Here is a 1,153,433-nt window from a genome sequence, read left to right as displayed (position 1 = left end):
CATCTTGGGTGAGGAGCCAGTGGCTCGCCCTCACAGGACTCCCGCGATCCTCTGTATTTTAGATGGACACCTCCCAAGCGCGCAGCGTTGGCGCGCAGCGGGCGCGACGTAGGCGCGCCGGAGGTGCGCCAGAGGTAAGCCCGTTTGCGCCCGTTCGCGCAACGGGCGCACCTAGGGCCTGTCATACTGCCTCTTCGGTTCCCCCTCGCATAGTTTACTCTAGTTCAGAGCTCCTGCAGCTCAGGCCAGAACAATCACCCTGCACTCAGCAGAATGCTGGTACTGGTAAGCCGGAGCCGCTTTCCTGTGGCTTACTTAACGTTAGGTCCCTTTGTAAGCACTATACTGAGATTGTTTTTCTCATTGAATCTCTTGGGCTTGACGTGCTGTTCCTCACGGAAACTTGGACACGGGTGGACAGCGATGTAGAGCTGGGACTGGCCTGCCCTATCAGTTATAAAATTAGGCACACCCCCGCCTAAAAAATAGAGTTGGAGGAATAGGTTTTATTTTTAGAGAAACTATAGCCCTCTCACAGTTGGAGATTAAGGAAGTACCGGGCTTTGAGCTCATGGGATTCTCCTTTATAGGGCAGATAGGAACACTACATACCGGTGTCCTTTGTTATAGACCACCGGGTAATGTACCTTCGACTCTGCCTGAACTGGTTGATCTTCTCTATGACCTCTCCAACTCTCACAACAGACTGTTAGTGATAGGAGATTTTAATATGTGGCCGAATGGGCCTTTGGACAATGCCTATAGCGATCTATGCCAGGCCTGTAGTAATATCCAGCTGCAACAGCTGGTTCTCTCCCCGACCCATTCAAAGGGCCATATCTTGGACCTAGTTTTAGCAGACACCAAGCAGGTGGTGGTGAATGACATCATACCCCAATGCTGGATGGACCACGCACTTATCTCTTTTTCTCTCTACCTGCCGGCGAAACTCTCGAGCGACGCAGGGCGGAGACATATTAAAATGGGTAGATCTTGGTCCAGTCTGTTACAATTACCAGTTCTGCCTACCCTACTTCCGGGGGGCTATGTGCTGGGTGACAATGTTGATGCAAGCTATACTAGTTTGTGCCAGCAAATCTCGAGCTCCTTGGATACGGTTGCGCCGTTGCGCAGATCTAGGGATAGACAGAATCGAGCGATGCCGTGGTACTCCAAAGACCTTCTACTGCTGAAGCAGAAATGCAAGCGGGCAGAAAGGGCTTGGAGGAAGTATTACTCAGACACAGCGAAAGTTATTTTTAAACTAGTATTACAGGAATATAAAACACAGATCAAATGTGCTAAGGCTGCCTATTTGGAGGATACATTGAAACAGGCAACTAATAAGTCGCAGACACTTTTTAATATTGTCAATGACCTCTCTCATCTGATTGGCGCCACGAATAATATTCCTGCCTCCCAGGCCTTATGTGACTCACTGGCTGCTGCCTTCGAGGACAAGATCGTTACCATCCTGAAAGGACTGGCTAGGCCGGGCCCTCTTCCTCGGGCTCCCCCGGACACGTCATCTAGTCCGGGTATTCCGGAAGAACCATCTATTCGGCCTCTGCTGAGCTGTTTCTCCCTTCCTGACTTTGAGGGGTTCTGTAAATTGGCGCTGACTGTGTCATCGGGTTCTCCGATGGATCCGCTTCCGCATACATTTTGGAAACTGTTCCAGAAGGAACTCTTCCACCCTTTGTATTCCAGCTGTCTTCAGTCCTTTAACAACGCGACTGTCCCGGAGTGCTGGAAATTGGCGGTGGTTTCACCCCTCCTGAAGAAACCCACACTTGACCCCACCTGTTTATCAAATTACAGGCCCATCTCTCTGCTTCCTTTTCCGGTAAAGATCATGGAAAAGCTGGTTACCCGATCTCTATCTGGATTCCTGGAAGATAACATCGGGTTGGATGTGGCCCAGTTTGGATTCCGGCCAGCGCATGGGACGGAGTCCGCGTTGGTGGTCGCGTTGGACAATCTCCGTTCGCGGGTCGACATGGGTCGGGCAGCCTTTTTAGTGCTGCTCGACATGTCGGCCGCGTTCGACATGGTCAGCTACTCCACCCTAATCAGGAGACTAGAGGAGATCGGGGTGACAGGGCAGGCGAGGGACTGGTTAGTCTCGTATCTTAACAACAGACAGCAGATGGTGGCACTGCCGCCTTTTAGGTCGGGAGTGCGGAAAGTAGGGCAGGGTGTGCCTCGGGGCTCGGCCATCAGCCCAATATTATTCAATTTGTAGCTCTGCCCTCTGATCCAACTGATAAGGTCCTTTGGTGTCTCAGTGTTTAATTACGCTGACGATACCCAACTGATCTTTTCTTTGGAGGGTAAAGATGCAGTCTCTTTAGAGACATTCCATCGCTGCATGACTGCCACAGCGGACTGGTTGCGTTCCAATTCCCTCCAATTTAACGGTTCGAAAACGGAGGTGCTGTACTGTTCCAATGACCGCGTTCCTCGCCCTCTTCCAGATGATTTCTGGAAGTCCTCCTTCTTAGGGGCAGTGTCAGCAGCAGAGTCTGCTCGCAATTTGGGGGTTGTGTTTGGCCCCAACTTGCAATTGGATGCCTTTGCCAACAAAACCGTTGCTACGTGTATGATGCTGCTGCGGATGTTGCGGAAAGTCCTGCCGCTACTCCCAGCACAGGCCAGACCAGAAGTGGTGCGTGGGATCATTTTAAGCAGGCTAGACTACTGCAACGCTCTGCTTCTTGAAGCCTCTAAATTGCTGGTTGGTAAATTGCAGCGCGTTCAAAACATGGCAGCCAAACTGGCCCTCTCCCGGCCGCGCACGGCTTCTTCCACCTCTGCGCTGCGCGACTTGCATTGGCTGCCAGTGCATCAACGTATTCTTTTGAAATCCTCTTGCCTGGTTTTTAAAGCCTTGCATGGACGTGGTCCAGTTCTGTTGCAGAACTTGTTTTCCTGGTATTCCACCTCCCGGACCTTACGCTCTTCCTCTGCACGCTTGGTGACAGTTCCCAGGTTTCAGAGGGTAAGGATGGGTGGCCGCTCCTTTAGCTTTGCCGCTGCTAAGCTGTGGAATTCTCTCCCGTTTTTATTGAGGAGTCATGGTGAATTCCTAGCCTTTAAGAGAAGCCTGAAGACCTACTTGTTTCCTAGAGCAGCGTAATCTGTGTATGCATGTACTTAGCTATGTTCAGTCAGAGCGCCAGGATACCCTTTGGGTGACAGTCTGCGCTATATAAGTGCACAATACATACATACATACATACAGCAGTAATAGTTACCTGAGTTAACTATAACTTACACTCCACAGTGCACTGCTTATGACCTCACATATTACATTAGTCATGACATGGACAGGGGCACCAGTGATGACAACACTAACAACATCTCAAATGACATATTTGATTACATCACTGATTTCATCATCCACACCAAGACACTCACTCATTCAGCCAATCAAACACTCACTCACTCCCCATACAGCCAATACACACCTACTTACCCACCCATAGAGCTACTCATAAAACCAATCACTTACCCATACAGCCACCGACAAACCCAATCACTCACCAATAGCACCACTCACACACGACCTCAGTCACTCTAACAGCTACTCACAAACCCACTTATACACCCATACAGCCACTAACACATACATACACACAAAGATCCATACAGTCACACAGCCACGCACTTAATATATGTTAGCAGTAGTATCACTCGGTAGCAGTGCACCTAGCATACTACTTTAACTTTTGTAGAAGGTTAGTATATGTGTCATCAGTGATGTCATCAGTGATGTCCCTGACCGTGTCATGAGGGATGTAATATGTGAGGTCATAACAAGTGCATTTCGGGGCATAAGTTATAGTTAACTCAGGTAACTATAACTTCTGAATTTTACTGGTTTTGTACAAGTGAAATCCGAGCCTAACTATAACATTCCTGTTTCTCTTTGTTTTTTCAGTATATATATATGCATATACATACATATATATATATACCTTCCATTTTGATCCTTTGAGACGGTATGGCGCTTGACATTGCGTATCTCCCGGCAGGGTCACGCCGGGTACATTTTCACTCAAACTATTTACACACTGTGCAAAGAAGGGGAACGCACTCACAAGATTCTTGCTGCAAAATTATTTATTGTGCTCTGAATTGGTCACAGCTCCGTGGTGAGACCACGTGTGCCCTCTGGTGCGAATTCAAAAAGGACATTTTATTTATGTATGGTACCATGTACATGCAAGAGGTATTTAGACGTTACTGTGCGCCACTCACTTAAATAAATGCACTTTTAGAATCAAAGTGCTTGCAATTGCATCCACTGTCTTTGTTCTGAAAGGAGTGTGGGCACGATGTAATATTAACACACCAGGTTTTATTCAATACATTGTTGAGTGTGCCACTGGCCAGCGCCCGGAGTTATACATTTTTTGTGTAGGACAGCAAGTCATCCCGCTGCTCTGCCTCAAAGGGAGATGGCTGGAATGTGACAATTATTTATTAAGATGCCTTATTCCTGCTCTCTCTCTTCACTGCCTCATCGAGGGCTTCCTTGCGCCAGTGCAGGCACCCTTGCGCCATGAGGATGCAAGGTCCCACACTACATTGCACAGAACCCTGGTGCCCTCCTGCATAAAACACTCCTAAGAGGCTAGGGCAAGAATAAACCATCCTTATTAGAGTAAAGTAGTACTTTAGTCATCAAATGTTGGTGGTTTTCTTGATCAAACAGTGAAAAATTACAGGGGCAGAGACAGAGTGGTCATGGATCCCCAATGGTTTCTTTTACTAGCAAGTCCCATGACAGTGCAGCATGGTAGGAATGAGATACCACAACCAAAATCATATGTCTTTTGCATTCCCTTTAACCTCTTATCCATCCATTTTTAGCCTTAATGTACACCCTTGCCTTATTCATGAATCCTAATCCTAATTATTTCCTATCCCTGGTTTACTCATTGACTACCTGGTTTTTTAAAATACTGTCAAGCAATAACACAAACCTCCTAAAGTGATTAATTTTGATAGAAGAAGAAACCGGCTGAAAGATAGTTAACCTAACTGTAGTGAGATATTGCTGTTGTACATTGGACAAAATAAATTCTTAGGTGGCTAACTGGTATCAAAATTGGGTGCATTATGTTTTCACCAGGTGCACAGAGAAACAGTAGTGCAACAGCAGCAGAAATGTTGGTAAGGGTCAAGGCAGTCCAGGGAGAGGGAGAAGTCCCAGTGGATGCAGGGACAAGTGGTAAGTAACCTTGCTTTCTTTTTGACAATACTGTTTTGGTTCAACAAGGTTGACATCCCACCAATGACCTATAGTCCAGTCTTCAATGCGTTACAGCCCACAAACCAAAGACAAGGTGTGTTTCCAAGGGCATACTCCGTTGCCTAACATTGCTTCACTCCATTGTTCTGTCTTTCTGTTCCAAACTACCTAATTAAGTTCATTTAATCTCAACATGTGATGTCTTTACCACATTTATCTGCCTCAATGAAGTTATATTTAATACATTCCATTACGGATTATTGGTTCCAATATTCTTCCTCCGATCAATCAATGTGACTAAAAAGCAAAGACTTATTATATGATCAGTGACACCTAACCACTCCATAGCTAAACATCTACCTAACCCAGCCCCAAGAACTTACCTCCCTAGTAACTAATTTTCCTTCTTGAGAATATTCTCTGTAAGAGGCCTGGGTGTAATGTGGGACTGAGGGTCTTATTTACAGTTTGGAGGATGGGATACTCTGTAACAAATAGAATATCCCATTTGCTACACTAAAGTTAATCATATTCTTCTTTGCACTGTCAAATGTAATACAGCAATGAGATATCCATTTTCTGCCAATTATATCCCATCTGCCAGACTCTATCAGCCTACGACAATAAACTAAGTTTAGACTTAAATTAATTCGAATGGAGGAGGGAGTTGGAAGTTGGAGTTGGAAAAGATCAAGGCCAATAAAGTTATACGTTCATAATCATAACAAGCTACAGCTGGGCTGCCCTCAAAACATTCAGGAGAGTAAGCAGACTTGCCACCATGGCTCTGTAATGTTGCATGGTCAACTATTAATTATGCAGTATATGAGATATACACCTCTATATACGCCTTGCTCTCTAATGGTAGGTGTCTGTTCAGTTTCACTACGAAATACTTTAAACTAAAATTCCATTTAGAATGAATTATGTTGGTGTTCTGGCTTAATTATTTATTTCAGTCAGAGCTATGTTTAATTACCCAGCTATGATGTGATGCATGAGTGGGAAAAACGTGGCCCAGGATGTGTGACCACTATAGACAGTATAAACATGTATTTGAGCTGAGCGTAACAATTTGAGTTTTTCTACTTTTTCTTCTTACTTTCCTGATATAGCTACTCCTGATGCTGGAGCTGGTGACACCCCGCCCCCGTCCCAACACGGCAGGAGATAGCCAGCCACCCTGCTGCGGAAGCAGAAGTTAGAGGCAGTGGCTGCAGAATAATGCCGGCTGGTAGCCCTGGAGAAAGAAGAAGAGAAGAAACAAGCCTTAAGTTCTCTGGGCCGCCAGCCAGGTCTGTCTCCAATTCGGCCACTCCACAGCTGCCCGTACTACCACCAGCTTCCCCTCCTATTCCAACTCACCATCCCGCCTCCTCCATGAGTCCTACGAGAGCGGTCCCACCTCAGACATGAGAAGGGTCAGCTCAGGCATGAGGCAGCACTTTTCCAGGGTGCGCAGCCTAACTTGGCCCGGGAAATGGATGCCTTCAAGGCCCTTCCGCATTGGTTTTTTGTTTTGGTGGGAGATCATGCTATGGATGGAGAGGGTGGGTAGGAATAAAGATGGGTAACGTTTTTTGGACATTGGACTTTGAATCTTTTGGCATATTTGTTGGCTTGGGGAGGGGTGAGCCTGTAGTGGGTGGAGAGGATGGGTCTTTAACTAAATTAACGTAACTTTATTTTCAGTCTTTCTTTTGCTAGCTGGCGTAGTAGGGTATTGTTGAGTGTTACTGTTCACCATGAGTGCAACATGGAGCTACCCTTTGAAATTGTGTTTGTCACACATTATACATTGACTTTTCACCCTAGACTTTCCCTACCTGAAGTCCCTTGCCATGTATGTATTCTTCAAAAGGTTACTTACCACTTCCTGTTGTCCCGTATTTAATTATACCCCAGCACCAGAGTGGCACTGTCCAAGAACAGAATAGTGATTAATTTAATTTGGTTTCACATGATGAGGTTTTATAGCACCCCGCCCCCCATCAACTATACAGTAGTTAGTGTAGTAACTGCCCTTGTCCTAGAATCTGGAACTCTTTATTCAGTAATGGGTCTGCCAACATACATAAAACATTTATATTTATTACCTCTCCTTCCAAAGGGCAACTTCACTACTAAGTCATCAACTAGTTCTTCAAGATTACTTCTTAACTGAGTTGATAAATCAATTGTACCTCTCTCAATCTGGCCAAACAGGGTTTCCCAAAAGGGCCTTCTTTTTAATGGTGGTGGTCTTATTAGTATTCTTGTGCTAACAGGGAAGACATCACAAGGGACCTACACCCACCTATTCCAAATGAGGTGGACTCCAACTGTAAGATTATTCAGAAAGATTCATCACAGGCAACTAGACTGAAAGAACACACAGAGTTAGTGGTTTAGCAAAGACTGAGCCCCGACCACCATGAAAATAACAAAAACTAGCAGTAGTAACTCCTAAGCAACACAGGTATAATGCATAAAAAAGAATACAACTAATCTTACAAACTACTCATGTCAGGACTCATGAGGAGAATCAGTTGCTTAGATTTTATAACTAACACAAGGAGGGCCTGATTCACAAAGTTAAAGTTACACTTTTGATGTTACTTCATTGACTCTTGCAGTGTACATTTACGGCTAGTAACCTTTCCATCAGTAACTTTATGAGTAATGAACTTGCGAGTGCTGAGAAAATCCTGCAGTGAGCGGGTATTGCTTTCACTACATCCACGCCACCAAGTGTGCGACCCATTTATGGTGTACATTTGTAAGTCACACTTCAATATATCATACATCCTAAGGGAAGAGGGTTTGGTTTTCCTTTTAATGGATGTGAACAGGGCGTTGAGGAAAGTGTGATAAAGACAAACACTTCACAACAATATTAATCATCAGGTCGATCAACAGCACAGAATCATAAAACCTGTTGCAGAAGAAAATAAAGACAAAATAACACATTCCAGTTATTACATTGTAACTGCAAATAGTCCTTGAGCCCCAGAGACCCAAGTTATTATTTAATTGCTCTCTCTTCCAGGTTTGCAAAATACAAATTAGAAGGGAGTGTAGCCACTCTGCTCTAAATATTATGTTAAAATAAAATTGATACTGTAAATAAATTCCAAATTGAGGTGTCCATCTGCATTCTTCTTGGAATGTCCGTCTTGGGTGCATGGCTGAACCAGTCTGGTAAGATAAGCAGGAGTATTGGAGCTTTCGTGCAGAAGAAGAAAATTCTTGTGGATTGTAAAACAGTAAATATCGATATTGTAGAGTCAAGGAGAAGGAATGTCCGCTTCATGAGGGGTCGGACCTAGGGGCAGATTACAGGCTGCAGCAGTGCGATCGCATGATGACTCATGTGTAATTAACTGAGAATTGAGAACAATTTTCCAATCAATCCCAGACAAGTAGTTTTATGTACCTAGCTGATCAATTTAATAACTGTGATAATATTTAGCAGAGGGCATGTACCTGGCTGATCAATCGCACAACTGTGATAACATTTAGCAAAGTGTGTCCATTATGTAACTTGTCTGTCTCCATCTATAGCCCCACAACAACTTCATTATAGAAGTTTGATATTTGACCCAGCACCCTACTCAGCATCTCCCAAATCAATGCACCTCTCGCCAGTCCCAGTACACAGGAATGAGTCTTTGAGCCATGTTGGTTTCCCTTTGAACTTCCTTCTTCTGGCTATTGAGGTAGTCCCGCCCTGAGTTCTGAATCTGTCCAACTCCTAAGTCTTCCTGACACAAATGAGACTGAGAGAAATAGACTTGTAGTGCACTGCTGTAGATGAATAAAAAGAGCAAAAGAATTTGAGCGTTTTGTGTAGATTGTAATTGTTAGCTAAGCTGACTGGTCTCTGAAGAATCTGAAAAAAAGTACAGCAAGGAGGGAACCATGCAATTAAATATATCTAAGTCTGAAAGGGACAATCACCTTCAGACAGAATCAAATATCAGCCCTCAAACATTGCAAATCGCCAAAATCAAATTTAAAATTGTTAGTTAAACAACACCCTCACTGTCTGTCACCACATCAATCATCACCACTCACACCTCTCACTAATACAGCACTCATTGGTGGAAAAGTTATCTGTCCCAATTTAAGCATGCTGGTAAACATTTGTCTTTTATAGCACCTCTTTTCTCATAGAAACAACACAATGGCAGTCTTGTAAATCTTTACTGGGGCAAAAACGAAGTATAAGGATTGGGCAGAAGCAGACATAGGGCCTTATAATGACGCTGATGGTCTGGGAACAGATGCAAAACAACAAGTGATGGACAGAATGCAGAACAATGTCATACATTCACCCCAGTACAGAGATCTGGGCCTAAATCCATCGTTTCTTTGTTCACCATGCCATTCCAGTTTGAACCCAGCCATATGCAAATCAGTCTTGACCCTGTGCCCCATGGTAACAGTCCAGCCCGAACTGCCAAGCCAGGTCCTCACTGTACTGGAAACAAGCATCCAAGGACCGGTTTCGGGCTTTCAGCCCTCATCAGCCTGGATAGCTTGATTCCAGTGGCATGGAGAGCACGGGACTCACGTCTGAGCATACCCGTCCCACTCGGGGTGACAAATGCAAAACAACAAGTGATGGACAGAATGCAGAACAATGTCATACATTCACCCCAGTACAGAGATCTGGGCCTAAATCCATCGTTTTTTTGCTCACCATGCCATTCCAGTTTGAACCCAGCCATATAAAAATCAGTCTTGACCCTGTGCCCCATGGGAACAGACCAGCCCAAACTGCCAAGCCAGGTCCTCATTGGACTGGAAACAAGCATCCAAGGACCGGTTTCGGGCTTTCAGCCCTCATCAGCCTGGATAGCTTGATTCCAGTGGCATGGAGAGCACGGGACTCACGTCTGAGCATACCCGTCCCACTCGGGGTGACAAATGCAAAACAACAAGTGATGGACAGAATGCAGAACAATGTCATACATTTACCCCAGTACAGAGATCTGGGCCTGGGTGTGAGTGTTTGATTGGTTAAGATGCTCCGTCCATCACCACCCCCTTCTGTACCGCTTTTGGCCGCCATAAGTGTGGCAGGGTATGCTCAGACGTGAGTCCCTTGCTCACTTTGCCACTGGATTCAAGCAAGCCGGGCTGAAGACGGCTGTAATGCCAGAAACCGGTCCTCGGAAGCTTGTTTCCGGTTCAAGGAAGGCATGGCTTGGCAGTTCGGGCTGGACTGTTCCCATGAGGCACAGGGTCAGACTGATTTGCATATAGCCATGTCTGAACTGGGGTGGCAGAGTGGGCTAAAGAACGGTGATGGATTAAACCCAGATCTTTTGACTGGCTGTGAGTGTTTGATTGGTTCAGATGCTCCGTCCATCACCACCCCCTTTTGTACAGCTTTTGGCCGCCATAAGTGTGGCAGGGTATGCTCAGACGTGAGTCCCTTGCTCACTTTGCCACGGGATTCAAGCAAGCCGGGCTGAAGACGGCTGTAATGCCAGAAACCGGTCCTCGGAAGCTTGTTTCCGGTCCAGGGAAGGCATGACTTGGCAGTTCGGGCTGGACTGTTCCCATGAGGCACAGGGTCAGACTGATTTGCATATAGCCATGTCTGAACTGGGGTGGCAGAGTGGGCTAAAGAACGGTGATGGCTTAAACCCAGATCTTTTGACTGGGTGTGAGTGTTTGATTGGTTCAGATGCTCCATCCATCACCACCCCCTTTTGTACCGCTTTTGGCCGCCATAAGTGTGGCAGGGTATGCTCAGACGTGAGTCCCTTGCTCACTTTGCCACTGGATTCAAGCAAGCCGGGCTGAAGACGGCTGTAATGCCAGAAACCGGTCCTCGGAAGCTTGTTTCCGGTCCAGGGAAGGCATGGCTTGGCAGTTCGGGCTGGACTGTTTCCATGAGGCACATGGTCAGACTGATTTGCATATAGCCATGTCTGAACCGGTGTGGCAGAGAGGGCTAAAGAACGGTGATGGATTAAACCCAGATCTTTTGACTGTGTGTGAGTGTTTGATTGGTTCCGATGCTCCGTCCATCACCACCCCCTTTTGTACCGCTTTTGGCCGCCATAAGTGTGGCAGGGTATGCTCAGACGTGAGTCCCTTGCTCACTTTGCCACTGGATTCATGCAAGCCGGGCTGAAGACGGCTGTAATGCCAGAAACCGGTCCTCGGAAGCTTGTTTCCGGTCCAGGGAAGGCATGGCTTGGCAGTTCGGGCTGGACTGTTCCCATGAGGCACAGGGTCAGACTGATTTGCATATAGCCATGTCTGAACTGGGGTGGCAGAGTGGGCTAAAGAACGGTGATGGATTACACCCAGATCTTTTGACTGGGTGTGAGTGTTTGATAGGTTCAGATGCTCCGTCCATCACCACCCCCTTTTGTACCGCTTTTGGCCGCCATAAGTGTGGCAGGGTATGCTCAGACATGAGTCCCTTGCTCACTTTGCCACTGGATTCAAGCAAGCCGGGCTGAAGACGGCTGTAATGCCAGAACCGGTCCTCGGAAGCTTGTTTCCGGTCCAGGGAAGGCATGGCTTGGCAGTTCGGGCTGGACTGTTCCCATGAGGCACAGGGTCAGACTGATTTGCATATAGCCACGTCTGAACTGGGGTGGCAGAGTGGGCTAAAGAACGGTGATGGATTAAACCCAGATCTTTTGACTGGGTGTGAGTGTTTGATTGGTTCAGATGCTCCGTCCATCACCACCCCCTTTTGTACCGCTTTTGGCCGCCATAAGTGTGGCAGGGTATGCTCAGACGTGAGTCCCTTGCTCATTTTGCCACTGGATTCAAGCAAGCCGGGCTGAAGATGGCTGTAATGCCAGAAACCGGTCCTCGGAAGCTTATTTCCGGTCCAGGAAAGGCATGGCTTGGCAGTTCGGGCTGGACTGTTCCCATGAGGCACAGGGTCAGACTGATTTGCATATAGCCATGTCTGAACTGGGGTGGCAGAGTGGGCTAAAGAACGGTGATGGATTAAACCCAGATCTTTTGACTGGGTGTGAGTGTTTGATTGGTTCAGATGCTCCATCCATCACCACACCCTTTTGTACCGCTTTTGGCCGCCATAAATGTGGCAGGGTATGCTCAGACGTATGTCCCTTGCTCACTTTGCCACTGGATTCAAGCAAGCCGGGCTGAAGACGGCTGTAATGCCAGAAACCGGTCCTCGGAAGCTTGTTTCCGGTCCAGGGAAGGCATGGCTTGGCAGTTCGGGCTGGACTGTTCCCATGAGGCACAGGGTCAGACTGATTTGCATATAGCCATGTCTGAACTGGGGTGGCAGAGTGGGCTAAATAACGGTGATGGATTAAACCCAGATCTTTTGACTGGGTGTGAGTGTTTGATTGGTTCAGATGCTCCGTCCATCACCACCCCCTTTTGTACCGGTCTGGGAACAGGGCTGCCATGGGAACAGGGCTGGCATGCCGCTTCCCCACTCTGTGACTGACAAAGCCATAACCAAAACACCCACTGATGTGCGAATTTTAAAGACTCTGATGGCCAGTTCTTTCGCAGTCCCACGGCAGTGACTTTAAAAAAGGAACCACAATGCGAGCATCAAAGGCAGATCCTGCAGGGCATGGACTGACAAGTCCATGCCCCACAGGAACTGGGGGTGCCTGCAGACAGGGGGCACAACATGCTCCCCCATGCATGCACACCATGGTGCAGAGGCACAAGGGGGCCCTGAAGGGCCCTCTTTGTTTCCTTACCGCCACACTGGTCACACCGGAATGAAGAGTGTGGCAATGAGGAAACTTGTAATATACTTGGTGTGACTGCAGCGGCCCTGCCAAGCATATTGTGGCCTCAAGACCGCTGCAACACCGCCAAGTATCACTGATCCCTAGCAGTTGCAGCAGTGCCAATCTGGTCCGACCGTCCCAGTTGTAATTGGGCGGTCAGACTGCTGGTGCCCCCACAGCCACATTGGTGACGATGGTCTGATGGACCATCATTGTCATAATAAGGCCCATTGTTTTCCTGTCCTTTAAACGAATGTGGAGGCTTCTCCAGTGCACACTGGTCCAACTCAAATGTTTTGCTAAGAAGTCCGACAGTAAAAAGTTCTATCATGGCTACTCACTCAGGGAAGTAGAGTTTGTCATCAAAATCAGGGGGTTCACCCAGAAGTTGGCCAATTAACACACTTGAGTCTGACTAATCGCCCTCCTCCTCCTCCAGGTGCTGTTTCAGGAACAAGGTAATCTTGTGGTAGGAAGTGTTGGTACATTTTGATCATGGCCAACCTCTACACGTTTTGATCTAAGAGGCTAGTCCTTCTAACTGTGACAACAACACCAGCTGCACCAAATACACACTTAGGAGACACACTGGCTACCAGAACAGCCAGATGCTTTATTGTCGACCTGCTGAGCTCAGGCCATTGGTGCATCTACCCATATCAACAGACCAATCGGTTTTGATTCATGTAGTCCTCTTTTGGGTCATCCAGATAGCCTTGGACCATTCTCTGAATGGTCACTGGTGCTGCCAGTTGCTCGACCTCTGTTGCCTTTGCCTTTACAATGGACCTAAGCCCTGCCACTTGAAACCAAGCCTTTGAAAACGTGGGGCACGATTCTTCTGTTGCTGGTGTTGTTCCTTCCCGTGTTGTTGTTGCTTATGTTGCTGATGTTGCCTGCTGTGAGACAACAGCACTTTCCTCTCTGGAGGATGAAGGCTGCACGCCAGAACTCCAGCCCAGGTCTCCAACTTTTAGCCATTCTTCTTCCTGGCCTCACGCTAGCTCAACAATCTACGTCTTGCATAGTGACACATTCCCTTTTGAAAACTGAATGAAAGTGTCCAGTACTTTTTTCCATAGCTCAAGTATTGTGGCACAGATGTACTCTTTGGAGGACACAATCTTTCTTTGCAGCCTTGGATTAAAAGCCAAGCGAAGGCCTAAGCTCTCAACCAACTCATAAGTTTCTTCATTCACACTGGCGAACATTTGAAAAACCTTTTTTAACTGGTCCTACACAAGATGCAACAATGGGATTGTTTCACTCATCATGCTGTCCTCCTTGCTGACTTCCTGTGTGAAAACCTCAAAAGGAAGTAGCATTTGTTTCAGACATTTGACCCAGCCCAAATTGTCAATCTCCATGGTCATGCTTTTCCCAGTTGCATCACCTTGTGAAGGAGATAGTCAGTGATCAGTCTGTCTGCTCAAACAGACACTGCAACATGTAGTAGGACGTGTTCCAATGTGTTGGCACCTCCTGCATGAGGGCTTCAACTGGTGCTCTATTAGCACGCTGAATAATCTTCAACTGCTTCCGGGCTTTGGAAAATGACTGAAATTACTGCAGATTCTTCTGCAGATGACCAGTATGTTGTTAAGGCTTCTTTTTTGAAAAAAGTCCTGCATGATCAGTTTGATACAATGCACCAAACACAGGACCCTGAAATATCCACTATCTGCCGCAGTCTTGACTATATTACTCCCATTGTTCATGGCAACAAATCAAATTCTGAGAAATCTGGGTCTCACCCATTGAAACCCCTTGTTGCTAAAGTCTTCCAAGATATTTGTAGCTGTTTGGGATTTCTCCATGTCGAGCATCATTACTGTTGCATGCCACCGAATGCCCTTAAATGTTTCTTCAATGCTGAAACCTGCAGATAGTAGTGCCTAACCCCCAAAAAGACATCCAGTCTGAAGTAATATACATGCAATCAGTTGCTTGAACAACTGGTCCACATGTCTGGTATCAGGTGGATAGTGTGGACAGCACACAGCTACAAAGCGTGTCCAACCAATTGCAGCACATTGTGATGGAGTGCTGGTAGAGCAACTCTGGCAAAACAGGTCCAGCTGGGAACATTCCGTTTACGGCAGATGGCCACCACAAATTCTATAAATCCCACTCCTTGCATAAAAGAAAAAGAGAGGAGGTTCACGGCTAACATTTTGGTCACCTCCCCATTGTACAAACATGGCATTGGGCGGTTGCTTTCACAGGGTCCCGCCTGCCTACACATGCCTGTAATAGTAGCTCAGATTGTTTTCTTTTGTGGTGCCACTGACACAGGCGACTTTGGGTTGACTTAATGTGTGTCTTGGGGGAATCATCACTGCACGCAGTGGTGTCTGCATCAGAGTCTTGTGCCATTTGGAGGTTTCTCAAGCAGGTGATGCTGCTAGAGACAGGGCTGCTTTGTGTAAAGTTGCCATCCTCTTCTTCCTCATCACCTCCCGTCACTGTGATCAGAACTGATTCCCCTCTCTCATTACCAGACAGGTTTTTAAGGTGCTCCACCCACTGGATTGCGTGATGTTTTTCTGTATGGATTGTTTGCCTCCAGCACCATAGAATGAACAAGGATTACCTTAATGAACAGTAGTGTGGCAAATGGGGCGTATTGCAATGTTATCCTCCTGCCTGCTAATTGTAAAAAGTCCCAAACTGTGGAGTAGAACCTTTTTCACTGCCAATGCCTGAAGAAATGGAGGTAGGTGGGAGCGAAATTTGCAGATTTTCAGCAATTTCGCGATCCGCAAATCTTGCAAAATTGCCGAAAATTTGCAAATTCGATCACGGGTGGATTTTTAATTTTTTTTTATGGCCAGCTTACTCAAGGGACCTCTGCGCCCTTCGACGCGTTGGCAGTAACACACACATGGTCACTGGAGACAACTCTTCTAGCACTTTATCCAGCTGTAGTGTAGGAAAAGCACTATACATTTACCTAACGAGGAGGCACTTACTGATTAGCCAGTAGAAAGTACTTCAGTTGAGTTGGGGTATCGCACAAAACAATGGCGTCTTCTTGGATAAATATGAAGGGCAGGGTTAATTCTGGCACGATGCTCCTGTCACAAAAATTAAACCCCAACAGGAAGCACTTCCAGATATAAATAAAGCAGGTGCCCGAGTTGATGCTCAAATTCAGTAACGCATTCATCAGCCCAAAAACAATCGTAAGCTTTGTCGAGGCTAGGCACGTGTGTTTTCTCCCCATATCTAACGTTTCTGACTGTGCGGGGCCAAACGGTGGGCGGTGCTTCTATGCAAGTTCACATGCCTCTTGTGTGTATGAATGGTCAGAGACCGATCAGAGCAGCAGACGAGGAAAAAGAAGCTCCTGGTCACAGGAACTGCACAGGGATTGCGCTCGTCACTTTTCTGATAAAGTCTCCAAACTCTCAGCTCTCCCTCTTACAGTTCGTCTGCCATTCTGGGTGCTATTTGTGACCCTGCACCTTCCTGAGTTCCTCAGTGTCTCTGTAAATCAACACTGAGTACCTGTTTTGATGACTGGAGGATGATCACGCCAGTGTGGCAAATGCATTCACCGTTTCGAGTGCAGCTGCTTAGTTATGTTGTAACTAGACCCTGGAGGGCCTCCGGGGTCTCCTGCCATCTCTCCTTCTTCTACAGCACCATTTTGGGTGTGGTGGTTTGCTCCTACCCTCGCTACAGCCATGTACCTTTACATGCAGCTCCAAGTGTTTGCAGCATCGAATATTGTGGCTGTTATAGTCTTCTGCTTCTTCTGCCTTGCAGGATAGGACCCCTATGTCTCTGTGGCAACCTCAGACAGCTGAGCCTGCAACTTGGACACACTCGGACACATCTCCTTTAGGGACTTTTTTGCAAGTTTGCAGTGATCGTCTTGCAGGATAGAAAGGTGCAAGAGTCTTGGTCAATTTTCTGCTTCAATATCTTTAGGACGGAGTGTTACATCCTGCTTTTCCTCCCTCTCTGTCCTTCTTTAGTGTCTGTTCTAAGCTGCTCAGCCTGTATCTGTGATGTCATCTAGAGTTCCTTTCGTGTATGTTTGATTCTATTGTCAGTTCATCGCTGGTGGATGAGCAGCAAGGCTGCTGCTCCCGGTGGGGCTTTATACTTTGTACCTTGTAGCCTTTGGGTTATCTTACTACTTATCCTATGAAATTGGAATGGAAATAAAACTACAACTTGGATACGGCACCAACTGAGTTCCCTACTTTTATTAGATTCAACAAGGAGTTAACAGCAATAAAGATCGGGTCCACACAACTATGTCCTGCCTTCCTTTTGCTTGCCCACACTCCCAGCATCAACAGAAGCACGTGCAGTAGACGCTCCTTCTTTTACCTTGTAGCAAAGACATGGAATGGCCTTTCCATGCACCTCTGGACCTCCCCTTCTCTACCGGAATCTTGAAAAGTGCTCAAGACCAGGCTATTCCACTGATCCCCTCAGACCCTGTAAACACAGCGATACCCTATTGGGGGATTAGCTGTGCTATACAAATCGACTAATTAATTGATTGGTCCATTTGGATGGCATTCTGTGATTGTTTCGTGGGAGACAATGATCACTCCACTGGATCTACCTGTTGCGAGGGAGGCACCCTTGGTGGTGCTCATGTGATCTCGGATGGGTGTCTCTTGTGGATCCCTTGTGGCTTATACATACTTCCATATATTGTTTGGGTCTGCTGGGGGTCTCAATTCACATTCCCCCTTGTCAGCTGTCGCTGCGAGAGGTGGGTCTTCTGCTGTGGGAGAGGGTGTCCCGATATGCACTCAGCTCTCACTGTCATTCAGTTCTTAGCTGTGGTGATCTCAAGACAATGGTTTCCTTGGTTCCTGTCTCTGGGGGTGTCATCCCCCAAATTCTACAGTTTCAGCAAAGGTATCTCTAAGCAGTGGCCTCAGGCCTAGCACCCAGGTAACCCTTAGCTTTATATGTCACTTTATGTTCACATGGTAGTACATTCATTATATTTTTTTCAGAACAATGTCAGTTAGAGTAGTGTGCACCTTTAAATGGACACTGGTGCAATACAATCTACAGCGGAAGTTGTGAGGTAATCCAAGGAGATTATTCAACCTTCCCCCAAGCAACTATCTCAGTTCCCAACACTGCACAAGAGCAAGAGGAGGAGAAGCATGAATGGTTCAAAGAGAAGGAATAACTGGATGATGATAAGGGCATTGTTATCACCACTCATAACATCTCCAAGAAGATCACTTCACAACGGTGATGGATCAAACCCAGATCTTTTGACTGGGTGTGAGTGTTTGATTGGTTCAGATGCTCCGTCCATCACCACCCCCTTTTGTACCACTTCACAACTAGACACCAGAATTCCTCCACATTGAGTTCTGAGGATTGCCACTTCCCAGCCATTAGCTAAACAGCCATCTATATTTGTTCTGCCCAAGCAAAACTTACCTCCACAAAGCCGTCAACAAACTGATACCTCTGTAGGATCCAAAGACATAAAATCTCAACTTCTGGGATCAAGGGAAGTACAGGAATTATGGGCTTGTCTGCGTCATCCGAAAACACAATTCTGAAAAAACAGAAAAACACAGGCGACATGTTTTTCAAGACCACAGGGTGTATCCATCAAAGGACAGATGTGGGGGACATGGATGTCCTGTATGTCTCCCTGTATGTAAGGACCGAAGATTCATACAAAATTGTAAGGCAAGGCCTCACACACACCCTGGGTATCATATTTCATCTTCGTCTCGCTCACCTGAGAAAAATCTAGTAGCAAATGGGCCCAGTGACTTGGCAGTCAATATTTATTAAGAGTAGTGGAGTCTTGGATCCAATGTGAGGGTTAAAAATCTCAGATGTCTTTTAAAGGTATTCCCTTTATTTTTAGGCGAGCTCATGTGTGACTTTAGGTACCGCAGCAGGGTGAGAACCTATGTCGAAGGTGTGACAACAAGCTTCCCCACCATTAGTTCATCCAGGGGGCTCTAATAATTGTAGGTTAGGCACCATCAAGAACTTGCAAAGCAGGCAAACATTTCCCAGCTGATCTAAATAATTGGGCTATGTATACGTGCATGCTGGTTTAGAATGGATGTGATTAGTCAGGGATTTAGGACACTAGGCATATCAGTCCTGACGAAAGCCAGGGACCCTAATCAAGGTCCTACGCAAGGCTGAAACTTGTTGACCAAGCAGATGAAGAGGTAATTGAAACTCCTAGGCACCACAATTTATCTGTTTTTAACCATCTACTAGACTCTCCCGAAAATAAAGGGAATACCGTGCAAAGGTGGCTCAATAGGCTGAAACAGCTCTATTAGTAGTAATAGAGGAGACAAGGAGTCTGCTGGACCAGGAAGGAAAGGCGGCCATTATTTTATTAGATCTCAGTGCCGCGTTCGACACGGTTAACCATGCCACTTTATTACATCGTCTTAGTGGCATGGGGGTGTCGGGCGTGGCGCTAACATGGCTGACCTCCTTCCTGGAGGAGCGCTTCTTCCAGGTCTTCGAGGGAGACATTGTTTCCACTAAACAGCCACTCATGTGTGGGGTGCCTCAGGGCTCTGCCCTGAGTCCCACCCTCTTTAATATTTACATGAGGCCTCTGGCGGAGGTGGTCCATCCCTTTAGCGTCAAAATTGTCACCTATGCAGACGATACCCAGCTTGTGGTTTCATTAAACCAGGCTGGGGGGTCGTCTAGCACCTTGGGCCCCTGTCTGGAGGCTGTCGCCAAATGGATGGAGCTCTCATGTCTCAGATTCAATGGGGAAAAAACGGAAATGTTGTTATTAGGGAACCCCGCACCCAACATCCTGCTCCCTATGTGGCCGGAATGTATGGGACCCCTCCCCTCCCCTAAGACACAAATAAAAAGCCTGGGAGTCTGGTTAGACAGTTCCCTGGAGTTTATGGTCCAGGCCACTAAGACCTCATCCACCTGTTACGGTCTGATGAGGATGCTCCGTAAGATCCTCCCTCTTCTTCCGTTCCAGGCAAGGAGAGTCATGGTTCAGGCCTTAATACTCTCCCGCCTGGACTATGGCAATGCTCTCTATCTGGGAGCTCTAAAGGCCACAATCAATAAACTTCAGGTCACACAGAATTGTGCCGCCCGACTGCTCTATCAAATCCCACGGAGGCAATCTGTGAAGCCTGCCCTTAAGAAGTTACACTGGTTGCCCATAACAGCTAGGATTCAGTTCAAAGCTATGTGTATTACGCAGAAAGCAATCTGGAGGACCGGTCCAACCATAATGCATCCTTTGATCACCCCATACCTCCCCCACAGAGCCTTGCGCTCTAGCTTACTCCATCTGGCTACCTCAAACAAGATATACAAAGCTCGTTGGGGAGGCCGCTCATTTACATTCAATGCTGTAAAGCTGTGGAACTCCCTCCCCCTCTCGCTTAGAAGGACCAATAACTTGCTGGCATTCAGGAAACTTCTAAAAACCCACCTATTTGGTACATCCTGCTAGCATGAAATTCCTGTATCCTTCTGTTTCAGACAAAGCGCTGCGAGGCCTCAGGGTAGTTTATGCGCTATACAAATGCAATTTTCATTTAATTTCATTTCATTTCATATTTAACTCTCAAATTGGATCACATACTCCAATAGCCATAATATAATACAAATGCATCTCTAGTTTCTCTCAGTAATATGGGGTGAATAAAACTGATATCCTTACCACGGGTATGGAGATTCCCATATGGCAAAATATAGAAAAAAGAAAATAAAGCTTATTAAACTTTAAAATATTTTAATAAAAATGTTTTAATGTTAAATATCAATGTCAAATTATTTATTTAACTATGCATCAAAAAGTCCACGTACAGTAAAATGATTGTTTTTATTGATTCACTATTAAAATTAAGTACAGATAATTTTAATTAATTTAAATATGTTAAAGTTATGTTGATTTTTACATTTTAAAAAGTTTCTTAAACGTTATTGTTGAGAAAAGTCCCCTGCATGGTTATGGACTTGTACCCCTGCCGGGAGTGCTCAACTATATGTTGTCCAGATTGCTTCAGCTGACTTGTTGCCATAGGCAAATATGGATCATGCATGTGCACCATCACATAGGCCGTTCTTTCGGATTGCTGTCTAATTAAACTGGGAGGGGCTCCCAAAGCACTCACTTCATAATGGTGAAAGGCTACTGTCATCACCAAGAGTTAAGCAGCATGAGTTCAGTGGTGGCAGCATACAATGTATGCTGCCATCACTTTATAATGGTGAAAGGCTACTGTCTTCACCAAGAGTTAAGCAGCATGAGTTCAGTGGTGGCAGCATACCATGTAGTGATGAGTAGGAGTGAACAGGTCCTTTTTAATCTGTGTCACTTGAGTGAGGCCTACAGGCTCACATCTTTTTAAAGTCTCACTGCTGCATGCTTAACTCACCCTTTGCCTACATCAGTAAGATGTAAGGTGCTGTGCAAGTGTGGTGACTCTGGACTTGATGTATGTGCCTGGGAATTGTAGAGTACAGGGAGAGAGCAGTGCTGCCCAGTCCGTGCATGGAGATGTGTGTACTGGGTGTATGCACGAGGGATAAAAATTAGATTTTCCGTGCATAAGGGGTATACGACCTATGTTATGTTAGCATGATGTATCTATATGTATACTTTCTGGTTAATATATATGTATTTTTGCTAGGAACAAACCCTCTTTTCCTTCTCTGTAAATCTGCTGCTAGAAGAGAAGGCCAAGAACCATTCAGACGCCATTTTCACCACATGTGCTCGAGAACGGGATGCGATCACGTGTTGATCACGTGCTGTTTTCAAGCTCCCTGTTCGTTTGAGTTACTGATAGCAGCTGAAGGTAGCCTGTTTACTTTACTGTTTTAGACTCAAGGTCGCATCTGGCTTTGGGAGTGATTAGAGCATTCCTGACGGTGCCGCCTCTTCGTTCCCAAGCACCGAGATTAAAGGGAGTCACCCCTCCTGGCCTCCCCAGTAATAGATAGCTATGCCTTTGTTCCCATCCAAGCTGTGCCATATATGGTCCTTCCTTGGGGCCCAAGGGCGGAGTGGTGTTTTTCCTTTTACGGTGACTTCATGTGTTGAACTGAAAATATATATGTTTGTTTTTGACTGTAAGCCAGCAGCATTTTCTGCGCACCTGATGGGTGAGGGTCAGGGAGGCTCCTCTATAGAGTATTTTGCTTAATAAATGATTGAACCTTCTTAACTGCCAACTGACTGATTATTTGGTAAATGGGGTTGGGGCTATTGGTAGGTATAGCCCTTTAGGTTATTTTTTATGGTACTTAATGCATGCCAGAAAGGAATACTTTACATGAGAGATGCAGTGCTGTGCAGTGTGTGTGCAGTGAAAGCATGTGCTAGGTCCATATGGGCTTGCAAGAAGTGCAATACTTGCAGGGTGAAGTGTTGTGCTGTGTGCACATGGTGAACGAGTGTGCTGGTAGAGTGGGTGCACCCAGGTTGGCACAATACAGGGAGGTAACAGTCCTAGACAGTGTGTGTGTGTGCTGTCTATGTACACTGAATGCAAGTGTTCTGCAATGGTACATTATATGGAGGACACTAGGTTCCATTTTGGAAAACCCAGGCCTGCACGATAAAAATATGAGGTGTAGTGTAATCCCCCTTGGCAGATTTGTGTATTACTGAATTCATGTGACCTGGGTGGGACCCCACAACAGACTAGGGTGAGAGAAGTCTCCCCCTGTACACTTCAAAGGGTGATATTTTATTTAGTGAGCGGTCACTAGGAAGGGGCCTTGACAGGAAGGAGTTGGGGCTGATAAGGGAATCGTAAGGAAAGAAATGGGAAATCAGAATTTAACCTTTTGATGCACATATCACTGTGGCTGACATCCAGTTGTGAACTTTAGTCACTCCCATGGCCTATGCTGTGGGACTATGAGCTTTAGAGTCTCTCCCACTGTGAGAGACAGCCATTTAGGAGTAAGAGAGAGAGGAAAAGTGTATACCTCACAGAAACTCCACAAAAACAAAACACCAAAGACCCAGACTCTAAATCACATTTGTTGTCTGAAAATGAACTATAAGAAAGGTAGGTTGAGATCCCAATACTTTGTCATCTTCTAAGCAGCCAGATAGGAAGTGTGAGGAGGAGAAGCTCTGCAAGACTTCTGCCTGTACCTGGCCTGGGGGCCAAGGCCTGCTAGTATTCCTGATGGTGAAGGGACATCATCCAGGGAAACCAGGACCGCCTTCCCTGAATCCTCGAGCAGCGCCTGCCTCCTTGCAAAGACCAGCGCACCCTGTGAGGAAGAAGAGAACATTAGAAGAAGCGAGGTTGTGTGGGGAGCTCTGTCGGAAGAACTCCCAGTGCAAAGTGTGTGGCGATGGCTGCTGCGTGAATTAATTGCTGCCCATATACAGATTGAGTTTGGTGACCCCCATATACCAGGGAAGGGCTGCTGTGAAATTGCCATAAGTTAAGTGCAGTGCTGGGAGAGTGAAGCCTGTGCTGCATCGTTGCAGTGACCCCATATTCCAGGAGGGGCGGGCATAGAAGTTATTGTTGTCGACAAGCTCTAAGACCTGTGTGGGGCCTTAGCAGCAGCCTCATATGCCAGAAGGGTCTGCCGTGATATGGACTGCCATGCCATGAAGACTGACATCTTGTAAATTGTCTTCCAAGAGGGACAGCCGGTACCTAGTGAGCTGTGAAGTTCACCCACCATCAAAATAACTGAATACTGTCACACATGGGGCACACTAAGCAGCCAGGATTTCCCCCAACCTGCCCTGTGGACTGAGGGGACAGCATTAGTGCATCATCACATCACTGGGCTAGATCAGGAGTGCCAGGCTCAACTCCTCTCTCCCCTGTTGGGGAGCGCTGAACCTACCATGAAGGGGTAAGTACTGGAGACCCTCCAATCCCTGCTGGAGCTGACTATGATTGCTTACGTAGAGCCTGTGCCTGTTGGGTCGGGCTGCACCTTCCATGTGCACACCGACTCGTCCAAGCAGGGCTGGGCCATCATAAAGGTTCACAGTCGGGAAACCGAGTAAGACACTGGATGCTTCCTCCCTGATGGAGCAGGTAAGACTTGTTACAGGTCTACCGGGGCCTTGGGGGACTCATTGACTAGTTTCTAAGAGTGTAGGGGGCTCTTGACCAACCACAATATGAGGAGTGGGTAGGATAGAGATTTGACAGTGGAACGCTTGAACCTCAACCTCAAGGGGATTTTTTTTTAATATTGTAATACTTCTTTTAATGAGTAGAGTTAAAAATAAAATACTTATTTTAATACGAAGATAAGTATTTGACTGACATTGATTTATTGACATTTCTGCGCGCCCTTTGAGTTATGAGTCATGTTCACTAGCCTGTATCGACCCTTTACCCCTGAAGGAGTCTTTGACAGCTCTTCCACAGCTACCACTGAGAGTCAAGTGCAGAAGGGGTACTTGGCCCAGTTGCTCAGGATCCGTAGTATGTTGAGCCCCAGGACAATCAGGAGTACAATGCCTTAACCACCACGGTTGGGCCCAGTAACCCCTGCATGCCCGGTGGCCCTCTGAAATGGGTTTTGACAGTTATGATAAAATATGTTGTATTTTTAAATTCTATGGGGCATATTACCAACACCTAGCGATTATTATTGCTATGTTGGCTTAGCGGCAATATTTTTATCGCCGAGCTGCAGCGATTTTTATCGCTTAGGAACTTTGCTATTATCAAGGTTTATCTCCTAAGCGATAAAAATCATCCGAAATGCATGAATATCGCTGAAAAGTCAGCGATATTCATACATTACCGAGCTAATGCTCTTAGCCATGTTATCCACCTACCATTGGATAACATGGCTAAGAACTGCTCAGGGGCAGGTGTTAGCTTTTGGAGATATTCGCAGTTAGCGCGAGTATCCCCAAAAGTTGGTAATAGGAGATAGCGATGTTAGCGACTGTAACATCTTGGCACGCCCACTTTGCATGTCATTAGTGATAAATTTCCCTGACATGCAAAGCGGGGCCCATGATGTTTGCTTTCTCCTACGAACTGTCGCTAACTGGTGTTAGCGACAGCTAGGTAATAGGGAGATCATTTTATCTCCGCTTTCTTGGCTTTTAAAGCCAAAAAAGCGGAGATAAACCCCCTTGATAATATGCCCCTATATTTTTTTAAACTTTAAATATTTTTTCAACTTTTCAACATGCATATTAATTTCTTAAAAGATGAGATAAGTTAATTTAGTGTAACATGATTTCCTTAGGGCGATTTATTTTAAGTCCCTGACTACATTATTTTCTATGGAAGGGTGTTGCAATTCCATGACTGGCAGGTGTCGTGCTGGACGTACTCCAGCCGGAGTAAATTTAGTATAGTTTTGGGACTCTTCAAGCTGTAGTGGCTATAAAAGTGCAGTTTGTAAATTACAAAGGATTTAGGTGCACATGCATCATTGCTTTTGGCGGTTGCAAACCCCCGTTGCGACTGCAGTTTTAGCATTTGGGATGAATCATCCCAAATGCAAAAATCGCTAATTAAGTTATTGGAAAATTTGTGATTACTTTAATTGCAATTGCATTTAGAGAATCGCAAATTGTGATTTCCTAAATGCAATGCAACAAAAAAATTGCAATTTCTCTTTTAAGAAACGCAAATTACCATGAACATAAAGTTGATGGTAATTTGCGAAATATTTGAAAAATGCACAAAAGTTTATTTTTCAAAGCTCTATGTTGCACACAAACATGCCCTTGGAGCATGTGTGTGTGCAACATGTTTTTCAATTGCACATTCAGGGGTGTATCAGGGTTTCGTTTTGGCACCCTTACATCCCTCGAAATTGCATGCGCAATTTGCGAGTACCTATTGGGCATGCTATTCCCATTCATTCCATGGGAAGCCATTCATTAATTGCGACTCGCAATTAAGGAATATGTAGGAATTGTAATTTTTTTTGCGATTCCTACATGCATGGGCAATTGCGATTCCTCAATTGCGATTCCTTAATAATCACAATTAAGGAATTGCAATTGCCTATATTAATGCATGTGCACCTTACTTTCTGATAGGCAACTGTTTGTCCCTCTCGATTTTTCAGCCACTTCCCCTGTCCCTTCCACATTTACTACAAAAAAAATAGGCATCCATAGCGATATTCCACAGTGGGGTGGAGATATCTGCATGGTAAATTTTAGGGAAAGGCAAAAAAGTTTAGTTCATTAAAAAATAAATATTAAAAACAAGTTTAAATTACATATTAATGTAAATTCAGTTTATATATTAACTTTAAACGTAAAGCAAATATAAAAATGCTAGTGCATATTTAAATTAGTTTTGAATTAAAAAATGTATTACCTTTTAGGTTACAAGATCAAAAAACGGGAGAGGCAGAGGGATATGCTAGGTCCACCCTCCTGTTCTAATAGTAGACCTACAAAAGTCGAAATCTCGAATAAAGAACCTAGCAGGAAAAAATTGATTTTCGCTCATTTTGAGGCAGAAAATCTGGAAAAAAAAGGAAAAATTTCCTTTCTGGAGTCCCCTCACTCACCAGGGTTTCCCCACAGTGACATGCTTCATCATAGGGGACATCTCAACCCACTGCGGGTTGAGGCGTGTTACGACTTGCGGAATTACGTAAGAGCACGGTTTGCAAGGAGCTATGTGTGGTGCAGTGGTGTATATGGAGTGGAGTGAGTTAAAAATATCTAACTAGTGGGCGAAATAACTTTATTCTGGCTCCTAGTTGATATGTTAAAAATAGGGTGGGTCTCTAGGGTGCCTGGTTTTAAAGAGTCAGGGGTTTTGAGCTTCCCCAATGCTGTTCTTCAGGACGACACAGGGTCCAGCCCTGTGTGTACCACTCCAAGGTGACCTAAAGTGAGGTGAATTATAATACAAAAAACTCTACTAAATAAACAAGCGTTTAACAATACATATGACACATACTAGTCATGTTGTATCTGAAATAAGAAAAAAGGACATTTGTTAGAGATAACAGCCTCCCCAGAGTGGGTTGGTTCTAAAAATAATGCAATTCCATCATGTTCCTCATGGTGTGTGCCTAGTTGCTGTGATCTTGTCTTTCGCCATGCTGAACTGCGAAAGGGAAAACATCTATATACCGCTTGCCTAAATCCTAAATAGAACAAAGAGGACCTGTGATTCAGTACGCAGTAATTGTACCGAGTATAATAATGCTCCTCGTGACTACGCCGTGAAAAACATAACAAACAATACAGACAATACATGTAACAGAAATAAAATACTTATAAAGAAGCAAAACTTTACCTTATGGTCAAGGAGGCGTGAGAGGGTTCCAGCTGGAACTCTAAAAATGTAAGGAAAACATGGTTACATGTAAAGGAACTCCTCTCGGGTGAAACCGGGAAAAACTGAGGGAAAAACCTGCAGTCTGCCGGAATCTCGATGATGTCCTGCAAGGGAAACAACTTACTTTGTGATTACTCCTCTCCGTCAATGGACCTGAATGGCACCCTTGAGACCGCATATTAGCGTGTCTTTGACGGGAGCCAATATTTAAACCCCAGAGCTATTAAAATTTTCCATAATACCAACAAAAAAGAACATGAGGCCATACAACAATTGGCAATTGAGAAAAACATCACAATAAAACCAGTTGACAAAGGCGGTGCCATAGTACTACAGAACACAACTACATATCGAGAAGTGTGCCTACTACTTTTGGCGGATGAAAGAAACTACACAAAAATCAAGGAGGACCCGACTGAACGGCTACGCATAGAAATTGCTTACCTAGCAGAAGAATCCACAGCAAACAACTGGATAACCAAAACGGAAGCTGATTTCTTGGAGAACATCAACCCTACAATCTCATACTCTCTAAGTTTGCCGACGCTTTTTTACACCCCATCATTCAAAGGCCTCGATGTAGAAAGCCTCTACACTAGTCCACCGCACAAGGAAACCTTAAAAATTCTGGAAGAAGTACTCTTTGAAAACCCATGGGTTTACCATACACCAAGACATGTGGTCCTAGAATACTGCCGGCTAGCCCTAACTGAGAATTACTTTAAGTTTGAAGATACACTGTTCCGCCAAGTGCATGGTACCAGCATAGGAAGCACTTTCGTGCCGAGTGCTGTGGGACTTTGCATCCATCACCTTGAGAAACAGAAAATAATCAACAACTCCAACCCCCACATCGATCACCTTAAGCTCTGGAAATGGTACATCGATGATGTGTTGTTCTTCTGGGAAGGGAGCGAGTCAGAAGCCACGGACTTCGTCTATTGGCTGAACCCCCAGTACCCTTTTCTGAAGTTTACTCACACTATGAGTGGGTCTCAATTGGTCTTCCTGGACCTTAATACATGGCTTAATACATGGTGCTGCTGTTTTGGGGGAGACTGTGCTCGGCCGGGATTAGCTCCGCTGAGTACACGCCAGCATCCTTCCCTTAATCTCACCACCGGCCGGGCTTCGCTCCGCCGGCCCGGAACTACACTTCCCAGCAGCCCTGTAGTCCAGCTCCAGGCGACGCTGCCGCCACGCTAATCAAGCCGTGCCAGGAGGCGCATAAAGGTCTGTGTGCCCTGAGGACCCTGTGCTGCTGTTTTGGGGGAGACTGTGCTCGGCCGGGTTTTGCTCCGCTGAGTACACGCCAGCATCCTTCCCTTGATCTCACCACCGGCCGGGCTTTGCTCCGCCGGCCCGGAACTACACTTCCCAGCAGCCCTGTAGTCCAGCTCTAGGCGACGCTGCCGCCACGCTAATCAAGCCGCCCCATGAGGCGCATAAAGGTCTGTGTGCCCTGAGGACCCTGTGCTGCTGTTTTGGGGGAGACTGTGCTCGGCCGGGCTTTGCTCCGCTGAGTACACGCCAGCATCCTTCCCTTGATCTCACCACCGGCCGGGCTTCGCTCCGCCGGCCCGGAACTACACTTCCCAGCAGCCCTGTAGTCCAGCTCCAGGCGACACTGCCGCCACGCTAATCAAGCCGCCCCATGAGGCGCATAAAGGTCTGTGTGCCCTGAGGACCCTGTGCTGCTGTTTTGGGGGAGACTGTGCTCGGCCGGGCTTTGCTCCGCTGAGTACACGCCAGCATCCTTCCCTTGATCTCACCACCGGCCGGGCTTCGCTCCGCCGGCCCGGAACTACACTTCCCAGCAGCCCTGTAGTCCAGCTCCAGGTGACGCTGCCGCCACGCTAATCAAGCCACGCCAGGAGGCGCATAAAGGTCTGTGTGGCCCCTCGTCCCGCGAGGACGCGCGCGGGAGAAGCCCGGGACAAGGGCGGGGCCATCTGCGGCCATCAAAGGCCAGAGGAGGCCGGGACGGGGCCATTCCCTTTGGCTTCGATCTAAGAGAGGAAGTAGAAGTATTAAAGGTACTGATACCCTTTGCCTATCCCCGCTTCCTCATATGTCCTTCCCGTTGTCATCATAGTGGATCTGTTGAACTGTTTTCCTTGGGCAGTTGATGCTGATATGACCTGTAAGGGGGATACCAGAAATATCTCCCCCCAGAGTGACTTGTCTAGGGGAACGATGGATTATTATATAAAGAGGGTAACGCTCCCCATTGTCAGAGAACTTGAGAGAATAGAGCGATCCCCAGCCATGGATAGTCCTCCCACTATGTGCTCTCCCTTACAGACCGCCAATGTAGCCCCAAATATATCATTACTGGAGGAACTAAATATAATGTGCAAATCCACGTATGCTCCTGTGGACCCAGACAATGTACAAATTAGTCCCCCAATCTGCGTCACAGCAACGAGCAGTCCCCTGGCCAACAGTCAACTTCAACTAACCCATAGTACACAGGATACCTCATTTATACCACGACCGGAAGAAGAGTCGCTAGTTGCAGTTACCCCTCAGGTCACTATTGCTAAAAGGAAGAGAGATGGGGCCAAACAACTGGGGAGTCAGGCCAAACATCTAAAGCTAAACCCAAATCCCCCATCGTCCAACACGTCCAGCAATGCCATAACTATTGCCCCCACCCACGCTTCTTTAATGGCCTCGATTGAAAATATGATTAAATCTATAATATCCCCGTTGATCGATAAAATGGCTAGTTTAGGGGATAGACTCTTGGGTGTTGAAGAAGCAATCAAGGCCAATCCATTGCTTGTAAAAACTATGGCTGTTCATACTCAGCCACAGCGCCCAGCCTCCATAGAAATGTCTGAAACTTCTACACAAAGCAATACTACCTGCAACCAACGAGTAATACCACATGTGAAAACTTTTAATCCCCCTGCCACTTTTGTACGGAGGTCTCATCCTAGAGTAGGGCCAAACAATGAACTGACATTACGTAAAGGAACAGCGGTTAATCATGACAACATGCTATTTAAAACCGATCATCTACATCTGCCTCCAGAGGCAGCCCCTATTGTGTGCGTCCTTTCAGGAGTACCAGAACTTATAAAGGGGAAACATGAAAGCCATCTGGCCCTAAGAAACAAGGTTGTGTTTTGGCTAACCAAAAATAGACCTCTACCACCCAACATTGATGGCACCATACTAAATGTCAGAAGGGTGGGTTGGCTAGGACCTCTCCCTAAGGATATAGCGGGCGATTTGGTACTCGTCAAATTCAGGTCTAAACACGTCGTTCCATTTCTCCAATCCTGGCTGCCACAAATAGGAGATGGTCCTATATCTATTTGGAGCATAAGCGACTTTTACCCCAGATCATTATATACCCCGTGGAAATGTCAGAAAGCAGAGAGCAATCTCTTGACGGGCAGGAGTGGCCATGTATTGAGTGGCCGTATCATCTCCACACCTAACCAATTTGATTTATTATCTCGCTCTAAAATGATGAGCTGATTTATCTTTACATCTGAATAATGTTTGCTCCCTGGATGAATTGATCCTAGCACTTGCTATGTTTGAATTATGCGCTCCTATTGAAGGCCTATGGTTATTTTGTCTAAAATAGTGTGAATACGGACTTTAAATCTGGTTTTTAGTGTTTTAATTTATAAATGTGTTCATAATGAATTTTAATGATTGTGATTGAACTGTATGCTTTTATGAATTGTTTTTACATTTCGAATAAAGCTTTTGAACCACCATGGCTAAATAAGGAAAGTTGACCACAACTACGCATTTCAAACCGACAGCTAGGAACTGTCTTCTTATCTACAACAGTTTTCATCCAAGGCATCTGAAAGACAACCTACCTTTCGGACAATTCTTGAGACTCAGACTAAATTGCACTGAAAGAGAAGACTACAACATGCAAGTAAAAGACCTTTCAGAAAAATTAAAAGAAAGACACTATTCAAAACACCTAATCTCAACAGCTAAAAAAAAAAGCCGCAAACAACCACAGAGAAGCGCTCCTAGAACCCAGACAAAGGAAAGAACTGCACAGGACAAAAGACCAATTTGCAACCACCATAACATTGCATCAGACAAAGTGACAAAGATCATCAAAAAACACTGGCGGATACTGAACAGTGGCAATCTGGACATACCAAGGCTTATGTTCAGCCACAGAAAAGGGAAAAATCTAAGAAATGACTTTGTCCACACTCGCCCTAAGAACACAGCCAAAACAGATGGTCAGAAAACCTTACACACATTACCTAGTGGACACTATCCGTGCAGTAATTGCAGTGTATGCCACCTGACCTCAGCCACCAAAGAGGTAGAATTCACCAATAAAATGACCTGGGAAATACACAACTTCACGAATTGCACCACATCAGGTGTTGTATATCTGATCACCTGCACCTGAAACTGACATTACGTAGGGATGACTACCAAAAAAGTGACCACCAGGATTGTTGAACACGGCAGTAATATCAGGTGCAAGCGGGCAACAACAAACAAAACGTCACACTTTTTGGAAACACAACACACCCCCAACGATATGAAATGGGTGGTCCTGGAAAATATCAAAAGCAGTGACAATCTAGAACACAGACTCCTTGAGAAGGAACAACGTTGAGTGTTCAAATTAAGCACCGACAGCCAAGGTCTGAATGATAACATCCCATGGGGCCAGTTCTTAAGATAAGATCTAACATGAATCTAATTGTTAAAAAATGGGCAACCCACATTAACCTATGACACCGCAGGGAGGGTGCTCCAATCACTGGGACCCTTCTGTAGTGATTACATACTTTAACAACGTATCCATTACTTGCTAACTATGTATTTTTGAAAGAGGTAACATCAACCCTCTATTAACATGAATCAAAAACCCTTTGGATTTTTTAACAACACCGAGCAGACTAACTAAGACGGTTTAATCACCCATGGATTTCTTGCAACTGAATCAGCAGAAGTCACAGCTCCACTATGCGCTTCACGCAAAAAACATCGTTGTTGTATTGCATATACTGACAAACATGACTGGACTTCTGCCTAGAATGCCCTTTTAAACTACTTTGGCATAACTAATACATTTTCCAGTTCCAGAGTTCACACCTACAATTCTTCTTTGCAACATTTGGCAACACATGCATGAACTTAGTTCTTTGTCATATCACAAAAGAAACTCTTGATTTTTTTAAGGTCACTGTCAAAGATAAGACTCCTAGAGGGCATTCAGAGAGTTACGTCACACCCATAAAGTGAGACACCCCAACACTCCCTCTGCACCTGTCTCGCTTTAATAATGAGTTAATAAGTAAACAGCATCACCGTATCATAGCGGAAGCATCACTTCTGTCATTAGAATCCTTCACATTTTAGGTATGTCATTTTTTCACTTTTTATGTATATCATCATTGTATTTTTATGTTGTGTGTTTCATAAGTAAGCACTCAATCCCTTAACCGTTACTGTACCAACAGGGCCACTCCATTAGCACATAAAAGGGTGAAGGTTGCCGCTCCAGTCTTTCCAACATGACTGGACGGAAACACTTCTTTAAATACCGGCTCCCGTCAGAGACACGCTAATATGCGGTCTTGAGGGTGCAATTCAGGTCCATTGACGGAGAGGAGTAATCACTAAGTAATGAATTTCCCTTGCAGGACATCATCGAGATTCGGGCAGACTGCGGGTTTTTCCCTCAGTATTACCCGGTTTAACCCAAGAGGAGTTCCTTTACATAAACGGCATCGTAACCATGTTTTCCTTCAGTTTTTTTAATTCCAGCAGGAACCCTCTCACACCCCCTTGACCATGAGGCGAAGTTGTGCTTCTTTATAAGTATGGTATTCATGTTACATGTATTGTCTGTATTGTTTTTCACGGCATAGTCACGAGGAGCATTATTTTACTTGGTACAATTACCATGCACTGAACCTCAGCGCCTCTTTCTTCTATTTAGAATTTTAGGCAAGCACTATATAGTTGTTTTCCCTTTCGCAGTTCAGGATGGCAAAAGACACGATCACAGCAACTAGGCACACACCGTGAGGAGCATCATGGAATTGCGTTATTTTAGGAACTAGCCTACGCTGGGGAGGCTTTTATCCCTAACAAATGTTCTTTTTCTTTATTTCAGATACAACATGACTAGTATGTGTTGTATGTATTGTTAAACACTTGTTTATTTTGTAGCGTTTTTTGTATTATAATTCACCTCACTTTTGATCACCTTGGAGTGGTACACACAGGGATGGACCCTGTGTCGTCCTGAAGAAGAGCATTGGGGAAGCTGGAACCATGTTGACGTCTACGAGGGACCCCTGACTCATTAAAACCAGGCACCATAGAGACCCACCCCCTTTATAACATATCAACTAGGAGCCAGAATATAGTTATTTCGCCCACTAGTTAGATATTTTTAACTCACTCCACTCCATATACACCACTGCACCACACATAGTTCCTCACAAACAGTTCTCCCATGTAATTCCACAAGTCGTAGCATGCCTCAACCTGCAGAGGGTTGAGATGGCCCCTATGATGAAGCATGTCACCGTGGGGAAGCCCGAGTGAGTGAGGGACTCAAGAAAGGACATTTTTCCTTTTTTGCAAGATTTTCGAACTCAAACTGAGCGAAAATCAATTTTTCCTGCTGGGTTCTTTATCCGAGATTTCAGATTTTGTAGGTCTTACCTTTTAAGTTTCCATTATTTTTATGACATTTAAATTAAAAAAAGAATGTGCATTAATATATGTTAAAAATTATTTGTAGAACTAATTAAAAAAGTGCATCCCATTGCTAACAGAATTCTTTCCCCCACTGGGAGCGGACACTTGGTGCAAAGCAGTGCATGCCGATGTCCCTTCAAATTTTGGCCCAGCATGCCTGGTCATATTCTGGCTGGGTATCCGGACCCCCCCATAAAGCTGACGGTACCTTTGGAGGACCCCATTAAAGATGATCTAAAGTTCTTGATTATCAGTGAAGGAGGGGACCCTCGCATGTTGTAGACATTTTGGTGGTTTGGTTGCAGAAAGGAGCAGCAGTTTGGATGACCTCCACCTTGACTTTAGATCCTCCTTCAGCAGGAGCCTTCCACATGCAGAGGAGAGACCTTCACATGGTGTGAGAGACTCTTGCATGTATAGAATCCCTAAACATATTGGGCATCAAAAAGTATTAGAGAGTGATTATGTATGTCAGTTGTGTAACAAAATGCAGGTCCGAGCCATTTTTATTGAAACAAACATACTATGTGAGAGATTCTACTGTGAAAAGTATTTGAATGCTATTGAAAGAGTTATTTTATTATTAAAGTGAGCATTACATGTTTGTTAATGACAATATGTGAATTGACCACTGTTATCTCAAGATGGTATATATATATATATATATATATATATATATATTCACTGAAAAAACCATAGGTTTCACACACGTTATAGTTAGGAATTAGCATTTGAAAAACCTTAGAAATTCACTGAAAAAAACATAGATTTCACCTATGTTATAGTTAGCTGGACATTTCTCTCATACAAAACCATTGAAATTCCCCCGTTATAGTTAGTTCAGCTAACTATAACTCGCGCACCCGCAATGCACTGCTGATGACATCACATATTACATCACTCATGACATGGTCAGTGACATCACTCATGACGTCACTGATGACATCTCAAATGACATCACTGATGACATCACTGATGGCATGATCCTTGTGAAAGAGTGGCAGACCTCCTCTTACCCTACTATTGGTGAAACCTATGGTTTTTTCAGTGAATTTCTAAGGTTTTTTAAATGCTAATTCCTAACTATAACGTGTGTGAAACCTATGGTTTTTTCAGTGAATTTTTAAGGTGTTTTAAATGCTTATTCCTAACTATAACGTGGCTGAAACCTATGGTTTTTTCAGTGAATTTCTAAAGTTTTTTAAATGCTAATTCCTGACTATAATGTGCCTGAAACCTATGGTTTTTTCAGTGAATATATATATGCACTGGAAAACTAAACACCCACTTTGAATGGAAATGGAAAGTTTGCATCTCTACAACCTCTCTAATTTTTCAAGTGTTTCATCTTCCACTCAATCTACACATCATCCACACATACACACATCTAATTGCTGCATTCCTTAACTGTGATTATCAACTATTCTTCTATTTTATATTCATATTCAAAGTGCAAGCCCTTTATCGAGCCTCTTTTTTTGTTTATAACTACTGTTCCAGGAATTCTGCTCATACACAGAACTGTGCATAAAGACTTAGGACCTCAGTGAATTACGGTGTTCCAAAACCCACCTAACTACACAAACAACCTACCAGACTAGTAATCAGTGACTCATTGGTTCTTCTCCTTAGAGCAGTGTTTCCCAAACTGTGGTCCGCGGACCCCCATGAGTCCCTCACACATTCCCAGGGGGTCCGCAGGCAGCAATTTTAAAAGCACTGCAAAGTATCTTGTTTAATTAGCAGTTTTCAAAGAACAATAAAAATGTCAAGATAACAACAGTGATTGATTTCCCTGCTGGAGTGACATGAGAGTTTTGTCCAGTGACAGCTGTGACTGAACTAATGTAACACAGAGGGTTAATATGCCTACTGCAAAGAAGTGTACCATACATTTTAAAAAACAGTATTTGATATGCATCGGTCAGTGGGTTACTGCTTTTGTTACACTGCAGTTCATAAGTGACAATCGTAATCAAACAACTGCTTGCAAACTGCAAGGTACAAGTTAGTGACATGCTTTTTTCAGTCTTTCAGTATCCTGATGCTTCTAAAAAGGTTTCTTTGGATGGAAATAAATTGTTATTGTTAAAGTCAATGCTAACCACTGTGTTATGTTCTGAATCCTGAGTTTGTGCTTCTCCAGACCAGCACTCTTAAGTTTGTGCTTCTCCAGACCAGCCTCCTTGGCTTAACAACACACTCTACTACGTCAGAAACGCAAGGCTGCACCATATTTACAAGAATATGGCGCAGACCTGCGTTTCGCCTGCACTGGCGCTACATTTAATAGGGGAAGATTGTTTATGTGCAGGAAGGTCCCCCTTCCTGCACATAAACAATATTGAAATGTAATTTTGTCACTTCTATGTCTACTGCTTAATGCATCACACATGGAATTTACAAAATGTTTTTTTTTTAAAGATTGTTCATGTGCAGGAAGGGTCACCTTCCTGAAGATAAACAATCCAAGGCGTTTTACAAAAACGAGGAGAAATGAAGCATTTCTCATTGTTTCGCCAAGTTAAGACCAGGATTTCCCTGGCCTTAATTTTGGTGCTGCTTCCCATTTATGCTGCTCTTGTAAATAGGCTGCAGCATCAAAATCAATAGGTGTCGCAGAGGAAACGCCCACCACAACACGCACTGCCCATCGCTTTCACACTAAACATTGTGTCAAAGGGAGTCTTATTTACAAGGGACCGTTAGGCCACGTTAAGTGGCTTAACGTTGCTTTGTAAATAAGGCATAGCACCTATCGCCACAGAAAACTCTCAGAAAGTGATGTTGCCATGGTGATAGGGGCTTGTAAGCATGCCACTAAAATCATTAGTAATTTGAGTATTTGTTTTGGGTGCACATATGTGTTAATTTTTTCCGAATTACGGTTTTAATGTTTGAAATTTAAATCCTACAAATTGCTTGGGGGTCCCCAGCTTCCAGTGGTGACTCTATAGGGGGTCCTCAGGAGTCAAAAGTTTGGGAACCACTGCCCTACAACAAAAACACCAATGTCTACTCAACCCAGAACATACCACTTAGATTACATGAAGTAACGTGGATAACAATAGCACTCTTTCATTAATGTCTTACACCAGTCCAATACAAGATGTAAATAAAGAAACGTGCAACTTTGAAATGTTTATTTCTAAGGCCAAAAACTCATGCACAGTACCTTAGATAATACAACCGAACATATAATCACAAACAAGGTTGTCAGCATTGTTACTATTCTATAAGATACAAACGGAAAAAGCATCCTATAATACTAAAGATAAACAAATTTAAAATGTACCTACATTTCACCCTCCCTATCTAACAGATTAGTTTATAACTACAGAAAGTCTCATAGGATTACATGGTCCGACCCATACCTCTGGTACTCAGCATTAATAGATCACATTCAGTGCTCCACAAACTATCAAGTTATGAATGTTCTCCAGCTGTGTGTAACTTTGCCTCCACAATGCATTATGAAAAGCGCAAGTATCAAAGGTGGACACAACTGCATATGTATTTTGGCTCGAACTTCCGAGGATCATTCTGAACAGACACAGTATTCAAGATAACTTTGATGTTCCATGCTCTCACTATACACACAAAACTAGTGAGGCACTTTACAAATCTAGCATACCAAATTATTCTCATGTAAAACAAAATACTCAGCCTTCTCTAAACAACAGGAAGTCATTGTTCTCCTATGAAAACATTTCAACCATCCAATACAATAGTGAGAATGAACATACATGTTTCTTAATGACCGGAGCCTCTATCACCATCGGAGGAAAACTCGGGTCATCTTCAATGTAACTGCGTGCCAATAACTCATGCGCCGCTGCAAAAACATTCCAACGTCCCATTATTCCACGTGTCGCTGCTAAGGCCATATTCCCGCCGCCAGAACAGAGCACGTCATGAACCACTAAAGGACTCATCAACCAGTCGTAATCCGCGTGGGGAGACACCGTACTGCAGAGACACAAATACAGGGCCCAGTCGAAATCACAGCTCAGGCAAAGGAAGATAGGCTGAACGCATGTGAAAAAGGAGAATCAAAACGATAATCCATAAGCTGCACTCAACGTTGCAAGAGGCAGCGCGCCATAGTAGCTAAGCATTTGGTTGCGGACCAGCAACAACCGAGAAATATTGTTGTCTGCTGCAAGATGTCCATCCATTTTTAAGTAAACATATTAATACAAGCACACAGGCAACTAATGTGACCATTAAGCACAATTCAACAAAGATGCTGCAAAAAAAGCAATGAAAAAACACCGACAAGACACCAAATATACTTTTTACAGAAGTCACAAGACCAATTCTTATAACTTTAAAAAAGTAAGCTAACCCCCTACTCGAGGACGCATCAAAGACAGTCTAAATTAACTCCCTAAAATTCCACGGCACGTCTGTATTTAACAAAGCATACACTTCTGTGCGGGTGTTTGCTACGTGAAGGACAAATGTTTCTCTAGCAGATGTAAGAGCGACCTCTTTTTGAGACAATAGCGCTCTTATACGACTCATTTGGTTGACTCTGCTTTCAAGGTCGAAATCGACAGCCAGAAGGAAATATCCAGCTTCCCATGCAGAGGAGTTAACACAATTTTTTTTTAATCAAACCACACGCTCAGTTACCGTAATCATGTAAGCATTGCCTAACATCGCACAATAAAACACACAGCTGAATCGGATCTCCAGTAAGTGACCACTTCTAACTATTCTCATAGCTCGCCCTGTGCTCTCATTTAACAGTGAGAGATTGATCGCACCATAGTTTCTACTGCTAATCATTCTCAGCATACGCTACGAATACGATAAAACGGCGATAATTTTAACACAGGTCCTTGATAATATGCCCTGAATTTCGTAACGCGCCCTGCATCGCAAAATGCCATGCAGGGCACGGAACAAAGCGGCATATTATGAACAACAAAAGGCGATACATTATCGCCGCTTTTATCGAAAGAAAACTGCCGATAAAGCGGCAATAATGGGCTTGATCATAGGCCCTTGTTAATTCCCATAGCAGCCCAGGTTCTGGTGTTAACCTGGGCTGCTATGGAAATTCACAAGGGCATATTATCAAGACCATTATCGCCGCTTTATCGGCAGTTTCCTGCCAATAAAAGCGGCGATAATGTATCGCCTTATGTTGTTGATAATATGGCCCGAAATTTGTTTTATTAATTGAATTGTTTACTTACCTACAATCATCCAGATTCTGTTGTTTATCACCCCCCATCCTGCCCCTCCCCCGCTCCGCCTGTCTCACCGCAACTCCTTCCAGGGACCGCATCTGGGCTTGATAATACGCCCTTGGTAATTCCCATAGAAGCCCATGTTAACATCAGAACATGGGCTTCTATGGCAATTAACAAGGGTGTATTATCAAGACCATTTTCGCAGTTTTATCGTCAGTTTCCTGCTCATAAAACGTCGATAATTTTAACACCGGTCCTTGATAATATGCCCATCAGTGCCATATTATCAGAAAAGGGCGATACATTATTGCCGCTTTCGATAAAGCGGCGATAATGGGCTTGATAATAGGCCCCTGTAAATTCCCATAGCAGCCCACGTTCTAGTGTTAACCTGTGCTTCTATTGCAATTCACAAGGATATATTATCAAGCCCATTATCGCCGCTTTATCGGCCGTTTCCTGCCAATAAAAGCGACGATAATGTATCGCATTTTGTTGATAATATGGACCATTGCTCTTTTTTTTGACCAGTAAACTTAGGTGCATATTATCAAGGACTGGTGTTAAAATGATCGCCGTTTTATTGGCAGGAAACTGACGATAAAACGGCCATAATGAGCTTCATAATACGGCCTTGTTATTTCCCATAGAAGCCTATGTTAACACCAGAACATAGGCTTCTATGGGAATTAACAAGGACGTATTATCAAGCCCACCCTCCCAACATTAATAAAAAACTCCAGACAATGCAGGTACCCGGAGCTGGAAGGTCATTTTACATATTACTGCCCCAGAAAGGTGGCGTTCCCCGCGACGTGTACGGGGAGAGATGGAGGGAAAACTCAAAACATTTTTTTTTTTTTAAAAAGACCCGACGGGTGCCGCTCCCTGAGACTGCGGGGAGTAGTACCGTAATCCCCCCCGCATACTTCAAAATAAAACCAGAGGAATGCCGTTCCCCAGTGCTCTGGGCACCGTACAAGACCCCATTATGCAGAAAAATTGCCCCCTTAATTTGCCCCCCGGAACTTAAAGAATAAAACTGACTTCTACTTTTTTTTTCGCCTTTTCCACCATGTACAAGTACTGCACGAGTACCCCGCCATTTTTTATTGAAGAAAAAATAGAAATTGAGCCTAAAGATCCATGTACTACCCTGCCCCCTTTCCTTATTTCTCAACTTTGTTTTACTGTTTTCTTGCGACTCTGCTCTCTCGACAAACAACATGGCTGCCAACACTTCCTGGTTTGGAGTATTAACAGCCAATCAGCATGCAGCTCCTGCTCGTAATTGTAGGTATTTACATGCGCGTACACCGCGATTTTTCTTTAAATAAAATAAAATAAAAATTAGAGCCTAAACATCCATGTACGACCCCCTGAGCAAGCCTAGAGGGTCAGAATGTCTCTACCCTACCCCCTTCCCTTATTTCTCAACTTTGTTTTACTGTTTTCTTGTGACTCGGTTCTAGCGAGGCATAAGATGGCCGCCAACACTTCCTGGTTTCGAGCGTTGACAGACAGTTCACAGCCAATCAGCATGCAGCTCGCCCTCGTAATTGAACAGATTTCAGTACGCGTACTGAACTCCGACTCTAGATATCGCTATGATTTTACTTGCAATTTTCTCAGAAACTACTGAACGGATTTACACCATTTAACGAAAAGCACAATTTGTGAACTGAACTCTACGTATCTGCCAAATTTGGTGTAATTCCGTTCAGCCGTTCGGACTGTAGCCCTGGCTAAAGGTCCCCATGGAAAATTGCTTGGGGAAAACACATTGTGGGACCCCCCTTTTTTCTCAGCCCCCACTAGACGAATCACCCCCAAACTTTCAGGGAAGGAGCGGAACCAAGCAGGCAATTTTCTTGGAGAAATTCACGAAGATTCGTCCACTGGCGCCAAAGTTATTTCAAATAGAATGTTGTGGATTTCCTTCTGGAAACTAGGTCCTAACTATAACTACCTAATGGCGACCGCCAGTAGGTAATATATATATATATATATTCACTGAAAAAACCATAGGTTTCACACCAGTTATAGTTAGCTGGAAATTTTACTGGCATAAAACCAATGAAATTCCCACGTTATAGTTAGTTGGACTCACTATATCTTGCGCGTGCAATGCACTGCTGATGACGTCACATATTACATCACTTATGACATGGTCAGTGACATCACTCATGACATCACTGATGACACCATCCAGTGAATGTGTGTATTTTTAAAAAATAATTATGTATTATATTTGTATATGTAAAAGTTGATGGAAGAATAAATGTTTAAATAAGGGTTTACATGGATGTTTTTTTTTTATTGATTGGTTTACTGGCTTATTAAGTGTTTCTTAGTGTATACATATATTAGTGAGTAATGTTTAAATATTTAAATATAAGGATTAGTGTTTCACTTTGTGTATAAGTGGCTGCATGGTTTGGTGAGTAGCTACATGTGTATGTATATGGGTTATTAGATGTTTTTTTTTAATATCAATATGAGTGTCTATATGTTTGGTGGGGGTATTACTTAGAACATAGATGCATGAGTGACTGACTCTCTGTGTCTATGTATTTTAAAGACAGCATATGTGCAGGACTGTATGGGTGGATGACTGTGTATATGTGTGTGTTACTGACTGAATGACTGTCTCACTAGTGTCTTTATCAGTAACTACATATGTTTTAATCTAGTATATGTGAATATTGATGTATATAAGTGAGTATATGTGAGAGTAAGAGATTGTAAGAGTTCCTGTTTAAATAAGTATGTGTTTCTATAAGTGATTGTTTAAGAGAGTAAGTATGTGTAAGTTTCCTTAGAAGTAAGGTAGTAGTGTGTGTATAGCTGTATATGCAAATAAATGGATGTTCAATACTTAATTTTCATATGTGAGTATGTGTGTGAGTAACTTTTGGATGACTGTCGGTGTGTAACAGGATGTATAGGTGTATCACTACATATGATGAGTGAGTATATGTATGAGTGACTATATAGAACTGTTGGTGAATGAGTGGATGTGTATGTAGATGGTGTAATTATTGAATTGGTTGTTATAACTGGTATGGGTATCTCCATTTTTTTGAAAATGTTTCTATTTTTGAATATTTGTTTCAAGGATTACATTACAGTGAAAGGAGGTCAGTCACTCTGTCACAAGGATGGTGTCATCAGTGATGTCATGAGTGATGTCACTGACCATGTCATGAGTGATATAATATGTGACGTCATCAGCAGTGCATTGCACGCGCAAGTTATAGTGAGTCCAACTAACTATAACGTGGAAATTTCATTGGTTTTATGCCAGTAAAATTTCCAGCTAACTATACCTGGTGTGAAACCTATGGTTTTTTCAGTGAATTTAATAGGTTTTTTAAATGCTAATTCCTAACTATAACTGGTGTGAAACCTATGGCTTTTTCAGTGAATTTCAAAGGTTTTTTAATAGCAAATCTCTATAGGTATAAAAAGTAAAACATTTTATAACGAATTTTATATTGTATAATTATGTAATTTATTTATTTATTTATTTTTAACTTTTTTGCCCTGGAGCGCTCCCGGGGCGCGTACCGATGCGCTCACGGGTGAGCGCATTGTTACGGCGCGCCCCGGGGCGCGTACCGGTGAGCGTCCCGTTAGCGCTATTGCCGCGAACGAAAACAACATTGTGACGTATCGCGCAGCCGCGTGATGCGTCATATGACGCACTGCGTAAGCGCACCCGGAAGCACGTGAGCGCATACGATCGCGCAACGTCATGGTGCGCTTACGCTACGCGCCCCCATGGCGCGCCACGGGGCACGACGCGTAAGCGCATCGGGTCATGTGATCTGAAAATAACACTTTTCATTGGTGCAGATCAGTTTTGGTTTCCAAATGATGAAAGCCTGGATCATGTGACTTGAAAATAACACTTTTCATTGGTCCAGAACAGTTTTGTTTTCCAAATGATGAAAGCCCCCACCTTTTTTTCCTTATTCTGACGTTGTCCTTTGACTGAGGAAGACCTGTTTGGAGATCTGTCTCTAATCTTTTCTACTTTAAAATGGCTACAGTAGCAGCAGCAGCTGGAGCATCTGCACCACCACCACCACCACCAAGAGGACCACCACAACATCACATTGGTGGTCAAGAAGAAGAAGAGGAGGAGGAGGACGAGGAGGGGAGAAGGACATACCTCCCAGAAGACAATACCCCATATAGGCCAAAGGAGCACATTGTATGGGAGTTTTTTTCCATCCCAGAGGGCAAGAAAAAAGTGAATGCGCCAAAGGTGACTTGCCGAATCTGTGGCATGGAACTTTCAAGGGGGAACCCTAATAGGAAATATTCATTTGGTAATTACACCATGATTAGGCATATGCAGCGCAAGCATCCCAACAACTATGCTGCTGCAGAGGTGAGAGAACTGGCCAGTAACCTTCCCCAATCTTCACCCATCACCTCCAAAAGAAAGCAACCCACTCCATCGGGACCAGACACAAGGGAGACGATGCCAATCATACAACCACAGTTTGGTGAATTCAGGGTCACTTGTATTTTTTGTGGTAAGACCATCAGCTATGGTGAGCAGAGCGTAAAGCTCATCGTTCTTGCTGGTGAAAACCACAATTGCCCCAAAAAACCCAAATTTTTTCCTGTTTTTTGTTTCTCCCCATAAAAAAATACAAAAAAATATAAAACTGTTCAGAAAAGCCTAAAAAAGTAAAAATAATTAAAAAAAACAATAAAAAAAATATAAAACAACAAAAAGAATAAAAAAACAGTTCTTTTTAGAACTACCTTTAATTTATAAAAATAAACCTATATTTTTAAAGAATCTCTGTCATTCTTTTTTCCTTAGGGTACGCGTATCGGGGCGCGCACCCAAAAAAAAGGAAAAAAAATTAATGAAGGAGTTAGCATGAGAGAAGAACACAGAGAGAGTAATGTTAAGAGAAAGAGAGCTAGAGGGAGCAACACAGAGGGATTGTTTATTACATAGTAAAAAACAGAGAAGGTGTAATAGGGTGAAAGTGAGAAAAGTAAAATGAATATGGGAGCGAAAGAAGGGAAGAGAGAGGAAGAAGACTAAAGTAGAGATACTGGGAGAATGTGAGTGGGTGTTGAAAGAAAAAGGAAGGACAGTAAAGAATGGGAATGAAGGGTAGTGACGGAACCGAGATAAACGAACAACGGTGAGGGAGGGTGAGGAAAGAGCAGTGAGTGTAAGTAAAGAGGGGTGAAAAAATTGAATTAGGATAAGACATGGGGAGTGACAGAGAGAAAGGACAGAGAGAGTAAAGGAAACAGTGCCTGAAAGGGTCTGAGTGAAACAGCAAAGAAAGGTAAGTAAGGCAGTGTGGGTGACTTATAGGGAGTCAGTGGGTGTAGGTGGGGGTGTGGGTGTGTAAGGTGTGTGTGTGGTGTGGGTGTGTGGGGTGTTTCGGTGTGGGTGGAGGTGTCGGTGTGTGAGATATGTGTGAGGGGTGTGTGGGTGTGGGGGTATGTGTGTGGGATGTGTGTGTGTGTGTGTGGTATGTGTGTGTGTGTGTGTGTGTGAGGAGTGTGTGTGGGGGTGGGGGTGTGTGTGTGAGGTGTGTGTGTGGTGTGTGTGTGAGGTGTATGTCAGAGGTATGTGTATGTGTTGGGGGGGATGAGGTGTGTGTGTAGGAGTAAAGTAAATAATTAAGAAAAAGAGAATGAGTGAGGGAGCAAAGGAAGGGAACAGAGGGTAAGTGAACTAAAGAATGGGGACTGAAAGAAGTTGAATGTGAGAGGGGAAATAGGGAAAGGGGAGTAAACATGGAGAATAAGAATAAGTGACGGAAGCAGAGTAAAGAAACAGGAGTGAGGTTGGTTGATACCCTACACTGCCCAAAGATAACTTCACTGTTAAAAACTCAGAAGTACCTGTCTGAACTTAAACCTAACAGTGCCCTATCTCTACTGATATATTTATTTTTTATGCAATTTACAGCAAGAAAATGGAAGGAGAACAAAAGAGATTTAATATTTCATTCGAAATTGTTCTCCAGAACAACCCAGAGGAAGAGATTGATGATTTAGACTTTTTGGATCAGTCTCTTGATCAAGAGTTTCTTAAATGTGTGGAAGAAATTGAATCATGGAATCCAAATGAGGACATTCCTGATGATGTAATGTTGGAAGTGTTATTAAATTTTGAAAAATCAGACCAATACATTTTTATTTAATAATTAAAAATTGTTCCAGACATTATTTTTTTTTATATGTAATTCATTAAATAGTACCAAAATGAATATAATATAATGTGAGACTTATAGTATACTGTGCAACTTTTTTATGTTACATAGTAATTTTGCTCATAGTTACTTCCTTTCTCCCACTATATTATCTCCAATGTGTATTTGGCATCTCTTTTTCATCTCCTGCCTCCATGTTGTTTCTACTTTCCTGACAAACTATGGTATGGATTCCATATACCACAATAACTTCTGTAACAACATGCAAATTATCTACAGAGGAGACAATCTACATTGAATTTAAAACTCTGCATTGGTACCTACATGCTGGTACTTATATCACCCACACAACACAACAACTCTATGCAGAGCTACCCTACCTCTAAGCACTTTAAATTATTATTTTACTGTTTCACTGGGTTTGCCTCTTGGTACGCTCCCCGGTACGCTCCCCGGTGCGCGAACCGGACGCTCCCCCCGCGAAAATCGAAAAAAAATTTAAAAAAATGTTGTCCCGCGGAACACTTTTATGGCCCCCACATCAAACCTTGGGGGTCAGGGGGGTCTACCCTGCCCCCTTTTGGTCATTTCCCCCTTTGTTTTTGCCACCTCTTGTGTCTCGTTCAAGATGGCGGCCGCTCCGGACTGTTTGGAATGTTTACGGACACCCGAGAGCCAATCAGCTTTTCGCGCGCGAACTCGTATTACGCGCTGGTACGCGCCCCGGTGCGCGTAACGGGGCGCGCTTATAGATATATATATTTTTTTGAACCTAAATTACTAAAAATCCTCCGGAGCACATATCTTGAGACATAGCAAAGGCACATCGGGCTACCAGTCCCTACAATTTTGCCAAGTTCGGTGAAAATCCATTCAGCCGTTCGAGCTAAAAGTGAGTCCAACCGCCCTATGGAAATTAACATGGGGAAAACACGTTTTGGGACCCCCCTTTTATCTCGGCCCCCGATTGACTAATCCCCCCCAAACTTTAAGGGAAGGAGCGGAGAGCCGTGAGGCAAATTTGAGGAACATTTCAGGCAGATTGCTCAACCGGCCCCAAAGTTTATTCCCAATAGAATGTTGCGATTTCCCTATGGAAAACAATCCTAACTATAACTACCTACTGGCGACCGCCAGTAGGTAATATATATATATATATATGCATATATATATATATATACATATATATATATATGGATAGTTTAGTAGTCCACTACTCATTATTGGCAAAACCGGGTTTGAACATAAATGCAGCAACAAAACTAATAACTCAAGTGAAGAATTAGTTTACTAGTCGATCCTGCAAATATACATCCTGACCTCCCTTCTGCACCCCACCCTGGGTGCCCGGATGTAGTTTTAACACAGGTGTAAGGGCTATATGTAATCTGAATTCCATGACAACCTATTACAACATGCAGCAGGCTCCGACAATCTTGCACACCACTTCTGAGGAGTACATCAGCATTCCCCCTTTATGATAAAGACTTTGGAATCATGACTTAAGGATCCCAAAAGTGTGTTTGATGATGGTTGGTGTTGTAGATGGTGTGCTTGAATGTCAGTAGACAGTGAGGAGATATAAAGAGAGAGCATACCTGGCATGATCTACAACAAAGGCAAGTGTTATGTTTTTTTATTATTAACTTGAGCATTGAATGTTTGTACTTGATATTATGTGAATCAAACAGTGTTCTCACAATGGTATATATGGACAGTGTAATAGTTCTCCCAATCATTGTTGAGACGACAGGGTTCAATCACAAAAGTGCAGCAACAAAAAAAAAACAGCTTAAGAGATAAATGACTTTACTAGTTGATCCCAGACCTGTATAACTTGTTTCGGGGATTCTGCACATATACAGAACTATGCGTAGGAAACCGGGACCTCTGTGTATACAGGTGTACCAACCTACCACATGAGTACCCAAAATCCCAAAACCGACTAGCTATAGTGTCTCATTCGTTCTCCTCCAAATACCTCAAAGCCACAAATGATTAGACAACCCAGAACACAACACTGCAGACTCTCTCAGGAATCGCAGGAGCAAGACATACTCTTTCGCTCACTCACTCTTACTTGTCCACAAAAAGAATATGCAGTCACTGAAATAGTTCAAATAGTTCATTTTAACCATCGTGCTCTACAATACAGTATACGAGCCACTACCAGCAGCAAAATGTATAAACTTAGCACAGTTAGCATCATTACAATTTCATAGAATACAACATCAACAATGATGCTTATGTGAAAATGCTGAGGTATGCAAGGAAGGACCATAAGACGACAGAAACATTTATAACCAACCTTTGCAGTCTGAGGTTTAGAAGATCACTTGTCATCAAGATAGACACCAGGATTTCTGGTCCGCTGACCAGAGAGTTGGAGCCATCACTTCCAACTCATCTACATTTAACGTTGCACACTTATTGTTCATTCCATATGCCACTTCTGTGAAACATGTTGGAAAATGTTGACAGTCCATCTAAGTTAGACTAATTCAGAAATGTTATGTTATGTTATTTGGCATTTATAGACCGCGAACTGCCGCTCCGAAAGGAGCATCCTGGCGCTAAGGAAAGTAGGTTAAAGTCAGGGAGAAGATACGCTAAATGGCGGCCAATACAGACGTATCTGTCATATATATATACATATATATATATATATATATATATATTCACTGAAAAAACCATAGGTTATAGACCATATATAGTTAGGAATTAGCATTTACAAAACCTTGAAAATTCACTGAAAAAACCATAGGTTATACACCATATATAGTTAGGAATTAGCATTTAAAAAACCTTATTTTACTCACACAAAACCATTGAAATTCCATATATAGTTAGTTGCACTAACTATATATCGCGCACCCGCAATCCACTGCTGATCATGTCACATATTACATCATTCATGACATGGTCAGTGACATCACTGATGACATCACTGATGACATCTCAAATGACATCACTGATGAGATCACTGATGACATCATCCAGTGACTGTGTGTTTCTGTAAAGTTTAAATATGTTTTACATATTGAAGAATGAGTAGATGTATAAGTGTCTGGACGAAGGATTTAGTAGGTGCATGACTGAATGTATGAGTGAGTGATTAAATGTGTCTCACTGAGTGCATGGGTTAGTGACTAAACTGTCTTAATTTGTGCATCATTATGTCTGTTGTTCTGTAAACTGCTGCATGTGTTGATCAGTAGCTATATGATTAACTATATGGGTTATTGATTGATTGTCCAAGTATTTGTATAGGAGACTGAGTGTGTGTGTGGCTGGCTGGGAGGTGTGTGACTCTGTGCAGATCAATGTGTACTTGTATCAATGATTGTATAAGAAAGTAAGTATGTGTTAGTATATGTTTGAAAATGTAAGGTGCTCTATGTTTAACTGTATAGACAAGAAAATGGAAGTGTGATTGATTCTTTACAGGACTGACTAGGTGTGTGAGTAACTCCATGGATGAGTGACAGAGTGTAAGTGTCTGTATAGGTGTATGAGTGCATATGATAGTGCTGTAAAGATGAGTGATTGTATGTATGAATGATTGTATGGGTGAATGAGTGAATGTGTGTGTAGACGTAGGAATCAGTGAGTACGTATGTAGTAACTAGTATTGGTGTGTCAATGGTTTCAAAAATTATACTCTGTATTTAACACTGGGTGAAACAGAGGTTATATTAAAACGTGAGGAGATGCATTGTATTGTCACATGAATGATATCATCAGTGATGTGGTCATTGATGTCAAATGAGATGTCATCAGTGATCTCATCAGTGATGTCATTTGAGATGTCATCAGTGATGTCATCAGTGATGTCACTGACCATGTCATGAATGATGTAATATGTGACATGATCAGCAGTGGATTGCGGGTGCGCGATATATAGTTAGTGCAACTAACTATATATGGAATTTCAATGGTTTTGTGTGAGTAAAATAAGGTTTTTTAAATGCTAATTCCTAACTATATATGGTGTATAACCTATGGTTTTTTCAGTGAATTTTCAAGGTTTTGTAAATGCTAATTCCTAACTATATATGGTCTATAACCTATGGTTTTTTCAGTGAATTTCAATGGTTTTTTAATAGCAAATATCATAAGCTGTCGAATGTCAAGTACGTGGTAAGTAAAAACATTTTCGTGTTTATGCACACTGATCTGCTTTGAATGCTGCCCCCCACCCCTCATTTCTATTAGGAGTACTCTCTCTTTGCAGATAGTGAAGGGTAGTTAACGCAGCCCTTTGCCCCCTTTGTAATCCGTCGTGCCTGCTTCTCTCTCCATTTGATTGATTGTTCTCTTTGGTTCATTCTCTATTTACAAACAAGCACAGAGTCGCAATACTCTGTTTAGTCTTTGCAGATAGCGAAAAATCGTGTAAAAAAACAAAAGGAATCGAGCAAAATCAGTAGGCCACTAATGGGATCTCTTTTTGACCTCGCTAAAATAGAAACATTAGGAACAACCTGTTGAAAATAGCAATGCGTATGTACATAAGCGGCGTTCATTTGTGTTCGCAGTACCCCTTGTTGATTGTTTGAATCGAGCATTGAATTGTTCGAAGTTAATTCTCTTAAGGATCTTCTCTGCCTGCAAACGAGGAAGAATAGGAATATTCTCTCTCCCTTTGCAGATAGTGAAGGGTAGGTAACGCAAGCCTTTAACACGTCGTACCTATTTCATTCCTCATTGATTGATTGATTGTCCGAACATTGACTGTTTGGGAATTAGTTCTTTTTGGAGGTATTCCCTGTTTGCAAATAAACGTAGGAAAATCTTTGCAAGTAGTGAAAGGGTACGTAATGCGGACCTTTCTCCCCCGTTGTAATCTGTCATGCCTATCTACTCCCCACTGATTGATGCACCTGTTTCACCCGGACCATTTACTAGAGATACGTCATCTGGCCCGACCAGAGAGCACCCCTAGTGAAAAGGACATATGCAATAATAACGAAGTGATCACTGTATCCTGTTAACAGAAACTTTAGCATGAAACAACCTGGAAAGAAAAGAATAGGAAAATGAAAATCAGTAGGCCACTGATGAACATGAACTTTTATTAAACAACGAACAAAGAAACGATAACATAACGTAATGATAAAACCTATTAATGTCCTAGAAACAAGAAAACGTTAAAATATGCCAGTGGTGAGAGACCAGAAAAACAGTAAGAGAAACCAAATCACCCCTCGCTGTCCCACCGCCTGCCACGCCAAAAAAATCGATAGACTAGGGAAAATGCAAGTCAGTAGAACATCCGCCCCCACTCTGGAAACTTCCAAGGTGGGGCAGGGTTCCGGCTATGCCCAGCCGGGAGCAGCCCATATAAGGCAGGTCCTGCTGCCACGCCTCGGCCAGGAGATCCTAACGTAGGGTGTAGCCGGAGGAGAGGCCGAGGCCAGCGGGACCCGGCCAGGGGATTGCCTTTACAATGCTGAACAGTTGCAGGGGGGGGGAATGTCTCCTCGACCCTCCCCTCTCTCTCCCAGTCCGGCCGCGGTGGCCCTTGAGAGTTGCAGGTAGTCCCGCCACATGCTCTTCCGGTCCGGCCACCAACGGTCGGGGGGCCGAGGCCGACGGGATCCGGCTGCAGCCGATAAACCAAGAAACCCGTTCATGGGGCCAGAGCCAGGGGCGTCCGGCCGACATCTACCGGAAGCCCGGCCCGAAGACGGACGGGACACTTCTTCTTTCTTGAATAATGGCTGCGACAACACTGGGGGGGGATGTCTTGCACATGCCTCCGACCCCCCCCCCCCTCGTCCTCATCGCCTGGTCCGGCCATAACAAATCTCAAGCGAGACGCCGTGGGGTGCACTGGGAGGGAGAGACGGTGCGAACAGGCCTCTCCCGCCTCCCCAGGTGGAGGCTTCCCAGCTGCACCCTCAGCGCTCCAGGCGCCCGGAAAAGGGTTCTTCCACTGTGGCCATGCTGCAACGTCTCGCCCGGCAGGGTGGAGCCCGTCCGCTCATGTGACCCCGCGATCGCCGGTAGCTGCCGAACTCTCAAAATGGCGGTCGACCTGGCAAGAGCGGGCCCAGCATAAAGAAATGGCCCGGTCACTGGTTGACTCCACCACCGTAGTCCTCCACGACCTTGAATATTCTAGAGGAGCCGCGGGAGTCTCCGACCCCCGATGGGGAATGACTGCCATGATCGCCCGTGGAGTGACGAAACTGTGTCCGCGGGACGTCGGCGCTCCCATGCTGGCGCCAGCCTCACTTTGAATTACTAGAATCCTGCAGACCTCACTTCCGGTGAAAGCACAGTGTGACCCGGTAGGAAAAATTATTGCACCCCCTCCCCTTTTTGACTGATAGTTCAAACCACCGATCCTTTCCTTTGCCCTTTTAACTGAACTTTGGACTGCCTCCCCCTCTTTTACATTTTCTAGAGAAAACAAAACATTAACCACTACATTAGCATAGCAGTTGACACCAGAACTGTTTTCAAATTGAAAACCAACAACATCTTCAACAGAATCCTTTTTGTTTCTGCTGTGACCCTGCTACAGCACAGGCATTGTCCCCAGCAGTAATTCTGCAATGCCGGTCAGAATAGCTGTGGTGCCTACTGGACTCACTCACCCCGCAGCGCCCCACGCCGTTATTTGCTGGGCGGCAACTTACTAGACATCACCTTCGTGCCATCTAGATTTCAGCGCGTTCTGCTGCCTTGGAACTATTCGCACAACAGACCGCTACTGACAAGAATATTTCATTATTGGTGCTGTCAATTTCAATAAATCTATTGGATAATTCAAAAGAAATTGCCACGGTCTCTTCGTTGTTTAAATGTTTTTACTGTTTTTGTTTTGTTGTATATATTTATATGTTATTAAAGTTTTATATTCCTACTACTTTGTTGGAGTGCTATATATTTTTTATGTGACACATAATTGTAAAAACTTTGATGTACAAAGAGTCATTCCTAGAATCTTCCGCTTCAGGCTCGGTCCCCTCCCCAATCACAATACAGGATGGTTTTCAGATAGTAGGAACACGTGTGGTGTGATGGATCTCATCGGGTGTGGGCCTTGATCTACTATAACTCCTTTGAAGAGGGGTGATTCTTTACAGCTGGGGCCATAAACTACATCTGCAGGGCTAGCTGATAGCCTGGACAATCGGACACAGAGGAAGAGGAGTGTCAGAGGGTGCGGTAGTGAATAGGGCGAAAGGGAGGTGTCGGGCGAGCACAGAGTGTGATTCTCAGGGAAGAGCAGCGCAGATGGGGGGAGGTTTATTGCCCATGCATAAGACAGAGAGCGGTGGTGACCAGTGCCTGGGGAAGATGCTTGCGTGGGTGAGGAGCCATGCTACGAATCGACAGCGTGCAGAGAGTGGGTCTGGTCAAGACATCTAAAATGGCTGCCGTGCACGACAAAAGTGTGGCATTTCAAAAAAGGCAAGATGGCGCAGACAATGTTTTTCAACACTTCCTCATTTCCTTCGAATCGAACGTTAACAGACGTTGGGGCATATTACCAAAGTTAAGCGATATTTATCGCTAACGATGCTTACCAACGAATTTTTTACCACTAAGCATCGTCAGAAATTATCGAAGATAAACCTTGCTATTATCAAGGTTTATCGCAAATGCGATAATAAACGGCCGCAATGCATGAATATCGCTAAAAACTCAGCGATATTCATGCATTACCGAGCTAATGCTCTTAGCCATGTTATCCACCTCCCATTGGATAACATGGCTAAGAACTGCTCAGGGCAGGTGTTACTTTTTGAAGATATTCGCGCTTAGCGCGAATATCTCCAAAAGTTGGTAATAGGAGATAGATATCTTGCATGTTGTAATGCAAGTTATTGTGGTATATGGAACTCATACCATAATCTCTCAGGAAAGCAGAAACTGATCCTTTTGGGACCGCCTAAAAAGGCCTAGGGGGTGAGGAGTACTCTACTTTGCCCCCTTTTCACGTTCCGAACTATTTTATTGTACTCTCTTCTGTAATTACACAAAATAGCAGCGATAAGATGCATCGGAGACACACAGTGAGAGAAAGGAGGCCGGAGATGAAGAAGAGATGTCAAATACACATTGGAGATAATATAGTGGCAGAAGGGAAGTAAATATGAGTAAACTTACCATGTAACATAAAAATGTTGCACTCTATACTATAAGTCTCATTTTATACTACAATCACTTCGCTACAACCTCATAAATTAAAAATAAAAATGAATAATGTCTCAAACAATTTTTGATTTCTAAATATAAATTTATTCTTCAGAATTTTCTAAATTTGAAAGAACTAGTAACATGTCCTCATCAGCAATGTCCTCATGAAAAGTCTCCAATGATGATTCTTGTAACTCTATGGTCTCCAAACACTCGATAAATTTGCCATCAAGAGATTGATCAAAAAAATCATTCAAGTCATCTCCTCCTTGTGACAATATTTCATTATTGGTGCTGTCAATTTCAATCAATGTAGTGGAATCATTCAAGTCATCTCCTCGTGACAATATTTCATTATTGGTGCTCTCAATTTCAATCAATGTAGTGGAATCATTCAAGTCATCTCCTCCTTGTGACAATATTTCATTATTGGTGCTGTCCATTTCAATCAATCTAATGGAATCATACAAGTCATCTCCTCCTTGTGACAATATTTCATTATTGGTGCTCTCAATTTCAATCAATGTAGTGGAATCATTCAAGTCATCTCCTTGTGACAATATTTCATTCTTGGTGCTGTCCATTTCAATCAATCTAATGGAATCATACAAGTCATGTCCTCCTTGTGACAATATTTCATTATTGGTGCTCTCAATTTCAATCAATGTAGTGGACAATTCAAAAGAAATTGCCACGGTCTCTTCATTGTGAGCCATTTTATTTTGAAATTGCTTGCTGTAAATTGCAGAAAAAAATAATCACTTTAATTTATCGTTTTTAGTAATACATAATATAAAACTAACTTTATCAAGTATTTAGTATAACAGAAGGACTGCAAATAAATAACAGAAAACATTTTTCAAATTATCTTCAAGTGTACAACATAGTTCCCCTTACAAATTAACAACTCACCTTTTTAAAAGTAGGAGAAGTGTTAGTACTGTGTAAATCAAACACCAGAAATTCACCACCAAAAATTCCTCACAAATGTACCTCAGACAGTAGTATCACAAAATGGCTGTGGTTTCCTCTCATTTGAAATATATACATAACCAATTAACTTTCATCACACACAAATACAAAACCAAAGTAACATTTTAATTGGTTCTAAATTTCAACACTTTCAAATGTGTTTTCCCCATGCAATTTTCCATAGGACATTTACATACGTCTACAGCCTGAATGGCTGAACGGAATTACACCAAACTTGGCAAAATGGTACACCAAAATGGTACACCAAACCTAAGAGTTCAGGAAGGATCTACTATGCCCCCTTATGGTCATTTCCCCCTTCGCTTTGGCCTCCTCTTGTCTCTCAATCCTACCGAGAGACAAGATGGCGGCCGCTACGGACTGTTTGGAATGTTGACAGACGCCGGAGAACCAATCAGCTTCGCAAAGCTCCGTAACGCGAAAAGTACGCGAAGCGGAGCGCTGTTACAGATATATATCTTTTTTTGAACTTTAATTTCTCAAAATCCACTGGAGCACATATATTGAGACCTAGCAAAGGCACATCGGGCTACCAGTCCCTAATATTTTGCCAAGTTTCGTGCAAATCCATTCAGCCGTTCGATTATTATTATTTTTTTTTTTTTGCCCCGCGGGGCCCTTTTAAAACCTCCACATCAAACGTAGGGGGTCAGCGAGGATCTACTATTCCCCCTTATGGTCATTTGCCCCTTCGCTTTGGCCTCCTCTTGTCTCTCGATCCTACCGAGAGACAAGATGGCGGCCGCTACGGACTGTTTGGAATGTTGGCCTCACTTTTAGCCCGAACGGCTGAATGGATTTGCACGAAACTTGGCAAAATTGTAGGGACTGGTAGCCCGATGTGCCTTTTGTAGGTCTCAATATATGTGCTACAGTGGATTTTGAGAAATTAACGTTTAAAAAAAGATATATATCTGTAACAGCGGACCGGGCAGCGCTCCAGGATGCGTACTTTTCGCGCAACGGAGCTTTGTGAAGCGAAGCTGATTGGTTCTCCGGCGTCTGTCAACATTCCAAACAGTCCGTAGCGGCCGCCATCTTGTCTCTCGGTAGGATCGAGAGACAAGAGGAGGCCAAAGCGAAGGGGCAAATGACCATAAGGGGGCATAGTACATTGTCGCTGACCCCCTAGGTTTGATGTGGAGGTTTTAAAAGGGCCCCGCGGGGCAAAAAAAAATAAAATAATAATAATCGAACGGCTGAATGGATTTGCACGAAACTTGGCAAAATTGTAGGGACTGGTAGCCCGATGTGCCTTTGCTAGGTCTCAATATATGTGCTCCAGTGGATTTTGAGAAATTAACGTTCAAAAAAAGATATATATCTGTAACAGCGCTCCGCTTCGCGTACTTTTCGCGTTACGGAGGTTTGCGAAGCTGATTGGTTTTTCGGCGTCTGTAAACATTCCAAACAGTCCGTAGCGGCCGCCATCTTGTCTCTCGGTAGGATCGAGAGACAAGAGGAGGCCAAAGCGAAGGGGCAAATGACCATAAGGGGGCATAGTAGATCGTCCCTGACCCCCTAGGTTTGATGTGGAGGCTTTGAAAGGGTCTCGCAGGGCAAAAAAAATATATACCTTTTTTTAGTTTTTTTGCGTGGAGTGCGCCCGGTTCGCGAACCGGGAAGCGTTCTGGGGAGCGTACTTTCTTGAAAATTAGTGAAAAAAGTTAGAGTAAAATAATAATTGTGAGTGATCAGATGTAGGGTAGCTCTGAGAAGAGCTTTTGGGTTTATGGTACATTTAGGTACTTATAAGTAGGTACCAATGCACAGTCTTAAATTCAGAGTGAAAACTCTGTTGCCCTCATCTGAGAAGTGAACTCCATCTCCTCTGTAGATATCTTGCATGTAGTAACGCAAGTTATTGTTGTACAGGGAGCCCATTCCATGGTCTCTCATGTAAGCTGAAACAGATTTGTTTACATGCTTCCTCGATTTCTCAATTTGTGGACAAAATTGGTTCGACCACCTCCATTTCTGTCTTTGGCATATATTTGAATATACCAAGGCAGTCTGAGGAAAAAGTGCCATCAATTGCTCAAAGGTGTCCTTTAAAAGCATTTCCAGACCTACCCCAGTCAAAGTGCCCAAATCATTACCTCCACAGTGCACAATTAACAGGTCAGGTTTTGGCAAATGCATAAAGGTTTTCACCAATGGTATCAATTGGTGACATTTTAATCCTCTGTGGCCAAACCACTTAATTTCCACATCTTGTAAATTGAGGTTAGGTAAATTCCTGTTTTCAGCGTACCTTTGAGCCCAATAGATGTAACTATGTCCAACAATCCAGACAGAAAACATGGTGAGAGAAGGTTCTGCTGCAGTCAGATGAAGTGTGGCAATGAAATGGCAGTTGAAAAAATGAGAGTGTAAAATGAAAAAAACTGAGGAGTTTCTGTGTTAATGAAGCAGTAAGAGTGATTGGTGGATTTTGATTGCTGAAAACAGAAAGTTAGTGTGCATGGATGAGTTCGTTGAAAGATGTATTTTGAGTGGCGAAGAAAAAATCATTAAATGAAAGAATGCTCTGGATATGCAGGTGCACAGAGTTCAGAGTTCAATTGCAACATTGTTGTGTGAGAGGTCTTGCAAGAGGTGGTTGCTATGCAGAAAAAGCAGAGAGGGGGCAGAGGGGGGAAGGGTTTTGCTTTGAAAAAAAGTAAGGGAAGAGTTTTGATTGGGTGACATGAGAGATATGTGTGAGGAATTACAGCATTTCTGTGCTTTTGATAGCTGCAGACTCTGGAGTGCATACCTTTTGCTCTGCTGAAGACAAATTGGTGTGTTTCTGAGACTGTTTTGAAACTCAAAGTATTTGCTAAGGTGAGAAAAGATTTCTTTAATTTAGATAGAAAATAGTGTGCTTTAAGGAGAAAATTATGAAGAAAGTTGTGTTTTTCAAATGTTGCTTTGTCTCAAGTGTTTCACAAATAGATTTTGTTTCTTTGAGAAATTGTAATTGGAGAAAATGTGAAGTATTAGTACTGACAGGGCTTTTATGTGCATAGGAGCTGTGGAGTGTTTTCAAATTATGACTGGTAAATCGTTTTTGAGAAAAAGCAATGGTTTTAATATTGATGAGAAGGAAATAATGGTGTCTGCTTCTTTATAAGGTAATTGAGAGTCTCTGATGTTATTTTTCCCATTTCAATGTAAGAAGTTTGTCTGTGGAGCAAATTGCTTGTAAATATGCTCCCACCTGTGCATGGCAAATTTAGATTTTGAATGTTTCCGTTACATAGGCATGTTAAAGGTGACTGAAACATGCTGCAAAGGCAATCAAAAAATGCTTTTATGTGTCTTAAGGACATTTTAAGTCATTTCCCCATGTGCAGTGTTTTCAAATTATGAGTTGAAAATCGTTTTTGAGGTAAAGGAATGTTTTCAAAATTTATGTGCGCCATATGACCCCAAATTTCTTTTTCAGGGGTGCAGCAGGGTGTTCTTGAGACACCCCTGCACCGTCGGAAAAATTCGTAATTTGCGATGAGGTAATTGCTAATCGCAAATTGCACCTTCATTCCTATGGGCCTCCTGCTGCATGGAAATGAATCGGTAATTTGTAATTAGCAAATAGGTCATCGCAAACTAGGAATGGTAAAGAATCGCTATTTATTCCTTAAAGTTCGCTATTTAGGAAATGCAAAAAACTTTGATGATACATATGGCGGTTCATCTCTAACAAGATAAGAAGCATAGGGATAGATTTATGATGACTGGCACATCACCAGGGATGTGTTAGTCATTCTGTGCCGCTGTTCCGTCACCTATGGTGTGCTGCATTTACAATGCGGCGCATCATGGGGCAAAAACAGCACAGATGCGTGACGTATTTGTGCCGTAAAGTTGGCGCATTGCTGGAGTTGTATCGCAAGTGTGATGAAGCTCCAGTAAGGCTGAGGGGTGGCCCTGTCGCAGGGTTTCTGTTCTGACACAGAACTGTGGACAGAGGATTGGAACCTCGGCGAATTAGGGTGTCCCAAAACTCACCTTAGTAATCAAAACCCCTTAGCAAGCTAGGTACAGTGTCACATTGGATATAACAAACTCTCAATGTTTAGACAATCCAGAATATGAACTTATAGTACCTCAGGATACGTGGAACTCATGAACAGTCGGTCGTTATATATTTCTTAGAAACCAGAACATGGAGTTAAGAAGAACACATGTGTATTTGAAATGTTTATTTACTAATGCCGTCTTCTCAGGCGTAGTATCTTAGATTATACAAGTACACATATTATCAGTAGCAAAATTACCAGCATAGTCAATAGTACATAAAAAGCGAATGGTGACAGTATGTTAACATGCTGTAAATGAATAAGAGTTAGCAACACTTATAAGCAGCCGCGGGCCGTGGAGGGAGTTACGGTGGGGCAGGGAGGCGGGGAGGGGGAGGGGCAGGGTGGAGAGGGTCCACCCTGCCCCTCCCCCTCCCCGCCTCCCTGCCCCACCGTAACTCCCTCCACGGCCCGCGGCTGCTTATATCTCACCCTCCCTAATACACATAATATATTATTTGCTAAGAAGGTCTCTTTGTGTTGGTTTAGGGCGTGCCGATACTTTAGTGTCTTAGATTTGAAGGAATCACATCAGCATACACCAGCTCTCTCTTCATGTGAACCGCATCAAGTGTTGTGTATGTGTGTTCGGCAAAGCAATATAAAACCCGCCTCATGCTCAGAATTGGGAGAAGCTGCACTTATGTTATGAGTATGAAGTCGTGGAGATCAGACCTCATAACAATTCTGTATCGTGTTGTTCTTGAAACTTCAGCACTCGCTGTACAGATATAGTTTAAGAAGTAAAGCAGATAGTAGAGCAATAACATATTATTCTCATGTAAATCACGATGAACTATTAGGTTGAAAGCTAAAGCAAAAACTAAGTGTCGTGTGCAGAAGTTGCAAAAAAGGAAAAAATGGCGTTTAAACCGGTAATGAGTCCATGCTAACTTAACACGGTGTAAAGATATCCAGGACCTAGATGACACCTCCCCATGATCCGGAAACGAACTGAATAAAATAATAGAAGTGCCATCTCATGAGAGCAGATTGCAACTTTATATGTGGAGGGTCCGCAAGGTAAAACATTAAAAACTAGGAAAATTTAATGCTAAAGAAAAATAAAACAGCCAAGTACTTTATCGAGTCTTAAGCCAATAGGCAAGCTAAATAATAAAAACTTGACAAATAAGTTAATGAATTGTCAATGAAATGCTAGTACTCGGCATATCAAACATGAAAAAGGTCTATGACATAACTGTGTATGCAAAATAAGCTGCAACAGCCTCCAATAGGAAGTCACCGTCTTCATCCAAAAAGAGTTCAGCCATCCAATTTAAAAGCGGAAAAGAACATAAGTGCTCTCCCAGCACCGGATCCTCTATCAACATCAGAGGACAGCTCGGTGGGTTTTCAAGAAAGCTCTGTTCCAAGAAAGACTGTGTTGCCGCCAGTAAATTCCAGGGACCAATTAGTCCATGCATCAATGCCACAGCCATAATCCTTTCGCCAGGACAAACCAACTCGTGAGTAATGATAGGAGTCATCAGCTGATTAAAGTCGACGTCAGGAGAAACCGGTCCGCAGAGACACAAATCAATGGCCCAATCGAAATCACAGGTCAGGCAGTGAAATACAGGCTGGACACAGGTGAAGTAGGAGAATCGAAAAGATAATCCATATGCCGTGCTTAATATCGCCAACGGCATTGTGCCATAATATTCTAGCATGCGATTGCGGAACAGTGTCAGCAGCTGCAGGGCGGGAGCTTGCACAGGAGGGACATCCATATTTAAAAATTTAAAAAAGCACAAGAGCGTCCGCTGGTAATGCAAGTAAAAATGGGAATCCACGAAGCAGAGTGGAAAAAATAGAATGAAAGAAAGCAGGGATGACTCCAAAGATTTTCTCAAATGAAGTCACGAGACCACTGGTAACAACTTTAAAAAAGTGCGCCAGGCCCTTTGTGGAGGACGCGTTAGAGATAGTCCGAACCATCTTGCTGAAATGGAAAGGCGAATCTGTATTTAAAAGGGTCTGCACCTCTGTACGGGTGTTCGCTGTGTGAAGCACGAAAGTTTCACGGGCCGAACTCAAGGCCACCTCTCTCTGAGACAAAAGAGCTCTTATTCTTGCCATGCCGTTGAAATCTGTTCCCAAGGTTGGTATTTGTGGCCAGATTGAAAACTCCCTATGTTCATGTGTGGGAGGAAATAGAATATTTCTGCAGCAAATAACCCGTTCATTTACTGTTACGATAAAATGAATAATTTTAATTAACCCAGAACAATCTTCATTATTGAGCATCAAATAACTACCATTTTCCAAGAACTTGAACGTGGGGATGATAGCAGGAACTGGTGTGCCTTGCAACACGCAAGCCATATTTGGTCGGTGTTTGTTGCATGAACCGTGTAACTGTATGTGCCTACACATTAGTGAATGATCTGGCGTCTCAGTGCATTCCTCTCCATTCAGATAAAGTTCTTGATCATCTTTGAAAATCTGTATGTGTATGGAAGCGACCAGACCTCATGAAGAAAACCACTACCTAAAGGTTAATAACGACCTATTGGTATATATTTCATACAATTTGAAAACTTATATAAAGCAAAAGGCAGCGTTATTAAACCGTGGATAAGGCACGTTGCCAAAGCAGTCAACCTTTTGGATTTATACTGGAAATGTTAAAGGAAGAATTACGGAGTAGGGCCTGTAAATCTTTAATGGACAACGAGTAAAATTACTCCAACCATCATATTCCTCTAACTCCGGGATAGTAGGGGTGTTTAATTTTTTAGAAGTAGCCAATCCAAAGCATTTGGTCTGGGAAATTGTTTCATTCACAAACAACATATGATTTGGGATGAGACATGCACGGTGGAAAGCCTCAGTGCCTTGTACCTGCCAGGTTCGTGAACCCCAAACTGATGTAGATCCTGGATATTTTTACTCTGTGTTACGTTAGCATGGTCTCATTACTGGTTTAAACGCCATTTTTCCTTTTTTGTAACTTCTGCACACGACACTTAGTTGTTGCTTTAGCTTTCAGCCTACCTGCGTCAAGATCTATGCCTGCTTCAAGCAGGCGCAGGGTTTTGATGTAGCTTTGTCCTATCTGATTGTAAATGCGGCACACCGTGGGTGGCAGAGCAGCGGTGCACGTTAACTGGTGCATCCCTGGGGATGTGCTAGTTAATATAAATCTGCCCCTTTACATTTAATTATGTGCAGGGGACACAGAGTAGGTGAGGTTTATCCAAGGTTAAGAAGAGATGAGTCCTGTTCAGTGAAAAATTGGAGATAGGCTTCAGTATATTATATACTTAAGTAGTGTGTTAAGTTTTTGATGACTGTTATTAATTTACTGTTGGGTAATAGTGGTTAATAACATTTTTTATTATATTTTACCACAGATTGAACTGCAGATTATTTCAAGATTTTAGGATGCCTAGCAAAGAAAGAGTAAGAAAGGCTGCAAAACGTCAAAGACAGCAGGACCATGGAATAATGCAGCAGTCCTCTAACAAAAAGATTTGTCAAGTCACCAAGAAAGCACCGGGTAAGAGTCCAAAAACAGTCATAAGAAATATGTGTAGTAAAAAAAATATTACTACAGAAAATGTTTCAGTCCAGAAAAGGAGAAAGAATTCAAATGGTAAGGAAAGGCCAATGAGAAATGTTACTGCTAGAGTAAGAGATAACTCTATGCATGAAAGTAGAAGGAAACAACAGTTTAGGGATATTCGTAAACGAATGTTCCGCAACAGGATAATTGAGAATTTGTTAAAAAATATTAAGAAAGGTCAGCAGAAAGTGGTTTTTTATAAGAGAAAAAAAATAGTTGAGAAAGTTATTGATCAGGCATTTGAAATTAAACGTAAGTTATTTATTTTGACAATCAATAGAATTAGGAAGCTAAACAAGGTAATTTATGATTTCAAAAGAAATAGTAGATGGAAGAGAATAGTTAATCGTAGTAATTTTTGTGAAGTTTTTTCTGGAGAATGGATGCATAGTTCAAGCTCTGAGGCATTTTTTAATGAGGAGAGTTATTTCCAGGATAATGATTTGGTGCATGCAGTTGACACCAGTGGTCGAGCTTATGAAGTGAAAGATGGTTGTCCAGTTGAAAAAGAAAAAGTTGTGAGAACAGAGATAGAAGAGGTGTTAGGTAATGAGGTTTTAGGGAGACGTCCTAAGGGTCCTGTGTACACCTGGAAGTGTAGTAGTATTTGCAGTGTACGACAGGATTCCATCAATTTGCTTTGTGATTTTATACGGTCATTTAATAAGAAAAGTTTGAAGCAGAAAATGAAGTTGTTGCAAGAATTAGATCCTTGCAGAGTGAGAGAAGTGATAGGTTTGCATGGTCATTCACTGGCTTGTCTTTCCAGGAGAGTATGCCAGAGTGTTTTTCATCATTTCAGGATGCTAGCAGTGCATCATAATAAAGTGAGGAAATTAGTTAGAATGTTGTATTATGCTAAGAGTCCAGCAATTATGCTTAAACAATTATGTGCTGCTCTTTTGCATGGTTCTGAAATAGATGTGAAGAATATATGTGAAGAAATTGAGTTTTGTTACTTTGGAAGTAAAGAGGAGAATGTTGAAATTGACCAAGAAGAAGAGAGTAATGTGGAAGATAGTGTACAGGTTTCCAGTACAGATAATTTCCAGAGGGAAATTGCGACGTTTGAGGTGAAATCAAGTGAGAGGCCAAATTTCACTTGTGTGTGTTGTCGACGCACTTATTATAAGAATCAGACTAAGTTAGTGGATTTATATGGAAAAAGTGAAAGGGAAAATAATAGTGAATGGAAGGATTTTACAACATACTTGATGGTAGAAAATTGTTTTGATTTGGGATTGGATCAACGTGTGTGTACTTATTGTTGTAACAAATTAAATCAAAATCAGATGCCTGCTAGAGCAGTTCATAATAATCTGGAATTGGTTGAGATTCCTTCTGAATTGAAGGATTTAAATACTTATGAATCTATTTTGATTCAAAGTATCCATCCCTTTCAGGCTATTGTAAGAATGGAGCCAAAGACAGGGAAATTGCCTCCATCAGATTTACAGAGAGGATTAAAGGGAAGAGTTGTTTATTTGCCTCTAGATTTGAACAAAAACATTAACACAATTGGAGTAGAAAAAGTGGAAGAGGAACCTCTTGTTATCTTAGTTAATGGGGTTCCTACAAAGAATAAGAAAATATGGCAAGATTTAGTAGATGTTAGGAAAGTGAAAAGGGCAACATTGTATTTGAAAAAAAATAATAAATACTATAAAAATGTATATGTTGCAGAAGAGGAAGTAAGTGAGGAAGAGGATAGCGATTTGTGTGCTGGTCAAATTGAGAAAGTAGAACCCTGTACTAGTGAAGAAATATATGAACATTATAGTGTTCATCCTTTGCATTCCAAGGAAGTCATGGGGAATGCTATTGAGTTGTTTCAAATGAAACAAGCGAAAGGGAGTCCCATTAGTGTTTGGGAGGAAAGTTTGGAAGCTCGGTGTTTCCCACAGCTTTTTCCAACAGGTCAGGGAGGAAGATATGATGAGCGACCTCATCAAATTCCTGCTTCTGAATACCGGACTTTGCGATTGTATGCAGGAGATGCTAGGTTTCGACAATGCATTCCTTATTTGTTTCATCTCCTGTTTGAAAGCGATCTGTCTGGACTGTCATATGCAGTGAACCACATCTTGAAAAGTGGTATACACATGCAAAACATCTCGGCAAGTGACTTTATGGATAAAGTCAATGTCCAAGACAGTATTTTGGATTCTCACCTGATTAATCTCATGGCGTGTCAGCGTGGTACTAATGAGTACTGGTACCGTCGTCATGGTGATTTAAAATGTATGCTGAGGAACTTAGGAACTCCCACATGGTTCCTCACTTTGAGCTGTGCTGAGTATGGCTGGGAAGACTTACTTGAATTTCTACGAGAGGCAAATGCTAACGTAGAAAACATCGAATTCAAGACACCCGGAGAACTGTGCTCTTTGGATCCAGTCAATGTATGTAGGTACTTCAATCATAGATTTGAAGGTATGATGTCTTTCATCATGAATAAGAAGAATCCACCTCTTGGAGAGGTATTGGATTTCTTCTGGAGGAAGGAGTACCAAGCAAGAGGTGCTCCTCATATACATATGTTGCTGTGGATCAAGGATGCACCTAAATTTGGAACGGATGCAGAAGACTCAGTGATGAGTTTCATAGAACAGTATTCTACGTGTGCTGTTCCAAACGCAAAGGAGAAAAAAAGCCTAAGAGAAAAAGTTCTACGTTTCCAAAGCCATCGATGTGGAAAGTACTGTCGTCGTAAATTCCGGAACAAAGACAAGTTCTACACCAAATGTCGTTTCGGCTTTCCACGACCGGTGATTTCTAAAGGAAGAGTGAACAGTTTGATGTCTTCGCTGCGACATAATGTGATGAAGAAATCACCTAAAAACACATACTATTTGAAGAGGAACGAAGAGTCTAAGTACATCAACGACTACAACCCGGTGATTTTGTCCATGTGGAATGCTAACATGGATATACAGTTTGTGGCTGATAACTGTATGGCTGTGGCTCGGTATGTGACATCTTACATCACCAAAAAAGAGAAGACAGAATTGAAGGATATGTGGGAGGACATTTCCCATGAAAAGAGCCTCAGCAAGAAGTTGTACAGTTTCAGTCTGAAGATGTTGTCGCATCGAGAAATCGGAGCTTACGAATGTTCTGATCGGTTGTCTTCAGCAAGTCTCTATGCCAAGTCCAGGAGTATCGTTTGGGCGAGTATTGTGTCTTGCTGCAACGCGTAATCGAGTTCTGAAACCTGTGCGGGAAATTGAGTATTTGGCGGAAAAGGAGGCAAACAGTACCGACATTTTGAAGAGCAACATGTTGGATACATATTATCCAAATCGAAGCAGTCATCTCGAGAATGTTTGTCTGTATGAGGTTCTGCAAAATTACATATTCAAGAGGAACATCAAAGAAGATACTGAGAAAGGAGTGTATGCTGTAATAGGAAGTGAGGGATGTCTGGTCAAGCAAAGAAAATGCCACTTGATAAACCATCGAAAATTGAGTGGCGAATCTCCTGAAAAAAAGGAGTTTTTCTATTTAGCACTTTTGCAACTTTTTAAGCCTTGGCGTGCAGAAGTGGAACTGCTTGGAGATTTCCTTTGTTACGAAGACTCATTCAATGCTGCCAAGGAGACCATAGAATGTCCTGCTTTTCCTAAATATGTAGAAATGTTGAATGTGGAAATTGAGCAGGAAGCAACGATTGCAGCCGAGATTGCCAGAGACAGTTCTCAGGACAGTCAGAGTTCTGCTTCATTGAGTCAGGATCCACTAGGAGGACCTCTTATCGAAAATGAAGCTGCCACTGCTATGAATGAAGTGGAAAGAGCCATGGCACATGCTCAGGAGGATGCGGTTAACTTAGAAGAGTTGGAAAGACAACTCAACGTTGAGCAGAGGAAAATATATGACGAACTTACCATGCAAATTGATCATGGATTACGTCATGACAAGAAAGAGTGCTCATGTACGTCGTTGAAGCCTGTCCGACTGTATGTGAGTGGAGAAGCGGGAACTGGAAAAAGTTTCCTTATTAAAGCAATTTCGTGTTATTTGCAGGAAAGGACAGAGTCATCGCTGTCTTGTGTTGTCACCGCTCCAACTGGACTGGCAGCACATAACATTAAAGGGATTACTTTACATCGTTTACTGATGCTGCCAGTGGAGCATGACAACAAATTAGAATATCACAAGCTATCTGGAGATGCTTGTTTTGAAGTTTCAAGAGTCTTGAGGAAAATGAAACTTCTTATCATTGATGAAGTAAGCATGGTTTCCAATGTCATGCTTGCCTTTGTGCATTTGAGAATGCAAGAAGTTCTCAAAACAGAGTATGATGTGTTATTTGGTGGCAAACACATCATTGTTTTCGGAGATCTTCTGCAGCTGACACCAGTGAAAGGGCAACCTGTGTTCAAAATGCTCACGCATGAAGATACCAGGAAGTGCTTAGGGAGCATTGGCAACGTCAATATATGGTTAAACTTCAATTATGCTGAACTGCATGAAAATATGCGTCAGGCAAAGGATGAAGTTTACAAGACTATTCTACAAGATGTTAGAATTGGGAAAGTGACCGAGCATGGGAAAGAAGCTTTACATGCACGATTACTGACAAATTTATATCCAGACGAAGATGTTGTGCCTGAGAATATTTTTCAGAAAGTTACTGAGAAAAAATCTGGAATATGTTTGATGCCAACTCTTGCAGAATGTGCCAAATTCAACAACAAAATGTTGCATTTAGAAAAGCAAGAGATTGTGAAACTGGAAGCTATTGACAGAGTAGAGCATATGGGATCAACAATTATTTTGTCTGAGAATCTGAAAACAAAATTGGATTCATTAGAGAAGAGTATATCTAAAACTGCGGGTTTTGAAAAGACTCTGAATGTGTGCTTGAACTGCCGTATAATTTTAAGAAGGAATTTACATGTTGAAAGAGGTCTGGTAAATGGATCAATGGGTAATGTTGTTGATTTTGTGAAATACAGAAATAGAGATGGAATTGAATTTTTAAAAATTAAATTTGATGGCATTGAGGAAGTACAGCTAATTGCTCGTTGTTCTGCTAGATTTTTGCTTGTAAAAGACTTATATGTTCGTCGTAAGCAGTTTCCTGTTTGCTTGGCATATGCGGTGACAATCCATAAATCGCAAGGTTTAAGTGTAGACTGTGCATTGGTGAATATTGGCAGTTCTGTGTTCAAGGAGGGTATGGCATATGTGGCATTGTCACGAGTTAGGACTTTATCGGGATTGTACTTGATTGAGTGTGATGTCACAAACATTTGTGCGGATCTAGATTGTGTTAAGGAATACAATAGGTTGAGAAGAGAGTATGCGCCACATTTGCCTCAGTATCCTTTGTTTGAGAAACGTGTGGTAGGCCGGAAACGAAGAAATGTGACCAATACTGGGGAGGTTGTAGCAAAAAGACGAAAAGTCGATGAACCTGAAATTATAAGCAGAAACAAAAAGGATTCTGTTGAAGATGTTGTTGGTTTTCAATTTGAAAACAGTTCTGGTGTCAACTGCTATGCTAATGTAGTGGTTAATGTTTTGTTTTCTCTAGAAAATGTAAAAGAAGAGATTGTGGTCAATTCTGATCAAAGATTTTGCAGTTTGTTAAATTCTGTGTTAGAGAAATGTAGCACTGATAGAACAAACATAGAAAGTGTGTCTGAAATTCGAAATCTGTTAGACAGATGTTCAGGCCAAACACAATTCTCTCAAAATAGTCAGCAAGATTGTCAGGAGTTTTTAATGTATATGCTTGATGTATTGCATGATGAAGGTGTAGATGTAGATCACCTGTTTGGGCTTTCTTATCAATGGCAGCATGACTGCGAGAACTGTAGGGTATCAAGTACTACTAGTGTAGACTCAGAAAGATTTATATATTTAACTTTGCCAGACAGTAAATCAGTCTCTTTTAATAAGCTAGTAAAAGCAGCTGATCACAACATGGAGTGTAGCCAATGTAAATCTGAAATGATGTCCACATTATTTATACGAACATATGGCCAGTATGTCATTTTAATGTTCCAACGATGTAGGCCTGATGGAACAAAATTGACAACTTTAATTAAAAATTTTGTGGCTTCACAGTTGTCAATATCAGGAAGGACTTTTGTAACTGTAGCAATTATATATCATGATGGTCCTTCAATAACATCAGGACATTATACAGCTTATTTAAAGTGTAGAAATGGCTGGTCATTCTGCAATGATTCTGTTTTAATTTTCAAAAAAAAATTGCCATATGACCTTAAAAACTCTTACCTGGTGTTTTTAAAACCAAAATTTTAGGGAAAGAATCTCGGGATGTGCTCTGAGGAATTTCAAGAAGTTCTCATGGCTCCTACACTATTTGGCCTTGAGGATAAGTGTAGTACAGAGACATAACTTTTTACCATAACTCTGGACGTCATTGAGAAATACGTGCACTTTGAATGAGTTCAGAAAAACTATTTCTTTTTATAAGCTAATTGAAGCAGCCAATCAAAACATGGAGTAGAGGGAATGTAAGTCTGCAATGCTGTCTACTGTTTTACATTGCTTTGTGATTAAAAGTGATGTAGAGAATTAAATAATTGTACTAGTCATAAAGGTAGTGTAAGTCTGCTTCATAGTAAGCAGTATCAGTGTGATAGGAAATGTAGAACATGATTGAGCAAGAAGGGGAAGATATTACTAGTCCAGGATTGTGTAAATGATCTTCAACATTTTAATTCTGAAAGTTGCGGAACTGCGAAAAGACGGGATTGGCTTACAAGAAATCCAAGAGTTATAAATGGCTTTGACAAGATTTGGCCTTGTGGAAACTTGTGGTAGAGAGCAAGAAGTCATTTATTGTATGTAACATGTTTTTGAAAACGATGGAGGTTTTCTTTCAGAAAGTGGCGGGTTGAAAGTAATAACAGCACAACAGAGTGTAAGCTGTTCATAGGACATCCTTGGCCGTCATGGAAAGTAAGTTAACTTTAAGGAGTTCTGAATTCTGATTTGTTATGTTGTATGGGTTTTTTAAACACAATCATTTTGATTGTGTTTTTTTTTCCCCGCTGTTATATGATGAATACCTTCAAGTCACTGTTTTTAGTGAAATTTGATACATTCTGAGAACAGCAAAAATAAACCATTTAACATGTATAATTAATTCTGTTCTGTTTGCATTTATGATGTACATGTAGAACTGTGTAGGAGGCATGGAGAAGGTGAGGCTTCTGTAAGTGTCAAAGTTGTTGCATACAGTGAACACATTCACACATCGGTCCACTCTTCCTTGGATGTGGTGGAGGTGGTGGGGAAGCACCAGCTGAAGCTACTAAAGAAGCCATTGCTCACTGGTAACAAAGGGTCTTTCTCTCACAATGATGAAAGTCAGAGTGAGGAAAGAAAGAGGGATTTTCATCATTTGGGAAAAACAATAGTTCTCAACCAATGAAAAGTGTTCATTTTAGATTATATGACCTAGTCTTACATCATTAGGAAACCAAAAGTGAAATGAACCAATGAAAAGTGTTATTACCAAGTCACATGACCTGCTGTGTTTATGTTACACGCTTTGCAGGGCCTTCCGGTTTGCTTCCAGAAACCTGTGCTTTGCGACTCGGTAAGCGTACCAGTTCGCTAACGTAGTACGTCATATGACGTATCACGCGACAACGCAAAACGTCATGCGGACGGGAGGCGTCACGATGTTGTTTTCTAACGCGGCAGTTGCGGTAAAGAAACGTTTACTGGCTCGCGGTCTATTTCGCGGCATCAAGGTCAGCTAACGGGAAGCTTCCCGATTCGCGAAGTGGGAACGAAGAAAAAAAAATTAAAAAAAAAAAAGTTATTAATAAACATATAAAATATATTTTGGGATTTAAAGAAGAATACATTTTACAGCTACAGATATTTGCTATTAAAAAAACATTGAAATTCACTGAAAAAACCATAGGTTATAGATTATATATAGTTAGGAATTAGCATTTACAAAACCTTGAAAATTCACTGAAAAAACCATAGGTTATAGACCATATATAGTTAGGAATTAGCATTTAAAAAACCTTATTTTACTCACACAAAACCATTGAAATTCCATATATAGTTAGTTGCACTAACTATATATCGCGCACCCGCAATCCACTGCTGATGATGTCACATATTACATCATTCATGACATGGTCAGTGACATCACTGATGACATCACTGATGACATCTCAAATGACATCACTGATGACAACATCCAGTGATTATGTGTTTCTGTAAAGTTTAAATATGTTTTACATATTGAAGAATGAGTGGATGTATAAGTGTCTGAATGAAGGTTTTAGTAGGTGCGTGATTGACTGTATGAGTGAGTGATTAAATGCGTCTTACTAAATGCACGGGTTAGTGACTAAACTGTCTGAAAGTGTGCATCAGTATGTCTGTTGTTGTGCAAGCTGCTGCATGTGTTGATCAGTAGCTATATAAGTAGCTATATGGGTTATTGATTGGTTGCACAAGTATTTGTATGGGAGACTGAGTGTGTGTATGGCTGGCTGGGAGGTGTGTGACTCTGTGCAGATCAATGTGTACTTGTATCAGTGATTCTATAAGAGAGTAAGTATGTGTTAGTATATGTTTGAAAATGTAAGGTACTCTATGTTTAACTGTGTAGATTAGAAAATGGAAGTGTGATTGATTCTTTACAGGACTGACTAGGTGTGTGAGTAACTCCATGGATGAGTGGCAGAGTGTGAGTGTCTGTATAGGTGTATGAGTGCATATGATAGTGTTGTAAAGATGAGTGATTGTATGTATGAATGATTGTATGGGTGAATGAGTGAATGTGTGTGTAGACGTAGGAATCAGTGAGTGCGTATGTAGTAACTAGTATTGGTGTGTCAATGGTTTCAAAAATTATACTCTGTATTTAACACTGGGTGAAACAGAGGTTATAATAAAATGTGAGGAGATGCATTGTATTGTCACATGAATGATATCATCAGTGATGTGGTCATTGATGTCAAATGAGATGTCATCAGTGATGTCATCAGTGATGTCATTTGAGATGTCATCAGTGATGTCATCAGTGATGTCACTGACCATGTCATGAATGATGTAATATGTGACATCATCAGCAGTGGATTGCGGGTGCGCGATATATAGTTAGTGCAACTAACTATATATGGAATTTCAATGGTTTTGTGTGAGTAAAATAAGGTTTTTTAAATGCTAATTCCTAACTATATATGGTCTATAACCTATGGTTTTTTCAGTGAATATATATATATACATATATGTGCACTTACCTCCCAGCAAAATGTCATCCAACTTTTCTGAATATGTGAGGTTTATTGACATGATAGCCAATTAACCCAACGTGTTTCGCATACATATACACTGAATAAAACAAAGGCTAAATAAAGTTACAGTTTGGTGAATATGTCAATGACAGTATTAACGTTTTGAACTAAATAAAACACAGAAATCCACCTGTTTGACAGCCCATACCCAGAGGCAGTCAAGCCCACGCCACGCAAGGCCCATGGTCATGCGTGGCATAGGTTTAGTTCTTGTAGCCAGGCCCTGCTGCCAACTCCTGTAAGCAGCTGACCCCATACTGAGCACAGCCTTTGGCCATGTGCACATGTCACCAGCCCCTATGGCCAAACCCCTAGCAGGTAGCCAACCACATACCATGTACAGCCTTTGGCGTGAGCAGCTATGGTTTGCCTTCCGGCCCCAGGGACCTTAAAAGGTCCCATGGGCCCTATCCCCTGCAGTAAAATACAATTAAACAGGGAAGCATGGCATGCAGCCCCCCTCCACCGGGCCTTAATAGGCCCCTGGGACCCCATTCCCCATGGCCAAATACTGTAGTGTAGTTCCTATATTCCCAATAGGCTCTGCGCATTGGAATAATATATCCTATAGATTAGAAGTAGTACTGAGGTCGACCAGGTCTCTATCTAATATATTAAACTTAATAGTGAGTGCCAGCTAGCTCAGAGGTCACTAGAAACTTTCTCGAATTCACAAGAAGGGATTAGTTTCTGACAACCGCATAAACATGACAACTTTGTTTCCCAAGAATAAGAAATGTATCTCTCAGAGTCGCGGAAACAACAGATAAATATTTCACTGAGTCAATCGTGCATACTTCGTTTTAACATAGTTGTAGAGAAATAGAGAGACGGGCGTTTTCAATAAAAAGGTTTATTGAACAGTCTTCTTTCTCATACAAGAGAAGTGAACTGCTGCAATCGTTAAGCAGACTGCAAAGTATAATGCGTACAGCGAGAATAGTATTATAAAATAATACGGAAAAAGCATTGTATGGTTTCTAAGCCATATAAAATACATACATAAATAACACTGACTAAAAATACTCAACTGGTGCTTCTAAATACCCCTACCCCAATGTACCTAACCTAAGTCTAGTACGCAGGAAGAAGTAAGTATTGTGTAGCATAGGTGTAGTTGTTTTTTGCCAAGCATCTACCAAAGGTTTCCCTAGGTTCTAATCAGCTCCATACCTTAGTTAGAATGTAGGAGGTCTGGTATCTCAGTCTCGGGACTCGATTTCCCAACACCCCGCAAGGGGAGCTTGGAAACACTGGAGCTGGATTCTCGGTGAGAGAAGGGCAGCCTCTGGATCAGTGCGTCAGCTGGAGGGTCGGCTTCCTTCGGCACTTGCTGTAGCGAGCTGCCTAGATAGTCAAACTGCTCCGAACCACCGTAGTTTGCCATAGCAAGTGAAGGTATATTTAAACCTTGAAGGTGTTTAGGAATGCCATAGTTTGACGTAAAGTCGGGCATATGAACGTCAGGAAAGAACCCCTAGGGAATAGTTGTTCTTTGCAAAGTACGTGAGTTCTTGGACATATCAATATTAAAGCAAGGGGAAGTTCCCTAACTGCTTAAGCCGATTTTCCAAGAAATCGTTGTGACGTTTGGTACAGGTGGAAGTAGCCATGCCTGTATTTGGGTCACATGGGCTATGCCTAAATAAGGGATTGATTTCTATGCCTATATAAGAGCAGTGTGAATTGTACCTATATAAGGGCATGAAGCGGGAAAATTCATTTGGAGCTCTAAACGCCACACAACAATACAATAACAAGCATTTGCATTGCAATAGGTCTCACAAGTACGCAAGTTTGAGCTATTGGCATTGTAAATGACAATGCCTTTTATTTATGTTTTGGTTTTTAAAACATTTATAAAAGGCTTTGTCATTTACAAGGCCAATAGCTTAAACTCGTGAAAATGCGAGACCTATTGCATTGCAAACGCTTGTTAAGATAGTGACAATTATAGCACACCTTCAAGAGTATGGCAACTCAATTTTGCAGGCATAATTGATGGTATTGTGAGTAGAGGGGCCCTTAGCTGAACTGAGTTATTATAACGATCCATCTGCATCTCAACCGGGCTTGTGTTTTTTTTTGATTGTCTTCTCAAAATAACCAGTTCAGTTGAATGAACTATTCTCCTTATGGATATGATCGACCTAGAAGGCTATAGATTTTAGTAAAATGATTTACTCAACTCTCTGCTGGGATCGATACAGACTCACAGGATAGGTGATTTTTAACATATCCAAAAAGTACTGGAATCTTGTGCTTTACAGGAAACTAACAAGTCTTCTTAGGTCTCAGTCTGCAGCTCTTTTTACTTTTGAGAGACAGTTTATATAGCAACCAGCACTCAGTTATTAGTTCCCTGTTCCTAAGCATACCTTTTAGAGCCTGTTGTAATCTTTTGTTCGTGATTGAACGTGTGTTGTCGAACCAGTAATTGGGGTTACGCTGGGTGTTTCGAATGGGTTTTAACAACAAGTCCTTCATTTTACCCTCCAACAACACCTCACTCCTCTAATAGACACAGGTAAACAGTGAACAAAAAGATCCCGATTAAATCTGCCAGTTTTCAAACAAGATTTGTACTTTTTTCATTAGTTCTTAGTTGAAGATGTTCCATAGAATTTCCCATCTTAATCCCTTTTGGTGTATACAGAGTGATAACTGATGGATTGTAATCGCTGTAAATACCGGTAGTAATATCTGAAATTTGATAACACAAATTTCATGAAACAAGACTATAGTCAATGATGGAGTTTGGACATGGCCTACAGATGTTGGAACACCTGGAATATTGCGATGCGCAAATTTTAATGCATTACAAAGATCGTGCCCTCTTTCAAGTGGTAATGTAAAATACCGATTATAGCACCTTGGGTGCACATTGTCTCAAACTAATCAGCACTAATAAAAGGGCTTGCCTTTGGGGGAAAGGTTTTATCCCCCAGCTTTGCAATAAAATGGCCTCCCACTAGCAAAACATAATTTAGCAGTAACATTTGACAAATCAAACAATCCAAACAACACAGACAAATTACCTATATCTTTGTTCCTGAACACTTTACATTGAAGCCTGTATAAAAGGACACTCCACAGGTATCAAACTCACAAGTCAGGGTACATTGGTTCTAAACCAAGCAGAGAACCCACATTTTGCCCTACCAGAAGGGGAGGGGATCTTGGGTTTAGAATTACACATGTTCACATCACAATAGATGTTACTTGAAGCCCATATTTCCTGCAGCATCGAAATGTAAAAGTTAAGTACTAAGCCTTGCCCGGACTCATTACACAATTCAGAAGAAATGCCTGCAACCTTCCAACAATGGGCAGAGACCCTCAGCGTCGGATTGGTAATGCGGGCATTCGGGCAATGCCCGAGGGGCCGATGTCCAAGTTCCTGCTGTGGGCTGCTTTTTTGAGCAGTCTTTGGGCCGATTTGGACGCTGTCTTTATTGTTCGAACAGCCAGCAGCCCAGTGGGTACCTGGGTGGCCTTTCTATAGGCCTGTGGTTCCCAAACTGTGCGCCGCGGCGCCCTGGTGCGCCGTTATCAGGAGCCAGGGGCGCACGCGCACGATAGGAAAGGAAGTGTGAAAGTTGCACTAAGAATGTGTCACTTTCGCCCCCCCCCCCCGCCTCCGTGATGAATAGGTTGCTCTGACCCATGTCTCTGCCTTTCTGAAGCAGAGCATCACGGCGGCGGGGGGTGCACAAACAGTGCACACAGGACTCGGCTACAGACATAGCTGTGAGGAACGCCTGCCAATGAAGATCCAGGCACTTCTTCCTCAAAGGCAAAAGATGATGCCCATAATCCCGCATTTTGGCGCCTGGCAGTTCTAACCATTAAAAAGGCAATCAACTCTTCCAGCTGCTGATGAGCTGTGAAAGAGATGCTGGTCAGTGGCAGAAAGGAAGGTGTTGCAGCACAGGAGGGGGTTATGCTCCTTGTGGAGTCAGGAGCACCTTCTGTTATTTAGATGCAAATAGCATTGAAAGAGTAAATGAAACTAATGTTTTCATTTTTTTCCCCTCAATTTTTATATAGAGCAACCCCAACCCAAACATATTGGAGTGCTTTACATGAGCACCAATGACATTTCATAAGGACATGTTCCTTTTTTAATACGGAGAGATTAAGTGATTTGCTCAGGATCACAGGATGTTGAGCCAAAACCAGACTCAAACCTGATTCCTCAGTTCCAAAGTGGGTAGCTCTGACCTCAAGCTCCATCTTCTCCCCTCCTCTACCCATGCTCAGGACCTGTGTAGGGAGTACACTCTTAATATCTATGTCATACATCTGTGGTTCCCAAAGTGTGCGCCGCGGCACCCTGGTGCGCCGTGAAGGGAAGCCAGGGCCGCCGCCCGCTGTGCAGGATGTGGGTCTGAAAAAAATATATAATTATCCTCAAAATGTAGTGAAACTGCAAGCTGCCAATTTTGGAGCTGGGGAACCGGGTTCGACCCTTGACGTCAGCTCAGAATCCGGTGTCATTCTGGGCAAATCACTTAAACTCCCAGCGCCTACAAAAACAGAATACATGAATGTATCCTTGTGTAACGTTACTGGTGCTCTTCGGGTCAAGTTTGTGCTATATAAATCTGCAGAAAAAAAAAAATCCAGCCGACCAAAACACAGAAAAAGGGTACAACTTTTCAACTGTCAAATGACATTCACGAACGTTCCTATTATGACGGCTTTTTCAAATTCATGTGCAATGTTGTACCAAGTCCCTTATCAGGCAGAAAAATCACATTATTGATGACATATATTTTGGATTCTTTAAATGGTGGAATAATTTAATGATTGGGAGAGAGAGAGGGTGTTTGTGCGCTGCTTAATAAACCTATGACAGTATCCCAGTGTTCTCTCTGGGAGCACAGATACGCATAAAATGACTGTCTTTAACCTCCATTGGGTGGGTGGGTGCAGGGTCAGGGGTCTGGTGGAGAGCGTTGGGTGGGTGGGTGCAGGGTCAGGTCCTTGTGGAGAGCATTGGGTGGGTGGGTCAGGGGCCTGGTGGAGAGCGTTGGGTGTGTGGGTGCAGGGTGAGACGTCTGGTGGGGAGCGTTGGGTAGGTGGGTGCAGGGTCAGGGTCCTGGTGGAGAGCGTTGGGTGGGTGGGTGCAGGATTAGGGGCCTGGTGGAGAGCGTTGGGTGGGTGCAGGGTCAGGGGTCTGGTGGAGAGCGTTGGGTGGGTGGGTGCGGGGTCAGGGGCCTGGCGGAGAGCGTTGGGTGGGTGGGTGCAGGCTGGGGGGCCTGGTGGATAGCGTTGGGTGGGTGGGTACAGGGTGGGGGGCCTGGTGGAGAGCATTGGGTGGGTGCAGGCTCAGGGGCCTGGTGGAGAGCGTTGGGTGGGTGGGTGCAGGGTGGGGGGCCTGGTGGAGAGCGTAGGGTGGGTGCAGGGTCAGTGGCCTGGTGGAGAGCGTTGGGTGGGTGGGTGCGGGGTCATGGGCCTGGTGGAGAGCGTTGGGTGCATGCAAGGTGAGAGGCCTGGTGGAGAGCATTGGGTGGGTGGGTGCAGGGAGGGGGCCCTGGTGGAGAGTGTTGGGTGGGTGGGTGCGGGGTCAAGGGCCTGGTGGAGAGCGTTGGGTGGGTGGGTGAAGGGTGGGGGGCCTGGTGGAGAGCGTTGGGTGGGTGCAGGTTCAGGGGCCTGGTGGAGAGCGTTGGGTGGGCACCTTATGCCCGGATGCAGCCGCACTCTGCCAGCTTCTGTCTTTGCCTCACTCCTCGTTGAGGGGTCGTCACTCATAACTGCTGCATGTTGGAGAGTGTAAGGGGAGAAGGGTGCAAGGCAGAGGGGAGAAGGGTGCAAGGCAGAGGGGAAAAGGGTGCAAGGCAGAGGGGAGAAGGGTGCAATGTAGAAAAGGGTGCAAGGCTGAGGTGAAGTATGGTACAAGGGGAAGGGGGAGAAGGGTGCAAGGTGTAGCGGGAGAAGGGTGTAAGGCAGAGGGGGAAAGGGTGCAAGGGGATGGTGATGAAGTTAAAAATATGCCACCCCTTCCCCCCGAAAACATTTCTGCGGATACCGATGATCAGAGCCCACCTCACGTAAACTTCTTGTAACACCACAGAGCTCCTTGAGCCTTTCTCTAGCCTGGTTACTTTTAGTGGGAGTGCTTTATACTACTCTATGTTTGCATTGAGATTTACTTTATAAGATCTTTGTGATTGCAAATAAAGTTTTATGACAGTGATGGCTACTCTCTGAATCCTTCATCACGTCTAGGCTTGATTCTTCATGTAGACCAGTGGCTCCCAAAGGGTGCGCCGCGGCACCCCGGTGCGCGGGTAAAAAAATGGTGGGGAGCCACGGCCAACTGCCAATTAGGTCCAGGGAGCCACGGGTCAAAAAAGTTTGGGAACCACTGCTATAGGCAGATGGGCGCTCGTTACCTCCTGTTTAGCAACATGCAGAGGTATCACTCCCTTTGTCTCGCTGGCCAGCCCATTAACGTGTGCACATAATGAGCGGGGCCAGGGAGCCTGAGTAGAAGTGGCCTCACTTGTTTCCAGGTGTGTTTCAGCAGTGTAAACTAACGTGTGCATTTTTTTAACCCCAGCTTTTTTTTTATAAGATTACGCCGAAGCAGTCATTTGAGGAAAGGCATTATGCAAATGTGGGGCGATTTTTTTTTTTTGCGTGCCCGGGCCGATTTTCAATCCCAGTCCAACCCTCCGCTCTGCCCGCAAAGTGTGCAGAGTGTTCCCTACTCCGCGTTCCGCAGAGAACGTGGATTAGGCAAATCTCCGCACACTCCACATTGGGGCAGAGTTGGCCCGCCGCCCGCCTCCATCCCCCTATTTAGATACAGGTTAACAGTAATTTAAAGAAAGTAAAAGCAAAGTAAAAACCACTTACCTCTTTACTGTGGCGTCCCTGGGCTGCCCGCCTCCTCTTCCTCACCATAAGGGTACTGCTTCAGAAAACTGCGCATGCGCAAACGCCCCCACATGCGTATTTCTTGCAAGAAATGTGCACGCGCCGGCATGCGGGCATGCACAGTTTTCTGAAGCAGTACCCATATGGAGAGGAAGAGGTAAAGAGGTAAGTAGTTTTTACTTTCTTTAAATTACTGTTAAGGCATGTCTTAATGGAGGATGGCGGCGGGCGGCGTAGCGGAGTTACGCGGAGAGCCCCGGAGTTTGTTTCCAACTTCGTGGCACTCCGTGTAGCCCCGCTACGCACACTATGCCCAGGGTTACAACTTTCCAGCTAGCCACCTCAATGCTTGTGCTGCTAAACTCGGCAGACCCAGCTTTTTTCTGAATATAGAGTCGAATTAAAGATATGGATGGGGCAAGGATGTAATCATCCTGTCAGTCATTAGAACTTAAATCTGCGAGTGGAGCATATTGATTCCAGGTGCTGGGCTCTGCTTGATGATTATGCCTCAGAACCTTGTGGGCTTAGAAAACGCACTCGCAAGATGCACCGAGGGTGTTAAGTGCTTGTTGAAAAAGAAGTAAGGGCTTAATTTTTTAATGATGGCAGTTAGCCATCGGAAGATACATCTTTCGCCAAGTGAGAGTATCTAAAATGTACAATCACACAGTCACCCTCAAACAATTTAGGCAGGGGACAGCTACATGGAATCCTAGGCACCATTAAAATGTCCTTGGCATGTCTTAGGCTAAACTTTAGCAGGTGCGGCCCGTGCAGGTAAGAGCAGTGGCGGGGGAGGTGGGTTTGGATTAGACATACAACACCGAGGAAAACTTAATTTACCCTCTTCATCGTATGTCAACTTCAGTGGCTCTGGTTAGGGGTGACATATTCTCCAAGACAATTATATAGGGCAGGTAGCAGAGGCTGGGTCAGATTGGGACTGCAATTAGGACCGGGTAGTCCCAAAAAAGTGGCCCACATTCGCCGGTCGTGCCTTTTCAGGAAACATCAATTGATTAGTCTCATTGGACTCATTTTTAGAGAAACGTTTGCTAACCTCTGCTTTTTAAAGCCTATGTAACCAGTAGGATTGGTGAAAACTAGAAGCACTGCATTTTGGCCAGGGCGAGGTGAAATTAAATTGCCCATGGCCACAATTCCTGATCTGGCTAGGGTTGTCACCTGGCTGTTTTTCATCATGACCTGATTTTAATATCCTGGCCGGCGAAAGTCTCTATTTTTTCCCTTTGATCATTATGTACACAGTCAACGTAAGTTGGAAGCATTTTAAAATATGTTTTAAAGCTGCTTTACTCAACCATTATTATTAGTTAAACTTTAAAAAGACAGAAAAGCCATGTTCAATGTTAAATATGAATATGGATATTTTTTATATAGAGCGATCTCTTATTATCATGCTCTGGCCCTTGCAGAATCTTATAAATTGAATAAATTGCCATTTTATTTCCTAATTGTTTTTTGATAGTTGTACATAAGGTGAACTCCGAGGTAGGGCACTGGAGCGATTTACATGAGCAACAGTTACACTACACAAGATCAAATTTATTTTTACTTTAGGCGCTGGGAGATTAAGTGATTGGCCTAGAATCACAGGGTGTTGAGCTGACACTGGGACTGCAACCTGGTCCCAGAATGCCAAAGTAGGCAGCTTTGGCCACAGCGCCACATTCTCTCTTGTTTAATAAAACCCTAATAAAGGTTACCTCAAAGCGAGGCCTATCCAAATCACACACACCCTCCAGAAATGCTTCTCTTAGTTCACTCCCTCCCCAGCCCTCCATGGCCTCAGGGTGATGGACTTGCAGTTTAGGGGTCAAGAAAAAGGACACAGCAACTGCTGCTCCAGTGGGGCCTGAGGTGTAGATGGTACATCACCAAAACACCAAAAATTCTGCTCCACCAGTGCGGCGCCTGCATACTCCCACCCACCCCCACCCACCATTGACTGTAAGCGATGGCCTGGCAGGGGTGGGGTCAGGGGCAAGATACTGCTTTGTGGCCCCACTGGGAGCCTGAGGTAAGAATGACTCAATAAATAAAGGGGAGGATGTGGTCCGTTGGCTAAACTGCCAACTTTGGTGTAGAAAACCAGGGTTCGAGCCTCCATGTCTCGTCCACATTCTTTGATTCTGAGCAAATCACTTAGGGCCTGATGTATGAAGCCGTTTGCGATTCACAAACGTTCCGGCATTTGCGAATCGCAAACTGTGTTTTGGTATGTATGTGCAAAATCGCAAAATAAGGAATCGCAAAAATTGCGATTCCTTATTTTGCTCAAGCATTTAAGGAATCGCAATTTTGCGATTCCTTAAATGCTATGCATCAAGCATTTTTTTTTGCGAATCCACATTAAGAAATCGCAAATTACCCCCAACTTGTAGTTGGTGGTAATTTGCGATTTCTTTTACAAATGCACTTTTTGGCATTTGTTAAGGTGCCATGTGGCGCTCATACATGCCCTTAGGGGCACACATGTAAGCTTCAGGGGTGCAGCAGGGTGTCCTTTGGACACCCCTGCACCCTTGAAATTATTCTCAATTTGCAATTAGCAAATTGCGAATCGCAAATTGCGAATAACTTCACATTCCTTCCTATGGGCGTCCTGGCCCATAGAAATGAATGGGAAGTTATTCCTTAATTGCGATTAGCAATTTGCTAACAAGACTGCTGCTGTTGGGGTACATGAGACTGCTGTTGGGCCACATCATCGCCGCATCATCGCTGCTGCCGGGGACTACATCCCCCATCATCCTTTGCGGCGTGCACGCCTCACTCCGCGTTTAAAGGGCCAGGAGGCGTTCAAAAAGGGGTCAGGGCTCTCGCAGCGCGGGACGCGCCCGGGCACAGCCCAGGCCAAGGACGGGCCTGTCTGCACCTGTCAGAGGCCAAAGGAGGCTGGCAGGGCTACACCTTTGACCGGGTCAGCTGGAAAACCCAACGCTGGAACTATAATTGACAAGGTACTGTTGAAGAGCTGAGGTGTGGTACCGCCTCATTGCGGGGGGGGGGGGGGGGTCTGTATTGTACTGAACTACTAGACTCAACATGAGATCAAACTCACTAAACAAGACTCTCTTTGGATCCTCAGTGTCCATCTATGCGAAATCCCCTGCTCTGCATACCGCCACCTCCTAGTGGGTAGGAGAATGAGGAGATCGGGGAGATCTCTCTCCTCTCAAATGGTTTAGCTGATACGGGTTTGGGGGCAGCAACCGTGACAGTATCGGCAGTTAGCAAGACTATGCCAGGGCCTTCAGTTACAACTAGGGGTCAGAAGGCCAAGATTGCACAGGTTCATATCCTTGCGCCTCCTTCTAAGAAAAGGAAAGGGCAGGGTAGTCACAAACCAGCCCAGACTACACGGAAACACACAGGTCGGAAATCCTCCCGGTCCATCACTGAGCACACTCAAGGCAAAACCTCGACCCTGAATCTGGGGGCCACTGTGGAATCATCAAACAATCCAATAAATGAGGATTCACCCCATAAAATGGAACTAATGTTATCCCTTCTACTTGATCCCATAATCCAAAAACGTACCCACATTGCTAGTTAACCTGGAAACCATTTTATCAAGCCCCCTACAATTACCAGTAGCGAATCAGGGGATGAGGAGTGAGATCTTTTAACCAGCAATCAATTAGGGCGTGACAACCTTGTTCAGGGTCTAACGGGCAAGTGTCAATTAAACTCCAACCAAGGCCCCTCTGTTAGACTCAAGACAGGCCCCAGTAATAAGGAGAGTGAAAGTGTAGTGCTCTCTATTTTTACTGGTGGCACTTCACAAGGACATGTCCTACCCTTACAGGGACCACCTAGTAACAACATAAGTAGGGATAACGATACACAATGTGGGAGTGGCCACCCCCCAAATCCGACGGGGAGAAAGTCCCCTGCTCGCAAGGCTCCCCAGAGCCCAGTTACAAATTTACATCTAGGATGCTACTCAAAGGGGATTGCATTGTTACATCATTTAGGTCCCCGGACCTTGATCCTTGAATCTTGGAATGGGCCGGCAATGGGCCAGTTAGATCAGATGAGCCAGCCAGCCTACCCATGGAGCACTTCTACCCACCACCTTCTTATCTACTATCCACTGCTTCATGGCATATCCCTAGGGAGAAGGAACATCCAAGATTTACCATTCCAACTAGTAATCGCTTCGACATCTTTAACACCCTGGATGATAAGGTGACTCTTAGAGGACTAATCTTTCCTACTATGCATTCTTTAAGTGTGCATTCTATCAGGGATGAGGTCACACTTAATGGTCCCTGGCCCTGGGATCAAACGTCCTCACAACCCGTTCTTAACTTACGGCCCAAAGCGCGGCAGCAGAGAATTTATGAAGCCGGCTCCTCGCCTGACACGTGGGTAGCCAGTTCCTCCTCTGCTAATATGAATACTGGGTGTAGCCTTGTATCCTGGAACATAGCTGGTTTACGTGCCAAAATTAGTAATGCTTTATGGTATGAATCTATATTAAAATATGAAATTATCTGCCTACGGGAAACATGGCTGAAGGGTCCCATACATCTGAATGGCTATAGAACATTTTACACCCAAGCAATAGGGGGATCACATGGTGGAGCCAAAGGTGGGTTTTGTATTTATGTATCCAACAAGTTAAACTTTGTTAAAACCGAGTCTCACCCTATTATCAATTACTAACTTTGCATTCAACTGTCTCCTATTCAATGACATTGGTTAATTTATATGATAATATTCCACCTGACAGTGCTCCCACGGTGGTTAATACACTTTTTAAAGAGTTAAGAATTTTGTGTAATGTAAAGAGAGCTGAAAATATGCTTATTTTCAGTGGGGATTTTAAATGTGCCCAGTGCTAGTTTGAGGACTATAGGTTATGTGGCTTTATCGTGGAAGAAGGCTTACCTAACACTCATTTTTGTCCTGAAAGTATGGTGAAACTTTTTAATGAACTGGTGTTTAACCTAAATTTGGGTTTTGCCAATTATCTCTGTACTAGACCTGTCATGATGCCGCAGAATTTATATTTTGTTATCAAACATGTCTACCCCTAGACTACAGACTTTTTCAGTCGACACAAACTCAGTGAGCGATCAATTTCCTTTATACACCACAGTGACTACCTGAGAGTAGTCAGGGAAGAAATAAACAGGTGGCAGACGAAGCTCTGGCTAACTTAACACTTGCCAAAGCCAATGGATACATGCTTTGTTGGAACATGATGGATCCTGAAGGAGTAAACACATCACTTATTATAACAAGCCTCCCCCCAGCGGTGGTTTGATTTATTCTGCACCCATGCTCACTCACACCTGATACAGGAGCTGCACAGCATTCCAAGGAGCATTACCAAAATTAGACAGGATAGAAAGAATTATAGATCTGCTCTTCAGGAACGGAAGAATGCCCTTAGAAAAGAAGAATGGGAGATGCTTTCATAGGCTGCACATTTTAAAGATAGTGCCGCGTTTTGGAAAGCGGTTAAGACACCGTTCCTGACGTTGACTGGGGGTCCAACCATCGAAGTAACCATATCAGAGGGTCAATGGGTCGATCACTTTTCTAATATATACAAGCACCGGCAACGGTAAGGATAGTGAAATTACGGGAATTTGTAACCAGCAATTAGATCTACACTTTGATATTGATGAAGTCAGCAGGGCCCTCTCCTTAAGCGCTGGTGGGAAGGCCTCCGGCACTGATGGGATTCCTGTGGACCTGTATAAGTCCAACGTCACTCTGTGGGTACCAATAATCACACAAATAATAAATGCAAGTTGTGAGGTTGCCTTCCCACCAACCTGGGTGGAATCTACTATCGTCCCCATATTTAAAAAGAGGGACCGCCAGGACCCAACCTGTTAAAGGCCCATTTATTTATGAGATTCCATGGCCAAGTTGTGGGTCGTATCATACTGGAACGCCTCCAACTTTGAGCAGAGGAAAACCAAATCTTATCGGATATCCAATCTGGTTTCTGAGAAGGTTTAGGGACCGTGGAGCAAAGCCTAAACTTAGCAATCCTCTTGGAGAAGTACACAAGGGCCAAAAAGAAAAATCTGTATTTAGTTTTTGTCTACCTCTCAGCAGGGTTTGACTGCGTAAGTCACTCAAAGCTCTGGGAAATTTTAGCATCGATGAGGGTCGACAGAAATATCATTCACTTTATCTGCCTTCTTTACAATGTAGCAAAATCACGCGTGCAATTTGGTCTGGGAGGAGATCGTACTGCCTCTTTACCCATTTGAAGTTGGGGTTAGGCAAGGTTGTGTTCTTGTCCCCTTCCTTTTCAACCTTAATATTAATGGGCTAGGACAGGCACTCCTTAAAGATAAACCAAAGGTGATGATGGACGGAGCGTTGACAATACAAACACTCACCCCCAGTCAACTGATCTGGGTTTAATCCATCACCATTCTTTAGCCCACTCTGCCACCCCAGTTCAGACATGGCTATATGCAAATCAGTCTGACCCTGTGCCTTCTGGGAACAGTCTAGCCCGAACTGCCAAGCCATGTCTTCCCTGGACCGGAATCAAGCTTCCCAGGACCAGTTTCTGGCATTACAGCCGTCTTCAGCCGGGCTTGCTTGACTCCAGTGGCAAAGTGAGCAAGGGACTCACGTCTGAGCATACCCTGCCAACTTAGGGCGAACAAAGAAAAACCAAAGGTGATGATGGACGGAGCGTTGACAATACAAACACTCACCCCCAGTCAACTGATCTGGGTTTAATCCATCACCGTTCTTTAGCTCACTCCGCCACCCCAGTTCAGACATGGCTATATGCAAATCAGTCTGACCCTGTGCCTTCTGGAAACAGTCCAGCCCGAACTGCCAAGCCATGTCTTCCCTGGACCGGAATCAAGCTTCCCAGGACCGGTTTCTGGCATTACAGCCGTCTTCAGCCGGGCTTGCTTGACTCCAGTGGCAAAGTGAGCAAGGGACTCACGTCTGAGCATACCCTGCCAACTTAGGGCGAACAAAGAAAAACCAAAGGTGATGATGGACGGAGCGTTGACAATACAAACACTCACCCCCAGTCAACTGATCTGGGTTTAATCCATCACCGTTCTTTAGCTCACTCTGCCACCCCAGTTCAGACATGGCTATATGCAAATCAGTCTGACCCTGTGCCTTCTGGGAACAGTCCAGCCCGAACTGCCAAGCCATGTCTTCCCTGGACCGGAATCAAGCTTCCCAGGACCGGTTTCTGGCATTACAGCCGTCTTCAGCCGGGCTTGCTTGACTCCAGTGGCAAAGTGAGCAAGGGACTCACGTCTGAGCATACCCTGCCAACTTAGGGCGAACAAAGAAAAACCAAAGGTGATGATGGACGGAGCGTTGACATTACAAACACTCACCCCGAGTCAACTGATCTGGGTTTAATCCATCACCGTTCTTTAGCTCACTCCGCCACCCCAGTTCAGACATGGCTATATGCAAATCAGTCTGACCCTGTGCCTTCTGGGAACAGTCCAGTTGGCAGGGTATGCTCAGATGTGAGTCCCTTGCTCACTTTGCCAATGGAGTCAAGCAAGCCCGGCTGAAGACGGCTGTAATGCCAGAAACCGGTCCTGGGAAGCTTGATTCCGGTCCAGGGAAGACATGGCTTGGCAGTTCGGGCTGGACTGTTCCCATGAGGCACAGGGTCAGACTGATTTGCATATGGCCATGTCTGAACTGGGGTGGCTGAGTGAGCTAAAGAACGGTGATGGATTAAACCCAGATCAGTTTACTGGGGGTGAGTGTTTGTATTGTCAACGCTCCGTCCATCACCACCTTTGGTTTTTCTTTGTTCGCCCTAAGTTGGCAGGGTATGCTCAGACGTGAGTCCCTTGCTCACTTTGCCACTGGAGTCAAGCAAGCCCGGCTGAAGACGGCTGTAATGCCAGAAACCGGTCCTGGGAAGCTTGATTCCGGTCCAGGGAAGACATGGCTTGGCAGTTCGGGCTAGACTGTTCCCATGAGGCACAGGGTCAGACTGATTTGCATATGGCCATGTCTGAACTGGGGTGGCTGAGTGAGCTAAAGAACGGTGATGGATTAAACCCAGATCAGTTGACTGGGGGTGAGTGTTTGTATTGTCAACGCTCCGTCCATCACCACCTTTGCTTTTTACTCCTTAAAGATACCCATGACTTGCCACAAATTGGGAATCGCCCCATTCCAGCTCTGCTATATGTGGACGATGCCGTGATAATCTCTTGCACTCAGATCGGCCTACCAAAGTCCCTAAACAATTTTTTATAATTTTATGAAGGAGTTGGATCTTAGAATTAATATTTCAAAAACCTACAAAATGAGATCTGACCGTGAGATTCAGAAAAGCAGAAATATTTTTGTGGAGGGAAATCTGATTACCACGACTAACAGCTTCTCATATTTAGGCATTTTATTTAATCATAATGACACCTGGACCCAAGCAGTTGCGGCCAAAAAGCAAACTCTAATTAGAATGACGTCTGCTTTAGCCAGCTTTGCAAAAAAACTGCGATGCAAACCACATCTGGAACTTTTAAAAATGTATAAAGCAAAATGGGTTTCCACCGTTACCTATGGGGCTGGGATTTGGGGTTTTGCAAACACAAACCCAATTCAATTAGTCGAAAATTAATTCTTAAAATATGTTGTCAGTATCTTATAGTACCTCCACCTATGTCACTCATGCTGAATTGGGTCTTCCTTATATATCTGACCTCATAAAAGTAGAGCCAATCCTTCTCTGGCATAGGATCTTGTCATGTGACGCAACTACACTTAATAGGGACCTATTACAGGATAGTCTCAGGTTAGATGGAGTACTAAGGACACCCTGGGTTAAGTTTATCCAAGATTTCACAAAAGATATGGGCAACACGGAATATTTTACTAATCCTAACTCCATCACCAAGATCTCCAGGAAAAATCTCGGAAAAGAGGACCTCTCATTCCTGGAATGCCTAAGGCTATCGGGAGAAATCACTAAGCCTAGCGTTTTGCAGCACCAGATGGTTCTTAAAACTTTTAGTTTGCAGCCATACTTAGTTTTTGTACCGGGTGTCTATGACAGGTTTTTATTACTAAGAATCAGATTGGGGACGATACATAGACTTGTCTCTTTCCCCACTTTGAACGACTGGGAAAGCGAGTTACAACCATGTCCATGTAACAACTTGTCGCCTCAATAGTCTTTACACACTGTTCTATTTTGTAAATTATAGCTGGAGGTTAGAAAGATCAGGATTCTTCAGAACTGGGGACTGAGACAATGCCGTCCTGCTTTTATGAAGCTCCAGTTTTTAGAAAACGAACAAGGTGCCTGGAGGTTATCCATGTTTTTAAAAAGAATTCTCCATCAGAGAAAGAGTATTGCTTTTTAGGGTTAAATTAACGGCTCTCTTTATGTACACTCCTCATTAACTGCAATTAGTTTTTAAATATATGACATATTCGTTTTATGTAACATCTTTTATATGGATAATGTGTTTTTAATTTCCCAATGAAATTCTCCGGTATTATCTATGTATTTTATTTGTGCTTTTTATGATTGCTGTAATTCAATCCAAAAAAAGCTATGTTCTGATTCTGATTCTGACTACACCTGTTAGAAAGGGAGAAAAAGCACTCCCCGAAGGTACACAAGTTCAATATATGGCAATAAACGTGAGTCTTAACAAGTGTATTCGGCTTGAACATTGACATAAGATCATTGAGAAAGAAGATGCGCTGATGTTTCCTTGCTGTGGCACACATAATTGAGAATCATTAAACATTTAAGGAGGATGTTGTATGACATGAAACCTCCTCCCAGACCAGCACAATGTGAAGCACTTAATGTTTGGGAATAGATAGCTCACCTTAGACACAAGGAAAGATATGAAGGAAAGGTCAAGAAGGCAATGCAGAATTGTGCAGATGCAGGTGAAATGAGATGAGGAACAGAAAATATGGAGAACTGGCATGATCGATGCTAGACTGTAGCCTGCACTGATGCGTAAGGAAGATGGGTACTGTAAATGAAAAGAAAAGAAAAAGAAGAAAGACACAGATGACGCAGAGAATGTAGGTGAGGAGTCTAACCCTGGGCGGAGAACTACGCTCCGTTCGCGGAGTTTGCGAATTTTCGGCAACTTCGCACTTTGTGGCGAGCGCGAAGTTGTCGACTACTTCGCAATCAACAGCGGAGCGTAGTAGTTTTTCTTCCTCGCGCGCTCAATAGCATTCTCGCGTGCGCAGTAATGACTTACCGTGGTTCTGCGTTCGCTTTCTCGCTTTTCTCTCCCGGTCGCGTTCGCTACGATGTTTGGAACCCGGCCGCACAATCCCATGCGACTTGGAGAACGCGAATACGTCATTCGGACGCGCGAACATGTCATTGGGACGTGCGAGCCTCCTTGCAGCGCCATGTGGGTAAGATCGCGTTTACGAACACGCAGAAACTGCAATCTGGCACAGAATATCTCCCGAGCATGTTAAAATCTTCTCAAAAATGTTCATTTAACCCCTCAGATTGTGATTTGGCTGTATTTTTTTGGGCTAGGAGTCCTCTTTTTGTTTCTACTCTTTTTTTCTAGCGAAAGGAAGTGCCCCTGAGTCTCCAACTTCCTGTTCCTGTCCACCAGGCTCCTCACAGTGCTTTGTCCATGTGGTGTTGTTCACTTTCATTTGGATTTAGAGCTGGAAGGATCACTCTTTGTGTATCTCTGCTGCATCATAGCATTTAATTGGATTTTTTGAGGAATTTTGGATTTGAACTTTTCTTTTACAAGTAAGTTTGAGAATTGAGAATTGGTGTACTGTAAATGTTTGTTTGGTTTGGTTTTTTTTTTAACTACAGTTTTCTGTGCTTCTCAATCTTTCTTAAAAATTATTATTGAGGGAGGCCTGTACTTTCATGAGGGGCCAAGTTGTATGTGTTTGAAATTTCATCCAGTACGCCTAGAGGTACCCAAGGGTCCACCCATGTTTCTGTTGTGTCTGTGGCATTGGATTTAATTGCATACTCTGTGGTAGTGGAATTTAATTTTTTTCTAAAATTAGGTAACCCTAGTAGTTCATGTAGTTAGTGTAGGCCTGCTTGAGTTCATTTACTTTCTGTGGGTGGCTTGGCCAGGTGGTGGTGGCCATTTTGTGTTTGGAGCCACTGTGTTTTTTTTGCCATAGGCCTCCAAGCTTGTGGCCTACTCTGCCAGTAGGCCCAAGGGTACTACTAGAGTCCTCATCATGTGGGTGCATGAAAGTTGTTCAACTGATTTTGGGTGTTTAAGTTGTAAGTGTTACATCATAGGTCATGGATGGCTTTGGATTGATTAGCAAAATGTTTTTTTGGTGTTGAATTGCAGGTTTTGGGTGTGTGTTGGATAATATGTGCACTAGGTAACCCTAGAATTCAGCTCGCGTAGTTTTTGCACAGTGCTACAACGCGACCATACAGTTTTTGTCTTCTTCGCGCGCTCAATATGCGTGCTCGGGCACACGATAAAGACGTTTTGTACAGTTCGCGCTGCCGAACACGCCGAATTTGCATTCTCGCGAGCTATATCTCCCGAGTTGCCTAAAACGTTCCCGAAAATGTAGATGCTGTTCATTTTGCTAAAAGAAACTCCTCAGGTTGTCATTTGCTTGTAGTTTTTGGAGCATGGACCACTTACTGTTTCTGTCCTCTATGTACTTTGTTATTATTTGAGGGTGGCCTGACCATGTGGGTGGCTTGGCGGCCATTTTGTCAAGCAGCCAACCATTGTCCACTCCTTTTGCCATAGGAATGTATTGTCTGTCTTCTCTTTCTTTTCATGTTTTTGTGGGTGGCCAGGCCATGTGGGGGCGGCCATTTTGTGTTTGGAGCCACTGTGTTTTTTTTGCCATAGGCCTCCAAGCTTGTGGCCTACTCTGCCAGTAGGCCCAAGGGTACTACTAGAGTCCTCATCATGTGGGTGCATGAAAGTTGTTCAACTGATTTTGGGTGTTTAAGTTGTAAGTGTTACATCATAGGTCATGGATAGCTTTTGGATTGATTAGCAAAATGTTTTTTTGGTGTTGAATTGCAGGTTTTGGGTGTGTGTTGGATAATATGCGCACTAGGTAACCCTAGAATTCAGCTCGCGTAGTTTTGGTAACTTTGCACAGTGCTACAACGCGACCATACAGTTTTTGTCTTCTTCGCGCGCTCAATGTGCGTGCTCGGGCACGCGATAGAGACGTTTTGTACAGTTCGCGCTGCCGAACACGCCAAATTTGCATTCTCGCGAGCTATATCTCCCGAGTTGCCTAAAACGTTCCCGAAAATGTAGATGCTGTTCATTTTGCTAAAAGAAACTCCTCAGGTTGTCATTTGCTTGTAGTTTTTGGAGCATGGACCACTTACTGTTTCTGTCCTCTATGTACTTTGTTACTATTTGAGGGTGGCCTGACCATGTGGGCGGCTTGGCGGCCATTTTGTCAAGCAGCCAACCATTGTCCTTTTGCCATAGGAATGTATTGTCTGTCTTCTCTTTCTTTTCATGTTTTTGTGGGTGGCCAGGCCATGTGGCGGCGGCCATTTTGTGTGACCTTCCATCGTGGTTTAGTTTTTTTGCCGCAGGCCTACAAACTTGTGTGATTTTTTTCTGCCAGTAGGCCTAGAGTCCCAGAAATAGTCAGCAGGATGATTGATGTAGCGTTGTCCATTTTGTCTGTTGAATTTAACATCATTTAGGGCATGGGTGGCAATGCATTGAATTTTCAAATGTGGTGTTTGGGGTGTTATTTGTTTGGGTGAAAAAAACTCTAAATGCCTTTGTTGTTTGTGTTGTTGTGTAACTTTCAAACCTTGTAGCCATGGGGATTTTCTTTTTTGCATTAAGCTGTGATGCAGGCATCCTCCTTTTTCTGGCCATATATGGAGGGATATAGGCCTGCTTGACTTTATTGTTTTCTGGCCTTTGCCCTTTACCCATGTACCTGTGATGAGAGTGCCCATGTGGAGCTGGGGTGGTAGTAGTAGTGTGCTGTTTTGTTTTTGACAAATTGGCCTTTGTCTTGCCATTGTTTCTGTTGGCTTACTACTGTTCACATCCCCATTGCTATCTGCTGCAGGTCACTGATGCTGCATCCATCCGAAATGATGCACAAATTAAGGATAAACAAGTTCCACTTCCACTACATTAGCTTTTTAGTTCTTTGCTATTCTTACTCTTACTGGTTGTACTAATACTTCTAGTAGTAATTAAAATTAAAGCTAAAAAAAATCCACATTCGACTGATGTTGTTAACTAACTTCTGCCTTCTTTGCTTGTAGGTGCTGAAGAGGAGGTGTCATCATTCATCGCCTGTTCCACTGCCAGACGGACGTCCTTCTGTACTACGTCACGTGTGGTGTGACTAACCTGACCAGACATCATTCTCAGCAACTTGTGCAACTGAGTGCTGCTGCTGACATCTGAAGAAGATGGGCCCAAAGAAAGCAGGTACCAGGTCCTCCAAGACCAAGAAAGTAGCTGAGAAGAAGGAAGAACAGAAGAAGGAAGTGACACTTAAGTCTGGTGTTGACCCGAAAACCTTTTTTGGGCAAAAAAAAAGTACGCCTGCAGCAGTAGTGACCGGGGTCCAAGCTGGGGCCAGCACCTCCGCATCAGTGGGCCCAAGCCACCAACCCAGGCCCAAGCAGATGAGTGGGGAAGAGGTAGCCAGCCTAATGGTGGAAAGCAGTGATACTGAGCCTGAGCTGAACTTATCGCTATCTCAAAGTAGTACACATTCCACGCAAGAGGGAACACAGCAGAAAAGTGGTGAACAACAACCACCGCCCGCAATAGTACATGTTCAACCTGAGCCACCACCCGCAATAGTAGTTGTTCAACAACAACCACCTCCCGCAATAGTAGATGCTCAATGAAAAGAACACCCACAACCACCGCCTGCAATAGTAGGTGTTCCACAACCACCGCCCGCAATAGTAGATGTTCAACGAAAACAACAACCACAACCACCGCCTGCAATAGTTGTTGTTCAAGAACCACCACTGGCAATAGTAGTTGTTGTTCCTCCCGAAGTCGGGGCAGTTCAGGAAATTGAGCCTGATGCTGAGCAAGAAGACGAGGCAGCACCTCATGCAGGAGATCTATTGTTTTCCAAATCCCCACCAAGGAAAAGGAGGGTTAGTCCATTGAGTTCTTCGCCAAGCATCCCTTATGATGATCTTGATATCAATTGGGAGCCACAACAATCTCAGCATGAGAGGGAGAGACATCCCAAGAAGACCAGGCTAGGGAAAAGGAAGGTTCCAGGAAGCCTACCACTTATGGAGTGCGATGTTGAGCAGCCGGATAATGATGGTGATGATGAGTCAGACCCAGTCTTCACACGCATTACTCCTGGCCCTGAGGACATGGAGACCAACATTTTAACCCTATCAAGAATGGCTGCGACTAGGGATGTAGCACGCATACCACCAACACAGGCCACACCAAAACTACCTCCAGCTGCCATTTTTACATTTGCACGCAGCCGGCAGCGTCCTACATCCAGCACAAGTTCGACCTCAGCAGAAGTAGGTAGTGGTACTACTGCGCAGCCACATAGTGAAATTCTACCAGACAACAACCTCCAGTTCATCCGGCATTGGAAGTGGCACCTCTAGCAGGAGACAAAAGTTAACCTCCCCAGTGTGGGACTTCTTTACAGTTAGCGCAAATTAGGAGAACATTGCTATATGCTCCATTTGTCATTCCTCTGTTAGTCGTGGTAAGCTTGGTACAAACTATGGTACCGGAGGCCAAATGACCCATATGAAAAAACACCACGCAATCAAGTGGGAGGACCACCTACGTCTCATAAAAGCAGGAACCATTATTGTTGGTGGGGAAGCAGTAGAAGGTCCACAGGTAGAACCGGAAGAAGAGGGATACATTCTATCTGGTAGTCGTACACTAAGTACCCCTGTCCGACTCCCCAGCACTGCAGTGGTAGATCCCACATCCTCCGCATCAGCAACATCTCTGTGGCACCAGAGTAAGAGTAACCCGGAGACACCAAGGAGTACGGGTGCAAAGTCTGCGACGCGAATGACAGCATCGGGCACAACAGAAAGAAATACCAAGCAGCGTACCATTGTTAGCATGTTTAGGAAGGAGGGAAAGTATGAGCGCAACCACCCAATAGCACGTTTGTACAATGCTAAGCTTGCTAAAATGTTGGCTCTGGACCTTCTCCCTTTTTCTTTTGTTGAAGGGGTGGGTTTCCTGGAATTTGTGTCAACCCTCTGCCCAAAATGGAATGTTCCCAGCCGCTACTATTTTGCTAGAGTTGCTGTTCCAGCACTACACCACGACGTGCTGGAATTGCTTGGAAAAGCCTTGCAGGAGAGTGCTGTGCATAGTATCCACCTGACAACAGACATGTGGACCAGTAGCCAAGCCACTGATTACATGGTCATCACTGCACACTGGATCTCTTTTACAGGTGTTAGAGACAAGATATCTACAGGCATTGACACTACTGAGATTTTTAATGATACTCGCAAACATGCTACTGTAGCCATGTTTGCTATGGAGACATCGCATACTTCTGCAAACATTTTGGATGAATTCAACAGCAAGGTCTTTGAATGGCTGCGACCAAGAGGCCTCAATATTGGTTTTGTTGCCACCAACAATGGCAGTAATGTAGTTAAGGCCATGGAAGATGGTGGCTATTTTAGGGTCCCGTGTTTGGCACACTGCATTAACATTGTGGTTCAAGACTTTCTGAAAAGTGAAAGCAAAGTCAGCAGCTTACTGACCATTTGCAGAAGAATCTGCACGCATTTCAATCATTCTTTTAAAGCCCGTAAGCAGCTACGGGTCATTCAACATGAGCATAGAATGCCAGTGAAAGCACTCATCCAGGAGGTACCAACACGTTGGAACTCTACTTATTACATGCTTGATCGGCTGTTTGAGCAGTACATACCACTTAATGCTTATGTCATGACAAGAAGATCAGGGGATCCAACTGGTGTTATTAAAGCCATGACAGTTGAGATGTCGCAATGGGAACTCATTAAATGCCTGACAGAGATGCTACTTCCTTTTGAGGTATTCACACCTGCAGTCAGCAGGGAGGACTGTACTATGAGCCAAGCTATCCCATTGTTGTACATTCTGGAGCAAGAGCTGAAGGAGGTGTCTGAAACATACGAAGGTGTTGAAGGAAAACTTGAAGCATGTAATTTGGCGAAGTTCTTAGCCGGCCGCTTATCTCAGAATACAAGGATTCAAAATAAGATTGTGTCGCATCAACATTACATTACTGCCACAATTTTGGATCCACGGTACAAATTATGTGTGAACAGTAATGCAGTAATTCCTTTTTCAGAAGGGGATGTTGCCAAGTACAAAACTGTAATAGCCGAGGAAGCCACTGATTTAGAAAACGAACGGCTCTCAATTAGAGGCCTGCCAGTGCCAGCCCAGGACAGTGCAAGTACTACTGAGCATCCTACAGAGTCAAGTTCTTCTTCACAGCATGCGAGCAGTGTGTTTGCTTCCCAGCAGTCACCAACACAAACAATAACAACAACCGCACCAACAGGATCTGATTAATCAGACACAAGCAAAAGAATTGCTGCTTGGTTTCTACAGAAAGGGATGGGTAAGTCCGTTGCAAAGCAAAAAGAGGACGAGCAAACCCGAGCACCAATGAACATTGAGCGGTTGGTCCAGGCTTATCTGGATGACACAACAGAGCTGTTCATGGAGCAAAGCCCATTGGTGTATTGGTATAGGACAAGAAGCCAATGGCCACTGCTCAGCAGGCTGGCGATAAAGTATCTAGCTTGCCCTGTTGCAAGTGTCTCTTCTGAGCGTGTTTTCAGTGCTGCTGGTGCCATTGGGACTGTGAAAAGGACCAGTCTCTCGCCCAAAAGCGTGGAGAGGTTAACCATGATAAAAATGAATCAGCACTTGATACCACCAGACTACAAAGTACGTGAATCAGAGCTGGAAGAGGAGAACGAGTTGGAAGAAATAATTAGTGGGTTACAGGACCTACTTCTGTCGGAAGAACCACCAGGGTTTGAGGACGAGCTCCTCTTCCCAGACCACTAGGCTTTGCTTGTAGTGCCAAACTTAATCATCATCAATCACAGGTAAGAAGAGAAGTTTGCTAGGAGGTATAATGGAGGAGAGACTGGTAGTACAAATAGGACAAATATGACTCAGTGAGGTGTACCGCATCTATCTGTTGGCATGATGTTGTTACATGTGGTCAATTAATAATTATTTCAATCAAACACTGGCCGCTGCCCTGCATGTAGAGTAAACCTTGTGACGTACAACAGTAACCCCACCACAAAACAACATCATATGTGTACGTTGAAAATAAATAACATTTATTGATGTACATAAAAAAATATCCTCCTGGTCCTCTCCTATCCCACCTCTATCCCCACCCTAACCCCAACCAATGTCCAAGTCCAAAGAATGTCCCCCAAAAATAAGTTAACCCCAACACCCAATTCCCACCCACCAACAAAAGTATTAAAAAAGGGGCAAATTAACAGGGTCCATCACAATCGGCGGGCTTTAAGGTGTTTGTCCACCAATATCTTCACACGCTCCTCTAATTGATCCTCCAACTTTGACACCCGGAGGAGAATCTTTTGCCGAAATGCACGGCACCTACATTTGCATCCATGTGGGGGGGCGGCAGATGTTGTTACATGCCGGCGGTGAGCGGATGCCTGACCACGGCGCCGTACTCCTGCAGGTGGGGCCTGGCTGGGGACTGGGGCATTGGTAGAAGCAGCAGCTGCTGCCTCTTCCTCCTCCTCGGCCTCAGCCACCAGCTGGCGGTACTCCTCAACAATGGCCTGCAGTTTCCTTTGCCGGGCCCTGGCTGCCAACTCCTTCCTTGATGGTTTTTGGGAAGGAGTATGAGTATCTATAAAAAAAGGAACAGAATTGTAACTGAAACTCGTCCAAATTAATTCAACACATAGTGGCATAGTATTTTTATTTTTATTTATTTCTTTGTATCGGCAATTTGCCATAAAAGATTGCACAGTACATACATAAAAAATCATTAAAAAAAAGGAACATGCCAATTTAACTAATGTACAATCATTTAAAATTTAACACAAACACTAGGATTAATAACAACACATGCCTGCATGATTGAATATGCTACCGTTGGATCATGCAAGTAAATGGTAATACATTTTTAGTTACAGTTTTAGACCTATTTTGCTCCTTGCAATATAAACAGAATGAAGGAATCTGCTGACACTAAAAAGAATGATCTGAGAAGTATCGGACTTGATTATTCTGTATGCCAGATTACATGACCTAATTCCCAGAATGTTACACAAGGGTTTGATCCATTTTTTCCTGGCTTTGGAATATGCTTGGCAGAAAAACAATATATGAACCTCATCCTCCTTGTAATTTCCTTCACACATTAAGCAATTTCCACTTGCTACATGAGTTTCATCTTTGTTTTTCCTAGACCAGTGTCCCTTTATATAGTTGGTCATAAGGTTTCCATACCTAAACTTGATAAATAAGGTCTTTGCAAGGGGGGGCTCAACTTCATCAAGGAACACCTCAAAAAAGGGTTCGTCCTTAAAAGTTACAAAGTTATTCACAAGAGTCCCACATCTGTTCCCATTAAATATTTGGTAATTTATAAAGGACCCAAAAACATTTTTCACCATAATTTTTGTATTGTGTGGTAGCCTTTCCGGATGCTCCCATAGCTGTGGGAGGCCTAAGATATAAAACCATGTTTTAATATGTTTGAGCCAAGGAATAGAGTTCAGTGAGTCTAAGCCCATTATTTCTTGTAACCCATTCCTATAATCGTCCAATTCTGGTGTCAGCCACAATCTTACCCAAAACATTAGAGGCCTGAGAGTGGTGTAATGATCTGTCCTCTTAAAGTTTAGATCCAGTTGGAGAGGCACTAAAGGGGTACTTGTAGGAACCCTTACAATACTACGCATGAATTTATTATCCATGGTGCAAAAGATCTCCTTTGCCGATGGCCCCCAAATCTCAGCCCCGTAAAGAGCTGCAGGTTGGACTTTAAATTTAAAGAGTTCCATAACAGGTGTCACTGCCTTATTTGTACTTGCGTTGAGCTTACTAATAATTGGTGTAATGTTCTGTGCAAAAAGCACCTTACTTTTCTGAATTTGGGGTTTCCAAGTAAGTTTTGAGTCTATCTCAACCCCCAAATAAGAAAAGTGGTCAACTATTTCCAAAGTCTGACCATCTAATGTTAAGCACCCTTTACCCGGCCTACATGGATTTAGGGCCATGCACTTTGTTTTATTTACATTAATTTCCAAGCCTTTCTTGTCGCACTATTCACTAAAGGAGTTAAGTAGCGCCTGGAGACCTTTCTTAGTTTGCGAAATCAAGATGGTATCATCCGCGAAAAGTAACGCAGGCACCCTTTCTCCATTAAGTTGGGGCGAGTCATTCGTGCAGCCCTCCAGATGAGCAGGAATATCATTCACAAAAAGTGAAAATAAAGTTGGAGCCAGGACGCATCCTTGACAAACGCCACGCTCTATTGGTATATTTTGGGTCAGTTCACCCTTAGGACCCCATCTCACTTTAGCGAAATTCCTGGCGTGCAGCTCAAGTGGCATAGTAGCACTACCAAGCGCAGTACATACAAATGGTGGCAACTTTTAGTATCTATCTAATCTATCCTCCTACTTCCCCTGCCTGTAACTTTTGTTGAAGTTTTTTCTGGCATTATACTGGCCCTAGTACTATGGGTGGACTTGAGTACACAGAAGAACACCAGTCTTTTTTGTATCTCCTTTTATATTTTCAAAGTAAAACTCTGCTTCCAGTGACAGTCTCCACCTATGATGAATACAATACATTTAGGGGGAAAACAACCAATAAAAATAAATATCTATCATTCTTTATTATCGCCTCAGCTGGTTTCACTTTCACCAACAACCACCCATGCGTCCACTCCTTCCTTGCCTTGGGTTTCATTGTCACAAACTCCGCTCATGATTCTTGCTATCCACTATATCCATGCACCCATATTGTTTTGCCCAACCAGGCATGCATCTTCTCTTTCACTTTCCAGTTCTACCCATCCTTCAACAACCCATGCATCGGATTCATATCAGCCACCTGCATTAACCTTCCAAAGTATCCTTCTATGGTCTTTCGTCCTTCCTCCTTCCTCCCTAGTTCACTTCTTTCCCTTTTTGTTCAACACATCCCTCAAGGTCATCTGATCTGATTTTTAGTCTTCTCCATAACTTTCACAGCGGAGTTGGAGTCTGATAGAAGAGGCCTTGCTGGTAATGATGCAAAGGGTGTCTTCTTCAACCATTGTATATTGTCCAGTACAATTTCAAATTCATACTTTCTTAATAAGTCTCATAGCACAGTGAGGGAAATGTTCCCCTTCCACCTAGTAATGCAAATAAGTAATGAATATAACTTACCATCGCCCACCGCTGAAGTTTCCTCCCCCACTGTTGCTACTGCAGGTGCCACAGCCACTGTCCCCTCCTGGGTGGCATTAGTATCGCCGCTGGCCCCGTCGGCAGTGGCACTGGTCATTGATAGCGACTGTGCACCTATAAAAGCAAGTACACCTTTTGAGATGCCTGCACAACTTCCCCTATTTTACTAGTTGTACTTCACCAGGAAGGAAGATTGAAAATACAGTTACGTACAACATAAAGCATTGTAAGTGTGACTAGTCCAAATTGCGTACTACTGTACAGCAGTCATTAGACAGAGTTTAGTTTTACTTTATTAGATGGTCCCTAGGGTCATCTAATCTCTACTCCTACTCTAGTCTTTGGAACGTTAGCCTGAGCCATGTAACCATTTTAGAATGATCCGGGTCTACTGTTTTGCCCATGTTGTTACCTTGCAGCTTGTTGCAGTAAGAAAGACACCTTTGAGGCCACATGAGTGTTGCATACAAGTAAAGAGGTTGATTTACTTACTTACAGTATTGTTGATCCCTTTTGCTTATCCATAATGTTACACTTTTTTGGTATGACTGCTATAAACTGGCATAATTATTCACTGTCTAAGGTGCAACATTTTTCTCCTAGGCAGATGAGAAGATTCCCTTCTACGAACCAGAGATTAGCAGAGCTTTCGAAAGATGCATATGTAACCAGTATACGTTCAACGGTGAGGGGTCTCCCACAATTCCCACAGTTCTCTATCGTGCACTAGTTGTACAAAAATGTATAGTATTTAATCTTCTTTATTGTGCATGGTGGAGCTGGATGTTTTTCATGGAACAACTTACAAGTTACAACAATACAAAGCTTGTTGTTAAAAAAATTAAGTTTTTTAACTTGCACATGGACTCTGTGGTATCTTTTGAGTGTCTGGGGTGTTGTGGACTTAAACGAGTGAGTGAGCGAAAGGGTGTTATTCTGTTCTGGGTTGTGTAAGAAAATCATTGGGTATATCTAACTATCTTCTTGTGGGGGTCGGGACGGAGTGGGACAAATGACTATGACTGAGACACTTAGGTAGGTAGACTGTCGTTGAATTGTGGGTTCTTCTGACTGAGTTCTGTGACTAGGGTGTAAGTAAGGTCCAACCTCCCTATCACCAACATCCTATTTTCTTGTGCATAGTTCTGTATGTGCCTGTGCAGAGAATAACCGCAACAGTAGTAGTAGTATAATAACCTAACAAAAATTAGTAGGCAAACATCTGGTTGCGCATTTTTGGGGTGGGAATTGACAAAGACTAGAGATTACAGATGACAACGCAAAAGACAGGAGTGGACCCAGTGGCTACAGCTATTCTATCACAGCTTTATTCCAAAGAAAAGAATACCTTAACTAAAGAGTGGCCAACAGGGCAAGCTTAGCTAAAGACAGTCTAATAGTAGTAGCACAAAGAGTCATCGGGCAGAGGCAGTTTGAAGGAATTTAAACTAGTCAGGGATGGCATTAGATACCCAAAATTTGGAAAACAAATTGAAGACCAAAGAAGGTTTGCCTAACATTTAATTAGGAAGGAGACTTAATAGGTTTGAAACAATAAGGTGCGTTAAAAAGCTAGGGAAATATAATTCATAATAATATAAGCACTGGAGGACTTACTGGGGCCATCAGCAGGATCCTCGGTAGAGGAGCGCTCCTCTGGTGGTTGTCCCGCCGACTCGGACCCCGTCTTCGTGCCCCTGGGTGGTGCTGATCATGTAAGAAATATTAAAGAAAGAGAAACATTGAGTGATGTGAAACAAATACATCATTCAAAAATCCTCTCAAACATTTTAGGAAACAACAATTGCAATAAAATTTAATTCGAAGTCTAAATGACTACTGGCTTGCAGGATTCACAGACCGTCTACTTATAGAACACTAATCAAATGTTCCATAAACATTGTGATTGCAGAATATACTAACGAAGCCAGTACCTCCTGACCTACACCACCTATTCCAGAACCCAGCCGGGCCAATTGTTCAGTAAGTCGGCATTTCCATTTTATTTTTGCCCGCAAACATGCATAGATGAGATGGAGGAGTAGGACAAATGCATAAATTTGTGCATACACGAAATTGTTTGTTGCTTGCGTCATATGAAGTGCTACTGACTGACGTGACAATGCTATTTCTGCTAAGCCTACCACTCAGTAAACAAACTGAAAACCGGTTCTATGGAGGGGTGGGATAAATAAGAACTAACTAAGCATTCAGTGACAGAGGAGGCACCGCGTCATGCAGACCGTTAAGAAAATATGAACTAATACTATCCATCCACCACTATTTCACTAAAGGACAATGTAAGGACTAGACTCTAGCAATAGCATTAACTAACTTCAGTTCTCTAAAGTTAACTCTAACATCAATAATCACCAGCCCAAGCTAGCGCACAGTTACAAACCAGTAAGAGAAGTGGCGAGCGAGCAGCACCTGTGTCATACGGTAAGAGAAGATTTTGAGACGGAATTGATCTGCAATGTAACTAAGCGCACAAGTAATCGTGTTACTTATTCGTCCAAGAATTATACAAAATACTTATACTACTATATATACATATATTAATATTACCAGCTACTCAGCAAGCCCCACGACCTCGACACCTAGCAGGTCCAACAGGTCCTGCTCCCTGTCCAGAATGTCTGCCCACCGCTGGGCCAGCTGCTGGTGGGTGCGCCGGATATCCGTGCGGCGGAAGACTGCCCGGGGCACCTTCGCCCACCAGCGGTGACGCTCCTCTGGGAGGTAACCTGCCTGCCGCCTGCTGCCAAGGTCAAGGGGAGGTGGCGCTGGATAAAAAAAACAAGGGCGGCCACCTCCGCCTCCCCGAAAAGATTCCGGGCCTTCACCTCTGAAGGTCGCATTCTGCGGCAAGGCAGCCGGCTCTTGGGCGCAGGCGCCTTGCCCTTCGAGCCGGTTCTGCTGCTCCCCTTTGCCATGGTTCTGGGGTGGAGGTGGAAAAGAAAGAACAAAAGGAAAAAAAGTTAGGGGGAAGAAGTAGGAGTAAAATAAAAAAGTAGAAAAGTTTAAAAAAAGGTGAAAAAGTAGAAATAAAATGCAAAATATAAACTTAGGGACAGAGAGAGATAGATGATAAGTGAAAAAAAGTAAGAAAAACTGTGAAAATAGGTAAAGATTGCACAGATATAAGGTGGATAGAAAACTAGGCCCAGAACCATAGCATAGAGTGTGAAAAACAAGATGGCCGCGCCCATCGCGACCACGTGGGTAAGTTTGCGCGCAATTTCACACAAACACGCACTTTGTCAGCGTGAACAAGTAGTTGTGTTCCTGAACAAGACGTGCACCGCGCCAACACGTTATACGCGACCCGGAAGAGGAAATAGGGGACGCGGGCGGGACAATTGCAAAAACAAGATGGCCGCGCCCATAGCCCACCACATGGGTAAGGTCGCACGCTACAATATCCCGAACACGCAGACAGCGCCCCGAACACTCATAACGCGCTCCCGAGCAAGAAAAACGGCTCGCGAACGGGACCAGCAAGCTACTACGCATTTTCGCGAAGCTAGCGTAGTGCGAGAACGTCTTCGCGTAGCTTCGCGTAGCGCGACTACGCGTACTACGCCCATTGTTGTGCAAGATTTCTTGAAAAAAAGAAATCACAGTCAGCAAGTTACTGACCACCTGCCGAAGAATCTGCACACATTTCAGCCATTCTTTTAAGGCCCGGAAGAAGCTGAGGAGCATGCAACATGAACGTAGACTGCCAGTCAAAGGACTCATCCAGGAGGTAGCAACACGTTGGAACTCAACCTTCTAAATGCTTGAGCGTCTGTCTGAGCAGTGGGGGGTAATCAATGAGTATGTCTATAAACTGGGTTCTACTACGAAAGACATGAGGCTAGAGTTGGAGGAATGGAAGCTAGTTGCAAGCCTGACAGACATGCCTCGTTCTTTTGAGGTCTTCACGCGTGAACTCAGCAGGGAGGACTGTTCTTTAGGCAAAGCTATCCCATTGTTGCGCATGCTAGAGCACCAACTGAAGGCGGTGTCTTCAACGTTCTGAGATGATGCTGAAAAGCAAGACGCATATCAGTTGGCGGAGAGGTTACTAAGCCGCCTAGTTGCCTATGAAAGGCTTAAAAACATACATACAGAACAACATTACATTTGTGCCACTATTCTGGATCCACGGTACAAAACAGGCCGTGGCCAGCAAAGCATTCATGCCTTTCGATGAAGCAGATGTTTCAAAGTACAAACATTGGCTAGCTCTGACAGCCACTCGGTTCGAAAAAGAGCGGCAGAAAATTGAAGGAGCCGGCAGAAGTACTCCTGAATCAGCAGGCCATCTGGCGTCAAGTTCCACTTCTGAATCTGTGACCGAAGGGAGTCACTTTCCATCACAGCCGTTAACGACACCAGCAACCGTATCATCATCCTCACCTGCACCAAGCCCAGCCATAATATTGTCGGAAGCGGATTGGCTAACTCATCAAGGGTTTGCTCGTTCCAGTGATGCAAAGGCCACAGATGGTACGCAAAGTGGAGCAACCCTGGAGAACCTTGAGTCGATGGTGCAGGCCTATCTGGATGATCCAACAGAGGTCTTTGTTAATCAGTACCCATTGCTGTATTGATATGGGAAAAGGCCTCTATGGCGAGTGATCACCAACCTGGCTGTAAATTATTTGTCTTGCCCACTCGCAAGTGTGTCTTCTGAATGTGTTTTCAGTGCTGCTGGTGCCAATTTAACTTCAAAAAGGACCCGCCTCTCACCCAAAAATGTAGAGAGGTTAACACGGATCAAGATGAATCAGCACTTCATACCAGCAGATTACAAAATACGTGAATGCACGCAGGAAGAAGAGGACACCGACTTAGGTGACGGAAGTTCTTCTCTGTTAGCTGACCTACTCCCGTCTCAATTCATAGAGTTTGATGACGAGGTCTACTTCCCTGACACTGAGGCCTGAAAATGACTTACTTTTTTTTCGTCCTTATTCACTTTTATTCCTGTGTGTCTTTCTTTGTTTTGCAACTTTTACCACAACAAAACTCTAATCACCTAATCACAACAAGTCCATCAGCAGCACTGTCTTCATCTTAGTTCCTTATTGATTTGAAGGTGCCGCAGCCTGCATTCCTGTGGTTCACAAGTTTACAACTCAATCATGCTCCTCTATCCTCTTCCTCCAGACACCCCCTATCCATTTCCCTCAAGGCAGATTGCTGTATTACTCAGAATAAAGAAACTTTGTCTTCGTAGACGAGTCCCCTCAAGTGGGACTGGAATTACTGACTACATGCTTGCTGTTTGCTGACAGTTACTTCTGAAATTGACACAAGAGGCTGCCCTGTGGGCCCTCACTTTCAGAAGAAGATGCGGACAAAAAGTGGAACAGGTAATGAATAATGAGAAGAAGATGGATTGCAGTGGACAGCAAGGGCTGTCTGGCTCTGATGAGAGCAATTGCTGTTTGTTTGTTGTGCATGAAATGAATCATATGTCTTCTGTTAATATTTAATCTTTTACACACAAAATGTAACTCAAGTCTACTCTGCTGTTTTTTTACCTTGTTTAATTCAAATTGTACTTCTTCTGCAGGGGCCACTACGTTGCATTTTCCAATATGCAAAATGTCCTTGGACTTACTGTTTGTCAATATACTATGATGATTGTCTTGATTAAATAATATGTCTTTTTTTTTTACAGTCACTCACTGGGATGGATGGATCATCAGCGTCGGTTTACGGAAGAACTATGGCCAATTCGTGAGTGACAAACAGGTAATCCAGTCTACAACAACTACTACAGCAGAACTACATGTCTGTCTAGTCGTGGTATGGAGTGGTCGAGGCAGTGTAGTGTTGTTATGCCAGGCAGAGTCCAGACAGCAGTTCATGTAAAATTGGGGCTATGTGGCTTGCTGCATACAATTAGATATGCTTTGTCTGTCTGTGACAAAGAGCCTAGTTTTGCTACATCAGGTTGCTTCACTCAGAGGTGCCTGCCTTGACCGTCTGCATGGCCCTGACGCAAGCATGGGCCAAAAATCCGTTCCGCTCGTGAAATTTGCTGTTTTTCGGCGCGAAATTGCCGTAAATTTGCAAATTCGTGAGCGTAACGGATGTTTGGCCCATGCTTGCGGCAGGGGCATGCAGACGGTCAAGGCAGGCACCACTGAGTGAAGCAACCTGATGTGGCATACCTAGGCTCTTTGACACAGACAGACAAAGCATATCTAGGGTTTAGGGTTCAGTGCGGTTTACATGGGATTTTGGGTTTAACTCAGTAGGGTTTCCGCGGAGTCTAGGGCTCAGGGTCGTTCATAATGATGTTGGCAAGGTTTTAGGGGGGTTTGGCGTTTTTTGGTCCAGAATTGGCCGAATTTTGCCCTTTTTTGGTGTTTTGCGGGCGCGTGTGTTTGGGTGAAAAGTAGTCGTACACCTTCCAGTGGATCGGTTTTGTTCTGCCTTGCTGAGATTCTTGGGAATTGCTGGAACAAGTGTCCTGGTAAGTTTCAGGAGATCGAAGTAGTAGAAGTGCTGAAAACAGCAATTTTTGCCAAGGCGCGATTAGCCATGTTTTGGGGATAGCAGTATTGCATGTTTTTGGGGGGCTGCTTGGGGGTGTTCTACATTTTTGGGGGTGGGTTGAGGGGTCTGGGAGCACTGCTGGGAAGATCTTATTTTCATTGCAAGTGGTTTGAAGAAAATCCATGGTGGAAAAGGGGGGTTTGGGCCTAGTTGCAGACAGCGTTTTGGCATGATTTTAAGTTAGGCCTAGCAGGATTGCATGTTTTTGGGGGGCTGCTTGGGGGTTCTAGATTTTTGGGGTGGGTTGAGGAGTCTGGGAGCACTGCTGGGAAGGTCTAATTTTGATTGCAAGTGGTTTGAAGAAAATCCATGGTGGAAAAGTTCTTTTTTTTTAGCAGTACTGCATGTGTTTGGGGGGCTGCTTGGGGGTGTTCTAGATTTCTGGGGGTGAGTTGAGGGGTCTGGGAGCACTGCTGGGAAGGTCTAATTTTGTTCTAAAATAGCAGTTTGCACCTAGCTTGAGGGGAAAGATCCTCAAAATACGCCCATACTTACTAATTACTATCCTTGAAAAGTAGACTCAGAGTACGCACTTTCGAAATGATGCTTGTATGCAATACTGTTGACTCTGAAACTGAAAGTGTTATTTTTGCACTACACAGCGTACCTTATATTTGATCGCCGTGGTGTTAATATCACTTCCTGTTTTTCCATTAACAATTACAGGCCGGCTTTTACCCTGTGCGATTGAAAAAACGATTAACTCATGCTTACCATTAGCGATCCGCAATTCCGCATCCGCCAGGCAGGCAGTGGACAGTGTGTCTGGTCACCAAGATTGATCGACGGAGCATCAGATGGAGTGGCGGAGTACCGCGAATAAGAGGAATCGCTGGATGCATGCAGCTTCCCAAATTCAACAGGATAACTACAACATACAGTTACTGTATCCTCTACACTTCTCCTTATCTGTTAAATAATGTTATTGTTGTGAACTTCTATGAGTGTGAATTTGGGCATTTGTTTGCTCTCTGCTTTAAATTCATCCCTCCAGCCATTGTATACGTTTTTGTTTGCTATTTTTAAAACTAATTTCATGTAATAGGTTTTGTTTATTCTCTCTAAGGGCAGATAGGCAAGTGAAATTGCGTAATTACTGCAGCCCTGTACTGTCACATTGTTTCTTCATAGTTAGTAAGTTGTAGAAAGTACGACTTAGTTTAAGTAACCTAACCATCCATTTAGCAATCAACTTCATGCATGCAGTAGTGCATGCACTTCCTTTATGTCCCTTAAAAGATGTATGGATATCTTCATATCCAAAGATTTGTTTATCTTCACTTTCTTTTTCCTCTCTCCACAAAACTTTCCCCAAAAACACCATTCCCATCCAATTTTCAAACCCTAACCCTCTTCCCCCGGGCTGTGTGGTTTTCATTGAGGTGTGACCTGGGGCCCGATGTAGGTGGCAAATACCGGTGGGAAACTGCCGAATTCGGCTGTTTCCGACTGGTATTTGGCATCTTGAGATGTAGGGGGCCAGATTTGACAGATTCTGTAAATTTACCGAATCGGTAAATTTACAGAATCTGTAAAATACCGAATCGGTATTTTTACCGATTCGGTAATTCCCAGATGTAGGTGGGACTCTTCTGAGTCCCAAAGGCCCTACAAATTCGGTATTTTACCACCCAATCCAATTGGGTGTCAAAATACCGAATTCAGGTGTGCATGCACATGTGTGCATGCACACCTAGCCATGTGACAGACAGAGATGCCCTTAGGGCATGTCTGTGTGCCACATGGCGCACATGCCTATTTTTGGGGTGCCACAGGGTGTCAAAGTGACACCCCCTGCACCCTTGCAAAATTCGGTATTTACCGATTCTGTAATTACAGAATCGGTATTGCCCATTGATTCCTATGGGCTTTAAGGCCCATAGGAATCAATGGGCAATACAGATTCGGTATTTACAGATTCGGTAAATACCGAATCCTAACGATTCGGTATTTACAGATTCTGTAATACCTACATGTCCCCCCTTCATATTTACAGACTCTTAAATACCGAATCGGTAAAATTCGGTATTTAAGAGTCGGTAAATATGAATTACCTACATCTGGCCCCTGATGACAACAATAATTCCACACATTGCTGGGGAGGATAAGGTCAAAGCAACAGAAAATTAATTTCAAGGCTGGTGAAGGAATCCGGGGATATATTCTTACTCAGCTTGACACACACCCATGACTATTTGCAAATCAAATCTGATTTTCATGTGCGCCTTCAACTGGATTGATCATCAAGACCATCCTCCTATCACACGTGGCGAATGATTACGCTGCTGTGTCCTTCACCTTCAGTACTATTTCTTGTAGTAGGCAAAGCCAAACTCCACGCAACTAGTAGTTATACTTTGAATTAAATACTTTAGCATTTGTTAGGCTCAATTAAGACACTGTTCTTGTGTACTGTGCTATCTATCATACTGTTCTAATGCTCCACTCAGGCCACTCAAGGTTTCAATTTCTTTTTTTTCATATGCTGCTACTGCCACTGTGTACCAACACTACTACCACCACAACGATGCCATTTCATCCGCCCAGGATTGCCAACCTTACTCGCCATTTGCCATGCAGCCAGCCCTGTGCCTACCCCTATTCTCAAACACGAATCACAGGAAAGATAAGCGTTTGGGGGGAGGAAGAATAATGGAGTAGGAGGAGAGAGGAGAGACTGACAGTAGTACTAGTACACTAGTAGGACAATTGAATTCACTAACTCTGTGAGTGGCACCTACTTTTATAAACATGTTGGCGATTACTTAGACAATTTGAATCAAGCAGCCAGTTAAGTTTCAGGAAAACAAACGTACAGTTACCCCCCCCCGCCTCCCCTGCAAAACAGTAAAACATTTTTTTATCCCTAACAAAAATAAACTATCCCGCAAGACCCGACCCACCCCCACTCCCTAACGCCCCAAAAATGTCCGTGAAATAAAAAGTCCCCAAAGTTCAAAAAACCCAACTCCCAATTCCCACCCCCAAAAGTCTTTAAAAAAGGGGCAAGGGACAGTCTCTCCTCCTTTACTGCCGCCGGCGGTGTCCTTTGGCCAGGTGGTCCTGTTGCTCCCTGCCGAGGTTCTTCTTGAGCAGGGTTTTCACCCTCTCCATCTCCTGCTCAAGGTTGGACACCCTGAGGGTTAGGCTGTGGATGCGTGCCTTGCACCTGCTGTGGGGGGGCAGCTGATTTTTTGGCTGCTTGGTGGTGGCGGGTGGCTGAGGTACCACGGCTCCATACCACTGGAGGCTTGCGCTGACTGGCTGACCCAGGGTGCGCGGAGGAGGATGCAGCTTTCGTGGTGGATGTTGTGGACTGAGACTGCGTGTCCTCCTCCTCCTGGGCCACCAGCCGCCGATATTCGGCGACAATCGCCTCCAGCGTCCTTTGCCGGGCCCGTCTAGCCAGCTCCTTCCGTGTTGGTTTGGAAGGAGCATCTATATGAAGAAAGAAAAACATACTGTAAGCAATGCTCTTTAAGATTAACACAAAATAATTCAGCAGAAAGTTGTGTCTCAGTAGCACTAGCAACTTGCAAGCACAGTACATAACATTTGCGGCCTGTATCTGTCTAACCTCCCACTTCGTCGGCCTCTGCTCTAACAGTAGTGGGAGTTTCAGGAATCAATTCTACTAGCACTATATGGACTCACTACATTAGACTCAGACAGTACACCAGTCTTCTTCTTCTTCTTCTTCTTTCTTGTTTAGCGAAATTGGTACGTAAACTTCTGGAAGCCGGCATAATGCCAGCGCAGTCAACTTGCACCCGAGAAAAACAGACGCAAGCCATGATGACACATACTTGTGTTACTGTACCACTCTAGTACACGCAGGTGGTGAAGCTCTTACTTTTCTATTACGGGTGACACTGGTCATACTCTGTTACAAGGGCTACTGTGATTGTTATTGTGAGAAGCATTTATATAGCGCATGGCTACCCGAAGCCATCCCAGCGCTTGATTAATTTAAATTTTACCCTGCAGTGCCAATGACTACTAGAAAAGGAAAATGAGGAAGATAAATAATATGATTATCTATCCCTTCACAGGATATTTGCTTACATATGGGATGCTTTGTTTTTTATTGAGTGAACACTGATAGGCCACACATGAATGACAGAGGTAGTGAGTGGCCCCCGTAATGGCAGGATATATGCTGTGCTTACAAACTACTGTTACTAGCCATGGTAGTATTCTGATAAACTACATCTTCTTTTCCTCGCCTTTGCTAGACTGGGACGGACGTGCGGGTGCGGTTTTAAATGCTCTTCAAAGAAACACTTACTTCATCCAGTGACCATCTATTCTGTCTACATATACCTATGCTATCTATTAGTAAGATAGTACCATGATCCAGGCATCCATCCATTCAAAGTAAATGTCAATCATTCTTCTTAATGTCTCAACTGGACAAACCTTAGTTTTTCTCACGGAAAAAAAACCTTTTCATTTTATTTTGGAAACCGCCAGCCATGCATCCGTGCTTGACTTGCATTTGAATATGTACCAAAGGATATATTGTGCACACATACAGTTTCTGTTTCACCCACCCAGGCAGTCCTCTTCCCTTTCTCCTTCCACCCATCCTTGCTTCAGCCTTCAACCGGCCATGTATCATATTCCCAGCCACCTCGGGCAGCATTCAAAAAAACGTATCATTCTTTGCCAGTCATTACTTTTAACTCGCTCGTCCTTCCTTGCACCCTTCTTTCCCTTTTCGTTCATCCCATCCATCAACTTCATCTCTGATCTGACTTGGCTTCTTGATAAAACTTTCACAGCTGAGTTGAAGTCAAATTTAGAGGAGGCCATTGGTTACTCGTCAACTCCTGCCGCTAATACTATTGCTCATGCGAAGTCAAGGGTGAATGTCTTCTACCTGGTTGACAAAAACTTACTTCTAAATTTGTAAGTCTTCTTAACAGTAAAGTGTACTTGTACTGTACACCATATACACCCGTGCAGAGAGCATACTCTACAGTCTGCAATCTCAATAAGTAAGGAAAATAATAGCTTACCACTGCCCGCCACTACCGTGGCATCCCCCAAAGCAGTTCCCGATGGCTGTTCTACCGCCTCCGCCCCAGGAGTGCCCACCTCCGCGCTGGCCCGGCAATGGTGGATGGCTGTGCCGAAGTTCCGCCTAGAAAATACATTTCATATTCTTAGATGCCATATACACCACTCCCTATTTTTTCTAGGAATGACAAATTTTTACTAGTACTACATAAACAAATTTAATAATTTGTGACTCTCTAGTCTCGAAACTACAAATTTCCCTTTCTTCAGGGAAGGTTTAATTTTATTTATGCTTAGCCGTAACATGTCTTGCTACATTTTTTGGCACAACTGATGAATGCTTGCTTTTTAACACGTGCCATTTTTCTCATAACAGACAGAAGCTTCCCTTCTAAGAACAAGAGCAAGATCAGATCATCATCACTTGGAGTCAGCAACGATTCATCCCCACAAAGAAGACTTGAAGTTCCAACCAGGTGAGGGCTCTCCCACAATTAATGCGTGAAATCAGCAACTTTTCAGTTTTGAATCCTTCACCGTTCATCTTATATGATGAAATGGATTTTAATAAATGTTTTTACTTTTAATAACGCTTTAAAACTTACATAGACTCTGTGGTTTTTGGTCATGAGTGAGTGAGCGAAAGGGTTTGAAATTTGCAAGCATGAGTCCGTGGCTCAGAGAGGTCGGGACTCTGACTCCGTAGTCTTATGTCCTGGGTTGTATAATCATTGGGGATCAATCATCGCTGCATTCGCAAGCTAAAATAATGACTCCGACACACTAGCTAGTCAGTAAGGAGATTGGGGGTTCAATTTCTGTTATGACTGAGGTATGTGGAAAGTCTAACTGCGCCTATTATAATTTATAACCAATGCCCTATTTCTTGTCCATAGTTCTGTTTGTGCAGAATAGTCCCTGCATAAGTAGCAGTATGGATTGTCCTCCTATCCAATCAAAAAGTAAACTAGTATCTTATTCTTGGTGGCCATTGACATTTTATTGTTGGGAATTGTCAAAGCATAACATTTAGAAGACTTCAATAGACAGTAAGGACAACCCAGAAGACTGCACTCAGTGCATAGAGCTTTTGCTGAATAGAATAGGAGTTTTGTTTAACACCTTTAGCCAACTGTGCAAGCTTACTTAGCTACACAGACAGACTAATAATAATCTAGTAGTACCACAGGGAGTCATACTAGAGGCAGGGTAAGAATTTAGAAACAGTCTACAAAAAGATCAAAGACGATTTAGGAAAAAATAGAATGAGGAACGTTTGGAAAAAATACAGGTGCTGTAAAAGATAGAAAAGTACAATTATTAATATTAACAGAAAAACTTACTAGGGCCAGCTGAGGAGCCCTCGCCGGACCGATCCTGGCCTTCCTGCTGTTGTCCCTGCTCCGCCTGCGCCGCTACCTCCTCCTGTGTCCCCTTGCCCCTGGGGGAAGCTGATCTACAACATGAAAGAAAGACCCAAACATGGATGATTGTTGTCAACCACATCAAACATTTAAAAAAAACAATAAATTATTTCAGGAAAATAGACAACAATTGCACTAAATTTATTGACCTATTTGATGCGGTCTAATAGGATATTGCTGGATTCGCGGACCGTCTACTTGGAAAGTTATGTTACTCACTAAGCCAACTACAAAAAGGTTCTACTAGGACTGGCAGGCAGCACTCCGCAGCACGCGAAGTGACAGACACAGTCTGTCATGATCACCACCACTATCTCTTCTTAGTGGCAGGAGTACAAAGGAAGGAATGGACTTGAGTCTCTAATGTCTAGCATTACGCAGTTCTGTAAAGTACACTGATACATAATCATCACCCAGGCCAAATGAACCAAAATTGAAAACAAGTAAGCATAGTAGCACCGCCAGTGAGCAGGCCAGCACCTGCAATCACAGAAGCTTTTGAAACATAAATTACCTGCAATGTAATCGGCAGCATTCTTGCTCTTCGGAAAAAACAAACATTTGCAATATGATAACATAGAGCAGGAGAAAACAGAGTAGTGATTAAATAGCTACTACTACTCAGCAAGCCCAGGGATCTCGACGCCTAGCAGGTCGAGCAGGTCGTGTTCCCGGTCCAGGACGTCGGACCACCGGTGCGTCGCCTGGCTGTAGGTGCGCCGGACCCCAGACTCACGATACATGGCCCGGCACACCTTCCATAGCTGGCGACGCTCCTGGAGCCCGTACCCGGCACCGAGCCTGCCTTTGCCATGGTCCTGGATAGTTGCAAAAAAAAAATAGGAAAGAATAGGGAAAAAGTAAAGAAAAGAAAAGAGTTAAAAATAGTAGCTTTAAAAGTAACCAAAAGTAGAAAAAAACACAAAATATAGATGTAGAAAAAGAGAGGGATAGATAATGAGTAAAAAAGATTACAAAAAAGTTCAAAGAAACAAAGGATTGCAAAGATTAGGAGAGGATTGGAAAAGCATGCCTGGAACTATAGCAATGAATGAAAAACAAGATGGCTGCGCCCATTGAGGACCGCGTGGGTAAGTTTGCGCGATATTTCCCCCGCGAGCATGCAAAAACGCACGCGAACACGTAATCGCGCCCTGCGCACAACGCAAGCATGCAAATAGCAACCGGAAACGGAAATACGCAACGCGCACAAGATGGCCACGCCCATGTACGACTGCATGGGTAACTTTGCGGTCGATGCGCTGCAAGCGGCCCGCGAACACGCAAAAAGCCCCGCTAACAAGCAAAAACAATTCCTCAGATTTGCACAAATTTGCGGATTTTGCGGATCGCAAATTCGCTTTCACGTGAATTCGCTTACCGCAAATTTGCGCATTTCGCCCATACTTATTTTCCTTATTTCACCCTTTCCTGGAGTGCAATGTGGAATGTGGTGGGGACGGCTACCACACGTTACCGTATATTATGAAGTGGGTGTTCTGTACTACAGCTGGAATTGAGAAGCGGAGTGCTGTGGTGATTGCAAACCACTCGTTGCCGTATTCTCCTCCAATTACCATATATGCGAAGCGCGGTGGTGATTGCAAACCACGCGCCGCCATATAATCAAAGTCTGGTGCCTTTTGGGTTTATTAGAAAAGCGGAACGCGGTGGTGAGATTAAACCACGCGTTACCGTATTTTCAGCTGTTCTAGCGCTACTGGCTGGTTCTTTGGAAAATAACTATTACCTGACTTATTTTCTTTGCACAAGTTGTTATAGACTGTACAGCATAGTGGTGAGGAAAACCACAGGCTGTCGTGTTTTTCCTGAATACTTTGCTTTTTACATTTGTAAGTACTTTTGTTATGACAAGTGGAATAACCTTTGCTCGATAAGGATTCATACCAGATTATTCAGAGAGGTTCCCTTATTGTAGTATTAACATGGATGTCTTTTCATGATAAATGTACTATTACTATGGTATGTGAATATGTGGCAAACCCATTACATATGATATAATTCACGGAAAGATTGACCCTGAGATTACATGTGTTTTTCATATGATTGCAGTTTTGTCCAGGGAGAAGGAGGGTGTGGTGAATTCTAAATGCTTTACGAGGTTTGCATAAACACACAACAGGTATTACTGACTATAGTGAGATCACCTGAGTGTAGCCATTTGATTCCTGCTTGTTTTATAATCTTGTATTTGTGTTGTTTCAGGTCCTTTTTTCCCTGCTGTCCCCTTCCCTTTCCCTTCCCTCGCTTGATGATTCGAACACCCTGTATTTACATATCGGGGTGTTGGTGACATCAGGAGGTGGACCCTTATTTGCAACAACTGGATCCTGCGGAGCAAACCTGACAGAATTACGCGCCCAAGAATTCTGCTCCACCCGATTCAGTTTTGTGAGGGTCATGACTTCTATGGAGGATGTCCTCCAAGCTTTAGTACTAGTTCAATAGGAGTTGGCGTCTTCCAGAGCTGAAACTGCCGCTTTGAGAGACAAAGTAGAAAAGTTAGCTAGGAATCTGTTGGATGCTTCCTCCGCCACTCCACAGATACAGGTCACCGTACCTCCTGCCATACCATTGGCTAGTCCTGAAAGCTACTCAGGGGATCCTTCTAAAACACAAATATTTTTGACTCAAATTATGTTGCATTTTTCTTGCAAACCTGCTTCCTTTCCCACTAATCATTCCAGGGTAGCCTTTGCCATATCCTATTTGATAAGGGAAGCAGCTAATTGGGCAGTTCCTTTAGTGAGGGGTAACGACGCAATATTATCTGATTGGTCAGCTTTTAAGGCAGAGTTTGAAAGGGTTTTTGACCGAAGGGCCACCACGTTCAGTGCAGACAGGGAACTGCTTGAACTCAGACAGGGGAAAAGCGATTTGGTCACATATCTTACTACTTTGTTTCAACAGACTAGTGGCAGAAACTGCATGGCCTGAGGAGAAGCGGTTGTCTTTATATTACCAGGGTGTAAAATAGGGGTTGAAAAACATTATAGCCCAAATCGATCCGCAACCCACCACCTGTGCAGATATGATCAGTCTCGCCCTACGGTTAGATGGGAGGCTAGCTGAACGTGGAGGAGAAGGCGGAGGTGGGACAGAGGGTATTACAGGTCAGATACCCCGTCTCATCAGACAGGTTCACCCACAGAGACAGGGAGCAAGCCAATGGAAATAGGCGCAGTTAGAGCCATGTTATCTAGAGATTAAAGAGAAAGTCGGAGAGTGTTAGGGCTGTGTATGTACTGTGTCAAGAAGGGCCATTATGCACGAGATTGTCCTTCTAAGCCAAAGAATACTGGGGGTTGGTCTCGGAATAAAAAATTGGCAGTGTCATCCACTATACCAGCAGAAACTAATGAAGGCGTTGAGGAAGCTAAAACTTGGAAACTCCTTTCATTGTCTATTATGGTATTGCAGGACACCGAATCGCATATAGTGTTACCTATGACTCTTATTTATTTATTTATTTATTTATAAAGTCTTATATAGTGCGAACGTGACCCACAAGGGTATCAGAGCACTTTACAATAGAAGAATAACAGTGGAAGAGGTAGTCAACACACACAAAATGTCAGTATATACATAGAAAAGGTAAAGGACCAGCAATAGCATCTGCAGAACAACGTACATAACACATTATGATGTCAGCCAATCAAATTCCTAGATCGATTAAAGGTAGATATATAAAAATTAAAGAGCTAAAACAGATCTACATCCATAGAAAACATTAATCAGCAACAATTGTGGGGGATGTGATGAAAAGACATACAATCAAATACAACCCATACTTAAATTTAGGATATGAATTTGTTCATTAGTAGACTTTTTACTTCCTTTTTGAATACAGTAAGGGAGGTGATTCCACGCACTAGGGGTGGTAGAGAGTTCAAAATCTTTGGAGCAATCCCTGAGAAAGCTCTACAGCCTGTTCTCTTCTTCCGGAACGATTGGGGTTTCAGAAGTTGAGTGCTCGCACTTCGTAGTGCTTTCAAGGTTGGTGAGATGAGGCTGTTTCTTTTGGTACCTAATATCAGCCTGGCAGCAGCATTCAGAGCTGCTCTCAGCGGTGCAAGCCTGTATTTAGGGAGACCAGAGAGAGTGGTGCTTCCGTAATCTAATCTAGGTAGTACAAGAGCTAGTACAGCAACTTTTAAGTCAGTGGTTATGATAGACTCGGGGGCCACGGGAAGCTTTTGTGGATAGTGGTTTGGTAACGAGTCTTGCGTTGCATAGAGTTGTCACGGACACCCCTGAGGAGGTCTGGGCGGTAGATGGCAAACCTTTGAAATCAGGCCTTATCACTGAGCAGACTGATGTAGTGGTATTGTCTGCCCCTGTTGGTAACGGACCGCATAGGGAAGAAATATCTCTGAACATAATAGAGGCTCCGCAGTACAAAGTGATACTAGGAATGCCGTGGTTGTGTCGTCATAACCCCACTATACAGTGGAAATCCAAGAAGTTACAATTCTTAGTTGAAGTATGTCAGAATCACATAGTCCCAAACAGACATACTCAAGTGATTGATTCAGAGTAGCGATGACAGCCAAAAAGGAGTTGATTTTGCCCCTACAATATCAGGCATACAGTGATGTATTTAGTGAGATCATGGCAGAGCATTTACCCCCGCACAGAGAATACGACTGTCGCATAGATCTGGTAGATGGGGCTACAATACCAACTTGTCGAGTATATGCACTATCGGTGCCTGAAACTAAATACTTGAAAGAGTGCTTAGATCATTTCCTGGAGATTGGGTTTATAAGGTCTTCCCGTTCTCCTGCTGCCTCTCCTTTATTTTGTATCGCGAAAGCAAACGGAGATTTGAGGGCATGTGTGGATTACTGCACGCTAAATAAAAATACTCACTCCCTGCTGCCCTCCCACTTCACCCGGGCTCTCACTCCCTGCTGCCCTCCCACCTCACTGGGCTCTCACTCCCTGCTGCCCTTCGACCTCACCCAGGCTCTCACTCCCTGCTGCCCTCCGTCACCTCACTGGGCTCTCACTCCCTGCTGCCCTCTGTCACCTCACCGGGATCTCACTCCCTGCTGCCCTCCGTCACCTCACCAGGCTCTCACTCCGTGCTGCCCTCCTACCTCACATGGGCTCTCACTCCCTGCTGCCCTCCCACTTCACCGGGTTCTCACTCCCTGCTGCCCTCCTACCTCACCGGGCTCTCATTCCCTGCTGCCCTCCCACCTCTCCCAGGCTCTCACTACCTGCTGCTCTCCCACCTCACCTGGACTCTCACTCCCTGCTGTCCTCTGCTGGCACTACACCCGCTGTCCTCCCACCACCCCCCCTGCCCGCGCGTGTGTGTGTGTGTGTCAGCCCGACACAGCTTCTAGGGCACACACACAGCCGCACCCCAGTACTTCACAGGTCTTTAAAAGACCATGTACATGTTAATGAGGCTTTGTTCACCTCTTCTTAGCACCCCTGCAGCTCCACTCTGACTGTGGCTGGAATCGCCGGGATCCCACAGAGCAGTACCGGCGTTCTTTGCTGACACTTAAAAAAAAATAAAAAGAACTCACGTACGATGTCTGTAAGGTCCACGGGCTGCCAAGGAAGGCTTGCCTGGCCGCTGGCGGCCCGCGGACCGTACTTTGAGTACCTGTGCTCTAGATGGATGGCAATACTGATCAAAAAACAAGTCACATACGTCCCAACAGGATCCACACAAGATCAATTAGGCAGATATAGTATAATGTGGGGTAGACTAGGCCTCACATTGGTCACTTTGGTAAGCTGCGATGGACCCAACACGGATGGTTCTACTTTCTTCACCACATTATGGAGAAAGATACTGGAAGTAGGATACATGTATGTGATCTGGAGGGAGATTTTAATATGACATTAGAGCTAAGTATTGGCGAAATGCGTGAATTCGCGGTACGTGAATTTGTGCGGTACACGAATTCGCGTTCCGCATTGTCCGCAAATTTGTGGATTTTTTTTGGCGTGTTCGCGGGGCTTTTTGCGTATTTGCGGCCCGCTTCGCGTGTGTTTTTGCATGCTCGCGGGGGAAATATCGCGCAAACTTACCCACGCGGTCCTCAATGAGCGCGGCCATCTTGTTTTTCATTCATTGCTATGGTTCTGGGCATGCTTTTTCAATCCTCCCCTAATATTTGCAATCCTTTGTTTCTTTGAACTTTTTTGGATCTTTTTTACTCATTATCTATCCCTCTCTTTTTCTACATCTATATTTTGTGGTTTTTTTTCTACTTTTGGTTACTTTAAAGCTACTTTTTTAAACTCTTTTCTTTTCTTTAGTTTTTCCCTATTCTTTCCTATTTTTTTTTTCAGCTGTCCAGGACCATGGCAAAGGGAGCCGGGAAGAGCAAGGGGAAGGGTCCCACACCCCGTACCCGGCTCCCTTGCGGGCGATTGAGGGGGAGGATGTAGTGGCCAGGGAGGTTTTCAGCACGATGGAGGTGGCCACGCTTATATTTTATGTTCTGCGCCACCTCCCGAAGACCGTGGTTGCAGGGGGCTGGCCCGGTCAAGGGTATGGCCTCCGGGAGAGTCGCCAGCTGTGGGATAAGGTGTGCCGGGCCATGCGTATGGAGTGTGGGGTCCGGCGCACCTATCACTAAGCGACGCACCGGTGGGCTGACCTCCTCGACCGGGAGCTGGACCTGCTTGACCTGCTAGGTGTGGAGATCCCTGGCCTTGGTGAGTAGCTATTTAATAACTACTTTGTTTTCTTCAGCTCTGTGTTATATTGCTAATATAAGAGCAAGAATGCTGCTGATTCGATTACATTGCAGGTGAAATAATGTTTAAATAGCTTCTGCGATTGCAGGTGCTCGCCTCCTCAGTGGCGTTGCTACTATGCTTACTCGTTTGCAACTTTGTGCTCATTTGGCCTGAATATGTATGAATGTAGTACTTTACAGAACTGCGTAATGCTAGAGAGACTAGAGACTCAATTCTAGTCCTTCCTTTGTACTCCTGCTGCCACTAAGAAGAAAAGATAGTGGTGGATTGATAGGTTGAGTATATTATGACTTGTTATTAGTAGTAGGACATTGTTTAGTGGTCTGCAATCATGATGACGGACTGTGTCTGTCACGTCGCGTACTGCTGAGTGCTGGCAGTCGTAGTAGAACCTTTTTGTTGTTGGTTTAGTTAGTGATTTACATACCTTTCCAAGTAGACGGTCTGCGAATCCAGCAATACTATACTAGTATCCTCCTAGTTGACCAGATCAGATAGGTCAATACATGTAGTGTAATTGTTGGTAATGTGTTTCCCTCAGATAATTTTAGATTGTGGTCAAAGAAATCAAATATTTCAAAAAAACAATCATCCATGTTTGTGTTTATTTCATGTTCACATTCAGCACCTCCCAGGGGCAAGAAGAGTACACCCCAGACTCCGGCGGAAGAAAGGGGGCCTCTTCTGCTGGCCCCAGTAAGTTGGAATATTGACCAGAGCTCTTTTAGTTCCGGCATCCGGCCGGGAAAGGGGTTGCCGTATCTAGGCCTGGATATTGTAGGGGATATTGATCAGATCGCAACCAACAATTTATCGAAGGTGGCAAAAGAATGTCGTAAGCTGCTTCAAACTTGGGCTCATCTTCCGCTTTCCTTATTGGGAAGGGTCAACCTTGTCAAAATGTCCATCTTGCCTAAGATTTCTTTCCTGTTTAATACTATCCCTTTATTTTTTTATCCTTGTCCTACTAAAAAACTTCAGTCCGAAATTAATACCTTCATTTGGAACAAACACCTTCCAAGAATTTCCTGGAAAAAAATCAGGAGGCGCAGGGAGAAGGGGGGGCTCGCTGCCCCGGACCTTCAGACTTATGCCTGGGCTTTTCAGCTATCGCATGCTAGGATGTTATTAAAGAGCCCTGTTGACTATGGAGTGGGGTCTATTTACTCAATGTTGTTGAAGGCAGAAGGTGTGAGCCAGTCAGGTTTTCTCTTTAAATTTGGAGATCTCAAGTTTAAAAAAAAATTAAACTGAAAATCTTACGAGGTATGGCAAGAATTTGGGCCCAGATATCTAAGGCTATTAAAATAGGGTAGTATGGAAGTAGGACACCTCTGTGGGATCTTCCAGACAGCCCGGCCTGGTTGGGGGATGCACTTGCTGCACCAATAAGAGAAGCTGGGTTGAAGGAGTGGGGAGACCTATTCGTCGATGGGGACCTGCTTCCTTGGGAGTGCTTAAGTAATAAAATCGGCCCAAATTTTTCCAGGCTTAAATATTTGCACATTTCCAGCTGGTCTCGTGCATACTCTGTTCAACTTCCGCGAGGAGGCAAATTTCCCTTGGGTGCGTTTAGCTATCTTATAACCCTCTTAGCTGACAAACTTCCCGCAAAAAATGAGATTTCATCCTGGTATAATTTAATCTTGGAGGAAATGGATGGAGTATTCTTATTGCCAGATAAGCTTTGGTCTTCGCTTGTCGCCAACTCCAATTTGCAAGATCTTTGGAGTTCCTCATGTAGAATGATGTGCGACATTGCGAAACCTGCTTGGTTACGTAGGAACCATCTTTTTACCATTCACCGAGCTTATTACTCACCACTTCGGCTTTCTAAATTCACCCAGGGAAACACGGTGGCCTACGCGAGATGCGGGCTGGAGGCCGCTTCAGACACTAACATGTTTTTCGAGTGCCCTCACTTGTCCCGATTTTGGGATGCCATAAGTAAGACTCTTTCAGTATCAGTTGGCTCCAATATTGTCTTGAACCTCTCTTCAGTAATTTTTGGACTTTTGGAAGGGGTTCCCTCTTCGGCGAGGAAGTTAATCTTTTATTCTATTCTGCTCGCTAGGAGGGAGATATGCAGGAAATGGAAAGACTCTATACCTCCCTCTATTAATGACTGTGTAGTATCCTCATATTCTCAATGTAATGACTTTCCACCACCAATGGAATGTTCCTTGGAGCAGCTATCAGAATGTTGGTGTTCTGCATAGACAGTGACAGTTAGATGGGCTGAGCACCTAGATGGATGCTCCTGGTGGGGTCTCCTTATGATATCTAACTGGACTTATTATTGACTTAATTCAACTACTCAATAAATCCACTTGAGAACTACCTACTAGTGTGGACATCATTACTACAAAATACTTGGCGACGAGGATGGGAAAAAAAAAAAAAGAACCCCCTTCTTCTAGTAGATGACTAGAAGAATCTACGCGTAATTCAACATACAAGTGACTAAGGAAACTTCTACATTACTTCAAAAAGCAACTGGCGCAATTTTACAGCAAACAAAAAAAAAAAAGACGCGGGTAATTCAAGGTACAAGTAACTAAAGAAACCTCTACACAACGTCTAAAGAGCTGTTAGCGCAATTTAAGCTGAAGCAGATTTCAACAAGAAGCCACAACTAAGGAACCAAGAACCATGGAGCCACCAAGAGAAAATCAGCACGCTTTGAAGCCCCACCAGTGTCCACAGATCGGACAGCCCTGCCCAAGCGTGTTGTACTTGGCTCACATGGACACTCAACAAAAGTAAGCACAATTTTATTCCTTTCTTTTGGGTATCTGCTATAAATATAATGAAACCTGCACAGAGATATTTTGGGAAAGACATTCTGCTTCAGTTAAAACGTATTATTCAGTGATTAAATAATTTAATTCTTCATGAGCGTTAAAAATTACAAAGAGACACTATTCTTGTAAAAGAAATTAATCCCTGCAAAAAAACTTCTCATTTATCTCACAAAGTCACTTAAAAAGGAATTTTGTTAATTTTCTGAGGCTTTTATACTTCTGAGTAAATTTACAGACAGTTAAAACGTCGAGTAAAGAAAGTTACCTTCATATGCCATTGAGACCAACTGCTTCTGAGAGTCCGTTTTCAGTTGGTGAGGAGCTCTTTTCTCGTCAATTGCTTCTTTGTTGTGATGACGCATTCGAACCCTGCAGGAGGGTATGGTGGTCGGTGCGCATCACATGAAACCAGAAATTCTAGCAGATGACGTCTTCCACAGCTTGCAGGTTCTGACGCAGCTTACGCTGGCGAGCAGCAACGCTCCGTGAGCCACCCGGAGCTACGTAAGAAGCGAGTCACCATCCTTGTCATGTCAACGCTGACAGTCCTTCAGATACACGATGCAAGTTATTATCAGCCGTTTGTGTGACCCACCTCAGATTTGAATTTATTCGAGGTCAGTCAACAGGGAAGTACGGACAGACAGCTGTTTTCCTTGTTATTGTGGCAGCGTCTTTAAAAGAAAGAAATCCTTCGCAATGTCCGTCTGCAAGGTAAGGGTATACTGTCACAGTACCTGCAACTCCTGTTTCTCCACTTATATTGACCTCGGTTTTGTGGATCTATCTACACTACTGCGATCTTTATCAACATTCGAAGACTCGTTTTTCTTCAAGATGACAGACAATTCTTTTTGCGATCAAAAGAATACCATTTTATTTCAAAAAAAAAATTCCTGCCTTCATATTTTCGGTGACAGGCACACCCTTGACTTTAAGGAAGCCGTGTTATGATTTATTTGAACACCACTGTCACTTAATACCTTTGGTTTTACGTTTTGGGTTTACAGTGAAATAGGATAAATCTACAGTGCAATGTTTCATTTAACCTTCAAATCCATTTCGTATTCTGCTTTTGTTTTCTACTAGATATGTCAACTAAAAGTTGTAATTATGTTCTCTTGCGGAATTGTTTTCTTTAAAAGTGCATTTAAATAATTTTGAAGGGTAATGTTGTATTTATGTGGAGAGCTCTTCAGTTATAATTTTGATATTACACTGCCATCTAGTGACCATTATTAACAAAGTTGCTGAAGGTGTCTTAATGGCTAGTTTTGCCTCCATACACTGCACAATGTCTAAGTTTATTTTGACCTCTCCGTGAGGTGTGTTTTTCCTCTCCACGAGGTATGTTTGGATTATTCTTCCCTATTTTCATGTGCATTCCACAAGACCTCCATTTGAGGTGTGTGCGTGGACTTTGTCCCGTCTCTTCTAGTACACTTTCTTAATCTCTCAGTAGGGATAAATAAGTTTACAGGTACTACATAATTTTATTTTGTGCACAAATCTCTCATGTATTTAGGGAATGTTTGTTGGATGTCGACTCATTAGTTCAGTACACTTTAATTTTACTTGTTGTATAGTTAAGTTACTTTCACCACCGTCTTTGTTTTTTTCTCCTATTAGTATTAGGTGTGAGTTTGTGTTTTATCTAACTATGCACAAGTCAGTACCTCTCCGGAGGTTGCCCATGGTATTTGTTCTACCCTCTGCGGGTGCACAATTTCTCTTACCTTGATACTTGGGTCAGTTTACTATGGGCAATTTAGGTTTATTTCTACACTTTAGCCCAGTTGTTCTTCTATTTCTTCTTATATTGTTGAGGGAAATTCTGTTCTTTTCTTCTCCCTCGACTTGTTCTTCTCCTGAGGTGATATGGTTTTCTGCATCTTTCCTGGCCAGTAAGTGTAGAAAGAGCTGTCATGGATGGGTTTTTTTCTCTTTCTATCTCGTTATTTTTTCTGTGTTTTCCTCTGGAAGGAAGGATGAGTGTCATTCTCTCTTATGAGTATTGTTTGTACGTTCCTTATTATTCCTTAATTTTGAAGTATAGTTTTCTTTGTTTTTTCTTCACGCCCTACCTGCATTCTTCTATCTTCACTTATGCTTTTCTTTTCTTCATTCTCCCAGCTCTTCCTGTTAGATGGGTTATATTATCCTTCCTATTAATCAATTATGGACATTCCTTTTTATTCATTTTGTAACAAGGGAGGATATGTAATATCCTAACCTGACATGTGCTGTACTGTGTCAGTGGAACCCTGCATCAGTGATGCAATATGGAATGTTGGGAGTAGTGAATGTCAGTTAGATTGGGGCTGAGTGCCTGGTAAGGTACTCCTGGTGGGGCTCATTACTATTATATCTCTAACTTGTAACTAACTCTAATAAATAACTTGGAAACATCAAGATCATTTGTCTACCTCGTTATTACATAAATTTGGCGACGAGGATGGAATAAAGGTCCATGTCGAGTCGAAGAGGAACAGTATACATAGAATCTCGGGTGACCAAGGTCCATGTCGAGTCGAAGAGGAACAGTATACATAAAATCTCGGGTGAGATATCGCTCACCGGAGCCAAAGTTATTTATTTACATCGCTCACCGAAGCCAATGTTATTTATTTACATCTTTGTGTTACAGTTACATTACAGACATGTCTTAGTTTTCATATGCACAATTATAGCATCCTTTTAGCGTTGATTTATTACTTTCTAGTAGGTGATGTGTCTATTACAAAAAATTCACTACTATTTTATTTACCTCAGTATGTGGTAGTTAGGTGAAGTGTCATGTTTTAGTGTTATATGGGCACATTTATGATGTGGGTAGTTATGTATAGGAGCTGATCTCCTTTTCTTGGTCTATTATCAGTGTTGGGTGGTGCGCACCCTCCTTTACTGGTCCCTCCTTTATGTGCCTTGTTTTAGTTGCCTATACAATTTTGCCTAACTCACATGCTTGCCATACATAATTTACTCGCTCTCATGTACTTACAATTTATTTTATGTCATTTTGAAATAGCAAGTTATGTTTTATGCTAAAGGTCCCTGTTCGTCCCTTAAGGTTCCATTTATACTTACAGACCTTGCTAGTATTTGCATTTGTGCACGTCTGGTTTTCATAATAGTGCACACTCAGTGTCGATACACAGTTCTTATTAAATTTGTTTTTCTGTGTTTTGCTAAGGGTAAAAGTTTTTTTTGGTTTCTCACAGCACCACAATAGTTGTCCTCACAAGGACCCCATCAAATTTGTAGGTGCATTTAGTTATGATAGAAATACCGTCCCTTAACGTTATTGCATAGAGTTCCTACTCATACTTATTCTTGGATTTCTCTTCCTGTTTAGGAGTTGTTTAGGGTACAATTCCCTTTTTATGACATGGGTTCCCACCCATACTCTGTCTTTTCGATCCAATTTGAAGGATTTTTGAAAAGTTTAAAGTCTCATATCTCTTTTCGAGTGTTTACTCATTTTGCTAATTATTTAGTATTTTATTAAGTGCACAACGTGGTTTTCCCACACAGTTTTGTCTTTATTCGTACAACGCCAAAAAGTTCTGTTTCTAAAATGATGCACAAAATTTTCTTTAGAGATTAAGTCTTATTATCATATTTAGCTTTAGTTTTATATTTATTCAACTGTTTTCAAGCATATTTAGCTAAATATTTTCTGTTTTATTGTAAAATTATTAACTTTTCTTGCACTATTTCCATTGCATTACTAAATTGTACCTTGTTTATGGTTAATAGTGCTTTGATGAGGTTCTCCCAATTTGTTCCTCGTTTTCTTTTCTGTTTATTCCTTCTGTTTTTCTGTGCTTAACAATTTCTATTCTTTTTCATTCTCCATTCATTCCTGTCCTGGCCAGTAGGTGTGCGTTGGAGTTGTTTTTCTATTTTCTTCTTCTCTTTTCTTTTCCTTTCTGCCGTTGTGTGAGATGGGAGGATGATTTGTATATTTAATTCTATTCTTCCAATTCCTATTTCTGGATTTCCTTTTCTTTAATTTTCTTGTTACTTTACTTGTGACAAGTTATTTCCCTTTTGCTGTTTCTTTCTTTCTTTGCTTACTTTCCTTGTTTTATTTCTCTAACTCTTTTGTGGTTTCTTGCTTTTGTCTTTCTGTATAAGAAAGGGGGATATGTAGTATCCTCATATTCTCAATGTAATGACTTTCCACCACCAATGGAATGTTCCTTGGAGCAGCTATCAGAATGTTGGTGTTCTGCATAGACAGTGACAGTTAGATGGGCTGAGCACCTAGATGGATGCTCCTGGTGGGGTCTCCTTATGATATCTAACTGGACTTATTATTGACTTAATTCAACTACTCAATAAATCCACTTGAGAACTACCTACTAGTGTGGACATCATTACTACAGACTGGTATGCATCGGTCTTGCAGGTCTCTAAGTTGGACTTGGCTAGAGCTGGGAATCCAGACAAAACATCTTTCTGGCATCTGCTGAATTGGGACCTGTTTTTTTTTTTCCCCCAGGTCCAATGATTATGCCATTAATCCCACTGTTGGGCATAGCCTTGTCTATATGCTCTCATCAGTATCTTGGTTGTACTCCAGTGACCCCCTTATGGTTTTATTCCAGTGATCATTGTGGTTGAAGCTTTGTTGCTGAGGGATGAGGTCTACGTTCCATTACTGTCCCCACCAGTTGAAATAACTGAGGCAGCACAATGCTTGTAAACCTATGGATTGCTCATTTAGAACCTAGGTGGCAAATGAGGACAAAATACATAAATAATTAATATAACTTTTACAGCTCCTATTCATTCCAAACTGTTTCCTAATTCTATTTTTTACGAAATAGTCTTTGATCTTCTTGTAGACTGTTTCTACATTCTTATCCTGCCTCTCTACCATCACTCTCTGTGCTACTACTATTTACTATTATTATGAGCCGGTCTGTGTAGGTAGCTAAGCTTGCCCAGTCGGCAAGCGGTGTTAAACAAAACTCTGATCCAGCAATAGCTCTAGAGGCACTGAGTGCAGTCCTCTGGGTTGCCCTTGCTGTGTATTCCAGTCTTCTTACTGTTAGTGCATTGACAATTTCCAACAACAAAATGTCAATGTCCACCAAGAATAAGCTAGTAGTTGGATTTTTGATTTGATAGTAGCACATACCATACCGCTAGTGTTTCAGGGACTATTCTACACATACAGAAGTATGGACAAGAGAAAAAAGGACATTGTTGATGATAGGTGCAGTTCGACTTTCCACATACCTCAGTCAGAAGTAACTGTGCGGGACTCGGGAGCCCTCACCTTGTTTGAACTTCAAGTCCTCCTGGTGGTGATGAGGAGTAGTTGGTTCTGTCTGTAATTAGAAAAATGTTGCACGTTAAAAAGAAAGCATTCATCTGTTGTGCCAAAAAGTGTTGCATGTTATGGCTAAGCATATAAGTTATCACCCTCCCCAAAACCGTGACTTTTCTTCAGTCCCAATAATTAAAAATTGTATATGTATTAACATTTTCTCTTCCATTACGAGACGAAATAGGGGGTGGTGTATGGCATCTAAAAATATGACATGTTTTTTCTAGGCGTCACAACATCGGATGCGGCACTACCCACCACCAGTGCCGGGGCCAGCAGCGCGGAGGGGTCCACTCCAGGGGCGGATGCAGCGGCGCCACAAGTGCCACCAGGAGGAGCTGAGGAGGATGGCTCAGCAGCGGCGGACGGTGGTAAGTTATTATACTCCTTACTTATTGATATTTTAGAGTAGGCTCGCAACGGAGTGTATGATGTACAGTACACTAGTACAAGTACACTGTACTGTTAAGAACAGTTACTAATTTAGAACTACATTTTTGCCAATCACGGCGAAGACAGTCAACCTTGACTTAGTAATAGCATTAGCGGGGGTAGTTCTCGGGTAAGCAATGGCCCCCTCTATTTGACTTCAACTCAGCTGGGAACCTTTTTTCGTGAAGGCAAGTCATATCAGATGATCTTGAGGGATGTGAAGAACGAAAAGGAAAAGAAGGGTGAAAGGAAGGACGAGGGAGTCGTAACATTTATGACTGTAAAGAATGATACGTGTTTTTGAATGCAGGCAGAGGTGGCTGATAGGAAGGAATCCGATGCATGGCTGCTTGAAGCAAGGATGGTTGGAGGAGAAAGAAAAGATGACTGCCTGTGTGGGTGAATCAGAAAATGCATGTGTGGTGTGCATTGCAATATATCATTTTGGTCAAACTCAAATGCAAGTCAAGACGGTGGTTTACCAAATAAAATGAAAAGGGTGTTAGTTGGTTGTTGAGAAAAAGTAAACTTGGTACAAGTTGAGATATTAAGAAGAATGATAGACGTTTACTTTGGAAGCCTGGATGGTATCTTCTTCTTCCTCATAGATAGCAGAGGTGTATGTATTAAAGCAGACGCTCAGCGGATGAACAGTGTTACTTTGAACAGCATATCCGTGCCAGAGTAGCAAAGCTGAGGAAATCCAAATACTAGAAGTTGTGATTGTTCATAAAATTTAAATACTCCCTTGACTAACAGTACAATAGTTAACTTTGCAAGCACAGCATATATTGTGTATGTATTGTATAGTTGGCATTATATCAAGTCAAGTCCCTTCCTCTGGCAATTATGGGTACCATATCTGAACTGGGGTGGCAGAGTGGGCTAAAGAACGGTGATGGATTAAACCCAGATCTTTTGACTGGGTGTGAGTGTTTGATTGGTTCAGATGCTTCGTCCATCACCACCCCCTTTTGTACCGCTTTATTCACCATAAGTTGGCAGGGTATGCTCAGACGTGAGTCCCTTGCTCACTTTGCCACTGGATTCAAGCAAGCCTGGCTGCAGACGGCTGAAATGCCAGAAACCGGTCCTAGGAAGCTTGTTTCCGGTCCAGGGAAGGCATGGCTTGGCAGTTCGTGCTGGACTGTTCCCATGAGGCACAGGGTCAGACTGATTTGCATATGGCCATGTCTGAACTGGGATGGCAGAGTGGGCTAAAGAACAGTGATGGATTAAACCCAGATTTGTTGACTGGGTGTGAGTGTTTGATTGGTTCAGATGCTCCGTCCATCACCACCCCTTTTGTTCCACTGAGAATAGGGCTAGGCATAGGGCTGGCTGGATGGCAAATGGCGATTAAGGTTGGGTGTTGATTTGAATCCTGGATTGTTGAAATATCATCGTTGTGCTGGTAGTAGTAGTGGTACACACTGGCAGTAGCAGCATATGAAAAAAAAGGAAATTAAACATTGAGTGGCCTGAGCGTAGCATTAGAAACAGTATGATAGATAGTACGGTAGAGAACAGTACATAAATTGTAGCCTAAGCAGTGCTGAAGTATTCAAAAGATAGCTAAGTACTAGTTGCGTGGAGTATGGCTACTATAAGAAATAGTATTAAGGCAAAGGACAAAGCAACGTAAGCATTAAGCATCCGATTCGTCACGTGTAGGAGGAGGTTGTTGTTGATGATCAATCCACGTTGGCGCACATGAAATTCTGATTAGAATTATTTTTCTGTTGCTTTGACCTTATCCTCCCCAGCAAGTGTGTGGAATTTATTGTTGTCATTCAGTTACACCTCAATGAAAAACCACACAGCCCAAGGGAAGAGGGTTAGGGTTTGAAAATTGGATAGGAATGGGGTTTTTTGGGAAAGTTTTGTGGAGAGAGGAAAAAAAACACAGCATGCACAAACAACAAATGAAGAAAAACAAATCTTTGGATTCGAAGATATCCATAAATCTTTTAAGGGACATAAAGGAAGTGCACTATTGCATGCATGAAGTTTTTTGCTAAATGGATGGTTAGGTTACTGAAAAGTAGTACTTACTACAACTTACTAGTAACTATGAAGAAACAATTTGACAGTACAGGGTTGCAGTAATAATTATAATTACGCTATTTCACTTGCCTCTCTGCCCTCTGAGAGAATAAACACTTATAGTTATTAGTACATTAAATTAGTTTTAAAAATAGTAAAGAAACTTATCAAATAGCTAGAGGGATGAATTTGAAGCAGAGAGCAAACAAACGCACAGAGTCACACTCGTAGAAGTTCAAGTTCACAACAATAACATTTAAAAGATAAGGAGAAGTTAAGAGGATACTGTAATTGTATGTTGTAGTTGTCCTGTTGAATTTGTGAAGTTGCATGCAGCCAGCCATTCCTCTTATTCGCGGTACTCCTCCATTCCATCTGATGCTCCGTTGATCAATCTTGGTGACCAGACACACTGTCCACTGCCTGCCTGATGCGGAATTGAGGATCGCTAATGGTAAGCCTGAGTTAATCATTTGTTCCATGGCACAGGGTAAAAGCCGGCCTGTAATTGTTGATGGAAAAACAAGAAGTGATATTAAAACACCACGGTGAAAAAAATATAAGGTACGCTGTGTAGTGCAAAAAGAACACTTTCAGTTTCAGAGGTGACAGTAATACATATAATCATCATTTCGAGAGTGCGTACTCTGAGTCTCCTTTTCAAGGATAGTAATTAGTAAGTATGGGCGATTTTTGCAGATCGTGCCAAAATGCTCTCTGCAACTAGGCCCAAACCCCCCTTTTCGAACATGGATTTTCTTCAAACCACTTGCAATCAAAATTAGAACTTCCCAGCAGTGCTCCAAGACCCATAAACCCACCCCAAAAATCTAGAACACCCCCAAACAGCCCCCCAAAAACATTCAATACTGCTAAAAAAAAGACTTTTCCACCATGGATTTTCTTCAAACCACCTGCAATCAAAATTAGACTTGCCCAGCAGTGCTCCCAGACCCCTCAAGCCACCCCCAAAACTCTAGAACACCCCCAAGCAGCCCCCCAAAAACATGCAATACTGCTAGGCCTCAGTTTAAATCGTGCCAAAACGCTCTCTGCAACTAGGCCCAAACCCCCCTTTTCCAGCATGGATTTTCTTCAAACCACTTGCAATCAAAATTAGACCTTCCCAGCAGTGCTCCAAGACCCATAAACCCACTCCCAAACATCTAGAACCCCCCAAACAGCCCCCCAAAACATGCAATACTGTTAGGCCTAACTTAAAATCGTGCCAAAATGCTCTCCGCAACAAGGCCGAAACCCCCCTTTTCCACCATGGATTTTCTTCAAACCACTTGCAATCAAAATTATACCTTCCCAGCAGTGCTCCCAGACCCCTCAACCCACCCCCAAAAATCTAGAACACCCCCAAGTAGCCCCCCAAAAACATGCAATACTGCTAAAAAAAAAATGTCCACCATGGATTTTCTTCAAACCACTTGCAATCAAAATTAGACCTTCCCAGCAGTGCTTCCAGACCCCACAACCCACCCCCAAAAATGTAGAACATCCCCAAGCAGCCCCCCAAAAACATTCAATACTGCTAGGCCTAACTTAAAATTGTGCCAAAACGCTGTCTTCAACTAGGCCCAAACCCCCCTTTTCCACCATGGATTTTCTTCAATCCACTTGCATTCAAAATTAGACCTTCCCAGCAGTGCTCCCAGACCCCTCAACCCACCCCCAAAAATCTAGAACCCCCCCAAGCAGCCCCCCAAAAACATGCAATACTGCTATCCCCAAAACATGGCAAATCGCGCCTTGACAAGAAATTGCTGTTTTGAGCACTTCCACTACTTCGATCCTCTTGAAACTTACCAGGACACTTGTTCCAGCGATTTCCAAGATTCTCAGCAAGGCAGAACAAAATCGATGCACTGGAAGGTGTACGATTACTTTTCACGCAAAAAAACGTGCCCGCAAATCACCAAAAGAGGCCAAAATTCGGCCAATTCAGAACCAAAAAACGCCAAACCCCCGTAAAACCTTGCCAACATCATTATGAACAAGTCTGCATCTGCCCTGTGACCTAGACTCCGCAGAAACCCTACCGAATTAAACCCAAAAACCCATGTGAACCACACTGAACCCTAAACCCTAGATATGCTTTGTCTGTCTGTGTCAAAGAGCCTAGGTATGCTACATCAGGTTGCTTCACTCAGTGGTGCCTGCCTTAACCCTCTGCATGGCCCTGTCGCAAGCATGGGCCAAAAATCCGTCACGCTCAAGAATATGCTAATTTACGGCAATTTCGCACCGAAAAACAGCAAATTTCGCGAGCGGAACGGATTTTTGGCCCATGCTTGTGGCAGGGCCATGCAGACGGTCGAGGCTGGCACCTCTGAGTGAAGCAACCTGATGTAGCATACCTAGGATCTTTGTCACAGACAGACAAAGCATATCTAATTGTATGCAGCAAGCCACATAGCCCCAATTTTACATGAACTGCTGTCTGGAATCTGCCTGGCATAACAACACTACACTGCTTCGACCACTCCATACCACAACTAGACAGACATGTAGTTCTGCTGTAGTAGTTGTTGTAGACTGGTTTACCTGTTTGCCACTCACGAATTGGCTATAGTTCTTCCGTAAACCGATGCTAATGATCCATCCATCCCAGTGAGTGACTGTAAAGAAAAAAGATATATTATTTAATCAAGAGTAGACTTGAGTTACATTTTGTGTGTAAAATATTAAATAATAACAGAAGACATATGATTCATTTCATGCAAAACAAACAATCAGCAATTGCTTTCATCAGAGCCAGACAGCCATTGCTGTCCACTGCATGCCATCTTCTTCTCATTATTCATTACCTGTTCCACTTTTTGTCCGCATCTTCTTCTGAAAGTAAGGGCCCACAGGGCAGCCTCTCCTGTCAATTTCAGAAGTAACTGTCAGCAATCAGCAAGCATGTAGTCAGTAATTCCAGTCCCACTTGAGGGGACTCGTCTACGAAGACAAAGTTTCTTTATTCTGTGTAATACAGCCATCTGCCTTGAGGGAAATAGATAGGGGGAGTCTGGAGGAGGAGGATAGAGGAGCATGATTGAGTTGTGAACTTGTGAACCTCAGGAATGCAGACTGCGGCACCTTCAAATCAATAAGGAACTAAGATGAAGACAGTGCTGCTGATGGACTTGTTGTGATTAGGTGATTAGAGTTTTGTTGTGGTAAAAGTTGCAAAACAAAGAAAGACACACACAAATAAAAGTGAATAAGGACGAAAAAAAAAGGAAGTCATTTTCAGGCCTCAGTGTCAGGGAAGTAGAGCTCATCCTCAAACTCTATGAATTGAGACGGGAGTAGGTCAGCTAACAGAGAGGAACTTCCGTCACCTAAGTCGGTGTCCTCTTCTTCCTGCGTGCATTCACGTATTTTGAAATCTGCTGGTATGAAGTGCTGATTCATCTTGATCAGTGTTAACCTCTCTACATTTTTGGGTGAGAGGCGGGTCCTTTTTGAAGTTAAATTGGCACCAGCAGCACTGAAAACACGTTCAGAAGACACACTTGCGAGTGGGCAAGACAAATAATTTACAGCCAGGTTGGTGATCAGTCGCCATACAGGCCTTTTCCCATATCAATACAGCAATGGGTTCTGATTAACAAAGACCTCTGTTGGGTCATCCAGATAGGCCTGCACCATCGACTCAAGGTTCTCCAGGGTTGCTCCACTTTGCGTACCATCTGTGGCCTTTGCATCACTGGAACGAGCAAACCCTTGATGAGTTAGCCAATCCGCTTCCGACAATATTATGGCTGGGCTTGGTGCAGGTGAGGATGATGATACGGTTGCTGGTGTCATTAACGGCTGTGAGGGAAAGTGACTCCCTTCGGCCACAGATTCAGAAGTGGAACTTGACGCCGGATGGCCTGCTGATTCAGTAGTACTTCTGCCGACTCCTTCAATTTTCTGCCGCTCTTTTTGAACCAAGTGGCTGACAGAGCTTGCCAATGTTTGTACTTTGAGACATCTGCTTCATCAAAAGGAATGAATGCTTTGCTGGCCACGGCCTTTTTGCACCGTGGATCCAGAATAGTGGCACAAATGTAATGTTGTTCTGTATGTATGTTTTTAAGCCTTTCATTGGCAACTAGGCGGCTTAGTAACCTCTCCGCCAACTGATATGCGTCTTGCTTTTCAGCATCATCTCGGAACGTTGAAGATACCACCTTCAGTTTGTGCTCTAGCATGCGCAACAATGGGATAGCTTTGCCCAAAGAACAGTCCTCCCTGCTGACTTCGCGCGTGAAGACCTCAAAAGGACGAAGCATGTCTGTCAGGCTTGCAACTAGCTTCCATTCCTCCAACTTTAGCCTCATGTCTTTCATAGTAGAACCTAGTTCATAGACATACTCATTGATTACCCCCCACTGCTCAGACAGACGCTCAAGCATATAGAAGGTTGAGTTCCAACGTGTTGCCACCTCCTGGATGAGTACTTTGACTGGCAGTCTACGTTCATGTTGCATGCTCCTCAGCTTCTACCGGGCCTTAAAAGAATGGCTGAAACGTGTGCAGATTCTTCGGCAGGTGGTCAGTAACTTGCTGACTGTGATTTCTTTTTTCAAGAAATCTTGCACAACAATGTTAATACTGTGCGCCAAACACGGCACTCTGAAATAGCCACCTTGATGCATCGCCTTAACTATATTACCGCCATTATCCGTGGAAACATAACCAATGATGCGATTTCTTGGATGCAGCCATTCATAGACCTTCCTGTCAAACTCCTCCAAAAGGTTAGGTGCAATATGAGATTTCTCCATGGCAAACATGGCTACTGTTGCATGTTTCAGAGTAGCTTGAAAAACTGTGTCCGTGTCAACACCTGCTTTTAACTTGTCTTTAACCCCTGCAAAAGAGACCCAGTGTGGAGTGATGCACATGTAATCAAGGGCTTGGCAACTGGTCCACATGTCTGTTGTCAGGTGGATAGTGTGAACAGCACTCTTCTGCATAGCTGTGCCAATCACCTCCAGCACATCTTGATGTAGTGCTGGAACAGCAACTCTGGCAAAATAGGACCGGCTAGGAACTTTCCATTTAGGGCAGACTGTTGCCACAAATTCTAGAAAACCCACCTCTTCTATGAAAGAAAAAGGGAGAAGGTCCAGCGCTAGCATTTTAGCCAGCTTTGCGTTATTTAGACGTGCCATTGGGTGGTTGCGTTCAAATGGCGCATCCGACCTAAACAAGCTTCTAATGGTGGGCTGGACCATTTTACGTGATGATGATGATGCATACTTCTTCAAACCAGTGAGGCTCATTGATGTACTTTTTCGCATTGGTGTCTATCCCAGACTCTTAGTGTGCCTGATACATGCTGCAGGGGTAGAGGGTGTGGGCCCTACCACTGCAGTGCTGCTGCCAGGGCTACTGGGTGTACCAGAAAAAATGTCTGTCGCTTCTTCACTTCCCCCTGCATGATCAGCCCCTCGTCATCATCAGATGCAATATGAATGGATACATTTGGATTTGTTGTACTTTTGGCTCCCTGGATCTTCCCTAGGTGCGCCTCCCAAATGATAGTGTGTTTTCTTTTTAGATGACCTCTCTGGCCTCCGGTACCATAGTTGGTACCAAGCTTACCCCGACTAACAACTTGGTTACAAATTTAACAAACAACCATGTTTTCTACCTTTTGGCTAACACTAAAGAAGTCCCACACTGGGGACTGGAAATGTCTGCTGGTGGTGGAGGTGCTACTTTCAGTTTCCATGCCATATGAAGTGGAGGATGGGCGTGGCTGAATTCGACTCTGTTGGGCACTTACAGCACCACTACTTGAGGTTATGGAGGTCGAGCTGGATAGAGGTCCCTGCCGGCCCTTGTTCTGACGAGAAAATATGGAAGCTGTAGGTCGTGTTGGTGTAGTAGTTAACTGCGTTGGTGGTGGTACCAGTGCCACGCCGCCCACATCCCGCTCAGCAGCATTTCGGGATAGGGTCAAAATGTCTTGCTGCATGCCCGCTGGGGCTGGAGTGATGACTGTGATGACTGGGTCATCGTCAGACTGTTCATCAGCAGCATACACCACTTGAAAGCCTTGCAGGAACCTTCCTTTTAGGCTTAGCTACTTTTGTTGGCTCATGGCGTGCCTCCCTCTCAGACTCCATTGGTGGGTTCCAATCAACATCAAGATCATCAGAAGGAATTGGGCTTGAAGAAGAACTTGTAGTAGCCCTCCTTGACCTTTTTCTTGCTGGGGATCTGGAAGACAATGGATCATCTTCAGGAGGAGTGGCTTCCTCGAAAGATACCTCCGCTTGAATATCGATTTCCTGATGTGCCCCTACTTCTGGAGGAGCAAGCATTGTGGGCAGTTGTGCCGCTCCATGCGCCTATAGTTGCGCCTCTCCATGCGCCTCGCCATGCGTGTCTCCTTGCGCCTCTACTTGCGCCTCTACTTGCGCCTCCACTTACGCCTCTCTTTGCGCATGAACTTGCGCCTTTCCTTGCGCATGTACTTGCGCCTCTCCTTGTGCATGTACTTGCGCTTGTACTAGTTGCACCAGTGGTTGTCGTTGCGGCTGTGGTTGTTAAACACTCGTCAGCTGAGTTACACCCTTCGTTGATTGGGTGCTACTTTGTTGCGATGAGCCTACATCACTGGTTGATGGTGATTGAGCAATGACAGTGGCTGCCTCTGCAGCAGTCATGGGCTTGGACCTAACCTTGCGTGGTGGCACTGGGCCTAATGAAGCGGAGGTGCTGCTCCCAACTTGGTCCCCGGCGGACCCCGCTACTGCAGGCGTTGTTTTTTTTTCCTGAAAAAAGTATCTGTGGGCACACCAGTCTCCTTGGTAAGTGGTGCCACGTGCTTCTTCTGCTCCTTCTTACTGGCAGTGGCACTGGCAACTTTCTTTGTAGAGGAGCTACGGCCACCTTTCTTTGGGCCCATCTTCTTCAGATGTCAGAACAGCAGGCCGCAGTTGCATGAGTTGCAGAGTTGTCTATGGCCACATGTGACGGCACGTGACGTTGTGCTGCACACACCGCTGCAGGTGGTTCTCTTGTGCACCTTAAAGCAAAGGAAGCCAGAGGAACATCAGTTAACCACCCCAAAAAAGTTGAAAAACACACATAAAGCACCACAATCCAATGCCATCCATGCCCTCAATGATATTTAAATTCAAGACACCCCACAGAAAGACTAGGTCCATGGACCACTGAGTACCCCTGGGCATAATGGTTGAAAGCAAGGCAAACTGGGTACAGGCCTGAGCACACAACCTGGCTTCAAAATGGCCCCTTGACCCCCACCACATGGCCAGGCCCTGCCTGGACCAGGCCTCAAAATGGCCCCCACCCACATGGTCATGCCCCAACAGCACCCAAAAAGTCGAAAAACACACAAAAATCACCACAATCCAATGCCATCCATGCCCTCAATGATTTTTAAATTCAAGACACCCAACAGAAAGACTAGGTCCATGGACCACTGAGTACCCCTGGGCATAATGGTTGAAAGCAAGGCAAACTGGGTGCAGGCCTGAGCACACTGCCTGGCTTCAAAATGGCCCCTTGACCCCCACCACATGGCCAGGCACTGCCTGGACCAGGCCTTAAAATGGCCCCCACCCACATGGTCAGGCCCCAACAGCAACCGAAAAGTCGAAAAACACACAAAAATCACCACAATCCAATGCCATCCATGCCCTCAATGATGTTTAAATTCAAGACACCCAACAGAAAGACTAGGTTCATGGACCACTGAGTACCCCTGGGCATAATGGTTGAAAGCAAGGCAAACTGGGTGCAGGCCTGAGCACACTGCCTGGCCTCAAAATGGCCCCTTGACCCCCACCACATGGCCAGGCCCTGCCTGGACCAGGCCTCAAAATGGCCCCCACTCACATGGCCAAGCCCAAAAACACACCAAAAAGTCGAAAAACACACAAAAATCACCACAATCCAATGCCATCCATGCCCTCAATGATGTTTAATTCAAGACACCGCACAGAAAGACTTGGTCCATGGACCACTGAGTACCCCTGGGCATAATGGTTGAAAGCAAGGCAAACTGGATGCAGGCCTGAGCACACTGCCTGGCCTCAAAATGGCCCCTTGACCCCCACCACATGGCCAGGCCCTGCCTGGACCAGGCCTCAAAATGGCCCCCACCCACACGGCCAGGCCCCAACAACACCCCAAAAAGTCGAAAAACACACATAAATCACCACAATCCAATGCCATCCATGCCCTCAATGATGTTTAAATTCAAGACACCCCACAGAAAGACTTGGTCCATGCACCACTCACTACCCCTGGGCCTACTGGCTAGTGAAGCTTTACAGGCACCCCAGATCCAAATCAAAAGTGACCAGGACATGGACAAAGCACTGGGAGGAGCCTGCTGGACAGGAACAGGACGTTAGAGACTCTGGGGCACTTCCTTCCTCCCACCCACCCCAAAAATAGACTCCTTGCACCAAAAAGTGCAGCCAAATGTCAATCTGAGGAGTTATTCTGATCAAAATCATCATTTTCAGAAGGTTTATGCTGCCTGCGGTGGATTTCTTGTGCAGAATTGCAATTTTTGCAAGTTCGGGAAAGCGAGCTGTTCAAATCTCCCGCCGGAAGTCAGCTGAGTGCCGCATCTACGTGTTCGACATTGTTTACTCCCGCGATGCGTGATCGCGGGCCCTTATGACGTACTCGCGTTGTCAAACTCTCGCTGTGCAAGATGGTGAGCCGCGATGACGTAATCGCGGTCGAAAAACTCTTGCGCTATCACGCAGCAAGATCCAAAATGGCGCAACACACGCAAACCCGGAGAAAAAAACTCGCCGAACACAGAATCACGGTAAGTCAACGCCGCGCGCGATATTATATTTTTCAAGCGCGACCAAGCAAAAAAATCCGCCAGCTTGTGAATTTACGGATTTTTGGGCAAATTCGCAGGATTTGCGGACCGCGAAATTGCCAAAAATCCGCAAATTCCACGAACGGAACGGATTTTGCGCCCACACTTAATTAGAGCCACAGCTGGATAGGTCTAACCCTCTCCCACACCACTACACCAAAGTCCCAGGTCAAATGCAGGGCATCATTACGGAAAACGGCCTAGTAGTCCACTGAAGATACTTTCATCATAATATGAAGGAGGGTACACACTATTCAGTAGTACACTCAACATGGTCCCGATTGGACTATGTGCTGCTCTATAGGAGGATGGAACCGTGGATCACCAAAATTGAAAACTTGGCTAAAACATATTCTGATGTGACACTAATGCGCAAAATAGGAATTGGAGACTCACGCCACTGACTGATTATACACAGTGTTTAACGAGGAATTACGACAAGTGATAACTGGATTTTATTTCAGCGCAACATTGGCATGGTCACACAAGTAGCTACAGTATCGGAGGCCTTCAAGGTCACAAGCTGAGGATTCTGCATAGCTAAAAGAAGAGGCATACTTCGAGACATACAAAACATATTACACAGGCTAGAAATGGAATTGAAACAGCTAGAGCAAGAGATAGGAAATGCTCCAAGCGGGAACACGCAGGCAAGGCTATGGGATAAATTAACTGAATATAAAGAGACAGCGGATAGAGAGCGACTATTCCGAGGGAACTACTTTACAGCCCGTAAATACAGAGAAGGGGAAAGACCTGCAAAGGCATTAGCAGACGCAATTCGCAGACCCTGACTCTTCAACTATGTGCTGGAGATTTAGGCTCATACTGGAGACATCTACAGAGGCACAGATGAAATACTTCGAGCATTCACTAAACGCTACACTGCATTGTACACAGCACAGCAGCAATAGCTGATAAACCTGAACAACTATCTGGGGGATATAGCCTTGGCATGGTTGGGAGATACATATAGACCCTTAGTTGGTGGCAGTGGCTGTCTTTCTTGACGCCATAAAGGCTTTTGACTGTTGAGTGGGATTACCTCATAGGAATCTTGCAACGAATGGGAATGCCAATCGACTACCTTTCATGGATAAAGCTACTGTATAATTTGCACAAAGCAAGAGTACAAATTAATGGGGTAAGTTCACCGCCTATATCAATCACTAGAGTCACACTCCAAATCTGCCCATTACCCCCCCCTCCCCCCTCCTATTTGCATTGTCTATTGAACCCCTGGCAGCTAAATTACAGCAACACCATCAGGAGCCAGTCTTATTATCCCACACAACATATCCTAATTTCTCTATATGCAGATGACATCACGTTGTATGTCAGAAACCCGCACGTCAATTTAAATCCCCTGCTGAGGGAATTTATTATCTTTGGCGAAATTTCAGGGATACATATTAATTGTGAAAATCCAGAAATTCTCCCACTAAAAGACGCCACTAAGCCCATCTTATTTTCTATCCCATAGAGTTGTGCCTGTCAGAAGTAAAGTACCTGGGAATTAAAATTGCTAGGGATTGCGCTGATTTCAATTATGGCATGGCGCTAACATCAATAACTGAGTCCATTACACAATGGATATCTCTACCACTGTCAATGGTGGGAAGAATGTCTTTCATTAAGATGGTAATACTCCCCAAGTTGTTGTACTTATTCATAAATATACCACACAATCCTGGTATGCATTTTTTCGTGGCTCAAAAGACACAAATAATTTGCTTAGTATGGGGAGGTTAGAAACCACAGTTGAAATGGGATGAGCTCAACAGGCCTTTCTCGCAGGGAGGCTTCAAGGTTCGGAATCTAGAGCTATACTATATTTGTGCTCAAGCACATTATGCAACACACTGATTCCACCCACCCCCCTACATGCCGCATTTGGCGGTACAACAGGGATACATGGACCCAATCACACTAACAGGAGTTTTTACTGTTACTCCTAAACTGCGCGATGCAGACCCTACAACATCGGCGTGTAAGATAGCAGCTTGGCGATGCAAAGCAGAAATACTAAATGCTCCATTGATATACTCCCCGCTGATGCCTCTAACGTATCACCCATAGGTACTGGTACTTCGGGAATCAGCCTGTAGACAAATGCTTAACAAGATCAACATACAAACTTGAGGAGATTTACATACAGATGGAAAATTTCATACACTAGAGCAGTTTTATAGCAATATAGACCCCACACCTATGGATATCTTTCTTTACGTTAGGATAAGGCAAAGTGACTGGGCAGCCACACCCACTTTTCCACACAAAGCCCCTGCCTTGCCCCCACTGCATGCTCTATTACAATCCGAGAAACCTACACACGTTGTCTCACTACTATATCGCACCAGACAAGAATCTCATACATCTGGGCAAGTTGCAGCACACGTGCAGTGGGGAATAGGACTAGGGACTGACTTGACTGACAAGCAGTGGGAATACTGTGTATGCAAACAGGGCAGATAACTTCAAGCAGTCATCTGCATATGATTCATTTTGAATTCCTCAATCGCACTTATTGCACACCTGTCAAGATGCACACATTTGGGATAAGAGATAATGATAGATGTAAGAGATGTGGAAGGGAGAGTGTGGATTTCTTATATCTGACATGGAGCTGTAGCAGCATCAGTGAGGATTGGCAGAAGGTTCTTGATGCAATGGTGCAAATGATAATGATGCCAGTGCCAGCATCCCCATTGATAGGGTACACTCAACAGATAGATAAAACCCATAGGAGGTATGCTGCACTGGGATTTCTCCTAGCTAAGCGAAGAGTAGCCTGCAGATGGGGATGGGGCAGGGCCCCTAAGTTTAAGGACTGGCTCTGAGATATACTATTCTGGCAGGCACAAACATTAAAATATGCGGAACTGCTCACACCTACATCCATACCTAAAGACATATGGGACCCATTGAAAACATATCTGCTAACCAATCCCCTGGGTGGTTCTCAGTAACCCAAACTAGTATGGGTGGCAGGCCCCTCCCTCCTAGGACATGCACTTGGAACGATCGTGACCCTCATTTCTTATTTATCCAAATGGGCTCCTTTAGACGAAGTACCATAGATGTTCATTGAAGTTAGGGAGAGATGTGAACGGAACAGGAATGATATACTCATGGCAATAATGGCGTATATATGTTAGAGAAGGATCTGATTGCATTGAATGATTCTCTGTTCTTCAGGACGGAATGATGTATGTATGATATATAATTACTGTACTGTACATGTATTACTGTTTGGATGTTATGATTACATTCTAAATAATAAATACAGGGCTAGATGTAGGTAATTCCCATTTACAGACTCTTAAATACCGAATTTTACCGATTCGGTATTTAAGAGTCTGTAAATGGGAAAGGGGCAGATGTAGGTAATTTTAAAATCTGAATTACCGAATCTGTAAAATTCGGTATTTACCGAATCTGTAAATACAGAATCGGTATTTCCCATTGATTCCTATGGGCTTTGAAGGCCATAGGAATCAATGGGAAATACCGATTCTGTATTTACAGAATCGGTAAATACTTAATGTTGCAAGGGTGCAGGGGGTGTCACTTTGACACCCTCTAGCACCCGAAGTAAAGGCATGTGTGACATGTGGCACACATACATGCCCTTAGGGCATGTCTGTGTGTCACATTGCACAGTGTGCATGCACAGATGTGCATGCACACCTGGATTCGGTATTTTACCACACAATAGGATTGTGTGGTAAAATACCGACTCTTAAGGTCCTGTGACACTCTCAGGAGTGTCACCTACATTTGGATTTACCGAATCGGTAAAATTACCGATTCGGTATTTTACAGAATCGGTAAATTTACCGATTCGGTAAATTTACTGATTCTGTAAAATAATGGCCCCTACATGCCAATTCCTAAATACCGGTCGGTAACGGCCGAAATCAGCCGTTACCGACCGGTATTTGGGCTCCTACATCTGGCCACAGGTTTTTAAAAAAAGAGGCTTTAGGGGCCCGATGTAGGTAAAATAGATTTACCGATTTTTAATTACCGAATCATACCGATTCGGTAATTAAAAATCGGTAAATCTAAGGGGTTGAGATGTAGGAACATCCAGATGTTCCTGCTACCGAATCGGTAAAAATCTGTATTTACCGATTCGGTAAATACCGACCGGTAATGGCCCATTCATTCCTATGGGCTTTGAAGCCCATAGGAATGAATGGGGCATTACCGGTCGGTATTTACCGAATCGGTAAATACAGATTTTGACAAGGGTGCAGGGGGTGTCACTTTGACACCCTCTAGCACCCCCAAAAAAGATTCGGGGGCCATGTGGCAGGCATACCTGCCCTAAGGGCAGGTCTGCCTGTCATATGGCACAGGTGTGCATGCACACATGTGCATGCACACCTGAATCGGTATTTTACCATCAAATATATTTGATGGTAAAATACAGAATCGGTAAGGGTTGTGGGACTCAGAAGAGTCCCACCTACATATCAAAAATACCGAATAGGTATAAATACCGATTCGGTATTTTACAGATTCGGTAAATTTACCGATCGGTAAATTTACCGAATCTGTAAAATTCTGGGCCCTACATACCAAATCTGATTTTCTGGTCGGTAACGGCCGAAAATACCGATTTTCGGCCGTTACCGACCGACCTACATCTGGCCCTAGGTCCCTTTCTCAGTTTTGTATGGGCCAAACTCGGCCTGAAAGTATTGAAGGCTATAAATGAGCACCAGTGACAGCACACAAAGGCCCATTCATGTTCTGTTTAAGGCACAAGAAGATTACCCTGATGTGTCCAGAAGCACAGGATGTAAAGCCTACGCCGAGACTAACAGCACTAATAGCATTTTAAAGAGAGCAAGCATTGAAAAGCTGTTTGTTTACAAGCTAAGCTCTTATGTCTTGAAGGGTCTTATCAGTAGAAACCAAATGTGTAATGGTTGATCTGGCATTATTGGCTTGGGTTTCCCCTGTATTTTTGCCTTTACGGCCTTTTATTTTGCTGTGTGTAGAACTTCGGTTTTGCTGGTCTAGATTCTTTGGGCACTTTGCGTGCATGGTAGGTGGGTGTTCGGTGCAGTTCCCAGTGTGGCCGGCCACCAGGAATCATCCCAGGCGGAGGCGGTGGATCCGAGGATGAGGACCTTCGGCTTGTTCGAGTTCAGCTTCAGAAGGCAGATCTTCATTCATTCAGCAATGGCCTTCATTCCCTCATGCAGGTTGGTTTTGGTGGTGGTGGGGTCATTGGTGGAGGAGAGGATCAGATGAGTGTTTTCGGCGTATGAGATGATGTTGAGGTGGTGCGATCGGACGATGTTGGCAGCCGGTGCCATGTAGACGTTAAAGAGTATCGGGCTGAGTGAGGATCCTTGGGGTATGCCACAGATGAATTTGGCGGCTTCCGAGCTAAAGGGGGGAGGTGGACACTCTGTGTTCTGCCAGTGAGGAAGGAGGTGGTCCAGTCCAGGGCTTTGTCGCAGATCCCTGCGTTGTGGAAGTGTGTGAGTAAGGTGTGGTGGCAGACGGTATCGAAGGCAGCCAACAGGTCCAGGAGGAGGAGGGCCACGGTTTCGCCGTTGTCTAGTAGGGTTCTGATGCCGTTGGTGGCAGCGATGAAGGCGGTTTCGGTGATGTGGTTGCTGTGGAATCCTGATTGGGATGCGTCCTGAGTGGATGGTGCTCATGATTTTGATGGTGTCATCGTCGTTGACGTGGGTCCAGGAGAGCAGAATATCAGTGTGGCTGGGGGGCAGTGATTCTGAGGTGCCGGTGGATGTCGGGTGGGGTCTGGGTGTTGAAGCTGTTGTGGATGTCTGCCATGTTACAGTGGAAGAAGGTGGCTAGGGAGTTACAGAGGTCTTGCAATGGCGGGATGTCTTTGGAGTTGGAGAGTTTCTTCACGGTGTTGGAGAGCTCTTTTATGTTGTGTGCGTTGTTGTCGATGCGTTCCTTGAAGGAGGCCCTTTTGGCGATTCAGATGAGTTGGTTGTGCCTGCGGACTCCCACAATATATGTTGAGCCCTAGGGCGTACCAAACCATATATTAGGAAAGTAGTATAAGAACAACGACTGACATTGAGACAAGGCCTAGAGCCTGTAGAACCACTGGGGCCACCAGGAACCACCCAAGGTAGTATCACAGGGGACCCACGGGGGAGGCGTGCAGTGTCTAAACAGCCGTGAATCACCATTAACTTCAATGGGGAAAGTCGCAGTTGGAACTTTAAAAATGAAGGACACTTAGAAGAGGACTTTGAGCAAACCCCTTTAGAACTAGGAGGTTCTAGATTCAATACCCACGGGAGCATCAAAGTACTCGAGTTACCTCACCCAGGGAAGACGGGTGCATAGGTGTCTTTTGGTGTCGGGTTTTTTCATCGTTTTCAAAGGCAATCTCCTGCAAAGTGCTGCTGGCGTCCAAGTAGAAAGTGTCCGGGTGGATTCAAGCCTGTTTCAAGGATGAGAAGAACCTGAAAGCAGAGGTGACAGAGTCTGGGTCACTTGCCAGTGATCAGGAAGGCGATGAGCGGATGCCCAACCATGTCAGGTGCTTGCTGGTGAAGAAGGTGAAGCTTGACTCTTCAGCCACGAGGACCAGGAGGAGTCAACGACAACCAGGATCTGGATTCGAGCTGTCCCACAAAGGATGTCGAGTGCTGCGGTATAGGTTTCCGGATTGGACCCAACAAGCCTTGGCAACAGCAAGCCATGCAGAAAGTAGAGATTGGCTTTGGTGCAGACCAGCAGGGCTTGAGGGACTTGCCACACAGTGGGGAGTCAGGGAAAGTCTGGAGCAACGAGGGAAGCCAAAGGAAAATAAGAGATACCTTCGTGAGGACCCACCAGTCGACGGACCAGGGATCACGAAGTGGCCTTAAGCAGAAACCCTGGAAGCAGGCTCAAAGAACACTCGTGGAGTGTAGGCCCACAATCTTTGATGGTGCTCGGGGCTTGGACTACAGGTAGCCCAAATGCACAACTTCCGGAAAGCTCGGGAAGTTGATGCACTAGCAAATGTGCACAGTGTCCACGAGTTCCAGTCCCACGTCACTCGTGAGGGCTGCAGGTCTCAGCTTTGCTGGGATCTCGTGTTGGCCTCTGAGAAGTCTGGAAGTCCATGTCATGTGTCACAAATACTTTGAAGTCCAGCAGGAGCTTCCGAAATGCAAACCCGCAAGATGCTTCTTTGGTGCCTGTTTGAACAGGGGAGTCACTCCTTGACCCCAAGGGAGATTCTTTAGTCCTCTAGTCGTTAGTAGTGTGTCAAAGTTCCAGGATTCAGCTTCAGAGTTTCATCCAGGTATAATCTAAAGTCCTGTTGCCAGGGGTCCCTTACTTATACTCAAGAAAGGGGTTGGACATACTCTGGGGACCCACCTATGGGAGGGTCTGGGAATAGGGGTGGTTACATCCCTTTCCCTTTGTCCAGTTTTTGCACCAGAGCAGGGGCTGAGTGTCCCTGCAACCGGTTTGAACTGGGGCATGCACAGGGACACCAAGTGGGCCCCAAGCACTGTCTGAAAAGCACTTTCTGAGTACCCCCACCCAGCCTCAATACACTAAAGCCTGTCTGGGAGGTGGTTACACCTCCCTGTGACAGGAAACTATTGTCCAGGCCTCCCCTGCCAGGGTTTTGTCCAGCAGCAGGAGGTCAGACCCGTGTCTGTGGCTGCAGCATCCATTTTGTGATGCTAGGGTTCTTTAAACTATTAGCGGTCAGACCAGTGTGTACCAGGACTGGTGGGCGGTAGGATTCCAAAGTGTTTGACACCAGACACAACATGTTTCCATGCAGCCATTCCAAAGTTAGCATTTACCGTGAGGTTATAATGCACTTAAGAGTATATGGTCTGACTGCATCACAGAACAGCTTCAGAGAATAGATTCCGAAAGCTGCAGAGAGGTCCTGCTCATGCATGGGCACCCTCTCACACAAAACCAAGCACTCTGCCTTCAGGATTGATAAGGCTTGCCAGAGGAGTGACTGATAGGCTTTTATGTGTCAGTGATTAAATGTAGATATAGGTAACCTATATCTTAGTAATGGGTGCATCCACAACCTTATCCAGACCGCAGTAGCAGTCCTGTGGTGCCATTTGGGAGGCTTCCCAGAGGTGGCATAATACATGCTGCAGCCCCTGGTAGGCCTCTGGGGTACCTATGCCCTTAGTACCTAAGGTACCATACTAGGGACTCACAAGAGTGCCCCAGTAATCAATCTGGAGTGTATCTAAAGTACATGCAATAATTTGTAGAGAGGAATCAGCTAGGCTGGGGTCCTGGATAGCAGGGCCTCAGCCAGACTAAAGTCGAGAAACAATGAAACACCAGCAAAAAGTGGGGGTGGCCATAGTAAGCAGATCCTACTCTCCTACAATGGGGATTTCTCCTCCAACTCCATTGGTGTGGTCCCTGCGGGTGATTTTGTAGCCGTCTGGGATGGCAATGGTGATGTCGGGTGCAGAGGAAGGGTTCATCCAGGTCTCTGTCAGGAAGGCGACGTCCAGTGAGGAAGATTCGAGTAGGTCCCAGAGTTCGATGGGTGTGTCGGTGGCTTGGATGCCAATGAAGCTGCAGTTCCGGCAGGAGAAGGGTCCATGGGTACGCTTCGTGGTAGCCTGGAAGCAGGTGGATGAGCGGTCCATGTTGAGAGCGTGGAGGAAATGGGCATCGTAGCGGCATCGGGTGTTGTAAGGGCCAGGTGGTCTGGTGCAGTCCAGGCACGGAAAGGCGCAGACGTGCCTGCCTTTGGCACACCATTGGCGCACCAGCGGTGCAGACATGCATCAGCCACCATAATAAGGGGAGGTGGGAGGGAGGAGCAGCTGGGAGGTGGGGAGCGAAGACGAATGGGCGAGCGAGGGGGTCGGGCCGCAGAGGACAGAGCGGCAGGGAAGGTGGAAGATGGTCTGGACGGCGGGAAAAATGGGCGGAACGGAAACAAGTAGTACAATACAAATAGAGAATCTAAGACAGAGTGCAGAACAATAAAGCAGCAGTGGGACAGAGTCACAAAATATGATAACAAAACACAACAACAAAGAACAACAGTGGTGCAGCGGTAGAACGGATACCTACTGGGGGTCTTGAACTCGTGGCAACAGCGGCAGCAGCGGGATCAGAGACACAGGTACAGGCAAGTGGAGCTGTGCGTGGTGGGGAGCGACCTGCCTAGAACAGGGTCAAGGGTCGCTCTCTTCACCTCGGAGCGGCCGTCACAATAAGGGGAGATGGGAGGGAGGAGCAGCTGGGAGGTGGGGAGCAAAGACGAATGGGCGAGTGAGGGGGCAGGGCTGCAGGGGACGGAGCGGGTGGGGAAGGTGGAAGGAGGTCTGGACGGCGGGAAAAACGGGCGGAACGAAAACAAGTAGTACAATACAAATATAGAAACTAAGGCAGAGTGCAGAACAATAAAGCAGCAGTGGGGCAGAGTCACAAAAAATAATAACAAAACACAACAACAAAGTACAACAGTGGTGCAGCGGTAGAACGGATACCTACTGGGGGGTCAGGGACAAGGGCACAGGCAACTGGAGCTGTGCGGCATCGGGAGGGACCGACCTAGAACAGGGTCAAGGGTGGAAAAGCAACGCAACAATGAGAAGTACAATGCATCTGTACCTGTATCCGATGCATCAACAAAGAAACCAACACAGTGCCTGTCCACGGCTTGAGAAATTGCTGCACGCCGCATCGGGTGCACCGATCTCTGAAGTCCGAGATCACCGCACTTAATTCTGACACAAGCCCTGCTGTGCAGCTGCAGGAACCCACACATCATCCTAGATCATCACGCATTGCATCGAGGCACCAGGTATATCTCATCATTGGGGGATGCAGTAAAAAATCAATGCATCACCTCCACACACAGTAAGAAACCGACTCATCACCGCCCCTGCGCAGCAGTAAGGAACCGACGCATCACCCCCCCAAAGCAAGGAACCAACGCATCACCTTCCTTGCAAGTAAAGAACTGATGCATCACCTTTCCTGCAACCCTTTTTGTTTGTGTGCATGGCGCATCCAAGGTACTTTGTGTGAAACGTGTTGCATTTGCAATTTGCTTTGAACAGAACTATATCTACCATTTGAAAATCATATTTATATTACCGTATTGTGGGTTTCTGTCGTTTAGGTCTTGTTTGGTTTAGATAAAGATTACTTATTTTTCTAAACTGGTGTGGTGTCCATTTGTATTGTTTTCACTGTTTTACTGTACGTGTTCACAAATGCTTTACACACTGCCTCTGAGATATACCTGTTTGCTCATGCCAAGCTACCAAGGGGGTTAGCAAGGGTTATTTTAGAAGTATATCCCCCATACCCTGACTAGGAAGAAGGGTCCCTACTTGGACAATGTTGCAAACTACTGCCAACTAGAGACCCCCATTTCTAACATGTAACAACATAAAAGCACTTGATATAAGTGCAGTTTTGTGCAGCGTACTGTCTGTGGGTGAAAATTATGTAATCTGCTGACTGTCCCCCTTCTGCTTCTTTGTGTTGACGACCCTAACACATATTTCCAGAGCAGAGATAGCAGTGAGGAGAATAAGTCCCAGTGTGCAGATGCCACCATTAACAAGAACAAACAAAACCTTCTGTGGCTTTCTAAACACTGTGTTTTGACTGGTGTTGTATGAACACATTGCTATGAACAACCAAAAGGAACACTCAGGCCGCGATGCTCAGACAGGCAGTGACAGAAAGGGCCGTCAGATGCTTCTACAGGAGAAAGCATGAATGCAGTGCGATGGCGAGCAAAAAGGTCCACTTATAGAAATATCCTGGAGGGAACCAAGCACCGAAAGGAGGTTAAACGAGGGACATTTACATAAAAGGCACCAATAAAATGTAAGCATTTAAGACAAGCCCACCAAAGAATGAATGACGTAGATGGACATACTTAAAGCCCATATTGAGGATACATGCACTGCCTGGGCTTGACCCAAAAAGGCAATGTCCTGAGAGGCGACCATATTAAAATCAGGCTGTCAACACGACAAAGCTAATAATAAGAGAAGAAACTAATGAGGCACATGCAGTTCATATCAGACAGGGGCACATTGAGAGCTTGAAGTGCGTGCAGCCAGACGCTGTAAATGGATGCTCTAAATGCATGATTGGCAGGTAAAACCCATTAAAAAGTAGTTCCAGAAATGTGGATGGCAACAGTGCTACGGCCCCTGAAAAGAGAAGCGCACGAGAGGAACAACACAAGGACACAGGAAGCAGTGAGCTACAGCCAATAGAAACTGAGAAAAAGTAAGTGGCAGGGGGTGGGATGTAAGCCCCTTTTAAGATACATGTAATACATAAGATTTCACAAGCACAGCACAAGCGCTGTGCAGGTGAAACCTAAATTTGAATGAAGCCTCCAGTAGTGAATTAGAAAGCTAAACAAGCAAACTTGGCAGTTTTCAACATGAAGAGATGCTGTTAGTGTATTGTAATGTATGGAAGACTGCTTAGATTTGAGCTTTCTGCAGGAAATGTGTATTTTAATTTTAGGGAAATACCAGCAAAATCCTGTCTAGCAAACTATAAAACAGGCCGTAAATAACAAAATAACAGTCCACTTACTGACCTGAACTGCCTGATTGCCCTATTGGCCAGTCTGACCCTTGCCCTTCCTAAAGTGCTCCTTCAAATAATTACTTTATTTTATTTGAATCTCTCTGAAAGTACCTTCATGTACTTTTACTTTTACTGGCCGTCAAAGTCAGCCTCTCTGTCAATCAATTTAAGCTCAATGATGATTCCTCTCTTTTTTGCAGAAGCCACTAGGGTGACTACCTTCCATTGTCCTTAATTGTATCTTTTATGGAGGCCTTTCGTCCCTAACTGAAAAGAACCCAAGAGATCAACAGTGTTTCCAAATTAATCCCTACATTTGTAAATATACTTTGCTGCACTATGTGTGGGCTCATATGCCAACTAGAAATTAATTAGTATAGGGTGCAGGGCCTGAAACATGATTATTTATAAGGAATAAATGCCTTCTTTGGGCGTGCTTGTTAAATATTCACTGCTTAGAGGGTTACTGCTTTCTTTCAGTGTTTGCCTAAAGGCAGCCTGATATTCTTGCCAGAGCACGGGCACGCCAAAACCCACCAATGCACTCATATGTATTTAACAAATCAACAAATTAGTCATTGGAAAGGGTAGAATACATTCCTCCCTGGAGTAAATGTGTATAAATTTCACGATTTGTAATAGTCCTTTGACTCACCAACTGTAGCTGCCAGCAAAAAAATATGGGTCAGATTTATTAACATTGGCACTGGGTTTGCGTGCAAAACATTGTAAATTGTTTAGTTTGGGTTTACGGTCCAATACAAAACCGATTTTGCAATGAAAAGTGTCAAAGTAATGGGTCAAACAAAGCACCATATGGTGGTACATGTGTGTTCCCATGCAACCACCCATGGTTTTTACACAATTCCATTCTACTAACAATGGTAAACGCAGGGTTCTGCACTAAAAAATAAAGCCTCCTTGAGGCAGGTGTTAAAAGGGAGATTTGTTCCCCAATTGTGCATGTGTGCTGAACTGTACAGAACACATGCAAAGTAGGAAACGTTTTAAGGTTTGTCTTCACATAGTATATTGCACTGGAAAGGTACCCTTCCAGTAGAAACCTTTTTCTAGATTTGTTGCAAACACCTGTGTCCTTGCACGCCAGTGATACAGAAAAAGCAGGATAGCACCATCTTTTACCAAATAGTGTGCTGTTCTACTAGAAAGCAGGGCATCACCATATCTTAACAGAAATGGTGCTTTCCTGCGCTCTCAATCTCACACAACATGGTGTAACAACTTCAGTGCTTACTCTATGTTACGTGAGTTTCTAATAAATCTGTTTATAAGTTTTCCATAGAAATCTCACTGTTCACTGTAAATCTTTAACATGGAGAATGTTTCATAATTGGTGGCACTTTCAATGAGAGATTGTATTTTTAGTAGATGTTCATTAATGGTTTCTGTTTCACATGGGAGTCTCTAATTCACAGTGTCGGAGTTGTTTTTCTTGCTTTGCAGCACCAACCACACAATTTTCAGGGCCCAGGAACTAGAATGGGTGCCCTATAGAATACAAGAGTTCACAGAGGAGTTGAGGTGCTGGTCAGTGGGTTGCAGGTGAAGTCTTTGTGGCCCCTGAGACTTCATAACAGGAGGCCAGCACACGCAGGCCCTTGACGATTCTTCTTCAAGCAGCTTCACATTAAAGTTCCATTCTTTATCCTGTCGCTGGAAGAAACAGCAACTTCAGGCCAACCCAGCAAAGTACAGACAGCAAAGGGGCAGTCTTCCTCCTTACAGCTTTCCAGCTCTTCTCCTTGGCAGAGGTCCATCTTGAGTCCAGAAGTGATCCAATTCTCTGGGGTTTAAGGTCCAATACATATAGCCCATTTTCTCTTTGTTCTCTTTGTGGCAAGGGCCTCTGGGCCCAGTCTAAACCAGTTCTGTCTTCTTTGGTGCAGCATGACCACAGGAGGTGGAGACGGCATTGTGTAAAGGAGACACAGCCCATTCAGGTGCAAGTGAAACTCCACCCACCACTCTAAATGCAGTCCAGGTATATCCAGCCCAACTATGAGTCACCCAGGAAAAGCTGGACACACCTCAACCGCCCCCCCTTTAGGACTGTCTTCAGTGAATGCACATCTCCACACACCTGTCACTCCAAATCCAGACAAGGCAATACACAAACAGAAGAGGAACCCAGGCTTGTTAAACGAAAAAACGCCTACCTTTTAAAAGTGGCATTTTCAAACACACAGTTTAAAAAACATCTTCCTAAAAAGATGTGTAATTAAATTCTGTGTCCAGAGAACCTAAACTTTGTTTCTCCATCTTGTCCCAAAGGAAAGTTATACTTGTAAGATGTTAGAAAGCAACTCCCATGTTAGCCGATGGAACAGATAGCCTTTCAATAACAAAATACAAAATTGGCAGTATTTCACAATCAGGACATCTAAAATACACTAGCACATGTCCTACCTTTTACATACACTCTACCCTCCCCATGGGGGTACTTGGGCCTACCTGAGAGGTGTGTTACATATAAGAAAAGGGAAGGTGGGGACCTGGCAAGTGAGTGCACATGCCAGATCAATCAATCAATCAATCTATCATTATTAACTTTTTTTTGCATACAAAAATACATAAAAGTACTTAAAAAGTAATTACAAACTATTACTAAAAGCAGTATTGTACAGATGACCACATTACATCAAATAAGACATAATTTCAATACATTTTTTAAAGGTATTACATGACTGTTCAACAATATAAAATGTAATAAAATAATAAGAGATTGTTGTGATGGTGATTTACTCCAATAAGGACTACCAAACCTTACCAATAGGGCTAATTAGCGTGTATCCTATGACATGTAGTCAATTATATATTGTGTAGGAGCAGGGGGAAGATAATGCTATCTCCCCTTGTAAGACACACACAATTAGGACATCTTTATCTTCTGTCAATTAGACCACAGTAACTTTATATTAACAGTCTTCCTAGCTTTTAACCTCTTCCGTGCTCATGACGAGCTCAGTATAAAGAGTTACAGGCAAATAATAGATAATGGTAATGTGAAGAGAAATAAAGCATGTTTTGCTAAAGATAATAGTTTCGTCTTTAATGTGCCAATGAATTTAACAATAGCTTGTTCTATTGGCTTTGCCTAGGCATTGAATAAAAGGGGAATAGAAAGCATATTGGTGATAAAAACTTGGATGTGACAAACAAGTGACATATCCAATAATTTAGTGTACTGTTCAGATGTAAAATAGTCCCTTTTGGATTCAGTGAATGCACTTCCTTGATGATGGAGTAATCGGAAACAGCGTTTATAATGCTGTCATTACATCGCGTTACACTTACAACGTGGTCATTACGGCTACCTTGTTAGAACGCAATACCTTTACATCGCAAGTCATTAGATTGACTTGCTGTAGGGGGGTGCTGTAACCTAAGGAATAGTATAATTTACTATTCCAACACCTTCCCAACTGTTGCACACGCAGGAGTTGGAATAGTAAATTATACTATTCCTGAGTCCAGGGCACCCCTTACAGTAAGTCGATCTAATGACTTGCGATGTAAAGGTATCGCGTTCTAACAACACAGTCATTGCAACAACCGCGTTGTAATAGAACGCGAAGCAAAAGCATGCGTTGTAACATGCTATATTCAGTAATACATCAACGAGCCAATGCGGGATGATACACCAAATAGCCAGCAGCATGGGATAAGACAGAAATGTTTCTTTGTGTGGAGTCAAACTCCATTCTGTGTATGTTTTATAGAATATGTTGCAATATATTTTGCAGACAGCAGTGCTGTCAAGACAGACTTAAAAAAGGCAGGCTAGGAAGATGACAGGAAATCAAAAGGAATAAGCAAAAGTAGATGATGTAATTGGCCCTATTTGCAGGGTTATCCTCAAACCTTTTTGCCTGTGCCTCGTGCATTTTTGACTGTGTGATGGATTTCGTTTTTTGTTGGCTTAGATGCTTTGGACACTTTGTCACTGCTTATCAGTGTCAAAGTGCCAGTGGTCCCTGTGGATAATAAAATTATGATTGAGTGACCCTGATTGGCACAATTGATTTACTGGTAAGTCCCTATTACAGTGCACAGAATGTGCCAAGGCCTGTAAATCAAATGCTATGAGTGGGCCTGCAGCACTTGTTGTGCCACCCACATAAGTAGCCATGAAAATGTGTCTCAGACTTACCATAGTAGTGCCTGCACACCCAGTTTGTAACTGTCATGTTGACCTGGCAGGTACACCCGCTTACCAGGCCTAGCCTTTCCTTTTCTTACATGTAAGGCACCCCTCAGGTAGGCCCAAGGTACCCTGATGGGCAGAGTGCATATATGTGAAAGGAAGAACATGTGCTGGTGTGTATTACATGTTCTGATGGTGAAATACTTCGTATTTCATTTTTCATTGTTGAAAGGTTGTCTGTCCCAAAGGCTACCATTGGGGCTGCCCTGTAACATCTTACATGTATAACTTCCGATTGGGACAAGATAGAGAAATGGAGTTAAGGCTATCTGAACTCAGAATTTATTAAAATACCTTTTGGTGAGGTGGGTTTTAAATTGTGGGTTTTAGAAAGTAGGCATTTTTCTGCTTTACCATTCTGTGTGCCACTGGCTGTTTATGTTTTCACTATCTCGTACTGGAGTGACAGGAGCGGGGGATGTGCATTCACTCTACACATTCCCAAGGAGGGGTTGAGGTGTGCCCTGTCTTTCTTGGGTGACTCATAGCTGGGCTGAATAGACCTGGTCTGCATTCAGAGTACTGGGAGGGGTTTCACTGGCACCTGAATAGGCTGTGCCTCCTTTACGCAATGCTGTCTCCACCTACTGTAAGGAAGCTGGACTAGAGGGGATAGAACTGGTTTGGACGGGACACAGAGACCCTTGACACAAATAGAACAAAGAGAAAAAGGCGGTAGAAGTATTGGACCTTAAACCCTAGAGATTTAAATCACTTCTGGACTCAAGATGAACCTTTGCCAAGGAGAAGAGCTGGAGAGCTGTAAGGAGAAGTGCTGTCCCTTTGCTGTGTGTACCTTGCTGGGTTGGCCAGCCGTTGCTGCTTCTGCCAAGGAGAGGACAAAGACTTAAATTTTGCTGTGAACCTGCTTGGAGAAAAATCTCCAAAAGATTGTGTGTGTGTGCCTCCTGTTCTGAAGTCTCAGGGCCACAAAGACTTTACCTGCACCCACTGACCAGCACCCGGACTTCTCTGTGGACTCCTGTATATCAAATGGCACCAATTCCAGTTCCTGGGCCCTGAGATTTGTGTGGTTGGTGCTGCAAAGCAAGAAGAACAACTGCAACACCATCAGTGATGCCGCTAGTGATGCCTCTTCCTGCACCAAGGAACTTGTGAAGTGTACAACACACTATCCGCCTGAACCACAGCTATGACGCCCTTCCATGCTTACAGTTCTTGGCCTTCCCGACGCCAGAGCCTGAGCCGATGCTGTCACTGCCAGTGGTAGCATCACATAATTACAGAGCTGATAAACGGCAAGGGTGACTTCACAAACTCTTCGACGTCATATTGCCCCACCTGAACTGATGCCTCATTGTCGGCACCACCTAACTCCCCCTGTCCTGGATTCGATGCCTCGCCTCCTTACTGACTTGACACCTCGCCTCCCCCATGGCAGAAAGGGGCCAGCTTTGCCTCAATATCGATGCTTCACCTCCACAATGCCATGCATCGTCTTTTGACTTTGTTTCCAAGGTACTGTTGTTTGGGGGTCTGTGTGACTCCGTGTCCAACCTGCATACCTCACGGTCAGCGCCCCTTCTTTGGACGCTTTGGACAATGTTGTAATAACCCCAGGTGGAGCTATCTTGTTTCTGTACATTTTATTTGAAGTAACAAAACTAAAAGATATCTTGGTACATGTATGTTGGAGTTTTGTCATTTTGATCTTGTTTGGTTTGGAGAAGTATACTTTATTTTTCTTAACTGGCATGGTGCCCATTCGTGGTGTTTTCACTGTGTTGAGGCATGCTTGGGTACAAATACTTTACACATTACCTTTGGTGTAAGCCTGTATACTCTTGCCAAGCTACCAAGGGGGTGAGTAGGGGATTTCTGAAGTGTGTAACAACCTCACCCTGACTAAAAGCAAGGGTCCCTACTTGGACAAAGATGCAGAGAAACAAAGGTAAAGAGAGGAAATCCAATATACAAGGCAGTACAGAGAAATAAATCAATTGAGACAAAGTATATAAAAGAGTGTAGCCAAGGGGGAGAGTGAGAGAACAACAGGATCTCTATGTAAGAGTGCAAGAAATCCACAAGTGCTAAACATGTTTCACGCTAAAAGAGAGAATCGCCCAGCACACTTTAACACACAGTATACCAATTTGAATAATCATAAATGCAGAGTTATTTTAAAGACAAGTCGATGTTGTGTTCCTGTTCATTCTTTATTTTTCATCTTAAAAACACACGCTACCTGACCGTGACGAGGATTATCGATGCTGGATCTCGACTATTTGGGACACTATCCCATTTAAAAAGAAAGAGAGAAGATAAAACAGACATTTTCCCAAACTACTTGGAATATTAAATTATGGGGAAGCGTGCAAACTGACTTAAATGGAGTAAGTGACTAATAACTAGTTTGATATAATTTAAGATATGAAGTATTTCATCTTTTAAAAAAATGTATACTGATTAAAATGCTGACTATTCTATTACAGAACTACTCAATTCTAATACATGAGGACTTGTCATACCAGACTTCTGTCTATATTTATCCAAGGTATGCGTTTTTATAGTAAAATGCAGGGTCTATGTCAAGTTTCGATACATGGAGTTGTTCCTCCCTCCTCTAATGTATGTGTAAATCTCTTGATATGGTCGTGTTTTTTTCTGATGTAAATTTAACAAATAATGAATAAGTAAGCTTGAATTGAAAAGGACCTGATTTTTTTAAATTAATAGGTCAATTTTGCCAGGATAAATAAGTTTATAACTATGAAAGTCGATGTTTTGAACTCTGTTTTTAAATGTATATGTACAAATTGTAAAATAGTTTTTTATGTGCACTTTTGTAGCCCTGAAGAAGTCCCTGGATGGGACGAAACGCGTTGGCGGTTTCAAAAGTTTTTAAGATGAAAAATAAAGAATGAACTGGAACACACCTTCGACTTGTCTTTAAAATAACTCTGCATTTCTGATTATTCAAATTGTTATATTGTGTGTTAAAGTGTGCTGGGCTATTCTCTCTGTTTGCACTTGGGTAAGCTAATTGATTAGCTTCCTAAATCTTTGAGGGTATAGGGAATTGCACCTTTTTTGTTTCGTAGTTACTGAAAAGGGATTTTGGGACTTGTGCGGGCTCTAATGCTTTTGATTCCCATTCATGTGTTTTCCATGTTTCACGCTAACCATATGTGGTGAGGGCATTATTTACCAAATTATTTTTGACAGTACGTGATAGAATGTTGAAATGTAGATCCAGTATGTTGAACAGCATACTGTAAACAAGCATAGCCAGTGTACACAAATGTGGCAATTCTACTCCCTTATCAGTAGTGCCAGGCCAGAAATCAAAATCAGCCCTGGCATGTTCAACCCAGCCCCATTCTCTTGAAGGCTGAGCTTAGAATAGAATCACTGTGTCGAGGTTGGATTATGGCAGCCCAACCTACACTGAAAGCAGACCCTGGGAGGAATGATGGAGTTGCACAATGCTGCTTGTATATTACAAACCAAAGACTCTGAACCTATTTTGACTTGTTCTTGAGCCGGCTGTCGATTTACATAACGTTATGTTATTGCCTGACTTTCTCAGATGTTTCTGTAAAATTAACTTCTATTCCATCATTTATGTCCTGAATTTTCCCCTTTTGTTCTGAATTCTTACAGTCACAATCCAGAATTTATCAGTCCATGCCATTTATTGATTTCTACTGTTGGCAAGCATCCTAGGCACATTGGCGTGCTCTGCACTTACAAACATGAGTATGTCCATTGCTGCTGAATGGTTTTCCTTGGCCATTCAGCAGATGTGAGATTGTATACTTGTCAACCTCCTTCGTCCATGTCCCTGAGAGTGACTGATTGACTCCTATAGCCAGAGCCAACAACACACTTTAGTCCAGCAAAAATGCTCCTGTTGACCTAATAGCTGCACCTGGGAGCTCAAGTAGGTGTTTCAGTGAGCCCGCTTCCACCTCTTGGTCCTGGTGTAATACACTGACTGCACCAATGATAGCTGTGCCCCTGATATACATCAGTGACTCAGCTTCCCACCATTGAGTCAGATAACTATTGAACCTGTGAAGTCAGCCTGACTGAAAGCATCCTCTCCACATGTATAAACACACTTCTCATATCCTGAAAGCACCCCACACAAACCCTCCACATGCACACATACTTTTGGCATGTGACTAGTCAATTCACATGCTGGTGCCAGAGTCGCTGAGCAGAGATGAGGACTGTGAGATCCTCTATTATTATAAGAAGGGGGGACTTTACACCCTGTTCTCCCTTCCGATAATAATAGAGGATCTCACAATCCTCATATATAAAGTCCCCCGAATTAATACTTTAGTGCTTTTTAAGTAAAGCAAGTTCCAATGAGGAGTTTTTGAGTTTACTCCTGGTAGATTTGGCACAAAGTGACAAGATTTTCGTGGAGATAAAGATTGCATTACGTATTACAGCATCTGCAAACAACATTACATTTGAGATATAAAACATAAAAAATCCTAAACAGGTTAAGGGAGAAAAAATAATATATAAAACAACATTTAAATGTTAAAAATAGGATTGGGCAGAAGGAATTATGTGTTTGTGAAATTTAAAGTCAAAAAGAGTCAAGGAACACAAAAGCAGCAATATTAAACTTTGTACACAGGTGTCCCTAGACATATCTTTAGGGCAGCTGCAATGGAGTACAATCCAGGTAATCTTAACAGGTCCTCTACACGCCTAATCTCAAACTGGAAGTCAAGATTTGTTTTATTTTATTTATTTAATAAATTTTTAAATTGTGCCTTTCCTGCTGCACTGATCTAACCGTAGCTTGGGCGGTACATAGTATCAATCCATCAACCTCAGATTCAGATTGAAGTAGGTCTGTCTGGCACCATGACATTTGATTTGGCACCACAACATCTGATTTGTCTGAGTTGAGTTTAAGAACTGTCTACACCACAAATCTGCAGCAGCCCTTAGGGCCCTTTGGAAATTAATACAGGCCTCATTGGTAATACCATCACGTCTGAGTGATCCAGCGCTCTCACTAAAATTTTGCACAAATGACACTATCTACTACCACCAAACTTACATTACAACACTAGGCCCATATCAACAATAGAGCGACTGAATCATGAGGCGATAAGATCTAAATATGTTGTTCAAACTATCCACAATAATCAAGACCAGCTTGTCATTTTAGAAAGTTTATTTAAACACATCTAGAAAAACTTAGGTTTTGGTATTTTATTAAACAAGCATTAGAAAATGTCATAAAGAAAGATTTATTCAGTATTAATAAAAAGAGCATAAATCAAGAATTATTATTCATTAGCAGGAATAAGTAAAATTAAGCATTTCCAAAATCCTAACTATCTCTCTGTCTCTACCCTCATCACCTAGTAATAAAGTAATTAATAAAAAACTCCTTTCCTCACGTGTAAAGTCCATCAGCATAACACGTCCTCCAGAATTTCTCGAGCGTAAGCCAACTATATGTTCTCTGAACCCATTCTTATACCCTAAATTAAGCTGAGCTAACTATTTTTCACATTCCAGCAGACGAATTCTAGTTCTCCATTGGCTGAGCCACCTCGTACCACAGTAAACTGTGACACCTCCTTCTTACATGCCCGGGCAAATTCACTAGTTCATTGTTCATGTAGAAATCTTGGCAGCTCTTCCTTAGGCTGCTACATTTTGTAGCGAAAGCACGATTCTTCCTTTCAACCTTGAGCCTGTCCGCTCTGAACTCCCGTGGCACGTTAGCAAACGTTAGCAAATTTCTCCAAAGAGTCATCTTTTTAGCAGTTCTTTCCAAAACCTTTCAAAATAAAAGCTCAGAGTCTTTTTCCATCCTTTCAGAATTATTTTCACTTGAGCCATTTTCATCAATAGGCCTCTTTTCAAAGAGCGTCAATTTTCTGCGCCACTTCTCCTGCGCCACTTTTAAAAGTGTACTATTTTTCTGCAGCCATCTCTAAGCTTCATTTGTAAAACTATTATATAAACAAACACAAAGAATAATTAATGAAAGAAATACATTTTGTTCTGTTGCCTCCCATCATTGCTAATAATTAACCCGTTAGTCTAAATTACCTAGCTGTAAAGCACAAATAAAGCAGCATTTTATATCTACCATTCTTCATTGAATCCAGCAGGGTTCTTTATGCACCTATAGAGAATATAATGACACCACATAGACAAGGGAAGCAAAATAAGCACATGCCATTATATAAAAACAGCTGCTATTAGTTATGACATGACAATAGACAAATTAATTTATTATTTTCCACATACATGAAAATGCAACATAATGCACATTTATGAGCACACATGTTAGTTTCCCGCGTGTTCTGTGAAAATGCAACTTTAAACTAGATTGAATTAGCACACATACAGCACAAATTGTTAGCATTATTAATTTATTTATGGACGTGTGACTTCACGAGTTTAAACAGATTTCTGTTTTCTATCTCGCTCCATCAACTCCCTCATCTGGTGATTAACAAATCACCACACCACCACCCAAAATTTAGCAAAATTTTTTTCTAAGATGAACATGATTCAATTTCACCTGTGTTAGTATTTCTAAAGACTTATCTCATCAGTTTATCTACAATTCTCATACTGAGTTTTAAGAAACCCCTCTAGTTCTATTTCTTTCTCTTGTGTAACATACAACTAAACTTCAATAAAAGTGTTGCAAAAACTATAACTAATAAAATGTCAGTATTATACTATGTTTGTCTTGACTAGCTGAAACTTTGCTTGTCCTATTGACCTTAAACTTCTCTTTGTTAATTTCTAAAGGAAAAGTAACCACCTAAATCAACCAAAGCTGAATTATTAGGAGCATATATATCAGAGACATCTTACAACATTTATTTAAAATTAAGCATCTTGAGCTTGTTGAATGTATTTTCATTAAGCTTGCAAAGAAAAATAAAACAAAAATTTTTAAAATTTTACCTAAATTTTCAAAAAATTTCTAACACCCCCCTTTTTCAATTTCTTTTTTTTTTTTTATATATATACTCTTAAACCTTCTAACAGTTATTCTTCGACCTAATGTCACAAGTTAAATTTTTCAGCTAACAGAATTTCTTCGACCTTGTGTCACCTAACACATTTTCTTCAGCCTTATGCCAAAAACAGAAACCTAAAATGTTTAAAAGGTAAATACTTCAATCATTGTCACTTTTGTCTTCAATTTCTTCCTTACTGCAACTATTTACCTCCATTACAGGTATCACTTCCATTTTCTTTCCTGTCTCATTTTTCTTTTCAGAATCTTTTTGACTTGATATCTCATCAATCTGTTTCATTGACCTGTATCTCAATTTGAATTTTAGTCCTTCATTTTCTCCTGGCCAGTTATCACTTTTTCTTAGTAATTTCTTCTTCGACTTGATCACATTATTTTCTGTTCTCCAAGCTCTTTTTCTCAATTTTCTTACTTGAGAATCTTCATCAATTTCATCAGTTTCAGTGTCAGAAATTTCAACTTCAGACTCAGGTACTTCTTTACTCGGCAGCTTCACTCCGTTAGGAACGTCATCTTTGTAACTGGTACTTGGCAATTCAATTTCTTCTTTTTCTTCAATTACCTTCAACTTCCCAGTTTCAGAATTCTTGTTCCTGCTTTCAGAGCTACTTTCCTGCTTTTCAATACTCTCCTGGTCTTGAATCACAATCTGATCACATTCTTCTTCTGCTTCTTTTTCTGGCAGATTTCCATCATTTTCTGAGTCTTCAGTCACAACTTTCAAGTCTTCTTCAATCAAGGCTTGTTTTCTTTTCGTGTTCTCCAGATATCGACCAACTTGTCGATCTTCAAGATCTGGATTCTCTTCAGGCTCTTCTTCAGAATCTGAATCAGCAGTTGTGACACTATCCTCATCAGGATTTTCAGGTGTAGATACACGAAAAGTATGGCCAGTGTCAATCCACCTCTTCAGTCTTTTGCACTTCTCTGCATTTGTTGTGACAAGACTGACTGGCCTCCTTTTCTGCCACCTTGGCACTAGACAATTTCTTTTTAGACGAACCTTTTTCCTGATCCTTTTACCTGGTAACAGATCAAGTGCTTGCTCTTTTTCTCTTGTTTGCACTTCAGTTTCTTCTTCATCAAACACAGAGATCATTTCATCTGATAAATTCCTGCAGTTCTCCAAATTAATGCTATCATTGATAGTCATCATTCTTTTCTCTGGTATGAATGTCTGTCTCATGACCTTGTCCATCATAATCTCACGTGGACTTAAATCTGTCTTTTTATCAGTAGTGTTTCTCAGAAACATCAAAACAAGTAGAAGGACATCTGTCCACTTTGTACCTGCAGCTAGGTACATTTTTACATCTCTGACTTTTATAGTAACATTCTCATGCTCCTCAACACCTGAAATTTCTATTCTTTCTGTACAATGAAGCAGTCTGTTTTCAATATGTCTATTGCCATCTGATAACTTTTCAACAGTAATTTCATCATTATGTCGCATCTGAAATGTTTCAACCCATTTTGTAATTAAACAGAAAATCACAAAAATGTAGCACAATTTGTCATGCAGTGCCATCTCACAGAAATTCATTTGTAATCTGGTCAATGACCCACTCTCCTGTAATTCTGTTCCCAATCTCACAACTGTTCTCTTAATTGTGTTCACTTGCTGACAAGTCAAACACCTCTGGTAAAGAAATTCTACAAATCTATGGTACATCCTGTCCATATCAGTAATTATGCTATTTAGCAAAACTACTCTGTCATCTTTGTGTATCCAAATCTCATCCTCATCTCGCTGTCTAAAATCTGTTCTCAACCATGTGTTTCTCAACCATATGTTTTTCTCCTCATTAGTTGCATCATCTTGTAATCTTTGACTACCTGCCATGTTTCATCTACAGCTGTTAGTATTAGTGAACTCAAAGCATGTTCATCATTCTTTTTGTATGCTGCACATATCACGACAGCAAACCTTTCTGCCAATTGAATGTCATCAATCAACCTTTTAATTAAATTTGCATTTCTGATAAGTGAACCTGCAGAAGTCAATGTTTCAATCTGTTGATCAATTGTATCTGTTACTTGGATGTCTTCACTCAAAAGATCATCAATTTTATTCCAAGATTCTGGAAGTGCATCTATTCTTTTTGGACTGTTTTCTTTTTTTTAATTTAATCCTGTATCTGTATTGTCTATCTGTTCATTAACAAAATTTTGCAATGGCAGTGAAGCCATCTCAATCTGCTGAATCATTACCTGTCGCTGTATTTGTAGCTCTTTATTCAGCTCATTTATTTCAATCTCTTTTTCCTTTGACCATAATTTTGACTCATCAGGCTGTGTCAATTCAATCAGATCAGTATCAGACTTCTCACTTGCTAGAACTGAAGTCATTTCTGTTTCTCGCTGAGTTTTGATCCCTACTAATTCAATTTCAAGTATAATATAATAAACCTTTTCAGTTAATGGGACCTTTAAAACTGTGGAACTAATTTCATCCTTTCCAAGCACATGGACTGTCTCTGTTTCCATAATTTTCATGGACTCCTTTAAATCATTTGATGAATTTACATGATCAGGAATATTAATTCCAGATGTACCAAGCATCTCATCATGTTTTTCGGTTGCATCATTTTTAGAAGAAGTCTGAACTGGCACTCTATCCATCTGATCTGGGACTTTTGGCGTTACATTAATCTGTTCTGGGGGTCTTCTTGATTTTCTGTTCTGATCCATATTTACAACATTAATTTTGGACTGATTAATACTTTCTACTCTGACATTTTTAATATTTACATTTGCTAATTTGGGAATCTTTAATGTACTCTCACATTTGGCAACAACCTTTTTCATTTTCGTATACAAGGAAGACATTTTCTTTAATTAATTTGGTAAATGTACTCTTTAAATTTGCCTTGCAACGCTTGTTGATCAATTAATTAATTAATTTAACACTATCAGGTATAGAAAATCTTTATAACTCGGTCAATTTAATTTTTCTCCTAATTTACCTATCTTTTATTTTTAAAAAAACCTGGAAAAAATATGTATTTAAAAAAAACAGCAATATAAAACATTTATTCAACACTTAAATGTGACTGGGTATATTTTTAATACATTTATTTGCACTTACACACCTTTCTGCATCATCAGCTGTGGAAAAAGAAAACTTAATGTGTTTGCCTTTAATTTAAATATAATGTCTTGCTGCCACCTTGAACACAGCGCAACCTTCCTAATTACACCAGTAATTACAGTAACTAGCAAAATGCTTGGAAATATTTATTTATTTAATTATGTTGCACAATCTTTTTATTAATTATTTTGTCAATCAACTTTAAAATCAGTCTTCTCTGAACTTAATTTTGGCTTTCCTATTCTAGTAGAAGCTAATTCTGCTATGGCTCTATTTGCTATGCTCTGGTGACAGTTATTAATGTTGCACTACTACTTAATATTGTATTAATTAATAATTAATGTCCTTACTTTAATCACCTTTGATGCTATTATCCTAAAATATCTGCTATATTTATTCACTAATTAATAGAAAAATGTGTTGTTGTAAATATCAAAAACAATTAATAAAATGAAGCTTTGGGCATTAATAATGTGGAAAAACTAAATCTTCAGCAAAAAGTAAACAATGTGCATCAGCACAAGTGTATCAGCCAATCAGCGTGTGGCTACACAATGCTCAACCAATCAGAATGATAAGAATGCTCACCAAGTCTCGACCAATCCGGTCGCGGCCTCTCTATGACACTGCAGTGTCTCTAACCAATCAGGACACAGCAAGCCTCTTTTTGAGGAATAAACAAAATAAACCTAACCAAGCCAGTTCTCCCCTAAACGAAATTTTAACTCTTCTAGCGTGATTCCACTACGCTCACCAACACTCCCTTGCAAAGGAAAAAAAAAACCTATCTACACGAAGCTTTGACCAATCAGGTCGCGGCTCCTCTCATGTGACTGCACACGTCACACCCAGCTCCTCCGTGACACTCGGGACCTGCAACACAATGAGAAACCTCGCCTCGCCTCCTCAACCAATAAGGTCGCGGCCCCTGTATGACGCTGCGCGTCAACAGCCAATGGGTGCGCGACCTTTGTGTGACACGCCGGGACCGTAAACTCAGTCACAAAGTAATGATTACAATAAAAGGGGATACACACAGGAAACCAACTAAAGCGGAGGCTTAACTAATCGCCTCAGCAAATCAGGGCGCAGCTCTACTATGATGCGCCAGGAGCTTTACTATTACAAAGATCAGGGATATCCCTAATAAAACGCTCTAGACCTCGCCCAGCTCCTCGTAACTTGGGACACACACACGGAGCCACGGCGAATCAGTACACAGCTAAGAGAGCTTCGCCCAATGAGAGCGCGACTCTTCTCACTCACACACACACGGAGCCTCGCCCAATCAGAGCGCGGCTTCGTGTTATGACGCGTCGACCTTTGGACTAATGGGAGCGCGGCGGCCGACGTAGACAGCCGCTGCAGGCAGCTCTCCCACTCGCTCCAGCCCCCCTCCTTCACAAAATACACGGGACAGCGAGGAATGTTCTATTTAAACAACGAGCATTAAACAACGAGCAAAACATAAGGTAGGCTCAAGATGAGCAAGTGTAGTTAGGCGGTGTGTGAACTAAAGGAAAGTAAACTAAAAGAAAGCACATCGATCAACAGGAAATCTGGGAATGAGATCGAGTCCAGAAAACTACACTACTAATCAGATCACTATTTTCTAATATAGCGCAATTTAAGAGAAAAAGAATAAAATGAACATACTTATAACAGTATTTTAAATATAGATCGCACTTTATCCAATGGGAGCACTTGCTCTGACACTCCAGGGATATAAACCAATCAGAGCGCCGCAGGCTCTGACGTATGCAGCTGCTGCAGTTTCAGGCTCTCCCCACACGATCTCACTCGCAAAACCAGCCCCTCCCTTACAATTTTCGATCGGGGCACTTTTAAATGGATTTATATAGCGCGCAATGCCTTAAAATGGATTTAAATAGCGCAAAACACCCTTTAATGTTTTAAACAGCACAGACTTCACCCAAAGACTTCAGAGCGCTCTACAATATTTTAAAATAGCGCATTCTTTATCATGAAGGCTCAAAAAAACACTTTCCTATTACTTTTTTGAACGCAATTAATAACTACATAAAGGAAACCATTTGACTGCTTCACTATCAAAGAGATAGTTTTATGCATACATTCAAGTATTCTCAGCGTGGAATAGACAACGCTATTCTCACAGAATAATCTCATTCACTAGTAAGGCAATTCTTACCCTACCCTTCTAACAGGTAATAATCAAAAGAGCCTCATTTAAAAGTAGACACCTAGATCCAGCAAGTTCAAACTTAACCCAGTTGACATTACAGATCATTCACGCACTTTCACACAGAAAACCCTGATCATACACACATGAATTCTTGGCAGGACTTGAACCAACCACAGAAAAACGTCAGGCGTTGATAAGAATAGATGACGCTATCTCACCCTTCTCTCAAGCTTGAATAAATCCTACTACTCTCTTCACAGAAAGTTTTAAAACAGGCTCACCAGGTCCCTCTGCTTAATGCTACAATTTCATAGGCAATCCTCACTATACATTCAACCATGCAATCTAAGGTCCCTAAACTTGTGTTGTACGTCCACAACACGTGATATATTCTATACCACAATTTTGAAACAGACAAATGCACTGTGTAACTCTTCCAGTCACACTACCTTGCCGGCAATTAACCAGGAACTTTTCACACTACTGGAAAAATTCCTTAAGACTACATATAACAGTTTGACAAAATCAAAAAAAAAACTCAACATATGTTAAACATTGATCCTATGTCTATACCAACATGTATGTAACATGCATGTCAAAAACAACATATAACCGTACGAATGCTACCATAAATTGATCCAGCGCTCTCACTAAAATTTTGCACAAATGACACTATCTACTACCACCAAACTTACATTACAACACTAGGCCCATATCAACAATAGAGCGACTGAATCATGAGGCGATAAGATCTAAATATGTTGTTCAAACTATCCACAATAATCAAGACCAGCTTGTCATTTTAGAAAGTTTATTTAAACACATCTAGAAAAACTTAGGTTTTGGTATTTTATTAAACAAGCATTAGAAAATGTCATAAAGAAAGATTTATTCAGTATTAATAAAAAGAGCATAAATCAAGAATTATTATTCATTAGCAGGAATAAGTAAAATTAAGCATTTCCAAAATCCTAACTATCTCTCTGTCTCTACCCTCATCACCTAGTAATAAAGTAATTAATAAAAAACTCCTTTCCTCACGTGTAAAGTCCATCAGCATAACACGTCCTCCAGAATTTCTCGAGCGTAAGCCAACTATATGTTCTCTGAACCCATTCTTATACCCTAAATTAAGCTGAGCTAACTATTTTTCACATTCCAGCAGACGAATTCTAGTTCTCCATTGGCTGAGCCACCTCGTACCACAGTAAACTGTGACACCTCCTTCTTACATGCCCGGGCAAATTCACTAGTTCATTGTTCATGTAGAAATCTTGGCAGCTCTTCCTTAGGCTGCTACATTTTGTAGCGAAAGCACGATTCTTCCTTTCAACCTTGAGCCTGTCCGCTCTGAACTCCCGTGGCACGTTAGCAAACGTTAGCCAATTTCTCCAAAGAGTCATCTTTTTAGCAGTTCTTTCCAAAACCTTTCAAAATAAAAGCTCAGAGTCTTTTTCCATCCTTTCAGAATTATTTTCACTTGAGCCATTTTCATCAATAGGCCTCTTTTCAAAGAGCGTCAATTTTCTGCGCCACTTCTCCTGCGCCACTTTTAAAAGTGTACTATTTTTCTGCAGCCATGTCTAAGCTTCATTTGTAAAACTATTATATAAACAAACACAAAGAATAATTAATGAAAGAAATACAGTTTGTTCTGTTGCCTCCCATCATTGCTAATAATTAACCCGTTAGTCTAAATTACCTAGCTGTAAAGCACAAATAAAGCAGCCTTTTATATCTACCATTCTTCATTGAATCCAGCAGGGTTCTTTATGCACCTATAGAGAATATAATGACACCACATAGACAAGGGAAGCAAAATAAGCACATGCCATTATATAAAAACAGCTGCTATTACTTATGACATGACAATAGACAAATTAATTTATTATTTTCCACATACATGAAAATGCAACATAATGCACATTTATGAGCACACATGTTAGTTTCCCGCGTGTTCTGTGAAAATGCAACTTTAAACTAGATTGAATTAGCACACATACAGCACAAATTGTTAGCATTATTAATTTATTTATGGAAGTGTGACTTCACGAGTTTAAACAGATTTCTGTTTTCTATCTCGCTCCATCATGAGAATCAACTGAGGGTCATTGGCATCCCACATCCATAGCAGATGAATGACCTAAGGAGAAAAACAAAAGGAACAACATACATGTTAAATAGAGATGGAGCCCTTAGTAAGGAGCCTTGAGCAACTCAACAAAATACTTGGGTAGATAAAGAACAGAATGGTGGCATAAAGACGTCTTCGGCGCAGCTGGTTAAAAACAGAACAGATCCAACTCAGGATCTTCCCTTTCACTGCTAGTCCTTCACAAATCTCGATTAGAAACAAGCATTTGCAATGCAATAGGTCTCGCATTAGTGATAGTTTGAGCTATTGGTGTTGCAAATCAAAAACATTTTATAAGGGCTACAAAAAACTGGATACTTGTAGATTGTCCGCACCATCAAATACGATCTGCTGAGGTAAATGCACTGCCATCCTGATATTGTGGACCAGAACCTGCCCTTTGTTAAAAGAGATTACACTTTTTGTGCATCTAAAAGCAAAGTAAATGAGCAAGAAGTATAGTAAATACATATTTGAATGTGTGCTACGTTTGTTGCAAACATTATACATTTTATACACTAACTCAAATTGCTGTATGACAAAAAGGAATCATTTTAAAGTAAAGGACTGCAATTAAAGACAAATGTATAATGTGCTCATTCGCAATCTGCTCTGTCAAAGTTGTGAATGCTAATCCCCAAGTATGTGGTTTGAATGTAAAATTAAAGAGCTGCTGGAGGATTGTAATGAAACGAATAAACTACTGTAATAACTGCTCTTAGTATAACCAGTATGGCTACTGCAGATGTGCTTGACTGCTGAAAATTTAGTTCTCTTCAGCAGGACTTGTTAGTACATAACATCGTTTGAAATGTACTGTTGTGTGCAAAATAGTGTTTAAGAAACACTCCTTTGTGCATGTTGGACTGGGGGTTCCAGATCACCTAGGGTAGCCTGGCACAGAGTAGGAAGGTCTAATCCCAAAAGCATCAAGGTTAAGCTTGCGTTACGCCCTCACAGTAACTCAGCATCCATCCATTCAAAAATGACACTACACCAAGTTTTTAGGAAAATATGGGCTGGTTTATTGTAACCGGGAGGAGGGGCGCCCCCCCCCCCTGCGCCCCGGTCTGAGCCCATAACCTGTGACCCCCCCTCTTCTCTCAACAGGTGTCAGAGACCTCAGGATGGACCCCAGGAGCCGTCCAGTATAGCTGCGACGAGGAGGAATACGAGCACGGTCCCTTTAACTGGCCCAGCGCGGAGGAAGAGGAGGAGGGGCTGGTCTTCCCTACAAGAGACGCCCAAAACCCGGATCAGGTGTGTCTATTCACCGGAGGAGCGGTCAGAGAGGAAGAGAGTGGCGGAGTGGCGTGGAGCAGCGGAATCGAAGAGAAGATGAGAGCGGAGCAAGAGGGAATCGAGGAGTGGAGAGAAGGAGAAGACCGGAAGAGAGGACAGGCTTGGAGAGCGGGAGAGGAGCGGAGCGGCGGATCAGCTGGGACCTCGGACAGAGCTGGGATCGGGAACGGACCAGAGGAAGCGGTAAAGCACCAGGGCGGCGGCGCCTCAGGATGGAGAGTATCCGGAGGAAAGGAGGAGGAGACGGGAAGCAGACGGCGAGGAGCTGCTTGGAGACCTGCGGCAGCGACGGACCCAGGAGGGCAACGGACCCACGCTTCGCCCAGCCACTCCCCCGGAGGTGCGTGGCTAACAGAGGTACGGGGTCGGGTTACTGGGTGGTTGCGGTTTGGGAAGGGAGGACCCGCTGTCCCTTAGGGTAACGTAACCCCTGCACTCACCTCACGGAGTGAGACAGCCTGGTAGCACGGTGTATCCCTCACCCCCTTCCCTGTTACTGTCTGTAGGAATTGACGTGATACTAAGACCTCCTCTGTGTTTTTGTCACCCCCCTTCGGTGGAGTCTGGGCAAGACGGAGCCCGAAGAGCCTGGGAGAAGGAGTCCGATCCGGCGGCGAGAGCAGGACGGCATACGAAAGACAAGGAGGGAGAGAAGCCGGTCACCCCGTCCTGTACGCGTTCGTACTACTTGTACCGACAGACTGTTCCACTCAATAAAACCTTCTTTGAATCCCACCAAGACTCGTCTATTGCCTATTCCCACCGAACCGGCCACAGTGGTGGAGAACGCGGGCATTCAACCCATCAGTGTAACTACTATGGAAGCGATCCTTGAGAGACTGGCTAAAGGACAAGAACGGTTGGAATGGGTAGTAGAGAAGCAGATACAGTCGGCTGACGCCGATAGGGAAATAATGAAGGCTGCCGTGACAGCCCATGCACTGGACCCTGTTATCGCCTCAGTAGCCCCTTCGGCCGGCCCGACACCTCACAACCTAGGAGGAGTGTCCCTTCAGAAGTACATACCCGGTGAGGATCCCGATGCGTTTCTGTTGAATTTCGAACGTGCGGCACGCGCATGTGGATGGCCTGTCGCCAAATGGCCGTTTTTTTTGGCCCCCCTGTTGGTGGGAAAGGCCCAGGCCGCCTATCAGGTGGCCAACCCCACCGGAGACACCCCTTATGCAATCATTAAAAGAATAATCCTTGACCACTTGGGGTTGGACACTGAGGCCTATCGTATCAAATTCAGGAAGGAGAGGGGCGTCCCGGGAGAAACCCCCAAGACCTTGTTTGTGCGATTAAAGATGGCGGACGACAAATGGTTAACTCCCCAGCTATGTACCAAAGAACAGATAATGGACAGGGTGTATCTGGAACAATTCCTGGAGGCCCTACCCTATGCCACTCAAAGATGGTTACGACAACACCACGATCTGACTACAGCTCAGGCCGTCGAGATGGCTACCATGTTTACGAGAGCACAGCCACGTGGATCCGTGGCGTGGGAGCCGGAGAAATCAAGAACCCCCCTGAAAATAGAAAGGAAACCGCTACGGGTGACAGAGGCCGTGAAACCCAAACCCTGGAGGCCCGAACCTCAAGCACACAACGGCCCGCAGTGCTTTGACTGCGGCAACTGGGGACACATAGCGAGGATGTGCCCCAGGAGAAGGACCCCCGAAGGGCCTATGGAGGTCGGGTATCTCCCCAGAACCGTCCTTTACTCCGCCGAGATGGGCCCCGCATTCAGAGTAAGTGTGAGGGTGAACGGGTCGCTCATTCAAGCTTTACTAGACTCGGGGTGTCGTCAGTCCGTGGTACAGACCCAGCATGTACTAAAATCCAACCTTCTCCCTGATGACCGGGTATACATTCGGTGTGTTCATGGGGACGTCCGCCCCTATCCGGTAGCCAACCTCCCCATATATCCCAGGGGGGGTAGACCTCAAAACATCAAGGTGGGCGTGTTGGACTCCCTCCCAGAGGACCTCATTATAGGGACGGACAACCCTGCTTTTCTGGAGATGTTCAACCACAGCCTGGGACAAAACGAGGGAAGGAGTCCCAAGCCCGCTCTAGTGACCCAAGAACCGTGGATATTGGACCGTAGTTTCCGGTTCGCCCAAGCCAACAACAACACCCTCTTCAATGCTTGGGACCACGCACAAAGGACCCAAGGTCAGAACCCCGTGTCGTATCCCCGCTTCTTTAAAAAAAAGGACTTACTCTACCGTCAAGGAAAGAAAGACGATCCAGAGCAGCTGTTGGTCCCCCTGGTGTTCAGGGATCAGGTCTTGTACTATTCGCATGCCCACCTTGTCGCCGGCCACACTGGGGCCGAGAAAACGACCCAGACGCTGCTCCGCCATTTCTATTGGCCTGGCATTTACAGAGATGCCATGGAATACTGCCAGAGGTGTGAAACGTGTCAGAAAAAGAATATGACTAGACCTCCGGGGGTACCCCTACAGCCTCTCCCAATCATAGGAGTCCCTTTCGAACGAGTTGGTATGGACTTGATCAGACCCCTGCCCAAGACGAAAAAAGGGCACCAATACGTATTGGTCATGGTAGACTACGCCACCAGGTTTCCCAAGGCGTTTTCTCTCTCCTCCACCACCACTCGCCAGGTAGCAGATAAAATGCTTGAGCTGTTTTCCCGAGTGGGGTTTCCAAAAGAAATACTAACCGATCAAGGGACCCCATTCGTGTCCAAACTGATGGAGGAGGTATGCAGGATGCTTAACATGCAACAAATACGCACCGCAGTCTATCATCCCCAGACCGACGGCCTCGTGGAGAGGTACAACCGAACCTTGAAGACCACGCTAAGGAAGATGTTGGAAGTAAACGGGGCGGACTGGGATCAAGTGTTGCCCCTCGCTTTGTACGTGATTAGGGGACAAAAACAGAGCAGCTTGGGGTTCTCGTCGTTTGAACTGCTTTACGGGAGACAGCCCAGATCCCTCCTGGACATGACGAAAGAGGCGTGGGAGAACGAAATCCCAGAAGAGGCCATGCATACCTTGGAGTATGCCCGGAATCTACGATCAAAACTGGGCAAAATGAGGGATCTGGCCTATGCCCACCTAGGCAAAAGTCAGCAGAAGCAGAAATCGTACTACGACAAAGGAAAAAAATGGAGGAGACTGCAGAAAGGAGACTGGGCTTTGGTATTGTTGCCCTCCTCCCTACAGAAGTTTAAGGCGGAATGGAGTGGGCCGTACCAGGTTGTGTCCACCCTCGGAAAAACCAGCTACAAACTGCAGGTACACCCAAAGAAAACCCAGGTCTACCATATAAACTTGCTAAAAAAGTGGCTGGGCCCCCCTCCGTCTGTAATACACATGGTAGACAGTCCTCCCCCAACCGACGGGAGCACCCTAAACCATCTAGTGATCAACGAGGACTTGGTGACACAAGAGAGAAAAGACTTGACGACCACCCTAGAACGGCATTCCGCTGTCTTCTCAGATCAGCCAGGCAGGACATCTCTGGCAGAACATCAAATAAGAACACCACCAGGTCAAGTAGTGAAAATCCGACCCTATCGCGTCCCCGAAGCCAGAAGAAGAGGCATTCAACAGGAGATAGAGGACATGCTGAAGCTCGGTGTCATCCGTCCATCCAGCAGTCAATGGTCCAGTCCGATAGTCATGATACCCAAACCGGACGGGAGTCGCCGGTTTTGTATGGACTTCCGAGCACTCAACGAAATATCCTCCTTTGATGCCTATCCGATTCCCAGGATAGACGAACTGATTGAGAAACTTGGAGAGGCGAAGTACATCAGTACCATCGACTTAACCAAAGGTTATTGGCAGGTGCCCCTGCGGGAGGAAGACCGGCATAAAACCGCTTTCTCCACGGACTACGAGTTCAACGTCCTACCATTCGGGTTGCACGGAGCCCCTGCCACCTTCCAAAGATTGATGAACAATGTCCTAAAAGATCTCACACATTTCACCTCAGCCTATCTGGACGACATCGTCGTGTTCAGTCCCGACTGGCAAACCCACCTTGCCCATCTGGACAGGGTACTGGAAACCCTCGCCTAAGCGGGGCTAAAAATTAACGCTAAGAAAACCCGGATAGCCTTCCAGAAAGTGAAGTATCTTGGATACATGCTAGGACACGGCATGATAGAGCCGCAGATCGAGAAGGTCAGAGCCATCGTCGAAACCCCTTTTCCCGGAACCAAAAAGGAGATGCGTGCCTTCTTGGGCTTAATCGGTTATTACAGGCGGTTCATCCCCAGGTTTGCACAGCTCGCGGCCCCCCTAACGAACACCCTCCGGACAGACTATAAAGCATCAGGGCTGTTATCCCCCACGGTGGAGATGTTGGGTGCATTCACAGAGCTAAAAAGAACGATCACAACGACCCCTGTCCTAACATCCCCCGATTTCAGCAAGCCGTTTACCCTGCATACAGACGCCTCGGACTACGGCATAGGAGCGGTTTTATCGCAGACAGGTGACGACGGAGTCGATCATCCGATACTGTATGTGAGCCGGAAGCTGTTGCCCAGGGAGCTGAAATACCCGACAGTGGAGAAGGAGTGCTTGGCAATACGTTGGGCCGTGGACAAACTAGCCTACTACCTGGAGGGGCGGCCCTTCACTCTGTATACCGATCACGCCCCCCTCCTATGGATGGCCCGCAATCGTTCCAATAATCCGAGGGTATTGCGGTGGTTCTTGGCGTTGCAACCTTATTCCTTCACGGTGTGCCACAAGAACGGGGTGGACAACACGGGGGCTGACTATTTGTCCCGGAATCCCCTTCCCGAACGGAAGAGTCCTGGGGGGGAGGTGTGTAACCGGGAGGAGGGGCGCCCCCCCCCTGCGCCCTGGTCTGAGCCCATAACCTGTGACCCCCCCCTCTTCTCTCAACAGGTGTCAGAGACCTCAGGATGGACCCCAGGAGCCGTCCAGTATAGCTGCGATGAGGAGGAATACGAGCACGGTCCCTTTAACTGGCCCAGCGCGGAGGAAGAGGAGGAGGGGCTGGTCTTCCCTACAAGAGACGCCCAGAACCCGGATCAGGTGTGTCTATTCACCGGAGGAGCGGTCAGAGAGGAAGAGAGTGGCGGAGTGGCGTGGAGCAGCGGAATCGAAGAGAAGAGGAGAGCGGAGCAAGAGGGAATCGAGGAGTGGAGAGAAGGAGAAGACCGGAAGAGAGGACAGGCTTGGAGAGCGGGAGAGGAGCGGAGCGGCGGATCAGCTGGGACCTCGGACAGAGCTGGGATCGGGAACGGACCAGAGGAAGCGGTAAAGCACCAGGGCGGCGGCGCCTCAGGACGGAGAGTATCCGGAGGAAAGGAGGAGGAGACGGGAAGCAGACGGCGAGGAGCTGCTTGGAGACCTGCGGCAGCGACGGGCCCAGGAGGGCAACGGACCCACGCTTCGCCCAGCCACTCCCCCGGAGGGGCGTGGCTAACAGAGGTACGGGGTCGGGTTACTGGGTGGTTGCGGTTTGGGAAGGGAGGACCCGCTGTCCCTTAGGGTAACGTAACCCCTGCACTCACCTCACGGAGTGAAACAGCCTGGTAGCACGGTGTATCCCTCACCCCCCTTCCCTGTTACTGTCTGTAGGAATTGACGTGATACTAAGACCTCCTCTGTGTTTTTGTCACCCCCCCTTCGGTGGAGTCTGGGCAAGACGGAGCCCGAAGAGCCTGGGAGAAGGAGTCCGATCCGGCGGCGAGAGCAGGACTGCATATGAAAGACAAGGAGGGAGAGAAGCCGGTCACCCCGTCCTGTACGCGTTCGTACTACTTGTACCGACAGACTGTTCCACTCAATAAAACCTTCTTTGAATCCCACCAAGACTCGTCTATTGCCTATTCCCACCGAACCGGCCACATTTATAAAAATAATTCTGTTTTCTTTTACTTATCTCATCTGACAGTTTTGTTACTGTTTACATCAAGTATTTCTCTATCAACTCCTCTGTATCAATTAAACTCCACAATACCTTTTACTTGGTGATATACTTATTTTCCCAAATGATAAGAGCTGTTCAGTCACTTCACAGTTTATATTAAGCAGTGGCAAGAGTAAGGTCTCCCTATGGAGTAATCAGAATGCACGTTATACACAATAACTCTTGGTCTTTTCAGACAGAAAAATTTTCAGGTTCAGCACAGTTGACATCCTTGATAAAATGATCTTGGCACATCACAGAACAGAGTCTGTCAACTACAAAGGTACAAGAATTTTTCGGTAACATTCCAGAGGGAAGAAAAATAAGTTCTATAACCTGCTTCACTAAAGATCATCAGATATTTGCCAAAGTGAACTTGCAGAAAGCTTACTCCTCCACCCCTGTAATAGAAGGGTTAAGCATTAACACAGTCGATAACGGCCTTCACATAAGCTTAGAGGCCTTTCTCCCACTGGGTGATCCTTCTCCACCCTACTGGTTTCCCTCTTGTGAGAGACTCACTGGCTTCCTGGGCTTGCCACTCGATATTCTTAGTCAGGAAAGAGGGGAAGAATCTACCCTCTGGGACCTTCTGTTAGTGGGTCCCAGTTCCCTCGCTACCCCCAGCTCGCTCCTTACTTAAAGTGTTGGGCATCTGTTGCCAATGTCTCGGACAGCTGAGGGAGGCCAGAAGTATTTTCGGGCCTCGGTCCACTCCCAACCGTGCCTCCCCCACAGGTCAAGCCACTCGATCACAGAGCTGACACTGTGGGAAGGCTGCGCGGGATGAAGAGAAGCAGCGACCGTGCCTCTCTCGCTACCTCACAGTGCGCCGCCTCTGCCGTCTTATGGAAAAGCGGCACTACTGAGCAAGCGCTGGGGATCAGTGGCTCCTCCACTGAACCTGCTCAATCGCGGCAGGCCTCCTGTTGCCGCTCCGCCCCCACTCCGGGACTAGCGTTCGCTTCGCCGAGCCTGCGCAGTTCCGTGGTGGCACGATTCCTTCCAAGTGCTCCTTCTCCTCACAGTGTCTAACGCTCCCCTCACCAGGCCTGCGCAGTACCGCGGCGGCTCCTATCTCACGGCCACGCTACTTGTTGTCACTGCCCCAGACTCCTGGACTAGGCTCACCAACTCCCTCGTGAGCGAAGTTGTTCCCGACTTGGCAGTCTCTACCTCAGGTGAGAGGGGGTCAGAAGGGAAGCGCGTGAAGCAAGTAGGGCCATAAATCAAAGGAGGATAAAGGGGGGGGGAGGAGCTAAAATTCACAACTACGGTCCTCTCTCCTTTCGGGGAAATGCCCTCAGAGTTTCTAATAAAGCTCACCCACTGGACAACAGGGCAGAACTATCTCTCAGTTCAGTCTCCCAAGATCACTCCCATTCCCTTCCCCAGTCTAGGGGACGTTTTCCAGGCTTTGGGAGGGTCTTGTGTCCAGGGTCATCAGGAACACAATGTGGCAGGGTCAGGTCTGTAGCTAAAAGGGAGAAGGGTGGTAAAAGCAGTAAGGAGGCAACCCTTAAGTGGGAGGTCAACCCTCTGAATATCCTACCCCCACCTTATGCCACAGCCTGTACTCCAGCTAACTCTCTCTCTGTATGACAAAATGGCTGCCCCACAGTTGGTCTTTTATACCCCTAGCCTTAAGTGTCCAGAACAGGCCAGAAGGTTCTAGATTCCCTATGTTAACCTATGGGTCCCTTTCCTGAAGTAACCGGTATGGCAGTTACCGGCCACCATTTTGGGTAACTAAGCTTCCTCTCAGAAAAGGAGGGATTTCTAGGCCTATGAGGATTACCTAACCCCCCAGGTCAACACCTAAAATTCCCAGTGGACATAAAAATGAAAGGATTGAGGGGCAAAAAGGGGACAAAAAAATAAATAAATAAAAGGAGGGACCACTCAAAGTTCTAACAGTGCATAACAGGGTTGAGCAGACAACTTACATAAGTAAAATCTCCATCCCTTCCAGAAAGCACCATTAACACCATGAAATGTGTTTCTGCCAAAATTACTACACAAGACACAGGAAGGGAGTGGAAACGATTGGGAAATGTCTGTCAGGAGCTGGGCCACCTCACAGCCAACCTTCAATTGTTGCTCGTCAGAAACGTCGAAGAATGTAGGGAGGGCATCTGCAGCCAGGTGGGCAGGGAGAGAATTTGATTAACGAAGCTAGATTTTCATTCAATTCTGTCCTTAAGAAGTGACACCAACTGAACCTGTATGCATGGGAGAAGAGTCATGCGCCAAAAGTGCTAACTAAACACCGCAATGTTTTATTATTTGTCATGTCGCAGTATATTTTTCAATAAGTGGAATGTTCCATTTTCTTAAATAATTACTAATTTCCTAGGCGGAGGACGACGACGACGATGCCAAGCGCAGCCCTTCTGGAATTTCGAATGAAGGAGAGTTGTCAACACACCCCAAGGCTGGCATTATTAGAAAAGTAAACACAGACTTGGCCACTCACGTAGGAAACTAATATTACCTTTTATTGCTGAGGCAGGAGCCACACCAGTGTTGTGTAGTTCCTATATATCCTATACAGAATCTGTGTGTTCGGATAACATAAACTGTGGCTTTGGTGGTAGACTGGTTCCGAGCACCCCCACCGGGAAATGTTAGCCTGTTTGCATTACCTAGCTCACAGTGCCACTAGAATCTCCTCTTATCGGGGAGAGAATCATTTCTGGCAATCTCAGAACATGACAACCCAGATCCCTCAGAATCGTGGAAACGATATACTACTTTTCGCTCAGTCACTCGTGCTCACTTAGTCGGTCTCAGAAATACACAGAATAAACAGTCTGGGTGTTTCAATAAACATTTATTGAACAGTTGTTTTTCTAGTGCAGAATAGATTTGCTGTAACAACCATTAGACTGTAGTAGAGATATATGATTAGCAGTACTACGAAAGTAAAGGGATGGTAATGTGCTACATTTTGCAGTAATCATGAATATATACAAGTACATAGAACACATGATAAGAAAGTGCGTACTACTACAATGCCTCCCTAACTAAATGTACCTAAATGTAAGGCTGGGCGTAGTAGGGCTAAGAGGAGTGCCAAGGAGTTGAAAACAAAATCAGCACACTCCGCGTAGCTCAGCCACGCGCCACCTGCCTCCTACCCGCACTATTTACAATTATGTGTAAGTTTTAAAAAAACGATTTAAAGACAATGAAAACTCCTTACCTTATCTGCGGCTTCCCCGGGCTGCCCTCTTTCTCCATCGCGACTACTTCGTGAAAACTGTGCATGCGGCAGTCTTTAAATTTTTTTTTTTTTAAACGTACACATAATTGTTGATAGTGCGGGTGGGAGGCCAACTCCACTCTGCCGCGAGTGTGTGGAGGTTTGCCTAGACCGCCTACTTCGTGGAGCGTGGAGCAGGCAAAACTCTGCACACTGCGTGGGCGGAGCGGAGTTCTCTGCCGACGGTTACGTAAATGTACTTAGCATCGGTGTATGTTTTTATGCTTTATGCCAAGAATCCCTCTAAGGTCTAGTCAACCCCATTACCTGAGTAAGGAGACAATATGGGACCCCGAGAATATGGACACCACTCGAGGGATGTTAGACCACTGTGTGCTGGAGTGTCTGCATGCAGGAACTTCAGCGTCTCTGATCAATGTGTCAGCTGGGAAGTAACAGTCTCCTCTCCTGTCTAAGCAAGACATGATATATATATACTCACACGTCTCCTCAGGGGTCCTACCTTGCTGTGTTACTGTATCGGCCTAGAGGATGATGTCAGACTTGAACTTTAACATAGATATTATACAGGAGATGTTCATCCTGCTGTGCTTCCAAGAGGCCACATACAAACTGTATGAGTTTCGAACCAGGGAAAAACCTGCGTTCTGAATGCAGTGTCGTATCTATGTAAAAGGTCAGTCCCTATGTTCCATTATGTATGAAATGTAGGGAAGGATATAGGTGAAAGGTTGCAGTGTTACGTGCACCTATATAGGGTACCTATATGAAATATAACACCCACTCCTCTTCCGACTGGACGACATATGTAACCTATAAGTTTGCTACCATTCTAACTAGACACTGGTACGCACTCAGGTAAAAATATTTCTTTCGGTAAAATGTTTAAAAAACGTCTAACAATCTCTAAAAAGTTTTAAAAACGAAAAAAGAAAAAGGTTTTCTTGTTGGCCCTGGCTCTAAAAGTGTCCATTTGTTATAGTCCGAACCACTATAAGCATTAGAAAGCCATTTATGCCTAATAAATGAAAAGGAATGTCAATTTTGCATCTGAGTTCCAAATTGAGCTTGTTATTTAAAAAAGGGCAAATTTTATCCAGCACATGACGGGCCAAAATGAGTCAATTGTTTATGTGTCCTAGCAGGGAGACGCAACCTTTTCGTTGCTTGCTTCTGAAGTAGACGGCCCTTGTAGCACCTCGTAGACTACGTCAATTGAGCACAGATGATGTTCCACACTGTCCACAGCCGGTGCTGGGGCAGCCTGTGCACCGTCAAAAGCCTAGGTGTCAGTGGAGGAGCCAGTGTTCATACCAACAGGCACAGTTACAACCTGTGGTGGCTCAAGGAATGCCGCCAACAACATTGGAATGCGCTGAGGAGACTGCAGAACATGGGCCGTTATCGTGTCCAGTAGAGCATTCACGTCAAATTGCGCACATGATGGGAATGTAAAACAACGTCTAACATGCATTCTTCTCCGCAAAACAAGCACCGGAGGAAAGGTAAGATGCAGTCCATCCAGACTGGTTGAAATGACAGGAACCAAGATACACTTAGTTTTCTTAGGCGATACATGCCTAGATGTTGTACCATTGGGTCAAGGTATTTCTGCTCCATGAGCACTTTTTCTATCTCCTTAGTAACTGGGACGTCCATTGCGTAGCAGATAGAAGACAATCAGGATACCTGTTATTAGAAACAGGATCAGCGGAAATCCTCCAAAGATGCTTCCGAATACGGAGTGTATGAAATTTGGTATAACTCCAAGTACCGTCTGAAAGGTGTTTAGAAGTCCAGAACCTATGGTCTTAACCCTTTCGACGCGCGTGACAAGGTCAGCTCGTCATGGGCGTTACCTGCGCTGCGCGTGTGACGAGCTGACCTTGTCACGTAACGAGAGTTTTTGCGAATCGCAGCGCGCAGCGGGAAAACCGCTAGCACGCATGCGGTTAAATAGGTGGACAATGCCAGCCGTATCTGACATGTTAAAGATACAATTTACCATTTCTACGAAATGGAAAGGGCAGTTTGTATGGATAAGTGCCTGTATCTCAGCTGAGGACCTTGCGATCTCGAGTTCAAAAGTCTCTCGAGCGGAGGTTAAGGGTACAGACTTCTGTAAAAGCATGGCTTTCATCCTGCCTAGAGTATCAAACCGTATTAAAGAAACATTCAGTGAAAGCCATAAGGGTGCCTCCCTGACTGTATGTGTTGGGGGAAACATTTCTTGCGTGGCTTCCTGGGACCCAGTAAAAAATCCCTAAGATCATGTCTTGTGTGAGCACAGATAAATGTTGTTTCACCTCTGTGAGTGTTGAGGTTTCTAGCCAACTAAGGCACAACTTCCCAACAAAGTAAGATGTCACTACCCCTGGATGTTGTCTCTGTACATAGCGTGGATCTGGCCTATGGATACTGAGCCCATCGGTCCTACCCAAGAATCTAGATTGACAGCTATTGGTGTCTGTGGGCCAGATCAACCATTTCTTCCAATCAGGCGCTGTTCTATTGTATTGTAGGATGTCATCTAAAGTAAGACCCTTCTTGTGATGTTTCAGTATCCCCCGCTAGTAATGCTGTTGGTAGCCGAGCCGAGATTGTTCTTGGCTAGTTCAAGGCAAGACGTTTATTGGACTGTCTTGTTGAAAACATGGTTTGCTTAGGGATGACGCATGCTCTAAACAAAGCTTCTGTTCCCTGAACTTGCCATTCTCTAGTACCAGAGACAGATTTTAAGTCTATGGTGTTTTTCCATAAGTCGTAATCTTGTACAGGCAACCGGGCAATAAAGCATGCAAAGTAAATCTGTTTGTTATTTGTCAACATATTTTTCTGTGCTAATGTTGGTGCAACCTTATAATAATATGATGCTGGGTCAGAAATATTAACCCCTGAAAAATATGGAAACTTTTGTGCAAACGTTTTTGAACTGCCCTTTGGCAGTGTTGGACAGTGTTCCCACTGATTGTATGTAAACACATTTCTAGGATTTACAGATTTATGCAGAAAATGATGACCATAACGCTGATAACAATTAACTGTGGGCGTAGAACTCCGCTCTGCCCGCGCAGTGTGCAGAGTTTTGCCTAGTCCGCGTTCCGCGGAGAACGCGGAGTAGGCAAAACTCTGCATACTCCATGGCGGAGCAGAGTTGCCCCGCCGCCCGCTTCCACCCTCATATTAAAAATAATTTAAAACTACAATTAGAAGTAAAGAAAAAAGACTTACCTTCACTGCAGGCTGCCTTCCTCCTATTCCTTGCGTCTTGGTTGATCTGCACATGCCCGCGCACCAGTGCATGTGCAGATCACCCTGAGACGTGAGCAAGTGGACGCCGCAGTGAAGGTAATTATTTTTTCTTTACTTCTTATTGTAGTTTTAATTCATTTTTCATAAGGGAGGTGGAGGTGGGGAGCGGACTTTCACGGAGTTTGTCCCCAACTCCGTGGACCTCCGCGTAGTGCCGCTCCGCCAGCTCTGCCCAGGGTTAATAACAATACATTGATTCATAATCTGCTGAGCTCTCCAATCTTTCACGATTAGAAAATGCAGCAGATTTTTCTATATCAGTCAACATGTTAATAACAGTTTCAACATCCTAATCATCGGAAAATATACTTGAGGTATTGATATCACTTAATGATATTTTAAATAAATGTGGAATCTTTTTAATTTCTGTCGGTCCAAATATACTGAAATCAACCTTGTCCCAAACTATACTATCTGGTACAGGAACTGCTGTAATGTTCACTGATTACAACAAGTCTCTTTGTTCTCGATGAGATGATTGATGTGGTTTAAAAATTAATTTCACTTCCTGGGTAGCAGAACTTTGCCAAATATATTGTCCACTAATAAGCAAGTAAATAACTATCACTAAGCTTAACAAGAAGTGAAATTAATTTTAAAACCACATCAATCATCTCATCATTGAAAATGTACTTGAGGTAATGATATCACTTAATGATATTTTAAATAAATGTGAAATCTTTTTAATTTCTGTCGGGCCAAATACACTGAAATGGACTTTGTCCCAAACTATACCATCTGGTATAGGAACGGCTGTAATGTTCACTGATGACAAGTCTCTTTGTTCTCGATGAGATGATTGATGTGGTTTTAAAATTAATTTCACTTCTTGGGTAGCAGAGCTTGGCCGAATATATTGTCCACTAATAAGCACATTAAAAACTATCACTAAGCTTAACCAGCAGAGAAAGAAAAGAATCCTGGAAGTTACCCGTAGTTCTACCCTTGGTGATACCAGGTAAGTCTTCCTAAGAAAGTTCAGAAAGTCTTTAACTTGCTGCTTGCGTGATTTGTGTGCTGGCGCCATTTCCAGTACACTTGGATCCAAAGAAAACGTTTCAAAGTTTATGAAGTAGTCAGAAGCAGTTCGATCAATTGTTGGAATTGCATCAAGATTTGTTGAAATCGTACTTTGCTCTTGTCGAGGCATGTTGACGTAGACGTCTATACTTGGTTGATAGGGACTTGAGTATTATTTTGAGTTTCATTTTGAAGTTGAACGTTTGAAGTTCAAGGGGAACGAGTACTTCATTCTGTACAGGTGACTCTTAGAACATGATGAGTCTTTCAGTTTGAACTTCTTGAATAGTAGCAAGAGGAGGGTGTCTGCTACTTTGGAGTCCACGTGGCCTACTGCTTATTGTCGGCCACATAGTGTGGTTTGATTAGGTCAATTGAGACAAATCTTGTCTTCTTTTTTACGGCAAGAGGCGGTAGAATACAGTCCTTGTTCCTTCAATTACTAGGACCAATACAGGTTTTCTGTAGAATGGCCAAAATTCTTTATTGTCCGCTATTTTCTCTTTGACCAGATCCCAGACTTTTGGGATCCAGACAGTTCATGCCATGACTGATTTGAATTCCCCAGTGGCAGTATGCTTCAGGTGGACATTACTTAGTTGTGGCCTGGATTCTTTTAGATCCTGTAAAACAGCCAATCGATCATGGATGTCAAAAGGCTTGTCATCCGCCACTGTGCCTTCACAATCAAGATCAGGTACCCCCATTCTTGTCCCAAATAGGACCTCATATGGAGGGACCCCCGTAGAGAACTTCTTGGCATGTTATTGAGAGCCCACTGTACTCCATAAAGATGTTTTACTCAACTTTCGCCCGTGCCTAATACTCTAGTTGTTAACACCTTCAATTCTATGGAGATTTTTCTCCTGTGCTGAAGATTAATATTTCCCATTGTTCATGACAAGGTCAGCTCGTCATAAGCACACGTCCAGTGTACTGCATGACGAGCTGACCTTGTCATTAGCATAGAAGGGGTTAAAGATTGCTTTAAGTCTCGATTTTTTTCTCTCCACTACTGAATTTCCCTCGGGATGGTATGGAGATGAATACCACAATGCTACACCCAAACTTCCCATGGCCTCCTTGTAAGCCCTTGAGCTAAACGCAGGGCCCTGGTAAGAATGTAATTTGCCAATTGCGTATGTCCCTATGAAGACTCGCAAATCTTTTATAACAGTTTGAGCGTTAGTTGAGCGATAGGGCCACACCCAAAGGAATCTCGAGCAGAAATCCACTGCTACCATGATATACCTTTTAGCCCCATCTCTCTTTAAGTGGTCTAGGAAGACACACAATAGTGGTTTTGTCAGCTATTAACAATGGTGTCTGCACTGGACGTGTTACGGTGGAACCTTTCATCGCTGGTAGATTTCGCATTTCAAGACAAAGTCTTTAGTCTGCTTTGTTAAACCAGGCCACCAATAGCGTTGTTTCAATAAAGAAACTGTTGCCGGAACTCCTGCATGAGCAGAACCTATCTCTTTGTGTGCTGCTAGGATAAGGTTTAACCTACGATCCATGTTTGGAATTACTCTATCCCCCGCTCCAGGAATCTGAGCAAATGGAATGTTATTGGCATCTAAACTTTAAGGAGTACTTGAGTGGAAATCTTTTTGGTACTGCACCGCTGTTTTTGCATGAAGCAATAACAGCCACCATACCCTCACCGTCTATTTTCATTTTAGAATGAGTGATTGTAGCTACGGAAGCTGTAAGTACAGCCCCCTTCGTGGCTTCATCCGCCAATGAATTCCCTTCAACATGAACGCCATCACGCTGATGACTCAGTGTATGTACCTTGTGAGCCCTCAGTAGTTCAGATTTCAATTCCACTACCTGTTCCCATAGCATTTTATGCTTAATTGTGCCACCTTTTGCGTCTTTGAACCCGTTTTGAACCCAGTATTGCAAGTATTCATTATTAAACTGCACACAGTAAAAGAAATTACACACTTTTAGTGTGGGAATTCTCGATCCGGATTTACAAGTGACAGTATTAGAGCTTTTAATTCTGTCAACTGTGCAGTGCAGTCTCCTAGAGATTGTGTTTTAGTTCAACTAGGATGGAACTTTCCATTCTGCATGCGACCTTTGACGATTGCACATGCCGCGTGATATTGTTGCTTACTTGCTATGGCCGGTTGAGCAGATCCGTCAGTATAAATGATATACAGCCTGATTCATGAAGCTAAATTGCACTCGCAAAGGGCAAGATTCTCAGAATCTTGCCTTTTGCGAGTGCAATTTTGGCATTTGGGATTCACAATCCCAAATGCAAAAATCGCTAATGAAGAATTAGCTAATATGCGAGGATTAGCATTTAAGGAATCTCTATTAGAGATTCCTTAAATGCTATTCATGACACTTTCAAAAATTGCGATTTTGCTAATTTGGGCCGCTATTTACCGAGAGGTCAGACCTCTCGGTAAATAGCAAAAACTCAGAAAAATGCTTTTAAAAGCATTTTTCTAAGTTGCATGTTGCAATCACACATGTCCTTTGGACATGTGTGTGCGCAACACCTGTTCAAATGTGCATTTTAGGGGTGCTACAGGGTGTCCTTTGGACACCCCTGGCACCCTTAAAATCGCTATCTTATTTGCGAGTAGTAAATTGCTACTCGCAAATAAGGGATACTCCCCATTCATTCCTATGGGCCTTTTGGCCCATAGGAATGAATGGGGAGTTATTCCTTTTTTTGCGAGTAGGAAATTTCTACTCGCAAATATAGAACATGTAGGAATCGCTATTTATTTAGCAATTCCTACATGAATGCCGTTTTGCGTGTCCTCAATAGCGAGTCGCTATGATTCGCTATTAGGGCCACGCAAAACGGCCCGTACATGAATCAGGCTGTTTGTCATACTGATCCAGAGGCATTATTTCATTAGGTAGAGAATATTCTTGTTCGTATTACAGGAATGCTTGTGTCTGTAACTTTGGGTCGTATTTGTATTCTACTTCTGTTGCAGTGAGAGAATTAGCACATTGTATCCATCTTGGATGTAAAGCTATAGCGTTTGGGATTTTTGCCCTGGTCGCAGCCCCTGAGCCAGTGCTCTTTCTCTTACTACAGTAGTCAGTACCGCTGTCAGAATCTTTTCAGTAGATGCAAAGCCCATCTCAGCATTAGTGTATAAATGTGATTTGTATGCAATTAGTACTGTTTCACCTTCATTATATGTTAGATAGGTGTACCCAGATTGACCCACAACTATACGGATCACCAGGTTGCATACCTTTACGCATGTCTGTAAGTGTTTGGAGCTATCATGGCAGCTTGTAAGGAACATAGCGTATCTGTGTGTTCCTTTGTCCAATTTCTTGCAGAGAAATCAGGTTTAATTAATTCGTAGAAGGGTTTTACTCTTTCTGCGTAATCCAAAATGTATGTTCAACCAAAATTGAGGAATCCCAGTATTGATTGTAGATTTTTTAATGATTTTGGAGGATTGAGCAGGGGTACATTTTTCTAGAAAATTGGCTTGTTCCTTTACTTGAAAGCTCGTATCCTAAAAACAGGAGACTGAGATGGGCAATTTTTGATTTTTAAAGTCACATTTGTGGCCCTCAGATGCAAATCCCAAAATTATGGTATTCACCCTGTTCAAGTATTCATCTAGATCATCGTCATCATATAAATATCATCCACACAGGACAATGCCTCTTCATCCTTCTTTTGAACTAACATTGGGGCCGATTCACAGAACTAACTTACGAAAAAATCCTAAACGTACTATTTTTGGTATTCACAAAAGGCATTTAGCCTTTAAGTTGGGATTTTGTCCTAAGTTAGGATTTTGTCTTAAGTTAGGATTTTGTCCTTTGTCTTAAGTTAGGATTTTGTCCTAAGTTAGGATTTTGTCCTCAGTTAGGATTTTGTCTTTAGTTAGGATTTTTTCAGGAGCGTGGCCTGACAAAATGGCCTGCTAGACGCTAGACGCGTTTTCGCACTGCTCCTGCCTCAATGGTTTTAAAATCCTGTATAATCCTGGCGTAACTGTGTTTTGGTGACCCGATCCAGCAGAGGAAGTCCCCCCTGACTTCCACGGTGTTGGAGTTGGGACGGGAAAACAGCCTGCAACTGGAGGAAACTGTGCGGCCCACCGAGGACCCTCCGGAGCCCGGCCCTGATAATAGCGGCCTCCGCTCAGCAGTAATGGTGAGAAGAGGTAGCAGAATTGAGGAGCCCCGGAGCCTGGGTGTGCTCCTGTCACCGGAGTTAGAACATAGAGAGGCCCCGGTTGGAAGTGCGGGTGGCTGTTGATGGCGCTGCGCAGCCAGCCGGCTGATGAGACTCCCGGGGGCGGGACCCATGCAAGGCCGGTGTGCTGAGGCCTACATGCAACCCAACTACAACTGCCTGGAAGTGACGCGGGGCCCGCACAATGACTTGTGCCCAAAGCGGCCTGGATGGCTGGAGTGGGATGCCCCCCCTGAGAAATATTGTACACTATTGTGAAGCAATGGGTGCGGTTATGGCGGCCTCCGCACAGCAGAAACGGTGAGGAGTGGTAGCAGAATTGAGGAGCCCCGGTGCCTGGGTGTGCTCCCGTCACTGCAGATAGGACATGGAGAGGCCCCGGTTAGGAGTGCGGGCAACTGGTGGCGGCGGTGCTCAGCTGGCTGGCTGATGAGTCTCAGGTGCTGGGGGCGGGACCCACGCACGGCCGGTGCTGTGCGGCCTACATGCACCCCGGCTACAACTGCCTGGAAGCGACGCACGGCCCGCACAATGACTTGTGCCCATTGCGGCCTGGATGGCTGGAGTAGAGGCCCCTTCCTGAGAAATATTGACCCTGAAGCTACAAGTGGGGCCTACGTGAGGCCAGAGTGGAGCGGCTTTGACTGGAGGGGCCCAGAGGTGGCACGGGGGTCGCCCCCAAGCCAGCAGAGCGGATTGCACTACTTGGGGCCACAGACGGGAGCCCGTATGATTGTGTGACCAGCAGTGAGGCCTGAGCGAGACCAGTGGGGTGATCCCTGCCAGTATTGCAGCGGAAACGGCTGGACAGGATGGGGGGGCACCTGAGGACCCGAGGGGTGGACTGCACAGCCTGCAATGCCCAGTAGCGGGGGTGGGAGACCACCCCCATAATACAACGTATTGCCCCAGCGGCCCTGGGGTGTCCGCCTCGTGATTTGGTGAAGGAATAGCCGATCGTGAAAAAGGAGACAAGCTCACACGGTGAAGGTTGAGGGGAGGGCCGGTGGTGGCGATACTGACCCCAGTCGTCGGAAGGGATAGCCTGTGAGATATCAATGGTGCTGAGGCCCCCCGGGGTGAGACAGACAGCCTGAGAGATCCCCCCGTGCTGCCCTGCTTGTGTCATTACCATTTCCCTTTTGGAGAGGGCACCAGCAAGCACCCTAGGACAGCCGCGCTGGATATGGGAAGGACCGGCCTATCAGAGGAGCCCAAACAAATAAAATAATGCAATACACGGTCCCAGGACCGACTTCTGTGGATCGCCTCAGAGTGGACCTGGAGCAGGGGGGACCCACCAGGACACAGCTGCCCAGGACAAGGCCGATATTTTAGATGCGATCCGTGACTCCAGGGTGGCGTTAGAAACCAAAATGGACGGGATGGCCATGGACATCCACCATCTGCGCCTGGATCTCAGGAAGGTGGCAGAAGGGTTACCACCATGGAGGGGGACCTGAGCGCTCTGCAAACTGAAGTTCGTCAGCTGAGGGAGACGGTCACAGCTCTCCAGGATCACACAGCCTGGCTGGGGGACAGGATAGAAGATGCAGAAGGACGGTCAAGAAGGAATAATGTTTGCTTCCTGGGATTTCCAGAAAGGGCGGAAGGGCCGGCGGCGTACCTATTTCTCGAAGACTGGATTAGCATGGCATTCCCAAACCTACGACTCTACAAAATGTTTGCAGTGGAGAGGGCTCACAGATCTCTGGGGCCGCCACCGAAACCAGAATCCCCACCTAGATCCATGATAGCCCAACTGTTCAATTTTAGAGACCGGGACGCCATCCTACAACACATTCGCAATGCTGGCCCATTCCAGATTTGACAATGATGACATCCATATATACCCAGACTATACAAAAAAGATGCAAGATCTACGGAATGACTTCCTGGGGGTCAAACGCAGGATGCAAAGCCAGATTATTAAATACAGCTTGCTGTTCCCGGCTAGGCTTCGAATACAGTACGGCGACAAGATACAACTCTTTGATAACTAGTCGGAGGCAGCGGATTGGGTGGACTCGTTGGGCCTGGCCGGCCAAGACCAAAACCAGGGCTGGGATTAGCAGAGATGTCAGAGTCGGCGGCGGTGGAACCAGCAACATCAAGATGAGGAGCAGCACCCAAGAGTATGTGATCTAGCATATTGAGGACGTATCACGGTGGGACCGGATGGTACTCTCCTTGCGGAACTGGTGGCGATCCCAATACAGAACCAGTTCTCTCCAATATGTTTGGTGCAGGAAACACAGTCGGAGTTGGGAGGTGCCCCCAGCCCAGTTGTTGAGAGCTCTGAAGACAAGTGAGTGGTGGACTTGGTGCTGAGATCGTGGAATTTGGGGTCATGTACACTGTGAGTATTTGTTTTTGACCCAGGGGACACTGGCCAGTCCTGAGAGACTTGTATGGGAGGACATTGGCCCGGAGACTCTGGGAAAGGGGGGGCTGGAAACTTGTTTCTTAAGGAGGTTACACTATTACGCCATATATAGTTCCAACTTGCCGGCTGTAGAGTGCTGAGGTGGCCTGGCTAGACCACTGGTCGGGCGGGGCTTCGCTGTGCCAGTCAGTCGGCTGAACATCAGAGTTGGGGGAGAGGGGTTCTTTCTGACTTCAGAAAGTACGTTCTTTTTTATTCATTATTCCAAGTTGAGGGGGTGGTATAGAGGGTGGGTGGAGCTCTGGGACGGGGTTCTGAGTCCTCTGGCCAGGACCGGGTTATGAGAATGCAGTACTACCGCCTCTGGGTGGGGGGAGTTGGGGTTTCACAATATGGTTCTGTTGGCGTTGCTGCCAGGTCTAGTCTTAGCTGTCTCATGGGACGCAGGCAAAGTCCGCATCTTGGGGGTCACACTGCAATATTTCGAGGGGTCCCTCGTATGACAGTCTGGTGCTGCGACATCAACAACTGCTAACAAATGACGGGTGACACGTAAAAGTATAAACTGATAACTTGGAATGTTCGGGGGCTCAATATCATGGTCAAGCGAATCCAGGTGCCAACCTTTCTTAGGCGGTATGGGGTAAGCATAGCCCTGCTACAGGAGACGCACCTATGGGGAGACTGTCTCAAATATGTCCAACGTAGATGGCGGGCTCAGTGTTTTGCCACATCTTATTCAGGATTTGCCAGGGGATCGCTGATCTGGGTGGCGCCGGGAGTTCCCTTTAAGGTCACTAACACTAAACAGGATCCTGAGGGGAGGTTTGTGATGGTAGTGGGGACACTAGATGGGCGTAGTATATGCCTGATAAATATTTATGCTCCGAATGGTGATGATGGGGGGCTTCTAGGTCGGGTGTTAGGACAGCTGGACCTGGACCCCGCTACGGAATTGATTATTGCAGGAGAATTGAATTACGCCCTTGATGGGGAGTTAGACAGACACCCCCCAAAACTGGATGCAAAGCCTAGAACAAGAGAAGTGATGGCCAGATGCTTCAGAATTATGGCTTATTGGATGTATTGAGACACCACAACCCCGGTCGTCGGGTGTACTCGTGCCACACACCTGCTGCCAATACCCACAGTAGACTGGACTAATTTTTTATCCAAAGGATGGCGGTGCATCAGATTGCGGAGCCGCAATATCTGGCCCGTAATTTGTCCGATCACTCCCCGCTCTTACTCACATACTCGCTAGACAGACCGAGGCCTAAGATACCACTATAGAGGTTAAACACGGAGGCTTTTGGTGACCCGATCTATAAAGACGCAATCTCACGTGGACTCGAGGCTTATCTGGAGGTCAACTGGGGCTCAGCCAGCACCAGGGTGACTGAATGGGACGTGATGAAGTTGGTGATACGACGGATATGTTTGTCCACGGAGGTGGGGTTTAAAATAGTGTTAGAGCGCGATCTCCGGTGGTATGAGGAACGCTTGGCGGCATTGGAGACGGACCTTCCCACAAACAAGGAGAGGCTGCCAGGCTGACGTGTGCCTGAAGTTAGGGGACACATGGAACTCACTTGGCAAGTTTAATAGAAATGCCAGCAGGCGGCAATGGTATACAAAGGGAGACAAGGCAGGACGGTTATTAGTATATCTGATTCGGGCCTAAACTCAACCCCACCCGATTCTGGTACTTGAGAATGATCTGGGCCAGACGGTATATACCCAACATGAGATTAATAACGTATTTAGGACCCATTTATGTAAAATATCCGAGCCCCAGCCCCCCATGGACCCCGAGGTCATGGAGGCCTATCTTGATGAGATGCAACTGCCTTGCATATACATGGACAGTCAGGAGGCATTGGGAGGCCCCCTTAGAGGGGAGGAAATACGGGCAGCAATATCCCACCTGAAGACAGCGAAGTCCCTAGGGATAGACGGCATAGCCTCCGAACTTTATAATGAATATAGGGGTCCTAATCCTGAAACTCCTCTAAATTACAGCGGAGGCCCATGATCGAGGTCTGCTCCCAGAATCCATGCGGGAAGCATTAATAGTGATGATCCCCAAGCCAGGAAAAGATCCCCTCCTTCCCAGCTCTTATAGGCCCATTTCAATGCTGAATGTGGATCTTAAGATTATCAGCCAGGTGCTGGCATGTAGGTTCCTCCCTTATCTTCGGTGGCTGGTCCATGAGGACCAGTCCAGGTTTATAACGGGCAGGAATACGCTGCGGAATATTCGCCGCCTCGCCCATGTTATGCAATCACTGGAGGGACAGGCCCGGCAGAACACCTTAGTGTTCCTCGATATCGAACAAGCCTTCCACTCGATCGGATGGACCTATCTATGGCAGGTACTCCTAAAAATGGGATTGGGGGAAGGGTTTGTAAACTGGATAAAACTGCTCTATGCTCAACCAGTGGCCAGGGTTCGCACGGGACGTTACACATCGGACATAATAGCCATAACGAGGAGAACACGGCAAGGGTGCCCGCTCTCACCCTTGCTCTTTGCCCTGGCAATGGAGCCGTTGGCTTGTCTTCTTCGCAGGGTAATCGAGGGGTAGAACATACTGGTGGGGAATTTGGAGCATGTCGTATCGATGTACGCCGATGACGTGCTGATCTACTTGAATCGGCCGACACAGTCATTGCAGACGCTGATAGCTGCACTGGCACAGTTTACGGCCGCCTCTGGGCTTTCCATTAACAAAACAAAATCACAGCTTTACGCGGTTGGATCGGGGAATGACTGGGAGGGGGTCCAATGCCCGGAGATGGGGCTTCCATGGGTAGAAGAAACGCTTCGCTATCTGGTGATATGGATCGGAAGGAATGCAACTGTTTTTTACCAGCATAACATGGGGAGGATAATCCAGCGTCTGCAGGGTAGTATCGCCTTCTGGAACACACTTAAACTCTCCCTGATGGGGAAGATTGCCGTAATACAAATGGTGGTCCTGCCTTGATGTCTGTATACAATGCCAGGTTCCTTCTATGAACTTCCGCACCGGGTATTCAGGGAACTGGATGCACTGTTGGTCCTATTACTGTGGAATGGGAAGCAATGTAGGGTGAGTTTAGATGTCACGAAACCTAGATGGGGCAAAGGGGGTTTAGAGATCCCGGATTTAGAACTCTACTATTTCGCTTCACAATTGCAATATGCTATCGCCTGGTTAGACACGGACCCCTCTTGGGAGAAGTCCCTACTGGCAGGTACATATGGGGACTGACAGCTAGGAGCTCTCCTGTGGTGGGTAGGGGGGCAACTAGAACACAGTACTCCACTGGTGCGGCTGGTGGCTACGATATGGAACCGGGTGGTACGGCGACTAATCCGAGACAGGTCGTTTGCCCCAGAGATGGATTTTTGGCTGATGCCACCCTTTGCTTAAATAGACCAGGTCATGTCAACAGATAAATGGAAGGAGGGGGCTGCCTGATGCTGTCTGACCTCTATCCGGACGATAAATTCATCACTTATCAGCAGGCGGTGACCACCTTTGAGCTGGGACCGGGGCAATTTCTGCAATCCGCTAAAATAGCGGCAACGGTGCAGCAACTATGGCCCTCATTTCCAGAGGCTCCGGTGCACACCCGAACCTTGGTCACCATGATTGCGATGGCAGGGGGACGTAAGTTTGTGACTCACCTTAACAGGGTGCTGAGGGAAGATAAAAAGATAGGCCCCCTAAAGATAGAACATAAATGGCAACAGGTGTGTCCACAGGAGGTTACAACACGAGATTGGGAAAAAATATAAGAGGGTGTGCGGAAGGTGTCGCTAAGTAATCGCTTCAAGCAAATCCAGTATAATATCATACACATGACTTATCTCTCACCCAAGAGACTCCAGGCCACAGATGACACCAGGGATCCACATTGCCCTCGATGTCGTAGCGGTCAGGTGGATTTTCCACGTATAGTGTGGGCATGACCAGCGATCCAGATGTACTGGGTGGTGGTCTTCGAGGATCTGACCAGGGTAACAGGGTGGACGGTAGCCCTGGACCAGTGTGCCTGTGTCCTGGGCTTGATTCCTTGAGATCCTAAGCGAAAAGTAAGCAGGCGATTCCTGATGCTGGGCCTGGTTGTAGCCAAGCAGCGTATTGCGATCCATTGGTTATCCCAGCAAGGGCCCTTATTAGCAAAATGGAGGGCGGATCTACAGGAGTGAGCACTGGCAGAGGAGGGGCACATGCGGAACACCAGAAGGGATGAAAACTACTCGAGGTCCTACTAGCGTGGGGAGCAATGATTCAGGAGATGGCGGGACAGGCCTCCCAGTCTACACTGGACAGTTCAGGGTCGACGCCTTCTGGGAAGGGGAAGGCCCCAGGACAAGGGGGAGAGACGCACAGAGACCCAGCATAGGGATTATGTGGCTTAGACTTCAAGATATAGAGACCCAGCAGCAGGGGGGAGAGTATTGGGAGGGGTGGAAGGGGGGTTGAGGGGAGCTTATTACTGTTGAGTTCTGTTTAAACACAAAATGATGCTGAGAATATTGATGATAGAGGAAACTCCATAAATGTAACCATTGATCTAGACTTTGAGTTGTATTGTTGCTGTAACACTAACCACCTCGGCAGAGGCGGGCAAGCTTTATGATTGTATTTACGCTTGATCTACTGATTTGGTGGTATGAAACTAATAAAGACATTTTTTTAAAAATGTAAAGTTAGGATTTTGTCCTAAATTAGAATTTTGTTCTAAATTAGGATTTTGTCTTAAATTAGGATTTTGTCTAAAGTTAGGATTTTTTCCTAAGTTAGGATTTTGTCCTAAATTAGGATTTTGTCTTAAATTAGGATTTTGTCCTAAATCAGCATTTTGCTTTAAATTATGATTGTGTCTTAAATTAGGATTTTGTCTTAAGTAAAACTTAAGACAAACTTAAGTTAAACTTAAGTTTAACTTAAGACAAAATCCTAACTTTAGACAAAATCCTAATATAAGACAAAATCCTAATTTTGAACAAAATCCTAATTTAAGACAAAATCCTAACGTAGGACACAATCCTAACTTAAGACTACTAAATGCCTTCTGTGAATACCAAAAGTAGTAAGTTTAGGATTTTGTCATAAGTTGGTTCTGTGAATTGGGCCCTCTATTACTCTGGCCAAAAATATCCCTGGGCTGTTCTTAGACCATTGGGGAAGTCGATAAAATTGACCCTAGGACCCTAGCACTGAGAATGATGTTAAATACCTGCTTTTAGGTGCTATATTTTGGCAGAAAAATACATTTGAGATATCAAGTCTTGTTTTGTAATTTTTACGCACAATGTTATTCATTAATGCGGCACTGTGTGTATTTTTGACAGTGAATGAATTAGTGCAAGTGTTCAAATGTCTATAATCTAAAAATGGACTATATGTATTGTCGGGTTTCATGACTGGGAATAAAGGATTGTTCAATTGATAGGTGCATGTTTCAATCATCCCTTGGTATTCAAGTTGATCTAAGATCTGCCTGACCTCTTTTTTCGCTTTATTGGATACTGCCTCTGTGCAGTAGGAGTGTTTTTAAAGGAATTATGTGGTGGGTTGAATCTTCATCCTATCCAACATGATTTTTATGTAATGCTGGAGCTTGGGCTACCGCCCACTTCCACGCATATGTGTGTTGCAAATGCCTGGGAATATGGTCTGAGAATGCCAGTAGAATTACAGTTTCTCCTTTAAGGCAATCAACAAAGAATGAAGGTGGCCAATCTCGTTCATCTAACAAAATGTCATAGCCAAATGTAAGGTTCTCTCAAAAGAGACCTCTTACTTTCCTACACTTGTCCCCCTCCATCTGGAGCATTATTTTATAAACATTATGTGGGACACTCACTCTAGTATCAGGTATTTCCATCGTGATATAATCATTCAAGTCCGCTATCAACCGAAATTCCATCAGGTTCTGGTGAGCTATTGATACTTCTGCTGCACTGTCTAGCAACGTCTGACCCCATTCTCCATTCAGTAGTCGAGTCTGGGCATGTCTGATCTTTAGCCCTACAACCTTCTTCTTTTTGAACTGTGGCTTTTGCTTTGGTTTCTCTTCTTCTTTGGAAGTGTATTCTTGAGCGTGTTGCTTGGTTCTTCTTGTTTTTCTGACCGTCCTTCCCTCCCAGAGTTTTTCTATGAACACTGAAAGAAACAAGAGGAACATGTATCAGAATCCTGATACCTGTCAGGGTTTCTAATATTATTCCTATTCCTGAGATTATACCTCTATTCAGAGGGCTGCAGTGGAGGAGACCTACCTCGGGATTGAGATATATTTCCCTTAAATGTTTGTTGAATTGTATTGTCCTACTTCTTTTTAGAAGAAGCAGGTGTCTGCTTGGAAGTGTCCTCTTCAAAACTGTTAAGCAAAGAATTGTCCACAATAATTATAGTTATGTAAAACATTACTACCTTTTCAGCCAATCTAGCACAAAAAGGAAGCAAATACATTATAGGGAACTTACTTAATACAGAAGCAAGAAGAGAAGGTGTAATTTAGATGATAGAAAATACAGACATCTTCTAATTGGGAGCGATGGAGTTTGTGACAAATTACAAATTCACTAAATTATAAAGGACGAGAGCCACCAAAATTGCTACCATTTTTGCAAGGCATGGATTATCAGGAGTCCCAGACTTTTTTGATTTCTTGTTCCTCAAAGTGTGGACAGTAGTGAAGGAATAAAATGAAGATGAAGACTGACTATTATCAGGTGTTGATGCAGTGGGCAAGAAACCACTGCTGCCTCACAAATAACAGTCAATGGTAGAGAAATACTGGTAAACAGAACTTCTGACGAATACAGAACGAGACAGACAAAGCAAAGGAGTTGGAGTAGGTAATTGTTCAATGTAAGTGGGATTACAAAACTCCTTCACCAGTCTAAACATTTCCTGAGTGGTGTTATCACTTGTAACTATCAGGTTGGTACAGTAATGGGATCATGGCATTCTATTTTCCTTTTTGCAATCCTTTATCATATCCGCATATGTCTAGTCTTGGGAACGTAGCTCTTGAGCAAACATCTTCCAAAATGCTTACATACACACTACTAGCACTTGAGTGTACCAAGTACTGAAAAGAAATGTACAGAATGAGCTGACGTTCTTTAAAGAAGTAGTACAATCCAAGGCTCAGGACACCCAAGAATTGCAGTTCTCATTGTTGAAGGTCTGCATCCAGAAACTCAGAAACAAAAGCTTCAAGCAAACCATGCATATTGTTCATATCAATATATGCATATTGGTGTTCTAGGACAGAAGGAGATGCAGTAAAGGTAGAAATCCTGAAGCAGGGAAAGGCTGGGCACTGAGGCCGACAGGGCTCCACAAGACAGACACAAGTTGAGTTTAGTGTCAGACATTCAGTTTTGGCACCAAGGTAGGATGACCAACTGGCATGGGTTCGAATTCAGTACGGTAAGTGTAAATATTCACGACAGAGGGTCAAATTCAGGACAAAAATTCATGACAGAAGGTCAAAATTCAGGACTAAACTTCAGAGCAAAAGTTACATTTTACAGACACATTAGCGGATGTTGTGCTACAGTATAAAAATAAGTAAATAGACAACCACTTAAGTACAAGCCAAAATAAGTTTCATAATAGGTTTAGATAATCGTGCACTTCACGTTTTTTTGGTATGCGTGCATTTCTGTGCAACTGTGCAGGTCTTTTTGTAGTATTTCATATGATAATAATCTATTTATATGGTTACTGCACTGGGTTGTCCAGTCTGATATTTAGCTTACAAATCATGGTCCTGAGCAGGCATGTTTGCTGAGAGAAGTGGTTAGGAAGATCTGCTTGCATACACTTTGTTACTAGCATCTCATATCTAAATGTCATTGTGAGATGTAAAACCATAGGTGAACTAAAGGGAGGATTGCTTTGATGAACCCGCTACAGGGAACGCATTATGGGTGTTTCAGCAAGTGGAACTTAAAATATGGAATCTGATTTTGCGTATGAGGACTTCGCAGAGAGTTGTACTAGCTGAAGTAAGTCACGAAGATGCTTTTACCTGCAGCTTTCTTAAAGAAGGCACTGTCTATATTCTATTACATTTAATTTTGAAGCCTTGCCTATTGCTAAAAACACAATATTAATCTCAAGCACAGCTCATGGCACTAGGAGGCTCTCCCTGAAACCCTAAACCTAAAACAAAACATGCAAACATTTAAAATTACTAGTGTAACATTCAAGTAGCAGATGGGTGTAACTCAAAATGTCATCTACTAATGCTTCCATCCATCATTCATTCTTTCATCATTCATTCTGTCCTTACATATGTGTGCCCATCCACATCTAAACCTTTTCAACCATTTGCAAACCTGTCATCTATTCTTCCATCCATCACTTCACTCAGCCATCCCCTAATCCACCCTATCACTCATCCATCCATCATCCATCCATCCACCCTTTCACCCAATCCATCCTTCCACTCATCCATCCACTCTTACTCCCATTGATCCATCCATTCAGTCATCTATCAAACCATTTTCCCTTTCTTCCATGCCACCCTTTCACTCATGCATCCACTCTTCAACCCATCCATCAATTCACTCATCCATCCAACCATTTACCCTTACACCCATCCAGCCATCCTTTCACTTATTTATCCATACACCAGTCACTCATACTTCCAACCATTTACCCTTTCACTCATTGTTGGACCCGGCCTCATGGCGTGGTCCTACCCCTCCCGCATGGCGGGCCCAGACCGACATCGGCCCTCCACCGAGCCTCGGACAGCCCCGTCTGCCCGACCCTGCACGCCCCAACACTGCCGGTCCGGTTACCCTCCCGGACCACCACTACCGGCCTGGCTCCATCTTGGGCCCATCATGTCCTGAGCACGAGGCCGCGCCCGACTCCATCTTGGGCCCACCACGTCACAAACACGTGGCCTCGGCTCCAGCCCAGGCCCCAGCAAAGCCCGACATCGAGGCACCAAGATCCACCCAGGTGGTCGAGTGGCCACTCGACAGATCCCGGAGGAAGGGGAGTTTCGATGGCCCTCCAGCCGTCCCCGGACGCCTGGTATCGATCGCCCTCCGGCCTCCCTGGGCGCTGGCTCCACCCCCCTGCTGGGTGTCTGGACACCATCATCCCGGCCCCTCTGGCCCCCAGGCGCGAGGGTCCGGACATCAAAGGACCCCTGTCCTATATCTGGGCCAGCCCCGGAGTACGACACCAGTTGTATCCTGGACTCGAAAGCCCTGCTGACGCTGTCATGGCCGACACCAGAAGAACTCATTTCCCCTGCAACCTTAAGATACCCTGAGAGCCTGCTGGCGCTGCCGCGGCCCACCTTTGCTGAACCATCTTGGGAGCCTGTTGGCGCTGCCGCGGCCCACCTTTGCTGAACCATCTTGGGAGCCTGCTGGCGCTGCCGCGGGCCACCTTTGCTGAACCATCTTGAGAGCCTGCTGGCGCTGCCGCGGCCCACCTTTGCTGAACCATCTTGAGAGCCTGCTGGCGCTGCCGCGGCCCACCTTTGCTGAACCATCTTGAGAGCCTGCTGGCGCTGCCGCGGCCCATCCTCACCGAAACCACCTCCAGGCCTGCTGGCGCTGCCGCGGCCTCCTCTCCGTTACCGACCACCTGTCGAGTCCTGCTGGTGCTGCCGCGGCTCGGCCTCTCGGAACCCCCGGCTCGAGGATTGAGAGCTGTGCGCAGGGTATCCCTTCCTGCACCCATATTGAGTCTGTCCCGCTACCACGTCCCTTTTACGAGACTCTACAGATCCCTCGATCTGCCTGTACACCTTGCTGAGAACCAGCAACCTTTATTCCAGATAAAGCTTAAGAACTTGACCTCTTGTGTGGTGTCCGTTTGTAGTGTTGTGGTTATTCTGCTGTACGATCCTAGGAGAGGATCCTCACCCAGGAGGCCTCTCGATAACGCTCAGCTGCTTCTCGACGGAGAGGGGGACCTAGGGGTGGTCAGTCAGACATCTTCTGCCTCCCCCGGGATCGCCTTTCTAACAGTGGTGGCAAGCAACGGGATCCGAGCCGACGCAGATCGTACAGAGAGTGATTCACTCACTACCGAGAAAAACACACCGCGACCATGACTACGCAAGAAACGAGACCGACTACGGAATTCCAAAAAGAGAAAATGGAAGACTACAGTCACAAGGAATTAAAACAATTCTGCAAAGACCTGGGCATCGCTACCTTGGGCCTAAGCACCAAGGAAGACTTTAGATCGGCCCTACAGGCATGGGTGGACGCCGGTGACGCGCCACCCCAGAATGAGGACAACACGGGTCTGAACGGAAGCCCGGAGACCGACACGACCCCAGTGGGGGAGAGACCCGCTAATCCAGGCACGGGCCCCCACGAAGACGCCCGAGAACGAGAGAGGAACCGGCTCCACGAATTGGAACTCGCCCGACTCCAGCTGGATGGAGAACTGCAGCTGGCAGAAAGGAAAATAGCACTCGAGCAACTACGGCTAGAAGGAGACCTGGAGGAGAAACGAAGACAAAGAGACCTCGAGGAAAAGAGACTCATGCTCGAGCATGAGCGCGGCTTAAAGGAACTAGAAATCAAGGCCAAGACAAACAAGACCAGCACCTCCGGGGGCAAGACCTCGCCCCCGCCGGTGGACACGAAGGTGCACATACCCAAGGATGTCGTCAAAGAGTACTACAAGAACGACGACATCCAACAGTGGTTCAAAGCCTATGAAGTAGCCATGACCGCCCATCGAGTACCCCTCAAGGACTGGGGCGCCGGCCTGTGGGGGAAGTTTGTCAACGAAGGGAGGGACGCCCCGCTAGAGCTTCCCGATGCCGAGATGACCTCATATGAACACATGAAAACCGCTCTCCTCACTCGCTACGGACTCACCCCTGAAATGTACCAGCAGCGATTCCGAGAATGTAAAAAAATCCCCGGTACCACTTGGGTGGAGTACGTGAACTTTTTTAGCAGAGCCTTCGAGGGGTGGATCAAAGGCAGTCAGGTCACCACCTTCCAGCAGTTGGTCGACCTCATTATATGGGAACATCTTTCCAACAACTGCGTCATCCAACTCCGGCAGCACCTCCTCGACAGCAAACTGACTGAGCCAAAAAAACTCGCTGTCGAGGCGGATAGATGGGTGAGCACCCGAGTCCCACGGAGCCCGATGGGAGACTACAGCCCGGGATCCCCGGGGAACCACCGACCACGAGGCGGCGGAGCAGGCCAGAGCAGGGGCCGAGACGCCCCCACGGGGTCCTCCGCTACCTCCACTTCGCCATCCCTGGGCCGAAGGGGGGTTCCCCCAGCAAGACCGGGGCCCCGCCCAAATTTTACGTGCCACCGATGCCAGCGACAGGGTCATTATGCGAATGACCCCCTCTGCCCGATGATCCAGCGACCCGGCACCACAGGTCCCCCGAACTGCCAGATCGCGGCCGCCATCCTAGGTACAGAAGGAGGCGAGGAAGAAGACAACGACCCAGAACAGGCCGAGTGGGAGCCCGCCGCTATGATCTTGGCATGCCTGGGTGATCGAGACCTGATCCCCCGAGACCCGATCCCAGGCAACACACAGAAATACCGCCAATGGGTCACCATCAATGGACGCCGGGCCGAACCCTCGTGACACTGGAGCCAGCGTGACAGCGGTCCGCTGCCACTTGGTGACCCCAGAACAAATTCTCCCCAATGTCCTGTGCCCGGTGCGGACGCCGAGAGTTTATGCCAGATGGCCGTATCCCCTTCGAATGGGGAGGGGTGTCGGGTATGCTGAAGGTGACCGTCCGGGAAGATGCCCCCGTGGACTGCCTCCTCGGGAACGACCTGGAAAGTTCCCCCTGGGCCGGCGTCGAGCGGAGAGAGCATCTGGGGATGCTAGGCCTTCCAGAGTGGGTCTGTGCGACCACCCGCTCCATGTCCGCCCGAGCCTCCGCCCCAACGGAGGATGCCCCGACCGAGGAACCAGAGTGGCCCGCACCTCCTCTGCCCGCCGTCCCTGAGGACGCCGACCCTGAGCCCGGCCCCCAGGGGCCCAGCCATGAAGACCTCACCGAGCCCGGCCACCTTCCAGAACTAGCTCAATGGCGCCAAGTAGGTGGCCCCACCCGCGAACAATTCCGGCAGGAACAGAAAACCTGTCCCTCCCTCGAGGGACTCCGACAACAAGCCGCCACTCAAGCCGCTGGAGACTCCTCGGGGTCCCACTGGGTCTATTGGGACCACAATCTTCTCTACAGCGAGCAGAAGATTGCCGAACTAGGGGCCAGCCGGGTGCTGGTCATTCCCCTCCGATTCAGAGACTTCCTCTTGAACTTGGCACATGACGTGCCCCTCGCCGGGCACCTGGGGCAGGACAAAACTTACAGCCGCCTGGTGACCCATTTCTACTGGCCGAAAATGCGCAACGATGTGCATAATCACTGCCGATCCTGTCCGACTTGTCAAGCCAGCGGGAAGAGCGGGGAAAAGTCAAAGCTCCACTCCAGCCTTTTCCCGTGGTCACCACCCCCTTCGAGCGAGTAGGGATCGACATCGTGGGACCCTTGGACCCCCGCACCTCTCAGGGGCACCGCTTCATCCTCGTTCTAGTGGACCATGCCACCCGCAATCCTGAAGCTATCCCCCTCCGAACCATCACGGCCCCAGTAGTAGGCCGAGCCCTAATTGGGATCTTCTCCAGAGTCGGCTTCCCCCGAGAAGTCGTGAGTGATCGGGGCACCAACTTTATATCTAAATATATGCGGTCCCTGTGGCAACAGTGCGGGGTCACATATAAGTTCACCACCCCGTATCACCCCCAAGGAAATGGACTTGTGGAGCGGTTTAACCGAACACTGAAGGGAATGATCAAGGGCCTAGAGGAGCCGCTACGACGCAAATGGGATGTCATGCTGCCCTGCCTCCTGTTTGCATATCGCGAGGTACCCCAGAAGTCCCTTGGGTTCAGCCCCTTTGAACTATTTTATGGGCACCCGGTCCGAGGCCCCCTCAGCCTGGTAAAGGAGGGCTGGGAGACGGCTGTCCGAGGTGCTCCCCCCGATGTCTACCAGTACCTCCTGACACTCCGCAACCAGACTCGGAAGTTCCGGGAACTTGCCGAGGCCAACCTGGAGGCTAGTCAGGAGGAGATGAAACGCTGGTATGACCAAAACGCCTCGTCCATCGAATTCGAACCGGGCCAGCAAGTCTGGGTCATGTCCCCGGTTGAACGTTGTGCCCTCCAGGACAAATGGACGGGGCCCTTCAAAGTGGTGGAGCGCAAGAGCCCCGTCACCTACCTGGTGGACATGGAGTCCCCCAGAAACCCCCTCCGGGTTCTACACGCTAACCGGCTCAAACCACACTTTGCCCACACTGAACTAAGCCTGCTGCTAGCGACCGATGATGGAGCGGAGGACGACTACGAGCCTCTACCAGATCTCCTGAGCACCACCGAGAAGGACGGCTCCGTCGAAGGGGTCACGCTCTCCTCTACCCTAACCCCAGAACAGCACCAGGACTGCCGGAAGCTGCTGGGGCAATTTGCAGACCTCTTCTCCCTCACTCCGGGAGTCACCCGGTGGTGTGTACACGATGTGGACACCGGAGACAGCCCGCCTGTAAGACACCAAGCTTTCCGAGTGCCCGACCGAGTTCAGGCCTGCATTCAATCCGAAGTGGCCAAGATGCTAGCTCTGGGGGTAGTCGAACCCTCCGACAGTCCCTGGGCCAGTCCCGTCATCCTGGTCCCCAAAGCCGCCGCCCCCGTCACACCCCCGGAGCTCCGGTTCTGTGTTGACTACCGAGGGCTGAATGCAGTCACCAGGACCGACGCACATCCCATCCCCCGGGCGGATGAACTGATCGATCGCCTGGGGGCCGCAAAGTATCTCAGCACCTTCGACCTCACGGCCGGGTATTGGAAGATCGGCCTTACCCCTGGAGCACAAGAGCGATCGGCCTTCTCGACCCCTGATGGCCACTACCATTTCAAGGTGATGCCCTTCGGCATGAAAAACGCCCCGGCCACCTTCCAGAGACTCGTGAATCGGGTGGCCGGACTGGAGGAGTTCAGCGCCGCCTATCTAGACGACATTGCGGTGTACAGCCTCCACTGGGATGAGCACCTGACCCACCTCTGGGAGGCCCTCTCGGCCCTCCAACGGGCCGGACTAACAATAAAAGCCAGCAAGTGCCAGATAGGCCAAGGGTCCGTGACCTATCTGGGACACCAAGTGGGGAGCGGCCAGGTGGCTCCCCTCCAGCCAAAGATTGACGCCATCCGGGCCTGGGAGCCCCCGGTCACCCAAACAGCCGTACGAGCCTTCCTGGGGCTCACAGGATATTACCGGCGCTTCATAAAGAACTATGGAAGCATTGTGGGGCCCCTCACAGAACTAGCCTCCAGGAGACTACCCCAAAAGGTGCGCTGGACCCCCGAGTGCCAGGTCGCCTTTGACACACTAAAGACCGCTATGTGCACCGTCCCTGTGCTCCAAGCCCCCGACTACAGCCGTGAGTTTGTGGTCCAAACCGACGCCTCGGAGCACGGCATTGGGGCGGTCCTCTCCCTTAGCGCCGGGATACCCAAGGGTCGCTGTGCGCTTTATAAAACCCAAAATCAAATCAAATCAAATCAATCAAATCCCAAGTAAATCCGGAGGGAGCCGACCTTCCCGTCGCCTTTATCAGCCGGCGGCTGCTGGCCCGAGAACAACGGTGGAGCACCATCGAGACGGAAGCCTTCGCCGTCGTGTGGGCCCTAAAGAAGCTCCGGCCCTACCTCTTCGGCACCCACTTCCGGGTCCAGACCGGCCACCGGCCCCTGCAGTGGCTGATGCAGATGCGAGGAGAATCCCCAAGAAGATGGGTGACTCTCCCCTGCCTTCAGCTGGGGGGACGCGTGTTGGACCCGGCCTCATGGCGTGGTCCTACCCCTCCCGCATGGCGGGCCCAGACCGACATCGGCCCCCCACCGAGCCTCAGACAGCCCCGTCTGCCCGACCCTGCACGCCCCAACACTGCCGGTCCGGTTACCCTCCCGGACCACCACTACCGGCCCGAATCCATCTTGGGCCCACCACGTCACGAACACGTGGCCTCGGCCCCAGCCCAGGCCTCAGCGAAGCCCGTCATCGAGGCACCAAGATCCACCCAGGTGGTCGAGTGGCCACTCGACAGATCCCGGAGGAAGGGGAGTTTCGATGGCCCTCCAGCCGTCCCCGGACGCCTGGTATCGATCGCCCTCCGGCCTCCCTGGGCGCTGGCTCCACCCCCCTGCTGGGTGTCTGGACACCATCATCCCGGCCCCTCTGGCCCCCAGGCACGAGGGTCCGGACATCAAAGGACCCCAGTCCTATATCTGGGCCAGCCCCGGAGTAGGACGCCAGTTGTATCCTGGACTCGAAAGCCCTGCTGACGCTGTCACGGCCGACACCAGAAGAACTGCAACCTGAAGATACCCTGAGAGCCTGCTGGCGCTGCCGCGGCCCACCTTTGCTGAACCATCTTGGGAGCCTGCTGGCGCTGCCGCGGCCCACCTTTGCTGAACCATCTTGGGAGCCTGCTGGCGCTGCCGCGGCCCACCTTTGCTGAACCATCTTGGGAGCCTGCTGGCGCTGCCGCGGTCCACCTTTGCTGAACCATCTTGGGAGCCTGCTGGCGCTGCCGCAGCCCACCTTTGCTGAACCATCTTGAGAGCCTGCTGGCGCTGCCGCGGCCCACCTTTGCTGAACCATCTTGAGAGCCTGCTGGCGCTGCCGTGGCCCACCTTTGCTGAACCATCTTGAGAGCCTGCTGGCGCTGCCGCGGCCCATCCTCACCGAAACCACCTCCAGGCCTGCTGGCGCTGCCGCGGCCTCCTCTCCGTTACCGACCACCTGTCGAGTCCTGCTGGCACTGCCGCGGTTCGGCCTCTCTGAACCCCCGACTCGAGGATTGAGAGCTGTGCGCAGGGTATCCCTTCCTCCACCCATATTGAGACTGTCCCGCTACCACGTCCCTTTTACGAGACTCTACAGATCCCTCGATCTGCCTGTACACCTTGCTGAGAACCAGCAACCTTTATTCCAGATAAAGCTTAAGAACTTAACCTCTTGTGTGGTGTCCGTTTGTAGTGTTGTGGTTATTCTGCTGTACGATCCTAGGAGAGGACCCTCACCCAGGAGGCCTCTCGATAACGCTCGGCTGCTTCTCGACGGAGAGGGGGACCTAGCGGTGGTCAGTCAGACATCTTCAGCCTCCCCCGGGATCGCCTTTCTAACACTCATCCAGCCATCCTATCTTCCAGCTCTTCACCCTCCCATTCACTCATGTATGAATTCTTTCCCTCACCCATTTGCCCATCCATTCTGTCAATCATCCATTCATTTTTTCACTCATCCATCGTCCATTTCTCTCTCCATTCCACTTTCACTTAGCCACCCATCCTTCCCTTCACCACTCCACCCACCCATCCAGTTGCATACAGAAGAGGCCCATCAAGAATTTCACCCTCGCTGTAGTTCCTAAAGCAGGGCGTGGGGTGGGGTCGGGGGGAGGGGGGTGGGGGGTCAGGGGGGGAGGGTTCACTATTCCCCTGCACATAGGCAATCTGAAAACTTAGAAGTCATGCATGATGCACAGTGCCAGGACACAAGGTGACTGTAGCATGGTTTTATTTCCAGGGCTTTAAGTGGGATGAAAAAACTAGGGGTCTCTCCTAGGGGCATGTCTGATGTAATTAAGGGCGTGGCTTAAAACACTTCAGCAAAAAATATGAGCTAAGCATCATGTGCCCCGACTGGTATTTTATTTTGCTGTTTCTACATTGCATCCAGTAACATTAATCAATGGATGTTAGTTGCATAAAATAATTTAAAAAGCAGCAACTATGGCTTCATTGTATATAATAATAAAAATGCTTCAGCTCTGAAATGATGAGACTGTGTAAGTACTATACCCTCTTCTTTTTTGCAGTGTACATTTGTTTTGTACATATCTTCCATCTAACCCTAACAGTATGCCCTGTCCTAGACTGCTGCAGGCTGTTCCCTGCAAGACCCAAAATTATTGACAAAAGGCGTCCCTAAAAGGGATGCTCACTGACAATGAAACCTGAGGTCCAAATTACAGACGGTCTGTGAAATTTGAGGCGGTTGGTCACTCTTCACCAAAGACTGCTAGTGGGACCAGCTGAAGATCGTATTCATTAAAGTCACTTTACTACTGGGATCACCTTGTACTCTTTTCCCACTTGACTTCTTTCACATCAGGACTTTGTTTTATTTCTAGAGCTCAAACTCTCTGAGTGGGAGAAAGCAGAATGTGGTAGCTGGTGAGCACTGTTTTTTTCTGCTTCCCAATAAAGCCTTGGATTTTTGCGACTAAATCTCAGAGTGGAGTATTCTTGGAAATCTAGCTGCTGAAGTCCTGTTGGTGCCAGGTAACTTTGCTTTCATTGTCTGCTCTTTGTTTGTACTGTGTCATTTTTGTGGAGTTCAAAATCCTCCAGTGGAACAAAGGGGAAAGCCATAGCTGGACAGGCCCCTTAAGGTCGGATAACTGAATCCCATGGTCTGCTGAAGCATCCAACTTCACTGCAAAAGGTTCAAAGAAGGACAAACAAGGACATCTTGACCTCTGAGGTTGTGTCTTGGGATTGTGGACTCAGAACCTCATGCCTATCCTCCAAATATTGAAAATATTTCTTTCGTTTGAGGAGTTCTTTCTCCTGGTCACCTCAAAAGAGACCCACCATTTTTACTACAAAGATGGAGCAGTGGAAAGCAATCAAAAGCAACCTCACGCACTATATTCAGCCAAGTCCCAGCCAAACCCTGAGCATACTGGTATGCTTGTTCTTCTGAAAATATGCTCTTCTTGTCCTCTATATACCTGGGAGTAGTTGTTTTTAGTATTTGGATCTGCAGTGAGGTAAAACCTTAGGCAATTGTGTCCATTATTCATGTTTTTGCAACCATCTGCACCAGTTTAAAACAATCATTAACAATGCAATGGTTTCGCCTTTGGAAAAGTTAGAGCTATTGCCATTGCTCATGACATTTCATTTTTTTTTAACTTATAAATAAATGGCATTTCCATGTGTCACTCTTATTCTCTCCCAGGTATGTGCTGCCATCATTCTCACCTAAGATCCCATTACTTGTTAGACATGAGAGCTGATAATCGAAAAAACAGGTGTAAGAGCTCATATGTTGAGTAGTTCTTCTTTTTCAATATGCATTGCTGTGAGTGTATGCGTGTTTGTGCTCACATCAATAAAGAAGGGAGAATTTCGAATATATTTGTGAATTAATCCACCTGCCCTGGCCACTCCCCACTCCTCTCCCACCCTGCATTGTTATGGTGGGCGAGAGGGTTTAGTATTTAACTGACAGGGTAAAACTTGGTCAGCAGACGCTATGAGAGTCAAAGTAGATGCAATGCCCCCATGACTCTCCAGCCGCACTCTGGGACTGCATACCTTTGCTTTGCCCACTCGGGCGACCTCATAGACAGTGGTCATTAGTAACAACACAGTGAAACTGACTGAGGCAATACACCATTAACTACTAAACACCTTTCCCTAACACTGAGTCTCAGAGAACACACAAGGCCTATGAATGAATCTGCTACACATGATTAAACGAGCCAATTAGCGACTTTCAAAATTACCCGTTTTACATGCTCACTTCGGAGCTTACCTTATAACGGGGGGGGCGTAAATAGAAGTGGCGTAGTAGGTGGCAGAACTTGTTGGGGGGGGGGACTGGCAAGTATATGGCACCCCACCACCCCCCTCCCGATACGCCACTGGGCGCAGCGTGTACAGTGGCGCCAGAGAGACTCGCCAAGAGACATTGATGTATTTTATTACCTGAATATCGGTAAGGGGGGCATTTCTCATTCCACAATACAGCTTTGAACATACATTTATTAGACAATGGTCACAGCCTCCTTTAGCAACTGAGGGAGATTTCAACGTGGCAGCTTTGTGGTGGGCAGACCGACATCTATGAGGGCCAACACTAGTGGCGTGGCCCGATAAATTGACTTCTTTGTATACACATCGCCCCACCAGTGCACCCCCCTACGGAAAAGTCGGGCTAGAAACAGACACGGGCCCCTGGAAGCACCGCGGGAAAGCAGGATCCGGCGGTGGGACGGCGCCATGGTTACCCCCACCAGAGCGCCCCCTCATAGCTCCTGAAGCACTTCGGGGCTTTTCTGAGAGCAGCGGCCCGTCTCTTATCCGCCCGGGATAAAAAGAGTGATTAGGGCGTGAGACACACAGATGGGCTCGACAGCACAAAGCACCGGCACTTACTGTACCTCAACGGACTCCGAGCAAGAGACAAACATGGGGTGGGGCGAACACCCGTGACATTAGCAAACATTAAGGAGGAGAAAGAACGTGAAAGAGTGTGACGAAGGGACCGGGAGGAAGAACAAGCGGAATCCAGTGTTGTCAGGCACCGATCCAGCGTAGGGCTTCTGGTCCAGCACTTCATTCTTCTGCCAATTAGGCACTGGACACCGCACATTTGGGAATACTAGCGCCTAGAAGCAAAGCAAGGTCTTCGCGCTGAATTGGCGCCAGCTAGAGGTCCACGGAATCCCCAACTCACCTGCTACCTCCCCGCTCACTTGTCCTCTTGCCTCTAATAATTCACTTATTTCAACAATAAACACCGCCGACCGTTTCTCAGATGTGAACACACATTGCAACAGGTGCTTGCTTCCCTGTGTATTACCCGGCCACACCCAGTGCGTTACTTTACATCAGGCCTGGTTTGTCACAGAATATTCCTGCTTGGACAGTTTAGTCGATTCCATTACAAAAATAGGTTATTTTACAATCCAGGTCACCTGACACCGTAATGTTACCGAGGAGGCACAGTGACGTGCCTGGGTTTTTAACAAGCTTATGCATTCAGGGAGTTATAGTACAGATTCGTGCAAACACTTCTTTGCATAAGGACAAAGTCGAGGGTGTTGTAGTCAGCCCTCTGTGACATGGGGTCACATGATAACCGTAACAACAACCCCAGCATGTGAAGGCCTCCTGGGCAGAAGGCGGGATTGGTGCCCGATTTCGCAAGGCCCTGTGCTCGGGGGATATTGTTGCCATATATGGATGTGGTCTGTCGGCTAGACTGCTGACTGTTGGTGCTGGAAACCAGGGTTCGAGCCTTGCGGTTGCGTCCACATCCTGTTATTCTGGGCAAATCACTTAATCTTCCCGTGCCTGAATGTAGATACGGTAGTCATGTAAAGCGCTCCAATACCTTCGTGTCGAGTTCGCGCTATATAAATATGCACAAAAAAACCCACGGCCATTTATTGTTTTAAGATCCCAAAAAAGGTTAATAAACAAAATCGCATGCGTTCATTCTGCCTTTGTTTACTTTATTTATTCGTCAGAGATCGACGTGGCTCTAGAACATATTTAAACGTGTTTTCTATTTATTTTTGCTGTTTGAAATATGTATAGATAAGACCTAAATATATCGGCTTTGGGTGATTTTGCTTATTTGTGTACCGGCCGTGACATTAAAGTACCGGTGAAGTCGGTAGAAATCCGGTCAGGTCACCTGGGCTTCAGGTGGCAACCCTACGAGGGAGCTGGGAGGTACAATTGAGCGCCTGCCTAAGTTGACCAGAAATATGCTGAAACACGTGTCCCTCCATTGTACACACCCTCCTGTCCATGAAATGCAGGGTCGAGTCCGAGAATCTAGAGCTTTTATGACGTCGAATGGCCTAATTGAGTAGCTAACCGCTTATGTGCGTTTTTGTTGCATTGTGGGACTTGAGGTCTTTTCCACGGTACAAACGCAGTTCAACAAACCAGAGTATGTAAAATAAGACAGGATATAAGGTATTACCTGCGGCGGGGTTGTTTTTAAGAGCTCTGTATAGTTCCATGAGAGGGAGGTGGTCGTACCTCAGTGAGGTGTAGCACATATATTTTTGCGTGGGTTAGTTTGAGACACCCTGCCATACCTCAGATGCGCGCAATGGAGGGCTTACATACCTCAGTGAGGTACACTGTCATGTTTGTTTGTACTGAAGAGCTGCTCTGTGATGTTCCTTAAAGTGAGACACACACTTATGTTTTTTCGGTGTCTTATATCTCACTTTAAAGCCCGTGTGTTTTGGCCGGGGTTGCAGCACAGCGCCCATGGGTGAAGACAAAATAGTGCGTCCCTCACATAAGAACAGAGGGAGGGCACTCTAAATTCGACATGCCTTGAAGTCCATCCTCCATCCCACGGAGGCAAAGACGAAGACGGAAACGGAAAACAGACAGAAAACAAAGACGACAACCACAAGCCACGGACAACAATAAACGGAGACACCAGACATAGAAAAAACAAGCTCTGGCCCAGGACGCAGGGGTCAGCGGCACCGCTGGGCCCTCCGACGGCCACACTCTGTCCAGTCGTTTGTTTGCTTTCGAGACTGTTTGCTGTTCTTGCACCTAGGCCTGGCAACAGCCTGCTCGAGCTCCCAGCCCGTCTAATTGGCCTGCAGCAGCAGCGAGCACACGATTTAGCAATGTTTTCTTTAGAAACGTATGCTCCTACCGACACTTTGCGATCGGGTTTCCGGCAGCTTAAATCATACCGTCGGAAACATGTCTCCGTATTTCGCAGGGACGGTGGCCGGGGGGCAGTGGCGTGGGAGGTTGCAGCATAGCGCGGGCAGCACACGGACAGCGGGAGGGTGAGCCAGAACGGGCAAACGGACAGCGGGAGGGGGGGCGGGAACGGGCAAGTGGACAGCGGGGGGGCGGGAACGGGCAAACGGACAGCGGGAGGGGGGGCGGGAACGGGCAAATGGACAGCGGGAGGGGGGCGGGAATGGGCAAACGGACAGCGGGAGAGGGGCGGGAATGGGCAAATGGACAGCGGGAGGGGGGCAGGAATGGGCAAACGGACAGCGGGAGGGGGGGCGGCAACGGGCACAAGAAGGCAAGAAAAATAAAACAGCACTCACCTGGACATCTTCCGGCGGCAAATGATCAAAACATGGCGTCCAAAGAAAAAAAAAATAACATCTGCCCACCGCCGCAATGACGATCGCAAGGGGGCCGAGAGCGAAAAAATCGCCGGAACGCCCACGAATCTGTTCGGGGAATGAGTGACGCATCTCTGTTCCAGTGGCTAGCCTCCATTTATGGAGCTAGCCAATGGAACAGAGAGGCGGAACAAAGCCCCAGACTGTTCTCAAAAGATTTCGCCTGCGCGAACGCTGCTGCGCAGCAGATCGCCAGGCGAAACCTAAAAACAAATGACATAATGAAGGTTGAGTGCTCTGCAACACAAGCATTTCTCATTCTACAAAGTGAGGCATGAAAGAGTGAGAGCCTAGTAAACTCAGTTCGGAGCACACCAGGCTTCGGACAGAGATTATCAACTTTTATCAAAATTATTTTTGGGAAATATGTACCAAAATTCACCAACACATTATATTTTTCATAACTATGACAATACAGGAAAAAATGATTTCTCTGGCCTTTTCTGAATCCACTTAGGAACGTAATATTTTTGACTACACTGCAGGCCTTTACCACAGGGAAAGGCTGTTACTGCCAATACATAAAATAGTACTTTTAAACCTGCTGTAGCAGAGGCATGTTAACTCCTTTTTAGCATGCCTCACTTTTACACATTATGTACCGCTGCCTTGAGGGTTCAAAAACACTACTTAAAAAAGGCTAGGAGATTTTTTGTGCTACAACTCATGAGTGTTAGGTAAATAGCTGTGCGGACTGATGAGTCAAACACAATGGAAAATGTTTCCTAATGAAGTGCAAATATTTGTAGGTATGCAAATATTTAAGCTGTTCAATAATGCTAATGCTTTCAGCTGACTGTTGGAAATGGGGTTACTGGTCTTCTGGTGTGTGAGCCTTGGCCAGGCAGCTACCACAATCCTAGTCAGAGTAAAGGGCTGGTACACCCTGATATAACCTGTGCTCATCCTCTGATGCTCGTGGCACAGAACAGTAAGTGTTAATTTAGAGGCAATGTGTAAAGTATTTGTACAATACTTCAAACAGTAAAATATTGAAAACATCACACAAAAGGGATCCCATTCCAGGTCAGAAAAATCGAACTTAGTATAATAAATAAAACAAGACCAAAACAACAAAAATCCAGTGAGTAGAAATGAAGTAATTGAATTTTAAACTTATAGTGAGAAATATTACCAAATAGCACAAAGTGTTAATCGGGGATATCTGTTTGTGCTGGACTTAGACAAAATCACTAGTTCAGGCCGACCACAATGGTGTGCACACCGGCTACAGGAATCCATTTAGGCCTGCTGAACAGAGTACCTTAAATGCTGGTTGTGGAGCATTGCGTGCATCAGCGTTGAAGATGCGTTATGCAGCTGAGGTGATGTATTTGTTCAGAGGTGCAGTCAGGCTGGGGTGCGAGGTGCTGTTGCATCAGCGTAGAGGTATCCCATCGACGGGTCTTGAGATAAGAAGTCTGGGGTTGAGGATGGGATGCACAGCTGAGGTGATGCGTCGATTCAGATGAGCCGCAAAGCTGTGATGAAGTCTTGGAGTTGTTGTCGAGGCTGCTGTCGATGAGAGATGCAAGGAGCTGTGCCAGGAAAAGTGTTATGTACTGGCAGTTCAGAAGGCGATGGGTCTAATCCACATAGCAACGCTGATGCATTGGTTCTGCTCAGGGATGTGCCACTCAGTCTAGAAGATGAATTGGTTCTGCTCGGGGATGCATCGCTCAGCAGAGAAGTTGCATTGGTTCCTCCTGCAAGAACATTAGGCCCACTTCCAAGGGTCAGGGACAGGAGTTGGAATCTATGTTCCTGAGGCTTCAGATCAGGCGGCCAGCCAACTAGACTTTGGAGTCACTCTGAGGTCTGGGCTCAAGAGCTGCATGTCCAGTCCTCTTCACCCAGGCAAGAGGGCAGCAGGTAGCCAATAAGCAAAGCGGAAGTCCAGCAGAGTGCAGTCCAGCAGAGTAGCAGTCCTTCAGCATCCCAACAGTCCGTCTTCCTGGCAGAGTATCCACAGGTCGAAAACGGTACATAAGAGGTGGTGTCTGGTGCCAAGTACTTATACCCAGTTTTGCCTTTGAAGTGGCGGAGACTTCAAAGCCATGCCTTTGAAGTTTACAGAGGTACTTCCTTCCTGCCCTGTCTCCAGACTAACTACAGGGATATATATAGCCCTTTGTGTGCTGACAGGACACACGTTTTTCAGGTAAAAATTGGGCTGTGCCCTGCTCCCCCCCTCCTATCCTACCAGAGATGGCCCATTGAGACACTCCTACGCTCCAATTGTGTGTGGCTGTCTAGAAGGAATTACACGAAGCCCAACTGTCAACTACACCAAATCATGTGATCAGAGCCAGACTACAGGAACCAAATGGCTAAAGCAAGAAAAGGCAAACTTTCTATCAGTGGCCTTCTCAGAATTGCAATTTAAAATCCAACTTCACCTTAAGTTTTGATTTCAAAATCTGAATCCAGAGACCCCAGACCTGAAGGGGTTATTTCTTTCCAATTGGAAATTTCACTTATGAAATATAATGAGGTAATCCCAAAGTTATCCTATGGGAAAGATAGGCCTTGCAGTAGTGAAAAAGAAATATAAAAGCTTTTAACTACCAAGACATATCAAAAGTAAAAATACATTGCCTGCCTTTTAAATAAATGTTACGCTTTTCTCTGGTCTGTCCAGAACCTACCATAAGAGCGACTTATATGTATAAAACAGGAAGGATTCGGATTGACATGGCAGTTTAAACTGCACTCATACAAGCTCCAGAATGGTAGGCCTGAGATTTGGTTAAAGAGCTACATAAGTGGGTGGCACAATCAGTGCTGCAGGCCCATAGTGGTATTACATTTACAGGCCCTGAGTACATGTATTGCCACTTTACTGGGAACGTATGAGCAAATTAAATACGGCAGTTAGATATGAACCAATATAACCATGTTATGGAGAGAGAGCACACACATTTTAGGACTGGGTAACAGTGGCAAAGTGTGCAGAGTCCTAATACCAGCAAAAACGAGGTCAGAAAAATGGAGGAGGAAGACAAAATGTTGGGGAGGAGATCATCTTAAGGCTGTCAGGTCTAACAGAAGTGTATTGTAAAGGCAACTTGTAGGGTTAAAAGCTTTTAAGCATTCAAGTGTGAAATACTTTAATCAGTTACATATATGTCAAAATATGCTTGATACAACTTAATTATTACACTATAGACAAACCAAATAAAAAGCTATACAACCAGGAGCCATACATATATGAGCCTTAGCTAATCCCAACATTAGCCTTCTCACCATGTCAAAAGGATTTTACGTGTGCTCGCTGAAGCTTTTGGTTACAATAGTTTAGGGCTGCATGCTTTAAAAGTCACTCATGGGTAGAGCAAAAGCACTCAAGTCAAGTCAAGAGTTCTTTATTCGATGATTAAAAATCACCATAAAAGCACATATACATACAACTAGTTAAAATCCAATTAAATCATTATCAGAACCCTGCTTTGAAATACAATCTATTTTCTATTTTTTAAAGGAAACTTAACAATGTAAATGCATTGGGGGTCTTATCGCTCAATCAATCCCCCCCTCTAGTTACCCTCAGTCGGACCGCCACTTTAATAAAATTCATGATACAGCATAATGTCAATGGATCAGTCGCTTGTTGCAGATAGAGTAGAGCAGCTTTAGCATGTTTCAATTTAACTTGTTTTAAAATTCCTACCAAGAATCTTCGCCTAGGCATTGAATAAAAGGGACACAGTAATACAAAATGAAGGGAGTCCTGCCGAGCCTATTGTCGCAGCCGCAGGCACCCTTCTGCTCAATTGAGGTTAAAAATCCTAACGGAGACGCTAATAAATATGGTAATAAATTGAGCCTAAAACGACACATTAAAAACCTATCCTGGGCATTATACATAAGACATAGGTATGGCACCATTCCCTCGGTACTTTTAACAAGACTATGTGCACTCACAGTTTGTTTGGACCCTTCCGCCTCAGCTCTATATTTAATTTTCTGAGCTAGAAAGGCTCGCTTTATGATCACTGTGTCTTGAGGTACGATTGCTACCGGATCAGCAAAGAGATTCTTATAGCCAAGGATTTCTAAGCTTGCCTTTACATAATTGAGCCATGGGATGCTCATACTTTTGTCCCTTCCTAGGCAATCACTTAGAATTTCCCTGCTTAACCCCTTCGGGGCTAATGACGAGCTGGGCTCGTCATCGCGCTTACCTGTCCTGCGCGGATGACAAGGCCAGCTCGTCATCAGCCCCACCCTCGGGGGAAGCGCTGGCGCTCCCTCCGAGGCTCTCTGATCTTCGTTTTTGCAATGGGGGCGGCAGCGGAAGAGCTTCCGCTGCCGCCCCCGCCCCCCCCCATGGTAATCCCTGATGACGTCAGCGCGCACAGCGCGCGCTGACATCATCAGGGATTCCCAGCGCTCGGGAAGCCATTTGCTTCCTGAGCGCCGGAGAAGAAGGTAGGTGTTCTGGACTTCGGCGGGGGTTTGGGGCAGCGAAGAGGCATCAGGGGAGAGGAAAGAGATTTTCCTTTCCCCTGATGTCTCTTTGCAGGGCATTTCTGCCTCACGATCGCGCACAGCGTCGCGATTGTGCGGCGGAAATGCCCCCACTAGACACCAGGGATATCATTTTAGTTTTTAGGAAGTGACCCCTTGGGCAAGGGTCGCTTCCAGGCTGGCTGGCAATATGTTTTCGTTTTTCTGCCCCCCCTGGGGGGAAATCGGCCCGTTTTTTCGGCCGTTTTGCCCCCAGGGGGGGCAGAAATTCCCCACTAGCACCAGGGATATTGATTATAGCCAAGATGGCGGCCATTGATTTTGTTTACGTTTTTCTGTCCCCCCTGGGGGCAAATCGGCCCGTTTTTTTTTGCCGTTTTGCCCCCAGGGGGGACAGAAAATGCCCACTAGACACCAGGGATGTAATTTTAGTTTTTAGGAAGCGACCCCTTGGGCAAGGGTCGCTTCCAGGCGGGGTCTGAGTATGTTTTCGTTTTTCTGCCCCTCCTGGGGGGAAATCGGCCCGTTTTTCGGCCGTTTTGCCCCCAGGGGGGGCAGAAATTACCCACTAGAACCAGGGATTTTTGTTGGGGCAATGTGTTTGTTTTGGGAAGCGACCCCTTGGGTAAGGGTCGCTTCCAGGTGGACATGATTGTGTTTTTGTTTTTCTGTCCACCCTGGGGGCAAATTGGCCTTTTTTTTGCCGTTTTGCCCCCAGGGGGGGCGGAAAATGGCCACTAACACAAAGTTTTTAGGAAGCGACCCCTTGGGCATGTTTGCTGGTGGTGTGTGTGGGGAGTGGTACTTGGCTGGATGGTGTGCGTGGAGCGGTGCTTGGCTGGCGGTGTGTGTGGAGTGGTACTTGGCTGTCGGTGTGCGCTGAGTGGTGTTTGGCTGGCGGTGTGCGTGGAGGGGTACTTGGCTATCTATGCACGGAGTGGTGCTTGGCTGGCGGTGTGTGTGGAGTGGCGCTTGGCTGGTGGTGTGTGTAGAGTGGTACTTGGCTGTCTGTGCACGGAGTGGTGCTTGGCTGGCGGTGTGTGTGGAGTGGCGCTTGGCTGGTGGTGTGCGTGGAGTGCTACTTTGCTGTCTGTGCACAGAGTGCTGCTTGGCTGGCGGTGTGTGTGGAGTGGCGCTTGGCTGGCGGTGTGTGTGGAGTGGCGCTTGGCTGGATGGTGCTTGGCTGGCGGTGAGTGGTGCTTGGCTGGTGGTGCTTGTGGAGTGGCGCTTGGCAGGTGGTGTGCGTGGAGTGCTACTTTGCTGTCTGTGCACGGAGTGGTGCTTGGCTGGCGGTGTGTGTGGAGTGGCGCTTGGCTGGATGGTGCTTGGCTGGCGGTGAGTGGTGCTTGGCTGGTGGTGCTTGTGGAGTGGCGCTTGGCAGGTGGTGTGCGTGGAGTGCTACTTTGCTGTCTGTGCACGGAGTGGTGCTTGGCTGGCGGTGTGTGTGGAGTGGCGCTTGGCTGTTAGTGTGCGTGGAGTGCTACTTTGCTGTCTGTGCACGGAGTGCTGCTTGGCTGGCGGTGTGTGTGGAGTGGCGCTTGGCTGGTGGTGTGCGTGGAGTGCTACTTTGCTGTCTGTGCACGGAGTGCTGCTTGGCTGGCGGTGTGTGTGGAGTGGCGCTTGGCTGGTGGTGTGCGTGGAGTGCTACTTTGCTGTCTGTGCACGGAGTGCTGCTTGGCTGGCGGTGTGTGTGGAGTGGCGCTTGGCTGGTGGTGTGCGTGGAGTGCTACTTTGCTGTCTGTGCACGGAGTGCTGCTTGGCTGGCGGTGTGTGTGGAGTGGCGCTTGGCTGGTGGTGTGCGTGGAGTGCTACTTTGCTGTCTGTGCACGGAGTGCTGCTTGGCTGGAGGTGTGTGTTGAGTGGCGCTTGGCTGGTGGTGTGCGTGGAGTGCTACTTTGCTGTCTGTGCACGGAGTGCTGCTTGGCTGGCGGTGTGTGTGGAGTGGCGCTTGGCTGGTGGTGTGCGTGGAGTGCTACTTTGCTGTCTGTGCACGGAGTGCTGCTTGGCTGGCGGTGTGTGTGGAGTGGCGCTTGGCTGGTGGTGTGCGTGGAGTGCTACTTTGCTGTCTGTGCACGGAGTGCTGCTTGGCTGGAGGTGTGTGTTGAGTGGCGCTTGGCTGGTGGTGTGCGTGGAGTGCTACTTTGCTGTCTGTGCACGGAGTGCTGCTTGGCTGGCGGTGTGTGTGGAGTGGCGCTTGGCTGGTGGTGTGCGTGGAGTGCTACTTTGCTGTCTGTGCACGGAGTGCTGCTTGGCTGGAGGTGTGTGTTGAGTGGCGCTTGGCTGGTGGTGTGCGTGGAGTGCTACTTTGCTGTCTGTGCACGGAGTGCTGCTTGGCTGGCGGTGTGTGTGGAGTGGTGTTTGGCTGGCGGTGTGTGGGGAGTGGTGTTTGGCTGGCGGTGTGTGGGGAGTGGTACTTGGCTGGATGGGGTGCGTGGAGTGGTACTTGGCTGTCGGTGTGCGCTGAGTGGGGTTTGGCTGGCGGTGTGCATGGTCTGGTGCTTGGATGGTGGTGTGGGTGGACTGGAACTCTGCTGGCGGTGTGTGAGTAGTTACTTTCTGTTGGTCACTACACACACTGCTAGTTGAGTGACACTCTACGCAGTCCATCATTTTCTGTAGTTGCTATGTCAGATATGTGGGCGTGTGAAAGTGATGGGCGGCTGGCGGTGTGAATGTTTTGTATGTGTCACACGTACAAAAGGTGTATGAATGTCCTTACTGCCCCTGTGTGATATGGGTACTGGTAGTAGCAAAAGACTGACTGGCACCAAAGTGGTCAGGCACTTTAAAAAAATTAAAAAAATTATCCAGTGTCTTGATGTTAAACCTCATCTAATCTCATTTGGTCTAAGCCCTAATTGATGGCCCATCTGGCCGAATTTTAATTTGGGGGGCAAATTTGTGTGTTGTTTTTTTAATTGTTATATTGTTTGTGAAATGTGGTAGTAATTTTTTTTTCTTCTCTATTTTTGTCTTGTTCCAGGCTTTTGCTGTTTGGATTGTTGTAGGTTGCGTGTCTGTTTGCAGCTTGTGTAGTTGCTTGTGCTTGGTAAGTGAATGTATTTTGTACTACTTCCCCTTGATGTTTGTCTTTTTGAAAAAGGTTGTACTTCTAGCAGTTTGTGTGGCTCTGTGTTTTTTTTTTAGCATTAGTGTTTGATGTGCACTTTGTTTTCTAATGTCATTTCTTTTTTTCTTTCTAGTGGGATTTCATTTCTTTTCGCTGTGTCTCAACAGAGTAGGTGCTGGTGAGTGTAGCTATATTTTGTAAGAGTGAAATTGTTTTGGATTGTATTTATCTTTTAGTGAAAGCCTTACCTTGTTTACTTCTTACTTTGCACAGTGTAGGTTGTTGTTCACTTGTGTGTGCAGTCTTCTTGCTTTGTAAGGATAATGGCTAGTCGCAGGATTACTGCTCAGCAGGTTCTTGGTTTGCTTTTTGAGTCTTCCTCGGACCATGGTTCAGAGTCTGAGTCCGATTCGGACTCCCAGGAAGCGGCAGAAGATTCAGGCAGTGAGTTTTCTCTTCGCATGGAATCATCATCATCGGATGATGACTCTTCTTCTAGTGCTGATGAAGGGCCTATGGTACAGGAGGACATTGTGTTGCCGGTAGTGGGCCAAGAGGCACCTGTGTTGCTGCCTAGGGCTGCAAGGTTTCCTTTCTTTTTACGTCGGCAAGAGGAAAGTGGGCTGGAGCCTGCACCCAAAAGGCTTCACATTGCTGTGGTGCGCAAAGGGGCATCTGGTGCTTTTCGTCTTCCTGCTGGTGTAGTGCAGCAAGAGGCATCTGGGGCTGTTAGGCTTCCCATTGGTGTAGAGCGGCAAGAGGCATCTGGGCCTGCTGGGTTTCCCGGTGGTGTAGTGCAGCAAGAAGCATCTCAGGCTGCTGGGCTTCCCGTTGGTGTAGTGCAGGAAGAGCCCTCTGGGGATGCTACGTCTTCTGTTGGTGTTGTGCAGCCAGAAGTATCTGTGGCTGTTAGGCTTCCCGTTGGAGAACAGCAGCAAGATGTTTCGGTGCTGCAGGCTGGGGTGGCTGCTCCCCCCGTTGATAGGGATGGCCTCTGGGTTCCCCCTGGCTTGGTGCAGCCGGCATTGCCAGAGTTCACTGGTGTTCCTGGGTGTAGAGTGAATACTGAGAATTTTCTGCCAATTAATTTTTTTCAGTTGTTTTTTGACGATGTGTTTTTGCAAGAGATTGTTGAGCAAACCAATTTGTATGCAGAACAATTTTTGAGGGCCAACAGTGCCAGACTTAAGCCCTATTCTAGAGCAATCCGGTGGACTCCCACCAATGTTGAAGAGATGAAGAAGTTTCTGGGATTAACTTTTTTGATGGGCTTGATAAGGAAGTCATCAATTACTTCATATTGGTCCACTAGTCCCTTGATGGTAACAGCTATATTTCCAGCAGTCATAAGTCGTGATCGGTATACGCTTCTTCTTCGGATGATGCATTTTGCTGATAATAGTTTAGCGTTGTCACGCGATCACCCTGATTGTGACCGTTTGTTTAAAATTCGGCCTGTCCTTGATCACTTTGTTGATCGTTTTTCTGAGATTTTTGTCCCTGGTAAAGAAATTGCAGTGGATGAGTCTTTGGTGTTGTTCAAGGGCCGCTTGGTTTTTAGGCAATACATTCCTAGTAAGAGGTCACGCTATGGAATCAAACTGTATATGCTGTGTGACAGTGAGACTGGATATGTCTACAATTTCAGGGTGTACACTGGTAAGGAGTCCCGCATTAACCCTCCTGGTTGTCCTTCTACTTTTGGAGTAACTGAGAAAATTGTGTGGGAACTAGGTAGAGGATTATTTAACAAAGGCCATCATTTATATGTAGATAACTTCTACACTGGTGTGCAGTTGTTCAAGGAGTTGGCCAAAGTGGGCACTGTTGCTTGTGGCACAATGCGCAGTAACCGTAAAGGTTTCCCAAAGGAACTTGTTTGCAAAAGGCTTGTGCGGGGACAGTCTACGGCATTGCGATGTGGGGAGCTTTTAGCTGTGAAGTATTCAGACAAGAGAGATGTGTACATGCTGACCACTATCCACGATGAAAGTACTGTACCTGTGCCTGTTTGGGGTCAGGGTGCTGAAGTGCGCAAACCTGTGTGCATTCTAGCTTACAATAAGTTCATGGGTGGTGTTGACAGAGTAGATCAGAGGTTGGAACCTTATGCTGCTCTTCGAAAGGCTTACGTTTGGTACAAGAAGTTGGCTATCCATCTGTTCCACTTGGCATCATTTAATGCTTTCGTTGTGTACCAGAAGTCTTGTCCTGAGACGAAGATGACTTTTCTTAAGTTTCAGGAGTCTATAATAGGCAGCCTTGTACTTGTGCAGCAGGCAAGTGTTCCTAGATTTGGAGTGGTGGAGGAAGTGGCTAGATTGCAAGATCGCCACTTTCCTGAATCTATTCCTCCCACTATTGCTAGAGACTTTCCGACTAGAAGATGCAGAGTCTGTTGGCGAAGAGGCGTGCGGAAGGAGTCTCGTATATACTGTCCTGACTGTCCTTCTAAGCCTGCATTGTGTATGTCAGCTTGTTTTAAATCGTACCACACGCAAAAGAACTATTGGGAGTTTGAATGAGCTGTAAAGTGAATTGCCTGGTCTGCATTCTGTAAAACATTTTTAGTTTGTTTCAAGGATTGGCATTAGTGCAAAGTTTTTATTTTAAGAATTTGTGTTACCTGATTTGTAGGTATTTCCATTTGTTTAGTGTTATTTTCAAAAAAAGAATTCTAAATGTGTTTGTGGTGTGTGCCGCCTGGTGCTTGGCTGGCGGTGTGTGTGGAGTTGCGCTTGGCTGGCGGTGTGTGTGGAGTGGTGCTTGGCTGGCGGTGTGTGTGGAGTGGTGCTTGGCTGGCGGTGTGTGTGGAGTGGTGCTTGGCTGTCTGTGCACGGAGTGGTGCTTTGCTGGCGGTGTGTGTGGAGTGGCGCTTGGCTGGTGGTGTTCGTGGAGTGGTACTTGGCTGTCTGTGCATGGAGTGGTGTTTGGCTGATGGTGTGCGTGGAGTGCTACTTTGCTGTCTGTGCACGGAGTGCTGCTTGGCTGGCGGTGTGTGTGGAGTGGTGCTTGGCTGGCGGTGTGTGTGGAGTGGTGCTTGGCTGGCGGTGTGTGTGGAGTGGTGCTTGGCTGGCGGTGTGTGTGGAGTGCTGCTTGGCTGGCGGTGTGTGTGGAGTGGTGCTTGGCTGGCAGTGTGTGTGGAATGGTGCTTGGCTGGCAGTGTGTGTGGAGTGGCGCTTGGCTGGTGGTGTTTGTGGAGTGGTACTTGGCTGGAGGGTGTGCGTGGAGCGGTGTTTAGCTGTCTGTGCACGGAGTGGTGCTTGGCTGGCGGTGTGCGTGGAGAGGCGCTTGGCTGGTGGTGTGCGCTGAGTGTTTGGCTGGCGGTGTGCATGGTCTGGTGCTTGGCTGGTGGTGTGGGTGGACTGGCGCTCGGCTGGCGGTGTGTGAGTAGTTACTTTCTGTTGGTCACTGCACACACTGCTTGTTGAGTGACACTCCACGCAGTCCATCAATTTGTGTAGTTCCAGTGTCAGAAATGTGGGCGTGTGAAAGTGATGGGCCCTTGAATGGCGCTGTTTGCTGGTGTGAGTGTTGAAATGTGATGGGTCCGCGGCTGGCGGTGTGAATGTTTTGAATGTGTCACACGTACGAAAGGTGTATGAATGGCCTGTAAAGAGGTTGGTGCCTTGACGTGGCTTTACAGCTCACGAGCTGTGAGTCAGTGGTTCAGTTTATCATACTTGCAATTATACACAGTGTATTTCATTTTTGTGAAATTACTTGCGTATACAATTGTATGTACTGAATCATCACTCACCCTCGTGCCAAATCCAACCAGTATGTGTGTGTGCTTGCGGATTAGATGGGTGTGCAGTAATAATTGTTTTTTTTCTCTTTCTGCATTAGGGTGTACCTTGTCCCTTATTGTGATTGTTGTAATGTGTTGCTTTTATTCCAGATGGTGTCAGTGGTCTTGTTTGTATCAGGTATGAAAGGTGCGTGAATGGCCTGTAAAACGGTTGGTGCCTTGTCGTGGCTTTACAGCTCACGAGTTGCGAGTCACTGGTTCGGTTTTTATGCATTTATTTATTGACAGAGCATTTCATTTTTTTGAAATATCTTGTTAATAAAATTTTATATACTGAACCATCACTCGCCCTCGTGCCAAATCCAACCTGTATGTGTGTGTCTTTGAGGAATAGATAGCCGTGCTTGAATGTTTGACTTTTGAGTAACTCTGTTAAGGTGAGGTACCCTTTTACTCGGGAGAACAAGGGGAACGCTGGGTGGTAGGACATTTTTGCCGGCACGGCGATCCCACGGCAAAATTTTTGGAAAAGTGCTATTTTTACCTAATTAAGGTTTGCAAGGAGTTCTGGGTAGGAAAACATTGGGGGACCCACGCATGCCATACCTCCCTGGACTCCCCCGGGTGTCTACTTTTCAGAAATGTGTGGGTTTGGTAGGTTTCCCTAGATGGCTGTCTCGCACGGGCCAGAAACCCAGGTAACCCCTCTTGCAAAAGCTGGAGAATTCATGTCCACCAGCTTTTGCAAGAGGGGTTACCCGGGTTTTTGGCCCCGTGCGAGACAGCCATCTAGGGAAACCTACCAAACCCACACATTTCTGAAAAGTAGACACCCGGGGGCTTCCAAGGAGGTATGGCTTGCGTGGATCCTCCAACGTTCCTTTACCCAGAATCCCTTGCAAACCTCATTTTTTGCTTGGAAAAAATCATTTTTTTTCACACGTTTTAGTGTGGGAAAGCGTGGCATCACTGGGCTCACACAAATTACCTCCCACCCAGCGTTCCCCAAGGTCTCCCGATAAAAATGGTACCTCACTTGCGTGGGTAGGCATAGCGGCTGCTTTAGGAAAAGGCCCAATTCATACTGTGGAGACGAAAACATTACCTTTTGCCAAATAATCTTATTTTTTGAGGGGGTCACCTGAGCTTTTGGCCCGGGGCTTGGCAGGCATCTTTGGAAACTACCAAACCCAAACAGTTCTGAGAACTAGACACCCGGGGGAGTCCAGGGTGGTATGGCATGCGTGGGTCCCCCAATGTTTTCCTACCCAGAAACCCCTGCAAACCTGAAATTTTGGTCCAAAAACCAACTTTTCCATACTTTTTTGGGTGGAATCTCGCTGCCGGAACAAATGTCCTACCACCCAGCGTTTCCCTTGTTCTCCCGAGTAAAATGATACCTCACTTGTGTGGGTGGGCCAAAGGCAAGTGACTTAGGCTGGGGTGCTTAATTTGTAAAACGTAAATATGAGTAAAAACTACCTTTTTCAAAATTCATTTTTGGGGTGTTCTGCTTTGGGGCACCCACACAAGTGAGGTATCCTTTTACTCGGGAGAACAAGGGGAACGCAGGGTGGTACGACTTTTTTGCCGGCACGGCGATCCCACGCCAAAAAGTTTGGAAAAGTTCAATCTTTACCTAATTTTAAGGTTTGCAGAGAGTTCTGGGTAGGAAAACATTGGGGGACCCATGCATGCCATACCTCCCTGGACTCCCCCGGGTGTCTAGTTTTCAGAACTGTTTGGGTTTGCTACTTTGCAAAGAATACCACCGAGCCCCGGGCCACAAATTCAGATCCCCCCCCCCAAAATCAAGGTAGTTTTGCAATAAGGTAATGTAAATTCACCACCGTACGATTTGAACCGTTTCCTGTTGCAGCCACTATGTCTACCCACGCAAGTGAGGTACCGTTTTTTTCGGGAGACCTGGGGGCACGCTGGGTGGGTGAAAATTTGTTGATCCACGCAGATTCCAGAACTTTCCACCACAGAAATGTGAGGAAAATGTGTTTTTTTGGTCACATTTTTATGTTTTCAAGGAGTTCTGGGTAGGAAAACATTGGGGGACCCACGCATGCCATACCTCCCTGGACTCCCCCGGGTGTCTACTTTTCAGAAATGTGTGGGTTTGGTAGGTTTCCCCAGATGGCTGTCTCGCACTTGGCCAGAAACCCAGGTAGCCCCTCTTGCAAAAGCTGGAGAATTCATGTCCACCAGCTTTTGCAAGAGGGGTTACCCGGGTTTTTGGCCCCGTGCGAGACAGCCATCTAGGGAAACCTACCAAACCCACACATTTCTGAAAAGTAGACACCCGGGGGCTTCCAAGGAGGTATGGCTTGCGTGGATCCTCCAACGTTCCTTTACCCAGAATCCCTTGCAAACCTCATTTTTTGCTTGGAAAAAATCATTTTTTTTCACACGTTTTAGTGTGGGAAAGCGTGGCATCACTGGGCTCACACAAATTACCTCCCACCCAGCGTTCCCCAAGGTCTCCCGATAAAAATGGTACCTCACTTGCGTGGGTAGGCATAGCGGCTGCTTTAGGAAAAGGCCCAATTCATACTGTGGAGACGAAAACATTACCTTTAGCCAAATAATCTTATTTTTTGAGGGGGTCACCTGAGCTTTTGGCCCGGGGCTTGGCAGGCATCTTTGGAAACTACCAAACCCAAACAGTTCTGAGAACTAGACACCCGGGGGAGTCCAGGGTGGTATGGCATGCGTGGGTCCCCCAATATTTTCCTACCCAGAAACCCCTGCAAACCTGAAATTTTGGTCCAAAAACCAACTTTTCCATACTTTTTTGGGTGGGATCTCGCTGCCGGAACAAATGTCCTACCACCCAGCGTTTCCCTTGTTCTCCCGAGTAAAATGATACCTCACTTGTGTGGGTGGGCCAAAGGCAAGTGACTTAGGCTGGGGTGCTTAATTTGTAAAACGTAAATATGAGTAAAAACTACCTTTTTCAAAATTAATTTTTGGGGTGTTCTGCTTTGGGGCACCCACACAAGTGAGGTATCCTTTTACTCGGGAGAACAAGGGGAACGCAGGGTGGTATGACTTTTTTGCCGGCACGGCGATCCCACGCCAAAACGTTTGGAAAAGTGCAATATTTACCTAATTTTAAGGTTTGCAGAGAGTTCTGGGTAGGAAAACATTGGGGGACCCATGCATGCCATACCTCCCTGGACTCCCCCGGGTGTCTAGTTTTCAGAACTGTTTGGGTTTGCTACTTTGCAAAGAATACCACCGAGCCCCGGGCCACAAATTCAGACCCCCCACCCCAAAATCAAGGTAGTTTTGCAATAAGGTAATGTAAATTCACCACCGTACGATTTGAACCGTTTTCTGTTGCAGCCACTATGTCTACCCACGCAAGTGAGGTACCGTTTTTTTTGGGAGACCTGGGGGCACGCTGGGTGAGTGGAAATTTGTTGATCCACGCAGATTCCAGAACTTTCCACCACAGAAATGTGAGGAACATGTGTTTTTTTGGTCACATTTTTATGTTTTCAAGGGATTCTGGGTAACAAAACCTGGGGGTAGGCAGACGAGTCACCCCATCCTGAATTCCCCTGGGTGTCTAGTTTTCAAAAATGTATAGGTTTGCTAGGTTTCCCTAGGTGCTGGCAGAGCTACGGCGCAAAAACAAAAGGTAGTCTTTTTGTCCGAATCATGCTAAATTTCACTGGGAAATTGAGGTGCGACCATGCTGCGTTTTGCGCTGTTTTATGTCGCAGCCACTATGCCTACCCACGCAAGTGAGGTACCATTTTTTTCGGGAGACCTGGGGGCACGCTGGGTGAGTGGAAATTTGTTGATCCACGCAGATTCCAGAACTTTCCACCACAGAAATGTGAGGAAAATGTGTTTTTTTGGTCAAATATTTATGTTTTCAAGGGATTCTGGGTAACAAAACCTGGGGGTAGGCAGACGAGTCACCCCATCCTGAATTCCCCTGGGTGTATAGTTTTAAAAAATGTATAGGTTTGCTAGGTTTCCTTAGGTGCTGGCAGAGCTACGGCGCAAAAACAAAAGGTAGTCTTTTTGTCCGAATCGTGCAAAATTTCACTGGGAAATTGAGGTGCGACCATGCTGCGTTTTGCGCTGTTTCATGTCGCAGCCACTATGCCTACCCACTCAAGTGAGGTACAATTTTTTTCGGGAGACCTGGGGGCACGCTGGGTGGGTGGAAATTTGTTGATCCACGCAGATTCCAGAACTTTCCCCCACAGAAATGTGAGTAAAATGTGTTTTTTTGGTCAAATTTTTATGTTTGTAAGGGATTCTGGGTAACAAAACCTGGGGGTAGGCAGACGAGTCACCCCATCCTGAATTGCCCTGGGTGTCTAGTTTTCAGAAATGTATAGGTTTGCTAGTTTTCCCTAGGTGCTGGCAGAGCTACGGCGTAAAAACAAAAGGTAGTCTTTTTGTCCGAATCGTGCTAAATTTCACTGGGAAATTGAGGTGCAACCATGCTGCGTTTTGCGCGGTTTCATGTCGCAGCCACTATGCCTACCCACACAAGTGAGGTACCATTTTTTTGGGGAGACCTGGGGGCACGCTGGGTGGGTGGAAATTTGTTGATCCACGCAGATTCCAGAACTTTCCACCACAGAAATGTGAGGAAAATGTGTTTTTTTGGTCAAATTTTTATGTTTGTAAGGGATTCTGGGTAACAAAACCTGGGGGTAGGCAGACGGGTCACCCCATCCTGAATTGCCCTGGGTGTATAGTTTTCAGAAATGTATAGGTTTGCTAGGTTTCCCTAGGTGCTGGCAGAGCTATGGCGCAAAAACAAAAGGTAGTCTTTTTGTCCGAATCGTGCAAAATTTCACTGGGAAATTGAGGTGCGACCATGCTGCGTTTTGCGCTGTTTCATGTCGCAGCCACTATGCCTACCCACGCAAGTGAGGTACCATTTATTTCGGGAGACCTGGGGGCACGCTGGGTGGATAGAAATTTGTTGATCCACGCAGATTCCAGAACTTTCCACCACAGAAATGTGAGGAAAATGTGTTTTTTTGGTCAAATTATTTTCTTTGAAAGGGATTCTGGGTAACAAAACCTGGGGGTAGGCAGACGAGTCACCCCATCCTGAATTGCCCTGGGTGTCTAGTTTTCAGAAATGTATAGGTTTGCTAGGTTTCCCTAGGTGCTGGCAGAGCTACGGCGCAAAAACAAAAGGTAGTCTTTTTGTCTGAATCGTGCTAAATTTCACTGGGAAATTGAGGTGCGACCATGCTGCGTTTTGCGCTGTTTCATGTCGCAGCCACTATGCCTACCCATGCAAGTGAGGTACCATTTTTTTCGGGAGACCTGGGGGCACACTGGATGGATGGAAATTTGTTGATCCACGCAGATTCCAGAACTTTCCACCACAGAAATGTGAGGAAAATGTGTTTTATTGGTCAAATATTTATGTTTTCAAGGGATTCTGGGTAACAAAACCTGGGGGTAGGCAGACGAGTCACCCTATCCTGAATTCCCCTGGGTGTCTAGTTTTCAAAAATGTATAGGTTTGCTAGGTTTCCTTAGGTGCTGGCAGAGCTACGGCGCAAAAACAAAAGGTAGTCTTTTTGTCCGAATCGTGCAAAATTTCACTGGGAAATTGAGGTGCGACCATGCTGCGTTTTGCGCTGTTTCATGTCGCAGCCACTATGCCTACCCACGCAAGTGAGGTACAATTTTTTTCGGGAGACCTGGGGGCACGCTGGGTGGGTGGAAATTTGTTGATCCACGCAGATTCCAGAACTTTCCACCACAGAAATGTGAGGAAAATGTGTTTTTTTGGTCAAATTTTTATGTTTGTAAGGGATTCTGGGTAACAAAACCTGGGGGTAGGCAGACGAGTCACCCCATCCTGAATTGCCCTGGGTGTCTAGTTTTCAGAAATGTATAGGTTTGCTAGTTTTCCCTAGGTGCTGGCAGAGCTACGACGTAAAAACAAAAGGTAGTCTTTTTGTCCAAATCGTGCTAAATTTCACTGGGAAATTGAGGTGCGACCATGCTGCGTTTTGCGCGGTTTCATGTCGCAGCCACTATGCCTACCCACGCAAGTGAGGTACCATTTTTTTTGGGAGACCTGGGGGCACGCTGGGTGGGTGGAAATTTGTTGATCCACGCAGATTCCAGAACTTTCCACCACAGAAATGTGAGGAAAATGTGTTTTTTTGGTCAAATTTTTATGTTTGTAAGGGATTCTGGGTAACAAAACCTGGGGGTAGGCAGACGAGTCACCACATCCTGAATTGCCCTGGGTGTCTAGTTTCCAGAAATGTATAGGTTTGCTAGTTTTCCCTAGGTGCTGGCAGAGCTACGGCGTAAAAACAAAAGGTAGTCTTTTTGTCCGAATCGTGCTAAATTTCACTGGGAAATTGAGGTGCGACCATGCTGCGTTTTGCGCGGTTTCATGTCGCAGCCACTATGCCTACCCACGCAAGTGAGGTACCATTTTTTTCGGGAGACCTGGGGGCACGCTGGGTGGGTGGAAATTTGTTGATCCACGCAGATTCCAGAACTTTCCACCACAGAAATGTGAGGAAAATGTGTTTTTTTGGTCAAATTTTTATGTTTGTAAGGGATTCTGGGTAACAAAACCTGGGGGTAGGCAGACGGGTCACCCCATCCTGAATTGCCCTGGGTGTCTAGTTTTCAGAAATGTATAGGTTTGCTAGGTTTCCCTAGGTGCTGGCAGAGCTACGGCACAAAAACAAAAGGTAGTCTTTTTGTCCGAATCGTGCAAAATTTCACTGGGAAATTGAGGTGCGACCATGCTGCGTTTTGCGCTGTTTCATGTCGCAGCCACTATGCCTACCCACGCAAGTGAGGTACCATTTATTTCGGGAGACCTGGGGGCACGCTGGGTGGATGGAAATTTGTTGATCCACGCAGATTCCAGAACTTTCCACCACAGAAATGTGAGGAAAATGTGTTTTTTTGGTCAAATTGTTATGTTTGTAAGGGATTCTGGGTAACAAAACCTGGGGGTAGGCAGACGAGTCACCCCATCCTGAATTGCCCTGGGTGTCTAGTTTTCAGAAATGTATAGGTTTGCTAGGTTTCCCTAGGTGCTGGCAGAGCTACGGCACAAAAACAAAAGGTAGTCTTTTTGTCCGAATCGTGCAAAATTTCACTGGGAAATTGAGGTGCGACCATGCTGCGTTTTGCGCTGTTTCATGTCGCAGCCACTATGCCTACCCACGCAAGTGAGGTACAATTTTTTTCGGGAGACCTGGGGGCACGCTGGGTGGGTGGAAATTTGTTGATCCACGCAGATTCCAGAACTTTCCACCACAGAAATGTGAGGAAAATGTGTTTTTTTGGTCAAATTTTTTTGTTTGAAAGGGATTCTGGGTAACAAAACCTGGGGGTAGGCAGACGAGTCACCCCATCCTGAATTGCCCTGGTTGACTAGTTTTCAAAAATGTATAGGCTTGCTAGGTTTCCCTTGGTGCTGGCAGAGCTACGGCGCAAAAACAAAAGGTAGTCTTTTTGTCCGAATCGTGCTAAATTTCACTGGGAAATTGAGGTGCGACCATGCTGCGTTTTGCGCGGTTTCATGTCGCAGCCACTATGCCTACCCACGCAAGTGAGGTACCATTTTTTTCGGGAGACCTGGGGGCACGCTGGGTGGGTGGAAATTTGTTGATCCACGCAGATTCCAGAACTTTCCACCACAGAAATGTGAGGAAAATGTGTTTTTTTGGTCAAATTTTTATGTTTGAAAGGGATTCTGGGTAACAAAACCTGGGGGTAGGCAGACGAGTCACCCCATCCTGAATTTCCCTGGGTGTCTAGTTTTCTAAAATGTATACGGTTGCTAGGTTTCCCTAGGTGCTGGCAGAGCTACGGCGCAAAAAGAAAAGGTAGTCTTTTTGTCCGAATCGTGCTAAATTTCACTGGGAAATTGAGGTGCGACCATGCTGCGTTTTGCGCTGTTTCATGTCGCAGCCACTATGCCTACCCACGCAAGTGAGGTACCATTTTTTTCGGGAGACCTGGGGGCACGCTGGGTGGGTGGAAATTTGTTGATCCACGCAGATTCCAGAACTTTCCACCACAGAAATGTGAGGAAAATGTGTTTTTTTGGTCAAATTTTTATGTTTGAAAGGGATTCTGGGTAACAAAACCTGGGGGTAGGCAGACGAGTCACCCCATCCTGAATTGCCCTGGGTGTCTAGTTTTCTAAAATGTATAGGGTTGCTAGGTTTCCCTAGGTGCTGGCAGAGCTACGGCGCAAAAACAAAAGGTAGTCTTTTTGTCCGAATCGTGCTAAATTTCACTGGGAAATTGAGGTGCGACCATGCTGCGTTTTGCGCTGTTTCATGTCGCAGCCACTATGCCTACCCACGCAAGTGAGGTACCATTTTTTTCGGGAGACCTGGGGGCACGCTGGGTGGGTGGAAATTTGTTGATCCACGCAGATTCCAGAACTTTCCACCACAGAAATGTGAGGAAAATGTGTTTTTTTGGTCAAATATTTATGTTTGCAAGGGATTCTGGGTAACAAAACCTGGGGGTAGGCAGACGAGTCACCCCATCCTGAATTGCCCTGGGTGTCTAGTTTTCAAAAATGTATAGGTTTGCTAGGTTTTACTAGGTGCTGGTTGAGCTACGGCTCAAAAACAAAAGGTAGTCTCTTTGTCCAAAGAGCTTAAGATTTCACTGGGAAATTGAGGAGCGACCACGTTGCATTTTGTGCCGTTTCCCGTCGTAGGCACAAGGCCGACCCACACAAGTGAGGTACCATTTTTTTTGGGAGACCTGGGGGCACGCTGGGTGGGTAGAAATGTGTTGATCCACGCAGATTCCAGAACTTTCCACCACAGAAATGTGAGGAAAATGTGTTTTTTTTGTCAAAATCTGAGCTTTGCAAGGGATTCTGGGTAACAAAACCTGGTGGTAGACAGTCGAGTCATCCCATCCTGAATTCCCCTGGGTGTCTACTTTTCAAAAATGTATAGGTTTGCTAGGTTTCCCTAGGTGCCGGAAGAACTAGGGTGCAAAAACTACAGGTAGGCACTTTGCCAAAAAAGGGTCAATTTGTAACTGCAAAATTTAGGTGTGACCACGTTGCATTTTGCGCCGTTTCCTGTCGCAGGCACAAGGCCGACCCACACAAGTGAGGTACCGTTTTTATCGGGACACTTGGGGTAATTCAGATTTGTAAATCAACTGTTATTACCAATTGAGCTTTCTTGCATTTCTCCCTTTGAATGAAAGATATTGTGTAGAAAAAAAACTTTATGAAAAATGACCAATAATTCTCATGCTAGTATGAGTATTCCCAACTTTGAAAATGTGCAATTATATACTGTTTCTGAACTCTATAATTTGTAGCCAATTCATAGATACATAGGTGTCTTTCATACAGATTATTCCATGTGTACATTTTCCAAGACAAAGTGCACTATACCCAGTAAATGAAAAAATACCATTGCAAGTTGCTGCTCAGTTTTTGGATCTGGGTTCGTCGGGTTCTTGGTGAAACTACAAGTCCCATATATCCCCACAACCAGGAAGGTCTAACGGATGTAACGGTATATTGCTTTCCAAGAGCTGTCAAAATTAGAGAAAGTTATAGGTGAAAACGTTGAGACAAAAGGCTGTTGTTTTCAACAAATTTTCAAATATTCCAATATCTAACTGTTAGTTTCTATAACGAAACCTTCATGGATTTAGACAAATGACCCCTTTCTGAATTCAGAATTTGGTCTATGTTTCGAAAATGTAAAGCTTTCCAGGATCCATTATTGCTTTCAAACTCATTTCTACCATTAACTGGAAGGAGGTGGAAAGCTCTAAAAATAGCAAAAATAGGCTATGTCCCAGAAAAATGCCAAAACTGAGTGAAACATTTCGGTTCTCTGACAAAACACTGTCATTCCCTAAAAGCTGAGAAAATGGAGAATTCAGCCCCACAAACCCTTTTTTGATACCATTTTCAGGGAAAAAGCCAGAGGCTTTCATTTGCAGCCCGTTTTTCCCATTTTTCTGAAAAAAACAAAAAAAACACTATATTTTGGTTAATTTCTGGGACCCCTCCAAGGGAATCCACAAACCCTGGGCGCCTTTAGAATCCCCATGATGTTGGAAGAAAAGGAAGCAAATTTGGCGCGGATCCCTTATGTGGTCAAAAAGTTACAAGGGCCTAAGCGCGCACTACCCCAAAACACCAAAAAAAGCCTTAGCACAGGAGGTGGAAAAGGCCTAGCAGCGAAGGGGTTAAGGACGCCTCTGGTTTTTTCCAGATTTTCAACCAGGCCAGGATTGGTTTAAGCTTCACCAAATCTTCGAGGTATGGCCTCCCTAATTCTCTATGTGCTATAACAGCTGGGGTACTTTGTGGGATTTTCAAAATTGATCGCAGATATTTATTTTCTTCCCGCTGGAGTTGTGTACTGTTGACAAAGCCCCATACCTCTGCCCCGTACATAACTTTGGAACAACACATAGAGCCATAGAGGTTCAACACTTGTTCGGGGCACCATCTTCCAACCCTCCACCCATAACTTGCAATAGAACCATTAGTGGCAATCATTTTAGAGCAACATTCCTCCAACAGAGAATTACATTTTAAAGACCCATCAAATAGTAAGCCTAGGTAAGAGAATGATTTAACCCTTTCTATTTTGTGGATTCCTATCATATAAATGGGTTTGGTGCAAGGTTTGTTGCCTTCCAACAATACATATGACTTGCCCAGATTGACAGACAGTTCTAGTGATTCCATAAATTTAACAGATCCGTCTATTAAAATCTGTAGACTCTTTGGCGTGCGCGCGAGCAGGACCGCGTCATCCGCGTATAATAATACCGGGATGCAGCGTGACCCTACTCTTGGGCAATCCGTCTTTAATTTCAACAAAAACTGCTCTAAATTGTTAATATAAAGTGAAAATAAAAAAGGGGCGAGAATGCACCCTTGCCGTACCCCATTCCTACATGGGAATGATTCTGTCAGTCCCCCTCCATATTATACCGTACTTTGGCTGAAGTATCACTGTGGAGCTCCCTTAGAATATTGATTAGGCCAACATCAATCCCCAAGTGAGTCATCATAGCCCAGAGCTTATCCCTATTCACATGATCGAAAGCGGCTGCCAAATCCATGAATCCCAGATAGATAGCTTCATTGCTGGCTTTAGGGTATTTAGCAGTCAGCAAGTAGAGGTTCAGGCATTGATCGCTAGTAGACCTCCCTGTTCTAAAACCGTACTGAGTGTCCGAGATAATGTTGTTTTCCTCGGTCCACTCAGTCAGACGGTTAAGGATTCCCCGGCCCAATAGCTTGGCAGACACATCTATCAGTGAAATTGGTCGATAGCACTGGGGGTTGTCCCTGTTACCCTTTTTAAAAATAGGGACAATTATAGCCATTGACCACGATCGGGGCAAGCCACATCTAATAGCTGCGTTTATAATTCTTGTCATTATTGGGGCCCACAACTCCACACAGCTCAGAAACAGGTCAGGCGGAATCCCATCTGGGCCAAGGGCTTTATTTTTTGATAAACCCTCAATTCCCGTGGTGATTTCCTTGATGGTAAATACTACTGGCTGACCCTGTTACACCATCCCCACCTCCTCTATGATCGTTCCTGCTTCGTGGTTGTACAGCCCCTTAAAATGACTCATGGGTAGAGCAAAAGCAATCTATGTCCAGGATGTGACATTTGACTTTTTACCTCTAGTGCGATATCTGTTCCACTGTCCTTTGGCTTTTCCTACAGGCCAAATATGCTTATTGGGATTAGCCTATTGTTTACCATGTTTAGCAGTCAGAGCAGATGCAGTGGAGCGTATTTAGCAGTCTCCCAGTGCCATAGCACAAAAAGCCAGTAAATTTAGTCAAAAATGAGGGACCCCTGTAAGAAAATTTACTTTTTACAATGGCTTTGACAAATGAATGTACTGCTTGGGTAATAGTGCCCTGAAAATAGAGGGATTGTTCTGTTACAGATGTCTATGTGCCTCATGAATCCTTTATCTTGCACCGTGCAGGAGTAAATATGCCACTTGCGACCCTGTGAGAGATATCGTGGGGTAGTTCACACCACACGCGGTAGCATAAGACTACTAGACTAACTGTTGTAGTCCAAAAACTGGAAACTCAAGTTCCACCGGTCATGGCCAATATGACATTGAGGGCCAGCAGTAACAGTGGCAAGGGGGAGGGAGGAAAGGATAGAACAGAGGCATATGTCTAGATAGCTGTAAAAAGCACCTTTACCCTTCCATACCCCTGTGGTTCCCCGTATCCTCCTGCACACCAAGCGGTAAGAGTGTAAAAGCAGGAGCTGGTTGCAAACCTAAAGGATGTGTAGTGAATGCATGCTTGACCTCCGACCCTACTGCACTTACTGCTTTTACTACAGCTCCACATTGTGTCCTAGTCTTGTGATGCTGTTTTCTGAACCCTAAGAAACAACCTGCCAGAGTCCCTGATTCTCCTGGCCCACACTGCTACAGTGCCAGCACACTCTATGCGCTCAACCCAGACACTTCACCGCCTGCTGCCATCTTGCATCTCCCAAGGACACCCAAGGCCCATTCACCTGCTGCAACTGCGCATTTTCCTGTCTCCACACACCAGACCCACCCCAAATTAGAAGGAAAAGACACGCAACCTCTTAGATGCTCCTAAAGTAGATGACCTTAAAGCATTTGGAAAAAAGACACACAGCATTTTACATGGCACCAGTGCTCCCATAATTGAGTAAAACATAATAAATATACACATTCTTTCTAATAAACCATAAACACAATGTTGAATGGCAAAAATGTAGCAGCTTAGCAAACAATAGCAAGAGACGCTGCTTTTCTATATGCACACCCTTTATAGAAATTAAAAGGTAGCATATCTCTCGCATTTGCTAAATCGCTACAGTAGTTTATAATACGTTGTGCTAAAACCTGATTAAAGTTTAGAATTATTTTTTTATTTCATTTAGTGGTGCCTTTGTGCAAATTAAAAGGGGACAGCAGGCATATGCAATGCATGGATGTTTAACAATACGATTGAATGTGCAAAGAGAACACTTTTGCATAAATTGCACCACTGAAGAAATAAAACAAGCGCTAGGCACATAGGGGCAGATTTATGAAGACTTTGCGCCGCCGGTGCGTCATTTTTAACATGGGAAAAAGTGACGCACCGGCTGTCACCTCTTACCCCAAGAAATGACGCGAGCCAGAGGAGGTACGGTAGACACGTCTTTATTCTGCCGTGTACACCGCCTTACTGCCTTGTTGCCGCCCACTTCCTTTCCTCCCCACGCCCTTCCTGTGCTGCCTGTCCTGTCACACATACAGGGTCAGGCAGCCACATTACGACATCTCCCCCTTTTGTATAAAGTCTTACTGCATCCTTAGATTACTTCAATGAGGCGTTCCGGCCGTCGAACTTGTCGTCGGGGTCTCGCTGATCTGTCTGAGGTGTGTCGATGACGTACAGGGTGGTCCTGTCTGGCTGGGCTGGATGAGCCGCAGTCGCTGCTTCTACTCTTACTTTCAGATTCGGTAGATGATTCCCACTGGTGTTGGTCATTTGTCCCAGGCGGGTTGCATTTCTTGAAGTGTGATACATTACGTGTTATTTTCTTGTGATCTCCTTGGGCCGTAATCATTGTCCCTCTCCTACGGCTGACCTTTAGTGGGTGTGCCAGGTAGCGACTGTCTGCTTTGGTTCCTCGATCTCTCCGGACTGTCACCCAATCTCCTTCTCTGATGTCCGAGTGCTTTGCATGTCTTCTCTGATCAGCATACGTTTTCATTTTCAGTTTCTTGTCGTAATCAATATTGACTAGTGTCTCATGGTCAGTGTTTGTTGGTCTTGACTGACTCGCATTGACTATGGTTGGCAGCCGGGTGCGTGGAACTCTCCCTAACATGAGGGTGGCTGGACATTGATCTGTGGTGCTGTGAGGCGTGGTGCGATACGCTCTTAGCACTTCATTCAGTGCTTGTTGAATGTCTTTGTGGGCCAGCTCCGCTTGTTGCACAGCTTTCTTTAGTGTTCCCATAAATCTTTCCACCATGCCATTGGCTTGTGGCCACAGTGGTGTGATTCGCTGATGTTTGAAGTCCAGGTGTGTCGCGAAGTTGGCAAACTCGTGACTGTTGAATGGAGGCCCATTATCGGATTTGACACGTAGAGGAATGCCCCATGCTGCAAACGTTTCATCAAGCATTGGAATTACTGCAGCTGCTCTGGTGGATGGTATGAGTTGGGCGAACGGGAATCTGGAATACTCGTCCATAATGACGAGGATGTACTGTCCTGACTTTAGGGGTCCAAAGAAGTCTACTGCCACTTGCTGCCACACTCCTTCGGGCAATTCAGACATCTGTAGTGGAGCTGGCGGGTCGTCTCGACTTACTAGTTGACAAGATGTGCAGTCTTTGAGAGTGTCTTCCACCATTTGATCCAGTGTCGGGAACCAAACCCGTTCTCTTAGCGCTTTCTTGGTGGCACTTGTTCCACGATGACCTTCATGGGCAAGGTTGATGACTCCTTGTCTCAGTTTCTGAGGAATAACAATCCTCCCCCCTCTCAAGATGAGACCGTCACTGCTGATTGAGAGTTCATCTTGGACATGACGGAATGCAAGAAGCTCCTTAGCAAGGGGGCTGTGGTCATCCGGCACGTGACGCCATGAGCATTGACGGATACGATCCGAAACAGCCTGGACAACTGGGTCATGAGCCGATGCTTCCTGAATGGCGGACAGCGGGACTGTGGGAGGACACGCTGCATCAATGACAAAGTGTAAATATTCCTCGGCAATGGAAGGCGGAGGAGTGGCAGAGACTGTCGGGTGGCGTGACATATAGTCAGCAGGGTTGTCCGATTTCCCAGGCTTATGGACAATAGTATAGATGTAGTCTTGCAGACGGAGGCCCCAGCGCTCTATGCGTGGAGGCATCTTGGCCCTGGGATTGCCGAAGATGGTGATGAGGGCTTGATGGTCAGTGACAATGGTAAAATGCTTGCCGTAGACAAAGAGGTGGAAGTGTTCACACGCCCAGACCACCGCTAGGCTCTCTTTCTCCGGCTGGGAGTACCGAGTCTCGGTGTCAGTGAGACTACGGCTGGCGTAAGCAATGATGTGCCGTTGGTCAGAGTCCTCTGTGTATTGGGCAAGGATGGCACCGAGGCCAACCGGACTGGCATCCACCGTGAGTTCCGTCCGCTTCTTTGCGTCAAAGTAAGCCAGATTGATTGCCGAGCTGACAGCCTTCTTGATCTTCCTGAAGGAGTGATGGCAGGCGTCCGTCCACTCGAATGGCTGACCTTGACGGGTGAGTTCCCGCAGTGGATGACTAAGAGTCGCAAAGTCCTGTATGTATCGGGAGCAGTAGCTCGCCATACCGAGGAATGAGCGAAGGTCACTCACATCCTGAGGTGTTGGCGTGTCTGCTAAGGCGGACACCTTTTCGGGATCTGGTGTCATGCCATCTCTGGAAAAAATGTGTCCATAGAACTTCAGGTGTGATTTGTGAAACTCACATTTGGCCGAGTTCAGGGTGAGGTTTGCCTGGAGGAGCGCATGACACACTCGGTCAAGGGCCGTGTCATGTTCCGTCTGATCCTTGCCATACACTAGAAGATCATCGCTGTAGTTGAAGGAATTCGGTATGCCTTGTATTACCCGTCTGATGGTTTCTTGGAAAATTTCAGCGGCCGATGATATGCCAAAGTTCAGGCGTTTATAGCGGAAGAGGCCTTGGTGTGTTGTGAATGTGGTGATGTAGCGGGAGCGTTCATGGAGTTCAAGCTGGTGATAACCTTTGTTGAGGTCTAGCTTTGAGAAGACGGTGGCTCCATTGAGACGGGCGATCATGTCACTGATGTGTGGCCCAGGGTGGCGTTCACGTTCAATGGCCACGTTAGCTGCACGCATGTCTACACAGAGACGCACTTTGTTGTTTTGTCCCTTTTTGGGGACGACAACCACGGGTGATATCCATGGCGTGGGGCCGGAAGTACGTTCAATGATGTCAGCTTTGAGTAATTCCTGTAGTTCATCATCTACTGCCTGTTGCAGATGGAATGGCACTTTCCGATGGTGTTGTGCTACTGGTGTGACACGGTCGTCTATGTGTAGTTTGACCTTAAAGTGGTTCAGTTTTCCCAGTCCTTTAAATAAGTTGGGGAATTTTGCCACAATGTCTGGTGCATCTTCAGTCATGTAGAGAAGTTCTACCAATTTGAGTCGTTCCGCTGTTGGCAAGCTGAGTAGACAGTCAGCTATGTCTGGGCCTTCTACCACATGGATGAATGCTGGAATTGTCCGATCCCGAAAGGTTAGGGTAGTGTGGAACCGGCCTAGGCATGTTAGTGGCTTCCTGGACATCCATGTAAAGATCCGCACAGCTGCTGGTTCTAGCACCGGACGTGGTTTCATACTCTGGTGTTCTAGCGCGCAGATATAATTCAGGGAGGCTCCTGAGTCTAGGACAAATTTGGCTGGGTGACTTCCAATTCGAATATCTAGTTTCTTATATTTTCGCAGCCGATCCGGATCTGAGACCATGCATATATATTCGTCACTATCTTGAGACACAGGCGTGTGTGACGTGGAGTCACTGGATGTTGACCTCGACCGGCGAGACTGGCGTGATCCGAGGGAGTGATCACTGGACCGTGAAGAGCTGGTGGAGTGTCTTTCCTGTTCTTTGACAGCACGTGCATGATGGTGTTTTGAGGATTGGTTCCTGGAAGATCGCTGTCTTGAGCGTGATGATCTTTGCCTTGACGACTTAGCTTGGCATACACTTTCAAAGTGATTGTCTCTGCCACAGTGGTGACATCGTTGCCCCATGGCGGGGCATTGACCTGAATGTGGATAGTCCTGTCCACATCGATAACAGCTGGAGTGTGATTTGGTGGATTTAGTAGAGCGTGACTCTCTTGATCCGTGATTTGCTCTGGACCTGTGAGAAGAGTGATGATGCGTCGATTTTCTTGATTTCCCTCGATCAATCTGGTGTGGACGACTCTTGTGACTTCTTGCTTGAAGGCGAAATGCCTGTTCTTTTTTGTCTGATTTGTTCCCTTCCATTTTCTTGGCATGGTCTTCTGCCTGGTCGTTTATACGTGTCATTTCTTCGATTTCCTCTAGTGAGTAGTGTTTCTTTAACAGGCGTCGCCTTAGTGACTCGGATTGACATCCTTCAATAATGCGTAGTCGCAGTGCATCCTCAGTGTTGAAGTCATCAAAGTTGCAATGTCGTGCTAGTCGTCGAATGCGTAATATGAAGTCACCCATTCTTTCTTCTTTTTCCTGTGTAGCTAGGTTAAACGTGTATCGTTCGTAGTCAAGATTGTATTTGTGTAAGAATTGCCTGTCGAGAATTCCTTTGACGTCATCATATGAAGCAGTGGCTGCATTGGGCAATTCTTTGATGAGTTGAGCAATGTCTTTTCCTACTAGATTGCGTAGGGCAACTAGTTTCTGTTTGGGGTCCTGGACTTGTGCACCTGTCATATAGTCCTCAAAGTCTTCAGACCACGTCTTCCATTTGGGGCCCATACTGCTGCCCGAGGTGAGCTCCAATGGCTCTGGTGGCCGGAGGTATGATAGTCCCATGATGGGGTGGGGCCCTGTGTGGTTCATGATGGCGGCGTTGGTAGGTGGAGCTTGTGTTCCTGGTGTCGCAGGTGCAGCTGTTGCTGGCGTTCCTCCTGTATCACTGGAGGAGCTGGATACCAATGACATGCTCAGAAAAAGAGCTTAGCGCAATTTGGGGCCACTTTGTAGAAGTATTTTGAAATGCCTGACTCTAAAATGGCCGCTCCAGTAAATGTGTATGGAAGTCAATGGGTCACGCCTGACCTCAAAATGGCCGCCGTCGGTGACACGTGGTATGGCTTGGAATAGTTACAGTCTATGTGGAAATACGTTTTATTTAGGCAATTTAGGGCAGTCGCTTCGTTTTCTGGACTCACCCAGCTTGGCTGTGTGCCCCACGCGTCTCTCGCTCACTTCGGTGCGGCCGCAGCGTCTTGCAGCGCTTTTCGCGCTCTTTTCTCCAGCCAGGTGTCTGCAGCGTCTTGCACGCTTTCGTTTGATAGGTGGCTGCAGCGTGATGGGACACCGGCGTCTTCCTTCCCCCGCAGCGGTTCCTTTCTTACCGCGCTGTTGTGGGGACAGAGGGCAGGAGGCAGGGGGCGGCCCGTTGGCGCTTGAGCGCGGTGTGTTCTCCAGGCGCCCAGGCGCCACTCTGGCAGGGGCTGCAGGCTCGAGCGTTCGGCTGCGCACAAGCAGCGGGGTGTTGAGGCGACGTGGGATCTATTGCAGATATCCCACCCTCGTCGCCATTGTCACCTCTTACCCCAAGAAATGACGCGAGCCAGAGGAGGTACGGTAGACACGTCTTTATTCTGCCGTGTACACCGCCTTACTGCCTTGTTGCCGCCCACTTCCTTTCCTCCCCACGCCCTTCCTGTGCTGCCTGTCCTGTCACACATACAGGGTCAGGCAGCCACATTACGACACCGGCGGCACAAGGCCTTCATAAATCTGCCCCATAGAGTTAATGTCCATTAGAGACACGTGAAAGGCAGCGTGTCTTTTCGTTCTCATCCATATTTGCAATTTGCACGCACAGCGTGCGTAGGCAAGCACATTGTTTAAACAGTATGCTTTTATACGCATTGTTTTTAATTTCAAAGCATCAATTGAAATGAAAACACACGCTACTTTTGAGATGCCCCTAAACCATATTACCAACCGAAAAATAGAAGAGAAAAACCCCAGAAATTTTTGGAATTCAGAGCTGGTTCCCAATGTGATCCCATACAGTGCAAGAATGCTCCTGTTTGACTATATAAAAACAGAGACTTGTCTGCCCCAGGACTTCATCAACACCGGCAACACCATCACCCTCCTTGACAACCTCTCTAAGCTCAGACTGAAGCAGCTCATCAACACCCCCACCAACAGGGCAGGACACACACTCGACCCCCTCTTCACAGGAGGGACCAACATCCACGTCAGCCACACCTCGCAGCCGCTCTGGGCGGACCACCACTGCCTACACTTCACCTTCAATACCACTACCATACCCAATCCCGCCCCACGCCCGCCACGTAGGAACTGGAGCAAGATCACAGAGGAGCACTTTAACAGCACCCTCATCCTAGACCCCCCTGCGCCACGACCGACGCTAACTCCGCAGCCAAAGAATTTCACCGCTGGATCTCCAGCTGCGCCGACAAGCTCACATCCTTTGGCTATCTTGCCAAACAACGCCCCCTGAAGGTCACCTGGTTCACCGACCAACTCCAAGAAGCCAGGTGCACCTGCAGATGCCTCAAGGAACCCTGACGGAACAGGAAAACTGCCGATGACCAGAACAGCTACAGGAGCGCCCTGAAGGAATAACACCAGCACAAAAGAGACACAAAGTGGACCTTCAACAAGAACAAGTTTAACACAAATGCAACCAATGCTAAAGAGCTTATCAACGTCATACAGAAATTCACCAACCTCGAAGCGAAGCCACGGACATCACAACATCCCAGGAACTCTGCAACAAGCTCAGCTCCTACTTCAATCAGAAAATCAAGTCCCTCTATGACAATTTCAGCGACCAGATGCTAGACACCTCCCCCCCACCACCATCACAACCTGGAATCCTGCCACCATCAAACACACCACCACGACCATGAAGAACACCCACTCAGGAGCCCCCACAGACCCCTGCCTACCACACATCTATCACAGGGCCGCCATCGCACCCGAACTGGGATGGACCATCAATGCTTCCTTCGAATCCGGCATCTTCCCCCATGACTGGAAGCGTGCAGAGGTTAAACCCCTCCTCAAGAAGCCCAGTACCGACCCGACGGAACTGAAAAACTACCAGACCATCTCTATCCTCCCTTTCGCTGCCAAAGTCACTGAGAGACTTGTAAACGTTCAGCTGACCGCCTTCATCGAAGAGAACTCCATCCTAGACCCCTTGCAGTCCGGATTCTGCAGCAACCACAGCACCAAGACTGCCCTGCTAGCAGCCACCGATAGACAATATCCGCATGCTACTCAACCAGGGCCTCTCTGCGGCCCTCATCCTACTAGACCTCTACGCAGCCTGCAACACAGTTTCACATCGCACCCTCACAGCCAGACTCCATGACGCCAGGGTACGAGGAATCACCCTCAACTGGATCCAAGCCTTTCTCTCTGGCAGAGCCAAGAGGATCAGACTCCCCCCTTCCTCTCCGAACCACAGAGATCAACTGCGGAGTACCCCAAGGGTCATCGCTCAGCCCCACGATCTTCAACATGTACATGGCCCCCCTCGCTTTCATCGTCAGACAACATGGGCTCTGCATAGTGTCTTATGCTGACGACACCCAAATAATCCTCTCTCTCACTAAGAACGCCAAACCCACCAGACTCTGCTTCCAGGAAGGAATGAAGGATGTTGCTGCCTGGATGGAAAATAGCTGCCTTAAGCTCAATTCGGAGAAGGCTGAGGTCCTCATGCTCGGACCCTCCACCTCCGCCTGGGATAATACCTGGTGGCCTTCCGCCCTCGGAACTCCACCCACCCCTACAGACCACGCACAGTACCTCTGCATCATGCTCGATGCCTCCCTGACCATGACCCACCAGATCAACGCCATCGCCTCCACCAGTTTCAACTGCCTCCGCATTCTCCACAAAACCTTCAAATGGATACCCCCGAATGCAGGAAAACCGAAACCCATGCACTCATAACCAGCAGAGTGCACTACGGCAATGCCCTCCATGCCGGGATCAACATAACTCTCCTTCACAAGCTCCAAACCATCCAGCACTCTGAAGCAAAACTCTTCTTAGGGACCCCACGGCACGAACACATGACCCAACACCTGCGAGACCTACACTGGCTCCCCGTCGGGAGGAGGGTAACCTTCAAACTGCTCACCCACGCCTACAAATCTCTCCACAATATCGGACCCAAACACTTCAACGAGGGAGTCTCCTTCCACTTACCCAAAAGGAACCTCCGCTCCGCTGACCTCGCCCTGGCAGAGACCCCCCGCATCCGCAGAAGCAGAGCAGGTTGAAGAGCCTTCTCTTACACCTCAGCCAAGGCTTGGAGCGAGCTCCCAGTTAACATAAGACGGTCCCCCACCAGGCACACCTTCAGGAAGAACCTCAAGACCTGGCTCTTCAAATGACCGGAGCTGCACTCCCCCCTCCCCCTAGTGCCTCGAGACCCTCATGGGTGAGTAGCACGCTTTATAAAATCCTGATTGATTGATTGATTGATTGATTGAAAAAATACCAAAAAAGAACAAATGGACATTTTTGGAATTTGGAGCTGGTTCCCAATGCGATCCCGTGCAGTGCGAGAATGCTCTTGCTTGACTAAATAAGAAAAACAGAGGCTCGTCTGCCCCAGGACTTGGTCAACACCGGCACTCTGCCTCATTTCTTTGGACGCTTTTACAATGTGCTACTGTTTTTCCTTGCCCGCACTGTGACTACTTTATAATTTCTTTATAATTAGGGTTCCTGGTTTTATGGTATTTATTTTCTTGACATTTCCGTTTGTATTTATCCATATTTATTTTTTAATAATTTTGTCTGTATTTAACTATATTTATTCAGGGTTTTGTGAAAAAAGGACGCTGAAATGAGTACATTTCCACATTTATTTAACTGATACATATGCACTCATGCTTGAATGCCTGCTAGGTAGATGAATGCCGGTGGAGATAAATCATTGCACTTATGTGGAAATATGCTAATTCCAATATCAACCTTGTCTATATTTACTGCTGTTAAAGCTTCTTTACTAAAATCCCTTTCTTTTTTAATCCCCTCACCTATCAAACCACATAGCTTTTGGCTTGGCATTCAAGTCAGACAGTATTTCAAATTACTCAAAAAGCAACCCAATTTCCGTTTTTAGCCTAATTTAAAAATAAATACAGACACGAAAATGAATATTTTCTGTCTGTATTTATCTGTAAAAATCAGTAAAAACCGAAAAAAGGGAACCTTCTTTATAATGTAGTCACGGTGCAGTGTAGGTAAAAAGAGTAGTGTTTTATTCCAGGGGAAAACGAGCAAGAAATGTTTCCAGTAAACACATTAGCACTTGTGAAAAGTGCAAGTGCTTGTAAATAAATTAGAACGAAGTCACAGTGTAGTGCAAGTAAAAAGAAAAGGGCTTTACAGAAGTGATGAAAGAAACGAAGCAGCGTGCAGGGGCTGACAAAATCAGGGGGCAGATAAGCAGGAAACAGTGCGGTGCAAATCAACAACATTCGTTCTTGTGAAAAGCGCTTGTTAAGAAATTAAAAGTAGTCCTGCAACAATGCAATAAAATGACCACGGCATATGTTTACAGTGGTTTGGCAAATGCTCGGGGAAGGACTAAACAACGGGGGGGGGCATGACATTTAATGGGAGGTACAACGACGAAGACGGTGCCAGCCTATGGCAAGCCCATGGGCTGGCAGAAGCCCACGATGTAGATACAGCATATCTCTGTCTCAGACAGCGCATGCACGCCATCTAGAGCAGAGACCTAAAAATGACAAAACAATGAATACTCTAAAAAAGTGCCGCATAATTCCACATAATTTGCCTTTTCTTGCCACATAATTTACTAAACCCTGCCACATAATTTGGTCCTCCATGCTGCATAATTCCAGTGGCCCTCGGTATTAGAGATCTCTTTGCACGTGGGTGTAGTGAGTGGCTGCACCATCCTGCAAAGGGATGTCTGGGGATCCATAGGACCCCTTTTCCCCTTCAAAAAACTGTGTCTCCTGACAGCTTCTTTGCCTCAGCGGCCATGCCTATACTACAGCCCGAGTGTTGAGGCAAAGGGATTGCCTCATTTGCATGTAAGGAAACACCCTCTGGTGATAGTGCTGGTGCTATATGTGTGTCAGCGCTATCTGTATTACAGAAAGGAATGCACAAGCGTATGTGGCCCTTTCTGTAAGTCCAAAGTAGGCGCACATGCCCGCTGTACCCCCGGGTCACTTTGCAAAATATGGCCAGGGGGACAACGGGTATTTGCGCCTGCTTTGTGTGCCCCCCTGGGTTCTATGGTATTACAGCAGTGATTGCAGATGCTTGCAGGGCCCTTTCTCTTGTTGCCTCTGCACCCACGCCGTGTTATAGAGGTGAGCGCAGAGGCAAAGAAGCAGTCAGGAGGCACACTGATAGAGCCTCACCTAAAAGATAGCACACTGTCAGTGCACCCCCTGATGGCAGCCCTCTGGAGGGTGACAGGAGGGTCCTATGGACATCCCCCTGCAGGCGGGTACAGTCACTTACTGCACCCGATTGTAAGGGGATCTCTAACGCTCCTTAAAAGTGCAGGCGGGTAGCAGCCTGCATAATGAAACATGGAGTGGCTACTTCAAGGACACACTGTTTTTCACATGAATGTGCTGTCCCTAGGGCAGCGCAAGTTTGCAGCTACCCTGGGGGCAGTGCACTAAATCTAATACAGCTCATTTTCCTTGTTTGAGCAGGGCCCAACTTTTAAAAGGTGCTTCCAGCGCAAACAAGGAAAATGCCCTGTATCTGTAATACTGCCCCTGGGACAAAATGGCTGCAAAAGCGTCTGTTACCCCTTCTGTACTACCGAAGTGCCTGACAATATGCATTCTCAGGGCACTTTTGTATTACAGAAAGGGCTGCAGACTGTTGAACACTTGTATTGGCCATTTCTGTAATACAGATAGAGATAGCGATGACACTTATAGCGCCGCGGGAAAGCAGGATCCGGCGGTGGGACGGCGCCATGGTTACCCCCACCAGAGCGCCCCCTCATAGCTCCTGAAGCCCTTCGGGGCTTTTCTGAGAGCAGCGGCCCGTCTCTTATCCGCCCGGGATAAAAAGAGTGATTAGGGCGTGAGACACACAGATGGGCTCGACAGCACAAAGCACCGGCACTTACTGTACCTCAACGGACTCCGAGCAAGAGACAAACATGGGGTGGGACGAACACCCGTGACATTAGCAAACATTAAGGAGGAGAAAGAACGTGAAAGAGTGTGACGAAGGGACCGGGAGGAAGAACAAGCAGAATCCAATGTTGTCAGGCACCGATCCAGCGTAGGGCTTCTGGTCCAGCACTTCATTCTTCTGCCAATTAGGCACTGGACACCGCACTCTTGGGAATACTAGCGCCTAGAAGCAAAGCAAGGTCTTCGCGCTGAATTGGCGCCAGCTAGAGGTCCACGGAATCCCCAACTCACCTGCTACCTCCCCGCTCACTTGTCCTCTTGCCTCTAATAATTCACTTATTTCAACAATAAACACCGCCGACCTTTTCTCATATGTGAACACACATTGCAACAGGTGCTTGCTTCCCTGTGTATTACCCGGCCACACCCACTGCGTTACTTTACATCAGGCCTGGTTTGTCACAGAATATTCCTGCTTGGACAGTTTAGTCGATTCCATTACAAAAATAGGTTATTTTACAATTCAGGTCACCTGACACCATAATGTTACCGAGGAGGCACAGTGACGTGCCTGGGTTTTTAACAAGCTTATGCATTCAGGGAGTTATAGTACAGATTCGTGCAAGCACTTCTTTGCATAAGGACAAAGTCGAGGGTGTTGTAGTCAGCCCTCTGTGACATGGGGTCACATGATAAACGTAACAACAACCCCAGCATGTGAAGGCCTCCTGGGCGGAAGGTGGGATTGGTGCCCGATTTCGCAAGGCCCTGTGCTCGGGGGATATTGTTGCCATATATGGATGTGGTCTGTCGGCTAGACTGCTGACTGTTGGTGCTGGAAACCAGGGTTCGAGCCTTGCGGTTGCGTCCACATCCTGTTATTCTGGGCAAATCACTTAATCTTCCCGTGCCTGAATGTAGATACGGTAGTCATGTAAAGCGCTCCAATACCTTCGTGTCGAGTTCGCGCTATATAAATATGCACAAAAAAACCCACGGCCATTTATTGTTTTAAGATCCCAAAAAAGGTTAATAAACAAAATCGCATGCGTTCATTCTGCCTTTGTTTACTTTATTTATTCGTCAGAGATCGACGTGGCTCTAGAACATATTTAAACGTGTTTTCTATTTATTTTTGCTGTTTGAAATATGTATAGATAAGACCTAAATATATCGGCTTTGGGTGATTTTGCTTATTTTTGTACCGGCCGTGACATTAAAGTACCGGTGAAGTCGGTAGAAATCCGGTCAGGTCACCTGGGCCTCAGGTGGCAACCCTACGAGGGAGCTGGGAGGTACAATTGAGCGCCTGCCTAAGTTGACCAGAAATATGCTGAAACACGTGTCCCTCCATTGTACACACCCTCCTGTCCATGAAATGCAGGGTCGAGTCAGAGAATCTAGAGCTTTTATGACGTCGAATGGCCTAATTGAGTAGCTAACCGCTTATGTGCGTTTTTGTTGCATTGTGGGACTTGAGGTCTTTTCCACGGTACAAACGCAGTTCAACAAACCAGAGTATGTAAAATAAGACAGGATATAAGGTATTACCTGCGGCGGGGTTGTGTTTAAGAGCTCTGTATAGTTCCATGAGAGGGAGGTGGTCGTACCTCAGTGAGGTGTAGCACATATATTTTTGCGTGGGTTAGTTTGAGACACCCTGCCATACCTCAGATGCGCACAATGGAGGGCTTACATACCTCAGTGAGGTACACTGTCATGTTTGTTTGTACTGAAGAGCTGCTCTGTGATGTTCCTTAAAGTGAGACACACACTTATGTTTTTTCGGTGTCTTATATCTCACTTTAAAGCCCGTGTGTTTTGGCCGGGGTTGCAGCACAGCGCCCATGGGTGAAGACAAAATAGTGCGTCCCTCACATAAGAACAGAGGGAGGGCACTCTAAATTCGACATGCCTTGAAGTCCATCCTCCATCCCACGGAGGCAAAGACGAAGACGGAAACGGAAAACAGACAGAAAACAAAGACGACAACCACAAGCCACGGACAACAATAAACGGAGACACCAGACATAGAAAAAACAAGCTCTGGCCCAGGACGCAGGGGTCAGCGGCACCGCTGGGCCCTCCGACGGCCACACTCTGTCCAGTCGTTTGTTTGCTTTCGAGACTGTTTGCTGTTCTTGCACCTAGGCCTGGCGACAGCCTGCTCGAGCTCCCAGCCCGTCTAATTGGCCTGCAGCAGCAGCGAGCACACGATTTAGCAATGTTTTCTTTAGAAACTTATGCTCCTACCGACACTTTGCGATCGGGTTTCCGGCAGCTTAAATCATACCGTCGGAAACATGTCTCCGTATTTCGCAGGGACGGTGGCCGGGGGGCAGTGGCGTGGGAGGTTGCAGCATAGCGCGGGCAGCACGCGGACAGCGGGAGGGTGAGCCAGAACGGGCAAACGGACAGCGGGAGGGGGGCGGGAACGGGCAAGTGGACAGCGTGGGGGCGGGAACGGGCAAACGGACAGCGGGAGGGGGGACGGGAACGGGCAAATGGACAGCGGGAGGGGGGAGGGAATGGGCAAACGGACAGCGGGAGGTGGGCGGGAATGGGCAAATGGACAGCGGGAGGGGGGCGGGAATGGGCAAACGGACAGCGGGAGGGGGGGCGGCAACGGGCACAAGAAGGCAAGAAAAATAAAACAGCACTCACCTGGACATCTTCCGGCGGCAAATGATCAAAACATGGCGTCCAAAGAAAAAAAAAATAACATCTGCCCACCGCCGCAATGACGATCGCAAGGGGGCCGAGAGCGAAAAAATCGCCGGAACGCCCACGAATCTGTTCGGGGAATGAGTGACGCATCTCTGTTCCAATGGCTAGCCTCCATTTATGGAGCTAGCCAATGGAACAGAGAGGCGGAACAAAGCCCCAGACTGTTCTCAAAAGATTTTGCCTGCGCGAACGCTGCCGCGCAGCGGATCGCCAGGCGAAACCTAAAAACAAATGACATAATGAAGGTTGAGTGCTCTGCAACACAAGCATTTCTCATTCTACAAAGTGAGGCATGAAAGAGTGAGAGCCTAGTAGACTCAGTTCGGAGCACACCAGGCTTCGGACAGAGATTATCAACTTTTATCAAAATTATTTTTGGGAAATATGTACCAAAATTCACCAACACATTATATTTTTCATAACTATGACAATACAGGAAAAAATGATTTCTCTGGCCTTTTCTGAATCCACTTAGGAACGTAATATTTTTGACTAGACTGCAGGCCTTTACCACAGGGAAAGGCTGTTACTGCCAATACATAAAATAGTACTTTTAAACTTGCTGTAGCAGAGGCATGTTAACTCCTTTTTAGCATGCCTCACTTTTACACATTATGTACCGCTGCCTTGAGGGTTCAAAAACACTACTTAAAAAAGGCTAGGAGATTTTTTGTGCTACAACTCATGAGTGTTAGGTAAATAGCTGTGCGGACTGATGAGTCAAACACAATGGAAAATGTTTCCTAATGAAGTGCAAATATTTGTAGGTATGCAAATATTTAAGCTGTTCAATAATGCTAATGCTTTCAGCTGGCTGTTGGAAATGGGGTTACTGGTCTTCTGGTGTGTGAGCCTTGGCCAGGCAGCTACCACAATCCTAGTCAGAGTAAAGGGCTGGTACACCCTGATATAACCTGTGCTCACCCTCTGATGCTCGTGGCACAGAACAGTAAGTGTTAATTTAGAGGCAATGTGTAAAGTATTTGTACAATACTTCAAACAGTAAAATATTGAAAACATCACACAAAAGGGATCCCATTCCAGGTCAGAAAAATCGAACTTAGTATAATAAATAAAACAAGACCAAAACAACAAAAATCCAGTGAGTAGAAATGAAGTAATTGAATTTTAAACTTATAGTGAGAAATATTACCAAATAGCACAAAGTGTTAATGGGGGATATCTGTTTGTGCTGGACTTAGACAACATCACTAGTTCAGGCCGACCACAATGGTGTGCACACCGGCTACAGGAATCCATTTAGGCCTGCTGAACAGAGTACCTTAAATGCTGGTTGTGGAGCATTGCGTGCATCAGCGTTGAAGATGCGTTATGCAGCTGAGGTGATGTATTTGTTCAGAGGTGCAGTCAGGCTGGGGTGCGAGGTGCTGTTGCATCAGCGTAGAGGTATCCCATCGACGGGTCTTGAGATAAGAAGTCTGGGGTTGAGGATGGGATGCACAGCTGAGGTGATGCGTCGATTCAGATGAGCCGCAAAGCTGTGATGAAGTCTTGGAGTTGTTGTCGAGGCTGCTGTCCATGAGAGATGCAAGGAGCTGTGCCAGGAAAAGTGTTATGTACTGGCAGTTCAGAAGGCGATGGGTCTAATCCACATAGCAACGCTGATGCATTGGTTCTGCTCAGGGATGTGCCACTCAGTCTAGAAGATGAATTGGTTCTGCTCGGGGATGCATCGCTCAGCAGAGAAGTTGCATTGGTTCCTCCTGCAAGAACATTAGGCCCACTTCCAAGGGTCAGGGACAGGAGTTGGAATCTATGTTCCTGAGGCTTCAGATCAGGTGGCCAGCCAACTAGACTTTGGAGTCACTCTGAGGTCTGGGCTCAAGAGCTGCATGTCCAGTCCTCTTCACCCAGGCAAGAGGGCAGCAGGTAGCCAATAAGCAAAGCGGAAGTCCAGCAGAGTGCAGTCCAGCAGAGTAGCAGTCCTTCAGCATCCCAACAGTCCGTCTTCCTGGCAGAGTATCCACAGGTCGAAAACGGTACATAAGAGGTGGTGTCTGATGCCAAGTACTTATACCCAGTTTTGCCTTTGAAGTTTACAGAGGTACTTCCTTCCTGCCCTGTCTCCAGACTAACTACAGGGATATATATAGCCCTTTGTGTGCTGTGCCCTGCTCCCCCCCTCCTATCCTACCAGAGATGGCCCATTGAGACACTCCTACGCTCCAATTGTGTGTGGCTGTCTAGAAGGAATTACACGAAGCCCAACTGTCAACTACACCAAATCATGTGATCAGAGCCAGACTACAGGAACCAAATGGCTAAAGCAAGAAAAGGCAAACTTTCTATCAGTGGCCTTCTCAGAATTGCAATTTAAAATCCAACTTCACCTTAAGTTTTGATTTCAAAATCTGAATCCAGAGACCCCAGACCTGAAGGGGTTATTTCTTTCCAATTGGAAATTTCACTTATGAAATATAATGAGGTAATCCCAATGTTATCCTATGGGAAAGATAGGCCTTGCAGTAGTGAAAAAGAAATATAAAGGCTTTTAACTACCAAGACATATCAAAAGTAAAAATACATTGCCTGCCTTTTAAATAAATGTTACGCTTTTCTCTGGTCTGTCCAGAACCTACCATAAGAGCGACTTATATGTATAAAACAGGAAGGATTCGGATTGACATGGCAGTTTAAACTGCACTCATACAAGCTCCAGAATGGTAGGCCTGAGATTTGGTTAACCACTTGGCTGCTAAGGCACCTGATGAGCTTCCATTGACTTTCCATTGAAATCAATGGAAAGTCCATGACGAGTTACCCTTGTCATTAGCGCTGAAGTGGTTAAAGAGCTACATAAGTGGGTGGCACAATCAGTGCTGCAGGCCCATAGTGGTATTACATTTACAGGCCCTGAGTACATGTATTGCCACTTTACTGGGAACATATGAGCAAATTAAATATGGCAGTTAGATATGAACCAATATAACCATGTTATGGAGAGAAAGCACACACATTTTAGGACTGGGTAACAGTGGCAAAGTGTGCAGAGTCCTAATACCAGCAAAAACGACGTCAGAAAAATGGAGGAGGAAGACAAAATGTTGGGGAGGAGATCATCTTAAGGCTGTCAGGTCTAACAGAAGTGTATTGTAAAGGCAACTTGTAGGATTAAAAGCTTTTTAGCATTCAAGTGTGAAATACTTTAATCAGTTACATATATGTCAAAATATGCTTGATACAACTTAATTATTACACTATAGACAAACCAAATAAAAAGCTATACAACCAGGAGCCATACATATATGAGCCTTAGCTAATCCCAACATTAGGCTTCTCACCATGTCAAAAGGATTTTACGTGTGCTCGCTGAAGCTTTTGGTTACAATAGTTTAGGGCTGCATGCTTTAAAAGTCACTCATGGGTAGAGCAAAAGCACTCAAGTCAAGTCAAGAGTTCTTTATTCGATGATTAAAAATCACCATAAAAGCACATATACATACAACTAGTTAAAATCCAATGAAATCATTATCAGAACCCTGCTTTGAAATAAAATCTATTTTCTATTTTTTAAAGGAAACTTAACAATGTAAATGCATTGGGGGTCTTATCGCTCAATCAATCCCCCCCTCTAGTTACCCTCAGTCGGACCGCCACTTTAATAAAATTCATGATACAGCATAATGTCAATGGATCAGTCGCTTGTTGCAGATAAAGTAGAGCAGCTTTAGCATGTTTCAATTTAACTTGTTTTAAAATTCCTACCAAGAATCTTCGCCTAGGCATTGAATAAAAGGGACACAGTAATACAAAATGAAGGGAGTCCTGCCGAGCCTATTGTCGCAGCCGCAGGCACCCTTCTGCTCAATTGAGGTTAAAAATCCTAACGGAGACGCTAATAAATATGGTAATAAATTGAGCCTAAAACGACACATTAAAAACCTATCCTGGGCATTATACATAAGATATAGGTATGGCACCATTCCCTCGGTACTTTTAACAAGACTATGTGCACTCACAGTTTGTTTGGACCCTTCCGCCTCAGCTCTATATTTAATTTTCTGAGCTAGAAAGGCTCGCTTTATGATCACTGTGTCTTGAGGTACGATTGCTACCGGATCAGCAAAGAGATTCTTATAGCCAAGGTTTTCTAAGCTTGCCTTTACATAATTGAGCCATGGGATGCTCATACTTTTGTCCCTTCCTAGGCAATCACTTAGAATTTCCCTGCTTAAGGACGCCTCTGGTTTTTTCCAGATTTTCAACCAGGCCAGGATTGGTTTAAGCTTCACCAAATCTTCGAGGTATGGCCTCCCTAATTCTCTATGTGCTATAACAGCTGGGGTACTTTGTGGGATTTTCAAAATTGATCGCAGATATTTATTTTCTTCCCGCTGGAGTTGCGTAGTGTTGACAAAGCCCCATACCTCTGCCCCTTACATAACTTTGGAACAACACATAGAGCCATAGAGGTTCAACACTTGTTCGGGGCACCATCTTCCAACCCTCCACCCATAACTTGCAATAGAACCATTAGTGGCAATCATTTTAGAGCAACATACCTCCAACAGAGAATTACATTTTAAAGACCCATCAAATAGTAAGCCTAGGTAAGAGAATGATTTAACCCTTTCTATTTTGTGGATTCCTATCATATAAATGGGTTTGGTGCAAGGTTTGTTGCCTTCCAACAATACATATGACTTGCCCAGATTGACAGACAGTTCTAGTGATTCCATAAATTTAACAGATCCGTCTATTAAAATCTGTAGACTCTTTGGCGTGCGCGCGAGCAGGACCGCGTCATCCGCGTATAATAATACCGGGATGCAGCGTGACCCTACTCTTGGGCAATCCGTCTTTAATTTCAACAAAAACTGCTCTAAATTGTTAATATAAAGTGAAAATAAAAAAGGGGCGAGAATGCACCCTTGCCGTACCCCATTCCTACATGGGAATGATTCTGTCAGTCCCCCTCCATATTATACCGTACTTTGGCTGAAGTATCACTGTGGAGCTCCCTTAAAATATTGATTAGGCCAACATCAATCCCCAAGTGAGTCATCATAGCCCAGAGCTTATCCCTATTCACATGATCGAAAGCGGCTGCCAAATCCATGAATCCCAGATAGATAGCTTCATTGCTGGCTTTAGTGTATTTAGCAGTCAGCATGTAGAGGTTCAGGCATTGATCGCTAGTAGACCTCCCTGTTCTAAAACCGTACTGAGTGTCCGAGATAATGTTGTTTTCCTCGGTCCACTCAGTCAGACGGTTAAGGATTCCCCGGCCCAATAGCTTGGCAGACACATCTATCAGTGAAATTGGTCGATAGCACTGGGGGTTGTCCCTGTTACCCTTTTTAAAAATAGGGACAATTATAGCCATTGACCACGATCGGGGCAAGCCACATCTAATAGCTGCGTTTATAATTCTTGTCATTATTGGGGCCCACAACTCCACACAGCTCAGAAACAGGTCAGGCGGAATCCCATCTGGGCCAAGGGCTTTATTTTTTTATAAACCCTCAATTCCCGTGGTGATTTCCTTGATGGTAAATACTACTGGCTGACCCTGTTACACCATCCCCACCTCCTCTATGATCGTTCCTGCTTCGTGGTTGTACAGCCCCTTAAAATGACTCATGGGTAGAGCAAAAGCACTCTATGTCCAGGATGTGACATTTGACTTTTTACCTCTAGTGCGATATCTGTTCCACTGTCCTTTGGCTTTTCCTACAGGCCAAATATGCTTATTGGGATTAGCCTATTGTTTACCATGTTTAGCAGTCAGAGCAGATGCAGTGGAGCGTATTTAGCAGTCTCCCAGTGCCATAGCACAAAAAGCCAGTAAATTTAGTCAAAAATGAGGGACCCCTGTAAGAAAATTTACTTTTTACAATGGCTTTGACAAATGAATGTACTGCTTGGGTAATAGTGCCCTGAAAATAGAGGGATTGTTCTGTTACAGATGTCTATGTGCCTCATGAATCCTCTATCTTGCACCGTGCAGGAGTAAATATGCCACTTGCGACCCTGTGAGAGATATCGTGGGGTAGTTCACACCACACGCGGTAGCATAAGACTACTAGACTAACTGTTGTAGTCCAAAAACTGGAAACTCAAGTTCCACCGGTCATGGCCAATATGACATTGAGGGCCAGCAGTAAAAGTGGCAAGGGGGAGGGAGGAAAGGATAGAACAGAGGCATATGTCTAGATAGCTGTAAAAAGCACCTTTACCCTTCCATACCCCTGTGGTTCCCCGTATCCTCCTGCACACCAAGCGGTAAGAGTGTAAAAGCAGGAGCTGGTTGCAAACCTAAAGGATGTGTAGTGAATGCATGCTTGACCTCCGACCCTACTGCACTTACTGCTTTTACTACAGCTCCACATTGTGTCCTAGTCTTGTGATGCTGTTTTCTTTTTTTAAGTTCAAAATCAAGTTTATTAAAGAAGAGGATGGTAATAATACAAACTGAGAACAAATACTAATAGGGAAATGATAATGGAGAAATAAAAATAAAGAAGGGAGGGGGGAGTGAAACCGAAACTTACAATGATGGAGCAATAAAAAAAGAGCAATGCAATTCAAAATACGCAATACAAAATACAAAAGTGAATCATAAATGAGAGAGCATAAAAAATGAAGGGCATAATAAATAAGCAATGTAATAAAATGCAAATACGGCAATGCAGTAAATTAGAATGGTTGAACATAAAGAAACGTGAAGGGTATCAAGGAGGTTTAGGAACTTCCTGCTGAGCAGGACTAGGGCGAAAAGAACGGGTTGTACATTTATCTAAATACAATGTAATAGGAAGCCATAAGTCAGCGCGTTTAGTCACCATCTGTGGAGGGAAAACAAAAGCAGTATCGAGTCTATGGTTGTGACATACATTATACCACCAAGCTTTAAAAGTAATATTGGGCGTAGACTTCCAATTGATCGTGATCTGTTGGAAGGCAACCGCTAATAGTAGGTCGACAATCCGAACATTAAAGTCGGTACATTCCCAACAAGGAGAAAGACTACCCAGGAAAATATGAGCATTTGAAAACGGAATATTAGTGGAAAAAATGACATTGATTTGTGCCCAGACTTGTAGCCAGAAAGTATGAACATTCTTGCATAGGAACAACATGTGAAACAAGGTAGCATGTGGGGAAGTAATGTGATGCTGTTTTCTGAACCCTAAGAAACAACCTGCCAGAGTCCCTGATTCTCCTGGCCCACACTGCTACAGTGCCAGCACACTCTATGCGCTCAACCCAGACACTTCACCGCCTGCTGCCACCCTGCATCTCCCAAGGACACGCAAGGCCCATTCACCTGCTGCAACTGCGCATTTTCTTGTCTCCACACACCAGACCCACCCCAAATTAGAAGGAAAAGACACGCAACCTCTTAGATGCTCCTAAAGTAGATGACCTTAAAGCATTTGGAAAAAAGACACACAGCATTTTACATGGCACCAGTGCTCCCATAATTGAGTAAAACATAATAAATATACACATTCTTTCTAATAAACCATAAACACAATGTTGAATGGCAAAAATGTAGCAGCTTAGCAAACAATAGCAAGAGACGCTGCTTTTCTATATGCACACCCTTTATGGAAATTAAAAGGCAGCATATCTCTCGCATTTGCTAAATCGCTACAGTAGTTTATAATACGTTGTGCTAAACCTGATTAAAGTTTAGAATTATTTTTTTATTTCGTTTAGTGGTGCCTTTGTGCAAATTAAAAGGGGACAGCAGGCATATGCAATGCATGGATGTTTAACAATACGATTGAATGTGCAAAGAGAACACTTTTTCATAAATTGCACCACTGAAGAAATAAAACAAGCGCTAGGCACATAGGGGCAGATTTATGAAGGCCTTGCGCCGCCGGTGCGTAATTTTTAACATGGGAAAAAGTGATGCACCGGCGGCGCAAGGCCTTCATAAATCTGCCCCATAGAGTTAATGTCCATTAGAGACAAGTGAAAGGCAGCGTGTCTTTTCGTTCTCATCCATATTTGCAATTTGCACGCACAGCGTGCGTAGGCAAGCACATTGTTTAAACAGTATGCATTTATACGCATTGTTTTTAATTTCAAAGCATCAATTGAAATGAAAATACACGCTACTTTTGAGATGCCCATAAACCATATTACCAACCGAAAAATAGAAGAAAAAAAACACAGAAATTTTTGGAATTCAGAGCTGGTTCCCAATGTGATCCCGTACAGTGCAAGAATGCTCCTGTTTGACTAATTAAAACAGAGACTTGTCTGCCCCAGGACTTCATCAACACCAGCGACACCATCACCCTCCTTGACAACCTCTCTAAGCTCAGACTGAAGCAGCTCATCAACACCCCCACCCACAGGGCAGGACACACACTCGACCCCCTCTTCACAGGAGGGACCAACATCCACGTCAGCCACACCCCGCAGCCACTCTGGGCGGACCACCACTGCCTACACTTCACCTTCAATACCACTACCATACCCAATCCCGCCCCACGCCCGCCACGTAGGAACTGGAGCAAGATCACAGAGGAGCACTTTAACAGCACCCTCATCCTAGACCCCCCTGCGCCACGACCGACGCTAACTCCGCAGCCAAAGAATTTCCCCGCTGGATCTCCAGCTGCGCCGACAAGCTCACATCCTTTGGCTATCTTGCCAAACAACGCCCCCTGAAGGTCACCTGGTTCACCGACCAACTCCAAGAAGCCAGGTGCACCTGCAGACGCCTCAAGGAACCCTGACAGAACAGGAAAACTGCGGATGACCAGAACAGCTACAGGAGCGCCCTGAAGGAATAACACCAGCACAAAAGAGACACAAAGTGGACCTTCAACAAGAACAAGTTTAACACAAATGCAACCAATGCTAAAGAGCTTTTCAACGTCATACAGAAATTCACCAACCTCGAAGCGAAGCCACGGACATCACAACATCCCAGGAACTCTGCAACTAGCTCAGCTCCTACTTCAATCTGAAAATCAAGTCCCTCTATGACAATTTCAGCGACCAGATGCTAGACACCTCCCCCCCACCACCATCACAACCTGGAATCCTGCCACCATCAAACACACCACCACGACCATGAAGAACACCCACTCAGGAGCCCCCACAGACCCCTGCCTACCACACATCTATCACAGGGCCGCCATCGCACCCGAACTGGGACGGACCATCAATGCTTCCTTTGAATCCGGCATCTTCCCCCATGACTGGAAGCGTGCAGAGGTTAAACCCCTCCTCAAGAAGCCCAGTACCGACCCGACGGAACTGAAAAACTACCAGACCATCTCTATCCTCCCTTTCGCTGCCAAAGTCACTGAGAGACTTGTAAACGCTCAGAACTCCATCCTAGACCCCTTGCAGTCCGGATTTTGCAGCAACCACAGCACCAAGACCGCCCTGCTAGCAGCCACCAAAAGACAATATCCGCATGCTACTCGACCAGGGCCTCTCTGCGGCCCTCATCCTACTAGACTTCTAGCAGCCTGCAACACAGTTTCACATCGCACCCTCACAGCCAGACTCCATGACGCCAGGGTACGAGGAATCACCCTCAACTGGATCCAAGCCTTTCTCTCCGGCAGAGCCAAGAGGATCAGACTCCCCCCTTCCTCTCCGAACCACAGAGATCAACTGCGGAGTACCCCAAGGGTCATCGCTCAGCCCCACGATCTTCAACATGTACATGGCCCCCCTCGCTTTCATCGTCAGACAACATGGGCTCTGCATAGTGTCTTATGCTGACGACACCCAAATTATCCTCTCTCTCACTAAGAACGCCAAACCCACCAGACTCTGCTTCCAGGAAGGAATGAAGGATGTTGCTGCCTGGATGGAAAATAGCTGCCTTAAGCTCAATTCGGAGAAGGCTGAGGTCCTCATGCTCGGACCCTCCACCTCCGCCTGGGATAATACCTGGTGGCCTTCCGCCCTCGGGACTCCACCCACCCCTACAGACCACGCACAGTACCTCTGCATCATGCTCGATGCCTCCCTGACCATGACCCACCAGATCAACGCCATCGCCTCCACCAGTTTCAACTGCCTCTGCATTCTCCACAAAACCTTCAAATGGATACCCCCCGAATGCAGGAAAACCGAAACCCATGCACTCATAACCAGCAGAGTGCACTACGGCAATGCCCTCTATGCCGGGATCAATGTAACTCTCCTACACAAGCTCCAAACCATCCAGAACTCTGAAGCAAAACTCTTCTTAGGGACCCCACGGCACGAACACATGACCCAACACCTGCGAGACCTACACTGGCTCCCCGTCGGGAGGAGGGTAACCTTCAAACTGCTCACCCACGCCTACAAATCTCTCCACAATATCAGGATATCGGACCCAAACACTTCAACGAGGGAGTCTCCTTCCACTTACCCAAAAGGAACCTCCGCTCCGCTGACCTCGCCCTGGCAGAGACCCCCCGCATCCGCAGAAGCAGAGCAGGTTGAAGAGCCTTCTCTTACATCTCAGCCAAGGCTTGGAGCGAGCTCCCAGTTAACATAAGATGCTCCCCCACCAGGCACACCTTCAGGAAGAACCTCAAGACCTGGCTCTTCAAATGACCGGAGCTGCACTCCCGCCTCCCCCTAGTGCCTCGAGACCCTCACGGGTGAGTAGCACGCTTTATAAAATCCTGATTGATTGATTGATTGATTGATTGATTGATTGATTGAAAAAATACCAAAAAAGAACAAATGGACATTTTTGGAATTTGGAGCTGGTTTCCAATGCGATCCCGTGCAGTGCGAGAATGCTTGACTAAATAAAAACAGAGGCTCGTCTGCCCCAGGACTAGGTCAACACCTGCACTCTGCCTCATTTCTTTGGACGCTTTTCCAATGTGCTACTGTTTTTCCTTGCCCGCACTGTGACTACTTTATAATTTCTTTATAATTAGGGCATCGCTGGAGTCCCCTAGGTGTCTAGTTTCCAGAAATGTGTGGGTTAGGTAGGTGTCCCTAGATGGCCACTGAGTCCCGGGTCAAAAACTCATGGGAACCCCCTTGCAAAGCCAAATTGTTTTGACTGAATCAAGTTTTCAGTTCGACAACGTGAGATTCTTGGGACAATATTTCAAGGAAATTGTGACAGACATTTTCAAGTTTGCAGGACATTGTGGATAAAAAAATAACGTAGAATTCACAAGAAAGACATGACCAAATACTCCCATGGTTTAACAATAATATCTACATTTGGTAAGTTATTTATAGCTGTAATGTACACCTTAACAGAGTTACTCAAAAGTCAAACATTCCAGCACGGCTGTCTATTCCTCGAACACACACACATACAGGTTGGATTTGGCACGAGGGCGAGTGATGGTTCAGTACATAAAATTTTATTAACAAGATATTTCACAGAAATGAAATGCTCTGTCAATAAATAAATGCATAAAAACCGAACCAGTGACTCGCAACTCGTGAGCTGTAAAGTAACGACAAGGCACCAACCGTTTTACAGGCCATTCACGCACCTTTCATACCTGATACACACCAGACCATTGACACCATCCGAAAGGAAAAGCAACACATTACAACATTCACAAAAAGGGACAAGGTACACCATACTTCAGAAAGAGAAAAAAGACAAATATTACTGCACAGCCATCTAATCCGCAAGCACACACACATACTGGTTGGATTTGGCACGAGGGTGAGTGATGATTCAGTACATACAATTGTATTTGCAAGTTATTTCACAAAAATGAAATGCACTGCGAATAATTGAAAGTATGAGAAACTGAACCACTGACTCACAGCTCGTGAGCTGTAAAGCCACGTCAAGGCACCAACCTCTTTACAGGTTCATTCATACACCTTTCATACGTGTGACACATACAAAACATTCACACCGCCAGGCGCGGGCCCATCACATTACAACACTCACACCAGCAGACAGCACAATTCAAGGGCCCATCACTTTCACACACCCACATTCCTGACACAGCAACTACACAAAATGATGGACTGCGTGGAGTGTCACTCAACTAGCAGTGTGTGTAGTGACCAACAGAAAGTAACTACTCACACAACGCCAACCGAGCACCAGGCCACCCACACCACCATCCAAGCACCAGGCCATGCACGCCGCCAGCCAAGCACCACTCCATGCACACTGCCAGCCAAGCGTTACTCCACACACACCACCAGCCAAGCACCACTCCACGCACACTGCCAGCCAAGCGCCACTCCACACACACCGCCAGCCAAGCACCACTCCACGCACACCTCCAGCCAAGCGCCACTCCACGCATCCCGCAAGCCAAGTGCCACTCCACGCACACCGACAGCCAAGCGCCACTCCACGCACACCACCAGCCAAGCACCACTCCGGCACACCGCAAGCCAAGCGCCACTCAATGCACACCGCCAGCCAAGCACCACTCCACGCACTCCGACAGCCAAGCACCACTCCACGCACACCACCAGCCAAGCGCCACTCCACGCACACCGCAAGCCAAGCGCCACTCCACGCACACCGCCAGCCAAGCGCCACTCCACGCACACCGCAAGCCAAGCGCCACTCGACGCACACCGCCAGCCAAGCTCCACTCCACACACACCGGCAGCCAAGCACAACTCCACGCACACCTCCAGCCAAGTGCCACTCCATGCACACCGACAGCTAAGCACCACTCCACACACACCACCAGCCAAGTGCCACTCCACGCACACCGCAAGCCAAGCACCACTCCACGCACACCACAAGCCAAGCACCACTCCACGCACACCGACAGCCAAGCACCACTCCACACACACCACCAGCCAAGCGCCACTCCACGCACACCGCAAGCCAAGCGCCACTCCATGCACACTGCCAACCAAGCGCCACTCCATGCACACCGCAAGCCAAGTGCCACTCCACGCACACCGCCAGCCAAGCACCACTCCGCCCACACCGCCAGCCAATAGCCAGCCTACGCACACCGCCATCACATTTTGAATTTTTTTAAACAAAATAATTGCAAATAGATAAAAATCTAGTAACACAAAATCTGTAACTAAATACATTGCACAAATGCCAACCTTAAAAAAGAATACAAAATATTTAAAAAACACAGACCAGGCAGTACATTTTACCACTCATGGATACTCCCAACAGTTCTTTTGTGCGAGGTAAGCTCTATAACAAGCAGGCATACACCGCCCAGGGTTAGAAGGACACCCAGGGCAGTAAAGACGAGTCTCCTTCCGCAAACCTCTTCGCCAACAGACTCTACATCTCCTGGTGGGAAAGTCTTTTGCAGATGTGGGAGGAATGTAATCAGGAAAGTGGCGATCTTTCAATGCCGCCGCATCCTCCACCACTCCAAATCTAGGAACACTTACTTGCTCCACAACAACAAGGCTAGATATCACAGCGTGCTGAAACTGAAGAAATGTCAACTTTGACCCAGGAGAACACTCCTTGAACACAATAAAAGCATTGAAAGATGCTAAGTTGAAAAAATAGATGGCCAACTTCTTATACCAAACATAAGCCTTCCGAATAGCAGTGTAAGGTTCCAACCTCTGATCTACTCTGTCAACACCACCCATGTGCTTATTGTAGTCCAGAATGCACACAGGTTTGTGCACTTCAGCAACCTGACCCCAAACTGGCAGAGGTGAAGTACTCTCATCATGGATGGTAGTCAGCATGTACACATCCCTCCTGTCCACAAATGTCACAGCTAGTAGTTCGCCCCAACGTAAGGAACTGCACTGACCCCTCTGAAGTTTCTTGCAAACAAGCTCCTTTGGAAAACCTTTGCAGTTAGAGGGGGTTGTGCCACATGTAAAAGTGTCCACTTTAAACAATTCCTTAAACAATTGCACAGCAGTGTAGAAGTTATCAAGGTACAAATGGTGGCCTCTGTTGAACAGTTTTCTAGCAAGATCCCACACAATTTTCTCTGACACTCCAAAAGTGGATGGACAACCAGGGGGCTCAATAGTGGAATCTCTACCAGTGTACACACGAAAATTAAAAACATACCCTGTCTTACTCTCAGACAACATATACAGTTTAATTCCATAGCGTGCCCTCTTGCTAGGGATGTACTGCCTAAAAACCAAACGGCCCTTGAACCAAAGACTCATCAATAGATATTTCTTTCCCAGGAATGTAAATCTCTGAAAATCGATCAACAAAGTGATCAAGAACAGGCCGAATCTTAACCCCTTCCAGGCTGATGACGAGCTCAGCTCGTCATGAGCGTTACCTGCCGTGCGCTCATGACGAGCTGAGCTCGTCATGAACCGCGGGTTTTTTAAAACTGCCGCGCACAGCGGGAAAAGCCGCCGCAGCGATGCGGTTAAAAAGACGGTCACAGTCAGGGCGACTACGTGGCAACGCTAAAGAATTATCCACAAAATGCAACATGCGTTACAAAAGTAAATACTGATCACAAGTCATAACAGCTGGAAATATGGCTTTTGCCATCAAGGGACTGGTAGACCAATATGAAGCCAGGTTCGGCTTCTTTAACAAACCCATCAGTAAAGTCAATCCCAAAAACTTCTTCAGCTCTTCCAGCTTTGTGGGAGTCCACCGGATAGCTCTAGAGTGGGGCCTAAGTTTGTCACTGTTGAACCTCAAAAACTGTTCAGCATATAAATTAGTCTGCTCAACAATCTCACCCAAAAACACATCAACCGTAAATAACTGAAAATACTGTATAGGCAAAAAGTTTTCACAATCCACTCTACACCCTGCATCACCGCTAAAGGCAGGCAACACCGGCTGCACCATGATAGGATCAACCCAGAGTCCAAAGGAAGACTAGCAGCCTCAGGCTGCAATCCAGATGCCTCTTGCACCATCGGCACAGCAGTGTCCTCCTCTAAAACAGGCCCTTCATTTGCACTGAGAGTACCTTCATCATCCGATGATTCCATGTGGAGAGAAAACTCACTGCCAGATTCTTCCCCTCCCTCCTCTCCCTCAGACGCACTGTCAGTGTCATAATCCGGCTCAGAGGAAGACTCAAGAAGCATACCAACCACCTGCTGAGCAGTCATTCTACAGCTAGACGTAATGATTACTAATAAAAGTAACTTGTCACATAAGTCAACAACAACAATCACTATGTAAAATAAACAATGAACAAAATTCACCTTTATCAAAAATACGTATACACTGCAAAACAAAACCACTCACTTGCCTGAAACAGCTAAACTCACCACCACGTACTCTGCACAGACACAGTATGGATCAACAATATCCCACTAAAAAAGAAAGAGAAAACAAAAATACACATAAGACAATGCAAAACACATCACAAAGAATTTCATGCTCAAAACAGTAACTAAATGCCACTATGACACCGCTTACAAAAAAAAATTACATACATTGCAATATTACTCATTTGGAGTACATACAACAAAAACAATTTTTCTTACCTAAAAAATGCAACTACACAAAACTGCAGAACAACAACTGTCGAAACCGCAAACAGGAAGCAAAAGCTTTCCACTAGATTTAAAAAGAAGAAAGAAATTAGAATCACATATTCAAAAAATGCACCAGTCCACCTGCCAAGCTAAGGGGTAGGTGGGCCTAACAGTATAAAATCAAAAGGGGAGCAACCCTTGCCCATGAGGCCACCCCCACCAAAACAAAAATGTAAAAAACTCTGGTGTCTAGTGGCTTCTGCCCCCCTTGGGGACAGATGGGACTAAACACATTCTGCTACTCTACCACTCAAAGAGGCAATAGAGGCCACAATCATCCTCCCATAAAGGGGGAACGACCCATTTCCAAGGGGCGGATCCCCAACATAAAAATAAACCTTGGTGCCCTAGTGACCCATAAAAAACCCAGCAAAACTGCCCTTCAAGGCAACACCAAAAGGGGTATGATGGACGGAGCCCTTGAGCAAATCTAACACTCACCCCCAGTCAACTGATCTTGGTTTAATCCATCATCATTATTTAGCTCAATTCACCAACCCAGGTTAGACATGGCCAAATGCAAATCAGACTGACCCTTTGATTGCCCTAAGTTGGCAGACGTGGTCCCTTGCTCACTTTGCCATTGGAATTAAGCTAACCTGGCTGATAAAGGCTGATTAGCCAGTAACCAGTCCCATTATGGTTGTTTACGAGCCAGGTAAGATATGGCTTGGCAGTTCGGGCTGGACTGCTCCCATGAGGCATAGGGTCAGACTAATTTGCATATGGCCATGTCTGAACTGGGGTGCTGCAGTGAGCTACAACCTAACATCATGGGCATACCAAAATGGCAAGGCAAAATATTTGTGCCAAAAAAGGGTAGTGACCTTTGCCCAAGGGGACACTCCCCACTACATTTACACAATTGGCACAGTGTGTCAACCAAATGATTACAACCTTTATTTTGCCCCCAAAGGGGGGCAAACAAAGCTAAAAGGATGGCCCCCAAAACATAAACAAAAAAGTGGGCATCCAAAAAAGGCCCCCAAGGGTAGTGACCCTTGTCCAAGGGGCCACTCCCCAGCACATCCCTAAATTTAAAATAAATTTGCCCCCAAGAGGGGAGCGACCCTAGTCTTGGATGGTCGCTCCCCTACACAAAAAAAAAATGTGGGCTACCTAAAATGACCCCCAAGGGGAGTGACTCATGCCGAAGGGGCCACTCCCCAGCACATCCTTTATATTTTCGAAAAATTTGACCCCCCCGGGGGGTAGCCAAAGGCTTACGAAATGCCCCCTAAACGGGAGCGACCCTTGCCTAAGGGGTCGCTCCCCAAAACTAAATAAATAATTTTTCAGAAGACCCAAAATGGCCCCCGTGAGAGTGGCCCTTGCCCAAGGGGCCACTCTCCAAAACAATGCCCGATTTTATAAATTCAGTTCAATAAATAAATAAAGTTGTGCCCCCTCCCGGGTGGCCAACAACTTAAAAAATATGCCCCCTAAAGGGGAGCGACCCTTGCCCAAGGGGGCGGTCCCCAAACCAACAAACTTTGCCAATTTACATTTAAAAAAATCCCTGGTGTCTAGTGGGCATTCCTCCTGCACGATCGCACGATCGTGCAGTAGGAATGCTCTAAAGAGGCATCGAGGGAAAGGAAAACCCTTTCCTTTCACCCGATGCCTCTTTAGTTTAAATCCCCCCCGCCCCAGCCCCCAAACTTACCTGTTTCTCCTCTGACGCGCAGGAAGCAAATGGCTTCCCTGCGCGTCGGAGGAGAAAGGAACCTCTAATGACATCAGCGCGCCTCGCACGCTGACGTCATTGATGACACGGGCGGGGGAGTGCGGGGGGAGGCAGGGGGAGGTCTTCCCCTTCCTTCCCCACAGAAACGAAGGAGATCGGGCACCCGCGGGGGGAGCGTTGGCGCTCCCCCCGTGGGTGGGGCTCATGACGAGCTGAGCTCGTCATTAGCTTCCGAGCACTGTATGCCATGACGAGCTCAGCTCGTCATGAGCATACAAGGGGTTAATGTAGTTTGAGAGTGGGAATAGTAAATTATAGATGTTTATTGTCCAGCACCTTCCCTGGGTTAATGTAGTTTGGAATGGAAATAGTAATTTATATATGTTTAGTGTCCAGCACGCTCCCTCAGTTAATGAGGTTTGGATAGGAAATAGTAAATTGTATATGGTTAGTGTCCGGCACCTTCCCTGAGTTAATGTAGTTTGGAGTGGGAATAGTAAATTATAGATGTTTAGTGTCCAGCACCTTCCCTGAGTTAATGTGGTTTGAGAGTGGGAATAGTAAATTATATGTGTTCTGTGTCCAGCATTGTCCCTGAGTTAATGTAGTTTCAATTGGGAATAGTAAGTTATATATGTTTAGTGTCCAGCACCTTCCCTGACGTGGTCCAGGAATGCTTTCCAAACGACTCGAATCAGGGGAGTCCAACCGAGTGATTTGGATGCTTCCGGATACAGTTCGGTCAGCCTCCCAATGACTTCAATGAGAGCTGGTGTTTCAATTAAATACGCAGGCACCCATTGAAGAAAGGAACAGTTAGGGAAAATGGTACACCCTGTCGGGCACCCCTTGGTGCCTGCCACATTGTGCCTAGTTGGAAAGGGGTGTTACTTGGGTACCCCCACAGGACTGATTCGGAAGGCCCTGGGAGAAGGGGGGCCTGCTATGGTATACCAAATCTGAAAGGCTCTCTGAATCGGTCATCGAAATTGCTCGTCCATAATCTATGTCCATAGAGCTGTCCAAATCAGCTCTGAAAAACTGTCCGGATGCCTTTTGGAACCGATTCGGTCTGCTCGAATGGTTTCCAGGCATCGTAATCATTCATTGGGAAAACAGTACAATTTGGTAGGAAAAGAGGGTTCCAAATCAGATTCGATAATATCAAATCCCATCCGGAGCTCTTCCTGATGACATCATAATCAGCCCCTTAATGTAGTTTGGAGTGGGAATAGTAAATTATATATGTTTATTGTCCAGCTCCTTCCCAGACTTATGGGCTGATTATGATCTCATCCGGAAAGCATTGCTACCGAATCGGTCCAGAAATGCTTTCCAAATGACTCAAATTGAGGGAGTCCGATCGAGAGATTTGGATGCATCCAGATGTTTCCGGATACAATTGGTAGGACTCCCATTGACTTCAATGGGAGCCTGTATTATTTCCGAATAAATACACAGGTTCCCATTTAAGAAAAGAATGGTTGGGGAAAATCATACACCCTATGGTTGCCACCCTTTGCATGGTTGGAAAGGAGTGTCCCATGGGTACCCCCATGGGACAGATTCGGAAGGTCCAGAGTGAAGGGAGGCCTCTCCGGGTCCAAAGACAGAATCCGGCAGCCGTTTAGTCTCGGGCACACCAAATCGGAATGGCTGTGTGAATCGGTCATCGAATTCGCATGTCCATAGAGCTGTAGAACTCGGCTCTACAAGACTCGGGCTGTCCAGATGCCTTTCGGAACAGATTTGGTCTGCTCAAACGGTTTCCGGGCATCGCAATTGGTCATTGGGAAAACAGTACGATTCAGTAGGAAACAAGGGTTCCGAATTGGATTCGACAGTACCAAATCCCATCAGGAGCCCTTTCTTACGACATCATAATCAGCCCCTAAATGTAGGAGTTATTAGTAATAGAACATCATATATGTTTTTTAATATAATCATTGAAGTCAGGTTTTACATTTTAGCAAATTATTTTTATTGCAAGTATGATATATGTAAATTGGAATAGGTAGTAAATACAAATTTGGTATAACAAAAAATAAATAAATATGTTTTCATTTATTGTACAAGATATTGTGTATATTTTAATATTTATTACTATATATTGTACATTTTATAACATATCATAAACATATTTTCATACTGTGTTACATTGATATCTATTTTATATAACAAAAACATTAAGATTTTTATTTTACATTGAGTTTCATGGGGAACCATCTTTTTTTATTTCAATTAGGCTGGCATTTTTTTTTTTAGTAACTCATATTTTTTATTTGATTTTTGAAGGAAAAGCACGCAGTTGGAAGCTGTGTTGCATCGGTTAAGGTACGTTTATTTTAATTACTTTTTAAAGGTAATTTAGGAGTACGGTGAAGGTAATTAGGTACTGTTTAGGGTTTGTAAGTTGTCTTTTTGGTTGTTGTTGTGTTGTGAACTTGTTGTTTTATTTGAGGTCTGGTTAGTGTGTCATAAGTTTAGTGGTATGGTTTGTTTTAGAGTGTTACTTAAATGTAGAGTAGTATGTGCTAAATAATTGTTTGTATGTTTTTGTTTGTTTTATAGTATTTTCTATCTTTCTTTCTTTCTTTTTTCCTTTTCTTTTTTTCGCTGTTGTACACCATAAAAGAACAAGCACATGTAAATGCAAACAAGGCTAAAACAGTTAGGAAAAGCTAAATGACAGGGTAAAAACAATTTTGAATTAAAAATACATTTGGGATTTAAAACAGTAAGGGGCCGATTCCTATCCGGGTCAGAAGGGCACCGAAAGCGATCCAGCTGGAGCCGTACGCGTGTTTGCCGCCCGACTCGTACAGCTGTACGCGCGAGCAAGTACAATGCGAGCTACGTGAAATTCGCCGACCTAGTCGTTTCCGGGGCTGAACCGCTCCGTACGTCTCTGCCGTAAGCTAACCGTGGCATGCAATTTACGACCGATTTATGACCGAGCCAGTACGATGCACTCGTCGGACAGCCGGGAAGTTGCCTTTAGGGGTCCGCGTCAGACCCCCTGTCACTCGCAGCCCTACGACTTGGACACAGGGGGAGACCCAAGGGTCTCCCCAACACAGGCATGTCTGGTGCGAATGGCACCAATGCGTACCCACTGCAGGGGGGGAATTGTGCGAGATGTACCCATTCGGTCAATGGGAGCCCATGTACGTGTCGTCCGACAGGCTCCCATTGACTTCTATGGGAGTCCGCGCGAACCGAGTCCTGCAGCATACGGCCGCGTCGTACTCGCTTGGTCGTACTGCAGGTGTCCGGCTCGGTCGAAAAACACTCCGGAACCGGCTTTGTTGGAGAGCTTTCCGACCCGGATCGGAATCGGCCCCTAAGAGGGTTAATCTCATAGCTTGGTCCATAGTTAAAGTTTAAGAAAATTCATCCTAGCCCACCACTTGGAACTTAAAAAACTTGATACCAAATAGACAATAAAAAGTTCAGTATTTTATTTTAGGAGCCTGAATGCTTCTTTACAGCGTGTTCTGCCAAGGTTCCTACACAGCTGGATCATTCATCGGTGTCTACTTTTGTGGTAACCCTGGCAAAAGAAGAATACATGGAGTTCAGACTACTCTCCCATGGTGCACGCAGAACACCCCAATGTAATACCACTGGACCATTTGTTGGTGAAGGAACGCAGAGTAAGGCAGCCATGCCGAAACTGCACATACAGTATCCTGGCTAATGCCGGTTCAATTTCATCTAGGCATGGCTCAATGTTATACGCAACCTTCACGGCCAAAATATTTGATGTAAGAAATCCAGTGGTAGAGTCTTCATGGAGTTTATCAAGTTTGCGCGGCCAATAGCTGATAGCTAGTTGTTTACCCGGGGTTCTCAAACAGGCTGTGTCTCGATTTTCCCATAAATCATCCCTGGCAATAGAACGGAGGCTTTCCCTAATATAAGCGAACCATGACAGCTTACCTATGTCGGGGAGTCTCAAGATTTCTAAGACCTAAGATCTATATTCGGCCAGTTCGGGCATCACCCAGAGGCACCGCCAAAAAAAGTAAAGGTCGGCAGCCAATTTTATTTGTGATGGGTCTCACACCAAGATCCATACGCAGTGGAACTAAAGGGGAGCTCACCAGTAAACCTAATAGTTGCCTGAGAAAGTTGTTCACTGTGTTAACAATAGGGCTACGGTGAGAATGCCCTCAGAGTTCAGGCCCATATAAGGCAGCACTCCTAAGCTGAGTTTTATAAATCTCCATGACTGGGCCTACCGGCTAGTGAAACGACTTTCTATAAAACTTGGCCAGACCACCTCCAGACTGAATACATTTAAGATTAGACTTGGCTATTTGGGGCCCACAGGCCATATTTTCAGTAAGTGTAAGGCCCAGGTATTGAAATGTAGATACCCGCTTAAGAGGGGTGCCATTCATGCATGGGTTAGGGCGGGTTGATCTGTTGGGTTGAAGACCATACATTTAGTTCTTTAGATGTTGATCTCCATCCCCCTAAACCTGCAGAATTCACAAAACCCTTCTAAAATTCTCTGGATTCCTATGGGAGATTTGGAGAGGAGTAAAGTATCGTCAGCGAACATCATGGCCGGAATTCGCTTGTGCACTAGTTTGGGGGCGTCTATATCCTTGAGTTCTCTCAACACACTTACCAGTCCATTGATGTAAATGCAGAACAGGGTAGGGGCGAGCACACATCCCTGTCTTACCCCCCTGTTAATGGGGATCGGCAGCGTGAGTTCCCACTCTTTTCCCGTACCGGATTTGGGCATAATTGCCAGTATGCAACCTTTTCAGAATATCTAAAAGAGGGTAGGGTAGCCCAAGTTCACTCAAAAACCCCCGTAGGGCATCTCTGGGTACCAGATCAAATGCACTCTTCAGGTCCACAAAGACCAGATACAGGCCACCACCTTCAGAATGTACTGATTTTCAATAAAGAAGTTGGAGCCTGAAAATCTGATCTATTGTTGAAGTTTTTTCTCAAAACCCGGCCTGCACCGGGGTCATGATCTTATGTTCCTCCAGACAGGATTGCAAATGATCTAATATAATCCTGGCAAATACTTTTTGTGAAACATCGATCAAACTGATCGGTCTATAATTTGTTGGAAATAGAGGTGATACCCTTTTTTGTTAATCGGAAGAATCTTCGCAACAAGGGAGGTTACAGGAAGGGCCATTCTGTGTAGGATAGTTTTATAGACCACCCATATGTATGGACCCCAAATCTTGGGTTCTGCCCTAAAGAGATCCCCTGGTATCTAGTCCAGGCCTGCAGCTATCCCCGGAACAATTCCATTTAGGGCTTTTGTGGCTTCTATCTCGGGGATAGCTATTTAAGTGATCGAGGGAGTCAGATTAAGTGGGGACAGGCTGCTGGCCTCCACAGCATATGCGGCATAAAGAGCCAAAAAATGCTCTTTCCAACAAGCAGCAGCTATATTTGGCTCAATAGCCGCCTTTCCTTTGCTGCTGCCTGTGGAAATAATACTCCAAATTTTTTTTCATATCAGTAGTGGTATGTAATCAGTGCACATCGCGCGGCGCGCCGCACGATGCGCGCGCGATATTATTCTTTATTATTTTTTGTGTTATTGTTTAAATGTATGACTCGCGCGCGTTGTAGCTGTTCGATGGAAGTCTCTCTCGTTGTGAGCAGTCACCGTTGAGGTTTACTATTGAGCAGACGCATCGCGCCTTGGGTGGAGTTTTCTTCTGGAATAAACTACTTAAAGGATTCATTGGAGATTGTGGATTCATTCATTTCTACATTTGGCGACGATTGGGAACTGGCTCCACCCATACCCACGCAGGAGTTTATCATCAGATTACCTTCGTCCGTACTTCTTCATTTCATCTTAAAGAAGGACGTACATGCTACTTTTACTCCTGTTGATTCCAAATTGGAGAATATCCGGGTAGGATTTTCAGTATGTTTTTACTTTCTGAACGAGGTACGTCGAATAATTTTAATTTTGAAGCGCGATTTTTAACTTTCGTGATGATTGGCCATTGTAATCTCCATGTGACTGTTATTCTATCATGATTGGCCATTGAATCCTGCTGCATGTGACTCTGGTTTTGCCCGTGACCTCCCTGATTGGATCACTTATTCCGCTATTTTCATTGGCTGGAGAGCTTTTAACCTGCATATCACGGAGCACTTGTTTAAGTGATCATTCATATGTCGCATTGTTTTTGGCATCAGCGCGTTGTTACAGCGACGCGCACTCTTTTTGATACTACCAACTTGTTTATCGGCATCAGCGCGTTGCTACAGCGACGCGCACGCTTTCAGAAGCTTCGAAGTTGTTATTAGCATCAGCGCGTTACTACAGCGACGCGCACGCTTTTAGTGGCGGTATTTAAATCGCTTATCTATCAACTCACCATATTGTCCTCTGCGTGTCATTTCAGCGACATGCACGCTCAAATTTAATTAGTTAACCCGATCAAAGTCAGGGAACTACTTGTCTCGAGTATTGAGTGTGACTCGCCTGAAACACAAGTTTTCAACTCAAAACAGATTATGGAAGAGTTCAAGTCAGTGTTTAGTGACAAGGTGGGCAGTGTAGAAGGTTTTTAACATAGGATTAGATTAGTTCCAGGAGCCCAGCCTGTGGCCCATAAAGTTTGATCCATTCCCTTAAGTGTCCGAGCGGAATTGGAAAGTTCTTTAAAAGACTTATGTGGGCAAGGTATCATACAACCGGTAGATTCTTCCCAGTGGGTGGCTCCCATCATTGTCGCACGCAAGAAGAACAGCAAAATTAGGCTTTGCACGGATTTGCGCGCTCTAAACAAGAATATTATCATTGATTGTCACCCACTGCCTAAAATCCATGAACTCCTCGCTAATCTTGGTGGTGCTAAGTGGTTTTGACTGATCGATTTAAAATCAGCCTACCATCAGGTCGCGTTATCAAAAGAGTCACAGGAGTTAACTGCTTTTATCACACCGTTTGGGGCATATACATTTTTGCGCCTTCCCTTTGGCTTAGCTTCAGCTGGAAGTGTTTTCCAGAAACTCATGGATTCTCTTTTTCATGAGGTCGTGGGGGTTCAAGCATGTCTTGACGGTATTTTAATTTATGCAAAGTCTTTAGAGGAACATAACTCAATCTTGAGACTTGTTCTCACAATTTTGATGTCCAAAAGAATGACCGTCCGTGGTGACAAATGCAAGTTTGCTGTTAATGAACTGGATTATTTAGGAGACACCGTTTCTCACGAGGGGATTAAACCTAAATTCTCAGTCATTAGAGCCATTGAGGATGCAAAACCCCCGTCTGATAAAGATTCCCTTAAGTCATTTCTTGGGTTGGCGGAATATTACGCTAGGTTTGTGCCGTCTTATTCTCAATTAGTCGAACCTCTTCGTATGTTATTAAAAAAAAGTTGCAGCTTTGCTTGGTCCCCTGATTTGGATAAAGTTTTTGGTGAAGTTAAAAAGTTGATTGTGTCTGCCAAAGCTCTTCACGCTTTTAGAGACGATTGTCTTTCAGTCATAACAGTCGACGCTAGCATGTCAGGCCTGGGTGCAGTGTTGACTCAATGGATAAAGGGTCATGAGCAGACCGTTGCTTTTGCTTCTCGATCCCTTAAGACTTTTGAGACTAGGTACAGTACCATCGAGAGGTAGGCATTGGCCTGCATCTGGGCGGGTCAAAAGTTCAGGACGTATATTTGGGGTCGGAAATTTGAACTGGTTACCGACCATAAACCCCTTATTTATATTTTCAACAAAGTTAATTCGTCTTGCATGTCAGCAAGGTTAATGAGATTGGTTTCTAAGTTGCAGGAATTTCATTTTGAAGTTAAACATATTAGTGGTGGAAAACAATTCCGAGCTAACTGTCTTTCGAGAATTTCCATGGAAAAGGCTGATGATGAGGATATCTCTGCTGAAGATATTGAATGTGTTACTATGGTGGATGCAGTGTGTGAGTTAAGTCCAGTTATATCTGAAAGTGATTGGTAGTCCGCCAACGAGAGTGATTCGGTTCTTCAAAAAGTTATTCACTATTCAACACGTCAGTGGCCGGAACCTAGGTGTTTGGAGGGTGAATTACGTAGATTTGCTCAAATCTCTGAAGAACTCTCGGTTGAGAATAATATTGTTCGTAGAGGCGAAAAGTTTATCCCTCCGTTCAAGTTAAGTCATTTAATCATTAACGAGGCTCATAGAGGACATTTAGGTGTCACCAAGACCGTTATGAGAATCAAGGAACACTTCTGGTGGCCCTCTATGGATGAGCAAATTAGGAAATTGCTTGATTCTTGTCCTGAGTGTCTAGTCTCTGATAAACATTGGCATACTATGAAGGCTCCTGTATGTTCAACTGTGTTTCCACAATCTGCTTGGGAGAAAATTGGTATTGATTCTGGGCCGTATTCAGTTCTAGATCAAGAGTACAAGTATGTAATTTTATTGGTTGACTATTATACAAAAAAATTGAGTTTGTTAAAACACCTGATTCTGATTCTACGATCCCATTCTTGAAAAGAGTTTTTAATGTGGAAGGTACACCTAGGATAATAGTTACTGATAATGGCACACATTTTATTTCCGATAACATGAGGAAATTTCTTAGCAATTTGGACATTAAACAACTGGAAGTTGCTTTGTATTCTCCGCCGTCTAACGGGTTGGTAGAAAGGGGGAAGAAAGTCGTTAGCATGCAAACTTAATGTGAGCGATTTCATCAGAGACAAAGTGTGGCATTATAACACCTCCCCGCACTGTACAACAGGCGTCTCTCCTTTAACTTTGTTAAGAAACAGAGACACTCATTCAAATTTGTTTCCTTCTTGGCTTCAGGATTTATCTGGGGATAAGAAGATTGATCTGGGTGCTATTCGCAAGAAAGTAAATGACAAGCGCATGCAAATGAAAAACAATTTTGATATGAAAACTAATTCTGTACATGTAGATATTTTTGTGGGAGACTGGGTGTTTTAAGAAGCCCGATAGAGTTAAAAAAGGGGAGTCGAAGTTCTTTGAACCTTTACAGGTCCTTAAAGTTAGTAAAGGTGCTGCATTCGTTGATGGGAAGGGTTGGTGGAATAAACGCCATCTGGTAAAAGTCTCACATCATCAGGCAGATATCATTAAGAGTAGACAGTGCGAACCTGTAGAGGATCTTGATTGGAGTTATTGGTTGGATGTTCCTATTAATCGTGCTGATAAGAATCAAATTGTTAATGCTCATGTTCACCCTAATAGTTCCTCTAATTCACAGAATGTTTCAATGTCTTCTCGCGGCAGAACCATCAGAGTGCCTAGGAGGTTTGATAGTTTTGTCAGATTTTAGAAAATATGTACATTTTATTTTAATTTTCCTATTTGCTGTTGTAAGGGGGTATTTGGTGTAGTGGTATGTAATCAGTGCGCGGCGCGCCACACAATGCGCACGCGATATTATTCTTCATTATTTACTGTGTTATTGTTTAAATGTATGACTCGCGCGCATTGTAGCTGTTCGATGGAAGTCTCTGACGTTGTGAGCAGTCACCGTTGAGGTTTACTATTGAGCACTTTGGGTGGTGTCTTCTTCTGGAATAAACTACTTAAAGGATTCATTGGAGATTGTGGATTCATACATTTCTACAATATCTTTGGCCTCCAGGGCCAGTTTCAAACTCTCCCATTGTTTTGTTTCCCAATTTGTTTTTGCAGATGCAGTGGTGGTTTTATATAGGGACCTTGCTGATTTTACTGTAGTCTTACACTTGGATTTTTTAGCCTCCAGCAATGCCCTTTTTGTCGTCCGACAACTACATGGCTGTGTATACTTCGTCCCACGTCCCCTTCACATGCTGTCCAAAACACCTCCCCAAGCTTTATGGTGGTGGACTCATTGAACTTTGCGACTTCTGCAAGGGATGCAGCAATACCTCCTAACTTCACAAGCTCAGACATGGCCTTAAGGTTGGGTATAATGGCGTCAAATAAGAGACCCATTTTTTGGGGCATTTTTTCCAACCATGCCCACCTGACTTTTCACCTATATTAGTGAGTGTCGGTCTGTGATCAATAGCAGAAGCTTCTGCCAATTGGTCCCCTAGCGTTGGCATTGGGAATTCAAGTATTAAAGCATTGTGATCACTGTCATGGCGCGGCCTGACAGTGAAGTCCTTAACCTGGCCCTACAACCTGGTTTCTACTATGAAATAATCTAAGATAGAGGAGTGTCCAACTCTATTGTAAGTGAAAATCCCAGGAGAGTCCGAGCTGAAACGGCCTTTGCAGGCTCGCAGGGAATGCGTTAAGGTAAGTGCTTTTATTTGAAGAGTCAAAGATGTATAAGCCCTGATTGGAGATATATTGGTCTCAGGAATGGCCCACAGCTCATCCTCCTCTGTAGTAGGTGAACCTATTAGATCTTTCATAGGTTCAAATTGGCAGTTCGGATCACCTCCCAGAACTACTAAACCGTTACTCTAACAGCCAGATAACAGACCGTCAAGTTGGTCTATGGTTGGTGATTCTTGTCCGGTCCTCATCGGCCTCGAATATATGTTAATTAAGGCTATTTTAAACTCTGGGGTAAAGGTCAGTATAAGGTACAGAATATCTGGGGAGCAATGGGCCACTGGTGTGATTGTGCAACCTCATTGTATGTTTGTGTGGGAGGGATTTGTGGTATTTTTTTAAGCATGGGCGGATTTTGCGAATTGGCAATCCGCGAAATTGCGTATTTACGGATTCGCAATCCGCAAAATCCACGAACTCTCGCAAATTTTGCGGATTCCTTTTTTTTGTGTTCGCAAGTGTTTATGCCATTTCGCAAGGGTTTTTTACCAGTTCGCAAACGGAAACTTACTTGTCGGGTAGCAACGGTCGCGACCATGTTGTTTCTACGTCTGGTTCATCACAGCACCCTCTGTTTCACCACTGCCACCCTCTGTTTCACCACTGCCACCCTCTGGCTCACCCATGCCACCCTCTGGCTCACTCATGCCACCCTCTAGATCATCACTGTAGATTATGGGGGGAAAAGCACACCTGCCCTGCCTCAACTGACATGAATGAATTAGGGGCTGATTAATGTGTCACTGAATTTGAACTTCCAGGCTGGCACCTGCTTCCTTATCTGTAATTGCTTTCTGTTGCAGTGTAATTTTTTTAACAGGACCTTTGTTGTATACTTGTAGCTATTCTCTGAGCCTGCTGTGAGGGTCAGAGCAGGGTCATAGAATAGTTGCAAGTAGGCAACTGAACTCTGAAGGGGCCCCTCAGGAAGCACTACAGGGAATGGTTACTAATGATAAGATTGAACTTTTGCACCTGCTGAGTGCTTTCAGTTTTGCAAAAATCCAAATATCCAGCAGCATCCACAAAAAGTAATCCTTCCAGGTCAATATCCAAATCAAAGTGACCAGCACATGAAGAAAGCACTGGGAGGAGCCTGCTGGACAGGAACAGGAAGTTGGAGACTGTGGGGCACTTCCTTCCTCCTACCCCACCCCCCAAAATGGACTCCTTGCAAAGAAAAAGTGCAGGCAAATGTCAACCTGAGGAGTTATTTTGATAAAAATCATAATTTTTAAGGTTCATGCTGCCTGCTGGTGGATTTCTTGTGCGAAATTGCAAATTTTGCAATCTCGCAATTGCGAGATTGTCGCTGCCCGCCGCATCTACGTGTTCGCAAGTGTTTACTCCCGCGAAATTGTATAGTATTTGAGTTGGCAAGTGCGACCAAGCAAAAAATCCGCTTCGCACGGATTTTACGAATTTTCGGCAAGTTCGCGAGAGTTCGCGGATTGCAAATTTGCCGAAAATCCGCAAAATCCGCGAGCGCAACGGATTTTACGCCCATGCTTCATTTTTTTCAGGTACTGTTCATTCCAGACTTGGCGTTGGAAGAAGGTTTCATTTCTTTTTAAGGAAATGTGCATTAGTTTTGAGCAAACTAATAATTATTTTATTTTCCTTTTTATTTTTTAGCGGTTTTCATGGAGCGTTTCTTTTTTAAAATCTATTTTTCAGGTTTTTTATGGTTCTACCCTGCGGATTTATTTTTGGGCAGTTGTATTGATCAATTTTTGGGGGTTCTTTTTAATTAAGTAATGGATTTTTGACAACTTTGGATTTTTTCCTTGATTTGTAGGTACGAATTCGTAAGTATTATAAATTATTTATAGTGGGTGAGACATGTTAATTATACATGGGCTATTGTCAATTATTTTAATGATGAGATTATAATTGTTTTCTATATGGGTAGGATCGTTATATATTTTGTTGTGTGTTGCACTTTTAGATGATATCTATATTTTTAGATATTTCTAATATATAAAATGTCAAATATGTTTTATATGAATATATTATTTGACAATATATTTACATTTTCTATCTTGAAAGTAATTTTAAGATTTTGTTAGAAATTTAATTTAGAAATTGGTGCTTTTTATGTAGGTGTGGAAGGTTTTTAGTGGATGGATTTTGCAAGTATTCTAGTCCTTTTAGTTGGGACCACCCGTGCACCCAGAAGGAGATCAGGAAGAGGTGGAATTACCTCAAGACCAGCGTGAAAGAGCCTGCCAACAAGAAGCATGAGCTGGCTCAGAGGACTGGTTGTGGCCCTCCCATTCCACCATGAACATTCACTGAATGAGAGAAGAAGGAGCTTGCCATACTGCATCTAGACAGTCTCACAGTAATAGCTGGGGGAGTGGAGGCTAGTAAGTACCAACAAATGTCTCCCATTACACTGCTATGTACTGTCTTGCACAACTACAACGCTACACTTCGTAGGCCCAAATGCAAAACACCCTTCCCAACACATGTCTCACTCATCTAACATTTACTCCCTCTGAATCACCCCAAAGGTAGCTAGCAACATTCCCAGCGGGACATGTGTACAGGCAGCCAGCACTACAACTCCCACCAGGCTCCCTTGTCCCACAACTCAGCAGGAAGGAGCACTCCCCACACCCCCAACCATGTGGCAGCCATTGCATTGCTATCTTCAAACTTGGAAGGAGGTAGCCATCGAAACAGGGAGGGGTGTTTATGGTTGGAAAGGCAGCACTCCCACTCCCACCAGGCCCCCTTGTCTCACAGCTGAGCAGGATGGAGCACTCCCCCATCCACAACCATGTGGCAGACATTGCATTGCTCTCATCAAACTTACAGGTAGGTAGCCATCTTATGCTCTCCTGTTCCACCCCTGAGCAGGATGGAACACTCCCCCATCCACGAGCCATGTGTAACCTTTTCCCTTCCTCTGCTCTACTTCACAGGGAGGTAGCCATCATAACAGGGAGGGGGTTTGCAGTTCGGAAGCCAGCACTCCAACTCCCACCAGACCCCCTTGTCCCACACCTGATTAGGATGGAACACTCCACCCACCCCCAACCATGTGGCAGACATTGCATTGCTCTCTTCAAACATACAGATAGGTCGCCATCATAATAGGGAGGGGGGTTTGTGGTTGGGAAGCCAGCACTCCAACTCCCACCAGGCCCCCTTGTTCCACAGCTGAGCAGGATGGAGCACTCCCCCCACCCACAACCATGTGGCAGACATTGCATTGCTCTCTTCAAACTTACAGGTAGGTGACCATCATAATAGGGAGGGGGGTTTGTGGTTGGGAAGCCAGCACTCCAACTCCCACCAGGCCACCGTGTCCCACAGCCCAGCAGGATGGAGCACTCCACCCAACCTCAACCATGTGGCAGACATTGCATTGATCTCTTCAAACTTACACGTAAGTAGCCATCTCAACAGGGAGGGGCTTTGTGCTTGGGAAGCCTGTACTCCAACTCCCACGAGGCCCCCTTGTCCCACAACTCAACAGGATAGAGCACTCCCCCCACCCACAACCATGTGGCAGACATTGCATTGCTCTCATCAAACATACAGGCAGGTATCCATCCTATGCTCTCCTGTCCCACCCCTGAGCAGGATGGAACACTCCCATATCCAAGAACCATGTGTAACCTATTCCCTCCCTCTGCTCCACTTCTCAGGGAGGTAGCCATTTTAACAGGGGAGGGGGTTTGCCGCAGGGAAGGCAGCACTACAACTCCCACCAGGCCCCCTTGTCCCACAGCTGAGCAGGATGGAGCACTCCCCCTACCCACAACCATTGGGCAGACATTGCATTGCTCTCTTCAAACTTACAGGTAGGTAGGTAGGTAGCCATCCTAACATGGAGGGCGGCTTATGGGTGGGAAGCCTGCACTTCAACTCCCACCAGGCCCCATTGTCCCACAATTCAGAAGGATGGAGCACTCCTCACAACCACAACCATGTGGCAGACATTACATTGCTCTCATCAAACTTACAGGTAGGTAGCCATCTTATGCTCTCCTGTCCCACCCATGAGCAGGATGGAACACTCCCCCATCCAACAGCCATGTGTAACCTATTACCTTTCTCTGCTCCACTTCACAGGGAGGTAGCCATCTTAACAGGGAGGGGGGTTTGTGGTTTGGAAGGCAGCATCTACTACTCTCACCAGGCACCCTTGTCCCACAGTCCAGCAGGAAGGTACACCCCTCCCACTCATAACCATGTGGCAGCAATTTCCCTCCACTGTGTCAAAGGGCAGTTAGGTAGACAGTGTATGTGACGCAGCGCGGCTTTCAAACAACCCTCATAACCATCTCACTAACCCAGGAGCAACTTATTTTACTCGTCTGTGGGGCCCTTAACACCACGAGTCACACACTCACACACCAGACCACGCTGCCCCAGAATCAGTGACAAGTAGAAAGAACTGTCGGATAAACGGGGTACCTTATCAACCTATACACTAATTGTATACATTATATACACTAAAATGTCAAATACTCAACAGTTATAAGGAACAAACATCAAGGTACTCCGCTATTTGGTCAATGGACCAATTAGTATGAATAGGCGATTAAGTCCAGTTCAATCACAATGTTCCCCTAACTTTTAACATTTTCTTATCATTACTTTTTATTCTAATAAAAACAGACTCAGGTTTATATTTTACAGAATTTTATCTGGATTAATTAATAAAGAATTTTTTATATCGCAAAATCTTATTAGACAAGCACATTCTAAACATTATTAAATACATTTTAAGCAAAGAAAAAAAATACGTATTACCAATTTGTCATAGGTGATGACAAATCTGCATAGAACAGGTTCCCAAGCTGACTGTCTCTCTAACCTCCTCGATGTCTCCCTCCCGACATAGAATCTTCGCGACAGATCTCATTTCTTTTCCCCATCAAAGTTTAAGTCCACAATATTTCAAAGTCTCTGGCACCATAAAAATTGTTCAAACCGACAGCATGTCGTGAAGCGAAAATAAAAATCCACGGAACCAACATAACCCTCATTCGCACAAGCTCTTTTATACCCTTTTCACTAACTATCTAAACCCAAATTTAAACTTTTAGGGTCCACACTCATTTCTCGTTGGTCCATTAGAGCGGTGGTGATGATCACCTCATGACCTCCTTGCTTAAGCCAGTTAATGAATTTGCAGAATCATATTGACGTTTTCTCATGACTTAATGTTCACATTTGTATTTGTCTATCATTTCTTGTATCCATTCCAAACATTCACGTTTCAAAACTTCTTCCTTTCCCAGATTTTTAAATGCAGGCAACTTTGGCAAAACTCCTGTTCATAGGCCAGGCTGGCCCTGACATCTCTTGCTCCGGGCATAGGCCATACACTTGTGACTTGTCATTTCATTTGCGCATGTGTGGGGGCCATCTTTGGATTTCATTTCCACCATCGGGTTTAAACAGCCACTTTCAGACTAGGCCGCGCAGGCCACAATGGGAACTAATATGAAAACAAACACAACAAAAATTAGATATTGAAAGTAGGCCCTTCTGTTTACCTCCCACCATTCAAATTTTCCCATGGTAGGTGTTACCTAGCAAAGCAAACATATAGGTGATAGTTACTTACCATCTGCATTCTTTTGCCACAAAAACACTTCTAGCATAAGAACAAAACACATACGTTTATTCAGTTATATCTATGACATCACAGCTCTATATTAGTTCAACTCATTGTTTTTATTAGCATATTAGAGTTTTGCAATACAGCAGTTCGTTTTCCCACTGGTTGTGTCTAATTCAGTTGCAGTTTGTCGATTAGTTTACATGCTTCACACAATTATTATTATCATAGTTATGAGAGAATGACTTTACAAGGGGTACAAACATTTTTGTTTCTTCCCTGCTCCATCAACTCCCCCCTTTAGTGATATTATCACCGCAAAATTATCCCAACTAAATTTCTAAGAACATGTTTCAGGTTCTTTCACTTTTGTTATAGCTTAAACATTAGTATCTTTCATACTTTGTCTTTTTGAGTTGTTATACACTTTTTCTTTATAGTCTTCCAACTCAATTTCCCACATTTCAAGTTCTCTCTGCTTATTTTTCTAAATTTTTACTGTTTTTTAGCTTTTCTTTTCCTAATACATATGCACACCAATCTTAGGGGTCGATTAGGATCGCGGACGGACTTGAGTCCGTCCGCGACCCCTGAGGAGGAGGGAACGTCCGCATGGGCTGCGGCGTTCCCTCCGATCTGATTAGGATGTGACCGCCAGGGTGGCGGTCACATCCTCTATCTCTAACATTGCGGCGGGTGCAGCTTCAAGCTGCACCCGCCCCAATGTAAAAAATGCATGCACAGCATTTGCGTGCACAAAGCGGCAGGCACCGCGCGGTGCCTGCTGCATTGTGCATGCAAATGCAGGGGGGTACCATAGGTACCCCCCATGTGCACCCACCACCACCCCTTCACCCAGGGGGCCCGCAACGGGCCCCCGAAGTGAAGGTCCGTATGCTTTTCCATGGCGGCAATGCCGCCGTGGAAAAGCATATTTACACACACATCATAATATGGCGGACGGTGTCTCATAGACACCGCCTGCCATGTTATAGCTTTTCCGCCGCGGTCGGAAGCCGACCGCGGCGGAAAAGCGGCGGACGGAATTCCAGACCCACCAGCCATCCTAATTTGGCGGTGGGTCTTTGGAGTCTCCGCCGCGGTTTTTCCGCATCCTCCAGGCCGGCGGACACTTCCGCCGGCCCGGAGGATGCGGAAAAACCGCCATCCTAATCGGCCCCTTAGTATTAATGCTATTAATATTACTATTGTTACTGCTATTAGTATCTTCCCTACTAAAGAACTACCTATTTCTGCAAACCATTTTTTTACAGCAGAAAAACTCTTACCCAGTTTCGCCAGAACACCATCAACCTCCAGTGGAGTATTTTCATAATGTAATTCAGTAATATTCTTAATTTATCTTTGAATGTGCTGACTTTTATCAGGTTTGTAGGTACAACAGTGTTGCACTTTAAGTACTCCACAAAGTCCTCGTTCTTTGTCTAATAGAATATCAAGAGCAAGTTGATTTTGCATCACCATAGCTCTCCTGGCAATCATTTCAGTGTTTACCATTAAAAAATCCTCTGGCAATATTAGTTGATAAACGATCTACTATCGTTGATAGCTTACAAATCTCTATTGCATTAAATGATATACCCACTGCTGATATCAATGCTCCAAAAATGTCACCTATTATTTCTGGAAAACTTTCCCTTCTTCTACGTGTTAATGGTTTACCTATGAATTCCTTTAGTTCCCCTATATACATGAAATCTTTTTGGGAAGACCCGACCCAAAAAACAAGTCCCGTACCAGTGGTCAGGTAACCTATAATAAGCTTTGTTTTCACATATAAAATAAATCCCTGGGAATACAGGATCATTTCCACCTTTAAATCCCCATCCCCCCATAATTATGTATGTGTCTTTACATTCACTTGCACCCACAAAATAATTGTCATACATAGTGTTATCTCTACGAATACACAATTTCCCTTGTTGAGGCAAATCTTATCCTATTGCTACATTAGTATTACTCTTTCCATAATTTCCATCCTCGAAATTCCACAGTGGTGTTTTCAATTTACTTTCAGTTGTTTTTCTTTGATATTTAATTCTCCTGTCCTCAACCATGTCTAAAAATGCTTTCTCTTCCTTTCTCAATTTGCATGTTAAATTATATCTAAAAGCATATTCTAAATTCATTTATATTGTTTCAAGAAAGAAATTCACAAACAACTTTGCCACGTTTCACTTTTTTCAATTTATGTGTTATAGAAAGTTTAGCAAAAACATAATCTACATCTGAATAATAATATTCTAATTTGCCTGTTTTATAAAATAGGGGGTGGTGATGGACGGAGCATCTGAACCAATTAAACACTCACACCCAGTCAAAAGATCTGGGTTTAATCCATCACCGTTCTTTAGCCCACTCTGCCACCCTAGTTCAGACATGGCTATATGCAAATCAGTCTGACCCTGTGCCTCATGGGAACAGTCCAGCCCGAACTGCCAAGCCATGCCTTCCCTGGACCGGAAACAAGCTTCCGAGGACTGGTTTCTGGCATTCCAGCCGTCTTCAGCCCAGCTTGCTTGAATCCAGTGGCAAAGTGAGCAAGGGACTCATGTCTGAGCGTACCCTGCCACACGTATGGCGGCCAAAAGCGGGTTATTATAAAATAAGCTGGTTAAAACACTACAAGTTATTCCATAAGTCACAGGAAGGTGATGATATTTTACACCCTCTGATACAGATGCAGGCAATTATTTATTTATTTTATTTTGTGTTTTATAGAGCGTGAACTTGACCCGTTAGGGTATCAGAGTGCTTAAGAGAGTCACTGAGGTATGCAAAAGGCATGAAAAAATTAGTATACCATCAATAGTGAAGGGACGGGTCCCGGGTACATAAGGGATGGAGGGATAACATGGACAGTTTACATTGCATTTACTCAAGACAAGGTCCCAGGTTATATGGTGGGGTGAGTAGGTCATCAGGCGGACTGTGAGTTTCTGCTTCCTCCAGATAACACAAGTTTCTGTGTGAGATATGCAGGGGAGTTTAAGTGTAAAGCCTTAAGCTGTATTCTGGCCTCGAGAGGAAGCCCATTCCGCGCTTTCAGGTGTGGAGAAATGTGGTTGAATTTCCTTGTGCCAGTGAGTAGTCTAGCAGCCGTGTTGAGGCAGGTTTTTAAGGGTGCCAGGGAGATCTTGGTTAAACCTGAGAGGGTAGAACAGCCATATTCCAGCCTAGAGATGACTAGTGCTTGAACTGCCATTTTTAGGTCGGGAGCGTAAACAAAGGGTTTCCGTTTCCATAGGTAGCTCAGTTGGAATCTGGCTGATTTGGTCATTGAGTTGATGTGGTTCCGCATGTTCGAATTGCAGTCCAGGGTAATTCCCAGTGATTTGGCCGAGACCACGATGGTCGGTAGGCAATTTAAGGCTGGGATGGCCTTAATCCATTTCTGAATCTCAGGTCAGTTTTAGGAGGGGAAATTTGAAGAAATTCCGTTTTCTTTGTGTTGAGTTTGAGGTGATTGGAGGTGAGCCATTGGACGGTAAGCTTCAGGGTCTAATTCAGGGAGAGAATGGGATGAGATTTTGATATAGATCTGAGTGTCATCAGCGTACATATGGTAGGAGATATTTGCAGTGTGTAGGACTTTGGCAAGCGGTTCTGAGTAAAGGTTAAAGAGGGTGGGGTACCGTGTTGATCCTTGAGGGACTCCAACCGTGACCGGAGAGGGAGCAGATAGGTTGCCGTTAATTAGGAATCTCTGAGAACGGTTTTGGAGGAAGTATCTGAACCATTCTATGACAGAACCATCCAATTTCATCCTTATTTTGAGGCGCTTGAGTAACTTTCCATGGCTGACTATGTCGAAGGCCGAGGATAGATCTCGGAGGATTAGGAGACAAGTTTTGCCTTGGTCAAGGGCTTGGAGGGCATTATCAACAATGTGTAGCATGGTGGTTTCAGTGCTGTGTCCCGGTCTGAATCCAGATTGGAAGTCACCGAGAAGGTGGAAGTTGTTGATGTGTTGACTTAGCTGCAGTTGCACACACTTCTCCAACACTTTAGCTAAGAGAGGGATGTTGGAAATGGGTCTGAAGATGTCGGGGGAGGCTGGATCCAGCAACTTTTTTTTCAGTATGGGGAGGACTTGGCCGGCATTCAGAGAGTTCGGAATCGATCCCTGTCAGAGAGAGGTGTTGATTATTGTAGTCCAGCTAGGAAAAATTGATTGGGCAGCTAGGCAGTTGGAGTGAAGTGGTTGTTCGGGTTTAAGGTAGAGAGAATTTTGGAGACGGAGTTTTCATCATAGAGTGTAAAGTCACTCCAGCGTGCTTGATTCTTCGGTGAAGCCTGTTGGGGCACCGTGAAAGGAGGAGGTAGGTCAAGGGGTAGAGAGCATGAGGCGAAATGAGTTTGTTACCTAAGGCTTTGATTTTGTCCGCAAAAAACGAGGAGAATTCCTCAGATGATATTAGAGACTTGGGGTTTTATTTAGATGTTTGACCAGTTCAAAGAGTTTGTGGGGTCTGTTTTGGGTGTTCCCCAGTTCTGATCTGAAGAATTCTTTTTTTAAGTTGAGGATGTTCCTATTGTATGTATTTCTGGCCTGGCGGAGAAGTTTTAGGTGAGCGGCAGAGGGGTGCTGTCTCCAGATTCTTTCGGATTGCCGGATGGATCTCCGCTCGTTGTTGAGGGATCCAGTGAACCAGGGGTTTCTATCTTTGACTTGGGTTCTTTTTAGTTTTAGAGCGGTTAGGTCATCCAGAATGTTTGATATAGTTGCAGAGTAATGGTTGTTAAGGTCATTGACGGTTGTGAGATGCGAGGGGAGTGGGAGGTCAGATTTGCACCGAGCCTCCAGTTCTTTGTGGTCCATGTTCTTGGTGTCTCTGACCCAGCATTTAGGAATCACCAGCAGGGGTGCCCTTGTCTTGTGGGTGCAGGGTAGTAGGAAGGCAATGGAGTGGTGGTCAGACCAGTCACAGGGGTCTATGGAGATGAGCTTGACTGTCAATTTCTTGGAGATGATCCAGTCAAGGGTGGCCCCTTTCGAGTGAGGTGGGAGTGAGCAATATTGGGTCAGGGCTTGATTGGCCAGGAGGTCTTTAATGGCGTTGACATGAGGATCCTTAGGATTGTTCCAGTGCAGGTTGAAATCGCCAAGGAAAATGTCTTTTGCGTTGTGGGAACTATTTGCTGTGAGAATTTCCATGAGGTGGTCTGTGAAGGAGTCATTCATGTCTGGGGGTGGTAAAAGATGTGCAGGTTGCATAGTTGGGTGGAGTTACTGCAAATGGAGAAGGCATGGTATTCGGAGGAGTTGGTGGTATCCAACAGAAGTTCAGTGACAAGAAGGTTAGAGTGGTAGATGCAGGCGATGCCGCCTCCTTTCTTGCTATGTTGCCTGTCCAGCCTTGCAATGTTATAGTTGTGAGGGACTAAGAGGTCAAGGCATGGGGATGAGGAGTTGTTTAGCCATGATTCTGTTAGAATTGCTAAGTCGAGATTTTTGTTCAGGATAAGAGCAGCAATATCGGCTGCATGCTTTACTGCCGATTGGCAGTTAATTAAGGGACCAGTCAGAGGTGGGTCGGAGGGAGTGTTGGGAGTCGGGGCGGACAGGTGTAAAGGTGCAAGATTGCGTTTAATCACCCTTCAGTTATGGAGGGTAGATGATCTGCAGGGGTTTATGGCGACCGTGCAGATGAGATGTTTGGTACTCGCGTCTGATGGGTAGGGTGATACTGGGGATGCACTGTAGTCCTGTATGATGTCAAGGATTTCCTTTTTAGTGAGGTCTAGTGGATTTGGTGTGGCAAGAGTAGAGTTGTAGAAGAGGACGAGAGGTAGGGTTTCCTCCTCCGATAGGTGACAAGGATGCTTACGAGGGCGAAGGTGCCTCAAGGATAGAGGTAGTGGGTGTTTGGGGAGCTCTGTGATAAGAGGGGGATGGGGTTGAGCAGGGGCTTGAGGCTAGCGAGGGAGAGTTCAGCAAGGTGAAGAAGGTTATTTAGATCCAGAATGGAGAAATGGATACTCTGAATTATATTGGCAGCCCTGGAGCGCAGAGTATCGATATCCAAATAAGGGAAAGGTGCTAGTAAAGGACAGGGGGGCAGAGGTTTAGTGGCAGTTCTATCTTCATGCCTATAGGATAGGAATGAAGGGTTAGCTCGACCTGTGTCATAGGAATTTGTGGGCGTCTCAGTCTCAAGGTCGGAGTGGGGAGCTAGTGGGGAGGGGACCAGAGGTCTAAGGCCGGTTCTGTTGGCAAGGCCAGGAGACATGCTTGGAGGGTTAGGATGGACTGTGTTAGGAGCAATAGGAGGGGTGGTTTGTGGGCTAGCAAGGCTAGCTTGACCTGTATCATAGGTCATTGGAGGCATACCAGTGTCAGAGTCAGAGTGGTGATCTCGTGGGTGTAAGACCCAGGGTCTCGGGCCGATAGCGTTAGCCAGGCCGGGAGACGAGCTAGAGGGGTTAAGATGAACTGTGTTGGAGCCCTCGGGACAGCATGGTGGGTTAGATGGAGGAGACCAAAGGTCTTGGGGTGGTTGTGTTGGTAGGGCCAGGGGATGATCTGGAGGAGTTAGGAGGAGCTTTGGAAACACTTAGGGAGGTGATTTGTGGGAGGTTAGTCTCGCAGGGGAGGCTGGTCAGAGGATCGTTGTCGGGGCAGGTGTTGGTCACCCTGCTAGTGTTATGCACATGGTTCCATGCATGCAAAATTAACAATTGAGTATGTCCATAGTCTCGATGTACTCATAAAGCAATCTTGTAAAAACATTCTTTGAAAAATCATTAATTGATTTATCTCTATGAAGCTCAGTATTATCCACAATTTTTACCTCATTTTTAAATCATCTCCTTGTGTTATTATGTTCTTCAGAAAAATGTTCAGAATTCGGTCTAAATGGAATAATTATCGCTAAAATGAACCATATGAGCATTAATAAACCTGTACAATAAAACCACATCCTACACCATTTACGTAAAAAGCCACATTTAGATCTTCTATCACCAGTTTCAGACATTATGAACCTTTTTTTTTCACATAAAGTCTTTTTCACACTTAAGAAATATGGGTCATATGTATCAAGCAAATTCGCATTCGCAAAGGCCGAAATTCACAGAATTTCGGCCTTTGCGAATGCGAATTTTCTACATGGTATGTATTAAGCAAAATCCTGTGCAAAATAAGGAATCGCAAAATTTGCGATTCCTTATTTTGCAATTGCATTTAAGGAATTGAGGAAAATCTAGACGGGTTCATTAATTTGTGCCCGGTCCAGACGGGTTTGGGTACACAGATCCGGTCCGACGTGTTCACCTAGGTGGATACGGTATGACGTGTCTCTTTATGAGACCGGTATGTTCTGTACTGTTTTAGCAGTGCATCCAGAAATTCTGTTTTCTAGTATAGTCTCTCGAGATTTCCAGTATTATGTTTTCAATGTACTAAGTAGTATCTGTTCGAACTGTTTCTAATGTGTTTTTTGATGTCGTGGTATGAATGATTTGTTTTGCTATTCATTACTGTGTTCATTGTGTATTGTGTTTAAGTTCGAGTACGTTCAAATATGCCTCTGTTTTCAAAGTTACGTCAGATAGGAACCAGAAAAGGGATACTCGAAGAATCAGTTCCTGTCCCACCTAGGGACAGTCCCGGACATTTCATGTATCATAAACATGGCTTAGATGCCATATTGTACTTAGACTTATGGGTAGACTATACCAAAAATCTGGAAGAGAAATTTAGATGGCCTGTTTCAGGAACTTGGGACGCTGAGTGCATCATGAGAGTAGAGGAAGCATTATGGAAAAAGAAAGCCAGACAATCTCAGAAAGATGCCATAGAATTGTGGCGTAAAGAATCGCATAAAAGAACAGAAAAAGAAATCAGAAAAGCAGAACTAAGTAAGGAATCATCAGAAAAAGCCCAAGAGAGGGAACTACTAGAAGAAGGTGAACGAGTAAGAGCAGAACAGTTAGACAGACAAAGAAATGCCCTTATTAAAGGCATGTATCCCCTTCTCGCCGAGGGCCTGCCTGAGGCGACCCCGGAAGCACCCTGTAATTTACCGCCACCATTGGTCCCGACAAAGCTACGTCATAAACCGACCACAGCTGAAATTTTCCTTTCTTCCTATTTAGACGACACTGTCCCAGAATATACAAATCTGCTTCCTCCCCCGCCTGCTCAACCTCAAAACCCTGTTAATAACGCGATTTCTGTTCCTCCAGCCACTGGTCCCGGGAATCCTTTTAATCCACCAGTGACCCAGGACCAGCCCATATTACGTATGCCTACTTTACCAGTCACATTACCAGCGACCGCACATCCAGTATTAGTTGACAATTCTAGTTCAGGAGGAGCAGGGGGAGGTATCCCTATCACCCCGCCTCAAGCAAAACGAATGACGCTAAGAGACGTAGCATTACAACGTACGCCAAAAGTGGCTACATACGCAGCCCTCAAACAATACCTTACTGATTGTAGATATGATCCAGTGCCAGGCGAAGAACAGATGATATTATATTCCGTGCGTCTACGACAAGTTGCAAGCTATTTGACTATCATACCGGAAATGAGGGAACATTTAGACAGAATCTATCATTTCATCAGGACAGGGGAAAGACCAGAAAGTATTCACGAGGCTATGGCCCACAGGAAAGTCGAGACTCAAAATATGATCTTGCAGTTTCTGATAAATTGTTTAATAAGAGAACAAGATCAGCCTGGTAAAAACAAAGACGAGATGAAAGTCCTGACAAAATGGAGTGACAACATAGCAGACGGAAAACACAGTAAACAAGGTTGTATAGAATCCATGTATAGAAAGATTCGTAAAGAAATTCTAGGCATACACGAAAGGGAGAAAGCAACGAGAGAACCCGAGAAAGAGAATGACATTTCAGACGAAGATGCAGACACAGACAATCTAGATAGAATAGCGTATGTAGGTAGGGCGAGACCTTTTGACAGACCCACACGCCTAGAATATAAGAAAACTTTTCTTCCTCCCGTATCAGAACAGTGTTCTCTTTAGCACTTATTCCAAGCTACCGATAGAGTTCTGAAACAACGTATAGGTTACAGTGAGCTTAGTACCATGCATGAACAGGAACTAGCCCGATCAGCAGTTCAATGGACTAGTAATTCTAGCACATTTAAAGACGAAGTAGTGGCCAAAACGTTTCTGAATCTTTCTCCAGACGAACAGCGACTGGTGGGTATGTACATGATCCAGCACCTCATTACACTGTACGAAAGTCAGCATTCTGATCCAGGTCCCTTATATAATGTATTGGACGAGTTACTCCTAAACAGATGGAAAGGCCTAGGTACCGATCTGATTAATGTCATTCTAGAACAACGCCACAAATACAGAACGTTCCTGACTCCACATTTTGTTCATGTTCCACCCCCAGTAAGGAAGACATATTACATAGATAGACAGAATCCCTTGCGAGAAGTCCATCCTGTTCGGACAGGGGGAGGTGCGCTCGAACGAGTATTTGTTTACACCCCTTTAACGAAAATAGAACTACTAGAAATGAAAAAGTTAGTACCCTGTCACAATAAAGATCCAGCAGGGTTCCACCATGAATTAAAAGACATGCTCCGTATGGGAGAATACACGTATCCCGATATCATTAAAATGTTAAAGGTCCTGTTGCCTGCGGGCATATATGAAAAACTTAAAGAAAAAGAATGGGAGGTGGGAGAGAAAAAGATTGACTGGGCCGAATTAGAGAACGAAGATAAAACACGAGTTCCTGGTACCGGTCTCGGGGATAAAGCCAAAGCATTGCCCGAGTTGTTAATACAAGTCTTGCCAAGATTACTAACCACGAAAAAGGAAGACTGGGATGCCATCTCAGCCTGTAAACAGAAACAAGACGAAGACACTAGTGATTTTTATTCCAGATTTGAAAAATGTTTCATTATTAATAGCGGCTTGAAAACAAGTAGTGAGTCGTATCCACATCTTTTTGTTACCAAATTAGTAGAGAATTCTTCATCACAAGTTAAAAATCGAGTACTGAAAGTTGAGAGTACCTGGCAAGCTAATACCCCGTCCCAAATGTTACAAATGTTACAGTACCACCAGAACCGAATCAGAGAAGAGCAGGAACACGAAAAGAGACGTATGAAAGACACGAAAATGAAAGTACTAGTTGCACAGTCTGTTCCAGTGGACAGTCAGAAGAGGGGTACGACTCAGACCAGTCATTCTGCAGCTCCTGTTAAAGGAACATGCAATTACTGTAAACAGCCAGGTCACTATATAAACGAATGTGCCGCTCTGAAACATAACATAGCTACTGGTAAGACGAAAGAGAGACCGCGTCCTCCTAGACAGGAACATGTTCCACAAAACACGCAACCACCGCAGAACGCACATCAGACAGTTACAGTACCGCAGCCTATAGCTGCCACACAACACGTTACACAGCAGATGTACCAGTACGCACAGTCAGATTATCCGGAATATCAACAGTATTCATGAAACAGCCTAGAGAGGGAGGTTGGCTTGCCTCTCATCGAGGTTCCTGTAGATCAAGAGGGTCCCTATGTACACAGCCAGGTATTAGGGAAAGACAGAAAATTTCTGATTGATACAGGGGCAAGTAGGACTACCATCAGTCATGACGAGGTTCCAGGGGCTCCTCTCTCAGGCTCAAGAAATGTTTCCCTGGGATTTTCAGGAAAGCCTATTGTTAATGAAATATCGAAACCAGTTTCCCTAGAAGTTGGTCCATTGTCCCGAACTACACACCTGTTACTTACGAAATCATGTCCAGAAAACTTACTTGGTATTAAAACATTGAAAGAACTAGGAGCAGTGATTTGTTGTTCTCCGGAAGGAGTGAGATTGTTCTTACGTGATTTTAAAGGACATTTTGTGTTAAGAGATTTTGATCCAAGATTACTGAATGTACCACAGCATTTATGGGCACAAGGTCCAACGGATGTAGGTTATATGCACATTACACCATATCGTGTCACTCTGAAACCAGGAATTGTACTACCCCGAATCCGGCAATACAAGTTGCCACCTGAGGCTGTAGCAGCCTTATCGAAAATTATTGACGAGCTCATTGCTCAAGGAGTGGTTGTAGAAACTGACTCCAATGTATGTAATTCTCCGATCATTCCGATTCTTAAACGTACTGACCCAAATGCACCTCCAGTTTATCGACTAGTGATTGACCTTCGAGAACTTAATAAATGTATCATACCCCAGTACCCAGTGGTTCCAGATATCTCTTCCCTATTGACTGCCATTGATTCCGAAGCAGCGTTCTTTACTGTTATTGATCTCAAGAACGCCTTCTTTAGTGTCCCCATCCATCCAGACAGCCAGTTCCTTTTCGGATTCTGTTTAAATGGAAGAAGCTATAAATTCACACGTGCACCTCAAGGGTTCACAGAAAGTCCTAGTATTTACAGTCAAGCACTGAAACGACAACTAGATAGTATTCATATGCCAACTGACACTGCCCTGCTCCAGTACGTTGATGACCTATTGATCACTGCCCGTACAGAACGTGACTGCGAACGTGCGTCACTGACAGTCTTGTATTTTCTGGCAGAAATGGGGCACAAGGTGTCCCCTTCGAAACTGCAATTCTGTGTCCAGCAAGTGGTATACCTTGGACACTTGCTGTCCAAGAGGGGTAGACAGCTGACACCTGAACGTATCCAGTTAATAGCACATCTTCCACAGCCCAAGACACAGAAGGAGGTACGAGCTTTTATCGGCCTCACTTCTTACTGCAGACAATGGATCCCTCAGTACGCATATCTAGCCAAGCCACTGATACAGTTGACAACACAGGAGGCAGCGACATCGACTGTCCTCCCTTGGACCCAGGAACATACACTTGTTTTCAACGAATTAAAGAAAGCTTTATGTCAAGCACCTGTTTTAGCGACGCCTAACTACCGTAAACCTTTTACACTTTTTGTCACTGAACGCGATGGTACAGCATTATCAGTTCTCACACAAGATCAAGCAGGACAACACAAGCCTTGTGCTTCTTTTTCTAGCACATTAGATCCAGTAGCCCAGGCTTTGCCTGCGTGCCTCAAATCAGTTGCAGCCACAGCTTTAGCTATCAGACAAAGTGATTCCATAGTGTTAGGACACCCCCTGACAGTACAAGTTCCACATTCCGTGGAAGTTCTTTTAAATCGAACACAGACTCAGCACTTGACTATAGCTCGATTGACAGGATATGAACTGACACTGTTTCAGCCACACATAGAAATCAGACGATGCAACATATTAAATCCCGCTACACTGTTACCCTTGATTACCTCAAATCCTGCAACACATGACTGTGTGGAAGTTATTAACACCATGACGAAGCCAAGACAAGACTTGACGGATATTGCATTACCTGACCCAGACCTGACACTTTATGTGGATGGTTCATGTATGAGAACAAGTACAGGAGAGTTAGTAGCAGCATATGCAGTGACTACTGAAACTGAAGTTATAGAAACACATCGTATTGACACCCTGTCTGCTCAAGCAGCAGAGCTCATCGCTCTGACCCAAGCCTGCATACGAGCCAAGAACCTGAAAGTAAACATATATACAGACTCACGTTATGCATTCGGAGTCGTTCACGACTTTGGAGTCCTCTGGCAAGAAAGAGGTTTTATGACTTCTCATGGAGCCAAGATTCAGCATGGCCCCCTCATTCAAGCTCTGTTAGAGGCAATACATTTACCTACAGCTATAGCCATCATGAAGTGCAAAGCACATACGAGAATCACTGACACCATTTCCCAGGGTAACGACCTGGCAGATCGAACAGCCAAGCTTACAGCTCAGACTCCAGACATTCCAGCTGACACGACAAAGACAGACGTTCCAGTCCTGACGACTTGCATGACAGTCAAGGATCCTACACAAGACGTACTAGACATACAGACACATGCTACTTCGGACGAAATCAAGAAATGGTCTGAACAAGGAGGGGTCCAGACAGATCAGGGATGGTTGACGAAGGGAAAAGCCACATGGTTTCTCCCCGACTCTATGGTTCAAGTCATCATTAATACAGCACACAGTCCAGCACATTTAGGAGAAAAAGCCATGTTAGACAGTATCCAGAACCTTTGGTTTAACAAGCATTTACGAGCAGCAGCGAAGCAGAAAGTGCGTACCTGCATGATCTGTTGTCAGTTCAATCCAGGTAAAGGTGTTCCCGTGGAACAAGGTGGATTTCATCCTCCTGACCACCCTTTTGAAGTCCTCCAGATGGATTATATCCAGATGGATCGATGTCGAGGATTCAAGTATGTCCTCGTAGTTGTCTGCGCTTTGTCCAGATGGACAGTAGCATATCCAGTCCCGGATAAACTGCCGTGACCACTGCCAAACAATTGGTACGTGAGTTTTTCCCTCGATACGGCTTGCCCCGTGTCGTGTATTCAGATAACGGACAGCCCTTCTCGTCCGAACTCATGAAACAAGTATCTCTTCTGTTAGGGTACCAGTGGAAGTTCCACTGCGTACGACACCCCGAGGCAGCTGGCCTCGTCGAGCGACACAATCAAACTCTGAAAACACGACTAGCGAAGGTCTGTGCCGAAAAAGGTGTAGATTGGATGGTAGCCCTGCCGGTTGCCCTCTTCTATATGCGAATGGTCGCTCACTCTAGATCTGGTTTGTCACCCTACGAAGTCGTTTTCGGTCGTCCCCCAAACATGTGGGGTACACCTATGCCTCGTAAAATCACCGATGTTGACAGTAACATGCTGACAGATTACCTAGCTTCCTTGATGTCTGCACTACTCTCTTGTCGTTCACAGGTCGCGGCTGCCTTTCCGGACAACACCCAGGTGAAACCGCACGAGGTCGTTCCAGGAGATCTCGTTCTGGTTCAGAATTTTGATCGCTCAAGTCCTCTGGAGCCCGGCTGGAAGGAGCCAAAACTCGTTCTGATGACCACAAGGACCGCCGTAAAGCTAGAAGGAAGAAAAGGCTGGCTCCATTCCAGTCACATCAAGCGTTTCCATGGACTGCGTCCAAAGACTTTTTTCAAGGACTGCCCCGATACTGACTCTAAACTTCCCCTGTTAGAGAAAACTCCGCAGCAGGAGTATAAAGTCAAATTGAGGTCTAGTAAGTCAGACAGCGTTTAATTGTTTAAGTCCCCCTCGGGTGAAGCGGTTAGACAGGTTTCTGACATGTATGAGATAGACCCACATAGTGAGAGAGATAGACGACACTTCAAGAAAATGAAATATTGTAAAGGTCTCCGAAGTAGATGCATCGTTACATTATTGTTTATGTTTATTCTGAGTCTTACGATCACATGTATAAGTTGTATGTTACACGTGTTCTTTCCTCCTCTCGATTCGCATGTACACCTTTCCTCTAATGATACAGTAGAGCACACATTTAGTGAACTACCCCCTCACGAGTTATCCTATCGACTTGCAATGCGCAACAATACTTTTATTCGTATGTTACACTATTCGCACCAGACCAGCAATGCCACTAATTGCTGGGTATGTGGTCGACTCCCCCCTTTCCAGACAGTAAAGGGAGCTCTGCCACTCTTTCCCTATCCGTTTTCACACAATGGTTCGTGTGGAGCATGGTTCACATTAACGTCATCTTTAGACGATAAGTCCCTTCTGAATACAGTTATGAATGAAACCTGTTTCCCGGACAAGGACGGTCTTTCCCATAGGACAGGGTTAGATCTAGAAAATGAAGTATACGATCTAGGTAATTTTTCCTCTAACCTCATGGTTTTGAATGTTCAGTCCGAGACTAATTCAGACTTGCCTTCTATAACAGTTCTACCAGTGAAAGGCGAATTATGTGTTAGAAAGAATGGTTCAGTACATCTAGGACACAGTGATTGTACTACTGTGGTCGAGTACAGTGACAGTGGGAAGTCTATTTTCAAAGCTTCACGTCATTCCTATTTTATATGTGGTCAGACCGCTTATGTACGTTTGCCCCTAGATTGGGATGGAACATGTTACATTGCATTCCTACTGCCACCAGTTTTCCTAGCCCCATCCCATTATCACCGAAATACACATCTAGTACACGTCAGACATAGAAGGGAGATCGAGTCCCCAATTGTCGATCAGACTGAAACTGCATTGGAACAGTATACGGATTTCAATAAAGGTTTCTTTTTCTTCATAGGCCCCGTCCAGAATAGTAAATTAATACGCAGGTTAACCAGAACCCTTGAAGCAGTAGTGAATGAGACCACTTCCGCCCTAGGTAACTTAACAGAAGAGCAGTCTGCTATGAGATTTGTTGTTCTTCAGAACCGCCTGGTTCTTGACGTCATACTGGCCGATAGGGGGGGAGCTTGTAGAGTCATCGGATCTAGTTGTTGCGTTTTCATTCCTAATAACGCACCGTCTGTGTATTCAGCAATAACTAGACTTCATAAAATAGCTCATCAGCTACACCAGAATCCAGGCACCTGGACTTGGTCCGGCTGGCTCTGGAGTGTAATATCTGCCTGGGGATGGAGAGTGCTGTCATTCCTGGGAGTAGTAGTAATGATCACATTCAGTTGTTGTCTCTGTTTACAATGTGGTCCAGCGATTTGCGGCTTGTGCGCCACATCTTGTATTCCACGTCCTCAATCCCATACCCAAATGAGAAAAGACGAGCAAATGATGCTGTATGAACAGATAGATGGTCTCATGAATATTGATGTTTCCTGAAGGGAACGTAGGGAACAAGGAGGGAATGAGGAAAATTGAATTTTGCCCTGTTATGTGTCCCTACGTGTTCCCCAACATGTAATATATATGCATGATTTCTATGCATTTCCTCTCCATGGCCGATAATAAAGACGCATTTACAGTTGCGTCCAACGTTAGTATGTCAGTTATCCAGTCCTCCGTGAAAGCAACGTGGATTAGGCTTTCAGGCCTATGTTGCCAACGTCTTTACATGGTGCACGTTAAATCATCGAGATGCACCCGTTCTTAAGGCTCCACAGGGCCCGGACACGAGATCCAGGCCTCAAGCCTCCTGAACCACTCCGAGAGAAGCAGCCCCGCCCGCATCCCTGACCCTTCACTTACTTCCTGCCAAGCAACGCGGTGCCCGGCTCGGCCTGGCCTGCCTGCCAAGAATATGTTATGCCTACAGTTATCTGTTCAGCTCCCCGGCTTCACATTCCTAGCTAACGAACAGGATAAACATATTCGTCTACAGTCCAGTCTTTCTGTCTCTATGCAAGTGATTTCCTGAATTAGTATCCATAGAAGATTCATAGCTCACGCAATACATAAAGAAATATATGCTTACACTAGCTTTAGTGACAAGCAGCCTTTGCCCTGATGACTTTTAGAATCAAGCAACATGTACTCTAAACACAAGATATCAGATATGCTATAGGTACAGGTCGTTCTGACATCCCAGACTCCTCTACTAGTGCTAGAAGTCAGCGCCCCCCAGCTCTCCCCAGTTACACGTCATGACTCGTTTTGCGCGCACCAGTAGGTTAAAGGTTCCAGCTGCCCATGAAGCCCCCTCCATGTGTCCACCCATTTATGACATTTCTGTGACGTCTACATCACACACCTCCGTGCACGCCCTGTGCACGCCTTCTTTTCACGCCCATATGTTCTTATCTTTCCTTTTTCACTTGTTACGCCTACTGTATTCAATGCAACTGTACTGTTTTACTATATATACTGTATGATGTTAATGAAATGTTGAGATCGAGGTCGAGATAGTCCCTTCCTGAACCTTAGTAGGTGATGGAACCCGATGTCCATTGGCTCGAGCCACTTAATTAAAGCCCGTATGACTCAGATACCACGGACTCTGCCTCTCATTTATTGAGCTATCCTTTTTCCTTTAATGCATAGAAAAATAGTACCGGTAATTTATTTATTTACCACAGAATCGTAAATTTTGCGATTCCTTAAATGCAATGTATGAAGCAAAAATGTCCTTAAGGAATCGCAAATTACCACCAACTTCTAGTTGGTGGTAAGTTGCGAAATGCTTGAAAAATGCACATTTTTGCATTTTTCAAAGTGCCATGTGATGCACATACATGCCCTTGGGGCATGTATGTGCGTCACATGTGCAGCCATGCATATTTCAGGGGTGCAACAGGGTGTCCTTTGGACACCCCTGCACCCTTGAAATTATTCTCAATTTGCGATTAGCAAATTGTGAATCGCAAATTGAGAATTATTCCCCATTCATTCCTATGGGCCTCCTGGCCCATAGAAATGAATGGGAAAGTATTCCTTAATTGCGATTCGCAATTTGCTAATCGCAATTAAGGAATTTTAAGAAATCGCTAAAAAAATGCGATTTTGTACATACATACCCATTTGCGATTCTCAAATAGCGATTTCTTAAAAATCGCTATTTGAGAATCGCAAATGGGTATCTTGATACATATGGCCCTAAGTCCTTTGAGCTAAGCACTCTTTAAATCTTTTCTTATGAAATGTTTCTTTTCACATTTTGGAAGTATGTCCTTTGAGTCAACTGCTCTTTTAAATCTTTCTTTTCAGTTCTTCTTCTTTCTGTTTTCTCAACTTTCTTTAGTTTGACATCCTTTGGGTTTTCAGTACGATCATAGTTTATTTATAGTTACTTTTCACTCACAAGGTTCACCTTTGTTCTCTTGACTGCTCCCCACTTCCTCTATATCAGGCAGTGCAACATAAGTCCATTCAGGTGATTTATATTTAGGTTTGGTCTCCTCACACTTTTTGGTCTTTGCAAAAGTTCTTTATTCCTTTTTATTTGATCCTCTTGACTGGTTATTTCATTCACTTGTTCCTCTTGGTTTTTATTCACATTTATTATTTTGAACTTCAGTCCTTTAATTTCTTTAGGCCAATTATCTCCTTTTCTTGGCTTTTTATTTTCAGTCTTCATTGTCCCACGTTCAACTTTCTAAGCTCTTTTCTTGGACTTTTTCATTTATTTGTTTCTCCTTCACTTTCAGACACTGTTTCAGATCTTATTTCATTCCCTCTTATCTTGACCCTTATGATTTCAGGTTCTATAACTGAATCCTGATCTTCTTTTATTAATTCAGTTCTTTTAAAACTAAATTTTCCATAACTGGTGCTAGGAGTCTCATCCTCACCATGAGTTAGTTCTGTTTCACCAGTTTCAAGATCAGTATTTTGTCTCTCAGAACTTTCTGTTTGATTTGTAAAGTTCTTACTTTCACCAGTTTTACTTTGTTCTTTCCAAACTGGCAGTCAATACTTCCAGATGTCGACTTACAGGTCGATCTTCAAGATCTGGAATTTCAATTATTTCAGTCTCTGCTTCAGATGCTGAACTTGTGTCTTTATATCTCCAGATGTCACCTCACAGGTCGAGCTTCCAGATCTGGAGTTCTATCTGTTTCACTTTCTGTGTCAGAGTCCGAACTAGTATTTGCTTTTTCCAGATGTCGACTCACATGTCGATCTTCAGGTTCTGGCACTTTGATTGTATGGCTGGCATGAACCCACTGTTTCACCCCTGCGCACTTCTCTGCTGTGGTGCTAACCAGGATCACATGGCGTGGTTTGTCCCAACGAGGAACCAGGCAGTTTCTTCTTCTGTGCACTTTAATACGAACTTAGTCTCCAGAGCTCAGGTCATGAGCTAGATGTTTTTTCCTGCAGACTCGCATCCGTTCCAACCTGGTGAAACACAGAAGTTACCACATCAGCCAGTCCCTTACAATGATTCAGTATAAGATCATCATTTATAGTCAGCAGTTTGTTGACAGATAATAATGATTGTCTCATGACTCGTCCCATCAGTATTTCATGAGGACTCAAACCTGTTTTCCTGTCTGGTATGCTTCTTAAGGTCATTAGAACAAGTGGCAGAGCATCAGGCCATTTGAGTCCTGTCGCAAAACACATTTTTCCTAGTCTGTTTTTGATTGTTCCATTTACTTGTTCGACTACCCAAGAAGCCTCTGGTCTGTAGGCACAATGCAATTTCTGATGAATGTCCAATGCTTCAAATATCATTTTTATTATCTAATTTTGAAAGTGACTTCCTCTGTCTGTTTCAATTGTTACTGGAAATCCAAACCTTGGAATGATTTCTCTCAACAAGAATTTTCCTACAGTGACTCCATCTTTTCTCCTGGTTGGAAAGGCCTCCACCAAACGAGAAAATAAACAAACAACAACTAGAATATAACGTAATCTATTGCATGGTGGCATCTCAATGAAATCTAATTGCATTCTGGTAAAAGGTCCTCCCTCCCGTCCTCTGGTTCCCAGCATTACAACTGTTTTTATTCCTGGATTCAACTGTTGACATATTAGACATATTTGACACAAACTTTCAGCGAAGAAACTTGGGGTTATACCAAGTCTGTTTAAAAAGTCTAATCATTGCATCCCTGCTAATGTGTGCCTGTCCATGGTACATCCGGCCATGTTAGAGATCATGCTATCGGGCATAACTGGTCTTTCATCCCTGTAAACCCAAATTTCATCTTCCGCTCATTGTCTACGACCTGCTTTTATTCACTTATCTTTTTCCTCATCACTTGCTTCTTCCTGTAATTGTCTCACTTCCTGCCAAGTTTCAACTATGTTAGTAAGCATTAAAGGACAAGAAACATGTTCCTTTTCTCTCTCTCTATTCATAGATATCATGTGCCTAGCACAATATTGGGCTATGGCATCTGCGAACGTATTTCCTTCAGTGATGTAATCATCTCCATTTCTGTGAGCAGCACACTTTACAACCGCAATCATTTTAGGCAGCTGTATTGCTTCAAGCAACATTTTCACAAATTCACCATTTCTCATTGGAGGTCTCACAGAAGTCATATATCCTCCCTGGGTCCATATTTGTCCATAGTCCTGGACAACTCCGAATCCGTATTGACTATCAGTAACTATGGTAATTCGGACATCCTTTCTGAATTTACATGCCTGAATCAAAGCAATCAGCTCAATAACTTGAGCTTTCAAACAAGATGCTTCCATTATAGTTGCCACTGTGCATACAGCATATGCAGCACTCAAAACTCCCTAATCTATTCTCAAACATGAACCATCCACAAAAATCACATAATCTGATTCTTCTAAAGTTTCATCCTTAATTACAGGTCTTTGTTTTGTACAATACTCAAGCACATCCAAACATTTATGATCAATGTCATTTTTGACTTCAGCATCCAATGCATCAGGCAATAAAGTGGAAGGATTCACATTTACACATCTTGCAACCGTCACATTATCTGCACCCAGAATCAATTTCTCATATCTGGTCAAGCGACTATTTCTCATGAACTGTGTCTTCGTATGGGTCAGAAGTATTTCAACTGAATGTGGCACATACACCTTCACAGGATATCACATCACAATGCCTTCACTCTGCTCCAAACTCTCACTTGTAGAAGCTACAGTTTTCAAGCATCCAGGCAATGCTTTGGCTACTTGATCTAAAACAGCTGAAAAGTATGCTATTGGTCGTCTCATTCTTCCATGCCTTTGAATCAGAACTGATAATGCACACCCATCTCTTTCACTGCAATACAGTTCAAGTTCCTTCTCATAATCAGGCATTTCTAGCGCTGGCGTTTCGCATAAACTGTTTTTCATTTTCAATTGTTCAAAAGCCTCCATTTTTTCTCACTCAACAATATAGGGTATTTTACATCTCCTTTAGTTAATGGCTGTAGAGACTTTGTAATGAATGAAAATCCACTTATCCACTGTCGACAATAACCAACCATTCCAAAAAACATTCTCACCTGTTTCTGTGTCTTTGAGGGACTCATTCCTTTAAAAATCCTGATTATTTCAGTGGTCACTTTTCTCATCCCTTTTCCATTCCTATGACCTAGATACTGTACTTCTTGTTGACAGTAATTTTGATGGAGATGGCCTCCCTCTGCCAAGTGGTTCAGTAATGCAACGGTATCAGAAATGCAAGCTTCTTTGATCCTTGATGCCACTAATAGGTCATCAATATACTGAACTAAAACAGTTTTTTCGGGCATTTTCAAACTTTCTAATGATTTCTTCAGTATCTGATTAAAAATTGAAGGACTTTTAGGATACCCTTGAGGAATTCTGCACCATGCCAAAATGCGCTTGCCAAACCTAAATGCAAAAATTGGCTGACTGTCAGGGTGTAATGGAGCTGTAAAGAAAGCACTACACAAATCACTGACTGTGTACCATTCTGCATCAAGCGGACATTGGTATAATATCATAGCCGGATTTGGTACAATTGAACAACAGGGAACAACAATTGTATTTACTTTTCTCAAATCCTGCACTATTCTAAATTTTTCAGTCCCATTATAGATGAATTACATGGACTACTCATTACTTCTTTCAAGATCCCTTGCTCAATCATTTTTATTAATTACTCCTTCAATGATTTCTGGTGTCAGTTTATACTGTGGGGTATTTGGATAATTTGCTTATCCTTTTACAGTACTCTTTATAGGGCTAACTCCTTTTATTAGACCTATCCATTCTCCTGTAAAATCCCACACCTCGTGTTTTACTGTTCCTTTCAAATCAATAGGATTTTTCTCTTTGTCAAACACCGGAAACGTTTCAGTTTTCTCTGAATCAATTATTGACATGGTCATTTTATACAAAACATCGTTATCTGCCGTCTGGAAGGCAATGCCATCTGGGGTACAGTAAATGGCACAGTTCATTTTACATAGTATATCACATCCAAGTAAATTTACAGGACTACTATCGCACACTATGTGGTTCCGAAATTCTGGACCCTGCTGTTATCCCGGTATCGAGGTCCAATACCCGTGCCACAAAATATCAACGTACCATGACGAATTTGGTGTCGACAGACCGATAATGATTAGGACATCATCCCTATGCATTTGCGTCATGATTGGGGGATGCCAACACCCTTAAATCATAGTTTCCGTTCCGAACCCTTAGACTCCATTTTGTGAACAGCATCCATCTTGTGTCTTGCCCTCATATAAGTCAATTGAGTAAGGTCGAGCTTGATCCAAAAGGACACGTCCACCTTCCCCGACTTCCCCCTGACCTGTCCCAACTGACTCCATTGTCTCCAGCCGAACCTGTTTGGGCAGCTCCTCGCCCAGTGGCCGAATAAGATAGCATCAATGCATAACACGCCACAACCCATTCACTACGCACAGACCATGTTTTCTACACACACACACCTGTCTATGTTCCTTGTTTATGGCCAGTTTTATGACTAGGAGGTGCCCTGCTTTATTGGGGTTTCATCGATATCTGATGGGAGTTCCGGGCCTGGCCGGGTAATCTATCACGAACTGGACGTCTAAACTATGGGTTGGCCTACATGACTTCGCTCTTTGTATTATTGTAGAAATATGTGTATAGCCATATCATAAACTCAAGAATTCTTGCCTGCAGCTACTATTCCTGTATATAAGGAGAAGGCTGATTCTGTAAAAACGAACAGTCTCCTGAGGACACACGACCCGTGTTGTCGTACTCCTAGGACACATGTTACTTGGTTGCAGCCAATAAAACTCGATCTCTGACTTCAACTAGAAGACTCTGTGTTTCTGTGGTCCGGAACAGGGAGAACTCAGAGGTCTTCGGTGGTTATCCCCTGGCACCACCGGGTTCCTAAAATCCCGACACCTCAGTTGGCGCCCCACGTGGGGCGGTTTCAAGCGGCGACGGTCCAAGCCAGATGTTCGTGAGGAGCTTCGTGTGAAAATTCCAGAGGACGGCCAGCCACTCCAGCGACCCCTGTATGTCGACGTGGTTCCGAAGGTCTTTGCTGCGAGGTTCCCCGCGTCCCGACGGCTACGAAGGACTGCTGCCCTGACTATCGCCCTGTTTTGGACCCAGTGATTCTTGGTAGAGCGAAACGATAGACGAGTCTTCTAGTGATGTTATCGATCTTCAAATACTTCAGTTAAGTATAAGTGGAGCGTCTCCCAGTCCTTAGTTTGATCCTTAGTTTTTGGTATCCTTGAGATACGCTTTTGATTTGGTACTTGCAAGCCCCAAAGCCGAAGGACTCGTGTATTCACGAGAAATATCGTAATCGATAATCCTTTGAAGTTTGAAGCTAGACTAGTGAGCAAAGATGCCTGGTTTTAGCAGACTTGGAAACTTGTTTTGTCTTGGTTGTAGTAAGGACTCCCGATTAGAGGATTCTTGTCCGGTTCCTCCGATTGGAACTCCAACATATGAGTTATACGTAAAACATGGCGTAGGTCCTATCACATATAATGATGTGTGGATAAAATACACTCGCAAGGATGGTGTTTTAAAATGGCCCCAATATGGTAGTTTTGACTCAGAAATCTTAGATAACCTCGAGGTCAAATTGTTCAAGAAAAAAGCCCGGCCGGCGATGTTTGACTCTTTTCGTTTATGGCGCAAAGAAGCCAAACAGAAAGAAATAAAATTAGCAAAAAGGAATAAAAGAGGGATGTCGATGGTGCAAGCTGCCGTTGCATACAGGGATAACGAGGAAGAGCAAGAAAGCGAACAAGTGCTTAGGAGCAAGAAACTAGCAGTAGATAAATGCTACCCAATGTTACAACATAAGGGACAAAGTCAAGAGGGAACATCCGAGAAAGATCCATTAATGTCCCACTTATTAAGCTCACCACCACCGTATGCGTTAGACGCTACCGCACCCCCAAAGTGTTTTATTATACCGCGCCCCGGCGCACGAAACACAGCTCTTGCACAAGCGCCAGCTCCTCTTCAGCTGGTTTCTACTTCTCCGGCGCAGCCTTCTCAAGGGCCGCCGCCTTTGCTACATACTCCATCTACTTCTACCACTTTGCCTACAGCTCCAACTGTTCCCTATGATACTACGTCTGCCACTGCTTCAACTTCCTCTGCTATTGCCTCGACTTCTTCTTTGCATCAGCCTGTCTTTTCTGACGCATCTGCCCCTCCGCAAGCTTCTCCTTCTATTAGACAAAAAGTGGCAAGTACTGTCACTGGTCTGTTTTCACCTTTCTTTGGGTCGCCTAAAACGACCCCTAAAACAGAACGTAGACAGTTACGTAGTCAGCTGCCTGATTACGAGGAAAGAGAAGTACTGAATGAGCTAGCACGCAAATGGATTACGGACACTGCCAGATATGATGTTCAGTCTGTTATGGAAGTTTTTCGTCAATGGGATGCACCCACTCAGAGATACGTATTCGAAGAGATGTGTGTATATCTGTGTGAAGATTTGGAGACAAATGATCCCGAACACAAAATGAACGAATTATGGCGTATGCGTTTTAAGTTCCATGAAGGTATGATTATAGGTGCCGATGTTGACAAAGCGATAGATTTATTGTTATCTTATGGGAGTAAGGGAAACGTCTCTAGATCATTGTACGAAGACGACGTATCAGGTAGGAAAAAAACGAGACAGTACCCCATGAGAGAGGTTCCTCCAGTTTGGAGGGAAGGTGATGCGAACGTAAATCCACCAATTTTGCCACATTTTCAGCGTGTATGGGTACATGTCCCCTGGAAAAGATCCGAAGTTTTAGCACTCAAGCAGACACTACCTGACCCCCGTAAAAATCCGACTGGGTATTATAAGGAGTTATCGCAGACTGCCAGCTCATGTATAATGAATTTAGCGGATGTAGACATGTTGTTTGGGAATGTTGTTCCGCATCCTTTATGGAGTAAAATTCGTCATACAGATCATGATCAAGAACTAGGTGACTCATGGGCTAATATTACCGCTACAGATGCTAGACAAGTCGGTGGTTCTAAACCTGAGCCGTTAATAGCCGAACTTCCCGGTAGGATTATCGCGTACATGAAAACATTAATGCCTGAATTACGCGTAAATTGGGACAAGCTGTCTGCGTGCAAGCAGAAGAAAGATGAGAATGTGTCCGACTTTTTCACTAGATTTGAGGAGACTTTCACCGATCATAGTGGTCAGGATATGGCTACCGAGGGTGGTCAAAGATTGTTTGTAGACAAATTTGTACATATTCTGCTTCCTGAACTGAGTAATAAACTCAAAGATTCAGAGAGTGCTTGGGCTGTCTCTACGTCAGCACAAATTTTAGCTACAGCCCAGTACTATAAAAATAGGCGCAGAGATGAGCTAGATAAGGTAGACAAAAAGACGAAAGATTTAAAAACTAAAATTCTTCTCCAGCAGGCCTATCCGCCTCGTACGGCTAGTCAGCCCAATTATCAACAACCACAGCAGTATTCGAGAAACGCGCAAGGAAACGAGTTTTCCCATCAGCGTTTTCCGTATGGCCCGAATCAATGTGCATATTGCAAGGAAGAGGGTCACTTTAAAGGTAATTGTCCGGCTCTTGGGCGACGTTTAAACGGTGTTTCAGGTATAAGGGGTAGAGGTGTTCAACATGCTCCTAGGGGTAGGGGCCGTGGAAATTTCCCCCAGAATACCACTTCTTTTCCGCCTCAGAATTACATGAACAGCTTTGACCAACAGAATAATGCATCGTCTAGGTCAGCTCAGTACTATGCCGACGACTATTACACCGAAAACGAGAATGAGGGTAATAATTGCTAGGACAGCCATGGACAAAGAGAGGGAGTCGTTTCAGTTCCAGTAGATCAGAATGGACCTTATATCGAGGTGATTACCTCAGGAGTGTCAGAGCCATTTCTGCTGGATACTGGTGCTACAAAAAGTTCTATTATGCACTCGAAACTTCCTGGCGCACCTTTGTCCGGCGAAATGAATGTTTCAGTAGGTTTCTCTGGCGCCCCTGTTAGAAACCCGATCTCTAGTCCCATGTCCCTTTCTATTGGCCCATGCGAATTAGAAGCACCCCTCATTCTTACAACAGGTTGCGGTGAAAATTTGTTAGGTTTGGATTTACTAAAGAGGTTATATGCGACTTTGTACTGTTCTCCCTTGGGAGTACAACTTACCTTAGGTGAGAAAGTCACTTCCCCAATGTATCTGTCAAAGGAAAATGTTCCAACTGAATTGTCATCTCTTCCGGATATACTCTGGGCTAATGGTTCCAATGATGTAGGCCGTTTGGAGATAGCACCGTATGTCATAACATTGAAAGCCAACGTTAGGTTGCCACGTATTCCCCAATACAAAATATCTAGCGAATGCAGAAAGGCGTTGTTGACGATTATTTATGATCTAATCGAGAAAGATGTCATCGAAGAAACAACAGGCAACGTTTGTAACAGTCCTGTTTTGCCAGTCTTAAAGCGTACTGACCCTTCACAGCCCCCTGTGTACAGGTTTGTGATTGACCTCAGAGAAGTGAATAAGGTGGTTATCCCACAGTTTCCAGTTGTCCCCGACATTACTGCCTTATTGACAATGATTCCAGCTTCAGCCACTTGGTTTTCGGTGATTGACCTGAAGAACGCTTTCTTCAGCATCCCGATCGCTGAGGAGAGTAGAGATATTTTTGGCTTCAATTTAGGAGGACGAAGCTTCCGCTTCAAACGCGCTCCTCAAGGCTACTGCGAAAGCCCATCAATATTCAGTCAGGCCCTGAAAACACAACTAGACACAATTGTTCTACCTGATGGTTCAACTCTGATTCAGTATGTCGACGATCTGCTGATCGCTGCAGACACTGAAGAAATTTGCAAGCGAGCTACATTGTCGTTATTACGCCACTTATGTGACATGAAGCACAAAGTCTCTCTCTCAAAACTGCAATTTTGTCGACAAGAAGTGACCTACCTAGGTCACATCTTATCGAAGGAGGGAAGGAGACTGACACCAGAAAGAATACAGGCAATTGCAGAACTGAGTGCCCCGAGGACACAGAGAGAGGTTCGGGCCTTCTTGGGCATTACATCGTACTGTAGACAATGGATACCGAATTTCTCACTACTGGCTAAACCCTTGCTGGCACTACTCTGTAAAGACACGCCCAATCCTATGCCCTGCTCTGAAGATTGTCAAACAAGTTTCCACGAGTTGCGTGATGCATTGTGCTCGGCTCCTGTGTTGGGAAACCCCAACTACAGTAAGCCTTTTACATTATATGTCCATGAGAAGGAAGGTTGTGCATTATCAGTCCTAACACAATACTTTGGGGACAAACAGCGCCCATGCGCGTATTTTTCAGCGACTCTAGATCCTGTGGCTAAGGCACTACCAAGTTGTCTGAGGGCAACCGCCGCAGCGGCTGTCTGCATTCGACAGTCCGCTGGATTAGTCATGAATAATACTCTGATCGTTATGGTCCCGCATGCAGTAGACATTTTGCTAAACAGGACGAAGACACAACATCTTACTAGCGCTCGACTGTCCAGTTACGAACTAACACTGTTAGCGAGTCACATTCACATAAAGAGGTGTGATACACTCAACCCCGCTACGCTACTACCCATCCCGGCAGAGACAGATGATGTTGAAAGACATGACTGCTGCTTTAGGACAGAAGAAGAAACCAAAGGGAGAGTAGACTTACAGGACACTCCCCTTCCTGAATGCAATGATACTTTATGGGTTGATGGTTCATGTTTCAAGTTGCCGAATGGTGATACGACTGCAGCATATGCCGTAACGACATTACACACCATTATAAAGACCGCGCGCATTTCCCACAATTCCGCGCAAGCCGCAGAGCTAATCGCACTTACAAGAGCATGTGTGTTGGCGAAAGGAAAGCGAGTGAATGTGTACACTGACAGCCAATACGCCTTTGGCGTGGCTCACAGTTTTGGGAGATTGTGGCGTGAACGTGGGTTCCTGACGTCGCATGGTGCAAAGATACAACATGGTCAGCTAGTTAATGAGCTCCTCGAGTCACTGACCTTGCCGCTACAAGTTGCAATTGTGAAATGCAGTGCACACAGGAAGATTCAAGATGATGTTGGCCGTGGGAATGCATTTGCAGACGAGGTTGCGAAAGAGACTGCAAGGAACACAATGAGTCGGATGTATGTTGTAGGTCCCGCTAGATGGATTACTGATGTGGGTATGTGTGAGGACACTATCGAAAGCGTGAAAACTATGCAAGCTGAGGCCACTGAGAAAGAGGTGAATGAATGGAGAGAAAGCAAGGGTAGATTAGATGCGAATGGCTGTTGGGTCGAATTGTCAGAACACCAGCGATGGCTATTACCTAACGCATTTGTACTTGCAGTAGTAACAATGGCCCATGGAATAGCGCACATCAGTACGAAAGGAATTTGTAAACTATTGGCCCCAGTTTGGCAGAATAGTAATATCCCAAAATGTGCAGAGAATGTGGTCAGAAACTGTATGGTGTGTTTGAAGCACAATCCCGGTAGGGGAACCCCAACTCCAGCTGGTCATTTTGCGCCTCCAACGTATCCGTTCGAGGTTTTGCAGCTCGATTTCATCCACATGGAGAGGTGCAACAATCTGAAATATGTGCTCGTTGTTGTTTGCGCCTTCTCCAGGTGGGTGGAAGCGTATCCCCTTAAGGACAACACCGCCTTGTCAACTGCCAAAGCCCTTGTCAAGGAGTTCTTCCCTCGATTCGGTATGCCTAGAATCGTCTGGAGTGATAATGGAAGTGAATTCGTGGGACGAGTGATGAGGAGAGTGTGTGAGTGTCTAGGCATACACCAGAAATTCCACGCTGCAAATCACCCCCAATCAGCTGGATTAGTGGAGTGCTACAATGGCACGTTAAAACTCAAACTAGCCAAGATCCAAGCCAGTACAGGTCTTAAATGGCCTGACGCCTTGCCTCTAGCACTCCTGTCTACCAGAATGACTGTCCATTCCAGATTAGGACTTAGCCCCCATGAAATAGTGTTTGGCCGCCCAGCCAACGTCTGGGGCGTGCCAAGGCCGAAGAAACTCAGCGAAATAGAGCACCCTGTACTGCTTGACTATTTGTGCGAATTAACAACTAAATTGCGTGTTTTACACCAACAGGTTCACAGTTCCTCTCCACCAGCCTCTGATGATCCAGGTCACTCCATCGAACCCAGCACCTGGGTGCTGGTGCGGAATTTTCAGCGCACAAACAACGGACAGCCCAGGTGGACTGGACCATACCTTGTCCTTCTTTCCACAAGATCAGCCGTTCGGGTGGAAGGAAAGAAGAACTGGATCCACGGGACCCATTGTAAACGGGTCCCTCTGCCCCTTCCATACGACCGGTGGGTCAAGGAAGGAATTGCCGACTCCGAGAGAGAGTCCATACCTCGCTTCGTCCCTTTCAGCGATGCACGTTTGAAAGGAACTGGTACCGAAAAGGAGAGTGATCATATTTTACAAGGACTTGTGCCACCGTCAATGCAGTTGGACACTACAGAACCTAGGACATTGTTTGAAGATCACACCGTACCTGGGAAACAACGATATAATCTAAGGTCGAGACAAAGAGACTAATAAAAAAAAGCAAATTAATGCGATTTTCCTTTCCCCCAAGAACTATTTTTGATTTTTCAGCTCTCTCGCCCAGGGAACTTGCTCATTTTTGATTTTCGAACCGCCATCCGGTTCTGCTGCTAGGGTCGCGGTTGAAGTCTGGGGAGTGCAGCTGGGGACGTTTAGGTCAACGGTTCTGGTTGGTCCAAGGGAGTTACCCCGGACTGAACAGAGCGCACTCCCTGGCAGAACCAATCTCCCACCGCGGGCAGCAACTAGAGGATGGAGTTTCCGAGGGTAGAGAGACCTGCCAGATTCACGAACTTTAAAGGGCAATTATGCACAGTACTGGCCAGAAAAAGGTTCCTGATAATATGTATTTTAATGTTGTGTAGCATAACGCTGTTCTTGATTGGCTATACTCTATTCATATTTCAAGTTACCTTTGCAAATGACACTCGGCCCACACCTCCTCCTACTATCTCTCCACACTCCTTTCACCCTCTACCTGAACACGAGTCTGCCAGAAGACTCGAATTTATAAATAACTCATTCATCCAACTCCTACACCAACACCAGTCCATAATGAACACATCGAACTGTTGGATATGCGGACTCATGCCGCACACAACTGATAAGGGTATCCCATACTTCATCCTGCCATTCAGTTATTATGGTTCTCTGTGGGCTTTCCAGACCATGTTCCTGTTCGCCCTAGAACCATACCCGCCCCGTTCCACTGAGAGCGATTCCAGCAACAAGGCACTAGTGGCAGGGATAAGAAATATGAGTAGGGATATTGACACATATCAAGCGATTCCTAAAGATGAACTCACTCCATACAGTCGTTGGAACGTAACTAAATATGGGGTTTCCTTGAGTAAGGGCCAGACAGCAAAGAAATCCCGCCCAGTATGGATAGTGCCCCACCGAGGTCACTTATGTCTGCAAGGTATCGACAGGGATCCCAAAGCACAATTAGGAAAGAGCGCATGCACGGAAACGTATGTATTCGCTTCCCGAACTTCCCCTCTATTCTTGGCAGCTAAAGGCACCTATTTCGTCTGCCATGACAAAGCCTATACATAGTTGCCCCCTGACTTCTCGGGCACGTGTTTTATCTCATTTCTGCTGCCACCCACCTACACGGCCAGGGCAGATTACCATCGGACAAGAACAGCTAGTGTGTCGTGAGTCAAGACGACACTGCGGGTCAGGAATTTGCAGACTTCGCAAAAGGTTTTCTGCCATTTTGGGGGCCTATGGTAAACAGCAGGAACATTCGCCAGTTATCAAGGATAGTTGAATCCGCCGTGACCGAAACGGCCGGAGCCCTTGGCAACTTAACAGCTGAGCTTCAGTCGGATCGACTTATGACCCTTCAGAACCGGGTTGCCCTAGATATCATACTTGCAGACCGTGGTGGTGTATGTAGAGTGATCCAATCCAGTTGCTGCATTTTCATCCCTGATAATGCACCGACAGTGTACCAGGCCATCTCCAAACTACACGAAATATCTGGTTCCCTTCACGTGGAAAAAGGGGATTGGTCCCTGCTAGGGTGGTTCTGGGAACTGATCACTGCCTGGGGATGGAAAACACTGATCTTCATTGGGATGATCTTAGCGCTTCTGATAATGTTCTGCCTGTGTGTACAGTGCGCTCCTGCACTATGTGGCCTCTGTGCTACTCCATGTGTAAGGAAGCCTGTGTCAAGGGACGAACTGAGCAACAGAATGATGCTACAGCAGCATCTCCACGAATTCATTCATACAGATTTGGACTCAGATTAACATGAGTTATTGCCTAATATGAGGGCAAAAGGAGGGTCTGTGGTTCCGAAATTCTGGACCCTGCTGTTATCCCGGTATCGAGGTCCAATACCCGTGCCACAAAATATCAACGTACCATGACAAATTTGGTGTCGACAGACCGATAATGATTAGGACATCATCCCTATGCATTTGCGTCATGATTGGGGGATGCCAACACCCTTAAATCATAGTTTCCGTTCCGAACCCTTAGACTCCATTTTGTGAACAGCATACATCTTGTGTCTTGCCCTCATATAAGTCAATTGAGTAAGGTCGAGCTTGATCCAAAAGGACACGTCCACCTTCCCCGACTTCCCCCTGACCTGTCCCAACTGACTCCATTGCCTCCAGCCGAACCTGTTTGGGCAGCTCCTCGCCCAGTGGCCGAATAAGATAGCATCAATGCATAACACGCCACAAACCATTCACTACGCACAGACCATGTTTTCTACACACACACACCTGTCCATGTTCCTTGTTTATGGCCAGTTTTATGACTAGGAGGTGCCCTGCTTTATTGGGGTTTCATCGATATCTGATGGGAGTTCCGGGCCTGGCCGGGTAATCTATCACGAACTGGACGCCTAAACTATGGGTTGGCCTACATGACTTCGCTCTTTGTATTATTGTAGAAATATGTGTATAGCCATATCATAAACTCAAGAATTCTTGCCTGCAGCTACTATTTCTGTATATAAGGAGAAGGCTGGTTCTGTAAAAAGGAACAGTCTCCTGAGGACACACGACCCGTGTTGTCGTACTCCTAGGACACATGTTACTTGGTTGCAGCCAATAAAACTCGATCTCTGACTTCAACTAGAAGACTCTGTGTTTCTGTGGTCCGGAACAGGGAGAACTCAGAGGTCTTCGGGTATTATCCCCTGGCACCACCGGGTTCCTAAAAACCCGACACCTCAACTACAAAATGATGCATTTCTTTAAAAGAACCAATTTCCACCCCCACTTGTTATGTGAGAGGGGATTTAATCTGTCTGTTCGTTACACCTACAACTTGGATATATTCTCCCGAGAGAGGAAGGTTTAGAATTTCTACTGATCTAACTGTAGAACCGGTAGCACCAGTGTCTACTAGGAATGTAACATTTACACCATTCACCTTTGAAATGAATGAAATGATTTTGTACTTGTAAAGCGCACTTATACCCCAACCGGGGTTTCCTGGCGCTGTACGCATACCACTGCGGAACCCTTCCTGGCTTTTCCCTGTGAAATGTCCACTCCTGGGCACCCCCAAGGTGAAGCCAGGCATCCCAGCGCTGTTGGGGCCGTTGTGGAGATTAAGCAAGCTTTTTCCCAGAGTTGCAGAGTGGGACCCATGATTAGAATAGGCACCGAGGCGAGAATTACCAGGTCCGAGGAAAATGAGCCAAGACCCGCCGAGGCGGGAATTGAAACCTGGTCCCGGGCCAGACCTCTGCATCAGGGTCTGCTGCTCTAACCATTGAGCCTCACTTTTCCACCTTTCCATCCATTAAGGGACCAGACAGATCTACTGCTAGATTTTCGCCAAGCACCTACTCCACTTCCTCTCCTAGGCACCGTCAGAAGCTCTCATCGGATTCATTTCCATCTGGTCTCAACCCATACTTCGAAACAGCAGCTGCACGCGGCAATCTTTTTACCTGCTCTCCTCTGTAGAATCCTGTGTCTGCACTGTATCTCTGAGGATTAACACTGTGTGGGAGAGGTCGTAGTTGCACCTGACACTGCTGAGTAACTACCTGTTGTTGTGGTGGTGATTGTTGATTCACCTCATTCTGCACCTGTGGATTCAATGATTTATTTTCGGGATTACCTTTTGGAGGTAACTTACACTTGTTCTTCCAATGCCCTATCTTTCCGCAATTATGACATGGCCATTTCTTTTTAGTCTCATCTATGTTAATTTGCCCTTTTCCTTTACCCATATTAAATTTCATTTTTGTTTGTCACATTTCATTAGTCTGAATAATCAATTGTGCTTCTTCTGCAACTTTCACTTGTGCCCACATAGCTTTTTCTTTAAGCTACTGCCTAGCTTCTATGTCATCGCTACAATATTCTGCATACCTCAGTACCTCACCAACTGTACTAGATTGCCAACTTATCATGTTCTGTTTTAGCATGTCACTTATCGCAGGTCTCAAACCAAATACAAATCGATATACAAAATGACTTATATTCTTTTCAATCAAGGTCTTGTATCCACTTTATTGTTTAAAATCCAGAAGTAATCTTTCATAATAAGCATGTACACATTCTTTAGCCTTTTGAATAGTTCTATCAATCTTTATCTGTGTCAATTGTCCCGATGTATTCAAATTCTCTATATCCTTCTCAGTGAAATCTACTCTATAGGGTTTCTGTAATATTTTTATTTTGGCAAATTTTACCCCTAATTCATTAGCTGTTTCCACCAATTTATCATGCAGATGTTTAGCTCTCCAAGTTATACTTTTACACATAAGCATCAGCTCTTCATCCTGATATGTTTTTAGTCTATCTGTCCCAATAGTTCCGATAATCAGTTCTTCCATGTCGATTTTTAGTCTAACCACATCCAAAAGTTTATGTTCGGTATCTTTCTTTTGTAAGTTTTAGCCCAATCATTTAATTCTTCTGCTGTTGGCCCTACTGGAGTTTTGGACAAGTCTATTCTATCTACATTTCTTTCTAGAGTTTCAGTTGCTGATTCTGATCCCATAGGAATTCTATATATTGGGCTTTGATTAATAGTTAAATCAATCAGTGGTGTTGTTCTAATTGTACTCTTTGCTTCATTAAGGTCCATATAAATGTTTTCTTTTACTTTTTGCACACTGGAGTTCAAAGGAATTGTTAACGACTGCGCATCTATTTTCTGATTCTCAAATACCGGTATCACAGGACCTATAGTTACTGGCACAGTAACAGCTTCTCCATTTTTTGTTAATTCTTTTATTTTCTCAGATAATTATGTTGTTAATCTTTCTAATACTGAAGTACTAGGTTTTTCAATCTGTGTTATTTCCTGCTTTTCAGATGGACTTTTTATTTCATCCCAATCTCCAATGGCGGTGCAATTGGTGTCACCACCACAGAAGTTTGTTGATATGGAGGGGGTCCCCATATTTAGAATGTCCTCGAACACCTCGTCTTCTGTGTCACTAATTCCACAACCACCCTTTTCTGGTATTCTAGTTTTCTGTTCTCTGTACATTTTCTCCCTACTGTTTCATCTACCGTTCACATAGGGTACATGCCATCCCACATATCAGCACACCTCCATCTTTTCATCTTACTCTCGTGTGTAGTTCTCCATAATCCTCTTTGGCTATATCGGTTTTCTTTTGTATCTCAGAATCTCTCTCTTTCCTTTTCATACACCTCATCTTCCCATTCCATCAAAGCTTCAAATTGTGTTGGTCTAGGTCTCGGCTCAAGTTTCATCATTTTCTCTCTTAGATTTCATAACACTGCTGTGCTAATTGAACCCATTTCTGGAAATTGGGCCCTGGGTCATTCCCGATCCGATTTGGAAGGAGCAAATGCCATTAGGAGGGCTTCCTAATTGCATCAGAATCTGGCCCTAGGTGAGAATGTTTTCCTAACCGCATCAGAATCAGGCCCTAAGTATTAAACATAAAACATCGATAATCATTAATCTCCAAACTGACCTATAGTAACCAGACCTCTTCTACCAAGAAATCTGACGCAGCGCGGCTTTCAAATAACCCTCATAACCATCTCACTAACCCAGGAGCAACTTATTTTACTCAGCGGTGTGGCCCAAAAGCACCCGCGAGTCACACACTCACACACAAGACCACACTGCCCCTGAATCAGTGACAAGTAGATGAACTGCCGGATAAGCGGGGTACCTTATTAACATATACACTCATTTTATACATTATATACATTATAATTTCAAATACTCAACAGTCATAAGGAACAAACATCAAGGTACTCCACTATTTGGTCAATGGACCAACTAGTAGGAATCAGTTGATGGCGATTAAGTCCAGCTCAATCCCAATGTTCCCATAACGTTTAAACATTTTATTGTCATGATTCTTTTTTCTAATAAAAACAGACTTGAGTTTATATTTTACAGAATTTTATCTAGATTCATTATTCAAGAAATTTTAATATTGCAGAATCTTATTAGACAGGCACATTCTAAAACATTATTTAATGCATTTTAAGCAAAGAAAAAAAAAGAAAAAAAATGCACATTACCAATTTGTCATAGGTGATGACAAAACTGCATAGAACAGGTTCCCAAGCTGACTGTCTCGCTAACCTCCTCAATGTCTCTCTCCTGACATAGAATCTCCGCGACAGATCTCGTTTCTTTTCCCCATCAAAGTTTAAAGTCCAATATATTTCGAAGTCTCTTGCACCATAAAAATTGTTCAAACCGACAGCATGTCATAGTGCAAAAATAAAAATCCACGGAACCAACATAATCCTCATTCGCACAGGCTCTTTTATACCTTTTTCACTAACCATCTGAACCCAAATTGAAACTTTTAGGGTCCACACTCATTTATCATTGGTCCATTAGAGGGTTGGTGATGATCACCTCATGTCCTCCTTGCTTTAACCAGTTCATGAATTTGCAGAATCATATTGTCGTTTTCTCATGACTTAATGTTCACATTTGTACTTGTATATCATTTCTTGTATCCATTCCAAACATTCAAGTTTCAACACTTCTTCCTTTCCCAGACTTTTAAAGGCAGGCAACTTTGGCACAACTCCCGTTCATAGGTCAGGCTGGCCTTGACATCTCTTGCTCCGGGCACAGGCAATACACTTGTGACTTGTCATTTCATTCGCGCATGTGTGGGAGCCATCTTTGAATTTAATTTCCACCATCGCGTTTAAACAGCCACTTTTAGACTAGGCCGCGCAGGCCACAATGGGAACTAATATGAAAACAAACACAACAAAAATTAGATACAGAAATTTAGCCCTTCTCTTTACCTCCCACCATTCTAATTTTCCCATGTTAGGTGTTACCTAGCAAAGCAAACATATAGGCGATAGTTACTTACCATCTGCATTCTTTTGTCACAAAAACACTTCTAGCATAAGCACAAAACACATATGTTTATTCAGTTATATCTACGACATCACAGCTCTATATTAGTTTGACTCATTGTTTTTATTAGCAAATTAGAGTTTTGCAATACAGCAGTTAGTTTTCCACGTGTTGTGTCTAATTCAGTTGCATTTTGTTTATTAGTTTACATACTTCACACAATTATTATTAATATGGCTATGAAAGAATGACTTTACAAGGGGTACAACAATGTTTGTTTCTCCCCTGCTCCATCATATGCACCCTGCCAATCCTCACAAAAAGCATGGAGCCATATGTCCACACCAGACCTCACATATCTCCCAACTTAGCATAGATTCAAAAGCCACATCCAGTGTGCAGACAGCAAAGCGTATGTAACAGTCACTGAAATTAAACTTCGACTCACCACGCCACATGTTGAAGAAATTCAGGGCCCAATCATGCACAGCACTGAATGCTATGTGTAATTGCCATGGTGTCAGAGCATGAAGGCCCATATGAACACAAAGAATGCATGGTCAATCTGAAAAACAAAGTAAAGTACTTGATATGGAAAAGGTATGTATAACATTACAATGGCTAGTTCTTGCTCAGATGAAACGTCTTCCATGCAGAGCAAACCAGAAAGACGCATCACAAAGTTGATGTGCCGCAAGTTGTTAGATGACGACATGTCCTTGTAATCACAAAATCTGTATGTGGAACATGGTATCTATTTACATGTCACACCACGGACAAGTAATGCATGTACCTCCACATCATGTCATGATGCTCAGTACCTTGCAGCCAAACAAAGTGATTTCAATGTAAACTGTGTGGTGTATGACACGTAACATCCAAACGTCTAACACCAAGCTTGTGAAGTGCACTTCGATGACCATTTCACCTCTATTCAACAGGAGATCCACAAGCAACTGCTGCAGAACACAACACCGACCTGCTGAACTAGTCTTCCTCCATGAACATCAACTCTCACATGCAGACTCCCTACATTTCTAAGATGAGGAGCAATAACATGGCCCATCCGGACTGCCAGGGCGTACCATGTCCCAGGCCCCCATTGTCCCCACCACCACCACCTCAGCAACAACAACAGTGCTGACTCTTCTTGCAATGACCTGTGCGGCCTCAACCACCACCACTAGTGCTGCCTGCAACACTCTCCCGGCCCCAGTGGTTATCAACACCACCACACAATCAGAAGAGGGCAGGGAGAGTCTGCGGGTGCATCGAGTGGCAACTCCACAGGTTCGCGACAGCAGGGCAGGTAGGAGGGCAACTGGGAAACAAACTTGAGAGCTCACTGGGACCAAAGCCCCGGCCAACATCACCAGAGACCTTGAGGCATGTGAGCCGACCCAGGGACACATGGGCCAGGTTTTGGAAGAAGTGCGTGAGCTTCACCTGCTGCTGAGGTCCATGGACACGTGTATGGGTCAAATTGTGGACCTCATGGGCCAGCTCGTGGGTGTTCTGAGGGACAGTCATGCAGCCCAAAGGACAGCTCAACCCCGCTCCAGTGGCCAACAGGATGATACTCCCACCACCTCAGCTGTGGCCACAGAGAGGGGTGAGCTGCAACAAGATGACTCCTCACACACCGCTGAGCCCACAGCAGGCCACCCCTTGCAAAACGCAAAAGGGGCCATCAGAGAAACTTCCGGGGAGGATCACGTGGCAAAGCACTATCCAAACGCTAGTCATCGAGCCAACCATGATGGCACCTCTGTTCCCCTTGACACTGACTTTGTTGACTATCCTTATCCACTCTGCCATGTTGATGGTAGGTGTATACTGGACTGTGTGACTACATCAATGTGATGGCTACCCTATTGTCTCATTTACCATCACTGACAACTCATTAATTCACTTAGCACCATTTTGTAAATCATCACTTTTCTGTCACGGATACTCATTGTAAATAAACACTCCTTACACAGCTTTGTCTTTGTGTCAGCTCCATGTTTATCACAGTATGTACAATGTCTACTCAGATTCCAATGTACCACAAGCTCTGTTTGTGACGAGGCATTGAGAGGGTATAGGGACCTAGAAAGACACAAGAGAATGATATTTACTTGTTGGGTGATGGCATCAAAGCTTGTACACACCACTAGTTATCAAGTTACACAAACCAGCACACATTACCATGAGCAACAATATCAACATAGACATCATGTAGCTGGTCATAACTACCCTGTGACACAAACATCAGCCATTAGCACAGAGCCAACAACAGGCAGTAGTCAAAAAGCTCTTCTATCCCTTGTCAGCACCATCAAAGGGAGCAGACAATGTCACTGTTGTACAATGTCATTCACGCTCAAGGAAAGTACTTGTTGTTGAGCTGTTGACGCGTGTCGACACCTCCTCCTCTCCACTATCATCGTCACTGGACATGTGTGGGGTGGCAGGGGTGGCATCTGCTGCTCATCATCGTCCACGAGTAGGGGATCTCTTTGCGCAAGGCCAGTTTGTGGAGCATGCGGCATGTAACTATGATCTGACACACCTTTTGAGGACAGTAGAGTAGTGCATCTCCGCTCTTGTCTAGACAACCGGAATCTGGACTTCAGAAGGACAAAAGTACGCTCCACCACACAACATGTCCTCCCATGTGCATCATTGTAGAGGACTTCACCCGGGGTCGTGAGATTCTTCAGTGGGCTCAGCAACCAAGGCTGGTTGGGATACGCAGAGTCACTAAGGTGTGAGATACACAGACAATTTTGTAATATAAACAGTAGCTGAGGACAGCATGTCACACATACAGCACACTACCTGACTGCTTGCTCACCAACCATCCATGCACGCTCCGGGTACAGATTTGCTATCAGCTGTGGTATGATGCTGTTATGCAGTATGTAGGAGTCATGTGCTGATCCTGGAAATCTGGCACAGACATGGGAGATTATCATATCCACTTGGCATACCATTTGCACATTAATGGAATGGAAATTGTTTCTGTTCCTGTATATGTGCTCATGTGCCTGTAGTGGAACCAGGCCAACATGTGTGCAGTCAATGGCGCAAACAACATTAGGGATGTGGCCAAGGTCATAAAATCACCCTTCACAGCTGCCAATTCATGTCTCCTGGGAAAATGGATTTAGCGGTCCTTATATGTCATCATTGTGGGCAGGACATCATGTAGCACCATGCTGAACATTGGTTGAGAGATTCTACCTGCGCTGGCCAATGTGCACTGGAACAAACCAGTTGCAAAGAAATGCAGGGCCGCCATCACCTTAACTGTTGGTGTGAAAGCAGTCGGATAGGTTCTGCGAGGCCTCCGATGGGATTCCAACTGACCACATAGGTCTTGAAGGGTAGGTCAATCCAAACCGAATTTCCGTATGATGTCCTCATCCTCCATGTCCACCAGCAATGTGAACGGATGATGCACATTTAGTTGTCTCCTCATAAAATGAAAGTGGACACCTGTTAATTAAATTAGCCTATGAGATGTGTCCAACATTTTTCATCTTGACTGACACAGCGCCAACAATGACTGGACTGAAACAACAGCTTAAAGCACAAGTCACATGCAAAGACACCTTGATCTCAAGTAGGTGTACATGTATTCCCCTAAAACAGATTCTGACAATGTGAATGAAAAATGGTACATTCCGACATCTTGTGTCACCAGCCCTGAGAGTAGTTGACACAGCACATGTTTGAAACAACAACACTGCTGGCTTCTACATAGCTGCTGTACCTTACACACCGTTTTGCGTACGTCGGACAGAGCACACATTTTCAACACAATGAGCACAGTGTGCGTAAGCAGATCAACTATCAAAATGATTTCAGCAATCTACAAAGTTAAATAGGCACATTATGTAGTCAGTCCATCATTACTGTGGGTTGATTAGCCATCTCACACATTGACATGTTGATCTATTTCTATCAAAATTATTTCGGCAATCTACAAAGTTAAATAGGCACATTATGTAGTCAGTCCATCATTACTGTGGGTTGATTAGCCATCTCACACATTGAAATGTTGATCTATTTCTGGCCTGGTGGGCGGAGCGCTGAGACTCTCCAGCGTCAGCCCGCAAATTAAATCCATGCTGAGGCGGACACTCAGCGGACGCGCGCAGTGGGCACGCCGAAGGCAAGCCCGTCTGCACCCGTCCGCTCCAGGACGGGGCGTGGGGCATGTTACTCAGAAGTAAATCTACTTAGCAGCCAGCCTTATAGATATGGCACCAAAGAAGGTATGTCCCCTTGAAGGGCAATTAATAAAAAAACTTGCAATCCCTGGAGCTTTTAAATCCTACACCCCTTGCTTTCACAGATACCCTAAACACAGGTGAACGCCCTATAAGTTTGTTAGTGTCGCCTTCACTTGTCACGGACAGATGCCCGGTAACAGACCTCAATGTTATGTACCTAAACACACGTTAACCTGGTTAAACATCAATTTGAAATGTATAATATTTTAGATACTGAGGCACCTGATTTGTTACTATTGACTGAAAGTTGGCTCACAGAGGAATCCTCCCCTGACATCTTTGCAGCCCTTCCTGACAACTATTATCTCTTACGCGCTTATAGACAACAAGGTAAGAAAGGGGGAGGAGTGGCAGCGGTTATCAAAAAAGAACTATCCGCCTCAACTCTGCCCCACCTTGCATTTCCAACAGTTAATTCTCTTGTAGTCATTAAATCTGCACAAGAGCACTTTGATCTGTGTGGTACTATATAGACCTCCATTAACAATGCCTGACTTTTCCAAAGTCATTGCCAATTATATTGCATCCATAACAACTGATTATGACAAAGTAATGATTGCAGGAGACCTGAACTACTGGGCTAATGAGATTGATGGGGGAAAGTCTTCCAGGGAACTCACTGAGTCCCTTACCTGCCTTAATCTCACCCAACACATCAATACCTCTATGCATATTGAAGGCCACACTCTTGATCAAGTGCGGTCGATCAATATCAATCTGCTTAACCTGAAAGTCCAACCCTGTCCGTGGTCTGATCATTACATTATCAGCTTCAATCTGCATGCTCTTCCATTGATTTCAAATTCCTCTCACTCCAAAAGTTCCTACAGAAATTGGAACCGGGTTGATCTGGGAAAACTAGTAGACACGCTGTCCTGAGAGCAGCCGGCAGTTAAAAGCGACCCAGGCAACTGGGAAAGCGAGATCACTGACTGGCAAAGAAAAGCCTTTCGCCTCCATGCCCCTTTACAGACTAAAACCTACCACCCTAGGCAGCATGAAGCATCAAAATGGTTCAATAAGGACCTAAAAACGCTTAAACTCCAAGTACGCCAAGCTGAGCGAAGATGGCGAAAAACTTACAAAGTGGAAGTTAAACTACACTTTATCTCCAATTTGCACCTGTATAAAGCAGCAATTCTGAAGGCTAAGAGAACCTTTTTTACTAAAAGGGTACTCGACTCCGACAATGGCTCCAAAGACATTTTTAAGATAGTAAAAGAACTCTCCAACCCGAGCCGCATGACCGCACCCTTTGCATCCAGCCAGGAACTCTGTAATGACCTGAATTCTTTTTTTGTAGAATGTTTTAAAAAATAATTCCAACTTCATTGCCCCCAACAACTGTAGCACCATAGACAATAGGGATCTTTCCAATTCATGTTCTCTTAACACCTTCCCTATGCTGGATAAGAAACATTTCTTGGACCTCGTAGCTAAGATCAAATCAGGCTCCCCTAAGGAGGATTGCTCCATGAACGTTTCGAAAGCAATATATCGGTCCTTCCCAGACATCTTTCCTAAGTTTCTGAACCTCCTACTGTCCCTTGGTACTTTACCGACTGCCTTTAAAGAAGCAGTGGTTATCCCACTACAAAAAAACAAGGCATTGACCCCAACAAACTGGAGAATTACAGACCAATCTCTCTCCTCCTGTCACCGGCGTAGCTAGGGGGGGGCGAGGGGGGGCGGACCGCCCCAGGCGGCACTATTTCGGGGACGGTAGCACGACCCTAGTGGTTCTTTTCTATTTTATTATTTCGACTTAATCTTTAGAGTTTATTTTATTTGCTGTCCCCTGCTTCATTCAGCCGTCCCGGAATTACCATTATTTAGACAGACAGGTCCGAGTCTGTTCTCGCTGTGGAGCATTTTTTTGCTCTGATTGTGATCTGCCCATAGTCTGTTGTTTATGGCCAACACGTAGGTTACTCTTTTATGCTGCACGTTTATTTCCGCGTTACTGGCACCAGTATCCACGGATGTCGAGGTAATGCAGCCTTTGAATTAATCTCCCAGGCTGGTAGCCATTATTTTGTGTGTTTTCACAGATAGAAGTCGGGCCGTTTTAACTCTGACCTCCCCAGCTTATTCAGTTTCCCTTTTCAGATAACCCAGTTCGGAATAATTTAAATTAACACGGGGAGCAAGTACATTTTCCATGCTTGTGATTAGTGGAGCAATTAAATTTGGCCAGCCAGTGAATGTTTTCACTCGGGCCAAGTGAAGGAGTTTTTCCCTTGTTTTAAAATAAGTAGGAATATGCGGAGGTTATGAAAAAACCTTTTTGCTTTACATTTCTTTTGTTTTAAATTACTTTGCCCATGCCTTTATTGCTTTTCAGAAGAACACCTCTCTAGTTGTGTCGTGTCCTGGAACCTTCCTGTATTTGCATACTCTAACAGTGCCATCAGCGATTTTTAGAGGTAGCTACATACAGAAGTACTCTGTATTTCAACTTGCTCTTTTCTTTCACCCTAATGATTTTAGAACCACTTTATTTCGGCAAGAGTAGTAGTACTTACGAAATTCAAGGTCTTAATCTCACTCTTTCTTTGAATCTTTTTTATTCTTTGGGCCTTTCCAACTTGTTTAGTACGACAAGGCGAGATATGAGTTAATAGAATATCAGCCTGTCTTTATACACGCTCCGCACATTTTCATGCTCTGTGATGCCCACAGGAGTATTTTCAGTGGTATGAATTCTCTGCTGGTCAGTTTTTGTGATTAGCTATATCTCCTATGAGAATCAATTCGTATAGATTTGTATATAAGTGTATATATGTAAATATGAAGATCTGTAACTTATTGTGTTTTAGGTTTCCTTTCCGCCCCAAGTCCTGATGAGGCCCAGATGAAAAAGGCTGACTCACGTCGACATTATCATAAAAGAGAAGCCCACTGAGATTAAATTGTTCAGTAATTGAGAAATACAGTACCCTGCGATAGTGTATAGGGCGCCAGATTAATTATGCGCTCCATTGGTGCCTTACTAAGGGCTCTCTCTTTATAATGGGTTGCGAACCATAATTTATGAAAAGAAAGTGTTCCCTCGCAAACCCTTAAGAAGTTAGGGCTACAAGGATTCTTTCTTTATGTTCATGTGATCTTGTGTCTACGTATGTTAAATTTATCTATCGATGTATAACAAAAAACATTTGTTTGCGTTTTGTTGCGGTTTGTACATTCAGATAATTGGCTTTCTGTTGACAAATATACTGATTTATAACTAGTTCATTGACTGGTGTGTGTTCGTCCATACTAAGAATACATGTTCTTTTTGGGAGAAATTTTCTCTTTTGAGGGATTAATTAAGGTTTCCTTTATTGTTAAAACGATTGTCCCTGATCGATTTCGCAGTATCCAAATTGTTTCTTTGCCCTAGTGGCACGTGGCGGCAGCTTTTATTATTTGGGGACACTGACACACACATCAGAGACCCACCAAAGTCTGTCGCTGAGGAGCCCTGTCTGCACATGTGACGTGCAGTTATGTAACTGCAAGCGCACTGGTTGCAGGGTACCCATGCGCCATCATGCATAGTGGTGGTGGTGGTGTGGTGCGCGGCGTAACCTTGCATGTGGTTCCCAGGGCCGTCAATCATGTAGTACGCCAACGCTACCAAAGACGGCCCCGGACATAACTTTGGCCAGCCCTCGCGCAGACTAGAACGTAGCAGTGACGTGTCACATGCTCCACCACTATGCACTCTCATGAGGAGTCGAGTCTGTGGCAATGACAGTGCTAGGGGATTTGCTGCTGCAGCAGAAGAGAACCAACCCCTATATAGAGACTCTGGCTGCCACCACTGTGGAGTACTGGAGGCTGAGTGAGGTAAGAGGGAGCATAAATGGGTTTCGGAGGGGCGGAAAGGATCTTTGGTGAGTGACAGTTCACAAGTCCTATAAAAAGAAGTGGGGGGGGTCAGAAATTATTTTAAAGGGCAAGATTTAGGCAGTAATTTGAAAGATGTTCTTTCTTCCCTGTGCCGTGCAGAGGATCCCAGCATACCTGCTTCACTTGCATGAAAAGTATTACAAACCTTTCAACTCCAAAGTGTTCAGTGGCTAGAGCTAGAACAGTACTCTGCCTAGAATCAAAGTATTTGTTGGAAACTATTTACTAAATATCCTCTGTTTTATGCTTGAGAGTCACATTCAAGCCATTCTGTCTGTTTCAGAGGGGATGAACACACAGATGATGAAGAAAAGTATTGAGGTGCAGCGCTTATTTCAGTAGCCAACAGTGTCCCTCATTAGGTTATTTTGAACCCTGCATCCTTCTTTGTCCCATGCTATGTCCAATTTTGCTTCCACATCCCAAGTGTCCCTCGGGCACAGTTGGGGAACATCAGAGCTTGTTATACTCTCAAACTCTTTTTCAAATAATTATTATCTATTGCAGATGATGGTGTGTCGGCAAAACAGAACGGCCCCATGAGGAACTTGACACCCTCCCTGCTCCTCCTCTTACCTACTACCACAAGCCTCCTCACTGCCCCAGAACAGAAGCCTCCACTGTTCCTCTTTGGGGATGGCTGCCTATGGGGGTGGTGAGCAGAGACTTAACAGACAGAACCAACAGACAGGGACATAAACAGTGCCACAACAGGTCAGAATGCTTCCAAAGATCTCAGTGCTCTCTCGGTGGATTATACCTCTTTGGTAAAGCTTGCATAGAGAGTGAGGCAATAATATTATTTACTGGCACTGACTAAATGGTGCCAAAGGCAGGGCCATCCTTCGATAGAAACTCAAAGATTCTACAGATTACGTTTTTTTTGTAATAAAATGTTATTGGCATTTCGTTTGACAAGTCCATACAATAAAAAGGACAACATCTACTCCACAAACAGCAGAATAAAACCATGTCAGGCTTATAAGGCGTCTCCCACTCCTCCCCACTTATGACAGAATAACAAAGCAGCTAAGTTGCTATTCGATGGATAGTGAAGACTAAAGTATACCTTAGCTTAGTGTACCCACTTTGCTTAGCACTTGTGTTTTAGGAAGGCAACAGTGCTTTAAATGGGCAGGTAGTGAGTACCGGTACTTTTTTATTTTGGGACGGAGAGTACATGCACTACTCAAGAGTGACGTAATACGATTAATTGGAGAGTAGCAGCACTTCTCAAGAGTGACGTAATACGTTTAATTGGAGAGTACCGGCACTTCTCAAGAGTAACGTAGTACGTTTAATTACAGAGTACCAGCACTTTTCAGAAACAAGCAGGTACTCTGGTACAAGGTGCCTGCTCTTCAAGTTTCAATTTCTAGCTTTGGAAGGCATAGGTAGGTAACATGCCTCAAGCTACTGTACATTTTTCAAGGGCGAGCACAGGATGTGATTCGTTTTTGCTTGTTTCGTCCTAAGAAAGTTCTTTCACACCCAATTCTAGAGCTCAGCTTAGCAGTGGGCTGCCTGTGGAGGAGAAGTTGTGAGCTTCTCCTGACTATTAGTGGCGATACTACATGTCTCTCGGACCTCTTTCAGGTGCTCCCTGTCCTTTTTCCCCAGCACCCCGTCCAGGGGGCGGCACTCTGAAGGATAGCCCCGGACGCCACAAGCTCTAGCTACGCCTCTGCCTCCCGTTCCCAGCTAAATTGCTGGAGACCCATGTGGCTTCCTGTCTTAGCTCCTTCTTGGAAACTACTAAGTTCCTGGACACTCACCAGGCAGGCTTTTGCCCTGCGCACTCCACCGAAGCAGTAATTCTATCGGGTCTGGACGATCTCAAGGGACAGGCTGATATCGATCACACCCAGACCAAGATCCTCCTTGACCTGTCTGCAGCATTTGATACCATGAACCACAACATTTTGTTGGATGGCATTACTGCAGCAGGTGTCGGGGGCTCAGCACTTGACTGGTTCAGTTCCTTTTTGGAGGGCCGTAAACAGTCAGTGTGGTTATCCCTGCTTGAGTCCAAAATGGTAGCTCTGAGCTGTGGGGTTCCACAGGGCTCCTCTCTCTTGCCAATTCTGTTTAATATCTAAATACGTCTCCTGGTCTCTGGTCTGAGGCAGAAGGGAGTCAAGATTTTCAACTATGCTGATGACATGCAGCTCATTTTCACACTCAATAACTCCACGGAATCTAAAGACTTCGTTAGGAGGTCTTTGCTGCATGTCAAAACCTGGATGAATGACAACCATCTAAAGTTAAACTCTGAAAAGACCGAGATCATTGTCCCTTACACAAATTAGCTCACTGGACCCCTTCCTATTGGCCCCCGGAACTGGGTGTGACACCGACTCCGAAACCAGCGATAAAGAGCTATGGCATTCATATTGATGAGGATCTCTCTATGAACACCCAAATTGGCTTAGTGACATCGGCATGCTTTGTCCATTGCACAAACTGTGCAAGATCAGACCTTTTTTTAGCAAAGAGGCTATTACCCTAATTGCTTTAGCTCTTATTCTATCTAAAATTGACTATGGGAATGCCCTTTATGTTGGACTCCCATTATACCAGAGACATCGTCTTCAGATGATCCAAAATCAAGCAGCAAAAATCATCTACCTGAATGCCACATCACCCCTTTACTTAAAGATCTCTACTTGCTTCCAGTGTAGCAATGAGCTTTGTTTAAAACTGGCTGTATACTTTTCAAAGCTATACAAGACACAGGCCCTAGATTTATTGTTTCACTCATTAGTAAGCACCAACCAATGCGCACTCTGAGATCAATGCATCAGAATCTTCTGACTATGACCAGATTTCAACGTAAACAAATGGGCGGAACCCGGTTCTCATTTTTAGGTCCTAAGATCTGGAACGCATTTCCTGCCTTCCTCAGGTTTGAGAGTGACTATTTCCGGGTCAGGAAACAACTTAAGACCTGGCTATTCACCTTGGCCTACAAATAGCTGTCTACTTGCCTAATTATTCACAGCTGAGACTCCACAGCGCCAAGAAACCTGTTGGTGTATGTGCGCTATATAAATACCCATGTAACATAACATAACATTACATGTTCACAAATTTGAGAGTCCATTACACAACAGATGTGTGTACATGCACACAAATATCACATGTGACAGGTGAGGAAGTGCATGCCAATGCATGTTATCCTGTGCACTGACATGGCATGTGTGGTCATCAGTGATTTCAATGTCACACTAGCATTGAATTTACCAATAAGGTGGCATGATTCATTGGTAGTGTCTAGTGCTCAATGATGAGAAGTGGCCATTGCCATTGCTACAGCATGATGTGTCCATAGGAGCCGCATGCGTGCACCGCCACAGCAATCACTGTCATTGGCACCAATTGAAAAATGCCAAATCGCAGTAGCGACCGCCTCGGCCCCGCGGTGTGACACTGCAAATGCCCATGCCCTACCAGCCAATGGGAACCGCGATTGCGGTAGTGAATTACACATTTGAAACCAGCCGTAGGCGTGCTCCGCTACCGCTGGCCCAGTCATTGGGTACTATCAAAAGATGCACAATTGTGGTAGTGACCGCCTGAGCCCTGCAGTGTTACACCGCCAATGCCCATGCCCTACCAGCCAATGGGAACCGTGATCGCGTTAGTGAATTTCACATTTGAAAATCGCGGTAGGCATGCACCGCCACCACGGGCCCGGTCATTGGGTACTATCAAAAGATGCACGATTGCGGTAGCGACCACCTGGCCCCCGCCGTGTGACACGGCCAATGCCCATGCCCTACCAGCCAATGGGAACCGTGTTCACTGTAGTGAATTTCACATTTGAAAATCGCGGTAGGGGTGCACCATCACCGCGGGCTCGGTGATTGATTAAATTTGAAAAAAGCTGACCAGGAACACCAATTGCAGCAGCTGAGAGAGCCACACATTTCCACTGCATCCAGACACTGCTGCCTGTAATTCTTCATCCCCAGCTGCTGCTGTTCCTGTCTTCTGGACTCAGTGATGGCAAGAACTGAGAACATCAAGGTCCGTCCCTTCACCACAGAGGAGCTGAATGTCCTGGTGGACCAGGTGCTTTCACAGTATGGGAGGCTATATGGTGCTCCAGATATACTGGTAAGTGTTTAAGAGTGACAGTTTGAGAGTGCTCACAGTGCTCACGTGATATTGCTCTGCAGTAGTATGTGCCTGTGTGTGCAAGTTAATGTGCATGCATCCTAATTTTTTATGTACCATGCTCCATACATGGCCTAGTAAATATTGCACTTGACGATTTGTGGAGAATGGCAACATGACATTTCTACAGCCCTTCTCCAGCAAGTAAAATACAAATGTAGGTGTGAGACTGGGTGATGTAAATGAGCGATACACTGCCTGGCATACTGACTTCATGTTAATGGGGTGTGTAGCCTTATTTCCACAGAACCATGGCTGCATTGAAGGATACGAGGGACATGCAGTGTTTTACAGCCATACTGTCACATTGCTGGTTTGCACAGTCGAAGTCTGAAAAAACATTGCCTGGGCTATGTGATGACATAGTCCACAAGGTTTTCACATGCTCATTTGTGACATGGCAAAGTTATATCTTCCAGAAGGTAATGAAGAATGGATGTACAGGTTTCATATTGCCCATGGATATGTGTGCATTATGCACAAAAGTACACTGCCCGAGTGTATCACTTTTGGTGGTAATTCACCTTTGACGCATCAGATCATTGTAATTTAGAGATATCAGCCTTACATTGTTTTCATTCTGTGTACTGACTCGCATGTGTAGGCACTGTTTGCCCTCTCATATTGTACATGCATATGAATGTTCTGATGGCCCACGTTTAACCTCAGTGTGAGTCCCCCTGGCCTGCACAGAAATTACCCAATTTGACAAGGATCCATCAGTAAAGAGTGAAACATATGTGTTGTCTGCCACCATATTTCTCAATGAGCTATCTTAGGCCTGAGGATTGCACAAGACAGGACTACAACTTGTGAGAAGAGTGTGAGAATGTAAGATCATGGCCCTAAATGTGACCTCCATTACACAGGTAGCCATTCACTGGCCAAGGACATTGAGGGGTATGTAGTATTGGACACAGTGAGTCTGCCCAACACATCATTACAAATGTATTGTATGTCTTGCTCACTCACATACTGCATCACAGATGAGGCTCTTCTTCACATTGGTTTCTGGTACACTGCATTTGCATGAGATGGCCAAGTACTGTGTCCATCCTCATACATGTATACGTTTCCATGAAAGTATTTAATGCAAGTATACTACGTGTCATGCTGTATGGCCTCTGCTCAACATTTATATCTTGGTGTGCTCTGTTTTTTCATGCTCCTGTACTGACACACAGGGGTACATGAAACAGTATCACTGAAACTTCCTCTTCTTGTCTCCCATGCCTTCAGCTTAAGGACCACCAACCTAAGGCCGTATGGAGGGCCATTGCACGCAAGGTGCGGGCTCTGGGTGTCTCCAACTGACGGCACACACACTGCTACAAGAGGTGGGATGACATCTGCCGGCTGAGCAAAAACGTGGCAGAGATGACGCTGGGGGTGCTCCCTCGGACTGGCTGGTTGGTGTTCAGGAGCATGATACCACTAATGGCCCGCATCTTGGCAGTGACACAGCCAGTGCTGGATGGACGTTTGAGGGCCCATCAGCAGCAAGTTGGGGGTGAGTGTTCCTCGAAGGATGACTTTGGGTGTGAGTGACTGCATGAATCCCAACCCTGAGCCAGTGTGCAGCTCTATGATGTTTCTAATGTGATGCAATGGCTTGTAAGTGGCCTCTGTGTTGAGCGCTGCTGTCATGCATTTTCGCTCCGTGTAGTTTCTCATGTGTTTAATACAATGACCCTTCACATTGCAAGATGAGATGTAGCCTTCTGACATATGCTGCATTATGGGTATCATAGACATCACCTGGCTGTGAACAGCAGTGAGCATCATCTTAGTGTGCTTTTGTAAATATGTGCTGTGCACAACTTAAAATTTGTGAGAACTACACATCCGACATCAATGTGCAATTGTAGTTGTGCTTCAAAGCACAACATGGTAGATATCAGGAGCTTATGGCCATTGGAAAAGGACATTTGGGGGTCAGTATCTATGTTCCCTTAAAGTGAATCCATATGAGACAGAGACAAAATGTTGAGATGTATATCTATCTCACATATAGGCACATAGGTATGCTTGCAGAGATTAGATTGTTAGGTTTCAAGGAGGCACGGGTCAGCTATTTGGCTGTGTCAACGTCACATGGGTCATTCATGTAAACTATGCATGTTTCCATGCATCTTCTGAGGATTGCATAAAGGTTGCACATGCAGACTGCACATAGTGGTGGGTAACATGGGGGAATCATTTTCTAGTTTTGTGCTTTGCTTGCATATGATGTTTTTCAGTATAGCACTATACTGAACCTACATCTCCGTCTATTGCAGCATCTACCGAGGGCATGGAAGGACAGGGGACGGACACCAGTGGTAAACTTCTGGCACGACTGCTACACGTGAGCTTACTGACACTGATGTGACCAGCACCTCGGAGGGGGAAAAGAGTGCCCTGGATGAATCGCGCCCAGACACACCAACCTCAACATCATCTGACTCCAGTGGAGACTCCTCAATGTTGGCGGGCACAGCGAGTTCAAAATCTGCCTCATCTTCCACCACACACCGTGCAGTGCCCACCCTCCCAGCTACTACCACAAGTGCTGTCCGTGCCTGAAGCCCTAGGAAGGGTAGAGTGTCCTTCATCCCAGGCACCACTGCCCCTGCCCCTGTCTCCCCTGCTGCCCTCAGTGTGGATGCGGTGGACCTTTTGTGCCAACTGTGTCTGGGTCAGGCTGCTCTCCTGAATGCCATTCAGGATCATGACAAGAAGTTGGCACAGGTAGTTGCCTTCATGGAGGGCATTCATTTTGACGTGGGTGGGCTACACAGAACTGTCCAGTCTTTGTCCTCCACTGTGACAGCAGCTATTCAGCTTTCACATGTTCCCAGTCCAGCTCCAGTCCCTTCAGCAGTCACCCTGTTAGTAGGACCACCTGATGAGAGTGTCCACATGCCAAAGCCCTCAGGCGCCAAGTCCTCCACAGGCAGCACACGACAGCAGCACTCCAAGCGGCCCAGAGCACAGTCACCATCCCCCAACACAAAACAGGCACACAGGAGTGCAAAGGCAAAAGCCCATCACATGACACTCAGGAGTATCAGGCCAAGAAGCAGGCCTGAACCTCCCATTCATCCAAATCACCCCCATCCAAGGGCACTTCCATTCCCACACCTGCTCCCACAGACAAACATACAGTTGCCCTGTATGCTGTGAACCTGGTGACTGCAAATAATCAGCACAAATACTTTCCTAGGTACATTCACCCACAACCTCAACTCCCACCCACACCCCTGTGAAGCTGAGACAGGAGAGAAAAGTAGCTGGTTCACCTGGCCAACAGGGATTGGAGGGGAAAAGGCAAGGCCACCCCAAGCGTACCACCAGATCCAGCAAATCCCCACTGGTAGAGCCACCTGCACCAGATACACCTTTGGTGGAGAGTGAGGCTGTTGTGCCCACCTCACACCCCACTCCGGCCAAGACAATTGTGGGCTATCGAATCCCCAAGAAGTTGAGACCCAGCCCTCAACATTCACCCTCTCACACTGTGTCACACGGCTGCATCTCTCTGCCTCCCCGTACCACCACACCATCTGGTCCAAGCAGCCCTCAGGCTACCACAGCCACTGATGCCTCTACCTCAACTAGTCCTCTCTCTCCCAGGTCCAGTCCTCCAACTGGCCCAGACAATCAGCCACCTCCCAGTTCAACTGACAGCCAAATATGAGGCAAAGTCTCCCTTTCCAACACCATCTCTCCCACAGCGGTACCTAGACTGCCCATTTGTATCCCCGGAGCTGTGGTGATTCCCAAGGCAGTGGACGGTGTTACCCATTACCTGTGCAGTTTCTCATGCACACATGTGCACACCTGAACTGTTGACTGGCCAATGGCCTTGCTGTTTGTCACTTTGGATGCCCATTCCCTATGCAGTTTCTCATGCACACATGTGCACACCAGAACTATTGACTGGCCAATAGTCTTGCTGTTTGTCACTTTAGATGCCCATTCCCTGTAAAGTTTCTCATGCACACATGTGCACACCGCAACTATGGACTGGCCAATGGCCTTGTTGTTTGTCACTTTGGATGCCCATTCCCTGTGCAGTTTCTCATGCACACATGTACATACTTTGAATGTGTACTGGCCAATGTTCTTGCTGTTTGTCACTTTGGATGCCCATTTCCTATGCAGTTTCTAATGCACACATGTACATACTTTGAATTGGTACTGGCCAATGGCCTTGCTGTTCGTCACTGTGGATGCCCATTCCCTGTACAGTTTCTAATGCACACATCTACATACTTTGAATTTGAACTGTCCAATGGTTGTGCTGTTTGTCACTTTGGATGCCCATTCCCTGTGCAGTTTCTAATGCACACATGTACATACTTTGAATTGGTAATGGCCAATGGCCTTGCTGTTTTGCACTTTGGATGCCCATTCCCTGTGCAGTTTCTCATGCACACATGTACATACTTTGAATTTGTACTGGCCAATAGTCGTGCTGTTTGTCACTTTGGATGCCCATTCCCTGTGCAGTTTCTAATGCATACATGTACATACTTTGAATTGGTACTGGCCAATGGCCTTGCTGATTTGCACTTTGGATGCCCATTCCCTGTGCTTGTGGTACACTATGACACCATGTTCACTTGATGACTGGTGTGGTGTGTATGTGTGTGTTAGCTGATTTGTCCCCTTTATCCCACTTATTGTTTATGATTGTTTTTTGATGATAGAATTCTTGTTTGTGATGGGGTATGGTGTCTGTGCATTTGTCCAGGGTGACAATGATGTGTATTCCGTTCTGTCTAGGGTCACATTGCCTTTGCACAGTTTTCCTGCACATGTCTGGGCTTGTTGGACTTCTGTGAATGTTGTTTGTGAGATTTGTGGTTGGCTATTGGTTTTGTGACAGCATTGGTTCAGGCAGCCCTGAGTGTGAGTCTAATATTTGTGGATGCACCACAGGGTGTGTGATTGGTTGTCAGTGAACTCATAGGACATCATTTGCACCATTATGTGTGTTTCTCACAGGTGTTGAATGTTACAGGTGTGAGATGGGTAGAGGGGGTATATGTGAAGGTCCTACTTGTGTTTGACAGTCAGGGAGTGTGACAATGAGCCATGTGTGTTGTGCTGATGATATACGCATGTCAAGTAAGTTGACACAGATGTGTCCCTGGTCACTGTATGAATTCTGACACTTCCTATCATTCCCGTGCCTATGCATGGCTTGCATTGATGTATCCCTCAGTTGTTGCACAGAGGTCATTGTCGTTTAATTTCACTCACTGTGCCACCCATGTCTGATTTGAGGGCCTAAGGGTGGTCTGATATGTTGCTCTTCTTGCATGTGATGTCCACATGCTATGTGGCTTGCTCCATGGCTTTCCAGCACTGTCCACTTCTCTTTGGGCTAGCCACATTGCTGCTAACCTATGGTATGATATGTGCAGAGTGTCAGTGTTGGGTCTTTCTGAGGGATTTGACATGCAGTGAGAACAGTTCAGTGGATGTTCATATGCAATGTGAGTCTTAATTTTGTAATTATACTCAGTTTGATTCATATGAGTGGAAGGTAGGTGTGAAGAGGAGGTTTGTCCAGCCCCTGATCTTCTGTGCAGGGTATTCCTCTTCACCCCCACCTTTCCAGTCAATCTACCTTGTCCTTTGATGTGTGAGGTGTGAGGTCAGGCTACACCTGGCTGATAAATTGTGCAAGGGGGGCACAGGAGGGGCACACAGCATGTTCCCAAATGGGTGTGGGAAGCTTACTGTGGGAAGGGTGAGGGTGGAGCCCTGTGAATCTGGGCAGACTGCCCATGCCTGGCACCGGCCCTGTTACGAGGCACTCACCTTGATGACGATGTGAATGATGAGAGGACAGGTCCCCAATCCCTCTAGAAACTAGCAGATTGATAAAAAGATAGAACTTAGGATCAACCGGGTAGTCTCAGGGGGGAAAGGGGTTGGGATGACAAGAGAAGAGAAACAAGAAGATTCCAACAGTCTTCTTTAGGGGGACCAGGGCTTCTGTGGGCTTCAGTATTCACAGGAAACAATAAACAGGAATGTAACTGAATAGTGGCTTGAGTTTTCTACTAGACTTTCAAGTACAAAACACAGAAGATAAACAATGTGTATATCTGTGAGGCTGTACCTTCTTACAGTTATCATAAACTTGTAACCAAACGTTTCCAATAATTCTTACCTACAGACTACGTAGGTTTCAACAGAATTTTGGGTTGATCTAACAATCTACTTGTTGATTTTTTGCAATCTGTAGTAAACAATACAATCATTAACATACTTTCAAAGTTTAACAATCATGATAGCATTTAGTTATGTTCATCAGCATAGGTACCTGAATCCTTATATACCCAGCTTAGGATCAGATGCCGTGAGTCCACAGAGGTTCAAATGCTGCATAAACAACCTTCTGCCATAAAGGAACAAAATACTGCATGCAAAATAATAGTAGTCAAAACCACATCTGTGCTGTTGTGATTCTTAAGGCTAACTTTGCCTTGCGATAACTATTTTCACACTTTTAAAAAGGCACAATCTTCTATTTTAGTCTTTGTTTTATAAATGTCAATAGTTTCTGGGAACTACGAGAAAACTCGCCATAACACTCAAGATGAAGTGTATTCCTTCTGTCCAAGAAATATAGTTCTAATATTATGCGCAGTTCAAAGAGCAATGTTCCAAGTTCTAAAGCAAACGTTCCAAGTTCTAATGTAAACAGATTCACCGTGGGATAGTTGTCTTCCAAAAAATACCTCAAAACATGTTTTCTCTGTGAGCTTCTTTTTTAGGGAACACGACATGGAAGAAGAAGTCGGACCGGAGACTCAGCCCTGAACCAGGAAGCCAGGAAATTGCTGATACAAGGCTGTCAAGCAGGAGATGCTGATTGGAAAAGCTGGAGCCATGTAAGTGTGTTTAAGCAACAAGGCCACGCCCTGAATAGTGAAGGGGAGTGGTTTAAATAGGCTCCTAAGCAGGTGCTGAGTGTGGTTCTGGGTGTGGCCCAACTTTCATTCTGGCCCAGGATTTGTGGCAAACCGGGTGTGGCTTCCAACTGTCTTTCAGGCCCAGGGTGTGCACAGAATAACTACATATTATTCTAATACTTACGGCATGATGGAGCCAGTTTTAGAACATGACATAATACATGAACATTATTTACAGTAAACACATCTATGACCAGGATGGCATTCCATGAGTTGTAATGGAAGAAATCCATACATTGACAGGATACCTCATACAAGATGCCAGTGATATATTACCATTAGCTCTGTTTCTGCTGATTTGTGTTCAAATCAAGGCAGACAAGCAAGGAGACGTGCATGGGACAATGCACCTGTAACAGGCCCCGCCTACTACATTGTGTGCATGTTTTCCCGTGTCTTCACAGCTGCAGTGACTTTACCAGGACATTGCTGTGATTTTGCAGTTGATTGGTGACCCGGATGCGGAGGTGTGGATTTCTATCAGGTAGGACATGTATGAGTACACTGGGGAATATGTTCAGTTGGAGTTCTGATCCCCACATATCGCCCACCTCTCCAGGCAAAGCAGAATACAGAAGGAATTGCTCGATTCCAGCCCATATTCAGCCACAGGGTCTTCAAACGGGGACAGCCTCCCCTCCTTTGAACTCCTGCAACAGTCCAACATCCCATCTGGCAAGTCTCCACCAAGCGTCTACCTAAATGTGAGACCCACAGTGGAAGGACTGGGGCATAAGGTACCACCTTCCTGCCACATGAATAAACTTCTTCTAACACCAGACAGATATCCCGAGGAGCATATGAGAAAGGCCACGATAAAAGAAGGGGATCCCCAGGAGCCACTCCACTAATGACTTGCTGCCAAACTTCAGCTCCACTATCTATCGTTCTGAGCTCGGCGTATCCCTGAGCCAGCACATTGGCCACTGGAGCTGGGCAGCAGCATAGTAAAACTCATACTTATGAGCCCCTAAGCTCCCCTCCTCCATGATATAAAGATGCAATGGTCACCCTATGCCTCCCAGATCCCCATATTAGGGAGAAGAGCAGATGTCGCAACTCCATGAAAAAAGATTTCTTCAATAAGACTTGTAGAGCAGCAAAGAAGTATAGTACTTTGAATCGGACCAACATCTTTGCTAACTCCCTACCAATAGATGCTGCAACCAGAAGGGGAGGGACAGCCAAATGGATGTTAATACCTTCCCATGGTTGCCATCAACCAGGCCTTGTTCCGTGTGGTATATCTGTACCCCCCAGGTATCAATTAGAGTCATACTTCCTGCAATGGATCCTCCTCACCCTGGTGAGACTGGTGTTCCAGGGTCTGTATGAATGGGAACAAACACCACTTCCCTCAGTTAATGTGAAGACCAGATATACATCCAAATTCACTGAGTACGCCATAATAGCTTGTAACACATGCCTGCCAGCCTTCACATAGATCAAGGTGTTATTGGCAACCATTGATATGACCTGGTGGCATCCAGAAACACAGATTCCCTACTGACGTCCCTATGCATGCAGCCAACATGCTAAGGGCTCCATTGCAGAAGCAAACAGCAAGGGGGAGAGGGGACAGTCCTACCTAGTACCTCACTCTATGTCAAACCTACCCGAGATGACCTCAACATGCGGACCCTAGACAATAGACAACCATAGAGAACCCAAATCCACTTCTAGAACTCAGACCGTATCCCGAATGTGAATAAGACCATTTGCAGATCAGCCAAACCCAGCATCCCAAAAGACTTTTTTATGTCCAGTGATGCCACCCAGCAGTTAGTGTAAGTCGCATGGGCCCAGTCCATAGTACAGAATAAACGGCGGAGATTCAGGAATGTGTTCCTACCAGGGATGAAACATTTCTCCCCAGTTTCATGAGTACAGTTATCAGAGCTTCTCTCGTGGAGTCAGACAGTTTGGCCAGCTCCCTAGCTGCTCCATAGACTCGCAAGATTCGAGGCATCAGTTGGATATTATAAATGACATAAAACTTGATGGGGAGCCCATCTGTACCAAGAGTCTGACTCCTAGCGATCTGCTTAATAGCCAATTTGATCTCTTCAAGAGTCAGTAGGGCCTATAATTCCTATAGCTGTAGCGGGTTTAGAGCGGGGGTTCTAATATTATGCAGAAACGTTGCCACCGATTTTGGTCAGAATACCCAGGAACCCTGTAGAGCGTCCTATTATAACTCTCAAACTCCTCATTGAGACCCAACTGCAACTTGACTGTGTCTCACGAAAGTCTGGATGGCCCCTATGGGTACACGGGGCACCTTCAATCACAACTGCTTAGCTATCAGGCTACTGGCCTGCCAACCAGCTTTGCTGACATTTTACTTATTCCCTAAAATCTAAGGTGGACAAGTGCTGTAGCACCCTTTAAGTACAGCCCTCACTCCCTCAAAGGCCCCCACTGACTCCAGATTGGCTACCAATTCCCTCTCAGTACCCTTTAAGTGGTCCTCTATTCCCAGAACCGCATTCCTCAACTCACGCTTCATGCCAAACTATGTTGTCATGCTCCCCCTTACCACCACCTCGAACTCACCCCATTCCACCAAGCAGATCCAATGTTCTCAGTAAAATAATGGGTTATGTTCTCCCCTACATGGGATCTGAATGGCTCATCTGCCAATGTCAGAGGCTGCAAGCACCAAGCAAAAAATTCCGGGTGGGCACGCCCCCAAGAAAGTTCACCAACTGTGGGCAATGGTCTAAGAGAGTCTTCCCTATGTATTCCGCGTTAGTGAATTTTTTCACCTAGGCCCTGTTCTGCTTTATGATAATCAGAACCTGCATCTATGGTTGTAAATCAGATCAATCCGTGTGTGTAAAGTATGCACTGTCGACTAGTGTGAATATCCATCAAGCACAACTGTAGAGTGCACCAGGCATCTACAGTTTGCATGTTGAGTGCCCATTGTTGCAATCCCCTGGTGTTAGTGCGAGATTGGGTCCCTGCCAGAGGGAGAGTAGATCTATCCCTCACAAGACTCGGGACACAATAAAAGTCCCCGCGCCAGAAACCGGGGAAAGCGCAGAGTGCAGGTGTTAAAGAGGCAAGGAAAATAGGCTGTCCCACATTTGGGGCATATAATGCAGCCAGTGTAAGGGGTTCTTCATACAGGGCACCCTCCAGGATAACATAACTACCCTCAGATTTTATCATGGAATGCTCAACCACAAAGGGGACTTCCGGTGCCACCCATTTCATCACCCCCCGGTATAGGAGTAGTAGACTGGGCCATAAAACATGCCCCACCAGCTTCTGCGCAGCTGTGCCAGTTCCATGGCCATCAAGTGAGTTTCCTGGAGGCATGCAAACTGTATCCCACAATGTTTGAGGTATGAGTGAATCTTGTGGCGCTTATAGAAGCCCATCCCTTTCACATTCCAAGACACAATACGATATACCCAAACCAACAGGTTGACAAAGTGAGTGTGAATACAGTTATATAAAAGGTTACAATTTGACATTCACGGTGGTTGGGAAGTGCACAGCAGATAAAAATGAAATAACTTAACATGAAAAACGATGATTCAGCAAAAATTCGGATAGCATTCCACTACCTACAGTGGTCCAAACAAACCATGATTCAGAAACGGGGTCCAGTACCACTGCCCTCTGAAATGCACACCACTATACCTCCTCCGTCCCACCCCAGTTTCAGTGTGAGACCCCACAGTAGGCAAAGACAACAAGTAAAGGATATTCCCTCAATTAACCCCTTCTCTGATAAGCCTTTCCCCCCCTGTGCTTAGCCTTTTTTTGGCTATTTGGGGAAATGCACGCTTAGGCCCCTGTAACTTTCTGACCACATAAGGTATCCACGCCAATTTTGCATCCTTTTCTTCCAGCATCATGGGGATTCTAAAGGTACCCAAGGTTTTTAGATTCCCTTGGAGGGGTCCCAGAAATTAGCCAAACTACAGCAATATTTTATTTTTTTCGGAAAAATGGGAAAAACGGGCTACAAATGAAAGCGTCTGGGTTTTTCCCTGCAAACGTTACCAAAAAAGGGTTTGTGGGGCTGAAATCACCATTTTCCCACCTTTTAGGGAATGACAGACTTTTGTCAGAAAACCAACATTTTATACACAGTTTTGACAGTTTTCTGGGACACAGACTATTTTTGCTATCTTTTGTGCTTTCAACCTTCTTCCAGGTAATGGTAAAAATGAGTATGAAAGCAATAATGGATCTTACTATACATTTTAGAAAAGTAGACAACATTCTGAATTCAGAAAGGGGTCATTTGTGTAGATCCATCAAGGTTTCCTTATAGAAACTAACAGTTAAATATTGGAAACATTGAAAATTAGTTGAAAAAAACTGCCTTTGTGTCAACGTTTTTACCTGTAACTTCTTGTAATTATGACAGCTCTTTGAAAGCAATATACCTGCCTGGTTGTGGGGATATATAGGACATGTAGGTTCACCAAGAACCAGACGAACCCAGAGTCAAAAACTGAGTAGCAATTTGCAATGACTTTATTATGTACCGGGTACATAGCAATTATTGTGTGAACATGTATACATGGAAAGATCGGTATGAAAGACACTTATGTATTTCTGAAATGGGAACAAATTATAGAGTTTAGAAACAGTACATATTTGCACATTTTCAAAATTGGGAATACTCATACTAGCATGAGAATTATAGGTCATTTTTCAAAATGACTTCTTTTGTACACAATGTCTTTCATTTGGAAGACAGAAATGCATAAAAAATCAATAGATAATAACAGTTGCTTTACAAATCGGAATTACCCTAAGTCTCCCGATAAAAATGGTGCCTCACTTGTGTGGGTAGGCAGAGTGTCCACAACTGGAAAGGGCTCAACACCCAATTTGAAAACACCAAATTTTCACAATGAAAATGTACCCTTTTTTTGCGAAGTGAGTAGCTGTTGTTTTTTAACCATAGCTCTGCCGGCACCTAGGGAAACCTATACATTTTTAAAAACTAGACACCCAGGGAAATTTAGGATGGGGTGACTTGACTGCCTCCCACCAGGTTCTGTTACCTAGAATTCCTTGCAAACCTAAATTTTTTTTTTTAAAAACACATTTTCCCCATATTTCTGTGGTGGAAAGTTCTGGAATCTGTGTGAATCCACAATTTTCCACCAATCCCGAGTTCCCCAAAGTCTTATGAGAAAAATGGTACCTCATTTGTGTGGGTCGGCCTAGTGCCGCGACAGGAAAAGGTACAAAACGCAATGTGGTCACACCTCAATTTCGCAGTGAAAAATGGTCCTTTTTTTGCAAAGTGCCTAGCTGTAGTTTTTTAACCCTATCTTTGCCGGAACCCAGGGAAACCTAGCAAACCTATCCATTTTTGAAAACTAGACACACAGGGGAAATCCCGTATGGGGTGACTTGACTGGCTCCCACCAGGTTCTGTTACACAAAATCCCTTGCAAACCTAAAAAATTGTCCAAAAAAACAAATTTTCCCTACATTTCTGTAGTGGAAAGTTCTGAAATCTGCGTGGATCAACAAATTTCCACACACCCAGCGTTCCCCAAAGTCTTTCAAGAAAAATGGTACCTCACTTCTGTGGTTTGGCCTAGTGCCCGCGACAGGAAACGGCGCAAAACGCAACGTGGTCACACCTCAATTTCTCAGTGAAAAATGACCCTTTTTTGCAAAGTGCCTAGCTGTAGTTTTTAACCCTAGCTCTGCCAGCACGTAGGGAAACCTAGCAAACCTATACATTTTGTAAAACTAGACACCCAGGGGAATCCAGGATGGGGTGACTTGACTGCCTCCCATCAGGTTCTGTTATACAGAATCCCTTGCAAATCTAAAAAAATTGTCAAAAAAATACATTTTCCCTACATTTCTGTGGTGGAAAATACTGGAATCTGCGTGGAACCAAAAATTTCCACATACCCCGCATTCCGCAAAGTCTTCTGAGAAAAATGTTTCCTCACTTGTGTGGGTCAGCCTAGTGCCTGCGACAGGAAATGGCGCGACACACAACATGGTCACACCTCAATTTCGCAGTGAAAAATAACCCTTTTTTGGCAAAGTGCCTAGCTGTCGTTTGAGCCCTAGCTCTGCCAGGACCTAGAGAAACCTAGCAAACCTATACATTTTTGAAAAGTAGACTCCCAGAGTAATCCAGGATGGGGTGACTTGACTGCCTCCCACCAGGTTCTGTTACCCAGAATCCATTGCAAACCTTAAAAATTGTTGTTAAAAAAACACATTTTCCCCACATTTCTGTGGTGGAAAGTTCTTGAATCTGTGTGGAGCCACAATTTTCCACCCACCCCGCGTTCCCTAAAGTCTTACAAGAAAAATGGTACCTCACTTGTGTGGGTAGGCCTAGTGCCTGCGACAGGGAACTGCGCAAAACGCAACATGGTCACACCTCAATTTTGCAGTGAAAAATGACCCTTTTTTGGCAAAGTACCTAGCTGTCGTTTTTTAACCCTAGCTCTGCCGGCACTTAGGGAAACCTAGCAAACCTATACATTTTTGAAAACTAGAAAACCATGGGAATCCAGAATGGGGTGACTTGACGGCCTCCCACCAGGGTTTGTTACCCAGAATCCATTGCAAACCTTAAAAATTAGTTAAAAAAACACATTTTCCCAATATTTCTGTAATGGAAAGTTCTGGAATCTGCGTGGATCAACAAATTTCCAATGGCCCAGCGTTCCCCAAAGTCTTCCAAGAAAAATGGTACCTCACTTTTGCGGGTTAGCCTTGTGCCCGCGACAGGAAATGGCGCAAAACGCAACGTGGTCACACCTCAATTTCGAAGTGAAAAATGACTCTTTTTTTGGCAATGTGCCTAGCTGTAGTTATTGAAACCTAGCTCTGCCGGCACCTAGGGAAACCTAGCAAACCTATACATTCAAGAAAACTAGACACCCAGGAGAATCCAGGATGGGGTGACTTGACTGCCTCCCACCAGGTTCTGTTACACAGAATCCCATGCAAACCTAAAAGATTGTCAAAAAACACATTTTCGCTACATTTCTGTGGTGGAAAGTTCTGGAATCTGTGTGGAACCACAAATGTCTATCTACCTCACGTTCCCCAAAGTCTTCCAAGAAAAATGGTGCCTCACTTGTGTGGGTTGGCCTTGTGCCCGCGACAGTAAACGGCGCAAAGCACAACATGGTCACACCTCAATATCGCAGTGAAAAATAACCCTTTTTTGGCAAAGTGCCTAGCTGTCGTTTTCGAACCCTAGCTCTACCGGCACCTAGAGAAACCTAGCAAACCTATACATTTTTGAAAAGTAGAAACCCAGAGGAGTCGAGGCTCCCACCAGGTTCTGTTACCCGGAATCCATTGCAAACCTTAAAAATTGTTTTAAAAAAACACATTTTCCCCACATTTCTGTGGTGGAAAGTTCTTGAATCTGTGTGGAGCCACAATTTTCCACCCACCCCGCGTGTCCTTAAGTCTTACTAGAAAAATGGTACCTCACTTGTGTGGGTCGGCCTAGTGCCTGCGACAGGGAACTGCACAAAACGCAACATGGTCACACCTCAATTTTGCAGTGAAAAATGACCCTTTTTTGGCAAAGTGCCTAGCTGTCGTTTTTTTAACCCTAGCTCTGCCGGCACCTAGGGGAACCTAGCAAACTTATACATTTTTGAAAAGTAGAAAACCAGGGGAATCCAGGATGGGGTGACTTGATGGCCTCCCAGCAGGTTCTGTTACCCAGAATCCATTGCAAACCTTAAAAATTATTTTAAAAAACCCATTTTCCCAATATTTCTGTAATGGAAAGTTTTGGAATCTGCGTGGATCAACAAATTTCCACTGACCCAGTGTTCCCCAAAGTATTCAAAGAAAAATGGTACCTCACTTTTGTGAGTTGGCCTAGTGCCCGCGACAGGAAACGGCGCAAAACGCAACATGGTCACATCTCAATTTCGCAGTGAAAAATGACTCTTTTTTGGCAAAGTGCCTAGCTGTAGTTATTGAACCCTAGCTCTGCCGGCACGTAGGGAAACCTAGCAAACCTATAAAATTTTTAAAACTAGACACCGAGGAGAATCCAGGATGGGGTGACTTGACTGCCTCCCACCAGGTTCTGTTACACAGAATCCCTTGCAAACCTAAAAAATTGTCAAAAAACACATTTTCCCTACATTTCTGTCGTGTAAAGTGCTGGAATCAGTGCGGAACCACAAATTTCTACCTACCTCGCGTTTCCCATAGTATTCCGAGAAAAATGGTACCTCACTTGTTTGGTTCGGCCTAGTGCCCGCAACAGTAAACGGCGCAAAACACAACATGGTCACACCTCAATTTCGCAGTGAAAAGTAACCCTTTTTGGCAAAGTGCCTAGCTGTCATTTTTTAACCCTAGCTCTTCCGGCACCTAGGGAAACCTAGCAAAGCTATACATTTTTGAAAAGTAGACACCAAGGGAAATCCAGGATGGGTGACTTGACGGCCTCCCACCAGGTTCTGTTGCCTAGAATCCATTGCAATCCTTAAAAATTGTTTTAAAAAAACTGATTTTTCCCATATTTCTGTGGTGTAAAGTTCTTGAATCTGTGTGGATCCACAATTTTCCACCCACCCCGTGTTCCCTAAAGTCTTATAAGAAAAATGGTTCCTCACTTGTGTGGGTCGGCCTAGTGCCTGCGACAGGGAACTACGCAAAACACGACGTGATCACACCTCAATTTCGCAGTGTAAAATGACCCTTTTTTGGCCAAGTGGCCAGCCGTAGTTTTTGAACCCTAGCTCTGCCGGCACCTAAGAAAACCTAGTGTAGCAGGGATTCCGTTCTCCTACAGAACTGTGCATAGAGATGTGGAACCTCAGTGAATTAGGGTGTGCCAAAACTCACCTTAGTACCCAAAATCCCCTTACCGAGCTAGCTACAGAGTCTCATTGGTCATTACACACTCCCAATGTTTAGACAAACCAGAACATCAACTTAGAATACCTCAGGTCACATGGAATACATGAGCACTCTTTCATTATACAATCATTTCAAACCAGAACGTGGAGTAAATGAGGACGCGTGCATATTTGAAATATTTATTTACTAATGCAGTATCTTAGATAATACAAGCAAACATATTATAAGAAGCAAAGTTATCAGCATAGTTACTAGTCCATAGAATGCAAAAGGTGACAACATACTAAATATGCTGAAATGAATAGGGTTCAACAACACATAATTCTCACCCTCCCTATCTAGCATATTATATTATATCTACGAAGGTCTCAGTGGGTTTTAGCAGGGCGGCCCCATACCTCAAGATCCTAGTGTGAAGGGATCACATCATCTTCCACCAGCTCTCTGCATGCGAAACAGCCTCAAGTGTGTGTCGTGTGCTGTATGCAAAGCAATATAAAACGCGCCTGAAGCCAGATTTTGGCAGCAGCTGCATTTATGTTATGTCTAGGAAGGTGCGAAGATCAGACCTCACAACAACACTGTGTCGAGTTATCCTTGAAGGCTTCAGCACTCACTATACAGACACAGTTTACTAAGCAAAACTGATATCAGGGCAATAACATATTATTCTCGTGTAGATCACAACGCTCTTCTAGGCTGAAAGCTAAAACAACAATTATGTGTCATGTGCAGAAGCAGCCAAAGGTAAAATGGTGTTTAAACATTTAATAACCTCATGCTAACTTAACATGGTATATAGGCAAGCAGTTGCTATATGACATCCCCCCATGATCCGAGCACGGATAAGATAAGATAAGGCAAGGGGCACATCATGAAAGCAGAGTTCAAGAACGATGAGCCAGGTCAAATTTAAAAAATGATGAAAAAAAACATTTTCATAAGTCAATTAAAAAAATTCCAACTTGCCAATCCATTGTTCACTTTTACTCAAGTCAATAGGTCTGGGTGGTGAAAAATGTACGCATAATTTGCAAAACAATTGTGTAAGTAAGAACGGCTTGTCATCAGAAGCCTTGAAATCCTTTAGGACAGGACTGAATATGCAAAATATGCAGCAACAGCCTCCAATAGGAAGTCACTGTCATCATCCGAAAACAGTTCAGCCTTCCAATTTAATAGTGGGAAAAAACATACGTGCTCTTCCAGTACCGCAGCCTCTAGCATCATCAGAGGACAACTCGGTGGGTTCTCAATAAAACTCTGTGCCAAGAAATCTTGCGCTGCTGCGTGTATGTTCCAACAACCCATTAGTCCATGCATCGCTGCCAAGGCCATAATCCTTTCGTCCGAACAAAACAACTCATCAGATGATTAAAATTGACGTCAGGAGACACCGTCTTGCAGAGACACAAATCAAGGGCCTACTCGAAATCGCAGCTCAGGCAATGAAACACAGGCTGGACACATGTGAAAAAGGAAAATTGAAACGATAATCCATATGCCGCGCTTAAAGTCGCGAGCGGCAATGTGCCATAGTACTCAAGCATCCTGTTGCGAAACAGTGCCAGGTGGGGCTGAGCGGCGCGTAACAAAGGATGGGCATCCATTTCTAATAAAACAAAATACGACCAGGACGCCTGCAGCCAGCACCAGCAAAACAGGAAATCCACCAAATAGGCTTGAAAATATAGAATGAAAGAAAGCAGGAATGACTCCAAATATCATTTCAAATGAAGTCACGAGACCACTGCTAACTATCTTAAAAAAGTGCGCGAGGCCAGAAGTGGGGGACGCGTTAAAGATTGAATGAATCAGCTCGCTGAAATGCAATGGCAAGTCAGTATTTAAAAGAGCCTGCACCTCTGTGCGAGTGTTAGCTACGTAAAGGACAAATGTTTCACGAGCCGAACTCAGGGCCACTTCTTTTTGGGACAAAAGGGCTCTTATTCTATTCATTCCATTGAACTCTGCCGTCAAGGTTGGCATTCGCGGCCAGATGGAAACATCCGAGTTCCCATGCGGGGGTGGGTACAAAACATTTTCGCAGCAAACCACTCATTCAGATACTGTAACGACATAAGCAATACCTCTAATTAACCCACAACAATCTTCGTTATTTAAAAGTAAATAACTGCCATTTGCCAGTAATGTAAAAGTGGGGACGATTGCGGGAACCGGAGTACCTTTCAAAACACAGGCTAAATTTGGCCGGTCTTGGTTACAAGAACCGTGTAATTGAATGTGTCTACACATTAATGAGTGATCTGGTGTTTCTGTGCACTCCTCACCTTTAAGATACACTTCTTTCCCATCTTTCAGGCATCTGTAAGTAAAAGGAAGCGACCAGGCTTGATGGAGAAACGAACTACCCAGTGGTTCATATCGGCCTATCGCAATATATCGCATACAATTTGTAAATTTAAATAAGGCAAAAGATAACGTGATTAACCCGTGGATAAGCCACGTTGCAGCAGTGGCTTCTGCCACAGAAAACGGTAAAGACTCCAACCTTTCAATGTGTAACATAGAAAAAGAGGCATCTTTCATTGAAAGTAAGCGCTGCTTGTCAGTCATATTAAAAGGGGCAAAGAGAGGAGGTGACGTTCATGTATTTCCAAGGCACCTTCCCCGACTTAAGCGTCTGCAGGGTCCACGCAAATTGCATAATGGAACGCAATTGATTTTGACCATGATATAACACAGACACTTCATCTTACACAATATCAACAACAGAAGACACAATATTATCTAACGTGTAAATGCGGGAAGAAAGCATGTTAATGCTATTATCTACAACTGCAAGCACTTTTTCTAAATTAGCTTGATCAATAGCTCTAAGGCGTGTAGCCGCCTCAATTTGTGATGTTTTCCAGATTTCATTGTAAATCGCATATATCCATCTTTTAGATCTACCACTAGCCGGGCCTTTTATGAAATCATTTAAATCCACATCATCAGTCAGCTTGGATAGATGTAGTTTAACCGCAGCCAATGTAGAATGTTTCAGCCAATTCTGACATAATTTGCCTACTGAATAAGTGGTGACAGAATGGTCAGTATCAAAACGGGGATCAGGCCTGACTTGTGTAAATCCTTCAGCTAAGCCCAGAAAACGACGTTAGCATAAATCAGAACTTCTGTGCCACATCAGCCAACCATTTAGATCCAAACTGGATATGTTAAAGGACGAATTATGCAATAGAGTTTGCAATTCCCTAATGAAAAACTGTGTATTATTACTCCAACCAGAATATTCTTTTAAATCAGGGACGGTAGGTGTATTTAATTTTTTAGAAGTAGCCAATCCAAAGCATGTTGTTTGCGAAATGGTAGAATTCAAAAACAACATATGATTTGGGATGAGACATGCTCGGTGCAAAGCCTCAGTGCCTTGCACCTGCCAGCTTTTAGAACCCCAAACAGTTTCCTTCCATAACTCGTAGCCTTCAACAGCCAACCTGTCTAGAAAGGACTTCGAGTACAACAACTTAGTATCGGTAAGATTAACCTTGGACATGGACTTCTCTGTCAATTTAAAATAAAAAGAAGCGGGATTGGACTGATTAAAGTCAGTAAAATATGTGTACTTTTTCAAAAAAGTACTCAAACTGCCTTGTAAAGGAGCTGGGCAATGCTCCCACTGTGTATAATTTACAGTATTCCTTCTGGAATTAGTCTTATGCAGAAAATGGTTGCCAAAATGTTGGAAGCAAAATAAATCACCATAATTAGCAGATTCTAAGTACAAATCCTCAGCATCAAAGGCAGCATAATATTTCAAATCAGAAAACAAAGCCTCCACGGCCTGAACATCCCAATCATCAGAACGTATGTTTTGTTTTACTACATCCCCCATGTTTACCCTGAGCACATTAGGGACATTAACAACCTCAGTAGGGCCATGGATTTGAAATTTAACGGCATCCCACACAATCCCATCAAGGACAGGCCAAGCAGTGATGTTAACAAAAGTCAAGTCTCTTTTCAGTCTGTGTGCTGAATGCGATGAGGAAAGGGGGCCAAAGTTCCATTTAGATGTCGAATGCATGTTCTCTCCTCGACATAGTGTCCATTGACGATTCGAAAAAAATAGAACACAAAACCAATTGACATAAAAAGGTAAATTGTAAAAAGTACCAACCAAATATATGTCCAAGGGGGAATTAAAAAGTGTTTTTTAAATAAACTGCCATAAATTGCAAAACGTGAGGGCTTTTTTGAGTTATGAGAAACAGTGTCAAAAGAAAATCAGGATTCTGTGGCCAAACGTGTTTGCAAATCAGGCCTCGATAAGTCAGTCGGGTATGTGTAATCAATTTCATCAACGTTAGTACCTGGCAAAGTACTTAATAAATGACTGGAAATAGTAGGCATCTCGATGGCCACTTCTGGCTCAGGATTGGAAGCAGTGGCCAAAACAGAATTTCTCACAATCGAAGGACAGGAGACTGCCGAGGTCATACTAAGAAGAATCGGCCACTCTGTGTATTTTGAAATTGTCAATTGAGATAAACCTGTTTTCCTTACGACCTGGAAGCGGTGGGAAAATGACTGTTCTTGTGCCCTTCACTCCAAGCACAGGAACTGGAGCTCGATAGAAAGGACCAAATTCTTTCTTGTTATCGATCTTCTCTCGAACCAGTTCTCCAACTTGGGGTAGCCAGCCAACTACCGGGATCTGCAACGCATCATCCGATGTGGAGGGGAAATGTTCCTTTGCAAGACTGTCTCTGGTCTTTTGTAGATCCTGTAAAACATTGCAATGTTCATCTACGTCAAAGGCTGTGGCTTGGGCCACACAGTCTAGACCGTCAAGGTCCGGGACAAACATCTTGATACCAAAGAGCATTTCGTATGGGGTCCGCCCACCCAGAGACCTTCTAGGGAGATTATTAAGAGCACGCTGCACGCCATTGAGATGGGCCAGCCAGTTTCTGCCAGTGCCTATAACTCGAGCTGTCAATGATTGCTTTAAGTCATGGTTCATTCGTTCCACTACACTGTTACCCTCAGGCCTGTACGGAGACGAAAACTTGACTTGGACCCCCATCGAAATCATAGCATACTTATACGCCTTAGAGGCGAAAGCAGGACCCTGATCCGAATGGAAGGTACCACAGGCAAAAATCCCTACAAAGACACACAAATCTCTTATGACAGTCCGTGAATCAGCGCTGCGATAGGGCCAGACCCACACAAAGCGTGTGCATTAATCAACTGCTACTAAGATGTACTTATACGCAGTATCAGAAGAAAAAGGACCGCAGTGATCCAAATAAACACATCCTAGTGGTTTATTAGATATGTACAACTGTGTCTGTGGCGGACGTGCAGCAGTCGAAGGCTTAATCTGCTGGCAAATGTCACATTGAAGGACATAATCGCGCGTCTGTTTGTACAGTCCTCGCCACCAGAAACGCTGTTGTAATTGAGATACAGTGGCCGAGACGCCCGCATGCGCAGACGCTACACCTTCATGTGCCGCTGTAATCAATGTATTCCTGCGGTCCGAGTTGGGAATCAACCTCTCCCCAACTTTGGGTATTTTCCCATAAGGAACCTTATCGGGACTTAAGTGGTATGTGTACTTCGCAGGGAACCCCGCAGGATATTTACCTCCCTTCTTAGTGGCAGCAACAGCCGCCAAGATATCATCATCCATCTTACTTTTAGACCATGTAACTGCTGCAACTAAATATGTCGATACTGCAGATTTTGCCGCCTCATCAGCAAGCGAGTTACCAACAGCGTGAACTCCAACACGCTGATGGCCGAGAGTATGAATCACAAACACAAGTGGCAACTGCTCATTAAGCTCAGCCACTCGAACCCAGATCATTTTATGTTTTAGTGTGCTACCCTTGGAATCACGAAAGTCATTTTGAATCCAAAAGAACAAGCTTTCATTGTAAGACTGGACACAGCAGTAGGAATCACTCACAATAAGAGTTGTCACACTAGGATCCGCGTACTCCAATGCAAGCATCAGAGCCTGAAGCTCCGCCAATTGTGCGGTGCAGTCCCCTAGAGTCTGCGTGTGCACGACTCTGGACTTGAACTCATCATTCACCATGGCACCGACCAAAATGGCGCATGCGGAAACGTAGGCGTGTTTAGAGCCATGCGCAACCTGCGCCAAACCATCAGTGTAAATGATGCAATGGAAATCCTCCAAAGGTCGCATAGCTAAAGGAGCTGGATGAACGAATTCATACTGTAAATACTCCTGCGACCTTAATGAGGCGTCAAAAATAAACGTGACATCCGGGGACGTCAAGGAAGCAGCCCATTGTATCCACTGAGGGTGCAAAGCTTTTGAATTAGGTACACTGGCTTTCGTGACTGCCTCCAAGGCAGGACACGGGGTAACAACCAACATGCGTTTTCCCTGTGACAGAGCACGTTCTTTAAGAATCGCCATCTGTACAGCTGTTAAAACTTTCTCCACAGTGGAAAATCGCATTTCAGCCGAAGTGTACAAGTGTGACTTGTAAGCAATAGGTACTGTTATTGTTATTGTTAACTTAGTCTTTTATAGCGCCAACTCACCTACAGGTCTCTAGGCGCTCAAACCAGACAGCAAACAACCGTGCATGAAGACAGAAGAGAGACAGGAGCATATAAGATTTTTTTATCTGGATCAAGTACCTCCCTAAATAAAAAGGTTTTTAACAACTTCCTAAAACGCAAGAGATTCGCTTCTTTCCGAAGTGATTCTGGTAGGTTGTTCCAGATCTGCGGAACCAGAACCGAGAAAGACCTACCTCCTTTGGTTTTTAACTTATACCGCGGGCAGACCAAAAGCTGGGATTCGGCAGACCGCAGGACTCGCTTGGGGATGTACTACTCCAAGCGCTCTTTGATGTACGCAGGTGCTTGCCCATAGATGGCCTTGTGGGCTGTACAAAGGCTCTTGAACTCCACCCTCTGTTCAATGGGAAGCCAATGTAGCTTAAGTAGTAAAGGAGAGGCATGGGATCTTCTAGGTAACTTGAAGATCAGACGCGCGGCGTCATTCAGGACCACCTGCAATCTGTTAATCAAGATTTTAGGTAGGCCTAGATAAAGGGCGTTTCCATAATCTAGCCTCGAGACGATGGTGGCGGAGACTACCTTACGGAGTGCGGAAAAGGAAAGGAGGGGGGCCAACTTTCGTAACTGTCTGATCAAGCCAGTACACATCCCTACTACTGAGGAGATCTGACTGGCCAGTGACAGCTCATTGTCAATCTTGATTCCGAGACTTTTTACTTTGTCACTCGGTATCGGTGAGGGCCCTAGTACTGTGTACTGTGTACTGTGTACTGTGTCTCCTTCATTAAAAGTCAGGTATGTGAAACCCACCGACGCAGGGATGATTCTTATCACCAGGTTGGTGTGGTTGTCACGAGTCAGTAAGAATTTAGAAGCGAGCAGATCAGCCTGCAAGGATTGCAGAATAGCTGAGTGCTCAGGCAGCCAGCATGATTTGGAAAAAGTTGGTTGTATCAAAGCATACAAAGGCTTGATACGCTGGGCATATTCCGGAATGTATGTCTTCCCGAAATTAAAAAAAGCCAGTAAAGACTGCAATTTTTTCAGAGTTGTCGGTGCGCGCAATTGTGCGCATTTCTCCAGGAAGTGAGGAGCCAATCCTCTACCTTCATTGTTGAGCTCGTAGCCCAGGAACAACACTGTATATTCTGCAATGTGCGATTTTTTGAAAAATTGAATTTGTAACCCATGTCTGCAAAGCTACAAATTAAGCGATCAACGCAACACAGATGCTCCCAAAGTTCGTCGTCTGTGAGATAAATGTCATCCACATAAGAGCAAGCATCAGGGTCGACTCTCTCTAAAAGAGAGACTATGCGGGCAATAAAAATCCCAGGGCTATTCTTATAGCCCATAGGCAAACGCCGAAATTGTTTTTGGACACCGCCGCAAGTAAAGGAGGTCCATTGGGAACTTAGACCATCCAAGTGGTCGGCATAAAAACCGTTAGATATGTCAAGCGTGGTCTTAAAACGCTTACGCACTAGACTATCCACCAAGGCAGAGCCGTGAGTATTCTGTACTGCACAGGTACGGCAATGCGAGTTTAAATGTCGGTAATCCAACACCAAACGATAAGAACCTTCTGGCTTGGTCACAGTAAACAGAGGGTTATTCATTGGTGACACACATGTTTCAATCATCCCTGATATTCTTTGTTCAAGGATTTCCGCAACGGAAGCCTTAGCTTCACGTCGAATGGGATATTGAGGTTGAGGCTGTGGCTGAGACCGCAAAGGAATCTCGTGGTGTGGGCAAAATTACTCCCAACCACAGTGTGTATGGTACAGAGCTGGCGCTAGAGCCTTAGCACACTCTTCTGCAAAGTTCAGCGCATGCTCTTTCGAGACTGTGTGCGCAAAACTAGGGAGGATCACCTCCTCCCCTCGCGGAGCTGCGAGTACAAATTGTGAGGGCCAGTCAGCCTCCGATAACAAAATGTCGTACGTAGACGAAAGATTTTCCCAAAATATCCCTTTTATGGTAGGCTGTATGTCACCTTCGATTAACAGGACAATTTCATAAAGTCTGTCAGAGGGAGCAACTCTAGTGTCAGCTGTTTCAACTACAACATAATGGTCAGTCGCTGTTACCTTCAGTAGTGGACGCAGGGCCTCTTGCACTATGGTAATCTCTGCCGCGCTGTCCAGCAAGGTCAGAGCCCATGTCAGATTCCGAAGCCGCGTTCTCACTATCTGTGGCATATCTCGCTGTTAAAGCGGCAACCTTCTTCTTTTGAAACTGGGGTCATTTCGGCGTAGAGCCGTCCTGCTTTCCTGCACCGACTTTTGGGCGGGGCTGGTCACGTCCTTGCTGGCCACCCCGACCCCTTCTGCCTCCTCCACCACCGGTCCACGAGGCCGATGACTCCTGAAAAGAACGAGGAGAGCGTTGATCAGAAACCTGAAATCGATCGGGTGATTTAATCTTTGAGCGATCGCGCAAGTCATAAACACGTTATGTGGGGGAAGGCACGGGAGACGCAGGATGAGATTCCTGTTTCTGTTGCTTGCCCTGTTTTTGTTTTGTAGGCCAATTTTGTTTCTTGGACTTGGGCTGAACGTCCGTGTCAGACTTCTGCCCTTGGGGTTGCGTTTTCTCTTTAGTAGGAAAAAGCTTGAGACCCCTACTATTGCGACCCACGGTTTTATAAGCCGCCACAATAATCCACACAAACTGACGGGGTTTTTCGGCATCGGGGATCGCCTGCAAAGCATTGGCAACCTGAAAGTTCACTGCATCTTCCTTGACATTAGCAAGTATTAGATCGTAAACCACATCAAAGGTGCCACACAGGCGCATGCCCAATTCAACCGCAGCCTCAGGTCCGTGTTTTCGTCTTGAACACGCTTAAGGACCACAGGCAGGACAGTCATAGACGGAGTGCCGTAGCACCTCGCATAGACCACCGCAAAAGTTCTACCCCAGGTCTCACAGTCACCGATTTCAGGTGCAAAGTCTTTGGGTAAACTAATTGTTAGAATCCTGTGTTTTTCACCAGGGGTCGTGTTAGGAAATACTGCTTACAGCTGATCAAATTTCTCGGCAAGCCAGAAAGGAAATTCATCCTTATCCTGGGGACGCTTGCCCATTACAGCATTGACCATCACGGGACTGAGCTTCATACCACCCTGTCCCGCAGGAAGCGCCGCGCCTCCCGTGGCCCCACCCGGAAGATTACGGGTTATGTATTGTACCAACGCTTGAATAACGCTAATGGAGACTACATGTAGTCTACGAAGTTCAACAACGGTACAATTGCCGTGTTGAGGATGAGGAGTAAATCCAGCCAAAACAGGCAAATTTGCGCCTGGAATGGACAAAGAACATGGACATGGACATGTCAAAGAATGGGGGAGGGCGCCACCAAACCAAACGCGATGCTGCCAAGTATCAATAGGTACCTCCTGTGCCCGGTACGGTGTGTACTCATTCGGCACAGAGGTGGGAGTGTACCTGTGGAACAAACCTGAAGTGCGGTCCACTGCCGGGAACGTCACCCACGAATAAAAGATTTCGTAAGGGTAAGCTATCTCCGCACTCACCACCATTATCACGGCCATGCCATCCACAGGGACATTATAATTCTGCAAATGATTGCGCACCGCAATGCGACTATGTTGCCGAATGTCCACGGCATTAGCCATGAAGTCACAGAGAGGAAAACAGACAAAGTAAACTCTGTAGCACAACTGGGTAGTAATTCAAGGAAACCGTTTAGAAAGATTCAAGCTTGAAAGACCTATTACACAAATAGGTAGGTTTTTTCCGACACCACCGTTTTCCGGAAACGACAATGAAGGGGTTAAGGATTGAATGATGTACTACTCGAATGTCATGAAATAAGACCACCAATGTATGGGCACCATTTAGCAGGGATTCCGTTCTCCTACAAAACTGTGCATAGAAATGTGGAACCTCAGTGAATTAGGGTGTGCCAAAACTCACCTTAGTACCCAAAATCCCCTTACCGAGCTAGCTACAGTGTCTCATTGGTCATTACACACCACAAATATTCAGACAAACCAGAACATGTACTTAGAATACCTCAGGTCACTTGAAATACATGAGCACTCTTTCGCTATACAATCATTTCAAACCAGAACGTGGAGTAAATGAGGACGCGTGCATATTTAAAATATTTATTTACTAATGCAGTGTTCTCAAACGCCGTATCTTAGATAATACAAGCAAACATATTATAAGAAGCAAAGTTATCAGCATAGTTACTAGTCCATAGAATGCAGAAGGTGACAACATACAGGCATAATAGGCCTGTAGTGGTGTCTCTCGGAGGAGTGAAGCTAAGTTATTGTAACAACATCTATTTCCAATGCGCTTAGAGGCCTGTAGGTGATTGAGCGAGTTACAAATCTAAACTAACAATAACAATAACAATACTAAATATGCTGAAATGAATAGGGTTCAACAACACATAATTCTCACCCTCCCTATCTAGCATATTATATTATATCTACGAAGGTCTCAGTGGGTTTTAGCAGGGCGGCCCCATACCTCAAGATCCTAGTGTGAAGGGATCACATCATCTTCCACCAGCTCTCTGCATGCGAAACAGCCTCAAGTGTGTGTCGTGTGCTGTATGCAAAGCAATATAAAACGCGCCTAAAGCCAGATTTTGGCAGCAGCTGCATTTATGTTATGTCTAGGAAGGTGCGAAGATCAGACCTAACAACAACACTGTGTCGAGTTATCCTTGAAGGCTTCAGCACTCACTGTACAGACACAGTTTACTAAGCAAAGCTGATATCAGAGCAATAACATATTATTCTCGTGTAGATCACAACGCTCTTCTAGGCTGAAAGCTAAAACAACAATTATGTGTCGTGTGCAGAAGCAGCCAAAGGTAAAATGGCGTTGAAACATTTAATAAGCTCATGCTAACTTAACACGGTATATAGGCAAGCGGTAACTATATGACACTAGCAAACCTATACATTTTTGAAAAGTAGACTCCGAGGGGAATCCAGGATGGGGTGACTTCACTGCCTCCCACCAGGTTCTGTTACCCAGAATCCCCTGCAAACCTAAAAAGTTGACAAAAAAACAAATTTTCTCCATATTTCTGTGGTGGAAAGTTCTGGAATCTGCATGGATCTACAAATGTCCACCTACGCCACATTCCCCAAAGTCTTATGAGAAAAATGGTACCTCACTTGTGTGGGTCGGCCTAGTGCCTACAACAGGAAATAGCGCAAAACGCAACGTGGTCACACCTCAATTTCGCAGTGAAAAATTACCCTTTTTTGGCAAAGTGCCTAGCTTTCGTTTTGGAACCCTAGCTCTGCTGCCAACTAGGGAATCCTAGCAAACCTCTACATTTTTGAAAAGTAGACTCCCAGGGAAATCCAGGATGGGGTGACTTCACTGCCTCCCACCAGGTTCTGTTCCCCAGAATTCCTTGCAATCCTTAAAAATTGACAAAAAATACATTTTCTCCACATTTCTGTGCTGGAAAGTTCTGGAATCTGCGTCCATCTACAAATTTCCACCCTTCCCTCTTTTCCTAAAGTCTTTCGAGCAAAATGGTACCTCACTTGTGTGGATCGGCCTACTGCCTGCGACAGGAAATGGCACAAAACGCAACGTGGTCACACCTCAATTCCGTAGTGAAAAATGACCCTTTTTTGGCTAAGTGCCTAGCTGTCGTTTTTTAACCCTAGCTCTGCCGGCACCTATGGAAACCTAGCAAAACTGTACTTTTTTATATACTAGACACCCAGTGAAATCCAGGATGGGGTAACTTGACTGCCTCTCACCAGGTTCTGTTACCCAGAATCCCTTGCAAACCTAAAAAATTATCCAAAAAAACCCATTTACCCCACTTTTCTGTGTTGGATAGTTCTGGAATCTGCATGGATCCAGAAATTTCCATGCAGCCCGCGTTTCGCAAAGTCTTACGAGAAAAATGGTGCCTCATTTGAGTGGGTTAGCCTAGTGCCCGCGACAGGAAACGGTGCAAAACGCAATGTGGTCATATCTCAATTTCGCAGTGAAAAATGACCTTTTTTTGGCAAAGTGCCTAGCTGTAGTTTGTGAACCCTGACTCTACCAGCACCTAGGAAAACCTACCAAACACACACATTTTGGGAAATTTGACACCCGGGGGCTTCCAAGGAGGTATGGCTTGCGTGGATCCCCCAACGTTTCCTTACCCAGAATCCCTTGCAAACCTCAATTTTAGCTGAAAATAAATCATTTTTTTCCCCACATTTTTGTGTAGGTAAGTGTGTGGCATCACCGGGCTCACACAAATTTCCTACCACCCAGCGTTCCCTCAAGTCTCTCTATAAAAATGGTACCTTACTTGTGTGGGTTGCCCAAGTACCCGCGACAGACAAGGGCCCAATACTTAGTGAGGCGACATCAAAATTGCTCATTTTGAAACGACCTGCTTTTACAATGGGGGGTCACTGAGTTTTTGGCCCAGTGCTCGGCGGCCATCTAAGTAAACCTACCACACCCACACATTTCTGAAAACTAGACACCCGGAGGCTTCCAAGGAGGTATGGCTTGCATGGATCCCACAACGTTTCCTTACCCAGAATCCCTTGCAAACCTCAATTGTAGCTGAAATAAATCAGTTTTTATACACATTTTTGTTTGGGAAAGTGTGGCATCACCGGGCTCATACAAATTTCCTACCACCCAGTGTTTCCCCAGGTCTCCCGATAAAAATGGTGCCTCACTTGTGTGGGAGGCCCAAGTTCCCGCGACAGGCAAGGGCCCAAAACGTAGTGAGGCGACATCAAAATTGCCTCTGTCAAAACCACTTGCTTTTGCAAGGGGGGGTCACCTGGGTTTTTGGCCCCGTGCTCGGTGGTCATCTAGGGAAACCTACCAAAACCACACATTTCTAAAAACTAAACACTCGGGGGCTTCCAAGGAGGTATGGCTTGCATGGATCCCCCAACGTTTCCTTACCCAGAATCCCTTGCAAACCTCAATTTTAGCTGAAAAAATCTGTTTTTTCACACATTTTTGTGTGGGAAAGTGTGGCATCACCGGGCTCACACAAATTTCCTACCACCAAGCGTTCCCCCAGGTCTCCCGATAAAAATGGTGCCTCACTTGTGGGGCCTAACAGTATAAATTAAATATTCACCCCTGTAAAAGGGGAGCAACCCTTGCCCTTAAGGCCAACTCCCAAAAAAACAAAAAAAAACTCTGGTGTATAGTGGCTTCTGCCCCCCTTTCATTTTGGAGTGAAAGGGGTCTAAATGACCCACCCAAGTACGGATCTTTCCCCGTTTGGGTAGCAGTATTATTACCGCTTCACACAGTGTGAGGGGCAGCTCGCCATGTTCTAAAGCCTCGTTATAGACTTTAAGCAGGTGCGGGGCCAGCAGTTCTTTGTAGGCCTTGTGAAAATCCCCTGAAACGCCAGCCAGCCCAGGGGCAGTGGATCCATTGATGGCATCAATCGCACTCCAGATCTCTTCTGTAGAAAAAGGTTCTGCAAGGAACTCTTGCATGAAAACTTCCAGCCAGGCCATCGCAATCTCAGACAGATAGGTCTCCTGAGCCGAACCGTCATCGTCTCTACAGATTAACATAATTTGATGAGAAGTTGTCGCGAATGGCCAGTGTGCTTGTAAGAATCCGGTCATCAGGGGTCTGAATCTCGGTGAGGTAGGCTCGTCCTGTTTGCGCTTTTAAAAGTCTAGCTATGGTGTGCCCTGGTCTATCTCCCTCCCTATAGCAGCGGCCAGTGGTGTACTTACTCAAAAAGTGTGTCTCCCTTTCGGCTGCTTCCCCTCAATTCTGTCAAGAGGGTCAGTTGGGTGTTATACCCCACTGTATTTGGCTGTATGGCTGGGTCTCTATATAACGCCTCTAACTTCCGCTCAATGCTCGCTATCGTGGCCCTAAGGTCTTTTAACACCCCTGCATGTTTACAAATGCATACATCACAGATGTAGGCTTTGAAGGCCTCCGAAAGCGTCGCACAAGTAGAGACAGAGCCCATGTTGAGTTCAAAATAGTCTTCAATGACAACCTGAATCTCTGCCCGGAAGAGGTCGTCAAGTAATGTACGGCCAGGGAACTCCACTGCCTCTCCACGCCCTCATGCCTAGGAATTAAGAACTCCAAAACCACTGGTGCATGATCAGAGTACGTTCTAGGAAGCAGGTGGATCATTTTGTACCAGGTAAGCAGATTGAGGGTGAGTAACCAATAATCCACCCGGTGCCAGGTATCATACTGGGCAGCGCAGTCCGTATATGCGGGGGTGGTTGGATGTTGTTGTCACCATGCATCACACAGACCAAGGCATTCACAGAGAGATCAGCTAGGGCACGTCATGATCGTTATTTCGTATCCGAAGTCGCGGATGACCTGTCGAATTTTGGGTCTAGTAATAAATTGAAGTCGCTCCCCCATGCAGATAAATTCAGCCTCCATTTTCAGAATGTGGGAATGCACGTCATGGAAATATTCAGGGCAGTCTATTTTAGGAGCGTATATATTCACCAATGTTATACGAGCCATCCCGTACGCTAAGATCCTCTGGCTCAGGGCGCCTAACTATTCCAAAGGTGTCCAAAGCGAGGATGGGTGGCAGATCCTTTAGGTACCTTGCCGCATCCTGCTGGAATAAACTCCCGGTAGCGCTGCGCCTGGAACCATCAGAGTCTATCTTCAGGGCTGAGCTGAAAACATTTCTCTCTGCCAGATAGCGGGCCTCCCCTCTGATCTTCCTCTGAACACGCTCGCATCTTAGCGCGGGGACACGCCGTTGTGCGTCACCATTGCGCTCTACAAGAATGCCTATTATTATTATTATTATATGGTGGTCCATCAATTGCCCTGTTACCATGGTATATCTCCCGTCCATGTCATTATCTACTTTGTGTAGTTGGAATGGCAGGAGTTTGTGTATTAGAATTGCGTTACCTCATTCATAAGAGCTGTATCGCGCAAAATACCTATGTGGGCCCCAGGTTGCAGCAAATGAGGTGACATCAGTTCTAGGAAGGTGGGTCTCTTGCAAGATTGCAATATCAATCATATGTCATTGTAAATTGTGTAGTACGTTTCTCCCTTTCTTAGCATTGTTCAACCCCCTAACAATCCAAGTGATAAGTTTGAGGTTGGAGGAGGTGGATAAGTTATCTATGACTGACATGTTGGTTCAGTAGACAATGGTAAAAAAGTAAAAGCGGCATGACTGTGGCATAATATGCAACTAGGAAAATGGACCGGCAGTAAATGCAGCCATGAATAGAAAAACCCCCCTCCCACCCCCCACACCCATCCCTGCTTCTATAGTGCAGGGAACAACCCCATTAAGTAGACAGTTATCATCCCCAAACAAACAATACCATATTGCAATAAATGAATATGCAAACGAATTTATAAATTTCATGCAAACTTAATGTGCTAAACACTTAGGAGGTGGCAACGCCACTCCGAATACCTGTCTTCATACCTATCTGAATTCGCCGAATGACAGTCCAAAATCGGTAACAGAGCAGTGTAATTTGCAAGATATATCGAAGATCAGAACCCTGCTTCCACATCATTCAGAAGAGAAAAGCTCCACGCTGGCAACAGAGCCACTATGAGGGGGAGAGGATCTGGTTGCATCTTTGCTGCTCTTGTGGCCCCCTCCTTTATAGCCTCTACAGAATTCTTGCACAGCTGATGGCGACCATCAATGTCAAAACGAAGTCGTGCCTGGGACAATAGCCCATACCGGAGTCCCAGGTTCCGCAGCATGGCCTTGACACCATTGTATTCTAGCCTCTTGTACGATGATTATAATATCAGGGTACATGGATAATGTAGATACCTGTCAATTAAGTGCGCCTTTCTACCTAGCGTGGCACAAAGCTGTGTCTCTGTGCGGAAGTTTAAGAGACCTGCAATTATGGGTCTAGGGACAGCCAGGTTAGGCCTTTGGCCTAGCAAACTACAATGAAAGCTGAGGTAAAGGCTTCTCTGCCAAATAGATTAGTTAACATATTTTCTACAAATTGATATATGCGACCTGTGTTGGATGGCTCTGGCACACCTAGGATACGAAGGTTATTGCGTCTGCTGCTCGATTCTAAATTCTCATTTTTAATTGCCACATCTTTAAGAATCTTTTCAAAGCTTTCGAATCTGTGGACCGACTGAGCAGAGCCATCCTCCAATTCGGACACACTCCCCTCAACTGTGTCCAGTCGCTTGTCATGTACCTTGATTTTGACCCCGAGAGAGTCCAAGTGCTTGTCTAATGTATCAAAGCAAACACAAGGAGAATATGGATGGAGTGCTGAAACTTTTCAGACACTCACCCCCAGTCACAGATCTGAATTGAATCCATCATAATTGTTTAGCTCACTTCTCCACCTCAGATTAGACCCAGCTATATGCAAATCAGTCTTGACCCTGTGCCTCATGGGAACAGTCCAGCCCGAACTGCCAAGCTAGATCTTCCCTGACCCGGAAACAAACATCCTGGGACCGGTTTCTGGGTAGCACCCTTGATCAGTCGGGCTAGCTTGAATCCAGTGGCAAATGAGCAAGGGACCCACGTCTGAGCATACCCTGCCAACTTAGGGTAAACAAAGCAAACACAAGGAGATGGTAATACCCAGACACTGGTGCCAGGATGCTTGTTTCTGGTCCAGGGAGGACCTGGCTTGGCAGTTGGATCTGGACTGTTCCTATGAGGCACTGGGTCAAGGCTGATTTGCATATGGCGGGGTCTAAAATGGGGTGGCATGGTGAGCAAAAGAACAATGGATTTAACCCAGATCTTTTGACTGGGGGTGAATTTATCATTTATTCAGCATTCCGTCCATCATTTGTATGCGTAGCACTTTTCACCCTAAGTGGGATGGGTATGCCCAGACTTTGCCACTGGATTCAAGCTAGCATGGCTGATGAAGTGTAATACCCAGAAACCGGTCCCAGGATGCTTGTTTCCGGTCCAGTGAGGGCCTGGCTTGGCAGTTCAGTCTGGACTGTTCCTATGAGGCACAGGGTCAAGACTGATTTGCATATGACTGGGTTGGCATGGCAAGCAAAAGAACAATTAATTTAACCCAGATCTTTTGACTGGGGATGAATGTATGATTTATTCAGCATTCAGTCCATCATTTGGTTGTGTCTAACATATCAAAGCGGCTATCCAAAGTTTAAATCCAGCTCATAGCAGGAACGTTGGGCATGTTCTTTGATCTGCAAAGGGGCCAGCATCAGAGCTGGTCATGGCTGTATCCATATCAGGACACTTCTCTGTTGCCTCGGGAACCTGCAGGATACGCTGCGTCTGGTCTTTAGGGCCCAAGCCGCCATGCCCACATTACTGAAATGTTTCTACAATCTTACGTGCCTGATAGACTCCGGGTTCTTAAGAAACCATAAGGGCCTGCGTAAGGCCAAACACAAGGATCGTGGGTTTATCACAGCCATGGTAGCGAAGAGGCACAATCAATCCACCCCCTATTCTGTCATACCCAACCCATTCCACGACAGCTTTTGCTCACTAACAGTCACCTGGGAGTAGTGCTTAATGTGGTGGTATGGCGTGGGATTGGGTGGTGGGTGATGAAACATCTGTGTGTCTCATCCAGACGTCCCACGATAGGTCTAAACGGTATTGAGCCCCCTGGTATACAGTTGAATTTAGCTGTGGCTCAAGGCGCCTCAAAGGAAGTCACATTTGGAGCGTAGTCTCTGTTGGACCCCCTCTAGCAATCTCACCAGCTGGTCAGGTGAGAAGTTCCCAGGCAAACTCAAGGCCCCACAGTCAAAGGCCTCCAGGAACCTCTGTTGGACGGGTTACGTGGGGTCTACTTTTGTGTCCCGCTGCCGTGTGTGCTTAATTTGTGTTGGTGCTTTCCGGTGCTTAGCACCGGCACTTATTTCTCAGGGACGTGTCTAAGCTATAGTCTCTACTCTACACGCAATATGGGTAAAACTTACAGTTTGTGCGCTGCTCACTAAGCTCAGAGTAGGGTCTCAGCCTCCCTGGTGATGAACGCACGTAACTGCGTGCAGGTAAAATATATTTTAAAGGTCACCGTCACACCCCCTTTTACAATCGTTCATGAGCTACCAATGAATGATTGTAAAATATATTAATAGCCCGCCCGTCCCTCTGTGGCGAATCTTCAAGTGTGTGCCCACCAGATTCAGGCCAATAAGCATTGTTTTTGATTGTGGCCCGCCCAGCATACTGAGTTCGCGGGCTGCCAGAGACCTGTTGGTAATTGGTTTACCTGAATGGCGCCCATTCGTTATGGAATACGAGAAATAGTGGAACTACAGTAAGAGAAGGTGAGACAGCGTCACCATGATGCGTGTTTTCTTTGTTAGATATGTCCCATGCTGGGTCGGAATTGAGTCCCTTACGCGTTAGTCTGGTAATACATTTTTTGTTTGTTGTATTTAGGAAGTGTTTGTTGTTTTTTCTAGAGTTGAGCCGTGAGGGACATTACTAATTTGCGATTGTGGAGCAGGATCCCTGTAAGGATTCTCTAACGACCCTCCTGCGTCCATACTCCGCCTTTGGGCACTTGGAATAAAACGAAGCAAGTTGCTCATTAAGGTAGGAGATACGGGGATTTTGGTTTACAGTGAGATTCTCCTAAGTGCATTTGTGGGTTTGTTTTTATTAATATCCTGCCGACCTGCTTGTCTTGTTGTTCTTATTTATTATAGGTTTGCTCACGATTGTGAGGCTTTTCGTAGGGTGCAATTGGAGTGGCTATAGGAGTAAGTGTTGTCAATATGTAGTTTGTGTTGAGGTGATGGGACTGTGACATTCTGTTCCTCTCTCGCACGCACCCACCCTCCCCCTCTTCCTTAATCTTCGGTGCACATGTTTTTGGATATATTCTTTGGGTACTGTGGCCTTTTGAGATGCTGTACATTGGTTTTGCCACAATTTGTGGCATTTGGTATACGCACATTCAGTTTGTTTGGGTGACGGATTTGGTTTCAGGAGGTATGGGGTACAGAGAACTTGACAGTTTAGTTACTATATGTAGTGTATATATTGTTATATATTTTCCTAGGTTTCTTATCACCCTGTCCTGAGGAGGCCAGATTGGTTGGAAGGCCGAAACGCGACCGCGTCGACACTTTCATTACAGAGGAGTCTTTATGTTATAATGTCTTTGGAATTTGTAACCATTTGACACATTTTCATTTAGGTTCTGTATAACTTTTCCTAGAACCACTTGTGTCTGACTACCTCCAGGTGTATCTTCTAGACTGAATAGGAGGACACTATAATAGTATTTTTTGTTGGGTGAAAAAGACAATATTTGTGAATTGTTTTGTGTATAAATTGTGGTGTGGTTTTGTATCTATAGTGTTGTATATATTTGTGTATATAGGTATGTATAATGGTATATAGTGTATAAATTTGATAAAGAAAAACAAAGAATTTATGGAAAAATAACCGGTTGGTGATTACAGTAAATAAAATATGTAGTCACGTCCTCTGTGTATAGTGATGTTTTTTTTAAAGGAACAGTAGTAATAGTGAAATAAGGCCACTAAAATAGGAGAATCAACAGTCCCCTATTGGTTAAATATTTCATTATTTTTTCCTCCTTTTTCCAATTTCTTTTTCTTCGCATTCCGCCCAGCATGCTGTGCAGCTGCAGGGGGCTTATCATCAGCCGAAGACAGAAGCAGGCAGCGTGTTGCTCAGCAGGCCTCCCTCGCAGATTAATTAAGGCTGTCCAGGTCAGTAAATACATTCACTTTATAACAATATTCTAATAATCATGACAAGTGTACTTGTTTGTGCTCAGTATCATATTTCTAGAAAGCATTGACATTGCTCATTATGTCGAATAATATTTTATTGTGTGTGGGGCCCACAACTGCAGCTCTTCCTCCACTGCTGCTGGCTTTTCACTTTTTCAGCATGATAAATCTTTTTTAAAGTTAAAAGCCAGCAGCAGTGGAGGCAGAGCTCGAGCCATGGGCCCCACACAATAAAAAGATATTTAGCATAATGACCCATGTCAATGCTTTGTAGACTAATATAACTCTGAACACTGGTAGGTACACGGCTGATGGCAGAGAAACAAGAATACCTGAACATGCGACTCCAGGCAAAATTCTGTTTTTCTTTCATCAGCTGTGTACCAGTGTTCCGTGTTATATTTGTAAATTCACCCCAAGACTAATTATTTCCTACATAGCCAGGGGGAGTGGGACCTACTTTCTATGCTTGCAGTTGAAGTTTTCCATGTAGAAAAAAGTTTTGTGAGAGAATTTTCAAGTTAAAAGTGGGATTTGGTCAGTCAAATTTAGTGGACATTTTCCTCACTAGTTGCTTTGAAAAAAACTTTGTATACTTTGGGCCAGTATCTAAAATGCTCAAAGTTTTAAAAACAATGTAACATAGTTATGAAGGAAAAACCTTTTTGGCCTTGCACACAGGGAAGTACCTCGTCAGTAATGGGGTGCGGGGTGAGCTTGGAATTTTCACACAATCATGCTGGGATATCATGTTAATTATTATATGAGAAGCAGGCATGAGGAGGGCTTAAGAGCTGGTGTAAAGGTAGAGGCATGCGGATTGTGAGGGGCATCAATGCTCCACTCTGCATTTCCAGCAGAAACCCCATCAGCGAGATCCAGCTAGGACTGGAAATGTGTAGCCTGAAGTGTGGTGCTTTTGATATGGATGGTGGTACCCTGCTCCTAGTCTTCATGCCTCTCTTACTGAATGTGACTCCTCCGTCTCTAAGGTGCAGACTCCGACTTTGACTATGATACTCTCCTGTCTTTGTAATCTGATACTGACTGTGATACCCTCCTGGTCTGCAGGCATTTCATATAGACTGTGTGATGATACCTTCATACTCTGCAGGGACTCTGAAAGGGACTCAGATTGCATCCCAGTCTGCCGTGCTTCAGTTCCATGACCATCCTTATGTAACGGGCTCAGGAAAAGACTCCCAGACTCTTCTATTGCGAGGTACCCCCACCATAGCATGGAGGATGTCTGATAGTAGCAAAACACTGTACTTCACTTACTTCATAGCACAGCGACACCGCTAAACAGATGATCTCTAAATAGTGTGAAATTTCTTTTAGGATTGTTGAACATATTTAACAAAATAGTACATTTGGCTTGAAAGCACATGTTGGCTGCCTCCAGAATATTTCATTTTGTGCTTTTGTTAAAATTAATTACATTGAAGAGGTGTGCATTTTGTTGTGAACATGATGAATACATTTACACAATTTCCATTGTCCTTATCTTGGCTGTCTCATGTATACATTGAACTGACAAATGATCATTTTCTGCAGCATGTAAAATAAAACAGTAGACAGTAGAGGAGCTGGCTATAAACATATAAAACAACCCTTTAAAGTTTGCTCAAGGTTGCCTCTTTCCTTTACAAAGTGTGCATGTCACATTCACTTGAAACATATGGAATGTTACAATCCTTGCAACGAGCACCCATTTAAAAGATACACATCTATGGTGTATGTATTGAGTTCATGAATCGTATATAGTTTTGATATCCTTCTGCTCATTACTGACTCTGCGAGAGACCCAGTGACAGAAATACGCTCCAGGCTGCAGTGGCACTTGGACCCGGGGTGAAGAGGCAACTGACAGAGGCCCATTTGTCATACTTGCATTGGTGACCTTTGCACCAATGTAATGCAACTGATAGCTTCTCCACTCCAGGAATTTGTGTTTGATCTCGGTCATAACTTTAAATAATGGTGTGGCACTCGGTCTTTCATCTTTCTGAGGTCGATACAATTAGTGACATTGAGTTGGATGACAAAATCTTTAATTTGGTGTTAAGGCTCCCTCTGTTGAGTATGTGCTTTACAAACATACATGGTGCGATAAGGACACGTACATTAATTTTAATATTTTGTTTTTCAATTTCTTTTCATTATGAAATTGTCATTATTCCCTCTTTCCCACCTTGACCCAGTACTTTTCATTCTTGTATCCATTCCCATGACCTCCTTTCTTTCCTTTGTTCCATCTTTTTCCTTTTTCTCTTTCTCAACACCTCTAGCCATCCCTTCTTTCTTCTTTCTATTCTTGCTTCTTTACACCCTCATTCATTCCCCATCCTTCTTTCCTCACTTAGTGCATTTCCTCTGTCTTCCTTATGTTGTTCCTTACTTTCTTTTTTCCTACTTCTTCCTTCATCCCTTCTTTAATTTCTTCCTTTGTTATCATCAACCCTTTCTTCGGCTTTTCCTCCTCCTTTCCTGTCTTCTTTCGATTCATCCATCACACATCATTCACTTCCTTTCTCCCTCTATCCCTTCATTTCTTCCTTTCACATTCTTTTCTTATTTCCTTCTTTTTTCATCCATTACTTATCTATTTCCTCACTCCAGTACTCCCTTTCCTATCTGCATTTGTTGCTTTCTGTAATATATTCCTTCCTTCATCCCTTCCTATCTTGTAAACAGCACAGTACAAGCACATTGTCTTTAGTTTGTAAAGCTGCCTCAAGTCCTCAAATGACCTTTCCTAAAGCTGTATTTTGAGATTTACACACATTCCCTAATTTGAGTTCACTTTTAAGTTGTCATTGGTGTTCCATATTTTATATTAAGTTATGTTATATTAATTTGTATAGCGCACTAATGATCCGAGAGGGTATCCACGCACTTGGGCAGGTATGTAGATGTGAGGCGCCAAGGTGCTTATATGAAGAGCCAGGACTTAAGCTTCTTGTGAAACTCGAGGAGTGAGGAAGCCACTCTGACGTGTTAAGGCTTGTGGATGTGGGTTGACCCAAAAAAGGAAGTGGGTGAGGCCACAGGATGAAGTGGGCAGGCCAGGGAAGTGGGTGTGTTCTCCCAAAAATTAGAGCACCTCCACTTAATATTTGACAAATTAAGTACTGGTGATAGCAATTGAGGGGGGATAGGGGTAGCAGGGGGGAAACATCCTTTACAACGCAACTTTTTCAACGCACTACCTTTACAACGCAACTTTTATAACGCAAGTACTTTTACAACGCATGTTTTAACAATGCATGCATTTACAACGCAAATGCCTTTACAACGCAAGTGCCTTTCCAACGCAAATGCCTATAGAAAGTAAGTATTAAGTGATATTGTTTTTTTTTTGTTATTAGTAAAATAAATAGATTGATTTTGAAGTTAATTATTAATAAATTAAAATAGAATTATTACATTATTTTATAATAAAAGGATTAATATGAATGTAAATGGAGTATGTTTTTTTTAAATTAACACTCAGGTGTAAATAAAAATATTTAAATTTAGGGATTATATCCAAAAATAATACTCAGGTATTAATGTATATATTAATTGGGAATATATTGTAATTAAATTAATACTCAGGTATTTATTAATAAGTTATACATTTTAGGGATTATATTATAAAAAAATACTCATGTATTAATGTATAAATTAGTTAATAATGAAATCATTATTAATTAAATATTTAACGTATTTAAATACAATTAATAAATAAATGTAATAAAAAAAATAATCAGGGTACATAAACTATTGTTATTAAAAAATATTTTATTTGCAATAAAATATATATTTGGAATTAGTTAAAATGTTTAATTACAAGGAATTTTATTTATATTATTTTTATTTCATTGTATAAATTAATACATTTTTTTTTTAATTTGTATAAAATTACAATTTTGAAAAACTAAAAACATTTTTTGGAGCCATTAAGAATTTTTTACATAATTAAATATGTTGAAAATGTATGTACCTTTATATTACTAAAAAGATTTTCCCACGCTTTACCATTGAAAGTAATGGGAACATCTGTCCTTCTTTTATTTTTTGAATTGAAGCAATGGGTCCCGCGGAACGACTTTTGAAGTAAAGAAAAAGGATGAATTGAGAAGTTAAGAAAAGAAATGGAATAAGTATAGAGGTAAGAAGAATAAAACAGTATTTTACATGTTTAAATATTAATTTTTAAGATTGTGTTTAAATTAAAAGATTTGTAAAAAAAGATACAACATTTTTGTAATTTTTTGATTTTTATTACAAAAATATTTATAAGAAGTAAAAATAACAAGTAAATTTATACATATTTTTGCAAATTTAAATAAATTATATATATATCATTTAAAAAAAAAGGTTAATTAAAATATGATATTAAATAGTCCTTTTTCAATGTTTGCAGGCTCAGATGACGTCGACGCGTTCACGTTCACGTAAGCGGCCATTTTGAAGAGCATCGATGGAGGAAGCAGCAGGAAGCTGATCTGCGCTCAGGTAGGAAACCCTTTTTTACTTTATTTAAACATATTAGAACGAAAATAAGTACATATATATTGTAAAGAAAGGATAAGGAGAGGTTGCGGTTTATAAAAAGAATGTTATTTATGTGAAAACAGCATGTCGCCGATAATGTTAGTAGAATATGACTATGTTGGGTCGTTAGAAATAATAGGGAAATGTTATTTGTTGTATTTAATGTTAAATATAGATAATGATGAAATAAAAATGTTATGTGACTAATGTTTTTGAAACGCAACTGTATGTTTGAAAATGCATTGTTTAGAAATATCTTTTTGACTTTTAATAGCATAGAAAGGTAGAAATAGAATACAATGAGTTAGTAAAAAAGCTTCTTTGATTTACAATGTGATTTTGGTTGAGTTTTATTTAATTAAATATTGATTTTTATCGTTTTGGAACTTTTTGAATATAATAAAGGTGAAATAGTGAGAAAATTGTTCGGTAGGAGGCAGAAGTTTTGTATTATGCATAATTTTAAACGTGTTACAAACTAGCAAGGGACATATATTGAGAATATGTTTTGCTAGGAGGTAGAAATTGTACAATTATTTCTGTAATAGTATATAATTTGAATAAATGGTGTTAGGTATATAATAAAGGTGAAATAGTGAGAAAATTGTTCGGTAGGAGGTAGAAGTTTTGTATTAGGCATACTTTTAAACGTGTTACAAACTAGCAAGGGACATATAGTGAGAATATGTTTTGCTAGGAGGTAGAAATTGTACAATTATTTCTGAAATAGTATATAATTTGAATAAAAGGTGTAAGGTAAATACTAAAATATGTTCTTAGAGATTTATTATAAAAATAGATAGGGAGACATAGTGAGAAAATGATTGGATAGGAGTTATTTTAGGAAGCATTTATAGGTATTTGGCTATTTCTGTACCTTTTTTTCGAAAAATTAAAAAGATGGATTTTGTGGAAAAAATATAAAAACTAATTTACAGATTTTTAATTTTGTGTTTTTGGGTTTTCAAAAAACATGGATAAGGTGAAAGATTTTTTTAGCAAATAATATTGCTTTTGAGAAGTGCTTTTCCATGGATAATTTTCAATATCCAGAAGGAATTTTGATAATTTAGATTTAATGGACTGTTTGTTTCATAAGAAAATTAAAAGTTTGAAATTGGATTTCCAGAAATAATTATAAAAATTATGAAGGAATTAGACAAATTAAAAAAAAATAGAACATTCAAAAAATTTTGGAGGGCATTCAGTTTTGAAAACTTTGCATATTCCTGTACAACAAAATGCAAGATATTTTGACAAAGTGGAAAATGGATTTTTTGGTTCATCTAAGTTTTAAAACTTTAGAGTTTATTACACATGGTGTTTGTCAAAAATTTCTATTCCCACATTTTTACTTTCAAAAAAGTTCCAAATGTTATTTTATTTATTTTTTGTTTTTTAAACAAACAAAAATAATTGTTTCTGAATATGTGTTCCAAATGAATATTATAAAAAAATGGCTTATAAAGAAGCTTTTTCAAAAAGAAAATGTATTTTGAAAGAAAAAAAATATTCCATTTTATATTTATAAATGCATTTTAAAATATAAGTCATTAATTTGAATGGTTTGATTGATGAACAGGAGTAAATTTGGGGATTTTTGTGTTTATTAACACTGGATCAAATGGTTTTAATATGGGAGAAAATAGATGAAAAGATAAAAAAAAAAGGTAATTAGAAGTGGGGTGACCCAACGTAAAATTTGAAAAAAAGATTTAGAAAAATTAAAATGCCAATTGAATTTTGTATTAGGATAAATTTAGGTCAAAGCAGGAAAGTAAGTTATATTTTAGAAATGGAGAATGTTAGCAACATTTTCTAGGTAGTCTAGAGCCACACACAACGAAAACTGTTGTAGTACACCCAATAGTCTCTCAGACATTTCCCTTGATTTGGTAGAAATTCGTGGGTTTAGGCTACCAGTTAATGTTTGAGAAATTCTCAATTCTTGAAAACTTTGCTCCTTCTTCAAAGTTTCAAGAAATGAGTAGAAGTTAGGGTGTGGTTTGCCAATTGTATGGTTGAAGGAGTTATGCCATCCCTCTATGGCATTATTTGTTTTTGCTTCTCCCTCTAAACAGCTCGTGTAACAGTTCCACCACTCCACATGGTAACATGGCTTCCTCCTGCGACCTGATCTGCTTAGGTGTCCAATCCATGTGTCTTCAAAATAATTTAGAATGGGTGCCAATTTGTCTTCATTTTGATTAAAATAATCTGATTCAGTAATAGCAGTGTAGTACTCGTCTACACTTTCGGGAGGAACAAAACAAAGAGCAGTTAATTTTTGTAATTCAAACTGTAGTTTGCTATCAGATGAGTAATCGGTAACCAGGGATGTTTTTTGTAGTTTACGCCAAAATGCCTGGGAAAAATGGAAAAAACATCCCTGAATTTGGGTATCCGTGTACGTTTTAGTGATCACATTGATCATAGTCAATTCATAATCAACAATAATTTTCCTAGGACTTTTTTGGTAATGTTTTTAATAACTGATAATAATTCAGTATGGGTTGCAGATTGCTTATCTGGTAGCAAACTATATACTAAGGGAATCACATTATTGTTAATTTTTCCATGAATTGTATACATTTGGGTGAATGGATGGGGTGTACTTTTAAACGTCCCATCCATCATCCAAATTTCACAATTTTCTAACTTCACAAGGTTACGGGGATGTACTAAAAATAATAATACGTTTTTGAGGGTTTTTGTTATCATGCAAAAGGAATGGTTCATTAGCAAAAGAAATAGTCAGCTCCTCAGGAATTACAATATCAGAAAAGGTTTGAGGAGTTGTAGTATTTATATTACTTGCCTGCCTTTGTCTTTGTATAATTCTTCTCAAATTAGGAATAATAGGCATATTACTAGCAACCTGACTGGGAACATGCTGTGCAACCTCTCTTAAAATTGTTCCTGTAGAATCATTGGAGGTGGATGCAATTTCTTTCATTTCATTTAAGGTTTCCCTTACTTCAATCTCCATTGCAAAGGCAGAGTGGTTATGATCAGTTGTTTTTATTATGATATTATCAAGGGTAACCGCTCTGCCGCTGCAACGGGATGAATAGTATTGCACACACCTCCAATGATTCCGTGGAAAACGTATCCTTTCTTTACAATATATATATCCTGCATGTGTTAATAGACGGTTTCCTTTCCTAGATTTCATATATGATGCTGTTGCCTGAGTTGACATTTTCTGTGGGGGAAAAATAGATACATTTTAATATGTTATTTTCACTTAATAAATAAAAATCTACACTATCATTTTCCTTACCACAGCATCTTCCTGGAGTTACAGTAGTAAATCCTGCCCCTACACTATCCCACACTTTCTCTTCTGCAGTACCTTTCTGGAGTTAGAATAGTAAATCCTGCCCCTACACTATCTCTATTTTTCCTACTGCAGCACCTTCCTGGAGTTAGAGTAGTAAATCTTGCCCCTACACTATCCTACACTTTCCCTACTGCTGCACCTTCCTGGAGTTAGAATAGTAATTCTTACCCCTGCACTATCCTACACTTTCCCTACTGCAGCACCTTCTTGGAGTTAGAATAGTAAATCCTGCCATATCAGAATCCCACACTTTCCTTACTGCAGCACCTTCCTGGAGTTAGAATAGTAAATCCTGCCCCTCTACTATTTCTCATTTTCCTACTGCAGCACCTCCCTGGAGTTTGAATAGTAAATCCTGCACCAACACTATCCCACACTTTTCCTACTGCAGCACCTTTTTGGAGTTAGAACAGTAAATCCTGCTCTTTCACTATCCCACACTTTCCTTACTTTAGCACCTTCCTGGAGTTAGAATAGTAAATCTTGCCCTTACACTATCCCACAGTTTCTCTACAGCAGCATCTTTTTACAATAATAATAATAAAGTTCTGTCAATGTTTTACTATATATGCTTGTAATTTTTATTTGAATTACCTTCAGAGTCTGGTGTGTTTTCCTTGTTTTGTTCTGAGAATCACTTGGTTTTTAATTTCCTTTGGTCTTTAAAGAGTTTTTGTGTATGCTGCAATCAGAAAAAAATATGAGTATGTATTTATTTGTTTTAATTTTTGGTGACAAATTGAAAATGTTTATATTTCTCTTCAAAAGTTAAATTTTTCTAAAATCCTGCCCCTACACTTTACCACACTTTCTCTACTCCTGCACCTGCCCCTACACTATCCTACCCTTTCCCTACTGCTGCACCTTCCTGGAGTTAGATTAGAAAATCTTACCCCTATGCTATTTCACACTTTCCCTACTGTTGCACCTTCCTGGAGGTAGAATAGTAATCCTTACCCCTATGCTATCCCACACTTTCCCTCCTGCTGCACCTTCCTGGAGTTAGAATAGTAATTCTTTCCCCTATGCTATCCCACACTTTCCCTAGTGCTGCACCTCTACTCCTGGCAGCACCAGAAGCCACCATTAACACCTTACAACAGGTGCAGAATGCTGCTGCCAGGATGCTTATGGGCGCCCCAAGAAGAGCGTCTGCCAAACTGTTGTTGAGAGCTCTCCATTGGCTCCCAGTTCGTGAGCGAATCACCTTTAAATCATCTTGCATTGTCCATAAAACACTTCAAGGTAAAGGTCCTTCTGCCCTGAGGAGCCTGATTTATCCCTATAGACCCCCTCGGGCCCTTCGATTGGACCTTGACAATCTTGCCGTAGTCTCTAGAGTAAGGAAGGCCCGCACAGGAGGCCGCCGTTTTACTGTAAATGCGGCAAAAAACTGGAACGCTCTCCCCAGGCATATTCGAACTGAACCTTCCCTTCTTAAGTTCCGAAAGCTGCTTCAATCTATTCTTTTCCTAAAATTCCTTAAAATTCCGGTTCCTTCTGAGTTTTCTGTTATTTGTTAGGCAGCGCTGGGACGCTCTCGGGCAGCCATGCGCATTACAAATCAAATTTCATTTCATTTCATTCATTCATTTCATTTCACCTTCCTGGAGTTAGATTAGTAATTCTTACCCCTACTCTATCCCATACTTTCCCTACTGCTGCACCTTCCTGGAGTTAGAATAGTAAATCTTACCCCTATGCTTGTACTTTTTATTTGATTTACCTTCAGAGTCTGGTGTGTTTTCCTTGTTTGGTTCTCAGATTCCTTTGGATTTGATTTTCTGTTGGTCTTTGAAGAGTTGTTTGATAATATGCAAACAGAAAAAAATATGAATATGTATTTTTTTGTTTAAATGTTTGATGAAAAATGGAAAATGTCTACATTTCTGTTCAAAAGCTTAATGTTTCTAAAATCCTGCCTCTACACTATCCCACACTTTCCCTACTGCAGCAACTTTCTGGAGTTAGAATAGTAAATCCTGCCCCTACATTATCCTACACTTTCCCTACTGCTGCACCGTCCTGGAGTTAGATTAGTAATTCTTACCCCTACACTATCCCACACTTTCCCTATTGCTGCACCTTCCTGGAGTTAGAATAGTAATTCTTACCCCTACACTATCCTACACTTTCCCTACTGCTGCACCTTACTGGAGTGAGAATAGTAATTGTTACTCCTACACTATCCCACACTTTCCTTATTGCTGCACCTTCCTGGAGTGAGAATAGTAATTGATACTCCTACACTATCCCACACTTTCCCTATTGCTGCACCTTCCTGGAGTGAGAATATTAATTCTTACCCCTACTCTATCCCATACTTTCCCTACTGCTGCACCTTCCTGGAGTAAGAATAGTAAATCTTACCCCTATGCTTGTACTTTTTATTTGATTTACCTTCAGAGTCTGGTGTGTTTTCCTTGTTTGGTTCTCAGATTCCTTTGGATTTGATTTTCTGTTGGTCTTTGAAGTGTTGTTTGATAATCTGTAAACAGAAAAAAATATGAATATGTATTTTTTTGTTTAAATGTTTGATGAAAAATGGAAAATGTGTACATTTCTGTTCAAAAGCTTAATGTTTCTAAAATCCTGCCTCTACACTATCCCAAACTTGTCCTACTGCAGTAACTTTCTGGAGTTAGAATAGCAAATTCTGCCCCTACACTATCCTACACTTTCCCTACTGCTGCACCTTCCTGGAGTTAGAATAGTAATTATTACCCCTACACTATCCTACACTTTCCCTACTGCTGCACCTTACTGGAGTGAGAATAGTAATTTTTACCCTTACACTATCCCACACTTTCCCTATTGCTGCACCTTCCTGGAGTGAGAATAGTAATTGTTACCCCTACACTATCCCACACTTTCCCTACTGCTGCACCTTCCTGGAGTTAGAATAGTAATTCTTACCCCTACTCTATCCCATACTTTCCCTACTGCTGCACCTTCCTAAAGTTAGAATAGTAATTCTTACCCCTACTCTATCCCATACTTTCCCTACTGCTGCACCTTCCTGGAGTTAGATTAGTAAATCCTGCCCCTACGGTATCCCACATTTTCCCTAAAAAGTATCTTCTTAGAGTAATAATAATAATGAAGTTCCGTCATTTTTTAAGTCTATTTGCTTGTACTTTTTATTTGATTTACCTTCAGAGTCTGGTGTGTTTTCCTTGTTTGGTTCTCAGATTTCTTTGGATTTGATTTTATTTTGGTCTTTGAAGAGTTGTTTGATAATCTGCAAACAGAAAAAAACATGAATATGTATTTTTTTGCTTTAATGTTTGTTGAAAAATGGAAAATGTCTACATATCTGTTCAAAAGCTTAATGTTTCTAAAATCCAGCCTCTACACTATCCCACACTTTCCCTACTGCAGCAACTTTCTGGAATTAGAATAGCAAATTCTGCCCCTACACTATCCCACATTTTCCCTACTGCAGCACATTCCTGGAGTTAGATTAGTAAATCCGGCCCCTACACTATCCTACATTTTCCCTACTGCTGCACCTTCCTGGAGTTAGAATAGTAATTCTTACCCCTACACTATCCTACACTTTCCCTATTGCTGCACCTTCCTGGAGTGAGAATAGTAATTGTTACCCCTACACTATCCCACACTTTCCCTACTGCAGCACCTTCTTGGAGTTAGAATAGTAAATCCTGCCCCTACGCTATCCCACATTTTCCCTAAAAAGTATCTTCTTACAGTAATAATAATAATGAAGTTCTGTCATTTTTTTAGTCTATTTGCTTGTACTTTTTATTTGATTTACCTTCAAAGTCTGGTGTGTTTTCCTTGTTTGGTTCTCAGATTCCTTTGGATTTGATTTTCTTTTGGTCTTTGAAGAGTTGTTTCATAATCTGCAAACAGAAAAAAATATGAATATGTATTTTTTTGCTTTAATGTTTGTTGAAAAATGGAAAATGTCTACATATCTGTTCAAAAGCTTAATGTTTCTAAAAACCAGCCTCTACACTATCCCACACTTTCCCTACTGCAGCAACTTTCTGGAGTTAGAATAGCAAATTCTGCCCCTACACTATCCCACATTTTCCCTACTGCAGCACATTCCTGGAGTTAGATTAGTAAATCCGGCCCCTACACTATCCTACATTTTCCCTACTGCTGCACCTTCCTGGAGTTAGAATAGTAATTCTTACCCCTACACTATCCTACACTTTCCCTATTGCTGCACCTTCCTTGAGTGAGAATAGTAATTGTTACCCCTACAATATCCCACACTTTCCCTACTGCAGCACCTTCTTGGAGTTAGAATAGTAAATCCTGCCCCTACGCTATCCCACATTTTCCCTAAAAAGTATCTTCTTACAGTAATAATAATAATGAAGTTCTGTCATTTTTTTAGTCTATTTGCTTGTACTTTTTATTTGATTTACCTTCAGAGTCTGGTGTGTTTTCCTTGTTTGGTTCTCAGATTCCTTTGGATTTGATTTTCTTTTGGTCTTTGAAGAGTTGTTTCATAATCTGCAAACAGAAAAACATATGAATATGTATTTTTTTGCTTTAATGTTTGATGAAAAATGGAAAATGTCTACATTTCTGTTCAAAAGCTTAATGTTTCTAAAATCCTGCCTCTACACTATCCCACACTTTCCCTACTGCAGCAACTTTCTGGAGTTAGAATAGCAAATTCTGCCCCTATACTATCCCACATTTTCCCTACTGCAGCACCTTCCTGGAGTTAGATTAGTAAATCCGGCCCCTACACTATCCCACATTTTCCCTACTGCTGCACCTTCCTGTAGTTAGATTAGTAAATCCTGCCCCTACACTATCCTACACTTTCCCTACTGCTGCACCTTACTGGATTGAGAATAGTAATTTTTACTCTTACACTATCTCACACTTTCCCTATTGCTGCACCTTCCTGGAGTGAGAATAGTAATTGTTACCCCTACACTATCCCACACTTTCCCTACTGCTGCACCTTCCTGGAGTTAGAAAACGAATTCTTACCCCTATACAATCCCACACTTTTCATAGTGCTGCATCTTTTTGGAGTTAGAATAGTAATTGATATTTTTAAACCTTTTTACACTTTCCCTGCTGCTACTACTTTCTGGAGTTTGAATAGTAATTGATACCTCCACAGTTCCACACATTGTTCCTACTGCTGCAACTTCATGGAGTTCTCTAAATTATTTGTATCTCTACACTTTCTTATTCTTTTACAATCTTTTCTTTCTTAATGAATACAGTTTAAAAATGCAGTTTTGTTAATTATAATATATTTACCTTCTTTAAAATTCGACGTTTCAATTTTAAAGAAATATTTTTTTCTTTCGTTTTTGAATGTCTCTGTGAAAATCAGATTAAAAATATGTGGGCTGGCAAATGTTTTTACGTTTTATTAATTGAGATTTGAGATTTCTAAAATTTAGAAAAATACCTTTAAATTATTCTTGAAGAGGAGTGTGGATTCTGTAGCAAATTCAAATTTACTTTAACTTGGCTTTTCGTCACACTTTATAGTAGTTTGACTCTAGGAAAAAATATAACATTTGGTGATGTTTGTAAAATTATATATGTTTATTGCATTAAAAGTAATTTTAATGAATAAATATTTTTAGTTACATTTCATTCTGCTTTAAATATGTAGGGCTTTATATTTTTTGATATATGTCTCCATATTTCAAGTAAAACTTTGGTGATATATTATTTCCTTTAAATTGGAAAACCAAACTTGTTAGGGACAGCGTTTTAAATGATTCTAGAAAACATTTCTATCATTAGTTTTAGTAACTCACTTGTATTACGAAAAAAAATGCTCCTTAAATCGATTTCGGTATTATCTTGATGAAGAGGTCAGAGGGTCAGCTTTTCGCGTCTGGTCACTCTGGGAGTTGAGAATCATCTGATTTTAAAATGGTGTCTGACTCGTATTTATAAGTTTTAGTCAGTGTCATTGTTATTTTTAAGAAACACAGCGTTGGTATTATTTTAATGAATACGAATCATTAATGTGGAAAGTTATAATTTAAAACTTCATGTAAAGATGTGAAGTTTTCACTTTTTCATTCCGTTTTGGCATCCATTTTGAAAGTAGTATTTTGGTATTATTTTCATGGAAAGAGTTGTAGGACATATTTAGGAACTACACATTTTAAAATGGCGACTATGTGTATGTATAATGTTTATATTTACGAATAATTATTGTCTTTCATAATAATATATTGTAAATTAATTATATATCTAAATTCGTTGCTTGTGTTAAATTTATAAATAGTTACGAATACATGAGAAATTATTTTTAATACTCGGGTATTAATTTTAGTACTTGAGTATAAATTTTAATAAAACCGTTGCATTTCTTTAGATTAACGTTCAGTTTTTCTCTACATTTTAAGACACTTCCCCACCCAAAAACCCCTAATTTCCCTGCATCCCGTGCCAGGTTTTATTTTACAAAAAAATATATAATGTTTATATTTACGAATAATTATTTTATTTTATAGTCTTATATTATAAGTTTCTTATATATTTAAAATCGTTGCCTGTGTAAAAAATGTTAATAGTTACGAATACATGAGTAATAGTTTTTAATACTCAAGTATTAATTTTAATACTCAAGTATTAATTTTAATAAATGTGTTGCATTTCGTTATATTTGCGTTCAGTTTTTACCCACATTTTAATACACTTCCCCACCCCAAACCCCTAATTTTCCTGCATCCCGTGCCAGGTTTTATTTTACAAAAAAAAATTTACAATTTTGATATTTTCGCGTTGTAAAGGTATGCGTTGTAAATGATTTCGTTGTAATAGCACTTTACTATTAATAATAATATATCGCGTTGTAACAGTATTCGTTGTAAAAACATGCGTTGTAAAAGTATTTGCGTTGTAAAAAATGCGTTGTAAAGCCATGCGTTGTAATAGTATGCGTTGTAACGTCATACATCCCATTTACATGAGCCCTTCAGCTGAGGTAGTGAATCCATTTCATATCCAGATTGTCACCTATGCTGATAAAACTCAGATGATTGTCTCTTTACACCAGCTCAATAAAGTTGGGTCTGACTTAGCTGGCTGTCTCAAAAGGTTGTCAGTTTGGATGGAAGGCTCCTACCTGAAACTTAATGGGGCAAAAACAGAGCTGATGCTCCTAGGTACCCTCCCCCCTTAAATGTAAGCTCATTTGGGCCTGTTTGTTTCGGTCCAATGTCCCCCCCCCAAAGAACAGATCAAGAGCCTTGGTGTATGGCTTGGCCATAATCTAATACTTAAGGAGCAGGCGCGGAAGGTGCCAGGTAGTTGTTATGGTATTCGTAAGATGATATGGAAAATCCTCCCACTGCTGCCTTTTTATGCAAGGAGACTATTGGTCCAAGCATTGATTCTCTTCCGGCTTAACTATGCTAACGCCCTTTATTTGGGATCCCCTTGTTAGACTATTTAAAAATTGCAGACTGTACAAAACTGTGCAGCATGCCTGCTCATGAATGGCCATCGATTGCCACTCTTCACTGGCTCCCAATTGTGGAAAGAGTCCAGTTTAAAGCTTTGTGTATTGCACATAAGGCAATGTCAGCTAAGGGTCAGCCCATTTTTTGGTCTACTATCTCTCCCTATTGCCCCAACAGATCCCTGCGCTTAGGTAATAAGTACCTGGCATCAGTTCCCATGATACAAAAAGGTCTCGGAGTGGAGGCCGTCTGTTATATAATCTCACGAAGCTGTGGAACCAGCTTCCCACTCACATTTGTTTGGAAGCCAACTACCTGACCTTCCGAAAACTTATAAAAACATTCTTGTTTCCTTGAAACCGTCTCGAAGTTTTTATGAATAGACTGCCTCAAGCACTGGGATGCCCTCTGGTAGCCATGCGCTCTAGAAATGCATCTTCATTCATCCATTCAATTTCCACCTTTTCTTCAAACTATTCTTTCATCCATCCATCCCTTTACCCACCCTCACACCCTTTCACTCATATACCATTTCTTTAAACTTTCTGTTCTTTCTTCTTTCCCTAAAGTCATCAGCACACATTATGTGAGGCTTTGGTTTGTTGCTTATAGAAAAGTCCATAATAACTCAACCACTGCTGCAGCTGGTAAAGCTGGGTGGGGCGGGGGGGGGTTCATAGTCATGTCTTGACAGCACACTGGGACTACCTAGTGAGTATAGTAATGTTCACAAAATATATGACTTACCAGTGCCCGTCCCTGCTGCCGCTTTTCCCCCTCAAACTGACTCTCCTCCTACAGCAGTACTGGAGCCGGCATCACTATGGTCTGTGTGACTGGAAGAAAACATTATACAATCTTATACAAATTGCCCCAAATACACCAGCAATACATCACTACAGTTGCCTTAGCACTGCAGCACCTTCTAACAAAAATATCACTCTGGACATTTGATTGGTTCACAAGGCTCGACAGTTCAGGGGTTGAATAATGGTCAATGAAAGGCATAGGGTGTTAGTTCTTTCCCAGCCATGCTGAACTGTCATGGAAAACTACTGGTACTGGTATACTCTATAAATGAATGAGACAGCAGCACACTACATTGGGGGCACTGAGGCAGGTTGATGATGACCATGGCAACTCACTGGTGAACTCAACAGTTAAAGCAGGAGCATGAAAATTAAAGCCTTCTCAACAAGCATACATTGTGAATATTATTTATAATATATTAGCTTACTTGGGGCTGCAATATTCACGGTAGACAGTAGAGTATCAAAATGTGTTATTCTGAGTTTTACTTCTACAGTACCACAAGATATAGAGTAGAGAGGGAAAGACTATCAACAAAGCAGAAGAAAGTGAACTAGAGACTAGACTAGGGACCGGAAAAAGTCAGCAATCAAAAAAGAAAATCATGTAATATAAGGAAAAATGAGATAATGGAGGGATATAACAGGAATGAAACAAAAATGTGATCCATTGTGCTTTGCCTGAGTGGGTTCATTATACCATCCCCGTGTAAGGAAGACAGTAGGTAAGGGTGTCAGAGAAACTATATTTCTCAAACAAAAAAGGTTTCTGTTTCCAGATCCCTTAGAGCCTTGCTAGAAGAAAACACAGCCAGCACTCACTGGGGTTGACTGTAGGGATTGTGTATAATGTATATAAAAAAGGAAAAGTTGTTCCTTTTTTAGGTGTCCCCTCACTCACCGGGGTTGCCCCACAGTGACATGCTTCATCATTGGGGCCATCCCAGTCCTCTACGGGCTGGGGCGTGCTACGACTTGCGAAGTTACGTGGGAGCACTTTTAAGGACTATGTGTGGTGCATGTGTATTTGTGGGGAGTGGACTATGTGATGTGGGTTAAAAATACCTGTCCAGTAGGTTTTCAATAAACTTTATTCTGACCTCTAGGTGGTAATATTAAAAACGGGGTGGGGAGATAGGCTGCCCTAAACTTAATGTGTCCAGATGTGCCTATCAACTCCTAAGTCGACATGTTTCGTGCATACCCCAAGCACTTCTTCGGGACTACACAGGGACCAGCCCTGTGTTCGCCACTCCTTAGCTCTTTCACTGAGATATTTATAGAAAAAGACTTTCAACTGCAGCAAACTCTACTAAGTGCATGCATTAATACCTACGTATTTTGTTCCAAAAAACACGTGGTTCGTATTTTGTTCCAAAAAACACGTGGTTCTTTTCACGAGACCTAACTGGGCCCCATGGAGTCGGAGGGGTATCGGTATCCTAGCAACTTTGTGCTCTGGTTACCTCCTCCATTCAGGCACCTACTTGTCTCCCTCCGGTCCGGACCTGGAAACAGAAACCTTTTTTGTTTGACTTAAATTATTGGAGGGCGAGCCTAGCTAATTAACCCTCTAACTCCCTTCCCCATTTATTAAACTATATTTCTCACCAGAAACACCAGACTCCAGGCAGCAATTCCCACCCTGGAACCAAGCACTCACATTCCAATACCCCAAGATTCTACCCTAAGCCCACAACTATTATAAAACGCAATAATAAATATTAGGACTTACTCGGGTCATCAAAGCCCTCGGCAGCGGCACTGGTGGTCAGCGCCAGTTGACCAGATCTCCACAACACACACCTAAATTAAACTATAAATTAATAAAACACAATGAAAACTTATTTTTAAATTAAAAACTATTACTATTAACAATTAATAATAAAGTAGTTAAAATGTATTTAATACCCACCCTTTACCTCTTTAAAAGTAAAAACACCCAAAAAAATAAACAATTACCCAAAATGAATATCAAATATTTAACATTAATTAACAACTATATATTAATTAAGTAAATACAACCCTACCCTTTACTCCTATAAACACCACAACACACACCTATAATTAATTACACAATTACCATAATTAATTAACATCCAATTAATGATTTATCAATTAAAAAAAATTACTTCCCACCCTTTACACCTATAAACACTACAACACACAGCTACAATTAAATACACAATTACCATAATGAATTACCAATTAATTAATTAAAATTAATTAACAACCAATTATTAATTCATCAATTAAAAATACATTACTTCAAAACCTTTACACCTATAAACACCACAACACACACTTGAAATGAATTACATAATTAATTACCAAGTAATTAACAACCAATTATTTATTAATAAATAATACATTACTTTACACATTAAACACTATAACATCTCAATTAAACAAATATTACTCAAGAAAATATTATCAATACATTTTATATAATTGAATTACTCCCCACCCTATTCCCCTATAAACCCACAACCTGCTATGGAACTAAAAACGCAAACTTCAAATTAAAAAAATTAATAACTACTAAAAATGTAACACATATATTACAAATGCAAACGATTCTTATGCAACAAACATACAACACATACATATAAAATATATACTAAAATACATACATTAATAAAAAAGATATTTTTAGCAACTATGTTTTTTGCAAACGATATTAAACACTTCGGTATTTCGATATTACTTATCTTAAGTCAATATTCTTGACTGCAATATTCTTGCTGTCGATGTTTGTGGACAACGATATTATTGACTTTATATCTGTGCAACTCAATATTTTTTTTACCAGTATTCTGTTTCTGCACCGTGCCATACAGACAAGGTGTAACCACACCTTTCACGCTCACGTCTATCTCATATCCATTTTCTAGAGGGATATGAGATAGATAGGAGTAGGGTGTAGTCCTGATGAATGCACAGGCCACAGAAACATAGGGCAGAAGCATGATGAGATATCGTGAATGTTCTGCATTGTACAGAATCCAAAGAGGGTTGCATTTATGGATGCAATAGGGACGTATCAATAAACACTGTAAAGCCCAGCCATGCTGTATGCATGTATATGTCTACTTAGGGTCCCAATCACATTACCAATAGGGAAGTATATCCAGCAGCCCTCTTAAAGAACTCCAGGAGGAAAGCCGCTTTCTGACTTGAACAATGATGAAGCATGCCATCTCAATGGGCTAGGGCCATCATCCATTTTATGGAATCTATGAGGCAATTCACTACCTTCTAATCACCCTTAATTGTGTGCTTGGGTTTCCCAACTTCTTCGATCTCTCAGGATTGTACTCCTGTCATGATAAGAAGGAGATAACTGCACTTGCTCTATCTTGCATGTAACTAACAGGAGGCATGCCCAATAGGAACACAATTATATCGGGCACACCCCACCACCTCATGCCAACATGTTAAGCTATGTTGAAGGTGTCAGATGTATGTACATAATTACTATCTACAAAAAGAATGTTGAACTTACCAAATCCATACATCTAGTAGGAGGTGGTCCAGCTTCCTGACAACCATACTGTCCAAATATTATAGGAGATTCCGCAGTAAAGAACTTCATTCAAAACAAACCCATCACATAACATATTGTGATAACATCAATAAGGATACAGATTGCTTTTCTCTGCTGGAGTAACTACATAGATTTAATTGAATCAGTAGTTGTAATTCCCTAATGTAAACATGTCAGTTGCAAATAAAAACATCCACAAAACTCTCATAGTCTTTGAAGGTCCCAGTCCAATTGGCTGTAGTCTATCTTCATATTTCCACTGATGTCAAGTATGTGGGTACAAATGCACACAAAGAAGCAGTCCATCAGATCTTACTGAAAAGAAAATGCTTAATCTGCTCCTCAAATAATTTCCAATACTTTTGGATCAAGCCCAGCACAACGATGATGTTAGGGAGTGACAGTATTGCACTAGTAGTAAGAAAATTAACTGATGAAACAAGGTATAAAAACTGTCTATGTTTTACTATTCCCTAACAGTTTCATTCATGGTTTACTGTAGTTAGATGAACTCCCACTAAAGGTCGCTGTAATGGAGCTGAGAAGATATTTTGATCTGGCTTCTTCTGGGGCAGTTCCACATCTGGACTGGTGACCTGCTGCAACCTCTGCAAAGCAAAGAAACACCACTGAGGTTTATTTATTGAAACATTGTATCATATTATGAGCTGGCCTGTGAAGTGTGCTGGGTGGTGGTTGAAACATGACCCAATGGTCTCGCCAAACCATCTTAGAAATGGCATGTGGTTGTTTTCATAAAATAAAAATTGTAGCATGATTTCATACAAAAACAAAGGTGCTGTCTGGGACTGATTTAAAAAGAAATAGCTGAAATCTGACTACCATGTTTTATCGAAGTATCAAGCCCCACACTCAGTTGCTAGAAGAAAATCTGATTTTAATACTTTCCCGTTTGCCCAAGTGGATTTCTCCCCTAACCTCTCCACGAAGTCTCCTCCATTGTGTAAATTTGGTGCAGCTGACATTAAAGTAAATATTGAGAGAAACCTCCTTCCTTGTGTATAGGTTTAAAAAACCTACTGTGTGTTTCAAAAAGTGCCCAGACAGATCAGCAGCCCCCCCCCTTACATCCCTCACAGATGAGTAGCCGCGCTATACAACCCCATGATTGATTGATTGAGTGATTAGTGTGAAAAACCAAATTCATATTAGGTAATTAACTGCTATGATGCAACAGTGGGAAACAAAAGTATATTCCCACTATTGTGACATCACTAAGAGAAGCCATTTTATATATGGCCCTCTGTTTTCTCTGTATTACTCTGCTTCAATCAGATTTCAATAGCCCTGGGAGAAGCCAGAGGACGCAGACAATCCTATACCTGAGCCAGCTGTACACTCCTTCTTCAGCACAGGCCTTTTCAAACTCCTACTCACAGAGGAAAACAAGCCATACTGCCAGTGGCTACCAAACAGTTGCTGTAAGTGTGGCACCAGCTCTTCTTGCATTTGAGAGTGGAGTGCTTAGCTTTGGGCTGGGAGGGTGCAAAAAGGGAGGTGGTAGGGGTGGAGTCCAGGTATGATTTTCAATATGGATTTGTGTGGGAATTTTGAATACAGAAAGTGTTGAATGAGGGGGCGGGGCACTAGCTCATTTTTTATTCAATTGGTGCAGAAGTTAAATATAGATGTTGATGGAGGTGGTTATAACAAGGTGAGGAATGTTATCTTTTGGAGGAAAGGCCATGATAATAGTTTCCCACTTTTCTCCTCTGCCCTGGCACTAATGTCTAAAACAGGGACAGATGATTTAGGGAAACTATACATAAGCTAAAATCAAAGGTGGATACAAAGTGAATAAAAGGGATATTCTTCAAGCTTTACTCTCATTGTCTATTTGGTGTCACTCAGAACTCTTCAGTGCTAAACACCCCTGTTAATCACTGTTACACGGCTATAATTCTATGGGGCATATGTACAAGAAAATGTCGGAGCGCAGTGTTACTCCAAAATGAGTAAAGCCGCGCACTAACATTTTTAAAATGCAGGGATGGTCCAGATTTTCAAAAATACGGTGTACCCCTATGTTTTCCCTAGTGCTGGCGCTAAAAAGCTTTCTAGAGCCAGCACAGGTACACTTGCGCCCTGTTGCAAGCGTGCCTGAACTGCAGGGGTGATTGTTTATGTGCAGGACGGAACGCCTTCCTGCACATAAAATATCGTTAAAGGTGTATTGCTGTTTCTATGTGTGCTACAGATTGCAGCACAAATCCTTGTAAATATAGGACTGCATCAAAAAGCAATGGGTGTTGCAGTGGAACGCCCACTGCAACACTCATTGCCAGCCCCTATGCTGCAGCAGACTGATGCGGAGAGGGGCATATTTACAAGGTGGCGTTAAGCCATGTTAAGTTGATTAACACCACCTTGTAACTATGGTGTATAGAGCAAACCCTCCTTGAGCTTCAGAAAAAAGTGACTTTCTGCTGGCGTTAAGGGCTTGTAAATATGCCCCTGTATGTCTCCTTTTGGTGCTGCTAACACCTATGTTATCTCCCTCATTATTCTAGGGTCTAGCCTGTTCTGTTTAGGTAAACTGACTTTGATAAGCCTACCCATTTCTAGTCTGGATCTCTCATCTACACATCGACAGGCCTAAACTGTGCAAAAGATTGTTTGAGTTATACTCGTCCATTGTATTTGAGAGAGATAAAATTAAGGAATTAGTTTGAGTTATCTTTTTTGCAAACAACTTGATGTGTTTATTTTCAATAAAGCTTTGTATAAATGTATAAAACTTTTTTTCAATTGATTCAATAACTCGTTGAACAGAGGATGTCAGCCGACACGTGTTTCCCCCATTAGGTCTAGTTGATCAGGGCTATTTCAAGGCTGGAAAGCAAAGTAATGAGTCAAGGTTAAATATGATATTATATAAAAAGTGAATATGTCATTAAAAAATCCCAAGGAAAAGGTGCATAGAATAGTCCAAAAAAGACCCAGAGAGAGTTTTCATCTGTATTTTCACCAGTGCAGTGAGGGTGTTTGTGAAAGGTAAGGTAATTAATGAAGAATTAAAGCAAGAAACTGTAAGATAAACATCTGCACAAGAAATGTTGTAAGCTGATGTGATATGCTTCTTCAAGACCATATACCTTCCAATGTCACACAATTTCATGATACTAGAAGGTACTTATAACCCTACTAATGTATAAACAATAATGTTATGTCACCTGGAAAGACAAAAATGCCCACATCTTTGTAAAAAACATGATGAATGCTATACTAGACAAATGCTTTGAATAGTTAAGGATCAGCATGATAACATCTCACCATGCATGAAGCGGCGATACCTTGCTCTCTGCCTACCTGCTTTCAAACTTTTCCTCATAATCGCACTTAATTAAATACAAAAGTAGTAGCTTAAAATCACACTAACATCTATCTACTGCAAGACTCCTTCCCCCCCCCTCCCTAATTGAAACAGCTACACTCTGGAGTCGGGACGGGAGGAACATGGCGGCGGGCTGAGAGCCGGTCGCGGACGCACCCGGGGATCCCCTTAGACTGTATGGAGAGAGAACGAGTCTTGTGCGAGAGGAGATTCTGAAGCATCATGCCCCCTGCTTGGAGGTGAGATGTGAGCTCTGCAGCGCGAGAAGGTCCCGCACACGTCCTAAATCGATCTCGCATTGCTTTCCTCTTTGTTTGTTCCGAGGATATGGCTGGAAAAAGACGGCGCTAGGACCTGCACGGATCCGCGCCCGCCTGCATTTTCACTCACGCTGGAAGAACGCCGGCGGTGTTTGTGGAGCAGACTTCGCTCCGTCCTGCTTAACATCAAACTAAGAGGTCCAGCGTTTAATGTATATACACAGCAACCCTGCAAAACGGAGACTGGAAAGAAGCTCTATTTACTCGCGGTAAGGTGCGGTGAGAAAGGGGGTCAAGTGGCAAATCGCGTGTTTTCCTTTGGGAGGCAGGGGTGTATGGATCAATCGCAGACTGGGGCTCCAATTGTCAAAATCAATCCTGTACATTTGAATATAGGATTAGAGCAGGAGCCGGCTCTACTGAAACCTGCTGAGTCAACAGAAAAGCCAACAGAAACTGCTTTAATTTTTGCAGTCCAGCCTGCCACTGTAAACATAACTTCTAATATAGTAAGAAAAAGGAACACCCCTCCAATAAAACGGAATAGGTATCAGCTGATATCCAGGGTAGAGCTTAAAGAGAGAGGTGCCTTAGAATTTGAAGAGAGGGAAAGACCTATGCCCTTAACCCCTTGTAAAATAAAAAATAAAAAAACTATTTTTGTAAAACAATCTAAGGGAGCAACCCTTGAAAACCAGGTGGTGAAGAGTACCCCTTCTCTTAAATCCTACTTTAAAGTTCTAGATCAGGCTAGGAGTTCTATATCGCTAATGGAGGGTAGTACAAGCACTATATCCCTAAAAAATCGTTTTGGGTCCTTGGAGAACTCGGGTAACATGGAAAATGGCTCCTTGGTCTCCTTGAATGAAGGAGTGTCGGGTGAGGAAGAGGGGGGTGTTGAGACTTCGAAACTAGCTGGTGTAGAGCAGCAACAGGCTCAGTCGAATCCTCCTGAGTTTAAGAGTCCAGGTATACCCCCTGCACTATCTACTTCGGCTAATTTAAACAAAGCTCCCTCTGGTGACAAAGCGCAAGGAAAGCAGGACACTAGACCTAAGAATCAGCCGGTAACAGCCGTACCCGCACAAAGTAGCTCTAAATGGGCTGGTGAGGGAATCAGGAGTCAGGATCTTAATGAGGTCATTCATTCAGACCCGGCACCAGACCCGGCACCAGACCCGGCACCAGCTCCTATTGGAACGAGGAGAGGATCTGAAGACTCTGGTGAGCAAGTGAAGGATCGCCTGGGGGATCTTTTTCAATCATTGAGAAGTGATATGATGTCAAAATTCGAGATATCAGAGAATAATCAAAAAATAATATATGACAGATTTGATCTTTTGGAATCTAAGTTAGAGGAGGTTACTCTTCGAACAGGAAAGTTGGAAACAGAAGTAGCTGCATTGAATAAAACCGCTTATGGAAACTTAAAAGATATAGATACTTTGAAGGTCCAAAATAGAGCGTTGGCTATGGACATTGAGAGATTGGAGACCCAAGCACGAAGAAATAACCTGAGGATCCTGAAAATACCTGAGGGGGAAGAGCTGGAGGACATAAAGGGCTTTGTCTGCAAACTACTGAGAGAAGGCGTTTTAAAAGATCGCCCAGACATAGACCTGGAAGCTGAAATTCAAAGGGTGCATAGAGACCCTTATAAGAGACGCACAGAAAGGAAAGCACCTAGAAAAATATTAGTAAACTTTCTAACGTATAGCGTCAAGGAGCTCATTCTGGGGAGATGCCTGTCAAAAACTGATCTTCGTTATAGGTCCAGTCCCTATCTTATCAGGTCTGACATAGGTGCAAGAACTGCACAGAGACAATGGGAGCTGGGCACCAGAATGCCAGACTTGAGGTCATTGGGGGCGCACGTGCAGATGAGGTTTCCTGCCTTGCTCAGGATCATGTGGAAGAATAAGACCTATAGCTTTTCACAGCCAGAAGAGGTCGATAATCTTTTAGGCCGAATGAGAAATGATCAGGATGATTAATAATGGGCAAATCTGGTCACAACCTCAAAAAATAACTTTAAAAAAAAAAAAAAAAAACATATATATATATATATCAGGGATCAAAAAAAAAAAAAAAGAGTGTATATTGAAGCTCCAAAACATTAAAATTTGGTACAGGGGACATGATTTATTTAATGATTTACTTTTCACTCGCTATAACATATTTGATTTAGTCTGGGGATTCACCTGGGTGCTTCGAAAGGCGAAGCCATCGTCTGGTATGTTGGGGGGTTCCTCAGGGGGGAGGGTGTTCACTGGGTGGAGGGAGCAAAGGGGAAAAGATAAAAAATACAAAAACCTCATATATAGATGAATACATCTTGCACATAGCTATGGATGGGTACGAGAGGATAGTAGACTTATGAATAATTCATATAAGCTTAAAGTCCTGTCTTGGAATATTAACGGCCTGGGGGGAAAAACGAAACAGAATAGAATTTGTGACTTCTTAAAAAATTCAGAAGCGCATATTATAATGTTACAAGAAACCCATTTAGAGGTAGATATCTGTAGTTCTCTCTTTAAGAATTTAAGCTGGGTCCAGGAAATAATTTGTTCCAGGCAATCTGGTACCACAAGAGGAGTCTCCATCATGATTCGAGCGAATAGAGGGATAAGTCTAAAAAAATACGAGACAGATCAATCAGGAAGATGGTTGGTAGCAGTAATAAATATTCAAAATATCCCGTTTACACTGGCAGCGTACTATGGTCCGAATGATGATAACCCGGGCCCATTATCTAAGTTAGAGATAGCATTATTAGGGTCAACTGGCCCTGTAATCTTGGGAGGCGACTTTAATTTGGTCTTTGACCAAAAACTAGATAGAACTTCTAAAGCTAAATATCACGCCCCCTCGAAATCACTTGCTACCCTAGACGCAATAATGAAGAATTTTAGTCTCTTAGACGTATGGAGAAAAAAATACAGGACCACACTAGGGTTTACTCATTACAGTAAAAAATACAAGAATTATTCCAGAATTGACCACTTTTTAGTCGATCAGCACTTTCTCACAGACATCAATTACCTTTCCTTTACACCGACAGGGATGTCAGATCATGCAGTACTGGAAATGGAAATTACATTGAATTTAACTCCTTTAAAAAGCAGATGGACCCTAGAGAGATCACTCCTATTAGATAGTAAAAATAGAAGTTAAGGATAAAACAGTAGAATTTTTCATATTAAATGCAGGCACTTCTACTCCTCAGGTAGTATGGGAGACATATAAGGCCTTTTTGAGAGGAGTCTTAAGCTCTTTGATGACTTATAAGAGAAAGAGTATGAAAGCAAAAAGAAGGGAAGACCTGGCAGCAATAATAAGAAAGGATCTTGAGTTACAAAACGCAATCTTAATTAACTCCAGGAGAACTCATTCGATAGAGAAGGAACTTACTGAATTACAACTTCAGCTTAAAATCTCGGTGAGAAAATTCTTAAAGAAAAGTGGGAGACCAGTAGATTAAAAAATTTTGAATATGGAGAAAAATGTGGAGCCCTCTTAGCTTGGAAATCTAGAGAAGAGAGAACGAGGAATAATATTAAAACCCTATCACAAAGGCAGACAGGGGACTTGATAGAGACAGATGTAGAGATTAGAGAGGAAGCGCGGTCTTTTATGAGAAGCCTCTACACGGAAAATAAAGACCCCAAAGGGGATGACTTAGTAACTTGGTTGTTATCAAAAAATGTACCTAAAATTTCTGAACCGGACAAAATATATCTGGACAGTGAGATTACAGAAGGGGAAATATTAAACCAATTGAAGAGAATGAAACGGGGAAAAGCTGCAGGTTCAGATGGGCTGCCAGTTGAGATTTATATGGATAATAAAGATCAGTTATTACCTACACTCAGGGAACTTTTTAACCTCTTACTAACTCATAGTTATTCGGTTCCCCCCTCCTGGGCAGAAGCCATTATAACGCTCATAGTAAAACCTAATAAAGATCCAAAGAGAATAGAGTCGTATCGACCAATCTCACTCTTAAATTCGGATATGAAGATTTTCTCCGGAATTCTAGCCACCAGATTATCAAAGATCATAAAATCTATAATCCACCCTGATCAAAGAGGTTTTATTCCAGGGAGGCAGTTAAACGAATTAACATTTCAAGCGATAGGGGCCATTGATTATGCCATCGATAAAAACCTCCCGTTGGCCTTGGTTGCGATAGATGCTGCTAAGGCCTTCGATCAGGTCAACTGGAAGTATTTATGGGCGACAATGTCAGCATTTGGGTTTCCTCTAACCTTTATTAAGACGGTTAAATCTTTATATTATAACCCAAAGGCAAAAGTTTTAGTTAACGGAATACTATCTGACTGGTTTGATATATCCCGAGGTACTAGACAGGGTTGCCCTTTATCCCCTCTTCTGTTTGATGTTTATATGGAGCCTTTTGTTTGTGGAATCAGAGATGATAATATAATACAACCTTTTCAGCTTGGTAATATGTCATTAAAAACTGCTTTGTATGCAGATGACCTTCTCCTGTATACCTCTAATCACTCAGTGGCAATACCTAGGCTATTTTCTTTATCAGAAGAATTTGGAAAATTGTCAGGCTATCAGATTAATAAGGAGAAAACGGAGATAATGGGGTGGAATAATAACATACATATACAGGGCGTAAAACATAAAATGAGATACTTGGGAATTTATTTAACCCAAGCGTTAAAAAACATAACATCATTCAGTTGGCAGACTGTGGTTAAAGATATTAATAAAACTCTAACAAGATGGGGGAACCTGCCTCTAAATATATATGGCCGTGTTAACCTTATTAAAATGACAATTCTCCCGAAACTGACCTTTCTATATAATTGCATCCCTTTATCATTTTCTTCAAAAGATATCAATACTTTGCAGGGTAAGATCGGATCATTTATATGGGCCTGCAAGTCATCTAGAATAGCATGGAAAAAGTTGAGAAGGGGCTTAAAAATCGGTGGTTTAGCCCTTCCAGACTTACTATCATACTGTCATGCGTTTCACTTTAAAAATTTTAGGCTACTTGCGAACAAGTTAGATGCATCATCACAGGGCCGCTTGTTTCAAGCTTTATTAAATGATTTACCTTATGACCATGATTATTTCTTATTCAAGTTTGGAGACCAGAAATTAAAAAAAAAAATTCGTCTTAAGATACTGCAGACTGCACTAAAAAATTGGGGGTTCATCCGGAAGCTGTTCAATATTCCTTACTACCATACTCACACTCCAATCTGGGATTCCCCGGGTACGCCTTCATGTCTCCAAGATCAGCTTTCACAACCCTTGAAAACAGCTGGACTACGAAAATGGGGAGATTTATGGGTAGATTCAGGTCTCTTGGACTGGAATGCTTTAATACAACTTACAAATGGACACCTCACTAGGTTTAAATATTATCAATTATCAGCTTGGTGGTCAAGTCATAATCTGCAATGCGAAAAAAAAACAGCTATTCTTGATGCCGTTTGCAGAGGGGGGAAATGGATAAAAGAAGTTTCATTCTGGTATAAGTCGATAATCAAGGACGAGGAGAACAAACTACACTTGGAGGTGATAACATTTTGGGAAAATAACATAGCCGAACCTCCGGAAGAAGTTAGTAAAATATGGTCAGACTCCTTCCTTCTTTCCCAGAGGCTAATTAAACCAGCCAATTTAAGACGTAACCATCTTTTTACTGTCTATAGAGTATATTGGACCCCGGCCAAACTGCATAAGATAACACAGAATAACTATTACTGTCCCCGATGTAACCATAATGCAGCAGACGATATCCATATTTTTTTTGAATTGCCCTGCAATTCAGGACTACTGGAGAGCGATAATTGATTTTTTGGGCGTCGTATTGTCAATAACTATTACATGTTCACCCAGATTGGTTTTCTTTGGTTTATTGAAAGACTATAACTTAAATAGTTTTGATACTCAGTTTATTTTTTATGTAGTAGTCTTGGCTAGGAGACAAATATGTATGGAGTGGAAGTCAACAGTTCCCCCCAGATTTGCAGTATGTTTAAAACATATAATGGAAGTATGCAAGATGGACATGGTTGGACGTAATGAGAATATCGAGAATGTCTGGTCCAAACTGGTGGTCTGGTCAAACAAGTAAATGGTCCGATGATTATGCCAGAGGTTGTGTCGGTCCTGTCCTCCCCCTGGTTTAGGGCTTCCAACATGGGCCAGGGGGAGTGGGATAAGGAAAACAGCCTACCTCTGGGACATCCCTGTTTGCTATGATACTGTTACCAGGGCGGACTCGAAAACATCAGTATAAGAGGCAACAGCGAGACCCATCTAGAGCATACGAATTCTGGTGGCATATATGAGGACAAAAAAAAAAAAACCAAAAAAAAAAAGACTCCTTCCCCTTGTCTTCATCTTTTTTTCCTATTTTGCCTTTTTCTTTTTCCTTGCCTCTTCTTTTCCTTCTCTCTTCCTATTTACTTCTCTTCTTACAGTTTCTTGCTTTAAATCTTCATTATTCACCTTACCTTTCACAAACACCCTTACTGCACTGGTGAAGATACAGATGAAAACTATCTCTGGGTCTTTTTTGGACTATTTTTTACACCTTTTCCTTTTGATATAATATCATATTTAACCTTGACTCATTACTATCCTTTTCAGCCTTGAAAAAGCCCTGGTCGACTGGACCTAACGGGTGAAACACGTGTCAGCTGACATCCTCTGTTCAATGAGTTATTGAATCAATTGAAAAAAAATTGTTACAAAGCTTTATTGAAAATAAACACATCAAGTTGTTTGCAAAAAAGAGGACTCAAACTATTTCCTTTTGTTTATCTCTCTCAAATACAATGGAGGAGTACCAACTCAAAAAATCTTTTCCATGAATTCCTTTTGAGGCCTAAGAGGTCCTGGGCCTCGAGGAACCCTCCTCCAAAAATAATTTTTGTTCTAAATTGGCCAATGCTATCCAGTACTGGGATCCCAGGACTTCTCTAATCCAGCAACAGGCCTAAAGTGTGCAGTTATGTATTTGTGCTGCAGATATCTGTACATTTATTCTTTCCTTTTCTTTCACTGGACTTTATTTAGCATTTTGCTATATTGATTTCCTTCTCCATACATTGGTTCACCTCTCTCTCTGATGGACAATGTTACAAAACCTTCACTTTGCTTTTCCATAAACAAAATAAATCTTGTTCCTCTACAATGTGCTGCTTTTTTCCAACTACTGAGAAAGCAAGCATATTCAGCTACAACCTACCATACTGTCCTGGCCCTAAGCAACAAATGCACGATTTAGTTTACGAGCAGTTGCAAAGTTTGCAAGGGGAGAACACAAGCTTTGTATGCTTAGGATGACTACAATGCCTAAAATTGGCTGGTACACTGGAGTGTGTTTGGAAATCTACATGCCTATCACATATGGAGATTAAAAAATGCATTGAATATTAGAGAGGGGTATATAAGAACACACTTAACAGCAGCTCCTTTGAGGAAACTATCTAACTTCACTGAAATCAGATTCCTCAAAAACCAATAAGTGAGTGCAAAATGTTTGCCAGATGAAAATGATTAGGAGTTATCCTTATTTCTATTGTGTTGAACGCCTATACAATCGTTGGCCACTGTATATTCGACGGGAGGGGTTTGGTCTATTACTTCTGTTTTTTTGGTAAATGCTTTTCAATGTAGATGATATACCTTCAACAAAAATAAAAGTCCCACAAGTTGTCACAACTCACCTTGGTCAATGAGCCTTTGGTGGAGCAGAGTTTATAGATGATCCAGAGTGGAATCCAGATTATGGAGGATATTGCCAGCACCCAGCCTATAGCATCAGCCCACCATGGGTATACATACTTTTTGTTGTATGTCAGGGGTGTGTATTTTATTACAGAGAACAGGAAGGTTGCCTGAGGAGGAGAATAGAAAGATATGAAGAGCATGATTACAATTGAAGATGTGGACATGATTAGGACAATCTGCATCAATGAAAACCCCCCAAAAAATAGGATTGTGATGAATTGGATTAATCTTGCTGTCCCAGCAGGGAATGAAGCTCTCCTTCTACACGTCTTTACCCTATGTCTTTCAACTTCATTTTAAATAATCTCAATGGCTGTACTTACTTCTAGAATGCATGTTTTAGTGTAGAAGGTTTTTGTAAGGAAACAAAGGTATTTGAGGCTATTCCCCTCTCTGTTATGTCAATCACCATTATGATGTATACTATATTAGTTACCTAAATGAATAAAATAAATAAAATCTGATGAAAAATCATTTGGCATTTTAAAATAGAATCTCTCTTTTTCTCCTTATTGAATAGCTGGCTTTACCACTTGGTTAGGCACATCTTTGGGTGGATTAGCAGATGCAAGGCCTTGATTGTGATGAACCTCAATTCCTTAAAGTAAAGACCACTCTGATTGTGAGTACCTGGCTCTCCAGCAATTTGCTGGACAATGCATGAATTTCAGAAAAACAAAGGACAGTGCTGTTTGAATTTCCCATTGGTGCTCTGCAGATATATAGTTACTCCTCTTGGGTCATGAAAGATGCTGACTGAAAATATTCCCCATTCTTTTCTTGATCCATCTGGCTTAATCATGGAGTTCTTGCTAAATCAAACTTTTACTTTGTTTCTGGGAATGTGTACAGCATTGTATTTCCCATTGTTTCCCTCAAAGAATCTGTTCTACAGGGACGAGGTTTCAGTTTACCAATGACTTGTCAGCTTCCTTACAGTGGAATAATGACAAAACATATATATATTCCACCATTCCTAAACCAACACATTCAGTGGGAAATAGGGTTCAGTAACGTAAGATTTGCTTGGGCTGGACATTATAGTAAATTGACAGCCGTAGTTTTTCACATAAAATGTGTCTTAGCAGTAAAAGGTAGGCTAAAGTTCTGGGATGAAATATAATGTAACTGGAGTTTGGAGGATGCTATTCTTCTGGAAAGTATTTTTTGCTAGCACTTCCTATCAGCCTTTCCATTCCATGGAGATGTAATTTCAGCTCTATTCAGAGCCATGGTACTAAGGCCATGATTACAATTAACCCCTTAACTGCTGGGCCTCCACCCCCCGCTCCTGTGCTGAGCTATTTATTGACAAATTTTGGTCGTTTTTACTTAGGGCTCCAAATCTTTTTTCCACATAAGTTATCCACTGAACATTTGCGTACTTCTCTCCAACATCCTATGTATTCTAAAGGACCCCTGGGTTTGTGAATTCCCTTGGAAGGGACTGAGAAAATAGGCAAAATATAGCTACAGTTTTATTTTTGGGGATAAATAGGAAAGATGCGATCCAGATAAAAGTGTTTTTTCTAAGCATGGGCTGAAAATTCGTTCCGCTCGCGTAATTTTCGGATTTTCCGCGATTTCGCGAATCTCGCGAAATCACGGTAAATTCCGCGAATCACGGGGGACGAATTTTCAGCCAATCACTTACAGGGTAACAGCAGCAGGTGCAAAAGTTAAAGCTAAATTTTTGTAACCTTTTACAAAAGGGTTACAAAGAAATTAACTTCAACTTGGGCACCTGCTGCTGTAAGCCTGTAAGTGCTTCCTGGCGCCTCGTTGCCTACTTGCAATTATTCTCTGACCCTGCTCTGACCCTTGAAGCAGGGTCAGATAATAGTTACAAGTAGGCAATGAGGCGCCTGTCACAAAAATTAAACCTCAACAGGAAGCACTGACAGATATAAAAACAAGCATTTGCAATGCAATAGGTCTCGCATTAGGAAAGTTTAAGCTATTGGTCTTGTAAATGACAATTATTTTTATTTATGTGTTGGTTTTGAAATAGCTAAATTAATAGCTTTGTCATTTACAATGCCAATAGTTATAACTTTCGCAAATGTGACACCTTTAGCATTTGTAATGCAACATGTTTTGTATTTACGTGACTTAGCTGTATTGATATTACAAATTACAATGGCTTTTAATTTTTTAAATAATTAATACTTAAATAAAAGTGATTTTAATTTATAATGGCAATAGCTTAAACTTTTGTAAATAACTTTTGTGAAGATTATGTTCAGTGTATTTTATTGTGACGAAAATCCAAGAAAAGAAGTGAAATATTAACATCTTTTTGTGACATTTGTAATAAAGTTTGAAACATTGAGAGAACATATTTGAACCAGTTGTTGTTGAATGGTTGCGAAGATTGATGCTGAGGTGGCGCTGAGTGGTGCTGTGGTGGTGCTGAGTGGTGCTGTGGTGATGCTGAGTGGTGCTGTGGTGGTGCTGAGTGATACTGGGGTGGTGCTGAGTGGTGCTGTGGTGGTGCTGAGTGATGCTGTGGTGGTGCTGAGTGATGCTGTGGTGACGCTGAGTGATGCTGTGGTGGCACTGAGTGGTGCTGTGGTGGTGCTGAGTGGTGCTGTGGTTGTGCTGAGTGATGCTGTGGTGGTGCTGAGTGGTGCTGTTGGGGTGCTGAGTGATGCTGTGGGGGTGCTGAGTGATGCTGTGCTGGTGCTGAGTGGTGCTGTGGTGGTGCTGAGTGATAATGTGGTGGTGCTGAGTGATGCTGTGGTGGTGCTGAGTGGTGCTGTGGTGGTGCTGAGTGATAATGTGGTGGTGCTGAGTGATAATGTGGTGATGCTGAGTGATGCTGGGGTAGCGCTGAGTGATGATGTGGTGATGCTGTGGGCAGAAAGGCACAAAAAGCAGTCTAACAAAGGGCAGAAGGGCAGAAAAACAAGGGAAAAAACGAGTCTAACAGAGGGCAGAAGGGCACAAAAACCCAGTCTAACAGAGGACAGAAGGGCAGAAAAACAAGGGAAAAACGAGTCTAACAGAGGGCAGAAGGGCACAAAAAACGAGTCTAACGGGGCAGAAAGGCACAAAAACGAGTCTAACAGAGGGCAGAAGGGCACAAAAAACGAGTCTAACAGAGGGCAGAAGGGCACTAAAACAAGGGAATAACAGAGGGCAGAAGGGCACAAAAAACGAGTCTAACAGAGGGCAGAAGGGCAGAAAAACAAGGGAAAAATTAGTCTAACAGAGGGCACAAGGGCACAAAAAACGAGTCTAACAGGGGGCAGAAGGGCAGAAAAACAAGGGAAAAACGAGTCTAACAGAGGGCAGAAGGGCACAAAAAATGAGTCTAACAGGGGGCAGAATGAATCCCGCCCTGCGTGTTTGTCCACGAAGATTCCACCTTTTTGTGCAATACCTCTACTCAACTGGAGTACTTTCTACTGTCTGATCAGTAAGTGCTCCCTCGTTGGCTAAATTTATAGGGGCAGATTTACAATAACTGGCGCATCCCCAGCAATGCTCTGGGTGGCCCTATCTCCCCAATGCTGCATCAAGCCTTGCGCCTGCTTCAAACAGGCGCAGGGTTTTGACGCAGCATTGGCCTAAAAGTGACTGAGTAAAATCTTGTAGATTTCACTCAGCCACTTTTAGGAGGCGTTCCTGCGCAGGAACGCCCTCCCCTGCGCCGGAACGCCTCCTGATGGCGCAGGGCTTTACAACGTGACGCATCTCTCAGATGCGTCACGTTGTTAATACCCAGCACCATGGCGTATCTTTTGTGCTGCCGCTGCGTCACAAAAGGTCTCGGTAGAGGGTGGCAGTGGTGAACCAGAGGGTGGCAGTGATGAACCAGAGGGTGACAGTGATGAACCAGAGGGTGGCAGGGGTGAACCAGAGGGTGAAAGTGCTGTACCAGAGGGTGGCAGTGCTGAACCAGAGGGTGGCAGGGGTGAACCAAAGGGTGGCAGGGGTGAACCAAAGGGTGGCAGGGGTGAACCAGAGGGTGGCAGTGATGAACCAGATGGTGGCAGGGGTGAACCAGAGGGTGGCAGTGGTGAACCAGAGGGTGGCATGGGTGAACCAGAGGGTGGCAGTGGTGAACCAGAGAGTGGCAGTGGTGAACCAGTGTTGTGGCAGTGCTAAACCAGAGGGTGACAGTGGTTAACCAGAGGGTGGCAGTGGTGAACCAGAGGTGCTGTGATGAACCAGAGGGTGGCATCGTGAACCAGAGGGTGGCAGTGGTGAACCAGAGGGTGACAGTGCTGAACCAGAGGGTGGCACGGGTGAACAAGAGGGTGCTGTGATGAACCAGAGGGTGGCAGTGGTGAACCAGAGGGTGGCAGTGGTGAACCATAGGGTGGCAGGGGTGAACCAGAGGGTGGCAGTGGTGAACCAGAGGGTGGCAGTGCTGAACCAGAGGGTGACAGTGGTTAACCAGAGGGTGGCAGTGGTGAACCAGAGGTGCTGTGATGAACCAGAGGGTGGCAGTCGTGAACCAGAGGGTGGCAGTGGTGAACCAGAGGGTGACAGTGCTGAACCAGAGGGTGGCAGGGGTGAACCAGAGAGTGGCAGTGCTGAACCAGAGGGTGGCAGTGGTGAACCAGAGGGTGGCAGGGGTGAGCCAGAGGGTGGCAGGGGTGAACCAGAGGGTGGCAGTGATGAACCAGAGGGTGGCAGTGGTGAACCAGAGGGTGCTGTGCCCATACACGGCCGCATGGGCCTTCGCCATGCAAGCGGCCCGCGAACATGCAAAAAGCCCCGCGAACACGCAAAAAACCCCACGAACATGCAAAAAAACAAAAATCTGCAAATTCGCACGAATTCGCGGATTTTGCGGAACGCGAATTCGCAAATTTCGCCCATACGTAGTTTTTTCCCTACACATTGTTTTAAGTTTACAATTGGGGGTGGGGTCGCACACTACTCACACACCAGCGGGATCGCCCCTAAGGACTGTGGTAAGTGTAGTTTGTGTTCCGCGATGCATCTTCTTTCGATTCTCTGCTATCTTTGCTATCTTCGCCATCCCTGGACACGTGTTTCGGGGTATTTAGCCCTCATCAGCAGGGATTAGGCCGTGTTCTGGGGTTGCCGGTGGCTGCCAAATATTGCCAGGTTTAGTACTACTCAGGCGCGCAGGTGCGGGGTCCCAGGCTCGTCAGCCAACTGCTCGAGGGAGCTTCAACATTACAATTGGGGGTGGGGTCGCACACTACTCACACACCAGCGGGATCGCCCCTAAGAACTGTGGTAAGCGAACTTTGTGTTCCGCGATGCATCTTCTTTCGATTCTCTGCTATCTTCGCTATCTTCGCCATCCCTGGACACGTGTTTCGGGGTATTTACCCCTCATCAGCAGGGATTAGGCCGTGTTCTGGGGTTGCCGGTGGCTGCCAAATATTGCCAGGTTTAGTACCACTCAGGCGTGCAGGTGCGGGGTCCCAGGCTCGTCAGCCAACTGCTCGAGGGAGCTTCAACATTACAATTGGGGGTGGGGTCGCACACTACTCACACACCAGCGGGATCGCCCCTAAGGACTGTGGTAAGTGTAGTTTGTGTTTCGCGATGCATCTTCTTTCGATTCTCTGCTATCTTCGCTATCTTCGCCATCCCTGGACACGTGTTTCGGGGTATTTACCCCTCATCAGCAGGGATTAGGCCGTGTTCTGGGGTTGCCGGTGGCTGCCAAATATTGCCAGGTTTAGTACCACTCAGGCGCGCACTACCACTTACCGTTGAACTGTGTGCATAACTCCCATCTCCTTTTCACCCACATACAAAAAAAATTTAATGACTCAATCTACCACGTGTCCAACCCAGGAAACTTCATCAACATTCCACTCTACACATCATATAGCAAGTAATCTAAATGTAGACTTCACTTCATTCTAATCGATTCTTACGCCATAGTCTGCCTCACAGCAGACATGGAAGACTTCACCACTGCTCATAACGTTGATGCCATTTTTATCGTAGGGATCTTGCTCGTCCATAGAATGAACACCAACTTGTATTACCTTCAGCAAGACCACAGCACCCAGCTCAACAACAACACAAACAAAACACTGCGGTTGTCCACTAATTGATGCAACTCTTCTCGCTCCTGCAACACCAGATCTTTGAGGTCTGTTCCTGACAGTTATATCTGTAAAAACAATTACCATTCCCTTTTCACCTGATCGACAAACTACCAAAACCAACACAACCTGCAATTCTGTGATATTTGATGTAATCAGTGACTAGTCCAGTTCCCCTCTCTGAAACTAGCAAGATTCACTCTGTTTGCAAATCTGTCTTTGATCCTGTACTGTACTCCGCTGCCTTTCTGCAAGATTTGGTAAATATACGTACTACAGTACATTCAAATATATACACTATATCTTGGAAGAGCCTTACAAAACCACACACTGCTATCTTTGTCCAAGAAACAGCCAGATGTTGTTTTTTAGCCTGGTTTAAATTTCTCCCAGAGCTCAATCCACTTGTGCTTCACTGTTTCTCCTTTGAAACTGTATCAGTCTCCCCTCTTTTTATGCAGTCTCTCTGCCTCCGTAAGCACTTACCAAGCACAGAGCAGGAGTCACAAACCGCCAGCAGTACTTCATCACTGGCAATGGCCGGTAGCCAATCATATGTTCAATATTGTGATAGAATTTATCAGCCCCTGGAAGAACTATATTTATTCTATGAGAAAGAGAAAAAAAATTGCAAGCACAGGACTGGCTGCTAAGCGAATAGGGACCCTGAATCTCCCAAACACGGTCAAACAAATGAAAGAAGCAGTGGGTGCCAGGCATGTCAGAAGCTTGTGCAGGGCCTGCATAATCTTTTTTCTAGTATACAGTAGTATCCTTCAGGGATGCTCTAATATATACTGCCATCCCAGTGGTGTGGTCGCTCTTAACTTCTGCTTCACTAATAAAGTACGCTGTGCCTTTCCGTTGTGATGATCCTGATCAACAGATTATTGTCTTGTATATGTATTTATGGTACATGTGTATTGTGTTTCTCATCTGTGCAATTGGCATCTCCCACTCCATTATTTGGTTCTCTGAATTTAACATACCCTAGTTCTAAGCTAGCATAATTGTAAAAACATGTAAATGTAAAAAATGAATAAAGTAAAAAAAGATTAAATGCATAAAGTATACACATTTCATGGTGGAAAAGATGTCTTCCTTAGCAATACATCATTTGATTTGATGAGGTTATTTTTCTATCTGCTAAACTGCTGACCATAATGAAATATGACCCAAGCTTGTTTACCTCAGGCAATCACATTCTTGCCATAAACATGATGTGCATATAGGTCCAAGTTGGGTGAAACTAGGAAATTATGGATGAAAGTGCACCAGTCAATGATTTTGAACCAGAAGATAAACCTGTGCATATCATTCTATCCAGTTAATAATAAATTATTTATTGTGTAGTTAATAAAAACCATTACAATATAGTAATAAGTAAAAAAGATACTTTCATATGCGGACTGTGATGCAAAGGAGTATAAAATTTAAAAACAACCGTTAATAAAAATACTAAGAACAAAATTGTTCTTGAGAACCTAGTAGTTTCGAAAACTTATTCTAACCAGTGCAATTTGAAGTTCAAAAGTTCTACCTTGTATTGGCTTTTCAAGTTTTTTTTTTCCAAAATTAATTACGTATTCAATTATTTGACAAATTAATTGTGGATCCGCTGAATCCAATGCGTGAAGTATCGCTGAGCGACATGTGCGAACTCCTTTTTCGTTGAACTTTACCATAAGTAGACTCCGGCTTTCACATTACTGGACAAATACAAATCAAGTGGATGATGTCTTGTACTGGAGCACCACAAAGATTACAGTCCCTCGGGCCTGGTGGCTTCCAACCCGGTTGGTCTATCCAGTTGTTTTAGCGTGTCTCCTATTTTCATTGTTCTTGAAGGAAAGTTTTGATTAGGTGATTTTCAATAAATTAACGCATTAATGAAAATCTTTATCAGTACAAAACGCTTACAGGCATTTCAGTAGAACGGTCTAAGGAGGAGATAGCCATAATTTGGGTATTTTCTCTTGACCAGACTGATCACTGCCTTCTGTTAACCTGGTAATGGCATGCCCATAGCGGCTCATTACTTGGGAAAGTGCAATAGTCACATTGTGATATATGGGTTTCTTGAGTGGCTGTCCCAAAATAATCTGATAGAAGGTGAATGCGGCCGTCCTAATATGAACTGCTCCTACTTATAAGTTGTTGTGTCACTCACCATACACCCAGCCAATGCAGATGCTTTGAAAAATTGCAACACACAGGAGACACATTCCACTGGCGGCATAGTAATCAAAGAGCTGGAATACATATATCCCGCCCTAGAGGGAAAAAAATGGTGAGTGAGAGAACAGAAGAAACATCCTTATTAATATATAATAATGGCTATGTTTTCCAAAATATAAACTGAAACATTACAGTAGAGAATGCAAATAAAGTATACTGAGAGGTATAAAGCAGCTAAGGGACGGGAGATTGGGTGGTTCAGATAAATATAAAAAAAGAGAGAGGGGAAGAAGGAAAAAAGAGGAGACAAAAGAAAGAAAGGAAAAGGAGAAGCAGAAGCAGAGGAAAAAGAAAAGGAAGAAGATAAAGAGAGAAATGGGGTTAGGAGGTAAGAATCATAGGTCTGTGTGAAGATTTATGTGAAGATTCACATTTTTTGTTTTTACAACATTTGCAAAGATCTGTATACAATTTTGCTTTGCTACATCTACCTTGTAATGAATTATGTTCCATATGTTCTTATTTTAACTCTAAAAATATTGCTCTACTTAAACATACTTTGCAAAAAAACACTTGGTATTCGCCACAAAGCCATTGTGTACAGAGAAGCTCATAAACAGCAAGCAGATGTTTCTTTTCCTGGTTGACCACGTTTGAATGGAGTGAAAATATCTCACAACGTTTTGAAAAGTTTCTTGCAATTCAACTAACAACTTTAAACTGGCAAAACTAAATCAACAGTATTTAAAAAAAATCATAATGGGAGAAAACTTTGAACTATGCATACGTTGGAAGCAACAAAAAAAAGTACACAGCCTTCAGAGGTGGGTAAAAGAAACAAGCATTGGTAAATGCAAAATGTTTCACCTTTGTAATTAATATTAATCTGTTTTTTGTATTAAACTTTAGCTTGCTGACCGAGAAATAATAAAAGTTAATTGATGTAATAGCAATATTAGGTGTTTAGAGGAATTCTGACAACATTTGGGACCGGTTCCACTGAACCGGCTGCACCATTCAAATCATGACTCTGTTGTCTGCAAGGTAACTGCACTTGTGACTTCCTGTTTAGTAGTAAAATATAGCAATATTAGGTGTTTAGTGGGGTGCCTAGAGCGTTTGGTCCTTGTGCAACTGCACCTGCTGCACCATTCAAATCACGACCCTATTGCCTGTAAGATAAATGCACTTGTGACTGTCTTGTTTAGTAGTACAATTTAGCAATAATCTGAGTTTAGTGGGATCACTAGAGCTTTTGACTTCAGAGCCACTGCACCTGCTCTACTATTCAAATCAAGTCCAATTTAACTGCACGGTACCTGCAATGGTGACTGCCTGTTTAGTAGCCAAATGTAGCAAAATGTGTTTAGAAGATTTCTGACAACTTTTGGGCCTGGTGCTACTGCACCTGCTGCACCATTAAAGAATTGACCTGCAAAAAAACTGCACTCGTGACTGCCTGTTTAGTACTAAAATATAGCAATATTTGGTGTTTAGTGGGGGTATAACAACCTTTTGGCCCGGTGCCACTGTACGTGCTGCACAATTCAGATCATAACCATGTTGTCTGCAAGGTAACTGCACTGTTTAGAAGTAAAATATAGCATAGCTCCTGTATATTAACTTTATTTGTAATGCACATGTTTATTAGAACATTTCGAATTTGCTCATGATGGCCAAATAGATTAAGTTGAAAAAATTAATCTGATAATACCTACAAAGTGCAAAGAAATGTACTGATGCATGAATAGGATATGCCACAAACGTTCTAAGGCTAAAGCATCTGCTTTACATAACTAAGTAATGAAAAGCATGCATTCCAGCATACTGTTAGAAGCTGTCTGCCTTTTCCATGGAAAGAGATTTAGGGGCTCATTAGGATGGAGGATTTTCCGCATCCTCCGGGCCGGCGGTGGCCTGGCAAATGCGGAAAATCCTCTGCGGACCCACCAAAGACCCACCGCCAAATTAGGATGGCTGGTTGGTCCTGGTTTCAGTCCGCCGCTTTTCCGCCGCGGTTGGCTTACAACCGCGGCGGAAAAGCTCTAACATGGCTGGCGGTGTCTATCAGACAGGCGGTCACATCCTAATTGCACTGGAGGGACCGCCGCGGCCCCTGCGGACGGTCCCTCCTCCTCTAGGGTGGCGGACGGACGCAAGTCCGTCCACCCTCCTAATGAGCCCCATAATCTTGACAATGAATGAGGCTGAAACAGTGTGAACAGCTTTAGTAGAAGTATCATAAATGCGTGCAGCCAGGGGAAGTTAACAAAAAAGAAAGTTTCACACAAAAGCGAATGAACACAGTAATTCGATGATGGGAACTGATAAGAGCCAGATTTTGAGATATATTAAATACAATAGATTTCACAAGCACAGCGCAGGCGTAACCTAAAAAGGAAAAAAAAATAGGCAAGCACACGACCAAATAAACAATAATGGCATGCTAGAAGCTCCTTTTAGGATTTATATTTGATTTCAAGAGATTTCACTGTTCAGTGCTGGCAAAACCTAAACATTGAGTCCCTCGTGCAAAGTGCAAGTTTTGTGGGTATGGAGACCTCTTGTTTTAAAACCAAAGAGCAGGCTTGTGCCTATTAGCACAGAGAGACAATAGACAGTGGTTGATTATACAAAATGTTGTGAGTGAAGCTGGAGATTTGATGGTATCACTGTTTGCAAGACAGAATAGCTGCATAAACACATATGGATAAATGCACTTGCAAAATCCTATTATGCAGGATCTGGAACTCCATCCCTCGAGCCAGCAGAAAGACTCCATCTTATGATAACTTTAGAAAAGAAATGAAAGGCATGTTGGTCCGTCAACAGTTCACAATATAAAGAGATCAAGTCCGTGCAAAGTTATATCAATTATGAAAATACCTCTCTGAAAACTAGTTCAAACAATAATGGATGGGAGTCTGCCATCCTTGCAAAAAGGATTTAATTACAAGAATGGAGGTTACATTATGCATTATTCCTTTAATGCAGTCCAAGCAGCCGCTTACATCACAATATTAAAAGGTTCCAGAATAGGACAATAGCAAGACATGAAAGGCATGAGCCATCAACAATCTGCCTCTTTTAAATGCGGCTCCAAGCAGTTACGTTCATTTTCCTTCATTACAATTATTCATTTTTATCTCTATTTTGAAGTTCACTAGTGTGTGGCTTAACCCAACCCCCCCTTCCTACTGCCTCTATACAGATCTCCAATTTACGGAGATCTCCCTACATCCCCTTCCCTAGTCCCATCCTTGCGTGACTGACCAGATTAACCTGCCTTTTCTTTCAGTTTATGTACTATTTCTAATGTTTGAATATATTCAAATATTTTTAGATGTTTAATCGAACCATAATATTTTGTCTTTTGTGTGAACAATTATTCTTCAATTTCATCCTTGTTCTACTTCCTCATGCCATAATGAGTTTACCTAATGTCTTTGTATAACTCTTGTTTTTCACCTCTTTCCACCGATGCAGGCTGCGCACTCCAACGCAGCTCTGCAACGCTACCTGGTATTATTTTGGTTTCATCAGCAAGTTGTTATTGTTTTACAAACGTATTCATTAAAAAAGGGGTTTTAGCAGGAAATCCTTATTTAAATGGCCTTCTCAACATTCTATAACAAAATAATTATAATAAGAGAGGAATTATTCTCTTGACATTCCTTCTCCATAAACCTTGTCACTATTATTAAGGGAAATCCTCCCAAATAATCTTTCATTAAAGGGCTTTACAACTTTTTACAAGTTAACATTTCCTATATACCATGTCTGACTCTGACTCTGCCCCTACTCCTAACATAGACAACGAAGCCCTGCAAAAAATCCTTAATAGGAAATTGAGGTCCTGCATGTTTGAGACCTTAAGTCAGATCATGTCCTCTAAAAGGTCACTCCTTGATGAGGATAAAATCTCAGAAATTCAAAACCTCTACTCTGACAAGATCACTGAATTAAGGGGTAAAAGACAACTTAAGAAAAGTAAAAACATTGATAAGAGCAATATAGGAGATCAAAGCACCTCATCAATTCAGGGAGGTCTTAGCACCTCAACTTCTAATGGAGGTCCTCGCACCTCAAACTCCCAAGGTGTCCCTAGCGGCACAACTTATCTGGGTGTCCTTAGTGGCACAACTTATCTGGGTGTCCTTAGTGGCACAACTTATCTGGGTGTCCTTAGCAGCACAACTTATCTGGGTGTCCCTAGCTGCACAAAATGTCATAATGCTCTTTACATTATGGGAGATAACGAATCTAATGATATAGAATCCTCAGACACACCTGATGAGTAAGTCCTTGATCTCGATGAAGATTATCAAGAATTTTTCAATCCATAAGAGGAACTCCCATCATCCTCTAAGGACATTATCCTTGATCCCCTAGGGGAAGAAATGTTTTCCCCATTAAATTTAAAACACCCAAGAAGTTCTGAGTGGTTCCCTCAGGACCACGTCTCAAAATTCAAAGGCAATGAGATCTTGTATTTTAGATACATTTAAGGAGAGTATGTCCTCTGAAAGACCCCTCCCCTTTCAAGACGAGCTCCCTGAAGGACCAACTTGTCTCAACCCCCAGTTATTAACCAGGATACAAAAGCAAAGAAATGTAATTATTCCGAGCCTTATATTAATAGCACCATGGGAGGGCCTAGCACCTCAAATGAGTTGGGAGGTCGTAGCACCTCATTCATGAAGGGTGGTCCCCGCACCTCAAATTTGAAAGGTGTCCCTAGTGGCACAATTTACTCCGGTGTCCTAAGCGGCACAAATTACGATGGTGTCCCCCACGGCACGTCTTACATGGGTGTCCCTAGCGGCACAAAAGACCAGTGTGCTCATTATATTACAGACTCTGATTCAGAAAATGAGGATGTCTTCCCTGACCCTTCGGATGAATTTGTCCTTGATTTGGACAGTGATGAGGACCTTGATTTTAACATAGAGCTTAATGATGACTCGCCATCCTCATCTAAAGATGTCTTCTCAACATAGTGGATCATTAGCCAGAATCCTAGATTCTGCAGAAGACAGCCACATCAATGGCACCCCTCTCAACACAAATCTCATCAGGGGATGGAGCCACAGAGCATTAATTCTACTGGGTAATGCCAACGCTAGCATTAATGCAGAAAGACAAAGAGTTGTTTTGACTAAAATAAATCCAAAACTAACTGACATGGCGGATAAAGAACCCTCGCAAAACCCAAAAGGTTTACTCTTTAAATCATTTATGATAGATTGGACTCACATACCTTTACAAACTTCTTTACCAAGAGACATGCCTCTCTCTCCAGAGCAACAAAAAATAATAGAGAAGGAGATCTCCTCTATGCTTCAGATAGGAGACATAATAGAGGTCCCATTAGAAACTAAGATTTATAAGCACACTTTCTTGTAAAAAAGAAAGACAAAGGTTGGAGACCTTTCATAAACTTAAGAGACCTAAACAAATATTTGTTTCACAGACACTTCAAGATGGAGGGCATCCATCTCTTGAGGGATTTATCTCTAGAGGGAGACTGACTAGTCAAACTAGACCTAAATGATGCTTACTTCACCATTCCTATGGCCGAATCCCACCAACCCTTTCTTCAATTTGTCTAGGAAAAATCACCTTTACCAATTTCAGGCTCTCCCCTTCGGACTCTCCTGTACCCCTTGGTGCTTCACGAAGGTCATGAGAGCTGTAGCCTCATCTCTAAGAATAAGGGGCATTCGTTTAATCATTCACTTAGACGACATTCTAATAATGTCTCAAGAGCCTTCACAACTAGCCAAAGTCCTGAAGACTGTGATGGCTTCTAGAAAGTTTAGGATTCATCATAAATAAAGATAAATCAATTCTGTCCCCTTCCAGATCTCTGGAGTTCCTAGGTTTCACAGTAGACACATTGGAATGTCTCCTTTTACTACCTTCAAAAAAGATTACTAAAATCAGGAAGGAAATAAGACACGTCCTGAAACAGCAAGACTTATCTCTGAGACAGCTAGCCAGGAATCTGTGTTTCCCCTCCTCCTCCATCCAAGCCTTCTTTCCCGGTCCTCTCAACTATCGGGCACTCCAAAGGGTAAAGGCGAGAGCCCTAAGAACTGGCCTCTGGTACGGAGATCGGATCTATCTGGATCAAGAAGCCAAATCGGAACTAGCCTGGTGACTCGAGAACCTAGACGCTTAGAACGGAAAAGCAATCTTTGGTTCAAAACCAGAGTTTGTTTTACAATCAGATGTGAGCCTTCATGCTGGGGAGCTTGCAGTCTCAATCAGAACACTGGTGGTATCTGGTCACAAGAGGAATCATCTCACCACATAAATTATTTAGATCTAACAGCTGGGCTTTACGCCCTCATGAACACACTAAATCTGTGGACCTCTCGAATCTTTGGATGCTCTCTCTGGAACATAAGATCGCTCTCAAAGCGGAATACTCTGCAGACTGGAACTCAAGATTCCTGTTAGATCACAGCAATTGGAAACTGAATGTTTCGGTGTTCCGTACCCTAAATAAGATCTGGGGCCCTCTAGAGATAGACTTATTTGTGAGCAGACTAACCTTTTAACTAGAGAACAACTTCAGCTGGATGCCCAACCCGGGTGCTCTAGCAGGCAACGCCTTACTACAATCTTGGAAAGGAGCCAAGCTGTACACATTCCCTCCCTTTGCCATGATTCAGAGAGTTCTTCAGATAGTGAGACCGGATCTGTAGTGGGTCTGAATTGGATCGTTTGGGAATGTTTAGTATGTTACCACGTTAGGATTGCTAGAATGCTAAGTAAGTACCCACGTTAGGAATACTGGCTATGTATTGTGGTTGGAGTGTGCGTTGCCGAGGATTTGATCAGCTGTGCCAGTTGGTGATCGTGATCCAAGGGAACGTACTGCTCTGCGCTGTGGCTGAAGATCCTTGATTCTAATAAAGAAGAACTTGGTATCAAAACCAACCTGTGTTTCCTGGAAAATTCCTCCTATTACATTTGGCGACGCTGGGAGTGTCTTCAGCCACCTGCAAGATCTCTTGCTGGAACTCCGCTTGGAAGGCCACTCGTCATTTTAGTGCTTTCAATGCTGGAAGTATTTTGGACGCAGAGATAAAGATCCGGACTTTCAGATGTAAAGGAAAGCCTGGTATGATCCACCTTTGATTTGTCTTTGGTTTCTGGGATCCGGCATCCGTTGACGGCTCGAGCAGGAGGCTCACGCTGAGGTTGACGGTTGCGAGCAATGTGAGGCTTTGGCTGCGCTACTGTGTCGTCTCACCTAGCGCGTTCCCGCAAAGTACTCTGGGTACTGACGTTTTACATGTAACGGAGCGGCCATCTTGATTTCAGATGAAGCTTCGGTTGTCATAGCAACGGACTTCGTGACAGATTGTTTCTGTGTCACACTTGACTGGCAGTGTATCGCGGTGATACACACATCGGATTTGGGTCATTTTTTGGAGATTAGCGTGTCACGGTGATACGCACACCATTTACTTAACTTTGGTATTTTTTTTTTTGTTTGGCACGATCGGAGGGGTGCATACTTGTTTCCTGGTTCAAGTTGGCTCTAATTTTATTTATTTAGTTGGGTTTTTTTTCTGGTTCCGGTATTGACAGAGAATGTCCCTCAATCAACAAATTAACCAGCTCACTCAGCCTCCTCTGTTTTTAGCTAAACCCGGTAAGCCCAATCTTATTTGGACAGAATGGTTTGGTCTCTTTGAAAACCATATTGTTGCTATAGATGCAACTGAGTATTCTCCGGAAAGGAAATTTGCTCTTCTTTTTGGCAGTTTGGGTTTGGATGCACAGTGTATTTTTCAGAGTATTCCTCCCATTCCACCTCCTGCGATAGACGGTGGAATGTCTATTTGGAGGCCATTGAGAGACTTAAGAAACAATTTTCCGAATCTCCTAACATTATGTTGGAGCGTCATAAATTTTATAAATGGAAACAGGGTGAAGAAGAAAAAGTTGAGGAGTACATTTCAGCGCTGAGAGTTTTAGGTACAACTTGCAAATTTGGTCCTACTGTTGATGATATGATTAGAGACCAGTTTGTTTTTAATTGTGCATCACATAAAATTCAGGAAAGGATTCTGAGCTGTAAAAAACCTCCTCTTTCTGAAGTGATTGACTTGGCTCTCGGTATTGAAAGGTCTTCTATTTCTACTAAAGCTTTGCAAGCTAGTTCCTCTTCCAAAGTTAATATGGTCTATCATCAGGAGGATTCTTCTGATGAAGGGGTTTTGGCTATAGGAGGGAAGGTTGCTGTTAAAAAAACATTTTCAGTGCTGAAGGAGGCCCAAATTGTTTGCTATAGATGTGGCTCAAAGTTCCACATAGGTAAGTGTCCTAATTGTCCCGCTTTGAATAAGCGTTGTTCAAATTGCAAGAGGTTTGGACATTTTCATAAATTTTGTAAGGATCAAAAAAGAGCAGTTCAAGTCAACAACGTTAGCAGTGATTTTGAGTCATGTTCAGAGTCTTTTGACAATTTACTGCTGACCCTGGATTACAAAGACGATTTGTTGGAAATTAAAGGTCCTTTTTGTGAAGCCTTGATCGATGGAATTCATACTCCAGTAATGGCTGATTCCGGTTCGCCTGTAACCATCCTACGTGAATCTTATTTTTATGAAAATTGGAGTAAAGATGTTCCTTTAGCTTCTCCTGATATTAACTCAAAGGCTTTTGGGGAAAAGGACATTGACTTGTTGGGGTTCTTTATGTCTAATGTGGAAGTTCTTGGTCGCTGTATAAAGACGAAAGTTTATGTTGCTGTTAAAGGGAAAAACATTGTGGGGTGGAAGGATCTCGCTAAAATGGGATTGTATTTGGTACCAGGGGACGATAATCCCATTAAGGTGAGATGTATGGAAGTCTTGAGCGCGGCGAATTCTGAAATTGACTGCAAGCGCTTCCTTGAGGACTTTAAGGAAGTTTTTGAAGGTCGGGTGAGCTGTGTAAAAAATGTTGTACATAAAATCAGATTGGTTTCTAACGCTCAACCTGTCATGCATAAGGTTAGGCCTGTGCCGTTGAGTGCTAGGGAGGAGTTAAAAAAAATGTTGAAGGATCTGAATGATCAGAAAATTATACAGTCCACTGAATCCTTTCAATGGGTTGCCCCGATTGTGGTTGCAAGAAAAAAACAGGGGAGATTAGGCTCCGTGCGTATTTGAGGGGTTTAAACAGGAATATTGTGGTGGATTGCCATCCCCTCCTCAAAATTCACGAACTTCTGGCAAATTTGGGGGGGATCTAAGTGGTTTTCCCTTATTGACTTGAAGTCCGCATACCATCAGATTCCTCTGAGTGAGGAGTTTCAGGAACTTACTACGTTTGTCACACCTTTCGGTGCGTATAAGTTCCTGAGACTCCCTTTCGGGCTGGCCTCTGCAGCCAGTATTTTACAGAGAGTGATGGATTCTTTGTTCATGGGGTTGGTGGGAGTTCAAGCCTACCTGGACAATATCCTGTTTTTTTCGAAAAGTGCTGATGAACATTTGATTTTGTTAAAAAAGGTTTTGGGGACTTTGGAAAGTAGTGGTATGACTATAAGCGCAGACAAGTGTAAATTTTGTGTTAACGAGCTGGATTACCTAGGTCATACGATTTCGGATAAAGGTATTAAACCTAAATTTTCGGTCATCAGAGCTCTTAAAGAAGCTAAACCCCCCATGGATAAAGATGCTTTGCGTTCTTTTCTGGGTTTAGCAGAATACTAAGCAAGATTTGTATGTAATTATGCTCAGATGGTTGAACATCTTTGCTGTCTGCTTAAAAAAGGTCAAAAGTTCATCTGGACTGAAGAGTTGAATGGTGTGTTTGAAAAAGTGAAAGACTTGGTTATTTCCGCGAAAGCATTACATGCGTTTCGCGATGATTGTGTTTCAATGATCACTGTGGACGCTAGTATGAATGGACTGGGGGCAGTTCTTAGTCAACAAGTAAAGGGACAGGAACAAACGGTGGCTTTTGCTTCCAGGGCGCTCAAACCTTTTGAAAAAAATTATAGCACAATTGAGCGTGAGACGCTGGCCTGTGTTTGGGCGGTTCAAAAATTTAAAATGTATATTTGGGGACGGAAGTTCCAGATTTTGACGGATCATAAGCCTCTTGCTTTCATTTTTAACAAGGTTTCTAATAGTAATTCAATGTCTGCTAGGTTATCGAGGTTGGTTTCCAAATTACAGGAATTCAATTTTGACATAAAACACATTCAAGGAAGTAAGAATTTTCGTGCTGACTGTTTGTTGAGAATGTTAATGGAAAAGGATGACGAGGAAAATTTTTAGGAAGATGAGGTGGAATGTGTGGCAATTTTGGATGCTGTTGAGAATTGTTGTTCTTTTGTTTCAGAGGAAGGTAGGAAGAAAGCTTGTTTAGATGATTTGGTTCTGTCTAGAGTTTTATCCTTTTGCAAAAGTTGTTGGCCTGAGATTAGAAATCTTTCGGGTGATCTTAGGAATTTTGCATTGTTTGCAGATGAACTTTCTGTGAGGGATTGTATTATTCATAGAGGTGATAAGTTTGTCCCTCCATCCAGTTTGAGGAAGGTTATTATAAAAAGGGGACATGAGGGTCACTTAGGTGTAACTAAAACTTGCATGAAAATTAGGCAACACTATTGGTGGCCGGGGTTAGAAGTGCGGGTTAGAGGTCTGATTGATAGTTGTAAAGAGTGTTTGCTTTTGGATAAGCATTGGAAGATGCCTAAATTATTGTTACATCCCACTGAATTCCCTGAGGAAGCTTGGATCAAGGTGGGGCTCGATTTTTCAGGGCCCTATTTAGTCCTTTCTGAGGAGTACAGATATCTGATTCTTGCAGTAGATTATCATTCTAAGTGGATGTACTATAAGTTTGTTGATGCTCCTAATACTGAAAACACCGTTTTGTTTTTAAGTAAATTGTTTTTGGTGGAGGGGGCTCCTAGATGTTTAGTCACTGATAATGGAACGCATTTTGTGTCTGAGAGGATGTGTTCATTTTTAGGATCTCCGGATATTAAGCATCTGAAGGTTGCAAAGTATTCTCCCGCTTTCAACGGTTTGGTGGAGCGCGGCAATAAAATCCTTAAGGAAGGGATTCAGACGGATATTGCAGCTGGTTTAGATGTTAGGTCCTTTTAGAGCAGAAAGTATGGAATTATAATGTGTCTCCGCATTGCACTACTGGTGTTACTCCTTTTGAGTTACTTAGAGGTAGGAAAGTTAATTCTTTACTCCTGCATTCTTGGCTAGTTAATAAATTTGAAGGGAAGTTGAATTCTGTTCATTTACCAGAGACTGTGGAGCGTAGTCAATCTCGTATGAAGAAAATTTTTGACAAAAAGGGTTCTGTTGTTGATGTAGATATAACTGTGGGTGACTGGGTGTTATGTAAGAAACCTTTTGCAGTTAGGAAAGGTGAGTCACATTTTTATGATCCTGTTAAGGTTTATAAGGTTGCTAAAGGGGCTGTTTTTCTTAATGGTAGAGGTTGGTGGAATAAGAGACAGGTGGTTAAATTGAGAGAGGATCAAGCTGACTTAATTAGGAAAAAAAGGATGAGTTGTTGCCCTAGTAAATTGGAATGGACGTTCTGGTTACAAGACCAGGGTGGCAGAAGTGTAAATGGGGCTCCAGCTTCTAATGTGGTTCCAGCTTCTAATGTTGCTGTTTCATACGAAGGGGGTATTGGTGTGGGCAGTTCCGTTAGGAGTGGTCGCACTATTAAATTGCCTGCTAGGTTTGAGAATTTTTTTACTTACTGAAATTATTGTTTAGCTTTTGCTTATATTCCATGTATTATCATTTTATTTTTCATATTAAAGGGGGAGGTGTTGTAGTGGGTCTGAATTGGATTATGGGGGAATGTTTAGTATGTTACCACGTTAGGATTGTTAGAATGCTAAGTATGTAACCACGTTAGGAATGCTGGCTATTTATTGTGGTTGGAGTGTGCGTTGCCGAGGATTTGATCAGCTGTGCCAGTTGGTGATCGTGATCCAAGGGAACGTACTGCTCTGTGCTGTGGCTGAAGATCCTTGATTCTAATAAAGAAGAACTTAGTATCAAAACCAACCTGTGTTTCCTGGGAAATTCCTCCTATTACAGGATCAGTGCTTGCTTATCCTAATAACTCCATTTTGGCCATCCCAAGCATGGTTCCCCACCACTCTAGAACTAGCTTGCAACACCCCCTTCTTAATTCCTACCCTAGAGAATATTCTTGCAGACGTAGGCAGAGGAGTTCACCCCCTAATTCAGAACAGGAGTTTAACGCTTCTTGCCTGGAGAGTGTCAGGGGATCCAATGAAATCTCAGAATTTTCGGCGATGGCTGCAACTCAGCTATAACAACATATGGAGAATCTGGGGAAGTTGGTGCCTGGAAAGGAATCTGGATTCCTTGGAAGCACCTATTGTTGACATAGTTAACTTCCTTGTTAAACAATTTGATAAAGGCCTCAGCTATAGAACTATCAATTGCTATAGATAGGCTATTTCTGCTGGTCATGTCCTTGTCAATGGTAAAACGGTAGGTAAAAATGTCATTGTTTGTAGAGTGATGAAAAGCATTTGTTTAAGAAGACCTCCTAAACCTAAACATGAAAGTCTTTGTGATGTCAAACTAATCCTTGATCTTTTCAATAACTGGCCTGTTAATATTCTCCTCAATAAATAAAAAATAAATAACAATTTTCCATTAAGCTGGCTACTCTACTATGCCTAATCTCATGCAGAAGGGTCTCTGATGTCAAAGAACTGGAGATTACAAATAGATCTTTTAACATGTTCGGAGTCAAATTTGAGATTTATAGAAGAAAAAAGACTATGTCTGATTCAATCTTTTATCCACATTTTGATTTATGTCCAAAACTGCGTTGTGGACTGCATGAGAGAGTATGATCACAGAATGTTTGCTCTTCACCCTCAGGATGATTACCAATTACATATATCCTTTGTTAAACCCCACAAAGGCATAACCTCGACCTCTATTGCTAGATGGGTTAAGACTGTTATGAGTTTAGCAGGTATTGACTAAAGGAAATGTCAAGCTCACTCCCTTAGAGGGGTGCCAAGGCCAGAAAATCTCTCTGGTCTGGAGGTAAGTTGGACAACATTCTCAAAGCTGCTGACTGGTCAAATGCTAGCTCCTTTGCACTTCATTATTGCAAGCCTAGTGGAAATATGTCTGATGTTGTTTTACAAAGCTACCAACATGCATATTGTAGCCTCCATTCTTGTAATGAAATTGCGATTCCCATATTAACATGACTAGAGAATCTGGATTTAATCAAAGACATGGAGGCTGACATTATCCCTCCCATCCCACCCCTTGGTGGTCTTACAATGATTTTATGCTGTTTTTGTTAAAGTTTATTACTGTACTTTTTATTAACAGTACTTGTTTCATCTCTTGTTACTTTTTGCTTGATAAGCTTGACACTTTTCCTCCATATTTAAAAGAGGCAGATTGTTAATGGCTCATGCCTTTCATGTCTTGCTATTGTCCTATTCTGGAACCTTTTAATATTGTGATGTAAGCGGCTGCTTGGACTGCATTAAAGGAATAATGCATAATGTCAGCCTCCATGTCTTTAATGAAATCCAGATTCTCTAGTCATGTTAATATGAGAATCGCAATTGTCTCTAATTTCCTTATTACAGGTGGGTTATGACATCATTAATCACCTGTATTAAAGAAATGACATGTTGCTCATCTATATATATAAAAACGTATGTCTGTCTGTCTGTCTGTCTGTCTGTCTGTCTGTTTGTCCTTTATGCATTACTACACCATTCATCCGATCGCCATGAAAGTTTAGGAAGTTGTTGAGTACACTCCCGCAAAGGTTTCTGGTATAATTTTTTTAAAAATATCGGCCCCCCAGGGCCCTCATAATCTTTCGAAGACTGATGTGCGCAACAGACGGAAAAATAACAAATCGTGTATCCACAAGCACTCGAATAAATAAATAGAATTAAAACACCATTCATCTGATCGCCATGAAACTTTGGGAAGTTGTTGAGTACACTCCCGCAAAGGGTTCTGTCATAAAAAAAATTTAAATATCGGCCCCCCAGGGCCCTCATAATCTTTAGAATACAGATGTACGCACAAGACAGAAAAACAAAAAATCGTGTATCCACAAGCACTCGAATAAATAAATAGAATTAAAACACCATTATTCCGATCGCCAGGAAACTTTGGGAAGTTGTTGAGTACACTCCCGCAAAGGTTTCTGGCATACAGTTTTTTAAAATATCGGCCCCTCCAGGGTCCTCATAATCTTTCGAATACTGATGTACGCCCCAGACGGAAAAACAACAAATCGCGTATCCATAAGCGCTCAAATAAATAAATAGAATTAAAACACCATTCATCCGATTACCATGAAACTTTGGGAAGTTGATGATTACACTCCCGCGAAGGTTTCCGCCATAGAAATGTTTTACATATCGGCCCCCCAGGGCCCTCATAATCTTTCGAATACTGATGTACTCACAAGACGGAAAAACAAAAAATCGTGTATCCACATGCACTCGAATAAATAAATAGAATTAAAACACCATTCATCCGATAGCCAGGAAACTTTGGGAAATTGTGGAGTACACTCCAGCGAAGGTTTCTGGCATAAACATTTTTTAAATATCGGTCCCCCAGGGCCCTCATAATCTTTTGAATACTGATGTACGCACCAGACGGAAAAACAAAAAATCGAGTATCCACAAGCACTCGAATAAATAAATAGAATTAAAACGACACTTTGAAATGTTTTCCATATTAAAATGAATACGTTTCAATAAAAATGACACAATGTAAATTGAATGTCCCTCGTGCAAAGTGCAAGTTTTGTGGGCTATGTTATTGTGTTCTTGTATAGCCCATGACTCAGCGCTTTACCAAAGGAAATCCGTGGACAGAAACAGAACGTGTTATACCATGACCAAGTTAAAATAAGAATTTTTAGTTGTTTCCTGAAGCTCATATAAGTGCTAGATTGCCGCATAGCAATCGGTAAAGAGTACCAATATTTGAGGGCGATGTATGAAAAGGCTCTGCCGCCTATTCGGGTTAGCCTGATACGCGGAGTCTTCAGGAGGGCTAGGTCATTATATCTTAGGTTATGTTCATGTACCTGTTTAAAAAGTTTATTATAAAGATGGTGGAGAAGCGTGGCTCAGTGGTTAGAGGCGGCAGACCCGGAAGCTGAGATCGGCCGTGGACCAGGGTTCGATTCTCCGCCTCGGCGGGTCTCGGGCTCAAAAATTCCACGGACTCGACAATTCGCGCTCCGGTGCCTACTCGACTCACGGGGTCACACTCTGCGTCTCTGGGCAATAGCTTGCTTAATCTCCACTACGGCCCCTCGCGGCGGGATGCCTGGCTTTCACCTTGTGGATACCCTGCCGGGGTATCTCACAGGGGAATACCAGGACGGGTTCCCTAAGCAAGCGCCTTGATGCCTTCGGGTGATACGTGCGCTATATAAGTCGCAATACATTTACATTTACAAGATATGATGGCCCCTCGCCTCTAAGTGCTTTAAAGGAGAGGCAGCATACCTTAAAAACAGTTCTCTTTTGGACAGGGAGCCAGTGTAACTGCCTGAGCAGAGGAAGGGAGGAGGATCCAGACAGTGCATTCAAAACCATTCTGGCAGCGGTGTTCTGTATAACTTGCACTTTTGCCAGAGTGGTGGTGCCTATTTCCGCTAACAACGCATTGCCGTAGTCTAGCCTGCTCACTACCATGGCCTGTACCACAGTAAGGCGATGTTCTAAAGGAAGATAGGGAATGATCCTACATAAAAGGAGTAGGTTATGGTAGCATGTCCTTGCTATGTTATTAACATTATCTTTCATGTTTAGCACCAGCTGGATTCTCAGGCTTTTCACTGAGGGGGAGGGTGTAGGCGCTTCTCCCAACTGGGGGGGCCACCATTCTGACGTACAGATTCGACCATCCTACCCTAAGAGCATAAGCTCTGTCATCCCAGGATTCAGTTGTAGGCACTGTTCTTTCATCCAATTAGCAATCGCTAGCATACCACCCGAGAAACGAAGTTTCTCGTCCCTGATGTATTTTCCTATGGCAAATAGTAGCTGCGTGTCATCGGCATATGAGACTATCTCAAAGCCGAAAGTATTGAACAGTTTTTGCCAAGGGGGCTACGTACATGTTAAAAAGAGTGGGGCTCAAGCAGAAGCCCTGTGGTACCCCCTTGTCCAGCAGGAATTTGTTTTTTGAAACAAATGGTACAAGTTTGGTAGTCTGCCATCTGTCTTTTAGGAATTTAGTCAGCCACTGAAAAGCTTTTCCCCCGATGCCACACTCAGTCAGTCTCTCGCTAGCCGTTGATGAGATATCGTATCAAACGCAGCGGAGCGATCTAAAAGAATCAGGATCGCAGATCCCCCGGCATCGAAGGGTACACCTCAGAGAGTCAGTAACAGCCAGAATTGCTGTTTCTGTACTGAAACCAGTACAAAATCCCGATTGGGAGGGATCCAGTATGTTATTGGCCTCCAAATATTGACTAATCTGGGTGTTTATTAAGGATTCCAATAATTTCCCTAGTAGAGGTAACAGGGATATTGGTCTATAGTTATTCAGCTCATGAGGGTCTGCAGATGTTTTTTTCAGTATGGGGTGGACAGAGGCCTCTTTCCAGGCATTTGGAATAACGCCGGTGGAAATAGAAGAATTAAAAATATTTTGGATAATGGGGGCGCAGATTGGAGATAGAAGAGCCATTACGCTCGGTGGACAGATGTCCCTTGGTGAGCCAGATTTTGCTGTTAACAATAGATTGTCTACTTCTGCAAGTGAAATGGACTTGAACTGGTTGAGAGTACCCTTGGTAGAATGGGTATGGAGACCTCTTGTTTTAAAACCAAAGAGCAGGCTTGTGCCTATTAGCACAGAGAGACAATAGACAGTGGTTGATTATACAAAATGTTGTGGGTGAAGCTGGAGATTTAATGGTATCACTGTTTGCAAGACAGAATAGCTGCATAAACACATATGGATAAATGCACTTGCAAAATCCTATTATGCAGGATCTGGAACTCCATCCCTCAAACCAGCAGAAAGACTCCATCTTATTATAACTTTAGAAAAGAAATGAAAGGCATGTTGGTCCGTCAACAGTTCACAATATAAAGAGATCAAGTCTGTGCAAAGTTATATCAATTATGAAAATACGTCTCTGAAAACTAGTTCAAACAATAATAGATGCAAAAAGGATTGTCTCTAATTTCCATATTACAGGTGGGTTATGACATCATTAGTCACCTGTATTAAGGAAATTACATAGCTGCTCATCGATATATATAAAAACGAAAGTCTGTCTGTCTGTCTGTCTGTCTGTCTGTCTGTTTGTCCTTTATGCATTACTACACCATTCATCCGATCGCCATGAAACTTTGGGAAGTTGTTGAGTACACTCCCTCGAAGGTTTTTGGCATGAATTTTTTTTAAATATCAGCCCCCAGGGCCCTCATAATCTTTCGAATACTGATGTACGCACAAGACGGAAAAACAAAAAATCGTGTATCCACAAGCACTCGAATAAAAAATAGAATTAAAACACCATTCATCTGATCATCATGAAACTTTGGGAAGTTGTTAAGTACACTCCCACGAAGGTTTTTGCCATAACATTTTTTTAAATTTCGGCCCCCCAGGGCCCTCATAATCTTTCAAATACTGATGTACGCAGCAGACGGAAGAACAACAAACCGTGTATTCACAAGCACTCGAATAAATAAATAGAATTAAAACACCATTCATCCGATCGCCATGAAACTTTGGGAAGTTGTTGATTACACTCCCGCGAAGGTTTATGCCATAAAAATTTTGTACATATCGGCCCCGCAGGGCCCTCATATTCTTTTGAATACTGATGTACGCACTGGAGGGAAAAACAACAATTTGTGTATCCACAAGCACTCGAATAAATAAATAGAATTAAAACACCATTCATCTGATCGCCATGAAACTTTAGAAAGTTGTTGAGTACAATCCCTCGAAGGTTTCTGCCTAAAAAATGTTTTAAATATCGGCCCCCCAGGGCCCTCATAATCTTTCGAATACTGATGTACGCACAAGACGGAAAAACAAAAAAACGTGTATCTATAAGCACTTGAATAAATAAATAGAATTAAAACACCATTCCTACGATCGGCAGGAAACTTTGGGAAATTGTGGAGTACACTCCCGCGAAGGTTTCTGGCATACATTTTTTTCAAATATCAGCCCCCCAGGGCCCTCATAATCTTTCGAATACTGATGTACGCACCAGATGGAAAATCAAAAAATCGTGTATCCACAAGCACTCGAATAAATAAATAGAATTAAAACTACACTTTGAAATGATTTCCATATTAAAATGAAAAAGTTTCAATAAAAATGACACAATGTAAATTGAATGTTATCATGACGAGTTTCCTTGAATTTCCTTTCTTCTGAGATCGCAGCAATGCGCGACGGGTAAGCTAGACTGTTATAACGTATTGCAGTTGAGTTCTGAAGTCACAATGCCTGCTGCCAGGAGCTGAGGGGAAGGCACATGACAGAACAAAAAAACAGCAAGCATTTGCAATGCATTAGGTCTCACATTCATGCAAGTTTAAGCTATTGGCATTGTCAATGAAAATGCCTTATATTTATGTTTTAAAAACCAAAACATAAATAAAAGGCATTGTCATTTACAATGCCAATAGCTAAAAAACTCTCGTTCATGCGAGACCTATTGCATTTCAAAAGCTTGTGATATAGAGCGGACATTACCCATTTGCAATTAAAAAAAAAGCATTTGCAATGCAATAGGTTTTGCATTACTGAATGTCTAAGCTACTGGCGTTGCAAATAATACTGCTACACCAATAGCTCAAACTTTCAGTAATGGGAGACCTATTGCATTGCAGATGCTGATTTTAAAAGGTTACATGTCTTAGAGATTTCTGCTGTGACAAGCAAGCGGCGCTCAGGGCACAGCTGCAAGGGAAATGGTTAAGAGTGGAGGAGGGATGGGTAGATGAGGGTCGGACAGAACAGCGAGATCTCTCAACAGTAAACAGTTGGAGGGGGTGTGTGAGTGAAGGGTAAGAACAGGCTGCTGTGCAAGTTCAGAAAGGGAATAAATTGCTTTGCCAATGTGAAATTAAAATAATAGCAGCGCCATACATAAACAATTAAAAGGGGACTTAAAGTGAATGCTAGCTGTGCTTGGCTCATGCCCAGCTGCAGACGATACCACTTTATGGAAGTTAGCTGGATAGCTGTATCCAAGCACATCCATTTATGAGGGTAACCTCAAAGTTCAGTGCCAAGCAGAGAGCCTGGATTTAAATGGATCCGTGCTGTGGAATGCGATCCACTATTAGGCCAGCCACAAGAACATATGAGGAGGATTTGCAGAGGTTTAGCCTATCAACCCTCTTCTTAACAAGGTATATATTGCTTACCTTGTCCACCAATTCACCAAGAACTAAAACAAACATACGTTTAACTTGAGCATGGCTTAGGAGTTTGACCCAATAAAACAGTAAGAAAAGTATACAAAAATTAGTGCAGTTTATAAATCTTTGTAACATTTACTAACAAAACTAGAAACATAGAGAGCAGCTGTCCCAATTTAGGAGAAAAGCTCATTTGTCTATTTTACATGTTTGCTAAAACATCTCTCATCGGTTTTCATAAAGCTGGCACGACTGTAATGCTGCTAAAAGAACATATTTGGGCTCAATGACAAGCTACACGAACCCCAGGGCTTTAAGGGTTCTCCTCACCTTTTTTATTTTAATCATATCAATAACAAATATAAAAGTTCAATGCCCACCAGTGTCCCTGATGGAGAAGGGTTGGAGCTGCTTTCTAAGTGAAGCTGTTAATGTCTAGATGCGTATGCGGCCTAATGCTTGTAAATACCGAATTGTAGTGTAGTTCCTATATCCCTAATAGGTTCTGCGCATTGGAATAATATACACTATAGATTTGACAAAGGACTGAGGTCAGTATGTCTCTATCGAGTACATTAAACTTAATTGTGTGAACCAGCTAACTCAGAGGTCACTAGAAACTTTCTTGAATAAACAAGCAGGGATTAGTCTCTGAAAACCACATAAACATGACAACTTTGTTTCCCTTAGAGTCGGAATAATATCTTCAGAGTCGTGGAAACAATAGGTAATTATTTCACTCAGTCAATCGTGCATGCTTTGTTTCTACAGAGTTGCACAAAAATAGAGAGACGGGCGGTTCAATAAAAAGGGTTTATTGAACAGTCTTCTTTCTCTTGCAAGAGATATGAACTGCTGCAATTGTTAGACAGAATGTGAAGTATAATGCGTACAGCGCAAACAGTAATATAAAATAATACTGTAATAGCATTGTCTGTTGCTATGACATATATAAAAATGCATACATAAATAACACAGGCTAAAATACTCAACTGATGCTTTCAAATACGGTGACCCCCAGTGTACCTAACCTGGGTACAAGGGAAGAAGTAGGTGCTGGTTTATCATAGTTTTAGTTTTGCCAGGAATTGCCAAAGGTTTCTCTAGGTTCTAATTAGCTCCATTCCTTAGAATGACAGAGATTGGTATCTCTTTCCCGGGACTCGATTTCCCAATACCCTGTAAGGGGAGTCAGAAACACTGAAGCTGGATTCTCGGCAGGAGGAAGACAGCTTCTAGTCAGTGCATCAGCTGGGGAGTTGGCTTCCTTCGGCACTTGCTGTAGCGAGCTGCATCGTGCAAGTAGGTAGTCGAACTGCACCGAACCACACCGTGCTTTGCCATAGCAAGTGAAGGTATATTTATACCTTGAAGGTGTTTAGGAGTGCCAGTATTGACGTTAAAGTCGGGCATAAGCATGTCATGAATAAAAACCTACGGAATAGATGTTCATGCATAATAAATTAGTTCTTGGAGAAATCAATATCCAGTCCCTAACGCTTAAGAGTCTGGTTTTCCAAGAAGTCATTGTGTGTGACGTAGATGAACGGATGTAAGTAGCCATGCCTGTATTTGGGTAGCAAGGGCTATGCCTAAATAAGGACTGGATTTCTATGTCTATATAAGGGCAATGTGAATTATACCTCTATAAGGGCATGAATCGGTAAATGCATACGGAATCTAAAATCGAACACAATGGAATCTCTAGACTTATATTACAAACATATCATGAAGGTTTCCAGCAAACTAAGCATGTCAAAACATATGGAGCTTGTTAGGAGTTTCCAGATGTGGGCCGATTGCGCAGTCATGTGGGATCTCACAAGTATAGCAAGGTGATAACTGGGAGTTAATAACAGGTGAACACTTTAGGGAGGGAAAGGTAAAGAAGGAGCCCTTGCTTCCCACTCCACATTGAATCATAAGTATTTGCAATGCAATAGGGCTTGCATCATTGAAAGTTTGAGATACTGGCTTTGCAAATAATGCTGCAACACTAATTGCCCACTCAGTAAATGTCTCACCAGTGCACCGCATGTGCTGCCTCAGGCGAGACCTAAAAATGAATCATGGCTCTTCTGTTCTCTTTTTTCAATGAGGAGTGATATACAGAAAGGAGATATGTATAGCAACATGTTTACTATTTTCACTTCAGGTAATCTTCACAAATTTCTCTGCATGTTTTTACACATTCTGCATGTTTCTACCTATTCTGAGCAAGAGCTTATAAACTAACTTTTACTAGGCTGATTCTAATATCTTTTTGCACAAAAATCGAACTGGTTTTTGGCATGTTCAATTTTGCACTAAACATTTGCAATTTTATTCTTCATGTTTACAAATATCCTATCTCTTTCAAATAAAACAGCGCCAAGAGAGTTTTATTACATATTATCGCAGTTTTACATGCACTGTTCTCGTATTGCATACATTGAAAGAAAAGGACAGAATAACAGCTAACTTAGGACACTGACGTACATTACAACAAGCAGGGAGACCACCGAGTAACAGGGAGGTGCAGCCATACTGACACACAGTAGATTTCCCCCGTTGAAGAAGCTCCTATTAGAACACAACAGATGGTTGTTTCTGGCTACAGCCTAATGAAATGAAAGCAGTGTGCCTTAAAGGTATGAAGATTCTTAAAGGGGCGGTGTTAGATCTGGGGGTCTCTAGTTGGCAATGGTATTCCCCTTTGTCCAAATAAGGACCCTTACTTCTAAGTCAGGATAAGGGGTTACACTCCTAAATAACCGCTGCTCACCCCCTTGGTAGCTTGGCACAAGCAGACAGGCTTATCTCAGAGGCAGTGTGTTAAGCATTTGTGAATATACACAGTAATACAGTGAAAACACTACAGATGGACACAACACAGGTTTTTATAAAAATAAGTATTCTTTATATAGACTTAACACAAGACCACAAACAACAAAAATCCACGATACTGTACTTAAGATTGACATAAAGATGGTAAAAGTTACTTAGTTCAAGTTGATGATAAATGCGACACAGTTCTCAACAAAGTACCTGGATGCTTAACGCAAATGGACAAAAGGCTCGCAAAAGGGGAGATGCGTTGGTTCCGTTATCTGGGGTAGATGATGCGTCGCGCCTCAATGCTTGCTCAGATTAGGGAATGCATTGTGATCCTTACCGGTGCGGGGTTGATGCGTAGATTCCCAGCTTGCGGTCTGGTTTCGATGCGCAAGATGGAGCCTTGATGTGATGCGATGATCCCGGTGCGATGCGAGAAGATGGCGCCCTTGATGCGAAGATGCGTAGACGCCCTGGCAGCCTTGCGACGACTCTGTACTTGGAGCCGTGACAGGCTCTGCGACGCGCTTCTCCGGTGATGCGATAGCGACTCTTTTGGTGGCGTCACGCTTCTTCGGTGATGTGACAGCATGCAGCTTTCGACGAAGACACGCTTCCTGGGAGAGGCGGCAGTGGCACGCATTTTCGGCGATGTGATGATTTCAGCTACGGAGGTGTCACGCTTCTTCTCGATGCGTCGCAGTTCCAGCTCCCAGCGACACGCAGGCTTCTGCAGTTAGAATTCCCAGCAAGGAAATTCAGGGGGGGAGTTGGAGGTGAAGTCTATTGTCCCTGAGACTTCAGCAGGAGGCAAGCACAAATTCAAGCCCTTGGAGAATATTCTGTAGAAGATGAAAGTCCTTAAAAAGTTCCTTCTCCTTTCCCTTGGCAATAAAGAGACCACTGCAGGCCAACCCAGCAAACAGCGAATTGGCAGAGGGGCAGTCCAAACTCATTGGTTCTTCTCCTTGGCAAAAGGTTTCTTGTTCCCAGAAGTGTTCTAAAGTTCTTGGGTCTGAGTCCCAATATTTATAATGCTTTTCTCTTTGTTCTCTGAAGGCAGAGGGACCTTTGCCCAGTCCGAACTAGTTCCTGAGCACTCTGTTTACAGGACTCCTTCTTTCCATTCACAGTGCAGAGCAGAAACACCAGACGCCCCACAAGAGGTGGAGCCAGAATTGTGGAGGGAAAGCACAGCCCTGGAGCACTTTGTTGACATGATTCCTTCTCTTCTTTCACAGTGCAGGGCAGAGACATCAGCTGCACCCCTGGAGCTGGAGCCAGCGTTGTGGAGGGAAGTCCCAGCCCTATTCAGGTCCCATGTGCAACCCCTCCCTCCCATCTAGATGCAGATCCCCCTATTCACCACTGGGCTGACTCATTCTGTCTATTGGTATCCCCCAGCCCTGTCACTCAAAGTCCAGACAAGGAATACACAACCTAGCAGAGGCAGGCTTTGGATAGTTAGACTAGAAAATACCTACTTTCTAAAAGTGGTATTTTCAGACACAGAATGTTAAAACCAACTTTACTAAAAGATGTATTTTATCATTCTGAATTCAGGCATACTACATTCGAATGTCTACCATGTTCCCTCAGTCAGTTAGGATTATATGATGTAATAATCTAACTGCCCATTCTGGCTTATGGAGAACAGTTAGTCTTGCAATAGTGATGCCAAGTTGATATGGCAGCCATAGACTGCAGACAGGCCTTGCAATGGCAGGCCTGAGACACACTTTACAAGCTGCTTCTGTGGGTGGCACAACCAGTGCTGCAAGCCCACCAGCAGCATTTGATTTACGAGCCCTGGGCACACATAGTGTGCTGTACTAGGGTCTGACAAGTAAATCAAATAACCCAATCATGGAATCACTAATTAGTACATCAATTTAACATTGGGAGCACTTGCACTGTGGCAGTGAATAGCAGTAGAACAGTGGCCAAAGTATATAACCAGCAAAAACATATCAAAAACAGAGGGGGCAAAACGACAAAATGGAAGGGAGACTCACGCCAATGATACCAGGTCTAACAGGAAGTCTTTGCATGGGCCCATGAGCCCATGGAGAGCTGTCTTTTCGCACATGAGGAGTATAAGTGGGAAGCTATTTCCAAGCAGCTGAGAGTAAGGTGGTGGGAGGGACAAGGTCCTATGAAAGTGATACATTGGAAGGCTGCCAAAGATATTGGTGCACAGAAAAAGTGAGAGTCAAAAACAAAACGGGAAGCAGACAATGAGAATGAATGAAATAGAAGTGAGAGAAAGGAAGACCAGTGCAAGAGCGATAGAGGAAGGGAAATGATGGATTGATGGCAAAAAATGTGTTCCAGCAAGATGGATGGAAACAGTATTTCAGCATTGCAGGAAACAGTATGCTGCAGCCAATAGAAATGGAGGAAAACTAAGTGGCAAGCATAGGAACCAATGAAAAGCAAGGAAAGGAACAAGGCTGGATGGGAGTCCCATTTAAGATATATATTAAATACAATAGATTTCAAAAGCACAGCGCAATTGCTGGGTAGGCGAAACCTAAAAAGTATGTCACTTTCAAAAAACCACAAATATCTAAACTTTCTTTACTCCAGCGTCTACTCTTCTTAAACAAAGTCCCTAATAAATGAAGTGCATCTGCCATCACGCAGACAATTTTTAAATGTATAATTGTTTTTGTTAATATATGTACCCCTACAACAGGCTCTACTATAAGCACCACTTCCCAAAACACTGACCACATCTACTAGCCAAGCAGTACCCATGGGGTAGCTGGACAGGATACATCAGGGATGGGGCAGACCTACTGCAATGTGATCTCTGTACAGTAGAAGTCAAGGAAAGGGCATTAGTAGTGTGACATAGTGTTGATCATTGGGAGACCCCTGTCCATCTTATCCTCTTATCCTCATGATGGTGGCCACCAGAACGTGGATGTTCTCTCATTCCTAATCACTGCATCTGGGACCAAGGTTTTTTTTCTTTTTGATGATACTCCTTCCTTTTCACCACAAACCACTTGTATTTCTGCTCCCTGCTTCTGCTACATTTAAGTGCTCAGACACTTCATGCTGGAAAGCAGTAAAATCATTGTTCAGTTGGTCTTTAATTCATGTCTGGACTAGGGAAATTCACCTTATCTGTTCCTTCGCCATTATCATATGGTTAGCGTACAGGTTGTGTAAAATGCTGCGGCTGAGTGTGTCATGGGGAGTCCTTGGCAGGCAGGTTACACTGGTTTCCGACTAAGGCAGACCCAATGTTTAAACCACTCTGCATCTGCCATTGTGTTTTATCAGACAAACGTCTAGCTTTCTTTATGGTTGTTTTTTTCCTTTTAGGATCAATCAATTACAAACTAGAGATAACATCAAAGGATCATTCCCAAAATTTCTGTGCTGAAGTAGAGGATTGTAGCTTCAAGACTTCATTCATATAAGATCAGAAGGGGCCAAGCGTGGAACCTGTGGAATCCGGCCCTATTTAAATAGTATAGGAAACATACTGACTCCACTCAGGGTAAGCGGCGGAACTTTAGGGGCAACAGAAGTAGTAGTAGTACGTAATACTCTTACAGGCACCAACATTCCTCTTTATTTCAGCATTTCACTTGTGATTAGCTCGTTCACAGGGCTTTGCATCTACACACTTTGGGTACAATTACAATGCTGTCGGAAAAGGCTCCGACCGTCAGGCAGAGCCTTTCCTACAGAATCGTAATATGCAGGTCAGATTGCTATCTGCCCACTCATTATAATAGAGGCGGTCAGAAAGGAATCTAACCGAACATTCCGACTGGCTTCCGACAGGCTCAGAGAATCCATCTGCCAGTCGGAATACCATCAGTAATTCCAAGGGCGGCTCTGTCCACAGAGGGATTACGATATCGGATTTTGACAGCCTTTGTGTGTCAGCCTTTCTGACACTAAAAAGGTTGTCGGAACTCGACTTTCGGGGTCCACAGCCGGGACCTCATGGGTACGCGGCCTCCAGTTGGAACTCCCCTGTTGATTCCTACACCCTGTGGTGCCGCCCACGGGTTGAAGGGATGAACTGCACCTCCTATTTTAAAATGGGAGCATGTATTCTGACCAGAATACATGCTCCCTTTGTATAGGCATGTGACTGAACAGTGTTCGGTCGCATCCTAATTAGTCATTTGGGACCGCAGAACGAGTGTCGGACAGTCCCTTGACTGAGACGATGTCGAGCAGAGGAAACTCAGCCCAACATCGTAATGAGGCCCTTTATTGTTTGCTCCGTTGTTGGTTCCCACTTCCCTCACTACTTATTGCGCTCTACACAGCTTTGCTATTCCCAGTACTAGCACATTCTAACAGTCCCTTTCTTGCTACCTTTCTTTATCCCCTCCGATGCACCCGTCGGCTAACGGCCGTCACAAGCACTACCTCCGCCCACTCAATAAAACCACTGCGGCGGAATCGCCGCCGTGGTTAAGTGGGTATTTTTGCTTTGGATTTCTTTGTAAGACTGGAGGCTTCTGTTAGGCATACTCTTTTGTAGCCACCTCAGACAGTGGCACCTTTAAAGAACTATTCCAAACAAGGACAATCCAGCACTGGAACATAAACAATCCATAAATGTTACTGTAATAGAACACTCTTCCTCTTTTAAATGCTGCTTTTTGATCAGATAAGTACAATAACTATATATTACATAATCTATACGAGGGCTGTACTGTGGAGTGAGTGGGAGGTTTTGAGGAAAGAATGTGTGCAAGAAGAGCTTCTAATGTATAGGAGCTGGTGTTTGTTTAATGGCACGGGAACTGTACAGGTCATGAATATCAAATAGGGTCAGTCAGACACAGCAGCTACCAGTCCTGTCTTGAATTGTAGGATTCTTGACACTGACTTTGGTATTTTTGGTCTCAGGGATAATAAAGTCTGCTTCAAGAACAGAAAGTAAACAGTCTCTTTCTGTACTTTGCATTTCTTGCTCTTCCTCTAGCCCATGACACTTAGAAGGTTGTTGAGGGGATTAAACGGGACCACGGGCCACATTGTGATGTGATAAGTGTCATACAAAGAATGGTGTTACTTCTGCTCCCTTCACGTTTTGATGACTTGTTATTTTATGTTATGTTACGTTATGTAGATCTATACAGCACACTGTCATCTCTCATAGTATCCCGGTGCTGAGTAGGTATGAGGCTAGCCAAACTTAGGGCCTAGTGGGACTACTAGAAAAGCCAGGTCTTTAGCTTCTTGCTGAATTCAAAAAGCGGGGAGGGGGCTCTTAAGTGCAGGGACGGGTTGTTGCATTCTTTACGGGCGATGTAGGAGAAGATTTCACCGCTTGATCTGGTTTTATGTATGCATGGGGTGCGTGCGAGTAGGAGTCCGCTATTTCTAACTTGCTTAACTCAATTTAGATAACATGATTTATATAAATATGACTCCCTTGCTATTAGAAAGGTATTAGCCTGATAAGGTGGATAAAGTGCCTACAATATCATATAAATTACTCTGTCTCACACTCTCTCTTCCACTTTACTCTGAACAAAATTCCCACAGGCAGTTACATACTTTTTGAGACTACCTTTAATGCTGTTCTTCAATATTACTTGATTACCTTCAATCAATTATGTCTATAATACAGTTCAGGCACGAAGGCAATGTCTGCCTTAATTTGCATGAGGACGCACCCCCACTGCAGATAAGGGGACACCCTCTTAGGATTATGCTGGTGCTACATTCGCACCAGAGCAAGATATATTATACGGTGAAGCGTAAGCACCCACAGCTCCTTCTGTAATATTAAAGTGCCATGGAGCAAAGAAGGTGGGCACACATGCCCACTGCGCCCCTCCGGTACATTGTGTGATAGAATCTTAGATCATCCTTACACATCCCTCCACCATCTTACCTCAGTGAGCATGACAAGGCCAATTAGGTATGAGAAGATGGAGATAAACAGGATAAGTAGTTCCCTGCGATGCTTCTGTCGAAAGATGTTAGGATACATGTCGATCATGGCAGTAACCAGTCCCTCCACACCGGCAAACTGGGAAGAGAAGTTCAGTTCAGTTGTTAAAACATGCCTTCAATGTTTAGCAGTCATTGTGGTGTGCTTGAGGAGTGTTTAAGTAAGCTTGTAAATCCCCACTGAGACTTTACTGAGCCCAGTGCTTAATGTGTAGAAATATAAAATAAGAAAAAGGTGCAGTGTCTCAGTTTTTATGAGAAGCCCACTGCCAGAGCAGCAGAATACCAAGGCTGGCTACTCTTAATTCCACCTCACACCTCCTTCTTCCACCTCCTTACACATTCTGTTGCTTCATCTCACTCGCCAAGGTTCTTTTTCATCCATGCTTTCTCTATTTGGGTCTGTTTTCCTATCTTTCTCTTTCTTCTTTCTCCTTTTTCTGCCTTTCTATCAATTGCTCTGAGTCTAGTTCCAGTCTCCAGAAATGAGTGTGTGTGTTCATCAACAAAACTCAACAACATAAATTAAGCATTGCCAGTGCCTAATTTGTAAAATATGAAGTGCATGTGCTCACATTTTTTAGGAGGCCACACCCACTTTGCCGGCTCCACCCACTTATGCCAGAGGCTCCACCCACTGCCTTTATCGGTTCCACCCACTGCTTTTATCGGTTCCACCCACATTCACAAGCCTCAACACACCATAGCCACCTCCTCACATCTTGAGTTCCGCAAGAAGCTGAAGACCTGGCTCTTCAGATAAGCACCTCGGGGACCTCATACCTTCCCTAGTGCCTGGATACCCTCATGGTGATTCATTTTTCTACAACTCAATATTACTTAACATAATGTACCATATAGGAAGCCGATGACAACAACCTAAAAGTAAACTTAAATTGGAGAATGTTTGTAAATCTCAAAATGCAGCATAAGGAACGGTCATTTAAGGACTTTTAGGTAGCTTTGCAAATTAAAGATATCAAACAATCAATCAGGTGTTTGTTAAGCATGACTACTCACCTGTAAGGGTCTCAAGGTGCTAGGGGGGGTTAGCAGGCTCCAGTCCATCAAGGGGGGTCTGTCGAAGAGCCAGGTTTTGTGGTTTCTTGCGAAGATGGGGAGCGATGTTGTCTATCTGAGGTGTAGTGGCAGGGCATTCCAGGCTCGGGCCGCGAGGAAGGAGAAGGAGCTGCCTCCTGATCTGCTCTTTCTGGAGTGGGAGAGCACAGCGTAGGAGAGGTGGGCAGATTGTAGGGTCCTCTGGGGTCTGTGGAATTTGAGTCAGCTGTTCAGGTATGCTGGTCCGGTGCTGTGGAGGGCCTTGTGGGCGTGGGTGAGCATCTTGAGGGTGACTCTAGCTGCGATGGGGATCCAGTGGAGTGTGCGCAGATGCTGGGAGATGTGGCAGTGTCTTGTCAGGTCAAGGACTAGTCTTGGGGCAGCGTTCTGGATGTTCTGTAGCTTGCGGTGAGGTTTTTGTTTATTCCGGCGTAGAGTCTGTTGCCGTAGCTGAGTCTGCTGGTGATCAGGGCGTGAGTGACGGTCTTTCTGTGTTCGAGGGGTATCCATTTGAAGGTCTTACGTAGGAGGCAGATGGTATGGAAGCAGGAGGACAAGACGGAGTTGATATGGTGGTCCATTTTGAGCTCGGAGTCCAGGATGATTCCCAGGTTGCGTGCGTTGTCCGTGGGAGTGGGCGGGCTTCCGAGGACGGGGGGCCACCAGGTGTTGTTCCATGTATCGGGGTTTGGGCCCATGATGAGTACTTCTGTTTTGTTGGTGTTTAGTTGTAGGCAGCTGTTTTTCATCCATTTGGTGACGGCTTCCATGCCTTTGCGAAAATGTGTCTGGCAGTATTTGGTTCGTTGGATAGGGAGAGGGCGAGTTGGGTGTCGTGTGCGTATGACACAATGTTGAGTCTGTAGGTTCTGACGATGGGGGCGAGCGGAGCCATGTAGACATCGAAGAGTGTAGGGCTGGGGGAGGTTCCCTGGGGACTCCGCAGGTGGTAGGTGTAGGGTCGGAGAGGAAAGGGGGGAGTCTGACCCACTGCGTTCTGCCGGAGAGGAAGGAGCAGATCCAGTTGAGGGCCTTGTCTTGGGTCCGCTGAGAGGTCGAGGAGGATGATGTGCTTGTACTTTCCTGTTTAAAAGAAAGGAAGGAAGGGGTGGAGGAAGGAATACATTAAAGAAGGAAGCAACAAATGCAGGCAGGAAGGGGAGTACTGGAGTTATTATATATATTAGCAATGAATGAAGGAAGGAGGGAATAAGAACAAAATGTGAAAGGAGGAAAATAAGGAATAGAGGGAGAAAGTGAATGTGTGATGGATGAAAAGAAAGAAGAAAGGAAAGGAGCAAGATAAGCATAAGGAATGGTTGAAAAATGAAGAAATTAACGAAGAGGTGAAGGAAGGAGCAGGGAAAAAAAGTAAGGAAAGAATGGAGGAAGAAGGATTAAATGCACCCAGGGAGGAGGTATGGGGAATGAATGAGGGTGTAAGGAAACAAGAATGGAAGAGGGTGTAAGGAAGCAAGAATGGAATGAGGGTGTAAGGAAGCAAGAAGCAAGAGTGAAAGGGAGGCATGGTTGGAGGTGCTGAGGAAGAGGAAAAGGGAAAAGAAAAAGATGGGACAAAGGAAAGAAAGGAGGTCAGGGGGATGAATATGAGTATGAAAGGTACTGGGTCAAAGAGAGAGAGAGAGAATAACGACATTGTAATATTGCATAGAAATTGAAAAACAAAAGATGGAAATACATTTGTGTCCTTAACATACCATGTATGTTTGTAAAGCACATATTCAATACAGGGGGGCTTAGCACTGAATTTAAAATGTTGTTATCCAGCTCACTGGCACACATTTTATCAACCTCAGATATATGAAAGACTGAGTTGCCGCACCAAGATTTAAATTGATGACGCTGAGAACAAACACAGATTCCTGGAGTTGATATGAAGAAATGAGCAAGAAGGAAAAACATAAAAGGGAGAATGACGAAGGAGGAGAGGTCTGAAGGTAAAGATATCATAACAGATATAGCCACAACAAAAATGAACTGAGCTTTCTTGTGTCCTTGCATTCTCCATTTCACAGTGCATTAACTCCAGCCGCTTTCCACATCTTCAGCGTGAAAGTGCTCAATTTGCATCTATCATGTGATCCACCCCTTTGTAGCTCAATCAGCTTGACAGCACCCTACTGTTCCCCTGCTGATTACCCAAATACTTCTACCTGCCCATTCAGGTCCATCAAGGAAAATACAAGGCCCATAAATCACTACATCTACCCCTCTACGAACCTACCTACACCTACTAACTAACCCCTGGCTTCTAACTGCACATTCCAGAACTTTTGTATTAAAAAATACCATGCCCATCAAATCCTATGGCCCACCCTTCCAACACCTTGCTAATAGTTACGATGTCCACATTTTTTGTTATACAACATAACATGTTTTTCAATTTAGATGTTCTACATAGCACTGATCATTTGTTTTTTTTATACACGCAATGATTATCTGCAATGACAGTCTGTTAGTCCATAACTCTGAAACATGAATTACCACTTGTGGACGTGATGTTACCAAATCACCTTACATGTGACTTCATGTTGTTTATTCTGCTTAAACTTTCCTGGGTGCAAACGATCGACGAGGCAGCTATAATTACACTATACAAACATTCCAGTTTTGTTGATATCATACATGCGTGTTACAGGGGCAAAGCACACAAGCCGAAGCTCCACGCAAGAGTCAAATTAGTTGCAAGCAACGTAGATTAAAGGAGTTAGAATGGTGTGCATTCAATCATCTTTGTTTGGATAAACATAGACTAAAGGCATAGAAATAAGCTTTCAACATTTGTAAACCACGAAAAAAACATTTTAGGCAACGACCAAAAAAAACTGACTTGAACTAATGAGTGCAGAGCAGAAAGTGCACACCCTAGTTAGAGGTGAACCATGAGCACTTCAAATGCACCATTACGGACAGCTCCTGTTGGACTTTTTAATAATGTAAAACGTTTATTGGCAGTCCTGCACACTTCCAGCCTGCCATGCTGCCCCCAGCACAGCCGAAAGCCCACCCTCAGCCACTTTCCAATGGCTGAAAACAAACCAATGTTCTGTGAACATCAGGCGTGACGTGACATCACTAACGTGATGATGACGCCCCTTCAATATGCCTGGACCAGGGTGGGACTTCCGAGGACATACCAGGCAGCCACAAAAGGAGAGCAGGAATTCATTTTTAATAATTACCGGGCCAGGACTCAGAGAAAAATGGTATAGACCCGGCCTGTTAAAATAGGTGCCGGTGCTGAGCACCGTAAAGCACAGGCATGAATTTAGCACTGTGACTACTGTTTTTTGCCTACCACACCACCTCAAACAGAAACCAACCACATGCAGCTCACCATTGGTCCTGCTCCAATATGAAAAGCCTGGTCAAAACTGTCAGGCCAGATCCCCTCTAAGCCAGAAAAGAAACAATCCAGACTAATTTCAGCTTATTTGGGCCTCTTTAGGGGGAGTTGCACTTGGATCTGTTAACACTTTGTGCATGAAACCCACCCACTATACAGGCTCATCAGACAAGTCAAGTTTGATTCCAGTGGCACAGTGAGCACAGGACCCACGATGGGCATACTCATTGCATTTAGGGTGTCAACTGCAACAGTAACTAAGTGATGGATGCAACACTTGAATTAATCTCAGCCACTGGCAATCGCTCGGGCTGCATCCCAATCTATTGTTTTTCGCACACCATACCACCCCTGATTGGAACCCGCCATTTGCAATTTAGTCTTGACCGGCTCCAATGGGATCTGTTCCACCCAAACTGATAAGCCAGATCCTCTCTGAACTGGAATACAAGCAAACTAGGACCGGTTTCACCGTTATCATTGCTCCTCAGCCCGGTATAGCTTTATTCCAAAGGCACAGTAAGTACGAGACCCATGCCCGGGCATACCTGTCACTCTTAGGGCATCAACTGCAACAACAACAAGGTGATGGATGCAATGCTTGAATTGAATCTCAGCCTCTGGCAATTGCTCAAGCCGCATCCCAATCCATCATTTTTCACTGATCATGCCACCTCAGTTTGGATCCAGCTATATGCAAATCACTCTTGACTTGCTCCAATGGGACCAGTCCAACCTGAAGTGCTAAGCCGGGACCTCTCTGAACTGGAATACAAGGAACCTAGGACTGCTTTTGCCCTGATAAAGGCTCATCAGCCAGATGCAGTTTGATTCCAGTGGCACAGTGAGTACAGGACCTATGTCTTGGCAAACCCACTGCACTTGGAGTGTCAACTGCAACAAGGTGATGGATGAAATGCTTGAATTATTCTCATCCACTGGCAACCCGTCGGGTTGCATCCCATTCCATCATTTTTTGCTCACCTTGCCACATCAGTTTGGACCCAGCCATATCCATATGAGCCTTGACCCTGCCCCAATGCAATGCCCAAAACAATGCCTAGTAGCAATGAGAACAATTCATACTTTTCATTACGGCGAGGATCTTGCATTCATTGCTAAAGCATTTATGGAAGCTATATCTGCTCTTGGGGAACAACTGCAATATTCACACCCATTCCAGTTGTAATTGAATGACATAGTAGAACAAGCTAATAGCATGTTTAAAACAAGCCTTGACAGCTAAGGTATTGGATACGGGATTGATCAAGCTACTTAGCCTTTATGGAGATCAGAGTGTATTAAATAATTTTCCTAGAGGCTTATTAGGTGGTCACACCCCATACAAGTTACTCTTCTGTATACAAATACATGTGCCTGATATTGATCTCCCTGGAAAGGTGACTGTGTTGAAAACCACTCATGCTCTTTTCTACTTCAATCTGCTGAATACTGTTCAAGAAACTAGATCTAAATTATCTAATGTTTATAACTCTGGCTCTGCCACTAAAGAAAATAAAGTTGCTAATGCTGCTGATGGGTGGCTGGTTCAGGCAAGAATACCTGACAAGCAATTATTTGCACCATCTTAATGACCACGTTTTTAGTTCTTGGGGGAAAAGGCACTCGGATAGTAATCATGCTGCGGTTACTAGTGTGAAAAAGAATAAAAAGGTGTTGATCACTCAAATAAAAAATATTATCTAGCCGATTCCGTTCAGCAGACCTTCATTGACACTTAAGTGCCTCCAGAGTAGATTATCAAATCTTCTCCCTTCTCTGGAGGAACTAACCCAAGAGGAGAACAGACATGGTGATATCCTAGCCCCATTCCAGACAATGATAACCCTGCTGTATCTCCAGCCTGGCCTAGTAAAAAATTCAACAAGCTACTCTGATGCTGCAATATCAACAATTGCAACCTCTGCAAAGATGATTTATTATGAGCCACCAACAGAACTAACATCAACTGAGGGTGCCACTGCAAGAAACTGGGTGAAATGAAAATGACTCTGATACCAATTTTGAAATAAGTGAAATATCCATCCCTTCTTCAGTGAATCAATCTGTGACAGATCCCATTATTTTAACTTTGGTCTCGTATCTGGATTGCTACTGGAGATATATGCTTTGTAATGTGGATTGTAATGTTGATCATAAGTTTACTTTTAGTACATGGAAACTATGTTCCTGATAACACAGTGCCATTTCCTGTGGTTCGGGAATTGCACCCAAATCCTTCTTCTCACGGAGCACGGCCAGAATATACTGCTGTGAATATCACTGCATATCCTGTGCTGAATTGTGTTGTTTAGGAAAAGGTTCCTTATCAAAACAATGGGTCTGCACAAATTATTCAAAATCATTACGTCTTAAAAATATTCATTGATCACTTTATTACTCCGGGCACTTTTGTAAATAAATGCCGTCAAACATTTGATGATGGACTTAGGTTCCCATGCCTCCTTAGACAGTGATGGTCCTTCCCTGTCAAAAAATAGTCCTAGAAGGTTCCAGAAAAGATTTCCTTATTTTAATAGTAGGTACACATCTGACCTGTCAGCAATTTTTATTGACAAGAACACAAAATGTTTAGAACAACCATGATTACTGATCACAGATGTATTTATTATAACCAATTTTTTGATTAATGTGTAATCCAACCTTGCATCCTTAGCATGGTTGCCCCTTAATGTTTTGCCTCAACCTTCTGATTGCTGACTTTGTTTTGTCCGGTTTTAGGACTCTGCTCACTTTACAACTGCTAACCAGTGCTTAAGTGCTTGTGCTCTCTCCTTAAAACCTGGTCAGATTGTCTTATACACACTTGGCATAGCTACTTTATTTGTAAGTCCCTATTAAGGGCCTGTACATTAAATGCTACCAGTGGATCTGTAGTACTGACTGTGCCATCCACTTGAGTTCCTTCTTTAAACGTACCTCAGGCCTGTCATTGTGAAGTTTTAAACTGACATTTTGACCAGGAAATATAAACTTTTTGTCAGGCCCGAACCTTCTTTTTTCATATATAAAAGTCATAACTAGGTGGACCCTGGACAGCCCATGAAAAAGCAGGGCGCAATGTATTTCCAATGCAGGACATGCCATTTTAAGTTTGACATGGTCTAGTAGTGAAAAAACTTTTACATTTATTTTTTCGTACTGCAAGGCCTTCCTCTCTCATAGGATAACACTGGAGTTACCATATTACATTAAATAAGTGTTAATTTTCAAATGGGAGCAGAAAAACAGCTCATGTTTGGTGTCTTTGGAATTGTAATGAAAAATAACTCTCACAGAAAAGTTGGATTTGAAATTACAAAAAAATTCCACTTTTAGAAAGTTGGCATTTTCCTGACTTTGCCATTTGTTGCTGGCAGCCTGTCTCTGGGTCACAGGACTGGGTGTAATTGACAGATGGGCTTTGTGGATTCCTCCTAGACCGACACATGAAATCGAGAGCTTAGGTGTGCCTGAGATGACCAATCTCCGAAAGGATAGAAGGGGGTCTTCCATCCACACAAAGGACTGCATAGCCCATGTAGATAGTCTGGAGCCAGGGCCAGGAAGGCAGTTCACCTGCTCACTTCAAAGGCAAGTTTCTAGAAGTTTCACACACTACAACAGTAGAACTGGATATATATACTAGATCTCTGACACTATCACTTAAATACCTTTCTGGATCTGTAGACACTTATCCAGAAAGAAAGACTGCTCTGCTTCTGAATGGACTGCCACTCTGCTGAACTGCTGCTCTGAAGGAACTGCTGCCCTCCTGTGCTGACTTCCTGCTCTCTTGCCTGGATGAAGAGGAGGACTGGGTCTGCATCTCTTGAACCCAGGACTTCAGAGTGACTCTAAGGGCTAGTTAGCTGGCCTCTTGGTCGGAAGCTGCAGGGACACAGCAGGCTTCCAACCACCCTCGAAACTGCACCTGGACTCTACTATCTGTGAGTATACCCTGCCAAGTGGTGCCGCCCCAATCATGGGCCTCTGATAGTGGGCCTAAAGTGGACCCAGTGGTACAGACGCATCTTCTCTGCTGTGTGGCACAACCCCGAGCATTCCCAGTGCTGGGTGGATTGGACCTGCCACAAAGACACCTTCACACTCCTCATCATCTCCGTATCTGACGCTGGATGAAGCATCCTCAACACTGACCCTCACATCCCTCATCGACAGCAGCCTCGATTGATGATGCCAGACTATGCATGGCAGCCTCACAGTGCCTCAGAACTGACACATCACATCATCTACTTGATGCAACCTCGATGCCATACTTCACTTTGCAAGACCCTGTCGGCGTGATCCTCAATGACACAGTACCTCTCATTGCAGGTGTGCTGCATCATTACACAGAACCTTGCAATACTTCACAAACAATGATTTGGGGTACTCTGTTTATAAGGCCTAACCAAGTCTCTGCAGCTGGCCTGTGCTCCATTGTGATCAACCTAAACGTGTGACTTTTTCCCAGTCTGGCACAACCCGACATTCACAGTTGGCGCTTTGTGCTTTTTAGCACAATTTTTACTGGAATCTTTAAAACTGCATACCTCCGGTTATACTAATTGGATTTGTTTGTTTTGGCATACTTCACTTTGCAAGACCCTGTCGACGTGATCCTCAATGACACAGTACCTCTCATTGCAGGTGTGCTGCATCATTACACAGAACCTTGCAACACTTCACAAACCAGGATTTGGGGTACTCTGTTTATCAATCCTAACCAAGTCTCTGCAGCTGGCCTGTGCTCCATTGTGATCAGCCTAAACGTGTGACTTTGTCCCAGTCTGGCACAACCCGACATTCTCAGTTGGCGCTTTGTGCTTTTTAGCACAATTCTTACTGGAATCTTTCAAACTGCACACCTCCGGTTATACTAATTGGATTTGTTTGTTTTGGTCGTGTTTTATTTATTGAAAATGACTTTATTTGTCTAATGTGGTTTACGACCATCTTTGTATGGGGTTTTCACTTTATTACTGATTGAATTGTTGCACAAATACTTTAGACATTGCCTCTGAATAAAGCCTGACTGCTTAGTGCCAAGCTGCCAGGTGGTTGAGCACAGGTTCATTTAGGGTTGGCTTGTGCCCCACCCTGACAAGAATGGTGGTTGTTGCTTGACCAGGGCTCACAGCCTAGTCAACCAGTAACCAAAAGGGGCAGAAAAGTGGAGGAGGTTATTTCGAAGTAATCAAAGTGTGGAGCCTAAGGTGAAAATGGCATACCATCATCTGTATTTAAATCAGATAAAGAATGTTGGCAGTCATGGCTGACTCCCTTGTTCAGGGCCTAGTTGTCTGCACAGTCAGTCATGGAATCATGGCAGAGGCCAATTTTACACCCACTTTACAAGAGCAAGGGTAGCAGATCCGATCCAACTATTTATCGCAAACTTTCACTACTGGACTTTGAAGGTAAAGCCTATGCAAATATCTTATTACAAGAACTTGAGACTTAGAAAGTTAGCAAGAACATCATTAGACTACAGATAATATTTCATTAATTTCCTATTTAGTCCATCAATCCATTAGCCCCCAGCGACCTCCTTTATAGGGCTGTTTCATTGATTACACAGCTGCTTTCGACAAGATGATAGGTATATTTTGTAGAGAAAGATGGCAGCCAGGGGCATTTCATTGACCATGCTTCTGGCTATAGTCTTCTTATAGTCATATACCTAAGTCCAGGTCAAGGTTTGAAAAGGGCGCACTGTCTCAAAACAGATCTTTGCAAGGAGCAGGGCCCTCCTTGCTCCTTTAATATTTAGCCTTTGCACTGCAGACATCGAGCCAGCTCTAGAGAAGGCAAAATTGTTTTCTACAAAGGTCATGAACACCTATCTACAAATCTGACAGTATGCAGATGACATTGTCCTTCTTGATCAAATACGCATAGGGCTGCAAAGGGCACCTGAAAAAACTGTTTGACAATAACTGTGGTTAGAAGCTTGCATTAAATCCATCTGTTCTAGTATCATGTTTTTTGGAAAGGTCCAGCAGAAAGCAGAGAAAACATCTGACCCATTCCAATGAAAGTAGTCTGCATGCTAACTATCTTGGCATTTGGCTGCATAGAAAAGCTCACGACGATATCACCTGGTGAAGTTAAGGAACTGAGGTGGCATACACTCTTTTGAGGCTTAACGTCAAAGTCCTTCTGACACCTCAGTCCTACATGACGCTAAAGCTAAAAAGATTCCTTCTATGTTTTATAGCCACCCGGCCATTCCATGCCGTTTGTCTTCCTTGTCAGATTTGATACAGTGTAATACTTTTCAGAGGCTGTTTCACCTACCACGGTTTTATGCTTTTGCACAAATTCAACTAGGATTTGGCCAGGTACAAAAAGATCTTGTCTGTAAGGCACACCTTTAAGCATATATTTTCCTGGTGAAAAGGACAAAGCCAAGATCAGTGAAAGCAATACCCAGGTTATTTCTGATACAAGATATGCCCTCCTCAAACCCGTGGGCATCATACTTTCTATTCTCCATGAATGATCTGGAAGCATGGTCAAATTGGGAACAAGGTCTTCCTCACACTTCCTTCAAATCAGCCCTGAAAACACAAGTCCTATTGCTGAGTAGGATTGCCGATACATCTGCCCTAGCCACCTAAAAGTATTCAGGGTAAATTGTGGACTCATATAACACAATGGCACCTCAGCAATATTAATTGGAGTCCTTGCATAACTCATCTAGACTATATCTTATCCATATGCAATCCTTATTATTTCCCATTAAAGAACTGAGACGATAGTGGAAGTGCCAGCAGGCACACAATTATAGGTGCAGACTATGCAACTATCTGCCCGATTCACAAAGGTAAAGTTAGACGAAAAGTCTAACTTTAAACCTGAAGTTAAACTTTAAACCTGAAAGTTACAAGCAGGAAAGTTAATAGTAGTAACGTTACTACTAGTACAATTACTAGGAGTAAAGTTACTAGGTGTAAAGTTGCTACTAGTAAAATTACTAGTAGTGTAGTTACTAGTAATAACTTACCCTTGTGAATACCAAAAGTTTGACTTTTGGTCTAAGTTAGACTCTTGGACTACCATTACCTTTGTGAATCGGGTCGTATGTGCAAGAATCACTTATGCATATTACCTGCTGCTGTCCAGGAATGGACAGGGAAAGGAAAATACTACTGAAACAGATGTTTTAAAAAGACTGTAATGATTCTCTTTGGCACTACTTCAATAGTTTGCATATTCTTCATAGAATGCTTTAAAACTTGTTTATAGCCAATACCTCTGTCATTTTTGTATGTAATAAAGTACTTTTGTGGTTGTTCGGATTGCTAAGGTTAACTCAGGATTTGAAAGCAACTGGACTTCCATATTAAAATTCTAGAGATTTTAAAATGTGTGTTTCAATTTTGTTTTCAGCTTGCTCGTATTATTCAAACTAAATTGCGATTGTTTTAAAGTGCATTTATGTAAGAGTTTAATTAATCAAACTTATTAAATTACTTACTACAGAGCAGCCCTGCCTTCTGGCATGGGTGAGCTGGACCGAGGTCCGTGGCAATTTTAGTTGGAGGTGAGGGGGGGCCGAAGTAGCAAACCTACTGAGCTGTTTTGAAGATAGCCAGTTCAGTTCATTGCCTTCAAGCTGTTTGTAAATCATGTTTTCTTTAATTTTCTCCTCCTTAGATTAACTCTCTCCCACTTCCCCATACTTCTCCCACAGCCCCCCCCAGGGACTCTCACCTCCAGTTTAGCAACTGAATTGGTGATTGAGGTGAGGGGACAAGATGCAAATGTGTGATCACAGGCCACTCACTGTGTCATGTGCTTCATGCATGGCCCATTGTAGCGCTCCCTCTATTAGCATAATTGTGCACGTCATAGGCTGCATTTTTCTTTCCACACGATACTATGTAAATATGCTTGCTTTTGTACCAAATCGTATTTTCACACAGAACCTGCATATGTTTTCGTGTTCTGTTATTTTCCTGGGATTTAGTCTGCACATCACCTACATGGTCAAACAACAATGCCCCTTCCTATTTTCTCTGGCCAGGCACTAGCACCTAGACATAACACGAGAATGCAGCTGTTGTTTATGTGCACACATGCCTTGTCATATAGATGAGCACAGAGGTCCAAAAACACACATTGAGCAAGAGTACAGAGACAAGAGCACTATGTCAATTGAGATGTAGGTAGTTCATCTGTGTATGCTAAGGTACAGAGTCCATCATATCTTTGATATATAATCATTAATCTTCACTAGAAGTGGAGGGGGGTTAGACAATTCTGTCTTATAACATGACAGGGCTTTTCATGGTACATGGTTTATTACCCATGCTAGCAATATTTTTGGAATGCATTTGTTTTCTAATGGTGGCACAAATACTGCATTTTAGAACACAATATTCTATACGTCCTCTATGTCTCTTATTTATCTTATTGTGTACAAGTACGAGTGAGAGAGCAAAAGGATGTGTCATGTTACAGCGATTGCTGAGAGGGTTGAGGGGGTTTTGTTATGGGGTGCAAATTCACCTGTCCCTCTGGTAAGGTTAGGAGAGCAAGTGAGGCACTATAGCTAGTTGAACTCTGGCTCATAGAAACTGCTGTGGTAAGGTGACCTAGTCCCTACATGCCAAGGTTCCATGGTTCCAAGCATAGTTCTTTTCTTGAGCAAAATCCTTGCAACAACTGCTCTGAGGTATTCATCCAGGGCATAACCTGGGGCTGCATGAGGATGGAGTGGAGGAGGCACCAAATTTAGTTTCACCCAGGGAGCTGTCTGAGGAAAGGCTGGCTCTGATACAGATCGAACTGAGTGGGTGCTTGAACACAACCATGCCATAGGCCATTCTCTATCAAAATGTTATGAGAAAATGATTGTTATTATTTTTTTTAATTCTTTTTACTAAACAAATGCTCAGCTATACGTCATAGTTAAAACAGTCTTTTCAAGACAACAGAGATTAAGGATCCCAAGCACAATGACGTTATTTATTGCAGTTAAGAGATTACTTGTGCCCTCCCTTCCCACAACACCGCTCAGTATTGTGGTGCTTCGAACCCCTATTTATTCTGCCACCTACCCCACACCTTGCCCCACTTCCTCAGGCACCCACAGCTTTGGTATACCACTTTTTCAGCTGTGCAGCACCAGTCAAGACCCTCCCATTCTGTGACCTTTTGGGTTTGCGATGCCCCCACCCCCTTGCGATATTCCTTTTAGCTATGATATGGGCTAATATTAGTGTATTTTGGCCATGGGGTGTCCCCTGTCACGAATAATACATGTCATTGAGCATCTAGTGGGACCTCATGACCCATCACCATCACCTCAGACATCACCCAAGCTATCTCACACCAGTATTGGTGAAGCCGGGGGCAGTCCCAGAGTGTGTAAAAAACAGTACCTACCCCACCCCAGCAACTCATCCAACTATCAGTATCGCTCCGACCCATGAGCTGTATAATATTCGCAGTGGCATGAGGCAAAACCGTGCTTTTGTGTCCACCTCCTGGGGGCTCTGTATTGCCCCCACCCATTTGTCATTCTCCAGGACACTGATCTCTGTCTCCCAAGCCTCTAGGGCTGCCCCCTGGGGGTCAAGGGTGAAAGTCATTATCTTTTATATAAGGGAAGTGGCCTTTTCCAAGATCGGGTCTAACAGCACCCTGTCCTCCAGCGGTGCGTATTCAGGTAACTGATCGCCCATTGGGATGTGGTTCTTTAGTGCATGTTTTAGTTACAAATATTGGAACTATTACAAATCTGGCATTTGATATTCCGCCTGTAGGTTCACGAATTCCACCATCAATTGTCCTTTCCAGACATCTCCTAAATGGTCAATAACCAGTAGCTCCCACGGGAGGAAACCCTGCAGTCTGCCCACCTCTATTAGGAGGTTGCTATAGCACGGGGGAGTCCATTCAGTTAGTCTGCCTTCCCAACTGAAGAATTTAGTCACCTGCCTCCATATTCATACTGTCAATTATGTATTTATTGGTAGGCTGCTTTCGGTCTTTCTACAGTATAGTGCCCCAAGGTACCCCCTCCAGCCCAATGAATAGTGCTCAACCCTATAGGCAGGCTCCTCTCTCCATGCAAACACTCAGTCAAGTGTAACCAACTGAGCTGCCCAGTAGTATTTCTGGATATCGGGAATTGGCAGTACTCCCTTGACCACTCCACGCTGTAGCTTGTGGAGAGCTATCCTGGAGCTTCCCCCGTCCTCTAAGAGCTGTCTTATTTCAGTGTAAATCTTCCGGAAAAATTCCAACAATATCATACTTGGGGTGTTCTGGAGGACGTATGGGATGCGCAGGTGCGGCATCATTTTAAAGAGGGACGATCTTCCCATCAGTGAGAGTGGTAGCGTTCTTCCAATACCTAGCCTGAGTAGCTGGGGGAATAAATTGTCTTCCAAAAATTCAGGATCTGAACAAGAGACCATGATGCCCAGATATTTAAACTTATGCTTGACCAAGGTGGCTCTCCCACAGGACCGCAGGTTCGGAGTGGCCCGACCAACACAAACACAAGAGGCTTATCCCAATTTCTCCGATAGCCAGAGTAACTGCCGAACAATTGGAATATATGAAGCGTGCGATTAATTGAAGACCGGGGGTTCATGACATATAATTATATGTTATCATCATGCAGTGATATTTTTTCCTCCCACTCTTCCCCTCCCAGAAATTCCTCTGATCAGTGGGTCTCCCCTAACCCATACCACCACGGGCTCTAACGCGATAGCTCGGAGCATGGGGGGAGATGGGGCATCTTTGTCTTGTACCTGTGTACAGTGCCACTGGCTTGGACACCACTCGGTTCACTCATTCTCTGGACAGAGGGTTTGTGTAGAGGACCAAACCCAAGCACAAATCCTCGGATCAAAACAAAAAATGTTCCAGTATCGCAAACATGTATGGCCACTGGATGCTATTGAATGCCATATTGGTGTCTAACGACAGGACCACTGCATCTTAGTCCATCCTACCCTTGGTAATGTTCAATAGCCCAAACAGGCGTTGCAAATTAAGCCTGGTGCTTCTGTGGGGCATAAAGCCCGATTTATTGGGGTGAATTATAGATGTTATTACTCTGTTTAGTCAGGTCACTATTACCTTGGCCAGTACCTTTGCTTTCATATTCAATAGTGACATTGGCCTCTAAGAAGTACATTCTGCCGGGGTTAGACCTGCTTTGGAATGACAACTACCAAGGGGGAGGGGAAGTTTACACAGTCAAACACTTAGGGGCCGATTATGATGGCGGAAGTACCTGAGTCCGTCCACCACCATAGAGTAGGAGGGACCGTTCGCAGGGGCAGCAGCGGTCCCTCCATGCAGATTAGGATGTGACCGCCAGGGTGGCGGTCACATCCTCTATTCTTAACATTGCAGCGGGTGCATCTTCAAGCTGCACCCGCCGCAATGTGAAAAATGCATGCACGGCATTTGCGTGCACAAAGCGGCAGGCACCGCGCGGTGCCTGCCGCTTTGTTCACGCAAATGCAGGGGGGTACCATAGGTACCCCCCATGTGCACCCCCCACCCCACATTCACCCAGGGGGCCCGCAAGGGGCCCCCAAGTGAAGGTCTGTATGCTTTTCCACAGCGGAAAAGCCGCCTTGGAAAAGCATACTTTCTACTCCATCATAATATGGCTGCCGGTGTCTGATAGACACCACCAGCCATGTTTTTTTTCAACACTTTATTAGTGACTGCAAAACAGAGATGTATACATTGTCAATTCTGAACACATCGCAATCATTTTACCGTTTTGCGTGGACGGAACTATAGCTCCAGTCTGGTAGAGTCCACAAATAGTCTCTTAATAAAACATCCAAATATGGCATTAAAAAAAACCAAATAACAATATCCCAGATGAAAGCCGTCGTTACTCAATATCGCTAACTTGTCTCAATGCTAATTACCAAAATCAGTTCAGACTGGAGTAATATCAATCTTAAAGCAATAAACCCCTCACCCAACTTTCCCCCCTCCCGCAACCCACCCACCCCCTGGTCGTTATCTACTTGATTTGGGGGTATACTTAGGGTACTACCAGGCTATCGGCAGATCATATTTACAGGACACAATTTTATTGACACCTTCTTGTGGGGGGGGGGGCAAATTTTCAGTCAGTTTCTCATCTTCCGGACAGTTTATGGAGAACCGGCCATGGGGGTGATCATTGGATCTAGTCCTTCACCCTTCAGCACCAGCGCGTCCCACTCCATCGCTATAGGATGTTTCCTATGCCCTCTCTCTTCTTCCCTCCTTAATTCCGCCCCATCCGCCTGACCCCACTGTACTAGATCCGATTGCCACGTAGAGATCCTGGGGGGCCTGGGGGATTTCCATCTCATTGTGATGCATCTAATCGCCAGAATCAGGGCTAGGTCTATATATTTCAGCTCGACCTTCAGTACTTTAGATCTCCTACGTCGTCCCACTAAACAATATAAGGGTTCCCTCGGGACAGATACTTGTGTGACCACTTGAAGCGTCTGGCATACGTCAGCCCAATACTCCAACAATCGAGGACAGGACCATAATATGTGAATGAAGTCGGCTTCATCGCCTTGACACCGGGGACAGCAATGTGAGGAATCAGGGAACATACGATGTAGCTGTTTGGGCATTAAATATGCTCTATGGAGCACCATTGTCTGAATAAACCTGAATTTAGCGTTACGTGATACTCTCCTCGGGTGTTCTAGCAGCAGCTGCCATGTCTTATCAGGCAACTCTAATCCATAATCTTGTGTCCAGGTCGCCCTAAGGATCGTAAGCGAAATTGCTGCATGTTCTCTGATCCCGGTGTAAAGCCAGCGTATCAAGTGTCCCCGTTGCCCATATAATACAGTAAATAAACCAGCTCGTGTTGTGCGGGGGTTGCCCTCAGAGGTGCCCATGGTGTCCTAATATAATGTGTAACCGTGGCATGTAATAAGTATAGTCTTGGAGGGGCTCCCGTGATCTGCATGAAGGTGTCATGGTCTAATAGTGTGTCATCTCCAAAAAAGGCTCCCACATCTTCCACCCCAGCATCTGTCCAAGACTGCAATGCTTTACGCGTAAGTCTGCCTTGTGTTGTCGGAATACCTAACAATGGGATGTTCGTCGCCTAAGGGGGCACTGCAGACGTATAGGATAGTGCTTTCTTCCAGCATGTTAGTGCTGTGTGCAAAAGAGGAGAACAGCCCGGGGGGATCCGGGTTTTTGGTAACAATAGAGAGTGGAGTTCCCCACGGTCTAGGCGTTCTTTCGTAAAGGCGATTTCATGAAGGTTCCGGCCCGCCACCCAGTATGACAGCCATTGCAGTTGACTGGCATAATAATAGCCCCTAAAGTCCGGTACTCCAAGTCCACCCAGCCTGGTTCCCAGTTGAAGTTTACGCAGACTAATACGTCTCCGACCGGTGCCCCAGATTAGATTAATCAAGAGGGTGTTGATTGAATTAAATATGTGTTGGGGGAGAGTCACTGGTATGTTCACGAAATAATACAATAAGCGGGGAAGCATAACCATTTTAGAAAGAGTAATCCTACCCATTATAGACAGTGGCAGTGAAGTCCAGAATGCCACGCTACCACGGAGTCTCGTGATGGCTCGCCTAATGTTCCCATCTATTTGGTCTTCAGGTTTTCGGTATATTTGTATGCCCAAATATTTAAAGGATTTGGGGGCCACCGGAATCAAATATGTACCAAAAGGTATATGAAGGGGTCGTAGTCCCTCTTTAAAGAAGAACCCAACCGATTTTCCAGGATTAATCGCCAGACCCGACAATCTGAATTGCTGGAAGATATTACAAAACGCCGTGGGATTTGCCTCCATGTCACTGAAATATATCAGTATATCATCCGCATAGATGGATAGCAAATGGTATACCCCTTCCACCTGGATACCCATATCATCAAAGGCTCCTCTTAACGCCAGCGCAAGAGGCTCTAGTGCCAAAACAAATAAAATCGGGGATAAGGGACAGCCCTGTACCGCCAGCCATGTTAATGCTTTTCCGCCTGCGGAAAAGCGGTGGACAGATTCAAAGACCCACCAGCCATCCTAATTTGGCGGTGGGTCTTTCCAGCATCTGCGGCGGTTTTCCCGCATCCGAATGACCCCCTTAATGCAGAAATACTCGATTTAGAGGGTGAATTCAGGGGGGTGATTCAGAGATAAGCACACCATGAAGGAAGGAATAGATTTAAAAGCACGGCAAATGGAGGTCGACCGACAGACACCATCACAGAGGCCTTAAGTCTGCTTGCTTTTGTTTGTGGGGGGGAGGAGGGAGGGGAATAAGGGGGGAGGGGGTTCAGGAAGGGGGGGTCCAGGGTCGGGTCTGGGGGTAAAAAGAGAGATAAAATCATCATCATCAGTCAATAAAATAAATCGGAGTGTGTTATATTGGAAAAAAGAAGGTGGATTTAAACATACTTCATGCGGATGTTTACACTAAATATATGTGGCTTGAATGACGCAAGGAAACGTAGGGATATGAAAGAGTATTTAGGAACAGTACGTGCCGATATAATATGCCTGCAGGAAACGTAGAGGCCTCTCGTAAGTTTCTACTGGAACAGCTGGGTTATCAACTTTTAACATACACTACGCGAGGAACCAGGACACGGGGGTGGCGATACTAGCACAGGCCAAGGTGGTAACGGTAAAAATACAACTCGCAGATAAATATGGTTGTTGGGCTATGGTGGAATGTCAAATACAGGGATGGAATTTCACTTTATGCTCTATATACGCCCCCACAATCGATGATCCGGAAATATGAAACCAAGTTAATACCCAGATGGCGGCTTGGTCTCTCCCAATAATAATGTGTGGAGATCTAAATATTAATGGGCTTAATGGCCTATGGAAAGATGACCCGGAAAGATTTATAGGCCGAAAGAGAAAAAGCCACAGAGCCTTGATTCAAATAATGAAGGATAATGGTCTTATAGATATGTGGGAACAACAGAACCCAGCTGGAGGAGGCAGCACATATTATTCAGCACCACACAAGGCCATAGCACGCCTGGATTATTTTTTGGTCTCACCAGTATTGATATCACTCTCTAAAATAAATAGGCTGCCACGGGTAATGTCGGACCATAATCCCCTAATATTAATTATAGCAACTCCAAACAACCAGGTACAACTCCCCAGCTGGTCATTCGAGGGAGCCCTATTACAAGACAGGAATTATGTCACATATATGGAAAATTGGCTTAAGGATTTTCTCAAAATAAATAGAGGGTCCGTGCAACCTGGGATAGTGTGGGACGCACTGAAAGCAGGTTTCAGGGGGGAAACATTGAACTATTCCATCAGGCGCAATAAGTCAGAAAAGGTGGGGATGGAGGAGAAGATCAGATCGATCATCACACTGGAGGAAGAACTGGTTAAGGCTATTGGTCGCAAAGACGATATCAATGAGATAGTACAGAAATTAGCCCTAGCCAAGGCCGTGGTGGGGGAATCAATCGCCTCTAAAGCGGCTGGAAATCTTTTAGCCTGGAAACAGGAGCAATATGAGTACAGTGAGCAAGTAGGGCGACCACTAGCAATCAGAACCAGGCAAGCAGCTACTAGAGGGGATATCTCAGAGCTAATATCAAACACTGGGATCATAGCTACCACACCTAAGGAGATTTGCGTGGTTTTCCAAGAATTTTATCAAGAGCTATATAACGCAGATAGCGGGGTGGCCAGAGAGGAAATAGAGCATTAACTGGAGTCAGCATCTATTGAGAAATTTGCAATGGAGGATAAAGAGGCTATGGATACTTGTTTCTCTCTAGAGGAAATACAAGGCGCGGTCAATGACTTACCCGCCAGCAAGGCGGTAGGACCTGACCTTATCCCACTCGAGTTTTACAAAAAATCCCTTCCTGTATTACAAGGGGATTTATATAAACTTCTGGTTCAAATTCAAAAGGGTGAAGCAATGGTGGTATTACTGAAAAAAAAAACAGGCTCTTTTAGACCAATCAGTCTTATGAACAGCGACATAAAAATGTACTCAAAGATCTTAGCAAGTCGGCTGAGCGCAATGATCGGGAAGATAATCTCGCCCAGGCAGCATGGGTTTATCCCAGGGAGGGGCACCGCAGATCATATCAGGAGAGTCTGTACGTTATTTGATGGTGTGGCAGCCTCACAAGACCGTATGGCTCTTATCTTACTAGACACTGAAAAAGCTTTCGATAGGGTCTCGTGGGGAGTCCTATGGTCAGTATTTGAGAAGGCAAATGTTGGAAAAGGGTGTATAAGGGCTCTACAGGCAATATATATAAATCCCAAGATTTGACTTAGAGTAATGGGCGAGGTAAGCGGGGCAATAAACATCGGACGGGGGACTCGACAGGGCCCCCCCCCCCACTACCCGCTACTCTTTGCCTTCTACATCGATTCCTTGATAAGGAGAATAGATTGCAATAGAAACATCTTGCCTATAATATTAAATGGGCATGAGACAAAAATCTTGGGTTACGCTGATGACCTAGCGATTACATCACCCGAACCGGTGTCTGCGCTGATGGAAATAGAAAGAGAGGCGGATATTTTTGGGGCATTATCTGGGTATAAATTAAATCAAGGGAAGACACAAATTGTGGTTAACAAGAAAATTATATTGGCAGATCAAAGAGTGACTGATTTAGCGGTCTATTTGGGAATAACGATAACTTCAGACTTAACGAATATAGTAGAGAAGAATCTTGCCCCAGTGATTAAAAAAGCAGGGAAAGATTTAGACAAAATGAATAACTTGCATTTGCCAATAATAGGCCGCTGCAATATAATAAAAATGCTTTCCCTCCCTAAAATTTTATATCTTTTTAGGACGATCCCACTAAAATGTAATGGTAATTTAATGGAGATGGAGGGGGTTGCGAATCGCTTTATTCGGGCGAAAGGCAGAACACGAAGAGCCATAAAATGTATGTCTTTGCCAAAAAAGCGGGGAGGTCTGACGGTACCAGATTTCAGATTATATTATTGGGCAGCAGTAGTCCAATATGCAAGAGGGCTTATGGGGGGTACTACTCAAGACAAGTGGAGGGGCAGCAAGAGTATTCCAGATACACATGAGCTTATAACATCCGTGGCTAAAGGATGGCTTTTAAAATATAGTGAGGCAAATTACTACAAGAAAGTAAAGTTTAAGACACTGGGGGCCGTAATGTCAGTATGGACCTCGGTCCGGAAAAGGCTAGGTGTTGGCAGGATGAATTACTATACTCCCTTATTCAATAATCCCTCACTGCCGACGGTGTTTCATGATAACGTTATGAAACGGTGGGATGCGCTCGGTATTAAAACTATAGGGGATTTAACAGACGCCACCGGCATAATTACCTTCGATGAGGCACAACACCTATACCATCTAGAGCGCATCGAGATTTTTTAAAGTATTTGCAGATCAGATCTGCTCTAATAAAAAAACGAGAGGGTAATATGGTATTTAAAAGAGAAGAAGTCATGGAACAAATACGGAGAGAGGAGGGATGTACAATTTCATATGTATATGAAGAACTGAGCCAGTACTCTGAAGATGATCAGGGGAAAGTTTCAGAAAAATGGCGAAGGAAACTGAACTTAGAAGGGAACGAGTTTGAAACTTCGCTCAAGCTTGGAAATACAGTGCTAAAGGTAGCAAACCTCCAGGCACAACATTTTAAAACTATCTATGAGCTTTACTACACTCCACATAGAATAGCTCGTTAGGGGGGAACAAGTGGCATAACCTGCCCACGATGCCAAAGTACTGGAGCTGATACAACACATATGTTTGCCTCTTGCTCAAACTTAGATCCATTCAAAAACTCAGTAGAACAGTTTTTGAACAGAGCAATGGGGATATCTGTTAGGCTAACCAATGAAGTGATGGTACTGGGTGTAGTGAAGGAGGGGGTCCCAGTAGCTCATCAAGAAATAATATTTTTAGCAATGGCTATAAGCAGGATATGCATAGCATGTTTATGGAAAGATCCAATCATTCGAAAAATTTCAACAATGGATCTCTCGGCTATTAGTAACATATAATTTTGAGAAAGCGCTATATGAGAAAAAGGGTTGGAAGGCAAAACAACTGGGGAAACGTATCTGAACTCCAATTGTAGAGTGGAAAAAGGGGATGGAAGGAAGTCAAGGGTAGTACCTGCAGTATAGAATACATCAGATGGTCAAGAGGTTGCATTTTGTTTTGAAATGTTCACACAACTTTGTAAATATTGTTTCCTTGTCTCTTGCTCCTCGATTTTCTTTTCCTTTTGCTTATTTTCTTTCGACAAGAAGTTATGATTGATGGTACTCACTCTGTGTAATAATGAAATGATGACATATGGGTCACTGCCTGGCTTGCAGGAAACCACCTAGAAGACACAGCCACAACCTCGGATACGCTATCCATCACGCAAATACATACTCTATTCCACCCCCTGATGCACCCGAGGAAATCAGCTCAACTACATGTCCAGGTGGCGGTGCGCTGTTATGTCAGGAGCCTACGACTCACGAGACTGACTAAACCATATGCCCCGGCACTCCCACTCTTAGGCACCCCTAAGTCCGCCTCTATAGTCACGGAAACAGCACTAGAACACTGGACGCGCACTGGAGTAGACACTATGGCAGACCTGTACACCGATGGTGTCCTGATACCGTTTGTGACACTATCTGCTGACACAGGTCTCCCACCAGGACAGTTTTTGCAACACGCCTCCTTACTTTTGGCATACACACAGAGATGGGGTAGCATTACTGAGGAACCACCGACGCATCAATTGATACAAAGCCTGCACGTCATGGGAAACGGCACACACGCGGTGCACTGGCTACATCAGGCGCTACTGACACACACACAACACTCGATGCAACCATTACGAGACCGATGGGCAACTGACAGGGGGAGGCCATGGACAGATAAGGAGTGGACAATGATCCTACTAGGCCCCAGACACGTTCCCCGAAATACACGCTTCAAACTGATACAGTTCTACATACTACATAGAGCGTACCTCTCACCCAGTAAAATTAACCGATACTTCCCGGGTGCAGCAGCCAGCTGCTCGAGATGTGCAATGGAAGATGCGGACCTGCTACACATGATATGGCAATGCCCACAGATCCAGACATACTGGGGGGCGGTACTGATGATGCTTGACAAATGCACGGACATGGTGATACCTCACACATGGGAGGCATGCATATTAGGCCTGTACCACCGGACTGCACTGAATAAAGTCCCCTCTCGCTTCTGGGACCTCGGCCTCCTCACGGCAAAACGATTACTCACGAAACACTGGAAACGGACCACCCCACCATTACCGGGACACTGGCAAACATCCCTAAACACCTGGGCGAAGGCGGAAAGCACCACCCTCCATAACGAGGAAACAGCAGGTCTGCGACGGTTCCCGATTGCGGCATTATGGGACACTATGCTCCACTCCTTTCGCAAGAAATGCCATCTGACACGAGATCCAACTGATGTCACCCACCCAGACAATGCCAACAATACGCCCCCCCCTGATACTACAGGCGGGCAAACCTGATGACGCTTCCCCCGTCACTTCCCTCACGCCGAGTATTCACCACGACTAAGATACTGTCCCCCTCCAAGCCGTACCCACTCTGTTAGTCACTATTAATTGTCATCCACGCTCCCCCCACATCGATACACCCACAACTAGACGCACATGACTCACTCTTGCACCAGCTGGCCATAACCACCCCTTCCCGTTTTCCCCCTTATGTCCCCTGTTTTCTATCCTTCCCTGAATGTTTAACTGAGGAATTTATATCCTTTGTTGCGCTAAAATGGTTTGAAATATCTGTGATGAAAAATAGCCATGATGTATGAAGCGGAGAACTAATGCATTGGGTGCCTTGCCCCGTAAACATGACAGACATCTTTGAGATGTGAAGATATATGTATTGTAACATTCATGTTTCATTTCTCCTGAAGCTATAATAAAGGATATTTAAACAAAAAAAAAATAATGAAATGATGACATTTTGTACTGATGATGATTAAAAAAAAAAAAGCAATGACTACTACCATGGCTAGCCACTGGTCCTCTGATAGACCACCCCACTCCACTGCCTTCTGGAACATACTACGCATGTGTGGGGCCACCAACATTGCTACTACCTTATTTAATTCAGCCCCAGACCGTTAGGCCCAGCTGCCTTGCCTGACTGTGAAGCTCTAGTCCCACTGCTTATTTCCTCTACAGTGGCATCCTTGTCCATCTCCTCCTGCTTCTCCAATGAGGACTTCAGCACAATCTGTCCGACCTATTTGATGTGGACGTATATAGTTGTTCATAGTGGTTTGCAAAAGCTGCAGCTATCGCCTCACTGGTTCTACCAGTGAGGAGATAGCTGCAACCGCAGAGAGAGGGCAACAACACTCTCTGCAATCTGTTACGGACTGATGAGAATGCACCGTAAAATCATCCCCCTCCTTACCTTCCAGGCGAAAAGGATAATGGTTCAAGCACTCATACTATCTTGTCTGGATTACGGGAATGTTCTGTACCTTGGAGCTCCACAGGCTACAATAAATAAACTGCAGGTGACCCAGAACTGTGCGGCACAAATGCTTCTTCAGACCCCACGCTGGCAATTGGCAAGACCAGCACTGAAACAGCTACATTGGCTCCCAATCTCAGCCAGGGTACAGTTTAAAGCTATGTGTTTGGCACATATGGCCATATGGAAAACCGGTCCACCGATCATGCACCCACTGATAACTCCCTATCTCCCGCATAGAACTTTACGTTCTAGTTTTTCACACTCGGCAACCCTTAAAAAAATAAGGAAGGTGAGATGGGGCGGCCACTCTTTCTCGTTTTCCACTGCAAAGCTGTGGAATTCCCTCCCCCAGGCCTTGAGGGGAAACAACAATCATCTGGTCTTCCGTAAACATTTAAAAACACACTTGTTTGGAATGCCTGTCTAGCTCTGCGGTCTGGCTTCACTCTGTTCTTCTTTCCTCAAGCGCTACGAGGCCTCCGAGTAGTTAAGCGCTATACAAATATCCTTTCATTCATTCATTCATTCATTCATTCATCTCACTGTGTGGGGATCTGATCTCTACCACCCAGTTCCTCTCTCTATCTCTTTTTTCTAGCCATGCCGTTTGTTTAGTAGCCTTGTCATCCACTTCATAGACTCTTCTCTGAGTCACCCTAGTGTGTGCCCTGGCTTTCACTTCTGCAATATCATGCATCTCTTGTTGTATTAGGCAGATTTGATGATTGACGTGTGTGTCTGACACCCCTGATTGCCTGGCTGTAGTTTCTAAGAGGGTGAATTCCCTCTCTAGTGCTTCACATTGAAGCCTCTGCTCTCTCCTTTTCACTCCTGCCAGGGCCTGAGCATATCCTCTTATTCCCGTACTGTAGACCTCCCACAGAACACAAGCTGAGGACGCCATACCCACATTTTCTCAGATGTGTTGCTCAGTTTAGTCTCTTAATTTGTTCCTGAGCTATTTATCCTTGAAGAGCAACATGTCTATACGAGGATGCCGTGTATATGATATAGAGGGCCCCTTCAACCCTACCTCAACAGGGGAATTTTCAGATATACCTCAGGCTCTTTGAGTCGCCCCCCGAAACCAGCCAGCGACAGTAGAGTGTTGTCAAGTCGAGAGTACCCTCAGCAGCACCAGGACACCAAATGTGGCTCCAGGAGTAATGTACTAAGTGTAGGCAAGGTGTTGGCATACATCCTGGGTGGGGTACACCAAGCACAAATTGAGGACTAGGCCCTCCCACACATAAGTGTCACATATCTGCCTATTCTAATGTGCCACACGACTGGGCGGAAGGGAAAGGTCTGTACTTGCCGATATCTCTACTTCTCATGACCGCGTTGTGAACCCTGCATGTGCCAGTAGTTTGTACCCAAATCTGTCTAGAGCTTTGCAGGTGTTACCTTTCAAGTATGTCTACTGTAACAGGGCTATGTCTGGTGCAGAGATACTGTAACACCAAGGTATGTTTAATTTTATTGCCGAGTCCATTTATGTTCCAGGTCATGATTCTGAAAGTCGTGATCCTCAGGCGTGGGTGCGGGCGCAGAGCCAGAGGGGGCATGTCGCAGGTTGAGGAAGTCATGAGGATTGTCTATGTGAAAACGCACTCGGAGATCTGTTACCCAAGGGGCAGTGTACAGAGGTACTCCCCAGTCCCTCACTACCAAACCATCCTGTCCCCTAATGGTGCCAAGCAAAATCTCATACTGAACAATAAAACTACACCGCCTGAAGTGTGGCCATGTAACCTTCAAGCACATAACTACCCCCCTCCCTGCTACCCTGCACAGCGAGCACAAAACCTCCCAATCCCCCATTTTGCAGAGTGCCTGTCCCCCATAAAAGAACTACCAAAAATCGGGTGGGCTTTAGCCACATGGAAGCCCACCAGTCACCCCCATGCAGAGGATTGATGTGCTAACTAAGCCCAGGTAGTGTACTCTGCTCCACTAGAGGAGTTTGCGAAGTTTTGCCAACTCTGTGCTCCAGTGGGGATATCGAGTTCATGCAAAAACTCTGACTCTGCGGCGTAGTGGAGTTAGCCCCTGTGCCCACGCCCAAAAACAAGAAGAAATAATCCCTTGCCTGCTATGGCATCTATGGGATGACCTCCTCCTCACCTTGGTCTCTCCTCCTTGCTGTCCTCCCAAGACATACAAAGTAGGGTTTGGTAACGGCAAGGACGAGAGACCACAGTGAGGAGGCGGGTAGCCGGGAGATGACAGAGCAAGTAAATGATTATTTCCCTTTTTTTCTTCAGGGTGGAGCAGAGCAGAGTTCCACTGTTTTTTGTTTTTTTTGGAACTCCGCATAGTGGCACTCCGCCAACTCCGCCCAGGGTTAGTGCTAACAACAGTATCATAAAACAAAGCAATCTCGAATTCTGTGAGGAAGTTAAAAGTGTATAAAGGAAAACTGTAGTCTAAGCTGCATGCCCAGTCTCAATCTGTGGCTCTACCACATCAAGCAGTGCCCTTGCTCCAGGGTTACATCCTAATTTCGCTTGGCCTGCAGGAGTACCATTCGCACGAGCAGGCCTCTCACCGATGTCCATTGTCATGTCCGTCGCAGCCGCCCCCGCTGCATCGCTGCCCTTGTGTGTGTGTCTTAGCCGTCCCGCCATACTCCAATTGTCCAGCCAGTCCCACACCTCCTCCGGGGTAGAGAACCTCCCCACCTTGCGAGCTGCTGTTATCTTATCCTGAGAATTTAAAAAATGGTCAGTTCAGCACTATCCTGATAGCAATGGTAGAAATGACTTGTTGGTCACAAAGATTCCTTCAACAGTACAGTCAAAATATATGCGTAATACATCAAGAGTAGTCTTCTTGGGACAAGATGATCAAGCCGAAGTCTTTTTACATATGATTTTCTTTTTATTCACAAGCGTCAAAAAAACAACCAGCCAACACTTGTTTCGACAGTACAGAGACCGTACCAAGAATTCCTCAAGTCTCATAGATTGTATCAGTCACTGCGGGATATGGACATAGTAATATGAGAGATAATGTATATTTCGACCTAGAGAATCATATCTCAGTCGCATTAACTGAATATTTGGGCTATGATGGGGCGCACCAGGGTCCCTGGCCGCGGCTGAGTGCCTGGAACCGTGTGGGACTGCTCCACAGAGAAATATTTCAACAATCCCCAGGGCAGGAGTGATATTAGTATGAGATCTTCCACGAATAGATCAATGGTTGGCCCCTCCGCTCTCTCCTGGTACTCCGGTGATTCAAACATTACTGCATCGGGAGTGGCCCCCATGGTCCTCCAGCTTGGCCTCCAGCGCTTTGGTTGCAAGGAAGAGATCCTGAACTTGTTTCTAGAGAGCCTTCGTGTCCACTGCCAAGCCGATTTGACCCTTTCCACCTCTTTCACCCGGACTCTCATGTTACGCACGTCAGATCTTAGCAGAGAGAACTCCATTGTCACCAAATCAATCCTCCAAGCCAGGTCAGACCAAACTCCCGGAAGAGCTGCAATCACGTTCTGCAGCGTGGCCTCGGAGGCAATGGGTCCAGTCCAGCTTCCATCAAGACAGGTCTCGGGCTGACTCCTTAGGCAGAGCCTATTTATCTAGTTTTGTTTGCTGGATGCTACATGGCCCCCTTTTGCCTGTCATTATGGAGCCTAACAAATCCCCCGGGTCTAGCTCCACCGGTTCAAGTACATATCATGGGGGGAGGAACGGAGAGCTCTGAGAGCAGTACTCAGTACTGCCTGCCCAGGTAGGTATACTTCTCATTGAGGACTGTCGGGTTTCTCACCTCCAATACTCCCCACCCACCCAAACCCGGTCTCCTCAGCAACGATCAGTCCTGGAGGAACTGCAATCAAGCTCTGTGGCGGTTAAGTCAACCCAGACCTTTCCCACTGCTGGCTGCAGCATGGCACCCCACCCCTGTGGACTGCAGTCTGACACCACACCCAGAAGTTTCATCCAGTTAATCTTAAATCTCACAGGGACTGTTCTCACCACCAAAATGAAACCAAGGCACAAGGAGGCCCCACATGGGTCAGGAGAGAGTCAGGCTGGCTCCTCTGTTCACTAGAATACCCAGGGTCTTACTTACATCTGTCAGGGAAACTTCTCCTCACAGTCCGCCTTTGCAGTTAACTAGGCCGAAGGCAGAGTGTAAATCTATAAAACAGCAAAGAGGATTCCATGAGTTCTGATATACTTCTGGTCCATTGACCAAAGGCTAAAGCAATTGTCTCTTAAAGAATGCCGCTCTTTGAACCCTCCTTGCTCCACTGGTACAAGATCAATTTGATCTATCCAGTCTTTTATGTTTTGTAGTATTAGTTTTGTGTTGATATTTTATACTACATCAAGTAAACTAATTAGACCCGCATTTGTAGTGTCTGCGGATGATTTTTCTTCAGAATAGGTTTAATTACTGCCCCTTTCCACCTTGAGGGAAAACAAACAATGTTGGTGATTGCTTTGAATACTATGGAAAAAAATATATACCCCAAACTTTGTTTTTACAATACTTTCAGACACGTTGTCTAGCCTTGATAAATTGAAGGAGGAAGTTATCATTTATATACCATTTTCACACATGTTTGTTAAAAATTCCTCATCTAGTCTATACCATTCATTCTGTGGAAGCTCTTTCTTGTCTGCAAAAATCTCAGGTAGATATCTGACACAAACCTCTTGGGGACCATGCAGCTAAGTGTACTCCTCTTGTTGTTAGTTACTTTCTGGGCAAATTCCCAGATTTGTTTTTCATATCCTTAACACTAACACAAGTAACACTTCGTCCCAATTTCCCAGGGGAGGCAAGCACACTTACCCATAATAATTGACCGAGCAGCCGGCCAACCACACTACTACAGAATCTCTTTCGGATAATAATGCCACTTCCAGTGAATTACTGGAGCTGGAGCTACCTCACTTATGATTGTGAGAAAGAATACTTTTGCCTGCAGTTGTCTTAGCTTACTTGGCTTTCATTTTGTATGACCTTGCCATCCATTTTGTTTAAACACTTAAACATGCTTGAACGTATTGCGATACATCTGCTTAAGAAAGGTATGGAATTCTAAAGAATGTTTGTTTTCTCCTAACGTTTTTGAGAAATTACTTGTATGTCCCTGAGATGCAGGCATTCATTTCACACCCTCACACTTCTCTTAAAATGCTGTCAGGATGTTTAGCCTTTGCCCACAATGTCTAGTTTTGAAGTGAATAATTTTTTCCAATGTTAATTTATGTTGCCAAGAATGTATTAATGCTTTGTTGTTGTTCAACAAGAGTAGAGTATATTTGGGAAGTGGCTATTCTCTCAGCTTCAGCTGCAATAATTTCTCTCCATGACAGTACCATGATTATGTGTTTATTACAGTTACAGAAACAGAGACGTGCCAACTGGAGACACTTGGCTGAGAATCTGCATTGACACTCCAGATGGATCTCAGGAACCATGGTCAAGGGGCTGGAGGGGTCCCTGACTAGGCCCAAAGTGTACACCTTCAAAGGGGATTGTGTTTCTGGGAGTCAACACCATAACAAGACCCCACAGGATGACCCTGAGATGCAAGACTTATCAGGCTAAATTTATTTGAATGAAACACACGTGTCATCAGGGCCAGCCATCGAGAATTTGTAAGGAAATATTTGTATGAGGTAATGATTACATATTGATGTGATCATATGATGATGACGATGAAGGCCCAGTGATGATATGAATGATAATGTATTATGTAAAAGTGCCTCTTCTTATTCCACTTCTGGAAATGCTTTAGATTTAAGAAAAGATGGGTAACTTAATGTACTAAGGGCCCGATGTAGGTCGCCAATTACCGGTCGGTAACGGCCGATTTCGGCCGTTACCGACCGGTATTTGGGATTTGACATGTAGGTAGGCTTAATTTACAGAATCGGTATATTTACCAATTCAGTAAATTTACAGATTCTGTAAAATACCGAATCGGTAAATTTACCGAATCGGTAAATACAGATGTAGGTGGCACTGAAAACAGTGCCACAGACCATTACCGATTCGTTATTTACCGTGTAATACTATTACATGGTAAATAACGAATTCCAGTGTACATGCACATCTGTGCATGTACACCTGTGCCATGTGGCACACATACGTGCCCTAAGGGCATGTATGTGTGTCACATTGCACACAAGCCAGAAACAGGGGTGCAACAGGGTGTCAAAGTGACACCCTGTCCCCCTTGTAAATTCGGTCATTTTACCGATTCGGTAATTACCGAATCGGTATTTGCTATTGAATCCTACGGGCTTTAAGGCCCATAGGAATCAATGGCAAATACTGTTTTGGTAATTACCGAATCGGTAATTACCAAAACTTACCTATTCGGTATTTTTACCGATTCAGTATTTATACCGATTTTTTTTCCTACATAGCAATTACCGATTAGTAAATACCGAATCGGTAAAATTCGGTATTTACCATTCGGTAATTTGCTATTACCTACATCTAGGCCCAAGTGTTCAAGTCCTGATCAGGCCCAGCCATCACCCAGTGAGACATAATGACAAAGAAGGGTCCAAATGTAGGGTAATATCGGCAGACATGTCATAGACCTTCTAGAAATGATCCTACAATAACATTTCAAGTCAATTATACTTTCAACTTTGATAAATGATGTTACCTTGGAGAAATTCTATAAAAAAAAATTTACAAATAAAGTAAAATTGGTACAATCTGAAATTCCGAACAAATGGTAAGCGTATGCACAGGATCGATTGGTTAAATATACTGTGCCTACATGTGCGAGGCAAAATACCGTTGAGCTATTCTGGAAACAAAGAAAGATTGATTCACTAGAACGTGCAGGAGGAGATGCTCTTCAGGAAGAGGCCTACTTTCCAGCCCAAGCATCTGCTCCTTTGGAATCAGAGACCTGGTGATAGACATTATCCTCTCAGGGACTATACGTCCACCTCCTTAAATGCAGCAGCCACATCTCGTAATAGAAGGTGACAAAGGGAAAGTCAGAAGCAGGAAATAAGTAAAACATTGATTCGGGTGCGGTTGCATCCTAGACACAAACCATATCAAGCAAAACAGGCTATGGATGAAAAATGGACCACCAATGTCCAGGAATATGAGTTTAAGACTTTCATACAAGGGAGAGCAGGATTTCCTTTAGATTTTGATGAGTTAATGGAGAGTTATAATTTGGCAACCATGTTTAAACTCCTGTTTGCGGAAGATAAGTAATACCGTACCCTGTGCGCAGAATGAAAACAATAGAACCAGTTTAGATTACTCAATGACTATCATACCCTTGATAGACTTGTAATTCACTACACCATGGAGGGCCATAAACAAATCTTGAATTAAAAAAACATTTCTCCCTGGTGAGACCACTTAATGTCATTAAAAGAAAAAGTGAACCTTCACCCATAAGTGAAGTTCTTGAATTCAGTAAGGAAAATCCAACCTACTATCTACATGCTCCTTGGTCTAAATAAAATGAGTCTAATTTGCAAATGATTGCCCTGACATAAAGGAACACCTCAGTGAATGGTATACATAGACAAAAGGGATACTCAAGATAGAACAATTGACCCCTGCTGATCTTGACCAAATGGTCTCCATGATTCTACCCTACGATCTATAGAGAAAGTCTCTAGTCTAGCCAACACTGACAGTTAAATAGACCAAAGTAACTTCATCATGCGAATGTGAGGAGGATACCGGTAGGCTTCCTGATAATTAAGTTGACTATCGACTTACTACGGTTTTAACAGACTTTGGTCTCAGAAAAGCAATGGATTGGGCTAAGTTGTTGAGCTTTAAATAAGAAAAAACTGAATCGGTCCATGTTTTCTACAGTAGACTACAAAAGATATTCACTGCCCATAGTGGAATGGATGCCACTACAGAAGGAGCCGTACAGGCCTTAGTTAATTTTTTGTCCAAGGACTCCAGGGCCCATCAAAACTCAGTCCATACCCTGGTGGGTGGTGAAACCACTAACATAAATTCTATTTGTAGCCTAATAATATGCAGTGAAATTAGATAAGGATGAGCAAATGAAGAATAAAATACATAACAAATTAAATGGAAGAGTATTAGTGTGACAACTACAGAGAGGCAGGGGCCAAAAGAAAGGTGGCCGAAGGCGAGGTGAAGGCAGAGGTAGAGGGTACTTTGCACCACTTGGCCCTTATCAAAGTACTGGTACATGCCAAAATTGTGGGGGACCCCAATCACTGCATCTTTGAATGTCCCAAATTACAGAGCAACAGAGGTGTCTCTGTTAGTAGATGGAGAGGCTCTGGTTCCCATCACACTATGGACATTCCACAAGATGCAGTCAGAACTAAGAAACCTAAGGGTCAAATTATGATGGTGGAACAATCGCCATTGCCGGGCCGGCAGTGGAGATCGTTCCGCCAACACATTGAGATTTACCCACCGCCATATTAGGATGGCGGTGGGTATCGCAGCAGACGGTGGCAATTGTGACGATTGCCTGGCTGGTGGAGCAGGGCCACTAATATGGTGGCTGTGCCTAGCAGGCACCGTCCGCCATATTAGGATATGTGTGGCTAGGCACCTTTCCATGGCGGCATCGGGCTGGTGGGGATTGGGTTTGGGGGTCTGTTGCGGGCCCCCCCTTGTTGGGGGGGGTGTCACTGCACTGGGGGCACTGAGTCTTGCCTGCCACGTTGTGCATGGAAATGCACAACATGCGTTTTTCAACACTGCGCGTGCTGCAGGCAGCAGCACCGTCTGCAATGTTAAAACGCTGGATGCAGCCGCCACTGTGGCAGTCGCATCCTTATTTGGTGTGCGGGATCGCCGCCTTACATTGGGTCGGTCCTGCTACGGCTAGGATGGCAGGCGGACTAAAGTTCGCCTGCCATCCTAATGACCCCCTTAGGGCCACCCAGAGACAAATACATTACTTTGATGACTATTCCTGTAGAGTCAAGGGGACCCTTTGTCAAAGTCCAGGTTCAAGGAAGAAGGGTGAAGTTACTGATTGACACAGGTGCCACTAAGTCATCCATCCCAAAATACGCTCTTCCATCAGCACCACTCTCGGTACAAACAAATACTTCATTGGGATTTTCTAATACTACTATCACCAGCCCAATTAGTAAGTCCCTGACATATCCCTTAGGTTCTACTCCTGATACCCATTCCTTTGTAATAACGGATACATGTACTTTGAATTTTCTGGGTATGTAGCTATTGAAAAATTGCACACCACTATTAAATGTACCCAAAGAGTGTCTATTTGGAATGTAATGAAGTGTTCCCCCTGTCTTCTATTTCTCAAATTGACCATTGTTATGCCACTAAGGATATCCTCACCAATTTACAACAAATTCTCCAAGATAAAGGGAATCCCCAAGTATAGGCACTTGGGAAAAATTATGTTGGTCGAATGGCTATAGCCCTGGCACCAATAGATGTCAATCCAAATGTACCTCTACCCAGAGTTCCACAGTACAACATGTCCAGAAAAGGATAATTGGGGTTAAAGACAATGGTGGCTGATCTCTCAGCTGATAAAGTCATTAGGGAAATATAAGGAATCTCCTGTAATAGCCCCATTCTTCCTATTCTAAAGAAAAGTAATGACTCTAGTAAGCTTGACACCTGGAGGCTGGTAGTTGACCTCAGGGAAATTAACAAAATTGTTGTATGATGCTTTCCAGTTGTCCCTAATATAAATCCCATCCTCGCAACTGTTCCGCCCACAACTGCATACTTATTTAAAGAACGCTTTTTTTTCCATTTCCCTTTCATGATGTCTCCCAATAACTGTTCTCTTTGGTGTTTCAAGGCTGTTCCTATTATTTCCTGCAGAGTCCCTAAGTATTTACTGAATCCCCTTCTCAAACATTGAAAACATATATAATTTTTTTCCTCAATAAAGACACCACTTTGGTTCAATATAGTGACAATATTTTGTTCCGTAGCTTGATAAAAAAATGTTTATTGGTGGCACAGTGAATTTACTGAACTTTTTGCATGACCAGGGCCACAAAATATCACCTTCGAAACTACAATTTGCCGAACAGGGGGAGGCCTATATAGGACACCTTCTGTCAAAGGTGAAATGCAAGATTCGCCCTGAAAGAATGCATGCTACTTTGCAAATTCCACCGTCCACTACACAGCAATAGGTGCTTTCATTTCTTGGTATGGTGGGATATTGTAGACAATTGATACCTAATTTCTCAGTCAAAACCCTTGCAAGCTCTTACATGCAAAGATGTCTCTGACCCAATCCCATGGGGGAAAAATAATTTTAGCATGACATAACATAGACTCGCACATTATGAACTGAGACTGTTAACACCTTATATTGTTTTACATCGCTGTAATGTATTGTCTTCAGCAACAATACTTCCCACCCCATGTCAGTATGTACGGATACCCCATATTTGTATACTAGTTACTGAAGAAGCCCTAAAAGTCAGAATAGACTGATAGAGATGGGGACTTATGGGTGGATAGATCATGTTTTAAGTTTCCAGATGGAAAAAAAAACAGCCACATACGCCATCGCCACACTGATAACCATTGTTGAGACATGTAAGATAAAGGAATTGTCTGCACAAGCGGCAGAAATAATTGCACTCAGCCAGAGTATGTGATTTAAGTGTTGGGCTAACAGTAAATATCTATACTGACAGCAAGTACGCTTTTGGAGTGTTTTTCCATCACTTATGCTAAGAAAGACGTTTCCTCATGTCACAGGGACAAAATAACATGGCACCTTGATTGTTGAACTTCTAAAAGATGTATCCTTGCCAAAGAAAGTGTCAATAATCTAATGTAGTGCACACTGGAAAATTGTAGATGATGCGGTTAAGCAAATGTGTTTGCTGATGCCAATGCTAAAAAATGCTGCTCTACAACCTACCTCATTGATGTAGGTTTCATATTTTCTAAACAAATCACAGAAAACAGCGGATACAATGACATAAAAAGATAGCAGAGTGGAGCCATTTTGGCAGAGAAGGGGAAGGGGAAGTGGGATAAGACTTGGGAGTTGATAAATGGGTTTTGACAGGACCCAGATGAAAGGACAAAGTTAACTGAGTCTGTGGTTCAGCCCCTGGCATACAGTATACATCGATGCACACATTTAGGAAGGGACGCCATGGGCCCATGGTATACACCATACATCTACCCAGACATTTAGGATGTGACGCCACATTGTTTTCTACATGGTGAAGTAATGGTGAATTTAGGAAGGCAGCTGAGAGGGTTTGAAAAACATGTATGACTTGTGCCCAACATAGGGGTCAATTAGGATGGCGGACGGCGATCCGTCCGCCATCCTTGCCCGTCCGCCACCTATTTCCCCCGCCATATTACAATGGCGGGGGGGACCGTGGCGGAAAAGCTCATATATGGTGGCGGTGTCTATCAGACACCGCCAGCCATATTAGGATGTGCTGGGGGATATGCACTTCGGTGGCGGCAATGCCGACACGAAAAGGCATACGGTCCTTGCATTGGGGGCCCGTTCCATTGTATGTGCTGGAGGTTCTCTGGATAGAATCTTATGCGACTAAAAAGAGTAATACGTCTAAGGTATTAAAATGTTTTGGCTGCCCTTTTTGCTTTCTTCAGACATTTGGTCACACTTCTTTAATAAGGTGATGGAACTTGTGACAACAGCATTGGCCATAAAATGCACATTTCATTTTGTCTACAACCCAAAGGTGTCAGGCCGAGTGGAGAAGAGAACTGGCATTCTGAAACCCAAAATGGCAAAGATATGCACTAAACGTACACTGACTTTAGTGGTTTTCTCTGCCCCTATCACTCACGAGCATGAGCAGCAACCTGAACTCCTTTCATTTGCTGAGTCCTTATAAAATTGTCACTGGACGATTAATGCCAGTTTTGGGGGCGCCACAGTACACTGAATTTATCTAATGGCCTAATGAAAGACTATTGCATAGAGCATCTTAAAACTGTGCAAACTGTGCACCAGCAGGTGAAGCTCATGTTACCCACACCTATGACGGAAGCCCGTCTCAAAATTGCCCAGTTGAGTGGGAGATGGTAAAGAACTGTCAATGAAACTACTGCTTAGACCCCAGGTGGAAGGACTTCGTCCAAGTCCTGTTGGCGACCAACACAGAAGTGAATTGGGCTGTTTACAAGTACTGGATCCATGACTCACATGTGAAAAGGGCTCCTCCAGCAACTAGTCAAAAACAGCCTAGTGAGCAAGCAGATAAGCTCAGATATAATTTGCAACCAAGAGTGCCTTCTAAATCCATCCAATTGTACTAAAGTACTGGGTTTAGATCCCCAGAAGTACTGATGTCCTCTGGGGTCATAATGACACTGAAGATGATCTGCTACATCCTGTTGACCGTTCTGCTATCTGCGGCTCAAGGAAATATGAGACTCATGAAAAATTATTTGGTAAACATGTCGCCTGCTACCCCGCTTACCCAACAGAATCCTTATGGACTGCTTGAACCGCCACCAAATCGATTTGCCATGGCCTATGGGGGAATCTGCCATCGCCACTATAAACTGATTAATATGGGTCAAGGTTACCCAGGGTTTAAGCAAAATGTATTCTGTAATAATTAATGTTATCTTGACAGAATTTTCACTCAAACAAGTAGTGGTAACTAAAGTGATGTGGTTCTACTCCACTTGTTGTGATATATCTCAAACATACAACGCAGTGTATTACCTAAGCTGTTCAGGTAGTAGACAGCATTGCTAAACCACAGGGTATTGGGCTAGTGTATACGAAGGTTGCAGTTTATCAGGCAGTTCTCCGTCATTAGTTTACAGGATACCTGGCTGGTTGATTGAAGTCTATCCCTGGAGGGTTATAAAGCCTTTTATGTCCCAACAACACCATCAATACATGGCAGAGCCAGCGGTGGCTTCGTTTATAGCATTGGCAATGCCCTGTAAGATACAGATAGTCCCCTATACCAACAAAAATCTTCAAGCAATCATTTTGAAAAGGGTAAAGAACATCTTGGGAATTATTAACTTTTATAACTCTCTGGCTCAAGAGGGGGGGTGTTAAATTGCTCAGCTATGAGTCCTCCTACGGAAGATGCGTGGCTCTGTCGCAAATAATCTGATGGTAATGGGAGACTTTAATATACACCCCTGTGGTTATCCAGCAGTTGTCTGTATGGGGGAGTTGGGGTGCGCAAAGATGTGGGGTTTTCATTTTGAGCATACGGCACAGGGAAATGCCCTGAGCAGTTTGCTGGCATCCTTTGACTTGATCCCCGCAATGACAGTTTTTCACCCACAAAGAAACAGTGTGTACCTTCGTTTATAAGGAGGCACAAGGGCTTATATAGCCATTTATTAAGGTTTGCAATTATTGAAAGTGTTTTTAGTGATCATAATCCAGTTTGTGCATTCCTGGGAGGGGGTGGTTGTTGAGTCAAAATAGGATTCAGGTAGTGGGTAGAATGAGACCTACCGATGATAGACATAGAATAAAGTGGACACAGATTGACTCTGACCTATTTTATAGTGAGGTGAAAACTTTATGTGCTACTGAGATTGCCTCCTTCATATCCCCTGATACCCGTCCCCAGGGTGTTCTTAGGGCTTTTGATGATATTACTACCAAAGTAGGGACCCTGTTCAGCGCTCCTCAACATAAATCTCTGCCCTCCGAACCTCGATGGTTTGATGCTTCTTGCTCTAAGGCTGCTAGACTGCTCAAAGAAGCCTTAAAGATCACACCGAGAGACCAACCTTTAATTAGTGCCCGACGCCGCTTATATAAGCAGGCTCTGGATTTGAGAAAGAGAGAATTGAAGGAGGAAACCTGGCGTGAATTACTAGAGCCCAGTAATCTAGCTAGCAGTTCCAGATTTTGGAGAATTGTTAATCACCCACTTTTTGAGAAGCTACATGAGGGAGCAATAGGGTACTAACATAACCGAGAGCAATTGGGTGTCTCATTTTACGTCTATTTTTAAGGGTGGGCGGAATCCTGGCATATCCAGAGAAAGGGGAATCTTATTTGCCCCAATATCAATTGAGTTGAAGGAGGTAGAGTTGGGCATCCAAGGGCTGGCTAGCAATAAAGTGCCAGGACCGGATGGTATACCGTCGGACCTCTTTAAGTCCAACCCCCAGCTTTGGGCCCCAGTACTGGTGGGCGTGATTAACACTGCGGCCCCATAGTCGGGTGCCCAGAGTCCTGGGGTACGTCCATGATTGTGCCGGTTTTCAAGAAGGGGGATCGAAATAGCACTTTGTGCTGTAGACCAATCTCCCTTCTTGATTCTGTGGTCAAGGTCGTTGGTGGGGTACTACTTAGAAGATTAGCCTCATGGGCGGAGCAAAATACGATAATCTCAGACATTCAGTATGGGTTCCGCTCGGGACATTCCACCATATCCCAATGTCTTAATTTATACCTGATCCAGGGTAAACACACAATTGCCCACCAGGGCACCCTTTACATGGCCTCCATGGATTTATTCTCCGCTTTTGACTGCGTCAACCGGGGGAAATTGCAGCAATCCATGAGGGCCATGGAGGTAGAGGATAACCTGGTTGGTTTTCTTGAGGACATGCATAGGGATACTAGGGCCAATGTTAGATACGGCAACGACCTCCGGGTATCTAGGGATTTTAATATAGAGAGGGGTGTCCGGCAGGGCTGCATTTTGGCCCCGTTTTTATTCAACCTTTACATTAACGACCTATACTAGATGTTGGTAACAACAGGGGGCGATTTCCCATATGTAGGTAGCCGGGGTCTGCCCGTCCTGCTTTATGCGGACGACGCGGTCCTTATTGCTAGAACTGCAAAGGGTTTGCAGACCTTGCTTGATTCATTTCGAAGTTTTATGGAGAACCGTGATCTTTTATTCAATAACTCCAAATCATACATTATGTTGGTCGGGTCCCGCCCTAAGAAAGTATATCCTTTTAAAGTAGGCATTGACAGGGTGCCCCTGACAATGACATTTTCTTACTTGGGCGTGTTGATGGATGATAAACTTAACTGGGGGCCGCTCATTCAGAGAACTAAAGGGGAGGTTATACGGGCCAACACAGCAATCTTCAACTTTGCCACCAAAATGGGCAGGCGCCCCGTGGCGGCAATGTTGAAGTTATATTGGGCGAAAAGTGTGGCAATTGCCAGTTATGGAAGTGGCCTATGGGGCTATACCTCAACTGATGTCATACAGGTGGTGGAGAATAACTTCCTAAAACGCCTCCTTGGAGTGCCTAGGGGTACTTCCAATTTGGCGGTTCACGAAGAGGTCAGGCTGCCATATATCAGTGATTATTTGGCTATGCATCCCTTGTTGCTCTGGCTCAACTGTTGGCTGAATGGTGAGTTAGCCCTTAACCACCTGATTTTAAGGGATATTTTGAGTCTGGATTTCATGCTATGAATCCCATGGTTGAAATATATAAAGAATTGTTTTGAGGAGTTAGGGCGACCTGATTTATTTTTAAAACCTGATCTCATTACAATGGAGGATGTGGATTATATTAAGAAGACCTTTATGATGACAAAGAACATTGCGCGAGACCACAGCGAACTGGGGAAACAAAGCGTTCGCAAATATGTGATGCTAAAAACAATCCCAACTTTGGAAACATTTTTTCTGTGGCCATTGTCTACCCATGATCGTTTTTTATTGATCAGGTTTCGTTTTGATTTTTTTCATTTGCTTTTAGCGGTTCCAAAGGGGAGTTGCAGAGGACAAGTGCTGGCACCCTGTGGCTGCGACGGAGTGTCTCCACAGGACCTGCTGCACTTTGTGTTTTCATGCTTTTTACACTGTTCCCCGTAGATATTTTTTAACTTCATTATTAAAGAAATTACATTTTAATCAGGTTCACCCTGCTCTTTTCTATTTACAATTGTTAAAACCTGACTGTATCCCTTTTGTAGTAGGTTTTTTAAAATCGGCCCTGCAATCTAGATTATGTATGGAGCACTGAATGTCATCCTTTTTCTTATCATCCTTTGCCTCATGAGTCTGTATTTTGCACATTTTCTGTTTGGCCTGTATCTATTTTTAAATATGGCATTGGGTACTATGATTTAACTTTATTGTACTGTAACTGGTTTTTCTATTATCCTTTTAATGGAATCTCTGTACTTTTTAAATGATTGCATTGTGATGTGAAACTTTCATGGTTTTATCTCTAAAACGAAATAAAGTATTTTGAATGAATGACTTCATTTTGGCCCAGAAGGGTGGAGCAAGAGCTTTCATTGGGGATACCCGTATAGTGGGAATAAGGAACATAGAGGGAAACATAACTGCAGCTATAGCTGCCATCACAGACAATCTTTAAGGCCTAGTGAAATGGTATTGGAGCTTAAATTGGGGTAACTCGGGATGGGTCATTAAGGATATCTGTACAAAGTGGGATGATTATATCCTGGACAGCTATGGCGTTTCACGTTATTCAAATCCAGATGCACACCCATACTACCATGTGGGAATAGTGTAGACATGTTCCACAAATTAGTAAGTGATGACTTATATAATCATGTCAAACACGAAACTAAACATTACTCAGGATTAAAGGACAGTTTGAGCATTAATGAAAGGAAAGCACTCAAAGATCTTAGTCTATTGCCCAATGTTACCATCAAAGAAGCTGACAAGGGTGGTAACATTGTGGTAATGAATACATCTGACTATAATGCAGAAATCATGTCACAGTTGGAAGATCACACCTATTATGAAAAACTCACCGGGAATCCAATTGGACCTCTTATACTCACGATTAACACACAACTAAGGGATTGGCTCAGTGCTGGGCTGATAAGTCAGGAAGAATACTTATATTTAAAAGTGGACATGCCCAGATTCCCTTGCATTTACACATTACCAAAGATCCATAAAAATGCACAAAGACCACTAAGGAGACCTATAATCTCCAGCATAGGGGGTCCGACAGAGAAACTTTCTCAATATGTTGACACATTTCTACAACCCCTAGTACGTAATTTACCAGCTTACATAAGAGATACCAAACATATCCTTAGTATCCTTTCAGATGTGACATGGGAGAACAATATGATATTGGCAACTCTGGATGTCACATCCTTATATACTAACATTAGAACTGACCTGGGCATTTTGGCAGTAAGGAAACTTCTCAGTAGGAGACCAGCGTCTCAGTGGCCTCACACTGAAATGATCATCAGTATGATCGAACTAATTTTGAACAATGTTTTTCTCTTCGAATCAAGATGGTATCGACAAAAACAGGGCGTACCGTGGGCTCCAGATTTTCTCCCTCCTATGCAAACCTTTTCATGGGGGGTTTGAGGAGGGGTGGATCTGGGGCCCTGGTGGCGCCCCCTGGAATGCATCAATCGTTACATCGACGATTGTCTTATGATATGGTCGGGTGATATGGACAAGCTCACACAATTCTGTAATACCTCAATTCTAATACAATGGGGATTCAATTTACCTATACTTTAAGCACAGACACAATCGAATTTTTAGATTTTACACTTTTTATTGATGATGGAAAAATACAGAGCAAATTATATCGCAAACCAACATCCTGTAATGCGGTATTGCACGCTGGCAGTTCCCACCCTAAACATCAAATAGAATCTATTCCATTTGGGGAACTAACCCGTGCTAGAAGAAACTGTAGTAAAGATAATGATTTTCTGAGATGTAGAAACAACATGAAACGGAGATTTAAGGCAAGGGGTTACAGCACTCATATAATCACTGAGGCTGAACGCAAAATCACTACCTTTGTAAGAAATGACACACTGAAAGAGAAAACTGTCAGGAGTGGTCAATCAGCTCAAATCAGAATGATCACCAATTACAATCATGCGGCGTTTAGACTTAGAGAAAGCATGAAAAAACATTGGAAGTTACTTAGTAACGACAAAACATTGTCTAAATACATTTCGAATCACTCTCAAATTACATATAGACAATAGAAAAACATCAAATCCCTAATCAGTCCCAGCTACCCTAGAATGGTAGACAGGTCGCAGGATTGGCTCACGCAAAGATGCGTAGGTTTCTTTAGATGTGGATGTTGCAAAATATGCCCATTGGCTATGAACAAAACCACGAGATTCCACAACCATATGGGTAAGGAATTCAGATCAGACAAATGATGAATTGTAATAGTCGTTTTGTGATCTATATGATCAAATGTAAATGTGATATCTTTTACATTGGAAGCACTATTAGACCGTTAAAAGATGGGATCTATGAGCATTTAAATAACCCTGGGCTTAAAACTACGCTAACGAAGCATGCAAAGTTTGTACTAATTCTTACTTTGCAAATTGCACGTAGCGTAACATCTAAATCAACAATATTCTCAGATGCTTTGAAAAAGCAATTTTACATGCTTAACAGCATATAACCAATTCACAAAAATAAACTTTTACAATGAAAACATTAGGCAATGAGAGAGCTGATGATTTTGTGGTCCCCCCTAACCTAGGGGGAGCACCAGGCAGATGCCTTGAACACAAAGAGCATAAACAAAAAGCACATTTTGTTGAACTTCAGTGGTGGTCCCATCATTTTAGGACCACCCCAAGCACAGTTATTGGCAAAAAAACAATCCCAACCAAAGGCCCTGCAAAGCATTATGGGACGAGATTAGCAGTGCGCAGTGAATATTATAGTATCCAATATCAAAATAATTCTACAAAGAGCTGCAGTTCACCTAGTTGTTACTAGATGTCCCTCACGAGTCAAATGCAAAGCATTGAAATTATTCTTACATCAAGCTGCAGTTCCACAAGTCGTTACTAGATGTCCCTCATGAGTCAAATGCAAAACCATTGAAACCCTTTCATCAAGCATTTGCATTTGACTCGTGAGGGAACTCTAGTAACCACCAGTTGAACTGCAGCTCTTTGTAGAATTGTTTTGATATTGTATACTATATAATATTCACTGCCCACTGCTAATCTCATCCCATAATGCTTTGCAGGGCCTTTGGTTGGGAATGCTTTTTTGCCAATAACTGTGTTTGGGTTTGTCCTAAGAGGATGGGACCACAACTAAATCGTTCAATAAGATGTGCTTTTTTGTTTTCAAGGCATCTGTTTGGTACTCTCCCTAGGTTATGGAGGATCCCAAAATCATCACATCTCCCACTGCTTGCTAATTTTTCAGTTTCACCATTGTGAAAGTACTATATGCACTTTAGCATATAAAGATAGAGATATTTATTTTATCATATGTGGTTCTTTACAGGGAGCTATTTGCAATTATTTTGCAATTTTTTCACAGAACAGACAAGTACACAATGCCATCAGCTACGCAAACTACACGTGAAGCTACTTGTAGTGCTGCTACGCAAACTACGCCCAGGCTTATATTTAAGGGCTATCAGGCACAATGACACGAGATATGTAACAGCATCACATATTAACACATGCAAAGCCCAAGATTCCAATAAAACGATTGGATTTTGCGGCATAGATCAGATAAAAAGAGATCCAAGAGGTGGTAATCAAGAATTACTTCTTAGACGTAAGGAAGCACTCTGGATTCTCAAAATGCAGGCAGTTGAGCATGGGATGAACTCTGACCACGAATTACACTACTTTCTAGGTGATTGAAGGGATCTGATCTCACCTCTGGGACACGTACATTTTGATCCATAGGATTGACGCATATATAGACTGTAGGACTCTGGGTAAATGTGAATAATACTAGTGGCTGAAATAATTATTTATGGCAACTAGGACCTTACCGAGGCTTTTCCTCATGACACATTGAACTGCTGAATTCATATCTAATTCTTAATGTATAAATCTAACAGATTGGTCAATATTTTATTGATCATAATACGAGATGTATGTTATACTGCTGACTTGAAAGTGATTGATATTAGACCATATGGATCAATCGGTAGGATGACATTCAGAAGAGTAGCCCTCCAATCATAATAGAGTCGTCATGTCTGTTTTATCACTGTAATTTATAACAATGTATTTGTGAGTATATACCTATGTATGTAACTTATGATTATACAAAACCTATATCCTCTGTCACTACATGTACTAATTTTCTGATCTATTTGGTATTTGGAAATATTATTCACTCCTGACCGCTCTCTCGCACTTGTCCTCCCTTAATTTCTCCCTAAATCAGAATGCTGCATGTTTTTTGCACCACGTATATAGATACACATATCAATCATTAATTCTCAATTTCTTCGACCTACTCACGACATTGTTACTTTGCTTGTATAATATCGTTCTACATATGGATGTTCCCGACAAAATACGATATGATATTTCTATAATAGATAAATATATCCACTAACTAACTAGAATCTCGAATAACAAGAATAGTTTTTAACAAGATTACGAGAGAGTCTTCGAACTTTCAATACGCGACTCTACCAATATGGCGCCCATGTGGAGATATTCACTAAGGCGGTTGGTGCGTTCTAGTAGTCCATACGGGATCAGCCCTTAGACCTTATTACTTCCTACTTCCGGTAAGGGTCTTCCATAGACAGAATCGCGGATATGGCGAGAGGACATCCCACCGTGCGAAAATCATAAGGTAGGACTAACCTAACCACTTGTTCTCTGCTTTTCCGTATAGCGTGGTAGTAGGCGCATATATAGATCGTAACTTCGGTCTCTGCTTTTCCTCTTTTATAGCATCGTTCGCTCGGACAAATTGATCCATCTGGGATGACACTTACTGATGCTTCCAGCCCTTAATATATTGTCAATAAATAGCGACAGACACAGATAAGGAGGGTAAGCTATTTAGATATCATGACCCATTCACGGTGGTGGGGGTGCGTCCTTAAATTACACTGAGTTCAATAATCCACCCAATGTATCGCAAAGACCATATATTGAACGCATGGTGGATGGAAATAATATGACTCGCTGGGTGAGTGGTCGTTTTTTGAACATTCGCTTTATATTTTACCCTTAGCTTCACGCTTGGACATACTACATTTTATACCCAGCCATGATTAGGCTGGGACGGAATTAGAACCAGTCAGAAGGTATGTCCCGCACCACATGATATTTATAAGCTGCTTGAAAGAATTGTAAGATAATTGCTATAATAGTCTGTAACTTTTAATATGATTATTACAGGCTTATTGTCAATCATCTATACTCGCAAGGTAGGCCTGGGATTTTCCCAGTAGCCATCTATAAATAGCGAGCACATATAGAGGTGTTTTTCAATGTCACTACTCACTCGTATCAAACAGGATTGTTAAGAAATTAAAAATAAAACAAAAAGATATCACCTCCCCACACCACCCATTCACTCACCGGGTTCCTATGCCCCCTCTTGATCCAACTATATGGCCTTTGAATTCCAATACAACGGCTTTGAATGGACGATGTAGTTCTTTTCTATCCCTCACTCTTGGCACGTCCATACACCACCTACATTTGGTGTCTGAATTGATCTTTTCGGGGCATGTTGCCCATGCTATTGGTGAACATGCTTTGTCTCTTTTGTATTTTGGGAATATTGAATAGAGGGGAGACTATATAATGTGTTCTCTGTACCCCCTTTTATTCCCAGCCCTGAAGAAGTCGTGGGTATTCCCAGTACGACGAAACACGTATTGGCGTGAACCATGTGAAGATATCACACATTAAAGACCTTTAGAACAATCTATTGTGCTATTATTACGATATATTTGTACATGCAAACTGTATATTAATTTTTCCTATTGGTGTGCTAGTGATATATAGAAGTCATTAAGGATATAGTTATGATTTATTCACTAATGCTAACCTTTTCTACTTTTTTATCCTCATCAATATGCTATGAACATGTATACCCCTTTGCTACCCAGAGAAAGGGTAATGGCTTCTCTATCAGTGCCAAATGGCTGGAGAGAACAATGTTGGGAATTTGCATTGAAGGAACGGGTGATGATGCAAATAGAGATATAAAATAATACAGATGTTAATGAGATCATTAGAGCAAATTGAACAAATGTTGAACATTAGTTAAAAATGGGGGAATTGAGAAAGAACACTTTTACCTTCAGTTCTCTTAGCATACTTGGCTTCCATTTTATATCACTGTGCCATCCATTTTGTATCAACGCTTAAAAATGCTTGAATTTTGTACAATGCAACTGCTTGGGAAGGGTATAGATTTCCAAGAAATGTTTGTTTACTGCTAGAGCTCTTAAGAAATGACTCATATGTACCCAAGATGCAGGTATTAGTTTCACTCATGCCCACTTCTGTTAAAATACAGTCAGCATGTCTAGTTTTTGCCCCAATGTCTAATTTTAAAGTGAATCAGATTTTCCATTGATAAACTATGCAATCAAGAATCTATAAGTGCGTTGCTGTTGTGCAACATGAGTAGAGAACATTTTGGAACTGGTCTTTCTGTGTCTCTCAGCTCAAACTTTAATAAATTCTCTTCACAACTGTACACTAATTCTGAGCTTACAACAGTTACAGAAACTGAGCTTCATCAATAGATTTATTTTTATTTTATTGAATTTGGTATGTTGAGAATGACTCTGTTGTATCCACACTTTTACTGCCCCTTTTTCTTTTTAAAAAAAGGTAATTTTCCTGACTGCTCTAACTGTGATAGTTAATATACGGGTGTTTTCTGTTATGCTAGGAGCAAATGTCTCCTAAGAATACTAGTACCGATGAAGACCTACAAAAACTACTCTCCCATACTGTGAGGTCAAACAACAAAGCATTGACAGCTGGTTACTAAGGAGTGTAGCTTTTTAAAGTCTTGGAGGAGCATAAATACGAGCAAGAAAAAAAACTAGTTTTTGAAAGGATTAACAATATTACGTAGGAGTGAGATAATGTCTAAGCAAATCTTCCTTGAACAATATCTACTGTACATAAGTCATTTGAAGTATTGTTAGACTGTCTGATACACTCATTCCATTTACAAATCAATAAATACATTTTTTCTTAATGATTAGCTGACACAATTAGTAGGTGTTGTGCTTTTTCAACTACTATTGCAGCTGGATGGTCCACTGACGTATAATGTGTATGCTTTTGTACAATACCATCACTGAAGAGTGCAAAGTTTTCTTTGCCCATCACAGCATTAAAAGCCATCTTGTTGTTGATACTGCTCCATCAGAAATTTGTATAGGCATTTTTGTTTGTATACAACATAAAGCATACACATAATTCTCTAGTAGAACATCAATTGATAATAGAGGTTATAATATTTTACTCCAATAACGCAAGAGGGCAAATTGATTTTTTCCATCAGAAAACTAGATGATATACTCCATCAGTATGTGGACTGGAGCAGTGCATGAATCATTTTTAGAGTGGCTCTACTAAAAGCCTGATTTTATACAACAAAAAAAAAATCAATGACCACGCTGCTTGGGGGTGCTGCAGGACCTCCATCATTCTAAGTTTTAGCTCCAAAGCTCGGAGGATAAATGGTGTGCCTATTTTATGGTCGATATCCATGTGCTTCGAGACATAGAAGTGAAACCTAGATTAGTCTGCTGTCTTCTCATTGGTGCAAAGAACTCACCTCGCTATCCAATCCGAGGAGAATAATCATCAGAAAAAAGAGACAGGCCCAAAGTGGTGCGCAAGGCATCAGAGAGACGGCTTGTGGATATGCAATGAAAGCCAGGCCAGGACCTGCAACAAAAAGCAAAATTAACGATTAGATCACTGTAGTAAATAGACTGACTATGATCATTTCAGTGGCATAGCAAGTGAGCTGTTAGACCTGTCACCCTTAGGGTGGTCTTCACCCAAACAGTTAGTTAGTTTACCCATATTTCTGTTGCTGAAATTCATTTTGTTGGCCTTCGGACTCTGTGCACTTTACCACTGCTAACCAATGCTACAGTGCTTGTGCTTACTCCCTTAACCATGATGTGATTGGCTTACACCTGATTGGCATATCTCATTTCCGTACATGTCTCTTGTATAGTGGTATACCTTTTCAGCTTATTTCAGCTTATACTTGGAGGTATTTATTAAACTGTGCGATTACTTAAAATCTTTACAGTATAAAACACAAAGAACATCACCCCCCCCCCCATGTGCCCCTCTCCCAGTAAAACCATATGTACAACTTTAAAATAGAATAATGGCTAGTTTTGCCCCTTTTTTGTCCAATCAAAGTTCTATTAGAAGAAGGAAAGTTTGTGTCTGTTCCTTAGCTTCACGCCAATTAGAGTCTTGGGAAAGTGTGGAGGTTTGACATGAACGTTTTCACTGCGCATCACCAAGGATGGGTTCTTCGTTGGACCCTTGTCCGACCCTGGTATAGTTTCTGGGTCCAGTTGTTCCAGTTAATTAGCGGGAGTTCCCTAAGTTAGCTGTAGACTGACACTCGTTTGTGCTCCAGGTGGTGCTCCTTACACAGTGTCGAGACTCTTAGGATCTATGGCCTTTTGATGGAGGTCGAGTGCCATTTTGACTTGGTGGGTGAACTTACCGACCCTGGCTAATAGGCAGGTCGTAGTTTCTGAGAAGCACCAGTCCGAGGCCTCTCTGCAGGTTCTATGGCCTAGATTCCGTAAAGCCGGGCGCAGCAAACGATGACGATCGCTGGCCAACTTTGGACAGCAACATAGCAGGTGTAACCATGACTCTCTGCGGTAGTTGCATAATCGACAGGCGGTGGCACCGTCCGTTCGTGCCCTTTTTGGATTAAAGTCCGTGATCATGAGAGCCAGGAGGCGCAGATACAGGATTTTCTTTCTCGCATGAGTTGTTAGTGAGTCTCGCAGGTATGGTTGGGGTTTCCCGAGAGTATAAGACTTATCCAGGGCCAACGTTAATGGGTTGTGCCGTAGCGATAGAAGATCAAGCTCGAACGAGATGGACTCGACTTGACGCTTTACGGCTTGTGCCCAGGCTGAGTATGGTATTTCATTGAGGTGCAAGCTCTTACCCTCAATTTTCAATAGATCAATGCCTTGTGCCAGCTTAGAGTGCCATGGAGAGCCCACTTCACCAAATGTAGATTTTAAGAAATGCTTTAGGGTGTTTTCGGGCGCTTTCAGTACTCTGATGTAGTATTTTATCAGGTCCCCCAGTAATGCCAACTCCGGTCGATTCAGGCCTATTTCTAGCCTTAGCCTGTTATTCCTAGCCTGTCTAGGGGCCTGTAGCACCAACTTGTATGCTTTCGCCTGGGCCGCATTGACCACTTTCTCGAATGCACCTGGGTAGGCAATGTGGCCATACGTAATGGAGGGAATCAGTTTTGCCCTGAGTACTGTCAACATTGGTTCTGCTGAGGGGCTGACCAAGCGATAGCTTAGGCGTCTTAAAAACAGAATTGTTTTATCTATTCTTGGTTTTAGCTCCTTTAGATGTTTAGCTGCAGTGGCCCTCTCTGACACCCAAACTCCCAGATAGTTATAGGATGGGACAGTAGCGATTAAGTTCTCCCCCAGGATCCATGTTGCTTCTTTTTTTCGCCGATATTTGCCAAAGATTACTATCTTGGTCTTACTAACGTTTATCCGTAGGTCATTTTCTTTGTTGTACGTCGCCAGGCTATTTAAAGCTCTATGAAGTCCCACCCTGGTGTGGTCCATGACCACTGTGTCATCAGCGCACTGGAGCGATCCCAGGACCAGCTTCCCCAATCTTGGCGGTACTAAGTTGGCGTCTTTCAGGGCTTGCCCCATGTCAGCTGTATACAGGTTAAAAAGTAGGCGGGCCAGAACGCACCCCTGCTTAAGTCCAGAGTTGGTCTCGATTCTTGCTGTTGTAATCGTTGGACTTAATTTCACCTGGACCCATGTCCCCTCATAGAGTGCTTTTATAGCTTTTAGCAGGACTTGTGGAAGCCCCCAGGTCTCAAGTTTTGCCCATAGTCGGCTTCTGATCACTCGATCGAAGGCCGTAGAATAGTCTATAAAACAACAAAACAGTGGCAGCTTATCCCTCGTACTGGCCTTCTTCGCCAGGTAGGAGAGCGCTACGATGTTGTCTAGAGTGGAACTGTTGGCCCGGAAGCCAGTCTGTGTGGGCGGGAGAATGCCATTTTTGTCCACCCAGGCCTCCAGGTCCCTTAAAAGAAGACGGGCGTAAACCTTGGCTTCTATATCTAAAAGGGCTATAAGCCTGTAGTTGGCCGGGTTCGAGTGATCACCCTTCTTGTAAATGGGAAATAGGACTGAGCCTTTCCAGGAAGTTGGCAGGGTCGCAGTAGCAAATGAATGATTAAATAGAGGAGTAAGTGTTGTTGCAAAGAAGGCTGAGGCAGTTTTAAAAACCTGGGCAGGGATTCCATTTGGGCCAGGAGGTCCATCGGTTCTGGTTGCCTTAACCGCATGCGTGCGGGCGGAATTCCGCTCGTACGCGGAGTTTTGCGAAACCGCATTTTACGAGACGAGCTGGGCTCGTCATCAGCGTAGCAGGAGGCTACCTCATGACGAGCCCAGCTCGTCATCAGCGTGGAAGGGGTTAATGTACTTTAAAACCTCCTCCTCTGTGTACTTTGCATGACGACTCGGTCTTGGAGCTACAGACGGCAAGCTTTGAGTTTTGATGGTTGCGGCAGCCGCCTTGGACCACTCTAGGCTTCCAGGGTTAGCCCGGTTTGGCTCACAGGTGTAGAGCCGCTTTGCATACTGTTCCCACACATTCCCTGCGACACTGTTTTCCTTATGCACTCCGCTAGAAGTCAGGCTGTTGATGAAGCGCCATAGCTTGCGGTTATCTTTTTCTTTAATTAAAGAGAACACTGTGAGCCAGTTTTGTTCTGCGCGCTGCCTTTTCAACTCCCAGACTTTCTTTTTATAGTTGGCTCGTAGGGCGGAGGTGGAAACCCTCCCTTGCAGATATTCGCCCTTCTTTTTTGTTGCCCTGATTGCCATGTTAAGTGAGCGCTTGCTCTGTGTTAAACTCCGCGATTTTAATTGTCTTGGCCTGGTGTTATTTTGGCGGTGTCTTAGTTGGTTGGTGTTACCCAAGCACTTCATTAAATCCTTGGTCAGTGTTTCCCAGAAGTGTGTGATGTTCTCTATATCTTGTGACCTGAATTCAGCCTCCCTACTGGCTACAAAATCAGTCAGTCTGTGGCCAAGATTGGACCTCCATTTGATTCTTTCTAGAACTAGATGATGTTCTTCGCCTGTGGTTACTCCGATTGTTACCTGAGAGTCCACCTGTTCCCGTGCCAGGTTAAATGTGGCTCGGAGGGGCCTGTGGTCGCTTTCATCTCTGTCATCTACAGTGAAGTCACAAAGTTTGTGGGCCACCCCTTCATTCGTGAAGATATAGTCTATGGTGGAAACATTCCTGAAAGTGGGTTTAGCAGTCCATGCGGGATTGCTCATTTTTTGTGTTCCGTGTGTTGATTGCAAATTGAAGTTTGAGAGAAATTCAATCAGGGGGGCTAACTTCTTGCTGGGAGGTGTAATGGTGGTCAGACCCAGGCCTCTTATGTTGAAGTCGCCCGCAATTATTACATCGTGATACACATGATTTATGAGTAGATCTTCCAGAATGGTAGTGAATGGTTCCATAGCCTGGGGTGTTTGATATTTAGTTGGGTTAACGTAGCAATTGATTACTAAAAGAGGGCGGGGCTTTTGACCCGATTTCAACCCCTCTATAGTGATGTCCTGGAGGTCAGGAGTCACCAAGTTTAGTTCAGTGGTCTTAAATTTGCAGGCATGGCTTACGAAGATCGAAAGGCCCCCTGACGGGCGCCCAAAGATCATCCTTTTGGTTGCTGATTTAAAATGTTCGTAAAAGCCGTCAATTGGGGTGGTAGTCCTCGCCCAGGTCTCCTGAATGCACAATATGTCCCCCTGTGCGAGGTATTCGCGGGTGGCCATGTCCCTAAAAATGTTACTTAGCCCAGCTATATTCCATGAAATGATGGTTAAGTTGCGATCTTAACCCCTAGGTGGGTTTAAGCGTGCTCTGTTTCCATGTATGTCTGTTTGGTTAGGGACCCTGTCTCCATGTGTCCATCCTGTGGTCCAGTCCTTGCTGAGATCACTGCACTCTCCGCTGCCTATCTTTTAGCAGGATGTTAATTTTTAGCGGGGTTCTTCGTCTCCCTGCTTTCGTCCCCTCATCTGGGCTGGTGGATCTTGTGCCTTTGAGGACAGATTTAGGTTCTTGAGGACAGTGAGTGGGCGTCAGGATGTGTGGATATTTTGGTGCCCTGAGGGCGCTGACTTCAATACCCCATTCTGCGAGGTGTGTGGCTTCCTTGAGGACAGCCTGTTGGACTTGCTGTTTTACAAACCCAACTAAAGTGGAGTCACCGTGGGTGTCTGTCTCCACTCTCTTGAACATCACCCACTCGATCTTCTCGGAGGTAATTTGTGCCAGGGAGTCAATGTGACCGAAAAGGCGGACAATGTTAGACCTATTTAGAATGTCATAGGAGCCTTTTGCTAGGTATCTGGCAGTAAGCAGCACCTCGTAAGTTTCTAGTTGTTTTTTATATTGAGCGGAACGTTGAGTCTGCTCTTCTCCCAAGAAGATGTGCCTCTGATAATTTGAGTTTAGAGGGTTTATGTGGGTGACTTCCTGCTGCTGTCTAGCTGGCGCCTCTTTCGGTGATCCTTCCTCAGTTTGTAGTTCTTGCCGCTCGCCCTGGGTTGAGTTTAAATTTAGAAGATTGTTGTATGTATCTCCTAGATGCTGTCTGCCTGACACCTCTTTTGATGTTCCTTCCGCTCTTGGCAGTCCTTGCTGTTCGCCCTGGTTTAAATTAGGGTTTGTTTCTGTCCTTTGTTGTCGCACCGGGCCTGAGGCGCTAGGTTGTGCACCGGCTTCCTTCTGTGATGTCCTCAGTTGGGCCTCCTCATTGGTTTGACCCTCCAGGAGGAAGAACTGGTGTCTTTGGGCCTCACCTAGGACGGGGGGTGCCTCTCTGGGCTTCCTGGCCTTGGTGTCCTGCTTGGGAAGGAAGATGGGAAAGAGTGGTTTAGGGCTGTTTTTGGTTTCTGTGGCTCCGGAGGTTTGTGTTACTGGTGGTATATGTCTGCTTTTGGCTTTGGATTTCTTCAGTTGTTTCTTTAGTCTTTTTTTGGCCCTCCTTGACAGCGGAGCTTTTTCGCTTACCGAAGCACCTTCAGCCTTTGTCACCAGAGGAACAATGACGAATGAGTCGTCACTTGTAGTATCAAGGTCCAAGGCCTCACGGTCCCCATTAGCTTGATCTGCCGGTGTGGTGTTGTTGCAGGGCTCTGCCAGTCGCTCTTTTGTTGGGCTACTAACCGCAATGCAATGGTTGGTCATTTCGACATGCACTGTCTTCAGGGCATGTCGGTTGTGTACTTGAGGAGTCATCTCTCCTTGTCCCTTGACTAAAGCCAGCATATCCTTTAGAACGTCAGGTAAGCTTGCCCATTTTTCTATTATGGCAGCACCGGAGTTGGTGTTAGCCGCGTTGGTGTTGTGGGCATCAAATAGGGCCTCTAGTTTTGCCAACTTGTCGTCTTGGTGCGCCAGATGCTGGGCAATTGAGTACAGCAGATCGATTTGTACTTCCATCTTCGTGGACTGCCATAACAGCGCTCTGGCCATTGTATCCTGAACTTCTCTTATGGCAGACAGGTTTAGTTCTTTGAGGATGGCTTCTTCGGTTACATTTTGCTGAGGTGTTCGGCCCAACGGACTCCATCCCTCGGATTGTGGTGTTCTCAGGACGTCAATTTTTCCTGGATTTATTGGTGTTGCTTCGAGTGTTCGTTCAATGGACTGTTCTAATTTATGCAGAAATGATGTTGTTAGTGTGGCCATTTCAGGTGAGGTGGTCTTCTGTTTTACCCAAGGTATCTCCAATGTGTGCAATTGCTTGCCTATGCTCTTTGGAGAAGTGGCTGCAAGTGCCTCGTTTTGTTCCTCGGTGTCTTCCTCCGCGTTTGCCCCCACTGTGGGTCTCACGTGAAGATCGGCTGTAATGCTGATCGGGCTCTTCGCCCTGACGGCGGGCTGCAGACATGCTTCGGGGCTCACGATTTTCTCCGTGATGGCAAACTCGCAAGAATTATGGCCCCTCTGGTCCTGATAGGTCTTTAGTGGCCCCAGTGTGGAGGCGCTCTCTCGTTGTCTCTCGTCCCAGGCGGTTAAGCCACTAGAAGCCTGAAAGAAATGTGTAATGAGTCCTTGGGGAAGGGAGTTGCCATTAACTGTTTCCTGGGTTTTTTGAGAGCTTATGCTCCTTGTTATCCTTCTTTGTGCTGGGCATTCAAGGTTCACCACCGCCTCCTCCGTGCTAGACTGAGTCTTTTTGAGCGACATCCTTGGGTGCCGTTAACTGGGGGTCGGCGCGATGTAGTTCGAGCCAGTGAGCCTCTTTATTTGATTATGTCACCTGTACTTGACTTGTGTGACTTGTGTATGTGAATGTGTCTAAGTCTACACGCACACACAAATAACAGGGGGGGCTACAGCGCTGGGTCTTTATATCTTTCTAACGGCACCTCGTCGCCTGTCTCTAGAGGCTGGGGTGGTTGCACAGCCTTTGTGCTTTGTTCAATGTAAACACCCAACTATTCACTTGGCAGAGGAAGTTCGGATGCTTCAGGAGACTTCAGGGGTCACTTTTAAGGACAGCAGTAACCAGACCTGAAAGGGATGTCTGCATGGGCGGCAGAGGCTCCGTTTGACAATGCTGGTGGGCCACCAGAATAGCAAAGAGTTTCACTGTGGGACTGTGGTTTGATAGTTTTTATGTGGTTGTTTGCGCGTCTTGGGGGGCGGGGGGGCAGGCAAGCGGGGCGCACGAGGGAACTGCAGGCTGAGAGACCTAGTCGGGCAACCCCTCGGTCCGCTCCCCGGGCTCTTACTTCGCAGCCGCCTCTATCGGCGGCCGCGCTTGCCTCCACAGCTTACCTCCACGCGCTGTGCTGCTCCAGGTGCTTCTTGATGAGCAATTCCAGTGAGACACGGGAAGCCGGGGACTCGATTGCCGCCCTGCACACCGCCCTTCATCTCACTGCTCGCACAGCTCGGTGCTCTCTGGCGCTCTCTGGTGTAGGATTCATGCACTGCAAGTTTGTGTGAAGAAGTCTTCGAGTAACTGTTCCCAGGCCAAGTTCATCCAGCAGTTACGGTTCCTTCACTGTGATCCATCACGTCTCATTCCGCGTGTCTTACTGAAAATAATCGGCAGCACGGGCCGTTTTCTTCCACCATCAGCGGTGGCCTGGATGAGTGGTATACCATAAAACCAGGGCAAGCAAATAAAATGCTCCCAATGCATTGTTCGGCATTCCGTCCTTCAATTGTTCCTTTTTCACCCAGTTGGACTGATGCACTTGTTGTGGCACCCACTTAAATGGCACCTTAAAACATGTCTGAGGCCTGCCTTAGTAGCATGAAGGCAGTTTTAACCTGCCAATTTGACTTGGCAGTATAACCCCATTGCCACGCTGTAAACTCCCCTTTTATTGCATATACGTCACCCTATGGTAGGCCCTAGGTAGCCAATAGGGCAGGGTGCATTGTAATTCATAGGTTGAACATGTAAAAGTAAGTTTTTACAAGCCGTTCTTCGTGCTCACAATCTTGGGGACTCCTTTGTTAATATGGTGATGTCTCTTTATGCCCACCCTCGAGCGAATATTAGAGTAAATGGGGCTACCTCTGAGTTTTTTAGTCTTCGTCAAGGTACTCGTCAGGGTTGCCCCCTGTCCCCGCTTTTGTTTTTACTTGCTATTGATCCGCTTCTGAGACTAATTGATCTTCATCCAGATATTAAGGGTTTTACATTTGGTTCACAGTGCCTAAAATCAGCGGTGTACGCAGATGATGTCCTTATTTTTTTCTGACGATATTGTTTCAGCTATTCCTGCGATCACAGATACGATTGCCCTTTTTTCTAAGGTCTCTGGTTATACTTTAAACAGAGACAAGACGGAGATGTTTCCCCTTAATGCTTATTGTTTTCCGGCACATATGGGTTCTGCGGGTTTCAAATGGCAATCTAAACAGCTCAAATACTTAGGGGTCTGGTTTTGTGGTACTTTATCGGATTCCGTGGCTTATAATGAGACACAGACCTTAATTAAAGACCGTCATCTTTTAGAGACTTGGTCTCCTAAACACATTTCTTGGTGGGGCCGAATCCAAACTTTAAAAATGATGGTCACTCCTATTGTTAACTTTATTTCGTCTATGCTCCCATTGAATCTCTCTTCTTCCTTTTTTCGTGAGATTGATTCCATCACTTTCTCATTTCTTTGGAATGACAAGAGAGCTCGAATTGCATATAAATCCTTGAGGAAACCCTACGATATGGGTGGCTGTAATTTCCCAGATTGGGGGAAGTATCAGGTCGCTTTTTTAGCCTCTCAAGGAGCGTTGTGGTTTTCTTCACTTCCTGGTCATACCCCTTCTTGGATGTGCATCGAACAGGCCCTCTCTTCTCCTCTTCCGGTCTCCTCATTTTTAACCACGTCTTCATTATCTGTTCTTTTTTCTCGTGCTATTATATTGGACACCATTGCAGCTGTTAAAATGGTCCATCGGAGATTGGCAACTCCGATTCATAAGTCCAGGTGGTCGTCTTTGTGGCGTAATCCCCGCATAAAGGTTCTTATTGATCCCTCACTCATTCAATATTGGTCTGCCAAAGGTATCACTTTGGTACGGCATCTTTATAATTCCAATGATGACCCATTACCCTTTTCTTCTTTAGCTCGGGAATTTTCACTCTCTAATCTGGATTTTTACACTTTCTTGAAACTTAAAGTCGCACTTGCCAAAGTGCGTATTGTTCCTAACTCCCCTTTGGTTTCTTTACTATCTTTGTGGCTCAAGTCTGGTCACATTGCTTCGTGCATCTATACATTTTTGTCCTCAACATCTTCAGATTCATGCACTATTGCGCAGCAAAAATGGTCCCGTCACTTTGGTACGGAGATAATGGAGCACGTGTCGTCGGACACTTGGCAATTGATAGGTATGTTTTCTCTGCGCAATAAAATTGCTCCTTCTTTATTTCAATCCAAATTTTTCTCCATCAACCTTCTTCATTGGACTCCTAAGCGGCTTTGTTCTCTTCATTTAAAGGATGATGATTTATGTTGGAGTTGCGGATTGGAGGTTGGCGACTATCCACATATGTTCTTTCATTGTTCACTTCTCCAACACTTTTGGGATCTTGTTCATAAACATCTCATGTTACTTTTTCAAATTAAATTTCCTCTTTCTTTTCCTATGGTCTTATCGGGACCCTGGGCTTCCCAGACACCTCTGCCGTTAGATACCTTAGATATGCAATTGTTAGATATTTTATTGACTATGGCTGTTAAGGTGATTCTTATGGAGTGGAAGTCTTTTGCTTCCGTTTCTTACCACACATCGTGGGCATGGGTATCCTTCTAGAGAAGTGCACACACTTCTGTGGATAGGGCTCATCTCACTCCCACTATTTCTTTTAATGTTTGGAGAACTTTAGATACCTATATGGATTTGGCCTCAAGGGGGTTGGTCGATCAATATCCCTTTGTGTCATCTGACTGACAGGTGTCTGTAGTGTTTTGCTTTGCTGCGCCATCCAGTGAGATCCTTCCTTTTCCTTTTTTCTTCTTTCTTCTTTCTTCTTTCCTTTTTCTTCTTTCTTCTTTTCTGTCTTCTGTCCTCTTTACTTTTCTTTTTCTCCTTTATCTTTCTGCTTTCTAAATAATGATGCCACTCATGGGTTCCTATGATTCACTAATGCCACTCTGTTTCTTGATTTTTAGTCTTGTTGTACGTGATATGAGTTGTGGCAATTTATTGGCTATTATTGTCATATTCTGATGAACTGGTGGATCTTTCCTTATCTTTCATATTGGTATCCTTATGAACTGTACCTAACTGTTTTTATCTTTTTAAAATCTTAATAAAAATTATTGAACTGAAAAAAAAAGTAAGTTTTACATGTTCTGGTAGTGAAAAACTTCTACATTTGTTTTTCACTACTATGATGCCTACCTGTTTCATAGAGTAACATTAGGGTGCCTTACTGCATTTAATAAGTGCTAACGTTTGATTGGGAATAGATTACCAGCTCATGTTTGGTATCTATGAAATTATAATGTGTGTAGGTGTGCCTGAATGGGCCTTCTGAGGAGCGGCAAGTTGGGTAAAGCCCACTTGCAACTGAATAGGCTATGCTCTGCCTTTACACGGATGGCTTATCACCTTCACATTGTCACCGCAGCCAGCTTAGATCCAGGGCAGGGGAGTGAAGAATTCCATACACTGCAAAGTTAAAACCTCTTGAAACTTCCCCCAACTTCTAAGGCAGAACTGTGTTTAAAAATAGGGCCCTCAGACAAACTCTTCAGTTCACATTCTGGGCCTGCTTGAGGGACATCAATAGACTACCTGCTGCTGTGACCTGCTGTGCATGTACAAGACTGCTCTGATGTACCTCAATGAACTGCTTTTCTTCCTGGAGCATTTCTTGAAAGCTCAGAGGCCATCCCTGCTGTTTGAGACATTCAACTTTACCTGCTCCCAAGACTACCAGAGTGAATACAGGGGCTAATCAGCCACAGAGATATAAAAGGTTCCTACCATCTTCAACTTGCACTTGGACCCAACCTGAGCAAGTCCTAGCCCCCAAATGGTGCCCCATCAGTCCTGGAACCATGATTGTGGTGCTATTAGTGCCCAGATAGCCAAATCCAAAACTGAGGATTTAGAAAATGTTCTTTTAAATCTGCTCTGACATAAAGGAGGAGACAGGGCCCAACCTACTCATCTATCTGCCCAAGGTGCATCGCGGTTAAACCTGACTTCGCAGCTGATACTGCTATGTTCTTCTCTGCAGCAGCAAATCCAGTTCAGTGGTCCTTCGCAAAAGGGGTATCTGAGCCCCTGGAACTGTCTTCGGCTACAGCTTTCTGCCTCATCCCACTGGAGATTTTCTACTTCCATCAAAGTGGCTAAGTCCAAATAGAAATCTTCACTGCAGCTTCGACCCTAGACTTCCCGTCAACGATGCTCCCTCCTCAGGCACGCCTGCATGCTGGTCCTGCTGAACTTTACCTTCTCAGAACATTTCCCTAAGAATTTCTTCTAAGACTAAGGTAAGCACTGGCCAAGCCCTATTCACTTCTGGTATCTGACCCCCCTCTCCATCATGCTCACCCATATTTTTAGACTTTGACCCAGTCTTTCACATCAAGATGTCTGCGGTTCTAAATGGTGTGGGATTTTTATTGTGTTGTGTTTTCACTTTAATTGTTTTCTGTTCTGATTAAATACTTTACACATTACCTCTAAGGTTAGCCTGACTTATTTTGGTTCCAAGCCACCCAGGATTAAGCACAAGTTAATTTAGTGACTTTTTGTGGTTCTCTCTGCCAGGGATTGTGGCTGTTGCTTTACCCAGGCTCTCACCCCAGTCAACCCATGACCCAATTTGTCATGGGTGCCATGGACCATAATGCAAGGGACACAGATAGTTGCCTCAAGCTTCTTGACCACAGTGACACTGCACATGCTGCCCTATTGGATGATGCACCTCTGGATAATTCTCTCTTGGTTAAGGTGAGCATGAATAATGCACAATAGTCACCCTATCCAAGATGTATAGGTAAATCATTTATTCAGTCAAATAAGATAACATAGTTTTTCTCCACTTAGTGGAGACAAACTGTAAAAGATGGTTGATATTGTTACTTGATTTAAAAAGAAAAAATGGTTCTTTCGGAATACAATCTCTTTGTGAGGTTAGTCCGTGTCCTTAAGCTTTGTAGTGGTATATCAGAAGACTACAAAGAATGAACCCATAGCTGTCCAAAAAATAAATCTTAAGGCAATATATATTCAAATAGGTCTAGTGAGGTAACCTGTAAATAGGTACAGATCCTCTTAAAGTAAGTAAAGAGACCTTATTTTAGAATGTTAAACAAAATCGAACAACTCAAAAAGAGGTTAAAAATGTTCTTGTTGTGCATTACAAAAACATAACAAATGGATCTATTTTTTTTTCCGTGTTGTTAGCATCACAAGGGCAACATAGATGGTTAATGGTGCATGGAGTTACATTTAGAGGAAATAAAATAGGTGTACTGGATATATCAGCATTTTTAACAACATTACATAAAGTGTTAGAGTACAAAGGATACATTTTTAATTGTCATAGCATATATGATACAAAGGTGGTGTACCACATATTGATTAAATATACAAACAATTGTCAAAGTGTACATAATCATCTATTACAATAAACCAATGTGATTACGCTTATCAGTACTTCTTTCCAGTAACTCTAAATGTGACTGCACTACCATCTCATGTATATGTATGCCCCTTCCTTCAACAGCCACTCCAACACATCCTCGAGCTTTCAAACATCGTACCCTATCCTGTCAGATGAAATACCACCTACTGATGATTTTATAAGCCTCAGTTTAAGTTGGGAACAAATTGATGTGGTTAACAATCTTTTCTGTGTAATAGTACATTTTTATCCCAATATTTCTACTTAAAACCCGTTCTCATAAGAAGTTAAATAAGAACTGTTTCTTAGTGTGTTGTAAAAGTTTAAACTGTGTGCAAAGAACAGATATTCATTTTTCCATTCTGGCCTGTGAAAAAAGTGACTCTAGTGGTGTTTTATCTTTTCCAGCTCTTTCTTTAACAGCTCTCTACCCATAGAAATACATCAATTGATAGAGAACACATTCATCAATTCTTCAATGCTTGTTTGTCTACTTAGGGCTTCCTCTTTAGCCAACAACTACCCCAGACATGGTGGGTTGCCTGACCACCAGTTTTTGAACTGTGGGTCTTTGATTTTAGAGAGAAAGTCTAGAATATGAAGTATTAGAAGCGTGAGGGAGGGGTACGATATTGCCCTCTCCTTATTAGACAACATAATCCAGTATTCTCGTTTTATTAACACAGAGAGCAGAGAGGTCATATGTTTAAACCTACAACATTATCCATTAACAATAACAACAATAGGGTAGTAAGTGGGGTTGTCGACATATGTTGCTCTGACAATATCCATCCTTGGTGGGAGTGGTTCTAACTCAGGCTAACACTGGTCACAACTCTGCAACGTAGACATTTGATTTTTTATTGAGTAGGCACTCCTATAGCAAATGTCAAGAGACTCTCGGGGTGCCTCCCAATGAAAAAGGTAAGTAATGTGTTTTGTATGTGTTGGAGTACAGTTTGGGGAACAATAAGAGGAAGAGTTTGCTCTTACAGCAAGATGCTGGAAAACTACTTCAGTTAGCATCAGTAAAATTGAATCTCAGGAGTGAGACAACCCTAAAGTAACATGTTGATTTTTTTAAGAGTAGCATTCTCAGGGATGATTGAAAGTAAAGGTGACCACAGTTAAAAAAAATCCTAAATTTCCAATTGTGGTTAATATATATCTTCCACCTAATAATCACCAAGACCATTAACTAAAAAAATGTAGTGTTTTTACCTGATATAGGTGGAGTCAAATTCCAGTAGTCATTCATTCTACTCCTAAGTGTTTTCAATGCAAAACTTTTTCGGAAAGAATCCCCAGACAAAGTCCAAGCCAATCTGGAAGCCGGCCTAAGTGTCCCAGGACAAATATTTATTTTCAAAGAGGAATAAAATAGGTAAACTAATAGACATAGCCCTAAAACTAATAATATCTCTGTAATAAATGGGAGAACGGTTAGTGACCAGCCAGCCAGGAACACATATGATAAAGGGCTGACTACATCTCTTATTGAATATGTAGCTATTTTATCAAACTCATATTATAATCTACAGTTAAAGAAGATGTTTTAGGTCACCTTCAGACAATTGTACTACTAGTAGATAATTTACATAGAAGTAGTTTAGTCATATGAAAGTGACCCTAACCATCTATTTTTGACTTTAGATTATAAGACGCGTTTGAGAAAATCTTGGCACAACAGCTATCAGATCAGACAGAAAAATATATAAAGTTTATATGGAAAACACAATTGAAAAAGACATACCATATAAACAAAGCAAACACAAGGAGATAATGGACGGAGTGCTGAAACTTGTCAGACACCCCCAGTCACAGATCTGGGTTGAATCCATCATCGTTCTTTAGCTCACTTCGCCACCCCAGTTCAGACACAGCTGTATGAAAATCAGTCTTGACCCTGTGCCTCATGGGAACAGTCCAGCCCGAACTGCCTAGCCATGTCTTCCCTGGACCGCAAACAAGCATCCTGGGACCGGTTTCGGGCTAACAGCCCTCCTCAGCCAGGCTAGCTTGAATCCAGTGGCAAAGTGAGCAAGGGACCCATGTCTGGGCATACCCTGCCAACTTACGGCAGCAAAGCAAACACAAGGAGATGATGGACGGAGCGCTGAAACTTTTCTGACACTCATCCCCAGTCATAGATCTGGGTTGAATCCATCATTGTTCTTTAGCTCGCTTCGCTACCCCAGTTCAGACACAGCTATATGCAATTCAGTCTTAACCCCGTGCCTCATGGGAACAGTCCAGCCCGAAATGCCAAGCCATGTCTTCCCTGGACCAGAAACAAGCACCCTGGGGCGGTTTCTGGCTAACTGCCCTCATCAGCCAGGCTAGCTTGAATTCAGTGGCAAAGTGAGCAAAGGACCCACGTCTGGGCATACCCTGCCAACTTAGGACAAACAAAGCAAACACAAGGAGATGATGGACGGAGTGCAGAAAATTTGAAGACACTCACCCCCAGTCACAGATCCGGTTTGAATCCATAATTGTTCTTTAGCTCACTTCCCCCACCCAGTTCAGACATAGTTATATACAAATCGGCCTTGACTCTGTGCCTCATGGGAACAGTCAAGCCTGAACTGCCAAGCCATGTCTTCCCGGGACCTACATGCAGCTAGGATTCAGGAAGAGCTACTCCACAAGAGATAAATGTCTTGCACTAAAATTATCAGCCAAGAAATAAGCAATAAAAAGGCCACTTTATGTGGCTAATGAGTATTTGATACCATCAATAGTGGCCTGCAGTGGAAAAAGTAAAAAAAGCGGATAATACCAGCACACCTCCTAAACATCTACTGGAAGAGGCTTGGACCCAAAAGACCTTGTGTACTTCAGAAACAGACACCACATGGCACAATTTAAGAAAGGGTGAACTGCAATCTTACTTAAAAAAACATAAAAGCCCGTAATATCACGCGGTGGAGGCTAAAGCTTAGATCAGGACAAGGTGGCCAGAATTGTCAAATGGAAGATTAACATTAATAACATCATTTAAACATCCATGGAGAATTGCGAAATACAATTTATTTTTTTATAAACTGTCACAGCCACCTTGTCACATTTGATTATTTTCTGCTCACAGTTTACTGAGAGAAAGAACATGTTAATCCTTGCTTTTAAGGATCTTCAGATTCCAAATGTTGATGAATTGATGTTATAATGATAACATTCAAACGTTTTTTAAATGTTTTAAATTAGGTGATTTTTTTTAGGATTGATTGTAGTTGGATGAATAATGTTTGAGATTTGTGGAGCACATTATGCATCTTCTGAGTATATTTTTGCACAACTTAATTGATGTGTGTTGCTATTTCAGAGTAGTTGAAAATGGGTGCCTAGAAATGGAACAGGTAATGCACTTCAAATATTTGAGAAGGTGTTTATTTCGATTTGGAAACAGAAAGGAAGTATTTGTTTGCCCTACCACTCTCTGCCTCAACCTTTAAAGTGATGAAACATTATAATTTATCTATAATGTTTAAGCTTCATTTCTTATTTCTCCCTTTTCCCTTTTCCTTTTCTCCCTCTTTTCTCCCTGTAATTCTGGATGGCACTGTCAAGATTATTGCATTCAATGTAGTTGTTCAAATTTGTTTCTGATATTGACATTTTAGGAACATCTGAGAGGTAAGGTGTTTCTTATCTGATATAGAACTGCAGTATCCTAAGGTATTATTAATGGCTAGTTTAGCAAGACTGTTGTACTCAGATGATAAAGTTTACAGTATATAATTATGCTTGCTAAGACTTCACAAAGAATGAAGGAAAGAAGCAATGTTAATGTTATATTACTACTGTGGGGGATTTATTCGAATTTTTATTTTATAAATATTTTAACAGTGTATGTATTTGAGATATGTTGGCTTAATGTTTGTTTTGCCTGATTGGCAAATTACCAAACATTAAAAAAAATAGTAAACAGTCAAAAGAATTAACAGCTCCTTTATCCAGCCATGAAATTTCAAGGCCGGATATATCAATTTAAACATTTATATAAGTTGTCCAGTAAGGGTGAGATATTGCATCTCTATAAATGTCCTACTGGGGAGATAAGGTACATGCCTAATTCCTTTATTGGGCCCTCAGACCAGTGTAAACCATTATTCATGAGTAATATTGCACTGGCATCAGTAAGGTCTATTAGCATGCCACTGGAATCAAGCTATGTGTAGTAATCTGCTTCTTATGTAATGCATCTCCCTGGCCCTGGTTCTCTGCCTGATGCTCTAGCTATATGATGTCATTTGGAATGTTATGGATGTTTGTACTTGAAGGTGGAGCTGTTGGAGTAGATGGGCTGAGCAGCCAGGAGGCTGCTCCTGGTGGGGTTTATATTAAGACTTACATTGGAACTCACTAAGATGTAACTTGAAGAATAAACTACAACTACAAGAACTGTCTACTGGACTTCATTGATTTCTACATTGGCGACGATTTAAAAGGAAAAGAACTTACCCGTGGAGAAAAGAAGGCTATGTGATGGCTACTGAAACTTAAGGTACTAATATTACTAAAGACATTGAACTATTTAAGCTGTCTGGCACCCGCCCCACCAGTGACCCTGACAACGGTCGCCCTAAATAATTCTAGGTGTCAGATCCACCTGTGTATGAAACTATAAAGTGTATCTACAGTCCTGTTTTAAAACTGTGAAGCACAATGACGAGGTATATGCTAAATCAACCTCAAATTGTGACTAATGCTGAATGGGTATGAAGCGCTGTCTTGAAATGGACTGTGATGTAGTGATGTCGGGGGCACACATCGAACCCCGGTAGGGGCGAAGGTCATGCCCCGGTGTTGAATGCTGACAAGGCTCCAGTGTGCCCTGATGAGAAGTGGCTGCACATGGTAGAAAATAATCAGGGGCAGATTTTGATCACATGCTTTTAAAGAATTATCAAGCCCCACTGTTAAAAATGTGACAGAGAATAAATGTGGAGAAAACTGCACTCAACACTAATTTACAGCTTCAACTGTGAGCAATGATCTATTAACTGATGATGTCCAGTTAAACTGCTGTCAGCCCCAATATGTGGTGATTATACTTGTTGTTGCTGCAAGCCACCCGGCGCACCGTCACGACGCATCTGCCATCTTTGGATTGTAGTCTACAGGCCTTTGCACAGTCTATTGTAACTGTGCAGTGTTTGCCAATTGCAAGAAGGCCCCAGTTTGTTCTCGATTCTCTGTGCTCTGTAGCTGACCATCAGAGTTAATTTTGTGAGTCAAGTACTGGTGATAAAGATGATTTTAATGTGAGGGTTGCCATGAGCACTGCTGCCTGAAGATCGTCACAGGTACTGTCATTTACACTAATTGAAAACTACATATTACAGAAAATGTCGCTTTGTAAAACTTAAAACTAGTGCAACATCGCCATCTTCTCGCTATGTAGCGCAATGGCACCAAGAAAAGGAATTAACTGGTTCACTCAGAGAAAGGAGGATTCAAAACTGGAACTGTAATGACATATTGCTATAAGGAGTTGGAGTGTGGGTCAAAGGAAATAGATAACCCAGAACTGTACTGTGTGAGATGATTGTTAAGTATTAAGTCACTCACTCGTTTGTTGTGGTGCATGTGACGACGGCTAAGTCACTTAGTGACACTGCATTGAATTTGGTGATATATGCCAATGTAATGTACATCTGCTTTTGATTTGCAACGTGTCATATTCTAAATTGATACTTTATGTGAATTTTCATTTTACAGTATTCTTATAGGGAGGTGGAATTCCCACTTTATAATTATTTGGGAGGTTACTGCAAGTGTGTGGTTTATTGGGAGGTGGATTCCCCCTTTACAATTATTTGGGAGGTTACTGTGTGTGATGGTTTATAGGGAGGTAGATTCCCCCTTTACAATTATTTGGGAGGTTACTGCGAATGTGTGATTCATGGGGAGGTGGATTCCCCCTATACAACTATTTGGGAGGTTACTGCGAGTGTGTGGTTTATAGGGAGGTGGACTCCCCCTTGGGTTACTGTGTGTGGTGGTTTATAGGGAGGTGGATTCCCCCTTGGGTTACTGTGTGTTGTGGTTTATAGGGAGGTGGATTCACCCTTGGGAGGTTACTGAGTGTGGTGGTTTATAGGGAGGTGGATTCCCCCTTGGATTACTGTGTGTGGTGGTTTATAGGGAGGTGGATTCCCCCTTTACGAAGAGGTATGTGTTCTCTTATTGGTAGGTTACTGTGTATTAATGCGTGTGTGGTCCTGCACTAGTATGCAGACGGAACATTATAGTATGTGCATTAGAGGATATGTTAATTTCCCTGGTCCTGCAATAGTATGCAGTAGAGGGTGTTCTTGGTTCCGATGGTGGTTTATAGGGAGGTGGATTACCCCTTGAGTTACTGTGTGTGGTGGTTTATAGGGAGGTGGATTCCCCCTTTATGAAGAGGTATGTGTTCTCTTATTGGGAGGTTACTGTGTAATAATGCGTGTGTGGTCCTGCACTAGTATGCAGACGGAACATTATAGTATGTGCATTAGAGGATATGTAAATTTCCCTGGTCCTGCAATAGTATGCAGAAGAGGGTGTTCTTGTTAACTGGACGGTATATTATAGTGTGTGCAGTAGAGGGCGTATGGTATTCCCTGGTCCTGCCATTTGTTTAAGTTTACAACTTCTATTTTATTACTTTATTACTTATATTACAACATTTACTATGTCATTATTATTATTATCATTATTATTACATAGAGAAGGCTGTCTTACTGTTTAATACTTACATTATTACTATTGCATCGTTATTATTATTATTACATAGGGAAGGCTATTTCATTACTTACATTACTATTTTCTCATTATTGCATTGCTTTTACATTATTATTATTACATAAGGAGAGTTTGGCTCATGTTATTATGGTGTTCTTTTACGTTTACTTCTGGAATGTTTATCTTCTCTTCCTATGTTTATATATGTGTATACTATTTCATTTTGTTAAATATTATAAAGGGGAACATGTGTAGTAATCTGCTTCTTATGTAATGCATCTCCCTGGCCCTGGTTCTCTGCCTGATGCTCTAGCTATATGATGTCATTTGGAATGTTATGGATGTTTGTACTTGAAGGTGGAGCTGTTGGAGTAGATGGGCTGAGCAGCCAGGAGGCTGCTCCTGGTGGGGTTTATATTAAGACTTACATTGGAACTCACTAAGATGTAACTTGAAGAATAAACTACAACTACAAGAACTGTCTACTGGACTTCATTGATTTCTACACTATCCAGGCTGATGAGGGCTGAAAGCCCGAAACCGGTCCTTGGATGCTTGTTTCCAGTCCAGGGAGGACCTGGCTTGGCAGTTCGGGCTGGACTGTTCCCATGGGGCACAGGGTCAAGACTGATTTGCATATAGCTGGGTTCAAACTGGAAAGGCATGGTGAGCAAAAAAACAATGGATTTAGGCCCAGATCTCTGTACTGGGGTGAATGTATGACATTGTTCTGCATTCTGTCCATCACCTGTTGTTTTTGCTATTAGCACTAGAACCTGTGACTTTGATTAATTTACTTTGAAATCCGATACTGCTGCTAAGGCATGTAACTCATCTATTTGGGCCAGCGGCGAGCTTTCTGAGTTGATAAGGAAGAAGAAAATAGTACTACTCTGAAATGTTTGCCATCTAACTGAATGTCATCTAAATCCAGGTTATTAGTGTTTAAAAAAAATTGAAGGCCCCATTGGGAATGTAAAAATGAGGGTTTAGAGGGGACACCCCTGCCTTGTTGCTCTAGTAAGCTGTAGTGAGAAGGTTCTTTCCCGAAAGCTATCCATTCCCCTTTGTTCCAGCTGAAAGAGACTTAACATTTTATAAAATTAATGTGCTGTGATAATTTCATTTTTGTATAGGACTTGAAAGGGTATATGCAAAGCAAGAGAAAGATCATTTGAGTATTAGTAAGTTCTGCAAGTTCCATATGGTCTACAGCTGGACGTATGTTATCACCTGTCTGGTAGTTGGTCACAAAGCCTGATTGGCAGGGAGAAATAAGGAGGGGCCAAATTCAATGGAGTCAAGTATCCAGGTAGTAAATCTTCAACAGTTAGTATGAGCTAATTTGGTGAAGTCTATAGTGAACTTTAACAGCAACATAATTATTAATTCTATCATAGACTTTGTGACCATTTTAGTAGATAAAAAGTAGTAGTAGGCTTTAGATAGCAGACATCTTTATATTTCATGGAATACTTCTTAGAAGGCATTGCAAAATGATACTGAACACCCATCTGGTCCTGCAGCCTTGTTCCTTGAAAGAATCTTAATTCACTTTTGACTCTTGCCAGCTAAATTAGCCTTTTCAAGGAACATGAAAACTTTAGAGCGGGAAGAGAAAAAGTTGTCTTAGTTTGTATGTTGTTATTCAACATCTGAATATTGGGCCTGGTATAGCAACGAGTAGAAGGTCAAGATTTCGTCGAGCCTACTTGGAGGTATTGCAAGGGTTATTACATCAGACAGCCATAAACGCGAATCGCCTGACGCGTGTCGAGAGTCTATCTCTCTTCCTCAGAGGACTTCAAAATCCATAATGCCTTGGGACATTAAAGTAAAAAAGTGTGTCGGCCATCTTGGCCATCTTGTAACAGTCTACCGTCTACCGATATGCAGATCACAAAGGGTATGCTGTGTCCACAGTTGATAGATATGACTCATAATTCAATCGTCACACTTTTTTACTTGTGACCTGAGTCCTTTGTTTATGTTTTCTGAAAAGTATTTACTTTGTTCACACGCTATGCACAAACTTACGTGATCAAGGCTTCGTGGAAGCCGAAACATGTCGTAAGGTGTCAATAAACACCCTTGGACTCTGCTGACTCGTTTGGTGTTTTTGGGAATCTGAGAGCGTGATATAGAACTTTGGAAAGAGTTGGATTTATTGAAACACCGGCGTGCTCTGCCGGCGTTCACCCCACTTCCCGCGGGGCCATCCGCAACCCTTGTTGAGCAACTTTGTGATTTGGATATATATATATATATGCACAAAGTAGCCAGACTGCAACTCCAGTTCCCAAGAACGGAACAGATGACCAAACGAATCAAATATAAGGCAAGAAAGATTTTATTGAGGCAAACTTAGCAGCAAAGTGAATTTCTAAGGTTTTTTAAATGCTAATTCCTAACTATAACGTGCCTGAAACCTATGGTTTACTCAGTGAATATATATATGCACTGGAAAACTAAACACCCACTTCCTTTACAAAGAAATGGAAAGTTTGCATCTCTGCAACCTCTCTAATTTTTCACCCTAGTCTTCTTCCACTCAATCAACACAACAACCACAAATACACACACCTACTTGCTACCATTCTTGCCTAAGCTTATCAATTATTCTTCTTTAATTCAAATTCAAAGTGCAGGTCCTTTATTTAGCCTTCTTGGTAACTACTATCCGTGAATAGCAGTGGGTAATTTGCACACTTCTGTCCTTTCTTGCGTCTTTTCTACCACAGGTTTACAAGCCCCTTGCGCCACTTTTGCATCATTTTTCCCACAACCTTGTAAATCTGCCCAACTGTGTGTACTTTATGCACTAGCTTTCTTCCTTAGTTGTTGTACTAGTTTCTCTTGCTCCCACTGCAGAATCCGACACCCTATCTGTGTAATGACCTGGAAATCCAAAGATCCACTTCACTGACAATGCAGTGGGTAGTTTGCGTCTCTCCAACCTTTCTTATTTTTCATCTTCCACTCAATCTACACATCATCCACACATACACACATCTAATTGCTGCATTCCTTAGCTGTGATTATCAACTATTCTTCTATTTTATATTCATATTGAAAGTGCAAGCCCTTTATCGAGCCTTTTTGTTTTTAACTACAGTTCCAGGAATTCTGCTCATACACAGAACTGTGCATGAAGACTTAGGACCTCAGTGAATTACGGTGTACCAAAACCCACCTTACTACACAAACCCCTACCAAACTAGCAATCAGTGACTCATTGGTTCTTCGCCCTAGAGCAAAAACACCAATGACTAGTCAACCCAGAACATGCAACTTAGATTACATGAAGTAAAGTGGATAACAAAAACACTCTTTCAATATAGTCTTACACCAGTCCAAAACAAGATGTAAATAAAGACACGTGCAACTTTGAAATGTTTATTTCTAACGCCGTAATCTCATGCACAGTACCTTAGAAAATACAACCAAACATATTATCAGAAACAAGGTTATCAGCATTGTTACTATTCTATGAAATACAAACGGAAAAAGCATCCTCCAGGGAGGCGTTTTCTACTGACCAGTTGCTGCACACGGCCGGGCTCGGCTCCGCTGTGTGTTTTCGGCCGGGCTTGGCTCCGCTGTGGTGTTACTGGCCGGGCTTGGCTCCGCCATTCTCTGTCCCTCGCTGTGGTGCTCCTGGCCGGGCTTGGCTCCGCCGGGGGCCGTTTGAGACCACAACCCCCAGCAGTCTCATCGCGGCAAGGACGCTGCCCTCGCAATCAGGAAGCGCCAGGAGCCGCATAAAGGTTCCCGCGCCACAGAGTTCTGGGGGAGGCGTTTTCTACTGACCAGTTGCTGCACACGTCCGGGCTCGGCTCCGCTGTGTGTTTTCGGCCGGGCTTGGCTCCGCTGTGGTGTTCCTGGCCGGGCTCGGCTCCGCCATTCTCTGTCCCTCGCTGTAGTGCTCCTGGCCGGGCTTGGCTCCACCGGGGGCCGTTTGAGACCACAACCCCCAGCAGCCTCATCGCGGCAAGGTGTGGGATTTTTCTTGTGTTGTGTTTTCACTTTAATTGTTTTCTGTTCTGATTAAATACTTTACACATTACCTCTAAGGTTAGCCTGACTTATTTTGGTTCCAAGCCACCCAGGATTAAGCACAAGTTAATTTAGTGACTTTTTGTGGTTGTCTCTGCCAGGGATTGTGGCTGTTGCTTTACCCAGGCTCTCACCCCAGTCAACCCATGACCCAATTTGTCATGGGTGCCATGGACCATAATGCAAGGGACACAGATAGTTGCCTCAAGCTTCTTGACCACAGTGACACTGCACATGCTGCCCTATTGGATGATGCACCTCTGGATAATTCTCTCTTGGTTAAGGTGAGCATGAATAATGCACAATAGTCACCCTATCCAAGATGTATAGGTAAATCATTTATTCAGTCAAATAAGATAACATAGTTTTTCTCCACTTAGTGGAGACAAACTGTAAAAGATGGTTGATATTGTTACTTGATTTAAAAAGAAAAAATGGTTCTTTCGGAATACAATCTCTTTGTGAGGTTAGTCCGTGTCCTTAAGCTTTGTAGTGGTATATCAGAAGACTACAAAGAATGAACCCATAGCTGTCCAAAAAATAAATCTTAAGGCAATATATATTCAAATAGGTCTAGTGAGGTAACCTGTAAATAGGTACAGATCCTCTTAAAGTAAGTAAAGAGACCTTATTTTAGAATGTTAAACAAAATCGAACAACTCAAAAAGAGGTTAAAAATGTTCTTGTTGTGCATTACAAAAACATAACAAATGGATCTATTTTTTTTTCCGTGTTGTTAGCATCACAAGGGCAACATAGATGGTTAATGGTGCATGGAGTTACATTTAGAGGAAATAGGTGTACTGGATATATCAGCATTTTTAACAACATTACATAAAGTGTTAGAGTACAAAGGATACATTTTTAATTGTCATAGCATATATGATACAAAGGTGGTGTACCACATATTGATTAAATATACAAACAATTGTCAAAGTGTACATAATCATCTATTACAATAAACCAATGTGATTACGCTTATCAGTACTTCTTTCCAGTAACTCTAAATGTGACTGCACTACCATCTCATGTATATGTATGCCCCTTCCTTCAACAGCCACTCCAACACATCCTCGAGCTTTCAAACATCGTACCCTATCCTGTCAGATGAAATACCACCTACTGATGATTTTATAAGCCTCAGTTTAAGTTGGGAACAAATTGATGTGGTTAACAATCTTTTCTGTGTAATAGTACATTTTTATTCCAATATTTCTACTTAAAACCCGTTCTCATAAGAAGTTAAATAAGAACTGTTTCTTAGTGTGTTGTAAAAGTTTAAACTGTGTGCAAAGAACAGATATTCATTTTTCCATTCCGGCCTGTGAAAAAAGTGACTCTAGTGGTGTTTTATCTTTTCCAGCTCTTTCTTTAACAGCTCTCTACCCATAGAAATACATCAATTGATAGAGAACACATTCATCAATTCTTCAATGCTTGTTTGTCTACTTAGGGCTTCCTCTTTAGCCAACAACTACCCCAGACATGGTGGGTTGCCTGACCACCAGTTTTTGAACTGTGGGTCTTTGATTTTAGAGAGAAAGTCTAGAATATGAAGTATTAGAAGCGTGAGGGAGGGGTACGATATTGCCCTCTCCTTATTAGACAACATAATCCAGTATTCTCGTTTTATTAACACAGAGAGCAGAGAGGTCATATGTTTAAACCTACAACATTATCCATTAACAATAACAACAATAGGGTAGTAAGTAGGCTGTCGACATATGTTGCTCTGACAATATCCATCCTTGGTGGGAGTGGTTCTAACTCAGGCTAACACTGGTCACAACTCTGCAACGTAGACATTTGATTTTTTATTGAGTAGGCACTCCTATAGCAAATGTCAAGAGACTCTCGGGGTGCCTCCCAATGAAAAAGGTAAGTAATGTGTTTTGTATGTGTTGGAGTACAGTTTGGGGAACAATAAGAGGAAGAGTTTGCTCTTACAGCAAGATGCTGGAAAACTACTTCAGTTAGCATCAGTAAAATTGAATCTCAGGAGTGAGACAACACTAAAGTAACATGTTGATTTTTTTAAGAGTAGCATTCTCAGGGATGATTGAAAGTAAAGGTGACCACAGTTAAAAAAAATCCTAAATTTCCAATTGTGGTTAATATATATCTTCCACCTAATAATCACCAAGACCATTAACTAAAAAAATGTAGTGTTTTTACCTGATATAGGTGGAGTCAAATTCCAGTAGTCATTCATTCTACTCCTAAGTGTTTTCAATGCAAAACTTTTTCGGAAAGAATCCCCAGACAAAGTCCAAGCCAATCTGGAAGCCGGCCTAAGTGTCCCAGGACAAATATTTATTTTCAAAGAGGAATAAAATAGGCAAACTAATAGACATAGCCCTAAAACTAATAATATCTCTGTAATAAATGGGAGAACGGTTAGTGACCAGCCAGCCAGGAACACATATGATAAAGGGCTGACTACATCTCTTATTGAATATGTAGCTATTTTATCAAACTCATATTATAATCTACAGTTAAAGAAGATGTTTTAGGTCACCTTCAGACAATTGTACTACTAGTAGATAATTTACATAGAAGTAGTTTAGTCATATGAAAGTGACCCTAACCATCTATTTTTGACTTTAGATTATAAGACGCGTTTGAGGAAATCTTGGCACAACAGCTATCAGATCAGACAGAAAAATATATAAAGTTTATATGGAAAACACAATTGAAAAAGACATACCATATAAACAAAGCAAACACAAGGAGATAATGGACGGAGTGCTGAAACTTGTCAGACACCCCCAGTCACAGATCTGGGTTGAATCCATCATCGTTCTTTAGCTCACTTCGCCACCCCAGTTCAGACACAGCTGTATGAAAATCAGTCTTGACCCTGTGCCTCATGGGAACAGTCCAGCCCGAACTGCCTAGCCATGTCTTCCCTGGACCGCAAACAAGCATCCTGGGACCGGTTTCGGGCTAACAGCCCTCCTCAGCCAGGCTAGCTTGAATCCAGTGGCAAAGTGAGCAAGGGACCCATGTCTGGGCATACCCTGCCAACTTACGGCAGCAAAGCAAACACAAGGAGATGATGGACGGAGCGCTGAAACTTTTCCGACACTCATCCCCAGTCATAGATCTGGGTTGAATCCATCATTGTTCTTTAGCTCGCTTCGCTACCCCAGTTCAGACACAGCTATATGCAATTCAGTCTTAACCCCGTGCCTCATGGGAACAGTCCAGCCCGAAATGCCAAGCCATGTCTTCCCTGGACCAAAAAAAAGGACACTGGGGCGGTTTCTGGCTAACTGCCCTCATCAGCCAGGCTAGCTTGAATTCAGTGGCAAAGTGAGCAAAGGACCCACGTCTGGGCATACCCTGCCAACTTAGGACAAACAAAGCAAACACAAGGAGATGATGGACGGAGTGCAGAAAATTTGAAGACACTCACCCCCAGTCACAGATCCGGTTTGAATCCATAATTGTTCTTTAGCTCACTTCCCCCACCCAGTTCAGACACAGTTATATACAAATCGGCCTTGACTCTGTGCCTCATGGGAACAGTCAAGCCTGAACTGCCAAGCCATGTCTTCCCGGGACCTACATGCAGCTAGGTTTCAGGAAGAGCTACTCCACAAGAGATAAATGTCTTGCACTAAAATTATCAGCCAAGAAATAAGCAATAAAAAGGCCACTTTATGTGGCTAATGAGTATTTGATACCATCAATAGTGGCCTGCAGTGGAAAAAGTAAAAAAAGCGGATAATACCAGCACACCTCCTAAACATCTACTGGAAGAGGCTTGGACCCAAAAGACCTTGTGTACTTCAGAAACAGACACCACATGGCACAATTTAAGAAAGGGTGAACTGCAATCTTACTTAAAAAAACATAAAAGCCCGTAATATCACGCGGTGGAGGCTAAAGCTTTGATCAGGACAAGGTGGCCAGAATTGTCAAATGGAAGATTAACATTAATAACATCATTTAAACATCCATGGAGAATTGCGAAATACAATTTATTTTTTTTATAAACTGTCACAGCCACCTTGTCACATTTGATTATTTTCTGCTCACAGTTTACTGAGAGAAAGAACATGTTAATCCTTGCTTTTAAGGATCTTCAGATTCCAAATGTTGATGAATTGATGTTATAATGATAACATTCAAACGTTTTTTAAATGTTTTAAATTAGGTGATTTTTTTTAGAATTGATTGTAGTTGGATGAATAATGTTTGAGATTTGTGGAGCACATTATGCATCTTCTGAGTATATTTTTGCACAACTTAATTGATGTGTGTTGCTATTTCAGAGTAGTTGAAAATGGGTGCCTAGAAATGGAACAGGTAATGCACTTCAAATATTTGAGAAGGTGTTTATTTCGATTTGGAAACAGAAAGGAAGTATTTGTTTGCCCTACCACTCTCTGCCTCAACCTTTAAAGTGATGAAACATTATAATTTATCTATAATGTTTAAACTTCATTTCTTATTTCTCCCTTTTCCCTTTTCCTTTTCTCCCTCTTTTCTCCCTGTAATTCTGGATGGCACTGTCAAGATTATTGCATTCAATGTAGTTGTTCAAATTTGTTTCTGATATTGACATTTTAGGAACATCTGAGAGGTAAGGTGTTCCTTATCTGATATAGAACTGCAGTATCCTAAGTTATTATTAATGGCTAGTTTAGCAAGACTGTTGTACTCAGATGATAAAGTTTACAGTATATAATTATGCTTGCTAAGACTTCACAAAGAATGAAGGAAAGAAGCAATGTTAATGTTATATTACTACTGTGGGGGATTTATTCGAATTTTTATTTTATAAATATTTTAACAGTGTATGTATTTGAGATATGTTGGCTTAATGTTTGTTTTGCCTGATTGGCAAATTACCAAACATGAAAAAAAACAGTAAACAGTCAAAAGAATTAACAGCTCCTTTATCCAGCCATGAAATTTCAAGGCCGGATATATCAATTTAAACGTTTATATAAGTTGTCCAGTAAGGGTGAGATATTGCATCTCTATAAATGTCCTACTGGGGAGATAAGGTACATGCCTAATTCCTTTATTGGGCCCTCAGACCAGTGTAAACCATTATTCATGAGTAATATTGTACTGGCATCAGTAAGGTCTATTAGCATGCCACTGGAATCAAGCTATGTGCAGTAATCTGCTTCTTATGTAATGCATCTCCCTGGCCCTGGTTCTCTGCCTGATGCTCTAGCTATATGATGTCATTTGGAACGTTATGGATGTTTGTACTTGAAGGTGGAGCTGTTGGAGTAGATGGGCTGAGCAGCCAGGAGGCTGCTCCTGGTGGGGTTTATATTAAGACTTACATTGGAACTCACTAAGATGTAACTTGAAGAATAAACTACAACTACAAGAACTGTCTACTGGACTTCATTGATTTCTACATTGGCGACGATTTAAAAGGAAAAGAACTTACCCGTGGAGAAAAGAAGGCTATGTGATGGCTACTGAAACTTAAGGTACTAATATTACTAAAGACATTGAACTATTTAAGCTGTCTGGCACCCGCCCCACCAGTGACCCTGACAACGGTCGCCCTAAATAATTCTAGGTGTCAGATCCACCTGTGTATGAAACTATAAAGTGTATCTACAGTCCTGTTTTAAAACTGTGAAGCACAATGACGAGGTATATGCTAAATCAACCTCAAATTGTGACTAATGCTGAATGGGTATGAAGCGCTGTCTTGAAATGGACTGTGATGTAGTGATGTCGGGGGCACACATCGAACCCCGGTAGGGGCGAAGGTCATGCCCCGGTGTTGAATGCTGACAAGGCTCCAGTGTGCCCTGATGAGAAGTGGCTGCACATGGTAGAAAATAATCAGGGGCAGATTTTGATCACATGCTTTTAAAGAATTATCAAGCCCCACTGTTAAAAATGTGACAGAGAATAAATGTGGAGAAAACTGCACTCAACACTAATTTACAGCTTCAACTGTGAGCAATGATCTATTAACTGATGATGTCCAGTTAAACTGCTGTCAGCCCCAATATGTGGTGATTATACTTGTTGTTGCTGCAAGCCACCCGGCGCACCGTCACGACGCATCTGCCATCTTTGGATTGTAGTCTACAGGCCTTTGCACAGTCTATTGTAACTGTGCAGTGTTTGCCAATTGCAAGAAGGCCCCAGTTTGTTCTCGATTCTCTGTGCTCTGTAGCTGACCATCAGAGTTAATTTTGTGAGTCAAGTACTGGTGATAAAGATGATTTTAATGTGAGGGTTGCCATGAGCACTGCTGCCTGAAGATCGTCACAGGTACTGTCATTTACACTAATTGAAAACTACATATTACAGAAAATGTCGCTTTGTAAAACTTAAAACTAGTGCAACATCGCCATCTTCTCGCTATGGAGCGCAATGGCACCAAGAAAAGGAATTAACTGGTTCACTCTGAGAGAAAGGAGGATTCAAAACTGGAACAGTAATGACATATTGCTATAAGGAGTTGGAGTGTGGGTCAAAGGAAATAGATAACCCAGAACTGTACTGTGTGAGATGATTGTTAAGTATTAAGTCACTCACTCGTTTGTTGTGGTGCATGTGACGACGGCTAAGTCACTTAGTGACACTGCATTGAATTTGGTGATATATGCCAATGTAATGTACATCTGCTTTTGATTTGCAACGTGTCATATTCTAAATTGATACTCTATGTGAATTTTCATTTTACAGTATTATTATAGGGAGGTGGAATTCCCACTTTATAATTATTTGGGAGGTTACTGCAAGTGTGTGGTTTATTGGGAGGTGGATTCCCCCTTTACAATTATTTGGGAGGTTACTGTGTGTGATGGTTTATAGGGAGGTAGATTCCCCCTTTGCAATTATTTGGGAGGTTACTGCGAATGTGTGATTCATGGGGAGGTGGATTCCCCCTATACAACTATTTGGGAGGTTACTGCGAGTGTGTGGTTTATAGGGAGGTGGACTCCCCCTTGGGTTACTGTGTGTGGTGGTTTATAGGGAGGTGGAATCCCCCTTGGGAGGTTACTGTGTGTGGTGGTTTATAGGGAGGTGGATTCCCCCTTGGGTTACTGTGTGTTGTGGTTTATAGGGAGGTGGATTCACCCTTGGGAGGTTACTGAGTGTGGTGGTTTATAGGGAGGTGGATTCCCCCTTGGATTACTGTGTGTGGTGGTTTATAGGGAGGTGGATTCCCCCTTTACGAAGAGGTATGTGTTCTCTTATTGGGAGGTTACTGTGTATTAATGCGTGTGTGGTCCTGCACTAGTATGCAGACGGAACATTATAGTATGTGCATTAGAGGATATGTTAATTTCCCTGGTCCTGCAATAGTATGCAGTAGAGGGTGTTCTTGGTTCCGATGGTGGTTTATAGGGATGCGGATTACCCCTTGAGTTACTGTGTGTGGTGGTTTATAGGGAGGTGGATTCCCCCTTTATGAAGAGGTATGTGTTCTCTTATTGGGAGGTTACTGTGTAATAATGCGTGTGTGGTCCTGCACTAGTATGCAGACGGAACATTATAGTATGTGCATTAGAGGATATGTAAATTTCCCTGGTCCTGCAATAGTATGCAGAAGAGGGTGTTCTTGTTAACTGGACGGTATATTATAGTGTGTGCAGTAGAGGGCGTATGGTATTCCCTGGTCCTGCCATTTGTTTAAGTTTACAACTTCTATTTTATTACTTTATTACTTATATTACAACATTTACTATGTCATTATTATTATTATCATTATTATTACATAGAGAAGGCTGTCTTACTGTTTAATACTTACAATATTACTATTGCATCGTTATTATTATTATTACATAGGGAAGGCTATTTCATTACTTACATTACTATTTTCTCATTATTGCATTGCTTTTACATTATTATTATTACATAAGGAGAGTTTGGCTCATGTTATTATGGTGTTCTTTTACGTTTACTTCTGGAATGTTTATCTTCTCTTCCTATGTCTATATATTTGTATACTATTTCATTTTGTTAAATATTATAAAGGGAAACATGTGTAGTAATCTGCTTCTTATGTAATGCATCTCCCTGGCCCTGGTTCTCTGCCTGATGCTCTAGCTATATGATGTCATTTGGAATGTTATGGATGTTTGTACTTGAAGGTGGAGCTGTTGGAGTAGATGGGCTGAGCAGCCAGGAGGCTGCTCCTGGTGGGGTTTATATTAAGACTTACATTGGAACTCACTAAGATGTAACTTGAAGAATAAACTACAACTACAAGAACTGTCTACTGGACTTCATTGATTTCTACACTATCCAGGCTGATGAGGGCTGAAAGCCCGAAACCGGTCCTTGGATGCTTGTTTCCAGTCCAGGGAGGACCTGGCTTGGCAGTTCGGGCTGGACTGTTCCCATGGGGCACAGGGTCAAGACTGATTTGCATATAGCTGGGTTCAAACTGGAAAGGCATGGTGAGCAAAAAAACAATGGATTTAGGCCCAGATCTCTGTACTGGGGTGAATGTATGACATTGTTCTGCATTCTGTCCATCACCTGTTGTTTTTGCTATTAGCACTAGAACCTGTGACTTTGATTAATTTACTTTGAAATCCGATACTGCTGCTAAGGCATGTAACTCATCTATTTGGGCCAGCGGCGAGCTTTCTGAGTTGATAAGGAAGAAGAAAATAGTACTACTCTGAAATGTTTGCCATCTAACTGAATGTCATCTAAATCCAGGTTATTAGTGTTTAAAAAAAAATTGAAGGCCCCATTGTGAATGTAAAAATGAGGGTTTAGAGGGGACACCCCTGCCTTGTTGCTCTAGTAAGCTGTAGTGAGAAGGTTCTTTCCCGAAAGCTATCCATTCCCCTTTGTTCCAGCTGAAAGAGACTTAACATTTTATAAAATTAATGTGCTGTGATAATTTCATTTTTGTATAGGACTTGAAAGGGTATATGCAAAGCAAGAGAAAGATCATTTGAGTATTAGTAAGTTCTGCAAGTTCCATATGGTCTACAGCTGGACGTATGTTATCACCTGTCTGGTAGTTGGTCACAAAGCCTGATTGGCAGGGAGAAATAAGGAGGGGCCAAATTCAATGGAGTCAAGTATCCAGGTAGTAAATCTTCAACAGTTAGTATGAGCTAATTTGGTGAAGTCTATAGTGAACTTTAACAGCAACATAATTATTAATTCTATCATAGACTTTGTGACCATTTTAGTAGATAAAAAGTAGTAGTAGGCTTTAGATAGCAGACATCTTTATATTTCATGGAATACTTCTTAGAAGGCATTGCAAAATGATACTGAACACCCATCTGGTCCTGCAGCCTTGTTCCTTGAAAGAATCTTAATTCACTTTTGACTCTTGCCAGCTAAATTAGCCTTTTCAAGGAACATGAAAACTTTAGAGCGGGAAGAGAAAAAGTTGTCTTAGTTTGTATGTTGTTATTCAACATCTGAATATTGGGCCTGGTATAGCAACGAGTAGTAGGTCAAGATTTCTTCGAGCTGTGGAAAAGTAAATTTTGCCATGCTATATGTGCCTACGTGTTCCCCATCCTATGTTATATGTGCATGATTAATATGCATATGTATCCCCCTATGATCGATTAAAGACGCAATTATAGTTGTGTCCAACTCTAGTATGCCAGTTTCCAGTTCTCGTGAAAGCAACAAGTATTAGGCCCATGTTGCCACGTTTACAGTGTGCACGATTATTCATTGAATTGTCCCCGTTTCTAGGCCTCAAAAGGGCCCGGACACCAGATTCAAGCTCCAGTCTCCTGAACTCACTCCGAGGAGCGATGCAGCCCCCACCTGCATCCCTGACCCTTCACTTACTTCCTTTCGCGCAGCGCGGTGCCCGGCCCGGCCTGGCTCTGCCTGCCTGTCTGCCAAGAGTATGTTATGCTTCTAGTTATCAGTCCAGCCTCTCGTCTTTGCATTCCTAAGCTACTGAACCGCATCAACAGTTTCAGCTATGGTCTAGTCTTTCTGTCTCCATGCAGGAGAAATACTGTATTAATATTCATAGCACACGCATTACACAAAGAATAAATGCATGCACCAGTCTTATTGTCAAGTAGCCTCTGCCCTGATAGCTTTTAGTTTCTATCAACATGTACTCCAAACACAAGATACCAGATATGCCATAGGTACATGTCGTCCTGACACCGTAGACTTTAGTCTCCTCTTCTAGTGCAGAAGTCATAGCCCCCAGTTCTCCCTGGTAACACGTCATTGCCCGTTTGCGCGCACCACTAGGTTAAAGGTCCCAGCTGCTCTCAGATAGCCCCCTCCATGTTTCCACCCACTCATGACATTTCTGTGACGTTTCATACCACATGTCTATGTATACGCCCTGTACACGCCTTCTTGTTACACCCATTTATGCTTATCTTTCGCGACTGCTACGAGTTACGCCTACTGCTACGCCTATTGTATGCAATGTAATGTAATGTATTATACTATATATATGCTGCACTGTCGATGAGGCATTGCAGCTGCCATCCATTCTATTTCCGTGCAGGCTATCCCGTTCCTGTCCCTTCCCTTATGCCTGATTAAAGCCTGTTAGACTCAGATACCTCGAATCCTGTCTCTTACTTATTGAGCTATCTGTTTTATTCAATGTATTCAAAAATAGTACCGGTAATTAATTATTTATTTACCACATAATGGCGCCCGAATAGGGACTTGCCCTTTCCCCACGCGCCGGCGAAGACACGCAGGCCCCCTGACCCTCTGCAGCCGTGACGGAACCATACCGTGCACGTGCAGATATTTCTGCTTCAAGTATCCCTCAGGCCCACGGAGGAGACGGAGACTGCGGTCCAGCATCCAGACGAGGCGGTGAGGAATGCGGCGAGTCCCGACCAGAGCCCAAGCCGAGAGTACAAGGTCCGAGGTATCCGGAGGTCCACCTGTAACTGAAGTCCGAAGTTTGTAGTCCGACATCGTAGCAGTCCAGTCCAGTCCGAGGCCTTCCGTTCTTGCTGCCCGGTGAGTACCGTTGCTGGGGTAGTATCTAGACAGGGTCAATTAATTTGTCTCTGGTCCGATGGGTTTGGGTACACAGATCCAGTCCGAAGTATTCACCTAGGTGGATACGGGTCCGACGTGTCTCTTTATGGGACCGGTATGTTCTGTACTGTTTTAGCAGTGCATCCAGTAATTCTAGTAAGTCTGTTCTCGAGAAATTCATGTGTTCTGTTTTAAAATGTACCAGGTAATATTCTGTTCGAACTGTTATTAATGTTATTAATGTATTTTAATGTCGTGGTATGAGTGATTTGTTTTGCTATTCATTACTGTGTTTATCGTGTATTGTATTGTGTTTGGATTCAAGTCTAGAATGCCTCTGTTTTCCAAGTTACGTCAGATAGGAACCCGGAAAGGGTTACTCGAAGAATCAGTTCCTGTCCCGCCTAGGGACAGTCCAGGACATTTTATGTATCATAAGCATGGCTTAAGTGCCATATTGTATCTAGACTTATGGGTCGACTATACCAAGGATCTAGAAGAGAAATATAGATGGCCTGTATCAGGTACATGGGATGCCGAGTGCATCATGCGAGTAGAAGAGGCATTATGGAAAAAGAAAGCCCGACAGTCCCAGAAAGATGCCATCGAGTTATGGCGCAAAGAATCTCATAAAAGAACCGAAAAAGAATTCAGAAAAACAGAATTAAGTAGGGAATCCTCAGAGAAAAAGCCCAAGAAAGGGAATTAATCGAAGTAGGTGAACGAGTTAGAGCAGAACAGTCAGACAGACAGAGGAATGCCCTTATTAAGGGTATGTATCCTCTTCTTGCCGAGGGCTTGCCGAAGGCAACCCCGGAAGCATCCAGTAATTTTCCGCCACCATTAGTCCCGACTAAGCTACGTCATAAACCGACCGCAGCTGAAATTTTTCTCTCGTCCTATTTGGACGATACAGTTCCAGAATATACAAATCCCATTCCGCCTGCTCCCGTTAATAATGTAATTCCTGCTCCTCCAGTTGCTGGTTCCGTGGGTTCAGTTCATGTTACAGCACCCGTTACAGCACCCCCGGCCCAGCCCACAGTACATGTACCCGTTTCGTCAGTCACTCTACCAGCACGTACAGTACACACCGACGATTCTAGTTTAGGAGCCGCGGGGGGAGATTCTCCTGGTACCCCGCCTCAACACAGACGTATGACGCTACATGAACTAGCGTTACAGCGTACGCCAAAAGTGAATACATATGTAGATATCAAGCGAGCACTTACCGAATGTCGTTATGATCCAGTTCCAGGCGAAGGTCATATGGTCATATATTCATTACGTTTAAGACGGGTGACCGACTATTTGGACACCCTGCCCGATATGAGAGAACATCTAGACAGAATATATCGTTTTATCCGTACAGGGGAGGATCCAGAAAGTATTCACGAAGCTATGGCACACAGAAAAGTCGAGACTCAACATCTGATTTTACAGTTTTTGATTAACTGTCTAATAAGAGAACAAGACTATCCTGAGAAAGATAAAGATAAGATGAAAGTCCTGACAAAGTGGAGTGATAATATAGCCGAGGGAAAACACAAGACACAGAATTGTATAGACGCTATGTACAGGAAAATCCGTAAGGAAATTCTAGACATACACGAAAAAGAGAAAGCAAGGAAAATAGCCGAGAAAGAGAATGACTCTTCAAGTGAAGAGGTAGACAGCGAGAATCCCGACAGAATAGCGTATGTAGGTAGAACTAGACTTTCCGACCGACATTCACGCCTAGATCACAAGAAAGTTTTTCCTCCTCCAGCACCAGAACAGTGTTCTCTTGAGCAAGTATTCCAAGCTACCGATTACATTCTGAAATCACGAATAGGTTATAGTGAGCTCAGTACCATGCATGAACAAGAACTAGCCCGATCAGCAGTCCGATGGACTACTGATTCTACCACTTTTCCAGACGAAATAGTGGCACAAATGTTCCTGAAACTGCCCCCAGCCGAGCAGCGTCTGGTGGGTATGTATATGATTCAGCACCTCATCACATTGTATGAGGTTCAGCATTCTGATCCAGGTCCTTTACATGATGTATTGAACGAGTTACTCCAGTACAGATGGAAAGGTCTAGGTACCGATTTAATTAGTGGCATTCTAGAACAGCGCCACAAATACCAAACGTTTCTGAATCCACATTTTGTTCACGTCTCACCCCCAGAAAGTAAATCATTCTACATAGATAGACAGAATCCGTTACGAGAAGTACATCCAGTTAGGACAATGGGGGTGGTCTAGAACGAGTATTTGTTTACACCCCTATCACAAAAATGGAACTCTTAGAAATGAAAAAGTTAATTCCCTGTCATGATAAAGATCCAGCAGGATTCCACCGTGAATTAAAGGACATGCTCCGTATGGGAGAATACACGTATCCTGATATCATTAAAATGTTAAAGGTCTTGTTGCCTGCGGGCATATATGAAAAACTTAAAGAAAAAGAATGGGAGGTGGGAGAGAATAAGATAGATTGGTCCGCATTAGAAGCCGAAGATAACACACGAGTACCAGGTACCGGTCTTGGGGATAAAGCTAAAGCTTTGCCCGAACTGTTAATACAAGTCTTGCCAAGATTACTAGCCACGAAAAAGGAAGACTGGGATGCCATCTCAGCCTGTAAACAGAAACAAGATGAAGATACTAGTGACTTTTATTCTAGATTCGAGAAATGTTTCATTATTAATAGTGGTCTGAAAACAAGTAGTGAATCGTACCCCCATCTTTTTGTTACCAAACTAGTCGAGAATTCAAGTCCACAAGTTAAAAATCGAGTATTGAAAGTCGAAAGTTCTTGGCAAGCTAATACTCCGTCACAGATGCTCCAGATGCTCCAGTATCACCAGAACAGAATCAGGGAAGAGCAGGAACATGAAAGAAGACGTATGAAAGACACGAAAATGAAAGTATTAGTTGCACAATCTGTTCCACAAGACAGTCAGAAGAGGGGTCCGAATCAAGCCAGTCATCCTGCAGCTCCCGTTAAAGGGACATGCAATTATTGTAAACAGCCAGGTCATTTTATAAACGAGTGTGCAGTTCTGAAACACAACATAGCTACTGGTAAGACTAAAGAAAGACCGCGTCCGCCTAGACAAGAACAAGTTTTACAGACTTCCCAGCCACCGCAGAACGCACAACAGACAGTTACAGTACCGCAGCCTATCGCTGCAACACAGCATGTTACACAACAGATGTACCAGTATGCACAGTCAGAGTATCCAGATTATCAGCCGTATTCATGAAATAGCCTAGAGAGGGAGGTAGGCTTGCCTCTCATCGAGATTCCTGTAGATCAAGAGGGTCCCTATGTACATAGTCAAGTATTAGGGAAAGACAGAAAGTTTCTGATTGATACAGGGGCAAGTAGGACTACCATCAGTCATGACGAGGTTCCAGGCGCTCCGCTCTCAGGCTCAAGAAATGTTTCCCTTGGATTTTCAGGAAAGCCTATTGTTAATGAAATATCGAAACCAGTTACTCTAGAAGTTGGTCCACTGTCCCGAACTACTGATTTGTTACTCACGAAGTCTTGTCCAGAAAATTTGTTAGGCATTAAGACACTGAAAGAATTAGGTGCCATAATTTGCTGCTCCCCAGAAGGGGTCCGCCTGTTCCTGCGAGATTTTAAAGGTCATTATGTATTACGTGATTTTGATCCAAGATTATTGAATGTACCACAGCATTTATGGGCGCAGGGTCCAACTGATGTAGGTTGTATGCATATCACACCCCATCGTGTGACTCTGAAAAAAGGTGTTGTTTTACCACGAATCAGACAGTACAAATTGCCACCTGAGGCTGTAGCAGCCTTATCCAAAATTATTAACGAACTTATTGCTCAAGGAGTGGTTGTAGAAACTGACTCCAATGTATGTAATTCTCCTATCATTCCAGTCCTGAAACGTACCGATCCAAATGCACCTCCAGTATATCGATTAGTGATTGACCTTCGAGAACTTAATAAATGTATCATACCCCAGTACCCAGTAGTCCCTGATATTTCATCACTCTTGACAGCTATTGATTCTGAAGCCACATTCTTTTCAGTTATCGATCTCAAGAACGCATTCTTTAGTGTCCCCATTCATCCAGACAGCCAATTCCTTTTCGGATTCTGTTTAAATGGAAGAAGCTATAAATTCACACGAGCACCTCAAGGTTTCACAGAAAGTCCTAGCATTTACAGTCAAGCACTGAAAAGACAACTAGACAATATTCACATGCCAACTGACACTGCCCTGCTCCAGTATGTCGATGATCTACTAATCACAGCCCGTTCTGAACGTGACTGCGAACGTGCGTCACTGACAGTCTTGTATTTTCTGGCCGAGATGGGGCACAAGGTGTCCCCTTCTAAATTACAATTCTGTGTCCAGCAAGTGGTCTACTTAGGACACTTACTGTCCAAGAGGGGTAGGCAGTTGACACCTGACCGTATCCAGTTAATAGCGCATCTTCCACAGCCCAAGACTCAGAAGGAGGTACGAGCTTTTATCGGCCTCACTTCTTACTGTAGACAATGGATTCCTCAGTACGCATATCTAGCCAAGCCACTGATACAGTTAACGACACAGGAGGCAGCCGTATCGACTGTCCTCCCTTGGACCCAGGAACATATACTTGTTTTTAATGAATTAAAGAAAGCTTTATGCCAAGCACCTGTTCTAGCAACACCAAACTACAGTAAGCCTTTTACACTTTTTGTCACTGAACGTGATGGTACTGCATTATCTGTTCTCACACAAGATCAAGCAGGACAATACAAGCCCTGTGCTTATTTTTCTAGCACATTAGATCCAGTGGCCCAGGCTCTGCCTGCGTGCCTCAAGTCAGTTGCAGCCACAGCTCTAGCTATCAGACAGAGTGATTCCATAGTGTTAGGACACTCCCTGACAGTACAAGTTCCACACTCCGTGGAAGTTCTTTTAAACCGAACTCAGACTCAGCACTTGACAATTGCACGTTTAACAGGTTATGAACTGACACTGTTTCAGCCACACATAGAAATCAGACGCTGCAACGTTTTAAATCCCGCTACACTGTTACCGTCAGTTACTTCAAATCCTGCCACACATGACTGTGTGGAAGTCGTTAACACCATGACAAAGCCAAGACAAGACTTGACAGATATTGCATTACCTGATCCTGACCTGACACTTTATGTGGATGGTTCATGTATGAGAACAAGTACAGGAGAACTAGTAGCCGCGTATGCAGTGACTACGGACACTGAAGTTATAGAAACACACCGTATTGATACCCTGTCTGCTCAAGCAGCAGAGCTAGTCGCTCTGACCCAAGCCTGTATACGTGCCAAGAACCTGAAAGTTAACATATATACAGATTCACGTTATGCATTCGGAGTCGTACACGACTTTGGAGTGCTCTGGAAAGAAAGAGGTTTCATGACTTCTCATGGAACTAAGATTCAGCATGGTCTCCTCATTCAAGCTCTGTTAGATGCAATACATTTACCGACAGCTATTGCCATTATGAAGTGCAAGGCACATGCGAAAGTTACTGACATCATTTCCCAGGGTAACGACCTGGCAGATCGAACAGCCAAGCTTACAGCTCAGACCTCAGACATTCCAGTTAACACGACACAGACACTCATTCCAGATCAGACTACTTGTATGACAGTTAAGGACCCTACACAAGATGTAATAGATATACAGTCACATGCCACTCCAGATGAAATCAAGAAATGGTCCGAACAAGGAGGGGTCCAGACAGATCAAGGATGGTTGACGAAGGGAAAAGCCACATGGTTTCTCCCCGACTCTATGGTTCAAGTCATTATTAACACCGCACATAGTCCAGCACATTTAGGAGAAAAGGCCATGTTAGACAGTATCCAGAACATTTGGTTCAACAAGCATTTACGAGCAGCAGCCAAACAGAAAGTACGTACCTGTATGATATGTTGTCAGTTCAATCCAGGTAAAAGTGTCCCGGTGGAACAAGGTGGATTCCAACCTCCTGACCACCCTTTTGAAGTCCTCCAGATGGATTATATTCAGATGGAGAGATGTCGAGGTTTCAAGTATGTCCTCGTAGTTGTATGCGCTTTGTCCAGGTGGACAGAAGCATATCCAGTTCCAGATTACACAGCCGCGACCACTGCCAGGCAGTTGGTTCGTGAGTATTTTCCCCGCTATGGTTTACCAAGGGTCGTGTATTCAGACAACGGCCAGCCATTCTCATATGAACTCATGAAACAAGTTTCCCTTCTGTTAGGGTACCAGTGGAAGTTCCATTGTGTACGGCACCCCGAAGCAGCTGGTCTAGTAGAGAGACATAATCAGACATTGAAAATCCGCATTGCAACAGTATGCGCAGAGAAAGGTGTAGAGTGGTTGGTAGCACTGCCAGTTGCCCTTTTTTATATGAGAATGGTTGCACACTCTAGATCAGGTCTGTCCCCGTACGAAGTCGTATTCGGCCGCCCTCCAAACATGTGGGGTACACCTATGCCCCGAAAAATTACAGACGTTTCCAGTAATATGCTGACAGATTACCTAGCTTCCTTGATGTCTGCCCTACACTCTTATCGTTCACAGGTTGCCGCTGTTTTTCCAGACAACACTGAGGCAAAACCGCATGAAGTCGTTCCGGGGGATTTCGTCCTGGTGCGCAATTTTGATCGTTCAAGTCCGTTGGAGCCCCGTTGGAAGGAGCCCCAGCTGGTGTTATTAACAACAAGGACCGCAGTCAAGCTCGAAGGACGCAAGGGCTGGGTACATACCAGCCACATCAAGAAATTCCATGGATTACGGCCAAAGACATTTATCAAAGACTGCCCCATTCTTAAGGACTGTCCAGACACAGACTCTAAACTTCCCCTGTTAGAGAAAACTCCGCAGCAGGAGTATAAAGCAAAACTCCGGTCTAGTAAAATAAGTCAGCCAGTTTAATTGTTTAAGTCCCTCTCGGGTGAAGCGGTTAGACAGGTTCCTGACATGTATGAGATAGACCCACATAGTGAGAGAGTTAGTCAAAACTCTAAAAGATGTATTATCGTTCTATTCTTTTTATTGTTTTTGAGTCTTATGGTTACCTGCATAAGTTATGCTTTTCATTTATGTTTTCCTATTTCACATGTACATATGTTTCCTAATGCTACAGTAGAGCACACATTTAGTGATCTGCCTCCTCACGAGTTATCCTATCGTCTTGCTATGCGTAATAACACATTTATCAGAATGTTACACTATTCACACCAGACCAGCAATGCCACTAATTGTTGGGTGTGTGGTCGACTTCCCCCTTTCCAGACATCAAAGGGAGTTCTGCCACTTTTTCCTTATCCGTTTTCACACAATGGTTCGTGTGGAGCATGGTCCACATTAACGTCATCCTCCACCGATATGTCCCTTCTGAATCGAACATGTTTCCCAGACAAGCAAGGTCTTTCCCATAGAACAGGGTTAGATCTAGAAAATGAAGTATATGATTTAGGTAATTATTCCTCGAATTTCATGGTTTTGAATGTTCAGTCCGAGACTACTCCAGATTTGCCTGCTATTTCAGTTCTACCAGTTAAAGGCGAATTATGTGTCAGAAAGAACGGTTCCGCACATGTAGGACATAGTGATTGTACTACTGTGGTCGAGTATAGTGACACGTCATTCTTATTTTGTTTGTGGTCAGACCGCATATGTTCGTCTGCCCCTCGATTGGGATGGAACATGTTACATTGCCTTCCTACTCCCACCAGTTTTCCTAGCCCCATCTGATTATCACAGAAACACACATCTAGTACACGTTAGACATAGAAGGGAGATCGAGCCCCCAATTGTCGATCAAACTGAAACTACTCTAGAACAATATCAAGACTTCAATAAAGGTTTCTTTTTCTTTATAGGCCCTGTCCAGAATAGTAAGTTAATACGTAGGTTAACCAGAACCCTTGAAGCAGTAGTGAATGAGACTACTTCCGCTCTAGGTAATTTAACCGAAGAGCAATCTGCCATTAGATTTGTCGTGCTCCAAAATCGTCTCGTCCTTGACGTCATACTGGCCGATAGGGGAGGAGCTTGTAGAGTCATCGGATTTAGTTGCTGCATTTTCATTCCTAATAACGCGCCGTCTGTTTATTCAGCTATAACCAGACTTCATAAAATTGCCCATCAGTTACACCAGAATCCAGGCACCTGGACATAGTCCGGTTGGCTCTGGAGTATCATATCTGCCTGGGGATGGAAAGTATTGTCATTCCTAGGTATAGCAGTAATGATCATATTCAGTTGCTGCCTCTGTTTACAATGTGGCCCTGCGATTTGCGGCTTGTGTGCTACATCCTGTATTCCTAGTCCTAAGTCCCGTTCCAAGACAATTCGAGACGAGCAAATGATGCTATATGAACAGATAGATGGTATCATGAATATTGATGTTTCCTGATGGAAACGTAGGGCACAAGGAGGGAATGTGGAAAAGTAAATTTTGCCATGCTATATGTGCCTACGTGTTCCCCATCCTATGTTATATGTGCATGATTAATATGCATATGTATCCCCCTATGATCGATTAAAGACGCAATTATAGTTGTGTCCAACTCTAGTATGCCAGTTTCCAGTTCTCGTGAAAGCAACAAGTATTAGGCCCATGTTGCCACGTTTACAGTGTGCACGATTATTCATTGAATTGTCCCCGTTTCTAGGCCTCAAAAGGGCCCGGACACCAGATTCAAGCTCCAGTCTCCTGAACTCACTCCGAGGAGCGATGCAGCCCCCACCTGCATCCCTGACCCTTCACTTACTTCCTTTCGCGCAGCGCGGTGCCCGGCCCGGCCTGGCTCTGCCTGCCTGTCTGCCAAGAGTATGTTATGCTTCTAGTTATCAGTCCAGCCTCTCGTCTTTGCATTCCTAAGCTACTGAACCGCATCAACAGTTTCAGCTATGGTCTAGTCTTTCTGTCTCCATGCAGGAGAAATACTGTATTAATATTCATAGCACACGCATTACACAAAGAATAAATGCATGCACCAGTCTTAGTGTCAAGTAGCCTCTGCCCTGATAGCTTTTAGTTTCTATCAACATGTACTCCAAACACAAGATACCAGATATGCCATAGGTACATGTCGTCCTGACACCGTAGACTTTAGTCTCCTCTTCTAGTGCAGAAGTCATAGCCCCCAGTTCTCCCTGGTAACACGTCATTGCCCGTTTGCGCGCACCACTAGGTTAAAGGTCCCAGCTGCTCTCAGATAGCCCCCTCCATGTTTCCACCCACTCATGACATTTCTGTGACGTTTCATACCACATGTCTATGTATACGCCCTGTACACGCCTTCTTGTTACACCCATTTATGCTTATCTTTCGCGACTGCTACGAGTTACGCCTACTGCTACGCCTATTGTATGCAATGTATTGTAATGTATTATACTATATATATGCTGCACTGTCGATGAGGCATTGCAGCTGCCATCCATTCTATTTCCGTGCAGGCTATCCCGTTCCTGTCCCTTCCCTTATGCCTGATTAAAGCCTGTTAGACTCAGATACCTCGAATCCTGTCTCTTACTTATTGAGCTATCTGTTTTATTCAATGTATTCAAAAATAGTACCGGTAATTAATTATTTATTTACCACAGAGCCTACTTGGAGGTATTGCAAGGGTTATTACATCAGACAGCCATAAACGCGAATCGCCTGACGCATTTCGAGAGTCTATCTCTCTTCCTCAGAGGACTTCAAAATCCATAATGCCTTGGGACATTAAAGTAAAAAAGTGTGTCGGCCATCTTGTAACAGTCTACCGATATGCAGATCACAAAGGGCATGCTGTGTCCACAGTTGATAGATATGACTCATAATTCAATCGTCACACTTTTTTACTTGTGACCTGAGTCCTTTGTTTATGTTTTCTGAAAAGTATTTACTTTGTTCACACGCTATGCACAAACTTACGTGATCAAGGCTTCGTGGAAGCCGAAACATGTCGTAAGGTGTCAATAAACACCCTTGGACTCTGCTGACTCGTTTGGTGTTTTTGGGAATCTGAGAGCGTGATATAGAACTTTGGAAAGAGTTGGATTTATTGAAACACCGGCGTGCTCTGCCGGCGTTCACCCCACTTCCCGCGGGGCCATCCGCAACCCTTGTTGAGCAACTTTGTGATTTGGATATATATATATATATGCACAAAGTAGCCAGACTGCAACTCCAGTTCCCAAGAACGGAACAGATGACCAAACGAATCCAATATAAGGCAAGAAAGATTTTATTGAGGCAAACTTAGCAGCAAAGTGAATTTCTAAGGTTTTTTAAATGCTAATTCCTAACTATAACGTGCCTGAAACCTATGGTTTTTTCAGTGAATATATATATGCACTGGAAAACTAAACACCCACTTCCTTTACAAAGAAATGGAAAGTTTGCATCTCTGCAACCTCTCTAATTTTTCACCCTAGTCTTCTTCCACTCAATCAACACAACAACCACAAATACACACACCTACTTGCTACCATTCTTGCCTAAGCTTATCAATTATTCTTCTTTAATTCAAATTCAAAGTGCAGGTCCTTTATTTAGCCTTCTTGGTAACTACTATCCGTGAATAGCAGTGGGTAATTTGCACACTTCTGTCCTTTCTTGCGTCTTTTCTACCACAGGTTTACAAGCCCCTTGTGCCACTTTTGCATCATTTTTCCCACAACCTTGTAAATCTGCCCAACTGTGTGTACTTTATGCACTAGCTTTCTTCCTTAGTTGTTGTACTAGTTTCTCTTGCTCCCACTGCAGAATCCGACACCCTATCTGTGTAATGACCTGGAAATCCAAAGATCCACTTCACTGACAATGCAGTGGGTAGTTTGAGTCTCTCCAACCTTTCTTATTTTTCATGTTTTTCATCTTCCACTCAATCTACACATCATCCACACATACACACATCTAATTGCTGCATTCCTTAGCTGTGATTATCAACTATTCTTCTATTTTATATTCATATTGAAAGTGCAAGCCCTTTATCGAGCCTTTTTGTTTTTAACTACAGTTCCAGAAATTCTGCTCATACACAGAACTGTGCATGAAGACTTAGGACCTCAGTGAATTACGGTGTACCAAAACCCACCTTACTACACAAACCCCTACCAAACTAGCAATCAGTGACTCATTGGTTCTTCGCCCTAGAGCAAAAACACCAATGACTAGTCAACCCAGAACATGCAACTTAGATTACATGAAGTAAAGTGGATAACAAAAACACTCTTTCAATATAGTCTTACACCAGTCCAAAACAAGATGTAAATAAAGACACGTGCAACTTTGAAATGTTTATTTCTAACGCCGTAATCTCATGCACAGTACCTTAGAAAATACAACCAAACATATTATCAGAAACAAGGTTATCAGCATTGTTACTATTCTATGAAATACAAACGGAAAAAGCATCCTCCAGGGAGGCGTTTTCTACTGACCAGTTGCTGCACACGGCCGGGCTCGGCTCCGCTGTGTGTTTTCGGCCGGGCTTGGCTCCGCTGTGGTGTTCCTGGCCGGGCTTGGCTCCGCCATTCTCTGTCCCTCGCTGTGGTGCTCCTGGCCCGGCTTGGCTCCGCCGGGGGCCGTTTGAGACCACAACCCCCAGCAGCCTCATCGCGGCAAGGACGCCGCCCTCGCAATCAGGAAGCGCCGGGAGGCGCATAAAGGTTCCCGCGCCACAGAGTTCTGGGGGAGGCGTTTTCTACTGACCAGTTGCTGCACACGGCCGGGCTCGGCTCCGCTGTGTGTTTTCGGCCGGGCTTGGCTCCGCTGTGGTGTTCCTGGCCGGGCTTGGCTCCGCCATTCTCTGTCCCTCGCTGTGGTGCTCCTGGCCGGGCTTGGCTCCGCCGGGGGCCGTTTGAGACCACAACCCCCAGCAGCCTCATCGCGGCAAGGACGCCGCCCTCGCAATCAGGAAGCGCCGGGAGGCGCATAAAGGTTCCCGCGCCACAGAGTTCTGGGGGAGGCGTCTTCTACTGACCAGTTGCTGCACACGGCCGGGCTCGGCTCCGCTGTGTGTTTTCGGCCGGGCTTGGCTCCGCTGTGGTGTTCCTGGCCGGACTTGGCTCCGCCATTCTCTGTCCCTCGCTGTGGTGCTCCTGGCCGGGCTTGGCTCCGCCGGGGGCCGTTTGAGACCACAACCCCCAGCAGCCTCATTGCGGCAAGGACGCCGCCCTCGCAATCAGGAAGCGCCGGGAGGCGCATAAAGGATCCCGCGCCTCCTCGTCCCGCGGGACGTGCGCGGGCGCGCCCGGGAGAAGCCCGGGACAAGGGCGGGGCCGTCTGTGGCCGTCAGGGGCCAGAAGAGGCCGGGCCGGGCCATAGACTTTGGCCTTACTCCCAGGATTCAGGACTAACTGTAAGAAATAATAATATTTTATGGTTCTTAAGTGAATTTTGCTTCTTGGCCTTAAACACTATATTGAACTGTCATTCACTTCAACAGAGACACTGTTAGTCATCTTTCTTTGTGTGTTTAGTATCACTGGTTCTAATATGTCAAAGCCTAGAGTAGCAAAACCGGCAGCCGTTAATGATACAAGGACAATAGATAACTATCTTGTTATGGTAGTTAATAAAATAAATAAAGAAAGGCGATTATCATTAAACAGGGCAAGCCCAGAAGAGACAGGGTTGAGCTTGTCCACTTCCCCATTGCCTCACCCAGATATTTGTGAGAATAACCCTAAAGTCATTGTCACCAGTGATGCATCCATCACGAAGACACCAGACGAGCGGGTAATTACAACTGATTCTATTCTTAGTAGGAGCCCAACACCCTCCCCAGTGCAATCACCAACTCATTCCCCGGTCCGGAGAATAGTGCGGGCATGTAGGAAGGTCCCTGCTAAAAAGGTGGTGGGCCGGAAGTCAAAAAATGCAGGTACTTCTCCTATTACATCACACAGCGGTGGAAGTATATTAAATCCCACAAATAACGCTGAGGAAAATATTCTACACCCTGACCATATAGAGCTTCTGGCAACCATCTTTGAGTCAAAACTAGAAGCAATGATTAGACCACTGGTGGCTAAATTAGAGCAGGTCGTACAAGAGATCTCTAGATTAGGGGGCCTCTTAGATTCCCATATGGCTCGGCCTCACACATCTACGAGCCCCCTCTCTGGCCCCTTTATCTTTACTGGAAATACTATAGCCGGGGCTGCAGCACCTGCTCCTGTTGGTACATTTGGAACATCTGTTAGTACCAGGAATACAGGGTCAGCGGTTATTGCACAGAATCCCCCAGCCTCACGTTTACAGAAAAATCCACCCTCTACTTTATCTTCGGGGGAAACTCCAATAGTACAACCACCAGTACAGCCAGCTACATCACATACTGTTAGCCAGAACTCCGTAGCTGGGGGAGAAATGGGCGGGAGAAGTAGGCCTAGGAGGAAAAACCCTGTAAACCTCCCACCAGAGTGCGTTCCATATACAGTGGTATTAATAAATGTTCCAGAGGTTGATTCCTGTTTGACTGACTCTAGACTAGAAACCCATGCAGCTCTAAAAAATAAAACACTTGCATGGTTAAATAGGAATTGTGGGTTTCCTTTTGCATTTTCAAATTATATAATATCTACTCCTAGAGTCAGCTGGATTGGCAACACTAGAAAGGGATCAAGAGGGGATTGTATTATTGTAAATTTTAAGCATCCCCAACACGTGGCAACAGTCCTCCTCAGAGCAGCATCCTTACCAACTGAGGAAAACTCTGTATGTGTTAGACCCCTTGGCTTTTTCTATAATCATTTGGATAACACGAAATGTCCAACACCACCTCAGAATAGGTATCGAGCAAATGGGCACAGAAGGGAGGTGGCAGTTCGAGTTCCAAATGTTCCAAATATCCAACAATGTCAAAATAATGGGGAAAGGTATTGTTATCAGTTAGCAAATAGGCAAATTGATTATACCCTACAGTTATACAATCGTTATACAGCTCTATCCTCTCTAGAGGAAAATGATTGACTGCCTATTACTATGGGGAGCACTGACCAATCACCGGTACCGTTATTAAAAATTGCTACATGGAATGTTGCAGGTATAAAGAATAAAATTGGAAATGCTGATTGGTTAAAGACATTGAAATCCTTTGACATTATTGCACTACAAGAGACATGGGATCAATTTAATAGTTTTTCTTTGGATGGCTACAGCCACTTTTGCAACCCTGCAATTGGCAGTGCTGCAGGAAGAGCCAAGGGAGGTTTGTTAATCCTTTTTAAATTGGATATAAAAGGAAAACTAGTTGAGTGCTTTTCGGGATGTGAAAACTGTTTGATTGTTGAGCTTTCCACTCAGGATAAGGCCAAGATTCTTTTTGTGAATTTTTATAATTCTAACGCTAATGAATGTACCAGTCAAAATTTGGAAGTACTGGACAAATTTCTGTGAGTCTATAGTGCAAATGTAAATACTTTTGAATTAATATTATTAGGGGACTTTAATATCCACCCTTGCATCCTGCCATGTATGAGTCAGGATGATGAAGGTCCTCCCCTCTCCTTACCAACCCACATGGAACACACCAGGCGAGGAGAGTTACTTGAAATCTTTCTTGCAAGATGGAACCTATATGAGACAGGCTGCGGGGAGGGTACAAGTAGGTCCCCTACTTTTAAAGGAAATGACGATGGCACCATTATAGATTATATTTTTATGTCTTCTTTTTTGTTGAATAATGTGATAAATTATTATACAGAGGTATCAGTGTTTAGTGATCATAATCCTGTTTTACTTGAAGTAAGGCATACAGACCTACTTTCATTAAAAACGGTGACATATAGAGGGGGACTAAATGTTGCCGTTAAAGATCAGAAGCGCAGGCTAAAATGGACAAAAATAATCCCTGATACATTTCTTCCAGAGGTTTTGTCTAAAGTGGAGGATGAAGTTGCAATATGCTTAGCGAATCGTACTGAAAACAAAGAGGTTATATTGGCGTTTGACAATATCTGCTTAGAAATAAACCACAGTTTACAGATTGATTCTAGTCAGAAGCCACTCTTGGGAAAAAGATGGTTCGATAAAAGATGCACGAAGGCGCATGGGGAGTTACTTAAAGCACTGAAAGCGATGCCTAAAAATCGTGTTGACATAACTAGAGCAAGGACTGTATACAAAAAAGCTATTTTTGAAAGAAAAAGGGATTTGAAAGATACAGCATGGGACCAACTTCTCGACCCTGGAACAATAAAAAATAGTAGCTTATTTTGGAAAATCATAAATCAGCCACTCTTTTCCGATGATGAGAATACCCCCCTTGATGCGAATATCCCAGACGAGGGCTGGATCCATCACTTTGAACAGATCTATGCTGGAATTAATAGTGCAGATGTCCCTATTGTAATCCCTGAAGTAGAGGTAGCGGAACTAAGTAATTCAGAGCTTCTTGCCATCAATTTTGAAGCAGCAGAAGTGGAAAGGGCAATAGAGTTGACTCTGAAAAATAAGGCACCGGGCCCCGATGGGGTACCAGGTGATGTCTTCAAATGTGCCCCGAAATTTTGGTCTAAAATTTTATCTAATGTTTTTAACGTTCTCAAACAGGACAATATCCCGGCCTCCTGGAAAAAATCAATTATCATACCGGTTTTCAAAAAAGGTAATAGGCAAGACCCCTCCTGTTATAGACCGATTTCACTGATTGATTCATCGGTGAAAATACTGGGCCAGGTTTTTTTATCCAAACTGAATGATTGGTTAAATGAGAAAAGGGTTCTATCAAATGTTCAGTATGGTTTTAGACCAAAAAGGAGTACGATAGACCAAGGTCTTAATCTGCACTTACTGGTAGATAAATACACCAGGGCTAAGGAGGGGTCCATGTACCTGGGGTTCATGGACCTCTTGTCTGCTTTTGACCTTGTAAATCGCTCAAAACTGTGGCAAATCCTAATTGAGATGGGCCAGGATAGGGCACTTGTTTATCTTTTAGCGGACTTGCATACTGATCTCATAGCATCAGTTAGAGTTACCCCGGAGGGTCGTTGTACGAGTCATTTTAAATCCGAAAGGGGCGTTAGGCAGGGGTGCATTCTGGCACCCCTCCTATTTACCATCTACATAAATACCCTGGAACCAGCCTTAAAGGAGGCAACTCTTGACGTCCCTCGTGTAGGTGAACTTGGAATTCCAGTTCTTCTATACGCGGATGACGCCGTTTTGCTTTCACGGACTGGGGTTTGACTCCAACGCCTCCTGGATGCTTTTGAAGATTTCATGGGTTCTTTGGACCTGAAGATAAATGTAAGGAAGTCGCAAATTATGATAATGGGTAAGGGAAATAAAAATAAGTTTTTGAAAACATTTACATGTGGCAAGCAAGAGCTATGTAGAGTAGCCACCTTTCCATACCTGGGAATCACATTTGATGAGAGAGGCACTTGGGGTCCCCAGTTAAAAAATAGAAATATTTCCCTTGCAAGATCAGCCTCTGCTCTACAGGGTTTCGCGAAAAAATTGGGAGCGAGGCCAATAGCAACATTAATAAAAATATATAAAGTGAAATGTCTTGCTGTGGCGACATATGGGAGTGCAATTTGGGGATACTGTTCCCCGGATAGTATACAGATTACTGAGAATAAATTTTTAAGAGCTGTTCTCTCAGTTCCACAGTCCACTCCAACATATACAATTCACACTGAATTAGGAGTAGTATATATCACAGATTTGATTAAAGTGGCTCCTGTTCTAGCATGGTTAAAGACTTGGCTGAACCAAGAAATCCCCCTTAACCATAGCATACTAAAAGATTGTTTGCAGCTAGATAGAGTACATAAAATCCCATGGCTAGCGTACATTAAAGACAGCCTTGTAAAGCTAGGGAGACCAGAGCTCTTCTTTTCCCCGGCCTCCATAACAACTAAGGACATTGCTCTGATTAAAGGCATGATGGGAGAATTGCTAAGTTTGGAGAGGGAACAAATGGAACTAGAGAAACCAACGGTGAGGGCTAGCATTATTATGAGCACTCAAGCAGGCCCCGAATTGTATTTAACGACTGTGAATAAACCTTATCACCGTTTTCTTTTAACCCGTTTTCGTTTCAATTTGATCCATTTGAACCTCGGACATTTTCCAACCTGGAGCACCCCAGATAATGCAATGCCGTGTACTTGTGATAATTTTTCGACCCAGAACACATTGCATTTTTTGATGTTCTGTGGACACTACACGGCAGTAAGAACGAAATACCTGATCCCTATTCTAAAAGAGGCAGGGTTTATCCAGGTTAAGCCAGCTCTCCTGTTTTTACAGTTATTGCAGACCCCAAGGATTATGTTCCGTGTTGCCAACTTCCTAGTGGGGGCTGTTAGGATAAAGAAGAGGAATATGAACAATACATCTTCCACCATGGTTCTGTAATGAATGTAATTGTATATTGTCCATATTATAGGAATTGCCTATTCTATGAAATTGTTTCGTGTTATTGTAATTTGTATGTGATTATGATGACCGATCAAACTGACCTCTTTTTATGGTATTTTAATCTATTTTAAAATGTATTTATAATGGAATGTATTTTTTATACCTCATTTGTAAATAATATAGATTGTGTAAATAATCATGATTTTATTCTGTATTAATTAATTAATTATGCATTTTCTGGTGTGAATATTTGTATAGTGCTATTGTCTTTTTATGATATTGATTTATCGAAATAAAGTATTTTGACTGACTGACTGACTGGCATCCTATAATGCTAAAGGTAAACAAATTTAAAATATACCTACATTTCACCCTCCCTATCTAGCAGATTAGTTTATAACTACAGAAAGTCTCCTAGGATTACATGGGCAGACCTATACCTCTGGTTCTCAGCAGTAGTGGATCACATTCAGTGCTCCACAAACTGTCAAGATACGAATGTTCTCCAACTGTGTGTAACTTTGCCTCCACAATGGATTATGAAAGGCGCAAGTATCAGAGGTGGCCACACCTCCATATGTATTATGGCTCGAAAGTGCGAGGATCATTCTGAATAACAGACACAGTATTCAATATAACCTTGATGTTCCATGCTCTCACTATACACACAAAACTAGCGAGGCAGTTTACAAATCTAGCATACCAAATTTTTCTCATATAAAGCAAAATACTCAGCCTTCTCTAAACAATATCACAAGTACGTGTTGTGTGCAAAACAGAGCAGGAAAGCATAAATAGTGTGTAAGCTTCTAAGAAACCCATGCTAACTTAACAGGGTGTGAGTGCAACGCTCAGCCCCACGGCACCCTTTCTTGATCAAAGCACGTGATATAAACGTGGGCGAATTAGGAACGCAGAGTCCAAGCCTAAAATGCAGAGTCAATTTCACATTTCCCAAAAAAAGTTATTCGCTCTTTGATAGAAAGCAGTAACCAAATAATAAAGAATACGTAGAAAAATCAAAGAGTCTTAATCCAGCAGCGTGTAAGCACAGTATGTAGCAACAGCCTCCAACAGGAAGTCATTGTTCTCATCTGAAAACATTTCAGCCATCCAATTCAATAGTGGGAATGAAAATACATGTTCCTCAACGACCGGAGCCTCTATCACCATTGGAGGAAAACTCGGGTCATCTTTAATGTAACTGCATGCCAAGAACTCAAGCGCCGCTGCAAAAATATTCCAACGTCCCATTATTGCATGTGTCGCTGCTAAAGCCATAATCCCACCGCCAGAACAGAGCACGTCATGAACCAGTAAGGGGCTCATCAGCTGGTCATAATCCGCGTTGGGAGACACTGTACTGCAGAGACACAAATCCAGGGCCCAGTCGAAATCACAGCTCAAGCAATGGAACACAGGTTGAACGCATGTGAAAAAGGAAAATCGAAACGATAATCCATAAGCTCCACTCAATGTAGCCAAAGGCAGCACTCCGTAATAACTAATCATTCGGTTGCGAAGCAGCAACAGCCGGGACATATTATCGTCTGCTGCAGGATGTGCATCCATATTTATGTAAACAAATTAATAAAAGCACACCGGCAACTAATGCGAGTATTAAGCGCAATCCACCAAAGATGCTGGAAAAAATCGAATGAAAAAATACCAAAAAGACACCAAATATACTTTCTACAGAAGTCACAAGGCCACTGCTTCTAACTTAAAAAAAATAAGGTAACCCCGTAGTCAAGGACACATTAAAGATACTCTAAATTAACTCCCTAAAATCCAAGAGCACGTCTGTATTTAATAAATCATGCACTTCTGTGCAGGTGATTGCTACTTGAAGGACAAATGTTTCTGTACCAGATATAACTGCGACCTCTTATACGACTTATTTGGTTGACTCTACTTTCAAGGTCGAAATCGACAGCCAGATGGAAACATCCAGTTTCCCATGCAGAGGAGTAAACAAAACTTTTTTTTAATGAAACCACACGCTCAGTTACCGATGCCTGCTAACATTGCACAACAATCGCCATTATTTCAAAGTAAATAACTCCAGTTTCCAGTAAAATGAACGTTGTCATGATAGCAGGTGTCGGACTACCTTTCAAAACTCAGTCCAGGGAGACGCGCGAGCGCGTCAACCAAGATGGCCGCCGCCGAGTGACGCTCGTCCCGTTTTCGGCCCGTTTTGGCCAATATACGATGAATTTCTGTCAGAAACTTTCAGAAAATGGGAGCGCTGGCCTGCTGATTTGATTATTTACCTGTGTGGCGATTTTCCTGCAGTTCCCTTAGCTGGAAGCCTGTTTTTCTGCCTCCTGGTTCCTGCTCCCAGCCTCTCTTGAAGGTAGAGCCTGCTTGGTATGCTCAGGGGGAGGAGTGCTTCTTAGGAAAGGGCCAGGCTTGGGCCTAGCCACGCCCACAGTCCCATTTAGCTGCTGCACTAGTGACTTTCTGGAGTTTTTCACTATTTTCTTCATATCATTACTCCTGTAACTCACTTTTGGGTTTATTTTCGAATTTCTGTGTATTTTTTCCTCTCACAATGGAAAATAAAAATCCTGTCAGCACTAAATGAAAGCAGCAAGTCTCCCCTCCTCCAGTTAAATCTAAAGTGGTGGAGTCATCTGAGCCTTCTCTCTCCTTAATTTTGGAAGAAATTCAAGCACTCAGAATTAATACTGAAGCTATTGCCTCTGATATTAAAAGTGTGCGCAAAGATATGGCTTCTATGTCAATGAAAATTTCAGATAATTCCATCAAAATACAGGATAGCAAGAATAAAGTAGATGCTCTCGCTCCTCTGGCAGCTAAAATTCTTCCTATGCATGCCCACCTTTTGGAATTAGAAAATCGAAATAGGCAATATACCCTTCGCATTTTTAATTTGCCTGAAGAAGTTGAAGGTTCTAGTTGTCGATTATATTTGGAATCTTTGCTTCCAGGTCTTTTGAACATCAAGTTTCCGGAAAAATTTGAAGTGGACAAAGCCCATAGAATACCTTCTCATCGTAGCCCTCGCCTTACTAAACCCAGGCAAATGATATTCAAGGTGCTGCGCCATCATCATCTTGTACTGATAAGGAAAGCTGCAAGAGACATTCCTTCACTTATGGTGAATGGTAACAACATTTTTATTCACCAAGACTTTGCTAAGGAGACGGTTGCTATCCGCAAGGAGTTCTCTGCTTGTCGTCCACAGCTCAGGAGCCTTGGTTTCAAGTATGGACTATTTGATCCTTCTACAATGCGCATATGGAAAGATAACTTTTCCAAATGCTTTCAATGTCCTGAGGAGCTGAGCCAATTCCTTGAGCAACAATCTTCACCTTCAATGGATACTCATGACCCCAACACTTGACTCCTTCTAGTCAGAAATTGAATGACACATTTATGACTCTCCTTATCTTTTGGGCTTCAACGGTTTTGGCCATGCTTGTGGAACGTGTGTGCGTTTCTATGTTTCTATTTCTGTATTTTGTTTGTTCTTTTCTCCCTATTTTCTTTTTCTCCTTTTTCTGTTCCTACTTATGGAGTTACTATTTTAAGCTGTCTCTCAATTCTGCTTTTCTTCATCTCTTCTTGTTCCAAAGCCTTTTTTCCTTGTTTTTCTTTTTCTAATGGCTACTGTTCATAATATTAAAGTTGTTTCTCTTAATGTGAAAGGTTTGCGACATCCAGTTAAACGTACTAAAATTTTGGACTAATTAGGTAGTTGTAAAGCTGATATTTGTTTTGTTCAAGAAACTCATGTTGAAGATAAGGTTTTACATTATATGAATAAAAAATTGGGTAGACACTATTGTTTCCTCTCCAGCTATTGGAAAGAAAAATGGAGTTGCTATTTTCTTTGCAAAACGGCTACATTGTCAGGTTTTGAATAAAATTTCGGATTCTGAGGGTAGATTTATCCTAGTTAAAATTAAAATTCATGATTCTACCTTATTTTTACTCAATATTTATGGTCCCACAGCGGATGACCCCGTTTTTTGGTCCACTATCACTACTGAAGTTCTGAAGTTGGGTAATGTTCCATTGGTTGTTGGGGGTGATTTTAATGTTATTGCTGATCCATTGTTAGACAGGTTATCTGCAACTAGATTTTGTCCCCCTAAAGCATTTCATGCCTTTAAATTGTTTACCCAAACTACTAAATTGGTTGACATATGGCGATTACACTTCCCTACTGATAAATGTTTTACCTTTTTCTCCAACCCTCATAATTCTCATTCACGAATTGATTATTTTTTGCTTTCTCCTTCTCTTATTCAAACTGCAACTTCACCGGTTATTGGTAATATTGATATTTCGGATCATGCTTTAATTTCTTTTATTTTAAATATCTCCTCCAATTTTACTAAACAAACTAGATGGCGTATGAATACTGGTATTGCCCTTCTTGACCATAACAAACCTAAACTATTACAGGCTATTCAAGATTATTTTTTGTTTAATCCAGACAACTCTACATCTGTAATCAATAGATGGGACGCATTTAAGGCTTATATTAGAGGGGCTACAATTTCTATTATGGCTCATGAGAATAAATTGTTCAATGCTAATATTAAACACTTGGAGAAGCAAATAGCGAAGTTTGAGATGTTATTTATTACTTCTAATAATCTCCACTACAAAACTGAATTACAGAAACTTCGTTATGAATTTAATTCTATTCTTAGTAAACGAGCTGGGATTCAACTTGCTAATTCAAATGCTAGATTTCGCTTCAATTCTAATAAATCTGGAAAACTTCTTGCAAATTATCTACGCATTAAACGAGATAAGACACAAATTACTTCAATCCGTGGTCCTCAGGGTAAGGTTGCGTTATCACATAATAATATTGTCAAAGAGTTTCTAGATTTTTATTCAAACTTGTATAACAAACCTGATATCTGTGACAATTCGTCAATTGATACCTTTTTGAATGCTTGTGATTTGCCACAGATTTCCCCCCTAGATAGAACTACATTGGATTTGCCTATTACTACTGATGAAATTTTGAAAGCCATTCACTCACTTAAAAAGAATAAATCCCCAGGCTCTGATGGTATCCCTGCGGAATTTTATATAGAATTTCAACCTCATCTTTTACCCTATTTATTCCAGCTTTTCTCCCACTTTAGCTCTTCTGGGACCATTTCCGGCTCTTTTACTGATGCTTTAATTGTTGTGCTTCCCAAACCTGATAAAGATCCTACCCTAGTTTCCAGTTACCGCCCTATATCCTTAATAAATCAAGATTGTAAATTATATGCTAAAATACTTGCCTCTAGGTTAACTCCAATACTCCATTCTATTATTCACCCCGATCAATCTGGACTTATGAAAAATAGATATTCTGCTAATAACACTAGAACCCTGTTACATGTTATAGAACAAAGTTCTACCCTACTGGAACCCGCTGGGGTCATGGCTTTAGACGCAGAAAAAGCCTTTGATAAAATTCATTGGCAATTCTTATTTCAAACCCTATTGTCATTTAATTTTGGTCCATCTTTTATTCGTATGATTTCTGCGTTATATTATGCTCCCACTGCTCGTCTATTTATTAATGGCCAAATTTCTACTCAATTTTCCCTTTTCAGAGGAACTCGGCAGGGTTGTCCCCTTTCACCACTTTCTATTTCTGTTAGGAATAGAACCTTTTCTTAATTATATACGTAATTGCAATGATATTCAAGGTATTACAATTAATGATGTCACTATTAAAACTTTAGCGTATGCAGATGACGTATTGTTATTTATTAGTAATCCCATTTCATCTGTTCCCTCATTATTAGATATTATAACTAAATATTCTGCTATTTCAGGTTACAAACTTAATGTTAATAAGACAGAATTTTTCCCTTTAAATGTTCTCTGTACGTCTGATATGTTACCTTTATCTGATATTGTTTGGCAAAAAGACAAGCTGAAATATTTGGGTATTTTATTTTCGTCCTCCTTACCTTCAACGTTAAAGTTGAACAGTACTTTTATACTCGATTACGTTAAAAATAAAACTTCTAAATGGTCTTCTCTCCATCGTACATGGTGGGGAATAATGGAATCTATAAAAATGAATATTGCTCCTAAAATATTTTTTCCCTTGCTATGATTCCCACCCAATTTCCATTACAAATTTATAAAGATGTTGATAAATTGTTGTCTGCATTTGTATGGCTTCACAAGCCTCCTCGACTTGCTTATAAAAAATTTAAAATCCCTAAATGTAATGCAGGATTTGGCCTTCCTGACTTCTTTCACTATCATAAAGCATTCATATTAAAACAAACTTCCTTGTGGTTCACTGTTTCTCCTCTAGTTAAACCTCCTATCTGGTTTGACATAGAAAAATCAATTGTTGCTCCTTTTCCATTGCTTTCCTTACTCACAATGTCTCATAAATCTACTGTTGTACATCGCTCATCTATACTCAAATCATCAAGGTTAATTTTTAATGATTTGGATGAGAACTTTGCTTCTCCTTTAAGCTCTACTATGGATGTATCGTTATGGCATAGTCCTGTTATTAAGCTGAATAGAAATATCAATTTTTGGAACTCTTGGATTAAGGCAGGCATATTTTACCTTAAAGATATATTCTGTGATGATGCCTTTATACCTTTTGATAATTTACAATCACAATTTAAGTTACCTCAGACGGATTTATTTAAATATCAATCTCTATGTAATTCCATTTTAGACTCTTATCCAAATGGTGTTCCTTCTACTGTTACGACTGATTTGACAATTTATTTACATGCTGTTTCATCTTCATCAAACGATGTATCTATTTTATATAAGCGATTTGTTGCTTCATTAGGTACCAACATTAATATAATTTCATCATTTTGGAACGCTGAACTTTCCATTTATCTGTCTGATGACTCTTGGAAATCTGTTTGGCTTAATAGTATTTCTGGGTGGTTACCGGTATCGCTTTATCAGAGCAATGCACATATTTTGTTTAATTCCTTATGGACCCCAATACGCCTCCATCGGGCTAAATTGCTCCCATCTGATGTTTGTTGGCACTGTAATTTACATCCTGGATTCTTGCGTCACATGTTATTTGATTGCCATATCATTTCAAAATTTTGGTCTGAAGTTTGGGATGTTTTACTGAAGATTTTACCTATTCACGATGCTCTTTCTTATAAGTTGGTGGTTTGTAAATCAATTGTGCTCCTTCATCCCCTTCCAGATTCTGAAGCAAAATTGTTCAATTTCCTAATTTCAGCAGCGTTGAAATCCATTACTTTTTGCTGGAAAGACGCTTCTTCTCTTTCTGTTAATGCCTGGTGGTTTTGGATCATTTTCACAAGAAGAGGTGCTCAATTGTCATTACAGGGAATCAATCATAACCAGCCTTCTTATCAATCCTTCTGGTCACCTATTGATTCATATTTGTTATTAACGTAATAGTTTTTACTGTTTTCCTTTTTCTGTGTATATTCATAATTTGCTGTTTATTCAATATTTTGAAGCTAATAGTAACTCTGATGGTCCTTATGAGATGATTTAATATGTACCCTTTTTCCTTTTCCCTTTATTTGACTATTTTACTTATTATGACTTCATGACCTATTTTGTTAGTAATTATCAATTGTATTAATCAATTGATTGGTTTTATTGATATGTACTATTTTTATGTATTGTCTTTCTTGTTTCTATTTTGAAAACATTTCAATAAAATTATTTTGAACACAAAACTCAATCCAAGTTAGGCGCATCTTGTATACAAGAGCCATGCAATTGTATGTGTGTACAAATTAGGGAGTGATCTGGTACTATTGTGCAATCCTCGCCATTCACATAGACTTCTTTTCCCTCCCTCAGACACCTATATGTAAATGGAAATAACCAAGCTTCATGTAGATAAGCGCTCCCTAAACATCCATATCTGCCTATAGCATAGTATTTCATGCAAACCTCAAAATTAAGCATGTTAAAAAATAACGTTATGATACTGTGGATAAACCACACACCTGAATTGGATCTCCAATGAGTCAGCACTTCTAACCATTCTCATAGCGCGCCCTGTGCTCTGATTTGACAGTGAGAGAGTGATCACACAATAGTTTGTACTGCTAATCATTCTCAGCATACGCTAAGAATACCCTTTGACGTTACACTTCGCATCAAAGCTTCCTTGTGACGTCATGTACGGCGCCCCATACAAAAAAGACGCGAATGTTTTTAATTGTTTAAAAACATATATTCATGTATTTAATGAACATACTAACAGAAGACTTAATCTAGGATAATTATGGAATAATTTTTTTTAAGTTTTAAAAATCCTACATTACATCTATATTGTATGAGTGCAGCTGCGTGCCCCACCGCCTCCTACCCTAGACTCCACCACGCCCAGACCCGGTTCATAAGCACCCGTGATCGTCACCACAAAACCATTAGCACGCATATCGCTTTTCCACACATGCTTTTACAACTAGTATGCATTTACCACACATGATAAATGCATAATCTTAATAATGTTTTTTTGTTGACCAACACGTGTTGTAATGCCTGTGCCTTACGTCCTTCAAATTAGTTTCTAGGGATACGTGTGACCAAGTCTGATAAGATCAGAGACCAAGGACAAACACCGTGGTATCTGTAGCACGAAATCTCATCGATCACAGAGAAAATATGCGCAGGGTAAAATGAAAGTAAGAGGTATAATAAAAATAACGGAGGAAAACTACTAAAATGGCGGTTGGACGGAGTATGTAATCAACGTTTGGCACCTCAACACTACATTTCAAATAAATATACATATAATATGTTTATTAATATATTACAAAAGTATAGTACCGGTTGACACACATGACCCGGGAAAAGAAAGCGGCTAATTTAATACCTAAACTCAGAAGAGGTTTGCTTGGCGAACTTGAAGAAAAAGAAAACAAGTGCACTTGCAAACAAGGCTGCGCATGCGTAGAGAGTACAACTGATGCAGGGAAAAAAACAGAAAGTTTTACATACTGTCAAAGAAATATAGCTTTAAAAATTGCCCCCGTAATTTGCCCCCCCCTCGGGACCGAATAAACAAAACAGACTTCTAGTTTTTTTTTTCACCTTTTCCACCGAGTACAAGTACTGCACGAGTACCCCACCATTTTGTATTTTATTTAAAATAAAAATTGAGCCTAAAGATCCATGTACCACCCCCCATGACCAAGACTATAGGGTCAGAATGTTTCTACCCTGCCCCCTTTCCTTATTTCTCAACTTTGTTTTACTGTTTTCTTGTGACTCCTCTCTTGCGACAAACAAGATGGCTGCCAACATTTCCTGTTTTGGAGTACTGACAACCAATCAGCATGCAGCTCTTGCTCATAATTGTATGTATTTCCATACGCATACGCCGCAATTTTCCTTTAAAAAAATAAAAATAAAAAATAGAGCCTAAACATCCATGTACGACCCCCTGAGCTAGCCTAGAGGGTCAGAATGTTTCTAGCCTACCCCCTTCCCTTATTTCTCAACTTTGCTTTACTGTTTTCTTGTGACTCGGTTCTAGCGAGGCACAAGATGGCCGCCAACACTTCCTGGTTTCGAGTGTTGACAGACAGTTCACAGCCAATCAGCATGCAGCTCGCGCTCGTAATTGAACAGATTTCCGTACGCGTGCTGAACTCCGCCTCTAGATATCGCTACGATTTTACTTGCAATTTTCTCAGAACTACTGAACGGATTTACACCATTTAACAAAAAGCACAATCTTCGAGCAGAACTCTACCTCTCTGCCAAATTTCATGTAATTCCGTTCAGCCGTTCGGGCTGTAACCCTGGCTAAAGGTCCCTACGGAAAATTGCATGGGGAAAACACGTTTTGGGACCCCCCTTTTTCCTCGGCCCCCAATTGACGAATCACCCCCAAACTTTCAGGGAACGAGCAAAACTGAGGAGGCCATTTTCTTGGAGAAATTCACAAAGATTCGTCCACCGACGCCAAAGTTATTCCAAATAGAATGTTGTGGATTTCCTATGGAAACTAGGTCCTAACTATAACTACCTACTTGCGACCGCCAGTAGGTTTAATATATATATATATATATCTGTCTCGTGGTTCTGCCGGCATACGCACCAAGAGATTGGAACGTTGAAGGGGACCGGAGGAAGATCAGTGATCATATTTTTGTGCAAAGACTCTTAAGTAAAACACTCTGCACCTTTCCAGTACTTAAGCCTATACTTATGGGGGTAATCCATTCAGCCACTACCTATCCACACTTACCCGGTTTTACAGCATTCTGGGAGCTGTAGTTGTGAAAGAACTGCAGTGGAGTTGCACCCATGTGACCTGGGGTCAGCGTACTTCCGCCAATGGCAGTGGTTCTGGACATTCAAAGGTGGGGTTGGAGTTATACTTTGCCAAACAGCAGCATCTGAGGAAGGCCGTAGGGCTGAAATGCATTATGCACTAGCTGTAACCGAATAAAGATCTTCCATCGTTCTCCCCCGAGTGGCCTCTCCCTGTTCTTCACGGAGTGGGTTTTCTTTGGACATTTTTCGCGCCAGCCAGAGGCGCGTGGGAGGCCCCGTTCCGAAAAGAGGTTGGAGCTTCACTGGCATTTGCTGCGTGACAGCTACAAAAGACTTCAAGGGATTGATCTGACTCCAGCCCACCCCGAGGTGTATGCCTGTACCCTGGACCGCTGCGTGGTGCAGCTTGTCATTGACAAGGAGACAGGTTCACTGTATCTCTGTCTCGTGGTTCTGCCGGCACACGCACCAAGAGGTTGGAACATTGAAGGGGACCGGAGGAAGATCGGTGATCATATTTTTGTGCAAAGACTCTTAAGTAGAACACTCTGCACCTTTCCAGTACTTAACCCTATACTTATGGGGGGTAATCCATTCAGCCACTACCTATCAACACTTACCCGGTTTTACAGCATTCTGGGAGCTTTAGTTGTGAGAGAACGGCAGTGGAGTTGCACCCATGTGACCTGGGGTCAGCGGACTTCCGCCAATGGCAGTGGTTCTGGACATTCAGAGGTGGGGGTGGAGTTATACTTTGCCAAACAGCAGCATCTGAGGAAGGCCTTTGGGCTGAAATGCATTATGCACAAGCTGTAACCGAATAAAGATCTTCCATCGTTCTGCCCCGAGTGGCCTCTCCCTGTTCTTCACGGAGTGGGTTTTCTTTGGACATTTTTCGTGCCAGCCAGAGGCTCGTGGGAGGCCCCGTTCCGAAAAGAGGCTGGAGCTTCACTGGCATTTGCTGCGTGACAGCTACAAAAGACTTCAAGAGATTGATCTGACTCCAGCCCACCCCGAGGTGTATGCCTGTACCCTGGACCGCTGCGTGGTGCAGCTTGTCATTGACAAGGAGACGGGTTCACTGTATCTCTGTCTCGTGGTTCTGCCGGCACATGCACCAAGAGGTTGGAACGTTGAAGGGGACCGGAGGAAGATCAGTGATCATATTTTTGTGCTAAGACTCTTAAGTAGAACACTCTGCACCTTTCCAGTACTTAACCCTATACTTATGGAGGGTAATCCATTCAGCCACTACCTCTCAACACTTACCCGGTTTTACAGCATCCTGGGAGCTGTAGTTGTGAGAGAACTGCAGTGGAGTTACACCCATGTGACCTGGCTGAAATGCATTATGCACAAGCTGTAACCAAATAAAGATCTTCCATCATTCTCCCCCGAGTGGCCTCTCCCTGTTCTTCATGGAGTGGGTTTTCTTTGGATATATATCTATTCTATACTACTATTATAAAGGAAGAACTTTGAACCTTTGAGGCGGGTAAACTCGGGAACCACTGCGCCAATCCACACACCCGATACATCATTGTAATTGTCAGGGTGTGCAGATGGACATAGGCTATATAAATTTTAAAAATCTAAGCTATTTAAAAAATTTACGAGAAAAAAAAAAGTAGTCTCATGGAAGTAGCGCCGGCCGCGACATGCGTGCTGACAACAGGAGCGCTGGGAGGAGCGGCATTCAGGAGCGCGAGGAGGAGCGGCGGACATGAGCGCGGGAGGAGCGCCGGACAGGCGGGGAGGAGCAGTGAGGAGCTGTGGACAGGCGGGGAGGAGCGGCGAGGAGCGGCGGACCGGTGAATTCAGGAGCGCGGGGAGGTGCGGCGGATGAGGTAAGGTTGGACATGAAACCTAGGGACGCCACATGCCAACATGAGCTTACACCAGAGGAACTACAGCTCATGGTCCCTTTGTACACCGGTAACTCTGATAACACCCCCTTGACTACCTATCCCTCTCAAAATATCTGCTCCCGGTCTAATAATTCTCGTGTAGAGAAGGGATACCTGATCAATGCTAGGTCCATTATTAAAAATAATGTAGCTTTCCATGACTTTGTGACATCCAGAAAGCCTGCATGGGTCTTTGTCACGGAAACCTGGGCCACGGAGACTTCAGGTCATGACTTTTTAATGGCTATCCCAGAAGGTTATGCACTGCACAGATTCGACAGAACTAAGCGTAGGGGTGGAGGACTGGCGATTCTTTATCAGTCTCATCTTACCTGCCGTATTAATGCTCTGTCGGCACCATCTGACCCCGTCCAGGTACTGCACTACTTCATCTCCTCATCTCCCTCAGCTTCTTTCGTGGGCCTTCTGATATACAGGCCCCCTGGGCCTAGATCAAACTTTAGCAGTGACCTGCTCAGATTCATGGAGCCATATGTTGGCAGACCCCACTTTACTATTTTAGGGGACCTAAATTTTCACCTAAATGATCTTACTTCCAAAGACACTCTGTCCTTGGTGGAGCCCCTTGAAGCGTGTGGCTTTGTTCAATTAGTGAAAGGTTCAACTCACCGGGCAGGCCACACGCTGGATGGCATATTTTCCAACGACCCTAGGGTTAAGACGGGTATCCCCGAACCGCTGGTTTGGACAGACCACCTGGCAGTGCCAATAGAATTGACCCTTTCTCATGTAGATACCCCGAGGAAGGGACAGGCTCAGGGAGAGGGCAAAAGGAATTATAAAAACATCACTAATGAAGCCCTGGCCCCTCTCATTAGCTCTATCTCCCTGCCATTAGATGCTGAGCAGGCAGCACAAAAACTAAATAACTCTATTACTGGAGCAGTAGATGCCCTAGCACCAGTTACCCGTTGGTTCTCAGCAAGGCGTAGACCCTCCGCCCCCTGGTTCACTGAAACACTCAGGCTGATGAGACAGGGTTGTAGGAGGCAGGAGAGAAAGTGGAGGAAAACATGGGATACCATGGATAGAGAGATCTATAAACGATCGTTAGCGGAATATAAGACTACGGTCATTAAAACAAAACAAGAATTCTTTTCTGAGATTACAACCTCTCTAACTTCATCAAGGGAGTTGTTTAAGGTAGTAGATTCCCTCTGCTCTCTACAAATCCCAGACCCAGTGATAGGATCACAGGAGCTCTGTGATAAGATCTCAACCTTTTTTTATGCTAAAATCGATGAGATCTCCGTTAACTTGGAAACACAGCAAAAATCACTTGAGCCCAACTCGATCCTGGCCCTTACAAATTTAGAAGCTTGGTCCAAAGATCCCACTAAGACTCTCTCCAACTTCCCACCGATCACATTGGACAACCTTAACACTTTGTTGAACAGGACCAAATCCTCCTCATGTTTGGACCCCTGTCCCCTCAAAGTGCTAAAAGATTGTAGGGACACACTACTCCCTCCCTTATTGGAGATAATGAATGGTGCCCTATCACAGGGGGTCTTTCCCTCAGTTTGGAAGAAAGCGATTATCAAGCCACTTCTTAAAAAGCCCTCCCTTGACCCTACAATCCTGAAGAACTTCAGGCCCATCTCCTTACATCCTGCCCCCGCTAAGATGCTTGAGGCCCATCTGAATTCGCACTTGTCTGCCTTCCTGGACTCGTCTGGGTTTTTAGATCAGACCCAGCATGGGTTCAGGAAATTTCATAGCACAGAGTCCGCACTTACTATTGTAACAGACAACATCAGAATGAAAGTGGACCAGGGACAGACAACGCTGCTAGTCTTACTCGATCTGACTGCAGCATTTGATACCCTATCTCCCTCGACCTTAACATCTCGGCTGCGGGAGATGGGAGTAGAGGGTTCAGCGCTGAGCCTTCTGTCCTCATTTTTAGATCATAGAGAACAGAGGGTCAAATTAGGAGAATACCTCTCCCCTGCTAAATCCCTACAATGCGGGGTTCCACAGGGGTCGGCCCTAAGTCCGACCCTATTTAACATATACGTGGCCCCACTAGCGAGATTAGTAAAAGCGCAGGGAATGGAAGTAGTGTCATACGCAGACGACACTCAGATCATGGTGTAGTTGGCCCATTCGGTTAGCACCTCAGCGTCCAGCTTCAGGACTTGTATGCAGTCAGTCGCTGACTGGATGGTACTCAACTCCTTGCGGCTGAACGGTGATAAAACCGAGGTGCTAATCTTTGGAAAGGACCAGGATGTATGGTCAAATGAATGGTGGCCGCCATCCTTGGGAACTTGCCCTGTCCCCTCACACTCAGCTAGAAACCTTGGGGTCATCTTTGATACCTCGCTGGCAATGACCCAGCAGGTTAATAGAACGGTGGCCACCTGCTGGGGAGTTATTAAAATTCTTCGAAGAATAGTTCATTACCTCTCCCCGGAAGCTAGGAAACAGTGGTTGCCTTGGTCGGTTCTAGACCAGACTATTGCAACTCACTGTACGCAGAGGTCAATAAGGGATTGATCCAGCATCTCCAAATAGTACAAAATGCGGCAGCAAGATTTGTACTAGACATTCCCCGCACTTCCTCTGCAACTCTGGCCAGAAAGAGTCTTCGCTGGCTTCCTGTAGAGAATCGTATCTCTTTCAAAATCATCTGTCTAGCATATAGGGCTCTGAAAGCAGGAACTTCTGATGGGTTGGGATCACTTCTTTCTGGATATGTTCCCAGCAGAAGTTTACGCTCATCACAACAGCATCTCTTGGTAACTCCTCGGACCAAGAAGACCAGATGGGGAGGAAGAGCTTTCTCTTCTGTCGCCCCTCGTCTCTGGAACGCACTTCCCTTGGAGCTTAAATCTTTATCCTCATTGCCCCTCTTTAAAAAGGCCCTTAAAACATGGTACTTCAAGAAAGCCTACCATTAACTAGTTCTCTGGACTTGCAAATATTTTGGTTAGGCGCCTTGATGCCCATTGGGCTGAGTTCTGCGCGTTATAAATTTGCTTTCATTTCATTTCATTTCATTTCAATAGGAAGTACGAATTTGCATTTTATTCTACATATTTTATCCGTGAAGATGGTGTGAAAAAATCAATCCCAGTGGAACAAAAGAAAAGTACAAAACAAAGCATGCTTGTATGCGAGTGTTTTGAATTCAATAAAGTTTTGAATCAACTTTACTCTCTGTATTGTAACAACAGGCATACATTCAGCATGGGAAATATTTTAGGCCACATATATATATATATAAAAATTAATCATATGCCTCCCTGTGCACAGCATTTTGCGTTGTAGGTGGATACGTGCATTATATCTAGATAATCCTCAGTGGGATATATCATCAATCTATGCTGATTCAGCATTACTGTTCAGGAGGCTGGAAAGCCATTTAATTAAATAGCTAAGGAAAACCACCCGCCCCAGTTGGCATTCAAATCCATCAAACATCACAGGAAGTCAAACTTCAAGAGACAGGGGTGTTGTGTCATGCGATTTAAGTACGGCCCAAGTGGGCTATGCCTGTTATTGGTATTCTAAATAGCCATTTTAAACCATCCTCATTGGGATCAATAGATATTCAGTCAAAATGAATAATTCAGTATAGGACATTAGCCCCCACAAGCCATAATGGAGACGAGGAACTGTCAGTCCATTTAGGATGAATGGCCAAAGGTGATTTCTCAGTCTTTTATTATCAGTATGTAAAGGAACTAGTTTTTAAAGCTTTAACACTGTCAGTTGTCATGAAGAACAAAGTTTATGTACTGTTTTTACCTCACTAAAGTTTTAGTTTTCACTATGTTGTATGAAGTAATACGTGACTAATAATTTTGTACATTTTTTAAGTTCTGTTACAGACTTGACGGAGTGTTAAGTAACAAGTGGAAGGCACTGGAGCAATGAATATCTATTCATCCCAAGGGGGATGGTTATAAATGGCTATTTAGAATGTGCAAGTCATCAGGACACCTCTTAGAAACCACTTAATTGGCACCCCACAATATGTCTTGTGTCACCTCCCTGTTGTCAATTTCATAGTATAATGCTCAAGGACTGGGTCTCTGAAAGTCATCTCATTAATATACCAGTGTATGGTTCTCAGATGGATAGGAGGGGCTGTCTCTAACATTAGTTTGACTGTACAAAATCAGCAATATCATAGAGGTGAATATTACAACTGACCTTTTAATGGCTTTGGTGGGATATGTGAAGGACATACCATTAACAAATGTGTGCCATAGTGTTCCTGCTCGCAAGAGACATACATCAATGAGGGGGGGAGGGGACCATTCACCACCGTAGGAGAATGGCAGCTGGACCTCACCTTCTTTTGCGCTGCATATAACAACTAAGCCTTTCCTACACCAGGCCTATAGCCCCTGTACGTAAGTTGTACAGTTGCAAGGTAGTGTAGAATGTGCTCTATGGGGCAGAACTCTAGGGTCCCACAAATGCCAACATCCTCTCAACAATAGAAAACAAGTTTCCTAGGAGTTTGGTATCACTTCCACAGAGCACTTCCCTCCTTCCCCTGAAACTTGACATGGGTATCAAGTCTATCAATGACCAGGCGAGCCTATGCCCATTGCTCTTCTTGTGTAGATTGGTCACAACTCCCGAACTGATGTCCTACGCTGCTGCTTATACAGAAGTTTCAGCCTTGGACATAAACCATAAAATTGGGTGGTTTAAATACATAAATACCATCCGGGCAGATATAGGTGGGTCTGAGGAGCTAGAAGGTCATCTGCCCACATACTCTATGGACACACTAAAATCACAGTTTTGGGTGTGGGTATAATAGACACATTTCTTGAAAATACGCCATGGCTGCTTAACTGATGTGTTCACTGATATTAAATCAGGCAGCCTTGGACATAAACCATAAAATTGGGTTGTTTAAATACATAAATACCATCCGGGCAGGTATAGGTGGGCCTGAGGAGCTAGAAGGTCATCCGCCCACATACTCTAGGGACACACTAAAATCACAGTTTTGGGCGTGGGTATAATAGACACATTTCTTGAAAATACGCCATGGCTGCTTAACTGATGTGTTCACTGATATTAAACCAGGCAGCCGGCTGGAAAGTTACCTTGAATTTATAAAAGTGCAGGCAGACAGAAAATTGTACACTCAATTCAGATACGGCTGCCTACCCATTAATGCTTTTACTAACACTTGGCTGACAAATACATCACAGCACAAGGGATGTCCCTCTTTTTGATGCCCTAATGAAACAACAGGCCATGTATTCTTTGCTTGTGCTCCCTACGCCAGACCTAGAAGTAACTGGCTAACTCCGGTATGTAGACAACTTGGGAGACATAGCCAAAAAGATGCCCTATGCATTTTAAAGTCAAATGTGAGACCACTTTATGCTTGTGCAACAACAACATTTCTGGGCTAATTTTGGGCATCAAGAAGTAGGGCTCTATCTACTTGCCTGTCTGGTGCAAATAGAATTTACTGAGATCTAAAAAAAACAGACTAATCGGGGGTGTACCCATCACTAGCACTTTGGATTCTAAATAATTGGTTTTTAAACTATTTTAAATTTTTATCCCTCTACCGGTAATTTGGGGCTTGGCTTTTAACATGGAAGTTGTTATGTAATTGGTTTGTATATTTGTAAAATTGACATAAAAACAAAAGTTACACAGGCACTGGCACTTTAGCTCTCTTTTAATAGGACACAGCACTTAAACACTGAAATATATCTAGCTTTGCACCTTGTATGTATTCGTATTTTTATGTCAAGTTTTTGGCGGATATATATTTGTTTTTTAAAAGTCCAAGAGACTATATAGGGAGTATTTTATAGTACCTGTTATCCTGTTTATTGTCATATAAGATGAATGTTCTTGCTTCTTTTATGGTACCGAAATAAAGACTTTTGATGATGATGACAACTATGCAATTTTAGTACCACCTAAATATAGACCACAAAACATTTGAGAGACCTGGTATTTCTGCCTGGCGCTACATCAAACCGAGGGGACTGGTAGTGAGGAGACAGGTGATAGCGCACAGCAGATACTTTAGACTTATTATAAAGTTGAATGTATGGACTAACGCTAGGAAAGCAAATAGATCTGCTAGTTGTACAACGTCTTACGTGCTGATGCGTGTTATTATATATACTGAGGCCCTCATTTATGGGATTTTGGCATAGCAGCATGTCACCTTACTGTGCTGCCCTACGCCAAAGTGAAAGGGGGGTAATGCACCATATTTATGCAATAAAGTGCATTCCTGTCCTTTCTCCCTGCCATTTTGGCAACATAGCGCCAGAGTAGGTACCCATACACCATGGTGCAAGGGTGCAGCTGTTTTATGCAGGATTGTTTTTGTGCCGGAAGGGGCACCTTCCTGCAAAAATTCCATCCTAAGAGGTGTTTTCCTCTTTCTATGTGTACTGCAGGATGCAACACACATAGAAAGAGGACAAACAAGGAGAAATTAAGATATTTCTCCTTGTTACACCTCAGCTCAGTATGCGTAAGGATTTGGAGCTTCCCCAGGTTTACATGATTTTGTCAATCTGGGCCAGCATCAAAATCCTTGGGTTGATTGGAAACACCCACAGCAATGCCCATGGAATGCCTCCCTAGTGCGGAGTAAAGCAATTGAACATTTGGTGCTTGCTTTTTGGACCTACCGTTTGGCTTCTGCTGATTTAGCTGCACCTGGTCTCCCTACTTTATGTATCTCCCCTGCCACCGCTCCAAACCATCGCGCGGCCGTAGCAGGGGGAGACTACAGCTCCCAGGCTGCTTAGCGGCCCACAACCCACTTCCGCCCACTATCGCGCCCGGAGGCGCAGAAAAAGGAGAGGCTCCCTAGGTGGAGCGGGGCAATTGAACATTTGGTGCTTGCTCTTTGGACCTACCGTTTGGCTTCTGCAGATTTAGCCGCACCTGGGCTCCCTACGCTGTGTGTCTCCCCTGCCACCCCTCCAAACCATCGCGCGGCAGTAGCAGGGGGAGACTACAGCTCCCAGGCTGCTTAGAAGCCCACGACCCACTTCCGCCCACTATCACGCCCGGAGGCGCAGAAAAAGGAGAGGCTCCCTCGGTGGAGCGGGGCAATTAAACATTTGGTGCTTGCTTTTTGGGCCTACCGTTTGGCTTCTGCTGATTTAGCCACACCTGGGCTCCCTACGCTGTGTGTCTCCCCTGCCACCGCTCCAAACCATCGCGCGGCCGTAGCAGGGGGAGACTACAGCTCCCAGGCTGCTTAGCGGCCCACGACCCACTTCCGCCCACTATCGCGCCAGGAGGCGCCGAAAAAGGAGAAGCTCCCTCGGTGGAGCGGGGCAATTGAACATTTGGTGCTTGCTTTTTGGACCTACCATTTGGCTTCTGCTGATTTAGCTGCACCTGGGCTCCCTACGCTGTGTGTCTCCCCTGCCACCGCTCCAAACCATTGCGCAGCCGAAGCAGGGGGAGACTACAGCGCCCAGGCTGCTTAGCGGCCCACGACCCACTTCCGCCCACTATCGAGCCCAGAGGCGCAAAAAGAGGAGAGGCTCGCTCCGCGTCGCGTGACGCGAGCGGGTAGCACCGGGAGAAGCCCGGGACAAGGGCGGGGCCGTCCTAGGCCATCACAGGCCGGAGAAGGCCGGGCTGGACCACCCGCCTAACGTGCCAGGCAAGACTTGTATTGAGTAACTCGGACCCATTGATTCGTATGCTACATTTTGTTGTGGTGCACTGTTGTAGGCACTGGGAGAGTTTCAATCCAGTAAACACTGATACTAACAACAAATATGGCCCTGTTATGAGGTAAAGGGAGAAAATTCCCATATAATACAATAGGCGGTAGCGTAACAGGTACACTTAACAACTTTATCACTCGAGCGGCGGTGGTATTGGAGCGCGAAATAGCGCTAGCTGAGAAACGGCTATCTTTAGATCTTTTGTGCTCCAAACGATCCTCGCTGGGCAAAATCACAAATGCCATTACGCCAGAAAAATCTATCCCGATAAGAACTAGTGGGACCAGCTCGAGGAGCCCAAGTTAGGACATGGAGGTCATAATACGGTTTCCTCCTCTTTGATTTCCCTAGATAGTACTGTATCAGCCAACATAATCCTTCCGTTTGTTATAAATTCAAAGAAGGGGATTGTTTCGGAGAACCCGAAAGTACTTGAGAATTGTAAGAATCAAGTAGGAAAAAGGAAGAGGGGTGGGGGCAGCCAATTAGGAAACAAATCTAAAATTGCCAAAATATTTAATAAACCGGCAAAAACAGTCACCAGAAACGACACATCATCTGTCAATGTACCCTTGGTTCAATCAAGAGAGCAGCTCAAAACAGTTTTAAATGATGCTCCAAAAGGCCCGTCTTGCACCACACAAGATTCTGGTGATTCTGTAGGGCTTATAGTACAAGTGGAGCACTTATTAAAATCGCTCATGCTTCCCGTGATAGAAAGACTGAGGATTATTAATCAGAATCTGGACAAAATCCAACGGGAAACTACAGAGAACACCCTGTTATTGGAAAATCTCTCTGCTAGCCTTCTGAAAGGGGATAGTAAGAACCCCCAGAATAACCAGGACTTAATTATACTGTCACCACCATGTTTGGCCCCAACCATCGTTGAAGCAGGAAATTCCATTGGAATCCAGGGCATGAAGGATGGGATTAATAACAAGCAGAGGGCCACTGATAAAATAGAGAATTTAGATGATAATAAAAAGATGGTAAGACCTGTTCCGCCCATGACGATAAAGGCTGTGGGCAAGGGTAACCCAAGCGCCCATTCTAGAAATAAGGCTACTCCACATGTCATTGACCTGCCCCCGCAATCAACACCTTTGGTGATAGTTCTGGGAAATGTACCACCTATCCCCGAAGGGAAGAAAGAAGACTATAGCCAGTTAAAAAACAAGGTAACCCATTGGTTACACCATAACACCAGGGAAGGACTAGGAGTTGGACACAATGTTATCATTGTGCGTTGGGTTGCTTGGTTGGGAAGTTCTCATAAAACAAAAAACGGCGACTGCATTGTGATACATTTTTATTCCCCAACAATACCAGAGAGGATTCTTAGGGATGCGGACCATATGGGAGGTCACAATGGCCCAGGCATAGAAATCTTGCCCCTTGGTTTTTTCTATAGGTCGCACATAGAAGATCACTATAACAGCTGGAAAAGAGGGCAAAACGATGGGTTTCACACTATTAGAGGACAACAGGGAAGGGGCAAACCATTGATGAGCTTTCTAAAGGTACCAACATGGGGCAGGCTTGGGCACCTTTCCCCTTTAGATGTAACCAATCGTTATGCAGCCCTTTCCGGGCTTAATGAGTGTGACTGACTGACTGAGGATTGTTCTGTTGACTACTTTGCCGACAGCACAACTATATCTAATATTACCCATCTCCCAACAGCTAGCCTAGGGTACAAGGTGATCAATGTTGATAAACATCCGCCTTACGTGGATGAGGTGACTAATAACGAGGGTCAGGTTGGGGAACAGTCGGCAAATGATGATGAACCTTACACTACTGTTGGAATGGTGTCCCCACCCCCAAACTTGTCTCCAAATACAGGTACGGTATCCCCAACTGTGGATGGTTCAAGCACTATCAATCTAGTCAATGCAGGGCTATTCCAAGAATTAAGTGGGGATGGGGGATGATAATATCCTGGAATATCGCGGGATTGAGTTCTAGATTACAATCTCATGAATGGCTTACTTTTATAAATACTTTTGATATTTGTCTCTTTCAAGAGGCTTGGGCATGTGATCCCCAGTTTCTACAGGGCTTTTTAAACTTCTTCGTACCAGCAACCAAGGGTCCCAAGGGTCGGCCTAAGGGGGGGTTAACCATTTGGATACGTCAAGAACTCTTTGATAGGGTCATAGAGCTACCTACAAAGAACAGGTATATTCAGCTGATTAGGCTATCATTGGGTTCCTTGGGTTCCTTGGACATTTATAATCTTTATGCTAGAGGGTCAGGTGGTGAGAAATCTCTGGTTTTGGCAGCCCTAGATTCTCTGATTGGGTTTCAGCCGAGCGACAATAAAATGATTGTCGCCGGCGACTTAAATATGACCTTTGTGCCACTTACTATATGTGATTGGCGCTCAGGAGAAGAGGAGGATTCTCAGTGGGGGATTCCCAAACTGGAGTTAAAACCAATAGATAGATGGACAGATAATATAATCCAAAAGAACGCGATATGCTGTGAAAGAGGGCTCAGAGCTTTGAATGGTAGAACTATGAGTGACGGACAAGGTGAAAATACTTTTGATAATGGTCGCTAAAAAAGCAGGATTGATTATGTTATCTGTAATATGCCTATCTGGCACCTTATGAAGGATATGAAGGTAGTGGCTAGACAAGAGAGCGACCATAACCCCCTATGTATAATCCATCGCTTGTGGGGGAGGGAGCAAGGGGGCCTGAATAGGGTTGAGCAGGCTTTATTTGAGATCGTTCCAACTAATGATATGAGGCGGGAAAGGTGGGAACAAATTATGAGGCATGATAGGGTGCTAGAAAACATCAATGAAGAACTGGAAAAAACTTTTTCCGTCATGGCCACCATTGTTGGGGTAGAGATTGACCTGCAGCAAATCACCAACCTTCATGATAGTTTCTTCAAAAGCATAAGGAGTCACTTTATTAAGGTAGTAACAAAGCCTGCTGGCAATAAATTACGGTCAACAAGAGTTGGGTGGTATAACAACGCTTGTAGATCTGCAAGATCTTCCTTAGGAGTGGCTCTTAAAAGAAGAGATCCTAATGCTGCTAGAATAGCTAGACAGAATTACAAGAAAGCTGTATACATGGCAAAGAAACTATGGGTCGAACAACATTGGCAGGACCTTAAAACAGCTAGCACAGCAAAATACTCAAAACTCTTCTGGAGCATTGTCAAGTGAGGGAAAGGAGGACGTCCTCAACCACCGGTAAACTATGTAACCCAGTGAAGTTGGGTAGATCATTTTGGTCCCCAATATGCATGCTGCCCAGAGGATAGGTCCAGGGAACTCATAAACAATACCCTATGTTTAGAACCACCTTTTAATATTAGAGATGTAACAGTGGCACTTAAGACTGATTCAAGGGGAAAAGCACCACGGCCAGATGGGGTCCCAGCGGATGTTTTTCTTCAGGATGGAATACACTGGGACCTGTTTATTATGAAGATGGCCAATGCTGTAGCATCAGGGGCTCCAGTACCAAATGCATGGGAAGGGGCCATAATAATCCCCATATATAAAAAAGGGGACAAAACACAGGCTGAGAACTATAGGCCTATCAGCCTAATTGATACAATACAAAAGGCGATTGGGAAAATGATTTTAGGTAAAATACTAGATTGGGTAGAAGGAGAAAATATTTTGTCCCCTTTCCAGGCTGGTTTTCGTAAATTAACCAACACTACTGATCAGATTTTCCGCTTTATTTTGTTACACTGGAAGACTGTATTATTAGGCAAAGGTAGAATTTATGCTGCATTTATTGACTTACGAGCGGCTTTTGATTTGGTGCCACGATCTAAATTATGGAACGTGTTAAACAAGTTAGGTATGCCACCAGAAATCCTAACGCTAGTAATGAGGCTGCATGAGTCAAATTATGCAAAAATTTAATGAGGGGCATGGGCAAGTTACATCTGAATTCCCGGTAGAGCGCAGGGTGCGCCATGGTTGTGCAATGGCCCCCACACTCTTTTCATTATATATTACCAGTGTAGTTGAATGTATGTTGTCAGGAAGTGTAGATGCCCCCACTTTGGCTGGAATGAAAACCCCTATCTTACTATTCGCGGACAACACTCTTATTATATCGAAAACCCCCAGTGGCCTCCAGCGAGCCTTGAAGATATTTGAAAATGTTTGCACTGACCGAGGGTTGGAAGTCAATGTAGCAAAAACAAAACTTATGGCATTCAACCCACATCGCAGTTTTAAAGGGAACTTTTTTATGAATGGGCAAAAGGTGGAAATGGTGTCGGATTTTGTTTACTTGGGTATTCATGTGGCAAAGGGCATCAAGTGGGGGAAACACGTAGAAATGTCGGCTCTGAAAGTCCGCCAAAATGCGGGAGCAATAATTTCAGAGCATAAGAAATCCTTGACTAAGCCGATACAGCCAGCTCTCCAAGTGTATGAGGCTAAAGCCCTAAGCTCGGCACTTTATGGTGCCGAGATATGGGGCTATGATAAATTAACACCACTAACACTTGCAGAGAATACATTTTTGCACAACCTTGTTAATCTACCCAAGAGCACACCGATGAAACCACTGCAATATGATCTAGGCAGGAAGGCCTTGGTAGACATCGCTAGATTGCGCCCCGTATTATATTGGCGACGGATTCGGGTAACCCCTGAACTTGCCCATTATGCCCATGGGTTTTTGGATGTAATTAGAAATGATTATTTCCATAAAATAACTTGGTTGAAGGAACTCTGCAAAACTTTGGTGGGAATGGGTATGAAGGGGCTGTGGGAGAACCCCGAGGTAGCTCCATTCCCATCTAAGGTTATCCTAAAAGAAAAATATTGGGAATTGGTTGCGTACCGGAACAGGAAAACTGCTGATACCTCTACTATGGAGGGTCGTTTTCTGGAACATAAATCTTTTCCCAGTCTAGAGCCATATTAGGATGGTCTCACAAAACCAGTAGCTAGAAAGATTTATTTCCAGCTCAGAGCAGGGTCTCTCCCTATAAGATCATTAACTGGAAGATGGACTCTAGGTAGTTCCAAAATGTGCCCGGTCTGTAGAGATGATAAAGAGACTATTCCTCGTCTTCTCTTTGTATGTACAGCCTATGATACCCCCAGACGAGTTTGGCTAAAAGCTGTGTGTAGACTATTAGGCACAAGGGATAGTGCGGTGGCGCTAAGATTAATTTGCACTAGCACTTTACCTGTTATTCCAGTTGTAGTTGCAAAATACCTGGGCTGGGTCTGGGCCATTAGGAAAAAAATGTTGTGAGTAATTTGATCTTCCATAGTATATACAAGATAATAGAAATCTCAAAATGTATTGAATCCATGCCCAAAGTATATGATAGATATGTTAGAATCATTTGAAATTTATGAACTTTGTGATTGTTTTAAATAGTAATCCTGTCAAATTTCTTTTAAATTGTATTTTTATATGTGTAAATATTGTTAACTGAAATTAATTTATTTTAACAAAAGGAGATTTTTAATAATCATGCTTTTATGAGTTTTTTTTATCTCTAATAAAGCAAATTTGACTTGACTTGCAGCACAATGATTGTTCTGCGTAGCCTTATCAAGATTTATGAGGCCACTCCAAGCCACGCAGGGTGGCTTTATGTGGCTTCATGAATCTGAGTCAAAGCCCTGCATCATGCATGTACCACTTTGCTTGGTGCAAAAATGATTCAAGGCTCTCATAAAAAACTTCCTGAATGTATGCAATCAGTATAATTTATGTTAGGGTATATTGCCGCTAAACTGGTGTGATACATGTAAATGGTCACTCATTGAAGAACATTTGGTTCCTATTTTTTTCTGTAAATTTATTTCTTTGTATATGATGCTAAAACGTATTATTAATATTTTTAAAATAAGAGTGTAACAGTGGGACTGGGGCATGGTCTGACAATGTTCCAGTGCCAATAGTAGTGAATATAATCAATTACATTAGTTGTCTATTGACCAGCTAAAATTTAATTTTTGGGTGACTTCTATAGACATTTGAAGAAAAATATGTAATCCCCCTCAATGTGGTGATGTATCCCCCAAACGTTGATGAAATTAAAATCTTGTACACTGTACAAGGGATTGCTGTGTTCCTGGTAGGTTGTCTTTAGCAACAAACCTATGCTCTGTAGGGTGTAGAAGCATGTTAAAGTTGCCCTTAATCAGTTTTGCATCTTTTGAGAATTTAGGCAACAGTGGTAACAGGTCTGAGTAGATCCCTTGGTGTGATGTGTAGACAAAAGGGTGTGCAGAGGTGGGGGTCTTCCTGACAGCCTGGAGGGGTAAGAGATAGACCTCTGCCCTAGCTACACTTTAAAGTGTAGCCTATGGGCTGTACCCAACCATTCCTGCTGTCAGGAGAAGCCTCTCCTGCCACTGTCAGATGCAGCTCACAGGAAAGAGAAGTACTGACTAGACCGGCTTTAGGGTTAGACAAAAGGGTAAACTCCAATCACAGGCTGGCACTTGGAATAAAAGTGGCAATCCTAGAACCTCTCATCAGAACACTCCTGGAAATGAGAAGATTAAAAAGGACTGCTGTGTAATATCTGTTTGTGACTCGCCATACTTATTTCTCCCGTGACATGCCTCTGGGATCTATTGCCTCATGTATGTATCATATGTGTCCGCACATGCATTACTCTTTGTATTCTTTTGTCTCTGTTGTACTCTTTCAATTCTTAAATAAAAAAGATTTGAAATAAAAAGGACTGCCATGCTCTCTGGAGAAAGAAGACTGGGTCTGCTTGTCCTAAACCCAGATGGCTCCAACATGTTTGACCAACAGGGGTACAACAAGCTTCCAGAGGCATTTCCTGCTTTGCAGCTGACCATACCCAACTAAACCTGATCTGGTCACTCCTTCTGACCTTTGTAGGAGTGCGTCCTGACCCCCAGGTCCAGTCCTCCAGGTTTTAGGCACTTGGCCGGAGTCATTGTGTAATTCTCTCTGTGTAACTGAAGGTTCCACCGGATCTCATGTGAAGTAGAACAAAGCCCCTCAGAGCTCCGAAGTGAAGCGTGAAAAGCCCTGCAGAGCCAAACCATTCCTCATCGCAGTTTCACCAGATCTGGCATGAGCAATGCAGAGTTCCACAGAGTTTCACCGTGCAGTTGAAATCCTCACCAGATCCGCCGCAGAGTTCCACAAAGCAATGCCAACCAGACGCCGCATCAAAGCCACAAGGCAAAACCTCCTACGCGACGAACTTTGTCCTGTGCTTCATTGTAGTTGACCTGAACTTGTGACTTTGTCCCAGTCTGGTGCAACTTGATATCTGCAGTTGGCGCGTTGCACCATTTCCCACTATTTCTACCTAAAACTTGTGTTGTACTTATTGGATTTTTGCCATTTTTGTGTCATATGAATTATTAAAATGTTTCGCCACAAGACCCCGAGGTTTGCAAAGGACCCACCAGGGTGCAGCAAGGGCCGAGCAGGGCTGCGAGCGCGCAGGGACTCGGTGTACCAGGAGTCCCTGCTGGCCGATAGAAGACACCTGGCCCGCTCTCCCTGCTAGCCCCGCCCCCCTGAGCACCGGGGGATTCAAAGCCTCATTCCTATTGGTCTAAATTACCGTTTAAGTGGATCAACACTCCGCTGCGCGGGAGCGTCCCGGGAGAAGCCCGGGACAAGGGCGGGACCGTCTGTGGCCGTCAGGGGCCGAAGGAGGCTGGGCTGGGCCCACTCTCTTTCGCCGGATCTTTTCCGATAGTAGCTGAGCTAAGGATTAGACTACTACCATGCCCTCACCTGCACTATGTGAAACTCCAACAAGGGTGGGGGGAAACAGCACCGGGACTCTGGACAATTATTTTAAATCCGCTAAGGGAGAAGGGGGTAAAGAAAGCTCCTTGGAGAAGCGCAGGGCAGAACACCGCCGCTCTATTGAAACCATGAAAACTAGACCCCTTAGCGAGATAACTCCCTATCCCATCTCCCAAGAGGAAGGTATCCCTAATGACAGTCAGGATCCATTAACTCAAGATGGCGTCCCCCTAGTGCTAAGGGATATTATCACTATCCAGGGTATACTGCCCGAAGAGATTACGGAGGCCATACCACCCTTAACCTCTACTAACAAGGCTGTCGATTTGGTTACACAAACCCCCCTCCTCTAAATAAAACCAAGAAAAACAAATCCAAACACACTGTAGCGGTGGAAATGCATGGCCCCCCACCTAGTAAGCGTAGAAGACAGACGACGAAGGGACAGGGGAAAACCAAAATTTCCTACTTAGATTTTGGTAAAAAACATAAGCCTGTACTTACTCCCATTAGGGTTAAAGATAATGTGAACACTATTTCTACCAAGGATACACGGGCTATCACCGCTGCTACGAGCAGTGATTCAGCGGCTAACGCATCCAATGAAGCTCCCCCCCTTATATCTTCAGGGACCATAGAATTTCTACTACGTTCACTCTTGCAGCCCATTAGCGAAAGCCTGAAAAAAGTAGAGATTAGGCTCACCATCTTAGAGGCAACTCTAACTACCCTGAATACCTCGGTCAGCAAGCAGACCAGAACCATGGGGTCCAACCCACCCAAAGGAGCTCTCCCTAACAAGCAAAATCCCCCTCCCAAAACAGGAGAATTACAGCGCGCAAATGTGGGAGCCTCCCAGGGCGCTACCACTGTCCCCCCCTTGCAGTCACTTATGGCCATTCCAGTCCGACCCCACGAAGTATCCCAAATATCATGCCTCCTCAGCTAATAGACCCGGCCCTTCTTAATCTAGACCCTGGTATAAATCATGGGTTTCCACCCATTGCTAGTATTCCCTCTCCCCCTCCCGGCCAGCCCGCACAAAGACCGCGGAGACCAGATCTGCCACCGGAAGCCAATACTCTTATGGTGGTTTTAGCGGGTGCCCCCCCTCTACGAAGGGGTGAAAACGAAGATTTCCAATCCCTTAAAAGGAAAGTCATTAAATGGCTCAACTGGAATAGACCCCTACCACAACACTTTAACAACGAGATCATTATGGTCAGAAGGGTGCCATGGTTGGGGAAGACGAGGAAAACAATTATGGGGGATTGTATAATGGTGACTTTCAGGGACCCCGGCACTGTTTTACACATCTGTGCTGGCTCAAATAGATCATTGGATTCCACCATACAGACCTTGCCAGTCTCCTTCTTTTTTCCACCCACCCGTATGTACGATGATCGGCCACAAGGAAACTGGACAAGGGTGGAACGGAGACCAAGATATAAAGAATATGTCCGATGTCCAAATAATCAGTCACCTGAAATACCCTATTTCCATTTTAACCGCTTTAATTGTCTGAGCGGGCTTGATGGGGTTGATTGACTGTCCACTAATAATTTTGCGACCGGGGACAATGGTTCTTGTAATCTCCCTGAGCCACTTGAATCCGCTTTGGACAATGTTCTTGATGGAACAACTGGTGCAACATCTGGAACTGTCACCCCCCATTCTCCCATCTCGGCAACTCCAACCATCGAACATCTGAGACTAATTTGCTGGAACGTAGCCGGACTAGCCAACAAGCTGGCTGCTCAAGATTGGGAAACCTATATTGAGACTGGGGATGTTTGCATGTTCCAGGAGACCTGGGCAAGGGAAGACTATGGGCACAAAGGTTATCAGTCATTTTTCATCCCGGCCAGGTGGGAAGGTAAAGGACGTCCCTCAGGAGGGCTCACAACCTAGGCTGTGAGGCCACACGGTTACCGGTCCCCTCCAATGACATCCTCGTGGTTCTATTGTCCTGGCCAAATCTAGTGAAACTTGTCCTAATAAACATCTATTCTAGGCCAGTTGGTCTGGCCAGGGAATCGTCCACTATAGATGAACTTTCGGATTATTTATCCGAATTACCAAGTGATCTACCCTTTGTAGTAGGAGGGGACTTAAATTCCCATTTCGAGCCACTACCAGGCCTGTTAGAGGGTTTCCCAATGGAAGAAGAGGCCAGGTGGTCTGTGCCTACGGTAGAAGCTCCCCCCCGAAGGCATGGACTCCTGTAGCATTGCAGATCACAGCCCTTGCCCTGAAGTTTGGAATTAGAGCCTGTAATGGGCGTATTAGATCCGACATACCCAGCAGAACCACCTATAATAGAGTGGGAAGAGAATCTCGCTTGGACTATGTCCTGGTACAGATAGTGAACTGGCCGGCTATCCGGGACTTTAGGGTTAGGGAAAGGCTAGACAGTGATCACAATACCCTTGAACTTGACCTCACCCACCCCGGGCGCCGAACTCGTGCGGCATCAGGGGAGGGGATCCAACCTGAACTTCTCCTGGAAACCAACAGGAGAAGGATCAGGTGGGAACAACTGGCCTCAAGTGAGGAACAACTCCCGAGGCTTTATGCAGGGATAATACCCATTCTGGAAACTGTGGGAGACTTGGCTACCGAGGTGGGAATTAAGGACTCACAGGCCAAATTACACCAGGCCCCAGCCTGGTCCACCAGTTGGTGGCCAGAGACCTTTGGTATCCCTCCTACACCGACCTCGAAGGTCAGGAATCTGGGGGTTATCTTCGACGATGGACTGAACTTTATGGATCACGCCAATAAGACAGCATCCACAGCGCACCTAAAACTAAAAATGATTCGCAAAATTCGTCCATTTCTACCCGAACCTGCGATTAAGACACTGGTCTCGGCTCTTGTCCTTTCATCCCTGGACTACGGTAATGGTCTATTTCTTAATGCGCAATCTCGAGTCATCACAAAACTTCAAACTATACAGAATGCAGCAGCCCGTCTCATTACCGGCAAAACAAAGTTTGAACCTATTGCCCAAAACATAAAAGACCTTCACTGGCTGACTGTACAAAAAAGCATCCTCTTCAAGGCTCTCTGTATAGTATTTAAATCAGTTAACAATCAAGGACCACATTTTTTGAGAGACAAACTTCAATTTTACAAACCGACAAGAGCTTTACGCTCTGCTACTCTTAATCAATTGTCGGTTCCACGCACCAAAACAGTGTCCTGGGGAGACCGTTGCTTTCTTGTGGCTGCCCCCAGACTTTGGAACACCTTGCCTCTCAACATCAGACGGAGTGCTACACTGTTTCAGTTTCGTAAACTCCTGAAAACCTGGCTGTTCTCCCATTAATCATGCTTAATTGTTCTCTGTTCATTCTTTCATCCTCTCGTGTCTATTTTTCTCTTCCACCCTTTCAATAATGGTTTTAGCGCCTTGACGCCTAAGGGTATAAGCAGCGCTTTACAAGTGTCAAAAATAAATAAATAAATAAATCTCATAAAGGCTGTGGCTCCCGTCCTCTTTAGTAACGTGCAGAACTCAAGGAGGGGGCAGCCATGTAAATCCTCATGGTACAACGCAGCCTGTAGAAGAGCAAAGGGGGAACTCCTTAGAGCGATCAAGGAGGGTCTAGGCGGGGAACAGCTAAGAGAACGCAGATGGGCATATAAAAAACGTATTGCCCACGCCAAAACTGAATGGGAAGAGAGCCAATGGGAAGAGCTCACTAAGTCCCTAGTGACACAGGACCACCGAATGTTTTGGAGAATAGTAAGTGGGGGGTCGGGGAATCTACACTCGGCAATTGAGCCAAATATTGCTCCAGAGGTGTGGCAGACACACTTTCAATCCCTTTACAGCTCTGAACCGGGAGAATCCACCACTGACACCGGTGTTGGTTGGCCTGATTATGAGGGAGATCCAATAACACTGGGCGAGGTTAGGGTTGCAATAGAAGGACTTACCTCGGGAAAGGCGCCAGGATTGGACGGCATACCCGGGGACCTGTTCAAGCAGGAGCCCAATGTTTGGGCGCCCTACCTTGCCACGTTGTTCAATGGAGTCCTCAGCGGTATGGAAATCCCTAGTACTTGGCTGGGGGCGGAGGTGGTCCCCATTTTCAAAAAGGGCTCGCCTCTTCTCCCAGCCAACTACAGACCAATCAGTTTAATTGATGTGGCACAGAAGCTGTTTGGTAGGGTATTGTTGAATCGGCTTCAAGATTGGGCAGAAGAGCTGGGTGTCCTTAGTCCGTATCAGGCGGGATTTAGAAAGGGTGTTTCCACGGTGGACCAGGTTTTTCGATTGAATATTATTTACTGGAGGGCAGCGGTATTCGAAGGCGGCAGCCTATACACAATTTTTGTGGATCTGCGGGACGCGTTCGACTTGGTGCCCAGAGGGAAACTGTGGAGCGTCTTGGCTGAGATGGGGGTTCCCCCGGACATCCTGATAATCTTGCAGAGATTGCATGAGAATAATTATGCTCGAGTGAGGTGCGGGAGGTCTGGGGCTCTGACAGATAGATTCCCCGTTGACCGAGGGGTTAGACAGGGTTGTGTGCTGGCACCGACCCTGTTCTGCCTCTTTGTCAACGGGGTGATCGCCCACCTAAATGCAACTGAATACACTGATGCCCCTAAATTAAACGGCAGTAGGGTGCCTGCAATTATGTTTGCAGATGACACCCTGCTGCTGTCCAAAACCCCAATGGGGATACAGAGGATCCTCGATTCATTTGTGGCCTTTTGCACTGACAGAGGCTTAGAAATTATTGCGGCCAACACTAAGTTTATGGTTCTGAACCCAAGTCATAAATTGCGTCCAAATCCCCTATTGGGAGCCTCACGGCTCGAGAGAGTTTCCACCTTTGACTACCTTGGGGTAACTCTCAATGAAACTATGTCTTGGGGATCACACCAGAGCAGGGCCAATCTAAAACTGATACATACCACAGGGGGTATCACGCGGATGTTAAATGGTTCCACATACCGACCACTGGGGTCGCTTATCCAGATCTACAAAGCGCAAGCCAGGGGTGCTACTGTATGGGGCGGAATTGTGGGGACACACATCATGTCGTAGTCTGTCTCTAACAGAGAACAAATTCATCAGACAGATAGTCGCACTTCCACCGAGCACCCCGCTCCTCCCTCTGAGGCTAGATCTGGGCTTGTGCCCCATAGCTGACGAACTAGGCTTGAGACCTATAGCCTTCCGGCGAAGGCTGTGGAGTAGCAACGAACTTCTCGCCTATAGGGCGGAACTAATGGAGCTATTGACCCACCCGAAAGCGCTATCGATCCCCTGGATAAAATACATTCAAAATTCTTGTACGGTACTGGGGTTCCCCGACCTTTGGTCTAACCCTGCTAATGCCTCATTAAATATCTCAAGGAAAGGTCTGGCTAGCGCTTATCATGAACATAAATTAGCCATGGCCTTAGACAGTCAGTGTGAAGGGTCACTAACTTCTGTCTTTTTGCAAAGCAAGGATTTGTACAGGCAGGAGAGAGTTTTAGATGCCATCTCTCCCGTGTTGGCCAGGAAGCTGTTTCTTCAATGGAGATACGGCACACTGCCTTTACGATCCTATACCAGTTCCTGGTCATCGCCTCCCTCCACCAAGCAGTGCCCGGCTTGCACTGCGGCAGAGGAAAGTGATTTACACGTAGTTCTGTTTTGCCCAGCTTACAAGGCAGCGAGGAAATACTGGCTCTTACCATTGATTAGAAATCTGGGTGGTAGGGAGTACCTCCCAATGTATAGAATCCTAAAAACCGATGTCTCCAGTTTAACTGTATTCGCACTAGTAAAGTTCCTCACTAATGTTTGGCACACTCGCATTCGCATTTTGAAGATGCAGGCTCCCTCTTAATCTTAAGGTTCACAGTTTTTAACGTAGTTTTATTAATATGTAATTTTAAGGCTTTATACTGTCATTGATTATGTATGTTGATTTTATAGTGACTATACATGTTTTACTGTATATCTTTGATGGCCAACGGCCGAAATAAAGATTGAATGATGGTATTTTCTAAATAGGTTTGGAAATGTTCTTGCATTTTCACTTTATTACTGGTTGTTTATAAATACCTTACACATTGTCTATGAGTTAAGCCAGAATGCTTTGTGGCAAGCTACCAGTGGGTTAGTCACAGGTTGATTTAATGATTTTTGAGGTTCACCCTGACAAGTGATTATTCTTTGAAGTGGGTGCTCACCCCACTTAACAAATCCAATATTTTACACTGACTATGTGCTGTTTGTTGTTAAAGGAGAAGGGTAAATGGAAAGGCAAACCAGACCGTTAGGTCCCTTCTTTTGGCTAGGGTCAGAGACAGGATTTCTTAGTATACAGTTATGCCCCGAGAACTTCGATTTCACCCACCCTCCGTGCTGCCACTAACACTTTCTGCTTCAATCTGAAGAAATGTATTCTCATCAGAACATCAGGGGCCACATTATACATGCTGCACAGTTTCCTTCATTGAGTTGGGTGAACCTTTTAATTGAAGCCAATCCATGTTTTCACTGTGCAGGCAGCAACCCGTCAGCATTTTATAAGAGGATTATAGATCCCCTTCCAGGTGGGTTCAGTTGGTGACTGCACTCACCTGCAAGGGAATGTTTGAGGTACCCCCTTTCGCCCCTCAGGAGGGCTGCTCTCAGGGGACTCACCTTTTACGTTGGGCACTGTCAGTGCACTTCCTGACAGCTTCTTTGCCTCCGTGTCTGCATCTGTAATACGGCGCAAAGGCAAAGGGATCCCCTCATTGGCAGGGGGTATGCCCCCATGCAAATGAGGTAATGCCCCCGAAAGATAGCGCAGGCATTTTATGTGCACCAGCGCTATCGGTATTCCAGAAGGGGACCCTTCTGTAATACTAAAGTGCCCCGATGGGTGTGTAAAGCAGGCGCAAACACCTGTTGCACCCTTGGGGCACTTTGTGAAATACAGCCCAAGGTAGCAATCTCATAAAAGTATAGAACGTGTTAAAAAAAATTCTGTTTGTGATCTACAGCTTGCTCTTCTGAACTTTGGAGCATGTGACAAATTAAAGCCTAGGTAAGGCCCTCCATACTCTCATTAGTTACAGAATTTTTTTTTTCTCAGATTCTAAGATTTTTCTGACGGGAACAATTTTCTTTACTTTTAACTTATCTAGTATGTGTTTGTAGAGTGGTGAAGAGTGCCTCTTTATTTGGGTTTTATTCAGTGCAGATAATAATAGGAGGGAAGCCAACATTCATCACTTACTCCTGGCCACTTAAAGGATACTCACCCATAATTTCTGTATAAAAAATCTCCTTTAATGGTTGCTTGAGACCAATGAAATGGCCTGGAGTCAATGGATAAACAGAAATGTGTATTGGCTCATCCCAAGTCCGGTCACACCTTGATACATCACATTTTGGTATCTACATTTAAAGAGTGCATCCTCTCACTTGCTAATAGGTGTAAGCAGAGCACATTGATAATGTTGAATGCTGTGATGGACTGCCTTACTTCTCTGAAATAAATAGCTTTATTGAAATGATGCATTTGCTTTGGTAACAATGAAACAGCAACATTTTTGTAAAACAAAAGGGCTAAATTAACCAAGAAGATCCTGTGAGTAGGTATTTAATAATGCTGGGTATACTCATTGTTTCATGGTTTATCTACTATAGAAGAAAGATTTGTGACTCTTGCACAAAGTATCAGTGTACGAAAATAGAATCATTTGTATAAATAGCACTTGTTGCAATTATGCTAGTTGTGTTTCCCATAAAATTGACGGTTTGCACTTAAAATATTTAATTAGTAGCAACCCTTGAAACAATTGAGAGAAGTGAAGTCTCAGGTTAGAATGGAAATACCTAGATTTTAGTTTGTTGGAAAGACAATGCTCTTCTTTCAAGCATTTCCAATTATGTACGATGTACACATGGGCAGAAATAGGTTATGTGTCCCTTTCATATTCAAGAACAGTAAAAGCATGGGGCAGAGGTCTGTTGCTCAACTATGAATTTAGCTTAAATAAATGAAAAGACAAGAGGCGTTTGGCATAACAGGAACAAGTTGGTTTGATTAAACACTGTCTTGACAAAATGCATCTGCTCAGAATCTTTCAATGTACAAAGTTTCAGCTGTCAATTTACACAGTTCATGAGGCACAATAAAAGGTTCTCTACATTCCTAAAGAGCATCTTAGTCATAAATCAATCACACTTAGTCGTCATAAATCAATAACACTTAGTCATAAACCAATCACATGTGTGCATCTCATAAGGACAGAAATTAGCTCTCACCTCGATGAGAGCTAATGTGGGCCAGTGTGGTTATGCCCTGATGTCCTGTATGAGGAGGGTGTGATCACTATGTGTGCTGTGCATGCCGGTTCCTGATTGGTTGAGTGTCCCTAACTACATGTGGTATCTGGCTTTGCAGTATTTCTGGGCACTGCAAGCCTTTGACCAAATGTATTTTATTGGGACCAATTACCTCAGACTGTTTGGACTGTGGTCCAACTATCTATCTGTGCAATCGATCAGGGTTTTCCCTGGGTGCGTGTTTATCTTTAGTTTATGGGTGACCCCACCTGTGACCTGCCTGCCCACTTATCTCTAACATGGGTTGATGGGAACGTCACCTTGGATGAATCCGACAACAGTGATATGAGTTCATTGGAACTCCTAAGAATAATATGGCAGCCACTGGTATAATTTTTAACGAAATTATCAACATTGTGAATGCAATAATCATCTTGCATATTCTTACTGATGTTGTCAACGTTATGTTGGCTTTGGTCTGAACGTACATTGGCATTGTTCTTATTGGCAAAAATAAAATAATCATACAAACATGGATTATGAAATAAATTGGTAGCATCATTGCTGATATTGGCACATCTCTGCGTGCACAAGCTACGGTATACATTGACTTTGCATTGACGAGCACTGACGAGATCATGTGGGCACAGGCTATGGAATACATTCACTTTGCATTTACTGATATTACCATTGTTGGGCCTGCACATATCAAAACTTTGACATCGTATTTACCCATTCCAACAGGTCGAAGCTTTCCTTTGCACATTTGTTCATGTTCCTGATTGTGTGTGGGAGGGGCAGTGATTATATGTATGAGTTTGGTAGGCTCTAAATCTGAGATATCATTGGCTCTTGTCTGGGCAAAGCACCCAATTAGGTCCTATCATGCTTCTTACTAGGTGCACATCTTCTTGTTTTCTGGGCATGATCAATGATGGGGAGAGCACAACCTTCACTAGGAATACATTACTCTTGCCAGTCTTAAGGGAAGCTTGTTCTATACCAGGTGCTACTTATTTCCCTCCAGAAGATGTTTTGGCAGATGTCATACAAGCACGCAGTCACATTGTCTGGTCCACAACAAAGAGTTTCAAAACCCTAGCTTGGTAGGGACTCACTTCCAAGAATTTGGAATACTAAACCAAGAATGTGGCAGCCCTAGCAGTAAATAGAGTAAATGTTCAAAATGTCTTCTCTTAATATCAGCTTCTCTGCCTCCAAAAATTCCTAATAGCATTCAACACTTAAATAAGAGGATTGAATCCCTAGTATAATGTAAATTAAGTAGCTGCTCGCTTGAAATAATTATTTCTATAGTGTAGGTGAGTCGAAATTAAATCTATGAAAAAAGTGTCTCTCTCAACATACTAACATGTTTAACTTTGAGGCAGAACATGCTCCTGTGCTGCATCACAATTTTTTTTATAGTTTAGCAAATGGACAACAAAGGATTCCTCCAGTATGCAAAGTCACTTTCACCTAGCTCTCCTGGGGTCAGTCTCCTTGATACAGTCCCCTTGATACATGAGTTCTGATTTGGTTTTGTGCTCCACTCAAATGACTGGAAATTATTGGCCAAGTGTTGAGCTTGTAAAAACTAAATTAAAATTAGCCTAATTATGTAACCATATGCAGCCATCTTCCTCTAGGCCAACTGCAATAACTCACCTCACAGCAAGAAAAGGGTAGTAATTGACACCCAGGTTATGAATTTTCAAAGTTTCTTTGCATGTGAAATTATAAGACCTGGACACCTTTTTTAATATAGCTGATGGAGACTTGCCTTGAGCTTTAGGGCCTGATTAGCAAAGGTGAACTTACACTGCAGTCTCCCCGCACATACAAATATAGACAGTTCTAGCCCTCAGTGTTTTTCATGATCTCATTCTAATAACTGTCTCCTAGACAATCAAAACTTATTCTCATGTCACCATATCCTATAAGTGTCCAATTTCTTGCTCTAAATATGTGCCATGCTTTGCCTCAGGAAGCTCTACTCATTAGCAACTGCTAAGGTAAAACTCTGTCTAACTTTTCTGTGATTATAGATGTTTAATAAATATATTTATTAGTCTTATAGCAAATGCATGGCACTGGCAAATTCACTGATAAATGTAGACAAATCTGACTTCTACCTGACAACTAAATAGTGAACAGTGAGGCTCGAACATGTTTAAAACAATCAGACTTACCAATAAACAAAAACCTGCTTTAGTTATGTTTGAAAGTTAACTTTTATAATGCCACGATTTGCATTTAAATCAGGATTTCAGAAAATTGCAAGTGGAATTGTGAAATTTATGATGGTTTACATTTTGGCGTTGTTTCCTCACTTTAATTCTGAGTTGTCAAGGGGAAATATTTAATCATGAATCTAATTAAAAAGACGACACATTTTTATCATTTATAAAATATGTTAAATATTACCCTGCTGTGGTCATGTACAGACTGGCTATTTTACTCCCAGTGCTGGAATAGAAAGAATTGAGGAAAATGTAATTGAATACGAAAGTTGCAATTTACAAAGAAAGTAGGAAAAGCACAGGCAGACATCTTCACCGCTTACGGCATCTAATTTTCTTCTTTCTGGAATTCACTAGCTGCCAGATGTATGCCTGGAAGACTGAGCAAGGCACAGATGCTCTTCTAGAAAGGTCAAGTGTCATTCCTATTGGTATCCTAGTCCCGCTGTTCTGTGTTTGCCGTAGCGGAGAACTCGACACAATTCGATTATTAAACTTCTCAATAGGCCTAAAGCATAACGCACTCTAAAGGTTTTCATCATCTCCCTCACAATGGAACCAACCAAAGAATCAGGACATTGTAGCCAAGTTGGTTTTCAGGAGGCCAAGAATCTCCCAATTGATTAAAGACTATATGATATTTTAGATCAGTTGTTGTTAAAAATGATCAGTTTCCTAAACACTTGGCCTTTTCTGGCCCACGTATCACTGGGTGACTTGCAGTTTGAATTCTTCCCAAACAGTAATATCAGCTCTAACCCCCTGCATGTTTGAGGTGCTTTCCCTACAGTAGTAGAAAATCATGACGCAAACAAGCTAGACTCATTTTATAATTTTGACCTTTTATAGAGACATAAAAAGAAGATAGAGTATTCATTTTTTTTCAAATCTTACCCTGCAAATTCACCTCTGAAATCTTTTTGAACTGCCTACTATCGCCAGATGTTATTAACCTTGAATGTGAACAGCAGCAAGCTTCTTTCTCTCCCTCACTGTTTATTGTAAGGGCTGGCAGAGAACTCCGCTCCGCCCAGGGAGTGTGCGTAGTTTTGCCTACTCCGTACTCCACTTAGAACGAGGAGTTTAGGCAAAACTCTGACTACGCATTTCTTGCAAGATGAACGTCCAACGTAGGGGCTTTGCAGGTGAGAAACGACGAGGAGGAGGGCAGCCCGGATACAGCAATGTTCAGGTACATGTGTTTTTTTCTTTTTAAATTAATTTAAAATATTGTTTTTAGGGGGGTGGAGGTGGGGAGCATCGCGGAGCGGAGTTCCACAGAGTTGTCTCCCAACTCCGTGGTACTCTGCGTAGTGGCACTATGTCAGCTCTGCCCGGGGTTAGATTATTTTCAACACGAGCACCTTGGAAATTTAGTGACTGATTTCCAAGCCATCCACCAATAATCATGACGAAAGTAAACACCAATCCTTGAAGCCAATTTGGTGTTCTAGGCAGAAGCTACATAAGTTTTAACCTGGAAGCAAAAAGCAAAGAGTTGTTAGGTGCTAGCCCCCAAAAGTTATAATGAGTATTTAACCCCTTGCATGCTGATGACGGCTCCTGTCCGTCATGCGTCACAGTGCTCGTGTGCTGACGACGGCCGGGAGCTGTCATGACCACGCCCGCGATCGGAATGTCCAGCACAGGAGCGGAATTCCGGCCGCGGGCAAGTGGTTAAAGAAAACAATCTGAATCAACCTAGCAAAAGTAAATATGCTTAATTGATGTGTTCACTCTCCAAATTAATCTAAAAAATTGTACAATATGAGATGTTACACACACACTCAATTCCCCCTTCCCCGCCTATGGAGCAATGCCCATCTTATTTGTGCAATCCTTTCACTCACCTGATTCTGCCACTTCGGAAATGGGTACTCCTTGTTCTTGTGCCATAAAACCTAAAACTGAAAATATGGCAAAACCAGCTACAAAACTGGTACCACTGTTCAGGAAACAAAGACCAACTGAATCCCTGAGAAAGAGAAAAACAGGGTGAGTTAGAAACTAAAATTGGTTACTCTCCTTACGAAACAGAATGAGGGAGACATTAATGAAGTGAAGACCAAGAAAATGGCATCTGTATTTTTCCCAGTAAAACAATGCTTATGAAGTTGAGTGAGGAAGTGTTTGAAAATGGTGTTTATTCCATGCATCTTTTGCTTCACTTTCACACCTGCACTGCCAAGCACTCCCAGTCTCGTTGAAATCCAGCTAAATGGGCAGGTGTTGCCCTCTGTAGGAGGAAAGTGAGGTAAGTAGTTCAGGACATGAGAGGTGGGTATTTCTGGATGCAGTAGGTCTCATGCAGCAGATATTTAGAGCAATATAAAGGATTCAGAAGAAGAAACGAGGTGGGAAATTTAATAAGATTTTATGCCGTGTTTGCATCACAAGGGTGACGCAAGTCGGCACACAATCTTTTTTTCTGATTTACTTTCCAGCGCTAAGCTTGTAAATAACAAGAAAGTAAGGCGTAGAGCTGCTTTGAATTACTTAGCGTCAAAGGGGCTTACCATGGGTGGAGCATGGACATTCCCTTGCGCCTCCCAAGCTTTCTGATGCTAAACCCAATTTACTAAATAAAGTAGACAGGGTTAGCATCAGAAAACTGCACGTTTTGAAGTAGTCACAAAGAAAGAGAAATATTTTCATTTTTCTTTCATTTTCCGACTTAGTACATGTGCTGCTCTGTACAGTACACATACAAAGAGGGAAAATGGTTTAAGATGGCCTATGCACTCCAGTACAAAAACGATGTCAGACTCACAGAGAAAAGTGTGTCCGTGCTGCATGGCAGCTGATTTCAGAGCCGGTGCTAGGGAAAGGAGAGGAAAGTGCCATATTTCAGTAAATTTGGTGCTCTCCTCTTCTCTCCTTTTGCGGCAACGCAGCATTTGTGGCTGCTGCACTACGCGGCATGAAAAACTCGTAAATCTGCCCCTATTTGGTAATAGCTGTATGGGAAACAAAAGGAATGTGAGCTGTTTTGTGAATCGAAGTTTGTAAGGAATTTGAGATAATATTTATGAGGTATGTTGTAATATCACCATTTTGGATGTACTTCATTGAAATTTGTTTTAATACAGTGTGGTGAAAACATTCTCAGGGCTAAGGCTACATGAGTAAAAGTGTAATTTCATGCAAAACTGCACATTGGTTTATGAGAAGCAGGACAACTGGAATTATGCAGAAATGGAGCGACAACCAATGCAGCATTTGACTAAAGTATGTGACAAGAAAGGGCAAATTATGTGGTGTAATGTGGGACATGCTCTGGCCATCATAAATCATCCTACAAAATGATGATGGGCATGATATTCTCATAATAAACATCTGTAGCCATAATATGGTCTTCACTTATGCTATGGGAAAAATATTATGGAAACTATTAGGCAAAGTGTAAGGCAAGGGTTACATTCAAGGATAAAGTTAGTTTCAGCGATCAGTTTAGGCTCACAGCTGGAGGTAGGTTTGTGGCAGGGTTAGGTTCTGGGAAGGTGTTAGGTTCAGGTCTAGGGTTGACTTCTTGGAAGAATATTGTACTCAAAAATGTTAACTTACAAATATTGTGTCTATCTATTGTCTACAAAATTATAATTCTATTGGGATAATACTTCCAATGCGGTGATATGGTGATATATCTATAGACAATATTTAGGAAATTATATTTATGGAACCCATATTCTGGCAACTATATTATTGTACCACTTCCTAGGGTAGGTTTAGGAGTGGAGCTATGGCTAGAGTTAAGGTTACGGCTAGGTTTTAAGCCAGGGTTACAGTTTGCACCTACATACCCCATGGTTCTCAAGCAACATCCCTGTGTCCGTAAGAACAAATCTAATGCTGATCCAATTTAGAAAAGAGATGAAGACACACCTCTTTAAAGAACACTAGATAACAATGCAGTGACTATCCAAAATCTATGTACCTCTCCTATCCCTCACTAACTGTATCCTTGCCTATGCCCCTGTAGAGCGCTGTCATAAACATCTAACTTTTTCCACCCAGGAGTCATTTATGTTGGTATGAAATTTGTGTTAGTCCAACACTCATGAAGTGCCTACTCTTGATTGCAACCAATGCACATTCTTCACATGCTATTCAGTTCTGTAAATGTGGCATGCAAATATGATAATAAAGATGATGAAAATACATTCATGGTATTTACCCTGTTGCTGATAGTATTATAATTGTGCTTTAATAACAAACAGAGTTTATGAGTTGGTGATTGCGTGTTACACCTTTATTGTGTTTTACAAAGAACACTGCCGAACAAAGTCGAAAGCTGTAAGAGCATTCGTCCATTTCATATTAATTGATTATTCAAACAGCTTTCTCAAGCCCTCTTGCTAATCCTTACAAAAACCTCATGTATTAGGTCAAAGATTAGAGTGTAGCTTTGCACCAGGCATATTGAAACAGGGACCTGTACGATGACAGCACCCACTTGAATCTGAGGTTGCTGCAGTAACAGAGGACTTCACCGATCACTGTTTATTTTTCAGCACTGTAACATCTGTGATAGGACCAACAGGCTTGCTATTTCAGACAAAACAACATATCTTGTTCCTATACAGGTATGTGAGGCTCAACATCTTTGAAATTCAGAGGTAGGTTGCATTTTTAATAGCTCACTAGAACAAGCATACCACCTACAAAAGAAAATGAGGATGGTAGGGCTATAAAAATCAATAACCATATTTCCAGTTATTCTCATTATTCATAAATGGCTTTGCTGCATTACTGTTTATTTTCTGTGTGATTTCAATTCATATCCTATGCACTAAGTTAGGATTTTAAATTAAATATTTAAAATGCACATTATGTTTGCTAGTGCTGTTTGAGTGTGTTATTCATTTACGAAAGAGGATTTGAGTGTCCACCGATTGTCCTTGAGCTCATTTTATGGGATTGATAATCGGCAGAAAATACTTCTTACGTAAACATTGCTCAGTAGGCGGTATATTGGTTGCAGTCCAACTGGATTAGTGATTCAGCTTGGCCCATTGACTTAGTCCTTAGCGCCCAGGGGTCAGAAAACTGAACCTTGAGACTCTATGTGGCCCTGGTGAATGTATCCACTGCCTTGTTGGCTATATACTTACAAGGTCAGGACTAGACGTTATCGTATAGATATATAACGTGCTATGCATTTTACAATGAAATTGTCAAATATAAATCTAAATATGTAAAACAAGATTATGTGATACAATACAAGTGTATTCGATATTATTTTAACTTGACTGGTTATATTTTGTTGTTGATATTGTTGTATAGAAGCATGCCCGTATTCCTATTCACTATTCTACCTCTTTAGCACACATTAATACTGCTGTGGAAGAATTTTAACTAATTAGTATAAGTTCGCACTAGTTTAACACTCAATATATGAAGAAACAACTAAAGTTTCACCAGATTCCCATTACAAATACTATTCCACAGGGTGCATTTCTTTTTAATGTTTGATTCATATGATGTAAAAAAAAAATTACTCTCTCTCGATGAGATGACAAATGATTCACCCAGTGCAGGATAATGTAGCAGAAGTGGTAAAACTGCAGCTACATAATGCCATAAAAACACTGGCCCTAATTTGAAGATAAACATTGTGTAGTGATGGAAGCATTGTTTCAATATGAGCCTGGAGAACATAGTAGAGGGGAAGAAATTAGAACAGTTCCGATTGATGCTAATAGAACATCCAGACATAAAGACCGGAAGCCTAACCTTAACAACTTACAACAAGTCCAATTATCCATCAACTTGTCTGAGCGGGACTCTAGTAATACAAGAAAACCTCTGAAATGCCTACTGCTCAACTGTAGGTCCGCAGTAAAACATGCGTCAGACATCGCGGCCCTTATTATTAGCCAGGAAATCGACCTTGCAATCCTAACAGAGACATGGGTGTCGGAATCATCGTCTCCAGTCATGGATCTGCTAGCGCCCCCTCAATACAACATAGTGAGACTAGAAAGACCCAAAAAGATAGGAGGTGGTATAGCCTGCATACACTGATCGGACATAGAAATCAACCAAATTCAAGGCGACTCTCTCGAATCCTGTGAATACCTAGGTCTAAATATACGATCAACAGAATATCAAAGATGCAACTTACATGCCCTATACCACCCTCCTGGAAATAATGCTACTTTCATAGACCAGTTAATGGAGATCATCACGGAAAACTCTAACACCCACTCTAACTACATATTCTTGGCCGATTTTAACTTACACTGGGACGACAAGAAGGACAAACAGATCAGCGTTCTTAAAGACTTTTTGACTGAGCTAAATCTTACCCAAGCATGCACACAGCCGACACATGCAAAAGGAGCAACACTGGACTGGATAATATCAAAAAACAAGAACATAGTGATCCACTCAGTTATGCTATGTGACTGGTCCGACAACCATGCCATAACCTTCCTAATACCCACCTTGAAAAGGAATAAGACCACGCAGCCTATTAAACTCAAAAAGTGGATCCGGGACAACAAGGATGTGAATATTGAACGGCTAGCAGAAAGCTGTGACAAAGGTCTGAATCCGCCCGACAACATGCAGAATGTGAATGACCTAACGGACCACTACACTACAACAATAACAAACATAGTCAACACTACCATGCCACTAAAACTGAAAAGGGTCACAGAAAAGGACAAAAACCCTTGGTTCAATGGGGCACTGAATGATGATAGGCGGAAACTAAGACTTGCTGAAAGAAAGTGGAGACAACACCCTACAACACCCGAACTGAAATCACTCAGCAAAATTAGAAATGAATACAACAAAAAGATCCTCAATTCCAAAAAAGAATATATTAGATCAGAACTAGATAACGCCAAAAACAGGCCAAGGAAGCTATTCGAGATTTTAAAGCAACAATCCAACAAATTAGTCAAAACGGCCAAAGAAACCACTAAAACTCAGCTGAACTGTGAAGAATTTTCAACCTTCTTCACCAACAAGGCCAACTCTTTGGAAATAGAGCTTAAGAAGGCAGCGGACAGCCTGCCCTACAAACCACACAGACTGAACTACCCCATCCTGACAATCAACCACGATGAAGCAAAAAACAAAGCGCATTGGGATACCTTCAAGCCATATGATCAGAATACTATCGCCAAAACATTATCGGATATCAAACCGAATAACCACTATAATGACCCACTACCTGCCAAATGTCTACATAAATCAACCACATCGTCATCCCAATATGGACCAAAATAATAAATGCCTCGCTATCACAAGGGATGCTTCCAGATTGCTTAAAAACAGGCCAAATTGTTCCCATCATCAAAAAACCAACAGCGGACCCAGCAGATCCTAATAACTTTCGCCCACTTACCAATATTCCAATATTTGCCAAACTAATCGAGAAATGTGTACAAAACCAACTGAGCCACCACATCGATAATTTCACACTGCTAGACAATTGTCAATCTGGGTTTAGAACAGGCCACAGTACAGAAACAGCAATCCTACATATTGTCAATGATGCATTACAGGCCCTAGATCAGAAGAGGACATGTCTACTAGTCCTTCTGGACCTGTCATCTGCATTCAACACGGTAAATCATGAAAAATTACTAAGCAGGCTACATAAAAGGATGGGAATATCGGGAAATGTGCTGAAATGGTTTGAATCCTTCCTTCAGAATAGAACTCAAAGGTTTTTGATCAGCCATACACTATCCCCATCATGTCCTAATTTGATCGGAGTCCCTCAAGGATCTACACTATCTCCTTCACTCTTCAACCTTCATGTCGAACCTCTGACAGAAATTCTCAAGGACGCAAACATATCTTATCATATGTACGCGGACGACACGCAGATATACATCAAGATCGCATCTCTGCGAGATATCATGTTAATGAATGAGGCCTTAAACTGATTGACCAGCAATCATCTGAAGATAAATGCACAAAAAACGGAGTTCCTTTTAATCTCTCCACCAAAGAACCACACGGAAGTGAAAGAATGGTCTAAATTGATCACATCACTAAACTGCACTCCTACTCTAGTGGACTCAGCGAAATCGTTAGGAATCACATTAGATAAGAGCCTTGACATGAGAGCCCATATCAAATCAATGGCAAAAAATGCTTCCTTTCACTTGAACTATATTAGGAAAGTGAAACCATTCATCTCTGCGGCAGATCTCAAAATGGCAGTACAATCCTTAGTTATCTCAAGGATTGAATATGGATGTACAACCTTAGCAGGTCTACCGAAAATTTCCACGGCACCACTAAAAGCATGGGCGTAGTTCGCGAAGTAGCGCTACGTGAAGCTACGCGAAGTGCACTTTGCACTACGCGAACTTTACTTCGCACTACGCATCTTGCACAGTGTGAGCTGTAGTTTTTTGCCGCGAGCTGTAGATTTTTACTCGAGCAGCAGCTTTCTCAACGCAAACTGGTAGTTTCTCATCGCGAGCGGTCGCGAGCATGCATGACCACTCGCAATGAGAAACCTGACCTCCCTGCGTTGAGAGAGTCTCGTCGGGATGTCATTTTGCTTGCTCGCGGTCGCGTACATGACGTTGAGGACCGCGAACAAGCAAAAAAAGACCGCTGCACTACGCTACGCTGCGTTACGCGTGTTCGCACTGTGCTACGTGCAGCTCGCATAGTGCGAAGTTGCGCAAACTTTGCAAACTACACGAGCGTAGCGTAGTGCTTCGCCCAGGGTTAGTCTCAATTCAGCTGCAAGGCTCATCACCGGATCGAGGAAATTCGATCATATCACGCCACACCTGAAGTCATTAAACTGGCTAGCATATGAAGCAAGAATCAAACTTAAAATGACATGTATCACCCACAAAGCGCATCACTACAAAACTCCAAGATACCTGGCTCAGAAGATAGAGCTATCTGGAGGAGACAGACCGGCCAGGAGTGCCAAGGAGCTGCTGCTGCGACCACCCATCTTCCGGAAAAAGAAAACATACGACAGAGCTTTCTCAGGGGCAGCCCCTAGAATCTGGAACTCACTCCCTCCAAATGTTAGGAAATTACTAACACGGCAACATTCAAGAGGGAAGCTAAGATTTTCCGAATGAGTAAGTTCCTCACTTAGGCAAGAAGGGAAATCACCGCCACCGCAACATAGTTGTGCCAAAGCAGAACTACTAATGGAAGTAAATAGAAAGTCACTAATTGTACTGGGGATAACCTAGAGGCGCTATGCTTACCCAGAATCTGAATGAAAAATACACAGATAAAGACAATTTGGATCTATTGTTATTGTACTACATTTTACAGTACAGTAGGCAAATAGAATAACATGTATGATAACCTTGAAGACAGACACTGGCTGAAATTATATTGGAATATGCACATGCCGATGTCAAGTAGTAGCTTAATATACCTCGCCATTGTAAATTTTTATGCTATAATGCTTTATAATCGTATACCTAACCTACCTTTTATCAGTATGATAAGGTTTACTACATAACTTTACACCTACCTACCTCATTCTCTGAATGGTTATTCTATGCAAGATGTATCCCTAACCTACCTATTGTATTTGTATCTGTGAAGCGCTCTGATAACCAAGGGTCACGCTCGCGCTATACAAAACTGTCTAAAATAAAAAAATTTAAAAAATCCATTCCGAATCATTGACTAGGAGACAATCCTTGTGGAATACTTACCTGTAACAGTTATTGTTGTACTTATTATAACTTCCAAAAGCTGTATTGCAGCCGATGCATAAGGCATATGAGAAAAAGATCTGTGTTCCAGCATCCATCCATACCTGGAGATGACAGAAAAAAAATAAAGAAATCAAAGATCAGTGACACTGGTTTGATATTACCATAACCGATTTGTACATACATGTATGGTGCTTGTACTTTTTTATTGAGATGATGATCATTTAAAAATAATTTAAAAAAGGGATTCCTTAAAAAGTAGGAGGTTTCCCATTATTAAATAATAAGGCAGATGCATTAAATAAGGGTAGGGTATTACACTGGCAGGGATTCAATGGGAAATAAGCACACACATTCTTCCGGATTGCAATTAAATAATTCTGGGTGTTACCGATGGCATGATGACACTTTGGTTGCTCACAGATCTTTCCACCTATTTCTGTCCTCTACAGGTCATATAGGGCGAGCTGTACAAACGTTTTTCGGTCCGAATAGTAATTTGCAATTGCAAATACCCCACTTTGAATATACTAAAGGCAATTTGGCTGCTCCAAATTGTGATTCCTTCCTTTTAGAAATTCCTATTTTCAGGAAATACAATTACTACCAATTTCAATCTGTTGCTAAACAGGTTTAACCTATATAAACTGACCCAAAATGCTTCAGCCCCTTTCACCATGGCAGCATTGTATGTTTCGGCCAGGAGGATGAGAAGTTTGGCTGGTATGCAGAGGAGGAGACAGGATAGGAATTTTAGGGTTGTTCAATAGAAGTGAGGAGGAGATATAGGATGAGTAGTCAGGACATTTTAGAATTGCTTGCTGATTTATATCCACACCTACAAACCCTCACAGATAAAACCAATGCTATTCTAGTGCATGTGCAGGTACTGTTTTGCCTACAGCTTTTAGCATCTGGAAGTTACCAGGGAGTGTCCCAAAGTGCATTGTAATCCCATTTTCTAAGAGATTTCTTGATGTTATGTTGGTAAAAAAAAAGTAGTACACTTTTTTCCTGCGTGTCACCAAGACTTACAGAATGCAAAAATATAATGTTATCGTCTGGCACATTTCCTTTAATGCCACAGGGTGTGTTGATAGTCACTCGTTCAATATACAGGTTGTGTGTGATGCATCCTGTATAATAACAAACCTTGTAGCCTGATTTTCAGGCCACATTAATGATATATAGATATATATGTTCCGCCTAGGTGATACATAGAATAGGCTGTCTCAAGGTGGTTTTGCAGACAGTTTTCTACTTGGCAAGCACATATTAAATATTCTACCCTCAGATAGCAGGCAACTAAAAAGCCACACTAATTTCTGTTTTCTTAACATTTTAGGAGACAGTGCATCTGCATCACAGTTTTGGACTCTGCCACCTACACGGAGAGAGCGGAGATACAACCAAGCTCACAATATTAAATTCTCCGTCATGGGGAGAAAATGTGGAATCTGGAAAGGACGCTTCAGGTGTTGCCCTCAAGTACCATCTCCAAACATGTTTCAAAATTATAGCTAAATGTGCAGTGTTGAACAATATTGTTATTTGGAGCAGATCCTGAGATTACAGTACCGACAATACAACCCCAACATGTTGCCTCTAGTGCTGTTGAGCAAGATGTGGTGAAATAACTACTGATTATTTTTAAGGTAAGTTAAAAGAGAATATTTGAAATAAAAAATAAAACCACATGTTTGATGACTGTTTTAAATCAAAATACTCCTTTCAATCAGGATTCATTCTCATTTTGAGTTGTTGGATCAATTCAATTCAATTCAATTCAAAAGGCTTTATTCGGTTTGTGCAGCAACCATAAAAGCAAAAACATGATTTAAGACACACATGTAAAAAACATTCAATACATATGACAATCCAATTAATAATAATACATACATTTCCTAGCAGCAATTTGTTAGTAACAGTATCCAATTCATAAAAAGTACAATTAATTAACAAGTGTAAAAGATTTCCTAGCAGCAATAGATTTTAAGATATAAGAAGCAACTTAGAAACATAATCTTGGGTCATTCAGCATAACCAATAACGTCATAACAGCATGGGTTATTCTCACATTACATTTTAAAAATATAGGTTTCAGATAAAATCATCTTAAAAAGGAATAGAATTTACAAGATAGTAAGAAATGGGTGGTGCTTTGTTTGGATATCCCATCACAAGGACAAACAGTCACCGGACACATTTTTGTGGTGGGAAAGGCAACTAGATGGTGAACTATGCCTAATCTCAAACAAGTCAATATAAAGCAATGAGATGGCCTAGTTACTACTGACAGGTAATTTTGGAAGCCTCTTCTAACCTCCAGCTGTTGATAAAATACGAGAGTTGGTTGCTTCCCAATCACTCTCCTTCGAACTTCATTTTGATGTGCTAAGAATGTATTTTTAATCTTCTGTTTAGATATAAGTGTAACACAACCAGGGTCATCCTGGATAGAAAGATTGAATAAATTATCAAACCAATCCTGTATATTCTTCAACCAGGGGATCCTGTGACTTTTATCCAGGGAAAGACAATCTCTAATAATAGATTGAGTAAATTTGGTCTCCTCTTTAGCCCAAATGGACCTCCATAAAAGTAATGGCTGAAGGCCAATAAGATCCGATAAATAATTAATGCCTACTTCACAATGTATAAATCAGTTGATGCTGATGGTGGTAAGCACAAAAGACGTTTTAAAAAGGAGTGTCTGTACATGATTATGGCCCCAAACTCCTGCACCGTAAAGGGCTATGGCAACACACCTCGCCTTGTATATGTCAACCATATCCTTAATACGGCGGGTGCCTAGCTTAACTGCAAATCATAAGATCCCATGGGCACTCCTAAACATCTTGGACCGTACATTTATAGGTTCATTCACCCAGTTCACTTTTCCTGAATAAGTTACACCCAAGTATCAAAAGGTATTAACCAATTCCACAGGGGAATTTTCTATATAAAAAGTTTTACATTTCTTGGGTTTCTGTCCGCAAGCCATTCCAAAGGTTTTAGTCTTATTTATTAAGAGTTTCTTGTTCTTAATAAAAAGGCTGAAATTATCCATTAGTCGCTGTAGGCCAAGTGGGGTTCAGGAGAGCAACACCGCATGGTCTGCATAAAGCAAGACGGGTATGGGATTTTCCGCTATTTGTGGTGCATCTGCCTGTATCAACCTAAGGGCTTTGTCAACTTCATTTATAAAAATGGAGAAAAGTAATGGTGCCAAAACACAGCCCTGGTGAATGCCTCTTTTGACCTCAAAGTGTGGTGTGCACTCTCCCCGCTGTCCATATCGTACCTTGCTGGAGAGTTTATCATACAACCTAAATTGAGCAAGGTTGGCCATAAAATAGAGTGGTCAACAAGGTCAAAAGCACTGCTAAGATCTGCAAAACACAGATATAATCTTCCCTCGTTAGCCTGTGTATATTTACCTATCAGGCGTTCTAGGTTAATACATTGTTCCTGGGTTCACAGCCCTTTTCTAAAGCCATATTGAACTGGGGAGAGAATCTCTTTTTCCATAACCCATTCCTCGAGTCTTGCCAATAGTATTCTGCTCATCACTTTAACTGAATCCAAAAGTGAAATGGGATGATAATTTCTTTGCTTCAGTTTTAATACCTTTTTAAAAATAGGAATTATCACAGATTGACCCCATGACGGCAGTATGAACTCCATTACTGCTAAGTTAAAAACTCTGGTTAAAATGGGGCTCCATAGAGCTATTTCGCTTATATAAATATTGATAGGAAACCCGTCTGGGCCTGGTGCTTTACCTCCCCTACTACCAGTCAGTCCAACTTGGACTTCCTCAATAGTAATGTCTAGTGGCAACACCAGCCACTTGCTTCCTATTAGGCTTTGCGAATTAAATACAAAGCGATCAGATGGATTAAAAATTCTCGAAAAGTGTTCCACCCACGCATCACAATTTATATGCGAGATTAGTTCAGGGAATGAGTCATTCTTTAAGAATGGTGAGTTGACTGTTTCCCAGAATAACTTATTGTTAACTGTTTCTGCTGCCATGGCTAACTAATCTCACGCTAGCTCTTGTAGCTTATTTCAATCAATCAATCAATCAGTCATGATCTTTATTCGGATATGTATTATCCATAAAAGTACATACATTTCACATAATCCATCGTTAATAGAAGATTGTGACTACACATGGATTATATTACAAGTTTATCGTATAAGCATTTCTCATTGTCAGTTACATAATCCTTCATCAATAAAAATTTTACAACCAAGTTTAATTCTACAGCTAATTAATAAAAAATTACAAGGATATCACGCATAACCAATTACAGCTTCAATACTAAAGTGCAGGGTGCAATGTGCAAATATGCAGGGGGCAGGCAAATTAGTGAATCACATGACCAATTGCAGCTTCAGTACTAATGTGCCAAGGTACAATGTGCAAATATGCAGGGAGCAAACAAAGTAGTAAGTCACATAGCCAGTTGCAGCTTCAATACTAAAGTGCCAGAGTGCAATGTGCAAATTAAAGATCACAGAGCCAATTGCAACTTCAATGCTAAAGTGCAAGGTGCAATGTGCAAATATGTAAAGAGTAGGCAAATTAATAAATAACATTAAAATGACAAAAAGCAGCATTATGTAGAAGTCCCAATGTACAAAAAACAGGGAAAAATTGTAAATAAAGTATTCTATGCGCCCTCATAATAATTGTATTACATATTCCCCTATTTAAAAATACAATCCAGAGATATATATAAAATACGACCTAGTCCAACATTCAAGGATTCATGGAAGAGCGTGAACGGATAGCCGTTTTCAAAAAGGTACATACTCAGTATTTTAAATCAACATTTTTAACCTGCAGAATTATTTTATAGGCGACCTTAAAATCTGTTATCCCCTTTGACCTAAGAAACGGTTTCAATAACTGCATACTATATTTTTGATAAAAGGTGCAGAAAAACAAAAAATGCAGCATGGACTGTTTTCCTATATTGCCTCGTGGGCAAGCCAGATCATCAATAGTAGGTTGATATCCTAAGGGGAAACACAACAAATATTTTATTGTACCCGAAGGCGGAAAAGAAGGCTTCGCTCCCAGCGAGTAATATCTTTTAACAGATAACTGGCAGGTAGACAGGATGGAGGTCCTTCTTCTTCTGCCATTGTTATGTATTGTCCCACGGATACTTTAATAGACTCCTGCCTATATCTTATGTCCCCATAATGTTTATATAATATTTTGCAAGCAGACTTTCCATCAATGCTATCTAATTGATCGGGATTATAAAAAATGTGGCTAAGGTTAACAGCTGTCAAATTTGCCCGTACTTCCGCAATCCACAGTATATCACCACCCCTGTCACAATTTAGGCAATCAGCCAAAATTTCCCTTGTTAATGTGGCTGCTGGATTGTGGGCGGGATCTGATATAGTCCTCCAAATAGGGTAATCTTAGCTCATTATGACAAGTGAAAGTAGATGATGGAATCGGTAAACCTAAAATTCTCCTACAAAATGTATTTTCTTCAGCCTGGACACTTTTCAGGTTTATATAGCCCCAGATTTCAGTCCCGTAAGTCATAACTGGTACACATTGTGTCCTATGGATTTTAAGTAAGGACAGTACTACCTCTATTCTTCTTGGTTGGGGGAGGCTTATAACTGAGTTTATTGCTTTTAAAAATTTAGTTTGTCCATATGCCAGATGCGGTCTCCAGGACCCATTATCTGAGAATTGTAAGCCTAGATATGGGAAAGTGCGGGTGCATAACAAAGAATCTGTGCCCAAAGTAATGGTATTAAAGGAACATGTTTTAGGGCCACGACACATTAAAAAAGATTTCTTAAATTTGTACAAAGGTTCAAACTATTCATAAAAGCTACAATGCCCCTGACTAGAATTCGTAGGGCATTGGGTGTGTGCCCCATTAAAACAGCGTCATACGCGTATAGTAGGGAGGGTAGTTTATTACCATTGATTATTGGGACGTCTGTTGTTTGGTTGGATAATACATTATGTAACTCATTAATATATCAAATAAATAAAAGTGGGGCAAGGATGCACCCTTCTCTAATGCCTCTACCTACTACTATGTCCCCTGAAACTGTCCCCTCCTTGCTTATTCTCACCGAGCCATGAGGTCCCTATGCAAATATGCTAGGAAGTACACCATATCTTTGTCCAGCCCATAATCTAAGAGGCATTGCCAGAGCCTGGATCGATTAACAAAATCGAAAGCGGATGTAAGGTCCATAAATGCCGGGTAAAGGGGACTGTGTCGGGCGATGGTATATTTCCCTATAATTAAGTTGAGATTCAGACTCTGTTCCACCATTCCAAAATGACTTCGGAAACCCAACTGGCATTTATTTAATATGTTTGCATCCTCTGCCCATGTTCTAATCTTGTTAAATAAAACTCTCCCCAGTATCTTAAGAGTGTTGCCTATCAGGGAGATAGGTCTATAACAACTTGGTTTAGATCTATCTCCCTTTTTGAAAATGGGGACTATTACCGATGTGGATCAGGTGTTTGGAATCTTTGTTGTTGTTAAATTATTAAAGACATTAAGTAACAAAAGGACCCAAAATTCTGGCCTAGATTTTATAAGGTCTATTGGAAGCCCATCCGGGTCCAGGGCTTTATTTCCCAAGCTCTGGTCTATTGCTTCCTCAATTTCTGTCAGAGATATTGGAATTTGGACAGGATTATGATTTTCAAGGATGTCTTCATATTGAAATGATGAGGGATATATTTTTGAAAAATGAGCTACCCACGCTTTGCTTGTCATATTACAGCTTAACGGGGTAGATACAGTGCCAAATGCTCTTAATGATTTAGTGGCTGACCAGAAACCGTTTGTATTGTTAAGCTTGGCAGCGCAGGCCAGGTTACTCTAATGCTCTTTTAAAACCACATCTCGCCTGTGCTTCACTGTTCTCTTATAAGTAAGTCTTAGTACTCTGATAAGATCAGGGTCTCTGAGGAAAACTAACAGGGCAGCTCTAAGTTCCCTGTTCGCCATAGAACAGATACTATCAAACCACCTAGGGTCAGATTTAGGTGTGGCTATGGGTCTAGAGATTAAGGGGTCGATTAGGATGGCGGCACCCCTGAGTAGGAGGGACCGTCCGCATGGGCAGCGGCGGTCCCTCCATGGCAATTAGGATGTGACCGCCACCCTGGCGGTCACATCCTGTATGTTTTACATTGCGGCTGGTGCTGCTTGAAGCAGCACCCGCCGCAATGTAAAAAACGAAAGCTGTGCATTTGCATGCACAAAGCGGCAGGCACCGTGCGGTGCCTGCCGCTTCGTGCACGCAAAGGCAGGGGGGTACCATAGGTACCCCCCATGTGCACCCCCACGCAACCTTCACCCAGGGGGCCCGCAACGGGACCCCAAAGTGATTGTCGTATGCTTTTCCACGGCGGAAAAGCCGCCGCGGAAAAGCATTACTTTCCCTACATCCTAATATGGCTGGCGGTGTCTGATAGACATCGCCAGCCATGTTAGTGCTTTTCCGCCGTGGTCGCCTTCCGACCGCGGCGGAAAAGCGGCGGACACATTGTGAGACCCACCAGCCATCCTGATTTGGCGGTGGGTCTTTCAGTCCTCCTCGGCGGATTTCCCGCATACTCCGGACCGGCGGTGGCTTCCGCTGGCCCGGAGTATGCGGAAAATCCGCCATCATAATGACCCCCTAAATCTTTGATGGCTGTACATAATAAGGTGAAAGCAGATACTGCCGCTGGGTTACAATCTGCGAATGTCAGACAAATCTCACACAGTGATGAATACGTTTTTGCCATCTGTTGAAACACCTTCGTACAGTCCATACCCTTCCATTTAACTCTTAGATTGCCAGTAGAAATACCTAAATTACCAGACCCTGGCTCCTTTCTAATTTTGGGTCTAGGGGCTACCCTAAAAGAAACTAGGATAGGATTGTGGTCCCAAAAAGTTGATGCCCTGACCTCTGCTGAAACTAAATGATCTTCCAACTGAGCAGATATAAAAACATAATCTATAGTTGACGCTCGTCCGGAACCTCTATAAGTAGGTATTAGGTTATCTTCGTTATTTACAGCTGCGATATCCATGACATTTTAAAAAAAAACTACTATTTGATAAATGGGATATTAATTCATATCCTCTTGAAAGGATTGCCTGAGGTATGTTTGGTGGGACTCTCAATGTTTCCCCTAGTATTTTTGCATTAAAGTCCCCACCCAGACATATCCCTCCCGTGTTATATTTTTCGAGCAAGTTATCCATGCCCGAAATAAAATCAAAAAGATTAACAAAATTAACATTAGGTGAAGTTAAAAAATCATTATTATAAAAATTAATAAAACAAATAGAGATACCCGGTGTGTAGACCAGTACTTGAAAGTTAGCATTATTGGTGGGGATTGATTTGACTCTACCGCCTGAAATAATACTGACCCAAATCAATAAACCACCCGAAGGTCTGCCAAGCTTAGGATGAGGAGATATAATATTAAAACACTCGGGGCGTGGCTTCGCGAGCGGCAATGGCGGTCGCAGCTTACTAGAGCTCCCGCTTGCCCGTGATTCATCCGGTTAATTATCCTGGTCCCCGAGCCTCTGCACCACACCCCGAGTGAGGCGACTCTTGCTGAGGGTGCCTGGGTCCCTCCGGTGTGGTCCGCGGAGCTCCGGACTCATTGGACGCGGCTGGGAGACGGAGAGAGGAATGCGGCCTAGCGCACGCCGGGGAAGCAGGGGCCTCGATTTTGGCGCCTCCCGGTCGGGGGTGCCTGCGTGGCTCGGCTGACCTGCCGATTATCCGGCACCTGGGCGGCCCCGCGGGACAAGGGACAGCCAACACTGTCACCCGGGAGCCCGGCTAAAGGCTTGGAAGTCCGGGAGGCCGTGGGCCCGCCTGGCTGGACACAGCGTCCTAGTAGATCCGGCGCAGCCGGGGCCTCGAGTTTCACGATTCCCGCCCAGGGCTCGCTGCGGGCTGTGGCCACATCCGGGGTTGGACAGAGCCACAGCGCTGCGATCGGCGAGAGGCCTCCCTGCTGATCCTTCACAAAGGGCGGACTGGAACATAGTGGGACGGCAGTTTGTGGGCCCCGTCACAGACGGCGAACTGCGAGTACCCTCACCTGGGCCCCCGGACACCTACAGGAGTGGCAGCCGAACCTGCAGCCCAAGGAGGTGAGACACGGCCCAGCCAGTGCAATAAGGGACGTACGGGCCGCCGCCGGCGAGGGAGTGGATCCTGAGGCCTGCCTTGACCTACCCGAGCGGCGGCACCGGATCAGAGGTACGGGGGTCCGGTCCCAGTGGTGAGAGGAGAACGGCTGAGTGAGTCCCCATTGGGCTGGATGGACGGAATAGGGGATCCTGTACTGCCGCAATTATATTGACTATCGGTGGCCCACAGGTGGTCTGCAATCATGACCAGGGGAGGAGGTGGTGGCCTAACCAAGCAGCCGACCATTGATAAATTTACAGGACCCAATGGGGGCCCCGGACCCTCGGGAGGAGGACAACAACAAAACCCCCCAAGGGGGGGGGGCGGACAACACAGCACTTATGGCAGCCATCACCCAATCCAGGGATATGCTAGATGCAAAAATAGGCGCGGTGGGTGCGGATGTTACCCTGATACGCCAGGACCTACGGAATGCTGTAGCGCGGATTACGGAAGCAGAATCCAGAATCTCGGTGGTGGAGGACGACGTGGGCTCCCTGAAGAAAAGAATGGCGGTGGTTGAATCTGTGCAAAAGAATCTGGCACTTAGGGCTGAGGAAGAGGAGGGACGTGCACGTCGTAACAACCTCCGGTTCATCGGTTTTCCGGAACGATGTGAGAAGGGTAACATGGAACAGCTTTTTGCTCAATGGCTGCTGAGCTGGCTGCCCCCAGGGGCTCTGTCCAACTGCTTCGTCGTTGAACGCGCACATCGTGCCTTGACCCAGAGGCCGCCGGAGGGTGAGCGGCCCAGGGCAGTGATAGCAAGACTGTTGAATTATCACGACCAAGATGTCATTTTGAAGGAAGCAAGAACCAGGGATGCTATCCTGTATGAGAACCGAAAGATCATGATTTTTCCGGACTATACTAAGCTCGTGCAACAACAGCGCCAATCCTTCATGAATGCAAAGTCGAAGTTGCGAGGCTTGAATCTCCAATACTCTCTGCTGTACCCGGCTCGTCTGAGGGTGATTTTCCAGTCCAAAACGCTGTTTTTTGACTCTCCGGAGGAACTTTTTAAGTGGACTGACGAAACAGTGGCACTCAGGCCGCATGCCCAGCCGGGCCTGAACCCGGGCTCTTCGAGGGGGTCCTCGCAGGAACGAGGAGATCGACCGACCAAGAGTAGGAGACACCGGAGGTCCAAATCACGGAAGCGGTCGGCCTCCGTCTCCGGTACACAAGATAGCGGCAGAACAGAAGACTCGGACCACTCTGGGAAGCAACACTGATGGTCTCAGGTACTCTGTGCTCCCTGTTTAGTGGTGTGGTTCCCGGTGGTTGGAGAAGGGGCGGCTGAGGCCCGGCGAACTGGATGCTTTGTGGATGCCTCAGCGTCATTACGAGACTGAGTTATTGAACTTGAGGAGGGGTGTGGAGTGTGGCTCGGGGACGACCGATTGGGGGCAGTCACTCTCCTGCTTCAGTGGGAGTTGTTGGGGAGGGGGGTTGTGACAACTGGGTTTCGGGGAGTTGGGATCCATTGGCATGGTTGGTCTTAGGCCCTCCGTTTTGGGCCTGGGATTGCCCATGCCGCGACAGATACTTCATAGTTTCGTGAGGTATAGGGGGGGGGAGGTGGGGTGTGGGCGGTAGGAGAGGGGACAGTTGAAGAGGGGGGTTTGGGGGTTGTGGGAGAAAACAGATGTTGCCTTTCTGGTGGTGTTCGGGTCTTGGGGCGGGTGGGGGGGAATGCACGTGTTATCTTCAAAGATGCTGATGTTGATGCGCGGTGGGTGGTGTTGGCGCAGAGGGCCTCCTTGGTGGGTCCCACTTGATTATGGCTAATGTATTACATAGACTCCCAGAGGAGTCTCTACGAGTGATTACATGGAATGTTAGGGGGATGCTGGACAAGGTAAAACGTGGGGCAGTCTTGCGCTGGGGAAAGAGAGCAGCTGCTGATGTGCTCTTGCTCCAGGAAACCAATATGTTGGGGTCAAGGGTGCTCAGTCTGCAGCGGTTTGGTTATCACCAGGTTTTCCACGCTGGCTTTTCCAGGGGATCCAGAGGGGTGGCCATATTAATTCATCGTAGGGTGGCCTACGTACATGAGAAGCAGTGGGTGGACCCGCAGGGTCGCTATCTCTTTGTCAATGGTATGGTGGGTACAGAGCCCGTGGTCTTTGGGAGTGTATATGCCCCCCCTCTCTACAGTGGGCCCTGGCTGAGAAACTGTTCACAATATGGGAGGACATCCCGGAGCACCGCCCTGAGCACACCCTCCCCTTTCCTTTTCCTACCCAACTGGGGCTCATTATTAAATGTAAATATGATTGTTTCTATCATAATGACAATCTGGTAGTGTCAAATAAAGGACAATACCTTCCATAAGTACTTTTGATTGATGTTCCTTGTTTGAGTTCAATTTGATTATAAATTGTATCAGTGTGTGTTGTACACAACACGGTCTCCTTGCGGGGACCCTCTTTTCATATACCTCTACTCTGCCCGGCTGCGGCGGAAGTTGCCTAGAGTTACGAACACTGTCTTTGTTGTATGGCGACAGGCTTTGCGACGTATGGGCTGGTGGGATAGACTAACTGCAGAAACACCGCTGTGGCATAACGGTCGACTACCTGAACTTGCATCACTGTCGGGATTTGATGGCTGGGACGCGATTGGGATCTCGTTGCTGGGACATGTGATGTCCGGAGTTACACTCAAATCGTTCCAGGAACTCAGTGCAGAGTTACACATGCCCCAGTCCCAGTTCTTTCGCTATCTACAGCTTAGACATGCGCTGACACCCAGCATTGTCAATCTGGACTCACTTCCGGAATTTAGCCCAATTGAGGCGAAGGTGTTCATGGGCGACCTCGGAGATAAAAAGGTATCCCGTATATACCAAATGATGGTCACTCACTGCTCTTCTACCCTTCTTCCCTTGCGGACGGCCTGGGAAGCTGACATTGGCCCCATGGATGAAGACGATTGGCGGGAGGCCCTGGAGTCCCCGCGAGGGACTGCCATCGTAATACGGCTCAGGTTTATCCAATTCAAAATTCTCCACAGGGCTTACTACACCCGTGAGCGACTGTGGAAGGCTGGACTGATTGAGTCGCCGGAATGCTTGCGTTGTAGGGCGGAAGTGGGTTCACTGCTCCATGTATGGGTGTGTCCAAGAATAGCTGGTTTCTGGAGGGGCGTGTGGAACTGCCTGTCTGAAGTACTGAATTGGGAGCTTCCACGCACTCATCGTCTGGGACTACTTCACATCCTTGAAGGGGTTGGGGGGAATGTATATAAACGCCACTTATTGCTATTGGGGCTTGTACTGGCCAAGAGGGATCTGGCACGTGCTTGGAAGGACGAGAGGGCCCCTCCTCTGTGTTCATGGAAAGCAGGATTGGATTTTTGTATTGGTCTGGAGCGACCAATATTCGAAGCACGAGGGTGCCCCCGCAAGCACTTCAAGATATGGAAGAGGTGGGCTGACTATAGGGAGTTGACACTGGATCCCCCTGTGGAACCTGAGGAAGAGCTCTAGGCATGCACCTTCCAATGGGCCTGTGACATATGCCATATCTACCACACCATGATCAAACAACGTTGCTGCTTCTACACACGTGCACAGGGCTAGGGAGGGATAACCGGGAGGGACGGGGACATGGGTGGTGGGAGTTCGGGGGGTAGGGGTGGGGGGGGGGGAGTTTCTATTGTTCATATTTTACCAATGTTCTTGATTGGACTTGGATCCTGTGATGTACAATGTATCAAACTGCCTGGTGGTTTCTCCTGACTGTGGGGTGCCACATTGATTGCTTTGACTAATTCACTCAATAAAAATCTGTTGTGAAAAAAAAAAACTCCTTCGAGGTATAACTCTTTAGTTGCCCAGGTCTCCTGGACATAAGACTATCAAATTGATTGATCATGTTAACCCATTCTTCAATAGTTAATTTAGAGGCCAAACCGGCCACATTACAGCTCAGCACCCGTAATAAGTATGGGTCAGAACGATCATCCAAAATGACACTTTCCACCCCATTGTCAGTGTTAGTTATGACAATCTCCATGGGAGCAATAAAAGCGAGGTCAGTTGGTTGAGATTGGGGTAAGGGTCAATCAAGGGTATCTAGATCGGAAATGGCAGAGAACCTGTTTGTCAGCTGGAAGGGTGGGCTAATGAATGGGCATTGTGTAAGCGGAGGTCTATAAAAGAAACCAAGAGGTAATACACAAATATTTGTGGGTAAGGGGCAATTAATCTCTCTAGTATTCAATATAGATCTAACAGTGCCTGGGCGAGGAAAATTGATGACAATGGAATCGCCCCTTACGATTTTTTCTGCAGGCTCCCCATCCCACTCTTCGTGCCATATGATTTTCTCTATATCAGATCTCCTATATCATTTATATTTCGCCAGCCAATCCATACATTTGTTCCGTAATTGGTCCCAGGATTCTGATTTATTTTCCTTTAATGGGGGTACCCCTGCAAGTATCAAAACATACGGACAAGAGGCAGGGGGTAAATTTAGAACATCCTTATTAGGCTCCATGTCCCCACTGGTACAAGTGTCGGCTATACTCGTGCAAACTACCGGACCAGCGTGGACGTTACTGGGGGTTATATATTGGGTATTGGCAGATCCACTACGACTTTTGGGACTGTAGAGTTTTTAGTTTTACTATTAGGTGGCAGTTTTGCAGTTTGAGGCGCTAGTTGCCCGCTCAGGGCTACATTTTCCTGGCAACTTGCCTCTTGTGATGATTGTTTGGGTTCCATACAAGGTGGCTTAACCTTGGTAATTAAAGATTCTAAGCGATCTAAACGCTTCCATAGCCTTACAAAACTTTCATCTACAAGCCCCTTAACACGATCATACAGTGTATCAATAATAATGTCCATAGCAGTGTCCTCAAGTGTGAAATTAGAAAAGGCAGTCTGTATAGATTCCGTCTGAGTATGTGCAGAGTTACTTGAAATGTCCATTGAAACTAGGTTGGTTGCATCATTACTGAGGATTGGATCTACTGTGGCTTTTGAGCCCTTAACCCAGTTGTTTAATGTTGAGTTCTGGCGTGGTGGTTGTTTCCATTTGGAGTAGACTGGCTTCACTGCCTTCCTTTTCCTTTTCGCCCCGCCTACTTCTGGGTTAGGGGATATGGCCGGAGTAGCCAGAACTAGTGCATCATTCGGGCTGCTTAATAGGTACAAGATCTGGATCTGCTATTACTCCTGAATGACCAGGCCCTCCCACGTTCAATATGTTCTCTCCAGATAAAGAATGTGCACAGGATCATCCTCACCGACTACCATTGTTTGTGCATCGCTAATCTCAGTTTGTACTGGAAGGTGGGATTTTATAGGGCCTAGGGACTGACGTCTTTCGGTCAGTTCGATTTCAGAGCTAACTAAATCCATGTCCCTCTCCAGCATAGTGTCTATGGACGTAGTATTACGTGCTATAGTGCTTGTGTCCCGTTTCACCATAATGCTGTTTGTCCCAAACGTTCAATAAATATTTAAAAGGTATCCCACTTACCACTACAGGGTCCAGCTGTTTGCAATGTGATGAAATCGAAGGGGGGTGGCTCAGCCCGGCCTCGAGCGGTCCCGGATGGGCACAGACGGGCCCGCCCATGGCCTGGGCTTCACCCGGGCGCGTCCCCTCGTGTGAGGGTCTGGCACTGTTTAAAACGCGCCTCCAAGCGCGCTCTGCCGCGTCAACCACGCGATGAAGCAGAGGACTCTGGGGGATGTAGTTTCCGGTCCTGCGTGAGCCCCGAGAGCCGTTCCCCTCACGGCTGGAATGAAGTCTCCTGTTGTGATGGCCGTTGCCCTCACGGTGATGGTGAGTGCCCCCAAGCTGTGGTCTGTCTCTCCAGAGACCTTCGGATGGTGCGTCCCGCGGTGAGGGGGTCTGGTGCTGCTTAAATCGCGCCTCCATGCATGCTTTGCCGCGTCAACCATGCGACAAAGCAGAGGACTCTGGGGGATGTAGTTCCCGGTCCAGCGTGAGCGCCGAGAGTCGTTCCCCTCACGGCTGGAATGAAGGCTCCTGCTGCGATGGCCGTTGCCCTCACGGCGATGGTGAGTGCCCCCAAGCTGTGGCCTGTCTCTCCGGAGACCTTCGGATGGTGCGTCCCTCTAGCTTATTTCTTATTGCCTTAAGAACCAATTTATTGTTATGGCGTAAGTTTTTAATGGTCTTGACATTTCTAGGTCTATTACCCGGGGCTTGTTTAAGTTGATTTAGGGCCTGGGTACAGTTATGATCAAACCAACCTCTATTTTGGTATGCCATTTCCCCTAAAAGGTGCAGTCAATATCCCCTCAATTATGACATTTATTTTGTGAAAGTTGACTAAGAAAAGGGGGATTAACATCCTCATTAAGGCAATAACAGATCTCAGACTCACATTTAGTGACAATTTCTTTTAAGACTTTTGCGGAGTCTACGCCAGCCCATTTAATGCGTGTCCCATTAGGCCTAATGGGAGTAATACCAGTTAACATGTCATGTATTACTGTCGTTTTTGAACCCCAGCATAGTGTTGATATGGAGATACTATTATGGTCGCGTGATGCCTGCTCAATAATCCATGGAGCAGAACACAAATAACTGCAGTTAGATGTAATAAGCATATGATCAATCATAGAGGCCGCATTTCTACCAGTAAATGTGGGAATTGAAGCACCATTGTTATACCATGCACATTGTAATAATTCTAGATCATATTTGGCCATCAATAAATTAAGAGCACCTCCATAATCATTATGTATAAAATGCATACTTTCATCCTCCTCACCATGGGTGTTCCCACAGACCTTAGTCATCGACAGTGGGCAGGGTTGAATGTTAAAATCTCCTACCCAAATTATAACAATCGATGTCCTAGTGAGGCTTAACAGTTTGTCGAGCTCATTGTCCAATTTGGATACAACATTGCTACGGGTTGAATCAAACACATTATTGTAGTAGTTAACCAAGACCATATCCCTACCATCTTTGCAATATAACCATAAAATTGGAGAGTGTGTTCCTACAGTAATAGTTTGTTTAACCTTAAAAACAGATAGCTTATTTGAACTAAGGTTCAAGAGTTCCCCTTTGGCTCTACCTGCTGGAGAATGCACAGCCTGGAGCCAGTATGCTGTGAATCCTTCTACATAAATAGATTTGGTACACCACGTCTCTTGGAGACAAATGATATAGTTGTGGATCAAAAAATTTACATCATGAACAGCTTTTTTCACAATAGTATTCTTTCATTAAGCAAACATGGTAAAAGGTAAGTCCTGCCTGCGGAGTACCCCCTACGTCTGTACTAGATGTATGTTGGTGTGTGCTCCTGAGGTTAGATAAATCAGGCACAAAGAGTCTACTTAAACTTGATTCCTATTCACTATCCCCTAAGCCTGCTTCTGCAAGCACTGATATTCCACTCATTTGAATGTTTTCTAAGGTAGTTGTAACTGCACAAAGCCACAGGCTACATCACTACAACAGTGGCCCATCTGAGTCTGAATGATGACAGTGCACCTATATATACTGCTAGAAGCCAGTTGATGAATCAGCTTCATGTATCAAACTTTACTATGCGCTGATGATACCTCTGCCTTGTGTTGAGTGGTTCTGTTGCATTGTTGTAACAAATATATAGGTTTCGTGAGTCTCTTAAAGTTGTTATTCATCATGATCTGACCATTAGCAACTGTTTTCCTAAAACTCTCTTCTCACATTGAGTAATTGTGACATTGTGCGAGTGATACACCTAAGTTGGCGATTTACTTTTTAATATTTTTAGTCTGCAGCCACTGAACAGACAATTGAAATGTCTCTGAAGCATTTTTCGTGGCAAGGAGACCAGTATTACGAGAAGTTGTGACATCCTTGCAAAAACCAGAAACGCATTTGTCTGTAGCTCGAAGGTGTTGCTGTTCTTTCCCTGCCTGAGACTGGTTCATCTCCTTAGGGAAATCAGGGAGTGGTGAAACTACAGTTCTTCCTCTGGGTGTTAATTAGTCTTTCTATGCGGCAAGTATGTGTGTGGATTGGTCAATTTCGCAAGGACTTTCATCAGGGCATCTTGCTCTGTGTCAGCTCTATCAGTTGTGATACATCTGCGAAAAATATATAGTGTACTATTATATACTGTTTATTACATGAAAATTAAACATTGAATGTAACTCTAAATTCACTTCTGTCATTAAATCATTATTGCCTAGGTTTAATGACAATCTTTTTGAGATCATACTGATAGAGCGCGCAGGTCACCCGACTTATAATTTTACCATATACGCATTGGGCCCATAAATTCAATTTACCATATTCATTAATCAGGTAACCTTACACTGTACTACCAGTAACCCTGTTCCTTCCTATTTATTTCCACTGTACCCGACTTACCAATCCACTGTTACGGGTACCTATGATCACAATGGATCAGGGAGCTAGCTGTGAAAGAAAGGCAGACACAAAAATACCAGTACCATTTATATTCTTTGCACTCATGTAATAACCACAGACTCTGGAAGTTTTAAAACCTTTATCTAGAATTCGTCAGTTTCAGAAAGCATAAGGTTCACAGCAAGTAAACTATCAATGACTAAAATTATAAAGAGCACGTATCCAAATAGAAAGTATATAAGACCAACCATTTATAAGTCTAAAGGAAGGTAAGAACAGGGAACATGCTAGTAAGCAGTTTCAGAAATTTAGACTTATCATGGAGTAACTAAAGGACGGGAAAAATAAGGAACATACTAGAATGTCACAGTTTGAATTACTCCTGGAACAATGGGTAGGGAAAAGAGCTTTAGTTTGTTCTGAGATACCATGTAACTATAGGGAAGCTAAAAATAGACCATACTAATAAGACGGTGTAATCACTTGGAATCGACTAAAGGATGGGTGAAGAAAAGGAACATCTATACTTTATGAACAGTATGTAGAACAGTACTTATAGGAGGGGAAAAATTGGAACAAGCTAGTATAACAACTATAATGTAAGACTTTATCATTTGTCAGCAAAGGAAGGTAAGAAAAGGAATAAAAAGCAAGTACGATTTTATTCAAAACAAGAAAATAGAGAATGCAAAAATGAATGGGTTCCCTCAGATTTATATTTACCTAGAACGGTGTGGAGACCAACCCTGGCCACGGGTCAGTTAAGGACAGGAGAAACCCAAGGAAAAACAGTCGCCAGTAGGCCAGCAGGTGCAGAATGGACACCCCAGGACAGGACAGGAAGACCAGTTTAGGATCAGGACGGGACCACCAAGGTAAGACCAGCACCCGCAGTTTGGAAGCAACGCCTGCGCTCCACCCTCACTGCAGCTATCAGTCAGAACCCCGATTGGGTTATCGAATTTCCCAGCAAAAGTGCTCCGCCAGCACTTAAGGTTTCCCAAAACCCCCCATGGTCTCTGGAAATTTAGGACAGAGTGCTCCGCAGCTCTCTGTATCAGTCACCTATTGAGTGCGTTGGGTCAGTGACAGGTCAGCTATTCGGACAAGTCGGACAATTTCTCTAGCTAAACCTAGGCTAGTTATACTGTTTTCGGGTCAGTGTACCACCCCCAATTGTTGCAAGTGTAAGAATCCTCAATTTCGATTGGTCCATAAGTAGGACAGGTCAACACACCAACCAGGACTTTACTTTTACAAGCCCCAATTTGAATCTTTCATACCCGCCCACTGAATTTCGGGTTCCCATGACATGTTTTACACATAACAATGAAGCATACAATAATTTTATACAATTGTTTCAAATGTAGTACAGTTCAGCTCCGTCCTGCTGGGTCACAGGTCGGTTCTCATGAGCATCTTGACTGTGGCTGCCAGCTGGCTGGGTTCCACTGGTACAAGGTTTTCTTCCCTCTGCCGGAATGACATGCGCAGTAGGGACTTCAAGATGGAGTTTTGAATCCCTCCCAGGCCCAAAAGATTCGGCACATGAAAAGTAAAGGAAAACAATTTAGAACACAGAAATAAATGAATACACTGTATACCATGAATCCCTATATGACTCCCCTTACTTTATACTAACTATAGCATTAAGATTAATGCAAAACGAACAGCAATGCAAAAAGCTGCAGGGCAAGCATCGGCATGTGAGAACACAAAACGGCCATTTTAAAGTAGTGCGCAAGCGCAAAGATTTCCCACCAGAACTGCAAGTACGTCACGTCACGTGAGTGTGACCAATGCATGCGCAGAAGAAATTCCCGCTAAGCAGCGGCCATTTTTAGAGGCAAGCGTATTTACGGTTAGTAAACAAATATGCAAGCTTCACTGGGACACCCCGAATGTCAGAATAAAGGGGAAATAAGTGAGACAAACAGATTGATTTAGTTCATTAAGGTTATTCGAGGTTCTTGAATACAAGCAAGTCGCTTTACGTGCGAATCCTTGCTCCATCAATACTATTTTACATGTATTTCTCTACATATGATACATTTATGTTTATTGTTACTACAACTTCCATAAACCATTTGAAAGTTCAAAAAACCATTGACTTGGAGTAACTTGTATTTCTTATACTATTGTGATATAATGAAAATATATGGAATCTTACCTTCCAATCTCGATGGTGGATCAGTGGTATCTATGTTGGATACCCCAACAACACTCTCTGGTTAAATTAATGCCTCAATTATGGTTTCCATGGGTGTTGCAGGTGGCTGCTGAGACGGTTCTCCGCTTATACCACGTATTACTGCCAAGCGACTTGCTACCTTCTCTTTCGTATGCTTAAGTTGTACCATCTTTTTCTCATTTCTCGGATGGTACATTGCATCACTCTAAAGAACTGATTTTCTCCAACATTTCATTCCAGATTTCATGTTTTTTGCGCTTCTGGCACCATGAAAGAGCTCTAACCAAACAGCTCCTCATTATGGCCAAAACACTTCTCGGTGAGGACGTTCAACTCCTTCTCCAAAAACTTATGAACTGCAAGGTGTTTGTCTGCCTCCCCCTTGACTTATTTGTGGTTGTTGGCAGCCAAACATTCCCATATGGGTGCATGGGTGTACTCCTCCAACAACACTCACTTCCTCTGTGTTACATAACACTGGGAGAGGCATGCATTTGAACATCCTGATAGTGATGTAATCAGTCTGTTCCCAAAAGGTGAATTTCTCTATTTGTGATTTCCTAATACCAATGCGCAAAATAGCGAATGTGAATCTTTCATACATTATCATTAGAAATGTCCTAATAGCGATTCAGCTGGAATTGCTATTTGGAAATCGCTAAGCGAAAAGTGTGTACATCTGCCCAATAGTGCGAAGGGCAATAACATATGGAAGGCTTCTTGCTGCACTGCCATATGCCAATTACTAAGAACAAAATACACTGTATTTAGAAGATACAGTGCATTCCTGTCCTTACATCCAATGCTGGTTCACATTTTTCAGCCGTGCACCAACGCAGTCACCCTTGCACCACGATGCAAAGGTGTTTCCATTGTTGGCAGGATTGTTTTCGTGCAGTAAAGGGCACCTTCTGGCACAAAAACAATCCTAAGAAGCATTTTTCTCTTTCAACTTGTGGTGCAGAATGCAGTACACATATAAAGAGGATACAACAGCAAGAAATAAAAAAAATTCTACTTGTTATGCCTGCTTCGGGCGGAGTAAAGTTTTGGCACATTCCCAGATTTATGCATGTTGTCAATCTGGGAATGCATCAAAACCCATGGGCGTTATGGGGAACACTCACCTCATTGCCCATGGAACGCTTCTTTGACTTAGAGTAAGGCAGTGACTTGCGCTGGTTTGCCTCACTCCATATCTATGAGTCAAAGCAAGGCCTCTCAGGGTGGCTTTGTGTGACATCATAGATATGAGTCTGCGCACTGCGGCTCCATAGTATCACAAAAGTGACACTCCAGAGGCGCAATTGAGCCACAAGGAGCTTGTAAATATGCCCCATAGTTTACATCAGGTCACTCAATTTGATCTTCCTTAGTTCTCGTTTGGCTTGAAACTTTGACCTTGGTCTCAACCTTCATGGGACCACTACTGCTAATAGTCAAAAGAAGTGAAAATCAGTGTTTTATGAAAACCTTGCCAAAATCATAACTTCAGTTCCATTCGTTAGATTTTTGTCTATTTGGTGAATATTTAAAGACATAAATATATACCATTGTTAGAAATTGGAGTGGGGTTTGTATTGTGCTGTGTTCCTTACTTATTAACTGATTTGGTATTTGCTTTACACTTGTTTTACTTTTAATTAAGCCTAACTGTTCTATGCCACAGCTATCCAGGACTGAGCCAAGGTTGTGTTAAAGAAAACTAACTGTTCGTAGAATGTTGAAATTATTACTTGGTGAGGCCTCACAACCATCCCACATAATATTCCACTTTCTCAAAGTAATTAATTATCTAACGGGTACCCAGTACAGTAAGGTGAATGCCTTATCCGGACAGAATCAGCCTGAAAATGAAAAAGTGCTAATACACCTGCATTGCTTTTGCTTCCTTTTAACTACAATGTGAGAAAGTAGATTATTAGTTGCAGTGGGAGGATGCCCTCTTCATGGAATAATGCCACTATTTACTTCTTGATCCAGTTAGGTTACACTATTTTAAACCTGGGCTGAACCCCTGCTAGTTGTACCACAGAGCGGACAGGCATAATATAGCACAAATATGCAAAGCATTTATGAGTTCCAAAACAGTTAAGAAGAAAATACAACACAGAAATATCCAACTTCAATGTATAAAATTAGTATACCTTTTAATGAGCAAATAGACACCACAACAAAAATAATTGGATGCAGGGAACCAGAGATATGATTTTTCAGCCTTTTAGATATTTTTAGTGCCAAAAAATGCAAAGCGCCAATGGCAGGCATCTGGTTGCGCTGACCAAGTTAATTTCAAACATTAAGGGAGATCACAATGGAATGCGGTCAGATGCAGGGTTCAGGTTCAGTCTGGTGAAATGTTTACCATCTCACAGTCTTTCTCTTGAGGAACAAATCTTGTTGGCACGGTCATAGGTGGGTCAGGCATCGAGTTCAATGGGAAGAATAGCTTGTCAACGGTGACCTGATGAACTCTAAGTCCCTGCTAGGAGCGTGAAGATCTCCCTGGTGGTCAAGTCAAGAGTCTTCATCTGGACATGTCTTTTCAGCAGTCGGTTGCAATTTCTACATTGCCCACAACGAAGTCTGTTTGCATTCACGAGGAGCATGCGGACGGGTGTTTTTGATGCAAGAAACTCTGAACAGGATGTCCAGATAGGTGATTCGAGAAGGCGATGCATTGGGCAGCTGGGGTTTGAGTCGCATCCCACAATGAGCATCTGTTTATTTTCAGAGTAAGTTATGAAACTGTCTCTAGTTTTGTAGTTCCTACAAGAGAAGGGTGCACTTTAACACCAGCCAAGAGTCCAGGACAATTTGGACATCATTTGGGGGTTAGGACCTAATCTCCCAGAAACCACCAGCACAGTCCTGGGCAAATCAAGTTGGAATAGGTAATCTGGCTCAGCAGATTCTTTTACTTTGCTGGAGTTTAACAGGAGGCTACCCAACTAGCACTTGGAGACCACTTTTCAACCATGAATGCAAGTGAGAGTAGACCGAGCCCTTGAGTTTCTGTCCACAATCGGTGTAGTTTTCTTTCTGAAGTTCAGGATTCAGCATCTGCAATCATTCCTATGTCTTCCACAGGTCCTCAGGCTGTTGTCCTGTTCCAACTATTTTAGTAAGCCTTTGCGTTTGGATATCAAAGACGTCAAAACTATGTAGGACTGAGACCTTGCCTACCATCAGAATATGGTGTCTGCAACCTTAGTACATTACAACCTTGACTCCTGAAGGAAATCGTGGAAACAGCTCTAACGCTTTCATGCGTAACCCAGGCATACCCAAAGGGAAACACAAGAAATACTCAAATTGCCATTTCAAACATTTCTTGGACCAATAAGATTATTGTGTAAAATACGTGCAGTGCAATGATTAATAGAAGTCAACAAAACAGAGTAATCAGTATTATGAGAATGGTAAATAAACAGTTTAACTATTGTGCTGTTACATTGACTATAGGAATACATGTAACTGCATCTATACTCCTATCTAGCGCTCCCATTTCTAATATGAAAATCTGTGAATCTGCCAGAATGCCCCAGAGTGGTCTAATTCCCCATTTACTTGAGGGTATGTGTCATCTTGGAGCCCGTCTTTGGTGGAGAGCAGGCCACCTAAATTCTTAGGATGGTAACGGGATACAGCTAGGCTGGAATCCCGACATAAGGCAACCTTCACAGTGCCAGCGAAATGTTACCCTCCACAAACAAAGGTCTAGGAAATTTGGCATAATATACTCTCCATATCGGAGTTCTAGTCTGGCTGTTATTGTTCATTCTATTCTTGCAGGGCTGTTACAACAACAAACAACAACATTTGGTGCAGTGAACGTAGTTCTTGTCTACGAAGAAGCGTTAATGTAAGCAAACCTATTTCTGAGAACAATATCCCATATGGATGGACAAATAAACGTGTGCTAAAAGTCATTGTCGAAAAATATGTCAAATTTAAGCATGAGCAATTTGAGCATGTAAAATGGCCGTGTTTTGTGCCTGAGGCCAATGTAAACACATGAAAAGGTGTTCTGAAGAATATTCCCTGGGGTGCAACTTTATACCTATCACTAGCCTGAGGGTGGAGATGACTCCTTGAGAAATAGGGAAAAATTCCCCAGGGGCAACCCTACCTACTTTGACATCACTTCCTAGAGGTTTGGCCCTAAACTATCCCATAGCGCGCTATTCAGCCAATTTCAGCAGGGCAGTATCTTTCTTCCCTTGGTCAGAGCTCTGGGCACATCTCTGAGGTGTGTCTAGGGAAATGAAAAACTTTCCCCAGAAGCAGGTTCTTGTACAGATTTGCCCCTCACTAGGATCGGTGCCCATCAGGTGACTTGGACAATGGCAGGGGCTAGTCTAAATGTGAGTTACATCTGCCTGTGACAAGGGATGCCACTTTAAAGCTCGTGCAATTGGTGTGAACATCTCCCAAGCCAGAAAGAGCAATGCTTATCATCAAGTGTAACACATACGGATTGAATGAGTTATCTGAAATCTACAATTTGTAACAAAATCACTGAAACAAAGACATGCTTTCAGTGTTTTTTTGAGCCCTCGGTGAGCACGACCATGCAAACACCACCACCATGGACCACCATGAACCCAATAAGCTGGCCTAATAAAAGCTCATCAGCTTTACAACAAAAGATTATCCTGGCCCACCAAGAACTCTAACAGATCCCCAAACATTCTTGGTTTGTGGTATGTACAGGCAGAGCAAATGACATTATCCTGCCGGGACACCTACCGTTTAAGCAACTGTACCTGCGATTAAATGGTTATAGCACCCACTATATATGGATTTGTCCCTGTGGTTTACACAATTTTGCCTCATTGAACTTACACACTTTGCAATAAAATGAGCATTGCCTTGTGTAGGAATAACAATTGGCTTTTACACGTTTTCACCCTTCTGTCCTTCACATTTTGGACCCCATAACTGTTTACAACTTATGCGGCATGGGGCTAACGGCCAGCACCCAGAAGCACACAGCCCCAAAAAAAAGCACAGGTGGGGCCACACCCACACGCACAGAGCGATCATGCAACAAATAATGGCGCGTGAATGAGAACTCTCGAATACCTAGAAGCGGTTTCATTATGAGACCGAGGACACTGGAAGCTAAAAGAGAATATCAGAAGGTAGGTGCTGTGCTCGCCTCGAGACCCTGGTCTCTTTACCTCAAGCCTGCAAACACATAGCGCGCAAAGAGGTGAATACACAACAGGAGGCTTCATTGATCTACTGACTTAGAATGCATGGCACGCGGATACGCGAGCATCTCACATGTTTTTTTGGAACTCCCTCCCGACCGACCTGCGCCTGACCCAAGACCACCTCTCCTTCAGGAAGAAGCTCAAGACCTGGCTGTTCGAGCAGTAGCAGCACCCCCCCCCTCCCAAGCGCCTTGAGACCCTCCGGGTGAGTAGTGCGCTCTACAAATGTCCTTGATTGATTGATTGATTGATTTGTTTAAACTGTTTCCATAGCAGCATGGTACATTGCCAGCATCATACCGAAGAGGTTCTCTTACACTTTGAAAATCATTGCTTTGGGGAATATGGGGAGCAGCGCAGGCCACTGACACCGAAGTAGTGTGTAAAAGGCTGATTTTATTGAAACAGGTGCACATCACAATTAAAAGGCCCTTGGCCTGATGCCTTACAAAACTATAACCTCACTATACAATCTGTTACCTAAGTTATGCTACCCCCACCCCTTAGGTTCCCCCACACAACATTTTAAAACCTGCAATTCAGTAGCACCTACTGTGACCTTTTAGTTTTTGACCTTTGAACTTTGAACTTTACCCTTTCACCCCTACTGTGACCTTTTAACCTTTGAACTTTACCCTTTCACCTTTGACCTTTCAACCTTAACGACTATTACCTGTCAATAACCTAACTTCCTAAAGCACCCTTAAAGATCCTACCTTGTGAACTTGTCTACCCGTTCCCTTTCAGCCTGGATTGCCTCTGTCAATAACGAATAAACTTGGCTAAAACATGCCAACTTTACAGCCAACCACCCCTGCACCTGCTTCAAAGCTACAACCCTAACACAATCACAAATATGCCCTGTACACCTGTTCCAATGCAAAGACAACCCCAAAAAACCCAGATTGCTAGCCAGGAAAATGAAATACCCCAAAAAAGAAATGAAAAAAAGGGGGGGGAGGGAAACTTTTTCCTGCCTACTACCAGCCACCGGCAATACCACAAAATGGTGGCTGGTAGCACCAAAATGGCGAAATAAATATCCCTTGGGCTATAATATAGCCCAAACAGCACAATAAGCCCAAAAGGGGTGGAGCAGACGCCTGAGCTGCTCCCATTCCCACAACATCACGGGAGGCAGACCTTGCTGCGCTCGGCTGCCCCCCAAGACTCCCTTGGGGAATATGGAGAGCAGCACAGACCACTGACACCAAAACAGTGTGTAAAAGGTTGCTTTTATTGAAACACGTGCACATCACAATTAAAAGGCCCTTGGCCTGATGCCTTACAAAACTACAACCTCACTATACAAGCTGTTACCTTAGTTACGCTACCCTCACCCCTAAGGTTCCCCCACACAACATTTTAAAACCTGCAATTCAGTACCCCCTACTGTGACCTTTCAGCTTTTGACCTTTAAACTTTGAACTTTACCCTTTCACCCCTACTTTGTCCTTTTAACCTTTGCCTTTGAACTTTGATCTTTGAACTTTACCCTTCCACTTTTGACCTTTCAACCTTAACCTTTACGGCTATAACCTGTCACTAACCTACCTTCCTAAAGCACCTTAAAGATCCTACCTCGTGAACTTGTCTACCCGTTCCCTTTCATCCTGGATTGCCTCTGTCAATAAGGAATAAACTTGGCTAAAACATGCCAACTTTACAGCCAAATACCACCCAGAAAAAGAAGGGCGGACTACCCTTTTTTCTGCCCCACCAAACATAGGTCCCGACAGAGCCTCTGAAAGGGAAAACTGCCCCTGACAAAACCAACCCATGAGAAAAAGGAAACCCTGAGAATCACCCACAACTACCTCCGAGTCAAAAGAAAAGGCCAGCTGCATGAACTTCATGAAAAGACGTCCTGACACCATAGACCCTTACCATGCCTTCCTATTGTCTCCATGCGTACAGCCCCCATGCCACACCGGGCATGGCCAGAACTCAAACCACCTGGCACCACTGGACAATTGGCGAAACTCCAACCCCAACCCCCTACCCTCCCAAATAGCCAACCTTAAGAGGGTAGCAGCTAGCCCCCAGACCCCTTTTTCCTATATGATCCCATGTGCTACGGTACGGAGCGAATCCCAAGAGACCCCAGAGTTTGCCTCTTTTCCTTGCCGGTCTTCCCATATTACCAAAGAATCCTCCAGTATCGAGACTGATACACTGGAGACCTAAACCTGGAGCTGAGCCTGAAAACAACATTAACATTTCCGGAAACAAAATATCTTAGCAGCCCTTCCTCCCCCCCCTATACACATTGCTAACCGCAGTACATGTCCTACTTGCCAAAACCTCATGCCCGCCATGCCCTGACCCCATGGCAAGCCTCCCAATATTTTGTGTGTCTGTAGCTCCCCAGCTATTCGGAGAACGGTGAAAACGTCACCCTTTTGGCCTCCATTGTGACATAATAAGCCTCTGCCTGGTGCCACCTTTCTCACAGGGAAGTACCACAAGTCCCCGGGCAACATACAAATAGATACCTACGCACTACAGCCCTGCCAGGACCTCTCCAATCGGTCGAACTCTTGTACAAATCTGAATGCATGCTGTCCTAGGGCGGCTTCCCCTAAACTAAACCCTCTTTACCATACCTACCAATTCATATCCTAAAAATAGCCCCTCAAAACCTCCCAGATGAGCTGGACAAGAACCACAGGTATATTGGTCTCCAGAGCTACACGTGCGTAACTTATTGAATAACCTCTGCACATATGCCCCAGTCTCTGTCGTCAAAAAGGGAGGGGGTCACACTCCTAGAAACCCCCAGCACACCCTCTGAAAACCTGTACCTCACTCGTCTGCCAATGGGGAGTACCCCTGCCTTAAAAACTACCCTCGGCTGCGGACCTTTCTGCTGTCCTACGTACTAGTGACTATCCCTGTTCAAACAGATACCAAATCCCCTGTGCCCATCTTCAATCCTCACTCTGGTCATTGCGTCTCCCTTGCTCCCTGCTAAGCAGCACAGCACCGCAAGCCTTGGAACGGTGTACATCTTACAGGGACTCACCCAACTGTGAGCCGGAAAAAAACGCTGCAATGTCATAGCCCTCCCCCGTCTCATAACGCGCTGATAGCATGCCCTCGCAACCAATCCAGCCCTGTACAGGGTTCCCCTGTCCACCCTTTTTGAAGGGGCCCCTGAGCCAGGCCCTAGCTGTCCAAAACACTGCACTGCACCTTCTGGCAGCCCATGGAATTGGGCTCCGTAGATCCATCCCCTTGCTAAGTATGCCTCCTTTGGCCACTGTATTAATTACAATGCCCATGAGTGGCAACACCGTACTGGGTCCAGCTGCTTTCTTTGTTTCCAAAAGTACTCTGAATGTGCCCCTGAGCTCCCAGCACTGTCCAGCCTCCTCTGGCAGTCAGTGGAACCGGGCTTATCCTCTCTAATCCCTACGCCGATTGTGCGCCGAAGGCGCGCCAAAGGTAAGCCCGTCTGCGCCCGTCCGCGACCGGACCGCGCCCAGCGCCAGGACCCCTGGCCCACGAAGACCCCGACCGACCCGCAGGACGTACTCAACCGCCACCCTCAGCGCACTCAACACCGGCCGACGCCCAGAGTGCCACCAAGCCACACCACGACGCACCCAGGGACCCTTCAGCTGCCACGCCTGCAAGTTCTCCTGCATCCGGACCTGCCTCGCACCAACACCCGCCAAGTCGAACACCAGCAGCACCCACCTCAAGTGCATCCTGCTCAACACCCGCTCCGTCCACAGACATGCCATCGAACTCTGGAACCTCCTCGACACCACAGCTCCAGACGTTGCCTTCCTCACGGAGACCTGGATGAACGCCTCTTCAGCTCCCGACATCGCCATCGCCATCCCAGAAGGCTACAAGATCGTCCGAAGGGACCGAAACGCCAACCAGATGGGAGGAGGCATCGCCATCATCCACAGGAGCACCATCCGTCTCACGACCAGCACCGACAACTCCCTGACCACCGCCGAACACCTGCATTTCCAGATCCACACCAACCCAAACACCACCCTCAGAGGCACCCTGATCTACCGACCCCCTGGACCACGCACACAATTCAGCGAGGACATAGCCGACTTCGTCAGCCCACATGCCCTCCCCTCCGCTGACTACATCCTCCTGGGAGACCTCAACTTCCATCTGGAGAACAACAACGACCGCAACACCAGCACCCTGCTCGACAACCTCGCCAACCTGGGACTCAAGCAACTGGTGTCCACCCCCACCCACCTCGCCGGACACACACTCGACGCTGTCTTCTCACCCAGCAAAGACATCGACTTCAGCCACGCCACAGAGCTTCAATGGACGGACCACAGCTGCGTCCACTTCACCTTCAAGAAAACGACGACCCACCACCACCAGCAACAGGCCGCCCGCAGAAGCTGGAACAAGATCACAGCAGACCAGCTCGCCACGTCCCTGAGCCAGCACCCTCCTGCCAGCTCAGCGAACCCCAGCCAGGCCGCCGACAACCTCACGAAGTGGATCAGCAACTGCGCGGACGAACTCGCCCCACTGAGGACCCCGCCCAGCAGACCCGGCAGCAAGAAAGCCCCATGGTTCACCGACGAACTCAAGAGCTCCAAGAAGAACTGCCGAGCCCTCGAGAAAGTCTGGAGATGGGAACCGACACCGGACAACAGGACCTCCTTCAAACTTGCCACCCGGAAACACCACCAGCTGATCCGCGCCGCCAAGAAAACAGCATTCAAGGACCGGTTGGACAACAACGCACACAACTGCAAGGAACTCTTCAACATCGTCAAAGAGCTCTCCAACCCCAGCGCAGGAAACAACGACATCACCCCATCACAAGACCTCTGCAACTCCCTGGCTTCATACTTCCACAACAAGATCGCGGACATACACATCAGCTTCAACAACCAACCAACGCACACCATGACCGAACAACCACCCCCCACCACCACCCTCCACGCCTGGACCCCGATCAGCACCGAAGACACCATCCGCACGATGAACTCCATCCACTCCGGATCACCGACCGACCCCTGCCCTCACCACGTCTTCAACAAGGCCGACGCTGTCATCGCACCCCACCTGCGAGACATCATCAACACATCCTTCGACACCACCATCTTCCCCGAGAGCTGGAAACACGCCGAACTCAGCGCTCTACTCAAGAAACCAACAGCGGACCCCACCGACCTCAAGAATTACCGCCCCATCTCGCTCCTCCCGTTTCCAGCCAAAGTCATCGAGAAGACCGTCAACAAGCAGATGGCCGCCTTCCTCGAGACGAACGGATCCCTCGACCCCTCACAGTCCGGCTTCCGAGCCAACCACAGCACCGAGACCGCCCTCATCGCCGCCACCGATGACATCCGAGCCCTGATGGACAACGGAGAAACAGCGGCCCTCATCCTCCTAGACCTCTCCGCGGCATTCGACACGGTCTGCCACCGCACCCTAGTACGGCGCCTCAGCAACGTCGGAATCCAGGACAAGGCGCTGGAATGGATCATCTCCTTCCTCGACGGGAGAACACAGAGAGTCCGCCTACCACCGTACAAGTCAGAGGCCACCGAAGTCATCTGCGGCGTCCCCCAGGGATCATCTCTGAGCCCCACCCTCTTCAACGTCTACATGAGCCCCCTCGCGGCCATCGTACGCAAACACAACCTCAGCATAATCTCCTACGCCGACGACACCCAGCTGATCCTCTCCCTGACCAACGACCCCGCCGCCGCCAGAGCCAACCTGCACGAAGGGATGAAAGAGGTAGCCGAGTGGATGACGACCAGCCGCCTGAAACTGAACTCGGACAAGACGGAGGTCCTCATCCTGGGCTCCTCTCCCTCCGCATGGGACGACTCCTGGTGGCCTCCCGCCCTGGGCACCGCACCCAAACCGACAGACCATGCACGCAACCTGGGCTTCATCCTGGACTCCTCCCTCTCCATGACCAGGCAAGTCAACAACGTCTCCTCGGCATGTTCAACATCCTACGCATGCTACGGAAGATCTTCTGGTGGATCCCCACCGAGACCAGGAAGACCGTCACCCAGGCCCTCGTCACCAGCCGACTGGACTACGGCAACGCCCTCTACGCCGGCACCACCGCCAAGCTCCAGAAGAGACTCCAGCGGATCCAGAACGCCTCAGCCAGACTCATCCTCGACATCCCACGAACCAGCCACATCTCCGGACATCTGAGAGACCTTCACTGGCTCCCCGTCAACAAAAGAATCACCTTCCGCCTCCTCACCCACGCACACAAAGCCCTACACGACCAAGGCCCGAGCTACCTCAACAGCCGAGTCAACTTCTACACTCCCAAACGCCACCTCCGATCAGCCAACCACGCCCTCGCCGCCGTCCCCCGCATCCGAAGAGCGACTACAGGAGGAAGGTCCTTCTCCTACCTGGCCGCCAAGACCTGGAACTCCCTCCCGCCCGACCTGCGCCTGACCCAAGACCACCTCTCCTTCAGGAAGAAGCTGAAGACCTGGCTGTTCGAGCAGTAGCGGCTCCCCCCCCCAGCGCCTTGAGACCCTACGGGTATGTAGCGCGCTTTATAAGTGTCACTGATTGATTGATTGACCCATACACGGAACCTCCCTAGTCTCAGACCTCAGTGTCATACTCCAAGAATGACTGTGCTGTGCTGCTCAGGCTGTCTTCCATGCTGAGAACTATTCACCCATGCCTCCCAGAACTGTCAAGCCACCTCTGGCACCGTGTAACAGACTTGTCAGCTCTAATTACCCTCAACCAGCCGTGCCTCCATGGCCACAGTATCATTGTTGATACCCCTGAATGCCAGTGCCATTCTGGGCTACTTGACTTATAAGTTGCCTGGGGTACCCTAAATCATCAACCCAAACTCCTCCAGCATGTGCTATTGCCATTCTGAGCCACCTGTCTGTTGTGTTGTTAATGGTACCCCAAAGGTCAAATCTGAGCTCCTCGAGCCTGACCAGCGCCCAGCAACCTCCGGCAGCCCTCAGAACCAGTGCTAAAGCCATTCTGGATCATGTATCTACAAAGTTGCCAATGTTACTGCAAAGGTCTACTCCGAGCTCCTCAAGCCTGTGCTATGGACGTTCTGGGCCATGTATCTTTTAGGTTGCCAATGGTACGGCAAAGGTCAACTCCAAGCTCCTCAAGCATGGGTTATGGCCGTTCTGAGCAATGTATCTTCTTACATTGCCCAAGGTACCCCCAAAGGTCAACTTGGGTATCTTCCAGTGCCGTACAGGGTTACATGCCTCTTATGTTGCCAATGGAACTAAACCTGTTTGCTCTTATCACCATTAGTAACCAGGCCGCCATGGCCTCAGGCTCCATCTCACCGGCCTGTATCGACAGCCCCCGACCTGGGTCCAGCTGTCTGCTGTGGTGTCAAATGCACACTAAAGCTTTACCACCACCATAACCAGGCCTCCGTGGCCACAGAATAGAACTCAATGACCTAAGATTACAGCCTCAAAATGTGTCTAGCTGTTTGCTCATGTGCACCCATAAACTCAAATCATCCCTGACCCCAATTGTGTCGGCTACAACACTATGTTAAATAGGCCTCACTGGGCACCGAAACCGTCGTAATAGCTCAGACGCCACACGTAAAACCCCCAAGACTCACCTTAATGCCTCAAAATATCCAGCCACCCATGGAAAATGTCCACCCCACAATGACAACTTTTTCTTTCCCCAGAGGCCTGTTATCTCAAAATGTCCTGTCCTTCATAACATTCAACTTTGAAAATTAAGCAAAACAGGCCTCTCTGTTCAGTACGATACGTCTAAGCGAGCTACCCCCTGCTGAATACCCTTGGATGGAAAACCAACGCCAACTCTTCCACTCTGGAGAATCCTCTGCCTATCCGTGAGCAGTTTCCCTTAACCCCTGGTCATTGACTAAGTTTTTGGTAGTATACCTCCACTCTCCAAATTATTTAAAGGACCAAGTTACTAGGTGTATTAGAAATTGCTCCATGTCCACGTGCCTGCTGAATTTACCTGAAAAATATCATGAACAAATTGGTGAGATCCCCCAGCCCTCCCACCCCTCTTTCAGTAACTCCTGCTAATTATCTTCTAGTTAACACTGCCCCATAGGTCAGGTCGGGACAATCCATGTGACCACACCCATGCCCGGCAACCTCTTCCACCTACCCCCGTGCTTAACTGAACATCCTCAAAGTACTTCGACAGCATCAACAAGATAACAAACTGTTATCCTTTGAACCTGTGATCCAAAAAAGGCACAACACCTACCCTTTGTGCCAGAGCTCCATCCAAAGCACTTCACCTTTATCCGTATTTCTGAGACAAGTACCGCCAAGGGGAGTACTATCCCCCTTGGCCTGGTGCACCACTGAAGCCATACAGGGCCTACGTGGGGCAGTGATCTTGTGGTCCACCATCTCCAGCCATACCCTACCCTAAAAACTGCTGTCCGAGTCGATTTTCACCAGGGGGAGTACTGTCCCCCTGATCCTGGTGCACCGCCGAAGCCGTATGGGGCCTATGTGGGCAGTGATCTTGTGGTCCACCGATGCTCGAGGCTGGCCGTACTGGGCCCAATTTTCTCTTCACCACGGGGTAATGGAGCCGTACCGTGCCCTCCCGTGTCAGGAATACTGCAGAAGTGAACCCGCTACAAATATATGGTCCGGTGTACTGGTCCCTGCTGGTATCCCGATATGTCCCTTTCTCAGCATACCGTGTGGAGAAACATACCCCCCTCGCCGAGTACCTGAACGGGGGGCTTGCGTGCTTGCCCAAATTATATACCTATTTCCCAATGTCATCTCTAAGCCCCCCACGCTGGCACACAAAACCACTGGCCCCCTCCCTGGCCTGTGGTCCCAGTATCTCGCCTAACATCTATACCCTCCCCTGCCTTTATTCGTTTTGCCTGTGCCCTGGCTGCTTCTGCCTTCTCACGGGCTTCGCACATAGCGAATCAGCACGCCTCCATCTCTTGGACTAGCTGGCACTGCTCCCCAACTGTGCCTCAATATCCACCTGTGCCCATCTATAAGCTATCCCTTCCATCCCCTGAACATTGATGGCCCCGGATCCACCTGCTCCAGGATACTCCCATGTCCTACTGATCTGGTTATGTTCCCCCCCAAGCCTCTTAGCTTTTTGATGGGGGGCCTTGTTCCCCAGCCCTTTAAATAAATCTCAACTTACTATAACGAATCCTCAACACCTCTACCCGGAATAAAAATCTGTCCTGCCTGTCACTCTCTACCCTAAAGAAAACACGGGAGCCGAGGAGGTAATGTAAACACGTCTTTATTCCTGCGTGTACATCTCCTAACTGACTTTCCCTTCCTTGCTTCCGCTTCTCCCCACACCCTTTCCGCCCCTTGCCTGTCCTGTCACACACAGGGCCAGGCAGTCACGTTATGACATCTCCCCCTTTTGTACAAAGTCTTACTGTGTCTTAGATTATCTCGATGAGGCGTTCCGGCCGTCGCGTTTATCATCGGGGTCTTTCAGATGGTCCAGGGGTGTTCCGGTGATACGTAGGATGTTCCTGTCTTGCTGGACTGGAATGGCTGTGATCACTGCTTCTGTTTTGGCTGTCAGAGTCAGTGGACAATTCCCAGGGGTGGCGATCATTTGTTCCTTGGGGACTGCACTTCTTAAAGTGTGATACGTTTCGTGGAATTCTCCTATGATCACCTTGTGCCGTGATCATGGTTCCTAGCTCCGCCCCTCAACCACTAGACTGCATCACGACACAACATTTCTCTCTTTTCTTAACAAACAAAGTTAATTTCCGGAATGTCTATGGTTTCTTGGTCAGCTGCACAGGGCTGCGACCCGTCTGTTTGAGTCATGGGACGCATCTCCATTGCAGACTCAGACTCGGTCTGTTTCTCAGGTGTCAGCAGGGTGCAGTCTGTTGTGGATACTTCATTGTGTCCTTCTGGCTGTCTTGACAGGAATGTCGCTTCTTGTGACGTGGCTGTTGATGGCTCCACTAGATGTCGGCTGACTGTTTTCTTTTGTAGTTCTTGTTTGAGTGGCAATTGATCTCTTACACGTGTGTCCGTTGTTTTAGTTTTCTTCCGAGCGCCTGCATGCACTTCTATTTCTCGTTGTCTTATTCGGTCAGGGGCTTCCTTGTCCTCCTGTCCACGGACAGGCATACTAGATAACCCAGGTGTGTGTTTCCTTTCTGACTGATGATGGTGACCTCTTTTTCCCACCGGGTTGGCCCCTCTGAGTAGGGTAACTGGGTGATCCCTTCCCGCCCAGTGGATACAGTCATCGGCACCTGTTCTTCTTTTGTGTCCCTTTTGTGTAAGCCTTGCTGACCCCTTCAGTGGTGACGGTATATTCTTCACGTCATTATGTTCCTGTGGCTGGCGTGGCATGTTGTCTTGTGGAGAGTTCAGGCATTGCCGGTTGTTGGCCTGAGGTGTGTTGTTTCGGACAAGGACGACGGTCTTTGCTCCCCTTGTGTTTTCAAGTAGTGGACGCCGTGACCGTTGTCGGTACCAGGATTCTGTTGATTTAAGTGATTGTCCGGACGTGCTTTCTGAATCGGTCGATGACACACTCCTAGAGTCGACACTGTCGAGGAGACACCGGGATTCTGTTGGTTTCAATGGTTGTCCGGACATGCTTTCTGAGTCGGTCGATGCCACACTCCTAGAGTCGACACTGTCGAGGAGATACTCCTCTGGGTGCATCTTTTGAAGTGTCTTTTGTGTTATTGCTGTGACGGGTTTGTTTGCTAGCCCCGTATTTATTTCCTTGGTTTGGTCTTGGGATAGTGTTCGACTCTTCTCTGTTTTCTCCTGATCACAGATGGCTTGAGTGTATGTGTCTTGAGTCATTCGAGTGTATGTGTCTCTCAGTTTCTGGGGATGGCGTGATTTGTCCCCTCGCCTGTGTTTGGTATTTTCATCATGACCATTGATTAGGCTGGTCTCGGCTTCCTCTGTGTGGTCTGTGTCACTGTTTGATATGTCTCCAAAGTAGTGTGTTACGTGACTTCTCAGTGCCATGTCAATCCGGTTGGTCCTGGCTGTCCTAGTCTTTCGTATACTTTTATCCATTGTCCTTTGTGTTGGTGACTCAGGGTGTTCCTTGTCACTTCGTCTTGCATGGTATCTTGTCTCTGGTCCGCCGTCGCCCTCCCTCTCTCGGGTTCTGTTTGTCTCCTGGGTCTTCCTCGCGGACATGGAGGATGTCTCCTTTCTTCTCTGTTTGTTTCCTGCTTCCCTGTCACTTTGTCTCTGTCTCTCATGACATCTTGCCTCTAGTCCGCTTTCGCCCTCCTTCTCTCGGGTTTTGTTTGACTCCTGAGTTTTCCTCGCGGACATGAAAAGTGATTCTTTTCTTCTCTTATTGTTTCCTGCATCCTGGTGAAATGCTTTGGACACTTCCCTCGCTGAAACCCGCTCTCCCATTTCGGCTCTCCTGATGATCTCTTTTAGCGAGAACCGCCCTTGAATGATTTTGCGCTTGGTGTCGGGTTGTGAACAGCCTTCAATCACTCGCAGTCGGATTGCATCTTCATTTGTGAAGGTGTCGAAGTGGCAACATTTCACTAGGCGTTGTAGCCGGGTAATGAAACTTGGTAAGGATTCTAGAGGTTCCTGCCGTGCTGTGTTGAAAGCAATGCGTTCACGATCCACGTCTTCCGTTGCGTAGAAATGAGTGAGCAGCGTCTCTCTGAGTTCCTTGTATGTCTCTGTGTCTTTTGTTGAAAATGTTTTGATTAGACGTCTGCCTTCGTGACCCACCAGCTGAAGCAATAGTAGTCGACGTTTGCTATCCCTTCGCTCGCCGATGGTTACGAGGAAGTCGTCCAACAACTCCAGCCACCTTGACCATTCGGGACCTAGACAGTGACTGCTGGTCTGTGCCATTGGAGGAGGTATTCCGATGTAGGGGTTATGTTTATGCGCGTCTTCCCTCACTGGCATGATGGTAGGATGCGCAAGCCTCAGTTAGAAGAATTTGGTTTCTTGAAGTCAACTTGGTCGTCACTCACCCGTTGGCGGTGCGTTTCTTTGTTCGTAATTGTTGCGTAGTTACCAATGCTTGTTGTATGTATTATTATGTTGAAAGTTGTATTTGCTCGTGCTCGTTGCATTTAAGGCTTGCATTTGCCTGGGTTTGTTGCTTCACGCTTTGCCTTGTCTCGTGCTTGTTGTGTTTCTACTTGTATTTGCTTATGCTTGTTGTTTGTGCTTGCTGACAGTCCTTCTTTCTTTGCCAGTGTTTGTTGGACTTCTTGCTGTCTTCTTGTACCTGTTTGTGCTTGCATTTGCCAGCATTTGATGTGTTTCACTTCTTGTCTTTTATTTGTGTTTATTGCTTTTACTCCTTTCTTCACTTGTTATGTACTTAAGCTTCTTTATGTTCACCGTAATTTTCACTCTTTTCTGTGTATGTTTGCTGTAGGCCTTCACAACCGCCTGACTCTAAGATGGCCGACACCTCAATCTCAACGGGCGTCTATGGGCAGCGCCTGACCTCAAGATGGCCGCCGTTTGTGACACGTGGCTCTGCTTGGGTGAGGCGAATTTTAACTGTAGGAGCGTGCTGCTGGGTGCTCACTAGTACTGAAACTACTGAACTGGGGCTGTCGCTTCATTTCAGGGACTCACCCTGTCTGTTTGTGGCCGCAGCGTCTCTCGCGCTCTCTTCCTTGAGGCTGTAGCGTCTCTCGCGCCCTTTTTCCTCTGTCGGGTGGCCACAGCGTCTTACGCGCTCTTCCCCGGTCACAGCCGCCGGGTTATTGGATATCAGGGTCGCTTTCCCTGGGGGACGGCATAGCTGCCAAGGTTTCAGATTGCTATGTGTGACATTGTCATAATCTCAGTGTAATTATGAGTGACATTACAATAACTATGAGTGACACTATCTCTGTCACCACTGACCAGTGTCATCCTACCATCACCGGCGCGGCCCAAACATAGCTGCCAAGTTTTCATTACTGAGTAACATTTCTATGTTTTCAAGTCACTTATAAGTGATTTTCAAATCTCCTATGCAACACCTTCAGTGATACTTTATAAGGAGCAGTGGTTTAAGAAAATGTATGGTACAAACGAAAATCTTTTTATTAGTAAGTGCAGTGTAGTACCTGGATTAAATACACTACTCACACCTGACTTGTGCTTTGTGAAGTTGCCCTGCACCCTTTCCTACCATACCATACCATACCTTCCTGGCTACCTCATATTATGCAAGCTGAGTGACTGACTGCTGCAACTTTTTTGCGACACGTTTCTGAACCTTGCACTGTGGCACGTGACAACGTGCAATAGCTAAGTGTAATAAATCATGATTATCTATATTGATTTGGTCATCTTGTTTACTATGTACTAGGCTGGTACCATACAGTCCTTTTCTTAAGTGCGTCATTAAACCTGTGCCAGATCATTTATGTCTGTCGTGCTACAAGTTTCATATCTCACACGCACGCACCTTTTTCTGATTGAATGCCGATCCTTCGCTCCTAGTTGCTGTCAATTGTCATTTCGAATATCAGATGGAGGACATTTGTGATTCACAAATCTGGGAACAAGAGTAGTTGTTCTAGGTTGTATGCTTTACGTCGTGAAAAGCTCTTCTCTAGTTGTGAAAACCTCTTGTCTAGTCACTTTCCAGGAAGGCTGATTAGTGCCGTCTCACTTACATTCGTCAACAAATCAGTGTCAGGAGCGCAGTCCAAGTGACACTAAAATTCACTGAACCAAATCCCCAACTCCGGTAATGAAACTCCCTGAATCAATCGCCAATATATAGTAAGTGAGAAAATCCTGTGTGTCCCACACTTTTTTTAGAGAAGGGCAATTAATTGCGACATTTCTATAATGTATCACGTTTCAATTAAAAAAATAACACGAAAAACTTACCGAGCCGATTTGTTAAATGCAGAAAAGCCAGAATGTAACACCAGTACGAATCGGCCAGGTGCGTGACTGCGGCAACTCTCCTGAAACAGCTTCCAGGGTAAGGCTGCAAACCACTCCTGCGCCAATCAAAGTTAATTTGAGTAATTTGCAATGCCGCCCCCTGTCCAGGATGCCTGTTGCTGTGAGTCCTGTCGGCTGCAACCGGAGTGCACAGTCAGTGTTAGTGTGACGCCGGTCGGTCAGCCATGACTCCGGCGACGCACACTGCACGTAATTATTCCAGCCCGGGCTCGAAAATAATTAATTGAACGCTGCATGGGCCATAAAATCGCAATAGCAGCGCTGTTTGACCCGCCACGCCGGCCTTCACAAATTCCCCGTGGCGGCCGCCCATGGCTAAATTGTATATACCAATCTGGGCCCAGGCTGTCTCGGTACTAGTTGCTATTGGGCACTACCCAGCGCTCGTGACGTCAGGCTCTCTCGCTAAGAGCGGCGCCGCTGTGCCACAAAATTTAAGATACATTGCTGCCCCAGTCACGATGTGCAGCACTGCCACCGACTCCAGTGCCTATCTTCATCCAGGCATCCCCCCCCCCCGCTCTCCTAGTTCTCCTGGTGGCGGCTGGCCAGAGATGACTTTCGCCGGCTCACGTGGCTCCAGGAGGTCACGGTGCTGCAGACTGGCGGGGCGCAGGCGGCCGCCCGCCGCAATCATACATGCGGCCCCCTGCTGCGGCCGCTGCAGTAATCGAGTGAGAGGGCAGCCCGGCCCTCCTGCAGTGTACTGAGCGAGTCTGAGAGCCGGGAGCTGCGCGCCACGCTGGCGCCCGGCACCATTTGCCGCATCTTGCTTCCCGGGCACAGCCTGGCGCCACTGGTGGCACCCCTGGCAGCAGGTGGCAATTATGCGTGACAATGCATTTCAGTGCGGTGATGCGGATCACCGCACTGAAATGCGTGAGCGTCACACCTGTTGCGTGACGCTTGGCAGGACTGGGACGGCTTCTCTCTTTGGCGCCGCTTTGATGGCAGCCGGGCAGCAGGTGAGCGCGTCTTCGTCTGCTTACTCACCGCTCCGACGGGGGCTGCAGGCTCGTGGTGTTCGGCTGCTTGCAGGCAGCAGGGTGCTGGAGCGACGTGGGATTTAATCTTGGGATCCCACCCTCGTCGCCATTGTCACTCTCTACCCTAAAGAAAACACGGGAGCCGAGGAGGTAATGTAAACACGTCTTTATTCCTGCGTGTACATCTCCTAACTGACTTTCCCTTCCTTGCTTCCGCTTCTCCCCACACCCTTTCCGCCCCTTGCCTGTCCTGTCACACACAGGGCCAGGCAGTCACGTTATGACACTGCCTACTACCAGCCACCGGGAATACCACAAAATGTTGGCTAGTAGCACAAAAATGGCGAAATAAATATCCCTTGGGCTGTAACATAGCCGAAACAGCCCAATAAGCCCGAAAGCGGCAGAGCAGATGCCTGATCTCAAACAGACCGGGAGGCAGACCTCGCTGCGCTCGGCTGCCCCCTAAGTCCCCCTTCGCACACAGTGAAAAGAACTTTAAACGTGAGCTGCACAGAACACGACAGGACACATTGCATGACAGCAAGCTTCCTGAATACTCTGATCAACCACTTGACCCACGCCATTTAGAAATCTTAAAACAGCAGACATGGATGTCACATTGGTCGAACAAGGCTTGTGACCAACAGCGCTACCACCATGATCTCAGCATGCCCAATTGAAAGGTTTCATCCCTTTTCTTTCCCATGTTTAGGACTTCTCAAGATTAAATCTAAACAATGCAATAGGTCTCGCATTTGCGAGAGTTTGAGCTATTGGCATTTTAAATGACAGTGCCTTTTATTTATGTGTTTGGAAAACCTGAAAGTGCTGCGTAAACCTATACTTTGTACTTATAGTGGTTACTTACTAGAAGCAAGGTCTGGCAGTAACTGCATCTCTTTTACTGCCTTGCTTCTTGTAAGCAAGGACTAAAAGTACAAAGTGTGTGTCATTACACCGCTTGAAAGTTTTGTACACACATAAATAACAGGCATTGTCATTTACAATGCCAATAGCTCAAACTTTAGCAAATGCGAGACCTATTGCATTGCAAATGCTTGTTTGATTGGTCGGGTGACAAATGTTGCAGATTTGCTCATTCGTTTTAATTCATACAAGAGAACCCAGCAACTACATATGCTTTTTATGACATTTTATGGGTGAATCAGCAGAGCACCATGATTAAAACTTGATTTAAAATATGTATTACAATCGGCCCCAGTTTAAAACCATATTAAATTGTGACATTATCATGCACTTTTACACCAGAGGGAGCGCTCAAGATGCCTCAAAGATGATCCACAGAATTCAAATGTCGATCAGCAAACAGCGGAACAGTCTGACTGCAGCAAGGAAAGCTGAGCGCTGGAACCTGCCCAGTACGTCATCAAAACTTACTTCATAGACTGCAACATTCGACTTGTCGCATGCATTGTCCAACCCCACCCTTCCACAACTCGTCACATGGTTTGGTGGTGTCAGTGATGCTTGCTGACCCAACACCACTCTGTGAAGTGTTGTAAAAAATGGTGGGTTGAGTTTGCTCCTGTCCCTGATTGACTGAAGCTCTTGGCCCTGCAGGACTTTAGCCTGCAGCACCTAGGGCCAACTTTACCAGCACATAATCAGGGAGTGGAGTTTAGCGCAAAAGACAGGGCTGATGACGTAACAGGTCTCATGACCTGATTATGACTGATGCAAGCAGCCAGCCTCACTGATAGGCCTGTGTCTGTATTTCGAATCATCTAGGACTGGTTTTAATGCTGCCCTCAGTACATTTTACTTGGTTTTTTATAACTATTCAAAATCAACTTTGAGGAAAGGAAGAAACCTTTTGTGGGATAAAATAAAGGGAGCATAGATTTAACACTGAAGTGGTCGCGACACCACTGGCCCTGTGCAGTGTCAGCATGGTCAGGAGGCACTTAAGGTCCATGTCAGGTGCAAACAACAGACCAGCTTCCTTTTTTCTGCAAAAGTCAATGGGTTCTTCAGCTTAAGTCTTCTTTTGTATGGTCAGGGCATGATATAATGTAGCCTTTGGGTAACCGACGTAGAACACAAGACGCACATATAATTATTAAAAAACTAGGTTATGAGACTGCTCTGTACTATGCTTTTAAAAGCTAGCTGGCTTTGACTTTTACAGGAGATGTTGTACAGCTGTAATATGATGCAATGTGTTTGTTCAACTAAATGTTATTGTCCAATAATGTGCTTTAACTAACTTTAATGGATATAGCATAGTATGGTATTGTATTTTTTACATGCTCCCTTGTCAATATTGTTTCCTTGTTATATATAAGCCCATAGATATTTCGCCTCATTCCGAAAACATGTATGTGTTAAGGTGGGAAATCTAATAGAAAAAATATGACTTTCTCCCATCCACTTTGACTCTTTAATCAACATAGAGATTTGTGGTGTGTCTATTTTTTTTAACTAGTTGGACAATAGTCACAGGAATGCATTTTAGGGAAACGTGCAATCTGCAGCATTAATTTAAAATAGCATCTGCTATATGTTATGATATAACTGGACTTATGGCCACCTATTGAAAAATACACAACTTTAACCTCTTTTATATTAACATTCTGTGCAGTAGAACCCCTACAGTGCCCCCTTCCGCCACTCACACATTTTTTTTTTCACCACTTCCAGAGGAATCCGGCAGCCGGTCCACAGCCTCACGCGAGCCCGGGCTATGGTTGTGCATTCCTGTGTAGGTGGGGGTCCCTTGGCTGCTGTGTGTGCTCCGTTCAACAACGTTTGTGGAACCGGAACTGGGCATCGTGCACCAGGGCTAAGTCAGGCCCTCGAATGATTCATCTTCCTTCAGCATGAAGTCTTACTGTGCCAAATGTAATTCTACATTTAGTGCATCTTTAAAGATATGGAACACGTTTGATCGTCCACATTGCAAAGGTTGTTGACCTTTTCTACCAGATGGGTGAATACAACTTAGGTTCAGTAGTGGAGGCATGATACTGCCTTTAGATTGTCTGTTTTAAAAACACACTTTAAATAAAATGTACACTGATTAGCGTCTGTTGTTTTGTACTGTCTAATGTCAATATTGCAAGTGTGGCCGCCTTTACTAAACAAGAAACAATGGGTGCAGAGAGTTACCTAGCACAGCAACAGGAAGAGATGCGTATCCATTCTAAAAATAAAATGTAACAGTCAAGACTTGGAGAGCCATCGGAGTTGTTTCTGTTATGTGCCTAATTTCAGGGAAATCACGTGGTTTGACTTGGAAACAGAAGTACATGTATTCTATCTATCTGTCAAAAGTGAAAGTAATGGCCAGCGATGCGGAGGAAGAGATGAGAAAGGCAGATCACAGCTCCGCGTGTGCACACAAGCTTGAGGCCAGGAAAAGCTTGTGGGTAGTACATTGAAATCCCCCTTACTAAAAGTCGAGAATTCAGCGCATGCGCTGCTCTAGGCTAGATCTAAAAAAGGCTCAAACCAGGTATTTTGGCAATATATGCTTCCGACATGAGAAATACCAACAGAGGGAGTGGAATTACCATATAATCCTTTTTCTTGTCATTTTATTTCTTTTAGCCTTTCAACAAATTTAACAGGTTTCTCTTATTGAAACGCCATCCTCTTATAAACCAAGTGAGTTCTCCCTTACATTAATTCATGCCCAGTCTCGAACAATTTTACAAAGAGAGTCTCTCTCCAAAACAATGTTCTTTTTTTCTTCAGAATAACCAAGGACAAACATTGTCCAAACCACACCATACGATCGCTGACACCAAAATAAAGTGTCCTCCATTTTATGAAAATACCAAACATCGAGTACAGTAAAGACCCTAAAAAAAGTGCCTAAAACAGGCCTGATTTTGTTTCCTCTTTTTCTTTATCTTTTCCTTTTTTGCTTTGTTTGCAGCTTTGAAAATAATTAATGGCACAAAGATAGGATCAACTTTATGGCAGAAATCGGCTGATCTCAAACCAAGGTAACCTCAAGAATGCTGGTGAAATTGCTTGGGTATCCTGAATAGTACACTATTTGGTCACTGCCCAGATCAGGGTTGGTTTGTTGCAAAAAACTGTTTTTAAATAATTTGAAACCAATTTGGGCCTCCCTCTCCTTTTTTCTGTTTCACTTTGGTATTTTTTCACATCTTTTAACTTTTGGAACTTGAGCTTGTTTTTCTGTTATTGAGTTGTATAATCTGTTGTCTACGTCATGTCTACTGTCATCCAATAAGTGTGATGCAATATGTTAGATCTGGGGGTCTCTAGTTGGCAATGGTATTCACCTTTGTCCAAATAGGGACCCTTACTTCTAAGTCAGGATAAGGGGATTACACTCCTTAACCCCTTTTACGCTCATGATGAGCTCAGCTCGTCATGAAGTACACCTCTTGTACGCTCATGACGAGCTCAGCTCGTCATGAACCGTGGGATTCTGCATTCCTTAGCGCACAGCGGGAAAATACGCCGCATCGATGCGGTTAATAACCCCTGCTCACCCTCATGGTAGCTTGGCACGAGCAGACAGGCTTATCTCAGAGGCAGTGTCTTAAGCATTTGTGAATATACACAGTAATACAGTGAAAATACTCCAGATGGACACAACACAGGTTTTATAAAAATAGGTATTCTTTATATAGACTTCACATAAGATCACAAACGACAAAAATCCACAATACTACACTTAAGATTGCTTTAAAGATGATAAAAGTTACTTAGTTCAAGTTGATGATCAATGCGACAAAGTTCTCCACAAAGTACTTGGATATGTAACGCAAAGTAAACAAAAGGCTTGCAAAAGGGGAGGTGCGTCGGTTCCGTGATCCGGGGGAGATGATGCGCCGTGCCTCAATGCTTGCGCAGAGTAGGGGATGCGTCGTGATCCTTACTGGTGCGGAGGTGATGCGTAGATTCTTGGCCTGCGGGCCCGCTGCAGTGTGCAAGATGGTGCCTGGATGTGATGCGGTGATCCGGTTGCGATGCGAGAAGATGGCGCCCTTGAAGCAACGAAGCGATGATGGAGCATAGGCGCCCTTGCAGCCTTGCGACGCCTCTGTACTTTGGAGCCGCGACAGGCCCTGCGACACGCTTCTCCTGGTGATGCGATGGCGACTCTCTCAAAAGCGTCACGTCAGTATTGGCATGCGTGTTGCTGTGAGCTTAAATTCCTAAAAGTGCTATTTTCAGAACAGTAACAACTATAACTGAATTAATACATTATAACGTGTTATAATGTAACCTGGTGCTTTTCTATAGGAGAACCAGCCTTGCCACAATGAAAAAGTACTTTGGATATTTTTAACTGCCAGGACATATAAATCATAAGTATACATATCCTACTTTTCAAATACCATGCACCATGCTGTATGGACATTTAGGGCCTAGTTTAGGGTTCACTTATAAGTATCAAAAATAAAGTTTTAGGTCTGTTAAAGGGGTGATTATAACAAGTCCAAAAGGCAGTTTCAAAGCTGCCATGCTAGGCTGCATTATACAAAATGATGGCTGGAATGCTTGAATTAAACACAGCCACTGGTAATTACTCAGATCACATTCCAGTCCATCATAATTTTGCATACCATCGCTCCTCAGTTTTACCCAGCAATATGTAAATCATTCTTGACCCTGTCCCACTAGGAACAGTCCAACCTAAACTGCCAGGCCATGTCCTTCCTGAATCGTAACACAAGCAACCAAGGACCAGTTTTGCCCTTATTAGGGGACATCAGCAGGGCATAGCTTGGTTCCCATGGCCCATCGTGCACTTGGCCCACATCTCGGCATACCCATCCCACTCAATGTGACAAACTGAAGTATACAACAAAAAATGATTGATGACATGCTTAAACTACTGTAAGACTCATTTTTTCACTTGCCACTTTAGTGGTGGCACAATAAGTGCTGAAAATCCACTAGTGACATCTTGCTTACAGGTCCTGGGTACACAGATTACAATATTCTAGGAATCTGTTAGACCTGGCATTTCTTGGCGTGATTACCGCTGACATTTTGCCTCTACCTCCTCTATTTTTGATGCAGTGATGGGTTTGGTTTTGCCAACTTAGATGCTTTAGGCACTTTGCCACTACTGATCAGTGACAAAGGGCAAGTGCTCCCTGTATAAAGCATAATGCTAATTATTTGTCCATGATTGGTATGTTTGCCTTACTAGTAAAGTCCCTAGTAAAGTGCACTATGTGTGCCAGGGCTGGTAATGCAAATGCAACTAGTGGGCCTGCAGCACTGATTGTGCCACCCACACAAGTAGCCTTAAGAGAGAGAACTCAGGCCTGCCACAGCAGGGCCTGCCCGCAGTTTGTTAAACTCCCATGTTGTTCTGACAAGTGCACCCATTTGCCAGACCTTACCCTTTCTTTTCTATGCACATTAGACACCCCTATGGTAGGTACAAGGTACCCCCTGGGCAGGGTGCAGTGCAGGTGAAAGGTAGGACATGTACTAAGGTGTGTACCATGTGCTGACACTGAAATAATCTCCATTTCGTTTTTCACTGTTGAAGGGCTATCTTGCCCATAGGATAGAATGGGGAGGCTCTATAATATGTTTTCCAGCCTATCTTCCCAAAGGCTTAAGATGGAGAGGTGATGTTTAGTGTGCCTGAGCTCACAATGTAAAAACACATCTTTATATGAAGGTGGTTTTTGCATTGTGTGTTTAGAAGTCACTCTTTTAGATGTGGCTGGGTTTTTGTACTTTAACTTTTCTGTGTGCCTCTGCCGGGTTGTGGATTGACTGTCTGGATTTGAAAGCAATAGAATCTGGGGAATGTCTTGACCCAGGGAAGGAGAAGAGACAGCAATAGGCGAACCTGCAGCTGGAGTGTAGAAGGAGGAGTAGCCCCCAGAGGTGAAGATGCCTGGGTTGCTGCCATAAAGCAATTGTCCCATCTCCTGCTGAGTGATTGAGAACCCAGACCCCACTATTCAAAGGAAGATGGTGTCACTGGCAGGGAGGCATCCAGAAGTGGTTTGAACAGGGGTCAGTGCCCCCCTGAACACAAAGATTTCAAAGACATTTAGGGGTATAACTATGAGAGCTAAAGCCCCAAAATGGATTGATCAAGACTGAAGCTACTTCGTAAATGTAAATAAATGTAAATGTGGGATACTTGTAAAGCGCACTGTTACTCTACCCGAGTGTCCTGGCGCTGTAGACCGCTGGGGAACCCGTCCTGGTTTTCCCTGTGAGATGGTCCCTTTCTGGTATCTCCAGGGTGAAACCAGGCATCCCCGGCGTCTGTGGGGGGCCGTTGTAGAGATGAGGTAAGCTTAATGCCCAGAGTTACCGAGTGTGTTCCCTGGTTAGAGTAGGCACTGAGGCGAGAATTATCGAGTCCGTTGACCCTGGTCCAAGACCCTGCCGCGTCAGGAATTGAACCCTGGTCCCGGGCCGTTCTCTGCTTACAGGTCTGCCGCCTCTAACCAGTGAGCCACACCTCTCCACACTTCGTGGTCAAGATGAACCTTTGCTAAGGAAGAAACAACTGAAGAGACTGAAGGAAAGGACTGACCCTTGCTGTGTGTTCTGGGGCTGGCCTGCAGTTTACTGTTTTAACCAAGAAGAGGCTAAATGACTTTGTTGTGTGCTGTGTCCCCCGCTTGAAAGAAATTTGCTGTGCTGTGTCCTGAAGTAACTTATCCCAAAGGGCCCGAGGTGAGCTGGGCCCCTGTTGCAGAAACTTGGGAAGACAAACGTTTCCAGGAGAGTCTCAGTGATGCTGTGTGCGTGTGCTTTTTGAAGCCTGAGACTCTCGTAAGGAGTGCCCTGTAATCATGGTCCCTGGAGTCCAAGCGAGTCTCAGCGACGCAGTGTGCCTGTGCTTTGTGCAGCCTGAGACCTTCATCAGGATTGCCTTGTTATCATGCACCCGGAGTCCAAGTGAGTCTCAGCGATGTTGTGTGCGTGTGTTTCATACAGCCTGAGACTTTCGTGAGGAGTGCCCGGTGATCGTGCACCCGAAGTTCAAGTGAGACTCAGCGATGCTGTGTGCGTGTGCCCTGTGGCAGCCTGAGGTCTTCGTAGCAGTAGCGGCCTGGACCCGCAGCCCTGGAGGAGCTGAGCTACCGCTTGAGCCCGCTGTTGCCGGAGTGAGACCTCGAGCCAATCTCGTTGATGGAGGGCCTGAGCCCCACTGCCCGAAATTCGCAAAGATTGCATTGGAGGCCCAAGTCGGTGGAAGAGGAGAGGAGAGTGAGGTCGCACCCCCCAGATAACGTGTGTAGATGCCTGGGGCAGGGTGCAGGCTGGTAGGGAGATGCTCTCGGCCTCTCTCATTCCGGCAGCGCGAGGCTCTGCTTCAGCTCGTATCACGGCCCGTACTTGCCAAACGAGTGCCAGTACCAGGGCCGGAGTGAGGAGCTGCACATTTTGTTACACCGTACCCTTATTGGGCGCAACTGTTGACAGAGGCTGACTGCGAGTCAGCAGGAGTAGTGAAGAGACAGCCAAAGGCAGCGTGATTGGTGCTGGAGTGTATTAGGCAGTGCATTATTTCCGCATAATGAAGTGCCTGATTAGTGTATTACGCTTGGCATTATTTATGTATAACAAAGTACCTAATTGTTGGTTATGCATTTAATTATTTTTATATTGCAAAGTACCTGATTGTTGGTTATGCATTTCATTATTTTTACATTGCAAAGTACCTGATCGTGCGGTACGCATTGCATTATTTCTACATTGCAAAGTGCCTGATTCTAGCATTACAAACACCATAACACTGTATTAGGTCTACAGTGGAATGTTTAGAAGTGCTCATTAATATCGCCAGAACTTAAAAGGGCTGGCTGGCCTAACAACTGGCCAGGAGGAATATTACAAATATGCATATGTTGGATTTATATTGTGTGATCTTATCGTATATATTATTATATAAATGTATACTTGTTTTTATGAAACTCATATGGAGTCTATTTGTGGTGTCATCATTGGGTTGCTGTGAGTGTGTGAATGTGCATGTGAATGTGCAAAATACTTTACACATTTGCCTTGAAGATAAGCCTGGCTGCTCATGCCAAGCTACCAAGAGGGAGAGTGGGGGCTATTTGAGAAGGTGTCCTTCCTTTCCCTGATGTGGAAACGAGGGTCCCTATTTGGCCTAAGGTACCTACCTCAGCCAACCAGGGATCCGGTGTCTAACAGAACCTATAGGTAAGGTAAATATGCCAATCATAGATTAGCCAATTCTACCTGTTTTAGGGGTCAGATCACATCATTGGGTGCTGGACAGCAGTGCCACAATGGACAGAGCTCATACTCTAACAAACAAATCCAGATAAAAGTGCGGGGGTGACCATGCAAAAGGGTATTTCCTTACACAGTCCCCACAAGGTAAAGGCAAGGAGCAACAGCCATACCCCTGGTAGGTCTCCTTGAATATTTCAGCAGAGAGCATGTGGAAAGCAGTTTTGCACTTGCAGGGTCAGTTCCATCCTCGCATCTTCCTGTCAAGCCCAATCCTTGTGGGAAGTTGGTCCACCAGGGGGAACCTGTCTCACCTGTAGATCCCAACTGGAATACAGATAAACCTAGACTCCCCAAAGAGACACCCCAGCAAGTGAATAACCTCATAATGACCAAAAGAGTTAAGTGGTCCATCTTGCTTGCCAGGTCAGGTTTGGCCCCCAAGAGAGGGCCAGTGCTGCTTCAAAGACAAGTCCACTGTAGAGGCAACTGTCAGCTGTCAGTGTCAGGAAGTAGGTCCCTAGCTATCCACTGACAGGTGGATGCTCTAGTTGGGTAACAGGAGTAGTCCTTACTTCCAACCTATGGGCTAGCACAGAGTCACCCACCTGTTCTTGATATTCCTTGGGCCTCTTGGTTTTTATGAGTGCCAGTCTACCACCTCAGGTGGCAGATACACTCCTACTCTTCACCCTTATGTCAGCCCAGGGTATGTACCTTGAGACTGAGCAGGCGTCTGACATTCTAGGCCATTTAGGATGGCCATCCAGTTCCCATCAAAAGTAACACACTCTCATAGGGTCTTGGAGGAGCCAGGTTGGCCCAGGTCCTTTGAATCCTATCGCTGTGACAATGCAGGCAGCACATCTGGTTGATCAGTGTCCTCACCAGGGCCAAGTGGTATCATTTCCCCATCTCTGTTGCGAGAGGTTCCCTACACGCAGCTGACTCTCTCAGAGGGGCCTCTGAGACTCCAATGCCTACATACTGGATCCTTCCCTAAAAAGAGGAGAGGGAGTGCTTTGGCAAGGGGTGCCACACCATAGCACAACTGTGAGTGGCTCCCTTGGCACTATGGACTCTCTCAGTGGGTTCTCTGAGACTCCAGAGTATAAATGTAGGATATTTCCCCAACAAGGGGAGAAGGAGTGCTTAGTCACCTGGCACAAAAGGGCAGGGGGCTAGGCGGTGTAGCGGGCAAGGGGAGAAATTCAGCAGAGAGGGGATGGGAGCAAAGGAAGTAGACAAAGAAAGAGAGAGTACTAAATGGGAACAAACAGCATCAATTTGGGGGACAGACTGTTTTCTCTCCGTGGCCATGAGCCTGCCCCATCGCTAAGGTAAAAGCCTAGCACACGCCATTCCAGAAGATTTGCCATCCAGGACATAAAGCATACAGTTAGTAATTTGAATTATTTATTCACGATTCACAGAAGTTTATAGTACACTGCACATAAGCAATCCAGATGTTATCTTATTAAGTTCTTGGGTGCAAAGAATGATGCTCAGTTCGCCGTGTTGTGTTCCCCTGTTGTTGGCATCTGTGAGTCTTTGGTGGCTGTGATGAAAAAGTAGGAGGAAACTCTATTATTTGCTGTTTTTTGGCAGCATACACAAGCCCTATATCAGTACCAGTCTCTCTGCGTCCAGAGTCTCTGCAAATTCAGTGGTGTTGGGATCTAGCACCCTCACCTCTTTTCCACCTACTGGGTGATTCTTTTGGTGGGGTGGAGTCGTTCTGGGGCCTGTCTCAGCATCCATCCTCCTGCTGGGCAGTGTGGCTCTTCCCCCTTGTTGCACTTTGGAAAAATTACACTTATAGCAAACATTCAATTAATAAGTGCCAGATCTCTCAAAACGACAAATTAGATAAAACAATTACAAAAAATATACGACCTTAAATGTACTACTATGAATATGGCAACACATTTTATATTGATTTATAACACTTATTTTTTGTCCTTGTTCAGTTTATGTGCGAATGACGGTCACCTGATGAAGGCAGAATGCCGAAACGCGCGTAGTCAAAACCAACCGCTTTGCCTACTACAATAGAATATTGACCGGTCCAGTGTGACTTGTTGTAGTATATGTTTATGTTTTGTTTGTTTTTTCTGTATTAATGTATATTGTTTATTATCTACTTATTTGCACTGAATTTATCTAAAATGAAAATGACTACATTTAATGAAATAAGAATGCTCGGTACAATTATCTATACCAAATTTAATAGTTTTATAAATCAATATAAAATGTGTTGCCATATTCATAGTAGTACATTTAAGGTCGTATATTTTTTGTAATTGTTTTATCTAATTTGTCGTTTTGAGAGATCTGGCACTTATTAATTGAATGTTTGCTATAAGTGTAATTTTTCCAAAGTGTTGTTTCCCTACATATAGCAAACCTATCATTGTAGGGGTCCCCTGTTTTCCACATAGAGTCTTCTCCCTTGTTGCCACAGTGCTCAGTTGCCCCTCACCACTTCACGATGGGTCTGCCATTAGTCCTGGGGTCAACCTGCTGTGCTGACCATTGATGCACAGACCTCATTTGTATTGACACCATTTCCATTTGACCTCAGGCCCAATCAGAACTTCTTCTCTTCCAATGCTGTCTCATTTCCTCAAGAGCAAGTACGTTTTCCTCCAGTGCTATGGTTGCCAGACAGGCCTCTAGCTTCCTTTGCCAGAGCGCCATTTGAGAAGATCTGGTGCTGGCTTAGCTCCTCTCTCTTCCAGTTCTAGAGAATACCCTTAATAGAATATGCTGGGGTAAGTGATCCCCTTCATCTCCACACTCTTGATTCCTCCTTCTCGGAGGTGGTCTGTGTGAGAAGTTGGTCTGGTATATGCTGACCATTAATTATAGTGGGCACCTTGTACCAGTCCAAAACAACCCTTATTGATGATTAGGTTAAAGACAACCTTTTTTGAAAGCTATCCTAGTGGTAGCTATGGAGAGCAGCCTTTAGGCTAAGTCTCGAAGGAATGTAAAGCAGCTTGTTTTACCATATTAGAACCTCCTGAATGACCAAATGAAAGGAGAACCACACAAGGAATATATATATAACATATGTTTTTACACTCTCCATAACCTCTTTATGAGATTAGGGAACAAAGTGCACAATATTAAATCACTAGAACGAAAGTAAATAGCACAATACACAGTGGGCTCCAAGGGGTACCAAACCATATACTAAGAAAGTGGTATAACAACCACGACTTGACTAGACACAGTGCCTAGAGCACGTAGAATCGCTGGGACCCCAAGGAACCACCCAAGGTAGTGACACAGGAGACCACGGAGGATGGGTGCAGTGTGACAACACAGACGCAAGCTCTGTACAACTCTATGAGAAAGTCGCGGTTGGAATATTAAGATTAAGGACTCTTCGGAGAGGGCTTTGAGCAAACCCTTTCAAACATAGAAGGTTCCTAAGGCCTGCACCCTTGTGAGCACCGGAGTACTCGTGTTACCTAACCCAGGGATAGCCGGGTGCATAGGTGACAAGTGATGTTGGGAATCTTCGTCGTTTTCAATGGCCTGATACTGAAAAGTGGTGCTGCCGTGGAGAGGAAATGTTTCCGGTGGAATCCAAGCCTGGATTTGAGGTGAGAAGAACCTGAACGCAGAGGGGACAGAGTCTGGGTCACTTCAGGGTGACCAGCGGCTCGGTAGACGAATGCCCTCCAATCTCGGGTGCTACAGGGGAGTTGACCAGGAGACGTCAAGGATGACCAAAGTCCAGAGGTGCGCTGTCCCACAAAGGACGTCAAGTGCTTGGGGGGGGGGTCAGTGTTCGGATGGAACATCAACATGCACGCCTTGGCAACTGCAACCCACTTGGTGAGAGGAAATCCGCTTTGGTGAGGACCAGCAAGGTCCTGGGGACTCTCCAAGCAATGGAGAGTCAGGACACATCTGGAGCAACTAGGGAATCCCATGGAAAGTCAAAGCTACCTTCACAGGGACCCACAGGCCAACGGACATGGGATCGCAAAGGGACATCAAGAGGAATCACAAAATACCAGTCCACGGAACGCTAGTGGAGTGTTGGCCAGAAATCTTCAGTGGAAACACTGCTCTGGATCAGGACTACAAGTAACCCAAAGCACAGCTTCAGGGGTTGCTGGAAAGCATATGCTGCTGCAAAAGAGCACGGTGTACAAGGTTTCAGGTTGCAGGGTCCCCACGAGGGATACTGGCCTCAGAATTGCTGAGAACGCAGATCAACCTCAAAGATCTCTGTAATCTACCTCCTGTGTTGCAGAAATCTTCAGAGTCCTAAGGAGCTTTGGATGTGCAAACCAGTCAGATGCATTTGGGAGCATGCTTAGCAGGGTAGCAACTCCTTTACTCCAAGGGAGATTCTTCAGTCGTTCAGCATCATGCAGATTGTTGAAGTACTTGGTTTCTGCAGCAGAGTTTAGTCCAGGTAAAATCTAAAGTCCTGGGTTCCTCCTTCATACCCAAATAAGGGGTGGGACAAACTCTGGGGACCCACCTATGGAGGGTCAGGACAGAGGGGTGGCTACACCCATGTCCTTTGTCCAGTTTTGCACCAGAGCAGGAGCCAATGGCTTCTGCAATCGGTTTTAACTAGACGATGCACTTGGAAAACAAATGTGCCCCCAGTGCAGACATCGAAGCACTCTCAGAGTGCACCCACCCAGCCCCAATGCACTAAAGCCTGTCTGGGGTGTGGTTACACCTCCCTGTGACAGGAAGCATATTGTCAAGCCTTCCCCTGCTCGAGCTTGGCTCAGCAGCAGGAGGGAAAACTCGTGTCTGTGGCTGGCAGCATCCATTTTGTGATGCCCAGGTCGAGAAAGCTTGTACCTGTTGTACAAGTGTATTGCTTTAGGAGGGTGGAATCATACCTCCGTGCCAGTTACAGGCAGGGAGGTATGATTCCAAGATGTTTTACACCAAACACGACATGTTTCTAAGCAGCCATTTTAAAAGTTAGCATTTACAGCGAGGTTATAGTGCACTTGCAAGTATATGGTTGGCTGCATCACAAACAACCCCAGAAAATAGGTTCTGAAGGCGGCAGAGGGGCTCCGCTCATGCATGGGCACCCTCTCACATAAAAGCAAGCACCCTGCCTTCAGGATTGATAAGGCCTGCCATTGGGTGACTGATAGGTTTATATGTGCAGTGATAAAAGGTTGATATATGGTAGATATAGTGAACCTATATTTAAGTAAAGGGTGCATTCACCACCTTACACAGGCTGCAATAGCAGACCGGTGGTGTCAGTTTGAGTGGTCTCTTAGGGGTGGCACAATACATGCTGTAGCCCCTAGGGGGGCTCTGGGGTACCTATGCCCCAGGTACATAGCATACCATATACTAGGGACTTTTAAGGGTACCCCAGAATCCAGTGTGGAGTGTACCTAAAGTACATGCAATCAATTTAGAGGAGAAAGCAGCAATGCTGGGGTCCTGGATAGCAGGATCCCAGCCAGTCTAAGTCGAAAACAGTGAAACATCAGCACAAAGTGGGGGTAACTAAAAGAAGCAGAGCCTACTCTCCTACTCGCCTACTCTCCTACAGTCTGGGATAGGCCAGCTTCTTCCCAGGCTCTGTGGGCCTTTTTATAATCTCTTTTCTTAGCAATCTGGCCCAATTTCAGTTTCCTGGCTCTGCACAGGGCTCTCAGCCCTGAATGAATGAGGTGTCTTGTATAGCGCAACTATTGCCCGGAGGCATCTTGGGACTGTTAAGAACAAGGTGCTGATGTACGACCATGTTTTGTGGTCATAAAGAGGAATTCAGCCCATTTGCAACTGCAAAATTGGTCTGCCCCATGCACAAACCACATTTTGCAAGTTGGTAACCTATTACCGACTCGCAAAATGTGGGTTGCGACTCGCTATTAGGAAGGGATATGCCTGGGGCATCCCTTCCTAATAGCGAGTTCTTCAATGGTTTCAAAAAATGGTATCAAAAAATGGTCTGAAACATGCTGACCAAGCCAGACCCAATCACTTTAAAAAAGTGTACCACACCCACGGTGTTGGAAGCATAGATATGCGATCCACAAGTTCACCAAAAATGCAGAGGCAGGTTTTTGCATAGAAGCAATTGAACTTCAAGGAGCAAGGTCGTCCTCCAAAATTCAAAGGTTTCACAGGCATATGTATGTGCCACATCCTTCTGAAACAATAGCACTTTTAGTCTGCTCACTTTGTCAAAGTTAACCTTGAAAGTTGTAATGGAAGTCTATAAGCTCACTTCTGTAACCATGTGCATTGGAGGAAATAGAACAGAATTACAACATGTCACTATCTGAGAAAAAGAAACCACATACGGAACACCTGCTCTCATCCCATAGCAATCCTGGTCTTTCGACATCAAATAACTTCCATTTGAAATTAATATCATGACTGGATTTATTGAGGAAACTGGCACTCAAATAATACAGCAGATTGGCTTCTGAAGCATTACACGCCCCTTGCAGTGTTATCTCTTTACAAATTAATAAGTGGCCAAGCAAAGATTCACATTAGTTTCCACTAAGGAATACCTCCTGTTCCCAACTTACACATTGTAATCGAAGGGCAATGATCACAATTCGTTGATGAAACTCTCCCCTAAAGACTCATATCTGCCTATGGGAAAACGTTTCAAACAAGATGTAAAAGGAAACATTAAAATTGATAACGAGATCACCCCGTGTATTAACCACAATGCGGACGGTGTCTTGATTACTTTGAAAGGCAACTCTTCTAATTTTTCAAAGTTTAACATTGTATACATAGTGGCATATGTATAAGCCCCTATCACCACCACAACATCACTTTTAACAATGTTGAGGTGGAGATAGGGGCTTTGCCTTATTTACAAGGCAGCGTTAAGCCACTTTGCTTTTTCCATGTGTGCTGCCTTATGCAGCACACATGGAAAAAGCAAAATGCCTAAGATTGTTTATGTACAGGAAGGTCCCCATTCCTGTACATAAACAATCTTTACCCTGCAGGCAGACACCCTTGCACTATGGTTCAAGGGTGGCTATATTGGCGCTACACTGCTAAGTGTAGCGCCAGCATGGGGGGGAACGTAAGGCTGCACAATATCCCTGTAAATATCGTGCAGCCTTGCGTTTCTGAAGTGGTGGTTTGAACAAATCCCCCATAGTGTCTTTCTTCACCATTATTTGTTGCCTCCATGTTAAATTAAAGGGCAAGAACAACTCTGTTGTGTTCAGGCATTTTCATGGCATGCAGTGATATTTTAAAACTTGTAGTGTCCAGGTCAACTGCATAATTGGCCTAAGCTGACTCTGCCCATGGTATAATAAAGATGTGTCATTCTGTTTAATGTCAATTGCAGATGATACAATGTTATTCAAACTTCTATTGATCAATATTCAGGGTTAAAAAAAAATATTTCAATTTCATTACCGTTGTGTATTTAGGCCTAGCATCTGTGGCAGTTGCACCATTAATGGTAAACATACTGCACTGTATACATATTTTAAGGATCTTGGGTCACGCCATCTTAGTATGGTATTCTACATACTCCATCATTCCAAACTGGTCACCACATGAATACGGAGTCGGCAAGTAGCCAGGCAGCACTAGGGCAAGATTATTGATAAAAGCATTTAAAAACATGGACGTGGGGCGAGACCGGGCGAGATGGCCAGGTAGACATGCTTTGCCTCGGCTCTCGGTCCGCGCCAAAATCCTGAGCGCTTAAGCTGTACTGAAGACACCCCAGTGATCTCTGTCGGGGTCCTGGAGCACAGCGAGGGAGTATCGTGAAATGGCGGCCGTCCCTGGTGGAGTGAGGAGAGACACCTGAATCATCAGCGCGACCGGTCAAGAGCAGGGGATCCCACCCCCTCTTCAAGACCCCTACAGGAGGGGTGAACGGACTGAGAAGTATCACATCTGAAATCACCAGGGTCTGGGGTCGCGACTGCAGGGCACTGCAAAATGGCGGCCGGCTCCCCCGAAGAGAGGAGAGGACCCTAAGCAATGGATGCTCTCCCCGTTTGGCTGGATTGAAACAAGGGAGCCTTCCCACTATTGCAGATGCCCACAGAAGAGGTGTGTGGAGCACAACTCACCGCGTATGAAAATGATCTACCTGGAGGCTGGGGCTGCGACGCTATAGGGCGGTGACTGCAATGAGGGAAGTTGATGCCTCAGTAGCCGGTGAGCAGTAGAGGCACCATAGCGGTCCGTGGGGATCCAAACAAGTGCAGAAGCAATTTAGGTCCTGGTAGGGCGGACCTCTCCTGGGAATAGGGGGCAGACAGGGGAGCTACCTGACCTGTCAGAGCCATATTGTAATGCTACATGCACGAGGGAGTGCAGGTGATACCCCCCTGGTGAATCTACATGCCCAAATGCAGCAGTACTGAGGTGAGGAGGGCAGAGCCTTGTGCTCCCTACGCAGCTGAGACACTTTACAAGCACTGAAGAGCTGTGCCTCGGTCCCACAGACTACCCCTCTATAGACTGCCATTATCAACCTTCCGGTCCTGTGTGCAGGGGGCTAGGGAGTGCAGACGCTGCTGTCAGGACACTGCTTTTGCCTAACACAATGTAGGTGGTGGTGCCCGCTCTCTGCGATCACCTCGACGCGCATAAACACAAGGGGGTCACTGAGGACGCACTTATGCCATCAAAGAAGGCGACTACCAAAGTCTCCAACTACTTTCCAACTGCAAAGAAAAGACAACCACCGGCGTACAGACACCATTGCACTCACGAGATTTGATCTGATGGCGTCCCTGCGAGAGTTTCGGACAGACCTGCACGCAGAGCTTAACCAGGACATTAAAGCGTCCATCGAGCAACTCAAATTGGACTTGACTGCTCAGGTGGCTACGCTCCAACAAGATGTGGACTTGGTAAGCACGCGAGCGCTGGATTTAGAGATCCAAACCCAAGACCTAGACAAACGGACTGCGGATACGCAAGAACAGATGCATGAGCTCCAGAAGCCATTACAGCTCGCCCTGCTGAAGGCGGAAGATTTAGAAAACAGAGCCCGAATAGACAACATTCGGATCTGGCACCTGGAAGAGGGAGCAGAGGGGCAAAATCTGGAGGCATTCCTTGGGTCTCTTCGCGGAGATTCTCAGCCCACAACACCTCAAGATTAAGTTGGAGCGGGCGTACCGGGTAGGGGGACAGGCTACTGGAGATCGACGTCAGAGACAAGACATCCTCGCGAAGTTCCACTCCTCCAAGGTAAGGAAAGCCGTCTTACAAGAGGCCCAGAAAAAGAGCTACATCTCCTTTCAGGGATTTCACTGCAGCGTGTACCAAGATCTGGCAACCACGACACTGGCAAGGAGTCAACAGTTCCGGCCTATCACAATGAAACTCCACGATGACTGCATAAAGTACAGATGGACATATCCGTTTGGACTGAGCTTCGAATACAACAATAAGATGCGCCACATCATGGAACTCGATGGTCTGAGGGTGCTGGGTCGCACCTCTGGAGATACTGTGAGCACACGAGATAGGCAAGGGGGAAGGGGCAGAGGCAGCCAGAGAAACCAGCAGAGGAGCACAAGCCTGAAGGGAGGGCATAAATGATCATTGCTACCTACGGAGCTTGTATGTGAACTGTCTGCGAGCAAAGGTGCGGTATACTCCAAAGAAGGGAATGCCTCACCGGAACAATGAACTCCAGAGGTCATTTTGCAGGGTGGGGCCAGCTGGAAGTGGCTGACCACTCTCAGGTATCCATCTTACGAACCATCATTTTAGGAGGGAGTGGTGTATCTCCCAGCTAGAACATCTTTGAATGGTCAGTGCGTGACCTGGGGACATTAGCAGAAGCCCTGATTGAAGTATACCTATGCTTTCCCTCAGCTGAGCACCAAGCGATGGTGAACTCTTTTGAGAAGCTGTGATGGGCACAGGCGGGGACTCCGGTTGAGTCACCACCCAACATGCCCAGCCGTGGGCTAACTTACACCGTTGAATTTCCAGTTTTCATCCAATACAACTGGATGTTGGTATTGTTGGGGTTTTACTTTATTAGTTTTTGTTGGGAGGGGGTAGGTATGGTGGTGACTTATAGGATACAGTACATCAGTGGACAATGTTGTTTATTTTATGGGGGGAGTGGGGTTCGGGTGGGTTGCTGGTGGACAAAAGATTTTCCTTACACTCAGTCTTTGACCCACATGGCCGTTTGGTGGGGAGTTGGAGCAGGAGACCCAGCGGCTAGGGGCTGTAGAGCTAAAATCGGAATTGCTGACCCAGTCGATATGTGGGAGGAGGTAGGAATTAAATAACGCCATGGTGTCGTCTATTGTGTCATGGAACGTACGAGGATTAAACTCACCACTTAAAAGGCACAAAGTTTTGAAATACTTAACAGATCACCGATTCGAAATAGTGGCGCTACAGGAGACAGTTTTTTAAAGTGTGCAGAGTCTAGGTTATGCCGCAAACAATATCCCCTTATATATAGGTCCTCTACGGCTACTAAACAACGAGGGGTGGTGCTCCTGTTTCATAGCTCAATCAAAATCCAACCAGCAGCTATCAAAACCAATAAAGAGGGCCGGATAGTCATGGTGAAGGGAAAATTGCGGGGAAAATCTGCACATTTGTCGCAACATGTGCACCCAATGTAGACCAACCCACTTTTTTGACATCACTTCTACATCAAGTAGGAGAATTCTTAGAAGGTCCGACAATAGTTTTGGGAGACGTTAACCTTACTTGGCAGGTAGAATTAGACAGTACCCACCACACAGGACAGCCACAAGCTCCTTCCCTGAGGAGGCCAAGCAGACTATCCACAATCTCAGACTTGAAGATGCCTGGCGTACTCTTTCTCCCACGACCAAAGATTACACTTTTTCTCCTATGTATACCATAATCAGATAGATTCATCAACGTAAAATCAGCTCGCAAAGGTCCCGATTCTGAGAATCTGGCCCTTTGCGAGCGCAATTTTTGCATTTGGGATTCATCATCCCAAATGCAAAAATCGCTATTAATTTTGTGAGGAATAGCATTTAAGGAATATCTATTTGATATTCCTTAAATGCAATTCATGTAACATGTAAAAATTGCGAATTCGCAATTTTGGGCCGCTATTTACCGTGAAGTCAAACCTCGTGGTAAATAGCGGAAACTTAGATAAATGCACTTAAGTGCATTTTTCTAAGTTGTATGTTACACACACACATGTTCTTGGGACATGTGTGTGTGTAACACCAGCGTCCAATATCATTTCAGGGGTGCAACAGGGTGTCCTTTGGACACCCCTGCATCCTTGACATCGCAAACTCAAAATGCGAATCGCTAATAGCGATTCGCACATTGATATGTCTTCCCATTCATTCCTATGGGCCTTTAGGCCCATAGGAATGAATGGGGAGTTATTCCTTATTTGCGATTAGCAATTAGCTAATCGCAAATGAGGAAGCTGTAGGAATCGCAAAATAAATTGCGATTTGTTCATGAATCCCGTTTTGCGAGTCTGTAATAGCGATTCCTTAATAATCGCTATTACAGACTCGCAGAACGGGACTTTGATGAATCTAGCTGAATGTCTTTATTAGCCAATGCCTGTGGGTTCCCTCCAGGAGGCAAAAATTCTCCCACTCACGATCTCCGACCATTGCCCCGTTTTGTTTTTTTGAGTTGGGGGCATGCCGCGTCAAGGACCCCTAGGTGGTACTTTCCGATCACCCTGATGAGGGACGCGTTGAGGGAGGCAATTACAGATTTTTTATACTAAATTCACCCCAAGACACTTCGACGTTCAACATACGCGGTAAATGCCTAGAACTCAATACCACCTGAAATAGACAGATAGCTAAGGAGAGAGAGCCTGGAGACAGAGCTGGAAAGGGTGAAGAAGGAACATAAGGGCACACCATCCAGGGCAGGGCAACGCACCCTCATCGCCCTCAGGGGGAAGATAAGATCAATAAGCACCAACAGAGTGGAATATACCTAGTTGCATCTATGACAGACCTCCTACACACAGGGGAACAAAATAGGTATATACCTAGCCAAACAGCTTAGAGAAAAGAGAGAAACAGAATATATCGGGGTATACAAAATTAGAAGAGCATATCGCTGCCCTCAGATATTGAAAAGGCCCCTATATTTAGGGAATTTTATGAGAAAATATATACAGGGGACCCACGAGACACGGACGAAGAAACTCTGTACTTACAGTCACTGAAACTCCCACAAGCCACCCAGATCTGGAATGATGCCCTCACTGCTCCTATTACTCAGGAGGAAGGAGGTGCAGCAATCAAAGCGCTTAAATCCAATAAGGCATCGGGTCCCATTTTTACAAAACATTTGCACCCAACATTATTCCCTACTTAATGCAGCTCTTCAACCACATGGCTGAGGAGATAGGGGTTACCCCATCTATGGCAGAGGCAGTGATCACAGTGATTCCTAAACCAGGGAAAAACGCGATCCATTGCGCATCCTACCGACGCATTGCACTCTTGAAATGAGATGCTAAATTGTACTCTGCTATTCTGGCGGCGAGGCTCATTTACCTGATGCCAGACCTAGTCCATCCTAATCAATCAGGCTTCATAAAAGGAAGGCAGATCCTTGACAATATACGGAGAACAATACACTTAATTGAAAAAGCCATAGGCGTCAAGTGGGCCTGGATGCTGAAAAGGCATTTAAAAGGGTGGATTGGGAGTTTCTTTTTACCACACTACAACACTTTGGCTTCGGAACCAAATGTATAAATATGATCATGGCCAACTACGTACAACCCTGCTCTAGAGTGCAGGTCAACGGGACTGCATCCTCCGTGTTCCCACTTACCAGAGGGACTAGGCAGGGGTGCCCGTTGTCACCCCTTCTATTAGCACTAAGCATTGAACCTCTGGCAATCAGAATACGGGAGTCTCAAGAGATAAAAGGAATTCCCTTTAGGGGAGACACACACAAAATCTCTCTGTTCACAGATGATGTGTTGCTGTCCCTCACCAAACTAACGACCTCACTCAACGCTCTGCAAAAATAACTGAACCTCGCCACTTGAGAAAGTGGCGGGGTTCAAAGTTAATCTTGACAAATCCTTCATACTTAATCTTACGGTTCTGACTGCAGAGGCTAATAAACTACGGGAGAGCACCCCCGTTCAATGTACCAAATGCTCAATGCAATAACTAGGTATACAGGTCGTTTATAAGGCCAATTTCCCACCTCTTCTTCTTCAGCTCCAACAAGACCTCAGAAGCTGGAAGCCTCTCTTTATCTCCTGGTTGGGCTGCATTCATGCGATTAAAATGACAGTACTACCTACATTCTTATATCTTTTTCAGGCACTCCCTATTGACTTAGACAGGGAACCTCTCCCCACAATTCGATCATTAATCATACACTACATCTGGCAGAAGGGAAGGGTCCGTCTTCCATTTCCCACTCTGAGGCAAGCTAGGGGAACAGGGGGTGTAGGGCTACCAGACTTTCGCCTATATTACAAAGCAGCCCAACTGAGAATAGTGACTGAGTGGTCAAAGGGAGAATCAGAAAAGCACTGGCTGCACATGGATAGGGCAATAGCGGGGAGGACAATATGGGATCTCATATGGAAACCCAAAGGCGACAGGCCAGGCAACGCTTACATTAGTACACCCACCCACAGTACTTTGAAGGTATGGGACTCAAATTCAAAATACTTTATTCGGTTTCAAAATTCACAGAAAACCATAAAAGTTCATAAAAATACAATAATCACAATGTAAAATTATAAAACATGATAGAAATAATGAGACTAAAAACAGTATAAAATACAGTTAGTATTCCCAATTCATCAGTATTCTTAATAAAAGAAAAGAAAGCCAGGTTCCAATTCCCATTTGACTAGTTGTTAAATACTATTAGCCAAGATTTGCTCTATGCCTAACGCAAAATCTCAAGAAGCGAGCCACACTTTTTGCGTAGAAGTCAACCTCAGCAAATTGAAGAGCTAAAAAAGCTGGGCGACAGAAACGTAGGCCCATGATTCTTAAAATTGGAATTATCCAAATCTTTCTGGGCTCTATATAAAATTTACAGAATAACACAATGTGTATCGGGGACTTGGAGGAAACATTGTCACACGGACAGGCTAGAAGATTCCTAGACCAGTCATTAACATGGGGAAATGAAACCAATCGGTGAAAAATGTTGAGCCTGAGGCGAGTCAGCAATTGTTTATCATAATTACACATCTCAAATGTTAAGTAGGGCTGAACAGATAAGGTGGTCTGGATATTCAGAATGTGCTGGACTGAGCTCTTTCCGCTCTCTGAGCTTAATCTTAGCTCATCAAGGTGTGACATGCAAATCTTCTTTAAGGTGGCTTTGGAAACTTCAGCGATAAACAGGGGAAACAAATAGTACTTCTCTAATGCCAGATTGTAAAAAAAACTTTTTACATAGGCAAGCCAGCTAATTTTATGGCTATTTTGTAGTAAAAGGCAATAATTGAGAAGGGTTCATGTTAGGTCATTTTTAGGGGAGGTCCACACCCGGTGCCATAAAAGTAACGGTTGCATTTTGATGATATCTGAGATATATGCCAAGCCTAGTTCTACATGACAACAAGATGAAGAACTTTGGGGTAATACTAACAGATACCTCAGAAAAGAATTCTCTATTTTCTGTAGTGCTTCGACCTTCCCATGACCCCAAACCACTGCTCCGTAACAAGCTACACTTAAACATTTAGCTTGATATATTTTAAGCATTTCGGGAGCTGACCTTTTCCCCAACCTTTGTGCAAAAGATATCAGGGCTGTAGTTGCCCTTAGGAATAGTAGTTTTATTGCCTCTATCGCTTGCTTCCATGAGGATTTATTGTCTATTAAAATCCCCAAATATGGGTATGTATGTGTTCTTTCCAGTTTCACACTATCAATGAAGATATCCTTTGCTTTCTTAAACCCCGTGCCTGCGTATATAGTAAATGTTTTTTTTAATATTAATTCTGAGGTTCAGCCCTTTCATAAAGTTCCGATACCTCTCTACGTTACGTTGCGGCTCCACAGGTGTTCTGGCTAAAATCACGGCGCCATCGGCGTAGAGAAGAGCTGGAATCTGACGAGTTCCGATACATGGCATGTCCTGGCCCCCCTCTGGCATAGCTTTTTCTAACCCGTTTGTATAAAGGGTGAACAGGAAGGGAGCCAGGACACAACCCTGTCTAACCCCCCTCTTCACCCCGAAGGACGCCGTGAGTTCACCTTTGAGCCCATATCTTACTCTGGCCGTTGCGCCAGAGTAAAGTTCTCTAAGGAAATTGACCAGCGATTGGTCAATTCCCAATTCTGCAAGGATAGCCCATAGTTTGGGATGGCCTACACAGTCAAAAGCGGCTGTGAGGTCAACATAGGCCATATATAGTTGGCCACCCTTAGCTCCAACATATTTCCCCATTAGGAGGGACAAATTAAGCGCTTGCTCCACAGTTCCCAGACCTTCTCTAAATCCGTACTGTATGTCAGCAACTATATTGTTATTTTCTGCCCAGGATTGGAGTCTGCCAAGAAGAATTCGGCCTGCCACCTTGCGAAGGGAGTTAAGGAGGGAGATAGGACGATAACATGCAGGATTGTGGCGGTCGCCTTTTTTAAAAATTGGAACGAGTATCGAGGCCGACCATGAATCAAATAAGCCTATTGTACAAGCAGCTTCTAGTACCTTAGTCAGAATTGGGGTCCATATTTCTAAATTATATTTTAAAAAGTCCACCAGGACCCCGTCCGGTCCTGGAGCTTTCCCGTCTTTACTAACTATCAGGGCTTCTTCTACTTCCTGGATCCATTAGAGGGATCGGGAAAACAGATGACTGCCCCTCAGAATCAGGTATATCAGTGGTCTCACTAGATTTGTGTCCGAAAATCTCAGAATAGTGTTTGACCCATGCAGCAGCGTCTACCGCGACCTCTATCGCTGGTTGTTCAGTTTCGCCACGTAAGAAGGGAGCTTTTACAACCATCCAAAAGTTTGCAGAATCCTTCATAACGCAACTTTTATGCAATTGGGCCCAGAGTTTGTTTTTTAATTCCAACTTACGATCCTTTAGAGCTTTGTTATAGATGTTTCTAAGTTTAGTAATTATTTCCTTATCCCTGGGTAATTTGTGTAATGCAAGTTTCAGTGAGGAATATGCTTTGGTACAAGTGCTGTTAATCCATCCCCTCTCTGTTTGATGTTTCCCCTTTATTTTTTGGAAAAGAGCTTGTTGGACTGTCTTAGTGATAGTGACATAACTGGTCAGAATCTCACTGGATGGTGTATCAGGATTTAAACATTTATCAATCAATGGCATTGCTTTCCTCACTATTTTTGTGGACAACTCAGCTGTGTTAATCTTTGCCCATTTTAATGCAAAGCCATTTAACCTGTCCAATATTAACATCTGTTGTCCCAAGTTACTTAATAAGGTCTGATTTGATTGTTTAGTTGGGACCGATATTGTTATGGTGTTTGGATAGTGGTCACTTGTGGCATTATTTACAGTTACAACATCTTGGGTGCTTGGTTCGATACTACTAGTCACCAGAATATAATCAATTACACTATGGGAACCCCTACCATTAAAAGTCGCTGAAAAAGGAACCGGGGGAGCCATTAATTCATTAGCAAACCCCATCTCTAAGGCAGCCATGATTTCGTTCAAACGAGTGCCCATGGGTGAGTGAATGAAATGGGTTAATGTGTTGTTATGCTCATCCAATATTCCACAATTTCTATTAGTATTGTTGATACAGAGGGATAGATTAAAGTCTCCCCCCCAAATTAATTTAAAATTCTCTTTGGGGTGTTTATTCTTTTGATCCTGTAATATAAACAGAATATCATTCAGGGCTATTAGTAATTCAGGTGACGATAAATTATTATAGAAATTGACCAGAAAGTAATTTACAGACTTGGTTATTCTTAGGGTCACAATTTGGAAATTAGGTTCTAATCTTAAAATAACAATTTTTTCAATGAGAATAAGATTTGAAAAAAAATTGTTAACCCACCTTGTGGCCTTCCTGAAATTGACGAAAGAGCACACGAACAGAAGGTTTTATAGCCCTCGAGATGTAATTCTGTGGTCGCCCAAGTATCCTGAAGGCATAAAATATTGTAATTTCTTGCGAGTTCTAGCCAAGCGTAATTGATTAATTTCGATCGAAGACCTGCCACGTTCCAGAAGATAATGTTAAGTTTCAAAGCGTCTGGGTTACTGGACGCTTTTATGAGTTTAATAGCTGATGGGTCTAAACCGTTATTACCATCTAATGACAGTGTGGACAGGACCTCTTTTTGGGCTACCTCCAAATCATCTTTTTTGTTATTGTTTTCTGGTAAATTAACAGAGTGATCTAAAATTATTGGGGAATCAGGTAAATTCACACCTTCCACTATTCGCCCTTGGCCCGTGGTAATTAAATGGCTGTCAATCAGTCAGTCGTTGTCTTCAAGACCTGATAGAGGGTTAAATCTATTACTAATCGGCACGAAGTACCTCCTTGCATCATTAAATATATAGGAACCAAGTTCAGGGGCATTATTGTGCCGTACGTGAGGGGGATAGAAAAACTCTAAAGGTAAAATATTTATTCCTACTGGGTCTAAAAAATGGTCCTCACCAGCTGCTATTATCTTTTTTACCAGTAACGGAGATGCAAAGTTTAAAACTAAACAATCTCTAGTTAATCTTTTTTCCGAGCCACCCACCCACTGTACTCTTCGCACCATCTTGAATTCATTGAAAAGTTGATTTGTCAAACCTACCTTCCTACCCAGCCAATGGAGAGATCTATTTCTCAAGGAGACCCATGATTCTTCCTCTGTATTCCCCGTTTCTGGTACATTTGCCAAAACCACAACATATGGGGTGACTGCCGGAGGGAGATCTAGACGGCTAGTCAAGTTCCGCTGCCCCCCATATTGTTGTAGTTTACTCGGGGCATGGCTTCTTAATGTGTCGATAGATTTCATTGGTTGGGCTAGGTCGGGGGCGCCTATCCGCCTTAAAATGGGGGCAACCTCCCCCTTCTCTTGCATGGAATCTCGAGTGCCTGATGGTTCAAGAACCTGCCTACTCGTCCCATTCTCGGCGGGGATTTGTTTAGTAGAAGTCTTCTCTTTTCTATTGTCAATTCTTTCTATGTTGATACGGGGCCCTGATAAGGGAGGTTTATCACACCCAGGGTGTATGCTCCCGCCCAAACCCACTGGGTGTTAGGGTAACAAGCAACCACCTGCCGCCTCCCCTTTAGTGCTGTTACTTAAGAAAAACTCCTCCACTATGGTAAGTCTAGACGAAAGTTGGTCCAGCCTGACTCTCAAGTATAGATCTAATCTCTCCACCAGTGTTATCAAACTTTTCATATCGCTGTGTTTATCCTCATTATCATTTGATATAGGCTTGCCCTTCATTTGACCCTTGTTTTGGCCCCCTCGTTTTTTCCCTTGTGGTGTCTGTTTAACTAGTTTATGGATCTTATTCAATGATTGAATCTTTACAGGTTGTCTTTAAGTAATTTGATTATCTGCTGCGCCTGGATTTTTAAGCCTCTTTTGAGGTGGTTGGGTGGGGGAGTCGTTATCAATAGAGTCCAGGTGGACACAGCCATTAGACTGAACTACTTTTAAGGTGCCCTGCCTGGTTGAAGAGATTCGTCGAGGGGTGCGTTTTGTAAGCTCCCCCAGAAGATCCTGCTTCAATGGATTCCTCAACAGATAATATCTGTTTATCGAGGACCCCCACCGCCCCGTCAGATAATTCAATAACGTTTGTTGCGAATCAACCCCTGCCTTAGCACTTTGTAGACGTTTTGGGCTTGGTAATTTCCTTTTGCCCATTATGCTATATAAATCTGTAGTTTCCACAATCACAGGGAGAGGAAGGGGATTATACAATTCTCAGGTCAAATAACAGAAGAAGCAAAGTCCAATAAGTGTGGGTGTGTTTACCAGAGGACCAAGGGATTAGGCCCAGCCCAGCCTCATCCGGGCACAGATGGGCTAGGACGGGCCCGCCCTTGGCCCGCGCGCGTCCCGCGCCGCGGTGGTCTGCGGCAGTGTTTGTAGGGCCTAGGGCGGGGGGCGTGTCTCTAGCCTCTCACGAGACTGCGCTGCCCGCTGGGAGATGAAGTCCTGGGCAGTGCACAGTCCGCGGGGCAGGAAACGAGGCACGCAAAGGGAGAGCCGCTCAGCAGTCCCCTATGGATGGGCCCCCCCAAGCTGGTCAGGTAAGTTCCTCCAGATGACGGTAGGCAAAAAATGACAATCTCATCCACACTTCAATTGCGCGTCCCGTGCCGCGGTGGTCTGCGGCAGTGTTTGTAGGGCTGGGGGTGTGTCTCTAGCCTCTCACAAGACTGCGCTGCCCGCTGGGAGGTGAAGTCCTGGGCAGCGCACAGCCCACAGGGCAGGAAACGAGGCACGCGACGGGAGATCCGCTCAGCAGTCCCCTATGGACGGGCCCCAAAGCTGGTCAGGGAAGTTCCTCCAGATGACGGTAGGCAAAAAATTACAATCTCCTCCACACTTCAATTGCGCGTCCCGCGCCGCGGTGGTCTGCGGCAGTGTTTGTAGGGTGCGGGGGGCGTGTCTCTAGCCTCTCGCGAGACTGCGCTGCCCGCTGGTAGGTGAAGTCCTGGGCAACGCACAGCCCACGGGGCAGGAAAAGAGGCACGCAACGGGAGATCTGCTCAGCAGTCCCCTATGGACGGGCCCCCCAAGCTGGTCAGGGAAGTTCCTCCAGATGACGGTAGGCAAAAAATGACAATCTCCTCCACACTTCAATTGCGCGTCCCACGCCGCGGTGGTGTGCGGCAGTATTTGTAGGGCCGGGGGGCGTGTCTCTAGCCTCTCGCGAGACTGCGCTGCCCACTGGGAGGTGAAGTCCTGGGCAGCGCACAGTCCGCAGGGCAGGAAACGAGGCACGCGATGGGAGATCCGCTCAGCAGTCCCCTATGGACGGGCCCCCCAAGGTGGTCAGGGAAGTTCCTCCAGATGACGGTAGGCAAAAAATGACAATCTCCTCCACACTTCAATTGCGCGTCCCGCGCCGCGGTGGTCTGCGGCAGTGTTTGTAGAACCGGGGGCGGGGGGCGTGTCTCTAGCCTCTCGCGAGACAGCGCTGCCCGCTGATAGGTGAAGTCCTGGGCAGCGCACAGCCCACGGGGCAGGAAAAGAGGCACGCAACGGGAGATCCGCTCAGCAGTCCCCTATGGACGGGCCCCCCAAGCTGGTCAGGGAAGTTCCTCCAGATGACGGTAGGCAAAAAATGACAATCTCCTCCACACTTCAATTGTGCGTCCCAACTGGGACTCAGTTTCTGGGGCAGAAGGGTGGACCACATTCCCGTCACCATATACCGCGATACATTTCAATCTGGCTTTCACTCCTGCACTTCACAAGGGTCCTTTTACCCCATGGAAGGAGGGAGGATGTCTTATGTTGTCAGACATCTGCCATAACTATGACATATTGACATTTGAAAACTGCAGAAGGGAGTTCCACCTAGATCCAGGTGAACACTTCCACTATCGACAGCTCAAACACTGGGCCCTCGCCCCGCAGAATAGAAAGGGCACCATGCAAGAGCGGACAGCGTTCGAACAGTTTGTACAGTGGGTGGGCTCCATGAGGGGGGTGATCTCTTTCCTATATACTTCCCTGCTCTCAGCTTCACTATACCCAAGGCACAGGTACATGTCCATGTGGGAAGAGATGGCACAAAGAGAGATAACCGATAAGGAATGGGCGGGACTCTGGTATGACATCACTAAATTTAATCACTGGAGCTGTGAGAATCCCACATCAAAACTCTGACGGATTGGTATTTGTACCCCACCAAACTTAAAAAAGATATTCCCGAAGACCTCTGATCTATGTTGGAGGGGGTGTGGTCTTTTAGGTGACTTTCAACACATATGGTGGGACTGCCCCACAATAAAACCTTTCTGGGAGGAGATTCTACCACACATTAAGGACATGTTGGGGTATCTGATACCAACCTCCATAGAGGAAGTCCTCTTGGGCATTAGGAACCCGGCCCTAGAACACCAAAGGCAGACAAAACTATCATGTGGACCTGTTTGAGGACCACTGAGGTCGCGATAGGGGCCGCGTGGAAGAAGAAAGGGGCACCAGCCATCTCCCAATGGCATTTGCGCCTCTGGAAACTCTTATGCCTTGAAAGAATGACCAATATTTTCGGGACGACTACAAAAACTTTGAATACAAATGGGTCCATTAGTCACTTACCTCACTAAGGGACTTCCTCTGACAGTCTGTGTTCCCTCCATAAGAGTCATGCACCTATGCCAATTCTAGGTCACACACAGTCACTGGGCCATTTAGGGGAAACAGCTCGAATGAACTCCAGCAATTCGAGGTATAGCCACTGGGTTTGCCCTGTTTATGTCAGGGCCGGAGACACACAGTTCAATGACCACCACCACTCAAATATTTTATTTTAGATTGGGGGGAGGGCTTAGAAGTTGGGGGTACCTTCCGGTTGGAAGGAGTTGATCGGCACAACTTGTAGCAAAATACTAGAGTGTTCCTGCATAGATAGATTGATGGCTATACATTTCAGGCCATAGAATTATTTGAAACTGTATTCTAAATTACATAATGTATAAAGTAGGGGGCCTTCCTTTTGTTTATTGTATTTTCAGCCTAGGCACCGCTTGGTATACTACACATTGTAAAATTGCTTAAATGTATTATTTGTAGTATTGCCCTATGTGGACCAAATGTCAATAAAAATAAGTTTGAAAAAAAACATGGACGCTACAGGAAAGAAAACAATCCTTTTTTTAATAGCATGCATTTTTCAGATGGTTTTGTTTACAATCGTTACCCCGGCTGCCAGGTAATTCCAAAGGGAATACATTTGAGGTATGCATGACATTCTCTTGCCTGTTCTACACTCCATACAAACATAATACTTATTGTCTTTGCTCATAAAATATTATTAGTGGAGAGGAAAATGCTAAGTTTTCTGTTAGTTTTTTCATGTGCACTCTCTTTAAGCTGCTGTAGAGAGGCAAACGTTTACCAAGAACTAGCACTTTTGATTTAATTACTGTGTTCTCAATATAGGCCTTTAACTTAATGCTTGATATGTTTGTTCTTCTTCTCCCATTTATAGTTTTGGCAACTTATGAAGTGGAAGCGTAACACATGAACATTTCAAGTATTTCGATATGCAAAGATTTTGTTACAAAACTGTCTAACTTGTATATCCCTTGTTTTGTTTTGTTTTTTTCTACCCTTTAAACTTAAAGGTTTCTCTTACTAAACATATAAATCTTGTGTGTCCAAAATTGGCACATTTGTGAAATATGAAAAAGCTTAAACGTTAACTAATACCTTCACAGAGGGTTTCACTTTGCTCCCTCCGTTCTGTTGAAGTTAGTTGAGGCAGTGCAAGTCTTCGTCCCAAATTAAAATATTGTACCAGTCCTGGACTAGAGGCTGAGTAAAGTTTCCCAATGGTAGGCCTGATTCACAAAGGTAAACTTAGACCAAAAGTCTACGTTTATGACTGTTGGTATTCATAAAGGTAAACTTAGACCAAAAGTTTAAGTTTACGACTTTCAGTATTCACAATGGTATGTTACAGGTATCTTTACGTCTGCACTTGGAACGGAATCTCGACACTTGGGGCAAAATCTCCGCCCGAGTGCAGGGATTACACTCCGCACCTGAAGTCTCCACTCCAGGTGTGGTGTGGAATTTCCACACTCAGAGCAGAGATTCTGCCCTGAATGTGGAGTTTCTGCCCTGAGGGCGGACTTGAAGATACTTTTCACAACCTATTTTTGTGAATATCAAAAGTTGTAAACTTAGACTTTTGGCACTAAGTTTACCTTTGGAAATCAGGCCTGGTGAGTGCAGAAACATTTTACAAACCATGCTAAAAGGGTACCATGCTTCACCATATACGTATACCTTTGTTTTTCTTGACACCCAACAGAGTACTTCGAGTTGATTGTCATAGGGACATTTCTGAGACAGAATGTAGTAGACACATGGGTATGTGAACTAAAAACATAGAGTGGCTCAAAGTGTCTGCAAACATTTGAATACTAGAATTTGCAACAGGTGCACAATGTAAGTTCTTTCCTTACCTGGGGGTCTTTGAGTCGGCTCAGGTCTGGGTAAAGATAGAACTGGATCCCTTGCAGAGCTCCAGGCAGGGTGACACCTCTGATTAGAAGAACTAGAAGCATGAGGTAAGGAAATGTAGCAGTGACATACACAACCTGGAAGATAAAGACAGTAAACCATTAATAAAGACACAGATAAACACATAATGCAATGGAAAAAAACAAAAAATACCTTCTTTTAAAAAATATCAGGGCTGCAAAAAAGAGGGTTGTTTAGCACATCCAGAACAGTTTAATACAGCGATGGAGCATAGGCCACTGTGATACAGGGAAGAAGAGAAGGAGGCTGCTCAAGTCAAGGCATCTTCTTATCCATAAAGCAACCAATGAATACAGAGACAGGAAGCTTAGGATGGTCGAAGAAAGAGGCATGTGTTAGAATAGAGACTAGGAATCCTTGCTATTTTGCAAGCCCGGCAGCAGGATCTTAAGAAAGACTTTGGACCCCTGCAGTTATTTGTTTTACAAATTATTCACTGTTCAGCACGGGGAATAAAATTAGATCTCAAATAGTAACATTTAGTTATCCTACACAGTACAGAAACATCTGGAAATCTTGCATGCCAGCCCCATCTGTAATATCTTGGGAATCTGAAATTTGATGTCAGATGCTGTGTGAATGTCTAAGGAGTCATTCCACGAAATAAACACAGTAACAATGTACTGGAAAGGTCACTTCACAGTGGTGGCAAATTTGTTAAGGATCTATCCTATTGTCAATAGAATGCTGCACGTGGAAACAAAGAGCAGCATAATTAAACTACACTTAAGAGAAATTAGAAGGAAAGCATGCCCCTCCCTGAATTCCTTGCACTTAATTTAAACATACACAAACAAAATTATAGCATTGCTATTCAAAATCTACACTTTTAAAGTTACTACTGCCCTTAAGGTCACAAAAGAACTGCAAATGTACTCCAGCCCAGCCAAACATTTTCACTCAGCCTTAACCATGTGTAACAAAATGTTGGCTGCAAGTTGTGAGTTCTGTGCCTTTTCTACTACTGGTTCTTCCTATCAATATTTTCTTTGTTGTGTCCGCAGAGCCACCACTGGCGGCAGATCCTTCTCCCACCTCGCTGCCAAGACATGGAACACCCTCTCCCTACGGCAGACGCAGGACCCACTGACCTTCAGAAGACGCCTCAAGACCTGGCTGTTCCAGCAGTAGGGATACCCCCCAGCGCCTTGAAACCCCACGGGTATATAGCACGCTTTATAAATGCTATGATTGATTGATTAATTGATCTAAGTAGTAGTTCAGATACCAAATCCACTATCATGAGTTGTGAAATCTTGTGTTTGAAAATATATTGATCCTATTGTAGCTGTAGAAAAAACATTCTCTGGAAACAGAGTGCCGCAAATGCGTTAGCTATTATAGTTATATCAAGTCCTTTGTTGGGACCTAAAATGTGTAGTTTTGCATTGTACAAGGACATTATTAATTCAGTGCTCAATCTATGTTTGTGCTCCAAAAATGTGTCTATAATTTTTTCCTAACTTTCACTAACCCATTTTGACATCCATCTGCGGATTTGATTCATCCCACCATGTGATCTCTTTCATCCTACTCGGTGACCACGATTACCATATGAAAGAGCACAAAGACTCCAACACCAACAACCTTCTGCATGCCCTGAACACACTCACACTCACCCAATCAGTGAAAGACCCCATCTACTCAGTTGGACTACTCCTGTACCCTATCTTCACCAACTGTGCCGATATCTGAGTTTCTCAAGCCCACCCCCTCACATGGACTGACTACTTCCTCATCCACTTTGACCTGCTAGTCTCCCACTAACGTGAAACAGCACCCTCCCAATCGAACCAATACAACTGCAAGAGGTTCCAGAAGAAAAATGGACCACAGAGCTCAAAACCCACCACCAGTAGGACCACAATGACCTCTCATGTTCCAAAACCAAATGTAATGCCTGGATCATCTACATTGCAGAAGCCATAGCCCTACTCAAAACCACCAGCATCCTGAGGACCAAACCACAAGTGAGTTGGTAAACGGAAGAACTGACAGTGGTGGTGCGTCCATTGGGGCTATGCCCCACTAATGCCACGGTCCCAAATTCTTCGTTCTACTTCTCCGATGCTAATTCCAACCAGCACTCCTGATTGGGATTACTGTCTCTTTGTCCGAGAAGTAGAACGAGGGACGCTGGGGTGGGGGCGGTGCTGCAGCAGCACTCAGGGATTGAATGACAGGCCAGCAGTAAATGTAAATGTAGGCGTATTTATAGAGCGCACTGATACTCAGGAGTGTCCTGGCGCTGTACTCATACCACTAGGGAACCCATCCTAGCTTTTCCCCGTGAAATGTCCACTCCTGGGCAACCCCGGGGTGCAACCAGGCATCCTCAGCGCTGTAGGGGGCCATTGTGGAGACTAAGCAAGCTATTGCCCAGAGTTGCAGCGTGGGACTCGTGCTCAGAGTAGGCACCGAGGCGAGAAATCAGGTCCGAGGAATTATGAGCCCAAGAACCGCCGAGATCACCGAGATCAGCCAAGGCAGGATTTGAACCCTGGTCCCGGGCCAGGCCTCTACACCAGGGACTGCCGCTCTAAGCAGTGAGCCACACTTCTCCACTAGAGACAACATTTGCAGTCCCAGCAATAGTGCACATGTTTGTTTTTGGGCTGATCATTTATACGATCAGCCCAAATATGCGCACTCTAGCAGTAAGAGTTGGAGCCCAAGTCTGGCATGTGACACGTGTCACTCTGTCATGTGGCATATGCCACATCTGATGTGACATATGCCATAGATTTTCTACTTAGTCTTTCATTATTATCAGTTGAGCATTTCCAAACGACTATGTTTCACTCTGCTAAAATAAATAAATTGTTTAAAAAAATAAAAATAATATTAAAAAATAATTTCCCGAGGTGGGGTTTGAACCCTGGTCAAAACTCACTCAAAGCCCCTGTGAACTAACAGTGAGCCATCTAATCTGCTGAAATTCTCCAGCCAAAGGCATGTATGTCATAGAATAATGATGTCAGTCCTTCCTCTATTTCTATTGTCTTTGGACTTTAGATACCAGAAATCTTCTCTCGATTTACATTCTTTAAATACAAATAGCCCTTCCTTTCATACAGTCTGCCACTAGCCCCATGCATTTATTATTGTTACACAATCATCCCCACATTCTCATTCCACTAAATAAGTGATTTCTTTCATAGCAAACCTGTCCCCCCTATCCACATGCCACCCAGCATGCCATCAATGCCTCACATGCACTATGACTAAGGAGGCCATAGTTCTCCCAGATACTGCTAGGGGGTGATTTACAAAGGCACAGCTTTCATTTGTGGAATTTAGAAATAAAAAAATAAATAAATAAATAAAAAAACGATTTTCCCCAGCTGGGGTTTTAACCCTGGTCAAAACTCACTCAAAGCCCCTCTGAACTAACAGTGAGCCATCTATTCTGCTGAAATTTCCCCAGCCAAAGGCATTTATGTCATAGAAAATTGATGTCGGTCCTTCCTCTATTTCTATTGTCTTTGGACTTTAGATACCAGAAATCTTCTCTCGATTTACATTCTTTAAATACAAATAGCCCTTCCTTTCATACAGTCTGCCACTAGCCCCATGCATTTACTATTGTTACACAATCATCCCCACATTCTCATTCCACTAAATAAGTGATTTCTTTCATAGCAAACCTGTCCCCTCTATCCACATGCCACCCAGCATGCCATCAATGCCTCACATGCACTATGACTAAGGAGGCCATAGTTCTCCCAGATACTGCTAGGGGGTGATTTACAAAGGCACAGCTTTCATTTGTGGAATTTAGAAATAAAATTAAAAGGATTTTCCCCTGCTGGAGTTTGAACCCTGGTCAAAACTCACTCAAAGCCCCTGTGAACTACCAGTGAGCCATCTATTCTGCTAGAATTTGCCTCCAGCCACAGGAGTATCACACATGGAAAAATGATGTTGGTCCCTCCTGTATTTCCATGGTGTTTGGACTTTAGCTGGTACAAACACTCGTTCTATTTATATGCCATTAAGGAGAGAGACGCGGGCGTATTGGCCGCAAGGACGCGGTCCAGTCTACTATGTGTGTCGTGCGTCGGGGTGTAACAAGTAAAGAGCCTCTGAGTGGGATGGCTGTACGCCACACATCCACAGCTCCCAAATTATGCATAATTTCCCCTAGGCGTGCCGTCATACGTGGTTTCGTGTCAGAGCGAGGAGGATGCCGATCTAGATCCGGGTCCAACACACAATTAAAATCCCCAAACCAAACGAAGGGGGTGTCCGAGAAAATAAGGTCCTGGAGATGGGAAAAGAAACCCGGATCATCAACGTTAGGTGCATAGGAATTTAAGAACAGGAAATCCCTACCATCCAGCTTGATTCGCAGCAGCAAGTACCTGCCTTCGACATCTGCCTCAACATACTGAACGGCACAGGGAACCCCAGGTGCCACCCAGATTAGGACCCACGTGGGATGCACGCTGTTACTAATCCACAGTATTTGCTCAATACTGTGTTGAACACTGAAATACATGAGGGAACCGGTACGACTGAAACGTATATTTTATTGCTGATTTGTGAAATATTCCTGAGTTAACATACGAAGTTTGCCCTAACTATATTGTATGTTGCCTCCGCATGGGGAGCACCTGAGACGCTAGAAACGAGGACTGTACTCTAAAGTATAGCAGTTTGCAGCGCACCACCCAGGATTGTTTTGACTGTTATCTCAGATTGGGAGTTTGGAGGATTGCTGGTTACATTATCGGATTTTTTGGAATTATTAAAGCATATCTCTTTTTGTGAGACGACAACTGTTAAGAGTAGATTCATACAGTGTACCATGCTGCGGGGCAGCGAGCAAAGAGGGGTATGTAATGATGAGCTGTGTTTAATTAACACAGCTGTTGGGCTGCCACATACACAATTTCACCTGATGCGTTGGAGGGTTAATGTCTTCAGTTAAGATTGGTACATGGGGAAAAGCTTCGCGAGCATCCGAGATGGCGGCGTGAGCTAAGAGCTCCCGAGACCCTCGCTGCCTCCTACATATATACTGAAACGAATACGGATTATTCGGATGGAATATTGAAGTGCAGACCCGGCAGAGGCACTAGCTGCTTTCCAAAATCGATTTGGACATTGGGAACCTGAATTACACCGATCGCAACTTTCTGGCCCACAGGGGTGGAAGGGCATGGAGCTCAAGTGGCACCAATACCCAGGCAGTAGTTGAACAACAACGGCTAGCTGCAGTGGGATCGATGCCCCTGGTCAACTTTCGGTTTCGTTTTTGAGACCTCACTGGTGAGCGAGGGTGTTATCGACAGATTGATCATCGGCCTGCGCCGGGCGCTTCACTCTGCAGTGTATCTACCGAAAGTACTTGGTGCGGACCGGGAGAAACCCTTCCTCAACCTGAACATTTGAATTCTAGTGGGCTATGAAGTGCGGATATTGACAACAGGTCGCACAGGGCCCTCCGGGGCACATAACCCAATATGGCGGGCAAGCAAGACGGAGACCGGCGGAAGACCAAGTTCACCGGCAGGGGCAGTCTGACGCAGGCGGATAGTATCGAACGATTCACCCAGCCGAGGGGATCACCCGGTACCATCCCTAAAACTTCCGGAGGGGCGAATGTGACTTTTGAAGACCCAGAGGAATTGACCCTCCAAGTCGTCATGGGCGCCATTGCTGGCATGAAAACTTCAATCGGACAACAATACGAGGCTCTGGCTTTAAAGTTGGATACCATGGCTGTGGATGTCACCTTAATCAGGGCGGACCTCTACAAAACGAACGAGAAGGTCAAATCCCTAGATTTGAAGACAGCCAGTCTCACTACCGACGTTTCTGACTTGAAAAAAGGAGGTCCGTAAAGGCAAACTGCCAACGAACAGTTCGCCCGCCGATTGGAGGATTCCGAAAGTCGTGCAAGGCGGAATAACATACGCATTATTGGTATTCCTGAAAAATCGGAAGAAACCGCAACGGATCTTTTTGTGGAAGATCTGCTCCTCAATCATCTCGCCCCCAAAGGCTTGAGTAAATTCTTCGCGGTGGAACGGGCGCACAGAGGGCCGGGCAGGAGGCCGAAGCTGGGTGCCCCACCAAGTCCTATTATCGCTAGGATTTTCAACTTCCGCGATAGAGACGCTATTTTGCAGGCCTCGAGAGTGGGTGGACCCGTCAAGTTTGAGAATACTACAGTGAGCTTCTACCCGGACGTCACTTAATCTGTCCAAAAACAACGATTGGGCTTTCAAGGAGTAAAAAGGCGGATGCGAGACATGGATTTGAAGTACGCTATGCTCTTCCCTGCACGGTTGCGGGTCGAATATGAGGACAAGGCCTTTTTCTTTGACCGCACAGATGTGGTTAGTGACTGGCTTGACATGAGTTAATTAGAAGCACAGGTGCACCATAGAATGAACAGGTTTTCAACAAACACTTTGCAAATATGAATGTCCAGAAAGTCCGTTTTGTTTAGATGATTTATTTTTCAATAGAGTGAAAATAGGACAGCCGACGCGTTTCGTCCCTGCCGGGACTTCTTCAGGGCAAGAGAAAAAATCAGTGTCCAGGATGAAGTGTGGAAACCAGTTGGGTTGCAGAACTGTCAATCTCTATTTCCAATAAAAATGGTGAGTATCCACGTAGATGTTCATGAGATTGTTCAGTCATGAAGTGTCATATGTATACGGGGTCTTGGCAAAAAGTACTATAAATATACTATCAATGTTTAATAGAGGAAATGATTTGAAATCCAATTTTTCACTTTTAATTAATTTATGGTGCACCAACAATGCGATGTGCACTATAATCTATGGATGACCAAGTGCCCCTTACAGCGGATATCCTGCCATCAAAAGAAATTATTCATGGTTCCTCCTCCTTAGTTCTAAGAGACCTCGGAGAAGATGGAAAAAGATGGAAAAAGCGGGAGATAACCGCCCAAACGAAAGGTCCCCTCAGTATGAATAACGCCTGACTGGCTTGACACTCTGCCCGTGAGAAGAGATCCGGCAGACCGCTCTGGGGGTACGGAAGACGGCGGATCGGCGCAAGAATAAGGAATATTGACTAGGTTCCCTGAACTATTGCATAGTGTACTGCTGGGGGTCGCATATCGTATGTATAAATGTGTTTTGCTGCTACTACGAGGTGGCGGGAGGGACAGGGACTCGCCCTCCTCTGGGGTTTCTTTTTGTAGACTAGTTAGTGAATGGGGCGACAGGCACACTGCAAGTTGGGGTGGCTGATGGGTCACACGCAGGGGTGCAGGGAGGGGGGTAGATGCTTGGTTTTCTGGTTGGGGGGCGGGGGTTGGGTGTTGGGGTTTGATTTGGTTTTACACAAGGTGCCGTATCGTTTGCTTATTGGCCGCTGGTGATGCGTCTTTCTCTGGGATGGGGTGGTGGTCACTATTGGGATGGGGGATAGGGGGTTGAGACTAATGTCATGGAACGTCAATGGTCTCGGGGACAGAATTAAAAGAAGGGTGGTTCTCCAACTACTCAAGAGAATGTCACCAGATGTGGTCCTGCTACAAGAGACACACCTTATAGAAAATTCCTGCTCAGCCATGAACAGACGAGGTTATCGTCTTGTCGCTCTTTCGGGCTTCACCTCCGGGTCTCGGGGGTGGGAGTAATGATCAGAGCCTCCCTCCCCTTGGAAATTGACGAGGTGATTTATGATGACAGGGGACTTTATGCAGTAATAGTGGGCAGATGGGAGGGCAAGACCATACTTCTAATGTCTGTTTATGTCCCACCTGGTCTGCAATCGTCCACATTTGAAGATATCGGTAAAGTAATTCTGAATCTCCCGGAAGGATTCCTGATAGTGGGTGGTGACTTTAATTCGGTTGTTTGTGGGAGGGAAGATCGTTATCCACCTAGGGACCTGCCAGGATCAAAGGCTTGGCTGAGTAGGCTTATGGACACTTTGGGATTAGTAGATTGTTGGCGCTTGCTACACCCTGGGCAGACACAATACACCTTCCACTCCGGGGTGCATGGCAGCCTCTCTAGGCTTGATTATGTACTGATGCCAGCGGCGCAGGCCATGATGGTTAAGGAGGTTAGACATCTGCCTCGTGGCATTTCAGATCACTACCCGCTACTCATGGTGTTGGATACTGGTGTTGGAGCAGAAGGGAGGTTAGCTCCCATAAACCCATGGTACCTCCGCAACCCTAGGACCCGTGCAGCATTGGTTAAGTCTATAGAGCACTATTTACTTGAAAACTTGGGGTCAGTGTCTTCTGCTGTTTCACTTTGGGAGGCTTTCAAAACAGTTATCCGTGGGCAGGCTTTGTCGTTGATTTCCTGTGCCAAGAGGAGTAAACATGAAGAAGTAATCCGACTTGAATCCGAAATAGACGAGTTGGAAGAAGATTTGGAACATGATGTTACTCAGGAGAAATGTCATGCTCTTAGTCTCAAACAGAGTGATTATAAAGCACTGGTCACTGACACTGCCAGATCCATGAGTAGAGAGCAGCAGGGGCGTTTGTATGATGTTGGGGATAAGGCAGGTAAATTAATTGCATGTCTGGACAAGAAGGAGAGAGCGAGTCGGGTGGTTCCGGTGATTGAAAGTCAGAGTGGTATGAGAGTTACAGACCCAGTGGAAATAGTGGAACGCTTCGCAGAATATTATCAGGGGGTTTATTCTCCCGTATCGGACAGAACAGAAGAGGACTGGCACTTGTTGTTGCGAGGCATAGCTTTACCCCGCCTAGCTGACGAAGACAGGGAATTGATGGATGCTGTACTGACTGCTGATGAGATTGCGCTGGCGATCCGTTCAGTGCGTTCAGTCAAAGCGATGGGACCAAACGGCCTCCCCATTGAACTTTACAAACTAAGACCCGACAAGATAGCGCCGTATTGCCGGGCTATGTTTCTTGAATCGCGTGATGCGGGCCTCCTCCCCCGTGATCAAAGGCTCGCAACCATTGTAGCTATCCACAAAGAGGGAAAGCCGCGAGAACATTGTACATCCTATAGGCCCATTTCACTTTTGAACGCCGAGCCTAAGATTCTGGCTAAGGTTCTGGCGAATCGCCTGATAACAGTCATTGGTGATTTAGTACATCCTGATGAGTCCGGCTTTATTCCACATCGCAATACCACACTCAACATGCGGCGTCTCCATGGAGTCCTCGCGAGAGTGGCATCCATACGTGAGCCGGCCATCTTGGCATCCCTGTATGCAACGATGGCCTTCGATACGGTGGAGTGACCATACCTTTGGGCCGCGCTCGCAGGGTTTAGTTTCGGCCCGGGATTTATAAGATGGGTAAAACTGTTATACGAGGAGCTGCTGGCCCAGGGAGTGGTGAATGGCAAAGTCTCTGGCCCCTTTGTACTGGGGAGAGGCACGCGACAGGGATGCCCGTTGTCCCCTCTCCTCTTTGCTCTGGCCTTGGAACCGCTCGCTGCCTGGCTGCGTTGGCAGCCCTCGATGAGGGGTATCAGCTGGACCCCGGAGTTTGAGGATCGCATTTCGCTCTAAGCTGACGACATCCTTTTATATCTTTGTAAATCACACCCTAGCAGTGTCTGGGAGAACTATGGCCTCCTTAGTCATAGTGCATGTCAGGCATTGTTTGCATGCTGTGTGGCATGTGTAAGAGGGGGACAGTTTTGCTATGAAAGAAATTACTTATTTAGTGGAATGAGAATTTGTGGATGATTGTGTAAGAATTGGAAATGCATGGGGCTAGTGGCAGACTGTAAAATAGGAAGGGATATTTGTATTTAAAGCATATAAATAGAACGAGTGTTTGTACCAGCAATAGTCCGAAAACACCATGGAAATAGAGGAAGGACTGACATCATTATTCTATGACATAAATGCCTTTGGCTGGGGAAATTTCAGCAGAATAGATGTCTCACTGTTAGTTCACAGGGGCTTTGAGTGAGTTTTGACCAGGGTTCAAACCCCAGCTGGGGAAAATCGTTTTTTTTTTTAAATTTTATCTTTAAATTCCACAAATGAAAGCTGTGCCTTTGTAAATCACCCCCTAGCAGTATCTGAGAGAACTATGGCCTCCTTAGTCATAGTGCATGTGAGGCATTGATGGCATGCTGGGTGGCATGTGGATAGGGGGGACAGGTTTGCTATGAAAGAAATCACTTATTTAGTGGAATGAGAATGTGGGGATGATTGTGTAACAATAGTAAATGCATGCACTAAATTCCACAAATGAAAGCTGTGCCTTTGTAAATCACCCCCTAGCAGTATCTGGGAGAACTATGGCCTCCTTAGTCATAGTGCATGTGAGGCATTGATGGCATGCTGGGTGGCGTGTGCATAGGGGGGACAGGTTTGCTATGAAAGAAATCACTTATTTAGTGGAATGAGAATGTGGGGATGATTGTGTAACAATAATAAATGCATGGGGCTAGTGGCAGACTGTATGAAAGGAAGGGCTATTTGTATTTAAAGAATGTAAATCGAGAGAAGATTTCTGGTATCTAAAGTCCAAAGACAATAGAAATAGAGGAAGGACCGACATCATTATTCTATGACATACATGCCTTTGGCTGGGGAACTTTCAGCAGAATAGATGGCTCACTGTTAGTTCACAGGGGCTTTGAGTGAGTTTTGACCAGGGTTCAAACCCCACCTCGGTAAATTATTTTTTAATATTATTTGTATTTTTTTAAACAATTTATTCATTTTAGCAGAGTGAAACATAGTCCTTTGCAAATGCTCAACTGATAATAATGAAAGACCAAGTAGAAAATCTATGGCATATGTCACATCAGATGTGGCATATGCCACATGACAGAGTGACACGTGTCACATGCCAGACTTGGGCTCCAACCCCTTCTCCACTCTAGGCTGCATATTAGGAGACCGAGGGTTTGATGCCGCAGTCCCCGGTCTCCTAATGGGCAGGGTCTGCCCCTGAACCAATCCTGACGGCGCTGCTGGAGCAGCGTCAGTAGAGGGGTTGGCACTACAGTGACGTTGCAGCTGTTCCTGTTTGCGCCTCCTGGTCCGGGGTCCCATGCTCTTCAACAGTCGTGCAGAGGTGCTGAGGTGGCACGGACCGGTAAGTTTTCTTTTATAACATTATTTTAATCTTCCCCGGCCCCCACCCCGCGTGACCCCCCGGGAGTTTATGTGTGTGTTTATTTATGCCTGGATGTATTTTAGTCTTTGCAGGGCTTCATCTCATTTCATCTCTTGTACTGTGAAATGAAATCCCACCTTAAGAGGTGCATGCTTCTAAGAATGTACTATTTTTAAATTCGCCACGTCCCTTAATGCACAGAAGCATTGACTGCACCAGGTGTCTGTTTAGCTTTGTTGTGGGAGTATTCCACCGTTTGTAATGTGGATGTATACACCTCTTGTTGCTATGTAATGGACGAGGGGCTGCTAGCTATTTCCCATTGTATTTCATGTTTCCTTTTTCTTACCCTCATAATTGCGTGTTTTTACACGGATGTGCTGACTTTCCAGGCCAGTAAACACCATTTCCTGAGATGTTTTAACGAATGATGGGATGGTCATCTCTATTATATACGTTTTCCTTTTCCACTGGTTTTCTGAATATTAAAAAAACACAGCCGAGCAACAGTTTCGTTCGAGCATTATTCAGCTAATCTGCTGATGAAATGTAATGTATTTTAAATATTTATTTTTTTCCTGACTGACAACCAGGTTTTTCAAACGCTCACTTTTGCCTTATTTTAAGTTCAGTAAAGGCCTCTGGATTGATGAAAGGAAGGCCTGGTTACTCAAGGCTGTGTTCGTAATCTTGGCTCTACCTTTCATGTTTACAACTCACCCTGCACATTAATGCCGAGTACTCGAAATGGAGTCCCTGTTGCAAAGCCCCAACGTGCAATGCCTAATCATTGTCCACACAGACTACTGCCATAAAACGAGGCATAAATATCTTGTGCTGTTTGCCTGTGCCCTCGGTTACTCTTTACTTAACCTGCCCATATTTGACCAACCCTCATTTCGGCGTCCCCTTTGCTACCAGGAGACTAAGAGATGCTGCTGCGTGGGCAGTAAATGATTTATCCATTAATTCCTGCGACAGGCTTAGAGGCTGTGTTCTGACTCATTGGCACGGACCATGCTGCAAGATCAAGTTGTTGAGTAAAAGAATGCAGTGGATGAACATATACATTAGTTCATTTGTAAAGTTCTGCATACAGCAGAAGCCCCCTCAGTGCACTTTGTGTGCAGTGCACAGGGTTAAATGGGAATTATGAGCAGAAGTAATGTTGGTCAGATGTGGTTGTAGGTGCTGGGGCCTTGGAATGCCCAGGTGTGCCAGTTGACCAAGTGGTCAGATAGGTATAGATGGAGGATAACGTGAGACCACCCCTGAAAGTCTTATGCCCTGATTCTGATTAGGGGACATATACCGAATAGAGTGCAAACACCAGTTTGTGCCCGACTATTTCTGTGACCCTGGGCACGAAATGTGCATCCTTGAGGGTTTTGTTCCCAGGTCAAGCCTGGCACGGTTCAAAGCAGAGCAAGGAGAGTACCTGTCCTGTTGTGACTTCGGAATGGGCTTTTTATTTCCTATTCTTCCTTAGTAGTGAGCAGTGAGTATCTGGAGGGTGATTGTTACCAGATATACAAAGGCCAGTAGGAGTTGGTGCACCCCTGGTGAAGCTGGGGAAGATTATGAGCATCCGGTGACTACAAAATGTATGGAGTGACTAGCACTATATCAGCTTTCTGTACTCCATCGCTGTAAATCAGGAGTCTTCATGCCATCCACTCACTGCTATCTGAAGTGCTCGAAAGTTGAACATGGTGCAAGACAGTCTGTGTTCCTTATGAACCTGTTGATGGAGTCTTCTAAACGCCAAGTTTCTTTGCTTTAAGGTCTCATGTTAGCGGTATGTGACTATGTGGACCCCAGGTACTTCTTGCGTCTTTTTAAGTGATTAGGTCTCAAACTGACTCAAAATATGTACAGTAACTAATGAAGTGCAGTCCTGAGGGCACCTGTGAGCAGCTATTTACTTATCTGGTGGAGCTGTTTAATTGGCAGCAGATTAAGCAAATGTTTGCTCAGCTCCGCAGGACTCATGTGATTCTGCATTTCTTTGTCTGCCATGAGATGGGAAGGGATTCTGGTATCACATTCTAATGAAGGAATTATACAAAAGACTCTTTGGAAGCTAAAGTGTGGAAGGCCAGACCTTCGTATCACTTGTGTGTTAATGGGGATGTACTTTTCTTTCCTGCAGACTGTAGAGGCTATAATGCTGAACTACACCATGAACCCTTGTACTGTTTTAACAAATTCAAAGTTCTGTGGATCTTTTTTTTTTTAACATCTTTTTTATTGTTTGCATTGTAAACTTTGGCATACACTTCAGGTTGAACACAATCACATTTAACTGTCATCATACATTCCCACATTATCATTATATTCATTACATATCCACTTGTCTTTTTAGTCCCGTGCGTTTCCCCAGGCATTTTCTCTAGGTTTCTCCAGTCACTCATTCTATTGCTCCCCCTCTGAACTGTCCCCATTGCCATCCGGTGGTGGCTCACATATGTCCCCCCTGAACCTATTCCACGCTCCCCATATCTTGCTACATTTCTGTGGGCAGCCCCGGTTAATAAATACTGTCCTTTCAGCCATCATGGCCATGTCCATGTCTGTACACCATGCTGCCAGTGACGGCACTTCCACCCCGCCCCCCCATTTTTGAGCTATATTTCGTTTAGCCATCATTAGCCCCAGCGTGGCCCATGACTGTGCCTGATGCGTAAGGTCATTCGGCTCCCATACTTTCAGCAGGCACGTCCGTGGTTCCGGAACCAGTGATATCCCCTCAGTCTGCGATACCGTTCTCAATATAATTTTTGCCAGTAATCGGCTATCTTGGGGCAATCCCATATTGTATGGTAGAAGGTCCCCTCCTCCCCGCAGCCTCTAAGGAATTATGGATGTGGTGTTCTGCCCATCTTGCATGTGGTGTATCTAGTGTGGTAGGTTCAGTGTACAATTTTAAGCTGTACTATTTGGAGCCGTGAGGGTATACCCACCTTTCTCAGCAAGGCCAGTGCCTCCTGCCACTCTGTATCATCTAGGTCACCTTCATCACAGGTCCATTTATCTCTGAGAGGTGCAGTGGCATCCGGTAGATTATTGATTAATTTACAGTAAGTGAATGACGTAGCTCGCTTTGGCATGTAGGCTGTCAGTAGCCTGTCCTCCAAAGGGAAGGCCTCAGGCACCTCCGTACCCCCTGGTATAGCCGCAAGCAGCGCATGCTGAATCCGTGTTTAACGGAAAACTTCTGATGATGCTAGCTCATATTGTTGCTGGAGCTGCTCGAACGTGATTACATTCCCTTAGGCCCACATGACACCCACCATCGAGATGCCTATAGTATCCCATTGCTCAAAGCCCTTGCTGTTTCTGAGTCTCCCCAGTCATTTATTATCCCAGAGCGGAGTAAGTTGGGTAAAGACCCCCTGGCACCACAACTGTGTCTGCGCTGCATGCCATATTGTAACTGTGTGTTTCGTAGGTCCTATTAGCTTTGAGATTTGCCCCTTATTGTAAAGTGCAGAGAGCACATTTCCTGGCCCCAGTAGGAACCTGTCTGCCCTGTATGGTGGGTCTGTCTGTGAAGTGTGGATCCACTGGTTAATGGATTTTAGTTGCGCCGCCCAGTAATACAACTATATATTAGGGAGAGCTATCCCTCCATCGTACCATCCTCGGGTCAGCTTAGTCGGCGCTATACGCACTGGCTTGCTGCCCCCTAGTAGCGTGGTTACCTGGGCAGCAATTTTCTGAAAGTATCTCGGAGGTACGGGGAATGGCGTGTTTTCCAGTGCATATAAAAACCGGGGCAGCACCATCATGTTAAACAGCGCCGCTTTTCCCAGCAATGTTAGCGGTAGCGATTCCCAGTGCGTCACATCCCTCTTCAGATGCTCCAGTGGGGGCACCAGATTCCTAGAGAAGAAATCGGCTGGGTTAGCTGTAACATGTAACCCTAAATACTTAAATGAGTCATGCGCTATCAGTAGTGGGCATCCAGCAAGGAGGCGCGGTGGGGTCCTGTGTAGCCCTGTGACAGAGGGCAGAGGTTTAGCGCGCTGTGCGTTGTTCTAGTATTTTTCTTTTAACTTTTGCCTGTCTTCACTGCTGCTGAGTGAGAGCAGCCACAATCCTTAGCCGTCCCACTGATTACGAGCGGTGACCGGCAAACCTTGATTTTTTAAATTGCACTCCCCTATCCCGCCCTCCTGACCCCTCCCATCACGGCGTCATAGCCTATATAGGCTCCGCCCACTTTCGCCTCGCGTTGACTACAGCCCTGTGGCAGAGGGCAGAGGTTTAGCGCGCTGTGCGTTGTTCTAGTATTTTTCTTTTAACTTTTGCCTGTCTTCACTGCTGCTGAGTGAGAGCAGCCACAATCCTTAGCCGTCCCACTGATTACGAGCGGTGACCGGCAAACCTTGATTTTTTAAATTGCACTCCACTATCCCGCCCTCCTGACCCCTCCCATCACGGCGTCATAGCCTATATAGGCTCCGCCCACTTTCGCCTCGCGTTGACTACAGCCCTGTGGCAGAGGGCAGAGGTTTAGCGCGCTGTGCGTTGTTCTAGTATTTTTCTTTTAACTTTTGCCTGTCTTCACTGCTGCTGAGTGAGAGCAGCCACAATCCTTAGCCGTCCCACTGATTACGAGCGGTGACCGGCAAACCTTGATTTTTTAAATTGCACTCCCCTATCCCGCCCTCCTGACCCCTCCCATCACGGCGTCATAGCCTATATAGGCTCCGCCCACTTTCGCCTCGCGTTTACTACAGCCCTGTGGCAGAGGGCAGAGGTTTAGCGCGCTGTGCGTTGTTCTAGTATTTTTCTTTTAACTTTTGCCTGTCTTCACTGCTGCTGAGTGAGAGCAGCCACAATCCTTAGCCGTCCCACTGATTACGAGCGGTGACCGGCAAACCTTGATTTTTTAAATTGCACTCCCCTATCCCGCCCTCCTGACCCCTCCCATCACGGCATCATAGCCTATATAGGCTCCGCCCACTTTCGCCTCGCGTTGACTACAGCCCTGTGGCAGAGGGCAGAGGTTTAGCGCGCTGTGCGTTGTTCTAGTATTTTTCTTTTAACTTTTGCCTGTCTTCACTGCTGCTGAGTGAGAGCAGCCACAATCCTTAGCCGTCCCACTGATTACGAGCGGTGACCGGCAAACCTTGATTTTTTAAATTGCACTCCCCTATCCCGCCCTCCTGACCCCTCCCATCACGGCGTCATAGCCTATATAGGCTCCGCCCACTTTCGCCTCGCGTTGACTACAGCCCTGTGGCAGAGGGCAGAGGTTTAGCGCGCTGTGCGTTGTTCTAGTATTTTTCTTTTAACTTTTGCCTGTCTTCACTGCTGCTGAGTGAGAGCAGCCACAATCCTTAGCCGTCCCACTGATTACGAGCGGTGACCGGCAAACCTTGATTTTTTAAATTGCACTCCCCTATCCCACCCTCCTGACCCCTCCCATCACGGCGTCATAGCCTATATAGGCTCCGCCCACTTTCGCCTCGCGTTGACTACAGCCCTGTGGCAGAGGGCAGAGGTTTAGCGCGCTGTGCGTTGTTCTAGTATTTTTCTTTTAACTTTTGCCTGTCTTCACTGCTGCTGAGTGAGAGCAGCCACAATCCTTAGCCGTCCCACTGATTACGAGCGGTGACCGGCAAACCTTGATTTTTTAAATTGCACTCCCCTATCCCGCCCTCCTGACCCCTCCAATCACGGCGTCATAGCCTATATAGACGGGCCTCATGCGTCAGCGCAGCGGACGAGCGCAGCGGGCGCGACGTAGGCGCGCCGGAGTCGTGCCATAGTCCTGCCCGTCTGCGCCCGTCCGCGCCTGTACGGGCCCAGGGCCTATTCTCTCTGCTCCTAATCATGTCACCTACTCCCGGGATGCCTTATTGCAGCTGCGGGGGCCACCCTGCTCTTCTAATGTTATTTTTAACTGTCACAACGCACCGACTTTGTGCCCGATCTGTTGCCTCACACTGGATTCCTCCGTTTCAAGTTTGGACTACATGTCTTCCACCTTTTGGAACATGTCATCTTTAAATCACAATTCCCCCCTTACTCTACCTAAACCCTGCCCTTCCTGGAAGTTTATCAGTATTAACTGTCGATCTCTCGTGAAACATAAGAGAGACATTTTTGACCTACTGGAGACTGATAGCCCAGCTGCCATGTTCGTCACTGAAACCTGGTTAACGGATAGCTCGGGCCCTGACATCGCCATGGCTCTTCCCGATGGATACACCTACATTGGGCGTAACCGGGTTCTCAAAGACGGAGGGGGAATCGCTATCATTTTCAAGAGAGAATTCTCTTGTAAATGGGAAGATCTCGATCTCCCAAATTGTGAGGCGGGTTTGTTTAAGCTTTTACTCACCCCTCAATTTACCTTAATGGGTACGCTGATCTATCGTCCGCCGGGTTCCGCTAGTAATTGGGCTTCTTCCTTCCCAGAATTCATTGCCCCATTTTTGGCGCAATCAACCAATTTCATCATCATCGGCGACTTAAACATTCATTTTAACTCCGAATCGTGTGCCTTTGCTGCACGCCTCTTACAGGACTTTGCAGCCTTAGATCTTCATTTGCACAATTTTGATCCCACTCAAAGCCGGTAATCTCTTAGATCCTATTATCTCTAATCTTTCTGGCATCACCTATCAATCATCAACACCAGTTATTTGGTCAGATCATTTTATTGTAAATTTCTCAATTAAAACAGTGATGGTTAAACCCTCGAACCCCGCTCTTCCTCACAAAGCCAGCAGGAACTGGAAGCATCTAGATATTGATAACCTTAATTCTCTTCTTGTCAAGGATAAACTTGCGCTTTCCAATATATCCACTAAGGAGCTGCCTACCATCAGACGATGGTTGACTACAGCTTTGGATATTTGTCTTCCATCTCAAAAAAATAAACCTCAAATCCATCACCCACCAGCACCATGGTTTACTGAGGCGCTCCGTCAAGAAAAATCTAATTGTAAAAAACTGGAACGCATTTGGCGTTCCAACTACAATTTTGACCAGAAAATAAAATACAAGGTAGCCCTTAAAGCTTATCATTTGTCTTGTGATACCGCCAGAGCCAACTTTGCCAGTACTTGTATTCTTACGGCACAAAATAGACCTAAGGCACTGTTTAAAATCGTTAAAGAGCTTTCAGGTGCATCTGCGGGACCTAAAGACCCTTGTTTAAATACTGCGCAATGTGAGGTTTTGGCTAATTTTTTCGTTGAGAAAATTGATAAAATCTACGATACTTTTAACTCTATTTCGGCCGGGTCAACTAATTTCGATCCAATTCTATGCACTCCTGTCCCTGATACTAGCCTTGGTCCCACTTCTGCACTTCCTCCTTTGTATGCCTGGGATTCTATCTCTCCCACACTTCTGCAAAAATATCTTCACGATATTAAATCGGGCTCCCCCCTTGATCCAATGCCTCCACAAGTCTTGAGCTCCCTGGATCCAGCCCTGCTTCAGATTATCTTGAAAGTTCTGAACGCGTCGTTAACTGAAGCTATCGTTCCCAATGAATGGAAGCATGCTATGGTGGTTCCATTATTAAAAAAGGCCAATGCAGATCCCAACATCCCATCGAACTTCCGCCCTATCTCCTTGCTCTCATGTTTTTCCAAAATTTTGGAGAAACACGTCAACTCTTTACTTACCTCTTACGTTGAAACTTCTAATCTTCTTCATGGTTCTCAATCCGGGTTCAGGGCTGGCTTTTCCACTGAAACCACGCTTCTCGGAGTGTCAGAATCCATTAGACTAAAGGTGGACAATGGGGAGTCAGTGGCACTCATATTACTTGATTTGAGTGCCGCATTTGACACCGTCTCCCACTCCATCTTGTTGTCCACCTTGAAATCTGTGGGTGTCGGTGGCCCCGCCCTGGCCTGGATTGCTAATTTTCTTTCTGATCGCACATTTCAAGTGTTTTCTCCCACTTCTGTTTCCTCTATCCTCCCTTCTAAACACGGTGTTCCTCAAGGGTCTATCCTCAGCCCCCTCTTTTTTAGTTTGTATGTGAGACCCCTGGCTTTTCTGGCAGAACAGGCAGGTCTCACGATTTATTCCTACGCCGATGACACGCAAGCCATCTATTCACTCTCCACCAATAAAAATTCTTCTTCTTCTTCCCTGCAAAATGGACTCCGACAAATATCTGCATGGATGCATGATCACAAATTAAAATTAAATGGGGATAAAACTGAACTGCTTCTGTTTGGCCAAGACATCTCGCTATGGGGCCCACAACATTGGCCTACGGAGATGGGTCCTCTCCCTACCCCAACTACGCATGCTCGTAATCTTGGGGTCCTCCTCGACAATCAATTGTCCTTTAAGCAGCACGTCATGAAAGTCTCCGCCACCTGTACCACCATCATCAGGTGGCTGAGGAAAATCACGTGGATGCTGCCTGCTGACACCCTGAGGACGGTAGTCCAGGCTCTTGTCATCTCACGCCTGGACTACGGGAACATCTTACTCCTGGGTGCCAGTAAGGAGGTAACTAGGAAATACCAGGTGGTACAAAATATGGCTGTTCGCCTTATTTGTAACCTTCCGGCTAGAACTTCGACCTCGTCTCACATGCGCGAGCTGCATTGGCTGCGTATTGAGAATCGGATTAAATTCAAGGCTCTGTGTCTCATGCACAAAATCCTGACTGGAATAGCTCCACATTATTTATCTGTTCTAGTGCAGCGCTATGTTCCCTCTCGCGCACTCAGGTCCTCCATCCAAAATAAAGTGAAAGTACCGCGTATCAAGAGAGCTAAAATGGGAGGTCGGTCATTCTCCCTGCTAGCCCCCTCTCTTTGGAATTCCTTACCTCTTTCTTTACGTTCGGAAAAGTGTTTTCTGACCTTCCGTATGGGGATCAAGACCTGGCTATTCAATATGTAAGATGTTTGATCTAATGCTCCCTTCACCTCGTATACTTTCGGTCTTCTTTAGCGCCGGGAAACCTCCGGGTAGCTGTGCGCTTAATCAAGTGTAATTATAAATAAATATAAATAAATGTACATTACCGATTTGGACCAGTTGATAGTATATCTGGATACCCTTCCAAAACTTTCACAAATATTAAGAAGAATCAATAAGGAGCTTCTAGGGGCAGTCAAGTACACTAATATGTCATCCGCATATACGGAGATGCTGTCTTCCCAACCTTCTGTCCACTTAAGGCCTCTTATCATTAGTCCGTCTGATCCATGCCGCAAACGGTTTCAGCGCCAGAGCAAAAAGAAGCGGCGACAAGGGACAACCCTGACGTGTCCCCTTTGCAAGTGGGAAGTTGTCAGGAATGTGTACGTTGGCTGTAACAGGCGCCAGAGGTTTAGTGTACAAGAGGCGCACCCACACACAAAACTTGGGGCCGAAGCCTAGATGTTGAAGCACTGCGAACAAGAAGGTCCATTCCACTATGTCGAAAGCCATCCGCGCATCCAAGGATATCATGAAGACTGGCTCCTGCAGGTACGGAGTGCTAGCCGTTACCCCATGCAGGTGTCTAAGATTTAGTGCAGTGTTTCTACCCGGTATAAATCCGGACTGATCCGGATGTACTAGATTCGTGAGGTGTGGTGCGAGTCTAGTCGCCAATACCTTCGTGAGGATTTTTGCTTCCGCGTTTATCAGGGATATCGAGCTGTAGGAGGTACACTCCACCGCAGATTTCCCGGGCTTAGGAATGGCCACTATAGTAGCCAATCGTTGGTCAAGCGGTATTTCACCCCTCTCCAGGCTGTCAGTGTACATGCGCAGCAAGTGTGGGCCAATAATTCCCGCCGTTTTCTTGTACAGCTCAATAAGCACCCCATTCGGTCACACCGCTTTGCCTGACTGTAACGACCGGATCGCGGTTTGCAGTTCTACCGTGAGGTCCGCCTCTAACTCTAGAGCCTCCTGCGTGGTGAGTTTGGGCCTCGCTATATCTTTAATGGAAACCAGTGCCTCTTCCACTGTTATCGTGGATGCTGAGGTGTATACCTTCTGGAAGTGTTGTGCTAATGTGCGGATCATCACCCATGGATCCGCCGTCGTCTATCTTTCCTCCGTCTGTATCCTTGCTATCCCCATGTTACCCCACTCCTTCTTATCCAACCATACCAGAAGCTTTCCGGCCTCATCTCCAATGTCATATATTTTATGTCCAGTGGCCGTGAGTCTTGGTCTAGTCTCTTCTCTAAGATGCTCTCTATATTGTTGCTGCCTAATGCATAGCGTTTGGGATGTAGCGGGCGTGGGGTCATCTGAGTGTTGAGTTTCAGCCACATGCAATGCTAGCTCAAGGTCATGTAATTCTTTCAGTTTCTCCCGTTTATGTCCTGCGATAGAGACTATGGCCTGCCCTCTGACAACGGTTTTGAAAGCCTCCCATAGGATAGACGGTGAGCTAACTGATGAAATATTTTCTTCAAAGTAATGTTTTGTCGCTTTAATGATCGCTTTTTTTAACTTTTGGTACCTGTAAATAGCCAGGGTAGATGGGATAGACCCACCTGCGAGTCTTATGGTGATATGAAAAAGTTAACAGTATCGGGGAGTGGTTCGAGACTCCCCTAGATTTTGTTATTACATCGTCTACATTCTTCAGACTATCCATTGAGGCCAGGAAATAGTCTATTCTAGATAAACTGTTATGTACTCCTGAGTGGAAGGTATACTGTTGTGTCGTGGGGTGATGCTGCCTCCATACGTCAGTAAGCCCAAGCACCTCGATAAAACTCTTCAGGCGAGACACCCCAGATATTTGTGTCTTCCCTGGGTACCTGTCCAAGGTGTCATCTATAGTTGCATTAAAGTCCCCCCTATCAGAAGTTCTCCCTCCAACAGGGCAGGGAGTGCTATCGCATTTAGGGCCGGAGTAATATATACCTATAACACATTGACCGCTCTTCCTTCCCATTGGCCCATGAGGGCTGCAAATCGACCCTGATCATCCTTTTTCGTTTTGTGTATTATGAATGGGGATTGTTTCTTTATCAGAATGCCCACTCCTCTGGAGCCAGAGGAGAACTCCGAATGTACCACCATCTTACATCCCCACCTAGCCATCACCTTACATGCAGTGCCAGTGAGGTACGTTTCCTGCAGCAGGGATAATGTTGGGGCGCAACGCTTCAGACTTTGCAGAACCAGGCCCCTCTTTATCTTGTCCCTGAGCCCATGCACATTCCCATTGAGCAGTGTCAGAGGGGTTACCGGAGTTTTAGGGAGTGACTCCGAATCGTGATCTATTAGGACTTGTGCTGCCATGTCTTCGAAAGCACTGGGGAGTGGACATCAACCTATTTGTGTATTGTGTACCCCATCCAATATGTGGGAATGTTATGACCCTGAAGACACCAGAAACCAAGAACATATAGAACCATAGAGACTGACCAATCTCCCCCCCCCCTGCCTCCCAGCCTGACGGACTCAGAACTGCCCGCCTCCCCAACTTAGCAGAGTGCTCAATCCCAGCCCCAAAAGAGTACTTGCATGTATTAGGTGAGAGGCTCAAGGACGGTCGCAGTCCTTCCCCATCCCCAAATACTGATTCCGTTTAGCGTTTAATTCAAGTTCCTTAGCCGGTTAGTTCACGTGCACGCCATCGCACTTCGGTCAGATTCCGTGATCAATGTTTTCACTTAGCTTCGCGCTCCAGCCTCACTCTGCTGCAGATGGTCTTCTTCCCATTGCTGCTCGCGGTCCTCAGCGTCTCCGGTCATTACGCGGCATCACTGGTTTCTCTCCTTTTGATTGGGACCTTCCACCTGACGCCATCCTTCAAGCCAGTCGTGTGCCTCCTCCGGCGTGTCGAAGAACCCCGTTTTCCCATATGCAACTACTCGCAGCTTCGCCGGGAATAACATCGAGTAGGGCAGTGCCCTGGCCCTCAACTCTTTCTTCACCTCCATGAAGCTCCTGAGGCATCTGGAGACCGCCACTGTGTAGTCCGGAAAAAAGGACACAGTTGAGTTTTGGATTTTGAGCGGCCGGGCCACTCTAGAGGTCTGCAGTATAGCGTCCCTGTCTCTGAAATTGAAAATACGAGCCAGTACCGGTCTAGGAGGGGCCCCGGGTTTGGGCTTACCTCCCGGAACTTTGTGGGCCCTTTCGACGTAGAAGAAGGTCGATAAACCCCTGGGCTGTTGCAGTGGGAGCATTCTTCCTGGTCGTCCAACTTTGCTGCCATTAGTTTGTTCTCTGCCTCCAGCCGGTTTATCGTTTTTTGCAGGGCCGTAATGTCTTTTGCAAGAGTTTTTGTGACCTGCTCAACTTCCGTGACCATGGCCGTCATTTTCTGAAAGTCCGCTCGCAGAAAGGAGACTCCCATTGATATCGTACCTATCCTTGATTGCACATTGGTAAGGGCGGTCATTATGTCCTCCAAAGTCACTTTCTGGGCACCGTTTCCTCCATGGGCCCTGTCTGCCGGATCATTCCGTTCAGGCAGTGGTGGGAAGCCCCTCCCATAGGGAAACGTGTCCAGTTTGGACTGGGTGGTGGACGTCCGTGGGCCCCTGCCCCCCCATCCTGTCCCCCGGACACTGGCGTACGTCCGGTACTGGCCGCCGCCTGCCGCGAAAACACCGTCTCTGCGCGGCCTGTCGGTTTTCCCAATGCGCCTCTTGATAGTGGTGTACTGGTGTTGGAGGGGCAAGTGAGGGGGGAGGGAGGGCCACCGTCCAACCAGCGCCCCTGTATCACTTCGCTGCCCAGGCTCTGCTGCCCAGTAATTGGTTGGGCTACACTTGTGGCACACTGGACTGTCACGTGGTAACTGGTCACACAGAGCCAGGGCCCACTGTTCCTCAATATCGCTGTCAGGCTCACAATGTTACCACCGGGGACGGGGGTGCTGTATTTAATCCTCCGTTAGCAACTGCTGGTATTGCTTGTCCCGCCCCCTAGCTGGCGATCCTGTGACGGCGGGGGGGGGCCCCTCCCTGTTTCAGTCCAATCACTGGGTACGTCAGTCAATTTAGGCCCCGGCTTGACCTCAGCGGGCAGGCCTCACCTCTCATCTGCCCTCCCCAGGGCCGCAAACTTGCTGTGTGGATCTCCCCTGTGGCTGCACTCCTGCGCGGGTCTTCCTCACTTCGCCGCTCACCTCTGTCCCGCTCGCGGCGGCGGGTATCTTCCACTCCAGTCTGTCTCGGCGCACTGGTCCTCCGTCACTCGTGAGGGCACCGACTGCAGATCACCAGGAGGGGGAGACAGCGGGAGGCAGGAAAAAAGGAGGCAACGCCCGGTACCTCCGTTGGTGCTGGCCTGGGCAACCTTTCCGGTGTCTCCGTTCTCGGAGCCCCCCGCAGTCAGCCCCAGTGTGCCGTTCGCCGCGGTGTCTTCCAGCGGGCAGTCTCCAAAATCTACGTCCCAGCTGTAGGAAGGTCCACAGGCCACGGCAGTCCCCACTCCGAGGCAACGCGTTCCTGACTTCAGATTTGGACCAGAGTTATTGCGTTAGGCGCCGCTTGATTTCAGAAAAGGGGGTGGTGATGAACAGAGTGTCTGAATTAAGCAGACCACTCTTACCCAGTCCAAAGATCAGGGCTTGATCCATCACCGTTATTTAGCTCACTGCCCCATCCCAGCTCAGAACCTGGCTATATGCAAATTAGTCTGTCCCTGGCCCAGTGCATCATGGGAACAGGGCAGACCAAACTACCAAGCCAATTCTTCACCAGAAAGGAGACAAGCTACCGGGGACCGGTTTCTGGCATTTCAGCCTCGTCGGCCCGGCTTTCTTGAATCCTGATGGAGCAGTGAGCAAGGGACTCATGTCTGAGTATACCCTGCCACACCTATAGTGGCCAAAAACGATTCAGAAAAGGGGGTGGTGATGAACAGAGTGTCTGAATTGAGCCTACCACTCTTACCCAGTCCAAAGATCAGGGCTTGATCCATCACCGTTATTTAGCTCACTGCCCCATCCCAGCTCAGAACCTGGCTATATGCAAATTAGTCTGTCCCTGGCCCAGTGCATCATGGGAACAGGGCAGACCAAACTACCAAGCCAATTCTTCACCAGAAAGGAGACAAGCTACCGGGGACCGGTTTCTGGCATTTCAGCCTCGTCGGCCCGGCTTGCTTGAATCCTGATGGAGCAGTGAGCAAGGGACTCATGTCTGAGTATACCCTGCCACACCTATAGTGGCCAAAAACGATTCAGAAAAGGGGGTGGTGATGAACAGAGTGTCTGAATTAAGCAGACCACTCTTACCCAGTCCAAAGATCAGGGCTTGATCCATCACCGTTATTTAGCTCACTGCCCCATCCCAGCTCAGAACCTGGCTATATGCAAATTAGTCTGTCCCTGGCCCAGTGCATCATGGGAACAGGGCAGACCAAACTACCAAGCCAATTCTTCACCAGAAAGGAGACAAGCTACCGGGGACCGGTTTCCGGCATTTCAGCCTCGTCGGCCCGGCTTTCTTGAATCCTGATGGAGCAGTGAGCAAGGGACTCATGTCTGAGTATACCCTGCCACACCTATAGTGGCCAAAAACGATTCAGAAAAGGGGGTGGTGATGAACAGAGTGTCTGAATTGAGCCTACCACTCTTACCCAGTCCAAAGATCAGGGCTTGATCCATCACCGTTATTTAGCTCACTGCCCCATCCCAGCTCAGAACCTGGCTATATGCAAATTAGTCTGTCCCTGGCCCAGTGCATCATGGGAACAGGGCAGACCAAACTACCAAGCCAATTCTTCACCAGAAAGGAGACAAGCTACCGGGGACCGGTTTCTGGCATTTCAGCCTCGTCGGCCCGGCTTGCTTGAATCCTGATGGAGCAGTGAGCAAGGGACTCATGTCTGAGTATACCCTGCCACACCTATAGTGGCCAAAAACGATTCAGAAAAGGGGGTGGTGATGAACAGAGTGTCTGAATTAAGCAGACCACTCTTACCCAGTCCAAAGATCAGGGCTTGATCCATCACCGTTATTTAGCTCACTGCCCCATCCCAGCTCAGAACCTGGCTATATGCAAATTAGTCTGTCCCTGGCCCAGTGCATCATGGGAACAGGGCAGACCAAACTACCAAGCCAATTCTTCACCAGAAAGGAGACAAGCTACCGGGGACCGGTTTCTGGCATTTCAGCCTCGTCGGCCCGGCTTGCTTGAATCCTGATGGAGCAGTGAGCAAGGGACTCATGTCTGAGTATACCCTGCCACACCTATAGTGGCCAAAAACGATTCAGAAAAGGGGGTGGTGATGAACAGAGTGTCTGAATTGAGCCTACCACTCTTACCCAGTCCAAATATCAGGGCTTGATACATCACCGGTATTTAGCTCACTGCCCCATCCCAGCTCAGAACCTGGCTATATGCAAATTAGTCTGTCCCTGGCCCAGTGCATCATGGGAACAGGGCAGACCAAACTACCAAGCCAATTCTTCACCAGAAAGGAGACAAGCTACCGGGGACCGGTTTCTGGCATTTCAGCCTTGTCGGCCCGGCTTGCTTGAATCCTGATGGAGCAGTGAGCAAGGGACTCATGTCTGAGTATACCCTGCCACACCTATAGTGGCCAAAAACGATTCAGAAAAGGGGGTGGTGATGAACAGAGTGTCTGAATTAAGCAGACCACTCTTACCCAGTCCAAAGATCGGGGCTTGATCCATCACCGTTATTTAGCTCACTGCCCCATCCCAGCTCAGAACCTGGCTATATGCAAATTAGTCTGTCCCTGGCCCAGTGCATCATGGGAACAGGGCAGACCAAACTACCAAGCCAATTCTTCACCAGAAAGGAGACAAGCTACCGGGGACCGGTTTCTGGCATTTCAGCCTCGTCGGCCCGGCTTGCTTGAATCCTGATGGAGCAGTGAGCAAGGGACTCATGTCTGAGTATACCCTGCCACACCTATAGTGGCCAAAAACGATTCAGAAAAGGGGGTGGTGACGAACAGAGTGTCTGAATTAAGCAGACCACTCTTACCCAGTCCAAAGATCGGGGCTTGATCCATCACCGTTATTTAGCTCACTGCCCCATCCCAGCTCAGAACCTGGCTATATGCAAATTAGTCTGTCCCTGGCCCAGTGCATCATGGGAACAGGGCAGACCAAACTACCAAGCCAATTCTTCACCAGAAAGGAGACAAGCTACCGGGGACCGGTTTCTGGCATTTCAGCCTCGTCGGCCCGGCTTGCTTGAATCCTGATGGAGCAGTGAGCAAGGGACTCATGTCTGAGTATACCCTGCCACACCTATAGTGGCCAAAAACGATTCAGAAAAGGGGGTGGTGATGAACAGAGTGTCTGAATTAAGCAGACCACTCTTACCCAGTCCAAAGATCAGGGCTTGATCCATCACCGTTATTTAGCTCACTGCCCCATCCCAGCTCGGAACCTGGCTATATGCAAATTAGTCTGTCCCTGGCCCAGTGCATCATGGGAACAGGGCAGACCAAACTACCAAGCCAATTCTTCACCAGAAAGGAGACAAGCTACCGGGGACCGGTTTCCGGCATTTCAGCCTCGTCGGCCCGGCTTGCTTGAATCCTGATGGAGCAGTGAGCAAGGGACTCATGTCTGAGTATACCCTGCCACACCTATAGTGGCCAAAAACGATTCAGAAAAGGGGGTGGTGATGAACAGAGTGTCTGAATTAAGCAGACCACTCTTACCCAGTCCAAAGATCGGGGCTTGATCCATCACCGTTATTTAGCTCACTGCCCCATCCCAGCTCAGAACCTGGCTATATGCAAATTAGTCTGTCCCTGGCCCAGTGCATCATGGGAACAGGGCAGACCAAACTACCAAGCCAATTCTTCACCAGAAAGGAGACAAGCTACCGGGGACCGGTTTCTGGCATTTCAGCCTCGTCGGCCCGGCTTGCTTGAATCCTGATGGAGCAGTGAGCAAGGGACTCATGTCTGAGTATACCCTGCCACACCTATAGTGGCAAAAAACGATTCAGAAAAGGGGGTGGTGATGAACAGAGTGTCTGAATTAAGCAGACCACTCTTACCCAGTCCAAAGATCAGGGCTTGATCCATCACCGTTATTTAGCTCACTGCCCCATCCCAGCTCGGAACCTGGCTATATGCAAATTAGTCTGTCCCTGGCCCAGTGCATCATGGGAACAGGGCAGACCAAACTACCAAGCCAATTCTTCACCAGAAAGGAGACAAGCTACCGGGGACCGGTTTCCGGCATTTCAGCCTCGTCGGCCCGGCTTGCTTGAATCCTGATGGAGCAGTGAGCAAGGGACTCATGTCTGAGTATACCCTGCCACACCTATAGTGGCCAAAAACGATTCAGAAAAGGGGGTGGTGATGAACAGAGTGTCTGAATTGAGCCTACCACTCTTACCCAGTCCAAAGATCAGGGCTTGATCCATCACCGTTATTTAGCTCACTGCCCCATCCCAGCTCAGAACCTGGCTATATGCAAATTAGTCTGTCCCTGGCCCAGTGCATCATGGGAACAGGGCAGACCAAACTACCAAGCCAATTCTTCACCAGAAAGGAGACAAGCTACCGGGGACCGGTTTCTGGCATTTCAGCCTCGTCGGCCCGGCTTGCTTGAATCCTGATGGAGCAGTGAGCAAGGGACTCATGTCTGAGTATACCCTGCCACACCTATAGTGGCCAAAAACGATTCAGAAAAGGGGGTGGTGATGAACAGAGTGTCTGAATTAAGCAGACCACTCTTACCCAGTCCAAAGATCAGGGCTTGATCAATCACCGTTATTTAGCTCACTGCCCCATCCCAGCTCAGAACCTGGCTATATGCAAATTAGTCTGTCCCTGGCCCAGTGCATCATGGGAACAGGGCAGACCAAACTACCAAGCCAATTCTTCACCAGAAAGGAGACAAGCTACCGGGGACCGGTTTCTGGCATTTCAGCCTCGTCGGCCCGGCTTGCTTGAATCCTGATGGAGCAGTGAGCAAGGGACTCATGTCTGAGTATACCCTGCCACACCTATAGTGGCCAAAAACGATTCAGAAAAGGGGGTGGTGATGAACAGAGTGTCTGAATTGAGCCTACCACTCTTACCCAGTCCAAAGATCAGGGCTTGATACATCACCGTTATTTAGCTCACTGCCCCATCCCAGCTCAGAACCTGGCTATATGCAAATTAGTCTGTCCCTGGCCCAGTGCATCATGGGAACAGGGCAGACCAAACTACCAAGCCAATTCTTCACCAGAAAGGAGACAAACTACCGGGGACCGGTTTCTGGCATTTCAGCCTCGTCGGCCCGGCTTGCTTGAATCCTGATGGAGCAGTGAGCAAGGGACTCATGTCTGAGTATACCCTGCCACACCTATAGTGGCCAAAAACGATTCAGAAAAGGGGGTGGTGATGAACAGAGTGTCTGAATTAAGCAGACCACTCTTACCCAGTTCAAAGATCGGGGCTTGATCCATCACCGTTATTTAGCTCACTGCCCCATCCCAGCTCAGAACCTGGCTATATGCAAATTAGTCTGTCCCTGGCCCAGTGCATCATGGAAACAGGGCAGACCAAACTACCAAGCCAATTCTTCACCAGAAAGGAGACAAGCTACCGGGGACCGGTTTCTGGCATTTCAGCCTCGTCGGCCCGGCTTGCTTGAATCCTGATGGAGCAGTGAGCAAGGGACTCATGTCTGAGTATACCCTGCCACACCTATAGTGGCCAAAAACGATTCAGAAAAGGGGGTGGTGATGAACAGAGTGTCTGAATTAAGCAGATCACTCTTACCCAGTCCAAACATCAGGGCTTGATCCATCACCGTTATTTAGCTCACTGCCCCATCCCAGCTCGGAACCTGGCTATATGCAAATTAGTCTGTCCCTGGCCCAGTGCATCATGGGAACAGGGCAGACCAAACTACCAAGCCAATTCTTCACCAGAAAGGAGACAAGCTACCGGGGACCAGTTTCCGGCATTTCAGCCTCGTCGGCCCGGCTTGCTTGAATCCTGATGGAGCAGTGAGCAAGGGACTCATGTCTGAGTATACCCTGCCACACCTATAGTGGCCAAAAACGATTCAGAAAAGGGGGTGGTGATGAACAGAGTGTCTGAATTAAGCAGACCACTCTTACCCAGTCCAAAGATCAGGGCTTGATCCATCACCGTTATTTAGCTCACTGCCCCATCCCAGCTCAGAACCTGGCTATATGCAAATTAGTCTGTCCCTGGCCCAGTGCATCATGGGAACAGGGCAGACCAAACTACCAAGCCAATTCTTCACCAGAAAGGAGACAAGCTACCGGGGACCGGTTTCTGGCATTTCAGCCTCGTCGGCCCGGCTTGCTTGAATCCTGATGGAGCAGTGAGCAAGGGACTCATGTCTGAGTATACCCTGCCACACCTATAGTGGCCAAAAACGATTCAGAAAAGGGGGTGGTGATGAACAGAGTGTCTGAATTAAGCAGACCACTCTTACCCAGTCCAAAGATCAGGGCTTGATCCATCACCGTTATTTAGCTCACTGCCCCATCCCAGCTCAGAACCTGGCTATATGCAAATTAGTCTGTCCCTGGCCCAGTGCATCATGGGAACAGGGCAGACCAAACTACCAAGCCAATTCTTCACCAGAAGGAGACAAGCTACCGGGGACCGGTTTCTGGCATTTCAGCTTGATTTCAGGCATCGGCGACAGTCTTTAGGGCATAATTTTGTGACGGATGATGTGCCGGATTGAAGTGGAAGTGTACTGCTTCCCTGGAGCTCTTCTAAGCAGCAGCCATCTTGCTCTGCTGCAAGCCAAGCCCCCCCCGTTCTGTGGAACCTTTAATGACATTGGTGTATGTTTTTTTTACTGTGTGGTGCATAATCATTTCCGCCGGTTGTACTGGGAGAGCATTGCTGGTTGATGCAGATTCTTGCTGTAGTAACATGGTTTTCCATGCATATTGTACCTGGAATAGTATTGCTGTTGATTCAAACAATGAATGTTCCATTTGCTTTAAAATACACCATTTGCAAATCCTTTTTTAAATTTCTTTCTCAGGAGAGGGACTCTCCCTAGACCCCAGGTTTATCCATTGAACTTGTTCACATCGCTAACTAGTGTTTTCTATTGGAAAGGGTAGAGGCAAAGCAGCCTTGCTTAGTACCCTATCCCTCTTCAGAAGTCAGACTTGCTTGGCAACAAAAGAATGTCTCTGAAATAATGTATGAGTGTTCTTTTATGACTCCCTAGAAAAACTGAAATTTTAGTCCATTTATCACAGAAATAGTGCTGAAAATCGCACCAAAAAGATGGCAAATTTTTAAAACATTCTTCACGGGGTAGAACCCCTCCGAGCCCCCATTATTGCTGTTGGGATCACTCGCTGTGCTCGCTCGCATACGTTGATTCGTTCTGCATACGCCTCACCAGTTTCAAATTCCACCAGCCGCCACTGAGCAACTGAGACTCACCAAATGCCACTCCAAGCAAATTGAACTCTGATGTGGAGACACACACACAATGAAAATAACAAAAGCTACAAATCAGTCCTCCGATTCTACCATCAACAACTCAGATTCACCAAATGATCATCAATGAATGATAACATCAAAAACATCACTAACAATGTCAAAGAAATCTTTGCCATAGTGAAGAATTTCACCTCCCCACTGCCAGCTCCACAATCATTACTGCAGGACCTCTGCATCCGACTATCCAACTGCTTCAGCAATATTTACAACTTTGCCCCCAACCAGAACCATCCACCCTGTCCACCCTTAAACCAGAGGAGATGAGCATCCTAGAAACCACAATGACCTGCTGACCCTCCATTATTGTAGCCAAAACCGCGTTGGCCATGCAGTCCATTCTCTCCAGAGCCCCAGTGCATTACTGCCACACTTTATCTTCACTGAAAGGTTGACCCTCATCTGTGCCACACTCACTCCTATACACAACAACTCTTTTACCACAGCCTTCTTCCTCGCTATCTGGAAACATGCCACCATGCTAGCCATTCTGAAGAAACCCTCAGCAGACCCAAATACTCTGGCAAATTACCAACCGATCTCCTTCCTTTCCTACCCTGCCCAATTTCGAGACCAACTTTTCAACAAATGACTGGCTGACCACCTCAACAAAAACCACCTCCTTGTCCTCTCTCAATCAAGATTCAAGCTAAGTCATGAGTGATGTAATATGTAGTGTCATCAGAAGTGCATTGCCGGCGCACATGTTATATTTAGCTCAACTAACTATAACAGGCAAATTTCTCTGGTTTTATATGAGTTAAATGTTCAACTAACTATAACGTCCCTGAAACCTATGGGTTTTTTGTGACTTTCTAAGGTTTATTAAGTGCTAATTCCTAACTATAACGTCTGTAAAACTGATGTTTTTTTCAGTGAATTTCAAAGGTTTTTTAAATGTTAATTTCATATTTTAATCTTCATGTAACCTATATTTTTTCTATTATTTTTTAAAATATTTTGGAGCTCTATTATACTTCTTTTTTTAACTTTAAAAATTATGTCATATTGTATTTCTTCCCCAAAAAATATGTATGGGAGAAAACTGCACTCCCATACTGGTTGCGTACCAAGCTCCATCACCACGTGAATCTGATCCACCATATTGCTAAATTCGTAAATGATGCGCATTTCATATCCAACGTGTTCATGGCACCGCATCCCACAGAACATCATATACGCATGAAGTCGTCCGAGCTGCTACTTTGGTATCTGACAGGTACGCAGTACCAAGCCACACGTTACGTTATGTACATATGGGGTCGCACCCGCTGCGTGTTGCATATGCGACGAGTGCACGCCCCCAGGCCCTGTGTTACATCACAGACGTATGGTGTCACGCTGGGTACGCCATTCCCTCTTTTTTCTCCTCAAAAGTATATCTAAATAACAGTATATTAGAGCAAGCGATAATCTAAAATATTTTAAACATTTATATATTTCTAACTGTAATAAACTATTTTCTCAAAATCACGTCGGATGCGGCCTCCTTGCATGCTCAGTGCACAATTGCCATGCAACCTTAAATAAAAGCATTTGATTGCTTCATAACATTTCCCATTGTAACAGTTGGACGACCCCACCAATTTAGGTCATTCTCTCTACAGCATTTGATGAGAGACACCTCTTCTGCTTAGAGAGCTTTTTTGAAAAGTTTTTTGCTGTATACACATATCTTATACTACACACAACATGCAACGATCATCTAGATCAATATTCATGGTCTGTACATTATCCTTCCACGTGTGATGGCCATGCATCTCAAACGTTACATCAAAAAACAAATGTGTGTTACACGATGCCCCTGGTGTCTGTGTGTGCACATTATTGTGCTGCCTTTCGGCCTGGGTATTGGTGGCTCTAAGAAGTATCATCAGCCACAGGCAGAGTGCACATCCTGGATCAAATGTGACAAACAGTAAACAGTAATGTGTTGATTTGTATTGCTGTACGCTCTGTTGTCAGGCTTAACCAATTTAGTAGTGTGTTATATGTGAGACTTTCAGATTAACGTTTGACATACATTGCTTGACTGTAATGAGTGTTATCACTGTGTATGACGTAGTCTCACTGCTGATCCTCCCTCCATCCGAGCACATCCACATGTGTACGCTTCGTGATAGCAACACTTTCAATATTACCGCACACGATTGACATGCGTGGCTGCGCATATCCACGACTTTGACAACGACATGTGATGTTCGCCATTCAATCTTTTAGAACAGCGTCTCATTAGCGATAGTTGCCGCCCTCCCGCTACATTAATGTAAATTGCGCATTCTGCGACGTCAAAACTGCAAAAGAAACACACATAAGTACACTTCCTGGCCAGGCAGGAACTGAACAACGTCCAGATCCCCGGAACAATTATTCACACCCCTAGGCTGGCCTGGCGTACACAAGCCCAGCCCACTTTGCGTACATATAAATAGGATAACGAGAACGCCACATGTCCCAGTTCTTCCACACTGCCTCAGGTGATATGGCCGCATCCACCACGCATATCACAATGTGCAATAAACTAAAGGGATCCATGAGGTGTACACCATCCTGGCAATCAACACTGGCTCTAAATTGTGAACCCTAATGCCCGTCGTGTTCAAAAGGGATCCATGAGGTGTACACCACCCTGCAATCAACACACTGAATTGTGAACGCTGCTGCCCGTAGTGTTTACACACACAACAATGACAGCAGGTGAGCAGTGGGGCCAGGGTGCACAGCGTCTCCAATTGAGCACGGTGCTGCGGGAGGGGTGGGCTGCATCAGCCTGAGTGCGCAGGTGCGAACAAGCAAAGTTGCCCTCCGTAATGATGTGATCTCTGACCTCATTCAGTCACATGTCTGTCTCATTTGAAGGACCTGATGGACAGTACTGTAGGCCTGAGCCAGCAGGCAGCGCTGCCCTACAGACACAAGGTGTTGGCGTTTAGTGCACTGTAGCGAGCTCATTACTAAGTGTACATGCACACAGACTTCCGTCACTGCCTCACACGCGCACATTATGCTTCTAGCATGCGCTTTGTTCCTTTGTATGTGAACGTTGGTATAACATTATTATTTAACCTTGTGTATTCTCGTGCACTCCAACTACTCTTTGAACCACGATTGCTACTAACAGTTGGTAGATCGTACTTCAAAAACGAAGGATGCACTCAACTGGTGTTTTCTATTAAGCTTGAAATAAACCTTCACTTACGTCCAGACGTTACCACCTTAAAAATATTTCTCCCTTTTCAGACACTGAATTGATTGAGCCAAAATGGGCGGAGTGGGTGCTCACCCCGTGATGATGCCCTTGGCATTCTGATGCCTTCCATCATGGTATCAAGACACCATCCCTGACCGGAGACCTGCTCTCCCACCCTACAAAGGTACCCCGGACTCGGAGCTTGTACCAACACGTCGTTGGACACAACAATGGTGGCAGGTGAGCAGTGAATCCTTGGTGCGCAGGACCTACAATTGAGCACATTGCGGGGGAAGGTGCTGGGGTGCAGCACCCTGGTTGCAGAGGTGCAGGCAAGCAATGTGCCCGTAGCTAATAATGTAATCTCTGGCCTCATTCATTTTTCATTTTAAGGACTTGCTGGTCCACACTCTTTCTCGCGGACCCAAGTGTCCTAGACAAACGAGTGACGGGAGGTAAACACTGATGGCGGGGTGCAGTAGGCCGATGCTCTGTCTCCTCCTCCCTCTGTTCTTTTGACTCTCCCTCCCCTTCTCCGTTCCTTCCACTCCCTCCCATTCTCACCATCTTCCTTTCATTCAGACTACCTTTCTTTTCCTCTTCCACATGGCACACATACTTATGTTTCATTTTTGTCTTGCAGGTTTTGTACGCTGCTTCCGGAGGAGTCCCACCCACGTATTTCATGTTATACTGTTGTTTGTTCTAATAAACTTGGGTTTCCATTTATTTGTGTTGTTTTAATAAAGGTTATTTTTTTCCAATAAATAAGTGAGTGTATAGGTCTTCTTTTTCTGACAACACTTGTGTGTAGTTTATTGTGAAAATCGACTGTTTATAGGAGGTTATGAGGGAAAACATTTGTGATTTTGCGGTGCACCTACCAAATATAAACCAACAGACTATTACACAAATGAAGCCTAGGTAATTCTACAATTACAAGGGTTCTGTGAGTGTATCACTTTATAACACCATGTGTACTGCCCGTGTGATTACAAAACCAATAGGGCACTACCTAGGACCACCGAGGCTTCAGGGACGGCCGAGGCCCACCCTGCATATTAAAGTAAAGCCCCGGAGGGTGGTGATCCCCAGACTTCAGTTGGTTTTGAAGCCCCCCGAACAATTAGTAAACAATACCCGAGAAGGTGGTGATCCCCTAGGCTGCGAAATGTCTATATATATTTTGATTGCTTTCCATACAAGATACAAAGCATGGTCACTCCAAACAATGTATCTAGTCAGATTTTTTATTAGCAGCAGTCCAACACTGACACATTTCAGCTGTCCTACAGCCTTTCAGCCTTTCTCAAAGTGCAAGGCCCATCCCCCAGTCAAAGTTTTAAAAATCATTAAACATAGACATGGAGAACATACTCCCATCAAGCTTAATTTGTTTTTTACTTCAAAGTCTAATATCTTTTTTTCCCTATTTTTCATTTTGTCATAGAGGAATACTTATTTTAAGAAATAGCATACAACGATTTCCTAATAAAGTACACATGAATAAATGATAAACTTATACAATTTATCATTATCTAACCTGTGCCCTAATTTTACAGATCACCAATAGCAGCAGTGTCAATAAGCAGACCCCAGATGCATTCACTTGTCAAAATAGTCAAACCACCATTATCCAAAAATTGTACAGCTCCAATCGAAAGTATCTCTCACATGAAACATCGTTCCCGTCATATTATTGCAAAATAGCAATAATATGACATTTATTGAATGGTAATAAATAATGATAAATATTCATGTCATTCAAAAGTTGCATTAAAAATGTATATAGAATCATAATACAAGTATAAATTGACAATCTAATCTCAAATAATCCCATATAAATATAATTGGAAACAACTATTTTCAAATGTGCAAATTCACAAATGTGACACATTCATTTAATGAATGGAAAAAGAAAAAAATGGTCGCACTCCTTGGTAAATCCTACGGTAATCCGGTATATCCAGGGTATGTTGGTGCTATTTGGGAGCTTACTTCTGAGTGGAGGAAGTTGAAAGTGATCGTTGTTGCGTTATTCCAACTGGGAATAACGTCCCCAAATGCACACAGAAAGAGTTTCCTTAGACGATTGTTGTTTTTGCAATAAAATTTTATTGAAAATTTCTTTCAAAGATTATAGGTAATCTTTGGATGTTGTTATCACATCTGTTTTATACTTAGTTATTATACTCGGTTTAACATAGCCCAATGCATTTCGGGCAGTTCGCCCTTCATCGGGGGCATTTTCGCACTGTTGAGGAAAATATACACAACTGTGAAGCATTCTAGCCATTTATGCAATCTCTCAGATCTCAAAAGCAATTGAATACAAAAAACCTTATATCCCTGTGAGCACATACGTGTTTGTCCTGGTGTGGTGACATAATAGTTTGCTTAGACTCAAACAAAAATCATGCTTAATAACATTAGTTCACTGGTTTGTGACCCATTCAGTTTTTTAGTGTGTTTGAACACATTGTATTTCACAGTAACATAACTGTGTTTTGAATGTGTTCTGACACCGGATGAGAAGTGTTGTGTGTAGCATGCCGGAACGGTCGAAAAAGTATCCTACCTCCCAGAAGGTAGCAGGTAGAGATGTCAATGGTATAAAAACAGAATAGAATCAGGTTCCTCAGTTTCCTTGAGAGAGTTACAAAACATAGGGTTTAATCATTGTAAACACTCGTACTAGTTTTTGACAGCATACACTGTAAGAGATGTGGCGTACCTTACTGTGATCGCGTGTTGGCTTGCAGTTCACAGTGTAAAGTGGTATCCGGGTTCTAAACAAAAAGAACCGGCATAAAAAAGTCAATATTACGAATGTTACAAACGAAAAATAACGATGCTGTAGTGAATCGTGTGGGCAAAAGTTTATACGAAAAAAAGGGCTCACCGTTCGGTTTCGACGCTCGACTTCAATCGGATGGGTGTGGCTTCCGGATTGCACTCGGAAGTGGATGCAGGCGACCATTTACATATTGTTTTACGCGATAGTGAACCGGAAGAAAAATACACTGTTCCACACTCATGGGTGCAGAAAAAATACTACGTGGGTCAGCGAAGGGAAGAAATTCCCTACTGATTTAATCTAAGTGAAAAGTTTGGCTAAAAAAAATATAGTGATCGAAAAAATGAAATTGGGTCATAAGTGTGTGATTAGAAGCAACAACCTCGTAAATATGTCAAAGGGACAGTCAAAATTTCTCAAATCAAATGATTACAAATTCAATATGGTAATAGTTAACTAATGAATTATTCATAATTACTGTACTGAAATTGTTCACACGTCAATTTACAAAAAGCAGTTCAGATCAATCCGATCATTTACACCCTTTGGATGAATGGTGTTTAGATGGGTTATCCAGAATATTTCTCTCCGCAGGAGATATTGAGTATTGTCTCTCCCAGGTAGAATTGGTACTTGTTCCAAGACGAGGAATCTTAGTTGACTTGGAGTATGATTATGGCTGTTAAAGTGAGATGATAGTGTAGATTTAGAATTTTCTGTCCGGATGTTACTTTTGTGTTCAATAATTCTTGTCTTTATTTTTCTTTCAGTTTTCTCCCACGTATGCCAAGCCACAGGGGCATTTAATCAGCTAAATGACATTCCGGCTGTCGCATGTAGCTGTTACTCTTGATGTAATCATGAAACCACGGCTGAGATGTTTGAGATCTTTTCCTTTTATTATTGCATTGCAATTCCCGCAATTGTGGCAGGGTAGTGTGCCCTTATGTGATTCTGCTTTCTCTTTTTCTTTTTTGTTTAGTAATTCTTTGATGTTCTTGGAACGTTGAAATGCGAATCTAGGAGGATTCCGATATATGCCATTGAAATCTTCTTCCAATGTCAATAAAGACCAATGTTTTAATATGATTCGCTTGATCTTTGAAATTTCTGTTGAGTATTTTGAAATAAATACCATTCTTTCTTCACTAGCTGGTTTTGCTTGGGTTTGCAACAGAGATGATTGGTTCATTTTTGATGTTTTCAATACTGTTTCCTCAAGGATTCCCATTGGGTACCCTCGCTCTTCGAATTTATTGATGGTAGTTTGGACACTTTCTTTGAATGAATTCTCCGTAGAGGAAATTCTCTTTATTCTCAACAATTGGGAATAAGGTAAATGTTTCTTCAGTGAATACTGATGAAAGCTGTGGAAATGTAACAAATTGTTCCTGTCTGTACTCTTTGTGAAGACACTGGTTTCCAATTTACCTTCATTGTTCTGTACCATTACGTCAAGAAAAGGTATCTGCTTTGTCTGAATGTTATGAGTGAATTTAATTCTGTCGTTCACTTCGTTTAGATCTGCTATGGCTTGGAGAAGTTCATCTTTTGATCCTTTCCATAAGATGAATATATCATCGATATATCTTTTGTACAATAAAAGATTCTTGGACCATTTGTCTTTGCTCAGAATGTTATCTAATTCAAACCTGTACATAAAGAGATTCGCGTATGCCGGAGCCGCACAATTGCCCATGGATGTACTAGAGCTCTGAATGTAATAGTAGTCTTGCCACTTGAAATAGCTGTGATACAATGTAAAATTCAATAATTCCATTATGACTACTTTTAGGTCTTCTTCCATTTCAGTGAGCATCAGAAATGATGCTGTAGCTTCCAATCCAAGATTGTGAGGGATTGAGGTATATAATGATTGGACTTCATTTGTGCATAAAATCATCTCGGTGGAAAATAATGACATATGGTCTCCCAAGATGGTTAAAAAGTTGGTGGTATCTTTTATGTAAGTCGTCATTGATTGTACCAAAGGTTGCAAATGTCTGTCCAAATATCTTCCAATTGGTTCATGGATAGAGTTGACCGTGGATACAATTGGTCTGCATGGCGGATGGGTTGGATGTTTGTGTACTTTCGGAATCTTATATATATATGGTACCGCTGGGTTCGATTTGATGAGATATTGTTTTTCTTTTTGTCCAATTGTTCCGTGACTAATGGTTTGGTCAATAATGGTGGAAAGGATTTTGGTAAATTGTTTTGTTGGGTCTTGTTCCACTTTATAGTATGTGTTGGTGTCATTCACATGTTCATTGACACGGTCATTATAAAAGTCAGTGTCCATTATAACTAAGGCTCCACCCTTATCGGCTTGTCGAATCACGATGCATTGGGCTATGTTAAACCGAGTATAATGACTACGTATAAAACAGATGTGATAACAACATCCAAAGAATACCTATAATCTTCGAAAGAAATTTTCAATAAAACTTTATTGCAAAAGCAACAATCGTCTAAGGAAACTCTTTCTGTGTGCATTTGGGGACGTTATTCCCAGTTGGAATAACGCAACAACGAACAACACATTCATTTAAACCATATCACAGAATCAAAATACATTATTAATTAAATAACTTAATAAGTATTGGGGCGAGGAGTTGGGCTAGTGGCTAGGGCTGTTGACCTCGAATGTTCGAGCCTCGACAATGACACTGAGCATCCTGTGATTCTGGGCAAATCACTTAATCTCCTTGTGCCTCACAAAAATGATTGTGTCCTCATGTAACGCAATTGGTGCTATGTAAAGCGTGCTGATACCCAATACCGGGTCATCAATACGTTGACTCCAAAAGATTAATGAAAATTCATTAAAATAGACCGAAACCTCTAATTCATATATTCCATAATCATTGGATAAACATTCATTGGCTGTAAGATTCCTATCAGTTAGAATTCATTTAAAACAAAACATACAGTAAGAGGGCAACAGAAGATTATGAAAAATTAGCCCACATGTACTTTCATCTCCTCATCTCTATTCAATCCTCCAGCAATTCCAAATGCCTCAATTTCCTCACTCTATTTCTTCCTCCAGCATTAGAGGGTTCCTCTGTCTGCAAAATAATGCAATCTTTCTGGATAACAATTATATTTCTCATAAAATATTTGTCACTGGATAACTAAAATCATGATTTCCAATATCTGGTTGATGTTCTAGTATGTATTTTTTAAGGGGAAAGAGGGTACTACCCACATAAATAAGTGAACAAGGACAAACTAAAACATATACACAGTGATCAGTATTGCAATTATAAAAACCACTAATCCTCTTCTATTGCCCATCAGAGGAGCTATATTCCGATGTATTTGTGACCATCTACATGCCTTGCAACAATTGCATTTGAAAACCCCCTTTGTCTTCGATATGCATGTATTTTGTTGGTGATCCCTACAAAAAATAGCTGTGAGTTAATTCATTCCCTAGTGCCCACCCTTTTCTGTAGGTTATGGGTGGTACACTAGGTAACTCTTTTTCTATTACCACATCGCCTTCGGCTATCAACCAATGTCTTCTTATCACCTGGCTCACTTTCTGTGACATGGATTCAAAGCATGTGATTAATCGAGTTATGGGTTCTTCTTTCTGGTCTGACGTTAGGATACAGTAACTGATTTCTAGTTAAACTCTTGGATTTCTTCATTGCCATGTTAACTGTTTTCATACTGTATCCTCTAAGAATTTCTCTTTCATCTGCGCCAATTGTTTATTGTATTCCTCCTCTTGGCTACAGTTCTTTTTCAATCTGGGAGATTCCCCATACGGAATACTTTCTTTTAAAAACATTTGGGTGTTGCCTTTTAAAGTGGAAGGTGCTATTTCCTGCTGTGTCTTTCTGGTGCACTGATGTTTGGTGTTATCATCTATCTTTAAAGCAATATCCAAAAATGCTATTTCACTGGAACTTATGGAAGCAGAAAATTTCAAGTTATATGGATTGTTATTTTGTTTCCCTATATACTCACATGCTTTCTCCCTCGTTCCATTCCATGATAAAAACAGGTCGATGTATCTAGTCCAAATTAAGACAATTTGTACATTTTCAAAATGATCATCCACCCAGGCCACCCACCATCATGGTACCAACCTTCGGTCGGTGTAAAACTCCATCATGCATGAATGTGCTCTCTTCAAGACAAACCTGAATCATGGTAATCAACATTGTGTTACGTTCTAAAGAACACACTGGTCTCATTTTCAAAAAATGTTCATGAGCTTGTATGCCAAACGCATGATCAATGCACGTATATAGTGCAGTCACTTCCAATGTAATCATCACATAGGTGTCTGTCCAAACCAAATTATGTATCTTAGTTAAGAAATTCCCACTGTCTTTACAATATGCTGTTAAAGTTTTACAAAAGGAAATAGGAAGATGTATATGGCAGTGTTTTCTGAAAAAGGTTTCATTAGAAGCAACAATGAGTCTTCCTGTAGGATTAAAAGGACTCCTATGGACTTTGGGTAAGGTATAAAATGAGGGTATTCTAGGATGTTCAGATCTTAAAAAAATATATTCATCTTGATATAAAATTTCTTATTCCATCCATTTCTTTAAGCAAGTCTGATGAAAATACACAGATGTTTTATACTCCTCAACAGAAATCACACAATTTTAATCTCGCAATTGTCGCATCACTTCTTATTCATAAGTATTTGTCTCTACTGTAACCACGTTATCACCCTTAATGCTGGTCTTAATCGCAATTGAGGTATCTTCTTTAAGGGACTGTAATGCCTTTCTTTGTTCCTCTGTAAGATTATCCATATTCATATTGTAATTTTTTCTCAATCTTATCAAATCTTTAGACACCATATCTTGAAGCACATCCAAATTCTCAAAGGGAGTGGTCGGTAGGACATGTAACTTCAGTTAGAAACCACTACCACTAGCTGTTCTCTTGTTCCATCAGTTGCTCTATCTCAACATTCGATTCAACTCCTTCACTGTCATGATGCAAAGTTTCCAATGCAATCAATCCCTCTATCTCCCCAATTTGTAAATCACAAATGGTCGCTTGTAAGAATAACAAAGGGGTTAGGGGGCATCCCTGTCTAGTGCCTTGTTGTAGTGTAAGCGGATCGGAGAGAAGCATTAACCACGATACGGGCTGATGGTTCTCCGTACAGGGCCGTAACCATCCGTAGGTATCCCAGAAATGACTGCATGCATCGTACTAGGAAAGCCCATGAGACTCTATCGAAAGCCTTTTCCGCATCTAATGTGAAAGCTACCGCAGCTTTCGTTGCCATGTGTTCTAGTATGTGGCATAGAAGTTGGGTGTTATCGTTAGACATTTTAGTATGTAAGAAGCCGACCTGGAGTTGCTTATGAGTTTTGGAAGAACGGAGTTTAGTCTGGTTGCTAGTATTTTGGCGTACATTTTGCAGTCAACGTTGATAAGGGATGTGAATCTGTAGTTTTTTGGTGACATTTGATCTTTTCCCTCCTTAGGGATGACTATAATATTAGCTTCTGACATGGATTTTGATACTGCCCCTCCCACTGCTGACTGATTAAAAACTTGTTTCATGGTTGTCTTCAGCTGATCTAAGAAGGACTTGTAGAAAGCAGCCGTAAAGCTGTCCGGCCTGGGGTCTTTATTATCTTTCAGCGATTTCACCGCCATTTCGATTTCGGTACAGTTAAACTCTTGGCCGAGCCTAAATGAGTCTTTGGCGCTTAATTCTGGTAAACCTAATCTATCTAGATATTTTATGCACTCCTCTATGTTAAGGTTCTGTTAGTTTTTGTAAAGCTCTTAATAGAATTCTTGAAAAGTCTTTGGGATGTCCTTGTGTGTGTTTGGTTCTTAGAGTCAGTGATGGATGAGATGGCTGTCTGATTGCGTTTGTGTTTGAGGTAGGAAGCAAGGAGTTTCCCTGCTTTATTGGCCTCGCAGAGGTTAAGGGCTTTGTGCTTATGGATCCATAGACCTGCCCTCTCGTTCAGTATTTTGCTGTACTCATACTTTGTTTGTCTCAGTTTTGTGAGGGTCTTGCTGTCGTGCAGGGCCCTTGTGTGGGCCAATTCTAACCTTTTGATTTCCTGCTCCAGCTGAGTTAGTCTCAGGTTTGTGCTGCTATTTATTTTTGTTTTCATTTCAATTATTGTGCCTCTATTGGTTGCCTTCAGGGCATCCCAGAGTGTGGCAGGATTGGTTTCTCGGATGTCATTGTGCTTGAGGTAGTCTATAATGGCCTCCTTGACCTTTTTTTTGTTCGCAGGGTCCACCAGCAAATCATTGTTGAAGCGCCATATCCGTGGAACGGCTTCATTGTGGCACCCGCTCAGTTTTAGGCTAATGCATGAATGATCTGATACTAGTCTAGGACCTATGTCAGAGTGTTTGATTAGGCATGTGTGAGATCCAGAGATTAAAATATAGTCTATTCTGCTGTAAGACTTGTGAGGGATAGAGTAAAATGTGTAGTCTCTTGTGTCCCAGTGTTGAAGGTGCCATCCATCCTTTAAGTCAAATTTAGAGCAGATATTTTGTAGCACTGTGTGTGAGTTCGTGGGGTGATATTGACAGGAGGATTGTCTGTCCATTATGTGGTCGAATGGGATGTTAAAGTCCCCTGCTACTATCATGAGATCGCTTTGTTGGAAGTTATCTATCGTGCTTGCCACTTCCGACCAGAAGGATGGGTCATCTGTATTGGGGCCGTATATGTTCCTTACGTGGATTAGCTCCTCCCCCTTCTTAGATGTGTCACTAGTAGCCTACCTTTGCTCTTTTGGGACTGTGATTCTAGTGTAATGTTGGAACCCCTTATACGTAATATTGTAGTATCCAGAAAGCATTTACCTCTATTAACATTCACATTTTCTAAGCGGTAGTTTGCAATTGCCTAATTACACTACATCGCATTTCCATGATTATGTGCGGTTAAAAAATATGTTCGGCCTCAAGGATTGCCGTGATCTGTTTATTTGGGTAGGCTTTTGCCACCATGGTTGTTTTCTTGTCTTTTTTGGTTGAACTATATAGAAAGTTTTATATGGTCTGCTGGAGGCTACACCTAATTGTTATAACTGTTTTAGCTTTCAATCTTATACCTTCTCTGTTCTACCCTACGCAGCCTCAAGCTCTTTATCTACTCAGGACTGGTAGTCTGTACATATCATCATTGCGTCTTGTTCAATGCATGACATTGTGCTACATATATCATTCTTGGATCTCGGGCTCGAGTTAGGTTCATCATAAATTAGGTAAATGGTTAACCGCATCGCTGCTAGAGCGATTCCCCTGCTGTGCTGGACAGCAATAAAAACGGGTGTGGTCATGACAAGCTCAGCTCGTCATGAGCACAGGAGCACTGTACTGCATGACGAGCTGAGCTCGTCATGAGCATGGAAGGGGTTAAGGGATACATTAATAAGATTTCTGTCTGTATGTATAATGTGCCTTAACTATTGTACTTTCCCTAGATGTAATGTGTTTTTTCTGTTTATCTGTTTTCTCTTTTGGTGGTGTCCGTAATCCTCTCTAGAGTGATACATACAACTTCTAACGTGGACATACCCTCTTACTACCGGCTACATTATCGCGGTTCTTTGGACCAGCGTTTTTTCAAGGAATTCGTCCTTTTTACATCTTCCCTTTTGGACACCATTCAGGTAACCAGTCCACACGTGCCTCATGATTTGGCCCCCTTTTTCCCTCTTATTCACGTTATAATAATTTAAGTACATGTTCCATATTGTATTTTCTTCTTTGTTATCGTGCTTAGATAAAATTATTTCTGTGGAAGATCATCACAGTCATTGCCTCTAATTCATCTTAGAGATGTCATTTCGAGACTACATGGTGAGGATAAGGCCTGTCACTGCAATTGCACTGGTTATCCTCTTGATAAGCTTATCATGTGTAGTTTGGACACTTACATGGCTCATAGGATTGCTTTGTTAATTGTGTATATATATTTTGTCCTATAGACATTTAATGTAAGAATTTATTAACCGCATGCGTGCGGGCGGAATTCCGCTCGTACGCTGAGATTTTTTAAAGCGCATGTTACGTGACGAGCTGGGCTCGTCATCAGCGTGCCAGGAGGCTACCTCATGACGAGCCCAGCTCGTCATCAGCGTGGAAGGGGTTAATATGTCTAAATGTTATCATTAGGCTCTGTTTCATGTTTTCTCATGGTATCAAATGTAAATATAACACAATGGTGACACGTTTTTTAACAATATATGAGATTATCATGAACGCATTATTGCTTTTTTTCTTTCACAGCACAACATCTAGAGGTGAAACTCCTGATGAAGACAGTGTTTCTGTCGAAACACGCATTGAGTCAGCCTTGCACCCGTCTCAACAAAAAGACCCATTAACCCATCTAAATGAATTGCTCATGTTCTGGATCTACATATTTTGAATATCATCCAATTTATATATCTTGTGAAAATTAATTTCAACATTCAAGGTTGTGTGAATTTGGTATATATGAGATAGAATGAAAGTGGTATGTATGTTGTGCGCCTGTGAAAGTGTCCATAGTAATTGTCTGTTTTAAGTGTCTTTTCATGTGATTAATTGTTCATTTCATTTTAAAAATATACCGAATAATCAGAAAATTGAATCAATACATATTTTGTAAATTGGTCTGTGTGCCACTACTGTGTTTCCCTTAAATATGTTATAGGGTATTGTTTAGGTTGAAGTAGCCCTAGAAAGTTTACATTTCTATCAAACTGAATACGAACATAAGAGGGATCGGTATTAATGGCGTTGAAGTAAAGTTAGCTGCCTACGCAGACTACATACTCATAGTAGCCGAACAGCCAGAGACATCAATCGAGGCCCTGATGGAGACAATAGCAGAATACTACGGGTTCTCAGGATAAAAACTTAACAGAGACAAGTCAGAATGCAAGCCACTAAACATTCATTGCACGAGAGACAACCTGGGGTGGTCAGGGTTAGCCTGGCAAACAGGATATATCAAATACCTAGGTCTACATTTTGGCAGTGACTTAATCGACATGCTACATCAGAATGAGAGACTACTACTAGAAAAAAGTTAGAAACTCCTAGACTCCTGGTCCCCAAAATTCATAACGTGGTGGGTCAGAATCAAAACCATTAAAATAATGATCACCTCAATGATCAACTACCTGATCAGCATGCTTCTGTTATTCCTAACAGATGAATTCCACCATAAAAATGACATCCTGATCTCGAAATTCCTATGGCTAGGGAAAATGGCGCGTATAAGCATGAAAAAGATTGTATTAAAACCAAGGAGGGGTAAATCTCGCAGACTTCAGAATATTCCAGCTGGCCTTTCTGGCTAAACAAGGCACATACTGAATTTCACCACCCGCTATGGCTACAGATAGAGAGGGTCGTCCTGAACAACCAAATACACCTGGCACTATTAACTGCAAATAGATACCCCCACACATCCAAATCCATTTTCAAGAACACAAAAATGGCGCTACTAAAAGTAGATAAGAAACTGGAGAATAGCATAAAAGGATAAAAATTGAGTTTCTATGGGCCAACAGCATGATTCTGTTCAAAGGGAAAAGCCTTGCCTTCGAGGTATGGATTAAGAAAGGTATTCACTTCCCTTACCAACTTGATAACGAAACATACCCTATCAATTTCACAGACCTTAAAACGAGATACAACCTGAAGGACATAGAACTCTATAACTTTTTACAAATTAAAACTGCCCTCGCAAGAACCAAATTATCCGCGTCACAACCATCAATATCCTGGTTTGTTTCGAGCATTAATAAATTGGGACACCAGGTCTCACACCTCTATAAACTCTTCCGCCCCAAATCCTCTACCTTAATGATAAGACGGTTGCACACTGGGATGCACAAACGAATGACAAACATAGCGAACAAGATTGGGCCACAATATGGAGCTCGCCCTCACATAACAAGATATCCTCCATTCTCTCACACACAAAATGCTGGCTGCTTCACAAGGCCTTATGGACCCCGACCCGATTATTCTCACTAGGCCTCAGGGATGAAGCGATATGCGGGAATTGTAACAGGGAAACCTGCGACTTAGCACACTTCATCCTCAACTGCCCAACACTCAAATCATTCTGGGAGAAAATATTTAGGTTCAGGTTGTACGCTAACAAATTAATTTTCCACACGTAAAACGACCTACAAAGGCTCGTTCAACTGGATCACACAACTTAGAGGCAGGGACAACATTCCACTCTGGAACTCAGCATGGAAACCAGCATCCAGGAAAATGTGGAATGCGCTGGACACGTACCTGGACTCTTATGAACTTCTGTGAAAATAAGGTACTGACAGCATGCATCCTACATGGATGTCAATCACCCCACAGGATGTCATATGTCACAGAAGTCACATGTAATAGTTAAGAAATATAACTCTCTCTGCCTGTCTCCTGTCTCCTCTCCCCCCTTGTTTCTATCCCCATTCTCACCCGTCTCTTTCTCTTCTTCTCTAACTGCCGTCAGGTGGGGTTAGCTAAACATATGGGACTTACACGTCTCTACATATCGAAGTATAAAATGTGCCTGAAACAACTCTGCTAACCCAGTAACAGAACCGCCAAGATGTTCATGTAAAAAAAGTTTTAATAAAATATGTCAAATAAAGAAAAAACATTTTTTAAAATGGTCGCCCATTTGGCAATAATGCTCAGTTTAGCCTTAGATAATTCATGCAATTTGCTCAATTTAAATATTCTCACAAATAGATCAAGATCAATTCTCAATTGCACATAATTAAATCCTAAGCTCGGACAGAAGGAAAATCCTAGTTCCAAAAGCGAGGTCCCATCTTTGGTTAGAATTGTAAGGGATAAATTGAGGACTGTCAATCTTTTATATTTATATATATATATATATATATATATATATACATACATATACTGGCAGTAACCAGTAGGTAGTTATAGTTAGGACCTAGTTTACATAGGAAAAGCATTTTTTTGCCTGGCTATATCTTTGGCTTTGTTTGACCTATCATCACAAATGTTTCCTAAAAACGAGTCAAGGTAGCTTTTGGTGCACAAAATAAGGGTGCATGTGTAATGTTAATTCCCATAGGAACCTTTACCCACACCTACACCCCGAACCGCTGAAGGAATAAACAGCAAATTTTGCAGGCAGGTAGATGTTAGTTTAAGGAAGTGCTTTTTGCGGATCCGGTATAAACCTGTTCAGTAGTTGTTGGGAAAGTGAAGTTTTAAACTATAGTGATATCGCTGATCGTGGAGTCTTTGCAAATAAAGTGTTGGCAGCCATCTTGGGACTCATAATCACTGAGTCATGAACATAAAGAAAAGGGGGATGGTTAGGAAAACCTTGACCCACAAGCCATGGTCTTGGGGTCCCCCTGGAATCCCATCCATAAAACCTTTTAAAATAACCCCCGGGCGGACCAGGTCCTGAGGGCATATGTTTAATATAGAAGGGGAGCACACAGATCCCCCTCCTAGGCTTAAAAAGCCCCAGGGACTGCCACCTCCAAGGGGCACTTTACACAAAAAAAATTTGTGTCTCAATTGTTTTATTGGGTATCAAAAAGAAGCACAGCAGTGCTGTTGGTGCACAACATTGTACAGTCATGGAGGTTACAACATGATAGATACATCTATACTGCGAGGGGGTGAGGGGAAGAGTTCATGTGGGGGGAAGAGGGTAGGAGGATGGAGGGAGGAGGGGAGATAGGGGAGCATAACAATGAGGAAGGAGTACATCGGTTATACTATCAACATTAACAGTGCATGAACTCAGACATCTTAATATGTGGTACTCTGACTCAGAATAGTGTACATTATAGATGGTGTTTCAGCCAATCCCTCTTTTACTAGCTATGCGATGGCCATAGTGTGTGAGTGCCCTGATCTGGGGAAAGGGTCACGTGGTGGTGAAGGCCACCTATCTGAGGTGAAAATGAGAGATGGCAAGGGAGGGTAAGAGAGGGAAAAGTGGGGGAGTGAGGGGTAGGGCATCCCCATGACATATCCAGATTGGAGGAATATCATATACCTCAGACATCAGTGACAGATTGTAAGGGGAGTATAGTGGATATGATGTGGTGAGGGGGTGATTCCGATTGTCATTGCCATCAGGAGTATTGGGATCCACAAAAGGTACTGAGTCAGGCTGCATCCCTAGGGAGGGAGTTGGTGCCCCAAGTTTTGATTATGTAGTGGTGGCTGTCTATTTCGATTGGGGGGACAGAGGTCCCTGTGGCAATATCGGCTCAGGGAGAAGGGCCGCATTGGCACCCTTACCAAGAAACATTTTTTTATACCCCCTTGGACTTACATCTGGTTGGTGTTCATCTCAAAGTTTTGTTCATGTTGGTTGGATTTGTGGTTTTCTTTTTTTGTTTAATGGACATTACCTTACCAAAAGATCTACAATTAGTTTAATTGATGGAACTTTGGCACCCCACTCTTCATCACACAGAATGAAGAGGGACTAGACTTTTGTTAATATCACTGCCTGGCCTGTTTTAGATGGGATTGTATGGGATGCTGTAAAATGTCAAATTCATGGCCCCACAGATGTGATAACTGTCCCCAATGTACTTCGTGTTTCTATGGGAGACGTTGTAAAACAAAACATACGTTCTGATGTTTGGGATGTCCAAGTTGTTGAGGCTCTTTTTTCTGATTTGAAATATGCTGCATTTGATGCTGAAGATTTGTATTTAGACTCTGCAAATTATGCAGAGGTATTTTGTTATCAACACTATGGCAATCCTTTCCTGCATAAAGCAAATACATTTAGAAATAGGGTTAATTATAGCCAATGGGAACATTGTCCAGCCCACAAAGAAGTCAGTTCGAAAACTCTTGTGAAAAATATTACATATTTCACTGATTTCAGTCAATCCAATCCAGAAGCCTTTTATTTTAAAATGGCTACTAAGTCCTCTTCCAAAGTTAGACTCACTCACACAAAATTATTGTACTCAAAGTCCTTTATCGATCAATTAGCTATAGGTGGCTATGAGCTGAGAAAGGATATCATTGATCTTAAATCTGTTTGGGGTTCTAAAACCTGGCAGGTACAAGGCACAGAAGCCCTACATCGCGCGTGCCTCATCCCAGCCCACATGTTGTTATTAAATTCTACTATTTGTCAAAGCACTTGCTTTGGATTGGCTATTTCTAACATGATGAAAACCCCTACCATTCCTGATCGTGGTGCTTATCCTACATGGGACAATCACACAGATATGTAAATTGATGAATTGCAGGCCCTACTTACTAATACCTCCTTTAATATTTCCAGCTTGGATCCCCAAGGTTGGTTGATATGGCAAAAAAGTTCTGATTCATGCCAACATCATTTTCTGTGTCTGGCCCCGGGCTATACACAGGTTAGGGTGGACTCCCATTTTGAAAACTCACATTCGGTTACTACCTAGTTCCTTAGGTTAGTCTGGATTCCCCTTTTTTTTGCTTCTGCTTTTTTTCTTCTCAGTTGTGTTATGATACAAGTGTGTATTAAAAAAAAGCGCCGGGACACTCTTTAAGTAGCCGTGCGCTATACAAAACAGATATAACATAACATAACATAACATAACCTATTCCGTAGGCAAATTGTGTCAAAATTGGCTTAAACATTCCACCTTAGCGTCAGTTAAGCAACACTTATCGCAATTAACTGACGATGTTGATTTGAATGACTTTGTTAAAGGCCCTGTAGGAGGCAGGTCCAAAAGATGGGTTTAGGCTATTTACAATGAAGTTTGGAAATTGTCCCAAATTGAAGCTGCTTGTAGATTAAGGGCTGTTGATAAAGCTAATTTAGAAAAAGTGCTTGCAGTCATTGATAATAGCATTAATACTCCTTCTTCCAGAATTTACACTTTAGTAAATATTGTTTCATCTGTTGTGGATATTGTGCAAGATGAAGTTTCTGTTTTGTTCCATGGTCAAAATCAATTGTGTTCGATAATGCTGTTTACTTGGACTTTACAAACCTTGAAATCTGTTAAAGTTCCTTGGGACTACATGAATACCTCATCTTTGTTTTTACCATTTATTTGACTGAAAAACAACAGTTCATGTCCATGAAGGATGCAACATACTCACTTTTGTATATAGAAAAATTGTAACCCTTACCATTTTCTATTGCTGAAACTAATTCTGCTGTATGGCTTATTTATTGATTAATAACACTGCCTTTCCCCTTGTTTAAATGTAGTTCATGTATTAAACATTATGCACTAGGCCGATATAAACCACTGGGTAGCACTTTTCTCCATGAAGTTTGGTCTCTCTCATTCACATACAGGAACTTGCGAGATGGTAAAGAGGTAAAGAAGTTTATTTAAAAGGGGAGAAGTGCGCTTCCATGCCTGATCACTCACTGGTGTGCACAATTATACAATTGCACGGAGCGTGTAACACGGAAACTCACAATTTAGCTTGCATTTTAAAAGGCACTCCAGTACCGGCATTAACACCAACTTTCACATTACTAGCTAACGGTAGTTATTTAATTTTAAATAATGAAGAGTGCTGCGGGAAACTAGCCGGGATTCCATACATGGTAACTGTCTCCCAAAGTGTAGTTTGCTGCAAAAATTTGCTTTTCCCACCCCTGCAAGAGAGACTCGATGTATCCATCTGGCCTTCCATTCCAACCTTGAAAGCAGAGTTCAACAAGATGAGCAGAATAAGGGCTCTATTGTCCCAAAAAGAAGTTGTCCTTACTTCTTCTTGTTAAACATTTGTCCTTCACGTGGCTAACACCCGTACAGTGGTGCATGCTCTTTTAAATACTGATCCTCCACTTCATTTCGGCGCCTTGATCCACTCCATATTCAATGCCTCTATGACAATTGGCTTGGCACACTTTTTAAAAGTTGTGGGCCCTGGTCTTGTGACCTCATTTCAACCAATATTTGATGTGATACCGGCATTTTTTCATTCTATTTTTTCCAGCATCTTTGGCGGGTTACCTTTAATTCTTGCAATGGCTGCCGGTGTACTGCTGTTGATTTGCTTACTCCGAAATGGCTGCACTATTTGGGTCACAAAACAGCCTGCCCCGTCTGTTCCAGCTTCGCAACTGAATGCTTGAATTCTATGGCATATAGATTATCCTTCCTGTTCTCATACTTTACTTGCTTTCAGCCTGTGTTACATTACCTGGACTGTTCTTTTGAATGGTCTTTGGATTTATGCCTCTCCAATACAGTGTCTCCTGCCCCGGAATATGATCAACTGATGAGTCCCTTAGTGGCTCACGAGTTGGTATCGGGATTATGGCCTGCGCTGCTGCGCATGGAGTTCTAGGTAATTGGGACATATGTGAGGCAGCACATGACTTCTTGTCATGAAGTCACCTCAAAGAACAGGCAAGTTGTCCTCTGATGGTGCAAGAGGCTCCAGTTCGTGAAGAACATGTATGTTCCTTCACTTTATTAAATTGGATGGCGGAACTCTTTGCTGACGAGACCAATGACTTCCTTTTGGAAGATGTTGGAACATACTTTGCATACACACGCTGATGTGTGAATAGGAAGTTATCCAACTAAGAGCATATACTGATTTCAGATGTTTTACATTTTACTATTTTCTTTTCTATCCATAATGGGCAGTATACCGCCCCTTCTTGGTTTTTATTTTTTCTTCACTACTTCGAACTTATCACTTCCAATTATGCAGTTTGGCAAAATATGAACTTGGTTCTATCTCACTCGAACTTTAACTCTGCGTTTTATTGCTTCCCTTTTTAGTGTGTGGTCAGGGGAGGGTGTAGTGAAGACAGGCATCTACCTGCACATATTGCTATGTTAGCATAATCTTATTAAAAGTTGAAACACCATTTTGCCACTTTGCGCTTTTGCACACAACATTATATGTATCTGTTGTTGTAAGTTAAACTGCTTGATTTTCTTCACATGAGAATGGTCTGCTTTACACCTACCTAGACTTACATGGTGACCTCAGTCTGTACACTTTGTGTTGAAGTTTTCAAGGTCAAATAACAATGTATGCTGTTGATTTAGGTTGATCGGCCCACACTCTAGACACAACATGCACACAGCTGCAAATAGATTAAACCTGAGTGCCTTTAATATTACACTGCATGCATGTTTTCAGGCACTTGGAGAAAAACCTTTCCACCTACAGAGAGCGTTGCTGATCCTGTGATGTGATTCACCTCAGCTGATCTTGGGGGTATGGGGTTTCCCGTTTAAAGCTATAGACCTTCTATTATTATAAAACTAGCTCCAAGCCAGGGGAGGGTGGTACACAAGGCGCTATAAGACCTGTTTCCACTATCATTATAACATGATTTCTCCCTTTGTGTTTTATGGATATGTAACAATGATGATTGTTTTATTTCTAATCATATGCCTGCTTATGTTAGCCAAAATACTGCATCTTATAAACATTTTAAACTTTATTGTGTCTCTGATTACTCATGTTGTAGACTTGTATGAGAATAAAAACAAAAGAGTGTTCTTGATTCCCTCTATTCCTGAGAGTATTCTAAGTCGCTTTTTCTGGGTTGTCTAATCATTGGTAGCTTCGCAGTAGAACGGAGAACGAATGAGACACTGATGCTAGTCGGATAGGGGTTCTGGGTACTCAGGTGAGTTTTTGGTACACCACAATTCACTGAGGTCCTGATTTCCTGCTCATAGTGCTGTGCATGAGCAGAACCCCAAAAAAACAATGCTCAAAGGTGGTAAAGCAGTGATAGCCATGCTGACTGACATGTTTATTTTGTCACACTTGGCTGGGAAGATTCCATGAGCATTGAAGCACGTAATTGTCAGGCCTCTGCAAAAAAATCCATCGGCTGATCATTCAGAATGTGAAAACTACCACCCTATCTCCCTCCTACAAGGACAGAGCAAAATATTATAAACAATTATAAACAAAACGAGTTCTCTATATCTGGAATCAAACAATATTTCACATTGTTTTCGATGGGATTCAGACTAGGCAGCAGCACAGAGACCGCACTGCTTGCATCCATGGAGGAACTTAAAGCCACCTGGATCAGGCTGGGTCCATGGGCCTGATTCTCCTGGATCTGAGCATGGCTTATGATATCGTCTCCCACCCGGTGTTAGTCAAAAGGCTTGAAGAAACATGCATTGCCAGACCAGCACTAATATGGCTTACCTCCTTCCTCCAAAACATAATTTTCCAAGTTTGTTAGGAAACCTAAACCTAAGTCCCTAAAATGTGGGGTGCATCAAGACTCGTCCCTAAGCCCCACCTTGTTCAACCTGTACGTTATCTCACTGACAGAGATCATAAAAGGCCACAGCTTCTCCTCAATATCCCACGCGGTTTAAATGCAGTTTATCATCTCACTTTTTTCACAAGTCGAAAGAACGTCATCCCAGCTAAACTACTGTCTTAAACATGCTGTAGACTGGATGGCAGCAAGCAGCCTCAAACTAAATGGGTAGTTGATGAGGGTAGGAAACAACCCCATGATGTGGATGAAGATGAACTGGCCAGACTTTCTGGACAGTCAACCCACTCCAAAACTAGAGGTTGGGAGTCTGGGTTTCTGGCTCGATTATAGGCTCTCAATGGCAACCCAAGCTAAAATAAACTAGCAGTAACTTGTTTTGGCCTGCTTTGAATATTGAGAAATCTTCTGAGATTGCTACCTGAACCATCGCGTAAATAGTGGTGTAAAGATTAGTAATTTCCTGGCTTGACTACGGAAGCTCCCTATATTTGGGAAGTTCCAAGATTAGAGATCACCCAGATTGCTATATTTTTGAAAATCCCCAAACACCAACTGCCATCTTCATCCCATGTAAGTCTGCATTGGCTACCAGTGTTCAAAAGAATACAATGTAAGACACTTTGCCTAGCTCATCGAACAATGTATAAAAAGGTTCAGATGTTAATTCAGAGACTACTTTCACCCTACAACACTACAAGAAAGTTGCACTCCACCAGCCAGCAGCTGTTGCAGTACCCAAGATGAAGAGAACTAGGAGTGAAGGAAGTTCCTTCACTCTCCTGGCCCCCAATCTCCGGAATTCTCTCCCTAAAAGCATATTAGGAACAAGCATTGGAAATGCAATCTGTCTCGTTTTTGTTTTAGAAATTGGAAACACTTTTTTCTGACCCTTAAAATTAATACATTGGAAAAAGCATTTTTATGACCCCAAAAGCTAAAGCAGTGTGTTTGTTACTATACAAAGGCTTAGTAGGGTCCTTCATTCCAGCTCCATATTAACAAGGGACTCAATGAGGTGTTGTTTGACATATAAGGTGTGCAGTACAAACTTTGCATGAAACTGCTGCTGAAACACAATCGAAAATGTGCGCAGACCAAAACATACAGCAGACAGAATTGTTTTCCCATTTCAATGCAGTGAAACAGTGTAAGCTCCCTCTAATAAATGCCTTGTGAGTGATGAGAAGTCAGTTGTGTGCACTTCCTCCAGCACTGCACTGTACATTTGTCTAGAAAGCAACAGAAGAGCGGCTTTATGATCTAAAATGTCCGAACACCCTCACCCACAGACTATCAAGCCTCCTTCAACCGTGCTGAAAAACCTGAGCTGAATTTCCAGACTGGATCAGGGTGGGAGACAGAAAAGTTGCATCCCACCGGCGCACTTTCACCAATTTCAGTTGGCAGTGCTCATCTACTAACCTTTGATGCGTACAACGCCACACATTTTTGTGTTGATACATTTTCCAAAAATGCCCAGACTTGCTTGCAGAAAGTAGGCATACCAGGCTCAAACACTCAAGACAAAGGCAGCAGATTTTAAGAGATACACACACACAAAGGTCCAGGTGTTTTTACAGAAATTGTACATTTACTAAACATAAATATATTTCCATACGTGCTTGGACATGTATGGTTATGGATGCTGGTCTCCTTATGCACACGCTGACACACATACAACCCAAATGCATGTACTAACTTATACATGCAAACACAAAAAAGCCACTAATAACTCATATAATATTTCCCATCTTCCTAGACGCAACCAGGCCTGACTTCTTTGTAGATATTGCTAGCTGTGTGCCACTGAAAAAGACTGTAGCACATGGACCACTAGAGTGGATTCTAACAAACGGAGTTGAAAAATGGAAGCTTAAGGGAGGTTGGAGGAAACGCATGACTTGTGTCAGCCCACCACCCAAAGGCTGGCAGGCCCTCCCATACCATACATACCAGGGTGGCAACAGAAAAACAGCACTCCAGAAATGTTTCTGTCAGACAATGGCTCTATTTGCTTCCTGCATAGGCATTTTGCATTGTGCTGTAGAATAACCACAGAATGAGAATATGAGTGTCAGAGGGTATGATAAATCTACTGTTCATGACTTGTTACTCCTAATCCATAGAGTCTTTTCTATTACCAACACCCTCATGCCCACCCCTCTGTAATAGGTTAGAATCATTAAACACACAATGGGGAAGGCATAATCATCCTCAAAAGGATGAATGTATGTTGTGGCCCACTGGATTATGAATGTTATCTGTAACTGACACTAAGGCACTGAAGTACGACCATTCCAAATTGCAAGTTGCAATTTGCGAGTCACAATTTGGAGTGTACAACAGTGTCGGAGACACTGATTGCGATTCAAAATGGGGTTGCAAAATGCAAGACTCACGAATATTAATGAGCCACTCATAATTTGGGACCCCATTTGGAATGGCTGGCCCTCTCAAGGATGATGGCCTGCTGAGCTCAGCAGATATCCATGTCTGGGACTGTTTGTCAATAAAGCAGTTTTTTTCCAATGCAGCCTGGTTTCCTCAAAGAAAAACGGGATGCATTAAAAAAAAGAAACATTTTCATTTAATTTTTTACGGGCAGGTAGTGGTCCCTGGGACCAGTCCCTGACATTCCCATTGGCACCCTCTTGAAGAGGGCGGTAAATTGCGGTTGTTTTGCGACCACAATTGCAGTAGCAAAACATTCATATCTCGCTACAGAGTCCCTATCAGGAAAGAAACGCCCCTTCCTAATAGCGAGTTACAAAACACTATTTTGCGAGTCGTAATTTTTTGTGACTCGCAAAATAGTATTTGTACATGGCCAGGTGTTTAATTGCGTGCGCAAATGGGTTGCTAACTCGTGTTGCGCAAGCAAAAACTGGTCGTACATTTGGCCCTAAGGTGTGTGTTGGTAGGACCATTAACACACTCCATTGTATATATCAGAGATGGAAAGTACTAGGCTGCATTGTGCACACACACAAAAAATGTGGTTGGACGAACCTAAATCACGGCCAAAGCTGAATGCTTACCTCCCCAAAAACCCCACAGAGGGTTCCATATGAACCACAGCATCTCTTAGTTACATGAAGCACAGAAAGCAGCCTGCAGGAACCTGTACCTGGCAGCAGACAACCTCCAGTCGTCTCAGTCCAACACCCTCTGCAAGAGTGGACATCCTAGCTCCTTGAGGCGATCCATATTAACGTGTATGACACATGAAAGTGCACCCTGCCACTCTGTACATCTGTGTCCATGCATACAGTACCACGAGCTGCTAAATAACACCCCATATAATAAAAAATAATTAACCCCTAAAGTTCTCTTGGCCTAGGGACACTGCATCCCACACAGCACTGGGAAGTAAGGCATTTGGGAGTGTCCAGACGATCACCTAGTATCACACCCTCTCATGTCTTTTGGTTTCATCGCCCCAAAGCTTAAATAAGTCATGTGCTAGGGTTCTGTGAAAACATGTAGAACTAATTATAGAAGGACATATGTTAATTGAATCACTCTTTTTACTGTTGTACAGTCCCCCATTTTGTATCTAATCCTTTTATGCTCACTGTCACATTGTCACCGTACTCACTCAATTCACATATCCACAAATGTCACCTATTTGTCAGAACAATTTGTTTAACGTTTTTGTGACAGCCATATTTGCAAATTGAACACAACTCTAACTGTTCAAATCCCTTGATTAACATTAGTTTGTGTGTTTCTTTCATTCATATTAAATATGGCATATTGAGAAATTGCTCTATCCAACAGAACCAATTGTAGAATGTTGGTTAATTGCCCAGGTTCTAAGGGATACAGGGCTACCCCATTCATATTAATGTATCTCCATGTCTCATCCTGACCCTAGCTGCTAGACCTGGATCAAAGAAGTGGTGAGGCCACAGTCACAGCATTTGGACCAAAGAGAAGCTCTCATGTGCAAAAGAACAAGCAGAAACACAGTATGATTTGGTCCAACAGAGTAATACACTGCGTTGGACCAAAGAGTATTATCAGTGGTCGTAGTGGTGGGAAAAATGTAGGGAAACTGTGGGAGAAGAATCAGAGGGTGGGAATAACGAGAGGATGGGTCAGTGGGTAGAGTCAGAAGGGTGGCTAGAAATAGCAAAACCTCTCATTAGTATTTGATTGCCATTTCACTGACCCCCCTTACAGCTGATTACGTTATTTAATTCAACAAATGGATACACATGTTTATTTAGGGTTTAATATGAGTGATTGACAAACTACATGCACAATGCGAATCACATTTCCAATAACATAATGTCCAAAACACGTTTAATGTGGAATCACAAGCCATTTGTCATCAGCACTTCTTCTCCCTTTTTCCACAAGAGCAGTTCAAACATGAATGGCAAAATATCCTAGTTTGTAAATGTTTTCCACATAATCATGGCTCTGCCATATTTGCCAGATAATACATCTGTTGCATAATCTGACAGCTTTAACAAAAAATTGTTTGTAGCTCAAACGGATCAAAAGTTACTACAAAAGGTGACTTGTGTTGCTGCGAAGTGGAGTGCTCTTTCAAATGTTGACTGGTCACCTTTCTCACTGCTGCATTTGTATGTTACACTGGTACTGAGGCATTATCTTTGCAGAGACTGTTAGTATGTGTAAAAATGTCAAAATAATAAAGTATTAGAAAATGTATCGCATAACTCTGCAGCCTTTTTTTCTGCATAATTTAGCCAACACTGCAACATAAGTGTGTTCTCCATTGATGCATAATACCAGTGACCCCAAAGCAGACAGCACATGTTGAAAGTATCTTGGGCGTGAAGCACAGAGACTGTAAAGCTTGCAAACTTAGTTTGGTGCACATGCACATCTTGCATTGCCAATCCCTGTTTAGTCGCACTACCACTGATGAAAAAAAGGCCAATGGAGGTACCAATAGGTGAGGCGGACTGGCCTCGAGGTTCCTGTGACCTCAGTGATGGAGTCACTGTTGCTCTAGGGTGTGCTGCTTTGTAGGCCTGCCCACAAGACTGGAGGTGAAATTCAGTATGGATTCTGGTGGACAGGCCTTCAAGGTTAACCGAGACTTGACACCGCTAGGGTCCACTTGCTGGTGCTAAGACACCAGGACTTCTAAGGTCTAGTGGGGATTTATAATGTCTAGTATGGGAATGTGCACCCTCAGAAGAGCAGTCTGGTGGATTGGCAATGTAGGCTGAACCTGGTTCCAAAGTTCCAGATTTGGCAGCTCTGTTCATAGTGCCACATCTTCTCCCCCACTGGACACCACTCTGTTCTACTGAAAGAAACTTGCAGTGCCTTTAGCCACAATCTAATTGTGCCAAGTTATAAACACCTGGAAGCAACTCAATTCAAATTATGCATGAGGCAAGAGTAATATGCTGCCTAAAAAAAGTAACAACCTCCTGGACAAGGCAAACACTCGCAGGGAATGCAAAAGTAAGAAAAGTGTGGAAATGTAAGCAGGCACAACATGGTTACCTTAATGCTTGTGGACTCTTTATTCAGAAATCGATTAATGTTTTTGCCTGAAAAGCTAAGGATGGGATTACAGGGCCCGGAAGAGAACCATTACATTGTCCATTGCTTAAATCCTTACAAAAAGTAAGCAGTATGGTTTAAAAAGACCACATCCCTGAACACCACTAAACGTTTTCCACTTAACGCATAAATCGGGTATTGCAGTGCCTCCAGAAATGGTGCACTACCCTGCCCGGGGCAAATATTACTGTTCAAAGAAAGATGAGAAAATGAAAGTAGTGCTTCTCTTGCAAACTCTGGAAACTGGCGCTAATGTGTTTGGGTGTGAATAAAACCAATCTGGCCACTTTGCAACCACACTGTGTTGCTTTATTTAGTTATTTATTGTTTTTTGGTTTTTTAACCAGTTTTTTCTCGGTGTCCTGAGGCTGCACTTTGGGACAGCAAAATGTCAGAAAAAGAAACATTTTCCAGCAAAAATATTACTTCTTTTTTGCTTCGCACATGAAAACCATCCTAAAGACAGCGGTCCCTAGACAATCGGAATGATGTAAGTAAATATAGACTCAATCAGTGCTATATTCTTTATCCAGCAGGACAGGTTTTTTACTATACAGTAAATGTATGACATAAAGTAAGAAAAGAATCCAAGTGGGACACAACCTGCGTCCTACTGACATAAACAAACAAACAACATTAAGGGAAGGGTTCAGGCAAGGTGGACGTGTCTGTATATAGGTGTGAGAATATACCAGACGTAAAAACGTGGAAACACCGTTACATATTAGGCATCACAACATAGTATATGCATATGGTGTACATTATGTCGACTGTGTTTCGTTCCCTTAAATAAATAGTGGGATCATCATCAGGACATTTTGAATTATGATGCCTCTGTACATATAGCAGTTATTGCTGTAATTGCGTAAACCATGGAAATAATGAAAAATTAGGGAGAAAGAAAAAGGGGACATTAGATTACAAAGGGCATTTGCTGGTCACTACAGTTCTAATACTGTATGTGAGGTGCAAATTATGCGAGGGGCCAGGGATTAAGGATGCAAATCGTTCTGTTGCCGTTGGCAAAAGTGCACGAAGGTGACTATAGCGGTCAATCCAATGAGTGAGAATTAACTTGTACCAAGGAACTGGAGCTCCGGTGGGGTTCAAGCCAGGCTAGTCGTACACCTGGTGAATGCCTAGAAGAAGAAAGTGTCTTTGGTGATCCTACTACTCAAGTAAAGTGGCCTACCCATGTATTAACCATGATGGCTGCTTTCCATTAGCGAACGAGTGAAGTCGGATAATTGCCGGGATCGCTGAGCGGAGGATTGGTAATCTGTAGGGGAAGGCGCATGTTAAGAGAATAGAAACAAGTCGCTGCCATCCATGAATGTCATCCGTTAATAAGAACAGGCAGAGGGCGCAAACGTACCCAAGTTAAGTACAAAGTATTAATCCATATGCAGTCGTGGTCGCTGAATAGAGGAATTTCTAGAGGAGAGCAATAGGGGATGTGAAAAGCGAGGGAAAGCAGGGCGGGAAAGCTAATATACTGCAGCGGGGGTAGACAGTGAACTTACCGAGGGGGTCTCGGCTCCTGTCAGTGAAGCGCAGTCCCGACAGCGAACAGCCCTGTCAATACCCGGTGCTGTTTGATGTGCACGATTACGCGCCGAGTAAGCACATATAAGTAAGCTCAAAGATGGTCATGTGACCTGTGTCATATGACCTGTTTTAAAGCAGCGCAGGGGGCTGGGTCAACCTGTCAACCGTGGCGGCCATATTGGAAAGTGTACTGTATCTGGTAAGTGTGCTGATAGTGCCAGAGATAGAAGGGGAGACAGCAATAGAGCAATTTAAAAACATGGAGAGACATTTTCAAGCAGGATGAAACCTTTTTGGTTCATTATAAATAAAGATTATTTTACAATCAGTTGAATTCCTTATTTCTGTGGGGAGCAAGGAACAGTCAGTAAAGAAGTCCAATCTTCAAGGCGGTTCAGGCCAGTATGTATACTGCCACTTTTCAGTATCCATTTTAGTTCTTTATTGTTGAGCAGCTGGTGGATATCAGCACCCCTTGGGGGAGGTTTAATCACATTGATGATTGTCCATTTTATGTCTCTTTCAGTGTCCAGTCATGTTGAAGTGGACTACCAGTGGTGCATTTGGGGTATTGCAACGTATCATGCTGTGGTGCTGGCAGATCCTTATGTGTGCTTTCTGAGTAGTCTTGCCAATATATATCTTGCACATTCCAATATGGCCGCCACGGTTGACAGGTTGACCCAGCCCCCTGTGCTGCCTTAACATAGGTCATATGACACAGGTCACATGACCATCTTTGAGCTTACTTGTACGGGCTTACTCAGCGGTTAATCGTGCACATCAAACAGCACCGGCTGTTCCCCGCCGGGACCTCACATCACTGATAGGAGCCGAGACCCCCATGTAAGTTTACTGTCTACCCCCGCTGCTGTACATTAGCTTTCCCTCGCTAATCACAGCCCCTATCCCTCTCCTCTTGAAATTCCTCCATTCAGAGACAATGACCACAGCTCCATATGGATTATCACTTTGTACTTAACTACGGTAAGCTTGCGCCCTCTACCTGTTCTGATTAACGGATGACATTCACGGATGGCAGCGACTTGTTTCTATTCTCTTAACTTGCGCCTTCCCCTACAGATTACCAATCCTCCACTAAGCGATCCCGGCAATCAATCCAACTTCACTCGTTCGCCTATGGTAAGCAGCTATTACAGTTAACACATGGGTAGGCCACTTTACTTCAGTTGTAGGATCAACAATCACACTTTCTTCTTCTAGGCATTCACCAGGTGTATGACTAACCTCGCCTGAACCCCATTGGTGCTCCTGTTCCTCTGTTCAAGTTAATTCTCACTCATTGGAGTGACCGCTATAGCCAACTTCGTGCACTTTTGCCAACGGCAAGAGAATGATTTGCATCTTTAATCCCCGGCCAAATCGGGTAAGCTAGCTCTTCCCCTTTTTCCAGTAATCCTTGGTACAGCTTTAACTTATGCACCATGGTCGGCTACATCAACAGCATCGTCAATCCTAAACTGCACAGCACGGCCATTTATTCCCTTATTCACTTTATACCCTTTGCTCATCACAGCAGACCACCTGCTTCTTGGCTTTACCCTGTCCCCATCAATTTCCTCCTTTCCAAACTCAATTTCTTTATGCAGCCTAGTTAATCACTCGGCCCTTCACATAATTTGCATCTCACAAACAGTATTAACTTTTATTAGAACTGTATTGACCAGCAACACCCCTTTATAATCTAATGTCCCCTTTTTCTTTCTCCTTATTTTTTTTCATTATTTCCATGGTGTGAGAAGTTGGCCTGGCATATGCTGTCCACTATTCTAGTGGACACCTTGTACCAGTCCAAACAACCCTTATTGATGGTAGGTTAAAGACAACCTTTATTGAAAGCTTTCCTAGTGGTGGCTATGGAGAGCAGCCTTCAGGCTAAGTCTTGGAGGAATTTAAAGCAGCTTGTTTTACCAGTCCGTAATCTCGTGAATGACCACATGAAACGAGAACCACACCAGGTATATATATAAAATATATGTATTTATTATAAACACATCCCACTAGTCTCTTTATGAGGATAGAGGCAAAAGTACATACAGAAAACTTAATAGCACACAGTAAATTAGCACAATATACGTTGAGCCCTAGGGACGTACCAAACCATATACTAAGAAGTGGTATAAGAACCACGACTTGACAAGACACAGGGCCTAGAGGCTGTAGAAGTGCTGGGGCCACAAGGAGCCACCTAAGGTAGTAACACAGGGGACCCACAGGGGACGGGTGCAGTGTCTAAACACAGCAGTGGGTCACCATTAACTTCTATGGGGAAAGTCACGGTTGGAAATTTAAAGAAAAGGGACACTTAGGAGAGGACTTTGAGCAAACCCCTTTTGACTTAAGGGGTTCTGAGGCCAACACCCACAGGAGCACCAGAGTACTCGAGGTACCTCACCCAGGGCAGCCGGGTGCATAGGTGTCTTTTGGTGTCGGGAATCGCCGTTGTTTCCAATGGCGATCTGCTTCACAGTGCTGCTGCCGCAGAAGTGGAAAGTGTCTGGGGTGATCCAAACCTGGATCGAAGATGAGAAGAACCTGAAAGCAGAGGGGACAGAGTCTGGGTCACTAGCCAGTGACCAGAGGCACGATAGTCAAATGCCCACCGATGTAGGGTGATTTCAGGTGAAAGAGGTGAAGCTTGACTCTTCAGCCACGAGGACCAGGAGATGTCGATGATGACCAGGTTCTGTAATTTAGCTGTCCCATATAGGATGTCGAATGCTGTGGTGTCGTTGCCCGGATTGGACCCAACAAGCCTTGGCAACAGCAACCAATGCAGGAATCAAAGAAATGCTTTGGTGTAGACCAGCAAGGTCTGAGGGACTCACCACTTGGTATAGAGTCAGGGCACATACAGAGCAACCAGGAAAGCCCAAGGAAAATCAGATTTGTCTTCACAGGGACCCACCAGTTGACGGGCCAGGGATCACAAAGGAGCCTCAAGCTGAAACGCAAGAAGTGGGCTCACAGAACACTCAAGGAGGGTAGGCCGACAATCTTCAGTGCAGATGGTGCTCGGAATTTGGGCTACAAGAAACCCAAAGTACAACTTCAAGAGATGTCGAGAAGTCAATGCACTTCCAAATGTGCACGTTGTCCAGGAGTTCCAATTCAACATCACTGACGAGGGCTGTGGATCTCAGCTTTGCTGGTGACTCGGGTCAGCCTCTGAGAAGTCTGTAAATCATCTTCCTGGGCTGTAAATTCTTCCAAGTCCGGGAGGAGCTTCAGAGATGCAGACCGGCAAATGTTTCATTGGTGCCTGCCAAGCAGGGGAGTCACTCCTTGACCCTAAGGGAGATTCTTCCATCCTCTAGTCTTTAGTAGAGCATCGAAGTTCCAGGATTCAGATCCAGAGTTTCGTCCAGCTGTATTCTAAAGACCTGTTGACAAGGGTTCCTTACTCATACTAAAGAAACGGGTTGGACATACTCTGGGGACCCACCTATGGGAGGGTCTGGAAAGAGGGGTGGCTACACCCATTTCCTTTGTCCAGTTTCGCGCCAGAGCAGGGGTTGGTAGCCCCTGCAACCAGTTTTAACTGGACTATGCACAGGGACACCAAATGTGACCCCAGTACTGACTTCAAAGCACTCTCAGAGTGTACCCACCCAGCCCCAATACCCTAAAGCCTGTCTGGGAGGTCGTTACACCTCCCTGTGACAGGAAACCTATTGTCCAGGCCTCCCCTGCCGGAGTTTCAGTTAGCAGCAGGAGGCCAGACTCGTGTCTGTGGCTGCAGCAACCATTTTGTGATGCCAGGGCTCTTTTAAACTGGTACCGGGTATACCAGTGTGTACATGTCTCTCCCTCTAGAAGGGTGGAATTCTACCCCCGCCACCAGGACTGGCAGGGGGTAGGATTCCAAAGTGTTTGACACCAAACATGACATGTTTCCATGCAGCCATTCCAAAGTTAGCATTTCCCACAAGGTTATAATGCACTTAAGAGTATATGGTCTGGCTGCATCACAGAACAGCCCCAGAGAATATATTCTGAAGGCTGCAGAGGGGTCCTGCTCATGCATGAGCACCCTCTCACATGAAACCAAGCGCCCTGCCTTCAGGATTGATAAGGCCTGCCATAGGGTTGGCTGATAGGTTTCTATGTGCAGTGATTTAAGGTAGATATAGGTAACCTATATCTTAGTAAGGGGTGCATGCACCACCTTACCCAGGCTGCAGTAGCAGTACTGTGGTGTCATTTTGGAAGGCTTCCCTGGGGTGGCATAATACATGCTGCAGCCCCTGGTAGGCATCTGGGGTACCTATGCCCGTAGTACCTAGTGTACCATATGCTAGGGACTCACAAGGGTACCCCAGTAATCAAACTGGAGTGTACCTAAAGTATATGCAATCAATTTAGAGAGGAAGCAGCTAGTCTGGGGTCCTGGATAGCAGGGCCCCAGCCAGACTGAAGTCGAAAACAGTGAAACACCAGCAAAAAGTGGGGCTAACCATAGTAAGCAGATCCTACTCTCTTACACATGGCTTACGCAAATACAACAATAACTGCTATATGTACAAAGGCATGATAATTCAAAATGTCCTGATGATGATCCCACTATTTATTTAAGGGATCAAAACACTGTCGACATAATGTACACCATATGCATATACTATCTTGTGATGCCTAATATGTAATGGCGTTTCCACTTTATTATGTCTGCTATATTCTCACTCCTATATACAGACACCTCCCCCCTTGCGTGAACTCTTCCCTTAATGTTGTTTGCTTGTTTATGTCAGTAAGACGCAGGTTGTGTCCCACTTGGATTCTTTTCTTACTTTATGTCATACATTTACTGTATATTAAAAAACCTGTTCTGCTGGACAAAGAATATTGCACTGATTGAGTTTATATTTACTTACATCAATCCAATTGTCCAGGGAACACTGTCTTTAGAAATTGCAAACGCATCCAAGGTCCATGACCAATTGCATATTGGGTTCCCTTGTATTTTTTCCAACAATCGCACATGAAACAGCATTTTATGTCCTATAGGGCTGGCCCTGCAGATGCCATGCAGATAGTCATCAGCGGAAAGGGGGGCGTAGTGGACTGGGTGACTGGGGAGTGATCTAAGGGGCCTCTATGCAAGATCACAGCATCAGAAACTCGGTGTATATGACTAGAGGGAACAAAGAGGTGAACAAGTCGGGAGAGAGATGAGTGAACCGGAGAGTGATATGTGAAGCCCTTGATCAGTCAGATGAAGGGCCCTCCAGGTGTCTACCCATCCCACTGTGTCCGCCAGGTGCCTCAGACATGATTTGCTCACCCCCGTCACATCCACAGTGTGCCACCTGCCGCGTTCTGGATACATTACATTGTTCCAGTCACCTCTGAGTATAGCCAAGACTGGCTGTAGGCTGGCTCAGATATTTATAACTCATTCTACCAGGGCTGGGGCAAGGGCCACAGGAATATATATACTACTCCGGACTACCAATTCCCGGTGTATCATTTCCATCACAAAGATGTATCTACCTTATGTATCGACCCATGTCCATTGGAGTTGAAATGGAACCCTGCGGTGCACTAGGATGGCCACCCCTGAGAGCTTCTTATGAAACCTGAGTGAAAGCTGTGAAGATAGCCAAATCTTCACAAGCAGGGGGTTTTGGAAACTCGGATGTGTGTTTCTTGTAATAGTGGAATATCAGCCGCATCCTCTTGGCCTGTCTAAGCACCTCACATTCCAGGTCATATTTTGGAGCTCCCCCTGTGGGGTTCTGATGTTTACGTCAGCCTTCAGGGCAATATATTTTGCTTTGAGGGTGGGCTCTGCACATTGTCACTGTTTTGGAAAGACATATGTTGCACACTGGGTATATGAAACAAGCTACAACAAACGTTTCCCCCTCCCTCCCACCCCAATACCTCAGAACCATTAAAGCATCTATCAAGAAGGGAACACCACCCAGACTCCAAAGGGGGTTTGCGGTGTAGTCCATTCAATGGATCCCCTTAAACCTCCCCATAACATATAGTCCCTCTGGGGAGGACGAGGTGGATCTCTCCAACTACGTAGTCCATCTTCAATGCCTTTATTCTACCCACACAGTAGAGTCATGTAGTTTGGCCCTCTGCTTGTACCGAGGGAGCCACCCAGCGGAGGCCTCTTTACCAGGTTCCTGTGCGCGCACTCTATAATAAAGCCTGTAGATAGAGACCCGGGTTGGATCCAGTCCCCGATCTATTTGATAAGAAACTTTCCCTTCACATCCTTCCAGGAAGCCCATGAAACAGAGGTTATTCCAGCAGGCATGGCCATTATCGTCTTCTACACGTGTTGCCAGTCCTTCCGAACAGGGTCTTCTGAAGATTTTCCTGCATCTTCTGCACCTGAGACTCGTGTCTCAACCTCGACGTCTGTGGGATGCTCGACCGCAGTGCACAGGTCCTGGTGCAGTAGCATGACATCTGAACCAACATCACCAATCTTGGCGTCCATCATTTCCCTGGATTAGGTGATGGCAGTCAGTAATATTGCATTATCCGGTGTTGCACATGTCTGTCACTCAGGGCCTGTGGCCTGGACCCCAGACCATGTATTCTTGTCCATTGTACTTTACTTGGTATTGGAGGATGTTGGTCTGCCGCATGTCTTTGTATAAAATGCTCCTACTCTGGGCGGCGACCTATCAATAACACCGAGAAGTCTGTTAAAAGAGAAATGAGTTCACAAATTCACTCTAGGCAGTGTGGAGGTCCATGGGTCAACCGAGCCCTTCCGGGCATGAAGCTCAGGCTGGGTGGCTCCCCGATCACAAGCCGCACTGGGCCCTGGCCCAACCACCTCCGTGGGTGAGAGTGCATCCCCACCCCCCTAATGGGTACCTCACTTGCTCCTGAGACTGTCCCCATCGACCTCAGATCATTTTGGGGGCTTGTATGCCAGACACAGGATGGGCCCCTGGCCTGTCACTTGAAGGGCTGGTAGTGCAGTGTGGCTGACTAGACAGCCGCTCCCCTGCCGGTTCACAGCCCCAGCATCTATAACCACCTTATGGGCTCCTTCTGGGCTATCAAGTGCTCTGTGCAGCGAGGTATGGCTGCGTATTATCCTCCTCAGGATGGTATTGGGTTGAACTATCCTTGGTGTCAGTGTGGCCTGCCCATCTACCGGCCACAGATATAGCCCTGTGTCCATCACAGGCCCGACTCCACACACCAACGATCGCTGCCGCAGCCCAGTCCGACCGCCAGGAAAACTGCTACCGCAACTCAGGGAGAGGCGCACTGTATCTCTTGTCGCGCCTCCAGGTGCCAACCATCCGGACTTTCCACTGAGTCCCAGATCACCTGCACCTACAACCCGGGGGCAGCTCCCCACCCCGGCGTCCCTCAACATTGATCCACCCAGTGGGGCCACCGTCTCCTTCTCCTGGCAGAGGATAGGGCCACCGCTCAGAAACTCCTGTCTACCGGGGCTTGCATGGCCACCCTGGACCGCAGACCACGAGGCAGTCCAAGGGCTGCAGCCACGAATTGCCACAGAATGCCATGTAGCTACCAGTAATTACTCGGACGCAGGCAGTGCGCACTTCGGGTCTCAGGATCATGCGCCAGCCCCTAGGCACTCCTCAGCAGTGTCACTGCTCTGTACATGGCCCCAGCAAGCAGCAGAGGCAGCAGGTGGGTAAAGTTGATTTTAGTGGGTGTAATACGGCAGGATGATAGTGGATATTGGATACGGGCTACCAGAGCTTGCCTAAAGCATGTCCGCCATGTTAGAGTGTTAGGCCAAGCCCCCGTTTTGTTTTTTACTGTGGATCTGCAGATCTGTGGCGAACTAGTGGCAAAAGATTTTGGACAAAGCAGGTTCCATGTGGGACCCCACCATCAGGACTAGGAGGTCAAGGCATCCCTACTCTGCCCCAATGTATTTTTTTTCTTTGCATTTTTTAAGGACTTGAACTGAGTCCCAAGTCCTAAAATGACTGCCACCACTTCCTGGTTGCGGTGATGGCAGCCAATCAGATCCCATTTTAAGATCTTTCGGATACAATGAGGTCTCTAGATGTACATATTTTTAATAACTCCAGAACTACTGATCAAATTTATAGCAAATTATAATAAACACTCTTTCAGGACCATGATCTAGCTTTCTGAAAATTTGGTGTACTTTCGTTCAGCAGTTTGGGCAGTAGTTGTGTCTAAAATCGATATGGGAATTTGCATGGGGAAAATGTGTTTTGGGAGCCCCCCTTTTTCTCACACCCCCACTTACCAATCACCCTGAAACTTTTCAAACAGCAGCTGAAGTTACTGGCAAACTAGTTTAGAACATGTTGAGTAGATTCATCCCATGGTGCTAAAGTTCTAACTATAACTACGTACTGGCGACTACCAGTAGGTTTTACACACCCACACACACACACACACATATGTGTATATATATATTACCTACTGGCGGTCGCCAGTAGGTATATATAGTTAGGATTTTTTCTCTATGGGATTTTTGAAAATTCTATGTCTAATAACTTTGGCGTTTGTGGACGGAATTGGCTGAAATTTTCAGGAAAATGGAACATTTTGTTTCTGAGCAGCCCCTGAAAATTTGGGGGCGGTTCGTCAAGGGGGGGCCGAGAAAAAAGGGGGGTCCCAAAACGTGTTTTTAACATTGAGTTTTCCATAGGGCGGTTGGCCTCACTTTTAGCCCGAACGGCTGAATGGATTTGCACGAAACTTGGCAAAATTGTAGGGACTGGTAGCCCGATGTGCCTTTTGTAGGTCTCAATATATGTGCTCCAGTGGATTTTGAGAAATTAACGTTTAAAAAAAGATATATATCTGTAACAGCGGACCGGGCAGCGCTCCGGTTCGCGGACTTTTCGCGCAACGGAGCTTTGTGAAGCGAAGCTGATTGGTTCTCCGGCGTCTGTCAACATTCCGAACAGTCCGTAGCGGCCGCCATCTTGTCTCTCGGTAGGATTGAGAGACAAGAGGAGGCCAAAACAAATGGGGAAATAACCATAAGGGGGCATAGTAGATCCTCCCTGACCCCCTAGGTTTAATGTGGAGGTTTTAAAAGGGCCCCGCGGGGCAAAAAAAAATAATTTTTTTTTTGTTTTTTTTGCGTGGGTAGCGCCCGGTCCGCGAACCTTAAGCGTTACGGGAGTCCACCATTTTGTGTTTCAGTCGAATTAAGATACAAAATGGAGGGCAAATAATGTTCAGAATGGGTAGAAGGGGGCACGGTAGACTTATCTTGACCCCCAGGTTTTGTGAGGATGGCTGAGGAGGCTTATATGTGCGAAAAAAAACATTTTTTTTAAAAATTTCGCGAGGTTAGCTCCCGGTTCGCGTACCGGGTAGCGCCCCGGGGAGCGTACTTTGTTGAAAATTAGTGAAAAAAGTTAGAGTAAAATAATAATGGTGAGTGATCAGATGTAGGGTAGCTCTGAGAAGAGCTTTTGGGTTTATGGTACATTTAGGTACTTATAAGTAGGTACCAATGCACATTCTTAAATTCAGAATGAAAATTCTGTTGCCCTCATCTGAGAAGTGAACTCCATCTCCTCTGTAGATATCTTGCATGTAGTAACGCAAGTTATTGTTGTACTGGGAGCCCATTCCATGGTCTCTCATGTAAGCTGAAACAGATTTGTTTACATGCTTCCTCGACTTCTCAATTTGTGGACAAAATTGGTTTGACCACCTCCATTTCTGTCTTTGGCATATATTTGAATATACCAAGGCAGTCTGAGGAAAAAGTGCCATCAATTGCTCAAAGGTGTCCTTTAAAAGCATTTCCAGACCTACCCCAGTCAAAGTGCCCAAATCATTACCTCCACAGTGCACAATTAACAGGTCAGGTTTGGGCAAATGCATAAAGGTTTTCACCAATGGTATCAATTGGTGACATTTTAATCCTCTGTGGCCAAACCACTTAATTTCCACATCTTGTAAATTGAGGTTAGGTAATTTTCTGTTCTCAGCATACCTGTGAGCCCAGTGGATATAACTATGTCCAACAATCCAGACAGAAAACATGGTGAGAGAAGGTTCTGCTGCAGTCAGATGAAGTGTGGCAATGAAATGGCAGTTGAAAAAATGAGAGTTTAAAATGAAAAAAACTGTGGAGTTTCTGTGTTAATGAAGCAGTAACAGTGATTGGTGGATTTTGATTGCTGAAAACAGAAAGTTAGGGTGCATGGGTGAGTTCTTTGAAAGATGTATTTTGAATGGTCAATAAATAATCATTAAATGAAAGATTGCAGTGGATACGTAGGTGCACTGAGAGTTCAGAGTTCAATTGCAACATTGTTGTGTGAACTTGCAAACACCAGAGGTCTTGCAAGAGGTGGTTGCTATGCAGAAAAGGCATGAAATGGCAGAGGGGGGAAGGGTTTTCATTTGAAAAAAAGTGAGGGAAGAGTTTTGATTGGGTGACATGAGAGATATGTGTGAAGAATTACAGCATTTCTGTGCTTTTGATAGCTGCAGACTCTGGAGTGCATACCTTTTGCTCTGCTGAAGACAAATTGGTGTGTTTCTGAGACTGTTTTCAAACTCAAAGTATTTGCTAAGGTGAGAAAAGATTTATTTAATTTAGATAGAGAATAGTGTGCTTTAAGGAGAAAATTATGAAGAAAGTTGTGTTTTTCAAATGTTGCTTTGTCTCAAGTGTTTTACAAATAGATTTTGTTTCTTTGAGAAAATGTAATTGGAGAAAATGTGAAGTATTAGTACTGACAGGGTGTTTTTCTGCATAGGAGCTGTGGAGTCTTTTCAAATTACGACTTGAGAATCGTTTTTGAGGAAGATGAATGGTTATAATATTTCTGACAAGGACATAATGGTGTATGCTTCTTTATAATGCAATTGAATGTCTCTGATGTTATTTTTCCCATTTTAATGTAAGACCTTTCTCTGTGGCGCAAATTGCTTGTAAATATGCTCCCACCTGTGCATGGTAAATTTAGATTTTGAATGTTTGTGTTACATAGCCATGTTAAAAGTGATACAAACATGCTGCAAAGGCAATCAAAAAACGCTTTTATGTGTCTTAAGGACATTTAAAGTAATTTTCCCATGTGCAGTGTTTTGAAATTATGATTTGAAAATCGTTTTTGGGGAAAAGGAATTGTTTTTAAAATTAATAACAAGGACATAATGGTGTATGCTTTTTTATAAGGCAATTGACTGTCTCTGATGTTATTTTTCCCATTTTAATGTAAGACCTTTCTCTGTGGCGCAAATTGCTTGTAAATATGCTCCCACCTGTGCATGGCAAATTTAGATTTTGAATGTTTGTGTTACATAGCCATGTTAAAAGTGATACAAACATGCTGCTAAGGCAATCAAAAAACGCTTTTATGTGTCTTAAGGACATTTAAAGTAATTTTCCCATGTGCAGTGTTTTGAAATTATGATTTGAAAATCGTTTTTGGGGAAAAGGAATTGTTTTTAAAATTAATAACAAGGACATAATGGTGTATGCTTTTTTATAAGGCAATTGACTGTCTCTGATGTTATTTTTCCCATTTTAATGTAAGACCTTTCTCTGTGGCGCAAATTGCTTGTAAATATGCTCCCACCTGTGCATGGCAAATTTAGATTTTGAATGTTTGTGTTAAATAGCCATGTTAAAAGTGACCCAACCATGCTGGAAAGGCAATCAAAAAACACTTTCATGTGTCTTAAGGACATTTTAAGTCATTTCCTCATGTGCAGTGTTTTCAAATTATGATTTGAAAATCGTTTTTGGGGAAAAGGAATGGTTTGTAAATTTATGACAAGGATATAATGGTGTATGCTTCTTTATAAGGCATTTCTGTGTCTCTGATGTCATTTTTCCCATATTATATTAAAAGACCTTTCTCCGTGGGCCACATTCATTGTAAATATGGTCACACTTGTGCATGTTAATTTTGGTTTTTACTGTTTGAGTTACATAACCATGTTAAAAGTGACCCAAAAAAATTGCAAAGGCTTTCAAAAAACACTTTCATGTGTCTTAAGAACATTTTAAGTAATTTCCCTGTGGGCAGTGTTTTCAAATTATGAATTGAAAATCGTTTTTGAGGTAATGGAATGTTGTTAAAATTTATGTGCGCCATATGCCCCCAAATTTCTTTTTCAGGGGTGCAGCAGGGTGTTCTTGAGACACACATGCACCCTTGGAAAAATTCCTAATTTGCGATGAGCTAATTGCTAATCGCAAATTGCACCTTCATTCCTATGAGCCTCCTAGCCCATGGAAATGAATGGGTAATTTGCAATTAGCAATTTGCTCATTGCAAATTAGGAATGGTAAAGAATTGCTATTTATTCCTTAAAATTTGCTATTTTGGAAATGCAAAATAGTTATATGATACATATGCCGGTTGATGTCTAACAAGATAAGAAGCTTAGGGATACATTTATGATGACTGGCGCAATGAAGTGGACATTACTTACTTCATTGGTAGAGCTTTACATGTATTATGTCCTCTGTATTCTTCATCAAGCGTAACTTTAATCTGCAATCCTGAGTAGGCCTCACCTTAAACAAACCTCTGGATAGGCCACACCTTATCGTCATTATGAATTAATCATTTAAAATGCTAGGGACAGATTTATGATAGGTGTATGCCTCTTTTGCGCCACTTACAAAACACTGTCCACGGGGAAATGACTTAAAATGTGCTTAAGACACATGAATGTGTTTTTTTAAAGCGTTTGCAATTTTTTTGGGTTACTTTTAACATGGCTATGTGACTCAAACAGTCAAAATCTAAATTCACCATGCACAGGTGGGAGCATATTTACAAGGAATGTGCTCCATGGGGAAAGGTCTTATAATGTAATATGGGAAAAATGACATCAGAGACAGTGAAATGCCTTATAGAGAAGCATACACCATTATGTCCTTGTCATAAATTTGCAAACCATTCCTTTTCCCCAAAAACGATTTTCAAATCATAATTTCAAAACACTGCACATGTGGAAATGACTTAAAATGTCCTTAATTCAAAATTTGCTATTCCTTATTTTGCGATTGCACTGAAGGATTTGCAAATTTTGCGATTTCTTAAATGCAATGTATCAAACCAAAAATATGTAAAAAATGACATTAAGGATTTGGAAACTACCACCAACTTCTAGTTTGTGGTAATTTGCGAATTCTTTTCAAAAAGAATTTTTTTAAAAAAAACAAAAGGTGCCACATGACGCCAATACATGCCCTTAGGGCATGTATGTGCGCCATATGCCCCCAAATTTCTTTTTCAGGGGTGCAGCAGGGTGTTCTTGAGACACCCATGCACCCTTGGAAAAATTCCTAATTTGCGATGAGCTAATTGCTAATCGCAAATTGCACCTTCATTCCTATGAGCCTCCTAGCCCATGGAAATGAATGGGTAATTTGCAATTAGCAATTTGCTCATTGCAAATTAGGAATGGTAAAGAATTGCTATTTATTCCTTAAAATTCGCTATTTAGGAAATGCAAAATAGTTTGATGGTACATATGGCGGTTCATCTGTAACAAGATAAGAAGCTCAGGGATAGATTTATGATGACTGGCGCATCACCAGGGATGTGCCAGTCATCTTGCACCGCTGTTCCGCCACCCATGGTGTGCTGCATTTACAATGCGGCGCAGCATGGGGCAAAAATGGCACAGATGCGTGACGTATCTGTGCTGTAAAGGTGGCGCATTGCTGGAATTGTATCGCAAGTGCGATGCAGCTCAAGCAAGGCTCAGGGGTGCCCCATCTCCACAATGTTGCATCAAGACCTATGCCTGCTTAAAGCAGGCGCAGGGTTTTGATGCAGCTTTCTCCTATCTGATTGTAAATACGGCACACCATGGGTGGCAGAGCAGCGGTGCACGTTAACTGGTGCATGCCTGGGGATGTGCCATTTAACATAAATCTGCCCCTTTACATTTAAGTATGTGCAGGGGACACAGAGTTGGTGAGGCTTATCCAAGGTTAAGAAGAGATGAGTCCTGTTCACTGAAAAATTAGACATAGGCTTCACCTGCTCAGCATCGCTGGACATGGCTAAATAATAGCTGCAAAATGTTACTCTTGTTAAACAATTTTACTATTATAATCTCTGAGATTTGTCTCTTACTCTGCAACATCTCATTGTTGTTATCTTTCTTTAAAGATAAAGACAACATCAACATGAGCGACAATCTGCAATCAGTTGATTTTGACCTCATCATTGAACTTGTAATTGAAACATCAGTGGATGTTGATCCCTTGGATGATTTTAATCCTGAGGATGAAGAAGAGCGTGATGAGGATGCAGATTTGTCCGAATTATATGACATAGGGTGGGAAGCTGACCTGCTTGAGCCTATGGAACTATAAACATTTATTTTAAAAATTTATAATAAATAAAAAGTAAAAGTGTAAACCGTTTAATTTAAAAATAAAGACACCTTCAAAAACAGGTTATGTGTAGTGTCTTCAATAAAATATTAAAATATGCTCATAAAATCAGATCAGATTCACATATAAAATAGCACAGGTAACATGAATATAAATTCCATTTCTTTTCTGCTATTTCTGTATTGTAAATTTGCCAAGGACTAAAAAATCTTCTATTTAAAATGTCAAGTAGTGTGTTAAGTTTTTGATCACTGTTATTGATTTACTGTTTGGTAATAGTGGTTAATAACATTTTTTAATATATTTTACCACAGATTCAACTGCAGATCATTTCAACATTTCACCATGCCAACGAAAGAAAGAGAGAGAAAGGCTGCAAAACGTCAAAGACAGCAGGCCAATCAAAAGAAGCAGCAGTCCTCTAACAAAAAGATTTGTCAAGTCACGAAGAAAGCACCGGGTAAGAGTACAAAAACATTCATAAGAAATATGTGTAGTAAAAAAAATATTACTACAGAAAATGTTTCAGTCCATAAAAAGAGAAGCAATTCAAATGGAAAGGAAAGGCCAATCAAAAATGTTACTGCTAGAGCAAGAGATAACTCTGTGCATGATAGTAGAAGGAAACAACAGTTTAGGGACATTCGTAAACGAATGTTCCGCAACAGGATAATTGGCAATTTGTTAAAAAATATTAAGAAAGGTCAACAGAAAGTGGTTTTTTATAAGAGAAAAAAAAAAGTTGAGAAAGTTATTGATCAGGCATTTGAAATTAAACGTAAGTTATTTATTTTGATAATCAATAGAATTAGGAAGCTAAAGAAGGCAATTTATGATTTCAAAAGAAATAGTAGATGGAAGAGAATAGTTAATCGTAGTAATTTTTGTGAAGTTTTTTCTGGAGAATGGATGCATAGTTCAAGCTCTGAGGCATTTTTTAATGAGGAGAGTTATTTCCAGGATAATGATTTGGTGCATGCAGTTGACACCAGTGGTCGTGCTTATGAAGTGAAAGATGGTTGTCCAGTTGAAAAAGAAAAACTTGTGACAACAGAGGCAGAAGAGGTGTTAGGTAATGAGGTTTTAGGAAGACGTGCTAAGGGTCCTGTGTACACCTGGAAGTGTAGTAGTATTTGTAGTGTGCGACAGGATTCCATCAATTTGCTTTGTGATTTTGTACGGTCATTTAATAAGAAAAGTTTGAAGCAGAAAATGATGTTGTTGCAAGAATTAGATCCTTGCAGAGTGAGAGAAGTGACAGGTTTGCATGGTCATTCACTGGCTTGTCTTTCCAGGAGAGTATGCCAGAGTGTTTTTCATCATTTCAGGATGCTAGCAGTGCATCATAATAAAGTGAGGAAATTAGTTAGAATGTTGTATTATGCTAAGAGTCCAGCAATTATGCTTAAACAATTATGCGCTGCTCTTTTGCATGGTTCTGAAATAGATGTGAAGAATATATGTGAAGAAATTGAGTTTTGTTACTTTGGAAGTAAAGAGGAGAATGTTGAAATTGACCAAGAAGAAGCGGGTAATGTGGAAGATAGTGTACAGGTTTCCAGTACAGATAATTTCCAGAGGGAAATTGCGACGTTTCAGGTCAAATCAAGTGAGAGGCCAAATTTCACTTGTGTGTGTTGTCGACGCACTTATTATAAGAATCAGACTAAGTTAGTGGATTTATATGCAAAAAGTGAAAGGGAAAATAATAGTGAATGGAAGGATTTCACAACATACTTGATGGTAGAAAATTGTTTTGATTTGGGATTGGATCAACGTGTGTGTACTTATTGTTGTAACAAATTAAATCAAAACCAGATGCCTGCTAGAGCAGTTCATAATAATCTGGAATTGATTGAGATTCCTTCTGAATTGAAGGATTTAAATACTTATGAATCTATTTTGATTCAAAGTATCCATCCCTTTCAGGCTATTGTAAGAATGGAGCCAAAGACAGGGAAATTGCCTCCATCAGATTTACAGAGAGGATTAAAGGGAAGAGTTGTTTATTTGCCTCTAGATTTGAAGAAAAACATTAACACAATTGGAGTAGAAGAAGTGGACGAGGAACCTCTGGTTATCTTAGTTAATGGGGTTCCGACAAAGAATAAGAAAATATGGCAAGATTTAGTAGATGTTAGGAAAGTTAAAAAGGCAACATTGTATTTGAGAGAAAAAAAAAAATTCTATAAGAATGTATATGTTGCAGAAGAGGAAGTAAGTGAGGAAGAGGATAGCGATGTGTGTGCTGGTCAAATTGAGAAAGTAGAACCCTCTACTAGTGAAGAAATATATGAACATTATAGTGTTCATCCTTTGCATTCCAAGGAAGTCATGGGGAATGCTATTGAGTTGTTTCAAATGAAACAAGCCAAAGGGAGTCCCATTAGTGTTTGGGAGGAAAGTTTGGAAGCTCGGTGTTTCCCACAGCTTTTTCCAACAGGTCAGGGAGGAAGATATGATGAGCGACCTCATCAAATTCCTGCTTCTGAATACCGGACTTTGCGATTGTATGCAGGAGATGCTAGGTTTCGACAATGCATTCCTTATTTGTTTCATCTCCTGTTTGAAAGCGATCTGTCTGGACTGTCATATGCAGTGAACCACATCTTGAAAAGTGGTATACACATGCAAAACATCTCGGCAAGTGACTTTATGGATAAAGTCAATGTCCAAGACAGTATTTTGGATTCTCACCTGATTAATCTCATGGCGTGTTAGCGTGGTACTAATGAGTACTGGTACCGTCGTCATGGTGATTTAAAATGTATGCTGAGGAACTTAGGTACTCCCACATGGTTCCTCACTCTGAGCTGTGCCGAGTATGGCTGGGAAGACTTACTTGAATTTCTACGAGAGGCAAATGCTAACGTAGATAACATCGAATTCAAGACACCCGGAGAACTGTGCTCTTTGGATCCAGTCAATGTATGTAGGTACTTCAATCATAGATTTGAAGCTATGATGTCTTTCATCATGAATAAGAAGAATCCACCTCTTGGAGAGGTGTTGGATTTCTTCTGGAGAAAGGAGTACCAAGCAAGAGGTGCTCCTCATATACATATGTTGTTGTGGATCAAGGATGCACCTAAATTTGGAACGGATCCAGAAGACTCAGTGATGAGTTTCATCCAACAGTATTCTACGTGTGCTGTTCCAAACGCAAAGGAGAAGAAAAGCCTAAGAGAAAAAGTTCTGCGTTTCCAAAGCCATCGATGTGGAAAGTACTGCCGTCGTAAATTCCGAAACAAGGACAAGTTCTACACCAAATGTCGTTTCGGCTTTCCACGACCGGTGATTTCTAAAGGAAGAGTAAACAGTTTGATGTCTTCGCTGCGACATAATGTGATGAAGAAATCACCTAAAAACACATACAATTTGAAGAGGAACGAAGAGTCCAAGTACATCAACGACTACAACCCGGTGATTTTGTCCATGTGGAATGCTAACATGGATATACAGTTTGTGGCTGATAACTGTATGGCTGTGGCTCGGTATGTGACATCTTACATCACCAAAAAAGAGAAGACAGAATTGAAGGATATGTGGGAGGACATTTCCCATGAAAAGAGCCTCAGCAAGAAGTTGTACAGTTTCAGTCTGAAGATGTTGTCGCATCGAGAAATCGGAGCTTACGAATGTTCTGACCGGTTGTCTTCAGCAAGTCTCTATGCCAAGTCCAGGAGTATCGTTTGGGCGAGTGTTGGTCTTGCTGCAACGCGTAATCGAGTTCTGAAACCTGTGCGGGAAATTGAGTATTTGGCGGAAAAGGAGCCAAACAGTACCGACATTTTGAAGAGCAACATGTTGGATACATATTATCCAAATCGAAGCAGTCACCTCGAGAATGTTTGTCTGTATGAGGTTCTGCAAAATTACATATTCAAGAGGAACATCAAAGAAGATACTGAGAAAGGAGTGTATGCTGTAATAGGAAGTGAGGGATGTCTGGTCAAGCAAAGAAAATGCCACTTGATAAACCATCGAAAATTGAGTGGCGAATCTCCTGAAAAAAAGGAGTTTTTCTATTTAGCACTTTTGCAACTTTTTAAGCCATGGCGTGCAGAAGAGGAACTGCTTGGAGATTTCCTTTGTTACGAAGACTCATTCAATGCTGCCAAGGAGACCATAGAATGTCCTGCTTTTCCCAAATATGTAGAAATGTTGAATGTGGAAATTGAGCAGGAAGCAACGATTGCAGCCGAGATTGCCAGAGACAGTTCTCAGGACAGTCAGAGTTCTGCTTCATTGAGTCAGGATCCACTAGGAGGACCTCTTATCGAAAATGAAGCTGCCACTGCTATGAATGAAGTGGAAAGAGCCATGGCACATGCTCAGGAGGATGCGGTTAACTTAGAAGAGTTGGAAAGACAACTCAACGTTGAGCAGAGGAAAATATATGACGAACTTACCATGCAAATTGATTATGGATTAAGTCATGACAAGAAAGAGTGCTCATGTACGTCGTTGAAGCCTGTCCGACTGTATGTGAGTGGAGAAGCAGGAACTGGAAAAAGTTTCCTTATTAAAGCAATTTCATGTTATTTGCAGGAAAGGACAGAGTCATCGCTGTCTTGTGTTGTCACCGCTCCAACTGGACTGGCAGCACATAACATTAAAGGGATTACTTTACATCGTTTACTGATGCTGCCAGTGGAGCATGACAACAAATTAGAATATCACAAGCTATCTGGAGATGCTTGTTTTGAAGTTTCAAGAGTCTTGAGGAAAATGAAACTTCTTATCATTGACGAAGTAAGCATGGTTTCCAATGTCATGCTTGCCTTTGTGCATTTGAGAATGCAAGAAGTTCTCAAAACAGAGTATGATGTGTTATTTGGTGGCAAACACATAATTGTTTTCGGAGATCTTCTGCAGCTGACACCAGTGAAAGGGCAACCTGTGTTCAAAATGCTCACGCATGAAGATACCAGGAAGTGCTTAGGGAGCATTGGCAACGTCAATATATGGTTAAACTTCAATTATGCTGAACTGCATGAAAATATGCGTCAGGCAAAGGATGAAGTTTACAAGACTATTCTACAAGATGTTAGAATTGGAAAAGTGACCGAGCATGGGAAAGAAGCTTTACATGCACGATTACTGACAAATTTATATCCAGACGAAGATGTTGTGCCTGAGAATATTTTTCAGAAAGTTACTGAGAAAAAATCTGGAATATGTTTGATGCCAACTCTTGCAGAATGTGCCAAATTCAACAACAAAATGTTGCATTTAGAAAAGCAAGAGATTGTGAAACTGGAAGCTATTGACAGAGTAGAGCATATGGGATCAACAATTATTTTGTCTGAGAATCTGAAAACAAAATTGGATTCATTAGAGAAGAGTATATCTAAAACTGCGGGTTTTGAAAAGACTCTGAATGTGTGCTTGAACTGCCGTATAATTTTAAGAAGGAATTTACATGTTGAAAGAGGTCTGGTAAATGGATCAATGGGTAATGTTGTTGATTTTGTGAAATACAGAAATAGAGATGGAATTGAATTTTTAAAAATTAAATTTGATGGCATTGAGGAAGTACAGCTAATTGCTCGTTGTTCTGCTAGATTTTTGCTTGTAAAAGACTTATATGTTCGTCGTAAGCAGTTTCCTGTTTGCTTGGCATATGCGGTGACAATCCATAAATCGCAAGGTTTAAGTGTAGACTGTGCATTGGTGAATATTGGCAGTTCTGTGTTCAAGGAGGGTATGGCATATGTGGCATTGTCACGAGTTAGAACTTTATCGGGATTGTACTTGATTGAGTGTGATGTCACAAGCATTTGTGCGGATCTAGATTGTGTTAAGGAATACAATAGGTTAAGAAGAGAGTATGCGCCACATTTGCCTCAATATCCTTTGTTTGAGAAACGTGTGGTAGGCCGGAAACGAAGAAATGTAACCAATACTGGGGAGGTTGTAGCAAAAAGACGAAAAGTCGATGAACCTGAAATTATAAGCAGAAACAAAAAGAATTCTGTTGAAGATGTTGTTGGTTTTCAATTTGAAAACAGTTCTGGTGTCAACTGCTATGCTAATGTAGTGGTTAATGTTTTGTTTTCTCTAGAAAATGTAAAAGAAGAGATTGTGGTCAATTCTGATCAAAGATTTTGCAGTTTGTTAAATTCTGTGTTAGAGAAATGTAGCACTGATAGAACAAACATAGAAAGTGTGTCTGAAATTCGAAATCTGTTAGACAGATGTTCAGGCCAAACACAATTCTCTCAAAATATTCAGCAAGATTGTCAGGAGTTTTTAATGTATATGCTTGATGTATTGCATGCTGAAGGTGTAGATGTAGATCAGCTGTTTGGGCTTTCTTATCAATGGCAGCATGACTGCGAGAACTGTATGGTATCAAGTACTACTAGTGTAGACTCAGAAAGATTTATATATTTAACTTTGCCAGACAGTAAATCAGTCTCCTTTAATAAGCTAGTAAAAGCAGCTGATCACAACATGGAGTGTAGCCAATGTAAATCTGAAATGATGTCCACATTATTTATACGAACATATGGCCAGTATGTCATTTTAATGTTCCAACGATGTAGGCCTGATGGAACAAAATTGACAACTTTAATTAAAAATGTTGTGGCTTCGCAGTTGTCAATATCAGGAAGGACTTTTGTAACTGCAGCAATTATATATCATGACGGTCCTTCAATAACATCAGGACATTACACAGCTTATTTAAAGTCTAGAAATGGCTGGTCATTTTGCAATGATTCTGTTTTAATTTTCACAAAAAAATTGCCGTATGACCTTAAAAACTCTTACCTGGTGTTTTTAAAACCAAAATTTTAGGGAAAGAATCTCGGGATGTGCTCTGTGGAATTTCAAGAAGTTCTAATGGCTCCTACACGATTTGGCCTTGAGGATAAGTGTAGTTCAGAGACATAACTTCTAACCATAAGACTGGACGTCATGGAGAAATAAGTGCACTTTGAATGAGTTCAGAAAAACTATTTCTTTTTATAAGCTAATTGAAGCAGCCAATCAAAACATAGAGTAGAGGGAATGTAAGTCTGCAATGCTGTCTACTGTTTTACATTGCTTTGTGATTAAAAGTGATGTAGAGAATTAAATAATTGTAGTAGTCATAGAGGTAGTGTACGTCTGCTTCATAGTAAGCAGTATCAGTGTCATAGGAAATGTAGAACATGACTGAGCAAGAAGGGGAAGATATTACTATTCCAGGATTGTGAAAATGATCTTCAACATTTTAATTCTGAAAGTTGCAGAAATGCCAAATGACGGGATTGGCTTACAAGAAATAAAAGAGTTATAAATGGCTCTGACAAGATTTGGCTTTGTGGAAACTTGTGGTAGAGAGCAAGAAGTCATTTATTGCATGTAACATGTTTTTAAAAACGATGGAGGTTTTCTTTCAGAAAGTGGCGGGCTGAAAGTAATAACAGCACAACAGAGTGTAAGCTGTTCATAGGACATCCTTTGACGTCATGGAAAGTAAGTTAACTTTAAGGAGTTCTGAATTCTGATTTGTTATGTTGTATGGGTTTTTTAAACACAATCATTTTGATTGTGGTTTTTTTTCCCCGCTGTTATATGATGAATACCTTCAAGTCACTGTTTTTAGTGAATTTTGACACATTCTGAGAACAGCAAAAATAAACCATTTAACATGTATAATTAATTCTGTACTGTTTGCATTTATGATGTATATGTAGAACTGTGTAGGACGCATGGAGAAGGTGAGGCTTCTGTAAGTGTCAAAGTTGTTGCATGCAGTGCTGCACTTCTGCGTACTCTTTCATATGCTGGACTACATCTGCACAATGAGATACCTAAGCAAAGGAAACACAAGTGATGTGATTGTGAAATGAGCAAAAGAAATTGCACGTATTTCAATTACATCACCTGTGTTTCCTATCATTACGAATCACATTGTGCAGATCAAGTTTAGGTCTGTCCAGGGAAACATAGGAGGTTTGGACTTTGTTCAAGAGTGCAGTGGACATGACTCACTTCATTGGTAGACCTTCACATGTATTATGTCCTCTATTCTCTTCAACAACTCGAAATTTCATCTGCAACCCTGAGTAGGCCTCACCTCAAACAAACCTCTGGATAGGACACATCTTATTGGCATCCTGAAGCAATCATTTAAAATTTTTGTGTCTTGCGACACTTTTCTGAGACAACAGCAATGCAAAAGATGCACCATGTTTTAAGATAGGCCTCACTTCATCTGCATCAAGATACTGTTAGTTTAAAATGTATATCTTTAGGACTGTGTAGGGGGCCTGGAGAAGCAGAAGCTTCTGTAAGTGTCAAAGTTGTTGAAAAACTGTTTGTCCTTCAATCTTTTCCCTTGTCTTTTGTAATTTTTAAATACATGTTTTAATATTTTTCAAATGTTTGTTCTCTCTTTCACAGATTGAAAGTATAAAAACAAAAAGTGAGTAATTTAACGACAATTATAAGGTAAATGTTTTGTACTCTTTTCGTTACATTTCTATCACATTTAACTTCTATTAGTTCCACTGCTTCATTTCTTTAACCCTCAGTTTCCTGCCTTTGCTACTTCCCTCATTCCTTTCTCTATTACCTACTTACTCAACTCCTTCCACTCTTTTTCTCAGTCCCTCTCTTCTCATAGTTCCTCACTCTTGTTCACTCACTCCGTCTCTATTACTCTTAGTGTCTTTGACTGATCACTCTATCACTATTTGTTCATAATGCTTTCTCTGTGTAGTTGAAGCACACTAAGGGGCATATTATGAACACAGCCAATAAAATTATTGCTGTTTTTATTGGCAGAAAACTGGTGCAAAAGTGGTTTTAGCGGCAGTTTTCTGCCGCAAAAGCGGCTTTAGCGACACATTTCTGCCAATAAAAGCTGCAAAACTTTTATTGCCTATGTTGATGATATGGCTCTATGTTACTTACATTTCTTTGCTGTTTCAATTAATCTTTTTCTGTTATTTTTTGTTTTCTGTTTTCTATTTTTTCTCTCTGTTATTCCCCATGTTTTAATCTTATTTTGAACATTCACTCACATTCTCCAAGAAACTCTTCTTTGTTAATGTTATACTCTCTTTTTTTTTTCTATCACTTCCTTATCTATTTTGTTTTTCACAATTATACCCTCTTCCGTCTTTTCTTCGGTAAATAGATCTATTAAACAGTATCTCTTCTTTACTCCCTATAGCTGTCTTTCTTTTAACATCACTCTCTGTTTACTTTCCTTATACTTACTCTTTTTTTTTTTTTTTTTTTTTGGTTAGCTCCCGGTCCGCGTACCGGGTAGCTAACCGGGAAGCGAACCAAAAGAAATAGAGCTTGCCAGAGTGCTAAACATTCTAGCAATTTTTTTTGAAAGGGGAGGTAGTTCTGAAAATAACTTTTTTTTAAATATTTTTGTTGTTTTATATATTTTTTTTATTTTTTGAACATTTTTTGTTTTTTTTGTATTTTTTGAACCATTTTATATTTTTTTGTTTTTTTTGGGGGGGGGGAAACAACAAAAAACAGGCATTGAAAAGGGCTCAACAGGAGCAAAAAAAAAATTACTGGGGGCGGTTAGGGCAATTATGATGTTCATAAGCCAGGTTGATAGCATTTATACTCATATTACCACATGCTATCAACGCACCACAGTGCATACAAGTATGTTTCATGTGGCCAAAATTCTCTTGTATGTTTGGCACAGTTTCCCGTGCCTCTGCTGGTGTCAATGAAATTGACGATCTTGATCTGGCCACAGGAGTTGATGTTGGATTTTCCTCCAAATCCCGTATTTCCGCCCGGCTGTAATTAAGTGGATGCTTCCTGGTCATGTACCTATGCATAGTATAGTTCCCATAACTATACTTCTTATCCGTCCCTCTTGATAATTTATCTTTGCAGATGAGGCAGGTGACATACCTCGCATTCACTTTTTTTGGCCAGGAGGGATTGAATAAAACTGCCAGATGAAACTGGGTTTCTTATGGGAAACCCGGGGCAACTCTTCTAAGAACTGTGGTTCTTCTCCCTCCTCTTCCTCCATTTCTTCCTCTTCCTCCTCTGTGTTGGTCATGACCTGGGGAGGTGGTCCTCTCTTCCCATGAGGAGGTGGAGGTGGTGGTGGGGGTGCACCAGCTGAAGCAACTACTGAAGCCATTTCTGAAGTATTAATAAAGGTCTTCCTCTCACAATGATGAAAGTCAGAGTGAGGAAGGAAGGAGGGGTTTTCATCATTTGGGAAAAACAATAGTTCTCAACCAATGAAAAGTGTTATTTTTAGGTCACCTGACCTAGCCTTACATGATTATGAAACCAAAAGTGAAATGAACCAATGAAAAGTTTTATTAACAAGTCACATGACCTCTCACGCTCATGTTACGCGCTGCGGAACGCGCCCCGGTTAGCTTCCGGGTCGCTGCGCTTCGCGCCTCGGTCCGCGCCCCGGAGCACTTCCAGGTGTGCTAACGCGGTACGTCACAAGACGCATTACGCGGCAACGCGATACGTACGCTTTCGCGACGCGACGCGGATCGCTTCCGGGGAGCTGCGTTTCGCGCCTCGGTCCGCGCCCCGGGGCACTTCCGGGTGCGCTAACGCGGTACGTCATAAGACGCATTACGCGGCAACGCGATATGTCGCGCTTTCGCGACGCGTCACGATGTTGATTTCTTACCGGTTCGCGGACCGGGTCGCGGCATCAATTTGAGCTAACGGAAAGCTTTCCGGTTCGCGGACCGGGAGCGAAACAAAAAAAATATTTTAAAAAAAATTATTAATAAACATATAAAATATATTTTTGGATTTAAAGAAGAATACATTTTACAGCTATAGATATTAGCTTTTAAAAAACCAATGAAATTCACTGAAAAAACCATAGGTTATAGACCATATATAGTTAGGAATTAGCATTTACAAAACCTTGAAAATTCACTGAAAAAACCATAGGTTATACATCAGTGATGTCATTTGAGATGTCATCAGTGATGTCATCAGTGATGTCACTGACCATGTCATGAATGATGTAATATGTGACATGATCAGCAGTGGATTGCGGGTGCGCGATATATAGTTAGTACAACTAACTATATATGGAATTTCAATGGTTTTGTGTGAGTAAAATAAGGTTTTTTAAATGCTAATTCCTAACTATATATGGTGTATAACCTATGGTTTTTTCAGTGAATATATATATATATGTATATATATATATATATATATATATATATATATATATATATATATATATACATATATATACATATATATATATATATTACCTACTGGCGGTCGCCAGTAGGTATATATAGTTAGGATTTTTTCTCTATGGGATTTTTGAAAATTCTATGTCTAATAACTTTGGCGTTTGTGGACGGAATTGGCTGAAATTTTCAGGAAAATTGCACAGTTTCTGAGTAGCCCTTGAAAATTTGGGGGGGGTTCGTCAAGGGGGGGCCGAGAAAAAAGGGGGGTCCCAAAACGTGTTTTTAACATTGAGTTTTCCATAGGGCGGTTGGCCTCACTTTTAGCCCGAACGGCTGAATGGATTTGCACGAAACTTGGCAAAATTGTAGGGACTGGTAGCCCGATGTGCCTTTTGTAGGTCTCAATATATGTGCTACAGTGGATTTTGAGAAATTAACGTTTAAAAAAAGATATATATCTGTAACAGCGGACCGGGCAGCGCTCCAGGACGCGTACTTTTCGCGCAACAGAGCTTTGTGAAGCGAAGCTGATTGGTTCTCCGGCGTCTGTAAACATTCCAAACAGTCCGTAGCGGCCGCCATCTTGTCTCTCGGTAGGATCGAGAGACAAGCGGAGGCCAAACCGAAGGGGCAAATGACCATAAGGGGGCATAGTAGATCCTCCCTGACCGTTTAGGTTTGATGTGGAGGTTTTAAAAGGGCCCCGCGGGGCAAAAAAAAATAAAAATAATAATAATCGAACAGCTGAATGGATTTGCACGAAACTTGGCAAAATTGTAGGGACTGGTAGCCCGATGTGCCTTTGCTAGATCTCAATATATGTGCTCCAGTGGATTTTGAGAAATTAACGTTCAAAAAAAGATATATATCTGTAACAGCGCACCGCTTCGCGTACTTTTCGCGTTACGGAGCTTTGCGAAGCGAAGCTGATTGGCTCTCCGGTGTCTGTAAACATTCCAAACAGTCCGTAGCGGCCGCCATCTTGTCTCTCGGTAGGATCGAACAGCTGAATGGATTTGTACGAAACTTGGCAAAATTGTAGGGACTGGTAGCCCGATGTGCCTTTGCTAGGTCTCAATATATGTGCTTCAGTGCATTTTGAGAAATTAACGTTCAAAAACAAGATATATATCTGTAACAGCGCTCCGCTTCGCGGAGATAAAATTATATGTGTATTACCTAGCTGTTGCTAACACCAGTTAGCGACGGCTAGTAGAAGATAGCGACCATCTTGGGCCCCACTTTGCATGTGAGTGATATTTATCACTAATGACATGCAAAGTGGGCATGCCAAGATGTTAGTGACTGGAAACAGTCGCTAACATCGCTATCTCCTATTATCAACTTTTGGAAATATTCGAGATAAGCGCGAATATCTCCATAAGCTACCACCTGCCCTGAGCAGTTCTTAGCCATGTTATACAATGGGAGGTGGATAACATGGCTAAGAGCATTAGCTCGGTAATGCATGAATATCGCTGAGTTTTCAGCGATATTAATGCATTGCGGTCGTTTTTTATCGTATTTGCGATAAACCTTCATAATAGCAAGGTTTATCTGCGATAATTTCTGACGGTAAAAAAATCGTTGCTAAGCATCGTTAGGGATAAATATCGCTTAACTTTGGTAATATGCCCCAACGTCTGTTAACGTTCGATTCGAAGGAAATCAGGAAGTGTTGAAAAACATTGTCTGCGCCATCTTGTCTTTTTTCAAATGCCACACTTTTGTCGTGCACGGCAGCCATTTTAGATGCCTTGACCAGACCCACTCTGTGCACGCTGTCGATCCTTAGCATGGCTCCCCACCCTCGCAAGCATCTGCCCCAGGCAGTGGTCACCCCCGCTCTCTGTCTTATGCATGGGTAATAAACCTCCCCCCATCTGCGCTGCTCTTCCCTGAGAATCACACCCTGTGCCCGCCCGACACCTCCCTTTCGCCCTATTCACTACCGCACCCTCTGACACTCCTTTTCCTCTGTGTCCGATTGTCCAGGCTGGTCCTAGGGTATCAGCTAGCCCTGCAGATGTAGTTTATGGCCACAGCTGTAAAGAATCACCCCTCTTCAAAGGAGTTATAGTAGATCAAGGCCCACACTCGATGAGATCCGTCACAGCAGAAGCGTTGCTATTATCTGAAAACCATCCTGTATTGTGATTGGGGAGGGGACCGAGCCTGAAGTGGAAGATTCCAGGGATGACTCTTTGTACATCAAAGTTTTTACAATTATGTGTCACATTAAAAATATATAGCACTCCGACAAAGTAGTAAGATTATAAAACTTTCATAATTTATAAATATATACAAGAAAACAAAAATAGTAATAACATATAAACATTTTTAGGGAAAAACAACGAAGTAGCGGTCGGCTGTGCGAATAGTCCCAACGCAGCACAACGTCCAGATTTCCGGCATGGGGCGTCGCGGGGGGTGGGTCATCAGTAGCAAACTGTTGTGCGAATAGTTCCAAGGCAGCAGAACGCGCTGAAATCTAGATGACACGAAAGTGATGTCTAGTAAGTTGCCACCCAGCAAATAACGGCATGGGGCGTCGCGGGGGGTGGGTCATCAGTAGCAAACTGTTGCGCGAATAGTTCCAAGGCAGCAGAACGATGGCACCAAGGTGATGTCCAGTAAGTTGCCGCACTGGTTTTGGTATCCTACAATGCTGCTCCGAATAACGGCGTGGGGCGCCCCGGGGGAGGCGGCGTGAACGGGCCTCTGCAGGTGGAGTGTCATCTGTTGTAGTGGGGCGCCCCTTTACCGTTTCAGTTGCCATTCCGTCCGTTTTTGGTCCACTGTGTCAAAAGCCGCAATTCAGCTGAGTTGCGCCCACTCTTGCGGTGCAGCGATAGGCGGCTGTCACAGGACTCTCAAAATGGCGGCAGGCTGTTTCCTTTTTGGGCCTGGTCCACTGAAATGGCCCTGGGACACCTTGGAAATCGGACGCTTGTCTGCTAGGTCTTGGACCCCATTCTCGAAAGCGTCCCCTCCGCCTTGAGAATTCATCAAAAGTTTTGGGGGCTCCGACTCCTGCAGGCTTCTGGTGGGGAGCGGCTGCCATGATTGCTCGCGGAATGACCACGACTGAGCTACGAGATGGTGGTGCTCTCATGCTGACGCCAGCTTCAGTCTGAAACATCCAGAAACAAGGTGGGGCTTTCATCGTTTGGGAAAAAAAAAAGTTTTCATCCAATGAAAAGTGTTGTTTTTAGGTCACATGATCAAGCCTTCCATCATTAGGAAACCAAAAGTAAAATGAACCAATGAAAAGTTTTATAAACAAGTCACATGACCTGTTATGCGGCATAGGGTATAAAATGCGGAGAAAATACGTTGGCACGTGAGGCGGCGTCAGTAGCGGACCGATGTGCGAATAGGCCGAAGGCAATACAACGCGCCAAGATCCGGATGGCACCGAGGTGGTGTCATAGTTGAGAGTTCTGAGCAGCGGTTGTAACACTGTCTGAAGCTTATTTGCAGCTGCTGCAGCTTCACTACGCGCCAAGATCCGGATGGCACCGAGGTGGTGTCTAGTAAGGTGCACTGGTGTGGCCATCCTACAATGCTGAAAGTCGGCGTGGGGCGCCCCGTTGGCCTGTGAGTTTGCGTCAGTAGCGTACCGATGTGCGAATAGGCCGAAGGCAGCACAACGCGCCAAGATCCGGATGGCACCGAGGTGGTGTCTAGTAAGTTGCCGCACTGGTGTGGCCATCCAACAATGCTGAAAGTCGGCGTGGGGCGCCCCGTTGGCCTGTGAGTTTGCGTCAGTAGCGGACCGATGTGCGAATAGGCCGAAGGCAGCACAACGCGCCAAGATCCGGATGGCACCGAGGTGGTGTCTAGTAAGTTGCCGCACTGGTGTGGCCATCCTACAATGCTGAAAGTCGGCGTGGGGCGCCCCGTTGGCCTGTGAGATGGCGTCAGTAGCGGACCGATGTGTGAATGGGGCCGAAGGCAGCGCAACAATATTTTCGGAATAGAAGACACCACTAGGCGCTGAGATGCCAAGATCCGGATGGCACCGAGGTGGTGTGTAGCAAGTTGCCGCACTGGTGTGGCCATCCTACAATGCTGAAAGTCGGCGTGGGGCGCCCCGTTGGCCTGTGAGTTTGCGTCAGTAGCGGACCGATGTGCGAATAGGCCGAAGGCAGCACAACGCGCCAAGATCCGGATGGCACCGAGGTGGTGTCTAGTAAGTTGTCGCACTTCTGTGGCCATCCTACAATGTTGAAAGTCGGCGTGGGGCGCCCCGTTGGCCTGTGAGATGGCGTCAGTAGCGGACCGATGTGCGAATGGGGCCAAAGGCAGCGCAACAATATTTTCTGATTTGAAGACACCACAAGGCGCTGAGATGCCAAGATCCGGATGGCACCGAGGTGGTGTCTAGCAAGTTGTGGCACTGGTGTGGCCATCGTACAATGGTAAAAGTCGGCGTGGGGCGCCCTGTTGGCCTGTGAGATGGTGTCAGTAGCGGACTGATGTGTGAATGGGGCCAAAGGCAGCGCAACAATATTTTCTACAATATTTTTGGAGTAGAAGACACCACAAGGCGCTGAGATGCCAAGATCCGGATGGCACCGAGGTGATGTCTAAGTTGCGGACCGATGTGCGAATGGGGCCAAAGGCAGCGCAACAATATTTTCTGAAGAGAATACACCACAAGGCGCTGAGATGCCAAGATCCGGATTGCACCGAGGTGATGTCTAAGTTGCGGACCGATGTGCGAATGGGGCCAAAGGTAGCGTAACAAGATTTTCTGTATGGAAGATACCACTAGGCGTTGAGATGCCAAGATTCGGATGGCACCGAGGTGATGTCTAGCAAGTTGTGCCACTGGTGTGGCCATCGTACAATGGTAAAAGTCGGCGTGGGGCGCCCTATTGGCCTGTGAGATGGTGTCAGTAGCGGACTGATGTGCGAATGGGGCCAAAGGCAGCGCAACAATATTTTCTGACTGACACCACAAGGCGCTGAGATGCCAAGATCCGGATGGCACCGAGGTGATGTCTAAGTTGCGGACTGATGTGCGAATGGGGCCAAAGGCAGCGTAACAATATTTTCTGTATGGAAGATACCACTAGGCGTTGAGATGCCAAGATTCGGATGGCACCGAGGTGATGTCCAGCAAGTTGCTGTACTGGTGTGGTCATCCTACAATGCTGAAACTCGGCGTGGGTCGCCCCATTAGCCTGTGAGATGGCGTCAGTAGCGGACCGATGTGCGAATAGGCCGAAGGCAGCACAACGCGCCAAGATCCGGATGTCACCGTGGTGGTTTCATAGTTGAGAGGCACTTCATCTGCAGTGGGGCGCCGAGATCCGGATGGCACCGAGGTGATGTCTAGCAAGTTGCTGTACTGGTGTGGTCATCCTACAATGCTGAAATGTAGTGGGGCGCCCCTTTACCGTTTCAGTTGCCATTCAGCTGAGTTTCGGCTGCTCTTGATGCTACAGCGACAGGCGGCTGCAAGAGGACTCTCAAAATGGCGGCCTGTTCTTTGGATTTGGGCCTGGTCCACTAAAATGGCCCTGGGACACCTTAGAACTCGGACGCTCGATTTTTTTTTCCTTTCCTGTACATGCAAAAAAAGGTAAATGCCCGGTACGTTACACGCTTCATCTGCCACGATGAACTCTCCAGAGGAACCGAAAAAAAATATAGTTGTGGTAACTATACCATGCATCGTCATATGGAGAGGTGGCACCAATTAATTATAGTGCTGCATAAAAGAGAGATTTGGAGGAGAACCCCTGACCTGCTCGTACATTCATCAAAGAAGTGGCACTGAGAGCTTCAGAGGCAAGGGAAACGGTCCCAAATATTTAGAAGAACTTTGGAAAGATTAAAATGACATGTTTAGATTGTGGTAAATTAATTTCATGTGGACAGATGAGTGTTACTCTAATAAATACAGCATATGAACATCATCATAGTCGATGGTTGGTAGAGACATTTTGACTATATCCTGGACCTGCCCGTCCTCGCCCAAAATGGCGCCGGAATAAATGGGACTCGTAACTCCTTGTTGTGTACTGGTTGCAGCACCTTGAAATCACGAGATACGTATGCAGTTTTGAAGCACATGGCGGGCGGGGACGAGAATTGATTGAATATTTCGACATCCCTATTGATATTAAGTTCTGATGTGTTATTGATTACTGTACTGTTGAAAATTCGAATTAACGTCACCCATGGTACTTGCCCGCAAATGTATATCTAGATAATTTTATTGTAACTGGCCCACGTGGTTATAGGCTCGTATTTGTATAATGAAATTTTCACAATAAAGGTTTTTAAAAGAAAACATGGTAGTAGTATATACATTGGTAAAGTTTTTAATAATAGTCACTGTTTTAGAATCATTAAAAGGCAAGTGAAATAAAGCAGACCAATTACATGAAGGGTAAAAGGTATAATACGAAGGAACGCAGTAAAGATAAATGGTCAAGGGCTGTTGTGTTTTCTATTCCTGCAACATAAAGTGATCGATAAGAATCTCATATTCAGGCGTATCGGCGACTAAGACAGCAGGTCGACCCTCTTTTGCTCAACGGCTCCGTCATGGGACGAAGAAACGCTCTTTTTCTCGAAAAAAGAATATATTTTACTTGCAGGACAGTTGTAAAATTTCCGGGAAAGTACATTAGCCTGGAACATTATAACATATATTTAAGAAAAAATAATGTTCGGAAGTAATTAAAAGCGTAATTTTTAGGTGATATGACCAAGCCTTTCATCATTACAATAAGAAAAGTAAAATGAACCAATGAAAAGTTTTATTAACAAGTCACATGACTTGTTATGCTTACGTTACGCGCTGCGCGCCCCGGATGACTTCCGGATGCGCTAACGCGGCGCGTCATATGACGCATTACGCGACAACGCAGGTCCAGAATATAGTCAAAATGTCTCCACCAACCAGCGGTCGAAACACAACCCCTTTCAGCAGGCTAAATAGTTCTGTTAAATGACAACAGAAGGGACAGGCAACAAGAACCATCAGTCAAAGAGGGGAGGGCTAGTTCTTCTCTACCGGGTTACATTGGGGCGCTACCGGAACTGATCGAATTGGTAGTCTACAGTGTTTCTGGATGTTTCAGACTGAAGCTGGGGTTAGCATGAGAGCAGCACCATTTCGTAGCTCCGTTGTGGCCATTCCGCAACCAATCATGGCAGCCGCTCTTTATCGTTATTTTGGGCGGGGTGGGTGGCGGAGCCGAGCTGTTTTGCAGCCATCATTGTGTGGAGTTCAGTTCATCTCACTAGTTTTGTATTTGTCATGAGGGGTTGTTCCTAATGTTTCTATTTTAGCGAGGTCAAAAAGAGATCCCATTAGTGGCCTACTGATTTTACTCGATTCCTTTTCTTTTTTTTTACACGATTTTTCGTTATCTGCAAAGACTAAACAGAGTATTGCGACTCTGTGTTTGTTTGTAAATAGAGAATGAACCAAAGAGAACTAATTCTAAAACAGTAAATACTTGGATAACAATCAATCAAATGGAGAGAGAAGCAGGCACGACGGATTACAACGGGGGCAAAGGCCTGCGTTAACTACCTTTCACTATCTGCAAAGAGAGAGTACTCCTAATAGAAATGAGGGGGGGGGGCACCATTCAAAGCAGATCAGTGTGCATAAACACGAAAATGTTTTCACTTACCACGTACTTGACATTCGACAGCTTATGATATTTGCTATTAAAAAACCATTGAAATTCACTGAAAAAATCATAGGTTATAGACCATATATAGTTAGGAATTAGCATTTACAAAACCTTGAAAATTCACTGAAAAAACCATAGGTTATAGACCATATATAGTTAGGAATTAGCATTTAAAAAACCTTATTTTACTCACACAAAACCATTGAAATTCCATATATAGTTAGTTGCACTAACTATATATCGCGCACCCGCAATCCACTGCTGATGATGTCACATATTACATCATTCATGACATGGTCAGTGACATCACTGATGACATCACTGATGACATCTCAAATGACATCACTGATGACATCTCATTTGACATCAATGACCACATCACTGATGATATCATTCATGTGACAATACAATGCATCTCCTCACATTTTAATATAACCTCTGTTTCACCCAGTGTTAAATACAGAGTATAATTTTTGAAACCATTGACACACCAATACTAGTTACTACATACGCACTCACTGATTCGTACGTCTACACACACATTCACTCATTCACCCATACAATCATTCATACATACAATCACTCATCTTTACAACACTATCATATGCACTCATACACCTATACAGACACTCACACTCTGCCACTCATCCATGGAGTTACTCACACACCTAGTCAGTCCTGTAAAGAATCAATCACACTTCCATTTTCTAGTTTATACAGTTAAACATAGAGCACCTTACGTTTTCAACCATATACTAACACATACTTAGTCTCTTATACAATCATTGATAGTAGTACACATTGATCTGCACAGAGTCACACACCTCCCAGCCAGCCACACACACACTCAGTCTCCCATGCAAATACTTGGGCAATCAATCAATAACCCATATAGTTACTCATATAGCTACTGATCAACACATGCAGCAGTTTACAGAACAACAGACATAATGATGCACAAATTAAGACAGTTTAGTCACTAACCCATGCATTCAGTGAGACACATTTAATCACTCACTCATACAGTCAGTCACGCACCTACTAAATCCTTCATCCAGACACTTCTACATCTACTCATTCTTCAATATGTAAAACATATTTAAACTTTACAGAAACACACAGTCACTGGATGATGTCATCAGTGATGTCATTTGAGATGTCGTCAGTGATGTCATCAGTGATGTCATTTGAGATGTCATCAGTGATGTCATCAGTGATGTCACTGACCATGTCATGAATGATGTAATATGTGACATCATCAGCAGTGGATTGCGGGTGCGCGATATATAGTTAGTGCAACTAACTATATATGGAATTTCAATGGTTTTGTGTGAGTAAAATAAGGTTTTTTAAATGCTAATTCCTAACTATATATGGTCTATAACCTATGGTTTTTTCAGTGAATATATATATATATATATATATATATATATATATATATATCAAGCATATTTATTTTACATCACTCCCAAGTTGAAAACACAAAACCAACGTGTTTCGATCACATCTGAGATCTTGTTCACTACTAAATCTCGAGTGTAGATTCAAGAAGAGAGGTTACCCAGGTAAATGGATTGATTCAGCTATCTCTAAAGTCGACAAACTGAAAAGAGAGGATATTTTTTGGGGGGCTCCAAAAGAGAAAAGTACAAATAAGGTAAATCAATGCAGGCTAATCACCAAATATAGTTTGCAGCAAGATAAAGTGAGAAGTATTCTAAACCACCATTGGCATTGGCATTTGATCAAAAATGACCCAGTCTTAGGCAAAGCTGTCCTACATAGACCAGAGATAACATTCAGACGGGTTAAGTCCTTTAGGCAAGAACTGGTCAAAAATGCATTGAAGAAGTAGGTAGTGTAAGGAATCTGTCTGGACAAAAAGCAGGGCTTTTTAAAATGTACCAAATGTAAAGCCTCTCGCTATGGTATCAACACCAATGAATACAGAGTAGGCACATCAAATGACTTGCGGAAAACTCAAGGCAAATTTAATAGCAAAACGGATTTTGCTGTCTACGTCCTGCAGCGCCCATGCGGGCTGCGGTACGTGGGCAGCACAACCCTAGAGGCACACAAACGTGTGTTGCAACATCTCAGAGTAATAAAAAATTGTGACCGTGCCTATGCAGTTGCCCATCATTTTGAGAAATTTCACAACAAAGCGGTGACAGGGTTCTCATACTACGTGGTAGATGCTGTGGAAAAAGACATACAAGGAGGGAATCGTGAGAAAAAACTCTGCAAATTAGAATCAAGATATATTAAAGAGATGAATTCTAAGCAACCGGAGGGCCTTAATGTTGAAGAGGACATGTATACGCATTGTAAGAGATGTGAATCTGTAATGTAAGGAAATGATTGTCTGCCACTCGTGATTTTTAAGTATGTTTTAATGCACTTTAGACAGTCGAGTAGGTATGGTTCAAACCAGAAAATAAGTGTGCATTAAGTACTGAAGAGGTGTACTGTTGAAATGAGACCCAGTTTTGTCTTGTGTATGCAGTATAATATTCGAGCTGTTAAATTGGATGTTATCTCTTAGTCATACTTCTAGAATGAGTTTGTCCACAGGGGCTGGATTGTTGATATTGATATTGTTGAACATTTTTGATAAATAACATCAAATTAAAAATAGGGAGTCTGCCCACTGGGTTATGAGAATTAAATGAACTTGAAATGCGCAGCTCGTCTACAATGAATAATGAATTTGTCATGCCATATACCACACTGCCGATTTGGTCATTTTTTGCCTACTTGGGCTTGAAAGATGCAATCAATCATGTAATTTCTACAGGATAGGCGCGCGTGCTGCTTTCAAAACTGAGAAGGCAAAATTGAGATAGCATGCGTTGTATAAAACCGAAGCATATGAATAATGCGGTTAATTGCTGGCTTGTTCATTATTGAATCATGTAATGTAAATTAGTTCAAAGTTTGTCATTATAACTTTATTGTCAAACGATGAATTGCATGTATTGGGTATTCAGATGACTAATGTGGTTGGAGCCTAGCCTGCGGACCCCCTGAGAGAGACTCCAGTTCTGGTTTTCCTTGGAACTCAGAGTTGGAGTGGAGCAGTCGGCAATTAGCAGCGGATCAGGCTGCACTGGCAAATGAGTTGACAGCGACAGTGAGAGGCGAGCGATCGCACGGACTGAACAGACTGCATGGAGGAGGGGGGCATCAAAGGTTAGCGGCAGCCGTTTCAGCACTCGACGGATCTGCCTGCCCGCCCAACCGCCCGCCCACCTGCCCTCCTGCACGCCGCACGAACTCACGAACGCTCCCTGTCCTACCTCTGTGGACTGCAGCTGTGGTTGTGGGGTTACGGGGTCACGATCGCCAGTGAAATAGAGCCGAGCCCAGCTTAGCTCAGCCCAGCCGTAAGGAGAAGCAAGGAAGGAAAGGAACTGGCTGGACAAGATCGGTGGCAGCAGCGTGAGGTGAGGCTCGCGGACAGTTTTTGGTCAGTCTTTGTCAGCCTAGGTTGAGGCTGAGGGTCAGGACTGTGGGGGGTGTTTTGGCATGAGAGGCTGTGGATCTGCGACGGCTCTCAGCTCCCGGTCCCTGGTTGTCCTGCCTGTTGCCGCCGCTGCTGTGTGCCGCATGACGTCTGCAAGCCTGCAAGTCCCCCCCTGCAGCGTGCAGCGGCATGCAGCTTCCAGCCACTCTACAGCTGGGCCGATACTGACACCGACACCGTAAAAGCCACACCAAGACCCCAACAGGCAACTTAAAAGACGCCTTCAGCACCCCCCAGCATCTCCAGCACCTCCAGCGAGCGATCCAAACTAGAACCTATCCAGGAGTCAAGTGGGGGGGGTCTGCCACAGCAGTGGGAGCCAGTGGCCGCAGTGGGAGCCCTGAGTTTCATCAGAGACTTCTCTAAGCGGGGGGCAGCCTGCCAACTAGCAGGAGGAAAGCAGGGAAAAAGCCGGCTGACAGCGGCCTCAAGTCTCCATACAGCAGCTGAGACACCTGCAGCGGCAGGAGCAGGAGCCGCTGGAGATACCCCTGAAGTCAGCTGCTAGGAGTTTTGGTGCCACTCTAGCTGCGCTCCAGCTGCGCTCTTCTCCTCCTCCCCGTTTGCCTCAGTGGCGAGGGGCACCCAGAGAGGCTTAAGAGCGAGCGGGAAGTGGGAGGCTCGACACCAGCATTGAAAAAACTAGACCCCGGGAAAAACTGTGGCCACAATAGACAGTTAACGGACAGTCAACACAACTACTTCAATCTAATAGCTTATAGCTTTTAGAATTTTGCACGCAATAATGCGGTCTGGAAAGACAAGGCAGTTGGCACCAGTAAACCCTGCCAAAAGGATGAGGAGTGCAGCCAAGCAGTCACTAAAAAAGGGAGGCGCCGAAGCAGATGCGAGGATAAAGGCAAAGTCTTCAATCTAATTTCCCCACTGCTTACCAATTCCGAACCCTCGACAAGCGGGATAGTAAGCAAGACATGCAGAGACCCAATCCTGACCAAGCCATGTTACCAACCCGAAATGTACACAGAGTTTTAATTCCTAAAAGATGTTGGGCCGGTACTGTGTATAAACAGCAGTAAAGTAACTAATCTCCCCGAGCCACTCCAACCTCTATATGCACATCAAACGAAACAGCAGTTGGTAGAACAGCAGCAATGGCAGCAGCAGGGGCCAGACTGCAGAAGCTCAGCAGTCACCGGCGAAAGCTACAGTAGCAGAGACGTGAGCCCTAAAGAGGGAGAAGTCGCACCGGCCATAACTAAGAAGGCAAAACCCCAGCGATCTGAGAAAAACGATCACCCGGGTCACAATGTCCTGAGTCATCTGGAGACACCATTCCCTACAACCACTGAAATAGACAATGAGTGCAAGCAAAACATGCCCGGACAGGCGGCTAGCCGCAGAGCATCAACTGCAGAGGGCGGAGAAGAAGGCACGGAGGAAAAAAAGGGGGAAATGACCAATAACTGCATCCCCTATAACTATAACTGCACCACTTACAAGCACGTCAAGGATGGATACTTAGACAAAATGTCCCCACATGTACAGGAAGGAGATGTGGAAACTCACGGAAACCAGTAGCGCAGTATAGCTCCTCATGGTCCCTTACATCGACTGGACATGAAAGGCCAACACGGAGGATAACCGCAACGAAAACAGCCTCACCTTGGGCACCTTTGAGCTGGACTCACAGGAAAACCTGGGGCCACGTAAGCACAAGGAGGCGTGCAAAGTAAACATGAGCATGGCTTACATGAGCAAAGGAGACAGTGAAGACTTCTACAAAATACCAAAAAATACCAACGCCGGGGAAACATCGTCAGCACAAGATGTGCGTGCCCAACTGAGCAACGAAAAATCTAATACTCAACATAGTCTTGTCTCTTTCACTGTCGCAGCTCAACCAGCTCAACCTGTCTGTGACATGAATCGAGAACCAGTAAGATCAGTAATTTCTCACGGAACTGAACCTGAGTCATCATATCTTACTCCTGAAGAATGGGAGGAATTGGTCGCGTCTTATTCCACTGCCTCTGGAGGCGAGCCAGAAAGAAGAAATAACAGTTCTCCAATATCCAACATTGAAAAAGCTAGAAGACAAAGCAAAGACGACGTCTGGTGCACTTTATTGCAAACAATGCAAATGTCTGTGAATGCACTGCAGTACCATTCAGAATAGATGGACCTCCAGCTGTCAGTCCTCAACACACTCTCATTTTTTGTGGCAGGCATAGACGACAAGTTGGCAGACCTTAACAACCAGATCAAGAGGGCACATCCAGAGACAAAATTGTCCCAGGCTAGCTGCACCTGTATAACAATTGTGGACAAGCTAACAACATTACCATTAGCACTGGACAACCTCCTTGCCGACATCAGGAAAGCAGTGCCAGCCCAAATAGCGCCTGGTGTGGCCTACACCAGCATTAGTAGTCAGCAAACAATAAAGTCAAGAAAGGCCCAGGGCCCCAAGGCTCAGGCTAAGCTAACTGCAAGTGAGGCCCAGACGGGAGGCAGGCTCCTGAGGAGGGGGACTTACCCATATTAGGGCTAAATAACGGTGCACAAGCCGAAGGAACAAGAGCAGTCCTGATGAGTAAGGTCACTCAATCCACTAGATCCCCGGACAATCAGGAACCGATAGAAGGTGCACAGTTATTGTCTAAACAGCGGAGAAAACAAAGGAGGAAGGGGCGAAACCAAAAACCCATCCAGGCACTGCCACACAGTAAGGATGAAATACACAGTCCCCGGGTTGAACCTCCGGACGATCAACTAATCTATCCTTGTAGGGAAGAAGCAAACGCGGGCCCAGGTCGGGAAGAGGAAAAGAGCCCAACCCAGGAAAAAGCACTAGAAATTACTGTGCGTACAATTGCCAATGACTCAATTACTGATGGTCTGGTACAAAAACTGGGGACCAAAAGCTGGAGCACGACAGGGGAACCACTGATAACTACAACATTATCAACCAATGGACCGCTGGAGCCAGTAGGGGATAAAACAGCCTCACAAAGAAGCACTTGCAGGGAGGGGGAGATATCTAAAACAACAGTGCCAAGTATGGAGAAAGCTTCAGCAAACAACAGCCAGCTACTTGGCATGACTATACCAGTGCGGAGGCCATCACCATTAACAGAGGTCTAAACAGTGACAGAGAACACTCAGGACTCACAAACAGGGCAGTCTGGCACAACAACTACAATTATGTTTCACCCAGAGTACATATCAAAGGGACGGGTTGACATATTAAACAGAGGCAACATTTTGCATTTACTAAGGCCCATCAACACTTTAAAGAACATAACAACCACTGACCTGGAGTCAGTTGAGTTTAAAGAATCGCCTGATCACCCATGCACAGAGTCAACGAAAACAGTCTGGGCTACACCATACCTAGCTGAGAGAATCCTAAAGGAACAACATAGGTTCAACGATTGGGGCATCAAACTCCAGCCACTTGAAAAACCAAGGTATCCTGACCCCTTGTTGGCGGAACCTAAGCACCAAGAAAAAAACCCTGGCTCTGGACAACCGAGCCCACAATTTGTTTCAGCACAGAGCACAGGGGGAACAGAGAACACATTGCACTTAGTGCATATGCGGACAGAAGCAGATCAACACTGGAGTGGAGCACGGTTACCAGGACAATAAACATAAAAACGGAAATATTGTGACATTCCAAAAAGCAAGCACTCCCACTCAAAAACTCATTGAAAATCTGCTCCTGGAACATCAATGGACTGGGAGATAAGACCTCGGCCCTGGAACTGCAATCTTACCTGCAAAAATTTGATATAATTTCACTCCAAGAAACATGGAGCGAAGCACCGACGGCACTGCATGGCTTCAACATGCTTCACCTACCGGCAATTAGAAATGCTAAATTCGGACACAAAAAGAGAGGTTTAGCTACATACAGCTCCATAAGCAGTATTTACGCAGCAGAACCCTTACTATACAACCTAGCGCCACCAAACGAAATACAAGTAACTCGAATTACTCTACAGGGGAAGACAAGAAAAGAACATATAATACTTGTGAACCTCTATCTGCACCCAATTGACAAAAACAAAGGGAGTCAACAATTAAAGGAGGAGCTGGTGAATATTATAACAGAGAAGAAAATAAATAACTGAATAATTACAGGGGACTTCAACCTAAACATGCTGAGGAAACGAGCTGACGACATCAACTCAGAGGAGGATCCATTTGCCTGGGAGGAATTGTCCCAAGCCATCAGCATAGATGGAAGACTCACAAACACCTCGAAAAATCTGTTGTCGTTCTTAGAGCGACTGGGCTCACGTGCATTAAACAGCAGATTTCCTGGAGATCGCCCACAAACAGCAACATTTAACAATGCATCAACAAGGTCCACAATTGACTACACATTCTGCTCTCGCCATATGTTCACAAGAGTAAAAAACTATTGCATTGGAAGCGTAGATTCCAGTGACCACTTACCCAAGAAATCACGATAGAAGATCAATCATTATACAAACTGACCCCAGCAAACACAATCTGCTCAGAATACACCAACAACGAAAGAAGAGTAAAATGTAGAACCAATGATCGCGAGGGACTCCTCTCTTTAGAAAAACAACTCTGGGAAAAAGGGAAAGCAGCCAACCCCGACATAATTGTGGCTGGGAGGCATTCACAAACGCCCTACGTAATAGCTACGGAGATTTAAAGGGCCACTCTCGAAACAGGAGAATAAAGTGCTATCAAAACTTACGGTCAGGCTCCACCCTACGTAACAACGTCAAATTAAAACAGCTAAAAGTACGGATAAACTACACACTGCGGAGGCTGAAGAATGATCACTCAGCACTGCAAGAACTGCGGCAGTTAAAAGCTACCCGTAAAAAACGTATATGGCAAGATAAAAAGGAAGCGAGGAATCTCTTTGGGATACACCTCTGTACGATATCAAAAGCGCACAGTTTTGGAAAAAAATTAATGCCTTATCTAACCCGCAAGGTCAGCACATCAGCTCCAATGTCACAGAAGATGCTTGGACAAGCTACCTCAAATCTCATTTTAACAAAAAACAGACTCCCCAAATTGGCTTAAATAACCCCGCACCCAGCACGGAAACCCACCTGCACCAGCGAAACCTCAATGCAGAACATGCTCAGAACCTCACATTCACAAATAACCAAGTTTACAAGAGAATCTTGAAGGGTAGACATGAGGGAGCTCCTGGCCCAAATGGGATCCCGCCTATACTATTCAAACAAGATGCTGAATTTTGGGCCATAGTCCTAAAACCGATTTTTGATAAAATCCTACAGACATCAATAATACCATCATCGTGGAGGGGCTGAATAATCTCATCCATTTACAAAAAAGGTAACAGGAGCGACCCAAAGAGCTATTGGCTGGTAGCTCTTCCTGACAATTAGGCCAAATATTATGCCGGGGTACTTCTACAAGAATTAACAACATGGGACACATAAATCAAAGCAATACCCTATAATCAAACTGGTATTTGTAGAGATATGGACAATGCTACTAACATCTCCGCCCTCTCACTAAGGATTGACACTGCACTTGTAATCAAACAGCCTCTGTACATCTGCTTCATCAATTACAGTTCAGCATTTGATCATATATTCTGTGGCAAAAATTAAAAATGTTAGGTATCCCACCATTACTCCTGAGACAACTAATCCTTTTGCATAGTAACACCTGGGTACAAGTAAAGTTGGGGGCAGGAGACCACTTATCAAAAAAGATAAACACAACCTCAGGACTAAAACAAGGGTGCGTACTTGCCCGACACTTTTTAATCTATTTATGGCCGAGCTTTCAGTCCAACTCAATGGAATTAATGTGCATGCCCCGAAGCTAGGAGGTCGCCAGATATCTAACATTCTATACGCAGATGACTTAGTACTCATCAGCCGGACACCCATGGGACGACAACGCCTGCTGGACACTACATCTCAATACTCAGTCATCAATAGACTAAGCATTAACCAAGATAAAACAAAAGTCATGTGTGTAAATCAAAATAAAATAAAAATATAGTATAACTGGCACCTGGCAAAAGTTAAGCTTGAAGTCGTACAAGAATATAAATATCTGGGGGTCATGGTTGATAGAAAAGGCAACTACAAAGCACAATGCGAGGCAATAAAAAAGAGGGGATTAACAACAGCAATTGCACTAAGAAACCTGAAAAATATAACCGCTGGGCCAAGTTTTCTCCCTCTGACCAAGGTGATACAGGCGAAACTTATTCCATCAATTACATATGGAAGCCAAGACATGAGGGGGAGGGACGCGGAAACATTGAATGACATCATTGCTAGAGTGCTGAGAATAATATATGGGTTGCCTGGATACACATCTCCTGCGCAAATGCGGCTTGAATTTGGGATACAAAGACAGGAGCTAGCCAGAAAAGGAGCTTTTGTTAAAACCTGGTTCAAGATCAAAAAAAGGCAGCCAGAAACACTAAACTTCTACTTGTGGAGAGAAGTAGAAACCACAGAAACCTGCCCAGCTAGACACTTCTTGGATACTGCACTGGACAAACTGGGGTTACGGCAACTCTGGGCAACGTCGGGGGACTATGGCAAGCTTAAAAAAAATGTGAACAACATTGTTAAAAAAGAGTCCATTATACAAGACAAAGCGGCCTTGACGGAGCTTTCACATGGCTGGCTCACTATTCAATCTTACTGTAAAGCGTCTCCTCAAGCTTACCTACTCTCTAACTTCTCTAAATCCACCAAAGAGAAGTTTCTGAAATTCAGGTTAGGTTTATTGCCAACAGCATACCATCTGCCACCTTGGCTGCGCCCGCCAAAGCCAGCAACGTGCCGCCTCTGCGGGGAAGGAGAGGAGGACATAACCATTTGCCCTGAGCTTATGCGGGAACGCCGATCACTACTCAGACCCATTTTTAACAAAAATCAAATACGGTCGTGCCGACAAGCAGTGCTTGCAACCTTCTCTGGCGAAGACATTCAATTAAGCTGCTACCTGGTAAAAAATTTAACTGCAGCGGACCTTCGATTAAAACAGATATCATCGGATCATCGATGAAGCTGTACTGGAACAGAGATGGCGACGACCTGTCAATCCTATGCACTCACATCTGTAACTGTGTTTTTAGGTATACAACTTTAAGCATTTTTTGCACATGCAAGAAGGGCTAGGAGTTCGACGGGGAGAGCATCCGTGGTTGCCTTGGGGCTGTCTTCAACTGGTTTCAGCGAAGCAGCCTCAAGTGCAACCCTGATAAATCTGAGGTGCTCTTCTTCGGCTGTCAGGCAGATCCGCCCTGGCAGGAATGGTGGCCGGTCTGCATGTCCCCCCCTTCCTCCTCCTCTCTGGTCGCCAAAAACCTTGGGGTCAAAATTGATAACACCCTTGCTTTGAAAACACAGATCACAGGCCTCACGGGTACCTGCTTTGGCCTGTTAAAAATGATGCGTAAATTCCTTCCTTTGCTCCCTCTAGCCCATAGGAAGCTGACAGTACAAGCTCTGATTTGTTCCAGGCTTGACTATTCAAATATCCTCTACCTGGGTTTGCCGGATTATCTTTTGCACAAACTCCAGGTTGTACAAAATTCTGCGGCCAGAGCCATCTTCGGCCTACCCCGGCAAGCCAGATCATCTGAGTTGCTTTCCTCCCTGCACTGGCTTTCGATTAAGAAGCGAATCACATTCAAAGCTCTTACACTGGCCCATAAGGCACTCCATTTGGTAGGGGCCTCCTACATTCAGAAACGGCTTTCTTTCTACAAGCCCACCAGATCTCTCCGGTCGGAAAATCTTGGCCTGGCAATGGTGCCTCCCATTAAGAAGGCCAGAATTGGTGGACGTTCCTTTAAACATCTCGCCCCCAAACTATGGAACTCCCTTCCCATTGATCTCCGCCGCATCCCCAACCTGTTTGCCTTTAGAAAGGCCCTGAAAACCTGGCTTTTTAATCAGTAATTCTGTTATGTTTCTGTTGTCCTTCTCCTTTTTTCAGTAATGGGTCAGAAAGCGCCGGGACACTCCTTGGAGTAGCCGTGCGCTATATAAGTCACCCATTAACATTAACATTAACATTAACATATAAGCCTCAAAGGAAAGTATCAATAGGCTACTTACCCTTGTACAAACTAATGAATGTTGAATGTTGAGACGGGACTATGCAGTACAAACTTTCACTTTTCAACCTGCCTTTATTCTGTAGCTAAGACTCTGACAAAAGGGGCAATTCTGTCTCATGAACTGCTGCTAACTTCAACTGATAAAAATGAAGAAACTAGTCGATGGGTCATCAAGGTTGGGGGAGTCGATCCGTTCCGCGATCTCAACGTGCGCTTTTAAACTGTTGTCATCAGCCTCTTTTAAACTGATGTTTTATTGCATATAAACGACGCTCAATTTTTTGTAATGGTTTTAATTAACTGCACAATAAACATATTTACTTACTTGCATGTATTGTGTAGTAACATTGAAAAACTACGAGTCTGTCTACACTTTTGTTTGTTTTGTAGTTGACATGTGACACGCACCAAAATGAGTTTAAAATGGCTGCTCTGACTTGTGTAAATATCGGTGAGCAAAGCTGCAAGGACAACTGAAACACGTTAGAGTCAGGCCGCAATAAACTAATTTTCAGCCAGCTACACAAGGCGTTGTCATTATCTTTTTGGCAAAACAACGGTAGCTTGGAGCGTATATTATGGGCCTGCTCCTGTGGGGTCCGGGTGACGACGCAACTCTCGAGGCAGGCAGCGGTTTATACGCAGGAGAGCGTTGTGGAATATAAATATATATATATACACATATATATATATGTGTCCAGTCCACCAAGATCGCCTGCACTTGCAGGAGAGCCCTGTTCACGTAACAGTGGTGGTATCGCAAAGTCAGTCTCCACACTCCAAAAGAAAACAGGTGACACTCACAGGATACTTGCTGGTACTCTGTTACAAATCACCAACAAACAAGTTTCGGCTTCACGCCTTTGTTACACACAAGGTGATCATCCAATGAAATGTAAGTATGTGTTTATAATTGTCACTTAAAAGATAAATGCACAGACATTGACAAAGGCATCATGCCGAAACACGTCTGTTGGTGATAAAAATATTAGGCCTTCCTGAGGGATCATAAGAGGCCAAAACAGCTGGATTCTAGTTTTTTGGCTTGGGCTCCCATGGTGAGTTTACTGTCCAGTGTAATACCCAGGCTTTTCACATCTGGCTTGTTGGACAGACGATCCCCCAGGGTAGTGGAACAGTTTAGCTGGTTCCAAAGTGGCAAGCTGTTACCAACCTCCAGGACAGCTGTCAGTCATCCAATCAGTGACTTGCTTTAAGCACAAGTTAAGCTGCTATTCGATAAGTCCAGTTTTAGGCGTGAGGGAGACAATGATCAGTGTTTCGTATGCATAAGACACTACAGAAAAACCTAGAGAGAAAATGATGTCTGATAGTAGACGAACATAAAGATTAATAAGTGTCAAGCTTAAGGAAGAGCCTTGGGGAACACAACACTTTAGGTGATGGGTGGTGGAAACATGGAAAAATTTTAAAATTATACCCTAGCACACGTCATGTTCAAGAGACAATCTTTTCAGAGGTTTGTAAAAACACACAACAAAGTGGATGGATTATATCAATTTTTCATCTTTTTAATCAGTCTTCCTGATGTCAGGCGTTCTCGTTTTCCAAGCCAACACGTGTTTCGTCGACTCTTGTAAATTAGTAAATGCGACTTGTTCACGACTGTACGTATTCTCAGTATTATAGTGTTTCATATGGTGATAATTCCAGGCCGCAAGATCCTGTGGCCTGAGGTGAGCTTCCAAAAGGATCCAAAGCAGTATTTGTAAGTATTAAGCAGTTCCACCGCTAGCCGGTCTCCAGAATCTCTTCTGCACGACCAGGCGCCTATCTCGCGTCCTCTGTCCCCACGCCGGTAAACTCGAATAAGAGTCCCTGCATTTCTCATAACGTATGGCCCCTCGCTAATTTGAAAGCTTCTGTTGTTTAGGAAAGACGAGAGCCTTTGTAACGCCCGTCCTGTGATCCCTTCTACGTCCAACCTGCAAAGCAACGTTGGGTAGGAAACCATGCCAAAATGCTGTACTTAAATCAAGCATAATGAGAGCAGCAGACCCATTTTGGTCAATGCATTTTTTTAGCTCCTCAGTGGCAATTAGGAGTGCTGTTTCTGTATACACCCTGATTGGAAACCCGTTTGAGTATGGTGTAGGATGTTTACAGACATTTATCACTTTTTCCAGAATTTTGAAAACACCAGGGAGGAGGGAAATGGGCCTACAGCTTTCAACTAACTCTGGGTACAGAGTAGGTTTCTATAATAGTGGTCTGATGATAGCGTGCTTCCAAATGTCAGGCACACAGCAGCTTTTTAAGACTTATTTTATGTGTCAGTAAGTACTAAGAGAATGGTACCCCCCCTTGCAGCAGGATGTCTTGGGGTGCAGGATCCAATGAGGAGCAGCATTTTACAGTTTTGTTACAGTCAGATTTTTCTCCTTGCTGACCAGTGTGAAGACTAAAAGTCCTCACTGTGACCTATCCGCTAAGATGTTCTTGATGATCATGTTCTTATAGTTCCATGCCCCAAGTGTGTCATAAATAAGCCTTGCTTTCCCAATAAAGTAGTTAGATCACAGTAGGCCTCAGAGGGAGCAGGCCTGCACCTGTGATGCCAGGTTCAAGAAGGAGGTATCAAATTTGTAGAGCTCCGTCAGGGTTTTAGAGGAATTTTCAGTCCTTGCTGTAAAATCATACATTGGTGCTTTCCTGATAGCATGCTGATACTTTTTGATCTGATTTTGTATGTTTCATGAGAAATAACCCTCCGCTTCATTTCCCTTCTTTCACATTCTTGCTTTAGCTCTTTTAATTCTGCAGAAAACCATAGAGCTTTTGATTTAGGCGTAGCATTCTTGCTCAGTCTTAATGGAATAAACTTTTCTAGGGAAACATTTACCCAGTCCTTCAATGCAGTATATGATACGGAAATTTCTCTGGGTAGATCAGAAACTGCCTTGTGTGAGGTCAATTCTCATCATGCCGTGTCTAACCTAGACCATTGCTGAGTAATCCTTGGTTGTGTTGTTATGGGGGCTTTATTGGAGGGAAAAGTGAATGATAAAGTGATTTGACCAGCAGACTGGAAAGGGTACTTTCACTGTCATGCATGGAATATTCGTGAGAATTAGATCAAGTAGATGCCCTTTATTGTGAGTTGGTGACATAACCGATTGATGGAGCTGTATAGATGAGAAAATGCACTATGCGTTCGCAGACTTTGTCTTTGAGGTTCAAATTTAAGTCACCCAACAGTGTACAATTGCATTCGTGGCCTGCATGACTCACGGGTGAGGGTTCGAGGGGTCATGCGGGGAGGGGGTCACCCCGAGGAGTTAATTTAAAAATAAATAAAAAATATAACTTACCTTCCCGCCGGCTGGGTTCCGCGTCGTCTCTTCTTCTACCCTGCTGGAAGCAGGAACAGGAAGCAGGCAATCAGGCTCTCACCCCTAAGCCAATCACAATGCTGCAAGCAGCGTTGTGATTGGTCGGGACGCCGCCCACCCAGGGTCTAATGGCCCGGCCATGTTCTCCATATAGGCTGAATTGCAGCCTACATGGAGAAGGTAGAGAGTGCATGACTGGTTTGGTTGGCCCCAGAGGGCCGACCAAACCAGTCATGCGCACTGAGGAGTGGGCACACCACTCCTACCCATCTGCTTAGCCCTGCTTGCAGAGTAGCATCCCGACCAAGCAACCAAACCCTTCTGCTTTCTCGCAGTACGAGAAGCAGAAACCTAAAATGGTAGTCATTACCATTTTATGTTTCTGTTTGTCGCAGTGCTAGAAAGCAGTGGGGCGACGCTCCGATGCCCTAGTGGAGAAGCGCCCCCTGTAAAACTGGCTTTCTGTGAGCATTTTACAGCGAGAACATAGGGCAGAGCATGTAAAAATTCAAAGGCTGTCCCAGGTTGGTGATAGATAAGCAAACCAGAGAATGTATAAGTGTGGGAGATTTCAATCATGTAGGAGAGACTTCCACACCCAGGGATCATCATAGACATAAATGTTCCTTTAAGGTGGTTTTAAAATATCGCCGCAACCCCACTCAAAGTGCATACTCAACACAAACCCTGAGTTTGGCATGGTTAAAGTCTGTGCCTTAACAGACTCTGAACGTACGTTCCTTTAGTGCAAACAAGGAACACACACAGACCACCGCCACACATGTTGATGCACACAGCATGGACTACTCTCCCACTGTTGTAACTGCATGTGTCACAGCATAGTTACAGACAGCTATTTGCCTCTCATACATAAAACTACTTATCTATCATACTAGTTTAGCAATCTTATAATCCGGCTTCTCCTAGAACAGCTGCTTCTTCATAAGGTACTGTTTTACTGGGTGAAGCTGGAGTAATTCTCTCTTCTAAGGCCAACAATTCAGCCCACTTTGATTATGGAAGAGTCATTCTAATAGTGAACAGTTCCAAAACAATTTCAGGGGGTTCATTTTCATAGCAAATGGGTATCATGTCAACCGAACCATGTAGAAAATAGGCGTGTGAATCATGGTACATTTTTTATTGCCCTTCTAGTAACATGATATGTTGCTGTTCTAGTGTCTGTGATTTGTTGGTTTCTACTAGCATCCGAAACAAAATGAATCAGAATAAATGGATGCTGAGGTCTTACCTTTCCAGTAGATTTGACTCCTTTCCAAATGCAGAAGTAACAGATGATCCAGGCCAGGAGTAAGCACAAGGCCAGTTTCCACTGTATGCGGCCCATATTTTCTATGCCATCAGACATATGCAGGACGTGCCTTCTATTGGGGACAGGAAGGGGTCATGAAAATCATAATTTGAATATATATCATAGCTTCGTTCTGCTTTATCCATCTTATAATCTCCCATTGAAAAGAATATCAATTTACTTTCTATCTCAGTTAATTTTAAGCTTTTTCTAAAGATCTTAAACATGAATTTAATTCTCATTTTCCCATCAACTTATCTAAAGCTCAATACAAAAGAATAAGTGAAAAAAATGACACAGCTAACCCTCTTGTGGAGTCTTCCTACTGACATAGACTACAGTAGAAATACCCGAATACTAGCATATGACCCATGCTTCCTGCCAAGGACTGTGAAAAAAACAGCCATTATATATACTATGGACTCAAAGAATAGAATTTTTTATTTGACCAAACAACCCCATTATGGACTGTACGGTCAAACATTCATGCACTGTGTAAAAAGCTGCATCACCCATTGTCACCTTTAGCTGACTGACCAAAGGGGATGTGGACGGAGTGTTGAACATTGCAAGCACTCACCCCCAGTCAACTGATCTGGGTTTTATTCATCATCATTCTTTAGCTCACTGCGCCACCCCAGTTTAGACAAGGCCATATGCAAATCAGTCTGACCCTGTGCTGCATGGGAACAGTCCAGCCCGAACTGCCAAGCCATGTCTTCCCTGGACCGAAAACAAGCATCCTGGGACCGGTTCTGGCTAATCAGCCGTCATCAGCCAGGCTAGCTTGAATCCAGTGGCAAAGTGAGCAAGGGACCCACGTCTGGGCATACCCTGCCTCCTTAGGGCAAACAAAGCAAAACCAAAGGGGATGATGGACAGGGTGTTGAACATTGCAAGTACTCACCCCCAGTCAACTGATCTGGGTTTTATCCATTATCATTCTTTAGCTCACTCCACCACCCCAGTTCAGACATGGCCATATGCAAATCAGTCTGACCCTGTGCCTCATGGGAACAGTCCAGCCCGAACTGCCAAGCCATGTCTTCCCTGGAGCGGAAACAAGCATCCTAGGACCAGTTTCTGGCTAATCAGCCATCATCAGCCAGGCTAACTTGAATCCAGTGGCAAAGTGTGCAAGGGACCCACATCTGGGCATACTCTGCCAACTTAGGGCGAACAAAGCAAAACCAAAGGGGGTGATAGATAGAGTGTTGAACATTGCAAGCACTAACCCCCAGTCAACTGATCTGGGTTTGTACCATCATCATTCTTTAGCTCACTCCGCCACCCCAGTTCAGACATGCAATCATGGCCATATGCAATCAGTCTGACCCTGTGCCTCATGGGAACAGTCCAGCCCGAACTGCCAACTTTAGCTGGATGACCCAGTGTTTTTTCATCGCAGAATCAACATCTGAGAGCCCAAGGTGGATTTGTCTAATTTATGTTCTGCTTCAACAGCAAAGTACACAAATCTTTTGGATAAGGGGAATGGTGGGCTTGTACTGACAACACGTGCTCTAACTCATAACCTCATTCGCCAGTGTGTGGTGAGACAGGTTGGGGGCAGCTACATGTTTAGTTCAGAGGCTTAGGTCATTTTACCTGTCCATCCAGGAAAAGGACCTACTGACACCTCATGTTCATTTTACTCAGTTACCCATTACGTGAGTCTGGCACACAGGTTGAGTTTGCCAAGATGGGCTTGATAACCTATGTTTACCTCAAAAATCCAGAAGTGCATTTGCGACAATGGGGCAAAGCATATCCATGATCTATGAGGCCCAGGAATCTGTGATGTAGTAGATAGTCTTGTGTTGTCACCCAACTTACATCTGTACTTAGCTGCCATTCATTGTCATTGTTACTAGTGAAATGTAGTTGCGATACCAAAGGGGATGATGGACAGAGCGTTTGAGCAAACCAAACACTCACCCCAGTCAACTGATCTGAGTTTAATCTATCAACATTCTTTAGCTCATTCCACCACCCCAGTTCAGACATGGCCATATGCAAATCAGTCTGACCCTGTGCCTCATGGGAACAGTCCAGCGCCGAACTGCCAAGCCATGTCTTCACTGGACCAGAAACAAGCATCCTGGGACAGGTTTTGGGTTCATAACCCTCATCAGCCAGGCTATCTTGAATCTAGTGGCAAAGTGAGCAAGAGACCCATGTCTGGGTAAACTCTGCCAACTTAGGGCGAACAAAGCAATACCAAAGGGGATGATGGCCTAGTGAAATGTATGCACATAAAAATGCTGATGAAGGGTAGGGGATCTACCGAAAAGATGTTGGGCCTTTTAATGAACCTATGTATTGAAAATTGACACATCATTAAACAAATAAATAATTAAATTCAAACAAGAATTAATTGTCCTGGTCCAGTGCAAAACGAGTCCTGTAGTGGGGGTCTAAATTTAGCTCGGTTATTATGGATGTGGTATCACTGACCCTGCTCTCAGGAACCCAAATACTGAAGGCAGAGAACTGGGAATAATGCCTGCCAATTGTTCCCTTTTTTTTGTAATTCACCATGGTATTATCGCTTTCAACATAGCATTGACTCTTCTGATTTGAGATGGGTATGACAAAGTCATTGCACATGTACATGTGATGTTTCAGACATCTCCATCTGGGGTTCAGTCGGCGTTTGCCTCTACTTTTTCTGTCTCATGGCTGCTGCTGGCTTGAATTACAGGTGCTGTGATTCCCGTTGAGCACATGTTGTGCCTGTGAAATGTCATAGGGGATTTCCGGCATTTGAATGCTGTGGCCCCTTGCAAATGAAGCAATGTCCTTGCCCTTGCACCTGCACAATATTACTGGCTGGAGTACAGCAGAAAAAAGGCTCTCAGGAGATGCATTAACTGTGTAAGTGGCACGCATCCTTGGAAGCGTGTTTGATGGTCTTCCAGCAGCCACTTGCCTGTAGAAGTGCACATTCCTGCTCTCCACAATCCAAGGGTGGACCTTCTACAGTGAAAGTATGTTGGGTTCTTTGCATTCCTTTTGGAATGTAAGGGTTTCCATGGGGAATGGAGTGGAGGGATTGAAGGAGGGCGGTTGTAGGTAGAAGAGTTAGCCAGGGCTGTGTGTTGTCCTGCTGTCAGCTGTCTCTTAAATAAAGAAAAGAAGTTGCCCACTGACTTGCGTCCCTTTACTGATGACAGAACTTAACAGCAGGACCGTGAACAGTTTAACCTCGTGTCAAATCTTTGGGAGAGAGGGGGGCTAGCCAAACCGAGACAAATTTGTGTGTGTAAAAGGCTGCTTTATTGAAACAGGTGCATATCACAATGAGAACACTGGCAACTGCCTTACAAAACTAAAACTTCACTATGCATCAAATAACTGATCCCCTGTTCCACCCGGCCCCTACGATCCCCACATCAAAATTTCCCACCCTGCCAATAACATAATAACATTACATAACAACCACATTACACAGTATTGCAGTTACAAATCCTGCCCTCCGATTAAACCCAAATCCCCTTCCTGCCTTTCTGCAACTGTAACCAAACATCTACTCTAAACTTAGCCTACCTGCCTACCCATTCCCTCCCCCTGTTCACAAATGTCTAACACTGAACTAAAGACTTCTGCCAATCCTGACCAACTTTTAAAAACCCAACAATTAGCAAAAAGCGGGAGCGTGTGCGGAAAAGCCGCCTCCCCTTTTTTCTGCCCCCCCTTCCTCATAGGAATTTAGTCCTAGTGGCTCTGTACATTCAAAGCCCTGGCTAATACCTCTCAGATTTCCAACAAACCCAACTACATGCCCATACGCTATAGGTGAACTCCATCACCCCTGAAGTACTCTACTGTGTCAAATCTGATGTCTTTATGAGCAAGCCTCTCAAACCCAATTTCCCTACAAAAATTAACCATTTCCATATTGAGTTTCCTCCTGACCCTGTACACTGCCCCGGGGTTAACTGCGCCTCTCCATACCCAGCGAGGAACAAACTCTGTCCAAATGACTGAACACCGGACCACTGCCTTTTTATCACGGCCAGGTCCCTTTTCATGTTCCTCATTAAAACTATCCCCTTCTCTCTTACCAGGCTGCTCTCACCTAAGTGAAGCAACGAAATGTCTGGAGACCTACCGGACACCAACAAACCATTCAAAGACTGTACAAGCTCCTTCTAGAGCATGCTGCCTCTTCCCTTCCACAACGCTCTAAAAAGATCTTTATTGAAAGCTAATTTCTCTCTAAAGTAACTGGTGCAGGCCTGGACCTGGGTCCACTTCTCAAAAAAGTGCCCCACTATCCAAATCGACATCTCTCTGGCTAGAGGACCAGTCACAGAACCTGAAACAAGAAAAACTGTGTGAACATGGGGAATTAACACAACAGCGCTAACCCCACCCAGCTGCGCTGCAAACATATCACCTGTAACAATCTGAGGACCACCCCCATCTCATAATGTCCCCGCCCCCACCCCCACCTCCTGGTATTTGCTTCTGATGCCGCCCCAGTCCTGAAAGAATGAGTCCCAAAATCCATACCATCGATACCCAACTCTGTGAGCACTTTCCGCAAAACGGCCAATAGTTGAAACACCGTCACCCTATTTCCATTTGCATGCAAAAATACCAACCCCACCTGTGTTCTAGTTAGAGCCCTCCACTTTGCCTCCCACCTACAAGAGCAAGTCAACTGTGGGCCCGAAGCCTGAAGCACAACCCATTTTTCCGCACCCCTCTGATCCGTTTTTGACTTACATAACCATAGGCACATCCTTTCCTGATGCAGTAGTACATCCTACCATTTGATTCCTCCCCCTGACCTGGGTCCCAACAACTCTGATACCCGAAATGCTCCAAAAAACCTCCATACTATCACAGTGGACGAAAGGCTTGTCTCATATTCGTCCAAGCATACTCTAGGCAATATCTGTAAAACCCTGCTCAGCTATTTCCAAGGCAGAGGTTTTTGAGTAAATCCTACCTGACCTAGCTCTCTAGCCCACCCCTCCAGCATCCGGGTGCCAAGCTCCCTGACAGATGGTGCATAACCCCATAAAATGTTTCCTACAAGTGCAATTCCTACCAACTTACCCACGATTGTCACCCTGGATAGCCCCTTGTCAATCAAATTCAGAATAAATTGAACCACATCTTCCCTTCTCTGCTTTATTGAGGAACGCCGCCAGGCTCCTGAGAGCAGAAGCGCATCCCACACTAAACTGTATGCCATCCTCATGGATTGTGCCAGGGACCCTACCACCAGCTGTAGCATCCTGTGTTGCCAATGTACCACAACTGCTGTGGCATTGGGGTCGGAGTCCTGTCTGCATCCTTGACTAGCCCACGGAATCTCCCCCACTGTAAATTAGACAAAGCATCCGCTATGTCATTACCCACCCCTGGCACATGCAACGTTGTGAATGCTATATCATGGCGCAAACAGCCCAAAACAAACACTCTCAACAGCTTCAAAACCTGTTCATCCCTGGCAGACTCGCGGTTTAGTATCTCTACAACAGCCATATTGTCAATCCTGCACATCACCTTCTTGTGTGCTAATTGTTCCCCCCACAATATCACCACCACTACTAGGGGAAAGAACTAAAAAATGTGATACTCCTACCCCCCTCCCCATTCTGCTGGCCACTGCTCTGCACACCATTTCCCTTGCCAAAAAAGGCCAAATGCGTTGCTGCCTGCTGCGTCAGAAAAAATGTGTACGTCCCAAACCATGTCACCCTCCCTTGCCAAAGGAATGCCGTTAAAGTCCTGTAAGGAAAACCTCCACATCCTCATGTCTTCGTTCACACCAGCTGACAGGGCTACATGGTGGCGTGGTGGTCTCTGTCCCTTTAGTGCCCTGCCTAGTCTTCTACAAAATGTCCTCCCTACTCTCAGTATCCTGCAAGCCACTGTCCAATTTTCAATGGTGAGTGGCACCCTTGGCCTCTTGGCCAATTCATACTCTTCTTCCTTCAAACCATCCTTCGTGCGCACTTCCCTGTGTAGTAGTTTGAGCATCTCTACATATTCAGCTTTCCATATCCTCTATTTAGTTGCCAACATTAAGTGTTTGACCAGCGGTTTGGTCACTCCCATATAAGGCAATTTTTAAATTTTCAACTCCTTTCTTTCTAATTTGTCTTTCGTCTCCTCCGCACTCTTGTCCCGTTCGCGCCCTTCCCTTTGGCCTTATTGTCCTCTAACGCATTCGCAGATGCCTTACCCAATTCATCAGTGCCCTCACCGACTTCCAACACATTAGTGTCTTTCCACAACCTCCTGCCTGCCCCCTAGGCCAGCTACCCCCAATCCCAGCTGACACCATTTTTTGTTTCTCCCTTCCTGCCCGTGTTTTGCCTGGCTCTAAGGAGGGTGCCCGCTGTGCTGTAATCCACCTAGCCATTGGAGCCACAGACTAAGCTAATATTGATGTCCGACCCACAGGCTCTGCAGGCCATCCTGTCACCTGTAACACACTATACGACACACTACTGAGTCCCTCTTGCCCCCTTCTTCAACCTCTCTTAACTCGCCCACTTCCAGGCTGTCCTCTTCATAATCTAATTCTTCCTGTCTCTCCCGACAATCACTCCGTTGCAGAAAATGCCCCCATTTCCGCTCATCTGACGGTGCCTACTGCATCCCCCTAAATACACTAGAACCCTTAAAAGTTGTATTCCCGAGTCCTTGTTGCCCTGTGAACCGCTGAGGTCCATCGGGTGTTGGGGCCAGCGAGATCCCCTGCCGGTACTGGGCACATCAGATGAGGCTCCACCCTCCAACTCCTCGGCGCCTCTGAGTCACTCCCAGCTCTGCTAAGTCTGTCCCCTGTCGTGGATCATCTAAAATAAAAAGGACTGGTCTGGTGTGCTGGTCCTACCTTCCCCTTCCCTTACCTCCCAACTCCTCTTCCTTCCTACCCCTGAGGTACACTCTGGCCACCCGTGCCCTACCCTACTTAAATATAATGCTTCCCCTCCACTTACCCCCTCTTCTTCATCCTCACTCCATTTAAGCCCCTCTGAATTCCCAGCCTGTGCCAGGCTGGGGCCCGCACCCAAACCCAGGAACCCGCTACCCTGACCCAACCCATCCCTCTTGCCGTCCTCCTGACTCCTCCGCCACAGTCCCTTAGCCTCCACCCCAAAGACCCTCCCCATGCCAGGTAGGCATTTACTTGCCCCACCCTATCTAGACCCCTCACCTCCTCATGCCAAGACGTGAAAATGTCAAGGCCCTCCCAGTCCGGACTTCCCCCTTCTGGGTCCAGCCCAGCAAGCAGGCCTTACTCCACCAGCTACCAAGGAACTGAGTCCCCCATCCCATGGGCGTCCGCAGAAAGTTTTCCAGGAGGGGCAAAATGTTAACGTCATCACCATCCTCCTACATGATGTGTGCCAGGTGGAGCACAAGAAACACTGGGGCACAGGAGGAGCCATGGGGGGCAGGAAGCAGGCCGCATAGGCTCTCATACACCATAGGGTTGTTGTGCCACAGCCATCTCTTTCTTTTGTGGCACCTCAAAATCCATACCTGCCCTGGTCCATAAAATTACCCCCTAGCACCTCACAACCCATACCTACCCTGAACCCCAAAATTACCCCTGCCCCCCCAAAACTCATACCCGCCCTGAACCCTAAAATTACCCCCTTGGCACCCATAACCCATAGCCACTCTGACCCCTAAAATTGTCCCCCTGGCACCCCAAAACCCATACCCACCCTGAACCCTAAAATTACCCCCTTGGCACCCCATAACTCATACCCGCCCTGACCCCTAAAATTATCCCACTGGCACCCCAAAACCCATACCTGCCCTGAACCCTAAAATTTCCCCCCTTGTACCCCAAAACCCGTACACGCCCTGAACCCTAAAATTACCCCCTGGTACCCCAGAACCCATACCCACCCTGAACCCTAAAATTATCCCCCTGGCACCCCAAAAGCTGAACACTACATTCTGATCGAGTATCGGGGAGGGGAGGATCCGCTAGTCTGGATCGGCTCGCCCTGGTCTGGTTCTGCTCGCCCTTCTCTGGAGCTGTTCTGCCTGCCCTGTCCCTCTTCCGGAGCCACAGAGCCTGCCTCTGTGCACACTGCCTGGACCTACTCTGTCTGGCCTGGTTCTTTCTCCTTTGGACCCGCTGTCTTCACTGGCAGAGTTAGGACCCAGGTCTCACTTCTCTGAAGCTGCTCTCCCTCACCCAGACCCCCACTCCCCCTCCACTTGCTCTCTCATCTTCCTTCCTCCCTACTTCTCGGTCTCTCTTTCCCCACTGCTTCTCTCTCTCTTTCTCTCCCCCCTCTTCGTTCACTCTCACCCCCACCGTATCCATCTACCAGACCCCACCAAGTCTTTCTCTGTCTCCCCTTTCTCTACTGCCTCCTCATGTCGGTGATAGGGAGCCCGGGGCTCTCTCTGAAAATGTGAGCTGGAGGTCAGGGGTGGCTGGTGTTCATGGGCGAGATGGGCGCCACCCTACCACCCTTGGGGGATTAAAATAATGTGAGGTGGAACACCGAGCAGCTAGAAATAAATTGTGCTGGCTGCTCGTGAACAAACATGGGCAAATCTGGGTTTTCTTTGAGGGGGTGGGGAGGTAATGGCTCTTGGCTGCCTCTGCTTCTGCCTCTGCTGTGCATGCTTTTGGCAGGGCGAAGATTTATTCGCCCTGGAGCCAGAAAGCAGAGCAGTGATGACACACAGGGGGGCAGGACCTGTGTTTCATTGCCAGAATACAGCTTTGAATTTGGGCGAACTTCGTAGAGCCCAGGGAGGAGTCTGTGGAAGTGACGTTAAGTGTGAAAGCACCAAGATGTGAACCAAGAGAAGAGGCAGGGAAGGAGTGAGAGGCAGGTAGAGGGCCAAAGGGGGCACTGGCTTTCAGAGAGGTGAGTAGGGGTGGGGAGCAGCCTGTGGACAAAAACAACACCAGAGCAAGAGGCAGACGCTCAACGGGGAGCCTGGTGTAAAACTGAAGAAACATACACTTCTTAGCACTACAAAGCAGCCGAAGGGCGCCTTTCACTAGATCCAAGAACCTGACCCATCGCGAACAAACAGCAGCCACCAGAGAAACCAGCGGTGTCGTGAAAACAACACAGGACAGAGTGACAGACGACTGCCGCCGAAACCTGGAAGTACAACTTACACCTTTACACCTTTAACAAAAGGCAATTACTGGTGCAAGCACCACATGCCAGAACACTATAAATATATAAATCTCCCATCTTTACTTCGGGTACTGGACCAGTACCTGTGCTACCCTGGAAATCTTCCTGTCCTGAGGTTTGGGGTGTTAGTTACAACTTGTGGCGTCCCCTGCCTAGAAGGTCTGTGTATGCGAAGGATCTCGGAATAGGGGTCCTCAATTATGCAAATCTCAAAAACACTACATTTAGACCCTACATTCTTCTAAGCACCTACTGGCTATTTAGTTGTCTGCCTGTGTCAAATGTATGCAAAAATAACAACATGTGTTATGGCCATTTACAACACTTTACTGTGATTAAGAACCACTGTGAACAGATGGACAGAAAAAGAGATTCAGCCCAAAGTTGAAAAAGGATGGAAGGATGGCCTTTTTTGTTGCGTTACAAAGTACCTAATTACCTTTTGTACTGTATTTTTGGTAATTAGGGAAGGGGATGATACATGAAAATGAAACGGATGTTTCGACAACCATTTTTACTCTATACATCACAAATTACATTTACCTCTTGTACTGGTGTTACTTAACTTGGTTACCTTTATCAAGCTCAAGCAGTCTTGGAGCACGTATTGCAATTCTAAAATTAGGTCAGAGTGGAAGTTCGAACTGCTTGGTCATCGCTGCCCCACTAACCCCTTGTTTCTGACGTCACCAGATAGTCACTTAGTGCAGGTGAGGAATGCAGACATCTTTTTGGCAGGATGCTATGGAAATATCTTCCCCAGTCTACTCAGGAGCACCAGCTACACTGAGTTTGTGTTATGTTTTCACACTCATTTCTGTGTCATTGCATGACTCCCCGAGTTTTACTGTTTTCTCTCTCAGACTGACTCATTTTGACGACAGCGCGGGCTCAGACTCTAGTGAACATTTTGGGAGACCCTTAAGTGTGTATGAGGCTCTGGCCTGGTTTTGGGGCCCGCCAGTGGTGAGAGGTAGCTGCGAAAAGCGGCTCTGCAATCGGCAGCCAGGTTCTTTCCTCACTTTGTCTGTCTACGGTCCTCACAGATTTCTGAACTCCCTGAGGCCACATTCACCACACAAGCACAGCCACAGCATCTTAGTCTAGAGCACACGAGTAAGGCCGGCCCAGCCTTACTCCACCAATCACACTCTACGCTGTGAGTAGAATATGAGGTACTCAACAGCGATACCCTAACAGCAGGGCCACTGTAATTATGAGGCAGGGAGGGTCACATAAAGCGGCAGGGTTGAGTGAATTATGCGTCAAGAAAAAGCAAATTATATGTCACATTTTGTCATTTTTAATCTTGTTTGGGCATTAGTTGCACCTCATTAGTACTAGTTAAACACCCAAATATAGCATCAAACTACAGAACGTTGGTCAGTCAACCTTTGCAAAGGACTTTCAACTCCCCGGCAACAAGTGTTGCTGCGTCTTTACTAACTCTTGAACCGTTTGAGCTAGAAACAATTTTTTTCTTAAACTCTGCAGATTATGCGGCATATGTTGGATTATGCAACAAATGCAGCAAATATACAATTTAAGCGAAAATCGACGCACAATTGCATAATTCCAGTGCCCTGCCTATCAGTCACATGGATGTAAACTTTCCTCTGTTTGGCTATCTATACAATTGGGCGGAAGAAAATTATATTTAAAGAATACATCCCTGAGTTGCATGAGAAATCTGTAATGTTGCGGCAATGCGGGCAAGTGCCCAGAACGAGTTGCTCTAACCCTCAATGAGTAAGACTCGGAAGGGCTGTATGATAATTTCTACTCATGGATACATCTTACATATGACTGCTCGTTGCGCCTCCTCCCTGCTCTGGACTACAGTGGTGACTACACATGGGCTCAGCCCCTCTCCTCTTAGCATTCACGCTTCCTAACCCATCTGGATATCCCCCTCTGTACTGACTTATGTCTAACACTTCATTTCCATTCGTTTTCTGTTGGTGTTATCTTGATAAATGCAACTTATTAAATCAAAAATCATCCATTGATGTCCACCATTTTATGTCAGAGCGGTGCCTACGTTAATATATACTCTTTTATTCAAATGTGACTAGTCTTTCTGCTTAGTAATGTACTTAACAGCAACTGATCTAGGCAGTCCATCACTAAAAACCAATCATTATTTAAAAAGACTTTGCCTCAATCTTGTTATTGTGTCAGAGCGCGCTATAATGTCCGAGGTCTACTGGCCCTTCTGACTAAATTATAAGATGGGGGTGGGGGCAAGGGTACTCAGAAGGATCTAGAAAAGAGCAGAGTCTCCAGATGTTGTCTAGATGTGACGTGCCATGAGATGCACAGGAGTTGACCTAGAAGAGAGTGCCAAAAGGACAGTGCAGGAAAATGAAGCCCGAGTCTTGTCCTACTGAGCCCTGGGACGCAGAGGAGCTTCAGACTAGAACAGAGAGTGCGAGCTGGACAGGAACAGTGGCTTGAGCACCATGTGTAATCATAGTGGCACTGTCCTTTTGGCACTCTCTTCTAGGTGAACTCCTGTGCATCTCATTACACGTCACATCTAGACAACACCTGGAGACTCTGCTCTTTTCTAGATCCTTCTGAGTACCCTTGCCCCCCTCCCACCCTCCCTCCATCTTATAATTTAGTCAGAAGCGCCAGGAGACCTCGGACTTTATAGCTCCCTCTGACACAATAACAAGATTGAGGCAAAGTATTTTCAAATAATTATTGGATGTTAGAGATGGACTGCCTAGATCAGTTGCTGTTAAGTACATTACTAAGCAGAAAAAATAGTCACATTTGAATAAAAGCGTATATTTTAACGTAGGCACCGCTCTGACATAAAATGGTGGACATCGATGGATGATTTTTGATTTAATAAGTTGCATTTATCAAGATAACACCAACAGAAAACGAATGGAAATTAAGTGTTAGACATAAGTCAGTACAGAGGGGGATATCCAGATGGGTAGCCCCTCCTTGCCCCCCCCCCTGCGGACGCCCATGTGTTCATCACACATAAAGACAGAATACACCTAGTCCGATTGCCTTTGGACATGGGACATGGATTGTGGAGCTATTAGAGGGATTCGCACAGTGAGAAGTTGGCCTGGTATATGTATATGATGTCCACTAATTAAAGTGGGCACCTGGCACCTGTCTAAACAACCCTTTTGGTGATTTAAGAGGTCAAAGATAACCTTAGAAAGCTATCCAAGTGGAGAGCATCCTTCATGCTCAGTCTTGAAAGAAAGTTAAGCAGCTTGTTTTACCAGAATGCAACCATAATATATTGGTTAAATGAAATGAGAACCACACAGTAGTTATAAAAATGTGTATTTATTATTAGAACACACCTTAAATACCTCACAGTATCTTCTACATGCAGATAAACACAAAGAACACAATAAAGTAGCACAGAAACAAACGTAAGTAGCATTAATAAACAGTGGGCTCCAGGGGGAGACCAAACCATTTAATAAAATAGTGGTATAAGAACCACGACTCGAGTCAAGACAGAGTCTAGAGGTTATAGAGGTTATATAAACGCTGGGACCCCAAGGAACCACCCATGGTGAGTAAGTAGGGACCCTCACGGAGGACGGGTGCAGTGTGAGAACACAACCGCTTGCTACGTACAATTCAATGGGAGAGTCGCGATTGCAGTTTTAGTGTTTAAGGACCCTTCCCAGTGGATTATGAAGAAACCCTTTAGAACATAGAAGGTTGGAGAGCCACCCCACCTGTGGATACTGAAGTACCAGAGTTACCTAACGCAGGGAAGCTGGTTGCACTGCGTCGAAGTGGCGTCGGAAACTGCTGTCGTTGTCAATGGGAGTCTTTAAAGAAATGCCACTGCTGGAAAGAAGAAAAGTGTCCGGTGGAAACCACAGGTGGATTCTTGAAGGAAGAAACCTGAAAGCAGAGGGGACAGACTCTGGATCACTCAGGAGTGACCAGGGGCCTGGTAGACGAGTACCTCCCGATGTCGGGTGCTTCAGGTGTAAAGATGGAGACATTGACTCTACAGCCACGGGGAGCAGGGGACCTCAAGGACAACCAGGAGCCAGATACGAGCTGCCCCACAAAGGATATTGAGTGCTGAGGGATCAGTGTCTGGCGGGAGCACCAACAAGCCTGGGCAGCGGCAACCCATGAAGAAGGTCAAGGAAGGTTAAGGTCAGGTCCAGCAAGGGCCAGGAGACTCACCACAGCAAGGGTAGTCAGGGCAGGCCTGGAGCAAAAAGGGGAGCTCAAGAAAATCAATGTTGTCCCTCAAATGGACCCACAGGCCAGAGGCCCAGTAGTCGCGAGGGGACCTCTAGCAGTTTCAGAAAGTACCTATGTCGAGGTCATGTTTTTACAGAGCATACTTTTTCTCACATTTCTAGCATTATGTCAAACACCAAGCTTCGTTGTGTTCTCTTTCTTTTTAGCTCAATATGCTCAATTTCAAATACTATTTTTTTTGCTCGAGCATGGTTTGTCCAGTGCTGTGTTTCTTTCCAAAAATGGCAGTTTAAGGTTAACCGTTACCTGACTTTTTTCTCAAATGTTCGCTGTATGGTATGTTATGTCTTTCAATTTAATTAATGGGGTATATATATATATATATATATATATATATATATATATATATATATATATATATATATATATATATATATATATATATATATATATATATATATATTTATGACCCTAGTTACATGATCACAAGATTTCAAATATTCAATTATCAATGTACTTGCATGTGTTCAATTACTCAATTATATCAATGTACATGCATACGTGCAGTATTCCTTAGTAGGCAATGCGTACCTCTATTCACTGATCAATTTGCATGCTTTCCAGTGGTATTCCCTTGTTGGGATTACATTGTGTTGTACTTACCACTGTACTCATGGTTGCAAATGGTCACTCTCAACAGTTCAATTACTCAATGTTTCAATGTTTTTCAATGTGTGACCTTTATGAGGTTGTCAGTTTGTGTTGCTGCCTCTCAACATTTCAATGTTTTTACAACGTTTGACCTTTTGAGGTTGTCAATGTGGGGGTTCATCCCTCTCATTTCTTCAATGTTGCTTCAATATAACCTTCACTAGGTTGTGGGGTAATTCTTCTCAATTTTTTAATGTGTGACCCTTTACGAGGTCACCTCGATATGGGTTTTATCCATTTCTATTGCTCAATATGTGACCTGTTACTTTGAAGTCTACATTATATTTTATTGCTGTTTTAACAGGGTAGCATCAAGGATCTTTTGTTGTTCTTTCCTCTGCTTCTCTGTTTCCTATTTCCATTCCTCAATGCCTGTCTCCTTTCATACCTTTCCTTCCAGTGGGTGTGTCTGGAGTAGTTCTTGGGTTTCTCTTTCCATAGTTTTCTTGTTGTTTTATGGAGAAGGGAGGATGAGTACTTATTTATGTGTTCGTACTCTTCGGTGGTTTCCTCCCACTCTTTCTACCTTCTTGTTCCTTCCATTTTCTTTCTCTTTGTTTTATGGAGAAGGGAGAATGAGTACTTATTCATCTGTTCATACCCTTCGGTGGTTTCCTCCCACTCTTTCTACCTTCCTGTTCCTTCCATGCAGTTGTTCTCCTTTTGGCTGTTCCTGTTGTTCCAGTGTTTTTACTTTTCTACTGTTCTATTTGTTGCAGGGTTAGGGAAGAAAGGGAGCTATGTAGTATCTTACACCTCTGCCCATCCTTGTTGTTCTCCTCCTTCATCACATGCTATGCTTCTAGAATGTTACAGTGTGATGATGCTCTGTGGAATGTTGGGTGTCTTTGAAGAAAGGCACTGTTGAGATGCGCCGAACTGCCTGCTGGCTGCTCCTGGTGGGGCTTATACATTATTACTTCTGGACGTAACTACTTATCTTCAATAAACCAACTTGAAATACCTCAACGTGTCCGGCTTCATTACAACAGAGACCTAAAACCTGCTTGTAAACCCTGCATCTTTAGACCAAAGACCACAAAACTGAAAAAAGCAAAAGGTAAGGTGGAAACCTTGAACAAAAGTTAAATGGTGCAACCCATCAAGCTGGCCATACCTAAGATAGCATTTTCTCTAATAACCTGCAGCTCTCATTCACTAAGGTCTTGCCGTTAGTCTGGTCAGACCACTCTGCAGTCCTATTTCAGCTGACAGTGCCAAATTGCACAGTGCCTAAATTAAATGCAAAATACTCTTAGAATAGGGCCTGGAATAAGATAAAAGCAGAGGACCTCCACCATCTTTTAACCGCTACTTCCACGCCAATACCCAGCAATCTGGAAGAGGCTACCAGTTCATAAACTAAGTGGCTAAAAGCGGCAGGAGACAAGCTACCACCCACCAAATGCCTCAGCCATACAAGACAGCAGCCCTCCTCACCATAGTATTCAAAGGAGCTGAGGGATCAAACACTGGCCTGCAAATATCTGGAAAGAAATTGGAGGAAGGGCTATAAGTAAAAAGACAAAAAAGAATATAAAGCGGGATTGGCACTTTATAAACAGTTACTCAAAAACACATTTTTTTGTAATAAAATTAAATTAGCCAAAAACTCTCCCAAAGAGCTTTTCAAAATTGTAAACTCACTATCCCATCCACGTGACCCACCTTTTGCAGCTAGTCAAGAACTCTGCAACGGAATTGCAATTTTTTTTTTATAAAGTTAATAGCATTTTATCAACATTTTCAAACCTGGTCCCAATACCCACACCACTGATCATGTTGGATCTTTCTGCGGCTCTCGACACGGTCCATCACGCTTTGCTGATGGACCGTTTGGATGACAAAGTAGTTAAGGGTAATGCATGGAAGCTTATTAAATCATCCTCTCGGACAGAATTCAACCAGTGGCACTGGAGAAATTTGAAGCAGAATCTTTCTCTTTACCCTGTGGGGTGCCCCAAGGCTCCTCACTGAGCCCAACTTTATTCAATGTCTATGTGTCGTCACTAGCACCCCTAATTCAGACTTACTAATGTCCTACGCAGATGACACCCAAATAGTGGTGACACTGCTTTCAGGGGTCACTCGCAAAACTGCGTCAAGGCTGCAGGATTGCATGAAAGCAGTGGGGTTTGGATGGCCCAAAGCTGTTTCAAATTTAACTTGACAAAACGGAGGTGGTGTTGTTTGGAAACAACCTCACTTTCTGGATGGCTAAGTGCTGGCTGAAGGATATGGGTCCTCTACCTATGCCAATCAAGAAGGTGAAGAACCTGGGAGTTTTGTTTGACGATAAACTAAATTTTAGGGACCAGGTAAATCAGGTTGCATCTGCCACATCATTCATCCTCAAAACCTGCAAAAAATATTGTCTCTCCTGCCGATAGACGCACAACAAACTGGAGTTACAGCACTTATAATGTCCAGATTGGATTATTGCAATAGCCTGTACTGAGGTGCCGGGTTTTTAGGAACCCGGTGGTGCCAGGGGGTAGCACCCGAGGACCTCTGAGTTCTCCCTTGTTCCGGACCACAGAAACACGGAGTCTTCAAGTTACCGTCAAAGATCAAGTTTTATTGGTAGCTACCAAGTAACACGTGTCCCAGAAGTACACTGCACGGAGAGTAGGTTCTCAGGAGACTGTTCGTTTTACAGAACCAGCCGTCTCCTTATATACAAAAATAATAGCTGCAAGCAAGAATTCCCGAGTTTATGATATGGCTATATACATATTTCTACAATAATACAAAGAGCAGAGTCATGTAAGCAAGCCCATATTTTAGTTGTCCAGTTTGTTGATAGATTACCCAGTTAGGCCTGGAACTCCCATCAGATATCGATGAAACCTTAATAAAGGAAGGCACAACCCAGTCATAAAACTGGCCATAAACAAGGAATGTGGACAGGTGCATGTTTGCAGAAAGCATGGTCTGTATGTGTGAATGGTTTGTGGAACGTTACGTATCGATGCTATCGTATTCGGCCACTGGGCGAGGAGCTGCCCAAACAGGTTTGGCCTAAGGCCATGGAGTCAGTTGGGACAGGTCAGGGGGAAGTCACGAAAAGGTGGACGTGTCCCTTTTGATCAAGCTCGACCTTTAATTGACTTAACATGAGGGCAAGATGCAAGATGGATGCCGTTCACAAAATGGAGTTTAAGGGATGGGGACGGAAACTACGATTTTGGGGTGTTGGCAACCCTCGATTGTGACGCAAATACATAGGAATGATGTCCTAATTATTATCGGTTCATAGATACCAAAATCGTCTTGGTGCGTTGAGGTTTTGTGACACGGGTATTGGACCTCGATATCGGGAAAACACCAGGGTCCGGATTTTTGAGAACCACAGTACCTATCTGTCCATATGGGGTCTTTGAATAAACTACAGATGTTGCAGAACGTTGCGGCCAGACTCCTAACCACCACACCAAAGTGCAATGTCCCTCCCATTTGTTTAGGGGAACATACATTACCACGCGGTTTTTACACCACACTACCATTACAACGCGGACTTAACAACGCAAGTCGTTACCACGACTTGCGCTGGAGGGCGCTCTAGGCTAAGGAATAGTAGATTTACTATTCCAACACCTTCCCTACTGTACGTAGGCTGGTGTTGGAATAATAAATCTTACTATTCCTAAGTCCAGCACCCTACAGAGCAAGTCGTGGTAACGACTTGCGTTGTAAAGCCCGCGTTGTAATGGCACGCGGGGTAAAAGCCCGCATTGTATTGACATACAACCATTTGTTTATGTATTTGGCTCAGGGGGATGTGGTCCCCAGGCCAATTAAGGGTCAGGGAGGGGGCTAAACACCCCTATCCTTATTATATAAATAAAAGGACATGCTCCTGCCCTACTGAAATGTAAGGAGTCGATGCAAGCTTTATGTTTGGGGAAGGGGGTATACATTCCCCCTTCCCGAGTGAGTTTAAAGCTTCAGTGAACCAATCCACTTTCATTTTAATGGGAAGAGGGCCCCCTCCCCAAGCCATTTTGGGTTACTACCCCAATCTTCAACATTTAAAAATGATGTGGGTGCCCTGGGTGGCACTGGGACATGCATGGTAAAAAGAGAAATGGCCAGATCCCATCAAAGGGCCTCACCCTCATTATTTTAAAAAGTTGTTTGTGTTCCGGTGCCACCAGGGTACCCATAATAAAAGAACAAATGTCCGACTCCTGCAGGCAGCCAGGATGGGTGCTGGTTGGAGCACCAGAGGTTAACTAGCTCCAGAGGTCTACCTGTAAATGCCCAAATGACGTGCTGCAACTGGACCTGCAACTGGACCTGTCTGAGCCATGTTGACCTCTGCTAGAGTGAGTCCCTGATCCTTAAGAGGTGTCTCCCAAAGTCCGGGACCCTTGGCTGGCTTCAGATTGCACTTTTCTGCAACAAAAGTTGAAATCGTGAAGTTTAGGGCTTTTCGCTACTGCAAACGGGCCCATTCGTGCCAAAGCTTTGTGACGCGTCACGGTCTCCAACGCAAAGCTCTAGTGAACCCATCTATTTATGTTACATCACCGGTCAGCGATGACTGGCAGAACCAGATCTGCACTTCGTGCTACAGCAATGGCAGCCCACGGTGGCAGTCAGAGCAAAGCTCCAGCAAACCCAGACTGGATCTTCACACTTCAACCAGGACCATCCACCAACGCCAGACCTCCAGTTTGCCCTACAGCGACGACCATATATGGCGCCTTCCCTGCTCCTCGTGAGTACCTCCACCGCAAACTGGACTCTTTGAGTCAGACTTTGAGAAGGTTACTTTTTTAGTGAGACTAACCTGGTCCCTATATCCGGCCTCACTCCATCATTTTCTGACTGAATGTGGTAATTTCCCTGGTTTATCACAAACAGGTGACCAAGCACCACATAGAGCTTTTTGTTTTGCTTTTAGGCACTACACCTAAGTAATAGTTTGAAGTTGCATAATTCTGGTTCTACTGATTGCATTTTTGTCATTCTGATATCATTTATGCTGCATAAATACTTTACACATTGACTCTAAATTAAGCCTGACAGCTTTTATGTCAAGCTACCAGGGGATTAAGCACAGGATAAATAAGTTACATTTGTATTTCAGCCTGACAAGGATGGTGGTTGTTGCTTGAGTAGGATTTTCACCCCTCAATCAAAAACTCGATTTCTTATAGTATCTAATAGTCACAGTAGGTCAAACACCGAGTAATTGCACACATACCCATAAATGACAGGCATATGAAAGTTCACTTACTCCCAAAATTCAATGACTGGTGATGTGCTGTTTGACGTTATATTGAAGGAAGAACTGTTTCCCCGGAACTCCACACAGTTACCTGTAGGTCAAATATGAAATACCATTAGTGAAAACCACATGAGTTCATTTTCAACTCCAAAGAACGTCTTTAGTAAAAGATGGACCAGCTACATAATTTAACTCTATCTGAACCAACACGAAGCGTGTTTCATAGACCATATTCTATTGACTTGTTGAGGGGACCAGGGTTGCTTGCACAGCTAATGTTTGCTTTAGTTTTTAGTGGGAGGAACAACCTTTACTTTTATTGTGTGGCTGCAGGAGCAATTGACAAACAATTGTAGAGAGTGAGAACAGAATCACCTTACCGCATCTATTGGGTTCTTACTTTTTTTTCCTGTCGCATGCATTAGCACTTAAAAGGGTTTCCGGAACTGCTTGGAAACCCATGTAATTGTATGAAATGGATTTTTTTGATTTAAACATTTTATTTCCACCAGATGGGCACCATAATTAGCCAGTGTCCTGCTGTCTCTTATTATTTATGTGGCATGTGTTTGTAATGAAAACTATTTTAGCCATTGCACCAGCTTGCAATGGGCTGACCTATTGCCTTGGCCAATGTCTCTTATGCTATGGTATCCTATTTTCGGCAGTCTTTCCTTAACACTCAAGAAGGCATTTTCAACAGACAGAAACTCTCTTTTTTGATCACTCCATACTATAGAGTCTATAGCATCTCGCAAAGTTTTTGACTGAACCGCTTCTATTCTATTTTCAATCAGCAATTACATTCTTATTGTAGTATCACATATCCATGGAATAAACATATGGATGAATTAATGGATGGATGGATGGATTGATGAATGGTGGGTGGGTGGGTGGGTGGATGGATGGGTGGGTGGAAGGCGAGATGGATGGATAGATAAATTGATGATCAATATAGCATATTTCATGAAACCAAGCATATCTAGGAACTCGAGTGAAAAAGGCACTTACACAGAGCAGGAGAAGATACTCACAATGGCTAGTGTTTTCTCTACTGCGATGAGTGCCAGTTTGGACATTGCCAGACCACAGCATCAGCCATAAACCATGTATGTAAAATTGAAAGTTAGCTAGAGTTACAATATGGCTGGTCCATCTAAAATATGAGCCATTATCGGAATCATCTACATACAAAGAAGAACTAACTGGGAATCAATGGTGAGTTTTGTAATGTGTCATAAGGCTGCTGTTTTAGTGTAGGGCCCTAAAAATATACCCTCAGGAAATTAGTATCTGGGAGCTGGTTTTCAGCCTAAACTCATTGGCAGGGTAATGTTTTTTCTTTAGACCAATTATGATTTCAGGGAAAATTCTTGATTTCTGTGTTTATTTAATGTCTTGTAATTATTTGTGGTTTTGGATATCGCAAACCCGATCAACCCATGTTGCTTAGATCTTTGCATGTATTAAAATAATATATAATATATAATTGGAATGACAAGTCAGTGGTGCTTTTAAGGTATAACCGTTCCACTAAAAAATCATTATCAAGCCTCAAGATGTATCTGTCCAGTATCTAAGCAGGATGATTTCCTATAGGTCAGCAATGAACAACAGCATGGACCAGAAGAGAATAGATAAGATTATTGATGTGTTTACTTTAACTGGGATCTAAATGTGTGAATGCTGTGATTGCTTTCACTCATTGAAACATACTATTGTCCTGCGGTCACGTTTAGGCCAGAGTAGGTGCACCACCATTTTAAATGCTCACATTTTAAAGTTTCCATCTTTTCTTAAACGCTGACATTTGACACACTTTTGCTTGTGTGCTTGTGCAGGATAATATTCTCTGAAATGGCTATGCTTACGTTTATAAGTGCCTTTAATATTCAGTACAATAGCTAAGTTCACTAAGCAAAATGCTGTTGTTTGTTATTGTTTGCTCTATGACTGAGCTTTCATGAAAGAATCAACAATAGCTTTAATGAGGCTCTGGCATGATTGAATGAGTGCAGTTTATTATATATACAACATCACTCCTTTGTTAAGAGAGAGGAGCATTTTGTCTACACTGCTGAGGTCGCCCTATGCCGGAATTTCAGCCCATCTGATTTCTATTTACCTCTTGCAAGGTATGATGCTCAACTCTCCACCAAGATGGGCTCCCCAAAGAGACTTACCCTTAGGTAACAAGGGAGTTAAATCAATTTACAGGGATTCTGACATGTTCACCCACCCTAGACACATTAGAATAGGTAGCGCTAGGCAAAAGCACAAAATATAACAGTACTTATATGTGAGCAGATATCCTATGTAACAACAGAATGGTTGAATTGTTTATTTTCTGTACCATTCTCGCAATGCTGAGTACACAGTTATGTTTCCTTCTAGTAATAATTGCAGCAAACATATTTTACACAAGAATCCAAATGCTTCAATAAATATTGAAACGCCACTTTGTATATTTCTTGTGGTTCTCTTTGGGTATGCATGGGTTACCAAATGAAAGGCTTCCAGATCTATTTCCACGATTTCCTTGGGGAGTCAGGGTTGCCATGTTCTGAGGATGCACATTCCATCTGTTACCTGGCCAGGATAGGGGTACAAATGGTACACTGGGAGCTGGCAGAACGAAGGCTAACATATCCTGATGGTGTGCTTAGAATCAGTTTTGCACAGTTTTGGTGGTCCAACAAATGCACAGATTCTGGGAGACCAACTACCTCGACCTGGAAGACTGGATCCATTTCCAATTAGACCAAGGGGCTTTCTTTCTTCTCCTGACCCTCCAGGACTGCCCTCAACCAGCAGACTGGCATCTGTGGTAAGAACTATCAGAGCGAGATATTGAAATAACACCCTCTTCTTTAAATTTGTCTCTGCAACCACCATGATAAATCCTGGATGAATCCAGCAGTTACCAGAATCCACTCCTTGTAATCCACAAAGCTTGCTGTTAGATAAATCATCCTTAGGGTGGCCTTTCGCCAAATGTTTTGCCCATTTACCCCCTCTTTTTCTAATTCATTTTGTTGGCCTTAGGACTCTGAGCAGTTTAGCACTGCTGACTAGTGCTAAAGTGCATATGCTTCTCCTCTAACCATGGTAACATTTGCATATACATAATTGGTATATTTAATTTATTTGTAAGCCTCTTGTAAAGTGGTCTACCACATACTTAGGGCCAGTAACCTAAATGCTACTAGTGGGCAAGCAGCACTGATTGTGCCACCCACACAAGTAGGCTTTCAAATCTGCCTCAGGCCTGCCGCTGCAAGTCATGTGCATACACTTTACTGCCACTTTAACTTGGCATTTAAAATGTCTTGCCTAGCCTTAAACTCCCCTTTTATTGCACATAAGCTACATCTAAGTTGAACCCAAGGTAGCCCTTGGGGGCAGGGTTCTGTGTAAGTAAAAGGTAGGACATGTCCTGGAAGTGACTAACAGCCAATTGTGTTTTTCACGGATGTATGACTTTACAACGCACACTTTTACAACGCATACCTTTACAACGCATTTTTTACACCGCAACATCCATTACAACGCATACCATTACAACAAATTCTTAGAAACTACCTTTACAACGCATTCCACTACAACGCATACTATTACAACGCATTACATTACATTGCATATAAGGTAAGTGTTGGATAGTGTAGGGGTTAAAATTACTATTCTAACTCCAGGGGGTGCAACAGTAGGGAAAGTGTTGGATAGTGTAGGGGTTAAAATTACTATTCTAACTCCAGGGGGTGCAACAGTAGGGTAAGTGTTGGATGGTAAGTTTTGCGTTGTAATAGTATGCGTTGTAATGACTGCGTTGTAATGGTATGCGTTGTAGTAGTGTGCGTTTTAGTGTCATGCGTTGTAATGACTGCGTTGTAAATACATGCGTTGTAATAGATTTTGCGTTGTAAAAGTTTTGTTGTAATGGTAGTGCGTTGTAAAAATTGTGTTGTAATCGTTGTATACCGTTTTTCACTAGTGTGAGACCTACTTCTCTCATAGGTTTATATTGGGAATTCCTTACAACACTTTTAAGCTGTAATTCCGGAATAGAAAGGGGTAGCTGTATCACGTTTTATATCTTTGAAATTGTATTGATAAATCCTCGTTACTGGTAACGTTGGATTTAACATGCCTACTTTAGAAATGTAATTTTTAGAAAGTGGGCATTTCTCTGCTAATACTGCTCTGTATGCCTACAGCCTGTCTCCAAATAAAAGTCTGGGATGGGTGGCATCTACACTTTGTGCATTCCCTCTAGACAGCAACAAGCACAGGAAGGTTACAACCTGTCTCCAATATAAGTCTGGGATGGGTGGCATCTACACTGTGTACATTCCGTCTAAACAACAAAGAGCATGGGAAGGTTAGGTGTGTCTGCATACTCACCTGCATTCTGATATTTGTTCCTGAGCAGAAATGGAGTGGGGGCTGACACTTACACCTGTTTAGGGGGTGTCCTGTTTCCACAGTAAAGGGCTGATTACCCCCTACTATTAGTCTGGGTCCAGGGCTGGGAAGAAAGAACCAGTATGCAGTCATCGCTTGCATCGCTAAGGGGTTCGTCGACGAAGCTTCACTGACTGCGTGGCTCAGAACCGACACGTCGCCGACATCTTTGTGACTGACGATGATACATCGTCTCATCTCCTACTCGCATTGGGTCCTCAACATCAACGCTTTCTCCATCCAAGGTAATTTTTCAGTGGGACCTGCATGAGTGCTGTAGCCAGCCTCCCCCATTGCTGTTGGCCTGAACTTTGGATTTACTCTGTTCTTGTGTGACCAGATGTCCCTGGTTGCGTTTTCTGGCTCTAAGCACAATAATTGTGTTTAATCTTTATCAATTCATAACTCCAGTTCTATTTTTTGGATTTTTACATTTTGGTCTTGTTTTATTCATAAAAATGTTATCTATTTGTACTGTGTGCAGTATTTTTGTGGTGTTTTTATTGTGTTATTGTGTGAGTGTGTTGCACAAATTCTTTACACATTGCCTCCTTAGATAAGCCTGACTGCTCGGGCCAATCTACCAGCGGGTGAGCGCAGGTTATCTTTAAGTGTGTATCTAGCTTACCCAGACTAGAGTGGTGGTTCCTGCTTGGACAGGGTACAAAACCTCAGCCAACCAGAAACCCTATTTGTAACACTTGGGCACCAATGTTCCAGGATGTGATTGGCCACTGGCCTCAAGTGATTCGTGCCTGTGGTACCAAGACTGTCAACGCTGCCAAAAGACCACGAATCCTGAGCAATGATCTGGCTGTAGCCTGAGACTGGTTCAACAACCTGCAGACATTGGACATGAACTGCAACCTCATGTCGTCTGGCAGCACAGCACTCATGTATGTTGAAATGGGCTCTAATGAACTGTTTGATTTGTAATGGAATTGAATGTAACTGAGGGTTCAACAACAGTCCCAAGTTCTGGAGCAATGGGGTCACCTTGGTTACGACTTCCTCCTGCTTTAAAAAAGGAGCAGAAAGTAACCAGTCACCCAGGTAAGAAAAAACAGAAACACCAGAAAGTTGTAAAGAAGCTACCAGAGGAGCTTATACCGTGGTAGATTTGTCAATCTAAAAGCAAGGGCTTGAAACTGGGAATGGCAAATCTTCAGGGAGAATATCAGGAATCGTTGACTGGCCACATGAATGGGGACAAGAAAACACATGTCCTGCAGGTCTAATGTCATCAGGAAATTCGCTGTCAAGATCAATGGGTTCATAGATTGTCGAGTCCCCATCCTGAATCCTTCCACCAGCACAAATCTGTTCAAAGCTTTAAGATTTAAGTTGGGATGAAACCTTCCACCTGGTTTCAGGAGCAAGAAAAGTGTGTAATGAAATTTTGTATTTCTCTGGTTGAATGGGACTGGAATCATAGTTCCTTTTTCCAAGAGAGGCTAAATGCCCATCAATAGATCATAGCGCTTGGTACTGTCTCTTTGAAGACCATTGCCCCACAACTGTGCCAGCATTTCCATATTGAATAATAAAGAAAAAGCATCCTCCTTCGCCCGCAGACATTCAGCCAGAAAGTGGAACTCTTTCAGTAAAACCTGTGTTGCTTAGGCTGCATACGTACTGGTTCTAGAAGCACAATTAACTGCTGCATAACAACCTTTAAGGGAGAATTCCACCTTTCTATCTGTGGGATCTGATAATGTAGATTCTTTGGAAGCCAAAAAGGACGTTGAAGCTATATGACTAAATGGTATTCACTTTCGGAGTTTATGTAAAATTATTTTCGAACCATTTAAAAGATTTCACTCAGAAAGAACTCTGTGAATTTCCGCTTTGTCAATGTCTTTCCAATCTTTCATCGTAAGTGATCTTATAACATCATGAAGTGGAAGAACTTTAGAATAAGCAGTATTATAAAGGGGGGAATTATTTTTAATAAGGAATTTTCTCCATAAAACCTAACGTTTCCCTCTAATCTCCCGCAAATCATGAACTGCATGTACCATGCAGCAAAGGAGCAAACATTTCTGGGATATGATGTAGTGTCTGACCACACCCTTTTCCCTGTCTAAACTGATTTTTTTCATGACCTCCTCTACCATTTATCACACGTTCCTAAAGTTCCTTTTTATGAAAAATTGCATTCCAGCCCATTGTTTACACTTCATCCGGCTCTTCCCGGATAGTAGGGCTGGAGCCAGAGAGTACAGCCCGGGTGCCAAGAGTATGGCCCGGGTGCAGAGGTTCTGTCCCAACTGTGGACTTAATGATAGAACTCGTAAATGACCTCTGTGAATACCAAAAGTCGTAAAGTTAGACTTTTGTCTCAGATTGCCTTTGTGAATGGGGCCTCTAGTCTCTTCTCACAAGACTTCACAGTCAGGAAAAACGCACCCTCACCTACCACTCCCTGCTGCGCTATGCTTTGCTTCAAAGAGGGCCTGGGAAAGCTTGTCAGAGAGTGCCCGTTCAACACATGTATTGGTACCGCCGAAACTCTTCCCACCGCAGTTGAGCACATGGGTGGAGAGGATGCCAGAAATAAAAAAGGAGATAAGGATATTGCTACTCTGCATGCCCTGCCATAAGTATACACATACAACAATTTATGTACCCAAAAAAAGTATAAAAGGAAAAGTGTAACTTATTTGATGGCATGGACTAGGGCAAATAGGACAGGAAATAACAACAGTTGGGGTTTTGGGGGTAGAGGGGCTTTTTATTCTATGGTTGCTAATAGACATAGAAGTTAATATTTATGGTTTATAAAATAACATCTCTGTATATATATATATATATGCGTGTGTGTATATATATATAAATATATATATATATTTATATGTACACATATATATATATCGATCGTGATGAGATATTAAAAGAAATAGAAGCTTTGAATGCTGAATTGGATAAAATTCCTATCACTGAGTACATTACGAGCACGAAAGCTGCCATGAAAGAAAGGTTGAAAAAACATGAGGACAGAATCAAGGTACGGAAGGTACATACATTCGCCAGGGATCTGGCTGATTATGAAAATGGACAGATTTTTACTTTCAGCAGAAAATACGATGTTGCAAAAAGGAAACAATATAGTGACAAGCTGGCCAGCAATTCTGTGAATACCGGTTCCACTGTTAATCTGGTTGAATCCTCCTCTAATACAGAGACCACATCGTCATTAAGCTCATCATGTGAAAGTATTGATCAACTGAGCACAAATAAAATCCACTTAAATATGAGCGAAGAATTGGATTTTTTAGTAGAGGAGAGACTGAGAACCTTGCGTCCAAGGCAGAAAAAACAACCAGATGCAAATGCAGGAACAAACGACGACGGGCACAGCGCAAGCGCTGGAAAGCAACTCACAAAAAAGAAAAAGAAAACCTATTGGAAAAAGAAGGAACAGTAATGGACAACACAGTAATTAATCTCAGCAGTGTTGAACTTTCTGTTGCAGAACAACAGTTATTAGCGCTGGGACTCAACTACTGTCCAGGGGAAAATATCAATTATGCAAAAACGCATATTGATGTATATTGCTTCATTCGTAAGCTGAAATTAAAAAAGTTCTTTGCATCTAAAACTGACAGAACTACTCCACTTATTCCTGGAACAACAATAGTGGGAGAAGGGAATGTATCATCCTTGTTAGTTTCTGATGCTCCTGTTGTGCTTTTACTTAACGAATGGGACAACGAAGAGGGAAATATAGGCACCTTCGATAAAGTTGATCTGTCCACACAAGACAGACTGCGTAGAATAGATTGCATACAGAAGCGTGCAGGCTTGAGTCCTTTCAAATCTAAGTCAACGTTCGTACCTATCATGTCCAAAGATTCAATCGACACATACCATGATATGGTTGTGTCAGATATAACGAAACTAAATCATACTGTAAAGAAAAACAGATGGCAACGTAATGTGTACTTTAAAAACTTGATGTATACTAATTTAATGACCAAACTTAGTAACAACTATGATGTAATAGTTAAAAAGTCTGACAAAGGCGGCAACGTGGTATTGTGGCCTAAATCAGACTAGATTACTGAAGCGAACAGGCAACTTGCAGATGCCGCTTGCTATAAAAAAGCCATTCCAAATGAATTTGATGAGGCTAAAGAAGATAATACAAATTGTTGTGTCAGTGGAAACGAGAAGGCCTCATCTCCAATGAGGAGTTTAAATTCCTATACAATGAATTTCCTAAACTCCCCATTCTGTATTTTATTCCTAAGATACATAAAGAAAGAATGCCTGTTCCTGGAGGCCCATTATTTCTGCCATAGGAAGTATGGGAGAACACCTTGGTCAATATATTGACTACTTTTTACAAGAGTCAGTTATTACCCTTCCCAGGTATATTAAAGATACTGGCGACTTCCTTTCTAAAATAGACAATACAACATGGTCAGACGATCTTATGTTAATTACACTCGACATAGAGTCGTTGTATACTAGTATTGACCACTGTCAAGGACTTGAGGCCATCAAACACTATATGTCTAAACGTCCCATTGAATACTATGCTCATAGTAAAGTCATCATTACATTAATTGACTGGTGCTTACACAATAATTTCTTTCTGTTCAATGATGCCTTATACAAACAACTGAGAGGAGTCGCTATGGGGGCCTGTTTCTCCCCCAGCTATGCATGTTTACATGTAGTCTGGTGGGAGGAACAGGTCCTCAGGCATACTCATAGGGTTGTGTTTGAGGCACATGTCACTGCATATTATCGATATATTGATGATGTGTTCCTACTATGGCAGGGAACTCAGGAAGAGGCAGAATTATTCATTGCAGCCATTAATAACAATTGCATGAATTTAAATTTTACCTCAACAATCAGCAAGCTACAAATTGATTTCCTTGATGTGAGGCTTCAGGTCAAGGACGGGATACTAAGTACCACGCTATTTCGTAAACCCACAGCTGGGAACATAACATTACATGCTGAAAGTTCCCACCCTAAACATCTGATAGCCAGTATCCCATATGGCGAAATTTTAAGGCTGAAGCGTATTTGTAGTGATCATGCAGATTTTTTGACATGTCAAGAGGCTATGTGCAAGCGGCTCAAAAGTAGAGGATGCAGCAATAAAGTTATTCAAAATGCCATTACTAAAGCTAGTGAGCGTCCTAGAAATACCCTGTTCACTAAGCTCCATACTGATAATGATTCAGAAAAGGAAGTTTCTGATAATCCTAGATTTATTACAACTTTTTCTAGGCAAGAGAGAAGGATCAGAGCCATTGTGACTAAACATTGGCCAATTGTTTTGACCGATGTTACATTACAAGAAAGGTTGCCGAGAATACCATCAATCACCTTTTGAAGAGGCAAATCAATGGGCACTGAGCTGGATACAAACTCTCCGGAAACTAGGAAATCCCCACTTTGGTTACATACCACTAATGGCTTTAGGCGCTGCACCTCCTGTCGAGCCTGTAAATTTGGGTGTAACAAGACAAGCTATCACACACCCTTTGAAACGTCTCCTGTTTTGATAAGAGGGAGTTACAACTGCAATACCGAATGTGCTGTGTATGTTTTGACATGCACTTGTGGGCTAAACTACATTGGTAATACTAAGCAGCCAGTGCACGTTAGAATTCTGCAGCACATAAGGGCAATATTACACAACGATCCTACTTACCCTGTGGCCAGACACTTTGCTAGCTGTCATGACAAAGATATTAATTGTTTATCTTATTATGTTGTCAGTGCCATTCCGAAATCTAAGAGGGGTGGCAACAGAGAACGCCAACTAAGACAACTTGAGACAAAATTTATATTAGACTTTGACAGTAAATGGCCACATGGATTAAACAATACAGAAGATATGCATACTTTTCTGTAAGGATATAATGAGGTCTGTTGTGTTTACAAAAATATTGGTTAGAGGTCAGTTGTCCTGAATTCTTTTGATAAACGCTATTTATTCATAAGTATTTCCAAACAGTCGGCTGATACCTTTTCTATACCTCGCCTTGATTATTGTTTTTACTATGTACGGATTTTTTAGCAATATGGTAATTTCTGAATAATTTTATCAATTTTAATATTTTACCCGGATGGAGAATCTTATTAATGATGAATTACAATACATGCTTGCTATTAATTTTGTATATTGTATTTTATAATATTAATCAAGGTTTTAATATATACTGCACTGCACTTTATTATGCTAATTTGCACTTAACTATCTTTTGCACTGTCTTGTTAGTTCCTAGTCATAGGACCTGTTTGCACTAAGCACTTTTATTGGGTACTTTGGTTGCCTGGATTTATCCGGTTACAATTACAATGCATAGGGGCAGCACAGAAGTGTAATGTTAAAACTCAACGTGATACAATATGGATTTATCCAGATAGGAATTTCTGTGCATTTATGCACTATCCAATGTTTGTATCTTAACAATTAACGTTGTGTAAAATCGCTATATTTCTTATAACTAATGTTGTGTGTAAAATATACAGGCATTTGAAATTTTAAAGATTTAAATAGCGTTCAAGCATGTATTGGTGTCAGGTATAGAAGAAATACTTCAGACACCATGTTGCAAGTCTTTTTACACTGTTGTTTGACCTTCTGACTACCATTCTGAATGCAACCCAGGTGTGCACGTTTACCACATGTATATAAAAGAAACAAATGACTCAGTTTAAAGCTGAATGTGATCAAGGGCTGCATAGCCCGAAACGCGTCGTCGTGAGGGGTGGTAAATAAAAGTATTCTTGCCTGAAAAACTTTGCTGCAGAGGCCTGAGTTTCCTTCCTCGCCGGGGGCTTCCTGGAAGTGGTTGGGAATTTCTTCGCATATATATATATATATATATATATATATATATATATATTTCCCAAGGAATCTCCGGTTGGAGATAGAATGACAACGCACTCACGGGTTGCTTAAAATCCCCAATCTTCAAATTGAATTCATTCGGCAGATAGGTATACGGAGACAACCGACGCGTTTCGCTATACCAGATAGCTTGATCACGGTATATATATATCCTCAAAACTCCAACCTTCGATCCTCTCGAAAAACAGGAGTACGGACCACAAATAAGTGCAGATTTTTTTTATTTAATCAAAACAAGCACTAGCAGCATTACGTGTTTCGGCTCCGAGGAGCCTTGATCACATGATGCGCTTAACGGTGCAGAGTCTGTTTTTATACAACTTTTTCAAATTTTTTGCTTTTTCTCTTTCCATTCTTAAAGTGACAAGTGCTTAGTGTACAAAGTATAGTATAGTAAGTATAGGATAGACATAAAAAACATATTGTCAGCTAATACTTTTAAAACCATTGTCATCATTTAAACATCTTGGTTTAAATACCTTTACAAATTATGCATAGTTATTATTTGTTTTTTATAAATACCTGTTCAAACAACTTTGTAAAAGGATACATAAAGTGCTAGAGCAAATTACAGTACCTGCAAAAAAGTGCTCATGTGCTAACCTGCTTTTAATATACCAATTCCTATCTAAAACCCGTGCAAAATACGTTGATAAAAAGTGTATGAATAATTCTAAAACCCATCTAAAAAAGCTGTGTACAAAAAAGTGCAAAAACATTAAAAAAGTGGAATTTGGGCTGATAATTTTCATCATTTTGCTCAAATGACTCTAATGTGCTATGGTCTTATGTTTCTGTGCTTGTCCAAAAATTTCGTCGGATACTATTAGAGGCAAGTGTATTGATATTAAGGCCTCCCAGAAACTTTTTTATCAAGGTCTAGGATATACCTTGTTTCTAGACGTCTGAGTGCCTTTTCTCTATCGCCTCCTTGTTTGTATGGGGGAATAGCATCAATGATAAAGTATTTAAGTTCTTAGGGGTCCGCATTATGTGCTTTCCCAAAGTGCTGCGCTATGGGGTAGGCGGTGTCTTTGTTTTTGATAGCTCTAATGTGCTGGAGTATCCTCGTGTGCCCTTGTAGTATTGTGCTGCCTACATATCGTAGGGCACGTGGACACTCCCGCACATAAACTTCTTAGTCTGTTTTGCAGGCTAGGACCTTCCCTATTGGTTTTTCTAGATCACTGAATGGGGTATCATTTGATGTTTTGTTGATCCCAAATTGACATGCTTTACAAGTTTTGCAATGATGGAATCCCTTTCTGTGAGACAACCATGTGCTTTTAGTTTGGGTAAATGGGTCATTCTGAACTAGAATTTTCTATAGTAGGAATGCACACCAATTTTTGACTTCTTTTCAAGCTTATGCAATACGTCCGCTGTTTGCGTGCATTTACGGTGGGTGCCATGCCCTCACGACACCAGAATGAATAACAGTCACAGGATCGGGGCGTATTATCGCCCCTGCCGAACGCACAGCTAAAATTGCCTGTTTGTAGGCCGTCCTCCAACTACACATAGTAAATCCATGTAATTCAATATAAACCAGTTTATGCTCATTTTCGTTTAACAACTTTTTCATGTTTACTTTCCACACGCGGACTGGATTTGCCAATTTCCAAGGTTTCTTATGTTAAGACTGGGCCATCCGAACTGCTTGCACAGAACACGAATGAAGCAATTTCGTCCAAGACAGTGTAGGTTATTCTAATACCCAATGCATTTCGGGCCTCTTGTGCCCTTTGTCAGGGGTCACTGCAATAACAAATAATATGACCAATATTACCATTTACAGGATCATGCGTCATCAAAACAGATACATTGATGTACAATCCGATTTTTTATAAAAGCGCCATATTTAACAAACCTTTTATATTACTTACATAACCATGGTAAATCATGCTACAGGTTAGATTAGCTATCTTTCCCCGTTTGTTACCTCTCCCTCATCCTACTGTTAAACCTAACTATCTTGCAGCTCCTTAGCTCACGTACCACAAGTACTTTGTATTATGGGCTTACCCCGGTTCCAGTCATGCACCGCTACCAATTCACTTCTTCCACATATGTAAAGAACTCCATCCTTTCCCTTCTCTATAATTACTCATCCTCACACTCTGCATAACTATCATTCAGAAACCATCAGCATTCTCTCATTTAACCCAGTGTCATACCTCCCCTCCTTCCTTATATCCACTTTCAAACCTGTTGTATTTTTTTTCACTCGCAAATCATTCCGCCCCAGTCCTAAACACAATCACCCCTACAAACCCCCCTCCACAACTCAACTTTACCCATCTGTGCATTACATCTTTCCCCAGTCACACTCAATCAAAAACACTTCACCTAACTGTTGTATTCAAGCCGCATTTCGTACCTGCCACTGCCGTTACGAAACACCCATCTTGGTTGCTTAACTGACGGATTAAAAATTCCGCACCTGTTCTCACCCTCTATTTGAACCCATATGGTTAATCCCCATAGGTCTACAGTGTTCTACTCGTTTCCCGCCAGTAACGTCATGAACAATGCTTTTCATGCAAAAGACTTCATTACCCATAACCTATTTTGATAATATAAACATCAAAAACATTACGGTGCTTGACTCGCTAATTATCCCAAATGGTCATAATTAATATAAACAAAATATGTTTATCATCCACCACTAATGAAGGTTTTCCAGTCCTTTTCGTTCCACCTCTGACTTTTGTCACGAACCACGTTATTTCGCCTGCCGTGTGGAATGCCAGTTCTCATTTTCTCTCTTCATTTTAACCTTTTAATTACGGGTGCTATCCCTTGTGGGGCATAATTTTTCAGCAAAGAATTTTCTGTAGTAGGAATGCAAACCAATTTTTGACTTCTTTTCAAGCTTATGCAATACGTCCGCTGTTTGCGTGCAGTTACGGTGGGTGCCATGCCCTCACAACACCAGAATGAATAACAGTCGCCCCGATCCTGTGACTGTTATTAATAATAAAAAAATAAAAAAATTAATAAAATGTGTGTTTTTCTCTCACAAATTTTATCCTCCTCCATTTTTAATCTTTTATTCATTTTGTCTTTAAGTTTTATTATTTCGTCATTACCTCCCATTGTTGCTAGCTCAGCATTAAGTATTTCAATTTGTTCTTGTAGCTTTAGCCAATCTTTTTCTGCATATTTGACTTTGATGACTATTAGTCACCTGGATGATTCCAGGTTTGTTTCCACCCACTCCTTCATCATGTCTTTGTCTTGATTTCATAGTTCGGGGCTGTCAGAATTTGAAGCCCCATTGGTACTCGTCCCACATCTAAGGAACGTTGGAGGGATTTGGCCTCCCACCATTTATTCTGTTCTGATTTCATTACCTTCTCCAGCTGTTTAATTTTTTCTTTTATACTGTAATTGCCACATTGCTGCATGCTGGGGGACTGATTCCTGGAATTTTCTCCAAAAAACCTAACATTTTCCTTATATGCTTGATCACATCTCCCAATTGATTTAGTTGTATGCCCAGCCGTAAGCAAAAGAAAAAGTGTAGTGTTTGGGGGTAGAGGGACTTTTTATATGATGGTTCATATGATGGTTGCTAATAGACATAGAAGTGAATATTTATGGTCTATAAAATAAAATCTCTGTGTATATCTATCTATCTATCTCTTTCTCTCTCTCTATATATATATTTATATATATAAAACATCAAAACATTGGGCAAATCTAAACAGGCCTACTATAACAATAACCAATACTATCTTCTTATCAAGAAACTTCAGGGCAACCATAATGTAATTATCAAGAAAGCGGACAAGTGGTATAATACCGTTTTATGGTCTAAGACGGACTATTTGAACGAGGCTGAAAAACATCTATCTGACCCTAGATGTTACACCAAATCGATAAAGATAATTATGAGGAAATGCGAGGAGACAACGCGCAAGAAGATCCACAATTGGCAGAGGATTGGATTACTCACTAAAGATGAATCTAAATTTTTGAGTGTTGAGTTTCCTATTACTCCTAGTTTCTATCTATTGCCAAAGGTTCATAAAATGGTTACCCCTGTTCCTGGCCGCCCTATTACATCAGCCCAGGGTAGTATGAATGAGAATTTATCTAAATTTGTTGACTTTTTTCTCCAGCCTCATATGACAGGTTTACCGTCATATTTGAAAGATACCACAGACTTTCTTAACAAAGTGAAAAATGTTGATTGGTGTGCTGATTATTTATTTGTTGTCATGGACATAGAGTCACTCTTTACTAGTATCCATCATTGGCAAGGTATCAGGGCAACTAGTTATTTTCTTGATAGTCGTGATGCAACCTTAAGGGAACATAACAAGATGCTTTTAGAAATGATAGACATTTCTCTATGAACAAACTTTTTTCAATTCCAAAATGAAATCTTTCATCAACAACGTGGGGTGGCAATGGGTTCATGCTTCTCCCCCAGCTATTCATATTTGCATGTTGGCTGGTGGGAGAAGCACATGCTCGGAGAGACCCATCGTCGGTGGTGGACGCATATTGTCCACTATTGGCGCTATATAGATGATATTTGTATCATTTGGAAGGGAGCTGCAGAATTGTCAGTCACTTTTGTAAATGAAATTAACAACAACAACCTCAATCTTAAATTCACTGCTTCTGTCACTAACAATACGGCTGAATTTGTGGATGTCCAACTTTATGCTTGGCAGTTCGGGCTGGACTGTTCCCATGAGGCACAGGGTCAGACTGATTTGCATATAGCCATGTCTGAACTGGGGTGGCAGAGTGGTCTAAAGAACGGTGATGGATTAAACCCAGATCTTTTGACTGGGTGTGAGTGTTTGATTGGTTCAGATGCTCCGTCCATCACCACCCCCTTTTGTACCGCTTTGGCCGCTATAAGTGTGGCAGGGTATGCTCAGACGTGAGTCCCTTGCTCACTTTGCCACTGGATTCAAGCAAGCCGGGCTGAAGAAGGCTGTAATGCCAGAAACCGGTCCTCGGAAGCTTGTTTCCGGTCCAGGGAAGGCATCGCTTGGCAGTTCGGGCTGGACTGTTCCCATGAGGCACAGGGTCAGACTGATTTGCATATAGCCATGTCTGAACTGGGGTGGCAGAGTGGGCTTAAGAACGGTGATGGATTAAACCCAGATATTTTGACTGGGTGAGAGTGTTTGATTGGTTCAGATGCTCCGTCCCTCACCACCCCCTTTTGTACCGCTTTGGCCGCTATAAGTGTGGCAGGGTATGCTCAGACATGAGTCTCTTGCTCACTTTGCCACTGGATTCAAGCAAGCCGGGCTGAAGAAGGCTGTGATGCCAGAAACCGGTCCTATGAAGATTGTTTCCGGTCCAGGGAAGGCATGGCTTGGCAGTTCGGGCTGGACTGTTCCCATGAGGCACAGGGTCAGACTGATTTGCATATAGCAATGTCTGAACTGGGGTGGCAGAGTGGGCTAAAGAACGGTGATGGATTAAACCCAGATCTTTTGACTGGGTGTGAGTGTTTGATTGGTTCAGATGCTCCGTCCATCACCACCCCCTTTTGTACCGCTTTGGCCGCTATAAGTGTGGCAGGGTATGCTCAGACGTGAGTCCCTTGCTCACTTTGCCACTGGATTCAAGCAAACCGGGCTGAAGAAGGCTGTAATGCCAGAAACCAGTCCTCGGAAGCTTGTTTCCGGTCCAGGGAAGGCATGGCTTGGCAGTTCGGGCTGGACTGTTCCCATGAGGCACAGGGTCATACTGATTTGCATATAGCCATGTCTGAACTGGGGTGGCAGAGTGGGCTAAAGAACGGTGATGGATTAAACCCAGATCTTTTGACTGGGTGTGAGTGTTTGATTGGTTCAGATGCTCCATCTATCACCACCCCCTTTTGTACCGCTTTGGCCGCTATAAGTGTGGCAGGGTATGCTCAGACGTGAGTCCTTGCTCACTTTGCCACTGGATTCAAGCAAGCCGGGCTGAAGAAGGCTGTAATGCCAGAAACCGGTCCTCGGAAGCTAGTTTCCGGTCCAGGGAAGGCATGGCTTGGCAGTTCGGGCTGGACTGTTCCCATGAGGCACAGGGTCAGACTGATTTGCATATAGCCATGTCTGAATTGGGGTGGCAGAGTGGGCTAAAGAATGGTGATGGATTACCCAGATCTTTTGACTGGGTGTGAGTGTTTGATTGGTTCAGATGCTCCATCCATCACCACCCCCTTTTGTACCGCTTTGGCCCCTATAAGTGTGGCAGGGTATGCTCAGACGTGAGTCCCTTGCTCACTTTGCCACTGGATTCAAGCAAGCCGGGCTGAAGAAGGCTGTAATGCCAGAAACCGGTCCTCGGAAGCTTGTTTCCGGTCCAGGGAAGGCATGGTTTGGCAGTTCGGGCTGGACTGTTCCCATGAGGCACAGGGTCAGACTGATTTGCATATAGCCATGTCTGAACTGGGGTGGCAGAGTGGGCTAAAGAATGGTGATGGATTAAACCCAGATCTTTTGACTGGGTGTGAGTGTTTGATTGGTTCAGATGCTCCGTCCATCACCACCCCCTTTTGCACCGCTTTGGCCGCTGTAAGTGTGGCAGGGTATGCTCAGACGTGAGTCCCTTGCTCACTTTGCCACTGGATTCAAGCAAGCTGGGCTGAAGAAGGCTGTAATGCCAGAAACCGGTCCTCGGAAGCTTGTTTCTGGTCCAGCGAAGGCATGGCTTGGCAGTTCGGGCTGGACTGTTCCCATGAGGCACAGGGTCAGACTGATTTGCATATAGCCATGTCTGAACTGGGGTGGCAGAGTGGGCTAAAGAACGGTGATGGATTAAACCCAGATCTTTTGACTGGGTGTGAGTGTTTGATTGGTTCAGATGCTCCATCCATCACCACGCCCTTTTGTACATCTTTATATAGAGGCAGGGGTTCTTCACACTAAGCTCCACAGAAAGCCTACAGCGGGCAATTCTATTCTTCATGCCCAAAGTGCACATCCTAAGCACACTATAAATAATGTTGATTATGGTGAATTTATCCGTATAAGACATATTTGCAGTGATGAAAAGGTTTCTGATGGTTGTCTAGTTGAGGCTGTTCAGAGATTCCTCCAAAGGGGTTACAAAAAGAAATTACTAAATCAGGCCCTTCTGAAAGCTAAGACCATCTCTAGGGAGGATCTGCTTAATCCCAAAGCTGCTCCGTCTACTGACTCTAAAGCACCTTGTTCAGTTCGCCTTGTTACTACTTTTTCTACCCAGGAGAAGTCCATCCGCCGTATCATTTACTCAGAGTGGCCTTTTGTTATGACTGACAATATTTTGGGTCCTATCATGCCAAGTCAACCAGCTATCACTTTTAGACGGGCACCCTCTATGAGGGATGCCCTTGATAGATCCATGCCTGACATTTCTCCTAAAAAAACATGGTTATCTAAGATGGGTTTCTTTAAATGCACATCTTGTCGTGCCTGTAGTTTTGCTAAAAATGGCACCCACTATAAAATCGCCTTTAGTGAGAAACAGATTGCAATTTGTGAATATCTGACCTGCAGGTCAGAATATGTAATTTACAAACTTAAATGCACTTGCAATCTGGAATACATCGGAAGCACTAAGCTCCCAGTAAATAAGCGTATTCTGCAACACGTGCAAGCAATTGTCAATTCTGACAGTAATTATCCAGTGGCCAGACACTTCAAGTCCATACATGACAACAAACACAAGGACTTGGAATATACTGTTCTGGGCTCTGTCCCTAACCCCGGACGGGGCGGGAATCGAGACAAATTATTAAGGCAAAGAGAAACCCAGTTTATTCTTTCTCTAGATACCAGAGTTCCGAATGGATTGAACATGAATGAAGATCTGTACAATTTCCTTTAACTTCTGTGCCTTTCAATTATGTTGTACTTATCTTATGTGTATAGATTCCTTTTTGTTTCCGATGAGTCCTGGTTCTTCACTGTTTCTTATCTTGTTTCTAAGTCTCAACAGTAATTGGTTTTCCTACATTGAGTCTCTGTTTTGCTGTGAGTAAAATTAACTTTTATTTTTGATGCCCTTTTTTTTGCACATCACTTTAATGCACTTTTTTAACTTTGTTTTGACATGTTTAAGTTATTTGTCATCCTAGGTGATTCCTTAAGATTTTGTACTTTCTTTGGCATTGTGCACTTGAACTTTATTTGAATTTCTGCTGCTTTGTCGCATTTTTCAATTTTGAAAGCAGTATGTAGTTATGTAACTATTTATATATGTTATCTCATTCAGATAAATGAAAATTTCTCTAAATTAATTTCAATCTTTCAATGAATGACGATTTTTTCAGCAGTATGAAGTTTGTTGTGGAAAGGTTTCAAATTCTTTGGTGTCTTGATGTATTGTGGGTGTCTCACATTAATATTGTAACATAGCCACTATCAATGATCATGTTATTTATATTTGCATAGTATTTTTTGGCTCAAATATAATTTTTTTTCAACCATTCCCTTTGGAATATTTAGGCACTAGCCATAATTTCCATTGTTTAGTAAATGTCATGCTCATTCTTTCATCTTTGATATGTGCTTTGGACACCACTGTATGCATCACCGTGCTTTTAATTTATTGTCAATCCTTGTCATTGTATTTACTTTTGCGCATTTTTCGCCTTTCAGTCTCTTTTTTTGGCTGTTTGGGCTTTTATGGCACTTTAAATTTGCAATGCCTGTTGGGGCGCGTCATGTGAACAAGCTCCTTCACGGAGCGAAACGCGGCATGGAAGACATTGATCTTGAAAATGCTTAAATAAAAACTTAGCAACTGCTTACACCTTCTTGTGTGTAATGGCTCGTTACTAGCAAAGAACTATACTCTGTGGGAAAGAGGTCCGCACCTGTGTTGAACCGCCCTGTGACCGGCGGACAGGAGTCTCTTTTGATATATATATATCTATATATATAGATATATATATTCACTGAAAAAACGATAGGTTTCACACCAGTTATAGTTAGCTGAACATTTTACTCATACATAACCATTGAAATTCCCCCGTTATAGTAGGTTGTACTCACTATAACTCGCGCGCCCGCAATCCACTGCTGATGATGTCACATATTACATCATTCATGACATGGTCAGTGACATCACTGATGACATCACTGATGACATCATCCATGTGACAATCAAATACACCTCATCACACACTAGTATAATCTTTCATCACTCACTGTAAAATAGAAAGTGCCATATTTGAAACCATTGACAGACCAATAGAAATTTCTAAACACCCACTCAGTTATTCATAGAACTATACACACATCTAATCACTTACCTATAGATTCAGTGTTATATGCAGTGAATATTCAACAGAACACTATCAAATATACTTATACGCCTATTTCAACATTACACACCAGCACACATTGTATTCACTTATAAAGACATCCTTCTGACTTATGCAAACAATTGATTATACTTACATTTACTCACCTACACACTTATACAAACACCACTTCATCTATTTATATAGATAGTAACTCACACTTAGTGTGTTATAAAATCACTATTACAAGTATACAGTTATCCATATAGTGACTCATACAATCACCAAGTCTTAGGCACACTTAATTGGATATAACTGTCACATACACTGCCTTTTTTTTTCAAGTTTAATGGAGATGTACCATTTATAGAAATATTTCATCACCACCACACCCATAAACATATACACTCACTGAAACAACTGTTATAACATGTAGTCTTAACCTCATATACCTACTGAATGAACTATTCACACATTTTTTTGGCAATCACACATCCCCCACCAAACCACACAGACATTCATTTAACCATACAAATACTCAGTTAAGAAACCAATAACAAATATAGTCTTTAACATAGCAATTAAGACAAAGCAATAAATACTTTCACACAGTTTAGTAACTACACATTATATATAGTGAGACTCTACAAATTAGTCAATGAAACAATCAATGACACTGTTACTAAATCCACCATCCACACATTTATATTTATATATCCACTCATTCTTCAATGCAAAGTAGTGTATTTATAATACATATTTAAATATCAAAGCAAACCACATTCACTGGATGATGTCATCAGTGATGTCACTGACCATGTCACGAATGATGTAATATGTGACATCATCAGCAGTGGATTGCGGGGGCGCAAGTTATAGTGAGTACAACTAACTATAACGGGAGAATTTCAATGGTTATGTATGAGTAAAATGTTCAGCTAACTATAACTGGTGTGAAACCTATGTTTTTTTTGTGAATTTCAAAGGTTTTTTAAATGCTAATTCCTAACTATAACGAGTGTGAAACCTATGGGGCCTTATTTACGAGCCCCTTGCGCCTCCGGAACGTCACTTTTTGTGACGTTCCGGTGGCGCAGAAGACTGAGTGATATTTATCAGGCAGGACTAAGCCACTGTTTGTGGAGTAATCCTGCCTGATAAATATCAGTCCCTTTAACGCTGTTGAAGGGGCGTGCAATGGGTGTTGCTGGGGGCATTCCCAGCAGCATCCATGGATTTGAGTAATTTATAGCATCCTCAAAGTCAGTCTTTCAAAAATTCCAAAGTATAAGACATGATAATCCAAAACCAAATGTTTCTCAACAAAAGTCATAAACAGTATCCGTGGGTCATATCTGCCCAAACGCTGATATTCCGATCGATTGAAAATGACTTTTCTTGAGAAACATTTGGATTTGGATTATCATGTCCTATACTTTGGAATTTTTGGTAAGACTGACTTTGAGGATGCTATAAATTACTCAAGTCTGCCCAAACTGTGTGGGTAAAATTGATACCTAGTCACTTTGAATAAGAATGTACTTACGAATCGTCTAACATTTGGAAGAAATATCTAGTTATATGACAACAGGATACCGACATAACTTGAAGGAAATAAGAACGCCCTGAAGAAGTTCTGTTGTACAGAACGAAACGCGTCGGCTGGCTGTGGTACATAAACTTAAGGAAAATAAACGCATTTGAATATACACCAAGATTCAGCTCTTCAATAAGGACTCTAAGTGGTATGATTTGATCGGACTTGTTGTGCAAGTGGTGCTGTGCCAAACTTTGGAATATTCTCCACTACTCTCTACTACTCAGTCTCTACTACTCCACTACTCTCTAATACTCACTTTCTACTACTCATTCTCCACTACTCTACTACTCTCTACTACTCTCTCTCTACTACTCACTCCCTACTACTCACTATCTACTACTCTCTACTACTCACTCTCTACTACTCTCTCTCTACTACTCACTCTTTACTACTCACTCTCTAATACTCTCTACTACTCACTCTACTACTCACTCTCTACTACTCACTCTCTACTACTCACTCTCTACTACTCACTCTCTACTACTCTCTCTCTACTACTCTCTACTACTCACTCTACTACTCACTCTATACTACTCTCTACTATTTTCTCTCTCTGCTACTCACTCTCTACTACTCACTCTCTACTACTCTCTACTACTCACTCTCTACTACTCTCTACTACTCACTCTTTACTACTCTCTACTACTCACTCTCTACTGTTCTCTACTACTCACTCTACTACTTACGCTCTACTACTCTCTACTACTCACTCTCTACTACTCTCTACTACTCACTCTACTATTCACTCTACTACTCTCTACTACTCACTCTACTTCTCACTCTCTACGACTCTCTACTACTCACTCTCTACTACTCTCTCTCTACTACTCTCTACTACTCACTCTCTACTACTCACTCTTCTACTCACTCTACTATGCACTCTTTACTACTCACTCTCTACTACTCTCTACTACTCACTCTCTACTACTCTCTCTCTACTACTCTCTATATTCACTCTACTACTCACTCTATACTACTCTCTACTATTCTCTCTCTCTGCTACTCACTCTCTACTACTCTGTACTACTCACTCTCTACTACTCACTCTCTACTACTCTCTCTCTACTACTCTCTATATTCACTCTACTACTCACTCTATACTACTCTCTACTATTCTCTCTCTCTGCTACTCACTCTCTACTACTCACTCTCTACTACTCTGTACTACTCACTCTCTACTACTCTCTACTACTCACTCTTTACTACTCTCTACTACTCACTCTCTACTACTCCACTACTCTCTACTACTCACTCTCTACTACTCTCTACTACTCACTCTCTACTTTTCACTCTCTACTACTCTCTACTATTCACTCTCTACTACTCTCTCTCTACTACTCTCTACTATTCACTCTACTACTGACTCTACTACTCACTCTCTACTACTCACTCTCTACTACTCTCTACTACTCACTCTCTACTACTCTCTCTTTACTGCTCTACTACTCACTCTACTATTTACTCTCTACTACTCTCTACTATTCTCTCTCTTTGCTACTCACTCTCTACTACTCACTCTCTACTACTCACTCTCTACTACTCACTCTCTACTACTCTCTACTACTCACTCTTTACTACTCTCTACTACTCACGCTCTACTGCTCTCTACTACTCACTCTACCACTTACTCTCTACTACTCACTCTCTACTACTCTCTACTACTCACTCTCTACTTCTCACTCTCTACTGCTCTCTACTACTCACTCTCTACTACTCTCTCTCTACTACTCACTCTACTACTCACTCTACTACACACTCTCTACTACTCACTCTCTACTACTCACTCTCTACTACTCTCTACTACTCACTCTCTACTAATCTCTCTCTACTACTCTCTACTACTCACTCTACTACTCACTCTCTACTACTCTCTACTATTCTCTATGCCAACTCACTCTCTACTACTCACTCTCTACTACTCTCTACCACTCACTCTCTACTACTCACTCTACTACTCACTCTACTACACACTCTACTACACACTCTCTACTACTCACTCTCTACTACTCTCTACTACTCACTCTCTACTAATCTCTCCCTACTACTCTCCACTACTCACTCTACTACTCACTCTCTACTACTCTCTACTATTCTCTATGCCAACTCACTCTCTACTACTCACTCTCTACTACTCTCTACCACTCACTCTCTACTACTCACTCTCTACTACTCTCTACTACTCACTCTTTACTACTGTCTACTACTCACTCTCTACTGCTCTCTACTAACTCTACTACTTACTCTCTACTACTCACTCTCTACTACTCTCTACTACTCACTCTACTATTCACTCAACTACTCTCTACTACTCACTCTCTGCTACTCTCTCAACTGCTCTCTACTACTCTATACTACTCACTCTCTACTCTCTATTACTCACTCTCTACTCTCTGCCTCTCTACCTCTCTCTACTTCTCTCTTTCCTAGTCTCTACCTCTGTACCTCTACCTCTCTACCGCTCTCTACACGCACACATATACTCATATATATGCATATATATGCATATGCATTTATATATATGTATGTGTATATATACATACATATACAAACATATATAATCTGCATATCTATATAAATACAAATATAAATGCATGCATACATATACATATATGCATACATATGCATGGTATTTACATGAAAGTTTGAAAAACACTAATAAAAGCAAAGCTAAAAATCCACTTCATTACAAACAGAATGGCTTTAACTTAAACGAGGGCGAGATCTATTGCATTTTCAATGCTTGTTTACTTTGGTTCTATCAAGAAGGCATTTAGATGTGTCACACATTTGCCATAAATTCTGAATGTTAGCACTCTAGTTGCTCATTAGATCACTGTAGTAAAGCTACTGCTCACCAGGGAAGTCTGCTGCTGGTATTCAAAGTGCATGTTTCAGTCTGCATGCCAGAATTTTTTTAATGAAATAGAAGAGGATTTGAGAAGTCAAAATGTGCCCTAATTTTTCTTTCTTCAGCACTAATCATAATTTCTATGGCAAAATGAACCCACTCATTTTGTTCCTTTGCAAATTAAATGTTTTAAGTGTTACCACTTTATTCCAATCAAGATGACTTCAGGTGTGCCATACTTTTGTCATAAGTAAGACTGTTATCTCTCTAGTTGTTCTTTAGAACACTCTGGGACATTCTGTGATTGGGCTATACTTGGGCTACATCTGGGGGATATTTGTGCTTCATTTGGGCTCTTTTGTCTTAGTTGGCCATCTTGGGAGACTTATTTGTTATGAAGTTTCCTAATTTCCTCATTTACTACAGTCTCCTCAGTAGGAAATACTTTCAGTTTTCTACTTTGATTCCATCAAGAAGGTATTCAGATGTGACACACATTTGCCATAAATTCAGAATGTTAGCACGCTAGTTGCTTATTAGATCACTGTAGTAAAGCTACTGCTCACCAGGTAAGTCTGCTGATGGTATTGAAAGTGCATGTTTCAGTCTGCATGTCAGAATTCTTTTATGAAATAGAAGAGGATTTGAGGAGTCACTCAAAATGTGCCCTAATTTTTCTTTCTGAAGCACTAATCATACTTTCTATGGCAAAATGAACCCCCTCATTTTGTTCCTTTTTTAAATTAAATGTTTTCAGACTTACCACTTCATTCCAATCAAGATGGCTTCTGGCGTGCCATACTTTTGTCATAAGTAAGACTGTTAGTGCTCTAGTTGTTCTTTAGAACACTCTGGGACATTCTGCCATTGGGCTATACTTGGGCTACATCTGGGTGATATTTGGGCTACATTTGGGCTCTTTTGTCTCTGGTGGCCATCTTGGGAGACTGCATGTCAGAATTTTTTAATGAAATAGAAGAGGATTTGAGAAGTCACTCAAAATGTGCCCTCATTTTTCTTTCTGCAGCACTAATCATACTTTCTATGGCAAAATATACCCCCTCATTTTGTTCCTTTTTAAATTAAATGTTTTAAGAGTTACCACTTTATTCCAATCAAAATGGCTTCAGGCGTGCCATACCTTTGTAATAAGTAGGACTGTTAGCGCTCTAGTTGTTCTTTAGAACACTCTGGGAGGCTGCAGTAGAACACAAAGGAATCAACTGACAGTCTCTGTCCTTGTTGGTTGTTCATGTTTTACTGAGAATATCAGACTTCATTCTCACATGACTGAGAAAGATAATGTGAATTTACAGAAAATATGCTTTCAGTTTAGCTTATAGTTCCCCTTCCAAACCACTGTGGGAATAGCATGAGATAATAGTTTTCTTTCAAACATGATTCATGATATCCCAGCAGTTGGCTTTTTCACATGGTAAAATCCCCTTAGAACACACCACAATTCTTAAAATGAGTATGGTACCATCAACAAATGATTTATAATGTAACTAAAGTCCTAAAACCTTCTATTGACTGCAATGCTTTTTAATGAGGTGCTATCATGTATATTGGTCCCAAGATGGCTGCCAACACTTCTTGGATGAAGTGCTGACAGCCAATCAGATCTCACGATGAGATGTGTGGTTAGGCTCCGCCCAGATATATAATTTTTTTCAAATTCGATTTTCTCTACAACTACTGGAAGGATTTACACCATTTAAACAAAAGGGCGATCTGCAAATCAGACTCTACCATTTTCCCAAATTTGGTGTAATTCCATTCAGCGGTTCGAGCTGTAGCCGTGTCTAATCCTATGGAAATTAACATGGGGAAAACACGTTTTGGGACCCCCATTTTTTCTCGGCCCCCGCTTGACGAATCTTCCCAAAACTTTCAGGGAAGGAGTAGAGCGGAGCGGGCCATCTTCTTTGAGAAATAACTAACCTAACTATATAACTAACATATATATATATATATATATATATATATATATATATATATATATTACCTACTGGCAGTCGCCAGTAGGTAGTTATAGTTAGGATCTACTTTCCATAGGAAATCCGCAACATTCTATTGGGAATAACTTTGGCGTCGGTGTACGAATCTTCGCGAATTTCTCAAAGAAGATGGCCCTCTCCGCTATGCTCCTTCCCTGAAAGTTTGGGGGGATTCGTGAAGCGGAGGCCGAGATATTTGGGGGGTCCCAAAACGTGTTTTCCCCATGTTAATTTCCACAGAGAGGTTGGACTCACTTTTAGCCCGAACGGCTGAATGGATTTCCACCAAACTTGGCAAAATTGTAGGGACTGGTAGCCCGATGTGCCTTTGCTATGTCTCAAGATATGTGCTCGAGTGGATTTTGAGTAATTTCGGTTCAAAAAAATATATATATCTATAAGGGCGCTCCGGTACGCGCACCGGGGCGCGTACCAGCGCGCTACGCGAGTTCGGGAGCGGAAAGCTGATTGGCTCTCGGGTGTCTGTCAACATTCCAAACAGTCCGGAGCGGCCGCCATCTTGTGTCTCGGTAGGATCGAGACACAAGAGGTGGCAAAAACAAAGGGGGAAATGACTAAAAGGGGGTAGGGTAGACCCCCCCTGACCCAGTAGGTTTGATGTGGGGGCCATAAAATTAAATAGTGTTTAATCATGCAAACACTATTTACTCCTTATCAAAAATATAAAAGCCATTTATTTGCTCCAAAATCGTTTTTTAAATAACATTTTAGAATCAGAGCAGAGGTCCTATGTACAAGCATTCAATTTCACTACTGAAACCTCACTATTTTACAAAATACAAATCCTCTATCTTCAAATGTTGATAGCAACTATTATCAAAAATCATGACACTAATCAACAAGAAAGAAGCTCAATCTGCTTCCTAATCTGCGGTAACACAGGTCACATCATTGTGAAAGCTTCAAATATATGTATTTAATCATGCAGACACTATTTATTCCTTCTAAAAAATGTAAAAGCCATTCATTTGCCCTTTAATCGTTTTTATATTAACATTAAGAAAACTGAGTACAGGTTATATGTACAAGCATTCCATTTCACTACTGAAACCTCAGTTTTTTACAAAATACAATTCCTGTATGCAGCAGAAAATTTTAACAAAGCATTAAGAAAAAAAATAACAGAAAGCAACAATAAAAAAACACAATGTGATCCCTAATATGAGGAAACACACCTGACATGATTGCAAAAGGTGCAGAGGAGGTGAGGAAAGTCGAAATGGCTTTCATGATTGTGAAATTTGCTGAGGAGATGAGGCCTGTGTCTAAGAGTGCAGTGGGGGAGAGGCTTTATGAAGTCCTGTCCACTGCACTCTTGGACACAGGCCTCACCTCCTCTGCTCCCCTGGACAGGCCTCACCTCATCTGCACTCCTGGTTAGGCCTCACCTTATCTGCATTCTGTTACCATCAATTATATCCAATACATTGAGGCCTGTCTAGGGCGCATGGAGGAGGTGAGGCTTGTCCAAGGGTCAGAGGAGGTGAGTACTGTCCATTGCACTCTTGGACACAGGCCTCACCTCCTCTGCACCCTTGGACATGCCTCACCTCATATGCACAATCTGCTTACTAGTCTGAGGAAACACAGGTGACATAATTGTGAAATGTGCTAATATATTTTTTTAATCATGCAGATACTATCTAATCCTTGTCAATAATGTAAAACCAATTCATGTGCCCGAAATCTTTTTTTAGAATAATATTTAAAAAACAGAGAAAAGGTCATATGTATAAGCATTTCATTACAGTACTGAAACCTCGCTCATTTACAAAATACAATTCCTTTATGCTCCAACATTTCTTTACTAAGTATTATCAAGAATGTATAAGTCTCTCTTATATTCTCTTCCTGACTTACTGTATTTTTCCACCTGTCCCCTTCTAACACCCTCTTTCTGACGTATTCCTTTTTACATCCTGACTCTGTGTTACACTCTCTTACACTCTCTCTTTGACTTATTTTCTCTTACACCCAGTCTTTGATTTATTCCCTCTCTCTCATTACTTCTTGTTACATCCTCTCTCTGATTTAGTTCCTCTTACACCCTCTCTCAAACTTACCCTCACTCTCTACCTTTTACAGCCTCTCTCTGTTTTAGTCTCTTTTACATCCTCTCCCCTTCTAACACCCTCTCTCTGTCTTACATCCTCTTACACCCTCTCTCTGTCTAACACCCTGTTACCTCCTTTTTCTGACTTATTCCCTTTGTCCCTTTCTTTGACTGACTCCCTCTCCCTATTACATCCTTTTTCTGTCTTACAACATATTATACACTCTCTCTGTCTTACTCCTTCTCTATGTTTTACTCCCTGTACCTGTTTCTTTGCCTGACTCTCTCAGTCTTTTTGTGTTAGCTCCTCTAGCTCTTTTTCTCTGTCTTACTCCTAGTTACATAGTTGCTGTGATATAAACTTAGATATGTTGTAAACTAGTGTTTATATCGTTTGCTTATTGTCATTGCTTTGTTGTTTGGTAATAGTGGTCTAAAATGTGTTATCTTTTTTCTTTAACACAGATTGAAATCAAGATTTCAATAGTAAGGAAATATGCCCTCAAGGCAGAGGAGAAGAAAAGATGCCAAGCGGAAAAAATCAAAAACAGCAACGGAATTAAAGCACTCCTCTACAACAAATACTTCAAAAACTGGAATAAAAGCTCCTGGTAAGACAACTAAGTCTTTCTTTCGGAACATATGTAGATCAAAAAAAAATGTTGATGAGAATGTGAATATACAGAAGGAGAGAGCAAATTTGAAAAGGAAGGAGAGGCCCCCCAAAAATGTTACTACTGGAGCAGGAGAGAATAATATGTATGGAATAGAAGGCAAAACCAATTTAGGGACATTCGTAAACGAATGTTTCGCAATAGGGCAGTTTTAAATTTGTTAAAAAAGGTTAAAAAAGGTAAACAGAGAGCTGCTTTTTACAAGAAAAAGCAAAATGTAGAGAAGATTGTTGATTAAGCTTTTGAAGTTAAGAAAAAAATTATATATTTTAGTAATCAATAGAATTAGGACACTTAACAAGACAATTGATGTTTTCAAATCAAACAGTAGATGCAAAAGAGTAATTAATCGAACTCATTTTTGTAAAGTTTTTTCTGGAGAATGGATGCATAGTTCAAGTTGTGAGCCATTTTTTAATGAGGAGAGTTACTTCCAGGACAATGATTTGGTGCATGCAGTTGACACCAGTGGTCGAGCATATGAGGTGAAAGACGGTTGTCCGATTGAAAAAGAGAAACTTGTGTCTAGAGATGCAGAGGAGGTGTTAGCTGATGAAGTTTTAGGGAGACGTACTAAGGGTCCTGTGTACACTTGGAAGTGTAGTAGTATTTGTAGTGTGCGACAGGATTCAATCGATTTGCTTCGTAATTTCTTACGGATATATAGTAAGAAAAGTCTAAAAGAGAAAATTAAGATGTTGCAAGACTTAGATCCTTGCAGAGTGAGAGAAAACACAGGTTTGCATGGGCATTCACTGGCTTGTCTTGCTAGAAAAGTATGTCAGAGTGTTTTTCATCATTTTAGGATGTTAGCAGTGCATCATAACAAAATGAGGAAATTAGTGAGAAGGTTGTATTATGCAAAAATTCCAGCACTTAAGCTTAAACAGTTAAACAGTGCTCTTTTGCATGGAACTGAATTAGATGTGAAGAAGATTTGTGAAGAAATTGAGATTTGTTATTTTAGTGAAAAAGAGGACAGTGTAGAAATTGACACAGTAATAGAAGGTAATGTGGAAGACAATGTACAGATTTCAAGTACAGAAAAGTTTGACCAGGAAATTACCAAGTTTAAGGTGAAATCAAGTGAAAGGCCTAATTTTACTTGTGTGTGTTGTTGACGGACTCATTATAGGATTCAGACTAGGTTAGTTGATTTATATGCAAAAAGTAAAATGGAAAATAATAGTGAATGGAAGAATTTTGCAACTTATTTGTTGGTGGAGAATTCTTTTGATTTGAGTTCTGATCAGCGTATTTGTAAATATTGTTATAATAAATTAAATGAAAACAGAATGCCTGCTAGAGCTGTTCATATTAATCTTGAGTTGGTAGACATTCCTGCTGAATTGATGGATTTAAATACATATGAATCTATTTTGATTCAATGTGTCCATCCTTTTCAGGCTATTGTTCGCATGGAGCCTAAGATAGGGAAATTGCCTCCTTCAGATTTACAGAGAGGATTAAAGGGAAGAGTTGTTTATTTGGCTCTAGATTTCAAGAAAAATATTGATACAATTGGTGTAGAGAAAGTGGAAGAGGAACCTCTGGTTATTCTAGTTAACGGGGTTCAGACAAAGAGTAAAAAAATCTGGCAAGATTTAGTGGATGTTAGGAAAGTCAAAAAGGCAACATTGTATTTGGTCAAAAACAATGAGTACTATAAACATGTATGTGTTGCAGCAGAGGAAACAGCTGCAGAAGAAGACAGTGATTGTTCAGCCGGCCAAATTGAAAAAGTTGATGTGTCTAGAAGTGAAGAAATATATGAACATTATACTGTTCATCCTTTGCATTCCAAGGAAGTAAAGGGGAATGCAATTGACTTGTTTCAAATGAAAGCAGTAAAAGGAAGTCCCATTAGTGTATGGGAAGAAAGTTTGGAAGCTCGTTGTTTTCCACAGCTATTTCCAACATGTCGAGGTGGACGATATGACGATCGACCAGTTCAAATTCCTGCATCTGAATACCGGACTTTAAGATTATATGCTGAAGAGCCAAGGTTTCGTCAATGCATTCCATATTTGTTTCATCTACTGTATGAAAGTGACTTGTCTGGGCTTTCTTATGCAGTAAATCATATACTGAAAAGTGGAGCACATCTGCAAAATGTTTCGGCGAGGGACTTTATGGAGAAAGTCAATCTGCAAGACAATATTTTGGAATCTCATCTAATCAATCTCATGGCATGTCAGCGTGGTACAAACGAGTATTGGTACCGTCGTCATGGGGAGTTGAAATGTATGCTAAGAAACTTAGGAACTCCTACATGGTTCCTCACTCTTAGCTGTGCCGAGTATGCATGGGACGACTTCAATTTCCACGAGAGGCAAATACAAATATACAAAATATAGAATTCAAAACACCTGGAGAACTGTGTTCTTTGGATCCAGTGAATGTATGCACATATTTCAATCATAGATTTGAAGCTATGATGTCTTTTATTACCAACAAAAAAAATCCTCCCCTTGGAGAGGTTTTGGATTTCTTTTGGAGAAAGGAGTATCAAGCGAGAGGTGCTCCTCACATACATATGTTGTTATGGATTAAAGATGTACCCAAATTTGGAACAGATTCGGATGAAACAGTGATCAGTTTCATTGAAGAGTATTCAACATGTGCTGTTCCGAAAACTACCGAAGAAAACAGTTTAAGGCAACAAGTTTTACGCTTTCAATCCTATCGTTGTGGAAAGTACTGTCGTCGAAAATTCAGAAACAAGGAAAAGTTCTACACAAAATGTCGCTTCGGGTTTCCACGACCAGTGATTTCTAAAGGAAGAGTAAATAATTTGATGTCTTCTCTACGACATACTGTGACGAGGAAATCACTACAAAATACATACAATTTAAAAAGAAACGAAGAGTCCAAGTACATCAACGACTACAACCCAGTGATTTTGTCCATGTGGAATGCTAACATGGATATTCAGTTCATTGCTGACAACTCTATTGCTGTGGCTCGATATGTGACGTCTTACATCACAAAAAAAGAAAAGACAGAACTGAAGGAAATGTGGGGGGACATTTCACATGAAAAGAGTATAAGCAAGAAATTATACAGTTACAGTCTGAAGATGTTGTCGCATCAAGAAATTGGAGCATATGAATGTTCTGATCGGTTATCATCAGCAAGTCTCTATGCCAAATCGAGAACTATCATTTGGGCGACTCTAGGTCTTGCTGCAACATGAAACCGAGTATTGAAATCTGTACAAGAAATTGAGTATTTGGCGGAGAAAGAACCAAATAGTACAGATATTTTGAAGACAAATATGTTGGATACATACTATCCAAATAGAAGTAGTCATCTTGAGAACACTTGTTTGTATGAAGTTCTGCAAAACTATACTTATAAGAGGAACATCAGAGAAGATATCAATAATGGAATATATGCTGTCATTGGGTGTGAAGGATGTCTAGTGAAGCAGAGAAAAGGCCATTTGATTAATCATCAAAAATTGAGTTGCGAATCTCCAGACAAAAGGACATTTTATTATTTAGCTCTTTTGCAACTCTTTAAGCCATGGCGTACAGAAGAGGAACTACTCGGAGATTTTCTCTGTTACGAAGATTCTTTTAATGTAACCAAAGATACCATAGAATGTTCTGTTTTTCCAAATTATCTGCAAATGTTGAACGAAGAAATAGAGCAAGAAGCCACAATTGCTGCAGAGATTGCTAGAGACAGTTCTCAAGACAGTCAGAGTTCTACTTCATTGAGTCAGGATCCACTAGGAGGACCAATTATTCAAAATGAAGCTGCCACTGCCATGGATGAGGTGGAAAGAGCTATGGAACAAGCTGAAGAGGATGTAATTAACTTAGAAGATTTGGTGAAACAACTAAACGTTGAGCAGAAAGAGATATATGACGAAGTCACAGAACAGATCGAACATCGATTCAGTCATGAGAAAAAAGAGTGCTCATGTACATCATTTAAGCTTATCCAACTGTACGTGAGTGGAGAAGCGGGAACTGGAAAATGTTTCCTGATTAAAGCAAATTCAACTTATCTGCAGAAAAGGACTGAATCACCGCTGTCTTGTGTTGTAACCGCTCCAACTGGGCTGGCAGCACATAACATTAAAGGGAATACTTTACATCGTTTACTGATGCTACCAGTTGAGCATGATAATAAATTGCAATACCACAAGCTATCTGGAGATGCGTGTTCGGAAGTTTCGAGAGTCCTGAAGAAAATGAAACTTCTTATCATTGATGAAGTAAGCATGGTCTCTAATCTAATGTTTGCTTTTGTGCATTTGAGAATGCAAGAAATTCTTAGAACAGACTATGATGTCTTATTCGGAGGAAAACACATTATTGTTTTTGGGGATCTACTGCAGTTGACTCCAGTGAAAGGACAACCAGTTTTTAAAATGCTCACGCATGAAGATACCAGGAAGTGTCTAGGAAGGATTGGAAACGTTAATATATGGTTAAACTTCAAATATGCAGAACTGCTTCAAAATATGCGACAGGCAAAGGATGAACATTATAAAAATATTCTACAAGATGTAAGAATCGGAAAACTAAGTGAGCATGGGAAAGAAGCTCTACATGCACTATTAATTTCAAACTTGTATGCAAATGAAAAGATTCTTCCAGAGAATATTTTTAAGAAAATTACTGAGAACAAATCTGGGATATGTTTGATGCCAACTGTGAAAGAATGTTCCATCTTCAACAACAAAATGTTAAAGTTAGAAAAAGAAGAGATTGTGAAACTGGAAGCTATAGATAAAATAGAGCATATGGGAGCAACAATTATTTTGTCTGAAAATTTGAAATCAAAATTGGATTCCTTAGAGAAGAGTATATCTAAAACTGCTGGTTTTGAAAAGACTCTGAATGTGTGTTTAAATTGTCGTATCATTTTGAGAAGGAATTTAAAAGTTGAAAGAGGTCTGGTAAATGGAGCAATGGGTCATGTTGTTGATTTTGTGAATTACAGAAATAGAGATGGAATTGAATTTTTAAAAATTAAGTTTGATGGCATTGATGAAATACAACAAATCAGTCGTTGTTCAGCTAGATTTGTACTTGTGAAAGACTTGTATGTTCGCCGAAAACAGTTTCCTATTTGTCTGGCATATGCAGTGACAATTCATAAATCTCAAGGTTTAAGTGTAGATAGTGCTCTGGTGAACATTGGAACTTCTTTGTTTAAAGAGGGTATGGCATATGTAGCATTATCACGAGTCAGAACTTTATCAGGATTGTTCTTGATTGAGTGTGATGAGACAAAGATTTGTGCAGATCTAGATTGTGTTAAAGAATACAATAGGTTAAGAAGAGAGTATACTCCGCATTTGCCTCAATATCCTCTGTTTGAAAAACGTGTGGTAGGGCAAAATAGAAGAAATGCGAATAATTGCAGTGAGGTACTACCAAAAAGACAAAAAGTACATGAAACTGTAATTGTAAGAAGAAAGAAAAAGGATTCTGTTGAAGATGTTGTTGGATTTCAGTTTGAAAATAGTTCTGGTGTCAACTGCTATGCTAATGTAGTGGTTAATGTTGTTTTTTTTCATCAAAATTTACAAGAACAGATTGTTGAAAATCGGGATCAAACATTCTGCTGTTTATTGAATTCTGTGTTTGAGAAATGTAGCAGTGATAGAGCAAAAATAGAAAGTGTTTCAGAAATTCGAAATCTTTTAGACATATGTTCTGGTCAAAATCAATTTTCACAGAATATTCAGCAGGATTGTCAGGAATTTTTAATGTATATGTTTGGTGTATTAGAAGATGAAGGTGTAGATGTAGAACATCTATTTGCCCTTTCTTATCAATGGCAGCATGACTGTGACAATTGTAGTTTATCAAGTAGTACTACAATAGACACTGAAAGATTTATATATTTGACTTTACTAGACTGCAAATCAGTGTCTTTCAATAATCTAGTTAAAACAGCTGATCACAATATGGTGTGTACCCAATGTAAGTCTGCAATGCTGTCCACATTATTTATACAAACTTATGGTCAGTATGTCATTTTAATGTTCCAACGAAGTAGACCTGATGGAACTAAATTGACAACTTCTATTAAAAATTTTGTGGCTTCTCAGTTATCAATTTCAGGAAGAACCTTTGCAACTGTAGCTATTATTTATCATGACGGACCATCGACAACATCAGGGCATTACACATGCTATTTAAAATGTCAAAAAGGGTGGAAGCTGTGTAATGATACCCATTTGACTTTCAAACAACGTTTGCCTTTTGACTTAAAAAACTCATACCTAGTGTTTTTAGAACCAACATTTAAGTAAAGGTAATTGGCCTATGAAGACGGGAGCAGTTAATAAAAGTTAGTTTACTGTTTAAAATTATATTCTGAGTAAAAGTGATCAAGATAATATAAAAAATTGAGTTGTCATATAGGTACTGTAAGTGGATTTCATAGTAAGTGATATCAGTATTATAGGAAATGTTGACTATGAGTAAGCCAAAGATGAAAATATGACTATTTAAACATTGTGAACATTTTCTATGAGCTTTTCTTTCAGAACGTCGGGAAAACTGTAATTTCAGAGTTTGTTTACAGTAATTTAAAAACATACTGATGCATCTGACACTATTTGGCCTTAAGGAAAAGTGAAGGATTGAGCAAAGAGTCATGACTGAACACAAGGAGGAAATGAAAACATTGAAAAATATTTCAGGTGTTCTTGGAGCTTTTCTTATAGAAAGTCGATGAAATGGAAGTTTTAGAGAACAGCAGAGTATTTTCCAACGAAAAGGATCTTCATGATGTACTATTTGGCTTAAAAGAAAAGTAAGTGAATCAAAGATTAGTGTACATTTGTGATTTTTAAGTTTATATGGGTTTTTTAAAACACACTCTTTTAGATTGTTTTTTTTTCCCGCTGTCATATGATGAGTAGTTTGAACTCACTATTTTTAGTGAAATTCAATATATTCTGAGAACAGCAAAAATAAACTATGTAACATGTTGTACAAGTTATTCTGTAGTTTATATTGTGTAATTTAAATTGTATTCCCATTGTCTCACACTCACTTTCTTTTTTCCACCCTCTTTCCGCTCTCTTTACTCACTCATATTGTCTTTCTCTCACTCTCTTTCACCCCCGTTCCTTTACTACACTTCTTTCACAACCCCTCATTCCCATTTCAACTGTCTGTATCCCCTCTCTCCCTTGCATCACTTTTTAGCTTTCAGCCTCTCTGCTTTATTTCCCTTTTCCGTCTTTTCCTTCTTTACTATTTTAGTAATTCATCTTTACTCACTCAGCACTATTGTCGCACTCTGTCGCTATAACTCACCCACTCTCCCTTGCTTATCTTTCTTTGCTCCTTTCTTTTGACCTCTTCTCTCTATTTTCCGTTCACTACCTCTATGTCCTCAGTCCCTCACTCTCCTTGTGTTATGTTCAATTGTGTTTATCTACCTTCTATCATTTCTCTTACAACAACTTCACTGCTTCTCTCTCATCGTTCTTCAACCCATTTCTTTTAGTCCGGTTCCATTACTACCCCTCATTTCCTATCTTTCAGTGTCCTTCTCTTTACTTTCATCACCGAATCACTTTCTCTCAGTACCACTGTTTTAGTCCTCTTCTCCTCTCTTTCCTTCTTTTGCTCCCTTACTCATTTTTCTTTCCTCACTCATTGTACTCCACTTCACTCAGTCCTTCCCTTAGTCTCTCTGTCTACTAAGTTCCTCACTCCTTTTCCCTCAATCCTTCTATATTATCCTCTCTCCCTTCATCCCTTCACTCTATGACTCCCCTTCACTCACTCAGTTATCTTCCATTCCTCATTCTTCTAAATGCATCCTCAATCAGACTCCTTTCTCTCTCAGTCATTCCCTTTTTACTTATCCTGTTTCTTGATTTAGTTTTGCTAACTGACATTCTTTTAGTATCTTTCTTACCTTCAGTTCATTTCTCTCTTCTTTTGTTCCTCTCTGTCACTAAATGTATCTGCCTTACTCTTAGTATTTTGCTCTCCTTCTATTTCTTTTTCCCTCTTTTTGTCCATCTACATTACTTTATTTCCCTTTCTGTGTCTTTCACTCTTACTTTATTTCTTAGTTTATTTTTATGATTTTTAACCTCTTGACTTGTCTCTTCTATTTTAAAATATATATTTTACTAATTATAACTTCTTTTTTTTCTCTCTTTCACAGATACAAAGTGTAGTAAAAACATGTAATTAAATTTACATTAATTATATGGTAAGTGTGACTAAAAAAATGTAGTTTGTCATCACCCTTTGCTTTAACCTCACTACTATTCTCTCACCCTACCTCACTCCTGTTTCCTTACTCTGCTTCCCTCACTTATTCTTATCCTCCATGTTTACTCTTCTTTCTCTTACTCTCCTACCACATTCAACTTCTTTCAGTCCCCTTGCTTTACTTCCCTTTCCCTCTGTTCCCTTCCCTCGCTCCCTCACTCATTCCCTTACTTATTTACTTCACTTCTCTCACTCCGTCTCTCAGTCCGTCTGTCCTCACAGTTCCTCACTTCCGTTCCCTCACTCTGTCTCTCTTACCGACACTGTGTCTGTCCCCTCAGTCTGTCACTACTCTTTCGTCATGCTCACTCCCTACAACTCACCCACACTCCTTTACTTACCTTTCTTTGCTGCTTCACACAGACCCTTTCAGTCACTCCTTCCTTTACTCTCTCTGTCCTTTCTCTCTGTCACTCCCCATGTCTTACCCTTATTCACTTTTATCCACCCTCTTTCACCCCTCTTTACTTACACTCACTGCTCTTTTCTCACCCTCCCCCAGCGTTGTTCATTTACTCCGGTTCCGTCACTTCCCCTTATTCCCCATCCTTTACTGTCCTTCCTTTTACTTTCACCACCTACTCACATTCTCCCAGTACCTTAGTCTTCTTCCTCTCTCTTCCCTTCTTTCGCTCCCTTATTCATTTTCCTTTTCTCACTTACACCCTATTACACCTTCTCTCTGTCTTACTATCTAATACACAGTCCCTCTGTGTTGCTCCCTCTAGCTCTCTTTCTCTTAACATCACTCTCTCTGTGTCCTTCCCTCATGCTCACTCTTTTATTTATTTTTTTATTTTTTTTGGGTGCGCGCCCCGGTACGCGCACCGGGGAGCGTACCGGTACGCGTACCCTGGAGAAAAAAGAATGACAGAGTTTTCAAAAAATGTAGCATTTTTTTATAAATTAGAGGTAGTTCTAAAAAGATCTGTTTTTTTATTCTTTTTGTTGTTTTATTTTTTTATTGTTTTTTTGAACATTTTTTACTTTTTTGGGCTTTTATGAAGAATTTTATATTTTTTTTGTATTTTTTATGGGGACAAACAAAAAACAGGGAATTATAAACGGCTCAACTGGAGCAAAAAAAAACCAGGAACAAATTAAGGTTTGTTTGGGCACTTGTGGTTGTCACCAGCAAGGTTGATGAGATGAATACTTTTCTCACCATAAGTAATTGTTTTCCCACAAAATATACAAACGATTTTGTATCCACCAAACTTGGTTTGTATGTTTGGGACCATCTCCCTTGCCTCTGGACCCAATGGAGTGGGTTCTTTGCTTGTTGAGGTTGTGGAAGATGATGGGGGAAGGTTTCTGCACAGTTCTCCCACCTCTGCTGCAGAATAGTTGTTGGGATGCAATCGTTGCATGTGGCGAATCATTGTGTGATTGCCAAATGAATATTTTTTAGCAGGGTTCCCCCTGGATAGTACAGCGCCACAGATGAGACAGGTCACCTTTGCAGCGTTTACTTTTTTGGAACCCCTTGGGATTTTATAAAACTCCCATATGAAGTGCTCCCTAGGTTTGTATGGGGGATTGTCTTCAGGCAGGAACTGCCTTCTCTCTTCCTCCTCTTCCTCCTCCTCCTCCTCCTCTTCTTCTTCTTGACCACCAATGTGATGTTCTGGTAGTCCTTGTGGTGGTGGTGGTGGTGGGGCAGATGCTCCAGCTGCTGACAGTACTGTAGCCATATCTTTATGAAAAAAGCAGGTCTTCCTCACTCAAAGAACAAAGTGAGAATGAGGAAAAAAGGTGGGGGCTTTCATCATTTGGAAAACAAAACTGTTCTGAACCAATGATAAGTGTTATTTTCAGGTCACATGACCTGGGCTTTCATCATTTGTAAACCAAAAGTGTTCTGAACCAATGAAAAGTGTTCTTTTCAGGTCACATGACCCAATGCGCTTATGCTACGCGCCCCAGTGCGCGCTCGGCGGCGCATACGTTGCGCGATCGTAAGTGCTCGGGCGCTTCCGGGTGCGCTTACGCCGTGCGTCATAAGACGCATCACGCGACTACGCGATACGTCACGATGATGTTTTCGTTCGCGGCAATGGCGCTAACGGGACGCTCACCGGTACGCGCCATAACGCTGCGCTTACCCGTGCGTTCACCGGTACGCACACCGGGAGCGCACCAAAGCAAAAAAATAAAAAATAAAAAGGGAAAAATATACATAAAAAAATAGTATTCCATAAATATACGATATAGGATTTCTTATAAAAAATATTATATTTCATAGCTATAGAAATTAGCTATTAAAAAACCTATGAAATTCACTGAAAAAACATAGGTTTGAGGCCCTATATATAGTTAGGAATTAGCATTTACAAAACCTATGAAATTCACTGAAAAAACCATAGGTTTCACACCAGTTATAGTTAGGAATTAGCATTTAAAAAACCTATGAAATTCACTGAAAAAACCATAGGTTTCACACCAGTTATAGTTAGGAATTAGCATTTAAAAAACCTATTAAATTCACTGAAAAAACCATAGGTTTCACACCAGTTATAGTTAGCTGGAAATTTTACTCGCATAAAACCATTGAAATTCCCACGTTATAGTTAGTTGGACTTACTATAACTTGCGCATGCAATGCACTGCTGATGACGTCACATATTACATCACTCTCGACATGGTCAGTGACATCACTCATGACATCACTGATGACACCATCCTTGTGACAGAGTGACAGGCCTCCTTTCACTGTAATGTAACCCTTGAAACACATATTCAAAAATAGAAACTAACATTTGCAAAAAAATGGAGATACCCATACCAGTTACAACAACCAATTCAATAATTCCACTTTCTATATACACATCAACTCATTCACCAACAGTTCTATATAGTCACTCATACATATACTCACTCATCATATGTAGTGATACACCTATACATCCTGTTACACACCGACAGTCATCCAAAAGTTACTCTCACACATACTCACACATGCAAGAAAACTGTTGAACATCCATTTATTTGCATATACAGCTATGCACACACTACCACCTTACGTCTAAGGAAACTTACACATACTTACTCTCTTAAACAATCACTTATAGAAACACATACTTATTTAAACAGGAACTCTTACTCTCACATATACTCACTTATATACATCAATATTCACATATACTAGATTAAAACATATGTAGTTACTGATAAAGACACTAGTGAGACAGTCATTCACTCACTAACACACACATATACACACTCATCCACCCATACAGTCCTGCACATATGCTGTCTTCAAAACACATACAAAGAGAGAGTCAGTCATTCATGCATCTATGTGCTAAGTAATACCCCCACCAAACCATACAAACACTCATACTGATACTAAGAAAAACATCTAATAACCCAAATACGTACACATGTAGCTACTCACCAACCCATGCAGCCACTTATACACAAAGTGAAACACTAATACATATATTTAAATATTTAAACATTACTCTCTAATATATGTATTCACTAAGATACACTTAATAAACCAGTTAACCAATCAATTTTTTTTTAAAACATCCATGTAAACAAGTATTTAAACATTTATTCTTCCATTAACACATTTATTTTTCAGAAAGACACACATTCACTGGATGGTGTCATCAGTGATGTCATGAGTGATGTCACTGACCATGTCATGAGTGATGTAATATGTGACTTCATCAGCAGTGCATTGCACGCGCAAGTTATAGTGAGTCCAACTAACTATAACGTGGGAACTTTAATGGTTTTAATGCGAGTAAAATTTCCAGCTAACTATAACTGGTGTGAAACCTATGGTTTTTTTAGTGAATATATATATATATATATGGCAGTCTCCAGTAGGTAGTTATAGTTAGGACCAAGTTTCCATAGGAAGAACAATTTTTGTTTTGCTTATAACTCTGGTGTCGTTTGATGAATCTTCATGAAATTGTACAAACTAAGTCTTTGTTTATATCAGGTCCCATGTTTAAAGTTTGCAAGGGGGGGCTGAGAAAAAAGGGGAGTCCCAAAACGTGTTTTCTTCAAGCAATCTCCATAGAAAACTTTTTTATGATATTTTTTGCGCTGGCCAAAGGCGCAATGTGGGTGTCCCTGCTGCACAAGTGACCCGGACGACATTGGCTTTGCCTCACAGCAGTTTTTGGAGTCGAGGCAACGACTATCCCGGTGACCACCACATCGCCTTGGAGGGACTAAGGAGGTCCAAAGTATTTACCTCGGGAGGCCGGCGTGCACTGCACAAGTGGCCCCTGTTCAGTATTTTCCAGAGCCCAGTGCTAGTGACAGCCCGAGGGGACCCAAGGGGACATTTTATGACTTTGGACGCGGAAGGAGCCTGCCCGCATTGAAGATCTTGCTCCATCAACTGGCATTTGTTTGACCTCCGTTTCACCAACCCGAATGTGTATTATGGAGCATTCCGGGAGCCGTAGGAAGCATTGGACTCCATTTAAGCAGCAGGTGAATGTTATTTGGCGGGGGAGGAGCAACTCACCTCTTTTAACTTGTGAAGGGGAGCGGGACTGGAAAGTGAACTCTGTTTAGTGAAGGGCGCTGACGAGGGCACACACATTTGCCCGAAATGCATACGCCGCCACTATCCTGCTGTGCCCAATCAATAAAGCTTACCTGAAGGAATCCCCTCTAAACCCCAGCCTGTTTTCTTCGGAGGAAGGTGTTATTCGATATTTTTTGCACTGGCCAGAGGCGCAATGTGGGTGTCCCTGCCGCACAAGTGACCCGGACGATACTGGCTTTGCCTCACAGCAGTTTTTGGAGTCGAGGGATCGATTAGCCCGGTGACCACCACAACGCTTTGGAGGGACTAAGGAGGTCCGAGGTATTTACCCCGGGAGGCCCGCGTGCACTGCACAAATGGCCCCTGTTCAGTATTTTCCAGAGCCCAGTGGTAGCGACAGCCCGAGGGGACCCAAGGGGACGTTTTATGACTCTGGACGCGGAGCGAGCCAGCCCGCATTGAAGATCTTGCTCCATCAACTTGCATTTGTTTGACCTCCGTTTCACCAACCCGAATGTGTATTATGGAGCATTCTGGGAGCTGTAGGAAGCATTGGACTCCAGTAAAGCAGCAGGTGAATGTTATTTGGCCGGGGAGGAGCAGCTCACCTCTTTTTACTTGTGAAGGGGAGCGGGACTGGAATGTGAACTCTGTTTAGTGAAGGGCGCTGACGAGGGCACACACATTCGCCCGAAATGCATACACCGCCACTATCCTGCTGTGCCCAATCAATAAAGCTTACCTGAAGGAATCCCGTCTGGACCCCAGCCTGTTTTCTTCGGAGGAAGGTGTTATTCGATATATATATATTGCTAAAGAAACAGACACAGCTAAATCCACACAATTACGAGAGGATATGAAAAAACGATTGATCAAGTACGAACTGAAAATAAGACAGCGGAAACAAGAAAATTTTGAAAGAGATGGGCGTGATTACGCTAAAGGAAGAATCCTCACCTTTTCCAAGAAATTCGATGGTCCACGTAAATCTGCTAATAAAATGAAGAATACTGGACCAGTAGAAGAACCCCCCACATCGGAATCATCAGCCACGGAAGAAGAACAATCAGAGGATGAGAAGCCAACATTGAGCAGTGAAGGGAGGAAGACCCCTTTTCACTTGGAATTCGACCTCATCCGCCGCACCTGGCTGAGAGGGGGCAAACTCAAGCCACCCGAAAACGACGAAGAACGCGACGAGGGGGCTGGCAGAGGAAGAGGAAGGGGCAAAGTATCAACGCAAAATGCCCGCAAGAAGAAGGGGAAGAAATGGTAGACTCCAGTCCCACGATCATCAATTTGACGGACCAGGTCCTAACAAGAGAAGAAGAGGACACCTTACAACTAGGGCTCAGTTTTTGCCCAAACATCGGACTGGAATATACCCAAACCCGTATCGACCTGTTCAAACTTACCCGCAAAATTAAATTGCACAAGTTTCACAAGATGAAACCCCAATCTGATGGCACAAAGAAAACAAAAAAGAAAACGACAGTGTGTCCAACAGACGTCCTGTCTATTAAGGATCTTCATACCGCACAAGCCTTGGAGGATTTGAGAACAGAGCAATTGGTTGAAAAAGCAGAAAACAGCACCGGGACACCTGGGACACATAACATTGAGCAACAATCACCAATTACAGATTTTAAGGCTCCATCTCAGTTTAATCCTCAGATGCCATATGATGCAATAGACACTTTTGCAGATGCTGTGACACAGGATCTGATGAATTACAGGCTCTCGAACACCAAGAGGTTTAAGACAAGGAACAACTTAACTCCGGAACAAACCAACGCCCTTGTTAATCTGAGTACAAACAAAGAGATCATTGTGAAACCCTCAGACAAGGGGGGGAATGTTGTTTTGCTAACACAAGACCAGTACTGTCAAGAATCATTGAGACAGCTTCAAGACTTAAGAAATTACCAAATGATTAATAAAGATGAATATGCAGCAAGCATTAAAGCCTATCATGATCTCTTGACAAAATGGCGTAATAAACTGATGTTAGACATGAATGAATTCCTATTTCTCAGAAACCCAGAGCCTGTAACTCCGACCTTTTACCAATTACCCAAGGTCCACAAAGATCTACAGTGTCCACCGGGACGACCTATAGTGTCCTCTAAGGGTAGTCTCACGGAAAACTTGTCCATCTATATTGATTCTTTTCTTTCAGGTTTTGTATTTGATTTAAAATCATATGTGAAAGACACTAAGGACTTGATTGGACAGATTGACCAGATTGTTTGGGATCCATCCTATATACTAATTACCCTGGACATTGCTAGCCTCTATACTAGTATACAACACGAACAAGGTATAGAGGCTATAAGATATTTTCTTGATAAAAGACCGGCCAAATATCTGGAACATGGGAAGATGCTAATAGAATGTTTAAATTTCTGTCTAAGAAACAACATCTTCCTTTTCCAGAATGACCTATATATGCAAACCAGTGGGACTGCGATGGGAACCTGCTTCGCCCCCAGCTATGCGAATCTTTTTGTAGGCTGGTGGGAGGAGCAGGTTGCCCTAGCGGGTGAAAATCAGCGATGGGCCAAGCATATCGTGGTATGGCGTCGATATATCGACGACCTATTCCTGGTGTGGAGGGGCTCCTCCACACAGGCAGAGGAATTTATTGGGGACCTCAACCAGAATCAGTTGTATCTAAAGTTCACATCTGATATAAGCGAGACTGAGGTACATTACCTTGACTTAAGGGTATTTGTCAACAAAGGGAGGCTAGAAACAGCACTATATAGAAAGCCGACTGCCGGCAACAGTATATTGCATGCTGGTAGCAGTCACCCCCCCAGGCTGATTCGCAGTATCCCTTACGGAGAACTTCTGAGACTGAGGCGCAATTGCTCTCTAGAAACAGACTTTGTCTCCGCAGCTAAGGGATGTATTGCCAGATTCTTGAATAGAGGGTACGACCAGACGTTGTTAAATGACACCTTCAACAAGGTACTGAGAATACCCAGGAAGCATCTCCTTGCACAAACCACTAAGATCAGGGAGCACTCAGAGGTGAACAGTAAATTTCGAATGATCACAACTTATTGTGCTGAAGCCAACAAACTAAGACAAATGCTCACAAGGAGCTGGCATATTTTACGCACAGATCCCATTATTGGGAACGATGTTCCAGACAAACCCCTACTCACATTTAGGAAATCAAAATCATTAAGGGATAATCTGGTACAGAGCCATCTTATGCCAACTCAACCTAAGACCAGTGGCACCTTGAGAGACATGAGGGGGTTTTATCCATGCGGGAAATGTCGAGCATGTGATAACAGCAGACGGACACTAAAGTATAGTGTTCCAGGTTTAAGCAAACCAAGGATGATTAACAAATTTATCACCTGCACGACTCAGTATGTAGTTTACTGTTTGGTCTGTCCATGCGGACTCAAATATATTGGGAGCACGATTAACAATGTGAAACTCCGTATATTAGAACACCAAAGAGCAATCACAAACAAGGATGTGACCTACCCTGTTGCTCGGCATTTTGCCAAAGTACATGGTAGCAATAGGGAATTGCTACGCTACTTTGGCATTGACCATGTACCCATGCATCCCAGAGGAGGAGATAGACTATTGAGTCTTCGCAGATTGGAGTCTAGATTTATTATAGATCTGCAGATCTGCAGACTAAAAGTCCCTTCAGGGCTTAACATTGGGGAAGAACTCACAGTACATCTAGGTCGATGATCCTCCGCCTCCTGATATATGTCCCTTAATACTCTGTAAATATCCCCACACGAAACACTTGTGTAGTGATTCTCAGGTAGAATATGGAGGAACAAAGAGATATGAGCATAAGAAACTGCATAGCAGTAACTCATGGGATCAGAAACTACATGAGTAATTTCTCCAAAGATCTCTAGGATACAGTACGTCTATCGATTATCCTTTATCCTTTATCTGTCGAATGAAAGAATGAACTGTTTACAATGCAATTCTCACAATGTTATTCGTAATGAATTAGCTGTATATATGACTTATTTTCACATATTCATATTGCTGCTATAGTTTCGATTTATATAGCCATTTTGAATATCTCAGTACAATTTTTAATTTTCATTGTAACTTGTTTTCCACTTATGGTATATTTTGATAACAGTATCATGTCTGTTGACAAACTGCCATATGTAAATATATCAACTCTCTCTCTCCCACATCATTGCTAATTGATAGGCATGAATTAGTTGGATATGTAATCTCCTCCGGGACACAGTATATACTGTGTTGCCGGAGCTTTGCCGATACACGGCTAGATTGAACTTTACCTCTGTTTTGAGACATGCGGCGGAAAGGCTATGAATTTATGGTGTTTGTATTTTCAGTTGGGGATTTAGCCAGAACTATGCGATCCACGGCGAAATTGTATTAATTTTCGTGCATTTAATTTGCATCTGGCAGTGGTTGTCAGTCCATATTGTTTGCATAAGCATTAAGGATATACGATACATGAAACATGTCATTTAAGTTTGATTACATGCACTATGGCCGCCACGTTCCACCAAGCGTTCCTTTACAAACATCCTTGTATGCAAATCAAATCCGCTCTCACTCTCAATGAGGGCGTCCACAAAAATGAGCCGTGAGCAGCACACTGCTGACACTGAGGAAGGACTTTTGTTTGAAACGCGTCTGTCACTTTTCGCCTGCTATAAGCGTTAATAAATCTTGTCGCTGTACCCGGAGTGCTTGAGTCTTCCTTTTGGATACTGAGAGGACCACAGAGCTTCAAAATATATATATATATATATATATATATATATATATATATATATATATATATATATATATATATATATATATATATATATATATATATATATATATATATATATATATATATATATTTTCAACGCTGAATCCTGACCGCCAAATGTGACGAAAACAACAGGCGCGGACCTCGTTTTCAATCCAAAGTGTTTAGTTGAATCGTAAACACGAACAAAGCCACATTACGAAAGTCAATGCCAGCAATCCATTTTAATTGCAGTTCAAGTGTAAGAGCAAGTGCCCTCCCTATATATATATATATATATATATGTATATATATATATATATATATATATATATATATATATATATTTATATATATGGCAGTCTCCAGTAGGTAGTTATAGTTAGGACAAAGTTTCCATGTTTTGCTTATAACTCTGGTGTCGTTCGATGAATCTTCATGAAATTGTACAAACTAATTCTTTGTTTATATCAGGTCCCATGTTTAAAGTTTGCAAGGGGGGCTGAGAAAAAAGGGGAGTCCCAAAACGTGTTTTCTCAATGCAATCTCCATAGAAAACTTTACACAAGGCTACAGGTCGAACGGGTGAACGGAATTACCCCAAATTTGGCAGGGAGAAGGATCTTGGTCTAGAAAGCACGCTTTTGTTTATTTGGCATAACTCCGTTCAGTAAATGTGGAGAAATACCAAAATTTACAGATATCAATATTTGAGAATTCTGTCATCTGATTGCTGAGGCATTATGAGCACAAGCTTACTGCTTATTGGCTGTGAGCGTTGCAAGCGGTTGCAACTAGGAAGTGTTGGCAGTCATTTTGTGATTCCATTGAAACCAGTAAGGGGAATAAAGGGCGAAAAGAGGAGAAAAGAGGAGGAAAGAGGAGGATATGAGCACTGTAACCTATGTGGGGGCGTGCGAAGCGACGTAGTCACTCCTACGGGTCTGAAAGTGCGGTGTTGCTCAGAGTGACATGGTGCTGAGATGAGATGCTGGGTATGAAACCGAGAGCCTAAACCGTGAGCTCATTGCTGTAAAGTGATGTGCTCTGGTCTTTGTAGCATACGTTTGCAAGTAGCGTTAGTAGGCGTTTATACCATACAGGGAGTCGGAAGCGAACTACTGACCCCTACAGTGCGTTTATACTATACCAGAAGTAAAGCACTCATGCGTACCAGTGTGAAGTCTCAGGGATCAAACCGAGCTGATTGATGTAAAGTGATGGTCTCTGGGCGCTGTAGCATACTGGCTGCTGTAGTATAACTGTGTAAGTAGTTTTAGTGTGCGTTTATACTATACAGGCAATGGGAAGCAAACTGCTCAACCCTACTAGTCTGAAGACTCGGGTATTAACCCATGAGCCTAAATCGTGAGCACATTGCTGTAAAGTGATGCGCTCTGGGCGGTGTAGCATACCTGTGGAAGTAGTGTTAGTTTGCGTTTATACACTACAGGGAGTGAGAAGCGAACTACTCACCCCTACCGGTCTCAAGACTCGTGGATAAAACCAGGAGCTCATTGCTGTAAAGTCATGTGCTCTGTATAGTATTCTAATGTAAGTCATAGTAAAATGTTAGTATGTAATGCTAGTAGAATGTAAGTATGTAATGTTAGAATGTAGGGCTGTCATGAGGGGAACCTTGGGGAGTTTGTACACGGTGCTGGAGAAGACGGTTGCCTTGCTGTCTGCTCCTGTTGGTGGCTGATTACACTGTCTTGTTTTCCTGCAATAAATCTACTTAGTAGGTTTCCACTGCTGTCTGCTTGTTCACTACATCAATTTGGCAGCAAGCAGGAGAAGGTATAAAGAAGGCAGCACTCACCAGTATTTCGAGCTTGCTTGCATTGTGCTGAAGTCACGCTTTCTTTGTGAAGCTGTTTTTACTCATCCCAGGGTCGTCGGCTCATTGAACTGTGTCATCCAACCTTTGGTAGGATTTATATTTTTAGATTTTGGGCTTCCTCTACCTCTTCACTACACTCTGGTCGACGTGCTACACATGTGCAAGTTGTGTTACAATGCTTTCATACTAATTCTGTAGTTATACAGTAACCAATGCATCATGGACCTAGGGAGCGCCACGTCACAGGCTCAGCCCATACAATGTCCCTGGGTGTGCATCTATGGGATATTTATGTTTGCTATTACAGGGCCGGTGCAGGGATGGAACCGCAATGTTAATATTAATATATTTTAGAAACGTTCTGCTTCACGAAGAGATCTACTCTAAATATATATAAATTTCTTTATTCGGCTTTACACATTGGAAAACCATAAAAGCGTCATTTTGATAATACAATTTCATATTATAAAAAAATAAAAAGTAATCGTGTTATAGGTTAAAATTCAAACAAAGGCAGATTAATGTGTTTAGAATGAAGAATCATGTTATTTCATTGCGTCATCTAGAACCACATCCAGCATACATTTTACAGATTTTTCCTGTGCTTCATAACACATTTTAGAAAATTCAGGACATGAAAACAAACAGATTCAGATTCTAGCAATTGGAGACGAAGCATTGCAGGACGACATTGTCTAAGTCCCCATTGCCTTAATAGAGGGAGTAGCCATATTTTCCGATGTGGAAGGTGGAATTTACAAAACAATATTATGTGTAAGTTGCTCTGTTTTGATTCCTCATCACAGGGGCAGACAGGGAGAGTTGAATCCCACCTATTTCTGTCAAAAAAAGCTACTAGTCTAAAAAACAGATCTAACCTGAATCTTGTCAGTAACATCCTATCATACGTACTAATCTGTAATGTTAGATAAGGCTGGATAAGGTGTGTGGCCTGGATCATATTGGCGTGGAGGACCGAGGGTTTTGTACACTCAGAGGTCAACCTCAAGGACTCTAAGTGGCTCAGAGCCAGTTGTTTCAGCTCTCTCTTTCATAGATCAATAATGCCTTCGGGTTGGAGATAATACTTCTCAATGCCAAGGTCCTTGAGGAAATTTCTAATGTACCGAAGCCATGTTATTTTTGTAGATTGATCAAGAGCCATTGAATCTGCCACGATTGTCTGTGTCAGCGCGTTTTTATCGGAGGTCCAAATGCGCTGCCAAAGCAGTAGTGGTTGGATCTTTATCAGATCCTCTAGATAGGGGATACCAAGTTCCAAATGAGATGCGTAGATTGAAGTGCATCTCGGTGTTGCTAGGAGGAATCTGAGAAAGGAATTTGCTGCCACCTGGAGGGGGCTAACATCTACATGACCCCAGACACCCGCCCCATATAGTGCAATCGTCTGACACTTTGCACTATACATTTTTAATCGTTCCACTGGTGCCCTCCTCCCCAATCTCTGAGAGAAGCTCGTCAGGGCCACTATAGCTCTCTTAAAGAGATGACACCTTGCCTCTACTGCAGGCCTCCAGTTCAGCCTTTTGTCAATCATAATACCTAGATACGGGTACTGGGCAGTTACCTCGAGTTTTTGATCTTTGAGATAAATACTCTTTACTCGTTTTTTCCCTCTGCCTGCTACCATGACGAACGTTTTTTTAACATTCACATGTAGGTCCAGCTTACCCATGTAATCCGTATACCTATTCAAAGACTTCTGTAGTTCATACGGAGTGCGAGCCAGAATGACAGCATCGTCTGCATAAAGCAGAGCGGGAATCAGGCGCTTTTTTACCCGTGGCAGATCCTGGGCCCCCCTCAACATCTCTTCCTCCAGGCCGTTGGTATACAGTGAGAATAAGAAGGGGGCCAGGACACACCCCTGCCTGACTCCACGCTCCACTCCAAAAGATGCTGTCAACTCCCCCTTCACTCCGAAACGCACCCTCGCAGAGGCTTTGGAATAGAGTTCTCTCAGGAAGTCTAGGAGCGGGGTTCCACTCCCATTTGTCTCAGAACTGTCCAGAGTTTAGCGTGCGAGACACAATCAAAAGCAGCGGACAGGTCTACATACACCATATAGACCATGTCCTTCTTTGCTTGGGTGTATTTGCCCACTATCAGGCTAAGATTAAGGGCCTGCTCCACCGTACCAAACCCCTCTCGAAATCCAAACTGGAGATCGGAGAAAATGCCTTTCTCCTCGGCCCACTGCTGGAGTCGCTCAAGGACTACCCTGCCCGCGACCTTGCCCAGAGAGTCCAGCAGTGAGATGGGACGGTAACATGGGACATCCTGACGATCCCCTTTTTTAAAGATTGGGACCATGATAGAATTGGTCCAAGATTCTATCAGTCCCACTTTTGTGGCTGCGGTACACACTCTGGTGAGAATGGGGGCCCAGAGATCTAGGTTGTATTTAAAGAGATCCACTGGGACCCCATCTGGACCTGGAGCTTTCCCATTTATACTTGCTTCCAATGCAACTAGTGCCTCAGAGATGTCAAAATGCAGGGATATTGGGTACTCAACCGTTAGATGTGTATTTTCTGTCCCTACTGATGTTACTTTGTTTTTAAAGATTTTGGAAAAGTGGGACACCCATATATCTTCCCCTATAGCCACTTCTATCTTGGGACTGTTATCGTCTATTAAATAGGGAGATCTAACTGTTCGCCAAAATGCCTCGCTATTTTTGGAGACAGCACTAGTATGGAGGTCGTCCCATAGCTTCTGTTTTAGTTCTTGTATTCTTAATTTACGTGCCCTTCCATATTGCTGTCAACAGAGAGTTGGATCTGGACCGAGTCTCTAGGTTTTTTTTTTAGAGCGAACTTTAGGTTGGTTAGGGCCACAGTACAGCTATGATTAAACCACCCTTTGGTTGTTGCGTTCAAGCTCCTTGGGTTTTGCTGTAAGAAGTCCCTTAATTTTCTCCAATATTTGGATAAAATTGTTTAGGACTGCCTCATTCGTTTCAAGTAAATCCACACATTTGAGTATGTTTGGGTATGCCGCTTTTACCAGTTTTCCGGTGATTTCGGCTGGATTCATCTTCCCCCATTTTAATGTATATCCATTTTGTTTACCTATCTCCAGTTTGTTCTGGGCAAGAGTTTTCTCTATAGATGTAATTATGGGTTTGGACTTATTTAAGTGAAGATCCATCCTCAAGGCAGAATGATCACTTAATGTGTTAATCAGGACCTCAAAGGATCTAGCTATACGTACCAATCCAGACGACAGGAGGATGTAGTCAACTGTCGTTTGGCATCCCCTTCCCACATAAGTTGGTTGCAGGAAGTTTAAGTCTAAGCTTAACCTATTGGCTATTACAAGATCTAAGTCCGATAACATGTTGTTCACGGCAATCCCCACCTTAGTATGGACAAAATGCATGAGTGGAGCATCATGTTCATCCACTATCCCACATTGATTTTTCTCAGCGTGTGGGCATGGGTGCAGATTAAAATCCCCTCCCCATAGAAGATGGATTGCCCCTTTTCCTGTCTTAGATTGGTGAAACTGGATTAGTTTCTCCTGGATATTGGAAAGAAGGGTCAGAAGTTGTCCCTCTTCTAGGTTGTTATAAAAGTTAATTAGAAGGATAGGGTCCTTATTCTTGAAGACAAGGGAGAATAATTGGTAATTTGGGTCAGACTCGACTATCGTCACTTTTAAGTGGTTCACAGTGTTTGCGATATACGTAGTCAGCCCTCCCTTCGGTCTGCCTGCACTGCAGGTCAGAGCTGGAATAAAGTATGTTTTGTATCCCAGGAGGTTGAGTTCCGTTGTGGACCATGTCTCCTGGAGGCAGATAATTTTCTCCTGCTCCAAAAAGTGCAAAGCCGTCCCATCCTCAATTTTAGGACGGAGACCTGCCACATTCCAAAAGAGGATGGGTAAAGGCCGTGGTTCTGAATTAACCGCCGCTTCTTCGTTTACTAAACACAGTGGGGCATATTACCGTTAGAGGCAAAATTTTACCGCTGAGCTGCGGCGATTTTTATCGCAGATAAACCTTGGTATTACCAAGGTTTATCGCAAATGCGATAAAAAACGGCCGCAATGCATGAATATCGCTGAAAAGTCAGCGATATTCATGCATTACCGAGCTAATGCTCTCAGCCATGTTATCCACCTCCCATTGGATAACATGGCTAAGATCTGCTCAGGGCAGGTGTTAGCTTTTGGAGATATTTGCGCTTAGCGCGAATATCTCCAAAAGTTGGTAATAGGAGATAGCGATGTTAGCGACTGTTTCCAGTCGCTAACATCTTGGCACGCCCACTTTGCATGTCATTAGTGATAAATATCACTGACATGCAAAGTGGGGCCCAAGATGGCTGCTATCTCCTACTAGCTGTCGCTAACTGGTGTTAGCGACAGCTAGGTAATAGGGAGATAATTTTATATCCGCTTTCTTGGCTTTTAAAGCCAGAAAAGCAGAGATAAACCCCCTTGATAATATGCCCCAGTGTTTTTATTTTTGGTGTTACTTGGGGTGGGTTGAGATTAGTTGATTCGGTCGCCATTAGTGGTCAATCGACCATTTCGAGGCCACTGTATCTGTTCCTCGTCGGGATACTAAACCATGTATCCCAGCGAGGCGGCTCTCTGTAGGCCGTTCTCTGCATATGCGAACCCCAATCATCCCATCCACCTCCCCGATAGCGTGGGCCCACTGTGTGCCAGGAGCTATCATAGTCATGGCGACGAGGGGCCACTATTTGTCTTGTGTTACCACGTTCGAAAGGCCGAGGGGCTGCTACTTCCCAAGGAATTTCATGATCATTAGGGGGACCGTTGCATTGCCTTGCGGGGTAAAAAAAAGAAAGTGGTTTGGTACTTATACCTCCATTTACGCTCGAGTACTCCCAAGAGCAAATGTAGTCTACTACTCGGGGGTCTTCGAATGTGATGAAAATACAATCTCCCGGGATTGTTTTTCTGCCGTTTCCCACCCAGGTAGTCCTACGTACCATCAAAATCCTGGAAGGCCAGGTTGATGGAATGGGGCGATGAATATTTAACCAATGTTGAGCCTTATTTTGCAGTGACCACGTAGGTTCTGCATTGTGATCCACCAACTCAGGGACCCCTGTCATTACCACCACGAAGGGAGATGCTTCCGGTGGCATCTCAACAGGGAATCTAACTTCGGGAGGTCCTCTCGGGCCACCTCTGTTAGATACTGGGGCCAAGTTTTTTTGAACTTGAGTTTTACAGACCGGAGTTTTAGATGCCGGAGTTTTAGGCGCCGTAGTTTTTGGCACCGTTTTTTTGGGCGCTGATGTCTTAGGCGCCGATGTTTTAGGCGCCAATGCTAATACTATCGGTGAATTGCCCTGAGGTAGAGTTATGGCAGCGTTAGTGGGGAGTTTCGCTGGTCTATTATTATTTATTGTTTCAGGGGCTATTGGCTTGGATGTTAGATTTGACGGTATGGGTACGTTGTTTTGTATAACTGGGTGGTTGGGAGGAGTCTGTTTATTATGTTTATTTCCCCCCGTTTTTTATGCCCCCGGGACTTGCATAGGCTTTATATATTTTGCAAGATTAGATAACTGGTTCTCTATGTGTGCTAATCTTGCTTCTACTGGCTCAAGTAAAGATCTCAGTATGTCAGTGATGTTATTTAGAAGCTGTGAGTTATTACTGTCGGTTATTTCATTGCTACAGGGTAGATGGATAGGGGATTCCAAGCTGATAATGTTAGAAGAATCATGTGCTAAGTGATTTATGATCGCAGTGACTACTATCTGTTCAGGTCTAGGAGGTGCATTCTCTACCATACTAGCCGTGTCTCCGATCTCATTAGGGATGGAACTTTTCTGATCATTTTTTCTTTTTCTTATGGCACCCTCCCTCCTCCCTCTTGCTTGCCTTATTTCATCCGGTGTAATTTGGGGAGGCAGCTCTGGAGTCCTTTCTAAATCTGAGCTTATCTGGGCGTCCGATAGCTGGGAAACCGACAGGTCCACATTGTTTGGTAGGCTGCGCCTACCCTCACAAAGGATCCCTTGCCCAGAATTGCTGTCTATTACAGGGGATCTTACATCCGCTAGGTAACCCATAGAAGATCTCTTAGCGTGTTCTAAGTCCAAGGACACCCTACCTTCCATCAAAGTAATGCTTTGGTCGATAAATAAGTTTGCCTTGGTTATAAAGTCGTCCATGGGTCCTAGTAGTTTGCCCCCACCCCCCAATACCTTGGTTTTGCTTCCTCTAGTTAGTACCATTGTTCTAGCTAGACCGGTACAGGGAGTTTAATAGCTTGCATAAGCAAAAGATCGATAAAGCTGGGTCTTGAAGAGCTTGCAAATGCAGACTCGATGTAGAAACAGTACATACGATGTCCGGGTGGATTCCAGGAGATGGATATTTAGGGGGGTGGCCTGGTCCGGTCTCTCTCGTCCTCGAACGGCCTCAAACGGCCCGCCCTTTGCCCGGGCTTCGCTCCGCGCTTCGTGCCGCGCGCGTCCCGGGTGCGCGGGTATGAGTCGATTTAAAAGCGTGTACGCTGGGGGCGTGGCTTCCGGGGAGAGCGGGCCAGGTGTCTCTGATTGGCCTCGCAGGGACTCCTGGTCAATGGAGTCCCTGCACTTCACGCTCGCAGCCCCGTTGAGCAGCCGCAGCCCACGCTCGCAGTCGTCGTGAAGCGGGTCCCGCGGAGCGGGACCGGCGAACAGTAGCAGCAGATAGGGAGAGGTGGAGAGGGTCAAAGTAAGTCAGGAACACCTCGTTCCAGCCGCTCGGTGCAAAATACGAACAAGTCCCACCAGTTGGGCAGGGAAGGGCTGCTAATCAAAGGTCCAGTGCGCTGGGGGCGTGGCTTCCGGGGAGAGCGGGCCAGGTGTCTCCGATTGGCCTTGCAGGGACTCCTGGTCAATGGAGTCCCTGCACTTCACGCTCGCAGCCCCATTGAGCCGCCGCAGCCCACGCTCGCAGTCGTCGTGAAGCGGGTCCCGCGGGCGGGACCGGCGAACAGTAGCAGCAGATAGGGAGAGGTGGAGAGGGTCAAAGTAAGTCAGGAACACCTCGTTCCAGCCGCTCGGTGCAAAATACGAACAAGTCCCACCAGTTGGGCAGGGAAGGGCTGCTAATCAAAGGTCCAGTGTGCTGGGGGCGTGGCTTCCGGGGAGAGCGGGCCAGGTGTCTCCGATTGGCCTCGCAGGGACTCCTGGTCAATGGAGTCCCTGCACTTCACGCTCGCAGCCCCGTTGAGCCACCGCAGCCCACACTCGCAGTCGTCGTGAAGCGGGTCCCGCGGAGCGGGAGCGGCGAACAGTAGCAGCAGATAGGGAGAGGTGGAGAGGGTCAAAGTAAGTCAGGAACACCTCGTTCCAGCCGCTCGGAGCAAAATACGAACAAGTCCCACCAGTTAGGCAGGGAAGGGCTGCTAATCAAAGGTCCAGTGCGCTGGGAGCGAGGCTTCCGGGGAGAGCGGGCCAGGTGGTCAATGGAGTCCCTGCACTTAACGCTCGCAGCCCCGTTGAGCCGCCGCAGCCCACACTCGCAGTCGTCGTGAAGCGGGTCCCGCGGAGCGGGAGCGGCGAACAGTAGCAGCAGATAGGGAGAGGTGGAGAGGGTCAAAGTAAGTCAGGAACACCTCGTTCCAGCCGCTCGGAGCAAAATACGAACAAGTTCCACCAGTTAGGCAGGGAAGGGCTGCTAATCAAAGGTCCAGTGCGCTGGGAGCGAGGCTTCCGGGGAGAGCGGGCCAGGTGGTCAATGGAGTCCCTGCACTTAACGCTCGCAGCCCCGTTGAGCCGCCGCAGCCCACGCTCACAGTCGTCGTGAAGAGGGTCCCGCGGAGCGGGACCGGCGAACAGTAGCAGCAGATAGGGAGAGGTGGAGAGGGTCAAAGTAAGTCAGGAACACCTCGTTCCAGCCGCTCGGTGCAAAATACGAACAAGTCCCCTCTACTCTAAAGCGTGCCCAGATTGTTGCCACGTCACTGTGGAAAGACGTTGGCGACTAAGAGAGCTGATCCAGCCATGTCAAGCTATGGAAGCGCAAGCATATTTGATGAACCCTGCGAGGTTAAAGATCATTTATAAGCTAAAGCTCATATGGACTCTTTGAAACCCTAAACAGAGGTTTAAATGGGTATTCACTGTTGGGAACATTGAAGGGGCTCTAAATGGGTTGCTTAAGTCACTGGCGAGGCACTGTTTAAAATAGAACTACAATAAAAACATTTAAAGGGGGAAATCTGGTGAGTGTGAGAAGGGGGGGACAGGTGGACCTCAATAAGAACAGCTAAAAGCATGATAATTATGAATTGTTTGGTATCCAGGTAATAGATAGTATGGCAGTATGGCAGTAAGGGGGGTCGACTTTCAGGCTCCATTACAGAGACCTTAGGTCTGCTTACTTCACATTATAGGTGGGGGAGGATGGGGGTTGGGTTTGAGGGCAGGGAGGGCAGGGGATACTAAGAAGGGGCTTTGGGGGGAAAACTGGTCAAAAAAATCACCATCCAGTAAGGAATGTAATTTTGGAAATCAGTCAATCAAAAAAATGGGAGAAGCGGCGATGCACCAAGTAGTAGGCAAGAGGCAGTACGATAAACCATACTTAACATGCAAATAGTAAATATTAACGTGTGTGGGTTGAATGATGCTGCTAAAAGAAGGATGGTAAGAGAGTATCTCAAGACTTTGCGGGTTGATATCGCCTGCTTACAGGAGACGCACATTGACGGGTCTCAAAAGATCCTTTTAGATCATCTAGGATTTCATCTAATAGCATGTACTTCACAAGGGACTATGACTTGGGGGTGGCAATACTCGCTAAAAGAGGGGGGATAACGGCTAAAAAATGCCTATCTAATAAGTATGGCTGATGGGTAATTGTGGAGTATCAAATGCAAGGATTTACTTTTACGCTCTGTTCAGTTTACGGACCTACGGTGGATGATCCTGAAATGTTTAACCATGTTAATATGCAATTGGCTAATTGGCCACTCCCGATCATTGTGTGTGGGGATTTAAATATCAATGGCTTAAAGGGGCTGTGGAAAGGGGACCCAGCTAAATTTGTAGGCCGAAAAAAGAAAGGCCATAAGGCCGTAATCCAATTGATGGAGAACAACAGGCTTACTGATGTATGGGAGAAGTCAACCCCTTTGGGGACGGGCAGCACGTACTATTCAGCACCTCATAGGGCCGTAGCTCAGCTAGATTATTTCTTAGTGTCCTATTATCTCCTCTCCCTTTGTAAAATTAAAAAATGACCACGAGTCGTATCTGATCACAACCTCTTGGTTTTAGAGATTCAAAACTCTGCAGTGATCGCACAGGTAACAAGCTGGACGTTTGAACGAGCCTTACTGCAGGATATCAAATACGTCGAACACATGAATAAGTGGCTTAAAGAATTTCTTTAGGTTAACAGGGGGGGTGCTGAGCTCGTGATAGTTTAGGACGCTCTTAAGGGAGGCATTGGGGGGAAACCTTGAGTTATTCTTTGAAACGGAATAAGATGGAAAAATTGGAGATGGAGGCCACGCAAAGACTAATTGCGCATCTAGAAGAATATTTGCTTAGAACAATTGGCACCAGCCTTAATATCGACAAGATTGTACAGAAACTGGCAGTAGCAAAGGCTACCGCAGGGGACACCATGGCTGCTAAAGCAGCGGGTAAAGTCTTGGCATGGAAACAATCCCACCATGAATTTTAGGAACAAGTTGGAAATATTTTAGCAGTAAGGACCTGACAGTAAGGACCAGACAAATAGCTACTAGGGGGGACATCGCAGAGATTAAAACATCTGATGGGATGGTTGCCTCCACCCCTAAGGATATTTGTAAAGCATTCCATGGGTATTATCAAAATCTATATAACGAGAGGGATTATCTAGAGCTGGCCCCCATCGAGGTTTTTTCTACGAAAGATTCCACAGCTATGGAGGTCAGCTTTTCAGATCAAGAAATCCAGGGAGCGATTAAAGATTTACCATCAGGCAAGGCGTTGGCCCTGATTTTAAAAATTGCAATTTTGGGGGAAGTTTTATGCTGTGTAATGCATCAGGTACAGAACAGACAAACACCTCCGCAGTCATGGGGAAAAGCTAGTATGATCATTTTTTAAAAGAAAGGCAAACCCCCTAATAAACCTGGATCTTATAGACCGATCAGCCTAATGAATAGCGATGTAAAGATTTACTCAAAAATCTTAGCTAATCGCCTTAGCACAATTATAGGGAAGGTGATTTTGACTCATCAGCATGGTTTTATCCATGGCAGGGGAGCTGCGGAACATATCAGGAGAGTCTGCACCCTGTTTGATGGCACCTCAGTCACACAAGACCCTATGGTGCTTTTACTGGTTGAAGCGGAGAAGGCGTTCGATAGGGTCTCGTGGGGCTGCCTCAGGTCTGTACTGGAGAACGTAAATATTGGTAAGGGATGCATAAGAGCTATACAGGCGTTCTATAAGAATCCTAAAATTCGACTCTGTGTTATGGGTGGACAGAGCGACCCTATAGATATCAAGCGAGGAACTAGGCAGGGGTGCCGTGCTCACCCCTTCTTTTTGCTTTTTATATTGATCCCTTTATCAGGAGAATAGAGATGAACAGAGGTATTCTCCCAATACGGCTTAAGGGATTTGAAACAAAGATCCTGGGTTATGCAGACGACCTGGCAATTACGGTCGCTAATCGCTCTGTAGCTCTAGATGAAATAGAACACAAGGCAGAATGCTTTGCGGCAGTTTCTGGTTATAGACTCAACCAGGGAAAGACGCAAATTGTTGTTAATGAAAAGACCGATTTGGTAGACCCAAGAGTGACCGATTCTGCCAGTTATTTGGGGGTTGTTATTACTTCAGACTTAACCAAGGTTGTCAAAAAGAATCTTGCACCTGTGATCCAGAAATCAAGGAGGGATCTTGATAGGCTGAATAATTTACATTTTTCGATCGTGTGAAGATGTAACATCATTAAAATGATATTCCTCCCAAAAGTCTTATATCTGTTTAGAACGATACCCCTGAAGTTTGATAATTTTTGGTTTAAAGAAATGGAAAAAATTATAAATAGGTTTATTTGGGCACAGGGGAAGACGAGAAGGGCACTTACATTTATGTCCCTTCCCAGGGAAAAAGGGGGTTGGACAGTGCCTGACTTAAGACCATATTGTTGGGCCACAGTATTACAATATATGCATGGGCTACTGGGAGGCACGGTCACTGACAGGTGGAGGGATGACAACGCCGTACTGGACGTATATGATTTACCTATAAATGGTGAAGCGCGTAATTGGCTTCTGAGTTTCAGTGAGGCCAGCTGCTATAAAAAAGTTACATGTGAGACTTTGGGAACAGCAATATCAATTTGTTCTTCAGTTAGACAAAAGTTGGGTTTGGGCAGAATGAACCGTTATACCCCTCTATTTAGGAATCCATCCTTATCTGAGGTTTTTCATGATGGTGTAATGAGGCGTTGGGACGGGCTGGGTGTTAAAACAGTCGGCGACATCTTAGACTCCGATGGTATAATTACATTTGAAAGAGCCCAAACCCGTTTTAATGTGGAGCTCAGGGATTTAAAAAATTTTTTTACAGAACCGGTCGGCCCTTGTAGGGAAAAGTGTGTGAGCAAGAGTATTTCATAGAGACACAGTTATGGAAAGGGTGAAAAATCCTGAAGGGTGCTCTATAACCCAGATTTACCGCCAGCTAAACCAACATCAAACGATGATTTGGAAAAATATTCTGAGAAATGGTGGGGGAAGCTCGGCATAGAAGGGAGTGAGTTTATAGCCTCACTTAGGTTAGGATGTACTGTATTGTAGATAGCTAACTTACAAGCCTAACACTTCAAAACATCTATGAACTTTACTACAACCCCGCAAGAATAGCTCAATGGGGGACAATGGGCATTTGCTGCCCGTGATGTCACAGCCCGGAGGCTGATTCAGTACATATGTTCGCCTCTTGCCCTAAGCTGGATCCTCTGAAAAGGGCAATTGAGCACTTTATGGGGCAAACCTTGAGGATTCAAATAAGATTAACTAATTAATTAGTAGTTTTAGGTGTGGGTAAGGAGGGAGCTCTAGTAGCTCACCGCGAATTCTTATTCCTGGCCATGGCGGTTGTTAGGACTTGTGTGGTAGCCACATGGAAGGACCCCAACCCTCCCACCTTTCAACAATGGGCTTCACAGCTCTTAGCTATTTACAGTGTGGAAAAGGGCCTTTATGAGAAGAAAGGGTGGAAAGCTATGAAATTAGGGAAACTTATTTGGGCCCCAGTAACGGATTGGAAGGCTAGATTGGAGCGATCCCAGTCATAATTTTTGTATGAACAGTATAAAAATAGTACCTGTTATGATCTTAATAGCTCTCCTATTTTTTTTGTTTTGTTAGACTGTTTCGCTGAAAATATATTTACTAGACGGCATTTTTAAGCTTGTTTCCTGCTTGATTCTTATTTTCCCTTCGATTTTTCTATTGGTATAAAGTAAACCTGTATAATATTGTATGGGTATTTGTAATGAGGAATAAAATACTGATGATGAAAAATAAAAATATATATATATATATTTTTTTTTAATGAAGTACTATCTACCAACTGTTAGTGGTAATCGTGGTTCAAAGAGGAGTTGTACAGCACGAGAATAGAGAAGGTTAAATAATAAAATGTTATGCCAACGTTTATATACAAAGGAACAGAGCACATGCTAGAAGAATAATGTGTGCATGTAATGCAGTGGTCGCAAGCCTGTGTGCATGTACACTTAGTAATTAGCTCACTACAGTGTTGCAAAAGCCAACACCACATGTCTTTTTGGCAGCGGTGCCCTCTGGCTCAGGCCCACTGTACGGTCCAGCAGGTCCTTAAAATGAGACAGAGATGTGACTGAATGAGGTCAGAGATCACATCATTACGCACGGCAACATCGCTTGTTCGCACCTGCACACCCAGGCTGATGCACCCCACCCCTCCTGCAGCACCACGCTCAATTGCAGCCCCTGTGCACCCGGGCCCCACTGCTCACCTGCTCACCTGCTGTCATTGTTGTGTTTCCAAACACTACGTCCAGCAGTGTTCACAATTCAGTTGGAGTTTTGATTCCCAGGATGGTGTACACCTCATTAATTCCTTTTTTTTTGCGCATTGTGATATGCGAGGTGGATGCGGCCATATCACCTGAGGCAGTGTAAAAAACTGGGACATGTGGTGTCATCGTTATCCTATTTCTATGTACGCAAAGTGGGCTGAGCTTGCATATGCCGGGCCAGCGTAGGGGTGTGAATAATTATTCTGGGGACCTGGGCGTTGTTCCGTTCCTGCCTGGCCAGGAAGTGTACTTATGTGTGTGTCCCTGTTGCAGTTTTGACATCGCTCAATCCCAATTTACATTAATGTAGCATGTACCGGGAGGGCGGCAACTATCGCTAATGAGATGCTTTTCGAAAACATTGAATAGACAACATCATATGTCGTTGTCAAGCTTGTGGATATGCGCAGACACGCATGTCAATGGTGTGCGGTATTATTGAAAGGGTTGCTATCGCGAAGCGCACACATGTGAATGTGCTCGGATGGAGGGAGGATCAGCAGTGAGGCTAAGTCATACATAGTGATAATGCTCATTACAGTCAAGCAATCCATGTCAAACGTGAATCTGAAAGTCTCACATATGACACACTACAATACTGGTAAAGCCTGACAACAGAGCATACTGAAACACAAATCTACACATTACTCTTTACTGTTTGTCACTTGTGACCTAGAATGTGCACTCTGCCCGTGGCTGATGATACATCTTCGATCCACCAATACCCAGGCCGAAAGGCAGCAAAATAATGCGTACATACACACACAAGGGGCATTGTGTAACACACATTTGTTTTTTGATGTAACGTTTGAGATGCATTGCCATCACAGGTGGAAGGCTAATGTACAGACCATGAATATTGATAAAGATGATTGTTGCATGTTGTGTGTAGTATAAGATATGTGTACACAGCAAAAAAGCTTTTATAAAAATCTCTCCAAGCAGAATGGGTGTGTCACACCAAACGCTGTAGAGAAAATGACTAAAATGGGTGGGGTCCTCCAACTGTTACAATGGGAAATGTTATGAACTAATCAAATGCTTTTTTTTAAGATCATATGGCAATCGTGCACCGAGCACGCAAGGAGGCCGCACCCGACGCGATTTTGAGAAACTATATTTATCATAATATTAGTTTATTATAGTTAGAAATATATAAATGTTTAAAATATTTTAGATTATCGCTTGCTCTCATATACACTTTAAAGTTATTTAGATATAGTTTTGAGACATAAAAAAAATGAGGGAATGGCGTATGCCGCCCAACACCATACGTCTATGACGTAACACAGGGCCTGGCAGCGTGCACTCATTGCATACGCAACGCGCAGCGGGCGCAACCCCATACGTACATGACGTAACGCATGGCTTGGTACTGCGTACCGGTTGGATAGTAAAGTAGCAGCTGGCGCGACCTCATACATATATGATGTTACGCGGGATGCGGTGCCACTAACCATTCGGATATGAAATGCGCATCATTTACGAGTTTAGCAATATGGAGGATAGGATTCGCGTGGTGATGGAGCTTGGTACACTACCATCATGGGACTGCAGTTTTGTCAAAAAAAAGAAAAAGATATACATATTTTTTGGGGAAGATATAAAACATTACATAATTTTTAAAGTTAACAAAAAACGATAATAGAGTTCCAAAATATTACAAAAAAATAGAAAAAATATAGGTTTTATAAATATTAAAATATGAACTTAACATTTAAAAAACCTTCAAAATTCACTGAAAAAAACATAGGTTTTACAGACTTTATATTTAGGAATTAGCATTTAAAAAACCTTTGAAATTCAGTAAAAAACATAGGTTTCAGGGATGTTATAGTTAGTTGGACATTTGACTAATATAAAACCAGAGAAATTAGCCTGTTATAGTTAGTTGAGCTAACTATAACTCGTGCACCCGCAATGCACTGCTGATGATGTCATATATTACATCACTCATGACTTGGTCAGTGACATCACTGATGACATCTCAAATGACATCACTGATGACATCAATGATGACATCATCCATGTGATAATCTGATGCACATACTGATGCCCTAATGTAAACTTTGATCAACCCATTCTAAAATGCAGACTATTTTTGAAACCATACACACAACAATGCCATATACTACATACCACTCACTATTTCCTAGGTCTACACACATATCCAGTCACTTATACATGTAGTTACTCATCAATACAGTACTATAATATGCACTCATACATCTATACATGCAGTTACACTCCACCACTCACCCACAGAGTTACTCACACACCTAGTCAGTAATGCAAAGAATCAATCATATACCCATTTACTCATGTATACAGTTATACACGCCAACTCTATTATTTATAAACTCACCACATCACTTATATATACAGATAAAAACACATATTTATTGTCTTATACAATCGCTGATAGAAACAGACACTCATTTATACACCCATTCTTCAAATAACTTACTCTCACGTATAGTGATTAATATACTCCAACACTCACATATGGTGCCATAAAACATATGTAGTTAGTCACAGATACACCACTGAGGCATTCATTCACTCACCAACACACCCATGCACACACTAACTCACCCATACAGCCCTTCCCAGATGCACTTTTGAATCCATACAACCAGTCAATCACCCACTCAGACATCTATGCACAGAGGCATACACCCCCTCCACCCACACAGACACTGAGGGACCCATACAGATACTCAGACAACAAATCAATAACCCATATAGACACTCATGTAGCTATTCACCAACCCATGCAGTTGCTTACACACTAACTAAGAGAGTAATACAGACGTTCACACAGTTTAGTCACTAACCCGTGCATTCAGTAAGACATGTTCAATCACTCATTTATACAGTCAGTCATGCACCTACTAAATAATCCCTTCAGGCACTTATAAACCCACTCATTCTTCAATACACCTTGGCATAGATATATATGAAAAATATTTAAACTTTACAGAAACACACATTCACTGGATGATGTCATCAGTTATGTCATTTGAGATGTCACCAGTTATGTCATCAGTGATGTCACTGACCATGTCATGAGTGATGTAAAATGTGACATCATCAGCAGTGTATTGTGGGCAAGGGAGTTATAGTTAGCTCAACTAACCATAACAGGCGAATTTCTCTGGTTTTCTATGAATCAAATGTCCAACTAACTATACCATCCCTGAAACCTATGTTTTTTTAGTGAATTTCAAAGGTTTTTTAAATACTAATTCCTAACTGTAACATCAAAAAATCTTCACAATAACTTTGGCATTGTTGTTATTGTTATTGTTAATAGGTTTTCTAAATCGCGCAGCTGCCCCAGCAAAGGGGCGTACCGGCGCTGCCAAATCTGAAAAAAAAACAACACACACAGCCCGAAAAGGTCTTTGCGGGTGTAGCTAGGCCCATGAGCTATATTGAAGGGTAAAGAAAGGTTTTAATGGCTGTTCGAAAAGCCAGCAGGTCCTCCATACCACGGATATGTACCGGCAGAGAGTTCCACAGCTTGGCCGCCAGATACCGGAATGAGCGCCCTTCTACCCGGGAGAGTTTGAACCGCGGGACAGACACCATGTGCAACTGTCGGTGGGGCACATATGGGGTCAGTAAATTGCCCAAAAATGCCGGGCTGCCAGATTTTAGAATTTTAAAAGATAGGCAAAGAGCTTTAAACTGGATCCGCTTATCAATCGGAAGCCAGTGCAGCCTTTGGATAATGGCTCCAGCCGGGCACCAACCTCGTTGAAGTCGCCGTATCTCTGCTTTATTAGCCCCCAAAAGCAGAGAGCTAGCATAGTCTAGGCGAGAGAGTATGGTAGACTGCACAATAAGCTGTCGTACCACCGGGTCAAAACATTTCAAGAAAGGGTTAAGACCCCTTAGCAAACCTATGCAGGTGGCAGCGACTCTCTTTGTATGGGTCTGGAAACTATGATTGATGAATCCTCGCAAAATTTACAAAAGTAGTTTGCCGCTCACTTCAGCGGCTGTCTTGAAAATTTTGGGGTGATCTGTCAATCAAGGGCCAAGAAAAAAGGGGGTCCCAAAACATGTTTTCTCCATGTTAATTCCAAAGGAATTTTAGGCACTGCTAATACACAAACTGCTGAACGGAATCACACCAAATTTGGGATGAAGGTAGATGTTAGTTCAGGGAAGTACCTTTTTGTGAACTTGTCAGAATCTGTACAGTAGTTTTTGAATTATTTAAAGGTTTTTCAGATATACAACAGGGGTTGCAAAAAGTTCATGACTCCAATGCATTGCAACGCTAAGCCACGCAACAGGAAGAGAGCAGTCATTGGCTGGAGGCAAGCTTTGGAAAATGTTGCGCCAACCATTATGTGAAGTGAGCTGGTCCTGGGGGAATGTTTAAAGGTCAGAAATACATAGAAGGGGTCAGGGTAGGTAAACCTTGGCCCCATGGGTGTATTGTACGGTTGTTATGGAGAACTATTTTGTGTTTTAGAATAGTAAGAATATTTTTTATTGTACAACGGTGGGGTTGCGTCTCCCAGCACGGCTCTGCAATTTAATGCAGCAGTGCCAGTCCTGGGTGATATATGTGAGTGGTAAAATGTTTAAAAGGGGTCAGGGTAGGGGTACTCTGACCCCAATATTGAATTGTATAGGTTTGCAAGGCATCCCTTACGAGTTGTGAAATGTGGTGATATATATTTTTTCTACACGTGTGAAGTCAAAACCCCCATGAGGCACTCATTGAGCTACCCCCATGCAACCATTTGGCAGGTTCACAAACCTCTTTGAAAGAAAAAAAATTTCAACGTAATGCATGCTCTTACAAAGTCAGACAGGCAGCCATGCCTCCACTCCCAGACCCTCTCGTAGATGCATGCACCCACTGAGAGACCAACTCAGAGACTCACACACCCACTTAGAAATGCACTGAAACAGTCACTTACCCACTCAGAGACTCATTCACAGTGTCACGCACCCACTGACAGACCCACTCAGAAACTCACACAATGACACACATAACTACTCAGAGACTCAAGCACCCTATCACCGACCCACTTACAAACATATACACCTACTCATAAACCCAGTCAAAGACTTATGCAAACACTCACAGACCCACTCAGCCACTCCCACACCCAGTCACTGACCCACTCCAAGATGTATGCACCCATTTTGAGACTCATTGAGAGGCTCACATACCCACTTGTAGACTGAGTCAGAGACTCATGCACCTACTTACTTACACACCCATTCAGATACTAATACTCCTACTCACAGACCAACTTAGAGACACACAGAACCACTGAGAGAATCACGCTAACTCTTACATAGCACTTAGACACCTATGTACCCACTCATAGATCCAGAGACTCATATGTCTACTGTCTGACCCACTGAGACTCATACGCCCACTCACAAACTCATACATCCACTCACAGAACCACTCAGAGACTCAGACACAGACTCACAGAACTACTCACAGACAAACTCAGTCATGCACCTTGTCACACCCTCACTCAAACACTCTTGCACCCACTCATAGACCCACTCAGACATTCGCGTACCCAGTCAACCATCTCCCCACAGATGTATGCACCCACTGACAGACTCATTTCGAGACTCATACATTGACTCAGAGACACACATAACCACTCACAGAATCACTCAGAGACCCATAAACCCACTTCCAGACCTTCTAAAAAACGTATGCATTCACTCATAGAGCCAATCAGAGACTCACGCATTCACTGTCAGACTCACTGAGACAGTCATACACCCACTCAGAGATGCATACACCCACTTACAGAACCAGTCAGAGACTTAAACATCCACTTACAGACTTAGTCAAAGGCTCACTCAGACAATCACACATCTCGTTATGTTATGCTATGTTATTTAAATTAGATATAGCGCACAAATCACCCAGTGGCATCTTGGCGCTGTCGCCGAAACAGGATAGAGGAAATGGGAAAGAAGGTCAGAATAGATATGCTTTGAGTTGTTTCCTAAATTTACAGTAGTTTGGAGAGGAGCGCACGTGGAGAGGAAGCTTGCTCCAGTACATGAGGGCAAGATAGGAAAAGGTTCATCCACCACTGTGTGTTTGACGAATGTGAGGAACACACAGTAAGGCTTTATCGCAGAATCTTAGATTGCGAGAGGGAGAGTATAATTTTATTTTTTCCAGAGATATAGCGGGCCTTTGCATTTTAAGGCATTGTACATAAGGCAGCAAATCTTCGAAAAAGAGCGCTTCTTCACTGGCAGACAGTGTAGTTCTAGCAGCAGGGGGGCTGAGGAGGTGCCACTAGGGCAATTAAGAATAAGCCTGGCTGCAGTGTTTTGACCAACCTAGAGTTTGGAGACAAATGTTTTGCTGACCTCTGCCAAAAGGTCATTGTCATTGTCTAGTCTGCTTATTACTGTGACCTGGACCAACTTTCTACAAGCAGTGGTAGGGAGGAAGGGAGTAATTCTGCGCAAAAGGCGTAGATTATAGTAGCATGTGCCGATAGTAGTGGCAATGAGCTCTTTCATCAATAAGGTTTGGTCCAGTTTTATCCTCAAATTCTTTACTGTTTGTTTAGGCACGGGAGTGTCACCCAATTGATGAGGCCACCAGTTGTCCATCCAGATAGTGGAGGCTTTGCCAAACAGCATGATCTCCGTCTTATCTGCTCTCAGCTGGAGATAGTTCTCATTCATCCAGTTACAGATAGCTAACAGGCCTGATAGCAAATGCTTTTTTGTCGCTCTCAGGTCCTGGCCAAGTGTAAACATCAGCTGGGTGTCATCCACTTTGAGATTATATCAAAGCCAAAACTCTCTGCAATCCCAGCCAGTGGAGCCATGTATATATTAAACAAAGTGAGGCTCAGGCATGAGCCCTACAAAACACCCATGTCCAGTCACACATCCACTCAGAGACTCATCCCCCTCATTACAGACCCACTCAGAGACTCGCACACCCAATCTCAGAAACACTCCTAGACTCACTCACACACTAATGCACCCAATTACATATATATCTGGGATATGCAGAAACAGTTTTATTACATGTTTCCTGGCTTTGTCAATCTGTGGCCAGAATTGGTTTGACCACTTCCATTTCTGTCTTTGGCATATGTTAGAGTATTCCAAGGTAGAGTGAGGTAAAAGTGTCTTTAATTGGCCAAAGGTGTCCTTTATTGCAATTTCCAATCCAACCCCAGTAACAGTGCACCGGTCATTGCCACCATAGTGCACTATTAACAGGTCTGGATGTTGGCAATGTGTAATACTTTCAAACAAAGGCAGCAATTGATGCACTTTAAACATCTCTAGTCAAACGATTTAATTTCCACATTAGGCAAACCCAAGTCACTGTCAATGCCTCTCTTTTTTTGCATATTCTCTGGCCCAGAAGACATAGCTGTGACCCACAATCCACGCCCTAAACATTTCAAGGAAGAAGTAGTAGCACACAGGAGAAGGCTGCAGTTGAATGTGAAAGTTTGTACAATGAAAGACAGTTAAAATGGAGGAGTGCTGTTGGTTGTTCATATTGTCGAATTTGATCGGGTGCTGTAAATAAATGAAAAATTAAAAATAGGTTGTGTTTTCATCGGAAATGTGAGCAGATTTGTGATTGGTCCATTTTTCAAGTTATGCTACTGTGGTTAAACTTTTGTTTAGAAACACTCAACCAAACCTGATAGTGCACTTTTGACCTCCTGTTACAGTATAGTGTTTCAAAACAGGTTGCTATGGAAACTTAAGCAGGCCTGTGTGGTGGAAGGTTTGCAAATATGTTTAGGATTTATTTTGAAAATGAAAGTGCTTTTAAGATAACATATTGTTGAAAATAATAACATTTCTTATTCTCTGCTGTAATTATTCCCTGCTGTAATTACAACATGTATGCAACAAACATTTTTTTATTACTTCTATTTTAAATGCTAAAATGGACTCCTGTGTGGGACTCCATCATGTTGCTACATGGTGGGGGGGGACAGGGCGCTGTGATAGAGTCGCAACTCCATCCACAGTCACTACCAGATTGGACTTTGCATGAGTAGGCTTATAAAGGGTTAAAACAAAGTGCCCAATAAAAAGTAGCACAACAATAGGAAAAAATGAACACAACATTTTGATTTGCTTAGCATTTGAGAATCAGGTAAAAAGAGAGGGATAATTGCTGTTACTGGTTCTTTGTTTCAGAGAGACATACTACTAATTTTCTCATGGAAGGAATTACAAGTGAAACAGTGCTAATATTCAAATCAAATCAAATCAAATCATCTTTATTCGGTTTCCATTTTTTTGAAAGCCATAAAAGTACATAAAAAGACAAAAATATTAAAATACATTCATTCTATATCAAACAGTGTCTTAAGAGCGCATTTTTAGCAGTCCATCTTATACCGAAAGAGGCTTCTCAATCGGAATTCATAAGTGCATTCGGTGCCTAATACATAATTTAAGATACTGTGCAATAGATTTGGTCATCAGATTATTTTCCAAAAATTGTAATACCAAGTAGGCAGGGCGACATTTGCGAATTTTAAAAACTTTTAATAATGGTATTATCCACCGCCTGCGTAGTGGCGTATAAAATTTACAAAAAAGGAGGACGTGAATTGTAGACTGTAAGGACATTTGGTCACAGGGGCACACAGAAATATTATGTGACCAGTCATTCTGGTTAGGAAATAAAACCATATAATGGTATAAGTTAAACCTGAAACGAGTAAGAAGATATTTTTCATACTGGGTTAAATCATACTGCAAGTACAGTTGGATGGTGGGGACAAGCTGTATTAGTAAACATTGTTGAACTGATGGCTTCCCTATTTCACTCAACAACCGTAGTTGACATAGGTGCGACAGACAAAGTATTTTTAGTTCTTTTTTCGATATGTCTGTTACTGATAAGGGGTCATCAAAAAATCTCGCGAAACCAATGTCTGTAAGAAAGGATTTCACGTAGACCAGCCAATTTATCTTTATCATGTTGTCAAGTTTCATACAGTCCAGAATTATTGTTCTTGTAAGCTGGCATTGGTCCGTTGCCCAGATTCTGCGCCATAACATAATCGGTTGGATTTTAATGATGTCGGAAATATAATCCACTCCGAGTTCAAGGTGACATCCAAATGTGGTTATGCTTTTTGGCAAAGCCAATAAAAATCTTAAGAAAGAATTTTCGACTTTTTGTAATTGTTCTACTTTTGTCATTCCCCAGACCCCTGCTCCAAAGGTGGCTGTGCTAATGCATTTAGCATTGTATATCTTAATCATCTCGGCAGGAGGTCTTTTACCGAGACGTAGAGAGAAAGCCTTTAATGCACCGACTGTTCTTATAAGGGCCAGTTTTCGGGAATTAACCGCTTCTTTCCAATTAAATGCCTCGTCTATGGTGATGCCTAAATAAGGGTACGTGTTTGTTCTTTCGAGCGGTAAGTTATCCACATGGATTTTCTTTACTTTTTTACCCTTGGTACCGGCGTGCATCACGTATGTTTTCTTTATGTTGACTTTTAGATTCAGGCTGGTCATAAAAGAGCAATAGTTATTTAAAGCCCGTTGAAGCTGAACTGGAGTTCGGGCAAGAATTACCGCGTCGTCGGCGTATAATAATGCTGGAATCTGCCGACGACCGTCTTCTGGGAAATCTTTTACATCCTTTAACATTGCAACCTCTAGACCGTTAGTGTAAAGCGTGAATAGGAAAGGGGCCAGCACACAGCCTTGTCTGACCCCCTTCTGTACTGGAAAACTGTCAGTTAATTGTCCACCTATCCCAAATCTAACCCTACCCGTGGCTCCGGTGTATAATTCGCGGAGGAAGTCGACTATAGGTGGTTCAATCCCCATTTGCAGCATTATAGACCAAAGTTTTGAGTGTTCTACACAGTCAAACGCTGCTGTGAGGTCAACGTAAACCATATGTAGGCAAGATCTTTTAGCATTTACGTATTTTCCAGCCAGTAGTGTTAAATTTAGGACTTGGTCCACTGTGCTCAGTCCTGTCCTAAACCCATATTGTAGGTCTGAGAGTGCCCCATGTTCTTTTGACCACTCCTGGAGTCGATCAAGAAGTATGCGCCCTGCCATTTTTCCGATCGAGTCCAGGAGGGAGATGGGACGGTAACAGGAGGGGCTGTCTCTGTTGCCCTTCTTAAATATGGGGACGAGTGTCGAAGTAGACCAAGAGTCAGGGAGATCAGTCTCCTTCGCCGCGTTTAATACTTTGGTGAGGAGGGGGGACCAAAGGTCGGGTAGGAATTTATATAAGTCCATCGGAACCGAGTGTGGTCCTGGTGCTTTGCCAGATTTTGCAATCTTTATAGCCTTCGTCGTTTCGTTGATTGTAAAATGAATTGCTAGTGGATATTTCACCAGCGGAAGGGGGTCCGGGGGAGTTGAATCTGTAAGTTTGTCCTCTCTAAAGACCCCTGAGAAGTGGTGCACCCAGTCCTCTGCGTTTATGGCGACATCCAAAGAAGGATCGTCATTATTTTCTGTTAAAAAGGGAGTTTTTACTATCTGCCAAAAAGCAGCACTATCTTTTAAAGTGCTGCTTTTTAATAGTTTGGTCCAAAGATTTGCTTGTAGTTCCTTTTTTCTTTGTCTGATTGCCAGCGTATAAACCTTCCTTAATTTGATTACTTCTTCTCTATTTCTTTCTTTTTTGGCTAGAGCCCTCTTTAAGTCCGAATAGGCTTTTGTGCAATCCGTGTTGAACCATCCCTTTCTTATAGTCTTATTTTGTTTGTTGGGCTTGGTTAGTTCGTTTCTTATATTTTTCACGATTTCATTATAATTGTTCATAATCTCTGTTGAAGTAGTGAAGGGTCTAGGCACTTGTCTATTTCATTTCTACATAATTTGATTATTCTTGTATTAATAATTTCCGGGTCTATTTTGCCCCATTTTAAGGTGTAGCCGTTTAATCTGTCCAATGTTATAGCTTCCTGATGGAGCAAGCTAGAATGGGCCTTGTCTGTTTTCTTTCGGTGATCGAGTTCTTGATAGGTCAGTCTGAGTGGAAAATGGTCGTTTAATGCATTATTGTGCACCTCGAAGGTCTTAATACGTTAAGCTTTATTATTGGATACTAGTATATAGTCTATTAGAGTTTCAAAACCTCTGCCATGAAAGGTTGGAGTAAATTGGGTTATGGGCATCTTTATCATGTTAGCGAATCCTATATCTAGTTCAGTCATAATGGCCTGAATGTTGTTGCCTTCTGTGGTATGGGTAAAGTGAGTTAAGCAATTTCCTTCTTCGTCTGTAATCCCACAGATGGAGGTGTCGCTTCTATTACATAAGTGGAGATTGAAGTCTCCTCCCCAAATTATTGTATGTGAGTCCTTAGCGTATTTTGTTTTAAGGTCGTTGGTCTGATTAGAAATTTCATTTATGACCTAGATCAGCTCTGTCGGGCTCATGTTGTTGTAGAAATTTATGATAGTATAAACCTCTTGATTAGTTCCTCGAATGTTAATGATCTGGAAGTTCTGATGTAGTATTACAGGAGTTGTTTCACAGCAAGGCCAAAGGTTGGAAATGTATATTGTTAGGCCTCCTTTGCTTCTCCCTGAATTAGATCTTATTGCTTGGGAGAAGTATGTTTTGTAACCCAGGAGATGGATTGGGTCATTAAGCCATGTCTCCTGGAGACAAATTACGTCATTCAAGTCAACCAGTTCACGGAAGCTTTTTTCAGAATGTTTAGTCGCTAGCCCCGCAACATTCCAAAATAGCACCCTCTTGTCAGGGTTTTCTGTAGTAGCGGCTGGTATCGTTTTCAGAACACTAGTTTCTTCAAATTGAATAGGTTGTAATTCAGATGTCGAATTTAGAGCATTTACCTGCGCCCTTGGGGCGATTTGTAACTCTGTCGAGGGTCTAGTATGAGCCTTGAGAGGATATTTCGGCTCTTGTATCATGATGTGCTTCTGTGATGGTGGTCAATCGACCATCTCTAAGCAACTGTAGCTGTTGAAAGTTGGTATTCCTCCCCATGGTTCTCTGTATGGTAATTGCTGAGCCCTCCTGCCATAGGTATTCCAATCACCCCGGTCTTTGTGATCATGCCCCCATTCTCCATGGAACCAGCCTCTTTGATTATTTCCATAACCCCAATCACCCTGGTTCCATCTTCTCTGCCCATAATCGGACTGGTTCCAAGACCAGTTTGAGGGCCAGTTAGGGTCCTCAAATCGATGACCTTGTCGGGGGTAGAAAAAGGATAGGCGTTTTACGTTTATTCCTCCACTATTTCCCAGTGAGTCCCAAGCGCATATGTGATCCACAGCACGGGGATTTTCAAAGTTGACTATTATACAGTCACCTGGAATTGTTTTTGGTTGGTGGCCTATCCATGAGGCCCTTCTCACTGTGGTGATTCTAGTAACATAGTTATGCTGATTAGGTCTGTTAATGTTCAGCCAGTGACGGGTTTTATTTAGTAGGGACCAGGTTGGTTCGTCTGTGTCATTACCTAATTCTGGAACCCCTGTTAGGATAGCTACAAAAGGGGCTGCCTCCGGTGGGAGGTTTACTGGTTTGGGCCATCTTTTTTTTAAACGTTCAGGTTTGTTGTTATACCTCTGTGACTGGTCATGCTGGGGACTGGTTGGTGCTAATGGTCTAGGGGGGACATTTACTGCGGGAGCATTGACTGGTGGTTGATTTTGTATGCCTGAAGCTAATTTGGGGGGTTCTTGGGGGGTCTTAGTTTTTGATAAGGAAGATAAATTATTTAAATGTTTTAGGGGATCTCCTGTTTTTACGAATAAAGTATTTGTTATAGCCTTATTGTTAGCTGGTTGTTTTGATTTATTAGTAGAATTTGCGTTATTAAATGTATTTTTATGTCCTACCGGGTTTGGGAGATCTTGGGTTCTTAGATTTGGGGGTATTTTTGAGGTAGCAGTTAATATCGCTACTTGCTTCTCTATTATTTCTAGGCTTTTTTGAATAGGTTGTAGCTGGTATTTGACTATTTCAGCTATTTCTTTTAACAGGGAGGATTGTGTATCGACATTGTTGAAAGTTCTTACTGAGGGTGGAACTGAATTTTCATTATGGGTCTGGGTGAAGTTAGCACCGTCATTATGGTTTTCAACTATGACTACGTCAGAGTTAGTATTGCTGTTAATTTCAGTGACTTCGGTAAATTTGGTGTTGATCTGACTTTGCTCTTTATTTAACTCACAGAATTTTGAATGTAAATTAAGTTCAGAGGTTGCGGTATCTTTGTTTTCAGAATTTTTTTTGTGTATTCCTTTATGTTGCGGCTGTTTCGGGATTGCTCCTTCCCTTATCCCTCTTATTTCACTCTGTGTGAGTTCATTTTGCAATAACTGCGGGCTTGCAAAGATATCAGGGGTTTGCTCAAGACCCTGAGTCAATTGTGAGTCTGATAATTGTGAAGATACTGAGAGGTCAACTGAATTAGGAATTGCATGAATGTCCGCGTGTGTTTCCAACATGGTTATATTTTGTGGTTGTGCATTTGGCGTTCGTGCCTGTGCCAGCAGACCCATTGACGAGCGTCTTGCTTGGTCTAATTCGTAGGAAACTCGTCGGTCAATCAACATTACTGTTTGATCGATGGTTTGATTCACTTTCGTAATGAATTGATCTATGGGGCCTACTGAGCACGCCATATTTTTAAGTGTTTTGCTCCGGGAGCCCCTTGAAGACATTGTGTGTAGATTGACAGGGCAAATGACAGATGTCGGTTTACTCAAAGTTATAAATCGTGAGTACTGTGTAATCCCTCCCCGGGCGGCGTAATGTTCCTTTCTGGGAGTTTACCTTATAATAGTTGTTGGGGGGTGGGCCCAGCCCAGTCCTCTCCGGTCTGTGACGGGCTAGGACGGGCCCACCCTTGGCCCAGGCTTCGCCCCGGGCTACGACCCGCGCGCGTCCCGCGGTGCGCGTTATTAGACTTGCTTAAATTCGCAATGGAAGAGTAGAGGCGTGGCACTGGGAGGGGGCGCGGCTCGGGCGGGAAAAGGAACCAGCTGTTGATGGTGAATGCTGGTCCTCGCAGTCCCGGGGGCCGCGCCTCTCACCTCCTCTGCGGCCACGGAGATGGTCTGTTCCTCGCACAGGTTTCTGTGGTTGTAGAAAGGCTGGAAAGCTACTCCTGTAGCAAAGGGCGATATCTGGCAGATCAGGAACACCTCTGATGAGCGGCACCCGCGGAGCGGGGGCCGCGAGAGGTAAAGAGCGGTCAGCGGGAGGCGTGGCACTTGGAGGGGGCGCGGCTCGGGCGGGAAGAGGAACCAGCTGTTAATGGTGAATGCTGGTCCTCGCAGTCCCGGGGGCCGAGCCTCTCACCTCCTCTGCGGCCACGGAGATGGTCTGTTCCTCGCACAGGTTTCTGTGGTTGTAGAAAGGCTGGAAAGCTACTCCTGTAGCAAAGGGCGATATCTGGCAGATCAGGAACACCTCTGATGAGCGGCACCCGCGGAGCGGGGGCCGCGAGAGGTAAAGAGCGGTCAGCGGGAGGCGTGGCACTGGGAGGGGGCGCGGCTCGGGCGGGAAGAGGAACCAGCTGTTGATGGTGAATGCTGGTCCTTGCAGTCCCGGGGGCCGCGCCTCTCACCTTCTCTGCGGCCACGGAGATGGTCTGTTCCTCGCACAGGTTTCTGTGGTTGTAGAAAGGCTGGAAAGCTACTCCTGTAGCAAAGGGCGATATCTGGCAGATCAGGAACACCTCTGACGAGCGGCTCCCGCGGAGCGGGGGCCGCGAGAGGTAAAGAGCGGTCAGCGGGAGGCATGGCACTGGGAGGGGGTGCGGCTCAGGTGGGAAGAGGAACCAGCTGTTGATGGTGAATGCTGGTCCTCGCAGTCCCGGGGGCCGCGCCTCTCACCTCCTCTGCGGCCATGGAGATGGTCTGTTCCTCGCACAGGTTTCTGTGGTTGTAGAAAGGCTGGAAAGCTACTCCTGTAGCAAAGGGCGATATCTGGCAGATCAGGAACACCTCTGACGAGCGGCCCCCGCGGAGCGGGGGCCGCGAGAGGTAAAGAGCGGTCAGCGGGAGGCGTGGCACTGGGAGGGGGCGCGGCTCGGGCGGGAAGAGGAACAAGCTGTTGATGGTGAATGCTGGTCCTCGCAGTCCCGGGGGCCGCGCCTCTCACCTCCTCTGCGGCCACGGAGATGGTCTGTTCCTCGCACAGGTTTCTGTGGTTGTAGAAAGGCTGGAAAGCTACTCCTGTAGCAAAGGGCGATATCTGGCAGATCAGGAACACCTCTGAGTGCTAATATTCAAGAATCAACTCCGCAAAGGTTACATAGATGTTATAATTAGGCTCGGGTTTAACTCATACAAAACCAGATACATTCTATAACTTGCTACCCACCGGCAATGCACTGCTTATGAACTCACATATTACATCACTCATGATATGGTCAGTGACATCACTGATTGCTTCTCAAATGACTTCAATGTTGACATCATCCACAGAACCTCTAACACAACCACTTATCCCATATAACATTTCATACACCCACACCAAAGTCCACACCACCATTCTCAAACCCATTGATACACCCATACCAGTATTTATACAGCCACTCACTGATTCATATGTCTACACATCCACTTGGTCACCCATACAGCCACTCATACATCAACTCACTCACTAATATTACTCTTGATATATCCACTCATATACACATACAGCCACTCGCACACTGTCAGTCCCCCCTAGAGCTACTCACACACCTGCTCACTCAGCCGTAGAGTCACTCAGCCACTTACTCACCTATACAGTTATACACATATCCGCACATGTATTCATACACATACTAATACACTCACTCACCTATAAAGCCACTGACACAAGCACACAAGCACACACTCACTCATATAGTCACACTCACAATCACTCACTCACACATACAGTCACTCATATACTCCAACAATCACCTTTGCTGCCTTTCACATATGAAGTTTCTTATCCATATACCACTGAGACATCGATTCACTCATTGACACATCCTCATACTCAGTCACCCATCCAGCTCCTCACCTATGCACTCAATAACCCATACAGCTACTGACTCACCCACTCACTGAGACACCCGATCAATCACGTATACAGTCAGTCATGTACCCACTGAATCATCCATACAGGGACTCATATACTCAATGATTCACCAACACACCTTAGTATATGTATTTAACACTCATATACTTTTTAAAAACACTCATAGTCACCGGAAGATGTCATCAGTGACATCATCTTTGATCTAATTTGAGGTGTCATCAATGATGTCACTGACCAGGTCATGAGTGATGTAATTTTTGAGGTCATAATCAGTGAATTGTGGGGCGGTGAGTTAGCTCAATTTCTCAGGTTTTTTTATGAATGAAACCTGAGTCTAACTATAATGTGTCTGTAACCGTTGATTTTTTCAGTAAATTTCCAAGGATTGTTTTAATCCATTTCCTAACTTTAACATCCCTTTAACCATTGTTTTTTTCAGTGGATTTCTAAGGTTTCTTAAATGCCAATTCCTAACTAGAACGTCCATGTAACCTTTGTTTTTTTTCAGTGAATTTCTAAGGTTTTTTAAGTTTTATTTCTTAAGCCAAGGCTTTATTTTAACATAGAGAGCCAGCGTCTTCATTTAAGGTAAAAGTTCTTTGTTGACGCGTTTCAAGCTTTCGGGCCATCTATTTTCCTAATTTTGCTGAGACACCGGTCGTATTTTGAAAAGCGTAAATATTTATATACACATATTTTAGAGTAAGTGGGACAGTAAGTGCTTGTAAACAATACCAGACGAAGTATGCTTTTATATATACGTTACTCAAACTTAGATTTATATTCTATTTCCAGTGTTCTGTGGTACTGAAAATTCTGCATCCATGTTATTTAAATCGTCGAATCATGACGATTTTGGTAACATCAGACCGAAAATGACGAAAGTAAGGTGTGCATGTATTTTCGTCACGTTTGAGTGGCGAGATCACCATTAAATCAGGGATTCCGTCCTGAACCCTTGGGTTCCATTTTGTGCAGCAGCCATTTTGTGGTTGCCCTCACATAGGCCAAAGACGATTCTGAAGGACACGTACACCTTTGCTGACTTCTCTGTGACCTGGGCAAGCTGACTCCACTGCCTGAAGCCAAACCTGTTCGGCCAGTTCCTTTCCCAGTGGCCAATCGAGATAGTATCAAGGCACAGCATGCCATAAACCTTTATTGCACACAACTATGTCTTATCTTACTCACACCTGTCTCTGCTCCTTTCTTTATGGCCTGTTTACGATGGGGTGTGCCCGGGTTTTATTATGGGTTTGTGCAGCTTGTGTAAGAAGGACTGCCCCTTACTTTTGCACTGAGTCATGTAACGCTAAAAACATATAAAAGGCCTCTGTCATCTGTGTTCCTCAGACTACCTCGTTCAGTTGCTACGGCTTCTGGGTGACGTGGCCTCAGTATGTTAGGTTTAATAAAGATATCTTTTCAGATTTTCAGATTTTGTGCCAAGTTCTTGTTATATTAGTAAGCATTCCCTGAGAACGAAATTTTCAAGTTCTTCAGTTCGCGATTACGTACGTAGTAGCAAAGATCACGTGACCTAAAAAGAATGTGACATTACTACATTAATAGGAAGTCCCGATCCATATTTTTTTCTGAATATTCCATTCATTGTGGAAACATTCTGAGCAGGTGTGTCTGCAGTGCAGTACTCTGATTGGAGTGTGGCTAATTTTTGAATTTTCAAATAGATAATAGCAACAGGAGGTGCAGAGGACAATCAGCTGCAGCAGAAAGCAGAGAAGGACATAGAGTAGGTTAAGGGAGAAAATCTAATAGATGAAAAACCTCAACAGAAGAAAGCCAGCATTGCATGGGAGTTCTTCATTATACCATCTGGAAAGTCTAAGATGGTTGCAAAGTTTGTAAAGAGCTTTCTTTGAGGGAAAACATTATCAAGAGGTTCAAAGAAGAAGTACTCCTGTGGTAAAACTTCTATGTTGAACCATTTTAAAATGTAATTACAAGTGAAACAGTGCCAATATTCAAGAACCGACTCCATAAAGGTTACAGAGATATTATAGTTAGGCTCAGATTTCACCAAACTAAAGAAATTCAGCTGCTATAGTTAGGTAAGCTAGCTAATACTCACTCCCCACTGGCAATGCACTGCTTATGAACTCACATTGTAGTGTAGTTCCTATAGTCCCAATAGGCTCTGCGCATTGGAATAATATCTTCAGTAGTGGAGACGTAGGACTGAGGTTAACTAGGTCTCTACTGACAATATTAGACTTAAGTTTTTTGCCAGCTAGCTCAGAGTTCACTAGAAACATTCTCGAATAGGCGAGGAGGAGTTTAACCTCCCTGGATAGACAAGAAGGGATTTAGTTTCTGACAACCATAAAACATGACAACTTTGCTTTCCCTGAATAAGAGTATATGTCTAGAGTCGTGTGAAAACAAAAGACAGCTATGTCACTCAGTCAATAAGTGCGTACTTAGTTTCACCAGATTGCAGAGAAAAAGAGAGACGGGCGTTTTCAATAAAAGGTGTTATTTCTTGAGCAGTCTCTTTCCTCATACAAGAGAAATGAATTGCTACAATTGCAATACTTATAGTTAAGTAAAGTGCATACAGTAAAAGCAGGATTATAAAATATTACTGTAAAAGCATGCATATGGTTTCTTAGCCATATGATACTTTAAAATGGATAAAATAGATACATACATATATACATTGACTAATCGTACTCAACTGGTGCTTCTAACTACGCCTACCCCGGTGTACCTGACCTAAGCCTAATACGTGGGAAGGAGTGAGTAAGTAGCAGTTTAAGTTAAGTTTGGTTTGCCAAGAATCTGACTCAAGAATTCTCTGTAAGGGTTTAGTCAGTTCAGTACCTGGGTATTAGAAGGCAGGAGGGCTGGTATCTCTCTCTCAGGACTCGGTATCCCAGTCACCCGCAAGGGTAAGCTGGAAACGCCAGAGGCTGGATTTCTCGGCAAGAGAAAAGACAGCGTCTTTCTCAGCGCGTCAAAAGGGAGGGGCAGCGTCCGTGGGCTCTCGCATCAGCTGGGCTCTCGGGCAAGTAGTCGCTGCTCCAGATTCACCACCACCGTGTGTTTGCTTAAGGCAGCGTTGGTATATTTATACCTGAAAGGTGCCGGGGTTGACGTAAGGATGGACATAAGACGTCAATAAAGATGTCACTAAGAACTGGTCGTTCTTACAGTGTTTTACAGGAGTTCTCGGACGAAATCAAAACAATAGCAGCGGGGATTTCCCAGGTTGCTGGAGGCTTGGATTTGTTTAAGAACTCGGTGTGCTTTCTAGGGGGCTGGAGGAATAGGCTTGCTTAATGTGACAGCATGCGCTATGACCGAAATATGACAAGGGTTTCTATGCCGTTGCAGGGATATTTATTGATTTATAACCGGACAAGGGCAAATAATAGGAATATTGATTCAGGTACCTAGATAAACACACTACACCCACTCCACGAATTCATGTCCATAATTACTAAACTAAGCAATAGTAAACATATCTAACGGTGCATGTGATATACCCACTCACCCCCATATAACCTTTCATACACCCATACTAAAGTCCACACTATCGTTCTCAAACCCATTGACACACCCGTACCAGTACTTACACACCCATTCACTGATTCATAGGTTCCATTGACAAACCTATACCAGTACTTACAGACCCACTCACTGATTCATAATTCTACACACACATCCACTTGGTCACTCATACAGCCACACATACACCAATGCTTTAAAAAGGGGGAAGAAAGACATAGAAGCTGCTGGACAATCATCATCAGATGCAGCACCTGTACCAGGGCAAAATGTCCCATCTGAAATGGAAAGCTGTAATGCAGACCTGGTACCAGAATTCTATTGTATGGCAATGTACTGCATGGCATGTACCACCGGATGCAGCTAAGCAGCACAACTATTATTTTTTTTAGTTTTCAAACCTTAGTTTGTGCAGCTTGTATCTGCTGATTGTTCTAATATTTCCTTCCCTATTTGCTGTTTTTTGTACAAAAAATAGAAAGTGTTAAAAAAACAAAAAAAGAAAAGGGTTATACAAAAAAAGCTTCTTGTTAAAACTGCCTTTTATGGTTAAAAAAAGATTAAGTATGCTGTATGGCTAAATGACTTTTTACTTGAATGACTATTGGTAAGTATGTGTGTAGCTGTGTGAATGTATAATTGTGTTTGAGAGGTGCATGAATGTTAGATGAGCTCATGAGTAGTGCATGCATGTGTTATTGAGTGCATGAGTGATGCATGGATGACTGAATGATTGCAAAAACAATGTAAGGATATTTGCATGAGCAGGGCTTGTGTGATTGAATCAGTGCATGAGTGGTGCATGTATGACTGACTGAGTGCATGAGTGTTGCATAAATGACTGAATGAGTGTATGATTGGTGCATGGATGATTGAATGCATGCATGAGTGGTGTATGCAGAATTGAATGAGTGCATAAGTGATGCATGGATGATTGAATGATTACAAGAGAGGTGCATGTATGTTTAAATGAGTCCTTGAGTGCTACATGGATATTATAATGAATGGTACATAGATGATTGAATAAGTGCATCAGTGAGGAACTGATGTTAGAATGAGTGCATCACAAGTGCATGGATGATTGAATGAGTCGATCTGAGGTGTATGAATGTTGAAATAAGTGCATGAGTGGTACATGAAGGATTGAATGAGCACACGAGTGGTGCATGGATAATTAAATGTGCATGAGTAGTGTCTGGATGATTGAATGAGTGCATGTGTGCTACATGGATGTTAGAATGAATGCATAAGTGGTGAATGGGTATTAGAGTGAGTGCATTAGAGGTGCCTGGATGACTGAATGAGTGCATCAGAGGTGCATGGATGATTGAATGAGTGCATGCACAGTGAATGGATTTTAGAACAAGTGCATCAGATGTCCACAGATTGACAAAGCCTGGGCAAACATAATTAAACTAATGTGGGGGGGCTCCCCCGCCCCCTCCCACAGCCCAGGGACTACGACCTTCCAAGGGCTATCTATTAAATTAGCATGGGGAGGCCTGCGTGGCCTCCCTCATAGCCACGAGGAATGCCAACTACTCGGGACTTTGTGTAAACAGGGGGGTGGCACAGACACCCCTGCAGCCACGGGGGCCACCACCTCCCCAGGGCTTTACATTTAAATAATGCAGGCAGGCAGCATGGACCCTCCTGCTGTCCTGTGGACCACCACCTCTCCGGTGCTTTAGCCAAAATAAATGTGGGGTGGGCTGCACAACCCCCAAGCAGCCTTGGGACCACCGCCTCCCTGGGTGTTTCATCTTTAATTAATGGGACTTTGCGTGGACCCACCCGGGGACCACCACTTCTCTGGGGCAATTAACATAGAAATGCAAGGGGCCCACATACCCACCTGCAGACCCAGGGACCACCACCTCCGTGGAGAAATTACCATTGAAATGTGGGGGGTCCACATGGTCCCCCCGACTGACACCTACTTGCGGCTCAAATCTTATAATGGAGGGGGTTCATTGTGGACCCCAAGCCCCGGGGACCACCGCCTCCCCGGGGCTAAAAGTGAAGATTGGAGGGGTGCCGTGCAGCCCCCCATCCTGGAGCCAAAGATGGAACTGGAGACCCCCACCACCCATGTTCAGCATCTGCTCTGTCCCAGGGCCCTGAAAGGTAACTATTTCCTATGGCTTTGCAGGAGCTTTCCAGCTCCCGCACAGCCATGGCAAACTGTGCTCCACTTTGAGCAAGCAAGAGCATTGTGCTCTTGCTTGCTAAAAGCAATGCATAATTACTTTGACAGAGAGGAAGCTGCATGTTAGCAGCTCCCTTTCTGTCAAATCAATGCCAGCTCCTGGAGGAGGCGGGTGAGCCAGCAGGGATCACGGGGGCCTTGAGGGTCCCCTTGCGGTCTCTAACATTGCTAAGTAGGTGCCCTGGGCGAGACGATGGCATCCACACTAGAGGCCGGGCCCCAGGGATGAGTTCCCTGGGGCTAAATTGACCCGGGAGTGGGCCACGTGGTGGCCAAACCCCTTATTGTTTTTTAAAAAATCTTTTAAAAATGCAAAGGCCAGGTCCTTGTGGATGAGGTCCCCAGGCCCAAAATTGGCCCCTCCCTTCATCATAACAAAATATATTTTTTTAGAGGCCAGGGGATGGGGTGCCAGGAGGCTGAAATTGGTCTGTGGAGGGGGCCATGCGGCCCCTCTCCCTGAAAAAAAAATATATATTTTTAAAAGACCAGCAAGTCGCTAGAGGCCCCGCCCACTTCCTTCAGGTTCTGCAAAAGCACCTCCTGTTGCACTGCTTTTTAGGGAATTAGGTCCCCCCTCCTGAAAAACTTTAGAAATTCACTGAAAAAAACAAAGGTTACAAGGACACTATAGTTAGGAAGCAGAATTTAAAAAAACCTCAGAAATTCAGTGAAAAAAACAAAAGTTACAGGGACTTTATAGTTAGGCTCAGATTTCCCTCGCACAAAACCAGTGTAATTCAAAGTTATAGTTACCTGAGCTAACTTTAACTTATGTCCCTGCAATGCACAGCTTAAGATCTCACAGTCCTGAGGACCTCCAAAGGTAAGGGGACCTCCTCCCCCCACTACCAGGCCAATGAGAGGCATGTTTGCAGAGTGGTGGAGAAAGGGGGCGTGGACTTTCACCACCTCTCAGCGATCACACAGTTTGGGGCTTACTGTAGGTAACAGGAGGTTGTGTTTGTCCCTATGGACCCTCAGCAACCAAGGGGACTTTATCCCTCAAAGAGCAACAGGAGAGGTAGCGCATTTGCAGAGTGGTAGAGAAAGGGTGCAGGGCCTGCAGTGATTTGCCATTGTTTTCCTATTTATTAGGAAGGGGAGACACATCGCACCGCTTCTCAGGACTATTTTGGGCAACGGGGACCCATCCCCGGGTATCACCTAATTAAAACAAAACAAAAAAAACTTTTACAAAAAAAAAGGAAGAGACTGTACGCCACCCGCCTCCCTGGACAATTTTGGCACCGGAGAACCCAGCCCCCGGTGCCCAGCCTTTTATATTTTTGGGGATAATTTTAAGGGGGGGGGGAGTGGCCCTCCTCCCGGGCCACTTCCAGCCTCAGGGACCCTATCCTCCAGGGCCTGGCCCATTTTTTAAAAAGGGAGGGGGCCATGCAGCACCCCACCAGGTCATTTAAAGCCCCAGGGACCCCATATCCTGGGGCCTGGCCTGTATGGTGGGTGCCCTGCTCCCACTCAGAGCACCCACGTTTTCAACATTGGGGACCGTGGGGGCGGGGGGGTGTAACAGGGTTTCTGCTCAAACACAGAACTGTGCACAGAGACTTAGGACCTCAGTGAATTAGGGTGTGCCAAAACTCACCTTAGTACCCAAAATCCCCTACCAGACAAGCAATCAGTGTCACATTAGCTCTTCCTCCTATAGCAAAGAAACTAATGATTAGACAACCTAGAACATGCGACTTAGGACCATCTCAGGAATGGTGGGTAGTGAGAACACTCTTTTGTTATAAGTTCATACCAGTCCACAACAGGAGTAAAATAGAGACAAAGTAAGGTTAAAATGTTTATTTTAACAACGTGATCTCAGGCTCAGTATTTTAATCAACATAAGCATACATATGATTAAGAATAATATATTCAGCATGGTTACAATTCCCTAAACTACAAAACAGGGAATCATATTACAATGATAGTGCAAAGAGGTGATAAAAGCGCCTATTTTAAGCACCCTCCCTACATAGGAACTATGTATTATAAAACTATAGAAGGTCTCTGGAGTTTTCTTAGGGGGACCCCATTTACCTGTCCGCTCAGTAAGTGTAAATTACATCAGGATCGGTTAGTCTCTCTGCATGCCTGGAATCTTCCAAGTGTGTTAAATTCTGGCAAGTGTGCTATGATAAAGGCGCCAGAATCCTACTCGGCTTGCAGCTGCCAAATTGTTGTGTCTAGAATGTGTTACACGGACACGCCGATAAACAGGCTCGCACGTTATGGTAACATTGGCGGCTCAGCACTCAGTGTACGGACTGGGGGCACGATGTATGTCTAGAGATATTGAAAAACAAACCTTTTCTCATGTATAGACCTTCGTGAAAGCTAACTTTGCAAAAACAACTAAGCAATGTTGTGTGCAAAAAAGCAACAAAGTGAAAAATGGCGTTTAAACTCATAATAAGCCATGCTAACTTAACATGCACGCAGGAAGAGGCCCATAAACCACACTACACCCCCCACATGTTTGGGGAACACACAGCACTCAGGGCAAACATCATAGAATGCAGAGTTCAAGTTCGAGGGAGACAGAACCAAGTTCAGAAATTTTGCCAATCTTGAAATTTAGCAATAAAAATTCAAAACTCAAATCAAAGAATACAAACACACGTGGCCATGGAGAAAAAACTTCAAATATGTAAGGAAAAATCAAGTCAAAAATTAAAAATATTCACAAGTCCAGCACGTGTCTATGAAGCAAAAAAAAATCCATACTTCAGTTCAACAACGTGTAAGAACCAAATGTTGCAACTGCTTCCAACAAGAAGTTGTTGTTATCATGCATGAAAATTTCAGCCATCCAATTAAGCAAAGGGAAAGAACATACATGTCCCTCAATTTCCAGAGCCTCTAGCATCATCAGAGGACAACTCGGGCTTATTTCAAGATAACTCCGATCCAGTAAGTCATTGGCCGAAGTCCAAATGTTACAATTGCCTAGAACCCCATGTGCTGCTGCGCAGGCCATAATCCCGGAACTAGAACAGTCTATTTCATGAGCAACTAAGGGACTCAGTAGATTAAAATCCAGCTCAGGAGACACCGTGTTGCAGAGACACAAATCCAGGGCTAATTCGAATTCACAATCCAGGCAATGGAAAACAGGCTGCACGCAAGTGAAGAAAGAGAACTGGAAGGATAAACCATACGCCACACTTTGAATCGCCAAAGGCAGCGCACCATGGTATTGTAGCATTCGGTCACGCAGGTGGAGCAGCCGGGACTGTACGTTGAGGGGTACATACTGTGCATCCATTTTGCAATAAACAAAATAAAAGCAGAATGCAAGCGCCCAAAGCAAGGAGCAAGGGGAAACCTCCAAAGACACTCGAAAAAATTGAATGAAAAAATGCAGGGATCACACCGAATATAATCTGAAACGAGGTAACAAGGCCAGAGCATACTACGTTAAAAAAATGAGCCAAGCCAGTAGTCGACAAGGCATTCAAGATTGTGTGGATCAAAGCACCGAAGTGCAAGGGCAGGTCCATGTTTAATAAGGCATTAATTTCTGTACGAGTATTTGCAACGTGAAGGACAAATGTCTCACGCACAGATGTAAGAACTTCCTTCTGTTGAACTCTGCTTTCAAGGTCAGAATCGAGGGCCAGATGGAAGCATGCCATGTTGAGGAGGGAACAACACATACTTGCAACAAGTAACATGCTGGGAAACGGTAACAATGTAAGCAATACCGGCGTGCATCCCACAACACTCTTCATTATTTAATAATAAATAACAACCATTAGCAAGCAGTGTGAATGTAGGTGTAATGGCCGGGACTGGGGTGCCTTTCAAAACACATGCTAAATTTGGTGCAAGCACCTTGCACGAACCGTGCAACTGAAGATTTCTGCATCTTAATGAATGATCTGGTGTAGAGACGCAATCTTCGCCATTCAAAAACACTTCTTTACCATCCCTTAAACATCTGTAAGTGAATGGGAGGTTCCAAACTTCATGAAGATATGCTCCAACCAGGGGCTCAAATCTATCCATAGCATAGTGTTTCATGCAATTCTCGAATTTGCCTCTGCTACAGAAAAAGGCAATGGTTCTAATTTTTCAATATGCAACAGGGAATATGTGGTATCTTTCATTGACATAAATTGCTATTTCAAAGTCAAATTAAAAGGCAGAAATAACAAGCTTGTGTTCATGTAATCCCAAGGAACGCGACCATTCTTAAGTGTCTGCAAAGCCAAGGCAAACTGCATAACAGAACGCAATTGATTTTGCCCATCATATACCACTGAAACATCTTCTTGTACAATATCAACCACAGATGACAGAATATTATCTAAAGTGTAAATTCGGGAAGAAAGAATGTTAATGCTATTATCTACAACAGCAAGCGCTTTTTCTAAATTAGGTTGATCTATAGCTCGAAGCCTAGAAGCAGCTTCAATTTGAGACAGATTCCAAACTTCATTGTAACCAGCATATATCCATCTTTTCGATCTGCCACCCGCAGGGCCTTTCACAAAATCATTTAAATAGACAGTGTCAGTGAGTTTGGACAAATGTGACTTAACAGATGCTAAGGATGAATGTCTGAGCCAACTCTGGCACACTTTGCCTACAGAATAGGTGGTGACTGCGTGGTGAGTTTGAAAACAGGGATCAACTCTCACCTCCGTATAGCCAGGGGTCAGACCCAGAAAACGTTACTGGCAGGAATCTGCACTTTTTTGCCATAGCAACCAGCCTTCGGAATTAATGCTGGAAACATTAAAAGAAGCATTACTAATCAGTGCCTGTATTTCACTCAGGGGTGTACTGGTGAATTTATTCCAATTGGGGCATTCACCCAAATCAGGAAGGGAAGGAGCATTTAATTTTTTAGAAGTAGCCATCCAAAGCATGTTGTTTATGAAATAGTATCATTCAGAAACGACATATGGTTCGGGATGAGACATGCACGATGCAAAGCCTCAGTGTCTGCACTTGACAACTTTTAGAACCCCAAACAGATTTAAGATCAATAGTATCTCTCCACAGTTCATAGCCCCCAACAGCCAACTGGCCAATAAAGGACTTCGAATAAAGTAATTTCGTGTGTGTAAGTCGAACCTTGGAAAATGACTCTCCAGTCAATTTAAAATAAAATGCATTAGGGTTGGACTGATCAAAATCAGTAAAATAGGAAAACTTTTTCAGAAATGTTTTGGAGCTGCCTTCCACTGGTGCGGGACAATGTTCCCATTGTGTGAAATTAATCATGCTTCTGAATGAGCTAGTATTATGCAGAAAGTGATTGCCAAAATGTTGGTAAGAATACAAGTTTAAGTAAATTTTGTCCCAGGGTCCTCTGGTCTTTATGGCGTGATACTGAATTGCTGATACATAGTGGGACAGTTAGTACCTTTGGTGCACATGTCCTTTTTTCTCAAAGGAAAACTGTTTATTTTTAACCTTTAATTCCAATAATTGGTAGTAGAACTTGGGCGGAAATACGAAGCCGGGTTCGAATAGTATTGATGTTCCTGGATATTGGTGAACAATGTAAGATAATGAACGGATATCCCACTGATATTAATAACGTTAATAGTGGGATGGGTCTGTTTACCCTTCCATGCAGAATGGCGATGGTTTTCTTTTTCTCTTTCTCTTTCTTTTTCTTTTTCCTGAAAAATAAACACGTTTGGGTTTTGACTGTGTCACATGGTGTGTTAGGGGTAATTGAGAGATAATAATGAGAAATTTGAAAACATTTTGTATTTTAATAATTGCTGCTTATCGGTTTCTTCACAGATTCCAAAAAACCTCACATAAATAGAGGTAAAATACAAGACGCTTACCATATCAATGAACATAGCCTGGTAAAAACGCGTTTATGTGAACAACCATCCACCGTGAGTAGACACTTTAGGGGGTGTACTGCCTCGCTGGGTGAGTTTTTTTACATTCTTGGTCCTGAGGAATGCTGGGTCGAACAAGACCGGTTAGCTGAAACATGACGACCATTTTTTAGGACAGGGGGTTCAAATTTGCTTAACTCTATTCTGTCCGTTTCATGCACATTGGTTTTAATTGAGTTCGAATCACCTCTTTATTAAAAGTGTTGGTTGAGGGAGTGATCCATACTCATTTTAATTTCACACCTTTTTTGGTTCGATGTATTTTTACACGCACTAACTACAGGGACCCAATAAAGACAATGGCAACCTTCCTTGTTTAGGTGCCTGAGGGTTCCTTTTTCCTCTTGATAATTTCACTAACTTTAGTTTTGGCACAGTCATTCAGTCTGTAAGGAGCACTGTAGGGTGTTGGGGAATGTTTTCACCTGTCTATTTCTCTCTTTGCTGACTATAACCTAAGATACTCTCTAGTTGTTTATGATTGATTATTTCAAGGGGTAGGAGAGTATTTACTTTGGCCCTTTCTCTCCTGTTGTTTATACAAGAGTACAAATCACCATAATTTGCAGACTCTAAGTATAAATCTTCAGCATCAAAGGCAGCTTAATATTTCAAATTCAGTAAATAAAGCTTCAACCGCTTTTACATCCCAATCATCAGAGCAAATATTTTGTTCAACCACATCCCCTTTAGAAACATGGAGTACATTGGGAACATTAATAACCTCTGTGGGACCACGAATCTGGAACTTTACAGCAGCCCATATAATCCGATCTAAAACGGGCCAAGCAGTTATATTAACAAAAGTCTGGTCCCTCTTCATGATGTGCGACGAGGAGTGGGGAGCCAAAGTTTCATCAATCACTCAAATTGATGTTCTTTCTTCAACATAGTTTCCATTAATAAAACGAAAAAAATATGCCACAAATCCTATGGACATGAACAAAAAAATTGCAATCAGCACCAGCCAAATGTAAATCCAAGGTGGGATCAAAAAAATGTTTTCTAAACCAGATAACAAAAATTTAAACTTTTGAAGGGGTCTTTGATGTAGATGAGCCAGTGTCAAATGAAAAACGGGATTGATTAGCCACACGGGTTTCCAAATAAGACATAGACAAATCAGTCGGATAAGTATACTCATTGTCATTAAGAGGATCATCAGCAGGTAGATTCACTAAAGGATTCGTAAGTGGACCCATTTCAATGGCAATATTAGGCCTGACGGGAAGATTCGGGGCCAAAACAGAGTGTCGCTCCATTGCTGGACACGAAACCGCAGGCGTCAAACTATACAGTATCGGCCACCCTGTGTGGTTTGACATGGTCAACTTAAATGTACCTGTTCCCCTTTCGTCCAGGTAAAATGACTGTTCTTGTACCCTGCACACCAAACACTGCAACTGGAGCTCGATAGGAAGGACCAAATTCTTTTTTGTTGTCGATCTTCTCTCGGTCCAGTTCTCCAACCTGGGGTAGCCAGCCGACTACCGGAATCTGCAACGCAGCTTCAGACGTGGAGGGCAAGTGTTCCTTTGCAAGACTGTCTCTGGTCTTTTATAGATTCTGCAAAACATTAGAATGTTCATCTACATCAAAGGATGTGGCTCCCGCCGCCATGTCTAGACCGTCAAGGTCCAGAACAAACATCTTGATGCCAAAGAGCATTTCGTATGGGGTCCGCCCACCCAGAGACCTTCTAGGGAGATTAAGTGTACGTTGTACGCTATTCAAGTGGGTGAGCCATTCTCTGCCAGCACCTAACACCTTTGCTGTCAATGATTGCTTTAAATCACGGTTCATTCGCTCCACAACACTATTACCCTCAGGCCAGTATGGAGACGAAAATTTGACTTGGACCCCCCAATGAACTCATGGCATCCTTGTGCGCCTTAGAGGCGAACGCTGGACCCAGGTCCGAATAGAAGGTGCCACATGCAAAAATTCCCACAAAGACACGCAAATCACTTATGACAGGACCGCAGTGATCTAAATACGCAAGCGGCTTATTAGATATATACAGCTGAGTTTGGGGCGGGCGTGCAGCAGAAGAAGGCTTAATTTGCTGGCAAATGCCACATTGAAGGACAAAATCGCGTTTCTGTTTGTACAAACCCCGCCACCAATACCGTTGTTGGAGGAGAGATACAGTAGCTGACACGCCGGCATACGCCGACGCCATCCCAGCGTGGGATGCTGTAATCAAAGCCTGTCTGCGGTCCGCGTTAGGAATCAGTCTGTCACCAATGTCGTTAATTCTCACATAAGGAACTTTATCGGGATTTAAGTGATAAGAGTACTTCGAAGAGAAACCCTTAGGATAATTACCTCCCTTCTCAGTTGAGGCAATAGCTGCCAAGATGTCATCAACAATCTTACTTTTGGAACGTGTAACCGCTGCCACTACAAATGTTGCTACTGCCGTCTTTGCAGCCTCCTCAGTAAGACAGTTGCCAACAGCGTGAACTCCAATGCGCTGATGACCCGGAGTATGAATTACAAAAATGAGTGGGAGACGTTCTTTAAGTTCCGCCACTCGAACCCAGATAATTTTATGTTTTATTGTGCGATCTTTGGAGTTAAAATAATCATTTTGAGCCCAAACGGGTAGATTGTCATTGAAAGATTGTACACAGTAATAAGAATCACTCACAATAGGAGTAGTCAAACTGGGGTCTGCGTACTCCAATGTAAGCTTCAGAGCACGTAGTTCTGCCAACTGGGCGGTACAGTCCCCTAATGTCTGTGTATGCATGACATCAGACTTGAATTCACCATCCACCATCGTACCAACCACAATTGCACAGGCCACGGAATACGCGTGCTTAGAACCCGTAGCCCCTTGGGCACTTCCATCTGTGCAAATGATACAACGAAAATCCTCCAGTGGGCGCACAGTCAGAGGCGCAGGATGAACAAACTCATACTGCAAGAACTCTTGAGTCTGCAAAGAGGAATCAAAAATGAATGTTACATCCGGTGATGTCAAGGATGTAGCCCATTGTATCCACTAAGGGTGCAAGGCCTTGTAATTTGGTACACGGGTCTTCGTCACTGCCTCCAAGGCAGGATACGGAGTAACAACCACAATGCGTTTTCCTTGCGATAATACACGTTCCTTAAGAATTGCCATTTGCACTGCTGTCAAAAATGTTTCCACAGTGGAAAACCGCAACTCCGCCGAAGTATACACGTGTGACTTGTAAGCAATAGGAACTGTGTCTCCCTCATTAAAAGTGAGGTACGTGAAACCCACCGTCCCTGGTACGATTCTTATCACCAGGTTTGTGTGGTTATCACGAGTTGACAAGAACTTAGACTCAAGTAGGTCAGCCTGCAAAGATTGCAAGATGGCTGAATGTTCTGGAAGCCCGCACGATTTGGAAAAAGTTGGTTGCATCAATGCATAGAGCGGTTTGATACGCTGGGCATATTCAGGAATGTATGTACGTCCAAAATTTAGAAAGCCCAGTAAGGATTGTAGCTTTTTCAGCATTGTGGGAGTGGGCAAAAGTGTGTATTTCTCCAAGAAGTGAGGATCCAAGCCTCTACATTCATTGTTGATCTCGTAGCCCAGGAACAACACTGTGTATTCTGCAATGTGTAATTTTGCAAAGTTGAATTTATAGCCAAAGTTCGCAAAACAGAAAATTATGTGGTCAACACGGCACAGATGCGCCCATAACTCGTTGTCTGTGAGATAAATGTCATCCACATACGAACATGCATCTGCGTCGAGCCTCACAGGCAGAGAGACTATTCGGGCAGCAAAAACACCTGGACTGTTCTTGTAGCCCATGGCCACACACAGAACTTGGCGCTGTTTGCCGCCACAGGTAAAACTTGTCCACTGACTACTAAGTGCGGACAAGTTATGGGCAAAAAAGCCATTGGAAATGTTGTGCATGGTTTTGAACCTTTTACGCACAAGGCTATCCACTAGAGCAGAGCTTTGAGTGTTCTGCACCGCACACGTACGACAATGTGAGTTTAAGTGGCGGTAATCCGACACCAAACGGTACGGGCCATCTGGCTTGGTCACATTAAAAAGTGGGTTATTCATCGGAGACACAGACATTTCAATTACACCTTGATATTCCAATTATTCAAGGATTTCGGCCACAGAGGCTTTCGCCTCCCGCCTTATGGGGTATTGGGGTAGTGGCTGTGGCATTGACCGCAAAGGGATCTCATGTCGAGGGGAAAATGTGTCCCATCCACAGAGAGTATGGTACAAAGCCGGCGCAAGCATTTTAGCCCAATCTTCTGCAAACTGCAGTGCCTGCTCCTTCGGCACAGTGTGTGCGAAAGCAGGGAGGATCACCTCCTCCCCTTGTGGAGCAGCCAAGACAAACGGTGGGGGCCAGTCGACCTCCGCCAACAAAATGTCATAAGTAGTCATTAGATTTTCCTCAAAAAAAACTTTTATGGTACGTTCTATGTCTCCTTCAATTACAAGGACAATTTCATGAGCCACTGTAGTGTCTGCTGTTTCAACTACAACAAAGGTGTCAGTCGCTGTCACCTTCGGTAGTGGACCCAACCCCTCTCGAATGATGGTAATCTCTGCCGCGCTGTCCAGCAGGGACAGAGCCCATGTCAGATTCCGAAGCTGCGTTCTCACTATCTGTGGCATATCTTGCTGATACAGTAGCAACTTTCTTCTTTTGAAACTGGGGTCTTTGACGCGGTGTTCCGTGCTGCTTGCCTTTTCCGTCATCCTTACAAGGCTGCTCACGGCTCTGTTGAGCACCTTGAACTCTGCCGCCGCCTCCTCCACCGGTGGCTGTTACCAATGTTTCCTGCAAAGAGTGAGGAGAACGTTGTTCAGGAACATGAAACCTATCAGGTGACTTAATAGTTCTGCAGTCGCGCAAATCATATTTACGCTCTACAGGGGCAGGTGTAGGTGAAGCAGGATGGGAACCCTGTTTCTGCTGCTGTTGCTTCCCCTGTTGTTTGTTCTTACTCCAATTTTGTTTCTGAACCTTCGGGCGGTCATTTTTATCGTACGACCCTTGCTGAGTCTGCTGTTGCTTTTCTTTATTCGCGAAAGGCTTAACACCTAAACTATTACAGCCCACGGTCTTATAAGCCTCCGTAATAATTTTCGTCAACTGACGGGGTATGTCGGCGTCGGGGACCTCGCGAAGAGCATTAGCAACTTGGAAACGTACAGCATCCCCCTTGACATTAGCAAGGACGATATCACGTACCATATCAAACGCTCCCACGAGGCGCATTCCCAACTCCACTGCTGCCTCTGGTCCATGCTCATCTTGAACAGGATTGATCACAGTGGGCAAGACAGTCATTGACGGGGTGCCAAAGCACCTAGTATAGACCGCCACAAAAATCACCCCCCAAGTTGTACACAATGTTACGTCAGGCACTAAGTCTTTCTGCAAACTCAGGTGAGAATCTTGTGTTTCTCAACAGGATTAGTATTCGGGAACACAGCTTCCAGTTGGTCAAACATTTTGGCAAGCCAGAAAGGCATTTCTTCCTTATCTTGGGGACGCATGCCCATGACCGCATTAACCATGACGGGACTAAGTTTGAGTCCGCCACCGCCAACTGGATGCGCTGCACCACCCGGGGCCCAACCAGGGAGGTTGCAAGTAATGTAGTGAACCAGATCCCCAATAACTGCAACTGAAGAGGCATATAGGGATAGCAGTTGTTGGACTGTCAAAGCAGACACCGCTGGGGATAAGGAGTATAAGCAGCCACACACGCCAAGTAGCACCTGGAATGGCCAACGGTCCTTGTCTGACCGCTGTAACAATGTGTGGGAGGGCACCAGTAAACCAAACGGCATGCTGCCAAACAGAAATCGGAATTTCTACTGTCCGATATGGAGCCTACACTGCAGGAGCATCAGCAGGGGTGTAAATGTGAAAAACACCAGAATTAGCATCCACCGTGGGAAATGTGACACATGAGTAATACAACTCAAATCGGTATGCCATGTCATCAGAGACTACAAAAACCACCACCTGTCCCTCTAGAGAAATGAGGTATTCCTGCAAATGATTACGCACAGCTACACGACTGTGTGCCGGGATATCAACGGCAGCCATATCGAAACAGTAACAGAGAAGTACAATACAATACTATAACGCACAACTGGGTAGTAATTCAAAGAGGAAACCTTTGAGAAGTATCAAGCTTGAAACAACCTATGTAAATATAGGTAGTTTTTTTTATCCATCACTACCGTCAACCGGAAACGATTGTGAGGGTGTTGTAGACTGATATAAGCACTACTCACAATAAGACCACACTCGTTGGCGGCGCCATGTAATAGGGATTCTGAGCAAAGACAGAACTGTGCACAGAGACTTAGGACCTCAGTGAATTAGGGTGTGCCAAAACTCACCTTAGTACCCAAAATCCCCTACTAGACTAGCAATCAGTGTCACATTAGCTCTTCGTCCTATAGCAAAGAAACCAATGATTAGACAACCTAGAACATGTGACTTAGGACCATCGCAGGAATGGTGGGAAGTGAGAACACTCTTTTGTTATAAGTTCATACCAGTCCACAACAGGAGTAAAATAGAGACACGGTAAGGTTAAAATGTTTATTTTAACGACGTGATCTCAAGCGCAGTATTTTAATCAACATAAGCATACATATGATTAAGAATAATGGGGTCAGCATGGTTACAATTCCATAAAATACAAAAGGAGGAATCATATTACAATGATAGTGCATACAGGTGATAAAAGGGCCTATTTAAAGCACCCTCCCTACATAGGAACTATGTATTATAAAACTATAGAAGGTCTCTGGAGTTTTCTTAGTGGGAACCCATTTACCTGTCCGCTCAGTAAGGGTAAATTACATCAGGATCGGTTAGTCACGCGTGACTGAGAGAGGACTGGCGGAGTCGCTGTTGAGAGCTCTTGAACGAGCTGAGAATGCCCGGCGGACCTGCGTACAGACATCGGTGCGAGGCCTGAGACCGGACACGCACAGGAGGCTGAGGTGAGCACAGTGTGGGCCTCAGCCACGCGAGAGCTGGGGATGCAGCGCGGCCTACACAGGCCAACTTCAAATAGCGCAGACAGGCAAAGACATCCATCCACCTGGTGGATAGAAGTGAAGGCCAGGTGAGGGAATCAACTACGGGCCTGCAGGGGCGAGCACACTGAAGTATTCTGCAGGTGGATTCAAGAGGCAATAGCACAGCAGGGGCTCCAGGAGTAGGCCCCGGACCGCCTGGGGGTGCGAGATTGCGGCAGCACTGCAACAGATGGAGGTGAACAGACCAGTGCAGAGAGTCTGGCAGTAGTACATGCTGTGCTGCGGAGTTCGTGGTGACAGAGCACACAGGAGACTGTTCTGGAGATTGCACGCAAGCAGAGAGAGGTCTGAAGTGATTCCACCCCCCTGCCTCCATGGGATGGCCTAGACCTGCACAATCATACAGCGACACATGGCTGCAAAAGGGGTAAGCTGAGCATAGTACTGGGCAACGAAGACAAGGACAGGGGCTCGCCGGCTGGGGTCCGCAGGCGAGATGCATGCACTACTTTGGGACAGACGGCGGTCCCGGCTGGGACAGCAGCAGAGCGGGGGGCCTGGAAGAGGCGGCTGGTAGGGCATGTGATTGGTCCAACAGAGGCAGAGTGTGCAACTTTCTAGCTACAGCAGGGGGCAAGGCCCCTGGCACTCCTGCGATGGGGCGATTGAAAGGCAGGCAGCAAGACAGTGATGCTGGCTTTGACCACGTCCCAGACACGGCAGCATCTATGGACGCCTCCCAACAGGCCAACTGTATACCATCTACTAATGCAGTGGAGATTTATATAGTAGCATGGGCCCTCATTAAGGGGATGTGCCATAAGCCATACTCTGAGTTGTGTAGCACATGCTATAGACTTCATGAAAACAATGTGTTGGTTACATTTCAAAACCTATAAAAACACTGAAAGTCAGCAATTGTAGTTGTGTATGCCCCTTTGGAGGAATTACAAAATGACATAGTCAATGACAATGCATATTCCTTAAACAATTACATCATCATAGTTTTCTAGAGGATATAGGGCACATCAGGGCCTCACTATGCACTCTCTAATCAGGTATTTTTAGATCTACTGGCCCATCAAGATCCACATGAACATTTCCCCATAAATCCTTCAATCTCTCAAGATGCCCTTTTTTCCGAGTTCAGGCCATAATGCCCATCTATCCACACCATCGTCAGGAACACACTGCTTCTTTCTCATCTGAAATTCCATCCTCATAGAGTGCTTTGACATCCCAACCCCAACAGGTTTCACAATGACCCCTCTCCTTCAAGTCTACCCGTTCATGTCCCCATGAGCACTGCTTCCCAGATGTCCTCTTTCCTGCTTCTGTACTTTGATACCTGCACTTCTCCATGTTCCTCTTCCCTATATAATGTTCGCTGAGCCACTCTACCCCATCAGAATCAGGTTCCATTGACCTACATCCCATCACTGTGTAACTGTAAATGAGAGAGTTATACAAAAGGAATCAGGAGATGTTTTCTTCATTTGCTTACATTGAAGCGAGACAATATTGGGTGGGAGATTGCTAAACTAACAATTGTGAGTCTCCCTCCTACATCCAGTCTGTGGGCATGTATATAAAACTATATGCATTGAAGTGGCTTCATAGGTAGTAACAGTATAAAGGCGAAACAGTCATAGACACATATTTACCTGTATTCCATTCATGACCACAGCTAGCCCAAGGAAGGTCTGTGGTGAATGAGCTGAAGAGGTAGAAAAAGGCCCAGGCAAGAATGATTATGTAGTATATATCCAGCAGCATGACAATCACCTGAGAGGCATATCCAATTCCTAGAAGAGAGGGAAAATGGTGTAAAGGTAAAGTATAGCCAAAGGAACCTAAGGAATTTCGTAAAGTTTTGTGTTTGTTAACTCTATCAGCAGTGCTACAAGATGAGTTTAAGCTGCCTGTAGCTACTGCCCACAGAGTTATCAATACCAGGTTTATCAAGCAGGATTTATCAGATAATTATAAGGTAAACCTTTAGGGTTTCATCAGAAATTGGGAATAAGATGCTGAATCAGAAACAGAGGCACAGATTTTAACATCATTCTTCATTTCCACTTCATATTTTCACCCAGATAATATGGCTGCTTCTGGGGCAAACTTAAAAATGCAACCCAATCACACTGAAAGACAGCCAAAAAACATTTCCATCTCTTCCTCTACCTTTTCAGTATCAATATTCTGTATTGAGTGCATTTATATAGCTCTTTCTCTTTGAAGTGGCGTAGTATATATTGTGTGTGGCACGAACAGAGGAATAATAGGGCTAATTTATAAATAGGCGGGCAGCCCGTTTCTCCATCAGGGAGACAGAGTAAAATACTCTGTCACCCTGACAGAGGTGCTGCCTGCCTAACTTAGAAATTATCGCCAAACTGGTGGCCATTTCTAAAGCATTAACAGGAGCCTCAATCATAGCAGTTCCTAAGAATGCTGTTTACAGTTTGACGCAAGGCTGAGTGAACATGACATAGCCCTGAACCAAAATGTTCTATTTTTATTTTCAAAAAGAAAATCCCACAGAGGGCTTCTCTTTTTAAAAATAAAAAATAAAATGCTCTCTGCGTTTAGCAGTTTTTACTCCCTATTCATAGTGGCTCTTATAATCAAAAAATCTATAGGTCAGACAAGAAAGGTTCACTGACTGGAACAATTGGGCTAATTTGTGCTCCTTCAGTACGTTTGCCAACAATTTCTTGGAAATAGCTGGGCAAGATGCTTCGGGATCTGACCACAGACTTTCCAGGCCGATTGTCCTAAAGGAATGTCTAACATAAGAAAACCAGGGTAAACTACCCGCCCCAAGCATAGACAACACAACTTTTAGCTCGTTCTTGTAACTAGCCAGCTCAGGGGTGCTCCACAGCCTCCGCCAATACAATAGTGGTCGGATGGAAATAATGTCTGCTACAGGAACAATATTTAGATCCATCCTTAGCGGGACAAGTGGGTACTTTTGGGTAAGGTCAGAATGTGTCTTATGAAATTATTTTTCGTAACTGCGAGGGCATTCTGTGGCTTATGCACCCACAGTTCTGCCCCATAGAGACATGCTGACCTCGCTTGCACCCTGTAGATTTCCAATGGAGGGCTTAGATTTTTAGCAACGCAACTCCTATGGACTTTTAGGATACCCCCAACTGCCTGGGTGAGTTTTATGTTGGCCTTAACCAGCTGGGGGCCCCGCCCCATTTTTTCAGTCAGTGTAAGCCCAAGGTAATTAAAGGTAGGGACCCTTTCAAGTACTCCCTGTTCTAACTGCGGCTGTGGGCAATTAGTAGAATTAGGATTGAAAACCATGTATTTCGTATTTTTATGTTAATCACAAGATTCCTTTTTTGGCAGAACTGTGTGAACTAGTTTAGTACGTGCTGCACACCCCGATCTGACTTAGACAGCAGCAGGGTATCATCCGCAAACATTAAGGCGGGAAACCCTGTCTGGGCCAATTTGGGGGAGTCTAAATCTTTGGCGGTGAGTAGGACATCTACCAGTCCGTTTAGGAAGAGGGAGAAAAGGGTCGGCGCCAACACACAACCCTGCCTCACCCCCTTCTCGACAGGAAACGGGGCTGTCAATTGTCCGTTCCTGCCGTACCTCACTCTAGCAAAGGTGCCTTCGTGTAGCAGTTTAAGCTGATAGCAAAGATATGGTGGGACCCCCATTGTCAACAAGATCGTCCAAAGTTGGCTTCGGTCCAACATATCAAATGCTCATTTGAGATCAACAAAGGTTAAATATAGGCTCCCACCCTCCAATACAACATGCTTCCAGTATATTAATTGGAGCCTAAATAATTGGTCTATAGTGGAGGTTTTGGCCCTAAAGCCTGCTTGCAGTGGAGTGAGGATGTCATGGTCACTAATCCACTCCTGCAGTCACGGTAGGAGTACCCTAGCGTACACTTTTTGTGAGACATCAATGAGGCTGATCGGCCTGTAATTAGCTGGATCCAGAGGGGAGCCTTTTTTCAAAATGGGGATAATCTCAGCCCCGGACCAAGTAATGTGTATTGGGAGTCCCTGTAAGATCGCATTAAATAATACATTTAAGTAAGGGACCCACACTACCTGCTCACTTTTAAACAGGTCACCGGGGATCCAGTCTAGTCCTGTGGCTTTATTCATTTGGAGCTTACTTAAGGCTGACCTTACCTCGACCACCGTACAGGGTGGTATATGCCAGGTAGGGTCTGCTGTCAGCAAAATCGCTGGCAGCTCGCATTGCTCCTTTGGTAGTGAAGAATAAAGATCTTTAAAATATAGACACCATGTCTCTTCTGCAATGTTTGGTTCAACACAGGACTTTCCCTCAATACTCCCTGTGTGAACCAAATTCCAAAAAGCCCTGTTTTTTTTTTCATCTCGGGCGGACTTAATATCTAACCATCTATTTTCTTCCCATTCGGATTTTGCAATGTTAGTAATTCTTTTAAAATCAGCCCTTGATACCTTTATAGAGACAGAATCTCCACCCTTTAGGGTTGCTAACAGGGTTCGCTTGGCAAACCTACAACCCCTGTTAAACCACTGGTTATTTGTACTACGGGGTTTACCTTTATTTGGCTGTGTACTGTAAAAGAAATCCCCCAGGGTTGCCACCATCTCTTGGTGAATTTTTCCCAGATCATTCCCAGTGGTACTATCCAAGGTGTTCAATTGGACTGTGGCTGCCTGTTCAATGAGGGGAATGATAACGTTGTACAATCTTGCAACAATGTTTTGGGTTTGAATAATTTTTGCCCAGCGAATACGCTTCCCTCCATTGAGTATTCTAAGATCACTTCGAGGCTGGAAAAAGGGACCTTTGTCTGTATCACCTACCTGGAAATCTAGCTTAATGATCAATGGGTTGTGATCACTTTCCATGCGCACTACAACCTTAAAATCTACCACTTTATGCCAGAGTTCCAAGCTAATTAAAGAGTAACCTATCACAGATGCCTGATCTAGGGCCAGATGTAGGTAAATCTATTTTACCGACACTTAAATACCGAATTTTACCGATTCGGTATTTAAGAGTCGGTAAAATAGATGTACCGAGATGTAGGTAAATCCAGATGTGGATTTACCGATTCTTTAAAAGTCGGTATTTACCGATTCGGTAAATACCGACCTGTAATGCTCCATTCATTCCTATGGGCTTTGAAGCCCATAGGAATGAATGGGGCATTACAGGTCGGTATTTACCGATCGGTAAATACAGATTTTTGGCAAGGGTGCAGGGGGTGTCACTTTGACACCCTCTAGCACCCCCAAAAAAGGTTCGGGGGCCATATGGCAGGCATACCTGCCCTAAGGGCAGGTCTGCCTGTCATATGGCACAGGTGTGCATGCACACATGTGCATGCTCACCTGAATCGGTATTTCACCATCAAATTGAATTTGATGGTAAAATACCGATTTCTTAGGCCTTGTGGGACTCATCAGAGTCCCACCTACATATCGATTTTACAGAATCTGTAATTTTACCGGTCTGTAAATTTACCGACCGGTATATTTACAGATTCTGTAAAATTACAGATCGGTAAATTACAGAACGGTAAAATTACCGATTCTGCCCCCTACATCTCAAATTCCTTTTACCGGTCGGTAACGGCCGAATTCGGCCGTTACCGACCGGTAAAACCCTACCTACATCTGGCCCCTAGTCTTTTAAAGGTTGGGAGACCAGGATTGTCATTTGGGAAATGCCCATTACAAGCCCTTAATGAGGAGGATAGTGTAGGGGAGGTCATTTGGAGCACTAGTGGTGTAGAGGTCTTTACCTCATAGGTATTAGGGGGTGGAATAGACCAAATCGTGTCTTCTTCTACAGTAATCGATTTAAGCGCTCCCTTGAGGGGTTCATAGTGGCAATTAAAATCCCCCCAATCAAAAGAGTCACACCTCCCGGTAAAGATTTTAATAGGGTATCCAATAAGGCCAAAGAAGGAGAGGTGCCACTACAATGAACGGGTCGGGAATAAATATTAATAAGTGCCAGTTTTTGTTGATTTTTAAAGGACAAAAGAATACAGATTATGTCTGGTGACATGGTATTGACTCTTTTAACCACGCATTCAATATGAGTTCCTACCCAAATGCACATCCCCCCTGAGGGTCTGCCTCTGGGTCCCTTAACTGCGGGTGCAAAGTAGGTCGCATAACCCACCAGATGAATCAAAATTTAGGGCCCACGTTTCTTGAAAGAGACAGATTTCAAAGGATCTATAAACTCTCCCGAGTCTGGCAAGTCCATTTTAGCCATAAGGCCCGCGATATTCCACGACGGTAAGCTGAGGCCTCCACTACAGCTCACTGGCCCCCTTCCAGGCCTAGTAACGGGTCCAGGGCCCTCCAGTGGTCCTCCAATAGTGCCGGGGTGAGAGGAGGGCTCCACTACTGGTACTAAGGAAGCTGATACCATAGATAGTGGGCTAGGACTTTCGCTACTCAAAGCCTGGATCCCAACCTCGGCCGCTGGAACATCCAAAGTTGTATTTCTACTTTCCTTGAACTCCATTGGCACGATTATTGAGGGATCTCGTTTAGTATAGAGTGTAGCAGGGTTTCTGTTCTCCCACAGAACTGTGCACAGAGGATTGGAACCTCAGCGAATTAGTGTGACCCAAAACTCACCTTAGTACCCAACAAACCCCTTACCGAGCTAGCTACAGTGTCTCATTGGTCATAACAAACTCCCAATGTTTAGACAAACCAGAACATGAGCTTACAATACCTCAGGTTACGTGGAACACATGAGCACTCTTTAGTTATACAATCATTTCAAACCAGAACTTGGAGTAAATGAGGACACGTGCACATTTGAAATATTTATTTACTAATGCCGTCTTCTCAGGCGCAGTATCTTAGATAATACAAGGAGACATATTATCAGAAGCAAAAGTTATCAGCATAGTTACTAGTCCATAGAAAGCAAATGGAGACAGCATGCTAACATGCTGTAATGAATAAGGGTTAACAACACTTATTTCACACCCTCCCTAACACACATATTATATTAATAGCTAAGAAGGTCTCTTTGGGTTTTAACAGGGCGGGCCCATACCTCAGGATCCTAGAATGAAGAGATCACATCAGCATACACCAGCTCTCTCTGCATGCGAACAGCATCAAGTGTGTTTGTGTGCTTCAAGCAAAGCAATATAAAACCCGCCTAAAGCCCAAAGTTGGCAGAAGCTGCACTTATGTTATGTCTATGAAGGCGCGAAGATCAGACCTCATAACAATTCTGTATTGTGTTATTCCTGAAGCTTCAGCACTCTCTGTACAGACATAGTTTATTAAGCAAAGCTGATATCAGAGTAATAACATATTATTCTCATGTAAACCACAACGAACTACTAGGTTGAAAGCTAAATCAACAATTAAGTGTCGTGTGCAGAAGCAGCAAAAGGAAAAATGGCGTTTAAACATGTAATGAGCCTATGCTAACTTAACGCATTATAAAGATATACAGTAGCTATATGACAACCCCCCATGATCCGAGGACGGATAAGATAAGATAAGATAAGGGCAACTTCATGAAAGCAGAGTTCAAGAACTATGAACAACCTGATGATTATAAAAAAGTACAGTAATCAAATCAAAATATAAAAAATGTCAATTTCAGAATTCAACAGCACTCAAGCCAATAGGACTGGGAGGTGAAAAAATGCACAAAAAAAAGTGGGGCCTCATCATAAACCAATAAGGTTCATCAAGGCAAGACCGAATATGCAAAATATGCAGCAACAGCCTCCAACAGGAAATCACCGTCTTCATCCGAAAACAGTTCAGCCATCCAATTCAAAAGAGGAAAAGAACAAACATGTTCTCCCAATACTGGAGCCTCTATTACCATCAGAGGACAACTCGGTGGGTTTTCAAGAAAGCTCAGTGCCAAGAAATCTTGCGCTGCTGTAAGAATGTTCCAAGGACCCATTAGTCCATGCATCGCTGCTAAGGCCATAATCCTGTCGCCAGTACAAACCAACTTGTGAGTAACAATGGGACTCATCAGCTGATTAAAGTCGACTTCAGGAGAAACCGGTCCGCAGAGACACAAATCAATGGCCCAGTCAAAATCACAGCTTAGGCAATGAAACACAGGCTGGGCACAGGTGAAGTAGGAAAATCGAAACGATAATCCATATGCCGTGCTTAAAATCGCAAGCGGCAGCGTGCCATAATATTCAAGCATCCGGGTGCGAAACAACGCCAGGAGGGGCTGGGCAGCTCCTTCCACATGTGGGGCATCCATATTTAAGGAAGCAAACAACCACTAGAACGGCTGCCGCTAGTGCCAGTATAACCGGGAATCCACCAAACAAACTCGAAAAAATGGAATGGAACAAAGCAGGGATGACTCCAAAGATTTTTTCAAATGAAGTTACAAGACCACTGCTAACAGATTTAAAAAAATGCGCCAGCCCAGTTGTGGAGGACGCGTTAAAGATAGAATGTACCATCTCGCTGAAATGCAACGGTAAATCAGTATTTAGAAGGGCCTGAACCTCAGTCCGGGTGTTAGCAATGTGAAGAACGAAAGTCTCCCTAACCGAACTCAAGCCACTTCTTTCTGGGACAATAGAGCCCTTATTCTGCTCATGCCGCTGAATTCTGCTTTCAAGGTTGGGATGCGTGGCCAAATGGAAACCTCCCTATTTTCATGTGTGGGTGGATACAGGACATTTCTGCAGCAAACGACACGCTCAGTTACGGTTACCACATAAGCTACACCTTTAATTAACCCGCAACAATCTTCATTATTCAAAAGTAAATAACTTCCGTTCCCCAGTAAGGTAAAAGTCGGGGTGATTGCTGGTACAGGAGTCCCTTTCAAAACACATGCTAAGTTTGGCCGGTCCTGGTTGCAAGAACCGTGTAATTGTATGTGTCTACACATTAACGAATGGTCTGGCGTTTCTGTACATTCCTCCCCATTCAGATAAACCTCCTGTCCGTCTTTCAAACATCTATAAGTGAAAGGAAGGGACCAGACTTCATGGAGAAATGCACTACCTAAGGGCTCATAGGGACCTATGGCAACATATCGCATACAATTTGTAAATTTATACAATGCAAAAGGTAAAGTTATTAAACCGTGGATAAGCCACGTTGCAGCGTTGGCCTCTGCCACAGAAAAAGGCAAGGACTCCAATCTCTCAATATGTAACATAGAAAATGAAGCATCTCGCATGGAAAGCAAGCGCTGCTTGTCAGTCAAATTAAAGGGGGCAAAGAGGGAAGAAACATTCATGTAGGTCCATGGCACCTTGCCAGCTTTCAACGTTTGAAGGGTCCATGCAAATTGCATGATAGAACGTAATTGATTTTGACCATGGTACAACACAGACACTTCATCATGCACAATATCCACTACAGAAGACACAATATTATCTAAAGTGTAAATACGGGAAGAAAGCATATTAATACTATTATCCATCACAGCAAGTACCTTTTCTAGATTGGCTTGATCTATAGCTCTAAGGCGTGTCGCAGCCTCAATCTGTGACGTCTTCCAGATTTTATTGTAAACAGCATATATCCATCTCTTTGATCTACCACTAGCCGGGCCCTTAATGAAATCATTCAAATCTACATCATCATTCAGCTTTGCAAGATGTAAATTAACCGCAGACAATGTTGAATGTTTCAGCCAATTTTGACATAATTTGCCCACAGAGTAAGTTGTGACAGAATGCTCGGTTGCAAAACATGGATCAGGTGTGACCTGTGTAAAGCCATCAGATAAACCTAGAAAACGGTGCTGGCATGATTCAGCACTTCTGTGCCACATCAGCCAACCTTTCGGATCCATACTGGATATGTTAAAGGATGAATTCAGCAATAGGGTTTGCAAGTCCCTAATCGAAAACTGAGTATAATTACTCCAGCCAGAATATTCTTCTAACTCTGGGATGGTTGGAGAATTCAATTTTTTAGAAGTAGCCAATCCAAAGCACGTCGTTTGTGAAATAGAGGAATTCAAAAACAACATTTGATTCGGGATGAGACAAGCACGGTGCAAAGCCTCAGTGCCTTGTACCTGCCAACTTTTAGAACCCCAAACAGATTTTAAGTCAATAGTTTCTTTCCATAATTCATAGCCGCCAATAGCCAGCTGATCAAGAAAGAACTTCGAATACAACAATTTGGTATCGGTAAGTCTAACCTTGGACATAGGCTTCTGTGTCATTTTGAAATAAAAGGACTCGGGATTAGACTGATTGAAGTCAGTAAAATAAGTGTACTTTTTCAAAAAAGTACTCGAACTGCCTTGTTTAGGAGCTGGGCAATGCTCCCATTGTGTATAATTTACAGTATTCCTTCTGGATGCTGTTTTATGTAAGAAGTGATTGCCAAAATGTTGAAAGCAAAACAAATCACCATAATTAGCAGATTCTAAGTACAAATCCTCAGCATCAAAGGCAGCATAGTATTTCAAATCAGAAAACAAAGACTCTACGGCCTGAACATCCCAATCATCAGAACGAATGTTTTGTTTCACAACATCCCCCATATTAACCCTAAGCACATTGGGGACATTAACAACCTCGGTAGGGCCATGAATCTGAAACCTGACGGCATCCCACACTATTCCATCAAGGACAGGCCAAGCAGTGATGTTAACAAATGTCAAGTCTCTTTTCAATCTGTGTGCAGAATGCGATGAGGAAAGGGGGGCCAAAGTTCCATTTAGATGTCGAATGCATGTTCTTTCTTCGACATAGTGTCCATTCATAAGTCGGAAAAAATAAAACACAAACCCAATCGACATAATGAGGTAAATTGAAAAAAGCACCAGCCAAATATATGTCCAAGGGGGAATTAAAAAATCTTTTTTTAAATAAGCTGGCATAAACTGCAAAACGTGAGGGTTTCTTTGAGGCATTGGAAACAGTGTCAAATGAAAATCTGGATTCTGTGGCCAAATGGGCTTGCAGGTCAGGCATGGACAAGTCAGTGGGGTAAGTATAGTCTATTTCAGCAAGGTCTGTACCGGGCAAAGTACTTAATAAAGGGCTGGAAATAGTAGGCAACTCGATTGCCACTTCAGTTTCATGATTAGAAGCAGTGGGCAAAACTGAATTTCTCACAATGGACGGACAGGAAACAGCCGGTGTCATGCTAAGAAGAATCGGCCACTCTGTGTATCTTGACATTGTCAATTGAGATAAACCTGTTTTCTTTACGACCAGGAAGTGGTGGTAAAATGACTGTTCTTGTGCCCTTCACTCCAAGGACTGGAACCGGATCTCGATAGGAAGGACCAAACTCTTTCTTGTTATCGATCTTCTCTCGAACCAGTTCTCCAACTTGGGGTAGCCAGCCGACTACCGGGATCTGCAACGCAACATCCGACGTGGAGGGCAAATGTTCCTTTGCAAGACTGTCTCTGGTCTTTTGTAGATTCTGTAAAACAGTACAATGTTCATCTACGTCAAAGGTCGTGGCGCGAGCCACGCAGTCTAGACCGTCAAGGTCAGGGACGTCCATCTTGATGCCAAAGAGCATTTCGTATGGGGTCCGCCCACCCAGAGACCTTCTAGGGAGATTATTAAGAGCACGCTGCACGCCATAGAGGTGGGCTAGCCAGTTTCTGCCAGTGCCTATAACTCGAGCTGTCAAAGATTGCTTTAAATCACGGTTCATTCGCTCCACTACACTATTACCCTCAGGTCTGTAGGGAGACGAAAACTTGACTTGGACCCCCATCGAATTCATGGCATCCTTATACGCCTTAGAGGCGAAAGCCGGACCCTGATCCGAATGGAAGGTACCACAGGCAAAAATCCCTACAAAGATACGCAAATCTCTAATGACAGTCCGTGAATCAGCGCTGCGATGGGGCCAGACCCACAGAAAGCGTGTGCATGAATCAACTGCAACTAAGATGTACTTATACGCAGTATCAGATGAAAAAGGACCGCAATGATCTAAATAAACACAACCTAGCGGTTTATTAGAAATGTACAACTGTGTCTGTGGCGGACGCGCAGCAGTCGAAGGTTCAATCTGCTGACAAATGTCACAAAGAAGGACATAATCACGCGTCTGTTTGTACAGTCCCTGCCACCAGAAACGTTGTTGTAATTGAGTTACAGTGGCCGAGACGCCCGCATGTGCAGACGCCACACCTTCATGAGCCGCTGTAATCAAGTCAGCCCTGCGATCCGAGTTGGGAATCAAACGTTCCCCAACATCAGGAATTTTCACAAAAGGAACCTTATCGGGACTTAAGTGGTATGTGTACTTTGAAGGGAACCCCGTAGGATGTTTACCTCCCTTCTCAGTGGCAGCAACTGCAGCCAAGATGTCACTATAAATCTTACTTTTGGACCGTGTAACTGCTGCAACTAAGTATGTAGACACCGCTGATTTCGCTGCTTCATCAGCAAGCGAGTTACCGACAGCGTGGACTCCAACACGCTGGCGGCCAAGAGTATGATTTACAAAAACGAGTGGCAACGCAGCCTTAAGCTCCGCCACTCGAACCCAGATCATCTTGTGTTTTATTGTGCTACCCTTGGAATCACGAAAGTCATTCTGAATCCAAAAGAACAAGTTTTCATTGTAAGACTGGACACAGTAGAAAGAATCACTTACAATAAGAGTAGTAACACTAGGATCAGCGTACTCCAATGCTAGTAAGAGAGCACGAAGCTCTGCCAATTGTGCGGTGCAATCTCCCAGTGGCAGCGTGTGCACTTCCCTGGATATGAACTCATGGTTCAACATAGCACCGACCACAATGGCGCATGCGGAAACGTAGGCATGTTTAGAGCCATGCGCAACCTGCGCCGAACCATCAGTGTAAATGATGCAATGGAAGTCCTCCAAAGGTCGCATAGCTAGAGGAGCAGGATGAACAAACTCATACTGCAAGTACTCTTGCGACCGCAATGAGGCGTCAAAAGTAAACGTGACATCCGTGGACGTCAAGGACGCAGCCCACTGAATCCACCGAGGGTGCAAAGCTTTTGAATTTGGTACACTGGCTTTCGTGACTGCCTCCAAATGAGGACAGGGTGTAACAACCAACATGCGTTTCCCCTGTGACAGAGCCCGTTCCTTAAGAATAGCCATCTGCACAGCTGTTAAAACCTTTTCCACAGTGGGAAACCGCATCTCAGCCGAAGTGTACAAGTGTGACTTGTAAGCAATAGGTACTGTGTCTCCTTCATTAAAAGTGAGGTACGTGAAACCCACTGTCCCCGGTATTATTCTTATCACCAGGTTGGTATGGTTATCACGAGTCCGTAAGAACTTAGAAGTGAGCAGATCAGCCTGCAAGGACTGCAAGATGGCTGAGTGCTCAGGCAGCCAGCATGATTTGGAAAAAGTTGGTTGTATCAAAACATACAAAGGCTTGATACGCTGGGCATATTCCGGAATGTATGTCCTCCCGAAATTCAAAAAGCCCAGTAAAGACTAATTTTTTCAGTGTTGTAGGAGCGCGCAACTGTGCGCATTTCTCCAAGAAGTGAGGAGCCAAACCTCTACCTTCATTGTTGAGCTCATAGCCCAGGAACAACACCGTGTACTCAGCAATGTGCGATTTTGCAAAGTTAAATTTGTAACCCATGTCTGCAAAGTTACAAATAATCGAATTTACACGACACAGATGCTCCCAAATTTCGTCGTCTGTGAGATATATATCATCCACATACGAACAAGCATCTGGGTCGATTCTCTCCAAAAGAGAGACTATGCGTGCGGTAAATATACCAGGACTATTCTTATAGCCCATTGGGAGACGCCGGAATTGTTTTTGGACCCCAGCGCATGTAAAACTGGTCCATTGGGAGCTAAAGCTGTCCAATCTGTGGGCATAGAAACCGTTGGATATGTCAAGCGTTGTTTTAAAACGCTTACGCACTAGACTATCCACTAGGGCAGAGCCGTGAGTATTCTGTACTGCACAGTTACGGCAATGCGAGTTCAAATGCCGGTAATCCAATACCAAACGATATGATCCGTCAGGTTTGGTCACAGTAAAAAGAGGATTATTCATCGGTGACACACACGTTTCAATAACTCCCTGATATTCCAATTGTTCAAGGATTTCCGCGACGGAAGCCTTTGCTTCACGCCGAATGGGATATTGAGGTTGAGGCTGCGGCTGAGACCACAACGGAATTTCGTGGCAAGGGGATAATTTGTCCCAACCACATTGGTTACGGTACAGAGCCGGTGCGAGAGCCCGAGCCCACTCTTCTGCAAAATGCTGCGCATGCTCTTTCGAGACAGTGCTTGCGAAACTGGGGAGGATCACCTCCTCCCCTCGCGGCGCCGCGAGCACAAAAGGTGGGGGCCAGTCAGCCTCCGAAAGCAAAATATCATACAGAATTTTCCAAAATACCCCTTTGACGGTACGCTGTATGTCACCTTCAATTAACAGGACAATTTCATAAAGTCTTTCAGGGGGAGCAAGTCTAGTATCGGCTGTTTCTATTACAACGTAGACATCAGTCGCTGTCACCCTCAGTAGTGGACGCAGCGCCTCTCTCACTATGGTAATCTCCGCCGCGCTGTCCAGCAAGGTCAGAGCCCACGTCAGATTCCGAAGCCGCGTTCTCACTATCTGTGACATATCGATGCGCTGTTAAGGCCGCGACTTTCTTTTTCGCAAACTGCGGTCTCTTTGGCGTAGAATCCTCCTGCTTCGCTGCGCCGTCTGTCTGGCGGGATTGGCCACGTCCTTGTTGGCCATCACGTCCCCTACCGCCTCCTCCTCCACCGGTCTTCGGGGCCGATGAGTCCTGAAAGGAACGAGGAGAGCGTTGTTCAGAAACCTGAAATCGATCAGGTGATTTAATCATCGCGCGATCGCGCAAATCATATACCCTCTCTGTCGGCGCAGGAACTTGCGGCGCAGGATAAGACTCCTGAGTCTGCTGTTGTTGCTTCCCCTGTTTCTGTTTTTGAGGCCAATTTTGTTTTGTGGACTTGGGCTGGACATCTGCCGTAGCAGGCTGCCCTTGTGGTTGCTTCTTCTCCTTGATAGGAAAATATTTCAGACCTTTACTTGTGCGACCTATAGTTTTATATGCGGCCACAACAATCTTCGCTAACTGTCGGGGTTTTTCGGCATCGGGTAGAGCAGCCAAAGCATTCGACACCTGAAAGTTCACCGCATCTCCCTTTATATTGGAGAGGATGAGATCGCTAACAATCTCAAAAGAACCACACAGGCGCATACCCAATTCAACCGCTGCTTCCGGTCCGTGATCATCCTGAACACGCTTAACGATCGTAGGCAGTACGGACATAGACGGGGTGCCGAAACACCTCGTATAAACGGCCGCAAAAGTTTTCCCCCAACTTTCACAGTCAAAGAGTTCAGGAGTTAAATCCTTAGGCAAAGTAATCGTCAACATTCTATGTTTATCAGCAGCAGTAGAATTCCGAAACACAGCCTCCAGTTGGTCAAATTTCTCGGCAAGGCAGAAAGGGAAATCATCTTTATCATCGGGTCGCTTACCAAAAACCGAATTGACCATAACCGGATTGAGTCTTAAACCGCCATGTTCCGTTTGAACGGCCGGACCCCCCGGGGGACCTCCCGGGAGATGACGACCAATGTATTGCACTAATGCACAAATCACGGCAATCGAGACAACATGTTGTCTGCGAATATCCGCCAAGGGACAAGCGCCGTGATTCGGGTGCGGGGTGAATCCACCCAATGCAGGCCAATTTGTGCCTGGAATGGACAATGGACCTAACCTCGCAGGGAACAAAGGGTGGGGTAGGGCGCCATCAAACCAAACGCGATGCTGCCAATGATCAATAGGTATTTCCAGTGCCCTGTACGGTGTATATTCAGCCGGTACAGGTGAGGGTGTGTAGGTGTGGAACACACCAGAAATTGCGTCCACTTCCGGAAACGTTAACCACGAATAAAACAGTTCGAAAGGGTACGCCGGATCTGCACACACCACTAAAATCACAGCCAAGCCATCTAACGGGACCTGGAAAGCCTGTAAAATGGTTGCGCACCGCAATGCGACTATGCTGCGGGATGGCCACAGCCTGCGCCATGATTACACCGGAATTACTGAAAAACAAAGGAAACTTTGTAGCACAACTGGGTAGTAATTCAAAGAAACCGTTTTAGATAGATTCAAGCTTGAAAAGACCTATTTCAAAAAATAGGTAGGTTTCACCGACACCACCGTTTTCCGGAAACGACAGTGAAGGGGTCAAGGTTTGAACGATATACTACTCGAGTGTCATGATATAAGTCCACCAACGTATGGGCGCCATGTAGCAGGGTTTCTGTTCTCCCACAGAACTGTGCACAGAGGATTGGAACCTCAGCGAATTAGGGTGACCCAAAACTCACCTTAGTACCCAACAAACCCCTTACCGAGCTAGCTACAGTGTCACATTGGTCATTACAAACTCCCAATGTTTAGACAAACCAGAACATGAGCTTACAATACCTCAGGTTACGTGGAACACATGAGCACTCTTTAGTTATACAATCATTTCAAACCAGAACTTGGAGTAAATGAGGACACGTGCACATTTTAAATATTTATTTACTAATGCCGTCTTCTCAGGCGCAGTATCTTAGATAATACAAGGAGACATATTATCAGAAGCAAAGTTATCAGCATAGTTACTAGTCCATAGAAAGCAAATGGAGACAGCATACTAACATGCTGTAATGAATAAGGGTTAACAACACTTATTTCACACCCTTCCTAACACACATATTATATTAATAGCTAAGAAGGTCTCTTTGGGTTTTAACAGGGCGGGACCATACCTCAGGATCCTAGAATGAAGAGATCACATCAGCATACACCAGCTCTCTCTGCATGCGAACAGCATCAAGTGTGTTTGTGTGCTTCAAGCAAAGCAATATAAAACCCGCCTAAAGCCCAAAGTTGGCAGAAGCTGCACTTATGTTATGTCTATGAAGGCGCGAAGATCAGACCTCATAACAATTCTGTATCGTGTTATTCCTGAAGCTTCAGCACTCTCTGTACAGACATAGTTTATTAAGCAAAGCTGATATCAGAGTAATAACATATTATTCTCATGTAAACCACAACGAACTACTAGGTTGAAAGCTAAATCAACAATTAAGTGTTGTGTGCAGAAGCAGCAAAAGGAAAAATGGCGTTTAAACATGTAATGAGCCTATGCTAACTTAACGCATTATAAAGATATACAGTAGCTATATGACAAGAGGGAAGGAAACGAGATCCCTCTTTGTCCTCGTGGCCCTCTGTCTTAATTCTAATGGGCTTGGGGATGGGGGAGTAAATGGGAGTCAATCGACCTGGTCGAGTGAGGAAAACCTAATGCTAAGTGGGAAACCCCACAAAGACTAGTTCCCACCCATGTCATCGCCTTGGGTCCAGGGGTTATGTTGAACGACCCATCCCTCATTGGGACCACAATGGTGGAGGATGGGGATTCCAGTGGGGGGGTAAAAATAGCCAAGGCCCCTGGGATGTATCTTCATTTGGGCAGAGCCCGGTGGGCCCATGCAAACATGATCAATCACCCTTCTGTCCTCAAAGTTGATAACAATACAATCCCCCTCCACATTTTTAGCTCTATTACCCACCCATCCCACTCTTTTTACAAATAGAATTTTACAATGCACATTACTGGGTAAGGGTCGGTTAGTGTTCAACCAGTGAATGGATTTATTTTTTAGCTCGTTATATGATTCTACCCCCTTCGCGGTCAATTTAGGAACCCCGGTTAAAAAACCAAATATGGTGCACTTTCCGGTGGTAAGTCAATACGTGGTAAAGTACAGTTTAAACCATCAGGAGTCAAGTTCTCTTTTGTCGTTCCCCTAGGATTTCTCCTCCGATCACCTCCCATTTGTAATGAGTCTATAGGGTTCTTATTGCTTTCTGCCATCGTATTGTCCTCTGGCAGGTTGGCAGAAAGTATGGGTGATGGGTTACTCGCAGGAGCAAGAGAATTCGTGGGCATCAACATTTTAGATTTTGATGGTAACCTTTCTCTAACATTTTTTGTCTATCTTGGGTGGTGTTTACCGTGGTACCCTTTATCGTGTCCATGCTCACTTCAATTTTAGACAGCCTCTGCTCAATTTGTGATAGTCCCCCCTCTAGAGGATGTAAAAGTTGCTTCAAGAGTGCCCCCAGTTTCGACAGGAATACATCCTCCTCTGGTGGTTGATCGGGGCAATTGGTGTCAACTGTAGGGAGGACTACTATCAGTGTGTCGGACTGACCACTTTCTGTCATAGTGGGGGCCGGAGTGACATGGTCAATATCATTGTTGAGCTTTGGAAGCTTAGGTTTCCTCCCACACGAGGCAGCACCACCTCGCTTTCTTTAAGGGACTGCTCCTTCAAGACACCCGCGTAGCTGTCTGTGGCTTGTCCCTTCGTTACCAGAAGCCACTTTGTTGTTTTCAGCTACAGTCACCGACTCATCGCTCGAGACATCCAGTGATTGAAGCTCGCCAGTTGTGGCGAGTTTCCCTACTCACTGAGCTATTTGTTTAGGACTTCCAATCACGCTCCCCTCACTAACAATAATTTGGGGTGTGAGTGGTATGCGCTTGGGTGTACGGGTGCCCGCCAATTCACCCAAAGAAGATCTTTTAGCAAGTCCTGCGAAAGGCGTCGCTCCGTTAAGAATATTTCATGCTCGAGAACATTCGTGGCCCTTGTAATAAATTTGTCTAGAGTCCCGGCCACGTAACCCCCCATTAGTGATTTCTTACTCCGTCCTTTCCGCCCGGCCATTTCCCCAACATTATTGCAAAGGCTACTAGTACTCACAGCTGATGTTGGTACGGGCCGAGTGGGCGATGTTAAAGGGGTGACCCGGTCTGGTCTCCTCCGGGCTACAACGGGCTTAAACGGGCCCACCCTTGGCCCAGGCTTCGCCCGGCGCACGTCCGTGCGCGTTCCGCGCACGGAAGCGACGAGGCGCTTTGTATGCGCCAGTCCCAGCAGCCGTCAAGCAGACTCAGGTGTGGTCAGCGTTGCAGGCCCCCTGGGACTCATAGTCTTCACGGTGGAAAATGCCCTTAACACCGAAGTGGCTCCCCTACTACCTATTACTGTTAGGTCTTTCTTGGTGGTGATGGCCGCCGAAAACTGACGACTAATTTGGCTCATCCAAATTTGGTGGGTGGAATTAGAAGTGTGCCTCTGACAGCCCTTACTCCTCAGGGCCGTCGGAAGTCTTCAATCACAGGGGAAAGGGAGTAGTTTACGCCATGATTAAACCTAAGTATTGCCTACTTTAAAATTTGTCTAGTGGACCTCTATCAAGGAGGCATGTGTACTCCTTTGCCATTGCAATGGAGTATACATACCGTCAAGCTATATATCAGCCCCAAGATATACATTTCTGTACCTACTTTAAAATGCTAAACTATTCTTGCTGAAAGTGCTACAAAATCTTTCATCTTCTACATAATAGGTTTTAGAAATGGGGGTCTTTGTTAAGTGAGGTAAACAACCTCAATCCTGGTCATAATGAACCACAAAAGTCACTTTGCTTACCTGTATTTAACCCTCTAGTAGCATGGTATAAACCAATTTAGAGAACTATAGTAAAATTTAATAAATGGAATGACACCAAAATGAATGAAATCCAATTAGTAAAACCATAGTTATGCATTTTTAAAGTTTAAAGTGAAAAATAGTGCCTAAAAGATCAAGGCTCCAACCGTAGGTATCTGGTCATGCGAGATCAAAGAAAAGTCAAAAGGTAAGACTGACTGGGATGAAGCACAGTTCAACTACAAGAGGTAGATTGGGCCAGGTCGAGGCTTACCTTAAAACGTAGAATGTTTGTTTAAGAAAAGTTCCAGAGCAGTTAAAGTTTAACAGGGCAAGGCTTCTGGCCGTGTCCGATTAGGGGTCTTCATCATCGTCGGATAGCCACTGGATGGAGTTGTGGTGCAGATTTCTGCCTTTGGACTTTGTCCCTTTTTCTAGAAGTTGAAAATCCTCAGCGGGACGAAGCTGACAAGGACTCCACGAGGGAGGGTAGCTTTTCTGAGAGGTCATGCTTAAAGGATTTGCTGCTGGGGAGAAGAACGTAGTGGAAGCTACCATGCATCCCGGCCGAACAGCGATGTACCTCATGCAGATCAGCAAGAAAGTGGTTCTCAGTCTCCTGTCGGTTCTCAGGACACTTTTTGGTGGAAAATGTTTTAAGTCAAAAGTTACAGTTTTTAGATGTTTGGGCATTTAGCACCACTTGCACTGGTCCAGGACTGGTGGTGCCGCAGGGATTCTGTTGGTAAAGCATAACTGTGCATTGGGACGATAGGACATCAACATTTAGGGGATGAGTTACTCTACCTTGTCAGTATCTGTCTGCTCAGATCCTGGTTAGCTCACAGTACCTCCTCTGAACTCCTAACCTTCACAGAGTAGCAGGTGATTTTTGCAACCTAAAACAAGACTCTCTAGTACCCAATGGAACAGATCATCACCTTTCATTTCTCAGTCATGCGTGGCCTTAGTAAACAAAAGAAAGCACAAAGAAAGTTTACAACGCATGTATTGAAACTATTGTAGTCTATTATGAAGCAGATGAGCTGCAATCACTGGATCTGCAGGCCAGGTCTTCCCTGGACAGGAAACAAGCATTCTGGGACTGGTTTCAAGTTTGGGGTTTCAAGTCTAGGCATTAAGCACCACTTGCATTGATCCAGGACTGGCAGTGTTGCAGGGGCTCTGTTGTTAAAGCAGTACTGTGCATTGGGATGACAGGGCATCAGAATGTAGGGGTTGAGTCACTCTACTTCGTCGGAATCTGTCTGCCCAAAACCTGGTTAGCTCACAGTGCCTCCCCTGAACTCCTAACCTTCACAGAGTAGCAGGTGATTTTGGCAACTTACAACATGACCCTCTAGTCCCCAAGGGAACAGTGGAAACAGATCATCACTTTTCGTTTCTCAGTCATGCATGGCCTTAGTAAACAAAAGAAAGACACAAAGAAAGTTTACAATGCATTTATTGAAACTATTGTAGTCTATTATGAAGCAGATAAGCTGCAATCACTGGATCTGCCAGGCCAGGTACTCCCTGGACCGGAAACAAGCATCCTGGGACTGGCTATGGGGTACCACCCCTCATCAGCCAGGCTAGCTTGAATTTAGTGGCACAGCGTGCAAAGGACCCACTTCTGGGCATATCCTTGCCCAGTTAGTGGGAACATATTAAACACAACAGGATGAGCATATCTATGAATGGGGAAGAATGTCTGACAATGTTCAGCATTCCGTCATCCATCATCCTTTTGTGTTGCTATAGTCACCTTAAGTGGGAAAGGTATGCCAGACCTGGATCCCATGCTCACTATGCCACTGGATTCAAGCTAGCCTGGATGATACTCAAAAACCATTCCCAGGATACTAGTTTTCCAGTCCATGGAGAATCTGGTCTGGCTGTTTGGGCTGAACTGTTTCCCAGGCTGAGCAGGGTCTAGACTGATTTGCATATGGCTGGGTCTAAACTGGGGTGGCATGGTGGCATGATGAACAAAAAAACTATGGCTTTAACATAGATCTGGGGATGAATGTTTAACAATGTTCACAATTCCGTCTATCATCTTTTTGTGTTGCTATAGTGACCCTCAGTGTGAATGGTATGGCTAGAAGTGGGTCCCATCAATGGCACTGTATTCAAGGTAGCCTTGCTGATGAAGGGTGATACCCAAAAAACGTTCCCAGTATACTTTTTTCTGGTCCATGGAGGACCTGGCCTCACCTGGCAGTTCAGGCTGGAGTGTTCCCATGGGGAGGAGGGTCAAAAGATACTAGTTTTCCGGTCCATGGAGAATCTGGTCTGGCTGTTTGGGCTGAACTGTTTCCCAGGGTGAGCAGGGTCTAGACTAATTTGCATATGGCTGGGTCTAAACTGGGGTGGCATGGTGGCATAGTGAACAAAAAAACTATGGCTTTAACATAGATCTGGGCACGAATGTTTAACAATGTTCACAATTCCGTCTATCATCTTTTTGTGTTGCTATAGTGACCCTCAGTGTGAATGGTATAGCTAGACGTGGGTCCCATCAATGGCACTGTATTCAAGGTAGCCTTGCTGATGAAGGGTGATACCCAAAAACCGTTCCCAGTATATTCTTTTCCTGTCCATGGAGGATCTGGCCTCACCTGGCAGTTCAGGCTGGAGTGTTCCCATGGGGAGCAGGGTCAAAAGTGATTTCCAAATGTCTGGGACCAAACTGAGGTGGCATGATGAGCAAAAAAACAATGGATTTAAGTTAAATCCATTGTTTCAAGCATCCATCCCCAGTTGTAGATCTGGATTAAATCATTTAATCCAGATCTACAACTGGGGATGGATGCTTGATGCATCTTTTTGTGTTGCTATAGCCGCCCTAAGTGGGAAGGGTATGCACAGAAGTGGGTCCCATGCTCGCTACGCCACTGGATTCAAGTGAGGCTTTTTCCTGAGAGACAGGCGACCAGACGTTGCTGATAAATGAAAATGGTGAGACTGAGAACCATGCACGGCAGTCTAACGGAAAAACGGAGTTCGGTCTTTGAGACACCATGGTAACACCATGAGGTCGACTGTTGGAGCCACACTTGTTGTTTTATTGAAGAAGTTGTTAGAGGCTTAGAAAATATCGTAAAGCAAGTGGTATTTGAATCAAAGTTCGTAGTGGCAAAAGCGTCAAGTGGCACACTGGGTGCCAGGATAAAGAGCATAAGCTAATTTTCCACGTCCTGAGGATAACCCGAAAAAACTATTTGGGTTTGAAACGCTTTGACCTTTGTTAGGTCCAAACAAGTATTGTCTTATGAATTTGGAGTATCAGGTCTTAAATATAGTATAACAATTAATGAATTTGAGTTTCAAATGACCTGAATACAAAACTGTTTGGCCTAAGTTCTCCCTGGGTTTCTGTTGTATTCCACATATAGTATTGTTTTTCCATAACCTTTCCCATGGGTTTCTCTACTTTTGTTTCTTTCTTTCTTTAGTAGTTGATGGAATTTGAGCTTGCTCGTATTGTGAAAACACGTTTTTATCTGAAATGTAATGTTTTGTCTTGTTGCAATTGTCAAAGTTGGTGTTATGTGCTTGTAAAGTTTTTTTTGGTCTTAAAACATTTGAAACATTCATGAAAATAATAACATGAATTAATTGTTTTCCCCAAAAAATATATACATATACAAACAAATTCAACTGTGGAAATAAAAATAAAAATATTTATTTAATTTTCAATCACTATGAGTGTCACGTGTGATTGGTATGAGTGAAGTGGTGAATAACTATCAGTACTCGCAGCTGTTTTGGTGTATTGACTGGATTCAAGCTAGCCTGGATGATACCTGGTCCCAGGATACTTGTTTTTGGTTCAGGGAGGGTCTGGTCTGGCGATATGGGCTGGTCTGTCTCTGTTTCCAGGGTGAGCAGGGTCAAGACTGATTTGCATACGGCTGGGACCAAACTGGGGTTGCACTGTGAACAAAAAACTATGGCTTCAACCCGGATCTGTGCCTGGGGGTGAATGTTTGTTTATCAATGCATTGGGGTGCTGAATCTAACTCAGCAATGTGGTGGAGTTGAATTATTGCATGAATTTCATGTTTTCAATGTAATGCGTAGTTAATAAATCTCTGCAACCTCCTCTAGCTGAGCGGAGTTAATTGCCCACAGTTAGTGACCTTTGACCCTGTCACCAGGTAGGTTGCCCCCTCAGCCACCACACGGTCTCCCTGTGCCACTGCCCCGCTGCCTGCCGTGCCCTCGCATTGATCGTTGCAGTCTTAATTCTTCCACCTTGGACTGATTTTCCTTTTGCCACTGCTGTGCCTTTCCTAACTGTGCCATCTACTGTTCTCCTTTTTCTCCCTATTTCTTTGCCACTTCGCCCCAGGGCCATGTGCCCTCCCCCCCTGCTCCCCACCTGCTCCCCTACCTCGTGCTTCCTGCCGCTGCCTCCCTGTGGTCCCGTCCACCTGGTGCCCCATTTGCCGCCCTCCTCCCACCTCCCAGCTGTGCCTCCCTCCCAGAACCCTTCTTATGGAGGCCGCGCGGTGGTGAAGGGAGCAATCTTTGACCCTGTCACCAGGTAGGTCACCCCCTCAGCCACCACGCAGTCCCCCTGTGCTGCTGCCCCGCTGCCTGCCGTGCCCTCGCATTGATCGTTGCAGTCCTACTTCTTCCACCTTGGACTGATTTTCCTTTTGCCACTGCTCTGCCTTTCCTAACTATGCCATCTACTGTTCTTCTTTTTCTCCCTATTTCTTTGCCACTCCGCCCCAGGGCCCTGTGCCCCCCCTCCCTGGCCCCCACCCGCTCCCCTCCCTCGCGCTTCCTGCCGCTGCCTCCCTGCAGCCCCGCCCCCCTGGTGCCCCATTCGCCGCCCGCTTCGCCTCCCAGCTACTCCTCCCTCCCATAACCATTCTTATTGAGGCCGCGTAGCGGCCGCGCTGGTAGCACCCCAAAGGCGCACTAAAGGCAAGCCCGTCTGCGCCCGTCCGTGCCTGTACCGCGCCCAGCGCCAGAACCCCTGACCCCTGCCAAAACCAAGAAACCCGACTGAGATACAACACCACCACCCTCCACGCACTCAACACCGGCTGACCAGCCGCTTGCTACCAAGCCACTCCGAAGCGCACCCATAAACCTTTCTCCTGCCAAACCTGCAAATTCACCTGCGTCCGAACCTACATCCCACCACCCAGACCAGGCAACAACAACAACCACCTCTAGTGCATCCTACTCAACACCCGCTCCATCCACAAGCACACCGTTGAACTCTGGGACCTCCTCGATACAACAGCACCAGATGTCGCCTTCCTCACAGAAACCTGGATGAACACCTCCTCGGGCCCCGACATCGCAATAGCCATCCCGGACGAATACAAGATCACCCGAAAGGACTGCGTCAACCAAACCGGCGGAGAAACCGCCATCAGCTACAGGAACACCATCGACGTCACGACCAACTCCAAAGATGCCCTCACCACAGCCGAACATCTACACGCAGGGAACCCTCGTCTACAGACTCCTGGGCCATCGTACACAATTCAGTGAAGCCATCGCTGACTTCATCAGCCCGTATGCCCTCGCCTCATCACACTACATCCTTCCAGGGGTCCTGAACTTTCACCTGGAGAACAACAATGACAACAACACCACCACCCTGCTCGACAACCTCGCCAACCTCGGACTCAAGCAACTGGTGAACACACCCACCCACTACGCGGGCCACACGCTCGACCCCATCTTCTCGGCCAGCAGCCACGTTGCCTTGAGCCACTCCACCGAACTACACTGGAGCGACCACAGCTGCATTCACTTCACCTTTAAGAAGACCACATCCCACCACGCCCGCAACAGATCCCCCGTAGATGCTGGAGCAAAGTCACCGCAGACCAGCTAACCCCATCAGTGAGCCAGAACCCACCAATCACCACCACTGACACCAACGACGAAGCCCACAACCTCACACAGTGGATCACCAACTGCGCCAATGCCCTTGTACCACTGAAAAACCCTTCAGACAAACCCGGTAACAGGAAAACAACATAGTACACTGACGACCTCAAAGAATCGAAGAAATCCTGCCGAACCCTCGAGAAAACCTGGCGCCGCGAACAGACGACAGAAAACATGACAGCCGTCAAGACCGCCACCCGCAAACACCACCAGCTGATCCGCACCACCAAAAAGACATCGTTCAAAGAACGGCTGGACAACAACACACACAACAGCAAGGAACTCTTCAGCATCGTAAAAGAGCTCTCCAATCCCAACAGAAAGGACATCACACCGTCGCAAGACCTATGCAACTCCCTCGTCACGTTCTTCCACCGCAAGATCGCCGATATCCACAACAGCTTCGGCGCTCAGACTCCAGAGAGCAGAAAACAGTACACCATGTTGTTATATACTCTAGATGACTTTGTACGAAATGTGCAGACTAAATCCTAAGAAAAGTCACTGAATAACACAACAACTTGTTCAGCAAATTTCCTAAAATAATGTCACAAAAACAATATGTGTGGCTTTGCAAGAAGAGGCAGCCTAATATGTGTAATACCCAAAACTGAGGGAGAACTAAAGTGGGCTCAACAAATCAATCAATACAGTGGGGCATCACTTAGAGGGCAGGACACACTTGAGGTAGGATGCAAGTGCAGTTTCAAGGTAGATGGTCCGTGTTTTGTCCCTGTAGCTCAGAAAAATAGGCCAGGCAAGTAGCTCTTGGAGTCGCTCTGGTAATCGTGGGATCAAGCAGAAAGCAGGCCCAAGTAGCAGGCTAGTCCTCTGAGGGTACATAGCATGCTTGAAGCAGCAGGGCAGTCCTTGGTAGCAGCAGGGCATTTCTCTGGTGGTCTAGGCAGTCCCTCTGATGTCCTCCACAGGTCCAGAAGTGTACTGAAGAGATGCTCTAAGGCTCCATTATTTGTGTCTGGTGGCAGCCTTCAAAGTAGGGGTACATTCTATGCTACCCCCACATCTGGTTATGGAAAGTTTCATCTTTCCCCTGCCAGGGCTCCGAGAGGTCTTGGGTCACAGAAACCTGGTGTTATATTTCTTTGTGTGTGCTGGTGGCAGCCCCAATTGAAGTGCAAGTGGTACAAGAAACAGCGCAGCTCCCCACCCATCCTGTCACTTCCATGACATGTTAAACTTAAATACACATGCTCACTTTTTCAATGCAATACACTCTACCCTGTGGGCTGTTTGGGGCATACCTTAGGGGTGATGTATATGTATTAAAAGAAAGTCTAGGCCTGGCAAAAGGTTTATTTTGCCAGGATAAATTAGCAGCTTTACAACTGCAGTACAGGCTGCTATGGCAGGTGTGAGACATGTTTTAAAGTTCTATTTTAGCGGGTGGCACAATACGTGCTGTAGGCCCACTTGTAGCAATTAATTTACAGGCCCTGGGTATATGAAGTACCACAGTACCACTTTACTGTGGACTTATAAGTACATTAAATGTGTCAGTTGAGTGAAAGTCAATGTTACCATGTTCCAAGGAAAGAGGAAAAAGATTTTGCACAGAATCCTTTTTAAAAATAAATGTCTTTATTGATTTTTAATACCCAAAAGTATACAGGATGTAGCGATATCCCAGTATATCCATTATTCCCACGCGCACCGACCCCAGAGACCTACCACCCACCCCACCCTGGCTGGTCCTTGTGAAAAGAAATAAAAACGGAACAAAAAAGGATAAACAATATTACAGTGACGTATTCAGCCTTTGACATGGAAAAAGGGCAATCAGTTATTAAGAGCGCCAAATTGGTACCTAAAAAAACTAGACATATAAGCTTTAATTTCTCCAACCAGTCGCCTAACCATTTTTCAACCATCTTGTCACAGGAGCCCACGTGCCAATCCCCTTGACTTTTGATCTTTGCCCTCTTCTGGCGTATACTGCTGTTTCTAGCCTATAAACGGCTAGGAGGCTCCCCAGCCATTGTTGCCCCGTAAGGGGTACAGGATCAAGCCAATGGGTGGGCAAACAGAGTTGAAACACTATCATAGCGACATATAAAAAAGTATGAACCCAGGCCGGTAAGTGAGAGGTGCCTACCCCCAATACTATCAGTTGGGGAGTCAGCTCTACTTGCTGTCCCAAATGGGGTTCAAGAATAGCACCGACTTCCCTTTTGATCAGGCCAAGCTCAGGGCAGGAAGCAAACATGTGCACAATGTCTGCAGCAAGATGACTGCAGAGTGGACATGATGTTCCTGCACCTCCAGGGTACTTCTTTCCGGTCCAGGGAGGACCTGGCTTGGCAGTTTGGTCTGGACTATTCCCATGAGGTACAGGGTTAAGACTGATTTGCATATGACTGGGTCTAAACTGGGGTGGCATGGTGAGCAAAAGAACAATGGATTTAACCCAGATCACTTAACTGGGGGTGAATATATGATTTATTCAGCATTCCGTCCATCATTTGTTTGCTTAGCACATTTCACCTTAAGTATGATAGGTATGCCCAAATGTAGGTACCTTGCTCACTGTGCCACCGGATTCAAACTTGCCTGTCTGATGTTGGGTAATACCCAGAAACCGGTCCCAGGATGCTTGTTTCCGGTCATGGGCTGTCCTGGCTTGGCAGTTCGGTTTGAACTGTTCCCATGAGACACAGGGTCAAGACTGATTTGCATATGGCTGGGTCTAAACTGGGGTGACATGGTGAGCAAAAGAACGATGGATTTAACCCATATCTATTGACTTGTGATGAATGTATGATTTATTCAGCATTCCGTCCATTGTGTGTTTGCATAGCACTTTTCACCCTAAGTGGGATGGGTATGCCCAGAAGTGGGTCCCATGCTCACTGTGCCATTGGATTCAAGCTAGCCTGGCTGATGATGGGTAATACCCAGAAACTGTTCCCAGAATACCTGATTCCGGTCCAGGGAGGACGTGGCTTGGCAGTTCAGTCTGGACTGTTCCCATGAGCTGATTTGCATATGGCTGGGTCTAAACTGGGATGGCATGGTGAGCAAAAGAACGATGGATTTAACCCAGATCAGTTGACTGGGGGTGAATGTATGATTTATTAAGCAATCTGTCCATCATTTGTTTGCACAGCATGAAGTTTTCAGTCCATGCTGTGCAGGAACTGTTTTTGGCACTCCCATTATGATGTCCATTTAAAGGGCACCACCATAGAAATGGAAAAATAAAATCCCGTCGGACAAGAGTAAACTCCTACTCTGGCGGTCAGTGTGACCACCGCTTTGGCAGTGGGGCGGCGGGGTGGACCCAGCGCCACACCATCAAAGTCGCAATCAGGCACAAAGTGGATATGTTTACAACAAGGTGGATTGGGTTCTTCTGTGTTACAAAAACAATTCTATCCAAATATTTCAAAAGAGATTGATATTAATATCTAGTAAATAAAAAAATGAATGAAATACAATCTGAAATGTGAATACACCAAATAGTGGGCTAATATCAAGCATTAATTATTTTTTAGGATTCTTTTTATTATCAATTCGAATCGACTTCACAGTTTACAACAAAGAGGGCAGAAACATTAAATCAATTCTTGTCATTATGGCGGGTTACTTAGATACATCTCGATAATTAACAATTACTACGGAACACTTGGGTCTTCTATCTCTGGAACAATGGGGGGAACACAGATATTGCCTCTATATTCATTCCATTTACTCCAAATGGAGGACCACTTTTTATCAGGAGTGGGCGGAATTTGCGTAATCGCGTTACGCAAATCTCTGCGAAATGGTAAACAATGTCCGCGAACATACAGAAATTCCGCGAACACACGTAATTGCTTGTTCGCAATGCTTTTTTACTGGTCACAATCGCTGTTTGTGTGCTCGGGGAGCAATATCTTGTGAACGCGCATTTTGAGGACGCGAACAAGCAAAACGTTTTGCATAGTCGCGGATCGCAGAATTTGGAGCAATTTCGCATTCTCCGCGGAACGCAAAATTACCCAAATTCCGCGATCGGAATGGAATTTACCACCCAGGCCTACTTTATAAGGCACCCCGTGCACATAGATAGTGTTTTCAAGAAACATGCACCAGTCCATATAATGTTTCCAAGAGTTTACCTTGGGTGGTGCCCCCGCCACACCCATTTGTGCTATATTCCGCATGGCCACTAACTGTGGGCGTAGTTTGCATAGCAGCACTTCACGTAGCTTCACGTTAGACTTTGCGTAGTGCACATAGTCTGCGTAACGTAGCTGAAGACACTGTGGGGCAAATTTATGTTAACTGGCGCATCCCCAGGGATGCGCCAGTTAACATGCGCCACAGTGCGCCACTGCTCCGCCACCCATGGTGCGCCGCATTTATGATGTGCAAGGAAGTGAAGATGCGTGACGCATCTCTCGGCGCACGGGCGGCGCATTGCAGGAGTCATGTCGCAAGTGTGACATGACTCCTGCAATGCACAGGGGCCACCTATTCAATGTATGGTGCGTCACCCTTACGCCTGCTTCAAGCAGGCGTAAGGAATTGATGTAGAAAGTGACTGAGTGAAATCTCATAGATTTCACTCAACTCAGCCACTTTTAGGAGGCGTGCCTGCGCAGGAACGCCTCCTTATGGCGCAGGGGTTTCCAACGTGACGCATCTCCTAGATGCGTCACGTTGTAAATAGGGCGCATTGTTTGCGCCGCCGTTGCGGCGCAAGGAGGCGCAAGAGCCTCATAAATCTACCCCTGTGTACTTGTCTGTACTGTGCTAAAATTGCAAAATAATTACTAAAACCTTCTTGTACATGACAAGTTATGAGAAAATAAGCTTTACTATCTTTATATGCTAAAGTGCATATAGTATTTTCACAATAGTGAAACTGAAAAATTGGCAAGCAGTGGGAGATGTGATGATTTTGGGATCCTCCCTAACCTAGGAAGAGTACCAAAGAGATGCCTTGAAAACAAAAAAGCACATCTTATCGAACGATTTAGTTGTGGTCCCATCCTCTTAGGACAAACCCAAACACAGTTATTGGCAAAAAAACATTCCCAACCAAAGGACCTGCAAAGCATTATGGGATGAAATTAGCAGTGGGCAGTGAATATTATATAGTATACAATATGAAGAAGAATTCTACAAAGAGCTGCAGTTTCACTGGTCGTCCCTAGATTTCCCTCACGAGTCAAATGCAAATGCTTGATGAAAGTGTTTCAATGGTTTTGCATTTCACTTGTGAGGGACATCTAGGGACGACCAGTGGAACTGCAGCTTGATGTAAGAATAATTTCAATGCTATGCATTTGACTTGTGAGGGACATCTAGGGACGACCAGTGGAACTGCAGCTCTTTGTAGAATTATTTTGATATTGGATACAATAATATTCACTGCCACTGCTAATCTTGTCCCATAATGCTTTGCAGGGCCTTTGGTTGGGATTGTTTTTTTGCCAATAACTGTGCTTGGGGTGGTCCTAAAATAATGGGATCACCACTGAAGTTCAACAAATTGTGCTTTTTGTTTATGCTCTTTGTGTTCAAGGCATCTGCTTGGTGCTCCCCCTAGGTTAGGGGGCCCCCCAAAATCATCAGCTCTCTCATTACCTACTGCTTTTAATGCAATAATTCATTTTTGTGAATTGGTTATATGCTGTTAAGTATGTAAACTTGCTTTTGGTAGCATCTGAGAATAAGTGAAGTTTTAAGCCAGTATTAACGGCCACCAAGCGTGACCCAGATTTTGGACCAACAGATGATTAGGGAGTTGAAAAGAAGAGTCTTGAGCTGTTTCCGGAATGGAGTTAGCTCTCAGATGAAGGGGAAGGGCGTTCCACAGCTTGGAGGCGTTATGGGCGAAGGTCCTACCACCTGATCTGGCTCTTTTTATTCTGGGTGTGGTGGCAATGAAGGTCTGGGTTGACCGTAGGTTTCTACTTGGATGGTAGTGAGAGATTAGGTCGCGGGTGATAATGGGGCCTGTGTCCCAGAAGGCCTCGTGGGCGATACACAAGGCTTTGAAGTGGATTCTTTGGCGGACTGGCAACCAGTGTAGACTGGTCAGACCAGCTCTGATGGATTGTCGGCGTGGGAGCTGGAGCAGTGTCCGGGCTGCACAGTTCTGCACTGTTTGAAGTCTCCGCAGTGTGTAGTCTGGTGCCGCGAGATACAGGACGTTATTGAAGTCCAGGCAGGACTGGATCAGACCCTGGATGGCCACCTGTTTAGCCTCCATGGGTAAAAGATGAAGAATTTTTTTGAGCATTTTAAGCAGGCCAAAGCAGGTGGCCGAAAGTTTGGTAGCTTGTGTGTCGAATGACAGGGTTTTGTCGAGCCACACCCCAAGACTCCTGATGTTGTCCTTGGGTGTTCGAGGGGTACCCAAACAGGGTGGCCACAGGGAATTGAAGGAGCTTGGGTTCGCGGAACCTAGAAGCATCAGCTCCGTCTTGTCCCCGTTTAGCTTGAGTGATGAGGCAGACATCCAGCTCTTTACCTCCTCAAGGCACTTATAGAGTTCTCCGCTTATGGGAATGTTGGCCTCCTGCGCCAGTGAGACCACCAGCTGGGTGTCGTCCGCATAGGAGATGATCTTAACTGCATACGGACGAACAACCTCAGCCAGTGGCCTCATATAAATGTTGAATAGCGCCGGTCTTAAAGAGGAGCCTTGTGGGACCCCGCACCTTAAAGGTCTGCTGGTGGACACTGATTCCCCGTCGAATACCTGAAATGATCTGTCTTTCAGGAAGGACTCAAACCATAGCCAAGCCTTGTGCTTGACACCAACATTAGCTAGACGGTTCAGCAAGATGTCATGGCTGACCGTGTCAAAGGCCGCGCTAAGGTCAAGGAGGATCACTGCCACTGATCCTCCTTGGTCCAAGATTTTTCTGGATTCCTCGGTGACCATGAGGAGGGCGGTCTCGGTTCCGTGCTTGGGTCGGAAGCCTGTCTGGGTGGGATCTAGTAGTTGTTTGGTTTCTAGGAAGGTGACCAGATGGCTGTTGATGTATTTCTCCAAAACCTTGCTCAGCCAGGGAAGTAGGGAGATTGGCCGATAGTTGCTGAAGTCTAGTGGGTCCAAACTGGGTTTCTTCAGCAGCGCTTTAACCATGGCCCGTTTCCATCCAGGCGGGACCGTGCCGGAGGAGATGGAGGCATTCAAGAGGTCCATAATGATGGGCAGGGTGACCTGAGATGCCGACATTATAATGTCATGTGGCGCTGGGTCATGGGGGGAGCCAGATTTGACTTTCCGGGCTACAGTTTCCAGAGATACCAGATCTAGGGGGGGGGAAGTGATCTAGTGTGGAGGGAGTCTGTGGGGAAAGGTGTGCCAAGGCTGTGTTAGTCGAGGCTGTGACGGGTGCGGCCAAGGGGGGGAAGGAGGCGTAGATTTTGTCAACCTTTTGATGGAAGAAGGCTGCCACCTTGTTGCAGTGCTCTGAGGATGTGGTTTCAGGCAAACTGGGTGGTAGCTTGGTGAGATTTTTTACTATTTGGAAAATCTCCCTTGGTTTTGATTTGGCTAGAATGATTTTGTTAGCAAAATATGCCGCCTGAGTAACTTTGATTTCTTCTTTGTACTCTTTAAGTAGCGTTCGGTATTGGGTTTTTTCCATTGGAGAGAAGTCCAAACGCCATTTCCTTTCATCTTTCCTGCATAGGCTTTTCTTTGCCCTAAGGGCCTCTGAGTACCAGGGTGCAGATTTGTGGGAACGTTTCAGAGTGGTTTTTCTTTTGGGGAGAGTGTTGTCAAGGGATTGGGTGATCCAGTCTTCAAATGTCTGGTTGGCTAGGCAGGGATCCTTGTTATGGAGAGGAAGGCTGCTAGCGAGTTTGGTCGTCCATTTATCGACTGGGAGGCGGGACCAGGCTCTGGCTATTCGTACTGTGGGTTTGATGGTTGGGGGTTTGAATGTGGTCCAGGTGAAGGGGACTAGTAAATGGTCAGTCCATGGAAGGGGGATTGGTGGGCTAGATGTAAGATCTGCACAATTGCTGAACACAGGGTCCAGCAAATGACGTGAGTGGGGGACCTGACGATTTGGGTTAGCTGCAGCGCTGCTAGGTCATCTACCAGCATAGTGGCTATGTGATTGGTTGTGGAGTCAAAGTGGTAGTTAAGATCCCCTAGCAGGGTGAAGTTCGAGGGAGTGCTGACGCGTTCCGCCACAATTGAAGCGAGAAAATTGTGGAATTGCTTGGGAGGGCCTGGGGGGCGGTAAATTAGAGTACCTGTGAAGCGGATGTTAGGGGAGAGTTCGAGGCTGAAGGCTAAGCTCTCGCAGTCCGGGATGGTTTCCGGGATTACTCGACAGAGAAATTGGTCTTTATAGATAATAGCTAAACCTCCTCCTCTGCCCTCAGGTCGGTCCTGTCGAATGATTTGGAAGCCAGGAGGGAGGGCTGTGATTACCGCCGGGTCCGAGTCTGTGGCCAGCCATGTTTCCGTCAGGAAAACAATGTCTGGCAAACGTTCTTCCAGCAGAAGCGCAAACTCTGCCCTGTGTTTGGGCAGGAAACTGCAATTGAGCAAGAACATGCGGTACTCGTGTGATTGGTCTGGGGCCGGCTTAGGTTTGAGGGTTGATTGACAGGAGGGACAGGTAAATGGGATGTTTTCTGCATGGAACTGGGACTGATAGCAATCCCTGCCATGGGGTCTTAATCCCAAGAGAGTTTCCGTGCTGTAATGCTTGCGTTTTGTAGCCTGGGATATAGGGGGGGTGGCCCTAGGCCCGGTCTCGGCACGGACGAGCACAGACGAGCTTGCCTTATGCGCGCCTTTGGCGCGCAATCGTCGCGCCCGCTGCGCTCGTCCGCTGCGCTTCCGGAACATGCACATTTTTGTTGGGAGGGGATAGGTGGAGGCGTGGCCTCGAGTGGACGTGTCCCAATCAGGGCGGGAGGAGATTATTAGGCGGGAAAGACGGCGATTTCGCCCTTACCAGCACTTGTTATCAGCGTGGAAGGGTGCCTGCACACAGAGGATATGTCCCAGGAGGGGTGAGTGAGTTAAAATTCAAGTGGCAAAAATACAATTGTTTAAGTTAAAATCAGTGAAAATAATTCTGTCTCCTACTACTCCCGGTTGCGCCTCAGGAGGGTCCAAGTTATCTAACTTGCTTGTGATTCAGCTCATTTTTTATAGCTTGGGGTAGGGGGCGTGGCCTCGAGGGGGCGTGTCCCAATCAGGGCGGGAGGAGATTATTAGGCGGGAAAGGCGGCAATTTCGCCCTTACCAGCACTTGTTATCAGCGTGGAAGGGTGCCTGCCCACAGAGGATATGTCCCAGGAGGGGTGTGTGTGTTAAAATTCAAGTGGCAAAAATACAATTGTTTAAGTTAAAAACAGTGAAAATAATTCTGTCTCCTACTACTCCCGGCTGCGCCTCAGGAGGGTCCAAGTTATCTAACTTGCTTGTGATTCAGCTCGTTTTTTATAGCTTGGGGTAGGGGGCGTGGCCTCGAGTGGGCGTGTCCCAATCAGGGCGGGAGGAGATTATTAGGCGGGAAAGGCGGCGATTTCGCCCTTACCAGCACTTGTTCTCAGCGTGGAAGGGTGCCTGCACACAGAGGATATGTCCCAGGAGGGGTGAGTGAGTTAAAATTCAAGTGGCAAAAATACAATTGGTTAAGTTAAAAACAGTGAAAATAATTCTCCCATATGTTCATCCATTCGCAAGGTAGCCTCCAGTACTATGTTCATGCAATCAAGGATTTTTGCCCAATAAGATTGGATATATTTACATTCCCATACTATATGTATAAAGGAGCCCAGCAGTCCACACCTCTATCTACAGTTGCCGACTTCCACTTTACCCATTTTAACTAGGGTTGGTCCGGTAAAATATACTCTATGGAGGATTTTTAACTGCACCTCTCTTGGGGATGCCACCGCTTTCTGCCATTCCTTATCGTCTATTTCTAGCCCATCTCTCTCCCAGTGTTGCCTGAGGAGTTCAAGGGGGTTTGGGGTATTGTTAATCAGTTTTTTTGTATGTCCGGAATATTGCTTTGTCGGGCATATATTCGTTCAGCAATCTGTCCTCTAAAGGCGAAGAGTCTAGTAGGGTAGTACCCCGGGTATATTGTAAGAAAGCGCATGCCTAACCTGCAGATAGCAGTAGTACTCTGTGCCAGCTAACTCATAGGGGCATATTATCAAGAACTGCGATAAAATTATCACCGCTTTAGCGGCAGGAAACTGCCGCTAAAACGGCGATAATGAATTGGGTGACTTGCAATAAAAACGTGGCATACGGAAACAAGGATTCCCCTGTGTTTTTTTAAAGGTAAAGGAATAAAGAAAATGGATATAATGGATTGAAGAAAAAAAGAGTAAAGAAAGAATGGACAAATTTGGTTAAAATGTAGGAATAATAAAAATGTTGATTACGAATTTAATTAATTAAATTCATATTAATAGGTTGTGCAGCTAGATGGACACCGAAATGTGTCTCCCTTGCGTTTTTCATTTGTCACTACTTGCCCATCCTCCTCCTCTAGTTTTGGGACTTCGCTAGTCTCTCTTATCCAGCCAGACTAATAGCTTCCCAGCTTCAAGCAGTAATTCTTGATGTTTTAATTGTTTGATGTGACTGAGAAAGCCATGTTATTTATCACCATGATGTTCTCCAAGAAACATCTGTCTTAAAAAATGTATTCAGGACTTTGAGCAGTCACAATTATTTGAACTCTTAATTTAAGGTGTGGTGTCTTTGCAATTACAATAACAGAAAACCTAGTCCACACTGAAATGACCAACAGCCATCTCAAAGAGCCCAGTGATTAAAACAACTTCCAAATGGAGCCGAATCCAGGCAAACTCACAGATTGTAACTTTATGGTTTCAGTTTATGCCATAACAAAATTATGCCATTATGGTGACCTGTAAGCATCACCTTTCTAATATATATCAGAAAAAATATTCTGACTAATTATTAAAATTTTTCTGTATTACTTATGTGCCACAAGAATTACCTTTCTACCTATCTACTAGCTTTAGTTATAAAAAATGTGGCTTTCAAGAGCATTCAGCCTCACTAAAGCATTTGTTATGATATTTAAATATAAGTGAATGCACATATTATATTTTAGAATTAAGCAATATACAGCGGTACCTATCTCGACAAGTCCTAATCGCAGCTGACTTACATAGGGCCCGATTTCAATGTCGGGCTCCGAATCGGAGTCAGGCTTGCCGAATCCAATTCGGAGCCCTTGTTTCTGACTGAATCATACCCAGTTCCGAACGACGGAGTACGATGCCTGGAAAACAGATTCAGTTCTGAAAGGCGTTTGTACAAGTCAAGCCTTTCGGAGCAGTTTTGTACAGCTCTATGGACTAATTCTACGAGTGAGCCGGAATCTGTATTTGGGGGCTCGTAGCAGGCCCCTCTTCACCTGGGGCACTCCAAATTGGACCTGTGAGGGTGCCCAAGGGACCCCCTTTTCAGACCATACTCAGTGTGACAGGCACCATGGGGTGCCTGCCACAGGGTGCAAGGTTTTCCCCAACCACCCCTTTCTTTAAGGGCAGCCTGTGTTATCGTTCTGAACACAGTCTCCCGTTGAGGTCAATTAGAGTCCGGCTGAATCGTATCCGGAAGCATCCATATGCATCCAAATTGCTTGGTCGGACTACCCTGATCCGAGTCATCCGGAGAGCATTCCGGAACCAATGCAGTAAAATGCTTTCCAAACGGGATCATAATCAGCCCCATAGTTGCATTCCTATAAATTTAATGGCAAAATCAGGTTCAGTTCTGATTTACACCTCAAATTTGGATGTTGTAATTTATGCTGCTTTCTCATTCTTTACCTCTTTACAGCTTGCTTAAAAAATATTAAGGATGTGAACTAAATAACAACTATATATTTTATATTTTATAGAAAGGCACATGAAAATTTGAATTATCCCTGGCTCACACTACAAAGTGGCCAAAAACATCAAGGCCAAAACAAAAAAAATTAAAATAGCGCAAGTGTATTTAAAAATGAATAGCAATGTATCCAGTATTAATTTACAAAAAAACAGAGCAGATCCATTTCTTCTGAGGCTTTCTACAGCACTCTAGTATTTACTATGAGATTATCTAGAGTGTCAATCTGTTTTTCAAGAAGACCCTACATTCTCAAATATTCTGTTTGCAACCTTTATGTGAATAATGAATTTTGTTTTGAGACATGATTGTTTGTGTTTAAACCAACCGCAATACCTGGGGGTTTCAGTAGAAATACACCACTGAGTGGTCAATTATTCATGTATTAGAGAACTAAAATAAGATGACATTGTTCATAGATGGATTCTGAACAAATTGTCATCAATTTTCAAACAGGGATATACCAGGATCCACTCCCAGGCAATCACCTATGATTTCTTCGAATTCAGAATAAATTCACAACCAAAGTAATTGCAGTCACAGACAATATGTTTCCAATCTCGTATAGCTTGCTGCACCAAATAAAAAATTACTACTATGTTTATGTATTTCCTTCACTCCAATGGGGGTTTAATATAGCTGATTCAAATGGTAATAGAGAATTTTTGTAAAGTGTGTGCTTTCTTCATTTTTCCACTTCTCTAAAGAGATTGTACTTCCTAAATCATCTGTCATGTAGCACAACTCCTTTCATTTCTAGAAAGTCTGGTGGAATTCAATACTTGGTAGACCTTCCTGTGTGTACGATGCTACAGGCACATGGAAACACCATGTTAAATGATGTAGTTCTGTTAAAATAGCTCCTGATCTGTAAAACACGTGGCCCTCTTTGCTAGCTAGAATATCTCTTGCATCTCATGAAAGACAATGGGTATTTTCACAAGAACGTGTGATAACTACCGCAAGAGTAGCGTAACGCAGCTTTCAACATCGCAGCCTATCACTGGAAATTAACCTCGTGTCAACGTGGAATTCACAAGGCGGCAGCATGCGATAGATACCAGACAATGCAGCAAATTTCCACGTGAAAATCAACGCCACGCCGCAGAAATGCGATACGCGAACGCAAAAAAACATGTGATGAGGCCAACGGCGGTAAAAAAAGTAGCAAAAACCGGCCACAGGCTTGCAATTCTCACCCATCTGGCGGGACAATGCACCACAAAAAACCCCGTAAAAAAACACCAGAGACAAGCCAAAGCACGTAGCAACATGTATGTACCCTGACCCAGCACGGAGCCCAACTCAAACCCCACAACCCCCACAGACTACCAGCAAGGAACAAAGGGGTCGGGGAAGGCCAAGGAGAAGAGGGAGAGGAATATGAGGTGCAGACGACAGGAAAACAAGACCAGCATCACAGAGGTGGCAGAACACTACCAGCAACTGACCCGCAGGCAGAGGAATCCCCCCAAACAGACACAATGTACACCGCCATACAGTCTGCATGCAAACTAGCACAATGCGCCAACATATATGCCAACACAAAGGCAACACGCACCTCTCCTTCACATCGCAGAGGGGCACAGAACACCTGCAGCAGAGAACATAATACATTGCATCAATGATGCCGGAATGGACCACCACAACGTTGACACCGATGTCCTACAACAGCACCTGGATATCCCGCGCAACCCCCCACCAGGACCCTGACAGCTAAGATACTCGGAGGAGAACACCGAGCATGCAACAGACCACATAGCAGGAAGCACCCGCAGGCAAACCTGGCTCACAACACTTCACCCACCCACACATGGCACCCCAATGGCATGTGTCAACACGCCAAAAGGAGGTGGCCCAACAGGTGTTGGAGGGGACCGAACCCATGGAATGTGAACCAGGACACATACATAGGGGTCTATCACCCTACAGGGCACACCCACACCCCACTAAGGAGACCCAAGCTGACATAGAGACACATGCAGATGCACATGCATAGCACCGAACCATGTCTAGGGGCGCTCAATTAGCAGTCACACACCCATGTTGGCTGTGCGTACGACGGCCCTGGCCGCTCCCCTCACGACTGGAGTGGGTGACGACAAAGCTACATGTCCAAGCCTCAACCCGCTGCCTCCGGTGACATGTCTGCATCCGTGGTACACCGCACAATGTAAAGTCGTAGGGACCAGAGACCACATGCATACTACAAGACCACAGGGACACACGCAGAGATCATGCTGAACTGGCTACAGGCAGGTGTGCCCGGCCCCTTTATTGGCAGGGCCACATGTAGAGAGATGCCTGTGCTGTATTGTGTGGGGTGAGTGTAAGCCATTCCGCACGGAATGTCTCATGTTGGCAACCACTTGGACATTAGACACTAGTGCAACGCAAACAGAAAACACGTGCAATACAGAGTAAACTGATGAGCGACAGGGGTGATCCGGATAAAGTCCAAAGGACAGCCAACATGCAAACAGAAGTTTCCGTGAGTTGCTGCACACTGGGCTGTGAATCCGGTATAGGGACACCTGTACCGGATTGTATTGAGCACTGCTGCCTGACATCGGAGGATTTTCGCGGACCAACCCCACAGCTTGCCGGACCCGCTGCGCGGGTCCCGCTGCGCCTGAGGACCCTGTGAGGCGCTGGGAGGGGTGTTATGTGTTTCTTGGGGCTTCCTTGTGCACCGGCAGGGCTGCGAGCAGCCTACCAGGGACTACATTGCCCAGGAGTCCCTGTGTTGCACACCTGTGGCCGCTCTCCCTGCCGGCCACGCCCCCTGACTCTTGCAGAAAAGTGCTTCGCTTTCTCCACTCAGCGGGACACCTGTACCGGATTGTATTGAGCACTGCTGCCTGACATCGGAGGATTTTCGCGGACCAACCCCACAGCTTGCCGGACCCGCTGGGCGGGTCCCACTGCGCCTGAGGACCCTGTGAGGCGCTGGGAGGGGTGTTGTGTGTTTCTTGGGGCTTCCTTGTGCACCGGCAGGGCTGCGAGCAGCCTACCAGGGACTCCATTGCCCAGGAGTCCCTGTGTTGCACACCTGTGGCCGCTCTCCCTGCCGGCCACGCCCCCTGACTCTTGCAGAAAAGTGCTTCGCTTTCTCCACTCAGCGGGACACCTGTACCGGATTGTATTGAGCACTGCTGCCTGACATCGGAGGATTTTCGCGGACCAACCCCACAGCTTGCCGGACCCGCTGGGCGGGTCCCACTGCGCCTGAGGACCCTGTGAGGCGCTGGGAGGGGTGTTGTGTGTTTCTTGGGGCTTCCTTGTGCACCGGCAGGGCTGCGAGCAGCCTACCAGGGACTCCATTGCCCAGGAGTCCCTGTGTTGCACACCTGTGGCCGCTCTCCCTGCCGGCCACGCCCCCTGACTCTTGCAGAAAAGTGCTTCGCTTTCTCCACTCAGCGGGACACCTGTACCGGATTGTATTGAGCACTGCTGCCTGACATCGGAGGATTTTCGCGGACCAACCCCACAGCTTGCCGGACCCGCTGCGCGGGTCCCGCTGCGCCTGAGGACCCTGTGAGGCGCTGGGAGGGGTGTTGTGTGTTTCTTGGGGCTTCCTTGTGCACCGGCAGGGCTGCGAGCAGCCTACCAGGGACTCCATTGCCCAGGAGTCCCTGTGTTGCACACCTGTGGCCGCTCTCCCTGCCGGCCACGCCCACTGCCTTGTCCAGGCCCCACATTATCGGGCGGAGTAACCGCTGCGCGGTAGCGCGCGGGAGCGACCGGGGCGAAGACCGGGCAAAGAGCGGGCCGTTTGAGGCCGTTCGAGGTCTGAGAGGTCTGGTCTGGGCCCCTTCTCTAACGTCCTAGCTTTGCCATTTCTACATCGGTACTGTCCATTAACCCCGTCTTGGCTGGTAGTCTACCTTTCCAGTTATGTGTACTCGTGCTAGCCGTAGTAGGGCTGCTAAGGGGGGGTTGGTTCACAATGGTCCTATGGATGACTTTATCACACGTACAAATATTGCCATAGACCAAGAGATTACCAAACTTCAAACTCGAGTCTCCCTTGATTTGGCGGCTGCTAGGAAATTGTCGCTGGATTTTGCAAACTCCAAGAAATCTTCCCTAGGGCATATAGCATCAGCCATCACCCCGAAGCGTCTGGACAACCAACATTGTGTAACAACGCTGGCGGATGTTCATGACACTCCGGTTTTGCCTATCTCTTCGCCACCCTTGTGTCCACTACCTTTGTCCGTAAGCCTGTCCACTCCTGTGGTTAGTCCTCTCCACCAACTTACCCCCATTTCCCATTCCCCAGATACCTCCGACGCGTCTACTTGCTATGGTACACTCAATAGTTCTAAGGACAATCTGCACAAAAGAAAGCGTACCCCTAGATCGACTTTCTCACGCAAGAAGGCCAAAACTATGGGGGCACACATATCTAACGTTGCTAACATCCCTGTCAATGGTAGTTTAGGAAGGCATGACATCCTGCCACAGGCTCCTCGGTGCATTGATAATGACGGCGTAGCACCGGTAGCCACCAAAGGCAATATACCCATTGAGAAAGCAGATCTCTACCTAAACGACCAGGAGGGGAGGGAAGGGGAATTCATAGGAGTAGTTTGGGAAACCCTAAAAAGTCTCTTATCCCCTCTGGATCTAAGGCTCTCTCGAATTGAGAACCATCTTTTAGAGATGGAGAAAAGTATTATAGCCTTGGCCACACTTGGCTTAAGAGGTCTTGAACACCAAGGGTTGATAGAGAATAACATAGCTCCTCAGGTTCTCATCCCTTCTTCTACAGCCCCGCATAGTTTAACTTCCCACCCAACTGCGCCTTGTCCCACGCAGCCTATTCCTAAACCCCGTACCAAGGGAGTCGCCACCACAAATCCTGCACCCCTTCCCGGGGCTAATATCCCAAATGCTTCCACCTCTCAACCCCACACTCGCACCAATATGGCTGCTCCTAGTAGGCAGAATTCTAGTAGTACCACCCACCGGCCTACACAGGGCTCCTACAACAAAACTACCCTCTGCCCCACTTTGGGCCCTCACAACAAGAGTAACTTCCGAGGGGGGTACATTGATCTCCCCCCAGAAGCCAATGAATACGTGGTGGTCTTGACAGGTGTGCCGGAGACAGCGAATGGCCACCATGAAAATCACTGGTCTTTAAAGAACAAAGTCATGCATTGGCTCAACACGTATAGACCGATTCCTAATGGCCGGACGAGTAGAGTCAAAATGGTACGTAGAGCATCGTGGGTGGGTTCCACAAGGAAATCGATACCCGGAGATTGCATAGTCGTGACGTTTGAAGACCCACACACGGCTACTCATATTTGTTCCTGGGCTGCTGAGGATGAGGTTTCATCCATTGCCCCGAGGCCACTGTCCTTCTTCTATCCACCACGAGATGTATATTCCCACGGGGGCAATTGGTCTTTGGTTCGTCATCAGCCCAGATGGGGGTATTATACTAAAGAGCACAATCCAACTAGAAGCTGGCTCGGGATAACAACCTCAAACAGGTATGACTGTCTTGAGGATGTTGATTGACTGTCCAAGCCCCCTGAGCCGGCATCACCCGCTCAGCTTTCCGCACTTCTGGTGGAAGTTGGTTTCCCTCCCTTGTTGACTACCCTTGCTGGGACTAGCCCTGTCCCCCCTATTCATCCCGGGGCAGAGCCCTTGTCTGTACAGGGTTTGCTGTATTCTCCTAATACCAATGGTACCAACAGTGCCATTCCAACTGTGTGCGAGACAGTAGCTGCTTCGACGTTCCTCACAATTCCTCTCCAGTTTTCCCGGACTCTTGGTTCTAACACTGACCCCCCTGCTTTTGCCCCTTCGACTTGCAAGAGCTCCATAGATATTCCCCAGCTGAAGATCTTGAGTTGGAATGTGGCAGGGCTTGCTCGAAACATCGACAAGCCAGATTGGAACTCTTTTGTGGACCCATTTGTGATGTGCCTCCTTCAAGAAACTTGGTGCCTGGAGCCCCTTCACAGGGTGGGTTTCACGACCTACTCTGTGCCAGCATCCAAACCACATGGCAGTAAAGGCCGCCCATCTGGTGGACTTCTTATCTGGGTCAGTATTGCACTGGGTCTATCCATAAGACACATAAACACCCAATCTCCAGACCTCATGAGACTCACTATACAGTGCCCCGGGGGCAGGAAGCTAGAGGTGTTCAATCTGTATCTTAGAGGGTCCAGGGGGGGGGGAAATCATTACTATCTTCAACTGGAGTTGAAGAGGAGCTCAGTGGCTGCAACATTGACTCCCTCGTTGTCCTGGCTGGTGATTTCAACTGTTGTTTCGAACCGTTAGCCAGCGAGGATATCCTGGACATCTGGGAAGACGATGCTAAGAGAGGTATTCCTTTGCTCGTTCTTGACCCAATTAAAAAATGGACCCAGAATGTCATTGATCTTAACTCTCTTTGTTTAGAACATGGCCTCAGGGCCACTAATGGTCGATCTAAATCAGATTCTAGGGGTGCGTACACCTATAATAGGGTGGGTCACACCTCTAGAATTGACTATATACTGCTAAACCATAACTCATGGCAGTATTTCCATGATATGGAAGTCCAACAAACAACTGATAGCGACCATAATCCTCTGGTCCTAACCCTTGCCCTCCCGTGGGATGTAGGGACTCCATCTTTGCCTCGATCCAATTGGAAATCTTCCCACGAAGTTGTACCATCTAATTGCGGTAGGCGATTAAAATGGGCGAAAGTTGTTGCGGACGAGGAAAGAATGGCCCAAGCTGGGAACATAATGTCAAAAGTAAAGCACCACCTAGGCGCGTCGGATTTTGTCAATGATGTCCTTACGGCATTTACAGAGACTATTGCCACCCTCAGCAACTTGTTTATAGTTCCACAGGGTAGGGCTAGAGCCCTTCGGAGAACGGCAACTAAGGGTAGAGACCAATGGTATTCCTCTGCCTGTCGTGCTGCTAAAAGCGATCTTATCCGGGCGGTTGGAAATAAAGACTCTGCCCAGATCTCACTCGCTAGGAAAAACTATAAGAAAGTTCAAGCAGTGGCAAGGGATACCCATGAAACTAACTTTTGGAGAGACCTAATGGACGCTAGCTCCAAAAAGGACACGAGGGGTTCCTGGGCGTTGCTCAGAGGTAGGGATAGGCCTGTCGACTCACTGCTGACATGTAACATCACAGGGGAGGCCTGGTTTGCACATTTTTCCAAGCTCTACTCCATTTCACCAGGGGCTCCAGGTCAGAACAGGGGTCCCAGGCACAGTGTGCCGGCAGCTAATACAGATATTGACCATACTTTTGCAGCCAAGGAGGTTGAAGGAGCAATTAGGTGTCTTGTTCCTAACAAGGCGGCAGGTCCAGATGGCGTCCCTGGTGATATGCTCCGGATCGATGCGGAGGTGTGGAGCTCATTTATTGCCCTCCTCCTGAATGAGGCCATGTCTGGTGGATGCCTCCCGGACTCGTGGAGGGGTGCGGAAGTCGTCCCGATTTTTTAAAAAGGCTGTAGGGACGACCCCTCCAACTACCGCCCTATAAGCCTGCTCGATTCTACCCAGAAGGTAGCAGGCAAAGTAGTTTTAGGGAGGATTTTGCAGTGGGTCGAAGATAATCAGGTTTTGTCTGACTTTCAGGCCGGTTTCAGATCCGGAACTGGCACTATTGAGCAGACATTCCGATTTCTAATGCTCTATTGGAAAGTGGTCATACTGGGCAAAGGCAGTCTGTATCTCGCGTTCATAGACCTGCGGACTGCCTTTGACCTAGTCCCACGTAACCAATTGTGGGTTGTCCTAGAGGGTTTGGGCATCCCCCCGTATTTGCTGGCCTTGCTCATCAAGTTCCACGATAGCAATTTTGCACAAATTAGATGGGGCGCACAGGGCCAAAAAACATCTTGCATCTCTGTAGACAGGGGTGTCCGCCAGGGGTGTGTGCTAGCCCCCACTCTGTTTTCACTCTACCTAAACGGAGTGGTGGAGCACCTCCTTAAACAACCAGCAGACGCACCCTCCCTGGCGGGCAGAAAGATACCAACTCTCCTGTTTGCAGATGATACCCTGCTGATCTCGAAAACCCCGCTAGGCCTCCAAACATTGCTTTCAAGGTTCCAGGACTTTTGCGACTCCAGGGGTTTGGCAATTAACATAAGCAAAACCAAGTTCCTGGTCTTGAATCCCCCTAGGAAGGCCGTCTACCCTCCAACTCTTGACTCAGTCCCACTCGAAAGGGTGAGGGAATTCGATTACCTAGGCATCCGAATTTGTGACTCTATGAGTTGGAAGGCTCATCATCAAAAAATCATTCTGACTCATAGGAGGGTCACAGGGGCATTATTAAAGGAGCATCGTGCCTCACCCCTTAAACCCATTGGGGTGATTCTAGATATTTATAGGGTGAGTGCGGCGTTGTATGGGGCAGAGCTTTGGGGTACGCAGAAATTTGATACCTTAACTTACCTTGAGAACAAATTTCTTAAAGATCTAATGAGGTTACCTCATAGTACTCCCACTCTCCCTCTCCTGCTGGATTCAGGTACACGCCCCATATCCGAGCAAGCAAAGCTACGCCCCCTCTTATTGTGGGCTCGAATATGGAATGTACCAGAACGTTCAAGCTACGCAGACGCTCTTCGTGAACTCCTCTCAACCCCGGGCTGGCATAATGTTGGTTGGCTCACGGAAGTAAAGCGCCTCCTTTGCGAATTGGGCTTGGGAGACGCTTGGGCCAACAGAACATCTCCACCTAAACAGTTGCTAAAGAAATTATTCTGGTCTTGGGTGGCAACTGTGAGAGTGAGTCACCCCAAACTTTGCAGATCTGCTGTTGAGTTTTTGCTTATTAAAGATCTCCCCTTTAGAGAACCTTATCTGGACCTGATCTCCAACCCGATGGATAGGGCATTGTATTTTAAATTCAGGGTTGGAGTCCTCCCTCTAGGAAAGTGGACAGCGAGCTGGAAACCACCCTGGCAAACTATTGCATCCTGCCCTTTTTGTGTTAATAGGGTTGAGTCCATTGCCCATCTAATGTTTGAGTGTCCAGCGTATGTTGCACCTCGCCGTAGATGGCTGAAATTCCTTTGCATGAGGCTGGGCACCCGGTCGCATTTGGAGGCCTTACAGCTTCTAAGATCGGATGCTTGCCCTTTGTTTGCATGTTGCCTGGCAAAATTTCTGGGTTGGGCATGGAGGATAAGATCAGTGAGGAAATCACTCCTCCAGTAAGGTCACCCACCCTGTCTCAACTTGTTCTTGCCATCGGATGCTGTGTTTCCCATCATTTTTATGCTTTTAATGACTGTATATTGCTGTATTGTATAATGTGTTTTAGAAGGTCGAACTGCTTAATTGTTGTATATTTTAACTTGTTTTGCATTGTAATGCTTTTAAGAAATGACAAATATTTCGAAATAAAGCTATACAACAACAACAACAACTAGAGATGAGCATGCTCATGTGCAGGAAAAGTCTCGAATTGTGTCCCTAGGATTTATTCCTGATGCAGATGCAGTGGGGTGTGTCAGACCTGCATCATCTTCCCCATCAACGTCTCAGGGCCCCCACACTCTTTGAGGTGACATACCTGTGTAACCGCTCCGCAGCACAAAACACAATCAGCTACGGACAATGGCCTGTGGTGCACAGAGTCACTGGCACCTGAAGTGCTGGGCAGAGTAACAGGCCGATGATGGCAGCCACAACAGGCCTGAACAACCACAAAGTCTGTCAGGACCACCGCTTAAACTCTGGCAGATGGCGTTTGGAGGTGGTCCTTGCAGTGGTGGCGTTTGCCTCCTGCGGTGATGCGTCTTCCGAGCCGGTCTGGCTTCTCAATATTCATTGACATATTATTTAACTACGGGCCTCTAGTGTTATTCAAAATAGACCATTGGGACTATAATTATATCGATTTTATGCGTACGTTATAGACTGTGACTTTGGATATTTAATAATATTAATATTTTCATAATATAGGCAATTACTATTTAATATTCGTTTTTTTCATTCTTTATAGAATGTTGGCTTTACATTTTGTAGAATACGGATTGCTGCAAATGGAAGGAATACTCTCCCTCTTTTAGGTATAATTACACTATATGACCACTATATATGGCTTTTTATAAGCGTGGGTAATACTACCTCTATGTATAATGACATTATATGACCACTATATATGGCTTTTTATAAGAGTGGGTAATACAACCTCTCTACTCATGATGCTCATTTGACATGTGACATTAATATGGAATATGCGCAACAATAATGATTGTGGATTGTGAATTTAATCACTGACTTGAATAGTGGATGTGATGGCCTTTTTATAAAAGCATTTGTGTTTTTATCGTGCCATCCCCCCAGCCCCCTCCTTTCTTCCATCTAGACCCACTTCATGGGACCGCATACAGGTTTTACCTGGAATGCGGTGACGATATTACCAAAAGAATAGCTTATGGTGAGTTTTATATAGTTCAAGTACAATCGTTTTGTTTTGTTTTCTGGATTACATTGTCACCAGATTTAAATAACTTGTAGAACAATTGTGTTATATCCAACTCCTTATTGAGCTGAATGTATAGTCCGTTTGGACTATTAGGCTGGGTTCTCTATTTTCCTTGATAATATGTTCTATTATCTTGGCGACCTTCTGGTTTCTCTATATTTCATGTTTTACACTTTTCTCTTTATGCTTTTCATCTTGTTCACATTATGAACTTGATGTGGGTCTTTTTCACTGGGTGAAATCCAGGTGCTTTTTGGTGTTGTTTCTTCCTTTTCTTTCATCTTTTATTTTTATAGATTTATTGTGATGAACTAAGTTTAATCTAACCTGGTTGTAGTGTTGGTGTTTAGTACAAATATGTGTTTTTCTTGTTGCTGTAGCCCTGATGAAGTCGTCGGGTGATTTATCCCCGAAACGAAACACATGTCGGCTTCTTGGCTACATTTGATGATGTTAACTATACAGGATCATCATTGAGAAACATTGCTTCAAATTATGCACAAGAAAATAAAGAAATTATTACTGTGAACTATCAAACTCGGATGTTTATTTGGACTGATGAAATTGATTTGACTGAATCTGATTACTAGTTTCTGGTAGCTCGGGGGCAAAACTTTGTTTATAGTCTATCACAGAATATTTTTTCTGGCACGTGGTTGGCCGTTGCCTTCTTGTTCCCTGGAGTATTTATCTTTGAAATTTGGTTATTCCACTATTTAGTATTGGTTTGCGCAAGGTATAACCTAGCCACTCTCCATAGTTTTTTCTGACAACCACGAAGTCTGTCAGGGCCACCGCTTCAACTCTGGCAGATGGCATTTGGAGGTGGTCCTTGCAGTGGTGGTGTGTGCCTCCTGCTGTGATGCGTTGTCCGAGCCGATCTGGACTCGCTTTGGTGGGTGAACCTGGTGGGACGCATTTGGGCCCGGAGGCTGCGTACAGCGCAAGGCCACAGAGTCATGGCGTTGATGAGCCCACTGGCCACCACGCCTCAGGGGCCAGCCTATGTCTCCGGAGAAGGGGTCCTGGACTTGACCAGCACAGAGTTAGTGGTCCCGGATGCACTGCGGCCGGCACAGGCACAGAGCCACAGTACAGTGACTTGCAGTGCAGTCAGATGGGCCATGCAACCTGAGCGTGTACGCATCATTGTCCGAGGTGAGTGTTTTGGGGGATAGCTGAAGGTGTCCTCCAGGGCAAGATGCCGAAAGGTTTGATTTTATCAGGTAGCAGCAAATGGAGGAGTGGAATGCGACAGCCCCTTGCTACCACCAATTCAGTATCAGCTATATGGGGGTGAAAACTGCCCCTAGTCGTTAGGCTCAGACACCACTACTGTTCGACAAGAGAGTGTCCATGAATGTCAGGGAACAGACTTAGTAGCAAACGGGCTGAATGGGGATGCAGACTGCGATGATGCCGGTACACTGATATGGACTCTGCCATTGCTGAATCATGACTCTGTGATCTACTGTACTGCAGTGTGGGTCGTAGGTAGCGGTCAGCAGTGGCCCACAGCCATGTGTCTTTGGCTCGCAATGCACAGCGCTAGTGACACCAGTGCAGTTGTCGGTAGTGTACGAACACCTCTGTAACTATGATCCTTTTCTCTCTGCCAAGTTGCAAGGCTACATCCTCTTAGGCCTCCCCTTGCATACAATGATGTGTAATCAGCCTTTGCATACTCAAAGTTCTATTCCAAATCTATTGCCTACTCAAGCACAGCATAGGTCACGAGCAGTGTAGTCTGGAGGCAGTGGACAGCACGGGCTATTCACCGAGTTCGCCGGCATAGGTTGGTGGCCCCACCGGCCTGCGTAGTTCAGGTTCAGTGGCACCACATGTCCAGTCACCTCCGTGACTATGACCCGGCTATCGTCGGGACTGAGCCGCATCTTCCTCTTATTCCTCTCCATGCGTCCACTGGTGGGGACTCAGTCAATCGTGATTCGTGACTAGGTGCTGGATATAAGACCTACTGGTCCGCAGGGTTGTCCTAGTCCCTCATCCACGATTTGCCAGATGGCATTGGACAGGATTGTTGAGACACAGTTTGCCGTAAGGTGTTGGACAGGGTTTGTGGCAGCACGGCTCACCGGATGGCGTTGGACAGGGTTTGTGGCAGGATGTGTCACAAGAAGCGCGTATGGCACTATGCTTCACTGATTGCCTTGGAGCTTACATTGGCACGTGGTGGGCCCTCCATGACACACGCCGGTGTAGGATGGTGATCAGTGTGGCCTGGCTGCATAGGGTCGGTCCTGACGGGTTTGTGGGCCAGCGGGCTGGGTAATGTGAGGCGCACGGGATCTTAGGCAACTCTGCTAGCAAGGACGGCGCGGCCTCATGGCGGGGTGGGAGGCGCCGCCCCAGCAGAGACATTGGGCTTTCCAGAAGAGACTACGTGCTTTTTATTCACACCCCTACGCTGGCCTGGCGTACGCTGGCCTATCCCACTCTGCTCACGCTTATGGGTGGGGCTTAACAGGCTACATTTCTGCAAGGACCCCCCATGGGCTGGGGTTACATGGTTGTGTCCACTGTCCTCTACACTCCATTCACCAGAGGTGTATGTCGCCATGAATATGGGTGTTCTGCATATTGCGGTTTGTTTAGTAATTCGCCGCCATGCTTGGCATTGTGTACTCTCCCAATCATGGTTCTACTGCATCCTTCACACATGCCTGGTTGACACCTCTCCCCACATTCAGCTATTGTGTGGCTGAGGTGCCATGCCGTTGATGGCTCATGTTTGCAGCTTGCCCAGGTTACCATTGTGAGTTGTTCTGTCGTGTCTGGTGGGTGGGCATGTTGTTGTGCATGTTGGTTGTGATTTTGTGACGTGTACATTGCCAGAGTTGTGGATTGCATGGTTGTGGAGTTGAGGTGAGTGGGGTGTTAATTGGGAAGTTGCCAAGGGGCTGTGCATTTCCCTGTGTGCGCTCTTGGGATGGCTGGTTGCTGTTGGAATGTCGGAGGGTGAAGGGATCATCCACACTGGGTGGTGCACGGCCTGCAGCTTGGTGTGGGGTGGGATGTTGGTTGTCCACTCCGTTGGTGCCGTGAGTCTGTTAGGTGATGATGACCAGGATGCGTAGGATGGTTGTCCTTTTCAGCCTGTAGTTGACAGTGACTTTGTTGTGTGTTTCCAGGGGGGCCGCTGTAATTGTCTGCACTGCCCCTGTGGTGGTCCGGGGGGGGTGTGCTGGGTGGGTGTTGTGGCCCTCTTGGGTGTCTGTGCTGCATGTTCAGTTGCTCCATGGCATCTGTTGCCTTTGCAATGACGCCCTGGTCAGGGCTCGCTATTGTGGTGCAGGCTGCCATCTGACTTTAGACCAGGTCAGAGCAGGTGTAAAATTCCTATGGCCAACGCGCCTTATCGCGGATTTTGTGTTCTTATCGCCAATTTGTCTGGTCGTTGTGAATGTTGAGGTATGGTGTTGTCGCAGCTTTTGTCACGGGAACCCCTACTCTGCATCTCATTAGCGATAGTTGCAGGGGTCCCCGGTGGCAATGTTTTTTGCGGCTGCTATCGCAGGAAAAGTGGTGCTGTGGGCTGTTAGCACCAGCTTGTGAATGGTGGGGTAAATTTATCACGACTTTGGCTGCGATAAATTGCAGTTAATTTCGAGATGGTTCCTTGTGAATATGCACCGATATTTTACCTTCTGATACTACTCTGCCCAAAAGGGTTACATATTTTGGTTATTTCCACTTGGATCGGATCCCAAACTGGCTTAGGCTTTCTCTCTTCCATTTTGCAGAATGTCATAGCACTGACGTGGCACACAAAGGACTCTAAATCTGAATTTCTTAAAAAATGTAGGCTTTCTGAAAGTTTTAACAAAGCCCCAGTTGCCATGTTTAGCGGTCATTGAAAAATATATTAAAAAATATATATATTGCACATCAGAGTCCGGTGTTTTTTCGAAAGAATCATATTAGTGGAAGCCACAAAATAAATCGCAAAGTTTGGTAGTTCCCAGTTTCCCTTTTTCGAACTCACAGCTGCTTCCATGCTCAGATTAAATACGATTATCATAGCAAGATAATTGTCTATTTAACAGTGCGTTAAAATAACTATTGTTATCAAATCAATTATGCCTACCACAAAAAACTGCCTCTTGTCTCATTTCTAAAGATCTTTCTTAATATCAGTCAGCAATAATACATAATTTAATTTGAAGATCTGGCCAGCATTATCTGGGCAGTATTATTCATGACCTTCACCCCTAAGCACAAGAAAGGCTTAGAAGGAATCATCAACTGAAATTTGGGGTCTAACAGAGTTTTGTCGTAATGTATTAATACCACTTCAGTTTGCTATTTATTTATTGTATACTTGTTAAAATTGTCTTTCATAATTTAAATACTGCAGAGATGTTAGGCACTAGCTATATTACTTCTGTTGTTGCTAATTTTATGGGAAAGAGGCTCTATAAGAAGAGGCAAGAGGGGGCAACCCTATTGTGTCCCCCTGCGTATCGTTATTGGACCTACATAGCACCCTTCTAGTATTAAAATAGCTATTGAGTTTTCATATGTTATAATTGATACATTCATAAACTGAGTTGGTCCATCCATTTCTATCAAAACCTTAAATAAAATGCCCTCATTACCCAAATCAAAAGCTTTTTCCACATCTAAAAACCAAATAGCCCGTGGAAGTGTTTCAGTAGTCTCAGAATAGTCCATAGCTTCCCAGATCTAAGGCCTCATTTATGGGGTTTTGGGCGTAGGGCAGAGCAGCAAGTCTCCATGTTACTCTTCCCTACGTCAAAGTGAAAGGGCAGGAAAGCACTTTACTTAGCCAAAACGGTGCGTACCCCTCCTTTCCCTCTGTCCTGGAACCATTTTGACAGCCTAGCGCCAACTCAGGCACCCTTGCACCATGGTGCAAAGGTGTCTCCATTGCATGCAGTATTGTTTTTGTGTAGGAAGGGGCACCTTCCTGCAGGAAGGGGCACCTTCCTACAAGAAAACAATTTATGGAGGCGTTTCACCCTTCAGTGTGTGCTGCAGAATGCAGCCCACACAGAAAGAGGAAAAAATGAGAAGTAATAAATATATGTTTCCTCGTTACTTCTGCCCTGGGGTGGCATACAATTTTGATGCATTCCCAGGTTTACAATGCCTTGTAAATCTGGGAATGTGTCAAAACTCATGGGAGTTGTGTGGGAACATCCATAGCTACGCCAATGGAACGACTCCCTTGCACAGAGTAAGGCAACACAGAGATTTGCACTATGTTGCTTTACTCAAAATTTATGAAACCACTGAAAGCCACCACATAATGTGACTTTGCATGGCTTCAGAAATCTGACTGCAAGCCTTGAGTCACACATGTACCAATATGGGTGGTGCAAACGTGATACTTGGCTCTCATAAATATGCCCCTTAATGTCGGGTGGCAGCAATTTTGTTGTTAGGTATAAAACCAGTTTGTTTCAGAGTGATAAATTGACCAAGTATCTCAACTATATTATAACCAAGTAGGGGGGTCACTGTTCCATCGGAGTGCGTGCTATGAAGTCATGCTCACACTCAGATAAGGAGAGGGCAAGGTGGGAGATCCTAAAGAAGAAAGAAAAAGTTAGGTCTGGTCTTGGACCCTCCCAAAGTCAAGCAAGTGGGGGGGGAAGACATGTATTGTCTCTTTTTGCCCTCACACCCCCAAAGGATGTCATGCTTCATCATCGGGTGGTGCTTCTCATTGGGCCGGTGCTGCAACAGAGAACAGCTGTATGATGAGTGCGGGTATGTAGAGAGGGTCCTTCTCTCAGTGAATTTGCTGGTGGGGTAGTGGATAAAAATGGCTTGGGAATACCAAAGGGCAGTAATGTTATTATTAATAAATGGGTTCCCCTGTCATATTAAAAAAACAGAAGGTTGTGTGTTACACTATGGGTAAAAATGTACCCTGGGTAACAAAGAGTGTGGTCAGGTCGACATGTTTCACTCTAGCAAGGTCAGGTAAATCCAGTGCGCTTCATCAGTACCAGTGCAGAGGTAATCAATAGTGATTGTGTAGTGTATATAATGCAAGTGCGTGTCTAGGGGTGACTGTCCCCCTATGCTATGCTGGAGGCGCCTGTGGTTCAGTGCTCCTACTTGAGCTACCGCAGTGACTAGACAATTTGTCTACTCTCTAGTGAGACCTAAAGACTGATGGAGCATTACTCCATGGGTGGCGGCGTAGGTATCACCATAGATTCACAGTGGTTTTGTTGAACAAGAGGCACTGCTGGCACCTACCCCCATATGCCGACCCAGATCTATATACTATACTACTCATAAATATTGTCATATATATTTCCAACCATCTGCCATTCTTGTCTTTCTTTTCTTGCATTACCTTCCAACCACAACTCTTCTGAGCTGTAAAAGCACCCGCTACTACTGCTGAGGCCATGGATTGTCATATAGCTTCAACCTAAACACATTTAGATAATTACATTTCAGTCTCTCCATCTTAAGTGGGTCTATTGCAATAGAACAAAATCAGCCCGTAAAATGTTTGCCTTTCCTGGTGGCATTCAACCTGTTGACACTAACGGATAAAAGATATATAATCCTTGATCCCCGTTCTCTTTTCATTCTTCTGCCTTTATTCATATACACATGGACAAGAGTTGTGCTCACTTACCCTGAAACCTCGTTTTCTCCCTTGATGTCCTTTCCTCCCACACCAACCCTCCTATTGATGCCTCAAGGGCACCCTCCATTTATCCCTAAGCCTCCTGTGCCCCTCGCACAAGGATAGGATGGGGCTGCAACCCCTGTAAAGATTAAGAATGCACTGTTGGGCATTCATTTTTGTGTGGTGCATAATATAATAATAATGATTAATAATTCCTATTTGTAAAGCACAAACATGCCACTCCTTATGATTTCATGGTGCTGAGTGCCGTCAGGGAGATTTAGTGAGCTACTGCCTAGAATCCCCTGATGCTGGGCTGAGCTGCTGCCGGGGAATCCAACTGTGAGCCCTGTGCTCCAAACCAGCCACTCTGGCCTCTGAGCCACATTTCTCTGTCCAGGCTTGGGGGTAAAAACTATGGGGCTTATTATAAGAATGTCACCCAGCGCAGCATGGCAATGTCCAGGAATGCATCGCATTTAGCAATATGGTGCATCCCTGCCACTTCCTCTGTGGTGTGCCCTTTTGGCAGCCTAGCACCAATGCAGGCAGCCTTGCACCCTGGTCCAAGGATACCAGCAATACATGCAGGATTGTTTTTCTTCAGGAAAGGGACAGCTTCCTGCACAAAAAATCCTCTGAGGCACATTCCTCTTTCTAGGTGTGCTGTAGAAATGAGCACTCATAGAAAGAGAAAGTAACAAGGATAAATACAGATATTTCACCACATTATTCCTCCCCTGAGAAGGCATATATTTTGGTGAACTCCCCGGTCTACCAGTTCTGGTAAATCTAGGAATTCATCTAAAACCATGGGAGTTGTGTGGTAACAACCATGCATTCCCCATGGAACAGCTTCCCAGGGCAGATTAAGGCAACTCAGTGACTTGCTTTACGTTGCCTTACTCCAGATTTATAGAGGCAACCAGGACCAAATAAAGTGGCCTTACATGGCTTCATAAATGACATATAAGGTTTGTATCACTCATGCATCATGTTGAGTGGTGCCAGAGCGACGCAAACTGACTCATGAATAGGCCCGTAGGAATGTCATACAATATTTTGCACTAGCTAATAATACGTTAGTTCTCTTTAGCCTCTTCTCTTTTGTGACCCTTTTGAAAATGTTAACCTATTTTAATGCTTTTATCATTCATTGCATAGCTGCCCTAATTGTTAGTTCAACCTATACATTTTACATTTGTAGATTACTATTTCTCATAAGAATATATCATGAAAACTTAAACACAGTGGTCCTGATTCACAAAGAGCCTCCTCACACGTGGCGGAGGCCGAGCAGATGTCAGGGAGTCTCCACACGTGGACAGACTCTCCACAATGACATTTCTCATTGGGTAGATTCTCCCCCGAGTGCGGAGACTCTCCCACAACTGGGAGGCCTCCACCACAAGTGCGAAGGCCCTCTTTGAATCAAGCCCTGGAAGAAGTTTATTTTCCTATTTTCCCCATTGTCCCAGAAAGACTTTTACTTGTTAAGTTTCATAACTGATTGAGAACTTTCCCTGGAACAATACTTTTTTTTTATTTCTGCTCTATTTGGATCAGAAATCTTTTAGCTCATTGATATTTCTTTCCATCTCTTTACTCCTTTGTTCTTGCTCATATGAAATGACTTGAAATACATTCAGAATAAGAAACAAGAAGAATCTTTGAAATGTTTGTTTAGCCTGCATATTTTCAATATAGATTTTTTGATTCAGCAATCCAAAAATGAAAACCACTCACAATGGGGAGCTTGTTTTGGCTTCTGTAAAAGGACCAAATGGGACTTTGAAGTAGTTAAATCTGTATCCTTTTTTTCTCGAGTGTTTGTGATAACAGACTCAATAAATGTTCTTCATTAACCTTTTCTTCGGGATCTTTCCTTTCCTAGTCCTCAAGGAAACCTATTCATCTTAGATTCTGCTGGTGAGATTGATTGTCATTATCATCTGGTTTCCTATACAGTCATCATCCAGTTCAATACCATCAGCAATCCAGGCCTCACGGAGGCGATCAAGCAGACCCGATCGGTCATTAATCATTTTCTTATAGAACAGTGAGATAGTACTATCCGGCACATAACCATCTAGTATACGATCTTCGAGGGGAGAGGAATCCGGAACAGCACTACCCACCGGCAACACAGAGGTCAGAGCATGACGTACCTGGATGTAACGAAATCTTTTCCTGTCACTCAGCTTATACTCTATTTGCAGTTCCAAGAAGGCCTTAACCCTTCCTTTAACCCAGAGATCACGCACTTTACCAATACCGATCATGTCCCACTTATCAAATCCCTTCATCTTCCATAGGCCACCCAACTTCGCAGAGGCATAGAGCGGTGTCGCACCCGTTAATTTATTACTCCAGCCCATAGCCGCCGTTGCGCTATGCCATACCCGCACAGCTATAGCGGTAGGTCCCGTGAGTTGTGAACGGGAGGATCCCGAGTAAAGTGCCCTATAGTAATCACCACCCGGGAGCAGCCACTTGTCCATTTCAAATGCTGGATTCAACGCCGGGCCATACATCCCATGGTTGATAGCAGCCAGGTGGGAAGCCCAATAATACCTACGAATATCCGGGAGCGCTATACCGCCATCATACTAGGGGAGTGTCAATTTCGGAAGAGCTATACGCGAACGTCCGTCCCATATTAGTTGCCTCTGCAACGATTCCACTTCCCGAAAATATGTCGACGGGATGACATCAAAACTATTCTGGAGGGCATATAGGAACCGCGGTAAGGACATCATCTTGAAAAGGGCCGCACGCCCTAGGGGAGGCAACGGTAATTTACGCCAATGCGCTACATCGGAGCGTAACCGTTGGAGTGGGGGGAGCAAATTACGTTCGTAGCAAACCGCCGGATCCATGGAGATAAACACACCCAAGTACTTAAAGTCAGACTGCGACAACTGGATGGGACAGCCCCGTGGCAAACGAGGGACATCACCCGCAAGCACATAAATGTAGGATTTCGACCAATTAATAATGAGGCCCGAGTTCTTCCCGAAGGAGGTAAGTACGTCAAAAAACACATTGAGCGATTTTTGGGGAGAGGTGAGGTACAATAAAATATCATCCGCATATAAGGAAATGCAATCCTCAAATTCCGGCGTCCAGCGTATACCCTTCATCGAGGGTTCCCACCGTAGCCAAGCGGCAAGAGAATCCAACGCCAAAGCAAAAAGGAGCGGGGACAACGGACAACCTTGTCGTGTGCCCCTCCCAAGAGTAAAAGGCACGGAGACGCGGCCATTAACCACCACCTGGGCTAGTGGTGTTTCATACAGGAGTTTGACCCAACCAATAAAACCCGCGCCAAATCCAAACTTGGCGAGTACCGCCCAGAGATAAGGCCACTCGATTGTATCAACGGCCATCGTGGCGTCTAAGGACGCCAAGATGGCCGGTTCACGCAGCGTTGGGGCCCTCGCGAGAACACCATGCAGACGTCGCAAATTTAATGCCGTGTTACGGTGCGGGATGAAACTCGATTGATCCGGATGAACCAGGTCGCTAATAACCGTAATCAGACGATTGGCAAGCAATTTGGCGAGGATCTTGGGCTCCGCATTTAAAAGCGAGATGGGTCTATAAGACGAGCAGCGATCTTGCGGTTTATCCTCCTTATGGATCACCACAATGGTCGCAAGACGCTGATCTCTGGGGAGGGAGCCATTATCTTGCGCAGCCAAAAACATGTCACAGAGATAGAGAGCTAAAGTATCAGGGCGTAACTTATACAATTCCACAGGAAAGCCATTGGGACACAGAGCCTTGCCGGAGCGAAGGGAGCGCAGCGCGAGAGCCACCTCATCCACCGAGGGCATGGCATCCAAGCAATCACGCTCCGATTCCGACAAACATGGGAGCGCTATGTCCCGAAGCAACAATTGCGAATCCTCTTCAGGCCTGTCGGACACCGAGGTATAGACCTGTTGAAAATAATCAGCAAAGCATTCAACAATGCCAACAGGATCAGTTACACTCACACCACCACATGTCACAATCACTGGAACCACTCGATTCGCTCTCTCTCTTCTGTCCAGCCAGGCAATCAATGTTCCTGCTTTATCACCCACATCATAAAGCCGTCCCTGCTGTTCCCTACTCATCGTCTTTGCCACATCTGTAACCAAAGTTTTATATTCTAATTGTTTAAGGCGGTGGACATGTAATGCTTCTCGAGACACCCCCCGCTCCAAAGCCGTCTCCAGGTCTGTGATTTCAGTTTCGAGCTTAACAATTGCCTCGTTCTTACATTTCTTGGCACATACCACCAGAGACAATGCCTGTCCCCTAATCACAGTCTTAAAAGCTTCCCACAACGAGACAGGTGAGGATACAGAACCAGCATTCTCAGTAAAATACAGATCAAATGATTTAATCAATTCAGCGCGTGTCCCATGGTTGAGTAAATACCAGGGGTTAATTAGAGCCACCCTGCCTTCAGCCCCGATGCTGAGATTAAAATGAAACCAAAAAGGGGAATGGTCCGATATACCCCGGGCCAGGTGTCTAATCTCACCAATCGAGGGGGACAGTGCCGCCGGTATCAGGATATAATCTAATCTAGAAAGACTGCCATGAGCTCCCGAGTGGAAAGTAAACTGTGCCTGTTCTGGATGCATTAGTCTCCAGCAGTCTATGAGTCCCAATATTTCCAGGAAGTCGCCCAACCAGGAGTGCGCAGCAGGAAGATCTCGGGGGGGATAGCGGTCTATCCTGCCAGAAATAACGGAGTTAAAATCACCACACAATATAAAAATACCCTCCGGGAGACCCAGAACCACCCGACCCAGGTCTGTAAATGTCGTGGATTGCAAGCCCGGGGGGACATAAACTGACACCAACGAGATTGGCTTCCCCTCCCACCGCCCGACAAGTGCGACATATCGAACCCTGGCATCGAGAATCACATCATCAACCTCGAGGGGGAGGGAAACCCTGAGCAGAATACCCACTCCCCTAGAACTAGATGTAAATCCAGAATGGGCAGCAAGACGATAACCCCACCTATTAAGGGCGTGACAAGTGTTTCCTATCAAGTGTGTCTCTTGTAGCAGAACGACATCAGGCGAAAGGCGCCACAACAGCTGCCTAACCACCCCTCTCTTTATGCGATCACCCAACCCATTCACATTCAAGCATAATACCCTCAACCCCCATCCAAATTCACAATGAACTCCCATCGCAGAACGAGCATCAAACCAATGTCAAAGATAATGAAAGTACCTTGCCTTGAAGAAAAAAGGACAAAGAATCCCAGAACATGTCCCTCCCTCCCCCTGAGGTTCCCAACACAACTCCCCCCCACCCTGCACCCCTGCACCGACTCAAAAGCCACCCCAATTTGCAGTGTGCCTGTCGCCCTATCAATTACAAACATGAACTAATCTACACAACGAAAACCCCAGAGGAGGAAAGGGTCCCGCCATCCCCGCTACCTCCGAAGATACGAACGGAATGATCAAAAGAAGTCAGTGAACCCCGGCTGATCACGTTGAAAAGTGTTCCGGACACAGGAATCATAATCATTCTTGGTCCATCAGTCCCCCTTCCTCACCACCAACATGCACCTGGCCAGCACGGCGAGTCGGCAAAGTGTCCAACCAGTCACTCACTTCCTCAGGCCTGACAAAGAAAAATGTTCAATTGTCATATTCAACACGCAGTCGGCCGGGAATAACATAGCATATTTTAGTTCCATGTCTCTTAGTCGCCGTTTCACACCTTGGAATCCCATACGTTGTTTCTGGACCGATTGAGAAAAGTCCGGATAAAAATTCACAGCGGCGTTCGCGAACTGCGTAGGGCCGCTTGTCCGTGCCGCCTGCAAAATGGCGTCGCGATCCCTAAAGTTGAAAATCCGTGCAATAATCGGACGGGGGGAAGACCGGGCTTCCCCTGCCCCCCTGTGCCCCCCTGGCACTCTGTGCGCACGTTCGATGGCAAAGAATTTGCTCAGGCCCTTTGGTGCAAGATGATTAAGAATGGGGTCCTCCACTCGAAGATCAATGGTGAGTGGGCTAGATTCTTCCGGGACCCCAATAATACGCACATTATTGCGCCGTGCACGGCCTTCAAAATCCTCCAAGCGACGAGCAAAAAAGTCATTTGCAGATCTAAGATTGCGCACTTCCGTTTGCAAGTCGGACACGTCCGTGGTGAGGCTGGATTTTTTTAGGTCTAATGACTTCACTTTCTCATTCGTCTTGGCCAAGTCAGTTCGAATGAGGTTGACATCGATAGCCACCGTGTACAACTTCAGAGCCAAGGCTTCATATTGTTGACCAATAGAAGACTGAATACCAGCAATGGCACCCATCACGTCTTGTAGTGTTAAGTCCGCCAACACAGCAGGATCGTCGACAACCTCCTCCCGGGTCGTAGGTGCGCCACCAGGGGATCCTTTAGAAAGCGTATAGCGATCCATGACATTCGTCTGGGTGGAACCTCCACGGAAGGTGGTCTTAACCTTCCGTTTCTCACCCTCAAGCTTGCTCGTCATGGCGAGTCGGGTGCCCCGGAGGGAGGCTCGGGATCTGGTCCAAATGGCTCCTTGAGATTCACACACGGGAATACAGGAGGCAAAGCTGAGCCAAGTGGAGTCCACAGCCAAACAGTCGCCCCCTCGAAACTCAATGAGCTGGCATCAGGGTTTGTCCGATCAACAAACACACCGCATATATGAGGCAGTGTGCCGGAGAAACTAAACCGAAAGTGAAGTGAGGCTATGGTCTGATCCCCTCAAGCCGTTGTTGTTAAATTACGACCAGGGCACTGTCACATCTCAAAGTCCAGGCTGTTCCATGGAGAAGGCCGCAAATTTCAAGACAGCAAAGCTCGGGGACCCTGCGTCCGACTTCGACCCAAAAACCTTCTAGTACATCAGCCGGGTTGCATCTTCATTGATCTTCCATCAAATCAGGATATTGTACAGGATAAATGCAGGAGGCAGCAAGGGTCCTCGGAAGCCCTGTGCTCATGCGGCCATCTCGGATGCGCGCGAAGCTCCTCCCCGATCCTTGTTCTGACTTACATCAATTTATTCTCTCTTACCTGGTTCTTCAACTGCTTTCAAAACAGTTTCACTCCTTTTTTATAGCTAGGACTTAGTAAATCAAGAGTGTGATTTCAGGAGGATATAATTTGTGGTCTGTCTTTTCTCTTGAACGGTCAATAGCTCTTTTGTCTTCTTTATTTCTAGTGAGACTTACTTTTTAATTAGTTCCCTTTCCTGAAAGAGCCTGTTCCTGAAGCTTATCTTTCATTCTGGTGCCTAGGTCCTTGTTGTTGCCAACATTAAGACCCACCTGACTATCTATTTGGAATTCACTTTTTCTTTATTGCAGTCTTCTTCTCCTTCCCCAAAATTCAGAACATGAGAGAATTGCTGTCATTGAGAATGGCAGGGGGTTTGTTATTGCCATGCCAAAAGGTTCTGGTTCACAATCAGATAATCTTCTGTGATGTAGATGAATTCCACACTATCATTAATCCCACTATACTTGTCTTCTTTCTGTTGAATATTTGATGGTTATATCTATGATTTCATTTTATAGACCATTGAGATTCAGAAGTTAAGCTCCCTCCTGAATTGCAGGGACCATCCTACCACTACTAACTTTCCTCCTTTTACATATTTTGTTCAAATCTCTATGTGTTCCCAGTTCATCAAACACATAGCAAAGATCCTTGCTTACAATCAAACATGCAGCCTGCAAACATGGACTGTCGTCCTCTCGTTTACTTTTTCTGTTTCATGTTATAGCTCTATCAATTTACCTTGAGAGAAAGACACATCCAGTTTCTTTTCCTGTTGTCGCTGTGTTTTTTTGCTATTACTTTATTCATGAAAACTGTGAAAATATCTCCCTTATTGTGGAAATCGTGTTCATTTCTGCCCATTATTTCAGAAGTCATGGTTAGTGATATTGTCTATCACAGCCAGCATAGTGCGTATTGGATCTTTAGGTTTTCTTTTATTCCAGTTTTCTTATGCATTATGCTTTTTATCAATTGTTCGGTAAGCACTTTGGTTTTAATAATGTTTTGTTTCTACAAGCTGATTTCATGTTTGGGTTAACTGAGGGATTCTCATTTATTGTTTGTACATAGTTTAATTCCTGCAAGACGGGACCAGCCTTGAAATAAAATGTTAGAGTAGACCTCTCTGAATGTTAACCTGGCATCCAAAATTCTTTCAGAGAGGCTCAGGAGTTCATGTATTTCTGTCTTCACTCATTCCACTGAGAAGGGCGCTGTTCTGTGGTTTGTGGGCAAATCCTCGCTGATCCTGAGGTCAAGATGACTCCCTCTGCTCTGAGGCTGGGGTCTCTGCAGTCACAAAGATTCCTAGCTTCTCCCTTTGCACATGTCTGTGCACAGAAGAAGCTTATGTCTTCACAATCAGTTATCTTGGAGGCTACAGCTCCACGCTCTACTTGCAAAAAGTATGATGTTTGAGGTTCCTTGTCTCTTTTTACCTCTTTTTTACCTCATGCTAGAAATGCCAGTAAAGTTTGAAGATGAAGACAATACTAGTTGTATCTTCTGAGTCCAAGGCTTATTCATGCCCCCACTAGCCCAGAGCTTAGCTCCCGCTTTATTTATGTACCGGTGGCCATCTTTTCTCCTTCTAGAGCCATCAACTCAACCAAGAAAAATAGTTATTTGCCAAGAACAACAAAAATGATACAGTAGTAACCAGGATCAACTACGTTAATTTTTGTGGCTTTGAACCCCAACTTTCACTGACTGCCAAGTCACTTGGATTTACCCAGGACACCAACCTCATGCTAAAGAAGCACTTTGACAAATAAACAAAGACAACTTGGTACCAGCTCTCTCTTCTCAAGAAAGTCAAACTACTACTTCCATAAAGTGGTTTTAGAGTTGCTGTTCAAGCCTTGAACTGTTGCATCTGGATGGTGATAATTCCCTACTCCATGGCTTCCCAAACTCTACACTGGCACCCTTAAAATGCTTCCTGCACGCTGCCGTACATCTCAGCCAGGACTTGAAGAAATATGATCATATCACCCTCATCCTGATGGAATACCATTCACTCCCCTTGCAAGCCCGCACCATCTTCAAAAGCAGCTCTATCATTTTCATAGCCATCACAACAGCATCCCGCTTGTCTTGCAAAGAAGCTCACCATCTCTGTTGGTTCTCAGAACACCCTCAGGCTGCAGACTACGATGGTGTAACAAAGAAAAAACAAAGCAACAGACCTTTTTTGTCTATATGCCAGGATCTTGAACAACATCCCTCTATCTATGTCCAATGTTTCTCCAATTTATGAGAGGGGAAGACTCACCTTTTTAAAGAACACTACATTACAATACATTACCTGTCCAAAATCCAGCTTCTTCTCCTATTACTTCTTGTCTTTCACCATGTAAAGTGCTCTGCTGCTTTTTGGTTAGTTTACCAGAATCAAAATATCTTATATAAACTTGTGTACATAAATACATACATATACATACATCCAATATTGTGTCATCCCATGTTTCTGATCATCTTTAACCCCTCCCATGCTCGTGACGGAACCGTTCCGTCACGAGCCTCGGGTGGGCTGTGCTGGTGACGGAACGGTTCCGCCACGGCCCGCTCGCCGCGCCTGCGCACCGCGAATTCCGCGCCTGCGCTGACGTTCTAATGGGCGGGCGGGTCCGTGACGGAACCGTTCCGTCACAAACACAGCTCACCTTAGGGCCGTGATGGAGCGGTTCTGTCACGAGAACGGGACCGCCTCGCAGCCCCGCCTCCCCCTTAGGAATGCAGCAATGAAGGATTTTTTCGAAAAACTCAGTTACAGTGAGGCGCTCTGCCTGGTGTATACATCAGGTATCTAAATACTAAGTAGTGGTGTGGTGCGTACAGAGCGAGCGGAAAAGCCCTTAACCGCTAAAAATTAAAATCAAAGACTTTCACAGAAACTGAAAAACAGCGAAGCTCTCGCACACAATAACACAGGGTTTACAACTGGTAGACAAATAATAGTCAACACAACATATATATAGCACGAAAAGGACAGATGCAGATTCTTGGTTGTGTGTCTCAAGATAGGTTGTTTAATAGGTCCACAAACGGCCTTATTGATCCACAACCAGCCGACACGTGTTTCGTCGTGTGGAAATTATTCACAACGACTCTTCAGGGCTGGTGACAGAAAACAACAAAGTGTGTACAGTATTTGTTGAAAAATACAGCACATTTCCAAATCGAATTGGTGACTGAGTGTGACTATAAATACACCCATACAGTGCCGTTCGTCCCCATAAATCAAGATTGGTGAAGGGGTACTGTGACTAGGGTGACTGGTTTCAAGAGAAATTAAAATTACATTAAAGTGTTTCATGTCAACATCTCGTTTCTCTTATATGACTAGTTAAGCAGGGGCGTAGCTAGAGCTTGTGGCGCCCGGGGCTATCCCTTGGATTGCCGCCCCTGGCGGGGGGATGGCCGACAAAAAGGATGGCGGGCACTTGAAAGAGGTCCGAGAGACACGTAGTATCGCCGCTAATAGTTACCTCGATCATGCAAGTTACATGCACATACATGACACGTTCCAAGGCTACACAGTTGAATACACCGGTGACCGGCAGTACAAAGGAGAAAACACAGACTGCATGATCTATCCGCGAAAAACAACTAATAATTGCAATATATCTATCTAACTATCGATCTATCTATGGGCAAAGGGTAATCTATTATTTGTCAGCAATGTTCTGGATAGGAGGGGAAGTGATTTACAAGAAGCAAAGCCTCAAGACACTATTCCCTAACTCAAAATTGGTAGTACATAACACGTTACCCTTTGCATACTTTATTTATGGCTTGTGTAGTAGTTATAAACAAATAGATTTATATATAATAAAAATTTAAGAGGAGATAGTGGATTACATCCGTACAGTGAGAGGCAGGCACACTGAATAGGCCTTGTGAGCATCAGCAGAGATAGTATACTCTAAAGACATAGTAGCAAATAATCTCTGAGGAAGAAGAGTGTTTATTCCACATTAGATGGGTTGGTCTATGGCAATAACATGACATCTGACATATATTCTGTGGTATAAAATGGGAGTGGGGGAGGGCATACATGTATTAGTATACATTCTCCCCAGTAGCATATTTAATTTAGCCACATAAACTTTCACTGTCATAGCATAGATCTATATATTGTTCCATTAATGTAGATGCCCATAGATATATACCTAAATACCCTTTCTCTTTACTTATACACATACATATGTACACATCACAAGCGCAAATGCACATTAATATGCTGCTATTGATTGGTATTTATATGAAATCTGTTGCCTATTGTGAATACGCACTTAGGCAACCGTTCTCTTCAGCTCCAGAGCCCAAACTAGTTCTGCTTCAGACTCAACACAAAATGGCTTCAGTTTCTGCTAAATTATATAAACAGGCATTTGCAATGCAATAGGTCTTGCATTTACACGAGTTTAAGCTCTAAATAATGCCAATGCCTTTTATTTCTGTTTTAAGAACTAAAACACAAATAAAAGGCTTTGTTATTTGCAATGTCACTAGCTAAAACTCGCGTAAATGCAAGACCTATTGCATTGCAAATGCTTGTTTTATAGGAATTGTCTGTGAACTCTCTGCCACTCTGCCACTAAAGATCCTTTCCTCCCCTCTGAAAACCATTTAGCTCTTACCTCACTCAGCCTTCTGTACTCCTATTGTAGAGGTTGGCCAGCACTGACAAAGTCAAAAGCTGGTAGCCAGATACTGACCTAATGATTTTGCCAGTGCTTGTTTTTAATAAAGCATTTTACATCTGGGTTTTGGGAACTTCATCAACCTTTGTTCAAATATGTTAGAACAACATTGAAGGGATTCTGCACACTTGGAAATATTTTGATAGCTCTGCTCATTAAAGGGCTCGCAGAGCCAAGCCAGAGCATCGACTGGGATTTCCCAGTTTATTTGTTGGGTGGGTTGAGCAGGAAAGAAAGAAAGAAAGGAAGAAGGAAGGATGGAAGGAAAGGAATGAGGCAAGAAGGAAGGAAAGAAAGAAGAAAAGACCAAAGGAAGGAGATAGGAAAGAAAGGAAGATGGAAACAAAGAAATAACAAAGGCAAGAAAAAGAAAGGAAAAAGAAAACAAAAAGGAAAGAAAGAATGAAGGCTCAAAGAAGGAATCAAAAAGGAGAAAGGGGAAAGAAGCCAAGAAAGAAAAAGGAAGATAGCAAGACAGAAAGTAAGTAAGAAAGAAAGAAAGAAAGAAAGAAAGCAAGAACAAAAGCAAGACAGAATGAAAGCCAGAAAGAAGGGAAAGGAAAGAAAGGAAAGACTGCAAGAAAGAAAGAAGGCATAACTTAATACAGAAATCTACACAACCTATTTTGCTGTGAAGTAGCTGAAGTCAGATAAACAAAACGCACTCCAACAGCTATTTTCAACACCAGTGGCAGGATAACGGAACTGATGAGACCAGACTGTGCCTTTCTTACATTAAAAGTGTCCTGCTATCACTGGAGGCACTCGACTGTCCTGAAAGGCCAGGCAGGCATTGCAGTCTTTCGGGGTGTGAGCAGCTTACAGGTTGTACATCCCTGGCTTGAAAGGCAATATCAGACAGCTTGCACAGTCGTTCACGTTCTAAGCACTCAACTGGAAGCTCTCCTCCTGCTTGCCTCCCTGTCCTGCTTTTGGGGCATGAGTAGCCATCAAAATGAAAATCACTTATGGCCAACCAGAAGTACCTGGCTCTTTAGACTTTCACGGCTTCTATAGATTGAGGACCACGATTCTCTCACAAGAAACGATTTATTTTCAGCAAAATATCCCACAGCGGTGGCACAATCTCTCGGGGCTTGACCCTTTGGTAAACTGCACTTGCCTAACTTGAAGTCCCTAATAGGTAGTGCTATCTGACAGAGCTCAAAGAGCTAACCAATGTGCGTTCCTGTTGACTAATCCACGGCAACTGTGCAATCTGTCATGGTTTAACACCCCACACCCCTCTTGTGCTTCTGTCACTCAAAACGCTAAACATGTGATGTCATTCATTGGTGCTATACTTTGAAAAAATATTTGTATATACAGAAACATTCATTGGGTACTTTTCAGCCTGACAACCTAGAACAAAATGCCGTTCAGTCAAAGGCTCGAGGCTAAGAAGTAATGGATGGCTTACCCAAGCCCACACTCAAACAGTTTCTTAACAGTATGTGCCAACTTCATGCAATAGTATGACTTGCTATCTATCTTTACCGTAAGTTTAGGGTTCAAAAGTAAAGATGAAAAAAGAAGCAAGAGAATTATAAGAAAATATTTTCAGATTGTTTTGGCAATACTTTTTACCGCATGAAAAGCATACATTATTAGCAATTGGGCACAACTAGGCTGCACAATGTGTATGAGTAACAAGAGGTGACAATTAAGGTAATTAAAGAATAGAATCCACCCATGGCCCTAGAATACTAAAACGATTGGCGAACCCTGTATGTTCTTTGTGAGCCACAAAATGGTTTACAGCAGACAGCAAAGTCTAGTATACTCGGCCTGAAAATCATGCTACATGAATATTATGGAATGCAATGTTATATCATGGGTTTTTCATCTCGCCCTGTGTTTGCGAATTCCTTGTCCACCTGCCATTGTTGAGTATCTTGTTATGCAACGCTGTAGTCTACTGGAAGTAGTTTTTCTTTGCTGAGAATGTGTCTTGCCATTTTCCACCTACCTCGTCAGATTTGCTTGTGTTTCTGTTACAGTCTGTGTCTGGGTCTCTGCATCCTATTATGTCATTGCCCCTCTTTCCAATCCACAGGCCAAGTTTCCAAGTTTATTAAAATAGTTTTGCTATCAGCCTTCCTGTTCATAAGCAATGGATTTTGTCAGAAATGGTGAAAGACAATTCAGATTTATTATACCTTTGTGCTCTTTGTGCTTGATTGTATCTAAGTTTGAATTTTAGGATGTTAAGATTTGAGATATGTGTAGAAACATAAATACTAAATTATATTTCCCTTTACTTTTTCACCTAGTTAGTGTGCGCTCAGTCAGTGGGTCTCATGTTTCTGTTAAACCTTCAGTACTGCTTGTGTGTGTTGTATGCTTTGATTTGGTGTGTTTGGTAATGTCTGAAACACTATACCACGCCTTACAAAACTTCATCTTGTGAAATGTGGGCTAAATATATTATATTCAGTTTAAAAACTCTCACCTCTACATTCCACTAATGCAAGATGGTCTGCCATTTGATGTTTTTAAATGTACCGATTTTACTTAAAGTGATTTAGGAACAATGTCGAGGCAGTGGCTGACGAGGTATTTTTCTACGATCTAATAACATATTTCAACGCCTTGTCAAAGATAGTAAGCGCTATATTTAGAAAATACTCACGGTCCGGTCGGGGATCTCAAAGGGGTGGTGGTCTGAGCTGTAAATGCCATATCAGACATAGCGCCCAGAAGACCACAGAGTGCACGTGCAACCCTGAGAAGACACCAATGGAAACGCAGCTTGACTGTGCTGTTGTTTCTCGTTGTGGAAAGTCAAAGCGAGGATTAGGGTTAAACGGAGGGAAGTTCAGCCTCAGGCCCTTTCATATCGTTTTGAAGAGGAAGTGTGTGGGCGCGAAGTGCAGCTCTCGAACTAAGTGAGCCTGCTGTTGTGCTGTTCTTAGACTGTCTGCTGCAAATCGCCCTTCACTGCAGACTTCACTAATTTAGTGGCGCGTGGTGGGGCACTCGCTCGTTACTGTATATTTTAACTGAATGCCCTACAGCGCAGGGGCTGGCCGAATAAGATGCCCCGGGCCGTCATTGGTAGCGCTTTCACGCGCTCCAAGATTGACGGCCCCGGGATCCACTTATGCTGTACGTCGAGCGCTGCACCACCACTAAGCTAGGTGGTACAGCAATTGCAAGCATGTGCGCTTGCACTTACCTACACGTGCGCAGTGCTGCTCTGTTACAGCTGCACGTGTGGGTGACGCTATTGCCCCTAACAAAATCCTGGACTGTCCACGGGCCACCAGTGCTGTGTCGCACAGCGCCGCCCGCAAATGAATGCCGCCTGGGGCGAACCGCCCCCCCCCCGCACCCTCCTAGCTACGCGGGTGTAGTTAAGTCAAGTACTTCTAAGCCCTGAAGAGTCGTTGTGAATAATTTCCACACGACGAAACACGTGTCGGCTGGTTGTGGATCAATAAGGCCGTTTGTGGACCTATTAAATGACCTATCTTGAGACACACAACCAAGAATCTGCATCTGTCCTTTTCGTGCTATACATATGTTGTGTTGACTATTATTTGTCTACCAGTTGTAAACCCTGTGTTATTGTGTGCGAGAGCTTCGCTGTTTTCCGCCTCCCCCTTAGCGCTGCGGCGGAATAGCCGCCGCAGCGAAGGGGTTAAAATTAATCCACTTCTAAGATTTCCTCACACCATCACCAAATAAAGATCACACTCTTGTACATAGGCCTGCACTCTGCTGCTGCCCCACATATAGATTGAACATTGTCCTATAATATTTATACAATGCCCTACCAGTGGGCATGCTTTCTGCTGGGCTTTAAGAAAGCATGGGGACCTTATACCTGATGCCTACTTGCACTGAGTGCTTTCTGAGCATGAAGAGGGTGGCAGTGTTCATCTAGTGTTGGCACGGCCAGGCAAAAGGCTTTGCTCTCAAAGAGGCTTCTAAAAAGAGTCTTTCTGGAAGGTAAGCATATTTACATAGAGCTATCCTGCAAACCATTTTTTTTTTATGGAAACAAACTTTAAAGTGTTCTTTAAATGACTTTATAACTTTAGAGTCAAAATACCTTTGGGACTAAATACAGTCCTTTGAATTGAAATCTTTTTTGAAGAACCATAATGGGTACTTTCATCAATGCACCACTGTTAAAGTTCAGAATATATAGGCAGAAAGCTAAGTTGAGGCGAGTTGCATTTCATGAAGTACTATGCCACGTCATACTAAGATGCAGGAGTTGGTTAAACAGAGATATTATAAAGGTGTAGCCTTTCGCTTCCCTCCATGCCTTTAACAGAACATTGTTGATTTAGATATTTCATTTTTGGAGTGTAAGGTAGGTACTTTCCGACATGCCATCTGCAGGTTGGTTTCTTCTCATAGTATCATCTTTAAAAGGATCACTTCTCAAAGAAATCTTTTAAAGTAAATATGTTCATGTATTATTTGGACCAAACATATTATTTTGTCTTCACTCACAAATATATATACAAGGAACTTAATAATTGGGGTGGAATGCGACCTTCATGAGCAATAAAAAAGTTGATGCCATGCTGCTGTGGAGTGCCATAGGTTTCAGGCCTTATATAGTTAGGAATTAGCATTTAAAAAACCTTTAAAATTCACTCAAAAAACTATAAGTTTTAGGGGTGTTATAGTTAGCTTGACATTTCACTCATACAAAACCATTGAAATTGCTCCTATATAGTTAGTTGTACTAACTATATTTCGCACACCCGCAATCCACTGCTGATGATGTCACATATTACATCATTCACGACTAACCCTGGGCATAGTGGGGCGTAGTGGGGCTCCGCGGAGCTACGCGGAGAGGGCGAGAAGCTACGCCCACTCCCGCACTCCGCGTAGCCCCACTACGCACCTCCCTCCCGCTCTCCCCTACATACATTATTTAAGGAATTACAGTGATTAAAACAATATTAAAGCACTTACCTTGTCCGGGGCTCGTCCGGGGCTCCCTCTTTAGATAGCGTCCTTTCCTGGATACCAATGCGCATGCGCGGGCAGCGGCGCATGCGCATTTCTCCCGAGAAATGTGCATGCGCGGGCTGCCGCGCATGCGCATTTGTTTCCAGGAAAAGGACGCTATTCAAAGAGGGAGCCCCGGACGAGCCCCGGACAAGGTAAGTGCTTTAATATTGTTGTATCTAGGGGAGGGCGGGAGGGAGGCGGGTGGCGGCCGACTCGGCTACGCCCACGTAGTGTTGCCGGCTACGCTGTCTACGCAAAATGCGTAGAAGGCAACACTACGCCTACTCCGTGGGCGTAGCCGAATCGGGCGCCCACCCTTATTCATGACATGGTCATTGACATCACTGATGACATCTCAAATGACATCACTGATGACATCACTGATGACATTATCCAGTGAATGTGGTTTGCTTCGTTATTTAAATATGCATTATATATATAGCAATTTGCATTGAAGAATGAGTGGATATATAAAAATAAATATTTGGATGGAGGATTTAGTAGCAGTGTAATTGACTGTTTACTTGACCAATTTATAGTGTCTCACTAAATATAGTGGATAGTGACTAAACTGTTTTAATATCTGTATCACTTTGTCAGTTGTTGTGTAAACTGGTTCTCCAGTTGGTTACTGGCTATGTGAAAGTCTATATTAGTTATTGATTAGTTAACTGAGTATTTGTATGGGAGAGTGAATGTGTGTGTGGTTCGGTGGGGAGTGTGTGACTGCCCAAACAAGTGTGAATAGTTGATTCACTAGATATATGAAGTTAAAACTACATGTTCTAACAGTTGTTTGGGTGAGTGAATATCTTTATGGGTGTGGTGATGAGCAAATATATTTCTCAATGGTACATGTCCAACAAACTAGAAACATGTATGTGTCAGTTGTTGTATATAAATAAGTATACATAAGACTCAATGATTGTGTGAGTGACTGTATGGATAACTTTATATTTACTATCTAAATGAATAGATGAAGTTGTGTTTGTATAAGTGTGTAGCTAAGTAAATATGTAAGTATGATCCATTGTTTGCATAAGTGAGTAGGATGACTTCATATGTGAATAGGATGTGTGCTGGTGTGTAATGTCGATTTAGGTGTATAAGTATTTTTGGTAGTGTTCTATTGTTCATTGACAGCATGTATGAGTGAGTCTACAGGTAAGTGATTAGATGTGTGTATACATCTATGAATCACTGAGTGGGTTTTAAGATACTTGTATTGCTGTAACAATGGATTCAAATATGATACTCTGTATTTTACAAAGAGTGATGAAAGATTTTACTAGTGTATGAAAAGGTGTATGTGATTGTCACGTGGATGATGTCATCAGTGATGTCATTTGAGATGTCATCAGTGATGTCACTGACCATGTCATGAATGATGTAATATGTGACATCATCAGCTGTGAATTGCGGGTGCGCGAAATATAGTTAGTACAACTAACTATATAGGAACAATTTCAATGGTTTTGTATGAGTGAAATGTCCAGCTAACTATAACACCTCTAAAACTTATAGTTTTTTGAGTGAATTTTAAAGGTTTTTTAAATGCTAATTCCTAACTATATAAGGCCTGAAACCTATGGTTTTTTCAGTGAATTTCAAAGGTTTTTTAAATGCTAATTCCTAACTATATAAGGCCTGAAACCTATGGTTTTTTCAGTGAATTTGCAAGGTTTTTTAAACGCTAATTCCTAACTATATACGGCCTGAAACCTATGTTTTTTTCAGTGAAATTCAAAGGTTTTTTTAATGCTAATTCCTAACTATATAAGACCTGAAAGCCCACCAGGAATCTCCAGTATGCGCCAGGGGACTGCATTGCAGAGAGGTGTAATGAAGCCACGCCCCTTTTTACACCTCTCTGCAACGCAGCCCCCATGCATGTTTGAAGAGGGGGAACTAATTCCCCTTGCATACTGGGGGCCCCTGGGGGCCAACTAGCCCACCTTGAACCTCCAGTATTCGCCAGGGGGCTGCATTGCAGAGGTGTAATGAGGCTATGCCCCTTGTTACAACTCTCTGCAACGCAGCCCCTGGCGCGTTTGCAGAGGGGGAACTAATTCCCCTTGCATACTGGGGGTCCCTGGGGACCAACTAGCCCACCAGGAGCCTCCAGTATGCGCCAGGGGGCTGCATTGCAGAGAGGTGTAATGAGGCCACACCCTTTTTTACACCTCTTTGCAACGCAGCCCCCGTGCATGTTTGAAGAGGGGGAACTAATTCCCCTTGCATACTGGGGGTCCCTGGGGGCCAACTAGCCCACCTGGAACTTCCAGTATGCGCCATGGGGCTGCATTGCACAGAGGTGAAATGAGGTCATGCCCCTTTTTACACCTCTCTGCAACGCAGGCCACTGGCGCGTTTGCAGAGGGGGGACTAATTCCCCTTGCATACTGGGGGTCCCTGGGTCATATCTGCCCAAACGCCGATATTCCGAACGATTAAAATGACTATTCTTGAGAAACATTTGGATTTGGATTATCATGTCCTATACTTTGGAATTTTTGAAAGACTGACTTTGAGGATGCTATAAATTACTCAAGTCTGCCCGAATTGTGTGGGTAAAATTGATACCTAGTCACTTTGAATAAGAATGTACTTACGTCTCGTCTAACATTTGGAAGAAATATCTAGTTATATGACAACAGGATACCGACATAACTTGAAGGAAATAAGAACGCCCTGAAGAAGACCTGTTGTACAGAACGAAATGCGTCGGCTGGCTGTGGTACATAAACTTAAGGAAAATAAAAGCATTTGAATATACACCAAGATTCAGCGCTTCAATAAGGACTCTAAGTGATATGATTTGATTGGACTTATTGTGCAAGTGGTGCTGTGCCAAACTGTGGAATATTCTCCACTACTCTTCACTACTCACTCTCTACTACTCATTCTCTACTACTCTCTACTACTCTCTCTCTACTACTCACTCCCTACTACTCACTATCTACTACTCTCTACTACTCACTCTCTACTGCTCTCTACTCTCTACTACTCACTCTCTACTACTCACTCTACTACTCATTCTCTACTACTCTCTACTACTCTCTCTCTACTACTCACTCCCTACTACTCACTATCTACTACTCTCTACTACTCACTCTCTACTGCTCTCTACTCTCTACTACTCACTCTCTACTACTCACTCTACTACTCACTCTCTACTACTCTCTATTACTCACTCTCTACTACTCTCTCTCTACTACTCTCTACTACTCACTCTACTACTCACTCTCTACTACTCTTTACTATTCTCTCTCTCTGCTACTCACTCTCTACTACTCTCTACTACTCACTCTCTACTACTCACTCTCTACTACTCTCTACTACTCACTCTCTACTGCTCTCTACTACTCACTCTACTACTTACTCTCTACTACTCTCAACTACTCACTCTCTACTACTCACTCTCTACTACTCTCTACTACTCACTCTACTATTCACTCTACTACTCTCTACTACTCACTCTCTGCTACTCTCTCTACTGCTCTCTACTACTCTCTACTGCTCACTCTCTACTCTCTACTCTCTACCTCTCTACCTCTCTCTACGTCTCTCTCTATTAGTCTCTACTACTCACTCTCTACTCTCTATTACTCACTCTCTACCTCTATCTCTTTACCTCTACACCTCTACCTCTCTACCTCTCTCTACACGCACACATATACACATATATATATGCATATATATGCATATGCATTTATATATATGTATGTGTATATATAGCTATATATACACATACATATATAAACATATATAATCTGCATATCTATATAAATACAAATATAAATGCATGCATACATATACATATATGCATACATATGCATGTTATTTACATGAAAGTTTTAAAAACACTAATAAAATCAAAGCTAAAAAGCCACCTCATTACAAACAGAATGGCTTTAACTTAAACGAGGGCGAGATCTATTGCATTTTCAATGCTTGTTTACTTTGGTTCCATCACGAAGGCATTCAGATGTGTCACACATTTGCCATAAATTCTGAATGTTAGCACTCTAGTTGCTCATTAGATCACTGTAGTAAAGCTACTGCTCACCAGGGAAGTCTGCTGCTGGTATTCAAAGTGCATGTTTCAGTCTGCATGTCAGAATTCTTTTAATGAAATAGAAGAGGATTTGAGAAGTCACTCAAAATGTGCCCTAATTTTTCTTTCTGAAGCACTAATCATACTTTCTATGGCAAAATGAACCCCCTCATTTTGTTCCTTTTTAAAATAAATGTTTTCAGACTTACCACTTCATTCTAATCAAGATGGCTTCTGGTGTGCCATACTTTTGACATAAGTAAGACTGTTAGTGCTCAAGTTGTTCTTTAGAACACTCTGGGACATTTTGTCATTGGGCTATACTTGGGCTACATCTGGGTGATATTTGGGCTACATTTGGGCTCTTTTGTCTCTAGTGGCCATCTTGGGAGACTGCATGTCAGAATTTTTTAATGAAATAGAAGAGGATTTGAGAAGTCACTCAAAATGTGCCCTAATTTTTCTTTCTGCAGCACTAATCATACTTTCTATGGCAAAATATACCCCCTCCTTTTGTTCCTTTTTAAATTAAATGTTTTAAGAGTTACCACTTTATTCCAATCAAGATGGCTTCAGGTGTGCCATACCTTTGTAATAAGTAGGACTGTTAGCGCTCTAGTTGTTCTTTAGAACACTCTAGGAAGCTGCAGTAGAACACAAAGGAATCAACTGACAGTCGCTGTCCTTGTTGGATGTACATGTTTTACTGAGAATGTCAGACTTCATTCTCACATGACTGAGAAAGATAATGTGAATTCACAGAAAATATGCTTTCAGTTTAGCTTATAGATCCCCTTCCAAACCACTGTGGGAAAAGCATGAGATAATAGTTTTCTTTCAAACATGATTCATGATATCCCAGCAGAAGGCTTTTTCACATGGTAAAATCACCTTAGAACACACCACAATTCCTAAAATGAGTATGGTACCATCAACAAATGATTTATAATGTAACTAAAGTCCTAAAACCCTCTATTAACTACAATGCTTTTTAATGAGGTGCTATCATGTATATTGGTCCCAAGATGGCTGCCAACACTTCTTGGATGAAGTGCTGACAGCTAATCAGATCTCACGCGTACCCCGTGATTTTTCCCAAAAAATAAAATTGGGGGGGGGGAGGACCTGGAGGGTCCTTGTGGGACCCCTGAGCAGGCGTAGGCAGGCAGGGTGCTTCTACCCTGCCCCCTTTTTGAGTTCTACACGTTTGTTTTTCTGCTTTCCTGTGCCTCAGTCTACCGAGGTACAGGATGGCTGCCAACAATTTCTGTTTTGGAGTGTTGACAGACATTGGCAGCCAATCAGAATGCAGCTCGTACTCTGGAAGGTACAGAGTACAGTCAGCTTACAGTAAGCTTACAGTAAGCTTATATAGATATATATGTGTTTTTGAAGTTAATTTTCATAAAAAACACTGGAGCAATTTTCACCAAATATAGAAAAGGCACTTCTGCGTACCAGTCCCTACAATATTGCAAAGTTTGGTGTAATTCCATTCAGCGGTTCAGGCTGTAGCCGTGTCCTAACGTCCTATCGAAATTAACATGGGGAAAACACATTTTGGGACCCCCCTTTTTTCTCGGCCCCCGCTTGATGAATCCCCCCAAAACTTTCAGGGAAGGAGCAGAACTGAGCTGGCCAAAATTGTGGCAAATATCACGCAATTTCCTCAATCGACGCCAAAGTTATTCCCAATAGAATGTTGTGGATTTCCTATGGAAACTAGGTCCTAACTATATGTACCTACTGGCTATCTTAATGAAGGCACATGAACCAATATAAAATCATGGGTTTAAATAGCTAAAACCACTTTGTAAATATCTTATCCATGTGCTCCCTCTTCATACACAGCCAAAAATCAAATTCACTAGCAGCATCACAATAAATATATAAATATATAAATAAATATATTTTTATATAGCAGAAAAAAAATGTATAAATACTTTTAAATAGCAGCAATATATTAGCAGCATTTATTCATATCAAAGAAATTGTTATATCTCCACAGTTCCTATGATATGATTTTACCATTGTGATGTAGTTGTGGCCAAGTGGCCCAACTTTCCCTTTGAAATGCCATGTAAAGAAATCCTATCTTCTTATACCTTGTGCAAAATACCATGCTCAGATGAATAAAGTGCTAATGTAAGCATAATTAATAAAGGGCAAAATAGTGCTACGTGAAAATACCACAGATAAAATGATATTTAAAATTGCATATCAAAATTCCCGGTTTAAAATAGATCATAAAATTGTATTGACTGTCAAAAGTGCATGAACAGACTTGTTGCCAAAATTAATTGCAGTATAGCACAAACCTCCAAACTTGTTTCATTAAGTAAATACCTAATCTGATCAATCAGTTGTGCAAGTAGAATAAAGTGCAAAAGTGACATAGTATATACATATACATTCTCATTGTCCCCTAAATTCTCTAAGACTAAATTCACATAAGTGCCCTGATCATGATTAAATCTTGCTTTTAAAACCACTCTTCAGTACTCTGTTTCAAACCATCCAAGAAAAAACCAAGAAAAAACCACAACCACTTTCATCAGTACCCTGTGAGATTGTAACAAACATGTAATATTTAAGGGCACCAGTATACCTCGCATCATGTTTTTTTTAATCTTTGTTTGTATTTTCTCCATTGAGTGTGCATATGGCGTACAAATTAGGTCCCATCTATGTTATTAGGGGTACTATATTCTAAACAGATTTATAGGACTTTTTTAAAGAAAGTTATGTAGGTCTTCCCCCATGTTCATCCCATTCGGGATTCTTGTATCTAATAAAATTATATATTTAGATTCAAGCTGCCTGAGTTGTTTCTCCCTATTGCCACCCCTTATATTCTTGGGTACTAAATCAATAATAATAATTCAAGTTCTTATCATGAGCCAGCTTGACATGTCTGGCCACCGGGTAGTTCTCATCAGAGTTGACAATCGCGCGCAAGTGTTGTAGAATTCGGTTGTGGGCTTGCAACTTCTTGCTACCTACGTACTTTAATCCGAAAGTGCACTGTAAAACATATACCGCAAATTCTGTGCGGCAGGTGTATGATTCTTTAATCCTTATGGGATTGACATCAAACGTTGTGCAGTATTCACTGGTGTTTACTGGTGTTTACACCAAATTTGCACTTGCGGAACCCCGTTCTACTCATTACCCAATTCTTGGATTTAACCACTTCGGGACTAGATTTGACTAGAGCATCCCTCATAGAGGGAGCCCTGCGAAAGGTGATGACCGGTTCCTCAGGTATTAGTTGTGCTAAGGTAATGTCAGTTTTTAATAGGGGCCAGTGTTTTCTTAAAATCCTCCTCACCTTGCTTTCCTCCGTATTAAACGTGGTGATGAGACTAATCTGTTTCTGTGCATGGGTAGGGTCTGAATTATCTATCGACTTGATCTCATTGCTCGACCCAGCTAGATAGTCCTCTCTACTGTGACTGTTTGCCTTAATTCTGGCTTCTTCTAGCTCCTTTGAACAATACCCTCGCGCCAGAAACCTCTAATGTGCCTCTATTTGACATGCCTCTAAATCTAAATCAGAACTACATATTCTTCTCATCCAGAGGAACTCCCCGTAGGCTATGCTTCTGATCAAGTGTCCCGGGTGCGCACTCCTGGCGTGTAAAATTGCATTCCCTGCTGCGTGTTTCCTGTGCAGTTTCGTTTGGATGGTGTCATTCTTCACACAAAATGTTAGTTCTGCTTATGTCTGCCGTGAAATGCAAATTCAAATTATTTACATTTATGCTTTTCACAAAATCTCTGGCTGATTCCTCTGTACCTCTCCATACCATGCAGATATCATCAATGAATCTCCAAAATTGGACCACATGTGAATCAAACAAGAATTTGTGTGACCCTCTGAGAACATGCTCCTCCCACCACCCTACATGTAAACATGCATAGGTGGGGGAGAAGCATGCTCCCATCGCCACACCCCTCTGCTGTTGGTAAATTTCCTTATTAAAAAGGACAAAATTATTAGTAAGACATAAATGAATCATTCTTAAAAGCATAGCATTATGTTGTTTATATGCAATACTACGCTGATCCAAAAAATACTTAACAGCATTTAGACCGTCTGCATGTCGAATGCTCGTATAGAGGGTACTAATATCTAGAGCAATGAGAACATAATCAGTTTTCCATTCTATGTTGTCTAATTTAGATAAGAAATGTCCAGTGACCTTAATGTACGAAGGCAGGTTTTCAACAAACTCATGTAGGAAATGGTCAACATATCTGGAGACCGCCTCCAGAATACTCCTCTGAGCAGAGATGATTGGTCGCCCAGGGATAGGTGTAATACATTTATGAATTTTCGTTATGAAATAGAGGGTAGAGGTTATTGAATACTCATTTTTAAGGAAGCCATGTTCCTGCTTAGTCAATAACCCGTCCCTCTTCCATTGATTCAATTCTTTATGTATATTCTCTTTTAGGCATTTGAAGTCATTAAAAGTTCCCTTTTTGTAGCATTCTTTATCACTCAAATGCCGATTCGCTTCTTCCAAATACATTGTACGGGCCAGATAACAATATTTCCTCCCTTATCTGCTTTATTTATTATAAGGTTGGAGTTGTTACGTAATTTTTTCATGAGGGCTGCATATTGTTTTTCCATGTATCTGTGTCTTTTCACTTTCCTTGCAGTGACACATTGTAGCTCCTTTAAGTCCTCAACTACAATGTCATTGAAAGCATCTATCGTATCCTTCGGCATGAGCGGAATGAAAGTAGAAGATGGATTAAAATTGCTGGCACAGGGGAAGTTGGTTCTAATACCCATATTATGCAGATCCTCCTGTGTAGACATACCTTCATTTGCATCGTCGGTGGCCAAGGCCTGAGCCACCCTCAATGCATTGGTATCTGCTAACTGAAATTTATATGTGGGTTGCATTAGTTTAGTTATTTTTGTTGCCTGATCCTGTGCGTCAGCCAACTTGAAATGCTTCCTCAATTTCAGTTTCCGAATACATTTAAAAACATCTATCCGAGTTTGCACATAATTGAACGAATTTTTAGGACACAATGATAACCCAAGATTCAGCAATTGTATTTCAGCTTAGGATAATACTATATCCGAGAGGTTAACTACTGTATTGTCCAATAGTAGATCTGTGGTGGTTTCTGTGATCCCTCTGTATATATGTATATGTCATCAATGATCTATTTTGAAATGTCAAGGCAGGAATGGGGGACCCCCTCTATAGGACTATTACGGTCAGGGAAAAGAGGAGAAGAAAATGCATACAATAGTAACAATATTTCCCTCATAGACCATTATACATTTATCGTGCAACAAAGTTCACATGCTTTTCCAATACATTTTAGAAAGTACACCAGTGACAAGAAAAGGTTATCTCAAAATCTTTTTTTATATATATATAGTTTATCAAAACATTTCATAAATTTTTTATCAAAATTACTTTTTTTCTCTTTTGTCATATTATACTTTTCAAACACATGGATAAAGGATACAATCTCATAGTACAAACAATCATTGGTATATTTCTTTTTTAGCCATGATCATTTCAATATTTACATAAGAAAACATATCTGACAGCACACCCCTGGTTAAACTCAAACACAACCATACATACTTCCAGTCATACCGCTTCTTCCAGTCTCACAACAACAATCATACTATATCTGTACACGGTAAAGAAGAGTCTCCAATGCCATGCATGAGACTCCGCACTAGGTCGACGCGCGTTTCGGTGGGTTAAAGGCTCTTGGACAACCACCTTCCTCAGGACCTTGTCAGATATACCACTTTCAAATTCCCAGGGGACATTCAATTAGAGAGGCCAAGTTTCTCCCATTGACATAAGTGTAGTCGGGCACCAAAACCAAGTCCAATGATGTATAATGCACTGTTGAAACTCCCTCAAATGGGGAGTATATGGACATAAGGAGGATAATCAACTTAGCGGATAATTCAATCCAAATATGGCGGAGGGCAGTGCGGTAGGATACTTCTTAATTTAGTAAGCAGCACAAGGACAAGGATCTCAATGGTGAGGTATCTTATTTACATATTTGGATCCCGACCTGCGTGGTTTACAAGTTACCTTCATTCCATTCCAAATAGCCTCTGTGTCGGCCGCCCACTGACACCTCGAAAATGCAAGAATGTCATCAGTGACTTTATTAATGATGTTATTGGAGAGGTATGGTGCAGCGGCCAGGGCAGTTGACTTCGGAGCACAGGGCACACAGTTGGATCCCCGGCTCCTGCGGCAGATCAGCTCAGCACCATGTGACTCTGGGCAATAGTTCACTTAATTTCCACGACGGCCCCCAGTGCCTTGAGACCCGTAAGGGTGAGTAGTCCACGCTTTACAAATACCGGATTTACGATTGAACATGTCATGAGTGATGTAATATGTGAGTTTATAAGCAGTGCATGGAGGGGGACTAGTAATAGTTAGCTTGCTGAACTGTAACTGGTAAATGTCCGTGGTTTTTCATGTTTAAAAGCATTACATTATGACTGACATTGTCTTCGAACTGTAACGTCACTTTAGCATTAGCTTTTTCAGTGAATTTCTGTCGCTTTTTGTTAATGTAAAGTGAAACCTTATCACCATAGCTAACTATAAAATCATAAATTCATAATAAACTTTGTTTTTTTTTGTGAATGTTTTTCTACCATAAATTAGTATCTGAGTAGCATAGCCAGGTATAATGGCAAATGTTATCTTTTGTTTTTTCCTATTGTTTATTTATAGTGTATTTTATTTCTCCCACTTGTCCTGTGGTAATCCTACAGGATTCCTAAAACCATTGGGATGGTCCAGCTGGAGATCCGTGGGGGTTGCTTCCTATCGCAGGTCTCATGTAAGTACTGCATGACCGTCAAAAAGCAAAAAAGTTGTTTTTACTATGAAAGAGGATTTCTTATTTAAATTTGAGTCTACAGCTTTTCAAACTGGGTTAAGTGTAGTTCATGTCACTGTACATCATTCAATATAAACTGAGTAGAATGCTCAGCTTGCCTGGTAACCTCCAAAAACTATATGCTATGATGATAGCGAGGAATACAGATGCAGTAGTACTGTATTTTATGAACAGATAACAGTGTCAAGTGTTGGATCCTTTTCATCAAACTGAAACACAAATCCATTTGGGTATATACCAATACAATCTTGCTATAAATAAAATGTAGTATTTCATATCAGCACATTATTTATTCAAATTAATAAAAACCAACATGTTTTATCTGTCTCAGAGTCTTGTTTCCTACAGCCTTAACTAAATATAAAGAAGAGACAAATAGCTTACCTTCAAAAATTGGACAGAGTCGTCTCCAGCAGGTTACGGCCCCTTGGCTTGTGTACTGTCCTACGGAGATCTCGAGGAAGAACAATGGGATCCCACATGTGAAGAGGAAGATGAGGTATGGGATGAGAAAGGCACCTGGAAAATGAAATATATAAAGGTCTCATATGTCTTGGTGTAACTTTCAATCTTTGAATGCTGGCAACAAGACACCACATGTAAACCATAATTTAAAGACCAGAGAGAACTATGGGCCACTCCTACTGTTTTTAGTTCCATTGTCAGTACACATTGGACGTCATTACTGAATCCACAATCACTCATTATATTCACTCACAGCTCCTTGCTCAGTTGTCTTCTCCTGCTTAGACTCTTTTCTTTTCTCTAATATATTGTTTGTGTGATTTCCGAATAAGGGCTAGGTGTACAAAAAGATGAGTCCTTATTTTATGAAGCAACCTATGTACAATTATCTCACATGTAAAAATGGCCAGTTACCAAGAACAGACCGCAGAATGGCCTCTGTATTGAAGATTAATTAGACCGCCAGTATATATGACTCTGTGATTGGCTACTAACATAGGTATGGTGGCCTGCAAGGAATAACAGAATAACAGATCTTCATACCCACATTAGCATTTCCCAATGGGAAACCTTTTATTCATAGCAGCCCATGTCCCTTAAAAAAAAAAAAAAAAAAAACATTTTCCTGATTTGTAAACTATCAGGTGTAGCAGGCAGTAGTCCCCTGAACTACTGTCTTTTCTCCCAATGAATGCTGACACCATTCACAAAGGGGAAGGTGTTGCAAGGGTTCAACTTCCTCTTTACATATGTCCTAAGAAATGTTGCTAACTGAATAACCTATTGAGATGCATTTAGTAATTAAATACGGAATGCTACTTTAATGTGCCTTACTAATTACAATTTGGTATGGGCAGTCAAAAATGATTTTCTATCTGTTTACAAAAAAAATCTGTTTACAAAAAAAAATGATTTTCTGACTCACCAAATAATACATATCAAAAAGCAGTTTTTGTAGTCGCAAAGCCTGTGTTTTTGCAAATTCCATGCTTGTCAATCAGAAAACGTTTTTGTAGATCTGGCCCATGATTTGCTCTTTCCCAGAAATAATGTATATTATATCTGATTGGAATTAGAGCTGCCATGGTGACAGTGAGGTTTTACAAGGGGAAAAAACCTTCAACAAGGTGCACATTTGTCACATTTGTCACCTTCCAAATACTTTACAATCTATATAAAATGTGTTAGAAACTGAGGCTTCTGGCTGGCAGAATATGCACCTTGTCCAAGCAAGAGCTACAACCTAGTCAGGGTAAGTGAAATACACAACCTAAATTAACCTAAATTAACCTGTGCTCACCCTCTCGTAGCTTGGCACAGAGCAGTCAGGTTTAACTTACGAGGCAATGTGTAAAGTATTTGTGCGGCACTTTCATAGAGGCAATGTGTAAAGTATTTGTGCGGCACTTTCATAACAGTAACACAGTGGAAACACCACAGAAAGACCCCACACTCATTTCATTTCAAACAACAGAGAATATTTTTTTGACTAAAATAAGACCAAAGCAACATAAATCTAAAAGGTAGAAGTCGACATATTGACTTTTAAAGATTAAATTAAAAAAGACTGCTTAGAAATCAATAGCGCTCAATGGTTACTTGATGTTGCGCTGAACAGAGATAAATCCAAAGTTGAGTTTGACCACAATGGAGAGCAGGCTGGCTATAGGACCAAAGTAGAGCCTGCTGAAAAAGTACCTTATACGAAGCAAGCATCAGCGTCGAGGACTCCTTGCGTTGGTTCCGAGGCCCGTCTCGGTTCCGAGGCCCGCTGTCAGTGTCGAGGAGTTGGTGCTGAGTCAGAGTCAGGCCTCACAGGGGCATCTTCGGATTGGCGCTGCATTGTTGTCAAATCTCGCCATCGAGACAAATCTGCACTACGTCAGAAAGCACTTCTTTGGTTCTGATTTGCACAAAGGGATCACTGGGTCACTTTGTGCAGAAAATAGCTGTAGAATCCATTTCTGAGGCCCAGGTCTAGAGGGGGCACCCCAGGTAAAGGTAGGGCTCACAGATGGCAAAGTTATAAAATGCCTTTTGTGACCCTGAGTCTTTAGAGAACAGGAGGCAAGCCACAAGCCCTTAGAAAAACTTGGGTTCAATGATGTAGCAAACAGGTCCAGTCTCCCTCACTCCCAGGAAAAACACAGTAGGAGAATACAGCAGACAGGTAGCAAAGTGGCAGCCCCTCCTACAACACATCAATCTGCAGGCAGAAGGCCAACACATCAAAGCAAAGTTGCAGTCCTGCAGCACAACAGTTCTTCTTTCAGGCAGAATGTCCTTCAATCAGGCAAAGTCCTGATTTGGTAGTATCAGGGGTCCAGTACTTATACCCAAATGTGCCTTTGAAGATATCAAGGTCTCCGCCTTTCATGCCCTGGATCCAGACTCACTACAAGGGGCTATGCAGCTCTTTGTGTGGGGATAGGCACAGCCCTATTTAGGTGCAAGTGTCAGATCCTACCTCCCAATCTACCTCAGGAAGGCTCATCAGCCTGTTGATGGGCCGTCAGGATGCAAATGTCACACCCCTTCTCCCTTTGTGTAACTGTCTAGGGGGAATTCGCACAGCCCAGCTGTCACCCAATCCAGACATGTATCCAGAGACAGGAGGCACAGAATGATTGAAGTAAGAAAATGCCACCTTTCTAAAAGTGACATTTTCAGACTTACAGTTTAAAATCTGATTTCAACATAAGTTGTGATTTTAAATTGTGAGTTTAGAGACACCAAACTCCAAATTTCTGTGCTCAGTTTTAAAATATAGATTTTTTTTACTGTTGGGGCATGCTCTTTGCACTATTATGCACTAATTGTTTATGGGGCGATCTTGCTGAAACTAAAGTACTGATCGCTCTTCCTAAAAACCACATTGCCGATTGTGACTATGGGTGAAAGATATTGCATTAGTTGGGGAATCAATTGGGGGACTTCTAAAGCCCTCACTTGGTGACTTTCAGTGTTCTTTGCACATTTCTGTACTCCTCTTACTTATTCCTCCTAACTTGTCAGCGAGATGTCATTTTTCTTTGTTGGTGCACTAGTTGTTTTAGTGGCGAGGCTCTATATTAACCAGATGAATCAATCAATCAATCAATCTGGGTGTTATACAGCACGCTACTCATCCATGAGGGTCTCAAGGCGCGGGGGGGCAGCTCCTTCTCAGTCGATGAACAGGGTCTTGAGGTCATTCCTGAAGGGGTGTAGGTTCGGTGAGCATCTGGTGCTGATTGGGAGTTCATTCCAGGTCTTGGCTGTGATGTAGGAGAACACCCTTCCTCCTGCTCTGTTTCTGCAGATGCGGGGGACCTCTGCTAGTGCGAGGTCGGCGGACCAGAGATTCCTTTTGGGTGCGTGGAAACAGACTCTTTCTTTGCGATATATGGGTCCGAAGTTGTGGAGGGATTTGTAGGTGTGTGTGAGAGGCTTGAAGGTTATTGTCTTCTCGACGGGGAGCCAGTGTAGGTCGCAGAGGTGTTGCATTATGTGTTTGTGCCAAGGAGTCCAGAGCACGAGACTGGTCATGGCGTTCAGGATGATCGGGAGCTGGTGTAGGAGGGTCATGTTTATGCCGGCATAGAGGGCATTTCCATAGTCCAGTCTGCTGGTAATGAGTGTGTGGGTGACGGTCTTCCTGTGCTCAGGGGGGATCCATTTGAAGGTCTTTCAGAGGATGCGGCGGCAGTTGTAGCTGGTGGAGGTGACGGCGTGAATCTTGTGGGTTTTCGAGAGGGAGGCGTCCAGGATGATGCTGAGGTTCCACTTGTGGTCTCTGGGGGTGGGGGGCTCCCGAGGGCAGAGGGCCACCATGTGCTGTCCTAGGCAGAGTTCGAGGGTCCCATGATGAGGAGCCACAGATATGCAATGGATAAGCACAGAGAATGTACCAAAAGCAAGCCTTCTGTTCCCGTCCTCCATGCTGGGAGAGGTGTTGCATAGCAGCCAGAGCGGCTGAATCTGCAGCACAGAGTGCACGGTTCTATCCCTGGCGGCAGCTCAGCTCAGCACCACGCGACTCTGGGCAACAGCTCACTTAATGTTCCCAACGGCCCCAGCGCTTTGAAACCTTAAGGTGTGATATGTTTGTAATTTACAAATATGAATTTATTTTACAAATAGGAATTCATTATGCTGCCGGTAAGCCCAGCCATAATGCACCACGCTGTATGACCGAAGGCGCGCCTAAGGCAAGCCCGTCTGCGCCCGTCCGCGCCCAGACGGGCCCAGGGCCCCAAAATGCTGCCCAATCTTTGGCATACTCCCCTGCTGCACTTAGAAATCTCCAGCAGCCCCCCTGCGCTCTTCTATCCACAACCTGGGACCGCTTGGCATCTCTCGGCATTGCGGCCGACTTGGTCTCTCCCAGACTCACCCGTGCACCCGAGTTGCTCCCTGCGCCGCCGGAAACTTGCATCCGTATATTGTATCTCAACACCCGCTCTCTTCCCCAACACCACGCTGATATCTTTCTTTTGCTGATCACGGAAAACCCAGACATCCTGCTGCTCACTGAGACCTGGCTATCCGACCTATCCCTCCCTGACATCCTGGCTGCCCTACCCCCTAACTATTATCTGCTGAACGCCAACCGGCCTCACGGCCGCCGTGGCGGAGGGGTTGCAGCAATTATTCGCAAAGATCTACCGCTCATTAAGTCGTCATCTTTATGCCTCCCTGATGTTGAAAACTTGGTAATCAGCCTGCCAACTGAAGCGGGGGCTCTGACCCTTATCGTCTTATACCGCCCTCCCACCCTGATGCCATTATTTCCTGTCACTTTTTGTGAGCAGCTTGCTGCCCTCATGACTTCCTCAGCTCGCGTTGCCATATATGGCGACTTTAACTACTGGTTCAACCATGCTGCCGCTGGTCCCCACGCCACCGAATTGTTTGAGGCACTTTCTAGCCTCAATCTGACGCAGCATGTCATCTCCCCCACTCACACCGGGGGTAACATCTTGGACCACATATGGACACAAGGTATCTCACTTCTCGGTCCGACTGTCTCCCCCTGTGTCTGGTCAGATCACTCACTGATCGAGTCATCCATCCTCATAAAGGGCCTGGTCAGGCCCCCCTCCCGGCCTGGAGGGTCCGCCCGGAACTGAAAAACTCTGGACTCGCCCGCTTTTCTCTCCCTACTTGCTAAAACCCAGCCTTCACTCCCCGAGTCCTTGGACATCAACACCATGGACGCTAACATCTCACACTGGTTAACAACGGCCAGTGACACTTTTGCTCCCCTTACCTGCTTCTCCCGCACCCATCTTAATAAATCCCACAAATGGTATAATTCTACCTTAAAGCAACAACATCTGGAGCTGTGCCAATTGGAGCGCAGATGGCGGCGCCATTACCTCGGCCCCGACAGGGAAGCCTATGTGTCTGCGCGCAAAGCCTACAAAGCTGCAATTATCACCACCAAAACTTCCTTCATCTCCAATAGGATCTTAACAGCTCCCAACAGATCCAAGGAGATATTTAAAGTCCTTGGCGAATTGACATCAGACTCCAGGACACTCCCGATCCCACCTCCTTCCTTGGAATCCTGCACTGCTTTAAACTCCTTTTTTACAGATAAAATCATTGCTATTAAGAATTCCATTCCCCACTCACTTCCGTCCGCCGTATCAGTTCCCCCCCCTGCTAATACACCTACCTTCTCTCAGTTTCCTGCGCTCGACCCGGAATCACTCGCCAGACTGTCCTCTCGCGTGAAATCTGGATCTCCCAAGGACTGCTGTCCTCCCTTCGTGCTCCGCGACATCTGTCATACCCTCCCGCACTGTATTCTTCCCTTGCTCAACTCCTCTCTCATTTCAGGCACAGTTCCCAGCTCATTTAAAGAGGCCACACTGGTGCCCCTCTTAAAAAAGCCCGGCGCCGATTCAGCAGTCCTGGCCAACTATCGCCCCATCTACCTTCTACCTTTCTTTTCCAAAATCCTCGAGGCTCATGTCACGACCTGCCTCTCACACTTTATCAAGGAATCCAACTACCTGGCACCCAACCAGGCCGGGTTCAGACCAGCCCACTCCACTGAGGCCGTGATCCTCGCTGTGCTGGATAATCTCAGGCGCAGCGAGGACAAAGGACATCCCCAGGCACTAGTTTTACTCGACCTATCAGCGGCTTTCGACACGGTGGACCATAACATCTTAATCCACCGTGTCGAATCCGCCGGAATCTGTGGGGCTGCTCTGTCTTGGATCAAATCCTTCCTCGAGGAGAGGTCCCAGGCAGTAAGCATGGGTCCCTTCTGTGCCACCAGTGTCCCCTCGTCCTGCGGAGTTCCTCAAGGATCATCTTTGTCTCCCCTCCTTTTTAATTTGTACCTCCAACCCCTCCTTCATTCCCTGGGTAAATGGGATATCACCGTGTTTAATTACGCGGATGATTTACAACTTATTTTTCCCCTCACTTCCCCTGACGCCGTCACTAATTTTCAGACTGCCATGACACACATCCAGCATTGGATGAACCAAAATCAGCTCAAGCTCAATCCAGGCAAGACTGAGCTCCTCCTTCCGGGGAGAAGTGCCCAGTTATGGGGCCCCCAGTACTGGCCGATTGAGCTTGGAACACCACCTTCTCCTGCTGGATGTGTTAAGAGCCTCGGAATTTTGATCGACTCCGGGCTCACCCTCAAGGCACAGGTGAGCGCAGTAACATCTTCCTGCATGTTTCAACTCTACAGGATCCGGAAAGTCGCTCACCTCCTTTCACCTGAAGCCTTGCTGCAAGTCCTAATAGCCCTGGTGATGTCCCGGCTGGACTTCTCGAACTCAATCTACCACGGTCTCCCTCAATCTCTGCTATCGAGGTTGCAGATCGTCCATAACCAGGCCGCCCGGCTGGTCTTCAAAATCCCCAAATGGCAGTCGGCCCAACCTTTATTACGCCATCTTCATTGGCTACCAGTGAACGAAAGAATTACGTTCAAGGTTCACTGCCTGATCTTTAAAGCTCTCACTGGCCCTGCCCCTGCTTTCCTCAAATCTCTCATTACTCCTTATTGCCCCCCCCGCACCTTGAGGTCTACTCATCTCTCGCTTCTTGCTGTCCCCCGTTTCAAACTCGCAAGATCGGGTGGCTGTAGCTTCTCCTGCTTGGCCCCTAGGCTGTGGAACTCCCTCCCCCTCGCACTTAAGTCATCTTGTTCCCTCCTTTCTTTCAGGAAATCCTTAAAAACAACACTCTTCCCTCATTAAATTCTTTGCTCCCCTGCTTCCTCCCTTTCTTTTCCAATCCAATCAGCGCCAGGAAACCTCTGGTGACAGTGCGCTTAAGAAATCCATAATAACATAACATAACATAACATCTAAACTAGGGCTGAAATACTAGCATTAAGTATAGCATTCTGCAGTCTGGTAGATGAGCTCTCAGATGTTAATCCAGGAGTGGGATTTAATTGCACTGTGTGTGACTTCTCTTTTGAAGCTGCTAAACCATGCAACCATATACCTGCCAAGGCCCACAGACCTGTGACACATGATGGGTCAGACAACTTCAATATACTAACACCAGGAGATTCCTTTTAGGTTGGCCTCCTAAACTGTCTCTCCTTACCTAGACATGCACTGGGATTTATTGTTTATGATCAAAATGTAGTTAAAAGACTGCTCGGCTGCTGACATTGCCGTGGCAATGCCCCAGACTTCTCTATCAAGCTCTTTGTCAGAGGTGATAAAAATGTGGGTGGAGTGGTTATTATACATCTTTCTGCCTAGTCTTGCACAGAATTATAACTAATCAACATGTATAATATTGAAGGCATGTCCTTCACCATCATTCTAGCCCCTTCATTTGCATTATTAGGTGTGTTTATCTATCACCCCCTGATGCCTTGGCTACCTCCCTTCAGCTTTTTTCTTCATACCAACTATTTGGTACCAGGTGATTTTAACCTCCATGTGGATGACCTGAACTATAAGCCCGCCCAGCAGTTTCTGTGTTCTTAGGAAGGTTTTAATCTAGAACAATTAATTTAGGTACCCACTTACAAAGTTGGACATATTCTTGACCTTATCCTAGCTAAACCCTTGACTGTCATGGCATAGCAAGTCCTGAAACCCACCTGATCAGATCACATTCTGATCCCTTTCAGTCTTATCTCCACGATGCCTTGTGACTTGCGAAGTCTAACTAAGAAGGTGTCCATACCTGAGCACAGAATATGAAACAATGTATTTATTAAGTCGCTTCAGTCCACTACCTGTAGTGAGACAGGGGACATAGAACAGGAGGAATAGCGATTTAATGGCTGGTTGGCAAAGGCTATTGACACCAATGCACCTTTGAAATCCCAGACCACTAAGAGTCTTAATCTCTTTGTGCCTTGCAAATGGTTAGAAAGGAAGTGGAGATCTAAATATGATAAAGGCGCAAAATCAATTTACATGGTTGCTCTTAACAAACGAAAAATAGCTGATGGAATACCACCAGTATGCCAGGCGCACTGCTGGAATTAAAGTATTAATCTGTCAACATACATAAAAACATGTTAAGTGAAAAACAAATGTATCCAAAAAAATTTGCAAATGATTCAATCGCAAAGGCGCGAAAGGATAAAGTTTTGCAGATATATTGAAAGCAAACTTGTTTAACCAAAGATAAAAATTGATTCCTATCATCAAAAAACATTCAATTGTGTAACAAAAGATCAGATGAATCAAACAGAAATACAGTCGAAATATCATGCCCAATGCATTTCGGGATGAAATCCCTTCTTCAGGAGAACTGTTAAACAATAAAAGAGAATCCATAATCAGACTTATGAACAAAATTCCAGATATAATAAACATTGTGACTGATCAAAGAGCAACGCCAGTGTGTCCAGGGGTGGTGCCAGAAATGTTGAGAAATATCAGTGCTAATACCTCAGATGTATCTTCTACCAGTCAATTGCAGAGAAGGTGAATGAAGACATGAAAAAAGGGGGAAGAACCACCGTGAGAAAAAAGAAGTGGATTGAAGGAATAAAGCGCAATAAAGCCAGTGTAAATGTTAAATTCGAATATACGCTATAAGAGAATAAAAGAGAATAAAAACTAAAAAGGAGCTAATAAGTTAGTTGCATGCTGTGATGAAAGACCAATTATCTCACTGACCACGTCCTCAAAAGCAACACTCACATGTAACCAATGTCTAAATGAGGATCCTCTTCCTACTTAAGATAACTGTAGTTGCTGCATGTGGAACAAAACACAGTGTCTAAACGTCAGAGGAATATACTGAACACCATATTAACCGTACCTGACTATGGGATGCACAAACTCACTTACTTAGAAGAAAACGGAACAACTCCAGCACTGTTCAAGCCGGAAAATCTGCTCTCTACTGCTGTGGTAAACGAAGAATTACTCAAGATGTAAAATGTTGCTGCGCTGCCCAAACACCTGTGTTATTAATTAATGCAAATCTTTTTACCTGAAAAATGTCGCCTATGCTGTGTGCTCAAAATCCCAAACAACGTAGAATGAAATGGCTGATAATTTGAACACGTTATGTTGCTACCTCTGGCATGGGAGTAAATTACTCCATGTACTATGTTTGCCAAAAAACAATTATTGCCTGTAAAGACAACAAAAAGAAACTGCCTTTAGCCCAACACGCCACGCAATTATTCGACAACCGAACCATCACGTGGGCCTTTACTGTCTCACAGAGGGGGAGCCGGGCAGAGTGGGGTGGTGAGACCAATAGATGGTGGAAGATGGCTTAAATGGGACCAGATATCCCCAGACACTTTCTATGAGTTAATAACTGTATCATGCACCAAAGAGTTGGCCTTGTACACCACACTGTCCACGGCCCGAGAGTGGTCATCAGTGCCTTTGACACTATTTCTGCAAAAATAACTGATTTTTTTTAAGTGCCCTGTGCCCACACACAGTTATCCTGAAACCTAGGTGGTTTGACTCTAATTGTTCCCGGGCAGCTATGAAGCTGAGGGAAGCTCTGAATAAGAGTCCAAGAGACCTGATTTTAGCTAGAATTTGTCGGAGGCAGTACAGCCTGGAGGGAGTTAATTGAGGCTAGCAGGTTAAGGGACAGTTCAAGGTTCTGGAGCATATTTAATAGCCCCTTTTTGAATAAGGAAGAAGGAAGTACGGTGGGTGCCCACACTAATGAAGAAGAGTGGGTGCTTCATTTTGAAGCTATGTTCCAGTGCCCCTCTGACCTACACTGTATCCCTGGCTGTGAGGTAGATACCTTCAACTTGGTAACATAGATGAGGTTAGAAAAGGCATTATTGGGCTGTCAGGCAACAAAGCACCGGGTCTGGATGATATCCTGCCAGATCTTTACAAATCAGATGCAACCTTTCGGGCACGGTCCTCAACGCAGCGATGAATGCCTCCGTAAAGACAGGTTGCCCTGAGTCATGGTCTATTTCTAAAATACTACCTATTTTTAAAAAGGGCGACTGAGACAGCACCCACTGCTACAAACCAATTTCACTGTTTGACTTGGTAGTATAGGTGGTAGGCCGAGTACTCCTGGAAAGGTTGTGTAGCTGGGCAGAAGAACATACTATCCTGTTCAGTGTAGGTTCCTCCCTGGGCGGTCCACTGTGGCTCAGCGCCTTAATTTACCTCTGATCTTGAATAAATATACAGTAGCCTGCCAAGGAACTATTTTCCTAGCCTTCATGGACCTCTCATCTGCATTTGATTGCTTGAATTGGGCTAAACTTTGGCAGGCCATGGTGGCTATGGGAGTAGATGGTACTATTGTCTGCTTTTTGGAAGACCTTCACCATATAACTAAGTTGCAGATTAGATTCTCACAAAATCTAATGGTTTCCCTTAAAGTTGCAATTATGAGAGGAGTACGTCAAGGATGTATTCTTGCCCCCTTTCTGTTTAACTTGTACATCAATGATTTGGATAAAGTTCTAATGAAGACAATGGTAGATTATCCACAGGTAGGCAGACGTAGTCCGCCCATTTTATTGTATGCAGATGACGTGGTACTTTTATCAAGGACCGCAAGGGGTTTACAAACATCGCTTTACCCCTTCTCCTCTTTTATGGCAAACTTATACATGTCAATAAACAATTCTAAATCCTATGTGATGCAGGTGGTACCTCACCCGAAAAAGCCTTTTCAATTTATGTTTGGATGGTGTTCAAGTTCCCCGACCTGATGTATTGTCATATCTGGGGGTCCTAATGGATGATCAAATGAAATGGCGCCCCTGAAGGAGTTACAAGTAGTAGCGTTTGCTAGGCGTGCCGAAAGTTACGTCGAACTTGGTGGCTCATGAGGAACTGGGGGTGCCTTATCTCTGTGATTGACTGGCTTTACACCCTTTACCATTTTGGCTAAAGATTTAGTTGAATTAGGTAACAACTTTGAATCGTTTACTCTTGAAAGAGTGTATGTCTCTTGATTATGCTCATTATATTCCCTTGCTCAGATATATTAAATGTAGTTTTGAAAGTTTGGGAAGAGTGGAACTCTTCACAAATCCAGAAGTGGTGACTAGGAGTGATTAGGGGTGGGTCAGAGAGTCCTTTGTGGACTAAGGAAAATGGAGAGGGAAGATCTGGAACTAAGGAAACCCAGTGTGCGTACATTATTAATCTTGAAAACAACACTGATTACCGAGCCATTTCTCTTTGGAATTTTTAGCACTTATGAATGTTTCTTAACTGACCAAGTTTCGATTGGACTTGTTTCACTTCTTATTGGCCTCCCCAAGGGGGAGTAGCAGAAGCCAGATTTTATCACCCTGTGGCTGTGACAGTGAGTCGCCACAGGATATGCTACATTTTTTTATATTTTGTCATTATTACGCAACCTCCCAGAAAACTTTTATCATCCCGGTCTTAAGAAGATTGAAATTTAAGCAGGTACCACCAGCTTTTATTCATCTACAATTGCTGTATGAAGATTCCATTGTTCCTAATTTTTTTTAATCTGCAGTAAAGCTTAGGGCTTGCCTTGATTAAAAGATTGTAGCTACAAGGGCATGCTTCCTTTATTTTAGCCACTCTTGTGACATATATAGTTTGGAGGAGGCTTTCAGGATTACATCTTGGACTTTATTTTATTTTTTATGAATTTGGATAAACTCACTTTATAGCTTATCTAATGCTTTGCACAATAATTTTTACGGCAGCAATGTTTCCAATTTGTTGATTTTATCTTCTTTTATCATGTAAGGTTTTGTGAATACTTTCGTGGCTTCATATGTCAAAACCAAATTAAGTTTGTTTGTTCTATTGTTTGCAACTTAATTCTCAAGATGAAAGTCGGGCTCTCCTCATGATCCCTGCCTCCGGCCATCCTCAAACTGGGTGCCCCGGTGATGAATCCCATCCTAAATAGAGCCCGTAGGGGGAAGCTTTATTCATGAATTATGGTGACTTCCGTTGACCTAATGTTGTGAACGTGCTGGCAAGGAAGTATTCTTTACTGAAAAGGAATGCAACTCTTCAGTCGGGCACTCACAAGTTTGCAAGCAACTTATCGTGCAAGGTGCATGTAATGCTCCCATTGCTAATTTAGCCTGTTTTTTTAATAAATCCCGGCCCAAACATTCTGCTGATTTTAACTGTCCTTTCAAATGGTGGTTATTTGAAGCTTAATGATCAAGACTGCTGTAGAATGCATGTGGGAATTCCCTTTATTTTATCGGCAACCCATCACTTGTTGTAATAATGTCCTGTTTCCCCCTATGCAATGAGTTGTTGAGAGACCGCTATGGCCTTCCATTCCAACTTTGAAGACAAACTTTAATAAGCTAAGCAGACTCAAAGCACTAATATTTCAAAAGAAGTTGCATTCACATCTGTCCACGAGACCTTTGAGTTACAGGTGGCCAGTACATCCAGCGAGATACAGGCACTGTTCAACACAAACCTCCCACTACATTTTGGCCAATTTAACACTGCTGGTATTGCACATTTCTTTAAAGTTATAGGCTCCAGCTTGGTCACTTCATTTCAAACTACATTCAGAGGAATACTGGCTTTTATCCATTCTAACTTTGCAGACGCCTGCTCCTATGGACATTGAACTGCTGATGAGTCTTTTATTGCCCCATTATCAAATTTTTCCCTTGGGTTTGAGGCTTCTCCATCATGCACCGTATGAGCCACTCCTGACATTATGGATTCCTCCGAAGCAACATAATTTGGTTCCCTTTTTCGAAACTGACATATTGATTTTTTTATATTTCTCCACATTTAAAAAATTACAATGCTTCGTGTACATGCTTTGAGTTTGGTTATCTTGTGATTGCAATCATTATTTTTTAGCTATTTGTCATGCTGTTGCCTTGACAAAAGGGAGGGTGTCTTGTGGTTCCTACATGGACATCGTTGTTTTCCCAATGTTAGCCTAACTATGCACATAGTAGGCTGCTTCTGCTTTGTACATGTTACCAAAGCATATGCTTGTTTCTGTGCCACATTGTATTTACACAGATGAGTAGCACATGCTTTTTGTCCTTTTTGGGGGGTTTAGTCTGCACAGTCTAGGCATGGTCAAACAACGCTGCTTTTTATTATTCTCTGTGGTCGGACACTGGCACCTAGACATAATTAGGGACACCCAGCTGCTGTTTTTGGAAACACATGTTTTGTCATATAACCCAGGACATGTATGAAACAAACTGAGAGCGGAGACGGTTAGATAGCACAAAGGTCCTCAGACAAAAGAGCTGCATCTGCTGGGATGTAGATCAACTATCTATAATTGCTAAGGTAGGGGTTCACTGCTAAGCCGAAAGATTTATAATTATTTAGCTTATGTTGTGAGGGTATTGTGACTGGACTCTTTACTGTACACGGTCTAATTGTTGTCATAATGACATTACTGAACTGTATTTATTTGCTAGTTGTGGCACAACTAATGCAAAGTAGAACACACTAGTTTAAATAAGCATTATAATCTTTTTGTATCTTTTCTATTTATTGTTAAGAAGTATGAGTGAGAAAGTGAAAGGGGGTGACCTGCTACTGCGATCCCTGAGAGGGTCAGGAGTGGTGTGTTTGGGGTGCCAAATCACTTGTCTCTCTGGAGGTTAGGATGGCAAGTGAATCACTATAAGCTAGTCGCATTCAGGCCCATAGATACGGATGGGGTATGGTGACTCAGTCCCTACATGTTGATATTCTATGGTCTCAAGCATAGTTCTGTTTTAGAGCAGAATCCCTGCAATAGTACCTGGGTGCACCAACTTGTATACAGTAATAAAACACCAGTTTCCATTGAAAGGTGATTTTTCTTCCAGTGATCTCTCATAAAGCCAACAGGAAAGCCACTGTGATTGTGTTGTTAAGTAATAATGTTCAAAATGAGGCAAGTTGCATGAGGGCAACAGGGTGGGATGGCTTCTATTATCTTATAAAGGCATCATATATTTTGGGAAGTGTTCCTCTCAGTTATATAACCAGATGGATCCATATACAGCAGATGGGGAGCGCTTGTTGTATAATATCATGAAGAACTTTACTAAGGATCTTATAATTAGAATTTTGGACAAATATGTGGTAGTATCAGGCTTGGTCATGCAGGTCTTTCCTGGGCTTTAACATCGTGACTACTGATGTCTCATGAATTGTTGAAGGCAGCTTCCCTTCACTTATCTGCACCTGATATAGTTGGGCTAGTTTAGAGCAAGTATATTTGCATATGTGTTGTTGGAATCAGTAAGGAGCCTGTTGGTTCCAAGAGTTTAATCAAGGGTAAGGTCAGTTATGGCTTGTTTCACGTCTTGAACCTTTCTGGGGGAATCAATCTCATTCCAGAGCATTTTAGGAACTTTATGTAGGGTCAGGCCTTCTAGGGAGGTTGACTTGTCCGAGCAGGAGCTATATGGGCTAGGGCCATAGAGAGCGGTATGGTAATTGTAAAATGTATTATCAATAGCCGGCTGGGTATATTCTGAAGTTCCACTTGGACCATGAAGGAAAGCAATGGATTTTAACATGTTTTCTTTATTAACTATCCAAGACAATAGTGTTCCTGTTTTATCTCCCTCCAAATGGGTCTATGTTGTATAAGCTGTATAATCTAAGCATCTCAATATCTCCATTAGTGTAGCTTCTTTCTCTCATAACACACGTGAGTCATACAGTGCAACATTTTCAAATAATTTTCCCTCTGGCAATGTCTGAACTGGGGTGGCAGAGTGGGCTAAAGAACGGTGATGGATCAAACCCAGATCTTTTGACTGGGTGTGAGTGTTTGATTGGTTCAGATGCTCTGTCCATCACCACCCTCTTTTGTACCGCTTTTGCCGCCATAAGTGTGGCAGGGTATGCTCAGACGTGAGTCCCTTGCTCACTTTGCCACTGGATTCAAGCAAGCCGGGCTGAAGACGGCTGTAATGCCAGAAACCGCTCCTCGGAAGCTTGTTTCCGGTCCAGGGAAGGCATGGCTTGGCAGTTCGGGCTGGACTGTTCCCATGAGGCACAAGGTCAGACTGATTTGCATATAGCCATGTCTGAACTGGGGTGGCAGAGTGGGCTGAAGAACTGTGATGGATCAAACCCAGATCTTTTGACTGGGTGTGAGTGTTCGATTGGTTCAGATGCTCTGTCCATCACCACCCCCTTTTGTACCTCCAGTAGCAGTGCAGCACAGCACCATCGAGGTGAGCCCACCCCCTGCTCAGACCACACAGCAGGAAGCACCCACCACCACGTTTGGCTCCCAGCACCTCACCGAAGAACACATGGCGTTCTAACGCTGTGTGTTAGACCGCAGAAGGAGCTGGCTAAACTGATGAGTGGGATTCCGTACTACCTGTGACACACAGAAATGGCATTTCGAATATGTGACACCCTAAACAGAGGTGACACACCTACCAGAGTGATGTGCCTGTGCAGAGGAGTGACATGCACTCAGGGAATGAGTGTTGCAATTAATGTATTTGCACATGCTGTGCCTGTGATCATTTTGTACTGTGACATGATTGCTAAGGACTGTCACAATGTGACGTGCTCATGTGAAGAAATTATCAATGATGGTGTTCCTACGGGCTATTCCTGCTGCAGCTGCAATGGGGTGTGGTCCACATGCCTCATTTTCCTCATCATCGTCCGGTGCATCTGGAACTTGTATCCATGGGGCATTGGTGTGTACACATTTGTTGTGCAAAACACAATATGCAACAATCATCTTGCAAACGATGTCTGGGCTGTACAGAAGCCTTCCACCTGTGATGTACAGGCACCTGACTGAGTCATCATCCATGGGCAGAGTGCATATCCTTTTATTGGCAATTTACTACACATCAAGTAGAGTAGTTCACAAACATGACCGTATGCAGTTACTAACCAAGAAGCTGTAACATGGAGTAATGCGGTACATAGTAAAAAGACATATAAACACAGGTGTGTCCATCACATCTCCATACAGTTCCATGGCATGTCATATTTTGGGAGGAGGGGTACATACATTTCCACGAAATTCGTTCAATTTCCCCCACACTTGTGTCCATTTTCGGGGGCATCCCCTCTGAACAAAAACTGCTTTTTCTGCCACCATGGTGCTATCAAGATCGCGACACCACTGCTGGTGGGAGGGTGTAATTTGGGCTCCCCAGTGTTTTGCAATGTTTCTTTTGGCCAAGGTGATGCTGAGTGTTGCCCAGTCCTGTGCTGCATGATTTAGATCAGTGGCTCCCACACATTAAGTAAGCAGATCCAAGGTTCGGGGCGGGGGGGGACCTCGAACCCACACACCTGGGTGATTGTCGTCATAACCGCCCTCCAGTATTGCGCAATGTGGGGACAGTCCCATATTGTGTGATAGAAAGAACCGGTAAGCCCACAACCCCTCAGGCAAAGTGACGTGTCCGCCCTTACTATTTTATGCAGTAGCGACCGCATGTAATATGTTCTGTGTAATATTTTGAGTTGCACTAGTTTTAATCTGGAAGGGGTCACCACCTCACGCGGGGATGCTAGCGCCTCCGGCCACTCCTGTTCGTCTAGCTCCCCAACCTCTGCCTGCCATCTCTCTTTTAGTGTTTGTGTGGGATCTTTCTGATTATTGATCAGCTTTCGATATGTGAAAGAGATTGCCTTTTTGGATAGTGCGTCTGTAAGTAAATGGTCCTCGAGTGGGGAGGACTCTGGCAGATCTGTTCCTGGGGGCATGGTCTTCGTAGGGGCATGTCTGATTTGGGTATACTGAAATTGTTCCCCTCCCACCATCTGATACATAGCCCGCAGTTGTGCAAAAAGAGTGTGTTAGATTTGGGGGCCTCTAGTTGGCACAGGTAGGTACTTGTGACAAATAGGGACCCTTGTCACTGGTCAGGTTAAGGGATCACACTCCTAAAATAACCCCAGCTCACCCCCTTGGTAGCTTGGCACAAGCAGACAGGCTTATCCCAGAGGCAGTGTGTAAAGCATTTGTGACCACATACAGTAACCCAGTGACAACACTATTGATGGACACCACACAAGGTTTTATATCAAAAATAAGTATACTTTATATAGATTTACCACAAGACCATAAATGACAAAAATACACAATACTGTTACTATAAGATGGTATATTTAGCTTAGTTTAGTTCAGTTCTTAAGATGCAACACTTTGAGTGAATGTACCTTACGATGCGTTGCGCTTCCATGACAAGCAATGTCGCAGCGAGGGAAATGCGGCAAAGTTCAGGTGCAAAGAAATAAAGATGTGACGATCTTCCAGATGCGGCACGCTTCTCCGGGGATGCGAGAAGTTCCCGGTTCAATGCGTGGACTGCAGCGGCGACACCCTAGTTCAGAAGTGCGACAGTAACAACTTCAGATGCGACACTCTTCTCCCACGATGCGTGAAGCATCCGCACAATGCGACAACTACAGTGGCGACATCCTTGTTCAGAAATGCGACGGCAACAGCTCCGACGGCGGCGCGCTTCTCTGGGATGCGAGGCGCTTTCATAGATGCGGTGCAATGCGACAGTTTCAGCGGCAACACCCTTTTTCAGAAGTGCGACTGCAGCAACAGCGACACGCTCCGATCTCATTGCGAGACTCTTCTCTCAATCGGGGGCACTTGCACTGTGTCACTGGACAGCAGTGGACAGTGCCCAAAGCATCTAACACCAGCAAAAATACATAAGGCAACAGTAAAAATGGGAGGGAGACCCATGCCAATGGTGCCAGGTCCAACAGAGTGCATATCCTTGATCACCTGTGGCAGTGCAGAGAGACATGAGTCAATAGTTGGTTCTACATAATGTGTTGGCAGGCTTACTAGTTCATTGGTGTGTGATATGTGTGACATTGTGATTCCCGTGTCAAATGTACTGCTTGTAGCAAATGAGCAGCATCAATGTGTATTACATAGCCTCACTGCTGCTCCTACCTCCTCCGAGCCTATTTACAAGTGCGAGCAGCGCTGTTGCATCACTTGCACTCCTACGGCACACCATTTTCCTGCCTCTCTGTGCATGTCCACAAGCCTGACAACAACACTGTTATGTTGTGCATTGAAGGTGGGAGGCCAGGTGTGTGTAAGCCTATGGTAAGGATAGGGCGGACACGGATGTCGAGTTCATGGTTGGCTGAACTCGCAATGCGGTTGAGTGTAGACCTTTGGCTTATGCTGCGGTAATAGCGACATACACAACAGTTGGCATGTATGATCCCGGAACCCGAGTGGGCTTGCGCTCCTTCATTTACCTCTTTGGATGAGGCCGCACTCCCGGGGCATGCTACATTGCAACATTGTCCATTGCAGGACGGGTGGCACTGACACACGCATTAGTTACTTCCTTGGCAAGGCCAAAACCACGCCCAGAGCGTCAGGTTGAAGAACCATACCCCTGCACTGGACTGTCGTCCGAAGTCCACTCTGCTTACACTTACAGGGGGGTACAACACAGCCACATGTCCCAGGTCCACCCCACTGCCTGAGGTGACATGGTTGCGTCCGCGGTACACAGCACAATATAATGTGGTAGGGCCCGGGGCCCTCATGCATACACAAAGACCACACGGACACACAGATAGTTTATGGAACTGGCTACGGGCTGTGCAACCAGCCCCTTTTATTCCCAGGGTCACAAGGGTGGGTGGGATGGGTGTGGGGTGAATGTAAGCCAGCCCTCAGGGAGTAGTTGGTGCTGGCAACAAATACAACAGTGATCAGACAATCAGAAGTTGAAAGTTCAAACAGCAAGGGTCCATGACTTGACCTGCACAGAGTTAGCGGCCTTGGATGCACTGCTGCCAGCAGAGGCACACCGCCACGGGACGGTGACTTGCGGTGCACTGAGGTAGAGCCACGCAAGCTGAGCGGGTCCTCGTTGATGTCCAAGGAGAATGACACAGAGTGTTTCGGTGGACAGTAGAAGGTGTTCTTCCAGGGCATGATGCAGAGGGCAGAACCAAGCAGAAACATGCAATATAGATGAGATGAATGCTACAGACCCAGTCTTAACACCAAGTCAGCTACATGATGATGAAGACAAACCCCAGGCCATGTACTCAGACGCCACCAAAGTTCAACCAGAGAGTGTCCATGGATTTTGGGGCACACAGTTAGTGGCACCAGAGCTAAAAGGGGATGCAGTCTGCGATGAGGCCTGTACAATGATATCAAATCTGCCATAAATAAATCAAGGCTCAGTTCCAAATGTGTGACCTACTCGACCGCAGTGTAGGCCGAAGGCAGTAGTAAGAAAGGGCAGACAGCCACATGTCGTTTGGCATGTGATGCACAGAGTTAGTGGCACCAGAGCAGTTGTTGGTAGTGTTCAATCACCTGCGTAACGATAATCCTTTTTTCCTCCGGATTGAACCGAGTCTTCCTCTTCCTCTTACTCCTCTCTTTGCGTACAATGATACGAACTCTTTGACACACGCCGGTGTCTGCAGGTGAGCAGTGAGGCCTGGGTGTGCAGGGGCGGGCAAAATGGGTCTGGGGACCAGCGGACTGGGGTGCAGTAGGCGCACAGGAGCACAGGCAAAACCGCTCATGGCGTCAGCCTCATGGCGGGGTGAGATGCGCTGCCCTGGCAGACATAGTGACCATTCCGGAAGAGAACACGCCCAGAGCTATGTGCTTTTTATTCACACCCCTATGCTAGCCTGGAGTACGCCGGAGTCCAACAAGTGCAGCACAGCCATCAGCTTTTTCCTCGGAGGGATGTTGGTTGTCTGCTGTGTTGGTACTGTCAGCCTGTGGGCAATGATGTTCAGGATGTGGAGGATTGTTGTCCTTTTGAGCCTGTAGTGGGCAATGACATCCTCTGGTGTTAAGTCGGTGAGGCTGATGCGTGTTCTGAAGGTCCGCTGCATTGGTCTGAGCTGCCTCTGTGGTAGTCCGGGGGGGGCAGGGAGGGTCCGGGGGTGGCAGGCCTGGAGGTGGTGGCAGTGGGTGTTGTGGCCTCTTGGGGCTCCGAGATGCATGATCAGTATCTCCATGACATCTGTTCTTCAGGTGTGGCTCAGGGCTGGGCTCCCTTTTATGGTGCAGGTTGTCTTCCGACTGTACACCAGGTAAGAGCAGGTGTTAAATTCCTGCTGCTGGCGCACCTTATGGTCTGTTTTGGGATCTTATCATCGATCTGGCTGGTCGCTGGGAATGTTACGAAGTGGTGTTGTTGCGGCTTTTTGCATGGAACCCCTACTCTGCATCTCATTAGTGATAGTTGCCGGTGTCATCTATGGTGATGTTTTTTGCGGTTGCTATCGCAGGGAAACTGGTGATATCGGATGTTAGCACCAGCTTGTGAATGGAATGATAAATTTATCGTGACTTTGGACGCGATGAAGTGCAGCTAACTCGACGATAAGTCCTTGAGAATATGCCCCAAAGAGTCAAGATCCCATCAAAAGTGAAGTAAGGAGGCACAAGAGGAATGAGCATTCATGGTTATATCATAGAAATCATGCTGGTGGAGAGCACTGTTTAAATTATAATTTTATGTCCTCAGATGAAGTGTTTGGTTGCAAATTCTACGATATTAGCAATGTTGATACATCACATGTTTTAGTTTAAAGTCAAGACATTAAGGGCATGATTATGAGTTTTGCAGTTTGACCGCCCGAGAACCGCGTCCACCCCGCCAGTAGACCACAGTGCTTGTGGTCTTTAGACTGCTGTATTATGAGTTGACCACAGTGTCGGTGGTGTGGATGCAGGGAGCTTGCAGTGGTGGTGATTTTTTTTTCTGAAATACTCCTCCTGGACACCCCTCCCGTGAGAGGGGAGTCCAGGCAGGAGAGGCAAGTCTGAAGCTGCTCAGCTATCGGAAACTGGAAAGCATCACAGCCTTAAAGGAAAGCCCTCATCCACCAAGGTCATCCTCCCTGTTTGAGGTTGGCTGTCCACTGGAGCCAGAGGACCCTGCAAGAAGATCTCCAAAGTTGACTCCACCACTGCTCCTGATACACCTCTATTTGAACTTTGTAAATAGACTCTAACACCGCTAGACCAGGTCGGTCTGAACTTCATCGCTGAGGTGGACCAAAGTTTCCTGACCGTGTGGTCCAGAGCTCCAGCACCCCCCAGCAGATGGCCTGAAGAGACTCATTGGTGCTGTGTATTGTTGTTTGTTTTTTCTTCATAGGTTGGACTTTTCGTTTGTTTCTTTTATATTAAAGTTTGGGAAGGATTTAGTGTCCCGCTGGACACGTTCTAGTGTTCTGCCTGTTTGCACCCCACACCATATACCCACCCATCACAGGTGTCACCGGTCAGGTGACCCTGCAAATAAATGGGGCCAGGCGCACGTGCCCTCAGCCAGTTCCTGTGTACCACTACTGTCTCTGTGTGGTAATTTCTGCAGCATGAGGGCCTAGTGGCCCAAGACACCACATCGGCCAAGCCAGGAGGCATGGGCGCAGCCGTCGGCAATCACAGCATGCAGAGCTGGCATGAGCGCCGAGTAGCTGCCTGACTTCCCAACACCCAGCCGAGGTCCTCCCGGCGTGTCTAGCCACAGCCCTGATGAGATGTACAGGCCCCGTCTTAGTCGTCCTACAGCTGCTCCCAGGTGTGAGAGCTGCGGCTGTCATCTTGTATGAGAGTCGGCTCCTGGTCATCTTCAATAAAACAGACAAGGAGCATTCCCCACAGCTCCAACACACGTAGGCAGGGTGCACAGAGTCTGCCTCTGGAGAGGCTCAGCGTAGATGGCCTGATGCAGCTGTCTGGCAGGATGTTGATGGATATGGTGTGGGTACCGCAAACCTCCTCGGAGCTTGGCGGCTGACTCAACCAAAGTTTAACACAGACTCCTGGCACCCACTGTGAATATGGTTGTCAACATGGGGCCTGCTTTTGTACCTTTCTATGGATTTCCTCTTTCTGACTTTGGTGATTAGCTTCTGCCTTCCAGTAGGGAGGTGTGTACTTTGCCTTTTGCTGTCAGGCAAGTTTCCTGGTTTGACTGTGGGCCAGTTACAGCGACACCTCTTCTCACATTGGGCAAGCCACATAACACTTTTGACATTAAAATTACATATTCTAGAAATACCGTTATTCAATAATCTCTGTCTTCTGTTTTTCATTCTTGACAGTGAGTTGTAGCATGCCACAGCAACACAGTGCCATCCTGTACCTGAGAGAGTCCAGTCCAGGTCTTCCAACAACCATCCTGAATAAAACAAGGGTCATGCTGTCTCTTTTCCTCTCACCCCATACTCTCTCCTTCACTTTCTTGGAAATTGGTGCTCCCTATTCTCTTGGCTACTGATACTGGAAGTATACCACCTCTAAGGGGAGAAGATAGGATTAGAATTGTTGTCCTTTGAAACACACTGAGGGTTGTACTTTGAACCACACTGTGAGTGTCGTGACCATATAATATGGACACCAAGGCTAATCCTTTACAAGTTACAGTCAATTCAATTCAATATTTATTTAGGTTTTGAAACTCCAATGAAGTCCACTTATAAGGATACATACCAATTATTTCATAAAATATAATAAAACATGCGAGAACGCATTAATGATAACCAGCTCCGAGTACAAATTTTCAACATATAGCAGTTTCAAAAAATAAAGTTTAGAATTAGCTTGCCAACAGATTAGGGTAACAGAGCATATCCTGAATTGTGCAAAGAACATTTGGATAGCAGCCAGGTCATGTGCAAATACAATTAAAATTAAAATGCCAGCTTCAGCAGAAAGTTAGCTTGGAAAAAACAGTTGTGTTACAGCAGGATTATATGCAAAAAAAATCCAGCTTCAATCTATAACTTAATTTTTTTAATTTGCAACAAAACAATGAGCTAAAACTAAGCCTGTCTTAATTATGCAAAAAGCATTTAAAATAGCAGCCAAAACGATGCAAAATACATTGGAAAAGAGGAAAGAATATTAAGACTACTTAATAGGGCAACGGCTCAGAAGTAACAACCCATTTAAATAGATATACAATTAAAATATGTATATACATTCCTTTAATAAGTTGATTAATTTTACACAAGCTGCATCATTTTTTGGGCTAAAGAGAAAGTCGCGGGCTTAAGCTACATCCTTAAGACCATTTTGTAAAAACATCAGCCTAAGCCAGCGACGACGACTTAAGACCAGTGCTGGGTAAACAAACAAAACATGATCCAGGTTCTGAATGCTCAGTTCACAGAAATTACAATTTTTCCCAATTTTCATTTTCTGGGACCAGTGTGCTGTTAAATCGTTTAGAGGTAGGAGATTTATGCGAAATAAGGAGAACCAGCGTCTTGTTCCATGATCTTCAGGTTAAATATTTCTGGGAAATTCTCGGGGAAGTTGTCCTGGCTATTATCTTTAATCTCTCCTTAGTATTACAGAACTCAATATCTCTATTAAAACTGATCTTACCACTTAAGTTTTTTTTATAAAGGATTTAAATTCTAATAGCGGGAGGGTAATCACTGATTATTCCTGTACACAGAAAAGTTTTAGTACCCGAGAAAAATCACGATATAAGGAATATTTACCCTATACCACCAAAGATTTCTTGACACATGAAGCAAGGTTCACTATTTTTTAACAGGTATCCCCAACTTAAAACTCTGGAAACACCTTGGATATAGGTGCTTATCAGTCCAAATTCAAGTGTTTGGTATGATAAAAGTATCTAGGGCCTCTCTGCACCAAGATCGCAAAGAATGAATATGCTAGCTTATATGGCATTGTCTATATTATTCTCATATCCAAAGGTTATTCATTCAGGTCATCACTCGATCGGGTTGTTGCAAAAGACCCACGATTGGCAATTTATGTCAGGACGTTCTGGTGATTATTTATAATACAATCGGGCTATCAAAAAGCCCCGACCAGTATGGCAGTCTAACTTTACTAAATGTAATAACAGTTGTGCATACCAGAGACCCTAGTATGCTCCGCTGAAAGAGCCCAATTAAAACAGCTGCGGTTTACCCAAGTGGCATTTTATGTCAGACAATTAAAATGCGCTTAGGCTAATTGGAAAATGCTGTATCAACATGGTAGTGTGCCTTACCAAATTACGAAGTAAATATGCACGTTGTATGACCGGCAGCCTGGTGCGGTCTACTAAAAGAGCCCAAATGATTCTAAACCACAAGAGACGTGCTGCAGTTTCACTATAGCCACTTACCTTCATTAGCGCAGTGCAAATCTAACGGATGTCCCGGCGAGAGTGGAACTCAAGCCACCAGGGCAATATAATAGCACCACGTGATCAGCGTCAAATCTCACAGGGCTAATCTGCTTCGCATAGATGTCTGGGACATGTAGTCCCGCATATCAGGAACAATAGTGTGGCATTAATCATGTTGACAATTTGTAAAGTTATTGGTAGCCACCATCCCTCTTGAGTGAAAGGATGTATGAAAAATAACAGGTAAAATTGAAAAGCCCGGGTGTACATGTGGGATGGCTATCATGTTGCTAATGCTGAATCAAAACAGGCACAGTAACAATAACTCAGGTACTGAAACTACGGGTCTTTGAAACAATAGTGACCGTCTAGCAGGGGTGGGGCGCCCATTGTCACTCCTTCATGTAAAGCTATAACTAGCTGATCTCAGTGAGGACACAGACATTGTAGTGATCCACTCTCCATGTTCTATTCCCCTATGTCTCTACCATGGGTGGAGTGGCTATACTCTGCCTTGCTGTATTATGGAGTGAACCCTAAGGTGTATGACTACATGTTAAGTGTCTTTGGTCATTTGCAGGAGGCATGTTAGGGGCAGATTTATGATGGGAATGCGCCACGTTTGCGTCACGCAACTGCGGCGTAAACGTGGCGCATCCCTATGACCCATTTACAATGTGACGTATCTAGTCAGATGCATCACGTTGTAAAGCCCTGCGCCACTTGTGGGCGTTCCGGCGCAGGGTGGGCGTTCCGGGGCAGGTGCGCCTCGCAAAAGTGGCTGAGTGAAATCTATAAGATTTCACTCAGTCACTTTCAGGCCAATGCTGCGTCTAAACCCTGCACCTCCTTGAAGCAGGCGTAGGTCTTGACGCAGCATTGTATAGATGGGGAACCCCCGAGCCTTGCTGGAGCTGCGTCGCGCTTGCGACGCAACTCCAGCAATGCGCCACCTTTACGGCACAGATGCGTCACGCATCTGTGCCGTTTTTGCCCCATGGTGCGCCACATTGTAAATGCGGCGCATCATGGGTGGCGGAGCAGCGGCGCAAAATAACTGGCGCATCCCTGGGGATGCGCCAGTTATCATGAATCTGCCCCTAAGGGGCACCTGCCCCAGAACGCCCACCCTGCGCCGGAACGCCCACAAGTGGCGCAGGGCTTTACAACGTGCCCTAAGGGGCAGATTTATGATAACTGGCGCATCCCCAGGGATGCGCCAGTTATTTTGCGCCGCTGCTCCGCCACCCATGGTGCGCCGCATTTACAATGCAGCGCACCATGGGGCAAAAACGGCACAGATGCGTGACGCAACTGTGCCGTAAAGGTTGCGCATTGCTGGAGTTGCATCGCAAGCGCGACGCAGCTCCAGCAAGGCTCGGGGGTGCCCCATTTATACAATGCTGCGTCAAGACCTACGCCTGCTTCAAGGAGGCGCAGGGTTTTGACGCAGCATTGGCCTGAAAGTGACTGAGTGAAATCTTATAGATTTCACTCAGCCACTTTTGCGAGGCGCACCTGCCCCGGAACGCCCACCCTGCGCCGGAACGCCCACAAGTGGCGCAGAGCTTTACAACGTGACGCATCTGCCTAGATGCGTCACGTTGTAAATGGGTCGTAGGGATGCGCGACGTTTACGCCGCAGTTGCGTGACGCAAACGTGGCGCATTCCCATCATAAATCTGCCCCTTAGCGTTTAAGGCAACATGTTCATCTAGCTAAGCTGATCCAGGGAATCTCGCCATTGAGCCCTAGCTCATCACTCCTTAGCCTAAACACCCAGCGTTGTTCTCTGTGGAAAAGTACAGTTTTGAGTGGCCCCATTGTGGATGTATATTAAGACTTGTCTAATATTAACCAGAAGATGTTGTTGGCTGTGTGGTCCTGGTCTGCAGAGTGCCTGGTTAGTTTAGTGTTTAATTTCTGACATTTTACAGCTCTCCTATGCTCTGTAATCCTAATTTTTACCTTCTGTGTAGTCATCCCTACATAATTCAAATTACAAGGACATCGCAGTAAGTAGATAACCCCCACTGTGTACAATTAGTGTTTGTTTAACTTCCATGGTGTTCTGAGTCCTAGATCAATTTCCTGTGTGGCTCTGGTATATGGGCAACTGCACAAGAGAATCTAATAGGAACCATGTCCTGATTGTGGTGAGCACAATTTACTTCGAACCTAAAGTTCTGAACTTTTTTGTACATTTCTATACCAAATATAATGTGTAATCCAAAATGTATAAACTCAGAAGATCATCATGTCCGTTGCGTTTGTTTTTGTATTAATCACAACATCAATATGGTGAACTTAAACAAATTACACTTAATGCCAACTTAATATCAATGACAGTACATGTTGTACATAAAGCACGGTTTCAGTTCAAACCAAAAGTTTACACAAAACAGAAAATTTCAAAATCGATATTCTATAGGAATTGCTGCTGTCTTCCCATTGATGACAAGACATGATGACAAGCCCAATGCATTTTGGGTCTTTCTGGTCCCTTCCTCAGGGGTGGGTCTGTAATCAAGCAAATTGTATACAATGTAAAATGTATTTATATGTACATGGAGAATATAAAATCCCCAATAAAAGTACAATCAAGATAGTTTGAGATGAACCTAGCTGTAAAAACTGTTCCGATAAGAGTAAAAGCAGCTGAAAGAAAAAGGAATGTAAATAGCCGGAAGCCTCCAAATGTGTATTGTGCACAGACGTAGTGAGTGATAAGGAAAAGGGAAAAGAAGATCCCGACACCTGATGGTTCTAAAAACTGCCTGAAAAGCCTAATGTAAGAAAATAAACGTTCACAATGGTATCTGTTGAAGAAAAAAGGCAAAGAAAAGTGAAGAGAACCAGGCGTCAGGTGTGGCGAAACCTCGTAGAATAATGGCTCACCTAGGAATGACTCCAAGTAACACCGTCTGTTGTGAAAAAAAAGTTTCTGTAAAAGGAAGAACTCGTTTAAGCGTCTGTGGCGAAGGGACGTCATAGACAAGAGTGAAATAAAAACTAACGCTCACCTATATTCCTGGTGGAGTAACCCAAAGAATCGTTAAGTGGATTAGCAACTGAAATGTCTAAAAACAACAATAATAAAAAATGTAAACCTCGAGTTCCTTCAAAGATGAAGGTGCAGGTGTATTTAAGGAAAGTGATCAGGGGGCAGGGTCACCTTGTATAAAGGCGGGATACCATTGTCGTGAACATCATTACATGCACTGTAAAATTAAATAAGAACCCAATTACTAGGAGCATGCAGAATACCTGTCAGACAAGCATTGGCATAGCCAATAGGTCTCGCCTTTGGGACCTTATAAATGTTTAGCCATGCAACAGTTAATGTTGTTGCACCAAGGTTATTATGCTGAATAATAAAACACTTATAAGGTCCCAAACGCGAGACCTATTGGCTATGCCAATGCTTGTTCTTTATAGTGGATATGTAACTGGGATGCAGGTCTGGAACTTGCGAATGGAGGGGCATATTAACAAGGAATAGCGATATTTATCTCTAAATGCGCTTAGCGCATTTTATTTTATCGCTGCCTATCGCTGGATATGTTATCGGAGAAAACATGCTATTAGCAAAGTTTTCCTCCATTTTGCTAAAATATTCAGCGATAGCGACGAAATGCGTGAATATCGCTGAGAATACAGCGATATTCCCGCATTAGCCATGTTATCCACCTCCCATTGGATAACATGGCTAAGAACTGGTCTGGGCAGGTGTTAGTATTTGGAGATATTCGCGCTTAGCGCAAATATTTCCATTGCTACGCCTGCCTTGCTAATAGGCGATAGCGACGTTAGCGACTGCTTTCAGTCGCTAACTGGTTGGGTACACCCACTTTGCATGTCATTAGCGATAAACATCGCTGACATGCAAAGCGGGCCCCAAAATGCTCACTGTCGCCTAAAAGCTGTCGCTAACATCAGTTAGCGACAGCTTGCTAATAGGGCGATAGAATTATCGCCGCTTAGCGGCTGAAAACGGCCGCTAAAGCGGCAATAATTGCCTATCGCCCTGCTTGATAATATGTCCCGAAGTTTGTATAATGCCAGTGCAAGGAAGCTTGTTCTTGATCTGCAAAGGGTTGGCAGATCCCCACAGTGGTACGTTGCTGCGCAGACCCACATAAAACTCTATTTTTCTATTTTAACTCCACCACACATGGGCCTGGATAAAGGGGTTGCTCACCCTGTCCGCTAATGTACCTTTTCACATATTATTTAGGATGCGGGGTCCAAGTCCTCGATTCCTGTAATGGTAGCATTTTTTCCTGATGTTGGGATCAGCCAATTAGATCCTTTTAGATCTGCTGAATCTTATCTGGATCTGAAAAAGCTTCTACAGCTAATGGAATTCTCATTTTTTTAATTTTTGGATTTGCAGGTCTAATCCATCAACCCTTTGTAGATTAATGGTCTAACATACTCTAAAATATTCTGAGCGTAACCCCTTCATGTCCAGCCCCAAATATTCCTATTGGAATTAAAACGGGAAAATGCACTTTTTATGCCCCTCCTACCCCCTTCTTCTTGAGCCCTCCCTAACAGCCCAACATGAAAAGTGACACGAAAGACCAACATGAATGAACGTATTCGTTTTGGGAACCTTACATGCAGATTTATCAAACCGTACCAAAGTTATTAAGGAAACACAAAATGCGTTTCCTACAGAGACTCTGAACTAACTACACTGGCGTTATTGCCTCCAGCGTTTGAAAAAATACAAATATTCTTGTATCACTATTTCTCATTATTCATGCATTTCTTCAGAAATTATATTAAGCATTCCTCTTGCCTGTCTCCCATTATCGAGCTAAAGCAAAGATTACTGCAGACCACCAGTAAGGTGAACTGGATATAACTTAAACAATCATTAGAACCTTTCCTTGCTCGGGAAAATTGGCTTTCATGTGAATATCAGAAACATTTTTGCATTGACTCGGGTGACCTCATCTTTTTTTTTTATATATATTTTTATTGAGAATGCATGAATAACAAACAAAAAGAAAGGCGAGGCATATAGAATAATATGAAATAAAACAAATTAGCAATCACATCTAACCAGGATCCATAGCCGACTGTACAGTTAATTCTTAGCGACACATATGTACAAGGGAGGAAAGAAAAAAAGAAAAATGGAGTGAACTGGTCAGCGTACAGAGCAGAGGACAAATCATATTAATACCAGAGAGATCAGAGAGGTTTACATATCCATATCCAAAGAATCCATGACTGCACCCCAGATTTGCTGCCCCCGTATCCTTTTCCGGCTGCCTTTCAGAGCATATAAGCTATACTCGATATTGAACATAGCAAACAACCTTGCCCGCCAGGCATCAAATGATGGAGCATCTTTCTGCAGCCAACAAGAGGCTATACAGAGCCTAACCACGGCTGTGGCTACAAAAATCAAATAGACAGCATTACTGGGTGTTGTATCCGCAAGTACACCCATCTCTACCCCCAACAAAATCTGCATAGGTGATAACTGTATAGGTACTCCCAAAATTACAATTAAGAACTTGTCCACCTGCTCAAATAAGCTCTTTAACTGCCCACATGAGTGAAAAATATGTACCACATCAGCAGCTGGAGCCCCACAGCGAAAGCATTGTCCCTCCTGATCCCCACCCCATTTTGCTATTTTATCAGGTGTCAGATACAGAAAAAAAATAGTCTTGTAATGTTGGGCAGCTAAATTCGCAGACATAAATAGTCATCCAGCTAGCTCAATGGTAGTCTCCAGCAGTATGCTGTGGCATCCTAATCTATTCTCCCATTTACGAGTATGAGCTTCGAGATCATTAGGCATTGTATCAAGCATGAGAGTGTAGAGTGTACCAATTCGTGCCGCCTTCTTGTTTGCTTCAATAGGTTGTATATTCACACGGGCTTTCAACAGATAATCCCTGATTTGCAAGTATTTAAATAAATCCGACCGAGAGAGCTGATATTGCTCCCTAAGCTGATTAAACGATTTTAACCCACCTTCCATAAATAGGTCACCAACCATGGTGATTCCTTTAGCCCGCCAGTCTTACACAACCCGATCCCATAATACGCAAGGAAAGAAGATCGAAGCTGTTAATGGGGTATACCAAGAAACGTTTTCTACCACGTATATCTTCTTAATAGCTTTTCACACTTTATATGCAGCTATAAGAACCTTGAATCTTGTGCGCTTATAATAGCTCCAGTCCAAGTTAAAAAACAAACAGTTTTTTACTTCAATGCCTAACAGCATATAGAATATAGAGGGCGATTTGGCTATGTTTATCGGCCCCACCCCAGTGAGCAGTATATTCATATATTGTAGCATACATGCGTAGTAGTACAGAGTAAAATCGGGGACAGCCAACCAACCTACAGCCCTAGGTAAAACTCCCTCGAGCAGTTGGCTGACGAGCCTGGGACCCCGCACCTGCGCGCCTGAGTGGTACTAAACCTGGCAATATTTGGCAGCCACCGGCAACCCCAGAACACGGCCTAATCCCTGCTGATGAGGGGTAAATACCCCGAAACACGTGTCCAGGGATGGCGAAGATAGCGAAGATAGCAGAGAATCGAAAGAAGATGCATCCCGGAACACAAACTACACTTACCACAGTCCTTAGGGGCGATCCCGCTGGTGTGTGAGTAGTGTGAGACGCCACCCCCAATTGTAATGTTAAAGCTCCCTCGAGCAGTTGGCTGACGAGCCTGGGACCCCTCACCTGCGCGCCTGAGTGGTACTAAACCTGGCAATATTTGGCAGCCACCGGCAACCCCAGAACACGGCCTAATCCCTGCTGATGAGGGGTAAATACCCCAAAACACGTGTCCAGGGATGGCGAAGATAGCAGAGAATCGAAAGAAGATGCATCGCGGAACGCAAACTACACTTACCACAGTCCTTAGGGGCGATCCCGCTGGTGTGTGAGTAGTGTGTGACCCCACCCACAATTGTAATGTTAAAGCTCCCTCGAGCAGTTGGCTGACGAGCTTGGGACCCCGCACCTGCGCGCCTGAGTGGTACTAAACCTGGCAATATTTGGCAGCCACCGGCAACCCCAGAACACGGCCTAATCCCTGCTGATGAGGGGTAAATAGCCCAAAACACGTGTCCAGGGATGGCGAAGATAGCGAAGATAGCAGAGAATCGAAAGAAGATGCATCGCGGAACACAAACTACACTTACCACAGTCCTTAGGGGCGATCCCGCTGGTGTGTGAGTAGTGTGCGACCCCACCCCTCAATTGTAAAACCATATAACGCATTGCTGTACACGCTTTTCCACGTGCCCATATGAATCTCATACACAAGGACTGTAGTTGTACAAGATTAGCTCGGGGTATCTCCAGGGGTACACATCTAAAAAAATACAGTATTTTTGGTAGAATCATCATTTTTAGGACGTTAAATCTACCTACCAGTAATAGATGTAAACATTCACATTGGTCTAATTGATTGCGGACCCCCATCAACAGCTTCCCCCAATTAGACTCAACCAGCGCGGACGCAGAAGCCCTTATCCGCACCCCCAGATAAGTTACCTCTTGTGAGACCCTTTGGTCTGTAAATGAGCCACCATTAACACATTATATTTGTGTTTTGGCTATATTTAATTTATAGCCTGATACTGCCCCGTATTCTGCTGCCAATTGTTCTATCTCCTGCATTGCTTCTGCTGGTTTAGAGCATACCACGGCCACATTGTCTGCATATGCGAAGATGCGGTATTGTTGTTGCTGTATAATTACTGACTGAATCCGAGGACTATTTTCAATCATCTTTAAAAATGGGTCAATATACAGTGAAAATAATAATGGGGAGCAAGGACATCATAGTCTAGTTCCCCGGCAGATAGGCACTCATTTTGATTCGAGCCCCATGGTGCATATCCTGGCTACTCGTAGACGATATAGAGTCTGCAAAGCTATTATAAACTGCGGCCCAAACACACGACATCTCATCACAGCCCATAAAAAGCCCTATGAAAATCGCTCAAAACCCTTCTCAGCATCTAATAAAATAAGGCTGAGTGCTTCGCCAGTCCCATTAGCTTGATCAAGTAAAATTATTACCCTATTAACATGATTTGTTGTTCCACGATTGGGAATAAATCCATGCTGCCGTATTGACACCAGTGGAGTAATCACTGCCGCCAGCCTAGTCGCCCGAATTTTTGAATAAATATTGCCCTCCGTGTTCAACAGGGATATAGGGCGGTATGATGCCGCACGATCGGCAGGTTTATCTTTTTTATTTTACCACCACAATGCTAGCCTCATCCCATGACTTAGGATAGACGCCCATCTGAGCTCGCCTGAATACAGCTAACATATCCTCCTTTAAAACGCCAAAAAAGCTTTTATAAATCTCCAGTGGAAGTTTATCAGGCCAGGGCGCCTTTCCAGCTGCTAACCCATTATGGCCTGCTCCAATTCAAACATCGTAATAGGAGCCTCCAACCTCGCTGCTTCCTCCTCCCCAAGATCCTGCTCACAGTACTGCTGTAAAAGTATTGCACCTTTTTGACTGTCATAGTGTTCTCCAGCATATAGTGTTTCATAAAACTCCTTAAATACATCCAATATACCAATCTCGTTCTCAACAGAGCACCCGCTGGAGTCCAAAATAGAGTTAATTCTTTGGGCGGCTTCCTTAGATCTGAGTTTTTGGACCAGGCACCTGCCACTTGCCTTCCCATATCATAATTCAGCTGCCGCTTGATAACATATTTTTTGGCAGCCTCTTGGCTCCATTGGAGATTTGTTTTTCCCTTACAGCTTGCCACTTCTGTTGTCAGATCTCCAATATCAATGCCTGCATGTATACCCTGCACAAGCATCTCTTCAGCCAATATAAGGCCCTGATATAATCCCTGAAGTTTTAGCCCCAGCTGTTTTTGCGTATACAGCCCAAAACTAAAAACCTCCCCCCTAAAAGCGGCTTTAAACGCATCCCACACGTAACCCATCTCAGTACTCCCCCTATTATTACGAAATAAATCAGTGATCCAATCCTTCATATATGCAGAAAATGTTTGATCCAGAAGCAGTTTCCGATCGAAAGAAAAGCACCTAAGTTTAGTAGCTACCCCAATGCCAGATATAGTTAAAATGACCGGACCATGGTCCGATGTGACCCTTGGATAGACCTGAATACACGCACCATTCAGCAAATGTTGCGGAACAAAAAAAGAATCCAGCCTCACCAACTTCTGGTGACGGGAGGAGAAAAAAGTGTTTCCTGGATCAATACCCCTGAGTGAGGTCCACGAGTCTACCAACCCATGTGCGAAAATAAGTGATTGAAGTGCCCTAAACACTTTTGGTTTCCTACCAGTGTGCTTATAGTTGTTATTGCCCAATGAATTCGGTAGCAAGTTAATGTTTAGGTCACCACATACAATTACAGGAGTTGGCCTTGCCACAAGCTCAACATTAAGAAATTCTAAAATTGCTGCCTCATCTAAGTTAGAGCCATATATGGAGCATAACGTGAGTTTTAACATCCCTACGACACACTCAGCTATTACCCATCTCCCTAGTCCATCTGTCAATAGCCTGCCTGTATTACCAATATGTTTTTTTTGCCAGAATTGCAACACCACGAGATGTACAGGCTTGCTTAGTACATGCCACTACATTATATCCCAGCTCTGTTAACAGTTTCTGTTTAGCCCATACTATATGCGTCTCCTGAAGACAAATGACATCACAGCGAAGCATCTGAAGCTCCTTTGCAACACGCTGCCTTTTATTAAGAAAATTCAATTCCCTGACATTCAGTGTGCCCAATCTGATACCCTTAACTGCCATCAGTCTCTACCATAACACCGTAGCAAAAAGACCTACGCCTAACATGCAAAATTTTCAAACAATAAAGAAAAATATACTCATGTATTAATTTTATTTGTATCCCCTGCCCCCTACCATCCCCTACCCGCAACACCCCACCCTCCCAAGCATTTCCCCCCGCACACCACCCACACCAGGGCGTAAGGACCATGTCCTCAGTGATGGAAGTGATTGTACACTGCCCCCCCCGAGGCCCTCAATGAGACCGCCACCCGTCAACCATCACCACAAGTCTCTTCAAATACAACATAATCCTCTTCCGGAGTTAAATAAGAAAACATAGTGTATACAATCAAGTATAGGATCAGAGCATTACATTTATAATCATATGCCTTCGAAACGAATTGGATCATTGCCCTGCCGAGCAAAGTGTTTAGCCATGCAACAGTTGATGTTGTTGCACCAAGGTTTATTATGCTGAATAATAAAAAACGTTTAAGTTCCCAAACGCGAGACCTATTGGCTATGCCAATGCTTGTTCTTTATAGTGGATATGTAACTGGGATGCAGATCTGGAACTTGCAAATGAAGTTTGTATAATGCCAGTGCAAGGAAGCTTGTTCTTGATCTGCAGAGGGTTGGCAGATCCCCACAGTGGTACGTTGCTGGGCTGCGCAGATCCACATAAAACTCTATTTTTCTATTTTAACTCCACCACACATGGGCCTGGATCAAGGGGTTGCTCACCCTGTCCGCTAATGTACCTTTTCACATATTATTTAGGATGCGAGGTCCAAGTTCTCGATTCCTGTAATGGTAGCCGCAACATTTTTTCCTGATGTTGGAATCAGCCAATTAGATCCTTTTAGATCTGCGGAATCTTATCTGGATCTGAAAAAGCTTCTACAGCTAATGGAATTCTCATTTTTTTAATTTTTGGATTTGCAGGTCTAATCCATCAACCCTTTGTAGATTAAAGGTCTAAAATACTCTAAAATATTCTGAGTGCAACCCCTTCATGTCCAGCCCCAAATCTTCCTATTGGAATTAAAACGGGAAAATGCACTTTTTATGCCCCTCCTACCCCCTTCTTCTGGAGCCCTCCCTAACAGCCCACATGAAAAGTGACACGAAAGACCAGCATGAATGAACGTATTCATTTTGGGAACCTTACATGCAGATTTATCAAACCGTACCAAAGTTATTAAGGAAACACAAAATGCGTTTCCTACAGAGACTCTGAACTAACTACACTGGCGTTATTGCCTCCAGCGTTTATTCTTGTATCACTATTTCTCATTATTCATGCATTTCTGCAGAAATGATATTAAGCATTCCTCTTGCCTGTCTCCCATTATCGAGCTAAAGCAAAGATTACTGCAGATCACCAGTAAGGTGAACTGGATATAACTTAAACAATCATTAGAACCTTTCCTTGCTCGGGAAAAAAGGCTTTCATGTGAATATCGGAAACTTTATTGCATTGACTCGGGTGACCTCATCTTTTTGAATTGAGTCATTCATCCTTCCGAGGAAGACAAAGCTTTGTTCTAGAGAATTAATTAGTCCATCTAGCTGCTCTGCTTTACATTCGTATCTGCAGCCTAAAGGAGAAACCCACATGCAAAATAAGGAATCGCAAAATTTGCGATTCCTTATTTTGCAAATGCATTTAAGGAATCCCAAATTGTGATTCCTTAAATGCAATGTAGGTAGCACCCAAGTTGTGCGATTTTGGCTTAAGGAATCGCAAATTACCACCAACTTCAGGTTGGTGGTAATTTGCGATTTCTTTGAAAAATGTACTTTTTTGCATTTTTCAAAATGCGTTGTGGTGCACATACATGCCCTTAGCGCACAGCTTTCCAAACTTGTCATGTTGGTGACACACCTTTTTGTTAAAAAGAATTTCAGAGACACGGTAACGCGAGCTTGCGCAGCGAGCGAGCCCGAACCACCTAAGGGGGGTGATTTGCATGGTTAAATTGATGCACCGGTGGCACAAGGGACATGTAAATAAGCCCCTAACTGTGTAACACACAACCACACACACACACCCCCACACACACACACCCACACACACAACCCCCCACACACACAACCTAACACACAACCCCAAACAAACACACAACCCCACACAGACACACAAACCCACACACACACACAAACCCAAACACACACACCGACACCCCCCCACAACCCCCCACACACATAACCCCACACACATAACCCCACACACACACACCACACACATACCAAACACATACACACAATACCCCACATACACACAACACCCCACACACACACAACCACACACGCACAACCCCACATACACACAACCCCACACACACACACAACCCCACACACACCCACACACACACAACCCCCATCACACACACAACTCCACTCACACACAACCCCACCCACAAACAACCCTACATTCAATTTTTTTTTATATATAGCGCAAACTCGACTCGAAGGTGCCAGAGCGCTTTACACGAACACCAGTTGCGTTACATTAATTTTAGGCACCGGGAGATTTGGTGATTTGCCCAGAATCACAGAAAGAAAAGTAAAAAAGTTCAATTTTTAAAGACACTGATGACGGAATTAAACTTATGAATTATGCTTAGAAATCACACATTTTACAAACACTGATATGATAAAGTGCATAGCATACTTCGTCACCCAGCTACAACAAGGCACTGGACAATGTGCACATATCATAAATCTGATTTATTTCCTGATGTTCTAACTGACTGCATACATCACTGAGTCTAAACTGGATCACTGCCAGTTGAATAATCAAAGTCAAACAGAACAGATGAGCAAGGGCCCGATTCACAGAATGAACTTAAGACTCAATCCTAAACTTACTACAATTTTGGTATTCACAGAATGCACTTACTAATTTTGGTATTCACAGAATTAACTTACTATTTTTGGTATTCACAGAAGTTAGGATTTTGTCTTAAGTTTGTCTTAAGACAAATTTAAGGCAGATTTAAGACAGATTTAAGACAGACTTAAGTTAGGATTTTGTCTTAAGTCTGTCTTAAGTCTGTCTTAAGTTTGTCTTAATTCTGTCTTAAGTCTGTCTTAAGAATAGCTTAAGACAAATTCCTAACTTCTGTGAATACCAAAAGTAGTAAGTTCATTCTGTGAATGCCAAAAGTAGTAAGTGCATTCTGTGAATACCAAAATAGTAGTAAGTTTAGAATTGAGTCTTAAGTTCATTCTGTGAATCGGGCCCCTTGAGTAGTGATGTTGTGTCAGACGAGATTCAACATTGTGATGAACAGGGCAGCAGTGAAATTGAGGACGAGGCAACGAATGAATAAAAAAGGAAGAACTGCAGAGCTTTTAAGATCTCTAAGTTAAGAAATAAGACGGTGAGGAAAAGGAGAGATAAGTGACTTAAGTTATGGAGGGAAAAGCCATACTGTATTTCGGAAGTGGTGTTTGCTTAAACGCGCTGAACAATTACTTTAGCATAAAGAAAAAAACCAACATTCAGCATATTCAAGACGTTAGGTGGAAAATGAGAGGTCAGTGGAACCTCACAAGTGCAGTAAACTACTAGCTGTAATGTAAATATTCATCAAGTTTCAGCCACTTTTAAGAAAACAATCTCGGAAGTTTTTGCACGAGCATTTTTGCTGATTGAGGCCACATGCAAAACGCAGCATATAAGATCACAGTTCAATTTGAGTGCAAGTATGATTGCTTTGCCTACAGTTAGTCCGTAAATTCTTTCAGTCGACCACATGTTCAGCCATAAAGTCAAATTGTATGAATCAGAGGCGCAACTAGAGCCAAATTTCGGGGGAGGGGCTAAGAAAACATTTCGGAGGGGGCTGAACCTTTAATCAGTAGGCAGAGTGGAGCTGCAGGGGCTCTTAGAAGGGGTGAAACAACTGCAAGGCCTAATTAACATTCAAATGGTCTTTTAAGGACCTGTGAAAGGTTCGGGTGCGGCTCTGTGTGTGCCCGGGATCTGTCTCATCCCGGGCTGCCACACATGACGGGGTGGGGGGGGGGGGGGGCTGAAGCCCAGGGAGTCCAATGAGTGTTGCGCACCTGGTATGAATCAGAAATTAAGCTGAAGCATCTCAAAGCTGGATTACTAGAGTACTGCACTGTTACCTGCTCCAAAGCATTTCAGCGCAATTTTGCTTAAATTTCCTCTGCAATCAAGGGCAATCAACACATATTTTCTTCTGTAGTCACCTGAAAGTTCCCGAGACATTGAGGAACTGAAATTGTTGGTACAACCGAGGCACACCACGCCACTCTATCTTGCTCTGAGTAAAAGTCAGCTAACCGCGTAAACAACGGAGACCACAGGAGCGCATTTAAGAAAACTGCACCAGTATAGTAATATTCATTCATTGCAAGGGCTGCGCCTCCCCTTTGGAAGTCGCCGCAAGGGGCCTGCAGTACCAAAGTTTAGTCACGGATATGCCTCCCGCGAGACGCGCCCCAATGCACGTCTCGAGGGGGCCTGACTGGAGAGCGCCTGGATGCCTTCGTGAGCGAGAGAACTGCACGCACGGTGAGCCTCTTCGTGACCCGCGACACACCTACGTATGGGGCGCGACACAGGAACGTGTCACGCCACACAGTTTGGAAAGCTGTGCCTTAGCGCATGTTTGTGTGCCATATGTGCGCTCATGTTTATTTCAGGGGTGCAAAAGGGTGCTCTATTGACACCCTTGCAACCTTGAAATTGCATTCTCAATATGCGATTCTCTAATTGAGAATTCCATATTGAGAATGTCTTCCCATTCATTCCTATGGGCCTTCTAGCCCATAGGAATGAATAGGAAGGTATTCCTTATTTGCGAATCTCAATTTGCGATTCGCAAATAAGGAATAGGTGGGATTCACAAAATATTTTGCTAATCCTACCTACATTGCGTTTTGCGATTCTCTAATTGAGATTCCCTAAAAATCGCAATTTGAGAATCGTACAACACGTATTACCTACATATGGCCCCTAGTGAAACAGTGATGTTTGAAAGGCCCGTGTGAAGGGGCCGGCGCAGTGATAACAGTTCTCAGGGCCAGTGACAGGGAGCCATTAGTAAGCTATGAATAGCTTTGTCATGCTAAGAGGCACTTTATTTCAGTCAGAGAAACCCATTAACTTATTTTAACAAAAACCATAATGTTATAATTTTATTGTTGTTTTGGAAAGAGAGGCCGGGAAGTGTGTGTTACAAAACTGTGAATATCTGGCTTTTGAGCAAAGGGCGGAAAGATAGTTGCGTTGTTTAAAAAACATTCCCTTTCACTTCATGCCATTCAGTAAGAACACAGATTTGTTCTGTTGCTCGGAGGGGGAAGTGAGGGGCATCGGTTCAACCTAAACAAAACAAGCATTGGCCGAGCGGCAGTAATAGTAACGCTGCCCGGCCGTGAAAGAGAAAGTCATCACGATCACGATCACTGTGAAAGCGAATGTGATCATGATAACACGCTAAAGCACGCAAGGGATGCGCGTGAAGCAGCGCGCGTGCTTGTGCACGTGAGCACAAGCTGGTGGCTGCTTTGGGAGCACTTACCAAAGCCGCTACTAAATGTCTCTCCGAACAGCGCATGCGCGCTGACTCAACGAGACCTAAAAAACAAACGCGGCATGTGGCGGAAAGCCCTAATCTTACCAGAAAGCAATGAACGCGGTGTACTCTAAGTAGCAATGCAGCCTGTAAGAAGACGCCGGATATAAACGTGCCTATAAATCAACAGTGCGCATAGAAAGCGTACTGCAAGATTTGTAATTAAGATGTTGCGGAGTGGGGGCTAAGAGAAACTGGGAACGTTAACATAATGGTATGGAATGTGAAAATAAAGTGGTGCCAGAGGCAGAGCGAAAAAACAAAAAAGTGTGCTTAACAATATTCGAAAAAAATACGGAAACCAGCGAAAACGAAATATTCACCATAATACAAACTTAACATAACGACCATCAAAATGCACAAGAACCACAGGGAAAATGTCCCATGGTAGGAGGCAAAGACAAGTGTTGCAGGGCCTGTTTTGTGCATCACGCCCCGTGTTCTCATGTGGACAATTATGTCCCTGATATTTTGGCTTCGTTTGAATGCATACAGGGGTTTTGAAAGAGATCTGTTCTCTACATTGAGAATTTGCCAGTTCTTGTGTACCACCTTTTCTACAGTGTCCATGCGGTGGCTATAGGTTGTAACAAAACACCAGTCTCTCTTGTCGGGGTTTGATATATGTTTCAAGCAGAGCATCCCTGTTATTTTTCCTTGCTCTTTTGAAGGCTCTTTTGATTAAATTCGTTGGGTAGACTCTCTGGGATAAACAATTACACTTTGAATTGATCTGTTTCTGTAACATTTCTCCTGATCCTACGAAATTGGCCCACTGGTAAATTGTTTCTCAGAGCTCGAGGATGAAAACTATTATAACACAGGATTGAGTTCCGTGCCATGGGTTTCTTGTAGAGCTCAGAGCATAACCCTTCATCTTTGGGGTAGAGTAGGAGATCTAGAAATGGTAATGATCCTTTGCTATGTTCACAGGTAAATATCGAGTTGATATCCCTTGTGTTCAACCAACCCGAGAAACTCAGAAGAGAATCAAAATCACCTTCCTAGATGACTAGAATATCATCTATATAGTGTCAGGTTTAGGGTCAGTGTTAGAACCTTTATTGCAGTTTGTGGACTGGTTCTTACACCCCTTTGCATTCAAAATGCCTTCCTATCTGTAGTACATGAACCATGTGCTGAATGTGCTGGCTGACATCCCTTTGGTCTCTTTTGACGTTGAATCGTTATATACAAACATCCCTCAGGATAATACTCTGTCAGCCATCAAAACACTGTTGGAACAAAGAACGGAGGGAGATATGATACCTACCTCTTTTATCATGGACTGCGTGACTTTAGCCATGAAGAATAATTTCTTTCAATATCAGGAGTCTCTTTTTTGGCAAACATCAGGGACTTCCATGCATGGGTTTGAAACTAAACATATATACCCTCTGGAGAATTCATTCAACAAGAACTTACAAACATGGAAGAGGTATATAGATGACATTTCAGCTTTAAACTCTTTGAATTATTTATTGCAAACCCAATTCACTACTGAGTTTAATAAAACAATGTTTTAATGTTAGCTGACAATTAGGCAGGGCCCTTCTTTATTTCCCCAGCTAGTCAGGGTCCAATCCAAGTTGGAGGGGCTATTCCAAAGACTGGATTAGAGTGACCACGGAGAATGGGTTGCTCATTTGTCTGGCCTCACCTCTTGAGTGGGCACACAAGCTCTGCACAAGAGAAGAAGGGTTTCACCATCTTGGATTTAGGCAGAGAGAGGCACTGTGGAATTGTTGCTGTAGGGCACACAGGAAGTCCTGCAAAAATGAGTATGGTTGCCCCTGGGATGTTGACCCTATTGGTTAGGGAGTGGACAGAAGTTTCCCCCACACACAGGCTGGTGCCAGGCATAAATATATTGCCTGTAGTAACTGTGGAAAACAGAAGAGGACTGGACATGCTATCTGTGACCTGAAAAGAGGCCAGAAGTCTGGACCTGCTCTCCCTCTTGTACCCTGGACAAAGTAGGGGACTCCATCAACCATAACGCTGACCTTTTTTTCAAGCTCAAGGGATACAATGAGCTACAGGATGCATTTCCTGCAACTGCCCAGCTGACCAGTTCTAGCTGGACCTGCCCTCGTTCCTGCTACTAGCCTCTGCTAGAGTTAGTTTTGATCCCCAAAGGGCTGTCCCCGGGGCCCTGGACCCTTGGCTTGTGTCAAAGTTTACTCATTATATCATCTCCTGAAATCTTCTGGCCCCAAAGTCTTCCAGAGTACTGGGACCAATCAGATGAAGCTGAATTGCCACTGTGGAGAAGATGTAGTCCAAATGGTGGGATTTAGCCGCCGTGATAAGCGGCCGTGCCTCCTTTCAGAAATGCCATGGAGTATATCTTCTCCAAAAGGACTACTGTTTTCTATGCCATTACTTGAAAGCTTAATTGCATCCCGATATAAAAGGTGGCCAAGGGGGCGAGGCCAGCCATCATGTCTGCCAGGACGTGATCCTGCTCGGCTCCTGCACAGACGTCCATGTCAATATCTCCATCTGCACAACTAACATCCCAAATATACCCCACCTGTGCTAGGAATGACGGGTGTCCACTCGGCCGCGGTTTTTGATGTTTAGGAGCGTCCATGAAGAGACTTGCCTCTGGGTCCATGATCGCGGTGGAGCGAGGCCGATAATGTAATATGGTGGTCGGGCTCCGACGTTGAAGGATTACCGGTGCGCCCGAGTGCATATTGGCACCCAGCTGAGTCAGGTTCCGGGGGGGGCGCTCTCCGGACCTAAGGTTGGCAGCTTGGATGACTGTTCGGCGCCTGGGGGACCTGCGACAGTGTTCAGAGGCACAGTCAGTGACGCGCAATGATGCTCCCTGATATGGCATGCGACTTCACTCAGGGACCCCCGCACGCAGATCCCGCCTAAGCAGAACCCTCATCTTTTGTGAACGCGACGACGTTGCCCTGAATAGAGTCTCCCGACAGCACCATATAGCGAGTAGAGACGTCCCTCCTTGCAGACTCGGCAGCTCTGAGGTTTTGAGGTGAGAGAGCGCGCCGCTTCCTGGAGGGGCCAGGGGCCCTCAACTTGCCTTGCATTGTCACCCACCTTTTCATACTGCATGCACTGCCCCGCAGGGATGCCTGTGCAATAAGATTAGTAGCTGGGATCTTACAAGAAGCTAAAGATTGAGCCTGCCTGTCCTCCCTGCCTGACCTTAAGATGGCTGCCTGACTTCTTCCATTTCAAGCTTCAGAAGCCATCTGGAGCAGCATCGTAGTCTACGGGCCCTCATGTGATGCTAACTAGAGACATTGGGGGACTAATTTGACGGAAGGGAGGTCATCCGGGTCCCACGACAAACTCTGTGCCCTGCGAGTCCTGACTCTACAACTATAAGCGACAGACGTGTGCCGGTGCGCCAGAGGGGGCCCGGACCTATGCCTCGCACATATGCCGCCTAAGAAAACACAGCTTAACAAGGTCTCAGGTTCCTTTGGTAATTCTGATAAGAATCGAGGTCCGGGCATTGAACTCACCCAGACAGAGGGGACAATGGCACTAACTCGTGATGAGCTTATAGCCGTGCTTAGGGACTTCAAAAGTGAACTTCGAGGCAATATTAAAGCTGACATCACCGCCTCTCTTGACGCTCTCAAGTCCGACATGGCTTCAAAAATGTGTGACCTGCGTACCGATGTGGATTCCGTGGGGACCCACACTCTCGACCTGGAAGCCAAATGTCAGACTCTCGAAGATCGTATTCACCCTCTTGAAGAAGGCACTGAATCCCTCACGGCACAACTAAACTCTGCGCTCCTCAAATGTGAGTGTCTGAAGAACCATTCCCGACGGGAGAACATCAGGATGCGCGGCCTGGAGGAAGGTTGTAAGGAGACTGACTTGGAGCAATGCATATTTGGCCTCTTCACCGCTATTGTGGGAAGCGATGGACCACCGATTCAACTGGAACGTGTTCACAGAGTGGGCCCGGCCCCACAATGAAAACATCAACGACCCCAAGATGTGTTGGCTAAGTTTGCCTCCTTCAAAACAAAGGAGTTGGTGCTCTGCAGAGCCCGAGGGCAAGACACAATTGACTATCAAGGAGGATCTTGCTCGTTATTTCAAAATCTCGCTCAAGCTACGCTGTTGCGTCGTCAACAGTTTCACCTGGTCACCACTGCACTGCGTGACAAGAACATTCGATATAGGTGGACATACCCCTTTGGAATCGCCTTTACTTTCAATATTAAAAAGCACCATTTCACTGAGGTGGAGGGCGCTGCCAGTTTACTTGGCCTCGCCAATGCATCATCCTGGGAAAGTCCGGACCCACCAGGCGCCTCCGGGGGGGCGAACAAGAAGCAAGGAGACTGGTGAGGAATAGCAGATGATACCAGCCACTGACAAAAAGACTCCATGACTGCTTTATGTAATTTGATCCATCACACTCGATGTGGGCCCTCCACTCCTCAACATGTCAATGGTCTCTCACCCCATCTCACTAGGAGACTCACTGGAGGGCTTATGCCAGACTGCGCAATGGGCTAATGGCGACCGTCTGATCCTCTACTAGTTTAAAAGCTTCGCAACGAGGGTCATTTATTGCACTTGGCGGACTGTCTGGTGCAGGATTGGTCTTTCCCCTAAGGACGTTCGACAATGCGGACTCTGAAGTCTGTATGGTTTGTTATCTTACTTCTCTTTTGTTTTGATTTTCCTGTTTCTCTTTTAGGTGTTCCACCCAGGGAAGGTTCTCCGAGAGCGGGAGGAAAGGGAGGGGGGATGAGGAGTGCGATTACATTTGCAAATTTCCTTTTCAAAGGGTAGATGGGGATTAAGCTTTTATCTTGGAATATCAGGGCCTCAACTCACCTACCAAACGGCACAGGCTCTGGAAATATATAGGGGATCAGGGGCCTTTGGGTGTGGCTCTTCAGGAGACCCACATATAGCAGGGAGAGGAAGAGTAGACTTAAGCACAAACATTATGCCCTGATTTAACAGTCCGCCAATGTCAAGAAACAGGATGGGGTCGCCCTAATCTTCCATTCCCCTGCTCATTTTGTACATGAGTCCACATTGAAAAACAAGGAGGGCAGGTTTATCGTGGTAATGGGGGTGCTGATGGGCAGATCTTGTACAATAGCTTCTGTATATGCACCTAATGGAGGGCCACTTGATTTTCTCTCCTCCTTCCTGGATTCTTTACTAGGTTTTGCAGTGGGGGATCTCATTATCATGGGGGATTTTAATCTCATTTGGGATCCCCTTCTAGACTCTACTCATGCACATCGTTCTGGGGGGCTACGTTTACTACTCCGCTCAAACAAACACTGCAACAATTGGGGCTGAAAGACATCTGGCGCCATCTTCATCCGGACGAGAAAGATTTTTCCTTCTTATCTCATGTTCACAAATCATATTCCCGCATTGACCACATTTTTATCAGCCAATCCCTCACACATGCAGTCATGGATTCTACTTTTCTCCCTCTTGCTATCTCCGATCATGACCCCCTGACCTGTCTTTTAGATTGGCTAGCCCTGCGTTCTAAACTCACGAGATGGTATTTCCCAGAGTTCTTATGCAGGGATCGTCTCCACCGAGATGACCTTCGCAAAGCGATCAAAGACTTCTTTTACTCAATGATCCAACCGACACATCCCTAGCGAATAATTGGGACGCATTTAAAGCACACATTAGGGGTCACTGCATCTCTCTTGCCTCCTCCCTCAAAAGACTTCAAACTAAGGAGCGTTTGGACCTCAAAATGTAATTGATAGTAGCAGAGGGGAAGCATAAGGCTGCTCCCTCAGCGCCCATCACTGAGGAAAGTTACAGCCCTCAAAGGGAAGCTTAATGCAATATACATGAATAGGGCAGAGAAAACCATCCTTATACTCCAGGCTAGAGGTTACAAAGGGAAAGATAAGGTGGGCTCCCTACTAGCCAAACAATTACGGGTCAAACAAGAGAAGGAGTATATAACACAGATCCTAGACGAGTTTGGAGTCGCCCACACTAATGAGAAAGAGAAAGCTCAAACATTCAAATGATTTTTATCAAAAACTATATCGAGCTGACGCCCATAGTGAGTCTAGGCAATTTCAATGCTTGATTCACCTTGATCTGCCCCAGCTTCCCGCCTCCGCCAATGAAAAGCTTGCTGGTCGTGTCATCCTGGAGGAAGTACAGGCAGCGATCGACTCCTTAAAACGTCACAAGGCACCAGGGCCTGATGGCTTTACCGCCTTATTCTACCATACTTTCGCAGCAGAGTTGGTCCCTCATCTGACCATGCTTTTAATGATATTGCAAGCCGGAAGGCTGTGACCCCATCTATGGGTGAAGCCCTAAGTTCTATTATCCCGAAGCCCTGGAAGAATTCTCAGCAGTGTTCATCCCATCGCCCCATTGCCCTGCTTAACCTAGACACCAAATTATACTCCAAGATTCTAGCTACCCGGCTCGAGGCATATCTCCCTGACCTTATCCACCTGGACAAATCAGGTTTAATTAAGGGGCGGCAGACACATGACAATCTTCGCCGCATTTTTCATCTAATTGATGAGTCCCAAAAGAAGAAGATCCCTGCCGTACTGCTTTCGCTTGAAGCGGAGAAAGCTTTTGATCGCATCGATTGGAAGTTACTGGAGCTTTCTCTGCGCCGATTCGGTTTCTGCGACACCTTTCTTGCAATGAGTCTTGCCAACTTTAGTGCTCCTCGGTCTCGTGTTGTGGTTAATGGGGTGGCCTCGAACTTCTTTGATTTAGCGAGGGGGACCAGACAAGGGTGCCCTCTTTCCCCGCTCCTTTTTGCCCTGAGTATTGAACCCCTGGCAGCCTGGATCCGCGCCAATCAAACAATCAGAGGGATCCGTTTTGAGAAGGATGAGCATAAGATTGCCTTATTTGCAGATGATATCCTTTTACAACTCACTGCCCCGGCCTCCTCCCTTACAGGCATTACTCATGAATTAGAGAAATTCGAAGCAGTGTCGGTTTCAAAGTCAATCTAACGAAATCATATATCCTGAATCTCACCCTACCTCACAGCGTACAAAAGGCTCTAGAGATCACTTCCCCTTTCCAATGGGCACGTGAGGCCATTTCCTATCTGGGGATCCAGATTACTCCTAAACTTACTGACCTGAAGTTAGCCTCTACAAGGCTAACTTCCCACCCATTTTACAACACTTAAAGGCTGATTGTGAAAAATGGAGCACAGCCTACATTTCATGGATTGGCAGGATCAATGCAATTAAAATGAATGACTTGCCGCGTCTCCTATACCTCTTCCAGGGCCTCCCCATCCTACCAGATAAGACACTGTTTCCTGAGTTGAAAACCTTGCTACTCAAATTCATTTGGCAAGGGAAACGTGCATGACTTTCTTAGCATCTATTAATTAGCCCAAGTCTGAAAGGAGGCCTAGCCCTACCAGACTTACTTACCTACTATAGGGCGGCCCATTTAAGAGTACTGAGCGAATGGTCCCTACAAGCATCGGACAAATTGTGGCTCCACATTGATAGACAAGTGACAGGTAGGACGATCTGGGATTTGCCATGGCTCCGCAGATCTGATAGACCTCTTAACATGTACTTAAGTGTACCCACCTCTACCACCCTCCAAGTCTGGGACACAGTAACTAGAACTCTGCCTCTGACTACCTTTCCGTCCCTCTACACTCCCATACATTTCTCCCAAGATTTTCCACCAGCCCTCCATGAGGGACCGTCGACTTATGGCATAAAGGGGTTGCCTCATGGTCTCGGACCTCTTTCAGGGCACTAAGCTTCGCTCCTTTCATGACTGCATGAACCACTTTCACCTCCCACTCACCGAGCGATACCATTACACTCAACTAATCCACTGGGTCCAACAACCATAGATCCGGCAAGCCGCCACTAGAGCATACCTTCTCCTAGAGAAATTTTTGCAGATGGGCACTACGGGCAAAGGATGTATTTCCTTTCTCTATAATCTTCTACTCACACTAGCACCTCACTGCGCCCAGCGCCACAGGGTGTTTTGGGGAGATATGCTCCAGACTCCGCCAATGGATAAGCATTGGGAATCCCTGTACAGAGACATAGGAAAATTTAACAGATCCATGCACCTCAGGGAAGCCCATTACGAAACGCTTTATGACTGGTATCTATATCCGCATAAACTGCATTCTATTTTCCCGGGTACTTATGATCGGTGTTGGCGCGTTTGTGGTCTGCTGGGAGACTTTAAACATTTCTGGTGGGATTGCCCAGTTATTCAAACCTTTTGGGAGGAAATCCTCTCTCAAATCAAGGTGATACTTGGCTACCCTATTGGGGACTCCATAGAACATGTTTTGTTAGGGCTCCGGGACCCCTTGCTTAAATTCCAAACACATGCAAATAGATCTATTCTCTGGCTCTGTTTAGGAGCCGCGAAGATGGCCATAGCAGGGGCATGGAAGAAGCCTGAGGCCCCCTCGCTCACTCAATGGCACGCTCGACTGTGGAAAGCCTTAGCAATGGAGCGACTGACGGATATAGCTGAAGAGTCGTGCAACGGATTTGGCTACATTTGGATCCCCCTAGTCAGCTACCTCTCAGAGGGACTTCCCCTATTTGCCTGTAGCCCTAGGTTGAGAGCTATCCATCTCTTCCCGATTTAGGTCCCTGTTGTCCATCCATGGGTGGATACCAAAGATGTGTTGGCCTTGGTGATGTTGGCATCCTACCTGGGCCGTGGAGTGCTCCCGCCTTGGCCTGGCCTCCTCCTCACTCCAAAGCCAACAACACGGCTCCACTAACTTCCCTGGGTATCCCCTTAGTTTGACTGTTTGCCCTTTTTTTATTTCCTTTTCCATCCATCTCTGTCTCTTTTTCTTCTGTAGTTTGTTGTTTTTTAGATCTCTGTTGCACGTTCCGAAGTAATCTAGACATTACTGACAGTAAATTTCCAATATCGTTTTCCTAGAGGCTAGTTATGCATCGTATGATGTTGTTTCCCTCTGCAGGCGCTGTATGTCTGATTGGGCCTGGTAGCTCTGGGAAGATACTAGGTGTACCCTTTTTTTTTTATACTCTTAAGTGTGCCATGCTGCCTCCTGAGTTAGCATGCTGAGGGGCAACACTGCCGTGACTATTAGAAACTGTGCTTTCCATTCCAGATACTTTAAAGATGGCATTTATGTCTACTGATGTATACGAAATGCATTGTGTGATGTATGCGTTATATAATGTTTGTAATATGTGGCAAATGTTTCAATAAATACATTTTGACAAAAAAAGTGGCCAAATCTCACCATTTGGAGTACATCTTCTCCACAAGGACTACTGTTCTATGCCATTACTTGACAGCTTAATTGCATCTGGATATAAAAGGTGTCAACTATTGAGAGTGTATTGTTTTACTGTATGAGTGGGTGTGTGAGTGTCTATATGACTAAGTTTGTGAGTGACTGTTTTGGTGAGTGAGTGGGTGTATGAGTTGGTGAGTATATAGTTCTGTCAGTGGCTGTATATTAGAATGTGTGAGTATATGAGTAGCTACATAGGTTAGAGTGTGAATGTGTGAGTGTCTCTATGTGTGTATAAGTGGGTGTGTGTTTAGTAGTTATATGGGTGAGTGAGTGGTTGTATGAATAGTGATATGGGTATGTGAGTGGCTGTGTGAGTAAGTGAGTGGGTGTGTGATTGGTTATGTGGATGAAGTTATCAGTGACATAATTTGAGTATCCTCAGTGTCGTCATCAGTGATGTTACTCACCATGTCATGAGTGATTTAATACGTGAGGTCATAAGCAGTGCATTGCGGAAGCATCAGTTATAATTAATTCAGGTAATTATAACTGCTAAATTTCACTGGTTTAGTACGAGTGAAATCTGAGACTAACTGTATTGTTGCTGTAACCATTGTTTTTTTGGGTGAATTTCTAATGTTTTTTAATTATGTTTCCCAATTATAACATCCCTGTTACCTTTGGTTGTTTTAGTGAATTTCTATGTGTTTGTAATTTTATTTCCTGGCTATAACGTCCCTTAACCTTTGGTTTGTTAAGTGAATTGCTAAGGTGTTTTCCATGTTATTTCCAAACTGTAACCTGAGTGGGTGTGTGAGTGTCTGAGTGAGTCTGGGAGTGGCTGCATTAGTGTCATCCCTGGTATGTGAGTCAGTGTGTGAGTGTCTTAGTGGGTCTGTGAGTGAGTGTGTAAGTATCTAAGTAGGTGCACAAGGGTAGGAGAGTGTGTGTGTGTGTGTGTGTGGGTGTGAGAGTGTCCCAGTGGGTTTTCAAGTACCTCCATGAGTGTGTGAGTTAGTCTGTGAGTAGGTACCTGAGTGTCTCAGTGGGTCTGTAAATGTGTGTGTGAGTGTCTGAATGGGATTGTAAGTCATGTCTGTGAGTTGGTGCACGAGTCACTGAGTAGGTCTGTGAGTGAGTGTGAAAAAGTAGATGTATTTCTGTAATTGTGTACAGGAATGTCTGAGTGGGTCTGTGAGTGGATGTATCTGAGTGGGTGTGTGAGTGGCTGTGAGTCTAAGTGGTTCTGTGAGTGGGTGAGAATGTCTGAGTGGGTCTGTCAGTGGATGTGTGAGTGTCTGAGTTGGTCAGTGAGTAGGTACGGGAGTCTGAGTGGGTCTGTGAGTAGGTTCTTGGGTGTCTATATCAGTCTGCGAGTGGGTGCACACATGTCTAAGTAGGTATGTGAGTGAGTACACGAGTCTCTGAGTGGGTCTGTGAGTGAGTGCATGAGTCTATAAGTGGGTCTGTGAGTGGTTATTTGAGCCTTTGAGTGGGTAAATCAGTGAGTATATGAGTATCTGAGTTGGGCTGCAAGTGGGTGCATGAGTCTGTGAATGGATCTGTGAATGGGTACATGAGTGCCTGAGTGAGTTTGTGAGTGGGTGCATGAGTATCTAAGTTTGTCTGTAAGTGAGTGCATGAGTCTGTGAGTAGGAGCACAAGTGTCTAAGTGGGTCTGGATATGGGCGTGTGAGTGTCTCAGTGGGTCAGTGAATAGGTGCATGAGTCTCTAAGTAGGTCAGGGAGTGGGTGTGGAGTGTGTCAGTGGGTCTGTGAATAGGTGTGTGAATCACTGAGTAGGTCTGTGAGTACATGTGTGCATGTCTCAGTGGATCTGTCAGTAGATATGTAAGTGCCTTAGTGGGTCTCTGAGTCAGTGCATGAGTCTCTGAGTGGGTGTGTGAGTGAGTACATGAGTCTCTGAGTAGGTCTGTGAGTGGGTGTATGAGTTTCTGAGTGGGTCTGTGAGTGGGGGTATGAGTGTCTGAGTGGGTATGTAAGTAGGTGCATAAGTCTCAGTGGGTCTGTGAGTTGGAGTATGAGTGTCTCAGTGGGTATGTGAGTAGGTGTATGAGTCTCTGAGTTGGTCTGTGAGTTGTTGTATGAGTATCTCAGTGGGCCTATGAGTGGGTGAGTGAGTCTCTGAGTGGATCTGTGAGTGGGTTTGTGAGTCTCTGAGTACCCTCTGATTTGTTCCGTTCTGCCTTTTCTGCTTGTTTTTCTGCCTTCTGCTTTGTCACACCAGCTCCTTTTTCTGCACTCTGTTTTGCCTTCCCTGCTCGTTTTTCTGCTCTCTGTTTAGCCTTTCCCCTCATTTTCTGGTCTCAGTTTGGCCTTTTCTGCATGTTTTTCTGTCCTCTGTTTTGCCTGTCTCTGTTTGTTTTTTTCCCATCCGTTTCACCTTTCCTGCTTGTTGTTCTGCCCTATGTTTTGTGTTTCCTACTTCTTTTTCTGCAGTCAGTTGTGCACTTTCTGCTAATTTTTCTGCCTCCTCTTGCAATGGGGAGATGAACCGCCCCCCCCCCCCCCTGCTTAGGCCGATTTCAGCACTGGGGGAAGCCATCCCCAAGTACCAGGCCATAATTCAATGGAGGAGGGGTGTCCACCCAGGCCGATTTTGGTTACAGGGACCCCATCTACTAGGGCCCAGCCATTTCTCCCTGGGTGCCCTGGAGCCCACCCAGGGCACCCAGTGGACAATGATGGGGTCCGTGGGCAAAGCCTAAAGGCCCTCACAGTCCCAGCTGGCTCTCTGCCTCCTGTAGGAGCCGATTTTGTTACCACGCACAGGGGGCTCATAGGAATGCAGCTCCCTGCTTGCAGGAGGAACCATTTCATCTGTTTCTCTGCCCACATGACCGCGGGCAGGGAAACAGATGACAACTCTGCTTCCAGTAAGCAGGAGTGGTTTGACAGCTATTGTTTGCTGGAAGCAGAGTTATATTTGCTCTTGGTATGCAGGCGCTGTCAGCTCTGACAAGCAAAAGAAAACTACTATATTCTGGGGTTAGGCACACTGTGGAATAGCAGGAGCTGCCCCTAGGGGGTCCTCAGTGCCATAATTGGCTCCATAAAGTAGAGTTACATGACCCCCTCCTTTGTTTTGCTGGTGCCCACCCCGGGGGGGGCATACATAGACCAGGAAGGAAACCCCTCCATATTGTTTAATTTAGCCCTAGGGAGGTGTTAGTCCCGGGGGTTCAAATTAGTCCATGGAGGGGGGTCTGCGCAGCCCCTTCAATAAATTAAATAAGCCCCAGGGAGGTGGTGGTACCCTTGGCCTAAATGAGCCTTATAAGGAGGACCTGTGCACCCTGCCAAAACATGTTGGTTGAGATGTTGGCAGCCAATAAGATTTTTGCATAGGGACCGTCAGATCCTTGGAGGATCAAGGTCCCTATATATAGAAATTTGGTTTTCTTTTAATACCTTGGAAACTACTGAATGGATTTACACAAAATAACAAAATGCACTCTTATGGGACCATGAGCTAGCTTTCTGCCAAATGTGGTATGATTCCATCAAGTGGTTTGGGCCTTGGTCATGTCTAAAATCCCTATTGAAATTAACATGGGAAACACACTTTTCTTTCCTCCACTTCTTCTCGGCGCCTGCTTGACGTATCTCCCCAAAACTTTCCATGCAGACCTAGAATCGCTAGCACAGTTTTAGGGGAAAATGCTGTACATTTGTTAACCGGCTCCAAAGATATATTATTGACATTAATAGGAGACATATCATAGTTGTGTACAATGAACACATTGAGCCTTTACCTATGTTAATGAAGAGCTGTGTGTCTCCTAAGAGAGGCCAATTTGCTTTGTGTACTCATCTAGAGGATCAATTTTTCATTCTTTGGTTCTTTTTTTCCAATTAGGGTGTTTTCTTAAATCTCTTCACTTTTCACTTTATTATGAATGCAATGAGGCGTTCTGTTTTGTGTGCTTCTTTTTTTTACATCTGTTTTTATTAAGTTTTTACAAGTTATCAAGCATGCACAGATTATACAATTGTTCAAGACATTGCGTTGCATATTGGCTGCTTACATAGGTATTTCCGTCCATCCTATTGATTGCAGTGTGTCTTGAACTATGGTTATTTTATAGTGTTTCATTAAAGTACCTGCTTTATTTAGCAACATGATGTGCTGCCTATTATTGATTGGCTTGCACAGTGGTGTTAACTGCCTGCAGTGATTAGGGCTTGCTATGCGTGTCTGTGCTCTGCTTGTGTGTGATACGGTGTGTCGCTGAACTGTGAAGGCAGATTATAACTAAACAGTGACAAAATAATACTTAATAGGGAATGGGTCTGAACCATTGCACTGGCTGCTGGGCACCACAGGCATGGCTTTCCTGGTGGTGTTGCATGCGGCTTGCGTTCTGCTGATGGTTGTTGGTATGGTGTGGGGCATGTGCGTGAGTATGGTTTTTCTTCCCAAGCTTCCTTTGGTGTGTTGTGTGTTTTAGAACTCAACTTCTGTTTGGGTCAGAGCTGGTGTGACAACGCTCTGTGGAGGGGCTTGGGCAGATATGATTGTGTCGCAGATAGTGGCCAGGGGGAGCTTGCAAATTCCTATCGTGTCTTCACGGCGAAGTGTGACACTTTCCGCTTTTGCCCAGGTGGGCATCGATGGTCTCCACCTTGTTATGTTTAGGGAGTCAGGGGACTTCCACCTTTTGATAATCAGTCTTTTTGCTACTCCCATCCCAAGGTCAAAGAATCTAGACGTGACTATGTTATTACGGTTCCTCCACTATAAGTGTTAGAGGTATATATGCCATTCAAATGGAAGGGTGCAGCCAGTACATTGTAACAGCGCGTCTGCTGCCACCAGCCAGAATCTGGCTGTGGTGGGTCAACTCATCTCCAAAACATGTGCAATAGATCTGCATCTGAACGTGTACATCTGGGGCATGCAGAGTCTTGGTGCTTGAAATACTGGTTAATGTTCACGGGCGTGAGGTGAGGTATGCCTTATGAGTAATGTAGAATTGGATTTGCACAGGTGCGCATCCTAGGAACTTGCGTTGGGCTCACCAGTGTAAAGGGTCTGTGAGTTGATGGCCCATGTCTGTTTCCCAGTGTTGATGGAGAGATGATAGGTTAGCTGCTGTGTGGTGCCTGAGTGATGCTGTGAACCATTAGGGGAGGTGTTCCCCTTGTCTCATAACATGTAGATATTGAATGGTGAGATGTGTTTTTGGTTTAACTGTTAGGTCTCCCCATCTAGCGGTGAACGCTGCTAGTAGGGAGCGTGGAGCAGTAACTGACCTGGGGGAAGTAACTCTCATCCACCAGCATCGCATATGGGATTAGTGTGCCCTCATTGTATAGATCCCCATGTCTTAGACCCCTGCTTTGTGACAGCTCCTTAGTCTACTGCTGTGATACTTTTGATGCCTCTAGGTGTACCCACCAATGGTAGAGCTGGCGCGTATGGGGTGAATGCATGGGTAATATAAAGCATTCTGTGGAAGCACCTGTGCGCTACTTTCCATAGCAGTGATTCTGGTGGTTTGGTTTTAGAGCAGGGGTGGAACAGTGCTCCCAGCTCCGTGGTATGCAAGGGCAGTTGTATGGTTGCTGTGTCTCCGCTGTGACAGTTCACTAGCCATCTAGACACCCACTTCATCTGGGCTACGAAATAATATTGCTCAAGGTGCGGGACTGCTAAGCCTCCTTGGTCTACAGGTAAGTAGAGCTTGCTGATCACCACCCAGTGTATGGAATTTCCCTTACGAAATCTTTGACTAGGTTTTCCAGGGGACGGAAGAACATAATATGGAAGATTTGTGAAATACTTTAAAAGTTGGGGCAGTATCACCATCTTTGTTAGGGCTACTTTCCCTGTCACTGATAGTGGGAGTGTGCTCCAGAATGCTGACTAAGAGTGGATTGCAGTCAGAACCCAGCCCATATTACAGTCTTGCAAGTCTGCTGAGCTCCGGTATTTGTGGATTCCGAGGTATCAGAATGTGTCCGCACACCAGTGGACTTGCTTCCCGTTGAGCATATCACCAGGGTCTTTGCATTGTTCACTGAAGGAATATAGTCAGGATTTAGAGACGTTTGCACGTAGTGCTGATATGGAAGCATAGTTGTCTAGAATGGTGGCCAGACTTTTTAGGATGCAGTGGATGTCTTTCATATATAATAGGAGGTCATCAGCGTATAATTATATTGTGTGTGTGTGCCATCTCCAAGTGTGATGCCATTGTTTATCGTGATTGGATTGCCTCTGCCAGTGGTTCAATCGCCGGAGAGAAGAGTAGCGGGGAAAGGGGCCATCCCTGCTTTGTCCCTCTCTGCACATTCACTGAATTCAAGGCATGATGCCTGTTTTCACTCTCTGGGACGACTCTTGGTGGCCAAGCGCACTGGGAACCGCCCCAACACCCACCGACCACGCACGCAACCTAGGGGTCATCCTCGACTTCACCTTCTCCATGACTAAGCAGGTTAACGCCGTCTCCTCCTCCTGCTTCAACACCCTCCGCATGCTCTGCAGGATCTACAAGTAGATCCCCACTGAAACGAGAAGAACGGTCACCCAGGCCCTCATCAGCAGCAGGTTGGACTACGGAAACGCCCTCTACGCAGGAGCCTTGGCCAAACTCTTGAGACGGCTCCAACGCATCCAGAACGCCTCTGCACGCCTGATCCTCGACATCCCTTGCCACAGCCACATCACACCCCACCTGAGAGACCTGACCTCGCTCCCGGTCAACAAGAGGATAACCTTCAAGCTCCTCACCCACACACACAAGGCACTCCACAACACTGGACCAACGTACCTCAACAGACGACTCAGCTTCTACACCCCTACCCACCAGCTCCTCTGCCGACCTTGCCCTCGCCACAGTCCCCCGCTTCCGAAGAGCAACCTCCGGCAACATATCATTCTCCCACCTCGCCGCCAAGACCTGGAACACCCTTCCCATCCACCTACAGCAGACCCAAGACCTGCTGACCTTCAGAAAACTCGTCAAGACCTGGCTTTTCGAGCATTAGCAGCATTCCCCACCCCAGCGCCTTGAGACCCTCACAGGTGAGTAGTGCACTTTACAAATGATATGATTGATTGATTGATTGATTGAGCTCACAGTGGGGGCGCTGAATAACAGCTTCACCATACTTAGGAAGGTTTACCCCAGTTTGTATTTGTCCAATACAGCGAATAGGAACCCCTACTCCAAGTTTTTTCGAGGTACAGTATGAGGTTACCCGCTCGCGGCTATTGGGCTGTTGAGTAAGTGGAAATCCTAAAGAACTGCCTGACATTTAAGGAGGTGGTTTTCAAGGGCACAAACCCATTCTGGTCCGGGCGAAAAAGGATGGGGGCCACATGTGCAAGTCGGTCTGCCAATAGTTTTGCTAGTACCTTATAATCAACATTGAAGTTAACCCGTAGACTATACGAGCCTAGCTCTGTGGGGACCCCATCGGGTTTGGGCAAAGACACCAGTTGAGCTTCTTTCATGGGCATTTATGCCTTTCGTGTATATATCATGCAGGTGGGGAGTAAGCACCGAGGCGTAGGCTTTGTAGAATTCCGATGGAAATCCATCTGGACCTGGGGTTTTCTCACTCGCCAGCAACATTAGTGAGCTACGAGTTCCCTCTGATGTGATAGGTTCATTTAGCTGCTACCTTTGTTCCGGTGTGTTCTCTGGCAGGTTTATTGGCTCTAAGAATGCAGTAAGTCGGTTACCGATCTGGGGCCCTATAGACAGGTACAGTGCAGTGGTTTGTCAGTGCCTTGTGTATTTTCTGTTGTGTGTACAGTCAGTCCTGCATCGGTTTTTAGTGCAGTTATAGGGTGGCAAGCCTGTTCCTGAAGTAGTTGCCATGCTAGTGTTTGCCCTCTCAGTCTGCAGTGGCATGCGGAGGAGCTGAGTGTGCTGTATAGTTGTGGCAACAGAGTTGTTGTAATAAATCTGCCTGCTCCGCCCGCAGCGTGTCTAGCTGCCTCATGTTCCTACTCCCCTCTGACTGTTTCATCCCTAGGCCCATTAGCTGCCTTTTTACTTTGCTGAGTGCCATGTTTAGTTACTTGCATATGTTCCAGGTGACTCCTATGCAGTGCATCCCATTCAAGGAGGCGATCCTCAGTGGTATGATCATTGATCTAAAAATGCTTCAGTATTGCTGTCCCTATTGAGGAGCAGAATGCTTGGTACTCTAGTGCTGCTGTTTGCAGGCACAATGTTGGGATCGGTGGTTGTTCTGTGTCCCATGTGAGCTCTAGGAGTTGGGATTGTGATCTGAGTGATTTCGCCCCAGGTATTCGGTGTTTTTGATGAGTGGCAGGAGAGCGGTTAACCCTACAATGCGATCTAGCCTAACATGGAGGCCATGTATGGGGGAGTGGAATGAGTATATGCATGTCGTGGGGTTAGGGGTTCACCAGATGTCTATCAGCACCCAGTTCGCGAACCATTCCGACAGGGTTTGCGCATTGGAGGTCGGCCTTGGTACGCATTAGAGGCTGGTATGACCTATCTAGTTCTATAATTAGGATTGCATTGAAGTCCCCTCCTATGAGCCAGGGGAGTCCACTCCATTTGACGAGCACTTCTGTGAGGTTTCTAAGGAATGTGGCCTGGTCTACGTTTGGCACGTACACCAGGCCCATTAGCAGTGCCTGCCCATTTAGCTTGCCTCTCACAAATACATATCTCCCTCCCGGGTCTGTGACCACCTCTTCTACTGTGTGTGGATGCCTGCCTTTATCCATATCAATGCTGCCCTTGCCTGGGAAGAGTAGTTTGTGTTGTATACTTGCCCCCTCCATCGCTTGCTTAGGCGGTCTGCTTCAGTCTGGGTTAGGTGTGTCTCCTGTAACGCCAGCTTCGATCGACCAACAACGCCCTCGCCGCCATCCCCCGCATCCGAAGAGCCACCACAGGAGGACGGTCCTTCTCCTACCTCGCCGCCAAGACATGGAACTCCCTCCCGACCCACCTCTGCCGGACCCAGGACCACCTCGCCTTCAGGAAGCAACTCAAGACCTGGCTGTTCGAGCAGTAGCGGACCCCCCTCCGTAGCGCCTTGAGACCCTTCGGGTGAGTAGTGCGCTATAAAAATGCTGTGATTGATTGATTGATTGATTGATTGATTGATTGATTGATTAAGTAACCGTTTTGTGCAAGCCTACGCTGCAGGTATGCATCTACCGAATATCTACGGGAAGGTGTATGCATTCTCCTCACATTCCATGTTACAGTATTGATCTGTGCCATGAGTGCATCATGCAATCCCATATGCAGGGGGGGTTAAGATTATTAACAGCCGGGGTGCCAGTTAGAGCTTCCTGGGATGGGGATTAACTTAAAGGAAGTTAAAGGCACAACCGAGTTGCATGTAACTCAATGAAGGCAAGCTCATAGTCAATACTCATCCAAACTGTGAGGCCAAACAGCGGCAACTAGCATATGTGACATGCTTATCTGTGGGGTTGTATGCTGTGTATCTGCGTGTTATGGTGTGCACCCCATTGGTTACTAGAAAGAGATGTTGGGCCCGGTCCCATTGTGCTTCATGCGTGTGGTGTTCTGTTCTGGTAATTTCTTGGGAGACAGAGGGGGCGTCGTGCGCTGGGTGTATGTGTAATCTACAGTGCCCATTGGATGTCACGAATATTTAAGCATGAGCCTATGCAGTTTAGGTGAATTAATGGCAAAAGGATACACTCCACAAAATAATTGTCCATTAATCAGATTATATCGTCGGAAGTCTGCAACGTGATGTCGGGAAGCTGGAGGGAGTCCCGGTCTTCAGTTCTAGATGGTGATGACTCCGCCATGCTTTGAGAGCGGGGTGAGTGTGTCTCAAGTTCATAAGTCAAGGAATTGGCTTGAATGGCTGCTGCCACATGAAGGGCCTCCTGGCATTTCAACTTACTTTGCTCTGTGTCAAGGATTTCTGTCTGTGGGCATGCCAGTCTAGGGCTTTTCCCTCTGCCCCGGCAGCGACTTCTTCCGCCCCATCTGGGCGGTTGTGTGTCTGCAGTTGCTTTGGGTCCTGTTAGTAGTTCTGTATCTTCCATCCAGTCCCAGACTTCAGTTGGTGTTTCGAAAAATCTTGTTTGCCACTTGGTGATTATTTGCAGCCTTGCTGGGAACATAAGAGAATATCGTATGTCCAGTGATCGCAGCTGGCACTTAACTACAGTAAAAGAGTCACGTCTTCTTTGTACCTGCATTATGTAATCAGGGAACATCATTAGCTGTTTATTCTGCACTTTTATTTCAGTGAGCTTGCAGGTTTTCCTTAATATGGTGTCTCTGTCCCTGTAGTCGAGCAGTCTGAAAAGTAGTGGTCTCGGCCTAGCTCCTGGGGGCGGCCGCCGTCCCGTCACCTTGTGCGCTCGCTCTACGACAATCTGGGGTGAGAGTGCCTCTTACGGGAGAAGTTCTCGTAGCCAGAGTTCCACATATGTGATTGAGTCCTGTCCCTCTTCACCTTCTGGAAGGCACACCAGGTGCGTATTATTGCATCTCGGGCAGCCTTCAGCATCTTCTACTCTGTCTTCTAGGGTGTCCATTCTGTCCATAATGTCCTGTAGCTCTGCTGCATGACTGTAAGTGATTGGTTTTCTTTCAATCACGGCCTGTACGTTGGTTTGGACTCTCTCAGGTAGCTTTCGATGATCTGCTCTCAGGAAGATGAAGTCTGGCACAACTTTGTCAATTTTGTATTCCAGCAAGTTTCCAGTATAGTCTAGGGCAGCTCCTATCTTTTCCACTGCCTCCAAGACTGAGTCAAGTTCTGTGGAGAGTGCAGAGTTTGGGGCCTCCCTGGTGCGGTCCTCCTCAGTGTGTTGGGCCTCCTGCATTTCGCCTGCTGTGTGTTGGTTTGCAGGCGTCCCATGGCCAATTGTTGCGCAGTGGGCCTGCAGGTTTTCTGCAGAATCTGCATCCGTGGGATGTTGTTTGTGTCCAGTCGGTTGTATACTGTAAGAAGGGAGGGAGAGATGTTGACGGTCTGTCTGGTGGCTTTTTTGCAGTTGTTGATTAGTTGGGCGCCTTTTGTGGCAAGCATGTGTTGGTTAGGCTCCGTAAATTTCCTGTTTCGTGTGCTTCTTAATAAAACTTTGGTTCGGCTGAATCAAATTGAATACAGAAATGATGGAATAGGGGTTGTCAGACTATTATTCAAGCTTGTAAAAAGATTTGGTCTTTGCAGAATATGTGTCTGCTTTATTAGGACTCTTTCTTTATAGATAAATTCTACACAGGAGTCTCTGTGTTTATATTGTATCCGTAATGACTTCCAGGTGAACACCTGTTCTTATCAACAATGTTTATACCCTAGTTCACGTGGATATATTGTGTTGCTCTTGTTAATTTGTAGAAAGATACAAGCAAGTAAAAACGCTTTTCCTATGGAAACTCAGTATTAACTATAAACTCAGTATTAACTATAACTAGATGATATATATACCACTCTGTGGTAACACTCTGTAGACAGTTGGAGTGACCAGAGGTATGGAGTTTTCAGATTTTTATTTGTTAGTAACTTTGCACCCGTTTGATGAATGTGCATGAAACTTTGCATACCTGATGCCCCCCTTACTTTTTGTGTGGACTGAAGGTTTTACAGAGTGGCTTTAGGGGGATGCAAAGAAAATAGGGGGATCCAAAATGGGGTTGAAATCCAATGAATTTTTATAAGACTTTTGTATTTCGCATAACGTGAAAACCGCCTGATTGATTTTTATGAGATTTGGCAGTATTGCATATCAGGGGTGCAAATGATTCTTTGGGGTAAGTATGTTTTAAGTGATAAGGTTTTTGAACTTAGTGACATCTTGTAGCACAATACTACTAAACTTAGCAAGGAAGACCCAAAAATAAATTAGGCTGCATATGTAAAGTTTCAGATTTACTACATGAACAACAGAAAGACCCATTTATGGTGACATGCAAATGAAACCTAAAAACAAATACATAGCAATTAGAATACATCTTAATCTGCTTATGTTTTCTTTGCATGCAATCTGGCTCACAAAATAAAACTGGCCCAACAAGCCAAACATAAAACATCTTGTGTATGCACCCCAGTGCAACAAAATGTAAAATTGACCAAGCAGTGAGCCACACAAAGTACTATTTTGAGGACATGATAATTGACCGTGAAGGCGGCAGTGAGATTTTCCCATGAGGGAGACCTTTTCAATTACTTTAACACTAAACGGGCAGTGCGCCAAGTCTGTATTCTAGCTATTTTTTTATTCTCGGTTTTTAATAAAGGCCTCGAGACTGCCCTTTTGGCACTCCAGTCAGACTTCCCGAGAGTAGGTACTTGCCAGGACTATTTTATGCTGATGGCACTCTGCTCATGGCCCGTACAGGCTGGGGCCTGCAGGTTTTGCGGCACTTATGGACAGGCTTGACCTTCCTGTCAATTTTACTAAGTCCGATGTTTTAGTGGCGGGTCCCTGAGGGTTCTGGGTGTAAAGTTTTAAAGCTGGTAACCATACCCTGGACAAGGTCCTGGCTTTTCCCTATCTGGGTATGGTATTTGATGATAAATTACGAGTGGACTTCAGATGGCACTAACAATCTTCAAAAAGTTCTGTGCTAGTCTAGGAATGGAGGTCAATGTGTCCAAAACAAAACTGATGGCCTTTAATCCACACAGGGTCTTTAAGGGGGGCATTATGTTGAACAACACCGTGCTCGATCAGGTTAAGGAGTTTACATATCTAGGGGTCAACATTCAGGAGGGGTTAAATTGGTCACATCAGGTCGATATAGCTTCCCTAAAACACCGACAACAGGTTAGGGTGCTACAAAAAGAATATAACACTTCTTTTATCAAGATAATTAGCCCTGTTATGGAGATTTACAATTTGAAAGTCATCAGCTCTGCCTTATAAGGTGCAACATTTTGGGGGCATGAGAAGTTATCTAAACTTACTATCTCGGAAAATAAGTTCCTTAGAAACATAACCAGCTTGCCCCAGAGTACCCTGACACAACCAATATTGAATGACCTTGGGAGAAAGCCAATTGCAGAAACTGCTAAACTACGTCCCCTCTTGTACTGGTGTTGACTGTGGCCTACTCCAGAACTTGCAGAGTATGCAGCTGGCTTTCTAGATGTAATAAGGGTGGATACACTGCACCAAATAAAATGTCTAAGACAACTTAGAGCAACCCTATCGATTATGGGCATGAGTTCTCTGTGGGATGATCCCAAAAAGACAATTTTTCCTGCAAAAAAGGTCTTCAAGGCCAAATATTGGGAAATGACCCAGACCAACATAGTGAGAAGTTGTGAGCCCTCTTCCCTTACATGGCTTTTTCTGGATTGTAAACCTACAAAGGGGCTATAGCAATATTGTGACTATGAGCGGAAATATATTTCCAGTTTAGGGTGGGTACCCTGCCACTAAGAGTTTTTACTAGCAAATGGTCCACACCTAGAAATGACTTGTGCCCAGTGTGCCAGATTAGAAAAGAATCACTGGCCCATGTATTGTTTGAATGCACTGGATATAAAGCTTCATGTCGTGCCTGGTTGAGTCCAATTTGCAAGCTCTTGGGAACAAGAGGGGCTCATGAGGCGGAAAGAATCCTAAGAAGTGATACTACTAAAGCAATTGTTATAGCCATGGCTAAATATTTGGGGTGGCTGTGGGCAATAACAGCAAGGTCCCACAACGAGGTATCTGTCCATTAGCACTTTTATCAGGCTGTAATGCATTTTTTATATAATCAACTGCTCCCTTTTAATTAATTGGTATCTATTGTAGTATTTATTGTAGTTTTTCGCATATTAATTTTTTACAACATTTTTGTCTTGTATATAGAATTTTTGGATTTTATATTTCCTCTAATCAGGGGGGCATGTATCAATTTTGTCTAGAGCATATATGAATTGCTTGTAGATACTATGTGAATGGATCTAAATGTAAGTTTGTGTTTTTATGACTTTATACGTTGAATAAAGCTTTTTTGGATTGGATTGGATTGGATTGGATAAATTACAGTGGGAACCCCTCTTAGAAGGAAGCTGAGTGCGCTGAATAAATCCTTTGCAAGTAGATTGGGTCCATGGGCCCTGTAGTTCATCTTAAAACTATATAAGTCCAAAGGTATTTCTGGAGTTGTAAACGTCAGTGAAATCTGGGGGAATGTGCCCCCAAATAGGTTACAGGTGGAGGAAAATATGTTCTTGTGCCGGATCCTGCGAGTCCCTCAAGGAACACCACCTGGGTCTGTGCCTGAAGAGTTGGTTACCTGGTGGATCAAGTGGCAATCAAACCTTTAGTTTGCTGGATAAAGATATGGACAGGTGGACACAAGGGCTTAAACCGCTTGATTCCACCGGATTGTCTGGCATGGAACAGGGCAATAAAATCCCTTGGATACGATATGTACAGGAGCCTTTCCAGGTGATAGGAAGGCCAGACATTTTCCTTGCACATGACACTTTAAGTTTTGGGGACGTTAAAATCATAAATGACCTACAGCATGCATTTTTACTGTGAATCGTGAAAACACTGAACTTAGTAAACCCTCAGTGAGCGCCTATGAAATGTTAAAATCGGTTCCAGGTATTGAACCATACCTCTTGGCCCTAATTAGGGCTCATGATAGATTCTTAATCACACATTTCAGATTCAATCAGCTTCATCATATTTTAGCATCCCCCGCTGGATTTTTTTTCCCGTCAGACCAACGAGGTGCTTGTGGCTGCGATCTCCGATCTCCTCAGGACATGTTACATTTTTTACTATTTTGCCAATTTTTTTCATTGCCCAGAAACTGTTTTCTCCGGCCCTTGTTAAAAAGTCTGAAGTTTAGGCAGGCTAAAGCGGTGCTCTTGCACTTACAACTGTTACCTAACTCCTTTACAATCTGCACAGTCAAACACAGTCACTGGATGAAATCATCAGGGATGTCATCAGTGATGTCATTTGAGATGTCATCAGTGATGTCATCAGTGATGTCACTGACCATGTCATGAATGATGTAATATGTGACGTCATCAGCAGTGCATTGCAGGGGCGTGAGTTATAGTTAGCTGAACTAACTATAACGGTGGAATTTCCATGGTTTTGTACGAGAGAAATGTCAAACTAACTATAACGTCCCTGAAACCTATGGTTTCTTCAGTAAATTTCTAAGGTTTTTTGAATGCTACTTTCTTACTATAACGTGTCTGAAAATAGTTTTTGTAATTTCTTTTGTTTGTTGTTAAAATAATATAATGTCTTCTGTTTTCTTAAATATTAATATATATATATATATATATATATATATGGCGGCAGCGCTGGCAATTATGAAATAAAATCCACTTATTTGCACCAGCAACTTTTGGGTCCACTCTTCGTCATTTTGGATGGGAGCAGTTGAGTCTGCAGTGTGGCGATTTCCCCCCCCAAAAAAAAAAATATATATATATATATAATATATGTCCATTTAGCTTGAACAATTATATAAAACTCTATACTTAGTAACTGAATCATGTAGAGATGTTTTGAAGCTGTCTATGTACTTGTTTTTTTAAAACAAATTGTGTGTATTTTAAAGTGATTACATATTTTATGTTTGTAGGAGACTCACATGTCGCCACACTATAAGGATGGGAAACCACTGGCTGCTGAATTAATTGGACTGATTCAAGAGAATGTACCCAATTTAACCTCATATTATTTGGAGCTTAAAATTATTTGATTGCCCACTTGGGCGGGACTATGTGCGAACTAATTTACAGTGACTATTCATTTTAAGTTGATTTAAATAGCCCACAGGGGCTTGATTGAAATGTGAGACACAAATCACATTTAGAGTGTGAAAGCCCACTGGGGCGATATGTATTAACAAAATTCTGATGCACTGTCATCTAGAATGAATTATCATGTTTTACACTCAGCTCATTAACATTGTTATATGAAATGTTATGTCGCTTTGATTTTGAGTTTACACTTTCGACATATAAGTTGCTCTTAAATCACTGTGGTAACTGGGTTACATACTTGTCTGTTTAAACAAACATATTCAAATATGGCCGCCATAATGTGGGTAAACAAACTTTTGTGAGGACGAGTAGTTCTACCTTTATGTTATTTTGTTGTTTACTTTAAAACGCGTGAAAGAAAAAAACACTGTTACCCGTGACCAAGGTGCGGCTGCACCGAAACGCGTCGGGTGTTTTTGGCATTCTGTGTGGTTAATAAACTTCACGCTTAATGGATTTGGGCTCGAGCTGACTTCTTTTCTAACCGATAAAGTTGCAGTGTTGAAATATATATATATATATATATTTATTTTTTGGGGAGAAAAAAGTGAAGTCGCACACCCATCGTGTACCTATCTCAGTGGGTGTGCGGATTCAAACCACCATATTGGTAAAGAGTCGAAGGATGTCCCAGGTCTTCCCTGTAGTGATCTGCTGATCACAGGTCTAGTTGTCAGTATGCCACAGCCACTCCCTCATGGCTGATTTACACCCACACCACACACATGCAGCACAGGCATCACAGGACATGTGACTTTGCCAATAAAAAGGGCCGGGTGCACGTGCTCGATGCCATTTCCACTCTCTATGTGAGTGTATCCGTGTGCTTATGTTTGTGGCAGCTGAGGCACTTTGGCCGGCACAGGCCTCCCAAAATGTGGCAATGACTTGAGGTGCACAGAGTTGGAAGCAGACATGACTCCTCAGTGCTGTGCAGCAGGATGCGCTGGGGGCCTGTGCCGCAGAATCCAGTGACAGCTGAGGAGGTTGCTCTGGCTCGTGGTGGGCCCTCTTGGAGACATGCAGGTGGCGGCAGGTGACCATTGAGGTCTGGGTGCGCTGGGTCGGGCAGTCATCGCTGGGCGGCAGACTGATCTGGGGAACAGGGCTGGGATGTTTGCGAAAGATGTAGGAATCATGCACACTGCCTGAGAAGTTTGCAACAACATTAGTGTACAGGCCCCGGTGCTACAGCTTTGCCTGCACATTGTTGGAATGTGTGTGGTTTCTGTTGCGGTGAGGCCTGCTGTGGAGTGGTTCCCTTGCTTGGTCTCCAGTTGTTCCTGCGCAGTGCGGGTGAAGTGAACATGCAGGTGTACCAAGCTGAAATGAACCTAGATGCTTACAAGTATGATTATTCCTGCATAATGAGACCGTAACAGAAGTTTGTGTGCTGTAACATTCCTTTTCTTTCCTACGAAGGTTACGACTACACAAACTTCTGTTACTGTAATTTTGTGCAGGATTGATCATACCTTCAAGAATTGCGATTTCTCCAAGTGCAATACATTGTACCATATTATGTTTGTGAACATACTAACACTTGACCATTGTCTTGATTTATCCAACAGTTTTCTGAATACAGAGTTTGGGGATTTACAGGACAATCTACAGTTATTTCGATCCACAAGTTGATGATCCCCGTTGGGAATGTCACTCATTGTTTGATGTTTTTGTGTTGTTAATTTATGTTTTTCTAATAAAGTACTGTTTTTCCACTACTTTATTTTATTTTTATTTATTTTATTTTGAAGGTCTTATATATCGCGAGCAAGATCCTTGCGGAGAGCTTTACATTCTATCAGGGTGGGTATACAGGATACAGGAACAACATACCTTTGCAATTAGGTCGTGGTCAGCGTGTGTACCTAGGGTGACTGGGATAAACCTTGTCAAAGTAGGTGATAATAGAAAGAAGGTGCTAGGACCCCGCGAAACCTTGGTCTATGAGTGGGTGAGTTTCGCCATGAGGAACGTTTTCACTTCTTTTTTTAAAGAGGCGGTAGAGGCATTTAGTCTAGTTTCTGGGGGCAGGGAGTTCCAGAACCTAGGCGCCATCCCCGAGAAGGTTCGTTTATACATTTTTTTCCTGTTGAATCTTTGGGGTTTCAGTAGCAGGTTTTCAGCGTTTCTTGAGGCTCTTGTCCCACCCGAGATCGTCAACTTCTGAGCGAGGTAACTGGGTGCTTTGTGGTGTAAGGCCTTATGGGTGCATGCTATTTTCAGGTGAATTCTGGCTTCGAACGGTAGCCAGTTCAGGGCTTATAAGTCTGGGGAAATATGGAGCATCTCTTGGAACCAGTGACAAGTCTTGCTGCTGCATTTATTGAGGCTCTTAGGGGTGCTGTCGTTGTTTTAGGGAGGCCATACAAAGAAACACTTCCGTACTCCACCCTCGGGATAACTAGCGCTTGAACAGCCAACTTGAAATCGTTTGCTGGTAAAAATGGTTTCAGCTTCCTCACCGTGTTTATCTGGAAGTTTGCTCCCTTTGTGGCATTGCTAATGTGTTTCAGCATAGTTAGGCTGCTGTCCAGAGTTATGCCTAGGGATTTAGCGGAGTCTACAATGTTAGGTTGAGCGTTCAATGCAGTAATATGTTTGATCAGGTCTTGCATCATGGGTACTTTGGTGGGTGGGGCTATAAGGAGGGATTCGGTTTTTTGAGCGTTCAATTTGAGATGGTTTTCTGCCAGCCAAATCTGGGTGTTCCAGAGCGTGGCATTGAGCACTTTAATGTCTTCTAGGGACTGAATCTTGAGATAGAGTTGCGTGTCGTCAGCATACATATGATAATGAACGTTAGACGCATGGAGCAATTCAGTGAGGGGTTCCAGGAAGAGGTTAAACAGTGTCGGAGATAGTGAAGAGCCTTGAGGGACCCCCAGCATGACTGGTACTGTATTGGACGGAGAACAGTTAACCTTGTATTTTTGCGTTTGGTTATGGAGGAAGGAGGTGAACCATTTTAGCACTGATCCAGATAGTCCCATTCTGTGTTCTAGAATCTCTATCAGTTTCTCATGTTTAAACGTATCAAAGGCTGATGATAGGTCTAACAATATGAGGAGACAAGTTCCGTTCTGATCCAGGATTTGTAGCGCATCATCAATAATGTGTGTCATGGCTGATTCCGTGCTGTGACCTGCCCTGAAGCCTGATTGATGTTTGTTAAGCAGGTCATAGTGATCAATGTGTTTAGTGAGTTGGTGATGAGCGCATTTTTCCAGTATTTTGGCCAGGGTAGGAATGTTGGAGATAGGACGGTAGTTGTTAATGTCAGAAGGGTCGGCTGTGGGTTACTTTAGTATAGGAGAAACCTGACCGATTTTAAGGCTATCAGGGATGCAGCCTTGTTGGAGAGAGCTGTTAATAATTTTGGTCCAGAGGGGCAAAAGCCATGGGGTCAAGTCTTTACCAGCGTTTGCAGGGAGAGGGTCGGTGGAGTGATTGGCCGACTTTAAGGTAGATAGAATTTTACCTGAAGCTTCTTCCGAGTATGTATCGAAAGATGACCATGATGCGTTGTTTTTTAAATGAAGCTTTGAGGTGATTCGTTGTGGTGCTGAAGTGGATGGGAGTGTGGTGTTCACTAGCGGTCTGGAGTGAAGTACTAGGTAATTTAAGAGCTCCTTCTTGATATTGTCAGTTTTGTGACTGAAGAATTCAGAGAATTCTTCACAGTTGAGTTGCATGCTGGCTAAGTCTTGAGGACGTTGTGGAACGTACTTAGATTTGGTTTTGATGAGCTCAAAGAGTTTTTTGGTTGATTTCTGGCTTGGTCTAGTTCAGGCGTCTCCAACCAGTAGCTCGGGAGCTACTGGTAGCTCACCAGCACCTTCAAAGTAGCTCTCAGAGGTGAAGCCAAACCAAGCCAATCTCAGAGATTCTGTGTATATTAAAGAAGGTAGCACTGCTTATTTCACTACCCTTAAGAGTTACAAACAGCCAAACCAATGGCAGGGCCTGTTGATACCACTCAAACACACACTCTGGTGGCCTATCAATCAATCAATCAGGGATGAATAGAGCGCACTACTCACCTATGAGGGTCTCCAGGTGCTGGGGGAGTGTGTGGGGGGAATTTGTGCAGCTTTGGTCATTTGAAAAGCCATGTCTTATGGCTCTTCCTGAATTTCAGTGTGGGGTTTCATCTGATGCTGAGGGGGAGTTAATTCCAGGTCTTGGCCATGATGTAGGAGAAGGGTGTGCCTCCTGTCTGGTTCAGAGGATGTAGACGATTTCAGCCAAGGCCTGGTCAGCGGAGTGGAGGTTTCTTTTGGGGTATAGAAGGTGATTAAGGTATTCGGTTCTGGTGTTGTGTGGGGCTTTATAGGTGTGTGTGTGAGCGGCTTGAAGGTCACTCTTTTTTCGACGGGGAGCAAGTGGAGTACTCGTTTATGCCGGGTAATGTGGTCTTGTCGAGGGATGCTGAGGATGAGTCTGGCGTCGGCGTTCTGGACAGTCTGAAGTTTGTGGAGTAGAGATTTGTTGATTGCGGCATGGAGGGCGTTCCCGTAGAGCAGCCTGCTGGTGATGAGTGCATGGGTGACGGTTTTCCTTGATTCGGGGGGTGGGTCCATTTGAAGGTCTTGCTGAGTATGTGGAGGATGTTGAGGCATGTGGAAGATGCAGCGTTGGCCTATGGGTCTGCCACATGATACATGTTTATCCACTTTAAATCTGAGTTGGGGAGACTTACTACTATGGTAATACCGTTTGAGGCACTGCGTGTGACAATTTGATTTTTACTTGATTACAAGCATTTAATATTGATAAACGTTTTCCTAGCTTTCTGCTGATAACTGCACCTGGAATTTTTTGGTGGTTATTACTGATAATTGTGCTTAGGGTGGTCATAGTGTCATGTTAAAAAATATCATCAGCATTTGATAGTGATAAAATATGATAGTAGCTCAGCAGGACTATCCTTGAGCAGAATTAGCTCTCACTACTGAAAAGGTTGGAGACCCCTGGTCTAGTTGGTGGCTAAAGAAGTGAGCTTTTGAGCGCTTGTTCTTTCTATAATACGTATTTCTCTTTTTCCTTAGTAACTTGAGGTGGTAAGAAGATGGAACTGATCTCCAAATGCATTCGTGAGATCTGAGAGACCTACTATCCTCGTTAAGGAGACCATTGTACCAGGGCTTAGAATCTTTTGTGGAGACTCTCTTTAAGTGTAGGGGGGCACACTCATTAATTAACGAGGTCATGGAGTTGAAGTAGTGGTTGGTGAGACCAAGTACGTCGGAGGAGCCTCGAGGGGACATAACATGGAGCTCTCAGGCACTCACACCTACCACATCATTTCCCCCCCACCCTCTCAAAAAATTAGACTAAATAATTCAAACACAATTTCATAAAACTTCACCCGGAAACTCTCTTTGCTGACCCCTACTTCTCTCCACTCAACGGGATTACCACCATGGACTTCATTTTCCACACTAAACGAAGAGCCCAATGGAGGAAAGCTTTCTTAGAAGCATTTTCCATTTCCTCCGCGAGGAAAACCGCACATGGGTTTGCTATTTGTATTTCCCCCTCCCAGCTCTTCCAAGCCACTGCAACTATCACCATTTACAATACCGGTATTATCCTCAATCAAGCCTCGGACCGCAGTCTTAATCTCCTAGACAACATCTTCCCCATCATTAAAAGACAAGTGTCCAATTCCCAATCTGCTACCCAAACGATGGTCATTCAGTTGGTCTCGAGCCAACCCTGTGACTGGTCAGACCACTATATTATCAACTTCTTTATCAATGAAACTCTGAATTTGAGCGATGTTCAATCCACAAAGCCAAAGATTTTGAAAAGAGACCTAAAAAAACTCAACCATAACACTTTACCCTCTGCCTGCTCAAACCTGAGAATGTGGTCTGATGGTATTCCAAATCCCCAGAGGGTGTGTCTGCTGTATCTCCGGAGCTGACCGGCGTGAGGTGTGTGTTAGGAGGTGTGGAGTGAGGTGAGTTTGTGGATGGGGTAGACTGGGTGGGGGTAACGTATGAGTATGGTATGGGTAGAAGATGCGGTGGTAAGGGGGCCCGATTGTGAGATGGGGTGGGAGATTTGGCATCTAGTGTGCTGGAGATGAGAATCGTTTGGGTAGGCGATTGGGAATTGGACACTTGTCTTTTAATGATGGGGAAGATGTTGTCTAGGAGATTAAGACTGCGGTCCGAGGCTTGATTGAGGATAATACCGTTATTGTAAATGGTGATATTTGCAGTGGCTTGGAAGAGCTGGGAGGGGGAAATACAAATACCAAACCCATGTGCGGTTTTCCTCACGGAGGAAATGGAAAATGCTTCTCAGAAAGCTTTCCTCCATTGGGCTCTTCGTTTAGTGTGGAAAATGAAGTCCATGGTGGTAATCCCGTTGTGCGGAGAGAAGTAGGGGTCAGCAAAGAGAGTTTCCGGGTGAAGTTTTATGAAATTGTGTTTGAATCATTTAGTCTAAATTTTTGAGAGGGTGGGGGGTAAATGATGTGGTAGGTGTGAGTGCCTGAGAGCTCCATGTTATGCCCAGCACAGAGTGGAAGGGGGGATGGGTCGCAGGGTGGGAAGTGGCGAGGAGGGAGGGGGTGTAGGGTATGGAGGGTGGCGAGAACAAGAGGGGGGTTGGTTAGAAAAACCTGAAGTGGCGAGTCTTCATGACCTGGTGAACCCCAATTTAGGTGACTACAACCTTGGGTCTGGAGCCAAGAGGCATCAAGCAACAGCTGGGATTGGTTTGCAGGAATACTACGAACTGGGATGAGCGGGTGGTGCGGATAGAGGAGCCCTACGTTGCTTTTGTGGACATGCATCCGAGACATGTGACGAAGTTTAATAGGGCTGGCTGTGAGACTCCTCCGACTCTCACAGTTGTTAATTGGAAGGTACCAGACGCCAACAGGTGCAGCACAGCCAGCAGCTTTGTTTGTTGAAGGATTTCGATTGTCTGCTGTGTTGGTGCCGCCAGCTTTTGGGCAATGTGGCAGTGTGCACCAACTTGAGAATGGGGCAATAAATCTTTCTCCACTTTTTCTGCGCTAAAGTGCAGATAACTCGGCAATAAGTCCCCATTGTTGGGCTTATAGGGTGACTCTAAAACAAGCCCTTGTGTTTATTAGGACTTTATTGTAGCTACATGTGAATCACAAGAAAAAAGATGAAAAAACAAGAAAAGTTGGCAGGGTACAAACACCATGAGCCCCTAGGCCTGCTCAGAGAACCCACAAAAACTCCCAGGGCCAAAACATTATGACATTTTTTTTTTAGTAGCTGGGTGCACAAATCAGAAAAAAAAAATGATGGGGCGTATTCTCAAGGATTACCGCTGCGTTATCAGCACTTTAACGCAGCAATAGTGGCAAAAGAATTATCATCCCATTCACAACCTGGTGAAAACTGCCAATTGCGCTTATTTTCCAGTGATAGCTTCCGCAAAAAAACATTGCCACGAATGAGAGCGACAATTAACCCTAATGATATGCAGAGTAGGAGTTCCCATGCAAAAAAAACACAAAAACACCACTTCCCAATATTTTCAACGACCAGCCAAATCTGCAATGCGATCCAAAAACAAGGGATTAGCCGCATTAGCAGTAAGAATTTAACATCTGCCTTTTACTGATATAAAGCAGGACGCCTTCCTACAGTATGAAAGGGAGCCTAGCCCAGATCCACATCTGCAGACCAACACATGTCATAGAGTTACTGATCATGGAGCTCCGACACCAAAGAAGGCCACAACACCCACCACCACCACCCCAGGACCTTCCCCCCAGCCCACCCCCCCACTACCACTGAGGCAGTGCAGAACAGGACAGCGAACCTTCCCAAAATGGCATGGCCACACAATAGCTGAATTTTGGGAGAGGTGGGAACCAAGTATGTGTGAAGGAGGCAAGTCACCCATCAATAACAATGCACACAATGCCAAATGTAGCGGTGATGTGCTGGACAGACATCACTATGCAGAGCACAGACCTCTCCATGTGTGCATATACTGCTGGTGCATTTAGTGTTGTGGACAGTGGACGCAACCATGTTACCTCAGGCCATGGGGAAGACATTGGTCATGTTGCTGTGTCCCCCCTGTAAGCGAAAGTGGAAGTGGAGTGGGCTGGTCCAACGTACGCCGCTCCAGCGTAGGAGTGTGAATAAATAGGCCGGGGCTCTGGGTGTGGTTCACTTCTGGGAAGGCCACGTGTCTGCCAGAGCGTCGGCCCTCACCCTGCCACAAGGCCGCCCCTTGACCACCAGCCTCCTCCACACTGGCCCCCTGCGAACCCAGCGGCACAGTTATGTCTGTATAGACTACGGCCTTCGATGTACACTGCGGATAGCAGGGCTCACAATTCAGATCGAGTCGCGATTGCATATGACACAGTTCAGTAGGCTTTATTAGTAAACAAAATGGAATCCACTAGGAGGGTGGCAGTGGTCCCTAAATAAAATGGGGAGCACACAGTGTTGTTTAAATGCCCCTCACACACCAACAGGCCCCTTGGTGTCATGCTTCATCATTGGGGCCTTCGCACCCCTCTACGGGATGCGGCGTGCTACGACAAACGACTACGTAGGAGCACTTGATAGTGAGCTATGTGAGGGTGTGTATTGAGTGATGTAAGTGAGGTGAGGTGAAAAAAGTGAATAAAAAATACCTGGCACTAAGGAAAAAAAAATGTTTATTCCATCCTTGGCTGGTATTGGTAAAAGGTGCAAAGACTGGTTGAAAGAATACGTACTAGGGTATATCAACCAACAACAGTGTCAACATGTTTCGGAGCACAAGGCTCCTTCTTCAGGACGAGGATATGCACTATTATCCTCACCTTACTCACATGAAATGTGAAAGTGTTCAAAAAAACTATTTAGTAAAAAATACAATGTGTAATATACCTATCAATGTTTTAAGAGAAGGTATGCTCGTTGCGCCCAATTGGCGTTTGAAACAAATCTGTAAAAGAAAGACATAATAAATATACTGGTCGGATGTCCAGGAACATAGTAAACATGCTAGTCGGATGTCCGGGAACATGAGGAAAAAGTATTTCTTTTTTAATAAAGGTGAGTCTACAGAACTCAACTGTGGTTCTGGTACCCTGTGAGAAAAAGACACTATACGGGGGACACACAGCCCTAGACACACACGCATACATACATGCAATCTCCCTGATATAAATGGGAAAATAAAAAGAATGGTTAGCGATGGTGCAGGCTTACTTAAGTTCAAAACTCGGAAAGGCCTCATGAGCCTATGCGTAGTATTGGGGGTATCACTCCTCGTTGCCCAGTTAACAACCTAAAAGATAGTAAATAGCTGTATTATGGGAGATGAAGTGGAGATTAAATAAAACCAGGTTACTGATATGTGAGAGGCATCCTCAGTCTAAACTCGCCCTACTCACGGTGACTGCAAAGAACGATCGCCTGCCTTCCCCTCAACGCTGCTCCGGTGAAATGAGCTGTTAAGGCAAAAGGCTCGCTTTTTATACTCAATGGTGTAGTTAATTAGTTGGAGTAAATTGGATAATTAATAGCGGAAAGGAGCCCATATAAGGTAAAAATACCCGTTTCATTTCCGGTAATGCCTGTGATTCTCGGAGCTGCGCTCGGCATGGTCGCGCTGGCTCGGCGGCAGTGTATCACCAGACATTTTTTTGTTGCACAAAGAAATGCAGGACTTTATAAGAACTATCAAATTGAGGGCTTTCTTTAAGGATAAGGAACCACCCCCAGAGACCTCAGATACAGGGCTGAGACCTAAGTCTAACTTTACACCACTGGACAGCCAACTCCCGGTAGAAGTATTGGCTTTTGAAAAGGCGATCATGCAAGAACTAAAGAATTTGGACACTAAACAAAGGGTATTCCAAAACATCAGCAAACTGGAAAATGAAGCTATTAGGGAACTCGGACAAAACAGAGATCTAGTCATTAAGCCAGCTGACAAAGGGGGAGCTGTGGTTGTTCAAACCACCGCTGCCTACGACAGGGAATGCAGAAGGCTCTTAGCTGACAACAGGAACTATCAAGTCCTGGTTGTAGATCCTACTGAGTCCCTTAGAGTGAAGATACAAGGAATGATTGAAGAGGCCCTTGCACATGATTGGCTATCTAAAAAAGAATCGGAGTTTCTGGTTCAAAAGAACCCTCGCACGCCATACTTCTACACCATACCCAAAGTGCACAAGAACCTTGAGAACCCGCCAGGACGCCCTATTGTGTCCGGCATCTCATCCATTCTGGAACCACTATCCAAGTTTGCCGACGCATTCTTGAGACCCCTTGTACAGGCCACAGATACATACCTAAAGGACACTAAGGCGGTGCTCCAATTATTGCAGAATCACCCATTTGACCCTGAGTCACAAATGCTGCTGAGCCTGGATGTGGAGAGTCTCTATACGAGCCTCCCGCATGATGAGACACTTTTGATCATTGAAGAAGTACTCCACTCCACCAATTGTAAATACCAAACCCCTAGAGGTGTTGTTATGGAGTGCATCTCTCTAGCTCTCACCAAGAACTTTTTTGAATACGAGGGCACTCTGTATTGGCAAAGCCATGGGACCAGCATGGGGAGCACCTTTGCTCCGAGCCTGGCAGGACTCTATGTCCATCATTTGGAGTCCTCTAAAATCCTCCATCCCAGTAATCCCTACAGAACAAGGATAAACATGTGGCGACGCTATATTGACGACGTCCTGGTGATTTGGGAGGGGGACGAGAATTCCATCACAGAGTTTATGCAATGGCTGAACAATCAGAACACTTTCCTCAAGTTCACCCACCAGATGTCAAATAGGTCTATGGTTTTCTTGGACCTTAACATCTACCATGAGGCAGGGTCTCTTAAGACGGAGACTCATTTCAAACCGACGGCCAAGAACTGCCTCCTCAGGTTCGACAGCTTCCATCCGCGTCACCTGAGGGAGAACCTTCCATATGGACAGTTCCTCCGCCTGCGTCGGAACTGCAGCGACCTGGCTAAATATAAAAGTCAAGCAAAAGACCTTTGTACTAAGTTGAGAGAAAGGAAGTATCCCAACCCTGTTATCCAAAAGGCTATGAAAAGAGCTAGGAATAACAATCGTGAGGCTCTCCTTGAAGACAAACCGACTAATGATAACCAGATGAACAGGACGGTCTGTGTCACCACCTACAGCCCGGTTACCAACCAATTGACTAAACTGGTGAATAGACATTGGCGCACACTCACATGTGGCACACTATCCCTTGAGAAACCAATGTTCGCCCACAGACGTGGCAGGAATCTGAAAGATATTCTAGTCCATACTAGACCACAGCCACATAAAGTGGAGCAAACAAGACTACAAGGGATAAAGGGCCACCATCCTTGTGGCAACTGCAACTGTTGTCATCTTACAGAAAAGAGTCAGAACCTCTCCTTTGCCAATGGGACGAGCTGGGAACAACGGACGTTCACAAACTGTAATAGCAAAAATGTGGTCTATTTGATCACATGTCCCTGCGGCAAGGAGTATGTGGGGATGACCACGAGGCAAGTCAAAGTCAGGATTAATGAGCATAAGAGCAACATTAGATGTAAGAAGGCGACCACAAAGATGTCAGCTCATTTCCTAGAACTTCAACACTGTGTCAATGAATTACAATGGACAGTGATCGAACAACTTCCCTCAGACACAGGTCTGTTGGAGAAGGAACAGCGCTGGGTGTTCCGTCTGGGCACCGACAACACAGGGCTTAACGATTCCATTCCCTGGAGCCAATTACGCTAACTTCTGAATACTGTGTGACTGGTATGATGAGTGATGAAAGGATATCCAACATTGCATCTTATTGCTATCTACCAGTGTATTCATGGTTCTGGGGGCGTGGCTTAGCAGGCCACGATGGCGGCTGTGTCCTGCTGAGGCTCCGCGATCGGGCTAGCATCCAGCCCAGTTCCTGAGATCGCCGGGAGCCTCAGCCTACGGGAAAGACACCCGGGACTCCCCACATGCATTGGGGTACCGCTCTGACGACCTCAGACGGCGGCGGACGGACGACATAGGCCGATTTGCAGAAGTCGGGGCCGGGCGCCTCGACTCAAGATGGCGGGCGCAGCTCCGTCCAGCGAGAGCGTACACCGCCGAGAGCCGACCCAGTGACTGCGGACTCCAGGAGGCGGGACCGGCGACCGCCGGCGGGAGATCCCGACGCAACAGCGAGACCGACCCTCCCGAGGTACACACCAGACGGCCCCTTCGCCTGATCCGCCGCCCCGGTGCGCCGGATGGCGGCCGCCGCACCGGAGCTCCACCGCACAGACACTGCGACCTCACCGGGGGCCTGAACATTCTCCGCCATCGCCCGCTCCGTCGCCACGGGGTGTGGGGGACCGACGGACGCGCTGCCGGTGTGGTGGTGGGCCATTCCAGGGCCAGCGGGCGTATCGGCGCGGCGGCGGTGAGTGGCCGCCTCTCTCCCCCCCCCCCCTCCCCCCGAGACACTTGATGCCTGTAGCCCCCCCCCGCGACCTCGGGGGCTCGGCATATGGTTGCGAATCATTCCACTGGATAACTCGGGGACTCAGGGTGCCCCCGCAGCCCCGCAACGACCATCGGCCCCAAGCGCCTGACCCTAAGATGGCGCCCGTGGAGGCCTGAACGCTGCGAACAGCGCGAGCCTCACCACTGGGACCCCCTCGTACTTCCGCCATCTGTCCTCCGGCCCTACCGGCTGCTACTAACGCTGGGCCGCACACCGAGGGAGACCCACACGCCCTCGTTGCCCTGATTTGGCGCCCGTCCCCTGAGGCGAGAGGAGGCCGCCCCAGGCCCTGAGTGGACAAGAGAGACCGGCGGATATTACACTGCCCCCTGACCCAGCCACGATCACCTGTTGTGCCCGGTGCACACGACCACCCCGCGGAGCAGAGAGGATCCTCGCGTGGTCAGAGCAGCCGGCCCCTGACAACCACGAACCTCCCCTGACGCCCTTGGACCTGGAAGGGACCGGGGACACGGACCTGCACCCGGCTGCCGCCACCCGGTAGCACTACGTGGCGACGACCTATCTCCCCCGGGACACGCAACGACCGGAGGGAAACCCCCTCTCCCTCCAAGCAGCGCCCATGGGGAAGCCGAGAGCCACACAGATGACGGCGGTCCCGGAAACAGCCGCCGAGAAGATGCCACAGACGAGAGCGTGGACGCAGACCAACACGTCGCAAGCCGACCCTACACTATCAGCGAAGCTGGACCAGGTGTTGGCAGCAATAGAAATGTCTCGCCTCTCGATGGAGGAGAGATTGGGCACCCTGACGACAGACATCAGCCTGATTCGGGATGAACACCGTAAACTAGCAGACAGGGTGAAAGAGGGTGAACGGATTGTGACTGAACTGCGACCAGCGGTGAAATCGCAGGAGACAGGCATGCAGGAGATCCTACGCCGCGTGACGACCCTGGAGGAACGAACAGTGGATTTGGAGGGGCGCTCGAGACGCTGTAACATCCGTGTCCTGGGCCTGCCGGAGGGGATTGAAAACTCGGACCCCCTGACATACATGGAATCCTGGACTAAATCGTTCACCCCGGACTGCGACCGTTCGCCGTTCTTCTCCATCGAGAGGGCCCACAGGGTCCCAGCCCGGGCGCCCAAACCTGGCCTTCCCCCACGACCCATGCTGGCCAAGTTCCTGCACTTCCGAGACCGAGATGCGGTGCTCCGCGCGGCCCGGACGGCGGGCCCCCTGCGGGTGGAAGACCAACACGTCATGGTGTTCCCGGACTATGCCCGGGAGGTCCAACAGCGGCGGTCCACATTTCTGGAAGTCAAAAGACGCCTCCGCGCTAACGATCTTCAATATTCCCTGCTGTTCCCCGCTCGCCTCAAGGTAATCCACAAAGGGAAAGCCCTCTTTTTTGACACGGCAGCGGACGCGCAGGATTGGACTGAATTTCATTGCCCACTGATCCCTAAACCCGGACCCCAGAAGACACGCAACACTGACTCCAGACGGCCCAGGAAACGGGGCGCGAGCCGTGGGCGATCTGGACACTCCAAGAGCCGGGCGTCTTCCCAGGCGGGCTCACCCGACCTCGCAGAAATCATGAAGGAGCGGCGAGACGCCCTACGAGCGGTGACCGGACTGCACTCGTCACCTCCGGCTTCGGACCTGGAGGGTCAGCCGCACCTATTCACTCCAGAGAAAGACCGGGACAGTGATGGAACTATGTCGGGTTTTGGCCCGGTCTCTTCCCCTCTCGGGGTGACACACACATTGGACGCTGCCCTGGCCAATCAGCCTACCACCTCTTCGTGAACACCTGAACTGTCAACTGACGTATCCTTTCCATGATTGCCTGTTGTAATGCGCGATGTCTAGAAGCCTAGACTACTCTGCTAGATAATTGCGAGCTCCGGCGAGCGATACACACTTCTCCTACTAGAGCCCGACTCGCGCACAGGCCCAGCAGCGACACATGCTGCCACCCCCGCGAATTTCTGTTGGTTTCTCCCCTAGTGGGACACTAGTTTGGATATGCCACCCCCAGTGACGTATCCCCAGAATTGGGACAGTTGCCCACCCAAGGTTCTAGTTGTTGTTAATTCCCCCAGTCCCCCCCCCACGGTTAAGGAAGCTTGGCGCGCAGGAACACACATGACACGCACACATGGGCGGCACACAGGAACTGTAGAGGTGCCCCTTCCCCGACCACGTCACTCTAGAAATGGCTGTCCCCCACTCTGACGTTAGTATCCTTACACTGAATGTGCGGGGCCTGCACACGCCCAGCAAGCGCTACTCTGTATACTCCTACATACGGCGCATGGCGGCCAACATTACGTTCTTGCAAGAGACGCACATTAACGCTACTGAACTCATTCGCCTGCAGGCCAAGTGGCGAGGGACCATCTGCGCCACACAATATTCAGCGTTCGCACGCGGCGCATTGATCTGGGTGAGACCTGGTACTCCCTTCCGGCCCCCCGGCGAGTAGTGGATAGAGAGGGCAGATATGCGCTACTAGAGGGGATTCTTGATGGGAAGGGGGTGCTTCTGGGCAGCATATACGCCCCTAATACAGATCAGGACCGGTTCTGGGAACACCTTACGGGCGTCCTGGCCCAATTCACCACAGTCCCATGGGTGCTGGGAGGTGACTTTAACTGCACACTAGACCCCTCGCTGGACCGCTCACACCCTCCCCCCACGCACTCCCCGGCCCCCCGGCAGGCGGCCCTCTTCAAGGCGTGGACCACACACTGGGCGCTCACTGATGTATGGCGACACCTACACCCACTGGCTCGCATCTACTCCTTCCACTCGATTCCACATAACCTTCGGGTCCGCCTGGACCGTTTCCTCTGCTCTGCTTCGATCCTCCCTAAGGTTATGTCTACAGATTACCTAGGACGGATCCTCTCGGATCATGATGCCCACATAATACGGCTTACCTGGCGCCCCCCACATCCACCGGTCCCCACCTGGCGCCTCCCCAGAGACTGCCTGGCGGACCCGGTCTTTCAGGACGCGCACAAAACCTGCATAAGCGACTACTTTGCACACAACGAGAACACAGCGTCATCGGTGCTGGTGGAGTGGGACGCGTATAAGGTGGTGGCGAGAGGAGAATGCATCCAACAGATAGTGGGGGTCCGCCGCACCTTAGAACGATCGCTCTTACTGACGGAACGGGCTCTAGCTGCTCTCACCAAACGGCCTGACGACTCGGAGGAACACGCCGTACTCACGGCGGAGGCCAAGACGGAATATCAAACCGCCTGCGCTGACCTCCGTAAATATAATTTCAGGGCTTACGCCTCTCGGGTACACAAAGACAGAGACAAAACCGGGGCGCTTTTGGCCTGGATGGCGAAGCGGGACACCGAAATCAAGCCGATCACGGACATTCTCAACCCGGAGGGTGTACTGGTGCAATCACAAGATGAGATTCTCCTAGCGTTCCGACGCCATTATGCACGAGTGTACGAGTCCCCGGCATGCTGTACCCTGTTTACCGCAGATCAGTTTTTAGACCCTCTGACGTTGCCCGCAATATCGGATTCCGACAAGCGCACATTAGACGCCAAGATAATTCCTGCTGACATCACCCAGGCGATGCGCGCCATGTCCCGAAATAAAGCGCCGGGACTGGATGGCTTCCCACTAGAATACTACGCCACATTCTCTCCCCTGGTGGTTCCCCGTCTGTCACGGATGTTCGAGGCGTCACTACACCTGGGGAAACTACCCCAGTCGCTACGGGAATCCGTGATTGTCACCTTCCTTAAGCCCCACAGAGACCCGCTTCACATGGGGTCATACCGACCTATCACCCTCCTGTCAGCCAATTGTAAGATACTGGGGAAGATCCTAGCTGAGCGTTATGCGCAGATCATACGCCCGCTGGTCCATCCCGACCAATGCGGCTTCGTCCCCGGGAGGAATACCTCCCAGAACCTTCGCCGAGTCTTCCATATCCAAGATCAGATACGTGACAGATTTCCCCGTGCTGCCTGCCTCATTATGGACCTGGAGAAGGCGTTTGACACCCTCACCTGGCCCTACCTGTTTTCGGTCCTGCGTCGCCTTAATCTCGGCCCGACGCTCATGGCATATACCCGCCTCTTATACACCGACCTCACTACTCGAGTTCGTATCGGGAAACGTATCTCACCGGCGTTTGCAGTCCGACGGGGCACAAGGCAGGGTTGCCCCTTGTCGCCCCTCTTGTTCGCGCTAGCGGTCGAGCCGCTGGCGGTTCGACTGCGTCGGGAGGGCGTGAACTGGGGAGTACCGCTTGCAGATGGGACCCATTGTGTGTCCATGTACGCGGATGATCTCCTCATATATGTCCGGGACATTGCAATGGACCTAACCCCCATAGGGACCACATTGGCGGACTTTGCGGCTGCCTCGGGTCTGCAAGTCAACTGGGACAAGTCCGTGGTTTACCCCCTACACCCGGACCTACCCCCCCGAGACATCGACCTCGGACCACATAGTCTTTCATGGTCCACGGAAGCTCCCCGATACCTTGGCGTCCGCCTATACCATTCTCCGACGGACATCCTTGAAGGCAATCACCGCGCGGTACTCGAGAGTCTGCGCCCGACGGTCGCCTTCTGGAATACTTTACCACTGGCCCCGATCGGACGGATAGCCCTCGCTAAAATGGTGATGCTCCCCCGGCTCCTCTACCATTTCACAAACCTGCCGGTGATACCACCCAGGTCCTTCTTTCGCGACGTTGATTCCCTCTTGGGAACTCTCATTTGGGGAGCCGGCCGCCACAGAGTCGCCCTGAAAACACTTCAACTCCCCACAACACAGGGGGGACTCGGAGCTCCATCCTTCGAGGCATATTTCCTCGCAGCACAGCTCCAGTGGCTATCCTACTGGACAGCGGACCGTTACCCTCAGGAAACGGTTACTCCTACTGGGAGAATCACGACCCCGGAACTCACTCGTCTGCTCCTTCCGGGCACCAAGCCACGGCGCACTTACCCCCTTCAGGTGACGATCGCGCGCCGATGTATGCTGCGGATACACCGGCTCTCCCCCGCTAGGCCCCCATACTCCCCGCTGCTGCCGTTAATAGGCGGCCCCAAGCAGGAGTCCTACTTTGCGGCCCCACTACTCGCCGACTGGTCCCGCTGTGGTATCACAGACCTGGAATCACTCTTCGAGGAGGGTCGACTGAAACCGCTAGACCGCCTGATCGCAGAGTACGGGCTCTCCCCAGGCCAATTCCTTAGGTATAGACAATTACTCGACGGATACCGACCCCATTTCAATCTCCAGAATGGCGAGCCAGACACGCATCCAGTAATACATACTATTCTACATATGGGGGTGGGCCGCCACCTGGTCACATGGCTCTACAAATCCATCCGGGAACTCTCATACACCCCCTTGGCGACCCTGCGAGCCACTTGGGAGGAGGATATAGGCCGTATTTTGCACGACTCAGAGTGGACTAAAGCTCTCGAGGCCCCTAAACGCGTCTCTAGGAACGCCCGCTTCAAAAATATTCAGTATTATATATTACACAGGGCATATCTCACCCCAGCACGATTACAGAAGTTCTACCCCTCCACGCCCTTTCTGTGCCCCAGATGCTGCATCCCGGCTGCGAACTTCCGTCACATGTTCTGGGACTGTCCCAATCTTCAGCCATTCTGGCAGGGGGTACACGACACACTACGGGCACTCACGGGACTCACTACACTGGCCACCTGGGAGACTAGTGCATTAGGCATCCTCCACATCTCTAAGCGTGAACCGGTGCGACGGCGCTTCGTGTCCTTAGCGCTCCTACTAGCCAATAGATGTATAACCATGCGCTGGCGATCCCCAGAGGGTCCCCCCATAGCACAATGGAAAGGGGCGGTTAGCAAATGGGCGGCAGCGGAGGAAGACGCTTTAAGGGAGGAAGAAGCCAAGGGCGCGCGCAAACTTCCCATCTCCATGGAATGGGCCATGCTCCTTCACAGCTTCCGCCAGTCCACGCAGACTGGTGACCCGCCTGACCCTTCCCCTCCCCCCACCCAAGGAGACCAGTAGCCTTCACCTGACGTGAGTCACCCCAGAGTCGGACCCCGTTAACCCCCTACGTCATGGGCAACCTCCTGCATATCCGGCCATCTGTGGGCTTCTCCCCCCCCCCCCCACCCCCCCCGCCTTTACATCCGCTGCAGTCCTCCCTCTACCTAGACCCTGCTAACGCCTTCATGCTTCCCTCCCACAGTTCTGTTACCCCCCTGTTTACTGGTAACACTATTATGTGCACGGTACAGATCCAGATCCAGCGCTGTTATGGCATGAGAGTGCCCATTTGATCTTCTTCATCGCCCCTATGGCGATATCGTCCCGTCACCGCTCAGCCTGCAGGAGCCTTTATGTGATTATAATGCACAGACTCGTCGAAGTCATGTTTATGTGTACCAGTTCTATATAGCAAGAAAATGTTGCACACATTGCTGATCGTGGCTGAATGTTGAGGCCACGTCGGCGGACTGTTTATGCTGTGTCGTGATACTTTACCGCAACAATAAAAACAAATTTAAATAAAAAAAAAAAAATACCAGTGTATTCATGGTTCTAATGGTGTGACGATCGCTTATGTTCATTGATGATATATATTGAGGCATATTGTACCCCTGCGTTATGAACACCTCCCCTCATTGATTGTGAAATGTATGGTTTACTTGACTACCTCAATTGGGCAACCACAATAAGCCACACTCCGCAAAAATCCCTCTTGGATTTAATTCGCCTCTATTTTGTCTTTCCAATTTGTCTTTCTATATGGAACGTTGCAATATATGATCAGCGATTGAGTGAGATATGCAATATAAACACTAAGGTCTGTATCACCACGATCAGCAGCACTCGGTTTTGTAGTATCACCCATTTGCGCTTGCGCTGGCCGTTTGGGCTTTGACGCATGCGCAGCTCTCTAATCACTAAACTAAGTCTGCGCATGCGCGTCCCGTGATACACTGCCGCCGAGCCAGCGCGACCATGCCGAGCGCAGCTCCGAGAATCACAGGCATTACCGGAAATGAAACGGGTATTTTTACCTTATATGGGCTACTTTCCGCTATTAATTATCCAATTTACTCCAACTAATTAACTACACCATTGAGTATAAAAAGCGAGCCTTTTGCCTTAACAGCTCATTTCACCGGAGCAGCGTTGAGGGGAAGGCAGGCGATCGTTCTTTGCAGTCACCGTGAGTAGGGCGAGTTTAGACTGAGGATGCCTCTCACATATCAGTAACCTGATTTTATTTAATCTCCACTTCATCTCCCATAATACAGCTATTTACTATCTTTTAGGTTGTTAACTGGGCAACGAGGAGTGATACCCCCAATACTACGCATAGGCTCATGAGGCCTTTCCGAGTTTTGAACTTAAGTAAGCCTGCACCATCGCTAACCATTCTTTTTATTTTCCCATTTATATCAGGGAGATTGCATGTATGTATGCGTGTGTGTCTAGGGCTGTGTGTCCCCCGTATAGTGTCTTTTTCTCACAGGGTACCAGAACCACAGTTGAGTTCTGTAGACTCACCTTTATTAAAAAAGAAATACTTTTTCCTCATGTTCCCGGACATCCGACTAGCATGTTTACTATGTTCCTGGACATCCGACCAGTATATTTATTATGTCTTTCTTTTACAGATTTGTTTCAAACGCCAATTGGGCGCAACAAGCATACCTTCTCTTAAAACATTGATAGGTATATTACACATTGTATTTTTTACTAAATAGTTTTTTTGAACACTTTCACATTTCATGTGAGTAAGGTGAGGATAATAGTGCATATCCTCGTCCTGAAGAAGGAGCCTTGTGCTCCGAAACATGTTGACACTGTTGTTGGTTGATATACCCTAGTACGTATTCTTTCAACCAGTCTTTGCACCTTTTACCAATACCAGCCAAGGATGGAATAAAAATTTTTTTTCCTTAGTGCCAGGTATTTTTTATTCACTTTTTTCACCTCACCTCACTCACATCACTCAATACACACCCTCACATAGCTCACTATTAAGTGCTCCTACGTAGTCGTTTGTCGTAGCACGCCGCATCCCGTAGAGGGGTGCAAAGGCCCCAATGATGAAGCATGACACCAAGGGGCCTGTTGGTGTGTGAGGGGCATTTAAACAACACTGTGTGCTCCCCATTTTATTTAGGGACCACTGCCACCCTCCTAGTGGATTCCATTTTGTTTACTAATGATGCCTAGGGAGACTGGATCCACTTCTCTCTCTCTCTCCCCCCTTTTGTTATAGTACAGTTCAGTAGGCAACAGGCATTGCTACCAGCGCAGCCCGCATCATCGCAGGCTGCGCACACGCTGAATGCTACTGGTGCCACTAACTGTGCAGCTCAACTAAAAGCCACGTGGCTGTGGGCCCTTTCTGACCGCTGCCTCCGTCCTACTCTGCGGACAAAAGGGCTCACAATTCAGATCGAGTCGCGATTACAGATGACGAAGTCCAGTAGGCAACAGACATTGCTCCCAGTGCGGCCTGCCCGTACCACGCATCATCGCTGGCTGCGCACAATCTGAGTGCTTCAGGTGCCACTAACTCTGTGCAGCTTAAGTGAACGCCACGTGGCTGTTGGCCCTTGCTGACCGCTGCCTCCGGCCTACACTGCAGTCAGCAGGGCTGACTCCCATCTGACTTTAAAATATAGCATTTGATTGGTTCATAAGTTTCCCCATTCTAACAGTTGATGGACCCCACCCATGTTAGTCATTCTCTCTGCAGCTTCACAGGAGACACACCTGCTGTGTTTTTGCAGACTAGTCTGTGCATTTTTTGGGTGGTTTTTGGAAAGATTTGGAAATAGCTTCTTCCAATGCTCAGCAAGAACATACTTCTGATTAAGAAGAGATAGAAAAACCACTTCCCAAAAAGAGACCAGAATCTATTGTGTGGAAATTTTTCACCATACTGGATGGTGAAAAGAGAGTCAACGCAAGGAAGGACAGTAGTCTCTGTCCATGGAGTTCGTCAGGAGGTAGTGCCAAAAAATACTCTTGTGGCACGTCGAGCATGTACAAGCACCTCCAGACAATACACCCCAGACATTTTGCACTGGAGCAGATGCAACATGCACAACAAAATATGCATCAAGGTGACCAGGGAACAGGTCCCAGGACTTCAGGAGCGTCAAGTACATCATCTCGAGGGCCGAACATACACTGTTGGACCTTGCTGACGGCTGCCTCTGGCCTACACTGCGGTCAGCAGGGCTCACAATTCAGATGGAGTCGTGATGGCAGATTATGCAGTCCATTAGGCAACAGACATTGCTCCCAGTGCGGCCCTGCTGGACCACGCCTCATCGCAGGCTGCGAACACGCTGAGTGCTTCAGGTGCCACTAACTGTGCAGCTCAACTCAATGCCAGGTGCCTGTGGGCCTTTGCTGACCGTTGCCTCCGGCCTACACTGCGGTCAGCCGGGCTCACAATTCAAATTCAGTCTTAATTAATTAATTTCAAAATCCAATAGGCAACTAACTATAACATCCCTGAAACCTACATATTTCGACAATGTATTCCATACATATTTCATTTTTTTTTCTCCATATGCCTACACAGTCAGCCGGGCAAACAATTCAAATACAGTCTTGATTTATTAATTGCAGAGTGAATTCTACTCTATGTCCTCGGATTTTGTCAAGAGGAAGTGACAAGAAGCATTCCTCGTTGTCAGTGCTGATACTGCCTTCGATGTCCACCGCGGACAGCAGGGCTCACAATTCAGATCGAGTCGCGATTGCAGATAACGCAGTCCAGTAGGCAACAGACAATGCTCCCAGAGCGGCCCGCCTGGACAAAGCATCATCGCTGGCTGCGCACACGCTGAGTGCTTCAGGTGCCACTAACTCTTTGTAGCTCAAGTCAACGCCACGTGGCTGTGAGTTCTTACTGACCACTGCCTTCAACCTACACTGCAGTCATCAGGGCTCACAATTAAAATTGAGTCTTGATTAATTAATTGCAGAGTCTAGTACGCAACAGACATTGCATCGACTGCGGCCTGCCCGCACGTCGCATCATTGATGGCTGTGCACAAACTGAGTGCTTCAGGTGCCACTAACTCTGTGCAGCTCAAGTCAACTCCACGTGGCTGTGGGCCCTTGCCGTCCGCTGCCTCCAGCCTACACTGCGATTGCAGATGACGCAGCCCAGTAGGAAAAAGACATTGCTCCCAGTGCGGCCAGCTCGGACAACGCATCATCAGTGCACCACAAGTCATTGTTATGTGGCCTTATTGAGGCAGAATTCATTAGGCAAAAGTACACCCGTTTCAGGCTATTGTTGTATGGAGCCTTAAACAGGTAAGCTGCCTCCATCAGATTTACAAAGAGGCTTAAAAGGAAAAGTTGTGTATTTACCGTTAGATTAAAAAAAAATCTTGAAACTATTACTGTAGAGAAAGAGGAAATTGAACCTGTAGTTATTCTAGTTAATGGTGTTCCTACGAAGAGTCGAAAAATATGGCAAGAATTAGCAGATGACAGCAAAGTGCAAAAGGCAACGTGATATTTCACAAAAAACAATCTTTACTACAACAATGTGTATGTGGAAGAAGAAGAAATCGATTGAGTTGATCAAAGCGAAATTTCAAGTGGCCAAATTGAAAAAGTGGACATCTCCAAGAGTGAAGAATTTTATGAACATTATAGTGTACATCCTTTACATTCAAAGGAAGTGATTGGAAATACTATTGAATTATTTCAAATGAAGAAAGCGAAGGGAACTGCCATAAGTGTTTGGGAAAGAAGTTTGGAAGCTCTTTGTTTTCCACAGCGATATGACAAATGACCAGTACAGAGTCCAGCATCAGAATATCATACAACAAGATTGTACTCAGAAGATCGAATATTTCCACAATGTATTCCATATTTATTTCATATTTTGTTCCATATGCCTACACTGCGGTCAGCAGGGTTCACAATTCAAATTTTGGACTTGATTAATTAATTGCAGAGTCGCTGCCTGCGCACAAGCTGAGTGCTTCAGGTGCCACTAACTCTGAGCAGCTCAAGTCAATGCCATGTGGCTGTGTGCCCTTTCTGACCCTGCCTCGGACCTACAGTGCGTTCAGCAGGGCTCAGAATTAAATTGTGTCTTCATTTAAAATCGTGGATTCTCTCTGTTCCCTCCAAACGCCGGATCCGGTTGTGGGCTCGCAAGAACTGTGCAACAATATCTCCGAGTTCTTTCATAAAAAGATCGAGGACATTTATGTTGCCTTGGAGGTACAGAGGAATATGTTAGGGGATCCCTCTGTCCAAACTCTAGCTAATCTAGAAGTCTGTTCAAGAGATCCGACCCAGATCTTCTCTCAGTTCCCCCCTCTCTCTCTTGAGGAGCTTGACTTCCTGTTGGAGAGGACGAAATCAGCCTCTCCTTTGGACCCATACCCCCTGAAGACTCTGAAAGATTGTAGGCTCACACTCTTGTCGCCACTTCTTGAAGTGATGAATGGGGCCATGGCCCAAGGCATTTTCCCCTTGGTGTGGAAAAAAGCAATAGTGAAGCCCCTCCTGAAGAAACCCACTCTGGACCCAGAACAGCTCAAGAATTTCAGGCCTATTTCTCTGTTGCCTGCCCCCGCAAAAATGCTCGAGTCGCACCTGAACGCACATCTATCTGCCTTTATTGATTCTTCTGGGTTCTTAGACAGCTCCCAGCATGGATTCAGAAAGGCTCACAGTACAGAATCTGCACTGACTATGGTTGTGAATAACATCAGGATGAAGGTGGATTCGGGCCAAACCACTGTGTTGGTATTACTTGACCTCACAGCAGCGTTTGATACCCTGTCTCCCTCTACGTTAACAGCTCGTCTGAGGGAGGCGGGGATCGCAGGGCCGGCATTGAGCCTTCTGCACTCTTTTTTACATCAAAGAGAGCAGAGAGTCATGCTTGGAGAGTTCCTCTCCCCTACTAAATCCCTTCAGTATGGGGCGCCACAAGGGTCGGCATTGAGTCCGACCCTATTTAATATCTATGTGGCTCCCCTTGCTAGGCTAGTAAAATCGCAGGGGATGGAGGTTGTTTCATACGCAGATGACACACAAATTATGGTGTCCCTGGCCCACTCTGCTGCCACTTCCGCCGCCAACTTTAGGTCCTGTATGCAGACAGTCTCGGAGTGGATGATTCAAAACTCCCTAAGGTTGAACGGCGACAAAACCAAGATCCTGGTCTTTGGTAAGGACCAGGATGTCTGGTCAAGTGAGTGGTGGCCTCCATCTTTGGGAACGTGTCCATCTCCCTCCCAATCGGCCAGAAACCTCGGCGTTATGTTTGACACATCCCTGTCTATGACTCTACAGGTCAATCGAACAGTGGCCACTTGCTGGGGAGGCATCAAGATTTTGAAAAAAATCTTGCACTATCTTTCTCCTCAAGCACGTAACCAGATAGTAGTTGCGTTAGTGGGTTCCAGGTTGGACTACTGCAACGCTTTGTATGCAGATATCAACAAGGGACTCACGCAGCGCCTTCAGGTGGTTCAGAACGCTGCCGCGCGCTTTGTTTTAGCCCTACCCAAGGCTTCCTCTGCCACGATGGCCAGAAAAAGCCTTCACTGGCTTCCGATACAACATAGGGTCTCTTTTAAGATCCTGTGTTTGGCTTTTAGAGCTCTTTCGGATGATTCTTCAAGCCCCTTGGGCTCCCTGTTAACTCGTCATAAACCTTGTAGAACCCTTAGATCACCGGAACTAGATCTGCTGGTGGTTCCTAGAATTAGGAAGGTCCGCTGGGGCAGTAGAGCATTTTCTAGTGTGGCCCCGAGATTGTGGAATTCCCTCCCTCTGATGATTAAAGCCCAACCATCCTTCTTGCTTTTTAAAAAAGCGCTCAAGACGTGGTTGTTCATCAAGGCCTACTTGGAATAATCGCGTACCTGTCTTTGCTAGATTTCTGATTAGGCGCCTTGATGCCCATGCGGCTTAGTAGCGCGTTATATAAATTTATATAATAATAATAATAAATAATAATTTATTAATTTTAGAGTCCAGTAGGCAACAGATATTGCATACAGTGCGCCCCGCCGGGACAACGCATCATCACTGGGTGCGCACACACTGAGTGCTTCAGGTGCCACTAACTCTGTTCAGCGCAAGTCAACGCCACGTGGCTTTGTGCCCTTGCTGACAGCTACCTCCAGCCTACACTGCGATCAGCAGGTGTCACAATTCAAATTAAGTCTTGATTCATTAATTGCAGAGTCCAGTAGGAAACAGACATTGCATCCAGTGCTGCCACCCGGATGACGCATCCTCACGGTTGTGCACACACTGAGTGCTTCAAGTCGCCTTGTTTGCCCTAAGGTGGCACGTTATGCCCAGGCGTGGGTCCCTTGCTCACTTTGCCACTGGATTCAAGCTAGCCTGGCTGATGACAGCTGATTAGCCAGAAACCGGTCCCAGGATGCTTGTTTCCGGTCCAGGGAAGACATGGCTTGGCAGTACGTGCTGGACTGTTCCAATGAGGCACAGGGTCAGACTAATTTGCATATGGCCATGTCTGAACTGGGGTGGTGGATTGAGCTAAATAATGATGATGGATTAAACCCAGATCAGTTGACTGGGGGTGAGTGTTTGATGTGCTCCAACACTCTGTCCATCATCCCCTTTGGCATCGCTTTGTTCGCCCTAAGTTGGCAGGGTATGCCGAGAAGTGGGCCCCTTGCTCACTTTGCCACTGGATTCAAGCTAGCTTGGCTGATGATGGCTGATTAGCCAGACACCGGTCCCAGGATGCTTGTTTCCGGTCCAGGGAAGACATGGCTTGGCAGTTCAGGCTGGACTGTTCCCATGAGGCACAGGGTCAGACTGATTTGCATATGGCCATGTCTGAACTGGGGTGGTGGAGTGAGCTGAAGAATGATGATGGATTAAACCCAGATCTGTTGACCGGGAGTGAGTGTTTGATTTGCTCCAACGCTCCATCCAGCATCCCCTTTGGTATCGCTCAAGTTAATGCCACATGGTGGTGGGCCCTTGCTGACTGCTGCCTCTGGCCTACACCGTGGTCAGTCGGTCTCACACATATCCAATGCAATCCTGACCTGCAAGGACATGCAATCATCACTGGGTGCGCACATGCTGAGCTCTTCAGGTGCCACTAACTCTGTGCATCACAACTCATGGACCCTTTATGATTGACTTTCATGCTGTAGACATCGGACACAACAATGTCACCTTAGGCAGTAGGAATATACAGAAGGGACATTAACAATTTCTTCACATGAGCACGCTCATCTCTGGTGCCCCTACCTCAGTGCACCACAAGTCATGGACCCTTTCTGATACAATCTTTTGTGTGTGATTTAGATCTGGTACCCCCTACCTTATTGCACCACAAGTCATGGAGCCTTTATGATTGAATCTCTGTGTGTGATCCGATGAACACTGTTGTAGTTGTTGCCAGTACCAAGCATTCCCTGAGGGCTGGGTTACACTCACCGCACACACATCCAGCACAGGCGTCACTGGACATGTGACCCTGATAATAAAAAGGGGACAGGCACACATGCCCGTAGCCAGTTCCACTATCTATCTAACACTGTCCGTGTGTTCATTATGTATGCATGATGACCGTGGGCCCTTACACATTACATTGTGCTGTTGACTGCACATGCAACCATGTTACCTCTGGCAGTGGGGAAGTCCTTGGTTATGTAACTTTGTCTGGCTCATTCTATGAGTACATAGGTAGAGACTGGATGATTAGATTACTGCAAGGAGAGTGTATGGTGAATTTATAAGTGCTTGGAGTTTGTGGGAGTGATTGGATAAGTACATATGTTGGCGGAGCCTAACCCTGAGCACGAGCTTGCCTCTAATTGGCTACCAACCAGTGGCAACCTCGGCGGAGGGTCAGGATTGCAAACCAAGCCTCGGTAGAGTCAACACTATGCACGGAGCGTGAGGAGGCACAGTGCCGGTTCCTGAGGGACCTGCCTTCTTTGCTACGGGATCCCCACAGGCTTTGCTCTAGTACCCTTGCTGCCCACTAAAATATGCGCCACTGGCTAGCGGGAATACCGCATGGATGCCTGGAAAACCGAGTCAAGGAGCTTGGAATTATCATTGTGGAATACTGCATTCTCATTCAGTGGATCCCATCCCAGATCATTGATCTCTGGATTAAGGAATTCTGACTGTTGGGTCCCCGGAATCCCTTCCATTAGATCCCCTATAGCGAGCTGCTGGGTCCATGGAGCACCTGTAATAAAAGGCCCAGAATCCTGTCGCAAGATATTCCCAGCCCCACAGCTGGATCATTGACATACGGCAGATAGAATCTACGAAATTCGGGAAGCGGAGTGGGCAGAGCCGGGCCTTCACCAGTCTGGGGAGCAACTAGAGCCACATTTTGGGGAGGCTGATATAAATTTCAGGGGGGGCTAATACTTCCAGTCATAGGCAGAGTGGAGATGCAGGGGATCTAACATGGGGTGAAAACACAGCAAAGCCTCAACAACAGGTAAATGGTCTTTTAAAGGCCTGTGAAGTACTCGAGTGCCGCGCTGAGAGCCGCACACACAGCGCGTTCACACTAGGGGGCCACACTGAGAGCCAGGCACCCAGCGTATTCACACTAGTGGGTCGCGTTAAGAGCCACGCACCCAGCGCATTCATACTAGGGGGCCGTGCTGAGCACCACATTAGGATCCCCACTCCAAACTTTTCTAAAAAAAACACGGTCCCCTTCCATTCATTTATATTCGCCCGAGGACCCAATCCCCTGGGGCATGCCTAATTCTTGAATGTTTTTATTACTCATTAGGAAGGGGGGCTGCCTGGTCTCCCTTCCCTTGTCCACTTCTGGTCCCGGGGCCTGGCCTCTTCGTTGGGGACCGTGGGTGGACCCCCAATGCCCCCACGGTCCGATCGGCTCTCCTCCTCCTGCGGAAACCGGCATTGCTTTTGGGCAAGGGGAGCTGCTAAGATGCAGCTCCACTTGCTCAAAAGCAATCCTGCTTTGCTTCATTGAAGCGAGAGCAGGTTTTCCTGCTCTCGCTTCAATGAAGCGAAGCAGGGTTTGCTATGACAGGGCGGGAGTCATGCTATGACAGGGCGGGAGTCATGCTCCTGCCCTGCCGTAGTCCCCCGGGACAAAACCCCAAGGGTAAGAAAGCTAATAGAGAATCTCTGTAGCTGGGAAATTAGAATGAGTAGGTAACTATGATTTAAGGGGTGCCTTCCCACAAAGGATAGAATTATATAGAAACTGTTAAATAAGCAGAGAACTGAATTGCAGATATATACAAATATAGATGAATCTAGATATTTTTCTAAATTCTGTATAGTATAGTGACTGAGTGTATCCTTAGATGAACACCCCTCATGATGTTATCCAAAGACGTTATAAGATGAACATTTGAACAATGTATAAACAATGTATAAACAATATCATGTATAAATGTATAATTGTATGTATATTTATTGTAGGGAAATTATACAGACCCTTCATTACGACAGACTACAAAGAAAAGTCTTGATAAAGGTGGACCCCATTTGTACTGAACCACCGAAACGCGTCAACGCTTTTTACCATTGTACAATTTAAGTCTCCATCACCCATGTTTATACACAAGATCAATAGTGGTAAAACATAGGTGCCAATATCTGGTAGCTCTAAATGTACTAACTGTATTTTACAATTTTTACGTTTTACAATTTTTTGTCTGTCTTTTCAATTGTGCAGGTCATAATTGATTATGTTATCATCTGTCTGTTGTTTTAATCATTTAGGGCCCGATGTAGGTAGCCCTTTACCGATCGGAATCGGCCGAAAATACCGATTTTCTGCCGTTTCCGATCGGTAAAGGGCTATGGAGATGTAGGGGCACATTTTCGGTAATTTTACCGATTCGTTATCATTACCGAATCGGTAAATTTACCGAGTCGGTAATATTTACCGATTCGGTAATGATAACGATTCGGTAAAATTACCGAAAATGCAATGTAGGTAGCCTATGTTCCATCAGCACATGGCTTACAGAATCGGTATTTTACCATGGAATACAAATCCATGGTAAAAAACCGATTCCTGTGTACATGCACATCTGTGCATGTACACATGTGCCATGTGACAGACAGACGTGCCCTTAGGGCATGTCTGTGTGCCACATTGCACACATGGCCGTTTTGGGGGTGCTAGAGGGTGTCAAAGTGACACCCCCTGCACCCTTGTGAATTCTTTAATTACCGATTCGGTAAATACCGAATCGGTAATGCCTAATCATTCCTATAGGCTTCAAAGCCCATAGGAAAGAATGGGCATTACCGATTCGGTATTTACCGAATCGGTAATTAAAGAATTGTTAAGGATTCGGTAACGAATCCAGATGTTGGGACCTACATCCCATTTACCGATTTTAAAATACCGAATCGGTAAGATTCGGTATTTCAAAATCGGTAAATGGGATTTACCTACATCGGGCCCTGATTAGGGAACCATGTTATGTTTAGGCATGTAATTATTTGTTTTTAACCTTTTGATGCATAATAAATACGTTGTAACCTATATATTTTTGTGATTGCAATAGTTTTTGACTGGTTTGTGAATTTTGAGGCTATGTTTTAGCTTTAGCTTTATGTTGTATCAACCTCAAGGGAACAATTCCTTTTTTCTGCCATAGCAAACAGCAATGTCCTGTGGGTGGGTACCCCGGGACATAGCATGAGCCGCACAGGCGGGTGGTGGTCCCCAGGGCCCACAAGGGCTCCAGGAGGGGGGTAGTGCGGCCTCCCTCCCTCTATTTTCAAAGCCCCAGGAGGTAGTGGTCCCCGGGGCTTTGGGGGGCCTGCATGCTCCCAGAGCATATTTAATTAAAGCCCCAGGAAGGGGTGGTGCCTGGGTCTTAAGAGGGCCTGCAGGCCCAGCAAAATAATTATAGGATTGCCCCCGGGTCCTGGCCCACTCTTTTGCTCTTTTAAATGAAGTAGGGGAGACTCTGCTTCGTTGGTTTTTAATTTTTTCGCACCCATCGCACAATCGATGTTTTTAAAAGAAATACTTGTTTTGGGGGCCTTGAGGTCCTTATGGGATCCCCTGAGCAGGCCTAGGGGGTCAGGGAGTTTTGTACCCTGCCCCCTTTTCTTCTTTTTTAATCTTTTTTCAACTGTTTTCTTGTGACTCAGTTCTACCCCAACAACTTTGCTTGAGCTGCAACACGGAAGTTGCAGGACAACCCACCTGCTGCAGCACCAACCACATCAACTGCTGCACCAGCATTTTCAGCAAGCAGTTCACACCCACAAATTGATCCTGATTTTGCTAAACTTACAATTCTATGAATTTATTGCAATAAACTTTTGTGTTATGGGGAACAGTCTATTGACCTGATAAAATGCAGGAAGCAGGAGCATCGCTGTCCTCGACATTATTCTTTTTTTCTTCATTTTTTTGTTTGTGTTGGACATTTTTGGAGTTCCAGTTCAATTTTTTTGCTTTTTAAAAAAACTTGTTCACAAAACACAAAAAAAAATAGAAAACTAAAAACACAAAAAAAACAGAATTATAACAATCTCCTCATAATAACCACACGGACACAGAGATAAGAATATGAGGATTTAATGTCCCATTGCTAGACTCGCAGCAACTCCCGTGCCCGCCTACGTTGCAAGAATGCAGTGGCCGCACGCTCTGGTAAACTAGAGCGTGTCGCCACACGAATGTTTAAGGAGCTACAAAGGGACCCCATCCCCCGGGACTCAAAAAATATCATTTGGGACCGTGTGGGGAACCCCAATACCCCCACGGTCCCAGCCAGCTCTCCGCATCGTTCGAAAGCCGGCATTGCTTTGTCAGAGAGACCAGTTTATATGCTCCTCTCTCTAACAAAAAGCAATCTGCTTTCCTACTTAAAAAAGACAGCATATTAACTTGCTCTCTCTTTCAAATAGGAAAGTGGTTTGCTGTACTAAAGTGGAAGCCGTGACCCTCCCGCCCTATCATAGCAATCAGCAGTGTCCTGGTAGCAGGCAACCCGGGACACTGCAGAAGCCGGCCCTGGGAGGTGTCGGACCCCAGGGCCATCAAGAGCTCCAGGAGGGAGCCCACCCGACCCCCTCCCAACATTAAAAAGCCCCAAAAGATGGAGGTCCCCGCCGCTGGGGGTCCGTGCCGTCACGGACCCCCCAATATTAAATATTACTGCCCCAGGAAGGTGGCGGTCCCCGGAGCATGTGGGGGGTCCGTGAACCACTCCGCATACTTCAAAATAAAACCCCGGGTGTGGCGTTCCCTGGGGCTTGGGAGACCTTTCAACCCCCCCATTATAGAAAAAAATTGCCCCGGGGATTTGCCCCCCCCCCCCCCCCCCCCGGGAGCTAATTAAGAATAAAACGGACTTCTAATTTTTTTTTCCCTTTTCCACCGCGTACGAGTACTATACGCGTACCCTGCGTTTTTTTTAATTTTGAATTTTTTTTGGGGGGGCCTAAAGATCCATGTGCGACCCCCTCAGCAGGCCTAGAGGGTCAACATTTTTCTACCCTGCCCCCTTTCCTTATTTTTCAACTTTGTTTTACTGTTTTCTTGTGACTCTGTGCTACCGAGGCACAAGATGGCCACCAACACTTCCTGGTTTCGAGTGTTGTAAGACAGTTGACAGCCAATCAGCATACAGCTCGCGCTCGTAATTGAACGGATCTCCGTCTGTGTGTAGAACTCTGTCTCTAGATATCGCTATGGTTTTACTTGTAATTGTCTCAGAAACTACTGAACGGATTTACACCATTTAACAAAAAGCACAATCTGCGAACCAAACTCTACCTCTCTGCCAAATTTGGTGTAATTCGTTCAGCCGTTCGGGCTGTAGCCCTGGCTAAAGGTCCCTATGGAGAAATGCATGGGGAAAACATGTTTTGGGACCCCCCTTTTTTCTTGGCCCCCACTTGACGAATCACCCCCAAACTTTCAGGAAAGGAGCGGAACCGAGCAGGCCATTTTCTTGGAGAAATTTGTAAACATTCATTCACTGGCGCCAAAGTTATTCCAAATAGAATGTTGTGGATTTCCTATGGAAAGTAGGTCCTAACTATAACTACCTACTGGCGATATATTCATATCAGTGATGTCATTTGAGATGTCATCAGTGATGTCACTGACCATGTCATGAATGATGTAATATGTGACATCATCAGCAGTGGATTGCGGGCGCGCGAGTTGTAGTTATAACGGAGGAATTTCAATGGTTTTGTACGAGTGAAATGTCCAGCTTACTATAACAGCCATGAAACCTATGTTTTTTTCAGTGAATTTCGAAGGTTTTTTAAATGATAATTTTTAAATGTAATACTAGTTATATGTCTTTTTTTACATTGACTTTCTACAATTTTTTTACTTTTTATTTTTACATATTTTATTTTTTAAATTACATTATATATTTTATTATAAATGGGAAAAAAATATAAATATTCAAACTGACATTTTTTTGTTTTTTATTTTTATTTTAATATATTTATATTATTTTCTTACATTTTTTTCAGTTGGAATTACCAATGTTATCCTATGGAAGGAAATTACATTTGCAGGTAAAGTATGTTCCCGTTACTTTTGTAATCCAGTGCTGCACTCCTAGGTTCAGCACTGGGACCTCCATCCAAAACAGGCAAGTAATTACGTTTTTATCGTTGGCACGATTTTTAGAGAATATTTGTACATTTCAAAAATCAACACTTAGAAACTTTTTCAGCAAAAAGCAGGCAATGATATCCTATGGAAGGAAATTCAAGTTACTGGTAAGTACTTTTAGAATTACTTTTCAGGATCAGTACTGGACTCAAAGCTGCAGCACTGAGGTCTCTTCTGATAACAGGTGAGTAAATCGGAATTCATAGTTCGGCTGATTTTAGAGGAATATTTGTAAGTTCCAAAACTTCACACTTAGAAGAATTTCCAAGTGAAACCAGTCAATGATAGCTTATGGAAGGAAATTCAAGTTACTGGTAAGTACAGTTAGAATTACTTTTCAGGATCAGTACTGGGCCATGTAGAAATTGAACAGCGTCGGGCTGAGGGACAAGCCCTGGGGTACGCCGCAGATGATCTCGGTGGTTTTGGAGTGGAAGGGCGGGAGGCGGACGCTCTCAGTTCTGCCGGAGAGGAAGGATGTGGTCCAGTCCAGGGCCTTCCCTCGGATTCCCGCGTCGTGTAGGCGTGTGCATAGGGTGCGGTGGCAGACCGTGTCGAAGGCGGCTGACAGGTCCAGGAGGATGAGGGCTGCTGTTTCTCCATTGTCTAGCAGGGTCCTGATGTCATCTGTGGCGGTGATGAGGGCGGTTTGGGTGCTGTGGTTGCTGCAGAAGCCAGATTGGGATGGGTCCAGGATATTGTTGTCTTCGAGGTAGCGGGTCAGCTGTTTGTTGATAATTTTCTCGGTGACCTTAACCGGAAATGGGAGCAGGGAGATGGGCCGGAAGTTCTTGAGGTCCTTGGGGTCCACCTTTGAGTTCTTGAGTAAGGCGTTGATCTTTGCGTGTTTCCAGCTTTCCGGGAAGGTTGCCGTCTCGAAGGAGATGTTGATCGCCTTGCTGAGATGGGGTGCGATGGATGCGCTGGCTTTGTTGAAGATGTGGTGGGGGCATGGGTCTAGCGGTGAGCCGGAGTAGATGGTCTTGATGATCTCGCTGGTGTCCTTGTTGTTGACGCTTGTCCAAGAGAGTAGATAGTTGGTGCGTGTGGTGGTGGTGGGGGCGGTAGTCGTTGGTGCAGTCGTGGCGTTGAAGCTGTCGTGGATGTCGGTGATCTTGCGGTGGAAGAAGGTAGCCAGTGAGTCGAATAGGTCTTGCGAAGGCGGGATGTCGTTGGCGTTGGAGCTGGGGTTTGAGAGTTCCTTCACGATGTTGAAGAGCTCCTTACTATTGTGTGTGTTGTTTCAAGGCCCTCTTGGCGGCTCTGATGAGTTGGTGCTGGCTGCGGGTGGCGTTCTAGTGGGCAGTGTAGCTGTCCGGTGATCATTCGCGGAGCCACTTCTTCTCCATTTTTCGGCATTTTCTTTTGACGGCCTGGAGGTCTTCGGTGAACCAGATGGCTTTCTTGCTGGTGTGGCTGTTGGAGGGTGTCTTGAGTAGGGTGAGGATGCTGGCGCAGTCATCGATCCATTGTCCGAGGTTGCGGGCGGTGGTGTCGGGATCAGAAGGGTCGGTGGGTGGGTTCAGGGCGAGGGTGGTGGTGAGCTGGTCCTCGGTGACTTTGCTCCAGCATCGTCGGGGCAGCAGTTGGGTGCGGGGGTGCGTGGTGGGCTTCCTGAAGGTGAAGTGGATGCAGTGGTGGTTTGTCCAGTGGGGTTCGGTGGTGCGGTTGAAGGAGAAGTGGGGACTTGCGGTGAAGATGGGGTCGAGTGTGTGGCCGGCGGTGTGGGTAGGTGTTGTCACGTGCTGTCTGAGTCCGAGGTTGGCGAGGTTGGCAAGCAGGGTGGTGGAGTTGGTGTCATTGTTCTCGAGATGAAAGTTCAGGTCTTCTAGAGGATGTAGTCCGTGGAGGCGAGGGCTGACAAAGTCAGCGATGGAGTCGCTGAACTGTGATCTGGGTCCAGGGGGGTCTGTAGATGAGGGTTCCTCTGAGGGTGGTATTGGGATTGGTGTGGATCTGGAAGTGCATGTGTTCGGCGGTGCTGATGGTGTCGTCCGTGTTGGTTGATACTCTGAGGGTGTGCCTGTGGATGATGGCAATTCCTCCTCCTGTTCCGTTGGTGCGGTCCCTGCTCGTGATCTTGTATCCTTCTGGGATGGCAATGGCGATGTCGGGTGTGGTGGTGGGGTTCAGCCAGGTCTCGGTCAGCAAGCTGAGGTAGTTGGGTTCCATGGTGGGCGGTTTGGCTGGCCGGATGCTGGTGAAGTTGCAGTTCCGGCAGGAGAAGGGTCCTTGGGTGTGCTTTGGGGTTGCCCGGTAGCAGGTGTGTTCTCGGCCGGGGTTGAGTGCGTGGAGGGTGCTGGCATCGTAGTGCAGTCGGTGTTGTGGCGTCTCTGGGGTCCAGGGGTCCTGGCTCTGGGAGCGGTCCAAGCGCAGACGGGAGCAGACGGGCTTGCCTTAGGCACACCTTTGGCCCCCCAAATGGCGCGGACGCTGCACGTATCTGCTGCGTGGCCTCCAAATGAGGGGATGTGGGAGGGAGGAGCAGCTGGGAGGCAGCAGTGGGGTGGTCAATGGGAATATAAGGGGCAGGGTCGCAGGGGACGCAGCGGCGGGAAACACGGAAGTACATCTTGACACATGAATACTATGTTTTCTTTATACAGTAAATAGTATTGTGTATTTCTCGTGATTATGTAGTTTGCACCCTTGTGGTACTTATTGTTTTTTTGACACAGTGTTACCACACTACATTCAAGTTTCTATTCTGGCCTTTTGTGGTGGTATATTTAATAACAAAATGTTTATTTTTATTGTTAAAAACAGTTTGTTATGGCTTCGCAAGGAGGATTAAACACTTCTGTTCGGTTTTTAGCTCGTCCTGGAGAACCGTTGATTAAATGGTCAGACTCGAAGGTCTATTTTTTTAATTGCATTGAGGCTCTTGAGGAAGAGCAGGATGAATCGTTTTCACAGTCTAGGAAGAAGAAAATGATTCTACACGGACTAGGTCCTGAAAGCAATAGAGTATTTAACCAGATGGAGAAAAAAGTGAGACCATCTGATTCCGAGAATGTATTTCTTGATGCACTCGACGACTTAGATGCTCGCTATCATCCACCTGTTTGCAGAGGGATAAGCAGATAAGAGTTTTTCAAAAGGAAACAGGAGAAATCTGAGTCTGTGGAGGACTATGTATCTTCCTTAAAAAACTAGCCATTAATTGCGATTTTGGAACACTCCATGATAGTTTCATTAGGGATATTAGGGATAAATTAGTGATACATTCTAATAATTCCTCCATTCAAGAAAAGCTATGGACCTGTGGTGATGCTCCATTGAATGAAACTTTTGCTATAATAAGGAAAGCAGAAATGTCTAAGATATGAGCTAAGGCTGTCTTAAAAGAAAAGGATAAAGTGGAAGGTTTGACTGTTAACAAGGTATTAGGCAGGATCGACCAAGGTGCTTTAGGTATAATTTTAAATGCCAAAAATGACGACCAAGTCATGTTGCTGGATGAGGTAGACAAAGAGTTTTTAGACAAAATTGTAAAACAGTTCCCAAACATCTTCTCTGGTGAAGTTGGAAACCAACCAATTTGCCACAAAGCTAGGAATATTCCATTAAGTGTTAAGGATTATATAATGAATGAATTAGATATTTTAGAGAAGAAGGGTGTTATTGAGCCGATAGAAAGTGCTGAGTGCCCCATTGGTCGTCGTGAGGAAATCGGACGGCCATCTCTGCCTATATGTGGATTTGAAGGACCTTAATAAGAACATTTTGATTGACAAGTTTCCTCTCCTCAAGATTGATGAACTTTTATCGCAGACCTGTGTAATAAACTGGTTTTCAACAATTGACTTAACATCGGCTTACCACCAGATTCCTAAGCATGAGTCTAGCAAAAGCCTGACAGCCTTCCTCACCCCCTTCGGATGTTATCAGTTTGTCAGGATGCCGTTTGGACTGGCTTCAGCGGCTGCAGTCTTTCAACGACTTATGCACAGGTTATTTAAGAACATTAAAGGAGACTCCTATTTCCAGGATGATATTCTTATTATGGGAAACATCAGGGAGGAACATGATGAAAAACTTTTTAAAGTGCTAAGTGTGCTTGAAGAGAAAGGCTTAACGGCCGAACATTTTTTTTTTTAATTAGGTATGAATTCGTTAACCTACTTGGGCCATGTGGTGAGCAGTTTAGGCATTTCCCCTAAAAAGAAATTAATTGGTGCAATTGAAAATGCTCCTGTCCCAAACTCTAAGGATGACTTAAGGTCATTCCTAGGCATGGTAGAGTTCTATTCGAAATTTATAAAAAATAAAAAAAAATAATTGCAAGTAAGACTTTTAATCTGAGGCAACTTCTCAAAGTTAGACAAGAATTCCTTTGGAATGAGGTTTTACAGTGTGATTTTGACAGTATAAGAAGGGATCTTGTTTCTGCTTTACCATTGCACGCTTTTGATTGTATAGCTCATAGTGTCATCGCCACTGATGCTAGTGGCAAGGGACTTGGAACTGTCCTTTCACAGTTTAATGACGATGGACCTGAAGTGACAATTGCTTTTGCCTCCCGCTCCTTAACTTCTCTTGTAGAAAAAAATTCTGTAATAGAGAAGGAAATGTCAGCTACTGTTTGGGCGATTGGGAAGTTCAGGCAATTAGTGTGGGGAACTAGTTTTACCTTGCGCACCGACCACAAACCCTTGCTTAAAATACTAATATCTGATGGTTTGTTAAAAGCTACTACGAGGCTAGCCAGAATGAGCCTTAAATTATTAAACTACTCTTATAATGTTGAATACCTCCCAGGTAAAAGGAACCAAGTTGCTGACTATCTTAGCAGATCCCCACTTTCAGACCAAGATAATTCTTATGATATGTTTGAGAATTATGAGGTTACCGTTTTGCATGAGGTGGATGAACACATGTTGATAGCTATTTAAAAAAAGGAGTGGGAAGAAGAATGCAGTAAAGATGATATCCTTAATTGTGTTTCCAGGCATGTCACCCAAGGGTGGCCCAATAAATCTGATTTACGCAAAGACTTGAAACCATTTTGGAAGATTAAGGATGAACTCTGCATTGATGACTATAATCATGTATGTAGAGGTGAAAGAGTTATTGTACCAGTAAGCTTACGCTCCAAAATCCTGTCAATCAATCATGATGGTCATTTAGGGAGAAGCAAACTTAAATCCAGAATTAAATTATCCTATTGGTGGCCTGGTGTAGACAGGGAAATTGAGAAATCATTCAACAATGTTCTATCTGTGCCAACTCAGATAAGACTCAACAAGTTTTCAAACCTACCCCAGGTCTCAGACACATCCCTGATTGTCCATGGGAAGACTTAAGCAATGGTTGGCTGGGTCTAATCGAGGACAACCATGGTATCTGAAGATATATCCTTGTTATAATTGACAACTTTTCAAAGTGGCCGGAAATTGAAATAACAGAGAGATATGACTCTAAGGAAGTTGTTAATTTCTTAGGAAAGTTTTTTTTTTGCGTGAAGGGATCACTAAGCATATTTTCAGTAATAATGGTCGAATGAATGAATGAATGAATTTATGATTTATATCGCGCTCGAATGCCCGAGGGCGTCTAGGCGCTACAGCGGAGGAGAACTACCAAGTAAAGAATCAGTGCATAAAAAGCCAAGTTTTTATCTCCTTCCTGAAAGAGAGAAGAGTTGTGCTGTTCTTCATGGATAACGGCAATCTATTCCAAAGTTAGACAGTGTGGAAAAAGAAACTACTTCCTCCCCAGCGCACCCTTCTGATTTTTGATACCTGAAGAAGTTTGCTCATAGCAGAACGAATGTTCTGTTTGGGAGATACCATAGGAGATGTTGTTTAAAATATTCAGGTCCTATCCCCTTAAGTGCTTTGAAAGTCAGACATAAGGCCTTAAATTCAGCTCTTTTTTTCACCGGCAACCAGTGAAGGTGTTTAAGGCCCTGGGACACTGACTGAAACTTAGGGATGTTCAGCAGCATCCTAGCAGCGGAATTTTGAACCCGTTGGCGCTTGGCAAGATGTTGTTTTTTGAAGACCCAAATACAGGGCATTGTCATAGTCCAATCTAGCTAAGGCCAAAGATGTTAACAATGTCTTAACAGTGGATGGCGGAATATAAGGTTTCACCTTCTGAATCAGTTTTAAGGTTAAATGTACCTGAGAAGCAACCTTATTAACTTGCGATCGAAATGTAAGACCGTCATCAAAAATTACTCCCACATTTTTAGCCTTTTTTACTGGAATAGGAGGAGTTCCCATCGACTGAGGCCACCATTTCTCGGACCGTATGGAGGTATCCGAGCCCAAAAGAAGCACCTCGGTTTTACTTCCGTTCAACCTTAAGCAGTTTGTATTCATCCAGTGGTCTACAGATGTCATACATTGTTTGAAACGAGCAGCTGTCTCAACTGGATTACCAGAGATAGAAACCACGATCTGAGTATCGTCAGCATAAGATACTAACGAAAAAACAAACTGCCTGATGACATCTGCTAAAGGGGTAACATATAGATTAATTAACGTAGGGCTCAGAGATGAGCCCTGCGGAACCCCCCACTGAAGTAAAAATTGCTTTGAGCATTGATCGTCCATCTGAACAAACTGGTGTCTATTATTAAGGTAAGATCTAAGCAAGCTTAATGCCAAACCTGAGACTCCCAGCCCACGTAGCCTCGAGATGAGAATGTCATGGCTCACTGTGTTGAAGGCCGCCGAGAGATCTAAAGGAATCAAGGCGGCCTTCGCACCAGAATCCAACGATGATCGAAGCTCCTCTGCTGCCATGACCAAAGCTGTCTCCATACCGTGCCCCTCCCGGAAGCCATATTGCGTGGGATCCAGCAAGTCCTGTAGGGCAACAAAGGATGTAAGCTGGTAATTCATGATCTTCTCCAGCACCTTTGCAGGGACCGGGATCCTGGCTATAGGTCGATAATTACTATAGACACCAGAATCCAGACCAGGTTTCTTCAACAAGGGAAGGATAGAAATCCTCTTCCATGTCTCAGGGAAGTTGCCAGAATCGAAAATCTCTTTAAAAAGAAATGGTCCTCAATTTATATCAGAGAACTATTTAAAATTCTTGGAAAGGAATGTTATTGTTTCAAAGAAAACTCCCGTTTATCACCCCTCTGGGAATGGAATTGTAGAAAGGTTTAACCCTCGACCCTGTTCACAGGCCAGGTCGCTCCCCCACCGTGTCAGCATCCCCCTTGCTGCCTCTGTTGATTCCTGCTTTTTTCCCGCCGTTCTTGCGCTTTCCCGCTCCCGCCGCTGCCTCCCCTGCGGCCCCACCCCCGTGCCTGATTGACCACCCGCTCCCCCTCCCAGCTGCTCCTCCCTCCCTCTCACCCTTCTTAATGGAGGCCGCTGCGCACTAAGGGAGTGACCCTCGACCCTGTTCACAGGCCAGGTCGCTCCCCCACTGCGTCAGCATCCCCCTTGCTGCCTCTATTGATTCCTGCTTTTTTCCCACCGTTCTTGCGCTTTCCCGCTCTCACCGCTGCCTCCCCTGCGGCCCCGCCCCCGCGCCTGATTCACCACCCGCTCACCCTCCCAGCTGCTCATCCCTCCCTCGCACCCTAAGGCAAGCCCGTCTACGCCCGTCCGCGCCTCCACCACGTCCAGTGCCAGAACCCCTGGACCCCATGCTCGCCATGACGCCAGACTCAGATACGACGCCGACTCCCTCCACGCACTCAACGCCGGCCGACACAACACCTGCTTCCAGGCCACCCTGAAACGGACCCACGGACCCTTCTCCTGCCGCACCTGCAGCTTCACCTGCGACAGACCCACCAAACCTCCTAGAACTAGACCCAACCACCTCCGCTGCATTCTGCTCAACACCCATTCCGCACGCAAACACGCCATCGAGCTCTGGGACCTGCTCGACACCTTCGCCCCAGACATGGCCTTCCTCACCGAGACCTGGTGGAACGACTCTTCGGCACCCGACATCACCATAGCCATCCCGGACGGCTACAAGATCACCCGCAGGGACCGCGCCAATGGAGTCGGAGGAGGAATAGCCATCATCTACAAGTCCACCCTCAAGGTCACCACCCACGCCGACGACCTGGTGGAACGACTCCTCGGCACCCGACATCGCCATAGCCATCCCGGACGGCTACAAGATCACCCGCTGGGACCGTGCCAATGGAGTCGGAGGAGGAATAGCCATCGTCTACAAGTCCACCTTCAAGGTCGCCACCCATGCAGATGACACCCCCAACACTGCCGAACACCTGGATCCACACCGACCCCAACACCACCCTCAGAGGAACACTCGTCTACAGACCTCCCGGACCCTGGGCTCAGTTCAGCGACTAGATCGCCGACCTCGCCAGCACCCACGCACTCGCCTCCACGGACTACATCCTCCTCGCCAACCTCGGCCTCAGACAACTCGTCACCGCACCTACCCACACCGCAGGCCACACGCTGGACGCCGTCTTCTCCACAAGCACCCACGTCACCTTCGACCACACCTCCGAACCCCACTGGACCGACCACCGCTGCATCCACTTCACCTTCAAAAAACCAACCACGCACCATCGCTCCCAACAGCCGCCGCGCCGCTGCTGGAACAAAGTCACCGAAGACCAGCTGACCACCACCCTCGCCCAGAACCTACCCATCGACCCCACCTGCCCTGACGCCGCAGCCCGCAACCTCAGACAGTGGATAGACGACTGCGCCAACACCCTTGCCCCACTCAAGAGACCATCCAACAGCCACGCCAGCAGGAGAGCCACCTGGTTCACCGACGAGCTCCTGACATCCAAATGCGCCTGCCGTAAGCTGAAGAAGAAATGACTCCACAAACGAATGCCAGAAAACCACGCAGCCCACAAGGACGCCACCCGCAGACATCACCACCTCATCAGACTAGCCAAGAGATCCTCCTTCAAAGACCGCCTGGATAACAAGGCACACGACAGCAAAGAGCTCTTCCGCATCGTGAAATAACTCTCCAATCCCGATGCCAGGGCCAACGACATCCCGCCCTCACAAGAACTGTGCGACTCACTGGCCATTTTCTCCCACCGCAAGATCACTGACATACACGACAGCTTCAACTCCACGACATCACCAACGATGCACGACTCTACCACCCCCGCGATCACCAACAGCGCCAACCACCTGACCTCCTGGACCTACACCAACGATGACGAGACACGCAAGATCATGAACTACATCCACTCAGGATCTCCGGCAGACCCATGCCACACCATGTATTCAACAAAGCAGACGCGGCCATCGCACCCCAACTACGGAAGGTCATCAAGATCTCCTTCGAAAAAGCGACATTTCCGGAAATCTGGTAGCACGCCGAAATCAACGCCCTCCTCAAAAAGCCCAAGGCGGACCCCACGGACCTCAAGAACTTCCGACCCATCTCCCTGCTCCCGTTCCCGGCAAAGGTCATCAAGAAAATCGTCAACATTCAACTGACCCGCCACCTCGAAGACAACAACATCCTGGACCCGTCCCAATCCGGATTCAGATGAAACCACAGCACGAGACAGCCCTCATCGCTGCCACAGACGACATCAGACGCCAACTGGACAATGGCAAAACATCAGCCCTCATCCTCCTGGACCTGTCAGCCGCATTCTTTCTTTTTTTCAGTTTTATATAGCGCGAACTAGAACCGAACCGAATCAGTTATCAGAGCGCTTTACATAGCACCAGTTACGTTACATGAGGACACACTTTCATTTTTTTAGGCACGGGGAGATTAAGTGATTTGCCCAGAATCACAGGGGGTTTTTGGCGTCGTTACCGAGACTCGAACCAAGTTCCCCAGGTCCGAGGTCGAGCGCCTTAGCCGTTAGGCCAACCCCTCTCTTCGACACGGTCTGCCACCGCACCCTAAAGACACGCCTACAAGAAGCCGGAATCCAAGAGAAGGCCCTTGACTGGACCACGTCCTTCCTCTCCGGCAGAACCCAGAGCGTCCGCCTCCCACCTTTCCGGTCAGAAGCCACTGACATCATCTGCGGTGTCCCCCAGGGCTCATCCCTCAGCCCGACACTGTTCATCATCTACATGGCCCCCCTCGCACAAGTGGCCCGCCACCACAACCTTAACATCATCTCCTACGCCGACGACACCCAGCTCATCCTCTCCCTCACCAAGGACCCCCACACCACCAAAACCAACATTCACGAGGGCATGAAGGCCATCGCCGACTGGATGAGGAGCAGCCGTCTGAAACTGAACTCGGACAAGACGGAGGTCCTCATCCTCGGACCCACCCCCTCAGCCTGGGACGACTCCTGGTGGCTGACCGCTCTAGGAACAGCACTGACACCAACCGACCACGCAGGCAACCTAGGATTCATCCTCGACTCCTCCCTCTCCATGTCTAAGCAAGTCAACGCTGTCTCCTCCTCCTGCCACAACACCCTACGCTTGCTCCGCCGGATCTACAAATGGATCCCGACCGAAACAAGAAAAACAGTGACACAGGCCCTCGTCAGCAGCAGACTGGACTACGGCAATGCACTCTATGCAGGAATCCCAGCCAAACACCAACGGCGGCTACAACGCATCCAAAATGCCTCTGCCCGACTGATCGTCAACGCCCCCCACCGCAGCCACATCACCCCCCTCCTGAGAGACCTGCACTGGCTCCCCATCGACAAGAGGATCACCTTCAAGCTCCTCACCCAACGCCGGACCAGCCTACCTGAACAGCAGACTCAGCTTCTACACCCCCACCCGCCAGCTCCGCTCCACCAGCCTCGCCCTCGCAGATGTCCCCCGCATCCAACGTATGACCGCTGACGGCAGATCCTTCTCTTACCTCGCCGCCAAAACCTGGAACACCCTCCCAACCCACCTACGCCAGACCCAAGACCTACTCGCCTTCAGAAGACTCCTCAAGACCTGGCTCTTCGAGCAGTAGCGCCCCCCCCCCTCCCCTCAGCGCCTTGAGACCCTCACAGGTATGTAGCGCGCTTTACAAGTACCCTGATTGATTGATTGATTGATTTTAACCGGGTTATCATAGGGAGCATTCAAGCTTCCATTAAGGCTGGGAAAAATTGGGAGAAGGAATTGTTTGAAACAATTTGGGCTTATAGAATCACCCCTACGAACATCACCTATAGCCCTTTCAGAATTCTTAGAGGAAGGGAACCTTTCACCAAAGATAATGTTGCATGGAATACAAAAAGAATTGTGGTAAATGGTCCCCTGCTATAGTACGTTCTAAGTTACGGAAAATTCATGAATCTTACATTAATGAGTTTGAAAAGAAACATACTACTAGGGAGGCAAATTTATGAATTGGTGACTGGGTAAAAGTTAAACTTGGTCTAAAGTCAAGAAGGGTGGGAGCAAATTTTCTTCCCCCATGTATATTCCAAATCTGCTAAACTAAGTGATAACAAGGTTTGGCACCACAGCAGAATTGCGAAGTGTAAAGGAAATGTTTCTGTTTCTTGTGATAAGAATGACTGTTCCCCATCAACTGATTGGATGTGGGATGATGTTATGGATTGCAATATTCATCAACCTGCCAATAGTAAAAATTGCCTTACTAATACTTCTACACCTTTAGATCAGCCTTCATGCAGTAATATGAAGACTACACGTGCTGGTAGATGTATAAAAGTTCCCGATCGCTTCAGAAGCTATGTAATGTAAAGTTTTTTTCATATATTTACTTGTTTATAAATTTGTTTTCATGTTAAGGAGAATGTGTGTCCTTCTGTACAGCTTTTTAATGTTTTGCATATTTCTGCATAGTCTGTGATTATTAATATTCCTTATTGTTATTTAGATCATTGAGAGTGTATTATCTTATATTTATATTTTTAATGTATTTTGTTATTACAAAGAGGGAAGATGTGGTGTCCTGGCTATGAGACATCCATCCGGTCTCATGGCAACTGGATGATGCCCCACAGTAGGATTCCAGAATGAAGTGTACAAAGTCAGTTGATGGAGAGTTGTAGGAGAAGTGATATGCTTCTTCTTGCTTGGCAATAAAGATTACTTTATCTTCAATTGGTCTCCTCACCATCTTTACAGGGGGCGGGCGGGGGTCACAGAAGGCGGATGGGGATACAGGCAAAATGGGGGCCCAAGGGAGTCACAGGCAAAAGGGGGCAAGGCAGCAGAAAGCAGGAAATACACAGAAGTAGCAGTGGGTCACAAAAAAGAATGCAGGCACAAACCAATTATGGGGCAAAGACCAAAATACGTGCAGCAGCAGGCACAGGGCACTGAGGCACTGAGGCTGTGTGGCGGTGAGGGAGCGACCTGCTTGGTGACTTGGTCAAGTGCACTGAGGTCTCTCCTGATTACAGGTGAGTAAATTGTAATTCGTAGTTTGGCTGATTTTAGAGGAATATTTATAAGTTCCAAAACTCCACACTTAGAAGAATTTCCAAGTGAAACCAGTCAATGTTAGCCTATGGAAAGAAATTCAAGTTACTCGAAAGTATGGTTAGAGTTACTTTTCACGATCAGTACTGGGCTCAAAGATGCAGCACTGAGGTCTCTCCCGATCACAGGTGAGTAAATAAGAATTTGTAGTTCAGCTGATTTTAGAGGAACATTTAAAAGTTCCAAAACTCCACACTTAGAAGAATTTCCAAGTGAAACCAGTCTAGTTTGTCTATGGAAGGAAATTCAAGTTACTGGTAAGTATGGTTAGAATTACTTTTCAGGATCAGTACTGGGCTCAAGGATGCAGCAATGAGGTCTCTCTTGATAACAGGTGAGTAAATCGGAATTCGTAGTTCGGCTGATTTTAGAGGAATATTTGAAAGAAGAATTTCCAAGTGAAACCAGTCAATGTTAGCCTATGGAAGGAAATTCAAGTTACTGGTGAGAATTACTTTTCAGGATCAGTACTGGGCTCAAAGATGCAGCACTGAGGTCTCTCCTGATAACAGGTGAGTAAATTGGAATATATAGTTCGGCTGATTTTATAGGAATATTTGCACAATGGTGTGGGAAGGGGCAGGGCCAGAGGTGACATGTCTGCAAACACGCCGTGTGTCGCGTTTTAAGTTGGAGAATTAATTCCTCCTCAATCCTGAGGGTCCCTAGGGGCCAACTAGCCCACCAGGTACCTCCAGTATGCACCAGAGAGCTGCATTGCAGAGAGGAGTTCAGATCTAACGCCCCATTTTGCAAAACTCTGCAACGCAGCTCCGTGGCGCTTACTGAACGTACCTAGTGGGCTACTTGGCCCTTAGGGACGCTCGGGATTGAGGAGGAATTATTTCTCCAACTTAAAACGTGCCACAGGGCGTATTTGCACACATATCACCTCAAGCTCCGCCCCCTCCCTTTAGCACTGTACAAACACGCCCCGTGGCACGTTTTAAGTTGGGGAATTAACTCCCCTTGAATCCTGAGGATCCCTGGGGTGTAGCTAGCCCACCATCTACCTCCATTAAGCGCCACAGAGCTACGTTGCCGAGAGGTGTAAAAAGGGGCGTGGCCTCAGAACACCTCTCTGCAACGCAGCCCCCTGGCGCATACTGGATGTTCCTGGTGGGCTAGTTGGCCCCAAGGGACCCCCAGTATTCAAGGGGAATTTTTTCCCCATCTGCAAACGCGCCAGGGGGCGTGTTTGCATAGTGCTGTAGCAAGGGGGTGGGGTCTCATCGCAATGCCAGTTTTTTTTTCATTTATTTTTAAGAAGTGGGCTGTGTGGCCCCTCTTCTTATCCTATTTTTTTGGTCCTGGGGACCCCATCCCCAGGGCCTGACCTCTTTTTTTTTATATTTTGGAAGGGGCCACGTGTCCCACCTCCCAAGGCCTTAATCGGCCCCGGGTACCCCATCCCCAGGGGCTTGGCCTTTATTTAAAAAAATCTTTAGGAGGGGGCTGCGTGGCTCCCCTCCTGGGCCACTTATGGCCCCAGGGACCCCGGGGCCTGGCCTCTCATTGAGGACTGTGGGGAGGTCCCCAATCCACCCACGGTCCCAGCCGGCTCCCCGCCTCCTGCGGAAGCCAGCATTGCTTTTCCACATGGGGAGAAGCTAAAATGCTGCACTGCTAACATGCTGCTCCCCTTGTGGAAAAGCAATCAGCTTTGCTTCATTGAAGCGAGAACAGGTTTCCCTGCTCGCGCTTCAATGAAGCAAAGCAGTTTGCAGTGACAGGGCGGGAGCAGCGTTGCTCCCGCCCTGTCATTGCAAACTACAGTGTCCTGGTGGTGGGCACCCCGGGACACTGCAGGAACTGGCCCTGGGGGGTGGGGTCCCCAGGGCCATGACAAGCTCCAGGAGGGGGGCCATGCAGCCCCCCTCCACATACTTAGAAACCCAGGGAGGTGGCAGTCCCCGGGGTTTGGGGGGCCTTTGAGCCCCCACCCATGAATTTTGAAGCCCTGGGGGGTGGTGGCCCCGAGGGAGGGGGGCTGTGAGCCCCCACCGAACATAATTGTTTAAAGCCCCAATTGGTGGTGGTCCCCGGGGCTGCGGGGTGCTGTGAGACCGGGGTGGCGGTCCTCTGGGCTTGGATGGGCCTTTGAGCCCCCCACCATGAATATTGAAGCCCCGGGGTATGGCACTTCCCGGGGCGGTGGGGCTGTGAGCCTCCCCGCACATCATTTTTTAAAGCCCGGGGGGCTGGGGGGCCCCTCTGGGCCCCCCATTCACATAGAAACATTGCCCTCGGGACTTGGGCCCCCGGAGTCTAATTCCCAGCGAAGCACGGGAGCCCGCGCATCTTTTTTTTAATAATCGGCAATATCCTGGCACACTGCACGGATTATGCCGATTTAAAAAAAAAAGAAAATTTTTGGGGCCCTGGGGGTCCTTGTGGGACCCCCTGAGCAGGCCTAGGGGTCAGGGTGTTTCTACTCAGCCCCCTTTTTTAGCGATTTTCATGTTTTTTTCTTAGGTTTCTTGTCCCTCGTTTCTGGCTGCCAACACTTCCTGATTTGGAGTGTTGACAGACAATTAGAATAAAGCTTGTGCTCAGCAGGGTGTGCTTAGGTTGTGTGGATCCTCCGCAGCCATAGATATATATGTGATTTTAATTGTGATTTTCTCAGGAACTACTGGAGAGATTTACACAGTTTAAGCAAAAGGCACGACTCTGAACCAAGGTCTACCTCTTTGCCAAATTTGGTGCAATTCCGTTCAGCAGTTCAGGCTGTAGCCCCGGCTAAAGGTTCCTATGGGAAATTGCATGGGGAAAACACGTTTTGCGACCCCCTTTTTGCTTAGCCCCTGCTTGACGAATCACCCCGACTTTCAGGAGAGGAGCGGACCGGAGCGCTCCACCAGTTTAAAAAATTTAGCGAAGATTTGTCAAATGGCGCCAAAGGTATTCCAAATAGAATTTTGCAGATTTCCTATGGAAAATAGGTCCTAACTATAACTACCTACTGGCGAACGCCAGTGGGTAATATATATATATGTACATATATATATATATATTCACGCTCCAAGGTTGTCCACCATGTGAGTAGCACGCGAGCAGCAGCTTTATTTATGTGTAGGTGAGGACGGGGATCCGCTTGTAGACGCCGCTCCGTAATGGATCTGCCCGACGCGTTTCGAAGCTCCATCTGCTTCTCTTCAGGGGCTTTAACGGAAGCGGTGTGCGCACCCGCTACACTTCTCCAATTATATAACTCGCCCGTCGATGGGAGGCTCCAGTGAGACTTCTGGGAAGTGTAGTACGGAAAGCACACAATCAAGTCCTGTATGGACTCCACAAGTAGGCCCGTCCTCGATTCCATGTACGGCTGCTACTTCACTGCCGTGACCCCCACGTTAACAGGGTGGTGCATACTCTGCGGCTGGACTGCCGCATATAGATTCACGCTCCAAGGTTGTCCACCATGTGAGTAGCACGCGAGCAGCAGCTTTATTTATGTGTAGGTGAGGACGGGGATCCGCTTGTAGACGCCGCTCCGTAATGGATCTGCCCGACGCGTTTCGAAGCTCCATCTGCTTCTCTTCAGGGGCTTTAACGGAAGCGGTGTGCGCACCCGCTACACTTCTCCAATTATATAACTCGCCCGTCGATGGGAGGCTCCAGTGAGACTTCTGGGAAGTGTAGTACGGAAAGCACACAATCAAGTCCTGTATGGACTCCACAAGTGGGCCCGTCCTCGATTCCATGTACGGCTGCTACTTCACTGCCGTGACCCCCACGTTAACGGGGTGGTGCATACTCTGCGGCTGGACTGCCGCATATAGATTCACGCTCCAAGGTTGTCCACCATGTGAGTAGCACGCGAGCAGCAGCTTTATTTATGTGTAAGTGAGGACGGGGATCCGCTTGTAGACGCCGCTCCGTAATGGATCTGCCCGACGCGTTTCGAAGCTCCATCTGCTTCTCTTCAGGGGCTTTAACGGAAGCGGTGTGCGCACCCGCTACACTTCTCCAATTATATAACTCGCCCGTCAATGGGAGGCTCCAGTGAGACTTCTGGGAAGTGTAGTACGGAAAGCACACAATCAAGTCCTGTATGGACTCCACAAGTGGGCCCGTCCTCGATTCCATGTACGGCTGCTACTTCACTGCCGTGACCCCCACGTTAACGGGGTGGTGCATACTCTGCGGCTGGACTGCCGCATATAGATTCACGCTCCAAGGTTGTCCACCATGTGAGTAGCACGCGAGCAGCAGCTTTATTTATGTGTAGGTGAGGACGGGGATCCACTTGTAGACGCCGCTCCGTAATGGATCTGCCCGACGCGTTTCGAAGCTCCATCTGCTTCTCTTCAGGGGCTTTAACGGAAGCGGTGTGCGCACCCGCTACACTTCTCCAATTATATAACTCGCCCGTCGATGGGAGGCTCCAGTGAGACTTCTGGGAAGTGTAGTACGAAAAGCACACAATCAAGTCCTGTATGGACTCCACAAGTGGGCCCGTCCTCGATTCCATGTACGGCTGCTACTTCACTGCCGTGACCCCCACGTTAACGGGGTGGTGCATACTCTGCGGCTGGACTGCCGCATATAGATTCACGCTCCAAGGTTGTCCACCATGTGAGTAGCACGCGAGCAGCAGCTTTATTTATGTGTAGGTGAGGACGGGGATCCGCTTGTAGACGCCGCTCCGTAATGGATCTGCCCGACGCGTTTCGAAGCTCCATCTGCTTCTCTTCAGGGGCTTTAACGGAAGCGGTGTGCGCACCCGCTACACTTCTCCAATTATATAACTCGCCCGTCGATGGGAGGCTCCAGTGAGACTTCTGGGAAGTGTAGTACGGAAAGCACACAATCAAGTCCTGTATGGACTCCACAAGTGGGCCCGTCCTCGATTCCATGTACGGCTGCTACTTCACTGCCGTGACCCCCACGTTAACGGGGTGGTGCATACTCTGCGGCTGGACTGCCACATATAGATTCACGCTCCAAGGTTGTCCACCATGTGAGTAGCACGCGAGCAGCAGCTTTATTTATGTGTAGGTGAGGACGGGGATCCGCTTGTAGACGCCGCTCCGTCTGCTTCTCTTCAGGGGCTTCCGTTAAAGCCCCTGAAGAGAAGCAGATGGAGCTTCGAAACGCGTCGGGCAGATCCATTACGGAGCGGCGTCTACAAGCGGATCCCCGTCCTCACCTACACATAAATAAAGCTGCTGCTCGCGTGCTACTCATTTGGTGGACAACCTTGGAGCGTGAATCTATATGCGGCAGTCCAGCCGCAGAGTATGCACCACCCCGTTAACGTGGGGGTCACGGCAGTGAAGTAGCAGCCGTACATGGAATCGAGGACGGGCCCACTTGTGGAGTCCATACAGGACTTGATTGTGTGCTTTCCGCACTACACTTCCCAGAAGTCTCACTGGAGCCTCCCATCGACGGGCGAGTTATATAATTGGAGAAGTGTAGCGGGTGCGCACACCGCTTCCGTTAAAGCCCCTGAAGAGAAGCAGATGGAGCTTCGAAACGCGTCGGGCAGATCTATTACGGAGCGGCGTCTACAAGCGGATCCCCGTCCTCACCTACACATAAATAAAGCTGCTGCTCGCGTGCTACTCATTTGGTGGACAGCCTTGGAGCGTGAATATATATATATATATATATATATACATCAAAACAAACAGGTTGCCCCCATGGAGATGTCACACAATGAGGAGTTTCCGCACTACCAGCACCGGCAGCGGCAACTTGGCTGCTCTGTTCACATCCTCCAACACCAAACGCGTTTCGGGCGGTGGGCCCTTGATCACTGGTGTACCTTGAGACACGAAGACAGTAGCTGTTTAGAGGAACTCCCTTTAATGTGTGTATATATATATATTTTTTTTCCTCAAAGTTCCCAAAGCAGTGCTCCACCATCCGGCAATTAGATGCAGCTTGCTTCCTGCTCCAACTCTTTAACATATGCCAACGCGTTTCGCGGTCTTGCGCCACTTCTTCCTGGGCTGCTGAAATCACACAAACAGGCAAACATTATCTTCATTTTCATTCAATTTATTAATGCTTGGCCACAATGGGTGTGTGCTGTCAAGTCTTACATAGTAATGCATGATGGGATATTGAGTTCCCGAATGCGAGCAAATTCAAGTTCAATGTGCATTTCAATTTTTAAGCTTTGTAATAACCTTAAGTAGGTGTTGGGGCATAGATGCAAGTTTCATTAGCATTTCGAGCACTGTGCTTCCATGATCTCGATAAGTTCGATTTCAAAGCCTCAGTCAGCTGGCTGAGGTGTATCTCCAACTGACGATGGTTCCTCTCTCCGCGGCAGGGATGCCGTGTAATTAAGTTTTCCACAAAGTTCCCAAAGCAAAATATATATTTATCAGGAAACAGTCGCCTCCACCAGGAAGACAGCGAGGAACTCAGCAGGCAGTGGAAGGTAATTGTGAACAGAGATTCGTAAGGCATAACGTGTTTCGGGATTCGTCCGTCTTCAGATGCCTGTACTCCCCTCCTGACTCCTTGCTGCAGTCCCTTTTGAATGTTGAATGCATCCTCCTCATTGGGGGAAAGATGGTGGACTGCAATTACCAGCATCCCTAGTGGTGGGATGTTTGGACAGGCTGCCAGGATTCGGAAAAGTTCCGCTTGGGGCTGTAACAATTCACCTCCACTGACCAACGCCTTCTGCACCCTCCGTTGCGGGCAAATATGGTGAGTCGTGACAATACTCCAGGCTACACCGCAAAGTCGAGGTCCCAACAGGGCCCAGTATACGCCCTCCCGTGGCTTGCAGCGCTCCAAGCACACCATCGCTACCGCGATACTCCTCCAGTGTGCCACCAAAGGTGCTTGGCTCGTTAGGGCGGGTTACCTCCATTGCGCTGTGGCCTCGCAAAAAATATCAGGAAACAGTCGCCTCCACCTGGAAGACAACGAGGAACGCAGCGGGCAGTGGAAGGTAATTTTGAACAGAGATTCGTAAGGCATGACGCGTTTCGGGATTCGTCCCACTTCAGATGCCTGTGCTCCCCTCCTGACTCCTTGCTGCAGTCCCTTTTGAATGTTGAATGCATCCTCCTCATTGGGGGAAAGATGGTGGACTGCAATTACCAGCATCCCTAGTGGTGGGATGTTTGGACAGGCTGCCAGGATTCGGAAAAGTTCAGCTTGGGGCTGTAACAATTCACCCCCACTGCCCAACGCCTTCTGCAGCCTCAGTTGCGGGCAAATACGGTGAGTCCGTGACAATACTCCAGGCTACACCGCGAAGTTGCGGTCCCAACAGGGCCCAGTATACGCCCTCCTGTGGCTTGCAGCGCTCCAAGCACACCATCGCTACCGCGATACTCCTCCAGTGTGCCACAAAAGGTGCTTGGCTCGTTAGGGCGTGTTACCTCCATTGCGCTGTGGCCGCGCAAAAAATATCAGGAAACAGTCGCCCCGACCAGGAAGACAACGAGGAACTCAGCGGGCAGTGGAAGGTAATTGTGAACAGAGATTCATAAGACTTGACGCGTATATATTTATACACATATATATTACCTACTGGCGGTCGCGAGTAGGTAGTTATAGTTAGGACCTAGTTTCCATAGGAAATCTGCAACATTCTATTTGCAATAACTTTGGCGCCGGTGGACCAATCTTCGCAAAATTCCCCAAGAAGATGGCTTGCTCCGCTACGCTCCTTCCCTGAACGTTTGGGGTTGATCCATCAAGTGGGGACCGAAAAAAAGGGTGGTCCTGAAATATGTTTTCCACATGCAATTTTCCATAAGACCTTTAGCCAGGGCTACAGCCTGAACGGCTGAACGGAATTACACCAAATTTGGCAAAAAGGTAGAGTTTGGTTCGCAGATCACCTTTTTTGTTAAATGGTGTAAATCCGTTCAGTAGTTCAAGAGAATATCAAAAGAATGCAAAATCATAGATATATCTTGAGGAGCTTGCCTTAAGCTTACAGTACGCGTACCGTCCCGAGCACGAGCTGAATGCTAATTGGCTGTCAACACTCCAAACCAGGAAGTGTTGGCAGTCATCTTGTGCCTCGGTAGAACCGAGGCACAAGAAAGCAGAAAAACAAACGTGCAGAACACAAAAAGGGGGCAGGGTAGAAACACCCTGACCCCCTAGGCCTGCTCACATTTTTAAAAATCACGTAGGTACGCATACCCCGTGAAAAGAAAAAAACCCTGGTCTGCTTTTTTCAAATTAGCCCCCGGGGGACCAAATCCCGGGGGCATAATGGAAAATGTGGGGGGTACCAAACCCCCCCACACTGCCCCAGGGACCACCACCCCCGGGGCAAAGTAATTATGATAGCAGGGGGACACGCGGCCCCCCGCAGCCCCGGTGACCGACACCCCCCGGGTCTTTGATATTGATAATGGGGGGCCTGTAAGGCCCCCCGAGCCCCAGGGACTGCCACACCCCGGGGCTTTATTACTAAGTTTGCAGGGGGGCTCACGGCCCCCCGCAGCCCCGGGGTCCGCCACCCCCAGGGCTTCGAATAAAATAAATTTTTAAAAACCCTGTGTGGGGGAGCTCAAGCCCCCCCACTCCCACTGGGGACTGCCACCTCCCCGGGGCACTAATATTTAAAACAGGGGGGTCCGTGATGGACCTCCCAGCCCCAGGGACCACCACCCCCAGGGCTTTTTTACTTGTTGGGAGGGGGGACGCGCGACCCCCCTCCTGGAGCCCTTGATGGCCCTGGGGACCGCCACCCCCCAGGGCCGGCTCCTGCCGTGTCCCGGGGTGCCTACCCCCGGGACACTGCTGTTTGCTATGGTAGGGCGGGAGCCTCGCGGCTCCCATCCTACCATAGCAAACTTCTTTGGTTTTTGGAAAAGAGAGCAGGAAACCTCCTCTCTCTTCCAAAAATCAAAGACTATTGCTTTTCTGCATGGGGAGCAGCATGTTAGCTGCTCACCATGCAGAGAAGCAATGCCGGCTCCCGCAGGATGCGGAGAGCTGGCAGGGACCGTGGGGGGCTTGGGGACCCCCCCACGGCCCCCAACGCGGCCCCTCTCCCAAAATAAAAAAAAAAGGCCGGCCCCAGGGGATGGGGTCCCCGGGGCCAAAGGTGGCCACAGGAGGGGGGCTGTGTTGCAGAGAGGTTTAAAAAGGGGCATGGCCTCATTACACCTCTCTGCAACGCAGCCCCCTGGCGCATACTGGAGGTTCCTGGTGGGCTAGTTGGCCCCCAGGATCCCCCAGTATGCAAGGGGAATTAGTTCCCCCTCTGAAAAAGCACCAGGGGCTGCATTGCAGAGAGGTGTAAAAAGGGGCGTGGCCTCATTACATCTCTCTGCAACACAGCCCCCTGGCGCATACTCGAAGTTCCTGGTGGGCTAGTTGGCCCCCAGGGACTCCCAGTATGCAAGGGGAATTAGTTTCCCCTCTGAAAAAGTGCCAGGGGGCTGCATTGCAGAGAGGTGTAAAAAGGGGTGTGGCCTCATTATACCTCTCTGCAACGCAGCCCCCTGGCACATACTGGAGGTTCCTGGTGGGCTAGTTGGCCCCCAGGGATCCCAGTATGCAAGGGGAATTAGTTTCCCCTCTGCAAACGCGCCAGGGGGCTGCGTTCCAGAGAGGTGTAAGGAGGCCACGCCCCTTTTTACACCACTCTGCAACGCTGCCCCCTGGCGCATACTGGAGGTTTCTGGTGGGCTAGTTGGCACACAGGAACCCCCAGTATTCAAGGGGATTTAGTTCCCCTTCTGGAAACACGCCAGGGGGCTGCGTTGCAGAGAGGTGTAAGGAGGCCACGCCCCTATTTACACCACTCTGAAACGCTGCCCCCTGGCGCATACTGGAGGTTCCTGGTGGGCTAGTTGGTCCCCATGGACCCCCAGTATACAAGGGGACTTAATTCCCCAACTTAGAACACGGTACGGGGTGTGTTTGCACAGTGGTGAAGGTAGGGGACAGGGCTAGAGGTGATATGTGTGCAAACATGCCCTGTGGCGCATTATAAGTTGGTGAATTAATTCTTCTTCAATCCAGAGGTCCCCTAGCGGTCAACTAGTCCAACAGCTACCTCCAGTAAGCACCACGGAGCTGCGTTGCAGAGTGTTGTAAAAAGGGGGCGTGCCCTCTGAACACCTGTCTGCAACGCAGCTCCCTGGTGCATACTGGAGGTACCTGGTGGGCTAGTTGGCTGGCAGGGGACATCAGGATTGAAGAGGAATTAATTCCCCAACCTAAAACGCGCAACAGGGCGTGTTTGCACACATGTTACCTCAGGCCCCGCCCCCTTCCTTCACTATTGAGCAAAATGTTCCTGTAAAATCAGCCGAACTACGAATTCCGATTTACTCACCTGTTATCACAAGAGACGTCAGTGCTGCATCTTTGAGCACACTACTGATCCTGAAAAGTAATTCTAACCATACTTATAGTAACTTGAATTTCCTTCCATTGGCTAACATTGACTGGTTTCACTTGAAAATGTTTCAAAGTGTGGAGTTTTGGAACTTTAAAAAATTCCTCTAAATTAGCCGAACTACGAATTCCGATTTACTCACCTGTTATCAGGAGAGACCTCAGTGCTGCATCTTTCAGCTCACTACTGATCCTAAAAAGTAGTTCTAACTATACTTACAGTAACTTGAATTTCCTTCCATTGGCTAACGTTGACTGGTTTCACTTGGAAATTTTTCTTAGTGCGGAGTTTTGGAACTTTAAAAAATTCCTCTAAAATCAGCCTAACTAGGAATTCCGATTTAATCACTTGTTATCAGGAAAGACCTCAGTGCTGCATCTTTAAGCCCACTATTGATCCTGAAAAGTAATTCTAATCGTAGTTATAGAAACTTGAATTTCCTTCCGTAGGATATCATTCCCTGCTATATAAAATATATAAATTAAAAATATATCAATAAAAAATAAAAATATTACAATTGCAATATTTTTAAAAACATTTATTTTTCAATTTATTTAAAATACATGTAATGTAAATCAGTATAAAAAAATATAACAATACATTTAAATAATTATCATTTACAAAACCTTTGAAATTCACTGAAAAAACCATAGGTTTCAGCCACGTTATAGTTAGGAATTAGCATTTAAAAAACCTTAGAAATTCACTGAAAAAACCATAGGTTTCAGCCACGTTATAGTTAGGAATTAGCATTTAAAAAACCATAGAAATTTACTGAACAAACAAAGGTTTCATACATGTTATAGTTAGCTGGACATTTCACTCATACAAAACCATTGAAATTCCCCCGTTATAGTTAGTTCAGCTAACTATAACTCGCGCGCCCGCAAAGCACTGCTGATGACGTCACATATTACATCACTCATGACATGGTCAGTGACATCACTCATGACATCACTGATGACATCTCGTGAAAGAGTGGCAGACCTCCTCTCAGCGTACTATAACCCTTGATACACACATTCAAAAATAGAAACTAAAATGTTTTTAAAAATGGAGATATCAATAAAAGTTAGAGCAACCTATTCAGTAATTCCAAAATCTACTTACACATCCACTCCTTCACCAACAGTTCTATATAGTCACTCATACATGTACTCACTCATCATATGTACTCATACACCTATACATCCTGTTACACACCGACACTCATCCATAGAGTTACTCACACACATACTCACACATGCAAATAAACATACATACATTTATTTGCATATACAGCTATACACACACCACTACACTTACTTTTACAGAAACATACATATACTTATTCTCTTAAACAATCATTTATAGAAATGCATACTTATTTATACAGGAACTTGTCCAATCTCTCACTCTCACATATAATCACTTATACACATCAATACTCACATATACTAGATTAAAACATATGTAGTTACTCATAAAGATACTATTGAGACAGTCATTCACTCACTAACACACCCATACACACACTTATCCACCCATACAGTCCTGCACACATGCTGTCTTCAAAACACATACAAACAGTGAGTCACTCATTCATGCATTTATACGCTAAGTAATATCCCCCACTGAACCGTACAGACACTCATACTGATACTCAAAAAACAAACTAATAACCCATATACACACTCATGTAGCTACTCACCAACCCATGCTGCCACTTATAGACAAAGTGAGACACTGATACAGATATTTAAATATTTAAACATTACTCGCTAATACATGTATTCACTAAGATACACTTAATAAGTCAGTTATGCAATCATTTTTTCAAAAAACATCCATTCAGACACTTATTTACCCATTTATTCTTCCATCGACCTTTAGATATACATATATAAAAAATATTTATTTTTCAGAAAGACACACATTCACTGGATGATGTCATCAGTGATGTCATTTGAGATGTCATGAGTGATGTCATGAGTGATGTCACTGACCATGTAATGAGGGATGTAATATGTGCCGTCATCAGCACTGCATTGCGGGCGCGCGACTTATAGTTAGCTGAACTAACTATAACGGGGGAATTTCAATGGTTTTGTATGAGTGAAATGTCCAGCTAACTATAACATGTAGGAAACCTATGTTTTTTTCAGAGAATGTATATATTTATATATATTACCTACTGTCAGTCACCAGTAGGTAGTTATAGTTAGGACTTATTTTCCATAGGAAATCCACAACATTCTATTTGGAATAACTTTAGCGCCGGTTGATGAATCTTTGCGAAATTTTCTAAACTGGTGGGGCGCTCCCGTCCGCTCCTAACCTGAAAGTCTTGGGGTGATTCGTGAAGCAGGGGCTGAGAAAAAAGGGGGGTCCCAAAACATGTTTCCCCATGCAATTTTCCATAGGAACCGTTCATTGCGGCTACAGCCTGAACTGCTAAACAGAATTACACCAAATTTGGCAAAGAGGGAGTCCTTAGTTCAGACTCATGCCTTTTGCTTAAATGGTGTAAATCCGTTCAGTAGTTCCTGAGAAAATTACAATTAAATGTACATATATATCTATGGCCTCGGTGAATCCACGCATCGTGCGCACACTCTGAGCGCACCATCCTGATCAGGCGCTGAATGCTAATTTGCTGTCAAGTGGTTGTCAACATTCGAAACCAGGAAGTGTTGGCAGCCATTTTGTGCCTGAGTATAAGTGAGTATCTAGAAATTAGTAGAACAAGTGTTCAAAACGTATAAAGGGGGCAGGTAAGAAATATTTTGACCCTCTGGACCTGCATAGGGGGTCCCACAAGGACCCCTAGGGCCAAAAAAAATAGTGTTTTATTTTTTTTAAACTGAGAAATGTGCGCTGGGTGCGTGGATCCGCCTTAAAAAAAATAAAAATGAAGCACGGGCTCCTGCTCTTGTTCAAATATTAGCTACCTGGGAGGGCCATATCCCGGGGTCTAAAATATTAAATCTGATGGGGGTTCAGAGGGGCGCTGTAGCCCGGGGACGGCCATTCCTCGGTGCTACAAAATAAATGGGTGAGGGAGCTCAAAGGTCAATCTAAGCCCCAGGGATTACCACCCTCTGGGGATTTTATATTTTGGGAGGAGGGGCCGCGTGGTCTCCATTCTGGAGCGGTCAAAAGCCTTGGGGAATATCACCCCCCAGGAGAGGCTCTTGCTGTGTCTTGGTGTGCCTACCTCCGGGACACTGTTGTTTGCTATGGTAGGGCGGGAGTTGAGGTTCCCCCTCTGTCATAGCAAACTTGAGGGCATATTAACAAGTGCCATTACGCGGCAATTTTAAAAAAAAAGCCAAAAATGCTGTGAAAATTATATTGCCCTATTTACTAGGCGACGCTAAGATGCATTAACGCATGTTAGCAGCCGGTTTGCTAACGGCTTGCCTCATATCTCCAATGAGTTGCAATGTAGGCGTTCCCAATGGAAACGTAGGTGTTCTTATGGCAAAATAACATTGAAGAGGGAAGTATGACAACAGCGTTGTATTTATATGGCGGCCCTGGATTTGAGGATCGATAGCAAAACTCTTGGTAATTGAGGTTTATGTCGGATCCTAACATCTGTTCTGAAGTAGACTTAAGCATGTTTAATATGTGAGGTGGATTGATATGTTAAGTCCACAGTCTTATATTAACAAGCTTTTCACTTGCGAACATGAATTATCGCTATATTTCTCACGATATTGTGGGCATATTTAAAAGGACAGTGTTAAAATTATCGTCGCTTTAGCATTAAGAAAGTGCAGTTAAAGCTGCCATAATGGGCTTAATCATAGGTTTTTGAGAATTCCAATAGAAGCCCAGGTTTACACCAGAACATTTTAACATTGTCCTTGTAAATATACCCATTACAGACTCCTAATTTTACCGTGAAAAAAAATCACGTGGTTCTAATTTTTATTTTTACTCTGGATCCCAACCCATGGGCATATATTCAACGTTGGGGACTGGGTGGAGGCCCAATGTCCCTACTGTGCCAGTCAGCTCCCTGCGTCCTTCGGAAGCCACCATTACTTTTCCACACGGGGACCTGCTAATATGCAGCTCCCCGTGGGGAAAAGCATTGTGCTTTGCATTTTAAAAGAGAGAGTAGGTTTTCGTGCTCTCTCTTTCAAAATGCAAACCAAGTTTGCTATGGCAGGGCAGGAGCCTTGGCTCTCAACCTGCCATAGCAAACAGCAGTGTTGAAAAATCTTCCGGTAAGACAACAAAGGATTTTGAAGTCCATTATTGCCGTTTTAGCTGTAGTTTGTTGCCGTTAAAGCAGCAATAATTTTAACGCCATCCTTTTAAATATGCCTCTAAGTTTTGTAATGTCGACAATCCCTTCGCCCATTTAAATAGGCCCGAAGTATTTAGTGAAGTGCACACTGTGAATTGTGAAGCAACATTGTCTAATTGTGATCGATAAAGGATTGCCCATTGTTCAGTACAGAGTAGGTAAATTGTACATAAGTGTTTTTTAACATCAGTGGCTATTCCTCAAGCCCTCTCCTGAGGTTAATTCGAAGAGCTGTGTACTTCTTTTGCTCGTAATGTACATAGGGGCAGATTTACAAGTCCCTTGCGCCACTATTGTGTCACTTTTAACATGGGAAAAGTGACGCGAAAGTGGCGTAAGGGGCTTGTAAATCTGCTCCACAGTGTTCTGTCGTCTCAGTTTGCTTTCTCCTCTGTCATGTAGAGGATCCTGGGTAAATATAATGGCTTCTGTACAGCCAGTACTGTTCAACCCTACCCCCAAACTGCTTACTGCCTGTTACCATAGTTACAGTTCACGCAACACTTAACTGAGCACACTGGTCACAAGTTCACCACATAATGTTGCTAATCCAAACAGTAAGTGTGCTGGACTTTTTAAAATTTTCCATAGGAACCGTTAATCGCAGCTACAGACTCTGGTAAAGAGCTGGTAAAGAGTTAGCCTCAGTATTATACTTCTAGTTATAAATATAATTTCTACTTTTCATTGTTAAGTCTTCTCCAAGCATATGATTATCACACTAAATAACAGTGAAATGTTGTCAGGAAAAGAAGACGCATACACTCTTTTTTTTTTGTTAATTAACTTTTATTAGAACAAAATAAATAAATAGAAACACAACTTTAACATAACAGTATAAAAAACAAAATGTGAGATGGACTCCAATGGTAGGAGGGTAGGTAACTTGCAAAACAAAAATGAAAATAAGTCTTTAATATTAGATCGATGTGACTGAATGAGGTCAAAGATCACAAATTAAGATAACACTTGGCAATATTGCTTATTCACCCTTGTGCAGTGTGCCTGATACATCCCACCCCTCTCATAGGCCCGTGTTGAAGAGGTATCTGTAGGGAAGTGCCTGCTGAGTCAGATCTAAAGTATGGTCTAAAATGAGTCAGAGATGAGAGAAAATTAGTTGAGAGATTACGTCATTATGCAGGACAATATTGTTTATTTGTAACACATTTATTTGGAGGCATTGTGTATCTAGGCCGCTCTGCTTACCTTTGCAAACACCTTTTTCAACAGAGCTCACAACTTGAGTTCTGCTTTGGTTCTATACTGCAGACTGTATTAAATTCAGCCTTGATTTATTTATCTACAGAGTGGACAGCAGCGTCCATAACTTGAAAAGAGAATGAGAAACAATGTAAGAGAGAGGGAGAGAGAGAAAGAGTGAAAAAACGACATTGAAATTGTGAGAGAGAAAAAGTAATAGATGGAGGAGGAGAGGTAGTGTTGATACTGGAAAAAATCTTTGTAGCTCATCTTTTTGCCTCTGGTGTGTGTCCAAGCACGTGCCGGTTCATAGTGCACCCTCAAGTTTAGTGATCTGAAAGATAGTATACAGTTAGTAATAGCAGAGTACATACAACTGCACAAGTAGATATCTGCGTTATGCCTTTGAACACTCAGGATACTGTATTACATAGACTTCCACTGCAAGGAGGTGTCTGTGCACTCTTTTTCTCTCAAAGTACTATACCCCATGTACTCCCACTGCATAGCGGTGAGTTCTCATTACTGCGTACCCAGACTGTTGCACTCCATTGACTCCCACTACCTGGAAGTGAGTGCCCTTTCTTGTGCACCGAGACTGTTCCAATCTATCCACTCCCATTGCCCGGAGGTAATTGTACATTTGTAAGCAGTCAAGATGCTGCACACTATCCACTCTCTCCGCCCACAGGTGACTTCTCGTTGCTTCGTAAACAAGCTTCTTTGCTCACCTTGTGCCATTGGTGTGATTCAAAGAGGGTCCACCACGTGTCGAAGCAGCCTTCTTATAGATTGTTACGATGGCCACGCTTTATCGCAGAATCCTCAAACGTTGAGCTTTGGAGGTTTTGGAGGGGGAACGCCAATTTCTGAAACACAACCGGTTACATAAAAAGGAAGATAAGATTGTGCGCCATTTGTTTATCAAAGGAGGGAGGGAGTGAGAGAGTGACTAAAAAGAATATTCGCTGCTCACCTTTCTGTCACCGGTGTGTCTTCCACCACGTGCTGGGACATAGTTCACCCTGAAGCTCTAAATCTAAAAGATAGTAAAATAAAGATGTTATGATTGGTAATTGTCACTATCTTAATGTGGAGTACAATAACATCGCCCTTTCACACACCTTCCCTTCCGCAATAAAAATACAACTATTTGTACAGTTTCAACTTGTTTAATGGACTTCGATTTAGTAGTAATGTTTTCCATCCGTTTGTGAAAAAAAGTGGTGCGCAGTGATACACGTGGTTGCAATCATCACGAGCAACGGACTTTTGATAACTATAAAAACTTTCCTGCTATAGGAAAAAAAATACAAATGCAATAAGATACGGTATATACGACTGCGGACGCCTAAATCGCTGCGTTGCCTTTTTGTATCCCCTCCTCTGCGCACCCAGACATCACTGCTCACCTTTTCATGGACAGGGTAAGTTCTACATCATGCAGTCCTGCTGTGTCACCAAGAAGTCTCATATTTGGTGCTGAATCTTGATTTCGCTATGTGAAAGGACATACTCTTGCACCCATCATCATCGCAGGTTCCTCACCCACTCAGTCCTTGCGGTACCACTAACTCAGTGACATAAGAGGCCACGCACGTGGTTGTGGGTCCCCTGTTCGGTAGTTCGGGCCTCCATGCGGCGTCCGAACCACCAGTATGGGCCATCACAGTGCTTGCGATAGGAGCAACTCTAAATTGGCATAGAGCATGTGCATCCCGTCTTTTTTATTGGTAGGGTGTTGTGATGCATGTGCTGGATGGGTGTGTTGTGGGTGTATACAAGCCATGAGGGAGTATGTGTGTGCCGTTTTGGCAACTGGACCTGGAACTAAGAAATCACTACAATGGAAATCTGGGCCATGTTGCGTTGTTGTGTTTTCCTGGAAGCGTAAGCAGAGTGGGCGGGACTGACGTATGCCAGTGCTGCGCTAGTCTGTGAACAATGTCTCTGGAGCTATGGGCGTGGTTACATCGTGAGCTATATGAGAAATCAACTGATTCCGGTGTCCGTATTGTAGTGCTACTGTCACCCAGGTCTTAAACGCAAATGTGTCATTATGTCTGTAAAGTCCCACAACATGGCCGATATGGAAGGTACAGGGTATCACTGACCCTATATTCATCCATAGTGGCACACATAAAAGATGGTGGACATGACACATTTCTGTGCATATGAATGTTTGTTGTACATTCATTGAAGTGTTTTAGCTATAGTCAGACAGGGCTATAAAAGCTTTAGGTTGCAGCTTTTGGCATATGAAGGGCAGCTTATATATATATGCGTATGTGGTCATTCGGGTATACTGTCGAACTTGGTGCTGGAAATCAGTGTTCGAGGCTCGCAGTTGCGTCCACATCCTGTTATTGTAAATAAATGATGTAATCTACGCATGCCTGAAAATGTACTGTGAATTGTAAAAAAATGATTACGTCTTAACCATGCGGGTTTGACGCATTTATATAGTAGGGTACAGGAATTCTGCCAGGTTTCGATACTCTGGGCCCCCAGATCTGAGCCCCATAGTTGTTCCGGGAGGGTGAAATCTCCGTCTGTCTCTTCTAGCAGGCACCAGTACCACTGCGAGACCTCTTTACCCCCTGCTATTTGCGCTACCAATTTCTCTTCAGTGATACTATGCTTCCCTAATGATACCCCGGATCTGTTTGTTGCCTTAACCCAACTATCTAATTGTATAAACTTAAACCTCGAGAGCTCTATCCCCCGCTGCTCCCGCAGCTCCTCCCAGGGCCTCAGAGAGTCACCTGTCAACACTTCTCCCCATGTTAGTATCCCTCCTGCTCTCAGCGGAATAGTAAGCCTGTCATCCCAGCAAGAAGGGAGCCCTGGGGATTCCCAGATGGGTGCAAGGTTAGAGTAGTATGACAAACCCAGGTTCCTCCTTATATGTGACCATAGCTTTGCTTGGGACATAAGAATTTTTAATTTAACTTTCTTGAAATATTTCTGTTCTCCAAACTTAAACATGTAGCCATTAGTTGGTAAGCCAGCACCGATCAGCATTGCCATGAACATGAGACCTATTGATGTGTTGGATGGCACTTTTAAGAGCATTCTCGAATGGGATAGTTGGAATGCCCACGCATAGTATTGCAGATCGGGCAGGGATAGCCCCCCCTTTTCCCTCCTCCTCCTCAGCTTTTTCCAAGATATTCTTGCTGACTTGTATCCCCACACGAAGGAGTTAAACTCTCTCTGGCATTTCTCTAGCGCTGTTTTATCAAAGGCGAGGGGAATCGTGTTAAATAAGAAGGTAAACTTGGGAAGGATTGACATCTTTAACAGACTTACTCTGCCTAGGATAGTCAGTGGAAGATTAGACCAAGATTTTAAAGATTTTTTAATTTCCTTAAGAATTCTCTCAAGGTTAACTTGGGCAATTTGGGCGATATCTTGCACTATCCGGATTCCTAAATATCTCATTGAGTTTGATGTGTTTAACCGAAGGTCAGGTATGTTCCATGCCATAATGTCGGTTTTAGATGCGTTTATCTCATAGCCCGAGATACGGCCAAAGTCTTCAGCTCTCTCGATGACTACTGGGAGTGCGGTCTCTGGGTCTGAGGTAAAGACCAAGATGTCATCTGCGTACAAAGCTACCCGCTTTTCCCATTCCCCGAACCTAAAAGATGGAATAGAATCTTCTCGTCTGAGAACTTCCGCAAACGGTTCTATGTATAGGTTGAAGAGGAGGGGGGAAAGCGGGCAGCCCTGTCTTGTGCCTCTAAAGATCCTGAGCGATTCAGACAGTTTGCCATTTATTAGAAGCCGTGCTGTTGGGGATTTATATATAAGCTTTATTGTTCGACAGAATTTCTCCCCTAAGTTGACCTTCTTTAAAACGTCGTTTAAATAGGGCCAGTTTACCCTGTCGAAAGCTTTAGCCGTGGATACTTTACACCGCTAAAACTATCTAAATTCATCCCAGGGAAGAAATGTAATAAATGTGGCCATATCGCAGCCTCAGATATCCATATGTTCAAGGAATGTCCCAACATATTACAGTTTTGGAATGAAGTTAAAATAACTCTGGACTCCATTCTCAATACCTCGATCTCCATCACACTTTCCTTGATCATATTTGGTTGGGACAACAATATAAAGGGGCACGCAAGGACATTTCTGTTCTTCGCCATACTGCTTGCAAGAAGAGAGATATGCAAGGTCTGGATTGAAAATTCAGCACCAACTCACGCAAACTGGCTGTCATCCCTCTACACAACCTCTAAAACAGATTTGAGGAGATCAGGTGGCGAACGTAGCCGTATCTTTTGGGACGTTCTGGTGCGTTGGAGACAATAACCGGGTTTTTTTTTTTTTTTTTTTTTTTTTTTTTTACCCCGGTCCTATGATTATGCCTTGAAACTCCAAGAACTAGGCCCCCCCAGTCGGCTCCGAATGGCTGGTTCAATTGAATAAAACATTAAGTTTGGAGTCTTATCCCACGATACTCTTCGGGCCATCTCTTGCCGAATTCCACCGAATGGAGTATAAGGTGCAGAGGAAACCCTGCACCTTGATCAAGTGGTTGGCAGTTGGAGGCTAAATAAGAGTGGTTCAGGCAAATGAGGATAAAAAAAAAAGAAAAAAAAAATGCCTGAAAATGTACTGTAAATACGATGTTCATGTAAATTGCTGATATAGTTTTGGGTTGACTTCTCACTATCTAAATATGCTAAAAAAAAAATCGAGCAATAGCACACGCTTATAAATTTACTATACACTTTCTTTGCAGTATTGTAATGATCCAGTTTGTACGTTTATATTTGTAGAATGAGCAAAAGAGAGTTATATAATCAAAGTTTTTGTTACTGGCAGAGGTAAGATGGTTACATATGCTGTTTACAGCACAATATAATGTGGTAGGGCGCAGGAGCAGCATTTTACAAACATAATAAATACACAGACGACACAGATAGACAGTTGAAGTGGGTATGGGTATGTGTGCTTGACTTCATTTTATTACGTTGCTGTTGGTAGCAAGTAGAATAGTAATCATGATATCATACACAGATATTCAATCATAAACGGTTTATGACTTCTGCTGTACAAAGGTAGGAGCACTATATGTGAAATAATACACAGAAGATTCTATTGTAAAGGGTTCATAAGTTGTGGTGCACTAAGGTAGGGTTGGTTTGTGTGGAGCCTGCGATGAATTCCATTTAAAAAAGATAATATGCCTCATTGCTGACATAAAACTGTTCACTCTTCTTTGCAATGATTTATGGTGCACTGAGTTAGTAGTATCTTTGGCGCTGAGCTTGTACGTACCCTGCGATAATGCGTGGTCCAGGGGGGCAATATTCGGACCAATGTCTTTTGTCTGTTGAATTCTGCCTGAATACGGCCACGTGGCAATGAATTATGGTGCACCGAGTTAGTAGTACCTTTGGCACTGAGTGTGTGCGTACCCTGCGATGATTCGTGGTTTGGGCGGGTCGCACTGGTACAATGTCTCTTGCCTACTGGAATCCGTCATATGCAATCGCCATTCCACCTGAATTGTGAGCCCTCACAATGTAGATCAAATACAGTAGTCAGCACAGACATTGAGGAATGTTTTTTGTCGCATCCTTTAACAAAATATGAGGACATAGAGAACAATTGACACTGCCGTAAATAAATCAAGGCTAAATTCAATGCTGTCCGTAGTGTAGATCCAAAGCTGAATTCAAGTTGTGAACCCTGCTATCCTCACTGTTGATCGAAGGCAGTAGTCAGCACAGGCATCAAGAATTTTTTTTGTCGTATCCTTTTACAAAATCTGAGGACATAGAGTACAATTATCTCTGCCTTAAATAAATCAAGGCTGAATTTCATGCTATCCGTAGTATGCATCCAAAGCTGAATTCAAGTTGTGAACCCTGCTGTCCGCGCTGTAGATCGAAAGCAGAAGTCAGCACAGATATCGACGAATGATTTTTGTCACTTATTTTAACAAAATCTGAACACATACAGTACAATTGTCTCTGCATTAAATAAATCAAGGCTGCATTCCTACTGTCCGTAGTGTAGATGCAAAGCTGAATTCAAGTTGTGAACCCTGCTGTCCGCAGTATAGATCGAATGTAGTAATCGACACAAACATTGAGGAATGCTTTTTTGTCACATACTTTACCAACATCTGAGGACACAGTACAATTGTCTCTGCCTTACATAAATCGAGACTGAATTGAATGTTGTCTGTAGTGCTGATGCGAAACTGGTATCAAGTAGTAAGCTCTGTTGATCGCAGTGTAGATCAAAGGCAGTAGTCAGTACAGACATTGAGGAATGCTTTTTGTTGCATCCAACAAAATTGTCTCTGCCTTACATAAATCAAGGCTAACCTCAATGCTGTCCGTAGTGTAGATCCAAAGCTGAATTCAAGTTGTGAACCCTGTTGTCCGCAGTGTAGATCGAAGGCAGTTGTCGATACAGACATAAGTCTGAGGTGCTGTGCAATTTCATAATAAATAGAATACATCTCAATCTATATAGGTTTTCTTTGTATGCTCTACAAAACCATTCTTTATAATGCACCCCGGTGCAACAAAATGGAAAAGTGACCTAGCAGTGATAATTGGTCACTAGGAAAAGGATATTAATCTTAACTTTTAGAACAATAACAATGATTGCCTTTTATTCACTTTGGCCTTCATATGAAGCACAATCATACTAAAAGTAGCAAAGAAGCTTAAAGAATCAATTAGACTGCATATGGAAAGTTTCAAATGTGCTTAATGAACAACTGAAAGAACCATTTTTGGTCATATTGGACTTGAAACCTACAAACAAATTCAAAACACATACAATAGATAAAAATAAAGAAATAACATTAAATCTGATTGCCAGATATATGGTTATAGTTAATATGCTCAAAGATAGAATTCCTCGGATATTAGCTCCCAAATAACTTTCCACCCTGTTGATGAATCATAATATTTTCTACATTTTAAGATGATGTAAAATTGTGTGGTGAATTGTTAAAATGGTGCAAAGATAAAAGGGTGGTCCCGAATGGATTTTTTCACCGATGCATTTTCTGTAAACTATTGAATTTGACTTAGCATGAAAACGGCTGAATGGATTTAAATGAAACTTGGAAGGGTTGTACATTATGGTTCAGAGAGGATACTTTATAGGTACTGCAGTTAAGTAGGGCAAGTGTTTGTTAAGTCATAAAAATTATTTTTTTGCCCGGGCTACCAACAAGCGAGGCGTTACTGGCTCCTACCTTTCTGTCGCAATTTGGATTTTGTTAACCGTAGGGAGGCTGTTCGGGTTTTAAAATACGATACATCAAACCCTATTGTGTTTGCTATCTCAAGATACTTAAACATGATATGGCGAAGGAGATGGGCCTTTATCCAAAAGGAAAAATAAGCACAAAACGTTTAGCAGAGGATAATAGTATATTTGAATGCTAGAGAATTGCCAAACCATTGGTCTTTTATATCTTGTACATATTTTTATCTTGATGAATTGGATTTTATTGTAAATATTGTAAATAGTGTAAATTTTCCTTTTATCTTATGTACATACAGATTTGGCTCCTATTTCTCTAGATAGCTGCAGGATACTTATGCCTTTTATACATTCTTGCGTTGTGCTTAAACCACGCCTCTCTGTCATCCCCCCAAATGTTCAGGCAAACTCCCTCCCCGTGACTCAAAACTTGCCTTTGTCCTAACTGTGGATTGCTCTTTTTTGCATTTATTTGTTTTAAAATGTATGTTGTTTTTATTATCCTGTCACTTTTTATGGTCCTTGTGACCGAAATAAAAGTTTTTGAAATGAAACGGAATAAATATTAAATGTAGTGGTGATATCTGTCACCACTTTTCTTTCTCAGAATTTCATAACCATTTGTAACTACCATCGTGCATGACCATAAACCTATTTAAAAATATATTAAAAAAGTATAAATATATTCCCCTACCTATTACAACTTTGACAAAAAGTGGTAATAGGTAGGGACCTACTACTTATCTATAATTAAGGCCCTAACACTCAGCACAGCCAAAGTGTAGTAAAACAATAGGGTTGCCTTTTCATTCTTTAAAAACAGATATTACCAAATTATATACTGGCTTATCATTGCCATGGACCACAGTATACTGTAACGTTATCACAGAATACCATGAACCAAAATATAGCTACGACCTAGTTGTATAACTAGATTATGGTACCCTTGCGTCACTCAGGATGTTGCACAAGCAATGCCATACTGCAGTCAAATTTAAAAAGGCGTGCATGGCCATCATGAGTGGCCCTGTGTTGATTGGCAAATCTGGAGAAACACAAGTCAGCACTATTCACTGTTTTGCATTACTCTGCACACCATAGTCTACACTGCTGCTAAATTTCACATACATCTGTATGCCACTGTAATGACTCCACTATACGCTATTCCACTCTACACCACCCCACTCTATGCCTCCCACTGTACGAGATTCCACTCTACGCTACTCCTCTCTAAGGTATTACACTGTATGCAATGTCACTGTATGTATGCCACTCCAGTCTGCGTCTCACCACTGTATGCCACCCCACTGGACACTACATCGACTTTACGCTATTCCACTTTATGCCATGCCACTGTACGCCTCTACACTCTGCTCTATTCAACTGTATGCCACTCCACTCTACAAACCTCCACTGTATGCTATTCCACTGTATGACACTCCAATGTATGCTACTCCACTCTACGCCACTCCAGTGTATGGCACTCTACTCAACACCACTTTATTCTACGCTATTCCATTGGACAACATCCAATGTACACAACTCCACTGTATGCTATGACATTCTACCTTACCCCACTATATTCCACTGCAGTGTACACCACGCCACTGCACACTATTCTACAATACACTATTACACTTTATGCCACCCCACTGTACACTACCACACTATATGCTTTTACACTCTATGCCACTCCACTCTACACCACTCCAATGTACTCTCCTCAACTCTATATAACACCACTCTACAAAATTCTACTACACGCTATGTCACTGTACTAGACTCTACACCACTCTATCCCTGTATACTCCACTGTCCAAATGTGCACTCAAATCTATGCCCGTACACTCCTTTTGTACAACACTCTACTCAACTCTATAACAATTTCCAACACTGTACAACACAGCACTCCACTCTATTGTATGTGACGCCACTCTAATTCATAACAGTCTCATCGACTCTACGAAATGCCACTTCAATATATGCCACTCCACTCTACGCTAATCCACTGTACCCTACTCCACACTCTATCACACCAATCTATGCTATTCCACTCTTTGTCACTCCACTCTTCTATACTTCACTGTACAGTATTCCACTGTACATTATTCCACTGTATGCCACCTCACTTTACGGTAATCCACTCTTTGAGTTTGAGTTTGAGTTTAAAGATATTTGTAGAGCGCTCATACACCTAGCGGTTTCTTGGCGCTATATGACTACTGCTACTCAGGGGGCGGGAAAGTGTGGGGAGGAGACAATTTAAGCGGGCAAAGCTTGGGTAAAAAGAAAGGTTTTGAGGCCTTTACGGAACAAGGGGTACTGGGAGCAGGTTCTCAAATGGAGAGGAAGAGAATTCCAAAGTGCTGGGGCCGTAGTAGAGAATTTGGAGCCCCCCCACTTCTTCCGTTTGAAGCGGGGGACCACAAGAAGGTGGTGAGAGGAAGAACGAAGTTCTCTCGATGGAATATAATCATGGATGACTGTGTTAATGAAAGAAGGGGCAGTACCGGTCCGGGCTTTAAAGATGGTGCAACCAAGCTTGAACAAGGTGCGCTGTCGGACAGGAAGCCAGTGAAGGGAAGCGAGGAGGGGAGTGACATGGTGTGACTTTGATAAGTTAAAGACCAGCCGAGCGGCTTGATTCTGGACCAGTTGGAGACGCCTCATAAGGTACGCCGGCATGCCGTGATAAAGGGCGTTGCCGTAATCTAGGCGAGATGTTACCATGGCCAGAAGTATTAATTTGAGCGCAGATGAGGAGAAAAATCGTGAAACTTTGCGTATTGACCTAAGGGAGAGGAAGGCTGAGGATACGACGGCGCTAACTTGGGAATGAAGGGAAAGTTGATTATTGATTTTAAACCCAAGAGTTTTGACGGAGGGGACAGGAGTGGGTGGGGGGCCTAAGGAGGGGGGCCAAAAAGAAGAAGACCAGGGACTGGAGCAACCACCTGTCAACACCAATTCCGTTTTATCGGGATTGTGTCTCAGGTGGTTGAAATTCATCCAGTCCTGGATAAAAGTCATGATGGACTGAAAATTAGAGATAGACTCGGGGGAGGAGGAAAGAGAAAAGATGAGCTGGAGGTCATCTGCGTAATTGTACATAGAGACCTCCAGCTGCTGTAAAGCAAAAATAAGAGGGGCGATGTAAAGGTTAAACAGGAGAGGGGACAAGGAGGATCCTTGGGGGACCCCGCACTGGATAGGCCGAGGGTCCGCTGAGTACTCACCCAGGCGGACTGCCTGAGTGCGACCCCTCAGAAAGGAAGATAGCCAGAGCAAGGCTGTCCCTCCGATTCCCGCCGCATCGACACGTGAGAGTAAGATGGTATGGTCCACCGTGTCGAATGCGGCGGAAAGATCGAGGAGGACCAGGGCTTGGGGCTGACTAGTATCCATTCCTTCTCGGAGATTATCCAGGACAGATATAATTACTGCCTCCGTTGAATGAGCGGGGCGGAAACCAGCCTGCCTCGGCGCCAGGACGCTATTTCTCTCCACAAACTCACTCAAGGTCTTGACGACATGACGACACTCTTTGCCTATACAGTTTACACTACTCCACTCTTTGCTGCTCTATTGTATGACACACTTCTCCACTCTATATAACTCCGATCCATAAAGCTCTAGCACACTTCATGACACTCTACAACATTCTACACCACTCTATCCCCATACACTCCACTGCCCAATTCTATGTTCCACTCTATGCCCATACACTCCAATGTACAACCCTCTATTCAACTATACAACACTTTTCTATATGACAAAGCATTCCACTCTGCTGTTTGAGACCCAATCCAGTCTATAATAGTTTACTACCTATGCTACACCAGCACACTCCACTCCATTCCACTATACTGTACGACACACCAATACACTCTATTGTACTTTGATCCACACTACGTTACACTACTCACTCAACTCTACTTTACTGTATGAGACTTTAACTCACTCTGCACAACTATGCAACAATCCACTCTGCACAGCTCTACTGTTACACACACAATTGTACTCTATGTATCTCCACGCAACAATACTCTACTACACTGTATGCCACTCTTCAAAACATCACTCCTGTCTTTACCCCTTTACTCCACTGTACACCACTCCACTCTACGCTATGCCACGCAATGCCTCTCCACGTTTCTACACTTCACTGTAGAGTATTCCACTGTACACTGTTCCAGTGTATGCTATTCCACTTTACAGTAATCCACTCAATGGCACGGGGATCAGACAGAATATCAAGTTTTAAATATCAACTGGCAGAACTATTGAGTGACAAATATAGTTAGTGAGAAATATCGACAGCAAGAATATTGTGGTCAAGAATATCAACTTTAGGTAAGTAATATCGATTTCAAAAATATCGAAGTGTTTAATAATTTTGTTTGCATACATATATTTGTTGTTAAAAATATCGATCTTTCAATTAATATTACGTATTTTAGTATATGTTTTAAATATATGTGTTACATTTTTAGTAGTTATTATTATTATTTTATTTTTTTTATTTGCATTTTCTAGTTCCATAGCGTGATGGTTCCCAAACTGTATGCCACGGCACCCTGGTGCACATTTAGGAGTAGCCAGGGGTGCTGGGCATTATGTGGAAAAGATAGCATTTGGCTGTGTACTGAGGAAGCTTGGAATCATATTGTTGTGAGAATGTGGGCCTGTAAAAAATTATACATCTTTTGACACCCTACCTTTCAGTCTGAAGCCTGCAAGTGAAGCTTATTCCAGCTGCAGCACAAAACAGGCGGGAGTTACAAATGCCTCCTGTGCAATCAGGAACATGGTTTGGCCCAAGAGCACACTGCCGCCATACGGGCGTACGTGCTTGCATGTAGTAGCCTCAGCATATGCAGCAATGATTGACAAGCGTTATTGCTGCTCGTGTTCTGCTGCAAAAACAACAGTTGATAGACAGAATGCTGAACAATGTCATACATTCACCCCAGTACATAGATCTGGCCTAAATCCATTGTTTCTACTGGGCTTCAGGGAACTCTCTTCACTACAAGTAGGTAAGAGAGATGTATGTCAGTACAACACGATCTTTTAGATCGCGGTACTTGACATCGCAGATTTTACAACGCAAGTCGTTACAACGACTTGCGTTGGAGGGCGCGGATTTAGGAATTTTATAATTTTATATTCCAACACCAGTCCCGGTAACAGTAGGGAAGGTGTTGGAATATAAAATTACAACATTCCTTATCCCACAGCGCCATCCAGCGCAAGTCGTAGTAACGACTTGCGTTGTAATAGCTGCGTGGAAAAGGTTGTGCGGTGTAAACACCGCGTTGTAAACAACGTTTCCCAGGTAAGAGGGCTGACACTGCTCGCTCATTGACTTATTTATTTTCACATGTCGAGATTGAAAGGGACATAAATAAATGGTTACTGTTTGACAATGTGCTGCAGTCTCACCACACAAGACAGCATCCTTAATGAACAAATGACGTGAACAGGTACATATGTATGACATTTCTGGTACAGTAAAGCTTCCTGGGGAACAAGAGTAATGTAGGGGGGAAAACACAGACTAGTGACATTTTCATTTGAGATAAAGATTTAAAATTCTGCTACAACTTCACACAACACGTTCGTTAAGCCCCTGTATTTATTTTGGCTGTACCCGCGCACTGGATTTTATAAGCCAGAAATTCCAGTGGGCAAACTCGCTGTGGAAATAGGCTGCATTGCAGCCATGATTAATTGCCCAGCCCCAGTCTGAGCCCTCTGCCAAAGCAGGGCAGGAAGCATGTAATAAAACTGAAATAACCTATTTCCTTTTCAGCCTCAGTGAAAGCCATTTCTCATTCTTCCCTCCATATATTCCTCCAGGTTAGTGACAATCGGAGACTGTAGTCACCAGCTCCAAAATGAGACTGCTCCTTTTCGTGCAAATCTTCAGTCAAAGAAAATTATTTTCTAATCCCTCTTCATTACTTAAGGAAGGCTGAACTTCATAGCTCTATTTTATATCTCAAAACTCTGTGATCTTTGAACCTGTTAACTCTGATTAGCTGCTAGCTGTTGTTTAATAAATTATTCAGAGAGATTGTGCTACTCATGTCAATATATACTTATTGATCTTTGTTAGCCATGCAGCATAAAAGATGAACATATTGCATTCACATTCATTTATATTAAAATAGTTGCAAAAAGTAGTAGTACTCTTGTAACAGTCTTATAGCCCAACACTTTCATGGTGCAGGTATGGTGTACAAGAGGTCTCGCAAATTAAATGAGTATCAGTACCTTGTCTGGAACTTGTACTACCCTATTTCTCACACTAGCTAGCGCTTCGTTACTACCTCGGACGAGACATCGCAGCGCTGATATAAGCTCAGCTCAGACTGAAGCAACCTGGGCAATCGGAGAGGCTGCTTAATTACCCCAGACTGGCCCACATGTGTTTTATTTCTGGGAAGAGGAGTGCGGCAGAGGGATGAGAAATAGAGGAACCTAAAAGTGACACAAAGACTTTCAGGCTGAGAAAACAAGGGCAAGCAGCAGGTGGAAGAAGGAATAAACAGGGGTAAAACAAAGTGTGAAAGAAAGAGAAGGAAAACAGGACATGAAGGCAGAGAGAGGGGAGCAAAAGAATGTCTGAAGATTAAATCCCGCAACAACAGGTGGAGAATCAATAGAAGATGCTTTTAGTAGGCATTTTCATATTTGAAAGTTTCACAAAGCTTCATTAACTGACGATAAAACAGGTACAGCAAAAGTTGCAATAATGGATACTTCCTTTAATACACAGAACAGGCACTCATATAGCTGCTCTTTCTTTTCAGCTTTTAGTAGTGCTTTCTTGGGCTTGTAGTTAGTCCTTTTTACATACCTTCATTGGCTTCATCTCAATTAATTTCAGGGACAAAACTGGAAGTACTCCCGAGGTCGGGCTTACATCCCCCAGGCCTGGGCGGTGAACTTCGCTCCGCTCGGGGAGTTTGCAGAGTTTTCTGCACTCCGCACTCCATGAAGTTCGCGGAGTGCAGAAAACTCCGCTTCGCAATGTGCAGTGGAGTTTTTTCCCCGCTCGCCATTGCGAATGGTAAGTTTGCGATCGCGAACAGTATGTTAGCGAGTGCAAGCTGCCGCTCTGGTAGAATTTCTACCCAAGCGGCACAAATACCAGCACAAGCTGCAGTTCGCACTGCATTCTGCCACTCAGAGAACTTTGCAGAGTTCTTTTGTAACTTCGCGGAGTTCCGCGTAGCAAAACTCTGCAAACTACGCCTAGGGTTAACATCCACCCACCGGTAAAAAAAAGTGGGGAGCCACGGCCAAATGCCAATTAGGTCAAGGGAGCCACAGGTTGAAAAAGCTTGGGACCCACCGCCGTAGCGGGTTGTGGGTTTATTGGTGAATAGGGTTGGAGGTAATTTAATTATATTAAATTAATGATTATTCTTTATTTATTAATATTTATATAATTTCAATATTATACTGTTAAATGGCGACATTAATTTATTATTAATTAATTAATAATTGGTAGTTAGTTAACTAATTGGTAATTAATTATGGTAATTGCATAACTAATTTTTGGTGTGTGTTTTGGGGTTTATAGAGGTAAAGGGTGGCAAGTAATTCATATATTTGTTATGAATAAGTATTTGTTAATTGTTATTAATGAATTCAATTAAAAATTAATAATGGTAATTGTGTAATTAGGTTTAGGTGTGTCTTGTGGTATTTATAGGGTTAAAGGGTGAGAAGTAATTTGTGTTTAATTAATTAATATACAGTAGTTTATTATTGTTAATTATTTGATATTTATTTTGGGTAAATGTTTATTTTTTGTGTTTTGTTTTCACTTTTAAATCTGTAAAGGGTGGGTATTAAATACATTTTACTTACTTTATATTTAGTTGTTTAAGAGTAATAGTTTGTAATTTTAAAATAAGTAATTGTGCAATTTATTAATTTACAGTTTAATTTAGGTGTGTGTTGTGGGGATTATAGGGTTAAATTGTGTGTAGTTAATTCATTTTCATTATTAATATTTTTGTAATTGATATTTAATTATGTTAATTATGGAATTATATAGTTTTCAAAATGTAGAAGTGTGTTGTGAGTTGTGTGGTGTTATAGGGTAGGAAATAAAATAAATACTTTTATGTAATAATTGTTGTTTTTGTTTGTAAAATTTTTCTAGTTTAAAATATTTATTTGTGGCAAATTAATTATTATTTTTATGTATATATTTAAATAAATTGGTATTTTAATTTTAACATATTTATACATTTATTTCTTTATTAATTTGTATAATATTATTATTTGATTTTGAAATATTTATTTTGTTTTTATCTTTGAATCGACAGGAGTGTGAATATTAATTTTATCCCTTCGTTATCAAACACTTTCCCTACTGTTGCACTTATTGGCGTGTGAATAGTCATTTTTATCCCTCCGCTGTCCAACACTTGCCCTACTGTTGCACTCACTGGAATGGGAATAGTAAATGTTACTCCTCCGCTATCCAACACTTTCCCTACTGTTGCACTGACTGAAGTTGGAATAGTAATTCTTAACCTTTCGCTATCCAACACTCTGCCTACAAGTTATTGGAATGGGAATAATATTTTTTACATTTCCGCTATCCAACACTTTTCCTACTTTTGCACATACTGTATTGGGAAATTTAAATGTAAATATTTTCTAATAGTTTAATGTTTTAATTTCTTATAGAATGTTTTTTTCTTATATTTTAAATTATTTAAAGTTTTAAATTAAATTAAAAATGATAGTTTATTAATTGTTTTGAAGTAATTATATATGTATCAATTATTATGTTTGTGTATTTATCTTTTTTAATTAAGTTTATCTGTTATATTTTGTAAAAAGATATTATTAAATTTAATTTCATTTGATAAAATATATTTTAATTTGTGATATAATTGATATATATTATTTTATTTAATATTTTTATAAATAAATAGATATTTTGCACATCTATTTTTTTAGAACGATATTTTGTAGTCAATATTTTTGTACTTACCTGTTTAAGTTTAGGAGTCAATATTTTTGTAGTCTATATTTTTTCATCGATATTTTTTATGTTGATGTTTGTGATGACATTCATGTTGTGTCAGTGAACCCTTCAGCACTATAATATATGTAACTCCACCCTGTGCTGCTCCATTGTATGACACTCTCCTCCACTATGTCAACGATGTTGTGTCAGTGAACCAGTGAACATTCTACCCCACTCTATTGCTGTAGACTCCACTGTCCAACTCTATACTCCACTCTATGCCATACGCTACAATGAACAACACTATATTACTATACAACACTTTTCTATATGGCACAGCACTCCACTGTACTGTATGAGACCCCACTCTACTTTATAACAGTTTACTACCTACGCTATGGCAGTACATAGCCATGCTACTCTACGACACAAAAATACACTCTACTATACTTTACTCCACACTACGTTGCGCCACTGCACTTGACTCTACCCCACTGTACAAGACTTTACCTCACTCCATACTATTACAACAATCCACTCTACGTAGCTCCACTGTTTCACACACTACTGTACTCTTTGCAACCCCACTCTACAATACTTTACTATACTAAATGCCACTCTCCAACGTTTTATTCCTGTCCATACCCTTCACTCCATAGAACAACACTGTACTATACTGTATCCCATGTACAACATTTTACTCCTTTCTACTCTATGATACGCTAGCCACTATAGCTAGCCACTATACAACACTGTATGCAACTCTTTATGTGCCACTAAACCCCACTTTACTCCACTCTGACACAGTGTTCCACTCTACTCCATTGTACGCCATTCCACTCTATGTCACTCAATGCCATTGTATTCTACAACACTGTGACTCTGATTCACAAAAAGCCTCAGCAGTCATGGTGGGAGGTCCGCATGACAGTTTCTCATTGGGGGGAGTTCGTAATGACTACAGAGGTTTTTTGTGAATTGGTCCCTGTAAGCCAATCCACTGAACTACACACTGCAACTCTGTACTGTATACCACTCCACTCTTCATAAATCATCTAAACTGTATGCCACTCTACTCCCCTATAATCTACATCACTTTCTAATACTGTACGACACCCCACCACACTCTACTGTTCAACACAGTACTCCAATTTGTGACACTTTAGTCAACTGTATACTATGCCACTCCACTCTACTCTACACACCACTCTAGCCTATGACATGCCACGCCATTACACTCTGACACTTTACTCCACTCTACACTACCCCACTCCAGTCTACTCCACTCCACTATACTCCACTGTACTACACTTTATCCCACTCTACGTTGCGGTACTATACTCTGCCCTACGCCGCTCCCTAGTCTGACACTCTAAATCACTGTATTCAACTCCACAGATAGCTAATCTTGCAATGAACCACGCTAGAGTTATGCTCATTGGAGATTTGAATTACTGGTTTAACGACATAGGTGGAGGGACCCAGTCGGCAGAACTGTCTGAAACACTTTTAAACTTAAACTTGGTCCAACACACATAAAAGGCCATATCCTGGACCAATTATGGTCGTATAATGTCGAACTGTCATCTCTGCTCATCTCTCTGTGTATTTGGACAGATCCCCACTTAATTGAATTCACAGTCACTTTCACTGGTAGAGTTAAGCCATCGAAGGTTATAGGAGGCAGGACCAGAAATTGGAAATCGCTCGCCACCCAGGATTTGATGGCCAGCTCCCTTCCCTCTGCTGACATTAATATTAATGTCAACTCTATGGAAAAGGGCATCTCTAACTGGCTATTACCTGCTAGTGACATCCATGCCCCCCTCATCAACTTTCCCCGGGCGAGATAGGCCGAAGCCCACAAATGGTTCACCGCGGGCCTGAAATCACAAAAACTACTCCTACGCCAGTCAGAAAGGAAGTGGAGGCGCAGCTATGCCAGTGACGAAAGATTACTTTATCTCACTGCTCGCAGGGACTACAAGAATGCTTTATTGGCTGCAAAGACCTCTTATTTCTCCACAAAGGTACTCGCTGCTTCTAACAAATCTAAAGAAATCTTTAGGATTGTTAATGCCCTCAGTAGCGAAGACAGAATTACTCCCTGTTTGGTTCCTACACAAGAGCGGTGTAACGCACTGAACAGTTTCTTTGTGGAGAAAATTGAAACCATCAGGGCTAGTATACCTTTGGCAGCCCAGGAGGAACCCCCTGGTGCCAACCCTGATAATCCATTTGTTTTAGATCAACTCATGGAAATTGATTCTGTTACCCTACTTGAACTAATGTCTCGAGTCAAGTCGGGTTCTCCCAATGACTGCTGTACCCCCACTATTTCAAGGGAAGTCTTCTCGGCCTTACCATACAGTCTTTTACCCCTTCTCAATGAATCTCTGAGCAACGGGGAAGTGCCTATTGCTTTTAAAAAGGCCATGTTAGTCCCCCTGCTCAAGAAACCAGGAGCAGATCCTTCCGTCTCTGCCAACTACCGCCCGATCTAGCTCCTCCCCTATCTTTCTAAGATATTGGAGGCCCATGTGGCCAGATGCTTGTCTAAGTTCATTGAAAATTCCAATTATCTTGAACCAAACCAAGCCGGCTTCCGGCCCACCCACTCTACAGAATCGGTAATTCTGGCGGTGATGGACACACTAAGAGCCAATGCTGACAAGGGTATCCTGCAGGCACTTGTACTGTTAGACCTGTCGGCAGCGTTCAACACGGTCAACCACAACATCTTAATGCACCGTGTCGAACAAGCGGGGATCCGGGGAACAGTCTATGGGTGGATAGAATCCTTTTTGACAGGTAGAACGCAGGCCGTATACCTTGGGAACTATACGGCCCCTAACCTGATTACCTCATGTGGAGTCCCTCAGGGCTCATCCCTATCCCCATTGTTGTTTAATTTGTACATCCGCCCCCTGATTCACTCACTAAAGGCCAGGAACGCAATTGTATTCAACTATGCTGATGACCTTCAGTTGGGTTTCAAGCTGGACTCCCAAAATGCAACTGCTGAATTCCAAGACACGATGCTGCATATTCAAGGTTGGATGGTCCAGAACCAACTAAAGCTTAACCCCGGGAAAACCGAATTGGTGTTGCCTGGGAAGAGTTTTACTAGCTAGGGACCTCATTTTTGGCCGGGTGTTTTAGGCCCCCCTCCCGTTCCGTCCCCATCAGTGAAAAGTCTGGGAGTAACTATAGATTCCGATCTCTCCTTGAGGGGCAATGTGGGTACAATCATTTCTTCCTCTCTGTTCCAACTACAAAAAATAAGAAAGATTGCCTATCTGTTATCTCATCAAGCCTTAATCCAGGTGGTGATTGCGCTAGTACTCTCCCGCCTTGATTTTTCCAATTCTCTGTATACCGGCCTTCCTCTTGGTCTGGTAAACCGCCTACAAATAATTCAGAACCAGGCGGCGAGATTGATCTATAAGCAGCCAAGATGGCATTCTGCCAGGATGTTACTGCGCACTTTAGATTGGCTACCTATGGCGCAACGCTCCGTATTCAAATCGGGCTGTATAATCTTTAAGGCTTTGCATTGCACCAGTCCTAGATTTCTCAACAGCTTAATCTCGAGACATGTCCCTACTCGCAATCTTCGTTCCGCCCATCTTCATCGCCTGTCCACTCCATCTATCAAATTAAAACGCCTAGGAGGGAGTAGGTTTGCCTATTTGGGCCCCAGACTCTGGAACTCATTTCCTCTAACAGTCAGGAACTGTGATAGCCTTCTGGGATTCAGAAAAGCCTTAAAAACCTGGCTCTTCGGACAAACTGTTTAAACTGGCCCCCGCAGCAGCTTATGTAGGAACAGCGCCAAGAGACCTATGGTGTAAGTGCGCTTTACAAATTTCCTAACATAACATAACATAACATAACACTCTACAACACTGTACTACAGTCTATGATACTGTGTGCCATTCATTCTACGCAACTGTACTACACTGTATGACATTCAACAACACTCCACTCCACTTCTGTCTACAATAAGCCACTCACTAAATGGCGCGGCACTCCACTCTCTAACACTCTCCTCCACTTTACTCTACAACAACAATACTCCATTCTATGACACACTACTTCTCCCTACTTCACACTCTAAAACACTCTATGATAATCTTTAACACCCAACCTGTACCTCCAACCCTATTCACCTACAAACCCACAACCCACTACGGCGGTGGTTCCTAGACTATTTCAACCTGTGGCTCCCTTGACCTAATCGGCAGTTGGCCGTAGCTCCCCACTTTTTTTACCGGTGGGTGGATGTTAACCCTGGGCGTAGTTCACAGAGTTTTGCTACGCGGAACTCCGCAATGTTACAAAAAAACTCTGTGAAGTTCCCTGAGTGGCGGAATGCAGTGCAAACTGCGGTTTGAGCTGGTATTTGTGCCTCTTGGGTAGAAATACTACACCTGTACATTCCACTGTACAACTTGCAGCTCCAGTCTATGATACCTGACTACACTATATGACAATACTGTACGATACACTACTAAACTCTACTTTGCTCATATCCAATCTATCATAATAGACTTCACAACACTCTTCTCCTTTGTACTGTTCGACACCCCCATAATAGCTCCCCACTTGTGACACTAGACTCTATGATTTGAATAACCCTGGGCGTAGTGTGCGGAGTGGGGCTCCGCGGAGCTACGCGAAGTGGGCACACAACTACGCCCACCCGCGCACTCCGCGTAGCCCCACTCCGCGCCGCCCGCCTCCCTCCCGTCCTCCCTAAATACATAAATAAAAGTATAAAAAGCTTTTAAAAACACTTACCTTGTCTGCCGCGTCCCCGGGGCTCCCTCTCGCCGTCCCGCGATTCGCGCCGCCACCGATTCGGATCCTAATGCGCATGCGCGGGCGGCCGCGCATGCGCATTCCTCATGAGAAATGCGCATGCGCGGCCGCCCGCGCATGCGCATTAGGATCCGAAATGGCGGCGCGAATCGCGGGACGGCGAGAGGGAGCCCCAGGGACGCGGCAGACAAGGTAAGTGTTTTTAAAAGCTTTTTATACTTTTATTTATGTATTTAGGGAGGGCGGGAGGGAGGCGGGTGGCGGCCGGCTACGCACCGTCTGCGGAGCGCGCGTAGTGCCGCCTGGCTACGCCCGCTACGCAAAATGCGTAGGAGACGGCACTCCGTGCACGGAGCGTAGCTGGCCGCCCACCCTTAGATTTGAAACACATTTTCTATCAAAACAAAAAAAAATGTAATATTAAAATTCAATGAAAAAAACAAAGTTTAAAGCTTAGTTATAGTTAGAAAAAAATGTTTCCCTATACAAACCGAATTTAAACTATGTAAACTTTATAAATTCTAAAGTTATGGTTATACCTTTCACTTACAATTTCAAATTATTAAAAGCAGTCAACCTCGTTACACAAACTTTTTAGCTCGCTAGCCAGACAACACTAAGGGGGTAATTACAAGGTGGCCCGGAAAGGCTGCGACAGAGAGTCGGAGCCTTCCAGGCCGCATTGTATTCGGCCCCTCGGTTTACCTTCCAACCACTGCACTACAATGCTGGCGGTTGAAAACTAAACCAGCAGGTCATTCCGGTTGGCTTCCGATGGGCTCAACGAGTCCGTTGGCCAGTCAGAACCGGCTCATGATCCCAATAGGTGGGTCTTTACGCCCATGGGATTATGATGCATGATTTCTGACATGGTTTCCATGCCAACCTGTCTGACATGAACACTGTGTCAGAAAGCATGGTTGGGGGCCCCCATCAGGGCCCTCTTGTGTTTTCAGCCTCTGGTAGGGGGCCAGCCCCCATTGATTCCTGCACCCCGTGACAGGCACAGAGTGCAAAGATGAACCTCCCCTCCCATTTCCCTATGTGAGCATGTATTACGGCCGGTTTATGGCTGTATTGCATGCTCTCATAGAGCAATGTAGGAATGCAACTGAACAATGTTCGTCGCATCATAATTAGGTAGTTGGGACTGCCGACTGGAAGTCGATCGGTCCCAGGACCAAGACGGTGTTGGGCGGACTTAAGCCTGACATCGTAATTAGGCACAAAGTATAACTCGCCATTATACCATGCACTGTGTTGTGATAATGTAATTGTAGAAGTTGTAAGTGTTGTTATAAATGTTATGATTTTACATGGTATAAGTGATGTAGCATGCAAGTGTATAAACAATGCATGGAAAAGGCATGCAATATAGTTAATATAGTGTGGCCAGTGAGGTGACAAGACAGTGGTAATGGTTTTTATTTTTAAGAAGTCTGCTTTATATATGTTGATTTACTTACCCCTTCATATAGCCAATATGTCCACTTCTTATATTTTTTTGTTCTAACCCTTTGACAAATTCTTACTTAAATTAACACCTTTTATATTGTAAAATCACATAGTAAGCCTGCAGGAGATGGGGCACTCATGGGGGAGCCAGTGCTCACAGGGGCTTTGGGCACCAGCGTGAGGCCTACCCCACAACGTGCATGGCTCAATAAGGGTTAGGAGCAAGGCCTAGCTGCAGGTCAATCTGACCCCTCCAGATTCCAACACTTTTCCAAATGTTCCTTATTGGGGATAGTAATCTCACACCCAAATATATTATTTTTTCCCAATGTTACTTGTCCCAGTCAAATGCATGCATCATCTCTAAAGTTACTTGGATTGCAGCATGGGTAATAAATCTGCCCTCCCCACATAGATTAAAAAGAGAAACCATCTACAAATTCAGTTGGACTGGTGTTAGAATAGTGAATCTGATCACTATCTGGTCGAATTTCGTTGCGCACACTGCATCACATTAGGTGATGCAGTGCACGCAACGAATTCTTTTTATTTATTTATATGTTTACTTACCTGTTAAACTCCGTAATCCATACTACTCCCCACCCTGCCCATCCCCCTCCCCTGCAGGTACTCCCATCACCGGCCGTGGCTGGTTGTAGCCATAAGTTTATCTACCATTTAATTTGCTTATTGTCATATCAACGATACTTTCTTGTGAAGAACTCCCATGTAATTCATACATTTCCTCTACTTCTTTCAACACGTTTGCGATTATCTGTTTTCACAAAATCTTGTATTTACAAAGTCAAGAAGATATCGTCTAAAAAAGAATGTACACTAGATGCTGAAGTTAAAAAAACTGTTGTATCAGTAGAAAAGTGACTATTCGTCTATGAATACAAATAACAAAGGTCTACAATCTAATGGCTCATGGCATTCTGCAGCAAACTTAGACCACACTGCTCATGGTGGTTTATACATATTCAGTTGTTCAGGAAAGGGCTTTCTGGCTGTATACAGACCCAAATGAGAAGCTAAAATAATTTCTGCCACCATTTTTGGGAATCAATCTTTGCCATATACAATTGTTTTGTTACAGGTATTGCTCTGTGGCAATTATACACAATGTCTTTAACACATTGTATTGCATTTGAAATAATGAACTTTGTCCCTCTTTATATGATATTAGTTGCTACAGATAGCTCCACTTGGATATTCATTTATTACAACTTTATTATATTAGAACATCTCTCCTTTTTCATGTAAAAAAAAACACAACATCATGTATATGCCATCACCTAGTTTTGTCTCTATCAACTCTTTGTTAGCTCAATTCAAGATATAAGCCCAAAATATAAATATTCTTTAGCAATCTACTTTTCATTGTGTTTTCTGCAGGCTTTTGCGACAGGTAACCTGCAAGATTATATTCTTTTCCAGGTTTGCAAATGATTCCTTATTTTTTTTTTTTTTATTTTTTATTATTGAAAGTTCATGACAATAGCATATAATACATACGAGGAAACACGTTAGCATAGAGATACCGAATAAATATACATACAGGATGTTAAAACAGATTAAAACCATTAGTATGGGAGAAGATACAATACATGTGTTAAGAACAAGAGGGAATATCTACATGGGTATTAAAAAGCTATAGACCCGTGGTTTTTGACCGCCTCCATGCTGCCACAGGCGACCAAATCCTTAGTCCCATGCCCCTAGATTTCGCTCCCTTCAGTGCGTACAACTCCGACTCGATGTTATGGGTCCCAAGCAGCCTACAGAACCACATCTGAAAGGTTGGAGCCCCAATGTCCTTCCATGCAGCAGCAATTAATATTCTAAAGACAGCTGTTGCTATAAAAACAAGTGCCTCAGACTCTATGCTTAAACCCAATTTGGCGTCGTACCCAAATATTAAAAGTGATGGGGATTGGTCGATCCTGACAGCTAGCAGCCCCTCTAAAAACTTTGCAATTTCGTTTTTGATTGGCCCTAGTTTCTCACAGCTACAAAACATGTGAAGCAGATCAGCAGGGCCCTTACCGCATCTAGGGCAGTTGTTATCCGCTCTCTTTCCCCAATCAAACAGTTTTGCCGGTGTGTAATATAAGTTAAATAGGGTTTTAAAGTGCTGTGCTCTTAGGTTTGAGGATCGTAGGAACCTTTTATCCATAAGAATGGCTCTGTCTAAATCGATGTCGGGGTCACTCAGTTTCCCAACCCAGGTAGCCTCTGTTTTAAGCATATCATCTGGCAACGTTCCCAAAAATAATGCATATATTTTCCTTATGCGGCGGCCGCCTCCCTTCATGTAATCTAAGAGTATACATTCTTTTGATATATCTATGGTGGGTCTTTTGGATTTAATTGTGTTGGTCAATTGTATATATTTAAACTCTTGGGAGCCTTGGAGAGAATATCGTGACTTCAGAAGATCAAGGGGCCTCAGAACATCCTTTACCATCACTTGGCCCAATGTGGTGATTCCCTGTCTTTCCCAATGTCTCCAGGAACCATCTCTGCTTAAGTGCGGGAATAGCCCTGATTTCCAAAGTGGAGTATGTTTATTAAACTTCGGAATGCTCTGGTTCTTCTGTATTGCCAACCATACCACCCGGATATCTTCCAATATTTTATAACCTGGGGACTTGAAGAAACGTTTATCATAGTTCCTTAGCAATACACCATATGCTTCGTTCCCTAATGCTAACTGGTATATGGATGGAATACTGCACTGGCGGTGTATCGTGTCAGCAGGAAAGAAAAGTATAGCCATATCTGTGAGGAGACAAGACCAGTGATATAATTTTAGATTAGGTATACCCAATCCACCCTGTTCCTGGGGTAGAGACATAAATTTGATTGATCTCCTCACCTTACCGTATTGCCAAACAAAATTCATAAAAATTGCCTCCATTTCCCTGATCAAAGTATCATCTATTTTAAAGGGGATGGATCTAAACTTATATAAGATTTTTGGGAACATTGTCATTTTAATGACATTGGCCCTGCCTATAATTGATAAATGAAGAGTATCGATTCTTTTTAGATCCTGTTTCATTTTCATCAGTAATGGTGAGAAATTATCTTTAATAATTTCCTGTGTCTGGGCATTGATTGTGATTCCCAGATAGACTACTGAATCCACATATCTATCATCCAGTTTGACTGTTTTGCTTGAACATAATACCTGTGTTTTTGCCACATTAAGTCTATATCCAGAAGCACTCCCAAAATCAGAAGTGATGTTGATTATTTCCCTCATAGCACTAGCTGGATCAACAGTGGTGATAGCTATGTCATCCGCGTATGCGAGGATTTTAGTTTCAAAACCATTGGTGATAATTGGTTTTATGTTGATATTACTCTTAATGTGGCAGATCAGGGGATCGATATACAGTGCAAATAGGATAGGTGAGCACGGACACCCTTGTCTCGTCCCTCTTGAAATATGGATCAGGTTGGAACCCTCACCCATTAACTGAATGCTAGCTATTGGATTGTAATACATGGCCTTAATTGCCTGCAGAAATCTGGGACCAAATCCTTTGCCGACCATCACTTTCCAGAGAAAGCTCCACCTAACCCGGTCGAACGCCTTCTCTGCGTCAAGGAGGATCATCGCAATCCCCCCCTCCCCCCCAGCATGCATGTCAAACAGAGTTATGGCTCTTTTAATATGGTCAGTGGTACCCCTTCCAGGGATAAAGCCATGCTGCCAGGGAGAGACGAGGCCCGCGATAATCCTCCCCATCCGTGAAGCCAGTATTTTAGCATAAAGTTTGTTATCGCTATTTATTAGCGATATAGGCCGATAAGAGCCCGGGCTCTCCTTGGGTTTGCCCTTTTTGTGAAAGACCACAATGTTGGTTTTAGTCCAGGATTCTGGTATAGTACCTGTATTGATAACCCCGTTAAATAAATCTAGCAGGAGAGGGGCCGTTTCTTCCCTCAGGCATTTATAGACTTCAAGGGGTATAAGATCAGGCCCTGCTGCCTTGCCTGCAGAAAGATCTTTTAGTGCCTGAAGAAGCTCCTCCATAGTAATATCCTGTTCTAAGGATTCCCTCTCATTTACGTCAGATTGAGACCTGTATCCTGCCAGTTTGTGCCCGGGTAGGCTGTGTCTGCCTCCTCCTTATAGAGAACCTGATAGAATCGCCTGAAAACCTCTAAAATTTCCGTTGGCTTTTTATAGGTCTGCTCGCCTTCTTTAATTTCAGTGATGATATTTTTTGAGGTGGCTTGTCTTATCCGAAGCGCTAGAGCCCTGCCTGCATTCTCGCCTGTTTCATACATACCAACTCTACGGGTCTGATATTCTGCTGCAGCCTTCTTTGCCAATTGTCGCTGGATATCTGCTTTTATAGTATTTAAACTCTCTAGGCTCTGAGACCCCTGGATCCCGTGACATACGTCTCTCCTATGTTGCTCCTCTGCCTTCGCCAGTTTAGCCAAGAGACACTCCCTATCTTCCTTCAATTTTTTTCCAAAGCCGTGCAGAAAAGCTAATTGTCTCCCCTCTTAAACCAGCCTTAAAGCTATCCCAGACCATGCCGCGGGAGGCGCTATATCTATTAGCATCAAAGAAAGATTGGGACCACCCCTTTATATGTGCTATATAGTTGCTGTCCACTAGAAGTTTCCTATCGAAGGACCATGGTCTCATTTTTTCCCTTGGTTTGCTAACAGACATATTCAAGACAAGGGGATTGTGATCCGATATTAGCTTTGGGAGCATTGAAATTTCAACAATGCTAAGTTGTGTGGCTGATACAAAAAAATAATCCAATTTTGTATATTTATTAAATGGATGTGAAAAGTATGTAGACCCAGGTTCATCTTTCTTTTGGTTGCCCCAGACATCCTTCAGGCCATAAGAATGGATTATAGAGGACACCGCCCTAAATACTCGGGGCTTACGGCCACTATATGGGGTGTTACCTGTAAAATCGGCTGAAATATTAAGATCACCGCAAAATACCATGGGTGATGGCCAGTTAGTGAGCTCCCGTTCGATGTAATCCATCCCCCCTGGGTCGTCCAAATTAGAACCATACACTGAGCATAGAGTGATGCCTAGTTTCAATTCACAAATTGCCCATCTTCCCAACGGATCAGCTTTTGTTTTTTTAGCCCCCCCCAATCCTACCCGGCCTAAAATGGCTACCCCCCTGATAGTTGAGGTCTGTGAGGAACAAGACAAGATTTCATACCCCCTTATATTCAACCAATGTTTCTTTTTCCATGGTAGATGAGTCTCTTGTATACACACAATGTCGGCCCTGATTAGTTTAACATACTCCTCAAACTTTTCCCTCTTTTTCCAATCGTTCAGTCCTCCTATATTGAGGCTGATTATCTTAATCCTTGACATACCTCTGGAGAGAAACAAGCCAACATACTAACCAGTCACATTTTATCCTGAATCTAGCAACGAGAAGTATAACCACTTTCAACATCTCAGATATATCAATAAACATATTTATTGCATGAACTTTCTTTTTGCTGCTTTTTCCCCCTTCCCCCCCTCCCTCGAGAGTCCCCCCCTCCCCACCCCCCTGACCCCAACTCACTCCCAGGTGAGGCGCGCAGACTGAGTCTGTGCGTGTGATGGGTGCGGCCCGGCAACGGACACAGTGCGATCAATAAATCCAACTTCAACCTCGACCTTATGTGTACCCATAAATCTCCCTAACGTGACATGCTTTCCTCTGTGAGATTCAAGCTTGAACTTAAACTAAGCTAAACCTTAGACTTCAGCCAGTGACAAAAATTAGAACCTTAGCCTTTGTTGGCTTAAATAAGTAATGTAACATATTATAGAGAGTCTAGAAACTCCTGAGCCTTAATTTCCGAGGAAAAATATATGGTCTTGCCTAGGTGAATTATCTTTAACTGAGCAGGATTGATGAGATAAACCTGCACTCTTTTGTCCTGGAAAGGTTTGATTAATTGTTTTAATCTCCATCGACGTTCCACGGTGGAATGGCAGAAATCCGGCCTGACAAAGAAGGACCCTCCTTCAAAGGTTCTTTTGGAGTCTGGCCGGGCTTTCTCTGATATGGACTGACGAAGAAGAAAATTGCCTATGTAGATTAAGATTGCTCTAGGCTTATCACCTTCTCTGGCGTTTTTTCTCAATCTGAAGGGAGTCCTATGTGCTCTCTGTATTTCAGTGGTCCAGTTCCAGCCGGCGATGTCTGGAAAGGCTTTCTCAAATGTTTTGACAATGAACATTTTGACATCCTGACCCTCAGCCCCTTCCGGAATACCCAGGACCCTGAGATTGTTCCTTCTTTGCCTATTCTCAAGGTCCTCCAGCTTCCACTGGACGTCAATTGCTTGAGCTCCCAGCGTTTCCACTTTATTTGTGGCTGCGGCCGCCTCAGCTTCGGTGGCGACTACCCTCTCCTCTAGATTTGAGACCCTGTCTCCAACGCTTACCCAGGCTTTTGAAAGCTTTCTAACCACTGCTTTCATCTTTCTTATCGCAGCTTGGGATTTAAGGCTGTCTGACCGGGTTTCTTCTCTGTGTGCAGTTATTCCTTGGTGAATTGATTCCATCATCGCCATCATTGACAACTGCGTAGTCTCGTTGTGCCTTACGTTACCCATGGCCGGGTTGGCATTCCCTTGAAGGGATGTAGTAGGAGAGTGATCCCAAGTTAGTGCTGTGTGGTCCCTTTGAGGGGGCACATTTTTAATAATAGATGACGGTAACCCTGCCTCACTATCGCTCTCTGTTTCCGGATTACTACCATCAATATCTGAGCTATGCGGCTTTTCGTCCTCCTCTGACCAGTTGGCCTCCTCTGTAACAGAGAAGAAGCACTCGCTGGGGGTCTTTTCCTTTTCCCTCTCACCATGAGCGACCCCGGGATAGATTGTATTAGCTTTAGAATTGGCAAGTAAGCCCCTATGAACCTCTGGAGCCGTGGTAGAGATGGTGCTCTCTTTGAATATTTCAGCTGTTGTTGTGCCTCCTTGATCGCACTCACTGTTAGTTGGTGGGACTACTGTCACTTCTATTGGAGGGTACATCGCATCTTGTGAGGGTAGTGGGGTGTTGACCTCGCTGTTATTGACAACACAGATATCGTCGGCCCCCGATACAGCAGCTAGAGACTCTGAATGTGTCAACAGAAACATGCCCCCGCCTGCGACGTCATCCCTGGCTTCCTCCTCCTGACATGACTGAGGGATCTGTGTCTGCGGGTGAAGCTGCTGTGGCTGCTGCAGATTTGGGACCGATTGTGCTACTGGTTGCGGCGCTGGATCTATACCAGGAGTCTCTACTGGAGTAGTGGCCGATATTGGTGGAGCGGGCAACTCGAACAGTACTGGTAACACAGGTAGTACAGATGACCCCGGTAACCCAGTAGCTGCGGCTGCTGAGGGTGGTTCGATATCCTTCAATTTTCTTTTCTTTTCATTACGATTCAGCATTTCCACCACACTGACAGTCGCGGTGGCTGTAGCTTGTCGGGTTCTGACTGAGGGAGGGTGCATCTCCTTAGGGGTGTTCTGCCCTGTGGGCGGTTGAAGCTTTGCCCGCCCTGATCCAGCTTCTGGTGCTGCTCCCTCCAACCCGATATTTACCACAGAGTCCATGCTTAAGGTGTTATCTGTGTTGCCAGACACAGAGACACCATCAGCCATACCTTTCTTTTTTGGCTTGCCCCCAGTGTTGTTTTTTGGAGCCATAGATAAGGCAAATACTATGAGCAGAGAGGTCCTCTGCCTCACCTTAACTGGACTTGCAAATGATTCCAAAGGTGTAGTACATTAGCCTCATACCACATCTCTCCATAAATAAAGGCATTTTTGCTCTTGAATTTCCAAATATTGTAACCAATGATTGGTGGTCATGTATTATTTCAAATGGCTTGCAATGTGAAATAGTGTTCTCATACTACTGCTACGCTGCCTTTCTCTTGTTGTGAGTACTTGTTTTCAATGCCTGTTAAGCTGCTACTGGCATATGTTATGTTACACTAAATGGGTACTTGTAAAGCGCACAGCTACTCAATTGAGTGTCCCAGCGCTAAGGCGTGATAACGACATTGACTGCATGCTATGACTACCAGATTGAGAATTATAGCTGGAATAACCAGATTTTCAGTGACTTCCCGAATATAAGAAAATCCTGCATCAGCCTTAATTCCACCGGCAGTTTATTCCACAATTGCACCGCTTGTACCTGGATGGTACAAAGTAAAGTGCAGCTCAAGGTGTTTCTGTTCATGGTTTGTGTTGTGCTGCTATTTCCCCTAGTTCAACCAGGCTTGCATCTACCAGTTGTACTGTAAATATGAGATCAAATTAGGATAGATGTATTCTTTTATTTTTAAGCATCATTTCACAGTTCTCATCCCATTGGAAATGTTTTCTTTCTTGATTATTTCATGCAGAGAAGCACTTGAAGTGGAATTGCCCTTGACATATTGTGGACATTTGCTAGCCATGCATAAAAGTGATCTCAATTCAGAAGCTTTATTTAGGTATACTGAAGATTTAAATGCGGACACTATTTCATCATCCCAGTCTTTTCCTTCTTTGAAACAAATATGTCCATAGAAAATTAACTCAGGTATAATAATTTCACACTGTTCACACATTCATTTCAGATCAGGGTCTGTTAGACATTTACAGGGTTTTGTGAAAGCACAATCATGTTCCTCTTGGATTGGGCGAATATATCATCACCGATATTAACACAGTTTCATTGGCTTAATGTTGTTCTTCACAATTTCCTGAAATATCTCTGCAGCTGAACTTATTCCAAAATTCAATTTTGTGTATCTGAACGTATTTAGGTGTAACAAACATGTTGTTATACCTTTCCTTTGAATCAATTTCTAGATGATTATATATTTTACATAAATACAGGTTTGAAAATACTGTGGTGGGGTGGCATTAAGATTGTAAATGTGTAAATGTAAATGTAGTTGAGCTTATATAGCGCACAGCTACCCGCAGTGGGTTTCCCGGCTCTTGCTTAGGGAACCCTTCCTGGTATTCCCCTGTGAGATAGCAGGGTATCCACAAGGTGAAAGTCAGGCATCCCGCCGCGAGGGGCCGTCGTGGAGATTAAGCAAGCTATTGCCCAGAGTCGCAGAGTGTGAACCCGTGAGTCGAGGAGGCACCGGGGCGAGAATTATCGAGTCCGTGGAAGTTTTTTTAGCCCAAGACCCGCCGAGGCGGGGAATTGAACCCTGGTCCAGGACCGATCTCAGCTTCCGGGTCTGCTGCCTCTAACCCCTGAGCCACACTTCTCCTTAACTTATCATCAAAACGTAGACAATGATCATATTTTGCACTCTCATATGTATTCATATTCTAATATTGCTTATATCCTAATGTTTTATTTTGGAATCACAACTATATGAGATACCCACTGCATTGGATCTTTGCTGGCACAATGACATAGAGTTAATTTCAGTTAATTTCATTGTCTACTTTCCTGTAGATGAATTTGAACTCTTCTTTCAATGTGCACCTATGGCTTGTTGAATTAATTTATATGTAGTATAATTGTATAATATAATATTTATTGTACCCTTCCTTTGATTTTCATATTTCTGATTTTTTGCTTCAATTTTTGCCATTTTCCTAGTTCCAGATTAACAGCATGTGTTTTCACTCTTATCTCTGTGCTAATATTTATAACATAGTTTGCAGGTAATACATTTTCCCCAAAGGTTTTTTTCTGAGTTCTGTATTTTCAGAAATTGTTCCAGACCTAGAAAGGAATATATTTACATCCTTTTGTTATCAGTAGCTCAATTTCTTTTTCAATAGTAAACCTTGCAAACTTACTTACTAATTTCTTTAGTCTCATTGTAAATTCATCCTTTGTTTACTCTTCTCATTGACAGGACATGTAAAACAAATACCTTTCAAAACATATGTTTCTCTGCAGGTTAAACCTTTTATTAGGGCACTTTATGAGCCCTTAGTTTATATCAGAGTCCAGAAATACCAAATTTTCAACCGAGTTCAGAAATATATGTGTTGCTCGCTCAACAGCGTGTCTTTTGCATGTTGCCTTAAGGACATTTTTAACCCTCCTGCTACTCCATTTCTGCCAGATTTGGGCTATAATCTGCAGATCAGACATATATAATGGTAGAGGTTTTCAGATGATCATGCTAGAAATGTTTTGTTCCTTATGTAGAAGATGCATTTGTTTTATATTTAATTAATTCTTTGCAATCTCACTGTCAATTTAATTTTCTCTTTCCATATGTTGACTATTTTATATGTGTGTGATTGTAATATATCTGTATATATGTAAATATGTATGTCTTATATTAAAAATGCCACTTTTCAACATTTTTTTAAGATTATTTTTTTATGCATCATATTAACATGAGCCTGCCTGCATTCCAACGAGATTTCCCTATCCTCAACATGGCCAGTAAGATCCCAAAATAGCCACTGAAATTCTTGTCTTGTTGTTTGTTTCATTGCTTGATTTCAAAATGGTAGATTTTGTTCTTGGATGTCCTTCCTGACTATGATATGGGTTTAGTTCATGTTCAGATTCTTTAGACTCCCTCAATTCAGATGTGATCATCATTGTGAGGCACAATTTCACAGCCCCAGCACTTCCCTACACTTCCACTTCTATTTTATGTCTATTTGACCTGCATTTATACACAAATTTAGAAACATTAATTCTCACTGCTTATCTTTACTGGCACAGCTGTAGCTCTTTCTTTTAAATCCCTTTAATTGCTCATCGCCAAATTCTGAGAGAATGTCTCTAGTGCGGGAGCAGCACTTTTGAACAAATTCCAATTTGAAAGTTTCTTAAAATGAAACTTTTATCCAACAGAATAGCAAGCACAGTATACTCTTCACAATGTGTGTAACCGTCTGCTCTTCAAACCATCTCCAGCTCATTCCAATAATAACCTACTGCCATCTATTCCCTCTTACACCACTAATTGTCATCTCATTTCAGTCTGGCCTGCCACCTACTTCTATCATAACTAGTACAAATCATAAGATGTGACACATCATACATAGCTCAGAAGTATCATTTAGTGGGACTTCATCAAGCTTAAAACAGCACCCCAATCTTAACTAATCAATAAATCACTTAACAATGACAGACCATACACTAAATTCAAAATCTTTACCAACATGCCATAATGCCACATAGGGGATACTGTGGATCCTTAAAAAGATACAAATTACCTCAAACACATGCATTGACATGGCCAACTCAATTCGCAATCATCCCAGATGGCAAGTACTCAAATTAAGAACTCTGTCTACTACCCACTGGAACAAACATTTGATAGAAAGAGACCTCTAAAAGCAGTATGTGAACCGCATATATACTACTGATGATTCAACGTAAGCAACCAAAAATCAAACTTTGTTATTGTGTCAGGAAGCTACCACATATTGGAGTGTCTTTGGCTGTGTCTCAGTACAGTAGCCTAGGTTTTCACTATCTTTGTCTGCCAGAGGCATGGGCCCCCCTTTCAGTACACAGGTTGCTGCCAACACAAAGAAGCGCCTGAGCAGATAGAAGGTGCCTCCCAAAAAAGGTCCCAAATGGATAAAAACACTCAGGGGCAAAAAAATCTCAGAGAGGACTTGTAAGCCCTGAACTGGAACATTGATCAATGATGACCAGGGCTCGAGGTAGGAGACACTGCTGGAGAAGAGGAGATCCTTCCAGAAGAATTTCAAGGAGGAACCAGGAGAGGTGTGTAAGAGCAGGATAACCCAAAATGAAGAGGGATAGAATGACAACTTGCAAAACCACAAGACAGAGCTACCATTCATACAGGAGCACTGGAACAAGATGACAGGTCTGCATGAAGCGTTGCACTACAATGAATGCATAAATATCCCTCCTTTCATAAGCCAAAAGGAATGAAAACAGAATCCATATTGGATTGGGAAAAAGGTGACAAACAGGAAGGATTGGAGGTATGGAGCCTCTGATGGCGTCTCCTGATAGAGACTCGCCAGGGAGAGGAACAATAGCATAAGGAACAACATTGATGGGATAGACACCTAAAAGTAGGTTTAGATTGAAAACGCAGTGGACTGCCAGCACTCTCACAAACCTCCCAGCTTTGAGGGGGCTGCGTGTCCCATCCACCTTCTGGCGCTGACATCTGGTGGGAAGCTAGCGGCAGTGCAAGGGAATAAAAGCCTCCCAACTTTTCTGGAATTGAAAGGCCATACTAATGGCAGAGCTGTGCTATTTGCAGCAATGGCTCTAATTTTTTTCCAGTCCATATTCACCCAAAAATCTAGATTTACTTTTGAAATGGAAGTTCACCATCTCTCCACCAACGTGCCACACTTAATCACATTCTTCAGTCCTCCAGTTCTTCTAGCAGATAGAATTTACCAATGGTGGGTGAATTGTAATTGGGGACTTTTTTCAAATTGTATTAACATCACATTTAGAGCAGTGCACTATACCTACCACCTCCGTTTTTGTAACAGAGATAAGGAAATCTCCAGACGTTGCCCAATCCAATGATTTCACCGGCAACTGACAGCAAAAACTCCTGTTTGTTGTTCCACTGCCCCCGCTCCATTATTTCTGGTTTGCACTCTTCAAATTCCTCCTTTTCCATTAGGGGATGTGCAGGAGTGGTATCTCCTTTGGTAACTGTCCCAGCATTTGTGATACCCATCACACCTAAAAGCACAAACAGGAAGTACATTTTACATTAAGCGCAGAGATAAGTGCATAATAATAGATACTCATGGAGCGTTCTGTTATAATCTTATGTATTTGGTACAGTCCACATCCCCTTTCCCCAGCCCCTTATAACCTGTGCCTTGAATTTGTTGGCAACATTCCGCAGCTAACTCCAGCTGATGGAACCTGTGGTGGTGTAAGGAACTAATAAAGAAGACTCCTGCATTCATTAGCGTTTTATCTTCTTTATTGTAGCATTTGGCGATGATTCACCGTGTGGGGATGGTTCACCATCACCCCCAATGCTTTCTTTATTGCCAGCTGTACATCATTATTTAAGAGCTTAGTTTAAGTAACTTGTGAGTACCTTATTTAGGCCTGGGCAATGAACTCAGCTCCGCTAGCGGAGTTTTCCGGGCATTTGGTAACTACGCATTCCATTAAAAACACAGAATTCAGTCAAAAACTCAGGGGCATATTAACAAGGAACATGGAAAATTAACGCTAAGGGCGCTTAACGTAAAAAAAATTAACGCTCGCTATCGCTGGATAATATCGCCTGGTTATCGCGTTATTAACAACGCTAACTGCCTAGGCGATAAAAAAATCCAGCGATAGCGGCATTTTGGGAGGTGATCACTGGTAATGCAGCAATAAAACTACAAGGATAGGGATATCCATGTTGATAGCCCATGGTGGACTTAGCCATGTAATCCACCTCCCATTGGATTACAGGGCTAAGTCTGAATATTAGCAGAAGTAAAAAAGCAGCGTTAACAGTGGTTAGCGCTGCTTTTTTTTGTCTCTAACAGGGTTAGCGTGAAGCTTGATAATAGGAGAATTGTCGCTTAGCGACATTTTTCTTATTAATTTTCTCCGGAACGCCCACTTTGCATCTCATTAGAGATGCAAAGGGAAGCGTATTGAAAAAGGGTGCTAACATGCAATTTTGCATGTTAGCACCCTGTTGGTGATAGCACAATATTTTTATCTCAGCTTCTTTGGCTTTTAAAGCCAAAAAAGCGGAGATAAAGCCCTTGTTAATATGCCCCTCAGTTTCTCCGGAGTCAGCTACTAACCTGCACCCACAAATGCTTTGATAAAAAACCTTTATATGACAAAAAGGATATAACCAATTCACAAAGGTGAACTTTGAAAATGAAAAATATCAGGCAATGAGAGAGGTGATGATTTGTGGGTCCCCCCTAACCTAGAGGGAGGACAAAGCAGATGACTTGAACACAGAGAGCATATCATGCTGAATGATTCAGTGGTGGTCCCATCCTCTTAGGACCACCCCACGCACAGTTATGGGCAAAAATACAATCCCAACCAAAGGCCCTGCAAAGCATTATGGGACTAGATTAGTAGTGGGCAGTGAATATTATAGTATCCAATATTAAAATAATTCTACAAAGAGCTGCAGTTCAACTAGTCATTACTAGGTGTCCCTCCCAAGATAAATGCAAAAGCATTGAAATTATTACATCAAGCTTTTGCATTTGACTCATGAGGGACACCTAGTAACGACTAGTATGAGGTTTCTGTTTTATTAATTGGGAGTATGATGGAGCGAAGGAATTCACAGAGTTTTTGTTCAACTTTGTGGAATTCCCACCCTTAACCTTATTCGCCTTCTTCTGTCACTGCTTCATCTACTCTTTCTTAATCCCCCAACTTAAAAACCGCCATAGGGCGCGTTTGCACAGTGGTGCACAGTGGTGCAGGGAGGGCGCGGGCCGAATATAAGAAGTTAGTAATCCTGCTGTTTGGGACTTACTGGTGGTAATAAAAGTGATAGTAGGCCCCCAAGGTTGACGTTGGGGGCTAACTTCTCCTCCTGTTACCTCCAGTAAAACTCCACACAGTGGGATTGCTAAGAGCTGTTTCGGAGGCCACGCTCACCTTTCTCCACCACTCTAGAAACACGACTGGTATGTTATGGTTAGAAATTAGCACTTAAAAAACCTTTGAAATTCAGTGAAAAAACCTTAGGTTTCAGAAACATTATAGTTAGAAATTAGCATTTAAAAAAACATTGAAATTCACTGAACAAAATCATAGGTTTCAGGCACGTTATAGTTAGAAATTAGCATTTAAAAAACCTTAGAAATTCACTGAAAAAATATAGGTTTCAGGGATGTTATAATTAGTTGGACATTTTACTCGTACAAAACCAGAGAAATTCCTCTGTTATAGTTAGTTTAGCTAACTATAACTCATGCACGCAATGTACTGCTGATGACGTCACATATTACATCAGTCATGACATGGTCAGTGACTTCACTGATGATATCAGTGATGACATCTTAAATAACATCATTGATGACATCACTGATGATATCATCCACGTGATAATCTGATGCACCTCCACACACTCTAATATAACCTTTGAGACACCCACTGTAAAATACCGGCTACCATTTTCGAAACCATCGACACACCAATATCACTTACTACATACACACTCACTGATTCCTAGGTCTACACACACATCCACTCATTCACCCATACAACAACTCATGCATGCAGTCACTCATCAATACAGTACTATCATATGCACTCATACACCTATACAGACACTCAACCAGCGCCACTGATCCATGAAGTTACTCACACACCATTCATGCAAAGAATCAATCACACTCCCATTTACTCACCTATACAGTTATACACATACCACCCGACTTATTTATACAGATACTAACCTAGACGTACTCTCTTATATAATCACTGATACAAGTACTCACTCATCCATACAGCCACTCTCACAATCACTGACTCTCACATATAGTCATTTATATATTCCTACTCTCACATACACTGCCTTTTACATATGAAGTTAATGGACATGTACCGCTGAGACATCCATTCACTCACAAACACATCCATACACACACTCACTCATCCATACAGCTGTACCCAGATGCACTTTTGAACTGATACACCCAGTGAATCAACCACTCAAACATCTATGCACAGAGTCACACACCTCCCACCTACCCACACACACACTGTCTCCCATACAAATACTCGATCAACCAATCAATAACCCATATAGACACTCATGTTACTACTGACCAACTCATGCAGCAGCTTAAACAACAACAGACAGACTGATAAAGACATTCACACAGTTTAGTCACTAACCCATGCATTCAGTAACACACATTTAATCACTGCCTTATACAGTCATTCACACACCTACTAAATCCTCCATCCAGACACTTATACACCCACCCATTCTTCAATACACCTTAGCATATATATAATTCTTACTACAAAGCAAAATTGTATCACTGCGCCCTGACAAAGGAACTGTTGTCGGCGCTGTTCTTAGTCTTGAAATGATTTTTGTATTTTTTATATGACAATTATTTATGTATAATGTATATGGCAATTGTTCTCTGTTAGTGTGTTAGGTACAATTCATGTCTTGCTCAGTTGGGATGTGTATGGTATTTTTTTTTAAACATACTTTTATTGGAAGGTTGCAATACAGTACATCGCTGTTGAGATGAGTATGGTATGACTGATGGTTGTGTGATGTGTGGTGCCAAATTGTCTATGTATATATTTTGTATTGTTCTGTGTTGGACTTGGCCCTTTTTGCAAGGTCATCCCTGAACTTTTTGCTTTCCTCCGGTATTTTGTATGAGCTGTTTTTGTTGGTTTTATGACTCTGGGCACTTTACCACTGCTGATCAGTGCTAAAGTGCCTATGTTCTGCCTATTGTAAATTGATGTATGAATTAGTGATTCCATGATTGGCTGGTTTGGGTTACCTGTCAGACCCTAGTACTATGTACCAGTAGTGCCCAGGGCTGGTAATCCAAATGCTGCTGGTGGGCTTGCAGCACTGGTTGTGCCACTCACAGAAGCAGCCTGTAAAAGTGTGTCTAAGGCCTGCCATTGCAGAGCCTTTGTGAAATCTGATACTGTCATGCTGACTGGGCAAGTGCACCCACTTGCCAGTCCATAAACCTTCCCTTTTCTTCATATCAGACACCCCTATGGTAGGCCCAAGGGCAGAGTGCATTGTAGGTATAATGTAAGACATGCCCTGGTGTGTGTGGCATATCCTAACAGTGAATTACAGCCATTTTCATTTTTCACTATTGTAGGAGAGTAAGGTCTGCTTCCTATGGTTAGCCCCACTTTTTGCTGTGTTTCACTGTTTTTTTTACTTTAGTCTGGCTGTGGCCCTGCTAATCAGGACCACAGCCTAGCTATTCTCTCTCTAAATTGATGGCATGTACTTTAGGTACATACCAGATTGGGTACTGAGTTACCTTGTGAGCCCCTAGTATATGGTACCTTTGGTACCAGGGGCATAGGTACCCCAGAGGCCTACCAGTGGCTGAAGCATGTATTATGCCACCTCTGGGAAGTCTTCCAAAATGACAACACAGGTCTGCACTTGCAGCCTGGGTAAGGTGGTGTAAGCACCCCTTACTGTGATATAGTATACATATATCCACCATTTTAAACAGACACATATTAATCTATAAGTCACTCCTATGGCAGGCCTTGACAATCCTGAAGGTAGAGTGCTTGGTTTTGTGTGAGAGGGTGCCGTAGCATGAGCTGAGCCCCTCTGTAGCTTTCGCAATCCCTTCCTTGTAGCTGTTCTGAGATATGGCCCTACCGTATACTCTTAAGTGCATTGTAATTCTCGAGGTTAATGCTAACTTTGGTTTGGCTTTATCAAAACATGTCGAGTTTGGGGTCAAACACTTTGGAATCCTACCCCCCCTGCCAGTTCGGGCGGCGGGAGTAGAATTCCACCCTTCTAGAGGGAGAAGACATATACACACTGGTACACCCGGTAAATATTTTAAAGAGCCACAGCATCACAAAATGGATGCTGCTGCCACAGACATAGGTCTGACCTCCTGCTGCTGGATGAAGCTCCAGCAGGGGAGGCCTGGACAATAGGTTTCCTGCCCAGGGAGGCTTTAGTGTATTGGGGCGGGGTGGGTTGCATTCAGTGAATGCTTTTCAGACACTGCCTGGGTGCACACAAGGTGCTCCATGCATTTCCCAGTTCAAACTGGTTGCTGGGGTGCTCACCCCCAGCTCTGGCACAAAACTGGACAAAGGGTAAGGGGTATAAGCACCCCCTCCCCAGGTCCTCTCATATGTGGGACCCTAGAGTTAGTCCATCCTCTAAACTTAGTGTAAGTATAGGAACCCAGTCTCTGAGACTTTAGATTACCCTGAACGAAACTCTGAAGATGAAATCCTGGACCTTTGACATTCCATATCAACTGGAAGATGGAAGAAATCTCCCTTGAGGTCAAGCAGTGACCTCCCTGTTCAAACAGGTACCTAGAAGCATCTTGCTGGTCTGCATTTTTGAGGCTCCCGCGGGATCCCGAAGAATCTGTGACACAGGACATGGACTTCCAGACATCTCTGAGGCCGACACGAGATCCCAGCAAAGCTGAGACCCACAGCCAAGACGAGAGATGTGGGACTGGAACTCCTGGACATCCTGCAAGTTTGCAAGTGTACCTACTTCCCAAAGTTTTCTGAATTTGTGCATTGGGCTATTTGTTGCCCTTGTTCCGATCACCTTTTGCACTGAAGCTGACAGGCCTATACTCCACGAGTGTCCCGTGGACCCATTTTCTTCACTGCAGCTCGATGCTCCTTCGCAATCTCTAGTTTGTTTGCTAATGGGTCCCCGCAAAGGACAATCCTTTGTTTCTTGAGCTTTCCTGGTTGCTTCAGATGTGCTCTGACTCCCCTCCAAAAGGTGAGTCCCTCAGACCTTTCTGGTCTGCACCGAAGACAATCTTTGCATCTTGCGTGGGTTGCTGTTGCCAAGGTTTGTTGGGTCCAATCCGGATTCCGAAGCTGCAGCACTAACATCCTTTGTGGGACAGCTCAAATCCAGCTCCTGGTCATCGTCGACGCCTCCTGGTCCTCGTGGCTGGAGAGTCAAGCTTCACCTACTTCACTTGATATCGGCTGGCATCTTCTTGTCGCCATCCTGCTCACTGGCTAGTGACCCAGACTCTGTCCCCTCTGCTTTCAGGTTGTTCAGATCTCTGATCCACCCTTGGATCCACCCGGACACTTTTCCTCTGGTCGCCTGCAGGACTTCTTCGCAGCCCTGCATTGGAATCAACGACAAAACCCGACACGAAAAGACAGCTATGCACCCGGCTTCCCTAGGTGAGGTAACACGAGTACTCCGGTCCTCCCATGGGCCTTGACTCAGAAGGTGTCCTAGTCTAAAGGGGTTTCACCGCAGTCCACTCCTAAGAGTCCTTAAACTCTAAAACTGTAACCCAAACTTTTCTCATAGAAGTCTATGGAGAATCGCGGCTGGGTTTAGACACTGCACGCATCCCCTGTGGGTCTCCTGCTTCCCTACATTGGGTGGTTCCTGGTTGCCCCAGCAGTTCTACAGGCCCTAGGCCTCACTTCTATCTCTCACGTGGTTCTTATACCACTATTTTAGTATATGGTTTGTGAGGACCCTAAGGCAAAACGTATACCGTGCTATTTACTGTGTGCTATTTAAAGTTATTGTATTGTACTTTTGCCTCTAGCCTCATAAAGAGACTAGAGGGGTTGTGTTTAGATTAAATAAATATATATTTGTTATATACCTTATGTTGTGTACTTTCATTTGATCATTCAAGAGATTATAGACTGGTAAAACAAGCTGCTTTACATTCCTTCAAGACTAAGCCTGAAGGCTGCTCTCCACAGCTACCACTGGGATATCTTTCTATAAGGTTGTCTTAAACCTACCATCAATAAGGGTCGTCTGGACTGGTGCAAGGTGCCCACTAGAATAGTGGACAACATATGCCAGGCCAACTTCTCACAACTATTGCAAGGCTAACTGTTCTCCATAGGCCAGAATGGGCAGTTAGATTATTACATTATATAATCCTAACTGACTCGGAGAACATGGTAGAAATTCGAGTTTAGCATGCCTGAATGATAAAATACATCTTTTAGTGAAGTTGGTTTTAACATTCTGTGTTTGAAAATACCACTTTTAGAAAGTAGGTATTTTCTTGTCTAGTTATCCAAGCCTGCCTCTGCTAGGTTGTGTATTCCTTGTCTGGAGTGTGAGTCACAGGGCTGGGGGATTCCAGGAGACAGAATGAGGAAGCCCAGTGGTGAATAGAGAGATCTGCATCTAGATGGGAAGGAGGAGTTGCACCTGGGACCAGAATAGGAATGTACCCGCTCCCTACAGTGATGGCTCCACCCCCTGTGGTGTGTCTATTGTCTCTGCTCTGCACTGTAAAAGAAGAGAAGTAATCATGTCAACAAAGTGCTCAAGGGCCGTGCTTTCCCTCCACAATGCTAGCTCCACCTCCGGTGGGGCATCTGATGTTTCTGCTCTGCAGTGTGAAAGGATTGAAGGAGTCATGTAAACAGAGTGCTCCAGAACTGGTTTGGACTGGGCAAAGTCCCCTCTGCCCTCAGAGGACAAAGGATTTTGGGGTATAAATATTGGGACCCTGATCCCAAGAAATCAGATCACTTTTGGACTACAAGGAGAAACCTTTGCTTAGGAGAGGAACCTGAAGAAACTGAGAAGAGACTATCCCTAAGCTGAAGTGCTGCTCGGGGGATTGGCCTGCAGTGGTTGCCTGACTGCCAAAGAAAGGAGAAATAACTTTGTGTGCTTTATTTTCAACTTGTGAAGGATCTCCAAGGGATTGGAACAGAGCTTGCCTCCTGCTGATGTCTCAGGGACAACAGTCTTCAAACCCCAGCTCCCCAGAGTTCTTTGGAAGTGCCTGCTGCTGTTTTTGGGCCTTCTGAAGGACTGCGTGTCTCAAGGATCTGGAAGCGCGACTCAAGAGGAAGAAGCGTGTCGCCATCGCAGCCGCTGCCGTCGCAACTCCGAAGGAGGGTGCGCCGATGTAGCTAACGCATTGCACGGCCTGGAGAGAAGTGTCTCGCAACGGAGAGGAAGCGTGTCGCCGTCGCAGCTGCTGCCGTCACATCTTGGATGTCACCGCTGTAGTTGTTGCACTGCACCGCATCGAGAGAAGCGTTTTGCAATGAGGAAGAAGCGTGTTGCCGTCGCATCGTGGATGTCGCCGCTGTAGCTGTCACACTACAACGCATCAAGAAAAGCACCTCGCATCCATGAGGAAGCGTGTCGCCGTCGGAGCTGCTGCAGTCGTATCTTGGATGTCGCCGCTGTAGTTGTCAAATTGCGCGGAAGCGTCTCACAAACGTTGGAGAAGAGTGCCGCAGCCGAAGCTGTTGCAGTCGCATTGCTGAACAAGGATGTCGCCGCTGCAGTCAACGCATGGAACTGAGACTTCTCTCAACATCGGAGAAGCGTGCCGAATCTGGAAGATCTTCACGTCTTTATTTCTTTGCTCCGGAACTTTGCCGCATTTCCATTGCTGCAACACTTTTGTTGTGGAAGCGCCATGCATCACAAGGTACATTAACTTAAAGTGTCGCATCTTAAAAACTGAACTGAACTAAGCTAAAACTACCATTTTAAGTATAGTATTGTGGACTTTTGTCACTTGTGGTCTTGTGTTAAGTCTATATAAAGAATGCTTATTTTTAACATACAACTGTGTGGTGTTCATCTGTAGTGTTGTCACTGGGTTACTGTATGTGGTCACAAATGCTTTACACACTGCCTCTGAGATAAGCCTGTCTGCTCATGCCAAGCTACCAAGTGGGTGAGCAGTGGTTATTTTAGGAGTGTACCCCCTTACCCTGACTAGAGGCAAGGGTCCCTATTTGTCACAAGTACCTACCTGTGGCAACTAAAAACCCACAAATCTAACATTGGTGGTCAGCAGCGAGGATTCTGGACTTGCATTTGTGACTTATGTACAGTGATTGGTTAACACTACTAGTGAGTGCAGACCAAACACAACCGCATACTATTTTTTCTGTTTTATGGTGTCTTCTTGAAGGTATTTTTGATACTATGGCTCTGGGTAGTTGTTGCAAAATGGAACTCGACATCTGGCACATGTTTGTCTACACAATGAAGGAGCTATGTGTGTTTTGCAAGGAAAGGGGGCTGCCTGTGAAGAGAAGGTCCAGGGAGGATCTAGTGACATCCCTATTCCAGTATGGGTTACCCAGCTGGAAGGCAACACTACCAGTTAAGTCTTAGAAGGAGGAATTTCCTGAAAGTGAGGGAGAAAAAGAAAAAGATAGCTGGCTTCTGGCTCATGAACAGAGGATGAGAGAAATTGATGAAGAGCTGAGAGAGATTGATGAGGCTCAGAGGGCCTTAGCACAAGAAGAAGAAATTTGGGTAGTTCAGAAAGTGAGCTTTGCTGAGTTGGAGGTGGAGTCCAGCTCAGATGGTGGCAGCAAAATGTTGTTATCTAGTGCTGAGGGACCAGTACATACATCCAGAGATGTGGCGTCTGACTTGAAGGAGGGGTTAACATACACCAGGAGGTTCAAGGACATGAAACCACACACGGTAGTGGTGGATATAATGTCGCACGTCAAAAAAGTGTTGTCAGAAATAAGTACAGTTTAAATTACACTTATTCACAATTCACCAATTCCAGTAGGTGCCACTCAGGGTAAGATACCCCACTACCCAGGGTATCGATTAGAACAAGACATAAAATGACTTATTCAGAAATATACTAAAGACAAGACCCCGGCACTCTAAATGTAACCCAAACACGTTTTAGATACATTTCTATGACACAGAAAGCACCATAGGATCATGAGAGAGACATCATGAGAACGTAAGAGCTCCATATGTGGACCGTTTACTAGGCTTCTCTACCACTACAGCATAAGATTATTATATTATATTTTGTACATGACTTGTTCTTTGTTACAGTCTGTACCTTGGACTAATGACCTAAGAGGTATTTGTGTATGCACACTTTTGTGGATACTAATCAAACATGTGTTTTTAATTTCAGTGTCTTTGCTACTAGTGTTGACAAGGGATCCTTGGTACCTCGAGAATCTAGAGCTACAAACTGGAATATTGTCCCAGGCTCATTCCGTTACTATATTACAAGGTTACTTAATTTTACTTCCTTTTTGAGACTTTCCATTAACAAATGGGTCACCTTTTAGAACTAGATTCGGTGTCTCAATATACACTTGGTTTTTCTAACAATCTCTTAAATCACGTTTTGTTATATAAGATCTTTAAATATCTCTCACATGTGGCTCTTCTATTAACTGGCCTTTATTATTCTGGCTTGGCCTCACACTTGTGGAGCTATGTGACTACTTATCTATACATATTTCCTCACATTTTTCAACTCTCATTTGCTCTGGGTGTTCTTTCCTTTTCTTCTCTTTTTTTTTTGTATTACACGATTTCCCTTCAATCGGGGAAACTAACTTACAGTTTCCTTTTAGGATACAAGTGCCAACTATTGTATTCATTTTTTCACTTCCCACAGCCTTGAGGAAGTCACGGTGGTGACGAAACACGCGTTGGCTGTCTTCGTGCACTACAGACAAGGAACTGGAACTCTAATTAGAAGATTTCTGTTACGTGATTGTTTAAATTGTCTGAAATCTATCTCATGTTTTTGTGGAAAATAAATCACTGTTGAATCATGCGATCCTGTTCTGTATACTGAATCTCTGTAACATGATGTCTCTCTCATGATCCTAGGGTGCTTTCTGTGTCATAGAAATGTATCTAAAACGTGTTTGGGTTACATTTAGAGTGCCGGGGTCTTGTCTTTTGTAGTTCAAGGACATGATGTAGCTCCAGTAGTGCGCAGCGTCCCTGGGGAGAATAGGGTAGCTGGCGCAGGGGTTCATGGTCCTAGGGGCAGGAGGGACACTCTACTGACTCTAGATGAGAGGTGCAGGGAGAGGGGTTCCCCCATGGTTGAAGTCCTGGTATGTGAGTGTGACGACCACCCAGAAGAGTGTGGGTTGAATGACTGAGACAGTCAGATACTGTCTTGCCAATCTCAGGAGAGTGGTGTGGAGTACATGTAAAAGGCACTGGATGGTGAGGTGAAGGATAGTTTGGTTAACCCCTGTGTGGGGCTGTGTGATCCAATTGTGGGAGAGCATATTGTAAGTCCCTGTTTTCCAGAGCTATGCCAAAACCTGTTGGACAGTGAGTTCTCTGACCCCAGGGAACTCACATTGGAGGCAGACCTTTTGATGGATTCCAGAGGGACTGGAGAGGCATTGGGGAGTGACCCTGTGGGGAACGGCTCAGGTATCTTCCAACCCAGAGTGGTGGAAGAGGTGCAGAGTAGCCCAGGTAGGTCCCATTGTAGTGGGAGGGGCGAAGGGGCTCACGTCCTGTCTCGGTGGAGAAGGAGTGAGTGTGGGGCTGCGTGTCCCCAAGTGCCCAAAACCCAGTCTCAGAGCCTGGATGGTTCTTTAAGAGAACACCAGGTGGGGAGCCTAGGCTGTCCTGATGGTCCGCCCGTTGAGGGGATCCCCTAGACCCGGGAATGTCTGTAATCAGACCTCCATCAGTTCTGGTGTCTGGCATCGCCGCTCCAGTTGGGAGGGTACAGAGGTCCAGACTGAGGGGTGAGAGGGGGAAAGAGTCCCCAGTGGAGGAACCAGTGGGTCAGGGGCCAGCTGGAAGGGCTACATCACCAGTGAATGACCACTTCTGTCCTGGGGGATTTTCGCGCACTGTCAGAAGGACAGGGGTCAGGAGATCTGTGCCAGGCAAACTGTCACAAGACACATGAGTTATGTGTCACCCTCGGGGGAGCATGCATGCTCCCAAGGAAGTCCTGGTTTGCCAGGCAAGTGTTAAACCGCAGGGTTTGGTCCCTGGGTTGGGATGCCAGGTTCAGGTGTTGTTTGACCTGGAGGAAGGGGCAACTGTAATCAATGTCCTGAGTCCTGACCGAGGTAGCTTCTAGGGGTACTACTCCAGTTGGGAGGGTGCTGTGCTCTGGAAGGGTATCAGAGTGCTGAACATAGCACAGGTTACCGTAACAGAGGGCGTGAATCAAATTTACAAGTGCAGCTAACTTACAATATGTACAGTAAGCAGTTAACATTTCAAGACGTTGCTTACTTACACTATTTACAGGTAATATGAAGTAGCATGAGCCTCAGGTTATGACTCAGCGCATGTATAAGCAATAGCGTGCTTGATAGCATTGGATTTGACAGGAAGTGAGCTGAGCCTGTTATGTATCGGGGTTATGTGATCATGTGCAGCTGTGGTCTGTGCAGGTAACAACGGTGGAGCTGATTAAGGGGGGGATTTAAAGGGACGATGCAGAGGGAAACTTAAATAAATAATAAATTTTTCCTTGGCATCGTCCCCCGAAATACCCCCTTACGCTGCCCCACCGCCCCACTGCTGTTACCTGCCCGGACCATTGCTGATCATGTCTGTGAGTTCCTGAGACAAGCCTGGCTGGTTAAGTGTGGCCCTAAGGAGTGCTGGTGATAGTTGTTTTTCCGTAGTCCATTCTAGAGATGACTAGCGCCTGTACCACCTTGTTGAGGTCGTAATTAGGGATTAATGGCTTGAGTTCTTTTAGCAGTATTAGGCTGTGTGGCACTGTTTTGGCCATAGCATTGATGTGGCCTAACAGGTTGAGGTTCTTGTTGATTGTTCTTCCTAGTGATCTTGTGGAGCTGATGATTTTGGGACACAGTTGAGGGTGTCCATACATGCGAATCAGTCCTGGATATGAGGGGAGCTGTGTGGTGAGGAGATGTGATGGTATGTTATATGCAGCTTATATATCCGTAATCACCTGCAGGTCTCTTAGCGCTTATCAGACCCCCCCAGGATATAGCGGCATGGATTAGCAAATTTAGCGGCATTTTTGCAGCACTTTATTTTACTCATAACCATTCATTCTCAGCCTTAAAATCAATGGAAACTGTTTTAGCAGAGTAGTCCGCTTTGAAAAAAGCAACCTGGGATATGGAACAGAGGAAGCAGCCCACAGGTGAATGCTGTTATCCCTTGGAAATGCAATCCTCCATTTGCTTTAGTATAGGTTCTGAGAAGCCCAACAAAGATGGGCTGGTAGAAGCGATGTCGGGGAGATGAAAGGAGTGTTGTGACAGGGCAATACGGAATAGCAGTCGGAAGGTTCCAAAAGCAGACCGTCTCGGATTATTGATGTAAACAGAATATCTAGGGCAATGCCGGTTCTTTCTTTTCTTTCCACTTGTTAATTTTCTTTTCTTATTTGTGATTGAGATCTGTAATATATTTTATGTATTCCATTCCTTACTCTTTGGATAGAATGAAGCTGAGGTTCCAATCCCAAGATTCCCTGACTTGATGTCACAGGGTGGAGCAATGTTCTGCAAATTCATGGAACCGTCCTACTATTGTCTGTCTACTTGAGCTTTTCACTATGTATGTGAAACATCATGCAGCAAGGATTAATTTTGCATATAGCTTCCGTATCCTCTCTTATGCTTTCTACCTTGACCTGGCCTGTAGGAATTACACAGTTAAATTAGAACACAGATAATGCTTCAGGGGCTTGTCAATGTGCAAACACCCTTATGTTGAAGTCCGCATTGCATGGACTTTCCTCTGGTTAAGTCCAGGTCAGTACTTCACTTTGTCCTGGCTTCTGCTTTGCCTGTTGTGCATAGTTTGGCAGAATCTCTTCTACAGTCCTAACTGGTTAAATCCCGCTCACCGATACATGAAATAAATGGTTATGTGTGCCTTTCAATCTGAACAGAAAGGCGTAACACACTTGAAACAAAAGGCAATATATGAATGTAACTGGGTGTAAAGGCACTACAACAGTGTGTACAGAAAACCTGACCGAAAAGGCTGAGTATGCAGAAAATTTGATAATAATGCAATATGTGCAAAGAACCATATTGAAACACAGTGTATGCTGACAATCCCAACTAAAAAGGCATTGTTTACAAAGCACCTATCAAAAAAAGGCACTGTCTGCAACAGTCGGATTATGGACACATGTATACCATAGGTAGGGTTTCTCCCCCAACTCTTACATTTGCACAGGAAATCAAACTGAAGCAGAAGTCAGTGTGCTGGTGTAGTCCACTAAGACTCTAGGGTATTTTCGGCACTGCAAAGTTAGCCTTCTTGACTCTACGAGAATATGTGGGTGAGCAGTCCAGGCCTAGCTCTAGTGAGATGATCCAGGGTGACCCGGCATACAGTACTATGCCTATCTCAGTTGCAGTAAAGATGTGGATGCCTAGGCACTTGTGAGGACACAACACTTCAATGACATGTTTGTAAGGGTAATTATACAGTACGAATGGGGTGGAATGACTAGAAAGCACATGCAACATAATACAGAATACAAATGTTTTGTCAATGGCATTCCTCAATTTCACCAGGCACTTTTGTAAAAATCGTGGAATTTTTACAAAAGTGGCAATTTTGCAAGCACTTTTGTAAAAACCGCAGTATTTTTACAAAAGTGCTGATTTCGCGGCAAACCACGAAATCGCGAAATCCTGGAGGGTCTGTCTTATAGAGAAAACTAAGAAGCCACAAGAGTCCCAGGCCCAGGCAGATTTATACTGTAACCAGAGCTTCCCTGAACAAATACGTCTTGAGGTCTTTCCTAAAGGAAAGGAGGGCAGAGTTTGTCCGAAGGTTCCCTGATAGTTCATTCTAGTTTCGAGAAATTTGGAGTGAGAACGCTCGGCCACCTTTTGATGCCAGTTTAACTCTTGGAAGAGCCAAATGACCTGCCGTAGATGATCGCAATGTGCGCTCCGGCACATAGTTCACCAGGCGTTCCTTAATGTAGCTTGGGGCCTAACCAAAAATGACTTCATGGGTAATGCAGAGGCCCTCAAACTTGGCTCTCTGTTTAGTCGGGAGCCAATATAGTGTGTGCAGCAGGGGGTGGCATGAGCCCATCTATACTGCTTAAAAATCAGCTAGGTCATTCATGATCACCTGCTTCATTTCACGGGGAGGCCAATGTACATCGCATTCCCATAGTCCAACCTAGACATGATTGTGGTAGAAATAATCATCTTTAAGGAGGTCTGTGAAAGTAGGAGAGCCAGCTTCCGCAATTGTTGCATTAGACCCACGCAGGTGCCAACCACCGAGGACACTTGATTGGTCAGGGAAAGGTTGGCATTGATCTTGATGCCCAGACTTTTACCGACATGTGCTGACCTTGGGGCAGTAGTTATTTACATATAAGGAAATAAATCCCAAGATAAAAGGATAGGAGAACAAGTTCTTTAAACAGCCAGAGTTCTATAAAAAATGGATTGTACCCAACTTATATGTATCAAAAACAATTCTTAGTCAATCAATCGATAAATTTCAAATTTATTTTCAGCATTTGTAAAACAAATTTAAATACAAAAAAGGAGAAGGAAAAGCTGCGAAGTGCAGTAAGAATGTGAAAAGGGGGTGCTCAGGTAAAATGAGAAGAAATGATTTAGAAAGCAAGTGACATAATTTATGTACAACTAAAATTTCAATGCTTCTAGTTTGACAACCCAGGAGGCCTACCTATACAAAGTTATATACATTAAATATGATCCAAGGGCGGGGGAAAGGGAAATAAAGTGTAGGCCTCAGTTAAATGGGGAAAACAACCGTCGACGTTTCGACCCTGGCACAAAAAGGGGAGAATTAACGCCTCTGCTGCAGGTCTTCTTCAGGACTGGAGGAGAAGGACGGGAAAAGAGCAGGAAGTAGGAGGCAACAAAAATACCCTGAAAGGAATTTAGATTGATTTAAAGAGCCTCAATAATTCGAAATTTTTTGTTAAAAACTGGAAAATTGGTTGGGTACTTTACCAAGGAAGAATATTATGAAGGTCGCGTCCCGACAATGAATGAGGGCAACCTAAAGAACACAAAGGAAATCTGGCTGAGTGCCCATCTCCACAAGGCACAATAATATATTCCCTAGTAAACACTATTAATCACTAAAAGAACACTCACCCGTCAATGGTGTGCCCTGTGTAAGTCCAATAAATGTCACACTGTAAATGCTCGAAGTTATTATCACCATGAAGGATTGAAATTCCCAATGTTCATCTAAAAAGTAAGGTCTGAGTAATTCTAACAACGGTTTCGGTTTGTTCCTTACAGCCGAGTCCGCTGTGGGCTATCAAACAGGTTCGCCCCCTTTTCCCATGACAGTGCATCTTCACGGTGCCAGCTTTGGGTAAGTGAAGTTCTTTAACTTCTGGTGTACTTGCTCATCATTTTACATAAATTGCACTCAGTCTTGCTCTTCGATGCCTTACTTTTTAGATGAACATTGGGAATTTCATCTAAATTCCTCTCAGGGTATTTTTGTTGCCTCCTACTTCCTGCCCTTTCCCGTCCTTCTACTCCAGTCCTGAAGAAGACCCGCAGCAGAGGCGTTAATTCTCCCCTTTTTGCGCCAGTGTCGAAACGTTGACGGTTGTTTTCCCCATTTAACTGAGGCCTACACTTTATTTCCCTTTCCCCCGCCCTTGGATCATATTTAATGTATATAACTTTGTATAGGTAGGCCTACTTGGTTGTCCAACTAGAATTATTGTAATTTTAGTTGTACATAAATTATGTAACTTGCTTTCTAAATCATTTCTTTTCATTTTACCTGAGCGCCCCCTTTTCACATTCTCACTGCACTTCGCAGCTTTTCCTTCTCCTTTTTTGTATTTAAATTTGTTTTACAAATGCTGAAAATACATTTTAAATATATCGATTGATTGCCTAAGAATTGTTTTTGATACATATAAATTGGGTACAATCCATTTTTTATAGAACTCTGGCTGTTTAAAGAATTTCATCTCCTATCCTTTTATCTTGGGATTTATTTCCTTATATGTAAATATCTACTGATGTATTATTTTGTGTTTGAAGATATGTCTAGGACCAAATTCTTTGTTTATATCAACTGATACCCTGGTCCTCTGACTTATTGGGTTAACCCCATTGAATAAATGGGACCTTGGGGCAGTGCCAAGTTCCTGCGGCCAGAAGAGATCATTCCAGGTGTTCCCTTTAGCGGAGGTCACAAGGATCTCAGTCTTGTCCGGGTTAATTTTTAATGAATTCGCTGTCATCCAGTTTACCGTGTATCTGAGGATGTTCTGTACACTGGACTGAGCTTGCAATGAAATATTCATTTGCAGAAGAAGATGACTAGCAGTTGTGTCTTTGGTGGGTTGAGCTTTAGGTGACTGTTTTGGAGTCAAACTTGGACTTCAGCAAGTTATTGCTTTAGTAGCAGCACATCATCGAGGGAGGATAGAGAGTGTTGGCTATGATTGGTGTATAGATGATATGTAATCCTAGCAAGTTGGAGAATTAAGGTCAAAGGCTCCATGTGGAAACTGGAGATTGTACTATACCGTGCGGAGCTTTGTGAGACGGCTTGTGTTATAAATGTTGGCTTCAATCGGGAGCCTTTCAGTTTGATTATTTGAGGTCAGGGTTTTAAGGATGAGGAGAAGCACTTCAAAATAGTCCCGCCAATGCCCATGCAAGTTTCGAGGGTTCTAATGAGTATGTGTAATACTTGAACTCATCCCACTCCCTCCTCCCCAAGGTATTTTAAAACATCAGTGGTCCTAGCTAGGGGGGCAGTGGGGGCGGTCCGCCCCAGGTGGCACTAAATTGGGGGCGGCGAAACAGTGCACACGTTACGTGCCATTATGTAATTGCGCTGTGAAAGCGCATCTGTTTACAAATGCTGCAGTGCACACCATGCACCAACGCACTCACCACCTAGCATAGTGGTGGGGGTCCGGTGCGCAGCGTACCGTGTAAGTGGGTCCCAGGGCCCTCAATCTTGTAGTGCGTGAAAGTGCTACCAATGACAGCCCTGGCCATCCTTTTTAGCCATTCCCTGCACTGTGCCTCTGTGACGCACGCCACCACCATGCGATTGACTCAGTGTAGAGACAGTCTCAGCAGGGGAGTGCTGGTTAGCTGCATATTCGTTCAGCCGCGAGAGCACCAAGTCTGGCAGATTTTTGCACTAAACAACACTGTGAAATTCAAGACAACTCTTTGACAATGTTATATCTCGGTTCTGCTAGATTACTCAGCATTATTTTGCAAACAATGCAGTATGGGGTCGGATCTCGCAAGCAGCATCTCTCTTAACATGGGTTAGGCTATTCAGTTACTTGTGGGAAATATGAGCTTGCAGTCCCGGAAAGAGTTAAGTAAGGTAGATACGAGTCTTAAAAGTGTGAATGCAATTACATTGTGTTGAGGTGCCTTCAGCTGCTGATGCTAAACATAACGTCTCTTCTATTATCAATATTTCTTTGCGAACACTTGGATGGCATAACTATATAACAGCACATTTGTGTGCTATCATGACTAACCATCACTATGTAGTAAACAGTAACCCATTCAGTCTGTAGTAAACAGTAACCCATTTGCTCTGTAGTAAACAGACAGTAACCCATCTGCTTCTCCTGGGCCATGATACTCTTGTAAGTAAGCCACGTCATAGTCTATATATTACATTCTTTTAGCACTAGCACTGTTGATGAATACTGTGGTGTCCACCAACACCTACTTCATACCACCTGGCTTAGTTTTCCGAGGAAGTGCTTTGAAAATTAATGCTCTTGGCACTGGGGCTCACAAAGAAAAAAATATGATAAACTGTTCAGAGGAACAGCTGTTCTATGAGGTTTTTATATCTTTCCTGATTAAAGAGTAACCCTTGCGGTTGTGCCAACAACACGATTTATTTGTATAAAACATGTTCAGATACTACAAGCAGTGTGGGATTTCTCTAATTCACTAGGCCTTGTATGAAATGAACTTCTATATATAAATAATCAGCTGGACTCCATCGGTCTGCAGTATGTTGGTATCAGTGCAAAGTCTCTGACCTCTCACCTGCCTATCTGCACTATTTACAGCATGTCGGTCTCCGTACCATGACTCACCTGTTTCTGTGTTCTGTCTCCCTGTTGGTCTCTGTATTAGCCCTTCCTGTTGGTTTTAGTGCTCTGTCTCCCCGCTTCCCAGTCTCTCTCTGCCTGTTGGTCTCAGTGTTATTTTTCCCACTCATCACTGTCTCTGTACTCTGTCTCACCCTTTGTTCACAGTACTATAACACCCAAGTTTCAGTATTTTGGCTCTTTGTTGTTGTACTATGACCCCCCTGCCTCAGTACTGTCTCTCTGTTTTTTTCAGTAGCATGACTGACCAGTTTCAGTATAATGTCTCCCTGTTGTTCTCAATACTATGAATCTTTCATTTCAATATAATGTCTGTCTGTTGTTCTCAGTACTATGAATCTTTTGTTTCAATATAATGTCTCCCTGTTAGTGTCCCTACTGTGTCTCTGGGCCATGTCTTCCTGTCTGTTTCAGTACAAAGCTTACCCTGTCTGTCCCGTTACTATGCCTCAGTCTGTCTCAATGCTATGAACTGTGTCCCTGCAAGTGCCATGCATTCTAAGCCTCTATCAGTCCCTTTTGATTTAATACGACCCTCTGTATCTCCATTCAATATGCTGGGTCTGGCCTATGCATCTGCCGAACCTGTCTGCGGTATATGTTCAAACATCACGGCAGGCTCTGGGAAAGGATGTGCCTAGAAGCGGGATAAAACATGCTACAAGTCTACAGCTCTACATTGTGGATACTTTTAGTATGCAGGGGAAACAGATCGTATACTCCCCAGAACTTTCTGTAAAAGTTCTGACTTGATGTGAAAAGTACGCGAATTCAGCAGAATGGACCATTGCATTTCCGCCCAAGCATGACCTTTAGTTTCAGCACAGCCTCCTGCACTCCTTGTTCTCTGTGTATGAGTTGTGTTATTTTATGGTAGAAGCACTTTATAATCCATCTCAAGTGCAACTAGAACTTGCATTCTATCACTTTCCTATTTTTCTCTTGCTTCCACCTTTTTATTTTCTCACATTTGTTTTTTTCTAGACATCCTCTTGTCCCCTTATTACCCCTTCACTCGTCTAATTGATTTCTCTTTGTTCTCTTCTCCTCTCCAGTTTTAACTCCAGTTGTCTCTCCTAACGTATTATAGGATGATGTGTTTCTTGTGCGAGTAAGAATGCACACAATACTAGGCAGAGCTGTTCTGGACCCACAGATTAAGGTAGTGCGAGTAACACGGTGAAATTCCTTTTTATTAATCTCCAGACATCTTCTTGGTTTGTTGCTTTTCAGTAGCAGGTTTGTGGCCTCTTGTGCGCTTGTTTGGTAATTTAATGCCTGCCAGTCAGGCCTGAAGTTCCTGGCACAAAATGGCTCGCCTCTCTAGGCTCTGACGACTAATGGAAACAGTCGCCATTTTCACCGGCCCAGAGACAGATGCTCCAAGTGGGGACGTTTTGGAAAAAATCTGCAAAGCAGGTTTTGTTTTTGGGTACAATTATTCCTTCCTAAAATGGAATGCCTTGAATCTATGGACTTTCTTGCAGCACGTGCAATCTAGGTGTTCTCCTTTATACTGCCGGTGTATTCAACTGTGTAGCCTTGGACAGTGCCATGTATGTGCCTGTAACTTGCATGATTAAGGCCATGTGTCTCTCAGACCTCTTTCAAGTGCTCCCGACCTTTTTCCCTAGCACTTACCAGCACCCCCGCTACCTGCCATGGGCGGCAATCTGAGGGATAGCCCCAGGCACCAGAAGCTCTAGCTATGCCACTGCAGAGTAGTGGTGACATTTCCTGTTTTAGGATAAGCGCTATTTACTTTTAGCGGGTATCACAGATTTGGATTTAGTGACGAAGGGCCTCATATACAAAAACATTTTGAAGTCACATAACATATGAGTCACAAAATGATAGGGTTTGAGTCCACCAAATTGCTCTTTATTATCTTCTAGCCCAGTTTTATGAGTAGGAAAAGAAATTCCGACTCACAACATTTTTTTTGCCCATTCTGAATCGTAATTAGGATGGTGAGTGAATTGGGACACCATACTATTCAAATTAAATCAAATCAAATCATAGAGTATTTGTTAAGCGCACGTATCACTCGAAAGTCTCATGGCGCTGGTGGATGAATCAGAGATGGATTTGAAAGGTGCATTAGATGTCAAATAGCCATGTCTTTAAGTTCTTACGAAAACAGGGGTGATCACTAGTGGTGCGCAGAGATAAAGGCAGTTTGTTCCAAAAGGACGTTGCAAGAAACGAGAAAGATTTCCCTCCACACATAGTGGTATGAATTCTGAGAGCTGAGAGGAGTGCTTGGCTGCAGGATCTCAAGGTCCTACCTGGTTGATACCAGCTTAACTTTTTGGCCCAGAAATCAGGACCTTTTACGTACATATTTTTATGCGTCAAACAAAGAATCTTAAAGTGTATACATTTTCTTACAGGCAGCCAGTGTGAAAGCTTCAAACTAGGTGCCGAAGGAGATCTTGGTGGGAGATTAAGTACCAGCCTTGCAGCTGTGTTCTGCAGAACCTGCATCCTAGAAAGAAGACTTTCATTGGTAAAAGCTAGCAGGGCATTCCCGTAGTCCATACGACTAAAAATAAGTCCCTGGACTAGGGGTTTTCTTGCCTCAGTCGGAATCCACTTAAAAACCTTACATAGGCTACGCATAACACCAAAGCAGGAGCCAACTGTCTTATTAACATGATCTTTCATTGACAACTTATTATCCATTTGAAAGCCCAGATTTCGCACTGATTGAGTAGGAATGGGACAAAGGCCAAGGCTTAAAGGCCACCAATCGGGAGACCAATGCTCATGAGCCTTGCCATAGAGCATTATCTCAGTTTTTCCTCAATTCAAATGTAAATGGTATTAACATTGATCTGGGAATTTGTACCACTGAATATATTTTAGGGAGAATATTAGCCGACCTCCCCCCCCCCAGCCCAATGTATTCGACTGTTTGCAGTATTTAAAAGTTTAAATATTAATTAGTGGTAGGTGTGTAGCCACAAGGGCTCTTTTTTGAGGCACATAGCTTTTCTATATGCGCTGGATGCATAAACAGCGTGCGGTCTGTTTTCACCTTTAAAAGGCAATGCAGCTGAGACGGTTGCATTTAGTTAATTTACAAACACTACATCTACTTATATCTGTCACTTGAGTGACTAAAGTGCAGTGCATATGTGTAGATTGGATGGTTATTCGAAGCCACAAACTCTCCCTTTTATCCCATTCTGGAATATATCATAACCGAACATAAGTAAAAGAAAAAGCTTAAATAAAGTACATATCGTAACAAGGATCAGTAAAGCATTTGTAGGGCCCTTACCTTAAAGCGCGAGTTGTCAAGAGTCCACCCCTGGAGAGAGAAATCAAGAAAGAAGTTATTTAAAGCAGATGAAACTGGCATCTTGTAAAAGATTATCACAGCATGTTCTGTACCCCTCCGCCTCCTGCCACTCCTTCTGGTGCTTCACAGAAAGTACCTTCTCTGTATCAAAGAAAACACCTGTAACACATTAACTTAGCGTGTCCTGTATCCTCCGCCTCCTGATAACCCAGGTGCTTCACAAAAAGTGCCTTCTCTATAGCAAAGTAAATATAATTAGAACGTTGTGGGAAACATGTTAAAATGACTTTCATTATGGTGACGGGATTTGCCCCCAGGGACAGAAGTAGTTATTTGTACTTGGCTGCCGCCATTATGGGAGGTCTCTAGCAGCCACTGAGAATAAACCTTACAAGCTTTTTTCGGGGAATTTGTAAAAAAAATATAGATACTGCAAACCGCAAGTAACTGCTCCACCCAAATGTCTGTTAGAAGCCATTCCGTTATGGCATGCACTAACTTGTGGTATAAAGTATCGTACTCCTCGGGCGGTACTGATAGGCCTTTGAAGACATGGAGGAAGGGACGCTCCGGATATGGTCACCTAATCAGGCCAAGCCCGCACAAGTCCATAGAAATCCCCTCTTCTAAACAGAAAAAAACTTTTCAGAAACTCAAAAGCACAATGGCACAAGCGCGCTCAACAAATTCAAAGTAACATAACAGAACATAAAGTAACATAAAAACCGATCATTTTAGATTGTGAAATGCCTCCATGTGTATGTGACATTTCATTGAATACCAAGAAGAGAGAGAGGATTAGAGAACTAGTCCATATCCCCAACTATTAATATGTATCATCAAGAAGAACTAGTCTAGGGGTACGTGATAATGTAAGAGCTGTATGTTTTAAGGAAAAAAAAGAAATATTTCTTTTTCATGAAGCCCTCACCCACCAAGTGTGCAGTGAGGTGGTGTGATAGTTACGTTAAAAACTGTACAGTGGTCCCATTACCCACAGGGCTTCCTTTAATACTTGGGCCACTGGCAGTAGTAAAAACAAGGCAGTGGATATGGGTGGAGTGGCAGTTATGAACTCCTACATCCAAAGAACAGTCTACATGTTTCAGCCAGGCCTTGGTTATATTCTGGCTTTCCTCAGGACTTTAAAGTGTGTGTGAAGTGTGGGACCTAAACCTAGTGTGGTTGTTAGATTAAAAATGTGTTGCACGCTCTAAGGTGCATTATGTGTAAGAGGGGGGTTTCCTCTCAGGGCATTCCTGTGAAAAAAAAACACATGAAACAAAACATACAGACAATCATACAGATTTTTGCAGATTTTAGGCAAAAAAGCTACAAATTACATACACATTTATTCTGCCGTAGTGACCTGCAAGAACGCGGTAAAAAGCGACGGTGTAATTGCCGAAGTGGTGGCAATATGTTGCACTACCGGATTATGAGCTACTGTGTAAAAGGTTGGGCATATCAGTGAATTAATATGCTATAATTCTTACACGTGCGATTAGCAGATAATGCCTCAGGAGATTCCGGCAGGGGTTCTGGCTGTGGTTAAAATCTGGGGAAAGAAAAAACAAAAGTGGACGGCATGGCGGCCGTAGTGAAGCGCTGGAAGTGAAAGGCTTACCAAGGTCGTAGCAGAAGAGCGGTTCCCGTTGCCCAATTTACTACATTACAGCTCTGGACCCGTGTTGAGACCTATTCGTCTGATGATACTTATGTGAAATTTCAGCAACAGTAGGAACGTATCCTCTGAAGCCAAGTGATGCCATTATACCAGCAACTAATGCCTCAAAAAAGCACAAATTATCATAAGGCCTGGGAGGAGTTCACAGAGTTCTACAATGCGAAACTCCATAAAGTGCTGAAAAAACTCTGCCTCACTCTGCAGAGTTCCACGAGCAGTGGGGTGCTGCAAAATGCGCTGCTGCACCCACTGAGAATTAGTGCTGGGAGTTTATCCTGAGCTGTAAAATCAGAGTGAACAGCACCACACACAGTATAATAGGGTGCTGCTTCTATCAGCCATTTCAGTAGATATTCTACTCTAGAGACTGCTTTCTCAACACTAGTGGCAGGTTCCTCAACACAAGTGGTAGCGACCTGCCGTGGCCGCCTGCACTGAGAAATCTCACGTGGAGGTGGTCTAGCATATGATTTTTCTCACTTGCGTTCTCCAACTTAACATTGGTGAGCCGTGCAAGAGGGAAAACTCTGCGCCGCTTCACCTAAATTTTCAGATCTCTGTACTCCACAAAGAGTGTGCAAAACTCTGCGAACTCTGCCAGCAGAGCGATATTAGTCACCCACCCCTATGAATCATTCAAAAGACTGCTTGAAAGATGTTGCAAATGTGCAAATCTTTCCTCAAAATAGCATCTTGTCATTTCAGGAAATAAACTCATTTGGCCCTTGCCCCAAACACTGTTTTTTGTGAAAAATATGCTAATTTTGTCCACAAATATCAACTTTACATTTTTTGTAAATAAACACATTTGTCTCAAAATATTAGCTTCTAATTTTTGGTAAATACCCTTGATTTTCCTGCAAATGTCGGTCTTTAATGTTTATTGTATGTTCATAAATGTATTCTCCATATGTAATCATGCACCAGGTAACCACTACTCCATATTTGATGACTGATCAATAATGTATTTGGAGATGTCATAATTGATGGTATTCAACATATCATGACTTAGTTTCATATGTGAGTGTTAGAAATGGGATCTCTGGCTGGCTAAGGCTTGCGCCAAAGCCAGGCAGAGACCACCACTCTAGTCAGGGCAAGTGAGTTACACGCCAAAGATAACCCCTGCTCACCCCCTTGGTAGCTTGGCACGAGTAGTAAGGCTTATCCCGGTGGCAATGTGTAAAGCGTTTGCGCAACACACACACAGCAGCAACCCACTAGGCACACCACAAAAAGGGACTCCACACAAGGTTATATATAAAAATAGCCTTTGTATTACCATAAACACATTAGATCATAATCACACATATACACTGTGCCAACTAGCAATGGGCAGTATTTACAGGGGATTATTTACACATGACCGGGCCATGAGGGCCACTGTCAGAATCAGCACAGAAATAGATGTAGAACCTAGGATAATTGAAGCAAAAAATAATAATTGTAGAACACAACCAGTAACCACTGGTAAAAGGTAGGAACACACTACACAATACTAATCACCCTAGGCATAGATCACGCAGTGAAAACATAAACTGACTAGCATAAACCATACTAGGCAAGACAATCTCCTAATCATAAAAACACAGTTAGAGGTATCACAGGCATAACGGCATTGCACATTACTTCTAAATCACATTAGGCATCAGGTAATTGCCAACATAAACACAAATCACCAATCACCTTGCACAGAATCACAGTAGGTACTGACCCCAGGCCAACTGGCCTACTATGGGGCTCAAACGCCCTTTGTCCCAAAAGTCAGGGCACGCTGCGTAGGCAGCCAAAGCCAAGATGCGCAAGAGAACAAGCCTAAACGTGGCAGCTGCCCACTACTTGCTGGGCAGCTAAAAAATGAATGGGGGGAAGGAGTGCGTCTCACTCTTGTCATTCAAACACATGTCCCCTAAAATGAAAGACCTAAACGGTGCAGCGGCCCACTATTTGCTGGCAGCTGGAAAACTGAGCCTTGGCACCAGCATGCCTCCTGAGCCCCTCTCTGGGACTCTGAATTAATTTATGAAAACAACGGTGCAGCTGTGGCTCTACCATGGGCCCTGGGACTACTGTGCCCTGACCCCTCACTGGGGCCCTCTGAATAAATTAGGGGCATCATTGCAGCTGCCCGCTGCTAAGCACCATTCCCTTAAAGGCACGCGTGCACGCACCTCGCCTGACATCAGCACGCACTGCCGGGTGTGGAGCATGCACATAGCCAGGATGTCGCGCAAGAGAGTCGCGCCGCCGCTTTACAGAAGCAAGCGGCGCGAAAATCAGACACTTTTGAATGCAGTGCCGGAGGAGTCGTGACAAGTGCTGGTCAGAGTGCAGGTAAGGTAGCTTGGTGGTCTGGGGGGCTGTGGGGATGGTGGTGATGTTGCTGCAAAGCGCGGGGCAGATTGTGGCCATTTCTTTCAGTATTGTTGTAAATCAGAGCCCCTTCACGGGCTCTGATTAACATCAATACTCAAACAAATGGCCACAATCGTCCCCGCACATTACTAACAAAAGCGTAGAGCCAGTTTCAAAACACAGCGTCTACTTTAGCACACGCTGTGTTTTGAAGCTGGCTCTACGCTCTGGTTAGTGAATCGCGGGGCC

The 1,153,433-nt window shown here is 44.3% G+C and overlaps 1 protein-coding gene and 1 long non-coding RNA gene across 4 annotated transcripts; one reads left to right on the top strand and one right to left on the bottom strand.

Annotated features, from left to right (window-relative positions):
* The first annotated feature begins 337,922 nt into the window (after positions 1-337,922).
* LOC144769607 (uncharacterized) lies at positions 337,923-387,555 on the top strand. 2 transcript variants are annotated; one of them, XR_013598732.1, is made up of 3 exons: positions 337,923-338,033; positions 367,121-367,220; positions 387,421-387,555. It is a non-coding gene; the product is annotated as an uncharacterized LOC144769607 (long non-coding RNA). The 2 variants fall into 2 exon arrangements; XR_013598731.1 differs by lacking the exon at positions 387,421-387,555 and adding an exon at positions 368,316-368,384.
* On the bottom strand, positions 387,037-1,149,176 carry LOC144769598 (sodium- and chloride-dependent GABA transporter 2-like). 2 transcript variants are annotated; one of them, XM_078653757.1, is made up of 15 exons: positions 1,149,122-1,149,176; positions 1,126,754-1,126,972; positions 965,302-965,436; positions 884,389-884,529; positions 785,744-785,825; positions 766,361-766,493; positions 655,100-655,234; positions 582,849-582,952; positions 575,031-575,155; positions 483,223-483,335; positions 434,695-434,832; positions 406,542-406,644; positions 404,858-404,958; positions 398,261-398,431; positions 387,037-387,526 (listed from the first exon to the last, which is right to left on the bottom strand). In XM_078653757.1, exons 2-15 carry the CDS (start codon positions 1,126,965-1,126,967, stop codon positions 387,401-387,403), a joined length of 1,821 nt encoding a protein of 606 aa, XP_078509883.1. In that variant the 5' UTR covers positions 1,126,968-1,126,972; positions 1,149,122-1,149,176; the 3' UTR covers positions 387,037-387,400. The 2 variants fall into 2 exon arrangements, 1 of the variants encoding a protein (XP_078509883.1); XR_013598730.1 differs by lacking the exon at positions 404,858-404,958 and having other exon boundaries at positions 387,391-387,526.
* Between the last annotated feature and the right edge of the window lie 4,257 nt (positions 1,149,177-1,153,433).

Source organism: Lissotriton helveticus, chromosome 1_1 (assembly GCF_964261635.1).
Source record: "Lissotriton helveticus chromosome 1_1, aLisHel1.1, whole genome shotgun sequence".
NCBI lineage: Eukaryota > Metazoa > Chordata > Amphibia > Caudata > Salamandridae > Lissotriton > Lissotriton helveticus.
This window is presented reverse-complemented; position numbering and strand designations above follow the sequence as displayed.

Coding starts and splice junctions, on each gene's coding strand:
- LOC144769598 (XM_078653757.1), bottom strand. CDS start 1,126,967: ATGGGTATCACAAATGCTGGGACAGTTACCAAAGGAGATACCACTCCT. Junction 575,156..582,848: donor TACAACAATAACTGTTACAG/GTAAGTATTCCA, acceptor TCTCTTTCTCAG/GGATTCAGTTGGTCTTTGTT. Junction 406,645..434,694: donor GCCTTGTCATGCTCACTGAG/GTAAGATGGTGG, acceptor TTTTCCCTCTAG/GGCGGGATATATGTATTCCA.